This window comes from Schistocerca gregaria, chromosome 2, assembly GCF_023897955.1.
Source record: "Schistocerca gregaria isolate iqSchGreg1 chromosome 2, iqSchGreg1.2, whole genome shotgun sequence".
Classification (NCBI taxonomy): Eukaryota; Metazoa; Arthropoda; class Insecta; order Orthoptera; family Acrididae; genus Schistocerca; species Schistocerca gregaria.
This window is the reverse complement of record NC_064921.1, coordinates 203,629,440-204,731,722: the sequence shown is the minus strand read 5'-3', so window position 1 is coordinate 204,731,722 and position 1,102,283 is coordinate 203,629,440. Positions and strand designations below refer to the sequence as shown.

Here is a 1,102,283-nt window from a genome sequence, read left to right as displayed (position 1 = left end):
TGGACAGGATAGAAATACATAAGATGGGTTAGAAAAATAATGGATCCAATGCAAATTATAGATGATTGAAAAATGAGAAATGATGAAATCTTTAATAATGTGTAGGAAAAAAGTAATGAAAAATTGAAGATTAAATGTTGTATGACACCTCTGCTGAGTGACAGGCTAATGAAACAAACGTTCCTGAAAAGGAAATTGACAGTAGTGTGGATTGCAGAAATAAGAAAAGAACTACAAAGAATCAGCATCAAAGGAACTGAAATAACAGAAAGAAACATTTAAAAAATAAAAGATTGAATCTGGAAGGCTTTCAAAGCAGAAGAAAAAGAAATGGGGAGAAGATGAAGGCACAAGAAAAAAATAGGAAAAAAAACTAAACAGTAGGAACTGAAGTCGTTAGATGCTCCTAGTAGGTCAAAACAAAAATGGAAGAGACAAATTAAGCAACTGATCATACAGAAATAATCTGAAAATTAACTGAAAAGTCATTTCCTTTCATATAAGAAAGGAAAGTATTGCCCCAAATGTAAAAATTCATGGTTGTTAAAAGTTTCTCATATTAGAAACCAAATTTATAAGCTTGTAGATCCAAACTCAAATGACATATGTAAATTATCTGCATACAATGTACACACTACACACACTAAACATACATCATTAAACCTTTCATCATGAGCATGATAATGCCCACGTGCCTCTATTAAATGTTTCTGTACACTGAAGTGACAAACGTCATGGGAAAATAATATGCACATATGCAAATGGTTGTGGTATCGCTTATACAATATATAAAAGGATAGTGCACTGGTGGAGATGTCATTTGTACTCCAGTCATTCATGTGAAAAGGTTGATGGTGTGATTATGGCTGCACGATGGGGATTAACAGACTCGGAATGCAGATTGGTCATTGGAGGTAGACGCATGGGACATTCCATTTCAGAAATTTTTAAGGAACTAATATTCTGAGATCCACAGGGTCAAGAATAACAAATGTCAGCCCTTACCTCTCACCATGGGCATTGCAGTGGCCAGTGGCCTTCACTTAATAATTGAGAGCAGCAGTGTCTGTGTACAGTTGTCCTTGCTAACAGACAATCAGCTCTGCATGAAATAGCTGCAGAAATCAATGTGGGACCTACAAAGTCAGGACAGTGCAGTGAAACTTGGCATTAATGGGCTATAGCAGCAGATGACCAACACAAATGCCTTTGCTAACAGCCTGATATTGCCTGTAGCACCTCTCCTAGTCTCGTGATTGTATTGTTTGATCCGTAGTCTTCCGGGAGATGGTGGCCTGGTCTGATGAGTCCCAATTTCAGTTGGTGACAGCTGGTGGTAGGGTGGCACAGATCCCATAAGGCCGTGGACCTAACTTGTGAACAAGATAGTATGCTAGCTGGCGGTGGCTCCATAACAGTGTGGGCTGTGTTTACTTGGAATGGTCTGGGTACTCTGGTCCAACTGAACCAACCATTGACTGTAAATGATTATATTCAGCTACTTGGAGATCATTTGCACCCATTCATGGACTTCATGTTATTAAAGATGTCACCAGGCCACAATTCTTGGTGATTGGTGTGAAGAATATTCTGGACAATTCGAGTGAATGATTTGGCCACCCAGATCGCTCAACACGAATCCAACCTAACAATTAATGGGATTTAATCAAGAGGTCAGTTCATGTGCAAAATCCGACACCATGTTTGTGGATGGCTATAATGGTGGTATGCGTCAGTATTTCTAGAGGGGAGAAAGTCTGGCTGGATATTTGATGGCATCCCAAAACTTTTTTCACCTCAGTGTATGGTACCATTTGTGTGAAAAACTGAGTTAGGATGCCTTCAGATTGAAGGAAACATTTGTCACAGAAAGATGAAAGAAGATTAGCATTTTCCCATTACTATAAATGTTACTCTGCAAGTATGTTGTGGCATGACAGAGCTGTTTTATTTTCTAATTTTTATCAATATTAACATTTTACCATCACCTAAATTGTATATTAACACTCACCAGATGTCTTAGGACATAATAGGCAAAATAAATACAGAAAATGCCCTCACTTGCATCATTCAGTTTGTTTCCCACCACTTCCCTGATTAATAATACCGGGATGAGAAGCTGTATTGCCAGAACCAGAGGCAACTACAATTACTTAGAGTGAGTACACTTGTTGATGGTATGCTCCAAATGCTATGCTTTTAGTCTGTTTATTGTATAAAAAACTGCATACTTGATTGGCTAGTGCATTTGTCCTTTTGTAATACCATGATGCTGTCTCACTGGACCACACTACATCGGGACAGTTTTCAATGAACAGTAGTTAAGATTTCAGATTATTCAACCTATTTTCATTTGTACTTCATACTAGTCATGTTAGTAACTACAATTGTTCAATAAGTGGCTGTTTCTGCAGTTGTACATAGGTGTTACTCATAAACTCATCTGTGTATTTCATTTTAGTCAGTTCTCTACAACTGAGACACCTATTTATTGTAAAGGTTTCATATGACTAATTTTTTATTTCGCACTCAAAATCTTTTATACTCTACTGCCAGCCATTTCTGTGACACTTAACTGTCAATTACCCAATAACATATTGTAAAGTAAAAGTGAAGTTCTGCATTCTGGCCCTGAGGGGCCAGTCAGGCCTACTGACTGCCATGTCATCCTCAGCCATTGGAATCATCAGATGCAATCTGGAGAGACATGTGGTCAGCAGTCTACTGTCCCTGTCGTTGTTGGATTCCTTGACCTTGGAACCACTAGTAATCAGCTGAGCAGCTCTTCAGTTGGCCTCATAAGACTGAGTGCACCCTGCACCAGTCTTTCCACAAATGAAAAATCTCTTGCAGTTCTGGGAATCGAACCTGGGTTCTCTGCACGGCAGTCATTAGCACTGACCACACAGCTGCGGGGGCGGACATAAAATGCTATCCATGTTCACATTCTTTTTCCCCCCATCTACCCTTCCAAATTTTGGGCGAACTTCACACGAGTCATCTACAGGATGTTCACTAACCCATCTTTAAAAGTGGACACACAGTCTTCTCATAAACTATCACCACTACAACCCACAACAAAGAGTTCAATGACAACATGGTATTCCAGTTGTCCTATTTGAATGTAAAGCCCAGAAAAATACTCATAAAAAGTCATATAAACAAATCTGTTCTGCAAGTCAAATTGATATCTTCTTGGCTAGCAGTGTAACCCATATTAACACACAGTCAGTACAATGCTGAAAAGAGGAAACACCCAGCTTATGATAACACAGCAAATTCATGTTTTTACAAGTATCTAATGAAACACTGTGCTGAATCACTATCACATGGTTTTCAGAATCTACATGTGATATAAAGACAAATCTTTGGGGGAAAATGTGAGTGATCATAACAATGTGCAAACAGGCAGGTAATAATGATCAAATAGCGAATCTCCTGCTATTGGCTGTCATTAATAAGGTGTGATGTTACTGACCTGTTTTATGCCTTCTCTGTCTCATGGATGTGCGCCAGTCTAATATTTCTCTGATGATTATTAAGTTATAAAAGCAGTTACAAATGATGCAATGTGTCACAGTCAATTTTACTTTCTCATTTCATTCATATTTATTGTTACTGTACACCTCAGATGATCAGCTTGCTGGTAGTATGATACAGATTCCACAACAGAGATCAATAAGTTATACATACTATAAATGGCATGAAAAATTCTTATTTGTTAAACACACAGACCTGATACAAAAGTTTCCTGCCAAACCCTGAGGCTATTGTTTTGTGTGTGATACCTATTTATAGATGTGTATGTTACAGAAATTACAAAGTAGTAAAATACAATACTATTAGATACTCCCAATTTGCTCTGTTACATCACCTCCAACCCCACAAAAACTGGATTAAACTGATAGATATTGGAAGTACATTACTGGATGAGCTGATGTAAAAAAAAATAAAAAAAATACAGTGTAGTCAAAACATAATAAATCACAAGCTGTCACAAACCATTAAATATAATTCAGTTTTGAAAAGTATAAATAACAGTTATACATTACAGATTTTTATAAATTAAATCTTACAAATGTGAAATCATCAGTAACAATTTTGTACATAGATATGCAACTTGTTGTAAAAACAATTTGAATTCTTAAAAATAGTTGTCCATTTCTCTGATTTTTCACAAGAAATTTATGGAAACACTTTTACACTTGCCTTTAATGTGGCATTACTATTTTTTTCATTTCTCGTCTTTATTTCACATTTTATTCTTCAACATTTTTGTGTGGTTCAACTTATTAATTCATCCCTTATACTGTCCAAATACTTTGTTCACTTCTTTCACTAAGACAATTTTTCAGCTCAACTCCCAGCATCCACTAGTTCTTTCTACTACTCTTACCACCACTCAGTGATCATTTGCTCATCACTAAGTATTCCACATCCTGTATCAAAAAAGTTAAGTTTCAATTAATTCAATTAAGCTAATGAAGTGAGTGCTCAGCTACGATCTACTCTCTTCTGCAAGAAGGAAGTCAGTACCAAGACTAAGTTAGATGTGCACCATTCAGTCTTACGACCAACTTTGTTGTATGGGAGCGAAAGCTGGGTGGATTCAGGGTACCTTATCAATAAGGTTGAGGTTACGGTTATGAAAGTAGCTAGGATGATTGCAGGTACTAGTAGATGGGAACAATTGCAGGAGGGTGTCCACAATGAGGAAATCAAAGAAAAACTGGGAATGAAATCTATAGATGTAGCAGTCAGGGTGAATAGGCTTAGATGGTGGGGTCATGTTACACGCATGGGAGAAGCAAGATTACCCAAGAGACTCATGGGTTCAGCAGTAGAGGGTAGGAGGAGCTGGGGCAGACTTAGGAGAAGGTACCTGGATTCTGTTAAGAATGATTTTGAAGTAATAGGCTTAACATCAGAAGAGGCAGCAATGTTAGCACGGAGTAGGGGATCATGGAGGAATTTTATAAGGGGGACCATGCTCCAGACTGAACACTGAAAGGCATAATCAGTCTTTGATGATGATGATGATGATGATGATGATGATTCAATTAAGTGGATATAAACTGTATTGGAAGATACAAATAATCTCAGAATGAAATCAAATTATTAATTTTTAAAATCCAGCTACTTTTGAATTTTTTGAAATCTGTTGTTAATTTCTGTCAGGTAATTATTTATTCCATATTTTGTTATTTTTGATTCCACATGAACATACTTTCCAAAGCAATCCAATACTTGCACGGTGATGCAATTAGTCAAACATGAAGATCAGGCAAAAGTGTGAAATATCTTTGCATTTCTTGTTGATGAGTCCTTTGGTGCATTCCATACTTTTCTGCTAGTATCTTCTCGCTGTGTTCCATAATGTATATCCCCTATTGTTGGTCATCTGTATTCTGTTAGTAAATTAACAAAGTATGTGTCACTAATATTGTTCACACTTCATTGTGAATTGTTGTTCTCACAAGTAGTGATCCTGACCAGTGCCATGTCAGATGACTAACACATCAGAAGCAAGGATATTGCGCCAGCTGCTGTGAACACCACCTCTTGAGGTCAGCTGTTGTACCTCAGAGGAAGTAACTACTATTCCGCCGGCAGTGATAAATTTCAGACAAGTGCCAGGCACTTCGTGTGACTTGGATCTCATGGACAAATTGCCAGGAAGAACCATGAGGATAATTTGTTGCCCCACCATACATGCTACAGCAACCAGACCTATATTTCCAGCTCCTAGAACTTCCAGTTTCCACCTGTGGTATCATTCATGACAACCTTCAGTTTGTTCTGACAATTGGAGCATTAGAATCCAATACCTCGGGGTTGTTGTCTGATATTGTGCATAACATGCTGCAAGTGTGAAAATATGTGCACTTTACAGACAATGTGTTTCATCAAGTGTGTAAACTGACAGATCTTCAAATCCAACAAGTCTTGACAGATGAAATTATTGCTGACAAATGACCTTCTGTATTCTGGCATCATTGCTAGCCACTAATGTCTGAATCTGATGTATTAGAGGCAATACTGAAACAACTATGAGTTAATCAGTTGCCTCTTGTTGTCAAAAGTGCTTTGGTTTCAATTCACACTTCAAATTTGGAATTGCAGTTGCCCACTGCTGATCAAATATATAATATATTGTTACATGATAACACAAGTTGGGCTCCACAAACTGGAAATGGTATCACAAGTTTAGTTGTAGGGGGCACCGCTAGAGGGTAGGAGCATTCACTAACAGTGACCTCAGCAAACTCTCACAGTGCCTTTCCTTTCCTTTCCTTTCCTTTCCTTCCACCTTTCTGTTTAATCATACTCATCATGAAGGATAGGTACATATCTTAGTCTGAATGGCACGAGTTCAGTTAACAACTAAGCATTTTTCTAATTGTTCGGTGAACTCGTTACATTCTTTCATCAGTGTGTGGATGAAGTGGACTGGTTCTCAGTTTTTTCCAATTTAGCAATGGACAAAAAACTCTTTCATCATGTCCATCATGAAGTTCGTCTCCTGATACACTATTATCATCTCAAGGTGCCCAGACTAAAGTATCCACCTATTGATCAACACTTTTGCGGTCATCACTGCCTTTTGGTCCTGCATCGGTACTATATTGACGTAACGAGAAAAATTGTCTTTTAAGATCAACATAAAACGATCACCTACTGGTGTTCAGTTGAATAGGCCTAACACGCCCGCCCCAGTGAAACTCAACAGTTCCATTGCTTCTTACAGTCTCTGCAACAGTACCAGCTTCTAACTCCAATCTCCTCACAGCACACAATACCTGATGCATCGATCGATGCCATCTTTCTTCCCCTTCCACCAGTACTTTCCAGTCACTCTCTGTTTCGTCTCCTGGTATCCCCGTCTAGCGGTTCTAGGCGCTCAGTCCGGAACCGAGGGACTGCTATGGTCGCAGGTTCGAATCCTGCCTCAGGCATGGATGTGTGTGATGTCCTCAGGTTTGTTAGGTTTAAGTAGTTCTAAGTTCTAGGGGACTGATGACCACAGATGTCAAGTCCCATAGTGCTCAGAGCCATTTGAACTTGGTATCCCCCACAGCCCAATAAAATGTATCATGCATCTCACATGACACTTCTAGCTGCAGCTTTGATGCCACTGCTTCTTGTGCTCCTAATCTCGTCTCTCTACATAATAATCCGTTATGCACGTTAAACCACTGTTGCTCACCATACTGCTCACACTCTTCTTCGGGGCTCTGCACTGCTGCACTGGTTGCCATTTCTTGTGATCGTGACCTAGTACCTGTGTTATAGTTATTTGCTGATTAGTCCATCTGCATTCTGCGTTTCTTCCTTGGTTTGTGGATTACTTCAGACTGAAATCGTATAAAATTCAATGCTCACCTTGTCAGTCAGCTGGGTGGGTTCTTTAAACCTAGCAACTACTTCAGAGCAGTGAGGTCCATCTCTCTACATAATAATCCGTTACGCATGTTAAACCACTGTTGCTCTCCAAACTGCTCACACTCTTCGTCGGGTTTCTGCACTGCTGCACTGCTTGCCATTCCTCATGATCGTGACCTAGTGGGAAACCTGTGTTATAGTTATTTGATTAAGGTAACACCAGAAGTATGCCACTCCACACATGAAGCTAATTATTAATCCCTTTCTGCTTAGAACAATTCTTTTCCACCATGCTTAATGCACAGAGAAATTCATGACTTCACCTGCCAGTGAACACTTGCTAAACATTTGCATACCAGAAAACAGATGAAGATGGATGCTCTGGACTGAGAGCTACTCTACTACTAGCTCTGCCAGTGGTACATCTTCTTCATATAGTCAGGATGACTGGCCTCCTAGAAGATAAAACTCAAATGAAATGCAAGTACAGAATGATAATGAGGCAAGGTGCATTCACAGTTTTATCTCGGTTTCCAAAGAATGTCAAAATTCCCAGGCGGACATGCTAAGAATCCATTACCGCTGATAGCCCAAAGCCTCCAGCTACTAACTGGAGTGGAAGAGACTGTTTCAACTGCATCCAGCTGGCACCTGTTACACGTGGGGGAGAGAACTATCACCGAAGTAATCATGATGAAACGAGAAGTGGCTGCTTGTCGTTAGCTGCCATCTTATGGATTTTAGTTAATGGATTAGTGACTAAAGCAATCAAAAGATAATTAGGATACGGTGACTCCTTTACCAGGGCATGTTACTGACAGTTCTCCTGGCTCAGTCCCACGAAAGTAAACACGTAAAACTTTACCATACAGTTTCAATGAAACTAAAATACATTAACATACCAAAATGCAAGTTAGATGACTACAGTCATTTAATTTTATTAATTATATGGCACTATTATCCAAGGGAAACCTCTTGATATTTGATGTGCTCCAAAGGGAACTCATTAAACCCTGATGGTAGCTAATACTGTGGGGAGGAATGCAGCAATGACATACATTGTACGGTAGCAAAACATGAGGGACTGTGGGAAAATCGGAACAAAAGAGAATCGAAGCATTTGAGATGTGTTGCTATGGACGCATGTTGAAAATTAGATACACTGATCAAAAAAATGGTTCAAATGGCTCTGAGCACTAAGGGACTTAACATCTGTGGTCACCAGTCCCCTAGAACTTAGAACTACTTAAACCTAACTAACCTAAGGACATCACACACATCCATGCCCAAGGCAGGATTCGAACCTGGGACCATAGCAGTCTCGCGGTTCCGGATTGAGCGCCTTAACCGCGAGACCACCGCGGCCGGCATACACTGATCAGGTGAGGAAGGAGGAGGTTCTGCACAGAATCGGAGAGGAAAGGAATATGTGGAAAATAAATATGAAGATGGTATCTGTTCTTACGGTTAAGGCCCACTGGCCATTGGACCATCTACTGTGAGGATGCGCACACATTACCTGAACTCTTATGGGAATTGCTAAAACAATGAGTAATTAGTGTAATGGGCAGGGGCACTACGAATATAGGGCGGGACAATAAGATGGGAACGTGGGTCTCACGGGGGTCGAGCCAGAGATTAGTCCCTGCAGTCGCACTATCGTCTGTGTCCTCAGTGGCTCAGAGCGTCTGCCATGTAAACAGGAGATCCTGGGATAGTCACGGCCGAGGCACACATTTTCAACTGTTCCCATTGATGTATATCAACGCCCGTATGCAGCTAAGGGTATTCATTTCATTGTACTGATTTAATTGTAATTTCATATGTGGAAAACACTGACAAGAAGAAGTGACCTGATTGTAGGACATCTGTTAACACATCAGGGAATACCTTCCATGGTACTAGAGGGAGATGTAAACATCGTATAGGAAGACAGAGTTTGGAGTACATCCAGCAAATAACTGAAGACGTAGATTGCTACTCTGGGATAAAGAGTTAGGAATTCGTGGTGGACTGCATCAAACGAGTCACAAGACTGATTACTCAAAAAAGTGGTGCTCCGAAGACAGGCTGACTCACTCTATTGCACGTACTTCCTTTGTCATCAAATCAGCCTGCTCTAGACTAATGAGGTTCTGGATGACAAACCAGTCTGGCGGTAAGGAGTTAAAGGCAGATGAGCAACTGGAGGTTGGGGCACATTTTTGTACCTGAGAAGGGAAACGTCACGTACATATGCATGAACCAGCAGTTGTCATTGGCATGGAATACTTCACAGTTACACCAGTTTAATCCAGCTTCTTCGGCTGAGGAAGTAAATGAAGACAGCAGTGGAGTTGGATTCTCCGGTCTTCAGTAAGTAAGAAAAATGCTGTCTGCAACTGTAAGTCTCTTATTCAAATCGCATCTGTACCCACAAGTACATTATCCACGCCTGAATTTGCAGATATAAAAAAATTTGTAAACCACTTTAAACCTCCAGCGGCCAATCATCATTACATAATAGTACAATGTAGCCAGCACATCCTCGATGGTTTCGTCGAAATTTCTCATAATGGTAGTCAAGGGATTTTGGGGCTTCAGCAAAAATATCACCATGTACAACTTCTCAACGTATAAAACCCTTTACTGACGATATTGATGCATTAGTTTTTTGCCAAAGCGCCTTCATTATTTGTGATAGCATCAAGAATTTTGACAGTTCAGTTAGTGTTAAAAAACTTATTATACTATTTTTCCAGTGTCACACCCCTCTTTCAAAATATTTAGAGTCCCATCGTGAGAATATACTGCTTTACACTAAAGCAAGCCACTATATCTTTGATTTTCACCTTGGCATCAAACGTAGCCAAATTTGTCAAATCGTCGATTTCAGTTTTGAGTCCGGCTTTAGTGCCACCCTGCTTCAGCTTACTCTTACACCTTAAATTTGTGTCTACTATCACATACTCGTGTGCAATACTTAAGGACGAAATTAGTTTTGACATGTCCTTGCGTAAAGTCAAGCACCGGCACGCCGGTAAGGAACGTTAGAGCAGAGAGGTCAGTGAAGAAGACGTCAGCCAATAAATAGTACGCTGACCTAGCCCTCCCTAGGTCGACAACGAGACAGCAGCGGCCTCTAGGCGAAGAAAACGTAAGCACCGCGCCACATGGCCGCCCACTTCCACAGCGGCACTTGTATAGCAGCGACAGCGGCACTTGTATAGCAGCGACTTAGGAACTGTATTACTTCTCATGTATTACGAATAGTACATACTGAAGAGATTGCTTATGTTGCATGTTGCCCTTTGCTTGCGACACATCATTGTAAATTTCTTAAAGTTAGGTGTTGCCATTCACTTCCTCTAAATAAAATTCATTAATAGATTTGCTTGAACTGTTGTCTAGCGATCTGAGAAAGCAGATTTCCTAGGCACCCCATGTTTGACGAGTATGCAGGATACAACACACGATGTGTCACTGCGAAGTAACATAGCTACCAGGGTTGAATGAAAAGTAATGCCTCCACCTTCATTAATTGGGTTTGGATGGGAATATTTTAATAAATCGAACGCAGGTATAAGCCTTAGAATGTGATCTTTAGTTACCAATATTCACTTTTCCACATAATCACCAGCCAATAGGATACATTTCTGCCAATGATGAACACGTTTTCTGAAGCTGTCACGGAAGAAATCGACACTCTGTTCCCGCAACCAGAGTCTTACAGTTCCCTCAACATCTTCATCAGAAGCATAATGATGTCACTGCCAATCGTCTTTCATTATCGGGAACAGATGGAACTGACTGGACTTTATGGAGGATGACGTACAGTGATGAGATTCAGTCTCTGAAGTTCTGCTGTGGTGGCACGTGAAGTGTGTGGTTTGGCATTGTCATGCTGCAGGAAAACATTTCCCTTTTCCTATTGGACCCGTGTTAGCCGCTCGTTTCAGAGTTCGCAGAGTTGTGATATAACGCTCTGAATTTATTGTTGTTCCACGATCAAAGAAATCAACATGGATAACACCATCTGTGTCCCAGAACACTGTGCCCATGATTTTTCCAGATTTTTCTGGGGCGAGTCTTTGTGTCGATATTCCATAGACTGACGTTTCATTCTCTGATAAATCTCCTTTGGGGTGACACCTTCTGCTGTCAAGAATTCAATGACTGCACGTTGCTTAAATCGCATTGACGGACCGTCTGCGCAGTGTTCCATACTTTACACTGTAACTACACAACCGTTCAATGCTGAGTCTTCCCGCCAACTGGAGCTGTAGAGAAGAGGCCACGGAACAAGCCACCATCTGCCGCATATCAATGCTGCCAACTGTTGAAGAGTTAGAAAGGTGGAGGCATTACTTTTCAGTCAACCCTTGTAGATAACACTTGCACCACATATAGAAGGAAGTGCAACAGTGTAGTACAGAACATTACTGAAATAAACACCCAATGAGATGAACAGAATTGACACTTATTTTCAAAGATAATAGTTACGCTGAAGTCACCTTAATTTGTGATGGTCTCCTGGACATTTGCCTGAAAAAAGGAGAAACACAGTTCTTAATAGTATGTGTGAGAACTACAGACAGCAATGCATGTTCTGCAACTTGCTTAAATGCCGACCACAAGGCGGTAAGGAGTTCTTGGGGTAGGGCGCTCCACTCTCCACCAGGATGGTTGACAGGTGTTGGATGGCCGTTGGTGCATGCGGGCGTGCTACAATACGTCTCCCAAGCTGCATCTCACTTGTGCTAAGGGGACTGAAATCGGGGGAATGGGCAGGCCAGTGCATTCGCCGAATATCCTCTCGTTCCAAGAGCTCCTCCATGTTTGCTGTTCGATGTCATCCATAAATCCAGATCTACTAAGGAGACTGCCTACACTACGCTTGTTCGTCCTCTTTTAGAATATTGCTGGTCGTAGGTTGTGTCCCAAAAATTAACAGCATAGAGACAGAAGTGATGACACTTTCTGCGAGACCTGACCATCGTCTTGCAGGGCAATGTTTAAGCATGTACAGTGCAAGCTGTTACTGATTTGTTTGACTTATGGGGCTGCTAAGTGCTATACCACAAAAAATGGTTCAAAAATTGGTTCAAATGGCTCTGAGCACTATGGGACTTAACTTCTGAGGTCATCAGTCCCCTAGACCTAGAACTACTTAAACCTAACTAACCGAAGGACATCACACACATCCACGCCCAAGGCAGGATTTGAACTTGCAACCGCAGCGGTCGCGCGGTTCCACACTGAATGCTATACCACCTACTGCACTCCCCTGACCTAAGCCCTCGTGAGTTCAACTCGATTTCTAAACTGAAGGAAACACTTCACGGCTTTCGCTTCAGAACTGCTACAAATTCGTCGGGCAATAGACCGCATTGCTCGAACTGCCAACACAAGTGACACTGCCAAGAGTATCCAGCGACTTCCACATCGCTGGCAACGGGTTATACACAATGCTGGTGACTACTCTGAAGGTCAGTAAAACTTTGAAACACGTATCTGTTTTGTACGAGCTGTAAATAATTACTTGCCACTATTAAAGTTTCAACCCTCGTAGATGTAGATGAAAATGAAGTCAGAGACGAATGTCTGAATGCACACCGGAAGAAACAAACAGGGGGATACATTACAGTGTCACAGTAAAGTTGATTGCTGAGTGTACCATGTTCAAAAATTTGGACGTCAGTATGCACATGCAACAGTATGCTTCTCCACACCATAACGCCTGGACTACAAAACGATCATGTCTGAGATGATTGGACGTACCTACAGACGGTGAGAGGCAGGAAAACGTAATGCACCCAAGGCCATTGTCGAACATGATCGTTTTTTATGGTCCAGGTGTTATGGTGTGAGGAGGCATAATGCTGCATGGGTGTACTGACCTCTAAATCTTTCAACACAGTACCGTCACCAGTCAGTCGTTGTGAGACAGTACTCCTTCCCCATTTTCGTCTTTTCAGGGGTGCATTCTGCCCTGACTCCATTTTTATGGCTGACAATGCGCGACTGCATTGAACAGTGCAGATGGATGAGCTCTTGGAAGCAGAGGATATTTGGCGAATGCACTGACCTGCCCGTTCCCTCAACAAAAATACCATCGAGCTGGCGTGGGATGCATTGGGCAGACGTAATGCAGCATGTTTACATGTACCAACGACCATTCAGCAATTGTCAACGGCAGATGCAGGAATTTAACGCGCTACCAATAGAACTCCTTACGAGCATCGTGGCCAGCGTGAGAGCACGTGTTAGAGCATGCGTTGTCGTCCGTGGTGATGACAAACTCTATTATGAATCGCGTTCCATGAGTTGTAGGCTAATATCCAAGGGACCTTCATAAATAGCGGTTAGTCCAGTGTAATTATTGTCCTTAAATAAAAATGTCATTTCCATTTGTCTCATTCGTACCATATTCCTTTCAGTTACCCTCTTTACTATATTGTAGCAGTTCCCTCTATGTATAGTTCGAGTTTCATCGAGCTATGTCACTTAGCATTGATACATCATGCGAAAGTTACTTTCTTCCTTACGTTTTGCACCCCTGCGTATTACTAACCCACTCTCAATGAAGTGTTGCCGCACGGGATTAGCCGAGCGGTCTATGGCTCTGTAGTCGTGGGCTCTGTAGTCGTGGGCTCTGCGGCGAGTCCCGGCGGAGGTTCGAATCCTCCCTCGGGCATGGATGTGTGTGTTGTCCTTAGGATAATTTAAGTTAAGTAGTGTGTAAGCTTAGTGACTGATGACCTTAGCAGTTTAGTCCCATAAGATTTCACACACAATTGAACATTCAATGAAGTGTTAATTGAAGATGGCAGAAACTTCACAATTCGTACATATCAGATAACCAGCTACCAGCTTTGTAATCCGTTAGATACTTTACAGACTGCACGAAAAAATGAGGTCTCGACGGTACACTGTCATCAGATGGAGGCAAAGCGGCAGTAACTGGAAGAAAAGGATGGGAATGCACTTCCAGAGAGTATGAGACTCGCAAACATTCCACAAATGCTTACAGACTGCCAGTTTTCAGTTATGACCAAGGTACGATGCCACTTCATGGAATCGCGATCTTTGATCACATGTAATGCAAATAGATGAAAATTATAATACTGAGATAGCCCTTTAACTTTTCACTACAAATTTGTTACTATTGTGGCAGATTTTTATCCGTGAAATGATTATAACTGCTGATATCCGCCAACTATACAGTGACGCAAAAAATAGCAACACCAAAAAATGATTAATGTAGACTAATGAAATTTCGGGAATACATTTGTGGAGGTAACAAATTTAAGTGATTAACATTGCAAGATCACAAGTTAATGTAAGTGTGAGATACGACATTGAAAATGTGAATTGCTGGTACATTAATAACCGGCTTAACTGCCAGTCGGCTGAACGCAAGCATACCAACGAGCCTGCATTTTTCTGTATAGATGTCAGATGTCAATTTGTGGGATGGAGATCCATACCTGTTGGACAATACTCCGATGATGTACCATATTTACTGGATTGGAGACATGTCTGGTAACCGAGCAGGCCAGGCAACATGTCGACACTCTATACAGCGTGTTGGGTTACAACAGCAGTATGTGGCCGAGCGATATCCTGTTGGAAAACACTCTCTGGAGTGCTGTTCATGAATGGCAGCACAATATGTCGAATCGCCAGACTTTTGCATTCAGAGTGCGCGGGATAATCATGGGAGTGCTCCTGCTGTCATACGAAATCGCTCCCTAGACCATGGCTCCAGCTGGAGGTCCAGTGTGTTCAGCACAGACAAGTTGGATGCAGGTCCCCAACTGGCCTCCTCACACTGCCATCACTGTAGCAGAACCAGCTTTCCTCAGAAAACACAACAGACCCCCATGCTGTGCTCCCATGAACTCTCACTTGACACCACTGAAGTTGCAAATGGTGGTGGTTTGGGGTCAGTGGACTAAATGTTAAGGGGCATCTGGCAGGTCGTCTGAGCTGTCTTTGAAGCAACCGATTTGTAACAGTTCACTGGATCACTGTGGTGCTAACTGCTGCTCAGATTGCTGCAGCAGATGCAATACGATGGACAGAGCCACATGCCAAACAAGATGGTCTTCCCTCTCGGTAAGATCATGTGGTCGTCTGGAGCCCATCTTCTTGCGACTGTACATTCTTGTGATTGTCAGTGCCAGCAGTCGTGTGCAGAGGCTACATTTCTACCAAGTGTTTCTGCAGTGTCGCAGATTAGATTAGTTTTTCGTTCCATAGATCCGTGCTGAGGAGATCCTCGTGGATGTGTAACATGTCATTTTTTTTTCTTTAAGCTGATATAATAATACTAATAGTATGAATATACACAATACATCATTTGTTTCTATTAAAAAAATTCGTCAATGGAGTAGGAGGAGTTGACAACTATTAAGTCTTTAGGGCTCCTTTTAAACTGGTCTAAATTTTTTATGTTTGCTGGCAAATGATTGATGATTAGTGTTCCTGAATAGTGGGCCCCTTTTTGAACTAAAGTAAGTGCTTTTAAGTCCTTGTGCAGATCGCATTTTTTCCTGGTATTGTATGTGTGAACTGAGCTGTTTGTTGGAAAGAGATATATTATTTAGGACACATTTCATTAAGGAGTAAATATACTGAGAGGCAGTAGTTAGTATACCCAGTTCTTTGAAGAGGTTTCTACAGGACGTCCGTGAATTTACTCCACAAATAATACGTATTACACGTTTTTGGACTCTGAAAACTTTTGTTTCACTTGAAGAGTTACCCCAAAAAATTATACCATATAACATAATGGAATGATAGTAGGCAAAGTATGCAAGCTTTTTCATTTTTATGTCGCCTATGTCTGCTAACACTCGAATTGCAAATACAGATTTGTTAAAGCGTTTCTGCAGTTCTATGGTGCGCTCCTCCCAACTGAATTTATTATCAAGCTGTAACCCCAGGAATTTAAGACTGTCAACCTCTTCTATCTGCTCGTCTTCATACTTTATGCATATGCTGGGTGGAAACCTCTTGCAGGTTCTGAAGAAGTAACATCCAGCTCGTCGTAGTACAGTTACACGACCTCGTTGAAGTTAAGTGATTTGTTGATAAGCGCGTCTTTGTCGCCTTAAAGGCATTCTCGATGAATACCAACTAACCACGTCCAATCTCAAAGATAACTTGCGCTCACGACGGTTACAAGGTTGTTTAAAGTAAAACTGGTTTGCTTCCTCGTAGTGGCGCTACTAGCGCCACTTTTGTGCTACTGGCACGAAACTTGATTAGATGTCGTCTGTCACATGTAGAAACACGCTTACCAACTCTTGTTTATGTCTTGGTGTTGAGATTTTTTTTCCGTCAGTGCATACCTGGCAGACCTCTATCAATGGACAGAAATTGTGATGAATTCTACAATTGTCGATAATCATCGGCTCTCCCACGTTAAAGTATATCACGCACTGGTGTCTACTTTATGATAGGCCACCAGTTCAAGACAGCAATCCGGTGACTGGGGAGTTGCTGCGGGAGCAGGGTTGTGTAGCCTGGAAGATCCTAATCAAAAATCTGACCGTAGGTGGCAACTATGTGACCTCAGTTTTTCTTGAAGATTGGCTTTAAAGCAACCCATTTACTGCTCTCGCAGGCTTATTTACGCGCCACTCTGCTCGCTCTGAATAGGGAGGGAGTTATAAAAGAAGCCCCAGCCATAGCAAACGCATCACCATACCAACTCATCAACTATCTGGGAACGGATGGAAACCCTGACCAGAGAGCACCAATCACTGCCATCCATCGCCAATTCAGGCGTTAGTCACATAAATCAATACGCAAACATTCACATACATCATCATCGCCGCCGCCTCCACTAACATCATCATCGCCGCCACCTCCACTAACATCATCTACCAAGGGGAAAAACGACCCCTAACCAGTACCGTATAACCCCCGAATCCGTACCACCAAGGAACAATTCGAAAGACAGAGCGTTTTCAAGGACGCTGGTTCTTCTACACATCATGGGTGTAGACCCAGCCATTTCATTTTTTTGGCCTTCTTCAAAGCCAGGTGGAATACCACGTGGAAAGGTGAAACAGCGTTCCGAGCTGTACGGCTGGGATACGAACACCTCCTGCCCTGCACTCTCCGACATGATAGTGCCTCAAGCGTCGAATTCATCTCCTGCTAAGACATGATTCGGACTTGTCTTCAGAACTGCAATGGAGTGGATCAGGCGTTGTGACAGATTAAGAACAGAAGGGCGTAGCACAACTCTACCTAAATAAGAGTTGACTATAGATTCACTTAAATATGTATATACATGTATACAGGGTGGTCCATTGATAGTGACCGGGCCAAATATCTCACGAAATAAACATCAAACAAAAAAACTACAAAGAACGAAACTCGTCTAGCTTGAAGCGGGAAACCAGATGGCGCTGTCATAGGTCAAACGGATATCAACTGCGTTTTTAAAAAAATAGGAACCCCAATTTTTTGTTACATATTCGTGTAGTATGTAAAGAAATATGAATGTTTTAGTTGGACCACTTTTTTCGCTTTGTGATAGATGGCGCTTTAATAGTCACAAACGTATAAGTACGTGGTATCACGTAACATTCCGCCAGAGGGGACGGTATTTGTTTCGTCATACATTACCCGTGTTAAAATGGACCGTTTACCAATTGCAGAAAAGGTCGATATCGTGTTGATGTATGGCTATTGTGACCTAAATGCCCAACGGGCGTTTGCTATGTATGCTGCTCGGTATTCTGGACGACATCATCCAAGTGTCCGGACCGTTCTCCGGATAGTTACGTTATTTAAACAGGGAGTGTCGGGCTACATGTAAAACGTCAACCACGACCTGCAACAAATGATGATGCCCAAGTAGGTGTTTTAGCTACTGTCGCGGCTAATCCGCACATCAGTAGCAGACAAATTGCGCGAGATTCGGGAATCTCAGAAACGTCGGTGTTGAGAATGCTACGTCAACATCGATTGCACCCGTACCATATTTCTATGCACCAGGAATTACATGGCGACGACTTTGAACATCGTGTACAGTTCTACCACTGGGCACATGAGAAATTACGGGACGATGACAGATTTCTTGTACGCGTTCTATTTAGCGACGAAGCGTCATTCACCAACAGCGGCAACGTAAACCGGCACAATATGCACTATTGGGCAACGGAAAATCCACGATGGCCGCGACAAGTGGAACATCAGCAACCTTGGCGGGTTAATGAATGGTGTGGCATTATGGGAGGAAGGATAATTGGCCCCCATTTTATCGATGGCAATCTAAATGGTGCAATGTATGCTGATTTCCTACGTAACGTTCTACCGATGTTACTACAAGATGTTTCACTGCATGACAGAATGGCGATGTACTTCCAACATGATGGATGGCCGGCGCATAGCTCGCGTGCGGTTGAAGCGGTGTTGAATAGCATATTTCATGACAGGTGGATTGGTCGTCGAAGCATGGCCCGCACGTTCACTGGATCTGACGTCCCCGGATTTGTTTCTGTGAGGAAAGTTGAAGGATATTTGCTATCGTGATCTACAGAGAACGCCTGACAACTTGCGTCAGCGCATTGTCAATGCATGTGCGAACATTACGGAAGGAGAACTACTCGCTGTTGAGAGGAATGTCGTTACACGTATTGCCAAATGCATTGATGTTGACGGACATCATTTTGAGCATTTATCACATTAATGTGGTATTTACAGGTAATCACGCTGTAACAGCATGCGTTCTCAGAAATGATAAGCTCACAAAGGTACGTGTATCACGTTGGAGCAACCGAAATAAAATGTTCAAACGTACCTTCGTTCTGTATTTTAATTTAAAAGACCTACCTGTTACCAACCGTTCGTCTAAAATTATAAGCCATATGTTTGTGACTATTACAGCGCCATCTATGACAAAGTGAAAAAAGTGGTCCAACTAAAACATTCATATTTCTTTACATACTACACGAATATGTAATAAAAAAAATGTGGGTTCCTATTTTTAAAAAACGCAGTTGATATCCGTTTGACCTATGGCAGCGCCATCTAGCAGGCCAACCATAGCGCCATCTGGTTTCCCCCTTCAAGCTAGACATGTTTCGTTCTTTGTAGTTTATTCGTTTGACGCTTATTTCGTGAGATATTTGGCCCGGTCACGACCAATGTACCACCCTGTATACATGTAAATACTAATACATTTAATGATGAAACTCAACGATTGAACAAAATTTAAAGACACTCAAGTAGTTGGAGAAACCGTCTGAGTAAGAGATAATTATTACTGGACTTAGAGACGACGATACACATAAGTTGTCAGAGGTCATGTACAAAATAAAGAAATAAGACACGTAATTAAGAGTGAAAGTGAGAATGAGAGTGAAAGTGAGAATAAGAGAGAGAGAGAGAGAGAGAGAGAGAGAGAGAGAGAGAGAGAGAGAGGTACAATTTAATGACGGCACCTTCAGTAGAATGTCGCAGAGATTACCCGAGCGGTGGCAAGGAGGCGTCGTTCCGTTCGTCCGGATGCGATCGTAATTGCGAGTTGCCATCGTATTTCCGGTCGATCTGATTGTCGCTACTAGTGTTAAATGTTTGTACGACGAACTGGCAATCTTTTATTGGCTTTCTGGTGCCTGTAGCCCCCATGTTACTTAAACTGCCTCAACATGGCACCTAAATGATAGGACCATATGGTTTGTAAACTGTCTATAATGGTCACAGAAATGCGTCTTGACAGCAGAAGAGCTTGGATCCCAGTGAGGCAGAACTTCTAATGTGTGGTTTGTTTAAAACTGTGGATGTTGAAGAAAATGGTCGTCTGCACAGAGGCCTCTACTTTTTATAGCCAACCTAACTGTGCTCATCTGCACAGTTTTGGTCAGGCTGCTTAGTTACGTTAAGTTGCCAGAAACTGACTTTTTATAATGTTGAGATATGCTCTTTTGGGTCCTCTCTGGCGTATTCATGGGTGAAGTACCGTTATAACTTTGTACAATAGGCTCTATTACGCCCGCATCTCGTGGTCGTGCGGTAGCGTTCTCGCTTCCCACGCCCGGGTTCCCGGGTTCGATTCCCGGCGGGGTCAGGGATTTTCTCTGCCTCGTGACGGCTGGGAGTTGTGTGCTGTCCTTAGGTTAGTTAGGTTTAAGTAGTTCTAAGTTTTAGGGGACTGATAACCATAGATGTTAAGTCCCATAGTGCTCAGAGCCATTTGAAACATTTGTGCTCTATTACGATATAAAAATGTGAAAAAATGGGTGCAAAAGTGTGGAAAATTTAGCAAAATATGTAAAAATGTGGAAAAATGGAAAATGAGAGTATTCACATGTCTGCTTTGGGTTGGTGATTGGTCTCAAATACTAGCACACTGGTACTCTCTATAGACCCCCTGCTGGAGTAATAATAGGGAAAGGTGAGTCTTAATCTTATTGGTCCAGGGAAAGGGGTTGGGGAGAGGGATGCATGAGCAGGATGTGTACCCTGATACTAAAGGTCATTTATGTCTAGAACAAATACATCGGAAGATCGAGGAGGGGCGTGGGGAGGGGAGCGAGTGGGAGAGTTTAGGTGGGTGACCTTGGATATAAGTTGAAAAATTGTATAACAGGATACCGAAAGTCCTCATTAGGTGCATGGTCAGGCCGGGTAGGAGAGGAAGGGGAGAACTTGAATATACCTCATACAACTGCCTCAGCTATAAATGATATCCCCTCTCAACATCAAGTGTAGCTTGACACCCGAAGTGACGTCATTGAAGGTCAAGTTCTTCTCATACTGGCAGTGAATATCTACTGGAGGCCCCAACATGGGCAAGTGCTGATAACGGAGGGATTCCCTTTATTTCGCCAGGCAGTGCACTATGAACTACTCTTTCTTTATGCCATATTTCACACGAGAGTTGATTTTCAGTAAGAAAGATTAATCTCATTGTATTATTAGGAAAAGAACGAGCAATCTGTTCAGACACCTTTCCTCTGAAAGTAAGACTTATTTCTTTGTGTGTGTGTGTGTGTGTGTGTGTGTGTGTGTGTGTGTGTGTTTTCTACAATAGTCGACAACTAATACCTTCACTGACACAATATGTTGGAAATATGATCTGGAACACAATTAAAGGCTCACTTTTTCCAAATCCCGCAATTGTCCCCCTTTGCGACGTAGAATTTCGAAATTTATCTCAAATCTTCCTCTACAATGCTGAAAAAGTGTGGCGACCTGCAACGTCAACCTTCTGCTTGACAACAATTAGAACAGGAAGGTGTCGACTCGTGCGAAAAAGATGAGAGAGCTCAGAAGTTCATGTGACGTGTAAGGTGGGCATCAGATTTCACCATTATTCTGCACAATTCCACTGCGGACGTGTCACACTATGGGTAGGTCGTCACATCCTTTATTACCCTTATTTCACCCCTTCTTTTGACAATTCTGCAATGGTAGTCAGAAATGCAATGCCCTGCGTTGAAATCAAGCGATCTACTTATGGGTGGTCCAGAAAAATATTTCAGACACACCACAAGGAAAGATCTCAGGAACAGCATAAAGGGCGTCGATGAAATCACCCCTTCTGTTGAGGTGTTCGTTCCCACACATTTTGCCTTCGAAAACAATTCGCAACGCAGCGAGCAAGAGATCGACGTTCTTGATAACTTTTGACACTGTTGACACATCCAGACATTTCAGTCCTGCTCCAGGGACATCATAGGCCTGCAGCCCCAGTGAACGTGGAATGTAGCAGGACTGCAATGTTTGCTCTGGGTGGAGCCAGTAGGGGCTGTTCAAAATCTTTCATCTAAATCTTAACGTGATCTGAAGCAGCAAACATGTTAACGCTTCTTCAACCCTCCCGTAGCCTCCTGTGACGTAATCACTGTGGCTTGTGACATTGACACATGTGTGAATAGAATGGCAAACGTGCCCCCTCCTTCCGCTCCCCCCCCCCCCCCCCCCTCTTCCCCCAGTTCGACAACACTTCGGTGCCACCTGTGTACCTACATTGGGTACTTTAAAAATGTACCTGTTACCTGTACAGAGACAGCTCTTGATGGATTACTAGGCACCTGCAGGCACATAACACATTGAAACTCCTTGGATTTCGCATGCGTGCGAGAAAGTGTCACTGAACTGAAGTATGTCAAGGGGTTGCATGCCTGCAGGCACCTAGGAATGCGTCAAGTGGTGTCTTTGTACAGGTACATTTTTAAGTGCTTAACAGAGGTGCATGGGTGGTACTGAGGGTGTTTCTGAACTGGGGATCATAGAGGCAACCTTTGCCGTTTTATTCTCTGACATGTGTCACTGTTACATCCTCCCGTAATTACGCCACAGGAGAGTGCAAAACAGGAGGAGAGCCTAAGGTCAAACACTCTTTGCTGCTTCAGAAAACGTTCAAAGTTCATCGAATGATGTTGAATGGTCCCTAGTTGTTCCAACCTGTACACCAGAATAATAATTTCGGACGGGATACACTCCGAAGGGATGTGATCACGTTAAAGAGTTTACGGACTCTCGCTGTCCCTGAAGGGTGAAATTGTCCATGTAATGTCTACAGCGTCAAAGGTTGTCAAGATCGTCGGCCTGTTGTTCATCGCACTGCGAACTGTAGTTTTCGACCGCGAAATGCGTGGGAGTCGTCGCCCCAAGATTTCGACACTGGGTGTTGCGGTTCTGATCTGCACTGCAGAGGTGTCAAAACGAGGCGTGAAATGTGGAGAAAAAGGGGTGTGACGACCACGTTAACGGTGGACGTCAGGCAGACTTGTGGTGGAATTTGGTGCCAATGCGACATCATTAACCCACCTTACACCTCACATAAACTTTTGAGCTGTAGCCTTCTTTTCTTACGTGTCGATTTCTTGCTGTTTGAAGCGTCACCGAACCCGAGGTTGACGCCGCATTTCGCCACACTTTTGCACCATTACAGAGGAATGTTGTAGGTAACTTTGGGCGAAATTTCAAACTTCTTCGTCGCAATGGGAGACAATTACAGTATTTCAAAAAAGTGACCGTTTAACTGTGTTGCGCAGTGTAGTTGATGTAAGTGAACAGATAGATACTGTCTCCCTAAATTTCCAACGCTGTACTATAACGGGCGTTCAAAAAGAAAGGAGCCGGAGTCCGGAATGCGCAAACCGGTACCGGTAACAGGAGGGTAATATCGTGGCGTGTGTAACGGGGTGTGATTCCGACCAGAGCATGGAAGTTCACAGCCCGTCGCTAGAGGGCAGGCGTACACGTCACGTGACTATACAGAGCTAGGAGCAGCATGCATCAATCGTCCATCGCTGCCAGTCGTATTGCAATCAGTGAGATGGAGGTGTCAACAGAAGAGCAAAGAGCTGTTGTTCGTTTTCTGACAGCGGAAGGAGGAGGAGGAACGGACATTCATCGACTAATGTCACAAGTGTATCGTGAACACTGCATGTCCCTTGAAAGGGTCAAGTCGTGGCACAAGCGCTACAGGGAAGGACGGGTGTCGTTAGCCGATGGTGCACGGTCTGGAGCACCACACTGCATTACCGATGACATCGTCCAGATGGTGGATACACTCATTACCCAGGACCGCCGAGTGACAGTGAAAGCCATAACCACCATGCTCGGATGGAGCGTTGGAAGTGTTCACATCACCATGAAGGAATGACTACACATGCGCAAAGTGTGTGCCCAATGGGTGGCCCACAGTCTTCAACCACACCAGGAAGCATGTCGAATGGCCCACTGTCTTGCTCATCTGCAGCACTATGCTCGGGAAGGGAATGCGTTCCAGGCATGAGTGGTGGCTGGAGATGAGTCATGGTGTCATCACTTTGAACCAGAATCAAAACTACAAAGTCTCCAGTGGAAGCATCCAGGCCATCCACACGAGTGCAGGAAAGGTTATGCTGACGTTCTTCTTTGACCAAGATGGCCCCCTTCTTATTCACATCCTGCAGCATGGGACAGCAGTAAATGCTCAAGCATTACTCGCAAACCTTGACCACCCTTTGCCAAGTGATCAAATCAAAACAGCTATCCAATCTCACCCTTGGGTTCATTCTGCTCCACGACAATGCAAAGCCTCATACGGCCAACACAATCGTGGCACTCCTGCAGAAATTTAAATGGGTGGTTCTCGGCCACCCTCCATACAGTCCAGACCTCCCTCCCTGTGATTACACCATTTTTGTTCCCCTTAAGAAGGCTCTGAGGGGCAAACGATTCACCTCAGACGACGCAATCCAGCTGTACGTGCGGAACTGGTTGTCATCGCAGCCCTGGGAATTTTATGAGCCAGCCATTCACTGCCTTGTGAGACAGTGGGACAAATGTCTCAACAGCCAGGGCCAATACTTCTAACACAAAGGTACTAGTCTCTGTAATTATGCCTCAGGCTCGTTTCTTTTTGAACTTCTTTTGTTGCAGATATGCGACTGGCTCAACGAATTTTTGATTAACAGATATGTTATATTGGAAATCTATTGTAAAGAGGAACTAAATGAGCATTGGGTGTTGTTTGACGGAGAGGCTGAGTAGCAATCTACATCAGTTCGTTGATGATGCTGTAGTGTACTGGAAGCGGTTGCCGTTGACCGACTGTAGGACGCAAAATGACTTACACAAAATTTCTAGTTGGTGTGACGAATAGCAGCTTGCCTCAAAAATATAAGAACGTAGGTTAATGCAGTTGTGCAGGAACAACAATGTAAAGTTCGAATACAATATTAGCAGTGTCCGGCTTGCACAGTCACGTCAGTTTAATGTCAGTAGTAACGTTGCAAAGCGATTTGAAATGCAACGAGCACGTAAGGGAGGTAGTAGGAAAGGTGAATGGCCGCCTTCAGTTTATAGGAAGAATTTTAGAAAAGTGTAACCCACCTATAAAGGAGACCGCGTTAGAACACTAGTCTGACCTACCCTTGAGCACTTCTCGAGTGTTTGGGATCACCACCACACTGAATTAAAGGAAGACATCAAAGAAATTCCGAGGCGTGCTGCTAGATTTGTTACCAGTATGTTCGATCAACACGACACAGTTCGTGAGCTCAAATGAAAATCCCTCGAGGGAAGACAACGTTCTTTTCGCGCAACACTAATGATAAAATTTCGGGAATCGACATTTGAAGCTGAATGCAGAAGGATTCTACTGCCGCCAACGTACGTTTCGCGTAAGAGCCACGAAGATAAGACAGGGAAATTATGGCCTGTACGGAGGAATGTAGATAGTCATTTTTCTCTCGATATGTTTGCGAATGGAACAGAAAAGAATAAGACTAGTTGTGGCACAAGGTGCCCTCCACCAAGCACCGAGGGCGGCTTGTGCCGTATGTATGTAGACGTAGATTTCCTGTGTGAGGAAGCGTTCAAATGGCTCTGAGCACTATGGGACTTAACTTCTGAGGTCATCAGTCCCCTAGAACTTATAACTACTTAAACCTAACTAACCTAAGGACATCACAAACATCCATGCCCGTGGCAGGATTCGAACCTGCGACCGTAGCGGTCGCGCGGTTCCAGACTGAAGCGCCTAGAATCGCTCGGCCCCTCCGGCCGGCTGAGGAAGCGTAATGGGGACCCTACAGTTTTCAATACGCATCAACGATAGCGTTTAGCAGCAATGTGACATTGTACTCTGACGATGATGTATCTGCGGGAAAGTATCGTCGTTCAACGGTTATACGGACATGCAGGACGACTTTCTCAGAATTTTCACTTCGTGTGACGTCTCCTCACTGTAAATATGGTTAAATGCAAGATAAGGCCCACAACAAAGAGATGAAGCCGACAGCGTCTGATTACAATATTAACAATAGACTTGTGGAGTCTGGCGTGTCGTTCATACAGCGTGTTCTGTAGATCCTCTTAAGAGCGGCAGCATTGCGGGGTGCGGAACGAATCAAGGTACACATAAAAAAAAAGATATGCAACTGTTAGACATTTAATCTGTTCTCTGTATTATCAAAAAACTATCACTTCACTACTCAATACTGTGTCTACGTACACTAGCTAAATGAAACCTACTACGCTCTTTTGCAAAACTTAAGAACGGGGTATGTGAAGTAACAGAACATATTAACAATGCGGAGGAAACAAGTGAAAACGTGGGAGCATGTTGGCAAAGATCTTCCTGACGTGCACAGGAAACTGGACCTCATAAGGCGTGAGGTCAACGCGACTATAACTCCAAATAGTGCTGGCCCCACAACAAGAGGCAGTAGAAGGAGCGAAGAAAGTCAGTGTATGTCAGTCGGCGAGCAGATATGGCCCAGACACATGGCTTCGATCAGGGAGCAACCATCGGGAAACTGGAAGAGGGGCCAAGTGTGACGAGTGTAGTCCAGGTGTTTGGTATTGCACAGCTTACCGAACTACATCTACTCTACATCTACACCCATACTACGCAAGCCACCTGACGGTGTGTGGTGGAGGGTACCCTGAGTACCTCTATCGGTTCTCCCTTCTATTCCAGTCTCGTATTGTTCGTGGAAAGAAGGATTGTCAATATGCTTCTGTGTGGGCTCTAATCTCTCTGATTTTATTCTCATGGTCTCTTCGCGAGATATACCTAGGAGGGAGCAATATACTGCTTGACTCTTCGGTGAAGGTATGTTCTCGAAACTTTAACAAAAGCGCGTACCAAGCTACTGAGCGTCTCTCCTGCAGAGTCTTCCACTGGAGTTTATCTATCATCTCCGTAACGGTTTCGCGATTACTAAATGATCCTGTAACAAAGCGTGCTGCTCTCCGTTGGATCTTCTCTATCTCTTCTATCAACCCTATCTGGTACGAATCCCACACTGCTGAACAGTATTCAAGCAGTGAGCGAACGAGCGTGGACGAATAGCGCGAGCTGGGTTTCACACGACCGTCTTTTTCGAAACCCATGCTGATTCCTACAGAGTAGATTTCTAGTCTCCAGAAAAGTCATTATACTCGAACATAATACGTATTCCAAAATTCTACAACTGATCGACGTTAGAGATATAGGTCTACAATTCTGCACATCTGTTCGACGTCCTTTCTTGAAAACTGGGATGACCTGTGCCCTTTTCCAATCCTTTGGAACGCTACGCTCTTCTAGAGACCTACGGTACACCGCTGCAAGAAGGGAGGGGGGGGGGGGGGGCAAGTTCCTTTGCGTACTCTGTGTAAAATCGACCTGGTATCCCATCAGGTCCAGCGGCCTTACCTCTTATGAGCGATTTTAATTGTTTCTCTATCCCTCTGTCGTCTATTTCGATATCTACCATTTTGTCATCTGTGCGACAATCTAGAGAAGGAACTACAGTGCAGTCTTCCTCTGTGAAACAGCTTTGGAAAAAGACATTTAGTATTTCGGCCTTTAGTCTGTCATCCTCTGTTTCAGTACCATTTTGGTCACAGAGTGTCTGGACATTTTTTTTTTTTTTGATCCACCTACCGCTTTGAAATAAGACCAAAATTTATTAGGATTTTCTGCCAAGTCAGTACATAGAACTTTACTTTCGAATTCATCGAACGTCTATCGCATAGCTCTCCTCACGCTACATTTCGCTTCCCCTAATTTTTGTTTATCTGCAAGGCTTTGGCTATGTTTATGTTTGCTGTGAAGTTCCCTTTGCTTCCCCAGCAGTTTTCTAACTCGGTTGTTGTACCACGGTGGCTCTTTTCCATCTCTTACGATCTTGCTTGGCACATACTCATCTAACTCATATTGTACGATGGTTTTGAAATTTGTCCACTGATCCTCAACACTATCTGTACTTGAGACAAAACTTTTGTGTTGAGCACTGAAGGAGAGGAAGTGGTCGACCAAGGTAAAGATGACCTTTACATTGTGTAACAAGCAAGAAGGGAGCCAAGTGAAACGGCGGTTGTATTTGAAAACGCATGCAACAGAAACGCAAGGCATGCAATGTCAGGTACCACGGTGGCGCGACGATTGCATGGGGGTGATCAGTTTACCCTACGATCAGTACATTGTGTTCCATTAACACCACACATCGTGGCACCGTTTACGAAGGTGGGAACACGTAATGCACTCAGGAACATTGTCGAACATGATAGTTTTGGTGGTCCTGGCGTTACGGTGTGAGGACAAATAATGTTGATTGGGGGAATTGACCTCCAAACCTTCGAACATGGTACACTCACCGATCATTGTTATTGTGACATTCTACTCCATCTCCTTGTATGGCTTTCTAGGTCTAAATTCGACTCTTTATGGATGGCACTGTGCGGTCCCATCGAACAGCAAAGGTGGAGGAGATCTTGGAACGTGAGGATATTCCACGAACGGACTCGCCTGACCGTTTCCCCGACTTACGAGAGGCGTTTGAAAAGTCCGTGCGAAGTCCGAGAGGTGGCACCACCAGTGCGTATCGAGGTCATGTTTAGTTAGTAGCATCTTTGGAAAGATCGCACACCAAGTTTCAGCCATACTGGTCTATTTCTTTGTGTTTGGCATTCGTGTGAATCAAGGACGTCGAGTGATTGTCCAAAAATGGACGAAAAAGAATTTTGTGTGGTGATTAAACATTACTTCATGAAAGGCAAAAAGCGTCAGGAGACTAAATAGAAGCTTGCTAAACATTATGGTGACTCTGCACCTTCGATAAGAACAGTTTGTAAGTAGTTTCAAAATTTTCGGCACAAGTGATGCTGAACGTTCTGAACGCCCTGTGGGGGTTACGACTCCAGAAATCATTGATAAAATCCACGATATGGTGATGGATGACAGAAGAGTTAAGGTGCGTGAGATTGCTAGTGCTGTGGGCATCTCTAATGAATTGGTACATAATATTTTGCATAAACATTTGGACATGAGAAAGCTATCTGCAAGATGGGTTCCGCGATTGCTCACGCTTGACCTAGAACGGAGTCGTGTGAAGTGTTGCAAGGATTGTTTGCAGCTGCTCAGGAAGAATCCGTAGGACTTTAAGCGTTGTTTCGTCACTGTGGATGAAACATGGATGCATTACTATACTCCTGAGACCAAACGACAATCTAAATAATGAATTACTAAGGGAGAATCTGCACCAAAAAAGGCGAAGACCATTCCCTCGTCCAGAAAGGTTATGGCGACTGTCTTTTGGGATTCGCAAGGGATAATCCTCATCGACTATCTGGAAAAAGGTAAAACTATTACAGGTGCATATTATTCATCGTTATTGGACCGTTTGAAAACCGAGCTGCAAGAAAAACGCCGGCGATTGGACCACAAAAATAGTCCTTCTCCACCACGACAGTGCACCAGCACACACCTTAGCAGTCGTGGTCACAAAATTAATGGAAATAGGATTCCAACTCCTTCCACATCTCCCCTATTCTCCAGACCTGGCTTCCTCAGACAACTATTTGTTTCCCAATTTGAAGAAATGGCTAGTGGGACAAAGATTTATTCTCACGAGGTGGTGATTGCAGCAACTAATAGCTACTTTGCAAACTTGGACAATTCCTGTAATTCGGAAGGGATCAACAAATCAGAACAGCGGTGGATGAAGTGTATAAGTCTAAAAGGAGAATATGTCGAAAAAATAAAAAAGGTTTACCTCAGACACTTAAATAGTTTTTATTTTTGCACGGACTTTTCAAACGCCCCTCGTAAATCCGCTTGGAAAGGTGTGGTATGCGTTGGGGAGACGTAATGCAAGACGCCCTCATGCACCAACGACCATATGACAGTTGTCAGCCACCCTGGTGGAGAGTGGAACACCCTGCCACAAGAACTCCTTATCACGTTGTGGTCAGTATGGGAGAGCGTTGCAGATCATGCAGTGCCGTCCGGGGTAATCACAAACTCTATTAAGAACCATGTCCCGCCTTTAATAGGCTAATGTCCTGGGAAGCCGCGCGGAGTGGCTGCGCTGTTAGAGGCGCCATGTCACAGATTGCCGGCCCCTCCGGAGTTGGAGTCCTTCCTCGGGCGATGACCTCAGCAGTTTGGTCCCTTAGGAATTCGCACGCATTTGAGCACTTTTTTTTTTTTCTTGGGAACCATCATAAATCGCGGTGAGTTCAGTGTAACTACTGTCTTCGAATAAAAGCGTCACTTCTGTTCGTCTCATTGAGTACTTCTTTCAGTTACCTTCTGTACTGTATTATAGAAGTTCTTCCTGTGTATGGTCTATCTTCGAGCTATGTTACTTGACAGCGACATATCATGAGAAAGTTACTATCATCTTTAAGTTCTGCATATGTGTGTAAATTACAATCTACGAAATTAGTATGAAAGCAGCTACTACGACACAATCTCCTGTCTTCTCAGTTATATTAATTCGTTTAAGAATTTAGAGGTTAATATTGTTTGCATATATGGGGTGAATATTACGAAGCGCCATAAAACCGTACGAATATATCGGGTGATCGAAAAGTCAGTATAAATTTGAAAACTTAATAAACCACGGAATAATGTAGATAGAGAGGTAAAAATTGACACACATGCTTGGAATGACATGGGGTTTTATAAGAACCAAAAAAAATTGCCAGACACGTGAAAGATTTCTTGCGTATGTCATTTGGTGATGATCGTGTGCTCAGCCGCCTCTTTCGCCATGCTTGGCCTCCGAGGTCCCCAGACATCAGTCCGTGCGATTATTGGCTTTGCGGTTACCTGAAGTTGCAAGTGTATCGTGATCACCGAAATATCTAGGGGCGCTGAAAGACAACATCCGACGCCAATGCCTCACCATAACTCCGAACAGTGCTGTTCACAACATTATTCCTCGACTAAAGCTATTGTTGAGGAATGATGGTGGACATATTGAGCATTGCCTGTAAAGAACATCATCTTTGCTTTGTCTTACTTTGTTATGCTAATTATTGCTATTCTGATCAGATGAAGCCCCATCTGTCGGACATTTTTTGAACTTTTGTATTTTTTTGGTTCTAATAAAACCCCATGTCATTCCAAGCATGTGTGACAATTTGTACCCCTCTATCTACACTATTCCGTGATTTATTCAGTTTTTAAATTTATACTGACTTTTTGGTCACCCGGTATTAACTCATCTATATCTACCTCTACATGATTATTCTGAAATTCACAATTTATTGCCTTCCAGAGGGTTTATCGAAACACCTTCAAGCTATTTATCTCTCGTTCCTCTCTCGAACCACCCGCGGGAGAAAACGAACACTTAAGCCTTTCCATGCGAGCTCTGATTTCTGTTACTTTTTTACAATGATCGTCTTTTCCTTTGTAGGCTGGCGACAGTAAAACATTTTCTCGTTCAGAAGAGAAAGTTGGTAATTGAAATTTCGTGAAAAGATCTCTCCGCCACGAAAAGCGCCTTTGTTTTAACGCTGGGCACCCCAACTCACTCATCTAACCCGTCACGCTCTCTCCCCTATTTCTGCCCTTTATTGAACTCTTTCGAGGTCCTCCGAAAATCCCATCTGGTGTGGATCCGATACCACTCAACAGGACTCTAGCAGACGGTGGACACTCGTAATGTAGGCAGTCTCTTTAGTTGATCTGCTGTAGGCAGTCTCTTTAGTTGATCTGCTGCGTTTCTAAGTGTTTTGCTAGTAAATCGCAGTCTTTGGTTCACTTTCCCCACAACATTAGTAGAGTTGAAAGCGATTGCGAGGCTTAGAAATGTTTGAAGAGTTCTGAGTAGGTGCAGTTCATCCGAAAAGGAAGTCCACTTATCGCAGGAATTCAGAGATTCACCATTAGGACCTTAATGACTTGCTGTAATTGTAGACTATACGAAAGTGTAACGGACAATGTTGGGGAACCTAATAGAAATCTTTCGAAGGAAAATGAGGTTGTTCTGGAGAAACATAGATAGGTAAAAGTAGATAATAATTGTTATAGGCAGACCACCCACCAGGATAACCGCACGTTTTAGCTCGCTGCTTCCTGGTTTAGGGTAGGCACGACGACCCCATATCTAATCCACCCGGCACGCAATGGGCCAGAATCCTGAAAACCTGACCACATTTTCAAAAGCTGCTCATAAATGGCCAAAAACGGGTATGGTGGGGTTTCTGATCCTTCTGGTAATGATTTTTATATCAAAATTGAAAAATTCACAATGGTTGTTCCAATAGGGCGAAAAGAATATGGAACAATTTAATGAAGTGGACTAAAATGTTTTAGGTGATTTTTATAATCTTAATGGTAAACTGTATTACAACATTGCTTCTGTTACTGTATTTATTACAGAAAACATACTCTGAGATGACAAAAATCATGGGACAGCGAATTGCACTTATACATATGGCAGCAGCATGACGTACACAAGGTACGAAAGGCAGTGCGTTTGGCCGAACTGGCATTTGTATTCAGATGATTCATGTGAAAAGGTTTCCGGTGTGATTATGGCCGCACGACGGGAATTAGATTCTGCACCTGAAATGGTAGTTGGAGTTAGACGCTTGGGACATTGCGTTTCGGAAATCGTTAGGGAATTGAGCATTCCGAGATCCACACTGTCGAGAGTGTGCCGAGAATACCAAAATTCAGGCATTACCTCACGGCGCGGACACACAGAAGCCGACGGCTTTCACTTAACGACCGAGAGCAGTGGCGTTTGCGTAGAGTTGCCAGTGCTGGAGCTGCGTGAAATAACAGCAGAAATTAATGTGGCGCTGACGACGAACATCTCAGTTAGGACAGTGTGGCGAAATCTGGTGTTAACGGGCTACGGCAGCAGACGACCGACGCGAGTGCGTCTGCTAACAGCACTTCCTCTTCTGGGTTCATCATATCGGTTGGATCCTAGACGACTGGAAAAACGTAACACGTGGTGTATCAATGGTAGCCTGGCCAGAGATACACGACATCTTAGTCCTTCTGCAAACAGACGGTTCCCAGTTGTACTTTGTGACACAGCAGAAGCAAACCGTGCCCGCATTTCTCCCCTGGGCGATGTTGGATAGGCCACTGCTGCTCGCACAATGCGTTGATATTGACGTGCGTGTTGTAAGTAGGCAGTTCAGGTTTTTATGTTGGTAATGCCACGTAGCGCTCTGTATGAAAATCACTCACTGACTGTGCTATGTGCAGTCTGTGGCTCGTTTGCATTGTTGAAATTTGCTATTGTAGTGTTGGGCGGTTGGCTGTTAACAGCGCGTAGCGTTGCGCAGTTGGAGGTGAGCCGCCAGCACTGGTGGATGTGGCGAGAGAGATAGCGGAGTTTTGAGAGAGGATGATCTGGACGTGTGTCCATCAGAGACAGTAAATTTGTAAGACTGGATGTCATGAACTGATATACGTATTATGACTTTTGAACACTATTAAGATAAATACATTGTTTGTCCTCTATCAAAATCTTTCATCTGCTTAGTATGCCTATCAGTAGTTAGTGCCTTCAGTAGTTTGAATCTTTTATTTAGCTGGCAGTATTGGCGCCCAGCGTATTGCAGTAGTTCGAGTAATGAAGATTTTTGTGAGGTAAGTGATTCATGAAAGGTATAGGTTATTGTTAGTCAAGGCCATTCTTTTGTAGGGATTATTGAAAGTCAGATTGCATTGCGCTAGAAAAAGTGTTGTGTGTCAGTTTATTGATGATCTGAATAAGTAAAGAGAGAAATGTCTGTGCACGTTCAGTTTTGCTCAGCTATTTGAAAAACAAATAACGTAGAGGTTTACCTGCACAGTAATTCATTAATGTTTCTAAGGGGACGTTTCAGTGTGTACTACACGGACGTCTAGAACAAACTCTACAGGTGTGAGAGTGTGTAAGTTTTCTTTAAAGAGATAATAATAATATATAGTGAAAGTTCTCTTTTAAATAATTGTTATTAGTGAATGTTCTCTCTAAAATAATTAAAAAATATGACTGAAGTACTGTTTCTGATAGTAAGCCGTGAGCTGTAATAATAAATGAACTGTCGCAATGAAACTTGTCTGTCGTATTGTGAAAGCAAAGCTGCACTGTAATAATTTTTGATTGTCGTAATGAAAATTAAAGTATTCCAGTCCAAAAAAGTTATCAATCTGACTGCAAGAATTTTGAACAGTATAAACTGCCTACATAATGAACTTTAACATAAAATCTAGAGTAACTAGTTTTACAACATTGATCACAAACTGTCACTGAATAATATGAGTTGTCCCTGATTGAATAAATAAAAAAATCAAAATGTTTTGTCCTTACCTCTACTCTGCGCAAATCTGGATAACGGATTGCAGTACTGCTCTGTCTTGGGCCGACCGTTGTGACCGAGTGGTTCTAGGCGCTTCAGACCCGGAACCGCGCTGCTGCCACGGTCGCAGATTCGAATCCTGTCTTGGGCATGGTTGTATGTGATGTTCTTAGGTTAGGTTAGGTTTAAGTAGTTCTAAGCCTAGGGGACTGATGACCTCTGATGGTAAGTCCCATAGTGCTTAGAGCAATTTGAACTCTGTCTTACGCGCCACTATGCTAAAACTGCAAATTACTGAATCTACACGGAGATACTCGAGAGGTGCAATGAGTTATCTGTGAACTGCAAATCTAGCTGTTTTTCGAACAAACTTGTTCCATGATACACTAAAAATGTAAGGGAAAGGTTGGTAAAAAATGAAATACACTCCTGGAAATTGAAATAAGAACACCGTGAATTCATTGTCCCAGGAAGGGGAAACTTTATTGACACATTCCTGGGGTCAGATACATCACATGATCACACTGACAGAACCACAGGCACATACACACAGGCAACAGAGCATGCACAATGTCGGCACTAGTACAGTGTATATCCACCTTTCGCAGCAATGCAGGCTGCTATTCTCCCATGGAGACGATCGTAGAGATGCTGCATGTAGTCCTGTGGAACGGCTTGCCATGCCATTTCCACATGGCGCCTCAGTTGGACCAGCGTTCGTGCTGGACGTGCAGACAGCGTGAGACGACGCTTCATCCAGTCCCAAACATGCTCAATGGGGGACAGATCCGGAGATCTTGCTGGCCAGGGTAGTTGACTTGCACCTTCTAGAACACGTTGGGTGGCACGGGATACATGCGGACGTGCATTGTCCTGTTGGAACAGCAAGTTCCCTTGCCGGTCTAGGAATGGTAGAACGATGGGTTCGATGACAGTTTGGATGTACCGTGCACTATTCAGTGTCCCCTCGACGATCACCAGAGGTGTACGGCCAGTGTAGGAGATCGCTCCCCACACCATGATGCCGGGTGTTGGCCCTGTGTGCCTCGGTCGTATGCAGTCCTGATTGTGGCGCTCACCTGCACGGCGCCAAACACGCATACGACCACCATTGGCACCAAGGCAGAAGCGACTCTCATCGCTGAAGACGACACGTCTCCATTCGTCCCTCCATTCACGCCTGTCGCGACACCACTGGAGGCGGGCTGCACGATGTCGGGGCGTGAGCGGAAGACGGCCTAACGGTGTGCGGGACAGTAGCCCAGCTTCATGGAGACGGTTACGAATGGTCCTCGCCGATACCCCAGGAGCAACAGTGTCCCTAATTTGCTGGGAAGTGGCGGTGCGGTCCCCTACGGCACTGCGTAGGATCGTACGGTCTTGGCGTGCATCCGTGCGTCGCTGCGGTCCGGTCCCAGGTCGACGGGCACGTGCACCTTCCGCCGACCACTGGCGACAACATCGATGTACTGTGGAGACCCCACGCCCCACGTGTTGAGCAATTCGGCGGTACGTCCACCCGGCCTCCCGCATGCCCAGTATACGCCCTCGCTCAAAGTCCGTCAACTGCACATACGGTTCACGTCCGTGTTAAAGACTGCGATGGAGCTCCGTATGCCACGGCAAACTGGCTGACACTGACGGCGGCGGTGCACAAATGCTGCGCAGCTAGCGCCATTCGACGGCCAACACCGCGGTTCGTGGTGTGTCCGCTGTGCCGTGCGTGTGATCATTGCTTGTACAGCCCTCTCGCAGTGTCCGGAGCAAGTATGGTGGGTCTGACACACCGGTGTCACTGTGTTCTTTTTTTCCATTTCCAGGAGTGTATGCTCATAAATGTCAACACTAAGTTTTTTGTGTGCTGTGAAAAAGTGCTCAAGGCAGATTTTAAATTTAATGAACTTCTTAACATCCAAACAGTACACTTTCATATCTCTCAAATATAGTAACTCTCAGTATAATAACCAAGTTAGTCCGATGACGCAGAAATAGTGAAAAAAAGTAACTTCATTATAATATTTGCCTGACATTTCATTAGACTTCTTCCTTCACAAATCAGTTTCCGTTGCAGTCTTGATATATTTATTTATTTATTTATGCATTTATTTTACCTGGCAAGATTAGGGCCTTCAGGCCCTCTCTTACACCTAACCAGGCATACTCAGATTGAACGAGTTACAGTTTCTACATAACATTAAGGAAATATAGCCTATTATGCAGTATTGATCTTAAAGAAAAAAATTGATATTATAACAGTAGTACAATGATAAATATACCAATAAAAATAATTATAACAATCAAGAATAATAATAATAATAATAATGACCATGTATATGAAAGTAAACATACTTTTCTTTTCTGAATGTCAGTCCCATTGTTAGTGGGAATAATCATATTGATTGAACAAATTGATAAATTGAGACTTTAAATTTGAAACATAATATTGCCATTGCTTCCACACTCTGCCACGGCTTAACATCGTCTGCCCCATTGCGCCCTCTCGCACATCAGAGATACTAACTTAACTTCTACGATACAGCTTTACAACATCGCTACTCTCTCACAATCGATTCAGATACCAAAATTACACATGACACCTATCAAGTGGTCCACAGAAATCAGCTGAAAGCAGCGATAAAATACCGATACATTGTGGTCAACTTGTGCAGCACTCTGTCAATACCTCCATCCACCTTCCCGCTGGCCCGTAATAAGATCTAATTCAAATGGCTTGTCTGTGGGACATGGTTGCACCCTAGATCGAAACTGCCTGCAAAGTCAACACAGAGGACGCACAGACACGCCTCTCGAGCACCACCTGGTCACCAATGACCGTGACAAATGAATCACTAACAGTGCAACCCCACATATTATAGGTGGTGGTGGTGGTGGTTAGTGTTTAACGTTCCGTCGACAACGAGGTCATTAGAGACAGAGCGCAAGCTCGGGTTAGGGAAGGATTGGGAAGGAAATCGGCCGTGCCCTTTCAAAGAACCATCCCGGCATTTGCCTGAAGCGATTTAGGGAAATCACGGAAAACCTAAATCAGGATGGGCGGAGACGGGATTGAACCGTCGTCCTCCCGAATGCGAGTCCAGAGTGCTAACCACTGTGCCACCTCGCTCGGTCCACATATTATACTCTGATACTACTGAACACATCCCTTCAGAGTCTGGTGTATTTTTTGACTGGCTATTAACATCATAAAATGATTTTTTTAATGAACTCCATGTGACAAGCTAAGAAAATTTTCCTTGCCTTTATAATACTATAGTTGGAACAGCTTTCAGCTGCATACAACAGTGATGATGAGGTCCCATACTCCAAGGAGCGTAGGGGACGATGCGGGAGACCCGCACCGCTGTCCTAGGCAAGGTCCTAGCGGAGTTGGTTTGCCATTGCATTCCTCCGACCGTATTGGTGATGAATGATTATGATGAAGACGACACAACATCCAGTCATCTCAAGGCAGGGAAAATCCCTGATCCGGCCGGGAATCGAACCCGTGACACCGTGCGCGAGAAGCGAGACACCTGCCACGAAACCACGAGCTGCGGACATGGCAACAGTAACAAGAACATTAACAGCTGTAATTAATTCTCTGTATTTTTGCAATTAAAAATACCGAACGAGCCTGGGGGTTGGTTAAAACGCTGTCCTCATAATCTAGGGGAACGCAGTTCAAGTACCTATTAGTTTATTCTCATTCTTTACTTGAAAGCACAGTTTCTGTTCCTTCGAAAGAACAGGCATCACGCAAATCCAGCAGCTATGGAAAACTATATGTAAATTAAAGGGAGATCACTGCTATCAGCGGCAGAGGGACTTTAAGCGGAATCAGTGGCGACGGACGAAAACCTGTACCGGACCGAGCTTCGAACCCGGGACCTCCTGCTTACTCGGCAGGTGCGGTAACCACTGCGCCATCTACGACACAGCGTTAGCGCCACTGCACAGACTACCTCGGTACGCCTCACGGCCAATCTACATTCCCATTGAGCGTGAACTATGCGCAGTCCTTGTCCATTATACTCCTGTCCGCTACTCAGAGATTCCCACAGGAGGTCGGTCGAATACAGTGGACAGGAACTGCGGATAGGTGGCGCTCGATGGCAGTGTGCATCGGCCTCGAGGAGTACCGAGACAGTCCGTGCAGCTGCGATAACGCAGTGTCCCGGATGGTGCAATGCCTAGTAAGCAGGAGATCCCAGGTTCGAATCCTGGTCCGGGACACACATTCGTTCGTCGCCGGTGATTACGCTTAATGTCCTGCTGCAGCTGATAGTAGTGATTCCCCCTTCAATTTACGTATGTTCTAATTCTGTTTTTTCCCTAGTTTCTCTAAATGACAGTTGAAATAGTTTCGCCAAAAAACAGAGTTATTAAAGACCTCGATTTCCACCAGACATTCTTCTTCTCTTTCCTGGCCTTTATCCCGTATCTTCACTGGGTCGCCGGCCTGAGTGGCCGAGCGGTTCTAGGCGCTACAGTCTGGAACCGCGCGACGCTACGGTCGCAGGTTCGAATCCTACCTCGGGCATGGATGTGTGTGACGTCCTTAGATTAGTTGGGTTTAAGTAGTTCTAAGATCTAGTGTTCAGAATAATATGAACCATTCAGTGGGTCAGCAAGTTAATTATTTGATACGCAGTGATACTGGTAGAGGTCTTGAAAGGAGGATATAACATGAACATCAACAAAAGCAAAACGAGGATAATGAAATGTAGTCGAATTAAGTCGGTGATGCTGAGGGAATTAGATTAGGAAATGAGACACTTAGTAAAGGAGTTTTGCTATTTGGGGAGCAAAATCACTGATAATGGTCGAAGTAGAGAGGATATAAAATATAGGCTGGCAATGACTAGGAAAGCGTTTCTGAAGAAGAGAAATTTGTTAACATCGAAGTCGTTTCTGAAAGTATTTGTATGGAGTGTAGCCATGTATGGAAGTAAAACATGGACGATAAATAGTTTGGACAAGAAGAGAATAGAAGCTTTCGAATGCTGCAGATTATATGGGTAGATCACATAATTAATGAGGAGGCATTGAATAGAATTGGGGAGAAGAGGAGTTTGTGGCAGAACTTGACTAGAAGGGATCGGTTGGTAGGACATGTTCTGAGGCATCAAGGGATCACCAATTTAGTATTGGAGGGCAGCATGGAGGGTAAAAATCGTAGAGGGAGACCAAGAGATGATTACACTAAACAGTTTCAGAAGGATGTAGGTTGCTGTAGGTACTGGGAGATGAAGAAGCTTGCAGATGATAGAGTAGCATGGAGAGCTGCATCAAACCAGTCTCAGGACTGAAGAACACAACAACAACAACTGTTAGAGGGTGGCCGGATGCCCAGTATTCACTTAATCTGATGTGTGAAATAGTCTGAAATCCTCATCCACCTCATCCAGGCTGGAATGCATTCTGGCCCTCATCATTAATCCACCGGATGGATTCGATCCGGGACCGGCACTCGTCCTCTCATCCTGGAAGCAATCTACTAATGCGCGGGGCAATGCGGAAGGGTATTTCGAGAAGACATTAAAGTCTAACATTCCAGCCGTAATATTCTAGAGACTGGTCACCGACTAACAGACTGCACTTGAGGAGCAGGAAGCGTTCCGAGGTCTTGAATTCTGTTTGGCGTTTGGCCCTAGAACGTTTCTGGCAATTAAAAGTGACTGTCACTACTTCGGTTTCTTTGTGTATAGATGTATTCAAGAGCAACTTACATACACTAAGCGCCAAACAAACTGGCATTGACATGCGTATTCAAATACAGAATTATTTAAACAGGCAGAATACGGCGCTGCCGTCGGTTACGGCTACATAAGACAAGTGTCTGGCGCAGTTGTTACATCGGTTACTGCTGCTACAATGGCAGGTTATCAAGATTTAAGTGAGTTTGAACGTGATGTCATAGCCGGCGGACGAGTATTGGGGCGCAGCATATCCGAGGTAGCAATGAAGCGGGGATTTTCCCGCGCGATCATTTCCCGAGTGTACCGTGAATACGAGGAATCCGGTAAAACATCAAATCTGCGACATCGCTACGGCTGGAAAAACATCGTGCAAGAAAGGGACCAACGACGACTGAAGAGAATCGTTTAACGTGACGAAAGTGCAACTCTTCCGCAGATTTCAATGCTGGGCCATCAACAAGTGTCAGCTTGCGAAACATTCAATGAAATATCACCGATACGGGCTTTCGGAGCCAAAGACCCACTGTGTACCCTTGATGACTGCACGACACAAAGCTTTACGCCACGCCTGGGCCCATGAACAAAGGCATTGGCCTGTTTATGACCAGAAACATGTTGCGTTGTTGGAGGAGTCTCGTTTCAAATTGTATCGAGCGGATGGACGTGTAAGAATACGCATGATAATGATGATGATGTTTGGTTTGTAGGGCGCTCAACTGCGCCGTTATCAGCACCCGTACATATTTCCAACCTTTGCTCAGTCCACACTCCGCACTTTCATGAATGATAATGAAATTATGAGGACAACACAAACACTCATTCATCTCGAGGCAGGTGAAATTCCCCAACCCCGCCGCGAATCGGTGTTCGGAAAGCGAGAACGCGACCGCACGGATATGGAGACAACCTCATGAAACCACTGACCCTGCATGTCGGCAGGGGACTGTTCAAGCTGGCGGAGGCTCTGTAATGGTGTGGGGCGTGTGTATTTGGTGTGATATGACACCCCTGATACGTCTAGATACGACTCTGACAGGTGACACGAATGAAAGCATTCTGTCTAATCACCTGCGTGCATTCACGTCCATTGTGTATGTGGGCGGACTTGGACAGTTCCAGCAGGACAATGCGACGCCCCAGACGCTCAGGTAAGCACTTCCGCTGGCCACCATGCTCCCAAGACATGAACATTATTGAGCATATCTGGGATGCCTTGCAACGTGCTGTTCAGAAGAGATTTCGACCCCCTCTTACTCTTAGCGATTTATGGACAGCTCTTCAGGGTTCATGGTGTCAATTCCCTCCAGCACTACTTCAGACGTCGGCCGGGGTGGTCAAGCGGTTCTAGGCGCTACAGTGTGGAACCGCGCGACCGCTGCGGTTGCAGGTTCGAATCCTGCCTCTGGCATGGATGTGTGTGATGTCTGTAGGTTAGTTAGGTTTAAATAGTTCTAAGTTCTAGGGGACTGATGACCTCAGAAGTTAAATTCCATAGTGCTCAGAGCCATTTGAACCATTTGAACTGCTTCAGACATTAGCCCATGCCACGTCGTGTTGAGGCATTTCTACATGCTCGAGACGGCCCTACACGATATTAGGCAGGTATGCCAGTTTCTTTGGCTCTTCCGTGTATTTGTAAAAGTGAAGTACTAAGAAAATGTCAGTTTGGTTTTCAGGAAGGCTTTTCAACAGAAAATGCTATATATGCTTTCACTGATCAAATTTTAAATGCTCTGCATAACCGAACATCACCCACTGGCATATTTTGTGATCCCTCGAAGGCTTCTGATTGCGTGAATCACGAAAATCTTCTAGATAAGCTTCAGTATTGTCGTATGAGTGGGACAGTGTACAAATGGTTTAACTCCTATTTAACTGGAAGAATACAGAATGTTGAAATTAACAGTACAGATAGTCTGCAAAAATCAGCAGAGTCCTCTAACTGGGGAGTTATCAAGAATAGTGTCCCACAACATTCAGTCTTGGGTCCCTTATTGTTCTTAATATGTGTTAATGACTTGCCACTCTATATTCGTGAAGATGCAAACTAGTTCTTTTTGCTGATGATACAAGTATAGTAATCACACCCAACAAACAAGAACTAGCTGTGGATATTGTAAACTATGTCTTTCAGAAAATAATTAAGTGTTTCTCTGCAAATAGACTCTCACTAAATTCTGTACAATAAATGGCATAACAACATTAATAATTATGTATTTTAAACAGAAGTCTGTTTCTAAGGCAGAATATTCAAAATTTCTGGGTGTGTGCACTGATGAGAAATTGAACTGGAAGAAACACATTGATGATTTGCTGAAAGAGTTAGGTTCAGCTACTTATACTATTAGAGTTATTGCAAATTTTTGTGTTAAGCATATCAGTAAATTAGCCTACTATGCCTGTTTTCATTCAGTGCTTTCATATGGCATTTTATTTTGAGGAAATTCATCATTAAGAGAAAAAGTACTCATGGTACAAAAAAGTGTAATCAGAATAATAGCTGGAGCCCATCCAAGATCACCTTGCATTACATTACGTTTATTTAAGGATCTCGGGATATTCACAATATCTCCGCAATACATATATTCACTTATCAAATTTGTTATTAATAACGCATCACAGTTCAAAAATAATAGCGATGTGCGTAGCTATAACACTAGAAGAAAGGGTGATCGTCACTATTCTGCGTTAAGTCTGACTTTGGCACAGAAAGGGGAGGATTATACTGCCCCAAAAATCATTGGTCATTTGCCAAATAGTATTAAAAGTTTGACAGATAATTAGCCAACTTTTAAAAATAAATTCAAAGAATTTCTGAATGACAACTCCTTCCAATCAACAGATGAGTTTTTAAATATGAAGTAGTAACTGTAAAAAAAATTTAAAAAAATTATGTCGTGTAATGAAAACTTATATTAAATTGACACGTCCTCATCATTACGAAATATGTGTTCATGGTCTATGGAACAAGTATTAATGTAATGTAACGTAATACTTCTCACTACACAGAGTGGTGTTGTTCTAACGTTTCATTGCTTACCTTAAAATGGGTGAGAGAGGGGGAGCTGATTGAGATCAGGCCAACATTATAGCTTGATGCTTTTCACGCAAATCCCAGCGAGCTGGGAGTGAGACAGTGCGTTTCGCAATACTGAATCCATGGGACTAAATTACCAGTTCTGGCATGTACTTTAGAACCATGGGAACCTTCTGAAAAACGTGGTCAGTCCAGGAGACTGGAGCTATTTTTAATCTGTTTTCTCACTGCGAGAAACATAAGGCACTAGTGTTTGAAAGCGTATCTGTCAAAGTGTGTAGCAGAGTGAGTCGCTCGACAAGTTATATGGGATACGCAGTTATTTAGGTATCATGTTAAACTGTGCTTTTGGCATAATCAACATAGGAAAACAGGTGTATACTTTTTAAAGCAAGAGAAACGCGTATAAAGCATTGTAATGTTGGCACAAGCCTTGTGGTTGAGTGCTTTACTTAACTGTTAGTTTTGCCTGAGTGCCTGACGTTATCGTGATAAGTCGTATCTTCGCTGCTGCATTCAGGAAGAGATAGCAGTAACAGGGAAAACACGTTAAATTTTGCTCTTCATTACTTTGTATGGATGTGTGCGAACCAGTCTCTGCTTCTCGTCCTTAACCTGCAACGATATATTCATTTAGAACGATTTAGTATGGCTTTAAGGTGGTGTAACTCAACTGCCTTAGAATAATACATACGTTTCGGTTAGAGCAGTGCACACGTAGTGGATGTCATCCAGAAATAAACTCCTTAAATCCTTTCTGTTCGTCACCACACCGCCCCTTGAAGAGACACAGGCAAAGACGTTCAGTATCTGTTTGTAGTGGTTTAGAAAACTAAAACAGTCATTCCTGTTTGTGTTTTTCACCCTGCCCGTCTTAATTAGTGTCGGTGAATGCCTACGCGAAAAGACTACAACTGTTTCTACGAAATTATCGCTGAAAACCCGATTCTTGGATTTCATTTTTTACACAAACCTTTGAAAATTAGCACCGTTCCGTCTTACTGCAGCATGTGACCCTCTTCGGTCCAAACTGATGTATGCACCGGAGTGGTATACTGGTATTTGTTTTATAAGTGAATGTTCAATACCATTATGCTCGCCTACTCCTAATATTCAACACGGACTAATAATATATAATCTACTTGCTTTAGTTCTAACACAACAGATACGCTACAGGTATTGCTGTAGTCATAAGAAGGTTAATAGCATGAATTTCTCAGGATGGGTGTAAGCAATGAGGCCGTGCACGAGTACCCGAATAATGCCATAGTTTTTTTATTGTAAAAATAAGCTTAGGACATCAGGTCGAAGTGAATGTAAAGTACGAAGGGATTTCAGTAAGTAATACAACATTTTTTCTCCCAGCCAATTTCGACTGAAAAAAAAAGGGTAGAATTTGTTGTCGGACATCGTGAAATATTCCCGCTTTAGCCCCTATAGTTTCATGAAGTTCCGACAGGTGGCAGCGCTATACGTAGCATTCTAAATGGCGTCTATAACGGAAGTGCGTTCGTGGTAGATAGCTGTCATTGAGTTTCTTTTGGCGGAAAAACAGAGCGTCGCGGATATTCACAGGTAGTGCCAGAATGTCTACGGAGAACTGGCAGTGAATAAGGCCACAGTTTCGTTGGGAGAGACGTTTGTGGCCATCACAACAAGGTCGCGCAAACCTGTTAGATCTCCCCTCTACCGACCGGCCGAACACAACTGTGACTCCTGCAACGTTGGAACGTGCAGACACTCTCATTCGAGGTGATCGACGGATCACAATCAAACACCTCGTAGCTCAACTTGACGTCTCTGTTGGTAGCACTGACACACTCGTCCACCAGTTGGGGCACGCAAAAGCTCTGCCCTCTGGTTTCCACGCCGCCTAACGCAAAGAGCAACGAAAAGCTATCTGTTCGGACTTGCTTGCGCGTTACAAGGTTGATCGTGCCCATTTTTTATCGAACATCGTCACAATCGATGAAACAAGGGTTCATCACTTCGAACTGAAAGCAAAACGGCATTCCATGGGCAGACGCCACATCACATCTCCGCCGAAGAAAAAGTTCAAACCCGCACCGTCAGCCGGTAGAGTCAAGGCAACGGTCTTCCAGGACTTTGAAGGGGTTATTTTGTTTGATGTTCTCTCATACGGAGCAACGACCAACTCTGAAGTGTACTGTGCTAGGAAACTGAAGTAACGACTGTCGCGTGTTCCTCGCTATAAAAATGTAAACGGACTTCTTGTTCTCCATGACAACACAAGACCTCACGCATGTCTGCGCACCCGAGAACAGGTCATAGATCTTCATTGGACTGTTCTTCCTCATCCGCTCTACAGCCCGGATCTCGCACAACTTCCATCGGTTTGGCTCAATGAAGGATGCACTCCATGGGGAGCAGTATGTGGATGATTGGAAGGTTATTGATGCAGTCGACCAGTGGAGTGGTACCATGCAGATATAAAGGTGGAGAAAGGCCGTCACAGTGAACAGAGATTATGTTGAAAAATTGGGTTTGTTAGCCAAAAGTGTGTTGAATAATTTGGCGTATTGGAAATCCTGAAGAAAACGAACCTGCTTTCAAAAAAGAAAGTATTGGGTTACTTGTTGAACGCTCCTCGCTACTACCTCCAGAATGTGACACAGAAAAATGTCCTCATTGTTACAAGGACCTCACACACTTCATTTAGTGAACAAAAGACTCAAGCAGACGACACTGTCCTCTCTGAGGCAAAGAAGCAGCGATGTTAGACACTGATGACAGAATATGATAAGGGGAACAGCGAGGAGGCCTGGTGTCTCCATCAACGTCTTAGCAATGATTATACGCAGCAAAAGATATATGTCAATATAAGGTCTGATCAGACTGTACTCCAGTCTTATTAAACGGTAAACTAAGTAACAGAGTTATGAAAGACAAGAAGCCAATCCGTTAGCAGCCTGATGAAGAAAGGATCTGTCTGCTCTAGCCTGCACACCGAGATAATATTGGCTCTGAATAACTGTGAGAAGGAATTGCTGCCGGTTTAGACGAAATACATGTTGGACAGATCAAAAACCTTAGACTTATAACACTGCATCGGTTGACTGAGTTTATGAGCAACTGAGTTCGGTCGTGTAAGAGACTTGAAAGTATGGACGAAAACTAAAGCCACGATAGTTCGAAAACCGGATGAGAATTAAGTTGCTCCTAAATCTCTCCGTTATGACATTTACATTGTAAGTAGGCTGTTTAGGTTTTTTTTATTGGTAACGCCACGTAGCGCTCTGTATGAAAATCACTGACTGTGCTCTGTGGTTGGGTGGCATTGTTGTAATATTCGCTATTGTAGTGTTCGCCAGCTGGATATGAACAGCGCGTAGCGTTGCGCAGTTGGAGGTGAGCCGCCAGCAGTGGTGGATGTGGGGAAGTGACATGGCGGATTTTTGAGAGCGGATGATCTGGACGTGTGTCCATCATTTGTAAGAATGGATGTCATGAACTGCTATATATATTATGACTTTTGAACACTATTAAAGTAAATACATTGTTTGTTCTCTATCAAAATCTTTCATTTGCTAACTATGCCTATCAATAGTTAGTGCCTTCAGTAGTTTGAATCTTTTATTTAGCTGGCAGTAGTGGCGCTCGCTGTATTGCAGTAGTTCGAGTAACGAATATTTTTGTGACGTAAGTGATTTGTGAAAGGTATAGGTTAATGTTAGTCAGGGCCATTCTTTTGTAGGGATTATTGAAAGACTGCGCTGCGCTAAAAATATTATGTGTCAGTTTAAGCACAGTCATGAATAATTTTTCTAAGGGGACGTTTCAACATCAAGTGCTAGAGAGACTCGTTACTCACCGCCTAAAAGGGAAGTTTTCGGCACTGTGTTTACCTCAACAGCTTGGATTCAAGGCAGGAAAAAGCAGTACCTCACTGGTACTGAAATTTGCACAACACACCAAAGACGGATTTGCTGGACGACAAGACACAGGGACAGCCTTTACAGAGTTGGGATCGTTTGAGACCATTAACCGCAAGATACTTTTTCAAAAACTCTTTATCATGCCCATGTCCATGAGGACAATCAGGAATCTCCTGCAGTTCAGATGTTATTCCTTGGATTTCAGGAGAAAAGAAAAAGTAGATGGAAGACATAAAGAACGATACGGCGTTGTTGTCTGGAAGATGCTGAGGGGCAGGTTCACTTGCATATTCGGAAAGGATACACAGTGGTCCCTTTCCTCACGGTATGTGCAAGATGTATTTTAAGCGTATCTGTTTAGTGTATGTGACTGAAATAGACGCACGTGTAGTGTGCTGTCATTTTTGTTGTTGTTTGGTGATGAGATGAGGGCCACGCGTGGTACCCGCCGGTCTGGGCGTCTTGCCACGGTTCGCCGGGCCCCTCAGTCGGAGGTTCGAGTCCTCTCTTGGGCATGGGTGTGTGTGTTTTGTCCTTAGCGTAAGTTAGTTTAAGTTATTTAAGTAGTGTGTCAGCCTAGGGACCGATGACCTCAGCAGTTTGGCCCCATAGGAACTTACCACAAATTTCCAATAAATGAGAGGTGGATTAAAGTGAGACCTGATGCCACCACATAGTCTGTTCCTCTCGAATAGCACCAAGCGTCCTCGTGCGATGGATGGACCGCCATCAACTGAGTCCCATGCCCTCGCTTCATGAGATGGTGCGAAGAAGTTTGGAATGTAGCTCAGACCATTCGTGCAACGTCTGCTGATCAGCAATTTCATGCCCCTTCCTCCCCTCCTGTTGCCGCCAAAATACTGTCGCAGCTGCTACCTGTGAGTCGACTGATGTCATACCAGCGTGCGTTAGTGCCCACTCATAAATTCCTTTTAGTGCACAACAAGAGGCTGAGGAGTTGCCTAAATCGGCTACCTACACCTTTTTGCTGCATGTTGTTGGCAACCGATGGCAAGTCTAAATCTATCAATCAAAAACAAAGTCGCAAACTTATTTACATGATTTATTTTTTCAATTGATGAATTTGTGGCAAGTCAGGCTAATAACGAGTAAACCTATTTCTCAAAATGAAAATTCATACCGTGATGGATGATATCAAAAATCAGGTTTAACAAATTCTGTTTGGGCGAGGGGATTACCAAGTATGTTAATGTCAAGATTAATAGTTGCTCAGTAGCAGTGAAACGCGAAAGTGAAATATTGTGGATAAAGACAAAGATTAGGAAAGAGCATAAACACAAGGAAAACTGCAGTCAGGAACATTTAGACTTTAGTTACTTTCAGTGCTATTGCAGTCGCCATTACAGTTTTGGAGTGTTTTAATATGGTGGACAGTGGATGGAGAGGGAGCGCTGCGTGTTTTACGACCACCAATTACGATTGGGCTCCTCTTAAAGTCTCTAAAGAGTGATGTTGGCCTGCGTAATTCTGGTGTGTACCGTATCCCTTGCAGTCGTGGCATGTCAAACTTTGGTCTGATCATCAAAACAGTGGAAGACCAATATGTGGTGCATTAGCGTCACACACACATACAACAGCCGAGCAAATCTGCCATTGCAGAACATAGCCTTAGTCATCGTATGGAAAATGACAACACAGAGTCTCTGGAGTGCAATGCCAGCTATTGAGATTGAGTTATTAAAAAAAAAGTTGAGACTGAATAATCAAGTGACCTCAAAAACAGAGACTGTTCTGTCCCTGGTCAAACTGCACAATGCTCTCTCCTTGCATCTGTGCCTTTAAAATGACGTGTCGAAATGTTGGCGGTTGTCGAAGACGTCATGTGACTGCATTCCCGTAAGTTGTTTGAATAGATTTAAAGGGAGAAATATCTAGTACCTATCCTGTTATACAGGACAGAGGACAACAGGACACTTAACGGAAATGTTTCGGGAGCTCTGACGTGCTAAAACAAGCTGGAGAAATGGAGCTTTAACGTTTAGCCAGCGATGTGTGGATGTGGATCACCGCAAACGACATCCTCCTCCGAAGCAGAGATTCTGTAGCTAACGCACGTCTTGTGCAATAGGGTTCGACATGGAGCTACGCCGGTTCGAATCATGGCGATGGATTAAACTTTCACAGACAGCTTTTAGGGAGGATGGGCGACGGTGTACAGTTCCTGATCATCAGTCTATGTGTCATGGATTAATTTCCAAATATCTCGCGGTGTCTCATGAAGTAAGAACATGCCATACTGTTGATAGTGATCTGTCGGGCGAATGGTGACGTTAAGTTCGGCGGCCCCCTTAGCGATGTTGGAGAGGCCTAGGCTATCTGCCGACGCTGGGTTTCATCCTCTACCTTCTCTCATCATCATCATCATCACCACCATCATTATCATCATCATCATCATCATCATCATCATACACTATTGGCCATCAAAATTGCTACACCACGAAGATGACGTGCTACAGACGCGAAATTTAACCGACAGGAAGAAGATGCTGTGATATGCAAATGATTAGCTTTTCAGAGCATTCGCACAAAGTTGGCGCCGGTGGCGACACCTACAACGTGCTGACATGAGAAGAGTTTTCACTGATTTCTCATACATAAACAGCAGTTGACCGACGTTGTCTGCTGAAAGTTGTTGTGATGCCTCGTGTAAGGCGGAGAAATGCGTACCATCACGTTTCCGACATAGATAAAAGTCGGATTGTAGCCTATCGCGGTTGCGGTTTATCGTAACGCGACATTGCTGCTCGCGTTGGTCGAAATCCAATGACTGTTAGCAGAATGTGGAATCGGTGGGTTCAGGAGGGTAATACGGAACGCCGTGCTGGATCACAAAGGCCTCGTATCATTAGCAATCGAGATGACAGGCATCTTATCTGCAGGCCTGTAACGGATCGTGCAGCCACGTCTTGATCCCTGAGTCAACATATGGGGACATTTGCAAGACAACAACCATCTGCACGAACAGTTCGACAACGTTTGCAGCAGCATGGACTATCAGCTCGGAGACCATAGCTACGCTTACCCTTGACGCTGCAACACAGACAGGAGCGCCAGCGATGGTGTACTCAACGACGAACCTGGATACACGAATGGCAAAACGATAATTTTTTCGGATGAAGCCAGGTTCTGTTTACAGCATCATGAGGGCGCATCCGTGTTTGGTGACATTTCGGAGAACGCACATTGGAAGCGTGTATTCGTCATCACCATACTGGCGTATCACCCGGCGCGATGGTATGGGGTGCCATTGGTTACACGTCTCGGTCACCTCTTGTTCGCATTGACGGCACTTTGAACAGTGGACGTTTCATTTCAGATGTGTTACAACTCGTGGCTCTACCCTTCATTCGATCCATGCGAAACCCTACATTTCATCACGATAATGCACGACCACATGTTGTAGGTCCTGTACGGGCCTTTCTGGATACAGAAAGTGTTCGGCTGCTGCCCTGGCCAGCACATTCTCCAGATTCCTGACCAATTGAAAACATCTGGTCAATGGTGGCCAAGCAACTGGCTCGTCACAATACGCCAGTCACTACTCTTGATGAACTGTGGTATCGTGTTGAAGCTGCATGGGCAGCTGTACCTGTACACGCAGTCCAAGCTCTGTTTGACTCAATGCCCAGGCGTATCAAGGCCGTTATTACGGCCAGAGGTGGTTGTTCTAGGTACTGATTTCTCAGGATCTATGTACCCAGATTGCGTGAAAGTGTAACCACATGTCAGTTCTAGTATAATATATTTGTCCAATGAATACCCGTTTATCATCTACATTTCTTCTTGGTGTAGCAATTTTAGTGGCTATTAGTGTACAGCACAAACATAATATTGCACTACACACGAAGGCTGTTAAAGCCACCCTGTGGAATTTCCCAACCAACCATGTCATGCCACATTTACATTTTTTTTTTACCACAAACGATCTTGTTCGACAGTGTTGCTAGGTGCATTACTTGCTTTCACCTATCATCATATAATGGTGCTCCAAGCACTGTCGAACACGTTCGTTTCGGTGATCCAGCTGTCATGGTACGGGGAAGCATTCCTGTAATGTTGCACGGGGCACTGATCTCCAAGTCTTTGAACACTGTACGCTCATCGCTCAACGTTATGGTGACACTGTTCCACTCCTGTGTGCGTCTTTTCAGGGGTGCACTCGATTCCGACTTCGTTTACATGGATTACAATGCGCGACTGCATTCCATCCAGACTTCGTTTCTATGGATGACAATGCACGACCGCACCGAACAACGCACGTGCAGCACCTCTAGAAACGAGAAGATATTCGGCGATTGGACTGGCCTGCCCGCTCCCCCGACTTAAACCCCCACGAGCAGGTGTGGGATGCATTCGGGAGACATATTACAACACGTCCACATGCATCGATGACCGTCCAGCAGTTTTCATCTGCGCTGGAAGAGAAATGAAACGCCCTACCATGAGAACTCGTTACCAACCTTGTGGTCTGCATGGGCGCAGGTTGCAGAGCATGTATGACCGTCCGTGGCGATCACACACTCTTTTAAGAACCATGTTCCTCCTTTCTTAATCTCCAGGGGACTAAATCGCGCCGCGCGGGTTTAGCCGAGCAAACACATTAGGGAGTATTATCTTGAACTAAGTTATCTCAGCAAAAAGCTTTTAAACTCCAAAAACGTTACAGCAAAGGCGATTTTAGCTGAAAGACGGAAAGATGAAAGGAAAAATAACATAGAAACTAAACATGGTGGAATACCATGGAATGTGGTCTGGAAAAACATCAGTAGTGATGTTCTTTCATCTGACGTGAGAACAGCGTGGTACAAGGTACTCAATAACATCATCAGCACTAATGACCGTCTCTTTGCCTTCGGTTTAAAAGACACTAACCTCTGCAGCAAATGCAACCTCGTAGATAGTGTGCCTCATCGTTACACATGTGGAGATCGGATTATCAGCTGGAGGTGGACCAGGAAGAAAATTGCTCAAATAACAAGAACTTCAGCAAAAAATGTACCGACTAACATTTTCTTCAGACCAGAGGAAAGTTACTACCCTCAGGCAAAAAATAACGCAGTGATTTGGTTAATGGGCAAATATACAAGTTATGTTTTCAACAATATTGGGCTCGCTGAACATATTGAATACAAGATGTATAAGGAAAATGAATTCAGAAAATACTTAAATATCAGAATCACAATAAGAAATGTGGTAACATGCTCCGAATTGTCTTCAGCAGAATGGGTATAGGTTAGGAACTGGATTCCTAGTAGAGAGGGAATGGGTTGGGTCACGTTCCCGACCCTAACCTCACCTGTAAGTCACACATGAAAAATAAATCAATAGTACAGCAGATACAAGAATATGGCGGCAAATATCTGGTGTCTGATATAAAGGAAGATCTTAAACTCTCTATGGATGCGTTTAGAAGGATGGAACTGACAAAAAATACCAAGGCAGTGAAGGGTTTTGCGATGTCGCAGTTCGGGACTGCTCTTCTGTTCACGTAATTTACCCTGGAAGTAACACATATCGAGGATTTACTGAATGATAAATTTGGGTCTGGGAAATGATGATGAGGAACCTCAGCCCTCAGAAGAAGAAAATGTGCATGCTGAACTGCCACCAGTTGAAGGTGACAGTGAAAGTGTTAAATGTGTGCTACTGCTAAAGACTAATTTTTTGAATGCTGTAATTTATGACTGCAATTATCTGTTACCTTATTATGTCATTTCATTGTAGCCATTTTTGTTACTGTTTTTGTGGAATAAAAAAAAAACGGTCTAAGGCGCTGCAGTCATGGACTATGCAGCTGATCCCGTCAGAGGTTCGAGTCTTCCCTCGGGTATGGGTGTGTGTGTTTATCCTTAGGATAATTTACGTTAACTAGTGTGTAAGCTCAGGGACTGATGACCTTAGCAATTAAGTCCCATAAGATTTCACACACAAATTTTTTTGACTAAATCGCGATGACTTCAATGTAACGGATATCTTTGAACAAAAGTGTAATTTCTGTTCCTCTCATTACGTAAAAGTCTTTCAGTTACCTTTTGTGCTGTAATGTACTATTTCTTTCTATGTATGGCCCAAGTATTATCGATCTATGTTAATCGGCATTGACAAACCTTGGGAAAGTACTTTCATCCTTAGGTTTTGCACAGCACTGTATTATGCTACGACCCGAACTGATATTACTACAACTTTCTCAAAGCAGGTATTTGTGAAAAATTTAATATTACTTTTAATCTATAGAAATTCTTCCAATCCATATGTGGCATACAGCAAACCAGTGCTTAACATTGTTGGGTTCTAGGCGCGCAGTCCGGAACCGTGCGACTGCTACGGTGGCAGGTTGGAATCCTGCCTCGGGCATGGATGTGTGTGATGTCCTTAGGTTAGTTAGGTTTAAGTAGTTCTAAGTTGTAGAGGACTGATGACATCAGCAGTTGAGCCATTTGAACCATTTTTTGAACCTTATTGGTTAAAAATAGTCCTGGTTGCAATTTTATTTTTTTATTTTTCAACTACGCGTATCTACAATTACATCCACAAGCCACGTGACGGTGTGTGAAGGAGGGTACCATGAGTACCTCCATCGGTTCTCCCTTCTATTTCAGTCTCGTATTGTTCGTGGAAAGAAGGATAGTCGGTATGCCTCTGTGTGGGCTCTAATCTCTCTGATTTTATCCTCATGGTCTCTTGGCGAGATATACGTAGGAGGGAGCAATATACTGCTTGGCTCTCGGTGAAGGTATGTTCTCGAAACTTCAACAAAAGCCCGTACCGAGCTACTGAGCGTCTCCCCTGCAGAGTCTTCCTCTGGGGTTTATCTATCATCTCCATAACGCTTTCGCGATTACTAAATGATCCTGTAACGAAGCGCGCTGCTCTCCGTTGGATCTTCTCTACCTCTTCTATCAACCCTATCTGGTACGGATCCCACAATGCTGAGCAGTATTCAAGCAGTGGGCAAACAAGTGTACTGTAACCTACTTCCTTTGTTTTCGGATTGCATTTCCTTAGGATTCTTCCAATGACTCTCAGTCTGGAATCTGCTTTACCGACGATCAACTTTATATGATCATTCCATTTTAAATCACTCCTAATGCGTACTCCCAGATAATTTATGGAATTAACTGCTTCCAGTTGCTGACCTGCTATATTGTAGCTAAATGCCTTATTTAGGCATCTTCTAGTACTAGCACACGACGCTGTTGTGCATTATGCTTACTACCTGAGCCCCATCTTATTCTGTTACTCGCTCCTGTGAACGGGAAACGCGTTATGCAGGTCTTGAGATCTTGGAGTCACTCGCGTCCATCTAGAAAAGGTAAGGCCTTATCATAAGGCTTCGGCAATATGATTGCATTTCTGAGTGTCCGATCACTGGTGAATTTTCTTATCTCTTTTTACTATTTTATATTTCTAGTTTTTGCTGAGTGTATCGAAGGCGATGTTGGCCTGATGTATTGACGATGCACTTTGGCTACACGGTCCAAAGGATCGTTCTAAGAAATATGAAATTAAGGTATTTGCTCTTTCAGTATTTGATCTGTTTATACATGCTTTTAGGTTATCCAAGCCTGCACAACGCGATCGCGATTCTTAAATAGATGTTTTTGTTCTGTGTTTTCTATGTAGATCAACCTGAAGATGCCTAAATAAGGCGAAACGCGTAGTTGAAAAATAAAAAACCAAAATTGTAACCAAGACTGTTTTTAACCAATATCAATTACTTTTAATCTACATCTGCATTTGTATCTATGGTCGGTAAACCACTGTGAAATGGCAGGGAGTACGTTTTGTAGCAGAGTTTCATCATAAATTTGTGCATAACCTAATATTATCTTCCAAGTCGTTAATTTGCAACCTAGACCACAGTGGTGTTATCACACTCGTCTGCGGCGTAAGTAGTGTTGTTGCCTCTTCATAAATCTTCATCTAGCGAAAGTGTTCTATTCTTCTTCTAAAAAAAAAAATCGTCTGTCTATCGCAAATACAGATACATATGCCAGGAAAATGTATAAAAGAGGAGTAAATGACGCAGTCGAAAAGGAAAATAGACTTATAAAGAATGAGATTCACAGAAAGTGCAAAATGGATAAGCAGGAACGGCTGGAGGACAAATGCAAGGCCGTAGAAGCACGCATTACACAGTGGACATAACACGTGTTCAGTGTGTAAAATAAAATAGTATAAACACAAATAAGTATATATTTCAAGCCACTGATGACTCTTTTCAGATAATAAAGGCGAAAAGCGAACGGCTCGATAATTATTCAACATAATTCTCCTATTTTCTGTCTGATTCTTGGATGAAAATCAAATCAGTGATTGTATACAAGAGAACAATATCCTTGTAAGATTGTGGCAATATTCTTATAAATGAAGGAAAATGCCTCACTTCCTCCTTCTTCGCATCTTCTGATTTCTTGAAAATTTGTCAGAGGCGTCTGCATTGGAATTTGGCCTCCACTGTCGCGCACTAACACGCTCCCCAACGTGGGCACGAGCCGATAAAGTGTGACAGCGTTATCGCAGCCACGGAGCTCGCAGATTAGATCTTTATCAGGAATCAAAGCAGATCCAACACGTTTCCTGTTCTGCCGACAAATCCAATACATCACTGCTTTTCAATATGGCGAACTGGACTCAAAGAGACTTGCTTTTGGAAAACAATCGCTCTTTGATTTCTTCCACATTGCCCTGTCACAAGCCACGGTACATTGCGTGGAAGAGGATACTTCATACCAGTATCAAAGATTCTGTCATTCCATTCGCCTACGGGGCGAGGAAAAAGCGAGGATCCTGCAAGCAAACAAACGCGCATTACACAGATCTTCATCTTAAGATCGCTACACGAGATTCGGGAAATAGACAGTAGAGCTTTTGCAGAATCCCCCTCGAAGACCGGTATTTAACCAACTTTATTTGCGAGAACAACGTCGCCTGATTTCCAAAGATTCTCTTTAATGTTTGCTGAACATCTCCATCACATTTGTGTGTGGTTTACAGCGCCCAGTGACGATACCAGAAGCGGTCTCCGAATTGTTTTGATGTCTAATGTCAGGTTCACTTGGCAAGAATCCCAAACAATCGAACAGTATTCTAGGATAAATTACACTAGAAGCTTGTACGCTGTTTCATTTACAAGTACTAATTTTTCCGGGGTGATCCCAACGTATTACTGCCACTCATTTCACGAGTTCGACAAATTTCATATCGCTTCAGTAACCTCGTAGTCTAGTTACATCGTGTTCTTTCTTTTGTTATGAACATTATTTTAAGATAGTACTGTTTAGCACACCAAGTGGAAATCCTAGCTACGTCATTTTCCGTTTCTTTGCAGTCGTACAGTCACGATATTCACCTAGAGACAAAACATCGTCAATGTACAATCTAATCAATGTACACTCTGAATTTCAGTGTGCTTATTTGAAAGTGCTCTACGTGCTGTATTGCGTAATATAACTCTGAGAATACAACTGACCATAATTGTCTACGTTACATATTGCTCAATGTTGTTGTTGTTGTGGTCTTCAGTCCTGAAACTGGTTTGCTGCAGCTCTCCATGCTACTCTATCCTGTGCAAGCCTCTTCATATCCCAGTACCCACTGCAGCCTACATCCTTCTGAATCTGCGTAGTGTAGTCATCTCTTGGTCTCCCTCTACGATTTTTTCCCTCCACGCTGCCCTCCAATACTAAATTGGTGATCCCTTGATGTCTCAGAACATGTCGTACCAACCGATCCCTTCTTCTGGTCAAGTTGTGCCACAAACTTCTCTTCTTCCCAATCCTATTCTATACTTCCTCATTAGTTATGTGATCTACCCATCTAATCTTCAGCATTCTTCTGTAGCACCACATTTCGAAAGTTTCTATTCTCTTCTTGTCCAAACTATTTATCGTCCATGTTTCACTTCCATACATGGCTACACTCCATACAAATACTTTCAGAAATGTCTTCCTGACACTTAAATCTATACTCGATGTAAACAAATTTCTCTTCTTCAGAAACGCTTTCCTTGCCATTGCCAGTCTACATTTTATACCCTCTCTACTTCGACCATCATCAGTTATTTTACTCCCCAAATAGCAAAACTCCTTTACTACTTTAAGCGTCTCATTTTTTAATCTAATGCCCTCAACATCACCCGACTTAATTCGACTACATTCCATTATCCTAGTTTTGCTTTTGTTGATGTTCATCTTATATCCTCCTTTCAAGACACTATCCATTCCGTTTAACTGCTCTTCCAAGTCCTTTGTTGTCTCTGACAGAATTACAATGTCATCGGCGAACCTCAAAGTTTTTATTTCTTCTCCATGGATTTTAATACCTACTCCGAATTTTTCTTTTGTTTCCTTTACAGCTTGCTTAATATACAGATTGAATAACATCAGGGACAGACTACAACCGTGTCTCACTCCCTTCCCAACCACTGCTTCCCTTTCATGCCCCTCGACTCTTATAACTGCCATCTGGTTTCTGTACAAATTGTAAATAGCCTTTCGCTCCCTGTATTTTGCCCCTGCCACCTTCAGAATTTGAAAGAGAGTATTCCAGTCAACATTGTCAAAAGCTTTCTCTAAGTATACAAATGCTAGAAACGTAGGTTTGCCCTTCCTTAATCTAGCTTCTAAGATAAGTCGTAGGGTCAGTATTGCTTCACGTGTTCCAACATTTCTACGGAATCCAAACTGATCTTCCCCGAGGTCAGATTCTGCTAGTTTTTCCATTCGTCTGTAAAGAATTCGCGTTAGTATATTGCAGCTGTGACTTATTAAAGTGATAGTTCGGTAATTTTCACATCTGTCAACACCTGCTTTCTTTGGGATTGGAATTATTATATTCATCTTGAAGTCTGAGGGTATTTCACCTGTCTCATACATCTTGCTCACCAGATGGTAGAGTTTTGTCAGGACCGGCTCTCCCAAGGCCGTCAGTAGTTCCAATGGAATGTTGTCTACTCCGGGGGCCTTGTTTCGACTCAGGTCTTTCAGTGCTCTGTCAAACTCTTCACTCAGTATCGTATCTCCCATTTCATCTTCATCTACACCCTCTTCCATTTCCATAATATTGTCCTCGAGTACATCGCCCTTGTATAGACCCTCTATATACTCCTTCCACCTTTCTGCTTTCCCTTGTTTGCTTAGAACTGGGTTTCCATCCGAGCTCTTGATGTTCATACAAGTGGTTCTCTTTTGTCCAAAGGTCTCTTTAATTTTCTTGTAGGCAGTATCTATCTTACCCCTAGTGAGATAAGCCTCAACATCCTTACATTTGTCCTCTAGCCATCCCTGCTTAGCTATTTTGCACTTCCTGTCGATCTCATTTTTGAGACGTTTGTATTCCTTTTTGCCTGCTTCATTTACTGCATTTTTATATTTTCTCCTTTCATCAATTAAATTCAATATTTCTTGTGGTACCCAAGGATTTCTACTAGCCCTCGTCTTTTTACCTACTTCATCCTCTGCTGCCTTCACTACTTCATCCCTCAAAGCTACCCGTTCTTCTTCTACTGTATTTCTTTCCCCCATTCCTTTCAATTGCTCCCTTATGCTCTCCCTGAAACTCTGTACAACCTCTGGTTCTTTTAGTTTATCCATGTCCCATCTCCTTAAATCCCACATTTTGCAGTTTCTTCAGTTTCAATCTACAGGTCATAACCAATAGATTGTGGTCAGAGTCCACATGTGCCCCTGGATGTGTCTTACAATTTAAAACCTGGTTCCTAAATCTCTGTCTTACCATTATATAATCTATCTGAAACCTGTCAGTATCTCCAGGCTTCTTCCATGTATATAGCCTTCTTTTATGATTCTTGAACCAAGTGTTAGCTATGGTTAAGTTGTGCTCTGTGCAAAATTGTACCAGGCGGCTTCCTCTTTTATTTCTTTGCCCCAGTCGATATTCACCTACTATGTTTCCTTCTCTCCCTTTTCCTACTACCGAATTCCAGTCACCCATGACTATTAAATTTTCGTCTCCCTTCACGATCTGAATAATTTCTTTTATTTGATCATACATTTCATCAATTTCTTCGTAATCTGCAGAGCTAGTTGGCATATAAATTTGTACTACTGTAGTAGGTGTAGGCTTCGTATCTATCTTGGCCACAATAATGCGTTCACTATGCTGTTTGTATGTATCATTAAGAATACAAGCAAAGCTTCATAACGTGTAACAGTTGCGTGGTGTATTAACTGAAACTTTTCTTTTAAAGAGAAAACTGTAAAAAGTATGAACTCCGTTCGAACAGGCCTTGAAAGGCTCACTGGTACCAACCGGCCGCCATTCACCTGAGAGGCGTCGCTGGATGCGGATCTGGAGGGGCATGTGGTCAGCACACCGCTCTCCCGGCCGTATCTCAGTTTCCGACACCGGAGCCGCTACTTCTCAATCAAGTAGCTCCTCAGTTTGCCTCACAAGGGCTGAGTGCACGCCGCTTGCCAACAGCGCTCGGCATACCGGATGGTCACCCATCGAAGTGGTAGCCCAACCCGACAGCGCTTAACTTCGGTGACCTGCGTCAAGGCCACTGGCGTAGAAAGTATGGGTCTGTTATTTTACCATATTTCTCTTAAAAATTAAACCTTAATTTTCTTTTGTTTCCTTTTTTCCCGATTTCCTAAATTGTGATTGCAGAAAGCTCATGACGTAAAGGAAATCACCTTTTTCCTCAAAGTTTCTTATTGCTCTCTGTCTCCAAGTTTTCTGTTACAGAGATAATTGTGCACTAGATGAGGCTTTTTTGTAGTTGTAGCTTACGAAAACGGTTACTGCATCTAAAATAGCAGGTTTTCTTGATTTTATTCTCCTGTTTCATGTTGTTTTAATCCATTTTTCAGCGACATTAAATATCGTCACCACAGACACAACAGTTACGTTCATTCATTTAATTTCATTCGTATGGGAAAAGCCGTTGCACACAACGCTGTAAATTGTACGAGGTCTCTTCAAGAAATTCCGGAACATTCGTAATTTCGCGCCGATGGTGTGCTGGAGCGAAATACGTTTGGCATCCCTAAATACGCCTTTGTTTAATCGCCGTAAGTTTCGTTGTTATACGTCTCAATATTATGAGAAGTAAAGTTGCTACTCACCATGTAGCGGAGATGCTGAGTCGCAGATAGGCACAACAAAAAGACTCTCACAATTATAGCTTCCCGCCGTTAAGGCATTCCTCAAGAACATACTGTTAGTTATTGTTCAGTTCTGTATTGAGTAGAACGTTGTGTCGCACAGTTTGCTAGTTTCGAGATGCCACAGCTAGGGGAGCAACGCGTCTGCATTAAGTTTTGCGTGAAACTCCAGAAAATCTTTATAGACATATACCAAATGATACAGGAAGTCTACAGTAATGAGTGTTTAAGCCGTACCTGGTGTTACGAATGGTTCACAAGGTTTAACAATGGCCAGACCCTTGTGCAGGAAGCTCTTCGACGTCTACCACCGACGCTCATGCCAGGAATGTCAACGAAATTGTGCGTGCCAATCGAAGGCTGACTGTCCGAGAGATTGCGAAGAAAGTAACATTTCAGACAGATCATGTCGTGGAATCCTGACACAGCATCTTGGAATGCTTAATGTTGCTGCCAAGTTCGCCCCACGGCTAATGAGTCAAGGCTAGAAAGACCTTCGTCTCGCAATCTGCGAAGAGTTTTTGTATCGTTTAGATGACATTCCTTAAGAGGATAACTGGTGATGAGACGTGGGTTATGATATTGAGCTTAAGGTTCAATCCTCACAGTTGGTCTGGAAATGTTTTCCAATGCCAAATAAAGCTCGTCAGGTTAGGCCAAATGTCAAAGGCACGCTGATAATTTTCTTTGACTTTGAAATATTAGTTCATCAAGAATTCGTGTCACAGGGACGAACTGTTAATCGATGGTACTATCGGGGCGTGTTGCGACGCTTGTGAGAAAATTTGGGAAGAAAACGGCCTGAAATGTGGTGAAACAATTCATGGCTCTTGCATCACGATAGCGCACCCGCACCTTCATCCCAGTTGGTGCGTGACTATTGAACAAAAAGAGAAATCACTGTGCTGTCTCATCCTCCGTACTCTCAAGACCGGCCCCCTGCGGACATTTTTTTACCTCCAAAGAGGAAAAACCCCGTCGAAAGGACGAAGATTTGCAGCGATAGACGAGACGAAAAACTTTGCAGACGGCGCTTCGCGCGAGCCAGCAAGAGACGTACCAAGGCTGCTTCCGGAGGTGGAAACGGCTTTCGGAGCGGTGTATCAATTGGGGAGGAGAGTTCTTTGAAGGAGGCCATGCAAAATGAATAATAGGCAAAAAAGCTTTGCGGACAACGTTCCGGAAGTTTTTGAACAGACCTCGTACTTTGACGATGAGCGCCATCTGCGACATGTTATCTTCCTGGATATATTAAGTATACCGTTTCACTACCAGTGGTGTTTCACGATATTTCAATTACGTTATTGTACCAAAAAAAGAGACGATGATGAAGGAGTCAAATTGTGGTGCAACTGCTCAGTACTGGTACAGTAACTACACAATTGGCCCCAAGTCCGATTGAGAAAGGAGGAGGGGGAGCAGTACTTGGTCCATCTAGCTCCGCGGATTCTCCTACTGCCTCGTAAGGGGTCGTCGTCAAGGTTAGGACAAAGACTTCGGCGGTGGCGACGGCTGAAGAGGTGGAATCTGGTACGGCGAAGATGGCAGAAGATGATGATGATGTTTGGATTGTGGGGTGCTCAACTGCGCGGGTATCAGCGCCCGTACAAATTCCCAACCTTTTCTCAGTCCAATCTTGCCACGTGCATGAATGATGATGAAATGATGAGGACAACACAAATACCCAGTCATCTCGAGGCAGGTGAAAATCCCTGACCCCGCCGGGAAATGGCAGAAGAGGCAACCCTACTTAGGTAGGGGAAATCAGTATAAAGGCAGGGTTACTGTAAAAGTGATATACAGTGTTTGAAACGCACGTTTTGAATTTATTATGACACTGGTAGATACATATAAGGCTAAGTACGGACTTGCATAGTTTCTTTGATAACACGAGTAACAAAATAAGGCATTTGCATTTCCTGGATGGAAATTGATATAAAGCCACTCACTGTTCTGTTGTACTATTGCATCTTGAGTACTCCGTTCTTCCTAATTCCCAAAAATTCTCTTTAGCATTGACGTAGTTAGGGTTTATAGTTTTTGCAGTGAAATTGTCACCTACTCTACTCGTATCTCTGTGTTCAGCTCACATACGGCCTCATATTGCCTTCCATTGCGATAAATACCCCTTGCAAGTATTCTCCAAAGTTTTTCCACCCGGTTCAAATCCAAGTTACGTGCAGGCCACTGCAATCCATAGATACCTTTATCTTAAATCCATTTTTGTTGTTGTGCAGAAACCTGACAGGTGGATTATCTTCTTGAAACATTAGGTTTTCGTCCCTTACTTCCTCATACAATATAATCCATAATCCTCTAGCATCTGAGTGTACATATTAGAGTTCATTCTAGTGTTCATCCAAGCAGTGTGTGGTTTACCTTTAGGGCAGAATGCTGCTAAATCATAACACTTCCACCACAAAAATTCTATTCTTTCCTATCAGTTGCTCTGTTCTCAGATCATGCCAATTATATTGAAACCCATTCTGACCATCTAAATTAATTTTCTTCTCATCACTGAAAATCATTATCCCATTCTCAAGCCTGCAACATACATTTCTCACCATACTCCATTCTTGCCTGTTTATGTTTGGGTGTTATAGCTGGTTTCTACAGTCATTTCTTGAATATAAGATGTTTTCATTTGACAAAATTTCTCGTACACGTCTGGCAGTTACTGACAACTGTAAATCAGCACGAAGTTGAGAAGAACAATGGTTTGTAGTTCTTGCTTTGTGCAAAAGTAATCGTTTCGATGCCTCAGATAATTTTCTACTTTGCCCATATTTTCCGTCCTGTCCATATCGTGCGTGAATCTAACGATATTATAAATCGATGTACTTGAACGGTTCACCCCCTTGGCGATTTGACGATTTAAGTGTCCCATTTCCTTCCACACTCCGTTTTTGCTTTTCATCAAATGATAACTGTTTTCAGCTATGCCATATTCGTGGTTTATGTTCACAAAAGGCACTGTCACTAATGGTGTCTGTTTTCTATTTGCTGGAAAGGCACGCACACACAAACACAGCACATAGCCGACGCCTCTATACCGAGTTCGAGCCTCTACCACTTGAACTGTTGATGTCTTGTTATATACTGTATTACATCAAATGCGGATGCATCCAAACATTGGTGTACATAGAATAGGTACAATACATATTGAACTGGAGTTCAGTATACATGGTGCCTATTCTATGTCCGAATGTGTCTATTCGTTTTTCACATAGGGGCCTGAACATAAAGCCACAGAAGCGTCGAAACTGGCAGATTAAATAACAAAACCCTTTAGGAAGAATTAGCGCTGTTGTTATCCTGTTTCTACGAATCATTGACCAGACGCAGTCCCGCCTCCACATCTATATGATAGGGATGATGATCCAAACATTGGCGCGCATCTCGTAGAATAAATACCACGAATACTGAACTAGGGTTCAGTATATACGGTACCTATTTTATGTCAGGATATCTCCATTCGTTTTCCGCATAGGGACCTGAAAGTGACGCTAATGAAGCGACGAAACTCGTTTCATAAATAACAAAAAAATTTAGGAAAAATTACGACTGTTGGTATCCTTTTTCTACGAAATATAGATTTGTCTTTTTCCTGTCTAGCCTATGTTAAGTGGTCAGTTCAAAATCGATAGTGTGAAAATCGGTTTTAGCCAACTACAGTGCATTGAGTTGTTAAGAGACAAACGGCGTATCTATATGGTCTTTTGAGTTTTCAAACCTTAATGTTGAAATGAAAGAAATTTTGCTGCTGGTATTCTCTGTTACGGAGATGAGCAGATGGCATCGTTGGCCGGCAGGCCCCATCCGGGGAAGTTCGGCCGCCAAGTGCAAGTCTTATTTCAGTCGACGCCACATTGGGCGACTTGCGCGCCGTTGATGAGGATGAAATGATGATGAGGACAACACAACACCCAGTCTACGAGAAAATTTCCAACCCGGCCGGGAATCGAAGCCGGGCCCGCTTGCAAGGGGAGCGAGCACGCTACCGCCCAGCTAAGCAGGCGAATCTTCCCTGTCATATGTCATGCCGAAAGGAATAGACTATATACGGAATATGAATACGTATTTTGATATAAAGGAACACATTAATTAAAAGCTATTGTGAATAAACCGGTCAACGGAAAGTGTGGATAGAGGACGTTAAGTCGCTGACTATTGAGCGGTGAACATGTTTACCTTTCAGCTAGGAGTAAGTAATAAATGAAGCAATTTGCCAGAATTTTGTCAACGTCTTTTACCTAAATAAAATGAATGAAATAGCAATAACTGGGCCTGATAGACGCTGTCTGTTGTATCCACGGACCCAACCAACCAACTCGCGCACGCGCTCCCTGACCGTGACATCGCTGGCTACACAGTTCCTGCCGCCGCCGCCGCCGCCGACGACGACGACGGAAGAAGTCGCGCCATGGCTGAGCTCGGGTCCGCAGCGCCCTCTGCCTTTTGCATATAAAGAGGAGCGCTGGCCCCGAGACGGTCAGTCTATTGTCGATTGTCTATTGCTAACCTTTCGTGGAGTTTATAGCGGATCCATTGCAGTGTGCTATTTGCTATTGTATTCGACTAGGCTCAGTACACAGATTACTCTTGGACATTACTTGGACTTGTATTGCTGGTGCACGTTTCGTCAGAAATAAAGATAAGTTATCTCTTCATTCTAGCTGGCGCAATTCTTGCCATTAATTATTTTTCGGCCAACAGACATATAGCTACATCCTCGTTACTGTCCACGCTTTATACAATTTGTGGTGGTTGCTCCCAAACCCAAGGTCCTCGGCGGTACTTTTGGGGCAGTCACAAAATTGTCGAAAGAAAAATTTTCAAAAAATTATCATCACGAACGATAATACTGGAGAATTCACATGCTTGTACACGTAATTGCTCCAAAATAAAAAATATCACAGGTAGCCTGACATCATGTCATTATAAATGTTCTTGAGATTAAAGCTCAACGATAAGATATGAAGATTATTGAACTCTAGTGAGCCTAACATCTTTCATCCAAATAAGAGAAAGTAGACCAGAGATACATTAACTGCAATAGAGTGCATGGCAATAGTTTATAAATGATCTCTATAACACAAGATCTAAACGCACATAGAGGAACGTTACAAAGTGGATTAAATCCAGGAGTGTCTGTCTCAGACGGGTCGGCTCCCTGATGTCCTCATCGAAGGACAGGGTGTGATAGCTAGCGATTCATTGCTTCAATGGCTGCGAAGGTGGAAGAAAGATGCCAGTCATCGAAGTTGGAACCAGATTCTGTCACTGCCAAGGACTGTGTGATTGCCGAAGCGCAGCGGAATTCCCATGTAAAAGGAATTTACGCACAGGCGTCTTCCATTGGACCAAACGACCATTGTCCAAATGCACGAAACCAAGGCCTGCGGCGGTTGGGGAGTTGCGACGGAAGCAGGACTGTGCAGTCTGGGAGCTCCTAGTGACAAGCCGGCAAGAAGCGTTAGGTGTGAGATCGCTATTTTTGTTGCACGGCAGGCTGTAAAAAAATCCTCTGGATCACTGCATCCAGAGGATAGGCGACCGCCGAAATAAACCAATTACACTCCTGGAAATTGAAATAAGAACACCGTGAATTCATTGTCCCAGGAAGGGGAAACTTTATTGACACATTCCTGGGGTCAGATACATCACATGATCACACTGACAGAACCACAGGCACATACACACAGGCAACAGAGCATGCACAATGTCGGAACTAGTACAGCGTATATCCACCTTTCGCAGAAAATGCAGGCTGCTATTCTGCCATGGAGACGATCGTAGAGATGCTGGATGTAGTCCTGTGGAACGGCTTGCCATGCCATTTCCACCTGGCGCCTCAGTTGGACTAGCGTTCGTGCTGGACGTGCAGACCGCGTGAGACGACGCTTCATCCAGTCCCAAACATGCTCAATGGGGGACAGATCCGGAGATCTTGCTGGCCAGGGTAGTTGACTTACACCTTCTAGAGCACTTTGGGTGGCACGGGATACATGCGGACGTGCATTGTCCTGTTGGAACAGCAAGTTCCCTTGCCGGTCTAGGAATGGTAGAACGATGGGTTCGATGACGGTTTGGATGTACCGTGCACTATTCAGTGTCCCCTCGACGATCACCAGAGGTGTACGGCCAGTGTAGGAGATCGCTCCTCACACCATGATGACGGGTGTTGGCCCTGTGTGCCTCGGTCGTATGCAGTCCTGGTTGTGGCGCTCACCTGCACGGCGCCAAACACGCATACGACCATCATTGGCACCAAGGCAGAAGCGACTCTCATCGCTGAAGACGACACGTCTCCATTCGTCCCTCCATTCACGCCTGTCGCGACACCACTGGAGGCGGGCTGCACGATATTGGGGCGTGAGCGGAAGACGGACTAACGGTGTGCGGGACCGTAGCCCAGCTTCATGGAGACGGTTGAGAATGGTCCTCGCCGATACCCCAGGAGCAACAGTGTCCCTAATTTGCTGGGAAGTGGCGGTGCGGTCCCCTACGGCACTGCGTAGGATCCTACGGTCTTGGCGTGCATCCGTGCGTCGCTGCGGTACGATCCCAGGTCGACGGGCACGTGCACCTTCCGCCGACCACTGGCGACAACATCGATGTACTGTGGAGACCTCACGCCCCACGTGTTGAGCAATTCGGCGGTACGTCCACCCGGCCTCCCGCATGCCCACTATACGCCCTCGCTCAAAGTCCGTCAACTGCACATACGGTTCACGTCCACGCTGTCGCGGCCTGCTACCAGTGTTAAAGACTGCGATGGAGCTCCGTATGCCACGGCAAACTGGCTGACACTGACGGCGGCGGTGCACAAATGCTGCGCAGCCATTCGACGGCCAACACCGCGGTTCTTGGTGTGTCCGCTGTGCCGTGCGTGTGATCATTGCTTGTACAGCCCTCTCGCAGTGTCCGGAGCAAGTATGGTGGGTCTGACACACCGGTGTCAATGTGTTCTTTTTTCCATTTCCAGGAGTGTATTTTAAACTTTGTATCCTGTGTAAGACGTCGTGGTCTTCTGACCTTCATTGCTTACAAATTCCGCTCTCACAATCATATTCCGCACATCAAGACTCTTCATTCGAACCCGAACTCGATAAGATAATGTCAGTGGTGTATGAATTCATGTAAACGATATACAAATAACAAGTGCGCACCGGGGTTGAAATACTCGAGGCTGGTGTACACACATACGTTCCAGACACGACGGTCACATGAGCTTTTAGTTCGAGAGAGGCAGACCACACACCAGGAGGCCGGTCCCTTCAGATGACGAGTCAACCTCGGCCGCCCGTGGAGCAGACTGCGTGTGCACGAGTGAAAGGGGGAACGACCCCGTGTTCGGCATAAAAGCAAATTCCGCTACATTGTGTGGGAGCGTCCAACCTACACATTCTTTACACATAGCACGCAGTTTCAGAGATTTTCTCAGGGAGACAGCAAACGCCAAACGCCGATACTACAGATTTTCGGATTGGTCGCCTTAAACGAAACGTCATTCTCCCGTTTTAGAAGAGCAATGCTGATTGGCAGACGATATTTCTGACGCCTTGAGCTGAAGGAGTAATGGAAAAGACTGAAAGATATACCCCTTCACGTCTGGCGTGGAGTGGCACCGTTCCGTTGTCGCTCTTGGAGCGAGGAACAAGTCTCTCCTCAGTACTTCACTGAGAGAGCACCTCTGTCGAGAGCGAATCGAAGTGCGACTCTATATTGAGTCCTTGCGATTAAGCGTTGGTCACTGTGTTGGCCGACACACTGATTGTGCGGTATGAACGGACAGAATTATAATTAAACGCCTGCGAGCGAATTTTTGAGTTGCTCAAATGGTTCATTTGGCTCTGAGCACTATGGAACTTAACTGCTGTGGTCATCAGTTCCCTAGAACGTAGAACTAATTAAACCTAACTAACCTAAGGACATCACACACATCCATGCCCGAGGCAGGATTCGAACCTGGGACCGTAGCAGTCACCGCACGGCCACTCCGGCCGGCTTTTGAGTGGCATCGCGGTGGACTGGTTATCTGACCGGTGTACCACGCCAATAGTTAGACTAGGGGCGAATAGGAATCCTTGACTTCATCAAGGCGTAGGGAGAGTTTGATTGGCGAAGGTCAATTCAGTTAGAACGAGAGTTATCTTATTTGTCAGCAGCGAGCGGCGCAGACAGCAGTCATCGCAGCTTACGGTATTGTGCGCTACAGCTATTGCGAACCCCATATTTCCTCCACAGCAGTACACTTCACTGCATTTCACACGCGACGTCCTCGACCGTACCTAGCAACATTCCAAAGGATAATTATTTAAGTTGAGTAGGCGAGCCTCTCAGCCATTCTGCCAAGTCAATAACAATCTTAAACTTTGTATAGAAATTTCATTAGCGAATTCTATCCTTGAGAGGTTACTTCACATTCCAAATAGAACCAGGATATAATTCATAACTAAAAGTGCCATTGTGATTTCTCAGAATTTTTGTAAAATAAATAATAATTTTCGTTAGTTTCATGCTTTTCTTAGACTAACTAGCACTACTCCAGTACCCAGTCCCACTAGTCACGAAAGAAACCTTGTGAATTTTTGTGTCATTTTCTTACAGCGGACGACTCCAGAAGATATTTATTGCTGAAAGATTTTCAGGCATTTCTTTTTAGAACGTTAGGAGCGTCTGTCTGACTTCTGTAGTAGTGTGGGGGTGGAAATTGCATCGTGCAGGAACCACAAGGTAAAGGGTACATATCAGATTAATCCGTTACGCAGAATAACAGAATAGCAGATCAACCCCACGCTCACACCTGGAACAACCGTACCCTGATGAACAACAAAACAGCCATCGGCCAAAAACACGAACAGAGTCTAGCAGACACTAGTAATTGAGAAGATTTAACACAGACATTGCCTACCTGACTTGGTGGGCTGACGAAAATCACTTTCAGGGAAAGAGACGGAACAACGCTTTCTTCTGGAAAGGAAGGGATAGAAACGAAACTTGTACAGACGGTGTTGCTTTTCCCATAAACCATGAAATCGTTGATCTTGTTGACGAAGTTCGTTCTGGAATAAGTGAAAGGCTCATGACCTGTCGCTTTAGACTCATTAACAGTGAGCTGACGTAGTCAGCGCCTATGCTTCAACGCTTACATCCGACGACGATGAAAAGAAGCAACTTTATTCTCAAGTAGACAAACTTAAACGAATATACCGCAGTCGGATAAAACCCTACTGTTAGAGGGTATGAGTGCCGGGGTTGATGGGGACAGTACGTTGTGGCTTGGTACCATTGGGGAAGATGGAGTAGATAAGAATAATTCCAAAGGAATTCTACTGACATCTAAATGCTTGGGAGATGATCTTCTCATTAAAGACACTTTCTACCGTCATAAATACATGCTCGAAACAACTTTGCACCACTGACATCTAACAGATTATGTGACTGTTTGCACATCGACCAGCGTAATATACTGATCACAAGACCTTTAACTAGTGCTGATATTTGTTGGTCTGGTAATAGGCTGACATGACGGTATTGTCCGTGCACATCTCTGCAAAACGAAGTAATCATAGGAAATGAAAAAGAAAAAAAAAACTGAACACTAAATGGCTCAGAGACAGCCAAGTACTAACACAGTCTCGTCAAATACTCCACGAAAAACATAAAGGGGAACGGTTCAAATGGCTGTGAGCACTATGGGACTCAACGTCTGAGGTCATCAGTCCCCTAGAACTTAGAACTAAGTAAACCTATCTAACCTAAGGACATCACACACATCCATGCCCGAGGCAGGATTCGAACCTGCGACCGTAGCGGTCTCGCGGCTCCAGACTGTAGTGCCTAGAACCGCACGGCCACTCCGGCCGGCCCAGGTGAATATTTTACGAATATTGCACCAAAACGACCGAGGGCCAAGTCAGTAGTTCTCTCAGCTTCTAAAGAGACAATTGGCTATATGCAGAGAAGGCGTCAGGATTGGTTTGATGAAAAAGACCTTGAAATGCAGAGTCTCATAAATCGGAAGATTTAGCAGTAGCATTGTCGTGCAGAACGTCCCCAATACAACCATCAAGAGACAACAGTTCCTAGCAGCTAAATCTGAAGAATAAATGGCGGAAAACAAAATCACTTGAAATTCGGAGTCATCAGACACTAGTAATAATCGTGAATTTTTCAGCGCCACCAAAAGTAAAACCTGAGCCTGAAAGTTAGGTGAATTGTACCAGAAAATAAAGGAAACATGAATTACGAACAAAATTCGTTTCTCGGAATGAACACTGAACAAATTCTCAACTGCCAAGATGGCTAAAATCATTTATTGATATAGATGACTGTTTTCGGCAATTCTCTGTTGCCATCTTCGGATGTATGTCGTTATCATTACGCCCTCTCGTTATGTGCTCGGAGCACTGTAGTGAAGCGTTGTCGGATATCCGCATCACTGCAGGATATGAGGCCCGGTGCTACTAGTACGAATCGGAGACTAATCGACAGTCAGTGGCACGGTGTTCATCGTCTTCCCTGCCTCCCTCTAGTAGAAATTCATGCTGTCTTCCTGTCGAGAAAGGCGATCAACATCGTCTTAATCTCGAATTATGTCAGCTGAATTTTTTTGGGAGGCGGGGAAGATGCCACTAAATGTCTCGTGGTCTCCTGATCGTATTGGAAGTGTCAGGTCTCATCTCCCGTGGAGATGCGGAATCCAGCAACGCCTCACCATGGTGCTCCGAGCGATTCCACAAAAAGCGGTTACTGACATTTTCCAACAGCTTTTCAACCGATATCGTAAGTGTGTTATAGCTAATTATGACCACTTTGAAGGCAAGCAAAGGTATTACGTTTAACTTTTTATTTTCTGAGACCATTCACTTCAATTTCCGGTGCACCTTGTACCTACTGTCTGACAACCCAAGGCTTACATCCCTTACGTTCCAAAGATGGCACTAGACTTCACAGAGACAGTTGCTCCATCAACTCCCTTTGGAAGGAATATTTCCAATAACTTCTAAACAGGGACATGTACGTCGAAGAAAATATATGCAATATAAAGACTCAAAGGCCCACTCAGTATCAACTCGATGATGTTCCTTCTCTTCACGAAGAGGATGGGCTATCCATCAGCTAAGGAATAATAAAGCAGTTGGTATGGACTTCAGCTTGCCAAGTACAGATTGGGAAAGTCATGCTATCAAAACTGGTGCGAGAGACAGGGAATGATGTGACAATATTCTAAATGTCTTATCCGAAAATTCGAAAATTACTTCGAGCAGATATCTATAGAACCAATTCGTGAAAGTAACGTCTTTGACCTCCTTGCAACAAACCTATCTCAATTCTCGAGTACATATCTATAGAAGCAATTCGTGAAAGTAACGTCTTTGACCTCCTAGGAGCAAACATATCTCAATTTACCGAAAGAGTTAACAAAGACGAAGATATCAGTGATCATAAGGCTGTGGTAATAGCTACATGACTACGGGTTTTACAATGGATGTTAAGATAAGGCGCTATTTTTGATTAGAAAGAGTGGTAATATACAAATTACAGAGTATCTGAGTAGTCAACGTCAAATATTCAGTGATAAGCACGAAGATGTGGAGCACAAATAGAAAAAAGCTCAAAAGCATCGTTCAATATGCCATGGACAACTATGCTCTGAGCAACGTCTTGAGGTATGGGAAAGACTAACCGTTGTTTAATAGCTGTGGTAGAAAACTGCTACATAAACAAAGAGAGCTTCATCGCAGATTCAAGGGCAGTCAAAACCTAGCTGACAAACAAAAGCTGAAAGAAGGAAATAAGGAGAGCAATGAGAGAAACGTTCAAAGACTCCGAAAGTAAAATTTTGTCAACCGATCTGAGTAAAAACGCTAAGTGGTTTTGCTCTTATGTAAAGTCAGTAAGCGGTTCAAAATCCTCTATTCATTCACACAGTGACCATATTGACACTTGGAACGGAAGATAAGAGAGTGAAGGTCAAAATGCTGAATTCGGTCTTTCGAAACTGTTTCACCGCAGAAGATAGTAGCACGGTTGATCCTTTCACCGTAGTATGAATGCCGAAATAGCAAATACGAGATGTGTTCAAAAAATTCCAGAACTTTGTCCACAAAATTTTTCTGCTCTTACCGTTCACTTATTGTGCATGGTCTCCGGAACACACTCCTCCACAATTGATACGCCGCTCCCAAAACCGTTTCTTCCCCCTACGGAAGCAGTCTTGGTACGCCTCTCGCTGGATCACGCGAAGTGCTGTCTGCGAATTTTATCTCGTCTACCGTTACAAATCTTCGTCCTTTCGACGGGGTTTTTCAACTTTGGAGGTAAAAAAAAAAATGTCCGCAGGGGGCCGGTCTTGAGAGTATAGAGGGTGAGACAGCACAGTGATTTCGCTTTTTGTGCAACAGTCACGCACCAACTGGGATGAGCGTGCGGGTGCGCTATCCTAATACAAGAGCCATGAATTGTTTCGCCACATTTCAGGCCGTTTGCTTCTCAAATTTTCTCGGAGGCGTCGCAACACGTCCCGATAGTATCATCGATCAACCGTTTGTCCCTCTTTCTTTTGGAGAAGAGAACCTTTCCCAACCCATTGTGAAGACTGAAGCTTGGTCTCGGCATCATAACCGTAGACCGACGTCTCATCACCAGTTATGATTCTCTTGAGGAATTTCGCGTTCTCATTTGAGCGATCCAAAAGCTCTTCACAGATTGCGAGGTGAAGGTCTCTCTCGTTTTGACTCATGAGCCGTGGGACGAACTTCGCGGCAACACGAAGCATTCCAACATGCTGTGTCAGGATGTCATGACATGATCCGACTGAAATGTTACATTCTTCTGCACTCTTTGGGACTGTCAGCCTTCGATTGGCACTCTCAGTGTCATTGACGTTCCTGATATGAGCGTTGCCGGTAGACGTCGAATGGCATCCTGAACGCGGGTCATCTTTAACTTACGTCCGACCACTTTTAAGCCGTGTGAACCATTCTTAACACCGAGTACGATTTGAGCACTCATCACCGTAGGCTTCCTGCAGTATTTGGTGTGTCTCTTTAAACCTTTTCTTGAGTTTCACGCAAAATTTAAGCATACACGTTGCTCGTCTAACTCTGCCATCACGAAATTCGCAAACTGTGCGACACAATGTTCTACGTAATACAGCACTGAACAATAACTAACAAACACACAACAACGAAACTTTCAACAGTTACACATTAAACAGAGACACATGTAGGGATGCCAACCGGATTTCACTCAAACATACTATCGGCTTGAAATTACGAATGTTCCGGAATTTTCTGTACAGACCTCGTATTGAGATAACCGAGCGCGGAACAGAAGAGCGAGTATAATCGCTTATTATTGGAAAGGCATCAGAACCAGATGAGGTACCTATAAGATTCTACAAAGATTAAGTGAAATAACTATCTCCTCTTTCATCAGCCGTTTATCATAGATTGCACTTTCTCCTCTTTCATCAGCCGTTTACCATAGATTGCTGGAGCAACGAAAGATCGTAGGTGAGATATAGAAAATTATAGGCGTATGAGGTGCGACAATAAAGTAATGAGACTGATTTTCTTTGCAAGATGTGGCAAATCTGCAGGCTTGCGTAGGCACAATATCTTTGGCCTTGGCCTATAAGCTGCTTCTAGTCCAAGCGGTACATAGATGCAAATGCTCAGTCGTAAGCTGTGCTGTAATAAGTTAACACGAGTTAGTGTCTCTCGTCACGGAAATGGAACGGCATAATATTGCGCAACGGTATGCCATTTCTTTTTGCATTAAATTGGGTGAAAACGCAACAACAGCTTATGCTAAGCTTCAGAAGGCTTTTGGAGAGGAAGTTACGTCAAGAGCTCAAGTTTTTCGTTGGCATAAAAGTTTAGTGAAGGCAGAACGAATGTTGAAGATGAAGACCGCAGTGGACGACCATCAACCTCACTGCCGGATGTCATCTTGGCCAGGGTGCGTGAACTCGTACGATCTGATCGAAGATTATCCGTGAAAATGATTGCAGAAGAACTGAACATCAATCGAGAAACGATTCGTCTAATAATAACTGAAGATCTTGGTATGAGAAAGATTTGTGCAAAAATGGTCCCCAAAAACCTCACACCACAACAGCGAGAAACACGGAAAAATGTGGCAGCCTATCTGTTAGAGCAAATGGAAATCAATCCAAAATTGTTGAGCCGTGTTATCACTGCTGATGAAAGTTGGTGTTTTCAGTACGATCCAGAGACAAAACGCCAAAGTTCGCAATGGTGCTCAAAGGGATCACCCAGACCAAAAAAAACTCGCCTGTCAAAGTCAAAAGTGAAATACATGCTTGTGTGCTTATTTGATTGCAAGGGAATTGTTCAGAAAGAGTGGGTGCCTCCTGGACAAACAATTAACCAATATTACTATAAAGAAATTTCAGAAAGACTTTGTAAAAGAGTTCTTCGTGTCAGTGCCAACATTGCTGATAATTGAATTCTGCATCACGATAATGCACCATCCCATACTACTCTGTCAGTACAGCAATTTTTAACCTCAAAACAAATTTCAGTACTACCACAGCCACCGTATTCACCAGATATCGCTCCGTGCGACTTTTTCTATTTCCAAGAGTAAAACGGCGGTCAAGGGACACCATTATCAAACATCACAAAATGTCCAAAACGTTGTGACGAGGGACTTGGAGGATATTAGAGAAGATGAGTTCCAGAAATGTTACCATGAATGGCAGAAGCACTGGAAAAAGTGCTGGAAAGAGCTACCTTAAGTGGAATGATCTCATCAGAAAAAGGTCGTAGGAAAAGTAGACGCCAGACAGATTCATAGGAAGAATCTTTCGGAAATGTAACTCGTCCACGAAGGAAGTGGCTCACAAGGTACTTGTTCGACCGATTCTCGAGTACTGCTCATCGATCTGGGATTCTTACTATGTAGGACTGGTAGAACAGATAGAGAAGATCCGACGAAGAGTGGAGCCTTTCGTTACAAGATAGTCTAGCTCTCGCAAGAGCAGTACAGAGATGCTCAACAAACTCCTGTGGCAGTCACTACGAGACACTCGTAGTGTATTACGGAGAGGTTTACTATTGAAATTTCAAGAGAGCACTTCTTGGGAAGTGTCAGAGAGCATATTACTTCTTCCCACATAACATCACGCGAAATGCCCATGACGATAAATTCGAAAGTGGAACAGAGAAGGTATCAGAAGTACCCTCCGCCACACATCGTTACGTGGCTTGCGGAGTATAACCTAGATGTAGATACAGATCATGAACTCTGTTACATAGTTTAAATAACATCGACTGAGTCATTCAAACTTGGTTTGACTCGTTGCTCAGCTGTGTTGGAGCTGTTGTTGTTGCCAGAGATATCAGCTCTGTGTACTAAATTTCACACCGTGCACATCCAGAAATCACCTATAAATTTAATCACGTATTCTTCCGACTATGCTGTATTTACACAATAAGTAAAATTTCGTTATTTGCTATACCTCCTGTTTTCTTAGCGTTATTATCATAGCGGTACTTATGGTATCAATTACAATACGCTTAATCCATGACATCTAAACGAATTATAATTTCTTCTTAAGGAAGTAGCAAAATGGCTGTTTCCTTGTAGTTTGTTGAATGCTTGAGATATTGTCTGCCATGCAAATAAACTACTAGGTGTCTCAAATGAAACCTAATCTGATTTGGCGGAAACTCATCAACAGTCGGTTATCTGTACTGAAGGCTATGATCTCACGTCATCTCACGCGCCAACCGTGTTCGTAACTGCAGTGAGTCAGATCATGACTCCACTCTTCTTTCCACCTAATCCTAAACATTTTCTGTTGCATCCACCCTTCACTATTTACAGCAACATTTAAACTTCAGTTTACACTAAGAGGACACACGTCACGAGCCAGCCACCGCAAAAACTGTGTCGCTTGTATCAGCACTGTGCGGATGCACAAACCTGACACTTCTCTTTCTGGTGTTGTACCACAATGGAAAACCAGCAGGCTTGACCTCGCAAGGTCATCGTGCATTTCGGAATTGTTTCTGTAGAGAGAACCTCTTCCGCTATAGCATCACCACAGTCTAAGGACAATTATGTTGAGAACGTTCTAAACTTTCAGAATTCCTTGAATACATCAATTTCAGTGGATAAGGTTCTTCAATTAGACACGTGGTTTTGTATGAGGTAAGGTGTAAAGAAAATATAAAAGAATTTTTCTGCCATGACATAAATTATTTTTCTTATAGTAGAGAAATAATATTAATGCAATCTTTCGTCATGTACACAAAGCTTCTTGCTGCTCAAAGAAAACATGTTTAAAATGGTTTGTCAAAAATGGAAGAAAAATTAAAATGTAGCGTTCCGTCGACGACAGTGCCACTAGGGACACAGCGAAGCGTAAGGGAAGAAAATTGGCTGTAACCTATTCTCAAAAGAATGAAACCATGAAAAACCTTAAGCTGGATGAGTGGACGGAGATGAAAAGTCTGTAAATACTGTAACGGCAATAATAGAGAGTTTTAAAAATATTTTGCATCACACTCCTTTACGGTGCCCTTTTATTTAAATAATACGCCATACTGAGTAATGGGAATAAGCTTTTATGTATTATCTGTGATGTAGGTGTGGTTCACTGACTAAATAGACAAGTCTTAGTCTAAAAATCCAGAGACGTGGGATTCAATTCACATTTGGCCGCAAAATTTTTTTCTGTTACTTATTGCTTCTTTCACCTCAAGCAATGATTTATTAAAGTCGATAATGTAGCGCGATCCGGAATCCTCGTAAAAACTGCATGCCGCCCTATAATTGCTTGCGTTATTCAAATCAAAGGTCGGAGGAAAGTAAAGGCACATCACCTCTGAAAGAAATGTGTGAGCAAAATTACGAGACTGCTTTTTTTTTATATACCAAAGTTTTCATTTTTTCACACAACATTACTGTCCCCTTCAAAGCAGTTCCCTTCGGTAGCTCTACACCGGCGGAGTCGTTGTTTCCAATCTTCGCAGCAGTGCTGAAAGGCTTCAACTGGTATGGCCTTTAACATGTCGGTCACATTCTTTCGAATGTTCTCCAGAGTCCCAAAATGACTTCCTTTTACGACATTTTTCAGGTTCAAGAAAAGAAAAAAGTCACAAGGACTCAGATCAGCTGAACAGTGAGGCTGTGAAACAACAGGAATGCCTTAGAGGTCAAATACTCCGAAATGGAAGTGGCTATGTGACATTGGTCGTTATCATGATGCTGCATCCACTTGTCTGATGTGTCCGGTCTTACTTTTCTTGAGCCTTTCAAGGACGTCTTTGTAAAACAGTTGCTTGCCATTTCGTCCTGTAGGAACAAATTCTTTGTGCACGGTACCTCTACTGTCTAAAAAGCAGTTTAGCATTGTTTTGATATTTGATTTGCTCATTCGAGCTTTTTTCGGTCGAGGAGATGTTTCAGCTTCCTACTCCTCATTTTTCCGCTTTGACTCAGGATCGTACCCAAAAATCCAGGATTGATCATCTGTGCTCACACGACAGAACCATTCGTGGTCATTGGCAGTCCTCTCAAGGTACCATTTTGGCAAAAAATGTGCAAAATTTCGGTTAAAATTTGATGTACGGTAAAAGTGGTTAACAGGTCACCCATCATCCTAATTGTTAAACATCGGTCACTTCACAAGGTCACGCTCACGTTCGACGTTATCGTCTGTTTTTGAAGTTGAAGATCTCCCTGAATGAGGTTCATCTTCAGTGTGTTTCTGGTCTTCCAAAAGTGATTTGTGCCAACGAAAAACTTATACTCTTGATAAGGAATCTTCCTCACAGGCCTGTTTCAACTTTTCAAAGGTCTTACTCGCCGATTCCTAAAGTTTAATATAAAACTTGCTGGCGAACGTTGCTCTGAAATTCCGCTGTTGCATTTTCGTAACACACAACAAAAACACAATTTCACTGATGGCGCTCTCAAAAATCGCGTGATGGCTGTACGGGGCTGAATCTCGGACTGATCATCTGGAAGGTACGAACAACCGGTCTGCATAAATAGAAGCACTGTTGTGTTCAAATCACCATCGTGGTTCACAACTGCTAGGCATACTACGATGCAGGTATGCAAATCAGTTTCTTATCAGGCGCCTTGCAATTGTTTAACACAACAAACGATCAAGAACAGTACTGTTCATAACAACAATAAGAACATCTTGAATAATAACCACATGGCCACTCCTGTAAATAATTTGTTTATCGACCGGTTCCGTAGCTTTGAAGCCACATCATCAGGACAGATCTGTTAAATCAGAAAAGGCGTTCGCTACAATTGCCGTCTGTTACAGCTACAAGCAATAAAGAGAAACAGAGCAAATTACCAACATATTAAGTCATGACATTAAACTTGCGATATGGTTGAGACTGAACACTCCTTGTCTGTGAATAAATGACGAAATTAGCAATCCGTTAGGTAAGTGGAAAGCGTGACTCCACGATTCCTCAAGTCTGCCTTGATTTAAATAAATAAATAAATAAATAAATAAAATAAAACTATAAGAATCGTCAAGAAATATCGCCCGACCTGGTAGGACATAAAACCAATAATGTGCTGAACATCCAGCCAGAAAACAAAAACACTTATCATGAACCCTGAGAGAACCACAGTAGGTCGAACATAACCGGTTAACCATTAGATTCAGGGTACAAATCCACCAAAACTGCCTAGAAAGTAATTTTAAAAAAATGTAGGAACTATCGACAAGAACCCATCTGTAATAAATTAGTATCAAATCGGTAACTGATGCGGAATTTGCATGCTGGTGACAGTGACATACCATAAATACAGCATACCGCGCTGCATGGAGATGTAGGCAAGGGAGTTCCCAGCTAAGGACTGAGCGACTAACCTGCAGTGATGTGAACAGTTGTAGTAAAGAAGTAAAAAGAGACGAGCAGAGAACAATATAGCCTTGAATGTCATTTAATTCTTGAACAGAAGGAAATAATTGTAAAACTCACGCGGTACACTTTTAGGAGATCTGAAATAAAACATGTTCTCGATCTTAGCTAACATAGTATTGTAATTAAAACGAGTATAATGAAAATTCCTGAATTCAACAAGGGTAATTTTTATGCATGAGCTATGTGCGTCGTGAAAGCGCACTGCCGCGATTTCACCATGTAGTTAAATATTGCAGCCACTGAAGCTATTAGTCGGGTAATCTCTGAATTTCTTCCATATCGGACTCCGAGGAAAGCGGTACATTTCAGTACTGCTACGCTGATAACGAGGCGATCAGCAGCAGAATCTCAAGCCACCAAAAATTCCGTATTTCCTCCTCCTCTTTTGTGACGTGCTATTCTGTATTTCGCCATCGTTCAGCACTGACGTGTCACAAAGCTTCGTGCATTAGTCCCAGTAAGTTTGGCAGCGTAAATGTCTTGTTATTTCAAGCGACAAATCCCTAACTTGCCTCCAGATCAGCACTGTTGGGTTCAGATACCAGTGGTACGGTAACAACTGTAAAAATGCAGCGTTTGTAACTGTGTGCTCGACGCCCTGAAAATTGTTTTCCGTATTTCTACGACGCTTAACACTCTGGCTCGTGTGAGACAGCATCTGTCCTATAAAACAGTGGGAATATTGAAACAAAGAGATTTGATTTTTCATTTTTCTCCAAAAAAATTGACTGTGTAATGTTTCTTGCTTCAAAATCTGTAACAATCTTTTATAATATATCGATAATTAAGAATGGATATTTGCAATGAGAACCAGAATTCTGAGTATGATATGTAATTAGAAACGAGAAGACGTACATTTTTCTTCAAAAAATGATGATTGAGTATGAGCTAATCACCACATTTTGATAAATTTCATATTTAAATGTTTTCGATATTCAAACGGAACAAAAAAGTTGTTGGTCACATAGGGTTTCGAACCACCGCACACTAGTTCGTTCGATTATCAAAAATAGCGCTTTTGATTATGCCATGCTTGCAATTGTAATCGTGGCTCTTGTATTTATTGTATGGTACATCTCAACAAATGTCAAAACTCATTTTTCTCTGTAATGAACAACATTAAGAACAAGTTGTTTCTAGCCAATAACGGTGTTCCGCGAGCGTATTTTACTACGAACCAGGAAGCAGTGTCACCCATTTTCGCCGGCCGCGATGGTCTCGCGGTTCTAGGCGCGCAGTCCTGAACCGTGCGACTGCTACGGTCGCAGGTTCGAATCCTGCCTCGGGCATGGATGTGTGTGATGTCCTTAGGTTAGTTAGGTTTAAATAGTTCTAAGTTCTAGGGGACTGATGACCACAGCAGTTGAGTCCCATAGTGCTCAGAGCCATTTGAGCCACCCATTTTCGCGGTAAATATGAACAGTGAGAAAATCAGAGCACAAGTAGCGCTTTGTAAGACAATGACTGTACACGATTTTTTAAATAAAAATTACGTACCTAAAGTATGATTAAGAAAAACGTTGAGGGCCATTATTACATTAGAATGTCTTAAAGTTGAATTTACAGAGATAGATAATAAAATATGTAATACGTAAGTTGAATCTACTTCCAAGAGCGGAACAACACCAGTGTACGAGAGTTACGGCTGCTGACCAACCATCACGTTTGTGTTTGTTTACATCAGGTTTATTCTGATGTACGAAGTATAGTTGCCCCAGGCGAGCTCAGGTGCAGAGATAATCAGCGCGTCGCCGTAAACGGGTAAATCCCAGAGCTGGGAATCTGGACGGTTGATGCTCGCATTGCCTTTCTGCAGAATATGCTCGAGCAAATGCCGTAGTATCAGACACTCTTAAATATGGCCAAGTTACAGCTCTTTGAGATTCGACAATAACTCACATAAAATGTTAATGCAAATCTGAAAACATTTGCAATCTCAGATAAATGAGGTGCATCCAATGACACAAAAACTTTTCAATATATATAAGGCAGAAAGTAATATTTCACAGTGAACAAATATTTACGCAATGAACTTCTGAATTAAAAAATGCGACAGTACATTCAAAGTGCTCTCATCAGTCACCCAACATAAGCCGAAGCGGCAACCATTGCACATTGTGAAGGCTATATACAGTTGCCCACGAAGGAATAAATTTTACCAGCAACGAGTGATAGGGCGGAGTCGTTAAAAAAATAGATTCATGTTGCGAGGAATTAGGCTCGAAGGTCCATCGCGCGTCATTGATTTGGGTTGCCCATAGTTACCTTAAAACATTTCAGACTCATATCAGGTCATTTCCTTCAAAATGGCTCTAGTTGGAGAGCCTATGTACAGAGAGAGAGGGAGAGGGAGCGAGAGAGTGATTCGTGAAATCGTACGTGACAGGCTGCTCAGCTTCGACGCCATTTTTGCGTGAGGCCTCCCTCGATTCGTATGTTCGCAGTGTTTTCTGGGGTTGAATTGTAGTTTCGAAGACTACTGGAAATCTGTTTCGGTCTATAGCATACCATGTCTACAGATTTCTTGTCTTGGGAGGAAAACAAATCGAATCTAAAATTTCTGGGCAGTATTATCTACATAACATTTCGCCTGTAATTCAGTAAATAGCAATCAACATTATAAATCGTGATGTTCGCGGTACGATTCTCGCTGTCTCAAAATTACTTTATTTTTATTTTTATTTGAATTGCACTTGTTGAATTAAAACGTTAATTAAGAAATGGTTGATCATAAGCCTTTTATGTTTAATTACTAATCGCACGAAAATGCGACTATCCAAAGTAACAGAAGTTTCGTTTTTGAAAATCAGCTACTTTAAAACTGTTTTACCATGCTTACATACTTTAGCGTTTCTGAACGTCGTACATAGGTATATCTTCTGGATTTTGCTGGTATGAGAAAAGTTTCTATGTCCACAATGATCCCATCCAAAGTATATTAGCTGGGAAGGAAACAACTGTATGAAATTTAGAGGATACTAACTTCAACAATGAATATACAAGCAGGAAACTCTGAAATCGCTTCAGAGTGGCTAAAATAATATAAATGAAACTCTGTTTTTTCCTGCTCGATTCCCATTTTTCCGGAAAGTCGTCATTAATAGTTAATACACTGTATCACGCAACACTTTAATTCACTCCACATTAAATGTATAGTAGTCACATACGAAATAACAAACCTAGAATTTCTGCTGTAATGTGTGTCATATCCATATCTTGTAACAGTTAACAGACGACAGCATTTCCCGCGCGAATTCTGGCAAAATAGCCCGTGCAAGTTATCTATGGTATAACGAGCATTGATCACTCACACTCTCTGTATACAGGGTGTTACAAAAAGGTACGGCCAAACTTTCAGGAAATATTCTTCACACACAAATAAAGAAAAGATGTTATGTGGACATGTGTCCGGAAACGCTTAATTTCCATGTTAGAGCTCATTTTAGTTTCGTCAGTATGTACTGTACTTCCTCGATTCACCGCCAGTTGGCCAAATTGAAGGAAGGTAATGTTGACTTCGGTGCTTGTGTTGACATGCGACTCATTGCTCTACAGTACTAGCATCAAGCACATCAGTACGTAGCATCAACAGGTTAGTGTTCATCACGAACGTGGTTTTGCAGTCAGTGCAATGTTTACAAATGCGGAGTTGGCAGATGCCCATTTGATGTATGGATTAGCACGGGGCAATAGCCGTGGCGCGGTACGTTTGTATTGAGACAGATTTCCAGAACGAAGGTGTCCCGACAGGAAGACGTTCGAAGCAATTGATCGGCGTCTTAGGGAACACGGAACATTCCAGCCTAGGACTCGCGACTGGGGAAGACCTAGAACGACGAGGACACCTGCAATGGGACGAGGCAATTCTTCGTGCAGTTGACGATAACCCTAATGTCAAAGTCAGAAAAGTTGCTGCTATACAAGGTAACGTTGACCAGGTCACTGTATGGAGAGTGCTACGGGAGAACCAGTTGTTTCCGTACCATGTACAGTGTGTGCAGGCACTATCAGCAGCTGATTGGCCTCCACAATTACACTTCTGCGAATGGTTCATCCAACAATGTGTCAATCCCCACTTCAGTGCAAATGTTCTCTTTACGGATGAGGCTTCATTCCAACGTGATCAAATTGTAAATTTTCACAATCAACATGTGTGGGCTGACGAGAATCCGCACGCAGTTGTGTAATCACGTCGTCAACACAAATTTTCTGTGAACGTTTGGGCAGGCATTGTAGGTGATGTCTTGATTGGGTCCCATGTTCTTCCACCTTCGCTCAATGGAGCACGTTATCATGATTTCATAAGGGATACTCTACCTGTGCTGCTAGAACATGTGCCTTTACAAGTACGACACAACATGTGGTTCATGCACGATGGAGCTTCTGCACATTTCAGTCGAAGTGTTCGTACGCTTCTCAACAATAGATTCGGTGACCGATGGATTGGTAGAGGCGGACCAATTCCATGGCCTCCACGCTCTCCTGACCTCAACCCTCTTGACTTTCAGTTATGGGGGCATTTGAAAGCTCTTTGTCTACGCAACCCCGGTACCAAATGTAGAGACTCTTCGTGCTCGTATTGTGGACGGCTGTGATACAATACGCCATTCTCCAGGGGTGCATCAGCGCATCAGGGATTTCATGCGACGAAGGGTAGATGCACGTATCCTCGCTAACGGAGGACATTTTGAACATTACCTGTAACGAAGTGTTTGAAGTCACGCTGGTACGTTCTGTAGCTGTGTGTTTCCATTCCATGATTAATGTGATTTGAAGAGAAGTAATAAAATGAGCTGTAACATGGAAAGTAAGCGTTTGCGGACACATGTCCACATAATATATTTTCTTTCTTTTGTGTGAGGAATGTTTCTTGAAAGTTTGTCCGTACCTTTTTGTAACACCCTGTATAGGCCCTCCAGCCACAGTTCGTCTGCTGCACCAGTGTTATCCAAATGACCTAATGTTTCGTTCCTCATTTTTTCCGTAGCTTCCTTGATTCGTTATATGTTAACGCTCCGGCATCGTTTCATCGAAAAATACACGACCGATTTCCTTCCATATCTTTCCGTCAATTCACCTTTGTGCTCTGTCTCTACCTACCTAGTCGGCGGCGGAATGCTTCTTCCCTTTTCCAGTTAGGTTAATGTTCAATTATTGTTTCTACTGTGAGCAATGTTAATTTCAGAAAAAAATCGTGATTTCCTGCCAGCTTGCGTAATACTGGAGCACGTGTGGTGGAACCCAGTGACTGCTATTCGTAGTTAGCACAGTCGGCTACTTCACTGTTAGCATTCTTCGTTCTCTGAACGCGGCGTATTTGCGCGCCAATACACCGGTCTTCTTCTGATAATGTGTTGGCAGGTAACTCGTTTGCCGGCCGTGAGAAGACCGATATCGTGTATCACAGATAAGGATGGCCCGCCATACCGATACACGGAGCACATCACATCCCGACGGCACAACGGCGGCGTCGCTCCATCGATAGAATCACACTCGCAGTGTCTGTCACTTGCAGTCGTCATTCGGCTGCCAGGCTGGACAGACGGTGATTTGACTGCAGGACAATCGCGAAGGTAAGGAAATATCACCACGACAGACGTGACAACATTACAATTCGTATTGTCCAACAGCTATATCCCGGCAGTGTGCTAAGCACGAAGGTATTTTTATTTATTTGTTTATTTTTCATTTAGAAGAATCTTCTGCAGTTCCTAACTAAGTTACTGCATCTACATTTACGTTCAAACTTTGCAAATCACATTGAAGTGCATGGCAGAGGATGCTTATCACTGAATCACATATTAGTATTTTTCGTGTTCTAATAGCGAAAAAATGATTGCTTGATCTACATCTACATCTACATCCATACTCCGCAAGCCACCTGACGGTGTGTGGTGGAGGGTACCCTGAGTACCTCTATCGGTTCTCCCTTCTATTTCAGTCTCGTATTGCTCGTGGAAAGAAGGATTGCCAGTATGATTCTGTGTGGGCTCTAATCTTTCTGATTTTATCCTCATGGTCTCTTCGCGAGATATACGTAGTAGGGAGCAATATACTGCTTGACTCTTCGGTGAAGGTATGTTCTCGAAACTTTAACAAAAGCCCGTACCGAGCTACTGAGCGTCTCTCCTGCAGAGTCTTCCACTGGAATTTATCCATCATCTCCGTAACGCTTTCGCGATTACTAAATGATCCTGTAACGAAGCGCGCTGCTCTCCGTTGGATCTTCTCTATCTCTTCTATCAACCCTATCTAGTACGGATCCCACACTGCTGAGCAGTATTCAAGCAGTGGGTGAATAAGCGTACTGTAACCTACTTCCTTTGTTTTCGTATTGTATTTCCGTAGGATTCTTCCAATGAATCTCAGTCTGGCATCTGCTTTACCGAGGATCAACTTTATATGATCATTCCATTTTAAATCACTTCTAATGCCTACTCCCAGATAATTTATGGAATTAACTGATTCCAGTTGCTGACCTGCTATTTTGTAGCTAAATGTTAAGGGATCTATCTTTCTATGTATTCGCAACACATTACACTTGTCTACATTGAGATTCAATTGTCATTCCCTGCACCATGCGTCAATTCGCTGCAGATCCTCCTGCAGTTCAGTACAATTTTCCATTGTTACAACCTCTCGATACACCACAGCATCATCTGCAAAAAGCCTCAGTGTACTTCCGATGTCATCCACCATGTCATTTATGTATATTGTGAATAGCAGCGGTCCTATGACAGTCCCCTGCGGCACTCCTGAAATCACTCTTACTTCGGAAGACTTCTCTCCATTGAGAATGACATGCTGCGTTCTGTTATCTAGGAACTCCTCAATCCAATCACACAATTGGTCTGATAGTCCATATGCTCTTTGCTCTTTGAACGACTGTGGGGAACTGTATCGAACGCCTTGCGGAAGTCAAGAAACACGGCATCTACCTGTGAACCCGTGTCTATGGCCCTCTGAGTCTCGTGGACGAATAGCGCGAGCTGGGTTTCACACGACCGTCTTTTTCGAAACCCATGCTGATTCCTACAGAGTAGATTTCTAGTCTCCAGAAAAGTCATTATACTCGAACATGATGCCCCTGTAATTACTCTAATCTTCTCATCGCGGTCCCCACTCGTACATTACGTAGGTGTTTGAACTATATTCCAGCGTTCCTCGGTTAGTACAGGTTCTTGAAACATTGTAAGTGGGCTTTCGTGGGATAATTAGCATCCGTCAAGCTTCTGCCAATTCACACTTTTAAGCATTTCCGTGACGCTCGCCTTTGAGTCAAACAAACCTGTGACCATTCCTGCTGCCGTTCTTTGTATACATTCAATAACCACTGCCAGTTCTATCTTGTATCTGCTGCCGTTCTTTGTATACATTCAATAACCACTGCCAGTTCTATCTTGTATGTGTCGTGCACACTCGAGCAGTATTCTAAGATGCGTCGCATTAGTATTTTTTAAGCAGTCTCCTAGTATCCCGCCAATGAACCGAAGTTTGCCACCTGCTTTATCTGCGACTGAGCCTATGGGCTCATTCTACATCATGTCCACACAAATTGTTACATCCACGTATGTGAGTTGACTGATTCAAGTTGTAACTCATTCATATTTTAATCATAGACTACTACTTTTTTTGCTTTAGTCACACGTGTAGTTTTACATTTCTGTACCTCTAATGCCTGAATATCTGTGCAGCGTTTTTCAAGACACCACCGTGGAAACTTTGCATTACATAGCTACATATTCTCCTACGTTCAGATGCAATCTTTGATACTTTAGGTACTTTTAATTTCTATCCATACAGGCTTGAAATTCTAGTAATAAAATAGATAGAAGGAGAAAGACTGTGAACTACTGTTGAGATGATAAGCCTGGTAAATTTCCTTGGAAGAACGAAACATTTTTGAAGTGCGTTCGTGGTTGATAAGTATGATTATTCCAAGGATCGTGTGAAGAATTTCAATAATGTATAGCGTACAATTGATTGTTGACAGCGTCTGAATTGGTCAATGTGTAGACTGCAATTGAAAATTGAAAAACAGAATTCCGTGCTGTTATTAAACATTATCATTTGAAGGGTTGGATTGCCGCACAAACCACAACAGAAGTGATTAAGTTCTCGCGGACTCCTTCATCACTGAGAACCGTTTGCTTTTGGATTAAAGAATTTAAACGTGTTCGGTCAAGCACCACCCGTTGAATGAGGCCACAGTAAAGGGAACCATTGACAAAATCCATGATTTGGTAATGCAAGACCTCCAAATTAAAATTCATAAGATTCCTGAGATTGTCGGCATCGCAGATTAGCGAGTGTATAACATTCTGCACGGATAGTTGGCTTTTAAGAATCTGTGCGAGGTGAGCTGCGATCGCTTATAGTCGACCGAAAGCGCATCCGTCACAATCTGCATCTACGTGGATTTCAAATCACACTTAAGCGCCTGGCAGAGGATTCATCGAACCACCTTCACAATAATTCTCTGTTATTCCAATCTCTAAAAGCTCGCCGAAAAAACGAACACCTATATCGTTCCGAGCGAGCTCAGACTTCCTTCTTTTATTATGATGATGGCGTGAACAAGATATTTTCGCTTTCGAAGATGGGAGTTGGTGATTGAAATTTCGTGAGAAGATTCCACCGCAACGAAAAGCGCCATTGTTTTAATGATTTCCACCCCAAATCCTGTATCATGTCAGGGAGACTCCCCTATTTAGCGATAATACAAAACATGCTGCCTTTCGCTGAACTTTCTCGATGTTCTCCGTTAATCCCATCTGCGAAGGATCCCAGACCGCGCAGCAGTATTCCAGAGGAGGACGGACAAGCGTAATGTGGGCAATCTTCTTAGTAGATCTGTTACATTTTGTAGCGTTCTCGCTTCCCGCGCCCGGGTTCCCGGGTTCGATTCCCGGCGGGGTCAGGGATTTTCTCTGCCTCGTGATGGCTGGGTGTTGTGTGTTGTCCTTAGGTTAGTTAGGTTTAAGTAGTTCTAAGTTCTAGGGGACTGATGACCATAGATGTTAAGTCCCATAGTTACATTTTCTAAGTGTCTTGGCAATAAAACTCAGTCTTCGGTTTGCATTCCCCACAATATTTTCTGTGTGTTCTTTCCGATTTAAATTGTTCGTAATTGTAATTTTTAATTACTTAGTTGAATTTACGGCCTTTAGATCTGACTGATTTATAGTGTAATCGAAGTTTAACGGATTCCTTTTAGCACTCATATGGATCACCTCACACCTTTTTATTATTTAGGTCAAATTCCTGTTTTTGGACCATTCAGATATCTTTCCTAAATCGTTCTGAAACTTGTTTTGATATTGTGATGAGTTTATTAGACGATAAACGGCAGCATCATCTGCAAACAACCTAATTCCGCTGCTCAGATTGTCTCCTAAATCGTTTATGTAGATAAGGAACAGCAGAGGACGTATAACACTACTTTGATGAACGCCAGACGAGCGGTTCTAGGTGCTAGTCTGGAACTGGGCGACCGCTACGGTCGCAGGTTCCAATCCTGCCTCGGGCATGGATGTGTATGATGTCCTTAGGTAGGTTTAAGAAGTTCTAAGTTCTAGGGGACTGATTACCTCAGATGTTAAGTCCCATAGTGCTTAGAGCCATTTGAACCATTTTTGGAACGCCAGAAATCACTTCCGTTGTAGTCTATGGCTTTCCGTCGATTACTACGAAATGTGACCTCTCTGAAATAAAGTCACGGATCCAGTCATATAACTGAGATGATATTCCATTAGCACGCAATTTCACTACAAGTCGCTTGTGCGGTACAGTGTCGAAAACTTTTTGGAAATCTATAAATACGGAATCAATTTAAAATCGCTTGTCAATAGCACTCAACACTTAGTGTGTCTAAAGAGCTAGTTGTGTTTCACAATAGCGATGTTTTTTAAATCCGTGTTGATTGTGTGTGAATAGACAGTTCTCTTCGACGAAATTCGTAATGTTCAAATGCAATATATGATCCAAAATCCAGCTGGATATTGACATTAATGATCTAGACAAGTAATTTAATGGCTTACTCCTACTAATAACTCTGTTTTCGCAGCACTGTCGTCGACAATATTTCCATTGCTATCGCGCAGAAAGTGCATTGACTGGTCTTGCCGCTAGCTTACTTTACATAGCACACAATCTCTTTGGATTTTCTGACAGGTTTTGAGATAAAGTATCGTTGTGGAAACTGTTATAAGCATCTCTCATTGATGTACGCGCTAAATTTCGAGCTTCTGTAAAAGATCGCCAATCTTGGATATTTTGCGTTCGTGTAAATGTGGCATGATTTTTTCGTTGTTTCTGCAGCAGTGTTCTGATCTGTTTTGTGTACCGAGGGGAATAGTTCAAGAAAATGTCTGGCGATGTTTAATCGCAATACGCAGGACATTTTGCGCCAGTTTGTGACTGTTGATGAAACCTGAATTCACTATTACACACCAGTCAAAACAATGGACAAATTCTGGCGAAACAGCACCGAAGAAGGCGAAGACTATTTAGTCAGCTGTTAAGGCGATGGCCACTGTTTTCTGGGATTTCGAAGGAATAATTCTCATAGATACCATGGAAAAGGCACAACCACAACGGAACCTATTATGCTTCATTGTTGGATCGTTTGAAACTTGCTTTGGCTGAAAAAAGACCAAGATTGGCACGCAAAAATCCGATGTTTCACCGGTATAATGCACCATCCCACACATCAGCGATACCAATGGCGAAAGCGCAAGTTCCTCATCCACCCCATTCATCAGAATTAGGCCAAAATGACTTCTTCTTGTTCCCTAACATGAAACCTTGGCTTGCTGGGAAGAAATTTTCATCAGCTTTGGAAGAAGTGATAGTTGCAGTCAACGAGTATTTTGCAGAATGTGACAGAATCTATTTTTCCGATGGGCCGAAAAAGTCTAAAGATCACTGGACCCTGTGTACACTCAAAAGAGACAACTGCGAGAAGTAAATTGAATTGTCTACGTAACATTTTTCTTGCTTTTTTTAAAATCAGACTTATCAAACCGCCGTCGTACAATGTGTGTTTCAACTTCACGGTAGTTACTCAATTTTTTCAATTAAATTGTATCGACCTTTTGCTAGAAATAATACACTTACTTACGAGTGTGCTTCAACATTGGTGAATACAACTAAGTAATTTATTTTGTACATATCAGTACTTGAAATGTCAGAGATTTATGTTCGCTTCATAAGTTACGCGCTGTGAAGCTATTAATTTCGAGATTGTTCTGACTCATTAGGAATTAAATACTTGTCAGAAAAGAAAACCGCGTTTTTGCGAGGTCTTCCAGCAGTTTCTATTGGTGTACAGCAAGTTTAGTATTTCGCAATAAGACGAGGTTTAGAAGTAGGTAGTGCGGAAGTGCGCAGGAAAACTTACAGGAGCCGAACGTACTCGAATAATTGATTTCACATGCCTCCTCGCTAGATTCTTCACTTTTGCCTGTATCAAGCGCTGGACATAATTGTGCGTATCCCATTTACTTGCTGCGATATTTGCCATTATTGTATCACATTGGTGGTTTACCTCTTCTCTGGAAAAGTGGAGAAAGTAGGAATACGGAAGATATCTATTTACAAGAGAGTTAGCGCAACTTATGGTCGCAGTTGCAACTGAGCTGTGATATGTTTGAGCTGCTGATTACAAAAATGTATAAACTGTCGTCGCCAATTACACTGTAAGCTACGAAGATGCAATATTCCGCTCACAGTGGACCATACCTAAAATGATATGCTGAATTTAGCAACTTTACTGGTAAACAGTGTTCCTCTAATTAATGTAGTTATTTGCAGTGTATGCTATGATCGATACGCGCCACGCTGTACCGAAGGTCACCTGAAGAAGTGTCGATGCAACATCAAGGGGAACCAGACAGACATTACGCATGAGCAAGGTAACCAGTATAATAGTGACCACCGTCTGTGTTGCATTAACCTAGGGCCCCCCAGGCTGTTAATTCTTCCGTTTTTGTGGTACCAATTACGTAGCGCGTCATGTTACTCTCATTGTCAACGTAACTGTGTGATAATGAATCCTGCAAATATAGCGAGCATGATTGTCAGCCATTACAAACACAAAAGAAGATCTACAGAATTACAATAAAGGGGATAAATGCAGCAGCATTCATAATCAATGTGTCAGATGAAGCAGTGGCAACCAATGATAATAACATACGGGTACATCACGAAAATACAATAGACTATATAGAAGTATATGAATACGCATAAGAAGACTTGTCTGAGTGTGAAAAACTAATGCATGTTCCAGGATCTGATAGTGACGAAGAGCTGTTACGAAACGATGGAAGCCAGTCGTCTACGTATCTGCAAGCCCACTGAAGAGGAAGAAGTAGGATATTATAACCTTTGAATAGGCAAAGGAGATAACTGCATTCCGGTATTCAGGGGAAACTGAAAGATTAAGCTTCTATACAGTACAGAAACCATATCGTATGGTGCAAGAGATACGCCATCTGCGATAATCACGTCACGTGGTGGAGGAAGGCCAGGACTCAAAACAACATGATAGACGGTTATGTAGCTGAAAAATTCAGGTTGGCGATAACTGTTGTAGGCGCTAATGTTCACGACAGGGATATTATTGCTTGGTGTTTGGAAAAGGCCCGAGAAATTGGACTGATGCGATTCACTGGATCTGTACATGGATTAATTGCAAGGTTTAAATGGAGATACATCTTGGATCACGGGCAATAACAAAATATGTAACCACTAAAGCCTGGAATACAAATGCTGACGTGAATGAAGGATGTGACAGGTTTCGCAAGGAGGTAATGTCCTTACTGAACACCGTGGAGCGTATACGGATTTATAACACCGATCGGAGTGGTGTAAGGAAAGAACTTCACTCATCGCGAAATCCGCAATTGAAGGGAGAAAAGTCGGTGAGAACTTCGGTGCGTAGTGATCGTACAGCAACTCAATCTTACACCATCCAGCCCGTTACGTCGGCAAGTGCATGCGTGCTTCCAAAGTTGCTGGTAATTTACCAGGGAACTAGAGGTCAGCTTGGAATGCGAGTGGTGCAACACATGCTGAAACCGCAAAATCTGATTCAAGTTTTCTCGAAGTCCAGCCTAATCACGAAATAAATAGTGACGCAATTCTTTCAAGACGTCTACTTCCCATACGCAGCGAAAGAATCTTTTATTCTGGTTGATTCGCAAGGTATATGTCGTGACAGGACACATTTCGATGCTATCCTGCCTCAAAACTCGGTGTACACAGTCAAAACCGTCCCTACTTGGTGCGCATCTTACGTTTACCCACTTGATGTACTATTTTCCAACAGTTCAAGGCGGTGGTGATGCGGATTGAAGATCACAGTATCCTTAACGACAATCAGTTCACACCACCGTCGAGGATTTTAACGTCGTTGCTGGTAGGTATCCTACACAGTCAGTTCTATTCTCCAGTCTTCGCAGACTTTGTTCGGTACTCCTGGCCTGTAGATGGATACGATGACTTCAGACAAGAGAAGTTTCAAACACCGCCCGGACGTTTTTTTTTTTTTTTTTTATAACCCAGCGCAGTGTGACTCGGAAGACTGCTTCATTTGGGCATTCATGAAGTTCTCCTACTGTGGTAAGAAGTATTTTAACTGCATTTTACACTCTGTGGTCATGTTCATTCTCGTAATCTTTTGTCAAGAGCTACCAACAACCCATTTTTTGAACTCGGTGACTGAACATGTGCATAACTGTCAAGTTCAGAGTAATTTTCGACTGTAGATACTGTGCGTTTATTTTTAATGTACATGTAAAACTCTTACACACTTCTTTGATGCAATTGCAGTCGCAGCTTGCGCTAATTCCCTTGTTTCTTGTGACGAATACCTGAGTGGCCTTTTAACGACACTGCGTGAATGGATCTATTTCCTTTCTTGACCTTCAATATTAACCCCACCACGTCATAATCAGATTTCCACTTCCGATGCTCTAATTGCTCCACAACACTATTGTCAGCTGAAATTTGTTTTCCTCCATTACCAGATAACTAACATAAATTTTTCTTTAATTGTGATTGCTTCTGCAGTACAAAGATAACTGAACGGCTGCAGTAAAAACATTTTCGCTGTCTGTAACACGGGGGTCCGCATCTCGTGGTCGTGTGGTAGCGTTCTCGCTTCCCGCGCCTGGGTTCCCGGGTTCGATTCCCGGCGGGGTCAGGAATTTTCTCTGCCTCGTGATGGCTGGGTATTGTGTGTTGTCCTTGGGGTAGTTAGGTTTACGTAGTTCTAGGGGAGTGATGACCATAGATGTTAAGTCGCATAGTGCTCAGAGCCTTTTGAACCATTTTACAAATAATACTGCCATCCAGTACCCTCATGTGCTTTGGACCCTCAGCACAGATGCGCAGCAAATCTATCCCCTTTATTGACACGCGTTGTTTCCCATGGCCGCTGTCGAAAATAATTTCTAGGCCCCTTTAAACCTCCTTCTACGTCTGCATCTACGCATATACTCCGCAAGCCAGCGAATGGGGAATGGCGGAGGATACACTGTACCACTAATAGTTATTTTCTTTCGTGTTCCACTCACGCGAAGAAAAACTACTGTCTCTATGCCTCCGAACAAGCCCTATTTTCTTTTATCTTATCTTTGTGCTCCTTAAGCGAAATGTACGTTGCCGGCAGTAGAATCGTTCTACAGTCAGTTTCAAATGCCAGTTCTCTACATTTTCTCATTAGTGTTTCGCTAAAAGAAAGTCGACTTCCCTCCAGCGATTCCCATTTGAGTTCACGAAGCATCTCCGTAATACTAGCATGTTGATCTAACCTATCAGAAACAAATCTAACAGCACTGCTCTGAATTGCTTCGATGTCTTCCTTTAATCTGACCTGGTGGGGATCCCAAACTCAAAAATTACTCAAAAATTGGACACGCTAATGTTCTATACGCGGTCTCCTATATATATAAGTTCCACTTTCCTAAAATTCTCCCAGTTAACCGAAGTCGACCATCCGCCTACCCTACTACAATCCTTACGCGCTCGTTTCATTTCACATCGATTTGCAACGTTAAACCTAGATGGCTGTTACAAGCAGCACACGAGTAATGCTGTATTTGAACATTAGGGATTGTTTTTCTTACTCATCTGGATTAACCTACATTTTTCTACATTTTGAGCAAGCAACCATTCATCACACCAACTAGAAATTTATCTTTTGATCCATGGTGGATACGGGACAGCGACTGCTCACATATTTACCAAAGAAAAATTACTAACCAGCTGTACGTTTTCAGAAGTTGTTATTTTGTTATGATGACCAGTTTCGGGATCTCATTAATGCCATCTTCAGTCCGCTATGCACTTCATGTGTAGAGAATCAGATACGGCGATGCCTATACAGGGTTGTCCATAGATCGTGACCGGACCAAATATCTCACGAAATAAGCGTCAAACGAAAAAACTACAAAGAACAAAACTTGTCTAGCTTGAAGGGGGAAACCAGATGGCGCTATGGTTGGCCCGCTAGATGGCGCTGCCAGAGGTCAAACGGATATCAACTGCGTTTTTTTTTTAAATAGGAACCCCCATTTTTTATTACATATTCCTGTACTACGTAAAGAAATATGAATGTTTTAGTTGGACCACTTTTTTCGCTTTGTGATACATGGCGCTGTAATAGTCACAAACATATGGCTCAAAATTTTAGACGAAAAATTGGTAACAGGTAGGTTTTTTAAATTGATATACAGAACGTAGGTACGTTTGAACATTTTATTTCGGTTGTTCCAGTGTGATACATGTACCTTTTGTGAACTTATCATTTCTGAGAACGCATGCTGTTATACCGTGACTACCTGTAAATACCACATTAATGCAATAAATGCTCAAAATGATGTCCGTCAACCTCAATCCATTTGGAAATACGTGTAATGGCATTCCTCTCAACAGCGAGTAGTTTGCCATCCATAATGTTCGCACATGCATTGACAATGCGCTGACGCATGTTGTCAGGCGTTGTCGGTGGATCACGATAGCAAATATCCTTCAACTTTTCCCACAGAAAGGAATCCGGGGTCGTCAGATCAGGTGATCGAGCGGGCCATGGTATGGTGCTTCGACGACCAATCCACCTGTCATGAAATATGCTATTCAATACCGCTTCAACCGCACGCGAGATATATGCCGGACATCCGTCGTGTTGGAAGTACATCGCCATTCTGTCGAGCAGTGAAACATCTTATAGTTACATCGGTAGAACGTTACGTAGGAAATCAGCATACATTGCACCATTTAGATTGCCATCGATAAAATAGGGGCCAATTATCCTTTCTCCCATAATGCCGTACCGTACATTAACCCCCCAAGGTCGCTGATGTTCCACTTGTCATAGCCATCGTGGATTTTCCGCTGCCCAGTAGTGCATATTGTGCCGGTTTACGTTGCCGCTGTTGGTGAATGACGCTTGGTTGCTAAATAGAACGCGTGCAAAAAATCTGTCATCGTCCCGTAATTTCTCATGTTCCCAGAGGTAGAATTGTACACGATGTTCAAAGTCGTCGCCATGCAATTCCTGGTGTATAGAAATATGGTACGGGTGCAATCGATGTTGATGTAGCATTCTCAACACCGACGTTTCTGAGATTCCCGAATCTCGCGCAATTTGTCTGCTACTGATGTGCGGATAAACCACGACAGCAGCTAAAACACCTACTTGGACATCATCATTTGTTGCAGGTCATGGTTGACGTTTCACAGGTGGCTGAACACTTCCTGTTTTCTTAAATAACGTAACTACCCGGTGAAAGGTCCGGACACTTGGATGATGTCGTCCAGGATACCGAGCAGCATACATAGCACACGCCCGTTGTGCATTTTGATCACAATAGCCACACATCGACACGATATCGACCTTTTTCCGCAATTCGTAAACGGTCCATTTTAACACGGGTAATGTATCTCGAAGCAAATACCGTCCGCACTGGAGGAATGTTACGTGATACCACGTACTTATACGTTTGTGACTATTACAGCGCCATCTATCACAAAGCGCTAAAAGTGGTCCAACTAAAACATTCATATTTCTTTACGTAGTACAGGAATATGTAATAAAAATGGGGGTTCCTGTTTTAAAAAACGCAGTTGATATCCGTTTGACCTATGGCAGCACCATCTAGCGGGCCAACCATAGCGCCATCTGGTTTCCCCCTTCAAGCTAGACGAGTTTCGTTCATTGTAGTTTTTTCGTTTGATGCTTATTTCGTGAGATATTTTGCCCGGTCACTATCAATGGACCACCCTGTATAACCGGAGTCATCAATACTTGTATTCTGTGTTGATTCTCTATTCATAGAGTACATAGGTGCCTGAAGATGACATTGAGGAAATCCCAAAATTGATCGTGAAAACAAAGTAACACATTCTGAAAACATACAGCTCTTTGTTGCTATTTCTTTGGTAAGCTAGAAATTTTGTTTTACATCATTTTGTATCGCTCTACAGTCACTACACGAGAACACCCTCCCCTAAACCATAGTGCCATTAGCAGACAACCGCTGCTCACCCTGTCCGTCAGGTAATTTATGTATATACAGAATAACAGCGGTCCTATCACGCTTGCCCGGAGAGCTACTGATGTTACTCTTGTCTCAGATGAACACTCGTTATCGAGGACAACGAGCAGGTTTTAAGCGAGAGTAATTTAATGGAATGTAGCCTTGTATGAAAGTGAAACGTGACCGTAAAATAGTTCAGGCAAGAAGAGGATAGAAGGTTTTGAAGTGTGATGCTATAGAAGAATGTAGAAGATTAGATGGATTCGTCGAATAACAAATGAGTAGGTACTGAATCGAACTAGAAAAAAATTATAGTCAAATTTGACTAAAAGGAGGAATCAGTTGATAGGACATCTCTTGAGGCATGGAGGAATCGTCAGGTTGGTAATGTGGGTGTTGGGAGGTAAATGTTTTAAAGGGAGACCAAGAGGTGAACGCAACAAGCCAGGTTCAAATACATGTAGGGCGCGGTAGTTACGCAGAGATGAAGAAGCTTGCACAGGATAGAGCAGCATGAAGAGCTGCATTAAACCAGTCTTCGGACTGAAGACCACAACAACAATAACAGCAACTTAAAAATAATATAAACTCATCTAATGTCTCTGGTCTTTCCATAAAAACGGTGCACCGAAAAGTTTGGCACAGTGTAAGGTGCAGACGTAGTACAGCCGCTCCTTCCTCTAATTGCATGTCTGCTTCGTGCTGTTAACACTATTTTCACCCTAAGATGCAGAAATGTTTTCTTCGCTGCCGTGGAAAACCTTCTGAAACTTTGAACATAAACTTCGAACATAGCGATAGGGGAGTCCTAGCTTTCTTCACAGAACCAACTAAACTCGCGTTAAGGGATATCTGCTCTCTGCGGGGTCCACGAGAAATACGGATCCCGCAAAGAACTTGTGACGTCACACCAATCAGCTTGTCCGCCACACTTCACAACCCTCGGCTTCGTGCAGGACTCACAGGAAATCAATGTGTAATAGAAAAGGTCCCCTCTAAAAGTCTTTGCTATCGGGAGCTTGCTTGCATTTAAATGCGCAGTCAAGAGTAAACTCGCCTGAAATCGTTACTCGCTCTCCTCTGCTGGTACTCGTTAAGGCTTCCAGTGTCACTTGCCGTGCAGTACGCGCCACTGCCTGTCTTTCTCGTGGGACTCGCCTCCCTGCTAATTATGACTCGCGAGGGAAAGTGCTTACTACGAAGTGGATCAAAAATGTTCTCGGTGACCATTGCTAGAAGAGGTCCCTCTGTCAATGTACCCTTGATTTGGTGGTCTGTTGCAACTGCCTGCCGGCCGCTGTGGCCGAGTGGTTCTAGGCGGTTCGGTCTGGAACCGCGCGACCGCTACGGTCGCAGGTTCGAACCCTGCCTCGGACATGGATGTGTGTGACGTCCTTAGGTTAATTAGGTTTAAGTAGTTCTAAGTTCTAGGGCATTGATGACCTCACATGTTAAGTCTCATAGTGCTCAGAGCCATTTGAACCATTTGGAGCAACTGCCTGTATGTATATACACTGAAGAGCGAAAGAAACTGGTACACCTGGCTTAAATCGTGTTGGGTCCCCGCGAGCACACAGAAGTGCCGCAACGGGGGCGTGGCATGTATTCGGATAATGTCTGACCTGGTGATGGAGGGAACTGACACCTTGAATCCTGCAGGGCTGTCCATAAATCCGCAATGACTACGAGGGGGTAGAGATCTCAACAGCACGTCGCAAGACATCCCAAATATGCTCAATAATGATCATGTCTGAGGATTTTGGTGGCTAGCAGAAGTTTTTAAACTCAGAAGAGTGTCCCTGGAGCCACTACGTGGTAATTCTGGACGTGTGGGGTGTTGCAATGTCCTGCTGGAATTGCCCAAGTGTGTCGGAATGCACAATGGACATGAATGGATGCAGGTGATCAGACCGGATGGTTATGTACGCGTCACCTGTCAGAGCCGTATCTGGACGTATCAGGGATCCCATATCACTCCAACTGCACACGGCCCTTACCATTACAGAGCCTCCACCAGCTTGAACAGTCTCCTGTTGACATGCAGGGTCCATGAATTCATGAGGTTGTCTCCATACCCGTTCACGTCCATACTCACGATACAATTTGAAACGCGACTCGCCCTAACAGACAACATGTTTCCAGTCATCAGAAGTCCCATGTCGGTATTAACGGGCCTAGGCGACGCGTAAAGCTTTGTGTCGTGCAGTCATCAAGGGTACACGAGTGCGCCTTCGGCTCCGAAAGCCCATATCGATGATGGTTCGTTGAATGGTTCGCACGCTGACACTTGTTGATGGCCCAGCATTGAAATCTGCAGCAATTTTCGGAAGGGTTGCACTTCTGTCATGTTAAACGATTCTCTTCAGTCGTCGATGGTCTCGTTCTTGCAGGATCTTTTTCCGGCCGCAGCGATGTCGCAGATTTGATGTTTTACCGGATTCCTGATATTCACGGTACACTCGTGAAGTGGTCGTACAGAAAAATCACCACTTCATCGCTACCTCGGGGATGCTGACTCCCATCGCTCGTGCGCCGGCTATAACACCAAGTTGAAACTAACTTAATCTTAATAACCTGCTTTTGTAGCAGCCGTAACCGATCAAACAACGGCGCCAGACGTTTGTTGGCTTATATAGGTGTCGCCGACCGCACATATCTCTGTATTTGAGTACACGTTCCTATACCAGTTTCTTTGGCACTTCAGCGAATAACCAGTGCCCGAACTACCTACAGCTTCGATAGTTAACTAATGAGTAAGAACGTTTTCAACGGTTAGAATAAAATAGGTACTACTAGACTCCCATTCGGAAGAAGCTATTCAAAACTATGTATTTTATGGTTTCCCTACAATCACTTCATGTGAATGGTATCATAATTCCTGCAACAGCGGTACGACACATCTCTTTCTCCATTTGTGTTCGTCTATTCCATCACTCCGCCGCTCATTACCTCGCCGTCGATGGGAAGTTAAAGTCTAATCCCCGTTAGTTGCTTTCTCTCCATTGTCCTTTCTACAAGTAAACGCCACATTTTCTGTAATTTAGGCTGCAATACATCCCCAGATCTCCAACCTATCTTTTCCGAACTTTTTCTAACAGCAGAGCGTTGCAAACTCTGAATTCGATTCTCTGTTGACACGATGTTTCAGTACGTCTGAACGATTCATTTAGACGCCTACTATTAAAGTTTCTCTCATTTCACGCCATTCAGACTACGAGGGTAAAACCTGTAGGGGAAACCGAGATTGGAATACATCCATCAAATAATTGCTACTCAGAGATGAAAATGTTGGCACAAGAGAGCAAACGCAGGACGTATCAAACCAGTCAAAATACTGATGACAAAAAAAAAAAAAAAAAAAAAAATACAGAAATACCAGGGAGAGAGAGAGAGAAACTTGGAGTCCCCTGCAAGTTTAGCTCGGACTGCTCAAACGGTTGTACGCCGCTCACAACGGCACCACCTTAGGTCAATAGGGGCGTTGATGCTGGACAGTTTCAAGGAAATATATAGTTATTTTCATTTACTGCGTACTTGAATTGAACATGGATTTACATCTCTATTGATATTTCCTTCCGTCATTCAGTTTTTGCCATTTGGCGGCTCACATTCGTCATTTTTTTTAATTTTTTTATTTTTTATTTTTTTTTTTTTTTTACCGACGTATCACGGCCACTGAGCGTTCATACTTTATAATCCGCATTGTACCAATTACTCTACACATTGGCAGGAGTAGGAACCTACGCGTTAGTTCCTCCCGCTTTTAATAGATCATAGCTCAATCCTGCCGGCCTTTGTGGCTGCCTCTTCAACAACAAATCGACGTTTGGAGAGTTTTCTCTAAAGTTTACGTATACGACCTGTTGACGACACTTGCCAATGTAACGTGTTAACGCATACACGAATTGGTTACGTGCTCCACACAATCCATGGATCCATATGTGACTTGCACTTTGTACCATAATTACGTGAAATGAGTTGACTTACAGGCCAGTTAAATGATTCGCATTTAAATGTGTTCCATACGCTGGTCATTTAGAAAGTATGTCACATGGGAATAAAAATAGTTAATAATAGTGAAAGCCTGTATTGTCTTTGCACTACACAAGATGCAAGCTACTAAAGACAAAAAAGGTATAGAACAGGAGGTCTCCTGGAGGAACTTTATTAGCACACTTTCAGATTACGTTTGGTTACATGTCAAGCTTTTTACACTGAGATAGCAGAAGTCATGGGATACCGATATACACATATAAAGTGGCGGTAGTATCGCATATACAAGTTATAAAAGAGCAGTGCATTGGCAGAGCTATCGTTTGTACTCAGGTGATTCATGTGAAAAGGTGATCACGGTCGCACGACGGCAATTAACAGACTTTGAAAGCTCAATGGTAGCTGGAGTTAGACTCAAGGCACATTCCGTTTCGTACACTACTGGCCATTAAAATTGCTACTCCAAGAAGAAATGCAGATGATAAACGGGTATTCATTGGACAAATATATTATACTAGAACTGACATGTGATTGTATTTTCTCGCAATTTGGGTGCATAGATCCCGAGAAATCAGTACCCAGAACTACCACCTCTGGAGTAATAACGGCCTGGTACGCCTGGGCACTGCGTCAAACAGAGCTTGGATGGCGTGTACAGGTACAGCTGCCCATGCAGCTTCAACACGATAATACAGTTCATCAAGAGTAGCGACTGGCCGTTGGGATCCAGCACTAAGCGTTCCGTAGTACCCTCCTGAACCCACTGATTCCATATTCTGCTAACAGTCATTGGATCTCGACCAACGCGAGCAGCAATGTCGTGATACGATAAACCGCAATCGCGATAGGCTACGATCCGACCTATATCAAAGTCGGAAACGTGATGGTACACATTCTCCTCTTTACACGAGGCATCACAACATCGTTTCACCAGGCAACGCCGGTCAACTGCTGTATGTGTATGAGAAATCACTTGGGAACTTTCCTCATGTCAGCACGTTGTAAGTGTCGCCAACGGTGCCAACCTTGTGTGAATGCTCTGAAAAGCTAATCATTTGCATATCATAGCATCTTCTTCCTGTCGGTTAAATTTCGCCTCTGTAGCACGTCATCTTCGTAGTGTAGCAATTTTAATGGCAAGTAGTGTAAATCGTTAGGTACTTCAGTATTCCGGAATCTACAGCGTCAAGAGTGTGCCGACAATACCAAATTTCAGGCATTATCCCTCACCACGGACAATGCAGTGGCCGACGGCCGTCACTTAACGCCCTAGGCTAGCGACGTTTGCATATAGTTGTCAGTGATAACAGACAAGCAACACTACGTGAAATAACGGCAAATATCAGTGTGGGAGGTACAACGAACGTACCCCTTCGAGCAGAGCGGCGAAATCTGGCGTTAATGCGCTGGGGCAGCAGAAGACCAACTCAAATGCCTCTGCTAACAACACGACATCGCCTGCAGCCTCTCTCCTGGGCTCGTGATCATAACTGATGAATCCTAGACGACTGGTAAATCGTGACCTGGTCAGATAAGCCCCGATTTCAGTTGGGAAGAGCTGATGGTAGGATTCGAGTGTGGCGCAGACCCTACAAAGCCATGGACCCAGTTTGTCAACAAGGCTCTGTGCAAGCTGGTGATGGCCCATAATGGTTATGTTCGGTTACCTGGAGACCATTCGCAGCCATTAATGGACTTCATGTTCCCAAATAATGATGGAATTTTTATGGATGAAAATGGGCCATGTCAGTGGGCCACGATTGTTTGCGATTGGTTTGAATATTCTGGACAATTCGAGTGAATGATTTGGCCACTCATATCTCCCGACATGAATCCCATCGAAGATTTATGTGACAAAATCTGGAGGTCAGTTCGTGCACAAAATACTGCACCGGCAACACTTTCGCAACAATGAACTGCCATAGAGGCTGCATAGCTCAATAGTTCTGCAGGGGCTACCAACGAGTTGTTGAGTTCATGTCACGTCGAGCTGTTGCACTACACCGGGCAAAAGTAGGTCCAACACAATATTAGGAGGTATCCCGTGACTTTTGTCACCTCAGTGTATATTGCTTATTAAAGGAAACACTGTGCAGCGGGTTTCTCATTCAGAAACAGGGTATGAATTTTGTTTGTTTGTAAGAAAATCGTGGTAGGCCTTGTGTAAGAAAGATTCCTTTCAGCAGTATGTGTCAGCATTTGAGTGCTGCAGGTTCGTTACCTATTGAGACTGCAGTTTATCGTTCCACGAATTGCTCCTCATAGCATTATTGAAGCAGAATCGTCAGATTCAGGAGGGCCATACTCTGCACCATCAGGATTTCAACAGCCCCATGCGACTAGCGCCCGAAAGGACAGACATAGTTATATGGGTCGTGCAAAATCGTACAGCTACGTCACGTATCTTGAGTCATGAAATTGCCTTGTTTGCACCAAGACCAGTCTGATGATGTCTGTTGAATCACAGACTGTCACACGGACTCCATTGTTACCATTGTTACGGCTTCGCTTAAAGCAGCAACAGAGAGAGGCGCGCCAACGATAGTGCACCAATAATAACACAGGACAAACGAGTGCTACTGTCTGCCAGTTCACACAGTATCACGATGGACATATCCACACGAGGATGCTCTGAGGAGAATGGACGCTGCCAAACTGCATTCGTTACCAGCGTACCTAACGTGATGCTGTGATGTGTCGTTGGGTACACAACACGATCACCAATTGTTAGCCGCTAATAGTTATCGAATACATTGCTTCCCCCTACTTATACTTCCCGAGGTGATCACGAATGAGGCTTTCCGGCAGTCGTTCTTCCCGCGAACCATACGCAACTGGAACAGGAAAGGGAGGTAATGACAGTGGCAAGTAAAGTACCCTCCACCACACACGGTTGGCTGGCTTGCGGAGTATAAATGTGGATGTAGAATTTGGACAGTAGGCGTTACGTTCCTGGCGCTTTAAGACTGGGGGCTGTACACCATCTTTGAGTTACCAGTGAAGTCAACTCTCAACAAGATGACGGAAGACGGTATGTTGCCTGTGCTGACCTTACCTATCTCGGTACAGATGTTTGAATGTTGCACTGGCCAGGACGTTCCCCAGATTTCCCACCCACTGAGAACTTCTGGCCATGGGTTGCTGAGTGATTGGCACGCCATCATACTCCAGTCACTACGACTAATGAACTCTGGCGTAGAATGGAACCAGGGTGGTATGACGTGCCCGAATCTGCCATTCTAGCTCAGTTCAACTTGATGTACAGCTCAGTTAGAGACACTGTTGCTGCTAGAGGTCGCACCTCTGTGTACCAAATTCTGAACCCTGTATACTTCCAAATTACGTACTAATATTGTATTGTGTTCTTTCTGCTATGTTATGTATGGTATCGCACCCAAATTTGTCACCTCAGAAGCAAAATGTGACTATTTAATTGTCCAGGGCTCCACCTACGTGAAGGACTCACACAACGGGCAAGTATGCACAATCCCTACAAGTAAACAAAAATCATTTTCAACACAAAGTTACGTTTTATTTATTTTCTTTTTTTTGTGGCACATACAAACTATAGGTACAGTTAGTGATGGCAGACTTGGTTTCAGTGCTCTAAACCTTATACCTTCTAAATTGAAACGATGGCAACGGCGCCGCAGTTTCTGCCACAATGCACATGCAAGGGTTGCTTATAGCAGGCTTCAGGACAATGCAGGCAACCCGCATTACGGAATTATTGCAGAAACTGTGGCACCGTTTCATTTCCGTAGAAAATATATACATGTGCCATTTTTTTAAAAAAAAAACTAACTTTGTATTGAAAGTGTTATTTGTTTACATATATAAATTGTGCATTTTTGCCCATTGTATGATCCGCTGACATAGCTGCATCCGTCCCCAGTTTCGTTTCGTAAACATTTGAGGTGGTCGTTAGGTGGGACACCTTGTATATGAACAGTTAGTAAAATCTTGTTATTTGCTATCGTTCTTGTTGTATTTATAATGGCCAGCCACGAAATATTGCTAAATATTAGTATTACGGACCGAACTGTAATAGATTATGTACGACAAAATTTTTGAGAGACTGTATTCCATTGTTGAAATTCGCTAATCTTGGTTTACTTCCTATCCTTCCCCACGAGACAGCAATGTACACGAAATATTGAAATTTTCTGTTGCTGTTTATGAAACACCAAGAAATAGATATCTGCCTCTGGGCTGTGTGTGGCGATGGAGACTTATTCGACAGTCTGGGATGATAACAATAAGTGCAAGTGGCATATTCTGGCGTTAAAGCACATCTTATCATAGAAATACGTTGGGCATAATATGAATGTGACTGATAACGTTTCCTGTGGACCGGGGATACGTGTTTCCTCAATGGGATTAACTTTAATCCAAGGTTAAGAAACTGCTGTGGAGTAAATAGTTGAACTATCAGAGCTCATTGGTTTTCCTTTTCCACACACGGGGTATCCCAAATCTCTTACCATTGCGCCATGTGGCGCAATGGTAAGAGATCAGTCTGGTATTCGGGGTGATGGTGATTCACCTCTCCCTCTGGTCAAGCAGATTTAGGTTTGTCGTGATGTTCGTAAATCGTTTAAGGAGAATGCCGATATGGTTCCTTTGAAAGGGCACGGCATTTTTGTTTCCCCAGTTCGAGCCAGTACTCCATCTCCACCTTCGCTCTATAGTACGTTAAACACCATCTTCGTTCCTTTCTTCAAAATACGCTATCTGCTCAAAACTATCCGGACACCCGTATGCAATGCGGAATGGATCACCAGATTCAAAATTGCGAAAATTGGCAACTGACCCTAAGTAACGAAAAGAGTGAGGTCATTCACATGAGTGCTATTAGGAAAACATTAAAATAAAATCAGTCTAGTCCAAAGTATTACAAACAACTTAAATTAGAAAGAAAGCATAGAGAATGTGGGGAAAGCAAACCAAAGTCTGTGTTTTCTTTGCAGGACGCTTAGAAAATGTAACAGATCTACCAAAGAGATTGCCTAAACTACGTATGTCCGACCTCCTATGGAATACCGCTGCACTGTCTGGCGGTCTGGGATCCCTACCAGATAGGATTAACGGAAAACATCGAGAAAGTTCAAAGAAGAACAGCACGGTTTGTATTATTGTGAAATAGGGGAGACAGTGTCATGAAATGACACAGAATTTGGGGTGGAAATCATTAAGACAAAGGCGTTTTTCGTTGCGGCGGGATCTTCTCACGAAATTTCAATCACTAAGCTCCTCCGAAAGCGAAAATATTTCGTTGACGCAGACCTACATAGGGAGAAACGATCATCATAATAAAATCAGGAAAATAAGAGCTCGCACGGGAAAAAATAGGTGTTCGTTTTTTCCGCGCGCTGTTCGAGATTGGAATGACAGATAATTACTGTGAAGGTTGCTCGAGAACCGTTTGCCAGCCTCTTAACTGTGATTTCCAGAGTATCCAATTAGATGTAGATGTCACCTGAGTGACAAATCCATCACGGACATTTCAGTCCTTTTAAAGCTGCTCAGGTGATTGCGAAGTGGAAACGCGAAAGAACAACCACAGTTAAACCAGCAGACCTCGCTTACTCATGGACAGCGATCGTCGACAATTATTACAGATGGTGGTTGTAAAAAAATCATCAGAAAGCATCACTTTTCTGTTCCAAAGTGCTACCAGCAGTGCTGCTATCACAATGACTGTGCATAGGAAGTCAAAAATAATACGATACAGTGTGCGATGACGATGTTTGGTTTGTGGGGCGCTCAATTGCGTGGTTATCAGCGCCCGTACAAAATTGCAAGCTCTGCTCAGTCCAGTCTCGCCACTTTCGTGAATGATGATGAAATGATGAGAACAACACAAACACCCAGTCATCTCTAGGCAGGTAAAAATCCCAGACCCAGCGGGAATCTTTTTTTTTGTAACCGTATATATTTATTTAAATATATTAACAACGATACATTAAAAAAAGGCATTTTATTCTATTAACTTATTATATTCCTAGTGTTGGTTAATATTACTGTCATTTTATATGTTTTCGTTTTTCTCTTATTGTTGTTCCTTAAACCCTTATACATGGTCATTTGTCATCTTTTTTTTGGAGGGTGGGGGGAGGTTGACATTGCAGGACAGGCATAACGGTTTATATTTAGCATCGATGCACTGATTTTGAGTTCATGTTTCTGTATGTGATGCACTTGTGGTGCCACAGACACATTGAGTATTCTGGTTTGATCTCTTCCTCTATTTTACATTGTTAAGCGGGACAGTATGAGGGAAACGTCACCGTGATAGATGGAGCAGAAGTGGAAGAATCTTTTTTACATATACTACAGATTATACTTAATTGAAGAGGAGAGAAAATTTTGTCATATTACATAAGAAAAGCAGAAAGGAGAGTGTGAGTACAATAGAATTTTATAAGCACAAAGTTAAGGAAATCATTTTAAAAAAGAAAAAAATAGTAATAATAATAATAATAATAATAATAATAACAATGAGTAGTTGGCACTTTCCACTAAGTAATGCTTGTCTCCTAGTCAGTATAGTACAAATAATGGGAAAAATTAATTAAAAAAAAAAACTGGTAGTACTACTGGGCATACTTTTGACACTGTTTTGGCTGCGAGCATGACAGATATTTGGTGAAAAGCACTTTGTATCACTGATTTCACTAAGAAGAAACACTTTATACTAATATACTTCACTATTTGATGCGAGAGGAGAAAGCACTTTATCTTTTGTGTTGCACTTATTCACTATCACTGCACACGTTATTCTTGTGGTGAGTGTGGGTATCGAACCCGAGACCCCGTGCTCGGGAAACTACAACACAACAGCGAGACCACGAGCTGCGGGCTGTAGTGAGCGAGCAGCTCCCCATAAGTAAATAGGATATGTGGATTCTGAAGCAAAGTAGTTCACCAATGATGTCATCAATGAGTCACGTGATTTACCCATCCCTCCCGTATCCCTCTGACATGGACCAGTTGCCCTATGTATAAAATGACGGGAAATTCAGAACATTGGCAGGAAATTTAAAAATAGCCCAAATGTGACCCTCCCCCACTCACTCTTACGACGTCACTGTGGAAGTAGGTTTGCTGCCCTAAGTTTAAATTGCAGGGAAATTCAAAAACGGCCGGCCGCTGTGACCGAGCGGCTCTAGGCGTTTAAGTCTGGAACCGCGCGACCACTACGGCCGCACGTTCGAATCCTGCCTCGGGCGTGGTTGTGTGTGATCTCCTTAGGTTAGTTAGGTTTAATTAGTTCTAAGTTTTAGGGGACTGATGACATCAGATGTTAAGTCCCATAGTGCTCAGAGCCATTTGAATCATTTGAATTAAAAAACCTGAGATGTTGTATGCTGGTGGAAGAAGGTCACTTGTACTAATTATAGAAGACAAGATAGCCACAGAGTTCTCCCCTAATATCACTGTGGAAGTAGGCCAATTATCTAGGTATAGAATCCAAGAGGGTGACCTCGTATCCTGAATCTGAGATGCTGGGGCAAAGGGCAAAGGGGCCATCTGTTAACTTATTTAACATGTTTTCCTTAACTATTATTCGCTCTATTTCTAGCAGTCAGGTTGCTTACAAAATTACAAGGTTTCCTCTCTGATAACACCATTTAAACAGTTGTGACACAAAGTTTTAGTTTGGTGGGAAATTCAAAATGATCATCACATATGTCATACAGAATCTTGTTATTTTAATTCAGAAATCGTAAGCCCACTTTTCCTCCCAGTTTTAAACAACGTCACATCTCAAACAAGTTGTTTTTTTGGAGCTTACTTTAGAACTCGGTGGTTGTCACTATCATCTGTTCTAACCAATTCTAAATCCACTAGTGTTATGTTTAAACAATATTCCTCTGGCATTAAAGTCGAAACAGTTCCTACCTCACCACTCTGACATCAGTTTAAACAATTTAACCTCCAACTAGCTACCTTAAATTTCAGACCGAAGAGCGCACTTCTCCTAAGTTTAAAATGGTGGGAACATACACAAAATTCACTTGCCCTAAGTTTAAAAATGACTATAAATTCATAATCCAGTCATCCTAAGTTTAAAATGATGGGAAGCTCAACTGATTTTCAGAACTGCATAGCAGCACTTAACGTGAACGCCAATGGATGACATAACTATAAAGCACCTGTTCTAACTTAAACTATATAACTCATTGATGTAGACCGCGTGGCTGTGAAAGACTCCTTACTGTCTTGTATAGTAGGGAAAGTAATAGAAGAGGTTTTCAATTGCGTCTTTATTTAAAGACCATGACCTCCATGTTGCATTGCGACACACAGAAGTCGGACTGAGGGCACTGGCTTAAGGCCGCTTAAACTATGAATGCCAAATATTTGACCGTGTAAGGGCTGTTTGACGTGTTTGTCAAGCATAGGTCGTTTTTTCGCGTTTGACAGAAATTTTGACTGACGAAAAGTTTGACAAGATGGCAGACGCTATTTGTACCGATGTTTCTCCTCATATGTTCAGTGAAAAACTGTTTTATTACAATTTATCCCATTGTATCGTGAGTTTCCACAACCATGGAAACTGTAGCCAAGTATAAAAATCAAACAGTACTGACAGTTACCAAAATGGTAGGGGTATACCATCTTTCCCAGGCATATATTTCGTATGAAGAGGTTATGAACATAATCAATATTTCACCCATAAAGTCACATATAAGCGGAAGTGGAATGAAATAAAAGTAAACGAAGTTTTCTGGTTCTTTCATGGACTATGTGGGCTATATGCTCCTACGCTGTGGTATTTTAAAGAACTGTCAGTAAGAGAATAAGCAGTAGAGAATAAATTTTCACATATTTGTGTCTTCTTCTTCTTTAATGTGACGACGGAGTAACCCCAAATAAGTTATTGAATGTTTCATTGTCCATGCACGGAAAGTTACTGCAATCATCAGGTTCTGAATATAACATTTCCATTAACAGGTTTTCAGTTGCATATTTCTCTCTCGTTTTAAACCATTCCCTGGATCAGCGTCTTGTTTTCTCCAGTGCCAGAGTCTGTGTTGTTTTTGTCGTTTTCAGTCCGATGAGTGGTTTGATGCAGCTCTCCACGCTACTAAATATGCTTCACCTGCATTTGAAATCATTCCCTATAATGTCAAATTACAGCATACCGTACACGAAAAGCTTCTGCTTCAAAAGTAAGGTTAAATCGACAAGCTTTCTTGGTGCGTGTTCGGACTTGTTCGACACATCCGTGGCTAGATAAGAGCGAACTCGACAGACAAGTTTGCTTCTTTAGGAGGATCTTAATAAGTTTTAAAAAGTTTCATTGTCTATTCGAGGAAAGTTGCTCTAATCATCGTGTCCTGAGGGTAATATTTCCTTTAGCAGATATTCATGAGCAAATCTCCCATTTTAAGCCATTCTCTGGACTAGAGTCTTGTTTTCTTCTTCTTTTTCTTTAAGCATAGTGCCCAAGCCAATGCCAGGACTGGTTTGTCTGCATTTGTGGCCGTTCTTAACACTGTCATAATACTGTGTCTGCTTTAAATTGTGGTTAAACTGACAAACGTTGTTTGAACGTGTACGAGCTTGCCTGGCAAATCTGTGACTAGACAAGAGCAATTACGTCAAACACGTTTCATCGTTTACGGGGGCCTTAGTCAAATCCGCGCCATGTGGTGGTGTGCTGAGTCACACACGTTGTAGGCATCCTTCCTGGCCCGGCTGATAATATTAGAACAGCGTAGGAACTACATCATACTGTTCATGAAAACACCCACACCTACTGCAGTGAAAAGTATCCCTTACCTATCTTACTGGTACAAAATTATTTCAGTCGTTAGGGATGAGGTAACATCGAAATGGACTGAAGCTACACAACTGTAAGGTTTGTGTGCGCTGAAACAGTTGTCTTTATCGTCATGAAAGCGTCACTATTGATTCCTCTGTAAATGTGAAAGGATTTCGTGATCATAATCGTAATGGTTTGATGTGCTTTGCGCAATTTCACATGTTTAACGATGTTTTATCTCTAAACTGTGTTTAGCGAGTGATATATCTGTCATATAGGTAAGAAACCAGGGCCACTATGCTTTCAACTACTTAGTTTCTAAACAGTCTGACACCACATCGTCAGTTTTTAACGCAGCAGATGGCAACACCTACGTCACACGGTTCATAAAAGTGTATGCCAAACTTCTGCAATGGTTTGATGTGTTTCATGCAGTTTCACATGGTGAAGAGAGTTGTTCGTGGTGACGATGAGGGGGGCTTACAGAAACTGCTGGAGGGTGCACAGCTACCTGACCACTCTTTTCGCCTGGCGACAATCAGCGAGTACCACCTACATGAGACTTCAGGAAAAAACATAGACTTATTTCTCGATGGTCATACCCCCAGTCTAGAAGAAAGAGAAGGACAGTAAAAGGTGTGCTAATCAAGACAAAAAAGAAGTAAAAGTGCATCACAGTGTAAAAACGTGGCGTTGCTCTATATTTGGAAGACTGTTTTGAGGTCTCGCATACTCAAGTCATACTAGCTGATACGTATCGGTAAAACAATCAAAATGGTGTTATTAAAGTAAACAGAAATGTTAATTTTACTTACAGCAGTTTTCAGAATTGGTAAATAAAATAAGGTGAGCTGTCCAGTGAAGATACATGTATTTCTTTTCTTGCAGCAATTGTCACAACATGGACATAAGACTGTGCAATATTTCTCACAGCAATCACTAAATAATTGTTTTATTTCTTTTGCAACTGTTGTTAAAGTAGAGGAATGCATCGAAAACAGTGCATTGACACGATAAACTAGGCAGTTTATTTGTTTCATTTGTGAGTAGGTATCGTTGCTTTTTACGAATCTGTACTGCCTTGAATGAACTGGTCCATTGAAATGTTTGCTGGACGCCTTTCAAACTTCTTTCGCCCGTTCTGCGTCATTTATGTTTGTGTTTCGTAAGTCAAGCAATTCAGGCGTAATACATACGAATTCCACATCGTCGCGAGCCGCCATGTTCGTTATGATGGCGGGGTTGTAACTGACGCTATCCGAGCATAACTATTGTGCAATAATATTAAGCTGTTCTTGGTTCTAATGGCTCTGAGCACTATGGGACTTAAAATCCGACGTCATCCGTCACCTAGAACTTGTTGTTGTTGTTGTTGTTGTTGTTGTTGTCTTCAGTCCTGAGACTGGTTTGATGTAGCTCTCCATGCTACTTTATCCTGTGCAAGCTTCTTCATCTCGCAGAACTTACAACTACTTAAACCTAAGGACATCACATACATACATGCCCGAGGCAGGATTCGAACCTGTGACCGTAGCAGTTGCGCGGTTCCGGACTGAAGCGCCTAGAAGCACTCGGTCACCGTGGCCGGCTGCTGTTCTTGGTCTCCCTTTTTCGCGCAGTTTATTGACTCTACTCTACTGGCCATTAAAATTGCTACACCAAGACTAAATGCAGATGATAAACGGGTATTCATTGGACAAATATATTATACTAGAACTGACATGTGATTACACTTTAACGCAATTTGGGTGCATAGATCCTGAGAAATCAGTACCCAGAACAACCGCCTCTGGCCGTAATAACGGCCTTGTTACGCCTGGGTATTGAGTCAAACAGAGCTTGGATGGCGTGTACAGGTACAGCTGCCCATGCAGCTTCAATGCGACACCACAGTGCCGTATTGTGACGAGCCAGTTGCTCGGCCACCATTGACAAGAAATTTTCAGTTGGTGAGAGATCTGGAGAATGTGCTGGCCAGGGCAGCAGTCGAACATTTTCTGTATCCAGAAAGGCCCGTACCGGACCTGCAACATGCGGTCGTACATTATTCTGCTGAAATGTAGGGTTTTGCAGGGATCGAATGAAGGGTAGAGCCACGGGTCGTAACACATCTGAAATGTAACGCCCACTGTTCAAAGTGCCGCCAATGCGAACAAGAGGTGACCGAGACGTGTGACCAATGGCACCCCATACCATCGCGCCGGGTGATAGGCCAGTATGGCCATGACGAATACACGCTTCCAATGTGCATTCACTATGATGTCGCCATACACATATGCGACCATCACGATGCTGTAAGCAGAACTTGGATTCATCTGAAAAAACGACGTTTAGCAATTCGCGCACCTGGGTTCGTCATTGAGTACACGATCACAGGTGTTGCTGTCTGTGATGCAGCGTCAAATGTAACCACAGCCATGGTCTCCGAGTTGATAATCCATGCTGCTGCAAATGTCGTCGAACTGTTCGTGCAGATGGGTGTTGTCTTGCAAACGTCCCCATCTGTTGACTCAGGGATCGAGACGTGGCTGCACGATCCGTTACAGCCTTGCGGTAAGATGCCTGTCATCTCGACTGCTAGTGATAAGAGGCCGTTGGGATCCAGCGTTCCGTATTACCCTCCTGAACCTACCGATTCCATATTCTGCTAACAGTCATTGGATCTCGACCAATGCGAGCAGCAATGTCGCGATACGATAAACCGCAAACGTGACGGTAAGTATTTCTCCTCCTTACACGAGGCATCACAACAACGTTTCACCAGGCAACGCTCGTCAACTGCAGTTTGTGTATGTGAAATCGGTTGGAAACTTTCCTCATGTCAGCACGTTGTATGTGTCGCCACGGGCGCCAACCTTGTGTGAATGCCCTGAAAAGCTAATCATTTGCATATCACAGCATCTTCTTCCTGTGGGTTAAATTTCGCGTCTGTAGCACGTCATGTTCGTGGTGTAGCAATTTTAATGGCTAGTAGTGTATATTTTTGCGAAGTAAATATTGAGCGTGTGAGAGCCCCTTTGCGTTGTCATATTGGAGTTTTTGCGCATTTTTCAGTGAGTAAATATTCATAAATGCACAAAGTAAACAAAGTTAGGAAGATTACAGTTTAACGTCCTGACGACATGGAGTTCTTTTTTTGACGACGGGGAAGAACATTGACTGTGTCCTTTCAAAGGGCCTGAAGCGAATTAGGAAATCGCCCCGACACTTGAAGAAGATCTAGGGAAGTCATGGGAAACCTAAATCAGAATGGTCGGACGAACATTTGCACCGTCCTTCCCTCGAATACAGGTCCATTGTTCTAACCACTGCGCCATTGCGCTCGGTACGGTATTTACACAAAAAGAAAATTTTTTGACGGCAGTCTTTCTGTTATACAAGCTGTTTGTGAGAAACGCCAACGGCCTTGCCGCAGCGGTAACACCGGTTCCCATCAGATCACCGATGTTAAGCGCTGTAGGACTGGGCTAGCACTTGGCTGGGTGACCACCCGGTCTGCCGAACGCTGTTGGCAAGCGGGGTGAACTCAGTCCTTGTGAGGCAAACTGAGGAGCTACTTGATTGAGAAGTAGCGGCTCCGGTCTCGGAAACTGACATACGGCCGGGAGAGCGGTGTGCTGACCACATGCTCCTGCATATTCGCATGCAGAGACGCCTGTGGGCTGTGGATGACACGGCGGCCAGTCGGTACCATTGGGCCTTCATGGACTGTGCGGGAGTAGTTTAGTTTAGTTTAGTTTATGAGAAACTTCGTATTCTAGAAATGGAATGGACCAACCAGTCATAAGCGTCCTAATCCAGGCGTATAGCGAGGATTATCCTCACAACCCTCTGTATCATTATACGGTGCGTCGGCAGTCGTTTATTTCTGAGAAAATGTTCATATAACTTTACATGTGTGATTTTCGATTTGCATACGTAACACCTTAACTGACGAAATTTTACGTTTGATTTGGTAGCACCTTTTGCTTTATTTAATTTTTTTTCGGCATACCAGTAAAGGGAAACTAGCACTAGTTGGAGGAAGAGTACAGTCACAAAATGAAAAAAAAAAAACAGTTGTTTAATTATTACTATCGACTAGGTAAAATTTCCTCCTGCCATTACCGTGTCACTTGAGCGAATTCCTTCCTGCAGCTTGTTAAAGTAAGCCACGTCCATTTTTATGAAGTTCCAAAATTCCTGCATATCTTCCCACCTCAATTCCTTCATTAATAAGGAATACGCTGTCCAGTCACATTAATGTGAGCACTTGTCAAAAGCCTGAATAAGAACGTTCTGCTTCACTGACCTCTGCGAGACGCGCATGGAGAGAGTCCGTGAAGTTGTGAAAGGTACCAACAAAGATGGGGAGCCATGCTGACACCTGTGCTGTGGCCAGCTACACTAGGTGTTTCTTGGCTGAGGATCTGTTATGTGTACTGCCTGATCGAGTTGGTACAAAAGATACTCAACTGGGTTTAAATCTGGTGTTTGGTGGCCAGGGGAAGACGGTAAACTCATTTCAGTACTGTTCTAACCGCACACATACACGGTGAGTTATGTGACACATTGCATTGTTCTGCTGGTAGATGCCATTGTGCCAAGGAACAACAAATTGCATGTGGGGGCCGACTTCGTCCCCAAGGATAGATTCATACTTGTGTTGATCCAATCTGCCTTCCAGAGTGATGAAGCCACCCAGGGAATGGCACAAAACCATTCCACATTTCATAATGCTCTATCCTGCAGCCTGGACCCTTCTGACAATCTTTGTGAGGCAGTACACGCACACGGCCATCTGTCCGATGGTTCATACAACGTCATTAATCTGAAAAGGCTACCTGTCGCCACTCGGTGGACGTCCAGTTGTGACACTGGCGTGCTAATTCCAGCCTTCATCGCCGGCCGGAGTGGCCGTGCGGTTCTAGGCGCTACAGTTTGGAACCGAGCGACCGCTACGGTCGCGGTTTCCAGTCCTACCTCGGGCATGGACGTGTGTGATGACCTTAGGTTAGTTAGGTTTAATTAGTTCTCAGTTCTAGGCGACTGATGACCTCAGATGTTAAGTCGCATAGTGTTCAGAGCCATTTGAACCATTTTTTGAACCAGCCTTCATCTTTGATGAACAGCAGTCAGCATGTGTGCGTGAACCTGGCACCTGTTGTGGAGGCCTGTATGCAGCAACATTCACAGAGTGGTCATTGAGGAGACACTGTTGGTAGCCCCTTGGTTCATCTTGGAAGCCAGTTGTTCAACAGTTGCACATCTGTACACATACCCACAGCTGCCATTTACCACTAACATCTATGGCCCGTGATGCATCACAACTGCCTCGTCACCTGTTTTGGATAGCACCATTTTGCCATCTATGATATACCTTATCGATGGAGGCAAGCAAAAAGTTTACAGGTTTAGTTGTTTTGCAAATGCTTCCACTGCTGGCCTGAAAGCCAATGATCTTGCACTTTTAGACGTCAGATATATCACTGCTTTGTTCATTACGACAGTTACTGCGTTGTTGCCCACATCATCCTGACATTCTTGATATACTGTCCACTGTAAGTGCTGCCACCTGCCATACGGGGGTTGTTATTGCTCATTGGCTTCGAACATAGACAGTGGACACATGAATGTGACTGGACCCTGTGTATCCCTCTGCCTTCATCCCTTCTTCCCAGCCAGTGTCAAACCTAACAACATTTGGCTTTTTGCACTCACCTTCATCATCATCATCGTCATTCTGCCCAGAACCTAAGGGTTACAGACTCAGCCAGGACAACAGCTCCAAAAACAACTGCATCCTCCATGTGCAATCCATCAATTCAGATTAATCACTGCTTGTGGAAATAAGTGCCATAATATGAAATGAACAGTTCCTTAATGAACAGAAACCCTGAGCTCTCAGAAATCCAAATTATCCGCTGAAGTCACAATAGTGGACTTCAGCAAAGCATTTGATTCTGTAAACCACGCAATACTGCTGGAAAAACTATTGTGTTGTGGCATTAGGGATCTGGAGCTCTCCCTCATTAAAGCATATCTCAGTAATAGAAAGCAAACTGTAAGCTACAACGGTCAAAAGTCACAGTTACTTAATGTCACTAGAGATGTTCCCCAAGAATCAGTGCTTGGGCCATTACTGTTTCTAATAGTTATAAATTACCTGCCCAGCAATATGCCATGCAAATCTGTGCTTTACACAGATGATACGACTTTCATCAATTCAGGGAAGGACATAAATAAACTAAAGATGCAAAGTAAAGATTTTCTCAGATTATCCAATATGTGGTTTGAAGCCAATGAGTTAGCTATTAACTATGAAAAAACTGTAAATATATCCTTCATCTTATCCAATGCTGATATTGAGTACACTTCTACCAAACTTCTTGGCATATACTTAGATACGAAATTAACCTGGCAGAGTCACAGACAACATATTTCGAAAGCTTTTGCGAGTTATCTATCTACTGAAAAAATTACGCACCTGTGTTTGTGAAAGTCTGCTGATTAATTCCTATTATGCATTCTTTCATTGCCATATTAGCTATGGTATTCTTCTATGGGGTAATTCTCCATGGTCCAGGAAAATTTTTATTTAGCAGAAGAAAGCCATCAGGAGCATCTCTGGGATTACCAAAAATAACATATCATGTAGGTCATACTTCAAAGAATTACAGATAATGACAGTCCCTTCTCTTTGTATATACAGCTTCCTTTTGTACATAAAAGAAAACTTTAACAGTTTCAACCTTAGGCAGTCCGTTCATAATCATAACACTCGCCAAACATTTAAGATAGACATACCAACAACTCGACTCAAGAATACACAAGACAGTTGTGAATACATGGGAGTAAGGCTTTTCAACACATTACCTGTGCAGGCATATTGTGTCTCTCTTAATATATTTAAAAGTAAAACTAAAAAATGGCCGAAAGACAAAACTTTTTACAGTGTTAAAGAATTTGAAAACTCTTCAAAAATAGACCTGACTTATGAAACAACTTGCAACTCTGTTTGTACCTCTTCCTTAGCTTTTTTTTGTCTCTGTAGTTCCACATTTAACTGTTAAACATGTGGAGAAATCCTTATGTAAGAAATGTATTCTTTTATTATGCACATTCTTTAAAATGAACACTTTAGTTATGTGGGATATCTTTATGTATCAAATGTATTCCTTTATTATGTATGTTCTTTTAAAATGTATACTTTAGCTTCGTGTGATACCTAACAATAGTTATATTTCTTAATATGTAAAGTGTACATTACTCATGACGACATCGATTGCATGTAAATGCTTGAAGATGGATAAATAAATAAATAAATGTTTAATTTGAATGAGCAACTTTAGAAGAAATCAGACATTCCCCTCTGAGCTTCCCACATTATTGCCATCTAGTGCAGAGGTGTTGATTCGCATCATAAATATCCCACGTGTATCGCGTAATTGGTTGACATGAAGCAGTCTGCATTTCTAAACACAAGTGCTTGATGTGCTGCTGCAAGAGATGTACTCCTAAGTGATTTCTTTTATTTTACTCTTCCCTGTTATGTTTTACTTTTAAATCCTGGTGTAAGTCACAGACACAGAGATAGTGAAACAAATAATGTACACAATACATGAAATGTATTTGCAGTTGCAAATACAAACAACCATCAGCTGTTTAAGGGAATGACGACAATGAAAATTTGTGCCACACTGGGAATCAAGAGATGATTTCCTGCTTTATGCAAGCAGTCACCTTAACTACTTTGGCTATCTGCGAGTGACTCACAGGCAGATGCAATCTCCCGTATGTCATCGTTCCTGCGTCACAATCTGTACTCGCACGTACTTTAAGTAATTCCTGTACAGGGGAGGACTTATTAATTGAAAGTTGCTGCCTGGTATTGGTGAATGAATAGGATGTTGCAGTGCCTGTGTTATTAAGAAAAATGATGCAATGGTCCTCTGTACATGCATGCATGCCCAAAAGAACAGGCACTGCAGCAACTATGCTGTTATGAAATACATGGAATGTATTCACAGCTGTGAGTACATTTCATGTATTTTGTAACGATCACAGGAATGACGGCATATGAAAGACTGAGTCTGCCCATGAGTCATGCACAGATAGCTAAAACAGTTAAGGTGACTGCTCGCGTAAAGTGGGAAATTAAGTCCTAATGTGGCACAAATTTTCATTGTTGTCATTCCCTTAAACAGCTGATGGTTGTTAGTATTTGCAACTGCAAATACATTGCCGGTTCCTTCAGAGCTGCAAATATGAACAACCATCCACTGCTTAAGGGAATGACAACAATGAAAATTTGTGCTGGGCTGGGACTCGAACCCGGATTTTCTGCTTTATGTGAATGGTCACCTTAACCAATTTGGCTATTTGTGCTTGACTCATGGCAAGACCCAATCTTCCGTATGTGGTTGTCCCTGCATTACAACCTATACATATATACACATTATGTAATTCTCATATGAAGGAGGACATTATAATTTAAATTTGCTGCCTGGTATTGACAGATAACTACAGTACTGCAGTTCCTGTGTTATTAAGAAGAATAGGTATTGTTCCTCTGGACATGCATGCATGCCTGAATGAATAGGCTCCATGATGACTGCACTAATATGAAATACATGAAATGTATTCTCTGGAACATTCAGAGCTGAGCATGATATGTACATAATCTTTGATGTGAGAATCACTAACTTTTTTTTCTTTGTACATTGTTATCCTACTTGTATATTTTTATGTTAATGTTCTAATAGTTCTATTAAAATTGTAATGTCTAAGTGACAAGTAAATTCAATTATAAATTTTCATGTACATGTATTTTAAATTGTAATGTTTATTGACAAGTCCTATGTCATTTCGATGATGTACTACAAGGACGCTAATAAATTGAATTGAATTGAATTGACTTTTCTGGCAGGGTGTGTTGTCTTGCTATTTAGTTCAACGTTATTCAAGCACACCATTCACATGCCTTTACATGAGGAGAAGGCAGTAGTTGTTCAGTTTCACATGAAACAGTTACTGGCAGTTGAGTTGCACCAGAAAAATGAGGGCAGTTTGCCAATATTGATAAAATATGAATTTTGAGGTTTCACTCATGTGACAGGAAACAGTGAGTGATTAAATGGTGTATTCATGGATGGTGAATGTAATTGCACATGAAATCAATGGGCAACTCTGCATCACAAATCTCACTCAGCAACATCCATTAATATATTATTGCTTTAACAATTGTTAAGGTTATATGAATGTGACAGCTTAATTTGGATTTTAATTTGAGAAACTAATGTGACAATGGCAGACTTCAGTATGAAAGTGGAACTGAATTTAATTGCTAATATGAATAGGATTGTGTCCAGCCATTGTTAGGAAATGTGTTACTTGTGGACTCAGCAAATGGAAGAGATGGTATCAACTGTTATCCTTTCAAAACAACCTTTTCACTTGTACTGAAGAACTGATGACTTTAATATCACTCTGTAAAGAAAATAAGTACATTTACATTTGGGCAACATTCTCGGATTTCATTAGAAGCCTGTTGTCTCTGTTAACTATTGTCATATCCTGTCATGGTCACCAACTACAATCTTCTTTATGTTTTGATAATTCTTTATTGAAGCAGTTTTCTTTGCAGTGACTGGGATTGGATAAGGAATAGTTAACAGAGAGAACAAGTTTCATATGATACATACACATGCTGCCTAAATGAAAATGTGTCTCATTTCTTTATGAATATTATTACCATAAGCTCTTCGTTTTAAGTGAAAAGGTTTATTTGAAAGAATAAAGTTTGTACCACTTATTGTGTTTCTAAATAATACACCTTGCTACTTCTATATTGCTTTTCCAAATTAATTTGTCACTCTGTAATGGTTCAACGTAGCCTTAGTAACTGTTCATGTAATAACATTGCCCGCTATCAGATACTACTGGATAGATGACTGATTTCATGTGTTATTATGCACACCCTATGTGAATAAACTGATTAATTACTTCCAAATTCATATTTAATCAATGTCTGCAAAGTTTTCTGGTACAACTCAATAGTATAAAACCATTCCAGTGAAATTTGTATCTAACCATTTTTAGGAAGTGTGTTACTTGTGAACTCAGTAATTGAACCTGAACAACTTTTGACTTTGCCTTACATTTAGGGACGTGAATGGTAGCTCAATGTTGAACCAAACAGCAAGACAGTGCCTCATGCTGGAAAAGGCAACTCAGCTTTGAATATTCCAAAGAACCAGAGACACATAAGAGGTACAGCTGACTATGTCATATCACTATCGACAATAGCACCCCTTACAGTCACATAGAACGATACTGGTGACTGTAATACAACCAATGCTGCACTCAAGTTGGTAACTGCATCCCATTGTAGGAGGGGAAGGGGGGGGAGGAGGAGGTGTATTTGCCACATAACTACTGTTATTGTAAATTAAAAGAACCCTTTCTTTTCCACATGAAATCTTTGAACCCTTCATTTCCATGTATATTTGATTTATAGCACTGCCAATCCAGAGCTTATCATGATGTCACAAAACCATTATTTGAGTTTGCTTAGGTGATACTCCTAATTGTGCATTGATCTGAAACTTCCTGGCAGATGAAAACTGTGAGTCAGACTGGAGCTTGAACCTAGAACCTTTGTTCAAGTCTGGCAAATGCTCTGCTAAATGATCTATCCAGGCTCACTCCTGATCTGTCCTCACCAGTACTTCTCTCTACCTTCCAAACATCACAGAAGTTCTCCTACATACCTTGTGGAACAAGCTCTCTTGGGTGAAAGGGTGTTGTGGGTAAATGGCTTAGCCACAGCCTATGCAATTGTTTCTAGAATAAATTTTCACTTTTCAGTGGAATGTACATAGATCTAAACTTGTTCATTTACAGCTTCTCCAAAAGGAGACTTAAGAAATGTATGCTGAGGTTTTGACACAGGGAATATCTCATGTAGAACCCTTAATCAGGAAAAAGAACATGTAGATAAATTGAGGAAGGACTGTATGTAACAAAGAAAACTGTAACAGCAAAAATTCCAAACTAAGACAAGTAAATCCTAATTATCATCATATGTAGATATTGTGTACTTAAAAATGTGACGAGTAAAATGGAATGGGGCTGAAACAAATGACTAAAGACAGATAGAGAAAATAAATGTGTTAAAAACAGAATAAACTCACATGGAAAAAATAAACAAAAATAAATGAAATAAAACATAGTTGTATTAAATTTATTGATGAGTGATGGGCAATTGACAGACAGAATTATAATATTGGCAGATAGATACAGACTCTGAAAAATCGAATAAAAAGAAAACAAAAGGATAGCAGACAAAGCTGAGTACAATCAAAAGTAGGAATGAAGAACAATAATCAGACAATGTGGTTAGGGAATGAGGGAGAAATGAGACTTATGAGGGCTGAGGAAAGCAGAAGCAGGCAGAAAATGAATTAAATAAAACACATTTTACTGTCACTCATACAAAAAAATACGTTTAAGTCACAATGTTTTTATGTAAATTGAAGATGGAAAGAGGACAAATGAAAGGAAAGGGAAGGGACTAATGATATCAGCTGCACCAGGACTTTACGCAGAATCATTGGCAGCGAGTGAAAAAGTGGGCCAGACCAGGCTCATCTTCTACTTACAAGGCAGCTGTTTTAACCACTGCACCTCCTGGACACAGTGTTTATCACAAATGCATGGACTATCTCACCATGCTCCCTGGCTGACCCATACTCCCACCTGGCACAGACAGTGCACAGTCACATTCTTTATCCCTCATGCTCACTGGTTTTATATTCCTGCTGGAGATCAAATGTAAATGTGCATCCACACTAAAGGCTATGGATTCACTGCCCACTGAGGCAAATCAGTTTTATGAATGTGTGGTGTCTGTTCTAGACTGCATAACTGTGATACATGTTATGTAAAGTGAAGCTGGTAAGGAGAGACAGGAAAGGAAAAGGAAGGAATTAATGATATCAGTATTATGTGGAATCAGCGGTGATGAGTGGGAATGTGTGCTGGACTGAGACTCAAACCCGGGGTCTCCACTTACTGGGCAGTAGCATTAACCAGTCTATCATCCAGACACAGTGTTTATTGCAAATGTGTAGACTATCTCAACACACTCCCTGACCAAGCCGCACTCCCACTTAGTACCACCTACACGCAGGCCCCGTCCCTGTCCTCTGTGCTCACTAACTTTAATTTCCCACTGGAGGTCGAATGTAAATGTGCACCCACATTGAAAGTTGTGGATGCATTGCCTTTGAGGCAAATCAGTTATATGAATAATCCACAATCTTCAGTGCAGATACACATTTATGTTTGACCTAGAGTGGGAATCTAAAATTAGCAAGCATGGAGGACACGGATGGGGTCTGTGGGTATGTAGCGCTAGTTGGGAGTGTGGGTCAGCTGGGGAGCATGCCAAGAAATTCTCAGCATTTACAATGAACACTGAATCTGGGTGGTGCAGTGGTTAAGGCAAATGCCAAGTGAGCCAGAGATCCCTGATTTGTGTCCCAGTTTCACACTCATTTTCACTTGTCACCACTGATTTTGCATTGAATCATGAGGCAGCTGATGTCATTAGTTCCTTCCATTTCCTCTCCTTTCTTCCCCTTCCAGCATCAATTTATATAGTATGCATCACAACTGCAGATTCTGTATTTTATCTATTCTTTCAGACACATCTGACAGGACAGACAACATGTATTTATACAATCTCTGTTGTTTTAATGGCTGAATATTGAAGGGTTACCTTGTGAGACATAACTATTCCTTCAAATTATATGGATTTTTTCTTGATTAATGAGCTGTGAGAAATTGTTGTTAGTAGTATGGAAAGGGGGCTCAGCTGTTATATTTAATTTTCTGACAGATTTAATAGCTTGTGACTCATTTAGTCTGTTTCCGTTAATGACTTCCCTCATATTGCCAGGAAATGTGGTGCGAGCAGCACATTGTACTGGTTAGCAATGTCAGCTGGCAGGCCCCTAGCTCAGGGGCAGACCAACAAATATTTGTTATTTAGTATTCATTGTTTCTGGAAGGTTCTTGAAAAACCTTAAGTTTGTTGTTTGTATAAATACCAGCATTCTGGAATATTCTGTTTGGATAGATAGCTGCACTCTCTGCCCAGGAGTTCAGTTCTGCTCTGGCTGTACATTAGTGGTGGTACTAAATATGCTTTCAGTAGTAAGTGTTGAGCTTTGTTGGCAAATCTGCCTTTGGATTTGGACTTGATTGTGGTTTATACATGACATTGTCTGGTGCAGTCTCTGGGTATTTCAAAACATCTTCATCATCAGGACCTGGAGTAGGGGCAGTTCTGTATAGATTCAGCAAGGTGATGTACAGATGACAACTTATGCCTCCAGATTATTGTCCAAGTGCATCATGACCTACTTTACAACCAAGAAAGAGTGCTTTGCAGTTGTTTAGACCATCAACAACTTCCAGTCATACTTATTTGGCAAACTGTTCAGCATTGTGATGAACCACTGTTCTCTATAGTGGCTGACTAGCCTGAAGGATTCATTGGGTTGACTGGCAAGATGGGCACTGAGGCTCTGGAAGTACAACATCACAGTGGTACACAAAAGTGGTTACAAGCACAGTGGTGCCAATTGCCTTTCAAGGAATTCTTTGACGGAACAGCACAATGATTCAAATCTCAGTCATCTACATCTAAATCTATGTCCATACTCTGCAAACCATCACTACGTGCATGGCAGAGGGTATGTCCCATTGTACCAGTTATTAGGGTTCCTTCCTGTTCCCTTCATGTGTGAAGTGGGGAAAGAATGATTGTTTGAATGTTGTGATTATTCTAATTTTGTGTTACATCAAATTATATGGACTTTTCCTTGATTTGCGAACTGTGAGAAACTGTTGCTTTAAATAACATTGCTCCTGAATGGAGGGAAGCTCCAGCACTGCTGAGAACTATAGAAGTATTGGAAGAGGAAATCAACCAAAGAATATTGTATAAGAGGAACTATGATCTAATGGGGTGAAAGTGGTTGCTTTTCATACCAGCTCATCCACAGAAAGCTGTGCTGAAATTTTTCCATGACACTTCGACATCTGGTCACATGGGGCTCGTGAAGATGCAGGTATCACCAACTATGTCTCTGCTGAACCATTAGACACTATGTGAACCACCATACAAAATGCCAACAGTTTAAATATATGCTGCAGTTGCCTCCAGGGCAACTGTTACCAATCCTGTCTGCAATCCAGAAGAGCGGAATCAACTTTTTGGAGCGTTTTGCTGAAGTCAATGAATGTGACTCATTGGATAATGGTCTGCACTGACTACCTCACCCACAATGCTATCACTTAATCTGTGCTGACTGCAGAGGCTCCAGAAATTATGAAGTTCCTTGTAGAACACATCGTTTTTAAGTAAGGGTTTCCATAAGATGACCTCTGACTGTGGATAAGTTTTCCACTCAACACTAGTATCAGAGGTAATTTCACACTGCAACATCACCCACAGGATGACAGCTGCCTATCATCTACAGATGAATAGCTTCACAGACTGCCTTAATAAGACATTGGCAGATATGATCCTGATGTACACCGTTGTTGAACAGAAAGATTGGAATGCATTACTGCCCATTGTGACATTCCCATACAATACAGCAAACCAAGACATTTCAGGCTTCACACAGCTGTTTCTGCTGCATGGTTGCAAGACCAAAACCACAATGGATACACTATTCCCATTTCAACCAGTGATACTTAGCGTGACTAAGTGAAACATCTCATCACTGGTATCAAAGAAGCAAGATAGCTGGCTCGTATACAGATCCTAGACACCTGGGAGTATGACCAAGAGTGCTATGCTTCCAAGTGCTGGCCAGTGAGATACAGCCCTGGTGACTTAGTTCACATCGTTAACCTGTGCAGAGAGTAGGAATTTCAGAAAAGTTACTAAATTGCTACTTTATACTTTATTGTATTCTTTGTCAATTCCTGGACATTACATGTGAAGTTGAAGATTATGGCCCTTCATCAAAAAGACAAAACTGCAGAGATGTCATCCATGTCCTCCATATGAATCTCTACTACAGTTCTGAGTTGAGTTGTAGATGGACAATGGGAGGTTCAATGAAACCGAAGACTCACTTGACAATTGTGAATGATGACTGCTGCTCTGCCTGTGTTAGCATCGTGTGCACATTGCCCGTCAGTGTCCACCACTCCACTACTATCATTATCTGTGCTGATGCCGCCTGGATGCAATGGTATGGGAAGTGGTGCTCAGCTGTGAATTATAGCATCCAATGTCCACACTATCATCATTGGATGTAGACCTCTCTGCACAGCAATGCATTTTCTTTTTCTAGTCTCACTACAGGGCTTCATACCTGACTCAATTGTAGGCCATTATTTATATTAATTAGGCCATCTTGAACCCTAATTTCAGTTGCCTCTTTAACTGCACAATCCCAGAAGAAGGAGGGTACATAAATATCTCGGTTTTGTTATAATTCATAATATGGCCAATTCTTATACTATGGTCACTCACAACTGATTTGGTGGTCTGGTGTAATTCATTATGGTGTTTACCTTCAAGACACCTCTCTCCTACTGTGCGTGCTGTTTCCCCACTATATACTTTGCCACAATATCAGGGAATGTGATATACCCCTGGACTGCAAAGGCCTAAATTATTCTTTATTGAACCTAGTAGTGTCTAGGTCTTTGGCAACATTGTGTTGCTCCAAGACTCTGCCAACCTCTCTGGTGCTATTGCAAACAAATGGGATGTACACTAGCAATTTTTCCTCTTCTTTTTATTCCTGGTGTTATCTTGGTATAACCCCATTTTTTATCCGCTTGCTGCTGTATCCATTTATTTGGAATATTGCCTCCAGTACTTCAGCTCAGTTGGAAGGCAGTTTGGTCACAGATGTATTGCATCCTTTGAGATAGTGTACATAAAATGCCTTCACACTGGGAGCTATAGTGACTGCTGGAGGCATGTAAACACAAACTAGTGTGTGTAGGCTTTCAGTACACACTGTGATCCTGCTTGCCATTGGGTTTCATTTCACTAGGACATCGAAAGTGACAGTGTGCCATTATGTTCCACCTCAATACTAAACTGTATGTTTGGGTGAAGCAAGCTGGGGTTGTGGTCAAATTCACTTAAGCTATCCCATCCCTGTGGCCATACAATGAATGTGTCATCCTTGTAATGGTGGAAATAAATTGTTCTTAGTTGGGCTTGCTCCATGGCTTCTCCTAAAAGTCTTCCAATTTCGACACAACCAACGACAAAAGGCACCCCATAGTGATGCCATCCTTCTGTTCACAACAATTTCCACTGAACTTAAGTAAGCTGAGGTGAACACAGAGTCTCGTCAGGTTGGTACTGAATTTCTTGATTGTTAATTACATGGGGTCCTTTTGTGGTACTCCTGTGAAGATGTACACCATGCCAGTAGTCACCAACAGGTTGCTATCATTGGTTCTGTCACGTACTCATGCATAAACACATTTTCATGGCAATAACCACAAAGTGTTTATGGAATTACCTTCAGCAAAACAAGAGTTAAGAATGTATTATATAACAGCTACCTCTTGAACAATAATGAGAAAAAATTGTAATTTGGTAATGTTCACATTCTAAAAATAAAATTTTAACAATTTTTCACAATAGATCACATTCTGACGGTACATTTACAAATGTCAATTTTAAATGAATTTCAGATGGCCGCATCCAGCCCCAAAAAAATTAATAATACAGCTTCCCATGTGAAACACACAGAATCTGATGCCCATAGTTTCATTGTGACGGAGCAGATATTTCCTTCAACTCAAGGACAAGAAGACTCAACACCAGAACAGAGGTAAGGTAGCTCATCAGAGAAGAAATCTCATTTATGTAGTTTTACTATGAATGAAAAAACATTATCTGCTGGTATTGTTAGTTTTCTCTTCACAAAATTTCAACTATTTTTTTTTTTTATAACTTCGGTGCGGCAGGTGCTTAAGAATGTAAAGTAGATATCACAAAACAAGTAACAAACATACAAATATTGATGAAAAACCTGATCTATGCAGTTTATATAATTTGCATACTTTAGAAATGTAGACAGTTGGAGAAGGAATGAAGTTCTGCACAATAACGGAATCATAATGCTATTAAAAGAAGTTGCTTGGAGAAGATTAAATTAGGTAGATCCATAGCGAGGAGATTCTCAAGAATGACTTCTATAAAATGTTATAAAACAAAAATACATTACACATATTTAGAAAAAAGAGATGTAATGATGTTACTTCCACATATACCAGGTGCAATGATCCTCATGCATGTGGAATAAGTCCAAAACATTTCAAACAAATTTTCATTTCAGAGAAATAACAAACTTGTCACAAAATATGCAAATGTATAAGACTTGGGTACATACAGTAATTATTAGGCTAACGCAGTCTAATATCCCAAATAGGAATGAATATTAAATAAGAAAAATTGAGACTTTGTATTAGATTTCAGAACAAAATATTTTACAAAATAAAAACTCAGCACATATTTTTAATATATATGAAGATAGTAACTGTTCTTGAAAGAACAGATTACTGTTGTTGACCGTGCAGCTTTTCCCTGGAATAAATGATGACTAACTGAAACCCTCAGCTGCCGACAGGTGTTGTTGATATACCTCGATGTAGACAGCTGAAAATATGTGCCCCAACCGGGACTCGAACCTGGGATCTTCTGCTTACATCTATGTCCTCGGTGGCTCAGATGGATAGAGCGTCTGCCATGTAAGCACGAGATCCTGGGTTCGAGTCCCGGTCGGGGCACACAACAGTAATCTGTTCTTTTGAGAACAGTTACTGTCTTCATATATATATATAGTTAAAGGCTACCCAGCCATGACCTTTGTCTGTGGGAATGTGCACAGGTTGCCCAAACTCTTGCGGGAATTGCCAAAGCGTGCACGAGTAATGAGTGAATGGGCAAATGTCTATAAGGTACATTACATATGTAGAATTGTTGACTGTTGGGAATGTGAGTCTCACGGGAAGTGTGCAAGGGATAAGTCCCTGCAGTCGTGCTATTCATCTGTGTCCTCAGTGGCTCAGTTCGATTCTCGCTTCGCGCGTCGGTCGACTAGGTCGTGCTCTTAGTTCCGCCTCTACCGTAGCGCAGCGTGTTTTCCTCCTGTCAGTTTAGTGCCGTGTTGGTCTCCGTGCGCGTCGCATCGCTGGTTGTCGGCTGGTGTTTGGTGTTCGTGCGGCCCTTCCTGTCGCGGCGTCGTCTCTCGCCGTGATGTCCACCATGGTTCCCACGAAAGTTCCGCGTACAGGTACAGTCAGTTTTACCTTTGACAAATCCACGCGTCACGTCCAGCCCGGTTCTTTGGAGATACATGACTTGTTAGTCGATACAGTTAAGGTCACTACTGATCAGGTGCATACCGCATATTTCGACAGCGAATTATATGTGTTTTTTGTTAAGTTTCTTGACCCGCTCCAGGTTGATAGGCTACTTTCTCGTCATGGTTCTCAGGTACCCTTTACGCACCGTGATGGTTCCACTAGTATGGTTCTCTTGGCGAATGCAGAAGTGGTATATACGAATGTTCGGGTATTTAACCTTCCGCCCGAGGTTGACGACTCTTTTCTGATGTCCGTTTTGCTTCCTTATGGGGACGTACGCCATATTCGAAAGGAACGCTGGTCTGCTCAGCACCGCTTACAGGTATATAGTGGTATTCGGTCGGTGGAAATGGTGGTCAAAAAACCTATTCCTTCTCACCTACAGGTATGTGGTTATAGGGTCCATATCACGTACAGTGGCCAGGAAGGAACATGTTATTATTGTAATGAAACTGGTCATTTCCGTACTAATTGTCCGCGGCGTGTGGTGGTATTAAAACCTACATACGAACAGCGTAAAAAATTGACTTTAGCTGATCTTCTCCCGCAAGGATCTCGGACTGAATCGCTCACTGTTACTGAGGGACGCAGTGATCCGTTACCCGACAACGGCCGTGATTTTCCCCCGTTGTCCTTGAGTAGGGATGTTGCTGCCCATAATTCCGATGTTCCCGCGCTGATTTCTCACAACAAGCGTCGGCGAACACAGGATGATGCGGCTGATGAATCTTCCTTATTGGCTCGCCCTTCCGATGGGCCTCCGGTAAAGGACTCTCTTTCTCAGTCGGAAATCGTGGATGAGGAAGCCACAGGTGCTATCACACCTTTGCAGAAGCTCCCTGACACCTTATCTGACGTTGTTCCTGCTACCGCGGCAGCCTCTTCGGAGACGCCCGTGACGGAACCTGCTTCTGGTTGCCACGTGTCTTCTCCGGTGCTCTCTGACACTTCTCCTATTGACTCTGTTTCGCATCCCCCTTCTGGAATTTCTGTCGCCCCCTCTGGGTCACAGCCTCCTCCCATCAAACAACTGATTGATTCTCCAGAGCCAGTGGATCCCGTTGTTATTCACCAACTGTCCCACCGTGAACCCATGTCTGCGGACGAGTGGGATGTAGAGGCCTCTCTCTCGCAATCTGACACGGAATGTCTACATGATGCTCCTACGCAGCCGAACGCTGCAGCGTCGGCACCGCGGAGCCGCAGTCGAATCCGTAAACAGCCACGGAGAGCCGCGTCACGGCCGAAGAAAAAGCAGTGGGAAGATGAGGGTTCTGTTTCGTAGTTTTTCTCTCTGTGGTTCAGCGCTTATTTCTGGTATGATTACTTGTATGCTGCTCCGTCAGCTGACGGCTCTCTACCGATCTTTGTTTTTCTTTGTAGGTTGAAGTTCCATGCAAGCATATACATTTCTTACTCTGAATATTAACAGAATATGTTCTGAGCTTCGGCTCGCCGCTTTGCGACAGTTTATCTATCAGTCTGGGGCAGATGTTGTTTTTTTACAGGAAGTTCTATTCGACCAGTTTTCCATTCCTGGGTTCTCGACGTTTTTTAATGTCGCTTCCGAACTTTCTACGGGCACTGCCTTGTTTTATAGAGAAGGCATTCCGTTGATGAATTTCGAAGTACTTGACAGTGGAAGGGGGATCGGGTGCACGTTTTATGATCTCAGTTTACTCCTTCTTTATGCCCCTTCTGGTTCGGGTTGTACTACCGCACGCTCGAGTTTCTATAAAGAAGAAGTCATTTACCTGCTTCGTAAATCCCCGACAAAGATAATTTTAGGTGGGGACTTCAATTGTGTTCTACGGCCGGTAGATCAGTCTCCTAATTTTAATTTCAGTAAAGAACTCGACGACCTTGTGCGCTCCTTGCACCTGCGTGACGTGTGGGTTTCTCGCTATCCTACACTTGTGCGACATACCTACTTTACTCCCACGTCTAGCAGTCGCCTCGATCGCTTTTACCTTTCCGATTCCTTGTGTGGGCAACTTCTGGCTGTTGATGTGATACCAGCCTGTTTTACTGATCATTGCGCTGTAGCCGTTACGTTTAATTACGAGCGACAACCGGTAAAATTGTTTCGTCCTCCTTGGATGCTCAATATCGCGTATTTGCAAGATACCTCCCTTGGTATCGTCCTGGAGGACATTTGGACACGTTGTTCTCGTACTATGGACCGGTACCCGTCTATCGTGGCATGGTGGACACTGTATGCAAAACCTCACATCCGTAGGGCTCTCATGCGTTTTGGGGCTGCGAAGGTGGCAGAAGATCGACGAACGCAAGAATTTTACTATTCTGTCTTACGTCAACTGTACGATAGTGCTACGCATGCTCCCCTCCGGGTTACTGATATACAGCGCATCAAAGCCAAATTGCTGCAGCTCAAACGCATTCAAATGGAGGGCCTGCGGACGAGGTCTCAACCACGTTCCCTTCTACAAGAGGAACTGACGTCACTCTACCATCTAGTCCGTTTACGGTCGCGCCGGAAACGTGGGTGCCTTGCCTCCCTCACAACCGCTGACGGCCGCGTGTTCACCTCTCACCGTGACATTTCTGACTTCGTTTACAACTATTTTACTGATCTGTACGATACTCATGTCCCGGCGGAAACCTCTCTTGACGACTTTACCTCCTTGCTGCCTCGCGTCGTCACTCCTCAATTAAACGACGCCTTTCTGCGTCCCTTTCAGAAGGATGACATATATGATGTTGTTGCAGGATCGCAGTCCCGCAAGTCGCCTGGATTAGATGGTATTCCTAAGGAGTTCTATGTTCAATTTTGGCCGCTCATTGGTGACACCTTAACGTCAATGGTAAATGAAGTGATGCGGGGAGTCTCACTTCCTGCTCCTTTTCAGGAAGGCAGAATGGTCCTCCTCCCGAAATCCACAGGTCGACCTGCAATTGATTCCCTCCGTCCTATTACTCTCCTTAACTTTGATTATAAACTTGTCGCTCGAGCAATTAATATCCGTCTCTCTAAGCTGCTCGATACCATTATTGCCGCCCACCAAAGCTGTGTGCCTGGACGCACGATACTGACTTCCGTTCTCGAATGTCGCGATGTAATCTCGGTGGCGGCTGCCGCTAATATCCCAGGGGCTTTGCTTTTTCTTGATTTCCAAAAAGCGTTCGATCGCGTCAGCCATGATTTTTTATCGAGAGTGCTCACCGCTGTCGGCTTTAATAATGATGCTCGACAAGTCTTAACTAATCTTTTTACCGGTATCAGTGTCTCGGTGATTGTGAACGGTCACCCTACCCCCCGGATATCGATCAGACGGGGGTTACCCCAGGGAAGCCCCTTATCCATGTCACTTTTTGTTCTATCCTTAGAGCCCTTACTTCGCCATCTCACCATGCACTTACGTGGCTGGAATATATTGGGGGAAATTTTTGCAGTCCGTGCATACGCCGATGACGTCATGGTTTTAGTACGACATGCCGAGGATATACCGCGGCTTAAGGATACCTTGGATTCATTTTGTGGTCTTGCTGGTGCTCGCATTAAAGATCGCAAATGCACGTTCCTCCCGTTGAGAGGCTTTGATCATGTCGTCATTCCTTGGGCGACGGTTGTCGATCGCCATAAGACCTTGGGGATCATAGTGGATCGTAATCCGATCAAAATGGCGGCACTAAATTGGCGTGATGTTAAGAGTCGTGTTCACGGGGCGATCCTTGAACATGACCGCCGTTCCCTTAGCCTCCTTCACAAGGCACGGGTTTTAGAGACCTATGTCTTCAGTAAAATATACTACGTTGCGCAGGTCTTCCCGCTTCCCGCGATGATGGCCCGCAGGCTGAAACAGCTGTCTAGTCGATTTCTGTGGCGCCGCCATGTCTTCCGTGTCCGATATGAAGTTGTGGCCAGGCCTCGGAAGCTTGGAGGATTGGGTCTTTCAGATATCAAAGTGAAGACGTCCATCTTATTTGCCCGCCGCAATGTTTTAACCTGCACGCGGGCTCCGCATTCAGTCACCTCTCGTTTACTTTCCCGCCTCCGGCCGGCCAGTCTGACCCCTCCTGTTGATGTTGGACGGATTAATCCTAAATTGCGGCACATTCGTGAATACTTTGTACTTGTCGGTATTCTGGGTGCTGATATACTTTCTATGACGCATATAACTACCAACATGCTACAAATCCGTTGGGGTACAGCATGTTTCCCTTCTTCTGTTGAACTTGCTTCCCCGTCAACGTCATGGAAAACGGTCTGGTCTCATCTTAGTCTTCCCATTTTGCCGATGGAGATTGTTTCAACGTGGTATAAGGTCATTTACCGTCTGATACCTACTGGTGATCGTCTTTTTCGTATTGGCCTTCGTCTGACTGATCAGTGTGAGGAATGTCATCAAACTGACACCTTACTTCACAGGCTAGTTGCTTGCGGACGGGACCATTGGCTCTGGGTCCGCCGTCAATTAGCTTTTCTTACTAGAGGGCCTGAAACCGCATTCCCAGACGACATCTTCTTACATCCGGACATCTCTTATTTTCCTCAGACGAAAACGAACACGATTGTTTGGCTCTTGGGTTACTATGTCCATTACGTCATTGAAGGCGGTAATGACCCAGATCCCCGCGTTTTTCACCATTATTTGTCAACTGCGCATTGGAAATGGCAGCGGTTACCACAATACCGAACGCTTTTTGCGAATATGCTTTTTCTTGTGTTTAACCGTCAAGGGGTTGGTTAAGTTCCCCTGTGATTCCTGTTTCTTCCCTGAGCTCGAGTCCCCTCCCTTGTTGTATTTTTTCGTAATTTTTTTTTTCTCTCTCTCTTTTGCATGTATATATATACACCCAAAATTCATACGGGTGGGGTAACGGGTTGGTCTTCCCCTTCAGAAGAAATGTTTTATTTGTGTTTCACCTAATTTGTTGATTTTCTTTTTGCAGCTAATATTAAATGATGATTTGACTATGGTTGTCTGAATTCTCGTGAAATATACCAAGTCAATCTGATAATAAAAAAAAAAAAAAGATGGATACAGCGTCTACCATGTAAGCAGGAGATCCCGGGTTCAAGTCTCAGTCGGGGCACACATTTTCAACTGTCCACATCAAGGTATATCAACAACACCTGTCACCAGCTGAGGGATTCAGTTAGTCATCACATATTTTTAAGTAGCATCTTCAATCTTTAATGTGCCTCAGCCAAAATATAAGAAACATATGCAGGTACTGTCCAAAATACAACCTGATTAGCACTTCCTACTGACAAATAGCAGCTGACCATTTGCTTGTGACCTCTGGTACCAGATGCATATAGCATTTAACAGTGACAATTGTTTAGAAACATTGTTACATTTGCAAACTTGAATGAAAAACAATTACAAATTTTGACATTAGGGTTATTGAGGTGCAAATCAATGAAAAAAATAATCAGTATACGTAGATTAAAATTGCAACGATTGCGACTTCAGTTTGTAATGGGCTTCAGCTAACTTTAAGAAACATGTACAGATGTTGCCCAAAATAGAGCCTGATTAACACTTCTTACTGACTACTCACTTGTGACCTCTAGCAGCCTGGTGTATATAGCATTTAACAATAATATTGCTTACAAACAGTGTTACATTTTAATGAAAAACAATTACAAAATTGAAAATAAGGCTAACTGAGCTACAAATAAGTAATATACATAGATTAGTTGCACAAAATCAAGAAATATGTTTACATCAGAAAAACTGAAAAATTGACAACTACAGCAATACTTAAATGTTATTTCTAATTACATGCTTTTTAATTGCAACACATAGTTCTGAAACTGGTTCCTCTTTAATCTTAATTGTATGGTTTCTCAGTTCAATAATAAAAAGATAATTATTTTGCACATGAACTCCTACTGTCACTGGACAAAAACACAATATAAAAGTAAAAACATTACTTATCTTTTATTCCACACACTAATTCCAAGCAGGCCCATTAGTTATATTATTATGACATGCAGCACACACTCAGGCACAAATAATCATCCATTTTAAAATTCATACTTGATTTCCATGAATGGTTTACTTACAAGTAACTTTGCTTGTATATTGGCTGAAACTCAAAATAGTTTTCATTAATATGTCAGTTTCACAAATGAACAATCACAGCTCCAAACACTGTATTGTAATATGCCACATATAGAATTAATATTAATTGAGACTTAAGATGTGAAACTAGGTGCTGCATTTCAGAATGGAAATTTTTACACATTGGATTCAATGTCATAGTGGAATATACAATTCAAACAATTCATAGTAAATTTATTAACACTAATTAATGTAAATATACTGAATATTGCTCTTAATCATAACAATTTGTCTGGATTCCATTTGCATATGTGCTAGATAACTGATATGTAAAATAAAACTCAAACATATTATTTTAGAATATTACAGCTTAAGTTGTAACGAGTTTTAGAAAAACTTTTTCATAAAGCTTCAGATAGCTTTTTGCAAACAATGTGTACAAATCTCTTCAAAAATATGGCTTGATTAGCACTGCCTACAGACGACTAGCAAATAAGTATCCATTTTTGGGCTAAGACAGGGTGCAAACGGTATAGGCCGCCAAACAAATCCTGTTAGCAGAACGCAAGTAATTGCTTTAAAATATCTAGTGACATGTTTGTCCATTTCCTACCGTTGTCCCGGAAAAAAAAAAAAAAAAAAAAAAGTAGGTTCATCTCAGGACAGTGTTTTTGGAAAAGTAGAACCTGGACAGTGTACACAGATTAGACATGACCTGTGAAAATAGTATTCACAGTAAACAGAGAGAATTCATTAAACAGGATCATAACACAATGGGGTGCCTGCTCCACCCCTCCCCCAACACAGGTACACTTATGTAAACAGTTGGTTTGTATTATTTATCACTGCGCATATTGACATCATGAGAGTCGCAAGCATGTAGGCAACAATGGCCTGCATGATTGAGTCACAGTAATGGGCTAACCATCAGCTGTCATCAAATTCCCAGTGCAGATGTTACTGCAACTCTGTTGAACATGAGGATGGAAGGTAAATTTATTATACCTGAACTACGCAATATTCTTTTAATTTATGGTGAGGCAAAGTGTGTTGCAAGGGCAACTGTATTAATTTATCAAGAATGCTTCCCACGACATAGATTTCCTGCACAATCGGTATTAGTTGCTGTTCACCAAAGGACTGTATCCGAGATGTATTGCCTGTATAGTTCTGACAGCTTATACCATTTAAGCCCTGTATATATAATTTAACAATGGTGGCTCTTTACAATTCATTTGTAACAAAGTACTACATTTAATTCTGTATGCGACCACATGCAATGCATACCAGAGTTGGAAGAGCAAGATTTACCTCTGCAATGAGGATTCTCAGAGCAGTTTTTGTTACAAAGTGTGCAGCATGATTTTGTAAACAAAATACTCATCACACATGAAGCATGTTTCATTTGTGATGGAATAACTAATTTTCATAACATGAACATGTAGAGTGTACACAATCCATGCCAAGTAACAGCAATATGTTTTCAGCACTGCTTTTACGTAAATATATGGGTGGGCATAATTGATGATTACACTACTGGGCCTTTCGTTTTACCTACTTGATTGACTGGTAACAATTATTAAACCTTTCTAGAGGGGCCTTTGTTGCTGACTTTATTAGAAAGTATTCCATTAGCCATACATCTTAAGATGTGGTTACCCCATCATGGTGCTCGACCCCACATTGGTCACAGAGTGCGAAGATTTTTGAATAGATGATTTTGAAGATGATGGATACAGGTTTCAGTCCACATCAATGGCCAGCACACAGTCCCAATTTAAATCCACTGAATTTTTACTTTTGGCGCCATATAAAGAAACTTATTTATTCTCTGCAAGTAAACAATATGGATCAACTTATGCAGAAGATTTTCCATGCTGTCAATATCATAAAAGCAAATGTACATGTGTGTGTGTGATCGAGTGCAATGAAACTGAGTTTAACATAATGAAGCATGTGCTGTATTGAATGGAGAGCATTTTGAACAGTTATTATAGTACTGGTGTCACAGGAAACAAAGTAATGTGGGTTCAATTTTTGTTACTGTAGTGTTGTAGAAAAGTAAAATCATCTTAATTTATTTTCATTATGGTATTGTTATAAAAAGAGGAAACAGTTGATTGTATTTAATGCATAACAAATTACGTGGTAATTGGTTGACTTTGTACTAAAGGAAACATATTTTATTTGATTTTAACTTTTCTTTACTACCACTACCTTCATTATGGTAATGTTCTAAAAAGAAAACATTCGGTTGTACGTAATTAATTCTAACTGTTTACATTGCTTATTTTGGTAGTACCTAGCCACCGCTCCATGTCACTGTACCTATTACCTTTCTCTGGCAGCCATGTTGATGTCAGTAATACACAAGCTAGGTTATGTGCTGTCAGTTGACAGTGTAAACAGAAATGCATCTACTATCAAACCTACAAATATCTGTCTATTAGGAATACAAAAATAAAGAATGTGATTCAACAATATTTCATTAGACTTTTTTGCCTAGCATACCGAGATGTACTGCCTGTATAGTTTTGGCAGCTTAAATGCATATAGCATTTAACAATATTTCCCAACATATGTATCTTAATTAATAAAAATAAGATTCAGTTTAAAAACAAAAAATACTGGGGTTAGATGATACATCTACTAGACTAATTAAATGCTGCCTACAGTGGGTAGTAAAGCCTCTGACTTTAATACACTGAGGTGAAAAAAGTCATGGGATAGTGATAAGCACATATACAGATGGCTGTAGTATTAGATACATGAAGTATAGATGGGCAGCACATTGGTGGAGGTGTCATTTGATTCATGTGAAAAGGCTGCCAAAGTGATTATGGCCACAAGTCAGAAACTGACAGACTTTGAATGAGGAATGGTGGTTGGAGATAGACAAACGGAACATTTCATTTTGTAAATCATTAGCGAATTCAATATTCAGAGATCCACAGTAACAAGAGTGTGCCAAGAATACCAAACTTCAAACATTGTCACTCATTCTGGACAACACAGTGGCTAATGGCTTTCATTTAATGATTCAGAGCAGTGCCATTTGCAGAGAGTTTTCAGTGCTAACAGACAAGAAACACTGCATCAAATAACCACATAAATCAATGTGGGATGTATGACTAATGTATCCATTAGGACAGTGCAGCAAAATGTGGCATTAATGGGCTATGGCAGCAGGGGCAGATGTGAGTGTCACTGCTAACAGCACATCAGTAACAGGGCCTCTAATGTGCTTGTGACCATATCGATTGGATGTTAGATGACTGGAAAACTGTGGCCTGGTCAGATGAGCCATAATTTCAGTCGTTAAGAGCTAATGGTAGGGTTTGTGTATAGGCTGACACCACGAAGTCATGAACCCATGTCGTCAGCAAGGCACTGTGCAGGCTGGTGGTGGCTCCATAATTGTGTGGGCTGTGTTTAAATGGAATGGACTGGGGTCCTCTGTTCAAACTGAATTGATCATTGACTGGAAATTGTTTTGCTTGGCTACTTGTTTGCAGCCATTCATGGACTTCCATGTTCCCAAACAATGATGGAATTTTTATGGATGACAACACACCTTGTCACCAGGCTACAATTTTCCCCATTGGTTTGAAGAACATTCTGGACAGTTCAAGTAAATGATTCTGCCACCCGTCAAACATTTATGGGATGTAATCAACAGGTGAGTTTGTGTACAAAATCCTGCACAGGCAACACTTTAGCAATTATGGACAGGACAGCATGGCTCAGTATTTCTGCAGGGGACTTCCAATGACTTATTAAGTCCATGCCACATTGAGTTACTGCATTATGTTGGGCAAAAGGAGATCTGACACAATATTAAGAGGTTCCTCATGACTTTTGTCACCTCAGTGTAGACTTAGCTATGAAGAAGGTTAGGAGACATAGAACCACTGGCTCTGCCACCCAATAATATCGCTGTCCTACTGCAGCAAGAACAACTGTACCTTTGCCAGATCAGTCCTCTGTAGTACATGTTCTATGCTACACGCATTGTGTATATGCTGCGAGAATAAAAGTATTCATGGTAAATGACAGGAGTGGGAGTGATTATTTATCATTGTAATTACCACATACTGCCCACTACGTACAAAGGAATTATTTCAATATCTTTAGGCACCAAGGAAGATCGGTTATTCCAAATAACAGAAAGTGTAATTAAAGGTGAATATTAAATTTTGCAGAAAATTGCTATATTTTAAATGATGAACAGCATGGGTCTTGGAAGGTTATATCTATCAAAACAGCAATAGCTGAGTTTTTAGTGTTTGTAACTAAGTCACTAAATGAACAGTTGATAGTTTGCAGTATGTCATTTGGCTGTTGAGAATCCTTTTATTGGGTATGCAACAACATTTTAGAAAAGCTTCAGTGCTGTGGTCTAAGGCAAAAGCAATTGATATTGTAAAATCATTCATGCAAAATGGAGAATAGTGTGTAGAAATAAAAACATAAAGTGTAGAATATTATTAAAAATTTCTATTCAAATTTTGAATTTGTTAAATATAGGTGAATGTGGGACGCAGTGTAAAAGAAAAGTTATTTTCTTAAATTTTGAAAAATCCATTTGTGAAAACATTATTGTTTTTCTGTACTTTTCGTTAAGGATCCTTTAACAATCATTTAAAGTTCACAAAGTCAGTTTAGTTTTGAAATTGGTATATTTATTGAGTTTATTAGGTATGATTGTAAATTGTTACACTGTGCACTGTTACAGGGCAGAGTGTAACAAACACTTAGATGCAAATGTAAAAAGCATGAAAAACTACATTCACGTTGGTATAAATTTACAAGTTACAAATAATTCTAGATAAAATTAATATTTAGAATCTTTAAAAATAGTTTAAGTTTTTTAATATATTCATCAAACATTAAAACATCAAACATTAAAACATCATCAAACATTAAAACATCAAATATAGGGCATCCATGCTGCCTTCTGGTTTCCTCCAACCACATAGCTTTTGGTCAAATCATTATTACACTTTATCCTTACATATGTGTTGTATCAGGTACCTGAGGATGTAGAATGTGTTTGGATTATTGGCCTCCCTATGGACAAATATCACTTCAGCCATCAACGTTATCCTTGTTTGTGATCGCTTTACCTATATAGTAAAATGGATTCTTGTCAGGGAACCCAACTAAAACATAATCGTCTTGAACATCTGGCCTAATGTGTTCTTCATTGGCCTCATTTTGATCTTTAATATCTTGTTGGAGTAATCTAAAGATTCACTCGTTTTGTCTTACAGTATTACTGGGAAGTCAGACTCTCTGAATACATATTTCTCTAGGCAGTTTTAGCTTCCTTTTCCTCTTTCATATTCTGCTGCCTTGAACAATTGTCTAATGCAATTTTAATTGGGTTATCTGTTGCAATGCAATGCATTCCAATCGATCTATTGTCTTCAGCTGGTCACTCTTTCACGAGCTTTAAGGAAACCTCTAAAAAACATGAGGACCAACTACATTCTGGTATGTTCCTCTGTTGTTATATTAGGCGATCTTCCTGCAACTCACATTGACCCTCATCATTGTCAGTGGCTCCTAGAGCAGGCATTCACATCACTGTAACAATTTTACATTGTGTCCCCTAAGGGCAGTATTATATAATTTCATAACTTTCAATAAAAGTGTAAAATGTTACGTAATGTAGTATGATGCAGTAGATCTGATTGTGGCCATAATACTGAAAATTACAGCAACTGTTCATAAGTATAAACGGTAGAGATAATATTATATTTGATAAAAATTTGCTTCAAATACCACAAAACACTTTTTTTTCATTACACACCAGAGATGAATCTTAATCACTTCCGAAGTACACTAGCCAAAAGTGGTAACAAATGACAATTGTAAATAGAAAAAAAATGTTACCAATCTACACACAAGAATGTTACACTTCCCCTATGTTGTCTCAAGGATTAATGCTGTACCCAGTACTTTTCATTTTGTATGTAAATGTTGTACTCAAAATAGAAGGTTGTATTACTTTCGTGTGCAGATGACACTTCACTTCTTATGAGTAGTGTTTCAATAGATGATTTTTCAAAAGAAATCTTCTCTAAATATGAAAAACTGCAATGTTACATTGGCAAAAGTTATTTTTTTATATAAATGTTACAAAAACCACATATATGCAAATAAATGCAAACAAAACATGTAGCTTTAATAATATTTCCATCAAACTTGGACAGTTGATATAAAAGACACAATTGTAAATTCCTGGGTGTGGTGGAGAGGTACTTAACATGGGAGAATTTTATAAATCATATGTTGTAAAATGAGTTCAAGCATGCTCTGGATGAGAAAAATGCCAAGGAAAATAAACATATAAACACTACTAGCAATGTACTATAGGTTGGTCCATTCACAAGAATCACATGGCATCATACTTTGGGGAAATGCTGCAAATGCCTGCATACAAAGATTATTAAAGCTACAAAAGAGAAGTGTAATAAGTGTAGCAAAATTATCTCATAGAGTTTTCTGCAGAAATAAATCAAGGGATTAAACATATTAATCATCATTATACACATATGAAAAGTTATTTACATAAAACTAGCTGCAGATGATGCAGTTATCTATAGTGAAGTACTATCCATAATAAACTGCTTAAATAATCTGTCGGATCTTGATAAGATTTTAGAGTAGTATAGAGACTGTCAACTTGCTTTAAATGTTCAGATATGTAAAATTTTGCACTTCACAAAACAAAAATTAGTATCCCATGATTATAATATCAGTGAGCAACTGTTGGAATTGGCCAACTCGTACAAATACCTGAGTGTAACACTTTGTAGGGATATGAAATGGAATGATCACAAAGGTTCAGCTGTGGGTAAAGCTGGTGGTAGATTTTAGTTTATTGGTAGAATACTGGGGAAGTGTAATCAATCTACAAAGGAGATTGCTTATGAATCACTTGTGTGATCAGCTCTAGAATATTGCTCAAGTTTGTGGAACTTGTACCAGACAGGACTAACAGGGGGTATTGAATGTACAGAGAAGGACATCATGAACTGTCACAGGTTTGTTTAATTCATGGGAGAGTGTCACAGAGATACTGAAAATGTGTGTAAACTTTCCCAAGACAGTCTATGAACAAAGTTTCAAGGACCAGCTTTAAATGATTACTCTAGGAATATACTACAACCCTCTACATCTTGCCCACATAGGGATTGTGAGGATAGGATTAGAATAATTATTACAGGCACAGAGGCATACAAACAATCATTCCTCCTGCACTCTATATGTGAACAGAACAGGAAGAAACCCTAATAAGTGGTACAGTGGGACATACCCTCTGCCATGCACCTCATGGTTGTTTGCAGATGTCAACGTAGAGCCATCAGTAAATGGAGATACGTAAAATAGGCTTTCTTCAGATACTTTTTACTTCTCAGGTCGTAATCTCATCCTATACACTAGTAAATTTTTAGCTTCTTCATAAAAATTTATTTGTTTCAAGAGCATCAAGAGGTGTAAGATGTACAAATAACTTTTTTACTTATCTTCATTTTTTCATTGTTGACTGCAGTCAGTCACATCTAGGGTTAATTCTTCAGGCTTCAGAATTGTCATTATTTTTATCATACTACTACTCTGCATTTGTCTGACAACCTTAAAGGTATTTACCATATAGTTTTAATCCTTGAACTTTTTTCATCTAGTAAAATACGTAAGTTTGGGAAATACTGCTAAAGGTGCTGTTCTTCTTCCTGTTTAAAAATAATATAATGCTGCAAACACTATTTTTATAAAAATAAATTTACCTCAGTAAGAAAGTTGATTTTATATGCATACCAATAAAAGAATTAAAATACTTCATATAAACCAAATATTGGTAAAATATAGTATTATAAGTGTATGTCATTCTCTCTCAAGTCACCCCTGTGTCTCAAGGACACTCCATTTTATGGTATATCTGATTTAAGCAAGATATAAAAATGATTATCATGTAGAAGGAAATCGGATCAAATTTGCTGATAAGCAGTCTCTAAATGCACGCAGATTTTTATGTAACAGTTTACCAGACTATATAAAAATAATAGAAAATAGTACTGTTTTCCAAAATAAATTAAAATGTTATTTCATTAAAATTTATTGTACAATATTAAAGAATATCTTGAACCCAAAAAAATGTGTACATCACTGTTTTTAGATAGGCTACTTATTTCAAGATAATTATTCATTTTATTGATATATTCACATAAATGTGCAATTTTAAACTTGTTAATGTATCATTTTTAAAGTCCATGTAAACATTACATTTCTGATATTTTGTACAGAATTGTCCATAGACAAATGAAAGTGTTACTGTTGTGAAGATTATTCTTATTTCTAATACTGATTCCATGAACTGAGCTATTGGATGGAAAAAGAGATATGTTATTTATGGCAAATTACATTCAGAAATAAGTATTTGGGAAATAGTTGTTAGTATCCCCATTCCTAGAACAAGGCCCTGCAGGATATTCTTGGTTTTACCACACAAATAATTCATATTACACAATTTCGAACTTGAATCCTTAAGTTACCCCAAAAATGATGTTGTTTTACATGGAATGAAAGTAACATTTCTATTTTTATATCACCTATGTCTGTCAACATCTGTATTGCAAATAAAGATTTGCTTACATAAGTCTGTAGTCTTAGCAATAAAGATCCTGAAGAAATAAATTCTCACTTCTACTATTATGAATCTTCTGCCTAGAAGCCTTTTTTCACTCTGTAACTGCCTTTGCCCTTAAGTTGGTGGTGTTTCAGATACATGTGGAATGTTCAGACTGTATTTCACAGGCCATGTGCTGCACAGTGATTAGTGAGAGAAACTGGAACTCATATGATGCAGGAATCACACTGCAGCCAATTCACTAGAGGAGACAGCCAGCAAACAAATATAGAAATGAATGATGGCGCACAAGAGAAGAAACACTAGCAGCTCAACTTGTAATTGGTTGGCATACATCTTCATTACATCATAGTGCCATGTGTTGCATCCACCACTGTAGATATGGAAACAGTCTCTGACAGCATGACACAATGATGACTATGCTGACCAATCACAAGCCATCTGTGAACGTAAATGGTCACAAAACAGCATCAATCACAGTCATTTGTGAGCACTTGTTCCTCCAAAACTGAGTTGTAGCTATGAATTTAGTGTTCACATGAATAGTATGTAACTAAAAGCCACTGGCTGTTACACACTTACGACATGACTTTAGATTAATTTAGATTTACTTTCATACCAATTGATCTGTAGTGAGGAGGTCCTCCAGGATGAATAACATGTCAGAAAAAACAATAATACATGACAAATATTTGCAACTAAAACGAATACCATAAGCTAATGTACCTTCCACAAGTCCCAAGTGGAATGATTGTTTCACACATAAAAAATCAGTGGATTAGAAGCAGTTGGCCACCAATAAATCCTTTAGGCTTCTTTTAAACTGAATTTCATTGGCTGTTAAGCTTTTTATGGCTGCTGGCAAGTTACTGAAAATGTGTGTTCCTGAGTAATGCACAATTTTTTGTACAAAAGTAAGTGACTTAAAATCCTTGTGAAGATTATTCCTATTTCCAGTATTGATTCCATGAACTTAGCTGTTGGTTTGTTAAAGTGATATATTTTTAATGACAAATTTCATTAAGGAATAAATATATTGAGAAGCAGTAGTTAGTACCCCTCTGCATGATGTTCTTGAGTTCACACCAGTATAACTCTTAATGCATGTTATTCTTGTATCTCATTCTCACTTCAATTAAAAATCAGTATTCATTCCTAGAATTTTTATGTTTGTTCCAAATATGTGGAGGTACTATCTAAAGTTAACACAAGTGTTCTTTGAAAGATCCTTTCCCTTTCTCTCAAGTTTATTTCTTTATTTTACATGTCCAGGACATGAAATTATTACAGTACTGTTGAGCACTGATAACATACAAAGATTAATTTCATAGAAGTTTCAGAAATAATTAAGTAAAGACAGAAAGTAACAACAATAAAAATACAAGGATTTATATTCAACAAGAATTTATTAAATACAAACAGCAAGCTAAACAACAAATGAATAAACGAACAGCAAGCTAATTCTCTTCATATTCTGTGGAGAGCACAGTGTTTGACAGTTTTAACTGCTGTTTTGTTAGCTGCAGAAAAATGATCAGTAGTACATGCATGTGATAGGTTCCTGCAGACTAGCAGATATTACTGTGTTATCCACAACTTCATACACAATGGTAAGAAAAGGTGGGCTACAGAGTGGTGTGGTAATTGTTGTCATATGAAAGCTAGGCAGGAACAGAAATGATTAAAGAACAAGTGTGCACAGTAAACAGTAAATTTACTTAATTTGTATTTCACCAAGCATACAAAGACTCATAATAAATAATGGAGAAAGAAAAGAAGTCCCACTATCACAATGTCCATGAGGATGAGGCTCTCTGAACTAAAGCATGAATGTTGGTTTCAAAGTCACGACTAGGTGGCATCTGCATGGTGTCACATAGTGAAGAGGCTCCAAGTGAGTGGGTTGGCTGTCTGCCACTGGCCATCCCATATTGCAGCGGGAGGGGGCACTCATAGCCCCTTCACTGGAGGCATGGCTCAGCGGGTGTGCACCACTGCATCCGCTGAATCCCACACTACTGCTATCAGCATCTAATGGAAACTTGCAATTCCATTGCCAACACCCATGAGATGGTATCAATATGTGATATCACATGTTAGTCCTGTGGATCACCACCTTGGCAAATTTCACCATAACTGCTGAAACCTCATTCTCTGAGGTTGACATTGCACCATGACACCACAATTCTCAGCCTCTTAGCATCTTCCATGCCCGAGCTTCTGGCTGGTTCCTCTCTGACATTTTCTCAGCTATGCCTCAGGCTAAGAATCTCACCAAAGTTCCGATCGGTAAATTCCCGCAGATTAAGGAATTGTTGTAGTCATCTGCATGAAGCTCATTATGATCTGAATCTTGGTTATAAATAAATTGCAGAGGGATCACTGCTGTCAGCTGCAGTGGGATGTTAAGCTTACTAGGCAGGTTCAGTAACCACTGTGCCGACCAGGACATAGCATTATCACAACTGCATGGACCATCTCAGCATGCCTCATGACCATTCCACACTCCCACTGAGCACACCTATCTGTAGTCCCTGTTCATTATCCTCCCATTTGCTGCTCAGAGATCCCCACTGGAGGTCAGGCATATTTGTGCATTCACACTGAAGAACAGACACCACACATTCATATAATTGAGTCGTGGTTGTTGGGGCTTGTGTCCAAAGAAGGGATATCTGGGATCAGTTTCCTCTTTCTTCTTCTCCACTTCTACAACTGCTTTCCTATGAACACTTGGTGGTGCTATACAAATAATTTGGTACAGTTTACTGACAAGATAAGATTCAATATCCACTGTTGTGCAGCAGGTCCAAATATTTTTATTTGTTTTGTTCATAGTTCATCTAGGCTTGCAGCTTTATTGTTCCTCATAGACTTAAATATTATATCCAGTTCTTTTAAGGTGAGAGAAGTGCTATAGTATTTATTCTCACCAGAGCATCTAAGGAGTTTGGAGTTTTCAGTTCTTCCTTTTGTGTTACCATTCAGAAATAACTGATGGGAAATTTTATCAGGAGTTATCTTCAACAGATTAGGAGAAGCAGTGGTTGCCTCATTGTTGAAGGTCCTCAATAATTTTCATTCTGCTGATAAAAATGTTATCTGGGTTATATTTGTGGTCCAATCAGGCACTGTTTAAGGATGATGTCAACTTTGAATCATGGATTAACACAAATCTCAGTGTGCAATCTAGTCTTTCAGTTCTTCTCTATTTTTATGAATTTCCCTGTAGCCACATGATGTACTGTGTCAATTACATTCACCAATTACTAGCTTAGTTGACTGTGGATGGAAGTTATATGGTTGCTTGAAGCTGTACTGTCATGATCTGTATGTCACATTCTGATGTTGAACTTAATGAAATGATGCTTAGGCCTTTCTGCTCCTGAGATTGGAATGACTCCTTACCCTCTCCCTTAAAACCCACATTCTTTTGTCTTTCCCTCTTCTTCCCTATTTCCTGATGAAGCAACTGTGGGTTGCGAAAGCTTGATATTTGTGTGTGTGTTTGTGTGTTTTTTTATTGTGTCTACCTACCAGCGCTTTCCCATTTGGTAAGTCACAACATCTTTTTTTAATATATTTTTCCCATGTGGAATTTTTCTTTCTATTATCAGCTCATTTTAGGTTGATACAGCCTAATAGCGTAACATCTTCACTTGATAATGGCCTAAGGCTGAAATTGCAATCATGAAATAAAAAAAGTGTTACAGTCACTGGCATAAATATGTTGTCTTTTGTAAAGTTCTACATGACTGTGAATCCCAGGTATAAAAAGAACAGCTTGGGAGCTGTATGCTTGGTCATCCCTATCCTAGACACTAGCACTGGAACAGAGTTGGCATCTGAACTAGTCCTACACATGTTCTATCAGGGACAAATCTGGGGATCTTGCTGGCCGTATGAGAACCCTATACCATCTCACAGACATTTCTACACAACATTCCATGTGTGGATGAGCAATTTCCTGTTGAAAAATGGCACCAAAATAGTGTCACATGTGTAGTAACACATGAAGATGCAAGATGTCTGTGACGCACCATTGTGCCATTGTAATTTCTGCACTCAGAACCAGCCATGACGTGAAATCAAATCCAGTGGCTCCCTAGATCATGAATTCAGGAAAAACACCACTTGGTCACCCCAAAGCATGGGAAGAATGAAACCTCTCCTGGGGTTGCTGACATGTAATAGGATTTCATGGCACATTTGAATTCCCACCTGCCCAGCAGTTCATGCCAGCACTGCTCAGTCTCTCCAGTGTGCCAGAGTGTGCATGTATTTGCTTGCCAGTAAGCTCAGTGCCTCATAGAGTCATGAAGCCATTTGCTGGCAGAGCAAAAGCCTGTCTGGAGAATCCAAAGAAAGCAGCAACATCAACATTGTGCCAGCACCAGTCCTCCATGGGTAGTGGCAGGCAAGAATTGAATCAGTGCCGGGGTCATGATGGTGCACAGTCCGACCTTGCTTATGTTTCATCTACTGAAGGAGCAGCAGAGGGGATGGAGTCTGATATATCATGAAGAAGTAGCAACAACCTGAAGCCATCCCCAGGATTCATCATCAGCAGCAGTTGACAAAAACTGGGTCACGCAGGACATGCTGCTGGGCCTTATTTACCTCCAGCAGTCAATGGTTCAGAGAGTTAGACTCTGAGCAGCAGCACCTGGGTTGAACAGCAGAAGTATGGCTGCCATCAGTCGGTAGCTGCTGAACAGGAGTGTCAGAAAACTGTACTCATCATGGAGCTGTGTAGAGCTGCAGCCAAGATGTACCATTTGCAGAGGTCAGATGGAGTCAGGATATGTAGGTGAAAGTAGAAAGATCCTGTATAAGCCAAACAGTCTACTGCAGTCAGAGAGACAGTGTGGTGAAAGCAAAGCAATTGGACTGCAAACGGTCAGCACAAGATGTGGCCTGCTTTAACACTAGACATCACTGGGCTGCAGCAGCAATTAGTGCATCCCCAGGAGGGTACTGTGGAAGGAAGTTTCCCTTATGATGATAGGCAAGCCTGGCATCAGAGTGATTCTTGCTGTTGGTTCTTATAATTGTATTGTGGTGGCATCAGTGTGTGGCCAAGATTTGAACTGTCAATACAGAGTGGGGCCGTTGTTGTGCCCACATTGGTAGAAGAGTGGCTTATATAATTGTGGCTAAAATGAAAGGCATGGCTAGACTCTGGTGTGCTCTGATTGTATTATATTTGTATCTGATTTGATAAGGTATGGTGAGGCTGTGTGGTATAATTGTATTCTAGTGATAAGCTTTAATGAGTCTGTTGTCAGTCCATGTATCTTCATAGTAGTTTGTTGTGTCAGTGTAGTTTATGTTGTTCATATGTGTTGTCTGTCTGGTATGTGATTAAGGTGATGGTTGTAGTTCGCTGTTGTTATACTGCCTGGTGAGGCAGCTTTGTCGTTACAGAATTATTTCAGCTTCCTCTTTGTAAAGTTAGTTTCATTTGGATGAAGCTAAAATTCTAATCAATGATACATATCTATATACATATACCTTTGGCTAAGTTTTATGTTTTTTGGCACCTGTTTGAAGTTTTAATTATTTTGCTTCTATGATGTCAGTAATTATCTTTTATCAAATTTGTATTGTTATGTCAGAAGTTCAAAATGTGGAAGATTGAGCACAAGTGCTTGGCTTTTTTGTTTCTGCAAGTGCTGTGGTGTTGTGAGTTTTGTTATTAAATCAAATTTCTTGGTTAACAGCAGATACTTACAATATCCCAATCCAAACTCCCCTCCCACCAAAACCCTGCACCTCACTGTTGCCTTTCTGATTGCCTCATCTTTCCTTTCACAAGTCCATAGAAGAATCACTTTCATTTTAGAACAACCTTTTCTCAATGACCGATAAAAAAGAAACTTCTAACAGCACAACAGTGAAATTCAGTATCTACTATAAGTCATTGTTATTTGGATCAAATTTTCCATGTTTGAAAAAAGTATGAAGAATTTTCTCCATCTTCACATAAAGAGAATGTCACCCATGTATGCTGGAGATGTAAATATTATGATTGGATCATGGCTGAAATGAATACATTAAACGTATGGCTGAATATCAGTATTTGGAACTGTTAAGTCACCACATTTTATTTTTGTTATGTAATGTCTACGGTGTGAAGATAGTACCACTTAGTTTCATGCAAAAATATTTTGTGATAATTTCTTTAGTAACACACATTTTCTTATCATTTTCAGAATAGTACCAGCAGAGCCATATGATGTATATCCCAAACAGGGTCAAAAAAGATTAGCACTCATTTTCAATCATGAAGAGTTCCTGCAACCATCCAACAGAGAAAGAAGTGGTACACAAGTTGACAGGCAAAGTCTTCAGGAATGCTTCAAGAAATACAACTTTGATATAGAACCTTTGAAAGATAACATGAAAAAAGCTGAAATTCAAGAAAAATTAAAAGAGGGTAAGCGAATTAGATTAATTATACTTAAAGAATAGTTTTTTAACCATTTGAATTTAATGTTCTGTACAGGAAACTGATCACAATCAGTAGCAGTTTCAGTCAATCATCTTCAGAACGCACATAAAAATTTAAAAAATTAAAATTACTCTATGACCTCAATGCAACACATGCAATACAACTAGAGAAAACCAAATGTTTCTGAACTAGACCAAACCTGTTAACCTATATTGCAACCATAAGACATCATTAACATTAGTATTAATTTTGATGCAACATCTAAAATAGCAAAGATGGTTTCAACCACATAGCTGAAGGACCATGGTAAACTGCAGTGACTTGAACTTGCATCCACAATTAACTGTAATGGTTTGAGGAATTCCAATCCTCAAAAACTGCTAACCGTACACCAGTTGGGTAGTGAACATTGTACAGGGTGTTTCAAAAATGACCAGTATATTTGAAACGGCAATAAAAACTAAACGAGCAGCAATAGAAATACACCGTTTGTTGCAATATGCTTGGGACAACAGTACATTTTCAGGCGGACAAACTTTCGAAATTACAGTAGTTACAATTTTCAACAACAGATGGCACTGCAAGTGATGTGAAAGATGTAGAAGACAACGCAGTCTGTGGGTGCGCCATTCTGTACGTCGTCTTTCTGCTGTAAGTGTGTGCTGTTCACAACGTGCAAGTGTGCTGTGGACAACATGGTTTATTCCTTAGAACACAGGATTTTTCTGGTGTTGGAATTCCACCGCCTAGAACACAGTGTTGTTGCAACAAGACGAAGTTTTCAACGGAGGTTTAATGTAACCAAAGGACCGGAAAGTGATACAATAGAGGATCTGTTTGAAAAATTTCAACGGACTGGGAACGTGACAGATGAACGTGCTGGAAAGGTAGGGCGACCGCGTACGGCAACCACAGAGGGCAACGCGCAGCTAGTGCAGCAGGTGATCCAACAGCGGCCTCGAGTTTCTGTTCGCCATGTTGCAGCTGCGGTCCAAATGACACTAACATCCACATATCGTCTCATGCGCCAGAGTTTACACCTCTATCCATACAAAATTCAAACGCGGCAACCCCTCAGCGCCGCTACCATTGCTGCAGGAGAGACATTCGCTAATGAAATAGTGCACAGGATTGATGACGGCGATATGCATGTGGGCAGCATTTGGTTTACTGACAAAGCTTATTTTTACCTGAATGGCTTCGTCAATAAACAGAACTGGCACATATGGGGAACCGAAAAGCCCCATGTTGCAGTCCCATCGTCCCTGCATCCTCAAAAAGTACTGGTCTGGGCCCCCATTTCTTCCAAAGGAATCATTGGCCCATTTTTCAGATCCGAAACGATTACTGCATCACGCTATCTGGACATTCTTTGTGAATTTGTGGCGGTACAAACTGCCTTAGATGACACTGCGAACACATCGTGGTTTATGCAAGATGGTGCCCGGCCACATCGCACGGCCGACGTCTTTAATTTCCTGAATGAATATTTCGGTGATTGTGTGATTGCTTTGCGCTATCCGAAACATACAGGAGGTGGCATGGATTGGCCTCCCTATTCGCCAGACATGAACCCCTGTGACTTCTTTCTGTGGGGACACTTGAAAGACCAGGTGTACCGCCAGAATCCAGAAACAATTGAACAGCTGAAGCAGTACATCTCATCTGCATGTGAAGCCATTCAGCCAGACACGTTGTCAAAGGTTTCAGGTAATTTCATTCAGAGACTAAGCCATATTATTGCTACGCAAGGTGGATATGTGGAAAATATCGTACTATAGAGTTTCCCAGACCGCAGCGCCATCTGTTGTTGACAAGTGTAACTACTGTAATTTTGAAAGTTTGTCTGCCTGAAAATGTACTGTTGTCCCAAGCATATTGCAACAAACGGTGTATTTCTATTGCTGCCCATTTAGTTTGTATTGCCGTTTCAAATATACCGGTCATTTTTGAAACACCCTGTATATATGTATGGGTAATTTGTCAACGAGAAATAATTCCCATAGAAAAACTGTGGATATGATGTTTATTCAGTATGTTCTTTTTGTCACACATGCACTAAGTTGAAACAAAACAAAGAAATACAAAGAATATCTAACAAAACTCATATCAATAATAAAGACTCTCTGCTACTTGTTCAGGAAGAGCTGTCACGACACCAGCCCCCACTCTCCCTCTTAATGTGAGTAACTCATCAGAATAATCATGTTGGTCTCTGGAGTCTCTAGGAAGGCTGCAATGTCACAAAGTGTCGTTGGCTCAGATCAGGTTGGTGGAAAAACTGACAGGCCAGTGCTGCAGAGGCTGCTCCTTGTAGAAGTAAGCAGGCTTTAGTCACTCTGTGGAGACTTTTGTGCCTGCTGTTTTGGCCTATTTTGAAAGTGTTCCATGTTTTGAAATCATACTGTAAGGACCTGTATATTATGAGTGTAATGGTGGGCACATAGTATCATCTCCGAGCTAGGTATGTGATAAGCACATCTTTATAGATGAAAACCATTCTCTCTCCATGCCTCACAGGTGGAGCTGCATGTAAACTTCTCATCCAGAGGTGAACAGCATTCAAACTCTGTCACTGTTTATGGAGTGGTCAGGCTGGAGTGGTGCTGGTAAAATGAATTCAACTGGCACACACAACTGCTCATCATATACCAATTGGATGGTGAACATTGCAGATCCTCATTTACTGATGTGCAGAAGCCTAACAATATCAGTGGCAAAGCATGTATCCACACTGATGTGTATCACATCAGCACTGCATTTAGCATGTGATGTAGCTTCCCCACCATTCCATTATAGCAGGATGGTAGCTATTGTTGCAAAGATGGTTGCTGCCATGTAGCTGAAGTATCTCGTTAAACTGCAGTGTCTCAAACTGGTATCCACAATCAGTTGTAATGGTTTGAGGAATTCCAAACCTCAAAAACCATGTAAGCAACAACACCCTTTGTGGATGCCTCTGTGGAGAGCTTCGGGTCACCTTATACAATGATCCACTACAGTAATCAGGTAGTGGTGACCAGTAGAGTAAAGTAATGGCACTGCTTTTCCACATAAGAGGGGGTTCCCTCCCCCCACCCCCATCCCCACCCCAAAAAACTATAGATTTTTTGAAAAGCTATAGATTTTCAAATTGTTTACAAAAACATCCTTGTTCCCTCCAAAATGCTCTCCATTACAGCTGATACATTTGTCCCACTGGTGCTTCGACATTTCGAAATGTTTTTTAGTCATCTTTAGAAATGCTGACAGCTTCTCCCTCAGTTTTATCCTTGTCCTCTTCAATGTTGTCAAATCACTTCCTTTCAAGTCCCTTTTCATGTGTGGAAATAAGAAAATGTTGCATAGAGCCATGTCAGGTGAGTAACGTGCATGGGGCAGCAGAACCATGCCATTTTTAGCCAAAAACTGTCTAAGAGATGGCTGTGTGTGCAGGTGCATTGTCATGGTGGAAGAACCAGACTGCTTTCTGCCACAAATTTAGTCTTTTGTGACAAACACTGTTGTGCAATCATCTTAAAACTTCCAAATAAAAGGTCTGATTGATGGTCTGACCTGAGGGAACAAACTCTGAATGACGCAGGCAGTTGATGGATCTCCAGAACAAGGTTTGTCATCAGTCGACATGTCGCCATTTTTAAACTGAGAAAACCACTGGTACTCTTGATTTTTACCCTTATCATCAGCTTGTTATGCTGTTTTCAACATTAAAACAATTTCAGCAGTATTTTAACTGAGTAGAAAACAAAATATCCCAGCTGCACATTGTTCTCTTAAACTTTCCATCATAAAGAATGAAAGAAGAACAAAACGGTGCTAGCAAAAACAACCCCAGCAGATGAACAGAACAGGCCAGGTTAACAGCACAGGTGACATTGAACTGAGAATGAGTTGCACTATACATGCCTAGTGGCAGAAATGCTTACTACACAAGCTCTCCTCATACAATGTTATTCCAGTTTCTTTTGGGTATGCTCTTATATAAACATGAAAACCTTCCTTTTGGCAATGGAAAATCTGTAGTCGGTATGAAGGTATGTCAGCTGACTTTCCTGCATTACCATTGGGGGCAGGAGCATGCTAAGCTCAGCAGTCCCTCTGGATTCCTGGACACACCAAGTTGCTTGCCAATAATTTTAGTATTGCCTGGATGAGCCAAATTATGCAGTGCTCAGAAAACTATGCACCAAGATTCAGAGGGGACTGTACTGGCATTGTTTGTCCAAGTATTTGTCACATCAGGTACTCATGGCACAATTTGAGAAAGAAATATGTTGCACCTACAGGACCATGTGTTGGCTTTGGAGTAAGTCATGCGGTACTGTGTCCTCTTGTTGATTGATTGCTCTATCAACCCAGGCGTCTGCCTGGAGGCTGATGCAGTTTTGTGGCAAGCAGTCTGTGACAATGATGTTTCTACATGAATTTTGCCACAAATTGGTTGTAAACTAGGCTATATATTCTGCTTGTTTACAACACTGCTTTGGTGAGCCATGAACCATTGCACATAGGAAAAAACTAGTTAGTGGTTTGTGGTCAGTGAAAACTACAAATTGTCTTCTTTTCACAAAGAATCAAAAAATTTTAATGGTCATGTAGATCACCAGCAATTCGTAATCAGTAGCAGTCCCTTTCTTTTGCTGTGGCTTAAGGTTCTCCAAGTTGACAAACGTTGCTCTCAAAATGCCTCTCACTATTACACTGCCTGCATTTTGATATAATTATTACAAAATATTACTTTAATAATTTGATGTTTTAACACCTATTGTAATATTACCTACTACTAACAAATTAAAAAGGTAAAAATATTTCTGTCCAATTTAACAATATGTAGTTGTATTCATTTATATATGAGGCACCTGTGTACTTCACAAACAGAACTGATCAGTTACAGCTGAACAAGCTGAATCACAACATAGGTCCCATGTGTTGTGTACCGATTTGCACTTTAATATCAGCGCACACTCCGCTGCAGAGTGAAAATCTCATTCTGGAATATATGAGTGTTTATTATACCATTCATTTGAATACTGACTCTCTCTAGTTACCAAACCAATCTACTACACCATGTCATGCCTGTTAGCATCTTAACCCTTTAAATGCTCTGGGTGTGTTAATGTTCACACCTTTGTACCTGTCTCTGTGTGCTCTGAATATGTTTACACCAGCCACAAGTCCTTCTACCTGGTACTCTGAACATTTCTACGCATAGTAACATTCAGATTACCAGGCAGAGGGATTGGTGGCACATGTAAACACATTCAGAGCACACAGCGACAGTACAAAGGTGTGCAGGTTAACACATGTGGAGCAGTTAAAGGATTAATATATCAGTAATTTTAATTATTTTTCTTGTACTTTGTTCATTATAAGTTTTGGCCTCTTTTCACAGATATATCTGGATAATACATTTGTTGCAATGAATTTGATGCCTCATCTGTTATCATATACTCAGTTTCGTCTTTATCAACTGTAGTGTTTTGTACAAAATTTTCTTGAATTCAAAGTCTATGAAATTATGATGTATCAAGCAGGCTTTGCAGTAGGATGTTAATTGTAGTGTCATTCCTATTATTCATGTTGACACACTTTCTGTCTTTGTCCTTGTGAATTAGTGTTATTCAAATTAGTTAATCTTTATTTGTGCTGAATGCGTTTAACACTTATTAACTTAATACCCAGTTTCATTTTACATATTAGGTTGCTATTGTTGTAAGTTCTGAAAAGATTGCATAATGCATTTGTTGTCTGGTACAACTTACTTAATGTCACTCTGGTAGTCAAATCCAATTACATACCCAACTGCCCTTTTAGTAGATATTTAGAATACACATTTCATTATCGCTTGTATTAATTCCCCACAGGAGTGTTTCTTTTGACAGCACACAGACTCAGAATTACCTCCCACAGTTAGAAAAGAATTAAAAACCTATAACCTGTAAGCTTGAATGTTTTAGCAATAAATAAATACTATTTCTTAGAAATAACATCCTTACATTCTGATGAGGAAGTCAACAATATTTATAAGTCAATACAATGCTTATTGTAGTTCAGATGTTTATGTATTTGTGTGTGTTAACAGTTGCTGAGAGAGATCATTCTGATACTGACTGCCTTGCTGTGGCTGTGCTCACACATGGGAATGATAGAGGAGGTCTGGCAGCTTATGATGACTGGTACACTGAAGAAGAATTGATTGGATCTTTCACATCCAATAAATGCCTTTCACTAACAGGAAAGCCGAAATTATTTTTTATTCAGGTAATAGAGCTCTTATATTGGAAGACATGATATATAATTCTGCAGGAAATAAAAGTGTTCGAAATAATGATGTTAAGATCACTATGACTTTGAAATGCCACTGAACTGAATTTGATTTTTGTTGATCCCAGAAATCCCACTGTGTGCTGTTACACATAGATATGTGACAGGTCATAATTATCATTTACATGAATATTATAACTCACTCATAACAAGAAAAGCAACTGTTACCTTTGTAGAATCAATAAGTCATTTAAAAACTTACGGAATTTAACAAAACATTTAACTTGGTTATATTAAATTCATAATCATAATACCGGAAATGCTGAGTTGCAGACAGGTGCAGCAAAAAGACTGTCACAAATAAAGCTTTTGGCCCATAGTCCTTTGTCAAAAATAGATCAGACACACACACACACACACACACACACACACACACACACACACACACACACACACACAAACAAGCAAATGTAACTAACACACACGAGTGCAGTCTTAGGCAACTGTAGCTACAAGTGTGGCTACATTTGCCTGAAACAGCAGCCATGCTTGTAAGATTAGCATTTACATGACTGTGTGTGTGTGTGTGTGTGTGTGTGTGTGTGTGTGTGTGTGTGTGTGTGTGTGTGTGTGTGTGAGTGAGTGCGCTTGTGTGTGCATGTGTGTCTGCAATCTATTTTTGAAGAAGGCCTTTCAGGCCGGAGCTTTATCTGTGACAGTCTATGTTATGCCTTCTAATAATTTCCGAGTATTCAGCCAGATCCTGTCGATATTCTGCCATGATATTTCAGCCCAGAGACATCCGGCCATCATCAGGTGAGTACACAACTACTGAAGAGCCCAGGTGCAGTCGCGGTATTTATGCCAAATCTCACGCATGCGAAATGTACTGGCATCCTACACCGCATGCGTCAGGTGTTGAAATGCCGAGTTGTATGTGCTGCCCTCGGTGGTGAAAATAAAAGATCATCTAGTCATTGAGTATCAAATGATGCTGTTGATTCTGCTGTGATTGTATAATTTTAATAACAGGATTCCAATTTTTATCCAGCTGAAAGCCGTTGTCATGATTTATAAGTTTATCGGCAAGACGTATTTCCACTGATTCCTTGATTACGGAATCCCAAAATCTGGATTCTCAATGACTAGGTGATCTTTTATTTTCACCACTAAGGGCAGCACGTACAACTCGGCTATGCCGCGCATGTCAACACCTGACACATGCACTGTAGGATGCCAGCACATTTCGCATGCGCGAGATTTGGCATAAATACTGATACTGCACCTGGGCTCTTCAGTGGTTGTGTACTCACCTGATGATGGCCAGATGACTCTGGTTCAAATGGTTCAAACGACTCTGAGCACTATGGGACTTAACATCTGTGGTCATCAGTCCCCTAGAACTTAGAACTGCTTAAACCTAACTAACCTAAGGACATCACACACATCCATGCCCGAGGCAGGATTCGAACCTGCAACTGTAGCAGTCGCGTGGTTCCTGACTGAGCGCCTAGAACCGTGAGACCACCGCGGCCGGCGGACATCTCTGGACCAAAATATCGTGGCAGAATGTCGACGGGATCCGGCTGCGTACCCAGAAATTATTAGAAGAACAAATACGCCGGGAAAATTTCAGAAGTCATATGTTATGCCTATCTGCAACTCAGTATCTCTGCTACATGGTGAGTGGCAACTTCCCTTTTCATAATATTGTTACATTTCATACTGGATTTTCCACTGTTTGATAAACATTTAACTTGGTTATTTTAAACTCATAATAAGAAAAATTGCATTTACATATGTGGAATGAAATAAATTAGCTTTAACTAATGGTATAAGGGGCAGTCAAACGGAAAAAAGACAGACTGAAAAAAGTTAAGTAAGCTGTTTAATATTTCAGAAGTAATTGCCATAACTCTATATACATTTATCCTACTGTGAGACAAGATGGTCAATGCCTCTGTGGAAAAATGTTTCCAGATGCCTACAAAACCATGAATGTACTCAGGTGTGCACCTCTTCATCCAAAGCAAATCAACAGCCTCGAATGTCTTTCTTATGATAAGGATAGCTGCTGCTCATCGTATGGTGGAGATTCTGAGTTGCAGATAGACACAATGAAAGGACTGTCAGGAAGTGAGATTCTGTCCAACAAGGCCTTTGTTAAAACAGATAACATGTACACACACACACACACACACACACACACACACACACACACACACACACACTCACACACACACACTCACGACCACTGGCTGTTGAAGCCAGACTGAGAGCAGCAGTGCATGATGGAAGATGCAAGTGTGTGGTAGGGTAAGGAGGACACTAGGGCAGAGTGATGGAGGGGGAGGAGGAAGTATGTGCGGATGGATATGTGTGTGTGTGTGTGTGCGTGTGTGTGCGAGTGTACACCTGTCCTTTTTTTCCCCTAAGGGAAGTCTTTCCGCTCCCGGGATTGGAATGACTCCTTACCCTCTCCCTTAAAACCCACATCCTTTCGTCTTTCCCTCTCCTTCCTGAAGAAGCAACCATCGCTTGCGATAGCTAGTAATTCTGTGTGTGTGTTTGTGTGTTTTGTTCATGTGCCTGTCTGCCGGCGATTTCCCGTTTGGTAAGTCTTGGAATCTTTGTTTTTAATATAAACTGCATATAGAGGTAGATATGGTCCACAAGGGTAGATGCAAACTTGTGTTGATCCATTATACTTTCCAGAATGATGAGCTCGTGAAGCGAATGCCACAAAAACATTCCTCAGACCATTAAGCACCCTCCCCCAGCTTACACCTCTCTGATGGTCCACCACTCATTTGTCCAATGGAGCATGAAACGTGATTCATCTGGAAAGGCCACAAGTCACCACTCAGTGGATGTCCAGTTGTCATATAGGTGTGCAAATTCCAGTCTTTGTTGTTGATGAACAGCTGTCAGGACTGGTGCATGAAACAGGTGCCTCCAGCAGAGGCCCATTCTCAGCAATGTTCACTGAATGGTCATTGAGGGGACTTTGTAGGTAATCCCTTGGTTTATCTGGTCAGTCAGTTGCTCAACAGCTGCAAGCATATTTGCCAGTCCCCATCAACACAGCTGTAATTCAGCCCTGTCATCTATGGCCCTTGGTGCACCATAGCTGCCTTGGCACCAGTTTTGGATAGCACCATTTTACCATTTACCTGTTGTAGCCATGGTAGCACTTGAACAGACTACAACGTTAGTGATTTCAGAAATGCTTCCACTCTTGGTCTGAAAGTGAATGATGCTCCATTTCCACATTATGACAACAACTACACTGTTCCACATCCCAGTGACATGCTTCATATACCCTCCATTGCTGGTGCTACCAAGTGGCATCCGTGAGTGGTTATTGGAAGTTGACATTGAACATAGGCAGTTGTGACATTAATGTGACTTGACCATGCATATTAATGATTTTCCATGAAAGATCATGGATGGAAACAAAATTGTGTTTGGTGAAAACAACAATATAATAATCATGGATAAGATACCAGAGCTAATACTGTATGAAGCTGATTACATTCTAAAATATGTACACAAATACTCAAAGGAGAATAAAGTAACACTTGAAATAAAAAAAGAGAAACAGTGTGACTTTCTATATGAACAAAAATAATAACAATATTAAATTTAATTTAAATAGTGACTCAGTAAGTTGCATTAATTAACAGAAAATTTTTGGGAATAGCTATAGACAACCTACTGAAGGAGTGAAAACATACAATATAGATAGCAAAAAGCATTCCACCTCATGCTATGCTCTAAGGATAGTAGCATTAGTGTGTAGTAGTAACTGCCTTAAAGTAACTTACTGTGCATATGTTCAGTCAGTCATTAGATATGCTATGTTTCTGGGCTTAATATGAAGTAGTAAATAATAGAAGCAGAGGAGCAGAAAAGAAAGAGAAGTGGCTTTTTATAGTCACTACTTTTCTATTACTATAAAAATAAAAGTAAAAGAATAATCTAGAAGTTGTCTGCATAATTGACCAAGTGAACAGATTAGCACTTTTCACTGAGACCAGCACAGAACCTTTGGTTATTAAAGTTCAAGTTCAGAATTTATTTGAGAACTGGTGAAGGCTTATATAACCATTACATTTAGAACTTAATTGAAGTATTTTGTAAATAAAATTAAATACTGGTCAAATATCAATACGTTTGGATCAAAGGAGACTACTCACCAAAGAGCAGAAGTGTTGAGTTGTCCACAGGTGTACTCAAAAAAAAAAAGAAAACTTAAAAGCTTCCCCGCACACACATGCAACTCTGTCCCTACATAGCACCAGCTGGATGCATAATGCCAGTGCTGAATTTTGGCCGGTGAACTAGGTTGGGGTGGAGCTTGTATTAGGTGGGGTGTATAGAATGAGAGAGAAGCAGTAGGTAGGGACAAGAATTGGTGTGAGTGGCTTGTGGCTCAGAGGGAGGCAGCTGGAGGGAGCGGTGGCTGGTGCATTGTTGCCATAGCCATCGGGGAGCTGTGCTCACTGAAGGTGATGTGGGTACATCAATTGGGAGAGGGTGACAGGACAGGAAAAGGGAAAATTGTTGGGTGGAGAGTGTGGGGACAGTGGATCATCAGGACTTGAGACAAGAATGATTGTGGAAGCAAAGAATGTGTTGCAAGGATAACACCCAACTGTGTTGTTTAGAGAAGCTAGTAATGGAGGGAAAGAGCCAGATGGCCCTGGTTGTGCCACCAGGTGGTCAACTTTGTTCTTGACAAAAGTTTGGCAGTGACCACTCATCCTGGTTGGTGGCACACTGACATAAAAAGCTGTGCAGTGTTTGCAGCTGAGTTTATCTTTTACACGGATGCTTTCACACATGGCCCAGCCTCTGATGGGGTAGGATAAGTCTGTGAGAGGACTGGAGTAGGAAGCACTGGCTGGGTGGATTGGACAGATCTTGCACATTGGTCTTCTGCAGGCATATGATTCCTGTGGCAAGGGTGTGGGAGTGGGAGTGCCATAGGAATGAACTACCATGTTGTGTAGGTTGGGTGAGTGATAGAATACTGCTCTATAAAGAGTGGAAAGGATAGTGGGTAGAACATCCTGCATTACATGGCGTGATGAGAGATAATTAAAGTCTTGGCGAAGAATATGATTCAGTTGTTCTAGTTCTGGGAGATACTGAGTGATGATGGGGCACTCCCTGTAGCTGGTTCTTGGGGTGGTGGGATGATTAGGGGTGTGTGAGGACATGGCATGGGAAATCTTTTTACAGGCTAGGTTTGGTGGATAGTGCCTGTCTGTAAAGGCCTTCATGAGACCTTCAGTATGCTGGACAAGGAAGTTCTTATTTCTGCAGATACATTTTCCACAGGCGGAAAACTGTTTGGGAGGGATTTTTTGGTGTGGAAGGAATGGCAGATGTCAAAATTCAGGTACTGTTGCTGGTTAGTGGGTTTTATGTGGACAGAGGTGTGGATGGAGCTGTCAGAGAGGTGGAGATCAATGTCTAGGAAGGTGGCACATTCTCTTGAGGATGACCATATGAAGTAAATGGAAGAAAAGGTGTTGAGGTTGTGAAAGAATGAGGATATGATGGTTTCCTCTAGGTGACCTGTAAACAGGTTGGCATAGGAGGGTGCCATCTGGGTGCCCATTGCTGTGCCATGGATTTGTTTGTATACATTCCCTTCAAATAAAAAGTAGTTGTGTGTCAGGACATAGTTAGTAAGGTGTGTAAAGAGTGAGGTATAGGGTTTGGAGAATGAAGGACATTGGGAGATGTAGTATTCAATAGTGGCAAGGCCATGGGCATGAAGGATGTTGGTGTATTGGGAGGTGGCATCTGCTATGGTGCCCAAGGGCACCAGTCACAACACACATGACAGTTTTAATGTACAAGTCATGGAAAGGAATGCTCATGCAGTCTGTAGCAGCCATGTGGGATTTTGAAGTATACCCCCAGATTGCTAGGAGATGCATGAGGAGCTGTGGACCACCATGTACCTTGCCAGGCAACAGCAAGAGATCACTAACAACATTAGGAGACCACATCTGCATCCAGTCATGAGTTACTGGGTGGTAACATGCCTCTTCCTGGAGAATAGCTATTTAAGGAAACCCAGGGACCACTACAGACAGTTACTGTCAATGAGACGTTGATGATTCATTCGCCAGCCATTTGCAGTCCTTCAATTAAGATCTAGTTGATGTGCCATTGGTGAAAACGGTGTAACACCAAAAAGCAGGCTTCTGCATTGGAAACAGCTTTTTGAATGTTGGTCATTTCAGTGTTTAGTTCTGGCTCCAGGGAGTTATTAGTTGGAGCCAAATCCACAGAACTGTATTTGGTTAGAACCACACAAGAGGCAGAGTTAATTTGTAATTATAAATTGTGGTGAACAGAGTTTTTTATTATTTGATTAAGGGCAATAAAGAAGCCGTTGCACTCTTTCTGGGACTCTCTTTCAATTCAGGATAATGGACAGATTTTGTAACATCGACACCAAAAAATTCCACACATACAGTCTGCCCACCCTTGGACAATATATTGTTGGTGATGAGAACTCCCTTGCCCATTATGCCAAATGTCTCATGAAGGGTTTCACAGACAGCCATTGCCCCCTAAACATAGTCTGTTTCTGTGCCCATATCCTACGTACCTATTGTCCTCCCACCAATCCCCAGAATCTTTGCCCAATATTACCCTGGTGTGGAACAAATAAACCGTATCTTCATCAGGACTTTGGTTTTCTCTCATCATACCCACCCAACATACACAACATTGTAATCCATTCTTATGCCACTTCCACTCCCAAACCTTGGCACAGGGATCATATCCCTGTGAAAGACCAGGGTTGAAGACCTGTCATATCCACCCATCCAGCACTTCCTCTCATAGGCTTATCCTACTCCACCAGAGACTGGACCATCAGTGAAAGCAGCCATATCAAATATGAACTCAGCTGCAAACACTGCACAGCTTTTTATGTCAGTATGACTACCAACCAGCTGTCCACCAGGATGAATGCTCGCTGACAATCTGTTGTCAAGAACAAAGTTGACCTCCCAGTGGCACAAGTTGTAGATTGTAGATTGTATTTTATTGGTCCTGTTGTCTACATAGCAGCTTATGCATAAGACATTGGACAAGTCAAGTTATAAATATACAGGCTGAAAGTAATTTCAAGGCATACATATGTAAGCTTACAATAATACACTTTACATGTAAGTACGTATTTGTATAACACATTTCATAAATTTAAATATTCTTCAATGGAGTAAAAGCAGTGATGCTGTAAATATGACTTAGAGATTTTCCAAATGTATTGACCTCAGTGATAGCTTTTATGTTTTCAGGAAGTTTGTTATAAAGCTTAATTCCCATGTGAAAAGTACTTTTTTGGCACAGTGCTGTGCTGATTTTAGTCATATGTAAGTTTCTGTTTTGTCTGGTAAAGTGCTCATGTATATCACAGTTTTTTTGTAGTCTCCGGTCCTTGCCTATTACATTTAATTTAAAGAACAAAAGGGTTTCCATAATGTATACACATGGTAATGGGGGAATACCACATTTCTTAAACAGGGGTTTACAAGAGTCTCTAGGCTTGCACCCAAACAAGATTCTAATGGCCCTTTTTTGTAGTTTAAAAGTGCTATTAGCTGTTTTAGAGTTTCCCCAGAAGGTGACCCCATATCTAAGACGAGAATGAAAGGACGCATGATATGCATTCAATACTGTTTTCTCACTACAGCATGATTTTAATGAACAAAGAAGATAACATGTTTTTCTCAGTTCAGAATTGAGATATTCAATATGCTTATTCCATCTGATGTTACTCTGCAGCCAAAGTCCTAAGAATTTGGTTTCAGTACTGTTACCAACTGGCTCATCATTGATAGAGACTGATGGGATAAACATGTCCTTGTTAGGAACATTGTGGAATTTTAGAGCAACGGTTTTCTTACTGTTTATTACAAGCTGATTACTCTGTGCCCAGTTACTAAGTTGTTTCGTGACCGTGTTTACTGTCTGCTGTAACTGTTCATCGTTGCCTCCTTTTAGTAGAATCGTGGTGTCATCTGCAAATATGATTGTTTTGTGTGCATCAATATTTAAGCTTAGATCATTTATGTACAGAAGAAACAGAAGGGGTCCCAATACGGATCCTTGGGGTACACCACATTTTATTTGTTATAGTCAGATAAGTGATTATATACAGTTTTTAGTTCAATATTTGTGTGCTTGACGCACACTGCCTGCATACGATTTGTCAGGAAGGAACTGATCCACTTGTTGGACAGACCTCGAATACCATATCTTTCTAGCTTTGATAGCAGAATTTTATGGTCCACCATGTCAAAAGCTTTTGACAGGTCAATAAAGACTCCTATTGTCTCCTGTTTTTTGTCCATCAGGTTTAGAATGGAATTGATGCACTCATAGATAGCAGTTGTTGTTGACCTCTTATTTCTGAATCCATGTTGTTCATTACATAGGATGCTGTTTTTATTAATGAATTTCATAAGTTTCTCATACATCACTTTTTCCAGTACTTTAGAGATGCAGGAGGAAATTGTGATGGGTCTGTAGTTATTTACATTGTCTTTATCCCCTTTTTTAAATAGAGGAATAACTTTTGATGTTTTCAACACATCAGGGAAAGTGCCTGCCTGAAGTGAGCAGTTGCATAAATGTGTGAGTACTTCAATCAGATTTGATGCGCTCTTCTTTAACATTGTTGCAGGTATACCATCAATACCTGCCGATTTGGAATTTTTTAGTCCTTTTATTGCTTTAGCTACTTCAGCTTGTGAAACAGAACTGATGTACATTGATCCTCTACATGCACTTATTTTATATTCATTTGCGTGGGTGCTCTTAAAGTTTGACTGTAACATATTTTCAGCAACACCTGTGAAAAAGTTGTTAAATGTGTTGGCTACTTCTAAGGGGTTTGTTACTTTTTAATTTTTATGTGATAGTGTTATATTTTTCCAAGGTTGTCCGTATTCTCCGCATTCTTTTTTTATAACACTCCAAATAGCCTTTGATTTATTAGCTGAATTATAAATGATTTCATCATTATGCATTATTTTTGCTGCTTTTATTACATTTCTTAATATTTTGGAGTATTTTTTATAGTATGCGCGTACTACAGGAGAGGAATTTTTTGAGTTACATATTTCATTAAGTAGTCTTTTCTTCTGGCATGAAACTCTTATTCCCTTTGTGATCCAGCTGTTTGTTCTAGAGTTTTCCCGTATGGTTAATGTTTTCAGTGGGAACGCAAGTTGAAAGAAATGGGTTAATACATCAATGCAAGTGTTGAATTTTTCATTTATATCGTTCATTTTGTACACTCCTAGCCATTTTTCTTTCTGTAATAAGTTGTTGAAGTAGTTCACATTATGCTGATTATAACTTCGATATGCTGTTCTGAAAGACATGTTGTTAATAATACTGCCTTGTACTTTTATGCTTAATATTTGAGCAAGATGATCACTAAAACCTGCATTGAAAATTCTTAGTGAGGTGTTGTGTAAACTCTTCTTGACTAGAAACTGATCAAGAGCTGTTTGGCAAGTTTCTGATACTCAGGTAGCTACTTTTACTTCAGCCTTTAAATTGTAGGACGTTGCAAGGTTCAAAATGGTCTCCCTATTTCCACTATTCGTGAGGAAGTCAATATTGAAGTCCCCACAGATTATCAATTCACAATCCATTTTATTTACTTTATTTAGTAGTGACTCCATTTTGTTTAAGAAAAGTTCAAAATTCCCGGATGGTGATCGGTAAACTGTAGCAATAACCAGGTTGAACTGAGTAATTTTTATAGCTGCAATTTCATAATCCTTTTCGACATTTGCCCTAATTAAGTCAGGTAGTGTAATAAAATCTACATTATCCTTTGTGTAAATTGCTACCCCACCCTGCTTGCTGTTTTTCCTGCAGTAGTAAGTAGCCAAGACAAATTTGTTTATTTTCGTATTCTGGATTAATTCTTGGTTAAGCCAGTGCTCAGAAATGCATAACACTGAGATTCCAATGGCTACTTCACATCCTGGACTATCCTCCATCACCAGCTTCTCTGAACTATGTAGATAGAAATTACCCTCACAACACAACCTTTGCTTCCAGATTTTCCTGCACCACCTTCAATGTGCACTGCTCCCCACTGGCTCTGACAACACACATCACATGCCTAGCCTGTGTACCTGCCACCACTTCCACCTCCAGTCCTAGCTGGCAAACTGGCTGTCTCCCTCCGAGACACTGGACACCAACCTCTGACCCCTCTCCCTGCCTCTCACCTCTCTCTTCTCTTAACCATCCCACCCACCACAGTCCTCACTCCAAACTAGTCCACCTGGCATAATGCACACACCCAACCAGTCCCATGTAGGGGCACAGATGTGTGTATGTGTGCACATGTGTGTGTGTGTGTGTGTGTGTGTGTGTGTGTGTGTGTGTGTGTGTGTGTGTGTGTGTGTGTGTGTGTGCATAAAACACACATGTGCATGTGCATATATGTGTGTGAGCACATGTAATTGCGTGTGTGGGGGGGAGGGGTGGCGGTGCATGTGTGGGTGGTGCGAGGGTGGTTAGGCGAATGGGTGGGTTGGTGTATGGGGGACTGGCTTGGCGGGTGGGTGGGTGTGGGTGTTTCCTGTGTATATCTGTACTCTAGCTCAAAAAAAGATTTCTCCGAAAGTTAGCCTATTTTCTTTCTGCTTTGTGTGTGCCCATTGACAACTCAACAATTGAATGATTTTACATTATTGTATTTCTGTTCTTATGTTTACTGATATTTAATTTATTTTCATTAATTTTTTGTCTCTATTTATGTACTTTTTGATAAGTATACTAGTAATGTTGCACAAAGCTGAAAAAGACTATTAATTTGTAAATATACTACCCCATCATTTCATGTAAGATGTATGGAATATTCTGCTGCCATCAGTTTTTCCTGGATGCTAGAAGGTACTGAATATAGGCCAGGCCTAGGAATGGATTATTTATTATAATTATCTTGCCTCTCACGACACTAAAAGAGATATATATCATTCAAATGTTTATATCACACGCACTTCGGGGAAACAGAATGAGTCAAAGTAAACGTTAAGGGGTGCAATTTGTAGAAACTTAATCTCTATTCTATATCAACAGTAAATTATACAGCTTACTTGAGCTAAAGGTAACTTATTACATTAGCAGGAAAGCTGTTACTTTAAAGAATACTGAAGCATCTTCAGTTAAATATTGGTTGCTTAATACTCACTTCAGTACATTAGTATTTTTCAAAGAAATTTGATACCTAGAAATGAAACAACTAGAGACCTTTCTCCAAATCACTACTACTTAGAGCTTTACAATTCCTTGAATCTAGTGACAAGATAATTTACGGTAAGAAAGAATGAGTTATATTTTTAATTTAATTTTGAACTGATTGGGAATTTTAATTTTTTGCTTTATGTTAAATCAGAAATTGCTGAATACCTTAGTATCAGAGAACATAAAGCCACTCTGGACACTAGACACGGAGATGAAGTCAATAAGAAACTTATTTTTGTTGTTTTGAGTTGTTATTCTGCAAATCATGGATCAACAGAAAGAGATTTTTGTTATCAGCAACAAATACCATTAAGGAATAAATGCACTGGGAAGTGAATATCCTTAGCCACACCAGTACAAGATGTATGGTTATCTACGAGGAGTGTACAATAAGTAATGCAGCACTCTTTTTCTCAGCCAGTTTCAGTTGAAAATATGTAGAATTTGTTATGGGATATCGTGGAATATTCCTGATTCAGCTCCTATGGTGTCATGAAGTTCGAGCAGGATGTGGCATTGTGCGTAGCCTTCAAAATAGCATCTGTAATAGAAGTTCATTTCAAGTAAAGAGTTATCATTGAGTTTCTTTTGGCTGAAAACCAGAGCACCACAGATATTCATAGGTGCTTGCAGAATGTCTATAGAGACCTGGCAGTGAACAAAATCATGGTAGGTTGTTGAGTGAGTCCTGTAATCATTGCAACAAGGTTGTGCAAACCTGTCTGATCTTCCATTTGCCGGCTGGCCACACAATGCTATGCTGCCCTCAGGAAACTGAAGAAAAGGCTTCAGCTTGTTTGTTACCACAAAAATACAAATTAACTTCTCCTTTCCCATGTCAACACAAGTCCTCACGAATGTCTGTGCACCCAAGAGCGGGTCTGTTCTGACATCCTCCCTACAGCCTATATGTCGCACAGTTCTGCTTCCAACTGTTTGGCCCAATGAAGGATGCACTCTGTGCGGAACAATGCGTGGATGATGGAGAGGTTATTGATGCAGCAAGACATTGGCTTTGACCTCAACCAGTAGAGTACTATCATTTGGGCATACAGGCCCTCCCAGTAAGGTGTCATAAGACCATCATGCTGAATGGAGAGTATGCTGGAAAATAGGGTTTTGTGGCCAAAAGAGTGGGCAATAATATGGCGAATTGTAATCCTGAATAAAACCAATCTACTTTCAGAAAAATTAATGCACTTCATATTTCTCACAATATTCTTAGTGCTCACTTCAGATGAATTAATTATTCTTATCCTTTAGGTGATTTCCCCACAAGATAGTTCTACAAAACAAAAAGGGGGTGAAAATATGTTAAAGAAACCAACTCTTTTGTCTTTAAGGAAACACAATGAGAGATACTTTTAAGAGCAAAACATCCTGAACTGAGGTCCTTCATCATAATGAGGTTTAAAGAAAACAATACAGTTTAGTGAGAGTGACTATCAAAAGCTTTTGTTGCAGCAGAAATACTTAAAGTATGTGGCATTTGTGGACATGCAGCATAATGGATTAAATCATATGTGAACATCATAAATTACAATACGGGGAAACTCCATCAGCAGTAACACAAAAAACATCTTTTGTAGTGCAGAAAAGGAATATTTGAACCATTCCTACTAAAGAATAAACTCAGTCATGCATAAATGTTTTTCAGATGATTCTAGAAAGTGGTTATATGTGACTGATTTTGTTCTTTATTAGTAATGGTCCAAATATTGACATCCCCATTTATGTATGTATAAACTTCTCAAAAGTAGTTTTGCATCATCATATCTCTCTTTTTTTCCTTCGTAATCTTTTGATCTTAGAATGCTGTTACATACCTGTGTGATGGCTATAAAAGTAAACCTGCATTCTCTATGTGCTTCAGCAGAGAGTGCAGCATCCTCTTACATAAAGGTGACAATGTAACTTGTGTACACTGTCTGTCTACATGCACTGCAGGGCCAGTGCTTGCTTAGACCATTTGCTCATTGTCCTTTTATACAAAGACGTACTTTCTGCAGAAAATGTTACTCATAGACTAAGATTTCCTGCAGAAAGCTCTCTGACCTAAGGTGATCAATTAATAAAATGTCTGACAAAGAGTCTAAAAGATATTATGAGCGAGAAGGGCATCCAAAAGGTCTATTTAATTCATGACAAATTTTATAGTGTAAATAATTATACAACTACATAAAGTTTCTGCTTTATGTACTGTGGATACTTACATGAAAGCATGGTTGTGAATAAGCACATAACGATAGTATCTTATGGTATTAACACCATACTATGTAAGAACAGAGAAACGTTTGTTATAATGCTCCTTACCATATTTTTTTCATTATTCATTTTAAATTATGAAGCATTAGCTATATTTTAAGATTTCTTGGTAAGATGCTGCCTTGTTTTATTTTGCAAGTACACACTGTGCATAATTTAGTCAGATGGGAAAAAATTAAAATCAGTCAATGTGGTAAGGCTCAATGGTCACTACATACAGTGTTATATGCACACCAGATGTTTTGGTGTCATCACTGCAGTGGCACATCAGTCACTATACTTGTGATCGGTCAACTGCATACACTCTGCAGGCTCCACACAGTGAAAAATTGAGCAGATGCACTGATTTCCATTGAAGTTTCCACAAAAATATTTATAAGCCTTTCTTCGATGTGAGTTTGTGTTTCACTTTTAGCATTTAGCAATTCTGTCTTGGCCCTTCATATGATACATATGTCAGTGCTGGTAATTTTCTCAAACATTACTCTGCTGCCACCCACCACAAATTTGTTTGTTATTACAGTACTCTACAAGGTAAAAATCACTTATTCATATAAAACTCTGAAAGAAATAATCATTTGCAAAACTTATTTGTATATGGTATTATCAAGTCTTTCTAGCAAACATCTAGGAATGATATATTACATCATGGGGAACAACTTTCTTTAGAGACAAAATTTTGCTGATGCTTCCTGGTGACACTAGGCATCTTTGGCATTAGCTATGCCCCAGACAGGCAGCACAGCATAGGGACCCTGCTTCATGTGCATGGCTTGTGAGTTGCCCATAATCCAGTTGTCTGCTCCACATGAAAGATGTCTTTCTCCATTTAGAGACTTTCATTCCTTAGGTTTTCTTCTTGAAAATCACTCTATCAGTTTACAAGGTAGGTAATATGCAGCTCAGCTGGTTAGTAGACACCACTATTTTGGTGAAATCTCATGAACCCAGGGTGAGCAAATACTAAAGGAGACTTAGCATTGCTCAAAAGCATCAACAAACATTTTGACACTAATGAAAGTTGTACCCAGTGATGTGATCTGTCACTCTTAGATGTTTGATGCAAAGACTTTGCAACACCCAGTATAATGAATATGATGTTTCTCTCTCCCTCCGAATCACATGCCTTGCTATTGTGAGTTGGTTCATGTTCCTCAACAATGCAGATAGCCATGCTATACCAGAGTGGTAGGTGTATACAGGTCAGACTAACATATGGTTCATGCAGAGAGGTTGCAGCTTAGTCAGTAGTTACTGTCTTCGACAATATAATGCAATAGGATAGATAAAAAAAAATCTACTCACCAAGTGGTGCTAGGAGAACACACATATAAAAAAAAGGTTTCAGGTATGCAAGCTTGCAGAGCCAGTGGCTCCTTCTTCCAGCAGAAGGATTGAAGAGAATGGAAGAGGGATGAAGGAAAAGAACTGGAGAGGTTTAGGAAAAGGGGTTACTGTTGTTATGGCCTTCAATATGAAGACAGGTTTGTTGCAGCTTTCCATGCTACTCTTTCCTGGGCAGGCTTCTTCATCTTTGAATTACTACTGCAACTTACATCTCTCTGAATCTGCTTACTGTATTCATCTTTTGGTCTCCCTCTGTGACCTCAGGAAAAGGAGTGGAGTTCAAAAATTGATTTTTGATGCATCCAGTTACATTATTTTGCCAAGAATCAATTATTTAGCGGTAATAGTCTGGATCACAGATTGATATGGCTTTGCAATATTAGCCCCAGTAGTGCCTTGCTTGTGGGTGCTGAGGACAGGTAAAAGCTAGGGGGAAATACAGCTATTAAAGATCCTGTTATGATTAAGTAAGTAAAATAGTCCTCCATTGTGATCTCCAGGTGGGGAGCACTCAGGAGATGCTGTCATCAGAAAAAATAAAACTATTATTCTATGGGTCAGTGAATGTTAGACACCTTAAACTTATTGATAGTGTAAACTATTTGAAAAGAGAAATAGATTGGTTAAAGGGATGTAGTGAGAATTAGTGAAATGTGGTGCTAGGAAGAACAGGATTTAGGGCAAGTAAGTAGCCTACAGAGGTATCAACATGAAATCAAACAATGATAATGGAATACCATAGTTACCAGGGATAAAATACAAAGAGTCAAAGGCTATCTATGACCCGTGTTTAAACCAGGCTGAATTACAAGAGTTGATGGATATGAAAGGGAGGCAGCTATTGTGAAAAGAGCGAGATAGGGCTGTAGCCTGTGTTGCACATTATTCAATCTGTACAATGTCCAACCAGTAAAGGAAACCAAAGAGATACTTGGAAAGGAATTAAAATTCAGTGAGAATAAAAAACTTTAAGATTTACCAATGAAATTGTAATTCAGTCAGAGATGTCAGGGTCAGAAGATTAGTTGAATGGTATGGGTGGTATCTCCAGAAGAGGTTGTGAGGCGAACATTAACATAAGTAAAACAAGGCTAATAGAGTGTAGCTTAATTAAATCGGGTAAATGGAAATGCCGTGTGACAAGGGCCTCCAGTCAGGTAGACCATTCGCCTTGTGTAAGTCTGTCGAGTTGACACTACTTTGGCAACTTGTGCGTTGATGGGGATGAAATGATGATGATAAGGACAACACAACACCCAGTGTCTGAGCAGAGAAAATCTCCGACCCAGTCAGGAATCAAACCTGGGCCGTTAGGTATGACATTCCATTGTGCTGACCAATCAGCTACCAGAGGTGGACAAAATGAGAAAAACTGCTATTGAATATCATTTCTCAGACTTACACTTGCATAAAAATGTCCCGTCTGTTCATAACTAAATTATTATTCTTTGCATAAAAATGTCCTGTCTGTTCATAACTAAATTATTATTCTTTGCATAAAAATGTCCTGTCTGTTCATAACTAAATTATTATTCTTTGCATAAAAATGTCCTGTCTGTTCTTAACTAAATTATTATTCTTTGCATAAAAATGTCCTGTCTGTTCACAACTAATTTATTATTCTTTGCTTTATTTCTCAAGGCATGTAGAGGAGATAAAACATCTGTTGCTGCTGGAACAATTAACATTCAAGCAGATTCCCCTGAATCAAATGTGTTTTCAGTTCCTGAGGAAGCAGATATTTTAGTGTTTTACAGCACATACGAAGGTTTGTAAAATTTCAATTCTGCTGGAGATATTCAATCATTCTAGTACATGAAATCATAATAACAACATAGAATTAATCAATTTTCAAAAATATAATGTAATTGGATAGATAAAAAATCTGCTTACCAAGCAATGGTGGGAGAACACGCTTATAAAAATATTGAAGTTTGCAACCTTTTTGACCCAATGGCTCCTTCTTTTGGCAGAAGGGGAAGGAAGAGGGGTTCAGGAAAAGGACAGGCGTGGCTTAGGAAAAGGGGTAGAATTTGAAAATGTCACCCAGAACCCCAGATTGGGGGAGTCTTTGCTTTCATCCCATCTGGTAAGTCTTCCCTGTTCTGGGATTCTGAGTGACCTTTCTGAACTCTTCCCCTTTTCCTAAATCTCATCAGTCCTTTTCCATCACCCCTCTTCCCCCTTCTTCCAGAGGAAGGAGCCACTAGGCGTGAAAGCTTGAAAACTTTAATACTGTATCTTTTGCAGCTACTGCTTGGTGAGTAGATTTTTTAATCTATCCTGTTACACCATAATGCAGCTGGACAGCATATTGTCAAACATTTGATTATTCTTGTTGTTCTATTAGGTTATAACTACATAAAAGAGTTTATTGCAATATGACTCACAATATGACATTGGATCTCATTTTGCTTAAATCATATTCAATCATAGGGTATATGTGCAGGGACTAAATAGGAACGAGTTTACAAGGACTAATAGGAAGTATCAGAGAAATGAAGATGTGGAAAGTTTCTACATATTTTAAAGAAGAATGAAAGATTAAAGTCTAAAACGCCATTGATAAAGTGGTCATTCAAGATAAAGGGAACTAACTCAACTGTAACCAATCATGGTCATAAAAGAAGTCATCCTGATATTAGTTCACATTAAATTCCTTAGGATAACCACAGTTAACTTAAATCAGTATGGCTGGATGAAATATAACCATTTCTCATCCAATGAATACGGACTAAAAATTTGAAGACGTAGAGTACGTTCCTCAAAAACCCATGTTACGTGAATGAGATACAAAACGAAAAGAATGATGGGACGCAACATACACAACTTAGGCGATTATTCACCATTAAAATTCAGTGTTACAAAGTTATGGATCACCTACTCTCAGTGATAGAATTGGAGTGGTAGATGTTAGTGAAGGTCATTGTGTAAATTTACCAAACTGAGCACATAATAAATCTCATAGGTTTTCATCTACACCAGTCTCCTTCTGATGGTTATTAGGTTCTGTAAAGAGTTAATAATAATTATCACAACACTGTCAATGTTCATTTTTATTTCATTTACATTTATATCTCTAGACACATAAAAATCAGCAACTCACATAGACCCTGAGTAACCTACTGAATTTTAACAAGTACAATGCAGATAATTAACATATTCACTTCACTCACTGAGTGCTAGAGCACCAACAACCATTCTGCAGTGGTAACACTGGTTCCCATCTGATCACTAACATTAAATACTGTCAGGCTGGGCTAGCACTTGGATGGGTGACCATCCGGTTTTCCAAGTGCCATTGGCAAGTGGGATGCTCTCAGCCCTTGTGAGGCAAACTAAGGAGCTACCTGATAGAGAAGTAATGGCTCCAGTCTCATGAACTGACATACAGCCGGGTGAGCAGTGTGCTGACCACGTGCCCCACCATATCCGCATCCAGTGATGCATGTGAGCTGAGGATAACATGGCAGCCGGTCAGTACTGTTGGGCCTTCGTGGCCTGTTTGTGCAGAGTTTAGTTTTATTGAATGCTAGATGATGACTCATTAACTGAATGAACAAACTGAATGTTATGGAAAACAATATTTATGATAAAAATTAAACAAATGATAAAAACTAAACAAATATTCATTATTTCCATGTACTGATTACATACTTATGTAATGATCATTAATTACAGATATACAATTTATAGTCCCTGTGTTTAACAGTACAGTGACCATTACCCCTGTAGTTGTCTTGAAAAATCTTATGTGAAAGTCTTTTGTACATTTATTTCCCTTCCCCATGAACCATGGGCCTTGCCGTTGGTGGGGAGGCTTGCGTGCCTCAGCAAAACAGATGGCCGTACCCTAGGTGCAACCACAACGGAGGGGTGTCTGTTGAGAGGCCACACAAACGTGTGGTTCCTGAAGAGGGGCAGCAGCCTTTTCAGTAGTTGCAGGGGCAGCAGTCTGGATTATTGACTGACCTGGCCTTGCAACATTAACCAAAATGGCCTTGCTGTGTTGTACTGCAAACGGCTGAAAGCAAGTGGAAACTACGGCCGTAATTCTTCCCGAGGGCATTCAGCTTTACTGTATGGATAAATGATTATGGCATCCTCTTGGGTAAAGTATTCTGGAGGTAAAATAGTCCCCCATTTGGATCTCCGAGTGGGGACTACTCAAGAGGACATCGTTATCAGGAAAAAGAAATCTGGCGTTCTACAGATCGGAGCGTGGAATGTCAGATCCCTTAATCAGGCAGGAAGATTAGAAAATTTAAAATGGTAAATGGATAGGTTAAAGTTAGATATAGTGGGAATTAGTGAAGTTCGGTAGCAGGAGGAACAAGACTTTTGGTCAGGTGAATACAGGGTTATAAACACAAAATCAAATAGGGGTCATGCAGGAGTAGGTTTAATAATGAATAAAAAAAATAGGTGTGTGGGTAAGCTACTACAAACAGCATAGTGAATGCATTATTGTGGCCAAGATAGACACAAAGCCCACAGCTACTACAGTAGTACAAGTTTATGTGCCAACTAGCTCTGCAGGTGATGAAGAAATTGAAGAAATGTATGATGAGGTAAAAGAAACTATTCAGGTAGTGAAGGGAGATGAAAATTTAATAGTCATGGGTGACTGGAATTCAAGAGTAGGAAAAGGGAGAGAAGGAAACATAGTAGGTGAATATGGATTGGGACTAAGAAAGGAAAGAGGAAGCCGCCTGGTAGAGTTTTGCACCGAGCATAAATTAAACTTGGTTTAAGAATCATGAAAGAAGGTTGTATACATGGAAGAACCCTGGAGATACTAAAAAGTATCAGATAGATTATATAATGGTAAGCCAGAGATTTAGGAACCATAAATTGTAAGACATTTCCAGGGGCAGATGTGGACTCTGACCACAATCTATTTGTTATGAACTGTAGATTAAAACTGAAGAAACTGCAAAAAGGTGGGAACTTACAGAGATGGGACCTGGATAAACTGAAAGAACCAGAAGTTGTACAGAGTTCCAGGGAGAGCCTAAGGGTACGATTGACAGGAATGGAGGAAATAAGTACAGTAGAAGAAGAATGGGTAGCTCTGAGGGATGAAGTAGTGAAGGCAGCAGAGGATCAAGTAGGTAAAAAGATGCGGGCTAGTAGACCTCCTTGGGTAATTGAACTTAATTGATAAAAGGAGAAAATATAAAAATGCAGTAAATGAAGCAGGCAAAAAGGGATACAGATGTCTCAAAAATGAGATTGACAGGAAGTACAAAATGGCTAAGCAGGGATGGATAGAGCATAAATGTGACGATGTAGAGGCTTATCTCACTAGGGGTAAGATAGATACTGCCTTCGGGAAAATTAAAGAGACCTTTGAAGAAAATAGAACCACTTGTATGAATATCAAGGGCTCAGATGGAAACCCAGTTCTACGCAAAGAAGGGAAAGCAGAAAGGTGGAAGGAGTATATAGAGGCTCTATACAAGGGCGATGTACTTGAGGACAATATTATGGAAATGGAAGAGGATGTAGAGAAGATATAAAATGTAGACTGGCAATGGCAAGGAAAGCATTTACGAAGAAGACAAATTTGTTAACATCGAGTATAGATTTAAGTGTCAGGAAGTCGTTTCTGAAAGTATTGGTATGGAGTGTAGCCATGTATGGAAGTGAAACATGGACGATAAATAGTTTGGACAAGAAGAGAATAGAAGCTTTTGAAATGTGGTGCTACAGAAGAATGCTGAAGATTAGATGGGTAGATCACATAACTAATTATGAAGTATTAAATATAATTGGGGAGAAGAGGAGTAAGTGGCACAACTTGACAAAAAGAAGGGACCAGTTAGTAGGACATGTTCTGAGGCATCAAGGGATCACAAATTTAGCATTGGAGGACAGTGTGGAGGGTAAAAATTGTAGAGGGAGACCAAGAGATGAAAACACTAAGCAGATTCAGAAGGATGTGGGTTGCAGTAAGTACTGGGAGATGAAGAAGCTTGCACAGGATAGAGTAGCATGGAGAGCTGCATCAAACCAGTCTCAGGACTGAAGACCACAACAACAACACACATTTATTTCTCTCTGAAAGTAATTTTCTAAGTTTAATATACACTCCTGGAAATTGAAATAAGAACACCGTGAATTCATTGTCCCAGGAAGGGGAAACTTTATTGACACATTCCTGGGGTCAGATACATCACATGATCACACTGACAGAACCACAGGCACATAGACACAGGCAACAGAGCATGCACAATGTCGGCACTAGTACAGTGTATATCCACCTTTCGCAGCAATGCAGGCTGCTATTCTCCCATGGAGACGATCGTAGAGATGCTGGATGTAGTCCTGTGCAACGGCTTGCCATGCCATTTCCACCTGGCGCCTCAGTTGGACCAGCGTTCGTGCTGGACGTGCAGACCGTGTGAGACGACGCTTCATCCAGTCCCAAACATGCTCAATGGGGGACAGATCCGGAGGTCTTGCTGGCCAGGGTAGTAGACTTACACCTTCTAGAGCACGTTGGATGGCACGGGATACATGCGAATGTGCATTGTCCTGTTGGAACAGCAAGTTCCCTTGCCGGTCTAGGAATGGTAGAACGATGGGTTCGATGACGGTTTGGATGTACCGTGCACTATTAAGTGTCCCCTCGACGATCACCAGAGGTGTACGGCCAGTGTAGGAGATCGCTCCCCACACCATGATGCCGGGTGTTGGCCCTGTGTACCTCGGTCGTATGCAGTCCTGATTGTGGCGCTCACTGCACGGCGCCAAACACGCATACGACCATCATTGGCACCAAGGCAGAAGCGACTCTCATTGCTGAAGACAACACGTCTCCATTCGTCCCTCCATTCACGCCTGTCGCGACACCACTGGAGGCGGGCTGCACGATGTTGGGGCGTGATCGGAAGACGGCCTAACAGTGTGCGGGGCCGTAGCCCAGCTTCATGGAGACGGTTGCGAATGGTCCTCGCCGATACCCCAGGAGCAACAGTGACCCTAATTTGCTGGAAGTGGCGGTGCAGTCCCCTACGGCACTGTGTAGGATCCTACGGTCTTGGCGTGCATCCGTGCGTCGCTGCAGTCCGGTCCCAGGTCGACGGGCACGTGCACCTTCCGCCGACCACTGGCGACAACATCGATGTACTGTGGAGACCTCACGCCCCACGTGTTGAGCAATTCGGCGGTACGTCCACCCAGCCTCCCGCATGCCCACTATACGCCCTCGCTCAAAGTCCGTCAACTGCACATACGGTTCACGCCCACGCTGTCGCGGCATGCTACCAGTGTTAAAGACTGCGATGGAGCTCCGTATGCCACAGCAAACTGGCTGACACTGATGGCGGTGGTGCACAAATGCTGCGCAGCTAGCGCCATTCGACGGCGAACACCGTGGTTCCTGATGTGTGTGCTGTGCTGTGTGTGTGATCATTGCTTGTACAGCCCTCTCGCAGTGTCCGGAGCAAGTATGGTGGGTCTGACACACTGGTGTCAATGTGTTCTTTTTTCCATTTCCAGGAGTGTATTAATATCATAGTGCAAAAATTCAAATATGATTTTAATGACAACACTTCTAAGAATAGAGTGTGTTTTAGAATTTCAACTTGCAATGCAATTTAAATATTTCATATCTTGATAATAATTCAAAATGCAAGTTTAACAATGGATAAAGAGGAATATTTAGCACTAGTCCTTGGATTCGACCTATGACTTAGGAAACATGCAACGAAAATCATAAACAACATGGCAATTATAACATGACATTAGTGGCAATATTTTTCTAGTAGACTAAGTCATGGTTCAGTCCATCACAACTAGTAGTTTTTTTTTTTTTGTTTTTTTTTTGTTTTTTTTTTCATATTTGTTTGTATCATCAACTCATAGCCAAACTGTAACAGGCCAATGGAACCTAGACCTTGGGCTAAGCTACAGATCAGTCTGTCACCACAACCACATTGTTGTTCCTTGTCCCCCCCCCCTCTCACCCCCTCCCCACCACACACACATTTGATGGTTTCACAAAATCACAACCTAACCTAGAACTCAGGCTATACTACAGATCAGTCACAGGTCAAATCCAAGGACTAGTGCCAAATGTTCCTCTTTATCTTTTGTTAAACTTGCTGATTGAATTATTATTGAGATATGAAATACTTAAAGTGCACTGCAGTTTGAGATTCTAAAACACACTCAGTTTTAGAACCATTGACATTAGAATTCTATTTGACTTTTTGCATTAATTAATTTAGTATGTTAAACTTAGAAAGTGATTTTCAGAGAGAAATAAATGCGCAAAAGTAGTCTTGTCATGAGGGTATTTAAGACAAGTGCTAGAGTAATGTTCATTGTACTGTTAAACACAGAGACTATAAATTGTATTTCTGTAATTTTTTTGCTTAGACATTCATGGGTTTCACCAACTAACAAACAAACTGTGAAAATATGGACCATAAGGTTATCTCACATAAGCCGTTAATATTACATCACTCGTCAAAGCTGACCACAAGTACTGAATATTCATCTTGAACCTCAACAAGATTTAAAGTGCATTGCAACTACTCTCTCATCTAAGCTTTCTGATGATTTATAAACACTTAAGAGGTACTTACTTTTTATAAATGTGCATTCTGTAGCAGTTAAGATGGCTTTTCATCCTCATGCAGAAGCTGTGTTCATTATCAAAGTATATTGAGTAATATTTGTGTTTAAATTGGTTCACAATGCTTTAGTGTGGCATGTTTGCACATTGAAAATGTGGTTGTAACTGCAGTCTGCTAAATAACCTTTGCTAATTCTAAGAACGTAAATTGAATATTTTAACATTATGTAACTATACATCTAGAGGTATCAAAGATAGTATTCCATTGTTCATTCTTTATATTATGAGGTTTATATGCAATAACTTAAGTGTGCAAACATTTAGTGAAGAACATGATACACAGCATCAGTTATTGCACTGCTCAGTGCCTCACTGGATTCAGTTTTTAAATAACTGATCAGCACTCTAAAATGTTATAACAGCCTCCTAGAATTCCATACAAATTCCACTATGGATGGAATTCTATCAGTTTGGCCCACATAGATGTTACAAATTTCTTACTTAGAATGAAGTCATGTTTGTTGTCATGTTCAGAATGGCCAAAGCTCTTAAAGTTCCTGTTTTTTTTTGATTAACCATTTCATACATTTTGTGCTGCATATCGTCACAGTCTTTTTTGTAATAATTACTTTATCTCTTTTGTATCTTCTTTTATAATCTTTTGTAATAACCATTTTTTACATTACAGACAATTTATTCTGTTTAAAAAATCTAAATATGTGTTATGCTTCAATTATGTATTTCATACAGTTGAATGTTTACCTCCATAATATCTGCTGTTTGGCTTGAGCATTACTAACCGTAATTTTTAACTACTTTGCAGAGTGAAAATCTCATTCTGGAAACATCCTCCAGGCTGTGGCAAAGCCATGTCTCCACAGTATCCTTTCTTCCAGGAATTCTAGTTCTGCAAGTTTCGCAGGAGAGCTTCTGTGAAGTTTAGAGGGTAGGAGATGAGGTACTGGTGGAAGTAAAGCTGTGAGGACAGGTCATGAGTCGCGCTTGAGTAGCTCAATTGGTAGAGCACTTGACCTCGAAAGGCAAAGGTCCCGAGTTTTAATCTGCCAGGAAGTTTCAGGTGTAAGAATGTTTGCTCACAGACAGGAACTGTAAAAATTCAAATATAGTTGAATAAATGCTATAACTGAAGACAAAGGGAGTGGGGAAATGCTAACTAGTCATGTTGTCTGTGGTAACTATGTTCTTGATGTATACACAACTAAACCAGCACAATCAGTCCAAGTGGATTTGGTGACATTATCAGATATGCAAAATGGCTAAGCAAGGATGGCTAGAGGACAAATATAAGAGTGTAGAGGCTTATCTCACTAGGGGTAAGATGGATACTGCCTACAAGAAAATTAAAAAGACCTTTGGAGAAAAGAGAGCCACTTGTATGAATATCAAGAGCTCAGAGTGAAACCCAGTTCTAAGCAAAGAAGGGAAAGCAGAAAGATGGAAGGAGTATATAGAGGGTCTATACAAGGGCGCTGTTCTTGAGGACAATATTATGGAAATGGAAGGGGATGTAGATGAAGATGAAATGGGAGATACGATACTGTGTGAAGACTTTGACAGAGCACTGAAAGACCTGAGTCACAACAAAGCTCCGGGAGAAGACAACATTCCATTAGAACTACTGACAGCCTTGGGAGAGCCAGTCCTGACAAAACTCTACCATCTGATGAGCAAGATGTATGAGACAGGCGAAATAGTCTCAGACTTCAAGAAGAATATAATAATTCCAATCCCAAAGAAAGCAGGTGTTGACAGATGTGAAAATTACTGAACTATCAGTTTAATAAGTCACAGCTGCAAAATACTAACAATGAATTCTTTACAGACGACTGGAAAAACTAGTAGAAGCCAACCTCAGGGAAGATCAGTTTGGATTCCGTAGAAATATTGGAACACGTGAGGCAATACTGACCCTACGACTTATCTTAGAAGCTAGATTAAGGAAAGGCAAAGCTACATTTCTAGCATTTCTAGACTTAGAAAAAACTTTTGACAATGTTGGCTGGAATACTCTCTTTCAAATTCTGAAGGTGGCAGGGGTAAAACATAGGGAGCGAAAAGCTATTTGCAATTTGTACAGAAACCAAATGGCAGTTATAAAAGTCAAGGGGCATGAAAGGGAAGCAGTGGTTGGGAAGGGATTGAGATGGGGCTGTAGCCTCTCCATGGTGTTATTCAATCTGTATATTGAGCAAGCAGTAAAGGAAACAATAGAAAAATTTGGAGTAGGTATTAAAATCCATGGAGAAGAAATAAAAACTCTGAGGTTCGCTGATGACATTGTAATTCTGTCAGAGACTGCAAAGGACTTGGAAGAGCAGTTGAATGGAATGAATAGTGTCTTGAGAGGAGTATATAAGATGAACATCAACAAAAGCAAAACGGGGATAATCGAATTAAGTTGGGTGATGCTGAGGGAATTAGATTAGGAAATGAGACACTTACAGTTGTAAAGGAGTTTTGCTATTTGGGGAGCAAAATAACTGATGATGGTCAAAGTAGAGAGGATATAAAATGTAGACTGGCAATGGCAAGGAAAGCATTTATGAAGAAGAGAAATTTGTTAACATCAAGTATATGTTTAAGTGTCAGGAGGTCATTTCTGAAACTATTTGTATGGAGTGTAGCCATATATGGAAGTGAAATGTGGATGATAAATAGTTTAGCCAAGAAGAGAATAGAAGCTTTCGAAATGTGGTGCTACAGAAGAATGCTGAAGATTAGATGGGTAGATCACATAACTAATGAGGAAGTATTGAATAGGATTGGGGAGAAGAGAAGTTTGTGACACAACCTGACTAGAAGAAGGGATCGGTTGGTAGGACATGTTCTGAGGCATCAGCGGATCACCAGTTTAGTATTGGAAGGCAGTGCAGAGGGTAAAAATCATAGAGTGAGACCAAAAGATGAATACACTAAGCAGATTCAGAAGGATGTAGGTTGCAGTGGGTACTGGGAGATGAAGAAGCTTGCACAGGATAGAGTAGCATGGAGAGCTGCATCAAACCAGTCTCAGGACTGAAGACCACAACAACAACAACATTAGATATGCTGCAAGTTTATCATGAGAGATTTAGTCATCAACACAAACTACACATGAAAAGTGTCAAGAAGCAGATGAACAACAATGTGGGTGGAAGCAAAGCAGAAGCCTGTTATGGATGTATACTGGGAAACATTTACTGAATGCCATTAAGTAATCTAACAAGTTGACCAATTACTACCAGTGAATAAATTCATGCCAATGTAAATGGACTTGTGTCTATAAAATTTCTTGGAAAAGCTCATTACTATGTACATTTTAAAAATGAATTTAGCAAATTTTGTAAAGTTTTGTTACTAAAGCAGAAGAATGAAGTTTGTCCTGACACATTTTTTAAATGGAACTAAGACAAATTGTCATGTTATCAAATAGTTCAGGTGTGTCACATGAGAGAGGGAGGGGGAGTGGGAGGGGGGAAAGAATTTGATTATAAGAAAAAAGTCTCATAAGTACAGGAAAACAGAGGCATAGAGCACAGCCACTCTGCACACCAAACGAAATCTGTGTTGCGGTGGTTACTATATCGTGAAGTGTGGACATTCTTTGTTCTACATCTACATTTATACTCTGCAAGCCACCCAACGGTGTGTGGCAGAGGACACTTTACGTACCGCTGTCATTACCTCCCTTTTCTGTTCCAGTCGCGTATGGTTTGCGGGAAGAACGACTGTCTGAAAGCCTCCGTGCACGCTCGAATCTCTCTAATTTTACATTCGTGATCTCCTCGGGAGATATAAGTAGGGGGAAGCAATATATTCGATACCTCATCCAGAACTGCACCCTCTTGAAACCTGGCGAGCAAGCTACACCGTGATGCAGAGCACCTCTCTTGCAGAGTCTGCCACTTGAGTTTGCTTAACATCTCCGTAATGCTATCACGGTTACCAAATAACCCTGTGATGAAACACGCCGCTCTTCTTTGGATCTTCTCTATCTCCTCCGTCAACCCGATCTGGTGTGGATCCCACACTGATGAGCAATACCCAAGTAAAGGGCGAACGAGTGTTTTGTAAGCCACCTCCTTTGTTCATGGACTACATTTTCTAAGGACTCTCTCAATGAATCTCAACCTGGTACCTGCCTTACCAACAATCAATTTTATATGATCATTCCACTTCAAATCGTTCCACCCGCATACTCCCAGATATTTTACAGAAGTAACTGCTACCAGTGTTTGTTCCACTATCATATAATCATACAATAAAGGAGCCTTCTTTCTATGTATTTGCAATACATTACATTTGTCTATGTTAAGGGTCAGTTGCCACTCCCTGCTCCAAGTGCCTATCCGCTGCAGATCTTCCTGCATTTCGCTACAATTTTCTAATGCTGCAACTTCTCTGTATACTACAGCATCATCCGCAAAAAGCCGCATGGAACTTCCGACACTATCTACTAGGTCATTTATATATATTGTGAAAAGCAATGGTCCCATAACACTCCCCTGTGACATGCCAGAGATTACTTTAACATCTGTAGACGTCTCTCCATTGATAACAACATGCTGTGTTCTGTTTGCTAAAAACCCTTCAATCCAGTCACACAGCTGGTCTGATGTTCTGTAGGCTCTTACTTTGTTTATCAGGCGACAGTGTGGAACTGTATCGAATGCCTTCCAGAAGTCAAGGAAAATAGCATCTACCTGGGAGCCTGTATCTAATATTTTTTGGGTCTCATGAACAAATAAAGCGAGTTGGGTCCCACATGATCGCTGTTTCCGGAGTAATGCTGCTACTTGCACACTGCTGACACACTGCTTGGTGGCGGAAGGAGACTACATGATTCTACACTATTTAGGTATTAAAACGCGATGCTACAACTCTCAAATACTGTAATACGCCTGAAATTTATGAACTAAACAATGCAAGTACCAGAAACACACAAAGAAATGAAGAATTAAACTATGTAACAAATAAGTGAGCTAGGAGTATACGACTTTCTGCTGGCAGCTGCTTATCCAGTGGCGGCAAGGAGTACACTGGCTGTGACCAACCGACACTGGCCGTTCAAAACAAAACGGAAGACAAACGACTACACGATTTTACACTATTCAGGTACTAAAACGTGATGCTACAACTCTCAAATACTATAATATGCCTGAAATTTATGAATTAAACAATGCAAGTACCAGAAACACGCAAAGAAATTAAGAATTAAACTATATAACAAATAAGTGAGCTAGGAGTATACGACTTTCTGCTGGCAGCTGCTTATCCAATGCTGGCAGGGCGTACACCATAGTAAAATGCCAAAAGAGCTGTGGGCAGAAGCAAGCATACTAGCACATAACTTTTGAATCACAGTAGGAAGTACTCTGCTGCAAACAAAACTTCTTATAAACTGTAGTATGGACAGGGATGGTTTTGAGAACATTTCCATATGCAAGTGACTTTACATTTGGCATCTCTTTCCCCCTCCCTTCTCCCCTTTTCCATCATACACTTTCACCCATGTGATATTTTGCTAGTATTTGTTATGTTATATACAATGTATACAAATCTTGCAGTTGTGGGCTCCTGGTGATCCTTACAGCTTGGTGTCCCAAGCATTTGGTACTAATGGTAGTATCTTGTGTCCAAGCATTTGGTACTAATGGTAGTATCTTGTGTATAAAAATCTTACAACTGTAGCACTTTTAGAGGCCCTCTTAGCTTTATGCCATAAGCATCAATGTGTATCACTTGGGTCTTAAACCAGCCTTGGATATGGATGAGCATAAGGCAACCTGTATCACGTGAGAATCTTTGCAACTGATTGTTATGAACATGTGAACAAGAATTTTCATTCACAGTTTGATGACAAGGCTGTGCTTGAACATCTGGCTGGATAAGTAAATGACTGAGACAGCTTTAGGGTCTGGGTTTCACCTCAAAGGAAGATTGTACTCACAATTAAAATTCAAGGTTAAAATTGTATACAGGAGTCCATGATATGCAGGAGGCAACTAAACAGGTAGCAGGGACTGTGTGGTCTGGAATGGGTGGTTTTTTTAGGTTAGAGGGTCTCAGGAAAACACAAAAAGAGCTTCACTCACAAAGAGCGCAGGCTGAATACAGGAAGAACGTAGATACAGGAACCATCGGTATAACAGTGGTAAATTCTCATAGCTGTGTTGGGAAAGCACCAGAGCTCCAAGTGCTAATAGAAAGCACTGAAGCTCAAATTGTTATAGACACTGAAAACTGAGATGAACTCAACCAAAATTTTTGTGAGAAACCTAATGGTATTCCAAAAGCATAGACTAAGCACAGTTGGCAGTGGTGTGTTTGTTGCTGTTAGTAGTAGTTTATCTTGTCGCAAAATTGAAGTAAGTTAGTGTGGGCAGGGGTCATTGTTGGCAACCAGAATAAAATATTAATTTGATCCTTTTTCTGACCTCCCAGTTCAGATAATTCAGATGTACAATTGCTGAAACATTCAAAGAAAACTTGAGTTTTTTTTTTTCAAACACGTACCCGACTCATACGATTACAGTTGGTAGTGACTTTAATTTACCCTCAATATGTTGGCAAAAATATGTTTAATTCTGGAGGTATGCATAGAACATAATCTGAAATTGTGCTGTATGCATTCTCTGAAAATTATTTCAAGCAGTTAGTTCATGAGCCCATGCAAATAGTAAACAGTTGTGAAAAGACAATTGACCTCTTAGCAACATAAAATCCTGGGCTAGTAACAAGCATTAAAATGGATACAGGGATTAGTGAACACAGGATTGTCATAGCAAGATAGAATACTGTAACACCCAAATCCTCCAAAAATAAACAAAGAATATACCTTTTCAATAAATGAGATAAAAATTCACTTCGTGCTTTCCTGAGAGACAGTCTCCACTCCTTTCAAATTAACAATGTAAGTGTAGACCAGATGTGGCTTGAATTTAAGAAATAGTATCAGCAGCAACTTAGAGATTTATATCAAATAATTATTGAACAACAGATCTGATCCCCCATGATACACAAAATGGGACAAAACACTGTTGCAGAAACAATGAAAAAATCATGACAAATTTAAACAGATGCAAAATCTCTAAGATTGGTGATCCTTTACAGAATCTCAAAATTTAGAGTGGACTTCAATTCAAGATGCTTATAATAATTTCCATAACAAAACTTTGTCTTAAAACCTGGCAGAAAATCCAAGAGATGCTGGTCACTTGTGAAGTATGCTAGTGGCAAGACACAATCAGTGCCTTCTCTGCATGATAGCAATGGAGACATTATTGAGGACTGTGCTGCCATAGCAGAGTTACTAAATATAGCCTTCCAAAATTCCTTCGCCAAAGAAGACGAAATAAATATTCCAGAATTTGAATCATGAACAGCTGCCAACATGAGTAACATAGAAGTAGATATTCACTTAATAAAAGCAAGTCTTATGGTCCAAACTGTATACCAATTAGTTTCCTTTCAGAGTATGCTGATGCAGTAGCTCCAAACTTAACAAACATATACAACCATTCACTCGATGAAAGATTTGTACCCAAAGACTGGAAAGCTGCACAGGTCACACTAATATCCAAGAAAGTTAGTGGGAGTAATCCACTTAATTATAGGCCCATATCATTAACATCAATACGCAGCAGGATTTTGGAACATATATTGTGTTCAAACATTATAAATTACCTTGAATAAAATGGTCTATTGGCATACAGTCAATATCATTCTTATGAAATATAACTAGCTCTTTACTCACATGAAGCTTTTGACATTGTATCACTCAAGCAGCTTGTAATGAAATTGCATGCTTATGGAATATCATCTCAGTTGTGTGACTGGATTCATGCTTTCCTGTCTGAGCGGCCACAGTTCATAGTAATTGATGGAAAGTAGCAAGTAAATCAGAAGTGATTCCCCAAGGTAGTGTTATAGGCCCTTTGCTGTTCCTTATCTATGTAAACGATTTGGGAGATAATCTGAACAGCCATCTTAGGATGTTTGCAGATGATGCTGTCGTTTATTGACTAATAAACTCATCAGAAGATCAAAACAAATTTCAAAATGATTTAGAAGAGCTATCTATATGCTGCAAAAATTGGCAATTGATCCTAAATAATGAAAAGTATGAAGTCATCCGCATGAGTGATAGTAGGAATCCGTTAAACTTTGGTACTTCAGTTACCCAATAAATCTATCAAATCTAAAGGCTGTAAATTAAACTAAATACCTAGGAACTAACATTACGAACAACTTAAATTGGAAGGAACACATAGAAAATGTTATGTGGAAGCCTAATCAAAGAATGTGTTTTATTGGCAGGACACTTAGAAAATGTAACAGATCCACTAAGGGGACTGCCTAAACTATGTTTGTCCATCCTCTTTTAGAATACTGCCGCATGGCCTACTGTAACTTCATATGCTTTCCTTTGCCTGCTTGGAGTATTCATAATGTTTATAACTGGTAGCTGCTTTAAACGAGAGGATTCGATCCCATTGTTTTTCAGAGTCTTGCGGGCTTGGGAGGATACGGTACCATTTTTCTGACCGCGGGAGGATTCGGGACTGTGCCCACACGGAGTGGCCAGGACATAACGCACTGCACTGCTCCACGGCCAAAGGCCGACTGTACCAATCCACTAAGAGGACATATGCACCTCTCTTTGTATCTTCTACAGCTGTTTAAGCTGAAGTACGGTCTCGATGGCATCCCTGAAACAAGTGTACTAGTCACTGCATCTCCCGCAAGTGTCTTCCTACTTAACAAAACATAAAGCAGATAGGATTGATGGAGTACATAAAAAAATTTCAAAGAAGGGCAGCATGTTTTGTATTATTGCAAAATAGGGGAGAGAGTGTCACTGAAATGATACACAATTTGGGGTAGACGCCATCTTCTCATGAAATTCCAATCACCAACTTTCTCCTCCGAATGTGAAAGTATTTTGTTGACACCATGATAAAATAAGGGAAATCAGATCTTGTACACAAAGATAAAGGTGCTCATTCTTTCTGCACGCTATACGAGTTTGGAACAATAGAGAATGTGAAAGTGGTTTGATGAACCCTCTAACAGGCATTTAAATTTGATTTGCAGAGTATCCATGTAGATGTAGATTCTGCACACCAATGTTGCTGAATCTTAAGCTGCTCATTATGAAACTGTTCAACAGAGTCCTCCTAATCAGATATCTGATGAGGAAAAAGAATCAGAAAATCCCATCCATGACAAGATGACAGAAGGTTTAGGTGAAGAGGAAAAAGATTAGGATATGATGTCAAGTTCTGGAGGAAGTCAAATATTAAGTGTGAAACCAAGAAGTGAACATGAAAAGAAATAGCCAGATTGTATGACCAGTAGAGATTGTGTGTTCATGGCTAGAACTACTATCATCAGGGACTACGATCCAAGTTCATATACTGAAGCTTTGCAGTCTAGTGGCCATTCATGAAGAACTGAACCCCTGATGGAGAATATTACTTGTGTGTTAGTTGAATGTCCAAGTGGTGAATAGATTTTGCAGTTGATGGGCTTTACTCAAAAAAATTATGAAACTTAGCTTTGAGGGTTGACCCATGGGCAAAGGACCATACAGCGGCAGGAAACTGACTGTGAAGAAACATTCAGCGTTGTTGCACATTATGATGCTATTCAAATACTGTTGATATTGGCTGCTGCAAAGAAAATGAAGCCTGACCAGTTTGACATAAAAAAAGCTTTTCTAATTGTTGTAACCAATGAAGATGTACATATGGGACATCCGGAAGTCTTTGAAGATGATACTGTATGTGTGTGTTTACTGAAGAAATGTCTGTATGGTCTCAAGTTGGCACTGCATTTTTTGCAACAATGTTTTATAGACTTCATGACAAAACCTGGATTTAAAACCAGTGATGCTGATCCATCTCTTCGACCATTGGAGCAACAAGAACTATTCATATGTTACAATTTATGTCGGTGATGGCTTAGTTGTGGGCAGCAACAAAGCAGGTATTGAAGAGCTCATGAAAATGTTGGAGCTGAAGATCCACACAAGTAGAGAGTGTCTCAACAATTTTTGGGTACGAAGATACAGCAAAATGAAGATAGGTTGATAGTGGTAAATCAAAAGGACTGTACAAAGGAAATTCCAGAAATATTTGGAGCGTCTGAGTGTAATAGAGTTTGTTTAACAATTAGGTACACATTATTGTGAGGTAGTGAGCTGTCTGATGTGTTTGACTACAGTCTCACTTCTGGACATTTCTTTTGCAGTAAACAAAGCATCTAGAGCCGTTGAAGATCTTACAGTTCAAAACTGGAGTAAAAAAAATGAATTTTTAGGTACCTGAACAATACAATGGATTTTGAAATTATCTGCAACTACAATTAAGGTTTAAAGTTCTACAATGATCCTGATTATGCTGGTGACAAGTACATGAGATGGTTGACAACTGTTGTCATGATTCTCATTCATGGAGCTGTATGATGGACCTGTCAATTACAAAAGACAGTGGCTATACCCACTATAGAAGGAGAGAAAATGTCAGCAAACAAAGGAGCAAAGGAATTCATCTGGCTGAAAACATTGCTGTATAAAATGATTGCGCTTCCAAACAAGTGAAACCTCCTACACTTTATGTTGACAATACAAGTACAGTGAAACTGTCTAAAAATCCAAAACATCGTCAAAAGATGACGCACATACAAGTCTGTCACTTCTACATCAAGGAAACATTCTTGAACGGGAACCATGGATTAGTACATATTAATGGGTCTAACCGGTTAGCTGATACACTAACGAAGCCATTGCAAAGTGTCCAACTCGAGATGCTGTGTGAAAGAATTGGAGTACAGAAGATTAAATCGATATGAAATTCAGCACTCACTTTTATATTTTTCTTTGGAGGAAGTGTTAATATCAGAAATGAAAATATAAACTCTATTGTCATATTGGTGTAGAGTGAGTTTCCATATCTTTGTTATGTATGAGCAGTAGAATCCTTGGAGAGGTAAAATTGTAAGTGTTTTGGTACTATATTGTCATGAAGAACCAAACTTTTGTAAATCTTCTTCAAATTGTTTTAATCTGTTTTAAGTTAATAATATGAACAGTAGGGCCTATGTTCCATTTCCTTGCAACACTTTTGTATAAAATTTACATGTACATTTGGAGAACATTCATACAAAATCTGTTGTCTATGGATGGATAAATAAATGAAAACAAATAAATAAAATAGATGGAAGAAGATGCTAGTGTGAAATTCAATGTCCAGAAGTGTGCACATCTGATAGAAATTAATAATGCTAATAATAAGTAATATGGGATATCAACCCAAGATACTGTATCAATTAAACTAATTGAATATGTTGTGACAGATATTCACAAGACATGAGTATTTTTAATAACCACTTTGAAAATGTAGCAGTAAAAACGGAATTAAATGATTCAGTTGAAGAAAGAAAAGAATATATTAAAAAGTTATTTCACAAAACTTAAGGGAACTAGAAGTAGCACCAGCATACTTCTCAAAAATTAATAGAAAATTTATAAAACAAAAAAGCTCAAATGGTGTTGATGGAATTTCAAACAGAATTCTGATAAGTTATTGTAACTTTCACTGGCACAGAATTTTTAGAGACAGACTAAAATATGCAACTATTAAACCTCTTCTTAAGATAGGTGACAAGAAAGATGTAAATAATTATCATCAAATTTCCTTACTGACATCTTTACCCAAAATATCCGAAAAAGTAATGTACTAAAGAATAGTTCCACATTTAGGTAGAAACAATTTACTTAGCATATCACAGTTTGGGTTCTAGATGAGATGCTCAACTGAGTATGCTGTTCATACATTCACTCATCATCTAATATAAACCTTAAATGATAAACTATTACCAGCTGGTATTTTTTGTGATCTTTCCAACACATTTGATTGTGTTGTCTTGTTACTTTTTTAGAAGAACTGAAGTTAATGGAATTGATGGCTATATAAATAATTTCTATGAATCATACTTAATGAACAGAATGCAAAAAGTGCACTGGATTATTCAAATAGTCTTGGAAGGAGAGAAAACTTTACAGACTGTGAAAAATAATGAATGGGATCTCACAAGGTTCAGTTTTGTGTACACTCTATGTGAATGACTGAACATTCATCAGGCAAAGTCAGTACTTTTTGCAGTGATATTAGTGTTATAATTAACCCCATTAGAGCGAAAGCAATGGAAGGGACTTACTGATATTTTCCAGGGAATTATTAAGTGGTTCTCTTGCAATGGAGTCTCCCTAAATTTTGAAAAAAAACACACTGTATTCTGTCCTGTGCAATAAATATCCCTAGTAACAATCAATGTAGCACATGAATAGTAAACAGAGCAGCATGCTCCAAAATTGTGGGTTTACACCTTGTTTATCACTTGAACTGAAAGAGGCATTTTGCTGATCTACACAAACCACAAACATCAGCTACTTTTCTTTTCATGAAATTGGTAGTCTTGGAAACAAATGAATCAATTTCCTGACACATTTTGAATTTTTCCATTCATTATTGCGTTAAGGAACAATGTTCTGTGGTATCTCATCACTTAGAAAGAAACTATTGATTACACAAAAACAAGCAGTAAGGATCATCCATGGTTATCTTGTAGGTATCTCTTCAACGAGTTAGGAATTTCAACTGCTCCATCACAACATGTATACTCACTGAGAAATACAGTGATGCCCCTACCTGGAACACTTGAGGGAAAAAATGCCGCTTATTACCGATTATCAAAATTGTCAGTGGCTCAGAAAAGAGTTCAATATATAGCAGACTATGTTTTGATAATTTGCTCAGTTTTAAATCTAACCTAAAATAATTCCACTCGGCAACTTCTTTCTATAGACAAATTTTTATTCAAAAACTGGTACCCTGTATTAAAAAAAGTAGTCTTTAAATGTAGCTACATAAATAGGACTGAAAAATATGTTCATTAATGTTAAAACTAGTCATGTCTACATATCCTGTAAACTGGCTAATTCCACATCATTTTGATAAAAGAACATTTCAAATGATTTATGAAATATTTAACTAACTAACTGCCATTTCCCTACGGGGTACCATTATTCACTATTTGTCCTCCAATTTCAGTGAAAGACAGCATGTTGAACTTGTTGATTAATGGGATGGGTTGTCATATCCTGAATTCTTTTGGGTTCATGCCTCTCCTGTAGAGGCCAGCTATACCTACTGCTGACACACCATTCATAGTCAAGTGCATGAGTGGTAATATACCCTCAACATCGCTCAAAAGAGACAGTATTCAAGGTAGAGGATAGTATTTTAGGCATCTTGGTATCTGCATGCATCCCTTGGTACTCCTCTCAACATAACAATTCACAGTAGCTTCCAATTACTGGACAGCAATCAGGGAAATGTTCATCTGTTTATGAATAGCTCTATTTCATCCCTTGCCCAATAATAGCATTCACAGTGTGGTTGCATTGTGACTATGCAATGTTTTACTGAATAGTATATTGATAACTTGAACCCCCACTTTCTGATTCTCTTTTAATTTTTGGAGCTGTTACACTACAACAAAGATTACAAGTTCCCTTTAAGAAGCTACTTGGAACTTAGACGTTCAAACATTTGTTTTTTTTTTCAGGGGTATGATCACTGACAAACTAAAGTAACAAAATCAAAAATAGTGGAAATTTATGACAAATGCAGACAGCATACAGTGTTGTTTAAATGTAGCATGATTTGATACTTTTAGTATATGCAGAACCCACCCAGCAGCTAGCTTCATAAGAGCTATATTTAAATGATAGGTATACACTTTGAAACGCTTTCTAGGGATAAACACAACGACAAGTCAAAAAAAGTGAAAATGTTGCACTGATTACTGGTAAATAAATACCTACACTGTAATTAAGGAGCAATGATTTCTTGCACCACACATTGCTGCTGATATTTGTAGAATATGCAACTGTAGCTCATAACCTTTAATTTTCTATGAAAATTTTAAGTTGTGCATGACACACATAAATGTTATAAAATTGCCAAAATATATAACTTTATTCGCACAGATACACACTGGAATTAGGGGCAATGATTGTGTGAAATTAGATATCTGTGCCAAAATTTGCAAAGTACATGTGTATATTACAACTGATGCTATAATACTAACAAGATAAATTTTTATGGCACATACATTTGTAAATAAATGGTATATATGACACACACACACACACACAAACAATTCTTGGCAGCATCAGTATGACAATCACATGTACATTTTATGTAAAATAGTAGGATCTAGATTTTTGATGTGACTTTATCTGACATACATGATCTCATTTCTACACAAAGGAAATATCAGAAGTTGGCTTGTTATGTAAATGAATTTCAAAAGCACATATTTTGCACTTAGTAAATAATTTAGGTTTAAGGTTCATTCTTTCTTGTGTGTTTGTCAGTGACTCAACACTTCTACTATTCCATAAGTTGTAACCTTTACTCCTAATTTATTTACATTCCACCAGAACTTTCCTAACCAGATTATGCACTAGGTGGTTTTGTGACAGCTTCTATGTTAGATTGTGCCACGTCCAGTGATGGTAAGTAGACCGTCTTCCTACAAATGCCCATCTTCCTTTCTGACACTACTAGTTGTATTGTCACCTCAGTGTGCAGTTTGAAATATGCCTGATTGGTATCAAATTGGCACAATACAAGGTGGTCATTACAGGGCCCCTACACCAGCAACTGCTACAGTCACTTCATTTATCACTTTGGGGCACTGCACAGATGAAGAATTTAGACCCACATCACCCTTATTGATTGGCCAGTGGTGCAGAAATTGAGATGATGATCTGTGCATGTGCAGCCTGTACACAGAAGCTTGTATGCAGAACATGATTGTCACCATACTATCACTCACCATGGCTGAACCCACAAGATCCATGGGTGTGAGTCCACGTAGTTTGAGCAGACACCTTCTTGAGCTCCATGTGGTTCCTGATGATGGATGCCTTAACTAGTTTTCTATACAGCATCCACCATAACCACTGCTCTGGCAACTACTTTCACTATTGAGACCAGTGACATGTACACATAAATACACATATTTAGTAATTCACATATCTACTTATGCTTGAGAGCTTTTAATATTATGAGAATATATAAAGCACAGATCTGAGTATAGAAAACATATTTTCTCTGGGTAGTGAATGTTACTAATCATCCTGTGAATTGCTAATTACTTTTACCAGAATTTGCCAGTTGAAATTGTTCAGTTTTGCCTATGAAACAGAAACAAACACTATTGGCAACCAGTCTCATTATAATCTGTGTTATGAAGAATAAAATGAGTGCTTTCAACTTATGATCAATATAAAGACTATGCATTAACAGTTCAAAAATGCAGATTTATGCAGTTGTGTAATAGTTGAGAGTTTTTGTGCTTCCCTTAATTTTAGAAAGTGTGTAGAAATTTATGTGAGGCTACATCAAAGATAAACTCTATTTTGTTTCTGTTTCCAGGTAGGGTGGCATATCGTGATACTGAGGAGGGATCTTGGTTCATCCAAGAGCTGTGTAGTGAACTAAACAAAAATGGTGAAAGATATGATCTGTTGACAATGCTAACACATGTTAACTTCAATGTGGCTACCAGAAGAGTGAGGTTAAGTGGAATACGTGAAAGGAAGCAAATGCCAGTGATTCAGAGTTCTCTAACAAGAAAGTTTTATTTATCTGAGAAACCACAGTTTAATGAAACAGGTATCAGAAGCAAATTAGATGAAATGCATGATCTTCTACTAGATCTTCATACAAAAAAAGAGAAGGAGCCTTCACCAAGAAGAACTGTTAAAAAAACTGTAGTTGATAAAGACTGGGAAACCCCACTCCCTGCACCCATGAGTACATATTCTGTGGTGCCTGAAGATAAAGAAATGCTAAAATTAAAAACTTACTTAGACATGTTTTTAAATTATGAAGAAAAATTATTGTCTGAAGATGCAATAGATACAGGACATATAATATTAAGCCATTTATCTATTTGGAAGAAAATGGATAACAATAAGCGGAAGTTTTTGTATGAACACGTTATAAAATTTTTTGTCAGATATGGTAGAAAATGGCAGTATTTTCATGTTCTAAATATAAGTGACTCACAAATTGCAAACATTCAAGCAAAATCAAAGCAGCTGTCAGGTTCTTCACAGTCTGTTAATTCTGATAAAAAGTAACAGTACGAACTCTACTTTTAAAAAAATCCATTTACATTTTATATGCAAATATGAAATGTAAGCTGATGAGATAGTTCCTACTAATATTAAAAATAATGAATCAAATGATGACTGTAGTGTATTATAATATATTTCCAAACATTCTTTTAATCTAGATATTTACTACAATTTACAGAAGATTAATTCTGCAACTGAAAACAATATTTTACTTTGCTGCAGTGTACTTTTCACAATCAGTATCAATAAGAAATGTTACAAACACTTTTTATACATTTTCAGTTGTGAACTACATTTAGACAAGACAATAACACGTGAAAGTTGATTGTTTTTCTCATAAATTCAATAAACTCCTTTGTCAAATTTAATAACTTACTAGTTACATATTTGTAATAGATAAAGCTGTCCCATAACTGTAAAATAAAGACTGTAACTGATATTCTGTGAAAAATTAGTTAACTACACTGTTTTTGAATAGTCACCAAGGTATAGAATATTTTTCTGTTATTTTTACCGTATTCAGTTACTCAACTGCTAATGGTGCAGGTTAAAGCCACAGAACAGAGACTGAAATGAAAGTGAATTTCTCGAAGTTGCAAGGACTAGTAATCCAGAAAAACCTTTATTAGAAAAGCAGTCTCATTGTTCTGAAATAATACTGAGTATCAGATTTTTGAAATAGAGTTTCTGAAGAATACATCATTATTCACTGGTAGATATTTAAGATGTATTGATGAACTGATTTTAGTCATGAGATAAGAGCATTGTCTCCCTGCGAGCTTCAGCACTTAAGTGCTGTTAAATTATTTATACAGTTCCCATCTGCAATAACAGATTTCCTGTTTGATATATGAATCACTGTTTTAGTGTGTGACTACATTTATCAAAAAAATTCAAACAAGGGAAATTAATCTACACAACAGATACAAACAGTACCATCTGGAAATGATAGTAATAAAAACTGGCAGGAAACTGATGAATGATTGTTGAGGCATATTTCAATTTACTTCTGTAGATGTATTTTTGTCTACAATATCACTTCTTGTACCTCTTCTTCTTCTTCTTCTTCTTCTTCTTCTCTCCTTTCTCTTAGATTGCAAAGAAGTTCATTAAAGATTGTTCTTACAAAATTATATTTTCTTTGTAGCTACACATCTTTTAAATTAAAGGGGTAATTAAGCTTCAGAATTCCCACAAGTACATATTTAAAGAATAAAACAAATGTTTCTTTAAATCCATGTTATCATTGTGATTAAAGTACTTACAAATAAAAAGAGAAAATTCTTGGTCCAAAACTAAATTGAGCTTCATGATTAATGTCTACTTCAGGCCCCTGCAAGTATTTATGAGATTGAGACCAACCAGTTGTAAACCTGTTTAGCTGCCATCTAGACTGAATACAATAACATGGTTGTTGACATTTACAATGTTGGAGACAAGCAATTTGTAGTAATTTTTAAATTTAGGGTGAAAAGCCTCAAAATCAAGTTCACAAATAAATTTTTTGTTTGATTACTAGTTTCAGCTACATACAAGCCATCATCATATCATAAAAACATTCTTGCTTAGTGTAACTGTCACAGTGGCTCAACACGTCATTAAAACTGTTTTTTTAAAAACTGACAAGATCCATACAGAGCAAACAGGTAAAATATCTTTACATCATTCATAACCAGTCAAGAAGAACAAAGGCTATAAAAATAATATGTTATGGCTTTAAAATTTATTAACTGACACAATCTGATCAGCATTTGTATTATCTCATAGCAGAGATCATCATGATTATGTTATTACAATGTAGCACAAATACTGATCAAACAGTGTCAGTTACTAAGTTTTAACAGTGTAATGCCCAAGTTTTATAGTTTTGCATCATCACCAAACATATCAGTTTTTGAACTACCCTTTAAAGTCATTGAAAGATAATTTATACAAGCTGTGAAGAACAGTGGATATAGTGCAAATCCTGGTGTGACCCTTCGCAATATGTTCCCCAATTCCCAGGTAAGATTTGTCCCAATAACACAGTCTTTCAATGTCATGCTCTGTTTACCATTCTGAAAGTAATAATCCATTTATGTAAGAGGAATGTCAACACCAACAAAATATTTTAATTTTATCAAAGGAAATTTTAGTCAAGGAAACCGATAAGTTATGAGACTCAATTGCTGGCCAGTATGAATCTTCAGGAGGTGAACTAACTTGACTATTGCCCATTCATAGTTTGTCTTACTGGATACATAAATATTTTATTTTGTTATTGATGAGCTACATGGTGTAATGATGCCCTCTTCACGTTTTATGTTCATCTACAATTTCGTTAACCATGGCGTCAAACCATTCTCATTTTTGTTGTGCACTACAAGCTAACTTTTTCATTGAGCTTGCCCATTAAGAAAGTGCAAGTTAGTGCTGGTTATTAATGGTACATCTAGTTTTTGTTCAGCTTGTGCCTCATATAAACATCATTTGAGGATGTTTGTATTGACAACTGTTACAAGTTTATGAAGCATAATGGACTTAGCATGCAAACCAGAACCAAAATATCTCAGAAAATCCCATAAGAGTATGTAGAGAAAATATTATCTTTCCATTGTTTTATTATCCATCATCGAAAGAAAACCAGTGTGGAACTAACCCAAATAAAAAATACAAACTAAACACCTCTGACATTTGTTGTGCTGAGTAACAGAAATATTGCCATAAAAGGTGCTAAAACTGTGACTATAAAAACAAGTGGACTGAAAAAAGTGCACTACATTGTTGTCCTTTCATGTTGTGCTGATGGTACCAAAGTTACTTTTGTTTATGTTCATGACAAAGGTTGGATGGCTTGTATGAAATTATGGAGTAACAGAGTGTGGGAGAGAAGGAAAGGTTATTTATTGAAGAAGAGTTCCCTTCTTGTGGTAGATCAGTTTAGTAGTCATTTGAAAAACTCTGTGAAAGAGAGATTCAGACAAGGAAATACAGAGCTCGCTGTTATTTTGGGAGGACTTACTTCACAACTGCAACCACTTGATGTCTCAATAAATAAATTATTTAAAGTTTATATGAAAGAAGGAATGGAACAAACAGATGATGGATGAAACCCAACATGGATTCACTCCAAAGGGAGCTTTAACACAACCTACAAACAAACAAGTTTGTCAGTGTGTAAAACAGTCCTGGTCTAGAGTGAGAGAAGACATTATTGTTAAATCTTTAAGAAGTACAGGCTCCAGCACTGATCATTTATTGAGTATTTCCATAACACCTAAATTTGTCAAGTATAATTTATCGATCCACACAGTCAAAGCCTTGATCAGGGTTAAAAAACATAACAACAGGATAATTTTTCATGTTTAGTTCTGCTAGAACTTCACATATGAGGTATCTGATTCCTTTCTCCATGTAGAATCCTTTACAAAAGCTAAACTGCAGGAGGTTAACAAGCTTTTCTTTGTTAGTTAAACACTTCAATATTTTATCATAGGCCATATTCTCAAAAACTTTTTAAAAGACTGAAAAGAGTGAAATATGTCTGCAGTTGGAGATAATTTGCTTACCTTCAGTTTCATAGTATGTTGTACTGTGGCATATCTAAGTCTGTCTGGAAATAAGTCCTTATTCACTGATTGATTATGAAGCAAACTTAGGTGTAACTATATCAAATAAATTTTGTAATCTCCTCAAGCATTGTACTTTTCGAACAAATGTCTGTTGTTTGTACATGCAGTGCCTGCACAAGTGAATAGAATGCATCTCTGTCATTTAGCAGTGTGTGCAATGTTGATTACCATTGTGAGGAAGTAATAACTGAATTTGGAAGTACCACCACTTCTGCTATTTTTGGAAGACTCCTTTTCATTTGGATGACTATTTTTGTTTCTTCTTTAACAATCTTTTATATAGTTTTTGCCTTATTTTTTGGTCACAGTATATGAGTCTGTCTTTTTCATGACATACTGGAGGATTTTACAAAACTGATAGTAAAGGGATATCAACTCTTGACTATGGTTTGTCCTCTGAGAAAGACAGAGTTCCATCTCCCTAGCATAAGATAATTTGATTCCCATGAGTTATTGATCCCTTATTCTTGCTTCTGTTCCATTTTGGTCTTGCTTAATCACAGGAAAACGAGATTTAGAGTGCTATAGGAATATGTCTAAGAAATAGTTGAATTTTCAATCAACACTGTCACCATCATTGCCTTCATTTCCTTGCATCCAGCACCAGGCTGTGTTGGGACATTTGTGGTACGTCTCCACTTTCCATCATCTTTCCATCACTCTTCTTTTTAACTATTGTGTTCCAGTCCACATTTCTACTTCCTATGCTGGTCTTCATCAAATTGATCCACATTGCACTGGGTTTCTATCTTGCCCTCTTGCCCTCAGATTTGGCCTCCATTTAATTTTGACATTTTACCAGGTCGTATTTTCCTTACATGTTCAGATCATTTTCACCTACCCCTTCATTCTATCAGTCTGCTTTTCTATTCCAGTTTCCTTACTCAAATTTCTCACTCTGTTGTGGCATTTCACCTATGTATGATGTCATTAAGACCGTATTTTAAAGTCTATCTGCTCTCGCTCCTGATCCTGGACACTCAAAGAGTATGAGATGCCAGTCTATCTGAAAACACCTGCAATAGGGATCCAACATTAAATCCACAGTATACTGAAATGTTGATACTTAGGCCCTGTGTTTGGAGCTGGTGTTCTTCTCTACAAGTAATCTAAAGTTCAGTTTCCCTTAGAGTATTAATAAATTCTAAAGAGCAATTGGTTTTATGATTTTACTTCTTGTAATTATTTTTCCTTATCAAAATAAGCCTGTACAGTAAATTAAACTTCTGTTCAGTATTTACACTGCAATACTTTCACTAAAGCATTTTCTAGCTACCATGAGGGGGAGGGGGAAACCTACTGTAATGAAATTGATTTTACAGGTAAATACACACAACAACAAAATTTTTGCATCTCCTCAGTTCCAAGAGTTCCAGAACCTGTGCAGAAAATTGGAATAGTGATCAACATAAACATCATTTCCGCCCTTGTTATTGCTCATGAAAACCACACATTGCATTGTGTACCACCATTCAGGGAAACCTTCAGAGGTGGTGGTCCAGATTGCTGTACACACTGGTACCTCTAATACTCAGTTGCATGTCCTCTTGCATTGATGCATGCCTGTATACATTGTGGCACTGCTGGTGCAGATTGTCCCACTCCTCAACTATGATTCAGCGTAGATCCCTCAGAATGGTTGGTGGGTCATGTTGTCATGTTGTCCATAAACAGCCCTTTTCAATCTATCCCAGGCATGTTCGATAGGGTTCATGTCTGGAGAACATGCTGGCCACTCTAGCCAAGCGATGTCATTATCCTGAAGGAAGTCATTCACAAGATGTGCATCCCCGGGGTACGAATTGTCATCCATGAAGACAAATGCCTCGCCAATATGCTGCCGATACAGTTGCACTATCAATCAGAGGATGGCATTCATGTATTGTACAACCGTTATGGCACCTTCCATGACCACCAGCAGCATACATCGGCCCCACATAATGCTACCCCAAACACGATTTTCTGGTTGAAGACATAAGACACACTCATTGGTGAAGAGAAAATGGTGCCAATCCTGAGCAGACCATTCAGCATGTTGCTGGGCCCATCTGTACTGCACTACATGGTGATGCAGATTGAAAGATTGACCTCACCATGGACATCGAGAGTGAAGATGCACAGCATGCAGGCAATTGTGCACATTTTAATTCGTAGCATGATGTCCTGTGGGCGCATGAAAAGCATTGTTCAACATGGTGGCATTGCTGTCAGGGTTCCTCTGAGCCATAATCTGTAGGTAGCAGTCATCCACTGCAGTAGTAGCCTTTGGCAAGCCTGAGCTAGACATGTCATCGACAGTGCCAGTCTCTTTGTATCTCCTCCATGTCCAAACAACATCGCTTTGGTTCACTCTGAGGCACTTGGACACTTCCCTCATTGAAAGCCCTTTCTAGGACAATGTAATAATGCGGACATGATCGAACCACAGTACTGACCATCTAGGCATGGTTGAACTACAGAAAAAAATGAGCCGTTTACCTCCTACCTGGTGGAATGACTGGAACTGATTGGTTGTCAGACTCCCTCTGTCTAATAGGCACTGCTCATGCATAGTTGTTTACATCTTTGGGTGGGTTTAGTGACATCTCTGAACAGCCAAAGAGACTGTGTCTGTGATACAATATCCACAGTCAATGTCTATCTTCAGGAGTTATGGGAATGGGTGACATACAAGATTTTTTTTGATGTGTGTATTACATGCTATGTACTGTATGTTCCCTGTCCATATTTCCATGCAATTAAAATTCAACACTAGTCATGATGTGAGTCTTGGCCTGGTACAACATAAAGTATTATGTCAGTCAATCAATTATACAGATGCATGACTGGCTATACGAAAATTAATTTCATATTGTCTTCACAGCAGTGGTGTCACAATGCTCCATGGTTGCCATAACAGTCTCTCTACTGTCCCTGTACATACAGACCTGGCCAAGTATTATACCTGCCCCAGCACATCATCATTATAAATTTTCTTTCTATAATAATTTTATACCAAATTAGTACAAGATAAATCTCCATGCTCGTGACATTGTCTGGCTACTCACCGGTATATTTAATACACTCTACTATCATTATCTATACATATAATAAAATTGTAACTGGCCAATATCTGTACATAGCAGATATTTAAGAAATCTATTCGTATAATAGAATTGCAACTGGCTGATATCTGTATGTAGAAGATATTTAAGAAAACTTAATACGAGGGGTCTTTATAACAGCAATAGAAGCCAAAGTGATGATTTTTATGTTTTTGTTTATTTGTTTGTCTGTTTTTTGTATACACGTTACACAAAAACTATTGGATGAAATTGGATATGGTTTTCAAAGTTGTATTTTTGTAGGTCTAACTTAAAATCTGGTACATGTTTCACCTTGATACACTGTTTAGGAACTGAGTTATCTATACGCACAGAGTGTCTTCTTCAACTGGGTCAGTACAGGGAAATCAGAGTCCATATGAGATACAAGGAATCTGTCTTAGAAACCTTTAGATGCTTTTTTGTGAAAACAATTTTACCATAATCAAATTTTTGATCTAGTATGAGCTGTCCATGCAAATGAGTAAAATTGACAATTTTTATTATGCAGATTGACTCAGTTTCATGTATGGATCATTTCATTATATTGGAAGAAGAAAACTGGGACAGTGGAAGCTTTACAAAACTAAACTAAACAAACAAGGATAGAAATGATTGAATCTGTAAGAAGTAGTATTTTAGAATTTTTAATCATGATAATAGCAATGTTAACAGTTTAATCCTCTTATCCATAAACATTTTTGAATCCAGTCTTGACTAGATGCAACTGTTATCTTTGATAAGTTTGTCAAGTAGTCTCTACTATTATCATTGGTAAGTTTGTTGAGTTGGTGCTACTATTATTCTTGATAAGTTTGTTGAGTTGACACTAAAAAACTATTATCATTGATAAGTTTGTTGAGTTGATACAAAAATCACTTTCATATATTTCAGAGGTTTCCATTGAGGAGGAAGTTCGGGTCAGTACACCAAACAACACCTTATTAACAGGAGTTCATTTATTCACCTCTTTACACAAACAAGGCTTACAAAGAACTGCTCAGGCGGAAGCACACAAAGATAATGTCTAGCTTAATTCAAAGATGATACTCAGATCGATGCTGGTGTCAACATCATCGGCGCCATTTACCTCCCCCCCCCCCCCCCGCCCTCCTTGCAATGTGGAGTACTCTTGAGAGTCAGGGGGGGGGGGGTGACTATGCCGTCGGCAAGGGTGGTCCATGGGAGCCGGAGCACGGTCAGCTCGACAGCGAGCTGTGTGGGTAGATGTCGTGAAGGAAGGTTCGGCCATTGAACCTGGAAGTCATTGAAGCGAGCCGGTCATCGTACTGGGCGTGCTGGTCGGGTGGTGACAGGTAGGCCGGCGGTTTGTGAGAGAAACGGAGCGAACGACAATGATGTCTCCGGTGGGTGTGGCGAACACACGAAGCATGTCCAGGTCGACGTCGGGAGGTGGCAGGGAATGGTGGAGGTTGTGTTGTGAGCTCCGGATGAAGGGAAACAGATGACAGACAGTGTATCATCATGTAGTATTATAGAGATGTCGTGGATTATGTCCAGGGGGGCAGCCACAAACACCTCGTGTGAGGACACGATCAAATTTCGGGGGGGGGGGGGGGGGGGGGGGCGTGAGACGCCTTGACAGGGCGAGGCAAGCGATGGGGGAGAGGTCGAAGGGACCGACGAAAGGCCCAGCGGCGAGGGCGTGATAGTAGGTAAGCTCGACGTGGGGAGCATGTGATCACTCGATGGAGTGCGTGAGACCAGAGTAGGGGGCGAGGTTGGAGGAGAGCTCGAGGATTGGTGCTGGAAGTCACTCGACTGAGTGTGTAAGTCCAATCTGGAGGGAGTGGCCAGAACGTCGTGAGCCACAACAGTGAGTAGCATGGTCGTGGCCTGAAGGTGGGTAGAAGGAGGCTTGACATGAGCAGGCTTAAGTCTGTTGATAGAGACTGTGACAGCTGAATCTTTCATCTGGATGTCATAGGTGTTGGCTGAGCTCCAGAGAACTCGGTACGGACCGGTATAAGGAGGTTGGAGGGGAGCACGGACAGTGTCATCTCGGAGTGTGATGCACTCGCAATTGTCCGGAGATTTCGGGATGTGAGCCTTAGGGTGGGAATGGCTGGTGGGCAGAGTGATGTGGAGGTTCATGGAGTGGCGTCTGATGCGGTCCACGAAGGAAGGTAAGTCAGACTGAGGGAGAGAAGCAGAAGGCCTCACGAGTTTGCCAGGGAGAACAATGTTCTGGCTGTATATGATCTCAGCTATTGCGCCTTTGAGAGATCACACGAATGTCGAGTAGCACCAGGGATAGGGCCTCTGTCCAAAGAGAGTTGTGGCATCAAAGAACTGCCTTGAAAGTGTGGTGCCAGCACTCAACTAGCCCATTACTTTGTGGGTGATATGATGTGGTATGGATGCGCTGGATGCCGCAAATGTTACAAATCTCATTGAACAGGGCTGACTCAATTTGTCTGCCCTGGTCAGTTGTGATGATAGCTGGACATCCAATACGTGATACCCATGACTCGACGAAAGCTTGAACAGCTGTTTCTGCCATGATAATGGGGAGGGGGACAGCCTTGACCCTGTGCGTTGTTCGGTCGATAGACGAGAGAACATAACGGGGGCCATTAGAGGGGGGTAGAGAGCTGACAATGTCAATATGAATGTGCTGGTGTGCTGGAATGCCCAGGAGGGATCGAAAAGGCACCGAGGGTGGGTGAAATGTGCTTGTGTACTTTGCATTGTTGGCACGTGATGCAGGAGCGTACCCATTGCTGGCAATCCTTGCTGACATTTCTCCACACAAAGCCCTCCACTACGAGGCGGGCGGATGCACGAACACCAGGGTGGGCTAAATTATGCAATGCGTTGAAGACAAGCCAATGGAACAGGGTTGGGATGAGGGGGTGTAACGTGCCCATACTTTCGTCGCACCTGATCTCACCAGAAATGCCAGGGAAGGTTTTGTGGACAAAGTGTAGTGAAGAAGTAGAGTCAGAAATAAGGTTTTGTATGTCCCCCTTCGGCAGGTTGGAGGATAGGCAGTTCAGAGAGGTCTAACAGCAAATGGATGGCGTCGACTCGTCAGGCAACTTTATTGTGAAGCACCATAGCAGGGGTCTAAGAAACGGCCCGAGATCCAGAAGTGTGGTTGCCTGCCAAGGCGTCCGTCAGTGGAGCCTGAATCTCTGCAGCCTGAGGTAGATGTTGGCAATAGTAATTAACCATCCCCAGAAAGCGCTGGAGCTCTTTGAATGACAAAGGTCTGGGTAGGTTTAGTATTGTTCGTACTTTCAAAGGGGGCGGTGAAATGCTGTCGGCAGAGACCCGAAAACCAAGAAAAGTGACAGTGGGTTGATGTAGCTGCAATTTGTCCTTGTTAGTCTCGATTCCTGGTGCCATGAGAGTGTTCATCACAGTTTTCACATGTCGAATGTTGTCCTCGATGGAGGAGCTGAACACAAGAATGTCATCAAAATACGCAAAGCAGAATTTTAGTTCGAATAGCACTTTGTTGATGAAGCATTGCCAGGTCTGGGTTGCGTTTTTCAGTGGCGATTGCTGTCTTCTCGATGTCTTCAGGTGCCATGGGGATCTGGTGGTAGGCCCATTTGTAATCAATGACAGAGAATGTGGTCACACGTGCGAGGGATCTGGTAGAGTCGGCAATGTTGGGTATGGAGTAGGTGTCCATAATTGTTCGTGGGTTTAGTCAATGGTAGTCACAGCACAAGCGCCAAGGCCCGTCTTTCTTGGGTGTCATATGAATGGGTGTAAAAAAGCTAATAGGAGAGGGTTCAATGACGCCGGAGCTTAGAAGTTCAGAAATCTGCTTTTTAAGGTTGAGAGGTGCTCGTGACAAAGTAGATGTGGTTTACTGGAGATCAGGGGACTTGGCGTGAGCCAAAGTTTGTGAACCATGTGATTAGTGATGACGGAAATGTTGCCGGTGGCGCGGGTGGCTGTTTGTTTACAATTTGCGTTGGGCAGAGCGGGCCAGGCATGGTCATGGTGTTCAGTGGGGCCACTTGGTGGATCCAACAGGAGAAAAGTGTCCCAGGAGTCAACGCAACAAGATGGCTGCTGGCCCGAAGCAGTGGCACCAAAGTGAGGTGAGCCCAGTAGAGCTCGTGAGCCGTTAGTGAGTCCATTGTCAGAGGGCATGGCCTGTGGCAGCACGGTCGCAGGCAAAACGCTAGGCCTGAGTGCACTTTCTGTGTTGTCAGTGGTGGTCACACGGCAGCGTGCAGGAGCCGAAGTTGCATAGTTTGAGGTGCTGTCCACAAGGGGAGGGGTAGGAGCTGTCAGTTCGGGAACACGTGACGCTCGTCGCGCATGCACATTCGTGTCTGGCCGAGTGTCAAATGCTGCTGTGTTAGGGGGGTGTGGCCCTGTGGAACTGTCAGTACACAATATGGCAGACTTGATAGCACAGTTATGAGGGGTGGTGGGAGGTAAACACACGGAGGCTCGATTGCTCGGACTACAAGCAGATAGGGCGCCCTTACTGACCTTGCTTTGTCCTTGCTGCAGAGTCTGTAATTCCTTTGTTGTGTCAGACAGCTGGAGCTGAGTTTCGTGGATCCAGAGGGAGAGCACTTGTGCATTGTTTCTTGTAACGTCGTCGACAGAGACGAGCATGTACGGATGAGATGAGCCCGGACCGATGTGTCACGGGGAGGGAGGGGGGGGGGGGGAAGATTTGCTTGACAGACTACAGGGGAAGTGAGTGTTGGACGGGTGATGAAACACGGTGTTTCGCACTAGGTCCGGTGAATGTTTGTTGTGTTGCAAGAAGTCAATGCATAGTATAGGTTCCTCAATATCACACACCAAAAAAGTCCACTCAAGTTTGCAATTTGCGGAGAGTGAGATGACGTGGGAGGTTGAACCCAAGCATTGCAGTTTAGTTGAATTCACGGCTTGCAGTGAAGTACGATGACAGCGGATGTTCAACAACACTAAGGACTTAGGCAGTAGTGAAACATCGGCACCTGTGTCCACTAGGAAAAAGTATCCCGACGAAATGTCTTTAATATAAAGTAGTTCGTAACTATCCGGTTGTTCCTGGACAGAATGGAGCACTGGCGGGTGCCTGTCATGTTGTGCACAGGAGGCGGCACCCGGACCTACTTGCGATTGGCGTTTGGGAAGCAGCAGGGTGGTCTGCAGTTCCATGCCACCTCACCAAACCGTGTGTGGAAGTAACTTTCCTGTGGAAAGTTCGTTGCCAGAGGTGGTGGCTGAGGTTCAGTGGTCACAGCAGGTTCAGTTACAGGAGGGGGCGTGACTGAGGGTGGAGCCGGTGATGTCCCAGCTGCTTGTTTGCTGCTTTCCAGAGCGAGCGGAACAGTCAGTAGAGTACAGCCCCCACTGCATCTGGCTGCAGGACGAAGAGCCTGAAGGTGAGACTTGCCAGGTAGGCAGTGGCTGGCGAAATAGAGTAGTGATGCATTTGTAGTTTCACAGCAATTGTAATTTGTTGCTCGACAGGTTCGGGAGATCTCTGAGCCAGAGCAAAGCGGATGTGAGGAGATAACTTATCTGGCCAGGTGGTGAGAAGAGCTGTGTCAGAAGGTAGATCAGCGCTGACCAGGGCACGTAGCCATCTCCAGAGTTGGTAAGGTTTGTCTTTGCCTTGTTGCTCGATATGGAGCACTTGCCGTACTGCTGTCTCAGTTGAGCATGCAAGCCGATGTAGAACTGTCTTTTTAGTTAGAGTGTACCGGGTAGCTGAGTCTGGGGCATCGACCAGGTCAGCAATCAAGTCCTCCTGGTCGTGCAGGTGGGTGATAAGGCACAGAAATCTGGTTGACTCGTCGAGTTTGTAATGGTTGAACACTTCGTCCACAATGTTGAACTAGGTTGTTGCCCTGTCGGGATTAAACGGCGGCAGCGTCAGTAAGCGCTGTAGAATGTTCAGAAGAACAAGTTGAGCTGAGTTGAGCTCTTGCTGTTGCAGTATTCCAGGAGAGTGTGCCTCCAGGGGATGTGGCTACGAGGAATGGCGGGTTGCAGTATGTAGGTGACGTGTTGTGGTTGAGCGCAATCCATCGCAATGCGGAAGGCCAACACAGGAGAGGCACCGTAATGTGTCGATTGCAGTTGCTGCAGCTCAACACTATGTGGGTGTGTTCAGATTGACGGATCACAGAAGACCGACGCAGATGAGGCACCGAGATGGGCTGAGAATGGTGGCGGAAGCTCGACTGGAGCCGATGCGGGGGTGACAGGTGAGATGAAGTTCAAAGTTTGAAAACACATGCTAGTCAGCAGAAAGCTCGACATATGATCAGAGCTGGACCACCTGTGTTGCAGGAAGGCTGCGGAGGTGCGGGCTGTCCAAAAGCGCAGTGCAGAAAATGATGTTGAACATCAGACGGAATGTGTGAATGTTCATTGTTCATAGGCACTCCACTCAAAACGGTGTGCGGGTAAGGTGAATGTCATGGCACAAAACACTAAGGCATAGCAGTGGAACAGAGATGGAGGTCAGGCACAAATAGCAAGCTATTGTTCCTGTTGCAGGCCGAGATATCGAAGCAGGAAGGCATGTGCTAAAGCTGAACAAGTCAGGCGCGAGCGTGGTCAGATGCTGAGGAGGTTGACCAGTAAACAAAGCGGTTCTGGCCACGTGGCAGGAATCTGCATGGTATTGCACCGATTGTGGTGTGGCAAATCATTGTCCTGGCGGTGGTAGGTTGTCCAACAAAGCATTTGCAGAAATTGGCATTGGTCCCGCACTGCACGGAGATCCGTAAGAGGTAATGGCACTGTCGATGAGGGAGGGTACATGTGGTGGGAGCAAAGGAGTCTGATAGCCAGAATCATGCACACTCCTAAACTCACTTATTGTTGCAGGCTTGAAAACGTCCAGCAAAATTGTCGTAATCATCGAGTGACAGGCATCTTGTTGCAGTCCTGGCGGGTGTACATCGCCCGCAACATGATGCGTTTCAATCACAAAATCCGGCGTTAGGTGTTGGGCCAAAGCCATTCTTTGAATGTTGTGTTGATGTAATACATGCACAAATAACTGACGCGGAGGCCGCGGACACAGTAAAACGGAGAAAACGGAAGATGTACAGTTCGGGGTCACCAGTGAGGAGGAAGTTTGGGTCAGTTACACCAAAAAACACCTTATTAACAGGAGTTCATTATTTCACCTCTTAACACAAGCAAGACTTACAGAGAACTGCTCAGCCAGAAGTGCACAAAGATAACGTCTAGCTTAATTCAAAGACGATACTCAGATTGATGCTGGCATCGACGTCATCAGTGCTCCACCCTCATGTCCTATTGACATAAGTGAAGTGATACAATTGTTGTGATTTCTTATTAGGGTCTTTGTTCATTTAACTTCTTTCATTCTTGTATTCATTCTTCAGTTTGTGTAACTGTTATTGTTGATAAGTTTGTTGAGTAGTAATAATGCCTTGCCTATGACTTTGTCCACATGGATCTCGAACTGGCATGAGTTTTGAAAAGTCCTGAAGCTTATTACCAGTGAGAAAAATGAGTATGAAAAACTGAGGGATGAAGTTGTCAATAGGACACAACGGTAAAGAACTGATGTGCTTGTAAGCACACTCTTTATTCTTTGTAATTTCTTTAATAAAGATGCTAGGCCATACCTCTATCCAGGTCTGCTGGTATTTCATAATTCAGATATTTGTACCTGTGCTGACAAACACATTAATTCTTTACTGTTGCACCTTTTTGAAAGCTTCATCTTTAATTTTTTATATTCATTTTTCTCAGTGTGAATAAGCCTCAGGATTTTTCAAAATTGATGCTGGGTTGAGATCCATATGGAAGAAGTTGAGAGCAAAAGCTAGTCATTTGTAAGGGGAGCAAATTTACCATACTAGCAGTCATCACAGACCAACCATTACACTGTCTCTCCTGGTTTCCTCTAACATACTTTTTTTTTACAGCCAATATGGTGACTAGTGTTGTTATACATAGTGTTCATGTGAAAAAAAGCGAAAATAATACCGATAAAAACAGCATATGCATGAATTGTAGTGTTGAAATTGAAAAGTTTACTGATCATGGAAACAGTCTGCAAGTCACCATTAACGTCCTGATGAGCAAACTAAAAAAACTTACATCCAAAAAGTGTGAACTGACAGCAAACTTGCCACACAGTAACCTTGAAATTCCAGGCAAAGTGAAAAACAAAGTGCCGCATTCTCAAAGATGCTTACTAAGTGAACCTAATATCATGTTCACATTCAGATTCAGTGTGCAATCAACTGTGCAGGATAAGAAACATTGTGCATGTGATAAAACTCATTTGTGAGCTGAATGTGAAACTACAAATATAGGGAGTAATACATCCTAAATAATGCTTAACAACTCAATTACTATTATGAAAGAAAAAGAGCCTGAAAGACCTGAACACTTGCGTGACTTAAATGTCAAGCGTTTGTCAGCGCTGATGCTAAATATTGTGGCAATAATGCTGGTGGCCCTTCTAAACATACTAAGATACGTGAACAAAAAAAAGTAGTTTTTATGGCAGACAGTCATGGTTGTGGATTTACTCGCCTTGTGAACAGTCAATCCAGTGTACAAACAATAGCTTACATTTGGTGCTGGTGCTTCTATGTCAGAAGTTTGCAAGTGTGTACAATCCACAGACTATGACGAAGCAAGTTGGGATATTTTTAGTTGCCCTCTTGTTTTGCCATCTACCTCCTTAAATTCATTTTTTCATATTTGACTAATTACTATTGACATGTTTAGTATAATCTGCATTTTCATATAAGAGAAAGGTTGGCCCTGAGTCTTAAAGAATATAACATCAGGTCTAATTTTATACTAAGTTTTATGTATGTAGTTGACTTTCTAATTTATTTTGACTATTACTAGATATTATCTTTTGTTATGAAGTGAAATCAGTAATTGTTTCATAACTTAAATTCTATTGTTGACTAATAAACAAATATAAATTCTGTACTAATTGTAAACATTTGGAGGAACAATTAAAAGTATTCTTAAAGAATCTATTTGGCTGTTTTCGAAAACATGTTAGCAAAGTAGTTTCCAGGTTTGTCAACATTTTTTTTTGCATAACTATATTTGATAATTTCATGATTTAAACAAACAATATGGCTTAACCCTTGTAGTAGAAGAAACTGTCAAAAAGATGCAAATTTTTCAATGTATTCAGTTAATTTAATGAGTTAAGTTTTAATTGTGATTTCTGTAAATTAAACATCAAACAATGCGTAGTTTCAGTGCCTATTATTGTGATAATACATAAGAACCCAATTTTTGGTCCCAACACAGTTAGTCCATGGCCGAGTTTCAGATGTGAGACACGCTTTAGTTAGATCAACAACAATGCATCAACTGTGAAATAAGTGTTACATCAATAGTCCATGTGTTAAAGCAACAGTGTCTGTTCAATTTATTTGAAAGGATGTGAAATGTGTGGTTAGGTTTTTACTGCTTGCAGATGTTCAATAGTAAACTATTGTAGCAGTATGTGGATGCAACCTATTAATGAGGCTTGTCGAAAGTTAAACAATAGTGAACTGGCCATATTAAATGTGTATATTGGGGGGAGGTTTGTGAACAATGAAATTAAAGAACTGTGAAATACAAATGTGCACCTGTTGGCGTCATCATTTTAAGTAATCAGTGTCGAACTGTCTGCCCCCAGTAGCTGAGTGGTCAGTGCAACAGAATGTCAGTCCCAAGGGCCTGGGTTTGATTCCTGGCTGGGTCAGAGATTTTCTCCACTCAGGGTCTGGGAGTTGTGTTGTCCTAATTGTGATCATTCATCCCCATCATCATGCAAGTCGCCGAAGTGGTGTCAAATAGAAAGATTTGCACCCAGCGAGTGGTCTACCCGACGAGAGGCCCTAGTCACACGACATTTTTTACGGTGTTCAACTTCCACCCCTATTTTTCAGCAAGTATAATAATGCATTATGTTAACACTGAGGACAATCAATGAGGAAACAATGCAGGCAAATGTCACAAGATGTTGCGAACTTATCCTCTGAAGACTTTTTTGTGCTATTTGGTGGGTCAAATGACGTGTACAAAAACGAACTCACAAAGCAAAACAAGAACTAAAAAGATGCTTAGGTCAGTAGACACACACAAATGTTTTAGTACTGAACATCCCACATTGGCATGACTTACCGTAAATAAAGAAATAATCAATGCCAACCAATAAATTTCATTCCTTTACAAACATTTCAGGAATGTAGAACTCGTAAATGTTAACAATATTGGATGCAGATTTCACACATTACATGGACTGCATATCAATAACATGGGGATAAACCTGCTTGTCAGAAAAATTAAAGAAATTATCAACAAGAGGCATCAAACACTCAAAAGCAGTATTCAAAGGAAACAATGCCAGCAAGACCTCAGTCACCAACATCAACAACAACAAATGAAGAAACAAGGTGCCTCCAATATTCAATCACAGCAACAACAATGAATGCAATGACAGCTCCACCAACTGCAGACCAAGCTCTAACACCAGCAGCAAAATCAACAGTTACGCGCAAGTCACCGAAGTGGCATCAAATTTAGTTAAAATCGCTTCTGCAATGTGTATAACTGAACACTGGCTGCCTAAAACTGCAATGTCAGTCACAAAACTTGCAGACTTCAATATTTGATCATCATTCTCTAGAAGTACTAGTCATTGAGGGTCATGTATATTTGTTAAAACTATTATTGATTATTGTAACATAAAACCTATTGAATTGTTAGCTGAAGAGAAAGTTATTGAAGTATCTGCAGTTGAACTCTCTGCATTAAAATTAATAATCATCTGTGTGTATAAGATCTCTGATGGGAACATAAATGATTTCTGTCTTCAAATAGAAGTAGCTTCAAACAGTATAAAAAAACTTCAACAAAACAGTGATCATATGTGGAGATTTTAATACTGATTTTCAAAAAAATCTCAAATGACCACCAAAGCTTAATGGCCCTACTGCAAACATATAACATAAAAGCCACCATAGATTCTCCTACAGGAGTTACACCAACAACAGGCTCAACAATTGATCAGCTATTAATAAACACAAATGTAAATCACAAATTCTGTGCCAGAAATCTTAATATTGGCTTTAGTGATCACTAAGCACAGTTTATCATTTTCCACACCTCAAGTGAAACAAATGAGAAAGAGGAACTTGTAAAAGAAACAAGAAAATTCAGCAACAAACAAACAAATGTTTTAATGAGACTAAGTAAAGAAACGTGGTATGAAGTATATACTTGTGAAAATAGCAACATAAAGTTTGACAAATTCATGGAAATCTTTGTCATACTTTAAAGGTGCATTTCCATTAAAAAAACAAAAATGTCAATTTAACTTCAAAAAGAACAAATGGATTACAATAGGTATTAGAATCTCTCATGCAGAGAAGAGTAGATTACACGATATAGCTAAGACACAGACCATGCCTCATGAATTTCATTTATACCTGAAGAATTCCAAGAGGATCCTGAAAAATGTTGTAAGGAAAGCTAAACAATGGCAAATGTCAAATACATTGAAAATTCAAAAAACAAATCTAAAGTCACAGGGTAAGTTATCAAAAATCAAACAGCTAGTGAAACCAAACCATATAAAAATACAAACTTGTTACGAAGGACAAATGATTTCTTGCCCAACAAAAATTGCAGAGACTTTCAACAAATATTTTGTAAACAATTGTGGACAGTTGATGAGTGGACTGGAAGAACACAATAAGATATCACCTCCATAATCCAACAGCATAATAAATTAGTCTACATCATTGTTCCTTTCACTCACAAATACAGAAGAAATTTTATCAGCTATAAAAACCTTGAAAACAGGGCACTAATGTGGAATTGATGGAACACCAGATGTGATTATTAAAAAATGCTGTCTTGCCCTAGCTGAACCCTTGACACACTTGTGCAACAGCTCACAGGCATCAGAAACCTTCTTCATGCTTAAATAGCAATACTGAAACCACTGCTCAAGAAAGGAAATCCAGAATACGTTTCAAATTATAGACCAATAACCCTACTGCCTGTATTTTCAAAAATTTAAATTTTTTTGTTTTGTTTTTATAAGAGATTGTATGATTTCCTAATGTTGTAGTTGTCTTCAGTCCTGAGACTGGTCTGATGCAGCTCTCCATGCTACTCTATCCTGTGCAAGCTTCTTCATCTCCCAGTACTTACTGCAACCTACATCGTTCTGATTCTGCTTAGTGTATTCATCTCTTGGTTTCCCTCTACGATTTTTACCCTCCACACTGCCCTCCAATGTTTATGATCCCTTGATGCCTCAGAACATGTCCTACCAACTGATCCCTTCTTCTTGTCAAGTTGTGCCACAAACTCCACTTCTCCCCAGTTCTATTCAATACCTCCTCATTAGTTACGTGATCTACCCATCTAATCTTCAGCATTCTTCTGTAGCACCACATTTCAAAAGCTTCTATTCTCTTCTTGTTCAAACTATTTATCATCCATGTTTCACTTCCATACATGGCTACACTCCATACAAATACTTTCAGAAATGACTTCTTGACACTTACATCTATACTCGATGTTAACAAATTTCTCTTCTTCAGAAACGCTTTCCTTACCATTTCCAGTCTACATTTTATATCCTCTGTACTTCAACCATCATCAGTTATTTTGCTCCCCAAATAGCAAAACTCCTTTACTACTTTAAATGTCACATTTCCTAATCTAATTCCCTCAGCATCACCCAACTTAATTCGACTACATTCCATTATCCTTGTTTTGCTTTTGTTGATGTTCATCTTATATCCTCCTTTCAAGACACTGTCCATTGCGTTCAACTGCTCTTCCAAGTCCTTTGCTGTCTCTTACAGAATTACAATGTCATCGGCGAATCTCAAGGGTTTTATTTCTTCTCCATGGACTTTAATACCTACTCCGAATTTTTCTTTTGTTTCCTTTACTGCTTGCTCAATATACAGATTGAATAACATCAGGGACAGACTACAACCGTGTCTCACTCCCTTCCCAACCGCTCCTTCCCTTTCACGCCCCTCGACTCTTATAACTGGCATCTGGTTTCTGTACAAATTGTAAATAGCCTTTCGCTCCCTGTATTTTACTCCGGCCACCTTCAGAATTAGAAAGAGAGTATTCCAGTCAACATTGTCAAAAGCTTTCACTAAGTCTACAAATGCTAGAAACGTAGGTTTGCCTTTCCTTAATCTAGCTTCTAAGATAAGTCGTAGGGTCAGTATTGCCTCACGTGTCCAACATTTCTGCGGAATCCAAACTGATCTTCGCCAAGGTCGGCTTCTACCAGTTTTTCCATTCATCTGTGAACAATTCACATTAGTATTTTGCAGCTGTGACTTATTAAACAGATAGTTCAGTAATTTTCACATCTGTCAACACCTGCTTTCTTTGGGATTGGAATTATTATATTCTCCTTGAAGTCAAAGGGTATTTCGCCTGTCTCATACATCTTGCTCACCAGATGGTAGAGTTTTGACAGGACTGTCTCTCCCAAGACCGTCAGTAGTTCCAATGGAATGTTGTCTACTCCCGGACCCTTGTTTCGACTCAGGTCTTTCAGTGCTCTGTCAAACTCTTCACGCAGTATCGTATCTCCCATTTCATCTTCATCTACATCCTCTTCCATTTCCATAATATTGTACTCAAGTACATTGCCCTTGTATAGACCCTGTACATACTCCTTCCACCTTTCTGCCTTCCCTTCTTTGCTTATAACTGGTTTTCCATCTGAGCTCTTGATATTCGTACAGGTGGTTCTCTTTTCTCCAAAGGTCTCTTTAATTTTCCTGTAGGCAGTATCTATCTTACCCCTAGTGAGATAAGCCTCTACATCCTTACATTTGTCCTCTAGCCATCCTTGCTTAGCCACTTTGCACTTCCTGTTGATTTCATTTTTGAGATGTTTGTATTCCCTTTTGCCTGCTTCATTTACTGCGTCTTTATATTTTCTCCTTTCATCAATTAAATTCAATATTTCTTGTGTTACCCAATGGTTTCTACTAGACCTCGTCTTTTTATCTACTTGATCCTCTCCTACTTTCACTACTTCATTCCTCAGAGCTACCCATTCTTCTTCTGCTGTATTTCTTTCCCCCATTCCTGTCAATTGTTCCCTTATGCTCTCCCTGAAACTCTGTACAACCTCTGGTTTAGTCGGTTTATCCATGTCCCATCTCCTTTTTGCAGTTTCTTCAGTTTTAATCTACAGTTCATAACCAATAGATAGTGGTCAGAGTCCACATCTGCCCCTGGAAATGTCTTACAATTGAAATTCTGGTTCCTAAATCTCTGTCTTACCATTATATAATCTATCTGATTTCTTCTAGTATCTCCAGGATTCTTCCATGTATACAACCTTCTTTTATGATTCTTGAACCAAGTGTTAGCTATGATTAAGTTATGCTCTGTGCAAAATTCTACCAGATGGCTTCCTCTTTCATTTCTCTCCCCCAATCCATATTCACCCACTATGTTTCCTTCTCTCCCTTTTCCTACTACCGAATTCCAGTCACCCATGACTATTAAATTTTCGTCACCCTTCACTATCTGAATAATTCCTTTTATTTCATCATACATTTCTTCAATTTCTTCGTCATCTGCAGGGCTAGTTGGCATATAAACTTGTACTACTGTAGTAGGCACGGGCTTTGTGTCTATCTTGGCCACAATAATGCGTTCACTATGCTGTTGGTAGTAGCTTACCCACACTCTTTTTTTTTATTCATTATTAAACCTACTCCTGCATGACCACTATTTCATTTTGTATTTATAACCCTGTGTTCACCTGACCAAAAGTCTTGTTCCTCCTGCCACCGAACTTCACTAATTCGCACTATATCTAACTTCAACGTATCTATTTCCCTTTTTAAATTTTCTAACCTACCTGCCCAATTAAGGGATCTGACATTCCACGCTCCAATCCGTAGAATGCGTTTTCTTTCTTCTGATACCAATGTCCTCTTGAGTAGTCCCTGCCCAGAGATCCAAATGGGGGACTATTTTACCTCCGGCATATTTTACCCAACAGGATGCCATCATCATTTAACCATACAGTGAAGCTGCATGCCCTTGGTAAAAATTACAGCTGTAGTTTCCCCTTGCTTCCAGCCGTTCGCAGTACCAACACAGCAAGGCCGTTTTGATTAGTGTTGCAAGGCCAGATCAGTCAGTCATCCAGACTTTTGCCCCTGCAACTACTGATAAGGCTGCTGCCCCTCTTCAGGAACCACACATTTGTCTGGCCTCTCAACAGATACCGCTCCGTTGTGGTTGCACCTAGGGTACGGCCATCTGTATCCCTGAGGCACGCAAGCCTTCCCACCAATGGCAAGGTCCATGGTTCATGGGGGTAGGCTGATTTCCTAAACAAACATAAAATTCTCTCTCCCTCACAGCATGGTTTCAGGAAAGGCTGTTCAACTGAGAGTGCAACATTTGAAATTCGGAATGAAATCTATGCTAAACTGGATGAGAGTGAGTTTGTGACAGACGTATGTGTTTATCTATCCAAAGCTTTCGACATCATTGACTGTAATACCCTACTGCAGAAGCTTGATCAATTAGGTGTTAGAGGTATGTCCAATGAGTGGCTCAGGACATACCCATGCGGTTGCAAACAGGTGGTTGAAGTGCAATGTATTGACCATAAAAAAATCAGTTACTACTATTCAGGATATGAAAATGTTAAATATGGCATCCCTCAAGGATCAGTATTAGGACCCATTCTGATTTTCCCCAGTATTTCCAAGCACCCTCCAATTTGTAGCTGATAAAAGTTGCCTTATTAGTGAGAAAACAGAAGAAAAACTAAAATACTCTGCTATCCAAACAATGAACAGTGTAGAACAGTGGTTCAGCTATAACAAGCTAATTGTAGACAAAGAAAAGACAGGAGCACTGAACTTACACAATCTAAAAGGAAGGCACCACCCAAACATTAAGGGACAGAGTTCTTGAAAGTGCTGACAGCACAAAATTTCTGGAATTCTGGCTCCAGAACAACACAAAATGGGATGTACACACTGAATATCTCCAAAGAAAACTGATTAAAACGTGTTACATGATAAGAATCTTAAGAAGTTGTTAAATGTATAGGCCCTACTACTCCTATCTGCATTCTGTATTTAAATAAGGCATAATATCCTGGGACAATCCAACAACAAATATTAAACTTTTCAGGATGCAAAAGAGAATATTAAGAACTATTGAAGGGGTAAACAATAGGAAATCATGCAGACCCATATTCAAAAAAAATGTCAAATTATTCCTCTTCTTTTCATTTTTATCAATGAAACATCAGTTTTCATAAAACAGTATACTGATAAACACTCAGCTATCTTATTAAAAATGAAGATACACATGCATACAATGAAACAAAAATCTGATCATATGAAACAGGTGAGAATATCATTGTGCCAAAAAGGCACTTTTCATATTGAGATAAAAATTTACAGTAATCTACCTAACTATATTAAATCAATAAGTAAACTCAGTAGTTTTAAGCCTGAACTAAAGAAATATTTAATTGATCATAGCTTTTACGGTCTGACAGAATACCTAGAAACCAAACAACAAAAACAAATATGCATTATGAATATTGTTGTGATTCGTCGATCTTTCAAAGTGCCGCCGCGCAGTTAGCACATCCTCTACATGCGGCGCTGTCTGCCAGCCATGCAGCAGCAGCGCCACCTAAGCGGCCAGCCAGCCAGCGGCCGCTAGACTTGGACTCAGCTATGATTTGACTGTTAAAGTGTACACATACCTTACTCTGTTTACTTGATCTGTGACTTTCATGTATTGTGTCTTCCTTGAAATATATATTTGTTCAACTTGAAGTTATTACAATTGGTGACGAGGTAGTGATTTTTCTTTTCCATCGTTGACCCACATATTTCCATGCCTACTTTAGAGCAAATATTGCAAGGTCTCAAAGAACAGCAAACGCTTCTCACAAATGCGATTAGTGATTTCCTCACAGCATCAAATGCGAGGCATCTCTTGTCATTGTCTCTACCTACTTTTCCTCCTTACGATGAGACAGCGGAAGACTGGTCTGATTACATAAAAAACCTCTTTGACAGCACTTCATGGCATTTCGTGTCGCAGATGAACAAACATGTAAGTCTCTGTTCCTTTCATGTATTTCACCTCAAATGTATTGGTTGTTGTCGCAATTGGCTCCTTCGAAAGATCCTGCATCCTTGTCCTTTGCTGAAATGTGCTCACTTCTGTCTGTCAATTTTCAAAAGCAAACGCATGTGGTAGTCTCTCGTGTTGCCTTTTATCATTGTCAAAAACAACCGAATAAATCCTATCGTGCTTGGGCTGCTGAACTTCATGGCCTCAGTAGAAAGTGTCAATTTGTTACTGAAGTTCAGAAAGAATCATATGCCAATTCCATGGTACGGGATGCTATTATCCAATCAGCGCCCGACAAAGTAGTTAGGCAAAGTGCCCTTCAGTTGGAAAATGCGACTCTAGATGAAGTCCTACCCATCACTCAGTCTTTTGAAATTTCTCACGCTGCTGGAGCACAAATAGAGGCATGGGGTGACGTTTGGGAAATACAACCTCTGTGTGATGTTGCTGAAGTGTGTGGTGTGTCCCCGCCGGCCGACGTAGCCGCAGTATGCTCCCAACCACAGCCTCTGCCTAACCATAAACAAACCTCTAAGAAACTGCATCAAAATCCATGGCAACTTCCTTCACGTCCACAATGTTTTACAAAACATTCGCGAGAAGATGGTCCACAACGTTGGGCTGTGTCACAAATGCAAAAAAAATGGTCATGTGTCATCCGTTTGCAAATCCGACTGCATACATGATGTTCATGAACATGACACTGATTCTGATTCTGTGTTGTCTGTCAATTGTACTTCTGCCCTTTCAGGGAAGTTATTCCTCACTGTCCAAATACTTGGTCAAGATGTTCGCATGCAGGTGGACACTGGTTTTGCTGCCACTATCATCAATTCTCAGACGTATCTTCAGTTGGGGTCTCCAATCCTGTCACCTATCTTAAGGGAATTACGGACTTACAATAAATAGAAGATTTCTCTCTTGGGACAATTTGATGCTGAGGTATCTTACAAATCTATCATTTGCACTGTTCCCATATTTGCGGTTGACCATAGTAATGTGGAGAATCTTTTTGGTTTCAATGCCTTTCACGTTTTTGGGTTCACCATAGATGACTCTGTCAATATCGTCTCTGATGCTATTGCTTATGCTTAATTGGATTCCTTGTCAATGACATTTTCGTTCCTTTTTTCTCCTGGGTTAGACCATGCAAACGACTTTGAAGCTCATATCATGCTGAAACAGACTGCTCGGCCTAAGTTTTTTCGGGCTCGGCCCAACCCTGTGGCCCTTCGCGATCAGGTCAAATGGGAGCTGGATTGTCTCACTGCTTCAGGGGTCTTGCTTCCTGTCACTTCCAGTGAGTGGTCCTCTCCTGTCATTGTCGTTGCTAAGCCAAATGGTAATTTCGTCTCTGTGGCGATTTCAAAGCCACTGTAAATGCTCACTGCCTTATCGACACTTACCCTATGTCTCGCTCTGAAGAATTGTTTACTAAACTTGCTGGAGGCCAGTGTTTTTCTAAACTTGACTTGTCAGAAGCTTATCATCAACTTCCTCTCGATGCTGCTTCCCGGCAGTTTCTAGTCCTTAATACGCCTTTTGGCCTCTATCAATACCAACGATTGTCATTCGGGGTTGCCAATGCCCCTGCTCTCTTTCAGCGATTCTTGGAAAAATTATTGCTCACTGTTCCTGGGTGTATAAATTACCAGAACGACATTGTTGTCACTGGCTCCACCACTGATGAACATCTGCACACTTTTTCATGTCTTACAGACTGCTGGTCTTAAGTGTAATCTTCAGAAATCAAAATTTTTTCAGGCATCTATCACGTACCTGGGGTTTCAACCCTCTCAAGATGGTATTCATCCGCTTCAGCAAACTGTCGCTGCAATCGATGCCCTTCCTCGTCCTACATCTGTTAGATCTGTTAAGGAACTGCAGGCCTTCTTGGGGAAAATAGCATAATATCACAAGTTTTTACTATCTGCGGCTTCGGTGGCTCAGCCATTGCATCGCCTGTTGCATAAAAACGTGCCTTTTGACTGGTCCGCATCATGCAATGCAGCTTTCCAGAAATTGAAGACTATGCTAAATCAGGCCCTGTGCCTGGCTATTTATTGACCTGGCTAACATCTTGCTCTTGCCACAGACGCCTCTCAGTACGGGGTCGGTGCAGTCCTTGCGCACCGTTTTTCTGATGGTTCTGAACAACCCATTTCTTATGCCTGCAAAACACTCACGGATGCCCAACAAAAGTATTCTCAAACTGAAAAAGAAGCTTTGGCCATTATTTATGCTCTTCATAAGTTTGGTGTTTTTCTTTATGGATCCAAATTTCATCTTGTTATGGACCACAAACCACTTGCTTCCTTGTTTCATCCATCAATGTCGCTTCCCGACAAGGCTGCACACCGCCTCCAGCGTTGGGCTCTTTACTTGTGTCATTTCAATTATGAGATTCATTTCCGGCTGAATGCTCAACATGAGATGCTGATGCACTGTCTTGCCTTCCCATGGGTCCTGATTTGGCATTCGATAGGGACGAACTTTTGTGTTTCCACCTGGATGTTGCCGAGGAGCGGGTTGTGGACGGGTTCCCCATCACCGGGGACCAGCTGGCGGGTGCTACAGGTTCTGATCCTACCCTCTCGTGGGTTTTACGCTGTATTCAGAAGGGTTGGCCAGATCATCCGTCTGCTAAGGCTTCTGATCTATTGTGGAACTATTAGGCTTTGCGCTACCGCCTCACGCTTGGGATGGTGTTATCCTCCTTTCCACCGACAATGCTTCGCCACGTGTTGTGGTACTTGTGTCTTTGTGTGCTTCGGTCTTGCGCCTCCTTCACCAAAGGCACTGGGGTGTCTCTTGCACAATATCTCTGGCACACTGTCATATGTACTGGCCCAGCATCGACTCTGAAATCGCACACATGGTCACTGCCTGTGGCTCTTGTGCATCACAGGCTGCAGCCCTTAAGTCATCTTTGTCACCGTGGCCTTCACCTGAGAAGCCCTGGGAGCATATTCATGCTGACTTCGTAGGACCTTTTTTAGGTATTTATTGGCTTCTCGTTATTGACGCCTACTCTAACTTTTCTTTCATTGTCCGCTGCATGTCACCTACCACTGCGGCAACCACCATTGCTCTAGCTCGCATTTTCTCTTTGGAAGGCCTTCCCTCTACTATTGTTACTGATAATGGTCCGGAATTTGCCTCTTCCAATTTTGTGGATTTTTGTGCCCATCACAGCATCATGCATGTCACAGCGCCTCCGTTCCATCCACAGTCAAACAGTGAGGATGAACGACTGGTCCGCACATTTAAGGCTCAGATGAGGAAACTTCTGACTTTTTCTGCTGCTGATGATGCGCTTCTCCAATTTCTGGCTTCTTACCGTTTTACCCCCATGAGCGACCACAGCCTGGCTGAGCTCTTACATGGTGGAAAGCCCCGCATGCTACTTCATCTTCTGCGGCCTTCCACCTCACGGCCGCGGGTGCCTTCGTTTGGCCGGTTCACCACCGATGACCTTGTATGGGTACGGGGATATGGCAGGCGGCCACCTAAGCGGCCAGCCAGCCAGTGGCTGCAAGACTTGGACTCAGTTATGATTTGACTGTTAAAGAGTACATATGTCTTACTCTGTTTACTTGATCTGTGACTTTCATGTATTGCGTCTTCCGTGAAATATATTTGTTCAATTTGAAGTTATTACAAATATTCTAGTTTGTATGTTGTCTCTAATGTTTGTTGTGTATATGATTCCTTGCTAAATTACTTAAATATCTAGTCCCTAGGAATGCAATGCAAACTGTATTTTATGTTGTAAAACTTAATCATGTCCAATATCCTTGTATATATTCTATACTTGTAGGATTAGAAGGACTAAATAAATAAATAGCACGTTCTTAGGAATTTCATTACCCTAGCATAGGTTCTATTCTCCTTTATTATTGTCATTGTCCAGGTCCCTGATACATAATATCAATAAGGGTGTAAAGTATGTCTTGTACAGCACTTAGTTGCACTTCATTGGCATCCTCCTTCTCCATACAAAGCCACTTTTGCTAACTTCTACCTCCATCCCTGCATTCTGCATATCTCACTTCCTAAGTATTTGAAGTAATCCACAATTTCAGTTTCCTGCCCTTTGATTTTTATTTATTTATTTTCTTAGCATCCTTGTACCTTATCATTATAAAAATGATATAGGATTTGTCATACATCGCCTTACATAGAAAATAGGATATGAAAAGATTTACAGTTATATGTCCATAAATAAAATATTATTACATATAACATGAAACCATATGCATAACAACATTCATAATATGCTAAATTAGAATAACAGATGAATACAATTTGGTTTTCAATGAGCATTTTGGGTCATTACGATGAAGGAAATAAGCTACTGTATCATAAATACTGGTGATTTAAGTATTCCTTGACTCTATAAAAACTCTTGCTAATTAACATTTTTAAGTTCTTTTTTGAATATATAGAATTTTGGTATACTTTTAATTTTCTTTGATAGTGCACTAAATAAAATTTTTGTCTGATAAAGAACACTTTTTTGATACATAGCTTTTGTGTGACTTTCTCTGTGAAAGTCATCTCTATTTTTCATTTTTTATTTATGAACTTGGCTGTTTAACAAAGAATGTTTCTGGTGTGCCTTCATAAAACATGTACTTTTATAAATATAGATACATGGCAGAGTCATGATTTGCAGTTCCTTGAAAACTTTTTTACATGATTCTCTGTGTGTCATACCTCTGATTATCACTATTGCCCTCTTTTGAAGCACAAATGAGTGTTTGGCCAAACTGGTCTTCCCCCAAAATATGATACCATATCTTAGTGTGCTGTGGATGAGTGCGAAGTATGAACATAACACTGCATCAAGGCTACAGGAATTTTAATTCGTCCTTCTCTATCTACTCTAGTTAGCACCATAGCCTTATTTTCCTACGCACTGCATTTCATGCCATTCAATTTTCTTATGCCATCATACTTTAGTTCTCCACAACACAATATCATTCACAGGAAGCTGTAACTTCATCTCCATACCTCTACAAGCTTCCTTTGCCTCTTTCAAGATTTCATCCATCATCGTTATAAATAATATACTTCCTTTCGTCAGCCCAGTAGCACTCCTAAATCAATCAGTTCTTCCATCTTGGGTCTGGGCACAGCTGAAATTTTTGTCATACATCACTTGAAGATTTTCAATTTTTTGTTTCCCAACTCTCTTTCCCTCCAAGGTTTCCCACATTTTTTTCTGGGGATATTATTATATGCCTTCACCATGCCAAGAAATGTCATCAGGAGATGTTCCCCCTATTCCCAGTGTCTTTCCATCAACAGTCTCATACTAAAGAATGTGACCACTGTTGATCTATCAGGTAAAAAAAATACTGGTCCTCTTCTAACTGGCCTTTTACTTCTTCCTGCAATTGTCTTTCCAGTATCCTCTCCATTATTTTTTGCTGCTTTTTATATGTGTGTGATTCCTCAATACTTTCACATACTTTTCTGTCTCCCTCCTTGAACAACGGGATTTTTATTCTCCCCTCCTCCCCCCCCCCCCCCCCCCCCCCATTGTTCAGGCACATTTCAGTTTCCATATGTATGTTAGCAATATAACCATTGTAGTCAGTAGGTCCAGCTGCTTTCCTGTTTTCATTCTACCATATGCTAGTTCTACTTGCAACATATCTTTGTTTTCATGCAGGTCCAAGTCCACCCACAATACTCCTAATCTCTTTTCATCACTACCTTTCATGTTAAGTAAAGTGTCACAGTACTGTTTCCATGTTATCCATATCTCCTCTGGATGCATTATTTGCTCTCCATTCTCCACGTTCACCAGCTTTTTGAAAGTACACTCACTCCTCTCATATCTTGTTATGACATACGGTATCCTTCTGCACCCATTAATATCCATTTCCAATTCTCCTGTGAATTCCTCCCAACTTTTCCTCTTTTCATCTTCTATAACTCCTTACATATCTTTTTGCACCTCTGGTACTGTCATTTGTTCCTTCCTTTTTGTTATTGCTCCATTTTTGTCATGGTTTCTTCTTTCCTTTAACTATTTTTTTCACCTGCTCATTCCATCTGATATCTCCTTTCACATTTTGTGCTAGGGATTTTAAGCTTAAGTAACTCACTGAACTTTGCCTGTAAATTCCTGTCTTTTAGCTTCCAAACTTTTATTTTTTTTTCTCCCTTACTGCCTTTATTTGTTCTGTTTTACCATTCTCATCTTTTCCATCAGTAGTTAATGGTCTCCATCAAAAGCTTCTTCTGGGAGTGCAATTACGTCCTTTAATTTGCCACAATTTTCTTTTTCCAACAGAATTTAGTTAATGACCATCTTTTTTCTTCTCTCCCCCAAACCATATCTTGTTATATTTTGGCTATTTTTCTTTGTGAACCACATATAGCCTACAATCAGACCATTTCTTTCACAAAACTCATCCAGTTTCTCTCCTTCATCATTTTCTCCCATATCCATTTGGACCAGTTAACACTTTCTTTCCTAGTCTTTCATTTCTCACCTGCGCATGTAAGTCATGCATTGCAACTGCACCAAGTGGGCAGTGGCATCAGAACTGGGTGTCAAAAGGCAGACGGACACTTATAAACATTTATTAAAATAGAATATTAATTACAATTCCCTAAATTTGTATGCCCAAGCAGATGAATTGCAAAAAATTTAAAAAAAAAACCTGAAATTAAAATCTTTCACAAGAACCATTACTTCCCATCAGTCAAACTGAAAAACATTAAGTTAAAAATCATTCGCAACAAATTTATGTGAAAATAACTTCTTGTAAAATGTCTAAATTCTTATGACATTCTGGTAAAGGTTCTGTTTTGAGCCACAGGATAATAATTTAAACAAACTCCATTAGCAATCTATAAGTATGAAATAATAAAATTTAAGAGACAATTTATTCGCCTCAAAAGCAAGTAAATATTCAGAGCTTATGATACAATCAAATGCAATGACAATGGTTTAAACTATTCTAAAATAAGGCTACACCCAAGTAAGGTAGATTCCTAAGGCCAAACCTCAGTCAACACAATCAAATGGCCTCAGTCCTTGTGGGGCCATATGCTAACAGGTGTGCCTTCCCAGTCAGTGCCAACTGATGTAGGATCCTTTCAAAGCCAAACATTTACTGGACCTCCAATGCCCATCCAACACCTAGTAAGTCATACAGTTCCTTATACAATACAAAAAGAACAATAATTAACACTTGTGAAGCAAAGAAAATAATTACAATGAAGGCATTAACAAGAATTTGCTCATTCTCAGTTTCACTCATCATAGTAATCACATGATGGTGTTTAAGGTTGGTTAAACACTCACACAGTATCTGTACCTTTAAGTAAGCCAGTACATACATAAAATACAGTGTTAAATCAACCTCGCATGTGCTGATCGCAATCCCTTACAAATTTCTGTGTCCTTATACCAACAAGTAGTACAAGCTTTCAGACTCACAATACTTTTTCCCACACATAATAGATTGAAGTGCCAAAGAAACATGATATAGGCATATGTATTCAAATACAGAGACATGTAAATGGACAGAATACAGCACTGCAGTCAGCAATGCCTATAGAAGATAACAAGTGTCTGGTGCAATCGTTAGATCAGTTACTGCTGCTACGATGGCAGGTTATCAAGATTTAACTGAGTTTGAATGTGGTGTTACAGTTGGCACAGGAGTGATGGGACACAGCATCTCCGAAGTAGCGATGAAGTGGGGATTTTCCCATAAGACCATTTTGCTAGTGTACCATGAATATCAGGAATCTGGTAAAACATCAAATCCCTGAAATTGATGTGGCTGGAAAAAGCTCATGCAAGAATGGGTCCAATGATGACTGAAGAGAATCATACAGTGTGACAGAAGTACAACCCTTCTGCAAATTGATGCAGGTTTCAATGCTGGGCAATCAACAAATGTAAGCACATGAACCATTCAATGAACGTCATCATATGGGCTTTAGGAGCTGAAGGTCCATTCATGTACTCTTGATGACTGCACAACACAAAGCTTTATGCCTCGCCTGGGCCCATTAACACCACCATTGGACTGTCGATGAATGGTAACATGTTTCCTGGTCAGACTGGTGTGCAGTTGGAGTGATATGGGACTCCTGATACATCTTGATATGACTCTGACAGGTGAGATGTACAGGGGCATCCTGTCTGATCACCTGCATCCATTAATGGCCATTGTGCATTCCAATAGGCTTAGACAATTCCAGCAGGGCAATGTGACACCCCATCTGTCCAGAACTGCTATAGAGTGGTCCAGGAACACTCTTCCAAGTTTAAACACTTCTGCTGGTCACCAAACTCCCCAGACATGAACATTATGGAGAATATCTGGGACGCCTTGCAACTTGCTGGTCGGAAGAGATCTCCACCCCCTTGTACTCTCATGGATTTATGGACAACCCTGCAGGATTCATGGTGTCAGTTCCCTTCAGCACTACTTAAGACATTAGTCGAGTCCATGCCACATCATGTTTTTGCATTTCTGCATGATCATGGGGCCCTACATGATATTAGGCAGGTGTACCAGTTTCTTTGGCTGTCCAGTGTAGCATATTTCATATCAGACCAACAAATCTAGATAATAGTGTGACATTCAGAAAAACTATGGTGAGGTGAGAATAATTTTAAGGGACACAAAATAACAACACATACTGTGAGTTATCATTGGTGTTAAGATTCAGTGAGTGAATAATTTGTGCACGTTTAATACACCAGAACTTAAGTATCCCAATGCCAGATGTATATCAAAATAGCAGAAGTACTGGATGTAGGAGTGTTCATGTTAATGTGCCAAATGAATCCTTTGCTGGCTATGAATACAGTATCATATTACTTCTATAAGTATGTTCAATAATCTTCAATCTTCTCCATCTCAGTCCATGATATTTCCACATGCAGATTAAGTCACCAGTCCAGTTAAGAACTGACATAATTCCAAACACAAACCTTTGCTATTCACCAGACAATTACTTTAACAAGCCAGCAACCACTCACATGCCAGGGGGTCACCGTGTTGTTGCACTGGCCTCCACCACTCATTTCACACTCCCTGCATGCTCCTTCCCTTTACAACTCCCAATGGCACCACCCACTTGAGTCATGGTAGGGATAATTCACAGATATGCCACTCATCAGCACATATAGTGTAGAAGTATGCTCTGAATCAGCTAAGTGGAAAATCCATGCAGTACACACTTCATTTATATACAAAAGCTGACTTAGGAGTTTTCCTTTGTGTGAGGCTGCTTGTACAAGATTGTGTGCCAATTTAAAGTTATAGATTCATATATTTTATTGTTCACATCATTTCTGCATAATCTTTCATTGATTGTATCAAAATATGTTTGTATTGTGATACATTGTGAAATTTCAAACATTTGCACATGCCGCAACAATCTCATACTGATATTGTTAGTTGTAGGCCTAAACTTAATTGCACTCTTTAAAAATTTTGAGAAATATAGGTCTATACTCATTCAAAACAATCATTCTCCAATGTCATTGTACAATTAGATGAGAAATAAGTTATTCTGAGAATTTTTGGATGCTTATGAAACTACATTTTCACAAGTTACTGGTAAGTATGTTTATTTCATAGCAAATCAGCATTTGTGGTTCATGGTTCTGCCAAAGAATACATCACCCCTGAACTTCACTGTGCATCAACAGAAAGAAATTTATGTTTTCAAAAATTTTCAGAAGCTACCATTGTCCTTTGCATAATCTATGGCTAATTTATGGCAAATCAGCAATTCTGATTTAGTAGCAGATTTTCTGAGTAACATATTATGTTACATTTAGTCTTTCCTTAAAGAGGAGGAACACTATATATTAATTGCATTTATCATAAATGAAGTCTGTTATCGAGTTGGCTAACAACCATAATTAATCTAAAAATGTTTTTAAAAAATTAATGGTTTTTACCTCAGGTTTTTTTGAGTTGCCTTAATAGGAAACTTTTGTGTATTTTCTTCAATTCTTGTAGCAAATTAGCAACTTTTTAGCTCAACATATTAAAAGATAACCAGTGGACTTAATTGAAAGTTATCTGTTCACTGCCTTATAATACACTGCACCAGCCAAAATGAAACCCCACTTGAATGCTGTTCTCAGACATGGGCTGCGTTGGTTGATGTTCATAAGCAGCTGGAAATTGTCCTGAATACTGTCAATTGATTGACAGTTGCTGCAAACCAATGTATTGGAAAAGGTCCCAAGAATCGCGTACTTTTGATACCTGTACCATAGGCACCAGAAAATAGAGGACCTGTCATTACTCACCCACTAACTGTGAGTGGCATGTCAGGGGTAGATCTAGGTGTCCTGTACAGGGTAGACAGGAACCATAGAGGACACAAGGTGTTGTACTGGTCCCTCTAACCAACAAGTTTGAGGTGCTGTCTTTCACTGAAACTGAAACTGAGCCAATGGGACTCACTTCATCTGTTACACCCAGTGTCAGGAGGAGCTCAACACAAAAGGATAGGAGTCTATTAATCACTGGCAGTTCAAACATATGGCAAATGATGGTTCCTCTTAGGGAAATGGCAGCAAGGAACAGGAAAGGAAACCAGGTACATCAGTGTGTACACCTGGGGGCCTCATTCAACATAGAAAAAGGCTATTCCAGCAGGCATTGAGGGAACAGGGTGCAACCAACTGCAGATTGTGGTGCACATTGGAACAAATGATGCCTGTCATCTGGGTTCTGACATCATTCTTGGGTCATTCCAGCAACTGGCAGAGAAGGCTGAGAAGACCAGCCTTGTGAATGGAATTTCAACAAAGCTCACAATTTGCAGTGTTGTCTCCAAAACAGACTGTGGCCCTTTGGTTCTGAGTTGAGTGGAACGACTGAACCAGAGACTTTCAGGTCAAAGTTCTGTGAGAAGCTAGGCTGAGACTTCCTGGATTTGTACTATAGGGTTGAGAACTGTAAGGTCTCCCTAAATGGGTCAGGCGAACACAACACATCAGAGGCTATTACTCAGGTAGCTGACTGTGTGTGGGGTGCATACAATGTTTTTTTTTTTTAGATTGGGTGACTCCATCCAATCCAGATAATGACAACTGTAGGAAATCCAGAAGTATTGGTGTAAGATCAAAAGAAATGTCTCCCACAGGTGAGAGTATTAAAATCCCAAAGGTAAACTGCTGAGGCATCTGCAGCAAAGTGCCAGAGTCTAAAGTGCTCATGAAAAGCAGTGTAGCTCACATAATAGTAGGTACAGAAAGCCGTTCGAAATCTGAAAATGATAGCAGTGAGATTTTTGGGGAAAATTTAAGTGTATATTGAAAGGGTAGGCAAATCCAAAATGAAGTAGTGTATTTGTCATAGTAGACAAGAAACTCAAATCCACCAAGGTAGAAATTGAAGCTGCATGTAAGATAGTTTAGACAAGACTCAGTATCAGGGGTAGGGATAAAATGATAATTGGATCCATCTACACCCACCAGACTCAATTCCTGATGTAACCAAAAACTTTAGAGTAAACCTCACTCCACTTGTATGTAAGTTCCTCAGTCATTCTATAATCATTGATGGAAACTTTAAATCATCCAACAATTAAGTGGGAAAATGACAGTGAGAAGACACCCTGTGAAACTTTACTAAATGCCTTCTCTGAAAACTACCCAGAACAGAGAGTTGAGAACCCTATTCATGATGTAAATACATTGGGTCTAATGGCAACAAATAGACTTGGCCTCTTTGAGGATATCCACAACAAAACTGGTATCAGTGACCATGACATGATTGTGGCAATAATGTTACCAAAATACAAAGGTCAACTAGCAGAACTCAAATAAATTCTGGTCATATGTAAACGCTGTTATAGCAACAAAGTTAGTGACCAGTCCCTAGTGAATGAGACAGGAATTGAAATTGAGGTTACAAAGCAAAAGCTGAAATCTTACCTCCATTTTCAAATGTTCCTTTACAAAGGAAAACCCAAGAGAACTGCCTGAATTTAAATCCTCATACCACTGAAAAGATAAATGAAATAAGTATTAGTGGTGTTGAGAAACAGCCAAAATCATGAAAACTGAACAAAGCTCCAGCACCCGATGGGATCCCTGTCAGTTTCTATACTGAATTTGGGGCTGAGCTTCTCTATCTTCTAATTATAATCTATTGTAGATTCCCCACTCAAAAAACTGTGCCCATTTCCTAGGAAAAGGCACAGGTCACTCCTGTCTACAAGAAGGCTAGTAGAAGTGATCCACAAAACTACTGTCCAATATCCTTGACATAAATTTGTTGTAGAACATATTCTGAGCTCAAACATAATGAGGTATCTCGAAAAGAATGACCTCCTCAATGCCAATTTTGAAAACATCAACCACGTGCAACCCAACTCACACTTTTTTCACTTTGACATACTGAAAGCTTTGGATCAAGACAGTCAGGTAGATGGTGTATTTCTTATTTTCTGAAAATCATTTGACACAGCACCACACCTATGCTTATTGTCAAAAGCACAATCATATGGGATACCAAGTGAAACTTGTGAATGGATTGAGGACTTTTTGTAGGGAGGTTACTACATGTTATCTTGTATGGAGAGCCATCATCAGATGTACAAGTAATTTTGGGTGTGCCCCAGGGAAGTGTGCTGGAATCCTTGCTGTTCATGTTGTATATTATTGACCTTGTAGACAATGTTAATAGTAACATCAGGCTTTATGTGGATGATGCAGTTATTTATGATGAAGTGGTATCCAAAAGAAGGTGCATAAATATTCAGTCAGATCTTGACAATATTTCAAAGTGGTGCAGAGATTTGCAACTTGTTTTAAATGTTCAGAAATGTAAAATTTTGCAGTTCACAAAATGAAAGAAACGTAGTATCCCATGGCTGTAATAGTATCAGTGAGTTGTTCTTGGAATCAGCCAATTCATGCAAATACCTGGATGTAATTCTTTGTAGGGATATGAAATGGAATGGTTACATAGGTTCAGTCATGGGTAAAGCAGGTGCTAGATAAACCTCAGTTAGTAGTAGAATAATATGGAAGTGCCACTAGTCTACAAAGGAAATTGCTTACAAATCACTTGTGCAACTGGTTCTAGAATATTACTCAAGTATGTTGGATCTGTACCAGATAGGACTAACAGGGGATACTGATTGTATACAGGAAAGGGCACCATGAATGGTCGCATGTTTGTTTAATCGATGGGAATGTGTCACGGAGGTACTGAAGGAGCTGAACTGGGAGACTCTTGAAGACAGACATAAACTATCCCAAGAAAGTCTATTAACAAAGTTTCAAGAACTGGCTTTAAATGATTACTCTAGGAATATAGTACAACCCCCTACATATTTCTCACATAGGGATTGTGAAGATAAGATTAAAACACAGAGACATTCATTCAGTTTCTCTCCTTCATCAGTCTTTTTCCCATATCTGTATGGACCAATTATTTCCTCCTTTCCTAATATTGTTAATGGCCACCTTCTCCCTTATCTTTTGGCTACTTTTTCTTCATGAACCTTGTATAGCCTACACTCAGACCATTTCTTTCACAAAAATCATCAATTTTCTCTCCTTCATCACTCTTTTTCCCATATCAACATGGACCAGTTATCTCTTCCACTCCTAGACTTTCATTTGCCATGCACCACAACATACTGGGGGAGTAGCATGTACTCTCTATCAAATTACTGTCATGCCTACCAGAGAAAATAACTGACACTAATTTCCATTGAAGAACATATAAAGAATCTAAATGTTCATGGATGGCTCAAGTGCTGATGGCAGTTGTATTTACATCCTCATGTGCAAAGAACTGACCGATGAAATTCAGTCAGTAAATAAAATAAAAGACATAAAATGCAAGGAGCATTTAATAAGTAGTGCAACACACCTTTTTTATCAGCAAATTTCAGTTTAAAAAAATGTAGAATTTGCTGAGGGATATCGTGGAATATTCCTGCTAATAGTTTCATGAAGTTCCAGTAGGTGGCAGTACTAGATATAAGCTTCAAAATCACTTCTGTAATAGAGGTGCTTTCCAAGCAGAGAGCTGTCATCGAGTTTCTTTTGGCAGAAGACCAGAGTATCACAGATATTTACAGGTCTATGGTGACGTAGCAGAGAACAAAGACACAATGAGTCATTGGGCATGGTAGCTGTCATAACTAGAATGAGGTTGCAAAAACCTGTCTGATCTACCATGTGCTTGCTGGCTGCACAAGGCTGTGACTGAAACATGTGGATACACTCATTAAAGGTGATCAATGGATCACAATAAAACACCTTACTGCTCATATGGGTGTTTCTGTTGGTAGTGCTGACACACTCGTCCACCACATAGATAGTCAAAACTGTGGGCCCGCTGGGTTTCTCACTGCCTAAAAGAAGACCATAAAGAGCAACAAATAGACATCTGTGCAGAATGGTTTGCACATTACATGTCTGCTCATGACAATTTTTTGTCAAACATTGTTACAGGCAATGGAACATGGTTTCATCTCTTTGAACCAGAAACAAAAGAGCAATCCATGGAGTGGTAACAGAACACCTATCATCTGAAGAAAAACTTCAAAGATGCACCCACAGCCAGTAAAGGCATGGTCATGGTCTTCTGTGACTCTACAGGAGTTACTCTTCTAGATGTCCTCCCTCTTGGTGCAATGACCAACTACAAAGATTATTGTGCTACCCTCAGAAATTTGAAGAAACAGCTTCAGCCTGTTCATTGCCATAAAAATTAAAATGAACTTTTTCTTCTCCATGATGATGCAATGCCTCACACAAGTCTGCTCACCCAAGAGGAATTCAAGGAACTGTTCTTCCTCATCCACTCAAAGCCCAAATCTCCCACTTTCCAACTTCCATCTGTTTGACCCATTGGAGGCTGCGCTCTATGGGAAGCAGCAGGTGGATGATGGGGAGATTATTGATGCAGCAAGATGTTGGCTCTGACATTGACCAATAGAGTGGTATCACATGGGCACACAGGCCATCCCAGTGAGGTGATGTAAGGGTGTTGCATTGAGTGGAGGTTATGTTGAAAAATAGGGTTTTGTAGCCAAAAGAGTGGGGAATAATATAGCTATTGGAATCCTGAATAAAACCAATCTGCTTTCAGAAAATAATGTGTTGCATTGCTTATTGAATCCCCCATGTATGTTAAGTGATTATATAACAAATGTAAAACTACAGTTTTGAAATGCAGTTGATTTGTTCACAATAGATGAGATTATTTTGAGCACCGGCTCAACAGAGAATACACTGATACCAAGATATAAAATAAAATAGATGATATCTTACAATATTAAGAGACAACTGGAATCAGTTTGATATCATACCAATGTATCTCACAGTGCATGTACAACAGTTTGCAGGCAAATCATGTACATGAATCTGAAACACTATGTTGTGCAAAGAAAAAGGAAACCAGCCACTTATATCTGAACCACTGAACAAAATCACTCAATCATCTACACAAACTCTCACTCTCTCTCTCTCTCTCTCTCTCTCTCTCTCTCTCTCTCTCTCTCTCTCTCTTTCTCTCTCTGGTTGCTGCAATGAGTAATCTGAACATGTCTTTGTACCTGTCCCTGTGTGCTCTGAATGTGTTTATGTGCACCACCAGTCCTTCTACCTAGTACTCTGAATGTGTCTACAGACACATTCAGAGTTCCAGGTAGAAGGACTGGTGGCATGCATAAACACATTCAAAGCACACATGGACAGGTACAAAGGCATGTGCGTTAACACATCCAGAGCAGTTACAGGGTTAAACATTCTCTCAAAAGTAAAAGCTCATTTGGTTTTGGTGTTTTTTTTTTCAACAGAGTACCAAAGATTTTTTCCCACATAATAAGCCAGGTCTTACACGAAATATGTAATGCATCACTAACTCAAGGCATTTTTCTACAAAGACTGAAATATGTCACTGTTAAATCCCTCTTTAAGAAAGGTCATAAGAACGACCTCAATACCTGCCAACCTGTTTCATTGCTGACACCATTTTACAAAATTTTTAAGAAAGTACAGTAGAGTGACGATTATCTGAAGTAATTGGGGGACATGGATGTTCGGAAAACTGGTTTGTTTGGATAATCGAACTGTACGTGTTTATTTGCCAAAAAGAAGTACTGTACAGTAAATTTATTCATAAAAACAGGCATCTCTTTTAGTATTACAAAGTAACATACAAAGGCAACTTCAGTAGGAATATATAGTATGTGGCACAGTTTATTAAACAAAAATATATAAATATTACATATGCATTTTGCATTAACAATACACACAGTATACAAAATTAACATTTAAAAAAATCCTTTATTTTGGTCTGTCTAAGCAAGCCTACACACTTACTAGCAGCTAAGTCATGTACTTTTTTCATTACAGATATCTGAAACTGGTCACTTTCTATCTTGGGCCTCAAACCATTGCAAGGCAGTATCTAAACAAGTGAATGCCTCAGAAGCTGTTGGTATACTTTCATCTTCACTTTCTGGAGCACTGATTGATGAGATACTGGTGGTGTCATCTTTATCAGTGACGACGTTTACAGTATCACTGTCCTGCATGATTTGGTGTCCTGGATCTGCATCATTGATATTCATCCATGAATGTCTTCTTTATCACATTTGTGGCAATCTATTTCTTTTAGCATACCAAGAATTTCGGACATATCATTCTGTTCATCATTTTCAATCATACTTTGTGAATTTTCTTCTGTGTCCAAAATTTTATTCCAGGCTTTCTTCGAATTCTCTTCCTTTACACTATTCCATGCTGCACTGATCATGTAGAATGCATCTTTCAAGTCAATATTCTTATGATTTCTTAAGAGACTTTCTTCTCCATCCTCTTCTCTTTCTAACAATAACTTATGCAACAATTCTTTTCTGTAATATCGTTTGAAAGTCTCAATAATGCCTTTATCCATGAGCTGTAATAAGGAGGTTATGTTGGGTGGAAGAAATATTACCTTTATGAACTTGTCTTTTTCATTTAAAATATCACATGACGGATGAGTTGGTGCATTGTCAAGGAGAAGTAGTGTTTTCTCCCTCTTCCCATCCTTTAGCTGATAAGCTTTTACAGAGGGTACGAAAACGTCCAGAAACCACTCCATAAAAATTGTACTATCCATCCAGGCACTCTTTTGTGAGGTGTACACAACAGGCAAGGCTGACATATTAGCGTGCTTGAAACAATGCGGTTTTGTTTACTTTTACCAATGATGAACATAGGCAGTTGGTGACTTCCAGTAGCATTAGCACAAGCCAAAGCTGTAATATGGTCCTTGCTTGTTTTAGGACCAGGTGCTGCTAATTCATGACGTGAAACAAGAGTTATTCGCGGTAAAGCTTTCCAGTTATGTCCAGTTTCATCAGCATTGTAAACGTTTTCAAGAGCATAATCTTCTTCCCTTAATAGATCCTGTAGTTTGACTTTGAAAGAATCAGCTGCTGAAGAATCAGCCGATAGTTTTTCTTCCTCTATTGTAAGCTCACGAATGCCATGTCTTGACTTGAAGTGTTTTAACCAGCCCATGCTTTAAAGTTCGTAGGCCCTCCAAGTTTTTCGTTGAACTGCATTGCCTTCTCACACAGAATGGGACCTGAGATAGGTTCTCCTTCTGATCTCTTTTGTGTAAACCTCTTGTAAACAGCATCATCTAGATCTGTGTTAGTGGCGAGCTTCATAGTTTTACGGCTTGTTGATCCATCAGTAGAATCAAGCATAGCTATAAAATTTGCTATGCTCATCTTTTGTTCTTTTATATCCATAACTGTCAACTTCCCCATATTGTACTCATTGGATAAAGTGGTTGCAGATTCATCTTCTTCTAACCTTTTAATAATCTTGTACTTGTCCCTCATAGAAAGAACAAGACATTTACGTTTAAGCATTTTGTATCGTCAAGTTCACTTCTTCACGCATCAGCACACAAGTGGTCGTAACAGAGAGCAGAAGGTGACTGTTTGCACTGTGAGAAGCTCTTCTTGGGGGCGCGCAATCCTTCAAATTGCGCAGAGCGGCACGCCTCAATTCTAAGCTGGTGCAGCTGTTGCTGTGAACAGCTTTGATACTGCCGCTACTTCTACTGCCAGTGCCAAGCCAACAGAAGTGTGCTGATTGTTGAAACACAGCAACCCGTGGCTTGGCCGGTCAGCAGCACCTTGTGAAGACCCCATTAGAAGCAAGGTTCCACCAGTGGTGGCCCAGTGTGGTGCCTATTATGGAAAACTTTTGGGAGTGAGGGGATGATGGGCGGTAGGGTAGGAGAGTAACAGGTGCGAGCGAGTAGACAGTTTGGTTAAGCGGTTGTTCAGTTGACTGACTTTCAGATAATCGATGCTCTACTGTAACGTATTCTAGAATAGTACCTCATCTTAGCAATAACAATATCCTCAGAACATTACCGTTGGGGTTTGAGAAGGATTGCTCTACTGAGAATGCCATTTACACATTCACTCACCTGATTTTGAAAGCATTAAATAATAAAATTGCAATGGTTGGTATTTACCATGACTTATCTAAGACAGTTGACTGTGTGAATTGTGGTATTCTCCTAGATAAACTGAAGTTTTATGTTATTGTTGGTATAGCCAACCAATGGATAATGCCATATCTAACCAAAAGAATGCAGAAAGTTGTGGTTACCATATAGCGGAGATGATGAGTCATGATAAGCACAATAAAAAGATTCACACAATCATAGCTTTCCTCCATTAAGCCTCTGTCAGCAGTAGACACACATACACACACGTACACACACACTCATGCAAGCGCAACTTGCACACATGTCTGCAGTCTCAGAGATCTGAAACTACACTTTGAGCAGTGGCACCAGTACATGATGGGGGTTGCGACTGGGTGGGGGTAAGGAGGAGGCTAGGGTGGGGAGGGGGAGCCATCCTGGATTTTCCATTGTTTGAAAGTTGTGCTTAATAATTCAACCAGTATATGAGTAGTCCAGGAACATAGTTCTGAATGGGGATTTATCACATATGGGTTTCCTCAAGACTCAGTCTTAGATCCACTGTCATTTCTCATATATGTAAATGATCTTCCATCTAATTTACAACAAGCATAATTAGTTCTTTCTGCAGATGACTCTGGTATTGTAACCCGTCCAAGCATACGTACGGAAATGGAAGAAATGGTAAGCAAAGTTCTTAAAAGTATCATTGACTGGTTTTCTGTGAATGGTTTTGTCCTCAGCTTGAAAACAACATAACATATTCAGTTATGCACATCTAGAAGTATTACATTAATGATAAGTGTAACACATGGCAAGGAAATGACAAATTAGTTGGAAATTTCAAAATTCTTACGTGTCCACACTAATGAGAATTTAAATTGGAAAAAGCACCATTTGGATCTCCAAAAACACCTAAGCTCAGCCGCATTTGCACTTAGAATCATTGCAAATCCTGGAGAGCAACTAATCAAAAGTTGACACCTTTTGCATGTTTTCATTCAAAAATATCACATGGAAAAATGTTATGGGGTACTTCATCCTTAAGAAAGAAAGTCTTCATTGTACAAAAATGTGCAGTAAGAATAATATATAGTGTTCACCCACGATCATCTTGTAGACGTCTGTTTAAGGAATTAGGCATTCTGACTACTGCTTCACAATATATTTGTGCGCTCACACAGTTTGTCGTAAATAATCCAGTACAGTTCAACAGGAACAGTGATGAACACAATTACAATACCAGAAGGAAAGATGACATACATTACTCCACATTAAGGTTGTCTTTAGCACAAAAATGAGTGCACAATGCTGCAACAAAAACTTTTGATCACTTATCCAGTGATATAAAATGTCTGACATTCAACAAAGTAAAATTTGAAAACAAACTGAGAAAGTTTCTCCTTAGCAACTCCGTCTGTTCCATAAAATAATTTCTATTGCTATAATGTGTAAAAGGTGGTGGTCAGGAATTACTAACTCACATCTATATATCCTTTTTCTCTTTGTAAAAATAAATAAATGTTCATAATATAGCCATAGATACAAACTAATTTGCAATGTGAATGTAAAATGACTCATTCCATGTCATTATGACATATCATGCAAAATGATCCATGGAACATGTAACTAACTAAGTAACACATCCAGTCTAGTCCAGAAAGAGATCCATGACAATCAAGTTCACAAAGGTGAAAATGTTGATTAAAACTACTGCCTAACTTGAATCAAAATCAATTTATACCAAAGAAAACCTATCAGAAATGAAAGTGCATGACAAGTTTGCCATGAAAAAGACAATAGAATCCAATATAAATCAAACACATGGGAAGAATTCCATAGAGAGATCACGCAATCTTCCCATTGCTACCACCTTCTTGAGTCCCAGCTCCATATGTGCATCAAACAGACCACCTCCCTTGCTTCAATGTACAACTGTCAGTACATTGTTCTATTTGTCAGCCAAGCCATGTCCTAAGAAATGCCAAATTTCCAAGCTCATCCATCGCTACCGTAAGTGCCTTAATTTAAATGGCAACTATGTAGAAAAGTAGTATTTAAGTGTGGCTTTCATCTGTGTATAATAAAAAAAATTCCAATACTTTACTTATTTTTAATTCCAAAACGTAATGTACTTTGTGGATAGCCCTCGTAACAGTAGTTCTCCATACCTAACTGGTAACATGAGTTAGGTATGGGAAACTATTGATGAGTAAGGTAGCTCAAGATATCTTTAGTGCCCCTTCCTTGAGGTTTTTCTGTATCCTGCACTGGGAGACTCTAACCTAGAAGCATTTGGCTGATGGCAACCAGTTGTCACAAAGGACCCATGATACAATTCATATAACTTTTTGATTTCCCCTTCAATGACACTGGATTTTTCTTGGTACTCATAATATCTTTTCACCCTGTTTGAAAATGGTTGCTTTACACTTTTCTCCACTCATCTTCCTTCTCTCATGTTCTTTCTGTAACATCTGCTGTCTGGCTAACTGTATCCTCTCCTGACTTTTCAAACATTAAGGTTGAGGAAGATCTATCTGTTCTGCTATCAGATCTGTTCTGCTATCTGGTATCTTTACTTAGCTCATAGAGTAAGAATCCTGTTACATAACTATTCATTGTGTTCATTAAATCCTCAAACACAGCTATATACTTAGCAAATGTGCTTGTGCTATGTTTCTTACTGCAGGATGTCCAACATAGCTAATTCAGCTTCATTTTTAGGAAGGTTGTTCTCAGGGTGATGCACAGAAAAACTTATATGCTTTATCCCAGTTCTCTGTATAAATTTGTCCCACACATCAGATACAAATGGTGCTCCATTGTCTGAAAGAACATTCTCTCATTTTATAATACTTGCTAGATAATCTCTCACTAGATTATTAATTATACTCTGGGAAAACGTGCTTTCAACTGCTCTTTGTCTGAACTTCTGTGCCTAAATAAGAACCCCTTATGAATTTTATAATACTGAGCAATTTTGTCACAATCTTTACTTCCAAAGTTGAATTGATGAACTTCAAGATCTGGTTCCAATTCTGAAGTCTCCTCACATCCTTAAAGAGGAAAATGATCCCCTTCTCCTTTCATGTACAGTATCTATAACTCCTTCTCTTCTACATTTACATCCCCAACCAGTGATAACCTCCATCGGCCACAATAGTATCTGCCACTTTAATGTATCTTATTTCATAGTTAAACTTCTGTAGAAACATGGCCCATCCCATGAGTCTGCTATTCAATAGCTTACAGCCCTGCAAATAACTCCATGTCATGGTCAGTATAGACAATCACTTTCCTATCTTCCAACTATATCCTGAACTTCAGGAATCAAAAACCTATTTGTGACAGTTCCTTCTCTGAGATACCATATATTAAGTCATGTTTGGACAGCATTCTGCTCATAAAAGCAATTTCCCTGTGCCCTCTCCTGGAATAACACTGATCCCACCCCATAATTGGAACTGTCTGCCACAACACAGAAAGGCAAAGACATACTAGGTATTCAAAATCTTGCTATTATTGGAGCTTTTCTTTATAGCTTTGAGTTCCCTATCATAATCAGATGTCCAGCACGAAGTTATAATTTTCTTTTGCACTCTATGTAAGTCATTTGTATTCAGGCTACAAACACCTATATACTTCCTATAGAATGAACATAATCCTATAAATATATTAAAAACAAAGATTCCAAGACTTACCAAGCGGGAAAGCGCCGGTAGACAGGCACAATAAATAAAACACACAAACACACACACACAGAATTTCTAGCTTTCGCAACCGACGGTTGCTTCTTCAGGAAAGAAGCAACCGTCGGTTGCGAAAGCTAGAAATTCTGTGTGTGTGTTTGTGTGTTTTATTTATTGTGCCTGTCTACCAGCGTTTTCGCGCTTGGTAAGTCTTGGAATCTTTGTTTTTAATATATTTTTCCCATGTTGAAGTCTCTTTCTATTTTATTTACATCATTAATTTGAACCCAACAATTACGTTTGTTAATGTCTCTGTTGCATTTCGAAATCTTTTCTGTCATCTTACTTTCTCTTTTTGTTTGTACAAGTAGTTTCACTTTGTATTCATCTTCCCTTTTCCCGTAATCTACCATACATTTTATCCTGCCTGATTATACTCAATAATATGTAATTTACTTCCAAACCATAACCTAAAAATTTTTAATGCTTTCAACATTACCGCTGCTATAAAATCCACTGTTCCAAGTTTACAAACATTTCGTGTAAACTCGTGAATACTATTTCACAGCTTCAGTTCCTTTCACCCATTAAACAACCATCTCAGCTATTTCCAACAACTTTCGTTTTATTTCCATTCCCGTTTTTCGCACATAACCGATCATTTTTTAGCAGCTTCCCACAGGTTTAAACGTTATTATTTCTTCATCAAACAATTGTTAGCCTCATTTTCATAACCTGCCAGTACAGAACCAGTCCTTTGAATACCTTTACATGCATTTTTTCGAAATTTTTTTCGAGATTTTTTTCGGAAATTTTTTTTCGAAACTTACCTGAATTTCCCCACCCTTTAACGTGTTTTGGGGACAACACAACTACCTAACCTTTGCACCCATTGTTGCTCACCAACCTAAGTTCAGCACAAGCTCATCTCAAAACAACACTTTTTCGACTTTTTTCACACCTTTATCTCTCCCTATATATATTTTTATTTATTTTCACTTTAACCTCATATTACCCTTTCCACCTTCTAATACTATGTCAACCTCACAACATCCCTACGACGAGCCCATTAAATTTTATTTACATTCCCTCCGCAAACATGCCTTCACCCTAGCCAGATTACACTCCCATATTTTATTTACTCAGGCTTGTCTGAAATTTGGCATTACCCCCAAAGGCCTCACACTTAAAGTTCCCGTCTCTGGCTGCAATCCTTCTTTCCATCAGTCCTTATACCAGTTCCAAACTGCACAATCCATAGCCCTCACCCGCCTAATCCTTCACCTATACATCGACTCGGCCAATGAACACATCCGTCAACTCCTATCCCAAATCAAAGTCCTCAATCTTTCCTCTCCCACATCCACACCGGCTGTTCATAGCATCCTCCTCCCTCTTTCCTGAAGAAGCAACCGTCGGTTGCGAAAGCTAGAAATTCTGTGTGTGTGTGTGTTTGTGTGTTTTATTTATTGTGCCTGTCTACCGGCGCTTTCCCGCTTGGTAAGTCTTGGAATCTTTGTTTTTAATATATTTTTCCCATGTGGAAGTCTCTTTCTATATTATTTACATCATTTATCCTATAAATAATTTCAATTATTTCCTATTGGTTGCAACTTTGCAGTAATAAAATCCTTGTTTTTCTCCTTATTAGGTAAAATGCCATCAAATAATCAGCTGACCACCTAGAAATAGTAGCTCTGAACAAATTCACATTTACTCAAGTGTCATTCACTGTTTCTATATAGTTCTGAATACATCCACCAACAGCAGACAGTGCTCTTTCCAAGTGCTACTAGTGATCAACATGTCATCTACATACACTGTCAACCTCCTCATTAGTTCATCACCACGCACATGACTTAAGGATCTCACAAAAACTGCTACATATATTAACAGTCCAAATGGCACAACCTTAAACGTTTAAGCCTTTCCTTCAAATAAGAAAGCCATGTATTTTCTGCTCTCCTCAGCGAGCTGCACTTATCAAAACTCTGAAGTCAAATCCAAACTGGACATAATCTCAACATTACAAATCTTCTGTGTTCATATTCTCTGCTGATTATTTTATTTAACCATAATTTTATTCAGCTCTCTTGTATCCAATACTATTCTTATAGAACAATCTCTCTTATTCACAACTAATGTTTGACAGCAATTCTCACTTCTCCCCAGCTGTATGATTCCCCAGGTCTGTCAGAGAATACACTACTGGCCATTAAAATTTCTACACCAAGAAGAAATGCAGATGATAAACGGGTATTCATTGGAAAAATATATTATACTAGAACTGATATGTGATGACATTTTCACACAATTTGGGTGCATAGATCCTGAGAAATCAGTACCAAGAACCACCACCTCTGGCTGTAATAATGGCCTTGATATGCTTGGCCGGCGTGTACAGGTACAGCTGCCCATGCAGCTTCAAGACGATACCACAGTTCATCAAGAGTAGTGTCTGGCATATTGTGATGAGCCAGTTGTTTAGCCATCATTGACCAGACGTTTTCCATTGATGAGAGATCTGGAGAAAGTACTGGCCAGGACAGCAGTCGAACAATTTCTGTATCCAGAAAGGCCCGTACAGGACCTGCAACATGCGGTCATGCACTATCTTGCTGAAATGTAGCGTTTCGCAGGGATCGAATGAAGGGTAGAGCCACGGGTTGTAACACATTTGAAATGTAACGTCCACTGTTCAAAGTGTGATCAATGTGAACAAGAGGTGAGTGAGATATGTAACCAATGGCACCCCATACCATCACACTGGGTGATACGCCAGTATGGCGATGACGATACACGCTTCCAATGTGCATTCATGACGATGTCGCCAAACACATATGCGACCATCATGATGCTGTAAGCAGAACCTGGATTCATCTGAAAAAATGATGTTTTGCCATTCGCGCACCTGGGTTCGTCATTGAGTACACCATCACAGGTGTTCCTGTTTGTGATGCAGCGTCAAGGGTAACCACAGCCATGGTCTCCGAGTTGATAGTCCATGCTGCTGCAAATGTCATCGAACTGTTTGTGTAGATGGTTGTCGTCTTGCAAACGTCCCGATCTGTTGACTCAGGGATCGAGACGTGGCTGCACAATCCGTTATAGCCATGCAGATAAGATGCCTGCCATCTCGACTGCTAGTGATACGATGCCATTAGGATCCAGCATGGTGTTCTGTATTACTGTCCTGAACCCACCGATTCCATATTCTGCTAACAATCATTGGATGTCAACCAACGCTAGCAGCAATGTCGCGATACGATAAACCGCAATCATGACAGGCTACAATCCGACCTTTATCAAAGTCAGAAACATGATGGTACGCATTTCTCCTCCTTACACGAGACATCACAACAACGTTTCACCAGTCAATGCCAGTCAACTGCTGTTTGTGTATGAGAAATCGGTTGGAAACTTTCCTCATGTCAGCATATTGTAGGTGTTGCCAAGGCACCAACCTTGTGTGAATGCTCTGAAAACCTATTCATTTGCATATCACAGCATCTTCTTCCTGTCAGTTAAATTTCACGTTTGTAGCACGTCATCTTCGTGGTGTAGCAATTTTAATGGCCAGTAGTGTACATTCTTATATTTACATGATGAATTTCCTCATTTGAATGACAGATTTCATTTACTTTGTCTTATATTTATTGTTCGGTATACATTTTATGACTTATTTAATCGAACCTATATAAATGAGTTATTTTCTCATCCCCCTTTTGGTTCTCCTTTAAATTTTATCCTCTTTCTGTTTCTATCAGCATCAAATTCTACCACTCCATTCTTTATAAATCTGCTGCAGCCATATTTGTTGGGTGAAGGCACCATAATTCATCCCTGCACCTATTTTTGTTCCCTGGTTTTTCTCACCAATGAACTGCTGCAACCTGCTGGTGACTGAAGGAAATGCTAATGCAGATAGTATTGGTCAGTTGGCAGCAGTATCACTGACATCTAGTGACATCTTTGTCAAAGATGTGATTTTGCTTTAAAATATGCAGTGTGATGCAGCATCATAATAACGTTTAAAAGAAACATTCAATCTAATCTCAACCCCTTTGATTGTCCTAATTTCATTGTGGGAATGAAATTTGGCATAGCTTTCATTTTATAAATCTGTTGGAGCCTAATTATAATTGATATAATTTATTCATTTCTTGTGCATATTTCAGATGGCAGAACACAAAGACTGGAAATATGAAGCAGTGGTTAAGGCAGTAAATGATATAAGAATAAAAAAGATGGGCTACAAAACTACATCAAAAACCTTCAATGTGCCAAGAGGGACAGTGAAAGACTATGTCACATCTTCTTATTCTCCCAAAGAAATGGTGAAAAAAAGGATTGTATGGCCACCATTACTGACACATCCAGTTGAGGAGTTGTTTGCAGAATACTGTTTACAAATGAAAAAATGTTTGAAAAAAAAAAAGCTTGACTTCTGGAGAACTTGGAGCAACAAGCACTTAATCACTTGTGTATGGTCAACCAATCCTAATCTACTCCCAAGAAAGCAAGAAAGGTGGCAGCCTGAGCTACTCGATTGTGCACCTCCTGGCTCAGTTGGATCTTGCTCAAAGTTTGGATAGGTCAATGGTCCTCTTTTTACGATATCATTTGAGGACTTTATTAACATCATAAAGGCTACAAAAGACAAGCCAATTGTTTGGATTCTGGATGACCACTATTCATTTACTCATAATACAAATGTCATCAACAGAGTTCCTGTTAATGGAATTTTGTCTTCCACTCTACTCCACCGACAAATTACAGCCATTAGATGCTTCCTTTATGTTCCACTTAAACTTATTTTGTATTTGCAGTTGAAAACTGGCTTGCTAATCATCCAAATCAAGTGGTTAAGAAGCTTACAGCGGCTTTTCTTTTTGCAGAAGCCTACAGCTATGCAGCAGTGGTACAAATTGCCATCAGTGGTTTTTGCAAGACTGGAATTGCTGCATTCAATGCAGACATATTCGGCAATGCAGATTACTTGAGTTATTAGCAGGAAACTGAAAACCAAATCAGAGGGGAAGAGTCATCAAAAGAGAGGGAAGTCCCCGGCCAAACGAATAGGCCTAATGACAATTCTAGGCCAGAAACCCCTGGTCCCAGCAAATCCTCTGAGCCATCTGTTGTTGGTCCAAATGATAGGCCTAGGCCTATCAAAGTTTTTTAGTCCCAAAGATATCAGGGATATTCCAGTAATTACACCACCAACCAGCACAAGACAAGGTTCACCAGTTCTTGTTACTGGTTCTGCACACAAAATTAAGGGTTGGGAGGCAGATGACAAACTTAATGGGCCTAATCCTTCCACATATGGTATGCAAAGGATGCAAAGAAAGGAACAAATTGGGAAATTTCACTGTCAGATGGGAAAAACTGCAGCTGGAAATAAAAGAAGCACTTCTCAACCTGAAACATCAAGGTCTCATAAAAGAGCATCTTTAAAGAAGAAGGACCTGGAAACAGATTCAGCAAGTGGATCAGATGTCCCCTATGTGTCAACAGATGATGAGTATTCTGATGAGGACGTAGGCTGCCATACATGTGGTCAAACATTCTCAAGTGATACCAAAGGAGGGCTATGGCTTCAATGTTCTTGCTGTTTTAACTGGTGTCATCAAGTCTGTCGATCAATACTTTTAAAAGTGGAAAATCTCATGTGATTTGCATATGGATCAGTGACTTAAGCTATAATTCTTCCAGTGTTTTCCTCTGTCTATGAAATTACTAATATGTATTTTGTGAACCTCTCTTCCTAGGTGCCAGGCAATTATTACAGTTCTTTTTTTTTCTAAAAATTAAATTGGTACTATGCTCAGTTTTTATTAATGATTGTTTTGTATTTGTTTCTTATGACCTCATGATTATAGAATCTGTTTATTAATATTTTGAGGCTATTTTATGAATTTTCCCACATCATTACCTCTTGTTAGTTTTTAGGCAAAAGACAAAACACCTTAAGTGTACGAAATTTGGGCAGTCTATCCTACAAGGAACCCATGCCCAAAATTATACTCAGGCCAAACCCTGTATCACAAAGGAACCATACTAAAACAACAACCAGCAATTTTAAATTTCAGTGATAACTATTTGCTCGTTGGACTACCACATATCCCAATTACTGTCTTAATTTGACTCTTGTGACCAATAGTTCTACTAATCCTTAGCATCTAATTTGTTGCCAGAAAGATTCAGAAGTTGCAGACAAACTTGAGCCAGAATATAATAATGCCACATCTGTAATTCCTCGCATATTGACATCAACTATTGGCTGTATCACCACTTCAGCTCTTCCAGTTCTGATTCCTCTAATAAATCACCCTCTATTTCTTGTCTGCTTTCTTCCTGCAAAATACTAATATTTTTACACTTATCTCCATAATCATCATCAATATCCTCTTCAAACAGATCCTTAATAGGATTTCCAATGTTCTCTTTTCTATTTAACTTTTCCAGTTTCCTAGCAATTTTTAATTTTAATTCATTTAATCCTTCAGGCAACAAAGCTCTGAGTAATTTTGCATAAGATGCACAATCACTCAAATCATAGTCAGCTTCCTCTTTTCCCTAACTACATTTGATGTTGTTCAGACTTCCATGCTTGCCATTTAAGAAAACATAAGTTTCAGTTTTATCCTCAGGGCAACCTTCTGTAGCAACATCTCCACATTGTTACACATTCCCATATCCATATCAAACTCATTAACCCTACAAAAATAATCATCACTGCATCCATAGGCACATCAACATTATCAATAATTAACATACCAGAATCTGCAACAATATTACAGACATGACTCACACGACTCTCTTCATCGCACTGAACAACTCTCTCCTCACTTTCTACACTATTCTCCCTGTTATTCATTAGTAACATTACCTCTTTCTTATCACATCTGTAGCAACATGGACTGACTAACAAAAGAGTAACTAAAAGACAGGGTGAAATAGTTGTCAAACGAAGGAATTTGGATCCCTCTAGTTGGGCACAATTCTGGAGGTGTTGATATATATTATAATCTGAAATACAGTATTGTTATTAATGGTTGTAGTGTGCCAAAATTGTGTCTTTCAGTGGATTACCTGTATTAAAAATGACATCCCTATATTACTGATTTCACATAAAACACATCATGATGAAATTTTTTTAAGTGCTTTATCTGAAAACTACCTTGAGCAGTTAAACAGAGAACCAACTCATGGCGATAACATATTAGACCTCCTGGTTACAAACAGACCCGAACTATTTGAATCAGTTAATGCAGAACAGGGAATCAGCGATCATAAAGCGGTTACTGCATTGCTGATTTCAGCTGTAAATACAAATATTAAAAAAGGTAGGAAGATTTTTCTGTTTATCAAAAGTGACAAAAAGCAGATTTTGGAGTACTTGATGGCTCAACACAAAAGTTTTGTCTCAAGTACAGATAGTGTTGAGGATCAGTGGACAAAGTTCAAAACCATCATACAATATGCATTAGATGAGTATGTGCCAAGGAAGATTGTAAGAGATGGAAAAGATCCACCGTGGTACAACAACCGAGTAAGAAAACTGCTGTGGAAGCAAAGGGAACTTCACAGCAAACATAAACATAGCCAAAGCCTTGCAGACAAACAAAAATTACATGAAGCAAAATGTCGTGTGAGGAGGGCTACGCGAGAGGTGTTCAATGAATTCGAAAGTAAAGTTCTATGTACTGACTTGGCAGAAAATCCTAAGAAATTTTGGTCCTATGTCAAAGCGGTAGGTGGATCAAAACAAAATGTCCAGACACTCTGTGACAAAAATGGTACTGAAACAGAGGATGACAGACTAAAGGCTGAAATACTAAATGTCTTCTTCCAAAGCTGTTTCACAGAGGAAGACTGCACTGTAGTTCCTTCTCTAGATTGTCGCACAGATGACAAAATGGTAGATATCGAAATAGATGACGGAGGGATAGAGAAACAATTAAAATTGCTCAAACGAGGAAAGGCCGCTGGACCTGATGGGATACCAGTTCGATTTTACACAGAGTACGCGAAGGAACTTGCCCCCCCCCCCCTTCCCCTCCCTCCCCCCCTTCTTGCAGCGGAGTACCATAGGTCTCTAGAAGAGCGTAGCATTCCAAAGGATTGGAAAAGGGCACAGGTCATCCCCGTTTTCAAGAAGGGACGTCGAACAGATGTGCAGAACTATAGACCTATATCTCTAAAGTCGATCAGTTGTAGAATTTTGGAACACGTATTGTGTTCGAGTATAATGACTTTTCTGGAGACTAGAAATCCACTCTGTAGGAATCAGCATGGGTTTCGAAAAAGACGGTCGTGTGAAACCCAGCTCGCGCTATTCATCCACGAGACTCAGAGGGCCATAGACACAGGTTCACAGGTAGATGCCGTGTTTCTTGACTTCCGCAAGTCGTTTAATGAACAAAGTAAGAGCATATGGACTATCAGACCAATTGTGTGATTGGATTGAGGAGTTCCTAGATAACAAAATGCAGCATGTCATTCTCAATGGAGAGAAGTCTTCCGAAGTAAGAGTGATTTCAGGTGTGCCGCAGGGGAGTGTCATAGGACCATTGCTATTCACATTATACATAAATGACCTGCTGGATGACATCGGAAGTTCACTGAGGCTTTTTGCAGATGATGCTGTGGTGTATCGAGAGGTTGCAACGATGAAAAATTGTACTGAAATTCAGGAGGATCTGCAGCGAATTGACGCATGGTGCAGGGAATGGTAATTGAATCTCAATGTAGACAAGTGTAATGTGTTGCGAATACATAGAAAGATAGATCCCTTATCATTTAGCTACAAAATAGCAGGTCAGCAACTGGAAGCAGTTAATTCCATAAATTATCTGGGAGTACGCATTAGGAGTGATTTAAATGGAATGATCATATAACGTTGATCGTCGGTAAAGCAGATGCCAGGCTGAGATTCATTGGAAGAATCCTAAGGAAATACAATCCTAAAACAAAGGAAGTAGGTTACAGTACGCTTGTTCGCCCACTGCTTGAATACTGCTCAACAGTGTGGGATCCGTACCAGATAGGGTTGATAGAAGACATAGAGGAGATCAAACGGAGAGCAGCGCACTTTGTTACAGGATCATTTAGTAATCGCAAAAGCGTTACGGAGATGATAGATAAACTCCAGTGGAAGACTCTGCAGGAGAGACACTCAGTAGCTCGGTACGGGCTTTTGTTGAAGTTTCGAGAACATACCTTCACCGAGGAGTCAAGCAGTATATTGCTCCCTCCTACATATATCTCGCGAAGAGACCATGGGGATAAAATCAGAGAGATTAGAGCCCACACAGAAGCATACCGACAATCCTTCTTTCCACGAACAGTACGAGACTGGAATAGAAGGGAGAACCGATAGAGGTACTCAGGGTACCCTCCGCCACACACCGTCAGGTGGGTTGCAGAGTATGGATGTAGATGTAGATGCAGATGAACACAGGGAATGGAGATGGAATTAAAATGAAGGATGGAGTCAACACTTAACAACCATGGAGCAGCAATGCAACAGGTACTCCACAGGAGCAACAGCTTCAACAAGTGGCTCCACAAGGTAGGAATGGAAAAAACACTTAAGTGCCAGCTTTCTGGACCTCAAGACCAGAACTCTGGTTCCTGCATGAAAGTGTTTTCTGCCAACATAGCATGCAGGACAACATGTTACAATTTTATTATGTTGCTGCACACTTAAGTGAAGCTCAGACAACAATTGAGAAGGACACTTTATGAACACATAGCTATGAGTACTTAAAGCCTGTCAAATCAGTCACTTCACACAGTCTCCAGAATACAGGCCCACAAGTTAATGACTGATGATGGATTTGGAAACATGTCCCCTACCCAGCTCCTGTGTAGCCTGCACTCAATAATGGGACCTGACATACTTTCTTAACAGACATTCCCCATAATGTAGCTCTGCAGGATTCCAAAGAACATGAGACTTATCCTCACAGTGGCTAAAACTGCTTCACTACAAGTGTTGGCAGACAAAGCTGAAAACATGGCAGATAGCATAAAAGCATAGCATAGTCGTGTTAAGTCTGTCTATGGCCCAGTCTGAGTATTTTGGTAGTGGCTGTGAACACCAGCCGAAACACAAGTGTGCTGGGGAAGCACCAGACTCCATATCTGATTAACTGGCCCTAGAAGTTAAATTGTTTGCACTGCAGCAGCACTACACAGAATGCAGTGCTTGGGAGAGCAGGGCCAAATCAGAAAGTGGGACAACAATGAACTGCCAAGCAAATGGCAACGGCACAGGGTGAGAAGTTGGTGCTTGTACTACTTCAGGTTTAGTAACAAAGCTCACACTTGCTCACCTCATGTCAGTACCCAAATATTGCTGATGGACACTAAAGTGTGTGGCTGGCCATCAGAATAGTCAAATTGCCCTCCCTCTGCAGCAACTCTCACATCAGAATTTATGAAGGTGTCCACTCCTGTTTTGTTCGCAGCATGTCCCCAGGCATATGACATGAGATCATGTCTACGATGACCTCTGCATCACCCATTAAGCCCACTGGCATGGGATTCCTGGCTCATAATGGGCTGGGACAGCAGGGTGACACACTAGCATACAAGAAAGATATCATGTTTCAGCTGTTTCCAGGTAAGGAGGTGATTCACTCTACATTACCACCTCGCCAGGCTGTGAAATCTGCAGCTTTAAAGAACTCAGATTTTATGGCAGTTGCTACCCAAGAAGTGGTGCCACACGTGCTGAGCATTACCATGTTGGTTTCACCTGCTCACAGGAAATATCAAAAACACTCTTTCTTAAGACAAAATGTCAGAGACAAAGTCTTTAGTGGATACCTTGTCCAACATTAGTGTTGTAGTAATGGCATTGTTTCAAATGGATCATATGGGACCTACCCTCCATATCACAGTAGCTAATTACTCACTCTTCTTGGCATATGGCTAGAAGAGATTGTGTGTCAACTTAGGCCTATAAGAGCCAATCACATGGAATTTCCTAATTAGTGATGTTGGGGAACCTATAATTGGGACAGACATGCTACACCATTTCCAATTACTCCTGGATGTTTGAAGAGGTCTGGCATCTCAGGCCACTATCACAAGCACCCTACATGAGAATGTGTTTTGACAGATCCTATATGAATTTCCTAGCCTTATTTCATCATCTGGAGATATACATAGAAGAAGACCAAAGACGCAGCAATTTATCTGCACAACTCTGGGACAACAAGTGACAGCAAAACCTTGCTGCCTCATGCCTGAGAAGACGACCACAGCTAATGCAAACGCAGACAGACAAGTTAGGGATGGAATCATGCATCCCTCAGAGTGCCAATGGGCTTCCCCCCTTCACATGCAGTCTAAATGGAATGGTAGGCATTATCTTATACTGAATGAGTGAACCACCCCTGACAGGTACCCCATTACCCACATACCTGTAATGGATATGAACAATGAGCTGGGTGGACCAACAATGTTCAGTGTAATCAACTGTGCACAGGCATGCACACAAACCCCATGGCCCTGGGCAAAGACTGTAAAACTACACCTTATAGTTTATATAAGTGCTTGTATATGCTATATGCATTACAAATGCTATCCAGATGTGATAACATTTCATACATAAATTCCTCCAAGTCTAGAGGAGCTACATGTACAATATCCTTGTGCTCTCCCATTCACTGGTGCAGGATGCTAAGAACCTACAACTGTGTTTCAAATGACTACAACTGGCATGGGTCATGGTGAACATAGCCAAGTGTGTTTTTGGCCAGGAAAGTGTCAAGTTACTAGGATTTGAAGTGTTGACAGCAGACGTCTTTCTCTCTCTGTAAGTCGCATGACTGAGAACATTCAAAGACCAGAGATGGTTTTTAGATAAGCTCAGCTACTATAGGTGCCACCTATGCCATACAGCATTTTTGCTGGCATCTTGAAATCAAAGCATTCTAGTGGTTATGATAACATATCAACAAAGATAGTAAAAGAGTGTTCATGTGAGCTTGGTCATATCTTAAGTTATTTGTGTAATCAATCACTTATCACAAGAAAATTCCTGGACTGGTTTAAATATGCTGCAGTTATACCTCTCCACAAGAAAGGGGACAAAGAAATGCCATCAAATTACTGACTGATGTAACTTTTCCCAGCTTTTTCAAAAATCTTTGAAAATGTTATGTTAAGATGTCTACTTAAGCACCTTAGTGAAAATAACACACTGTCAAAGTCACAGTTTGGGTTTCTTAAGGATTCTGATACTGAGGAGGCTATTTAAACTTACAGTGAAAATGTCCTTAATACATTACACAACAAATTAGAGGCAACTGGAATATTCTGTGACATGTCAAAGGCTTTTGATTCTGTGAATCACAGCATTCTTTTAAGTAAATTAAAATATTACGGCATCACTGGTAATGATGTTAAGTGGTTTGAGTCATATATTACTAATAGAAAACAAAGGGTGTCATTACATAACACTTCAGCAGTAGGCAATCAGACATCATCTGACTGGGAAGAAATTACATGTGGTGTTCCCCAAGGTTCCATATTAGGTCCGCTACTTTTTCTTGTGTATATTGATGACCTGTCATCTGTTACATTACGAGATGCCAAGTTTGTCTTATTTGCAGATGATACAAACGTTGCAATAAACAGTAAATCAAATATAAAATTAGAAAGGGCAGCTAATCAAATTTTTACTGACATTAATAAGTAGTTGATAGCCAATTCACTGTCATTAAACTTTGAAAAGACCCACTATATGCAATTCAGAACTTCCAAGAGATTTCCTTCTAGTGTGTGTATAAAATATGATGACATGGAAATAGCAGAAGTTGAGAGTGAAAAATTCTTGGGATTGCAACTTGATAATAAATTCAGTTGGGAGCGACATACTAACGAACTGCTAAAGCATCTAAACAAATCTGTGTTTGCAACGTGAATGATGTCAGACATAGGAGATATAAATATAACAACTGACAAATTTTGCTTATTTTCACTTCATTATGTCATATGGTATCTTATTTTGGGGTAACTCCACAAAGCGAGAAAAGATTTTTAGAGTACAGAAGTGTATAATAAGAGTATTGTGCAGTGTAAATACAAGAACAGTGTAAATCCAAGAACAGCAACAGAGGAATAAGTAACTCTGGCAGCATATCCACCTTCATCCTGTGCAACATCTGGAAAGCCGTTTTTTGGGCTCCCATAGCCTTGCACATTGAGGATTATGGACTATGGTGAAACTGGTAATGAGTACAGTAGTGTTGCTTGGGACTGACAGAGATCACCGCACATGTGCAAAGCAATGGAATAGGTGTCAGATCAGCCACAACATCCTAGTCCACAGGGGTCATTCATCACCTCTTTGGCCAGATTCAGGAATGTCCATCTAGATCTCACAAACACCTTCCTTACTCCTATGGCTTCTGCTACCTGGTCACCTTAGTGGATCACTTTACCCAGTGGCCAGATGCCATTCCTGTGACAAACATCACAGTAGCTACAGCAGGTAAGACTATCTTAGGGAATTGGATTGTTAGGTTCAGCATGCCATCACAACCAACAATGGCCACTAGGTCATAGTGTCCTTACTTCAGGAAACCCTAGGACTATGTGGCTGTTCCAACTTACACATCACCAGCTACCACCTGGCCAGCAGTGGTGTGGTGGAGATGTTGCACTGTACATTAAAGGTGGCATTGATGTGTACCAACACTACATAGTTGGATGCATTGCCACTTATCCTGCAGGGTCTGAAACCCGCAATCAAAGAGGATCTGCAACATTCACTGGCATAGCTCATGTATGGCAAAGAGCTATGCCTACCAGTGGAAATAATAAGCAAAAAGCCTTTCTACCTCCCCTCTCCTGCCTTTATCACAGAATTCAGTTGACACTTTTGAGGAATGATGGCCCAAATATGCTCATCCGCACTGCAGTTATACAGTCACTGGAACATCTTTATACACAAAGACCTTGATAGTGTACCTTTCATCTGGCTGTGGGACAACTCAGATAACCCACCTCTCATACTGCCATACAGTGGCCCATATAAGGTCCTATAATGTCAACAACAAACCTTTAAAATTTGATGTGGTAGACAAGACAAAATAGTTTCCATTGAGTGGTTGAAGCCAGTACACTTTAACATGGAGGTAACTGTGGACACTGCTCCAGGCCCACCCACAACATTGCTAATCAGACAGTTCAACTCAGAGGAAGACACCCAGACTGGCAACCACCAGTGGTACCACCTGCTTATTCTGAAGAGTGCATGATCTTGCTGTACTGTAAAACACCAATTCCCCAACATACTTGGAGCTCTGGTTTGAAAGAAAAAGTTGGAAGGGGGAGGCTAATTTAGTGACACAGACTGACTAACAAAGAACTAACTAAAAGACAGTGCAAAACAGTTGTAACTGAAGGATTTTGGATTACTATAGTTTGGTGGAATTCTTGAGGTATTCTATTACTATGTTCTGAGGTATAGTGTTGTTACTAAAAGTTATAGTGTGCAAAAATAGAGTATTCCATTGGATCACCAATACTACAAATGACATCCTTATACCTCCATTGCTATTTTCATTATTGCCCCTTGGTTCCATATACACTTTATACATTCTGTTTCTTCCCTTGATGAAGTTATAACTTTCGTTTCTGTTATTTCAATGAGTTTGGCTTCACACAAACCAATATTGTCCTTATTTTCATCTGCCTCTGACCTCTCTTCTCTGTTAAACATTTATCAGTGTTAAAATCACACTGATCATTAGATGACATGAGTTTTGTTCCATTTTCCCCCGTTATACCTTTTATTTCCACTCCTGTAATTATTATATCCTCTCAAAATGTTTTTTATTACCTAAAACAGCATCCATATGACAATTCCAATTTCTCTATTTTTCTTGGTATTTTTATTCTTCTTCCCTTCATGTCCTTGTCTTGCCCTGTTCATATTATGATCACCAGTCCCTTCCCCCCCCCCCCCCCCCCCAAGTGCCTTAGTGAGGCATCCATGTACGGTTGGCAATTCTTCTAGTCTCACACCCTGCCTATCATTCCTTCTTTGACCAAAATTATCCCTCCTCCCCTTTCTAGTTCTCTATTATTATTGCTGAACCACCTCTTATTACACTTAGAAGTTCCTACTTTGACTGATTTAATTTGTACTTCTGCCTATCGTTCAAGTAATGTGCACTTTTGTTCCTATGACCGCATTTCCCCCACAAGGCCATTTTGCACACTTCCATTTTCTCAGACAATGTCTTTTCTACCCAGCCTACTCTATTAGATGCTTCTTCAACCCTTCAAACTTTATTTCCACACTTATTTTCTACTTCTGCAAATTTATTTTCCAGCTGATCATTCTTATTACACACCATACTGATTTTATTTCCCAACATCTCAATATTCTTGCCAAATTCAGATTTTCTCTCTTCACATTTATCATCAAAACCAGATTTTACTACCCCAACTAATTTCTCACTCAGTGTCTTTAAGAATGAATTAAATTCACTTAATGGAACCCATCCTACTTGTTCCTTTTGTGTGATAGGATTGTTTGCATCATTTACAACACCTGATCCACACCCAGTCACAGTTTCTAAAATTTTATCAGACATGGCTGATGACTAGCAACACAATATATAATGCAACTGATGCCTATGTCTAGGTTTGCATTTGTTGTGATGCTGATGCTGTAATGCTGTGTGCTACTGCAACACATGGAGTGAGCAACAACATAGATGCTGCATCAGTAAGGATGCTCCAGTGATGGCAATGGCAGCATGGAAACGACATGAGATGGATGGCTACAATGGTGGTGTCAGTTGGATACTGCGGTGACTGTTTGGAGATGTTCAGGTGACAGCATTAAGATTCTCCGGAAATGGCATGGAGATGCTCAGGCAATGGCATGGAGATGGTCAGGCGATGTCATGGAAGAGGCTTAGGTGTGGAGATGCTCAAGTGATGATGTGGCTTGGCCACAGCAAGTGTGCATGTGTTGGCACAGTAAACAAGAACAGCAATACTGGCCAGCATCAATGTGGTCAGCAGGTGGTCATTACTATTGCAGCATAGACAAGCAGCTGAAGAAACTTGTACAGGCCCGTGACATCCTGATTTCATAAAACAGACTGTGGTACAAAATTTGGCTGTGTGAACTTAACATACACTGAAGAGTCTCTTGTGTTGTAGCTTACCATTATATAAAATTTTTACATAAGCACAATGATTGTGCTGGTAGAACCACTACTGCTATGCACTGCCAATAGCTCAGAGTCCACATACTGGTTGTTCACAGGCCTTTACATTTCCTGGGACACCCAATCCCAAAATAATTACTGACTGCAAAGAAGATAATAAATAGTATAATCCAGGATGAGCTTATACTTTCGAAAGACTGTAAAATTGCACAGGTCACACCAATATTCAAGAAAGGTAGTGGAGTAATCCACTAAATTACAGGCCCATGTCATTAACATCATATGCAGCAGTATTTTGGAACATATATTTTGTTTGAACATTATGAATTACCTCAAAGAAAATGGTCTATTGACACACAGTCAACATGGGTTTAGAAAACATTGTTCCTGTGAAACACAACTAGCTATTTATTCACATGAAATATTGAATGCTATTGACAAGGGATTTCAGATCAATTCCATATTTCTGGATTTCCAGAAGGCTTTTGACACACAAGCAGCTCATAGTGAAATTGTGTGCTTAAGGAATAACATCTCAGTTATGTTACTGGCTTTGTGAATCCTGTCAGATAGGTCACAGTTCATAGTAACTGAAGGAAAGTCATTGAGTAAAACAGAAGTGATTTCTGGCATTCCCCAAGGTAGTGTTATAGGTCCTTTGCTGTTCCTCATCTATATAAATTATTTGGGAGGCAATCTGAGCAGCTGTCTTCAGTTGTTTGCAGATGACGCTGTCGTTTATCGACTAATAAAGTCATCAGAAGATCAAAACAAACTGCAAAATGATTTATAAAAGATATCTGCATGGTGCAAAAAGTGGCAGTTGATCCTAAATAACTAAAAGTGCAAGGTCATCCACATAAGTACTAAAAGGAACTCATTGCACTTCGGTTACACGATAAATCAGTCTAATCTAAAAGCCATAAATTCAGCTAAATACCAAGGTATTACAATTACAAACAACTTAAATTGGAAGTAACACATAGAAAATGTTGTGGGGAAGGCTAACCAAAGACTGTGTTTTATTGGCAGGACACTTAGAAAATGTAACTGACCTAGTAAGGAGACCGCCTACATTACGCTTGTCCATCCTCTTTTAGAATACTGCTGCGCAGTGTGGGATCCTTACCAGATAGGACTGATGGAGTACATTGAAAAAGTTCAATGAAGGTCAGCATGTTTTGTATTATCGTGAAATATGGGAGAGAGTGTCACAGAAATGATACAGGATTTGGGGTGGAAATCATTAAAAGAAAGACGTTTTTCGTTGCGATGGAATCTTCTCACGAAATTCCAATCACCAACTTTCGCCACCAAATGCGAAAATATTTTGTTGACACCAACCTACATAGGGAGGAATGATCACCATGATAAAATAAGAGAACTCAGAGCTCGTATGGAAAGATATAGGTGCTATACGAGATTGAAATAATACAGAATTGTGAAGGTGGTTTGATGAACCCTCTGCCAGGCACTTAAATGTGATTTGCAGAGTATCCATGTAGATGTAGATGTAGAATTGCAATGTACCAGAGGAGTAGCATGCACATTCTATCAAATCCCTGTCATGCCTATCATAATGCAATGAGACAGAGGGAACAACTTCCTAATGCTATTTCCCACCAAAGGGCAAATGAACAACCATAACATTATTAGATGATATGTACACTGAGGCTAGCAGTTGTTTACCATTACATTTACACCCTTGTGTGTGCATTTTAATTAACCAGCCAATGAAATTCCACCAGTGAAAAAAAAGAAAGACAACATATATGAAGTGATTATAAATACAGCTAGAATCAAGGTGATTCTGATGAATGTAACTTTTCAAACACACTCAATTTATTCACAACAGGTGAGATTATTTTTAGTGCTGGTTCAACACACGGTACACTGATACATACACATAGAATGAAATAGACGAGATCTTACAAAATCAAGAAACAACTGAAATCAGTTCAGTATCATACTAAGAACAAGTTAAACTGGTCAGGTATCCAGTAGTGCACATACTGCATTTTGCAGGTAAAATATGTGCTAAGATCTAAAACATTAGGTTGTGCACAAAAAATGTAAATCAGCTACTGATATTTCTTCCACTGAGTAAAAGCACTCAAACCACTAACTCCCAGTTTAAAAGATAAAACATTAACTCCTGAAAATGCCTTACTAGGCACACATACACATGCGGCACTTTGCCACCTAAATGATCTCACCAGGTTGGTGTCTACCAGCAAAAGACCTCGAAAAAATCTCACCATGCTCTCAGCTCAGTGAGTCACATGACCAACTGCTTCAGTCAAAAATCCACCTACGGCCAACCACATTTGATGAAAAACAGTTATTTACATCCAAAATTTAAATATAGCCCTAGAAAATCATTTAAATGCCTTATTTTCTAATACTAGTATCCAACTGCTCATACATAAAAATGCAATGAAATCTTGTCACAATCACTAATGCTGAACCTTAACTGTTTCTTGTTGAGTGATTTTTCTTGGCTTATAGCATTAATATTTAAGTTTTTTGTTTGTAACAAACTAGCTTCATTTATTGTGTTGTAGCCTCATGCATTCACAGTTGTAATTTTAAGAGCACTGACATATTGTTGTAATCCTATATAGTGAGAGTGCATAAATAAACAGTGCATGTCTCCACAGCAGACCAAAGAGGCCACTGCATATCGGTACAGATAGCGCACCAAGTGCTGCGTCAAACTGTGCGTTCATGTACTCCTTTGATAAGTGTGTTGGTCCTGATTACTATTTCATCCAGTGTCTCAAGTTTATCTGTTCATGGGGAAGTGGAATAAAAGTTGGTTACAGGGGATTCTGTATTGTTTTTGTGCAGTGTTACACAGTTTTTGGCAATGTGGATGAGATTCTATGCAGTGTGTTTTGTTTCACAAATTCACTATGGCCAAATTGCCAGTGGAAGAAACACTTCAGTCTGTTATTGAACAGCAGTGAGCTCTTGTCAACCAGAAGCAGGCTCTCTCTGTGGTACTACTAAACAATTTGGCAGCATCATTCACATGTCAGGGTTCACCACCATATACACAATCCCCACAATTTCCTCTGAATGATGATACTGTGGAAGATTGAGATGCTTATGAATAACACCTATGGTATCCCCAACCCCAACATGTGTAAGGCTTGCTTTCTGTCACTGATTTCTCCTCATGTTTATCACCTTTTGTATTAGCTTGCTCGTCTTCAGGAATCTGCCAATTTCTCTTTTGATGAAATGTGTCAGTTGCTGCTGATTTGACTGTTCGTGATGTTATAATATTCTTGGCCCCCAACAGTGAAGTTCATGAACACACTGTACAAAATGAAGATCCTTTTCTCACAGAGGTTCTGAACATTGCCCAATCTTTTGAAGTATCTAGGAAACCAGGAAATCAGCAAAAGTTTGGTGTGAAGTAGCCTCTGTTGCTTCTCATTCTCAGCCACCATCAGTTAGCTCCAGGAGGGGGGGGGGGGGGGGAAGATGACATTATGGTCATGTAGTCATGGTCATCCAAGATGCATGGAGCAGTGGCATGCTAAAAAGCAAAAGTAGTCAGTGTCATAACAGCAGGGGGACTTACTGTGTCTGTGTAAAATTGGATTTCCCATTTCTGATGCAATGCATCTGGTGTCAGGTCAAGTTCCATACCAACTACTGGACACACTCTGCTGAAAATTTTCCTCACTGTTTTCAGAAGGTTTAGAATGTGTTTGTGATTTTATTACTTACATCACAATGAAACTGATGATGTGGCTACATTTTTTTGTACCAGCCCAATCCCAATAGCTTTATGGGAGCAAGTCAGATTAGAACCAGATCAACTTATTGGGTGTTATCATGCCTGTCTCTTCTAGTTAATGGTCTACTTCATTGGTAACTCTTGCAAAGCCTAATGGCAGTCTTGATCTATGTGGTGATTTTAAAAAGTCTGTAAATTCACAGTCTGTTATTGAAACCTATCCCTTACACTATCAGGATGTACTCTGAACATGGCATTATGGGGGCCAATATTTTTTCCAAAATAGACTTATGAGAAGGCTACTTACGACTGCCTCTGGATGATGATACCAAATGTATCCTCACAGTAATTAGCCGCTTTAGGTTATACCAATACTAGCACCTGCCAGTCAGCAAAACTACTGCCTCTGCTATTTTCCAGTGATTTTTGAGCAATTCATAGCCTTCATATCAGGATGTATTAAGTACCTGGATGATACTGTGGTCTCTGGTTCCTCAACAGATTAGAACATGCAGAACCTTCATGTCTCATTCATAGTTTTACTGACTGCTGGGTTGAAATGCAACTTGGACAAACTACAATTTTTTCAACAATCTATTGTCTGTCTCAGTCTTGAAGTCTCATACACTGCAATCAAGCCTTCATGCCAGCATGCTGATGCCATTACAGCTTTTCTGCATCCTACCAGTGTCAAGGAGTGCAGGTCTTTCTCAGAAAGATTGCATACTACCATAAAATTCAGCCCCCTCGTGCTCCCTTATGTAAAGGTGTTCCTTTTCACTGGTTGCCCACTGCGAGCATAGTTTTACTCCATTGAATTCAGTTCAATTATCATCCATTTTATCATATACATGATATAGGAATTGTCAGAGAGAGAGAGAGAGAGAGAGAGAGAGAGAGAGAGAGAGAGAGAGATAGAGAGAGAGAAAGATTTATATTTTTAACAATTAAGAGAAATAATATTTTCTTAGTTATACTTTACATATTTTGTCTTCTTTTTACAGTAAGATGAAAAAATTTATAAGGTTTATACAAAAAAAATCCATTAAGGGGAGTAACATTTTCTTAATTACACTTTAATATTTTCTTAGTTACACCTCACATATTTTGTATTCTGTTTAGATGCAAGTTGGAAAAAAACAAAGATTTATGCAGAAAAATCAAAAGATGAGCACTATCTGTTAAGATAGCAAATAAATTCATCAGCACTATAGAAACTTTGACCTAATAGTAGCCTCTTTAATTCTTTTTAAACATATGTAACTTTTGTATGATTTTTATTTCTTTTGGAAAGGCATTGAACATTATTTTGAGTAGATACATCACACTATTTTGGTACAGGGATTTTGAATGTATGTTTCTATGAAAATCATGTCTCTTTCTGGTTTGATAGTCGTGTACTTCACTGTTTAGGGAACATAATTCTTTATTTGGCTTACATACTGTTTCGTAGATGAATAAAATAGGGAGGGTCAAAATTTTCAACTCCTTAAAGTGTCCTCTACATGGATCTCTGTAGGCAACACCCTTAAGAATATGAACACTATCTTTTGGAGCTTAAAACAACTTTTTGTGAAACCTGCATTCCCCCAAAATATAATACCATATCTTAGATTACTATGTATGTAAGAGTAGTAGGGACATAGTACTGTTTCAAAATTGCAGTTTTCTTTAAGTTTTCTTAATATATAACAGTATTTACTAAGTTTTTTACTCAATAGTTCAACATGCTTTTCCCATCTCAAGTTACTGTCCAGCCATACACCTAAAAATTTTATAAAAGAAGTTTGTTCTATCAGACATTTCCCAATCTCTAATCTTATGTTATTTTTTACTTTGTTGCTTATGTGCCTAAAGTTCATCCAAGTGTTTTTTTGTCATTTACAATTAAGTAATTGTCCTTGAACCATTCAGCTGCCTCATTCTTTGTTGACGCTATTTTTTCTTGTAGGTCAGCTTCACTAGCTAACTTAATAAAAAGGCTCGTATCGTCTGCAAAAAGTACTGATTCTGTTCTTGTTACATTGTTAGGAAAATCATTAATAAAAACTAAGAAGATCAGAGGGCCTAGAATGGAACCCCGGGGTACACCACAGTTGACTTTCAGATGTTGTTGTTCTTGTCTTCAGTCCTGAGACTGGTTTGATGCAGCTCTCCATGCTACTCTATCCTGTGCAAGCGTCTTCATCTCCCAGTACTTACTGCAACCTGCATCCTTCTAAATCTGCTTAGTGTATTCATCTCTTGGTCTCCCTCTATGATTTTTACCCACCATGCTGCCCTCCAATGCTAAATTTGTGATCCCTTGATGCCTCAGAACATGTCCTAACAACCGGTCCCTTCTTCTAGTCAAGTTGTGCCACAAATTCCTCTTCTCCCCAATTCTTTTCAATACCTTCTCATTAGTCACGTGATCTACCCATCTAATCTTCAGCATTCTTCTGTAGCACCACATTTCAAAAGCTTCTATTCTCGTCTTGTCCAAACTATTTATCATCCACGTTTCTCTTCCATACATGCCTACACTCCATACAAATACTTTCAGAAACGGCTTCCTGACACTTAAATCTATACACCATGTTAACAAATTTCTCTACTTCAGAAACGTTTTCAGATATGTTGAATAATATTTTGTGCCACTATGTATTATTTCAACACTTTGATATCTGTTGCACAGGTAAGATTGAAACCAGCTGTATGCTTTTCCACGTACTCCATAATAATACAGTTTCTCTAACAAAATATCATGGCTGATGAGGTCAAATGCCTTGGATAGATCTAAAAAGTCAAAGTTACACTCATAGCCTTGCTTGGTTACCTTCCAAAGAGGCTAACATCTGGTTTTGGCCACAGATGCCTCCTAGAATGGCCTTGGGCCCATTCTCACACACAAATATGTGGACAGTTCCAAATTCTCTATTGCATATGCTTCCAAAATCTTCAATTAGGTATAAGAATAGTACTCACAGAAAGTAAAAGAAGCCCTTGTTATTGCATCTCACTCAAAAAAATTCATGTTTTCTACTATGGTTCTAAGCATGACTTCACTTTGGCATACTTTACATACTTTGGCATCTCTACCAGACAAAGCAGTCAGTTGCCCGCAATGCTGGGCTGTTTTTTTGTCATGCTATAACTATGAGACTCATTTCCACCCCACAGCAATTGTCGATTAGCCCCAGTCCAATATTTGATCAGGATGAACTGTTGTGTTTCCATTTAGACAATGAAGCCTAAAACACCATGGGCCGTTTTCCCATCAGCAGTTCTATGATTGCAGTGGCTGTCACAGCCATTCCAGTCTTATTTCAGTATGTTCAATCTGTCCACCTCACCTGGCTAAATAAATCACTAGGCTGGGCATTGTATCCCTTGCGTAATTATTACACTCTCCACCACTGCCTCTCAATTCTTGATGATGTGTTACTGCTGGTTACTGGAGAGTTGGCACTCAAGATGGTTATCCCATCTATAATGCAGCATGTCATGCACCTTCTCTACCTGCACCATTGGGGCATTTCTTGTACAAAACTGCTGGTCCACTATCATGTGTTTTGGACAGGTATTGACAATGAGATAATGCACGTTGTGTCAGCCTGCCTTCAACTCAACAAGTGGCATCACCAAACCTCTCTTTACCCATTCCTCCCCCTCCCCCCCCCCCCCCAAAAAAAGAAAATAATAATAAAAAATTCCCTAGGAGCCCATTCATGCTGATTCTGTGGGTTCTTTCCTTAACTCCTGTCAGGTTGGATTAGTTGACACTTTCTCAGAATGTCCTTATGTGGTTCATATCCATGGCAGCTATGGTCATGGCCTTTGCAAAGATTTTTTTCCTTGCAAGGATTGCTGTAACGAAGGAAGGTCTGCATTTTGTGTCTTAGGATTTTTCTACAAAGAGTGCCGTCTGGCATGTTATGGCTCTTCCATTTCATCCTATGTCCAGTGATGAAGTGAAGGAGCTGGTCTGAGCTTATAAAACTCAAATGAAAAAATATATTTTGCAATCTTCTTCCAAGGAAGCCCTCAATAGGTACTTGAGCTTATATAGGTTCACTCCAATTGGCAACCATAGCCTGATGGAGCTGCTTCATGACCACCAATCCCAAGTGAGTGCTGCTTCATCTGCTCCAGCCAACATCCAGCCACCTGCTGTCACCTACCTTTCAGCAGTTCTGTCTGGGCTCTGCCATCGGGGCCTGTGCATTTGGCTGGCACCAGCACCTGTTTCCACCACTACTGTCACCACCTTTGTCTTCTCTGCTGCCTCTGGCATTGACTGCCTGTCCAGATATGGAGATGGATATTGTGCTTCTATCACCAGTGCTCCCTTATGGTCCCTCACAGGGGAGTGGGCGCTATACCTGTCCACACCTGCATCATTTCAGACTGTATTCTCCTGTGACAGCATGACACCTACTCTAGCAGTTCTCCTCTTCTGATGGAGACATGAACATCTCAACAGAGAACATTTTGCCCCAATGGGGAAGGAGTGCTGTAACCCTGTACACCGAGCATGCATAATTAAGCAGCACGCACCTCCACAGTCAGCCTAAAGAGGCCACTGTGCATCGGTACAGACAGCATGACAAGTGCTGGAAGTTGTCAAAACAGCCGTATATAAGCCAGTGCATTGTGCCCTCAAGCAGACTAATGTTTACTTTTGAATACATTGTAGGAGTGAACAGTGACCATTGTTGTTAGAAATGGTTACTATCAAAAACAGTCTTGATCACAATTTATTTTATTCCAGTGACTGGTTTTGACCACCACTATGGTCATCTTCAGACCAATGAATAAGGACCTGTTTCTGGTGGTAAATCACTACTATTTCTTACTCATAGGTCTGAAGATGACCACAGTAGTGGTTGAAACCGGGCACTGGAATAAATAAATTGTGATCAAGACTGTTTTTTATTGTAAAGACTAATGTTTATATGATTAATATATGCTTCACTGTTAAATTTTGCCTTAATGTACTTCCCGATTAAATGTATTTGTATTGATTTACTGTTTCATTCAGTCTCTCAGTACATCCCTTCATGTGTAAGTGGAATAAAGCCTGGTTGGTGGGAATTCTGATATTATGTCTGAGCAATGTTACAATACATATTGTACTGGCACTTACTATTTGATTTCCTAATCAGTGTCCTCTCCTTTTGGAAATTCTTGGCAAAATTCCTCACAGTACAGATGTTCAGCAGATGACACAGTGCCATAGCTGTTATGTCTCTGTGATTATGCAGCACTGTCACCTGATACATCTAACAATACATGAAAGAAGGCCTGGAGTGTAATAAACTCCATTGCACACACTAAACACAAAGAGGAAATTGCCATTACCCCAGAAGAATTTAATAAATATTGCATTCAGTCCATTGAAGAAATTAGTAGTTTAATAATCAAACCACCTGAAAATTCACTTAGTATTATGGACAGCTGCTTTGAAAAGCTTCCCCCAAGCACCTTCACTTTCACAGAAGTGAACCCAAATAATATCCTAAAAATAGCGAAAAATTTCAAACCTTCAGTTAGTGTTGATTACTATGATATGTCATGTAATTTGTTGAAAGATGTTATTGATTGTGTGATTTATCCTTTAACCTTTTGTGTTAACAAATGCCTAGTTGAAAGTAAGTTCCCTGACATACTAAAAATTTCTAGAGTTGTGCCCATATACAAAAAGGGGAAAAGAACTGTCCCGCTACTTACAGACCGATATCCATAACCCCAGTTTTTTCAAAATTTTTAGAAACGATTATGTATGAGCAAGTTACTGCCTACTTGGGTAAACTAAATATAATTAGTGATAAACAGTTTGGATTTAGGAAAGGTAAATCCACAACGGATGCAATGGACTCCCTCGTAAAATTAGTCCTAGATGTGTTTGAGGCTAGGGACTATGCCCAGGCTACATTTTGTGACCTGAGCAGAGCCTTTGACTGTGTAGAGCATGACACTGTGTTGAATAACCTAGTTTACTATGGTTTTGATGACAACAGTATAAATATGTTCAGTCTTTCCTAGAGAACCGTTAACAAATTGTGTGCATTGGTAGGGAGAAATCAAATTTGGTTAATGTTAGGTACGGAGTGCCTCAAGGGTCGGTGATTGGACCTTTACTGTTTATACTAATAATTAATGACCTGCCCTTATTCATAAATTCTTATACAATATTGTAAGCTGATGACACAACTTTTCTACATAAAAGCTCTGATCTAGGTACACTGAAAATACTGACCGAAAATACCCTTGCTCAGTCCTCATGGTTCAAAGCTAATGGCTTCTTGCTAAATGAAAACAAAACCCAGACACTTTACTTTAGCCTCAAAGAGATTCCTAACTATCAGGAATTAGAAACTGTTAAATTTTTAGGTGTTACTATTGACAATAAATTATCATGGGAACCACACATTAAAAATATATTGGCTAGGCTTTCAAGAGTTATTTATCTAATTAGAAATTTAAAAAGACATGTTCCCAATGACTATGTGAGATCAGCATATTTTGCCTTCTTCCAAAACATCATCTCTTATGGAATTTTACTGTGGGGTAGTAGCTGTCATATAAATGACATTTTACTTTTACAGAAGAAAGTAATAAGAATACTAATGAATTCTGATAAAACAGAACATTGTAAACCTCTGTCTATTAAATTGCAGTGTCTTACAGTAGTAAACTTAATCTTCTACAATGTTTTAATGTACATTAGATACAATGTGTATCCCTTTAGTAGACCTGTTGCATTTTTCAGTGTTCTGCCAATAAATTGGAATTTATGGTTTGCATTACCCAAACATTATCTATTATTTATAATTGTAATCCCTAAGTATTTAGTTGAATTTACATTCTTTGGATTTGTGTGATTTATCACCTGACTGACATTTAGTAGATTCATTTTGGTACTGATGTGGGTGACTTCACACTTTTCATTATTTGCAGTCAATTTCCACAGTTTGCACCATACAGATATCTTGTCTAAATCATTCTGTGATTTGTTTTGATAATCTGATGACTTTTTAAGATGGAAAACGACATCATCATCTGTAACAATCTAAGAGTGTTACTCAGATGGTCTCCTAAATTGCTTATCTAACTCAGAAACAGCAGAGGGACTATAACACTTCCTTGGGGAATGGTAGACTTCTGTTTTACTCGCTGACTTTCCATCAGTTACTACGAACTGTGACCTTTCTGACAGGAAATCATGAGTACAGAAGCACAATTGAGACTATATTCCATAGGCATGCCATTTGATCAGAAGTTTCTTGTAAGGTTCTGTCAAAAGCCTTCTGGAAATCTAAGAATATAGAATCAATTTGACACCCCCTGTTGATAGCCCTCATTACTTTATGAGAATAAAGAACTAGTTGTGTTCCATAAGAGCATTATTTTCTGAATCTGTGTTGACTATTTGTCAATAAATCGCTTTCATTTTTGAACACAGTACATGTTCCAAAACACTACAGCAAATCAGTGTTAGTGATATGAGCCTCTAATTTAGCAGATTACTCCTATTTCCTTTCTTACTGGTGTGACTTGTGCAACTTTCCAGTCTCTAGATAAGGTCTTTCAATGATCAATTGGTTGTATATGATTGATAACTATGGAGCTGTTGTGTCAACATAATCAGACAGGAACGTGACTAGTATGCAATCAGAACTGGAGGCCTTGCCTTTATTAAGTGATTTCTAAGTTACTTATGCTGGCAATTGATCTTGGTTTGAATTCTGGAATACATGCTTCATATTCTTTGGCAAAGGATTTTCACAAAACCAAGTTTAGTAACTCTGTTTTAGTAACACTGTCATCAGCAACATCACCATTGTTGTGATACAGTGGAGGTATTGATTGTGCCTTTCTGCTGGTACAGTTTATATATGACAAGAATCTTCTTTGAATTTTCTGCCATATTTCAAGACAGAGTTTTGCTGTGGAAAGTATTAAAAGCATATCACCTTTAAGGCCACTCTACATTTTGAGCTTCTGTAAAACTTTTCCAATCTTGAGGGTTTTGCGTCCTTTTAAATTTGCCTGCTTTTCTCATTGCTTCTGCAACAGTCTTCTGATCTGTTTAGTTTACCATGGGTGACCAGTACCATCTCTTTATTAATTTATTTGGTATATGTCTCTCTGTAGCTGTCAATACTATTTCTGTGATTTTAAACAACATGTGGTCTATGCTTACACAATCAAATCTGAAGGAGTGGAGGCTCTCTCTTAGAAAGTCCTTATGTGAATTTTTATCTAATTTTTTAAAGAGATGTATTTTGCATCTACTTTTGGAGGATTTGTATGTTACAGTATTCAGTCTCGCTATACGAAGCTTGTGACTATTAATCATATATCCAACATGATGTTCGCAATTTCCTCAAGATTACTTGTTGCTAAGAGGTCAGGAATGTTTTTGCAACCATTCACACTTTGTGTGGGCTTCTGAACTAATTGCTCAAAATAATTCTCTGAGAAAGCATTCAGAACAATATCAGGTGATGTTTTATGCCTACCTCTGACTTTAAACATATATTTCTGCCAACATATCGAGGGCAGATTTAAGTCACCACCAACTGTAACTGTATGACTGGAGTACCTATTTGAAGTGAGACTTACCTTTTCTTTGAACTGTTCAGCAACTGTATCATCTGAGTCACAGGGTCAGTAAAAAGAACTACTTATTAATTTATTCCAAGTGTCAAATATAAATGTCAGTAATTACATAATTTTCAATCAAGTAGACCTCCTCTTTGGTCAAGATTAGGGAAGAAAATGGGTCATATCCATTTCAAAGGACCATCCCAACAGTAATTGACAAAATTATTTAATTGGATAAATAACAAATCTCCTCACCAAGCAGTGGTAGAACACTCACATAAAAGAATGTTGTAATTGGCAACCTTTCAGGGCCAGTGGTTCCTTCTTCAGGTAGAAGGGTTGAAGGGAAAGGAAGAAGGGTGAAGGAAAATGACTGTAGAGGTCTTGGAAAAGGGGTGATTCCGGAAAAATCACCTAGAACCGCAGGTCAGGGGAGACTTACTGTACGGGATGAGAAGGAAATAGTTTGATCAATGTAGTGAAACCATCCAAACTCAAAATCTGGATGGTCAGCTGCAGTTTTGTATAGCTATCCTCTTGAATATGAGTACAGTACATTAAGCACTGCATCACCTCACTCACTGTGTACATTTCAGTATAGCAGTAAGTAAAGACTGCTATCTTGTAGATATTTACATAAGGACTGGCTGTGGCAGTGTACATACCATAGCAATTGCAATATATTAGTAGGTTGCCTGTCCCCATACTTCATGATGCATGCCAACATGGTCAAGTTTGCCTACAGTACAATGTTAGCCATTATGTACATGATGATGATGAGGTCCCATACTCCGAGGAGCATAGGGGACGATGTGGGAGACCTGCATCGCTGACTAGGCAAGGTCCTGGTGAAGGTAGTTTGCCATTGCCTTCATCCAACCATAAAGGGGATGATGAAGACGACACAACGCCCAGTCATCTTGAGGCAGGGAAAATCCCTGACCCCACCAGGAATCAAACCTGGGACCCCCTGCGTGGGAAGTGAGAATGCTACCACAAGACCACGAGCTGTAGACCATTATGTACATACAGAGTTGTAAAATTGTTCAGCACGTGATCAAAACGCAAAGACTTAACAGTATGCACAAAAAAATTCAAAATTCCAAAGGGTAAGGAGAATTTGTAGCATTATTAAGCATGAAAAACAACCAGGTGACATTCCATTATGAACACAGGTGCACTCAGTGACTGTGATCTGATTTATAAATGACAGAGCACAGCAACCTTTTGTCCTTTTTTGCAGGTTTTATTTGGCATATCCAGATTTCAGCTAGTGCCTAGTCATTACCAATGTACTATCTCTAAGTCTCAATGCATATTGGTTCCCTGTCGCTCGGGTGTCTGTCACAGTTCTTTTAATACTACTGTACTGTAGTATACTACAATACTGTATTGTAGCATACTACAGTACAGCAGTATTGAATGAACTGTGATAGATGCCCAAACAATGGGGAACTGACATGCATTGAGACCATGAAATAGTGCATTTATAATGGCTAGGCACTAGCCAAAATCTGAATTTGCAAACAAAAGCTTCAAAAAAGGACAACTGATTGCTGTGCTCTATCATTTATAAAACATGAAATATAAACTTTGCAAGACAAATGATATTGAGCTATCAGATGACAACAGCTGTGACACAGAAAATATGAAATTAAAATCATTAGGAACTAAATTCATTGAATTTTACAACAGTAGCTGAAAAACGGGGACAAAGATCATCCTTCAAAAACAGATCCAATAAACTTGCTTACTAAACCACCAGAAACAGTTTTGCAAACTCATCTGTTTGACAGATCAGAAAAATAATTAGATCAGTCTGGTTACAATGGTATCACAGGCAAACTACTAAAATATTGTACTGACTTAGAGGTGCCACCTCTCAGTTACCTTTGTAATCAGCTATCAGCTAATGAGTCAAGGTAGTAAAACAAATAGAGAAATATTGAGATAAAGAATTCCCAAAAACTTTTGAGAAAGTAGCTTACATTAGAATACTGAACCTCTGCCAACAGCTCTGTCTGGCTTCCATAAAGATTTCTCTAATGAGAAAGCAATATGATCTCACAAACTCAATTCCAGTATGTCTAAACAACAAAAATTACCTTGGTGACATTTTATTTGGTCTTGTCAAGGTCTTTGAACATGTAGGTCATAAAATTTTGCTAACAAAATTAAAATGATGCGGTATTAAATGTCTTTCAGTCATATCTTAATGACAGAAAACAGAGGGTCACATTAGCAAATGGTACAACAGCAATATTATTAAATTCAGAGTAGGGAAACATTGGATATGGCATGTTGTGCAGTTTGAAACTGGACCCACTGTTGATCTTAGTCTAGTCTATATAAATTCTTTATCAAGGACATTAGAGGACTCTTCAAAAAGTATAAAGTTTGCTTATGACACAAGTATATTGGTAAAATGAATCAAAACATCCACACCAGGCACAGCCAGGACAATACTAGAAGAGGCTTACAACAGTTTCACAGCCAACGCCTTAACCCTTAATCTGGAAAAAATTCATATCATACAACTTCAAACAAATAAAAATGACTTGTAGGTATGAGAAATAGATGTCAATGGGCTTATATTGAATGAGGTTCCATATGTGAATTTCCTGTATCTCCAGAAGTAAAATAAATTGAGTTGACACCAGCATGTGAATAAGTTAACTGAAATCTCAGTTCTGTCTGCTTTGCACTCTGGGATGTCTATCACTATGTCGACTTGTAGACAAGATTGCTAGCATACTTTCACTCAATTCTGTCCTATGTGGCAATCTTCAGGGGCCATTGCAAGTAAGATGAAAAAAAAAATTGTACTCTAGAGAAGCATGCAATAAGAATATTGCATAAAGCTGATAATAAAATATCTTGCAGAAGCCTCATTAGAGACCTATGATTTTTAAAACATACATGCCAACACATTTACTCCCTAATGACATTTGTAGTTAATAAAAAGCTGAATTTAAGATGAACTCGGGAATATGCAACCACAGAACTAGAAGTAGAAATAATTTCCATCCACCAAGATAGCTAAGTGCATTAAAGCACTTGCATCCAGGACACAGAGGGTGCACGGGACCTGTATTAAAACTGCCTTGGAGATTTACAATGGAAGCTGCTGTGCCAACCAGCCTGCATGTGTTTTTCAGGCAGTTTCCCACATCCATCTAGGTATCCCAGTTCAACTACACAATATGCAAACAATTTGAAAATGTCATTGCAATAATAGCCCTTACAGAGGTCTGTGACAGGTATGTCTATAACAGGTTTCCAGTGGACATCAAGCAGGAAACTGAAATTTACCTATCATTTATACATAAAGTAAAAGAATACCTCATTAGCCACTTCTGCTCCAACTTATATGAATACTTGGATGCAGGATCATGAATTCTACCTATCTGTCCATGATTTTGGGGTTGCAAATACCATTTATTAACATTTATTACCAGCATTTACATCATCAAATTTACAAGATTACTAAATTACAATAAAAGCAATATATGAAATTATAGCAAATTTAACATTCTAATGTAGAATACTTTTCAATAGCATGTATTTGATTAATAGATTTAATAATTTTGGAGGAAGTTCAGTTGATCTTTTCACTGTCATCAGAGTAAAAACAATTCCTGTGTTGAGAATACCATGCGTGGTTTTATGTCCTTCTATTGTCTCATTGTTTTGAGTGGTTTGGTTGTGAATCTCACAACCAATCTCTCTTTGACATGGATGAGGCAAAAATAATACATACCTCCTGTAAACAGTCATTAGTTCCAATTTTATGAATAATTACCTGTTCATTAGTGTGTCCTTGCAGCTTGATTAATGACCCCACAGTTGTAGTCCATATGCAATATGGCTGTGGAATAGAGTGTGACATATAGTTACTAGATACTGGCCTGTAATTACACTTTTGGGTATCTTAAAGAGGTATACTAAATATAAGAGTTTCTTACATACAGACTCAGTGCATCTGTACCAAGAAAGTTAGTGACTAATTAAAATGCACAGCAATTTCAAAGTTTTCACATGGTCCAGGTATGAGTTTTAGCTGAGGCTGCTTATTATATGCTGAGTTTTTCTTCATTTATTTTCATTTTATTTGAGATGAACAACTTTTTGGCCTTCCCCAATAGCACACCTGATTTCTGGGCTGCTTGCATAGAATCATTTCCTTAGGCAATAAGAGTAATGTCATTGGCACATCATATTGTGGCCATTTTGGCTTAATCATTTACAAAAATATGAAGAAGGAGAGAGGCTATGACAGAACCTTGTGGTACACCATGTTCAGACTTGTGCTACTGAAATGTTGCTCCTTGAAGGTAAACAATCTTCCATCTGTTTTCTAAGGAGCACTCAATGGTAGCTACTACAGCACCACCCACACCACAGGTTTTAAACTTTCTGAGTAAGGTCTTGTGGGTGGTGCAGTTAAATTCTTTGCTAAGATCACACAGTGTGAGTGCCACAAACACTCTCTCCTCAAATGCTAGCTTTATTTTTGTTAATAAGTTCACTACAGCAGTAGTTGTGGACTTCCCCTTCCAAAAACTGTGTTCTGTCTCATGGAAGTGATTGTCTTTCTCAAAATCTGATTATTTGTTACAAAGTCCATTACTTTAACTAGGACTGTAGGAAAAAAATCCTCTGAATGATATAAATAATACTTTTATGGAACAGAAACAAATGTTTTTGTTCTTATAAAATAATTGCATAATAATTAAACTGTAGGTAAATCGTTTATCTGGAATCCACCAAATTTCTTTCAAAATAGTGATTTTCTACATATCCACATACAGTCATTTCATAGATAAATGGAGCAAAGATGCATCCCTTTATATTCTTTATTCAAATTGCATCTACTGCACTTACTATTCCAACCCAAAGCATACTCTCTCTCTCTCTCTCTCTCTCTCTCTTTGTGTGTGTGTGTGTGTGTGTGTGTGTGTGTGTGTGTGTGTGTGTGTGTGTGTAGACTTTCATTTGAAACATATTTTGAAATTTAATATATGTATAATGCCATCATTCACCTGAAAGCAAAATCATTAAGCATTATTATATCAGAAAATAACAACTGCTTCTTAGGTATTCAGTATTGTAACTGGATAAAAGATGGTGGTGGAAGAAAGGAAAAGATTATCAGGTGAACAGTAGGCATCAGGTGCTCAAAATCTATGTTCAAACATAAATTTTCACTTACTATAAAGGATTGTTTCAATGAATGGTAAAAATGATGCAACTGGGCATCAAACATGCTAAAAAATAAATTTGGTATCTTTCACAAACATTGCTACATTATGGATGTAATCCTACCTTCTTTACATAGTTTAAAATATATTTCAATGCCATGTATTTTTTGTTTATATTGTTAATAAAGTGGCTTGGGATTGGAAAATTGGGGCGATACTACTCTATTGCCAACCTCATTGTAATCGCCGTTAGTTCGAAACTTTCATTTCCCTTGCCTGATCTTTTCTATACAGCGTTTTAAACCGGCTATGCAAGTGATACTTTTCTCATTTCTAAAAAGGAATGTCTATATTGCTTACAGCGTTTGTTTTAAACTTATCTTGATATCATGTAAGCATACGTTTAAATTCTTTTTTCCCGAAAATATTAATTTTGTATCAGAATTTACTTCTCCTCGAATGCACTTACAGTCTCTTGACGTAAGTTCGTGTACAAATAAGTACTAAGGCAAATTCGGCTGCATGTCTGTGAGTTAATTACGTATTGTGTTCAGTTCAGACGTGCGTTAATTTTTCTTTTCACTTTTCTCTAAAGTTCACGTCTGCGTTAATTTTTCTTTTCACTTTTCTCTAAAGTTCACGTCTCTCCACCGCTTATAGTTGCCCTTGTTTATAGTTAATTACTGTAATTTGGCATAATTTAATATTCGAGCAAAAGTATTTCAGATGTATCAATTAGCAAAAGAGACGTTTTTTGTTTCATATTTCAGTTAATTGTACAATTCAATTTTCGCTATTTTGTAACGCAAAAGATATAGATTGATGCACAAGTTGCTATGCCTGCACAGGTGCGCCGCTCCTGGGTGTTTGCGGCATTCGAGGACAGCAATGGTTTCCTGCGCAGAAGGATGCGCAGTAAACAGTGCAGTGGAGGTTTCAGTCAGCGACATCTTGTGGTATAGTAGAATTTAGCTAGTGGAATCTGTGGCTATCACGAACATCCGATGTTTATTGTGTAGTATATCCAACAGATAACTGAAAATGTCGTCCAACAACCAGAAGTTATCCACTACAGAGCGAGTTATCAAAAGTAAGTATATAGTTGAACGAAAAGGCGCGTTTGTGCGATCTTAGTCGGTGGAATTGATTTTCTCTGTCGCCATTTATATCGATTGCGTGGTGAATTTTAGCGGAATTCTGCGTTGAAGTATGAGTTGCTGAGCCCAAAAGTTATCAGGAAAAGCAGAATTTACCTGTTAATTCATCTGCAACATCCATATGTTGTCGTTATGGGGCAGATCCTATGTTTCCAATGCGTTGCTGATGGGTCGTCTGCTTCTAGGTTGGGTTGTATCGGCTTGACATTTTGACAGAAGGATGAATTTACGCTGACAGCCTAATTTTGGTGACATAAGGAAAAGTAATTTCGGAAACTAATGTTCATTTGATATACAGCACAGGTTTTATTTTTGTATTTGAAGGACAGTGCATAATGCTTTTGTGTGTTTACACACTGCTCGAGGTAAACACTGAAAGTAGCAGTGATTACAGCATTTTCTACTTAAGTGTTGCAGCTTAAATATTTTACATGTGCGATATATGAATGTAAAATATGTGCGCTAGGCGGTAAAACACTAGTAACGGACGCATCTGGTCGTTCTAATAGATTTTTCGTGACCTGTGTGTCAGCGCTTCCTTGTAGTGGAGCCGATATTTTTAAGAATATTAGGTTTTATGGTTCGGATTCGAGGAAGAGCTTTATTCTTCCGTTAATTTCGTACATGTATCTTCCTTTCTGTTAGACTTGTAGTACTGACCAACAAGAGCGCTATCGATGGCATTTCTACATTACGCACGGACGCTTAGGAAGTCACAGGAATTGTAGAACAGTAAATTTGAATAGAAAGGAAGATAGAAATAATGGAAAAACCGGAAGTTATGTCTAGATCTTTAAGTTTTCCGTATCCGTTATAGCGACTTGTCGCGTCTATCTGTAATTTAAATTTTTATTTCAGTATGTCATAAATGTTTTAGTGCGTAAAGTTTTTCTGTGGAGAACTGCTGTGCTCTTGCTCTATGTTAATATGTTGAACATGCGAAATTTACGTTCGATATTTCAGAGTCATAAGACTAAGATAAAGTTTATTTAATAATTATCACTTTCACGAGTTGCCAGTATAAATATTAAAGTTTGTTGCGTAGTAACTGCCCTATGTCACCACATTTTAACTAGGAAAATGTTGTTATAGTTGTAACTAAAATTTATCTGTTCAACATTATTAATACTAGACTGTATTGCACAGAAAAGCCGCTAATAATTCATGCTTTGATGAGACTTAAATTTGGAGTGGTTGTAGTATTTTTTACTTTTGAGTGTGTAAAATAGAGATTGTTAATGTTTATAGTGGGTTGCTTCAGTGTGGTTTATGTATTCTACTATTGCAAACATTTAGGGCTTTAACAAGCTTGCATAAATCGATCTTACCACGAAAGTGTGAAGTGGTTTTTTATTCATCTCTGAAGGTTCATGTATTAACTATCATTCAGTTGTATATTTTTTCATGTAATGTTTATGGCGTGTACAGTTACACCTCTGGGTTTATGTGAAGTCCAATCTTATTTCTTTTATTTCAGTTACTCCGATTTTATGGTAAAATTATTCAAACTCTCAGGCTTGTTACTTTTATTACCTGTTACTTCATTATTTGAGCCTTGTGACTAATTCTGGTATAATTATACATTATTAAAGTAGTTCCGTGTTTTTGAGGTATCTCTGTTCGCAGATATTCTCTGGGGTATGTCATTTGGGGATTGCAAATATTTTTTAATATCAAGGAACCGTTTCATTGAACAGGTTAGTTTCCTGGTGTAGTAGCATGTAGGTTTTTTGTACGTGTGGTTTACAGTGTCAGTATGACCTTTGTAGTGTTTTGTGCAGTTGGGGTCTATCATCTGACAATATGCTATCCTGATGATTGTTGAAAAGGTAACTGGGGAGAACATATCAATTACCACAAAATTAGGCCTACTAATTTGTAGTGGGAAATTTTGAGTGCTGATATCCATCCGTTCAAAAGATTTTTTTTCTACTTGTTTCGATAGGACAGATACTATGTGTAAAATTAATGCATTTTGTTCTTAACAGTAATGATTTCCATTTAAATGATCATTTACTGTGCCTCACACAAGAAATGCAAAATTTACTCTTAATTGTTTTGGTTTGTACTTCACTTTTTTTTTCATTTGCATGATTGCTTTCTTATTAGTAAGTACACATTATTGATGTCAGTTTTGTCCATGTACAGGTCAGCTGTTCAGCATCAGTACTTTTCAGAATAATCTGTATAACTGTTCTGCACATAGTAACTTATCAGTTTGTCAAGCAATATGAGTATTCTGTGAAATACTCTGAAACACTGAAGTTTACTAGAATTTTACAACTCTTTGCAAACATGCCTGTTAAAATTCTTGTTTTTCAGTGAAACTATAGATGGAACTAGGCCTATCAGGCATACTGAGTTAATGTCCTGACGTTCTCCTGGCATGTTGTAGTCATAACTTCTTTTTCTTGTTATGTTATAATTGAATAATAAAAATATATCAATGCAAAGTAGCTAAACTCTGCACTAAGAGTAACTTAACATGGTTGTTTGTGCCTGCCATTGTTTGTTGCATATTTGCATCCTACCATACACAGAAATGGTTAACGAAGTAACGTATAATAACATATAAGGTCATTTGAATGGGTAGCATTACTTTCTATTTGCTGAACATGATGCCAGATCTCCCACATGTCATTGGTTCTCATAGCACACACCCTTTAACATTAATGCTCTGAACAGGGTGCTATATAAAGTTATAGTATCCCTATCCCACAGCAGTTAAAAGTTGTCAAAGGTGTTTCAAGTAACTAGTCTTGTTGCATGAGATTTTTATTTCCCTGTAACCATTGCTTTGAATTCAGTTGCACGTACACTTATTGGTTGCGGAGGAGAGAATGGTCAGTGTTGTCTGCAGCCTACATTTTGGTTATTTAGCAATCAGACTGAAAAGTTTTTGCTCATTGTTTGTGCCATCTCTGCTCACATTATTCTCAGACAAGGCACATTAATGTACGTCATGGAATTTGGTATTGAATATAAAAAAAATTGATAAAGGTTTGTTTGTACAATACTGTGGTAAAAGTGCATTGTCAGCCATATAATTTTGTTACAAAATTTACCATGAAGCTTCTTTTGGAGTGGTCACTGTTTACTGTTCTCAGAATTATTAATTACTGAAGATATCATTATTACTGCAAAAATCAACAAACCAAGGTGATGTGACACAGTAGGAGGTATATGGGTCTGCATTAAAGAATCCCAATTTGTTTTCCTTTGTTTCCCTAGATAGCTTAATGTAAATTCGGGGACTGTTCATTTGACAAAGATCAGTTTCCTTAGTCAATCCAAGTTTGACCTCGTCATTGAAGGACTGTTAAAACCCCAGTTGGTCAACAGATAGCATAGTTATATGAAACTAAAATATGAGTGGACATCACATCTCAGTAGCTAGTCTACGATATTATTAGTGATGAGATTTTGTTTTGTGCACTTGTATTACAAATAGCAAAATAATAACTTAAAGTTACAAGAGATTTTTTTGTTACCTTGTACAGCAATGAAATTAGCATGGAAGTTGGAGAACATTAATAACAGTGGAATATTTGTGTAATTCGTTTCACAGCACACCAGTGACTGGCTTAACTTGATTAAATCTACAGGTAGTCATAAGTTTCCATAGTAGACATATCTAACAGATATTGCAAAAAAAAATGTTTCTACAACATTTTGGTATGTAAAATACACACGGTGAGTCGAAACTGTATTGTAACAAAATAGTACCTGGTTTTCTGAGGCACCAGTTAATAGATTAGTTCCACCTGACAAAGGAAATGCACCTACTAAGGGTTCATGGGAGAGCACAAGCCCAGTGCGATCATTTTCATATAGATTTACTGTTGTTTGCATTGACACTCTTGGTCTGTGGTGGAACAGTACCACCACAAAAACCAAGTATGGATCTGTTGATAAGATGTGATGATATGCTTCTATGCTTATGCTCAGTATATGCTCCAGTAAACGTTTGTGAAAAACTAACTTTTTACCTTGGGTGGAAAGTATTGAGAGGCAACTAGTGGCAACTCGAATTTTGTGATGATTTGTGTGGGTGTACTCGGACAGTGTAATTTGTAGTTCACTGTTCACAAAACAGAGTGACTTGTTAGTCCCAGTTTGTTGTACAAAGTAGTATTTAGTCATTAATATTGTTTCTGACACTTACGGCGTATGGTACGTCTCAAAGACATTTTAATGATTTAGGTACGATCATTTTTATCTCATACTTTAAAGTGGGCGACTGTTCGATTAGTTCTTATGGACATTGTTTCTATTCCTTGAATTATGGAGCTATGATTCTGTCCCATATAATACTGCTCAAATCAACAAATAGCAACTTCCTGGCAGATTAAAACTGTGTGCCCGACCGAGACTCGAACTCGGGACCTTTGCCTTTCGCGGGCAAGTGCTCTACTATCTGGCAACTGGAAACATCCCCCAGGCTGTGTCTAAGCCATGTCTCCGCAATATCCTTTCTTTCAGGAGTGCTAGTTCTGCAAGGTTCGCAGGAGAGCTTCTGTAAAGTTTGGAAGGTAGGAGACGGATACTGGCAGAAGTAAAGCTGTGAGTACCGGCTGTGAGTCGTGCTTCGGTAGCTCAGATAGTAGAGCACTTGCCCACGAAAGGCAAAGGTCCCGAGTTCGAGTCTCGGTCGGGCACACAGTTTTAATCTGCCAGGAAGTTTCATATCAGCGCACACTCCGCTGCAGAGTGAAAATCTCAGTCTGGCAACAAATAGCAGTTTTCCTATTCTGTCCCTCTCTGTGAATACTGCTGTGCAAGTGCGGCTAAGTGCAGAACACTGAGGCACTATTTTGGCTATGTGGCAGTAAATATTGGTTTCCGAATGAAGATAAATGTTTGTTTGTGATTCTAATGTAGTTCCTAGTCCACATTCCTTAAAGTTTTCTGCATGAAATGCCAAAAATATTTGTTTTGCTCTTCTGATTACTGGCCGCTACTATTGAGGCACTTTGTGATGTGGCAGTAGTATTTTCTTCATCTCTTTGAGCTTTCTGGAATGGGGTGATATATCTGTAGACACTTAAGAGACAAAATTTATGTTTTCATGGGGTTGCTATTTATAGAATATATCAGTTATTCCCAATTGCATAAAGTTGCCTATCTTTATTACAGCCAATGTTTCTTTCAGCTTGATATTAACGTCGAAATACATGCATCATAAGTAGTCTTCCATTTGTTTAAAATTTTCCCATACTCCGCTCCCCGTCTGTTGACAACTTCCTCCTCTTTGTGGTTCAAATTTTAGTACTTCAAGGTATGTCAATAATTCTGACACTGATAATGTGCCATATTTTCATTTTAAAAGAATTTAACCCGTTATTTATTCTACCTTTCTGTTGTCAACCTGTTTCCGTCGCGCCGTTCTTTTCCCACGACTGCTTGTTTATTGAAAGGAGTTGTATTGACAGTAGGCTGAAGGACCTGTCATTGGGCAGAATCATGACGCCTAGTGACACAATCGAGAAGAATGTCCAAGTACGGTTGGGAGGGGTGGCAGTATTATGGTTGGTTACTACGACCCGTTTAGTAGTATTAGACGGTACCAAGGCAGCTGTGGGCTGCGTCAACACTGGAGGACCACATGCATCCCTTCATACTCGATGTCTTACCCGGCTGCTATGTCATCTTCCAGCCTGATAACTCTCCGTGTCACAAGCCAGTCATGCAGTAGAGGTTTTAGGAGCATGGCTATGATCTCAGGTTGATGTCTTGTCCACCAAATTCGCCTGATTTGAACCCGATGGCGGACATGTGGGACGCTACTGGGCTGCATCTTCGCGCCCGCAAACCACGGCCCGTAATTTACGGGAATCGGGTGACTTGGTGTAGACACCTGGTACTCCTGAAACGTACCAATGGCTTGTCGGATCCACGTTACGCCGAGTGGCTGTTCTAACGCGCTCCAAAGGTTGACAAACAACGATGTATGAGGTATATTCAAAAAATTCCGGAACATTCTTAATTTCCGCCATTGGTGTGTTGGAGCGAAATGCGGGTGGCATCCCCGCACGGGTCTATGTTTAATGTGTAACTGCCGGAAGTTTTATGTCATATGTCTGTTACTTATCGTTCAGTGCTGTACTGAGTAGAACGTTCTGTCGCACAGTTTGCGAATTCCGAAATGGCGGACTTAGAGGAGCAACGCGTCTGGATTAAATTTTGCTTGATACTCAAGATAATATTTACAGAGACACACCAAATGATGCTGGATACCTACTGTGTTGATTAAGCCGTTACGAATGGTTCACACGATTTAGAAACGGCCAGACGGACCCTCGTTCAGGACGCCCTTAGACGTCTACCAACGACACTCATGTCTGGAACGTCAACGGAATTGTAAGTGCCAATCGAAGGCTGACTGCACGAGAGATTGCAGAAGAATGTAACATTTTAGTTGGGTCATGTCACGAAATCCTTACACAGCATTTTGGAATGCATCTTGTTGCTGCCAACATTGTCCCACGGCTCGTGAGTCAAGACCAGAAAGATCTTCGCCCCCGCAATCTTATGGATCGCACATATGGGCCCCACGGACTGATTTTTATTTTCAAAGTTGAAAATCCCGTGAAAGGACGAAGACTTGCAACGACAAACGAGATAAGATTTGCAGGAGGCGCTTCCAGCAAGGAGCGTACCTGACTGCTTCCGGAAGTACAGACTGCGTTGGAACAGTGTATCAATTGTGGAGGAGAGTACTTCGAAGAAGACCATACGAGAAATAAAAGTTAAGCGCAGAAAACTTTTGTGGACGAAGTTCCGGAATTTTTTGACAGGCCGCGTATACTGTTCTGTCGGTGATGTAGACCTATGCTTTCTTTGAGCTATATGTGACCCTAGTCCACCAGTCTCTCCGGATAAAACATTTGTTGGTTCTAAGAAGAAACCATTTGTCATTTTCACTGTATCGCTACTTCTAAATTCCCGCGTTATAATTAGAAACTGCATTAGAATGTACTGTATTTCCAAAGGCACTGTAATAATAATAATAATAATAATAATAATAATAATAATAATGTTGCCCTCCATGGGGTGGGTGCACGCAACGACTGTGGTTATATTGGATTAGATAGAGCAGCAATCAGTCGTAGAATTAAGTTGCTCTAATATGACATTTATAGTCACAACGCAGATCATGTGGTTGAACTGTGTAAGCATTCACTTGAGCAATAACAACTACTACAATTCCGCACTGCATTGATAATGACTTAACACAGGTCGAAATCTGATCTGTGTTGTGACTATAAATTTCATATTGAAGCAACTTAATTCTACGACTGATTGCTCTATCTAACCCAATAATAATAATAATAATAATGTTTAAGGAAGCCTGATTTCTATCCAGTAGACACAACTAATAAGCATGCCTATTTTCTATATGCTCAGTGACACATTCATCATCATGCTATATCTCACCTAATAACGCTTTCTCTGTTTCGGTCATATTAGTATTACAAAGCCTCGTTGTCTTGTTAATTTAATTCGTAACTGCATGAAACAAATTCTTTTAAACATGGAATAATTTTCTCAGTATGTAGATAAAATTGTTGAGCCCAAGTATATGCTTTGCAGTTGCATCACTGCGTCTGGTAAGAACCAGAGGAACCTCTTTGAGTTTGCAAGTAGATTCACTGAAGTTAAGACTAAAAAGCTGCTTCGTATGTTCCCCAGAAGAATGCATATGATACACAAGCAGCTATTAACAACACAACGAAACAGTAACTAGCAACAGCGAACGGCCTTACATAGACATTCTGACCGCCGCAAAGCATTTACTAACGCATTACAAACCAGATTTAATTGTGTCAAACACGATAGAAAATTACACACATGTATTCATTCTTGTATTCTCAAGCTGTATGTCGCTATTAATAGATATGTCGCTGAAAACAGCTCGTGTGTTTCATTGACTCGAATAATAAAATTCCTTCTCCTATCACAGAAGCCCAGAATTAGGAAAAAAAATTGAACCAAAGGCTGTTATCAGACTGTTGTGCTTATCAAGAATATATAGTTTGTACATACGTGTCAGGCAGAGATGCATTCTTAAGATAGTGCAGATTGTTTTAAAATAAATGTTGCGTCAAATTCTCGCGAAGGTACTCCGACGTCCAAACTGATGTCATGATACTTGTTTTGTGCCATTCTAATTACAGAGCAAATGTTGGGGAAAAAAGCAGAACAAAACAAATTTGCGAGAGAAAGACGGGGGCTGAGGTAGCACTGTAGCAAAAGAGGTAAACATGCATAGTATACAAGTAAAAAGTAATGGAAGGAAATTTTTATATTGAATTCTTTGACGTAGGGAAACGTTACGATGAGACCCTAATTTGCTTAGATAACGACTGTCCTGTTATTTGCGTGCCATGGCTCGAAGCTTGAAAGCAACTTACATCATTGGTTATGAGTTACCTTTGACCTATTGATGAACGGGCAGACTCGTACAGGGGGGGGGGGGGGGGGGGATGAAAATTATTCGGAAACCAGAGCTGTGGTATGCACCACAGGGAATTTGGTTACATGTAACCACAAGTGAAATTGCATTAATGACAATGACTATCGATATGCGGTCGAGTGGCTGTAGGTTAGTTTCACGTAATAGCACCGAGGGAGCGTGCTTAGACTTGGCTTGTTTTCTTTGCTGAACAAAGTCTCATTAAAATAGTTCGTGGAACGCGTAAACGCTGTTCGTTAACTATAGAGTGAGCCAACAAAAGTGTATTAGTATTTTAATATTTCACAAAATATTTGGCATTAGAAGTGGGTATAGGTGAGAGAGAGACTGATTCGTCGGTCGGAGGTAACCACCATGCTGTAATTTTATGCTGCCTTTCAAATCCCTGTTCAGTGATTAATTTCTTTTCTTCTGTACACGAGTGTACGCATTCACTTTTTTCACCAAAAAATGTTTCGTAGCTGTGAGGGTTCATAGGGAAGAATTTCAGCTTCCATTTTACTCAGTCATTTAAAAGAACACATCTCTGAACACTTGCAAAGGAAACGCCAATTAGGCGTCCAGTTGAAGCGCATAAATTTGTTTAATCCCGTTTCTTGCGCTAGCAGAGTAATTCTCCTAACTGCAGATTTTATTTATTTATCTTTTTATTTTTATCTTATGGTAACATATTTTTCTCGTTTAAACAAAGGCATATCCCTGTGCAGCGATTCAAGCGCTGTATGATTCATTAGGCTGTACGGTGCCATAATGCAACTAACTATAGGTTAGTAGTTATTTCAGGGCCGGTGGCTGGACGCAGGCGCTTAATGTAATAGTGTTACAGGAAAAACACAAAACTTAACCGTGCCTAAACGGTGCAAGACATCCTTTGGCGTTCAGACCATATTCCAGTCGGCTCAGAATGAATAAACACAAGTCCTGTATAGTTTTAAAGAATCATATCCTGCAAAATAGTGGCACGTTCAGCTAGCGATGATGGAGCTAGATAGCAATTACGCCTCTGTCTCTCCAGAGTAGACCACAAAAGATTAATACTGTTGAGATGTGGTGACGTTGGAGGTCAGGGGACAGGAGACAATTTTCGTGCTCACAAAACCAGTCCTGAGCGATGCGAGCTGTGCGAACAGGGCCGTGTCTTGAAACACAGCATCGCCATTGGGGAACAAACGTTCTACCCTGGGATGTATCTTCTCAGCCAAAATGGTCACATAATCCTTCGAAATAATGAGACCTTGCAATGAAACCATGGGCCCCATGAAATAACAAAACAAGGGTGCCCAAATCGTCACAGAACACCTGCCAAGTTTAACTCTTAGGATGTAAACTCGGCCAGAAGTTGGAAACAGTGTAAAGAAAAATTTATCCGACCAAATTAACATTCTTCCATTGCTCCATAGTCGAGGCTTTAAGGTTTAGCCACAAAGTTTTCCTGTTACAAGCATTTGCAAAACTGATGGTTTTGGAATTCCAGCTCGCCTTGCAGTTAGCTAGTCATGGAGCTCCCTTTGTGTTGTTTCGGTGCTGATAGGGTTCGTGAGTGCGTCATTCAGTTCTGCAGTGACTTCGGCAGCTGTCATCTTACTTTGCCTCACAGTCCTCTTCAATGACCTTCCGCACAGTCACTCAACACACTTTCGTGCGCCTTACACTTATTGGATGATACTTTCGCGCTTTCCCTTTATGCGGTATTAATCTTCGATATGGTACCTCTTGAAACATCAAAAGTCACCCAAGTTCGAATGCGCTGAGCTCCAACACAGTGCACTAACTGCTAAACAGAATGCTGTTCTGACCGCAACTGGCACTTGCAACGTGTTGAGGACATAACACAGGTGCAGTTCGTGATTAGATGCATCAGTGCAACCAGCAGGATTAGCTGGCATCTGCATTTAGCTCAAGTATGCATTTCTCGTGGTGTTACCATAATTTTGCCCACCTCTATATCCTACTCTTACCCCCGAGTATACTCTAGTACGCACATCTCCATACCCTACAATCATCGAGGTCAGCGCTGAACTCTTCTTTAGAATGCAAAAAATTTCTTCGAACATTTTTGTTTTTAAAATGACGAAAGGTAAATGATACTGAGTTGTGTAGTTGTTTTATTAAACTACGAACTAGTAAGTTAGTGAGACAACAACCTTTTTAATAGTATAATCAAGTAATTCACAGTACATACCTAATGCTACCTACAACTCCTACTGCGTAAAAAAACCAAACTATACACATTGTTACGTAATGTGGTTCCCTCCCTTGATTGCTTGATTTCTTACCTCTGAACTGGCAGGAAGTAGAAGACTTTAGGCTGCCAGTGCTTTGTGCCTAACCGCTGCTATTAGGATTATAATAATGTGTTGGCTCTACAGCAGTAGTTTCATAGTTATTATTGTGTTGTGCCGTCAGTTCATTTACGTGTTGCGAAGTGAATGATGGTAGTAATTTGTGATCCATTGCGAGAACTACCTAAAAGTTGTAGAGTTTCCATAAAATATTTAAGCATATGTGATACGTGTTTCACAAGTAATGTCGTAGATGCAGGGTACAAAGTACTAAATATGTGTGTTGGAGAGGAATATTTGCAGTAACCTCCGCCATATTATGTCATATTTCAGTGCTAGTATTTGGAACAAAATGTAATTGTTTGTAACTTACGTAATCAGCATTATTGCCTTACGAATAAGGATTATGATAATAATAATGCTCTTTTTTTTAAAAAAATATGTAGTCTCTTAATCAAAACATAATTAACCCCATTTGTTTTTAGCCATCAGAATATTTAATTTTATCCCTTAGGGGTAATTGCTCCCATATTACGGACCACTGTCGTAGATGTTTCGCCATTTTGGCAGAAGTTTATCTATTAAGCGCGGACTTCAGGTTCCTCGTAGATGTTCCATTTCATTGTAAGCTAAAAGATCGCGCAAAATAGTTAGAGAAAAGATTCGGTCGCCAATGGTACTTTCAACTGTCAGGCATGGGAATCGGATGACGTGATCATGGCAAGAAACTGCCGAGGTCCTCCTCCGGTCCCTGCTTCCAGACGACAAGGTAGAGGAAGACACCGAAGAACAAGGCCTAATTAGGAGGGCTCTTCGAGAAGAATATCAAAATAACAATGCAGTGTACCCATTCTCAGAGAACGAGGTGACGACGCACATTAAATCACGTAAGAGGTAAAGCCCCTGGACCAGACGGAATCATAGCGGAGGTGGTGCAGTACCTCTCTCCTCAACTAGTAACACCTCTAGCAAGAATTTACAACGAGGCCCTGAGCCTCAGAACGTTTCCCACCATCTGGAAACAGGCCAACGTAGTAATTATCAAAAAAAGGACAGGATGAAGATCCTAAAGAAGTCAAGTCCTACAGACCGATATGTCTGTTGGCTCTGCTTTGTAAATTGCTGGAGCGGTTCCTGGCTGACAGGCTGATGGCACACAGAGTGCTTTGTGGGATGAGCAGCAGACAATTCGGCTTCCGGCCAGGGCGTTCTGCGTCTGACGCAATCGCCATGGCGGCTGAGGTCTGCGGGTCGTCCACATATAAGTACGTAGTTGGCATCATGGTAGACATAGTGGCGCCTTCGACAACCTGTGGTGGCCTTCGCTCTTCTCCCGCTTGAGGGAGAAAGTGTCCAGGGCCGCTATATGGATGTCTTAGGAGCTATTGTATGGATAGAGAGGTCTGCCCATCATCCCCTAGCGGGAGATTGGGCAAGAAGATAACGAAGGGGTGTCCACAGGTGTCTGTCCTGGGGCCACTCTTTTGGGGTATTAATATGGAGCCTCTCCTAGACACAGTGCAGATGTGCTAGAGGTGATAGCCTACGCTGACGACCTCCTCCTTTTGGTTGGCGGCCGTAGTCGAGAGGAACTTGAACCTAAAATAGGAAGAACCATGACCATATTGTCGCATTGGTGCCACAGGACCAAACTTAAAGTTGCACCAAATAAGTCAACCTATTTGCTCTTAAAAGGCCATCTGGCCAGAAACCGAACCGTTAGGACTGAGGGCACACCAGTAATACGCCGTCGAGAGGCACGATACGTGGGAGTTATACTAGATAAGAAACTGAGCTTCGCCCGGCACATTGAAGTAACAGTACACAGGTCGTTAGAGGTACTAAATAATCCCATCATGATTGGGCACAGGCGATTCCATCTTCCCCCACACCTCATCAAATTGTATCATAACACAACCCTCGCCTCCATCGTGGGCTACTGATCCAGAGTCTGGACTCACAGGCTCACGAGGGTCGTTCCTGTTATTGCCGCGAGGAGAGTGTTGCGCATGCTATTACTTACGATCGGAGCCTACCGTACATCCCCAGGGGGAGCACTGCTGATTCTCATGGGGCTGTGCCCCCTAGATGTAAAAATTAGGGAGCAGGCTGCATGGTATTGTGCAAAATGGGGCAGACTGGAAATAACTGAGGACATCATGAAGGTTCGAGTAGGGGATAAACCGTCAATTAGAAGAAGGGGAGAGGAATTATGGCATGAGCTCTGGGATAGGGATGAGACAGGCAGAAGAACATATCAGTTACTACCAAATATTCAGGAACGTCTACGAATGAAACACTTTCAACCTAGTGAGGGACTGCTGCACTACCTCACGGGACATGGTCCCTATCCGGCATATCTTTGCCGTTTCGGGAAAAGGGCGACTCCCTCGTGTGACTGTCGTGCCGGTATAGGTACACCGGGCCACGTCGTCTACGAGTGCCCCATTTTTGCAGATGTTGCGACGAATTTAAGGAACCTGCTGCCAGGCACAGACACTTCTCATCTGATCAGGAATCCGGTTACCTTTAATATCATCGACAGGCTTGCTAGCGAGGTATCCGCCAAAGTCCTGCGAGAATACCGTAGGAAGATAGAATGATTGATGAGCAACAAAATGACATGACACACCTATCCCATTCCGCCGGGGCGCGTATTGACCGACCGCCGTGACGATCGGGATCCGTCGCTTCCAGAATTAGGGGGAGGGTGTGAACTTACTGATCGTAGACACCGCACACTAATTATGACCCAGTAGTTAGAATTTATTAGTAGAAAATAGCTTTTAGGATACTCTTGAAAGACCTGCCAGCCCAGTGCCAGGGGCACGCCCACTGGTAGATAGTAGGTTTGTATTCTGCTGTCACACTTATAATGCTGCAGGATGTGCTGAGTAGAATACATAGTGTAGTAAGTCAAATAGTAGGCATGCCCATAGAGTAGCTAACCTTCCATCCTGTAGTCAACACTAATATTAATTACATAAAGATATGGTAAATGCTGCTTGGTAATTAGTACTTTTGTATGTTACTTCGACCCACTAATGTTTTAGGTGGTGGATTACTGTGTATAATATTGGTTTTGATGAATAAATGTTTTTTTAAATAAATATAATTTTTCTTTTTCAAAAAAAAAACGCGCGGAACTAACCTAGCCATGTTCAGTAACAGAAATATGGCCATGTACACTATCAGAAATAGTGCGATTGATAGCGTGATGTAATAAAATTACTAGATGTAAGCAGTCGCTATGGCTTTGTCATAGGGGCGATTCTGAATTTGCCTCTTAAAAGTTTACGGATATGTATTCGATTTTGGGTGATTCTCGACTGCTTGAAATTATCGATTCTGCCCGTCGCTACATTCGAATATTGGGTGCTCCAAAACTCAGCAGAATCACGCGGTTCCCTCTCTTAAGCAGGCCTCAATTTAAACCACGAGAACACATCATAATACGCTGCCAGCACCCTACGCGTTTCTGGATGTCACGTACATGGTTTTTATGGCATATGGGCTAGCACCGTACTGGCACATGTTGCGTAGGAATCTAAAAATCGCACAACTCCTTTTCCTGAGGATATATGCTGGTATGAGATGAAATTAAAAGGTTTTATTAATTTTTGAGGTTCGTTTTCAAATCAGAAATTCAAATAACTGTATTGTGAATCCTGCGTATCGGAAAGCTTCTAGCGTCTCACGTTTAAGAAAGTAATTTGGTTTTTTACCGCAGTTGAAATATGCAACAGAAAATCAATCTACCTACTCTAAACTAACTGGAAATGCTTATGTAATGGATTTATTAAAAGAACAATACCTTAAGAAATCATATAGAAAGGTCGATGTACGGTATAAGGTTTCTAGTTCATTCTTTAGATCTTAGCATGTTCAGTGTATTTTACGTGAAATGTTTATTATTTCAGAAGCGTTTGGTACGGACAGTTCTGAGCTAAACACTGCATGCAAACATGTCTACTTTTTACTTGGTGTAGCGTACAGCTGTTTAAATCTTATATATAACGGGTATTGAACAAACGCGGTGGCTAAGGGAAGTAAATTATGATTTTTCAACAGTCTCCAGGCATGGTTACACATTGCTTCTACAGATTGCCTCTTTTCTCATTCGTCCGAAAAATATAGGTCATTTTGACACTGAATAACACTCATTACGATGTGGGTTTTTTTTTTCAACCAACTATAATCTGGACAATGGGTTGAATAAAGAATTAATACGAAGCCCGATTTATGAGTTTTTGTCATTGGGACTCCTGTCGTATATGACGATACCGTGTCCTGTAGAAATACCGCCTTCTTGAAAAACAATCGTTGCTGATTTTCGTTTGACTCATGTTTAAAATGATCCATCAGTGACGCATTATAGAGCACAGCTACAGTTCTTTCTGCCAAGTAATCAGTGAGAGCTATACCCTGAGAAGCCCCAAGATCGGTGGCAACGATTGTACCCGGTAAAGCTGTCTTGATTTTCTGAGGCACACTCACCTGCCTTTTTCCATTTTTTTAAATTCTTTTAACTGGCGACAGTATTCGCGATACTATTCGAAAGAGTACATTTTCAGGTTAATTTTTTGAAGTATGACTTTTTGTACTACATAAGTTGAAATGCCTACAATCTCAGCTACATTGCACACTTTGAATTAGTAATATTTAGTGAAAATATCGTTATTCCTCAGTAAACTCCAGTTTGGTGATCTTACGTGACCGGCAGGAGCGTTTCTCGTCGTCTTTGCTTACATAATCGTGTGTAAATTCGATGAAGGAACAGTAATTGGGTTTCAGTGCTGCCGAAATCCCCCACTCGGTTTCGACATGCTCAGTAGTCCAAGTCTGCCGCTTCTGCAATTGCCGCTCATCATGGTTCTCCAGAAACGACTGCTGGTACATGTTCTTTGAAACTACGTTTACCAACTCTGCAAGACTTAGCAAACTAAGCTTGCAATGATAATTGGTTGAACTGTAAGTGGAAGTTTCAAAATGCTCATTACCACTTGTAATATACTCTATTGATCAGAAGTAGCTGGATACTCCTGTGTAATGAGGAATCGACCTAGATGTCACGAGTGGCGAATAAGCATAACAGCAGAACGTGTTAGTCATGACAGCGTTGTGACTTCGAACGTGGGCAAGTCGCCGGATGTCTCCTGAGGAACAAATTTATCAGGGGCATATCGACCCTACCAAAGTTGCCCAAGTCGACTATTGATGTGATTGTGGAGTGGATACGTGAAGAAACAACCACAGTTAGATAAAAGACCAGGCAGGCCTTGTGTACCGACGGTCAGTGCCCTCTAGGCATTGCGGAGGGTGGTTTTAAAAAATCGCATGAAATCAGCGGTGGGAATCGCTCGTGATTTCCGAAGTGCTACCATCAGTCCAGCTAGATCAGCGAAGATGCGTAGGTAAGAAAAAGAATGCAGTATAATGGTCAAGCAGCTCATCATTAGGCATACATTTCACCAGTCAGTGCAAAGCGACGCTTGAGGTAGTACAAACAGCGATGCCACTGGACAGTGGACGACTGTAAATGAGGGATTTGGAGCGGTAAAATCACGCCCTATCCTGTGGAAATCCGATGGAAAGATTTAGATTTGGCGAATGCCAGGAGAGCATTACCTGCCATCATGTTTAATGCCAACAGTGAAGTGCGAAAGAGGTGGTGTTAAGGTATTGTGAGTGATTTTGTTGTATGTGTATGGTCCCCTTATTGAGCCAAGGAAAAACGAAATACGGAAGGATATGAGCGCGTTTTACAGCGTTGTGTCCCGGTTACAGTAGAGGATCAGTCAGGTGAAGATAATTCTGTCGGCATGAAGCCTAGTCTTCCTCCCATGAACCATGGACCTTGCCGTTTGTGGGGAGGCTTGCGTGCCTCAGCGATACAGAAAGCCGTACCGTAGGTGCAACCACAACGGAAGGGTATCTGTTGAGAGGCCAGACAAACGTGTGGTTCCTGAAGAAAGGCAGCAGCCTTATCAGTAGTTGCAAGGGCAACAGTCTGGATGATTGACTGATCTGGCCTTGTAACAATAACCAAATCGGCCTTGCTGTGATGGTACTGCGAACGGCTGAAAGCAAGGGGAAACTACGGCCGTAATTTTTCCCGAGGGCATGCAGCTTTACTGTATGATTAAATGACAATGGCTTCCTCTTGGGTAAAATATTCCGGAGGTAAAATAGTCCCCCATTCGGATCTCCGGGTGGGGACTACTCAAGAGGATGTCGTTATCTGGAGAAAGAAAACTGGCATTCTACGGATCGGAGCGTGGAATGTCAGATCACTTAATCGGGCAGGTAGGTTAGAAAATTTAAAAAGGAAAATGGATAGGTTAAAGTTAGATATAGTGGGAATTAATGAAGTTCGGTGGCTGGAGGAACAAGACTTCTGGTCAGGTGAATACAGGGTTATAAATACTAAATCAAATAGGGGTAATGCAGGAGTAGGTTTAATAATGAATAAAAAATAGGAGTGCGGGTAAGCTACTACAAATAGCATAGTGAACGCATTATTGTGGCCAAGATAGATACCAAGCCCACACCTACTACAGTAGTAAAAGTTTATATGCCAAGTAGCTCTGCAGATGACGAAGAAATTGAAGAAATGTATGATGAAATAAAAGGAATTATTCAGATAGTGAAGGGTGACGAAAATTTAATAGTCATGGGTGACTGGAATTCGGTAGTAGGAAAAGGGAGAGAAGGAAACGTAGTAGGTGAAAATGGATTGAGGCTAAGAAATGAAAGAGGAAGCCGCCTGGTAGAATTTTGCACAGAGCACAATCGTGAAAGAAGGTTGTATACATGGAAGAACCCTGGAGATACTAAAAGGTATCAGAGATTATATAATGGTAAGACAGAGATTTAGGAACCATAAATTGTAAGACATTTCCAGGGACAGATGTGGACTCTGACCACAATCTATTGGTTATGACCTGTAGATTAAAACTGAAGAAACTGCAAAAAGGTGGGAACTTAGGGAGATGGGACCTGGATAAACTGAAAGAACCAGAGGTTGTACAGAGTTCCAGGGAGAGCATAAGGGAACAATTGACGGGAATGGGGGAAAGAAATACAATAGAAGACGAATGGGTAGCTTTGAGGGATGAAGTAGTGAAGGCAGCAGAGGATCAAGTCGGTAAAAAGACGAGGGCTAGTAGAAATCCTTGGGTAACACAAGAAATATTGAATTTAATTGATGAAAGGAGAAAATATAAAAAAGCAGTAAATGAAGCAGGCAAAAAGGAATACCAACGTCTCAAAAATGAAATCGACAGGAAGTGCAAAGTGGCTAAGCAAGGATGGCTAGAGGACAAATGTAAGGATGTAGAGGCTTATCTCACTAGGGGTAAGATAGATACTGCCTACAGGAAAATTAAAGAGACCTTTGGAGAAAAGAGAACCACCTGTATGAATATCAAGAGCTCAGATGGAAAACCAGTTATAAGCAAAGAAGGGAAGGCAGAAAGGTGGAAGGAGTATGTACAGGGTCTATACAAGGGCAATGTACTTGAGTACAATATTATGGAAATGGAAGAGGATGTAGATGAAGATGAAATGGGAGATACGATACTGCGTGAAGAGTTTGACAGAGCACTGAAAGACCTGAGTCGCAACAAGACCCCCGTAGTAGACAACATTCCATTGGAACTACTGACGGCCTTGGGAGAGCCAGTCCTGACAAAACTCTACAATCTGGTGAGCAAGATGTATGAAACAGGCGAAATACCTCAGACGTAAAGAAGAATATAATAATTCCAATCCCAAAGAAAGCAGGTGTTGACAGATGTGAAAATCACCGAACAATCAGTTTAATAAGCCACAGCTGCAAAATACTAACACGAATTCTTTACAGACGAATAGAAAAGCTAGTAGAAGCCGATCTCGGGGAAGTTCAGTTTGGATTCCGTAGAAATACTGGAACACGTGAGGCAATACTGACCTTACGACTTATCTTAGAAGAAAGATTAAGGAAAGGCAAACCTACGTTTCTAGCATTTGTAGACTTAGAGAAAGCTTTTGACAATGTTGACTGGACCACTCTCTTTCAAATTCTGAAGGTGGCATGGGTAAAATACAGGGAGCGAAAGGCTATTTACAATTTGTACAGAAACCAGATGGCAGTTATAAGGGTCAAGGGGCATGAAAGGGAAGCAGCGGTTGGGAAGGGAGTGAGACAGGGTTGTAGCCTCTCCCCGATGTTACTCAATCTGTATATTGAGCAAGCAGTAAAGGAAACAAAAGAAAAATTCGGAGCAGGTATTAAAATCAATGGAGAAGAAATAAAAACTTAGAGGTTCGCCAATGACATTGTAATTGTCAGAGACAGCAAAGGACTTGCAAGACAGGTTGAATGGAATGGATAGCGTCTTGAAAGGAGGATATAAGATGAACATCAACAAAAGCAAAACGAGGATAATGGAATGTAGTCGAATTAAGTCGGGTGATGCTGAGGGAATTAGATTAGGAAATGAGACACTTAAAGTAGTAAAGGAGTTTTGCTATTTGGGGAGCACAATAACTGATGATGGTCGAAGTAGAGAGGATATAAAATGTAGACTGGCAATGGCAAGGAAAGCGTTTCTGAAGAAGAGAAATTTGTTAACATCGAGTATAGATTTAAGTGTCAGGAGGTCGTTTCTGAAGTATATGTATGGGGTGCAGCCATGTATGGAAGTGAAAGATCGACGATAAATAGTTTGGACAAGAAGAGAATAGAAGCTTTCGAAATGTGGTGCTACAGAAGAATGCTGAAGATTAGATGGGTAGATCACATAACTAATGAGGAAGTATTGAATAGGATTGGGGGGAAGAGAAGTTTGTGGCACAACTTGACCAGAAGAAGGGATCGGTTGGTAGTACATGTTTTGAGGTATCAAGGGATCACCGATTTATTATTGGAGGGCAGCGTGGAGGGTAAAAATTGTAGAGGGAGACCAAGAGATGAATACACTAAGCAGATTCAGAAGGATGTAGGTTGCAGTAGGTACTGGGAGATGAAGAAGCTTACACAGGATAGAGTAGCATGGAGAGCTGCATCAAACCAGTCTCAGCACTGAAGACCACAACAACAACAACGAAGCCTAGTTTACGCGACGGCATTGGGTTGCGCCACTCGTTGCGTTGAATGAGTTGCACGCTACTGGTTTCATATGACTGTAGACACGGCGACACCAGTATACACTTCAGTTTCGTCGGTCCCTGAATCGTGTCTGAAATTGGAGTTTTGGCTGCTGCACGTCGCACTAGTTGTGATGGAGTTAAAGCTTGTTGCGTGGAATCGCTACTTAAGAAAAAAAAAGAAAAAAAGAAACGTGTTTCCTTTCTTGACTCTGTGAAGAAAAGACGTCAGCTCGGTTGTTCAGCATCACTGCTGAAATAACTTATAACAGAAGATCCAAGAAGCTCTTTTAATTATCTTAGAATGTCACCAGAACTGTTCATGTTAGCTCTAAATAGAGTTAATTATGCAATAAGAAATAAAGGTACTGTAATGCATGAAGTACTGTCGCCAGAACTGAAATTACATATCATATTGCGTGTATTACAATCAACAACACTCGGTATGCTATAAAATACGGTTTTAGTTGATGACGCTATTTCATTAACACCAATAATTATTAACATTAGCAACAATAATTGTTCGATGCAGTCCGCTTTAAGAAGATAGATCTGTACAGTGGCAATATTTCAAAATTTCTAACATATGTGAATTGAGGGCACTGCATCGACGTTTTAAATAGATGAATATTAAATAAAGAATGCAGCTTCTTGAATTTGTATAGCCTTCCCTCCTGTCAACAATATTCCTTAACAAAGAGCTGGCCAGCGCAAATTATGGGACTTTAGTCTTGTAGACGAGAGCATTGCCACAGCTAGAACTAAACTTGCTTGTATTTTTCTTAATGCAGTTGTATGTGTGCTCCTAACTCAGTAAATTTTGCCCTGCAGCTAAGAAATTGTCAAACCATCAATGTTATGATCGCACATGACGGTCTCAGCGGCAGCAATATGTTACTTATTTTGGTTATCAGCATCACTGAAATCTCAAACACTAATCAAAGCATAGATATCCAAAAAGCGAATATTATTCTCAGTTCCCCACTTCTTATTCGTTTGTCTACACGCTCGATCACAAGTAACCTCAAAACCCTTGTAACTAGTGTCGCCAAAGTTGGAAAACGCCGAAACTGTTTAGTTTCACCAACGAGTTGCGGAAACGCGCGGCGCGCATGCGCAGTGGCGGGTAACGCAGTTACCTGCAACCTAGTGTCTCGTGTAAACGAGACTTGACAATGCACCCTGTCATAAAGAGGCATCAGTGAGGCAGTGGTTTGCGAACAAGGAACATCTCTGAAATTGACTGGCGTGTCCAATGTCCCGACCTGAACCAAATGCAACACCTTTGTGAAGAGTCAGATCGTCGTCTTCGCTCTAGACCACAGCGTCCAACCTTCTCTGGTTTTGCCTCTGTAGGAAGAAAGGGCTGCCATTCCGCCTCAGACATTCGGGCGCCTCATTGCTAATGTACCAAGCAGAGTGCAAGTCGTCGTAAAGGCGAAGGGTGGACACACTCCATGTTAGTCCACTACTAGGTGTCCAGATACTTTCGTTCAGATAGTGTACATTTCATGACTTCCCACCAATGCGACTAGCATTTTTGATAACGTTAATAATGTAGAAATTATCCCCTCCATTCCTCTTTTTTTTTTTTTTTTTTTTTTTTTTTTTTTTTTTTTTTTTTTTTTTAAGGACTCTTCCCTTGTTTACTGCTTCGCCACGGTGAGCAGTAAGCGTCACTTGTGCGGCGAATCAGTCGGTCGGAGATCGATGGGTAAGGGGCGATCAAAAAGTTTCCGGTTCAAGGGCGTACAGTCAAGAATCGTTATGCATGTCGGACAGTATCGCCGACACTATTAGGGCAATCGTCCCACCGACGCACTAGTTTGAAGATATGTGTTTGAGAAAAGACCGTCTCCTGCTGCTCGAAGAGTCCTTAACTGCCTGCTGCACATCCTCGTCCGACAGAAATCGTCCACCCTTCAAGGCCTTTTAAGAGACCGATGGCGTGATAATCGCCTGGGAAGAGATCAGGCCTATATGGAGGACTATCGAGTGTCTCCAACTTCAGTTGGTGTAACTACTGCGTTACGTGGGGACACGCATTATCGTGAAGCGGCTGCACCCCTTGTCGCAGTTTTCCCGGACGTTTTGGACAGACATTCTGCTCCACACACATTCGTCATTTGGTTGCATTTAGCAACAATATGCGCGCTCGAATATCTCTAACTTTACATTTGTGATCTCATCGGGAGGTATAAGTAGGGAGAAGCAATATATTCGATACCTCATCCAAAAACGCACCTTCTCGAAACCTGGGCAGCAAGCTACACCGAGATGCAGAGTGCCTCTCTCGCAGAGTCTGCCACTTGAGTTTGCCTAACATCTTCGTAACGCTATTACGCTTACCAAATAACACTGTGACGAAACACGCCGTTCTTCTTTGGATCTTTTCTATCTCCTCCGTCAACCCGACCTGGCACGGATCCCACACTGATGAGCAATACTCAAGTATAGGTCGAACGAGTGTTTTGTAAGCCACCTCCTTTGTTGATGGTCTACATTTTCTAAGGACTCTCCCAATGAATCTCAACCTGGCACCCGCCTTACCAACAATTAATTTTATATGATCATTCCTCTTCAAATCGTTCCGTACGCATACTCCCCGATATTTTACAGAAGTAACTGCTACCAGTGATTGTTCAGTTATCATATAATCATACAATAAAGGATCCTTCTTTCTATGTATTCGTAATACATTACATTTGTCTACGTTAAGGGTCAGTTGCCACTCCCTGCACCAAGTGCCTATCCGCTGTAGATCTTCCTGCATTTCGCTTCAATTTTCTAATGCTGCAACTTCTCTATATACTACAGCATCATTTGCGAAAAGCCGCATGGAACTTCCGACACTATCTACTAGGTCATGTATATATATTGTCGAATGCCCCGTGTCTCCAGTACTATCGATCGCTGCTGACGTGAAGGTCCCGAGTGACCTTGGCTGCTCAGAATTTTTCTGTGGTAGCAAGGTTTGGAACGAGATCAAAGCAGCCTTCCGAAACTATCTGAGAAGCTACTTGGATAAAGAAATGACAACGCCGGTATACAATCCGCCTAAGTAATATCAAGTCAAAAGACGCTTCTGGTTGTAAGATGTACGACATTTAATTCCGGAGAGTAGCCGTCAAATTTGTGAAGACTGGCACAGAAACTCCGACATTGCTCCTCACCCTGGTTTTTTATAGGAAAAACTCAAAAGTTTAAAGATACCGGAAAGGTCGTGTTATCGGTAGATTAATCGTTGGAATTAGGGTTGTAGAAGTTAGTCTTGGTTTGAAGTAATTGAGTCAAAGTAGGGAGAACTTAAGATAGCCAGGTGGTGTGAATAAATCATTTCTCTCTATTGACATTGTTACGATCAAGCATAGTCGCTAACAGGTGACTGATACGCAAGACTCGTGTTCGCAGTTTCCTGAGATCAGTTCCTATATTTATCTAGGTTTTTCCCCGATCTTAGATACGACAGCGTTATGTTATTGTGTAAAGATGGGTTCTTTGACAAAGTTTGGCAGCAGGAGCACACCTCGAAAATGTTGTTTCTGATTTTCTCGGCCAGATAATCCAGAGCGTGTAGGTTACTACAGCTACAGTAAAGACGGTGCTACTTCAAGTTGATTGAGAACAACCAAAGTATCTCTATACCAGAATGACTGCACTCAGTAGTATAAAGGTTCAGGATGTTAAGGCTACAATAGCTTGTCACTCTTGTAAGGTTTGCTTCATATTACAAATCCATCGTTCTTTTTAGGTACTACTGGGAAAGTCATTGTGAAATTATGAGAATGATTACTGTAACACTTACTTCGCCAATGAAATTACTTCCATTTACATGGAAAAATCCGATTCCTTGTGAAAAATTAGTGTTGTTAAGATTTCAGCTGCACTCCATATGGCGGCTTAGGATGGTCAACAGCTCGAACATGCTAGTGAAGCGCCTCTTCAGAGGATTCTTCTGGATGAAGAAAGTGGGTCTAATGACTGTTGCGCCGTTTTCATTTTAGCTGCGAGTGATCAATCTGATTCGCTGAGTCAGGCACTGCATGCGTTATTCCTTATCAGGCAACCGTAATCTACAATAGCCATTTCCTTCTCTAACCTTTATCAGTCTCGTCAGTTCCTACTTCCTGTCTTAGGCAGGTTAACTGTTCCGTGACAGACTTCGCTGTAGATTGCCATCATATTTATGGAAGCCCTTGACGCAATTATTGTTTTTTAGTTCCTTGCAACATATAGTTTATAGTGTTCAATTATAGGCAAAATAAAAGCAATGTCTGTAGAAAATTAACACGAGGCTGCATCTGCCACCCACAGTGCTGAAAAGAAAGTACTGTTAATTTAAGTGTAGAAAATTAGTGCATCAATCTCCCATGTATTACAGAACCAGCAGTGAGGAGTCAGACGTTTGAGGTCTGGGGGTTGAGTTGTTTGGGGAAGGAGACCAGACAGCGAGATCATCGGTCTCATCGTATTAGGGAAGGATGGGGAAGGAAGTCGGCCGTGCCCTTTTCAAAGGAATCATCCCGGCATTTGCCTCGAGCGATTTAGGGAAATCACGGAAGACCTAAATCAGGATGGTGGGACGCGGGATTGAGGTCTGGACTAACAGCGTATCGCAGGTATTGTACTAACAGGAGAGTTGTTGCTCCTGATCTCTCGCAATAGCTGGCAAACAAGTGGCTAGAGAAATGGGAGCATAGTGCTGACAGATTTTTTTTTGTCACAGGTTTAAAATAACTACAGCTAGGAAATTTCACACATAATTGCAAGGATTGCGTAAAGTAGTATGTGATATGAAATATATGCTGTAAATACCTCTTGAGCGTAATTTATTTCTTGTTACCTGTTAGGCACAGACTGGGTTCTGTAGCAGCCTGTACGTCTCTTACTGTTACCTTGTAGTTAATGAGCCACGATATCGGACCTACCATACTTCGAACAACGCAATTCGGCCGGTGAACCGTAGATGGTCATTCCAAATCTAGTAGAGGCATATAGAGATACTTTAACTAGAGTTCCGGCGGCAACGTTGTTCATGGGGAAACATCTGCCAAATTTAACATTGGAATAATAACTAAATTTCGTTATAGACGTAGGATAGCGTTAAAGGATGTTGTGGCCTACATGGCACGAAAGTGGCGGCTAAGATTAATATGCGTGTAAAGAACGGTTTCAATGGAAATAAAGGAACGCCAGCTACAGAAAGCATATATTCGTGGCTGTGCTGTTAGTGCCAGATCTCCTGTGTTTCAGGTGAAATGAAAAGAGAATACTTCATTAGCGCAAGAAGCACAAAACTTGGCGCACCAATCAGTGAAAACGTTTAATGTTGTCCAGCGACTGGTACGTAGACAGTACGTGTTTAGCTGGCATTTTGGGCGACTTGATTCACTATCCCCACAATGGTGTTAAATTTCCAAATTAATTCCTCGCTAAAACTGCTGAAAATGTGACTGGTATGATGATCGTGAGGTTGGAACAGTTAGTCTTCTCTGACTTGAAGAATGATCACATTTGAATATTAACAAGTCATTGTGGTGTGTAACGTAATGGTAATGACTTGTCTGATTCTTGGCCCAGTTATCTCTCAAGTAATCGAGATAGTTTCTTTGTGGGGAATGGTAAAGAATCACCTCGACATGCATTGTGTGTTTAAAAAAGTGAAGCACCCAAAGACATGGTCGGATTCCAATGTAACTTCGCACACGTAGACCTTGTCGGCGGGTGAGTAAATGATGGTTGCAATTAATCTCTGCGACAGATAGAACGGCCACCACAGTGCATTAGTGTTGTTAGTGTGCAGTGTTATAAGGCCGGGTAGGAGACGTAAGGGCGTGAATAGCGACAGATATTATCACCGTGAAGGATACTAGTTTGAGCCAGCCATATCAGCACCTGACAGAGTTTGAAAGGTGCCCCATTGTGTGCTTCCATTTTACCAGCTTATCACATCGAAAACCATCCACATTTGTGGGGCATTCGTATGTGACAGTGACCCGGTGTTGAACTGAATGGGAAAGTGAGGGCAGGAATGTTCGTCGTCAAGGGCCAGTGATATCCGACCACTCGTAATCACTTCACATCTGCGGCTCCCATCCAAGAACAACTAATGGACTCCGTGAAACATTGTGTCTCATCCCACAACGTTTGTCGGGGACTAGCAGCAACCGGACCAGGTAATTATCGTCTCATGCGTAGGCTATTGGTAACACAACAGAAACGGCTGCGTTTGGAGTCGTACCGTGACTGGGAAGCATGAACTGTTGACGAATGGCGTCGTATTGCGTTCAGCGATAACTCACAGTTCTGTACTATTGCGAATGAAACTCGACGTCGATTAAGGCGGTGACATGGGAAGAGGCCGGGTTCATTCAATGCTTTGGAGAGGCACAACAGTGTTATTCCTGGCGTCAGTGTGTGGGAGCCATTGGTATCGTTTCAGGCGCTTCTGATAGTGGTTGAGGGAAGCCTTGGAGGACAACAGTCCGTCACAGACATCCTACGTACTTATGTTACCTCTCGTGCGACTGTATCGTGGTGCTATTTTTCAGCAAGACAATGGTCGTCCACACATGGGCCGTGTCTCTGTGACTGTCTGTCTGATGCTGAACACGAAACCGAATAAATCATAACATTATTCCACTGTTTACGAGCCACCAATGGGCGCTGGTCCCCTATACCAAAATACTCAGGAAATATCCCTGGACATCTTCAGAATATGGTTGGTGTTCGGGTTAAGCCTGTGTAGTGATTAGCGACCTGTTGAAAATTATGTTATTAAAGATAGATCACATGATCAGCTTCTCTAGAATCGAAAAGATTTACTTGTTGGTGGTACCATACTTACATTCTTTAAGAAACCTACAGAAAAGTTGTATCAGGATGGACAAGCAAAGATTTCCAGTCCACTTCTAACGTAGCTCTCTGGGCACTTACAACGTAATAGCTCTCTGGGCCCAGAAAGGCACGTCAGTGAAGTCTCCGAGTCTGTGTTGTCTCTCAGAGCAACAGATGCTTTCCTCCGCGTTCGTTAATTAGTCAGAGATTCATCCACACAGTAAGACATCTGGGAGGAAACCCATTTCCTTACACAAAGAAATGCAGACACCTGCTTGGTATGTAGCACTGGAAAACATCAACTGCTTAAGCACTTGAACCATATCTTGTCAGTCCATACAATGCGCTTTGCTTCTGTCTGAAGTCCCTCGTTGGAAGCAAATATTACGGTATGGAACACCAGAGCAGGAAATGGACATTTCGCACGATATTGTGGAAATTCGGTATTGTGTATCTGTGTTTGAATTTTTGCGGCGGGAATATAGGTGTCTTGTACAGAAGAGCCATTTGTTGACATTTTCTTAATGTCGGGTTCCACAGTTTCTCAGAAGATACTAAAGATTAAGTTTACAGCTTAGTGGAATTAAGATTTTATGCTGCATGTTTTCACATTTTCGTCTCTCGATTGAATTTGTCGTGGAGCAACTCGTTTCGAACCTCCGAGATGCTACAAGTGTAACCGAAGTCTATGTATTGTATACATTTATTGTGATAGAACAACGAACGATGTCAATAACTCCGTCTGTATAGTCGCAGATTTTATTTCGGCAAACCTGCAGAGTTGTTATATATCCTGTGAGAATGAGTATATGGAATTTTACAGCTATTCACCACAGGAAGCAAACGACTTCCTGCATTAGCCTTGCTCCACTAATGTCGTAATAGGCGTGTAAACCAGCGGCACGTCTTCCTTTATGTTAGCGTGGCACACGCGATGAAAGTACGTTTTGTTCCTGTTGTTTTTCTTTGTCTTTAGCCACGTATGTGGCAGGGTCCGCTAATGACAGCCTATCGACAATCCATGATTCGGCATTATTTATTTTAACCTCTTCATGCAATAGTTATTTTGAGCGTTGCGACGGCTTTGTCCAATATCTATCTTGTGCTGCCATCTAGCGAATGCCTTTCGGAATTTGGGGAAAAATGCTACCAACCATCGGCTGTGTACATAGAAGGCTGTGAGTGAACAAGTGGGCTGATTATCCGTATAGCAAGCACAGCGCCTCTTTCTCACATAAAGGAATTCATTTTCTTCACCCCAAGAATGTTTGAAGTGAATAATTGTGTATCCGTACACATTAAAGACGTTGTTTTCAAACATTACTTCAATTATCAGGAATCCTGCTAGTTTGTACTTCTGTAGTTAGTGGGAAGTATATGCCCCAACGAATTTATAAATGTATTAGAAAAACTGACATGTCAAAAGCACCTTCAGTTTTTGGTTAAAATTTGTGTTAGATACTTCATGCTTTTGTTGTCTGAGAATACACGTTTGTTGGCACTGATTTCTTATACTTTTCCCTTTTCACTGCACTGATAAAATCCCTCTAAAACAAAAATGTTATTTTGAAAATCCTAGGGTCAAATGGAAACCTGGAGCTAATCAGGTTCATGGGATACCCATGTTCCATCACACCGATTTTCAAAATCGGTAAACTTAAATTTTAGTGTCAGTGAAAATGTAAAATTCGTTATGATGGAACACAGATTTTTACTTTTATTTTTGAGATATGTGTAAAATGAGTTTTAACAACGAAAGGATTAATTCTGTTTGTGGATGACCTTTCTGTTGTAGCTACGCGCGCGCTCGTGTGTGTGTGTGTGTGTGTGTGTGTGTGTGTGTGTGTGTGTGGAGAGAAGGGTAGTGGTGTTAGTGGGAATAACAGCATAAAACCACACGTTAGCCGAAAGCAAATTCAAATTTACGCAAGCGTCATACTTGAGTTTCACTAGCACAGGGCGTTCCCCTTTTCCTGCCAACCATCAGTTTTCTGCGTTGACGTCTGAAGTTTTCGCATGTAACGGCTCCTGCTGTTGTGCCATTTGTAATGGCAATCGTAAATGCGTTGTTCTTAGTATTTGCGATAAACTTAATGTAGTAGAACAGTTGTTGAAAGATGCTAGTGGATAAATATGGCATTGGAAATGCAACAGTATCGGACATTAAAAATAGTAGTGATGCCATTGCAAAATTAGCTAGTGAACGTGACAGTGAAGATGAAATCTGGCACAGGAACACGACGAACATAGCAGAAAACCATGATTTAGACTGCGCATAGCTTACAATAAACTCCTATTTGCATTGAGTATTTCACTTCATCTAAGGAGACACCAGGATTTGAAGAATGCTATCAGGAAACTATTCGGGTATTAATCGAATGTGAAGTTGATGGCTCTGGCTATCAGATATTGATGAACAATGAAATAATTCTTAGCGTCATCGACCAGGGCTCTGGCAACAATCGACCGCGCTGAAAAAGGAGCATCCAGCGAGGAAGCTTTCACTGCATTGCGACGACTATGGTTAGAAGGAGAAGGAGGAGGAGGAGGAGGTGAAGGTGAAGGTGATGCTGTCCAGTTATTGTCTTCAAAACATATACAAGATGTAGGGGAAAATAAGTGCCTCAGTTCGGTAGCAGAAACTAATTTTGATCTTATTTTCCTAAACTGTAGGTCTACTTTAATAATCATTTAGATCTTTGGAAACTAGGCTATTTAGTTCGTTTTTTATGATATTTGTAAGACACGATATAAAGTATATGCGAACAGGTAATTGCTCATTTCAATGTTATCTGTTTCGTAATTCTATGTACATTGGTATAGAATGCTTTCGTAAACAGTTTATCAGCACACTGCCTTCCCCAATTTTTTCCTATAATTGTTGCTGTCCTGTAATCTGATCCTGTCATGTTCATAATTAATGTGAGTGCAATATAAAACTACAAAGAGTAAGTAAATGTAACTTGGCAAATGTCATAGTTTTTTTGAAAACGTTTGGCACCCTTTAAATGTTTTCCCTTACTGTTAGAGATGCTTGTAATAAGTATCGCATCATGAATGCTCGACCTCGAATTTGTAAAAAATTTGAGTCAGTGAAGGGGGTTGCTTGAGAAATTCTGTTTGGTTGGCAAGAACAATTTTTAAGCAGACAGGAGGTAGAAATTTGAACCTTTTTATGATATCAGAACTGTCTCATATGTACCCCAATACGGACATTTTGTATTCAACGGGCAGGCCTATTGAGCTTAACGATATAGCTTCAGCATGTTACTGAAGTTCATTTAGCGCTGCTTCTCTGCATTGAGAAATTCCACGCTAGAAAAGAGAGGGGCGTTGAAATAGTGTCTTAAAATCATTAGAGATGAAAGGACCAGCTCGCATTGGACTAGGGCGCGCTGAGGAATCGACCGTAGCCTTGTCGAAGGAATCATCCGAGTGTTTGCTTGGTTTTTTTATGGAAACACATTGATACCACATACCGTACGGCCTTTCGTGGATTTAAACATCCCTCTTTGAGAATGCTGGAAACTTGAACAGTTCGCTCGTTTGAAACTGACCAATGGGTTACTAATAACTCCTTAGTCTGGTTTCGACTTTTCAAGTTCCTGTAACTTCGAGTTGGTCTGTTATTGTCAGGCGACGTTATGCACACATCTGAAGGTCAACTTTATTCTCCATTTTGTCTTACAGTCGTGTAGTTACAAGACTAACGCTTTTGGGTATCTCGACACTTCGCATCAACATACGAAGACAGCATCTAAATTTCATCACTGTAGATAAGATTAATCTCTGCCGAGTGTCCTCGTCGTTGACAGTAATTTAAGCTCGGTACAGATCATCTACATCTATAGATCTGCGGAATGAACGAGCTTAAAGACTCTTTTTAGTAGGTCGATGATTCTATAGAATTAATGACCCGTCAGATGGTTTTTGGGAACGAATGTTAACTTTGTCTAGAATTTTAGTACAGGTACCTGATTATCTGCGCTCAGATTGAACAGTTTATAATCCAAAATACTGTTTTGACATCACTGAGATAAGGGATCTTAAACTGATACTGTCAGTGATGACAGATGTGAACATTGCTAAGTTGTTATCGCAAAACTTAAGATAATATTCTCAATTTAGCTACCTTCTTGACCTTATCTCTTTGCTGTACAGGATCATGTTTTGCCCGTTCAGAAAATATCCCGTAATAAAGCAGTGTGGTACATCTACAGCCTCTGATATTGCTATCAACTGACATGCACCACTTTTGGGTGGCACAATAGAAATGCGCACACACACACACACACACACACACACACACACACACACACACACATAGGGAACACCTATCGTCCGCCGAAGCCCACCAAATGCCGGATCGAGTATAATAGTTGTTCACCTCAAAATTTTGGTTACGTGCGACTTGTGTAGTGTAGCCTGAGGCTCAGGTTAGGTTGGAAGGTGACAGTTTGTACTTCGATGAACCCAATGAATGTTAATGTAAAAAAGGGTTGCAGTATGAGATCAACTACTAGCGCAGTCTGAGGTCTGCGTTCGTCCTTGACATTTGCTACGTATTTGATAAGTCGTCATGACGACTTGAGAACGCTGTTTTGTGAGTGGCTCAGCCATTTCTAATTTCGTAATAAATCTGGCTTAGCCAACATTCGATCCATATCTAATGTATTTTTCTTCAGACATAACCAAAACTTAAGATACATTTAGAGCCGCTGTAATACTCATATAGCAAATCTCCGATAATTATTTTGGTGCCTATCATGGACATATATAGTACATCACTTATGAAAAATGCAACTGGGCACCACGTAAGTCTTTACCCAAATAAAGTGCCAATGGAGAAATGTAAATGATCAGAGGGACATGGCAGTGACGTTGCATAAACTCTAGGCTGGAGGCGCAGAAAACTAGTTTAGGAGTTCTCTCGTCCCTCCTAGCTTTAACTATATACGTCGCCGTAACAGGCTATTAACTAGCGCTAATGGGATACAGAGCACGGTGAGGTAATGGTTAAAGTCGCTCACGCAAGGAACCTGAACGTCAGAGTCAACATGGTAGGCAACAATTTTATGAAGTCGTAACGTTTAATATAATGCTGCTGAGTATTTACGAACGTGAACACCAAAACGGAGCACGTCGGAATAACAGCAGTGCCAAACATGAAAAGTGCCATTCTGTATCGTTTCCTACTCCATACGCGGAAACCAGCAGACGCCATATTGAAGTACAGCTTTCGGGAATTATGAAAACTTCTCAGGCGATTTTTATATTTCACTTGCGTGCTGAAAAAATGGTGTTTCGATGCACCGGCACGGTAAATAACTATCAAACACTCGTCACTTTCGTGTTATTTATGATGATGTTGAGAAGTAGTAAATCGGTGGTTAAATGTATCGCAGTACGTCTTAAGTGCAAACGTATGGGTGGGAAAAAGACCTCTACAGTCGTTTGGGTGGACCAATGGTGTGTGCATCTGCACTGAATGTAAAGAAGTGAAAACTTCTTTCGAGGTGAACTATGAAGCCGGCCGGGCCTGCCCGAGCGGTTCTAGGCGCTTAGGTCTGGAATCGCGCGACCGCTACGGTCTCAGGTTGGAATCTTGCCTCGGGCATGGGTGTGTGTGATGTCCTTGTTAGGTTTAAGTTCTAAGGGGCTGATGACCTCAGAAGTTAAGTTCCATACTGCTCAGAGCCATTTGAACTAAGAACGTGTGGGACCAAACCAGTTAGAAATTACAAACTTTGAGGGAGATGATGAGGAATTCAGGAATGAGGTTTTTGGTAGCTTACTGCTTTGGAAATTAAGGGATCTGTTTTAGATTCCTCGCCTAGTAATAGTTTTAGGAATATTGGAAAAATTCTGCTGTTGCTCAAATCTGTTATTAAGAACGATTTATATGGGAGAAAATGTGGTACTTTAAAGTTCTCGTTTCAGAATGCCGATAGCCCTTTAATGCCCAGATTTCACAAAATGCGGGGGAATTTTCTGCGCCAATATTAAAGTCTCGAAAAAGTTACGCTTCTATTTCGCTTGTGCAGGTTTTTCCTAAAGAAAATCTTTATGGCTGCGCTGCCATATGTTTCGGACAACTGCCACTCGAGAGCTCTGCGGACTCATATTGCGTTGGTGATCACGTGCCGTGTGATCGTTTCCTAGTGTTCATCTCCTTCGGAGGAAACCATTTCTGCTTCGACATTCGCCTTCACGTTTCATATGTGAACTGTAAAAGCACTGAACGAACATTTTGGAAGAGCAGGATGAGATACCCGTCCGGAAATCCGAATATAAATATTTTTTCCTGTATCGTTTATTTCGAATTCCAGGATGGTAACGTAGAGAACAACACGATCGACTTTCTTCGTCATCCATTTCTAATATAGGCTAGTGGTTCGTCTATTTAAGACTGGAACGTAAAGCCTGACGTTCCTTCACTTCTTACTGGTTTTCATTCCAGAAAAGCTACGTAAAAAAAAGCACTAGACTTCAGAAGTCATTGGCCTACTAACAAAGCTGATAGCATTTTCGGTATTCGTTAACCGTGCCCATAATCATTTTGCTAAATGCAGAGTGGAACAAATTTTACTCTTTAAATTAGCTTTTTAGTTTTGTATAGCCGCTGAAGCAGAAATCAGCGATAGTTTCTCTGAGATCTTCCGTATAATAAAGAATACCCTTGTCGTTTTCAGTTTGACAGTTCTTACTATTAATTCATAATTTTATAATCATTAGTAAACTTTTGATTCGTTGAAATTCTTGTTTTCTTTCTCTATAATTGAAGTACCTGCTTTACGAGGCTCTACTGCAATTAATTTGCCTCAAAAATTTTGAATTTGGTGACTTCATGATTTTTCTTGCTTAGCGGTACACAAAGAAACCACCTTCCTGCATTACACTTAGCTTGCTGCTTTTGTGTATTTACTACCGACAATAATATCAGTGGCTCGAGCTATCATTGAGGTTCTTCTGGCGAAGAACTAGAGCATCGGCAGATTTCATAGGCACTCGCAGAATGTCTGCGGAGACCTGACAGTGAACAAAAGCTCACATGGAGTAAGCTCATTAAGTAGTTTCCAGTCGCAGTAACCTTTCAGAGGGGCTGGTTTTGAGTCGATGAGAAACTTAAGCCACTGAATAATTATGCTTGTTATAGCTGCACGAATTTGGAATATCAAGAACTGGTAGTTGTCGTACTGCATACGACTCAGCATAGCTGCGTGAAATGAAGGTAAATTCCAGCCGGTGTAACGAGGTAGGCTCAACCGATTTATGATTTCTGACAGGAATGTCGTTTTAATATACTGTTTGTCAGTAATCTATCGACAGTCAGTTTATTACAGTTTCAACCGTTGCAGCAAAGAACGATCCTTTTTTGTTCATGCACTTATCGTATGTTATACACATTTTCTTACGCCATCCATCACTTGATGCACAGCCACAGTTATGGAATGTGGCGCTATTACCTGTATCGCTAATCATCAGCAGCTAGGATAGTAAAATACCACAAACTCTGACTCTACTCTGCCTCGCCTTATCAGGCCGCACCCGGGCTGTGATGGAAGTAAAATAAATTTGAATGGGTTCTGTGTTGAAACTAGAGAGCTCGAAAATTTAGTTGGCGATAAGCAGGACTGAGGCACCTTCCGAGTGTATGGATGATGCAGAGGTCGTTAAGAAAACATGGCACACTGAATATTTTAGTATAATTAAAACTCTTGTTCCAGCTATAGCAATGATAGGGACAGACGTGAGGTTAAGGAATTAACGAGATCGTTGAAAATACCAGCTCTTGTAAATAATGTTGCGACAGAAAAGGCTGGCAACATTTTATCACAGTATGCGAGTAAAATTTGTCGAAATGTGGAAACTTTCTGTGTATGGGGAAACCTAATGAGGATGATTTAGGCTGAAATCTCCACACGGTCGATACGACAGAGTTTTTCTATGGCTCTTCAAAACAGTCACACGTGATAGGAAGGATAGTTCTGTCGAGGCCACGGACGATTCCATCACCATTCTTCTCCAGGTGAGATTGTCTGCTGCCTGTGACGACTTAACGAGACAACGAGACACTGTTCAGTTGATGAAGTTTTGTGGACTGCGTTAATTGTTTAATCTACATTAAACATTGCATGTGGATAGCGCAGCGCTGCAGTTACTGACAAAATGTGTAGGTGTGAGCAAGGGACTTCTCCCTCCCCTCTTTCTTATGTTGCGGCTGAAGTCCGGAGAACGTTTAGATCGTGGTGAACCGGACGATTTCGTAGGCTCGTTTTTGCAAAAGGGGGCTATTTTGGAAAACGCTTCCTTACGTAGTTCACTTTCTTGTTTAATGCGGCTGCTCTTTTTAACACCGTGGAGCTTGTTTCCGTACGATTTGTGATTGCTCCTTGGAATGTTTTTCGGTCGTTCATTTGGACAGTAGAAGTGCATCTTTTGCTGTTAACGAAGCAGCTGCCGAGATAACGTCCACGTCTATGCGTGTCCATCGACCACTTCAAAATCGAGATGATACTGCGACGGGGCACTGGCCGTCAAAAGCTGTTTTGATTTCGTAGAGGGCCCAGTCCGCTTAAAATAAGAGTATAATCTACAGAAACAACCTCGTCGTCAGGGATCAGCTATTTAGCTGTAAGAGAGAGGGGGCAATTTTAACACGGGCGAGGCACTGCCCTTGCACAGTGGCGTTAACGGACGCCGAGGCGTGCCTTCGTTCATGTGTTCCGTGGAAGCTAACGGGACACCTTGCCGCTTGTCGTAAACAAGTCTGTCTGCTCCAGTATTAAATCCTGACGCCACGTTTGGTAGTGTGACATGTCCGAAGTTACGGATCGTTCTTGCCAGACGTCGCTGGGCACGATAGTGAAGCGTGATAATGGATGATATACCGGATAGTCATCTACAATTGGAGTCCACACATCTTTCAGCCGCTAGTGTTCATACAGCATGAATTTTACGAGGGGCGTTCAATAAGTAATGCAACACATTTTTTCTCGGCCAGTTTCGGTTGAAAAAATGGGAAATTTTTTGCACGACATCGTGGAGTATTCCCCCTTCATTCGCTGTAGTTTCATGAAAATCCGACAGGTGGCGGCGCTATACATAGCATTTAAGATAGCGTCCATAACGAAGGTGTGTCCCAAGCAGTGAGCTATCATAGAGGTTCTTTTGGCGAAGAACTAGAGCATCGGCAGATATTCATAGGCACTCACAGAATGTCTGCAGTGAACAAAATCACGGCGAGTCATAGGGCGAGGCGGCTGTCATCATCGCAGCAAGGTCGCGCTAACATGGCCAATGCCGCGCGTGTCGGCTGGCTGCACACGGCTGTGACTCATACGGTGTTGGAAAATGTGGGCATTGTCATTCGAGATGATCGCCGGATCACAATTAAATACCTCGCTATACAACTGGACACCTCCGTTGGTAGTGCTGACACATTTGTCCACCAGTTGATGTACTCAATAGCTGTATGCCTATTGAGTTCCTAGGCACACAGCAGGAGACAATAAGAGAGCAACACTTGCGCGTTACGATGCTGAAAATTTTATGTCGAGCTTCGTCACAAGCGATGAAACATGGGCTCATCACTTCGAACTGGAAACTAACCGGCAATCCAAGGAGTGGCGCCTCGCCATCTCTCCTCCGAGAAACGTTCAGAAGTCGCACTCTCAGCTGGTAAGGTTATGGCAACCGTCTCCTGGAACTCCAGAGAGGTCATTCTGTGTGATGTCCTCCCTCATAGTGCAACGATCAACTCTGAAGTGTGTTGTGCTACCATCAGGAAACTCAAACGGCTTCAGTGTGCTCGTCAACACAAAAATGCAAAGACTTTCTCCTTGTACTTGACAAAGCAAGGCCTCTCACAAGTGTGCGCCACGCGACAGGAGCTCACAAAACTTCATTGAACTGTTCCTTCCACCCTACAGCCCGGGTCTCACACCGTCTGACTTCCAACCGTTTTTGGACCAGTGAAGAACGCACTCCACAGGAATCAGTACGTGGATGACGGTGAGCTTATTGATGCAGCTCGACGTTGCCTCCGACGTCGCCTCCGACGTCGACCAGTAGAGTGGTACCATGCGGGCTTAGAGGTCCTGCCAGTAAGGTGGCGTGAGGCCATCACTTTTAACGGAGATTGTGTTAAAAAATAAGATTTTGTGACCAGAAGAGCGAGGAATAAGATGGTGTATTGGAATCCTGATTAAAACTGACATGCTTTCAGTAAAAAGTGTTGCGTTACTTATTGAACGCCTCCCGTACGATGACAATTTTAACTCTGCTAAAAATTTTGCTGACGTGCAGGCGTTTGTAGCAGCAGAGGACATATTTAACATTTGTTGTCGACTTAAAACTACATAAAATATTCTTTCATTAACAATTCAAAAACGAATTTTTTTGTTGTTTTACGCAAGTAGTCCGCCCCAAAAGGCGGAAAATGTATTTCAGAAGCACCCTATAGTTCCACAACAACACGCGTTCCACCCCCCTTAAGCGTCATGTACGGGCCATTTCTGGTATCAACATTCTTGGCGTTCGTAAGAGCAGGGAACATACTGGTGTTTTTAGATCGCGGGAGTGTTCGATGGGATGCTACTATAAACCGTTTTTCAGTAGATAATTAACTCCAGGGATGATTAGTTTTCAGTACGGTGTTTGATAATGAAAGGCGGTTAATGAGCTGCAAACTTAATAAATTTAACCAGCAATGATTAAAATAATGTTCGATTACGGCACTGAGGAACCAGTAAAAACAGTAGCAGCCGTTAAATGGCCAGGAGGATGCGTCCAGAATGACATAAGGTGGAATGATCACATAAAGCTAACTGTAGGAAAAGCTTATGACAATAGTAGATTCATTGAAAGAATGAAAGGGCAATATAATTCATCTACGAAAGAAGTGACTTAGAAAAACACTTGTAAGACCGATTCTTGAGTACTGGTCATCGGTCTGCGACGAACATCAGGCTGAATTAAGAGAGGTAGTATTCGACGAAGAGGGGTGCGTTTCGTCACAGGCTTGTTTAGCACGGGAGCACTCGACAGACTCCATTCGTAGAGCAACATGCATGACGGAGAGGTGCACTGCTCAGATTGCGAGAGCATACGTTTCAGGAATTGTTTGACAAGATATTACTTCCTACCACATACATCTCTGGTAATGACCAAGACAAGAAAATCAGAGCAGTTAAAGCTCTTCCGAAGGTTTGACAGTCCGCTTTTCCCATGCCCTAATTGCAAATACAATAGGGAAGGCGGGTTGTTACATTTGTATTGCAAGTTGCTGCGAGCTGAGTCTTGTGGTTAATAGTCGGTGACTATATTTACAATGTGGTGTTTGTGTGAATTCTTGATTTTTCACGACTGGCCTGAAAGAGCAGCTTGCCAGTATGAAGTGGTGTTTTGAAGCAAGCTTTTACAGACCGTACTTACAGGCCAGACAGTCTTATGACTGGTATAAGCGTTTCGACAGTTGACAAACATCGACTGATCACAACGACCGTTCCGATCGGCCTCAACTGGCGTCACACCACGTAATTTCAGAAAATGACTGATATAACTCTGTAAGATCGTGGATAGAGTATCCATCACATCTGTAATATGTAGAGAATAAGTTATCAATGATCCATATGAACATATTTTGTCCGAATAACTGAAGACGGTGATTATGACGAAGTTGGTGCCGGGACTGCTTCAAGACTATCAGAAACAACATCGTGTGTAATTACATAAATACTTTAAAAGGATCCGAACTTACTTCGGGAAGTTGGCCTTGTTGACGAAAGTTGGTACCATGAAACTAAGCAGCAATCGTCGGAATGGAAGAGCAAAGCAAGCTCGACAAGTCAAAAATAACATTAAGCCAGTATTGATTTTTTTTAATTGACTAGATTGTCTTCCCTCCTGATAATTCAATCGATAAAGAGGGAGAGTGGGGGAATGCTGAGATAACCGCAATCGTCTTTTTTCTATTGGCTCTCGGTGTATTTCTCACCCCCCCCCCCCCATTCCCCATTTAAAGTATCCCTGAACAACTTACGAAATTTTGCCGGAGGAGTTCGTGTTTACCATGTATACCGAACGGTAGCGACCATACAAGTTACCTGAAGTACACGCAAAGTTACGAAGGGCGTTCAGTAAGTAATGCAACATACATTTTTCTGGAAGCAGGTTGGTTTTGCTCAGGATTCCAGTACACCCTATTGTTCCCCACTCTTTGGGTACAAACCCTATTTTTCAGGACCGTTTCCACTCATTGAGACGGTCTTACCCCACCTTACTGGGAGAGCCTGTATACCCGCATAGTACCACTTCACTGGTCGACGTCGGAGCCAACGTCTTCTTGCATCAGTAACCTCCCTTCATCCACATACTGCTTCCCGCGGAGGGCACCCTTCATTGGGCCAAGCAGATGGAAGGTGCGAGATCCGGACCGTTGGGTGGTTGAGGAATAACAGTCCAACGAAGCATTGTGAGCTCCTGTCGGCTGCACAGACTTGCGTGAGATCTTGCGTTGTCATGGAGAAGTAGTTAGTTTGCATTTTTGTGGCGACGAACACGCTGAAGTTCATTTCATGAGGGTAGCACATCTGGAGTGATGTGAACTTTGCAACTGGTGGGCGAGTGTGCCAGCACTACCAACACACGCATCCAATTCAGGAGCGAGGTGTGTCCGTGCGTTCCAACATTGTGGGAGTCACCTGTGTGCGATGCCGGCACGCCTGAGGTCGGACAGATTTGCGCGACCTTATTGCGATGATGACTCAACGTGCTTTTGTTCACTGTGAGGTATCTGTAGGCATTCTGAAAGCGCCTACGAAGATCTACGATGATCTGGTTTTGCTCCAAAATAAATTCAATACTATCTCTGTGATTGGAATGCAGACTTTATTTTGAAGGCTACATCGGAACTTCATAAAACTATAGGGGCTGACGCGGGAGTAGTCCACGGTGTCCCACAACAAATTCCTCATTTTTTTGACTGAAACGTGCAGAAAAAAAAGATGTGTTAGATTACTAACTGAACACTTCTCGTGGTTTAACATCTAACTATGTGCTTTGTCTGGTAGGAAGTCTTGAAACCAGTCCAATAACAAATCCGGTTGTCCCACAACATAGTCGAGAATAAGAAAAACAGGGTGTTGGGGCTGCCAACGCCATTTGTAGTACTGACTCAATACATCACGGTCCGACGAGTCACGGCTGTTCCTCTTTTCGAATGATGCAAACCGTGGAGTACACAGACGGCGCAATGAAGCCTTTGACCTGCAGTGTGTGGAAGCAGAGTTCAGACGGCTGGAGGTCTTCCTGGGATTTCTTCGTAACTAGGGCTCACTCATTCGGGTTCCTGTGTTCATGAACCAGTATGTTTATTTAGATATTCTCGGTGACCTAGTGATGCCGAGTCTTCTGTTACATTGATGAATAAATTCTTAGCGTTTTTCCGTAAGTTTAATAAACGCAGCATATTTACATAACAGACACTTTAGTGATTAAGAATATATTCTTTCACTATTTACAACAGTATACCAACGCCGACGTCACTTTTCGATTCCGCGAATGTGGAAAACACGTGGTTTTCAGGCGAACAACTCCCTGACTCATGTCCGGAGCGTATTTTGATCCGGAAAGGAAGTTTCTTGAAGGTTATTCGATAGAGAGCGGAAAAGGTCAAAATCTGTGGGCACAACATCGGTGAATAATGAGGGTGCGGAATGACTTCCTAGCGCTGTTCCGGTATAGTATTTTTTGTCAGTATAGCAGAATGCGGGCCAGCGATATCGTGGATCAGCATCGCTTCACGCAGTCTTCCTAGTCATTGTACTCGGGTTGCGTCTGCTGACAGTAAATGTCAGCAGTGATGGTTACACTTCGAGGAAGCAATTCGTCTTTTGTGACTGTGCGCAGATCTTTGTGCAGGGAGTTTCTGCTTTGTTCAGGCTCAACCATTCCTTACTTGATCTTATGTTAGCATAAAGACACCATTTCTGGTTACTAGTAACGATGCAAGATAGGAGTGGTCGGTGTCGTTCACGAGCCAATTGAAGACTAGCAAGGAGGGATGCACATGTGTCCACCTGGTGAATTTTGTGATTTTGGCTTAGAGCATGCGGTTTCCATACACCCGAGTTTTGAACCTACTACATTGAATGCAAATGTCGCACTATGGTGGAATGATCAGTTCATCACATATGCCAGATCTCGAGTACACTGACGTGGATTAATGTGGTTTAATGCGTTTAAACGATCTTCATCAAACTCCGAAGCTCTTCCTGAACGCCGAGAGTCACTAATGTCAAAACTATCCTTGTTAAAATGAGAAACCCATTTTCTTGTCGTGCTTTGTCCAGTGGCATTATCCCCATGCACGGCGCATGTATTTCTGGCTGTCTCCGCTGCTGTCACTTCTCTAATGAATTCAGGCGGAAATGTTCCGATTTCTCCATAGCACTCCATTTTCTTGCGTTCACAGCTTCACTCACTATCTCCAAATGACAAAATGCAGACTTAAATAGCAACAGTGAACTGCAAATAAAACAGTGGTAATCCATAAATAAACTCATACCAAGTGGAATACTAACATGCAGAACAAAAACCTATGCACCAACCTAATACCTATTCACTCCGGTCGCACAAGATAACAGCCGTGTTCACTGGGCCGGCTGCACTCATACTTTCCTGCTTCGACGAACACTCACCCACTCTGTCGCATCACGACTGGCCCTTTGAATCACCCGACCTTAATCCCGTACAAAATGTCTGCGAACACATGACGCAGCGGATGCAGAGTAACAATCGACATCCCCGTAATTTAGTACATCTGTGGGATCTAATGCTTTTAGCTGGAAATGACATTCCTGAAGAACTAGTGAACCATTTTCCCCTGCTGAATTGATGTCGTTATCAATGCTAGACGTCTTTTGGGGTGGTTAATTTTTTTTTTTTTTTTTTTTTAGCCGGCGGTCTTATTTTGTCCCCTGCGTATACGAGGTAGCACTCCTCCGGCCCATCAAGTGCTGGCGGCCGAGCGAGCGCGCGAGCCCCTCTCTGGTAAGAGGCGTCCGCGATGATGGACGAGCCCCCGGGGTGGCCGGGCGCTTCCTGGGGCGGCGCCGGGTCTCGGGGGGCGCGCCTTCAATACTTGATGATCCCGGCGCGAGCGCCGCCCGCCATGAATATTTCAGCAGCGCCGGCACGCGCGCTCGTCCGCCTTGCCTCTTTTGCACGGCCTCGGCGTTGCGACGCTTTATTTCGCTATCCTTGTATTGCCCGCGGTGGGCCTTCTTTGCCAGAATCCGTGATGCACCCCGCAGTTGACCTAGTAAGGCCCGGAGCGCATCGGATGGATCCTCTGATGATGCCGCTGTCAGCCCTTGTCGCTCCTCTAGTGAAGAGCACTCGCTCCCAAGACGTTTTACCTTCCAGTTGATAAGATTTAAGAACTGTTCGAATGCAAGGTCGGTACACAACGTCTAACAGGCCTCTTATTTGCTCAAGTTAGTAGTATTTTTGTTTTGCACGTTGGTATTCCGGTTGCTATGGATTTATTTATCGAAAGTCATTTTTTATTTGTTGCTATTTGAGTTGACATTTTGTCATTTGCAAATACTCAGTGAAGCTGTCGACGCTAAAAAATCGGAGCGCCACTCGGAGAAATCAGAGCATTTCCGACGTATTCTTCCGTTTGAGTTCAGTAGAGGGGTGACAGCAGCAGAGAGCTAGAAATACTGTGTAAGAAGTTCAGTGAATGGTGTCATATCTGAACAGCAACTTGGCGCATGTGCATGGGTCTTCAGAGACTTGAGGAGAATCGATACCTGGAATGCACGCATGTGACTGGCGGTGTCAACTACTGAAGCATCTTGCAGACACAATTCAAAAACAACGATCAAGAAGACTATTTGAAGTGATGCTATACCACGACTACGCCCGCACGCTTTCTGCCAGACTGACAAAAAACAATATACGTGGGTTGGGTAGGAAATCATTGCGCACGCACCTTATTCACCTGATATTGCGTCCTCAGATTTTCACCTTTTCCGCTCTCTATCGAACAACCGTCCAGTAACTTCCTTTGCGGCTGAAAATGCGCTCCGAACATTGCTCGACGAGCTCTGCACCTCATAACCACGTGATTTCTATAGTCCAGGGATCGAAAAGTTAACTAAGTATTGGCAGACTGTTGTAAATAGTGAAGGAGAATACGTTATGGATGACTAAAGTCTCCGTTACGTGTGTGTGAAACTTAAGGAAAAATGCTGCGACCTTATGCACCAACCCAGTAATAGTAGTAACGTAAATTTAAAGTTACGCATTTCACGCTCCCCAGAAGGCGACGTGAATAAACTATTTACTTTGTAATCCATTTTTAAGAGGGAGCACTTAAAATGGAACTGGCGCGGCGGACGCTTGGACGTTACGTATGCAAGGCGATGAGTTGCAAAGAGCGAGAAGTGGCGACGGTAACGAAGCCAGAAGTCGTGTGTATGGCACTCGCGGGGGAACGCAGAAAAGTTTCGAATGTTCTAGAACAGTTTTCGCGTAGGTAGACATTTCCGTTAGCTTTTAAGCACACAGAACGGCTGTATTAAAATGGGAATCCCTGTACTTGGTCTATTATACAGTAGATCAAGATATATCAAAAGAAATGTCACGGAAGTTTTTAAGCATTTGGGTTAAGAACTTTATTTCAATAGCAATCCAAAGAAGGTAAGACAGGACAGTACCTAATTCAGAATCCTCTGTCACACTTAGTAAGTTTTCACTCATTTTTAAAAGCGGTTACCTGTAATATGGCTCACGTGCGCTGAAGCGTATGTTCGGTGCAGGGGATGCCAGGTAAGGTGCTGGCGCGCCTACAACAGTGACTCGCTAGGCGGCTTCTTGAGAGGCAGGTCACACAGATGAGCGCTCCGCAAAAATGTTCATGTCCGATTTAGTATAGAACTTCCGGAGTACTATCGCCCTTTGGACCTCCTCACTGTGTCCAAAATAGCATAGGAGTATCGACAGGTTATTCCGCGAATATTCACGTAGTATTGTGTACGAGTAGGCAGTGACTTTGAATGTGTTCACAATTACCATTTCCAACTATGGCGGTTATTAAAACGACAGTAGTACCGCGTTCTTGTGACGGTATCCTGACTCAACATGATGGTTAAATGATTTCAGTGGATGGGTTGCCGCTGACGAGATTTCAGATGTCTTGAACGCAGGCGGCCGACTTGTCGCGTGATGGTAGTCTTGAATCCCGATCTTTCATTCAGTCTATAAAGCGCAGACGAACCAGAAGAACCACAATTGAAAGACCCGCATAGCAGTGCAAAATTAATGCAAGTGAAAGTTCCAGTTCGTATTATTTTTCCTTCTTGTACTTTTAAAAAATAAAAAGTACTTGGGATAGATTCCTGGAGTCCTAGAAATGGCTGACTGAATGAAGTTCCTCTTCTCATTGAGTACTTGTTTGTGAGAAGAATCATATTTGTGAATGAAGTATCGTCAGAGGCCGCATAAGGGAAGGCATTAGCCTGATACCGTTGTCTTTTGTGTGTTCTCGTCCAATACAACAGGTGCCAGACATATCTGTAACTACCACTTCCTTGCTAGTGTAACCGATGTTTGTTAGAGGGCAGTGCGCCTCTCAGTTTCATTTGAAGGTTTGTTGCAGTTCTGTTTATTCGTGGCTAACCAATCCTACATCCCACGTCACCTCCATTTACTTATGATTTTGGTAGTTACAAAAACGGGTAAACAGCGCTATATTTGAGTGCCTTTTCGACGAGACGGTGAAATATCGGGGTTTTTGTGACGCTCGCGGCATGTTACAAACTTGAATGACCGTTGGCATGCTGCCCGCCCGGGTTGATGGAGAAACAGCACCAGTGCACTGAAGTATCTGGTCACTGGCATCCAAATGATATAATTCAAACATATTTATGGTTCAGGTTGTGAAAAAGGATCTGTCACTTCCTCCTGAGTTAGGCCACACCCAACGATAAGTTTCGGGCTGTCGCAGATGTTTTCACGTGTGTCGTGTGGGTTTTCGGTGCCCCAAATCCTAATGATGTGGTGATTCACATGTTCAGAAAAGTGGAACGTTGCTTCATCTGAAAACAGGCTCTTTTTCATGTAGTCATTGTCAGCATCTCTGTAGGTCAGCAGAGAACACACGTGCATATCGCAGAGGACAATCTTTTGGCAGAAGTGCTTAGACCATTTTCACAGTGTACGCAAAAGGCATAAGTACTTCTCTAACACTTAACGGACAGTTGAGCTTACTTCCTGCAGCAGTTTGCATGACACGTGACGAAGTGGCTTGTCGGTGCTGCGTTGAAATACAGCTTGCACTTCATCAATCTGTGACCGAGCGTGGTGGCGCAGTGGTTAACAAAGTGGACTCGTATTCGGGAGGACGATGGTTAAATCCCGCGTCCGGCCATCCTAATTTATGTTTTCTGTGATTTCCGTAAATCGTTTCAGGCAAATGATGGGATGGTTCCTTTGAAAGGGCACGGCCGACTTCCTTCCCCGTCCTTCCCTAACCCGATGGGACCGCTGACGTCGCTTCTTGGTCCCCTCCACCGAATCAATCAACTGACCAACCTGTGTTTGAGACACAGGGGGACGACTGCTTCGAGCAAGGTCTTCGACACTGATTCTCTCTCAAAAGTTTCTGAACCACTTCGTTATGGTTGTGCTTTTTCCTCTTTTTTACGGTAGTGCCTTCATACCACTGTCGACAATTTCGCAGTACCATTGTCACAGTTTTGGATTCTGCGTACCGGATGACACGGTGTCTTCGCCTGGTCTGCCGTCATTTTTATGCACGCGAAGTCTAATGTGCAACTAATAAAGGAAATTACAATGAATTGAACACCCTTAGCTCCTTACAGGCGTTGACATTCGTCGACGGGGACAGATGAAAATGTGTGCCCCGACCGGGACTCGAACCCGGGATCTCCTGCTTACATGGCAGACGCTCTATCCGTCTGAGTCACCGAGGACACAAAGAATAGCACGACTGCAGGGATTTATCTCTTGGCACGTCTCCCGCGAAACCCACATCCTCAACGTATTGTCCCGCACTACACTCGTAGTGCCCCCGCCCATTATACTCATCACTCGCGGCGCGTTGCCGATTCCCGTAAGAGTTCGGGCACTGTTTGTGCATTCGCACAGAAGAAGAACATGGTAAAGTATTAGTATCTTGATAATAGCATTATCGTGACAGTAAGAATCACATAAGTGAGTTACATAGAATTTTAAAAGAATATTATTTATCCGTACTGTATAATGTAATAGTTGTTACGGCTGTCTCTGGTAAATGAGTGGAATGTCGTTTCCAGTTGGAACGGACAGTGTTTGCAGGGAGTGAGGAATGAGTTACTTAGCTACGTATACATAAGATTTGGGCATTTTGTGACCAGCTGTCAGTGCCTGAGGGATGTGCATGTACTGAATGAGTAGCGAGTTGGCTGCACATGTTCGAAAACTTTCAACACGGTTTAGGAGAAAGTTCCATTTGAACTGTTAATCCGATTTGTTACTGCATAATGGCAGCACAAGTGTGTGCACTTAGTCGATTGTCCAATCACCAATGCTTAACAACAGACAGTAGTCAGATAAACGATTGTTCTAATGCAGAAACTTCTGTTTGGCTGTATCATTTGGTTGCTGTGACCGCCTGTAACCATTCTACTTGTTGCGGTACCCCATGGCGTACCAGGGTTGGTAACAGAATGGCGAGTGTCCGTCTGACGCAGATAGCGGCCACCGGGTCTGGCGGGCTCAGTGTGGTGCATCTGCCAGAGCCACATCTCCAGCAACTCTGTACTAAGAGCACCCTCTGTCGCCACGGCATAGGACGGCCGGCGGCAGCCACTCAGCCCACTCGCACTTTACGACACCTTTGGTCGTGCCTTTGTCTTTGCAGACATTGAGATACTGGACTCTGTTTCTTCTTGTATTATTTGTAGTGAGTCTTCATTAACGTGGAGAAATATGTGAATCTTTTGTTTGTTGCTTTAATTTGTTCGCTTTTCACTCCTGCTCCTGTCTAGCTTTCCTATGATAATTGACATACTACTCTGTTTGCCCAGCTCTCCTTATTGTCGTGTAGGAAGCCATACACACCACCACATCATCTGTATTATGCTGGACAGACTTTCAGAAGTTGTTCAGAGACATACCTTCAGAGGTCTCACATGGCTTGTTACAGAGTAATAATTTAAAGATGACTTTCATTCAGTTCGTTCACTGCAATCACCTTTGTTTCTGTGAAAATAACTTCAAAGTTTTAATATGAAATAACCAAAGCGTGCAACACACAGTAATGACACAACAATAAAACGAAACACAGTAACGTGTGACATGGTTGTTGTCTCTGTGGGAACAGCCAACACCACCTGAAAGAGATGCTGGAACAGTTCAGCATAGCGTCGAGATGCTGCTATTTCACTGCATTCAGTGAACGCATCCGAGAGGTGTAAATCAGCAACTCTTCATCGCAAACCTATCAATCTTCCTGCACATTAACACAAAACATCACCACAGCCAACCTCGCCAGTGTCAGAAAATCATAATAAACTTAACTAAAAGACATAAACGTATTTCTTCACACTGAGTCTAGTAAAAAAACTATTACATCGTATTTGAACTTGTCGTGAGCCTAAAAGGTGGCACTCTTCAACATTTGAGTGCTTTTACAACAAAAATTTTTACGATAGGAAGTACCTTCATAAAGCGTATGCTTATTCAGGTAATTTTAACGTAAATGTAATTTCAAGTACATTTTGCTCTTTTGACTTTGATGGGACTCAATGCCAACATTTTTAAGAGGAAATAATAAGAGTATCTATTTTTCTTAAATCAAAATTTTAATAGCTTAATCTTAAGTTTTGAAAACACACTAAAATAATAATTGTAACGGGATTATACATCACATGGCCGAAATGTGAGCTTTATAAGAATGGGACGGGGGGGGGGGGGGCGGAAGGAGAGTGATGAACAAATTTTTGGCTATGCAGATTTTTAGACACAAGTAATTAAATGAATGAAGACAGAAAAGGTGGTCATTATTGCATTGTGGCTGTAATAGCCGTAAAATCTGCGGACATGTTATTCTCCAAATATAAAATACCTATTAAAAGTTGTAGTTATAGTAATACACAGAATAATTAATGTTGCAAAGTTCAAAGAAAAATTTTACAGTTGTATATAATTGGGTCTAGATTAATAATCTGAGTCCAAATACATGAAAGTAAACGGAGTGATAAATGTGAACAGAATGATGCACCACTTCGAAATTGTTTAACTAAGACTTAAGTACAAATGATAGTGTCAACCTTCAGGCGTTTGCCAAAACGTTTCGTCCAAACAAAGATGCAGAATGCCCATTTCAGTTAGAAACGTACACCACCTCAATTTGGGAGTTTGTATTCGTGAGGTTTTTTGAAACACCTTTATATTTACTAAATAACTCCAAGCCACGGCGAACCATATGTACCACTGACAAGCTCTTTACAAGGGCTTGGGGTTATTGACGTATGTGCAAAAGCGTTAAAACAACCTCATGGCTAAAACGTTTTGCATATTAGACGGAAACTGTTGCTGACTCTTTGTGCCAGGTTTGTAGCTCTGAAGGGCTACCGAAAGTAAAGCGCATTTTACTAAACAAATTTTGTGTTTCTTTTACAGTCGTCTTTTTTTTTTTGCAGTTCATTAATAATTTGTATCTTACTGGACTAAAAGAATGAAACCTTTGCCACATTCCTCTGCAATTTAAAGGTGTAACAGATTTTTCTTTCACGCGACAGAATATTTGAAATGGATCGTATCGGGCAAATGTGGAGGCCAAACTATAGTTAAAATTTCTGCGCGATGCTCATCAAACGAGATTGCATACTGAGACAGGAATAACTTTACGTGGGAGTGTGTACTGAATGAAAGGATGCAGATGGCGTACTAATACAGTTTCAAAGAAACCTCGTCCATCTCTCAAAAACGATCAGAGTGCATACCGCGAGAAAGCAACTCGTCATTTACTAGGATTGATGACAAACGTGCACTACTTGCCTGAACCCAGCCACCAACTGGAGACAGCTACTACATTCATTCAAGTAATGATCAACGTTTTTACTCTCTGTTGGTCAGAGAGCGTCTACATAAAGTGAAAAAGCTGTGTCGTAAGAACGGCTTAACATGAATGTAACAGAAAACGTTAAACCTATTTCTACATTAGCTGTTTGGATCCGCAATGGGAGCAGGTACCATGTAGTTTCCAAATCCACTGAGTTTTTCTTTGGTTCCAAACTCCATCTTTGCGTCTCGTGGGCTGTGTCCATGACAAATATTTGAATACTTCTGTTGGAGGAAGACATGCAATACGACGACCTCTGTGAAGTTTATCAGCTACTCACACGCGGGTACCACTACTGCTACTACGACTAGTAATGATAATAATAATAATAATAATAATAATAATAATAATAATAATAATAATAATAATGAAAAATTGGGAAACCACACTTAATATCCAAACAAATTCAAATAATATCACATCACAGCCAATACAGATTAAGCGTGGAATATACCAAGGAGACTCATTAAGTCCTTTCTGGTTCTGCCTTGCTCTGAACCCACTATCCAACATGCTAAATAATATAAATTATGGATACAATATTACTGGAACATACCCACACAAAATCACACATTTGCTATACATAGATGATCTAAAACTACTGGCAGCAACAAATCAACAACTCAACCGATTACTGAAGATAACAGAAGTATTCAGCAATGATATAGATATGGCTTTTGGAACAGACAAATGTAAGAAAAATAGCATAGTCAAGGGAAAAAACACTAAACAAGAAGATAACATATTGGATAACCACAGCGACTGCATAGAAGCGATGAAAAAAACAGATGCCTATAAATATCTAGGATACAGACAAAAAATAGGAATAGATAATACAAATATTAAAGAAGAACTAAAAGAAAAATATAGACAAAGACTAACAAAAATACTGAAAACAGAATTGACAGCAAGAAACAAAATAAAAGTATAAATACGTATGCTATACCAATATTGACCTACTCATTTGGAGTAGTGAAATGGAGTAACACAGACCTAGAAGCACTCAATGCACTTACACAATCACAATGCCACAAATATAGAATACATCACATACATTCAGCAACAGAAATATTCACATTAAGCAGAAAGGAAGGAGGAAGGGGATTTATCGACATAAAATCCTACATTTTGGACAGGTAGAAAATTTAAGAAAATTCTTTCTAGAACAAGCAGAAGCTAGCAAAATACACAAAGCAATCACTCATATAAATACATCGGCTGCACCACTGCAATTTCATGACAACTTCTACAACCCTTTAGATCACGTAACATCAACAGATACGAGGAAAGTTAATTGGAAAAAGAAAACAGTACATGGCAAGCACTCGTATCATCTAACACAGCCACACATCGATCAAGACGCAGCCAACACACGGCTAAGAAAAGGCAATATATACAGTGAGACGGAAGGATTCATGATTGCAATACAGGATCAAACAATAAACACCAGATATTACAGCAAGCATATTATTAAAGATCCCAATACCACAACAGATAAATGCAGACTTTGCAAACAACAAATAGAAAAAGTATATCACATCACAAGCGGATGTACAATACTAGCAAATACAGAATACCCCAGAAGACATGACAATGTAGCAAAAATAATACATCAACAGCTTGCCTTACAACATAAACTTATAAAACAACACATTCCCACATACAAGTATGCACCACAAAATGTACTGGAGAATGACGAATACAAATTATACTGGAACAGAACCATTATAACAGATAAAACATCACCACATAACAAACCTGACATCATACTCACCAATAAAGAGAAGAAATTAACACAACTAATCGAAATATCCATACCCAATTAAACAAATATACAAAAGAAAATAGGAGAAAAAATTGAGAAATACATCCAACTGGCTGAGGAAGTCAAGGATATGTGGCATCAGGATATAGTTGACATTATACCAATTATACTATCAACTACAGGAGTCATACCACACAATATTCACCAGTACACCAATGCAATACAGCTACATCCAAACTTATATATACAACTACAGAAATCCGTAATTATTGATACATGTTCAATTACCCGAAAGTTCCTAAATGCAATATAACATAAACCGTACAGTTAAAAGGAAGTCACGCTTGATCAGGGTCCGCGCCACTTTCTACTTCTGACCAGACATAACGTCTGAGATAAGAGAGAAATAGTAATAATTTTAGATACCTGTTGTTATAGTCTTATGAATTAAACTAAAATTTCAAGAAAATGATCATTTTTATAGTCTAGCTACACCACCGCATGATACCTACGTGTAACAACGCCTGTCGAAGATGAACAAACTTCAAATCATTTTACCATGTACAGACCATTTTTCCGTAACTCTTGCCAGGTCTTCTCTAAACCACAGCGTACTGTACACTGAGCACTGATTGTCATACTTTGTCTATTAACGTAGCGCTGACACCTGCATTTGAAAGATCCCATTAGTTGTTCCAGTTTTGTCTTAATACTTTTTTCAATTTATGCGAAAAGGCTGTCGATGTAAGTTAATATGAATTCGATGTAGCTACGTTCGAAGTTAACAACATCGGAACTCACTTTTTAACTGTATTCTTCATTTTACGATAACATTCTATCGCTCAGATGAAGACTTAGTAACTTATTTGCTGCAATTGTAATTGATATGGGGTAACTATTTACTTCGTCGCCGCCATTGTTAAGATAATGTTCTTAAATCGAGCAATACCAAAATTTCGCAGATCGATTCCTAAACAAAGAAATTTTCTTAAGGGCAATCTGATTGTGTGTGTGTGTGTGTGTGTGTGTGTGTGTGTGTGTGTGTGTGTGTGTGTGTGTGTGCGCCTTGGAGTTAGCCGATGTCACTTCAAAAAGAATCGGTGATGGGATTGTAATCTTCTGTTCAGCGCACTGATTTTCTTTAACTCGCACCTAACTTAAAACATGTACTCAACATATCTTTATTATTACAGAACGAATCATAATGAATTAGAATGACTTACATCGGGCAGTTTGTCACACACGTACCATTTCTGTACCACCCTGCGTTAAATGTTTGGAGGTAGAGTATTCCAGGATAAACATATTCAGCTTTGGTACATATGTTCCCCGACGGCAATTTGTGTTACTAGGGACGAATTAAACAGAAGATGGTTTAGCACGCTAATTCCAGCAGTGGCATTCACGTGAACTGCTCGAATGCGCGACCATTGGCGCTCATTACATCGAGGGACCATTGATTGTCATGTCTATTTAAAGATTGCTGGCTTGTCCGCAGTAGTACCAACAGCGACGGCACTTCTAGCGACGAGGTCTTATTCTGCTTCCAAAACGATGCCCTACACTAGCATACTTCATATGCTCCCCACTGAGCGAGGCGGCGCAGTGGTTAGCACACTGGACTCTGGTTCGGGAGGACGAAGATTCAAACGCGCATGCGGCCATCGAGATTTAGGTTTTCCCTAAATCACTACACGTTGAGGAAAGTCTTCAGGTGTACTGCTGTCATGCGCTGAAGGTGGAAATGATTAAGTTGGTGGCAATGTATCGCATTCTAAAAAAGGCTATGTTTGATACCAAAGATGTATGCAGTACGTCGTGCGCCTGTAGATGGAATGTCTTCGACGTATCGCAGAATCTTGTGTTCCATTTTGGGAGTTCACGCTGTTGGATCCCGACCGGCATCACGCATACTTGCACTGGAAGTACCTGTTTCAGGTAGCAGGCAATTCAGACGTCCGGAAGGTTTGGTGTTCCGGGACTCGTCGATTGAGAGCGCTGTCGATACTTTCTCACTAGAGCTAGTGCAATGTCCATTCGCAAAGCAATATACCAGATGCATGTCAACCATTTCAGGATACGTAAACCGCTCCCTGTTAACTGTTGTTATAGTAAGGTCGTGATGCCAACCAATCGTACACACAGCAGTTGCGGGTGCTCAATACACATTACCAGTTAGCGACACCGACACAACAGCTTACTTCAGCACCACTAACGAAATGTTACCTAACATTACGAACTGACTTAAAGAGACCGTACGTTCCTTACCGAAATATATTTTGATGTTCTCTACCTCATCTATTAATTTGAACGAATGTTCTCGGAACATAAGGGTAGTGCCGTTAGTTCCAGCTGTATTGATTAAGGCACGAAATAATGCTAGAATAAGTAATGCTCGCGAACAGTAACTTCCTTGGCATCTGGTGAGCGGGAATTGTAGGGAAAGCGCACATGGTATACTGCGAGGCTTCGGTGGATTGTGTGTGTGTGTGTGTGGGGGGGGGGGGGGGGGGGCCCTCAGTGTACTGTAAGTACAATGCAGGCAACATAAGCCTGTCTTTTGAGTTTCCACGTGCTCATGATTTCTTTTCCGCTGGAGTAGAGAAGGTAAACCCGCGATGAACTCGCTTTACAGAGCAATCAGATATAGTGCTTGGGACTTCAGTACAGATATATAATGTAAACAAGTACACAGGACTCTGGGAGAAGACAGAAGAAACAGTAGTAATTCTGTTACGTATTTAAAATGTCATGTTACAGTTTGTGCGACATTTCTTCGTATGGCGAAAATTTTTGTATAAGTAGGAGAAAATGAGAAATTGATATTGCCTGACACGATATAACTCAAAATTCTTAATTTCGTTAAAACAATGAAAAATCCATGCTGTTTAAACTCCATAGAATTGTTCTGTAACCCTACAAGGGCCAGTAAATAAATTGTTTGGTGAGACACTGTATGCGCCATTTGTTGTATTTCATGACAAAACTTGTACGATTTCGTTCAAAATTGTAACTTGATTTTTATATAACACTTATTTTACGTAAACATGCAACCAGACTGGAAACATATCGGCTATAAGCAGAGACAATTGTACAGCAGTTCAAGCTTACACGCTCGATGTCAGTTATCTTAAGATCCTATTTGAAATTATTCCATATTTCCTGCTGCTTTAATAGAATAACCAGTTTTTCGCCTATGTTTAATTTGCTGCAGTACATCCATAAGGAAGTACATCCATAAGGAATTACATGGAAGTTTTGGTTTTATATCTTCATTCGTTACGTTTTTAAAAACTGTACAATTTTACTTCCCTGGGAAACAGTTGATGTGGTCGCGTTACAGAGTCATCAGATATAGTCTTTGGGATTAAGCTGCGATAGAACGAATGTCACAATTTTTGTGCAGTAAGCATTTTGTGATATGTTATGTGGGTGGAACCTCACACGTTGGTTTTAATAACGTTTTATAACCGCTTGTGAATAAAGCGAAGATATTATCGAATCGTTTCCTTTCCACGTTTCATTTGTCAACAAATTATTAAAGATCACACAGTTTTTGGCAGTCATCGATTTATACTTCGATTTTTCGCGGTGCCTACACTCACTGTAAATGTGCACTGCAGTAAGTTTTGAAAGTAAAATACCATTATCAAATGTTTCTGCATGTTATTGTTCCATGTAGTATTTTTACCTTCGGCAGGCTGTATCGAAATACAGTAAACATTTAACAGATTAAAACTGCTAAATATTCAGATATTTACAAATTATTCATATTTATTAGTTTTTTTTTGACCGTGTGGTAACTGGTGTTACTTTTTCTTATTACTGCGACGACTGAAGTTTTGTGTGGATGTTGATGTGCACCAGGGTTGTAGTTTCACCGACTAACATGAAATAGCCGCATCCCCCCCCTCCCCCCCCCCCTCTGCATCCCCCTGCAACACCGCCCCAGTGCACAAGCACGCACTGCATCATTGGCCATTAACCAGACGCAGAGTGCCGTTGCAGGTAGAACATTTCCGCGTTTCATCGTCATTAATTATGCGCTATCTCATCAGGGAGTATTGTTCCGCATACCCCGCTGTGAATCGAGAGCTGAGTCCGGCATTCACGTGGCGTTCTCCCGGCACTATTACAGCCGTCCGGGGACCGTTAACGTTGTTTCAGGCCGGCGTGTTGCGCAAGTGGGTAGCCAGAGGCCTGTTGTGTTTATCAAAATATCGAGTCCGTTCATTGTTCCACGACACCGGCCAGCTTTATTGCAAAACCAATGGGGCTCATAGTCCCCTTTGTCCGCCGAATATGTTGCTTACACGAGACGCGCTAGTTAACGGACAGAGAAAATAAACAGTTGCGTTTCTACACAAAAAAATGTTTCAGAGTCGGCCCTCTCTTCCCTTCTACCATTGAACGGTGTTGTTTTAGCTCAGATACTGCTGCGGGAAATAGAAGCTTGCAATTCGCCTAACCGCGTTCTCTATTTGAAGCTGTTTTGTCTTAGCTCGGATCTAGTAACACTCAGGGCCTCTAGTTTCAAACCGTAATGGCAGATTCTCTCTCTCCCTCCCTCCCTCCATTAATTCACCAGTGAGGCGATTTTAGTACAAGCTACTAATTGGTAACTTTCAACATTTTTTTAAATACTTGCAGTTAACCTTAGCAGCTAAAATGTATACGTTGTGTTTCTTTCGTTGTATTCTCCCTGTACAAAAATTTCAGGGCAGGTCTCGACATGTCGGATCGGCCCGTTCCCTTTTAGCGCCCGCTTGAGGATTTTTCGTAGGACCAGATACGAAGCAGTCCGAACGGTTCTTCCTAACTTCTAGCTTCGTAGAAATACGTAAATAGTATTTCATTGCTGAATGAATTTTCTATGTAGTCTTTTTAAGTACGTATAGAAATGTTCTTTATCATGACTCTTTATTGTGTTTCTTATTTGTTACAGGTAAGTTTCGCATCTGCCGTACAGTTTGGTGATGGTGAGTACGATGCGCGTAGCAGAATGTCCTGTGGAACTCGCGCCTTTTTCCCCAAAACCTTTTTGCTGGAGATTTCGTTGACCTATATTTCAATACCTCTTTTGCTTTGTGATCGTCATTTCTTGATCGGCAGTACAATTCCGTAACAGACATTTCGTCTCCCTGTGCCGAGTATGTCATAAGGCGATCTTTTTTGATGGCTAGAGATACCTGCCTAACTATTGGCGTTGGCCAGTCGTATTAGAAGAAAACAGCACTCGTGAAATGCGCATTGAATGAGATAGCATGTGGCGCAGCACTCGAAGTTTGTCTTCTTTATTTTTTTACTGCTAATGAAATTACGCTTTGCGGCCCTTCCCGGTATCTGGAGACTAGGTGACCGCGATTATCAACTTACAGCGAAAAGGAAAAAATGTATTAAACGTATTTGTAGTCACCAAGAAGATGGCGATCCTAACATAAATTTGTGGCACCGCTCTGCATTCCAGGTCTTAAACTCTGTTTTTCTTTCCAGTGTCGAAATATTAGCTTTAATATTGCACGCTGAACTGAGCTGAGTATCAGCAGAAGTCGGAATACTCCAAGAAACGACCGCTCGTTTTCCCGCAGATCGAAAGTACAACTATACGAATTCTGTCGTAACAGAGCCCTATGTGATTTAGAGTTGGTATCTAAATTTCAAATTTTCTGTTCAGTGATAACCGCACCACTTATTAGTTAGAAACAAATGTGCGTTGAGATAAAGTAATTGTACGGATATAACGTTTTCATAAATATCAAGTGGAATGACTATGTGCGACATGGGATCCGTTTTGGGAAGAGCGAGTTTCGAAATGTTCGTATAACCTTGCGCCCTTTAGTGATTATGGGGTGTGCTTAAATAACTGCAGAAGGTTGCCGGGTTGGCTCTTTCAACAAGACCCCGGTCGAATGCATTCTTACGCCTCCTGAATTGGGCTAACGTTCCGCTACCAAGGATTCTGACGTCTGTGGACATAAACCTTTATTTGATTTGAGTTTTTTGGTGGAAGTGCATTAGGATATCAGATCGTCGCTGATTTGCAGAATGTAAAGTGACCTAATTATCAACAAGAATCACAGGAGCAGTTAGTAAATATTCTATGAAAGGGAAAGCGGCTTGTGGCCAGTAAAATTATGGTGAAACTTCATGTCCCTCGAAAGACATCAGCCTTTAGGACAGAAAATGTGCTGACTTTTGTTCAAATACAGCTCTCAGCATCAGAATCGTTAATATCTAGTGTTATCAGTTTTTGTTGTATGTAAAGCATGGAATATGAGCTAATCTGAAAAGCTTTTGAATTACTTCGCATATATATTCTGTAGTGTTGAAACTAAGAATGGACAAGATTTTGGCGCGTATAAAAACAGTTAACGTCTCGAAGTTTTGGGAGGAGCTGTTCACACGAAACACATTCGTGAACCCTAGTTTTGAAATAAGCACCGCTGTGATCTTTTACACATACTACTGTTGCAGGCGGTAAATCCTTTACTAATGATAGCTTATTAGTCGGCTCATGACGTTGTAGGAGGTTTTAACCTCAACACGAGATTAGAGCAACAGCTTACGTTAAAGTGTTTCGTATACAATAAGAAAGAGGAGTGGACGTAGTACTCACATTCGGAAAGTAAAGCGTAGATAAGTCTGGCATCGAATCAGAAATCGTTGGTCTCATAATGTGTTACATATGTGTGACTGCGTATTTATTTGATTGTCATCTCATCATCAGCCGTCAGATAAACGCCTCCTCCAAATTTCTCCATGCTTTGCAATTTTCAGCTACACGCAGCCATCTTGCTCTTGCATGTTTTCTACTGTCACATTCCAGCATCTAATTTGGTCGTCACTCGGAAATCAGCTATCATCGTCCCTTATCCATTTCCGGCTCAAGAGCACCAACAGATTATTTTCTTTACAGTCATAATTACATCTTCCATTCAAACCTATAGAGGTAGCGCAGGAGGTAAGTACACTGGACTTAGAAACGTGAGGGCGGCGGTTCAAATGTCCGTTTGCTTGTTCAGATATATGATTTTGTCTGTGATAGATACGAGGTCGTCGTCGTTAAAACATAGGCTGAACTATCTTTAGTAACGAAAAAGCACAGAACACTGAACTTGAGGCGACTTGAAGGTGTAATCTTTTATCAGAGCTATTCTACAAAAATATTACAAAAGCGACAGAGATAACAATATGAACAAGAACGTTAAAATATGTTATCATTCCTTTTACAATCGTTTCTTAAAATGTTTAGAAACATCATTCGTCCAGTCGATAAAAGAAACTAAAATGAATCGGCGCCTGGAGTCCGTGATACTCAGAGTTAAGTTTTACTGTGGTTCTCTTATTCGCTTAATGTAAATACCGAGCTGTTTTCTTCTTACTTCGAATGGCTTTACACACTTCATTCGGCGTTATTTTCATTATTGAATACCTGTTGTGGAGTCATCTCTTGAACTATTCAGTCAGCTAAAGACTTCTTGGAATACTTCCATAATTTACTTTAGTTATTATGCCAGCTTAACTGGTCGAATGTTATCTCTACCAGTTTCTCAATGTGCCTATTTTAACATCTTGTCGAACACATTTGTTTAGTTTGAATATATTCCTTCATTTTTATTGTTCGATCAAAGCACCTGCCTTCTCATTAGCTGATTACTTTTGAGACATTCTTTTCCTTCTTAGTACCAGCAACATGTTTCGTTATGTCTAAACACCTTCGTTAAATAAGTCTTTTAATCTATGTATGATTTTTGTTTTCTGAGATGTAAAAGTTGTTACTTACTTTAATCTGATACACATCACTATTCTTAAATAAAATCTCATCTGCCTTAGACTTTCTGCATGATGACATGGTTTTCTTACGAACTTTCTCTCAACATTTGTCCTGCATCGTAATAGTTCATGACGACTTGAAATTTTTAAGGGATTTAGTTTCCTCTCATTTCCTGCAATTACTTTTCATTTATCGTAAGGTATAAATAGCTGAATCTAATAATATTTGATATCATTACAAGTCAAAATCTAGAGTGACCGAGCTGTTCTAGGCGCTTCAGTCTGGAACCGCGCGACCACTACGGTCGCAGGTTCAAATCCTGCCTCGGGCATGGATGTCTGTGTGATGTCCTTAGGTTTGTTAGGTTTAAGTAGTTATAAGTTCTAGGGGTCTGATGACCTCAGATGTCCCATAGTGCTCAGAGCCATTTGAACCATTTTTCAAAATCTAGAAAGAATTACCTGCACCCGACCGAGCAACGTGGCGCAGTGGTTTGCACACTGGATCGCATTCTGGATGACTACAGTTCAAACCCGTGTCCAACAATCCTGATTTAGGTTTTCCGTGATTTCCCGAAATCTATTCACGCAAATGCCGGGATGGTTACTTTGAAAGGGCAAGGCCGATTTCCTTCCCTAATCCGATGGGACCGATGACTTCGCTATTTGGTCCCATCCCCTCAGACCAACCAGCCAAACTGTTCGCCTGAATTTTACTGCTTCGCAAGTATCTAAATGTTAAATATCAGCAGCCTACAGAACACGATAAAAATAATTAATCATCGACATATCTGGCAGGTTGTTATGTCGTTTCAGTCGAAGATGACAACCTGTCGCGTGAAGAGATAAGTTACGGCTTGTATCTCTAGTAGCTTGAGAATTTATCAGATGAAGAGTTGTTTTGTACCGAGATGAAGTTAATAAGTGAAGACGTTACGAATGATATCCTGAGTTTCGTTGTTAGGTCGGACCAAAATACGACCACTGTAAAGTTCAAACACGGATATGGTCCGCTTGTAGCGCAAACACAAGTGAACAGAAAGTAAAGTACACTCCTGGAAATTGAAATAAGAACACCGTGAATTCATTGTCCCAGGAAGGGGTAACTTTATTGACACATTCCTGGGGTCAGATACATCACATGATCACACTGACAGAACCACAGGCACATAGACACAGGCAACAGAGAATGCACAATATCGGCACTAGTACAGTGTATATCCACCTTTCGCAGCAATGCAGGCTGCTATTCTCCCATGGAGACGATCGTAGAGATGCTGGATGTAGTCCTGTGGAACGGCTTGCCATGCCATTTCCACCTGGCGCCTCAGTTGGACCAGCGTTCGTGCTGGACGTGCAGACCGCGTGAGACGACGCTTCATCCAGTCCCAAACATGCTCAATGGGGGACAGATCCGGAGATCTTGCTGGCCAGGGTAGTTGACTGACACCTTCTAGAGCACGTTGGGTGGCACGGGATACATGCGGACGTGCATTGTCCTGTTGGAACAGCAAGTTCCCTTGCCGGTCTAGGAATGGTAGAACGATGGGTTCGATGACGGTTTGGATGTACCGTGCTCTATTCAGTGTCCCCTCGACGATCACCAGAGGTGTACGGCCAGTGTAGGAGATAGCTCCCCACACCATGATGCCGGGTGTTGGCCCTGTGTGCCTCGGTCGTATGCAGTCCTGATTGTGGCGCTCACCTGCACGGCGCCAAACACGCATGCGACCATCATTGGCACCAAGGCAGAAGCGACTCTCATCGCTGAAGACGACACGTCTCCATTCGTCCCTCCATTCACGCCTGTCGCGACACCACTGGAGGCGGGCTGCACGATGTTGGGGCGTGAGCGGAAGACGGCCTAATGGTGTGCGGGACCGTAGCCCAGCTTCATGGAGACGGTTGCGAATGGTCCTCGCCGATACCCCAGGAGCAACAGTGTCCCTAATTTGCTGGGAAGTGGCGGTGCGGTCCCCTACGGCGGTGCACAAATGCTGCGCAGCTAGCGCCATTCGACTGCCAACACCGCGGTTCCTGGTGTGTCCGCTGTGCCGTGCGTGTTATCGTTGCTTGTACAGCCCTCTCGCAGTATCCGGAGCAAGTATGGTGGGTCTGACAGACCGGTGTCAATGTGTTCTTTTTTCCATTTCCAGGAGTGTATATTGAGTGGTTGTCTTTGATAACACACGAAATCACGTACGCCTTCATTGTGTATGCCTCGGGCGCATCTTCTTATGGACCTTTCACGTTGCCCTAAGGTCTCCGTTAATTCTGCGGCTCTCCGCTATCACTTCATCTCGAGGATGTGAAGTGGTTTACACCGACGGCTCGATGGCTCATGGTCGCGTTGGTTTGCTTACGTGCACGGCGACCATATTGAACAGCATTGCTTACCCGAGGGCTGCAGTGTATTCACTGCGGAGCAGGCATCCTTTTCTCGTGCTCATCAGTATCTCCGTTCATGCCCTGGGGAGTCTTTTCTTTTATGTACTGACTCCTTGGGCAGCCTGAAAACTATCGACGTGTACTACCCTCGTCATCCTTTGGTAGCGTCCATACAGGAGACCATCTATGCCCTGGAACGGTCCAGTCGTTCTGTGGTGTTCGTCTGGACCCCTGTTCTCGTCGGAATACCAGGAAATGAACTTGCTGACAGGCTGGCCAAACGGGCTACACGGAAACCACTTCTGGAGATGGGCACCCCGCAGCTGACCTGCATTCGTTATTACGCCGCAAGGTTTCTCAGCTTTGGGAGACGGAATGGCGACATCTCAGTACGCACAACAAACTAGGAGCCAATAAGGGGACCAAGAATGTGTGGAATTCCTCGACTAGGGTCTCTCGCTACCTCCTGCGCCGTGAAGACGCACCTCAGTGTCGGCCCATATTCTTCTGCTGTGTTCTTCTTTGGTTGCCCTGCAACTTCAGCTTCGGTTGCCGGACTCGTTATTGATTTTAGCAGACAACGCCTCATCGGCTGATTTTGGTTTTACGTTTCATCCGTGAGGGTGGGTTTTATCATTCGATCTGAGTTTAAGCGCATGTTCTGTCCCTCTGTGTCCTCCACTCTCCTGCTTATAGGGTGGAGGTTTTAATGTGTTGCAGAGTGGCTGGCTTTTCTTTTTTATTTTCGTGGTCGGCCAGCCACTGTAATCTGCTTCCTTGTTTTACTCTCTTCTGTTTATTGCACATCTCTGCTGTTTTCGTGTCCCCTTCTGTTCCTTTTAGTGTTCGTTGTCTTTCCTGCGTTCTTGTGGTCCTTTCCTTTCTTTCCGTTTTGGGTTAAATGTCTCGTCTGTTTTATTCTCACGCTTGTGGCTTTGTTTTAGTAGGAACAAGGGATCGACGACCTCGGAGTTTGGTCCCTTTCCCCCTCTTTTAAACGAACCAAGACACCAAAGATGAAGAGTAATTAAATTTAAAGGGCTGGGAAAACTAACGCGTATTTTGCAGCGAAACTAACTATATTCATATTTCAAAGAGAATTAAAGCGCTCCAATAAAATTACATGCAATGGAAAGCCATGAGAAACTTCACAAAGGAGTCGGTATCCTGTTGACTTCTGGACGTGACAGTTAAGTCACTCATCTGCATAAGACCTCCCTGCTGACGTCTTCAGAATGTGTTCTGTATCACAAACTGGTTTGATCATGAACAAAGAACGTTAGAAAGTATGTTCAAAATTGATAGTAATCCAGACTTTCATGGTATTGGGAAGCAAGAAGGCGAATGAAGATTATTCTCAGAATGTTACATAAGTAATACCATGCTCCCAAAGGGAACAGATTCTTTTTCGAACCGCCCAGAGTAATCAGGTGAGGACGCATGGACAATAAGCACTAAGAAAGAAAGATGCTCTGCTTGGTGGCGATAGTGCGAACTAACGAATAGGAGAGGAGGAAGATATCTAATTCTGATAATCAATTTCTGCACAAAGAAATTTCTACACACGGCTTTCATTTAAACGATGGTCTACGCATTTTGAGAGAATTACTCCCATTTTAAGTTGCATTTTGTTATACCATAACATCTCAATCGTGGTTTTGCGTTTTGTGAAATGTATTGTGTGTATTGCCGTTTCGTGTCACGAGATGTGTGAAGGACATAAAATTCATATTATTTCTGAAATTTGGAATGACCGATTTGGTATCACCTTATACATTAACCATAACGTCCATAATGCTGTCTCTGTTCCTCGCACATAATAAAAACACACACTATATTGACTGAGAGTCTGATGCGTACTACGTTTGTTCGGGAGGAGATACGTGCGCGTGTGATGATATCCGTAGTATGTCATGAACTTCACAGATACGAGGAACGATGTATTCGTCAGCTGTCAAACAAGCAATGGTACCATCGTTGATTTTTGCCGTGTCATAAAACTTACAAGCCATCAATTTACCATGAAAATTTCTTTACCCCGGGAAATGCGTATGAGCAGATTTAAAGCAGCTGAAATGCAGTTTTGAACAGCTGTTGCGGAATTAGAAAAGCTGAATCGCTTTACAGTTGAGAACATTTGAAATTAGCTACATGTGCAATCATTAAATAAGGCTTTAAATCATTGTAGACAGAACCAATCCTCTTCCGTCAAACTCGCGAAGTATCTGATGAGCACCAGAGTACACGTAATCCGGGCAAGAAAACTACAGAAGCAGAAACAGGAAATCTGTCACAGTCCGATAATGAAAGTTAAAAATTAAAAAAAAGTCTGAAGAAAAGAACGATGAGCTAATTTTCGTGAACAAACTGGGTATTCTGGGGAGGGAAGGAATGGAGACAGAGTTGGGAAAAGGACGAGAAAAGCAAGTAATGTTCGTGAAGTGCTTCGTTGTTGGCCTTCTGTGCGTCAGCGCGTGATTGAGCGTGACATTTACGACGCATTAAATGTGACAGCTGGGAAGGCGTTCTTGCCCCTCAGCCCGTTGGCTACGGTTTTTGTTGTGCATCGTGCAGCAGCGAACTGGGTCGCTACAGCCGATTTTGGATACAAATGTCGACGATTAGTGAGGCTACGTCCTCTAGCTCAAGACTTTATAGCGGATGAGTTACTGTTTGATGAAACGCTGCAGCTCGTCAGTGTCTTCGGTTGTCCATTGAGTGTCTCTCGATGCCTCTACAGAAAGAAATTGTGCTTTATATCTGGGAACTTCATAAACATTCATCCTGCTCTTATGTCGCTGCTCAGAATCTACTAACGTTTGTCATTCTACTGCCGCAAGAAACGTTGTAAAGTGATGATGCTGCAGTCATTACAGGTGGTACGTGTTGGTAAACAAAGAGAAACTACAGTGCAGGCTGTCAAGGTAGGCATATTTTGCAGTTACAGCTTCCGACAGAGAGCCTCTCATGAAGTTGCGGCAGTAGCTGCTTTATCTCGTAAGATGTTTCCCACAGTCGGAAACAAAACGTTAGGAAGCACTTTTATACATCGGCCACGGCCTCTCAGTCCGAGAGAAAGGGAAATTGACCAACAGGTAGTCTCCAGTAACTACACATCGTTTATACGCGTCTTTAATGATCCCGTCCACAGAACGTTATACCCCTTTCATCACTTTCACGTTCAAGTCAGCTTTTTAAGCGAATTTTCTGTACAGTAAGAAGTAGCTGCTCCACATATCTTCTATTATAGGAACTGTCCATTTTTTTTCAAATCTGTATTTTTCTTTTAGTGCTTGTATCGATATACGGTCAAGTATACTAGCGAACGATAATTTTTCGCGTGTGAAAAAGGAAAGGAAACAAATGTTACGTTTCAACGTCTCGTCGATAACGAGGTTGTAGGAGGTGCATGCAAGTTCATTTGACGGGGGAGCGAACTTCAAATGTTCAAATGTATCTGAAATCTTATGGGATTTAACTGCTAAGGTCATCAGTCCCTAAGCTTACACACTACTTAACCTAAATTATCCTAAGGACAAACACACACACCCATGCCCGAGAGAGGACTCGAACCTCCGCCGGGGAGCGAACTTGATCGTAGCTATATCACAGAAATTATCCTGCTATTAGCCAGATGTGAATTTTGGAACCACGGAAATTCTACGTTAGAATAGGTTTGTGGGGATTTGGTCACCGACCGTCCCGTAGACAAATCCACTGTCACAGGTCTCAGTACCTCTCTATATTGACATAACTTTTCATTCTTTTCAGTCATATTTGCGCTATAATACAGGTGATAACTAGTTTCGGCCATTGTGGTCCACATTCACTTCTTTTCAGCTTAGTGCGTAACGGCGTCTCAGCATAAAAGTACTGTATTTTAATTTTGAGACATCCATATACACGGCAACGAAGTTCACACGTTAAATACACTCTAAGCTGAAAAGATCTGATGATTGACCATTGTCATTGCTATACAATAGCAATAACCAGCCAGATAACGAGCTTGTCGCGCATTCCGTTGTGTTCGCCGTTGTCATATCGCTCTGAGAGTGATAATTTTTACCGTTAAAATAACTAGTTATTCGTTTTCAGTTTGTGATTAGTTGCTTTGTGATAATTTATTTTGTAATATGGAAAAGGATGTCTGCAGCTAGCAGAGACAGCGAGCAGCCGGGTGAAGAAGTTATTACAATCGTGCAAGGCGAACTCTGCACCATGTGTTACTGGGAAACCTAAGAAATAACCCAGCACACAATTACACAGCTGATACTACCGCGACCATATTAGGCGTACGGGTAACTATGACCTTACAACATCGCGCCATTTCGTGTCTTGTCAGTCACTTCGTTTTTCTGATCGAAGTACATTAACGAACGTTCAAGTTGCCTAGTGTTGGAAGATATACTTGATGACCCTTGTTATGTGCCTAAAGGTAAAAAGGTGAGACTTCTAAATCAATTGCAGTTAAGGCGGAGAGCAATAAGCAAAGTGATTCATATGCAGAAATAAAAATTAGTTAACAGTATCTATTTTACGCTTTCAGACACACTGAGGTGGGAAAACTCATGGAGTGCCTACCAGTATCGTGTTGTACGCACATACTTTCGCCCAGCGTACTCTAGCAGCTCGATGTGGCGTGGACTCGAGTCCTTACAAGTCCCCTGCACAAATATTGAGCCATGCTGCCCCTCTAGCCGTCCATAATTGCGATAGTGTTGTCGGTGAAGTATTTCGTGCGCGAACTGACCTCTCGATTATGTCTCGTAAATTATCAATGGAATTCATGTCGGGCGATCTCTTTGGCCAAATCATTCCCTCGAATGGTCCAGAATGTTTTTCGAATTAATTACGAGCAATTGTGTCTCGACGACGTGGCGCATTGTCATTCATAAAAACTCCGTTGTTGTTTGGGAACATCAAGTACATGAATGGCTTCAAGTGGTCTACAGCTAGTCGAATAAACCATTTCTAGTCAGTGAGCGATTCAGGTGGACCAGAGGGCCCAGTTCATCCCATGTAAACACGGCCCATACGATTATGGAGCCATCACCAGCTTGCACAGTCCCTTGTCAGTAACTTGGATCTATGGCTTGGTGTGGTCTGCGCCACACTCGAACCATACTATCAGCTCCTGCCAATTGAAATCGGAACCTATCTGACCAGGCCATGGTTTTCTAGTCGTCTAGGGTGCAACCGACATTGTCACGAGCCCAGGATAGGCGCTGTGAAGCGATGTCCTGCCGTGAGCAAAGGCACTCGCGTCGGTTGTCTGCTGCCGTAGTCCATTAACGCGGAATTTCGCTACATTGTACCAACGGATACGTTTTCGTACGCCCCACATTGATTTCTGCGATTATTTCACGCAGTGTTGCTTGTCTGTTAGCTCTGACAACTCTACGCAAAAGTTGCTGCTCTCGGTCGTTAAGTGAGGCGGTCGGCCACTGTGTTTTCCATGGTGAGAGGTAATGCCTGATATTTGGTGTTCTCGGCACATACTCGACACTGTGTATCTCGAAAAATAGAATTTCCAAACAATTTCCGAAATTGGATATCCCATGCGTCTAGCTCCAGATACCATTCAGCGTTCAGAATCTGTTAATTCCCGTCGTGTGGTCATAATCTCCTCGGAAACCTGTTCATATGAATCACCTGAGTTCAAATGACAGCTGCGCCAGTGTACCGCCATTTTATACCTTGGGTAGCGTTACTGCCGTCATGTGTATGTGTGCACACCGCTATATCATAACTTTTGTCTCATATCTAACGGACTGAATTTCACTGTTTCCGGATCACGAATATATTCGAATAAGAGTGCTGATTTTCTAAACAGATTCAAAATTCCCTATTACTGGAAACCTGCCGTTTACGGACTGTTTTTTCGCTAACTGTAGGATTCTGATGTAGAGAATTTGTATAAACTTTCACAGTGCCTTTAACAGGTCAATAGACGATGGCCCCCCCCCCCCCCCCCGCATACCACAGCGATGCCGGAAGCGCATTCGAATGCCTCTTGTTTCAACTCGAATACGCTGCAGGTAGTGACCCCATTGTGCTACCGGTGGCGCGCGGCAGCAGAAGCAGCGGTCAGTCAGCGAGGTTGGGGGTGAGGTGTTCATTAGCGGCGATTGCGCACGCAGATCCCAAGGCGGACACTTGCGAGGCTGTGAGGCGCGGATCAGCCGCTCGGGCCGGCGCTCCTGCTGGCGGCTAATGGCGCGCGCGTTTGTCCGACCAAAGCCGCGACCTTCGACCTTTCCTTTGCGGCGAATACTGCCACAGCAACTGATAGCAGAAAGTGTACGTAGCCCGCGTTTCGCCGAAACTTCCTTCTCCTCGAACGGCGGTTCCCTTTCTTAAAAAGCAGGATTCTTTTTTAATATTCTTACACTACTGGCCATTAAAATTGCTACACCAAGAAGAATTGCAGATGATAAACGGGTATTCATTGGACAAAAATATTATACTAGAACTGACATGTTATTACATTTTCACACAATTTGGGTGTACAGATCCTGAGAAATCAGTACCCAGAACAACCAGCTCTGGCCGTAATAACGACCTTGATACGCCTGGGCATTGATTCAAACAGAGCTTGGTGAGAAATATGGAGAATGTGCTGGCCAGGGCAGCAGTCGAACATTTTCTGTATCCAGAAAAGCTCGTACAGGACCTGCAACATGCGGTCGTGCATTATCCTGCTGAAATGTAGAGTTTCGCTGGGATCGAATGAAGGGTAGAGCCACTAGTCGTAACACATCTGAAATGTAACGTCCACTGTTCAAAGCGCCGTCAATGCGAAGAAGAGGTGACCGAGGCGTGTAACCAATGACACCCCATACCATAACGCCAGGTGATACGCCAGTATGGCGATGACGAGTACACCCCTCCAATGTGCATTCACTGCGATGTCGCCATGCGACCATCATGATGCTGTAAACAGAACCTGGATTCATCCGAAAAAGTGACGTTTTGCCATTCGTGCACCCAGGTTCGTCGTTGAGTACACCATCGCAGACGCTCTTGTCTGTGATGCAGCGTCAAGGGTAACCGCAGCCATGGTCTCCCGTCTGATAGTCCATGCTGCTGCAAACGTCGTCGAACTGTTTGTGCAGATGCTTGTTCTCTAGCTAACGTCCCCATCTGTTAACTCAGGGATCGAGAAGTGGCTTCTCGATTCGTTACAGCCACGCGGATAAGATGCCTGTCATCTCGACTGCTAGTGATACGAGGCCGTTGGGTTCCAACACGGCGTTCCGTATTACCCTCCTGAACCCACCGATTTCATATTCTGCTAACAGTCATTGGATCTCGACCAACGCGAGCAGCAATGTCGCGATACGATAAACCGTAATCGCGATAGACTACAATCCGACCTTTATCAATGTCGGAAACGTGATGGTACGCATTTCCCCTCCTTACACGAGGTATCGCAACAACGTTTCACCAGGCAACGCCGGTCAACTGCTGTTTGTGTATGAGAAATCGGTTGGAAACTTTCCACATGTCAGGACGGTGTAGGTGTCGCCACCGGCGCCTACCTTGTGAGAATGCTCTTAAAAGCTAATCATTTGCATATCACAGTATCTTTTTGCTGTCGGTTAAATTTCGCGTATGTAGCACGTCATCTTCGTTGTGTAGCAGCTGTAATGGCCAGCAGTGTACTTCCGATTCCAAGTGCCGAAATACGACGAAAATATTAGTTCTTGTCTTGTGATGCACCACCGTATTGTTCTCTAACAGAAGGTGACAAGTCATGGGATTGCGATATGCATATTTACAGATGGCGGTAATATCGCGTGCACAAGGTATAAACTGGCAGTGCATTGTCGGAGCTGTCATTTATACTCGGGTGATTCATATGAAGACGTTTCCGATATTATCTCCACACGACGCGATTTAAGAGTTTGAACACGGACTGTAATTTGGAACTAGTCGCATGGGACATTCCATTTCGGGAATTGTTTGGGGACTCAATATTCCGTGATTCACTGTGTTAAGAGAGTGTGCCGAGAATACCAAATTTCAGGCATTTTCGCTCACAACGGACAACGCAGTAGCCGACGGCCTTTACTTAACGACAGAGAGCATCGGCGTTTGCATGAAGTCGTCAGTGCTAAAAGACAAGAAACTCTGCGTGAAGTAAACGCAGAAACCAATGTGGGACGTACAACGAAATTTACCGTTTAGGGGCTATGGCAGCACGACATAGCCCTCAACGCCTCTTCTGGACTCATCACCATACCTGTTGCACCCTAGACGAATGGAGAACCTGGTCAGGTAAGTCCTGATTTCAGTTGGTAAGAGCTGGTAGTAGGGTTAGTGTGTGGTTCAGACCCCACCAAGCCATGGACCCAAGTTGTCAGCAAGACACTGTGCAAGCTCTTGGTGGCTCCTCAACAGTGTGTGCTGTGTTCATATGGAATGGACGGGGTCTTCTGGTCCAACCGACCCATTCATTGACAGGAAATGGTTATCTTCGTCACACATGAAGATAATCTGCAGCAATTCATGTACCTCAAGCTCCCAAACAAGTATGGAGTTATTATGGATGAGAATATGCCATGTCACCGGACAACAATTGATTTGAAGAACAATACGAGCGAATGATTTGGGCACCCATATCTCCCGACATTAATCCCATCGAACATGTATGGGACGTAATCAAGACGTCAGGTCGTGCACAAAATCCTGGACCGGCAACACTTTCGCAGTTACCGACAGCTACAGATCCAGCATGGTTAAATATTTCTGCAGCGGACTTCCGACGACTTGAGCCTATTCCACGTCGAGGTGCTTCACTAAGACGTTCAAAATGGTGGTCGGACATATTATTAGGAGGTATCCCATGACTTTTATCACCTCAGTGTAATGTACCCATAGGACATCGTTGAGAAATATTCGACTGGAAAAACGGAGTTTGTGTGTTGGAAAGAGAGTAGTCTCTATTAAGATTTGCGAACTATACGGTGTTAGTAACAGCAAGTGAAAGCACTGCAAAACAAGTTAAAAGAACAGAAAGAGACGTGGAGAATATGGTATGAAAATCAAAAAGAGAACAACAGAGTGCTTAGTGATTAGCGTAGCAGGCACAATAGCTGATACTTAGATAGGACAAATTTAAATTAGCTAGCTGACAACTCCCTAGTACCTTGGAAGCAAAATAATAGATCTTAGGTACCACCGGGAGATGAAAACTTGAACTGCGGTAGTTAAGGAAGCATTCAGTTGAAAGAGGAACTGCTGTGGAGGGCTAGATGAAAAGCTCAGGAAAGATTAAATGTTTTGTCTATGGTGTTGCACTATGTGGAGCTGAAACATGAATATTGAGAAGAGGATGAAAGGAGTTCGAAGCATTTGAGATGTGGGTATGGAGGACAATGAAATGAGGTAGTTGGGTACAGAGAGTGTGAATAACGGAGAGGTATTGGAAAGGATAGGGAGAGAAGACTATGGGTACTTACAAGAATAACGATTTGGCTTCGTCGCATTTTGCGACGATAGTGTTTGATGGTGAATTTATTTGTTTGAAGTATTAGTGTGTGGGAGAAGAAACGCAGGGCAAGAGAAGACACAAGATGGGGGTTGACAAAAAAGCAAGTTGAAGCTAGGTAGAAATGAAGGGAGCACCACAAGACAGGAAGACATGGAGAGCAATTATGTGAAGACGTGCGTAGGATAGAATACATAATAATAATAGCATTCACCGTAAGGGATCTAAATAAAAATCCCATTTGGAAAGAATTAAATTACCGGTATAAAATCATAACTTAGGCCCTAAATTTAGCTAACAAAAGGATTACACTCAACACGTTTATCCAAGGAATAATACATAATTGTAGCTCGGGGACAAGATTCAAAAGCTGTAGACAATGCAAAATTCTTGGGAAATATATAGAGCACACTTTAAAGTTACTTAATTTTGTAAAATAAACTGTCGATCAGTGGCTTAAGAACAAAATGTATTCCTCCAATAGAATTACAAACCCTGAGCCTTGTAGTATTAAACTTCCTAACACCTTTTAAAAATATCAGTGTTACCGCCGTGGCGTGGCGCAAATCTGAACAAGTCAGCCCAAAGTAAGTGTTATGCAACGACATATTACAATCTCATGTTTGTCTTGATTCTTAACAAAACAATAGCTGGTTGTGGTTGTCATGTCCCTTGTTCTCCCAAGTTAGACCGTTTTTGCGCGCCTTCAGCGCAGTCGCGTCTCCAGGATATACCATTCTTCCACGCGAAGCTGTGTTGCGGCTACTGGTTTTCACAAAATAATCAATTTAAGGATAGGATCCCATTTGATGCTTTTTTCTGTGCACTCAGCAACCTTTTAAGAATCATTATATTCGTTTACAAATTTCAATTTCAGGAATTTATCACTGATGTGCCTGTGTTGGACATGTTGTGTCTAGAAGGGCTTCACCGAGGTCAGTGCGCATGGTAAGCCGAAAATAAGTTTAATGGTTGTTTTATCAAAACACGACAAAGGAAACTTGACCTACTAACGCAGACATACTTCGGTAAATTTACGGAGTAGCTGTGTAAGCCATGGTTCCAGCGGTGCACGTTCTTCTTATATTTGTTAGCTCTTTTCACGTGGAGACCGATTACTGCTACGACGGAAGAGCTTACGATGACGTGCATATCGACCAAGCTATCTGGCTCTGAATTGCCATGCAACAGCTGGTCGATAAAGCGAATAACCACCAACACTAGCAGGTGTGCCGAGTCTCTGCAGAAGAGGAAGAAAATAACTTCCACAAGTATTGACTGTGGAGCTGAAAGGCAAACTGCTCACCATATTGAATGTCATCGAAGAGCTTTCTCTGTCAGTCCAACGTAGTTTCTTGTAATGACGGAGGGATCAATGGAAGACATTCGTGGCGTGGATATTTTTGAGATATTATTTGAGACAATAGCAGATATTAATTTTTAATGATGTAGCAATAACTAAATAAATAAAAACCTTAAGATCGCACTGCCAGATTTTTGGCTAAGAATGTAACGTTGCAGCATTTCAGTGAGGAGTTCCTTATAATGTAAAGGAGTTTGCAGCCTAACGGGGGGTGTAGAACTAGCGAATGCGAGATGTTGCTCGCTCGTGTAAAATGCGCTGCCGGAGTGAGTTAGTGCGTCACGTGAGAGCATCCTGTCCCTGAAATGAAATGCAGCGCCAGTGGAACATGAACTAGTTTCCACCCCCCCCCCCCCCCTCCTCCAAGTGTAGCCGCCCGCGTCAGAGTGTGTGTGAGTGTGTGTCTGTGTCTGTGTTTGTTATGGGGCAAGTCGCGACGTCGCTTGATTCTGACGTAAAGTAGGCATATCTGTTGAGTGGGCATTCAGATGCACTGAACGGAATTTGGTAGCCAATACACGACAACTCCGGTTTTATGTTACTACGGTGTGGCATAGGGTTGCCCGTAAGCACCCTGCAGAGTTTGATTGTTTGTGCTTCGCTATCACAGGCAGATCCCGCTCAGAAGTATCACCTACACACATCCAAAAAAGTTTTGCGTCACCCCTTTATTTCGAAATGCATGGCACAGAAAATAAAAATTGACTGAGTCATTCGTATATGTTCATTCGTAATTTCAGATCACCGAAAAAAGCATAAAATTTTGTAACGACGAAATTTCCTGTTTCCCATGCGGGGGGTTTTGAAACACATCTGAGCAATGTCACTATGTGGTGTACCCACTCCGTACTCTGAAGGCGGCTTGAATCTGTCGTGGCGTACTATCCGATGAGATCATCAAGCCAGCCGCAAATCGTTCCACCCTTCAGTGGCGATTCTGCGGAAATCACGCGGAACACGTCGTTGTCGACGTCAAAAAACAGCTCCTTTGGTCGATCGCGCACGTTCTTTGGGTTCATGTGCGGGTAACAGGCAGGCGACTCCGTTCTGATGATCCTAGCATGCTGAAGGAACGAGTTGGCGAGTTGTGAGCTCGTGAGTTGTTACCCATCAAGATGAAATTGTCAGCTAAGTGATGGCGAAATAGTCCCACCGTCGGTTGCAGTCTCGTCACTGTACATTAGAGCGATGAGACAGTACTCATCAACCAAGAGAGGTGTATGATGGCCCATTGTAATGCCACCCCAGAACATCACGTCACCACCACTTTGTTGCGCATGTGGGATACAGTGTTGGAGACTTACTGTTTTACCGGATTGTCTTCAAATATGTCTGCGATTGTCAAGTTACAAACAGATCCGAGTTTCGTCCATGAACAACACCCAGCGCCATTCGTGGGTGTCCATTCTGTATAATTTCTTGGCCATCTGTAATGGAGTCTATGGTGATGCGGTGTGCTCGCCATCATAGTTGGCAAAGAACACTCGCATCATGCAGTTTGATGCAAAACGTGCCGTCTGTAGCCTCTTCGAACGCCGAATTCAGTTCTGGAACATGCAGCCCACGATTCCTTAGATACAGAACTCGTAGATAACTATCATCCTGTGCACCTGTCAAACGTAGACGGCCTGTGCGATGTAAGTCCTCAGTATTACCTGTCGAGTGGAACCGATTTCGTATCCACACCACACCACTTCGACTCCGGCGCACACGTTGACCAGTGTCTGTGATTTAGTTAGGTAGTTACGAGGGACGTTTGAAAAGCCCGTGCAAAGTCCGAGAGATGACACCTCTGGCGCATATCGAGGTCATGTTTAGGTAGTAGCATCTTTGGAAAGAACGCACACGAAGTTTCAGCCATTTTGGTCTATTTATTTGTGTTTGGCGTTCGTGTGAATCAAGGAAGTCGAATGATTGTCAAAAAATGGAAGAAAAAGAATTTCATGTGGTGATTAAACATTACTTTATGAAAGGCAAAACGCCTCAGGAGACTAAAGAGAAGCTCCATAAACATTACGGTGACTCTGGACTTTCGATTAAAACAGTTTATAAGTGGTTTCAAAATTTACGGAGCACAAGTGATGCTGAACGTTCTGGACGCCCTGTGGAAGTTAAGACTCCAGAAATCATTGATAAAATCCATGATATGGTGACGGATGACAGAAGAGTTAAAGTGCGAAAGATTGCCAGTGCTGTGGGCATTTTGCATAAACATTAGGACTTGGGTTCCGAGATTGCTCACGCTTGACCAAAAACGGAATCGTTTGGTGTTGCAAGGATGGTTTGCAGCTGTTCAGGAAGAATCCGCAGGACTCAAAGCGTCGTTTCGTCACTGTGGATGAAACATGGATACGTTACTATACTCCTGAGACCAAACAACAATCTGAACAATGGGTTACCAAGGGAGAATCTGCGAAGACCATTCCTTCGGCTGGAAAGGTTTTGGCGACTGTCTTTCGGGATTCGCAAGGGTATATCCTCATAGAATATCTGGAAAAGCGTAAAACAATTATAGGTGCATATTATTCGTCGTTATTGGACCGTTTGAAAACCGAGCTGTAAGAAAAACGCCAGCGATTGGACCGCAAAAAAGTACTTTTCCATCACGATAGTGCACCGGTAAACACCTCAGCAGTTGTGGTCGCAAAATTAATGGAAATAGGATTCTAGCTCTTTTTCACAACCCCCCTATTCCCCAGACTTGGCTCCCTAGGACTACTATTTGTTCCCCAATTTCAAGAAATGGCTGGCGGGACAAAGATTTTATTCAAACGAGAAGGTGATTGCAGCAACTAATCGCTATTTTGCAGACTTGGACAATTCCTTTTATTCTGAAGGGCTCAACAAATTAGAATAGCTTTGGACGGAGTGTATATGTCTAAAAGGAGACAGTCGAAAAATAAACGTAAGTAGTTTTTATTTTTGCGCGGACTTTCCAAACGCCCCTTGTATTTAGATGTTCCATAGATCATTCGGGCGATTCTTTCATCGAAGTGATTCACGAGTTGCGGTAATGCTTTTGTTGATATTTGTATTTTGTACGGGCGTTTTTCGTAGGCGTCCCAATAAATTGCATCCAGTACCTTGAGATGCACTTTGCTTAAAGCTTTGAAGAGAGAAATGCAAGGGCATTTCGCTTCTTTGCGACAACTGTCACAGCTTACATATCGCTGCTTTCACGTTGTAGAGAAATAAGGGGTATCCCCCGGTGGTCTAAGTTTTATAACGAATTTTAGCTTATTGGTGCTTCTGTTTTTCCAAATTACGCTGCTGCGTCTTTGCGACGTGCCTTCCTATTACACCAAATTGAAATTGCCCCGAAATTTGAATTTGGAGGTATAACGTGCAGCAAAATCGTCCATTTTTGCTTTTTTAATGTTTTTGTGTGTTTAATCGCACATCCTTATTACTCAAGATATAGGTACTAGTACCACAGTTTCTATTGTGACTCAAAGCGCAGTTGTTGGAGAGGTGTATAATCCCGAAATAATGACGTTCAGTGTCGTGTACAGGGAGTAAAAAGGTACATATACAAAATTTTAGTGTGTTTAGAAGAAACAAAAAATAACACTCCATGTGACAAAAATTTCGACAATGCAACGTTTCCCCAGTGAGAGTGTCACGAAAGTTTTCACGCTGGTACTGAGAGACAGTGTTCAAACGGCCATGTAATGGATTTTCAGAGATGCTGCCGAAAAATGTCATCCGTTTACATTAATCCACATCTGGCATTTCCGCGCTAATGACTCTCACACGCTCAGTGTTTAATGAATAATGTCTGCAGCTTAAGCCAACCAGGCAACGAGCTTTTCTGGAGTAGTGTCTGTCGGTGTCTCTTACACGAAACTCTTCGTGTCACCTCCAAGGAAAAAGAATTCTGTAGGTCAGCAACATTTTGAAAACAGTATTTCTTACACGGTATCTGAATATGTCGTAAACGAGACGCTTCATCTCACCTCCATGGGTAAAAAAAATTCTCCAGATCAGCAACATTTCGAAAACCTTATTCATTACACGTTCTCTGAATATCAGAAGCGTCAAAACCTTCATGGACTTCTAGCGAGGAAATGGTGCGCGTGTGACATATCTTACATAAAAAGATGTTTCTTTTTATCTCTTCTAAACACGCTAAATTTTTGTATACTTAGTTTTTTTACACACTGTATGAATTTTATCTGGAGGTGAAAAGTACTTAGAATGTTCTTACGTTCAGGAGATCAACTGATAGTACTCCCCCACACTACAGAATTTATCTAGCACTTGTCTCGTAACCGTCTAACCATACAGTCACGTAAATTAGCCCTAAGATTTTATGCCTTTATTAGAATGCGAATGCGTGTCTGTATTAATTAGCACATAAAGCGTCACATACTAGTGTGGTAAATGTACTAGACCTTCGTGGAACTTACCTGTGAAAAGTAACTTTTCCTCCTCTGATAAATTTACAATTACTTCCCTAGCAGCGACAGTTTAGCATCATTGCTGTTAGTGATAAATAAATTTACGAAAACTAAGTAAATGTTCAATATTACAGTTTATGTGCGTGCATGTAAACAAATGTCATACCAGCACGTGATTTTCCGTGTTTTGTTTTGTTCTGTCCCTTACGCTGTTTTCACCTCTGAACAGAGTGGTGCCAAACCCACCATATGTGGGTTATAATGTATTTTAAAATGTGTTTGTTTATTCACTGGAAACACTAACGGTTTTTGAACGACTCCCCAGCACCTCAGAGGTTAGTTTGGAACTCGTTAAATTAAGGAAATACCCACGTCTCGTAGCATCCCATGTTGTCACTTGAGTCTCTTACTACTGTACTAGTCGTTATCCACTATGACAGTTGAGAACATACGGTTGAAAGATGGAGCCCGCTGTAATGTCGCATTACACGTATGTGTTGGTCGTCGTGGGCGGAGTTAAATTGGGACTTGGCGCAAACACGACGTTGTGCCAGTCCGCGCGCTGCTTTCTCTGTTCATGCTCCCAATGAGGCCCGATGAGTTGGTGATTCATGATTAGGGAAACCATCTACACCTAAATACCTGCACCTGCATATCTGTGCAGTAAGTCTTAAAACCGCTAAAGGAGATAAAATCCAGTTCTTATAAACAATATGGCATTACTCTCTTAATTAGCAGCATTATCATCTGCAAATGTCCTTGGGTCAAATTGGTCATCTTAGGTTGGGCTCCGTAACTTGCTTATAGATCGCATTTCAGTATTGACGATGCCTAAGCACTTCTGTAACAGAATTTGTAGCGCTCTGTACAAACTCTGCATCCCTCGTGGCCGTTGCAGTGAGAGCTATTCTCATTGAGTCCACATTTATTATTCCGTGAACATACCCTCCAGTGAGTTTGCCGCAGCCGTTACTTGAGTCTGATGACCAGTTTGTGATGTTGCAACTTTACTATACGAATGTGTAGTAAAAGATCCCGTGCCCAAAAAATGAGTGGTTCAATTACTTTTAGGCTTTTGTACATCTCATTGATCATCTTTATGCCTCTGAAAACCGCATTTTGTCACTTGAGAGAGATACGCCAACTTCCGTAAACTCCTGGGAACACGTAGTATGTTTACCGCAGAGCTGACAGCCAGCAGCAGAACTCTCTATGTTATTAAACGGGCCTCCGTTGACCTAGTTTTAATGTGTACTGACTTAATGAGCAGTCTGCAGGCTATTGACCGATGCTGTTCGTGCCACCCTTTGGTCTCCCTTATTCATGACCTTCTCGCTCACCTTCGTCGTGCTCCCTGCTCTGTTGTCTTTCTTTAGGTCTCAAGTCGTGATGCAATCCAGAGGAATGAACTGGCCAATAGTTTTGCTGTAGCACTTACTCGCTCCTCGTTCGCTTTGCCGATCCTAGGGGTGCATTTACGAGTGCACACATGGTGGGCTGCTGCCTCACATAATAACCTCCGCACAATCAAAGAGACTACAACAGCATGGCTCTCTTCCTTTCGCTTCTCCCGGAAAGAATCCACAGTCCTATGGACGGTCCGGTACGCATCGGTCATACCAGGCTAACCAATAGTTTTCTTTTGTGTAACGAGCCACCCCCACATTGTGGTGGCGTAGCCATAACGACAGTAGCTTACATCTTAGTGGAATGCCCCCTTCTTTTGGCCGTCCGTGATAAGTATGGGCTTCAGGTTTCAATGGCTCTGATATTGGCGGAACATTCAGGGATACTTGAACTGATTCTGTTTTCTCTCTGAAAGCGGTTTTTATTCTCAGTTACAAGGTTTTAATCTACCTGCAGATCAGGGGTAGGGTGGTTGTGTATAGGACGTCTCCCGCCGTATGCTAGCTGTGGGGTTCGCTGACCCTACCTGCTTGATCAGGCTACTCTTTTACTCTGTTTTAACTGCTTTTAGATTTGGTTTGCATCCTTTCTGCCGCACCCGATTTTCTATTGTGGGTGTCGTACTTTGTTCAATAGTCGGCGCTCTCGACTTTTACGAATCAGGGATGGGACAGCTGTGGATGGGAAGTTTCCTGTCGCATGCAGAACTCCGTGGACGACCACCTGGTAACTTCTCTATCTCATTCATTCTTTCACTTGCTTTTGTTATTGATGGTACAAAAGATGTCCATTCTGTTTTTAGTCTTCTCGTTTTTACTGTTATGTATCTCCCAACTAGATCAGAAAACGTTCTCGGTGGGCGTTTGGACGTTTCTGCTTCTGGATGCATCAGTCTTAGATTGAGGGACTGATGAACTTGTTGTCTGGTCCCTTACCCCTCCACCCTCCCTTTAAAAAAATCATTAAACATTCTAAACTGTAGAGTTGTCCCGCCAAAGGCTGGTAAAAACATTAAATACCCTATTGTTACAGCCGCTTTAAGGATTTTACATTCAAAGCGTTGGATAGTAATTTAAAAATTACATCTGTGCATCTACTGATTACTGAAGTAACTGGTTTCCTTCACAACAGACGGATGAATTTCAGCCAAGACGACAGTTAAATCAAGGAGTTGGAACGGTTAGTTTCATGGAGTCTTTCTCCATCCAAACTACACATGTGAGATACGCAGTATGTGGAATGTATATTCTGGGCATGCATCGTTAGTGGGCGTTGGGTGCTTTACGAAATGTTGTATCCGAAAACTTCGTATCTGGCAGCGATTCCGAGAAGAGGCTTCCTCGCTCCTCTGGGATTGTCACTTTGCCAACATTGTTTCCCACAAGTTGTGCTCAGCTTCTATTTTCCGCATATATTTACGCCTGAGGGGGGAATTACTCAGAGCATGCCAAGCCCATTTCGACTGCAAGTCATCCGTGGGGCATATTTGGATAGAACAGATCTTCATCTTGCGAGTGTTTTATGATTGTGCTGGCTTTTCCGTAACTGTTACCTTAATAATCGTTCTGAAAATTAGAACTGACAAACCAAAACTTCCGCTTGTAAAATAACGCCAATGCATCCGCTTGTAAAATAACACCAATGCATTTTCGTCCTCTGGAGAGGGCGTAAATCGGGCAGAAGCCTTGCTCAGTACAAGAGAGGTAATCTTCTATGGCATTCATCTGTGATCTGCAGTCCTTCACTTTGCGCACACTTGGTATTAGTCCAGCAATGTCAATATTTCATCTTCAGGTGCAATGTGAAACTGGCAGTTTGTCTCAAACTACGTTCCATTTCTGGTCAAGAGGTGATGCACCATTACAAACTTTTACACAAATACCTTTATGACAGCAAGCGAAAAGTTATTTTGATGCAGTATTAATTTGAGGAATTATCACGAAGAGCGTAAAAGCATAACAATGTGTTCCTTTTGGCAGTCTTCTTTTTATTTATACATAACTTACTGTCCTGTCTTCATTCCCGTCGCTGACGGGCTACAGATTTCCTTCCGACGTTTAATATCGTTTGCTATTTTCAAGTGGCAAATAGTAATTCTGAAAACAGGAAAAAGAAAATAATATAAAAAATTTTGTCAGTAGCGCACTACGAGTTTTATGGAAGCATGTGGAACGTTTTTCTAGAGTGAAAAATAAATATGTATATATAATTTTTTTTAGAATTCTTGGCTTTGTCACAAGAGATTGGCCCGACAATTGAGCGTCACACTGTTTACATTTAAGAGGAATAACATTTGTGCCCACCTCAACGCTAAAGGAAGCTGTATTGATTGAATCTAATATCAAGGTCATTGTATGTTTCCCTGATACCTACATGGTAGCTTTAAAATCAAATAAATTCTGACGATTTATTCTGAAAATGGCAGGACGGCTGTGTTGCGTTTTACTGTCGTTCCCGCAGGACATTCTCAAATCGGCGATAACTGCTCGACGTCCTTTTGAGAACTTGCCACTGCATGGTGGACCGCAGATCTTTATGTAGGATTGCGCATCAGTCATAAGTCAAGAAAATCACACCTGATTTGATGAAATATTGAAGGTACTTACGAGGAATTCCCTTGCCACAATCTCAGCTTGAATTCACCCAGTAGAGCTCTTACTGGATCATAAGGGGTAAGTCCATATAGAAGTTGTTTCCTAATGCCATGCAGCTGTGGTCAGACACTGAGAGACAATGGCGCAGTATTTTACCAAAACACTGCACTTCAGCTGAAAACTGCTAGATCAGAAACAAATAACACCAGACTATAGATAATGTATCTATCGGTCATCCAACGAACTTGATATTTGTAAGGTAATAAACTGCCTGTGAGATTGTGCGATCATTGTGAATAATTTTGTGGGTAAAACCGTCTAGATAACTTAAGTTTCCTTATTCCGAAGTTTCGGCTACAGCTATCAGCTAACAAAAATTAAAATTTGCTGAAACAAGGTTCACTGTGAAGATCAAAAGCGTGTACGTACATTGGGCGTTACTAATTCCTTACGAAGTTGTTAGTTGACGCCAGGAGTGGGTATAGCTTTTAATATCGCCTCTGGAACTTCTTTTGCAAGTTCTAAGCTTTTGATATCCGATGACAGTAGCCGAAACGGCTTGGTAAAGAAATTTATTTTGTGATATAGACGGTTTTATTCACGGAATTACGGTAGTATATTTATTTCACAATTCATCTAATGTCATGATCGTTTTCAATCAGTATCACCCACTTCCAAATAAAAGCAGCATTCATTTTCAAACAAAACACCATTGCATGCTGCACTATTGCGCCGTAACGGAATAAGGCTGCTGACTTCAGGAAAAATCGAAATTTTTGTCAATGTGTAAAACCAAAAAACTTTGCTGTTTTAGAGTAAACATTCAGTAGTAAGCCAATAGCAATTCTGCTGCCTACCGTCCTGAAACCCTCCTGCTCTTCTCCCATGGGTCCTTTCCAGAATATGCTATGACTACTTTGTCCTCAGCAAATCGAATACTCTGTGTTCACGATTAATTTAGATTCCTTTGGTGCTGATTTTCACTGTTTGTATTTCACTTTCTGCTGGATTGATGCATAAGTTCGTATCGTTTTTCGGTAAGTTCAATAAGCACAACGTATACACAGAACAGAGACTTATCTATAATATATTCTCCTTCACTATTTACAACAGTGTTTTTTGTCAGTGCAGCAGAGCGGGAGGGCGTTATCATGGAGTGGCATCACTTCACTCAGTCTTCCTGTGGTTGGACTGCGTCTGCAGAACGTCTGAGTTGTTGACAACAAATGCCATCAGTAATGGTTACACCTCGGGGAAGCAGTTCGTAGTACTCCGCATCGTCGCTGTTCGGCCAGATGCGTAGCATTATCTTTTGGGGATGCGCGCGGGTCTTTGCTGCTTTGTTTGGACCCAGCCATTCCTTACTTTTCCTTAGTTTAGCATAAATGCAACATTTCTCGTCGCCAGTAACTATATACTATAGGAATGGTCCGTGTTGTTTACGAGCCAATTGATGATAGCAAGCAGAGATGCACATATGGCCACGCGCTAATTTTTGTGATTTTGCCTTTGACCATGCGGTACCATTACACTCGACTTGGGAACCTTCCCAATTGTATGCAAATGTCGCACAATGGTGGAATGATCACAGTTCATCACATTACCCGGTTCTCGGGTACACTAATGTGGATCATTGTGGATTAATGCTTTCAAAACGATCTTCATCAAATCCCGAAGGTTTTTCTGAACGTGGAGAGTCACTAATGTTAAAACGAGAAAACCATTTTCTTGCCGTGCTCTGCCCAAGCCACCCTGCCTCTGTAGCCGCCCATAAATGCGAAAATGTTGCCGGTGCAAGATTTTGTGCACGAACTGACATCTAGATTATGTCTAATAAAAAATGTGCGCGGGGATTCGTGCGCTCAAATTGTTCATCAGAATGTACTAAAAACGAATCGGGAACAATTGTCACCTGGCGCATTGTCATCCATAGAAATTCTATCGTTGTTGGGAATATGAAATCCATGAATGTAAATCCCGCGTCCGGCCATCCTGATTCAAGTTTTCCGTGATTTTCCTAAATCGCTCCAGGAAAATGCCGGGATGGTTCCTTTGAAAGGGCACGGTCGATTTCCTTCCCTGTCCTTCCCTAATCCGATGAGACCGATGACCTCGCTGTCTGCTCTCCTCCCCCAAGCAACCCAACCCAACCACATGAATGGCTGCAAATGTAACTATTTTCCGGTCATTGACTGTTTCAGTTGGACCTGAGGACGCAGTTCATTTATGTAAACAGAGCCCACACCATTATAAAGCTACCACAATCTTGCACATGACCTTGTTGAGAACTTAGGTTCATGGGTTGGTGGGGTCTGCGGCACACTCGAAGCCTAGGACCACCTCGTAGCAACTGAAATCGGGGCTCGCCTCACCAGGCCACGGTTTACAGTCGTCTAGGGTCCAATCGATATGGTCACTGACAACTCTAAGCAAACGCCGCTGCTCTCGGTCGTTAAGTGAAGGCCGTCGGTCACTGCGTTGTCCGTGGTGAGAGGTGACGTATAAAACTTGTTATTCTCGACACACTTTTGACACCGTGAATCTCGGAATATTGAACTCCCTAAGGAATTCCGAAATAAAATGTGCCATTTTTTTTAATTCAGTCTTGATCACACCACGTATGCTACAAGAACATAGATGACCTGTTTCGGTCATATCACATGACCATCATCAGACCTATAATTCAATTTAGAAAGTAATAGAAACCTTACTAGATTCACATTAAAATATGACAACATGCTTATAAGGATAAAACACAATAAGACTTGTTTACCCATGGCATCCTTCGAAGATGGTAGGTGGAACAGTCTTCCCAGCTGCTGTGATCGCTGTTCCAAAAATTTTCATTAAAATTGTTCAAAATGTGCCATGTTTCTGGCTCCAACTACCATTCCGCATTCAGAGTCTAATTGCCGTCGTGCGACCATAATCATGCCGGAAACCTTCTTACATGAATCATCTGAGTGCGAATGACAGCTCCCCTAGGGCACTGCCCTTTCATACTTCGTGGTCGCGATACTACGGGCATCTGTACATGTACATCTGCATATCGCTAGCCCATGACTTGATCACCTCAGTGTATGTTACTGTACTCCTATTTTTGTTCGGTTGAGAATCAGTCTTTTCTCTCTCTCTCTCTCTCTCTCTCTCTCTCTCTCTCTCTCTCTCTCTCTCTCTATGTCTTGCGTATTGCAGTTCTACGGTATCTTCCTTTCCACTTTATAAAAGGCTTTTATGAGCTTAGTGAATGTAGGATGCGTTTTCTTGTACATCTCAATTATTCTTCTTCCTAAAACCACTGGTAGTGCCATATGACGAATGTAAAGTGAAAGAACTTTTCAAAAATTGATCTGTTAATACTATTGATGGTAAGTGGTGTTGAGGAAGACAAGCAGAGGCCAGACCGGGAGCGGCTGAGCAGAGTGCCAGGGGCGCTGCAATATGCGCGTCGCGTTCGTCCCGGCTGGCCCACGGCCATGAGCCGCAGCCGCGCGGTAGCTTCAGCTCGGCTTCCAGCTCGCGTCCGCCCTGCGACACCACCGCCGCATACGGATGGCCCCGCATACCTGGCCTCTCAAACGGCATTCCGGCTGCGACACCGCTGTCCACTGTGTCATCCCTAATTATAATGTGGCGCCAGTCGTGACATATAAAACCCGTTCAAACAGGTCGAGTCACTACAGTGGTGCAAACCAGTATGAAGGCAGGGTTCGTATGAAAGTACTAGTACAAGGTCTGAAGCGTAAATGTAGGGAATGTTTTACGAAAGAAATAGAAGTGCACTAACGAGCCAAGGAATTACTGTCACCTGCTTAATAGCTTGTCGGTCCATCTTTGGAACGCAATACAGCACAGACTCTGCGTACCATCGATTCTACAATTTATTGGTGGGTTTGTGGAGGTATGTGTGATCAGATGTGTACATCCAAGTCATGTACACCACTGGCCATTAAAATTGCTACACCGAGAAGAAATGCAGATCATAAACGGGTATTCATTGGACAAATATATTATACTAAAACTGACATGTGATTATATTTTCACGCAATTTGGGTGTATAGATCCTGAGAAATCAGTACCCAGAACGACCACCTCTGGCCGTAACAGCGGCATTTATACGCCTGGGCATTGAGTCAAACAGTGTTTGGATGGCGTGTACAGGTACAGCTGCCCATGCAGCTTCAACACGATACCACAGTTCATCGAGAGTAGTGACTGGCGTATTGTGACGAGGCAGTTGCTCGGCCACCATTGACCAGACTTTTTCAGTTGGTGAGAGATCTGGAGAATGTGCTGGCCAGGGCAGCAGTCGAACATTTTCTGTATCCAGAAAGGCACGTACAGGACCAGCAACAGGCGGTCTTGCATTATCCTGCTGAAATGTAAGGTTTCGCAGGGATCGATTCAAGGGTAGAGCTATGGGTCGTAACACATCTGAAATGTAACGTCCACTGTTTAAAGTGCCGTCAATGTGAACAAGAGGTGACCGAGACGTGTAACCAATGACACCCCATACCATCACGCCGGGTGATACGCCAGTATGGCGATGACGAATACACGCTTCCAATGTGCGTTCACCGCGATGCCGCCAAACACGGATGCGACCATCATGATGTTGTAAACAGAACCTGGATTCATCAGAAAAAACGTTTTGCCATTCGTGCACCCAGGTTCGTCGTTGAATACACCATCGCAGGCCCTCCTGTCTATGATGCAGCGTAACGGTAACCGCAGCCATGGTCTCAGAGCTGACAGTCCATGCTGCTACAAACGCCGTCGAACTGTTTGTGCAGATGTTTGTCGTCTTGCAAACGTCCCCATCTGGTGACTCAGGGATCGAGACGTGGCTGCACGATTCGTTACAGCCATGCGGATAAGATGCCTGTCATCTCGACTGCTAGTGATACTAGGCCGTTAGGATCCAGCGATGCGTTCCGTATTACCCTAGTGAACCCACCAATTCCAGATTCTGCTAACAGTCATTGGATCTCTACCAACGCGAGCAACAATGTCGCGATACGATAAACCGCAATTGCGATAGGCTACAGTTCGACCTTTATCAAAGTCGGAAACGTGATGGTACGCATTTCTCCTCCTTACACGAGGCATCACAACAACGTTTCACCAGGAAACGCCGGTCAACTGCTGTTTGTGTATGAGAAATCGGTTGGAAACTTCCCTCATGTTAGAACGTTGTAGGTGTCCCACCGGCGTCAACCTTGTGTGTATGCTCTGGAAAGCTAATCATTTGCATATCACAGCAGCTTCTTCCTGTCGGTTAAATTTCGCTTCTGTAGCACGTCATCTTCGCGGTATAGCAGTTTTAATGGCCAGTAGTGTAGTTCCCGTAAACAGCGGATCGCTGATTTGTGTACGTGATGGTTGCTCTCGATAGCGGCTCGAAAGGGTTCCATCGGATTCACATCAAGCGAATTTGGTGGCCAAGGCTTCAACGTGATTTCACTATAGTGCTTTTCAAATCACGCTAGGACGATTGTGGATTTGAGACAGGGTCAGCTATACTGCTGAAAGTTGACATGACCTCACGGGAGACGCCAAGCATGTAGGGATGCATGTGGTCCTTAGTTGTCAGCGTGTCGTTGATTACTACTACAGATCCCTTTCAAGCGCAGGAGCATAGCATACTGCTCTTATCGTGGTGCGATGCAGGTTTCGAACCGCCGTTCGCGTCGATGACGGCGTATGTTGAGACGACCATCGACTTGGTGTAGCAATAGCCATGATTTATCGGAAGCGCCGACAAGTTTCCAGTGATCCAGAGTCGAATCCCGATGGTTCCGTGCCCACTGCAGTCGTAATTGCCGATGCCGTTCTGTCAACATGAGAACACGTAGGGATTGTCTGCTGCAGAGTTTCATGTTCAACGATGTACGATGGCTCCGAAACACTTTGCGTGCCCCAGCATTGTGCTCTTTCGGTAGAGTACCACCACATGCTTTTCACAGCAGTCATGTCTCCGAACCCCACGTTCTGTGAAGAGTCTTGGACGTCTAACCACTTAGCGTCTAATAATAATTCCACTGTTGTTCTACCGCTTTCCGTAGATTCTCAAGACAGTAGCCCTTGAACATACAACCAGCTTCCCCGTTATCGAGATACTCGTTCACAGGCTCTGCTTAATCTGCCGTTTGTCTGGGTCGCTTATCGCAACGGATTCCCCATTTGCAGCCCATATCTTCGCTAGGGTGATCCCTCATCCGTCTCTGCTCTGCTTACATACTTCCCGTACCGCGTCACGTGCCCGCTTCGTCACCTGGCGACAGTGATCGTCGCGTTGGGCTGTGGTCATAATGTTTTGGCCCGTCATTGTTTGAGACACAATCATGACGGAACTACTTACTTTCTTTCATAATACTGTTAACAAAATAAGTCGTTTTAATTTCCTGGATGGAAATTGGACTAATGCCACTCACTGTCCTGTTGTGTTATTGCATTGTTAGTACTTAGTCCAACCTCCGTTCTTCTTAATTACGTCAGAAATTCTCTTGGGCATTGATTTCGTTAGGGCTTGTAGGTTGCAGTGAAATTGTCACCCACTCTTCTCGTATCCTATGCTACCTCAGATTGCCTTCAATTGCGATAAATACGTCTTGCAAGTATTCCCCAAACGTTTTCCACGGGATTCAGGTGCTGGGTACGTGCAGGACAGGACATCGGTGTCTATCTTTATCATTTTGATTGCAGCAGAAACATGCTAAGATACATTGCCTTCCCTCCCATAGGTCCTCCTACTTCGTAATTAATTCTGTCTCTAACATCTCAGTGCACATGTTAGTTCATTTTAGTGTGTAGCCAAACAATGCGTGATTTACCTTTAACGCAGAAGGCTGTCCAAATCATAAGGCTGCGTTCACACTGGCGGCCGGGCCGGGATGACTCGTACTGGGTCGGCCCAGGCCGACGTGTAGTGCATTCACATTGCGCGCCGCGCCGAGCCGGGACGGCGAAATGGAGGAAAATCCACTTCTCCGATTTTCATGTTTTAAAAATTCTTAGCCGTATATAAGACTTCGCCACATCGTTTTATGAGCTTATTTTTTCCTTAAAAGCGTTACTTACGTCGTGAAAAAAGAAAGTCTGCTTTTTGTTTCGCGTGATTTCTTAGTTTCGTAACGCTTCCCAACCGATTTTGAAGAAAGTATGCGGCTAAAAAATCTGATTTTTGTACACGTGGTAGAGCAACATCTTAGCTTCGTATTGAATCGTTTATCTTTCCATATTTCTTAGCAGTAATTGTGAAATGATGCTATTTGTCAACGTTGTGCACTTGATTTACAAATCTTGTAGTGAAAAAGTTATGTAGCGGGCAGCTTACTGTTAGATCCGTTTTAGACCATACATTGTTGGGAATGAAATGTAGCTAAAAGTACGAAAAAGTTTTTGAAATGATAATGATACTAATATGTCTCTGGTCTCAAGTAATGCGAGCTATTCAGTGGCGTCAGTGCCGCGTCCGCAAGCCACGGAGTTTGCGCGGTTACAGCTTGGTTTAGTGTAGTCATATAATGCAGGACAGAAAAAAACTAATTACTAGTGATCAGCGCAGACCTAGTGCCGGTCTCTCGTATTATTTTAATGGTCTCATTCTCTAGATAAATCCAAATGTATAAGAATTTTTCCTCGGCTACTGGACAATCATCTGCTATGCTTTTATAATTGGCCACACGTTGCATCACAAAAGACAAACAATTATTTGTCAACATCCTACAAATAGTATGATGTACATTTCGTAATTCGAACTAAAAGATAACTGAAGCGCAATTCTGTAGTCTCGTTATCTACTTTGACAGAAAAATAATGGAGAGTTAATGAAACTACTGTAGATCGGCACAGATGTGCGTTTCATTGTTCATTTTTTTTTTTCCTTCCTTGGCGGGCTGCGCAGCACTGTCAAGGCAATCCCCACTCTTTGGCTAAATGGCTGGCCGGAGGCCAAATAAATAAATAAATTTAAAAAGATCCCCACCCTTCGATAGCTGACAAGCAACTCAGTAGACAACGCAGCTGCAGTCAACAGTTGATCGCCTTTAGCTAGTCTCTGCTGTCGTGTAGAACAATGTCTTCAGTCTTTTATTGGTATTGTTTTGACTCTGCAGTAACTCGTAGAGTTTTGAAGTACAGAAGAACCAGGAGATTATGGGTTCATCCCATAAATAGCGACAGACATTTAGGAGAGTTTTTTTCTTTATATGAAGAACTTAAAAACTATCGTGAAAAATTTTATTCCATTTACAGAATGAATCATAATACATTTCAGTATGTGCTGCAGAACATTCAGGACAAAATTTCTAAACAGAACACACATTTTCGCAGTAGTATAACAGCAGAAGAAAAATTGTGTATAACGATAAGGTAAGATTCGTTAGTACATACTTTTTGGTTTGCAGTAGAACTTTGTGCAGCATTCACTACCTTCAATTAATTGTAGTCATGCTTTTGTAGTTTAAATTTCACAAACGCTTACCTCTGAGGGGAAGAGAGTTTATGGGACTCCTGAGGATCATTAGCAAGTAATTAGCTTCGTCATTTTGGGTAATGTCTTGCTGTGCCTTCAACGAAGAATCGCAGAAATACTCCTTAAGAATTTTCCAACTTTTTTCTTCTTTTTTCTTCATGATGCAGCGCTTGGCAGTGGTGATGGTTCATCATGTGGAGCCACTGATGACCTCACAGAATTCTTTTCATTACCTTGTAAGATAGACAGATTGATAGGCGAAGAGTTTTGAGATAATGCCCTTTGACTTAGTGGTTCTATTTCCACTGATAGGAACTGCTACAGCATGACTTTACAATGCATTATCATCTGGTAGGGACACATTTCCGTCCCTCAGTGACACATCTGTCTTCGTTTACAAGTAAATGCGAACTATTCAGTGGCGGCAATGCCGCGATCGCTGGCAAGCTATTGTTGTAAATGCATGTAAATACGGTAGATTAAATAAATTAAAGTAATTTCGCATGTATCATTATAAAAAAAAAACGTAATTTTTCCTCACTGATCGTGAAATGTGAGGTAACATCTTAAAATAAAAGACGTGTGCAGTCACACTTGTGATGACAGCAGAAGGGAGACGAGTGATGCGTGTACTGCAGAAGCTGTAGTGCTGCTCCACAGGCTCGTGCCTGCGGTCGGCTCGCGCCGGCAATATTAAACACCCGGGATGTCGCCGGCTCGGCTCCGGGAGGCTCACGCCGTGTCGGCGCGGCCCGGCCGCCAGTATGAACACCGCAATTCAAAACCATGTGTTTGATACCAAAGCGGGCGGCGGCCCGGCCAGGCTCGGCTCGGCCCAGCCGGCAGTGTGAACGCAGCCTAACACTTCCAACTGCCAGTAATACTGAAATCTATCCCGCCCATCTGAATTAAACTTCTTCTCATTTCCGAAGATCACTGTGTCCCATTCTGAAGTCCATACATATGTTTCTCAGGAAACTCCAATTTAGCCTGTTTATGTTCGGGTGTTACAGTAGGTTTCAGCAGTCGTTTCTTGAATGCAAGATATTTGTCATTTAACAAAATTTATCGTGCACTTCTGGCAGTTATTGGCAACTGTCAATCATCGACGGGTTGAGGAGAATAACGGCTTGTGACCCTTCCTTTGCGCAAAAATACCCATTTCGATTCGGATAATTTTCTACTTCGCCCATGTTTCATTCTGTCCATATTTTGTGCCCTAACTAAATTGTCAACCAATTTGCTTAAAATATTCAGGTTCTTGTCGATTTGACGATTAGAGATTCCCATGTCCTTGCAAGCAACGGTATTTGGTTTTTCACCACAAGGCATTGCTACACTCCTGCTTTATGTACACAACTCTGTCACTAGTGTCTGTTGCTTGCTTGCACAAAAAGCACGGAGCCGACTGGCTTTATACCGAGTTCCATCCTCAACCACCTGAATCGTTTATTTCTTCTTACATGCTGTACCACTAACATATGCCATCCCATTTGACTGCATTTGTCGATATACTGGATCTCACGCTATTGCGTAAACATTGTGATCAACTATTCCAATTGGCAGTGTTAAATTTTCTACAGATATCCATGCCTCTATTCTGATTTCCAATGTTGTAGAGGTGATGACGGAATTAGCAACGACATGAATGCGGTTACTGAAATCAGTAACTATTCCATTTTAGGATTACAATTTTTTCTTCGGTAAACAAACCCATGGCGTTGAATCGAACGTCCAATTTTGAGAATGAAATTTTACTCTATACCGTATTTTACGCTGATTTGGAAAATTAAGGGAGGAATTTGTGGGGTTTCTAAAGTAGGCGGGAGCTGCTGGCAGTCGTAAAGCTGTGAGGGCGGGTCGTGAGTCGTGGCTGCATAGCTGTTAGAGCATTTGTCTACGAAAGGAAAAGGTTCCGGTTTCAAGTTGGTCTAGCACGCAGTTCGAATCTGTCACGAAGTTTCAGTTGATAATTGGCAACTCTTTTATTAGAACATGTTACGCGTTTCAGGTTTACAACCATATTCATACATCGCAAACTTCAACTCCTTCCTAACCAACTAGGCGTACAGCCTTGGCAACTCAAAGAAAGTGTCCAATAACATATGACTCTAACTGCGACACGATCAGTCTTGAGGCACAGCTCTGCTTCAAGACAGCCGTGTCGTACACTGACGAGCCAGGACATTACTATCACCTGCTTAATACTTTGTTCGTCTGTCTTCGGAACGCAATACAGCACCGACCCTGCGTATCATCGATTCTACAGTTTGTTCGTGGGTTTGTGGAGGTATGTGTGTGTGCAGAACAGGCAACACAGCGGTCGCTTGGGGTACAAGAAACACCCACGATTGCACGATTGGTTCCTACCACTAGACTCACTGAAGCATCAACCATAGTTACTTTAACTGAAGTACAACTAAACGTGAGCCAGATTCAAAATCAGCTGGATTTGAGTTTAAGGAAACACGTGTACCTATTCGATTGTTACCACAATTTCTGATCTGTCAGTGATCGTCACATCAAAGAAATACAGTGACATCACATTTAAGAAAAATATTTAGACTCTATGAACGTGTCATAACAAATCAGAATTTGTGCCACAACAGATATCGCATTCCGTGTTTATTTCTCGAGCACTTTCATTAACCATTAGGCTATTTGAGCATGCCATCACGACTGACTCGGTCTTTCGTCACATGTTTCCTCCTGTTATTTTTGGAGTGCTACAACCAGAGGTTCTCCCGCGGGGTATGTGGGAATGGCATCTCTGTAGAAACATTTAGTATTTAAATGCTATCATAGTTATCCGTAAAATCGTCTTTAACATAATCGGTTGATAGTTGACAAAAATTTGTAGTGATGTAGTTTCCAACGGACGGGCTTATCCTACAATGTATTCAATTTTTTTATTCGCAAAAGACCTTCGACTGTTTCAAGAAGTTACTTGTGCAGCGGGAGAGAGGAAGTTTTCTTTGACTGCCGAATGTAGTAAACTCCTAGTTGATAGTGGTATGCAGTTCCATTTACAGCCTCATATGCGGTTATATGGTCAGTGATTCTTCACCAGGAGACTCCCAACGTTGTTAAACCACGCAATATGAATTTCATGGGCACAGTCTTCTCTGTTTAAGTGCCGAAGATCCAAATGATGTCACTTTTACGTGCGAACTTCTTGTATGAAATCAGCGTTATCTGACTTTGAGTCGAGGAAAAAATGTGAATAAAAACTGCTTTGCAAATTTCAGAGTTGCAATCAAGTCTCGACATTTCTTGGAGGCAGTGCATATTGTTAGAAAATATAGCAAAGGTTGACCGGCGTGACAACGTCAGCCATAACTGGGCTAAGGACACAAGCTCTTGTTCACAACAGGTAACAGTTTTAAATGCTAAACTCCTCACGGTTCAAAATGCACGTAATACTTTTATTCCAAAAGTGCAGGAAACACTAACGGATGATGTGTTCTGCGTATGGAATTATCGAAACTGTGTGTCAATGCACTACGGCACCTTTCCTTACTCTTGAAGTTTCTTGTGAAGTGCGGACGTACATTGGAGTAGAGAATACTGCTGCGTGGCGGTCTTTGATGTGAGAGGCAGCGAGCATTTGGCCCTTCCAGCGAGCGCTGTTATGGCAGCTATAAAAGTCGGCCGGCGCTCCGGTAGGTCATTCCGTCAGGCCGCAGGTCGCAGGTGACTGCCTCGAGGGTACCAGGCGCCTCGCAGAGTAGGCCTCGGGAGGGGAGGGGAGGGGGGGGGGGGCGGCTCCTCCGCCGCTATAGCTGCCTCCTGTATTGATCCGTGGTCTCCCTGGCCCTGGACCGCTCTCGTTCTTAAATACATCGTCCACAATTGGACCTCTTCCTGACGTTGCCACATTTGTACGTCAACACTCACATATAATACAACAATTTTCCAAAAATGTTTTTGCCAGAATCCCAAAAATTTGTTTCAAACAGTCAGTTCTTCCCAGGTTTCAAGATTTTTTTTCGTTATTAATTCAGAATGAAAATTCTACTCGTTTTATGTAGTATGTCTTAGATGTACAGTAAGTAATAATACTTTTGTTGACAGGCTACATTATTTAGCCTGTAATAAATGCTACCCAAATAAACAACCTACAAACTTTTAAAAAATGTATCAAATGGCTCTGAGCACTATGCGACTTAAAATGCTGAGGTCATCAGTCCCCTAGAACGTAGAACTACTTAAACCTAACTAAGCTAATGACATCACACACATCCATGCCCAAGGCAGGATTCGAACCTGCGACCGTAGCGGTCGCGCGGTTTCAGACTGAAGCGCCTTGAACCGCTCGGCCACAGCGGCTGACACCTACAAAATTTGCTTCTTTACTGCAAGGAGTTGTAAGCAATGTTCTTCAGTTTTGTTTCTACTCTCCTGTAACGTGGCACGTTGAGCTAACAAACGCGTTCTATAGCATGCATAGGGTATTAAGGGTACAGGTGCAGATGTTTTTATTGGTGGCTAAGGACTGTGTACGGAATAACATTACATCAGTATGTACCTGATTTAGCAGACTAATAATTATAGGTATTAGGAATAATATGTTTTTATGTTGGTTACTACTTCGAAGTACGTGGGGCAAGAGCAAGCCGTTAATGCTAATTTTCCCCTAGGCTGCGGGTTTAGGTGTTGAAGTGTGGACGCGAAACGTTTAGTCTATACGGTCAGGCTTAGTCCACTTACTGGTGCAGTTACGACCGTGCAGAGACCATCAGGTAGGAAATCATGTGAAGGTAATGTTACAGGTCCTCTGCTGTTCCTTATCTATATAAACGGTATAGGATACAATCTCAGCAGCCATCTAAGGTTGTTTGGAGATGATCTCGTTTATTGACTGGTAAAGCAATTAGAAGATCAAAACAAATTGCAAAGCGATTTAGAAAAGATACCTGTATGGTGCAAAAATTGGAAATTGACACTAAATAACCTTACGTGTGAGGTCATACACATGATCGCTAAAAGGAATCCGTTAAACTTCGGTTACACGATAAATCAGTCAAATGTAAAGGCCTTAAATTCAACTAAATACCTAGGTAATACAATTAAGAATAACTTAAATTGGGAAGAACACGCAAAAAATGTTGTGGGGAAGGCTAACCAAGGTCGGCGTTTTTTTGGCAGAATGTGTAACAGAGCTATTAAAGAGACTGCCTACACTACACTTGGCCGCCCTCTTTTAGAATACTGCTGCGTGGTTTGGAATCCTTAGCAGATAGGATTGAAGGAGTACATCGAGAAAGTTCTAAGAAGGGCAGCAGTTTTGTATTACCACGAAACAGGAAAGAAAGTGCTACTGACATGATACAGGATTTGGGGAGGTCATCATTAAAAGAAAGGCGTTTTTCATTGCGACGGGAACTTCTCACGAAACTTAAATCTCCAGATATTTTGTTGACGTCTATCTACATAGGGAGAACGATCATCATAATAAAATATGAGAATCAGAGCTCTCCCGGAAAAATATATGTGCTCGTTTTTTCCCCGCGCTGTGCGAGTTTGGAATGTTAGAGAATTATTGTGAAAGTGGTTCGATGAACTCTTGTCAGGCACGTAAATGTGATTTACAGAGTATCCATGTAGGTTTACATGTAGATGAAGACTGTTACAGGCAGAGAAAAAACAATACCACGTTGAAGTGGGTACGTGCTAAAGTTCGAATGATCATATCATCTGCTCTTACATCACTAAAACCCTTTATAATACGGCCAACCCCTGTCTGAAGAAGACATCTACATGGATACTTCGCAAATCACACTTAAGTGTCTGGCATTCACAATAATTCTCTGTTGTTCCAGTGTTCATCAGCGCGGGGATAAAACGAACACCTGTATCTTTCCGTGCGAGCTCTGATTTCCCTTATTTTATTATGGTGGTCCTTTCTCCCTGTGTACGTCGGCGTCAACAGAATATTTTCACTTTCGGAGGAGAAAGGTGGTGATTGTAATTTCGCGAGAAGATTCCGCCGCAACGAGCACGCCCTTGTTTTAATGATTCCACTCCAAACTCTGTATCATGTCCGTGATTTTCTCTCCTCTACTACGCGAAAATACAAAAGGGCTGCTCTTCTTCGAACTTCGTCGATGTTCTCCGTGAATAATATTTGGTAAGGATCCCAGACCGATTGGCAGTAGTCTAAAAAAGGACTGACAAAAGTAGCGTAGACAGAAAATATAACGGATCTATTAAAGAGACTAAGTGTACAGCCAAAAAACCGCAGTCTTTGGTTTGCCTTTCCCGCAACATTTTCTGTGTGTTCTTTCCAAATTACGTTGGTAATTCTACACTACTGGCCATTAAAGCTAAACCAAGAAGAAATGCAGATGATAAACCGGTATTTATTGGAGAAGTATATTATACTAGAACTGACATGTGATTACATTTTCACGCAATTTGGGTGCATAGATCCTGAAAATCGGTACCCAGAACAACCAGCTCTGGCCGTAATAACGGCCTTGATACGCGTGGGCATTGAGTCAATCAGAGCTTGGATGGCGTGTACACTACATCTGCCCATGCAGCTTCAACACGATACCTCAATTCATAAAGAGTAGTGACGGGCGTATTGTGACATGCCAGTTGCTCCGCCACCATTGACCAGATGTTTTCAATTGGTGAGAGATCTGCAGAATGTGCTGGCCAGGGCAGCAGTCGAACATTTTCTGTATCCAGAATGGCCCGAACAGGACCTGCAACATGCGGTCGTGCATTATCCCGCTGAAATGTAGGGTTTCGCAGGGATCGAATGAAGGGTAGAGCCACGGGTCGTAACACATCTGAAATGTAACGTCCACTGTTCAAAGTGCCGTCAAAGCGAACAAGAAATGACCGAGACGTTTAGCTAATGGCACCCCTTACCATCACCCCGGGTGATACGACACTATGGCGATGACAAATATACGCTTCCAATGTGCGTTCACAGCGATGTCGCCAAACTCGGATGCGACCATCTTGATGCTGTAAACAGAACCTGGATTGAGCCGAAAAAATGACGTGTTGCCATTCGTGCACCCAGGTTCGTCGTCGAGTACACCATCGCAGGCGCTCCTGTCTGTGATGCAGCGTTAAAGGGTAACCGCAGCCATGGTCTCCGAGCTGACAGTCCATGCTGCTATAAACGCCGTCGAACTGTTCGAGCAGATGGTTGTTGTTTTGCAAACGTCCCTGTCTGTTGACTCAGGGATTGAGACGTGGCTGCACGATCCGGTACAGCCGTGCGGATAAGATGCCTGTCATCTCTACTGCTAGTGATACGAGGCCGTTGGCATCCAGCACAGCTTTCCGTATTACCCTCCTGAACACACCGATTCCATGTTGTGCAAACAGTCATTTGATCTCGACCAACGCGATGCGATAAAACCGTAGTCGCGATAGGCTACAATCCGAAACGGGATGGTACGGATATCTCCTCCTTACACGAGGCATCACAACAACTTTTCACTAGGTCCGTTGCTGTTTGTGTATGAGAAATCGGTTGGAAACTTTCCACATGTCAGAACGTTGTAGGTGTCGCCACCGGCGTCAACCGTGTGTGAATGCTCTGAAAATTTAATCACTTGCATATCACAGCATCTTCTTTCTGTCGGTTAAATTTCGCGTATGTAGCACGTCATCTTCGTGGTGTAGCAATTTTAATGGCCAGTAGTGTAATTCATAGATATTTAGTTGAATTTACGGCCTTTAGACTTAGCTAATTTATCGTGTTATCGAAGACACAGGCTCCTAAATGCTTTGAGCTCACCATGTAAGGCTCCAAAACGTCCCACAACAAGGTTTCGAATTACATAGGGCGATCTGTACGATATCAGTGGCGTGACCATCGCAGCGACTGTCGCTGAAAATTTTCCTTCGGGAGCTGAGAATGATTTCAACAAAGAATGTGAAACGAATGGAGTAAGCTTTGTGCTGGGCGGCGAGGATGCAGCGCGTGACGAAACCGGATGCCGCTCGGAGCGCTGTAGGCGGGCTGCCTCCGCGGGAATCCTCACCCAGCCAAGCGTGTGTCGCCCGGACTGTGCGCGCCGAAGAACGACTTCCGCCCTCGCAGTGGAATTGCAGCCAACTGGCCGGGCAGTGGGTAGCGGGCTGCGAGTGACCCGTCACATAGCCTGCGAGTTATTGGCACCCCACACCCACTACCGGCCACGCGCCCGAACGCGGTGCCTTTCGACAGCCAGGCGGCCGGCTGTGCTGCGCCCACGCGCGCTGCGCAGCGGTGAAAGGAACTGCTGACCGGCAACGTGCCTGAGTTTCACGGTCGGCGGCCAGCAGCCGCCTCAAACGTATTAATAGCCTTTACGCAACTCCTGCAACTACCTTCAGTAGCCAGTGAATGAAACTGCCAGCGGGAGGTCAATCAGTGGAAGCGAACGTTTCAACTAGTAGCTGTTAGACACCCCGATAATGTATCCTAATGCTTCCATCCAATGTTTCTAGAAGTTCCCATTGAACATCAGATGAATGCTTGTATCATCTTGCATAGTTCCTCCTCACTGGATACCCAGTTGGGCGATATAGTAAATAGCAGTGTACATCGAAAAGTCCGGTGTAGATCTATCACAGAATAAACCACGCTATTGGTTGAAATATCTTAACTGGCAGACAATTGAAGAAAGATGGCGTATATCTACAAAGAGCTCGTTTAGTAAGAATAAACAGTTCTTGATGCACTTGTCGCTTTAATTCTCAATGTAAATCCTATATTTCGACAATGCCCATCAGTGTCTCCGTCAGAAGAGCAACTGACTGTCGAAGAAGTAACGGAATCTCAGAGATGCAGTATAGGGTGTTTAAAAAAAATGACCTTTGTGAATACTCACAGAACCTTAGTTTTAGCTATGCTTTACAAATGCTCTGTGTGTCCAGTAGCAGCACGAACGTCATTTAAACGATAGCTGAATAAATGGTTTGTTTGTGTGGCCATCCTCTGCAGCAAACATATAAATGCTTGTTTTCTTCGTCTTGCGTTACGGCCTCCGTAGGACCACGGGTTGCCCCTTCGTGGACTGCATTTTCCTCTTCTTCTCACAGAACCTCTTCATTCTTTCTCGTCTCCTCTCCCGCTCTGCTTCCGAGATCTCCAGTTTCCGTTTCTCCTGGCGGCTCCACTAGTGACATTCTAATCTTTTCCTGTATTCTTCTCTGTCATTGATTTCCGGCATATTTGTCGGTGTATATTTGTTCCTCCAATTTTCCTTTCCTTCGACCTTGATCCCCAATTCCAACCAGTCCTTCCGAAGTTCGACAATCCACTTTGTTCCTCTCTTTCCCCTTGTCCTCCCTGTTGTTTCCTACACTCTCTTCGTCATTATGTCCATACTCATCCTAACTACATGCCCAGCAAACCTTGCCCTTTTGAGTCTGATTTCCCCGGATATTGTTCTCATGTTCCGGTACAATTCTTCCCTGTGTCTTCGCATTCACCTATCTTGGGACCCAGTATTTTTCTCAGTATTTTCCTCTATTCTTTCTCTAGTTGCTCTGACCCATGTCTTCCTAGAGTCATCGTGTCAGCAGCATATAATACTGCATTCCTCACTGTTGCCTTGTAGTGGCTTATCTTTGTCTCTGTGGATATATTGTTTTTATTGTATACCTCTCTCGTCATGCAGAAGGCTGACCTCATCTTTTTTATCCTCTCTGTTATTCCTTCCTTGCTCCTGTTCCTTCCTTGTTTTGTAAATAAAACTGCCTTTTCCTGCCGCTAGTTACTTTATTTATCCCATACGTGTTTCGCCTTCTCTTGTTCTAAGGCATCATCAGTGGGATCTATAACTATACAGTTTTGTTAGTTATAGATTACCAAACAGTTCACTTGGCGATTTTTTGTAAAAAAAGTAATTAGTTACGATTTGCTGATTTGTGTTTCCTCACATCTGGTCTGGAGGTCGCACTACCACTTTTATCACTGCTATATAATCACATCTTTGTGTTCTCGCCTTCCACACATTCGCCATGTTTCTCATTCTTTTTCGTGGTGGATTATTGTTCTTTCGTCACTCGATACAACTATTTCATCGTACACTGCTTTTCACAGCGTAAATATTGCGACTCCATTACGTGTTTCATCTTCTTCGGTATGTTTACCTATTTGTTGCCAACCTAACGAAGTATATGTTCGATACCAACTTCTATTTATGATGTTTATACCGTGTGTGTGTGTGTGTGTGTGTGTGTGAGAGAGAGAGAGAGAGAGAGAGAGAGAGAGAGAGAGAGAGAGAGAGAGAGAGAGAGAGAGAGAGCGCTTCTTCTCCCTCTTTTTTTTATACCCCCCACGAGAAAAAATAGCATGGTGTCATGTTTGGCGATCTTGGAGGCCAAGAATGCAGGACAATGTCTCTGGGCCCCGTCCGCCCTATCCAGGTAGTGTGACATTGAGAGACTGAAGTACATTGCTGCGCCAGTGTGGTGGAGCTCTATCTTGCTGGAAAACGAAGCCATGGGAGCCGTACCGAAGTTGGGGAAAAAGGTAGTTCTGCAGCATTTGAAGATAGCTCATTCCAGGCACTATGTTTTCCTCAAAAAGAAGGGACCATACACTTTTTCACGGGGAGTGGCCCAAAAAAACAACTTTAGGATGTTCTCTTTCGTACTTAGCAGTTTCATGGGATCTCTAGAGTCTCCATTTGCGTACGTTATGTCGGTTTCCTTTACCGCTTGCATCAAATGTTTCTTCGTCACTGAAAATTAACAGTGGCAGAAATGTATCGTCTTTCATGTCCTCTAGGAGAGCATTGCTGAAGTCAGCCCGTTTCCTGTTATTACCAACTCGAAGAGCTCCAGTTGTAGTCTGTATGGTTCGTAGACAAAACGGCGTCTTAACGCTCGCCAGACAGTCGTACAAGGCATTGCCAGTTCTCTGCTTGGGCGGCGAGTAGACTTTCGTGGACTCCTCTCGAACGCTTGGCGAATTCTTTTCACCATGTCATCAGAAGGGCGAGGTCGACCAGGACTCTTATCTTTGCACGGGCATCCTGTCTCTTCAGGTTGACTATACTAACGACGAATATTTTTGGGTGCAGGCGGATCAGTGCCAAAACACCCACGAAAAGTACACTGCAGCGAAATCGTTGACTCTCTCTTTGCAATCTGCAGCATACAAAATCCTTCTCTGGAGCGTACGCCATCTTACTCCTGACTGCAAACCGTGGGGATACATTGACATCTAATGGCGATTTTCTGTACCTCTGCGCCACCCTGATTCAAACAACACAAATTTCCTTACCGGCACGTCCCATGTTTACTAATTAGTACCGGCCAAGATCAGGTTATTCTTTCTGAAAAATCCTGTAGTTCGCGCTGCGACGAGAGATGACTTTGGCGCCAACGATGGAATGTCAATAGAAGCATCTTCATTTCCATCACAATGTTTAATACGTATGTGCAGTCACTTTCCTGGGGATAGTGGCATTGGTACACTACGTAACTTGAGCTAATCGCCGGATTTATTCTGCATACATATAAACGAATGCAGTGTCACGCACAGTGTAGTAGAGTCGGAGAAAGGAGGACGCTGACAGCTGGCTATCAACTGCGAAGCGCCAACAGCTGCAGGCGAAACAGTAGTTCATATAGGTGCGACAAGTCTGAGGCGATGCTTTAGAGAAATATACAAAATCGCAGTGCGTGGTTGTTTGAGGATAGGCGCCCGAAACAGCGACGCCGAGACCACTGCAGTGTTACGTATCTCCTTCGCCGACTGTACTGTAGGCTTTTAGTTTTTTATGTATGTGGTGTCTGTTTATGTAATTGAGGCGAGGCTGGCAGATGATTCCTTCTTACTATAATCTGCGAAACACCGCGAATAATGGACATGGGGTACTAAGTCAGCAGTGTGTTGATGAGTTGAAAATTTGGACGGGAGGCGTGATAGAGTAGACCGTGCAGTTGCCTTGACCGCTGTCTCCGGATGGCTGAATGGTCAGAGCATCTGACTTGTGAGCAGGAGATCCACGTTCAGATTCCATTCCGGTACAAATTGTCAACTTTCCCCATTGGTTTAAATAAATGCCCACTGGAAACTAAATGTCAATATTTCCTCAGTGTCTAGTTTAATTTTTTGTTTGGCACATGTTGTCCCAGAGTTAAGTCAAATGTAATTTCCATCTTCAGGTTTGTACAAAGTTTTCGGGATGTTTCCCTTGGCTGTTAGCCAAATGCCAGAATAGGGACTCCTCTAATATTCGCATTAGGGGACGCACTCTGCTGTGTTAAATGCCCCTGAACTCTACAGTGGGTCATTACGTAAACAGCCCACTGTACGTCGGGGGTGAAAAATATATTTTGGAAGGAAAGAAAGTAAGTTACAATCTCTCGGCGTCAAGTTCGCATTTTCACGCACTGTTCAGTGCGTATCCTGTATGTCTAATAAAGTAGATACACGAGAGCCTCTGTGATGATGGGATAATACCTGTGTCTTTTCAAACAAGATTTTGTGCTTGTTCGTAAGGCAGTCTTCGGCAACAATAAGTTGCTCCAGATATCTGTACTTCATGTGCCGCTGACTTCCGGTACAAAACTGGTAAACTGTTCCAACTGACGGTCCGATTTGATAAACGCCTCGTTTAGGTGCAATATTACAAACGCGTGGGGCTCATAATCCATGGCTATTTTTCTCTGGGAACATTAAGGGGGCCGAAAGATTGTGTTAATCCCATGTCTGATGAAAATTTTAGTAGATGTGTTGTTCCACAGAACGGAAGAAACATCGTGTACTGGTCTTACTGTCTTGCTTGGTTTCCCAGAGGTAACCAGTTTGACTGAACACAAGGTTGTATGATTTGCTTTTTGTCAAGATAATTTTCGTCCGATATGCTTCTAACTCTATACATCAGTGTATTCAACACAAATCTATTTGGGACAGAATGTTGGAAACGGTGCCTGTTGGGATAACTGTCTGTGTCGGTTAGTTTATGTACAAAGTGTCTCCAATCCGACCGTCTAACTTCCGCCGAACTAGAAGATGGACAGTTTTTCTTCTTTTTCTATATCTGCAGTGAAATACATTTTGTGAGTTATGGTGTTCATATAACCGATGAATTTCTGCGAAGTTTTCTGTGCATGAGGCCAAATCAGAACGGTGTGAACAGCACTAGGACATAAAAACGGGGGAAGTGGAATACTATTTAAGGGATGCTCTTGTGAATTCAAAAGTGGCCACAGTTGGTGACAGAGGTGAACCCTTCGGCATTCCGTCCCGTTCGGTCTATTTCAAATGCCATCTTTTAGGACAGAAGGTCCTGTATGTATCTACCTCAAACATCTTGTAGATAAAATTTGGTCAACAACAGTTCATGGAGAATAAAGGCAGTCATTCTCCCAAGTTCCCATCCGTGAATGGTTGGGAAAAAAACATCGAAATATAGTGCAGCGAGATTCGTAGACTACTGATGTATATGCCCCCAAATGGCCCGCCGAGGTTCTTGAAGCACTGACATGAAAACGTATACAGGACATGAAAAAATGTATCAACAAACTTCATTGGGTTGTAGAAGTGTCTCGAGGAACAATAGACGATAGCAACCTATGTGCGGTGTTTACAGAGCGCTGAAGTTCCAGATGGAGAACCTACTGTATGAAGCACAAAAATAATTTAGGCCTAAAATAATTACGACAAAGGCTGCGCCTCGGGGCATATTCTGACCTATTATCAACTCATTACACGCTAAAACACGCAAAACTGGAGAGTGCTTAGCAGCCTGAGCATCCATAAAAATTTATGAACAATCAGGGTGCAGCAAAATACTCCGTTGCTCTGTGGATAGTACATAAACGTTACAAGCAATAAGGTCACTTATCTTCACTATTTGCATTTGGAGTACCCTGCGCGCGAGTGCCAGTTAACCGGACCAGTGTTCCAGCTAGGTACAAACTGTTAACTTGTCGCAAGTTTTCTTAACAAGCGTTAATTATAGTCCATATAGTCACGCCTCGTGGACAACGTAAACATTTCAGAGACAAAAACAGTCCCTCGGCTGGAATGTATATTTGTAGGTCACTATATGTTACATGGATGTCAGTGTACTCAAGCAGTGCGAATATTTACTCTTCGTTTGAAATCCCGTTTGCTGTCTGTTGGATTTCCTACTGTTCAGACTTTTCACTATTTGAGACAGGATGTATAATTCTTTTCTGAAGCCATGAGTCCCGCCATTAGTTTCGTGTCGACATCCAGTGTAGCTGATGAAATCTTCTCGGGCTTCCATCCTGGTAGCTTGCGTCGAAAATTCGCGACGTGTCGACGAGTGTCATTCTCGTCATCTGGTGGTGGTGGTGGTGGTGATGATGATGAGAATGACACTCATCGAAACGTCGCGGATTGTCGACACAGCCACCCGGATGGAAGCTGGAGAAGATTTCATCTGCAGTATATACCGGGAAAGACTACATTCTCCAATTTAGTTGTTAACTAATTTTTTTTTCTTTTCTTGCTTATCTGCTGCGCCAAACACACTCAGTAATTCATTTTACATATCTTGATGTTTCTTTCTTGTTCCACTTCCAGGTAAAGTTTTTGCATGGACTAATCCCCGTGATGAATCTATTCTCTCTCATATCCAGTACCCCTTTTTTTTACCTGCAGTCTATGTTCCAAGTTCATTAAAACGTGCCACAAAAGTACAGTTCCATGAACTTATACTCCACTTCCATGTTATGTTTTTAATACTGGTAAGCATTTGTTTTTCAAGGTAACTATTTTCTTCTATTCCTCTAATTTAAGAATACGTATTAAAAAGTATATGGTGCTGGAAATCAAACTGTGCGTGGCCCTATTGCTTTCAATGAACCATAGAAATAAAATAAAACATATACAGAAATGCGAAGTCTAATTGTGTGTGATACAATCTTAGATGTCCTTCAGACTCGTGATGTTACTGGAGTGGAGTTTATTGTAGTGTCAAACAAGCTCATCGATATGAAGCAATGTTGTTACCATTCACTGGTTCGCAAAATCCAGTTGCGCATGACCTCTGTGCCCGGTGCAAGCAGTTAATGTACCACAACTGCGAAACGCCTTTCTCAGGCTGTTTGAACTGACTGCAGCTTTAGAGCTTCAGAGCCTGTTGTGTTAACTAACAGCAGCTGTGGAGACCATGTTGCAGGAATTATAGTTAAGAAAATGTCAACCCATTCAACCTAGCAATATTTGCCATGGAGAATCGTACTGGCAGAAGAGGCTGCGTCGGAGAGAAGATAATAGTTGTCCAAGGACGACAGGCGGACGTGTGGCGTCGTGTGTGGTGGGGTGCAGTGTGGCCGTCTATTTAGCGACGATGCGTCACTCTGTAATTGTGATTAACGAGCGCCCCGCTGGCCTGGGCCGTGGTAATTGGTACAGATTCTGCCAGTGCGAGAGCCCTGCTCATCGCGATTAATTGCACCCTGCAAGAACAATGACTACATAAATATCGTCTCTTGACTGTTTACATGGAGCGTCCGTATGTGTAAGGCAGTGGATCGACGCCTGAATATGTCTAACGAGTTTAATAAAGTCACACCCGCACAGTACTGCCCTGGCCCAGACTAGTAAACCAGCAACTGACAAAATCAAACTCTGTGTAAGTGTATCACTGTGTCTTACGCATACAGAAGTATTGCAGGGGAGTCTGGTAAGGGATATAAGAGGCGCGTCGAAAAGAAAAAGGAAACATTTTGTACAAAGTTGTTACGGACAAAGTACTGTACACTGACAGTAAGTAGTTTAACCTTTCTTACCTATCGTGTCTTTTCTCTGTAGATTTCACGCCCGTGATAATCCATATTTACTCGATCCACATCGGCGCTAATAGGACATCGAAATTCTCGGCGTGAATCAGAGCTTATACAAAAAATTTACGTTATGTTCAATCATAGATATAAATCATAAGATGTAATGTCGGGTGACCGTGGAAAGCACAAACTGTCATAAAGAACCAGTCTTCTTTTTCTGTCGAGCCAGCGTCAAAGGGCGGAACATTTATATAGCGTCGGAGTAGATGGAAATACTCTGAGGTGCAGTTGTGTACCGTAATTTGAATCTTGCTGTGTTTGGCGAAATGGCGAGATAATTACAATTTTTCGCGTACGAAAATACGAATTGCCAGCGACAGTGTGGTCTACAGCAAAGGAAAGTGCGCAAGCAGTTCTAGGCGCTACAGTCTGGAGCCGCGGTCTCAGGTTCGAATCCTGCCTCGGTGATGGATGTGTGTGATGTCCCTTGGTTAGTTAGGTTCAAGTAGTTCTAAGTTCTAGGGGACTGATGACCTCAGAAGTGGAGTCCCATAGTGCTCAGAGCCATTTTTTTGAAAGTGCCAGCACTGGTTTTATTTGAAAATCTAAGTACAAAAACTTTGTTCCCAATACATTTTCTTCACTAAAGTCTTCAAGTTTCTTATTGCCTCCAGCATGCAATTCTTGCAGCAGCACTATTAGCAGCAACAGTTACTAAGACCTCATATTGCGCGACCAGGTGAAATATGTACAGTATTCTACATAAAACTTGACCGCTGACCAGACGCTGCAGAGGTGGCCAGTGAATCTGGCCGCCCCTAAGTCCGGCTGTATGCATGATTTGGCAACACCTTAGGCTGCGGCACTGTCTGCAGGAAGTGTTGTCTTCTTATCGAGCGGTTACAGTGGTGTATCAGTTCGTGGTGTAGTGGTAATTGGCACGCAATGTAGACACAAAGTCGCGAGTTCGAGTCCACTCCGCCCTCTGTTTTTGCAACCGCGTTTCGACATTCTGCTAAAGTTAGCAGTCTGTTGGAACTTCAAAGTTAATTTGCTTTTCCTTCTGAGCCACCAATAATAGCAAAAGCTTACAGAAATAACTCCACAGAACAGCTCGTGGCTACATTGAGATCACAACAGTCCACACGAGGTTCCTCGCCCTATAGAGCCTCCCGACACCCCAGGCGTCGTCTGACCAGGTGACCGCGGTGCGACGCTGTGAGTTAATTTATGAGCTTCAATTTTCTTGCTGCTACACGGTAACGCACACTACTGATTCCGCAAACAAAACTATCCAGGAGATTGTTCGGGAAGTCATCCCTCACACAAGTATTATTCTGATCTTATGTCCTGAAGTGTTAACTTTTCCTACTTCTTATCGAACAACCATCAAGAAAATAAGTTTCCCGACGAAAATGTACTACAAACCTGGTTTCACGACATTTTAGCTCAGAACTAATAAGATCCTACTACGTAGACTCTGTAAACTACTTGAGGATTGTCAGACTGTTCAGACAGTGTGACAGACTATATTGTTGACGATCAATTCCTCTTTGAAGTTTACTGTTGTGTTCAGTAAATCAATGGAGCACACTGTCGAACTGTGCACAGTACCAATAAAAGTGAAGTAAAACTTACCACAATGAAATCCTGTGGGATCCCACCTTTTTAAAGTGAACCTGATATTTATTGTGGGAATAGATGAATGGTCTGAATTAGTTTCAGGGGTCTCAAGTAGCAAGTTCAGATGTGTCAGCAAAGAGTCTGTGTACAATATTCCGTTGCATGCCTCGATAGCGCAAAACCACAACATGCGGTAGGTACCCAGGAAAAGAGTGCTTTCTCAACAGACAAATATCTAATGTAATTCATAGCTTTACTTCCATAAATATGTGTGGATTGAAGCGATAACTTAATGTACCAAGGAAAAGACGTCAAAAAGACGAGGTAGTAAGCACTTGACTTTTGAAGACAATTTTAATGGTATGTGAGGAGAGAGATACTTAAGGCCAAATCGTCAGTTCGCAGTGGTGACGGTGAGTCACATAAAGACAGTCATGTAACCCACATCCGTTTACTAAACTTGGTCTACCGCTTCGGTAATTTGAGTTTTTGTATCGCTTGTAGTAACTGATGCAGCATTTCGTTTGGTATTATGCAGCTGAGTGTGGACTGATCCAGGGTTCCTAGGAATGATAAATCGGAGGTGGTAGTCGTGCTACATCCGTTTCACACCTACCCCTACGATTGTTAATAAGCAGCAGGCGCTTTGCCCGTGAGCAGTGAGCTCCGTAACTTACTGATATAACGGACGCAAAGTGAGGTAACACTGTCCTTGAGTTAACCTCTTGAATAAGCATTTAGCCTCCTACCCGGTCATTGCTGCAGTTCTTCTGACGGCGCCCCTTGCAGTCGCTAGCGCTGTCGTGCTCAGAGTTGCTTCTGGTAGGATTGCGTGTAGCTATCATAAGTAAATGAAAAACAAGTATGCCGTCAGGAGTAATTTATTGTAAGTAAAGAGCGTCATTTTTAAAGAAATAAGTGTCTCATACTACCGAACATGATTAACTCGAAAATGGAAAATATTAAGACCGTAGCCTGCAATGACTCAGTTGATGCGCCACAAGAGATCTGCTTCACCTCATCGTACTGTTTCGTACTTCTTCGTATACCGTCGCGTGACTGTCCCCGTCATTTATTTAGCGGCAGTCGAAGTTCACTGCACTGTAATAGTGCCATAATTACAGCCAATGAATTGTAGGTTTCTCTTGTCGTTTTATGTTTCAAACATGAATTGTTTCGTTAGTATTTATAATTAAAGTTAAGCCTGTTTGGCGCTCATTCCCGGAAACAACGCAATGTGTCAGGCTGTTAAGCTTCCTTCTCAAGCAATGAGCCACCCTGACTCCAGCGACCTGCTGTAAATATTTATGGCGCCACATATTCGCTGCAAATGCGCTCTCCGGCCGCGAGTGAAACCTTCTTTTACGATCATGCTGCTTTACAATCTATTTTCGAGAAAATAGCATAACGTGTGAATCACCGTTATATTAAAAAACTAATTAAAGAAAATATGAAGGGCCCGCTTATAACAAAGAACGTCATAACCGTAATCAAACACGATAGTCCGCGTCTATTTTTTATTTTTTATTTTTTATTATTATTATTATTATTATTATTATTATTATATATAGAGGTGGAGCCCTTCCACGCCCACACCGGCATGATGGCCAATACAAAAGGTCTACTGCCATCTCTGCATAAGGGTTAGTATTCACTAAAGTGAGGTGTCGCAGGATGTGGGTACTGCGATGTTTGCGTACGTCTGGTTAAGATTAACCATTAATACCCGCTCATCTGGAGATAGATTGGTCGAAATCTGACGAAGGGTAGCGGTTTTAAGGGCAGAGGAAGAAAAGTGCCAAGGCAAGAGCCAAGGGAAAAAAACATGTGCGATAGTTAGGTCGGGTGGTAGGAGCAGTAGCGGTTGTCTTGATGCCTGCGATAGGTTGTGCAAGGATAGGCTTTGTTAGTAGTGGGTATCATGCATGTCGATACCTTGGCGTTGTGCTGCTCGACGACTGGCGCTGGGTGCTGGTATAGAGTTCTCGTTCAGCGGCACCAACCTGCAACAGTTAGGTTTGTCATCGATCTTGTGTCCGATAGGTCATATACCGGAAGCACAGTGTGAGGGTATGTTGGCAGATTGTTTGTGCGCCTGTGGGCGAGCTCGTCGGTGTCCCTGCTGTGCCCTGTTGGTCGGCTCTAAAAGCAGCTGGCAGTTGCCAGTCAGTGTTGCTGATATGCAGGGGCTTACCGACGTTTGTCGCTGTTTGCGTATGTTAGTTTACCATAGGTTGCTAGGCCCTAGCCAGCAGTGTCTTTGGCCGCTTGTATTTCCACCTGTGGTTGTGATCGTAGTTTACCAGAGTGAGGATGAAAGGATTGTTACAGTGTCTCGAGTTCCTGTATAGTCGTATGGCGTGTTTTTTGAATACTTCCTTGAGGGTATCAAGGCGGTATTCATGGTGAAGATCCACGGTGCGTGTGTAGCGTGGAGCGTTGCTAATGATTCGTAGCACCTTGTTCTGTATGATCTGCAGGCGGCGCAGTCGCGTAGGAGCTGCATATCCCCAGACGGGAGCTGCGTACGTCATCAGAGGTCTAATCAGTGTCATGTATATGTACCTCGACACCCTCCTATTCAGTGTGCTTTCCCTGTTGAGCATTGGGTAGAGCCGTTTGAGCCTCGCGTGCGCTCGGTTGGCAACGTATTCGATGTGGTTCGCCCATGTAAGTTTCCGGTCCAGCAAGACACCAAGGTACCTGACTTTCTCTCGGAAACGTATTCGTATTGGGCGTGTATGTAATGTTATTGGTCTACAGTGTTGGTGTTTGCGCAGTAGTTTCGGTCTGGGTGTGAACAGAACTGCTTCGCACTTGTCGACGTTTACTTTAATACGCCATTTCTCCAACCAAGGCTCAGCTGTTCTGAGTGCTGTCTGTATTCGTGAATTGATGTTCGACGGTTTCCAGTCTTGCGCTAGGATGGCTGTGTCATCCGCGTAGACGGCTAAAGTCGTGTTTTGTGTCGCTGGGAAGTCATTAATGTACAGGTTAAACAAGATGGGCCCTAGAATGCTTCCTTGGTGTACTCCAGCTTGTATACCGTGTTGATTGTTTGTCCTGCACGTTAGTGTTGAAACATCTGTTCGTGAGATACGAGTGTATGAGACGTAAGAGTCCGTCCGGGAAACCAGCTTCGCTTAGTTTGCGTATGAGTCCATTGTGCCTTTTCGATGTCTAGGGACACGGCCCCTGTGGCTTTGTTCATGTTGTAGCCGTGTGTTACATGTTCGACTACGCGGAGTAGTAGTTGTGTTGTCGAGTGGTGATTCCTGAAGCCGAATTGCTCCGGCCTTAGGGTGTCGTTGGCGATGCAATGCCTAGTGATACGTTTTAGTATTACCTTCTCAACAATCTTGCTGAGCGATCACAGCAGACTGATGGGTCGGTAATTTCGTGGGAGTGAGTGGTCTTTCCTTGGCTTCCTGAACATCGGGACCTTGGCCGCCTTCAAACGGCAGGGAAGTGTTGGTGTGTCAGGATGGCATTCGTTAAGTCCGCGTCAGTGATGAGCGACGCAAAGCATTATATCGCCCATACGTATTACAAAAATTTATGTATGTGTGTGTGTATAAATTTATGTTCCGCATCCCTTCCTAAACCACAGGACCGATTTCAACCTAACTAGGTACACACATCTGTTGCTGTCGGGCAACATGCCGCTGAATATACCCACACAAATATATCATTGTACGACGTCGTAAACACTGAGATACGTGAAAAAAAATGCCGCACTATGCATGAAGTTTTCATACATTTTTTTTCTTTATCGCTAATACACTCCTACAGTCGAATCAACTTACGGAATCCCTGACACGTAGCAGTACTTTCGACAGCTAGCAACTGCAAGGCGCAGACGGCTGTAGGCGAAAACAGGAGCCATTTACAGAGCTGTGAAGAGCCGTTACCGCAGTGATGATTACAAATATCGCGTTGTAGACACGTGATATATTTGTGCCCATCTTACAGAAACTGTGCGGGATCTAACACCGCGTTTACTGCAGAAGTAAATGAATAAGGTTTCGTTTCCAACAGAAAAATGCCGGCTGTGGTGGCCGAGAAGTTCTAGGCGCTTCAGTCTGGAACTGCGCAACCTCTACGGTCGCAGGTACGAAACCTGCCTCGGGCATGCATGTGTGTGATGTCTTCAGGTTAGTTAGGTTTAAGTAGTTCTAAGTTCGAGGAGACTGATGACCTCAGATATTGAGTCCCATAGTGTTCAGAGCCATGTTTTGAATTCCAGCTGATAATTGGCGAATTGAGAGTACCTGGGCAATGCCAGGTTTGTCAGCTAGTCAAAGATACCGATGATGTCAGTAAAGACAGGCCGTGGTTCATGATAAAAACAAACCTGAGCGCACGTCTGTGTGACGTCTCTAGTATTCGTGGTCAGCGATATTTGTCAAAGCTCTTTCGAATCTTTGACAGTGTAGCTGGGAAACTTTTAGCAAAGATCTTCGATTAAAGTTAGAGCGAAGGCCGTTGTATACATGTCGCTTCGCTCGCTTTAGCGATATGAAATGAGAAAAGCTATACTAGCTTGTAATTTAGTTCCCAAATCCCACAGTGTACCGGTTTTCGTAGTATATAGAAACGTGTGAACCAGTATAGTATTTTTGGTCAAGTAAGTTATTTAGAATACAAATTAATACATGTAATTTGTGTACACTTTGAAGACACCAGGCTTACCATATCCTTTCTTTTTTATATGTATGCTTAACGTCATTTACTTCGATTGCTGCAGCTATTTTTTCGTAAGATTCCAACTCCGCTTTGTAGTCAGCGTGCTTTGTGTTACGAAGAATTTCGTGTTATTCCTATTTTGCAATAATCGCTGTGGTAGTAGCGATGCACCAAATATGATTAGTCATTTTTTAGCTTAAATGCGCGAAAGCAAGCGAGACTTGCTCAAACTTTTATCAGTGATCTTTGCTACAAGCTTCCCTGCTACACTGTCAAAGATTCGACTAAAGAGCGTTAATAAGTATCGTTGACCAAGAACACTACATAGGCGACTTCACAGAGACGTGCGCTCAGGCCTGTATTTATCGTATGCTACGAGACAGGCTCAAAACCCGAACGTCGAGAGGGCAGACAGGCACGCCTGCCGCAGGGCTAGCAGCTCTCCCACCACCGCGCGGGCCCCGACGCCTGCTAACGACGGGCGCGTCCTCGACTCCGCACTCCAATTAATCAGAGGCGCCTCGCCTCTTAAAACAATTTGTTTCGTTTAGTGCGCCTGCTGGCCGATGAGCGGACTGGGGCGCGCAGGGACCAGGGTCACTCGTGGCAATTAACATCCCACGGCGCTACGGGGCGACACCCAGAGCACTGCCCAGCCCGGCTAAGAGAGGAGAGGAGATTGACAGTTCGCTGACGGGCTGTCAGGATTAAGAGGGGGTAGCCTCACGGATAAGTATACACATGTAGAGTTCATACAAGAACTGGGGGCTAATTCTTTCACTATTCTCGGGGTGTACTCTGCGTTTGATTACACTAGGCAACAAATCTTTAATTTTGTAGTTTACTCATTTTGAGTCACAAGGATCGATCTGTGATGTTACATTAGAGAAGAGGGGAGGGTATCATCTGGAGTGCCCCAGGGAAGTGTGGTAGGTCCGCTGTTCTTTTCTATCTACATAAATGATCTTTTGGGTAGGGTGGATAGCAATGTGCGGCTGTTTACTGATGATGCTGTGGTGTACAGGAAGGTTTCGTCGATGAGTGACTGTAGGAGGATACAAGTTGACTTGAAGAGGATTTGTGATTGGTGTAAAGAATGGCAGCTAACTCTAAATATAGATAAATGTAAATTAACGCAGATGAATAGGAAAAATAATCCCGTAATGTTCGATACTCCATTAGAAGTGTAGCACTTGACAAGTCACGTCGATTAAATATTTGGGCGTAACATTGCAGAGCGATATGAACTGGGACAAGCATGTAATGGCAGTTGTGGGGAAGGCGGATAGTCGTCTTCGGTTCATTGGTAGAATTTTGGGAAGATGTGGTTCATCTGTAAAGGAGACCGCTTATAAAACACGGCTCGAGCGTTTGGGATTCCTATGAGATCGCATTGAGGGAGGACATAGAAGCATTTCAGAGGCAGGCTGCTAGATTTGTTACCGGTAGGTTTGATCATCACGCGAGTGTTACGGAAATGCTTCAGGAACTCGGGTGGGAGTCTCTAGAGGAAAGGAAGCGTTCTTTTCGTGAATCGCTACTGAGGAAATTTAGAGAACCAGCGTTTTAGACTGACTGACTGCAATACTGACTGCCGCTAACTTACATTTCGCGGAAAGACCACAGAGAGAAGAGAGATTAGGGCTCGTACAGAGGACTATAGGCAGTCATTTTTCCCTCGTTCTGTTTGGGAGTGGAACAGGGAGAGAAAACGTGGTAATTGTGGTACGAGGTACCCTCCGCCACTCACCGTATGGTGGATTGCGGAGTATGTATGTAGATACGACTTCTTTGCCAAGATCACTAATAATAATAATCATCATTCCCGATAGCCGGCTTCGGCTATCGGTGTTACGATCTCCAGATCTCGACGGACAGATTTTAAAATAGCAGTAAAAGTACTCTTTCTCATGAATTGGCAGGTACGTAACAGACTAGAACACTGCTGCATCAGCATGCCAGAACTTCTATATAAATAGTTGTTCACAACATAATTTGTCTTATGTCACTCACTACAGAGCACATTACAGCCGTCGAGATCGGAAGATGGTAAAATTAATTACCAAAACCGGTTATCGAGAATATAGTTTTTTTACTAGCGATCTTGGGAAAGGAGTTTGTCTTCTCTAATGTTCTTTATTTTTCTTTGTTTCTTCGATGAGTTCACGTACAGGAATGTGAATAACAGCAGCCTTCGATACTGCGTGAACTGACAGCTAAACTGGTACCTTTCCACTTCGTAGCCTCGACCAAGCTACATATCAGTATTTCGCTACCGTTAGTATATCGTGTTCACATTTATTGGCTCTGTCATCTCACAACTAAAATGTCGCCCTTCAAGCAAAGATAGGTATCAGCTGCGCGGTAGATCAGTCGGTCACTACAACGTACATTCCAAAGAATAATTAAGATGCAGAAAATAATTGTCACTGTTCTGTACTTTTCCTGTCACACGTCACAACATTGCGCCACGTGACAAAGCTGACATCTGGGAACGGTAGGTACAGTCGGCAGTAGAAATGTTTTCCTGGTCTTTTCTAGAACCTTTACAAAATTAATACCCTTAATTCCCACGTGGAGCGTGTAATAGATTTTACCAGAGTTGTTCGATAATTTCGTTGTGTTTCAGGTTCAAGTGACAAACACGCACGCACACACACACACACACACACACACACACACACACACACACACACACACACACAAACAAACAAATAAATCACATTTCAGTGCCAATAAACTCAGCTGCCACTTGCCAGACGCTATGTCCATTCTCAAACTCCCCAGTTGTTGCTCAGTCAAGCTAAAAATGGACTAAAGCGGCACTAATCCACTCAAAGTTTCTATGAGGAGACAACGCGTTATTTATTATGCACACGTTTTCGAACGTATTGGTTGGTGTGTAAGTTCGTAGCGTTTTTCCATAAGTTAATAAACGCAACATATATACACAACAGAGACTTCAGTCATCAATAGTACCTATTCTCCTTCACTATTTACGAAAGTCTGCCATCGCTGGGGTACCTTTTCGATTCCACGACTGTAGAAATCATGTGATTTTGAGGGAAGAACCAGTCGAGCTATGGTCGGAGCGCATTTTCATCCGGAAAGGAAGTTCCTTTAAAAGTTTGGAAATTTGTGGTAAGGTCTTATGGGACCAAACTGCTGAGGTCATAGATCCCTAAGCTTACACACTACTTAATCTAACTTAAACTAACTTACGCTAAGGACCACACACACACACACACACACACACACACACACACACACAGCCATGCCTGAGAGAGGACTCGAACCTCCGACGGGGGCAGCCACGCGGACCGTGACAAGACGCCTGAGACCGCGCGGCTACCCCGCGCGGCGGAAGTTTCTTGAAAGTTTCTCGATAGTGAGAGCGAGAAATATGAAATTCTGAGGTCGCAAGATTAGGTGAATAAGGTTGCGGGGAATGATCGTGTTCTGTTGTAGGGGACAGCTGGTTTTTTAAAAAAAATGTGTAAAGCCTTCGTGTTTTCTGTAAAAACTAAATTCCAGTCCGGACCTCTTTCTTTGGCGGCAGTGCCCATCATGTAAAAGCGATCGACTCTGACATACAGCTTGCTAAGAGTTGAATTCCAACTCAGCACGCAGCTGAGTCGCATATCTTTTCCTGAACGATTATTTAAAAAATAAGATATTTTCTATGACTGTTTGAAATCTGCAGCAACAGTAGTTAGATGGCAATGAGACCGGAGACACCTTCTACGCTTGTTTACTCTAACCACAAGTTACGTACTCATTACTACTGATGAGGAGGAATACTGCAAGGCATGACTGTACAGGTTTTACTACTTGAAGACCAGCGCCCGCAACAGAGGTATCCAGTACACTTCACAGCGGTGGAGTATATCTCGGATATCCTTAGACTGAGCCAATGTCGTAGGTTAAATTCCAAACGGATTAGTCTTATTGGTTGTTTTTCGACCGCTATATGTGTTTAAATTAGTAAGTGTTTACGTTACAGCTACGAATCATAGCTTTTTATCCCTTAAATTTTGTTCATGTGACAGATTTCGAGGAGTGAGTTTCCTCATCGGGCATGTACAAGAATTAAAAAATTATTAAACAATATACATGTATTTGTGATTGTGTTGCCTCGACGTGTGCTAATTAACGAATGGAGCATCGATGTGCGGAGAAAAAGTACATAAAGTCTCTGAGGGAATCTTACTTCGTGCACAGGGTCTGTTGTTAGTAAATTTGTATGAATGTGTTGTCTATTATTGGGGTCATGTCGGAAAGAACAGACACCACGCATTAATATAATTGATTCGCCTCGATGGGCAGTGAATCCGCAACCTTCAGTACGGATGCACGTTTACGTTCGATCTCATGCGGGAGTCTAAAATTGGCGGGCATGGACGACATGGATATGGGCGAGGACTGCGGATGGTTGGGAATGACTGTCGGCCGGGGAGAGTGCCTAGATGGTCCGCGCACTTGAGATAAACACTGTGTCCGGATGTCGCAGTGGCTAACGCAGCTGCCTAGTAAGCGGGAGATCACGGGCACGAATGCAGGTCTGGCACACATTTGCATTCGTCGCCGCTGATTCCGCATAAAGGCAGGATGCAGCTGATGTCATTGGTTCCTTTCTTTCCTCCACCTTCAATTTACGCAATAAATGTATTTCTTTGCAGCATTATCATTCTGTTGTTCTGGCTTGGAGACGTTCGAATGGCGCACTATTTCTCCTCCATCCATTGTTTCGACTAACACGCTTTGCCATCTGTGTGTGTGTGCGTGTGCGTGTGTGTGTGTGTGTGTGTGTGTGTGTGTGTGTGTGTGTGTGTGTGTGCGTGTGTGTGTACACAAATGTTATTTTCTTAGGCCTGTGCGAGTGATTTAATATAAAAATGCATGAGAAAAATGAACTACGGATACAGTAGAAATAACTGAATACTTACTTGAAATGCGATGGTCACGTGCAGCAGTTACATATACAAGTGCAGATTTCTGTGTATGGTAGTATCATGTAGAAAGGGAAAGGCGACTACGAGGGTCACCCCAAAAGAAATGCACATTTTTTTAATCCATCTTTTATTCCACATGTTTGAAAGTTTTACAATGTGTAGACACAACCTTTAGGAACAATAGGTTCGTTTCTCCACATAATTTCCGTCCCTCTCAACTGCCTTACACTATCTTGGAACCAGCACCTGTATACACGCACAGTAAAATTCTGGACCAACCTGTTGGAGCCACTGTTTGGCATGCACAAGGAGTCATCATCTTCAAACCTTGTTCCATGAAGAGTGTTTTTCAGTTTCCCAAAGAGATGATAGTCACATGGAGCCAGGTCAGGGCTTTAAGGCGAGTGTTTCAGTGTTGTCCATCCGAGTTTTGTGATCGCTTCCATGGTTTTTTGACTGACTTGTGGCCGTGCATTGTCGTGCAACAGCAAAACATCGTGCTTTTGCCGATGTGGTCGAACACGGCTCAGTCGAGCTTGAAGTTTCTTCAGTGTCGTCACATATGCATCAGAATTTATGGTGGTTCCACTTGGCATGATGTCCACAAGCAAGAGTCCTTTTCAGTCGAAAAACACCATAGCCATAACTTTTCCAGCAGAAGGTGTGGTTTTGATTTTTTTTCTTTGGTGAATTTGCATGATGCCACTCCATTGATTGCCGCTTCGTTTCTGGTGAAAAATGATGGAGCCATGTTTCATCACCTGTCACAATTCTTCAAAGAAATTCATCTCCACCATTCTCGTGCTGTTCCAAAAGTTCGCTGCATACAGTTTTTCTTGTTTGTTTGTAAGCCACTGTCAACATCCTGGGAGCCCACCTGGCACAAACCTTTTTTAACGCCAACACTTCCAGCATTCTGCAAACACTTCATTCCTCTACACCAACGTAGCGTGACAATTCGTTCACTGTAATGCGTCTGTCAGTCACCAATTCGTAAATTCACTGCACATTGTCTGGAGTGCGTGCAGTACGCCTGCCGCTGCGAGGGCAATCCTCAATATTGCCGTGCCCGCTTTCATCACGTAACCTGCTTGCTCACCGACTAATTGTACTGCGATCGACAGCAGCATCTCCATACACCTTTTTCAACCTCGTGTGGACGTTTCCCACTGTCTCGTTTTCACATCACAGAAATTCTGTGACAGCACGTTGCTTCTGACGAACGTCAAGTGTAACAGCCATCTTGAAGACATTCTGTGACGGCGCCACTCACGGGAGCACGTTGAACTAAGTTTGAAAACAAGCGGGAAGGATGTGTCTACACACACGAAAACTTTCTCACATGCAGAATCAAAAATGTATTTTTACAAGAGTAGTGTGTATTTATTTTGGAGTGACCCTCGTACAATGGTACAAGGAAAATACTTAAAAATAGGAGTGAAAAAAAACAACCTTTGGGGTGAGGATCGCTTTCCAGGTATGATACCGTCGCTTTACTCGTTGCGGAAAATGGTGTGTGTGTGTGTGTGTGTGTGTGTGTGTGTGTGTGTGTGTGTGTGTGTGTGTGTGTTTTAAGCAAAACCAAACGTTACATAGGTTGTTGGTACAAACTTTGGGTGATTTTGAAGTGACTGCGTCTGACAAGCACCGAGGTCTTTCAAATAGTGTACAGTGTTAACTGTAAGACGGTTGAGTTGTGAGGGGAGTGCGGGGAGAGGAGGAAGCAAGCATTGGCCGGCGAGGGGAGAGGAACCAGCAAGCATTGGCTGGCGAGGGGAGAGGAGCCACTGTTGGGTGGGGGGGGGAGAGGGGGGGGGCGACAAGGCACGCATACCAGTTGCCGTGCTGGCGACAAATTGCGCGTCATGCTTACACGAAAGCAGACGAAAGGCTTGGAAGTAAAACTCGCTTTAAATGTTGTTCGTAAACGGAACTGAGATCGTCATGTGCATTAAAATCTATATGTATGTATGTTTGTCTACTATGCGCTCACAAACCATTCATCCGATTGCGATGAAATTTTGATGATTTGTTCTCAGTACGCCCACGAAGGTTCCTAGCCGAAACAACACACATTATTGAGGAGATACGACGTCATAAACAATGAGATGCCACCGCGGGAAAATACCCTGATTTCTGCATCTACTATTTGAGAATGAGAGCACTTAGCGAGTAGCAACAAACGTTACATACAATTTCAAACCTTTACGAAAATTTTTCTCGATTTCACCCCCCTCAAAATAATGAAAGGAAAAAAAGGTTGTCGCAGCAGTAGGCATGACGTTTTAATGTGTTATTTCGTTATTATTAACTCTAATCACAACATATTTCGCATACAGTATCCACATATATCAGTAAATGCGCCGGCAAATTTGTGGCTCTTTACGACATATAATTCAGGAGATATGATGTGGTAAATATAGAGATGCGTGAAAAAGTGCCGCGTCAGGCATGACGTTTTGCTCTATTATTTCTTCGCTACTAACACTATTCGCAACACGTTCGCAAACGCGTTAAAAAAAAGTATATAAAACCACGGGCGTATTCCTGAAAAAAAGTTGTGCCAAAATTTTAAATCAGTCGGTCAACAACTTTCCAGGATTTCTTCCGTTGCGAAGCACTGGCGTACAGCTAGTTTTTAATAAATATCGTAACTGCAGCAATGAAGTACGCTTATTGCAAGGAAAGGAATGGCAGATTGTTTTTCGTATTTATTCATTTACTCGCAATATTGCGAGCATCGCTACGTAATACTGGTTTCCTTCTAACCGTAGGCCTACCGCTAGGGGTTGTTGGCGACTCCCGAGATGGGCCAGCAACTGCCTTTTCACTCATTTTGATAATGTTTAGCACAACTGCACAATAAAAACACGCAGAACAGTACAGCGCAAAACAATAACGAAGCAGACGACAATGGCCACCTTATACAACAGTCAGCTACGTAATGTTGGCAAGAGTCGAAACTGCGTGCCTACCGAAGTCCTCCGACGTTTACCGACTTCTACAGATTCAGGACTAGGGAGAGGCCTGCCATCGAATAGTTTACACACTGTATATGGTCTGGTTACCATAATCAGCTGTCACATTTTGTTAGGCTGCTTTCCAGCGTAGCTCAGCACCTGACCACGTCGATACAGCTTCTTTATTCGCAGATAATAATTGTAACATCGATTATCCAGATAACGAGAGCACGAGAGAGGCGAGAATGAATGGAGCAAACAGAGGCGCGTGTCTCGCGGGGGAGTTGCCGCCTTTTGTGGTGTCAGCAGTGCTGCCTCGGAGTCGTCGCGGATCGAGTTATTGTTCCATAAACTTGGGCGAAATGTATTCTGCGCGTAATCTCGACTCTTGAGGCGACAGTCGCTATTCTGCGCCGCGTCGCATTATGTCAGACGCTTGTGGTTGCAGGACGGGTTCGGCTTAGCCGTCTTTGTAAGCAGACCGTGACGCAGCGCGCTCGCGTAATTGCAGCGTCACCCTTGTGACTCGAGTACAGCGCGAAATGGCTGTAGCGCTGCTGCGCTTGGCGTGGTTTGTGTCGTTTTTGTTGTTGTTTCTTGGTGTCGCGACTGTGGCTCCCCGAAATTACGAAAAAGATCCCTGTTTTAATTCTGAAATTTGGTTATGTTCTCGGATTTTCTTCACAAATCTAAACTTTCGAGGACGGTAGTAACTTTGACACGAGGTGCAGTACGTTCCAACGGAGCTGTAGCAGTGTAAGCTCTTAGTCATCTGTATAGGATCTTCTCCACTCTGGCTGGGAGGAGAGAGAACGTTGAACAGGGCGCCCTGGTTGATACCGTGTTCCTTGACTACCGGAAGGCACTCTATACAGTTTCGCACTGTCGTTTAGTAAACAAAATAGTGAATCAGCGGTTATTGGAGAAGAAAATATTCAGCATGTGGAAAAGTAATTTCGAGAGTACCATAGTGGAGTGTTACAGGGCCGTTACTGTTTACGATGAGTGCATAAATGACCTTGTATATATCTTCGGAAACTCCGTGCTGCTTTCCATGGACGGGGCTGTTATCTGTAGAAAGGTTTGCAGCTCCTGAAAACGGAAGCGAATTGCGGGAGACCTATTGTTGCACTGACAGGTAGTTATGCCTGAACATACGTAAATGTAATGTGTAGCCCATAAGTAGGCGGGGAGATGCATAATTGTTCTATTACACTATTGTCGCTGTATTGCTGGCAACAGAAACAACCGTAAAATACACTTTTAATATAAAAAACGACGCACCAAGGAGTAGTTACTCGAATGGGACGGAAATCATTAGATGTGACGTACATGTACCGGCAATAAATGACTACAGTTTCAGGAAAAATGGATGATTATCTCAAGAGAAAGAACTTCACAAATTGGACAAGTCAGTAACTCATTGGTCCACCTGTGCTCTGTGTGCAAGCAGTTATCTTGCTCGACATTGATCGATCGTTTTTGGATGTCGTCCTGACGGATATCGTGCCAAATTTTGGCCAATCGGTTCGTTAGATCGTCAAAATTCCAAGCTGGTTCGAGGGTCGTGCCCTAATGCTCCAAACGTTATCATTTGGGGAGTGATCCGGCGACTTCGCTATTGAAGGCGGGGTTTGGCAAGCACAAAGACAAGTAGTAGAAACTGTAACACTGTTGGGCAGGCATTATCTTGCTGAAATGTAAGCCCAGGTTGGCTTACCATGGAGGGCAACAAATCGGGGGTTGGGGGGGGGGGGGGGTAGAACATCGTCGATGCACAGCTATGCTGTAGGAGTGCTACGGATGACAACTAAAGGGGTCCTGCTATGAAAGGAAATGTTAACCCATACTATCTCTCATGATTGTCGAGCCATACGGCAGGTGACAGTCAGGTATGTATCCCAACGCTTTTCCCGGCGCCTCTAGGCACTTATTCGCTGGTCTTCAGGGCGTGGAATCTCAGTGAGTGGAGTACAGTTGTCTTCAGTGGTGAGTCTCGCTTCGAACAGAGCCCCAGTGACCATCAAAAACTTGTCCGTCTGTCACCCGCCATACAGCTCAGTAACTACAAATCGTGGCCTGGGGTGCCATTTCATTTCATAGCAGGACCCCTTTGGTTGTCACCTGCGGCACCTTAGAGCACAGCCGTACGTCGACGATATTATACGTCCTGTTTTGTTGCCCTTCATGGCAAGCCGCCCTGGGCTTACATTTCAGCAAGGTAATGGCCGCCAGTACACAGCGAGAGTTTCTTCTGCTAGTCTTCGTGCTTGGCAAAACTAGCCATGGCCAGCTAGGTCGCCGGATCTCTTCCCAACAGAGAACGTTCGCAGCATTATGGGCAAGTGGGCAAGGCCCTGTAACCAGCTCGGTATTTTTACTATGTAACGTGCCAGTTGGACAGAGTTTGGCACGATTCCCTCAGGACATCCAACAACTCCATCAATCAATGTTGAACCGAATAATTGCTTGCGTATGGGCCACAGATGGGCCAACGCGTTAGTGACTTGCTCAGATAGTGAACCTCTTTCTCTCGAAAGAATCGTCGATTTTTTCTGAAATTATAATCAGTTGTTCGTCTGTATATGCGCGTCACATCCACCGATTTCCACCCCTTTCGGGTAATACCTTCATGGTGCGTCGTATTTTTCTCCCCTCTTGCAGTGTACGTAGAAGTAACTGTCAAGACCGATATAAAATGGAATGACCATATAAAACTAATTGAAGAAAAATCTTACGCCAGGCCGAGATTCACTGGCAGAATCCTAAGGAAATGTAATTTGTCTATGAAAGAAGTGGCGTAGACTAAACATACGTGTCAGACTCATGAGCATTGCTTGTCAGTGTGAGATCTTTACCAAGCAACTAAATAATAGAAAACAGAGATTATTCAACGATGAGCGGCGCCGTTGGGGATGGTTACCTTGGTAAGCGCGATAGCATAATGTAGATGTTTATCATGCTTCCGTATCGGACGGTCTAGGAGAGAAGTTAATCACCCAGAAATTTTCGGTTACAATTTCTAGAGCGTACCTTTCACTAGGAGTCGAGTAACATTACTTCCTGCCACGTAAATCACGCGAAATGACCACCGCCAGATAATCAGAGAAATGATTTACCAACAGTATTTCTTCCCAAGCACCATTCGCGAATGGAATGGGGGAGGAGAGGGGGCGGAATAATAGTGTTGCCGTAATTACTCCGCACCACACATGTGGCTTTCGGACTATAGATCAAGACAAAGATCCGAGCTCAATTCACAGACCGGCTTGAGAGAAAGTTCCAATATGTGGAGCGTTGTTCACGTTAGAACACATTCAGTTTAGACAAATCGTCGGGCGCGCGGTTTTGGTCTTCGACATTCAAGTTCTGCTCCCCACAACATTCATCTCGTCTGTAACTGTCGTCACTATTCTCATACTGACATACGTGTGTCGCCATAGAACACAATATTCACTTGGGTCGCCATCATAGCTCGACTGTATTCGTTAGGTGACGAACTGATCGCGCCAGTATGTTTCTCATCGAAACGCAAAAACTTAATTTTTTCCATGATTTCAGCAATTACATGCGTCGTGTAAATGTTAAGAGATAATCCTGCTACTTTTTGCGTTCATTACTTCAAATCAAAATTCAAGATATATATATATATCTCGAATTACAGGTTAGTAATGATACACACGAAGTGAAAGTGTCTGTGAAATTCTGAAACTTTCATCCCTCCAAATAACTGGTCACTTTGTAGTCCATCTTACCAATTTAGTTTTTAAACTTTTCTGTTGCTGTGTTATTTTACTCGCCGTTCGTAAAGAATAGTTACACGTATTCAAAGGATGTTTTGTGCGGCAGTGTTCTATATTACAACAAACTCACAGATTTCACAGAGGAACAGCTGACTGTATTCCTCTGTACTAACTATTCAGTTCTTATGTAATAACAGTCGTATACGCCCGATTCCTTATGTAAAGATTTTTTCTTCTCTATCCACGTGACAATATTTTTGGTAATTATTCATTTAAAGGATTTCTTAGACTGCCCCATACGATGTCGTAATCTCCTACCAAGGAAGCGCAAGACAACTTCCAGCCAGCAAGATCCCATATCCTGTGAATACAGCTCCAGCTGCTTTGATTGCAATGGTTTGCTTTGAAACGCCCTCTAGAAAAGTGTTGAGGCATCGCATCCAGGGAGCCCAAACTAAACCTATGAGTACCCATGCGTCTGTGTGTAGTACGACATCATTCGCGTGATTAATCAGCAAAGAATAATTGACAGCTGCAACGTTACCCGAGAAAATCAGATTGTGGGGAAGCAGTGTTGCGAACTGACTCAAGAGGTAAAAATGCGCTAGGTGACCTGCCTCAGTGGTTTCGCCGTTATGTTAAACGCAGAATCTTGAATCTTTCTGTGGCTAATCCTTCACTTTTACGAACTGCTTAACGTTCGTGCCTGTCTACACAGGGATGAACATAATATTGAGAACAAGGCGAAGCCGAAATAATGTGCCATTGGGTTATCATTTCTCTCTAACAGTGAAGGCCTGTGACTCTGATTGTCTCCTCTGAAACTTTTACTTCGTAACAAAATGTTTTCTGAATACGTATTTGCGTCTGGCCATGCCTAAAACTAAAAGGACACACTTAAAACGCGCTTACTTTTAATTTATTGCTCTTCCTTATAATTGCTGTTGCTTAGAGGACGCGATTTCAATACAGGATGAGTTCTAAAGCAGCTTGGAATGTAGCAACTCTTTGATATCGACTTCGCAAAACGTCAACAGTAGTGAAAGAAAAAAATATGCAATCGCTTGGTTGAGCAGGTTGGAACAAACGGCCTGCAACTGCTTGCGATGCATACCAAGAAATAACCACGCGTTTCCATACGGTGTTGTTCTATTTTTAAATAATTAAAAAATCTGTGTGTTTGTTACGCTGTTTTGTTTGCCCGAGAATTCTCAAAGGATCACTATATCTTCGCCACTCAACCCGTTCCTTCTCAACAATTATTTGTCGACTGAATGCCAAGCTTAGTGCTTTGGATACTGAAATTAGAAGCAAGTTATGTTTCTAAAATTTCATTAAGATGTAATTAAACCCTACGTGGTTCCCGAACATCGAATGAAGACTGCGGAGTCGCCAACACTGACCTGGATACATTGTAAGCATGTGTGGTCTGTAAAAAGAACATGTTTGTTTCTTCATGCTGATTTTGTTCATACTAGCTTCCGAAAAATAACTGATTTTCCAGTGGATTCAACTGACTCTCGAATAAGAAACGACGAGACTACGCCAGCAGGTTAATTTAGAAAGATAGTTCCAGTAGTGTGTAATGCAGATTACACTGCGTGGTTCGTGGTAATCTAACAAAATTAGTTTTGCCAGCTCAGTCTTTCAGAAAGGCTTGTGCGTCCCATACGCAGCGCGTCAATAATGGACGAAGTGTGTATACTGATTTCTGCAAATTTCTGAGTAAAAGTTAGTTCCGGTCGAAGGTTACAGAGCAAAATGATGTAATGCTGAAAAAAAGATGATAAACTGCCATTCACAGGATCCCCGAATAGGAAGCCTGTTTCAAGTTTTCAGTCGCCTGTCCGAATCACTTTATACGAATGCTGACATTGCGTCTTCGACAAGGCCACGGCAGATTTCTTTTTCCCGTATTTGTCCACCTGTACTAGCGGTCAGTTTCTAATGGTTTTTCAACCGCTGATGGGTTAAACTGTAGCCTACCTTAATTTGTCACAGTACTGTGTATCCTGTTTTATTGATGATATCATTGCTGATGTATCAAAGGCACAGTTATAGTTATAGCATTATTGATGTAATTACAAATTTCTAAGGGAAACTTGTCTCGTTAATTCATCTACGACCAGTCCCTTAAACAATATTATTTTAATTCCATTTTAAGGAGGATCATTGTACTGCCATAAGAAATATCACGTGATAGAAATTGTTCTGTAATTATTACAACATGTGCAGTTCATTTTGTAGTTTCTACTGAAGTGGCTAATGTTTTCTGGAGGTAACTGTTGTGGTACGACCTTCACAGCATCCAGGTCAAAACATTTGAGGGTCTACATGAGTGTGCGTGATTCACGGTCACCCAGTTTTCGGAATGGCACATTTGCTGACTGTAGGACATGCACATGGCAACAGGTATCCCACCGAGCCATCAATCTGCACGCCCAGCCACCCACGCATGGCACAGACGGCAACTCGGTATGCGCCAGAGATATCAGCCGACCCGGCAACAGGTGCAGCTCTGCTGGCAACTACCTGGCCTGGCCGCCGAGGCCTCGTATCGATTCCGCTGCCGGTCGATACGCGCCCTCGGGCGAGAGGTTTTTTATGCAGCTCACTGGCTGCTGCAGCCACGCAGGGCTGCGCTGCTGAGAGGTCACGCTTCGATCCTTGCCATCGCAGCTTCCTTTCGTCTACCTTGCGTTTCTTGGAGGACGGGCGAGAGACAGTCGATTGCACCAATAAATTTACCTGCGCAGTTGCTGCTGATAAAACAGAGGTATATGCATTGCAACTTGATGCCCGTTTCCTCCCTGTAGAGTTAAAACAGATGCCAACGAAGTCCTTCGCATTGTGACGATCGGTTTACCACTTCTACGGGCAAGCAGCAGTAGAGAAAAATCGCGCACCATCCTAAGGAAGCAGTTAATGTATGAAATACACGCTTGCAAGACATTGAAATTGTACTGCATACAATTTCTAGGTTTGGTTTATCAGATTGTTTCTTAAAATTCTCCGAGGGAAGGGGGGACGGTGGTTACGGACACTGGAATCGTTTGCAAGAAAAGCAGGGGTTTTATGGCTGTTGTAAATCTCCCCCGGCGAGTGCTGTGATGGTTCATTGGAATAAGTCGAGTATTATTTCCTCTATCTGCTTTCCCAACTGAATAACACTTCCACATCCATTTGCCACTCTGTAGACTAGACATTAAGCTAAAATATTCCTTTTTTCACATTGTTGTTATATATCAGCGCTACACGAACAGACGGTATTAGACTTGGACTTTGTTCCTCCATTGCTAGGTAGCATATGCGGCAACTAGTTTCATCCAGCGAACTCCATCATTATCCAGGTTTTCAGCTTCTTTCCAGTTGGTGTCCATGCATTGAAAACCTTCGCAAAAGTTGGTTTCCAGGTGTTAAGAGTTATTCTCTACTCCTGTATTCATCCGTTAGTTTCTTCAACAGTGCTGATTTGAGGATTAGTCTTTCATGCGTAGAGCACGCCCTACAATTTCCAGTCCTCTTACAGCAGCGAATTTGTGCAGGCTGCGTAAACCACTTCTTGTCAGTATTTTATCATGTTAAATGTGGTCATGAGAAATGATGTTGAAAATTCGCCTCAAGCGTGACTGGTAAAAAAAAAACCTTGTATCATGATATTGCTGACATTTTCCAGGTCTTACATAAGTATATGGCCATCGGCATGAGGATAAAGGAGTACAGCCGAAGCTTTGGCGACATACTTGCATTCTAGCTACCATGTGGATTGCACTCATTGGAAGACAGCAGAAACTTTCCGAAGTTTGCTGCTGACGTCTGCATCTGAGTCCCTGTTATTACAGATAAGGATGCCGAGATGCGAAAATCGGTCCACATCTTGTCGTACCTTCTGTTGCCTTACAATTTGAGTTGATATATTTCCAGTTTTATGGAAAATTTTAGCGCTGTAGAACTGGCCATTACCTCCAGTTCGCTAATCATTTAAATTTTGTGGTGTGTTGCCAAAAGAACGTCGTCAGTAAAATCCAGATCCTTAAGCCGAGATATCCCAGTGCAACGTAGGCACATGTTGGATTGTCCATAGTTTTTCTCATTGTGAAATACACAACAAGGAATGGTGACAAAATGCATGAAGCACGTGCGATTGTTAAAAAAGGTGTCCCATCTTCTGTCCTTATTCAACAGCTCGAGTCTAGCTACAGATTTTTTTATCAATGAAGTTTAGGTGCCGTGGACATTTATATTCCATGGGTTGTTCTGTTACGTTCCGGAGAAAAAATACTTGTTCGGAGCTCGATATTTCGCTTCGAAAGCCGGCCTGTTCTTCTCTTAGGAGACTGTCTGCTGCTTCTTGTATCATTTCTAGAAGAATGAGGCAAAAGACTCTGTCTAGCACTCTAGAAGCTTGATAGCTCTCCAGTTTGTACATTCGGCTGGATTCCCTTTCGTCCGTAATTTTACAGTAACGCCATGCTTCCAGTTTTCTGAAACGTGCCTTTTTTGCCAACAGGTGTAGCTGAGATTTCATATAAACCAGCTGCTTGACTGTGATTGGAGGTTTCATTCTTCATGTTTCTATACAATATACGCATCTTTCTTCATTGACAACTGATGTGGAACTATACCATTCCTCTCTTTTCTGGCGTAGTTTCATTGCTTGCCTTCGTCTCATACCGTAATTTATGCAAGCTGTGGTGACACCTAGGGAAGCTGTAGCCTCTATCAAAGCCGCTCATAAGTCATATACGCATTGAAAATGCAGTAACGTGATGAAGCACAACAGTAATAAATCTATGCGGAACGGCGTTCTATATGGAAACTAAAGCAGGGATAGGAATTCCCATTGAACTATACAACGTGATCATTCACATACGTATTAAACTCTCGGAGAAGTGCACTGTTACACCACTGAAGTAAGCTATAAATATTTGAAGCAGCGCTAGTTGTAAGAGCTCACACCCACTTACATCAGCAACTATGTAGTTTTGCCTCAAAACCTATGTTCAGCTGTGTTGTTACACTTAAATTACATCTTTTTGACTAAGAACTAGAAATTATTGGCGTTGTCCTATTGCTTTCTGCATGCGTTGTACATGGACTGAAGCCTACAGTAGTTGCGTACAAGTTCTTGGAATGTTACTAGTGATAACATCTGTTGCGGCAATGCCGATTGCAGTGGCCGCCTTTGAAGTACAATTGTGTTCGACAACTTGCTGTTATCCACAGGAGTCATCACGTCAAAAGATGTTTGTCTTTGTGGCATTATCACGCATGGCTATCGCTTTATTTTATCAAACACTGATAAATTAACTAATTTTGAGGTCACAATCAGGATGTCTCGCAAGCATTCCGCATAATCTCCGTGAACTTCGTCCATGCAAGTCACGCTGTGTAGCGTCGTGCGAACGTACTCCCCACTGTCCTTGTCTGCCACTTTTTGCGCTTTATTTGTTCACTGAAAGTGGGAGGTGGGGGGGGAGGCAAGATACTTCAGCTCTAAAAGCATACAGTACAGATCATAATCATCATCATCAATTTTGACACCCACTCCTGGAAAAGACATTCTCTAGACTCGTACGTTCATTAATCTCTTCACCAGCAAGCGCACATATTACAATTGCATGATTCCTATTTTTATCCTCCCACCTTCTATCAGGCCATCGTCTCCGTCATTTCCAGTCTCTAGGCATCCCGCAAATAAGTATCTTTGTGCATCGACCGTCGCTCGCTTGCCTCCATGTCATCACTACACCCATTTCTTTTTGATTACTCATAAACGTTTCCTCATAAATTCGTTATGTAACACTTTAGTTTGTTTTTTGTGCCTCATGTGTTAGTAATTCTCAACAAGCATTTCTTCGGTTGCTCGCTGAGAAGCCAGCAGTTTTCGAAAGGTTTTCACATCGTAATTCCTTATCGTACTACCATAAGTTTAAACTGGTGATACACTGTCCGAAGCTCTTGGTCGTACGGTAGCGTTCTCGCTTCCCGGGTTCGATTCCCGGCCGGGTCAGGGATTTTCTCTGCCTCGTGATGACTGGGTGTTGTGTGATGTCCTTAGGTTATTTAGGTTTAGGATACTAAACGCACAAATCGGAAGCTTGGTCCCAAGACACTGTTTAGTATATTAGAATCGCTCGTGGCTGCATTATCTCTTCCAATTATTTCTTTTGATGTCCGTTCACCCGTGGGCTTCGACTCTCCTAAACGCGAAAACACATCAGCTGGCTCTATTACTAATATTCATTATTAATATGTGCTATTTTCTTTTCGATATCAGTTCTTATTATAATTGATTTTGAGGCTTTCGTTCAAACTTGCTGCATGCACTTCTTACATTATTTGGTGTAGTTATATGTGCTACAAGCAGTCATTAAAATATTGTTTAACTGAAGGTGGCTCAGAAGTGTCCAACAAGAGCTGTTTCATTTTCCTTGTTAAGGATAGGAGAACTGTATCTAGTTCTCCTGCAAAGAACTTTGGTGATACGATCTCCTTGCCTCAATCCTCTTATAATTTTGGATTGCGCACTATCCTGAAGAACAGTAGTGGAAGCTGAAACAGTGCCGTATGTACTTTTGAAGCTGAGTGAAAAACATACTTAGAATTCATGACTCCCAGACAAAGTGAGAGAAATTATGGGCGTTATCGGACGCCCGCACCCATCTGTCACGTTTGAAAATGAGGACAAAACGGGCACTACTACGTGTCGGAACGATTCTGCACTGGAAGGAGTTCTGTTGGTTGTCTCAAAGCGAAAGACTCCGTGCCTCTGACGCATAAAGTGTGACCGATTCACTGTGGTAGCGGGCCTGTTACAGTAGAAACTAGAGACGTGCAGCACGGGAAATTAAGACACATTTATGTTTCTGAATTCACCCAAGTTCAGTGTATATCATGACAAGATACGTACAGATTGAAAATTTCGCTCTTTGGCCAGTCGGAAAGCCACTTTTTCACTGTGCCGGTTTTTGTTACATAATCTGAAAATTTTGTCGTTTGTGGTGCAGTTGTTGTGCTGTGAGTGTACTAGGTTCTCGTATTGCAGGACGTCAGTGAAGGCGAAGTGAATAAAAACTACATTATATAAATCTTTATAGAACAGTTAAAACAGGAAATTAATAAAATTATTGAATTTGTACCTCAGTACCACTAGTGAAAACTGCGGAAATGTTGCTGCTGCAAAATTCATAAGAACAGCTGAAATAGTGTTCAGTCTTTTGTGAATCGTTTGTAATTGTCGTGTCGCGCCGCAAGGCCAGAAATAAGTTAGTACATAGGCGTTAATAGCTTGTCCTGGTACTGCTGGGGCTAGACGTAAATTGCTGCAGTTGAGCTATATTTTCTCAGTACCTACAACTCGATACTAAATCTACCGTGAAGATCCAACGAGATGAGAAGAACTTTCTCTGTAAAAGGCCAGGACCCTGTGGTACCATAGTGAAAAAAAGGTAAGTCTATTTGCCCGATTTAAGGCTAGAGGAAATTGCTGTTTTTCCCCTCCGAATCGGAATCAGCGTCTTCATTGTATGTAGGTTTGGTATCCCCTTGGAGAGGGCGATATTATAGATTTGAGTAAGATTATGATAGCTACTAGTGCTTTAGTACAAAATACTGCTGCAGTGTAGTTATGCTTATTGCCGAATGACCTTGTTGACCGATGATCATAGTGGGTTTTTCCCTTAAAAGCCCAGTCAATTTATCCATCATACGGTCGGGTGGACACGAGTTAGTGGTTTTTAAATCAATTGCTTATTTATTCGACATTTTACACACACACACACACACACACACACACACACACACACACACACACACACACATTTCGAAAGTCAAGTTCCCATCATTAGGCTGATTGTGTTTGAATGATCTGACATTTGTGTGTTCCTTGTAAGATGGATATAAGACAGACGAAAGTTTTAAAAAACTTTATCTGCTAAGAGCAGCTACTCGAAAGGACTTAATGAATAGCAAGCTAGTGATAGTACGTAGCAAGCCTATCAGAACAATCTCTTCGCTCTCAAAAAATCACAGAGCTTTTCGAGAGTTAAATTTCTCGTGTTCAGTTAAGTTTTTAGAATTAGTTAGTTTGCGAAACGTAATTTAACAAATTTTCGAGGGAAACCGTTGCTTTGTTGTGTTTGCAAAGCTTTGACCTTGTCGGAGCACCCTATGCACTGACAGTGCTCGTTGGCGCTGGTGACCGGCCGCTGTCAGCTGAGAATAGAAAGCTTGGCTCGACACCTGTGTTTGTCACCTGTGGCGCCTTTCACGCTGCAGGTATGCAGCGCTGGCAGTCGAGGCGGAAGTGCGCCTACATACATCATTTCGACGGCAACGATCGATGCTATGTTGTTTCGCTACGTCCAGTTCACCATCTCCTTAGCTCACTACGCGTGTTCAAACGCGTAGTGGCTGAAGTGTTCCCGACGCTGGTTAGCAATTACGACGTTACGGATGCGAGTCCCGGTTCATCCGAAGATTGTTCTGTTCCACATAACGTAGCAACGCCGCTTCGCGACAGATTTTCGTTCAGTGGCGCGCAGGTGTAGATCAGATCGCAGGTTAGAGGAAATCAGAGTTGTAGTTCCAACAATTTACATTAGTGACTGTTTTATTACGCTTAGCTCACGGTTGTCGGAGAAACGTTTCTACCTGCCATCGAATTTTGCTTGCATGTAGAGGGTCAAAGGTCTGAGGACTGCTCCAGAGTCGGTACAAGGTTTTATTTCTATCATTTTCGATCTTTTTCACTTCTGAAAATGATATACGAGCCAAATTGCGCGGGGGCCCGGAGTCCATATTGAACTGTAGGTCTCCCTGCAAGTGAATGCGTAGTTCTGGCCAGAGTAAATTAAGGACATACCTGCTCCTCCAACAGGACCATGTCTAGTAAATCGTTGCAATGTTCGAAAAAAGCCTCCAGGTTGAAAACAGCTTCGCCACTAAGTACATAGGCAACATGGTCTATTGTGTGACTAACACGAGTCACGTTTTACGACACGTAACCCCTGACCCTTTCTTTATGATGGATATGACGACTCCTTTATGATGGATACGACGATTCCTTTGGCCTCGTGAAAGGGATTGCTTACGTGCTTGTTTTATTGGGGACAGAAAGCAACTACGTCTACACTCTTTTAGGAAAAGCAGGTTTCCAGGACGTCGCAGCCAAATGTTAATATAATCATTTTGTATTTCTGGCAACGTGACAAGGAAACACTGAAAACTGACACTGTCTTTTCGTATTTGCAGCGTTTCCCTTCAGGGTGACTAAACTGTCGCCTACGCACTTTAACTGTTAAATATTTTCTCGATTGGAGTGGCCTGATAAATATTTTCTCAACTGGAGTGGCATTTTATTTTGCATGTTGTAGTCGTTTTGGTTGAATGCCCCGGAATACCGGTCTGTAACACTTGTTACTAGCCATGAAAGTGGATGTTTGTGTGTTGTGAGGAAGGGGAGGAGAGAATTTCACCCGCCAATGCATGCTATGTTCAGCACATATGTCTGATCGTAATCATTCTGTTTCTTTCAATGACGGCACTGCTAAGTGTGTGATTGATACTGGAATGTGTATGATCCTAATGTATTGCTGATGATGGTGATATGAAAAGTGTACGTTTACATTCTATACACAGTTGATATGTTCTTCTTTCTCGATAGACGGCGACGGCGTCCATTGACGAATCGCTGCCAGGTTCACTGGGACATTTGCAAGCGCTTAATTTGTTGTTCCAAGTGTTATGTCCCGTGCTGTCGCGATTTCGTGTCGACGTACAGTAGCTATAGATTGTTAACAACAGATGTTAGAAGACAATGTTTAGGAGAGATGTTGTCGCACTGAATCCATTGTTTTGAAATTTGCTTGCAAATACAACTCCGGCCATATTTTGATCATACTCCAATACTGGAAAAGTACTGCAATAAATGTTACGCAGTTTGTAAGAAGTGAAATCACGTACCGCTAATATTCGAATGCATCATTTGCAGCCTAGTTCAAGCGATATTGGGCAGTAATTGGTAATAAAAACATATTATGTTCCTGGCGACAATATACAGCACTCCTGACAGCTTCTGCAGAGCACCGACTGTGATCAGAAATACTGAAAAATTGAGATGCTGTTGGTTCCCCTACATATTTCTCGGAGTAATAGTAGGACAAAGTTTAACAATTTTTATTATAAATTAATTTCTCAAGTTACGTATCGATCCATATTAAACCTCATCAGATTTTGTTTGCAGTATTAGCAGCAATTTTAGGTGGGCGTTTTCGTATTTATTCTTGCCTATTAACGCTGTAACTGTGGCAAATTTCAGATCGATGTCGCCGTCGGTTTAGTGACTACTTACGGAAACACCAGTTTATTCGAGAAATATACTGAGTTGTATTTTCTAACACACACACACACACACACACACACACACACACACACACACACACACACACACACACACTTCTATAGCGAGCTTGTAACGGCAGCTTAATTCCACCCATGAAATCATTGTGGGCTCTCTTCAGGTTGCCAGCAGCTACCGGCAACAAACCTCACACGTAATTCTATTAACCGTTAGTTAGAAATTACATTGTGTTCCAACCTCGCTGCAAGTTACATTCATTTTAAAGAAAAAAGCGTGCTTGTTTAGTTCAGTATCTGCAGAAGTTGCTATAATCGAACAGTTCTTCTGTCTGTTCGGAAATCGTCGTGTGCTTGCTACACCAAGACCCACTAACTTACAATAATTCTGTTACGTGGTGCCACTACTCCAATAAATATGTACGAATGTATCTGGTTTGTCATATTCTACAAAGTTACCTTCAGTATTTCACAGTAAGTAATACTGTGGAGTGTGTTGCACTATAATTTGTAGATATCTTGCAAAAACGATTGTTTTGACTACGAAGTCTACTTTTTAGAGTTAATTCTCTCCAAAGAGAACAATGGAACTGTTTTAATGCGCCACACATTTTCTAAGAATTAAAGAAGTGAAAATATCTTCAGAAGTACTGTTGTGCTACAGCTGTTGTGGACTTCGTCCCATATCTTTTTTCCTTTTTTTTCAGTACTTCGGTCGCTGAAGCGATATATTTCCTGCATTGCGCATCGCGTTTGGATAAATTTGATTTTTTAGATACATAAGTATAATACCATCCCACGTGGTACTTAAAACAGTGCGTTTGCCGGAACATGAGAAACACTGGTATTAGTCGTTCAGCAGCACGTGAAATTTATACTTTTTGGCAACCAGAGGATACACCTGGTGTCTAACTTGGGAGTCGCCTCGTTAATGGCGTGTCACATGCTATCTTCGCGAGTGCAGCTGTGATGTAGAATGCACTGCGGCGCCGGCCTGCAGCCTTCCCACCCGTTGCTCGGCCGCAGGTGGGCGGGCTGTGGCGCTGGCGACCATCCAGTCGCCCGCTCGTGTCGCTAGCCAACTAGTGTTTACTTTGACGCCGATATCACCGCCCGACACAGCCATTTACGCAACACCTCGTCCACGGAATAACAGAGCGCAGCGCGGCCACAATCTCAATTCTACCGTGCCAAACGAGTTTCTCGCCAAGGCAGTGAATTTTTCGGCGCCCATGTTACGGCGCAGTTTCCGTAGGTCGCAGGCGTGCGAATCTGCCGCCGCGAAAAGGTTTATAGGACTATTTCCATTCCGGTGCGATTCTTCCCGTCGTCCATCTACATGCCTGTTTCGCAAGCTATCCTAAAGTGTATGTCGGAGTAGAGACCCACGAGAAGCGTGGCGCGTACCTCACATTACGTGACATCGCAGGTCTTAAGAGTGCCAGCAACCCTGTACGGCAGGGATAAAGTAACTATTTCAGACGAATTTAATAAATATTGGCTGCGCGTTTAAATGCATTTAAGTTCTCGATAGCACACGACGAAATTAAGATATTTTTTTGGGTACCTTTTCAATTAAATACTGATTTCCTGTGGGCCCTGCACAGAGCCGAGCGTTCGCGAAATGTGGCGGATAGGACTACTAGTGTGACGTCACATTCTTTGCAGGACCTGTCTCTCTCATTGGCCCCGGTCGGAGTGTAACCCCACCCCCATTCTCTTGTTACTTTTATAGAATGTCTGTGGGCGAATGGCAGTCTGTAGGTTGCCGGATAAATAATTTTTTTTTACAGTTTTAAGTCTAGGCTCATTGTGCGAGATACACGCTTCCTGACGATAAAAAGAAGGTAACGAAATAAAACGTCACAGGTTCAGAGGGTATGTGCTGTTACTGCAGTGATTAGCAAAGCCAGTCAAGTTTACAATTTGACAGTAAAAGCCCACTTACCGGTATGTTGTTGCTGCCCCTTTGCCAGGATGCATACTCTACTTCTGTGGCGAAGCATGTCATAGACCGTTGTCACCTCTCCAGAGGCAAGCAGTCACATAACTGTGTAACTGGTTTATGATATCCTAGAAACTGGAACGAGGATAGAGTTGACGTCCGAGTTGATTCTCTATCGTGCACAGATCTGGTGATCTTGTTGGCCACGGGCCTACCTCGAGATAACTCAAGCAGTTCATACAGACATGTGTGGGCGAGCTCTGGCTAGTTGAATAATAGCTCCACAATACTGTTACATGAGAGGTAACAGACGAGCACGCAGGTTGTCCGTGACGCATCGTTGTGCCGCCAGAGTTCCCTCAGTCACTACCAGCCGTGACCCCAGGTCGTACTACATGGCTCCCACACCATTTCACCAGGCGTAACACAGCTGTGCACCTCCGAAACATTGGAAAAATGAGACCTCACCAAAGGTCGCCGACATTCGCCGGCGATGGTCATCCCGGATTCTCCAGGACCAGGATTCATCGCGTAACACAGTGCGACGCCGTAAATCAACCGTCCATGCTTCCCAGTCAGGGAACATCTCCAAACGCAGCCGTTTCCACTGTGTTGTTAATGGCAGCGTACGCATGAGACTAATGCAATAGTCCGGCTGCCCTTGGTTTCCGGCTAATCCTGGGACATGAGGCAGGTATGTTCCAAAGAGACCATTACTTGTTCTCCGATGGCTGCAGCAGATGTGAAAGGGTTACGACTGCGGCGATTCTCCCACACAGTGATCAGCCGTCGTCCACCGGAACCTAGAGGATGAGTATGCTTGCCCTCAACTTCCATGTGGCCCAACATCGGGGCACTCCAACGTCCGAGTATGCGAGCCCTCGACTTCCGTGTGGCCCAACATTGGAGCATTCCAACGTCCGAGTGCCCCAGAAATGTGGATATTGCACCATTCCACCAGCTGGTCCAATGGAAACAGACAGTGAGACCCCTCTCAAACTCTGTCAGGTACTGATAATGTTCTCTCTCATAAGAATGCGGGATGTCTGTCTCCTTCAGTTGATCGTTCAACATCTGACACTGTGTACGCACCTTACATACTCCACCAGGCCTGGTAACAACACTAAACACTCTGGTGGTCTGGTGGCTCTTCTAACTGTTGCAGAGAATTGTCGTTGTAATCGTTTACAGACCCGACGATGGTATGAACGTACATGAAGTGCCATAGAAATGTGACCATGTCTTCTAGGCACTTCACTTTTTTTGTCGGCGTATTTGAGAGTAACAAATCGGAATAATCTGTCGATTATAATTGAGACACTATTACTATAATGTTGAAGCTAACGAAATAATCAACGGTGTGTCACATTTTTTACCACATTATTTGGTGCTTAATAACATCATGCTGGTTACGAGCTCACGTAATTCATCTTCAGGTGCGGTACTATAAGCTATTTGTATCTTGGTTTCATAGTTACGTATTCGTGTTAATAATCACACGTTTCAGCTGTGATTGTTGTAATGATATCATAGGTGAAATTTGCAGTGGTACGCAGAACTATGCAAGTGTACAAACAGCGCTATAAATCTCGGTATGAACGCTGAAAATGGGCTGAACACATGTGATTTTATTCACTACCTACATAAACTGTAAAATATTGTCTGGTATACTTCTTTGGTTTTAGGAAATAATGTCTTAAGTGAAACATCTTGGTATAGTCATTTTCAAATTTTTACATTGAAACGTTTTGTGACGAGCTGAGTTTTGTAGCTCAGCCAGTGGAGTACGTGAAGCATTCACACCGGCTAAACAAATTTCACCTATGATAGTACTCCAGCTATCACAGCTGAAATGTGTGGTTAGCAACTAAACTTTCTCAGGATTTCTTATGTGAATTTTATTGTGGATCTTGACTTTCCTACGACAATATTAATTTGGCTGCTCCACTTCAAATTGCCATGCGCACGTTGTCAAGCACCTCTACATATCGAAGCTTGTGATTGATTGCAGTGATTTCTCGATGATGGTGCAAAAAACGTCGGTTCTATTCAAGCATCTGCACACATTTAATTTGATCTACTTAAGTTGAAGGCAAGTCATCTACCATTCCACAACGTCTGAGTGTTTTTTTTTTTTTTTTTGTTAATAACAACACCCATTGTACCACTATGTCGGCAGCAAACGTGTATTTGAAGATGTTATGTAGAGAGCATTTACTTTATTAAGAGGTTTCCTTCACCTGGGCAACTCCCTCCCTCCCTCCCCTCTTCTTTCCCCATTCCCAACGGTAGCTGTGTCCATGGTCGCTGACGCATCCTAAATGGAAAAGCTTTTGTCACCAGAATTTGGCTGGCGGGGAGGGAATAAGCAAGGTGTTAATATGTAGCTTATTTTCATGACATTGTGCATACCTAATATGGACAAAATCTCATATCCCTCCACGACTGCATTAGACGATGTTGTTTACGATCACTGCGTCCATTGTGGACGTTCAGGGAATTTCTCGGTTGTCATTTCAGAATTATGAGTCGGGGTCAAAAGCACCATCTCCTCGAAGAAAAGAAGGAATTCATAACGCAGACAATTCGATAGTTCCGTTCAAGCACATCTGGGCTAACTTTCGTAACTGACATGGACTGTCTTAAGAAAAAAAACTTCTCTGTTTGACTATTCTCTGTGTAACGATTGCGGCCGCAGATAACCTGTTATAGTGTCCCAGAAGTATTCCTTCTGGTTCAGATCCGGCGAATTTGTTCACGAAGACATCAGTGTTCATTAACAAAAATGTTCCTCAAACAAATGTAACACTGATCTTGAGTTGAGACATGGGAAGTTCTTCTGTTGGGAAAATGACTTCGCCGTCGGGGAAGGCATCAAAGGCGATTGGATGTATATGGTTTGCAATAGCGCTCATGTAGTCCGCAGCTGTGATGTTGTCATCTATTACTCTTAAGGGTCCCCACCGCCCTGTGCCACGTACCCTGGTGCGCGACGTTGACACACGCGTGAACAAAACCGCAAAGGGTGTCGCTGAGACCTTCCAGTCTGGCAATACCCTCACTGCACCTTTGTCACTGTACAGAGGCACCAATCTACCGATATCTACCCGACGGCAGTAACGACAACCCTTTCAACACTAGCGAAGTTTGAGGATTGCCTGTCCTGCCAGTGGATAGGGATTGGTGAATGGATATCTCCGTACAAAGACTTTTCTGGGTCTCCAAGAAAGGTGCATAGGTGGCACCGACGATGTTCCCGAACTGTGGGGTCTTGGAGGGATCATTTGCCATGTTGTCCATGCGCATGTTAATCTCGTACACTTCGTACACGCGCCACAGGAGGGTGCAAAAAAGAAGTGATGGAAATACGTAAACACACATTTTTCCTTATATCGCTTTCTGAATTTTTGGAATGGTTTTGAACGAATCTCTAGCGGTTCCATCCTGTATACCAGAAAAAATGTTAGTCGCAGTAATTCCAAAGTGGTGAGATTACGAGGCTGCAACACCATTGAACATGAAGTCGTTACACAAGGGTTGAGTCGTCCAGAGGGCATGTCAGAAGAGTCAGAGGTTGTCAAAAACGTCGTCCTGACGCATATCGCACTGCAAAATGTTGGTTTTCCACCGCGAAATGTTTGAAAATAAATACGACGAGGAAACGAGGGATTTCACTACCTGAGTTTTTTTTTTCTTTTTTGTGTCGGTTCTGAGCAGTCATGAGTCTGAAATTTTTTCCTTTCCACCCGTAAGAAAACTGCATGATTTCAACGCTGGGCTACGCAGTTCTGATCACCGTGGTAGAGAAGTCAAGAAAAGGAGTGAGATTGGGTTAAGACGAGGTATGACGGCCATCCCGTGGCGTGCCAAGTCCAAGATGCCATTGGGCAGGATTGTAGTGAAATCTGGTGGCAATGTAACATCATAAACCCAACTTAAACCTCACACGAACGTCTGAGTAGCGGCTTTTTTTTTTTGCATTTGTCGAAACCTTGTTGTTTTAAGCGAAGGGCGCCATGTATTTCTCATCACAGAGAAAAGCTGTAGGCACAGTGGAGCCAAATTTCGAATTTCTGCGTCGCAATAGGATAAAATGGCTGGTTTAAAAAAGTTCCCGTTTAATTTTTTTACGCAGTGTACTTCCTAATCGGTACGATAAATCGAAACAGTTTCCGACAAATAATAGGAAACGAAGATGACCAGTACTATCCATGTGTCGAATAGTTTTCACTGTCTTTGCCGAGGCGTTGGAGCAAACATTACCCTTTGTGTTCTGGAAAAATATTTCGTATTAATATCATTAGATGTCTTCTGAAAACGTGGACACTGTAACGTAATGCTTTTAAAAATTGAAGTTTATCACAAAAGAGTCTAAATACATGAAACGCAGTATAAAATTTTGGCGAGAACAGTTCAGTCCCACTTCCATTGTGGGGTACACAGCACGTAACGGGGCTGAGGCAACGTACATTAAAATACTTGTGCATTACCAGTGATCAAAACCGCGATTCAGTTTGATAGCGCAATCTATGTTAAAAAGAGTGGACACATTACAGAGACCCTGTACAAATTTTTCACTACATACGAGGGGCGTTCAATAAGTAATGTAGCACATTTTTTGTAGGTGAGTTCGGATGAAAAATGTGGAATTTGTTGTGGGGCATTGTGGAATATTTCCACTTCCGCCACCATAGTTTCATGAAGTTCCGGGAGGTGGCGGCGCAATACGTAGCCTTCAAAATCAGCTCTGTAACGGAGGTACGTTCCGAGCAGAGAGCTGTCATTGAGTCTCTTTTGGCGAAAAACCAGAGCATTGCAGATAGTCACAGGAGTTTGTTGAATGTTCACGGAGACCTGGCAGTGAACAAAAGCGCGGCGAGTCTTTGGGCGAAGCAACAAGATCGCGCAGACCTGTCCGATAGCGCGCGTACCGACCGGTCACAAACAGCTGTGATCCCTGAAATGTTGGAATGTGCGGACACACTAATTCGAGGGGATCGAACGAACTAGCACTCCGTGGCAGCGCAAGGCCCCACCGAAATCTGTGCATCCGAGAGGTGCTCCGAAAACTTTATTGAATTGTTCTTCCTCGTCCAATGTACAAACCGGATCTCGCACCTTGCGACTTGCGGATGCACTCCGCAGGGACAGGTAAGCCTACGTGGATAGTGGGGAGGTTATTGATGCAAGAAGACGTTGGCGCCGACGTGGACGGCATAAAGCCGCGATGCAACTGACGTAGCTCTTTTCTTTTCCTTTCTTCCCCCTCTACCTTCAGTTCAGATAATACGTAATACATTTGCGGATTCCGCTTGGTTTCTGTTCTTTCCCACGCATTCGTGTAGTCGACTAGTAGAATGGTATCATGCGGGCATACAAGCCCTCTCACTAAGATGGCGTAAGACTGTCACATGGAACGAAGAGGATTCTGTAGCCAAAAGTGGGTTATAATATGGTGTATTGGAATACTGAATAAAAAAACCTGCTTTCAGAAAAGTGTGTTGCATTATTTATCATTGCCACTTATAATATAACTTAAGTATGCGGTCCGTGTTCTAGAAAATGAACTGTTTGATACCGCATTTTCATTTTCAAAACCCGCATACTGACACGTTTGAAAGTCCCAAAAGTTCGCATGGTACAAACAGAAAAAGTTCCCGAAATCTGTTCATAGCTGATTCTGTCCCTGTCGCCGCTTTAAGTTGCTACTAATAAGAGTCCTCTTGCTGAAACGTTTTTATTAACGAGTTCAGGCTTGGTCCATCATAACAATATCTGAGAAAATCGTGATCCGGAATATTGTGTTAAGTAATATTTATGTTAGCAGTGCTCATAAACTGTCTTCCATCATTTACAGTCCATATGGCACTTCTCTCGGAGAGACAGGTGAAGCTGAATGTGTGCAGGTTGCTCCCTTAACGTGTGTTGCGCCTGCGACGGCGGTTGCTTTGCTACCTGGCGGCCAGCGCTGAGTTCAGCAGCGCCGGAGTGGCGGAGGGGGGAGGGACTCGTCGGCAGCTAAGTGGCCCACCGTTGTTCCAGTCCCTCCCGCTGCTATCCGGCGCGTTTAGTGCCCCTAATACATCAGCTGCCGCCCACTCAGCGGGGCTCATCGCGCCGCACCGCCGCCGCGGCGCTCCAACATTTTCACGTACGGTACTTCAACAATTACAGAGGTATTCTGCTCCGAAGGCCACTACAGGCGAAACTGTTGTGCTCTTTTATCCGATATAGTCTGTCGGTAAACTGAAGAGCGAGCGCGCGAGTCCCCACTCTGACTACCCTGCTACGTCACAGGGCGCTTCTACAGGCTGTTCCAGAACGTAGTACAGTCGCTGCCGCGGCGCGCGCTTTAAATCTGTGGCGACGCCGTGTACAGATACGTTTCGTCTGCGTTTATTTTTAGACAAATGCGTTAAGATTATAAGGGAAACAAAAGACGATAGCTTCTTCGAAACAAAACAAAGTAAATAATATTAACATAAGAACGGAAGTCAGGATTCTACTACAAACATAGAACCGAATGCCTATTCATATGAAAGTATGTTCCTCGATTCCTAAGACGAACCAGATATACTGCAATAAGTCTGTAGAATTTAAGGCTTCTTCTTACTTCGTGTTTCTACTAAAAGGTAGAAGTTTTCTTTGAAGGGCTACATGAAAACTTAACAATTCCAGCAACACGAAGAGTGTTCAAAAAGTAACCAGAAATTTATAATTACATGTGTTGTATTAGTTAGATTCGCACTGCCATTTTTGTCATTGTCTTCGTAAACATGTCTGAAAAGTATTTCCAGGTAAATCCCATTTCACGCAATGTCTTGTGTAAAACATCTTTCTGCAACGAAAATGTATTTTTTGTTTCACGCCAGTGAGTAATTTCGGTAATGGGGGCATTATTTTTTGGTTTATGTAACAGTCCTCCATCGTTTGCCGAATGACCGATTTTGTAAAACTGTCCATAACGATGGGTTTCCTCCCTAAATTATTAGTTATTATTCGCGGCGATTCCAGTAAACCATGCGCCTTGTTTTCGCGTTCCTTCCTTATGCGTCCTATTTTGCCGAGGCTTACGTTTGCATCAACTGCAGTCCTTTGATTGGGACTGGTAATATTAGCCAACAGTTCTTTTTGTGTAGCCTCCTTATCACACGCTGTAATAACGTTAGAGACGATCTAACGCTCGTTCTGCGCAAATATCTCCTTCGTATTCTGCACATTTTCTTGCAATACAGGGCGAAGGAAAAAATTTCAGACTCATGACTGCTCAGAACCGACACAAAAAAAGAAAAAAAACGCCAGGTAGTGAAATCCCTCGTTTCCTCGTCGTATTTATTTTCAAACATTTCGCGGTGGAAAACCAACATTTTGCAGTGCGATATGCGTCAGGACGACGTTTTTGACAACCTCCGACTCTTCTGACATGCCCTCTGGACGACTCAACCCTTGTGTAACGACTTCATGTTCAATGGTGTTGCAGCCTCGTAATCTCACCGCTTTGGAATTACTGCGACTAACATTTTTTCTGGTATACAGGATGGAACCGCTAGAACTTCGTGCAAAACCTTTTTTATTTGTAGATATTGTCGAGATTCCTTTCAATTAGAAACACCCCTGTACTCACGACTGTTCATTATCGTGTATAATGTGTCTCACATGTTACCGCTAAACATGGAACAGTTAATTCAACAACAGAATGATACGGTCTATTTCAAAACGCAATTTACATTGTTTCTGTCAACTCTGTACATTGATAATTCACGCAGTCTGTAACTTAGCATTAATTTGTGTAATTCACTTCTAAACATAGTCCCGCCGAAGTACAATAACTAGCAACCTTGTGGTAAATTTTAACGTTGGTGCGGCGCATTGATTATTGCGCTACATGGAGATTATGCCTTACCTTGTTTGCATGTTCCTTCTACATGGACAGGGCTCGTTGACACTTCACTAAATAGCTCTGAGATGAATTATAAAAACCCTTTATACAAGACATCATCCTGTATATGTGCCGCGTATTTTATTTCACAAAAACAAAGATCAAAATGAAGACCTCTAATTAAATGAAAGTAGATTAAGATTTTTGCGAGGCACTCTTTACAGGCTTTAAAAGTTTTGATATTTCTCTGCAACATTGCATTAATCTATTTTAAGTCTTCCCGTGTCGATGGCTAGGCAAAAACAAATCACTACGGAAAGTAGTAATGGACTGAAATACGAAAATTACTGGCTCGGTGCGAGTAGCAAACGTAATGAAAAGAATAGAAGGTAGTAATCAGATATATCAGGGAGCAGTGAATCATGTTGAGTGTCGGATCGTACTTGTTAAGTAGTATCGATTTCTTGTGATAGGCAGTAATCGTAATTGTTAAACCATTCCTGTTAGCTTTCAGGTGCTGTTGCTAGTACCGTCACGAAAATTTAGATAGTATTTAAGATAAGGGAGATGACTATTGCCTATCGTTAACAGTAATAGTCAAGATTAGTAGTCATTCTTATTCCCCATAAAATGAATATTAGAGCACTTTCCACTGAGAATCGTATGTTTAAACATAAGGACACGGTAGACGAAGACACACCTAGTTTAGGCACGGCACTGGTCAGTAGCATGAGAACCGACAAACGTATTGACGAAACGCGTGTAATACAGAGGATTATCTATAGAAATATTTACTTTCGTGCCTTCTATGAAAAACGTTCAAATACCTCAAAATGCTTGTGTGAATAGCAGTAATGGGTTTCATACCTCTCAATCTAAAACATAAGACGGCTGATGCTACAATTCTGTGGCCTCCTGTTTCATTTTATGAATGGATCAGAATCATTTCGCTGTACGCCTTTTTTCATTTAGACAGCTATTATCACAAAAGACATGAGTTCCATGAATTACATTGCTATCATTAACAAGGATTCCACTGGCAGCGTGACTCACAGTTTGTTTGTCAGCCAGCCTTCAGAATATTAGTTTTTTGAATTGCCTGCTGTTGTCATTCGATTAACTTTGATTATAGCGTATTCTTCTCGTCACTTACAGATACCAGTGAGGACAAGTTGAACGATGTGACATGTAGGCATGTGGCAAAACACGCTGTGTAGCGAATGATCGATGGAATTTAACTGTAGATCGTTCCTGTCATCTGGAATGTTTGATGGAAAGAAACATCGACTGACATATGCAAATAAAAATGTTATTTTTATTTGAGCTTTCCTCAGGGGATGCTGAGTGCAACGTCTCGTCTTGTTAGCGACGGCAGATCTCCTTTCAAGGGCATGTTCCGTCCATTTGGCTGGATGGCGTGATCCTCTCAGGAGGATCAGGTCGACGTTCCCATCAAAAGGAGGGCGGCCTAGGTCGTTGATCTGTATCGACTGTGTAGTATCGTCTCCATTCGCTACGCGGTTTTGCGCTCTTTAGTAAAGAACCTATAGCAATGCTGAAGAGGAATTGTGCTCTTCTTTGGTGAGAATATGGCGTTCGGTGTTTGAGGGATAATGTAATGTAGTGTTATATGAATAGGTATTGAAGAAGCAGACGCCTCTTGGAGATAGAGAAATCTGTTTATGACATGTTAAATTCTTGTAGCTAGATCCTCCATCTCTATCAGGCATGTGAATCTTAAAATAAAGCGTATTCCTATATCGTGTTCGTCGCAGTCCATCCCCATGCTCATGAAACCTAAGTGTGAGGTTGCTCGTAACGTCGACTATTTACTATTCCTCATTCGCTATCAAACAAAAGTTCTCGTACAGATCTGTCGAAATTTGTTTTTCATCTAACTGCCTCGTACATAATCAGCGATTGCATACATGAAAAATTCATGTCACAGTATTCAAATGGAGTCAGCTTTCCGTAATGAAACAGCACGACGTCCATGTTCCATCCACAAATCTATAAAACGCTATAAGTAGGACAACATTCTCTATTTTTATGTGTTTTCCTCAGTATAAAGTACATCAAATTCTTAAAATAAAGTCACATAATTCGACTACTGAAAACGACACTGTGCGCTAATACGAGGGCGAATTGGAACACATTTTTTTAAAGCCAAAGTACGATTGTAAATGCGAACTCAACATATCCATTCCCAGCTGTGGGCCTTCTTTGGACCGGCAGTGCTTTATCTGACGATAGATCCGCGGCACGGCGCTGCTGTGAGTTGTTGAAGATGGCGGTTATGTTTCACACGTCCACGGCGACAGAGCAACGAAGTGTGATTGGTTTTCTATGGAGCAAGGGACGAACGCTCATCGAAATCGACAGGTAAATGCAGCCCACATTTGGGGAAAGATGTCTCGCTCTGAGAAGGCTGAGGTAGTGGTGTTGCGAGTATGCAAAAGGCCCTGAAGACCTGCATGACAGTGAGCGTTTGAGAAGGCGACATGAGTCGCTGACTGCCGACGTTTCCAGCGTGGATGTATTGGTGAAAGCGGATCGGCGTGTGCCCCTCAAGGAGATTTCCTGGGAGCTTGGCATTTCGTATAGAATTTGTCCACACATCATTCATGGGTCCATAGGGTACCTGAAGATACCATGGCGGTGCCTAAGCAGTTGGATAACATAATGAAGACAAGCGAATGATTGCTTCATTGAATCATCTGCAGCGGTATACCTAGAAGGGTGACAGTTTCCTGCACCGCACTGTCACTGGCGATGAAACATGAATACTGTGTTTCACGCCGGAATAAATGTAGCAGAGCATAGTGTGGAATCATTTGCGTGTGCTTGCGATGGGACGGATGTCTTAACCGGTGTGGGGAGTGCATGAAAAATAGTATAAGGTACGAAAAATATTACCTATATTTGTGGTTATCTGTATGTATATTATTTCAGCTAATAAAAAATATCGGCAAAGACTTTCTGATCCGCCGTCGTATTTCTGTCCCAGTTAACAGAACAGTGGATAATATACTGTTCGTTTCTTGTGACACGCCTCTGTTCGAGATTTAACTCGCTCTTGACGCAGATTGAACAGCAAGCAAATGCTATACATGGTTTCGGCCGCGAAATATTTTTGCTCAGAGCTATTTTTTCGTACTCAAGGAGAAAAGACTGCTTTATTATTCATAAAAACTGCGTCCCTAATCTTCAATATGAAACAGTATTAGTACCGTGTTGATTAAAAACGCCATGGAATGATATGTAAAAATCACAGTATTCTAGAGTTGAAGTTTAGTATACATTTAGGTTTGACATGTAGTCGTCCAGAAGACCCAACTAAATTACAAGAGAAGACAGACCCGGATAATTAAAAAGGAAAGGCCATAAGTGGATTTCTGACTGGCGAATGAATCAGTGCAGAATAACAGTGTTGTCGTAGCATTGGGTTGACTGCGCTCAAGGTGCATCCCATAGTAAAGTGGCACCGAGCTGTTCATTTCAATTCACCTGCAGGGGGTTCGATGGCTGGGAAGGATGGTAAGCTAAGTGAAGATTTAGTTTCGTCCATCAATGATGTACTTCATCCAATCCTTTCAGTGCAAGGAAAGAGAAAGTTAAGGGTTCTGACTTGTCTATAATTTAAAGTTGATCTAGTCTGCTGACATGTTATCCATTTACGCTTAAAGTATAGCAGCCAACATCGGCTTAATATGTGTATTTTCATTGCCGTAAATGCGTTTGATATGCTCGGATATGGAGACGCTTTGAAACCTATTTGTGGAGTGTGACCACGAGCGACGTCAAATTAGCTCTGTACGGTCGGCAAGTAGCTGCGCCGGCGAGCAGCCACTCCAAAGTTGCTGTAGGGAAGACGGTCAGACAGCGTGGCGGATGTTTCGCGAGTGGAGCGGTCGGTGCTGGCGATAAGGCTGACTCTGCGCTAGTGGCCAGCGCCGGCTAACAGCTGGCAGGCTCCGTCTCATTCATGTTGGCCGCGCCCGCGCTCACAAGATCGTGAAGTGGGTCTCGGCGCGCCAGTGAGGAAACCCCCAAAGTTGAAACCGGTCCTGCGGCTCCGCGTGTTTCACTCGACGTGGCAAGCTGTGCTAGTTGCTCTGCAGCGATCTGCATTCACGCAGTAGCGACCTAGTAGCTTCATGCATTTTCTCAAACGTCCATCCAGTTAAGTAAATTCCACCCATGAAAGGAAATTCTGCTGCTGCCGCCGCCTCACAATTTTCACTTATCAAATGAAAGTATGTCGTGCCAGACACATTTCTAGTCTCAACAATCCAAAGTGGTCTCAAGCATAATTGGGAATTTGATTTCAGGTGTGAGGCGTGCTAGGATAGTCAGTATAGTTGTACAAAGCCAGTGTGTCAGGGTGACGTAGCAGTTTAGCACATCTGCCTAGTGAGCAGGAGACGCGGGTTCAAATCCTGGCCATGGTACAAATTTTCATTCATCGCTTGAACTTGCGTATATACATTTTCACTTACGTTGAACCATTTTTTGGCGAATTTTTTTTTTTGCGAATGTGAGAATGGTAGTTTGTGTTCCAAATCTGAAGTAGATGGTCCACCAAGGCTAATTTAACATACGATCAGCAGTACATGTCCACTGCCGCTGTAAATTTCTCGAAGGGAGTCATTTGCCTTTAATTTTGGTATTAACCCTTTGTATCATTACTCAGCAATTAGGTAATCACACTCTTGGGCACCGTCAACCTACACCACAAAACAAATGGTATTGTGGCATGATAAATTGCTCCCATTGTATATATTTGTACATTATCAAAATGTCTTCGGCTCAGTGAGATGAGATATAAGTTACGGGAAATTCAAGGACAGTATGGTATCTCTCATCATTTAATCTCAATTCAGAATTTGTATGCTGGTAGCAAGATCAAGATAAGCATCGCCTCAGCTATTAATACAGGAAGGAGAACAATCACGCAAGGAGTGAGACAAGGGTGTCATTTATTGTTTACACTATTCAACGTATGACACTGTCAGCAACTGGCAAAATGAAATGGAATGATCTTACCTACCGAGATTTACAATATCTCTCACTACATTTTGCTGACGACTGGGTTATACTGGTAAGTATAACGCAGGAGGAGGCTACAGGCTACATTATTCAAGCCGAAACCTAGGTAAAGTTTATTTGCTTATGCAACTGGAGGCTGAAATTTAATCTACAACGAGTTCTATGGTCTGTTATTTCAGTCATGGCTGCTAGCACAGCAGATACATGGGTGTGATTCAGTTACTGTAAATTGTCAATCAGTGTTTAAAATAATCACGTGCAATATGTATATTTGTGGAGTTACCACGGCATTGTGCTTCTGTGAAGAAGGTGTTGTCATCTGCTAAACAGATGTTCCAACATAAATGTGTAGCCAAGGTCTAAAGATTTGTAATATCCGTAATTCTGTAGGCTTCTGAAGATCACAACCCGTAGAGAATAACATTTATTTGCAACTGATGACTGAGACTTACCATGAGAAAAAGTTGTGTAGTCCTTACATACAGCGGCAATCAATAAATTATAACGATATCCGTAAAGAAAACTAAATGTATGACCTTTTGTGGAAAAAGAGCTAAAATCACAATCGCAAATAACTTAGTGGTATATGTTCATGTATTCACTATGTGGTGTGTGACATCTCTTATGCTTGTGATAATGTTTCTGAAAAGAAACTACAGAGATAGTTACATATGTTACGTACGGTTAAGAGATTGCTCCTGAACAAATCCACGAAAAAAATTGCTTAAATTCTATCGTGCTATAACTGTACCTTTACTGCTCATTGAATCCGAAGTATGGACTTCCCGACAATTATAGAGAATTAACGCGGCAGAAACGACACTTCCGAGACTTCTGCCAGGATTCAAAGTAGATCATAGGAGGAACCTGAGGTATGAGAGGAACTCCTTGCTTTAGGAACAGTAAAAAAAAAGGTATCAGTATAGGAAGAAATGGTATGACCATCTAATGCGAATGATTCAAAGCCGGATGGATACCGAAGAACACATGTGATTGCATGCCCAAGGGCAGGAGGAGGGTAGGATGATCACGAAGAATAATGGGCGAATAGCTTTAAATTCCTAGGTTTCAAAAGTGGCAAAGATATCTAACCCCAAAATACACATGTGGTGGTGGTGGTGGTGGTGGTGGTGGTGGTGGTGGTGGTGGTGGTGGTGGTGGTGGTGGTGGTCTGTATGGGGGAAGCAACTGTGATGGCATCCCTAATAAGTGTTTCGTACAACCCCGGGCGCAACACATCCCAGATATGTAATCCATATGTAAAACAGAAAAAGCGCAATCCTTGGACTGGTTTATCCCAGCAGGCGTATTGCCGTGAGGGAAGATAATGAAGGCCACGCATATTTTGCATCCATCAGGAGCGGAAGACATGCCTACGGCATTTCTAAATTTAAGTTGTAGATACCTCATCAACAGTTACAAATACGCGCACAAAATCAGTTTCTGTATCCGTTTCCAAGAGAGAAACATTTACACAATTATTTTACTCGAGGCTTATCTTGCACAAATCTTTACCCTCTTTATCTTTCCTGCGAGAATTGCTGTACCAGTTCCTTTGTCAATATCATAAAGTTATTTCTTCAACTTCACTCAGTGACGCTGTGGGCATAACGCAAATTCTCGTGATCTGGATGAATTTAAAATAGGAAACAACTATATTTAATAAATTGTAAATCATTTTGGAGACTGTATTTCCATCCGTCCTGTTCGTCGGACGCAGCCTCTTTCGATCCTTGGGTCCGTATAGGTCATCTGAGAAACTAACGCTGCACCTGTTAAGAAGACTGGGAATTCCTGTCTGGAAGAAAAGAGCACAGAACAAGAGAGAAGACGGAGGTTTCTCCAGAATATACCATTTCTCCAGAGACTATCTATCGACAGCCTCCGTATTCATAAAATGTAATTGCAGTCCATATGTGTTGCGTCAGACAGCTTCTCAACTAAACCCACGGAAGTCCTGTGACGCTTTTCGTTAGCAATGCATGGATCGTGTTGCCCTCCAGCTCTAGTGTGCTAGTTTAAGCGTGATCTATCACATTCTCCAGTTAATTCCATGGTACATGAATGAAATGAGTGCGCACTCAGCGTGGCGTGTGATAACCAACTTAAAATGTTGTTTTGAAAGTGTCATTTGGGAGAGAGATTGTGCTCATGACACCGGTTGTATTCATGCTCCACGTTGCGTGTAGCAGTTAAATGTAGCTTTATGATGCCCCGCTTCTCGTGCGTAAACGCTTGGGAACATAACACGTGCGTCAAAATTGGTGTAACGCATGCGTACGAACTCTAATGTCCGCAAGTTGCTTCTATGTTCTTCCAGTGTTCATGTACCTGCTTGTTCGAGCATCAGATCGTTCTTTGTTGATTGTAGTACAAAGAAAAAACAGTCGGTTGTGTTTAAATAAATATCTAAAAAAATGTTACTATTAAAATTCCAGTAGTTGGTACACGGAAATTTCGGCAGTATGTTTGGGTCTATGAGGAAGTTTATTTAACATAGTTACAAGTGATACAGGTTGTTCCGAAAAGACTCGTTCGATTTCACAATACCTTATCTTCTACATTACTGAAGACACCAAACTTGAAGTAAATTTTAACATACGCATCGAAACTATAAAAGTTGCTACTGGCACCAGTTGTAAGTTGACGGTTCTTATAGTTCCTGGTAGGGGTATTACCTGGTGTAGGTAACTCGCTCACTCGTTCGTTATCCAGTGTTCGCCGATTTATTACGACAATAAAGCAGTAACAAAAGACGTTTTGCGTTCTCCGTTTCAACAATTGCAGTCCAGTTGCATCTGTGGCGCGTTACTTCCGTGGGAAAAGCGGGACAGCATCTCCTACAGCGTAAGGGGCGTATGGATTTCACATCACACGTTTATCCTCGTAGGTCATTTAGTCTAACGATGTGTGTTTGTGTTCTTCTTCTTTGCTTTTGTTATGTTTGTGAAAAACTGTTGTGTGTCACCCTTCCAACAACTGTGAGTGAAGTGCTATGCCGCATAGCAACGGCAGAGAATGCGGTAGTTTGATATGTTCGAAGAATGTAGGGTACGAGTACGACTTAATCGTCTGGGTGCTTGTCATGCGTCCGGTGGACGGTGTATTGAACATGCGTGAGATACTAAAGAAAGCTTTCATCATAAACGTAATTCAACTCTTGTAGAATCAATATTTCTTTTGAAAGTAAATATGGTACTTTGCAGGCCTCTGTGTAAATTAAAACGCACCCCAAGTTCTTGTAGCTGATGTACTACAGTAAAATCAGGTTGATGTTTTTGAAGCACCTTGTACAAGTTGGAAGGTAGGAGACGGATACTGGCAGAAGTAAAGCTGTGAGTACCGGGCGTGAGTCGTGCTTCGGTAGCTCAGATTGTAGAGCACTTGCGCGCGAAAGGCAAAGGTCCCGAGTTCGAGTCTCGGTCGGGCACACAGTTTTAATCTGCCAGGAAGTTTCACCTTGTACAATGTTTAAAAAGATCACGCTAGTAGTAACGCTGCATACCTGGCGCCCGCTGATTCGTATACAAGTTTGCGCTATATGTTTCCTGCTTCAGAATAAGCATTTCTGTCATTGCTCCAGCAACTGCAAAATACAAGAGGGGTTGTATTTGTGACAGTGTGACGGTTACATGGATTTTATTACATTTGTCGATTAATTTGTTTTATTGAATATTAATGTTAATTTTTGTTTTTAGTTGTCACCACGTAGTCTTTCAGACGGCCACCTCGTCATTGAGATAACGTTTTGAGTCGAAGTTTCTCAAGGCTTCCTGACGCTTCTAGTACTTAATAAGTCAATGCTGTGCTTTCTTTTTTATCGAAAGACATCACTATTAGTGAAAAAAAGCGCCAAAATACGTGACCCGAATATCCTACATGTGCTCTATAGGTGATGGAGAGTGGCTGAGTGGTCGTTGTCTGCCAGGAATAAGATACATGCAATGAATACAGGCGTGTACTTCGCAATGTTAAAAGTGCACTACTCTGTGCAAATTCCATTACATAAGGCAGCTTGTGGTTACACCTTATCTCTCATTATGTCACAGTTGCGGAGAATATTGAAAATAACTCGAAGGGTGTCGGGGATAGAAATAGAGCCAATCTTATGATAGGTCTTGGTCCGAAACTAATTACGACGGGACGATAAACACCTTTACTATTTTGTACGCAAAGTATACATAAATTTAAATTGCATAACAGCCGAGAGAGTTCCGCCATGGAAAAATGAATAAAAATAAGCTCACGGAACGCAGTATTTTCAACCTTCTTAGAAGAGCAAACGGGTTGCTCTGGAGCGCTATAGGTGGTGTAGACGTAGTTCCAGGCCATCATGTCATCCTCCATTGCTGATGTAAGTTGCGGCAGTGAGGTAAGATGTGTCTCCCAGTCACTAGTATGGGCTCAGCACAGTGAGGTGGGAGAAGACGTAAAGACGCGAGAGACTGACAGGAAGGAGATGTAGAAAACACCGTGATTGAAGCTGGTTGATTTGTTCTTGTATTAACGCGGACTGTTCAACGTTTCTGCAAGGAATTGTGTATTACTTTCAGGTATTTAACACGGCGTAAGATCTGTGGTGGTATATAGTTCCTGACCAACAGGGGCCGAAGATGGGCGTCGCCCTTTTTCAGTGACGGTCGGTTTCAATACCGACAGGAATTGCTGGCTGGACAGTAGCTGACTGGAGACGTGTAGAGTGGTGCGAAGAGTTGCTATTCTGCGTATTTTCTAATTGTGCTTGCACCGATTACGCAATGAGGCGCTTAAGCTGCAGTGTGTGTGGATGGTGTAGTCCAAACTAGAAGTGGTTCTATGATGTTTTGGAGTGCTTCTCATACCATGACGTAAGGTCACCCATTCAGGTTACCCTGGGCATGTAGGAGGAGGTTAAAATAAGCATTCTCGCAGATCAAGTGTTGCTGTTTCTCCTACATCTTCATGATGATTGTGCTATGGACACTCTTCTTCCAAGACCACAACAGTCGTATTCACGAGGCAGCATGCATACGTTCGTAGTTCGACGGGGAACGATATTGCTCGCCGACAGGCCCGCAATGTCACCGTTGTTTCACCAGAACATGTCTGACAACATTTGGAACAGCGGGTGAAACGTAGCAATCGACATTCCTGCAGTTTGGCAACACAACGGGATCTATATATGAATGAGTGGGCTTCAGCTGCGTATGACAGACCTAAAATTGTTTGATAGTTGTTCTGTCACTTGCCGCTACGGTGTTGGCACATCGGCTGCCGGCTGCTGTTCGGTTATAAGTGACACAAACACGGCGGATCTCTTTATAAATGTTGTTAATGTGCAAAGCGCAGGAACGTTGAAGTGGCGGCCGCAAGGTATGTCGGAAACGGCAGATGCCCTGTCGACAGCTGATTTTAGCTGACCAATGTCTGAACTGCGGCAGACGACACGTTTTATAGCCCAGAATTTAAACTCGTGTCAAAGCTAATCATAGCCTCGTGATAATGCAGCGCATCCGGTCAACACTCTGCGGCAGAGCTCTGTTCATGGTGATTAAAGCTAATCTGTAGGAGCAAATTCACAGACAGAAAAAAGTCAGTTTCAACAAACTGTAACTCGTTATCATTGGTTATCTGAAACTACCTTTTCACTGGCTACATGACGTGCCACGCTACCAACCGACGAGCAGTCCTCGTTGGTACTTGGTTGCAGATTGTAGGTGACACAGGCAGATTTGAAACGAAAAAAGAATAATAGGAAGAAAAATAATAGCAAATACAAATCAGTACTATGATTAAAATGATGAGGCAAAGAAATAGAAATAAGAGATTACATTTAAACCAATTAATTAAATAAAAATAATAAACTCCTTCGATTAGATTTGGAAATACAAAAAAATCACTACACTTTGCGAGATTCATACCTACGACTTTCTATACGTCATGTTTATACGCTAAACGTTGAGGTGCGGCACAACTCTGTCAAGTAGTTGTATTTATCAATGTGGTCACCCATTCGCAACGACTTGTTGCAGCCTTCAAAAGTTACGCTTCACGCAATGTGACGCGAAGCCGTCCTCAATGATGATTATAACTGCGTATGTGATTCTGAATCGTGCCTTGTGCAGAAAGATCCAGTAGTGTTTGCTTAGTGTCGTGTATGAAACGTGTGTATTCCATTTTTGGTGTAGATATCATGTGTGATGAAATACGAAACGTGATATCTTGCGAACCACGGATGAAGGGTATCAGACGGATGCCATATTCCTTGACTTCTGGAAAGCATTTCACTCGGTGCCCCACTGCAGACTCCTAACTAAGGTACGAGCATATGGGATTAGTTCCCAAATATGTGAGTGGCTCGAAGACTTCGTAATAGAACCCAGTACGTTGGCCTCGATGGTGAGTTTTCATCGGAGGTGAGGGTATCATCTGGAGCGCCCCAGGTAGGTCCGCTGTTGTTTCCTATCTACATAAATGATCTTATGGATAGGCTGGACAGCAATATGCGGCTGTTTGCTGCTGATGCTGTGGTGTACGGGGAGGTGTCGTCGTTGAGTGACTGTAGGAGGATAAAAGATGACTTGGACAGGATTTGTGATAGGTGTAAAGAATGGCAACTAACTCTAAATATAGATAAATGTAAATTAATGCAGATGAATAGGAAAACGAATCCCCTAATGTTTCAATAATCCATTAGTAGTGTAGCGCTTGACACAGTCACGTCGATTAAATATTTGGGCGTAAAGTTGCAAAGCGATATGAAGTGGAACAGGCATGTAATGACAGTTGTGGGGAAGGCGGATAGTTGTCTTTGGTTCATTGGTAGAATTTTTGGAAGATGTGGTTCATCTGTAAAGGAGACCGCTTATAAAACACTAATGCGACCTGTTCTTGAGTACTGCTTGAGCGTTTGGGATCCCTATCAGGTCGCATTGATGGAGGACATAGAAGCAATTCAGTTGCGGGCTGCTGGATTTGTTACTGGTAGGTTTGATCATAACGCGAGTGTTACGGAAATGCTTCAGGAACTCGGGTGGGAGTCTCTACAGGAAAGGAGGCGTTCTTTTCGTGAGAATCGCTACTTTTGAGGCTGACTGCAGTACAGTTTTACTGCCGCCAACTTACATTTCGCGGACAGACCACAAACATAAGAAAGATTAGGGCTCGTACAGAGGCATATAGGCAGTCATTTTTCCCTCTCTCTGTTTGGAAGTGGAACAGGGAGAGAAGATGCTAGTTGTGCTACGAGGTACCCTCCGCCACGCACCGTATGGTGGATTGCGGAGAATGTATGTACAGGGTGTTTCAAAAATAACCGGTATATTTGAAACGGCAATACAAACTAAACGAGCAGCTATAGAAATACACCGTTTGTTGCAATATGCTTGGGACAACAGTACATTTTCAGGCGGACAAACTTTCGAAATTACAGTAGTTACAATTGTCAACAACAGATGGCGCTGCGGTCTGGGAAACTCCATAGTACGATATTTTCCACATATCCACCATGCGTAGCAATAATATGGCGTAGTCTCTGAATGAAATTACCCGAAACCTGTGACAACGTGTCTGACGGAATGGCTTCACATGCAGATGAGATGTACTGCTTCAGCTGTTCAATTGTTTCTGGATTCTGGTGGTACACCTGGTCTTTCAAGTGTCCCCACAGAAAGAAGTCACAGGGGTTCATGTCTGGCGAATAGGGAGGCCAATCCACGCCGCCTCCTGTATGTTTCTGATAGCCCAAAGCAATCACACGATCATTGAAATATTCACTTAGGAAATTAAAGACGTCGGCCGTGCGATGTGGCCGGGCACCATCTTGCATAAACCACGAGGTGTTCGCAGTGTCGTCTAAGGCAGTATGTACCGCCACAAATTCACGAAGAATGTCCAGATAGCGTGATGCAGTAATCGTTTCGGATCTGAAAAATGGGCCAATGATTCCTTTGGAAGAAATGGCGTCCCAGACCAGTACTTTTTGAGGATGCAGGGACGATGGGACTGCAACATGGGGCTTTTCGGTTCCCCAGATGCGCCAGTTCTGTTTATTGACGAAGCCGTCCAGGTAAAAATAAGCTTCGTCAGTAAACCAAATGCTGCCCACATGCATATCGCCGTCATCAATCCTGTGCACTATATCGTTAGCGAATGTCTCTCGTGCAGCAATGGTAGCGGCGCTGAGGGGTTGCCGCGTTTGAATTTTGTATGGATAGAGGTGTAAACTCTGGCGCATGAGACGATACGTGGACGTTGGCGTCATTTGGACCGAAGCTGCAACACGGCGAACGGAAACCCGAGGCCGCTATTGGATCACCGGCTGCACTAGCTGCGCGTTGCCCTCTATGGTTGCCGTACGCGGTCGCCCTACCTTTCCAGCACGTTCATCCGTCACGTTCCCAGTCCGTTGAAATTTTTCAAACAGATCCTTTATTGTATCGCTTTTCGCTCCTTTGGTTACAATAAACCTCCGGTGAAAACTTCGTCTTGTTGCAACAACAATGTGTTCTAGGCGGTGGAATTCCAACACCAGAAAAATCCTCTGTTCTAAGAAATAAACCATGTTGTCCACAGCACACTTGCACGTTGTGAACAGCACACGCTTACAGCAGAAAGACGACGTACAGAATGGCGCACCCACAGACTGCGTTGTCTTCTATATCTTTCACATCACTTGCAGCGCCATCTGTTGTTGAAAATTGTAACTACTGTAATTTCGAAAGTTTGTCCTCCTGAAAATGTACTGTTGTCCCAAGCATATTGCAACAAACGGTGTATTTCTATCGCTGCTCGTTTAGTTTTTATTGCCGTTTCAAATATACCGGTCATTTTTGAAACACCCTGTAGATGTAGAGACTGGTTTGATGCAGCTCTCCATGCTACTCTATCCTGTGCAAGCTGCTTCGTCTCCCAGTAGGGAATGGGGGAAAGAACTACAGTAGAAGAAGAATGAGTAGCTTTGAGGGATGAAATAGTGAAGGCAGCAGATGATAAAGTAGGTAAAAAGACGAGGGCTACTAGAAATCCTTGGGTAACAGAAGAAATACTGAATTCAATTGATGAAAGGAGAAAATATAAAAACGCAGTAAATGAAGCAGGCAAAAAGGAATACAAACGTCTCAAAAACGAGATCGACAGGAAGTGCAAAATGGCTAAGCAGGGATGGCTAGAGGACAAATGTAACGATGTAGAAGCTTATCTGGCCAGGGGCAAGATAGATACTACCTACAGGAAAATTAGAGACACCTCTGGAGAAAAGAGAACCAATTGTATGAATATCAAGAGCTCAGATGGAAAGCCAGATCTAAGCATAGAAGGGAATGCAGGAAGGTGGAAGGAGTATATAAAGGGTCTATATAAGGGCGATGTACTTGCGGACAATGTTATGGAAATTGAAGAGGAGGTAGATGAAGATTAAATGCGAGATACGATACTGCGTGAAGAGTTTGACAGAGCACTGAAAGACCTGAGTTGAAACAAGGCCCCCGGAGTAGACAACATTCCATTGAACTACTGACGGCCTTGGGAGAGCCAGTCCTGACAAAACTCTGCCATCTGGTGAACAAGATGTGTGAGTCAGGCGAAATACCCTCAGACTTCAAGAAGAATATACTAATTGCAGTCCCAAAGAAAGCAGGTGTTGACAGATATGAAAATTACCGAACTATCTGTTTAATAAGTCACAGCAGCAAAATACTAACGCGAATTCTTTACAGAGGAATGGAAAAACTAGTAGATGTAGATATAGATGAAATAAGTGCCAGGCCCATGATTCGGCATCCAAACACAAGAAAGAATGCCAGACGAGGAATTGAAAGGGAACCGACCAGTTGTTGTTGTAATGTGGCATCAGCGAACAGTTCGAGCATGATGTTGAGCACTCTGACTAAAGGAAACAAACTCCAACACGTGATGAGTGGGCTGTCAAGTAATTTTAATGAGACTGTAGTTGGTTCTCCTCTTCGCCGAATCGAAGCCAGTACCAAGGCTAGAGACAATATTTACGATATTAGCCAGAGTCTCCTCGGTGTGCCACGGTGTCTTTATTTGGAAGCCGCACCTGTTGAACACGTGAAGCACTTTTTGCTGCCGATGTTCGAAGCTGCAGTAGTGAAGCAGGTTGCAGGGCTGATTGCACGGGCGACTGCCAGGAGGTGTTACGAGCGGGAGCGAGCGACACGTGCCGTGCTGTGGCGCGGCGCGGCGCGGAGGCGGCAGTGTGGGACACTTGACGGGAGCTGGCGGCTGTGGCGGCCTTAGCGGGCCGGGCTGTATTGATCGCGCTGCTCCCTGCTCCCGCCACACCAGCCGCGGCCGACCCGAGCCGAGCCAGAGCCGGGCCGCCAGCTGAGCACCTCTGGGGGCAGGCGGCGCACGTGCAGCCCGCAGTCGCCCCGACCACCCTAGGCAAAGGACGCTGCAGTCTGTCGAGCGAAGCGCTTTCACCAGTCTACCGTAGCTACGTCTTTAACATAATATGGCGAAACTTTTCGTCGTAGATACACACTTTGATAAACGTGTTGGATGCGTTTGGATGATTCTGCGGCCTAGAAATTCATCCCGCAATCGTCGTTGGGAGTTTTCAAGAAGGGTCGTCGAGCAGATGCGAAAAACTATAGGCCTATATCTCTGACATTGATCTGTTGTAGAATTTTAGAACATGTTTTTTGTTCGCGTATCATGTCGTTTCCGGAAACCCAGAATCTACTCTGTAGGAATTAACATGGATTCCGGAAACAGCGATCGTGTGAGACCCAACTCGCTTTATTTGTTAATGAGACCCAGAAAATATTAGATACAGGCTCCCAGGTAGATGCCATTTTCCTTGACTTCCGGAAGGCGTTCGATACAGTGCCGCACTGTCGCCTGATAAACAAAGTAAGAGCCTACGGAATATCAGACCAGTTGCGTGGCTGGATTGAGGAGTTTTTAGCAAACAGAACACAGCATGTTCTTCTCAATGGAGAGAAGACTACAGACGTTAAAGTAACCTCTGGAATGCCACAGGGGAGTGTTATGGGACCATTGCTTTTCACAATATATATAAATGACCTAGTAGATAGTGTCGGAAGTTCCATGCGGCTTTCCGCGGATGGTGCTGTAGTGTACAGAGAAGTTGCAGCATTAGAAAATTGTAGTGAAATGCAGGAAGATCTGCAGCGGATAGGCACTTGGTGCAGGGAGTGGCAACTGACCCTTAACGTAGACAAATGTAATGTATTACGAATACATAGAAAGAAGGATCCTTTATTGTATGATTATATGAAACGGAACAAACACTGGTAGCAGTTACTTCTGTAAAATATCGGGGAGTATGCGTACGGAACGATTTGAAGAGGAATGATCATATAAAATTAATTGTTGGTAAGGCGGGTGCCAGGTTGAGATTCATTGGGAGAGTCCTTAGAAAATGTAGACCATCAACAAAGGAGGTGGCTTACAAAACACTCTTTCGACCTATACTTGAGTATTGCTCATCAGTGTGAGATCCGTGCCAGGTCGGATTGACGGAGGAGATAGAAAAGATCCAAAGAAGAACGGCGTGTTTCGTCACAGTGTTATTTGGTAAGCGTAATAGCGTTACGAAGATGTTCAGCAAAGTCAAGTGGCAGACTCTGCAAGAGGCGCTCTGCATCGCGGTGTAGTTTGCTGTCCATGTTTCGAGAAGGTGCGTTTCTGGGTGAGGTATCGAATATATTGCTTCCCTCTACTTATACCTCCAGAGAAGATAACGAATGTAAAATCAGAGATTCGAGCCCGCACGGAGGCTTTCCGGCAGTCGTTCTTCCCGCGAACCATACGCGATTGGAAACGAAAATGGAGGTAATGATAGTGGCACGTACACACACCGTTGGGTGGCTTTCGGAGTATATATGTAGATGTTCGTTAATGTATAGGCTGTACGAGGGGCGTTCAATAAGCGCAACACATTTTTCTTTTCTTGCTCAGTTTTGGTTGAAAAATGCGGTTTTTTGGGACTCTGAAGGTTGCAACGATCAACTCGGACGTGTATTGTGTGACCCTTAGCCAACTCAAGAAACTATTTCAGCGTGTTTGCCGCCACAAAAATGCAAACGACCTTCTTCTTGTCCATGACAACGTAAGGCCTCGCACAAGTCTGCGCACCCGAGACGAGCCTATCCACCCTCAGTCACCTTACAGCGCGGATCTCGCACCTCCTGCCTTCCATCTCTTTGGTTCCAGTGAAGGATGCACTGCGCGAGAAACAGAATGTGGAGGATGCGGAGGTTGCTGGTGCAGCAAGACGTTGGCTCCGACCTCGACTAGAGGAGTCGCTTTGTGCGAGTGTGCAGACCTTCCCGGTACGGTGGCGTAAGGCCCTCACATTGAACGGAGATTGTTCAAACATAGGGTTTTGTAACTAAAAGAGTGGGAAATAATATTGTCTATCGAAATCCTGAAGGAAACGAATGTGCTTTCAGAATAAAATGTGTTGACTTTAATTAATTAACGCCCTTCGTATCATAATTCGTTGTGAAAATTAACACGGGTGAAAGTACATGACAATAGGCGCAAAGCGTTTCAGTAACCATGGGTCCACAAAAGAGCCTATTGCCAGATATTTGTTGATACAGTTGCCTTCTTTGTTTTTTAGGCATCTCTTCCGCAGTCGCTCTTTTGTATGTGATACTGTATTCAGTCTTCTGCAACTGCAATGAAAGTCTTACATTAGACTATATGCGTTTCGCTTCATTTTAAAGCATCTCCAATGGTTATTGTAACAATTGTGGAGAGATCATAAACAGTTCTCATGCTTTAAAATACTATTATTACTAAAGTTCGTTTGGCTGCCACTTCATTTCCTAAAGTCTTTTTTACACTTAGGTGTTCCATTATTCGTACACTGCACTTCACTGACACATACCGCACGATCGAAACAGATTACACCCCGTGACCATGGATTTACAGAATATATTCTGTTTCAGTAAAGTGCAGTGTGCGGAACGACTTACACCTATGTTCCAACGAGGCAGGAAATGAGTTAGGGGAAAAAAAGAGACAATATTAGGACACTAGACCTACGTTAACATTAGTAATTTAAAACACGACTGTTTATGATCTCGCAAAATAGCTATGTAAGAAATCCCGCTATTGGTACAGTGCTCGCAGACAAAGCAAAGCGAAACACAGTTAATCTAAATAAAACTTACATTGCAATCGCTAAAGACGGATACAGTGTGTCCCAGGAAAAATTGCCAATATTCAAGGAGTTGTCAGGAACGAGTGTTGAAAACAAAAATGTCTATTAAACACGAGTTCTAAAATGCTTACCATAAGATCTGTTAGCACTTCTTCAGTAGAAGAGATCTGTTTCACTGTTGCGAAGATGTTAAGTGCCCAAACTCTTAACATAGGCGATTTAGAGTCCGTGTTTACTAGATTGTTTTGCTTCGAATGATCGTTCCTGTCATTTACTTAGTTATTGACCATTCGTCCTGGAACACCCGGTATATTCCATATTACTTACAAATGCTAATTTATGGTTACGAGCCGCCACTGTGTTCAGTAAGAAACGTATTTTAAATGTAAAATCGTCGTTTAAGATCCATCTAATTGCACTCAGATTTCGCCCATGGCTGGAAATGTTATACATGCGTGACGGAACATCGGTACATTTTGCTCCTGTTGTGAGACAATATCCAACGCGCCAATATGGTCCAAGATGAATAGGTCTATTAGGCCCTGTATCTTTGGATTTTTCTATCTGGGTTCACCTTATAAATGAAATGTATCCCACTGCCGTTTATGCAATTGAACTGTGGCAGGGAACTGTATAATACTGCCAGTTTTACGAGATGGCCCGGAGGTGTTTGAAGGAATTCGTAACTTACTGCGGAGACGAGTGTATTAATGCATCCAAATGCAAGGACGACGCGTGGAACGCCAGCTTTATCAGATATGAGTGTAGAGGAAACTGTAACATGTAACGTGCTGAAGTAGTATACTACTTACATATTTCTTTTTAAGGTAGGCGGTGAGTGGAATTTGAACTTGCTTAGATGGGGACTCAGTCGAAAAGTTCTACGTTTCAGATACTTTTGGACCAAGTTGGACAATATATTTCTTACTGGAGTCATGGACGGCTCGCAATCACACTTCGCAATCATCAAGAAGCAAACAACTCATTTGCGAATTCATGTTTTCTGGAACTTCTTTTGTTTACGTTATCGTATAGCTTTGTCCGTGACAGTTTCCGCTATTAATCATGACACACCGTGTATCACTGTTCGAGGGCATGGTAGAAGAAAGGTCGTTATTCCGGACGTTCTGCTGATGAAGTTGCACGATCAAACCGGATGAATGTAATAATTTCTGAGCAGTTTCCCCACCCTAACCTATCGATCTATTTCGTCCGGCCATCTTTTCGCGTTGATGGAAAGAGAGATGCAAGTGGGTGTCTTCCCCTCTGCTTCTTTGGTAGAGCGATAAGCATGTCTGTCAAGCGGAGGATCAGAGTTCAATTTCCGGTACTGCTATTGACTTCTCTTTGGTAGGAGTACTTTGAAATGGGGGCGACCTGGGGTTTGCACTGAACCTCCTGAAGCCAATCGATGCGCTACTTGAATGAGAACTAGCGTCTCTAAAGGTCGGAAAAACCATCAAAAGCTTGGTGAGCAGTGTGCTGACCACTTTCCCATCAGTACCGCATCAAATATCAAATGATGAACACGTGGTCGGTAATGGCCTGTTCCGCGGAAAAAAATGAAATAATCTTATGTTTGCGCTCGGAAGTAGCACGAAATACACAAGTGATAGGCAAGTGGTGAAAGTATTGCACAGTAATAGGAGGAATTTAGGTACCAAGTGTGGGATGATGATCTTGTTTCGGTCGTCAACGCAAAGGTTGGTGCGATGCACTTCGCAATCCTTCCACTTCGTTCTATTCTCTTATCAGCATAACTTCTGCAACATATGTTATCGCATGCCTGTCTTCCGTATTCATACCTGGGGCTGCCCAAATATTTCTCTACTTCGTCGACGAGCTAAGCTGCAGTTTTTAACGACGAATCTCCGTATAATACGTGGACAATCACTCTCTCTTCTTACATTCTTTATCAGACATAACTCTCGTTGATTCATTCACAGCTTTGTTCCACATGTAGCGCGACAGGATTATTTTTTTTCTCTTCACGGGTTATATTTTTGGATGCCAGCCTCTCTTTCTCTTTGTAAAAAGTCTTTTTGTGTCGTGCAATCGTTGCTGCGATGTCTTCATTGCGTTTTTCTTCTTTACGTATTCAACTTCCGAAATAGCGAAATTCATCAACCTCTATATATGTTGGACTATATGTTGGGGTTACTATATGCTTCAACATTTGCGTAGCAAACTGAAAGCGAATTTTTTGTCCTGGCGTCAGAGCGTTTGACAGTTACAAGCTGTGAGGTTGGTATTTTACTTGTCTCCGCAAGACTTCCCTCCCTTTTTGCAGTAGCGAAGTTCAGACGTCAGTTCGGCGCCGACGAAGTGACCACTTCAGGGCTGTTACTCAGAACTTCGTCCAGCCAGTTGGAGCGAGTGAAAACTTCTACGGCGGTGTGCCGTGTCCTTCACAGGCCAAGTGCAGCGAGATCTTCTTTGTGTGACAACCTCTACTTCTATCCGACGGCGTGTCTCAGGATGTCTCGTTGCCAGCGATGGGCGCAGACTGGCCTTGGTAGATTTATCTTGAAGGTCGAGTAAGGACAGGAAAGGGGTACTCTGATCTTCAAATGAGAGCTGCGCACCATTATGTCGAAAACGCATTTGCCCCACATTAGTTGCGGTGAAGATATAAATACTAAAAAGGAAGACATTTATAAAGGTACCCAGCTTAAAATACTAAGAGGTAATCAAAGCAGTCTTACTCCTCCTGTGAATCCCGGAACGTAAATTTTAAAAGCTAGAAATCATATTTTTTTTATCCTCGCTCGTAAATAAAAGATTTAAATTTTTGACAGCTGCTCTTAGAGTCAAGACCATAGTAATAATCAAGCTGTGTTAGTATGAAGACCAGAGAGGACGTATTACTTCATTAGTATGCTAATCAAACCAATCGTGGGACAAGAGATTTCATTTTACAAAATAACCTCCTCCTCTCCTCCAGTGGAATAACCATCTGCTACATGAACTGAACAGGGTCATCGGAAATAAATTCCTCAACTTTACCAATAAGCACAACTTTTTGAAACAGCCCTCCTGCCTGTGAAACACCGACTGAACACTGGTATATGATCTCTTCTGTCATTACAGAATCGCTATCTCGCTTCCGATGATCTCCCAACGCAAGATGGTTCTGCGTTAGGGAACAGTAAAAGTAGACGCGTAATAAAGCTTTGAGTGTTTGCATTTCTCCTTTGTTCCTGTTTTGTGCTGGTTTTGGCACTGAAGCCCCTTATTTTTCGTTCTAGTTTATGAAAAGTTTGCTTGAAACTGTTCTACGGTGAAAATTTTTTCACACAACTCGAGTCTCACGATTATTGTTAAAACTGAGTTTTGTGAGATACAAACTAAGATCAGTAATCATTTTCGTGGCAGTGTTACTTCTAGAAATAACATTATTCAGTACATTCAAGTCTGTAACCGTAATAAACCACTCATCGTTGGGTTTAGTCCAAGAAGTGACTCCGCGACGTAAGCTCACTGTCACCAAACTATATAAGCTAGTAGATCTGCTGTGGTTGACATGAATGCATCAAACAAGCTGGTACCGTTCAGTTCGCCTACTAAGTCTGTCAGGACTTCGGAAACATTGCAAGGCTTACAGTCGCACTGATGAACGAAGACTTAAAATGGTTCCTGAGGCGCTGGGACGTATAGAAAGGCAAGACATCACTAGATTACAAATTAATCACATGTAACGCCCCATATTTTGATTTGTTTTTTGGATTATCTGTTCTGAAGACAGAATAGCGTAATTGTAGTCCATGGCCTAAGAACTGCGCTTTGGATTAGCGTTACTGTATGCCCCTGGCGTATTGCCGCCCATAACTTGGCGGACGTTGTAGCTCTTCCTGGTAACGCTTCTGTAATGATGTGATACTGATTTTACCCTGTTCAGTTTTTTTTTCAATCCTCGCAAGTAATTATAATTTTTGGTTGCGTATGACGCGAAATTCAAAAATAAATTAGATCGAAGATTTGCTATTGCAGAGAACAGGTTCTTCAAGAACAGAGTTTAAATTTACGGAAGCGGCTCCTGCACTGATTCATGTGCAAAATCGCCCTCTTATGTCTCAAATTTAGACTTTATACCGTGGCGGAAAGTGAATGGGCACATCTAAAATAATAAAATAAAAAAGGCTTGTTTGTATAATGTCACTTATGAAGAATCGTACAGGTAAATTGGATAACTGGAATGGGTATATATTGAGAAGGAAAGTATACGACATTGAAAGGAAACTGTGACTACACTGAGTAGGAGGAATGTTAGTTTACTGGATAGTTTAAGACGAAGAAGACAGAAGAAAAGATGTGCTGCCTGTGTACGTATAACTTTGTACTACTGCCATATTCTTCAAGCGAATTTGAGTATGTTTGTGCTGCTCATAGTGCACGAATGCTCCATCTGTGATTAAAATTGGCAGAAAGAGGGTTCAAATCCCCGTCCACCCAGCCCACACTGATGGGGGGAACAAGGTTTGTCACTCAACACAGCGATTGAATGGATCGGTTCGGACCGCGGCGTTGGTGGTTCACGACATGACGGCTGTTGCCAGAGATCGACATATCCGTACTGCTTGTGTAGGTGACTGGTTCCCGCTCCAAGGAGAGTTTACGGCATCGGCTAGGTCGTCTATATGTTCGGTAGCGATAGCAGCGGAATATCAATGCACCTTCTGGAGCGAGTCTTTGCGTCTTACGAGCTTCGGAACGAACGGTTAAAGCGTGTTTTATTCGATTGATGGCGTCGTTATTGCAGTACGTACAGTGTAGCGAGCAAGTTTCCAAAGACGTCTCAGTTCAGGAACAAGGAGGAACCGTATAAAGGGTATTAAGGCTATGTATTAGCTGCAGCGAGATCGGTCATGCTGTGGAATCCAGCACATGCTCGGTGGGTGCGCAGATGTGTGGTCTAAATATTACAGTCGGGAAAACTGTTGGATGTTACAGGAGGAAAGGGTGGAGAAAGAGAAAGAGAGAGAGAGAGAGAGAGAGAGAGAGAGAGAGAGAGAGAGAGAGAGAGAGAGAGAGATGATTTTTGCCCGTTATTTCCTGATCCCGCAGTCCTCTTAGAATGGACACTATCCAGTCACATTAGCGTGACCACCTGTCAAAAGCCTGAATAACCACCTTTTGCAGCGCGGACCGCTGCGAGGCGTGCAGAAAGTCAGTGAGGCTCTGGAAGGTATCGACAGGTATGTGGAGCCATGCCGACTCCAGTGCCGTGGCCAGCTGCATCAGCTTTCTTGGTTGGGCATCCATGGCGAGTACAGATCATTCGATGTAGTCCCAGTCCCACGGATTCTCAGTTGGGATTAAATCCGGGAATGTTACTGGCCAGTGGACGACTGTAAACTTACCCTGGTGCTCTTGCAACCATGCATGTACACTGCGAGCCGTATAACGCGTAGCATTGTCCTGCTATTAGATGCCATCGTACCGAGGTGAAAAATCAAACTGCTTGTAGGAAGTGGACATGGTACCCAAGGATAGACGCATATTCGAGTTGTTCCAGAACGACAAGCTCACCCAGGGAATGCCACGATAACATTCGCCAGACCATACCGCTCCCTCCTCCGATCTTGGACCCTTCCGATGTTTGTTGCAGCGTGTCTGGTTTCAGACGTTTCACGCCTTACAACATAAAACATTATTCATTAGAAAAGGCTAGATGTCGCCTCTCAGTGGACTTCCAATTGCTTCACTGACGTGCAAATTCCAACCTTTGTCGCCGATGAACAGCCGTCAGCATAGATGCATAAACCAGGTGCCTCCTGCGGAGGCCCATACCCAGTAACGTTTGCTAAACGGTCGTTGAGGGACACTGTTAGTAGTCCCTTCATTCATCTGGACTGTCAGTTGCTCAACACTTGCACGTCTGTTTGCCCGTAATCGTCTCGGCGGCCGTCGTTCAAACCTATCATCTATAGTCTGTGGTGCAGCATAATTGACACGGTGCCAGTTTGCCATGCGCGTATACAGGGTGTCCAAAAAGTATTTCCATTACATAAATTGATAACTCGGGCTAGAAGTAAGATACAAGTATGAAACTAGTGTCTAATTGTTTACAAACTATCACAGTTTTTTTCACACATCAGTAAACTTCCACATGAGCGTCCTTGGTAGCACGTAGCACATCTAGGCGATATTCAATTTCCGTCCACACATTAGCCAACATCACTGGAGGGATCGATTCAACGACTGTGGTTATCCGTTGCCGCAGGGTTTCAAGATCTGGTACACGCGCTCGGTAGACCTCGTCCTTGACATAACCCCACAAAAAGAAGTCTAATGGGGTTATGTCTGGAGAGCGTGGAGGCCAAACCGTTGGCCCATCACGACCAATCAGTCGCCCAGGAAAGGTCATATCGAGATAGGCACGGACGTCCAAACCCCATTGAGGCGGTGCACCGTCTTGCTGAAACAAGACATCGGGGTGATACTGAAGCAGCTGAAGAACAGCATACAGTTGCAACATGTCGAAATACACTGCAAATGTGATGGTAGCCTCAGCGAACAAGAATGGCCCGATATTTCGATCGTGCAATAGCGCGCACCAAACATTCACCTTTGGACTGCCTCAAGTGCACTCCATGACCTCGCCAGGGGTTTGTGAACCCCAAATGCGCACATTATGGCGATTCACTACTCCACTGACAAAAAAAGGCCGCTTCGTCGGAAAAGGCAATTCGTCTGAGATAACTGTCATCGTCCTCAATATGTGACAGCATTTCGACCGCAAAGTCATATCGACGTGTACTGTCATTGGGCAACAAGGCCTGAACGATTTGCACTTTGCATGCACGAAACAATAAACGTTTGTGTGAAATGTCATGGGGAGAGTTTTTTGGCATCTGTAATTCACGTCAGGCCCTGCGCACAGATTTCTTCGGACTTCGCAGAAAAGACTGCCTTACAGCTTCCACCCTGTCTACATCTACATCTACATCTACATCCGTACTCCGCAAGCCACCTGACGGTGTGTGGCGGAGGGTACCCTGAGTACCTCTATCGGTTCTCCCTTCTATTCCAGTCTCGTATTGTACGTGGAAAGAAGGATTGTCGGTATGCTTCTGTGTGGGCTCTAATCTCTCTGATTTTATCCTCATGGTCTCTTCGCGAGATATACGTAGGAGGGAGCAATATACTGCTTGACTCTTCGGTGAAGGTATGTTCTCGAAACTTCAACAAAAGCCCGCACCGAGCTACTGAGCGCCTCTCCTGCAGAGTCTTCCACTGGAGTTTATCTATCATCTCCGTAACGCTTTCGCAATTACTAAATGATCCTGTAACGAAGCGCGCTGCTCTCCGTTGGATCTTCTCTATCTCTTCTATCAACCCTACCTGGTGCGGATCCCACACTGCTGAGCAGTATTCAAGCATTGGGCGAACAAGTGTACTGTAACCTACTTCCTTTGTTGTCGGATTGCATTTCCTTAGGATTCTTCCAATGAATCTCAGACTGGCATCTGCTTTACCGACGATCAACTTTATATGATCATTCCATTTTAAATCACTCCTAATGCGTACTCCCAGATAATTTATGGAATTAACTGCTTCCAGTTGCTGACCTGCTATTTTGTAGCTAAATGATAAGGGACCTATCTTTCTATGTATTCGCATCACATTACACTTGTCTACATTGAGATTCAATTGCCATTCCGTGCACCATGCGTCAATTCGCTGCAGATCCTCCTGCATTTCAGTACAATTTTCCATTGTTGCAACCTCTCGATACACCACAACATCATCTGCAAAAAGCCTCAGTGAACTTCCGATGTCATCCACCAGGTCATTTATGTATATTGTGAATAGCAACGGTCCTATGACACTCCCCTGCGGCACACCTGAAATCACTCTTACTTCGGAAGACTTCTCTCCATTGAGAATGACGTGCTGCGTTCTGTTATCTAGGAACTCCTCAATCCAATCACACAATTGATCTGATAGTCCGTATGCTCTTACTTTGTTCATTAAACGACTGTGGGGAACTGTGTCAAACGCCTTGCGGAAGTCAAGAAACACGGCATCTACCTGTGAACCCGTGTCTAAGGCCCTCTGAGTCTCGTGGACGAATAGCGCGAGCTGGGTTTCACACGACCGTCATTTTCGAAACCCATGCTGATTCCTACAGAGTAGATTTCTAGTCTCCAGAAAAGACATTATACTTGAACATAATATGTGTTCCAAAATTCTACAACTGATCGACGTTAGAGATATAGGTCTATAGTTCTGCACATCTGTTCGACGTCCCTTCTTGAGAACGGGGATGACCTGTGCCCTTTTCCAATCCTTTGGAACGCTTCGCTCTTCTAGAGACCTACGGTACACCGCTGCAAGAAGGGGGGCAAGTTCCTTCGCGTACTCTGTGTAAAATCGAACTGGTATCCCATCAGGACCAGCGGCCTTTCCTCTTTTGAGCGATTTTAATTGTTTCTCTATCCCTCTGTCGTCTACTTCGATATCTACCATTTTGTCAACTGTGCGACAATCTAGAGAAGGAAGCACAGTGCAGTCTTCCTCTGTGAAACAGCTTTGGAAGAAGACATTTAGTAATTCGGCCTTTAGTCTGTCATCCTCTGTTTCAGTACCATTTTGGTCACAGAGTGTCTGGACATTTTGTTTTGATCCACCTACCGCTTTGACATAGGACCAAAATTTCTTAGGATTTTCTGTCAAGTCAGTACATAGAACTTTACTTTCGAATTCATTGAAAGCCTCTCGCATAGCCCTCCTCACACTACATTTCGCTTCGAGTAATTTTTGTTTGTCTGCAAGGCTTTGGCTATGTTTGTTTGCTGTGAAGTTCCCTTTGCTTCCGCAGAAGTTTTCTAACTCGGTTGTTGTACCACGGTGGCTCTTTTCCATCTCTTACGATCTTGCTTGGCACATACTCATCTAACGCATATTGTACTATGGTTTTGAACTTTGTCCACTGATCCTCAACACTATCTGCACTTGAGGTTCTTGGTCGACCAGACCTCGGAAGGTCAGCAACCGATCCTGTGTTCTTGAACTCCTCATACCAGGCTTTAATGCTCTTGACATCAGGTGGATTCCTTCCAAATGTTGTCTGGAAGGGTCTCTGCTCTGTGATTGGTGATGGTGTCTCATGGTACCATAGGACACACTATGCCTTCTTCTGATTGGTTAACATGGCTTCTTGGGCACTGCACCTCATCCACTATTTACGTACTGCGAACCTAAAACAGAAAAAAACTTCGATAGGTGTAAACAAGCCGACCCAAGATTCATATTTGTATCTTACTTCTAGCCTGAGTTATCAATTTATGTCATCAGGGAAAGTCTTTACGGACACCCTGTACTTTAACCACAGCGATACAGCGCGAACAGTTCTCAAACTTAGCAGTTTCGGAAATGCTTCCACTCTTGGCCCGAAATCCAGTGATCATGCCCTTTTGGACGTCACGTAAATCGCTCCGTTACGACGACTGCATAGTTTTCCGCCCCCCCCTCCACCGGCCTCCAACAATTTTTGTATACCCTCCACTGTTACGTATTAGCCTGACTGGACCGTTTATTGCACAATTACCATAAAAATATTCTCGTTTTGGCTTCATGCGGCCGCACCAATGCCTAAAATATTTTGTGTTCTATCCTTTAGAGTGCAAAAGAAAATCAATCTTCGAACGTGTGTACTGTGCTTCATCCGATTAAATCTTAGAATATAGAATATTTTTGCAATACATGTCTCTTGTACTACTTCTGTAAATAATCAGTTTTGTTTCCGACGTAAAGTAGACAAAACGTGAACAAATTCACCTTTCCCCCCTCTCTTCATCAGGCCCGTCCGTCAGCGCCAGAAACACAAATGAACGTCTGAGAACAACTAGATTATGAGAAAAGTAGATTTAAGTTGCAATTATAAAAAGTTTTATATGTCGGAGGCTGGATTCTTTGTTGCTTCGTAGCCTCCTTGGGCTGAGACAAAGTTTTGTAGTGTCGGACCTTCTACGGAAAACATACACTCACGATCTGTTTGCCGCTCTTCTTACTCTTTGCAAGAACAGGAAAACGGGCAACCGTAAAAAAATATGCACGAAATAACTGAAAACCTGTGACTTGCTCATTTATGCTAATCGCGATTATTTCTGTCCTCAGATTTCTCCAGTTTGCTAACGGCATTGTTGGAGTGCTTCTCCCTGAAATTTTCAAACTAGTCAGCCTTATATTCTCATAAACCGTGCGTTGGCTGAGGGCGCACAGATTTAAATCCCTTCAGGCTAATCATCAAGAATAAAGAGAAAATTATTTCAGTTTGTTCCCGAAATAAGACAGTGATCTGGTTGAGTAGTATTAAGTAATGTTTAGAAGATAGTCCGCAAGAAAGCAGGTGCAGTTAGTTTTAGAGTAATGATAATGTCACCGTAACATAAACAGCAGAACACATTTAAGGAGAGAAATACGTTAAACCACGAAGTCCTTTACTGAACAAAGCGTTTTCGCTATCCAGCGAGATAGACAAAATACTACAGTTAAACGATAAAGTTCGTCCAGACAAGATCTATGGATTTTTTATTGGTTATGCTTTCATTCCCAAGACTCAGTTCTTGTGCTATATTAGTTAGTGTTGTTTAATACCGTGACATCGTAATTGTAGGTAAAACATCATCAAATTCACCTCTTCACCTTTTTAATAGTCCCTCCATAAAACTCTTCCATCAGTGCCAGGTGTCTCGTGATCAAGAGTAGCAACATTCCCACGTACTTTCCTACTATTACATATGGATTATTTCCGAAAGATGTAATAAAAATTGTAGATATCCACCAAGAAGCAGCTTCAGTCCTAAGTCATTTATACAGCTGAGCTAGAAGAGCGTTATTTGCTTTTACATTAATAATATTAAAGAGCAGGTGGCAGTATCTGTAACAGTTTTTGAAGTCACTAGGCGAGTGGATATTCGGAAGACGACACAAAGGACGTAAAAGATTTTCAGTTTCGTTAGTTTTATGCCTTGTCGGATTGAAGGTAATATGATATTTTTTTAGTTCACAGCACTACCCAGATGTTAAGGTGAAAACTATATTATGCTAGTAAAGGTATCAGTAATCATAGTAATATAATGTCACAGCATTAAGAACGTAAATACGGTGTCACTTGCTTTTTTAAAAAAAAAAAAAAAAAAAAAAAAAATAAACCTTTCCAACCTACAGTTGGATCCTCTCGGTTTATTAGTTCAGATTTTAGTTTCCACATTTCGTGACCTGGCGAGCAAAAACATTAAATTTTGTAATTGAATGTGTTGTTACGCTGTTTGTTTTGTTCGCGTAACCCTCTAACTAATATTTCAGACACCAGTAAGGCAATAGATTCTGGCGAATTTGCAGTGTTTCAACTGTTGCTCGTCCATCACAGTGAGTTTTTTACGCTGTTTACTATTGTCCGTTTTGAAATGTATTTGTTTTTCTCCCGTTTCCTGTGGAAGTCTTAAATGACACGTCTTGCCGTAAGAGCATCCATTCGTAATGTCAGTGATGAATAAGTATGTGACCAGCAAAAAAAAATATTCTATAAACAGTTGTAAGCTAAGGGAGAGAAGTAGTTCCTTAAAGCAAGGGTCCTAGCTTATTTCGAAACGGGATACTGGAGCATGTTGGGTGATGTGGGAGTTCCTTGTAATCAGCAAGTAGCACTATGCATCATTACGCTTAGACATGCTGTAACACATTTCATGTGGGCGGCGCGTGTCGTAAAGTGTGTCGCGTGTAATGGTAGCAATTATACTACTGCCCAGAACAGGCTCAGAATGCGTTACATGAATCACAAGCGCCCGGCTTTTATAATTGCTGGTTGATAGAGCAGCGGAACTGGTTTTTTAAGTCGAGGTGACCGCTGCAGCTGGTATAGTAAAGCTGCTGTAGTATGTAATTGATGGGGACCAGCCGGCGACACACATTTTGATTATGGCCGCATCGTAGTTAATATGTAGGCATCTTCTAGAGACTGATATTTAAAGTGATGATACGTGACAGGTGTTAGCGCTTCTCTTAGCTGCGAACCTATTAGCTTTTATTAGCGCGAAAAGTTCTATTTCATGCGTGAATTATCTCTGTTCAGGATGTTGTTAGTAGGTAGGGAATATTTGTGGCCAGGTGTGTGTATGGGGCAGTCAAATGGAAACAAGACAGAAGGAAAAATGTGTTTATTATTTGAAACGTAATCACGATAGTTGTTTGTACATTCCTCCCAAAGCGAGACAGGACGGTCAGTGCCTTAATGGAGTATTGTTTTCGGTTACCTACGGAAATATGATTGTACCCAGGCGTTCACCTCTTCGTTCAAAAGTCCGCAGCACGTGGTCTCGCGGTCGCGTTCTCGCTTCCCGAGCACGGGGTCCCGGGTTCGATTCCCGGCGGGGTCAGGGATTTTCACCTGCCTCGAGATGACTGGGTGTTTGTGTTGTCCTCATCATTTCATCATCATTCATGAAAGTGGCGAGTTTGGACTGAGCAGAAGTTGGGAATTTGTACGCGCACTGATAACCGCGCAGTTGAGTGCCCCACAAACCAATCATCATCATCATCATCATCATCCTCATCTTCATCATCATTATCATCTTCGTTCAGAGCAAACTGACTGCCACGAAAGTCTTTCTTCAGAGCTTCAAAAAATATGGAAATCACATGGGGCGAAATCTTAACCCTTTACAGGATATGTAAGATCTTCTCAGGGTAGTCCAAACAACCATGACAACATTTTGACGGGCATTTTGTTGTCAGAAGATTTCTCTGGATTCAGCCATAGACCACGCCGTATAAAATGACAGGCATCGATGTTCATCTTCGGTTTCCATTACATTAGTAAATTCGACAATACCGCTTTCAATAAAGGTGCTTGCACATGTAATGACTGGTTTTGGTGGTCATTTTATGGCACATTCACTAAGTGGATGTGAACATTTTGTCATATTTGTGCTGTGACAGTTGCTTTAGATACCCAAGTTTAATATAAAGTATTTCGATGTTTACAGAAGTCTGATAATGCTCAACATTGTGGTAATTAAAATGGCCGATGGCAGATGGCCGAAATCATCATTGTACAATAAAATAAACAATCGATACAGTCAGCTGGCGGGACTTTCGTTTAAGCAGTATTCCATGACTGTGATAGTGACCCAAGCTACGAAAAGATTGTTAATTACAAACGTGTTGCTACTGGAACACAGATTCGTATATATTGTTAACTGTTAGGTGTTTTCTATTTGAACAAAATTGGATTGAAGTTGAGGTTCTTGAAATTTGTAATTCCTTTAGATTCTCGTTTTTTTCCCCACTTTTGTCGGTGGATGAATATATCTATTTCCATCAACATGTTCATGTGCCAGCTCTTCTCTAAAGTATGCAATATTTAAAGGTCGTTGTCTGTGTGTCCTGTTTAGTCTGTTTGCTTCGCTATAGCTGACTTAACGTTTGTATCATGTCTGAAAGAGTCAGTATGTTCTATAAGATTGGTTTTTAAATTTCTGGTCGTTTGGCGAGTGTAGTATTCTTTGAGTATTCTTTGCAATGACTGCAGTTATTTCATAAATTCCTGATTTGCGAAGTTCACAGTTGGTTGTGAGATGTTGTGCACTATTTTCTATCCTAAGTTATTGTTCTTGTTGCTGGTGGTGGTGGTGGTGGTGGTGGTGGTGGTAAAAGTGATTGTGATATCTTTGTTTCTAAAGACGAAAAAATGTTATTTGAAGGTAAAGCAAAATAACAGTGCAAGAAGAAAAATTGCTTAAATATGTTAGCATGTAAATTACACTTAAAATTATTACTCTTTGCCCATTCTCCTCAAGTATTTTTCGTCAAGGACGTCCTACATGAAATTCTAAAAGACATGTAGCAAGATGAGAGCCACCGGCCTGAAAAGATGGTCTCAGACACTCGAGTGCTAATCATGCTTCTAGCATAAAAAGTCGGAGCTTTCTCAGGTTTCCCCTCAACTCCACAAGCAGTCATTGTTCTTCTAATAAAGCCTTTAAATATACTTAAAACCAGAGTGCTTACGACTTCTACACTCCACATGCTCTGCCGGCCGACTCCTCGAGTCGAACTCCTGGCAATTCCATGAAACGAATTAACATCCAGGCCTTTCGACCATTGAGAATAAGGAGCAGAATGTAGGTGTTTTCATTGATAAAAACTTTCTAAGGCGAAGATCGTATACACATTTCTTTATTTACAAACAACTGGTTTCGACACAATTTGCTGTCGTCTTCAGGTCTTCAAAAATTTGTGTTACAAAAGTATTAATGTCTAGTTGGACCTCACGCCAAGTGGTCAAGTACATGAAATGTAGCACATAATATAACGGTTCGTCGTAAATAAAACATTTAAAACCAAGAAGCAGCTTGTGTACATGCCACGTCTATACAGGGTATTACAAAAAAGGTACGGCCAAACTTCCAGGAAACATTCCTCACACACAAAGAAAGAAAATATGTTGTGGACATGTGTCCAGAAACACTTACTTTCCATGTCAGACCTCATTTTATTACTTCTCTTCAAATCACATTAATCATGGCATGCAAACACACAGCAACAGAACGTACCAGGGTGACTTCAAACACTTTGTTACAGGAAATGTTCAAAATGTCCTTTGTTAGCGAGGATGCATGCATCCACCCTCCGTCGCATGGAATCCCTGATGCGCTGATGCAGCTCTGGAGAATGGCGTATTGTATCACAGCCGTCCACAATACGAGCACGAAGAGTCTCTACATCTAGTACCGGGGTTGCGTAGACGAGAGCTTTCAAATGCCCCCATAAATGAAAGTCAAGAGGGTTGAGGTCAGGAGAACGTGGAGGCCATGGAATTGCTCCGCCTCGACCAATCCATCGGTCACCGAATCTGTTGTTGAGAAGCGTACGAAAACTTGGACTGAAATGGGCAGGAGCTCCATCGTGCATGAACCACATGTTGTGTCGTAGTTGTAAAGGCACATGTTCTAGCAGCACAGGTAGAGTATCCCGTATGAAATCATAATAACGTGCTCCATTCAGCGTAGGTGGACGACGAAACTGAGCTCTAACATCGAAAGTAAGCGTTTCCGGACACATGTCCACATAACATCTTCTCTTTGTGTGTGAGGAATGTTTCCTGAAAGTTTGGCCGTACCTTTTTGTAACACCCTGTATACGTAGCATTCACAGATGATTTTTCACGTCATTAAAACACGGTATACCATAAAATGTACAGTAGTGCCTCTTTTAACGTTAGCTGTGTTCTGATAACTGAATTATTATGTTGTGGAACATATCCAGCTTACGTTAACAGATGTGCTACTGTGCGTTTTATTGTATACTGTGTTGTATGACGTAACAATCACCGTGAGCGCTACGTATATGGAAATGGCCACGTGCACGTGATGCTTTTTGATTTGACATGTTTTGTTTATGACAAACCTTTATATTATGTGCTGCATTTTATGTACATGGCAACTTGGAGTGAGGTCCAACTCGAAATGAAGACATGACGTGAATTTTTGAAGACCTGAAGATAACAGCAAAAGTCTGTCGAAACCGGTTGTTTGTAAATAAAGAAATTTTTGATGCGATCTTGGCTTTAGAAGGTTCCACATAAAACTGATCGCTCCTTCTACTTTCTCAGCATGAGAAAATTCAATCAGTTTTCATTGGCCATTTCCAGCTACAACTTTCAGCGCTTCCCCCAGTAGGTGCTGCTTCCTGCGAGAACTGCTACAGCAACGGGTGTTTCCCGTGGGGAATCTTTCGACCTTGAGCCAGACTCCTATACACAGGAGGACTGGAGCAAGCTGGCCCATCAACTACAGGCTGAAGAAGCACCCTACTCGTAGAAATCGACTCTGCCGTAGACAATAGCCCCAGGAAGAGCACACAGGCGCGGCCTGAAAAAGTGATGTTACAATTTCCGAGTAGCCGAAGTGTCACTGGTGGCGCCTTTCCTGGAGACTAGTCAGTCATCGCCCGCCGTTTCTCGTGCCGCCCACGATTTTTTTTTTTTTTTTTTCAAAAGGATGGTGCCCCTCCACACACACACACCAACGTGGTGACCAAACCAAAAGTTCTACTGTCACCTCCGTATAACATGTTAGTTTTTGAATCAGGAGTCACAGGATGCGGGCTGTGATGCTGTCCATGCGTCTGGGTAAGATTACTCATTAACATGGTCCATCAGGAGGTAACAAGTGGACGAAAGCGATCGAAGGGTACCGGTTGTAAGAGCAGAGGAAAAAAAGTGCGAAGGCAAGCGCCAAGGGAAAAAACCTCTGCGACAGTTAGGACGGGTAGTAAGAGCAGAAGCGGCTTGCTATCTGCGACAGTGCATGCAAGGTGTGGTTATGTTAATTCCAGGTATCGTGCATCGTTACCTTTGTCGTTGTTGGGGCTCGTTGCGGCGCTTGCTGTAGTTGCTGCGTCCCTGCAACAGTTAAAGGTCGTTGTAGATTAGTGGGCAACTGGTCATAGATCGGCTCCCAGACGGTGTAGGCGGTGTGTGTGTGGCTGGTTTGCGTGCTGTGTACAGTACGGTTTCCCTGCGGTTGCCTGTTTTCCGGCTGGTCGAACATCTTGGGTTTCCAGTAATAACTGTGTTGCAGGGGCTCGCCAGTCGTGTTGGCGTTCTATGGACCATAGATGTTTAGTTCATAGCCAGTAGTGTCTTTGGTCTGCTATGTTTCCATCTATGGTTGTGGTCGTAGTTACCCAGAGAAAGGAAAAACGGGTTGCGCGAGTGTCTCGTGTTATTGTACAGTCGTGTGGAGAGCTTTTGGAATACCTGCAAGATAGTATCTAGCCGGTATCCTCGGTGAACGTCCGCGATGCGTGTGTAGCGCGGAGCGTTGCTTATGATTTTGAGTACTTTGTTCTGTATGAGCTGCAGACGGCGCAGGCGAGTTGGCGCAGCGTATCCCCAGACAGGGGCTGCGTACGTCATCAGGGGTCGAATAAGTGTCATGTGCCTGTTAAGCATAGGGTAGAGTTGTTAGAGCCTCGCGTTAGCTTTGTTGGTCACGTGTTGAATGTGGTCTCCCCGGAGTAGTTTCCCGTCCAGCCAGACACCGAGGTATTTGACCGCCGCCCACGAATCTGATGGCGCAAGGTAGGGGGTGCCGCTGCGACCGCGGGTGCAGGGCGGTTGTCGGCCCCCGCAGGTGCTGGACCGGCTGCTCTCAGCCCGGGCTGGCTGCGCTCTGGCCTGCCGGCTATTTCCAGCCCGCGCGCCAAAATAGGCCCGCGCGGCTGCCCGCGGCGGCGGCGGCAGCGGCGGCGGCCGCGCTAACCTTCGCGCCGGCCGTATTGTCAGCCCCTCTGCTCTTCCGCCCGCCCCGTCACTGTCGCCGTCCCCGCCCGCCTGCCACCGGTTGAGCCTCGCCGCCGACGAGAGGCGCGCGTTGACGAGCAGCTCGGCCGCCCACAAAAACGTGTCGCGTTCACACCGTCCTCCTCTCCTCACTTCTAACAAGTCGGCAGACACCCAGGGATGTTGGCGGCGGCGAAATGGAAAATAGTTCCTTTTCATTTTTTCGCGTAGTCCCTTTCTCCTGGTCGATTGTGATTATCGAGCCGTTAGAGGACAGTACTGCGTTGCACTCGTATACATCACAATGCAGTCTGTCGTCGTTGATGGTGGGTTGTACGTATACTTGGGTGCGGATATTCTCACGAATAACAGATTTGCGGGAAAAGGCCTTCGCCAATTCGGATGTCCGCGTATGTAACTGCTGGTATCCGACATAACAACTGCTCAGATAAATTATATGTTTGAGACATGTTAAGTCTGAACTTTACTATGATAATGGAAAAAGGCCGATTCGATGAACTAAAATTTGTGCCAGTGCGGTTTTTGAACCCGGATTTCCTCCTCATTAAGCATATACGCTAACCACTACACTCTGGCTCTGCGGCTACCACATCTGCACGGAATACACTAGTATGTCTCCCTCCCTGACAAAAACTCCACTATATGCCTCACCCCGTCATTTTTCGGTCATCAGTCTTCTGTCTGGTTTGACGCGTCCCACCACGAATTCTTCTTCTGTGCCATCCTCTTCATCTCAGAGTAGCAATTGCAACCTATCGTTCTCATTTACTTGTTGGATGTATTCCAGTCTGTCTTCCTCTGCAGTTTTTACGGTCTACAGGTCCCTCCATCGCTGCGGAAGTTATTCTCTGATGTCTTAACAGAAACCCTATCATTCTGTTCCTCTTCCCAGTGTTTTCAATACATTCCTTACTACACGTATTCTCCAGAGAAAAACCTCATTCCTTACCATATCAGTCCACCTAATTTTCAACGTTCTTCTGTAGCACCACATCTCACATGCTGCAATTCTCTTCTGTTCCAGTTTTTCAATAGTCTCTGTCCTGCCATACACAATGCTCCAAACGTACGTTCTCAGAAACTTCTTCCTCAAATCAAGACCTATGTTTGATACCGGTAGACGTCTCTTGGTCAGGTATGTCTTTTCTTGACATTGCTAGTCTGCGTTTTGCTTCCTCTTTGCTCTGACCGCCAAGAGTGTTTTTCCTGCCTAGGTAGCAGAGCTCTCTAACGTCATCGACTTCACGATCTCTAGTTATGGTAAGTTTCGCGCTGTACTCATTTCTGCTACTTCCAGTAATTTTCGTCTTTCTTCGATTTACTTTGACTCCATATTCTGTACTCATTAAATTGTTCAGTCCATTCAACAGACCTGTAATTCCTCATTTTCACTGAGAATAGAAATGTCATCAGCGAATCTTAACATTAGTATCCTTTCATCTTGAATTTTAATCCCATCCTTCAAGCATACTTTTATTTCCGTCATTATTTTTTTGACGTATAAGTTGAACAGCAGGGAGTAAAAGACTGCATCCCTGTCTTCCACTCTTTTTTGATCCGTGCACTTCGTTCCCTCTAGGACATACGATTTATCCGACTATTATATATCACCTGAGGCACAGACAGGATTATACCCATTTCGTTCAGTGCAATATTGCAGAGCCTCTGCAGTACTCATACGAGTAAAGAATAACATCAAGATGGGTTGAGGCGTGGATTGGAGTTTGTATTAGGCAGGGTGACGTACTGGGATTATCCGTGCAGCTGTGTTTGGAGCAGCAGTCAGGGAACGTGCCTTAAGAACAGGAGATTTGGGTTCGAATCCCAGCCTCGGCATACATTTTAAATCGTTTGCGTCGGCTTATATTCCGTAACTACCAATCAATTTAATACCATAACATTTTACACCTATTGTGACCATTTTCAAGATTTGAGTACAAACAATTTTTCTATCCGAACGAGCCAACATATGAAATAACGGTACAATTCGGCAAAGAAGCTTTGTCGTTTTTATGTAAAGAGTGTAAGTTCCGAACTCGCATGTCTGATAGAATAGTGTGTGCTTTTTTGGCTTACTGGTTTCTCATTGTACCATGTTTACAAATGTCGATTGGATGTGACATGAAAATTATTTGTACTCAGATCTTGAAGATGACCGTGATACATTGAAATTAATTGCTTGGTGTAAAATATTGTGGTCCCTAACTGGCATAAATGTAAGAATGATAACAACAATTGTTTTTGCTCTAAGTCGCTATTTTTTACCCGTTTGGAATGGAGTGCTACTACATTAGCTTCAATGCACACTGTCCTGAAAGAGGTAGACGTTTTGCTGGAATCTATAGAAGCTTTCTTTCAGATTTTCCGCACCATGAAATGTACGTCCTGCTTCCGTCGTAACAGCAGTTCCCTTTGCGTCTACATCGTTGCTGTTTCGTTTACACTACAGGGGTCACTTTATTCTTCCACTAATACATGATGAACATGAACACTTATTAAAGAATAAAAAGAAGGGGGGGAGTTAACTGTAACGTGACAGAAAAAAACACCTTCGCGAGTCACGCATTTACTCATCCTCATACAGAGATATTTGAAATTTCCACTAGAACTTTTGTGCATTGTCTGAAAATCAACCATCAAAACTTAGTCTCGCCATGCCGCTCCAAAACTAAGTGCTAAAAGTTATTTCACAGATTGGTACCGGAGACCTCTAGATAGAAACACAACGCAAACGCGTTTGCAACATTGGCCAAGCGCGGGAGTGGGAGTACAGTATATTTGCCACACTGTTTGATTCCCTAGAGGCTAAAGAAAGGTACTGAAGAATTTCTGCGCTTTCAGTCTCCAATGTGCGGGTGGACCATCATGCTGAAAGACGTTAGATGACTTCAGCTGTTACAAGGGAGACTTCGCATCGTACCCTCTCATATTTAGTGATAAGAGGATCCAGTGGATACACCATCAGAAACTGAACTCACATCAAGCATGAAAACAGGAAGAAGGGGTACTGAACTGACAAACAAAGGCAAAATGGAAGCAGTGAACGGTCAAAAGCTTAACAAGTGCGACATCGAGGACAGAAAAGAAGCGACGGCGTCGTGGTTAATTGTTACGTTTATAGACCGCAAAGCGGGCGAGCCGTGTTCAAAGCTCCCTTGTGCCTTTTTTCCCCGCTGTACGAGTATTCAGATTTCTATCTGTGTCGTGGTGTAACGTCAGATCGCAACAGCGAGATGTAGAGAAGGGACTATAATGAAAGTTGATTCTGTACAACTAATTTATTAGCAGCCGAAAGGATGTGGCTTTCGAAAGGGAATCGCAAACCTTTGATGACAAGCGACAAGTCAACCGAATCTTCCACCGGAAAACACGTCTTGGTATGTCATGCACGACTTAGGTGACAGTATGTGTTTCATGTGATAAGACCTAATTTGTATGCCTACTGAGTAAAATGAGATATGTGCCCTTGCCCGATTTACGTGTTCTTATGAATGTCAATGTGATCACTCTCTAGGAAATGATGAAAATGTAATAGTTTGTCACATAAACTGCAACAAATGAACCCAAGAGTTCCACAATCTCACAGTTTCTCTGTGATCTGTCAAAACATATGTTTTTAATGTTTTTGAAGTTGCGTTCCGTTTTGCAAGTTTTGACTCCTAGATTGCTTCGTCGTAATATAGTTCATAAGCGTTTGTTGTTTCCATTACTGTGGTATCTCGCCTGCTGTCACTATTCATCACATTTACTTGCAACTGTAATGTATTCTTACCACATGACATATTCGATACCCAATTATAGTATGACAACTGCCAAGACTACAGAAAGAGAACAAACACTTCAATAACCGGACGGACAGTTCATAAAGGTGTGAAATTATATATATGGCACGAGGGGGACGAATGGCTCCCGTGCTTAGCAGTCAAACAACGTAATCGCTGAATCACGACGCCGTGACTTTTCTACGTAACTAAATGTTGCATTTATTAAACGTGGACTGTTCACAGTTCTATTTTGCTTTTTTCATAGCACAGTACACGTTGTTCCTGTATACTTGATCTGTGTCCCTTATTTGACGCTGTCCGCTGTGCTATCTTATTAAATCTGAGGGGGGTGCGATGGGGAGTTTCCTTTGTTAGATACGTGGCAGCAGGAACTGTTCCCCAGCATGCCCAAGTAAACATTTCTCGTTAAGGTTTTCTCAGCGAACAAAAATGGACCTACATTCCTACTATATCGTGCAACAGGCCACACCAAGCCTAAACCTTTGGGTTATCATGGGTGTATTCACGTGGTTTTCAGAGCCCCCCCCCCCCACTCCCTCCGCGTCCTAATGTTGTGACTGTTCACAAGTTCAGAAATGAGGAACGTTGATTCATCTCAAAACACGCAATTTTTCTAACAGTCATTGTCAGCGTCTATGGAACACGAGAATGCTTACTGCAGACTACGATCGTTTGGCTGCAGTGCATGTGCTATTTGCACTTCCTGAGCGGAAACGCGTAACCGCTTGTGTAGCACTTTATGCTCAGTTGAGCTTCTTTCAGCAATTCGCATGATGCATGGCGAATTGACTCGTAGAGGCTGCGATTAAATACAACATGCACTCGGTCAGCAAGTGATTAGAGACTCCATGGGACGCCCACTTCGAGGAAGTTCTGTCGACTCTAAGGTTTTTGAACCACCTCATTACGCTTGTTTTTGCTGACGGTGCCCTCCCATACTGGCGTCGATAACAACACATTATCGTTCTCACAGATTTGGATTTCGCATACCATATTATATATTACGCCTTCTTTTCGTTTGTCGCCATTTTGATGCACAACAAATTTTACCTACAAGAAAGGACAATGGAAAAAAGTACTTTGAGACCTACTAAACGTTGTAAAAGAAACCGAAATTCTGTCTCTACTAATTTTTAAGTTCCTGTTTCCTGAAATGATAGCGGGACTTGAAGTAGACAACTTACACTAACGGAGTGCTTGTGTCAACGTAATACCACACCTCCCCGTAAGTAATGTTTTCGTCCTCTTTGCCGAACATTTTTTTTCCCATTGTCCTTTCTTGTAGGTAAGGTTTCTTGTGCATCAAAATGGCGACAAACCAGAAGAAGGCGTAATATATAATATGGTATGTGAAATCCAAATCTATGAGAACGAGGCGAACATAGACTAATGACGATCGTTCCGGCCAGCTGTCAACTGACTTCACACAAGAAAACTTTCAGAAAGCAGAGGATCTGATTCTGAAGGGTCGTGCACAGACCTTCAAGATATCTGCAATACCTACAAAATAAGTCTTATGAATTAAATATAATACGTGGTAACGTCAATAGTGGCGGCAAACAATAACTGTGGCAGGCGGCGTGTAATGTTCCCCTAGAATTTTGTGTGTGTGTGTGTGTGTGTGTGTGTGTGTGTGTGTGTGTGTGTTATGGTATTAGCAAGTGAATATTTGCGTAGAGGGTTTTTAACCGTAATTGTTCCACCACGAGGAAATATTGCCCTTCAGTATCATTTGTTAAATTTTCAGTAAAACAACGTTGCTGTTACGGTTTGTTTACTTGGGAAGTCCTAGAAACAGGTTTGAATTTCTCCGTACTGATCCAAATGTTGCTCACGCCTAAGCAGAAATTCAGACAAACCTTATTAGGTCGCTTTGAGGCGTGCTACGGGGGTGCTGCAATACTTTTATTCCCGTTAATCATATCGCCATCTGTAGTATAGCATCAAGTTAAAAGAAGAAATATTTGGAATGTTCCTCTTTAAAGTGCGTACTAAGTGATAACTACATTTTCAATACCAAATAGTGTTGTGTGCATCTGGAAATGTGACTGCGGAGACGGAACTTGATACCCATTTCCCTACTGAACGTAGTAAACAGCTCTAAAGCGTTCTGAGATTTTGTGACTCGTCATATTTTGATCTGGATTAGAAATTTCAGATGAAGCTGTGATCAGGAGCAGTATTCCACAATTAGACAGCTTCCCCGCAGTAATACTTATCTCTTACCGCGCTTAATATTCGTGCATCGATTCGTCACAAAGCGCGATTTCATTTGTGTGGAATAAGGTTTTGCGATGACTGATACATACTCTCATTGTTTGCCGACAACATTGTCTTCCATACCTCTAACGTTGTTCGGAGAAAGTTCGGACGTAGCAGCTAGTAAGAACGCTGACGAAAGCGTTTGCTTAAAAAACAAAAAACTAAAAATGCAATTGATAATTTCGTAAATGGTTGGGAGTTTTATTTTACATCTTGCTTCCTGTGTCGGATGATAAATTCACTATAATCGTTGTTATTAATCGCCTCTGAAACTTGAAGACACGATACTCATCTTCACATTCGAATAAAAAATACTATAAATCCCAAGTCGTTATCCGACCAGGAATTACTTGCGGCTATAATGCCTACAACACTTGCGTAATAATCATTACATTACTGTTTTTCGCATATGATATTTTTACTGGAAACTGCTGGGAGCTGAAGTCTTCAGTTTTACTATTAACTTCATTAACTTGAGAAATGAATAGGAGAAAATTCTAAAATATCGTACACAAATTAGAAATTCTTACTGCAAAGTTATGTAACATAGTGGCATTGAGCTGTATTGTATCATAAGCTTTGTAAAGCTATCAATTGTAGTGCTCACCGTGGTAATTATTTAACCGATATCGATGCATACGGCTGATAGTCTAGCTCGGTAGTTAGTTTTTCTCTCACTGATACAGGCAATAAAGTTATTTAAAAAAATTAAATGGCTCTGAGCACTATGGGACTTCACTTCTGAAGTCATCAGTCCCCTAGAACTTAGAACTTAGAACTTAGGACATCACACACTTCCATGCCCGAGGCAGGATTCGAACCTGCGATCGTAGCGGTCGCGCGGTTCCAGACTGAAGCGCCTACAACCGCTCGGCCACCACGGCCGGCAAAGCTTTTAAACCGTTGCGAATATGTGAGGTAGAGAAGGAAGAAACTGTTGTTTCTACTTGAGGAAAATGACTACTTGGAGATTTCTTAGAGCATTCGTTCCTTTACTTATTCGTAAAACACTGAATATTTCTTATTAAGTATTCAGACTGTACAATTGCTTCGCTGCAAATACTCTGATTTCTGCGGGCTTGCGTGACATTTTGTAGAACGGGAACGAATCGATTTGCGAGGTCTCCACCGTTAATTCAAAGAAGCAGACCCGTGCAGTTTGTATCTGCAGCAGTAATGGGGTCAATTAAGTTAATATTACACCAAAACATGCACACGAACTTTCGGTTAATTTATTAAAACTGTGAATGTTACTTTGGGGGCAGGAAATAATCTGAATAACCACTCGTGTAATGTTCGTCGTGGTGGATGTGAGAGTGATTTCAGTAGTGGGCTTACATATTGAATTTACAGTTGTACTTGTCAGTACCGAGAAAAAACCGTCGAGAATTTAATACGCATTAAGGAAGCTTGACAAAAGCAAATAACGGGGATTGATTGTAAAATCTATGCAGTCTTAATATCCTTAATGTATATCTTAGAAAGGTAAATGCCTCATAACGAATTATACGGGATTTTAGCATTAATCTGGATTAAATCTCTCTTGATAAAGACGAATATAACATTGTTGCTGCTTGTTTCCTCGAAGAGTTTCGCAGTATTGTGCACCTATTTTAAATTCCCCCGACAATTTAAAGGTGATAGGATCAAGATGACCGGACGAGGATATGAAACCGCTGTCCTCCCGAATACTAGATTAGTGTCGTATCACCGCGCTACCTCGCTTGATGACACTAAAATAATGCAGCCAAATGCCAACCTAATTAAACGTCACGACAAACGTAGAAAGACAGTTAAGATTACTTGTAGGCAGCAGTAGTGCTGTTGCGAATTGGCTCAATCTACACTCCTGGAAATTGAAATAAGAACACCGTGAATTCATTGTCCCAGGAAGGGGAAACTTTATTGACACATTCCTGGGGTCAGATACATCACATGATCACACTGACACAACCACAGGCACATACACAGGCAACAGAGCATGCACAATGTCGGCACTAGTACAGTGTATATCCACCTTTCGCAGCAATGCAGGCTGCTATTCTGCCATGGAGACGATCGGAGAGATGCTGGATGTAGTCCTGTGGAACGGCTTGCCATGCCATTTCCACCTGGCGCCTCAGTTGGACCAGCGTTGGTGCTGGACGTGAAGACCGCGTGAGACGACGCTTCATCCAGTCCCAAACAAGCTCAATGGGGGACAGATCCGGAGATCTTGCTGGCCAGGGTAGTTGACTTACACCTTCTAGAGCACGTTGGGTAGCACGGGATACATGCGGACGTGCATTGTCCTGTTGGAACAGCAAGTTCCCTTGCCGGTCTAGGAATGGTAGAACGATGGGTTCGATGACGGTTTGGATGTACCGTGCACTATTCAGTGTCCCCTCGACGATCACCAGAGGTGTACGGCCAGTGTAGGAGATCGCTCCCCACACCATGATGCCGGGTGTTGGCCCTGTGTGCCTCGGTCGTATGCAGTCCTGATTGTGGCGCTCACCGGCACCGCGCCAAACACGCATACGACCATCATTGGCACCAAGGCAGAAGCGACTCTCATCGCTGAAGACGACACGTCTCCATTCGTCCCTCCATTCACGCCTGTCGCGACACCACTGGAGGCGGGCTGCACGATGTTGGGGCGTGAGCGGAAGACGGCCTAACGGTGTGCGGGACCGTAGCCCAGCTTCATGGAGACGGTTGCGAATGGTCCTCGCCGATACCCCAGGAGCAACAGTGTCCCTAATTTGCTGGGAAGTGGCGGTGCGGTCACCTACGGCACTGCGTAGGATCCTACGTGCATCCGTGCGTCGCTGCGGTCCGGTCCCAGGTCGACGGGCACGTGCGCCTTCCGCCGACCACTGGCGACAACATCGATGTACTGTGGAGACCTCACGCCCCACGTGTTGAGCAATTCGGCGGTGCGTCCACCCGGCCTCCCGCATGCCCACTATACGCCCTCGCTCAAAGTCCGTCAACTGCACATACGGTTCACGTCCACGCTGTTGCGGCATGCTACCAGTGTTAAAGACTGCGATGGAGCTCCGTATGCCACGGCAAACTGGCTGACACTGACGGCGGCGGTGCACAAATGATGCGCAGCTAGCGCCATTCGACGGCCAACACCGCGGTTCCTGGTGTGTCCGCTGTGCCGTGCGTGTGATCATTGCTTGTACAGCCCTCTCGCAGTGTCCGGAGCAAGTATGGTGGGTCTGACACACCGGTGTCAATGTGTTCTTTTTTCCATTTCCAGGAGTGTATCAAGTTTATAACATGTTATTGGTTATACTTGCCAACGGAAACCCACACCTTTGACATTACGTTTCCTAACACTGATAAATCTCCTTATTAAACGCCAGCAACAAATAATGATTATATTTTACTGACTGTTTGCAGGATTTTACTGTTTCTTTACTTCATCACACGGCGCATTTGCATAATGACGAAAATCTATATTCGTATTGCCAAGCTTATTGGTGACGTCCTCTTAAAGACAAACGAAGTACATAGACAGTAAAGATAGCATACATACCACACTTTGGGCGGCAGATTAACTGATAACGGCCGAAGTAGAGAGGATATAAAATGTAGACTGCCAGAGGGAGGAAAAGCTTTTCTGAAGAGGAAAAATTGTTGATAGAAATTTAAGCTTTAGGTAGTCTTCTTCAGAAAGTATTTGTCTGGAGTGTAGTCATGTGTGGAAGAGACACATTGATGATTAGAGACAAGAGGAGGATAGTGTCTCTTGAAATGCAGTGCTAAAGGAGAATGCGGAAGATTGGGGAGAAAAGAAATGTATGGCACTGCTTGACTAAAACAAGGGATCGATTGACAGGACACATTCTGAGACACCAAGGGGATCACCAGTTTTGTACGTGTGTGTGTGTGTGTGTGTGTGTGTGTGTGTGTGTGTGTGTGTGTGTATAGCATGGGGGGGGGGGGGTCGGGTTAAAGTTGTAGAGGGAGACGAAGAGATGAATACAATAAGCGTGTTCAGAAGGATGTACGTTGCAGTAGTTATTAGGAGAAGAGGTAGTCTGCTCATGATAGAGTAGTATGGAGAGCTGCATCAAACAAGTCTTCGGACTGAAGACCACAATACAAACACACTATTGCTTCATTAATCTTACGCCATGGGAACCACGTGCACATTATTTCGGAGATTCTACAACCCCGTTCTCTTCAAGCTGTGAAGGTGGCACATGCTGCGTGATCTCATTGAAGTTGATCTTACTGGCCGAGTACAGGTATGCCCAACTGTGGGCAGCAGAAATCACAGATTTGGTTTAGGTGCCCTTCACATCCCCGTAAGTCAGGAGACGTTAATGACAAATACAGTTTTACACATACAGATTTCGGAAACGTTGTTTTGAGATCGCCACTGATATCCCAAGTTTCTCTAGACGAGATCCTTCCTGCTTCTATGGGTTACGGAATCTGTTATAACAAATAATTTAAATTATGTTCGTAATGAAGATAAGACTTTTTGCAACTGAATTTTTTATTTTGTTTTCAATTAAAGGTTCCATTCACTCGTATTCTCGTCTTTCACCTGTTCATATTAGGCGTTTCTGCAAGCAAACATGCGCTTTTTTTCTTTTCTTTCCAAGCATTCAGTTGCAAAAGATGGATAATACTTGCTCTTGTCGACAATATAAAAGTTTTGAAGCAATAACGGAGGAAGAAGGGTTATAAATATTAACAATATGTAAATTATTAATCTTACGATACTTTGTGGCTCAACTACTTTAAATAATTTGCATTCAGTTCTATTTTATGACGCATAAATGCATTTTCATTGTTAGTGTATTACGATTGTTTTGTAATCAGTATTCTAAGAAAAAGTCTGTGCGGCTTTTGTTAAACCTATTTACCATTGGAAAACACACTGCGGGTGTTATCCGTTTTCCGGTGACATGAATGAAATTGTTTGCCAAGCAGCAACAAAAGGATCAGCTAACACGGTAAACAATATTGTATTAGAGAAACTAAAATGTTTGCTTCTGGTGTCTTTCTGATCATGTCTTTGAACTGTTGTCCAGAGACACTTTTCTTTGCCGAGGTTGTTGAGGAAGATGCGGAGAGCTAGACAGAGGTGGTTAGTGTTTCTGTTCAGTAGTCGAAACCTGGAATTTATCTGAATACAGTGGGATGCTTCAGGCCTGTGATAAGCTAAGAGTTGTGACTTTATAACCTTGTTTCGCGGATTAAACAAAGGTGACACATGTTGTAAAAATTCATATTTCATTGATACCGTAGTGCACTATGTTGATATGGGTCCATCGCTGTACAGTCCCTTCACCTAAGTTGATTCAGTTACGTCGCGTAGTAGCGGGATCTCGTGATCGCAAATGCCTGTAGAGCTTGAACAGCAACACGGACACTCTTCCACGACATCATAGTTTGGCGAAGAGGTGGAGCAGAGTGTTACAAAGTGAACGATACAGACGGGTGGTAAAAATGTCAGCTTGCTGTAACCATTAGATGTTTCCGCTACAGTTACATTTCTGTAAATGATTTGTTTCTGAACCACCCAAAATTTTAGTATTTATTAGAAACATCAAAGTGTGTCGGTGTACTGATAAAGCTCGGTAAATTTTCTTTTGATAGCACGCATGTTTGCAAAACTCGACATAAGTTTCATTCCGATGCATCGGACGTAAAAATAGGATACTGAAAAGAAACATTTCCTGTGCAAGCCTGAAATATTTTGTTACATAAAAGAATGCTATCTGTATTCATGGAAAACCACGGAGGCAGTCGGCATTTTCTACAGTAGTCAGTGTGTCAGTGTCTACAGAGATCAGTCTAAGCTTCTTTCTTAGTCATAATAACTAAGTTTCGTAAGAGGTGGTGTGCTTCGGTAATTGACAGCACGCTTTTTTAATAGGTCGTGTTGCTGTAATTGCCGGAGAAAGGCAACACACAACATATTGTTCCAATACTTCAATTACATTACAACCTCAGTCCAGGAAGTTAAATGCGTGTATATTGCGAGTGATTTTTGGTTTACCTGAAATAGCATTTAATGTACTTCGATGGTAATGCGCTTCTAGAAACGACTGTATAAGTTCGGGAAATTGCTAGCGCAGTCTTCTTTACGGACAGCCTGCAGTTGGCTAGTAACATTACGTTTGGTGTCCGGAAACCTCTAGTCCCTCAGGACTGTTGTCAATTTCTCGAACAAGTAGTAGTCCGATGGAGATGAGACTGGGGAGAAGGATAAAGTGACAAACCTTCCCTGTTAGTCAGAAACTGGTGCAGTTTGTGGACAGGCATTGTAGTGGGAAGACTTCCAGTCCCCTTTGATCGAGGTGACTGGAATGCCCACTTCCTCTGCTATTATGCGCACTGCCACGCGACGATCCTGGAATAAAAGTTCATTAACTTCCTGTACGTTTTCCGCAGTGCGCGAGGTTGAGGCCGGCCAATTCGGGGGTGTCGCACCATTTTGGAAGCGTTTAAACCACCCATTAACACAACTCGTGGTAACAGCCAGTTGTGCGTAAATTGTTGTCAGCATTTCATGAGTCTGCTTCGCTGATTTTCCAAGTATTAAACAGAACAGCACATTCGTTCGTTGATCTGTTTTGGGTTTCGACCGCATGCACTAAACCTTCACTCTACAGTGCGCTGTTTACACACGAGAACTATAATTGCCGCTTTTCGGATATGTCTGGCAGTTTTTTTGTGTAAATTAACGTGCATTGATTTGAATCTTGACTTCCGAACTTTGTTGACCAAGGTGGAGGAGGACTCTACCTGTGTTATGATAGTTGCGTAATTTCAGGATCGTAGCCATAACCCAACTCTCGTTACCAGTGACAGCCTTCAAAATAAAATGTGGATTAGTTGAAGCAGTTGTTTAAGTTGTTTGCAGACGCCAGTGCGACGTTGCTTATGATCGTCTTGAAGCAGTCGCGGTACAAACTTCTCCGCACTACTTCCAATATTTAATTCATAAGACTTATCTTGTAGGTGTTGCAGATATCTTGGAGGCCTGTGCACGATCTTTCAGAATCAGATCCTCTACTTTCTGAAAGTTTTCTTCTGTGAAGTCAGGTGACAGTTGGCCGGAACGATAGTCATTAGTCGATGTTCGCCTCGTTCTTGAAACGCTTACACAGGTACAGTCGTGTGAGGCTCTCTCAGACCTAAAGCGTTTGTTGCTTTTCTGCAGCAGTTGTCCGTAGTTTACAATTCTTCATACAGACACGGCTCTCTTTCAAGCCAATTATCCCAAAACTGCAAACTCACAAAACAATACAAGCTATTTTAGTTTACTCGCAAGCGTTTACGTGCAAAACTTCTAATTTTGGGAACTTTAGGATACTACCTCGCAGACAGTCACGAATGTTATGCACATGGACGTGACAGGAAATCTTTTTCCGCCACGAACCAATGACGGTACACTGGACTCGCATTCGGGAGGACGACGGTTCAATCCCGTCTCCGGCCATCCTGATTTAGGTTTTCCGTGATTTCCCTAAATCATTTCAGGCAAATGCCGGGATGATTCCTTTGAAAGGGCACGGCCGATTTCCTTCCCAATCCTTCCCTAACCCGAGCTTGCACTCCGTCTCTAATGACCTCGTTGTTGACGGGACGTTAAACACTAACCACCACCACCACCACCACCACCACCAATGACGGGTCTCCAGTAGACACACAGGAAAAGCTCGTGAATTCTGCTGTCAATAGTGCCTCACGTCGATGCAGAAGTGGCGCAGTGTGTAAATAATTGATCTTGGGACTTCGAATCCCCCTCCAGCCGTCGTGAATTGAGCTTTCCGTATTTTTACCTTTACGAACTAGGGTGATGACAGACTGCGAGGTACGGAGCAATACCGATCTCTTTCCGGTACTTCATATCAGCAAATGGCTCGATGTTTAAGGGCCTTCGTGCAGGTGGAGCGTTTTTGCACCCGCCGGCCTATCGGAAGAGCAGGAGGAGCGCGGAGTTGGTGGGTGCTGTGACACGGTGCATGTAGTGCACCTGCCGAGCTTGGAGCGCGGGGACGGGCCGAGAAGGCGATAAGCCGCGCGTAATCGCTGTCGCTGGCTCGCTGTATGGCATAATGCCGCCGCTATTGACGTTTTCCGCTGCGCTCAAGCACCGTTTAGTATTCATGAGGCCCGCGTTGCTGTTTGCTGGCCTCCATTTTCATCCCCACGCCCACTCCCCTGCATTACCGGTCAAGTGCTGCTTTACGCTCGGATATCGCCGTTCCGCCGATACGACAGCTGGTGGCTGTACGAGGAATTAGCAAACTTCGGAGAATTGCACATGGGATGACACGACCCTTGGCAGCAATTTCTCCTTTTAGCCAACTTCGGAGAATTGCACATGGGATGACACGACCCTTGGCAGCAATTTCTCCTTTTAGCCAACTTCGGAGAATTGCACATGGGATGACACTACCCATGGCAGCAATTTCTCCTTTTTTGTTCCTGGTCGTGGTAGTGCGCATATTTAACTTGGTTAAATGCCAGTTTAACATCCTTTAAATGGTAAAGAATGAGGAGGTTCTCCGCAGAATCGGCGAGGAACGAATGTATGACAGAGCATTAACAAGAACAGGGTAGAGGATGATACGACATCAAGGAAGGGAATAAATTCCATGGCCTAAAGAGAGCTGTTGAGGGTAAAAACTGTAGAGGAAGACAGAGATTGGAATACATCCAGCAAATAATTCAGGACATAAGTTGCAAGTGCTACACTGAGATGAAGAGGTTGGCATAGGAGACGAATTGGTGGCGGGCCGCACTCCATTAGGACAACATAATGTGTAAGCAGTAGCGCACACCTCTCAAGCGTCATTCAGAAAATCACAAGATAATTTCGGTCATCAAACATATACACCTGTGCTTGGCCATTTTCACCATGAAGCGCCGGCAGCCGAGTGGTTAACGTTCAAGCCCCGTAATCGCTGTGTCGCTGGATCTAGTCTCGCACGTCAGTTTTTATTTTTTTATTTTTGTTATTTCTAACACAGTCATTTTCTTTACTATTTATATTACAAGTGATGTAATGGGAAAAATACGTGTAATCTGATGAACTATTATTAAATTTACAGTGTTATCTGCCAGTTCACAAATTTCTATTATCACAAATAATGTGATATTCATAACTACCGACTAGTAAACGACCAAACGCATAAAGTGATGCTGAAAATGTATGCTTGCCCGTGTCTTCAAAATTGTTCGCATTTAATCGAAAAAGAACGAGAAATCGCTTCTCGTGAAGACGCTATTAAAATACACTCCATACTGCATGACCAATGATCAGCGCCGATATTTAAGGAAATGCTGCGTTATCCATGGTTTGCTTCCAAATCATCGGCTGAAAGAGAGGTTTTTGAAAGTGTTAGCGAGATTTTTCAACGGAAAACCTCAAAAGACCTTGTGTGTGTGTGCGGAAACATAGCATTTAGTCAATGCAGCTGGTGCCGTTTAACTTTGTTTTTCATCTTTTAACGAAAAATACCATCATGCAACTCGTACTCGTAATGTCGAAAGCGACGATTAATTGTTCATCTTTCGAAAGCCGTCTGTGCCGGTCAAAACTTGGAGGTAACAAGTCGTTTCGAACTCCTTCCAACTATAAGGGATTTCTCAGATCACGGACGAGCATACATTTTCAGTATCACTTTAGGCGTTTAGCCGTTTGATAGTCTATAGTTATGAATATTATATTATTTGTGATAGTAAAAATTTGTAGACTGCCAAATAACATCAACTGTAATATAAATAGTAAAGAAAATGACTGTGTTAGAAACAAACACAAAAATTGACGAGCGGTACTTGATGCAGCGACGCAGCGATTACGGGGCTCGAACGCTAACCACTCGAATGCCACAGCTTCATGGTAAGAATGGCCACGCACAGGTGTATATTGGACGACCGAAATTATGTTGCGATTTTCTCAATAACGCTTGAGAAGAGCGCGCATTTGAGTACTATAAGTGTACGAAGTTTGCAGTAAATCCGCGTTCCAAACGCCTACTCTTATGAGCAGTCAAAATCTTTGTCTTTACTTGTGAATGTCTACATATTGAAGCGGCGCAATTGAAAATATCTAAAATTCAGGTAATAAATTAACGACATTTGAATGCAACCAGCGGCATTAGTCGGGTAACACACGAATATAGCAAGTTAGGTTTTGAGAAGAAATGTTCCTAAATCATTGAGCACTTAATGCAGCACCATAACAGGCTACGTACGAAGTATCTTTCCCATGAGAAGGAGGTCCACTCAGTTTGTGGAGAGAAGTAGGATCCGTACAAACTGACTTGGGTATTTCGACGGTACGGACGAGGTACGGTGTTGGGCGCTCCAGGGATGTAGGCGGCGAACAACGGCGTATGCTGCAGCGGTAACAGAGTTTCACTCCTCCCGGGAGCCATCAAATTGTTACGCACCGTACCGTAATCGATTCCCGGCGAAACGGGCTAGGCGGGCGGAGCGAACAGAGGCGCTGCTAATAAAGTCCGGGCCAGGCGGAGAGCAGAGTAGAGCAGAGCGGGGGCACGATAACGGCACGGCGCACAGCAGGCACAGCCCTACCTGTCCTCGCACGCCTCCGTTCTGCACACGGGCAGTTTTTTACCGCCACGCTATCCGCTGACATTGTAACGGCGTTATTGTACTAAACTGTCACACGTGCCACTTGAAATTTCGACTGTAGCTATTATCTGGCAAACAAACTGAAGACCTGACGATGGTGACACTCCCAGAAGTAGTGTTGGGAGGTGGTAACACAGGAGCAACGTCGCTTACTACACACCTACACGGCACAGATCTGTTGAACTTAGACCGTGACTTTGATAATAGTTCTCGCACACTGTCACTAAACATTTATTCGGAATGTAATTTGGATGAATACATGTTTCCTCTGAATAAACCGACCGCAGCGACAACTATGTCTCGTGACTAGGCGCGTTACCATAACATTTCAGAGCCGAGCGTGGTGATACCTCGTAGTGAAAGCACGGAAAGTGATAACGGAATAGACCCTTGCGGGCAGCCAGTATAGCCTGCTGATAACATGAATAAATTTATTGACAATAAGGGGGAGATAAGAATCAATGTGCTTACGTGCAACATGCCAGAACGTGCAATCAAAACGTTAACGTTAACTACGTGGTATGCAAACTACGGCAGGAGAGATAAAAGTGAGCGAATTGGAATTCAAGTATCTACTCTGAAGGAGGAGGCACACTGCACACAATATACCGGGTGATCAAAAAGTCAGTATAAATTTGAAAACTGAATAAATCACGGAATAATGTAGATAGAGAGGTACAAATTGACACACATGCTTGAAATGACATGGGGTTTTATTAGAACCAAAAAAAAAGACAAACGTTCAAAAAATGTCAGGCAGATATCGCTTCATCTGATCAGAATAACAATAATTAGCATAACAAAGTAAGACAAAGCAAAGATGATGATCTTCACAGGAAATGCTAAAATATGTCCACCATCATTCCTCGACAATAGCTGTAGTCGAGGAATAATGTTGCGAACAGCACTGTAAAGCATGTCCGGAGTTATGGTGAGGCATTGGCGTCGGATGTTGTTTTTTCAGCATCCGTAGAGATGTCGGTCGATCACGATACACTTGCGGCTTCAGGTAACGGAAAAGCCAATTATCGCACACACTGAGATCTGGAGACCTGGGAAGTCAAACATGACGAAAGTGGCGGCTGAGCACACGATCATCACCAAACGACGCGCTCAAGAGATCTTTTACGCATCTAGCAACATAGGGTGGAGCGCCATCCTGTATAAACATCGTACACTCCAGCAGGTGTTTATCAGCCAGGCCTGGGGATGATGCGATTCTGTAACATATCGGCGTACCTCTCACCCGTCACGGTAGCATTTTTGAACGTTTTTATTTTTTGGTTCTAATAAAACCCCATGTCATTCCAAGCATGTGTCAATTTTTACCTCTCTATCTACATTATTCCGTGGTTTATTAAGTTTTCAAATTTAAACTGACTTTTTGATCACCCTATACATATTCATATACCATAGGCTCCATAGATAAATGTGATATTAGGCATCAGTTGCTGCAATGTTCGTCTGTGTAGTAGATTCCCGGTACTGCTACGGTTTGTTCCGTGGTGGGTGTACTTGAACGGGGTGCACTCACAAGGGTACCGTACAAGCTTACCCTCTCCGACTTGATTCATATTCTCAGATTGTGTAGGGCGTGACTAGAACTACAGCATATCTAGACAGGAACTCACAACCACTTCCGAGAAAACGGAGTTTCAAAGTTTTTGGCGTGCTGTTGTACTTTGCAGGGTCACTAATATTCAAGGAGTCCGTAGTCGGGGGAATAGGCGCTTAGTTTCGTAAACATAAGGTCGCTGGATCGAATGTCTTTGCAGGTAATTATTTTTTTTTTTTGTGAGGCTTGTGCACCAGAATTCGGTGATATGGTTCGGCGACCCAGAACCGTTTGAGAGTGTAAACAGAATATTTTTTTGCAATAGACACATTTAGGAAAAAAACATGTACTTGGAAAACTTCACAACTCATTACACATGTTGTATATCGTAATTATCATTTTCCATGTTTCTACTGTTAGTATAATCCTGATTCGTGCAGTGCTTCATATGTCATATATTCGTCACAAATGTATATACAATAGCATACATATAGTGATTTGAAAGTACTCGTGTATCTCCTTTTTTTTCCAATTTCCAGTCCCTGTCAGATGTTTTCCCTTCTTCTTTCAGGGTAAAGATTGGGAAATATGTGAATTATTGACTATTGATAATTTGCACAGCGTGGTGTAACTGTTGTTAGAAATATGTAGGAATAAAAAACAAGCTACGGACATTCGATTTAGAGACTTCATGCTTGTCGAAACCTAAGCGCTTACTAAGGATCGCACGTTAGAAAAAGTAGCAAAAACCTCAACAGATGAAATATTTAAATGGCAGCGCAAAAACAAACAAAAAAATTTTAAGTAGGAGGAGTGGGTAGTCGGAGGGAGGGTGAGATGTCATGGTTCTCGTATACTATCATGCTCGTAATAGTAAACAGCTATAGATGCCTTACATAGAAACTGCCTATTCAGATTACCATCAGCAATTTAATTGCCTCCCAGTTCTCTCCCACTTACGGAATTAGAGCAAAAATGCCAAAACTACCATTGGCACTGACGTGACATGAAATGCCAGTATCAACAGCAACCGCATCGCAGCCACGCGTGGGAATTAACTTGCAGCTAATTTGAATATATGCAGTCCATCCGCAGACTTCATTACGCATTTGATTTAAAGTTCAAAGGTATTTGCATGCGTAATGATTTTTATGAAAATCTTCTTCGTGCTGTTCAATCTCTCTCTCATTTCGTTACACCTAAAGTGAAATGTTTGTAATACGAGTATCTGCAGGAAAATTAAGAATATATCTGACCCATTCTTAATTGTATTTTTTTAAATACTGACTACGCCGTAGTAGTACTGCTACATTACGGCTTGTGCTAGCTGGCAAAGCTTTTAAATTTCATTCAACTATTCATAAAGGTTCGGTATTGCAGTTTTCTTTCATCTAGGTGCTACATAAGATTATCCATTGTACTGAGTGTACCCTTTTGTAGGACAGAGTTTGTGGCATGAACTCTTCGGTATTCTTGGCATATTGTTCACGGTGACATGACCGGCATGCAGCCGAGTTGAGTTAATTTTATGGTAATATAGCAGCATACATTACAGGGTTGACGAAACTGTTCACAAAAACTCAGCGAGCGCAGCAGATAACGTTCATTCTGGTTTCCTCCTAATCCGTGGAGCTGAACACGGTTTCACGGAAATATGTCAGATTATAACCGCTTTATGCCACCCGCGATCTCTTTTGTCAGAAGCTATATTCAGTTAGTAATGTCTCCCTTAGTCGTAGTAAATAGATAAAGAAATGCGATGCACACTGTAGGTTCTATGTTTTCCACTCGCATTCTGTTGTCTCAAACTGTTACTGCGGTCAGCCTTAATTTGCAAAGATAAATATCCTCTTTCGAGACGCTGGTTCACTCTTTTTTTTTGTTCGTTTCTTAATTTCTGGAGCTGACGCTGATATTTCGACAGACCTAGCTTACAGTTAAAACTGAAATAACATTTCCGAAGTGATATACAGGGTGATCAAAAAGTCAGTATAAATTTGAAAACTGAATAAATCACGGAATAATGTAGATAGAGAGGTACAAATTGACACACATGCTTGGAATGACATGGGGTTTTATTAGAACCAAAAAATACAAAAGTTCAAAAATGTCCGACAGGTGGCGCTTCATCTGATCAGAATAGCAATAATTAGCATAACAAAGTAAGAAAAAACAAAGATGATGATCTTTACAGGAAACGCTCAATATGTCCACCATCAATCCTCAGCAATAGCTGTAGTCGAGGAATAATGTTGTGAACAGCATGTCCAGAGTTATGGTGAGGCATTGGCGTCGGATGTTGTCTTTCAGCATCCCTAGAGATGTCGGTCGATCACGATACACTTGTGACTTCAGGTAACCCCAAAGCCAATAATCGCACGGACTGAGGTCTGGGGACCTGGGAGGCCAAGCATGACGAAAGTGGCGGCTGAGCACACGATCATCACCAAACGACGCGCTCAAGAGATCTTTCACGCATCTAGCAATATGGGTGGTTCTAATAAAACCCCATGTCATTGCAAGCATGTGTGTCAATTTTTACCTCTCTGTCTACATTATTCCGTGGTTTATTAAGTTTTAAAATTTATACTGACTGGTACTTTTACGAACTTTTGGGACAAGTTCCTTGCACCAAAACAAGAAAACAAGCTCAGATAAACATGTCCGAAAATCTTTGGTTTTCGAGTCAGTAATGAAAGTTTAAAATTTACGTCATTGGACCTCATCAAAACACACACACACACACACACACACACACACACACACACACACACACACACAAAATAAATGCTGGAAATGCCCTCCTCTTACTTCCAATCAGTATGCATTTACATCTACATCATACTCCGCAAGCCACCTAATAGTGTATGGCTGAAGGTACTTTCGGTACCACTATCTGATCCCTCCAACTCTGTTCTGCTCGCGAATAGTACGCAGTAAGACTGATAGTTGGCAAGACTTTGTATTGGCTACAGTTTCCCTGAATTTTCTCCTCGTGGGCGTAGGCGACATATAGTGGGGCGAAGTAATATGTTGTCTGACTCCTCCTGAAAAATGCTATCCCGAAATTTCAATAGTAAATCTCCGTGATGCACAATGCACATTAGACGAATCATGGACTGTCCCACCTTTCCAAATACTCCTTAATGATTTTAAATTGTTTCGGAGGCTTCCATGACACGTCGCTGAAGAGTTTCTGCTTCCGGGGGTCTGCTTACATCAATTTTTAAAGTGTCCCCATGGATAATAATTCAAAGGACTGAGGTCAGGGAACATGCAGGCTCATGGAACTATCCTCCTCTGCCTATCCATCCATCATGGTACATACCAGCCAGTGCATCTTTAACACTAGAACTGAAATTTGCTGGAGCTCCTTCACGCATAAACAATAGGTTTGTGCTTACTTGCAGAGGCACATCCAGTAAGTCTTCGAGGGTTTTCTGAATAAAGTATTCGCAATACGTGGTGGGAGAACGTATGGTTCTGTTAAGACTGTCACCTACAGTTCCAGCTCACACAGAAACTGATGCTGATGTCTAGCGCGTACTGTTGCGTGAGGATTGCGATCGGCCGTTGTGTGTTGGTTGTGCAAATCTGTTATTCCATCTCTTCCAAACGTTGTCATGCTTGTACACAAAAGTGAATGAACAAAAAACGGATTGCTAGTTTGTACCATAAAACATCGGTAAGAGTTCTCCCGTGGTGGGTGATCGGCAGCCATAAGACTGCGCACATTTAAAATGATGTGGATTCATGAGTTGCTCGTGAAGTATCCTCAGTGCTGAAGTTAGAGATGTACTACATAGCATTGACACTTGTCATGGACTTACACTTGGCTCTTCATCGACAGCTCTTAGAAAGTGTTCTTCCTTGTCAGGCGTACGAGTAATACGTTGTTTTCAAGGTCAGTTGTCTGTGGTGCTAAGAATCCTGACAGGGCAACGCGACCATACACAGCACAAGAGGTTGACTCACTATAGAAGAACGTACACGATAGAATTAAATCAAGCGATGCCGAGGGAATTTCATTAGGAAACAGTACACTAGATGCAGTTCATGAGTTTTGCAATTTGGACAGCAAAATAACTGACGACGACCGAAGTAGAAAAGATATAAAATGCAGACTGCCAAGAGCAAGAAAACGAGAAATTTTCTAACATCTAATGTAAATACAAGTCTTTCGAAGTCTTTGTGAAGGTATTTGTATAATGTGTAACCTTGTATGGAAGTAAAACTTGGACAATAAGCAGTTCAGGACAATAAGCAGTTTAGACGAAAAGAGAGCATAAGCTTTTGAAATGTGGTGCTACAGAACAAACTCAGATGCGTAGATTGAATAACTAATTAGGGGAAAAATTAAATTTGTGGTACAAATCAGACTAAAAGAAGGATCGTTTGATACACCACATCCAGAAGTACCAAAGAATGGAAGGAAGATACGGTGTAAAAATTGTAGAGTGAGACCAAGGCTTGAGTAGGCTAAACACGTTCAAACAGATACAGGTTACCGTAGTTAACCGACAGAAAACAGGAGCAGCAGTAACCATACCAACCACCACCATACAACGTTTTTAGGTTTTTGAGGCTGTTCAGTTCGCAGATGACTCACTTGTACGCAGGGATAGCTACTTGTCTTTGGCAAACTGATTTGAAATGGAAGGTGACGCCAGTCCTTGGTAAATAGTCTGACTGCCAACACAGAATATACATAATTGTAAAGTAACTCAGAGAGAGACAAAAATACCCTATATCCTTGCGCACGATCGGCGGTCATTCGTTGTAATCCCAGAGGTCATGCATCCATCATCATTTTTTCGGAGCAATTTATGGTGAGACAACCACATAAGTCTAGCCTTAGGGAAAGTTAATGCGAGTTTGATATTTCTCGGAGGAAGCTCAATTCGTTCACAAAATAGATCAATTACAAAACTTTATTTTGCCAAGTTCCTTAGTATTTTCGTTTGCCACGTTCCTGTAGGAAGCTGGTTAACAGAAAAGACGGGACAGATTTAAAGAAGAGGTGTGCGATTCATATCTTTCTCTGCGCTAAATCGTCCGAAAAATGCCCAACGAATGAATTCCAGTGGGGACAATTCGCGTAATGATTAATAGGGCATAGTTAAATTGGGGCTTATGCAAAAGGGAGACGACACCTTCTGAGCGCGGACCATCCCCAAATAGAGCGACACAGGAGAAACTGTTGTTTGTACACAAAGGTGCCCTCCGCCATACATTGCACTATGGCTTGTGGAGCACTGATGGCAAGCTGGATATTTTCAATACTTAAATATTCAACCCAGGTTCCAGTGAGAACTTGTATTTGTAATGTTTCTATAAACAAATTAGGAAATGACTTAACCCTAAACTGAGTTCATTTTCGGGTAACTCATCCCTTCCGATCAGGTGGTGTTTTCTAGTTAAATACGAACAATATTCGAGCAACCAGTGACACCCAAGGAACCAATCAACCAACAGTATTCCAGCACGAATCACTCTACAGCTTAACGGCTTGTCGAGTCGTGTCTGGATAGTTCACTCGGTAGGAGCATTTCCTGCGAAGGACAGAGTTCTAGGTTTCTGCATCGATCCGATACAATTTTTCAGTCTTTCACAAAGCTTTAACCAGCGGTATATTTTCTATTTTTGGAGCTCCGTTCTTTAAATTTTCGACGTTAAAATACAGTGCCTAATGTTATTGTAGTAAGGTGTAGTGCCGTAATACTGTTACTCGTATAAATTTTTTATCTCCTTCACTTGTCAACTGTAGTCTGTTACTTCTCTCTTCTCTCTTATTTCTGTGTTTAACATTATATCCAATTGAATATTTTCTTCAGTTGGAAAAACAATGTATGGACGCTTCAGCTTAAGAAACCTAAGATGCTGATTAAGCTCGGTAGTCTTTTCCGATTGAATCTGAAAATAGTTGCTTTTGCACAATTAGAAACAAAGCGAACGAGATTCTGTAGTGCAAATAAAAGTTGTTCTTTCGTCAGAAATTTATGTGAAGCATTTTTGAAAGTTGTAGACTCCGTAAATCACTTGGAAATGGGCTGATAAGTGCAAAGATTGGAATGTTATAAAGGTGCTTGCTGTGGAAATGAGAATTTTTTTACACTGTGTAGAACTAAGTATTACCTAGTATTGCCGTGGGAAAGTACCTCATTATTGAATTATTAGCGGTGAGCAGCTGCGCACGTTTTGATTATTTCTCGCTATTACACAGACCTCCTGCATAAATGGTTTGAACCGCAAATCAATATTTCATCTCTCAGGCGTATGAGAAACGTGTAGACATAATGGCTAGCCCATTAGAAACAGCGCAGTGACTGGGAAGAGTCGCGGAGCGCGGCTGCTAGCACCCTAGACGGACGGCCCTATAGCGGATGAGCTTTAATCAGGAGAGTATCGACTTCCTTTCATATCGAGTTAGACTTTCAATTTGTTGCTCCGTTCCAAGTATTAGGTGCCATGCCGTCCTATGTTACATTTAAAAGCGTCATTCAGATCTGAAATATCGGCAACGGTTAAACCAGACAAGGGTAGTGTCGCTTTCCAGACCCACCCCCCTCATTTGAGATACATCGTGAAGTATCTTCACTCTGTCCCTATCTTCTTTACTTCTATTTCATAGGTGCTACATTTACATGTGGGAGTTCGTCCATTTCTAGTAAAAGCGGAACTTCCAGTGTAAATTAGAAATGAAATGGCCATGATTGAAACGTGAAAGAGGTCATCGTGTTTAATGGAACGTACCTTATTCTCACCATTTACGTAAAGAGCAAGACGGGACTTAACCATATGCAGAATGTGACCCGTACCAGTGATGGATTGTGTAACACCTGTGTAGATTTGTGATTTGTCTTTATAATGATGTCTGGTATTTTGTTTTCATTACGATCGATCAAAATAGTATTTCGACCACTGATTACCAAGTTCTTAATTTTTCTTTCTGTGCTGGTAGTAAGCCGGCCGTTGTGGCCGAGTGGTTCTAGGCGCTTCAGTCCGGAACCGTGCTGTTGCTACGGTCGCAGGTTCGAATCCTGCCTCGGGCACGGATGTGTGTGATGTCCTTCGATTAGTTACGTTTAAGTAGTTCTAAGTTCTAAGGGGCTGATGACCTCAGATGTTAAGTCCCATAGTGCTCAGAGCCATTTGAACCATTTTTGCTAGTAGTAAAGTTTTTCAGGCGGAATGTTCTTACTGCTATTTTTAACAGCCTCCTCTCCTTGTTTCTGATCGTCCGGTCCTTATGTCCAGTAACCAATCCATGCCGGAGTATAGTGATACAGGGGATCAGGGTTTATTTGAAGCACTCGGTATGTGTTTTAAAGTCTTCGAACACCACCAAATCTCCATTTTTGCGCGTGGAAGAGTTCGCAAAATAGGATTGGTACAGTTGTACGGCTAGATCCATCCATCGACAGAATTTTTTTAATTATCCCCCTAATAAACTTCCACAAATCGACAAAAAGTAATTACCGATTGTCGCTTTTCAGGAGGCATTTCTCGTTCACCACCTGGCCATACAACTATTAATTTCTTGGTAGCTGTAACTTTCCCACCTCTCTGGCACAGAGTAGTTTTTTGGTAATAACTTGTGGTCGTCTAATCCATTTACTTAACTCTGATGTTGTAAAATAAGCATCATAAATAAAACTCAGCACCTTGTTACCTCAGAAGTGGAACCGTAATACTGCATTACCAAGGAAAGTCTGTCTACGTTCCCTGTGAAGTAATAGGCACGAATAAGTTAACGAATCATGCGCCGCTTTATGTGTGATGTAAAATGGACTGTCACACCATTATTGAAGACTGGTCAAGATGATGTAATGCAAGGATAACATCGTCCATCAATACACAAAATGAAACAGCTGAAGTGATTTTAGTGCTGGTGGTGATAGTGTTAAGATATAGTAAATTTGTGTTATTGTTGAAAACATCAAACAATATATTTGAAGTTCGTAGTTGCCAGGTGTGTCCCAGGGAAGCGTAATAAGACCTATAATCTTCTCAGTATACATAATAGAACTAGCAGTACTATAAGATGATGCCGTTGTCTGTAGGAAAGTATCGGCGTTGGATTATTGTAGGGAAGTGCAGAGAGATTGCTGTAATGAATAGTAGACCCTTTTAAATGTGAACAAAAAAGGAATACTGCGTATAATGAACAGAAAGACCCCAAAAGCTGATTACAGGATCCGTGATAATCATCTTGAACACGTCACATTGAATGAGTATTTAGGGATAATACTAAGAAGGAATATGAGAAGTGACGAACATTAGGAAAGGCGTGTTGAATTAGATTCTGGAAAGGTGCAGCTCATCTGTAAAGAAAAATGGCTAGAGAGCGCTAGTGCGACCAATTTCGCAGTATTGTTGGAGCATTCGGAGTTCGTATCAAGTAGGCGTGGCAACAGACAACGAACAAAGTCAGAAATACACTGCTAGGGTCTAAACAAGTCTGTCAGCTCATATCAAAGTGTAAAAGAAATGCTTAGATAATTCAGATGGGGGAATCCCTGGAACAAAGAGGACATTGTTCTCTCGAAACCCTATTGGGGAAATCGAGACAACCTGTATTTAGCGGAAGATACTGCGACCGTTATGCTGCCTGGGGACAGTATATCTCGGGTGGGGATCATGACAAGATACAGAGATTAGGGCTTCTACAGAGGCATGTAGAACATCACTTTTCTTTCGCTCATTACGCAAATTTAATCGGACGGAAGATCGATCACATAGGTGCGAAGTTCCCTGAGTTATACACTGTCCAGTGGTTTTCGCAATATATCATAATGTTGAAGCGCTTCACTCAAATTTCGAAAGTGGTGCTTTCAATGACCACATTTTGTAATTTACGCTTGGAAAATACGGTTCATATGTCGATTGCAACAAAACAAAAAGATTTCTTAAAAGATGATCTAGGCGTCCGAAAACAGGGCATACACTATATACCGTACCAGCGTGACGCATCGTACATTGCGTGAATCGCAAGAACTGAAGAAATGAGGCGGAAATAACACTGTTAAACGCGTCACAGGCAGTCATGTAAGTAAATTCTCGCCGAACGCTGCCTTTGCTGTGAATATGAAATGAAATACGAGAACTCCGGCATCTTTGCGCAGTTAGCGAAATTTATGGCCAGTTTAACAAAAGAAACTTCTGTCTAAATAAAACGTGGTCTGGTGCTCAGTTTTTACTTTGGGTACTGGATTGAATTTTTGCTGTCTGTTAGACAGAAAACAAATGTTTGTCTTAATAGGATGGCGAAAGCTAATTGACTGGAAGTAGTGTCCCTCGACAGGTACAACCATTTCTCACTTTTCGATTAACAAACGGATCCCGCGATAAAACGTGCAGGTTATTTTGAGGTGACCCACTCACGGAGACAGTTTTCGAGGTCGTTAAAAGATTGAAAGTGTTGTTCAAAAAGGCTATGTTGCATAGACCGAAATAAATGGTAATCGCAATGGGGCGGTGTATAGTGTATATGGCGGGTGGGATAAGATATCCCATCGAAGTCCGTTCAAGGTTTTCCTTCCCTCGGTTAGAACATGTGGTATGACATTTTCATGAAGCAGAAAGACTTTGTCATGCTGTGGATATATTGCGGGCGTTTATCTTGTGAGTGCGCGATTCAGATTTACTAATCGTGCTTCGTAGCGTTAAGCAATCACGATTTGTCTCGGTTGCGGCAGCTCATGGTACACCCCACTGACCAGGGCCATTTTGCCTCTCAGAATCTTCCTCTCTGAATCGTCGAACCCAATCTCTGCACACTGCTTTCGACTTCCGACAGCGCGTGTTATCCATACGCTTCCACTAGTAAAAGAAGACATCCGCAGCAGATTTCTAGAGATGGAATGAGAAGAGTAACACCTCCAGCAAATGCTTTTCTGTAAATAAAAAACCGACACGTTCGGGCACTAAACAGGTATGTGCTTTTCACTCCACTCGAAAGAAGTTACACACAGATCTGAGAGCCTTACGTTTCTGTTATCAAATAGCTCTCGCCTCGCTGTCCGCTATGCTGCGTTAATGCAACTTCTGCCCTCTCTTAGTCATCAGCGAGAATTAGTTGAAGCTACCAGCAAAAAAAAAAAAAAAAAAAAAAAAAAAAGCTACTCAACCTAAAATTGGCGCCTTTGTTTGGAGCGCAGACATCGATCTACGGAGATTTGCGCTCGGCTGCCCCATGAGGACAGGGAGGAAAGCTGTCAACATATGCAAAAGGGCAACACATGTTATTTTAAAATAAACATATTATTAGACTCGACAGGAAAGGTTGGAAGATCATTGGGATGTTTTGAGTGACATTATTTACAGTCGATAGTAGAACAGCGGCCTTTTTAAATTTGTCCCTACGAAAAATATTACTTCTTGATGTTAACAGAGAATCCCTTTTGTCTTTGATTCTAACAAGACTTTAATATAAGGCATAATCGTTATTTTGTACTGTTTTACTTTTTAATCTTTTAAGGCCCATGGAGGCGGGTGGTATGTTGAAGCAGTTTTCAATGTCCCATTTTAAAATGAGAATCTTAGAAGAGAATGGGTTTTTAATTCGGCGCCTCGCTTTGCTATGCGCTAGCCCAATAAATTATGCTTTAAAATACACCTTTTCGAGAGCATATCCACATTATCATCCATAAAAACTTGAACCGCTTCAGCACATGCGACAATATTGGTTCCAAGCTCGATTTACAGTTGAGAAAACTCTAAAATGAAGTTACGCCAATGAGAGAAACTTATCCACTGTAATTTTATCCTGTATTCATGGATGAACCCAAATGTTCACGACTGCTGAGGATATACCAATGTTGGTAATGTTGTATATGGATGCAAAGACGTAACCGAACAACACAGAAAGTTGTCGTTGCGAGAGGTGAGAAAATAGGGCTGAATTAATCTCCGCAGAATGTTGCGGACACTTCGAACTGTTGCATGATACGGGGACTTGCTACCGTGCCCCAACTTCCGACTGCAGGCTCGCACCTGCTAAAGCTACACTGCAGCTGCTGTAAGCTGGAGAATTGCAGTAGGAAAGCCACCACCTCGTGTATGATAAGAAGACAGCAACGTTTATTTGTTCATTACATAGCATTAGGACATCGAACGATCACGGATGGTTGATTCCAACATACACTACCGGGAAAAATTTAGTGTACCTGGAAAGATGACATCGGTTTTGACCCGATGACAGCATATGCCACCTGGAGGTTAGTAAAAGTACTGATGATAGTTTCAACGTCATCCGCCAACAGATAGCGTGCTGGCATAGCTACCAGAGCGCCATCTGTGTCTACCCTTTGATAGGGAATATTCACAGCCAGAAAGCTCAGCGTAGTGTTGCGAACGCGTGAATCGTGCAGTCAGCCATGCCAGACACACACACACACACACACACACACACACACACACACACACACACACACACACACACACACACCGTGCTTCCTACAACTACTGAGCAAGTCTGAAAGCGGTCAAATTGTGGGACGTCCTGTATTGTGGTCCAAGGACTCCTGTAAACGAGATATGAAGAGCTTTCGAATCGACACAGAGAGAGGGGAGGCACGGGGTAGCATGAGACCAGAGTGGCGTGATGATATATCATCTGGAATGTCGAAGCACGATGAAGGATTGTTAAAGAGATTAAGGTAGAAAAAGCTTCGCAGTGCTACCACTGCTTCTGCCTCAGCAGACAGATACACTTGCGACAATTGCGGCAAGAGATGCCGTGCTGCCATTGGCTTGACAAGTCATATGAAAAAATGAAACCCATAAACACACATACACTGGAAAAATCATCTACCAAGATGTCGTGGCCAATATACACTCATGGAAATTGAAATAAGAACACCGTGAATTCATTGTCCCAAGAAGGGGAAACTTTATTGACACATTCCTGGGGTCAGATACATCACATGATCACACTGACAGAACTACAGGCACATAGACACAGGCAACAGAGCATGCACAATGTCGGCACTAGTACAGTGTATATCCACCTTTCGCAGCAATGCAGGCTGCTATTCTCCCATGGAGACGATCGTAGAGATGCTGGATGTAGTCCTGTGGAACGGCTTGCCATGCCATTTCCACCTGGCGCCTCAGTTGGACCAGCGTTCGTGCTGGACGTGCAGACCGCGTGAGACGACGCTTCATCCAGTCCCAAACAAGCTCAATGGGGGACAGATCCGGAGATCTTGCTGGCCAGGGTAGTTGACTTACACCTTCTAGAGCACGTTGGGTGGCACGGGATACATGCGGACGTGCATTGTCCTGTTGGAACAGCAAGTTCCCTTGCCGGTCTAGGAATGGTAGAACGATGGGTTCGATGATGGTTTGGATGTACCGTGCACTATTCAGTGTCCCCTCGACGATCACCAGAGGTGTACGGCCAGTGTAGGAGATAGCTCCCCACACCATGATGCCGGGTGTTGGCCCTGTGTGCCTCGGTCGTATGCAGTCCTGATTGTGGCGCTCACCTGCACGGCGCCAAACACGCATGCGACCATCATTGGCACCAAGGCAGAAGCGACTCTCATCGCTGAAGACGACACGTCTCCATTCGTCCCTCCACTCACGCCTGTCGCGACACCACTGGAGGCGGGCTGCACGATGGTGGGGCGTGAGCGGAAGACGGCCTAACGGTGTGCGGGACCGTAGCCCAGCTTCATGGAGACGGTTGCGAATGGTCCTCGCCGATACCCCAGGAGCAACAGTGTCCCTAATTTGCTGGGAAGTGGCGGTGCGGTCACCTACGGCACTGCGTAGGATCCTACGGTCTTGGCGTGCATCCGTGCGTCGCTGCGGTCCGGTCCCAGGTCGACGGGCACGTGCGCCTTCCGCCGACCACTGGCGACAACATCGATGTACTGTGGAGACCTCACGCCCCACGTGTTGAGCAATTCGGCGGTACGTCCACCCGGCCTCCCGCATGCCCACTATACGCCCTCGCTCAAAGTCCGTCAACTGCACATACGGTTCACGTCCACGCTGTTGCGGCATGCTACCAGTGTTAAAGACTGCGATGGAGCTCCGTATGCCACGGCAAACTGGCTGACACTGACGGCGGCGGTGCACAAATGCTGGGCAGCTAGCGCCATTCGACGGCCAACACCGCGGTTCCTGGTGTGTCCGCTGTGCCGTGCGTGAGATCATTGCTTGTACAGCCCTCTCGCAGTGTCCGGAGCAAGTATGGTGGGTCTGACACACCGGTGTCAATGTGTTCTTTTTTCCATTTCCAGGAGTGTATATAGTGGCGGGATGGTCCTTACGGAGAATCGCCACACAAGTTGGACGTGCTGCATCAGTTGTGTAATGATGCTGGTATCAATGGTCATCTGAACATTCTCGCATCCGCTGATTAAGTTCTGGATATCCACTAAGTACAGACGCCTGCCAGGATCGTCATATTGTTAGTGCAACAGTGGTGAATCTTACAGCTACCACAGCGCAGGTAAGAAATCTTGTGAGTTTAGACTTGTCAACATGAACTGTTGGGAACCGGTTATTAGCAGTGGAACTATGGGCATGCCTTCCACTCACGACACAACGTCAACGACGTGCGCTGCTCGACTGGTGCCGTCAGAGGATCACTTAGAAGATGCAATGGCGCGCCGTAGTCTTCGCCGATCAAAACAAAAAACGTGATGGTCGTTGGCGTTTTCTCGTAGAGTGCATTCGTTGAAGACACTGGCCCCATCGCAGGCATAGTGGTCAGATAGTACAATAAGTTACTACTGTCGCTCACCTTTGTTGTTTCTTGGCGGTACTCTAACCAGTGATCGGTATGTGAGAACCTTGTTAGACCCGTTCTTTTGCGTTTCTGGCAACTGGAAGGTGAAGTGTTGTTCCAAAATGATAACGTTCACCTACACATTGCGCATGGAAACTCAACTTGCTCTGCGAGACGTGCTACAGCTTCCCTGGCTAGCGTGATCCCTTGACTTGTCCATAACCGAGCACGTGTGTGATTTGATGGAACAAGAAATGACTCGGGTGACTCGTTAATGACTCTTACAGAACTACGTGAACAGGTTGAGCAAGCATGGAAGAGCGTACTCCAGAATAGGATTCGCCACCTGTACGACCAACTTCACGCCAGAGTCAGCGCCTGCATTGCCGTCCGTGCAGGTTAAACCAGTTTTCAAGAAGGGTCGTCGAGCAGATGCGAAAAAGTAGGCCTGTATCTCTGACATTGATCTGTTGTAGAATTTTAGAACATGTTTTTTGTTCGCGTATCACGTCATTTCTGGAAACACAGAATCTACTCTGTAGGAATTAACATGGATTCCGGGAACAGCTATCGTGTGAGACCCAATTCGCTTTATTTGTTCATGAGATCAAGAAACTATTAGATACAGGCTCCCAGGTAGATACCATTTTCCTTGACTTCCGGAAGGTGTTAGATACAGAACCATACTGTCGCCTGATAAACAAAGTAAGAGCCTACGGGATATCAGACCAACTGCGTGGCTGGATTGAAGAGTTTTTAGCAAACAGAACACAGCATGTTCTTCTCAATGGAGAGTAGACTACAGACGTTAAAGTAACCTCTGGCATGCCACAGGGAGTGTTCTGGGACCATTGCTTTTCACAATATATATAAATGACCTAGTAGATAGTGTCGGCAGTTCCATGCGGCTTTTCGCGGATGATGCTGTAGTGTACAGAGACGTTGCAGCATTAGAAAATTGCAGCGAAATGCAGGAAGATCTGCAGCGAATAGGCACTTGGTGTAGGGAGTAGCAACTGCCCTTAACAATGACAAATGTATTGTATTGCGAATACATAGAAAGAAGGATCCTTTATTGTATGATTATATGATATCGGAACACACTGGCAGCAGTTACTTCTGTAAAATAGTTGGGAGTATGCGTTCGGAACGATTTGAAGTGGAATTGTTGATAAGGCGGGTACCAGATTGAGATCCGTTGGGAGAGTCCTTAGAAAATGTAGTCCATCAACAAAGGAGGTGGCTTACAAAACACTCGGCCTATACTCGAGTATTGCTCATCAGTGTGGGATCCATACCAGGTCGGGTTGACATAGGGGATAGAGAAGATCCAAAGAAGAGCAGCGCGTTTCGTCACAGGGTTATTTGGTAAGCGTGATAGCGTTACGGAGATGTTCAGCAAAGTCAAGTGGCAGCCTCTCCAAGAGGCGCTCTGCATCGCGGTGTAGTTTGCTGTCCAGGTTTCTAGAGGGTGCGTTTCTGGATGAGGTATCGAATATATTGATTTCCCCTACGCATACCTCCCGAGGAGATCACGAATATAAAATCAGAGCGCGCACGGAGGCTTTCCGGCAGTCGTTCTGCTTACGAACCATACGCGACTGGAACAGGAAAGGGAGATCACCTTTGGGTGTATTTGCGGAGTATAAATGTAGATGTAGATGTAGATGTACTAATACGGGTGTTTCAGGGGGAGTCGATACGTGGTACCTTAGAACCGCTTGTGCTGTTGAACTGTAAATGTGATCGTTTCATGTACTCCGTATGCACTGTTACAACAAATCTTGAGTGAATTGAAGCCTCTAAAAGGGTGTACTAATTTTATTCCGTCATTGTTTTGGACAGGGTTTGTTAGTTTTAATAAACTAAAAGATTCGAAGAAAAGGGGCAATTGAGCGTACAGTTATCGTGAGTTGTGCAACACTGAAACTATCGTGCACTGCCGTGTAGGCGACTCGGGATTCGAGTAAAGAGAAGATAAGCGGCGTGGCGTCGCCGGGCAGACGAGGTTGGCAGCAAGCAGCGGCAGCTGCAGCTGCAGCTCTATTGACCTGCCGCCGCACGCCACCACGGGCGGTCGCCCGCTGCCCGCAGAGGCGCCAGTGGCAACTACCTGCGCCACTGCCTCTACCGCCTGCATCAATGTAGGGCTCTTTCTGCTCCCATTATTCGCCTAACAACTGGAAGTAATTCTCTACCTCGTCCCCCACCCTCAACCCTTCCCCCGACTGAACTCTGCTATTTATCTGTGTAGGAGTTCCACCTAGTACGGTGTAGGAGTGACTTTGAAATGCGGAAGAGCATGACAAGACCTAGAGATCGATGTATACAATCTTGTAAGTTTGTCAGGGGGAATTTTGTACTATTTCTTGCGAATAACCAGTTCAAAATCATTGACAGATACCGGAGGTTGGCAAGGAGCCTTAATCGCTACTCGATTGTACATTTCGGTGAGAAAAACTCGTGGGATAGTGATTCACAAACATGCAGTTTGTGGTAGTATCGTATAGTCCAGGTATAAAAGGGCAGTGCATTGGCGGCGCTGTGGTCTGTACTCAGATGATTCACGTGAAAAGATTTCCGACCCGATTATTTCCGCACGGTGGGAATTACGAGACTCTGAACGCGGTCATTAAAATTGCTACACCATGAAGATGACGTGCTACAGACGCGAAATTTAACCAACAGGAAGAAGATGCTGTGATATGCAAATCATTAGCTTTTCAGCGCATTCACACAAGGTTGGCGCCGGTGGCGACACCTACACGGTGCTGACATGAGGAAAGTTTCCAACCGATTTCTCATACACAAACAGCAGTTGACCGGCGTTGCCTGGTGAAACGTCGTTGCGTTTTGATGCCTCGTGTAAGGAGGAGAAATGCGAATCATCACGTTTCCGACTTTGATATAGGTCGGATTGTAGCCTATGGCGATTGCGGCATCGTATCGCGCTATTGCTGTTCGCGTTGGTCGAGATCCAATGATTGTTGGCAGAATATGGAATCGGTGGGTTCAGGAGGGTGATACGGAACGCCGTTCTGGATGCCAACGGCCTCGTATCACTAGCAGTCGAGATGTCAGGCACCTTATCCGCATGCCTGTAATGTATCGTCCAGCCACGTCTCGATCCCTGAGTCAACAGATGGGGCGTTTGCAAGACAACAACCATCTGCACGAACAGTTCGGCGACGTTTGCAGCAGCATGGACTATCAGCTAGGAGACCATGGCTGCGGTTACCCTTGACGCTGCATCACAGACAGGACCGCCTGCGATGGTGTATTCAACGACGAACCTGGGTGCACGAATGGCAAAACGACATTTTTTTTTTTTCGGATGAATCCACGTTCTGTTTACAGCATCATGATGGTCGCATCCGTGTTTGGCGACATCGCGGTGAACGCACATTGGAAGGGTGTATTCGTTATCGCCATACTGGCGTATCACACGGCGAGATAGTATGGGGTGCCATTGATTACAAGTCTCGGTCACCTCTTGTTCACATTGACGGCACTTTAAACAGTGGACGTTACATTTCAGATGTGTTACGACCCGTGTCTCTACCCTTCATTCGATCCCTGCGAAACCCCACATTTCAGCAGGATATTGCACGACCGCATGTTGCAGGTTTCGTACGGGCCTTTCTGGATACAGAAAATGTTCGACCGCTACCCTGCCCAGCACATTCTCCAGATCTCTCACCAATTGAAATCGTCTGGTCAATGGTGGCCGAGCAAATGGCTCGTCAGAATACGCCAATCACTACTCTTGATGAACTGTGGTATATTGTTGAAGCTGCATGGACAGCTGTGCCATTACACGTCATCCAAGCTCTGTTTGACTCAATGGCCAAGTGTATCAAGGCCGTTATTACGGCCAGAGGTGGTTGTTCTGGGTACTGATTTCTCAGGATCTATGCACCCAAATAGTGTGAAAATGTAATCACATGTCAGTTCTAGTATAATATATTAGTCCAATGAATACCCGTTTATCATCCGTATTTCTTCTTGGTGTAGCAATTTTAATGGCCAGTAGTGTAGTTGGTGCTACATGCAGTCGACATTCCATTTTGGAAATCATTAGGGAATTCAATAATCCGAGATACACAGCGTCAATAGTGTGCCGAGAAAACCGAATTTCAGGCATTACTTCACTCCATGGACAACGCAGTGGCTGACGATTTTCGCTTAACGACCAAGAGCAGCGGCCTTAGCGTAGAGATGCCAGTGCTAATAGACTGAGATACCTGCAGAAATCGATGAGGGCCGTACGGCGAGCGTATTCGTTAACACAGTGCGACAAAATTTGGTGTTAATGGGCTGCGGCACCAGACGACCGACACGAGTGCCTTTGCTAACAGCACGACATCTCCTGAACGCCTCTGCTGGGCTCGTGACCCTATCGGTTGGACCTTAGACGACTGGAAAGCGGTGACCTGGTCAGGTGACGCCCGATTTCAGTTGGTAAGAACTGATGGCGAGATTAGTGTGTGGCGCAGATCTCACGAAGCCATCAAAGTTGTCAACAAGCCACCGTGCAAGCAGGTGGTGGCTGTATGTTGGTGTGGACAGTGTCCTATGGTTCATCTTAACTGATCATTGAATGTAAATGGTCACGCTTGGCTACTTGGAGACGTTTTGCAGCCGTTCATGGACTTCATGTTCCCAAAGAATGATGGGATTTTTACGGATGACAATGCGCCATGTTACTGCGCCACAGATGTTTGCGATTGGTTTGAAGATCTTTCTGGACGATTCGAGTGAATGATTTCGCCACCCAGATCACCCGACAAATGCCATCGGTCATTCTGGAGACGTAATCGAAGACTAATTTAGTGCACAAAATCCTGCGCCGGCAACACATTCCCAATCATGGACGGCTATAGAGGCAGTATGACTTAATATACCTGCAGGGGACTTCCAACTACTTGAGGAGTCCGTGTCAAGTGGAGCTGCTGCGCTGCACCCTGCAGAAGATGGTGCGACATATTAGGAGGTATTCCATGACTTCTGTCAACTCAGAGTAGATTACAGTGGCTCGGAGATACTGCAGTATGGACAGTCTGGTCACCAGGTAAAACATTTTATTTTGTGTCTTATCAAACTGCATTTTTGACCGCGTGTTTGGGGACATTATCAACATTCAAATAACAACTCCATGCTGAGAAACAAATCTGTTGTGTCGACTGAACATGATGATGCTTCCATAGACCTTACAAACATTTTCTCTTTTAGCGGGAACTTGGATCACCACTGAAAATCGGTGTTATCACACCCCTTACCATGCATAACCGCCATCTTATTTCACTGTTGGACGAAGTGCGTTATATGTTACTACACAGTGACAGTCTAGCTTCTGTATTCCTTGTACCGGTGAAACCCCTTCATTACATTCATTTGGTTAGCACGATATTGGGCAATACATAACCTGATCTGTTTGTTTATGCCGTCCTCGTCGCCATTTTATCCGTTGGCACTACCACTGAGAAGCGTATTCAGCTTAGAGTCACTTTAATGATACTGGTCTCCTTATTACGAGAGATAAAAATCCCCTGCATTGCGCTCCTTTGTATATCAGAGGGTATAATCTACTTCCCTCTTCCATTAGTTTTTAGCAAACGCCTTCCGGTATAGCTTGAGCTATGTAAGCTACCGTAGGTACACTAATTGTACATAACCTTATATACAGGGTGGTCCATTGATAGCGACCGGGCCAAATATCTCACGAAATAAGCATCAAACGAAAAAAAAACTACAAAGAACGAAACTTGTGTAGCTTGAAGGGGGAAACCAGATGGCTCTATGCTGGGCCCGCTAGTTGGCGCTGCCATAGGTCAAACGTACACCAACTTCGTTTTTTAATATAGGAACCCCCATTTTTTATTACATATTCATATAGTACGTAAAGAAATATGAATTTTTTAGTTGGACCACTTTTTTCGCTTTGTGATAGATGGCGCTGTAATAGTCACAAACGTATAAGTACGTAGTATCACGTAACATTCCTCCAGTGCGGACGGTATTTGCTTGGTGATACATTACCCGTGTTAAAATGGACCGTTTACCAATTGCGGAAAAGGTCGATATCGTGTTGATGTATGGCTTTTGTGATGAAAATGTCCAACGGGCGAGTCCTGTGTGTGCTGCTCGGTATCCTGGACGACATCATCCAAGTGTCCGGACCGTTCTTTGGATAGTTACGTTATTTAAGGAAACAGGAAGTGTTCAGCCACATGTGAAACGTCAACCATCAGCAGGGAGGGTTATGCTGACTCTTTTTTGGGACGAAAAAGGCGTCATTTTGGAACGTTACATGCCTAGAGGGAACACTGTCACCAGTACATCAATCATAGATCTAAAAAATCATCTAGGCCTGCAATCATATCAATGCGACGTGGATTGCTGTCAGCAAGTGTCCTTTTGCAACATGACAGTGCAAGGCCACACACTGCCCATACAACATTTGCAACAATCACAGACCTGCATTTTGAGCGTTTTACTCATCCACCATATCCACCATATTCACCAGACCTTGCCCCAAGTGATTTTCGTATGTTCGGACCACTCGGAGGCGCAATGGGAGGAAAGAAGTTCCGTTCTGATGAAGAGGTTCGCCACGCGGTGCATGAGTCATTGCACGGACTACCAAAAGAATACTTTTCTAAAGGAATTTGTGCACTTTGTAAGCGCTGGAGGACTTGGATTGAGCGTGGGGGAGATCATGATGAAAAGTGATACAGCTTTGTACCACTTTAGCACAATCAAGCGTGGCCCGGTAGATGCAGTTGTGGCGATTTACTATACCATTGAGTTTGAACTCTGCCTCACCAGACAACACAATCATCTCTGCAAATTCTTCACCCTTGCGCACCACGTTAGTAAACCACTCTCAGGACTCCATTCTACGATCTGGGTCGTCCTAGTTCATTGCGTGTAGTAATCGTGGGATGTAGCACTTCCACTTCGCTGTCTTCAAAATTCGCCGAACGCTTGAGCGACGCACTCCAGTTTCACGGGCACACTGTCTCTGACTTCTGTGGTGAGCGAGTGAATTATTGTAATAGACAACGGGAGTTAGCTGGACTTGTTACTGTTCCAGGTCGTCCAGATCGTTGTTTGTGATTATCTTCAACACTGCCTTCGGCTTCAAATTTATCTCGAATGCGACGAATCGTTAAACGTGTCGGTGGCTCTGTTTGATTCTCATTTCGCCATTGCCGTAGAACTTCATGAATGTTTTCGTACTTAAAATACCACTTCAAAATGATTTCCTTTCTTCGAATGTAAGCCTTGCGCCAGCCATGTTTACTCGAGTAACTAGGTGCAACTAAGAACAAAACACTATCTGGCGACTGTCATCTGACAAAATAAAATAACGCAATACTACGCTTGTGTGGCGATTGCCGGAACTACAAACTATTACACTACCAAAGATGAGACAACTCCGTCAATTAGTTTGCCAATTATTTACTTTTAAACAGTGGATACATTTTCTGGACCCTTCTGTATGTGTAACTGCTGCGGATTCCGTGCCGTGTCTGTTCTTTCGGACATGTCTGAGAGAACAGACAACATACTTAATACATTCGTCGGAATCACAGTATCTTAACATCATAGGAAAAAAATACCTAAATATGTGCGAAACACATTTATGGAAGGATGTTCATGGTTTACACAGTCTAAAGTTTGATCTGCCCTACACCATTCCTACATAAACTGAAGAAAATGGCATTAAGGACTCAAATTAACGAATGTAATTGCGTCTTTGGTCAACAGTGCAGTACGAAAAACTCACAGTAAATAAATGAGACTAACCCGAAACTTCGTTAAACATAGCAAAAAAGATATTCACGGAGGCTGAACTGCCGCTTAAAATGTGATCTGTATAATAACGGTGGCTATTGTGAGTTCTGCTAACTAACACATTCTAATAAAATTTGATTTCCAAGTAAGCAATATTTTTAGCATGTCTGTTTTGTAGTGTGAACATAACTGAATTTCATCCTGTCTAAAATGTCAAAATACTCAAGGTAAATAAAAAGAAATTCTAAGTTAAACGATTTATGGTATATACTCTCTCCTCTGTAACCATTTGCTATATAAATGTTTTTGTCTCGCTTCGCAGTGAAGTGACTGATTTTTTAATTTTTACATGATTAAATTCTTTTTGTAACTTTAGAAGCTTTTTTAAATGTGATTTTAAATATTTCTGTGGAACACGGATTCACTGAATCACGCGAGAAAACAGTTTTTCTGAGATTCTATGATAGCACATTTTTTTTCGTGTTACAAAATTCCAGTAACAGCTGTGTAGCCTCAGACTTAATGAAATTATATATAGCAGACCTGTTAATGAGCTAAACCTACGGAGTCACCAATGATTAAATTAGACTTTATTCCTTTTTGAGTCCGCAGAACAGTATGTGTAAGTCAATAAAACAGTCGAAGTAGCAGCATTTACCATACCTTGCAGACTGTATTCTCATCAGTCAGTTATTGTTCCTGACGGTCAGTGAAAACTGTTTAATTATTCGCTAAGTGTTTGTAGGTGCTGTTTAACCCGAAGTAGAAGGAAGAAGGCAGAATGTTCTCAGCAGCATATAAATACAATGATCCATTTATGTGTAACTGATAGTGCTTTGGAGCTTCGCCTGCGGAAAGTACTGCGTTATCAAGCTCGCTGTTAGTTGCCGTCGCTCGCACTGTTGGCCACTGCCATCTAGAGGAAATGGAGAGGCCACAAGACGCTCAGCGCAGCGGTCCCAAGTTACTTCCAAGAGACCATAGCTGGTTGAAAGATTTAGACAACAGTGGGAAAATTTTCAATTAGGTGTACACAATTTCTTCTTTGAGCTGCATCTCATGATACTGACTGCCATCCAACTCGTGAGATCAGTCACATGGCGCTGTTCATACTCCCGCTTCCGAAGTTTTGTGATTCAGTATGTCGAATTAAGGTCTCTTTTTATTATTTAAGTTAAATATTTATGTTTTTGCAGAAAAACGAGTACTGCGACACTGAGCAATATCTGTTTAGTTGTACTCAGTTACGTCGGATTTCTGTCGGGATGCTGTTGGTAGTTCATAGGTTTCTTATTTTAATAGTAAATATATCTTCTAAAACGTAAGTTTAATCATTGACAGAACTATTAAGGTAGCAATCAGTTACTATAACGACAGCATAGAAGGGACATTCAGGAGTCCCTCCAATTCGATGAATATCTCAGCAAATTATTTATAGGGTAAGGTGTGGTAAATCTGGCCTAGTAATTTCTTGTGGCTGTAAAACGCTTATCCGAGGATGGATCTTTGCGTTATATACGTTAAACTATAGGTAATATAAAGGGGCAACTGTTTGCAAAATATTTTTGTTATATCATCAATAGTTTTTGTAAGAAACGCCTATTTTTGCCATTTGCAAAAATGATGGGGTAAATCCGACCCCCTGTTTGTTTGGCTGATTTTACACAGAAATAGTTCTAAATGAACGTTTTTTTTGGGAAATAATTATAATCAGTTATATTTTGTACATAAATGAAGAAAATGTATTCAAAAATAACAATGTTTAGAGTACTAAATGTACTGGAAGTGAAATGAATGTAAATTTTAATTGAAAAAAGATTTCATTGCATTGCGGTGCAACAGCACCGGAATGTTAAAATCACGAGCGACATCTCGTGAAGACATTCCCATTTGCATTACAGCAACTGCTCGGCGAACATCGTTTTGATTGTGTTTTGTCGTTGTTCGTTTGTAATTTCGCACCATTTTTCTAAAAATAAACATTCACTTTGCATAAATAAATAATTCCATACACACAAACGATAAAAAATATGTGGTCGGATTTACCCCACTATTCAGTGGTCGGATTTACTCCACCATGCCATTTTTTGTTTAACACGTATAGAAACAATTTACACGAAATTTCCAACAGAAACGATACGTACACTGAATAGGTCACCAAATGCACTACAAAATCACTTACCGTTTATTTGTGATCGTTTTATTTAACAAGGTAAATCTAGTGCTGCAATTTGCACAAAAATTAAATTGAAACAATCGAGAACACACTTGTTTCTTTTTTAGTGTCTAAATGTCAAATGCAGCAAAACTGTCAAGGTTACATTTTCGTTATTTCGAATGCTGTGTATGGTAACACTAATGTGAAATGGCTCCGCTTTGCGTTTTCTCACAAATAGAGGGTTTACCCACCTGGTCGGATTCACCCCACCTTACCCTGCCTCCTGCCCCCCTCCCCCCTCCACTCCCTGTAGGGTTGGCTCCTCGTCAGTTCCCTTCGCCTTGATTTGAGCACCACGTATGAACAATACGGGGATTTGTAAGAAATGAAAAATTTCGAGAAAAAAATTATTTCCTGCTACGCAACTATTTTCCAGAATCCAGCGCCGTACCTCAGTGTGTAAATGACATGTCTAGGAAGATAGCTTTATTTATTTATTTATTTATTTTTCATCTCAATGGCGATTCGAGATTAAGAAACACCGAATAGCCTGCGAAAGATGTCTTTCAGTAAAACAAGAAAAAGTATATTTTACGTGTAAGTGAAGCACGGTACACTTTTGTTGCATAATTGTAAAATAGAGCGTGTGTCAAAGCGGACTTCACAACTTTGGGGTGATGCAATAAGTGATGCAAGTTGTGAAGTCCGCTTTGACACACGCTCTATTTTACAACTTACGGAATTGGTAAATGTTAGTTTGTAGCATATAACCCGAGGTTCAACATAAGTTTCATTTTGGTTCCATGTGACTATCTTTTGTGATACGGGAAACGTCTCACCGATAATCAATTTCTTCCCATAATTGTTGTGGCAAATTGGGCGTAACTGGTGCAATGGCATCGTAGATAAGATTTTTCAGGTCGGCTGAATTGTTTTTAGCGGCGGATCATACCCACGGTCTTTAGTGGAACCCCAGGGAAAGAATTCTAGTGTTTTCAAGTCTGCGGAGCAGGGTGGCCATGCGACTGGCCTTTCACGGAAAATCCGTCGACCTGGCAAGCTGTTGTCGAGGAAGCTTCGAACTTCGTATTTATGAACTACGTGAATCAAATTTAGTGTTCTTTGCTACAAGATGATACATCTATCGATTCTGTAAGTTACGTCAGTGAAAGTTTGTGTCATTCAAACCATGTAAAGACCTTTCTGTCTCACGTTGTATATAGTTTCTTACAATGCCCTTGTGTTTAGTAGAATGTTAAGCTGCTTGCCTCGGTGCATACTGAGAGATACGAGATGATTTAGTCTCTGCGCCGGAGCCAGATTTCACGCTCTGGCTTTTCTGTCAAGCACACCGACCCAACCTTACTATATGGATAGCCAGATATTCAAAAGTGTTTCGTATTTATATCTAGGACGTTCCTCCCAAATTTAGAATGAAATACTATCAGTCCACCGGTCCAGACTTGGGTTTGCAGGAGGTTTCGCCTGGTTTTAAAACAATTTCCGGATCCGGTAATCCCCTCCTAAATATTCCCAGCTGGGAATCACCGAGCCCTACTGCCGACTGTCCAGAATTTGGTTGAAAAAGATCGAACTATAATGGGAATAGGAACTCGGACAGTTTGCTGTACCCTTCTGGATACAGAATGAAATAAAAAATAATACACGTGCGCTAAGTAATAAATCCTTTCCAGTTACAAAACTGAACAACTTTTTTCTATCTTCCAAACGACATTGCTGTAAGAGGCTAATAGCCGAGAGGAACGCTAAGCGTGAAAAAATTAGCATATATAAAGAAAACCATTTATACATAATTGGAATAAGGAAAAATCGCCGTGAGTGTTGAGGTAATCATTCCACGGACGCACCAGGTTTATCCTGCTGCGTGAAGAAATCCGTAACTGCCTGCTGCATATTCTCGTCAGATAGGTATCGTTAATCACTAAAGGACTTCTTTCATGGATCGAAGGCGTGATAGTCGCATGGGTAACCGCTTCCCAGTAATTGAGACACCAGGTTCCTTGAAATCAACAAGCTTCGGACTCCAGGAAACAAAAGAAGACGGCGAGTATCACCTTTACAGTAGACGGCTGCCTGTTGAACTTTAATGGACGAGGGGACGATGGATGACACAACTGCCCGTACATATTCTACCATTTTCTTCCTTAGGCCTCTAATAAAAGAATGACAGCACATTGGCCTGTTTAAACGCATTTGGTAACGAAGTCGCAATAGCTCAATTTCCGTATTTACCACACGCACGCTGGGAAGACATGCGTACTCACTAATCCCTCCTGCTTATTTATCCGCTTCGGGGTCGCACTACGTTGCATGTACGCTGCTGCATTGTCTTCAAACAGAAACTTTTAATAGCTCCTTATAGCCTGAGTTACAGTCAGATGACAGTTACGACAATGTTAACATGTGTTGACAAAACTGTGCCCATCGATAAAGAAAAAGCGCTTGTTTTCTCTAATATCATCAGTTCATTATCTGAGTGCTGTGTCACTTTTAAACGAAATGCTGCAAAGGCCTTCCTTCTACCAATTCTGTTCACAGATGACATCTACATTTTTTGAAGACGGGTTGTTTATGTAAAGGGCGAAGCGGAGGGCGTCCCGCTGTGTCCGAATAGTTGGTAAGGGGGATCGTGGTGACATGTTAGTAGACATAAGAATCCGGCCTCAAGAGGCAGCAGGGGAGTGAATGTAACACATACTACATTTTGGGGTGTGTTGGGAAGGCGCCTGAAGGTAAACCAATTTCGTTTCTAAGTGAGCCAAGCTTTAACAGGTATGGATGCCTACGTTCAGAATTAAGCATCGCATTGCAATATCTGGCAGAAGGTTTTCGTTAAAGACTTATTTTGAGCGACGAAGCAACGTTGATAAATAGATAAACGGAATGTTCGCATCATTTGGGGAGCAGAAAACTCCATCGTTTCATGGAACGTGGGTGGCATGTGTGGGAAGAGCTAGACTATCGCGTAGATGAGAGTCGAGTGACAAAAGGCGTATGTATCGGACATTTGCAATGTACGTAAAAGTATCGGTGCTAAAAGATTTACAAAACTTCTGTTACAATTCTCGATAAAACGTGAGTCGCATTCCGAAACTGGTAAGCAGTAGGCAAAGTAAATAAATTGCGATTGTAGACAAAAACATACAAAAACATACAGATTTTCAGTACAGTATTCGCCGCTGTTTCTCCGACTGTACGACAGGAATGTTTATTTAGAAGCGGAAAGAGGGCGCGCGAAGTTCGTCCCACATACGTTGACTCCCCAACAAAAAAAGAACGAAGCATGTACGCCTACCGTGACTTGATTGAAATGCAAAACACGGAAAATTATTTTCTGGAAATAATCATCACGGGTGACGAGACATAGTGTTGTCAATACAAATCTGCCACGAAACGACGAAGTGCAGAACAGGTCTCAGACTGTTGATCAAGACCGAGGAAGGTGCGAATGTTACACGTGAGTTGAACAACATCCCAAAGAAGGAGTTATTTGACAGTTTCACATGGTTGTATGAGCGTTCTGTGCGTTGTGTTAAAGTGTGTGTGTGTGTGGGGGGGGGAGAGACTATGTACAACATCTGGAGCCTGAAAATCAATATGTTAGTCTATATCCATTTTTTTTTTTAATCTAGGCTAGCAACTTTTCGGGCTGACGAAGTATTCGATTGGTGGATGCTAGTCGCGTATGTCTTAGGACTGACGACCCAAACTTGGTGGGAGCGAACGGTACCTATTTCGGCGCTGTCTCGATGCGGTTTCGTGGCCGACATTGCGAAACGGTTGTGGCGCGTGCCGCGGGCGACTTCGCAGCTCACGCCAGTTCGTACGGCATGACTCACACGGCCCGTGTGTCACGCTACCAGAGCCACGCCTCGCCCAGGGCACACGCACCCTGCTTTGCGGATGCATCCATTGCGATCTCACAGCCGCGTGTGCGCCTCGAGAGCCGCCTCACCGTTGCCGCCGTCCGCTTTTACCGCTCGCAGCGACTCTCGGTCACTGCCATTGATTTCGCTGGAACTCGTTATGTAAATTTTCGTGCTTGTAAAGCGTTTAGTCCGGTCTCTCTCTCTCTCTCTCTCTCTCTCTCTCTCTCTCTCTCTCTCTCTGTGTGTGTGTGTGTGTGTGTGTGTGTGTGTGTGTGTGTGTGTGTGTGTGTGTGTGTGGGGGGGGGGGGGGGTACCGAACAGGCCTTTACGCCCACGAAGACAAGACGCCTCTCGTACACAAACACCTTCACCTGCTACTTCATGTTTTACTTACTTAAATGGTTCCGCTCACTGGTTTTACCCCTAATGATAATTTTGATGCGTTTTCGTTAAATATGAACACTGAATAGACTTTTCGTCTACCAAGATAGCTAAAATCATCTATTCATATAGGTTACTGGTTCTCTGTTGCCATCGTCCGATCTGCAAAAGATGGAAGCGATAACGCTAGTCTACGGCAGCTAAAATAACAGTATTCACAATTATACCCAGGATTAGCAATTCGTGGAATAACAATATTTCTATGTTTACATGATTACTGAAGGAGAAGACAGTGTAATGATGTAAACATAGGTATGTTGTTATTCCATGTAGCAAGCCGGAGTGGCCGAGCGGTTCTAGGCGCTTCAGTCCGGAACCGCGAGGACGCTACGGTCGCAGGTTCGAATCCTGACTCGGGCATGGATGTGTGTGATGTCCATAGGTTAGTTAGGTTTAAGTAGTTCTAAGTTCTAGGGGACTGATGACCTCGGATGTTAAGTCCCATAGTGCGCAGAGCCATTTGAACCATTTTATTCCATGTATTGCAAATTTTGGATATAATTTATGAATACTGCTGCGTTAGTTGTTGTATCCTAGCATTTTAGGTTCCATCTCGTGCAGGTCCAATGAGTCAACAGAGAATTGCTGAAACCCGTGAACTATATGAGTAAATTATTTTAGTAGTCTTGGCAGTTGTACATTTATTCTGCGTTCATAATATTACACGTTGACGGCAGAATGGTATTCTCAAGTACCATGCTGCCATCTGCTCTCAAGGCAGCATGTAAGCGCTAGCAAACGAATGCATCAAACTTCATGGTTAAGAATGTGCTGTTCGCGCTAAACCTCGTGTTGGAAGAAAGGTTTATCTTTCTCTGAATGGCAGAATAGTTTGTCATGTTCAGGAATTTATTGAAGCTGAAATGTTCTTTTGCTGCTACTGGCAAAGATTAACTGCAACAGAGAACTGTGGTTAACAGGATAGGCTGATTAACATTCACATTCTGGTGGGTAGGCTCTTTCACACAAGTTGTTGTTGTTGTTGTTCGTAGAACAATAATTAGTGACAATATTGAGTCGGTAGTGAATGAAGGAGTTGCGTGATTGTACTGAAATCGAGAAAGTGTTATTTTAATATGTCCAACAAATCATGTATGTTGAGTGAAGATGATCCTTAGCCATACCAGGTCTCGGGCATTTTCTGCTCGTCCTTTGATGGTTTCCATTCTCGTTTATTGCGGATGATAGACGATGCGGTTGCAATATGTTCTGGATTAGCCTGTTAAGCAAGAATTTGTCAGGTTACATCGTGTTTTAACAGTGAGTAAAAGGCAAGCCATTTGGCATTTCCTTTTTCGTTTAATATGAGAATTATCCTCACCTAAGAGGATAATGAGGAAGCCGAACATTGCAACAGGGGAGATTTGGGGGGGGGGGTGTAGTTTTTATCAGTGGATGCCACTTACGTGTGTCTTTAGCAGATAACAGTCTAGCGCTTTCTTAAAGAAACACGGCATGTTGCAAAATAAGGGCGTTACCTTGAGCGCAGTTTTTACTTTCTGAGGACCTCTGATATGGTTCTAGGTTTAGGCGTAAACATGCGCGATTGGTAAAAATGCTTATTATGTCAGGAAGAAGGATCATAGGGAGAAATTTTTTGGGAATGAAAAGTGATTGGAGTTTTAACCAAATGCGTTTTTCTTGGCGGGATCTTTTCTGAAGAAAAAATGTCGCCATCGGCTGTATGTGTATTATTCAGTAATTCGCGGGTATGTCCTGTTTTTCGGGAAGGGGACAGCAACCTGTGAGATCCAGCTAGGAAAAGAATAATTCTATCGCGGACAGAGTCGAGTATGCATGAGGGTGTCCGTCCTGATACAGAGACGAGGATGGATCTAGGGATTTATCTGAGGTCCAGAGTTCGTGTCGGTGGAATCACGACCATCGCCCCGTACTTCAGAAAGACAATCACGACGGCAACGCTCACCACGACTCGTACTGATAATTTATCGTGAGCATTATTAGCAGCACTGGCACATTATTACAACATTTGGTCAGAATGTAGTCAGATCGCTGCAGTTACCTGTCTCAAGCCCGGCAGTGCTTTGGTAGATGCCTACTTTCTCAGTCCAATGGTCAGGCCAACATTTACTGTCATCGTTTATTTAGAAGCGCGTGGGACATTTTTTAGGACATCAGTTGCATCTAAAGGGCACGTTCTCAAGACTTTCAAGTAACTCTGAGAACCAGCAGGTTCTCTTGATGTAAACAGTGCAGTGTAGCTTTGTGATATTAACGGAGGTTCTTGCATAGTCAAATCCGTTTCATTTTTTGTGTTTTAACTGAATAAATAATGTTTATTTTTATGTTAACATCTTGAATTAATGTAATTTTAATATTGTGGAGTTCTCCCCATTAAGATCCGCAATTGGGGCCATAAATCGTACGCGTTGGTTAATCCATTTGTGCCCAGCAGGTCAATTCATCTTTGGTCTTGAAGGTGTGTCCGGCTCCTTAATTTTCTGGGCTAAGGCAAGCATTTGAAACACACGTGGGGTTGTGCAAGTGATCCGCTTTAATATCAGTCGCACATAACACTAAAATGCCGCAGCTCCTGCTTGTATAAGGAGTAGTCAACTCAAAACGAGGCTGGTTGAAGGAAGGTACGTTAACGCTATTATTCCAAAAGTAAGCGCCTTAAGCGTTTATACTTTTATGTCGCTTTGAGACAAGACGGTCACTGCCTTCATGGAAAAATGTTGGCAGGCTTCTGGTGAAGAGTTGCATGCCTGGCTACAGTTATGGTTCCGTAGGCAGCGGTAAACATTTTTCCATGAAGGGACGTTGATTATATTGACTTACAGAGGGATAAATATATTAACAATTACGATTACTTTTGAAATAATAATTTACTTCTTCCGTCCGCGTCATTTTCATATGAGCGCCTATTGTATACGCTACGTATTTTGGAAACCAGCAATTGACTACGTCAAAAATATTTTCGATCGTTATTCTTACTACTGACTATCTCGTTTGTATTCCAGTATTACCTCACAAGGTTATGTAAGAGTAAATCAGTTCAGCGTTTAGTGCAGGCAAAGTGTGCACCATCCACGTCGAGACATCCACACGGAAGGAAAAGTAGCGGCTGGTGTGACGAAAAGGCTCGAAAGTGGTCTGAAATAATTATGTGCTGTTAGTAGCCGTCATTCCAATATGATCTGTAATTATTATTAACGTTATTGACCCATTATTTCTTATATTGATGATCTAGCTTGGCTCATGCTTAAGGGACATAACTGAACTGGGAAAATACGACGGGAATCACGATTGATACATATCATTTGAAATTATTTTTGTCAAATAAAAGTGATAACTGAATTGGGGAAAAAAATGTAAGAATAGTCAGCAACTGCGAAATACCTCTGATAAAAATTGCTGTACTGGAACGAATCGAGGCTTGCCTCTTCAGGTGGTACAGCGATTACAAACGCTACTTTAGGATCAGCGGGGATGTTCTACGACGGTACATTGTATTCTAACTCTGTTTGAATACAATGAATACAATAGAGAAGGGTGAGCGTCGAAACAAAAGTAACGGTGCTGAGTTAGATTCAACATGGACAAACAGCATTGAAGAACATTTGTGTACGACGTTTGGTGCTGATGTGTGTGTGCTAGTGAAGCTTGCACTGGCTTGTAGTTCTGTTGGCCAGCATCTGAATTCATTCTGCGTCTCGAGGCGCGCTCACACACACACACACACACACACACACACACACACACACACACACGGCGCCGCCTTCCTCTGGCCCCGGAGCCAATTGGCACGGTTGGGGTGAAAGTTGGCAGCACGGCTGCAGGCCCAACGTCGCAGACGGTCCGACCTCCTCTTCCAGGCCACTGCGTAGCTCCGTTGAGATCACACGGTGCAGGCAGGCAGCGTGCCCAGACTGAGTTATGGTGCTTTCTCTGTAACCTACATTAGCAATTCTGATTGTTTTCAGTGTAGGGATACGCTGTTTTTTGTGCTGATGTTTTCAGTAATTTACACCAGTTCCCAAAACGCTCAGGAGAAGTTCGCATCCATGGCCAAAATATTTTACTTTGGTAAAGTAACGCATGTAGAAGGATTCAAGTCAGGGTATTCCATAAAGAAACCATATTTTCTGCAAACATCATTTGTGTTAAACACTGGTTATTACGTAACAGTGGTACACATTATGACCATCTGTGTAAATGTTTGGTTCTGCAGAGGTTCAGAAACAGTGAAGTAGGTTGCCGGTTCGTTATCATGGGTCTGTGCCGCACATAATAGTTACATACCAGCAGCATGTTTGTAGCAACAGTGCTGTTGGCAGTAAATTGCAGCAAGCTGTTACTAATAATTGATTGCTTTTCCCAAACCTGTTTCTGACCTGGTGACTTTCTTTTTACGTTTTCGATAGTTAGAACAGGTAGCAACACTCTCTAGTGGCGTGCTCGCGCTGTTCTGCCATGAAATCTAAGTAAAAAGTCGTCACACAGTTCGTATTACATTCAGTAGTGCTTATTGTTTGTGATTTATTACCAGTGATAGGATTTCATTCTTAGGCCATTGTTACTAGTGACTATCTAAAACTTAAAACAGCCAGAACTACTAAAGATAGGTGTCATTGCTGACATCGGATTGGCACTATGAGACATCAATAATTGCCTGTTGTCATTATGACGTTACCTAAGCCAGAGGAAGTTAAGAAATACTGCTTGTCCTTTGCGGACATAATAAGTCGTTTAACTGCCAACTGTGTTATTGTTTTTCGCACACACACACACACACACACACACACACACACACACACACACACACACACACAATTGCGCGGTGTGTAAATCACTGGAGTCAGATTTCTCTCTGAGAGGTACGACGACAACCAGCGTCCATTACTGTCGTTCGTGTTTAATGTTGTTAGCAGACCTGGTAGCGTTTACAAGGGGCTAAAATTGTGGCTGGCAGCATACTCGAGTGAAACAGCGTTATCAGCTTCTGGGATACTTTGAAAGGGCCTCACTGTATGTCTCCATTTGGCTGGCTGGTCGGATCGTTCAGTATCCAGATTTGTGAGATTTGTGGACTGCATGGGAACGTGATGGCAGGCGTACTCGTCGTCGAGGTGCCGGTCGACGATGTCTGACCCAATGTATATAGTACTGTCCAATCCATAAAATCTGAACGACCCACATCCTACAGAGACCTGTCATGCACTGGGTAGTAAAGTGCACAAGTCTGCAATGCGTTTTGGAAATAAGAAATGTCCACCAGTATACTCGATACGCAAGATATTCAGTGTCAGCGATGTTGCTTCATCATTTTATTTATTTATTTAATGGACAGGTAGATTTTCTTCTATTACTAAAGTGTTGCGCAAACTGTAAGGATTGCCAAAGGCTACAGTATGGTGACATGCGTGACTTCTGAAGTGGTCAGGTGGCTAACACTGGTCGACCAATTTGTGGACTATACGTTTGTAAGAGCTTATTTTCATTCTAAATCATTAAACGACAATGGAAAAAAAATGTAGGCACTCTTAATATCTTAGTTTTTCGATTGCATAACAGATCTAAATGGGTAGTTACTTCTGTTTTGTGGATCATTCTCCTCGCAGCGACAAAATCGACACACACACACACACACACACACACACACACACAATCAACAGAGCGTAAATGACAGTATCACGATATGGCCAAAGCAGCTAAGTCACTGTGTCCCAATCCCGCCCTCATAACGTCACGGCCTCATATGGGATAATAAACGATGAAGGCTCTGTGTAATAAACTGTCCTGCCAATTGCATGGAACCATAAAGGTTGCAAGATCGTCGAACAGCAGAAAAACAAAGCAAGTGGGGTCCCGGCCGAGATTCGAATCACCGTTAACGAATCCAATCTTTTCATCGTCACGCTGCCTCGCTTAGTCCATCAGCAACACTAATGACTACAGTGTCTTCCCTGTGCGTGTAGATCGAATGATCATTGTGACGTGGTTTGAGAGCTTACCACCAGTTCTATTGTGTGGGGAAGTTGAAGGTGGCACATCGCAAAGGAAGGGGGCAACACTGTAATTTCTAATTTGGTCGCCCCGTTAAAATATACCACTTTTTGCTTCCAGAGTCTCACCTGAATGTTACTTCAAGGGTACAAGTTATCATCTGTCCACCTGCCTGAACAGTATGAAAGAGACCCAGAAAATAGAGCAATTATGACGTTGACTTTATTTAGTGTTCTCGAATGCCAAAAATTGTGATCTGTTAGCAGCCATCTGTCAGTAAACGTTTTCGCTATGGGGCCTTTAATAAATTTGTCAGGTCATACGGAAACCTAACTTCACTGTAGAGGACACTCGTGATAAGTTTCTTTGCACTTGTGGTTAGCTGCAGAAGCAGTGTCATAAACCTGTAAAAATTGACTTCTCTTTGCGGAAAAAGTTTATACTGCAGTATTTCCTAATTTTAAGTTTAACCGTCCACCGTTAAGTTTTATAAATTTCTTTTTCCAGGTGTCGTAGGAAGCACTTGTTAAACGACCATTCTCAGAGAGGAATTTGCTACTAAAACATCCACTGATCTCATCTGTGTAGAATTTGTGAAATAGGCCACAGAAGGCTGGCATAATTTGATAAGTTTTTAAACATTCGATAAAATGCCATGCAGTTGTACGATAGTTACTCATTTTTATCGTCTGGGTTATTACCTGGTTGAAGCCTACCAGTTTCACTTTTAGCCTTACGCCACACGAAGCCACTGTGAACGTGTTAACACCCTTTTATGGTGATTTAACTTCCATCGTCATGTTCTTAACTTGTAGAAATAGCTCATATTAGTCTCTTTCCTTTGACACGAAAAATAACGTGAATGTTGCAGTGCTTGTAACTGAAAAATAAAGGGAAGCCAGTTTCTCCAAAGTAAAATCTAAATGGGTGTTAAACCACAAACAGAAGATGAAGACCTGTTGACGTTTTGCATTTTGTGTTTAAGCACTGCAGTGCCTCGAAAAGATTAAGTTTCCCCGACTTTGCGCTCTTGGATGTTCCTGGGCATTAATTTTTTTTCTTGTTTGGTGTGTTTTATGTATTGCACCTCGAATTCTTGTGTACACAATGTCCATAGTGGATCATACAAAATAGTTTCTTCCTATTAAGTTTCATAGCAGACGAAACATTAGTTGCGTTTTAATTGAAATATTTTTTGTTACAAGGACTACCGCTGCGTATTATGCATCACGCAGTTTTTTTCGTCCAAGTAGATCGACTATAGAAATCAAGGGAAGAAATATTTGTTTAGCAAAATAACGGTCAAATATTGAGCTCGGCAGAAACTACCGAAAATAGTTGATTCGTGGAAACAAATAACGCTTCATGAAGATATCAAGGTGTCAGTGAACATTTTTCATAAGAAGAGCTCTATGAGAGCCTCGTAAACTAAGCATTTTTTGCTGGGTCTGCAGTCGAACTTCTTATTAATGAACATGCCGTTGTAAATCATCAAGAGAGCCGGAATTATTGATTATTAAAAGGAATAATTTGAACTGATTTTTAAGTTACCCTATGCCACCGATAACAGAACGGCGTCACATGTGAGGACCGTACAAGGAATTTTGTGTTATGGGTTGCTTGACACCCACTGTGAACTCAGAAGGCGCATTTTGAGTGTGTTTTAGAGACCAAGGAACGGTATTCTACTTTCCTTCCCCCTGTTATCACCTTTACGAAATGAATTATTGTTAAAGACGACGTGAAAATATCAGAGGATGACGTACATGGGCTGGTACAAATTTTGTTTACTATTATGGATGCTGGATTTAAAAATGAGTTTGTGCAAACATTTTTCACCGGAGCTGTTCAGTCATGATTCGAATTACAGTGAAATTTCTCACGTCTTGTGATTAGGATGAGTAGTGTTCAAAATATAGGAACCAGGGAACTAGTAAGTTTATCTCCGCCCTGTTCTCTGAATTTACTGTGATAAGCATTTGAAGAACAGTATAATACACTGACGGAAAAAAAAGAAGCACCAAGAAAAAGTTGCCCGATATAAACGGAAGTTGGAAGACATGTCTTTATACATAAAAGGATGATTCTTGTTCACATTTCACGCCGGTCGCATAAAAGTGACGCTAGCAGCGCCACTGTGAGGAAACAAACCATTTAGCTTTAAATACACGCTGTAACGGTTGTCAGCATTAGTTACCTTTAAGACAGGCGTTGAGAGTTTTCAGGGACAGCTCCCCCAGAAGCTCTATAGGGTACATTCTGCTGACCCCAAACCACGGCCACTTGCGACTTCATTTGTGTCAAGCGATAGCTCATTGGAGGGCAGGGTCTAGACCTGTTGTATTTTCTTATGAAATAGAGTTCTGACCCGGTGTCTCGGTGGTGGTGTGCTAGATGACGATGATGTCTGACGATGATGTCTGACGATGATGTCTGACGATGATGTCTGACGATGATGTCTGACGATGATGTCTGACGATGATGTCTGACGATGATGTCTGACGATGATGTCTGACGATGATGTCTGACGATGATGTCTGACGATGATGTCTGACGATGATGTCTGACGATGATGTCTGACGATGATGTCTGACGATGATGTCTGACGATGATGTCTGACGATGATGTCTGACGATGATGTCTGACGATGATGTCTGACGATGATGTCTGACGATGATGTCTGACGATGATGTCTGACGATGATGTCTGACGATGATGTCTGACGATGATGTCTGACGATGATGTCTGGTTGTGGGGCGCTCAACTGCGTGGTTATCAGCGCCCATGCAAATTCCCAATCCTTCCTCTGTCCAGTCTTGCCACTTTCCCGAATGACGGTGTTTGTGTTGTCACCGCTATTTCATCCAGTTCCCGGACGGAGAAAATTCCCGAGCCAGCCGGACGTCAAACACGGGATCCCGTGATCCAGAGGCATCAACGGTAGCCACTAGACCACGAGCTGCGGAAAGTTAGGAGGAGCCGCGCGGGATTAGCCGAGCGGTCAAGGCGGTGCAGTCGAGGCCTGTGCGGCTGGTCCCGGCGGAGGTTGGAGTCCTCGCTCGGGCATGGGTGTGTGTGTTTGCCCTTTAGGATAATTTAGGTTAAGTAGTGTGTAGGCTTAGGGACAGATGACCTTAGCAGTTAAGTCCCATAAGATTTCACACACATTTGAACATTTGATTTTGTTAGCAGAAGGCCAGATGAGTCCCTGCAGCCAACCTGTTTGCGTGCTAGACACAGTAGAGTTAAGGTCTGCGGTGCGGTTTCGCATGACAACAGGAGAACTCTCATGGTTATCCCACGCATCCTGACTGCAAATTTGTACATCAGTCTGGTGATTAGACCTGTTGTTCTGCCATTCATGAACAGCATTCCTGGCGGTGTTTGTCAACAGGATAACGCTCTACCACACATCACTGTTCGAACTCAACATGCTCAACAGAGTGTTGACATGTTGCCTCGACCTGCTCGATCACCAGATCTGTCTCCAATCGAGCATTTCTGGGACTTCATCGGTGGAAAACTCCGGCGTCATCCACATCCACTAACACTGCCATTAACTGTTCCGGTACTGACAGACCAAGAGCAGCACACATGGAATTCCATCCCACAAAGTTACATATGGCATCTGTACAACACGTTTGCATGCTTACATCCAATATTCTAGCTGTTACTCTGGTTATTACTGTGCCGACACTTCACATTTGCCGTGGGTTATCTCGCTCTTAGATTAACCTGTGAGCTTTCAGTTGTAATCACTTAAATATGTTACCTAGAGAAATGTATTCCGGTAATTTCCTTACTGTAGATTAAATTTTTTTTATTGTTGCGTCATTTTCCGCCAGTGTATTCCAGCCGTCTGTACCTGTCTTTTGCTTAGAGGAATGGAAACTTGTCGACAACCAAGTGCGTGATACTGGACTGTTAGCATTATTCTGTAGCGAGGCGTATTGAACAGACAAAAGCTGCAGGCCACGGCCAGCAGCGAGTTCGCGCCGGACACTTGGCGATGAACAGCGGCCGAGACGGGAGTATGTGCGGCGGTCGCGCACATCCGTCATAGGGGTTAATCAATAGGCGTCGTCGTTATTCACGTTATTCGCGCGCGGCACGGCGCACCACGCCCAAACATGCTGCCAGCCTGCAGTCGCAAATCCATCGGCCTCGCTGATTTAATGGCGCGCCGCTGCAATCCTCGCAATAACTCTCGCGCCGCCCTGTCGAACGGAAAATGCTCTTACGTTGCCCATTAAGCCTATTTACGTATTTATGGAATGCCAATCCAGCCATGTTTATTTCGCAGCAACGAATCACTGCCCATAACTATGTCCCAATATAGAAGCTTTCAGCTGTGCCTTCATGCTACCGACGTCGCCTGCCAGATTACGTAATGTCACGTGTTGAATGTACAGTTTTAAGGACTGATGTTGACAGAATGGTATAACTCAGTGGTTCGGAAGTTAAGTGCCAGATTACAGATCCAGATATCTGGGTTTCGTTCCCGGGCCAGATCTAAGAGCTTGATGGGCACTTGTCATTGTTTACATCCCTAGTAGTGTTTGTTAGCGTGGAAAATTCCGAACTGCATCGTGCTTCGGAGCCCAGATTAAACTTAATAGGTCTCCATGTAATTGAATGGGTAAATCAGTTGAGAAGGAAGGTAAGGGCCTACAACCTACAGTAGGAACGTACCGGATGGTCCTACACTACTGACCATTAAAATTGCTACACCATGAAGATAACGTGCTACTGACGCGAAATTTAACCGACAGGAAGAAGATGCTGTGATATGCAACTGAGTAGTTTTTCAGAGCATTCACACAAGTTTGGCGCCGGTGGCGACACTTACAACGTGCAGACATGAGGAAAGTTTTCAACCGATTTCTCATACACAAACAGCAGTTGACCGGCTTTGCCTGGTGAAACGGTATTGTGATGCCTCGTGTAAGGAGCAGAAATGCGTACCATCACGTTTCCGACTTTGATGAAGGTCGAACTGTAGCCTATCGCAATTGCGGTTCATCGTATCGCGACATTGCTGCTCACGTTGGTCGAGATCCAATGACTGTTAGCAGAATATGTATTCGGTGGGGTCAGGAGGGTAATACGGAACGCCGTGCTGGATGACTACGGCCTCGTATCACTAGCAGTCGAGATGACAGGCGTCTTATCCGCACGGCTGTAACGGATCGTGCAGCCACGTCTCGATCCCTGAGTCAACAGATGGGGACGTTTGCAAGACGACAACCATTTGCCGAACAGTTCGGATGATTCCAGGTCTGTTTACAGCATCACGATGGTCGCATTCGTGTTCGGCAACATCGCGGTGAACGCACATTGGAAGCGTGTATTCGTCATCGCCATAGTGGTGTATCACCCGGCGTGATGGTATGGGGTGCTATTGGTTTCACGTCTCGGTCACCTCTTGTTCGCGCTGGCGGCACTTTGAACAGTGGACGTTACATTTCAGATGTGTTACGATCCGTGGCTCTACCCTTCGTTCGATCCCTGCGAAACCCCACATTTCAGCAGAATAATGCGCGACCGCATGTTGCAGGTCCTGTACGGGCCTTTCTGGATACTGAAAATGTTCGACTGCTGCCCTGGCCAGCACATTCTCCATATCTCTCACCAATTGAAAATGTCTGGTAAATGGTGGCCGAGCAACTGGCTCGTCACAATACGCCAGTCACTACTCTTGTGGTATCGTGTTGAAGCTGCATGGGCAGCTGTACCTGTACACGCCATCGAAGCTCTGTTTGACTCTATGCCCACGCGTATCAAGGCAGTTATTACGGCCAGAGGTGGTTGTTCTGGGTACTGATTTCTCACGATCTATGCACCCAAATTATGTGAAAATGTAATCATATGTCGGTTCTAGTATATTTGTCCAGTGAATACCCGTTTATCATCTGCATTTCTTCTTTGTGTATCAGTTTTAATGGCCAGTAATGTAATTAAACGGCAGCTACCTACAGAGGTTGTCCTTTTTGGCTGCAGTACTAAATGTTTCAAATGACTCTGAGCACCATGAGATTTAATTTCTGAGGTCATGAGTCCACTAGAACTTAGAACTACTTAAACCTAAGGGCATCACAACATCCATGCCCGAGGAAGGATTCGAACCTGCGACCGCAGCGGTCGCGCGGTTCCAGACTGTAGCGCCTAGAACCGCTCGGTCACTCCGGCTGGCACTTCAGCACTAAGACAGGTTTGTTGCACATCTCCATGTGCAAGCGCCTCATTTTCGGAATAACTATTGCCACACACGATTTTAGCCTGCTTGCTGTATTCATGCCTTCTTCGCCCTCTACAGTTCACCCCCCCCCCCCCCCCCTCTTCTTTCCATCATTATCAGATTGACAATTCCATTATGTCTCAGGATTTGTCTTACCAACCGATCTCTTCTTTGAATCAAGTTGTGGCACAAAATTCTTTTTCCCAAATTCTATTCTGTACATCATTAGTTACTCGATCTATCCATCTAATCTTAAGTATTCTTTTGCAGTACAACATTTCAAAATCTTCAATTCGCTTTTGGTCTAAATTAATCATTTTTCACTTTTACCTTCAAACAAGGCTGCACTTCGGAGAGATACCTTCAGGAAAGACTTCATGATACGTAGATATTAGATGTTAACAAATTCCTGTTTTTCATCAGTGCCTTTTTTGCTATTCATACTATCGCCAGTAAGCATTTTAAATCCTTTCTACTTCGGTCTCGTCAGTTATTTTGCTTCCCTAATAGTAAAACACATCTTTCGCTTTAGTGTCTTATTTCCTAATAAGCATCGCCTGATTTAATTCGATTATATTCCATTACCCTTCTTTTACTTTAGTACTTGGTTATCTTACTCTCCCATTTCGAAACACTAACCATTACGTTTAACTTTTTTGTCAAGACCTTAGTAGCCTGTTTTATCCACAAAATTGTAAGTTTAGTTCACTTAACAAAATTTTTCTTGATTTCCTTTAGATTGCTCAGTGCATAGACTGAAAAGTATCAGGGACTACATCCGTTCTCACTTCCTACGCAACTATGGCATCTCTTTGATGTCCTTCGATCCTTATAACTGCAGTCTGTTTTATGCCTGACATGTACATAACATTTCCTTTCCTGTATTTTATCCCTGCTACCTTTTGCATTTAAATAGTTGTTAAAATTAAAGTCAACAGGGGCCTACTTCGCGACGTCTCCCATCCGACACCATCGCAAGCGCGCTTTCCGGATAAAGGCCTTGGGGTAGTCCCGTATTTAATAACCACCAAATTGACTCACAGATATAGTGTGCTCACGTAGTTACTGTTTTACTGACTCAAGATTCACAACATTTTGTTTTATGTATTTCGTGATGTTTAAATGGATTATTACAAGTATCTTTGCGATTATTATAAGTGTGGAATTTTTGTATCACATTGTATTTTTAGCTACAGTTTCAGCCAATCTTAAAATCATTTGAAAAAAATGGCGCTAAATGTTGTTATTTAATTATTATACACTAATAAATTTGTGGCGTGGGACATTCGTGTGGTAATTCACTGATATCGCCCTCTACGACGTGTTGGGGCTAAATTGGGTAATAATGTGACCTACACACGACACAGTGCGAGCGAGACGGAAAATGACAAAATACTATAGTCACAATTTCAATTCGCTGTTCAGAGACTGAAAAATTATCTAAGAATTAAACGGTACAATTATGAGTGTAGAATAAGCAATTATTCGCTTTCGTTATTCGCGCTGAAAGTACTGGTGATGAGTGCGCTGATAGGATTTACTCTAGGGCGTTGGTCGTCGGAATTCTGCAAGAAGTGGAATAAAATTAAAAATCGGCAGTAAATGAAATGTCAAGCCGTGAATGTAGATACAGGATGATTTTGAACAGTGCGGCTAAACAGCTGGAGACGATTCCCGAAATAAAAATTTAAAAAAGAAAGGCCTAATGAACAGTCCACCCGGAAACTGTTACCCCTGTCTTTGTAGATATTTCACTCCCCGGGGTCAGTGCAAGCTGTAACGCAGGAAGCCGGTTTGTTCGTAATGGTTTCGTAGAATGCTCAGTTGCATCAGTTGAGCAGTGACACCATCCACATATTCACACCGATGACTAATCACTCACCTACAGGGACGTGTTCACTGCTTCGGTGCGGCGAAAGGAACTACAGCAAGAAATACAGTTGCAATTCCCTCTTACAACGTGGAATCAGAAAAATTTTATTCCTACTACTCAAGTATGTAGGAAATACAACACCGACGTTGCTGTAGATAATAGTCCTCGGGAAATGTCCAGAAGAAGCTGGTACGACATTCTGTTAATGAATACAAGCCAAGAAAGTTACTGTCAGAATACAGTTTTCAATATGCTAAACTGGAACGCGGACGAGTAAAGCAACGAACACAAAACTTAAGATTGTTGACATGTTTCGTAGATTCTTTACAGGAACTGATGAATGGTGAATAAGTATTCATTACTCAATATTCACAAATGCTTTTATTTGTATTCTTACCGTCTTTACCAGAAATTAAGTTTCTTGCTGTATTTAGCTGCTATTGTCTGCTCTTCACATGCGCTGGAATTCCATTATTTACCAGTGAATTAAGCTATAGATAACCAAAGAGAGAGAGCTAGCTGCAAATGAAGCTCATTAACATACAGCTCTTAACATGCAGCTGTATGGTACTATTATACCTCAGATTTGATTCACAGGTTAACTTTTTCGTTTAGTAGTGTTATCATTCCGTCGATATACACTGATGTGCCAAAAGTCACGGGATACCTCCTAACATCGTGTCAGACCTCCTTTTGCCCGGCGTAGTGCAGTAGCTTGACGTGGCGTGGACTCAACTCGTTAGAAGTCCCCTGCAGAAATATTGAGCCGTGCTGCCTCTATAGCCGTCCATAATTCAAAAAATGGTTCAAATGGCTCTAACCACTATGGGACTCAACAACTGAGGTCATCAGTCCCCTAGACTTTGGTCTACGTTAACCTAACTAACCTAAGGACATGACACACATCCATGCCCGAGGCAGGATTCGAACCTGCGACCGTAGCGCCGTCCATAATTGCGAAAATGTTGCCGATTAAGGATTTTGTGCACGAACTGACTTCTCGATAGTGTCCCAAAAAATTGGACGGGATTCATGCTGCGCAATCTGGATTTGCAAATCATAAATTCGAATTGTCCAGAATGTTCTTCAAAACCAGTCGCAGACAACTGTGGCCCAGTGACATGACACATTGTCGTCCACAAAAATTCCAGCCTTGTTGTGGAACATGGAGTCCAAGAATGGCTGTAAATCTTCTCCAGGGAGCGAAACATAACCATTTTCAGTCAATGATCGGTTCAGTTGGACCATTGGACCCAGTCCATTGCATGTAAATAGAGCCCACATGATTATGGAGCCACCACCAACTTGCCCAGGGCCTTGTTGGCAACTTGTATCTATGGCTTTGTGGGCTTTGCGGCATATTCGATCCCTACAATCAGCTGTTACCAACGGAAATGGGTACTTGAGCAGGCTAGGTGTTCCAGTCGTGAGGGATCCAACCAATATGGTGGTCACGAGCTCATGACAGGCGCTGCAGGCGAAGTCGGGCTGTCAGCAAAGGCACTCGCGTCGGTCGTCTGCGGCCATAACCCATTAATACCAAATTGGCCGTACTGTCAGAACGGATACGTTCGTCGTACGCCCCGCATTCGTATCTGCGGTTACTTCACGCAGTGGTGCTTGTGTATTAGCACTGACACCTCTATACAAACGCCGCTGCTCTCGGTCGGGCCACTACATTACCCGCTGTGAGACGTAATGCCCGAAATTTGGTTTCCTCTACTCAATCTTGACACTGTGGCTCTTGGAATATTGACTTCGTTAACGATTTCCTGAAACTAGCGCCTTCTACTATTCCGCGTTGAAAGTGTGTTAATTCCCGTCGTGCTGCCATAATTACGTCGTAAACCTTTTCACACGAGTCACGTGAGGGTTGATGATAGCTCCGCTAGTGCACTGCCCTCTTATGCCTTGTTTAACGGATTCTACCACTGCGTGTGCATATTGCTATTCAGTGATTTTTGTCACCTCAGTGTAAAGCTTATGCAAATGAAAAGTGTGAATTCTGTGTGCGTTGTAATAGAAGATAAATCCGTATCGTTTTTGAATTTCTAGTGGTAGCACCGCAGAAAAATAAGAGCTGTCAATAACCTCTGGTTTCTGTCAGATACTACATGTTAGTGTGATGTAACTTCTCGTAGATGGATCATAAAAGTGAATTGTTTCAACATTACGTTAACCAGGCGTGTGAGACAAAAGGTGAAGGTCCGATTATTTCTTTTATGTAGTGAAACTAAATGTTCGCCTACAGTAGATGTCCCTGAAAATACCTGAAACCGGCAAAGGGTAATAAAATAAATTCGAGCGGTTGCTGCACATAAATCTGAGTACTCCGCTTTACAGTCTCGGGATTGCTTAATTCATTATATGTCAAAGTAAAACATCTGTCCCAACGCACTCTCCTGCAGTTTTTCTTTTTTTTTAATTGTCGTCTGTCAGTTACAACGAAATGTTCCTTACTCATGCAGTGGTCAGAGTATGACCTTAACAACAAAAAATGGACATTACTATCAAATAACTGCATTAAGTGCCTTAGCTTCTCAACTGAAACACTCGCAATTAAAGAGAACGGGAGTTACTACATTTATCTTCAGTCTGCTCTAAAGCAACGGTATGTACTTCCAACGATAACTTGACACGAAATTCTTAGCTCAGTCGGCGGATTCCCATACGGCGTCGAAGCGTTGAAAATGAACAGAATCACAGAAACATGAAATGCTTTAGTCGAATTCATCTTCTTACCAAGCATGCTGCGAAGAAGATGCTGTCTATGGACTCTCCCTCGTCCACTTCCCAGTGCTGAAAGTGTTCTCTTATGTATACACAGAATAATGAATTCCTCCAAAGAGTGTACTTCTAGCTTTTTTATTTACTCGAAATTCAAGCTTTTCTCATGATACTTTTATTCTTTTTGACTATCATAGCTCGTCATTACCGCTTTTGATATCCACGTCTTCTATCAACCTGTCTGCATCCCGTAGTCTCGCGGTCTCGTTGTCGCTTCCCTAGCACGGGGTCCCGGGTTCGATTCCCGGCGGAGTCAGGGATTTTCACTTGCCTCGAGATGACTGGGTGTTTGTGTTGTCCTCATTTCATCATCATTCATGCAAGTGGCAAGATTGGACTGAGAAAAGGTTGGAAATTTGTACGGGCGCTGATAACTGCGAAGGTGAGCGCCCCACAGTCCAAAAATCATCATGATCATCTATCAACCCATTTAAAGCCAGTCTACTAGAATGTGCTGTTTGTGTTTGCGTTGAATTTCATTTACAAAGATTGCTCTCCGCCAGTCTCGAAATGTGAATTTCTTGTAGCTATAATGAAGAAAAATCGCCATCTGCAACAGCTATTGGGTGTTGCGGCATAAGGCGTTGACCTAAATCTCTCGTGGCACACGACAGCTCGCGTGTAGTTCTAGTTTTTAACGGTAACATCACGCTCGGTTCGTTGTACCGCTGTTGTAAATGTAATTTGCTGCCTGTGTCCGAAAGTAAAATAGAATTCCTCCAAGACAGGTTTAGAAAACACTAATCTTTTGTATAGTTCGCATTCGTTTTGGTGAACGAACTGTGCACGAATCCTGTTAAGAGACTAACCCTGCTTAGTAGTATGGCCACTAAGTTAATCACAAGCTCTTCGTACTGTTGGTCATAATTAGACAGTAGCGCCCAATCCTGTCCAGTCAGCGCTGTGGTCTAGTCGTGTAAGTGGGGGAAACGGAAATGATGCAATACGCTTCAATGGATTACATAGGTCTCCCGGAAGATATGAAAGCTTAAATCCATCGAAGGTAGTACGCTCTCTCAACTGATTGTCGTTTGCGTAAGATTTTAGTCCGCATAAGGCGAATAATAATAATAATAATAATAATAATAATAATAATAATAATGAAGCATTTTGAAACCAAGCGACACATTTCAGATGAACAAAAAACCACCTCGACTGAAGAGAGATTTATTTTTATGGGACGGGGGCGGCAATAGGAGACATGATATAAGCATTTCCGTGCGGGAATTTGTGTCTGCCACTACTGAATAAGTTTGGTATTGGTTCATTGCACCACATGAAATAGCTACGGTTACGCGTACGTAGCGATTTAAAGTGGAAGGACCTCATAAAAATAATCGCAGATAGGGCATATGCCAGACTATGGTTCATTAGCAGAATCCTCAGGAAATGCAGCCCACCCACAAAGTAGTTGGCTTACAAAACACTCGTTTGACCGTTGTTTGAATATTGCCCGTCACTCTAGGATCCGTTCCAAATAAAATTGGTGAATGAAATAGAGAAGATCCAAAGAAGAGCAGCGGGTTTCCTTACAGATTCACTTGGTAAGCGTGAGAGTGTCATAGAGATGCTAAGACAACTCCAGTGGCAGAATCTGCAAGGTAGGCGTGGTGCTTCGCAGTGTGGTTTACCGTTAAAGTCCCGAAACCCTATGTTCCTAGAAGAGTCGATCAATAACTTATCTCCTCCTGTGTATATCTCGCGAGAAGACCACGAAGCCAAAATTAAATAGATTCAAACGCACCCGGAGGCTTAACAGGAATCCTACTTCCTGCAAACCATTCGAGACTGCAACGAGCAAGGGGGAAAGTGACAGTGGTGTACAAAATATGCTTCGCCACACATTATAAGGTGGATTGCGGAGTACAGATGTAGATGTTGACTGGTGGTTTCAGTTCCTCAATCTTCAAAGGGATTAGAGCGTTGGCAGAGGTAACAGGGCTCTTGGTGGGCTGTTTATCTGAAGAGATTGAAGCGGGATAAATAGACGGGCCAAAGTGGTCTGCTAGTGTGTGTTCAACGCCATTTCCAATTTATTCCGTGTTTTTTTAAGAGGAGGGGAGGGGACGTATGTATTCCCACCCAGCTTTCCCCCCGAGGTCCTTTCGATGGACATGGGCGAGCTGCTTAGAAACTTAACAGCACTCTCTTCCAGAATATACACTGAGTAACTAGAGGAAAACTTCGAAGCAACGCAATGGAAGTAGCAGTGAGCTGAAATCAACTGTCAAAAGGTGCGGCGCTTGGCTTGCTCAGCTCGTTCGGAAACCACAACTACACTGACATTCCGAGTACACTGGGATCCGCCTATTGCTATATCAGTACACACGAATTCTACAAGAAACTAACTGGAAAGCTGTTAGAAAAGCAAATTACTGGTCATCACTAACATTAGATCTCCCGTCCTCGTCAGTGGGAGCGTCAGCACTTGATGTTTTCGTAAGGTAACATGTAGAGAGTTCTGAGCTTATGTCCAGATTTGTGTGCAAGTAGACCAGAACATCTCTAAAACATCTTCCAAAAATCCTATATTCAGATCCATAAACTTGTAAAATATTTAGTCAGTCGGATGGAATATTCTCTTACGAAATTTTTTATTGTGTTGATAGTTTAGTCATTATTTGAGGTTACCTTTCCATGGCTGTTATTCCTGCTAGGAACACTTCCATGCTACCTTAAGACTACAGCAAAAGATAGTCGAATTGATGATTTGCAACTTTCTGTGGATGACTACACCGACGGAGCAGAATGAAAGCATGTCGATAAATGGGAACAGGGCCATCTGAGACACACAACATACCCAGTGTCCGTCGTTGACCGACAAGAATGTGTAGACAGGAAACCAGGAGAAAGCGGCAGCGGTACTGTCAACTCCCTATTCGATCTTGCCTTCCCCCCCCCCCCCCCTCTGCCTTCTTTTTACCCCGGGTCCGCTCCGTCCCTTCCCGTTTCCACTCGCCCTCCCCCCCTTCCCGCACCACCACCACCTCCTCCTCCTCCTCCTCCTCCTCCTCCCCCCCCCCCTCTCTCTCTCTCTCTCTCTCTCTCTCTCTCTCTCTCTCTCTCTCTCACACACACACACACACACACACACACACACACACGACGTGTCTTTGTAGCTGGAAACCAGCGGTAGTAGACGCTTGGCGCAACGCGAACGCCCACAAACGAAGGCAATTACCCAGACGCGCAGTAAGCGACGAGACCGAGATGGGCGCGAAGCCACCTGCGCGAGATGGACTTCATTACACGGTCGTGCAGCGAGCTGCTCACTCTGTGAATGGGAGACGGCTGCGAGCTACAGCAACCGGTATTCATGTGCGGTGCGCGCTTTGCCGTCATACGAAATCGTTGGCCGTTCGCCAGCCTGCTCACTGCTCCACGATGCCTATGCAACTTGGTACCCAAGATGTCACACTTTCAAGAATACAACGCGACCGAGAAGTCCCCTTATCACTAGGGCAAAACAGTGTATTGTATGTTGAAGTGCTTGCATACAAATACTGAGGTGACAAAAAGTCATGGGATAGCGATATGCACTTAGGCTGATGGCGGTAGTACCGCGTACACAAGGTACAAAAGGTCAGTGCATTGGTGGAGCTGTCACTTGTACTAAGGTGAGTCATATGAAAAGCTTCCCGAGGTGATACCGGCACACTACGAGAATTAAGACTTCCAACGCGGAATAGTAGTTATAGCTACATGCATGGTACACATATCAAAAAAAGTTTTGCATCACCCCGATTCCCAGAAGTCCTGAAGACAGACGTTGACTGTGGTTATTGTATCACAGACACAATCTCTCTTACAGTTCACAGATGTCACTAAACCCGCCAAAAGATGTAAACAACCATGCATGAGCAGCGCCTTTCAGACGGAGGGTGTCTGACAACCGATCAGTTCGTCATTCCACCAGGAAAGAGGTACACGTCTCGTGTTCTCTGTAGTTCAGTCATGCCTAGTCGGTCAGTACCGCGGTTCGGTCGCGTCCGCATTGTTACTTCTTGCCAGGAAAGGCTCTCAACAAAGAAAGTGTCTAGGTGTGTCGGAGTGAACCAAAGTGATGTTTTTCGGACGTGGAAGAGAATATATATATATATATATATATATATATATATATATATATATATATATATAGAGAGAGAGAGAGAGAGAGAGAGAGAGAGAAACTGTCCATTACATGCCTCGCTCAGGCTACCCAACGGCTACTACTGCAAGTGGATGAGCGCTACCTACAGGTTATGGCTCGGAGGAACCCTGACAGCAACACCACCATGTTGAATAATTCCTTTCGTGTTACGACTCAAACTGTGCGCAATAGGCTGCATGAAGTACAACTTCACTCCCAACGTCCATGGCGAGGTCCATCTTTGCAGCCACGACTCCGTGCAGCGCGGTACAGATGGGCCCAACAACATCGTCGGAGACGTGCTTGGAGGCAGTCAGGTCAGGCTGAACGCATTAGACACACTGTCCAGCGAGTGCAGCAAGGTGGAGGTTCCCTGCTGTTTTTGGGGTGTCATTATGTGGGGCCGACGTAGGCCGCTGGTGGTCATGGAAGGAGCTGTAACGGCTGTACGATACGTCAATGCCATCCTCCGACCGATAACGGAACCATATCGGTGGACATCTTGTGAATGACTTCCTTCAGGATAACGACATCTCTCGACTAGAGTGGCCAGCATGTTCTCCAGACATGGACCCTATCGAACATGTCTGGTATAGGTTGAAAAGGGATGTTTATGGACGACGTGACCCACCAACCACTCTTAGGAATCTACGCCAAATCGTCGTTGAGGAGTGGGACAATCTGGACCAATAGTGCCTTGATGAACTAGTGGATAGTATGCCACGACGAACACAGGCATGCATCAATGCAAGAGGACGCGCCACTGGGTATTAGAGCTATCGGTGCGTACAGCAATCTGGACCACCACCTCTGAAGGTCTCGCTGTATGGTGGTACAACATGCAATACGTGGTTTTCATGAGCAATGAAAAGGGCGGAAATGATGCTATGTTGATCTCTCTTTCCCCCCCCCCCCCCCCCCCCCCCCCGAGAAGTGCCAAGTTATAATGCGCGTGTCATAGTCGCCCTATTTGTTTCGCATCTTCCGGCAATGTACAAACACTGTCACGCTGTAAAGCCGTTTATTCCTTGTACACTTTGGGAAACGGAGTAATCGCGATCGCCGTTCACTGAAAGCATCGAAATTCTTACTTAAAATTTTTCACCTCGACGAGGGATTTATGCTGGGAAGATGAAAATAGAAGTCGATACGGTATCGAAATCTTTACTGGTTTGAGAATCGAACTATAATTGCTTTCAGAAAAGTTCTCTGCGGGAGTCCGCGTAAACAAATTCAAACTATCCAGTAATATATGGAGGTGGCGTGAAAAATGCTCCGTCTGCCACTTGCTAACAGAGCTAATATAAGAACGTGTCTCCACAGTGCTATGCGGATCAGTTTGTTGTTGCGGATGTCGTGCAGATGATTAAACAAATAAGTATATTGAATGTCAAGATTGTTGACAGTTACCGGGAATGCTTAATTTATAAATAACAGAAACGACGTGAAAAAGTTCCACGGGGAACTTCGGGCATCTGTAGCTTGAAAGGCGTTTATTGGCGTGGAGCTGTTTATTCGATTTGGAGTCTTCTCAATGCAATTGCAAGTAACGAGTGTTCTGCGCTTTTTGTATTCATTCCTTTGCACATTATCACCATCTCTGAATTCACCATCTCTGAATTCACCAGTTCTGCCGTAATTAAAGAAACCTTTTCATTGTGAACGTCTGGAGAAAAGAGGGCCATCAAATGGTAGAGTTCATTAATCGCGTCAGGTAGATAAAACATTGATAATGATCAAGGAGCGGATTAATGAAAATGTAGTTGTTACTGTTAGTAAGTGGAACTTGTTACAGTTTATCGATTCAAGTCGAATATGCTTTTATTGAAGTAGTGCATTCACAGCAATCGTAATTCATTCCTTTTCTGTGTTGGCTGCTAGCAATCACTAAAGCTCGTCTGGGCGGGAGCCTTCGCGTTTCGGGCACTTGACCACACACGCTATCCCGCAATGCGTCGAAATGGAACGATTGTCGGGGAAGGAACTGTGGATCGGCGGACGCAGATCAACTGTCTGCGCTGCTGTGTTACTGAAAAAGGTTTTATAAGAGTTTCCAGCCCCTTTTCAATCTGTGAGATCAAGTGAAACTACAACACAACTAATAATTACCCGCTATCAGTCTGTTTGGTCCCACATAAATTCCAAACCCGACTACTGGACTTCAGAAAAATGCACCACCAGCACTCCTGTTTAACCTCTGACTGGCTGTGAAGTGGCACCAAAGCATTTCAGCACGTACTCTGTGATTTGCTATAGCGACAACGTTGGTAAATGCTGTTTAGCAGTCATCCACCATACATTGACATGCCCACATGAGTGCGAGATCGTGTACCGTGACTATTTCACAAAACTTAGCTTGCTCCACATACCAATAATGGCAACGGTTGCTACATTGTGAAGCAACACCTCACTATCAGTGGCTTCTTGGCAATAAGAAGGCCATGAACACGCAGACTGTCACTTCTTAACTGATCTGTCTGCCAACGACCTTTACCGCCCAGCTGCTGCAGAACTCTGTTACGGAAGTATGGAAGTATGGTGTAGTGCGCTTTACAGAAAATTTCTCCAAAAGAAATTTAGTGTACAGCCTTTAACTAGGACATTAACTGAAAAAGCAATTATGTCTGCCGAGCCTGGGTTGCTACAGGGCGGCGTCGCCGTGGAAATAACATTCATTAGCCTAGTTTCTGATAACCTAAACAATAAAAGAAAAAACTTAGTTTCTTACTTGGCGGTATCACATTTCGACAAGCATATTTTTTACCTTTATGTTATCTTTTATATCTGTACAGACATTGTGTTCTATACAGGAAATAATATTTTATTCGTCTTAAGTAAAATGTAAATAATGAGTGTGCAATAGTCATGAGGAAAGAACTAGGAATATGTTACCGATGTTACTATTGCAGAAACAGAGAAAGCTACAGCCAGTAACAAACGGCTCACATTTAGTAATATATATTGACTGGTAAATTCATTGCGAGAAGAAGAGTAATTGTGAAAACCAGTACATCTTAAGAATAAGATGGTTTTGCAGGGTACCACATCAACATTTATTGAAGCCTACGGTTTACATTGTTATTTAATGAAATAATATTTATTGTATTCTGCTTGGAGTTTTATAGTAAACAGAAATGCACTGAATCCACAACATTATTACATAAGTTGATGATGAAATTAAGTCGTCTGGCTTATCTCATGAGAAGGTCCAAAAATAATCGGTTTACTTCGCTGTTTCTTTTCTCTCTTCAGTTTCCTACCGTAATTTTTTCAACAAATATAGCCACATGATTCTTATTCCCCACTGCTGATTGATCACACTAAGAACCACTTGGAACCATGCACACCTTATTGTGATTTTATGTCACGGACATGGTCAGGATTTGGATCATTAAAACAAAGCCGTTTCTCGCTAGCGCGAGATCTCTGCACGTAATTTCCATCTCGAACTTTCTTCTCCGTGTGCGAAAGTATTTTGTTGGCGCCGACGTACATAGGGAGAAACGATAGTCATAAAAACGAGGGAAATCAGAGCTCGCAAGATACAGGTATGTTATATCCGCGCGCTGTTCGAGAATGTAACGACAGAGAATTATTGTGAACATGTTTCGACGAACCCTCTGCGCGGCATTAAGGTGTGGTTAGCAGAGTATCCATGTAGGTGTAGATACATGCATGGTCCTCACTTATGTTTACTTCATAAAATACACTTGTAATAGTGTAATTACACTTCAAAAACGCTATTCTGATGAAAAGGATAGCTTCATTCCTAAACCTGAGGATGAGAACTTACAGATGCACAAGAATAATAATTGAAATATTATTATTACAATATTTTCAGTTCATCAAAAATATTAACATCAGCAACACTATGAATTACATTGATAGTAATATTTAAAAATGAATAAAATAGGTTATATTTCATTGTTATGGACCTGAGCACAAGGAAAACAATATTAAAACAGGGGCACTTTCAGTTCATTATTGTAAGTTAAATTAAATGGATTAAGATGATCGGCTCTGTTTTAATAATGTTGTATCGAAGTATTAAATATGGCGTAATATTAACGCATCGAAACAAATTCTTCGTCTGTTCGGTTTTTGCCCTTGGTCAGTTTGTGATTGTTTTTGGGCTGGAAAATTTCTTCGTTCTCGATATCATCGTGTATGACACTAGTTTTTAATACATGCATGGTCTTCACTTATGTTGGACCCATGTTTTAAAATTGAACCGTTTGTTTAGTTTCATTTTCTTGATATGCTAAAAGCCCTAAAATAATAGACTGATGTTTTGATTTAATTGTGAACATGTCTGTATTGTTTGAGTCTTTGGTTGCTTCTAAGTCTGAAATGACTGCCTTCATAATATGGTTCCAGAATTTTCCACATTGGTTTTCATCATCTTTTCTGGACATTTTCGGTAACTAATTCTTATTGAAATTCAGGTGTTTCAGTGTAAATACACATTGTCGTTTAATGACGTAAGAGCAAAGATTCGTTTAGAAGTGTGTCACCTATTTTAACAAAAGATACAGCAGTGTAAAGATTAGTGCAATAACCTTTTTATCACTGGTTACAAATGAAGAAACAGCGAAAACATACGAAATTTTTCTCAAACTTAGATAATTTTGGTATTTACATTCCGGCATTTATTCTTTGCAGTACTAATTTGAACTGTTGATAGAAGCGGCGATCTCGAAAACCGCGTAGGTACGATTGTTACTGAAAATTGTAGGAGCTGGAATTAATTGGACGACTGTTGCATTGGCGTGTGCTCGCGCCAGTAGTTGGTTCGAACGGCTGAAGGTGCAAGTGTAGCGGCAAGCGGGTCGATCCTCACTCGTGTAGCGTGCCCTGCACAGTGGAAGGGATGGCGGGAGGAGGGAGCGGGGAGGCGAGGCTGCGCGAGTGTGCCAGCCGTGACCTTTATACGCCGCGAATAAACACCCGAAGCTGCGTCGCGCCTCTGCCGCTCTCGTCATTCCTCGTGTAGTGTTCACGCCGAAGTGACGTAACAAATACGTCGATGTACCCGTCAAATTAGCTCGAATGCGTGTGATTACGACACAACGATAAAATATTTCGCCGTGAGGTAATCCGAAAATTTGTCGGACTAGCACAAAATTCGCCTTGATATCAATGACTGTTTTTTATACAGTGATACGCGTGTCACAATTACGTCAGTGGTCAAATGGCTCTAAGCACTATGAGACTTGATATCTGAAGTCATCAGTCCCCTAGACTTCGAACTACTTAAACCTAACTAACCTAAGGACATCACACACATCCATGCCCGAGGCAGGATCCGAACCTGTGCCCATAGCAGCAACGCGGTTCCGGACTGAAGCACCTAGAACCACTTGGCCACAGAGGCCGGCCTCAGTGGTCAACTTGATCCATGGAACAGCATTGTTTATGCGGCGTTCTTAACACTTACGAATGTTTCATGATATTAAAGTACGATCTAAAATACAGTGCCATCCTAAAAGTTTTTGATTTGGAAAGGTTCGTCGCCAGCGGAAGCGCGCAAATTCAAAATTGTTGAAAGTGTCTAAGGAGTCTACTCCTTCAGTTTTTACGGCTGACAAAATAGGCGGCTGATTTAGAGGTAGTCATACTTCACTTGAATATCATCCATGTGACGAATGTCCCTAAACGGCAACAAAACTTGGAAACATCCATTAAATCCACTGTACATTATAGAAAATTAGAGCTTGAGCGAACGTGAAATAGCTGGCGCCAGAGACATAACAGAAGAAATAGTAGTCCCTATGGTGCCTTTTATTTTGAAAACTACATTGTTATGAGGAATCTTATGTGCCAAGATAAATGCCATATTTGTTGAATGCTGACCAAAAGCAAACACTGATAGTGGTTTCTGAGTAATATTAGGATCGGTTGAAAAACGGTCAAACTGATAGTGCCCCGATTTATTAGGGTGGAAGAGATGTGGGAGCACATCATCCCGCTACGAACAAAACAGCTTTCACATCAGCGAGAGCAAGCCGTTGGCTCTGCGCCAGAAAAGGCGACCATTATTGAATCCGCCTGAAATCGTTACGGCTAGTGGTTTTCTGGGGTGCTAAACGGAGTGCTGCATAGATTCCATAGCAAAGAGAGAAATAATTGTTGGAGTGAATCTCGAAAATCTTTTCGGCTAATTGGATGAAAGAAAAAAAAGGAGAGATGCCTGCATTAGGGGAAAAACCTATTTCCTCAGAGAAATGCCCCTGCTTGTGAAGGTGCTTACGTAAGAGGGGAAAACATACGAAACACACTCATTGTAGCTGGCCGCGGTGGTCTCGCGGTTCTAGGCGCGCAGTCCGGAACCGTGCGACTGCTACGGTCGCAGGTTCGAATCCTGCCTCGGGCATGGATGTGTGTGATGTCCTTAGGTTAGTTAGGTTTAATTAGTTCTAAGTTCTAGGGGACTGATGACCACAGCAGTTGAGTCCCATAGTGCTCAGAGCCATTTGAACCATTTGAACCACTCATTGGAAAAAGGAATCCACGTCGAAAATTATATACAGGGTGCTCATAATTATAGTTCCAATTTCAAAACGCTGTAGAAAGAGAATCACTGCTCAGAATGACCCCACAGCCAGAAGTCGCACGGATTAAGATCAGGTGATATGGACGGCCAGGATAATGACGGCTGATAATTCTAGCACCTCCGAAATGTCTCTGCAGCAGCCGCTTCACTAGCTGTGCAATCTACGAGAATCGTTGTCTTGCATTAAAGTGATCCTACTCACACAACCAACGCTGTTGAAGGGTTGGAAATTTGGAGTAATTGCAGAGGTCATCGGTCCCTAGACTTACAAACAACTTAATCTAACTTAAACCAACTTACGCTAAGGACAAAACACACACACGCACACGCGCACGCACGCACGCCAGGACTCGAACCTCCGACGAGAGGAGCCGCGCGAACCGTGGGTAACAGGACCTGCAGAACGTACCTTCTCAAAAATATACGCCTCTACTATGCACGATGCCGTCAACCCGCACCACACATTCACCTTTGCGAAAAGAAGTGGTGCCGGTTGATGTGCATGCGGATTTTCCGTTGTCCATATTTGGCACTCTAGGCGCTGTAACACCTCCTTGGAAATTAAAATGGGTGGGTCTTCCTGCTCACAGACCGTTGCATGACCACTCATTGTCCACTTAGTGCGAGCAAGAAGTTCCAGAGTAGACGTTTGTGTTGCTGACAGGTCAGCAGGAAGCAACTCGCGAACATGGGCGTTTTTGTTAGGATAGCAGTGCCGGAAGTTATTTAGAATTTTGTGCACTGTGCTCGGGCATGTCCACAGGTCGGTAAATTCATCGTGCACCACATATTTGCACTCGACCCCTCCTGCAGTGCTGTGGCCACATCTTCGACAGATATCGGATCAGCTGCTTTCCTTCCTCTGCTGTCTTTTCTAATTTTGTGATCCTTTTCTCCAGACCATTTGCTGACATTGGACCAACGGCTATTTTCATACCCTTGAGTGTCCCGAACTTCTGTGGTGCTACCGTTATTGTAATAGAGCTTTACCAGCAGCGCGCGATCCTTCATGAAAACAGTCATGTTCGGGCGTCCCGGATGTAAATTGAGGAACAACTGTGTGCTTACAGCGCCATCCATTGGTAAAATTCTCGTGGTATTTTGTCGTATCTCAGTGCGTCAGTAATACACTGTTAAGATTTGGCGTCATTATGTGCATTCCCTTTCTACAGCGTTCTGAAACTGGACGTTTAATTATGGACACCTTGTTTACTTATCGCCTCCCAGTCAGAAACGTTATCCTTGTCACCATATAAACGAAATTAAATAGCGTGAGTAGTGTCAATTGTACTGTAAAGACAAAGATCTGGTAGAGTTTTAGTAAGAGCTCTCAACAGAGAAGACGTTTAGCTTTCCGTAGCTCACGGAGAGTAATGCCTTACATTGGCTGATTGAGTAATTGGTGATGGATAGAATAATAATTCCAAGGAACTTCCTCAGCCATGTACGGATGTAATGTCGGCAAAGACCTCACAAACCTCTCGTCGATTTTTAATAAGCGTTTACTTACAGGGAAATATTGGTTTAAAACGAAGATTTGTTACTGGCGTTTCTTCCGTTTCCTTAGTGTCTTGTGTAAACTGTTTCGTCCACCATCCATCCATTCCTTCAGTGTAATGGGTGGAATGCCGCGTATTTCGCATATGTAGTTCCTCTAGCCAACCTTTAGAATCATGTTTGAGGACGCATCGGTGCACAGTTTTAGTAATCATTAACTTTGTCTCTGTGGTCCTGCTTTGCGGCTATCAGACATGACCCGGTACACTACCTACATCGGCGTATTTTTTAGGAAACCACACACGAGAAGATATCATGCGGTTTCTAGTGCCATCGCACGCGCTGAAAATTTTTTAGACTCTGAGATGATTGATAATGGTGTAACTGTACATTGTATTAGAACATCAGAACCGGCCGGAGTGGCCTAGCGGTTCTAGGCGCTACAGTCTCGAACCGCGCGACCGCTGCGGTGGCAGGTTCCAATCCTGCCTCGGGCATGGATGTGTGTGATGTCCCTAGGTTAGTTAGGTTTCAGTAGTTCTAAGTCCTAGGGGACTGATGACCTCAGAAGTTAAGTACCATAGTGCTCACAGCCATTTGAACCAGAACATCAGATTCCAAATAGCTGCGTGAAGGTTACACTACGGACCTAACTAAATATATTCTTTACTGTTCCTTTCTTTTCCACATCAGTCCTTAGCAATCTACTGCCTAGTTGCATTCTCGGTATGATCATGCGTATTTACGTATTCATTGATTGTGGTGTTCGGTCATTCTGAACTTACCGCTGTTCGTGGAAAATTATGTAGTTTCCTGCCAATAGAAACAGCTGAAAAGTTCCTTTGCTTACGTCCATCTTGTACCTATCAAACTTAATAAAATCGCGTTCATTACCGCGTTTAGAATCTCAATCGAAAGGCCCTGAGTAGTCTTTAGAAATTGTTTCATATTAGTAACGGTAAAATAGTTACTAATAAATGTTTTATGCTTTGGCTATTAAACACGAAGTTTAGGTAATTGGACTTGACACCTCACCATTTTGTGGCACATTGCATAGACAGTTTCAGAATAACACGTAACCGCGCAATATTTTTCACTACACATCTATTTTGACAAAAGCTGCTTCATACTAGCTAGAGCAGGTCCAGAACAGATAACAGAAGAGTTCAAACGTTCCAGGAAAGATGATCCTCTTTCCTTCCATCCACCGTGTTCCTAACCTTTGACAGCACTTGATACGTCTTAATGTCAAGGGAGTTTTAAGCAAATTAATGCATTGAAAGTAGATTGAGTGAGTGAGTGAGAGAGAGAGAGAGAGAGAGAGAGAGAGAGAGAGAGAGAGAGAGAGAGAGAGAAAACGAACATTAGTACTTAAATTACTTATCGTGTACCGTTCCCGTTAGTCGCAAGGACAGCAACAGGTATAGCACGGGATCTTCGACTTAACGAAAATCTGATCATAGATGAAGAACTTGTGTGCCACGAATGGCAATGCATCTCTTTGTAGTAGTAAAACAGTTGTATGCATATAATACTTACCACTACGAAGTTACGCATAAACAAAGTGTGAAATACCTGGGTTCCAGCGAGTGACGTTGACCTAGAAACTACGTAACTGGCAGCTCGGTGAGCAAAATCCCTGCCCGCGTGTTGAATCTGTTGCATAACTACTTGTCCATAGTCAGGCGCCTAGCCGTCTGACCCACTGCCGCCTTATTCACAACGGAATAGCTAACACGAATCCAAATCATTTACTTGCGGCACGCCATGAGAGGTGCAACTATGTGCCCGAAGAAACCACATCTAAATTTTCGTCAATACGTGTTGTTTAATTTATTTGGGAAATATTGGTAATGGCCGTTTCTCATAATTATTGGTTCATCTGTGTTCTGTTAGGTCAGTTCGTCGGTTCGTGGCGCTTGGCTAGATTTGCGTTGCACTTGCTCGAAAAATTCACGGGTTATTCTGCCTGTGCTGGCTTAGTCATATTTGAGCGTCTCGTTCTCGTTTTCACAACACGTTACGTAGTTTGACGAAAGCTCAAATAGCTAGTACATTTTAAGTAGTCATTTCATTGTAGTTGTTTCTTGTTCAGTTACAAACCACGTATTCAGTATTCTGCGTACTTTCTTGTAACCCATTTTTCTTCTCTCCAGTTGATATTTTTCCACGAAATATTGACCTAGCTCAACGTCGAACACTGTCTCTTGTGACTCGTCGTTGAAGAGTTTCCATCGGTAATTCAGTTAAGTTTTCCTTTTGCCGTACTGAAAAGCTCTGAAGCACTAATGTCTGTGTGGCTTCTTAATTTAAGTGTTGAATTAATTGCGAAACAAAAGGCTCTTACGAGAGATACTAACAATTAAATGCGTCAAGAATGCTGTCAATATGACCAGATAGTTCATCACCTCATAATTTGCCGGCGATAACGACACGTCAAACGAAGTATCGAAGCTTGTAAATAACGGCGCTCGTATTGGAGAAGAGTCGAGTTCAATCCTAGTCCGATCTTCTTGATTAGATTCCCATGTTTCCCCTAAAGAAGTGCAAGCTAATCCCAAGTTTGCTTCTGCGTCGTACACGCATGTAATTTCTGCTCAATTAGTGGTGCATTTCTGGTGACCTCGAAGTCTATAGGAAACACTAATCTGTGCTCTTGTGAAAATACAAAATCGTCTTCCAACAATATATTCGAAATGGTTACACGAATTCCGAAATCATCAAAGTAGGGTGTTTCTAGTATACCTTGAAGACAGTATGCACGATGGCTGCTGGCGCTCTGCTTCATGCATATCGTCTTCAATTGCAGAAATAGCAACCAGCAACAGCAACCAGTCGACCATAAGAAGTAGATACGTACATTTCGCCACAGGGTGAACGTCGTGACATGTGGTAAATGTGTGTTTGATTACCGTATAAAGCAACATGAAGTTTCTTCATGTCAAGTTGGTTTGCGTGACGTGTCAGAGCTGTTTTGGAATCTGAGCGGCATCATAGTGTCGCCATTGGTGGAGTGGTCCAGTCCTTTGATGCGTCCGGTGACGCAGGCGGTATGCCTTGATCTGTCGATATCTGATGAGATCTGCCGAGCACGCGGCTCTGTCATAGCGCAACTCGTTGTGCCTCTGCCCTTCGGATGTTCAAAGCGACCGGTTCTTTGATGTTCTCTAATCGGCTGCCCGTTGCGCAGTTATTGCTGCAAAAAGAGGGCGGGGCGATAAATATCGTTTCCAAACGGGGAAGGACGAACATTAAAATCTGTTCCACGTCCTTTCAGGGATCGGGTACATGATGGAAACGCATTTTTTTTTTTTTTCTTTTTGCGGGAAGTGTTCGGTCGGCCCTAGGTAGTAATAGTGCGATTGCACATGGAGGCATTCAACGACTCATACTATAGGAAAACTCTGTGACTTGTTTGTAGCTAAATAAGTAAATGTACATTTGCGTTGCCTCTTCATGACCTTATGTGTAACTAGTTGGTTTCTTTTGTAGAAGTCGTGCCTTACAGCTAACAGATTTTGAAATGTTTTTTAAATTGGGATAATTTCCTTCAAGAACGGATAGGGTTTGGTAATTAATTCGAAGTGATACTAAAACTGTGTCTCGGTCCGGCACACTCCGCTGCAGAGTGAAAATCTCATTCTCAGGGTTTACTTTCTAAGTCTTTCGGTTCCCAAGACACTGCGTGTTCTTTTTTTCTTTTCTTTTTAAAAAATAATGGATGATAATCTAAAATTGGATGTATTTCTAAAACACGTCCTTGAACTTCACAATGAACATTCTGTTCTCAAGGAGTAATTTGATATCGCAAATTCAAAGAAATAGATTTTAGTGATGGTGTAGACCTCGTATTGGAAATGACAATTATTTACAGTATCATAAGCTGTTGTAAGCTATGTGAAAGTAGCTACTGTAAATTCGTTTTTTTCTACTCTGTTCAAATGCGGAGAAAGGCAAACTTCGTCCAATTACATGCTCCCTGAAATAAATGATGGCAGCTACTGATGGAGCCTGGGGGATGGCAAAAAGGTTGTTACACAGCGTTGAAAATGCGTACTGTTAAGAAACGTATTTTTGTAGAAAACTGGTAATGCTTGTAGTACTAGTCTCAAATTATCTGTGTATGTTTTCATTATATGATTATTGTTTGCTGACACGATTAAATAAATATGATACATTGTGTTAAACTGAGATGTGCATCTCTTCACTGCCGTAAACGCTGGTTATTCCCAGGTCAAGAATAGTTCAAACCTTCCCATCGTCGTTTGCAAGATTAGTTTCTCAAACAACTTCGAAGTTTGCATAACAACGAAATCGACTGATAACTTCATGGTTTTTTTTTCAGTTTTTCTCGTCTTATAATGTGGCTCTGATCGTAGCTCCAAATTTTTGTCTCGAAGAACTGGACATTTTAACTTAGCATGTGTAATAGATGGGAGACCAAAATATTTTATCTGCTCCATTCGTAAATTATTCAATCCGACTTTCTTGCTTTAACGCCTTTACATTTCTCCAAAGCCAGTTTCAGTTCATCTAGTGTAAAAGATTTGGAAAAATCTTTATTATTTTGAGTAAGTTGCCCTTCGATCGTTCTCTTGTGAGCTGTGGTAGGAGTGGTTGGTTTTCCGTTAAGCAAAATTTGATGAAAAATCTTATTTACTTGAACATTGGATAGGGTACCTGATAACTAAGGTCGCTCCTTTTTCTTCTTCGTAGCCTCTGAGCCCGCTAGTTGTTCCTGCAGGTGTCAATCAACTTTGATTATTTTCAATCAACTTTGATTACTAGCTTAGCGCCCGCTACTTCGCCTGCACAGACTGTATGGTTTGCATAGATTTTTGTTGTTGGTTTTTCCTATAATTCAGTTTTTATGTTGTACACAAACCGCAATAGTTTCTAAACATTCTAAGGTAATTAAGGCCGTAGCAGCATGGTCTTTTCCGAATGCGCTTCTGACCAAAAAGCGATTCTGGCAACTGGAATCAAAGGTTTTTATTAATCATGCCTTTTGCGTTATTGTGGTGATTTTTCTGTAGAAATATTCGCCACTTAACACACATTGCATTGTATTTAACCTAGAAGTTTTAACTTTAAAACTTTTCTAACGTAACGAAATATTTTCATCCACTATTTCATCCGTTTAGGGGGCTGAATTTCCGAAAAACTGTGAAACAGGTATTTTTTGATTCTGACAGAGAAGCCAAATATAAATTTTCAAAGAATTAGCTTTGAAAATCCTTTCACAGTGAAATATTTAAAAAAATTGTAATAGACTATTTCACTCCCATATTGGGCTGAATTTCCAAAAACACAGAAACACCTTTTTTTTATTTCTTTTCAAGAAGTCAAATACCAGTTTTCATAGGCGCAGCTTTAAAAATGGTTTAGTCTTTCTTTAATAATGATCAAGTTTTTTAAAAAAAGTTCTCCAACTATTACACCCGCTAGTGCTTAAATTTCAAAAATAAATCAACACGTGGAACCAAATACCAGTTTTCCTAATTCTAGCTTCATAATTGCCATTATAGCGACATATTTTCAAAAGGGTTTATCCCCTGTTTCACTCCCTTCGGAGTGAAATTTCGACCAATCGCTTCTTAAACGACGCCTACAGTATAAGATTTCTGTTGTTAGTGGTTTGGGCTGGGCGATGATGAGTCAGCGAGTCAGTCAGTCGGAATATTGTATTTCATATAGAGAGAAGAAAATTTTTAAGCCTGAGATCAATAAGAGTGTATCACCTACTGTTGAAGAGTTCGCTTGGTGATGACATCTTGATAGTAAATACTCAAGTACTCCTAGTAACATGGTGGATTTTTTTTTCCAGATGTTGTCCTTCGTTGGTAGCTTGTACTATAGCGTCTAGGAACAGCTGAAGCAATCGGATTGGTAACATGTTGAACATAAGATTGCCCTTGCTCCTGAATAGGAATGTGTATATGGATCAAACTTATCCTTAGAATGTTTGTGTTTATATTAGCCTCTGCGGTATTCAGGGTACCATAAAATTTGAGCTACTTTATTGTTTGTCATAAAACGAGAGAAAGGCGCATATTGTAAGTTAGCATCCGCGCAGCTCCATCGCGGCAGTGTAGGGCTTCCTCTGACGTCAGAAGACGAGAGTTGATGAGGTGGCAGGCGGGTCATGATTCGCGCCGGCAGCACCAACTTTACCTGCCCGTTCCTCCTGCCAGCCGGCCGTAGCGTTCCTCACCAATTTGCATTTTCGCTACTTCAAGATTTCATTTCGCGAGCTATCTCGCCAGCAAGCTTACTCCTGACACTCCGGTAGAAAACATGCTTCCGCCCGGTGTAATTAAAAACAAGGCCGGGTCAGCCAAGAGAGATCTGTTTCCCCAACAATCTAGATCGTAGACCAGAGCCGCGTGCTGCCTTATCTCCGCCGCGCCCTTCTATTCTGCTCTCCTAGCGTCCCGGCAAGTTTTGCGGAACGCTCATTAAAGCCGGCGGTATCGTGCGATGTATGCACGCCACGATGCGTCGGATTTATTGTCACGTAGGAGCGAGCGCGGGTGCGATGTTGAGACAAAGTTCATATTGTGAAGGGTGGCTGAGGTAATTATTTTCTACATCGAACGGGGAGAACACAGCAAGTGCAATCACCCGGTTTTCCAAGAACTTCTCTCAGTGGAAGAGGAGTAAAAATAAGCGAATACGTTTCTCTGCTTATCCGTAGATACTTAACCGTTTCTGGAAAAACGGTTATAGTTTACGATGTCTTTTCTAGACACTTTAGTGCCTTTTACTGCGCAATATCATCAGACGAAATGGTGGCTCAGTGGTTAACGTCGCGGCTTCCTAAATTTTGTTTTTATTTATTTTATGTTATTTCTTTTCTGGTGTTTTCATTTATGTATCCATGTCAGTAGAAGGTTATTAGGCGAATGTTTCTTACCAAAGTAGAAGACTAAATGGCGTTATACTAGTTGAAAATTACAACGAGATTTCACAATAAGTGTCACATACTTACTGTATAATATGTGTTTGATGGTATGTTGTAGATTTGGGCATAAAAAGCCATTTTGATATGACGGGTGAGGATTTATTATTTTGTATTTAATTTATTAGCTAAGTGCCCAATTATGTTGTTTCAGACGGGTTTCATGAGCGAATGACGTGACTACAATAATATCACGTAAAGTTCAGGGCACATATTGGTTGAAAGCACCGATGATGGCTGTTAATCAGTTGAAATCGATTTGCAAAAGTGAATAAATAAAACATGATTTTGCGCCTGGTTGCTGCATATTTGGTAATTTTAAGTTCAGTAAGTGTCAGAAAGTGATTCGTAAATTCATTTATAGGGCGAGAGTGTACTCAGTGGGTATGTTGGAAGCTAGTTCCCCCAGGAGTGAGCAGAAACTCTGTATTATAGCGGATCCAAAGATAGATAGAGCCCACTGTACAGGGCGTACAGAAGATGTCGCTTAGAATATTGTAGAGCTGTAGGAGATGATGAATACCAGCACGAATAACCGAGCGTGTAAAAGCGCCTGCCATCGGGACATGGGGAAGCGCGGAGGCCCCGGATCGAATCCGTCTCGTGGATTGACAATGGAGACCAATGTGACTGCAGTCTGAATGTGGCTTTAGGCGGTTTTCCAAATGTACTGAGATAAAGACCGGGCTAATTCCCATACCTCGTATCAGATATACGATTCGCAAGCGAATCGAAAAACGTTATCGTATTTGACCACTCGATATATACTACTCTCTGCCAAAACGGTTCCTTCGAAGGAGGTAGTTTGTTCTCCGCGTAGTTGGAGGCGTACCAAATCAGTCCTGACGCGGGATTGTTTCGACAAAAGGGGTGGGTGGGTGGGTGGGTGCATGCAGGCAGTAGCAAATAACGGAAATAACTACAGAACTGTCGAAGAATCGGGGAACCACTGCCAGTAACGATTACATAAACATATTTAACTAATACGGAAAACAGCAGACCACAGGTGTGATGTAACTATTATGTAAGAAAGGAGATAGCACGTGATAATTTCGTTACTCTGTTAGAAGTAACCTAAAATGTTACACCTGGTGTCGTCTGTAGCAGTGCGGGGAGATCGTAGGAGAATGTCTGCGTTGGTTGCCGCCTAAGCGGTCAAAAACATGTACCGATATTGAGGCAGAAATTCGTGATCATTTTATGGACGTCAAGCAAGAATTTGACAGGTTTTGTTGGGAACAAAAACTATGCCATATGCTGCTGCTTGCCGCAGGTCGAAATCATTCAGACGGCCTAGGGCGGTTGCGAACTTCCTGTGATAAGGAATTTATACTTAACAGTTTCTACTAGAAAGGGAGGCTGGCTACAGAGGAACCCTGAGCTTGAGGCAGCTCCATTCCATAACGGAAAAAAAAAAAAAAAATGTCGGGAGCAGTGGCTTCAACCGGGAATCTGTCTGAGCTCGCCTACAGGCCCGACTCAAACCTTCATTGTTACAGTCTGTTCATTCATTTTACTTTCGAAGAACGTAGATGGAAAGCCATAGGAACGGATGTAGTGGAAGATCCCTGCTATTCCTGCTACAAAAGATGAATACCAATCCAACTGATGTTCTACGAGTGTACTGAGAATGAAAGATGTAATGCAATAACATGAAATGAATCAGTCACTAACAGGACACAGTTGGACGAAACAGCGGTGGCTACAAAACTTAGAAATACGACTAGAGGCGTGCTCTGATAGTCTAAAGGTTGAGACGTTTGCCTTCGCCAAAGAGATACCGGTGTGGGTCCCGGTCTCGTACAAATTTTCTTTCGTCACCACATATTCCTTGCATTTACGAACATTTGCACTTACATTTCGTGTTATTGCTCCTTTACTGATTTCATCACCGCGGCTCCTATTAATTCCAGTGAATTTAAATCATTCATGAACTTGCTGTTACGCAAAGGAATGAGAATGAATTGTACGACGAGCTACGAATCCACAAAATGACACTGGTACGTTAATTCGAATGAGTTCACACTCAGGAGTATTGGAGCACATGAAGGGAGAGAGGAAAATACGAGAAGTGATAACGGTCACTTATTTACGTCACAGCGGTGCTGTGTTACTGCTCGCGAGCTGCACGCGACTGTACTCTCCGCTGTCCGACTCGGCAGGTTCCTGGATTTAGGCGCAGACAGCAGCGTGGTAGCCTTATCCTTGTTACTGTCTCAGGACAGGCGACCAGCGCCATTTGTCGTCGTAGTGCGCAATAAATCAGCGCTCCCTTCTCAGGGTTTCCGCCTTCCTCGTGATGGATGGCCGTCTATTCGTCCGGTGGCTATCTTGGTGCTGGTGCTGCTGCTGTCGCTCGGACCAGATAGAATCGCACGACGCTGGCGGCGTATTCCATTCCCTCGTCACCGCACTGTTGCGCTGCGTAATCGAGTGCGTTCTCCGGGCTCCCGTTGCCGGTACGACGTCATAGGGCACAAGTACGGTAGGTTATAAATGATGATGATCCTGGATTATACCTGTATCCTAAAACACACAACTTTTAGAGTGCACATTCCATACAACCTGCATCACTATCTAAATCCTAGAACATTAAAAGAGGAGGGGTATTACATTGCTGCTAAACCATCGTAAAGTTTAATTCTTCACTTTCTATTCAAAGGAGGTCATATTTTTAGTTACGCATTTGTTAATTACAGTAATTAAATCTCCAATGGGATGTTGCACACCAAACTACACTACCGGCCATTAAAGTTGCTACACCACAAAGATGACGTGCTACAAACGCGAAATTTAACCGACAGGAAGAAGATGCTGTGATATGCAAATGATTAGCTTTTCAGAGCATTCACACAAGGTTGGCGCCGGTGGCGACAACTACAACGTGCTGACATGAAGAAAGTTTCCAACCGATTTCTCATACACAAACAGTTGACCGGCGTTGCCTGGTGAAACGATGTTGCGATGCCTCGTGTAAGGAGGAGAAATGCGTACCATCACGTTTCCGACTTTGATAAAGGTCGGATTGTAGCCTATCGCGATTGCGGTTTATCGTATCGCGACATTGCTGATCGCGTTGGTCGAGATACAACGACTGTTAGCAGAATATGGAATCGGTGGGTTCAGGAGGGTAATACGGGACGCCGTGCTGGATGCCAACAGCCTCGTATCACTAGCAGTCGAGATGACAGGCATCTGATCCGCATTGCTGTAACGGATCGTCCAGCCACGTCTCGATCCCTGAGTCAACAGATGGGGACGTTTGCAAGACAACAACCATCTGCACGAACAGTTCGACGACGTTTGCAGCAGCATGGACTATCAGCTCGGAGACCATGGGTGCGGTTACCCTTGACGCTGCATCACAGACAGCTTCTGCGATGGTGTACTCAATGACGAACCTGGGTGCACGAATGGCTGAACGTCATTTTTTCGGATGAATCCAGGTCTGTTTACAGCATCATGATGGTCGCATGCGTGTTCGGCGATATCGCGGTGAACGCACATTGGAATCATGTATTCGTCATCGCCATACTGGCGTATCACCCGGCGTGATGGTGGGGCGCCATTGGTTACACGTCTCGGTCACCTCTTGTTCGTATTGACGGCACTGTGAACAGTGGACGTTACATTTCAGATGTTATGACCCGTGGCTCTACCCTTAATTCGATCCCTGCGAAACCCTACATTTCAGCAGGATAATGCACGATCGCATGTTACTGGTCCTGTACGGGCCTTCCTGAATACAGAAAATGTTGGACTGCTGCCCTCTCCAGCCCATTCTCCAGATCTCTCACCAGTTGAAACCCTGGTCAATGGTGGCCGAGCAACTGGCTCGTCAAAATGCGCCAGTCACTACTCTCGATGAACTGTGGTGTCGTGTTGAAAGTGCATGGGCAGCTGTAACTGTACACGCCATCCAAGCTCTGTTTGACTCAATGCCCAGGCGTATCAAGGTCGTTATTCCAGCGAGAGGTGGTTGTTCTGGGTACTGATTTCTCAGGATATATGCACCAAAATTGCGTGAAAATGTTATCACATGGCAGTTTTAGTACGATATATTTGTCCAATGAATACCAGTTTATCATATGCATTTCTTCTTGGTGTACCAATTTTAGTTGCCAGTAGTGTAACTACAAAATGGCCTGTTTTATACGCTACTGCAATCGTAAATTTTATGAATCTTTATTAATCTAGGTTTAACGAGGGCGCACGCAGGCTGACTTAATCTCACTAAGCTATATCAGATGTTCAAATCTTGCTTTAGCTCTCAGATAAAAATTAGAATTTGTTGTGTCCCAACTAAACCCTTCCTACTTAATCAACGACCAGTCGTTGCTGAAAAGTGTAGTTCAGGTAACGTTGAAATGGAAGAATAGCTGGAGAATGTCTAGAAATTAGGGAGCTCGTAGATAATCTAGGTGGCACTAGTCTCGCTGAAGTAGTCAGCTGGTCACCGACCACAATGAAGAACTGCATTAAGTCACCCTTAGGGCTGTTAATAGAAAACATCACCATCGCCACCAGAATCCTCTCATTAATGTAAGATACTCTTACTTTTAGTTCCATAAACATGGTGCTTAATTTTCATTCATTTCGCCTTCGAGCCACACAACAGCCAATGGTGTGCACATTCATGTGGAGTACCTTTGTTCTCCCAGTATTTACCGTTCTATAGTACAGCGACAAGTTTCGAAACGTTTGCTCTTCATTTCTAAAGCAACGGCTTTTGATTTACAACGCAACTACTACTTCAGCAAATAAACAAATGTATCCATGTGCTGTTCTAGTAAACATGGTGGAAACATTTTTGGAATAGTATCAGGTGATTTTGTTGTAGGCACGACTTGAAGCACAAGAAATGTCCTGCTGTAGAAGATAATGAGAACATAGCCGTCTTGTTGTCGCGATTGCAACTGCCCTCCCGTGGCGTATTTCACAGTATCCGTCGTCTTGGCCACATTCGTCGCCGGGCGGTTTTCCGCCTGTCTTGTTCTGCCCCCATCCCGCAACACGCTTCGTCCTCTCGAGACCACGGCGGTCCAGTGTTTTTGCTTCATTACGCTTTAATAATGCGGCACTGCGCTGAATGTTTCATCGCCCGCCCCGTGTTTGTGTTGGTTGCGTTTGGCGTTTGACTTTCATCCGAGAAGAGTACGTCCGCGCCGCGTAGCACATTAATCGAGAAAGCGAGTCACATTGCGCGCCAGAGTCGACCAGCAGGCAACTATTTGCAGCAACCTCTGCAGTAACTTCTGCGCGTCGTGAATCCTTTACGAACACGACCAGAGTTTTCCAGCATTATTGTTGTTCACTGCTCTACAAATTGTTTCAGCTATCCGATTCGGCCTCACCTATAGTTCCAAGTGAATGTTTTGTAACATCAGAGCTAACTTGTTTCATGTAGTTTAAAATGTTGCACGTCTTTCTCACAGCCATTGATATCGGTATGCACTCAAAGTTTACCGCATTGTTTTACGCCTAGAGCCCAATCACGTTCTTTCCGTCTGGGATGCTATTGTCACACAAATATGCATTCTGGAACTCTAAGCATTTGACGAGGACTGTATGTCCCGTTCTACATTAGTATGAAGGTAGCTTTGTTTTCGTGAGTACAGAAAAAAAGTGATTGTCTTAATAGGTAATTTTAAGGCACTTTGTGATACTTAATGTTGTATTGTGGGGGACCTGTCAAGGCCACGTCGTTGGTGAGACGTGAAGGACTCGCCGTTCTGTTTTCACTTGGCTTTACCATTTGGAGCTTTCCATAGCTTTGCGATTTCCCTAAATCTTTTCACACGAATCCCACGAAGATTCTTTCCTCAAGGACATGACCAATTGTTCCTCCATCCTCGTTGAACTGAGCTTCGCCCTTACTCATTACTACTATAGCGCCCTCTGCTTTGCTCGCGTAGACTCTATGGTATGCGTAGATTCTTTTGTTTTTATTTTTTCTTTAATCCTATTTTTATGTAGTTCACAAATTGCAACATCTTCTGAACTTTTCGCACTAATTATGGCCGTAGAGGTATGGTCTTCTCAGAATGTGCTTCTGACAGAAATGCCATTCTGTTAGCTAGATTCCAAGGAGTTTGTTAATCATGCCTAATGCGTTCTTGTGGTGATACTTTCATAGCAACTTTCATCCCCTAATACATAGTTATGTATATCTAAACGAGAAGGGAAATACCAATTTTCATGAACATGGCTTTAAAATTTTTTAGTGCCACGTAATATCTTCTTTTTTTTCACACTCTTTAGGCGCTGAATTCCAAAAATAGTGAAACACGTACTTTTTATTTCTAACCGAGAAGCCAAATTTAAATTTCCATGCAGTTAGATTTAAAAATACTTTGATAATGAAATACAACATAAAACGTATCATCTCGTATTTCACTCTTTTAGGAGGTTGAATTTTCAAAAACACTCAGACACATTTTTTTTAAAATTTGTAACTGAGAAGTCAAATACCAATTTTCATAGATGTAGTTTTAAAAATATTTTAGTAGTTCTTTAATCATGATTTATTTTCATAAAAAATCTGTCTTCCATTATTTCACCAACGGATTAAATTTACAAAAGTAAACCCGTATTTCTTTATTTCTGACAGGGAAACCAAATACCAATTTTTTTAGCTCTAGCTTCAAAATTGCCATAGTAGCCACATATTTTCAAGAAACCTTTCATCTCCTACTTCACCGCCTTAGCGGTGGAATTCCGAAAAATCCCTTCTCAAACGACGCCTACAGTATAAGATCAACACACTGTCCAAATTACAAGCGTCGTGACCCAGCGATTTCGGTTGGGCAGTGACGAATGAACTCGTAGTGGAAAAAAATGTTGAAATCGTTAAATCATAAATAATCACCAAGCGAAATAATTTCATTGCTTTCCAGCATTGAACGTTAATACGAGAAAATTGTTCTCGATAGAATGCTTCGAATAGGCAGATTTCCTTGTCTCAGTTTCACCTGTTTGGAAACCGTCATTGTTGTTTCGCAGGCTTTCTGTTCTCGTTGCAGGGTTTTGCCCGCAAGGTGGCTGCTTAAATTCTGAGAACTCCCCAGTGGGCTCTAAATGTGTGTGAAATCTTATGGGACTTAACTGCCAAGGTCATCAGTTCCTAAGCTTACACACTACTTATCCTAAGGACAAACACACACACCCATGCCCGAGGGAGGACTCGAACCTCCGCCGGGACCAGCCGCACAGTCCATAACTGCAGCGCCTCAAACAGGTTGGCTAATCCGACGCAGCAGTGGGCTCACCACTCATTTGTGAGTTTGTGCTTGTGTACACCGGGCCCCCAACATATGCAGCATTTTTTCCCTTTCCGTGCTGCATGTCTAACCTTCTGATATTTTTTTTCACCTCCTTTGGGAAACGCTTCTTGTATCCTTTTGGGAACGCGTGTTGCGGCTTTGATGGCCCAGCATCAGAACAGTCCATCTGTTTTTCTTTCTTTCTTCGTTCACCATTTTCTCCCATTTCTCCGCTTCGGCGTTTGAGTTTTCTTTTTGTTTCTTCTTCCTTCGTGTGTGCTCCTGAAGCTTATCCCACGCGTTTGACTCTTAACAGGTGATTGGGTAACGCGCAGTCCCAGCCCCGTGTCGTCAGTCATGGTTCGCACAGGCCAGGCCCAGGGAAGGGTGACTGCCTTAGCTGTTACCTTCCCAATTGCCAGTTGTTCTCTGTCAGGAGTTCGGGAGGTGTGACCTTAGATGCGAACAACCGCCTAAGGTGGATGAGCCCCCCCTCAGAGGGGCGCCCTCAGTTGAAAAGAGCGCGCAATCGGAGACGCTGACAATCATGGGTGATTTTTTTGCAATGAGGCGGTGACCATGTCAGTGTATATCTACTAAACGTAAACGGAATGAGGCTAAAGATTCAAAGATTCTCCCAGATGCACCTCGATTCCATATGGTATGTGAGGTAGCTAGACTATGTCTCACTTCATCCCAATTTTCCGACCCAGGGCCGGACGATGTTTACGTTCAGAGGTCGTGCAGCACCTCTCCCTTCATCCTTCGTATACACAATCGCATTTGGGCAGTATGGTGGCTCGAATCTCGCAGTCTACTAACCACTGCACGATGTAGATTTCGAGCACGCTGTTCTGCTGTTGACCATCTCGTCACTTTGTCAACTCACGTCATGAACAGTTTTCTGCGGAAATACCAGGCTGTGGTTGTGTTTTTTGATTTGGAGGAAGCCTACGACACCTGTGGGAGGATTGGTATCCTTAGTACTCTATACATATGGGGTTTCTGAGGCCGCCTGTCCCCTTCCCTTGAGGAATTTTTAAAAGACAGTCTTTTCAAGGTACGTGTGAGTTCCCCCTAAATGGGGACATTTATCCAGGAGAAGGAGTGCTTCCGGGTTCCGTCCTGAGCGACGCCTCTTTGATATAGCGATTATCCCTATTATGGCCTGTCTCCCGCTGGACATCTTCGGCTCCTTTTTCGTCGACGACTTTGCGATCTATTGCAGTTCTCTACGGACTTGTCTCCCCTAGTGGCGTCGTCAGCGATGTCTCTATCGTCTTTACTCATATGAATTTCTGGCGGCGCAATGAGTTTCTTGCAGAGTCTTTACGTCTTAGGCCTCTTGCTTTTTCGTTTGCCGAAACTACTAAATTCCTGGGGCTCTTCGTTCATAGAAAATTTACTTCGTCCTCCCACGTGTCTTACCTGGCCGCATGCTGTACCTGGGCCGTCAGTGTCCAACATGTTTTAAGAGGTGCTTCCTCGGGAGCCGCTCGGACAATCCTTCTCTGTTTGTACCGATCCCTTTTCCGTTCGAAACTAGACTATGGGTGTTTAGTTTATTCATCCGTACGTCCGTTCATCTTGGGCTATCTTAACACAATCCACCATTGTGGAATATGTTTAGTCAATGGCGCCTTTTACACTTTTAAGAGACTATGCAGAAGCCGCCGAACTACCACTGTCATACCGGCGTGATGTTGTTTCATTGAATAAGTGAATATGCATGCTGTTTGTCTTGCGTCCCCGGCCACCCATCCTATGGACTCTTTCTAGATGACTTTCTTGACTGCCAGTGTGGGGGCGCGCCCATCTTCTGTTTCCTCCCTCCCCTCAACCCCCCGCCCGCCCCTTGGCTTCGTGCAGCAGCCAGTGTTCATCTTAGACTTCATTCACTTTCCAAGGAAACCACTCCGGTCTTTAATCTTTCGCATCTTCGCACGCAACTCGCCGATAACACCTTCGTGTACACTGATGGCTCTACGACTGATCGTGTTGTCGGATGTACCTTCGTCACTGGCGCCGACCATTTTCGGTATCGACTTCCAGAACATTGCTCAATATTTACAGCAGAGATCTTCGCCCTCTATCAGACTACCCAGTACATCCGGCGGCACAACTTTTTGTCAAATGCTCCAATTCTTTCAGTGCCCTTCCGAGCCTCTGTGTGTTGTATGCTGCCCATACCTTAGTGCAACGGATCCAAGAAGGCTTCCACTTGCTCGCTGTTTAGGGAGCCACAGTGATTTTCATGTGGGTTGTTGGCCACGTGCGTGTGACGGAAATGAGGCTGCTGACCCTGCTGCCAAGGCTGCATTCTTCCCACCTCGCTGTGCTAGCTCTTGCAGGATTCTCCCCGTGCTGCCATTTGTCGGCAGATGGTGCTACTTTGGCATTACCAATGGTCTCCTCTTCACAGAAACGAGTTCCTGTGAATGTAGCCTCTCCCAAAGGCGTGGCCGATCTCCTCTCGGCCCCCTCATTGCGAGGAGATCGTTTGAGCTATTGGGCAATCTTTTTAGACATCGCCATTTGTTAACTGGTGATTCCCAACCAGTTTGTGCTCATTGTCGTCAACCTTCGACGGTTCGCCATCTTTAGACCGAATGCTCTTTTCTTAATCGCTTACGTTGCAGTGTATGTTTGCTGTCTGAGTTATTGGCAGTTTTAGCGACCGACGAACGAGCTGTAGACCGTGTTTTACTTTTTATCCTTCTTAGCAGTGCGACAAAGGACATTTTGATTTTTGGTTCGGGACCTCCGCTGTCTCTACGGCGTATTTTGTGGACCTTGCTCCAAGAGGAAATCTTTCTTTTTAGCTCTTTCTTCCCGTCGAGAGGGCTTAATTTGTAGCGCTTTTAACTTCCTTTTATTGTTAGTGTGCTAAGGTTATGACATGTGCGCTTATGATTTCAGTTGTTTTTGCATCCTGAAAAAAAAAAAAAATTCTGAGGAGGCTACACCGACCGCCTTTTCAAGTTATTTTTGTTGCTTTGCTTGCTTATCAGGTGGTTGTACATTTTGTAACCACCTCTCTAATCTACATGTACAACTAAATATCTGCTCAATATTCTGTTTTCCAACGATCCCCGTTCCCCCAGTAAGAACGGCGTGTTGAGTTCGTATATTGTTCTGTGCTACACTATAACCAGACGCTTCACTGAACTCAAGATCCGCGGCATCAACGTGGACTCCGATTTTTGCTGCATTGTGGAACTCGTGGATCAACAGCGTGTGCTGAGTTGCGCAAGACAATTTTTTAAGATGCACATCTTACTCGTCCAGGACTCTAGGCCACTATATTAATGACGGCCGTCGGTGTCGTATGAAGTATTTCGGTCATCAGTGTTTGTATGAAAACTCGCGAACTGATGAAGCGTTCCCCTCTTTCCAGGAAACTAAGTTTGTCTGGCGTTCCGGTGGACTCGCCGCCTTTGTCGGGATCCGAGAGAGAACCGACGCCTTGCGTATTCAAGACGCTCGCCTGCCAGGCCCTCATTAGTGCGGGCGGTGTGCGGGGCGGTCTACTCCTTGGCGGCCGCGACTGTCCGTCTGACGCCGGCGGCCCTTGTGAGGCTTCACGCACGCCCTTTCGCCTTTCGCGCACAGCCGGCCGCAGGGCGCGCCTTCATTTCTTTTCTCCGTTCCGCCGTGCTGCCCTCTCCGACCCCAGTTAGGTGGGCGCGTGATTACTGAAGGCGCTTTATTTGCGAGGAATATTACCTTCCGGTTCTCGCATAATTACGCTGCTCTTAGTACAGGTCCGTGATTAAAGACGGCAGAGAGCATCCCGTAAACTGACTCACTGTTATATCAAATTACGTGTTTTACTGTTTTAATGGGGCAGACCAAGTTGGCAAAATTATATTTGTTTACGTAGGGCTGCGGAAGCAAAATTTCACTCATTTTTTACTTCTCCAACGTCACTGTTCTGTACATGACTGGTATGGGAAATGTTTCATCTACCAATTTGCTGTAGAATGGAGACGTTAGCTGGTATATCATTGCTTCGTAGAATTCTAAACCACTGTACCTAAGCATGCGACGGTATTTTCAGGTTGTCATATCTCGCGTTATTCTGGTGATAAAAAGGCGGGGTCAAGTGCTTTTGATGTATGCAAGGGCATTTTCCGGCCCTCATAGCTCGGGGTATATTGGTGATAAAAAGTTAGGGCCAACTCCTTTGGACAGCCTTTGGGCTAGGGACGGTTTTTATACCCAACAGAAGAATCACCTTAATCTCGCTATTCAACAACACAGGATCATACTTCCTCCTTTCTAGGCAAATCGGTTGGTTCTTTATTGCATTTCATGCGTTACACGGTGGGCTTGATGCGACTTGTGCGGCCACCATTAATTCGTGGGCGATTCCTAGGGAGACCCCATAAAAATGGTTTCTCATCATATTTTCGCCGTCGCTAGCAGACTAAAACCCAGCCGACGATTCCAACATGGCTGTGCATAGTAAAGGGCTGAAATTTTTACTATGTATTCCTAAGATGTCGATCTCAAACAAACTTGAAAATTTTCTTGATAGTTTTATAAATAAATGAGTTACATGCCCTTCTGCAGATGGGAAAAGAAGGGAACCAGCGGAGAAAGGCTACCATCGGAGCACAAAAAATACGAATAAGTTCCTGTTTACTTAAAAGACTGGCTGAAAAGTAGGTACCAGCTGCCGTATTCTACTTTCCCCAGCATCTTTAAAAATTTTCCCAAAAATTTTGGCGTGCGAACATATTCGACCTTTTTTTTATGAGAGAGAAGACAGCGGCAGCGGCAAAGAGGCGGAAAAATAATAAATACTGGAATGTAGTAGACAGTTGTGTTACAGGAACAGCGAAGGAGACGAGGGCATTGTGAGAGAAAGAGGGGGCAGGGGGGGGGGGGGACGACGACAGTGGCGGTGGAACATAGTTGACAGTGTCGGAACAGTTTCAGGAAAACAGTGAACCAGACAGTGCCAGAGGGGAGAAATAAAGAGAAAGTGGAAGTAGGTGAGAGCCAGTTATAACTAGATACGGAGTATATGACAATGACAGAGGGAAAAGAGATATAGTGATAGTGAGAAGACGCACCACAGTGAAAAGAGAGAACAGCAGTTCGAAGTAAACAATGAGATACCAGCAGAGAGAGAGAGAGAGAGAGAGAGAGAGAGAGAGAGAGAGAAAGGGCAACTGGGTGCGGTCGCATGTGAGCGACTTGCAGCGATGGACTAGTGGATGTGAGAGTTACAGTCAGGGAAGCTTATGGGAGTCAAGGGTTAGATGCATGTTAAAGAAAAGCGCGAGTATGTTCAGATGCCAAAATTTTTGGGAAGATTTTTTAAGGTGCTGAGGAAGACTGAATAAGGCAGCTGGTACCCACTATTCAGCTACCGCTTTTTTAAATAAACAGCAACATATTCGCATTTTTATGCTCCGATCGGAGCATTTTTCCACTGGTTCTTATTACAATCGTTTTCGAAGCTCTGCTGGGTCACCTCATCTCGCAACATCGACCAACATGCCCAAAGTCTAACGTTGGTTACCGTGGATTGTAAAATACGAAATATACACATCTGCATGTGTAGCTCCAATTCAGCTGGACAACATTACTCTGATGTAGGCGGACGACACACGGGCAATTGATATGGTTCTCTATTTTCTCTGTGAAAGTGGTTTTTGTCAGATAAAACTTTCTCAGCTGCATTCGAGGCGGGGCTACTTGGTTGGGGCGTTTTCTCCAGCGTGCTGGAGCTGGAGGAGACCCTCGACCCGACCTTTTTCACCAGCTGCCTTGGTCATACCGCTTTTACACTGTTTTAATTGCATTTAAGTGCAGTTAGTTTCTGTTTTCCATTTTAGATCCGGCACTCCAATGGCACTGCTCCCCACTTAGACTACAACAGATCAAGAGTGGGACGCCTGTGGAAGGGACGAACCCCATCGCATGCAGGGCTCCAAGGGACACTCGTCTGGTCCCACCGACCTACTGAGTTGATAATTTCCCTCAAATTATTTTCTATTTCCGGTCCAACTTATATCTATAACGTTTGCACTTTTATAACGCTCGCTATTACGAATGTAAGTGGTAGAAAGCATTCTTCACGTTATAACTGTCTTTTCCCTTAACTGGGTTGGCGGGAGCCAGATGTGAGTGGGCTTCTTTCGTCACATGAGCCTTGGGAGACACTACGTCTATTGTTAACTGCTTACCGGCCCTACTCAAACTCTTTTGCTTGGATTTAAGCTAATTCTCAGCTCTGGCATTAATATTGCAGTAAGTGTCGAGATTTCAACACTCCTACATACTTCCATAATTAGATCAAATTTCTGACCGGCGTCACTAACCCCGTACGAAATATCTATTAATCGAGGGGCTGATAACGTCGCTGTTTAGTCTCTTAACCCCCAAACAACCAATGACATCATTATTTTTCTCCCTACACTGCTTTACCCTCTAAGCCGAACATTTATGTGCCATTATGTGTACCCTGAAAACACCACTACCACTTTTGTCGAAAATAAATTGTCTTTTGGGATTGGGAAAGTTTAAAAATGACGAGAATGTTAGTTGGTTGATTTGAGGGAGGGGACCAAACAGCGAGGCCATTGGTCCCATCGGATTAGGGAAGGATGGGGAAGGAAATTGCCCGTGCCCCTTCAAAGGAGCCATCCCGGCATTTGCCTGCAGCGATTTACGAAAATCACGGAAAACGTAAATAAGGCTGGCTGGACGCGGGTTTGAACCGTAGTCCTCCCGAATGCGTGTCCATTCTGCTAACCACTGCGCCACCCCGATCGGTCGATGAGAATGTCTGGTAAGGCTTGCGTTAGGGAGCGTCTCTAGGAACAGGAAATTCTCTCTTGATGTATGGACCTTTGTCGACACGACTTCATCGGAGATCACGGCAAAAACAAACCATAAATAAAGTTAAAGATCGGGAGCTATTGTGTGTTTGCTCGTCTTTCACTACAGGTTGCCGACAAAAAATACGGCAGTGTAGGCGAGGGCACTATCTTCGTCGAGTAGCAAGTTGTCACGCAACACCAAAACCTAAGACTTTCCAGCACTGGACTGAATAATGTTTGTTATTAAGTGTATTCTGCCCGTACTCAAGTCACGGCATATGACACATCGATATCGTGCAGTAAGATCTCCATGCTGTGGGCAACTAGAACTTCATGTATTCCGATGTGTAGCACCGACCTCTGTTTTTCACGCTCTCATTAGTATTGTAGATGCATATCTCGTGTATATCAAAATTTCAGTTTACAAGAATGGATTATATATGTGTTAAATCTAACATTTCGCAGTTATTAAAATAATTGCTTATACTGATTGGAACGCGTGTCTAAAGACATTCGATAAGTCTTACGAGAACAACTACAGAGATACAACTGTTGTCAACTTTGGAGCGACACCAATCGCACAACTAAGGAGCGCTGTGCAAAACTGAAGATCAAAGCAGGAAGTAAGACATAACTTTACCTCCACTTCCGTGTAAACATAGATTAAAGGTCTGAAAATACACTTTGTCAACGGACTTTAGACTCACACATAGCAAAATGTCAGCAGTTTTTGTCCAGCAGGTTTGACATTTCTTTTAGTGATAGTTACTTCAGTTCCTCGGCAAATGAAAACAGGTAGACACAATTTTAAAAAAAATACTGGTTACTCCCCCCGTCTCCTGTCACTTCCCTTCAGTGATGTCATTTGTTTTGGTATCTTGCACTGATACGGAGACAAAATGGATCAAATGGCTCTGAGGACTGTGCGACTTAGCTTCTGAGGTCAGCAGTCCCCTATAACTTAGAACTACTTAAACCTAACTAACCTAAGGACATCACACACACCCATGCCCGAGGCAGGATTCGAAGCTGCGACCGTAGCGGTCGCGCGGTTCCAGACTGTAGCGCCTAGAACCGCTCGGCCACCACGGCCGGCTGATACGGAGACACTTCGTATAAACTTCGTATAAGGCATGTTATGAAAAGAAACTGCTACACTGAGTTCACATATTACGTTAACCGTGTTTCTATTACCAGTCCACGACATTCTGCACACGCACATTTCCCAAGTGTATTTCATGAGCACGCGACCTTACCCGGTAGCCGTCGGACATTGGATTTGGACGCGTCATCCGCTGGAGCGTGGTTGTCAGTACGTGTCCTTCTTTGAAGTGCACCGAACAGTACTGTGGCCGATTATGCGGGCAACATAGCGCAGCGTGTCCAGGCCAACGAGCATGTAGCGGCTCGCTCTACGCGCTGCACGACCAGCGGTTGCGGTGTGCGGGTCACCTCATCATTGCTGGCTGCGTGAAGATGAACTCGCATGTCGCTAATGTTGCGCGTCTCTCTGCAGCACATCGCCTCTCTGAATACTGTCATGAAATGAAAGGACCTCTGTTGCACATCAATACCAGCAGTATTCTTTCCAGCAGAAAAGATATTGAATTTAACTCATGAAAGGAGAAAATATAAAAACGCAGTAATTGAACAGGCATAAGGAATACAAACGTTTCAGAAATGAGATCGACAGGAAGTGGTAAACGCCTAACCAGGGATGGTTACGGGACAATTGTAAGGCTGTAGAGGCATTTGAGAAAAAGAGAACCACCTGTATGAGTATTAGCAGCTCAGATGCAAAACCAGTCCTAAGCAAAGAAGGGGAAGCAAGAAGGTGGAAGCAGTATATAAAGCGTCTATACAAGGCAATGTACTTGAGGGTAATATTATGGAAACGGAAGAGGACGTACATGAAGATGAAAAAGAATTTGACAGAGCACTGAAAGACCCAAGTCGGAACAAGGCCCCGGGAATAGGCAACATTCCATTAGAATTTCTGTTAGCCTTGGGCGAGCCAGTCCTGACAGACAAAACTTTACCATTTGGCGAGCAAGATGTAAGAGACAGGCAAAATACCCTCAGATTTCAAGAAGAATTTATTAATTCCAATCCCAAAGAAAGCACGTATCAACTGGTGTGAAAATTACCGAACTATCAGTTTAATAAGTCACAGCTGCAAAAATACTAACGCGAATACTTTACAGACGAATGGAAACACTGGTAGAAGCCGACCTCGGGATAGATCACTGACCCCACGACTTACCTTCGAAGATAGATTAAGGAAATGCAAATCTATGTCTCTAGCATTTATAGACTTAGAGAAGGCTTTTGACAATGTTGACTGGTATACTCTTTCAAATTCTGAAGGGGACAGGGGTCAAAAACAGATAGCGAAAGGCTATTTACAATTTGTAAAGAAAGCAGATGGCAGTTATGAGAGTCGAGGGGCATGAAAGGGAAGCAGGGGTTGAGAAAGGAATGAGACGGGGTTGTAGCGTATCCCAGATGTTGTTCAGTCTGTATACTGAGCGAGCAGTAAAGTAAACAAAAGAAAAATTTGGAGTAGGAATTAAAATCCATGGTGAAGAAATAAAAACTTCGAGGTTTGTCGATGACATTGTAATTCTGTGAGAGACAGAAGAGCAGTTGAACGGAATGGACAGTGTCTTGAAAGGAGGACATAAGATGAACTTCAACAAAAGTAGGTATTCAGAGATGAACAGGATAGAGTAGCGTGGAGAGCTGCATCAAACCAGTCTCTGGACTGAAAACAACAACAACAACAACGTTCTTTACAAATCACTTCCTTTTCTATACGCTGGTTAATGTTGGTCAGTGCGTGTACTAGAAAATATATGATGGATAGAAGCCAACCCAGGGGCCAAAGATCACATTTCGGCGACTGTTTTCGTCTTCGGTCGCATGGCGCAACATGTGATTAGATCATATCGTGCTACTTCGCCAGTTGAACTGGTTCTGTCAATACGACGCCCTTGTCATTCTGGCAGGGCTGGATTAAGTTAAAAATGACACAAGCGTCATTTGGGGTGCCAGTGGTGACTAAGTGCAAAATTGGTAAGCAGTGTGTATAATATTAGAAGTGAAAAGTGGGAGTACACTATAATACAAGCAGAATCGTTCCAGAAGACGGACAGTGTGCCAGATAACTGAGTGTTTGGTTACGAGCGGCTGCTGTTTACTGTACCAAGTATTGTCGTAGTTCGTATAAATGTATTTGAAACGTAAACTTTTCGATAAAAGCCCGAGGTAACTCGGCCCAAATTTCACCCAAGACCTATAATAACAAGAAATAAAATAATACTTCCACTCCTTACATGCGGTGAAAGGAGTTCCTAAAAACTGTTATTGATAAAGACATTTATGCTCAACAGTTTCTCAAAACAATTGTGTGAACTATCAACTTCCACCATTTAGTGTGATACCTTGAAATCTATGTATTTAGAGTCCATGTTGAAAGATTTTCCTAATTTAAAGACTAGAAAAAAATTAGTATCCTATATTGTTTTATCAAAGAAAAACACTATCGACGTGTATGTTAAACAACAGTAGGAATCAAACATGACTTCAAAAAAATGTCTCGTTTCAAACAAAAATTTGTGTCCTCCTTTTCAGTTGCATACATCAAAACTTCGACCATGTTTATCAGTTTTTAAAATTTAGGTACTTACTAGCCAGTTTTCTTCGCATATAACATATGACTCACACAGTTAAAAAGTTTATTACTCTTAACAGATCAATATAAAATTAGTTTGTTTTTGAATCTCTGTCCCACATTTTTTGATGGAAAGTGAAACAATTTGTGGATTGTTGAATTAAAATGTTTCGTATAGAAACGTTGTATTTACGTTATTCCCACTCAGTTTGAGGGAGAACCCATTGTTGTTGTAGTTAGAACGAAACAATAGCGCACACTCTTTCTGCTTTCAAAAGCTTTTGAAGAACTCGGGAATATCCTTTAATGAAAACGAATTGAATTGTTTATTCTTTCAATGATTGTCACTGAAATAAGATTAACAGTTGTTTTTCCTTGAATAAGAGTGTCTATGCAGCATATACTTTGAAAGGAGAAAACCATGTACACGTCCACTCAGCTAAATGTATAAGGGTGAAAGTGGGGGCTGCGCCAAATGATCTGTAGCTGATGTGGAAGTGAGCTCTAAGACAAAAAAGCCGCGCACGAAGGAATTACCCGAATTGGACGGAAAACGGTAGATATGATGTAGATACACAGGCAAAACAATGACGTCAGTTTCAGCGAAACTGCATGATTTATTTAAAAATCTCCACAAAAAAAGCAAACAGTAATGCGTTGGTCCACCTCTGGCCATTATGCAAGCATCTATTCGGCTTAGCATTGATTGATTCAGTTGCTGATGTCCTCCTCAATGATATCGTGCCAGATTCTCTCTAATTTGCGCGTTAGGTCGTCAAAATCCCGACATGGGTAAAGGACGCTACCAATAATGTTGCAAACGTTCTCAATTGCGGAGAGATCCTCCGACCTTCCTAGCCAAGGTAGGGTTTGGCAAGCATTAAAACAAGCAATAGAACTATCGCCATGTTCGGCGTAGCATTATCTTTGCTGAAAAGTAAGCCAAGGATAGCGTGCCATGAAGGGCAACATAACGGGGCGTAGATAATCGTCGACGTACTGCAGTGCTGAACGGTGCCGCGAATGACCACGAAAGGGGACCTGCTATGAAGAGAAAATGACACCCCAGACTATCATTCTTAACTGTCGGGCCGTATGGCGGGCAACGGCAAAGTTGGTATTCCATCACTTTCCCTGCCGTCTCAGGACACGTCTTCGCTGGTAATCAGAGCTCAGTTCGAAGCGGGGCTCAACAATCAAGGCAATTCCACTCCAGTGAGATTCTAGGCCGAAGACAAGTTTGCAGAAGCCCTGGACAATGGTGGGATATTAACGTGACTCACCCACCATACGGCCTTACAACCAGGATTGATGGTGTGTGGTGCCATTTCTTTTCACGGAAGGACCCCTTTGGTTGTCGTCCGCAACACCCTTACAGACAGCGGTACGTAGACGATATTCTACGCCCCGTTCTGTTGCCCTTGACGAAAAGCCATCTAGGGCTTAAATTTCAGCAAGATAATGCCCATCCACACATGGCTACTGCCTGTGTTAATGCCTGCCAAACTATACCCTGACCAGCAAGGCCGCCGGATGTCTCCCCAATTGAGAACATTTGGAGCATTATGGGCAGGGCTCTCCAACTACTTCGGGATTTTGACGATCTAACGCGCAAATTGGACAGTGCAACAGCACTTCTTCTCAAAATTGGTTGAAATATGTCAGGCAAGCTGACATCTTATCAGTAGATCAGAAGTAGACGACAACTGCTAAGAAAATCTCGCGTTATCAGTAATCAGAAGCAGCTGAACAAATGCGTACACGTCCTGCCGCCCCCTCCCCCTTCGTTGTACCTTGATTCGCTTCAAGGTCTGACTATAACTTCCACAAAGTGAAAATTTTGATAGCAGGAGAGGACTGTTCTTACGAATAGCAACTAACCTAGTTGTGAAGGCTGCTTCATTTGTAGACCTAATTTGACACAATTGGATTCGATGACGATGCTAATCACTGGGACACATTGAAAACGTTGAATAGCTACTGAATGGATTCGGCCTTGTGGAGAGTATTTTCGCTCACCTTCCTTACGGCAGGGCCGCCTTGTGAATCATTTGGGGTCCATGTAGCAAAGCGTTGTGGCATTTCGGAATAAAGTTACTCATTGTTTACGTCACTGTGTAACGGGTCTCGCCAGCGTTGTCTTGGTCGACACTCTGAACTGTCCTCATCGTTTTCCATTGCATTGTATATCTTTGCCCTCGTTTCTTCTGCACTCAATACATTCCGAAATAGGGCATTGAAGTTGCGATTGCGATGTATAGGGTACAAAATCCTGTGCTGTCATTCGCATTTAGGACCTCCGTTGCGTCTCTGAATTGTTTAAATGGATTCCAGTACACGGCAGATACACTTAATCCAGTCCTGCCCTGTCAGAGACTCGCTACGTCTGTAAGGATGTCGTTGTCAGTGGGAAAACTGCAAATCGAAAGTACATTGACAAAAACTTGAATTTGAAATTCAAAGCTTGTTTGAATGTTTCATCAGTTTTCTTCATGAGGTTGCTCAGCACATGGTCACGAACAAATGGGTTGGAATATATGATTGAGTTGTCATAAGGTATTTATAAAATAACAGAAAAAAAAAATTATGCACATTGATTGTGTGTTGGGGTTTAAAAATGTGGAAGTTTGCCCTTACTGAAACACAAAACACGGGGAAATGAGGGCGTTGGTAAATCGGACATCTTTCCACCAGAACATCGACGAACTGAGGAAAGCTAAAAGGCACATGACTTGCAGTAGATAAAAGAGCATATCCTAGAGAGATCACAACACTTGGAAATCCGGAGTTGAACTACAGCAGTTATCGTACAAGTAAAGCTAAGTGCTTGAGATGGGAAATACTCTCAAACAGTTGCTTATCAAGTAGCCGCTGATCTACCGAAGATAAGTTTAGTACACCGTGGCACTGTTTCAGACAAAAATACCGCGAAATGAACGTAATTCTAAAATAATGATACGTGACGCAAAAGAGATTGGAAGGTCGGAAAGATTAAAAGCAAACGTAAGCAGCTGACAGGCATTAATCGCATATCGATTATAGCTATCACTGTTTCCCCATTCACAACTTGTATCTGAAGTAAGCATTACGCAAACCGTTTCGTAATGAGTAAAACGTTCGATGTGGCGCCCGTTGCGTCGTTCGCAGACAACCTGTTTTTCTTTTTCTTTTTTATCCTGTGTCGACTAACAAGCGAACGAATGAAGTGAAAGCTGCGCACTCTCCACACACAGATACACGTTCATTCGTAGGAGGCGGGGGAGGGGCCTTGCGATGCACATCAGTCAAAATGCGCTTCAGCCTTCGGGTTGAAAAAGTTTGCAGTGTGTGTACTTTTTTGCTCTGGGCCAATTATGGGCAACTTCTTTACTACTACGTGTTCCATTGACTTCCTTGGATTACCGTCTACAGAAAGAGCGTAGAAATATGTTTACGTTCCCGTTCTCAAATTTGTCGCAAGAGAGAACTGTGTAGAGTAGGCACTGAAATTTATGATGCCTTAAAATCACCAGAAACACTGTATGTACTGACTTCGTGCATGACTTCGTATTCTTTATTTCTACAGTACTCAGGGCCTATTGTCCTATTTGCACTGTGAATTAGGAAACAAAATACGGAAGGCTGATCCTTAGTCTACAACACAATAATTTATCACTTTATATATTTGCTGAATGTCTAACAAAAATAAAATCACGCCTGGTAGATACAACTCCAGTACTGTAACAAAATTAAAAGGACAGAGACTGATATGGTGTTTTTTTTGTTACAGTACATCTGCAGCCCCAATTCAAATTGGTATCATCATTCCATAACTGGTGTTGAAACTGCAGTAAATCTTTATTTCAGTCAAGCACATGTCATTTCGCTTTATCACAAGACGCCACCATAGCAGATGGAATTGTGTTTACGATTTGGTTGAATATCAACAGAGACAGATGTTATGCTAATTTTGTCACAACATTATTTTCAGTTATCGTTTACATTCGTTTTCCAGGTTTTTCTCACCGAGCGAGGCGGCTCAGTGGTTATCACACTGGACTCGCATTCCAGAGGACGACGGTTCCATCCCGCGTCCGGCCAACCTGATTTAGGTTTTCCGTGATTTCCCTAAATCGCTTTAGGCAAATGCCTGGATGGTTCCTTTGACTGGGCATGGCCGACTTACTTGCATGATCCGATGAGACCGATGTCCTCGCTGTTTGGTCTCTTTCCCCCAAATCAACCCAAACCAACACAGTTGTTTTCTCCCAGACAATGTCGCTAGTTTGATGAAAAACTCAGGTTTGTGCTACACAGCATTTAAAGTTACATTCACGACCTTTAGACGCGGGAAGTTTCTTAAAAATAAAATGCAAAACTTATCACTTGCAAGTGTGTGTACGTCTTCACCTCTTTCTGTTGCTTGAGGCGTAAGTTTGCTTCATTATGTTTGTTCCTGTACATCTGTAACTGTTATCTGGAAAGCACCGTAATGTGCACTGCCCACTCACATTAATGTGACCACCTGTTAAAAACCTGGATAATCACGTTTTGCAGCGCGGACCGCTGCGAGACATGCAGGAAGAATGTCGATAAGGTTTTGAAAGGTACTGACTGGTATAGCGAGACACGGTGAATTCAGTGCCGTGGCCAGATACACTAGGTTTATGGGTTGAGGATCCATGGCGCAAGCCCGATCGAACTGCTCTGAGGTTCGCGATTGGGTTTTAATCTGGGGAGTTTGATGGCCAGCACGCACGGAAACTGCGACCAGTCTGACACGTTATATTTTCCTGCTGGTAGACACCGTCGGACCAAGGAAAAACCAAGTGCATGTACAGGTTGGAATGGTCCGTAAGGGTAGATGCATATTTGTGTTGATCTATTGTACCTTCCAGAATGACGAGATCACCCAGGGAATGTAACGAAACCATAAGGCTCTCTCCTCCGGCCGGGATCCATCCGAAGATCGTTGCAGCGTATTTGCTTCCATACATTTCAAGCCGTACACATCGTAAAACATTATTAATCTCTAAGGGCCACCTTTAGCCACTCAGTGGAGGTCCAGCTGAGATATTGGCGTGAAATTTCCATCCTTCGTCGTTAATGAACAGCAGTCAGCTTGGGTGAATAAACCAGACACCTATTGCGGACGCCCTGTGCATCAGAGTTCCCTGAACAATCGCTGAGGAGGCACCATTGGTAACCAGTTGGTTCATTGGAATCGCCCGTACACATCTCCACAACTGTCGTTTACCTGTGTCATCTATGGCCCGTGGTGCATCACTGTTGCGTCGGCACCGGTTTTGAGCAGCGCCATTTTCTCATGCACGGTATCTTTTAATCATGGCACCAGATGGACAGTTTTCAAACTCAGCCATTTCTGAATTACTTCCGCCCGCCCTTGTCCCGAAAGCCTACGACTATGCCGTTTTGGACGTCAGATAAATCGCTCCGTTTTCGTAACGACAACGTCGTTTTACGCGTTCCCCTGACACGTCTTACATACCATCCATTACTCGTGCTGCCACCTGCCGACTGAGAGTGGTTATTGCACGTTGGCGTCGAACATGAGCGCTGGTGACATTAATCATACGTTCTTTGATCAAAGTACAATGTAATGGCAGTTTTGATTTCTTTAGAGTTCTGCGATCATAAAATGTGCGAAATTTCTGTTTGACACGCGGCAGCTTCATGGAACATGATCATTAAACACTGTTGAAACTTAGTTAGCTGCACTTTTCATAAGCGAGTAAACCGTCCCGTTGCGACCGCAAGAACTGCACGGCGTAGCAGCGCGGCTTTTGGGGAAGGCGGCAGCGCTGGTCTGTTTGTTACCACCGACATTGACGTCACAGCGGGCAGTCAACTCCGGCAAACTGCTGGTTCTGCGGTAGCGTGCGCGAGATAAGCGGCCGCAGCGATACGGCTGTGTGCGTGCTAAAACTCAAAGAAACGCAGCGCGGCGCCGCGTCCAGTTCTCTCCATACCGCTCACGGCTAGCCGGCGAAGCAGCAGCAGCAGCATCTGTTAGCAGCCGTAACTCGTCTGTGGACAGCAGCAGTGCTGGGAAAGTACAGAGCACTGGTTAAAAATGCAAATGGGAGTGATATACTACGCAGGTTGATTTCCTCTTATAGAATGCATAGCTAGGGGCGTTGCTCATAAACGCTGAATCTGTCCGTGTCCTCGTTTGTGCTTACTAGGTTGGTACAGAAGTTCGTAACACTTTCCCACAAATTGCTGAACACCACTCATACGGCATACCCCAGACTTCAGATATGAGTATTATATCCTCCTTCACTATTTACAACAGTCTGCCAATGTTGGGCGGAATCGGGAGATTCCGCTGTAGTAGATATCACGTTGTTTGGGGACGAAGAACTGGTCGAGCCTTCTTCGGAGACTATTTTCATCTGGAAAAAAAGTTCCGAGAAGATGAAAATCTGAGGGCACAAGATCAGGTAGATAACGAGTGTTCGGAATTACTTCCGAACCAAACTCCAGTATAGTTTGTCAGTCTATTAGAATGCGGGCGTCCGCAACTCGTAGTCTAGTGGCTAGTGTTGCTACCTCTAGATCACGGGGTCACGGGTTCGATTTCCGGCCGGCTTGAGAATTTTCTCTGCCCGGGGACTAGGTGTTAGTGTGGTCCTCCTCATTTCATCATCATCATCATCATCATTCGTGACAGTGACTAGATTGGGCTCTGAAAAAAACTGGTCTGTGGAAAAAAATTACGACTTTGAACGGGCACTGATGACCGCGCAGTTGAGCGCCCCACAAATCGAACGTCAGAATGTTGGCGGGAGCTGTTGGGGAGTAGCATCACTTCAGACAGTCTTCTTGGTAGTTGTTGTTGAATTGCATCTGCAAGATGTCTCAGTTGTTGGCAGTAAATGGCAGCAGTGATGGTTACATCTCGGTGAAGCAATTCGTAGCACACCACACCGTCGCTGTTCCACCAGATGCATAACATTGTCTTTGGTGGATGCGCGCAGGTTTCTGTGTGGTTAGCTGCTCCTTTACTTGGGATTAATAGTTCCTTTATTCTCCTTACGTTACGATTAGAGAGCCATTCCTCGTTACCATTAAGGTACAGGATGGGAATACTCGGTGTTCAGAAACCGATTGACCCTAACAAGCAGACTTGCACATATGGCCATCCGCTGATTTCGTTTGTTTTGTCATAGAGCGTGCGGTATCCATAAACCCAATTTTTGAGTCTCGCCCATTGTATGAAAATGTCGCACGATAGTAGAATGATCACAGTTCATCGCAATTACCAACTCTAGAGTACACTGACGTGGATATTTGTGGATTAATGTGTTTAAACGATCTTCGTAAAACCCCGGTCTTCCTGGACATGGAGAGTTACCATTCAAAACGATCTTTCTCAAAACGAGAAAGCCGTTTTCTTGCCGTTCTCTGTCCAATGGCATTATCCGCATAAACCGTGCAAATGTTTCTGGTTGCCTCTTCTGCTGTCACCTCGCAATTGAATTCAAACAGAAAAGTATATCAGGAGTGTTCCGATTTCTGCATTTGGAACCTCATTTTCCACCGTCCACAGCTCCACAGCTCCTCTCACTGTCTCGAAAAGACAAATTGATAGTATTTAAACCCAAATAGCAATGGTCATACCAATAAGCGAAACAAAAACGCCACGAACTTAGGACCAACTAAGTATTTTCTGGAGGCGAATTTCCCATGAGTTATTTAACTGAGTCGTCATTAGGAAACGAGAAGAGATTTATCGTTGCTCTAGCCAAAACAGATTTGAGGACAGCAGTCTGTAGGCGGGTATAGAACAGCTCGCCACCCTAGTTTGTCCCGTAAGGCCTTTTTATTCCCTAAACAGTTCGGTGCTTTTTGTTGATTATTGGATGTACCCATTCAATCTTCAGCAGTCTTCCATAGCGCATAATTTCAAAAGCTTCTAGTGCCTACTTGTCTATACTGATTGTCGTCTACATTTCACACCTATTTCGCTACATTACCTTATAGACATATACTTCCAGGCAGAAATTCCCACCACTTTTATGTTAAGAAATTTCTCTCGTTTCAGAAACACTATTCTTGATATTTAGAGTCTGTATGTTGTATAATCCACACTTCTGCCATCGTCAGTTAATTTAGTGCCCTAATAAAAATCTCGTCTGTTACTCTCACTTTGTAATTACCTACTAAAATTTCTTCAACATTGCCAGATTGAATTCGATTGCACTCCGTTATCCTTATTTTACTTTTATTGCTGTACGGCTTCTAACATCTTTACAAGACACTATTTGTTCCTTTCATCCTACCTTGCAAGTCCTTTGCCGTTCCTGATAGAATTACAATATAATCGGAAAAACCTCGAAGTTTTTATCTTTTCACTAAAATATAATTCTCTTTGGAAATTTCACTTCTGTCACCTTCATTCCTCACTCTATATAGAATTTGAATGTCTTAAGGGTTCGACTGCAATACTGCGTCTGCCTTCACAGCTACCGCCGACTTAGGTGCTTGGAGTCTTACAGCTGCAATCTGGTTTCTGCACAGCCTAAACACGCGAGTAGTGTTGGACCCGAATGGGAACATGTATCTGTAATAGGCAACACAGGCTTCAGCACTGAAGAAGCTATTGAATCGTGTTTCTAAGTTGCAGCGAGCGTCTGTTCTTTTACTGATTCCTAGTAAGCAGCGAAGTGTGCTTTTCTTAGAGGAATCTATACTAAACGATATTCTGAAATATCCGATGCTTGTCAAAATGCTGCTAACACAGGCGAACCCGGTGACGTTACAAGATACGTCGCCTGAGGATGAGCCAAGAGCAATGTCACCCTGAGGATGGTTCGCTGGCACGGCTGTTGGCGTGAATCAGCTGGTGTTGACGGCCTTTCCCAGGCCACGGCCACTTGGAATGCTTCCACATCTCAGCTATTACTGTTGGGCAAGCTGTTCGCCCGGCAGGCGGCATATTAATACCACGCTTAAACACGATCTGGAGAAAGTACAAGGCAGCTTTCTTGCTCATATGCTAGGAAAGAAGAGAGCTATTAACAATTACGTTTAGTTGCGGATATCGATGGAGAAAGAGCTCATGACAAACTGATTACTCTGTGCAAAAATATTTCGATGACTCCATCCAGTCATTGTCTTAAGAGTCTGGTATCTCAACTTTAGGCTGAGTTTGGTTCTCGTAGTCCTTGGTTCCTCTGAGATAGCTACTTCTTGATAGGGGCTCTTGAGTGGTCGGTCGAAAGCTGTGTAATGTGAGTTGTTCGGGCGTTCAGGACTTCATGCTGATCAAAATGGCTCTGAGCACTATGGGACTTAACATCTGAGGTCATCAGTCCACTAGAACTTAGAACTACTTAAACCTGAATAACCTAAGGACATCACCCACATTCATGCCCGAGACAGGATTACATGATTCGAACCTGCGACCGTAGCGATCTCGCGATTCCAAACTGAAGCGCCTAGAACAGCTCGGCCCCACCGGCCGGCACTTCATTCTGATTGTCATGTATAATTCTATGTTTACTACAGGAATTCGTATCTGTAAATGTACGTTACTGAGATGGTGATCCACACTGAAGTGGTTGTTTCGAAACTTTGATGCTGGCGGTCATTTCCATCACCGCTTTGGTAGTAGCAAAAGGAGAAACTGTGATTGCTCGTCACAAGACACGGGGCCCGAGTAAAATCACCAACTAGTCCCCTGTGTCCGAATGTTAACAGATGATGATGACAAGCGACGGTGGCGAAAGCCTGAACTATTGTGTGACAGATTGTCGCTAGATAGCCTGTTTGCTGTTGTTTCAACTACGAGACGGCTGACAACGGCTTATACTATTCTCTTGTTTTCTTTTAATTTCTGTGATCAACCATAACAAAAACGCACCACCGTATGACAGTAGTGCACGAAAAGTCATATACGTGACATGGATCCATACTTCTCAAACAACGCTATACTACATACCACCGCTCTTTCGTATTTGTTTCACATACATTTATGAAAATAGGGTTCCAATGTTCGGATTCGATCTGATAATTACACAAAACTTACGATTTAGACTCGTTTTCTTAACGAATTATCTTGGGAGTCAATTAACTGTGCCAATTGGTTTCAGTATGCTGATGTGAGGAACTTTTATTGAGACATCGTGTGGGTCGGAATCCAGATGTAACATGGAGTATTTGTTACTTTGAAGAATTTAAGGAGTGATCTTCCACTGGCTCCTATTGATGATTTTTACTAGTAGATCATGCATTTTTCTCAAGAATCCCACCTACTTGTACTTTTAGTTCCTGGTGACACCCAAATATCAGTGCAAGTGAAATTTCCAGTTAACCTTGTAACAAGTAGTTTTCTACTCGTCCATTTGAAATTGTTCTAGGTTCTGGAAGTTAAAAAATATTTTATGTTTCACTACAACGTTAATAAAAATTAAAAATCAGTGGGTTTGTTGTACGGCTGTCTATATCTAGGTTGTCCAACGCTTAGGACAGTCAGCCTCAGAGGTCGTACACGCAGTGCGCTCTTTGTGCTGCCGTGTCCATCGTGTACCATGAGCAGCCTTTCACGATTCAGGAAAAGTAACAGCCAGGAACATTTTGATTACGCGGGATTCCGTCAGTTACTGCTTACCGAAACAGCGTAAAGAGGAACTACAGTGCAGCGAGTAACTCTTGAATTTGGTGCCGAGCCGTATAAAACGGTGCACAGCCATGCCATCTAGAACCACCACTTCACTGTCAGGTGCAGTAGCCACCGCCCAACACGTGTTCCTCTCAGTACCAAACATAACAACATGGACGCAAGCACGTGGAGGTAACGTCAGTTTGATAAACTGCTGTGAGTGTTAACACGCAATACCACTACGACTGTGTTCGGGAATTTGGTGCAAGTATTCTCGAGTGGAGAATGTTTACAGGGAATAGAATGCTTCATTTCTCTCCCGATAGCGTACAGACACCTGCTGTTCGGTCATGTGCATTCCTTTGTTTGCCTAAAGAGCTCGGCAACGACTTGTATCACGTCCGACACGACACAGCACCCCTTGTTTCTAAATCGTATAAGAATGATTTGAAGAGCTATTTACCGTCATCTAAATCTCAATTCGTTTGAGTTCTTCTGGAACATCATCTAGTGAGTTTAATAGTGTCCTTTCGGATGCACAGCTGAGGGGTGGCAATAGATCAGGTTCTCTCGCTAGCCGTATCAGTATATGATATCGTCGAGTGTATACGGCGATGAAAATGCTGTCGTTGTGAAGGCAAAAGAGTTCCTTCGCGCTATTATGGGTGTGTCTCTCTCTATCTCTCATTCGGTTGTTCCTGAGAGTATTATTGCGAACAAAGTCGTGGTCAGATTGTATTTCACAAGGAGATAAGCAAATGATGCTGCACTAAGATTTGGTACTCGCATATGGTTGCCATACGCCACGGATTTCACGGACAGTCCGCGATTTTAGGGTAAATGAAAAAGTCCGGGCCGAAAAGGCAAATGTCAGCGATATTTGCTGGAGTTGAAGTCAACTTCCGGTAATTTCAAAAATTGCTGTCAAAGAAGCATCAATATGTTATCTCTTTGCCTTCACATTATATAAAATCCAAACAGAACAGAACAGCTTTCTAGATATGGAAACAATGGGCAATCAGGCTCAGGCGTACGGTACATCCTCTTCGATTTGCGAGATTGCGAGTTGTCGATACAGTGGGCGGTCAGTCATCTCTGGCAATGAAGAGTATTATCCTCTTTGATTAGCTTGCTGAATGTTCGCATGGTTTGTTGTGCTTGCGATTTCGTTGTGTTATATTGTATTAAGTAATTGTTATTTGCCTGGTGGTTTAATAATGTCGGCTAGACGGAAGGTTAAGTACAGGGAGGAACGTACTGAACAGTTTCCAAGTATAAAGCGAGGAAGAGCTGAATACGAAGCTAAAGAATTAATGTCTGACCTCACTCAATATCAGCAGTCTACATTTCTAGGGGAAGTCTCTCTTTTCTATCAAACTGTTATTGATTACTAGACAAACTGGAGTAAGCCCTTGTCTGATATTAAACATTTTGACTGGATTTTGCTAAAGACTGTACCTTCATGGGAAAATGTTGAAAAGACATTCAAGTGGATGCATGAAAACACAAGCTGTAAATTGAATGAGTCCCTTCTCTTCGATCAAGTACTGAAATTAAAATGCGTTTTGGGGGAGGTCAAAGATGAAAGTTTTGAGAATATGATGTCACATAAGAAATGGGTGTTCTTCATTCATAATTGTATTTCTAGCGAGCAGTATTCAGAGTTGCTGAAAATTGTGGAATATTGTTTCTCCATTCCCAGTCATAACGCCAATGTAGAGAGAGTCTTTTCCCTCATGAATTCTCCGTGGACAGAAGAAAGGAATATGTTGTTGTTGTTGTTGTTGTTGTTGTTGTCGTTGTTGTCGTCTTCAGTCCTGAGACTGGTTTGATGCAGCTCTCCATGCTACTCTATCCTGTGCAAGCTGCTTCATCTCCCAGTACCTACTGCAGCCTACATCCTTCTGAATCTGCTTAGTGTATTCGTCTCTTGGTCTCCCTCTACGATTTTTACCCTCCACGCTGCCCTCCAATGCTAAATTTGTGATCCCTTGATGCCTCAAAACATGTCCTACCAACCGATCCCTTCTTCTAGTCAAGTTGTGCCACAAACTTCTCTTCTCCCCAATCCTATTCAATACCTCCTCATTAGTTACGTGATCTACCCATCTAATCTTCAGCATTCTTCTGTAGCAAGAAATAGGTTAACAGTAAAATCAGTTAATGCAATGATGCAAATACAGTACAATATGAAAAATGTAAGTTTCAGTGAATTTCATAAACTGATTGAGAACCAGATTAAGTTCCTTTCATCTATTCAAGGTTCTGAGAAATAAGATTGGTATAAGAAAAGCTCAAATGATAATAGAACTTCGTGTACTGAATAATGTAATGCATATTCTTATTCTTCGTAATAAATGCTTTCTTAATGAAGCAGTCCTTCCTAAACTCTGGATCATTAATTAAATGCACATTTCCCTTAGCTTATGAGCATGAGGACTCCTTATTCCTCTTATTTCCTTCGATCGGCTATGGTGACCGTAAGTTTTGTCCTGGTTTTGGATTCCGAGATTATGGCAACCCTATCCTCGCAGTACTGTTCGGGGGGGAAAATGCTTTTCATTAGCTCTGAGCTTCTGGTGGATATAAGATGTAACGTGATTTGTTACTTGTAAATCGTAGACTCAACTTAAGCCCACTTTCTAGCCGACTCATATCTTATCTCAGAGATGTAATTGAGCATATTGGCTAAATGCGATACTCTCGTAAAAGCCTAAGTGAGTGAGTGTGCACTTGCTCGACAGATCGAAGAAATATTTTTGTTTTGTTTTTTCCTTGTTATCTGCTCCTTTCCGGCCCATAAGAAAGAGAATTATAGAATTTTAGTACCGACAGATTTTAAATTTGCTATGTTTAATCTAGATATTCACCACTGCTTGTTAAAAAAATGATATACTTCAGAACTCATAAAATCATTTAATTTAGCCTCTTCCTCTGATAGCCTTAGATACTTAGGAACGATTTATCATCGCGTTATATTAAGCTCTGTAGTGCTGCATAGCTCACACACATCTTAAATATTTGAAGACCGTACAAATTTGAGATGAAAATTGTTTCGTGTAAAATTAAAGAATGTAGCTTAATGTTTAATTTTGATTTTGGGCGTTTGAAACTTGTTGTAAACGACCTTGCCAGTTTCATTCAGTAAAACGTGTAGTAGCTGAATGGCTTCTTGTATTTATTTTTTTTTTTCCTGCTCTGACCAAGTTGGCGGAATGGGAAAACATGGAATTTCTGCATAGTGTCAAAACTTGAAAAGCGTAATTAAGTGAACTTAGGGGTATTGTGGACTATGAAATTCAGTTGTATGATAACTGAACGAATGTACTGTTTCAACATTGTCGTTTAAAATAGAAAGAACTTTTAATGGTTCTGTATCCCTTTCCATCTCATTGTAAAAGTATAGGATTGTCCTGTAGCGTTACTGGATGAAAATAATCGGTAGAATACGTTTTCGGTTTTTCAAAGACACCTCTGTAGTACCGAGCCGTACTTAGAAAATGAACATCAAGTGTTTCGCTTATCTGCCGCCAATGGTTTGCCAGTACTTGAATCTCAAATATGCATTGGCCAGTAAGACGCACATTCCTGAAAAACCAGCTCTGGAAAATCACTTCACTGAAGGGTTGGGCCCTTCGAAGAGGAGTATATTTAAACAGTCTGCAGGAATAAAACCGCCCAAGTAGTGATAACGGGGAACCACGCTGAGAAGAGATCGCCGAAGCGTCAGTAGAGGGAGTGTGGACACAGAATCAGAGTTCAGCAGATCAGCCACTGAAAAGCACGAGCCTAGGTTACGTCATGTACGCGTTGGTTCTCATATTAGATTAGAGCAGCTCGTATTTGTGAGTTTTCTTTCACTACTTTCCACGAGTCGCTGCCGCCAAACGTTCCTGGTGCCAGTATACACCAGTTACTGCCGTTGGAGGGACGCGAGAAGAGATTGTCACCCGAAGCTTGCTGGGAAGTGGCGTCAAAATGGCGTGCCTTCCATATTTCGTGGGTAACACTCATTTCAGAAGCCTTCCTGCAAACGTAACGTCGTTTTGACGTCACACGCAATATTGACAGCCGCAGGAACTGCTATCGACTTTCGTTGTACGATGCGGGCCTCTATAGCATGAGTAAAACTCACACATGTCGTTAGCGGCAGAAATATACCAAACGGAAGTGACATTTGTTTTCAGGAAGACTAGAGAAATGAGTTTTCGGTACGCAATATTTGTGACAAGGAAGACTGAACGTTATTTTTTATTGTTTTGGGGCCACAGTAATTACGTAAGTCTGTCCTTTCAGGTTCCTACCGAAACACACACACACACACACACACACACACACACACACACGGAAAAATCGCTAGGTTCTCGGAAATAAACAGCAAGATATTTATTTCATCCTTAGAGCTCTAATCAGTCGGATATGTTAAATAACATCGAATATTGCAGAATTTACTTGTATTAATTTATAAGAAAGTCCCAGAATATGTTAACAGCGCTAAGATGATACATAAATTAGCATGTAGCAGGACACGAACCTACATCTATTATACTACGGCTAAGTTATGTAAGTTTTATCTCATGTCTTGATTATCATAGCAAGTGTCTCTTCAAGGCTAAATCGTTGATGCGTTATTAACTGACATTTCTGCTTTGGATTGGCATACTGCAGAACAAAACTACTACATATGCCAAGAGTGAACACGGCACGTGGTGCATCGATTGTTGATATTTTGTGTATGACAGCATGTCTTGCGGGATGAAGGTTCCCCGCGAAAGTTTTTCGCAGTCCACAAGTGAATAGCCTTGGAGAAGCCATATTGGATTTTATCGCTTTTACTTACGCTCTAGGAATTCACTGTCACAAATGTGTCGCTCCTGGTACAGTTGTAATTGTCAGTTAATGGCTTATCGGTGGTAAAAAGCCTTCATGAGGTACCAAGATGGAAGGAAGAAGTTACAAGAATTAACCATAATGTAGAGGCGTGCAGTTACAAAGTCGAAAGTAGTGAATTAGCATTCTGTTATATGCAAATATTTTTTGGGACATCTCCGCATTTGTAAAAGACTCTGTGACTTGTTTTCTTACTTGTATTGAAGTATGTTCCGTAATATTCGACATAACATACCTGTAACCGCGCTCTCTCTGGATTGAGTTGGTTCGATTTTGTGAAAATGCCAGGGAAATTTACAAACAAGTTGCAAGAATGGTCGTCTAGACGACATCCACATTAACTGCGAAAAATGAGAATGCAACATGGTAATGAATGTAAGTAGTGTTATACAGTCACTAGCAAATATGTAAAACTACTAGAGTTGTGTCCAACTTTCATTTGTTAATCAGACTGTAGTGTATATCTGACAACAAATTGCCTTTTTTTTCTTTTTCTGCCGGAGAAGTTACACGCGTTTTTGGGTTCTGCATGCAGTGTTTATTTATTTATTTGCTTATTTATATGTATCGCCGAAAAAATAATTCACTATGTGTAGAGCATAATACTTAAAATGTAAAATGAAACTAAAGGAATCTGTTGATAGGGCACATCCTGAGGGTTGAATGAATTGTCAGTTTGGTAATGGAGGGGCACTATAAGGGGTAACAACTATAGAGGGAGAACAAGGCTTGACTGCAACAAGCTGGTTCACCTGGATTTATATTTTAGTTGTTGCGCAGAGAAGCTTAAACAGGTTAAACAAGCGTCATCGGAATGAATACGGTGACAAAAACCTCAAAAACAACTGCGGAACGTACTTTCATTTTTCACATCGGTTGTTAATTTTAAACAGTTTCTTTTGGGTAAGGGGAAGCTTTACGTTAAGCTAATACTCCAGTAACAAAGCCATCCGTGTTTGCCCAACGTCTTAATCGCAAAAGGTGTTGTGACGTAATCGTGAAGTGTTTCTCATGCAGTGATAGGTTGATTACAGCCCAGTCGTTTGATGTAATGACCTGTAGCTGGTCTGAAATTATTCAGATTTAAAGTGCAGGCGCACGTAAGGACAACTTGAGGACGCTTTAGTTACGACGACAGCTGAGGAGGTACGGCGCCGGCTGCTCGACCATCCGCTGTCACCTTAATCGTAATACGCTCTCGGCGGCGCTTCCTGCTCCGGCGCGCCGGCGGCCGATCTAAAAAGTGGCCTGGCGTCCGCGATGTGCGCCGGCCGCTTTTTGCAAGTGTGCACGTCAGCCATTCTGAGATCAAAGGCTGTGTGGGACTATGAAGACATTGCGGCCGGCGGGCGCTGCGTGGCGCTGCATAGCTCGGCGTGCTGTCAAGGGTGAGTGACGGATGGACGGTGGGCGCTAAGCGCCGTTGCCCTGCCATGCCCTGAGCTGCGCTCTGGCCTTCATTACCGGCCCTGATAGCCTGCCGGCGTCGCCCTGCTCTCCCGGTTTAATACCGACCTCATTCCGGGAGCGTTGTTCACAGCCCTGTCTGCTGCTGCTACTGCCGCCCGCACAGGTTAACGGCTGTGTTAATGAAGCGCTCTTCGCCTTGTGACCAGCAAATGTCTACAACCGAAAACTGTTTTTGATAAACCAGACTGTGAACAATTCTGACACTAAGATTATTCAGAATCTGCTCTGGCTCTGACCCGTTACTTCCTCCTCCTCCTCGTCCTCCTCCTCCTTCTTCTTCTTCTACTACTACTACAACTACAATAATAATTATAATAATAATTATAATAATAATGAAACTTCGAGGCAGATTTAAACTGTGTGCCGGACCGAGACTCTATCTCGGGACCTTTGCCTTTCGCGGGCAAGCGTTCTACCGGCAGAAGTGAAGCTGTGAGGACGGGGCGTGAGTCGTGCTTGGGTAGCTCAGTTGGTAGAGCGCTTGCCCGCGAAAGGCAAAGGTCCCGAGTTCGAGTGGCGGTCCGCCACACAGTTTTGATCTGCCACGAAGTTTCATTTCAGCGCACACTCCGCTGCAGAGTGAAAATCTCATTCTGGAATAATAATAATGTTTATAAAAAGTGAAACTTTCGGAAGCAATGGTCTGCAACGCACCACGATAAGATGACGTCTAGACTGGAGAGCCAAAGAAACTGGTACACCTACCTAATATCGTGTAAGACTCCCGCGTGCACTCAGAAGTGCCGCAACACGACGTGACATGGACTCAACTAATGTCCGAAGTAGTGCTGGAGGGAAATCCTGCAGCGCTGTCCATAAATCCGTAAGAGTACGAGAGAGTGGAGACCCCTTCTGAACGACACTTGGAAAGGCATCCCAGACATGCTCAGTAATGTTCATTTCCGACGAGTCTGGTAACCAGCGGAAGTGTTTAAACTCGGAAGAGTATTCCTGGAGCCTCTCAGTATTAATTCTGGACCTGTGGCGCGGCGCATACTCCTGCATGAATTGCGCAAGTCCGTTGGAATGCACAATGGACATGAATGGATGCAGGTGATCGGACAGGATTCTTACGTACGTGTTACCTGTCAGTGTCTTATCTAGACGTATCAAGGATTCCATATCACTACAACTGGACGCGCCCCGAATCATTACAGAGCCTTCACTATCCTGAACAATCACCTGGTGACATTCAGGGTCCATGGATTCATGAGGTTGTCTCCATACCCGTACACGCCCGTCCGCTCGATGCAGTTTGAAACGAGATTCGTTCGACCAGGCAGCATGTTTCCAGTCACCAACAGCCCAATGTCTCGGTCTCGACCGGCCCAGGTGAGGCGTAAAGCTTTGTCGTGCAGTCATCAAGGTTACCCAAGTGGACCTTCGGCTCCGAAAGCCCATATCTCGTTCGTTTGCGTTCTATAGTCAGTTGAACAGCGCATACGAGTATGATGAAACTTCCCAACCACTACTTTCAAGAGCTTTCTTCTTTGACGCTTAAACCTTGTAATTTTCCCCCTCATTCTGTACCGCTCCTACAGATGCACCACTATCGCTTGTTGGTTCAGAGACATTATCAATCTAAAACCTCTCACTCACTCACTCCACTGTTCAGTAATTCGCTCTCTGGCGTTAAGCGGCTACATTGAGGCGGAGCGAATGACAAATAACCGTTGCGCGCCAAGTTACAAATATGTGTATTCAGAAAGGTTATCGTGCAAGTGTGCTTTTTGTTCGTTAAAATGAGAGGTCAAGTTTGTAATGTTTCCTTGTAAGTAGCGTTGCGACGCCTGGTACCAAAATTGGCCTGTACGCGAGGCCATAGAAAGCTGTGTGTGATCGTAAGAACACACAACTCTCGCTAGATGCCCCATAAATTGTTTGCTCTAGCACCACTATCTCCCACAATGTAAATCTTTATTTCAACACGTCATTACGAAGAAATATATATTAACTATAGCACTCCAGAATGTCATTTTGAAAGCCAACCAAGTATGGATCTGTTTGGTTATTGCGCATTTGCTAAGTATTACCGTTTATGAAGGGAGTAAGTTGAGTTCCAGACGAACGGTTAGTCAGATATCGGCGGTTAGTGCTAAAAGAATGTTCTCTTCGAACAGAGACACAAACGGATAAACGGTTTCCAATTCTCAGTCCGTTCATCATGATACAACTTTCCTACTCTTACCGGTGGTTACATCTAGTGAATGGTTTACGTGGATTGGCTCAGTCTTTTCAACTAGTGTTCTTTCGTAATGTCGTTTGCTTGCAAAATTCGTAGTGCACTTTTTTTCAGGTGGTCGTTACTAATTCCATCTTGTTCCAGAATTAATCAGCTATCAGTACGCGGGCAGTTTTGATGTTTCACTGTGAGCTTGAAAAAGATTTCAGTTCGTTTGTTTTGGATGGCCATCTTCCACAGCAGCTGTCACGAAAAAGTATTGTTTTGCTCTTCTCCATCCTAAACATACCGCAAATTTAAAAAAAAATCAATACTTGAGTTTTGATGTATTTGTAGAGTAGACTAGTAAATGCTACCAAGTTTTAGAATCCAACCGCTACTGACCACGGAATAAAAAATCATTTACAAGAAAACGTGAAAAGAGGCAAAGGGCACCATCACCAATAGTGATGCTTCAACAATAAAGCAAAACGATGTGATAAAACAATTCTCTACTAATATGTGCACTTAGAACGGAAAAAGCAAAGACTTAAGTTATTATCAGATCTCTGGGATACATCGCAGCTCAAGAGATATATTGTAAATTATAGTTTTTACTTTTTGTTTTAAAATCAATTCTACCAGGTCATAGAATGGCACACAGCTTACGTATCTAGTTTGTACTTGTTTAGGGGGGACAGTTACATACGTGTATCAGTTGGTGTGGTGGATGCGTAAAGAAAACATATAGTTCTAATTGAATAGGATCATTTTAATTCGTGTTGGCATTTACTTGATTGTTAATGATTTTAATATCCCTTCTCCCGGTTAGTGAGTTATAAGTTTCGAAATAACAAACCGACAATTTCAAATTTTTGTTTAAAAATGGTAAAATTCTGTTAAGGCAGTTACCAAATCATTCTCAGAGCGTTTTCCAGGGAATTCACGAATATAATTTCGAAACTTTTGCTTCACCATAAGTTTCTTGATACTGTTCATATACGCATTTGAACTACCTGACGCTCATCGTTTGTCTACTCATCGCTTAGGAACGGGTAGTTCCAAAAGCATCATCAGTAGTGTCCTTGAATTTGGGCCAGAATTTCTTTCGAGGTAGAAAATGTGATCGGAAGAATAACAGTACAAGAGAAAATATGTCAAACGTGTGCTCTGTATCACTGTTCAGCTCTTAAACCACAAAAGCTTCACTGCATTCGAAGAGCGCCCGCACAATCGTCGATGTAATTTGTTCTGGCGATCAGAAGAAAACAAACTGAACCAAATACAACTTTATGTTTGAAAATGAAGAGTGAGCTCAGTTGTTCATCGCCTGTATACTTGTATGTTCAGTTGATCTCAGTCTGCACTACGTATTCATATACACTTCAGAGTCAGTGTCGGTCCTTTGTTTACAAACGTTGCGTGTTGGATACTCCAGTTTGTATGACGGCAATTACGTAGAAACTAGTTGCATGTGCACGCGGACATTAGAGTAGATGGATTCGTGCCATTATGTCTTGGTTTCCGTTATAGGCAGCAGAATGACACTAGTTTGACTGCATGTCTTCGCGGTACGTACGTGCACTTCGGTATATAAGTACATGTAGAAGAAAACTGTCTCTCGTGGTAAAGCAAAAGGTAGCCAAAAATTACTGTCGCTTATACTTCTGTCCCCATGGTGCTGGTGAGAGGAAGAACATTTACACTTGCTTGATTCGACGGAATGCAATGGCGAGGATATAACGTATTGTCCTATCTTTAAGTTACTGGAGTGTAAGCGTTGTATCTAAGATTCAAACGAAAGCAGTTTATTTAGCCCTATCAGTATTCCAAAATTTTAGTCTACAATTGTAAGTTACGTGAAAACAAAGAATATGAAGGAAGTAATAATTTTCTGGAAATGGTTCGAATTTCCTATTTTTGTGGCTGTCCAGGATTTCGGCCTAATATATCTGGTAAGTGATGACGTGGTCTGGACTGTACGCTTGCCTAGCACTTCTAGTGTTAGCGAACACAGCAACGCGCAAACATCGGCAGAACTTGCGGCGGAGTAACTTGGGGTACAACTTGGAGTCTAGTTGTAAACTGTAAGTAACTAAGGCAGCCCCTGTAAACGAGGAGCTTTTAGTATTACGGGAGGTGGTTTTCCCTATCTAGGGTGTACATAACAGCGGAACTGCGACAGGCAGATACATATTGAATAGCAGGAGCTAATGTTTACCTTAACATGAACTTCGTAAAAACGGACACAGGCGTGAGTGTCACTACGCCAGTAGTGTTGTCCGTCCACTGGCTGTTAAAAAGTGGCGCAATTCTTAGGTGGGATAACCACAGGCAGCAGCGTTATCTGTTTGTCCCTTCCGCTTCCCGTTTATGTGGTTAGCTGAAACTGCCTTGTACTTAATTCTGACCTAGTCTGGCTTGGAAAGTAAGGCATTTCCAGCTATGAAGTTTGTTGGCCTCAAAATAACCAAAGAATAGATCTGTGCAATCTGCAACCCTGTTTCTACATTGGTTATAAGCAGTCTGTGCCACCCAGCTGATGGTAGCTTTGTACGAGGGTCAGTCAAAAAGTAATGCCTCCTATTTTTTTTTCTACGTTTAATTGTCAGGAAATTTAAATGCAATTACATAGGTTGAAAACCACAACATTGAGGATCATTTTGTCATTTTTCAATGTAATCTCCGCCCATCTCTACAGTTTTGGTCCATCTTTGAACAAGGGCATGTATCCCAGCACGGTAAAAATCACAGCTCTGCTTCCTAAGCCATTGACGCACGGATGTTTTGACGGCCTCCTCATCTTCAAAATGAATCCCACGATGAGCTTCTTTTAGTGGCCCGAACAGATGGAAGTCTGATGGTGCCAGGTCAGGGCTGTATGGGGGATGAGGCAAAACTTCCCATCCAATTTTGACAATCTCGTCAGAGGTGTGACGACTGGTGTGTGGTCTTGCATTGCCATGCAAAAGAAGAACATCTGCCATTGATTTTGTTGGGCGAACTCGCTGAAGACGTGCTTTAAGTTTTTTGAGGGTTGTGACGTATTGAACAGAATTTATTGTGCATCCCTGCTCCAAAAAATCAACCAGAATCACACCCTCTGTATCCCAGAAAACTGTTGCCATAACTTTCCCTGCCGATCGCACAGTTTTGAATTTTTTCTTCCTCGGCGAGCTTGTGTGACGCCACTCCATTGACTGCCTCTTTGATTTGGGTTCAAAAAAATGCACCCATGTTTCGTCCCCGGTCACAATTTTTTTCAGAAACTCATCTCCCTCCAAACGGAAGCGCTGCAAGTGTTGGGAGGCTATTGTTTTCCTTGCCTCTTTATTCTGATCGGTTAACATTCTTGGAACCCACCGTGCACAAACTTTTGAGTACCCCAATTGTTTAATAATCGTGATCACACTGCCTTTACTAAGAGAAATAATGCGACACACTTCATCTGCAGTCACCCCACGGTCACCACGAATGATGTCATCAACTTGCTGAATGTTGTGTGGAGTCACTGCACTCACCGGCCTGCCGCTCCGCTTTTCGTCAGTCAACGGTGTTTGCCCTTCAGCTTCCTTACAACGACGAACCCATCGTCTAACAGTGCTGACATCCACTGTCACAACACCATACACCTTCTTCAGTCTTTCATGAATGCGTATGGGCGTTTCACCTTCTGCATTCAAGAATTCAATCACACAACGCTGTCTCAAACGAACATCGATGTCGGCCATCTTACAAACTTCTGCTGTGCTGCCACCTGTTGACACAGAAAGTTACTACTGCAGTGGATTGTAGAAGAAGGTTTGAGGAATGGCGCCAAATTCAAATTTTTCACTTAACTTAATTTTTTTAAGTAGAAAAAAAATGGGAGGCATTACTTTTTGACCGACCCTCGTAATTTATTAGACTGCTGTGTGTACTGTACCCCACGTGGCACGCCCTTCACGAGTTCACTACAATTACTTCCTGTCATCTTGTGCCATATCATTTAACTTACATTTTTGCACCGTGCAGTAAGTTATTGTGCCGTTATTAAAGGTACAATACGAGCTCTGTAACAAAGATCAGAAATTATTCAATTGTTATGTTGGATGGGCCTCTTCTAACAATTGAAAGTTTGGTAACAAGTCCACGTATGTCAGACTAAATTTAACACAGTTCTAGTACAGTGTACGTAATTCAGTTCCTTCAGCTTCATACAGTAAATCAATTTATTGGTTCGCTTTTTAGGTCCAGAATAAAGACTATCCTATCGACTGTTGCTGCCCATCCTATTTTATTCTCCAATGTTCCAAGATTTAAAAAAACTGTTTAAAGCTCTAGCACAACTTTACAATTTGCTACTTCGACTCCGTGGATCTGTAACTATAGTTTTTGCGTGGCTTTTCTGCAGCACAGCTTCTCGTTCATATTGCAGTCACCAATGACGCGACACTTAATCCTGAAGCGTTCCTACACAACCGTGGCGCACGTGCGAAATTGACTGGCATGTCCGTATTCTGACACAGTGAGGTGGCGCTGTGGTTAAGGCACTGGACTTAAATTTGGAAGTGAGGGGCGATCAAATACCCGTTTAATCATCCAGATTTAGTTTTCCCGTCGTTTCCCTAACCGGATTAAGGTGATTACCGGAATGGGCTCCTTCCTCAAAGTCTGGCTCAGATCTGAAGCAAATCAATAAACAATATTTCGAGCAGGTTGCGCGTCCGGTGTAGACAGCAAACCGCGCCGCTCTGCGCAGGAGCGAACAAGTTCCGCGTGGCTCTGTTTGGACATCGTTGCGCTGCCAAGAACACTCTGGTGCATTCGGCGTCGCTCTGCGCCGCGCCTTCGCGTCGCGTTCGATGTGTCGCGCCGTAATGCATTCTTATTTGTGAAAACTGATGTATCTCCAGTTTCCACCATTTAACAGTGACACCTGCAGCATTCCTATTAACAGTATTCAAAAGACGGAAACAGATGAGCTGCCTTAGTGTTCGCACTTATTCTTAAGTTGCAGTATGTATTAGCAGAATTTAATACCGAAAGCATTGTAGTGTCGGAAATGCATTCTGACGCACTAGGCGATCGTGAGTGGTAAGAAAGTTGTCAGCCTCGTGCAAATAGCCATCTTGTCTGGAAATTAAGAACAAGCGGGGGACCTCACGCGAAACAGCTAAGGGAACTTACAAAAAAAAAATAAGTTTTTTTTGGGAAGTTAATAATATGTGAAGAAATATAGCAGCCAACCTGTAATTTGTACATTTATCTACATCTTACATCTACACGTATTTCGGGTTTCCATCTTCCTTAATTTATATCTTCATCTGTACCGCATTTTGTATCCATTTTGAACGTTGCAGCTGCCATTTATTCTATATTCTTATTCTGTTGCAGTATATAAGACAGCCATTAACGACCAAAATTCGACACAAACGGAGTGTTGATGTATTACGCCAATTGAAGTTGGGTGAAAACCTAAAACACTCTTGTCATGTATAAAAAGTAAATGGTTGTGTTGATGGTGTTAGGACAGCAACCAGCCTCAAATTCACTTTCAGTTCCTTTATTCAAAGGGTACCGTTACCGTTGTGATTCATGCTCAGACGGTTTACACGCTTTCTTTGACATGTGGTGTGTTTTTTACAGGTTAATTGTCCTAAAATATAAATAATACATAATAATAAACACGCCACACACAGATGGTTGCGTTACAGATTTTCGTTGCATGTGACTTACGTGAGATGCTAAATGTAATTAAATAATATACTATTTTACCTATACAGCTCTAAACATAGGACATCATCGTCAAATGTTACGATATATCATAGCATCTGTGATATTCATATGTTTGTAAGATCTTTGTATGTGTCAAAACATGTGGCGCGTGGTAGAAATCTTGTCAGTGACAAACCTTAAGTATTCAGTGAGAACAATTTACGTGTGCAACGACAAGGATGCAGTGGGAATGCATTTACATCTGTTGGACGTATGTTATGAAAACATACACTCGAAAGCGACGTATCACGTAAGTCACATGCTACGAAAATCTGTAACGCAACCATCTGTGTGTGGCGTTTTTATAATCATGTATTATTTATATTTTAGGACAATTAATCTGTAAAAAAACACACCACATATCATTAAAAAAAGCGTGTAAACCGTCTGAGCATGAATCACGAAGATTCGAAACCGGTAACAGTATCCTTTGAATAAAGGGACTGAAAGTAAATTTGTGGCTGGTTGTTATTCTAACACCATCAACATTTGTCTTCAAACAACAGCCACGGTCTCCGTCATGTCATCATATGACAAAATTGCACAAATGGTTGTGTATTTTTTTCAAGTAATTTAACCCACACTAAATGAACTCAACCACCATTATAATGGATAAATGATTGTTAGGAGGTAATATATCATCATTTGGTTTTAAACTAAGTTGCACAAGGCCCAGGACACTTTGTCTTTGAGAGACGCGGTGCTGGGCGGGTCGCGCGCTCTGCCAGTGCCAGAAGTGACGGGACGTTGGCTGGTGGTGTTTTAGGTGTGCCGTTCCCGCCCAGCCGCAAGCTGACAACGGCGGAGGTGTTCGACACGAGGACGGGCAAGCCGCGGCCCGACGTTCTGAAGCAGCACTTCATCCTCGAGGGCCGGATAGACGAGGCGGCCGCGCTACGCATCATCAACGATGGCGCCACGCTACTGCGCTCCGAGAAGACCATGATCGACATCGAGGCGCCCGTCACAGGTCAGTCTCTTTACGTCACGGCACTCGCGTCAACCGGGAGTGCACGTATCGTTACGTTTCACAGTCATTGTTGCACCTTAAAAAATCTGATTACCAGATCAAAAAAACATTTTTAAGCGGAGCAAGACGATTTTTAAGCAGAGAAAGACGAGTGGGGAGTAATTGTTTTCAAAATATTCCGGTACCGTGTAAATTTGCCGATATACTCACATTATTCTCTCTTTCCTCAAAACAGTTCAATTCTGTGTCTATAGGAAAAGTTCAGAGTATGTGGAAGTAAATACGGGGGAATGAAATCCTTTGTCTTCGATCCAGATATATAAACCCCGAGTGTCTTTACTGTACCAACATGGTTTGATGTTCGTTTGTCTTTATAGTGAACTGTCGGGTATTCAGTAGATTGTTGACTCCATTGTTCTCCATGAAGCTTTGACGGCACGTACAGAGATTTCTGCATTAGGTGCCGCCTGCTGCCTGGATACCGACGAGATTGTGAAATACTGTTGATGTCGCGGCGGTTTCGAATGCGACTCAAGGCGCCCAATACGCCGTTATATGCTTATTTATTTTACCAATAAAACCGCCAATTCGTTAAATAAACTTCTTTGTTCATAACAACGTTTCGGCTAATGTCTTCACAAGATACCAATCGTCCCGATCATTAATTTATTTAACCTGATGTGATTAGGAGCCTCAGGCTTCCTCTTACATCGGAGCAGAGTTCCGCGCATAAAGTACGTTTTTACATTATAGTTACCTAAGTGATAACACTTCTAATGTGAAAGTAGTATTAAAATGATTTGATTGTATGTAGTGACAGTGTAATACTATGAACCAAAAAAGTTTCTATTGTCAGCACTTCTTCTGCTGCTGCTGCTACTACTACTACTACTACTACTACTACTACTACTACTACTAATAATAATAATAATAATAATAATAATAATAATAATAATAATAATAATAATAAATCTACTGGCAGCAGCAAATCAACAACTCAACCAATTACTAAAGATAACAGAAGTATTCAGCAATAATATAAATATGGCTTTTGGAACAGACAAATGTAAGAAAAATAGCATAGTCAAGAGAAAACACACTAAACAAGAAGATTACTTATTGGATAACCACAGCGACTGCATAGAAGCGATGGCAGAAACAGATGCCTATAAATATATAGGATACAGACAAAAAAAGGAAATAATACAAATATTAAAGAAGAACTAAAAGAAAAACATAGACAAAGACTAACAAAAATACTTACGCTATACCAATATTAATCTACTCATTTGGAATAATGAAATGGAGTAACAAAGACCTAGAAGCACTCAATACACTTACACAATCACAATGCCACAAATATAGAATACATCACATACATTCAGCAACAGAAAGATTCACATTAAGCAGAAACGAAGGAGGAAGGGGATTTATCGACATAAAAACCTACATTATGGACAGGTAGACAATTTAAGAAAATTCTTTCTAGAACAAGCAGAAGCTAGCAAAATACACAAAGCAATCACTCATATAAATACATCGGCTACACCACTGCAATTTCATAACCACTTCCACAACCCTTCAGATAGCATAACATCAACAGATACGAAGACAGTAAAGTGGAAAAAGAAAACACTACATGGCAAGCACCCGTATCATCTAACACAGCCACACATCGATCAAGACGCATCCAACACATGGCTAAGAAAAGGCAATATATACAGTGAGATGGAAGGATTCATGACTGCAATACAGGATCAAACAATAAACACCAGATATTACAGCAAGCATATTATTAAAGATCCGAATACCACAACAGATAAATGCAGACTCTGCAAACAACAAATAGAAACAGATGACATCACAAGCGGGTGTACAATACTAGCAAATACAGAATACCCCAGAAGACGTGACAATGTAGCAAAAATAATACATCAACAGCTTGTCATACAACATAAACTTATAAAACAACACGTACCCACATACAAGTATGCACCACAAAATGTACTGGAGAATGATGAATACAAATTATACTGGAACAGAACCAATATAACAGATAAACCACCACCACATAACAAACCTGACATCATACTTACCAATAAAAAGAATAAATTAACACAACTAATCGAAATATCCATAACCAATACAACAAATATGCAAAAGAAAACAGGAGAAAAAATTGAAAAATACATCCATCTGACTGAAGAAATCAAGGACATGTGGCATCAGGATAAGGATGACATCATACCACTTATACTATCAACTACAGGAGTCATACCACACAATATCCACCAGCACATCAACGCAATACAGCTACATACAAACTTGTATATACAACTACAGAAATCTGTAATTATTGATACATGTTCAATTACCCGAAAGTTCCTTAATGCAATATAACATATACCGTACAGTTAAAAGGAAGTCACGCTTGATCAACGTCCGCGTCACTTTCCATTTTTGACCAGACATAACATCTGAGAAAAGAAATAATAATAATAATAATTATTTTTTTAATAATAATAATAATAATAATAATAATAATAATAATAATAATAATAATAATAATAATAATAATGGTGGTGGTGGTGGTGGTGGTGGTGGTGGTGGTGGTGGTGGGAGGTATAAAAAGAATTTATAAGTGTACGAGATAGATGTTGTATGATATATCGAATTATGGGGAAAGGAAATTTGAGGAGACTGCAATAGCTGAGAATGCTGGGAAATAAAGTAGATCTCGTTGGGAAGAAGGATGTCAAAGCGCAACGAGTGCGTACAGGGACAATGGTAATCCGTATTTTTTCCTTACTAGATATGTCATTACGTGTCTTCTAAACATGGAGATATCTTCTGAACCCGTGGCCGAGGGGTTCTAGGCGCTACAGTCTGGAACCGCGCGACCGCAGGTTCGAATCCTGCCTCGGGCATGGATGCGTGTGATGTCCTTAGGTTAGTTAGATGACCTCAGATGTTAAGTCCCATAGTGCTCAGAGCCATTTTTTTCTTCTGAACCTGGAGATGTTAGTCACTTCTCTGATATAAAACTGAGGTTATTGCAGGGTCGTATTGCTGCTCTTGATAAGGACTTCGAGCACGTAGCTGAATGATGGAGATTGTGCTCTGATGGGAACCGGTTTCTGTGCCACCTTGTTCAGACAAGAGGACTATGTTAAAGGAAAGAGAGATAAGGCACAGTTTACGTTGGTAAGACAGAGGATATTTGAAATATCTGCATGCAGAGGCTAGCTCTGAATGTGATGGTGAATTATGTTCAAAACGTCGAACACCACAGATCTAACGAAAAGGCGCTGTGAACTTTTCTGAGAAAGGCATTCCAAGTTAATATCATTGTAATCAATAATTGGAAGTATATGTGTTAGGTTTTTTGTTAGGCCAAGTGAGAGGAGCTTTTCATATCTTGTAGGCCATGGAGATACGCTGATGCCTTCTTTCACACTGCAGTTACTTGCTCACTTCAATTTAGATTTTCATTTATTACTACTTTTAGATTCTTCGCTGAGGCAGAGCAGTTGACATTTGTCCTATTTGGGGTTAAAAAATGGTACAGATTCCTGGGCTAATGAGCCTAGAATAACCAACCAGTACTGCTTGGATTTTGGATGGGTTGAGCTTTAACCCTATATCGTGCGCTCATTTTTGGTAGTGCTCACAGGTCGGTGATAAATTCTTCATAACTTTCTTCAGGTTTATTGGTTTTGCACTTATATCTAACTGGAGATCATCAGCGTAAATAGGGTATTTGCAGTGGGACGAAAGTGACGGTACATCATAGGCATACAATGAAAAGAATATAGGACCTAATGCCGAACGCTGAGCGACGTCTGATACTACTTACCACCATTGTTACTTTGTGCTTAAGGACACGACACATCAGCCAAGAGCGAAAACATTGCACTGTGCTCGGGAAGAAATTTAAGCTGCTAAGTTAGACAGTTTCGAAGTCGACGATGTCAAAGGCATTCCCGAACTCAAAGAAGCTCATTATAGTCACCTCTGGTGCATCCTTGGCAAGCTGCAGGTCACTTGTTACCTTTATTAAGGCTGGTGACGCGCTGCGATGTTGACGGGAACGTGATTCGTATTCGTGCAGTAGATTGTTTGTGGATAAATAATTTGCGAGCTGGTCGTGTACTATATTTTCTGAGGGCTTGGACACAGCAGCACAAATGCAAATAGGTCGGTAATCAGAGGGTGCTGCGACAACTTCCTTTATAGGTAGTGGCATAACTAGTCTGTGTTTCCAGGCCTCGGGTAAAGCACTGGTGGTAAAGAGTGCTTGAAGATATTTTATAGTGGGCAGTAATAAGCATTATTTGGACTGTGATACAATCGTGTCCAGTAGATGCTGATTAGATACGCATGACTTTACGGTTTCGCAAGTACCAGGCTTTAGATCGAAGTTTTCGTGGCTACAATCGTTCATCACCATGAAGTAATCAATGAGTCTCCGTTCCGTTTGCGGTTCTGTTCTGGTTGCAGGAAATGTGAAGTAGTGGTTCAGTTCTTCATCTGGGATAATGGGATCAGCTGCAGCTTTTTCTTTGCCGGTCCAAGACGACGCAGGTTTTTCTATAGGACAGAAGATCTGTTCGAGTTGTTGGTTAATGTTTGGGCATGCTTGATGTACTTGTCACGGCTTGGCTGACCCTGTTCTGCCTCTGCTTGGAAGCAATATGACTTTCCGGCATGGGACGCAGGTCGTATGCCTGGTGTGCAGCGCCTCTAAGAGTAATGAACTGCTTTAGTTCTTCATTTAGCCAAGGTGCAGGTTTCCTTCATACTCTTCCCGTCGTTAGGGGAGTGTACATTTTCACATAGTTGGAGTAAGTTTGTTAGTGAAACCATGAAGTTTTACCCAAGAAGGTAGTAGAAGTCCGCCCCCAAACTGTTTCTTGCGCCCCAGTTTTGAAAGTTCAGATAAATTAATGCTTTTGAAGTCTTGGTATCCAGTCAGCTGTGGTTTCTTTCTAGACATTCTAGCAAGTACTTAATCAAAAACATGTCAGTAGATGTAGGTTTTAATATTCGCAGTGGGCCTTGTTTCCCATTTTCATACATTTTTAGTAACTGATGATAATAGCCGGAATGTCGTTATAAAGAAAGAAATGTTACTTAGAGATGTAGACGGTTGCATTCATAGAATATTCATGATCACAATTAACTGAGCGCAGGACCCGGATCCTTGTTTGTGTGTTAATCTTTTTTTCGGATTATTAGGCGTACCAACATCTTTATTTCGATAGGCTCCTTAAGTGTGCTATTCCAGAAGCTTGTCGTTGGCAGCGCACCACTGTTTCAGTCCTATTTCGTTTCATGATTGTGTTGGAGCCGTGGCTACAGCTGGTAGTTTTAGTGGGAAAGGGGGGGGGGGGGGGTAGAGGGGTAGGGCCGCGTCCCTGGTATGTCTTTGCAACTTTCCTCAACAGTTCTGATACTGTGCCGTCACGTAAGACATGCCCACATTCATACGGAAAGATATGTATACCTGTCATTCGGAGACCTAGATAGTCTTCGTAATGTTAAAGACGACGTCTTGTATTTGCTGGCGGGAGCGATATGCACTGGATGTCATGATTCCGTAGGAATCTTTCGATCTTCGCGGAGATAGATAAAAGATTCATCATTTTTCTTTTACCTTCCCTTTACCTCTCCCAGAGGCATTGCAACTTCTTATTCCAACGCATAATAACGGAATCACTCGCATATATACCTTTGATTCTGTTATGATCTCCAGCGCCGAAAAAAAAACTGCTGTAATTAATTTTATTTTTTATTGTATGTGAAGTTCAGAACGCAAAAGTCAATCCCTCCAAAGCAGTCGACGCATCGTTCAAAAATTCTCGAGAAATTTGCCTTCGATGTTTTCCGAGCGTGCTTAACATCCCAAAGTAAACTCAGTTTCTTCGACAGGCGGCGTGACTCTGTGGTAGAATACATGCATACCACAGAAGAGCTGTGGGTTCGATTCTCAGGAGTTGCAAATTTCTGAATAAAGTTGCATGTTCTGTGAGAATTTTCGCGAATTGATCTTGCTGTAGGGTATTAAAGATACTCGTAAATTTTCAAAGTCGACTGTGTCGAGTGTTTACGAGAGTGCATCGAACTGCTACGGAATGTCGATATTTGATTTATGAACTCCATGTAATTTACGTATATTTGCACAAAGATGAATCGTATTATCGATAGTTGCTGCAATATTCACACTACTACTCAGTATTTTTATATTTGACAAGTAACGTGAAGATGGTATCAGCGGTTACGTCTTTGTGCAGCTCTTATTCATTTGGCTTCGTTCTGTGCAGTTATCGTCGATCAAACAAAATGTGTTTCTAGCAGTATAGTGTCTGTAGTCATCCCTCTTCGCTGAACATAGACAGTGTACTGGAAAAACGTAATGTCAAAAGGAAAAGGAACAGCTAGATTAGATCGTTTCCAGTCTTGCATTCAGTGGACGCCGCATTTAAGTGGCGCGAATGTTAACTGTGGTAGTATACTGAAAGTTAATGGGCGTCTTCCGCTAAAGCGTTACGTGGAAAAACTAGATTGGGGCAAGTCGCGCTGCATTAGTGATTCAGCTGTTAGTTTGTGATACCATCGATAGCGATGGAAACACACAATTAACGAATTGCCGTAACATGTAATATTTATTACCCCTCCCTCCCGTCTCAAGTTTCTGTTACTTATTATTTTTGTTTGGTGTGGAATAGGCCGTGTAATGACAGGCCAGATTCCATACTTGGCTTCATATTGCTAGAGGTAAGAACTAGAGCAGTAACGGGTAGTTTGTCATCGCAGGAACGTGATTCCCATTACAAACAGCTGTCGTCTGTTTCATGAAAGCAATACAACTGTGTTCAGAGCCACGGAATAGTTACAAAATGTACTTTGAAATTGATGTATGGCAGACACGCCCCTTTTTACGTTACCGAACTTTCTCATCCCTTACTAATATGGTCTTATCCTGCAGAAAGTTTCTGTTGGTAAGTGTAAAGCTGCACATTGGCTCAAATGGCTCTAAACATTATGGGGCTTAACATCTGAGGTTATCCTTCCGCTAGACTTAGAACTACTTACGCCTAACTAACCTAAGGACATCACACACGCATCCATGTTGGATGGAGTTTAACCCTAAAATTAATGTGCGTCTGTAACTGGCTGCGAGAATCAGAATGTGATTGGGTGAATAGAGGGAATCAATCAGCTGCACACCTCTATTCAATCCGTAACGTGAATCTTGGGTGTCATTGCAACAAGTACAGCTCCAGCAAAAGCTGTGTTCGTCTTATCTTTGCTACACACTAAAGGTTTTCGTGATTTCCTTATTGATTGTATTAATAATAACGTGTAAATTGCAGAATGTTGATAATGGCAATTCGTAATTGGGCGAGGTGAAGCATATACGTCTACAACTTTATTGCCGAAATTATATCCAATTAGATCCAATTGCATTCATTAAATTCCGCTGCTAATAAGAATACTACAAATAAATCCAATGCTGAATTATTTGTTATTCAACTGCGTAACATGTGTTGTTTCCTGGTGAACGAATGTTGATCATGGCACTGCACTCTACCTGCTTCATTGCCGCTTCACGTCGCTCGGAGAGGCATTCATCAACAGCGGGATCACCACCCGCAAGATGCTTATGTCTCGGTTGGAGATCCAGTCCGGTGTACAGTACTGCACCTGACGAACATAGCACACACGACGCGAAGAGTAATGAATTAACGCCCCTATATTGTTGAATGTGGATCATATATTTTGTGTGTTGTATACTAAACTATTTCCTTGAAAACGACGTAAACAATTAAGGTGTCCACTCACGATATGGATACATTGGATATAATGGCAAAAACAAAACAAAAAACTGACTTCATTGAGCTTGGCCACATTGAACCTGGTATCAGTGTGCGTGTGACACTTCATTACCAAAATACACATGTACAGTAAAGTAGATAGAGAGAGAATTATCATACCTCAAGAAGGAACCTGAGACATCTCTCTCTGGATAGGAACGTAGACAGGAACGTGTATAGGAACAGTGGCTCATGTTTAGAAAAATAGTTCGCGAAGGACTGGATGTTTAATACCTAATAGAGCAGTTCGTGATGGGAAGGACCTTCCATGCTATGTTGTCGCTGTAAAGAAACCCCTACCTTTACATATTACGTGTGAAACAAAGCATGAGGATATAGAGTCTCTGAATGAAACGCGCTTGGCTGTTCAAAGGACATTGCGTGCAGCCTTAAACGACTACCGCAGCAAAGTGTTACCGAAGGGTCGCTGACAAAACCCAAAGAAGTTTGACATATGTAAACGGCTGTCAGTGGACGCGTAGTTAATATACAGACACATAAAAGAATATCAGCCGAAATTGAGGGTAGCAAAGCAAATGGCACACAACTGCGAGGGTGAGTGATAAAGGCATTGTCAGTGACGTTCAGAAACAAACGAAATCGCTAAAACTGAAAGAGGATCGATGGAATGTGTCACATGCTATACAAAATTAGCACCTGCGTTAGCCTCTCACTTAACTATAGTATGGCGTGGATTTCTTGAACAAACAGGTCATACCAGTCTGCAAGAGGGGTAGCAAAAGTGATTCAAAAAACTATCATCGAATATCATTGACATATATCTGTTGTAGAATCTTACAGGACATTTTAGGCTCAAATGTAATGAAGTATGTCCAATAGAATGGCCTCTCCAGTGCCAATATTGATCGCGCGAAACCCATATCGAGTTTTCTCACATGACTTTCTGTAAGCCACGAATCAAGCATTCGGACGGGTGCAGTGCTTCTTGACTTCAAAAAAATCATTAGATTCAGATTTATTATCGAAAATAGTCATACAGGGTATCAAACGAAATACGACTGGATTAAGGATTTCTTGCTAGCGACGAAGTTCATTAACATTGGGTGGAGACTCCTAGACTTATCTAGAAGTAACTTGCAGCATGCTCCAGGGAAGTGTGTTAGCGCGTTTCCTGTCCATATTGTACATTAGTGATCCTTCAGACGATATAAAAAGTAACCTCGTACGTTTTGCAGATTATACAGTTACGTACAGTGAATTACTATCAGAAAAATACTGCAGAATTATCCACTCAAGTTTTGGTAAGATTGAAAACTGTTGCAAATGTTAGCTACTTGCTTTATATTTTCAGAAGTGTGAAATTATGGACGTTACAAAAATGCAAAAGATGCTCTAACTGCAATATCTATGAGTCGCAGTTGAAGTAAGTCAGTTCATACAAAAGCTTAACGTAATAATTTGTATATAATAATTTGTATATAATAATTTGTATATAATAATTTGTATATAATAATTTGTATATAATAATTTGTATATAATAATTTGTATATAATAATTTGTATATAATAATTTGTATGAATATGAAACGGAATGACCAGGTGCGCTCAAAAGCTAATGGCAGACTTCGGTTCTCTGTAAGTTACTGGGAAAATGTAGCGTACAAAGCGGACTTACTGCAAAACGCTTTACGATTACAAAACGCTTTACGACCCATCCCAGAATATTTTGAAGTGTAATGTCTCAAACTGGACAAACGGAGGTTATTCAGCGTATACAATTAGGGAGCAGTGTGGTCGTAGGTCTATTTGACCCAAGGAAGAGTGCCAAGGATATTTTGAAAAAACCTGAGCTCTCAGGTTCTTGAAGATATTACGAGGAAGCCTAGTACCGAAGTTTCAGGAACCTTTATTTATGTCAGGACCGTCAAGAGAAGATCAGTCCAGTTATGAGCTAGCTTCGCGGGCTAACGCGCTGCTTCCCGAATGGGAAGGCGCGCCAGTCCCCGGCACGAATCCGCCCGGAAGATTAGTGTCGAGGTCCGGTATGCCGGCCAGCCTGGGGATGGTTTTTAAGGCGGTTTTCCATCTGCCTCGCCGAATGCGGGCTGGTTCCCCTTATTCCGCCTCAGTTACACTATGTCGGCGACTGCTGTGCGAACACTGTCTCCCCGTACGCGTCCACCATAATTACTCTACTACACGGACATTTGGAGCTACACTCGACTGGTATGAGACGTTCCGTGGGTGGGGGGTCTACTGGGGGGGCCGAACCGCACACTAACCCTCGGTTCGGTGTGGGGCGGGTGGACTGCTGTGGCCTGTTGTGGGGCTGTGAACCACTGAGGGCTACGGTGGGATGAAGCCTCTCCGTCGTTTCTAGGTCCCCGGTTCAATACAATACAATTATGGGGCGCATATGGGTATTTATGCAGAAATTTTTGCCGCACTCCACATGTGTAATGGAGTGGAAAGAAACCCTGTATGTGGTGTAGTTGGAAGTATACTCATACTACACTGTGGGTTTCTCAGTGATCTGCGATATGTGTATCTAAATATAAAACGAACTCAAAATCACTTCGCTCCATTGATTGGATTTGTAGTACATGATACGAGTGTCTACTACTGTTCATGTTTACGTATCGCTTTTGAAGGTGGGACCACCAGCTTCGGTGCCCAAAAAGTTTCTCGTTATGGAACATAATCAACTGACAAACGCGGACCTATCGCGCATCGCTCATGAATGTCTCGTAAGACCTGAAATATTTATCTGTAGCCCTTGGTTCCCATAATTCTCAGTCAACGATCCTTTAACGCCTGTAATGTACATCTCGTACACTGACGGGGGGAAAAAAATAGCTACAGCAAGTAGGAGCTCAGCGACATCAACGAAAGGTAGTAAGCGTGTTTCTGCATCTGATAGATAATATCTACTCAAATTTCACTCCAATCGCACAAGAGTGGAGCTAGTAGCGTCACTGTGAGGGTACAAATCAGATTTGCTGTAAATACGCGCATTAACAGTCGTGGGTGTTAGTTACCTGAGAGAGTCGACGTGGTTACTTGATGTTAATGAATGCGATTAAGGCAAAAAAGCCATATCAACACCTCACTGAGCTTGAACGATGTCGCGTAATACGGCTACGAGAAGCTGGATGTTTCTTCTGTGTTATGGCCGGAAGCTTTGGCAGGAATGTAGCCACCGAACATAATTCCTGGCAGCGGTGGTCACGAGAAGAGCGGTTGCAAGAAGACCGTGCTCCGGACGACCAGCCGACCAGAGTGGCCTAGCGGTTGTAGGCGCTACAGTCTGGAGCCGCGTGACCGCTACGGTCGCAGGTTCGAATCCTGCCTCGGGCATGGATGTGTGTGATGTCCTTAGGTTAGTTAGGTTTAAGTAGTTCTAAGTATAAGATGAACATCAACAAAAGCAAAACAAGGATAATTGAATGTAGTAGAATTAAGTCGGGTAATGCTGAGGGAATTAGATTAGGAAATGAGACACTAAAGTAGTGAAGGAGTTTTGCTATTTGGGGAGCAAAATAACTGACGATGGTCGAAGTAGAGAGTATATGAAATGTAGACTGGCAATGGCAAGGAAAGCGTTTCTGAAGAAGAGAAATTTGTAAACATCGAGTATAGATTTAACTGTCAGGAAGTCGTTTCTGAAAATATTTGTATGGAGTGTAGCCATGTATGGAAGTGCAACATGGACAATAAATAGTTTGGACACGAAGAGAATAGAAGCTTTCGAAATGTGGTGCTACAGAAGAATGCTGAAGATTAGATGTGTAGATCACGTAACTAATGAGAGAGTATTGAATAGGATTGGGGAAAACCGAAGTTTGTGGCACAACTTGACCAGAAGAAGGGAACGGTTGCTAGGACATGTTCTGAGGCATCAAGGGATCACCAATTTAGTATTGGAGGGCAGCGTGGAGGGTAAAAATCGTAGAGGGAGACCAAGAGATAAATACACCAAGCAGATTCAGAAGGATGTAGGTTGCAGTAGGTACTGGGAGATGAAGAAGCTTGCACAGGATAGAGTAGCATGGAGAGCTGCATCAAACCAGTCTCAGGACTGAAGACCACAACATCTGAGGTCATCAATCCCCTACAACTTATTGTTAAGTCCCATAGTGCTCAGATCCATTTGAACAGTTTTTTTCCGGACGGACACATGGCCCTACAGAGATGAGAGACCATCATGTTTGGCGTAGGGCTCTGGTATATCGTACTGCATCTGCACCAGCAGTGAGCAGCAGCAGTTGGCACCACAGTGACACGAGGAACTGGTGCAAATCACTTACTTAAAGAATGGTTCATGGACAGACGCACTGTAGTATGCGTTCAGCTACCCCAAACAAGCACCGTTTGAGACTACAGTGGTGTAAGACGAGAGGTCATTGGGAGGCAAATTGGAGGTCTGTTGTGTTTTGTGATGAAAGCTGGTTCTGCATCGCTGCCACTGATGGCCATGTGTTGATTAGGAGGAGGCCAGATGAGGACGGTATCCAAGCTGTTTGCGTGCTTGACGCACTATTCTTACACTATGAACGGTGGTCTGCTGTAGCGATTTAGAATGAAAGCAGGATTACTCTTTTAGTCGCCCCATGCACCCTAACTGCAAAATTGTACGACAAGTGATTCGAACTGTTGTTCTGCCATTCATGAACAGCATTCCAGGCGGTTTTTTCAAGCAGTTAACGCTCGCCCACATAGCGTTGATGTAACCCAACATCTCCTACAAGATGTCGACATGTTGCCTTGGCCTGCTCGATCATGGCATCCGTCTCCAATCGAACGACATCAGACGAAAATTCCAGCGACAACCACAACCAGCGTGAACTGTCTCTTTATTGACAAAGTGCAACAAACATGGAACTTCATGCCAAAAACTGACCTGTACAGATCATTGCAAGCACGTTTGCATTCAATATTGTGTCGGTTACACCGGTTATTAATGTACCAGTGTTCCACATTTGCAATGGTTTATCTCGTGCTTACTTTACCCTTTGATCTTGCAATCTTAATCCTTTAAATATGTTACCTAAACAAAATATGTTCCCGAATTTTTATGATTATATATTAATAACTTTTTGGTGTTGCGATTTTTTTCCATCAGTGTATTATTACGCAAAGTGCAAGTGGTACTGGGAGTTGAGGCTCTCAATATATTCATCTGCTCGCTCCTGGGTGGCCACTTCACATCCTTATTGAGCTGTCCGCCCGTGGGCGAGGACCTCAACTAAGAGCTCCTCTCCCTCAGTAACACTGTAATACCTATTACTGGGCCATAACTGCTACTGCAGTTCGCTTAATATTTCGCGTATACAGTGTATCCCGCAATGGTTTCAGAAAATAATAATTTGGCGCTGTTAGAGATAGAGAATTGTGGTTTGTTGTAAAACGTTTGACAGCTATCTGTATGTAATTATCAATTTACGATATTTTTTTTTAAAAAAACGACGGGTCTTCGTGGCCACCATATACTGAGGTAACAAAAGCCATGGGATACCTCCTAATATCGTGTCGGACTACCTTCTATCCGGAACAGTGCAGCAACTCAACGTGGCATGGACTCCACAAGTCTCTGAAATATTGAGAAATTTGGAGCCATGCTGCCTTTACAGCCGTCGAAATTTGGAAGTTTGTGGTAAGGGCCTAAGGAACCAAACTGCAGAGGTCGTCGGTCCCTAAGCCTACACACTAGAGTGCTGTAACGCCCAATGTTTGACCAGTCACAGCTCGCCTGTTGACGGGGGGACCGAGCCGCTCGTGTCCGGCCCCATACGACTCGGCTCGGTCACGTACTCGCCCCATGTCTGGTGTTCGGATTCCGGACACGCGGATAACCGAGCATGACCGGTCACCGCTGACGTCTCACCTCACCTCGCCTCGCCTCGCCTCGCCTCGCCCCGGCTCGCTGCACTGTTCTGTACAAATCCAATGCATCTCTCTCTCTCTCTCTCTCTCTCTCTCTCTCTCTCTCTCTCTCTCTCTCTCTCACACACACACACACACACACACACACACACACACACACACACACACACACACACACACGATGTATATATATATATATATATATATCTCTTTCTTTTAATACAAAATTAACATTTCCAAGAGCGGGTGCGTAACAGCTAAATTCATAGAGCACACTTTCTTTTATAATATTTACTCCCGTCTTCCCACCGCCCGGGAATTTGGTTGTGAATAAAACATTGATCACAAGAGACCAATCTGTGTTAATGTAATGTGTTGCCACGTTAACTTCTCCATTATGCGCACCTAGATGTATTAATGCTTCGCCTAGTTCTCTGAAACCTTCACCGCAAACAGCATTAAAAGGTCTCATATCTTTCGCACACACTGCAACACAATTTGCTGTAATACTGTTTTTTATTACTTCCTGTATCCATGAAAGAGCTGTATCTTTGTGAGGTTTCTTGCGACTGTGTTTCTTTAAATGAGTGGTTCCCGACTGGAAACACAATAATGTGGAGCAGTTTATGCACGATACGTACCCGGTAGACGCACTGTTTTCGTCTACAACCAACAAAAATGTGCTCCATACTTGGCTTTTTAGACCTTCCCGTTTCTTCAATGTATAAACATTGGTTTCACTCTTACGTCTTACTGCCCTGGCTTCCTCGCAGTGCATGATTACACACACACACACACACACACACACAGAGAGAGACAGAGAGAGAGAGAGAGAGAGAGAGAGAGAGAGAGAGAGAGAGAGAGAGAGAGAAGCCCGTACTTGCTGCAGTCTCACACGCATAATGATACGTGTAATGTGTTTGAAGTTACGTATTCGGTCACGGCTTCTATGCCCGGTCTCTAGAACTAGAGCGGGCAGCCTATCCAGTTACGGTGTGCTCGCCCCATCCAGTATTTTGTGCTCGCTTACTCGGTCATGCAGAACTCTACTACACACTACTTAATCGAACTTACGCTATGCGTTTATATCCCATAAATGTTCGATGGGATTCATATCGGCAATCTGGGTGGCCAAATTATTCCCTGTAATTGTCAAGTATCTTCTGTCATGGCGCATTGTCATCTATAAACATTCCACCGTTAGGAACATGAAGTCCATGAATGGCTGCAACGTAACCATTTTCAGTCAATGATCGGTTCATTTGGACCAGAGGAGACAGGCCATTTGTGTAAACACACACCACGCCATTATGGAGCCACTACCAGCTTGCACCGGGCCTTGTTGACGACGTGGGTCCATTATTCCGCGCAGTCTGCTGTACACTCGAACCCTACAATCAGCTTTTACCAACTGAAATTGGGAATCATCAGATCAGACCAGGCCACGGTTTCCAGTCGCTTAGGGTCCAACCCATATGGTCACAAGCCCAGGAGAGGTGCAGCAGACGAAATCGTGCTGTTATCAAAGGCATTCGCGTCGTTCGTCTGCTGCCATAACGTATTAACATCAAATTTCGTCACACTGTCTAAACGCATTCGTTGTTTCCCTGTTAGCACTGACGACTCTGCGTTAGGCCGCTGCTCTCGCTCGTTAAGTGAAGGCCTTCGGCCAGTACGTTGTCCGTCGTAAGAAGTAATGCTGAAATTTTGTTTCTCAAGAGTATTGACACCTTGGATCTCGGAATTTTGAATTCTCTAACGATTTCCGAAAGGGAATGCCCCATGATTGTTGCTCCAACTACCATTCCGCATTCAAAGTTTGTTAACTCCTGTTGTGCGCTCGTTAACACATCGGAAACCTTTTCACGTGAATCACGTGAGTACAAATGGCAGCTCTGCTAGTGCACTGCCCTTTTATATCCTGTGTATGCGATACTACCAGCGTCTGTATATGTGCATCTCTGTATGGCATGACATTTGTCACCTCAGACTGTAACCACTGCAATCAAAGTAATACGATCACGTTAGTGTTGGCGTACGAGATCTGTACAAAAACTTCCGGAACATTTCTAATTTCGCGTCAATGGTGTGTTGGAACGAAATGCGGTTGAATACCTGCACACGTCTGTATTTAATGTATAACTGCCGGAAGTTTGATTGTTGCCTGTTTATTAGTTATTGTTCAGTGTTGTACTGACTAGAACGTTGTGTCGCGCAGTTTCGTTCCTTCGAGATAGCAGAGTAACAACACGTCTGCATTAAATTTTATGTAAAACTAAAGAAAACCATTGCAGAGACACACCAAATGAAGCAGGAAGTCTACTGTGATCACTGCTCAAGCTGTAATGGATGTTGCGAATGATTTAACTTCTGTCTGGCCATTTTAGGCCGTGTGAGTCATCTTTGTTCAAGACGCCCTTCGACGTCTATCGACGACGCTCATGTCGGGAACGTCAACGAAACTGTGCGTGCCAGTCGAAGACTGACTCCCCGAGACATTGCAAAAAAAATGTAACATTTCAGTTGGATCATGTCAGGAGGTCGTGACACAGCATCTTGGAATGCATCGTGTTGCCGCAAAGTTCGTCCCACGGCTGATGAGTGAAGACCAGAAAGACCTTCGCCTCGCAACCTGTGAAGAGTTTTTGTATCGCGCTAATGAGGAAAAGATGTTGCTTAAGAGAATCTTAACTAGTGATGAGACGTGGGTCTACCGTTATGATGATCAGACGAAGGTACACTCTTCGCAGTGGGTCGGGAAAGGTTCTCCAAGACCAAAAAAAGCTCGTCAGGTCAGGTCAAATGTCAAAGCCATGCTATTAGGTTTCTTTGACTTTGAAGGATTAGTTTATCATGAGTTCGTGCCACAGGGACAAACTGTTAATCGATGGTACTTCCGGGACGTGTTGCGACGCCTGAGGGGAAAACGTGAGAAGGAAACGGCGAGACAATTTATGGTTCCTGCATCACGATAACGCACCCGCATATTCATCCTGTTACTGCGTGACAGTTTCAGAAAAAAAAAAAATCACTATGCTGCCTCATCCTTCTGTCTCCAGACCTGGCTCCTGCGGACTTTTTTTTTTAATTTCCAAAAGTTGAAAATTCTGTTGGAAGGCGAATATTTGCAACGACAGACGAGATAAAAGAAAATTCGCAGACAGCGCTTCGCGCGATCCAGCAAGGAGCGTGGCAAGCAAGATTGCTTCCAGAAATGGAAACGGCGTTTGGAGTGGTGTATCGATTGTGGAGGAGAGTATTTCGAAGGAGACCATGCACCATAAGTAAAGGGTAATAGTAGAAAAATTTTGTGAATCAAGTTCTCGATTTTTTTTGAACAGACCTCGAACATTGTATCATCACGCCATGCGCTATTCTCTTAACGAAACCGCACGGGGTAGCAGCGCGGTTTGTGAGCCTTGCCACGGTTCGCGCGGCTCTCCTCGGCGGAGGTTAGAGTCCTGCCTCGTGTGTGTGTGTGTGTGTGTGTGTGTGTGTGTGTGTGTGTGTGTGTGTGTGTGTGTGTGTGTCCTTAGCGTAGTTAGTTCAAGTTGCGTGTAAGCCTAGGGGCCGATGACCTCAGCAGTTTGGTCCCTTTCGAACCTACCACAAATTTCCACTTACCACAAATTTCCAGTTTCTCTTGAGGAACCCGTGACTAGGTAGACAGCCGTATTTTTCGTTAGTGGAAGCTGTGATCTGCGCCTGAAGCCGTAAAGTGCATCATACACGCTCGGAGCTAGTTTATCTTCAGAGCTTTACGTGTACTTTATTTTCTGCAGTCCATACGGAGAGCAAGAAATTCTCCAGCTGGTGACTTTCCCAAAACTAGAGAGTCCGTCACCAGCGAGTATTTGGTGTTGTGGTGGCAGATCACTTCCTTTTACTCTTCTACGTTTCAGGCTGTTTGGCGTGATGCTGACAACAAAAAGGCATGAGAGCTCCAGCTGGCGCCGACAATGCACTCCCTATGGGGAGACACCCAGCCAGGCTCGGCTGGCTGAGCCTTGCCTTCCTTGACGTGGGCGCCTCTCCTACTCCCTCATCCCACCCCCTCACCCTCCCCTCGCCCCGCCGTCCCCGTCGGCTGCTGGGGCAACCTTTTGTTCTGCCCTCAGCCGCGCCACTCAACACTCATTGCCGGAAGGACGGAGCACCCCTGATGAAACCCGACCCGAGTTCTGCACTGCGCGTCGATACACTACGAAACAGATGAGCCGAGATGTACTTCCAGCCGCCATCCCCGCTTTCCTGTACGGTGTCACTGCATACGTCTTTCTGGCCACGTGTCTGTATTGAACTGTGTCAGCTGTCGTTTCTATCGACGTCTTCAGTTTGAATCAATTATGTCCTTGGAAATACATGGCCATCCATATAAACCTGAACTATTTCAATTGGTCACAATCTTTCTTCCGAAATCTCATGAGAAACAGGAAAGCTACTGTAGTGATCCGTAACTGTGGGGATAATCAGAAGTGCCCCGTTGTTAGATCGTTCGTAGCCTCGTCGGCCGCGGTTTGTTTAGTCTGTGACTGTGGCAGAAACATGCAGTACACGCTTCCAGAGCCAGTTTTTATTGTGAAAACGTATTGGAAGACAGACTCATTGGTTAAAACAACGGGCATTTCGGAGGGAATTCAGAGTGCAGCATGTTCCAACGAAGGCAACAATTTCATCGATTCTAAGGAAGGAGGCGACAACTGGTGTACTAATCAGTGACAGTGGTAAACATAGACCGCCAGTGAATGCAGAGGTTATTGATAGTGTTCGAAAACGCTTGGAGAACTCTACAAAGAAATCGTTGCGTGGATTAAGCCGGGAGACGCTTTGCGTACGGCACATTCTTATTCAACGTTCAGACATTCTTTTCATAGCTTGGTCTACAGATCAGGTATGATTCCTCTGTCAGGTTACATCAACACGCAAAACAAGATACTGGGCTGGGGTAAACCACCATCACCCACGAAACACCACTGCATGATGATAAGGTTGGAGTGTGGTGCACGATGTCTGCTTCCAGTATTGTGGGCCCCACTTTCTTTGATACGAGCGTAGACACTGCAGTTTATGCGGGCGTCTTCGGTACATCTGTAAAGCAGCTGGATGACGTCGAACGTACACAAAGTTATTTCCAGGAAGATACAGCAACGTGTCACACGCCTTAACGCTTCCATGCCTTTTTAACTACTTCCTTTAGTCATCGAATGACGTCGAAACGTTACACCTGATCTACCCCACCCCATTCCGGAATTTTTTACACTTCACGGAACGTCGCGGAATATCGTGAAACGAACACAGTTCTGCATTGATGTTCGTGGAGAGCGCTTCCAACATTACCTATAGGGACTACGTTCAGGATGACAGTTATTGAGCTATTTGAAAAAAAAAAAAAAAAACGTAAATCAGTTGCAAACTAACACGTGCACACACTTCATTCAACATGCAAACGTCACTACAGATGTTCGGATTTAGGTTATGACGATACGTCTGCCGTTATTGGCGATGATGTTGCGCAGACGAATAGCGAAATTCTGTATGACCCGCTGAAGTGTTGGATCGTCGATTCCTTTGGATGACCTCCTGAATGGCTGTTTTCAGCTTAACAATGGTTTTGGGGGCTATTGCTGTGCATCTTGTCTTAAATATAGCCGCACAAAAAGGAGTCGCATGTGTACAGGTCTGGAGAATATGGCGGCCAATCGAGGCCCATGCCAGTGGCCTCTGGGTATCCCGGAGTCAGAATGCGGTTCCCAAAGTGCTCCTCCAGGACATCAAACGCTCTCCTGTTCCGATGTGGTCGAGCTCCGTCTTGGATGAACCACATCTTGTCGAAATTGGGGCCACTTTGGATAATAGGGATGAAATAATCTTCTAAAACCTTCCCTTACCTCTCGGTAGTCACCGTGCCATCAAGGAATATCACCGATTATCCCGTGATTGGATATTGTATACCACACAGTGGCCGGTTTAGGGTGAAGAGACTTCTCGGTCGGGAAATGCGTCTTCTCAGTTCCCCAAATGCGACAATGTTGCTTATTGACGAACCTTTCCAAATGGAAATGGCCGCCAACAACAAGGCACGTGCGCCTGCGCATACTAATTCCCATCGTGCCGCGCGACAAACCGTGCAGTTTGAACGTCGTAACGCAAACAGTTCGGAAATTAAGACGATTTTATTTCATATACTTGAATAACTATCACCATGTATGTATGTGTATATGTAATCTCTCGATTACGTATTATTCTCTCCCAAAATTGCAAATGTGTCCCACTATCGGGTCAAATATTGTGACAACTAAATTAGTGCAGGTTTACGTGGACCGCACTGTATATTCCACCGTTTTCCAGTACATGGAATGAATTATTTCTGGTTTTAAATAGTGTGTTTGTTAGTGTTCGAGAAAGCTAAGGTAAATGTCGAGGCTATTCAACTTAGACTATTGAAAGAAGAGGCTCGAAAGACGTGAAAGGGAAACGGTAGTTCAGAAGGGAGTGAGAGTTGAGCAGTCTTCGTTCTTTTCAGTCTTTACACTGAGCATGCATCGAAGGAAACCAAGGCCAAGTTTGGAAAGGAAATTAATGTTCAGGGGCAAGAAATTTAAAATTTGCTGTTTGCTGATGACACGATGCACGAAGAAGTGAACAGTAAACTGGATTGGAGATGTAGCTGACGTATAAATTGGTTTAATAATCAGGTAGTATCTCCTTAGACTCCACTATAGATCGCTCAGTTCACTAATGAGCTTCGGTAGATAGTCGCAAATACTCCGGACTCACATTAGGGAGGACGGCGGTTCAGATCCTTGTCCGACCACTTAGGTTTACTCCCACCCTTGTCATAGGTTTTCTCTAGTTTTTGCGTCGTGTAATGTGCGAGTTACACCACGAATACGTGACGGACGGTTGTGTAAACAAGGGAGCTACTTTGTTCTAAACCTGGCTTACAAATCATCTTGAAGTTACGCAGTGACTTACCTGATGACTAGGTAACTCCTCCTTTCGTCATATGGTGCGAATGGCACGGTCTACTGCCTGTCGAATCTCTGGAATAGTTCTGAAGCGAATGCCACGAAGTGGTTCCTTCATCTTCGGAATCAAAGTCACAAGGACAAAAGTCCGGGGAGTATGGTGGATGGTACAGTACCCCCCAGTCCCATCGACAGAACAGAGCAGCCAGAGCTTGCGCTGTATGCGCCCGCGCATTGTCGTGCAAAATGATGGGTGGGTTGCGCGGAAAGTGTCGCCGCTTCTTTCGCAAAGATGGTCGCCGGTGATGCTCCAAAAACAAACAATAATGTTGCACTGACGGTCTTTGCGAAGGAAGCGGCGACACTCTCTGCACAACCCACCCATCAGTTTGCACGTCAATGCGCGGGCCCATACAGCGCAAGCTCTGTCTGCTCTGTTCGGTCGATATGATTGGGAAGTATTGTACCATCCACCATACTCCTCGGACTTAAGCCTTTGTGACATTGATTTGATTCCGAAGATGAAGAAACTACTTCCTGGCATTCGCTTCAGAACTGTTCCAGAAATGCGACAGGCTGTAGATCGCTCCAATCGCTGTCCTAACGGTGTACTACGCCTTCCACATCGCTGGCAACGGGTTCTACACAGTGCTGGTGACTACTATGAAGGACAGTAACAGGTGCAAACATGCAGCTCTTTTGTATCGGTTGTGAATAAATAGTTGCCTCTATTTAAGTTCCGACCGTCGTATATTGCTCGGTTGCGGATGTTCAGTTCACGAAATATTTTGCTATCTATCTATATATACAGGGGTCAGAAACAGTCTGAAAAGATTGTAATGGTGTTGCAGGAGACGATGTACTGAGAAATAATTGTTCTGAAAAATCGATACGTTGCTCCTTTTCCTAGTTATTTAGCATTGGAGTTAGCTAGTCACGTCGTCGCGTGCTCAAATTCAAGCAGCCTGACAGTGTCGCCAAACTTATTCTTAGTTTGGTTTCATGGCATCGAAGAAACGTAGCTTTTGGTCAAGTAGCTTAAATTTTCTTTCTTCCGAAAAGGGCACATTTCGATTTATGAGCATTTTAACAAGTGGTAATTCACGGACTCACGGAGGACTGTACGTAAAAGCGTGCATGTGCTTAAATTTGTTCGCGAAATGACCTGATTAGCTAACTTCAGTACTAAAGTATTCTGAAACGGCTGCAACGTATATAATTTTTTTGTTAACTTGTTTCTCAGCACAACTTCCCCTGCAACAATTTTACAAGTTTTTCAAACTGTTCGTGACTATCCTGTATGTATATGAAATGTATTGGCAGCTACGAATATAAACAACCATCAGCTGTATAGTGGAATGACGACAATGAAAATTTGTGTCGGAACGGGATTCTAACCCGGATTTCCCGCTCTACGCGAGTGGTCGCCTTAATCGCTTTGGCTACTAGAGCACGATTCTCGGTCAGACACCATCTTCTACATGTCGTCGTACCTGCGTCACAACCTTCTCTCGTACACACATTATGTAATTCCCGATTCCGGATAAAGACGGTGTTGCAGTGCTTGTGTTGTTAAGAAGAATGATACAGTGTTCGATCGGGCATGCATGCATGCATGCATCCATGCATGCATGCATGCATGCATGTTCAGGAACGACGACATATGTCAAATCGAAACACATTCAGCCATTCAAATTTCCAGATTTATTTTATTTGTGCAACCAGTTTGTTACATTATGCTATCTTCAGAACCCTTGACCGCCATGTAGGAAGAATCGCCCTGTAAAAATAGGGTCAGCATTCAGTAATTGATATCCATAGATTTCTTCTAAACACAGCGATCCTTCCAGTCGGCAGGGTTGGTCGAACGAATCGCTGTGTTAAGAAGAAATCTATGGATATCAATTACTGAATGCTGACCCTATTTTTACTGGGCGATTCTTCCTACACGGCGGTCAAGGGTTTGAAGATTGCGTAATGTAACTGAAACTGGTTGCACAAATAAAATAAGTCTGGAAATTTGAATGGCTGAATGTGTTTAGATTTGACATATGTCGTCGTTCCTGAACATACATGTGTGCATGTCCGAACGAACTCTGTATCATTCTTCTTAACAACACAAGCACTGCAACACCGTCTTTATCCGGAATCAATATGTTCTCACCTATACGGAATTACATAATGTGTGTACGAGAGAAGGTTGTGACGCAGGTACGACGACATGTAGAAGTTGGTGTCGACCATCCCTGCCGACTGGAAGGATCGCTGTGTTTAGAAGAAATCTACAACTACGAGTCAGTGAATGTTGGCCACTATTTTGACTGGATCAGAGATGGGATTCTTCTTACACGTCGGTCAGGGCGCCTAACAACGAAACTGGTTGCACCAACAGAATAAAACTGGAAATCCAGACACGACTGAATGTGTTGTACATACTGCGTTGAACAGCCGAGGTCTCACAACCATCTTATTATAATATGGAGTTACAGAGACTATGGAAGTTTGCGTCTGGCTGTCAGTCGTGTACGGATAGCCAAAGTGGTTAAGGCGAGCGCTCGCGCAAAGCGGAAAATCCGGGTTCGAGTCCCGGTCCGGCACAAATGGTTCAAATGGCTGTGAGCACTACGGGACTTACCTGCTGAAGTCATCATTCCCCTAGACCTCAGAACTACTTAAACCTAACTAACCTAAGGACATCACACACATCCATGCCCGAGGCAGGATTCGAACCTGCGACAGTAGCGGTCGCGTGGTTCCAGACTCTAGCGCCTAGAACCGTTCGGCCACTCGGGCCGGCGGCACAAATTTTCACTGTCGTCATTCCATTGTGCAGCTGATGGTTGTTCGTATTCGCAACGACAAATGCATTTCATTTATTTCATAACGGCTGTAGTCGCCGCAGTGTCTGTTCCTTCGGACATGCACGCACGCACTCACGCCCAAAAGAGTATCGCATTGTTCTTCGTAACAAAACTGGCACTACAGTATCGTGCTCTGTATACAGGGTGTTACAAAAAGGTACGGCCAAACTTTCAGGAAACATTCCTCACACACACAAAGAAAGAAAATATGTTATGTGGACATGTGTCCGGAAACGCTTACCTTCCATGTTACAGCTCATTTTATTACTTCTCTTCAAATCACATTAATCATGGAATGGAAACACACAGCAACGGAACGTACATGCGTGACTTCAAACACTTTGTTACAGGAAATGTTCAAAATGTCGTCCGTTAGCGAGGATACATGCATCCACCCTCCGTCGCATGGAATCCCTGGTGCGCTGATGCAGCCCTGGAGAGTGACTTATTGTATCACAGCCGTCCACAATACGAGCACGAAGAGTCTTTACATTTGGTACCGGGGTTGCGTAGACGAGAGCTTTCAAATGCCCCCATAAATGAAAGTTAAGAGGGTTGAGGTCAGGAGAGCGTAGAGGCCATGGAATTGGTCCGCCTCTACGAATCCATCGGTTACCGAATCTGTTGTTGAGAAGCGTACGAACACTTCGACTGAAATGTGCAGGAGCTCCATCGTGCATGACCCACATGTTGTGTGTCGTACTTGTAAAGGCACATGTTCTAGCAGCACAGGTAGAGTATCCCGTATGGAATCAAGGCGGTGAATCGAGGAAGTACAGTACATACTGATGAAACTAAAATGAGCTCTAACATGGAAATTAAGCGTTTCCGGACCCATGTCCACATAACATCTTGTCTTTATTTGTGTGTGAGGAATGTTTCCTGAAAGTTTGGCCGTACCTTTTTGTAACACCCTGTGTATCCTTGTGCGTAAAATGTTACAAAAGTATGCCGTTATTGTTTAATCTAATTTTTCGACTTTCAGAATATTTCGAGAGATTTTCGAGAAAGCTGTTGTTGCGTAATGTGCAGTGTACGCAGTAGCTAGTAATGCTTGCCGAGTACGAAAAAGCTAGCCGCGCTTATGAACGTGATTAGCCACAATAAGATAGAAACGTCACGGTTTGTATCATGCGTGCGGGGACTGCGCGAGCTCTTTCAGAGCTGTGAGCGGCCGGTGGCAGGGCGGTCGATACGCATAACTATTATTAAGCGGCAGTCGCGTGCGGCTTGACGCGGCGCGGCGTAGCGGCTGGGAGCCGGCGGCCTGCCTTTGTAGCCGGGCGGTGACAGCGCCTCGCGTCGCCGCAGCACAGCACAGCACGGGGACAGGCCGGGCGCGTCCGCTGACAGCGACACGCGCCACACAGCGCCGCATTGCGGCTGCCGCCGCCGCCGCCGCTGCAGCCGCCGACCCGTTGGAACCGCGTCTCGCGCTTCCCCACTGACCACGGCCCGCTCTCGGGCCTCGCAAGGCGCCGCCGCGCGAACTGTCACCACCCACCTGGCGACGGGTCAAGAACCTCCCGGAAGACTAACTGGACGCGATTATGCAGTATGAAACTAACTCCAAAATCAACATTTTTAGCTAGAGGTGTTTCAGCACGTTTTTTCAAACAAAAACGATTGTCGCATTATAAACATTTTCTAATGCTCTATCAGATTAACATTGTAGGTCTCAACATTTGTAGATCCCCTGAGCATACGAGGCCGAAATTGGACTAGATTCCTCATTGCTTTTGTTAAAATTTAACACTGGGAGTTGGTTCTTGTTGTTTGTCACTAGAAAGAAGAAAAATCAGGCAACAATTACGTAAGTGAAATAACTACACATACCGGGTGATCAAAAAGTCAGTATAAATTTCAAAACTGAATAAATCACGGAATAATGTAGATAGAGAGGTACAAATAGACACACATGCTTGGAACGACATGGGGTTTTATTAGCACCAAAAAAATACAAACGTTCAAAAAATGTCCTACAGATGCCGCTTCATCTGATCAGAATAGCAATAATTAGCATAACAGAGTAAGACAAAGTAAAGATGATGATCTTTACAGGAAATACTCAATATGTCCACCATCATTCCTCAACAATAGCTGTAGTCGAGGAATAATGTTGTGAACAGCACTGTAAAGCATGTCCGGAGGTACGGTGAGGCATTGGCGTCGGATGTTGTCTTTCAGCATCCCTAGAGATATCGGTCGATCACGATACACTTACGACTTCAGGTAACCCCAAAGCCAATAATCGCACGGACTGAGGTCTGGGGACCTGGGAGACCAAGCATGAATTAAGTGGCGGCTGAGCACACGATCATCACCAAACGACGCGCGCGAGACATCTTTACGCGTGTAGCAATATGGTTTTTTTTGTTCTAATAAAACCCCGATTCATTTTGCTCTGATTGTTGCCAGCATTAATATCAATGGGGGCTACTCAGGGAAGAAGGTAGAGCTGGCAGAGGCTGCAAGTAAGATGGGGCTGGACGTTTTAGCTGTTAGTGACATTCGGGTAAGGGGTGAGAAAGAAGAGGAAGTGGGAGAATACAAGGTCTACCTGTCAGGAGTCAAAGCAGGAATAGCACAATTGGGGTGTAGGGCTTTACATCAGGAAAGAAATGGAACCCATCGTGGTTGCAATAAGGTATGTAAACGAACGACTGATGTGGATAGATTTGACAGTGTCTAGCAAGAAAATTAGGATTGTGTCAGTATATTCGCAGTGTGAAGGGACAGATCAAGATCAGATGGATAGTTTTTATGAGGCACTCAGCGATGTAGTTGTTAGAGTAAAGGACAAGGACAGTGTTCTGCTCATGGGGGATTTTAATGCCAGGATTGGTTAACCGAACAGAAGGGTATGAAAAGGTTATGGTTAAATTTGGAGAGGATATGGAGGCCAACAGGAAAGGGAAACAACTCCAGGATTTTTGTGCCAGTATGGGCTTCGTAATCACAAACTCCTTTTTTAAACATACGAACAGTCACCGGTATACTTGGGAAGGCAGGGGAACCAGATCTGTAATTGACTATATAATAACAGATCAGGAATTCAGGAAGGCTGTGAAGGACACACGTGTATTCAGGGGATTATTTTATGACACTGATAATTATTTGATCTGCAGTGAAATTGGGATTGTGAGACCGAAAGTGCAGGAGGTCAGGTCCATATGTAGGAGGATAAGAGTGGAGAAACTTCAGGATAAGGAAATTAGGCACAAGTACATGACAGCGATCTCAGAAAGGTACGAGTTAGTTGAATGTAGTCAATTACAGTCATTGGAAAAGGAATGGACAAGGTACAGGGACACAGTACTAGAAGTGGTTAAAGAATGTCTTGGAACAGTAGTGTGTAAAAGTAGGATGAAGCAAACAGCTTGGTGGATTTACACAGTCAAAGCAGCCTGTAAAAGGAAAAAGAAGGCGTATCAAAAATGGCTACATACTAGAACTCAGGTAGACAGAGAAAGTTATGTTGAAGAAAGAAACAAAGCCAAACAGATAATTGCAGCATCCAAGAAAAAGTCTTGGGAAGACTGTGGAAACAGGTTGGAGACTTTGGGTCAAGCTGCTGGAAAACCATTTTGGAGTGTAATTAGCAGTCTTCGAAAGGGAGGTAAGAAGGAAATGACAAGTTCTTTGGACAGGTCAGGAAAACTGCTGGTGAATCCTGTGGATGCCTTGGGCAGATGGAGGGCATATTTTGAAGAGTTGCTCAATGTAGGTGAAAATACGATCAGTAATGTTTCATATTTCGAGGTAGAATGGGATAGGAATGATGGAAATAGGATCACATTTGAGGGAGTGGAAAAAATGGTCAACAGATTGCAGTGCATTAAAGCAGCTGGGGTGGATGAAATTAAGTCAGAACTCATCAAATACAGTGGAATGTCAGGTCTTAAATGGCTACACATAATTGAAATGGCCTGGGAGTCAGGACAGGTTCCATCAGACTGGACAAAAGCAGTAATCACACCAATCTTTAAACATGGAAACAGGAAAGATTGTAACAACTATAGAGGTATCTCTTTAATCAAAGTTGTGGGTAAAATCTTCTCAGGTATTGTTGAAAGGAAAGTGCGAGTATTAGTTGAGGACCAACTGGATGAAAATCAGTGTGGGTTTAGGCCTCTTAGAGGTTGTCAGGACCAGATCTTTAGCTTACGGCAAATAATGGAGAAGTGTTATGAGTGGAACAGGGAATTGTATCTATGCTTTATAGATCAAGAAAAGGCATATGACCGGGTTCCTAGGAGGAAGTTATTGTCTGTTCTACGAGAATATGGAATAGGAGGCAAACATTTGCAAGCAATTAAAGGTCTTTACATGGATATTCAGGCAGCAGTTAGTTGACGGTAAACTGAGTTCACGGTTCAGAGTAGTTTCAGGGGTAAGACAAGGCTGCAACCTGTCTCCACTGTTGTTCATATTATATATGGATCATATGTTGAAAACAATAGACTGGCTGGGTGAGATTAAGATAGGTGAACACAAAATAAGCAGTCTTGCATATGCGGATGACTTAGTTGTGATGGCAGATTCGATTGAAAGTTTGCAAAGTAATATTTCAAAGCTAGATCAGAAATGTAAGGACTATGGTATGAAGATTAGCATCTCCAAAACGAAAGTAATGTCAGTGGGAAAGAGATATAAACGGATTGGGTGCCAAATAGGAGGAACAAAGTTAGAACAGGTGGATGGTTTCAAGTACTTAGGATGCATATTCTCACAGGATGGCAACATAGTGAAAGAACTGGAAGCGAGGTGTAGCAAAGCTAATGCAGTGAGTGCTCAGCTACGATCTACTCTCTTCTGCAAGAAGGAAGTCAGTACCAAGACTAAGTTATCTGTGCACCGTTCAATCTTTCGACCAACTTTGTTGTATGGGAGCGAAAGCTGGGTGGATTCAGGTTACCTTATCAACAAGGTTGAGGTTACGGATATGAAAGTAGCTAGGATGATTGCAGGTACTAGTAGATGGGAACAACGGCAGGAGGGTGTCCACAATGAGGAAATCAAAGAAAAACTGGGAATGAACTCTATAGATGTAGCAGTCAGGGTGAACAGGCTTAGATGGTGGGGTCATATTACACGCACGGGAGAAGCAAGGTTACCCAAGAGACTCATGGGTTCAGCAGTAGAGGGTAGGATGAGTCGGGGCAGACTAAGGAGAAGGTACCTGGATTCGGTTAAGAATGATTTTGAAGTAATAGGTTTAACATCAGAAGAGGCACCAATGTTAGCACTGAATAGGGGAACAAGGAGGAATTTTATAAGGGGGATATGCTCCAGACTGTTCGCTGAAAGGCATAATCAGTCTTAAATGACGATGATGATGATGATGATGATGATAAAACCCCATGTCATTCCAAGCAGGTGTGTCAATTTTTACCTCTCTATCTACATTATTCCGTGGTTTATTAAGTTTTCAAATTTATACAGACTTTATGATCACCCGGTATTTGAACAGTTTTTTATTGACATTGTAAATGTGAAGAGTAGTACAGTAAGGAAGTAACTGCAAAGGTAGTTGAAAAATTATACCAAATTCACTACTAATCTTTCGTTTTTTTATACAGTTTTATGAACTTGGATACTTCAACACTTAAGGTAACATTACTGTTACTGTGGTTGATTATATAAATATGTTATGTCCGCATGTTTCTTTTACACGCTAACATACTTCAAAACTACTCCAAGGTGAAATCAAGTACTCAATCAATGCTATCAACACTACGCTCAGTGTCAGGGTCTGAAGTTAAGTTTTTATAAAACAGTGTGGCATCCCCTGGAATGAGATGCATTATCGATTTTATGCCGTGGAATTTTGTCAGTAATACTGGTTTGCCATCTGGCCAAAAAGGTACAAAGAACGTTGTTAGATGCGGCAAAGAGTTTGGGCGGATTGCAGTACTTCTCTGAATATTTACGCCAACGAAATTCTCATCGCAGTTCAGCGAGGTTTCTCTGGGTTATTTTTATTTCACGAAGTTCCAGCCAATTAACTTTGTTGTTGTGCACATCATGCTTTCTGTTGTTGTTGTTTTTCCGTAATGGTGAAGTAATCAAAAAGTTTTCCTTTGCCATTCTAAGGATTTAAAGAGGGCGTTCGTTTTTGCTGGCTTGTTGCATGACAGTGATGTACAGCCTTTGTTACATTTTTAGTGCACTTTCTATATCACTAAAGTCTCTGTTATTCGATAGGAATGAATGACCGGAAGTAAATTTTAGGGTAATCGATGTAAAGGTGGCACTTCGGTGTATAGCAGTCTTCAACAATCTTACGTGAGTTTGGTTCCATATTCCAAATCACTGCCACATCGATACACCAACTGATAGTTGGTTCGGGCCTCTCTACAGATCAATACGTTATGGAATGGAGTTTATTCTATTTTGTATGACGTACTGTATATATTCCTTCACAGTCTGCAACAAAGAACGAGAAATCTGAAAAATGTTAGTTGGTTCCCAATTGCATTACTGCGCCCAATTGATATCCTGTGCGTCAAGTACCGTTTCTTTGTTTTGCATGTTACCATGATCCCAAAATATAGATGATTCAGTTTTAACCTTAATCGGTTGTGTTGAGTCTACAAAAAAGGTGTCTCGAACGTTTTGCTTCAAATGAAAAGGAGGGGTAGTGGGTTTACAACCTATTATATTGATGTGGGGAGCCAATGGTTGGAAATGCATATTTGTTTTATGGATAAATATAAAGGGTAATCATAATTAAAGTGAAACTTTCAAATAACTGTAGAAATAACACCATTGGTCAGAATCGAAGTCAAATTGTAACGGAATATTATCAGATAAGGGGGAAAAAGCATGGCAGAAGGAAAAATAAATAGTTGCAAGATGTAGCAATAGATTGCGCTGTGGGGAGGATCAGTTTGGATTCCGTCGAAATGTTGGAACACGTGAGGCAATACTGACCTTACGACTTATCTTAGAAGAAAGATTAAGAAAAGGCAAACCTACGTTTCTAGCATTTGTAGACTTAGAGAAAGCTTTTGACAATGTTGACTGGAATACTCTTTTTCAAATTCTAAAGGTGGCAGGGGTAAAATACAGGGAGCGAAAGGCTATTTACAATTTGTACAGAAACCAGATGGCAGTAATAAGAGTCGAGGGGCATGAAAGGGAAGCAGTGGTTGGGAAAGGAGTGAGACAGGGTTGTAGCCTCTCCCCGATGTTATTCAATCTGTATATTGAGCAAGCAGTAAAGGAAACAAAAGAAAAATTTGGAGTAGGTATTAAAATTCATGGAGACGAAGTAAAAACTTTGAGGTTCGCCGATGACATTGTAATTCTGTCAGAGACGGCAAAGGACTTGGAAGAGCAGTTGAACGGAATGGACAGTGTATTGAAAGGAGGATATAAGATGAACATCAACAAAAGCAAAACGAGGATAATGGAATGTAGTCCAATTAAATCGGGTGATGCTGAGGGAATTAGATTAGGAAATGAGACACTTAAAGTAGTAAAGGAGTTTTGCTATTTAGGAAGTAAAATAACTGATGATGGTCGAAGTAGAGAGGATATAAAATGTAGACTGGCAATGGCAAGGAAAGCGTTTCTGAAGAAGAGAAATTTGTTAACATCGAATATAGATTTAAGTGTCAGGAAGTCATTTCTGAAAATATTTGTTTGGAGTGTAGCCATGTATGGAAGTGAAACATGGACGATAACTAGTTTGGACAAGAAGAGAATAGAAGCTTTCGAAATGTGGTGCTACAGAAGAATACTGAAGATAAGGTGGATAGATCACGTATCTAATGAGGAGGTATTGAATAGGATTGGGGAGAAGAGAAGTTTGTGGCACAACTTGACTAGAAGAAGGGATCGGTTGGTAGGACATGTTTTGAGGCATCAAGGGATCACAAATTTAGCATTGGAGGGCAGTGTGGAGGGTAAAAATCGTAGAGGGAGACCGAGAGATGAGTACACTAAGCAGATTCAGAAGGATGTAGGTTGCAGTAGGTACTGGGAGATGAAGAAGCTTGCACAGGATAGAGTAGCATGGAGAGCTGCATCAAACCAGTCTCAGGACTGAAGACCACAACAACAACAGTGTTAGACTACAAGTGATAAATCAATCATACAACAATGCCTAAGGTGTACGTTTGACATTAAACGAACTGTACTACGCAGTGTGCATGGGTGTGCAGGTGTGGTACTATTAGTTACATAAGCCCGCCCACCACGGCAAGGTCATCTCACATCGGATGAGAAAAATCGGTTTTTAATTGTCCTGAGGCCAAAAACCGCGTAAAAAGCATCAGTCAAAATGAAATCTGTTTATTAATTTCCGTGTGACTAGCAAAACATGTTCAATATGCTGTCCACCGTTTTCTATAACAAATTGAAAGCGAGAAACAGCATGTTCCACAACTGATCGAAGTGTTTCCGGGGTCACGTTCAGAATGTGTTGCGCAATGCGTACCTTGAGTACAGCTAAGTTTGCAATCGGAACACTCATCACAACATTTTTCAGATAGCTCCACAGCTAGAAGTCACACGGATTAAGACTAGGTGTTCGGAACGGCCAGGCTGTACGGGAATGGCGGCCGGTAGTTCAAGAATTTCCGAAAAGCCGCTTCAGCAGCTGCTTAACTGGATTTTCAGTATGTGAAGGTGCGCCATCTTGCATAAAACTGATCCCAGCCACGCTGTTGCAGAGCTGGAATGACGTGGTTGTGCAAAAGACACTCAAAGCGCTTAACAGTGACGGTAAGCAGTAATGCGGAAGCACCTGTTTCTTCAAAAAAATATGGGCCTATGGTAAATGATGCCGTAAACACGTACCACACAGTGAGCTTTTCAGGATGAAGTGGTACTGGTCGATTTGCGTGTATTCTCCGTTGCCTATATTCTACAATTCTGTGTACTGACATATCCTGTCAGTGGAAGTGGGCTTCGTCTGCCCACAAAATCTTCCACGGCCAATCATTGTCCACTTCCATGCGAGCAAGAAATTCTAAAGCAAAAGTCTATCTTGCTGGCAGGTCATCAGAAAGCAGCTCGTGCACGTGGGTAATTTGGAATGGATAGCAAAGAAGGATGTTTCGTAGGATTTTACGCACTTTCCTCGCGGTTATGTCCAATGTTCGGGCAATTCTCCGTGCACTACACGTTTGCACACCACCACTCGTCTCATGCATTGCTGTGGCCACTGCTTCCACTGTCGTTGAATCAATTCGATTCGTCCACTGCAGTGCTGAAGTGACGAACTTCGTACCATTTGTCTTATTCGCAGATGAGGCCTCATTCACACTCGGTGGTGATTTCAACAGCCGTGTCTGAAGTGACAATCCACACGCCACCGACATCGGTGGCAACCAGCAACGATTGTCAACGTATGCACGGGCACTTTCTAAGGTCGCCTGAATAGGACCTTACTTTGATGCCTTCCCGTTCGACTAGTCCATGTTACACGATGTTCCTGCGAGATGTGCTGCCAAAGTTCGTGGAGACAGTACCCCTTGTTGTAAGGAAGGGATGTGGTTTCAACAGGACAGTCGTCACTTTGAACATTTATCGTGAGCTGTGTTTTTGTTTTTACGGCGTACGCTGTGAATGTCCATTACACGATAAAAAATAATTTCCGACTATTGGTTCCGTGTCTCAATATAATCGGTTGTGGACCCACTATCACGTGTTTCAGTTTGACCCAACAAGTTTGAGACACCCTGTATTTCCACTGCTCGCTTTGCTTCTTTTTACCAGTCCTACTGCTACACTCTGACACCACTCGCCCATAGCGATAAGGCAGCTAAACAAGTAATCCAAATTGGCCTGACCTAGCTGCAATATTTCCGTTGCTGTTTAGGTTAGTCGCACTTTTTGCACGTGTGTGAAAAGTCGCGGAACCTTCGTCAAACGAGTATATCGTGCAAGATGCTGAAAACTCATCCATCGGTATTGTCACTTTTTCCACTATCGCCTCGATCGTGATACGCCGATTCTGAAGCATCAGGACAACATCCTCTTCACTTCCATTACACGGTTCTTCACAGAGATATGGCCTGCCACTTCGACCGTCGTCATTCAGACTTCTTTGTCAACTTCAACCAACTCCGCGTGAATTGCTGCATCGTTATTTGCCTTCAAATGCAAAAAGCGTAACTCTACAGTATTAACTGACTGCACTATTTTGACTCCTCTAGCAACATGCAACTGTACAGTTGCGTGGGGATTTCAGTGTGTACCATTGCTGCAGACATGTACCTGTAAACAAACAACAATTAATTACGTAACTTTATTTTATCGAGGAGATGACTAAAACTTCGACTATCTATCGAAAAACACCGTGTTTTTTGAACCAGCTTGCTGCATTCACTTCTTGGTCTCTCCTTACAGTTTTCACCCCCTACAGTTGCCCTCTGTTACTAAATTGACTAGTCACTGGTGCCTCAGGATGTGCCCTTTCAACGGATAACTTAAGTGTATGTTTTCTACAATACGACTGAGTACCTCATTAATTATTCAGTTTACCCGTATCATCAGGATTCTTCTCTAGCATCAAATTTCCAAAGTTACTGTTCTGTTCTTGTCGGTCCACGTTTCACTTCCGTACACTCCAGATAAATACCTTCACAAGATACTTTATAACACCTAAATTTGTATTACATGTTTACAAATTTGTCTTCTACAAACAGCTTTCCTGCTACTACCTGTTTGTATTTTATATCCCCTTTTCTTCACTTCATATCCTCTCTACGTCGGCTATCATCAGTTACTTACCCCTCAAATAGCGAAACTCATAGACTTCTTTTAGTGGCTTATTTCCTAACCTAATTCCTTCAACTTAACCTGATTTAATTAGGCTACGAATGATCGTCGTCTTAGTCTGTTGCCAAGACTTCATGCATTCCGATAACGTCATGCTCAAAGTCCTTTGCTGTCTCTGAAAATTCCATCGGGAAACATCAAATTATTTTTCAATTGGTTATCTCTGAATTTTATCGCTTTTCAAAATTTCTACTTAGTTTCCATCGCAGTTTTATTATTGTAGACACTAAATAACGTCGGGGATAGTTCATTCCCTTTTGAGCTACTGCTATTCTTACAACTTTCGTCTGGTTTCTGTACGAGCAGTAAGTACCCTTTCGCTCTCTGTATTGTACTCCTGTTACCTTCAGAATTACATGCTAGTCAACATTGTCCAAGGCTTTCTCTACATCAGCAAATGCTATTAACGAAAGTTTGCTTTCCTGCAATCTGTCTTCTTCTATACGTCGTAGGGTCACTAGCCCGTCACGTATTGCTGTACAGGGTGTCCCAGGAGGAATTTTCAGTACTCATTTGAAACAAAAAAAACTTCATATGGACATATATCGTATTCCGAATGATTTTCGAGAAAAAACACATTTAATGTACAATTGGGTTTGGGCTAGTGAAGCGCACGCCTTCGAGAAAAATAACATTACAGTTTCCCCTTCGTTTCAGCCCTTCTCAGTACCAGTATACCCAGACCATTTTGAATAATGTTACAATGCCAAATTAGTCATTCAGAGTACTGCTCCTGCAGCTATTGAAAACGCTGCTTCCACTCCTTGTAAACCACTGGTTTTTCTAATCAATCCTACTGTGTTTCTCCTACGGTTTGGATAAGTGTGTCTTTGAGGCACACAAGCCATTGCACGTCGGAAATATCCAAAGTTCATTGCTAAAGATATCAAATAGAGGCAGACATGAACTGGATCCATTTTGTGAAAGATCTTCAACAAAAGGCGCCGTTCTCCCAAGCAGGAAATGAGTGTTCAGTAACTGATTCTGCGGTGGCTGCTGAATAGCATGGCAGGAAACCTCGCGTCTCAACGTGAAATAGTACGGAGATGGAGACTGGTGTAATCTAGTGTCGGTCATTATTCGTCATCTGCGATAAGTTTGCTATAGCCGTATTGACATCACGTATAACTATCACGTTATGCATAACTGAATAAGAGACATCTGCAAACCGTGTGGACCAAGTGGGAGAGAGCTTACAGTATAATTTATCAATTTGTTTAATTTTAATTCGTTTGAGGACTGGCGTACCTAGTGTTCCCAGAAAACCTACAAAATTTCCCGTGGGATTTCATTTTACCCCCCCCCCCCCTTACTAATACAATGACGCCATAAATGGTAGGCAGGCGATATTAATTTCGATAAATTCTATCGTTTATGCGAAGACGGCAAGAACGAGATGTGAGTTCTCATTGACAAGGCGTAAAACCATCCTGTCAGATTCTACTTCCGCTCTTATCTCATGGACCAGAAAACGGAATTCGTGTTACTTCCGTAATACCATATTGGTGGACTCCTGCAACACACCAATCCATTCAATTCCACTAACACTGCCGCAGACATAGTACTTCAAGGAATAGTAGTGATATTACTTCTGTGTGATATTAAGGCTAAGCGGAATTACACGGTCGCAATTTAGTTCTGTAGAGATAGAGATGAGAATTTTTACTGTATATATGAGCCAGTTTATTGCTGAGTAATTTATGCATATTCTTGTGTACGATTCGTTGGGGTTACTCTTATTTAGCATATACGAAAATAAGTTCAGATGTTTTAAAATTTATTGAAGATACAGGCGTCTGGATAATTCTATTTGGGGAAAAAGTGTTGAATTCGTTTATCAATAGCAGGGGGTAAGATGATGTACAAGGGGACCATACGTAATTGAATTTTTGAAATTTTATTTATTTATGTTAGGTGAAGTTTAGGACTCGGGTATTAATTTCCCAAAACAGTTCGGTGCAACTCTAAAAAATTCTCGAGAAAATCGCCGTTGACCTGTCCCGACTGTCTTTAGTATGATAAACCAAGGTCGATTTTTCTCGAAATGCTGTGTGGTAAAATGGTTGCGTGCCACGTAGGGGTTTCAGGTCGTTTGCCGGCGGATCCAAATTCGTAAGCAGAGTTGCATGTTCTACTTGTAATTTCGTTGAAGTTTAACATACATGAAGACAGAAAACAATCAGTAGCGCTGGAGACTAGTAACAGCTGATTTGAATCCGTTTGATCATAACTTTTCCTTTTTCTTCGCGTTTTGTTCGAATCCCTGCGTCATTTAAATATAAAATTAATCAAATAGCTGCTAACTGACAGATACCCAATTGCTGTTTTTATTAAAATACACATATTATTTCTAATTTTTTACCGCACATAAAAATCCAGTTTGATAGCAAATATAAATTCGTTATTACTGATATTTTATAAAATATTGTTTGAATTAGGAAACATTACAAATTCTTTTTCATCCTTGTGTATTGTACACTTCATGGAAATGTTCATAACCTTCGTTTCAAATTTTGGCAGGGCTGGGAATCGAACCAGTGGCGCACACGTTATAGGCGATCATTATACTTCACAGCCGCACGACTTGCTGAGGAAAAATTGACCTGGATTGAGCATATTGAAGACTCTCGAAAAACTTCAAAATCGATTTTCTCTAGAATTTTCAGAGTATCTTGGAAACTATTTTGGGTGATTAATATTTGAGTTGCGAACTTCATGTACCATAAATATATAGAATTTCAAAAATCCGATCGCGGCGTGGCTGCTTTTAGATCGTCACATCTTTTCGCGTATCTCATGTAACATCAGAGCGCCTGTTATCTAGCCTGCACACGTAGATATGATTCCTCGTTTACGGAAGTGAATTAAATGTAGGTGGATGTAGTTGGCGAAAGTTCTGGTTTCATTCCCTTGCTCTCGACTTGCTTCCATTAAAATATACAAATCGTTGCAGGGGAATGCATCAGTGATTACTTTTGTTGTATTCGTTAACATATGCCTTGCATCGTCTGTCTTTACTGTCACAACACATGGGGAAAATAAAGAAAAAGTTGAAGAATGAGACACTCGTGAAACAAACAAAATTATAACAATTGGTGGGTGCGGTAGATGCGAACAGAACAGCTCCCTGCCTGTTCTCGTCTTCTCTCCTCTTACGATCATTGTATCCTTGCTATTGGAAAATAAGATGGCTTTAGTTAATACGACAATAGGGCAACAGAAATAGGATTTGCGCCTTTATGTTGCACGCCACAATGCTTCCTATCAACGCATTGATGGCAAGGCGTATTAGAACCAGTCTCGGCTATTTTAGATGAATTGCTCTTCTGTGTAAGATTACTTTTCTCGACCTGTGCCTGTGCCTCAGTGCGTGAACCAGAAAAGCACAATGGTTGATGTGTAGAGTACTACTATACCTTCTCCGTCATGTGGTGGCAGATGAGCTGCGTCAGCATGGAGTTCACTCTGTTGTTGAGTGAGACACCCAGATTGGACGAAATAGACATCGCATGCGCCATTGGTTGCCTGTGCTGTCGCATTTGGTGACTATTATGGCGAGGAACGACTGACTAATTTTCAAATAGATCATTAACGTCACCGTGCGGTTATTGTACGGCGGTACTCGATTCCCAACTTCCAGTTACTGCTCCCTTGTTAATCCTCTTCGTGTAATTCTCTGGCAGTCATAGCAACACGAACGTCTTCATACCATCTTCTAGGTGGGCGCTCACTCGTCAGTCTCTCTGTAGGAACCCATTTCCATACTCCGTTCTACTTTCCACCCGAATCTTAGCATGGATCATAACCTAAGTCGACGATTCTTTTCAATACTCTCTTATCGACCCCTTTACTCCCACATACTTTGTGTCGTCCCGCAAATGATACATCCTAAAAGTGATACCATGCTTCTTCAAAAGTCCATTTCCAGAGTGAGCATTCCGTGACGTTGACTTTCGTTCAGCTCTGTAAGTGCGAATTCTCCAAATGTATTATCTGCAACGCAGTAGAGTCTAGTAGTGTGTCCCTCGTTACGTGTGTGCTGCCTGGTAGTGTCTTCATTGGCACTTTAACCGTGTACCAATCTTATTGCTTATATCTTCCGCACTGTTGCTGTTCGATGAGGAGGTGACGCCGCTATGCAGCCTGAAATCCGCTCTCTCCCTCATTGCGTTCTACGAGCAGATATTCAGTTTTCTTCTTTTTTGATAACTAAGACACCATTTGTCATTCTCTTACACTACCGAGTTTGGTTAATGGGGCTCTGTTATTTTTCAGAAACAAAAAAAATAGGCACGAGATAAATCTATACGACTATTTTAAGAAGTAAAGTTGCTATCGTGTTTCAGATTTTTAAACGGTCATTACATTTTCTGAAATTCTGTTAACAGTATCTACTTACCACATTCATACTGAGCGCCATGTGTTTTCTTTGATACTACTACGTACATATTATCTCTTGGTTCTGTGAGGAGCTGCTACTAACTACTTTTGGTGACTCCTAATGAAGCGCTCCGAAACATTTAGATTGAACACAGTATGGATTAATTCCATAAACCTTTGACCACATCATCTCTGAAATTTTTCTAATTCTTTCACCTTCCCGACTTTAGTAGAAGTACCGTCTGTTCGCATAGTTTATAGCAACAGATATTATGCTTTGAAATTGGCAGTTCGAGCTTACTTTACTTGGTAACTGAATGTGAGCAGAGCTCTTGTTATTTTGCAGATTTACATATGGTTTCTACCTGTCGTAATCAACTGGTAATTTTCAAACGTGGCCAACCACAGCTGAAATAGTTATACATGATTGATTGACGCCGGCCGCGGTTGTCTAGCGGTTCTAGGCGCTCAGTCCGGAACCGCACGACTGCTACGGTCGCAGGTTCGAATCCTGCCTCGGGTATGGATGTGTGTGATGTTTTTAGATTAGTTAGGTTTAAGTAGTTCTAAGTTCTAGGGGAGTGACGGCCACAGATGTTAAGTCCCATGGTGCTCAGAGCCACTTGAACCGTTTTTTGATTGATTGACAATTGAGACAGTAAACTCAATTAAGGAGGGCTGATAACTTCGCTTAGCCCCGCAGTTACTCTGCAGCATTCTGTAACTACTCCCTACGCCATATGACATAGCATTTATATACACTAGAAGATGCAACTTAGAAGTTGCGAAACCGGTTGTATGGGTCTATAGTTGGCTTGAATAAATAAAACTACAGCGGACTATCAGAATTCCCGTTCAGTTTCATATATAATTATTTTGACACTTGTACTAAAAAACTGCTTACTGTATGAACTGCCAATGAGTCAAGTGTAATCGATTGGGGGCTGTGGTTTCTGTCTCTCCTCGCCTCCTCCGTCAGGAGCTGGCGATTTGCTAATAGGTTCTACAGTAAGAACTGAAACACCCTCTCTTCGTGTTCAACACAATGCTTGATTACTGAAGAAAGCACGCTGTGTCGTATTTATCCAGATTTAGTTATAACATTTCCGGAAGCCATTGTTTTATCTTTACATTTTCTTTATCCTTCGGAAACGTGCATATACGCAGGCGAAGTGAACCATAGTTGAGATGCAAGAAGTTCACAGTATATTCCAGCTAGGCTGTCGTTGCAAGGTTATCGGGTGACAGTTTTAACAGTTAAGCTGAACGCCACCTTGATTTCTACAGGAAAGATACATTAATTCATTTTCCAGTCTTGCTGGTGGTTTGTCTGTAGTCATCTTGACGTCGAGGCAACGCCAACATGATCTACCTTATGTGCTTCAGTGCTTTTACTTAACGTCACTATACAAAGTATATCCCTTCAGTTCCATTAGTTATTTCGAGGACACAGGAGATACAACACTGGAACCGCTCTACCTGTGTCGAAGTTATTTGGCATTTAATTCGTACCTCATTGAAGAAAGCGCGTATTTTAAATAAAATGTTTTCAGAACGAAGTTCATTACTATTGTACAAAAACACAATGAACCATTAAAACATGTTGTGGGAATCTTCTAAATAATGAAACTTGTACAGATATTAATTTCAGATCAGTATATTTTCCAAAGAAAGACGGTTCGAACAAGCTTTATTGGCGTAGCACAATGCGTGATGGTATTAGCATAGGCTCTCCACGCTATAATGATGTTAGATAAAATTCGTGTGTTGTATCTCATGGTTCTAACCCAGTCCTTAGACTTTCCAAGGCAGAACTATTACTAATCCAGATCCCTGGGATGCCTTACACCAGGTACAAAGTTGCTGTTAAAAGGAAAGACACTATGTCTAACACCCATTTGCACGTTTGTCGCAGTCGTAAGTTCCCGGATGTACCCAAAGAGAGCGCTTAAGCTGCTATTGCTAGTTTCAAGCATTTTCTGATCAGATTTACACACACAATAGTGTGATTAAAAATATGAACGTCCTTCAGTTCTTCCGATGTTCCACGCTATATAGCCCATTAGAGCGGGCTTGCTTAACACACTTTGCTCCCCCAGGTGGTAAACTCATGAACACCTCTCATACATCCGCAGAGGGCCAACCAAAACCCGGTAAAAGGGTTCCCGCATAAAGTGCACCGGAATAATTTACCATTCATCGAGTTGCTACCGGCAGGCTGTTAGAGGTAACCTCGTTAGGAAGCACCTGGAGTGCACTCGCATTTATCTGGATGTGGCGTCTGCGATAAGTGGGCTCGTTGATATACTGTAGCAATATTGGCGGCACGGCTGTGCACGCACACTTGGCCCTGTCCCCAGCTGCTGTTGGTGCTGCTCGGCCCGTCGTAAGGGAAGCGTAACGGTCGCAAGCCCCGCGGCGGCCATTGTCCGCGACCAGGCAGCGAGTCGAGTAAACAATGCATAATGTATAGCGGGCCGTAGGCGGTCACTAGGCGCCGGGCCTGCGGCACGCTGCGTCTCCCTATGTGCACAGTCTGCATCTTACATTTCTTTGTTAGTGAGAAGTTGCACGGCGGCCAATACGCAAGGAAAGTTTACGAAAGGTAGATAGAGAATTGTGAAATACCATATTCCTCCCCCCCCCCCCCCATCTCTCTCTCTCTCTCTCTCTCTCTCTCTCTCTCTCTCTCTCTCTCTCTCTCTCTCTCTCTCTCTCTCTCTCTCCCTCTCCCTCCCTCCCTCCACACGCGCGCACACGTACACATGTATTTTGCTCATTTTTTCTGCAGTAGTGTTAGATTATGCACGTCCATGAACCATGGACCTTACCGTCGGTGGTGTGGCTTGCGTGCCCCAGTAGTAGAAATAGCCGTACCGTAGGTGCAACCATAACTGAGGGTTTTGTGTTGAAAGGCCAGACAAACGTGTTGTTCCTGAATAGGGCAGCAGCTTTTTCAGTAGTTGCAGGGGCAACTGTCTGGATGATTGACTGATCTGGCCTTGTAACAAACCAAAACGGCCTTGCTTTGCTGGTACGGCTGAAGGCGAAACTACAGCTGTAATTTTTCCCGACGGCATGCAGCTCTATTGTATCGTTACAAAACACGGATACTGGAATGCAGTCGAATTAGATCAGCTGACGCTAAGGGAATTAGATTAGGAAACGAGACACTTAAATGTAGTGGATGAATTTTGCTACTTGCACAGCTCGAAGTAGAGAGGGTGTAAATTGTAGACTGGCAATGGCAAGAAAAGCATTTCTGAAGAAGAGAAATGTGGTTACATCGAATATAGATTTAAATGTTAAGGAATGTTTTCTGGAGGTATTTTTCAGGTGTGTAACTATGTATGGCAGTGAAACATGGACGATAAACAGTTTAGACAAATAGGGAATAGAACCTTTCAGGATGTGGTGCTACAGATGAATGTTGAAGGTTAGATGGGTAAATTGCATAACTTATGAGGAGGTGCTGAATAGAATGGGGAAGACAAGAAATTTGTTGCACAACTTGACCAACAGAAGGGATCGGTTGAAACGGCACATTCTGAGACATCAAGGAATCATCAGTTTAGAATTAGAGGTAAGTGTGGAGGGTGAAAATTGTAGAGTGGGATACCAAGAGACGAATACAGTTAGCAGATTCAAAAGCATATAGGTTGCTATGGTTACTTGCAGATGAAGTTCGCACAGGATAGAGTAGCATGGAGAGCTGTATTAAAGCAGTCATTGGACTTAAGACCACAACAACAGCAACAACAAAAACGATTCATCAAATTCCACACGATTTGGAATGGTGCCATATTTCCGCTAAAGGTTTACTCTCTGCATTGGAAAAAAAAGAAAAAAAAAAGTGATGCAAAGATACCGATGATGGTGGTGTCTTCTTTGTTTTAGAGACCCCACTTCCATAGTCGCAGTTTGGCGATTAATATGGGAGTTATTCCGCCTTTTGCGGCCGCAATAATATCTTATTTCCCCGGTATGCGTTTCGTTTTTATGTAAAGGATCTTCAGTATTAACTACAACGAACGTGATTTTGCTTACAGGTCGGTTGAATGACTTGATAAACTGTTTACGATCTCGTTAAACTGATTCTTAAGCAAAACCACAATTTTTACAGCGACCGCTAAGAGTATTTTAAACAAAGTCGAAAGTGTATGGTCCAAATAAACCTTTTCGCAGTCGCAGTAGACGGAATAACTCTCAAATTACTTTCATGATAGGCATTCAGTAAGTAATGCAACACTTTTTTTCTGAAAGCAGGTTAGTTTCCTTCAAGATTCCAAGACATTATATTATTATTCCCCACTCTTTTGGCTACAAAATCCTGTCTTTCAAAATAATCTCCGTTCAATGTGACGGCCTTACGCCACCCTAAGAGGGTCTTATGCCCGCGTAGTCTGGTCAGTGCCTGAACCAACGTCTTGTTGCATCAATAACCTTTCCATCGTTCACGTCCTGCGGAGTGCATCCTTCTTTGGGCCAAACAGATGGATATCGGAAGGTGCGAGATTCAGGCTGTAGTGTGGATGAGAAAGCACAGTCCGATGAAATTTTATGAGCTACTCTAGGGTGCACAGGCTTGTGTGAGGCCTTGCGTTGTCATGGATACAATGGCACTGTTGTGTGCGAAATGGCATTCATTGATTATTACCTTGTTTCGTAATCCTTTTGCTTAATATTTTTCACCAGGCACGTTTTTTTACAGTGGAACAATGTTTTCTAAACCCTCCACATAGAATACTGTGGCATTAGATTTCAGCCAATGGGGAACTGAAGTCTTCGGTATGTTACTGTTTAAAACTAGCAGCACCAAGGGAGAGGTGTGAAAGTCAGTGAGTCAACATTAAAGGTTGTTAGGTCAGCTGCTGAAAAGGTTCCATCCAAATTCCAAATCGTTTGAATAAAATTGGCACCAGTCTTCGGACTTACAACAAGCACCACCTCTGTCACCGCCGCCACGATGACGACGACGACGACGACGACGACGACGGTAATTCAAAACGGGCCGTCTGCATCGTAAGTTGTAGGTTCTCACCTCAGCTTTGTGATGCTATGTAAATTCCCTGCCCTACGAAATGTACCATAGTCACATATTTCATTCTCCTTCGTCTCATTCTTTTTCTTTTCCCCATGACACACTTGCTTTCCATACGCATATATTTTCGGCATTCATGAATTGACTGATGCTTTGCTCACTCAAGACTTGAGACGTCGAAGTCAGTACCATTCTTTGTGTGTCTGTCCAGAAATTCGTATACAGATGATATTCTTTGTATTTCACGCGCATGCATGGATTTCTTTTATGCCCATGTTTCCAATTTTCGAGTATTACCTTTGTAGGTAAATGCGGTGCCGCCGAAACGTTCTAAAATTTCATAACAAGGGGAGTAATTTGTAGAACACCGTTACTGGAAACTTTCATTAATTACATATTCATTCAGTAGCCTAAATAGCTCTAATGTGTATCTTCATTCTTGTTTATTCGCATTGTATGACTGAGAAGTATAAATAATCAAGTATTCGATACTCTGGAGGCAATAGTAGCAACAACGACAGCAATCATTAAATTAAAATTCAGTCAGCCACCGTGCACCGATCTTGACACGGCGTCGGTGAACAATTTAAAATTGATTTGCACAGTAGTCAAGGGTGTAAAAGCTATCAGAAAGAAAGAAAGAAAGAAAGAAAAAAAAATGTGGCAGTGTCCATCGAAAAAAAAAAGATGCCCTGCGTGGGATGAAAACACATTGCAGTTAAGTCATCGCCTTTTTTTCGTCTGCAGGCGGCGATAGTGACTGAGTAGCTAACGAAATTGGCTGTCAATCTGAAGTAGTTTTCATACAAAGCAGCGACACAAAATAGTGCGTTTGGAACGTTAGGTGGAAGCAACTTCGGCCGAACAAATGGTGCAAAATCATGCTGCACATAAATCACATAGGGATCTGGCTCGAAAGAATCTTATTATTTCAGAGCACAAAAATGTTTTTCTGTCAATATCTAATAAAAAATAATATGAAAATAACATAAAATCAGTAAGTTTAAAAATAAATATGAGATAGGTACATCTCACATTAAATCCATGTCATAGTAATTTTTTTCTGAAATTCCGAATTGTCCGGGCTTTGGATACTACGAATGATATACGGTCTCACGTCGACCGGATAAACGAGGTTCCTCGGAATTTATAGGAACAGTTCGTCTTAGATAACAACTTAAACATATTGTAAAACCGCCTTCTGAGTCCATTCAGTCCTGCAGCCGTGCATAGAAACGAGCACTGACGTCTCACGTACAGTAAGTAGCCTCTCGCCTGCTCGTGCTATGATATCATTTAAATTCAGTTCATTGCATGAATTGTACTTTCCGATGTCATCCTGGCATATCCGCAGTGCCTCTTAACAGACTAAAACGATCCAAACAACACACGAATTTTTCAGCAATTCAGATAATGTTATGAACTTATGCTCATGTTATTATTTAGTATCATGTCAAGTGTCAGACCTCGCTAACTCGATTCGGAACTATTTATTGGATATGTCCCATAGTTTCCTCCGTGGTCGCAACGACAGGCACAAAAATGGTCTCTCGTCTCTAGCAAAGTGAACCTTTCTGTGTACTAAGCATGCATTCGCTGACTTCACCCGTCGTCTCAATAAAAGTCGTAGCATCGCTTTTTGCTGTTAGCTGTGATGACAGAAACGAGGTATTTACGTTGGTTTTTGGTGCTGCGTTAAGGTTCGCTTGTCCCATTTGTGCTTGTCGCGTCACAGTCGTCTATACTTAAAAGGTGCAGGCCTCCCAGCTGTCACCTTACATGGAAACGCTTCAGTGAAGTTCATGTGGCTGCGTAAGCCGGTGCACCTGGCCTCAGACCTGCAAGATACGTAAGCAGATACATGCAGGGGCTGTAGTAGCGAAAATATCAGTTTGCTGCTCAGCTATTTTAGGCGACAACTTCAGTAGGCTGCGGTAGTTTCGGATATTTCGGTTTTAGTTAGTAATGCATTTTATAGCCTTATCCTGCTAAGGAAGTCACACAAACTGTCGAAGACGCAACCAGTATTTCTTGCTAAGTAAGCATGAAAAGTCACTAGTTTATCGTATTAAGACTCGTTATCGAATGAATTCATGACGTGTTTTAACTAGCTCTGTTTTCCTTTTACAAATGTAATACTTTGCGTTTCTGTAATTGCACGTGTGTGTTCTTCTACTGCTGTCCAACGTAGGGTATGTGGTACATCGTATATCTAATCGTCTTTCCACCAAACCACTCCCTCTCTTGTTGCAGTAGTGAATTTTTCACCAGCAGAAAGGCAGGAAGACTGTTGGTGTGGATCTGTAAGCAGTAACTTTTCTCTTAATGTTACTGTCACGGCTATTTCATCTCACGCATGTGAGGAGAAGCAGTATGTTGGTTCACGGGATTTTGCCAGCAGTTCTTATCGCCATACACTGAACCTATCTTGCACCACCTGCGAATGGAGTTTACTGAACACCTCCGTGAAACTCTGCCATTAAGTGAATAGGTGACGAAACCCGCGAACCTCTTTGTATCATTTTTTTTAAACTCTTGCATTCATCTTCTGTGGCAAGGGTTCAAGATCGACGACCAATAATCAAGAATCATTGGAACACGATTTTACAAGATAACATTTTCGTGGGAGATTTAGATTTCCTTACGATCTCACAATTGACTGTCTGACAGCTCTCTCTGCAATAAATAGTTTGATTCGGTCTTCACATAATAAATCGCTCCGGTTACAGAATCCTTGTCATATTGTTGTTGCGGCCGTTTCTAGTTACTTGACCCTTTGGTACAATATGCCAAAAATGTGTGTTCCCATTTATAAAAGCGCAGACGGTTCAGTTGTTTTAGTGGACTGTTAGTTGCCTGTCCTCGCACCAAGCGTCATTCATGTGATTATGTGTAAAATGTTCTGGCGTTTTCTTAACGACACCACCTTACATCCAGAACAGCGTCACCGAGCTTCAAATGTTAACAACCAGGCAGTTTACTTATAGACATATTGTGAACAATAACGGTCTGTTACTTTATTGAAGCACTTCCGAAATGTTCTCTTTTGACGTTTTATCGTGTTCAGAACACGATGGTCCATTTGCTCGGAGGTTTTCAGTAGGTTTAAGAAAAGATAAATTTTGTCGCTAATTAGAATTATTTCCAATAAATGTTGACACTGTGGTTTTGCGTAAGAGATAATTTGCAGTTAGTACCTTGGAGTTTTACATAAAGCGCAAATAGTTAGTCCCGGTGACTTCATTATGAGCAAACTTAAAGCGGCATACAATAATTTATAAAATGCGCGTGTTGTATATGTTGCTGGAAACTTTATCGATAAAATTAAGTCATTGTATTTTTCGCCTTATTTACCAGCATTGTTCTGCAACTGGCTTAATGGGTTGCTGACTAGTACCAGACTTCATGTTTCTAACAGCAGACGCTGCGTTTACATTTGTGCTCATTTGTATATGATTAATGTGTATGTGAATATCTCAAATGATTACTCAACCAAAAGGCATTAATGAGGAATTGTTACCTTTATTGTGAAAATGTACACGTAATCTGATAGTGTCATGGTTCAGTTTTTTAGCAGACATTCGTTACACAACAAATGCTGCTCACGCTTTATTGACTCAATTTAAGGGAGGAGCAGTATATTTCCACTTGTTGTGATCGTTATACCTCTGATGCTCCCAGTGTCGAAAGCATTTTCAGTTAATTCACGCACAGAAAGTAACAGACTGGAACGTTTGCGTTGCGGCAACACCGGAAGTTGTCACAAAGCTGAAAGGAAAATTACGCAGTGTGTGGCTCCCCGTGGATAAGTGGCAACCTGCTGCCTGCATGTTTACGTCGGTTCATACATACTTCCTAGCCGAAACTCTGGCTTCTGCTGATTTTGCCATAGCTATTAATAATGAAGTGCCAAGAGACTAGGTATTGGATGAAAGAAATGGCGAACAGTTCAGTAGCACATACTTTTATGGCTTTCTCAAATACACCCCGAACTAATTTCTAACATGTTATCTGAATAGCATGACAAATCTTAATTCGCGGGGCGCCACAGCTGCAGGTGAAAACTTCGTGAAAGATAATTCCGCAAGTTCGTCACTGCATTACCAGTGCACTGTAATACTGCACCAGTTTAACCACCTGTCTCATACTATTATGAAATCGATATTTTCTGACTGTCGCTCCACTCCTACGACCTGCATGTGTAAATATTGGCAAAGAAAGTAGTCAGAAGGGACTTAAAAGTTCATTGCAACAGAATACTATAATTCTAGAATACTTCTTTTGCATGTCTGGTGCTCTAATTAAAAATCAGAAAGTTTCACTGGCCTTCAAGAAAGTTAGAAAACTTTTTTACAAATAGGGATTACGTTGGTGCGTAATGAAACTAAGACGATGGAGGAAAACCGTTAGTATAAAATGAGTAGTACTTCCGAACTAAGATAGATACTCACGTTGTGCCTCGAAAATGTTTGCGAAAGTGAAAATAATTTGACTCTGTAAAACAACTTTCTCAGTACTTTTTTTTCAAATGCAACAGTTCATTGTCTAGCTTTCATAGAATTGTATGAGAGAGTACTGTAAAGTGTGCTGGGGAAATAAAGCTGTTATATTTCACACGTGGACCAGTGCGCAGTTATTCATTAAAAAAACATATATAACACTGTTGTTCCGCGTAACAGTCATTACGTTCCAAGATTTAGGCCTGTCATGTTATTAACTTTGGTTTTCTTCAAAAGAAACTCATGCATAACTTTATTGAAAGTGGGGCTCGGATACAGAAATAATAATTTATTGCTTCACGCAGTCATGTCAATTAAATATCTGGGCGTAACGTTGCAAAGCGATAGCGATCGTGTGAGGATTGTGGTAGGGAAGGCGAATGGCTGGCTCGGAAAATTTTGCGAAAGTGCGGTGCAGATGTAAAGGAGTCATCATATAGGATGCTAGTGCGACCGGATCTTGAATACTGCTAGAGCATTTGGAACCTTCGGCTGGCTGGATAAAAGGAAGACATCGAAACAATACAAATGTGAGCTACTAGACGTGTTACCGGTAGGCTTGAACAGCACACAAGTATTCCGAAGAAGGTTCGGGAACTGAAATGGGAGTCCTCCGAGGGAAGGCTACGTCCCTTTTGAGGAACACTATTCAGAAAATTTACTGAACCGGCATTTGAAGCTGACTGCGGAACGATTCTACTCAAGCCAACATACGTTTCACGTAAGGGACAGGAAGATAAGAAATACGTAAACACGGCTAATACAGAGGCACATAGTTTTTCCCTCGCTCTATCTGCGAGTGGAACAGGAAAAGACTAGTAATCGTACAGGGTACCCTCCACCATCACCCTACGGTGACTTGAGGAAAATTTATATACTTGAAGATCGATAGATAGAACTCACTGTGAGGCATCAAGAAATAGACGTAAGGGAGGTAGGTAGGCTCAAATGAGTGTAGGTGTGCAGGAGTTATGCAGAGATGAAGCAGCTTGTCCAGGATAGAGCTGGATCAAACCACTGAACTCTTCTTCGGATTGCAGACGACGACGACGACGACAACAACAACAACAGACCATTTTTTCAACATATGCCTTCGCCGACAACTATTTTGACCATTCGTACGGCAAATCCTTAAGCTTAAGTACCGTCGAAAAACGTTACCGCCGGCCGGTGTGGCCGAGCCGTTCTAGGCGCTTCAGTCTGGAACCGTGCGGCCGCTACGGTCGCAGGTTCAAATCCTGCCTCGGGCATGGATGTGCGTGATGTCCTTAAATTAGTTAGGTTTAAGTAGTTCTAAGTTCTTGGGGACTGATGACCTCAGATGTTAAGTCCCATAGTGCTCAGAGCCATTTGAACCATTTTTGATCTTCGAAGCCTGTAAGTCAAAATCGGTGTCCTCCCACCCCTCTGTTCACCGTATGCGTTTGTGCGACTTTCAACTCCGTACAAGAAATCACCATGTGATATCAGTTCTTGGCAAATATCTAGAGTTTCGCAGTAGATGTCTGCAAGCTTCTCATGTTGCGTGACGAGAAGGCAGTGCAGGGAGCGCAGTGAAGCGGGATAAGGAATGTGTGGTTCATGATAGACTCCATTGCGCACAACTGCTGAAGTTCTTGACTTCCGACTTCACCGTCTGAAGGAAACGAAACTTGCCGGAGCATAGTCATTGTGGAGGAGTGATACGTATTTGCGAGTGCATTTCTTGAGCCGCAGTGTTGATCTGATAACTTGAACGTAAGGGAAACATTTTTGCGCTTTCTTTTCGAACATCACATTCGGAAGAGTTCATCGAAAACAAAGGTATAGTGAGATTTTACTCACAAAATTACTTTGACAGTTCTTGATTCCAATGCTGTCAGCCTTCGAAACAAGATCCATTGATGTTGTTCCGCCCCCACCAGTGATAGACCATTATACTGGGGCTTGACCTATCCTCCTGGCTCCTTCATAAGTAACCAGGACGTGATCCAATGGAATTGCAATGTATATTAATGTCACCTGGCAGAACTACAAAAAATAATTACGTATTGTTCTGTTCCTGTTGCTGCACGAAAGGCACTTCACAGATGTGAATTCTTCACTTTTCGAGGTTAACCGGTATTCTGTCAGGATCACACTGATCCCAACAGAACATATGGAGAAGTCTGTACAGTGGTTTATACACACATGTCAAGAGTGTCTAGATTCCCCCCATACTATATTGTAAGCAATTACAGTACGAGGGCAAACGACCGCAGCAATCATCATTTCTAGCGTTTATCTATCTCCAGATAGGGTAGTTACTTTGAAGTGAGCGACTTAATCCAACAAATCTCCGCCCTTTCTCCTACTTGGGGATTTCAGTGCGTGTCTCGTAGGGGCCCCATGACTGATCAGCTCCTTTCCGATCGGGACCTATATCTCCTCTGTGACGGTGCTCCTATCTTCGTTAGTGCTACTGTGACGCCTTTTTTCACTCTTTCCCCCATCTCCCCTCCCCACCCTCACCCTCCCAGTCTAGTGCCTTAGATACTGTCTTTGTGACAGACAGACCACAAACAATGTTGGGTTCGTCAAAGGGCCAACTGGCAGTTACATACGTCTGATGTCACATTCACCCCCTCTGTGTGGGTGCATCGACGAAGTTGTGAATGACTTCCCCAGTCCGATCACCAACGTAGTGGGATCTGCTAACCCCCTTTTTGAAGGCCGACTTTGCGACTACGCTGTGCCATGATACACCAAAGACATTGCAAGAACTGTTCGGGAGCGTCGAAGAGCAAGGGCTCTGCAATGTTTCTAGTGATGTCTTTCACAGACCAGCCGCGTCATTTTTTAAGCCCCTCTGCTAAGGCTCACTATGTAATAAAGCGCAATAAGAAGGAATGCTGGGAGCGCTACATCATGTCCTTAGGAACATGCACATCTTCATCGCAGTTGTTGGCCAAGCTCCGTAGTCTACCAGGCCATGAAAGATAAACATTAGTTCCCGTAGTATACATACCTATCAATCAGTTCTTGCTGAACACCTCACTATCCACTTTCCAACTGCATCAGTGTCCCTTTCTTACTCGGCTATCTTTCTAACGCGTAAAAAAAAACCCTATCCTTTATCCCCCTCCTCTCAAACCGAATTACGTAATGCGCCTTTGATTGACTGGAAACGGCTTCAGGCTCTTCATTACCCATTCGGAAAATCCCAAGGCCTGATTCGATTCATAATCAGAAAATGTGACATCTGAAAGTTACTCAGAGACTCCATCTATTCAGTCTTGAACCGTATTGGCTAGAAGATGTTTTCCATTTGCTCGAGTCGTGACAAGGCGGCCTCTCAACTTTTGCCAACAGAGTTGGTCATTCTTCTTTTACATTGATTTAATTGCTTTTAGCTGCAATTAGCCCACTTTTGTGCCGCACTGTATTTTCCGTTTTTTATTTGAATAGTGAGTGCTGTTACCCTCTTTAACACGAAAACTGTAACTGATCCGGAGTGGAACAACTGTGGGAGGAACGCACCCCATCTTACGCAGAACGTCGGGGGACACTCACCTGGGCCCACCAACGTACTGACCTGATTATTTCCCTCGACGTACTTTATTATTGTATGTCCAACTTATATCCACTACGGTTTTAGCACTCTCATAATCGAGTTGACGGGATCAAATGGGACCCTGGTTTCTTTCGCCACAGATGAGCCCTGATAGATTCCTCGTCTGCTACGACCTACATTCTGTCTCTACCCATTTAATTTACTTATCTTTGAATTATTTCTTAGCGTTGCCCTCAATATTACTTTCGAGATCTCTATATTTCCACTAGCACCTCAATAATTTGATCAAATTTCTTGCTGACGTCACTAACTCGAGGTGAATTATCTTATGGCCGAGGTACTGATAACCTCATTGCTTAGTCCCTTAACCCACCAACCAAACAACTAATAAAATGTTATAAAATTGGCTCCTTCCTGTCGTGAGGTAAAGATAAAACTGTCGAACTCGTAGGTTTGTTTCAAGATCACAGTGCTTCACGAATCATAGTCGTATTGGAGAGGGTTCGCTTATGGTTCCTCACACCTTTCAGCTGTATTTAAACAGTTCTCAGAGATTAAAGAAAATATAGCGTACAGAGGTGCCCTTGGGAACGCGTATATTGTTTATGTAGTTACGTCACGCGCTGTCATTTTGTGCGCAAGACACTTCACATCATGCTAGAGTGCAACTGTGCACCAACAAATGACCTACTTACATGTTTCCCCAACAAACTTCGTAGAACAAGCTGTGATCAACTCTGGCGTTCTATCCGTCTAGTATTACACAGTAGGACTATCAAAAGATTTAAGCTGCAACCTTCGCTTTATGTTCGATGGGAGTGCAAACGAAGTATTTCAAAATAGCTGCATTGAGCAGCAGCAGATGCGGTAATGGAAGTAAGTATTCATACACTACAGAGTGGAAAAGTAAACTGCCTTTATTGACAATAAGAAACCAAAAACACTAATTGGATATGCACTATACACATTGGCCAGTCGCCAATGCAGCTGTGCTGGTATATAGAACGAGAATGAACAAGCTTTTACAATACAAAAACGTCTGCCTAGTTTCCTACTGCGCTGGGAATTAAGTATTCATACTCCAACAGAAAATGACACTTCTAACAAAGCCTGAACGTGTTTAGTACTTCTTATGCATACGATTCCGATGTATTACTTCTCGCAACCTCCGTGGCATGGAATGGACCAATTTTCTTGTAGTTTCCGACGTGATACCTTCCCATTGTCGAAGGAGAGCGTCTTTCAAAGAGGCATTACTACGGATGTCGTGTTTTCTCACTCGTGTTTCCCGCTCACTCCACAAGTGTTGGATGGGATTCAGGACCGGACTCTGATCTGGTGTTTTAAGTGTGTGTGGAGTGTCGTAGAGCAACCACAGCCGGACAATTTACTCCATATGTTCTGGATCATTGTCCTGTTGGAAGTAACAATTTCTAGGAAGACCCAAGGCTTCAACACTCTGTTGTAAGTTCTGTTTGAAAATGTTCATATACACAAATCTGTACATGGTACCTTCCACAAGCGCTAATTTTCCGACATCGGAGGCTGACATACAGCCCCATACCATCACTCCACCACTTCCGTGCTTCACCGTGGGTTGAATGTTGTTTCGGTCGAGGTCTGTATTCGGTCTTCTCCAGACCAAGATCCTACCATCATTGTGCACGATACTAAATTTGCCTTCATCACTAAACAATACAGTATCCCAGAAGTCTGCAGTCTTGGATACACGCTGTTCCGCGAATTCCATCCGCCACTTCCCGTTCTTTTTGCTGATGGAAGGCTTTCGTCTCGGGACCCTGGCTCTGTAGCCCGAACAATTGAGAGTGGTACGAAATGCCCTTGGAGTGATGTCCTTTCGGAAGTGGGCATGCGGATAGTGCCGACGCTGTCGTTTTCGGGTTTTTCTTGATTCTTAGTAGCATTGTGGTCTCTCTTGTTGTAAGCTTCTGTGAACGACCGTGTCGTTCACTGTTGATTACTACACGTCTGCCCTTATATCGCTTAATGATAGATTGCACAGTCGCTCAGCTTCGTCATATGATGATCGCAATTTCGGCATACGACTTGTGTTGAAAATATTGGACAACGATGTTTCGTTCCTCAATGGTTGTTTCCTTCCCCTTGCGACCCATTCTGCAGTTCCGCAGTACCCGCGTCCAACATGCTGTTTCTTCATGGCCGCCACACGACTACACAAGTGTGGCATGCACTCTGGGCCTGCTTCAGCCGTTTGTTTGTTTGAAAGTAGTCCGCTGTATGATTACATTTTGTCCTGTCGTAGATTTTCCAGAATAGATTCATGGCATACGGGAAGCTTCATTACCAAGAACATGGTTATCTGACGCTGCGTCATCGTACTTATTCGTATCGGCGCTGAGGGTGATTTACTATCCCAACACACCATCGTAGTTTGTCACCAGCTATTGTGTGAATACTTATTTCTATGAGTGTATGTGTCGGACATTGTAGGAGGACCATCACAATGAGCTAATTAGCCTTCCGCAAAGCTTCCTCGAAATAAAGTCAGCATCGCTGGCGACGTAAGGAGTAATTTCTTTCCTCGCGAGGACACGCACTGCTCCCTGTCTCGATGTAGTGCGCCCGCGAGATTTTCAGCGTTCTTGCCCCAACGCTCGTCGCGGATAATTGGAACCCCTGCACGTGAAGGCTGGCAGCCGCTAACAAGGGGCCGATACGACGGTGCTTGGTGCGCATCGGTATTCCGCCGCTTCTGCCCCGACCCCACAGCGAGCGCGGCTAACTGTGGCGTTCCCTTCACGGTGACTAGGAGCTGACGTGACTCCGTGTCGCTCGCTACCTGTTAACATTCCGCCGTTGACAGAAAGCGCGCTACCTGCCGGTATATCCATCACTGCTGACCCGTTGATGTATTGAGCGCCGTTGAGGTTGCAACAGGGACAAATGCGGCAAAATTACGGGTGTTGACGGTCATGTGCAGTGTGACTAAGCGCTGCTCACTGTCAGCTTAGCTGGCGAACTGACTGTACTTCCTATCTTGATGTCCTACTGTCTCCATACGACGAACTCCCGCACTCCTGGAAAGTAACCGAGCTATTTATTTATTTATTTAGCGTATGGCTCATAACATCACAATAAAAATTACAGAAACAACACGATTTATGAAAAACACATATGTATAAACAGAGCAATAAGTAACAGTTTGTATATAAGGACACCACCAATTGTAAATTTACACTCACAGAAGAACAATCACAAGCAAACGTCCAGCTTAGAAATATATAGTCGATTGCCTCTTGGTTCGCCATTAGGAAATCCTATCTAGACGGGAAATTACTAAATCACAACAAACACACAAAGTACCTTTGGGTTACCCTACATAGGACACTAACATTCAAAGAACATCTGACGAGAACTGTAGCGAAACCTCAACAACATATTGCAGAAGCTCTGTGGCACCACTTGGGGCTCCACAGCATCTACCTTACGAACATTAATGCAACAATGCGTATTATATCAGGCACAAACAGGCCAACTCCTACAGTGCGGCTGCCCGTTCTCAGTAACATAGCCCCTCCTAAACTGCGCCGAGAGCACGCTCTGGTTACAGAATTTCAAAAAATCATGACCAAGCCTCAATTACAAATCCATGAAGATAATCACGACATCCAAGGAAACCGACTCCGGTCTAGGGATCCTCCACTAAAGACCGCACAGGCTCTGCACCAAACCAACTTTAAAATAAATGACCGATGGAAAGAGGAATAGGAGAGCAGAACAGCAGTAAAGTTCCACAGTATGCCATGCATCTTTAGTAAAGCAAAAGGATTTGATCGTCCTCGCAAAGTTTGGTCAACTCTTAATCGCATCAGAACCAACTGTGGGAGATGCGCCGACTCCTTACACAGATGGGGTAAATTTCCTTCGGCCGCTTGCGACTGTGGCGCTAAGAGACAGACGGTCAAACCGAGCGATGTGACGCAGTGGAAAGACATTGGGCTGTTACTCGGGAGGACAACGGTCAACTCCCAGACCGGCCATCTACGTTTACGTTTCTTTGAAAGCGCAGAACCGATTTCCTTCCCCACCCTTCCCACAGTCCATCATGTAATGAGTACGTCATCACTGGGCCGTTAAACCATCTTCTTCTTTTCTTCTTTCATGGAAATTAAATACGAGGGATGTCCAATAAGTAGTGAAACTCAGATTTTTTTCTGAAAGCACATTGGTATTATAAAGAATTCCAACGCACGATAGTACTCCCTACTCTTCTGGCTACAAAACCCTATTTTCGACATAATTACCGTTCAGTGCGACGGCCTTACTGGGAGGGCGTGGTACCATTATACTGGTCGACGCCAGAGCCAACGTCTTGTTGGATAAAGAACCTCCCCGTCGTCTACGTACTGCTTCTCGCGCTGTAAATTCTTCATTGGGCCAAGCAGATGGAAACTCTTCATGGTCTTTTGTTAGGCGGCAATAAACCCAGCGGACACATACCTGGTGGACAAGCGTGTCAGCACTACCAACATAGACGCCCAGTTATGCAGCGCGGAGTTTGATTGTGATACGTCGATCACCTAGGATGAGTGTGTCCCCACGTTCCTGCATTGTAGAGTCACAGCTTTGTGCGGTCGGCTGGTACGCGAGAGATCGGACAGGTTTGTGCGATCTTGTTGCGATGATGACAGACGCCTCGCCCAAAACTCTCAGGGCTTTTGTTCGCTGCCGGGTCTCTGTAGACATTATGCGAGCGCGTGTTTTTTTCCTCCAAAAGAAAATTACTGACAGCTAATTCTGCATTTTTCAAGCGAAATTGGCCGAGAAAGGAAGGGTTACATTATTTATTGAACGCCCCCTCGTACATCCTCGGGTACAACGCGTCGCAACGCAGATTATTAGTGAGTCTGAACAGTTCCAATACCTAGGTGTTCAGATAGATGGTAAGCTGTCATGGAAAGCCCATGTTCAGGATCTTGTTCAAACACTGAATGCTCCTGTATTTATCATTAGAACAGTATGTGCAATAATTGACAGCCCCACGTGAAAATTAATCTTAGCCCCAAACAGAAAATTAATCTGCAGTCCTTATTTTAATTCACTTATAGCATAATGCATTATATTCATGGGTAGCTCTTCCAACATTTGAGACTCAGAGCCGCGCAGTTCGAGTTTAAGTTAATGAAAGTATTATCGACCTTTGTTCAGGAGTCTGTGAATTGTGGTGTTGACCTTTCAATGCATTTTTTTAACGTCGTTTGTCGTTAAAAATCTGAACTTCTTCCTAAGAATTAGCAGCTTTCGCGCAGTAAATATTATGCAAATATTCAGTCTGCATTTGGATCGCACATCCTTGCCTCTTGTACAGAAAGGCTGCATACATTTTCAATAAGCTACACAAGAATTGCGGAATAATCTTGGCAGGAATCCTCGCACTTAAAAGTCCAAACTGAAATGTTTCCTCATGGCTCAAGCCTACTCTGTCGTGGCTTGCTGGGGAGGGGGGGACTAATTCCATGTTACATTGTGAAAGTGTGCTAATATGCGAGTATTCTCAGCTGCTTGTCGTCAGCATAAGTCTTGTAAATATTTTATTAACTTTTCTGATAACTTCATGTACTTACTCGTTCCTTGACTATTTATATCTGCTCCTCAGTTAGATCCTACGGAATTAGACGTTTTAAACAAATAAATAAAGCTTGGGGAACGGAGTAGTTAAGAAGTGCACATAGCGCTTCAGGCAAGGCGATAGTTTTTAGATTGTCTGATGAACGTTCACCAGTCGATACGCACAGTGCGCAATTACATCGCGTGCAAAATAGACACTTCGAATTCAAAAATTTTAACAGTAAATTTCTGAATCATTCCATAACGAAGTCTCTGAATTTACCACCTTCCAGAACACTATCGCGATCAAATTAACCTCTGAACCGAGAGGATGGATGGAGATCGAAGTAGGAACCTCCGAAATACACTCCTGGAAATTGAAATAAGAACACCGTGAATTCATTGTCCCAGGAAGGGGAAACTTTATTGACACATTCCTGGGGTCAGATACATCACATGATCACACTGACCGAACCACAGGTACATAGACACAGGCAACAGAGCATGCACAATGTCGGCACTAGTACAGTGTATATCCACCTTTCGCAGCAATGCAGGCTGCTATTCTCCCATGGAGACGATCGTAGAGATGAGGATGTAGTCCTGTGGAACGGTTTGCCATGCCATTTCCACCTGGCGCCTCAGTTGGACCAGCTTTCGTGCTGGACGTGCAGACCGCGTGAGACGACGCTTCATCCAGTCACAAACATGCTCAATGGGGGACAGATCCGGAGATCTTGCTGGCCAGGGTAGTTGACTTACACCTTGTAGAGCACGTTGGGTGGCACGGGATACATGCGGACGTGCATTGTCCTGTTGGAAGAGCAAGTTCCCTTGCCGGTCTAGGAATGGTAGAACGATGGGTTCGATGACGGTTTGGATGTACCGTGCACTATTCAGTGTCCCCTCGACGATCACCAGAGGTGTACGGCCAGTGTAGGAGATAGCTCCCCACACCATGATGCCGGGTGTTGGCCCTGTGTGCCTCGGTCGTATGCAGTCCTGATTGTGGCGCTCAGAGCCGAACACGCATACGACCATCATTGGCACCAAGGCAGAAGCGACTCTCATCGCTGAAGACGACACTTCTCCATTCGTCCCTCCATTGACGCCTGTCGCGACACCACTGGAGGTGGGCTGCCCGATGTTGGGTCGTGAGCGGAAGTCGGCCTAACGGTGTGCGGGACCGTAGCCCAGCTTCATGGAGACGGTTGCGAATGGTCCTCGCCGATACCCCAGGAGCAACAGTGTCCCTAATTTGCTGGGAAGTGGCGGTGCTGTCACCTACGGCACTGCGCAGGATCCTACGGTCTTGGCGTGCATCCGTGCGTCGCTGCGGTCCGGTCCCAGGTCGACGGGCACTTGCACCTTCCGCCGACCACTGGCGACAACATCGATGTACTGTGGAGACCTCACGCCCCACGTGTTGAGCAATTCGGCGGTACGTCCACCCGGCCTCCCGCATGCCCACTATACGCCCTCGCTCAAAGTCCGTCAACTGCACATACGGTTCACGTCCACGCTGTCGCGGCATGCTACCAGTGTTAAAGACTGCGATGGAGCTCCGTATGCCACGGCAAACTGGCTGACACTGACGGCGGCGGTGCACAAATGCTGCGCAGCTAGCGCCATTCGACGGCCAACACCGCGGTTCCTGGTGTGTCCGCTGTGCCTTGCGTGTGATCATTGCTTGTACAGCCCTCTCGCAGTGTCCGGAGCAAGTATGGTGGGTCTGACACACCGGTGTCAATGTGTTCTTTTATCCATTTCCAGGAGTGTAGATTCTAACATAAGAGGGTTCTTAACCAGCTGAACCCAGTACGTTGTACTGTACGGAGAGTGTTTATTACAGACAAGGAAATGGCCAGGAATACCTCAAGGAACTTTGACAGGACTGTGCTTATTCGCTGAGTACTCGAAATACCTAACGGATAGGATGAGCAGCAACTGTTGGCTAACGACGCTGTAGTATACGAGAAACTGTCATCGCTGGGTGATTGTAGGAGAGTACAGGAGACAGACTTTCTCTTTCGTGTGATGATTGGCAGCTTGCTGTAAATGTTGATAAATGTAGTTCAGTAGGAATGACAATCCTGTAATGTTGGTATGCTGCTTGAGATCGGTTAAATATCACATCGATTAAATATCTGGCTGTAACGTTGCGAAGCGATATTCAGTGGAACGAGCACGTGAGGACGGTAGTAAGAAAGACGAATGGTCGACTTCGGTTTATTGAGAGAATTTTAGGAAAGTGTAGCTCATGTGCGAAGGAGTCGCGTGTAAATCACTATCTCCTCAGTACTGCTCGAATGTCTGAGAGTCCCACCGGCAGCGCCGGCCCTACGCGTCCGTAAACGATCAAACATTTTCTCAAATGTAACTATGCTTGCCATATATTTGACCGTCTACGGTGCTGTTTGACGTGTTTGTCAAGCATACATCGTGTTTGCAAGAAATTTTGATTGACGAAAAGTTTGACAAACGGCGGGCGTTGTTTGTATCTGTGTGTCGCTACATATGATTAGTGAAAAAGTCTTTTATTGCAATTTATCTCACTGTGTCGTGAGCTTCCACGACTGTGGAAACTATTATCAAGTATAAAGACAAAATAGCAATGAGAGTTACTGAAATGGTAGAGGTATCACATCTTTCCCAGCCAATACGCATGAAGCGGTTATGAACAAAATCAGTATATAACACGTATAGTAACATACAAGTGAAGTGGAATGAAAGAAAAGAAATCGAAGTTCTTCGGTTCTTCCACGAATAATGTGGGCTCTGTTTCCACGTTGTGGTATTTTAATGAACTGTCATTAGAGTACCAAGCAGACGAGAATAAATTTTCGCGTACTTGTGTCGTCTTTTTCAATGTGAGGGTGAAGTAATCCTGAAAAAGTTACTAAACGTTTCACTATCCATCCGCAGAAAGTTACGTATTCATCAGGTTCTGAATGTAACATTTATATTAGCGGGTTTTCACTAGTATATTACTCATTATAGCCCATTCCCTGGGCCAGCAACTTGATTCTCTCTCTCTCTCTCTCTCTCTCTCTCTCTCTCTCTCTCTCTCTCTCTTTTTTTCCCCAGAGGCAGTGTAAGAAATGCTTCATCTCCATTTATAGCCGTTGCCACTTGTGCCAAAATACAGCATACACCAAAAACGTCTGCTTAAGGGTAAACTGAACAGCTTTCTTAATAATTGTATGGGCTTGTCTGACACATCCGTGGGTACATAAGAGCGAATTTGACAGTCATGTTTGCTCTTATAGATGGCTTAACAAATTTTAAAATGGTTCATTGTCCATTCGCAGGAAGTTCTTGTAATCATCTGGTTCTGAGAGTAATATTTCCTTTGGCATATTTCTCAGGATAAATCTTACATTTTAAGCGATTCACTGGACCAGAGTCGTGTTTTTTCCGTCTTCTTTTTTAAACACCGAGCCGAAGTTAATGGTTGGACTGCTTTGCCTGCATTTTTGTGACCGTTCTCGTTAGTGTCAAAATACATACAAACAGCGTGTGCTGCAAAGTGAGGCTAAACTGACAAACATTTTTTGAACGTGTACGGGCTTGCTTGGCAAATCTGTGGCTGCATAAGAGCGACTTAGTCAGATACCTTTGATCGTTTACGGGGACCCTTTAGGCATGCGCAAACGATGCAGCCGCACAGGGTCCCGCGCTTGTTGGGGCCCCACGTAAAACATTAGAGGGTAATTTGAAAGCTGTCACCTGTAATTTTGTTGTTACAAATAAATTGAAAAAGTAAGGTGTTTCTGAAACTACTTGTAGTATAATGTAATTGAATTATATACCCATTGTGACACGATTCTGGCCACTGGAGTACGTCTCAGAGAATTGTCCCTTAATCGGAGTCTAGGGAACCAGGGGCTATGATACTGATGGGCTATAGTAGTATCTGTTGTCAACACATGACTATTACTCCTGCGTAAATTAAGAGATACAAGATTGTTTCTCAACGCCTGTCGGCGTCTCTACTACTCAGAGTTGTGGCTGACAATCAAGCGTTACATTTTTCCGTCAGCAGGTGTTTCCCACAGGTTGATTTGTTCATTTTCGTAAGTTTAAACGTACGGTACATTTGCAGTTCATGCCATTTCATGTGTTGTGTGTTCATTCTGTGCGAGGATACAGTATTTATGCCTGTCCTGTAAAGTTCAAAGTTCCAACAGATAAATGTCTCGTTAATGGGACAGATTTAGAAAATACGATTCGGGTGCTCAAAAGATCAACAAATAGTTGCAACAAGAGCAATCTTTGAACTCACAAAAAGGCGCTTTCAAAATATTTCTTCGACCAACTACTTCAGAAATGAGACACTAAAGTGTGCTTAAAGGACAATGACATTAACAGTAGCGTCTCATCACGTGGTGCTTCAGATACAAGTGGACATGAAGCTCTGGACCAGGCACTTCCCGTAATCCTTTAAAATCCTCCATGCAAAGAAATTGTATAGAAAATCCCTATCTATATTCTACATTTTGAGTAGCCCTGAAATGAGAACAGAAGAAAATTATCAACCCTTTCTACGTAAGAATTTTACCAAAGGAAGAAAAAAGGGAGCATAAATGGCTTGTATGTTCGGCATCTACTGACAACAAACTGTCAAGTGATGAACTCTGTGATTAGATCATTTAGGAAATAGGATTCAAGAGCATGAAAAATAATTTGACATAAACTGTACAAAAAATGGATAGACCAAGAGATACGTTTGAAACAAAAACGTGATATTGAACTATTGGAAAAAGGGAAGGAACATTGGTGCCAGATTCTAAACGAAATTATATTCACCATCGGTACCTAGCACAACATGATATAACGTTAAGGGGAACCAGCGGCAAGTCCTATCAAGAAAATAATGGAAATTTTCTTGGTTTGATCGAAATGATAAAAGAATTTGACCCTGGTTTGCAGAAACATTTAAGGGGGGTAAAAACTCAAATTCATCACCGTTATCTTAGGAAAAACATTCAAAACGAACTCATAATTCCTCTTGCCAACAAAGTAAAAAAAGCATTGTTAATTTTATAAAAGAAAGTAAATATTTTTGTCATACAGGATTGTAGTCCTGATCCAAACCACAATGAACAAATTACATTGATTGTTAGGTTTTTAAACTTATCAGAAGATGCAGGGACAGTAGAACAACTCTTCGTAGACTTTCTGAACGTCACTTCAACAACAGGAGAAAGTTTGACTGAAACCCTTTTGTCCAAACTAGATCAATTACGACTCGATATTCATGACTGCAGAGGCCAAACTTACGAGAACGGTGCAAATATGAAAGGCTATCGAAGTGATGGCCAAGCCAGAATACTATAAGTGCAATCCAAGAGCAATTTTATATGTCATGTGCCAACCACAGTCGTAGTCTTCTGTTACCAGAAGCAAAAGCATTCAGATTTTTTGGTGTGATTCAGAGAACATACAATGTTTTCAGTGCATACACTTTGAGATGGGAAATCTTACTGAACAGGATACCAACTTTAACAATGAAGAATCTTTGCGATACTCAATGGGAAAGTAGGGTGGAGAGTATCAAAGCTGCAAGACACCAGACAAGACGTCATACGTATATACCCTTCTTCAGACGTGTAACAGCACTGTTGAATAGAAAACAAAGAGCGAAGCATACTCGCTTGCTGTTAACGAAGTAGAAAGCTTCGAATTTATTGTAGGCGTTGTATAACCACCTCTTTGCCATTAACTGCCATTAACGCATTAAGTAAGGCACATCAAGCAGAGAACATGGACGTGAAAGTAGCAACTAAATCGCTCGAAAGTAAAGTGAAGTTTATTGAGAATTTCCGTGAAGGAGATTTTACTAATGTGCAGGTAATAGTGAAAGAAGTAGCTGAAAGTTTACAAATTGCACCAAAATTTGGAGAAAAGAGAATTGACAAGAAGGCGAAGGAATTTGATTACGAAGGTGAAGACATTTTTTGCAGCAACCTTCAGAGGATAATTACAAATGGATTTTTTCTACTCCGTCGTTGACACATTGTGAAAAAGTTTGAAAGAAAGATTTGGCCAACTGGCTAGGTATTCCGAAATATTCGGCTTTTCGTTTTCTCCAGTAAGTTCAAACTACATACTGGACGAAGAACTGAAAGTGCTATGTAAAAACCACAAAAAAGAGCTAAATGTAAACATAAATGGTGAATGTTCGAAAGACATTGTTGCATCAGACCTTGTGACGGAAATTGAAGTACCGAGCGAGGTGGCGCAGTGGTTAGCACACTGGACTCGAATTCAGGAGGACCCGACGGTTCAAACCCGCGTCCCGCCATCCTGATTTAGGGTTTCCGTGATTTCCCTAAATCGCTTCAGTCAAATACCGGGATGGTTCCTTTGAAAGGGCACGGCCGACTTCCTTCCACATCCTTCCTTTTGTGTGTCCGCAGCTCGTGGTCGTGCGATAGCGTTCTCCCTTCCCGCGCCCGGGTTCCCGGGTTCGATTCCCGGCGGGGTCAGGGATTTTTCTCTACCTCGTGATGACTGGGTGTTGTGTGATATCTTAAGGTCAGTTAGGTTTAAGTAGTTCTAAGTTCTAGGGGAACTAAGTCCCATAGTGTTCAGAGCCATTTTGAATCTTCCCTCTGTGACGGAACCGATGACCTCGCTGTTTGGTTCCCTCCCCCCCCAACCAACCGACCAGAAATTACAGTGTTCAGAGAAAAGGTGCCCGAAGATTTTAATATTGAAATACTTGAATGACATTGGTAACCCATTTCCCAACATTCATATTGCCTACAGGATTTTGCTAACCGTGCCAATGACTATCTCTTCCATTGAAAGGAGCTTTTCATGTTTAAAGCTTATCAAGAATTATTTCAGAAACAACGTCTGTCTTCTCTTGACATACTGTCAGTGGCACACGATGTGTTTTCGGAATTGAATTTTGCAGATGTTATTGACGAATTTGCTTGTCAAAAAGCAAGGGAAAGATGTTTTGTCTGACATGTGTGAAGCAGAAAACACTTAATATTTATAACGTCCAGCTCATCTAATTTTTTGTAAATATAGAGCACAGTCAGGTGGTGAAAACATTTAAGTGTATATTCTGAGCAACCCTTGTGAAACTTACTTGATTTTGAATTTCATTAAACTGGAAGGATTCCCGTAGGTAAGTTAGATTTTATTGTGGATATTTTAGTAATTACTATACCTATTAAGATTTCGTCTCCTATTAATTATTTACGTATCATAACAGTAGGTCTGCTGTAGTAACTGTCTGTGTATTCGTAGTATGCCAGTGACACAAGTAGCATTCTTCTGAACGTGAGGAAGGTTTAACGTGTTGGGGGAGGGACGGAGAGGATGGGACGCGGAAGAGCCCCCCGCGGATGTTTTGCACATGGTCCCGCACAAGCTAAGGCCGGAAGTGCCCGCCAGGTTTCTCCTTCTCCTCCTCTATTGTTTTGTGGGTAAAGGTAAGGGACTCCTTCTTTAACACATTTGGAATTGAGAAATTATTCCTTTAGCACATTTAATTTTGTGTTAACATTATATGTGCTGTAAAGTCCAGATATGTTGTAATCTTAGAGAAGGGGGACGGTGTTGTTAGTAGTAATGGTCACCAAGACGATGTGGTAGTTACCTGAATCCAGATCTTCATTAGTTCAGTCAATCGCAGTGGACTTGGCGATTAATTTTTTTCGCGGAAGAAAAGTATTTAGAAAGGATGTTCCGAAATGTTACAGATCATTCCATCGGGTGCAACACTCTTACTTTCCATGTTTTGTATCTAAAGAAATCTACTTTAATGTCGACATGGGAAAGAGCCATTTACAGCCTCATTGCTTGTGTGAAACAGAGATTTTCTTGTCGCACTACTAGAAGATGGATTGAGCCAGTTGTCCAAACTGTGCTGATTTTAAACTTGCTTGTACCTCGACTCTGCTCACGACTTTCTCAGATGTACATAGCTTTCTCTTTTGATAGATAAAAAGTCAGATTTTTAAGCTCACGTGAAGGAAGAAACAAGAACCTTGGCTGTTCAGTTCACAATTTGAAATGCCAGATTTGACGTATAGGCCTACCGAGTTACATTGCAACAATGAAGTATCCAACTATCGGAAGTTTCTTTGTGGAGAAGCACATCTTTGACTGTCTTTGTGCTAAGAACGTGCAAACAATATTTTCTTTAAAGGGTGACGATGGGTTCCCTGCTCAGTATGTTACTGATATCGCCGATCTCAGGTAGTTGTTTATTAGGCAACCATGAGTGCCTTCTAGGCTGGCGGCGAAGAACGGAGGGAACTATAATTCGCAGCCGTGTATACGTTTGTATTCGCCTCGTTTCGAAAGGTAACTCAGTGTCACATCAGTCGTTACTGTCCGCCTGCTTAGCTAAGCGGTAACGTGTTTGTCTACCATGCAGCAGGCCCGACTTCTATTCACGGCAGTTCTGGGGTTTTCTCCGCTCGTGGACTGGGTGTTGTGTTGCCCTCATCATTCTTTCATTGTCATCACCGACACGCAAGTCGCCCAGTGTGGCGTAACATGAAATACGTCTTGCAACTCGGTGGCCGAACTTCCCTGGATGGGGCCTACCAAGCCAAGAATGCCACACGATCATTTCATTTTTTACCAGTTGTTGCAATGTCAAATTCCAATTAACAGGTGACAGATAACACTGTTGCGTGATCACTGACGTAACTGCATAATGTGTAGCTGAGGTCCCGTCTGCCTTTTCGTAAACAGGATTCTGAACAGCAATTCGGAGTCGTGGCTTTTAGGGCATTCTCTCTTGGGTACCAGATAACCGAACTGGCTTTTATAACCTTATACACGGTGATCCCTTGTATCAGAATTGTCTGTGTAGCCTGATAATGGATACTGGAGTGGCGGCTGTCTACACTAAGAAAGCGGCGTGTGGGAAGCTTGCGCTCGTCTACCTGGAGGCTAACAGAATACCATGGTATTACGTATGTAGCGAACAGAGCGTCAACGACATTCTGTCGGCATTTACTTAGATAAGTGTGCTGATCAAACATTTGTATCACACGGAAAAACTTCCCTGGAGTATGAAGAAAACAGCTGCACAGAAATAATACAAAATTTCCGTCTGTTTGCACGTATCTAACACACTAAGGTTAGGGATTATAAGTTTATGTCGCTTCGTTTATTTTGTTAAAGATTATTTACGAAAGGGATGTGTGTAGTAACTAGCATTTTTTTCTTCTTTCAGATTTTGTGATGGTGAAGGACAAAATTTTCATGATTACACTATTAATAACCTTCTTTATCATTTCATGGCTACAGGACAAATGTAAGGATCTAGAGGCTTATCTCACTAGGGGTAAGATAGATACTGCCTACAGGAAAATTAAAGAGACCTTTGGAGAAAAGAGAACCACTTGTATGAATATCAAGAGCTCAGATGGAAACCCAGTTCTAAGCAAAGAAGGGAAAGCAGAAAGGTGGAAGGAGTATATAGAGGGTCTTTACAAGGGCGATGTACTAGAGGACAATATTATGGAAATGGAAGAGGATGTAGATGGAGATGAAAAGGGAGATACTATACCGCATGAAGAGTTCGACAGAGCACTGAAAGACCTGAGTCGCAACAAGACCCCCGCAGTAGACAACATTCCATTGGAACTACTGACGGCCTTTAGAGACCCAGTCCTGACAAAACTCTACCATCTGGTAGCGAGATGTATGAAACAGGCGAAATACCCTCAGACTTACAGAAGAATATAATAATTCCAATCCCAAAGAAAGCAGGTGTTGACAGATGTGAAAATTACTGAACAATCAGTTTAATAAGCCACAGCTGAAAAATACTAATACGAATTCTTTACAGACGAATGGAAAAGCTAGTAGAGCCGATCTCGGGGAAGATCAGTTTGGATTCCGTAGAAATATTGGAACACGTGAGGCAATACCGACCCTACAATTAAGGAAAGGCAAACCTACGTTTCTAGCATTTGTAGACTTAGAGAAAGCTTTCGACAATGTTGACTGGAATACTCTCTTTCAAATTCTAAAGGTGGGAGGGGTAAAATACAGAGAGCGAAAGGCTATTTACAATTTGTACAGAAACCAGATGGCAGTTACAAGAGTCGAGGGACATGAAAGGGAGGCAGTGGTTGGGAAGGGAGTGAGACAGGGTTGTAGCCTATCCCCGATGTTATTCAATCTGTATATTGAGCAAGCAGTGAAGGAAACAAAAGAACATTTCGGAGTAGGTATTAAAATCCAGGGGGAAGAAATAAAAGCTTTGAGGTTCGCCGATGACATTGTAATTCTGTCAGAGACAGCAAAGGACTTGGAAGAGCAGTGGAACGGAATGGGCAGTGTCTTGGAAGGAGAGTATAAGATGAACATCAACAAAAGCAAAACTAGGATAATGGAATGTAATCGAATAAGTCGGATGATGCTGAGAGAATTAGATAAAGAAATGAGACACTTAAAGTAGTAAAGGAGTTTTGCTATTTGGGGAGCAAAATAACTGATGATGGTCGAAGTAGAGTGGATATCAAATGCAGACTGGCAATGGCAAGGAAACCGTTTCTTAAGAAGAGAAATTTGTTAACATCGAGTATAGATTTGTCAGGAAGTCATTTCTGAAAGTATTTGTATGGAGTGTAGCCATGTATGGAAGTGAAACGTGGACGATAAGTAGCTTAGACAAGAAGAGAATAGAAGCTTTCGAAATGTGGTGCTACAGAAGAATGCTGAAGATTAGATGTAGATCACGTAACTAATGAGGAGGTATTAAGTAGAATTTGGGAGAAGAGGAGCTTGTGGCACAACTTGACTAGAAGAAGGGATCGGTTGGTAGGACACGTTCTGAGGCATCGAGGGATCGCCAATTTAGTATTGGAGGGCAGCGTGGAGGGTAAAAATCGTAGAGGGAGACCAAGAGATGAATACTCTAAGCAGATTCAGAAGGATGTAGGTTGCAGTAGATACTGGGAGATGAAACAGCTTGCACAGGATAGAGTAGCATGGAGAGCTGCATCAAACCAGTCTCAGGACTGAAGACTACTACTACTACTACTACTACTACTACTACATCATTTCAACTAACGAATGCGTGGATATGTAAATTAAGTGGCAATGAATTAACACCCTAGATATGTTTTCTCGCAGGTTAAACCAGGGAGACGATTTGAAGAAGTTGGACCAGGACCTGCTTTCTGGGGAGCAACAGGTTTATGTATTCCGACAGAGAGATTTCACAGGAATTACACGTGCTTTGCGAAATAACGAATTGGATGGTGGGCTGGCACCAAGCCAGATATTTTATTGCTATGCGTTTGAAATCAACTGATAATTGACCACTAGATTCTACAGCGAACTGTCATTCAGACGTGAGACGGCATTCTTAGGGATTGTAGGGAATAATCGTTGCTGCTTACATTCAGAGATCAGTGGCTAAACGATCCGTTGAGAGGTAATTGAACTCCAGTTTCACGGTCGTGTTGTCAGGAAGCCAGTCATCACAATAAACAATGAGCGTCTGGGAGAGTGATGAAAACACCGTCACTGTTGCGTGCGGATGTAGATGGCGGCTTTAAGAAGTGACGAGTCACAGTAAATAATAGGCTCTCAGGTGGTCGCCTGTCGATTTCGCTGATACTTAGCCGATTTTACTTCCGTGAACTGGTTGTAGCAATAGTGACGTTCGGTGGAGGTCGAATGAAGGTAGAGTGTTTTATTTCAGGTTTTGATTTCCGACCAATGATTCTCATCAAAGTGACTTGGATGCAGCTTTTATGAAAATAGTTCAGACTTCACCTTTCTTCTTTAAGTGTAGAACTGGTTTAGAACCGCGTCTCTTTCTCTACCCGCCATGGTAATCCTATCCTCAAAGCAGTTACCATTGTACCTTTGTTCGAAGACAATCCATGTGAAAATATTGAACCGACCTGTATAAAGCTTATCACAAACCCCATCGAACAATTTCACTACGAACAGAAGAATCTTCTGCATGACGGGTCAGCCGGTCGTTGTGGCCGAGCGGTTCTAGGCGCTTCAGTTCTGAACCGTGCGACCGCTCCGATCGCAGTTTCGAATCCTGCCTCGGGCATGGATGTGTGTCATGTCCTTAGGTTAGTTAGGTTCAAGTAGTTATAAGTTCTAGGGGACTAATGACCTCAGAAGTTAAGTCCCGTATTGCTCAGAGCCATTTGAACCATGACGGGTCAGTTCATTGAAAAAGACTCTCCAGTTTGACTAAGGAAGAATATACACTTTAATTCAGACATAGGAGAAAAGCCTCCCAAACGATTAAACACCATGCCAGTAGCTCGACTGCGCTGGCTGTGACCCGACAGTCCATATTCAGCTACCTTGAATCATCCTCGACGAATTAGCCTGTGTTTCCACGCAATACAGAGTGAATTGCATTGTGAAACTTTGAAAGCTGATTCTCGATTGTAGACATCCTTCCAAAATGCTGTTAGAATAAAGAATATTAATTACGGCGAATGAAACACAATGTTTTAAAATTTTGTGATGATCGCTAAATATTATAGGTCATAACCTTATCGAGTTATAGATTCGTTATATTTTAGCAGTCTGAAGACCAACATGGCGCAGATGTAGTTCTTTTTATGAAGCACTGATTTCCAATTGGGAAAGCGTTACTGCCGGTGTTTTATGGTCCATCTTCGTTACCGTACTTCCGTATTAGTCACCAAGTGACTAATTTTTAACAACAAAATAATTACATTTTTGTGTCACTTAAATTATTGCAAACTTTTGTCCATTTCAACATTGTATCGCATCATGAGTCCTAAAATTAACATTTGTTTGCTTTCGATGCTTCTGCTGTTTTTATTGTCGGAAGTCACTGTGTTGCCCATTAAGTCTCCCAGTGTGTACTGTCCAGTAAAAATATGGCATGGCTTTTAAGGTGTGGTATGTTAATTATGTCTCAGCTTCCAAATAAAATTCAGTTTCTGAACAATATATGAAAATGCCGCCGAGTCGTCAATACCTTGTTGTTAGGGACTTCACAGTGACAGCAAAATATGTATTTATTAAAATCTTTGGGAACTGGGAGTGGCCTATGGCGTCGTTAAACGTATTTTTATTCTTGATGTTAGTCTGTATCTTACACATCGTAGTACCGAGCATTCTTCACGTATCTGTTTAACACCTACGCCTTGATATTCCATTACGTTATAACAGGGAGCATTCATAGTCCCATGGAAGAACTTCTTTCCATTGCCCGTTTTCAGACACTGAGGGTTAGTTAACGGCAGCGTGTCTCAATTCTTCGTAATGCACAGTAAAAAGAAGTTGGTGTATGTCCTATATCTGCTTGAAAATTTTTGGAATGTCTCCCGCATGGCAAGAATGTTTGGCATACATTCTGGCCTCTGTCTACAGCAAACACGTGACGACTTACGGAGGCAAATTCATGAGACAAAATATTCGTTTTCAAACATTAAATAGTATATTAGCTTACGACCACGACAAGCTCGGCAGTCTGAGTGTCGGGGGTGGCGTTTTAGGACAGCGGCCAATGATTTACGTTCTCAGAAACTGATTTGAGCCAGCGAGTGTTACACTGAATTTTCGGAATTAACTGAGATCTCCCGCAATTTTGTTCTCCAGGGGCTATCCATCATGTATGGTAAATGGCGAAAACTGTCCATGAGAGGACATATCTGGATTTTACTGTCTGATGAAGTCTCTTAGAACGCGTTGTCTGCACCCTTCCGCGTTTTGGGTGACTTCAGTACTCACAGCCTGTGTGGGATGGATCTAACACCACTGACCACGATAAAACAATCGAAACTTTGCTCACAGAGCTCGATTATTGTCTCGTGGCTGCCCCCCCCCCCCCCCAACACTACAGTGTGGAACATGGATCTTACTCTGCGATTGATCTTTCCATTTGTTGCCCTGGGCTTCTGACCTCCATTCACAGGAGGGTCCATGATGATGTGTGTGACGGTAATCATTTTCCGATTGTCGTGTCCTTCCCTCAGCATCACTCGTCTGGACGTCCACCCAGATGGGCCCTCAACAGTGCTGACTGGGAAGCCTTTGCCTAGGTGTTCGCTCTTAGCACACTATCATATGGCAGTATTAATGTGGCTGTCCAGAGCTCAAGTATAGCCATTCTATCAGCAGTGGACTTACTGATCCCTAATTCCGTGGGAAGGGAGCATCTTGACAGGCTTCAGAAATCGCTGTAGCCATTAGAGATCGTGGATGGTCTCTCCAATACCATGAAGGACACCAGTCAATGGAACATCTCATTACCTTTAAATGGCTCTGTGCCCAGGTCTGTCACCCAATGAAATGACAGGTCAAGAATTCTGGGAATGGTCTGTTACTACAATAAGATCACATGTCCCTAATTCACAGGTTTGCGCAAAAGTTCTATGTCTCTACAGACACCAGTTCCACACAAGTGGAATTGGTGTCTCCGTAAATGTGTTGTCTACACTGACCGAGGTACAGTTGCCAAACACCCTGCTCTGCATTATTCTCGAGCCTCTGCTACTGAGAATCATCAACCCACGTTTCATTGTGTTCTCAAATAACAGGTGGAGCGAATGCACTTACTTTCCGCCTCACATCAATTGACAGCTGTATGATGCTCTGCTGAGTGAGTAGGAATTCCTCAATGCCCTATTCCTTGCCTCTGCCATGACTCCAGGGCTATACTCCATACACAGCGAAATGTTCAGGCCCTTACCGATGTATTGCCAATGTTACGTCCTTGACATTTTCAACCGTTTCTGGAGTGAGGAGGGGTTCCCATCTCAATGCTGGAAAGCGTGATCGTTCAGGTACTGAAACTGGGTAAGCACCCCCTTGAGATAGACAGTTGTCCAGATAGTCACACTAATGTTCTCTAAGTTTCTTGAACGTTTCGTAAACCCACAACTGTGTTGGTTCCTCGAATGTTCTCTCTGTCCCAGGGCAGTTTTCGCCAGTGTTGTTCTACTACTGATAATTTGGTATGCCTGGAGTCAGCCATCCAGTCAGCTTTTGTCTGGCATCAACATCTTTTCACGATCTTCTTCGACTACAAAAGGTTTTGACACCAGATGACGTCACCACACCCTCATTACCCTACATGTGTCGGGGCTCCAGGGCCTGCTCTTGAATTTTATCCAGAACGTTTTGTCACACTGTACTTCTTGAGTTCAAGTTGGTGCTTTTTGCAGTACTCCCCCCACTCCCCCCTTCCCCCCCTCCCCCCCTGCCCTCCCCCCCCCACTACACAAGAGAATGGGGTCTTGTGGGGCTCTGTGTTGAGCACCACTTTTTGTAGTGGCTATCTGAGCGGTAGCTGCAGCTGTAGGGACTACTGTCACCCATTCTCTATGCTGGTGAGTACTGTGTTTAGCATTGCTCCTCCACTGTGGGTTTTCCCGAACGACGACTGCAGGGGGCAGTATGAAAGGCGCACCCTGGGTTCTCATCCATGGCTTCCGGTATGCAGCCATCAAGACATCCGTAATGCACTTCTGTCGCCGTCGTACTGTCCATTCACAACCAGAGATCTGCCTCAACGACTGATTGCTCAGTGTGGTAGTCGCCGCTTTCTGGGACTGGTCTTCAGCGCGTAGTTGACGTGGCTTCCCCATCTTCGCCAACTTAAGTGAACATGGTTACACCTTAATACTCCTCCCTGCCTCAGGAATATCAGCAGGGGCGCAGACTGCTCTACACATTTGCAGCTTTACGAAGCAGTGGGCCTATCCAGTCTTGATTGGGGGGGGGGGGGGGGGGTTGGCATATGGCTCGGCGCTGCCTTCAACATTGCAGTTGCTGCATCTGATACACCATTGTGGGATCCAGTTTGCGTCTCGTACCTATCAGATGAGCCCTATGAACAGCATATTTGCAGAGGCTTGGTTTTCTCCATTACAGATCAGGTGCCGACAAGTGCTGCTCACCTATTTGATACATGTTCACTGCTGTCCTGGGCATCCAAACTTTCATGTCCTTTCTCCAGGTAGCGACATCTACCTTCCACAACAGAGGCCAAGAATTGCAGTGATGGTCACAGTTTGCATACAGTGTATCTTCTCTGAAATTCAACTTCTCCCATTGTCGCCTCTTGTCAGGGAATAACTGCATATGCGTCTTGGTGTGTTCCCCGTTCTAGCTCTGTCTTCACCTATCCCTTGGACTGACAGACTCTTTTGACTCCATAGTTTTTCTGGCTGTCCATGGTGCATTTGCAGATTCATGAGAGTTATACACTGACAGCCCCGTGGTTGACAAACGAATCACTTTGGCTACACACGCACACACAATGCACTGTGAAGTATGTTCCTTGCCCAACAAATGCAGTGTATTCACTGCAGATATTTTGGTCATCACTTGAGCCCTCAGTTACTTTCATTCTTGCACTGGTGAGACGTTGTTTATTGGCAGTGATTCCCCAAGTAGTCTTCAGCCTATTAGCCAGTTCTGTCCTCGACACCTGTTGGTTTTGACACTCTAGAATCTCTCTTCTGACCTCCATGAAGTTGTATTGTCTGTCGTCTTTGTCTGGACACTAGGTCACGTTAGGATCCCAGAGAACGAACATGATGACTGGCTGCGCAAGTTGTGTACCAGACTTCCGACGTTGGAGATGACTGTACCGGAATGGAACCTTCAGTCGACTCTGTGCCACCAATTGTTGGAGGCTTGGGTTGGTGTACTTTGGTTTCTCAGAATAAAATGAGAACAATAAAGCGTTTACGACCACATGGCAGTCCTCACTTCATGCTTTCTCCAGGGAATCTGCTGTTCCTTCAGTTTCACATTGCCCACACGTGGCTGACCCGTGGCCAGATACTACGATGTGTAGATCCACACCACTGCTGGTGTGGGCGTGTCGACGGTGGCCGACTTCTTACTGAACTTAACCAGATGGACAACTTAGAGGTAAACCTCAAACTTGCTGACACGCTGCCTCTTATGCTAGTGGACAACACCGAAGTGGCTGACTTGGTGTTAAGTTTTACCTATGAAGGTGACTTCTATTCCTCTTTGTGCCATTGGGCACATGGTACTCGTTGGCCGCTTCTAGGATTGGAGGACTGCCACTTAGCCTGCTCCAACCCAGGAGGCCTATGGCCGCCCTCCCCATTTTTTAAATTATTTTACATTTCTTGGTGATATCCCGTCGTCATTGTTTTCTTTCCTTTGGTTTTGTGAACTTGTTCACATTGCTAGTTTTCTTCTGGTCATGGAGGGTTAGGACATAGCCGTCAGTTGCACAGGGTGCGTCTCGTTATACGATGGGGCCTCCAGCTGTATCCTGGGTGGATTAACTCAACCATCTTCATGCTGGTACCCCTGTTTCACTTCTGCGTGCTTCTGTCTCTTGATTCTGTTGACTGTCGGCTACAGTCAGATTCTTCATGATTTTTTTTTTGTGTGTGCCCTTCATCTCTGAGGGCTCTTTCTGGCTTGACGCTTATAGGATGAAAGGGCTGATGACCTCGTAGTTTGGTCCCTTTAACCCTGTCAGTGCAATCCAATCCACAGCTCGTCCCAGCAGACTGATAAATGCACTTCCTGCTGACAACTCTGTCTCCCCTGTTGAACATGCCTTTTGTGCTGCAAAAGGTAATGTTGTTGATATATGGTGGTTATCCAACTCGCTGCCCTCTAAAGTTTGGAACTTAAACACTATTACAGACAAAATATTCCCACTTGCCTGGTGTGTTCTCATGTGTACTTTCAACGATTGAAACCTACATTGTCAAAGATCTTTCATATCGAGCTACGAGAAACGCATTACCGGTCATTGCTCTGTATCGTCCTCATTGCTCTGTATCGTCTCTGGGATCGTCTCGTGCACTTTGTTCCCATTTAGTAAAGTCATTCAGTATGTATTATCGCATAAAGTACTGCTGTTTAAATAAAGAAACTATGTTTCAGATAGGAATGCAAAAGGAGGAAAAGACAGTTGAGCGTCTTTCCGAGCTGCAGGTTTCGGAGCTCTGCAATTGAGCTTAATAGCGACAGACGCTCTTTGAGAGGAAACGTGATGCCGTGGTTGATCTTCCTGAACATGTACCCTCGCTGTGTGGAGCGCGGCTACTTGGTCTGGTGTCACTTCAGGTGCCGCAAGCAGCCAGAGGGGGAGAGAGAGAGAGAGAGCACTTGAGCTACGTGAGCTACGTGACGGCAAAGAAAGCACCGGGGGCGCAGTGGCGCGCCTAGCCTGCGGGCCGGGCGGGGGCGTGTCGTATCGACTCGCGGCGTCGCGGGGTGCAAGGCAGGCGGCTGCAGAGCGCGCTCTGGTCGCTGCTGCTGCTGCCAGACGCGGCCTCCCGGGGCGCCGCCAGTTGCTGCCGCTTGTAACCAACCACCTGCAGTCGCGCCTCATCCCGACGTCACGTGTCAACAAGCCATTACTCACGATAACGTCAAGCGTATCAATGTATTGTCTGGTAGTGCTTTAGAGTGCTGTAAATGTTGTAGTACTGCTAGCACGCGGTCATACGACCCTCCATCGCTTACTTCTGTCACGAAATCGGAGTCTATGAGACAGTCAATTGTATGGAATAAACCCAGTAAGGTGGGACGACGGGTGTGAACATGAAATGGCAGAAATGAACTATCGTGTGTGTATGTGCCCATGACCACACTGAACTTGCAAGTTTTGTAGATTAATCATTGCGGATCTTCCAGTGTGTCTACGAGGATTGGTGTGCCACTCACAAGTGGTGATCGACCCAATAAGTAACGGAGACGCGTGTCATGCTTTGCCAGTGAAAGTCGGTATTAGAGTTTAGACAAGCTACAAATCTCTCATTATTGTCTGGGGTTGTAGAGCCGGCCGGGGTGGGCGAGCGGTTCTAGGCGCTAAAGTCTGGAACCGCTGCCTCGGGCATGGATATTTGTGATGTCCTTAGGTTAGTCAGGTTTAAGTAGTTCTACGTTCTAGGGGACTCATGACCTAGTAGTTAAGTCCCATAGTGCTCAGCGCCATTTGAACCATTTTTGGGGGTTGTAGAGATCCACTGGTCGACGTCGTCTACTATTTTCCTAAGCTTGTCCCAATCTGCATTTTTCTCGATGTTTACGGGAATTTTATAACATACAAGATTATGACTGCATATGCCGGCCCTATTGGGAATGATTTGGCGACATTCAATTTTGTCTTACTTTCGTTGTTGAACGTTGGTGAGGACACTATGCAGAGGTCAGAACAACCTTTTTATCTACTACCAGACCTCAACTTGCCTCCCGCGCGGAGAGGCCGCGCGGTTTATGGCGCCATGTCACGGACTGCACGGCCCCTCCCGCCGGAGATTCGAGTCGTCGTCGTCGTCGTGTGTGTGTGTGTGTGTGTGTGTGTGTGTGTGTGTGTGTGTGTGATGCTCTTAGCTAGGGCCGATGACCTCAGCAGTTTGTTCCCGTAGGAATTCACACACATTTGAACACAAACATTTTCAACTTGCCTGGGGGCTTACTGTAATAGACGAAGCGGAGAAGCATTACTTGCTTGTCTGACAGAAACGATATTGCTGACAGTCCACAGCTGTACGAAATATTTCGAAATTTGTTCGATAAATGCTAATTCATTGACATAATCTATATTAGGTACTCGAACCCGAATTTCCCGCGTATCGCGAGCGGTCGCCGTAATCACTTCAGCTATCGAAGCACGTTCTCTGGACTGACCCAAACTTCCATATGACACCCGGTCTGTATCCTTACGTCGTAGTGGACGGTCTAAAGATATCGTACTCGCATTCTCCCTGTGTGGGAATCAAAGTAAAGTTGCGAGCATAGGTGACGTATATAGTGGACTATGACGTAAGGATGCAGAAAAAAGTGGTTCAAATGGTTCTGAGCACTATGGGACTTAACTTCTAAGGTTATCAGGCTCCTAGAACTTAGAACTACTTAAACCTAACTAACCTAAGGACATCACACACATCCATGCCCGAAGCAGGATTCGAACCTGCGACCGAAGCGCTCGCGCGGCTCCAGACTGTAGCGCCTTTAACCGCTTGGCCATCCCGGCCGGCAAGGATGTAGACAGTGCGACTTTTGGAAGTTTGGGTCGGTCCACGGAGTTTGCATGGATAACCGAAGCGGTTAATATGACTACTTGCGATAAGCAGGAAATCTGGGTTCGAGTTTTGGTCTAGCAGAAATTTTCGTGTATCACGAATGGGTAGTATATCGTACTTAATACAGCTAATGTCTAGGAATTGGCAGTTACGTAATAAATTTGAAATGGAGATTGTCCACTCTCATCCAACCTCTGAGTGCGGCTCCATTTCCGTCTTCTACTCGTACTTCGTACCCCCACTGATGGCTGGCTGAAAGTCATTATATGGCGGACTGGGCCAGTAGACTATCGGTGGTTGCTAGATATTAACCACTGTGACGTTGGCAACCTTAACTGCTTAGACAAATGTATCTGCTGATCTGCCCTCATGAATTATTCTGCACGTTATGACTTGACGTATGTAGCAATTCCATACTGCTCATCATTAGTTGCTCCAGCAATGGTATAGTCATATATCTTTCCTCTCCTATGGAGATCTGCATCGTCCTTAACGTGGGTCTCCTGAATTGCTATCACATCAACAACATTCTTCTGCGTTAGACGTGAGCGGTATTTAAATTTTGGTGGTAAGATGGACATGGTGGTTAAGGGACAGTTTCATAAGATGTAACCGAAGTTAGTAGAGTTGTATCTAGTGTCTTATTGGTTCTGAGAGATTACATGCACCTGGGTTTCACTGCATATTCTCTGTTGCTGTGTAGCAGCACCTATGAGAAACCGCCATTGAATGGTCACCTAATTCAGAACACAACGACGAAGGTTACAGAATTTGATTCTCCCGTTGCGAAAGATAGACAACCGCATCCAAACGGGAGAAGGGAGAGATGAGCCACACTTGGAAGTAGTGGGATGCTTGTGAACGCGCAGCGTTGTGACTGTGAGGCGGAGGAAAAGATAATTATAACTGCCCGCATCACGTTAAAGGTGGTCTGAAAGAGTTGCATAAAGCGACACTGAGTGACATTTAAACTTCAACCTGTAAATTCTTGTTTGTGCACATGTTCAGCTGCTTTCTGTTAATGCAGGGTCATCCCTATCACTTTCGGGGTGAACATCGCGAAGAAGACTATATGCATGGCAATTAGGATTCGAGTATTGTGCAGAAGGCTATTTCTCCCAGCGACACACACATCTGCCTTTATTCAGTGGGCGGAACAACACAGCAGAAGTTTACTGGAGATGCATTGTGACGAGTTCCGATTTTGCCCGTTTTCAAGCGATGCAAGACGCCGAGTGCACAGACCGCCGGTCATGTGGCGGTTTAAACCTTGCAACGCATGGAGGATGTAGTTCCGGCAACGTGAAACTTGACTTTTATATAAACATTCTCGGTGATCAACTGTTGCCCATTTCTTCTATGACACCATGATGAGCACAGTGTGCAGGCTCCTGTTTTCCAGGAATACAGCCATATTCACAGTGCTGTACACATACGTTTCTGGTTTTACGAGCGCACAGACACCGTGTCGCACCTAGACTCACACTGAATCTCCCCATCATAATGCCATAGAGCATATCTGGGTCTATTCGAAACAGCAGGTGAAACGTTGCCAAGTAAAGGAGCTTTACATCAAATCATCAATGGTTGGCGTCGGCTGGATATGGCATACCTGAATAACTTGATGATTCTCTTACTCTACAAATAGCGACCATCATAAAGGGTAGAGGTGGAGTCACCCGTTATTAGCATGATGTCTCCTGGGGGATTTTAGAGATGGGGCAGACTTTATACTGTGTGACTGATAGTCAGTCCCCAGCCATAGACTAACAAACAACAAATGATAAATAGTAAACTCCGCTGCAATATATTAAGATGACAACAGTTACCGTTATCGCAGCAATGCGCACTATGTCCGCGCTGTGGAAGTCAGTGACAGGAGCCGTGAAGGGAGATCACAAACAGTGTGTGTGTGTGTGTGTGTGTGTGTGTGTGTGTGTGTGTGTGTGTGTGTGTGTGTGTGTGCAGCTCAGAACACTTCTCTAAGTTGTCGAAGGCCAAACGCAAGACCACGCTGATGCATTGCAGGTAACTAACGAAACAGGTTTCGGAAATGGTTTTACTGTCAGAACTCTTGACGAGCACATCTGCTAACTTCTCTACACTGGCCAGAGAAACTAGGTTAGTCGCAAGAACATTACTTTTGGACGCCTGGAAAAATGGGAATTACAGGATATTAGTAATTATCTCGTCTCCTTAATTGAATACACGCCTTCTAATAATAGCAGAAGGGAAGCGACGCCACACACAGAAACATTTTGCCTTTGTTCGTTGCGCCCAATTATAGAGGGGCCCGTGGTACTCTTTGTGCAGCAACTTGAGAGTGCTGCTGTGAATTAATGTCAAGTATTTATGTGGAAACCTGAGTCTCAGACCACTGCATATGATATCTAAACAATTAACAAATTCGCGGACACCATCCTTATTTAAATTTTACGTGGTTTCCCTAAATTGCCTCAGGCAAAAGCCAGGATGTTTCCTTTGATAGGGCACGGCCGGTTTCCTTCGCCACCCTCCCCTAATCCGATGGGATCGATGATCTCGCTGTTTGCTCCCCTCCCCCGAATCTACCACCCAACGAATAAATAAAAAGGAAATTGATGTGAAAATTTTTCTAAGTAATTCTTCGATTTCTTGTTAAGTTCAATGACGCGACGTGTTTTATTCTCAGGTCACTGCACAAATTTTACTTCTTAACTGATATAAAATTCTGGCTTAGTCATTGGTAGCATTTTTGTGATCTCGATATAAACCGTGCCTCACGAATTTTTAAAAGCCATCCAAATCAACAACTCTTAGGCGGTGGACATGTCAAGTTACGTGAAGTTCAATAAAAGGGGACTATAATGAGTACATCTAGTGAGTACTGTCATGTGTGAGGTTGGTGAAGAAGGGAAACGATCATACCCCATACCAACACATTGCCTACGTCTCTCAAATTGATTGTTAGCGTCCCATGGACAGATAGTCAGTAGTGTCATATACTCTCACATTTTCAGCCATTGCAGATAGCTTTGGAATTTAGTCTAGGAGATAGAATCACTTCGGGCCACCACCAAAGTAGGAATCGGACGCCTGTGTCTCAAGTTACTGCTGAGCCTGGTTATTATAAATGTTAAATGACACATTCGTCAGACAGTTAAAAATGATTAACGCAGCATAAATTCAACTCGTAGACCTCCCAGTGAAAAGACTGCTAATGCGTGGTACGGCTAGCTTCGAAGGTGGTAGTTTTCGTCACCAAATTATAATTTCGTCAGAGAGAAGAGTGGCTTATCGCACAGCCCTTGTCACCAGCAGATTGTGTGGGTATCAGTGTTAGTAGTTAGAAATTAAACGCCCTTTTAGGGGTCTCACTGAGCGAGGGCACGTGACATTGCCTACCCCATCTCCACTAGAACAACAATGTTTACACTAAAGTGTTTAGAGAAGTTATTACTTTACGCAAGTAGTGTATTTTTTAAATTGTCTTTCCACGCAACTTGTTACCCCACTGCGTGATCTATAATAGATAGGACGACGCTCTTTTGCCAACTATTGTGCATTCTCGGTATCTACACAAATTTATTCTAATCGTTACGTTTACTAATTAGATAATGTGGTGGTGGCAACGTGGATGTATATCAAACGCTAATAAGTATATTAATCACAGTGATGATGTTGGTGATTATGAATATCACATTTCAGCAGTGTAAGTTTGAAAGACGATGACAAATGAATGCGATGGTGATAACGGAAGTAAACTTGTTGGGGGGAAAAATACGATTTCGGACAAACTGTGCTCACATTGGGTCACTACAACAGACTTTAGCAGTGTCTAATATACAAAGGGCGGCAGAAGCGTCTGGTATACTGAATGAATGAGTCAATGAATGCATGAATGAATGAATGAATGCAGAGAGGCTTTAGAAGGAAGAAAATGGTTACACAAATTTATACTACAAACATAGTTAGTAACTGGATAGAAGCTGCAAGTTGATATCATAAATACGTACTTGTCTCCTGCAGCTGCGACCTACTACGCCTGTACACAGATACCTAAATAAAAATAATCGCTTTCGACTGTCTTTAATACCAGCCCTCCCAACGCCAATAAATGTAAAAAATTGAGTCGCCAGACTCAATATAAAATGTTGAGCCAGTGAGAAATGGGTAATTTACTGTTCCTCATCACGACCTCTTCACGGCTCATTTTCAGAAAAATCCAGCATCCCTTAATTATTTCATTTTATGTATTTTTTGCAACTTATTGGGATATCAACACCTGAAAATGAAAAACTTCCGTTCACTCACACCTCTCTCATACAAAACTTACAGAATGCTCTGGAACGCAGCGACAACACACAATCCTAGAACACTTCGAAGAAAGGAAAGACTAACTACTAATAAGGATACATCGGTATGAATTGAGAGCGTCGCTCTTTCATTAAATTTAAATCTAAAGTTTCACTATTAGAATAACCCTCAGCAATTCCTGGCTTCGTTTCTTAGTGAAGTTTTTACAGCTACCTGAGTTAAGTATCAATAACACCCTTAGTAGCTCACACGTTCTCCTGGAAACTAGTGATAGTGGAGGAAAACCACAGATCCTCCAGTCCTTTACCGAAGAGAGTTCCTTCTTTCTGCGTGTGAACCAATTAATATTTTCCTTCAGCATTTTACATCGAATTACGCACAAGGCGCCGCTATACTTTCCGCCACTTAGAACTCCTAGCCTCTTTCTTCGTGCAGCGTAAGCTCTGTTGCCTTAATATCTGTTGTAGCCCTCCACACTTTCCGATCCCCATTGGCCTGACAACACCAGCCCAACACCCACTGACGCCGCCCCATTCCAGCTCAGTACTCTGTCTTGAGCTTTCCTTCTTTTGTTTGGTTGTCCCATGATTATTCACAGAGACGTGCTCACGTTGACCTCTCGGCTCCCATCTACCTTACTACCTTGCTCCCTTTTTCGAGGTGAATTTCCCCATATATTACCGTTAACAGGTAAAAAAAAACTTTGCAGCTGCCTGCTCATATCTGTTCGATATTTGCAAGTAGTCTCAATGTTACTGGATCCAATATGGTTCCATAAAATCAATAGGTGTCACACTGGAAAATTGCCGTGCCTCTGAACGTGTTAATTCTGATGTGTGCGGCGCTGGGCGGACGCTTGTACCTCAGCGCCGCGGTGGGCGTGCCTTCAGACTTCACAGGGACGCAGCAGAACGCCCAGCGTTGCCACTCCTTCGCCGGAGGCTATTATCCAGGAAAATACTCTCCTGGCGGCGAAGGTAGCAGATTTCGACATTCCACGTTCAACCAAAGAGGTTAGCGATATCTTCAAATTATAGCCTCACAAAATGAGCCATCAAACAGTACATTTTGCTTTAAGTAATTATAGCTTGTCAGAAATTGCTGGATGAAAGTAAACGAAATTACGATATGCAGCGTGATAGGCTTGTCCTGCAATCGCATGGAGGAACCGCTCTGAAAACAGCTCCACACGATTTTCACACGGTTTGCACATATTCTTCTGTTTTGTTCAGGATATCGATGGCTGGATTTTTTAAATTGGAATTCACAGTGAAGGAAGGTTGGTTAATTTTTTAAATGGATGCTATTCAAAACTCAAAACCTGCGTTCGTTTGTAATTAGGCCTCAGTGATTTCAGTTAGTATCACAAGGAGCATCGTAGAATATTATTCCTTCGGTCCGTTTAGTTTCATGAATTGTGGATAGGGGCGGTAGTATACGTAACCTTCAAGACGGCGCCTGTAACGGAGGAACGGAGGTACGTTACAAGCGGAGCGGTGTCATGGTTTTTTTCTTTTGGCGGAAAACCAGAGCAGCGCAGATATTCACAGGAGCTTGCATAATTTCTATGGATATCTAATAGTGAACAAAAGCACGGCGAATCGTTGAGCGAGGCGTCTTTCGCCACCGTAACAGGGTCGCGTAAACCGGTCGATTTCCCGCGTGCCAGCCTGCCGCAGACAGCTGTGACTCCCGCAATGTTGGAACGTGAGGACACATTCATTTGAGGTGATCGACGGATCACAGTCACACCCCGTTGCACAACTAGACGACTATGTTGGGAGGGTTGACACACTCGTCCACGAGTTGAAGTAATCGAGCGTGTGCGCTCGCCATACAACCCGCATCTCGCAGTTTCCGATTCCCGTCTGTCTGGCCCAATGAAGGATGCTCTCCGTGGGAAACAGTACGCAGACGATGTGGAGGTTTCCAGAATGAGATTTTCACTCTGCAGCGGAGTGTGCGCTGGTACGAAACTTCCTGGCAGACTAAAGCTGTGTGCCGGACCGAGACTCGAACTCGGAACAAGTGCGGGCAAGTGCTCTAACATCTGAGCTACCCAAGCACAACTTACGCCACGTCCTCACAGCCTTACTTCTGACAGTACCTCGTCTCCTACTTTCCAAACTTCACAGAAGTTCTCCTGCGAACCATGCAGAACTACCACTCCTGGATACATGGCTTAGCCACAGCTTGGGGGATGTTTCCAGAACGAGATTTTGATTCTGCAGCGGAGTGTGCGGTTTTGGTAGAGCAGTTGTCCGCGGAAGGCAAAGGTCCCGAGTGCGAGTCTCGGTCTGGCACACAGTTTTAATCTGCGAGGAAGTTCCGATGTGGAGGTTATTGATGCAGCGAAAGGTTGGCTCGGACACCGACCAGTTGTACCATACGAGTGTACAGGTCCCCTAGTTGGTTTGTGTAAGAGTGTCGCATTAGACGGAGAGTTGTTATCTTCAGTCCTGAGACTGGTTTGATGCATCTGTCCATGCTACTCCATCCTGTGCAAGCTTCTTCATCTCCCAATACTTAGTGCAACCTACATCCTTCTGAATCTGCTTAATGTATTCATCTCTTGGTCTCCCTATACGATTTTTACCCTCCACGCTGCCCTCCAATGCTACATTTGTGATCCCTTGATGCCTGAGAATATTTCCTACCAACCTGTCCCTTCTTCTTGTCAAGTTGTACCACAAACTCCTCTTCTCCCCAATTCTACTCAATACCTCCTCATTAGTTATGTGATCTACCCATCTAATCTTCACCTTCTTCTGTAGCACCACATTTCGAAAGCTTCTATTCTCTTCTTGTCCAAACTATTTATCGTCCACGTTTCACTTCCCTACATGGCTATACTCCATACAAATACTTTCAGAAACAACTTCCTGACACTTAAATCTATACTCGATATTAACAAATTCCTCTTCTTCAAAATCGCTTTCCTTGCCAGTATGTTAAAAATAGAATTTTTTAACCAAAAGAGTGGGGAATAATACGATGTGTTGGAATCCTGAATAAAACCAACGTACTTTCAGAAAAAAGAATGTGGCATCGTACAAGCAAATGTGTGCCCGCAGCTGGCAAAGATTTAAGTTATCAAATCCAACGGTGATAGTTCCGGAATCACCTTTCAAACACTGGCTACGGCGACTGTTGCGAAACGCCTAGTACTACGGGGAAAATTAGCGAATCGAAGTGTCCGGTTTGGTGCAGTGTGAGCTCGAATTAGCCGGCGGAGCGGTGCGGCGCGCAGCCGAAAACTGCAGGCGGACAATTGTGCCAAACTGGCAGCGAGAGAAAGCGCGCGGCGTGGCGCGGCGCGGGTCGTCGGGCGAGCATTGATCCGGCCGCCGCCCTGGCCCAGCGCGGCCCGCTACATCTCTGGCTGGCTGGCGGCGCGCCCGGCCCACATACTGCACGCGCGTGCCGCAGCACGCACAGCGGCACCTGCGGCCTGCTACGGCGGTCCGTCTGCAGCACGGCGCGGGAATGTTGCTCGCACTGGTTCTGTTAATACTGACGTTAACTAACAAGAGGAACGAACGCCAACAGAATCTACACAAATCACCGCACGGTGCGCTGCACTACACCGTTAGTTTGCGTTTACAGTGTCGCCGACAACGGTCGTCAGATGATGTCGTCAGACGTCGCCCGATAATATAGGCCGGCAGCTTGCTCACAGTGCGTTCGATATCCTTCGTCAGTTTTGGCGGGGTCAGGAAGGTTAGGTTAAAATATATTGTACATAGGAAGTACGTTCGGTTTTAACCTCCAAAGGGTGGAGTAGATACCACAACGCCCCTGTGCTTGGAGATAAGTGCTCCAATATGGGTTTTGCTGTTAGAAAGATGTCTAATCCATGTGAATGAGTTATATCTGCCTCGAAAAGAACTTGGCAGGTATTGTATACTCTGTACTAACTTACTGAAATTATCAGATAAGTTTTGCTAATGTGTAAGATAAAGGGAGAAACGTTCTGTTACATATTCAAGATGATTCGTAGTCATCTTGAAAAGCAAGTTTACAAACATTGTTTTGGTGAATTTATTGGAAATTGTGCAGTAATACCAGGTGTACCGGTATGAAATGAGCGCCCTTCCTTTTCCAAAATTTTTTTAATTTTTTTTTTTTGTGAAAATGAAACACTAATGCCGGTCGGAGTGGCCGAGCGGTTCTAGGTACTACAGTCTGGAACCGCGCGACCGCTACGGTCGCAGATTTGAATCCTGTCTCGAGCATGGATGTGTGTGATGTCCTTATTTTAGTTAGATTTAAGTAGTTCTAAGTTCTGGGGGACTGATGACCACAGCAGTTAAGTCCCATAGTGCTCAGAGCCATTTGAACCATTTTTTTGAAACAATAATTTTGAGTTGAAAAGTAAAAACATTTTATTCAAAGTACTGACTATTGCTTTCTATACATTTTGAACCGAGCGAGGTGGCGCAGTGGTTAGCACACTGGACTCGCATTCGGGAGGACGACGGTTCAATCCCGCGTCCGGCCATCCTGATTTAGGTTTTCCGTGATTTCCCTAAATCGCTCCAGGCAAATTCCGGGATGGCTCCTTTCAAAGGGCACGGCCGACTTCCTTCCCCATCATTCCCTAATACGATGAGACCGATGACGTCGCTGTTGGGTCACTTCCCCCAAAACAACCCAATATACATTTTGACCACTTTTCTGACAATTTGTGGACACTACGCCAATAGAAATGTTCGTCTTTTGAAGCTAACCAATCAGACACACAGTTTTCGACTTCTTCGTAGGAATCGTAGTGTTCCTCAGCCAATGCGTGTCCCATTGATGAAAACGAATGCTAGTCGGAAGGGGCCAAGCCTGGTGAATACGGCGGGTGGGGTAGCAGCTCCCAGCCAAGTGTTGTGATTGGATCTTCAACCAGTTTTGCTTTGTGTGCAGGTGCATTGTCGTGTAAAAAAAAATTACTTTCCCATGTCTTCTGGCCCATTCTGGTCTTTTTTCGACCAATGCATAGTTCAAATTCATCATTTGTTGTCTGTAGCGATTAGTATTCACAGTTTCACCGGGTTTTTTAGAGGCTCATGATACACCACACCTTTCTGATCCCACCAAACACAGAGCATTGTCTTCTTGCCGAATCGATCTGGTTTTGCAGTCCATGTTGATGGTTGTCTCGGGTTAACTCATGATTTTTTCCCGTTTAGGATTCTTAAAATAAATCTGTTTTTCATCGCCAGTAACAATTCGATGCAAAATTGATTTTCTTTCATGTCTTTGAAGCAAAATTTGACAAATGGTTTTTCGGTTTTCCATCTGTCTTTTATTCAATTTATATGGCACCCATTTCCCACACTTTTGGATCTTTCCAAAAGCTTTCAAACAGTCAGAAATTCTTTGCTGTGCAACATTTAGCATTGCTGCTATTTGCTTCTGACTCAAAGTACCATCTTCATCCAATATTGTTTGCAATTCGGCGTCTTCGAACTTTTTGGTGGTCTTTGACGTTCATTTCTTAAATCAAAATGATTATTTCTAAACCGTTGAAAACATCTTTTGCATGTTGCTTCTGATATAGCATGATCACCATATGCGTCGGCAAGCATTCGAAGCGACTTTGCAGTACTTTATTTTCAAATGAAAACAAAAAACTTAATGCTTTCCGCAAATAATCACTTTCTGGTACAAAATTTGACATTGTTAACACGGTGAAAACATATGATGATGTTTGTTCAGTGACTTGATGTATACTAAATATCTTTCACAGATGTCATACCAATCAAAAAAAAAAAAAAAAATAAGGCTCGTTCACAACAAATGTTCCCTATCGACACATTTGTATCTTGACGTTCATTTCATACCGGTAAACCTGGAATGTCAGTTAAGCTTCAGTGACTTACCATTCAGGTGAGAAAGACACACGAAGTTCGGAATAGAGTACTGTGAACACCTAAAGCGCTAAAAAGTTGTAGCAAGTATACTTAACTGGCAAACCACCCTACCGGCATAAAACCGCCAGTAAACAGTAATAATAATTGTAGACAGCTAAAATCTACGTATCAGAACCCAACAAAGATCGACTACAGTAGCTTTGAGCGTAAGAAACAATATCCTCCTCACTTGAACAAATTTTTCGAGGTTATAATTTACATCTAAAATAACCGACACAACTTGGGTTGTTTTGGTGGGAGGATACCAGACAGCGAGGTCATCGGTCTCAACGGATTAGGGAAGGAAGTGGGCCGTGCCCTTTGAAAGTAAACATCCCGGCATTTACCTGGAGCGATTTAGGGAAATCACGGAAAACCTAAATCAGGACGGCCGGACGCGGGATTGAACCTTCGTCCTCTCGAATACGAGTCCAGAGTGCTAACCACTGCGCCACCTCGCTCGGTTGACTAAACTAATCGGCTTCTCACAGCCCATGTCTCGTGTTGTGTCGGCCAGTATGACCGAAGAAAACAAACTGATTCGAATTGCATCGATTGTCGCTCATAATCTGTACGCTCGTGCGATGAGTCCGGCACCGCTGTAAACGCGCACGTAGTGGCGTACTGATTTGGAAAGATCGGACGTCTTCGGCCAATGTCGGTAGTCGGCGGAAGTCACAGATATTGGTGCCACTTTGACCGCAGCCTTGGACGGGAGATTGATTGTTAACCATCCAGTACGGCAGTTGTTGCCTTCTTCCGGGGAGTACTTCGTCTCCCATCACAAGCGTTGCTCTCTTTTCTACACAGGCGAACACTTTTGCGAGGACTGGAGTGGGGGTATTGTCGGATTGAAAGGTATGTTGCTGAAATACCAATTTACATTCTGACTCTTCAAATTGTCTAGGATGCCAACACCTTCGGTTGTAGTGAAAACATGTTGCTGTGCAATACTTCATAGTGCTAAACGTTTGGCCACGGTTAAGGTAAGACCGCACTGAGCGGCACAGCACTCTCGCAGAGCGGCACTGCACGAGGCAGTTCCCTTTACTACACCACATTTCAACTGCAGCGGCGCGACAACAGGTTGCAAATTTTGTAAGTTGTTCAGCATCGTCCGAGCAAAGTCGTCGAATGTGGCGTGGATGTGATGTTAATTTCCTTGTTATGTGAGGAAGAAACCTATAAATTTATGTATTTGAACGTTGGTTACCTGGGAAAGAATAGTGATGCAGGGTTCTTTTCCACGGTCGATTTAGTAACAAAATTAGAAACAAATACCTTGAATACACCTGGCCCAAAAGAATTTTGAGGCACAAGAGTTACACTGCCTCACGTTATTGTTAGGGTCGAAGTTTTTCCACTAAACGTTTTGACGAGACCTCATCCTGGTACACAATTAGACAATTCGAAAAAGGGTTCGGTTAGAAATATAAAATAGCCCGAAGAGCTTCAGAAAACGCCTTGGGAATACTGTACAAAAATTTACAGTTTACTATCGCGAGAACTGTCCCAGTCTGGAAAACTTGTAGAGAACGTGATTCTTACCACTTTTGCCTCGCACAGTTCTTTTTAACACGTTACAGTCTCGTTTGACAATGAAGGCTCTGAAGAGATACGAGCTCTTCCTCATACAGTAGACAGTTTCGTAAATAATGCTGACACGGGATGGATTCAGAGATTATTTCAATTCTCCGCTAGGTAGTTCGGACTGGCATAGCGACGTAGTAAAAGGGGATGTCGAATAGAAAATAAGCAGTAAAAATGTAATAGTAACACATGCAGTCATAAAAAAATAAAGACCTAATCGTCCGTTTTACAAAATAAACAAAATGTAATTTGTAAGCATTGCTACGTTATGTTTACTCCCATTTGCTTGCCAGTTTTATTGCAAAGGTTGCATTTTCTGGTAGTACACATATAATGTTCATTTTCAAGGGCATACAACTTTGTATGTCCACTTACACATACGATTAACTTTCTCTCATCTGACGCCAATTTGGTAGACAAACTTCCGTTTCGCACGTCAAGAGAGCTACGAAATGAATGACGACCAGTGTCGCGACACTTGCTATAACGCACTAGCGCCGACGAAACTACGCGACGCCGCTCGACGCGTCATAGTTGGTCAAATTAGCCTCTCAGGGCGCCGTCTCACGGTTCCGCTGCTGCGTAGTGCTTTCTGCCTCATGCGATTTGATATAAACAATGTGTGGTCGTACGGTGGTTCACTGTACTTCGATTCAGTGCGGTCTTACCATTGAGGTTGACCCGCACTTTTATTTCGCGATACTCCTCACAACCTGTCACTTCGACAACGTTTACTCACAGTTTAATCCACTATTCGTCCGGACAAAACACTGGCCATTTGGATTTCCATTCGTAATTGTTTCGCAAAAAAAAAAAAAAAAAAAAAAAAAAAAAAAAAAAAAAAAAAAGCTGATGAAGCGGTTTATTTTGTCTCCCACTTAGTTATTGCTCGTAATCCTCATAGCTTCGCAGAAATAACTTCCATACAGCTCATTTAGGCGTATCGTCAATGGCGTACTTACTGTAAGCACGATGCTACCGCTGTTAGTGATAAATACTCAAACTCTACTTCCGTCGACATTGTGGCAACCTGTTATTCAACATCAACCTTTTTCAAATACGTTATGTCATCATCTCCGTCGCAGCTGTCGCTCATTTCTCTTCCTCAACAGCAATAAATTTAACGACTGTTACACCAAGCTGCGCCTGCCCGCGAAGACAGGATTTGCAATCACCTTCCTTCTTGTGCTACCCCATAACAATATGAACTGCCTTCAGTTGAATTTAGAATGTACCTAGTCAATCAATTAAGTAGCTTTCTGCTACAGTTTGCAGTGCAGTTTGTTTCATGGAGTAACACACATGTCGCTAGCACCGATAAATTATTTGTCATTAATTATTCTGATTGAACTCACACGCAGTTTCAGCGGTAAACAGTGATTCTGTTATGAGCTAGTAATTCTGGTTCACTTTCCCGTACACACTGATTATAACAACCACACAGAGTACATGATGAGCGGCCTCCCGCAATCTTGCTGACCACATTCCCATCCCCTTGTCCACTTTTCGTCAGTCCGTACGCAACCCGGCGGGACTAGTTCACTGATGCTAATTGCTCGTCAAATAAATTATCCTCAGTGTATAAGTGATGGCGGCACTCTTCATTGTTGCGCTGTGTGTGGTTAGGCTCTGCTTCTATCGCAGATCGGAGAAAGGGGAAATATTATTCACCGCTATTAGACGTCACTGTGCACCACTGAAACGGTGTTCTAAAATGTTCTGCATGTTCGCTGTGTTAGAGACACGGGCAAGGGACGAACAAAGTAGGCTATTCCTCGTCACCCTAAGTTGGTTACCGAGATACAGCACTGAGCTCAGTGTTTTAATATGCCATACACAGCCATTAAAAATGCAGTAGGGCCGGTATTTTTCTTCCTTTGTGGAAGACCTGATGTACTTAAAAACGCATGAAACTTAGTAGTGCGAATAAAGAAGCGGACTGTAAAGTATAATTGTTTCAGCAGAGTTGTTCCACAGAAGATAGACTCCCGTCATTCCTGAAACAGTTTCATAAGAAATTTGAGATGCATCATCGAGAAACAGTCTCATAAAACAAAGGTGGCTTATCTATTGCGGATATTTTAGGACCTATGACTGTTAATTGAACGTACGTACATAAAACTGTAAACAGTCACTTAGTTGAATTGCTAGTTATTAGTCCATGAACCGGTTTTCTAACATTTTCAGGTTCATCTTCACATGATTTTCTGGAAGTTACATCACTATTTCTAATTTAATACTGGGTGCTGGCTCCGTGACGAGAAGATGGATCACACTTTAATGTATCGTCATGAGTATTGTTTATCTGTCGGTATGGATGCAAAATTTTAGTTTTGTACATACTGCGACAGTATGGTCGGCTTTTTTTCTGTTACTGTCCATCTGCCTGCTTCCATTTTGATGGCCAGTTGGTACATCACTTCACGCACTTTTACATAATCTGTAACATTTACAGTGTGGTAGCGAAACTTTGCCAGCGTCCACTATACAACTGTCGCTTGTAATAAAGATAATGAGAAAAAGATATGGCATATGTCTACTTTGCTCAGAGATGTGAGATGTAATTTTTCTTGTTTACATATATTGAAGTCGATGTATGGGTAAATATTTTAATCAGGCTGACGCTAACGCGAAAGCATAAAATAAAGTAAATAAGTAAATGAATTACTAAAAGAACAAACTTAAAGTGATCTGATGTCTTATTTCTATTCGTATATGAACCGATAATACAGTCAGTTTATGAACAAATACTTTAATCAAGATTGGCAATAACTTGAATACCCAGGAATAAAATAACTCAGAGTTGCAGTATTGCCTCGATGCCAGTGATGGCCGCTTGTTCATTAGAAGGAGGCCAGTTGGGGGCTTGGAACCAACCTGTCTGCGTGCTGGACACACTGGACCCACACCTGGAGTTACGGTGTGGGGTGCAATTTCTTAAGACAGCAGGAGCACTTCCGTGGTCATCCCATGCACCCTGACTGCAAATTTTGAAATCGATCTGGTGACTCGACCTGTTGTATTGTCATTCATGAACAGCATTCCAGGGGGCGATTTTCATCACGATAAAGCTCGCCCACATACTGATATTGTAACCCAGCATGCTCTACAGTGTGTCGACATGTTATCATGGCCAGTTCGATCACAGATCTGTCACCAGTCAAACACTTATGGGACATCATCGGACGACAACTCCAGTTCCATCCATGAACAGCAATTTCCATCCCTGTATTGACCGATAAAAGTGCGACACGCGTGGAACTCTATCCAACAAATTGGCCTGCGGCACGTGTACAACACAACGCTCACAACGCTTATTAATGTAGCAGAATTTCACATTTTCAATAACATGGCTCGCACGTACATTCACCTTCAATCTTGCAACGTTAAACACTTATATATGACACCTAAAAACATGTATCCGAAATCTCGTTGCTGCACATTAAGTATTTTTTGGTGTTGCGATCTTTTTGATCAGTGTATCTTGCTTAATTCGTAGTTAAATAACTAGTAGATTTAAATTACAATATACTGTTCCAAAAACTCGGCTTAGATATTGGCAGAGTATATTTCACATTTAGAAATATACTTAATGTCCCCGGATCATGAGAATTTGTTTCACACAGTTTTCACAACGATAACATAAGCGGAAGGAATGAAGGGGGGGGGGGGGGGGGGAAGGTTTCTTATTGTGAAAGTCCACTGATTTGTATACAGCGCTAATGTGGAAGTTCTTGCTTCTCAAACAGTGAGTGCTTGATAATTGTGATTGCGTGCTGCTAGGTGATATGGAAAGTAATTGTGCGTTACCTGCCCACCATTATATGACATTAACTTCGGGTTCATCAAACCTTGCTGTTCAACACTGTGCTAGCTCATACCAGTCTTGCTGCGAGGACTCGTTGTAGAAATACTTATGTAACCGAGCATTGACGGATATGTGAAAAGGACTCACAAATACCTCTTAGAAATTTTAATTTTTCCTCCTTCATGAATACGAAATTAAAAAAGAGAGACCAATTTGCGTTACATTAAGAAAACTGAAATGGAAAATTACCAGTCTGCTTCTCTGAAGGACAGTGCAAGTACAACATTGTATCGCAAATGAAGCTCCGGCAAACGGGTTCATTAAAGGAAGCTCTGACGCAAGAAGTGTAATGTACTCATTTTGTCTATATTCTTGCCATAGTCCTCGTATGCAATAGCTCTCGTAGCTCTCCTGCTGTAGCTAGATGCTGAGTTTGTTGTAGGATAAGGAAAATGGAATTAATCGTTGGTTGGTTGATTTGAGGGAGGAGACCAAACAACGAGGTAATCGCCCCCATCGGATTAGTGAAGGATAGGGAAGGAAGTCGGGAGTGCCCTTTCAAACGAACCATCGCGGCGTTTTCCTGATGCGATCCACAGGAATCACGTAGAACCTAAAAGAGGATGTCCACCCGAATGAGGGTCCAGTGTGCCAACCACAGCGTCACCTCACTCGGTAAATTAATCGTAATTTTACAAACAATGTAAGTTAAGTGGTAGAGTCTGAAGTAGTGTAATTTTACTCTATTTTACCACACGTTAGAAACACTGATGACGACGTCTGAAATTTCTAGTATGTGCGTTCGTAGACACAGTTACCCTTTGGGACAAAGCGATCCTGTGCAAATGGTTCAAATGGCTCTGAACACTATGGGACTTAACATTTATGGTCATCAGTCCCCTAGAACTTCGAACTATTTAAACCTAACCAACATAAGTACATGACACAACACCCAGTCATCACGAGGCAGAGAAAATCACTGACCCCGCCGGGAATCGAACCCGGGAACCCGGGCGCGGGAAACGAGAACGCTACCGCACGATCATGAGCTGCGAACAGCGATTCTGTCACTAGAGTTACTTGTCAATGAATTCCTGCACAGTTATTCTTATAGTTAGGCAGATTTTTGCCGGAGTTTTGATCCTATGAGTGAATGATAAGTGCCCACAGAAGAATGGAATGTGGATTTTGGATTGGTGCAGTAACTACTAAAAGAGAAAAAAACCTTGGCATTTTGCAGTAACCGTCAACTGCACCGTGAACTAAACTCTGGTCTCGCTTAAGCGTGCCCTCCTAATCCCGCTTCTTCTGTCGGGCGTCAAAGCGCCTGTGTTCACCCATTACGGATTACCGAATGCCGCCTCGACAGCGCAGCCGTGTTTTATTCTCGCTGAAATCCCTCCCCCACAGCTTCTGTAATGCTGTTTCAGTGCTTGCGCTGGCAAGTTCAGCTACTGGCAGCTTGCCTGCCATTAGTCTGTTTGCACAGCAATAAGTCTTCAGTTATCCCAGCACTCATGAGCCGCTACAAACGCTCTAATGTTGGGACACGGTATTTGCAAAATGGCATCTGCAGCACATTCGTAAATTATTTAACTCTAATCTAACGAGCATGCGCCACTTCACATAAAATGCAACGAAGCGTACGTGACATACTAATAAAAAGAAATTACGTTGTTCTTTGACTGAGCGAATTAATTTAGGAAAGGACAATAAATATCTATTAAATGATGGTATTCGTTTGAACTGCGCATATCTACAATGTATTCGGCTGGCTCATGCAACAAATGACGCTACAGAATTCGGAATTTCCGTTTACAGCTCAACGCGCAGACCAATACCGCAGCTAGCTGAGGGTATTACGTTAACTATTTAGATTGTGTGCTATACTAGTCCAATTGATTGTCCGTTTATATTAGTTGTTGTTGCTAGGAAAGTAATTAGCGCTTTATCTTCGCATTTGTGTTATACCACATTCATGCAATGTCCAAAATACTCGTTTCATATCTGTTGAACGTAGTTCCCAAGTAGCGGGAGGGACACGAGTTCTAATGGCTCAGTGGGGGTGAGAGCTTCGATTGATGAGCCATGTGCAAAGAAAACTTTTCGAAGACCTATACGTTCATTCGCCTCAGATGTTTGATGGAAATCATGGATGGACAGAACAATATGACCGTACCTACATTCGAACCACACCCCCCTCGAATGAGCGTACAGGATAGAACCACTGCTCCACCGCAGCTGTACTCGTAATACTCATTAAGTGGAAGTTTAGCTCGTTTTTTAACCTGCCTCAAAGTGAGTGGTGATGGTTCACTAACATACATGACTTCCATCCATTCTGGCTACCTAAGGGGAACGTGAATTAGTTACCATTTAACAGTTTAAATGTATGAACGATTGTATTGTTTGTGTGTTTTGTGGTATTGCGGTCGGCCCAATCACGGAATGGACGCTTACTCTTCCCACATGCAATACCAAAGTAAAATGGTGGACCCAAGTTAATTCTTGGATGTTCTTATCGGCCACCCGATTCCGTTGTGATAGTTCTAGAGTCATTCAAAGGAAGTCTACGATCAGTAGCGTTTAAATACCCAGATAATGAGATTCTAGTTGGAGGCGACTTTAACAAAACGAATATAGACTGGGACTCTATGGAGTCATTTCAGGGGGTACAGACAGACAGTCTTTACGAAGCATTTTCGAACACGTTTTCCGAAAACCGTCCAGAGCAGCTGGTTCGGCAGAGTAGAAGTACGTTGGGCCTTGTAGCTACAAACAGGCGAAACCTTACCGATGGCGCAATAGAGAGACAGGGATTAGTGATCATGTTGTCATAGCGAGTATGGTTACTAAAGTTAATAAAACAGACAAGAAGGCAGCTGCAGGGTTTCTGCTACAAAGGGTAGACAAGCAGTTGTTAGCATTCCATTTAGTTATTGCGTGGAGAAAAATAGAGAAATTATGAGCAGAGTTTAAAAGGATTATAAATAGCGCTCTGCAGAATTATTTGCCAAGTAAGTGGATTAAAGACGAAAAAGACCTAATGTCATTTAATGACAAAATTCGGAGAATGCTGAGAAAGCAAAGACTGTTGCACTATTGGTACAAAAGAGAACGCGCAAATGTCAACAGGCAAAAGTGAATGGAAATTCGTGCGTCTTGGGAAAGATCGATGCGCGAAGCATGCAACTACCTCGGTCATACATTAGCAAACGGCCTACCTGAGCCCCCGAGAAAATTTTGGTCCTACGTAAAATCGCGCTAAGTGGGCGCACACACACACTAGGGACGACACAGTAATAGGCATCCCTGGCGTAGAGGAACAATTATAAGAGCTAGAAACAAATAAGGCACCAAGACCAATTGGAATCCCAATTTCTACGGCATTCGCCCATTACTTATCTTGCGTTTTTCGCGAATCTCGCCCAGCGCTAAGTCCCAAGCGACCGAAAAAAAAGTTCGGGTAACGCCCGCATATAAGAAGAGTAAAGGAACGGCCTCGCAAAATTATAGATCAATGTCCTTGACATCGGATTGCTACAGAATTCTTAAACATATTCTGACTATAATAAATTTCCTAGACACCGAAAAGCTTATGTCCCTGAATCAGCACAGTTTTAGAAAGCATCTCACTTGGGAAACTCAAACTGCTCTTTTCTCACATGATACGCTTCGAACCATGTATGGAGGAAAACAGGCACACTGCATATTCCTAGATTACCTGAAACCGTTTGACACGTTGCCCATTGTAGATTGTTAACGAAGGTACGAGCATATGAAATAGGTTTCCAGAGACATACTTAGAACCCAGTATATTGTCCTGGGCGGCGAGTTTAATCAGAGGCAAGATTGTCGTCAGGAGTGCCCCAGGGGAGTGTGATAGAGCCGCTGTAATTATCCACATACATAAATTATTTGGCGGACAGTGTGGACAGCAATCTGCAGTTGTCTGCTGATTGTGCTGTGGTATATGGTGAGGTGTCGACGTTGATTGACTCTTGATAGATAGAAGATAACGTAGACAAAATTTCTATTTGGTGTGACGAGCTGCAGTTAGCTCTAAATATAGAAAAAGTGTAAGTTAATGCAGATGAGTAAGAAAAACTAACTCGTAGTATGCTGATATAGCAGTAGTAGTGTCCTGTTCGACGCAGTCACGTCGTTTAAATATATGGGCGTAAGATTGCAAAGTGATTCGAAATGTAACTAGCATGTGAGAATTGTGTTAGGAAAGGCGAATGGTCAGTTTCGATTAATTCGGAGAGTATTAAGAAAGAGTGGTTCATCTGTAAAGGAGACCGCATCTATGGCGGTAGTGCGACCTATTGTTGAGTACTGCAAGAGTGTTTGAGATCCGTTCCAAGTCGGATTAAAGGAAGACAATGAAGCATTTCAGAGGCGGGCCGCTAGATTTGTTTCTGATAGGTTCGGACAACTGGCAAGTATTTTGGAAATGCTCCGGGAACTCCAATGGGAATACGTGAAGGGACGGCGTCGTTCTTCTCGAGGAACATTATCGAGAAAATTTAGGGAACCAGCATTTGAAGCTATGACTACAGAACGATTCTACGGCAGACAACATACATTTCGCGTAATTACTGCGAGAAATTAGGACTCGTACACGTGTATACACGATAGTTTTCCCCACGCTCTCTTCGTGAGATGAAGAGGAGAGGAAATGAATAGTAGCAGTCGAGAGTACAGAGGTGTTGATACATGCGGAAAAAAAGTGCAGAGCTCAGAAGTTCATGTGAGGTGTAAGATGGGTTAATGATGCCACATTCGCAACCCCTTTAATGTCTCTTAGATGGGTTGCCTGTCCTCTGGCGCTTGATCTGCCGCGAGGCATCGCTCAGTTGAGTGGGTGTCGATGTCTCTGACAGGTACATTTTTAACGTGCTCAACAAAGGTGCGTGTGTGGCACTGAAGGTGTCGACGAAGTGAGAGTGGGGGTGGGGTCTTAAAGGGATCCTTTGTCGCTTTATTCACTCACGCGTCAGTGTTGCAGTGTTGCATCCCTTCTTGATCCCGCCACAGGACGGCTGAAAAAGCATAACTGCTTCAGATGACGTACAGATTTCGCTAGGTTGTTGTCAACGGTCCCTAGTCGTTCCACCCTGTAAACCAGAGCAAAAATAGCAGTCCTACTACACTCCAAAGGGGTCATATAACGTTCGTGGCATTGTAGCCCCACGATGATCTTATAGAAGAATTGACGACGCCCCCCCTCCTCCCTCCCTCCGGTAATGAGAGCAGTGTCGAACGTTGTAAGGACGTCCTCTTGTTGCTTATCTCAGTGCATGCTGTCGTTTTCGATAGCGATATGTGTGGGAAGCAACACCCCAGGGGAAGGGGTGATTTCATTGACACAGTCTGCGCGACTCAGTGAGACCTTTTTGTGTCGACTCTGAGCGACGGTGTGTCTGAACGATTTCCTTGGCTACCCATAAGAAGAACGTGCGATTCCAACGCTGGGTGTCACGAATCTGACCTCCGTTGCAGAGACATCAAAGGAAATGGCGAAATGTGCGTAAAGAGGGGCTGTGACGACCTTCCCATCATGTGACACGTCCGCGGTGGAATTGGGCAGAATTGTGGTGAAATTTTGCGACATCGCTTACCCCACCTTACGCCTCACATGAATTTCGAAGCTTTGGCCTGCTTTCTGCGCATGTCAGGACCTTGCTGTTTAAAGCGACGACGAGCCGGAGGGTGAAGTAGCAGTGCGCCATCGTTCGACGTCATTACAAAGAAAGGTTGCACACACCTTCGAGCTCAATTTCAAATTTATGCATTGCAGTGAGAGACAAATACGGCAGACTAATATACGAGGAAGATTTGTGTATAGGTTTCCGTACGAGAGCGTTGACGCAGAGTTCATGCAACGTAGCGGGGGTCGGCAAAATGTAAGCTAGGGATTAGTGTCGCATTCGTGTCTTTTTGACGTGGTGCTGTAAATGTGGAAACGTGAACTATGGCGACGTTGTTACCAATGCTTCGAAACAGGTCCAGTATGCTGGTATTCTTTTCTTTACTGCCGAATGGGTAAGCAGCTGTCTGAGAATGAAGACGTGCTTGGGAGCAACAAGTCTTTTAAAAACCACGATTGGATTGGTGCGCCAAGCTCCGTGCCGGCCGCGATTCGACACAAGACGTCGGTCGATCTAGAAGGCTAGCCAGCTCAAGTGGGAGACACCCGAGAACCCGCACTATAGTTCCGATCTCTCCCCATGCGATTGTTACGCCTTCAGTCCCTCAAACGCCTTGAAGGGTCGACGATTCACCGATTCTGGACTGTACGGCCTTCGAGCGGAAACTTGCGGTCCCTCCTTATACATAATTTATTAACTCTACACAAGAAAATCCAATAAATCTGTGATAATAACTCGGCACAAAACGAAAGAGACTGCTCTTCTTCTGAGGTCCAATCTATCATTTCGTATTAGTGTTTTTATTTTCTTCCAACATCGATGGAACAACTTAGCGGCGCCGTCGAGGAGCAGTTTGCTACAGATTTGTACCGTCGGTCCTCCGAAAGGCAAACAATGCGGATCTCCTGCAAGGACAGCCTCGTTGGAAAAAATACAAGCGACTGTGTTTCAAGCACTGGACCAAACGAACGAGCACGAGCGCTTTCAAAAGTTGTGCGTTCTTCGATGTCAGTCGTTACTAATTGTTGGTATTTGATAATTGTAGAAAAAATTTTTCCCCTTTCCTGTGTTATGTCTCATACTTTTTGAGTAGCCCAAGTAAATAAAGTGCTCGACCCTTGCTGTGGTCTTACCGATTTTTACTTTTATCACAGCATAATCGCATAGTTCATGTTCGAGAAACAGTCAGGCACTAACACGCCACAGCAAATAGTCCGATCTCTATTTGTGTGTTGAGGTAGTAGTCTGTCACTATATCCATACTATGCAGGATGTTCCACAATTCATGTTATACACTTCTAGAGGTCCTGAGGGACCTTAGTAGATAAAGTTTCATATAGGAACCCATGTCTGGAAGCGTCATGCGACAACGCTAAAGAGCGTCGAAGTCATAGGCACTGGATATATATGTTTCTTGGGGAATGGTGGCCCATTTTTTCACGGAGTGCTGCACTGAGGAGAGGTATCGATGTCGGTCGGTGAGGCCTGGCGCGAAGTCGGCGTTCCAAAATAATCCAAAGGGTTCTATAGTATTCAGGTCAGGACTCTGCCCAGGCCACTTCATTACGGCGATGTTATTGTCGTGTAACCACTCCGCAACAGGCCGTGCATTATGAACAGGTTCTCGATCCTGTTGAAAGAGACAGTCGCCATCCCCGGATTGCTCTTCAACAGTGGGAAGCAAGAAGGTGCTTACTACATCAGTGTAGGCCTGTACCGTGATAGTGCCACGCAAAGCAACAAGGGGTGCAAGCCCTCCTCCATGGGAAACACGACCACACCATAACACCAACAACTCTGAATTTTACTGTTGCCACTATACACTCTGGCAGATAACGTTCACCGGGCATTCGCCATTCACACACACACACACACACACACACACACACACACACACACACACACACACACACCCACACACCCACCCACACCCCTTGCTGTCGGATCGCCACATTGTATACCGTGATGCGTCACTTCACACAACGTTTTTCCACTGTTCAATCGTCCAATGTTTAAGCTCTTTACACTAAGCGAGGCGTCGTTTGGCAATTACTGGCGTGATGTGTAGCTTATGAGCAGCCGCTCGACCATGAAATCCAAGTTTTCTCACCTCACGCGTAACTGTCATAGTACTTACAGTGGATCCTGATGCAGTTTGGAATTCCTGTGTGATGGTCTGGATAGATGTGTGCCTATTAAACATTACGACCCTCTTCAACTGTCGGCGGTCTCTGTCAATCAACAGACGATGTCGGCCTGTACGCTTTCGTGCTGTACGTTTCCCTTCACGTTCCCACTTCACTAGCACATTGGAAACAGTAGATCTAGGGACGTGTAGGAGTGTGGAAATCTCGCGTACAGACGTATGACACAAGTGACACACAATCACTTGACCACGTTCGAAGTCCTTGACTTCTGCGGAGCGCCCCATTCTGCTCTCTAACGATGTCTGACCACTGAGGTCGCTGATATGGAGTACCTGGCAGTAGGTGGCGGCACTACGCACCTAATATGAAAAACGTGTGTGTTTGGGGGTGTCCGGATACTTTTGATCGCATGGTGTATATGCACAAGATGCTACTCCAGGCTGGTGTAAAATGAATACTGAATGCGAAAACGGCGATTTGGCCCTGTCTGACTAGCCCGTAAATTAGATCTCAAGATCTCTTAATGGTGATATGTCTTTCTTCTTGCTCTTGAACATACAAATTACAACATAAAAATAAATGAATGATTAAGGGAATTAGTAACTACAAAACGATAAATGCTGTTTCTGCTTATACATTTATTGTAAATTAAAACTCCCTTATATATCACAAATGTTTATATATAAATGTCCGATGGACATAAAGAGATAAAAATGAATTTTGTAACTAATACGTATGACCAATTGCCCTAATCTGCCCGTTTTTATGGCTACTCGATCTAATATAAAAAATGCATGACTGACATCTATGTAGCAAACACTAGCAGACCCTACTTTCAAAAATGATCTACAGTGGTCTGCAACCTCTGTGGAAATAAAATTTACGTGATCACAGCTGTTTAGCTTTATAGCCCTAATAAGCCGAAGCAATTAGCAATATCACCATGTCTGCGTCCGGTGCGTCAGAGTGATGGTTATAGTACACGTCTGCGACGACGAGAGAACTTCAGCCCAAAGACTAGGACAGCAGAATCTTACCTCTAATACTGTCTTCTTCTCTCTGTGTTCTACACACGAGAAACGCGAACTCCCAGCCATAAGGACGAAGTTCAGATAACGAGTCAACATGAGTATAGGCGGAAATAGCGTTCTCAATCACTGAACGCTACGTACTCAACGACGACTCCCTACCCGGAGGCGAACTCCAGAATCTCTTTAAGTTCGCAACAGTACAGTGCCTAACCGTTCTAACTGTAAAATCACCTGAGAGCAAAGACAGACAGTCCGTCTGTTCCAACAAAAGCTGATACTGTGCGACCATCAAAGACGGGCACTCAAAACGAAAGACTCCATTCTCTCCACCGGTGGCTTCCCAGCAAAGCTTGGCTCCCCTCCCTCGTAGCTGCAGAAGGCGAATCATATTCTCCAAACGACACAATCTTCTCCTTTTCTACACTCTCTTCTGAACGCCGACCAACCATGTTTCAGTCTTTTGTCGTCCAGCACGGAAAGTTTGCGAGAAGCACCTAACCCCGTTAATTAGGAATTCATACAATGGTACTCTTCTCAGAGTAAAAAGTCCTCGGAAATAACCCAGCCTGCGTGATTTCCGTGGTAAAGCTTCCTCGTTCCTCTATACAGCGTCCAAGATCTTCAGAGTGTCCGAAGTATTATCCGGTGTTCCTTCCGGCGCCGCTACAAACCTGCCGGCCGCCGCTGTATTGTGCTTCAGCGCTCAGATGCCCCGACAGTCCGTCCTGGCTACTTCCTGTTTCAAGCAGGACCAACACACCTGTGCGGGCTTTCCACCCAGGGCTTGAGTTAAGCCTGCCGTTTCATTTCCACTCGCGTCCCAATCTCTGCTAATATAGGTAATCATTCATTACGCCGTTTTGGTAATAAAGACACTCCGTCACCTTTAATGCAATAAGCGTTAACAACTATTAACGAGGTGTATGTGACAATGTCAGTCTTCTTTAAATATTCAGATATACGATATACAATCTATCAAATGATATCTAACTCTGGTTTGAAATCACGCCAAAGTATGTAGATGAGTGCTTGTAAGGTGCGAAATGTTATATATATATTTTACAAACGTTCTAAGGCGATGGAGGAGGATACTAATTTGAGGTAAGGGCCCCTGTACTGGAAACGAAGGAGTCGAAAGTTATAAGCGAGAACGGTTCTCATAACTCTGACAGTAGAATACATATACTGGTACTGTAGTTGCTGAGTTTGTAGGGTAGGCAATTTTCAGAAGTTGTTGTATGGACCAAAAAAGGAAAAATGTCTAACAAACAAGGGTCAAGGCCCATAAAATGCTTACCTGAGGAGCTCTGAACACTTGTTCATCTTCACTACAATGAGACAAATCTCATCTATCAAACATGTCCTCATAGCTCTTAAGGTATCCATTTTAGCGCCATTGTTTGTTAGGCATTTTATCTTTCTTCGGTCCATACCACAACCTCTGAATGTTGCCACACTGCAATACTAGCAACAATAATACCAGTACATGTATTCCACTGTCTCAGGTATCAGTAAGGTTTTCGCTCTGTGCGTCGTTGGATGATACTTCGGGACATGGGTCCATATGTGAAATTTCAACTGCTAAGTTCCCTGTAGAACCTCCAGAAGTTTGTGTCATGAATTGTTAAACACCCTGTAAACTTTTTGTGTCAAACCGCGTACGCCAGGAAGTTTCGTACCTGCCGAATGAAATCGTGCAGTAGGCTCTAAGTTCAAATGCAGTATTAATTTTACTATTTCGTGATGACAGTTACAAAGGAGCTTCTCTGTAATACTGCTACCTACTCGAGGATTTTCTAGGACTTTGTGACGTATTATAACTTCGTACCAGTTAAGGCCCGAACCCGGTCCCTTGTCTTTCGTGGACTGCGCTGTTGCGAACTGATCTATCAAAGTACGGTTACACTCGCCTCACAGCTTCAATTCTGCTAGTATCTTTCTTCTACCTTTTAAAAAGCAATGCATAGTCTATGAAGAGGAGGAGTCGTATTCCGATCTGTTATATAATTTTATTCGGACAGGAAGCTTCATAACTGCGCAGTTTTTGCCGGAATATTGATGTATGAAAGTTGCACTTCCGTAACGGTTCATCTTTGATGCTCTCTCATAGTAGAGAAATATATCGAAATTGTGTAAAGTTCTCATTACTTACGCTTCCTATTGACACAACACAGTCATTTGATTATACGCTATGTTTTGTATACCACATTTCGTAGCCGGAAAGTATTGCACTGGTTGGTGATTGCGCTATTTTGAATGTTGACATGACGTTTCATGCACAGTTGTCATTAAAATAGGTACCATCAGTGCTATAATTACAAGAGACGTCTCTTCACTGCCTTTGTGAAGGGACCTCAGAAGTCGTTTCACCAACAAAATCTGGTCGTCGGGCCAAGAGTTGACAAGCGCTTTGTTGTAATATATAAACGGAACCGTGACACATCGCCGTTGTGGCACGCTGCAGGGAACCACTTTTAAAAGCTTCATTTATCTTCATCCTAACCTCCTTTGTTCTGTGTGCGCTCCGAAAACCGAGCCCGCGAACTAAAATCGCAGCCACTGTTAGGAACGCTGCACATTACTGGCAAACTAACTTCAGTCTTGAGGAAGTTTTCGTTGACAGCGACTTCCATTCAGATTAGAACGATAAATATTAAGCGCAAGAGACAGTATTAGTCGCTTGTTCGTGTTCCACTGCAATAAGCATTATGCATGCAACATAGGCACTATTAAGCAAGTATTGTATTGCCCGTCTTAGGGAGAAACAAGGAATTCGCATCTATTTGCTTTCCAGTGTGGTTTACCAGTTACAACGCCAGCGTGGAAAGCATTCATTCCACAGGACATATATATGACAGTAATGCAGTTCACTCCTTCATCCACCGGCCTTCACACAGGTGTTCCATAGTATCGGTAAATCGTTTACGATAAATATATGAGCGAGTCCTTCACAACGCAACAGCGTATTTCTTCCATATCCTTAACGAATCCTGGGTTAATAATCCAACTCTGATGACGAATCGATTGAAAAGGAAATGTAATTTACAACTCGAATGAATCGCTCATTACCCAGCGGAGTGTGTTTGATGTCTTAAAACATGGATAGCTTTTGCAAAGGACGGCGCTGTTACCGAAAGGCTGGTGTCCCAGTTTCGATCTCGTCACGGCAAGCAGTTTTTAAATGCCAGTGTATTACTAAACAAAAAAGGTCCGAAAGCTGTCAATTGTCTGAGATGTTCTTTCATACAGACCGCTAGTCGAGAAAGGTATGCAGGAGATAGGCACTGTTGAAAATCAAGCTGTGTAGACTTGTCTTACAACCTACGTAGCTGTTTCTAAGGGCATCGCTTGTTCACGGCAGGAGTCTGTGTTCGAGCTCCGATTCGGCACATAGTTTTCATCTGACTCCTTCCATCGTTCGTTTCATTCCCAAATGACACCAACTAGCTTAAAACCAATGGTTCCTTAGGCACAGGAACCGTCATTTCTTGCCCACGTGCTTATGTAAACAGAGTATTTGGTCAGCTATACTGCTATATACCGTCTCAGACCATCAAAATACCAGACGGAATTAGCCTAACGCTTTTTTGTTTTCTGTTTGTGGGCGCATTGTTCCTTACGTCACTTAACTATCTTTAAATTACTCTTATTTTTTACTATAATCAAGTTACTCTTATTGCGTCGCTAGTTATAAGCTAAGTAGGTTTAATTCTGTATCTTTCTTTTATAATTTGTCATTGTTTAGTGAATTATTCAGTATTAATCAGATTCTTTGTGTTATGGAATAATATGCTGTCAGTCATGTTTGTAGTGCTTTTTTCGTATGTGCTAATTTTGGCTGGCGCATAAATTTCTTATATATCGTGTTGTGGACCCAGTAATTATTTCGCGTTAATAGCCAGTGTAAAATAGAGGCACACACAAGCTTGAGAAGTTGATTTCCATGGATAATGCGATGAAAACTTCCTAACATTAAGCTGCGTCAGTTGTTAATACTTGCTGATACCTTGACGGTTCATTAATTTTGTTATGTAGCCTTCAACAATGATCAGCAGCGTAGAAACGAAAAGGAAGAAAATGCTAAATATGATTTGAACATTTTTCTAATGCCTCGCTATCTGTGGAAATTTAAGCCTCATTACTACATTACATGTCTGGCGGGTTACTTTTCGTCTGCTGTGTTGTAAGATACCGGCTGTCATCTCGAACCTGATGGAGCTGTGTGATCATTTGTGATAGGAAAGGACTGAGACCAAGAGAAGATTCCAGAAAGATTCCGTCGCCAGCCTAGAGCCTTCTACCCGAATTCAATATTTCCCGAGATACAGTTTTTTTAATCTGTGGGTTAGAGAGCACAGTCTTTTCAGCGACAGTGTATTTGGCAGTCTGTGCCGCGCGGTCTGGGCGACTTGCCAAAGTTAACGCGGCTCCCCCCGTCGGAGGTTCGAGTCCTCCGTCCTTAGCGTAAGTTAGTGTAAGGTAGATTAAGTAGTGTGTAAGCATAGGGACCGATGACCTCAGCAGTTTGGTCCCATAGGAACTTACTACAAATTTTTTTAAATAAAAAGGCAGTCTACAGGAAATATCAGAAATGAGGCTTTCCTGTTTGTAGTCGGTCAGCGCTATAGTGTCGTGCGTATACCTCAGCTTTATGTTACTAGGATCTTTCTCCGATTGACAGCAATGCTGTTGCAGACAGAATTCTAACAATGTTCTATGAAGGACGAGAAAAGAAATCTACCATAGATCTGTTCACTCCTTGTGGCATTTGCACACATGTAAGTCTCACTATTTTCTGGACTAGTCCAGCAATGTATGCGCAGAATTATATGTATGCCTTTCGTTAGAAATAACGTTTCGGCAACGTAAAGCCTTAATATTCGACGTTATTCACTATGATGTCGCCATCTCACAGAGATAAATAGGCAACTGACGTATGATGTGAAGGATCACAACTGCTTACCTTTTACCCTGTATATAAATAAGTCTTAACTTGGTTTAGTTACTTTTTCAACGGATAGCAATTTAGGGCTAGCTAACATTTACAATCGAATGAACATTTTAGAACTAAGAGGAAATATTCACGAAACACCTTCCTTAATACGTGGAAGATATAAATAGCTTAAATGTTAGTAAAATCACGTCATTAAGTGTATGAAGAAAGTAATTGTAAAATATATAAAGTGGCCGAAATAAGTACGCACAGCCAGTGATGTCGAATAAATCAGTACAAGTACACAGTTTGCATCTGTAACACAATCACTTTCCTTTCACGGGCCGTGCCGTGTCGTTTGTTACCAGAGAGAGAGAGAGAGAGAGAGAGAGAGAGAGAGAGAGAGAGGAGGATATAGTCTTATGCGTACTATCTGTCCGCCTGCCGGCCGCCGCAGAAACGAAGTCCGAGTCGTCCACTTCGACGACCAAAAAACCGGGTGCCGCACAGAATTCAAAGTCTGACCAGACGCACAATGTGGCGTCGTTGTACGATGCGGAATTGGGTGTTGTCTTCTTCTCGAGCCGTATGGGCTTGTGGTCTAGTTGTAAACGTCGCGCAATGTAGATGGAAAGCCGCGACGTCGAGTCCCCTCCTTCCTCTTTTTTCCAGTCGCATTGCAGCCGTCTGATAACCCACCAGTAATAGCAAAAACTTACAGAAATAATTCCGTAAAAACAGGTCGTGAGATTTCCCTCGTTCTACCGGCTACACGCCGCCGAGGACGTTTGGCGCCGTTCGACCAGGTGACAGCGGAACGGCTCTATGAGTATATTTATCAACTGTTATTTTCGCTTCGTATTTGAAGCTGCAGTATTTATCTTGGAGTTAAATATAGGAGTTTGCATACTTGAAACTCGTGAAAGTTGTTTAAAAGTTGGAAAATAATTGCTAGTGGAAAAAGGTCTAACAAAACAAATTTTAGTGGCTGCTGTGCTAGAAAGAGCGGGAAAGCTGCTAAACATTTGGGAGATAAGATACGAATAAGTGGATAAGGGATGAATATGTCAAACAAGTGGATAGTTTTGTTTGTGAAAGAAGCAGTATACATTATCGTGCAGTAGAAACACGTGGTGGAGAAGTCTCAATCTGCAATAAATGTCACTTGCCAATGACCTGGGGAGAAGTTCGTAGTGCAAAATACACTTTTGGAACTACCAGATGCAAAATATTATTGTGAACACTGCTCTTTGGTCGGGTATATTTCTACCGTTAGGATTCAGCTGTAGAATCCTTCTGACGAAGTTAATATAGAGGCACCATCACACATCAGCAGCAGTGACACTTCGTAGGTGTGCTCTATGAGCGAGCTGATGACGTTCAAGCAAAAATGCTGTAATAGTCACCCCTTTGAGTTTTGTTGCTTTGAATTACAGCATGCAGTACACCTACAACCATCTCCAGAACGTAGCATATTGAATGCAAACGTCGTGTGACAGATAAATGGTTGCAATTCATCACATATGTGAGTTATCGGGCCTTTTTGAACCTAGAAGATCGATAATTCCCGAACAATCTTTCTTCAGATAAGAAAGACATTTCTGTTTTACACAAAAGCTTTCGCAGCACACACAGGACAAAAGATTCCGTGATACCTTCACTGCCTTCATCCCTCTATTAAACCCAAAGAGAACAATATGTCTCAAATGTTAGACTTCGTTCATTTTGCGACTCCATTTTACAACTCTTAAACAACGTTCATGAGTTGTAATTAACAAAACTGCAGTGCATAACTAAAAGATAAATACTGGAACTCGTTATACGAAAATTACAGTTAAGTACACTAATACACTAATACAGCCACTCTTCGGTCACTCGCTCGGATGGCGCTAGACGTCAAGTGACGCGTAGCCAGAAGTTGCTGCAGAACAAGGAAACTGTTGTGTGTGAACCGTTTTGATCTTGATGCAGCCACGAGCTGTTTCTGCGAAATTTAAATTTTTTGTGTAAGTTTTCTGTTGCTGGTTGGTTAGAAAGTGAAACGAATTGTCTTTGAGGTTCTATCAGACTGACAACTTAAACAGTCAACCGAAATGCGATTGAAGAATGTAGGGAATGTACTTGAACTCGAGACTTAATATCTACATTGCATGACGCTTATCACTAGATCACGAGCAGATACAGCACCGTAACAGCTCGTGAAGGATGTCAGCACTTCCTCCATACACTAACGTATCCTGCAGTGTTGCTACATTGTGCATATGGCCTGACTTAGAATTCAGAGGGGTGGCCGGCCAGCGGCCATGTTTTATGTCTAAGACTGTATGTTCTCGTCGTCAGTTGCATGCGGCAGAGGCGTACGTAAGGGCACCTAAGCAGTCGCATAAGACTCGCTGATCACATGGAAGCCACAGCACATACAGAGACAAATGTTACATACAGTGTGACATCTAGAAACATAAGGTATTCTGCTGAAAGCTGGTGTAAGAAGAAGACTAGCTGGGCTAGCTGTGGTACCGCCTGCGATGATACAGCGAAATACATGAATGGACGAATGAATGATACGAAGTAGCTCTAGTGGTGACTGCGGATTCTGCCTTGACATTAGTGGTGGACGTTTTCAACCCAGTATTAATGGTTGTATCAGTCAGATAAGAATCACCAGCTCTGGGCATAATGGGTGCAACCTTATCTTACCGTTGCCGTGTATCTCCAAAGGGTTTCTTGGGAATATTTAATAATGTAGGATATGTAAAGTCCATCATACATACAGCAGTGACCCTCTTCCTTACAACGTCGTTGATGGGTGCCCAGCTGGCCGTATTGGCCGAGCGGTTCTAGGCGCTTCAGTCTGGAACCGCGAGACCGCTACGGTCGCAGGTTCGAATCCTGCCTTGGGCATGGATGTATGTGATGTCGTTAGGTTAGTTAGGTTTAAGTAGTTCTAAGTTCTAGAGGACTGATGACCTCAGATGTTAAGTCCCATAGTGCTCAGAGCCATTTGAACTTCTTTTTAAGTGCGTGCCCATCCAGTAGCACAGTGTGTCTGTGCACACTCTCGCTGTGCCGATACTATATACAAGAATTTTGTCAGTTGGCTAACAGGGCCACTAAACCTATACATCACTCAGATTGTATTAGGTCTATTACCAATAACGTATTTTTAGCAGGAATTTACAATAGGTCATGCAGCTTGGAACGGTAGTTCCAGACATAATAATGTACTCGATACTTCGTGCACTACACATCTCCGCTACTGAACAAGGACTCGTAGCTTTTAGGTGTGCATTTTGGAGCTCATGTTTACTGGCCTGTTTTGGTTAGTGTGATTGTTCCAGTCATTTCCCTGAATATTGGCCATTCCTTCTGGGACTTCCGCTACAAGATACTGATATTCTCCATTACAATGTTTCTCCTTGGATCCTGCAGTAATGTACAAATCATCATTCATGCAAGGCCATTGCTTAAGACGCTAATATCTAGTTTCCCATAAGTATTTACATAATAATAACGAAAAAAGGTTGGTATTTGATCTAAATTTGAACTTCAAAAACATCTTAGACGGCTTACAAGTAGAGGACGCCTACTCGTCATCGCCGAATTCGTCCAGACTCATGGTACAAGTACATGTCGGGCGTGGTGAGACATGAAAGTGGGAAATTCAGATGGCCAAGCGTTTAGGAAGTAAAGGGAATTTTGATACGGATCTATCACCATGTGCACATTATCAATTGCCCGAGTGACAATATGTTTAGGAAGCGGTATTTGGCACAGTGATAAGATAACGGATTCGTATAGGAAGGGTCGCGGGTTCGACTCCACCCACCGGCAAATATTTTTGTGTTCCTTGGAAAATATACGATGAACTGTTCCAAGATGAAGACGGATTGCCAACGTGCAGTATCAAAGTAATTCGCCCCAAATATACGCTATTAGTGGAACCTTGCGATGTATGTTTTTATCGTCAGGTAAAAAACCTAATAAAAAAGGGTGAAAACTTCACTTATCGAAAAAGAAGAAGAAATAACTTCCCGAGAAACTTTCATCAAACTACATTCCATTATACTTCTCCAGCTATCGTAGCATGTATTCAGCGACATGCTGCAATGTGCGTGGTTCGCTGCTGGGCTGTGCGATGAAAGATGATTTCAAAAGGTCGGTTAAGTTTGTTTTTATATGGAGACATTAAAAAAACCATGTCACTGCAAAAGGCGACATTTATAACGTGCGCGGTCAAAATTATTGCTTTCCCTGTTTCTTTGATGAATATCACCCCAGTACATGTAACTGATCGATTAAAAAGAATGGAAGCATCGATTTACATACACGACGGTTCCACGTACACGTTAACTACAATCCCTACTTAAATGTTTACAGTCCCGCATTTCATCCTATGCCTATACTTTCTGTGCTTATATAAATTAATAAAATAACCTGTATGATGTTGTGGCTGATTTTGATGTCAGTATTGTCCGCATTGCCAAGGAGCACAAAAATATTTACCACCTGGTGGAGTCAAACCTGCGATCCTTTCAATGCGAATCTGATCTTTTTTTTTTTTTTTTACTGATTTTGTTCGAGACTGCTCGTTGGATATGTTCGGGGCGGACGTCCCATGACACCCGTTCAAGTTCACTCTCGATCTATTCACTCAGTTTCTTTATTGCAGAGGATGCTAATCCTCTGACCGAACACGTTGAGCTACCGTCCCGGCACCGCTGAGCCAAACACCGCTTCCTAAACACAGTGTCACAGGGAGAGTTGATAAGATGCACGTGGTGATAGATCGGCATCAAAATTCCTTTTGTTTCCTAAACGCTTGGACATCTGGAGTTTCCACTTAGGGCACTTTCTTGTCTCACCACGCTCTACATGTACCATCAATTTGGACGAATTCGGCGATGACGAGTAATAGCTGTCCTCTCCTTGTTAGACAAAAATGTGAAACGACTTGTTCAAAAGCCGCATAGTAAGAGCTTAGTGACTCCACCAAGCGTACTGATTAGCTCTCCTGTGTACGCTACGGACTTCGGGATGTGACATTTTGCCGCTGTTGGGGGCGGGACGTCAGCGCAGCAGTTAGCATCCCAAGCCCGCCCGCACATATGTAGGCCACCGGTGGCACATAGCGTCCGCGTCCGGGCGACCCACTTGCGTAATTCCGGCTGCCGCCTGACGCCTGCCGAGTTGAGTTTCGTTCCGGCTCGTTGCGCCTCCACTGCCACCACCGCCGCCGCTGTTTTGGAGCCCGCAGGCGTTTCCTGAGGCCGACTTGGCAGTCGTCGCAGTCCCAACGCGGAAGTCTCATCGCCGCAAACTCACTGCTCACAGAACTGCTGCTGTTTTAGACCGGCGTTAGATTGTGTGTTTCCTGGTTCGTGAACCAGCGCTGCTGGCGAAGGACGCATCTTAATGCGCTCTACCCACTCTGATAATCAAGCATTGCACTGTACTGGTTTCCCAAGTTATCTTCCGTTACACGACTAAGGATTCTTTTATCTGTTTTCTGCCGTTAGTTGAGACCCTTTAAATCAAAGCTAATCTGTCACTGAACGAGTCGAAATTCACAGAATGCCGACAAGAACAGAACCAGTGACCAATTTGTGTGCAGAACGGAAGTAGTATGCCATAAGAAAACCGTTAACTTTGATTTTAAAATTTGGCTTTTGTAGCTAAAGTTCTTCAGTCGTTAACAACTGTTGCTGAAGAAGTAACAGGCATTGTTCCCACCAGTTGCTAAGAAAGCCTTCTACATGTGGAAATATATTACGCGATATAATATTGTGAAAGAAACAAAACTCGACAAATTTCGCTGCTTCAGTGACAAAATATTAAAGACAGCGTCATTCAGTTTCCGATGAAGGTTCAAAACGCAATACCTTCATAGAAGCTCTCGTTATTCTTCAAGGCAGAGAATGTAGTATTTCCGACTTCATCGATTACATTATAATCTTGTGATAATTGAGTGTAGTTTACCCCCCAGAGTTCTGTGTTAAAAAGGGGTGTTTATTTTGCTCCACTCGTACTACAGTTAAGAGATAATGGTGGAATTCACTAGTTGATGTTAACTAGTAAGCTGCTTGCTAAATCATTTACTGAACTTCCAGTGTCTTTCACAGTGACAAGTACGCCACATTTCAAAACTTTTTTGAATAATTTGTCTTGATAAAACCCATATCATTGATAACTATCGGGCGAAACAATGGATTAAGAACAGAATCCTGAAGTTCTCCTACTTATCAACCCTTGAGTCAGATCCACATGCTTGTTCATCTGATCGACTTGTGCAGTGCGCATATTGCTTCCCGTTTTAGTTCTTTATTATCCGGAGTTACAAGCCTCAACGTTCAATTAGGATCTGATCACAAATAACACATACGATAAGTGCATCGGTATCATCGCCTTAACTCATTGTTAATTTGTTTGAAACAGATATCGCATCAACGCCAGTATTCGTTAAAGAGACAGATTTGTACAGGACGTCGAGTCGATAATAAGCTCATTAGACACAAAGCTCGTTGCGGGGCGGGCTGGAGAAGGAACTTACTTCGCATTCGGTTTAAAGCTGTTAAAGTAGTTCACGGAAGACGTAAATCTGTAGAACGAGGGTTTTAACCTTCTTAATGCACATCCAATTTCTTACAATTGGTTCACCTTCATCGGTCTAGACATCTCCGGTACACAATGTTCAAAATGTCGGAAGTTAAGTTTTCGATAGTTGATAGTGATGCTGTCTATTCGTGCAGAGTTCGTTCTCGTGAATTTAGTATTTATTCGAATATTGAAAGAAATATTTAAATTTTTTGGTTTGCTAGTTGATCAAATCAAGGTAAGTAGATAGATAAATGAAGAGCGCTAACTACGCTGAAAATCTCCCTTGCTTTTATGTACTGTGACTTCTTCAAAGCTGTATTTCGGTGTCCACCACCGTTTTCTAAATACTGTGGGATACCGGTGACACATAGCGTGACTGCAAAGGGCAGTTTGAAATTACTGCCACCTTGCCGGGCGGTTGCGTGTGATGTGTAGTTGTCATTCTGAACAGGAGCCACGTTGTGATCAATTCCATTTCACTGCTGTATTATGTAATAAGGGGTGTAAATCATCTGCTGATTAAATAAGTAAAGGAAAGTAAAAAAGCGGAGTGAATTTCAGTTTCAAAAAATGCTGATACTTTGTTAGAAGTCACGTTTCTTCAGTCATTGCATATGATAGAATATCGCCATCGGTGTTCTGTGGTTGTCCTTTATTACACATTACTTGTGTGTCTTATTTATTGTATTTACTCTCAATTTATTATAACTTCACAGTGGTGTTGTCGTTTTCACAGATGGCATCATTTGGCTAAAAAAAGGACGGGCGATATTTAAACAGTTATTTTAGTTATGACACCAAAGCGAATTGAATTTTTCTGCAAGTAGTTTTGCATTCGTAACATCCTCCCTGTGCTCACTAAAAACTCTTGAGTATTTATTTGGAATTTCCGATTATATACATCGAAGTCACGGAAAAGCGGCATGCACATATATAGATAGCGGTGGTATCGCGCACACAAGGTATAAAAGAACAGTGCATTGGCGGAGCTGTCATTTCTACTCAATTCATTCACGTGAAAAGGTTTCACGGGAATTAAGACTTCGAACGGGGAATAGTAATGCGAGCTAGACGCATGGGCCATTCCATTCCAGATATCGTTAAAGAATTTAATATTTCGAGATCCACTGGGTCAAGAGAATGTGCCGAGAATACCCACTTTCAGGCATTACCTCTCACAACAGACAACTCAGTGGATGGGCTTACTTAACGACCGAGACCAGCGGCGTTTGCGTAGAGTTGTCAGTGCCAACAGAGAAGCAACACTGCGTGAAATACCAGCAGAAATCATTGTGTGACGTACGGCGAACGTGTTCGTTTTGACAATGCGGCAAAATTGAAGGGGTATGGCAGCAGACGACCGACGCAAGTGCCTTTGCCAATGTCACGACATCGCCAACAGCGACTCCCTGGGCTCGTGAGCATTTCGGTTGGACCCAGACTACTGGAAAACCTTGGCGTGGTCAGATGCGTTCCAATTTCAGCTGGTACGGGCTGATAGTAAGGTTCGAGTGTGACGCAGAACCCATGAAGTCGTGGATCCAAGTTGTCAACAAGGCATGACGCAAGCTGGTGGTGGCTCCATAATGTTGTGGTCTGTGTTTACATGGAGTGAAGTGAGTCCTCTTGTCCAGCCGAACCGATCACTGACTGGAAATGGTTATGTTTGGCTACTTAGAGACCATTTGCAGCCATTCATGGACTTCATTTTCAGAAACAACGATCGAATTTACGTAGATGACAGTGCGCTATATCACTAGGCCACAGTTGTTCGCGATTGGTTTGAAGAACATTCTGGATAATTCGAGAAAAAGATTTGGCCGCCCAAATCGCGCGACATCAGTTCTATCGAACGTTTATGGGACATAATAGAAACGTCAGTTCGTGCATAAACACCTGCATCGGCAACACTTTCGCAGTTATGGACGGCTATAGAAGCAGCATGACTCAATATTTTTGTAGTGGACTCCACTCGTCTTGCTGAGCCGATGCCATGTCGAGTTGCTGCATTACGGCGGGCATAAGGAGTTCCGCCACGATATTAGGAGTTATCCATACACCTTAGTGTTGAATGATGTGAAGTGGATGTAATTAATACTAACAAGTTGAGGAACAGCCAAGCAGATACATGCAAGCCCCTGCGAAATGTTCACCGTGGCTGCGTCTTGTAGATTTGCGGATTAACTGCGATGCTTACGTTCTTCAGAGCGGGGGTAAGTGCCTTACGTCGTTGAGTGGAACACGCTTCTGGGACTGGCTGGCGCCGTTCCACTTTCTTCCCTGTTAGTCCGTAATGGAACGGGACGTGTCGGGAGACCCTGTCAGCTGAGCCCCGCGCCACACGCCTAATAATTTTGCCGCGGAAAGAGCGCGCTGCCTACACGTGTGCAACTGCATCACGCTTCCAGTTTTTCTACCTTAATTGCGAGCATTGTTCTTAGCTTGCGCTTTCGGCGAGAGAATTTGCATCCCAGAAAGGCCTCGGATGTTCAGAATTGGATTTCCGTTAGAGTAAACGCAGTTTCTGTACTCGTTACTAAATGGAATAGACCCCTGAATTCTTGGATTGATACAGTCATTTTATTTTTAAAAATGTAGTGAAGCTCATACGTAAAATAAATCAGCTTTCACGGCATGTATGCACTGTAGGATGCGTCAGCGATATTTAGCTCCGCTCTTCTGCCATATTGTAGAGTCCAAATTGCTGGAAGATGGCAAATGTTTTGTTTGCACTGCGACTTCAGTAGAGTTGGTACGGCAAATAAATATCCAAATAGCTTCTTCTGTTAGGAGTGAAAATATGCATTGATATTTCTTCGAAACAGGTGTCACTGATTCTCAGAATAGGTGGTTTTAGAATACTATGAGGAAGCGCTATTTACTTCGTGGCGAATGTTATTAAAAGACGTATGATAAAATAATACTGATTGCGAGAGATCGCTATTATGTGGCACGTACGCCCATTGTAGTTGGATTTATACTGGACATCAACGTCAAGCTACGGCAGATCATCTCAAATGGCGGTCGCTTCGCACCAGGTCAAACTTCTGCATCATGACCCGTCGAGATACCTGCTTTTGTTACTGGACGGTGAAAGTGAGGTAACGAATGGCTTTATAACGAACCAGGTACACAATTTCAGCATTGTGGAGCTATTTGTGATGATATCTGTATTTATTAATGCCAAAAGCAAAATTAGTTATAACGAGACTTTTCTAATGAACGTCTTAGCAGACACCACCATTGCGCTGGACCAGTCAGTCGGGTAATAACACCGTCCCACCAACGTGAAAACATTCACTAGACAATTCGTGGCGGGATATAACGTTGATGTTCCATTCTGTCGACGGTTCTGTGAATGCAGTCGTTGAAAACATATTTTGGAATCCTATAATATGGCTTTAACTGAGGTAACCTCCCTTGTGAATAAACCTTCATATAATCAGCCGAAATTTGGCTATTTAATGCCAGCACCTAAGTATACCTCGTAGTAATAATATTCAATAGTTCAACAAAGTAAATGAATCTGTCAGTGCTAATATATGATAATCACCCATTTTGAGTTTTCACGTAACACGAAATTCGTTTCATATATTGAGAATTGTGTCATTTGCGATAAAGGCTGACATAACTATAGCGACTTCCTGTAATGTGGGCATCTATTAGGTGTAACAAATACATTGATTTCCATCCTCCACTAACGCTACATAGGATAGAACCTACTTCGTGTTAGCATTGCTGTCTAAGAGAGCAAAGGGGCCCTTTTTTCTGTTCTCGTACCAGTGATAAGTAAAAGAAGAAATGTAGATCGAATGAACACTGAAGGACTTCCTGCAATGAACGCAGAACGCTCTTCTCGGAGAAAGGTGGTAGTAGTAGTAGTAGTCGTAGTCTGTGTCGCCGGTGAACGACGTCTATGGTTTGCTAGCTTCTTAGTACTGTGTAATGTATGTAACCGGGTGTCGTCTCCCTCCATTCTTATTCCATTCACGTTACGCAACAGGTAGGCCTTCATATATACTGTCTCATTTAGGACGCGAGATATTTTGAGACAGCAATAACGTCGACTAGACTTGTAGAGTAGTATGAAGTTTCAACAGTAAAGATTTGCTTGATGCGCGTCCTCTTTCCCGTAGTTTCTCCCACTGTATATTTTTAGTATTTTTCTAACACACTGTTTAAGAAAATTCTCACGATATTTCTTTACTATAATATGGTAATGGTCCCAGATTGCCGAACATTCATAAATCAGTTGCAGTTCATTGGAATGTCTAATAATCAGTACCTGCTTCCTCCAAAATGTTCTGAATTCAGGTGCCTTTGGATCGGTATATGTTGGTGTTTGACGATCTTGTTGATTACACTGGTCTACAATAAATAAATAAATAAATACATTAAATAAAAATAGTCATAAAAAGAAAACACGGAGTCCCTGGAAGATAATTCGTCCCTGAAGCCAGATCTAATTTCAGAATTTCTGTGTTTCCATATGATAGTGGTTTGTGTAAATGCATCTGTCAGGGTATGTTTTGCAGCATTACATGTTTGGCGAACGAAGGACAAAAAATGTGCCAGTACATAAAGTAATGAACAATACAAAGAGTAAAGAAAAGTAAATGAACATTCTTAATAATATTTTTATTTTTATTCCCTGCGATATTTCCTCAGGGAAATCACTTCGTAAGGTCCAGCAGTAGTCGGACAACGCTGCAGTACTCTAATTGCCTTGCTAACGCTTTTCGATTTTAGAAATGTGCTTGTGGAACTATTGTTCATGTTCTTCACTAATGCCACAAAGGTTAGTTGAGAAGACATCCAGACAGTCGTTCAAGACTGTGTCATCAGTGATATATACCGGATATGGTTAAACAGTACGTGCGAGGGGGGGGTGACATTTTTCCTCTTTGTTGGCAACCTTGTGCCCAGAATAAAGTGCATATCATCATCTCGTTTTTCCGATTTCGTAGTCAACTCACCTCAGATACAACAAAAAGAATATGACTTGTTTATACAGGTATGAGGCATTTCTTCCTTTGAATTTACACAAAACACACACATTCACGAATCTACAGAAACTTACTTCAAAATGACAAAGCTCTCCCACTGATGAACAAACGCGATGGGATACAACGTGAGCTTAACTCATCGGCCTCCACCGTATCCTGGCGATGAAAGTCGGAACTGAGCGCCATGTATGAAATTCCTTGTGTACGAGTATATTTAGATCGTTTACCAACAGTTACATTCGCAAAAGATAATTAAAAGCAAATTAATCGAGCAATACCAAAGTAACCAGTTTGCAGCATTTTCAAGTTAGTTTGTAGATTGAGGATAGCGAATCACAACAGTTAAACCCTGTAGGCAAAAACGGAATTCATTTACCTATTAAGTAACCACGATTTAGCTAAGAACATATTCGCATACTTCGTGACAAAAATGCTGTCGACCATTGTTACATTAGGTCGCAGCGAAATTCAGCTGCCAGTTTTTATATTGAACATTTCTCCAATGAGACAATATCTCTATAAGCGGCTGCGTCCTCTATCGTAGAAAACTACAAAACTTAAGTAAATCGTGAATAATTGACTAATGGCCCTTTCCATTCTTCTTGAAGTACTGTTTTATGCTTCTGAAGATATCTTTCCAAGTAAGGACAGTGGATCAACTTTCATTGTTAAATAACAGCTGACAGTGTGATGGCGGAAGTAGTTTGGTGTTTCTGAAGTACATATGTTACTAATCAGACGACACCACGAAAGTATTTCGCAGTCATTTTGGAAGCCAGGACATATCAACTTAGGCTCCGATAACTGCTGCCTTCTGGTTGTCGTGAACGAAACGAGCACACTGGGTTCTTCACAGCGTATTATTTGTCACAGAGGAGCTGGCAGTGTTGACAAAATGTTACCCGAGCTAAAAAGTACCTATGTGTTATTTAGTTCTATTGCCGCAAGAGTCGACCCATTGTTTCATAAAGTGACAATGGTCTGATTGTAGAACCGACATTAATGACATCCATGCGACCAGTGGTGGTTATTTTTCGTTACTGAATATCCGAACGCAATGGTTTAAAAATGTTTCACACAATACTAGATTACGTTTTTATGGAGAATCCGAATCTGCAATAAAAAAAGGGTGTTCCCATTTAAGATTTAAAAGTTGCCCCGCCCCACCCAAGAGGACGGGGGCTGGAGGTCACGTGTGGTATCATTTGATGTCTCCCTGTGAGTTTACGAACTTGTCTTACCCACTATTTTTACCCGATGTATAGTTTTCAAGATAATCGCATCCGAAACTTAAGCTTTAATACTATATATATATATATACTGGGTGAGTCACCTAACGTTAACGCTGGATATATTTCGTAAACCACATCAAATACTGACGAACCGATTCCACATACCGAACATGAGAAGAGGGGCTACTGTAACTGTTTAATACAAACCATAAAAAAATGCACGGAAGTATGTTTTTTATCACAAACCTACGTTTTTTTTAAATGGAACCCCGTTAGTTTTGTTAGCACATCTGAACATATAAACAAATACGTGATCAGTGCCGTTTGTAGCATTGTAAAATGTTAATTACATCCGGAGATATTGTAACCTAAAGTTGACGCTTGAGTACTACTCCTCCGCTGTTCGATCGTGTGTATCGGAGAGCTCCGAATAACGTGGGTACCCAAAGGGAATGGTGATGCACCTTAGGTACAGAGGAGACTGGAACAGCACATTACGTCCACATGCTAACACCTTTTTATTGGTCTTTTTCATTGACGCACATGCACATTACCATGAGGGGCTAGGTACACGTACATACGTGGTTTCCGTTTTCAATTACGGAGTGGAATAGATGTGTCCCGCCATTTCAGGCCAATAGATGTTCAATGTGGTGGCCTTCATTTGCTGCACACAATTGCAATCTCTGGCGCAATGAATGTCGTACACGCCGCAGTACATCTTGTGTAATGTCGCCGCAGGCTGCCACAATACGTTGTTTCATATCCTCTGGGGTTGTAGGCACATCACGGTAAACATTATCCTTTAACGCACCTCACAGAAAGAAGTCCAGAGGTGTAAGATCAGGAGAACGGGCTGGCCAATTTATGCGTCCTCCACGTCCTATGAAACGCCCGTCGAACATCCTGTCAAGGGTCAGCCTAGTGTTAATTGCGGAATGTGCAGGTCCACCATCATGCTGATACCATATACGTCGATGCGTTTCCAGTGGGACATTTTCGAGCAACGTTGGCAAATCATTCTGTAGAAACGCGATGTATGTTGCAGCGCTCTCCGATACACACGATCGAACAGCGGAGGAGTGGTACTCAAGCATCAACTTTAGGTTACAATGTCTCCGGATGTAATTAACATTTTACAATGCTGCAAACGGCACTGATTACGTATTTGTTTATATGTTCAGATGTGCTAACAAAACTAACGGGGTTCCATTTAAAAAAACGTAGGTTTGTGTTAAAAAACATACTTCCGTGCATTTTTTTATGGTTTGTATTAAACAGTTACAGTAGCCCCTCTTCTCATGTTCGGTCTGTGGAATCGGTTCGTCAGTATTTGATGTGGATTACGAAATATATCCAGCGGTGGGGACTTCGGTTAGACGGCGGGCTGTTGGTTTGGGGGAAGGGGAGGATGCTCGCGCGTGCCACCACGCTCCGCCGCAGAGGGCGGAATTCGCACCGCAGTCTGCTGCTGCTGTTGGCAGAGGAGTCGCCGCAGGCTAGGAATGTCGCAACTTCTAACCGCCACCCCATCTTCCTGTTTGCATTAACTTCCCCTGCGACAAGAATTCCAAAGCTGTTCCTCGTCACTGAACAACTTCGTTGTTCCTGGGTTCCCTTCGCTTTTTTCCTTACGGTTGATCTTATGATGGGTTCACCCAAGCTTATTACTGTTTGTACTCTGTGAAGAAACGAGTTGCATTTGTTATACTCTATAAGTCGTCTTTGTTTCGTCACGATCGAAAAAATTTTTAATTTATGGTTAGTGACTTAGTTATTACTTATTAGTACAGAGTGTTCATAATTAAAGTTCCAGTTCCAAAACGTTTTAGAAAGAGAACCACTGCTCTGAATGACGTTCAAATTTGAACAGATATTATTGACGCACGTACTTTGAATTCAGTTGCGTTCGTGTTCGGAGCACTGAACACAACACCTTTCAGATAAACCCAAAGCCAGCAGTAACACAGATTAAAATCAGGTGATGTGGACGACCAGGCTGTAGGGAAATGACGGCTGAAAATTCCAGCATTCCGAAATGCCTCTGCAGGAGCCGTTTCACAGGCCGTCCAATGTGCGGAGGAACGCAGTCTTGCATTAAAATGATCATACCCACACGTTAACGCCGTTGAACGCATGGAATGACGTTGGTGCGCAAAAGACTCCCGTAGCGTTTAACAGTGACGGTGCAGGTAACAGAACCCATCACTATTGCAGAAAGAAGTGGCACCGGTTGATGTGCGCTCGGATATTGCCCATACTCTGCAATTCTGCATATTGGCATGTCCTTGGATATGGAAATGGTGTTCGTCTGTCTGCAGAAGATTCCATGGCCATCCATTTTCCACTTCCATGTGAGCAAGAAATTACAGAGGAAACGTTTGTCAACTGCTGAACATCGGTGATTTTGCGTGGACAGCAGTGCAGGATGTTTCGTAGGGTTTTATACATCCTGGTCATGGGCATTTCCACCGTTCGGGCAATTCCCCGTGCGCTAAATGTTGCACACCACCGCTGGACGCCCCTCGCAATTCTGTGGCCACATCTTCGACAGACGTCGGTTCATCTGCTTTCCTCTCTCTGCCACACTGCACTTCTAAAGATCCTATCTTTCCAACTTTGGGACACATTATCTTTAAACTCTTAGCAGATACTGCACCAGTGCCTATTCCTATGCCTTTGACTGTCCAGAACGTCTGCAGGGCTACTGGCACACAGCCACCGTTCTTGTAAAAGTGCTTTACCATCAGCGTGAGATCCTTCATGGAGAAAGTGTTGGACACCTCGGACGTGAACTCAGTAAGAGCCGTGTGCCGCGCTTCCGTTGGTGTGTATATTCCGGCGCTTAAAACGTCGTCTATTAATCTCTCTAATTATGAGTAGTGGTTCTCTTTCTACAACGTTTTGAAACTGAAACTGCAGTTATGGACACCCTGTATGCTACATTTTTGAAAACGGCAGTAGCAAAAAAATGGGTTCAGTGTCGGAGGATGTGTTGAACATAGAACGTGATTGATTAAGAATGCAGAGATATAAAGAACAACGTTGGAATTTGACATTGTTAAATAGCGAAACTGGCATTCTGTTATGCTAAAATTTGTGGATGAAAATCCTTCATCAAGGTCGCAAACATTCCTTTATTGTTAACTAGTTTCAGCTCACTAACGAGTCATTCTCAGACCTTCAGCAGTTTTCTGCAATCTCCCCTCCGCTTGACTTGCTATTGCGAATTTCATGCATGTGTGAAACCAGTGACGTGTCGTACGCAGCGACGTCTCCAAACTGGACTACCCGATATGAGTGTCGTACATGGATCTTTGTTTTATGGCTACAACAGACCGTAAGGTTTCATCGTATGTCTTACCTAGACGCTCAATGACTGCAGTGGGCCCATAGTTCCACGCAGTCTCGTCGGATTTGGCTGTTGACACATGTGTCAGAACGCAAAAGCTCCTAAAACTGCAACCGACGCATTAAGTCCCTCCATGGCGTGCCACTGCGAAAACTTAATGTTTTTCGAACGATCCCCGTTTAAACTTTTCTGCAATGATGGCCGATTACGTGTTAGATGCTACCGTGGCCGCCGAAGTCTTGAAGACAGCATTGTTGAGAATGAGTACTCAGGAACACAAGGAAGTCTTTTCTTTATCTCATTTCATGACGTTTAAAATTCCCAGGTTTTCAGCAAAGAGGGACTTCAAACATACTCAATTTTCGTAATCAGCAATCGTGAGAAGGCTTTTAATCCTAATTATTTGTAGAACGGCGCATATTTAGTATTCAGTATAAGATCATCTCAGTCTCACATAATCAGACGTGTGTTTCAAGTGTTCCAAAAGGTTCGTTTATATTCTCGTTCATTATCTTTCATCCTTTACTTTCTCTCAACGATAACACAATTTGCAGATTGATATGCCAGAATAAACTGCTGGTTTGGTATTAGCAAAGTCTCAAAGACAAGCTACAAAAGCAACTTCGTTATTGGAGGACTTGTAGAGAAAAGGGGAGAAAGTGTGCGGACCCAAAATCAACGGACTAAGCAGTATACAACCTCAATTAATAGCTGTGAATGTCGTCATAATCATCATCATCATGCCTTATACCTGAAGAGGTATTCAACACATAACCCTGTCAAAACTGATTAAACTCTGGTTTCATATTCAGAAGTTACTCAGATTCACCATGCCGCTGCAAAGAAAATCTGAGCTTGTTTGTTCACCACGGCAACGTCTGGGTACCCTTCCCATACTAGTCGATCTTTACTGGCACTTTGACACTAATCACAAAGATCGGGTGGGAGCTTGAAATCTAATCGTGTTTCCACTTAAATACAAACTTTGATCGGTAGTAATCACGTGGCAGTATTCATAATACGGTTTAGTCAGCTGCACCAAAGAAGTCTATTGGGAAACTTCGAAATGCCCTTTGCTGTACAGTACACGGCCCAGCAAAGCCCAACAACAACAATAATAATTATTATAATCACATGCTCACACTGTTAGTTTTTTCGATCAGTTTTTCTCCTCTCTTGAGGTCTTCTTCAAGGCGTTGTAATTTCTTTATGTGATAACCAGTTTTTCGTCTTCTTAAAATCACAGCATGTGTCAGTTGTTCTGCCCAATCTGCGACTACTATTAAAGCTGGTATTCCTGTAACTTCAATAGCATTAAAAAGTGGGGAGAGTTACTGTTCAACCTTCAGTACAAACAGTGAAATAAAGGAATTGCTTGTTGCTAGATTTTCGTAATTTTTGTTAGTGAGGCATTCTCATGATGGTGACTGTACAGAACATTTGTTTATGAATTGCGATCTATTTAGTTTGTTCCTATGAAGAATTAAAAATTGTTAGCGTTTTCAGAAATGTACTCACGGCTGGAGGAAAATACCGTTACCTACATAACTGAAGATGACCTGTACCAAGTAAACATCTCATTCTCGATTCACGTGCCTGTAGCATGCTTTACGTTGGTTTTTTTTTCGTGATAATCTGCAATAGGTGCCGCTTGATTCTAGGAATCAGCAATTGCGTGAAAGCCGAGCAATTTTATCTGCCGCTCACCACCACCTTACTCTCCTAACTTTGCTGTAACAACGCACTTTCTCCTAGCTGAGACGGTGATTTAGATGCCTAATTACACTGAATTACAGTTTAGTAATCCATCACCTAGCAGGCAGTAAGATCCGTGCTGAAAGATAATGAAGAGTTTGGGGTCAGGCGATAACGTTCTATTAAACTGATGAACGGAGGAAGGGAATCATAAATCGCTTAGCAACTTTCTATATTAGGTATATGACTCAGTGGTAGAGTTCGTTATGTAACATGGAAAGTTTTATGCCTGGAATTATAGTGTAATATCGTTTTTGCGTTTACATTATGAAGATGAAAATTTTTACAGAATTTTAAAAATACAAAACGAGAGATGAGAACAGATATTTTTCACATGAGTCCACAGTGCTAACTACTTTACGGTGAAGATGCGATTTAAGAATTTCATTGCTACTTGTAGATTCCGATAATCTTCCAACTGCTGCAGTCCAAAGCGCTCCGCGAACTTAATGGATTTTTGCTGTTGAAGACGTCGAGGAACGAGAATTAATGCCGACTGATGTCGAGCGGAGAAAGCTTAAGCGAAGAGGAGATGATGTAATTAAGCCAAGGGGACTGCTTATTGATCAAAATTGATTAAAACCCGGAAAGAGGATAACGAGTTGAGCGAGAAGAGCGTTCTCGAGTTGGAAAGAAATTAAGATTTCAATAACGCCATTAGTCGTCGCCTTAAGAACTACTTTTCCGTATATCATTGGCGCGGCAGAATTTCGAATTGTAGAAATGCCGGAGATAACTCACCGTAGAAGCGAGATGTCATTTCTGTGTTTGCGTAACAGCAGATGACATTCTGATACTGACTATATCGTGTTATGCGTTTGTTGTTTATGGGTAATAAGTTTTTGTTACGTTGGTTTCTAGTATGGATAATCTTTGCTTTAGAATCCGAACTACACAAATTATTTTTCCACCCCTCAATTTTTCAAAACTGTTGTTAAAATATTTCTTCTGCATACATAGTTACTCTCTGTAGTTATGGCTAGTCTTTAGTTTTGTGATTACACTCAATTTCCAGTAACCAGTATCACATCAAAATAATGTTAGCATGCTAAATTCATTCACAATTTAACTTAAAAGTTATCCTACAACTCTTCGGCGCAAGTTTGCGAATGTGCAAACACTCCAGTATTCGTTGTTATTATATTACTTCAGTAAAGTAAGTAACTAATGGTTCGTTGGACATCTTTTCAAATAAGAGCTATAAGCGTCATAATTTTATTGCTTCAGTTCTGAGCTGAATTACATGGAGTTGTATAGGAACTACAGTGATTGATTTAGCGATAAATCAGAGCGACGGTTTATGTTAAGAGGACACGGAGAACGTAGCGTGCACTTCTTGTGAATTAATTTGGAAAATTTTACCATTAGCAGGTGAAAAGTCAGAGTGCTTCTTGCTGCTGAAGTAGATAATGACGAAAACATTTTTTTGAAGTGATTTTGGACAAGAATAAAGTTTCATATCGAGACTTGTGATCCCATCGTACGTTCCGACGGGCTTGGTAGTCTCATCGCTGACGAGAGTTACAGTTTCCGAAAAAATTGTGTTTACTATCATATTTGAGGTGTCTTGGCTAGATAGGGAATCTCCTCACATGCCTAGCTCTAGATCTTAAGAAATTTGTAAAATCATCCATCAAAGTCGTGGAGTAGATTAGGCAATGGGTTGTTCTTGAGAAGAAAAGTAGCTCAAATAGAGAAGTCACTCCTGACTTACACTTTATCGAAACCACAGAAAAGTTAACCTCTACAACTGAATATCTATGTTTTACCGTTAGCAAGATGGCCACTGAAAATGAGTCCATAAATGTTTCTCTCGAAATGAGCTGTTACTCAATCTGAACGAACTTGATGTTACTGGTAAGATGTTCATCTTACTCCGCTGCCTACAGCCTGTTTCCCGCCTCCGAGGGGACGGAAGTGTTGATCTGCTCGTGTATTTATCTCTTGCTATGTGCCACCAATTGGAAAGTATTATACATTTCCTTGAAAGTGACGAACCACTCCGGCCTTCCAGTATGCTTTCGAATAGCTTCACGACAAGTACAAGGCTCGAATGAAACTTGGAAAAAACGTTATAAATCTTGAATATCGGCAAAGTTTCTTAAAATGCATAATTCACTTTGCAGAAACATGTGCGCTCTAATGACTGTTCCAGAAATATCTCCAGGTACATCACCAGTTCGGAGTACCTGTCTGACATACAGGTTTAGTTAACCAGGAGGTACATGTAGTTCTTAAATAATGAAAAGCATTACTGAGAAGTCATGACAAGTCATGATAGATGTGAAAGCGATTAAATTGTAAGTCTGACAGCTCATGGTTGTAAATTATTTATTAAAAAAATACACCAAAATACTAGAAGAATGAAGTCGGGCTCAAGATAAAGTTCATTGAAAAGTATTAAAGTATCAGAAAAGCAATTCTGACATAGTAGAGAAAGGATGGATTAAGGAATTGGAGGATACCTCCATAGCAGTTGTCACCGTAGAGAAATTCAACTGTTAGGCATACGATGTTCGAAATTCTGAGATAAAGAGGTTGAATTACGCATATACATTTGAGAAAGAATGTAAGGCAAGGTTGCAAGTTACTGCCATTGTTGTTTGACTTGTATTTAGAAGAAACCGTTACAGTGATAAAGGAAAGTCAAAAGTATAAGGGGAACAGATAGAAGTGTAAAGTTTAGCAGATAACGTAAACCCTCCGGCCGAAAGTGAAGTGGTGTTTGAAAGGACCTGCTTAGTGGTATTAACAACTTACTTAGGAGAAATAGTGAAGATAAACTGACTTCATAGGAGTGCGATGAGAAGTTGTAGAAAACAGATTATCGGTATGTTAAACGTCGCCTTTGCAGAAGATACGGTAATAGAAGTGTAAGAATTCAACTATCAGAAAATTTACACTATTTTAAGCAGGTCAAAGTAAGAAAGATATCAGAAATAGAACGGCGTTGATAAAGAGAACTTCCATGATCAGAAGCGATCTATTGAAATCAAATACTGACATAGAACTGAGCAAGTAGTTCCGATAATGTAAGTCGGGAGCGCAGTAATGTGTGGAAGGAAAACTTCAGCCACGGGAGATATGATTAGAAGATTCTGAAAGTATTTGATGTTTGGTGCTACAGAAGAATATTAAAAATGAAGTAGACTGATAAAGTTCGGAGTGAAGTTCTATTAGGAATAATAGACAAGGAAAAAAGTGAAAATCTTTAAGGAGTGGACACATTAATGATTATTGCTACGGTATCGGTAAGTATTTAGCTTACATGGGAAGCGTACATCCAACTGGTCGCACATTTTGCTTCTCTTTCTCAAAACATGACGTTCATAAAAATGTGCTTACCATAAGTCTGTACTACAGTTTTTACTGTTTTTGTGATAGATACCGCTCCAAATACCGTTATGATGAATTATTGCAAGCATAATAATTTCACCAACAAGGAAACGGCACGACCGTGGAGACGGGGATTTGTCCGCAATTTTGTGTAGTGAAAGAGGACCCCTAGCACCTCACGTGGATAAAATATTAGGACGCGCTACTCGGAAAATCCCTAGAAAAATCGATCCAAAGTTTCTTAGGTGCCCTGAGAGTATAAAATGTTAGTCCATTGCCGTGCCGCCGTTTGGCCTCCATGTTTAGAGCTCGTACCCTTATGCCAGAGGTCTCGGGTTCGATTCCACCTCGAGCACATTTTTTTTTCCTTCTCTTGCTTACAAAATTGCACCGCATTGTTACAGGAGAATCGCGAAATTAATTCCCGGGAAGACTGTATAAAAATGATTCTATAATTCACTTTCAGTTATCGTCACCAATATTCCGAGACATGATTCAATATTCCTGGTTTGCCTCAAAATTATCAGAAACTCAAAACATTTTCGTAAATGTTAATGGGGCATGTTTTTGTACAGATTTATTGCAAATGGCCTGTGATGTAAATAATCCGCTTTCATATGTTGCGCAAGATGTCGCAAAAACTATTGCTTTGTTTGTTTTTACGATAATTGCCACTGCAGTTATTGTTTATAATTATTATATGTATAAAAACTGAATGTTTCCCAATCGATTTTGTTATTCTGATTAAAAACCCAATGTATTCTCCTTATATACTTTACAATGAAGAATGGAAAACCCATCGCCATGAATTGTGTTGTTGGACAAAAAGAAAATAATTTTTATTCAATAATGTAACTAATTTGTTAAAGATAATTTTGGTTTGGGAAACTTTCTGAATAATTTGTGGAATAACAAAAGAAAATGAAACAGAAGGAAAAATTGCCGGAGGAGGAATCAAACCCGAGACCTCTGGCGTAAGAGTGCGAGCCCTAAACATCTAGGCCAGACGACGCCTCCGCAGTGCACCAACATTTTATACTCATACGGCACCTAAGAAACTTTGGATCGATTTTTCCCGGGATTTTGCGGGTAGTGCGTCATAATATTTTAACCACGTGAGGTGTTAGGGGTCCTCCTTCACCACACACAATTTCGGACAAATCCCCGACCCCACGGTCGTGCCGTCTCCTTGTAAGATAGATGTTTTAGTAGTAGTAGTAGTAATAGCTGGTTGAATATTAGAAAACAGGATAGGAGAATCGAAAGCAAGACCATGGTAGATTTCTAGTTTCCCACTCTTCAACTGGTTGCGCTGATACCACTGCTCGAATTCTGATGCAGTCGTACGATATTCAACAGTCTCGTAAAAATGAATCTACTGCAGCACTTGTTACGTCTAAGATGTCATCAGTCTTTGCGAAAGCTAAGTAAAATCGGTGACTCGTTGGTCGTAGGAACAGTAAATGAATTGGGGAAGGCATCAACCCGATTTACACACACACACACACACACACACACACACACACACACACACACAGAGAGAGAGAGAGAGAGAGAGAGAGAGAGAGAGAGAGAGAGAGAGAGAGAGAGAGAGAGAGAGAGAGAACATAAATTGGGGGCACCCTGCATTTTTCCAATGCAGTTTCATTTGTTGTGTTAGGAGTCTTGTGAATACGATGGTGAATACTTGAACTAATATAGTCTAGACTGTTGACCCAATAACAATACAATTAAGACGACAGTTCTCATTTGGCCCGGAAAGCCCAAATGGTATCATAATTCGAACTAGATAACGTTCGTATTCCCGCCAATCTGTACTGATTGTCAGGTAAATGTTTGTTGCGAATCAGTGCTTTGGAATACGTTTGGGTACTCATGTTATTCACGTGTTCAGGAATGTAGGGAAGTAGCTGTTACCAAGACTTACGGACATTATAGAAATAATGCGGAGTACTCGGTATTCGCTACTACACACTAAATTGCCACCCACCCACCTACCCTTCCCGTGGCCACCCTGGATACTAGCGCTGCTCTCAGTGAAGCAAGGGCTGGGCGCAAACTTTGGTTATTACTCAACTGCAGCGAATCCCATAAATTTTGTAGCGGGTCCCTGCGTCGGTGGCGTGTTGGCACTGCTTCAAAGTTGGCCGGCTCTGCGGGGGTTGTTAAGACGGGTATCAGCACTCCGTGGCTGCACTCCACGACGGAGTGCGTTACAGGAAGTGCGCCTCTCTCGTTTCTCGTCGCCTACACGATTGCGAACTAGCACATGTGTGTCTTCATAGAGTTGCTTTTTTCCCCTCAGATACGCTCTGGTTTACAGGCAGGCTTTCGTTGTTTCATGTGGTTTTATCCTCCTCGTTCCAGCGTCTGTTACGTCAACAAATGCTAACAGAACTAATGCACCATTGATGTGTAATACCTCATTATGAGCGAGGCACTGCAAGTGAAGGCTAATCAGAAGGGAAAGCTGCAACCGGATTTTGAGTGCCGATTAAAGACGTTCTTCAGCATATACACATTGTTTATATTGTAATTATAATATATCCCATTAGTAAAATAAAGTGGAGTCTAGATTAATAAAAAGTAGAGAAGAAATGGTGTTTTCAGTTCTTAAAGTGTTCCATACAGTCTCCTGGGATTTTGTTCAACTCGTGCGTCACATTCGCGTGAAAGTCGGTTACGTCGTCAAAGCGTCGATCCTCCATGTGAATCTCTGAAATTTGCCGTTTTTGTGGTAGGTGGTTCTTGATAACACAAAAAGGCTCGTCACCTCTGAATATTTTTTTTTTTCAGAAATAGTTGTCCGCGTTTTGGTTTTCAATTAAGTTGCGGCGGGTGTCCACGCGGCTTTGTTTATATGTTCGACAATCAAGGTGTGCGGAACAAACTTTGTACACACTTTTCTCCTCTTAAAAACATTCTGTAGAATGTTTTGAACACTTATTTTGAATTGCTGCTCGATTGCGATTTGTGACGTAATTAAGTCGACACATTAGGCCGAATGTCCACTGCTTCAGACCGCCTGCTGACAACTGACTCAGAATACATACTGCTTTTTACTTGCCGCGCTGACGTCGCTATACGCCAGGACAAAAATCATTATCGGGAGTAGTGTGAACGGACGGTATATATTTATACTGACTTCATGATATTATGAAGGAAGGTAAAGGAGGATCGAGTCACCATGTAATATTCCGTTGACATTCGACCTGAGAAGAAAAGCACGGTAGATTTTCTCTTACTTAACGTGTCATCTTGTAATAATGCTTTGTGTCTGCGAATTTCACTATTACCGATTGGAAATTTCCCACAGCTGCCCTTTTACTGCCGAGTCGTACGAGGTTCTCGGCTAAATCTTATATTTTATTTACTCGTTTGGCTCTCGATCTGGTGTAAGCTTCTTTAAGTTGACACCGCTAGCATTTCTTGCTTCTCACATGTATTATACGCTACCGTTTCGGGAACGTTGTGAGTACTTGAAAAGAAGTATACACGTGAAAGTTTCAGGAAACTGCATGAAGTAGTAGTTCAGTATCGAAGGTGCAATGTCAGTCACTTAGTGTCTTCAAGTAAGTCAACATCAGCCTAAAAATTTTGACGTTTCCTTCTATTCGCGAAGGACGTACGGTTAAAAATCGTATCCTACATTTTCGATACGTTGTTAAAAAATCCGCCTGCAATAAATCCAGAAGAAGTAAATGACAATTGGCTGGAAAAGTATTTCCATATGCAATAGAGACCGTTCGAATACTCCAGAGTTGGAGAAACCACAAAACGTAACAAGCACAATTGTCAATTACATGCTTTATTCATAGAGTGCTACACAGATACGGCTACGACAGACGGATTGACCGCAAAATGATGTAGACCAACAAAGAGAATAGCTCCCAGTGGTTGCAGTATGCAAAAGAACTCAAGGTTAATTCGGGGAAATACGGTCCGATGGACCGGTTTTTACGTAAGCATTTATTTTGGAAGGAGAAAGGCCAAGGTGTTCCAAAAATGTGCCAAGTGCACCCCCTGCAGTGAAACACGAAAGCGTGTCGCAAATGGTTCGATACGTCGCACCCTGATATTCTCGAACGCATCAACTATGGCCATTACTACCACATTTGCTTGAAATAATAGAATGGTACTCTGATAAACTCGGTAAGCAAACCGTTTATACATTCTGACATGACGGTGACACATAATATACCAATATAACTCGCACTAAATCACCGATGTGTAACTTTCACAAACAGCTGAAAGCGCCCCGTGCAATGATAGTGCTTACCATACAAGGCAGACAAGAAACCAGCAACGTGGGAAACGTGGGGAAACATGTTGCGTGTTACTAGTAGATGCCCCCGTACCTTACACTCTCTTACAGGTTCTGCCATTGTTTAATGTGGTGTGTCCAGTTTGAACAAAAAGCTAGAATGCTTATTGCTACTGAACGATTTATATCCCGTTTGAACAATGTGACACATGTTGCTAGCGCTTTCCATGTGTGAGCAACAAAAGCCATAGATTCTGTTGTATATGTGCCTTGCCGTAGCTGAAAGCATCACATTTAGTTCTATCTGCAGAAAATGCAGAGTAAAAAAGTACAGATATTTAAGTGCTGTATCCGGTCTGCAGTTGTAAGTCTACTTCATTTCTTGTACTGTTGCACAATTTCTGTTGCAGACCATTTTCATGTTCCTTGTGTACATCATTTCTGTATGCCTGCTTTGTAGCTTCTGCATAGGCTCATCGTAACAGTATTTACCGAAGCGCCATGTCCGCATTAAATAATGTACAGTCAGAATGTGAAAGTCAAGTTTAATGTATTTTCTATTTCAACCACTTTCTCATCAGAGGCAAATACGGCATATTATACCATTGACAAATGTATTCACTACGAATGTGCAGTAAGTCCTTATTAACCTTAGCATATTTTATGATCGCTTTTGTTGGTGTTTCAATGTTTTAATGATTCTTGATGCATTGCATTCTTAACGGTCCTTTTTATCATGGTACCTGAAAATGGCTTAAAACAGAAGTAGTACACTAATGGAATAAATAAAGTAAAATTGAGAGTTACAGGCGGGATACAGTCATTTAAACAATTCGTCGCAGATGTGGACGTTGAAAATCAGCTACCTATACTCTTGGGACGTGGTTCCTTTAATGCAGCTAAATGAAATGTTGTTTTTATTGTCGCATATGCGTTTTGCTTCTTTTTATTTGTGAAGCATTTTTAGTGGCTTTTAATAAATTTTTGTATATAATAATCGCATTAGATAATAATTGCAGATGTTTTAGGGGCAGTCAAATGAAAACGAGGCAGATGGAAGAAGAGTAAGTAAACTGTTTGTTATGTCAACAGTTATCTCCATAACTGTTAATATATGTATGTCACTGTGAGACAAGACGATCAATGCCTTCGTGCGGTTGCTTACGGAACCATGATTGCAGCCAGAATTGCACATCTTCGTCCGTGACAAATCGACGGTCAGAATATCTTTCTTCAGCGCCCCAAAAATATGATCCATGTGTTCCCAAAGTCGTTTCGAGTGCACTGCAGAAGATTTGCAGGAAAACCATTACACATCCTCCATACAGTCCTCATCGGTCTCAACGCGACTGCCATATTTTTGAGACTTTAAGAAAGACGTTCGCGGCAGGCGGTCTGCTTTGCACGAAGAAATGCACGCCTGAGTACAATCATGGTTCCGTGGGTAACCTCATGAAGACACTTGACCGTCTTTTCTCACAGTGTGATCAAGGTATTAACAGTTAAGGCAATTACTTTGGAAATAATAAACAGTTAAATTTGTGTCATCTGTTTGTCATCAGAATTTTATTATTATTATTATTGTTAGATTGAAACAACTTTTATAGCACAAGTTTCGTGATGATGTAAAATTACTACTTGTTTCTACTGAAAATATGTGCTTAGTAGTGCATATGTGCCCTCCTGGAGTTGTATTTACTCCGTTTGCATACCCAGTAAGTCCGATTTCCGGCGTTTTATGAACACATGTTGACGCAGCACCTCACTTCTACTGACCACTGTGTTTTGTTTTGATTTGGTTTGCTTGCTGTACGTATTGTTGTCAGCTGTGGCTTTGTTTTTCGTTCGTCTATTGTTTATGTTGTAGTGTCTGTAAATAGCTTAATATTCTTTCCTGTTTTAGTGCGGTATGTACTACGTCTCTTTCTTATGGTTTTAGTGGGTTAAATCATTAATTCGTTGTTACTTGTTAGTTGCATTGGACGAGCTGCATCCGAAGAATATGGAAGTAACTAAGGACGTCGGAAAACAAAAAACGATGAACTCGAGATACGTTTGAAAGTCGCAGAATGCAAACCATTCTTTAAAATTTTTCAGTATTTTACATATAGCCAAGTAGGTAGCGGCAAGACGTCAGGGCAAGAGAGCTTGAACTGGAAGGGAAATGAGAAACGGCTGTCGCGTGCCGATCTGCAACAGGTCGTGCTTTCTGGAAAGTCCCGTGTTACCTGTGGCTGAGCAGGCGCTGTGTGCGGGGAGGTAACTGGTTCTTACCAGACTTTCCTTTTTCCATTATTGTTACTTATAATTTTGCGGTTATCTTCGTGTGTAACTTAATTCCATATTATTTTCTTCCCTATTTCATAAGTAAGTTCTGCCACACTGCTTAATCGTTATGTGAGGTCTCTCTCTCGGCTGATTATTAGAAAAATGCGAGTTGTCAGAATTACCTTCTATATCGCAAGGAAAAGAGGAACGAAAAGGAAATGTATGGGTAAAGAAGGAAGAATTATTGCATACTGTCAGGCCAACTTACTTAGTGTCCACTCTATGTATTAGTGACGTTCTAAAGTGTGCTGTTGTATCGATTATAATCCACAATGTAAGATCTAGTCGGTAGTAAGTACTTATACGTCCAGTGTTCGAAAAGTACACTGTTCGAAACTTTAGATGCCATTATCTTTTGCTGTTAAACGAATTCTGTGTCCTTGGAAGCTAGCGAGATCCATAAAACCCGAAACGTTTGTGTTTCGGAAGTTGAAATGTGCTGCTACAGGATGGCTATAACTGAACTTTTGCTATTTAAATGGCCTGCATGAAAAATGAGTGATCGTAGGACAGTGGACGTTCGTGCAAATGTTTGTAAGTACACGCGGATGAGAAATAGCGAATAAACCTTGGAAAGGACAAATTTTAATTTCCACATAAGAGGGTGACGTTTGTTAAATGCGTACCATGTTTACGTTCTAGCTTACAAACGTTGCTCAATGTGATGATTATCTGCATCCACGACAGCCTGGAACCGCACCAGAGGTAACTCCACTGCTGCTTGAAACATCTCAGGTGGGATGTTAGCTACCTCCCTCGCTATATTCATATTCAATTTCCAGCGTGTGTTACTGTCCCGTTGATAAACCCCACCTATCAGGTAACGGCAGAGCCAGAAATCAGACGGATTCAAATCTGGTGATCTTGGCGAACATGAAGATTGGAGGGATCGGCCGATGGTTCGGTAGTTCTATAGAGATGAGTTACGGAGTAGCAGGGTGACCTCACGAGCAATGTAAGTGGAGCTCCATCGTATATCAAGACAGATGTACCTATAGCGCCTTTCTCCCATAGAACAGGAATCACCTGTTGCGAAGCAGATTACAGTAACGTGTGCCGTTCACGCTACATGTCATGAGTACTTGTTGCCCGAGTTCCTCAAAGAAAAATGGACTTATCATGAACTGAGCCGTGAAGCCACACCACACAGTGACGCGTTCACTATGCAGGGGAACTTTCCGTCTACACTGGCCCAAGTAGCGAAAGTTTGATTATCTCCCTGCTCTGCCATTTGAACTATTACACCCCTTACGGAAGGTCCTAGGTTTTACAGGGTGTCCACAATGAGACTCCAACATTTGAACTCATAAAATCTGAGAGAAAACACAATTTATTGACTAACAAATACAGGGAAATCATACAGCAACTAATAAAGTTTTCATACACAGGTGGACGGTTCAGTACACTTGAACATGAAGACCACGGGTAGCGCGAAGAGTAATCTATAAGCGATTTCGTGCCATGTGTTGTGGTGCATCTGTTCTCTGACAGAGTTGATGACAATTCTTATGCGCTGTTTCAAGTCTTGCAGGTCCTTTACTGGTGTAGCGTATACCCGGTCTTACACATAAACCCACAAGAAAAAATCGAGGGGGTTATGTGGGGCGAACGTGGCGGCCAAGGAATTAGACCTTCACGGCCAATCCATCGTTGCGGGAATGTGTCATCTAAAATCTTCGGACGTCAAGGCTCCAATGGGGTGGTGCACCGTCCTGTTGAAATGTCACGTTTGGCTGCAGGTCTGTTATCTGTGGCACGGCAAATTGTTCAAACATGTCCAAGTAGATGGCTCCATCCACAGTCGGCTCGTGAAAGAAAAACGGCACAACAAAGCGACTTTTCATAAAACCACACCACACATTAACTTTCGGACTGTCGCGCATGTGTTCCCTAGGCGCATGTGGATTTTCGGACCCCCATATGCGCACATTGTGACGATTGACAGCCCCTGACACGTGAAAGGTTGCCTCTCCAGTAAACATCACGCGTGATAAAAATGTCTCGTCCGCGGCAATGCGATCTAACATGAGACATGCAAATTCTTCTCGCTTTGGTCGATCATCAGGCTTGATTTCTTGCACAACCTGCACTTTATATGCGTACAAACGTAATCGCTGATGGAGCACTTTCTCGTGCTGCCTGTCGCACTGACTTCTTTGGACTTTGTTCGAATGACCGCCGCACTTATTCCATATGATGATCGCTGATCCCAGGCTTACCACCACCACGTCCTTTCGCAACACTCCCAGTAGCCAAAAACCGATTACACCACTTCCTTATAGTCTTCAACGACGGAGCGCTTTGTTGTAAACTCGACGAAAGTTTCTTTGCACCTGGGTCGCCGATTTTCTCTCTGCATACCACCAGACCACTTGTAAACGCTCCTTCATATCCTCCATTTTGCTACAACAATTCATTGCAGCTCCACTACGGTCACTAGGCGTATCAAATTTGCACACCACAAACCATCTGAAATGAGAAAGATATAGGATATTAAAATGTTGGAGTGTCATTGTGGACACCCTGTATTTTTGTTATTCTCCGCCTGTCTGCGGACGTTTTCTGTGTCACACTTAAGGACCGATCTTATCGAAAGCTTTTGCCAGGGATGAATATTCAATTTCTATAATTAACCGGAAAATTATATCGCTGGCGTGATCGGTACTCCCACATGAAGTAGAAGGATGTATTACAATGCCGAAAACACGCAATGTGAAAAAAATATTTGGAAGAATAAGTTTTATGAAAGTGAGTTCCCTTCTAACCTCCATATTGGGACATAAATTCAAACTGCACGACAGTTGTATATAAGACTAGAAACTAGCAAATCACTGAGTTACGTTATTTTTCAGGGGTAATTAACTGGTCAATGTGTCTGTGTGATATTTAGAATAGCACCTCGTTTTGCATGGTTCGTAAAGTAAGTACGGACGCTCAATGTACTGGGCGGCTTTCGAAAGAGGACGACGATGCTTGCCAACATGGTCTTAAGGGACGGGTGGAATACTTCTCTACGCACCTAGCTTGACAGCTTGCGTGCTGTGTTTACGTCCGGGCGCCGTGTGACGCGTAGAGTGGGTGTCGCGCTAAGTACCGAGCTGCCGGTATCGCATTAGCGACCGCAGCACGATCGCCGCTACGCCTGATGGGAGCGCAACCTCACTAACAACTTGCTAACACGCTTCCCCTCAGGGACATTCAAAGCCAGCACTGCCACTACTGCTGGCAACATTGCCGTCTTGCCAAACCTCTCCTGTGGAAAACAGTCTGAAGAAGACAGAGACGACTGTGGGGTTGAACTCAATGATGAAAAAGAATGTAGTTAAAATTTTAATGCTCCGATCATTTATATTCATTTCAGTTTTCAGTATACTAATTCCGGAAGCGTGTAATTCAACTACGAATCTTGAACTGCAAAGACTGAGTTATGCATTTGAAAATCTTACTTTTTGACATAATACTCAATAGACGTCCTGCTCCCTCATTGTCCCTCTTCACCGAGCCGCGCGGGATTAGCCGAGTGGTCTCAGGCGCTGCAGTCATGGACTCTGCGGCTGGTCCAGGCGGAGGTTCGAGTCCTCCCTCGGGCATGGGTGTGTACGTTTGTCCTTAGGATAATTTAAGTTAAGTAGTGTGTAAGCTTACGGACTGATGATGACCTTAGCAGTTAAGTCCCATAAGATATCACACAAATTTGAACATTTCTTCTTCACCGAATTCTCCACAGAAGTGAGAGGCTGTAAAGTCTACACACATTGGAGGCTGCAAGAGTCCCATTATGTATTTTTACGAGGCGTGGTTTCTAAGTAAGTACCGTTTTGAAATATAAAAAAAAAACACGTGCTAAGATATCTCAATTTTATCTTTACATGAAAGCCTGTACCTTAATCAACGCGCTGACGCAATTGTATTCTGATTACTCCTTGTTTACGTTGTGTACTGGGTGTTTAAAATGCCTCCAATAATCGCGAGTCCCGCAGATTGTGAAGTACGGGCTGTTACAAGATTTCTTAGAGCTAAAGGTCTAAAAGCGATCGATATTCATCGTGAGATCTGTGCAGTTTACGGAGAAAACATTAAGAGTGGTGGAATGGTAAGAAAGTGGGTGAGAGCATTTAAAGATGGCCGCACAAATGTGCATGATGAATAACGGAGTGAGCGTCCTTCGTTCGTCACACTCGACTCGCATTCGGGAGGTCGACCGTTCAATCCCGAGTCCGGCCATCCTGATTTAGGTTTTCCGTGATTTCCCTAAATTGCTCTAGGCAAATGCTGAGATGGTTCCTTTGAAAGGGTACGGCCGACTTCCTTCCCTAATCCAATGAGACCGATGACCTTGCTGTCTGGGATTTTCCCCGAAACAACGCAACCCTTCGTTCGTTAATGAATGTTTGGTGCAGGAAGTGGACCATAAGGTGAGACAAAACAGGCGCTTTACGATTTCCTTCTTGCGAGATGACTTTCCTAATATTTCTCGTAGTGTTTTGTATGGCATTGTGACCGAGCACTTGAATTACCGAAAATTTTGCGCACGTTGGATACCGAAAATGTTGACGGATGTGCAAAATGTCGACGGATGTGCACAAAACGAAAGGTTTAGACAGTGCATTGACTTTCCTTGAGCGGTACCACAACGACGGTGATGATTTCTTAAGCCAAATTGTTACGGGCGATGAAACATGGGTGGCCTACCTCACACCAGAATCAAAGCAACAGTCAATTGAAGTTGAGCAAGGGCATTGTTTTGCTGCAAGACAATGCCCGTCCGCATTGTGGCGAATCAGACCAAAGATCTCATGAAATCTTTTCGTTGGGCAACTGTAGATCATCCTCCGTACAGCCCCGTTCTTGCGCGCAGTGACTAACATCTGTTCCTGCACGTGAAAAAACACCTGGGTGGTCAGCGTCTTCAAGACGATGACGAAGTCAAAACAGTGGTGATGCAGTGGTTAACAATTCAGGCGGCAGAGTTCGATGAGGAGGGTATTCAAAAACTGGTACAACGTTATGACAAGTGCCTCAATATTGATGGAAATTACGTAGAAAAGTAGATTAAGGTACAGGCTTTCATGTAAAAATAAAATTATTGAGATATCTTAGCACGTCTATTTTTAAATTTCAAAACGGTCCTTACTTAAAAAAAAAAAAAAAAAAAAACACGTCTCGTATTTATGTGCTACAAATACGCACCAGAAAACTGTTTGTGTTAGGTTGGTTTGCTCGCAGGAAAGCGCATACTACACTGGGAAATCCATTCAAATATGGTTAGTTACTCTATGAGGAACGGAGAAATGAGAGGTTGGGGACCTAGTAGGTGGATCAGTGATCCCAGTGGAGTGGAAGATGATGGTGAGATTGAGGTGGATGCGACCAGAGAATGACGGCCTGACAAATGACTGTTTCTTGACACTAGGAAGCGTCACAGAAAAACTTGGAAGCTTTTAGCTGAAGACAACAGTGGACGGAAAAGTCTAGAGGAGGCCTTTATTCAACAATAGTTGTCGACTGACATTACCTATCACAGTGTTGTTTTATTTATTGTTATAGGTTTGTCAGTCAGACTCAGGTCCATGAGCAGCTGCTCACAGTAAACCTTGCAATCAATAGTTTGTAATTTCTTAGAAGTCCTATCAAAAGCAAATTTGGTTTTGGAAACTAACTCCAGAATGTGGTTAACTCATTCATCCAGATATTCTTCCTCTCAAGAGTACTGATTCAGCAATGTGTACTTAAATGTTTCTGTACTGTTCGAAAAACTAAGAAAAAGATGGCAGAGAATTTGTGTGTGAGAGCGTGCCATGTACCGTTCCTAGATAACTTCATTACTAGTAGCTCTGATTTAGAATTTCAACAGTGGCTGTTGTAGTCACGATCCTCGACGCAGTTCTAATCTGGCAAGCGGTTCAGTGGTAGGGCACAATTCCGTAAATTACTTACTGACAATGTGATTTACTCCTAGATGTACATCTCGACATACAGCAATACCCATTAATGTACGTGAAGAAAGAGAAATCCATGCGACAAAGAATAACTTCGTTTTCGGAAGTGTTTTATCAGTACTGGACTCGCGTAAATGAACTGAAGAGCTACGCTTCCAGAGGGTAACTGGCTTCACCATTCGTTGCATTTTGGTTCTTACTTGGAGGCACTTTTCCTACCTGTACCTCAACAGTTAGATTACTGTACTTCAGTGGGTACATTCTGTTTCAGTAGATATTTTGGAGCCGTCCTTGGCTGTAGCATGCAAAAATTCCTTGTTGGTGGTATGGGCTGCTTCATCGCAGTCGCTTAATACTAAAAATCTGGGCTGTTAAGTTTTTTTTTTTTTCAATTGATGAATAATACATGCTTTAGACTATCATCGCAATTTTTTTATTTTGCTTTCTGGCTATCGGTTTCTGTGCACAGTACTATCCTCAGGCACGCACTAGTAACGCTCACTTGCCAATTAGGTCGCACTCAAGAGTGCTGACTGATGAGGGCTGCTGGTAAATGCTACGATCAATAGTAAAAAATGATTTGGAGAGACTGATCGTAATTTGCGTCGTGGTTGCTCTGTGAAGTTTGTGTTGTCGATTACGTGCTGCAGCTCCTTCCGTTGCGATTTGTTGTTAGAAGTAATTTCCTTTTTTCTGGGTAGTAACTACGTCACAAATATCTGGGCATTATATTTATTCGGGTGGTGCTGATTTCGGCATACATCATTAGCCTGAAAAACTTCATCGATCCGGCATAACGGTTAGCTTGGGTGTGCTGTTTAGGCATCATCTGCCCTTCCCCGATTCACTCACGCCTATTAATTTGGCGAATGGCGAGCTATTCACTCCATTTTCGACCTACAACACCCCACACAGGGACTCATACAGAAAAGAGCTAACTTTCCCAAGGAGATATTGCCCTTTGCCTTCTGCCCTAAGATAAGCCAACGTCTGCAACCCCAAGAAAGGCAGTAGAAACAGTTACGGGTCTAAAGTGAGGTGTCATCTTAGATTTAGACCATAAAGCATAACAACACCAGAAAGAAAAATTTTCTGATGCTCGAAAAACATGTTTCTTTCTGCTCGTAGTTTGTTTCTTGGAGTAATACTACGTGGTTTCTGAAGTAACACATGTTTCAGCATCGGACTAATGGAGACCAACAAAGTGTGCTGGCCATGAGAACTTTGTGGACCACATAGCAGAAATTAGTCCTCAGATTGAACGGACAGACGGTGAACGGAAGTTTAACATTAATTTAAGCGATTAAGCGTTTAACGGCACTTGATGCTAACAATATCCGAAAGAAGCTTATGGACATTTATTGTGACGTTTTAGGAGTTTATTTCATAATCCGATTATAGCCGCCATGTTGTATTGGATACACATGTTGTGTTTACTGACTCTGAATTCGTTTGGCTCCATTTTTCGGAATTTGGAGCTGTAGTGGCCTGGATAAACAGCAAAATCCCGAAGGAAATTGTTGTCTTATTTCATGGAGATACCCAAAGAGCAATCGCGCTTAAAACAAAAATATTTCTGAATAATATATTAGCGAACACACTGAATTTATCCGCAGGGACTCTACGTCCACAAATGTCAAACATGGAATTCGTCAACGTGCTCTTCTGAGGAAAAGACGATTGCTAGGCTCATACACTTAACTGAGGAAAATAGCAGAGTACTTACCTTGAGCGCATATATTATTGGTTTGCTAAAGTCTTTGTGATGGCGGAGTATACCTTATATTTTTCGTCTTGCTTAAGCTGTCGTTTGCCCGATGTCAGATGTAGAGCGGATGAAGCATATCAAAGGTCTCTAGGCTCTCCTTAGAGCATTTTCAAGAAGGGATGATTAATGACAAGATACAATTTCTTTATGAAAGAACATCTTTGATTTACCTGTAAGTGCAAGTTTCTGTATACTAATATGCGAAAAGTCGCGAATCCAATAATGATTCGATCAGATGTCTCATTGGTACTTACGCTGCAGTAGGTAATGTTCTGATTAGGAACTCGTGCCCAAAAATGTCACGTTTGGGTATAAAATAAGTTAGAATAATACACACTTTTAAATCTCGCCCTTCACGACACACACACACACACACACACACACACACACACACACACACACACACACACACACACACACTTTATCTCTCTCTCTATCTCTATCTCTCTCTATCTCTCTCTCTCTCTATCTCTATCTATCTCTCTCTCTCTAGAGAAGAGGGCGTCATTGTCAGACATCTGCCGCAATGTACCCTCTTCAAGGGCATTCCAGACAGTAATGACGGCGGAATTTGAAGAGTACACAGACAAGTTGATAATTTACGGTGAATCTGAGTTTAATGGTAGAGCTGCACAAAACATATAACAAGAACATTCACCGCATCGCCCAGTCAATCAGGTATAAGGTTTTCGTCAGACAACAGCAACGGCTGCGACTAACCGGTACTGACTGGGACTCGTTGCATTCCTCTAGACTTTTAAGAGAACATTCGTCGTCAAGTACAAGAGAACACAAGTACTCGAAACATTGAGCGCCCGATGGACGTGCCCCATGCGAGCGTGTCGCGTGTTCTGCAAGACCAGAAACTCTACCCTTACCGCTGACAGAACGTGCAAGTATTGAGTCCTGCAAATTTTCGGCTACGTGTCAATTTCTGTGTACGGTTGCTATATCACTGTGCCGACGTGCCCGAATTTCCTCGCCACGTTCTTTTTACGGATGTAGTTCATGTCACCAAGGATGCTGCTGCTTCGAACTGATGAAAATCGTCATGCCACACATTGAGGTGAATGTCAGCAACGGTTCGGTATCAGTGTACGGGCTCGTCCTTTCGAGCCACTTAACGGATCCCATATATCTGACATTACTCTGCAAGAAGTACTGCTGGATTTACTGGAAGATTTGCCGCTGTCACTCCTTCAGCAAATGTCGCAACCACAATGCCGCTCCCGCGCGTGTTGCAACATAAGGTGACATGTGGATTCATAGAGGTGGACTAACTCCGTGGCCACCACGGTCGCCAGATTTAATGCCTCTCTCTCCTTATTTTAATGAAGAACCTTGCGTACGAGGCACTCATTCAGTGGGAGGATGACATTGCTCGAGCTCGAATCTGCATGCACAAGCTGTGGCGGTAGCAGTATTTATTCAGCAGCACCAGGGTTTTTCTGCCGTATTTATGGAAGCATGTGTCTCATGTACTGCTACACCTTGTGCATCAAACAACACAGTCGTCACGTGGAGCAACTACTATAAAGCACACAGGTGAGAGCCCGTTTTCTCCGCCGAGTGCGTACGTTAAACGTGAGATTTGTAAGTGTTCCGCTGTTCAAACTTAATTACGTCCAAATGGTATATTTCCGAAAATAGCTTTCTTTTCCAAAATTCGTCTACTAAGTCTCTACTATAACCCTTATCAGCCTGTTACAGGAATTATGAAACCCCACTGCTGACTCTTGGAATTAATTAATATCAGGTCACCAGCTTCAAATTTTTACTAAAGCCAAACATTGTGTGCACGAGTTAGCAGTTAATGCGTCTTGCCGGTTTGCTTTATAGTATCCTGACGTCGTGCGTGTTTGAGTGGATATCTTTTTAAATCATTTACCTGAGCTCGTGTTACATGTAGCGCGCTCATTTTTCACAGAAAGGATTTGCGTTGCTTGTTAGGGTCGTTCGTGGCCCCAGTCCAGCAATATTACACTCTCAGCTCATAGCCATTGAACCATACCTTGTCCGTAGACATACTAAAAATAACTAGATCGCTCATTGCGCTAGTGCGGCGTTCCCATTCTGAAGAGGAAAAGCCTTGCCAAATAGACGCGTGGGTGTATAACGGTTCATATAACTGTAGCTGAACTTTTTGTCGGTGCTTCGCAGAACATTACATCAATAATAAACAGGAAACACTGCCTAATGTTCTGCAAAAATATGATTTTGCAGAACGTTAGGAAGTGTTTCCTGTTTAATATTATAAAAACTTTACATTTTAATTTTATCCATATTTTCTTCAAACGTGACTGTACTTAATGCACTCGAGGTACGAATTAAAAAAAGCCTTCATTCACAACTTTTCGTGTTTTATTCAGTACACGATGCATTTCGGACCCTGTGGGCCCATCTTCTGGTGTAATTCGTCTAAATACATGCTTTATTTTTTTTCTCTTGATCGATATGAAATGGATCTTCCTGTCACCGAAAGGTTTGTTGTTAGGTTACGAATTTCGTAAGTCAAACGCGGAAAATATGTGCGAAATAGTTGAAAAGATGAACAGTGTAAACTTGCCAAATAATCCAAGAAAAGCGTTTGAAACGTTTTAGCAACAGTATAAGTTTTTTCGCCGTTGTTTTCAAACATATCACTTCATTCAAGAGGCACATTCGCAAACACGTGTTTGCAAACACTTCACAGATGTTTTTGTACATGGTGTTTTCAAAGATGAATTTTTCATAGTGCTAAAGATCCAGTTATTACACAATTGACATATGCAGCAAACAATTGACGTATGCAGAAAAGAAGTTTAGAATATGTCTTTAAAATTACTGAAATAGCATTGACTTGAGAAATGCTTGTTCACTTAAGATCGATACTGATTTTTTGATTTTGTGAAGGTACCTCTGCAGTTGTTCTAGCAGATTTAGGGTCTTACCACTGGCTTCGTTATGTAATGCTACCAAACTGTTTTCTAGATTGTTGATGACGCGTTTCGTTTCCAACATATGTTGTGTAATGACTTGATTTTTTAAAGAGGTTGAGCCTGTGAAAGCATTTACATGTTGTTGAAAACGGGTTTTTAAGTTTCTACCTGTTTCCCCCACTTAGTAAGCTGGTCAACGGGGGCAACAAACTCTTCCACAACATAAAATAAAGTACGCAATCATACAACAACACTGATCTGTACAGCGTATCATGCCCCATTTGTCCTGCCTACTATGTAGGGAAAACAGGCAGAAACTTCGAAACCCGTTTTCAAGAACATGTAAATGCTTTTAGGCTCAAGCTCTTTGAAAAATCAAGTCATTGCACAACCTATGTTGGGAACGAAACATGTCATTAACAATATAGAAAACAATTTGGTAGTATTACATAACGAAGCCAGTGGTAAGACCATAAATCTGTTGGAACAACTGCAGATGTTCCTTCACAAAATCAAAAAATCAGGGTCGATGTTAAGTGAATAGATTTCGCAAGCCATAGTTATTTCAAAGACCTATTCTAAGGTTACTTCCTGCATATGTCAGTTGTGTAATAACTGTATCTTTAGCACTATGGAAAATTCATCTTTGACCACACCATGTACAAAACCATCTGTGAAGTGATTACAAACAAACGTTTGCGAATGTGACTCTTGAATGAAGTGATGTTAAGTGATACATTTGAAAACGATGGAGAAAAAACGTATACTGTTGCTAAAACGTTACAAACGCTTTTCTTGGATTAGTTGGTAAGTTTGCACTTTTCATTTTTCCCACTATTTCGCACACATTTTCCGTGTTTGACGTACGAAATTCATAACCCAATAACAAACCTTTTGGTGACAGGAATATGCATTTCATCTCATTCAAGAGAAAAAATAAAGCATGTATTAAGACGAATTAGACTTGAAGATGTACCCACAGGGTCCGAAATGCATCGCGTACTGAATAAAACATGAAAAGTTGTGACTGAAGGCGTTTTTTAATTAATACCTCGAGAACTTTACATGTATGGGTTTGCGATGCAATGTTGAGTACATCGACAGCATCGGAGGTACGTCGTTGGATCAGTTCCTTTATCGCAACTGTTGGACCTCTAACGGACCCAATGCTCAGTGAACATCATATTACCTCTCTGGTTTGACCAATTTGGGTCCAACCTTCACTATATATATATATATATATATATATATATATATATATATATATATATATATATATATATATATATATATATATATATATATATATTGTGTGTCGCTTAGTTGATTTAGTACCTCTCCTATTAATGCTCCCCCTATCCTAATCAAACTTGGATTTCCTTAGCCTCTGTAAGTTTGGTTGGTTGGTGGGGCGGATGGTTGGTTAGTTAGTTATTTAGTTATTTACACGTTCCCTAGATAATCTGAACGATTCTTTGTCGAAACGGCGTGGAACGATCCAGTTTACAGGATAGGTGTACATAATTAGTGTTAACATTAATGAAGAAATTATTTTTTTAGTCCTACTTATGCAGCTAAACTTAAAAAGATGTTTTTATTTACTTGCTACCAGCGTTTAACTAGAGAGAAAAAAAACTTGTTAAGTTAGTCACATGAGTAAGACTAAAGTGTTCATTAATCTTAACACTTATGGAATACATACTCTGTGAACTGACTCGTTCCTCATCATTTCGATAAAACAAACTTTCAAATGATGTACTGAACATGTTACTAACCAACCACTGAAACTTACCTTGGCTAACAGGAACGAAGATTAAGGAATAAAAAATGGTTCAAATGGCTCTGAGCACTATGCGACTTAACTTCTGAGGTCATCAGCCGCCTAGAACTTAGAACTAATTAAACCTAACTAACCTAAGGACATCACACACATCCATACCCGAGGCAGGATTCGAACCTGCGACCGTAGCGGTCTCTCTGTTCCAGACTGTAGCGCCTATAACCGCACGGTCACGCCGGCCGGCTTTAAGGAATCATTAATAAAAGTTGTAGGAAATGCTCTGTCATAAATATGAAGCAAAAATAAGTGGCGGAATTGTTAAATAAAAAAAAAATTATCGGAATGTTGTGAGATCACACAGCGATGCAAATGATTTTCAACTCTGCGTCAGGGCATCTATCTATGCAAATCACTTGGCCCATGCATACTGCCTGCCATATCTGTAATGGACGGTAACGACCAGCAAAGCACTTTGACCTATCACACTTCTAAAAACGCCTGTCTGTGGCCAGAAGAGCTGTTACTTCGAAACGGTACACATTACTGAACCAAAATCAAAACATACCATTCTTTGTGTTAATCGTATTCACTGAGTAAATACTTGACCACAAATTTTATAGTTACTTCGCTTTTAGGCTCATGTGAAACTACCTTAGAGCTGCTGACCAAGCTAAGGAAGATTTTAATTGATACACTCAGTCGTATCACATTATTATGATAGCGACCTTATAACCGATAGCTTATTATGTATTGCGTGCACTGGCGAAATACAGGTTCACTGTACACACTTCGCTCGTTACAGTCATGTATAAAGGCAGATAACTGTTTGTTTGAAGTAACGTACGGTCGTCTTTCGGGCAAGGAGCTGTGTTGCAGAAACGTTAAAATTTTTGAGTTATTCCTAGACTTATTTGATGAAGTGTCTTGTCAGTTGACTATGGGATAGTAATAATAATAATAGTAATAATAATAATAGTAATAATAATAATAATAATAATAATTAGTAGTAGTAGTTGTTGTGATTGAATTTCCTCGACAGTATCGAGTGGATTGTGTGTTGTGACAAGGCGAAAATACTTTCGTAAGGCCATAATTGAGTGTTCTTAGATTGCTCTGGGAGAAGGGTCATCAAACTAGATCACTTGAAATATTATTTCACTTTATTACATAAATGAGTAAAACATTTACTCATTTATTACATAAATGAGTAAAACATTTACTCAACTTCGACAGACTACTTTGCTACAGGCCTAGTGGGTAAGTTAGAACTGTTATTGACCACTAAAGCACCACTTCATGCACAGATTAACAAACGGTTCTCTTTCACTACAGTATTCCACATTTAAATGAACGAGTTTTTCAACTAACACGTTAGCCTTATACTATGATGATGCTTGCTGTAGCCAAGGTCTCGAACGGGGCGGGGGGAGGGAGGGAGGGGGGGAGAGACTGTTGCTGCTCGACACTGTATTGACCCCAAGTGACGGGGCCACTATGCTGAGAGAGGGGAACCGTGTCTTCAGGGGCGCCTCCAATATGTCGTTGCATATTGCAGCGAGTCATCGCTAATGTGTACGGTATCGATTCGCTTTGCCATCTTTGGTGTGCCAAGGCGAATTCCGTACGATACCGTAGGTAGCCTGTATTGGTGAGTCAGGAATTCCAGCTCCACAGAATCCTTCCAGCTCTGCTGGAAATGTGCGAGGGGGAAAGAAAACGCACGCCGCATTACTAACTGCGGAATAATTTTCATGGCATTCTGGTAATCAATCCATATTGAATGCTATGTTCTGTTACGTAGTTACATATAACAGCTCATGATGATAATTTCCTAATCCTTGAACAAGATAGTGCATTTTAACACACATCTGGAAGCGTCCGAAATGTTGTCTCTAGGTGCTCATAGATACGTATTGAAAGTAAATCAACCAGCTTCCAGTCCGTTTGACTCTTAAGCTCTATACTCTCTAAGCGACATGGTGGCAACGATAAAGAGACTGGCAAGAATATTAGCTGTTAATCCCATACATGAGACTCCTATTTGAAGAAAAGTGAACCAAAGTTTTTGGAGTATTGAAAGTGAAGAAGTTTCTGTGGTACTGTGATGATATTGATATTGTGCACTTGGGTTTGCAGCCAGCTTGAGTTTTCTCGTGTTGACACCGGTGCACTTAGATGTGAGGACGTCAGACGATGGGAAGCTGAGACGAGCGGTTCTCTCGCCAGCAGCGCAGAGGCCTGCACGCCGGTGTTCCGGCCGCGGCTCATTACATGCTCGCCGGCTCGCCACCGCCGCTTTATTGTACTGGTTGGTCGGCTCTTTCTTCCAGTCCGTACCACCCGTTCTCTGGCCGCACTTCTTGCCTAGTAGATAATTTACGACGTTGACGTTTCCTTTCCATGCAGTTATGTTATTGAGATCGTCGCCGCGAGGTAGCACTCAACATTCCCGCTCGTCTTTTCTTCCTCTCGCTGACAGCGCGGTCGCAGAATTCTTAAACTGTGAACCAACTCTGTACTGCTAACCGAGCTGTGGCGAGCTGCACCGAACCGGCGTCCGGATAAACAGCACGGTATTTACGGGCTGCGGTGGCGGTTGATCATGGGATTACAGTGTTCGTCGTATTAAGAGTGTCGGCATTTTGGTAAAGATGTTTTTTTAGTTCGCTACTGACCTGCATTGCATTACGATTTTTAATTTATTTATTGGGTTTGGCACATGAGACCGACCTGCCACTGTGCGACTTCTTATCAAATGTTTCTGATTATCACTTCCATTTTCTGCTTTTAAGAACTGTTGCGTGTATAAACTGCTTCCACTGCTAATGGGTAATAAGGAAGGAATGTTCGTGTTGTTGGCTAAGGGAGAGAAATCATTCTTAATGACCTATACTACAAAACTGAAAACTCACATAAGATACAACCAATAGAGTTTTCAAGTGTAAATAAATCTGCCAACTACAGTTACCTTGCGAATTTACGCTTACAAGGCGACTGCGCTTACTCATTATTACAGGTTTCGTACAAATTTTTGGTGTGCATACAGGGCTTGGCTAGAAATGAAAGTGACCGAAGTGGGATCTCCAGATGGCCAAGCGTTCAGAAAGAACGGCGTGTTTGGCACTGGGTCGGGCGAGGAATGAACCATTTATGTCAGCCTACTGTCCATGCTGCTGTTGGCGCAGAAAAAAAAAGTACATATCTGTATTGCTAGGGAAGTAGAGTGAGTCCCTTTGAGGAAACATTATTTTCATTTTTCGGTCTTTACGTTATTTATACTGGAAATAAACCAAAATAATGTTCAATATAGTATATTTATGAAACTTCCTGGCAGATTAAAACTGTGTGCCGGACCGAGACTCGAACTCTGGACCTTTGCCTTTGCGGGCAAGCGCTCTACCGACTTAGCTACCCAAGCACGACTCACGCCCCGTCCTCTCAGCTTTAATTTCGCCAGTACCTCGTCTCCTACCTTCCAAACTTTACAGAAGCTCTCCTGCGAACCATGCAGGACTAGCACTCCTGAAAGAAAGGATATTGCGGAGACATGGTTTAGCCACAGCCTGGGGGATGTTTCTAGAATGAAATTTTCACTCTACAGCAGAGTGTGCGCTGATATCAAATATTTAGTAAGTATAATATATTGGGCATTATTTAGATTTATCTGCAGTGAAACGTAAAATATAAAATACTTACCTCATAGAAACTCGACCCCACGACACTCGGATTGCCATTCTGTACTCCTTCCGCTACGCCTGTCACTTCTGGAAATTCGCTAATATTGTCTTAAGTTTCGCCAGATATGCTCCAAAAATTATATTTTTTCTCAGTGTTTGCTCATCTGGAGCTCTTTCGTATTCATATCTGTCTAAGCCCAGTACATACCATAAATTTGGACGAATCGGTGATAACTCATAGAAGATGAAATACGTGAAAAGCATGTTCTTTGAGGCGTGGAGGACCAAGTAAAGTACTTTGGGAGAAACACTGAGTTTTGGTGATATGAATGTATGCCCACGAGGTTTGGTTGCGGAGAGTCAACATCGACTTTCTGGATGGCCTGAACGTTCCTGGAAACAAAGTAGAAGCAATAAACTTTTTGGAAAGCGTTTAAACTTGGACATAGGTAGCGAATAGTGCATTTTACCTATTCATTAAACATAGAACGACTGGAAAAACACTCTGAATTGTAATGTGAAATGCTTTCTTTATAAGCGCGAAACATGGAAGATACGTGGACTGATAACCCACAGTTGTGTGTGTTTAGAAGCCGTTGTCTTAGGAAAATAACTATCAATTGGTGAGAACTGATTTCAAATAAACACGTATGGGAGCTAGACAAAAACCGTACACTTCGAAAAAAAATTGGCTAAATGAAGATCGTTAGAACATAAATTAAGGAAACCAGATTATGCTTTTACTAAAAGGTGCCCGACTAGAGTGTAACGAGTAGGAGAATGCGAGGGAAAACAGGAAACATGCCGTTTAAGATTGAAGAAGGGGAGATAAATGTATAGACCTGGGAAATGGCTGTAAATAATGTGGACTAGAGAGCTAAGAGCAATACGAATTGGTTTTACTGATCATATTTGAACCATTGACATAACATCTTAATGTTTTCACTGTACTTGGACGAGAATTCGTTGTTCGCTTCTTGTGTGACTGATTGATTTCCCCAACTAACACATCTATCTTGAAATGGATACATACTGTTATAGCCTTGTTTCTATCCCTATTTAAGCTGTACGCACTCTAACTTTGTTATATTCAGTCATAATTCTTCCCTAATACAGTATATTGATGACACTGTTGAATCCTACCCATGTGCGAGCTGGTGTAATTGGTTGTGACGAGTTTACAGCGTGTTGTTTTATTTTGTGCCATTGGATAAGTAGCGTTATTGAAGTACCAATGATGACTAGCGAACGGATATACGCTTTCAGTGTCACAAAAAATGCAACAAAATTATAAACGAATTTAGTTTTGGAATGGTTCGTACAATGTTTCGCAGCTATAATCAAGAATTATTGAAAATTTCCATAATGTTTTAGAACTCACTGCTGTATGGACGAAGGAAAGCCTGGTTGCAGATAAAGATGCAACCGTGTCAAAATTCTTGGGCGATGGTCAGCAGGCAAGTGACACAAATGGTGAACCGGTCATACTGCTTAATAAGTTCCAAAAAAAGTTCTTTCATTTAATGACGTATTCTCGTTACTCTTAGTTGAGAAAGCGTGCCTGGCTTGTCACTTATCATACCGTGTAGGAAGCTAAAACTGCTCAATAAAGTATTGATAGAAATCGTAGTGTGAACCAGATAGTATGCGAATATGTTTTCGCGCAGTTTTTGTCCAATAATTAGAACAGCCGCTGTGTTTGAGAGTGTCAGTGTCACTAACGGTTGGAAAGTTTTTCACGTATCATGCATACTTGTCATTATCTCAGTATTTTTTTAGCCTCTGTTTTTAGAATTTAAATGCTTCAGAACTGTTCTCTAAGCTTGCTTATTGCACAAGCGGCCTACCTTTTCATGACTGCAAACGCGAGTCTTATCTTGGGTACTTTTGGGCTTTAGATAATATCGCTAGTTCTTATTAATTTATTTCTTTTATTGCCACCCACAGAGCGTTGGTGCTACTTACGGTAATAACGTTGTAAACTGTAAGGTAACCGCAAACAGCGGCACTTATGTTCAGATGTTTAAAGAAGGTACAGAGGTAAAAATAGAATTTATTTTGTTTTCTGTTGGAATCTCAACGATTGAACAATCTCGGTGGGGCAGTATAAAGTGCTACATTGCAAAAAGTCTCTTTCGTAGTCCTACACTTCTCACTGTTTTCCTCAGAAATATCAGGAAAATTAGAAAAACCTGTTTGATACAAAGATTATCTCGAATAATTTATAATTTTTCATTAATTTCGTTCCAGTTGGTGCACTTGTACTAATGAAAACTGATTGTCTCAAGCACTTCCACTTTAACATGTTTTTCACGTATTTCATCTTCTATGAACTGCCAGACCCGAGCTACAAATCAAGATTCAAGTGACGAAGCATTTTTGTAGATGACGATAAAAGCGTATTTTATTGGTATTCGTCAAACACGTCATGGCTATGAAGTTTATTCAGAGGTTCGCAGGAAAGCTTCAGTGAAGTTAGGAAAGTAGGTGACGAGGTACTGGCGGAAGTAAAGCTGTGAGAACGGGGCGAGAGTTGTGCTTGGGTAGCTCAGACGGTAGAGTACTTGCCCGCTGAAGACTAAGGTTCAGAGTTCGAGACTTGGGCCGGCACACAGTTTTAATCTGCCAGGAAGTTTCATATCAGCGTACACTCCGCTGCAGAGTGAAAATCTCGTTCTAATGTTCAGTAATATGCATGCACAACACTGTGTATGATACAGCAATTCGTACATCATCTTACTCATTCTATCTACAGCACTTCTAAAAATGTGAATGGTTCAGGTAAAGGATATTATTTCTGTGTCACTTGTTTTTTCTGTTCTTTGTGAGTATTGTGTTCAGACGTTTATCCTTAGTCAAAATATGACTTTGACGTCATTTGGTTTTTGGCATCTTACATTCATCAAGTGGAGATACGGAACTGTGTTCATGACATTTCCAGCTTATGAAAAGGATTTAATTTTCTGTGGCGTGCTCTTTTCACATAAAAAAAATAGATTGCTTTAACTGTGCATTGCTGCCATGTCTATAACGCACCTAGATGTTAAATGGGTAGCACTTTATTCATTTACAATATAGTTTAATTTCCCGATTTATTTAATCATTTACTCTGTATTAACGTTTAAGAGCGGATAATGTGCCACAGGCAGACTTAAAAGTAAATGCAGAGGCGAGTAAATCCCATACTGACAGAGTTAGTGCATGGGCGAGCCGGCTGCAAAATGTTTCATCTCCGACTGTGGCCACCTGGCTGCGGTCTGTCTGCAAACAGGGCGCGCTGCTGCCCAGATTGCTTCTTAATGAGTGCCGCTCCAAATGGTGCTCCAGTTTAATGGAAACGCTAATTGGAGCTCGTTGATAATTTTGCACTAACGGTGCGGCACACCATTCGATTGCTGAGTGCTACTCTTTTTTATCTTCATTTTCCTCCTCCTAAATCGTTGTTTAAAGCGTTGGCTCTCTGCGGAGTTGCAAATACTGTGCCAAGGGACGCGCCGGAAAAAGAGTAAAGGCTGGCATACGTGGAAAGAGTAGATCATAGTTGAATGGAAACGGTTTTGTACCGAGATCGGGTGAAGGGTGATTAAGTTAGTCTTAAGGACCGGTTTTGCGTTAGGAAAATGGAAGTCTGTGAACGTCTCTTGTAGTCATTTTCCATTTCGAGATTTGCAGAGCTATTATATGACCGCTAAAATATTTGTGCCTGTTGGTGGTCGCGGATTTTACAGTCAACAATTGGGATTTTTTTGTTTGTTAATAATCTTCATAGTGCCTTCTCTCAGAGAATTTTACCACCTAGCTATAAAGAAGCCTCACTTATAGTCTTTTTTCGTAAACGTATTGTGCGCCTAAAAAGTGATTCTTGTTTTTAGATGTTGTCATCTTAGTGTTTCGTCACGTATCGTTGACACCGTTTACTGTTGTAGGCCGCCATACTATTTTTTGTAGTTCTCATTCTCTACTGCAAAGCATAGAGCACCTTGTTCGAGATAGCGCACGCTATAGAGCCTAATGATGGAGAGAGATTGTCAGTTGTAGATAAATAAGATGAATACGCGTTCCGACATTTTTCGTAGAACCAAAGGACACATCCGAAAGAAGTTTGTCGATATCGGATGATAGGAAATAATTCTAATTTATTTCCATTGTTCCGGTCAAAAATCGAAACTTGTGTCTTTCAATAATTTTTCGTTAACCATGCTATACGCAGCCTAGGTGGTGACAAGAAGACACACAAGCGATTGCTCCACTTTCAAAATCCTTTTGTACTTTCGTTATGAGATCAAGTAGAAAGGGGCGTTCAGTAAGTGAAGCAACAATTTTCTTCGGTCAATATCTTTTGATGAAAATGCGGAATTTGGTGTGGAATATCATGGTTAGGTGGTAGACTGATGAATGTAAGATGCCAAAAAACAAAGGGTAAACGTCTGAACACAATACTCACAAAGAACAGAAAAAAACAAGTGACACAGAAATAAAATCCTTTACCTGAACCGTTCACGTAGCTGTCAAAGTGGTTTCTGTAACGAAGATGCACTCGAGGCAGAGAGCTGCCGTTAAGTTTATTTTGGTGGAAAACAGAGTATCGCAGATGTTCATGAGCGCTTGCAGAATGTTCACGGAGACCAGGCAATGAACAAAAGCTCTGTGAGTCGTTGGCCGGCCGCGGTGGTCTCGCGGTTCTAGGCGCGCAGTCCGGAACCGTGCGACTGCTACGGTCGCAGGTTCGAATCCTGCCTCGGGCATGGATGTGTGTGATGTCCTTAGGTTAGTTAGGTTTAATTAGTTCTAAGTTCTAAGCGACTGATGACCTCAGAAGTTGAGTCGCATAGTGCTCATAGCCAATGTGAGTCGATGGGAGAGGCGACTATCACCATCACAAGGTCGCGCAAACCTCTCCGATCTGCCACGTGCCAACCGGCCCCACACTGCTGTGGCGTTCGACGGATCACAGTGAAACACCTCGCTCCACAACTGGACGTCTCTGTAGGTACGATGACACATTGGTGCACCAGTTGGGGTACTCAGAAGTGTGTGCTCTTTGGGTTTCTCGTCACTTAACTGAAGAACGTTAGGTTCTATAACGTGCAGGATCTCGAACGACGTGCTCTATGCTTTGCAGTAGAGAACGAAAACCACAAAAAATAGTATAACGGAACATTTTGGTGCGACCTACAACAGTAAGCGGTGTCAACGATACGTGGCAAAACACTCAGATGACAACATCTCAATAAGACAAGAAGCACTTTTTAGGCGCACTATAATTTTATGAAAAAAAGACAGTGTGAGGTTTCTTTATCGCTTGGTAGTAAAATTGTCTGGGAGAAGGCACTATGACGATTTTTAACAAAAGAAAATCCACATTGTTGACTGTAAAATCCGCGACCACTAACCATGCGGAACTACGTTCGCAGCATGAGGCAAATCTTGACAATTTTTTGTTGAACATAGCCATAGACGATGAAACATGGGTTAAACACTTCTAACCGAAAAAAACGGCAATCTCTAGAGTGGCGCCATACCACCTCTCCCCCGAAGAAAAAGGTAAAAGGTGCACCCTCAAACGGTAAAGTCATGGCGGCGGTTTTCTGGGACTGTCTGATGTCCACCTTCAGGGTGCAACGATGAACTCTGTAGTTTATTGTGCTACCCTCAGGAAATAGAAGAAACACCTGCAGCCAAAAAAATGCTAACGAACTTCAACTTGTCAATGACAATGCAGTGCCTCACGTAAGTCTGCGCACCCGAGAGGAGCTCACAAAACTTAACTGGCCTGTTCTTCCTGATCACGCGTCCTCAGACTTCCGTCTGATTGGCAATAAGGGAAACGCGCTGCGGGAAGCAGTACGTGCGTGACGGGGAGGCTGTTCATGCAGCAAGACATTGGTTCCGAAGTCGATCAGTAGACAGACTGCGTGCGCGCGTAGAGACCGACCCAGTAGGGTGGCGTAAGGCGGTCAGATTGAAGGGAGATTATGTTAAAAAATAAGGTATTGTAGTCAACATAGTAGGGAATAGTATGGTTTATTTGAATAGTAAATAAAATCATCCTGCTATCAACAAAATTATTACATTACTTACTGAACGCCGCTCTTATTTCAGCGGAGGTTCCTGACTGGAAAATTGCCTGTACGTTATTTGCTTAGGCTTTAATGTGTCTTCCTGTGACCGGCCGGGGTGGCCGAGCGGTTCTAGGCGCTACAGTCTGGAACCACGCGACCACTACGGTCGCAGGTTCGTATCCTATCTCGGACATGGATGTGTGTGATGCCCTTAGGTTAATTAGGTATAAGTAGTTCTAAGTGACTGATGACCTAAGAAGTTAAGTCCCATAGTGCTCAGAGCCATTTGAACCAAAATGTCTTCGATGAGTATAAGATACGGGGAGGTGTCCGTTGAGCTGATCTAATAGTTTATAACACAGCCACACATGTTCCAGGGTATGAGCACCAGTGAAATGAGTTCGTATATAATAACTGGGACTGAAGTTAAGATAATCCCAATTCTTTATTGAAGTACTAGCAGTTACTCGCGGCTGTGCCAGCCTTGTCAGCAGTCTTGTGTTGAGTGATGGTGAAGTGAATGAGTGTGTTGTTTGTATAATAATGTCCGCTGTCCTCGTGCGTCTTTTCCGGTAAGCCTAGCTAGCGATGTGAGACCCCGTACTTGTTTTCCTAGCCCTGAAAGTGCTCTCTTTCACAACGTGCTCGACTGTCCCCGTACAAGTAGACAGTTCACCAACATGAAAACAGAGTAAATGATGCTGTACTCAGATGTACAACGAATATAGCATATTTATTTAGACTGTGGTAAGAGTCGCTCTTTACAAACACTATCATAATTGGTGGAATGACTCATTCTGATATTAGAGCTCATTCGTCCTGCGCGATTATGTTGGTCGCTATGAATCATGAAATATTTCAGTTTTTGTAATTAACTACAAAAACTTACAAATTTTTGCACTTAAGTTTCTGTGTTGACTTTTTGTATCTTCTAGTAGAGGAATACCACAACTAGATCATCGTTCGGCATGTGCATAGTGATCATAGGCCTGCGATGTTATGTACGAAAATTATTCTGTATGACACTTTCAGTGAGAACAAAAAATGTGCTAATACATGATTAAGCATCGACGATTTCGTGTGAAATATATGATCGGGCCTTAGAGTAGTTTTTGTTTCGCCGCGTCATGTATTGCGCGGGATTGATTGATTGATTGTAAATCCTGTGAACGTGCTGACGCAAAGTATTGTCAGAGCGAACGTTTTGTTTTACGTGAATAATCCGGTATTCTAAAAATTTCGAAGTTTCCTCTGCTCTTTCCGTCCTGTGAGTGTAACTGCTCAGCTGTATTTACCGTCATTGAGCTCCACTGGCTTCTGTGTGTGCTATATCATATTCTGATAGGTGGATTTTGCATGACTCTGATTCACGTAGTTGCCGTTTCTCTGCTTAAACGACATGTCTTGCTGTATCCAGAGGCAGTAGTCCACACTGATTTGCCAGTAGCGTTCAACTGCAGCCCTATAAAAGCGCTGAGAAATGAACCCAGCCGTATTTAACATCCGTTCAGTACAAACACAAAATGAATGTAATACACCATCTAGCCGTAGTGCGGAGGTGAATGTTCGCATCAGCCATCGTCCATGTCACTCTAAATCATTCAAGTGAAGCAGTTTCCCCTCGCAACCTTCCTCGTCCGCATCGAGTTCGCAGTCTTCCGCGCCACGCACGCTTATTTCACCTACACTTTGGATATTACCGGCGCTGTGACGGCGCCTGACGATACATACTATTTCAGACTCGCAGAATTTTTTCTTAAAAAGGAAAAAAAGAAGAAAAAGAATAGGAATAAACAACACTCGAACAGGAAATTAAAGTCCTGCAGGAACCACTCTTTCTTGTGAAGGACCCTCATCTTCTCCGGGTGACGCAAACCTTACTCAAGTTTATACTGTTTGAGCAGTTTGTGTCAGGACCGGAAAACGGCGAGCTTTGTTTACTCCATCTAGTCGTCGTCCCAGACGTGCCCTGTCCCTGATACGGTTATGATGATACTCACTAAACGAAAATGATAAAGTTAGCAACGTTCAACTTGGTTTGTGCTACGTGTTCGTGTGGTACTGGAAATGTCATAACTTTAGTACATGAAATGGAGGAATTCCTTGTGTTTGCTATTTCTATTAAACTGTACAATGTAAATGAACATCGTTACAACCAAACAGTAGACGTGGACACAAGCGCACGCTCGCTTAAATATGTTGTGAGAGTAGTTGTAAGCACATCCTGTGTCGGCCTTCTCTCACTTTACCATACGTTTCACACGACTTGGCGGCACGACATTCGGACACTGAAGCAAACAAGATACGCCAACCAACAAACGACTGTCGACGCTGGAGCTTGGACAGCTTGTAGACGAGAAGAACTTATAACAGTTTCAAAGAATCGAAACAGCTACGAAAGTGGTTAAAAAGCATTCGTCTCCATAATTTTATATTGTGTGTGTGTGTGTGTGTGTGTGTGTGTGTGTGTGTGTAGAATCACTGCGTACGCTATTGTGTAAGGTGCTGCAGAATGGCCTACACAAACATTACTTAAAAGTAAAACTAGTTGCCCATGTGATCTTATCTCCGGGCAGTGGTTTATTGCAGGACAGCGTTCAAGTGGAATTCACTGTATTCTGCCCTTCTGCTGCTCTCTCCTTGTCGACAGTAAAGACTTGAGCAAAAAGAAAGTGGCATACTGTCCAGATTCTTGCTAAAGTTATCTCTTAAATTTGGCGTGTGTACTTACAAGGAACTCCTTAAGTGCGAGGTCAGAAAAGGCCAATGATGTTTACGCCATTCGACACCACACATATTGTCCACCATGCAACCAAATCATTGGCTGCTAATGGCAATGGAACTGGAGGTATTCAGTGGAGAGCACAACATTAGGCTATGGAGCGTTTTTCAACTGGTTAGTCGACAAGTAACTCAAAACAGTGCTAGTAGTGTTGATAAAAAGCAGGGCAAGGGCAACAATAAACAAAGCAAAAATTGCATTGTATCTACGACAACAGATATCGAAATTGACATTTCGTCAGAAAGAAACCCCAGAAATTTCTCAGAGTGAGAAAGAAGTGGCAAACGAAGTATTAAAGTTTCTGCAAGATGAGTCTGTGGCATGTGTGGTGTCGTACGCGCTGACGGTGCGGGCAGTGTACTTGAGGAGTATCACGATGAGGATACGTGCTTAACAAGTGAAAGTGATATTGAAACAGGTGTCGAGCCATGTAGTTCATCATCCCTGCCTGAGAGGGATCCACAAGCCCCATCTCCAGGGAAACGTAGTAAAGGACAATCGTTGTCCAAGGAGCAGGTACTGAACACAATTACAAGGGTTGGAACTAAAATAGTGGCAACTATTTATTCAGAACCGATACAAAAGAGCTACATGTTTGCATCTGTTACTGTCCTTCAAAGTAGTCACCAACGTTGTGTAGAACCCGTTGCCAGCGATGTGGAAGGCGTACCGTATACCGTTAGCAGAGTCTGTTCCAACCCTCGTATGTACAAGGAATATCATCCGCAGCGTAGTAAAAAGGCCGTTTAGTGCATAAGAAAAACTACAGATATTCAAGGGAGGACAAGGCACACTTGCTACAAAATCTGGTGTTTGCTCATTTGAAGGATGCTTTATACTATTTGCAAGATGTGCATGATAGTGAACTTCTGCGTCATGCACATGAAATTGCGAGCGACATAGATTACAGTGATTCCAAGGGAAATTGGGGATAGTTGCGTAATTTCAGTGCTACAGAATCTAAAGAATTAAGATAACGTAACAACAAAGAAAGCATCAACGCGACGATGCACGTCAAACTGCGGAATCGGCCCAGAATTGGTTTTGGCCAGTTGCTGGTCGGAATAATTTGATTTCACTTGATTACTCGCCTACGCATAAAAACTATACTCCTTTTGAGCAAACTATCCCTCCTGAAAAGTGTGTAAAGTTACAGTTGGTACTACCTGGAACTACTGGTCAAATTCAGCCTCTGGATGTTTGTTTTTTACGTGGCTATAAAACACAGTACCGCATAGTCTGCAGCTACGCCCTAAAATGATAGCCAGATTCACGGTAAGTACCACGACAGATTGTTTCGCATTAGGTTGCATGCCATCACCTTCCACGAATTCTCGTCTCCTTTGTACCAGCATGATTATACAGGCATTCTGTAAGAGTGAATACTTAGCTGAACGCCCTGCGTGGTTTATAACTCCCAAGGAGTTTACCATCGACCTTAATGGTGCGAACCTTCGTTATCACTGCGGAACGCCATTTTTCATTTGGTTTTCGTAATCCGAGTTAGTAGTTTGTTTTGAACATTTCTTGAATGTCGACGAAGTCCATTTTGTGAAGTGTAATACAAACATCCCGTAGGAATTTGATCCGTACACCTCCCAGATACTCATTTTCTGTCGTCCTCGTCATGCACATGGTGAGTCATTAGCAGATAATATTTTTGTGTCATAATTGTTAACTAAACACTTACAAATGAGCCACCCTAAAGACTGAACTTGCAACCTGTCACTCAAGAGACTACTTGTTAGTTTGCTTGCCTAAATACAGGAGGCACGGAATGTTCGTGCGAGTTCTAACATACATCTCACATCTTGCACGCGCGGCTGCAGTAATTATGCGGTACATGTTTCGTTAACTCTGTGGAAACGTTGTCAGCGCTACGTTATGAATAATGTTTTCTTGCATTCTTTGCAAAGGTGGACCGAGTTTTGCACTTCACTCCACTGAACTCTGGTATAGATTTATTCTCTTTCTTTAAAGTTTAACTGAAAACAAGCTCATGTTGTCATTCGTTGTTGTGATCGTCAGTCCGAAGACTGGTTTGACGCAGCACTCCATACTGCTGTATCCATTGCAAACCTCATCATCTCCGAATAACTGCCGCAACCGGCATCCTTTTGCAGCCGATTACCTTATTCATCTCTTGGTCTCCCTGTAAATTTTTCTCCCCTCTACTTCCCTCCAATACTGAATCGGTGATCCTTTGATGTCGGAGAATGTCTCCTGTCAACCCATCGCTTCTTTCAATCAAGTTACACAACAAATTTCTTTTCTCCCCAAAGGTATTTAGTACCTTCTCATTCGTTACGCGATCTACCCGTCTAATCTTCAGCATTCTTCTGTAGAACCATATATCCGAAGCTTTTATTCCCTTCTTGTGCACGTTTCACTTTCGTACAAGGCTACACTCCAGACAATTACCTTCAGAAATGACTTGCTAACACTTAAGTCTACATTCGATGTTAACAAAATTCTCTTCTTGAGAAACGCCTTTGTTGCCCATTGTCAGAGTGGATTTTATATCCCTTCTACTTAGGCCATCATCAGTTATTTTTGTGCCCAAATGGTAACTCATCTACTTTCAGTGTCTCGTTTCCTAACCCAATTCCCTCAGCACCCCTGAGTTTAGTTGGACTACATTCCATTATCTTTATTTTTCTTTTGTTGAAGTTCATCTCATATTCTCCTTTCAAGGCTTTATCCGGTATGTTGAACTGCTGTTCCAAATCCTGTGCTGTCTCTGACAGAATTACAATGTCTCGGCAAACCCCGAAGTCTTTATTTCTTCTCCGTCAACTTTAATTCTGTCTTCCAATTGTTGTTTAACTTTCTTTACTGTTTGCACAATGTTCAAATTGAATAACGTTGGGGATAGGGTACACCCTGTCTCAATCCCTTCTCAGCCCTCAACGCTTACATCCGCCATCTGGTGTCTGTAATAGTTGTAAACAGCATTTCGCTCCCTGTATTTTACCCTGTTACCTTCAAATTACAAGCAGAGTATTTCAGTGAAAGTTTTCAAAAGGTTTCTTAAAGTCCCCAGAAGCAATAAACGTAGTTTGCCTTTCGTGAACCCGTCTTCGGAGGTAAGTCGTTGAATCAATATTGCCTCGCGTGTTCCTACAATCCTCCATAATCTTCGGTTTATACAGTGTTTTTCAACCAGGACTTATGAAACTTTTCTTTCGATAATATTCACACCTGTCAGCACGTGCTTTCTTTGGAACTGGAATTATTACATCATTTTCAAAATCTGATGTTACGTCGCCCGTCTATCTTGCACACCAGCTGGTCCCATTTTGTAATAGCGGAGACAATACCCGTCTGGTAGTAAATAAGAATAAAGATGAACTGCTTATGATCTGATTCGCAAGTGGTTTCATACGCCTGTGTGTGAAAGCTAGCATTAAAACATCAGTGCTATAGTAGATAAGAAATTTGAGTAGTTGTTGCTGCAGAGCAATGGAGCGTTTGAACATGAGAATGCAACATAATTTATAACTGGCTTCAGTACACTTGTTTCGTTTACTGCATGGTTTATTCCATGGATACGTGTCGTTATTTTATTTACACCCACTTTCAACTTAAAATGCCGGTATTTCAAGGGTGTTGTAATATAAGGGATCGAATTGAAGATGTTACTGTTGACACTATGGCAGCAAACTGTAGGCAATACAATGCCTTTCCGTACTAAATCTCTACTCCACATACAGTTATTATTTCCTCGGCTAGCTTACTCTTAGTCACCGTTACATGCGCTCACAATATTTCTAAAATTAAATACAGATCATTATATTTTTAAAACAAGAATGTCGACACGATTATGTAAATTACAGCAAACATTTATTTAACGAGGAAGTAAATGGTTTCTGAACGACAACGGGTATTACTGATGATAAATGGAATGATAAACTGGACATTAAAATTCATTTTCCGGAGTTTACCAACCAGTTACGAAATATTAATATTTAAATGCTGTCATACGACGTAATCAATTTTGTAACTGCATATTTTACCTGCCGCCTAGCGAGCGTTTAATATTTGCTAATGTTATGCAGATCTGTGCGTTACTGCTTCTCTGACAACCTTCGCCACCTGTGATCAGAGTATTTCTCGTAAATAGTTTCACCAGCAATTTTTCTAGAATTTACTTATACCCAATTTCAACTTAAAATGCCGGTATTTCAAGGGTGTTGTAATATAAGGGATCGAATTGAAGATGTTATTGTTGATGACCTGTCACTTCACCACCAACGCAGTCTTTCGTTCACTTTCCTGAATTTATTTGTTGTCTCGATTTACAACTAGATCATATAGAATCCAGCCGTCTGTTCTGTAATGTTTCTTTATCAAGCCGGTAAGAAGGGTCTATTGGAGGGTTAATAACCATTCTACTCGGTTGTCAATCTCGAGAATACTTAACATGACTTAAACGCGGGTATTAGTCGGCCTCAGTCGTTGATACTAAAGCGAGTATCCATTCGGATTTTCGGAAGATGTTATAAACGAGGAGAATCTTGCGTACTTCCCTTTTCCTCAGCCGTGATCTGATGCAGTTACTAAAATTGCGAGGGCAATGTGGCATTCAGGGAAGCTTTCAACACATGAATATCTAGCTTGATACGATCACTATTCAGAGTGTTTCTCGTGGGAATATTTAGTCACAGCAGAGGGTAGATATTAGCTATTGAGGGTACTGAACCAATGAGGATGGCTGTGGATGGGGAACAGGCCCTTCATTCTGCTGCGCTGGTTCTGAAACAGCACTCTAATGTGTTATGAAATGAGCACACACAAACCATTCACAGTGAAAAAAAAGTACAGGTAATTTTTGTCGTCAGTAGAACATTTGACTTTCTAGATTATCTAATAAAGAAATGACAAATGACAAATGAGAAGTGGAAAAAAACTGTTAAAACAAATTTATTCGTCACTTATGCTCACGTATTCTTGTCCGTCGCCAGGGAACTTTGTATCGACAGCAGATGTAAACCAAGTAGTGATATTATTATTGGAAAAAGGTTATATTTGTAGACTGACACAAAACGGGGGAGGGAGAGGAAAAAGAAATGAATATACATCCTGCTCGTATAACTTTCCTGCATTTTGTCTCTTACCCACACCCATTTTAAACGAAGTAAAATTGGTTGTTATTTTACTGTACAACTTTGATATTTTATATTAGTATCATGATTTCGGCCTCAAGTTACAACAATGTTGTGTATAATGAGACCCTGAAGTGAAGTCATCGTCAAAATGTATTGAAGTGGGTGTCTCAGCGCGTAGGTAAGTACAAAATCAACGAAGTATATGGCAGACAGATAGCAAAAATCTTTTCCAGCCATAAAGCAGTTCAGCCACAGAATGAACGCCACTGGCTACGGTATTGGTGTTCTTCAGTCGCTCGCCTGTTTTATAGCTGAAAAACATTTGCTACCTTTCTGCCATATATTTCATTGAATTGGTACATACATTCACGCTAGGACACCCAGTTAAGTACTTCTTGATGTAGACAACATTGCCGCGCCCCCTCGAGCGCACACACACACACACACACACACACACACACACACACACACACACACACACACAGTCTCTGCCGTGTTAATGTTTGAAACCAACATCTGAGTCACGTGGCTCGAGACAGTAAACTAAACTCGTTGCAGCAAGCGGAATCTCTGTCATTACGCGCCATGCAAAGTCGATCTCTCAGGTTTTTTCATTTATACCTGAAGTCAAACATCAGTAGATTTTAGCAATAAAATTACTTGTCATATTGCTATTATATGTAATGCAGTAAAGTTAATTTTTCCGAAATTCGTAGTATTGATGCGATGCTTATAGTTTATTGCACGTGGTCATTACAGAAGTATTTACAGTTATTTTTACAGACAACAGAATTACAGTTACTTGGCAAATACCTGATTTTGCTGCACTGTTAGTCTTAATTCAACGCTTCTACTGGAGTAGAAGACGAACTATCGGTTTTGCAGGCAGCATTTGTTTTCTGACTGTTCTTAAAGAACATCAATGAAATATTTTATTACGCTTGTATAAAAAATGAAATCTGTTCATTTTCACAATGTCCGTTTTTCAGATAACAAGCGTCCCCATGTTATGACTTTTGCTTAATCCAGTACAGATACCAAAACAGTGAACGTAATATATTAGAAAGTATTGTAGAGAAATCGTGTAGTGAGTTAGCTATTAACGTTCTGTCATTTTAAAGCGCCAGTTTTTATCTAGTTTGACTTCTAAGGATCGACACACACTCTAATTTTCAACTCATGAAAATATATCTGTAAATATTTTAAAGTAGTTCACTTTCACTGCTGAGATTTGCGTCAGTTTACCTTATCTGCAGGATGCAAAACAAGACTTGCCTGAGCATATGTGAAGCTCTTTGATTCCGCTTCTAGTGAAAAGCACAACATTTGATCTGTAATAAAAATGTCATAAATTATGCACTATGAACGTGCAATGACGTACTGGGCTTAGTGCCCCGAGTCACGTGATTTACATACTGGTTTCAGTAAAATGACGTCTCGCGCAGTCTGTTACCTATGGTTCGTCGTTCTCGACCATGGCCTCACTTAACGAAGTCCAATTATACCCATAATTGTTATACTTGCTAATGGCTTAAAGCTGCAATCATGGTAGTAACACAAAATAAAAAAGTTCTACAGTCAAATGGCAAAAATATCATTAAATATTATTACACGACGGTGACCCAAAAATATAAAAAATTAAAAAAATAGATTAGGTTATATGTAATGGTGTGTAGTCTTGAGATATCCCACTTGACTGACAGTTTAAAAACATTTATTTTTCAATGTGTGATTGCAACACGAAATATTTCTGGTTAAAAAAATGAGCCAATTTTGCTAATTAGCAGAATATGTAGTTGCTGAAGTTCACTTTAGTGTATTAATTACGAAGTGATGTTATACACATTTCGGACTCATGATCAAAGCTGGATAACCAATCCAGATTTCGGAGTTAATTGCTTTTCGGATATCTTTCACGGAAGCTGTACTTTATCGAATACTCAGGCTGTATTTAAAATCTGGTTTGCAATCGGCTGCAATCAAAGCCTCACAAGTTTGAACGCACAAAAAAGCGTTTCGTCGTATAAACCAATAGAGGGAGCATTCATCATCAATAAATACAATCTTTCGCTTGTGCAGTTTATAAACAATTATATCAGATTCCGGTCGGGTAAGCGATCTATTCATCAGGGACGAGAATCGTTTACAACAGTATACAGTATATCCAGAGGGATTTAAGACGAAACAAGCACGTTAATCTTGCTGTTAGGAAAGCATAGGCCAGACCCGGATTTATTCGAAGGAAGGTTGTAATTCGTTCTCGTCGTAGCTTCCTTCCTAAACTGTCCTGCCTCGATTCTTGAAAACTTAATGGTCTCGCACCCTTACTAAGATTAACGGTAGGAAGAACAAGAAGATAGGAGTGGCTGGAATGTGGGGAGAGAGAGACGGGGTTTAGAAAGAAGGTTCAACGCAGACCGATAAGTTTCTTCATAAATTATTTGTATCAGTGAATGGGTGCGACAGTAATCCTCAACCAACTCTTCATATATCCCACAGTAACGCCGTTTTTGAGGTCGCTATGGTACTTGGAGCCTCTATATCGAAGGGTATTAATATTCATTTTTCGTGTCTATCTTCCGCGATTGGATTAAAAAATGTGTAGTGAAGACTTGTGGAACGCAGATCCAGATGTAGGCGAGTGGTAGGCAGTATTTTTATTGCAGAATAGACTGCACTGGGTATATGGTGCCAAAAGCGACCGCAAAAATCGCAGTTCAGTATGTGTTCTGGAGTTTGTTGTTCCTTAATCAATCACTATCCATTGCAATAGGAGAAAACGTTCTCTTCCTGAGCATTCAACTTCAAGCCCTGCAACAGTGTAGTCTCAGCTTAAGTGCCTGTAAACTCGTTGATAGTCGCTTCCGCTTGTTTCAGATAACTCATCTCGTATTCTGTGTAGCTTAGGAATGAATCTCACGCTATAATCCACCTTCTGGCCAAAAACTTCAGAGACTGATTTTATTTTGGAGTAGGCTGTAAGCTACATCGCCTGCTGCGTTTTTCCTGGATTCGCGGCCATACAACATGGTGCGTGACTGAGCACCAGTAACATCACTGGCGACAGCGCGACTATATAAGCACGGCAGCGGGATCTCGACGACCATCAACTTGACAACGGCAGTGGCGGCCTCTGCCGAAAGCTGGTGGGTAGTTAACCACTTGACGCGGCTTGAAAGCCGAGATTACTTTATTAACCATTAAACTACGCTCTCCATTCGTATGTTACGAACTTTGCGCCTTAATTGACTGTGATCTGTACCGTCCCTTCAGAGATTAGCAATCCTTAACTTTCTTACGAAAAAATGATTCGTAATATATTGTGTCCTCATAGTTACTTGACGTTGTAAGTTCATATTCAGTTGAGACAAACCAAACCCGTGCTGTACTGTATGTTGTCACAACTATAAAGTAGTAGAAGGATGAGTAAATCGCCTGTGAAGCTTGTTCCCTGTAACGTTCGTGAAGTTTGGCAAGACTTCACTGTGTGTGTGTGTGTGTGTGTGTGTGTGTGTGTGTGTGTGTGTGTGTGTGTGTGTGTGTGTGTGCGCGCGCGCGCGTGGAGATTGTGAGACGATTCCACTTTTCTCACATAATCTGCTTAGGTAATACTTTTTCGTTGAGTAGGCATACCTCTACGACAGGCTTGAGTTACAAATGGCCAGTGTAGTTTTGAGAACGATTTTTCACAAGTCTCGTCCAAGGGAGTAGTGCATTGGTTAACACACTTGGCTCGCTTTGGACATGAGCGGGTCTCAAATCCCCACCCGGCCGTCCAGATTTGTTTCCCATCGTTTCTTAAATGTATTAAAGCGAACGCCAGGGTTCATTTGCAAAGGCCATGGCCGACCGAACGTTAAATCCTTCCTTGTCTTAACTCATTATGTATGGGTTTGGGTAGTATAGTGCAATCTCAAGAAAATAATCAGAGACGAGAAACCGAGGAGCACTAACAGCGCCAAGTATCCACACCCGACGAGAGGCTAAGGTGACAAAGAATATTCACAACTTCTACTTAATAATATTTCCAATCGCTAGTATACGGTGAGCTGCCTCATGGCGGGCGGTATCACTTTGTTGTTGTACTTAAGTTCGTGGTTCACCACGCTAATCTGTCCGGTACAAGCATTTTCATCTTTCGATAACTACTATAACCTACACTGAGGTGACAAAAGTCACGGGATACCTGTAAATATCGTGTAGGACCACCTCCTACCGAGCGTAGTGCAGCTACTCGACGTGGCATGCACTCAACAAGTCGTTGGAAGTCCCTTAGAGAAAAACTGAACCACGCTGCCTCTATAGCTGTCCATAATGGCGAAAATGTTGCCGGTGCAGGATTTTGAGCACGAACTACCCTCTCGATTCTGTTCCATTAATGCTCAGTGGGATTCATGTCGGGCGGTCAGGGTGGCCAAATCACTCGCTCGAATTGTCCAGAACGTTAAACAAATAGCGAACAATTGTGGCATGGTGCATGGTCACCCATAAAAATTCCATCGTGGTTTGTAACATGGAAGTCCATGAATGGCTGCCGGTGGTCTCCAGGTGGCGAACATAACAATTTCCAGTCAATGGTCGATTCAATTAGATGAGAGGACACTGTGCATTCCATGCAAACGCAGCCCACACCATTATGGAACCACCACCCAACTTGCACAGTGCCATATTGACAACTTGGGTCCATGGCTTCGTGGCGTCTGAGTGCAATGGAGATGGTCACCAGCCCAGGAGAGGCACTGCAGGCGATATCGTGCTGTTAGCAAAGACACTCGCGTCAGTCGCCCGTACCATAGCCCATTAATCCCAGATTTGATCGCATTGTCCTAACGTATCGTTCTCGTACGCTCCACATTGATTTCTGCGGTTATTTCACGCTGTGTTTCTTGTCTGTTAGCACTGACAACTCGATGCAAATGCTGCTGCTCTCGGTCGTTAAGTGAAGGCCGTCGCCCATTGTGTTGTCGGTGATGAGAGGTAATGCCTGAAATTTGATATTTTCGGCACGTTCTTCACAGTGTGGATATCGGAATATTTAATTCCGTAGCGATTTTCGAAATGGATTGTCGCATGTGTCCAGCTCCAACTGCTACTTCATGTTCTGTTAATTCCCGTCGTACGAAAATAATCACGTCGGAAAGGTTTTCATATGAATCACCTGAGTACAAATGATAGCTCCGCAAATTCACTGCCTTTTTTAACACTCTGTACGCGATGCTACCGCCATCTGTATTCGTGCAAATCGGTTTCCAGTGACTCTTATCACTTCAGTGTGTGTGCATTTCCTCCCCAGTGTGTGTTCAGTTTCTCCCGCGTACTGCCATCGAGCCGTGGTCACACTCTACAGTATTAGTTTCTCCCTTCAACCTCACATACTTCCCTCCATTACCAAATTTACGGTTCCCTGTTGCCTCTAAATGTGATTTCGTTAAACTGCTGCTGAAAATCTTTTGCCGACTGTGACAAAATTACACTGTCTTCAAAGCATCTCAAAAATTTAAATAATTTTCTCTGAATCGTAATTCCCTTTCCAATTCTCTCCTTGGTTTTCGTTACTGTTCGCTCAAGGTACAGACTAAATGTCGTCGGATAGGCTACAGCCCTGTCACACTCCCTTCTCATCAAATTTGTGTCAAATTATTGAGGCTTCACAGGCACTGCTTGACGAGTTACTTGCAGACGTGCGTGTCGGGATCTTATGCAGATAATAGTTTAAGTGTTTTTTACGTTTCGCCATACCAATAGCTAGGCAACGGCCTTGCCGCAGTGGATACACCGGTTCCCGTGAGATCACCGAAGATAAGCGCTGTCGGGCGTGGCCGGCACTTGGATGGGTGACCATCCAGCAGCCATGCGCTGTTGCCACTTTTCGGGGTGCACTCAACCTCGTGATGCCAATTGAGGAGCTAATCGACCGAATAGTAGTGACTCCGGTCAAAGAACACCACCATAACGACCGGGAGAGGGGTTTGCTGACCCCACGCCCCTCCTATCCGCATCCTCAGTGAGGGTGACACGGCGGCCGGATGGTCGCGATGGGCCACTTGTGGCCTGAAGGCGGAGTGCTTTTTTCATACCAGTAGCTAGCATTGTCGACGAATTACCCAAAATTACTAATGCCGGAGTAGAGGTTCAATCTCTTACAGCGCTAGCCACTAGTGCTGGCGAAACTTAAGAAAAACTAGTAAACTGCGACCTTGAAGAGACAGTACCCCAAAGCAACAAAGATTTTTAAAAAGACGAAGTTACGATACTTCGTTCCGTTGTTGAAGACCTCTTTGCAGATGGACCTTAAGCTCAATATGTTGGGGTAAAAAATCTCCGTTTCGGCATTTGGCTCAGGCGGTTTGAGGAAAACATGATAAATGTAAGATGTCTGCGGTTACTTCACGCAGTGTTGCTTGTATGTTACCACTGACGCCGCCGCTCTCGGTTGTTAAGTAAAGACATCGTGTAGTGCGTTGTCCTTGGTGGGAAGTAATGCCTGAAATTTGGTATTCTCGGAATTTTGGATCTCAGACTACTGAATACCCTAACGATCACCGGAATGGACTGTCCCATGGGCACCAGCTACCATTCCGCGTTCAAAGTCTGTTAATTTGCGTCATGTGGCCATAATCACGTCGGAAATCTTTTCACATGAATCACCTGAGTACAAATGACAGCTCCACCAGTTTTATACCTTCTGTAAGCGATACCATCGCCTTCTATGCATGTGCACATTGCTGTCGCATGTCTTTTGTCGCCTCGGCGCACATTCACAAATAAGAAATTATTAGTGGCAACTTGAAGATTTTTTTTTTTTTTCGTGAGTGACTAAATTTTTCATAACAATGATGAGACCGAGGGGGAAACTCATATTCCGGAGATTGTAGTTGTTTTAGGTATCAGGAGGCCGTGCTTTCCGACAACTGCTGTAATGGGTTTTAATACAATCTGCTGCAAGTTTATCCCATTGTGATGAGCGAACTAAATTGAGTACAATGGCTGTAATGAGAAGATCGAAAGTTGTTAACATTGTGTTTCTTTTTAGAGAAGGGCTACACTACACTAAACGAAACAAATAGATGGAATGTTACGTCGTCTGTGCAGACACTGTTTGTAGTGTCAGCGATCTTGTTGCGTCCTCGATGCCCAGTGCCACGCTCCGTCAGCCCGTCGTCTGTGAGGCTGTCCCCGGCGCGGCTGGCGCGCTTCGCCTGTCAAGCAAGCCGCCTACCCAGCTAATTACAATTGATTTAGCAGCGGCACGCTTCGGCGCCGCAAACTGCGCAGGCAAAAACGAAAAACAAGCGTGGCTCGGCTGACGCGCTCGCTCGTGCGGCAACGGGCTTCACTTAGCCGCGCCGTCACGGCTGCCTGCGGCCCCAGGCGGCGGTTGTTCAGCGTCCACAGCAAAGTACGCCCTGCTTCCCCGTCCACCTATGAAGGCAAGAGAGTGTGGCCGGTCTCCCTCTGTACCAGAACACACAGTGCCCGAGTTTTCATGTGTTCGTGGTTCAGCTGTCACCCTGCCTGCCTGCTTGCTACGCGGAGCTGTGGTCGATCTCTTGTACTTACAAGGGATACAACACCAGTCGAGTCACCGGTTTTGCTCAGCTTTCGTACCATCATAGCACATACTCAGATGTAAAGAATGGTGGTATGGTACGCTACGCTTCTCTATTGTTTCCGAAAAATATTTCAGAATTTTACGACCAGATGAATACAACCAAGTTCGGCCGCCAAGCTGCGTCGTAACCGCAACCGGGCATGGCGTTCAGTACGTGCCTTTCCATTCCTTCGGTCTACTGACGTTGGTTGCTGAGACCGAAGCAAGAGGTGGCAGTTGGGCACTGGTGTGACGTAGTGTGCTAAGGAATTGAATTCGTCGTCTACTGTGTTTTTCATATGGATTCCCTCAACCAGAACCCACCTGGAAAAGTCGGGCGCTTTATCACGCCGCTTCCGGGACTCAAGGGGGATCGCCGGCTCCGTATCGAATCCATTCGGCGGATTAACGACTAGGCCGATGTAATTATTATGCGGTTCCCCACATCAGACTGGCTGAACACCTGGCTAGAGCCCCCGTTCGGACTCAGTTAAACGATTCGTAAACATTTGTCATACTTTCACATGTATGCCATTATAGGCAAAGAAATGGCGTACACAGCTCTCGTCCCGTGGAGAGGTATAAGGAAATTATTTTCATTTATGTATTTATTTATTGCAAAGTGAAAGACCTTTTACCCGACAGTTTAAAACAGGTCATACATATTACAGTTTTCGTTGGTCATTTTTTTTATCTTCAAAATTTTACTTAAAAACAAATAATTTAAGGTTGAAATATAAATAAAATGTAGTTGTTTCAAATAGAATGTAAAAGAATGATAGGATAGAGATGAGATTTGTTAGTACCATCACCGGCTGTCGCTGATGGTAAATTTCTCGGAATGATTTCTTAAGAGTTGTTGACCACCTCTAATATTCGCTATCCCTAAGTATCATTTGACTGATGCATATTGTTCGCCATCTTATGTACTGTTACATCTCCTCATCATCCCCGTCCTCCCCAGTGTCACTTTGCTGCTCTCACTGTGGTTGTCCCTGTCCACCATCTGGAGAGTGGTGTTACGTTGCCTCTGGGCATGGCTGTTACGTTGTGTACTCTTAATACGCTGTTATTGGAATGCTGTCTGTTCATGCATTTAGTTGGTCAGGTGGCGGCAGGAATAGCTGCCGTCCACGCTGTACAAGTAACATTGACAAATCCGATGAATATGCCGAGCCCTTGAAGATACGGTACAAGGCGAGCCGTGAAATGATTCAGTATGCTGGCAAATGAAGCTGTAGTCTTTGGCTGTTATTGCGGGCGATTCGTTTGTACTCCATATAGGAATACCTTTGTCGGGTAATGTGCTGCATCCATGGTGACACCCTTCAGCAAAGAACTTAACGAAATAGTGCTTCCCTCAGACCAGAGTACTAAAATTGATCGTACCGGAGGGCTTTGGTTTTCTATGTTTTGTTATAATAAAAGCAGTGTGACAATAAATTCCTGAAATAGGTAGTGCGCCTTCCATTTCGTCGTTGTCGTCATCCACAACGTTGCAGTAAGTTTTTCCACCACTCTTTTTACCTATGGTGTAGAATTTAACTCGGCAAACTCATTCATCTAATCTTGAATTTAGTAATGTCCTTTTTCCCCCTCATGGGCGGAAAGTAAACATTCTGCTTCATCGCTTTACTTTATCACGGGCATGGTTTTCTGCATTGAAGTCCTTTCGAGAACCACATGCAGACCATAAGCGATATAACTTAGGATAATATTTGTGATATGATGCCACATTTAAGTAGTTAAATGTCTCATCTCATGCGAATGTTGGTACAGTCTATGATGAAGACGGTGTCCAGCTGATAGAAAAAAGTAGCGGTGGATTGCACCTAAAAGAAGAAAGAATAACAAGAATTGACATAGCAGTAACATGCTGCAACCGGTATGTGGAAAGACTTCCGTCACAATGCCGATGTGTCACGCTATTTCATATCAGACTTAGTCCTACAATCAGATATAAGAGCGCTTGCGTGTTTAAGGATTTCTGTATCGTTCACATACGTGAAAACTAAGACAGACAGACACACACACACACACACACACTTATTATTTCGTTATCTATACGTATTACAAATTAAACTCCTCCGCCACATAGGCCGCTTTACGAGGAAAGTTAGTCTACATTAGTTACTACCACTTCGCCAGACAAGTCGTCCGTTCGCAGGTGGTTACTTGTTAGCAGAGGACCGTATGAACTTCACCTCATCGATTTCATTTTTATTGACATGATATGTAGGGCAGGACTAGGACTTCAACGTATCTAAACAGGAAGACGCAACCTCAACCGTTTTCAAAGAAAGAGAGTTCGAAAATTTCACACGTACTTACGTACTGCCTATGGTCATTAGTATTCAAGGAATCTGGGGCCGAGCGAGAAAACACATAGTTTGAAAAGTGCAAGGTCTTTTGATCTGATCTTTCAGTCGGCGCCCCTTGTTTTTCTTTCATTTACGATTCTAACAAAAGATTTATTATGACTGTCCAGAGTATTATTATTTAATTATTCATTTATTATTTTCATCATTCTAGTCCCGAAAAAAGGAAAAAAATTGGTTATAAACTTAGAAATCACAAAAGGATATACAAAAAATGTTTAAATGGCTCTGAGCACTATGCGACTTAACTTCTGAGGTCATCAGTCGCCTGGAACTTAGAACTAATTAATCCTAACTGACGTAAGGGCATCACACACATCCATGCCCGAGGCAGGATTCGAACCTGCGACCGTAAAGGTCGCGCGGTTCCAGACTGTAGCGCCTAGAACCGCTAGGCCACGACGGCCGGCGATTCCACAAAGGTAAATGTTTTTTGTGCCTTGTCACGTCGAAAACTGTACGGTGGATATAGCTATTTGGACATACTGGAGCAATGGCTGATGCCTCAAATGCAATCAGACTCTCCGTTCATCTTCCAGCAGGATGGGGCTACACCGCATTTTCATCGTGAAGTTTGTGGGTACCTGAACACAGAGCTGCCGCACGGATGGATCGGCCGTGTTACAGAAGGGGAGAGCTATTTCATGAAATGGTCTCTTCCATCGCCAGATCTCACTCTGTGGGGACACATAAAAGAACTGGTGTGTGTACCGCCTCTATCAAGTGATGTTGCAGAGCTCCGGGAGAGAATACGGGAAGCGACTTCCACAGTCGACGTTGCCATGCTGGGACAGGTATGGAAAGAATTCGATTGCCGTATTGACGTCTGCCGGGACACTTGTGGTTCGCATATCGAATGTTTGTAAAATAAAAATAAAAAACTTTTAGAGTTTCTATTCAAAATGAAATATGTATGACATCTGTACAATGTTTAGTTCTTGTGCAATAAATAATTGAAAGTGTTCCTGGACTTTATGTACACCCTGAATAAGCACGCCAAAGATATTCTTGAAAACCGTTCAGAGTTGCGTCTTCCTGTTTTCTTACAAATGCTAGTCGTACCCTACAGCACCCTTGTTAGTGCTACTGAGCGAAGCAGAGGCGACTCCCTAGTATAATATGAGCTAATGTCCGGTTTGTTAGAACAACTGTAGAATCTATGTTGACACAATACCTGTACATCTGAAAATATGAACAACACATCTGGCACCGAATCGTTCATTATTACAAGTGAAATAACACCCTCAAATAGTGCAGAAAATACAGTATGTCATATTAGTACGGAGAAATCGTTAGTATAAAAAATTTTGAGCAGTTCATGGCTTTGCAGTCACACGTCACTAAAATTATAATTTAAACAGTGAAATACAAGTAAGCGTTGAATTTTCCTAAACATCAAGAAAATGGATAGCTTTTCGCCTGCTTTATTTTTGCTTCTACCATTCCACAGATCGTTAATCTTTATAGTCGAATTGTTTTCACATGTGCTTGCGTTGCAGACTTGCTTGTAGAAGACAAGAATTACTAACGTTTTTATTAAAATGTTCTTCCGATTCTGTTGACGAGGTTCTGTACTCCGTGTGAGGCTAGAGTAAGATTATTATTATTATTATTATTATTATTATTATTATTATTATTATTATTATTATTATTTCTTTCTTATCTCAGACGTTATGTCTGGTCAGAATTAGAAAGTGACGCGGACCTTGATAAATCGTGACTTCCATTAAACTGTACGGTATATGTTATATTGCATTCAGGAACTTTCGGGTAATTGAACAGTATCAATAATTACGGATTTCTGTAGTTGTATATATAATTTTGGATGTAGCTGTTTGCATTGATGTACTGGTGCATATTCTGTGGTATGGCTCCTGTAGTTGATAGTATAATTGGTACAATGTCAACTTTATCATGATGCCACATATCCTTGACTTCCTCAGCCAGTTTGATATATTTTTCAATTTCTTCTCCTGTTTTCTTTTGTATATTTGTTGTATTGGTTATGAATATTTCGATTAGTTGTGTTAATTTCTTCTTTTTATTGGTGAGTATGATGTCGGGTTTGTTATGTGGTGTTGTTTTATCTGTTAAAATGGTTCTGTTCCAGTATAATTTGTATTCATCATTCTCCAGTACATTTTGTGGTGCATACTTGTATGTGGGAACGTGTTGTTTTATAAGTTTATGTTGTAAGGCAAGCTGTTGATGTATTATTTTTGCTACATTGTCATGTCTTCGGGGGTATTCTGTATTTGCTAGTATTGTACATCCGCCTGTGATGTGGTCCACTGTTTCTATTTGTTGTTTGCAAAGTCTGCATTTATCAGTTGTGGTATTGGGATCTTTAATAATATGCTTGCTGTAATATCTGGTGTTTATTGTTTGATCCTGTATTGCAATCATGAATCCTTCCGTCTCACTGTATATATTGCCTTTTCTTAGCCGTGTGTTGGCTGCGTCTTGATCGATGTGTGGCTGTGTTAGATGACACGGGTGCTTGCCATGTAGTGTTTCCTTTTTCCACTTTACTTCGTATCTGTTGATGTTATGTGATCTAAAGGGTTGTAGAAGTGGTTATGAAATTGCAATGGTGTAGCCGATGTATTTATATGAGTGATTGCTTTGTGTATTTTGCTAGTTTCTGTTCGTTCTATAAAGAATTTTCTTAAATTGTCTACCTGTCCATAATGTAGGTTTTTATGTCGAAAAATCCCCTTCCTCCTTCGTTTCTGCTTAATGTGAATCTTTCTGTTGCTGAATGTATGTGATGTATTCTATATTTGTGGCACTGTGATCGTGTAAGTGTATTGAGTGCTTCTAGGTCTGTGTTACTCCACTTCACTACTCCAGATGAGTAGGTCAATATTGGTATAGCATAAGTATTTATAGCTTTTGTCTTGTTTCTTGCTGTCAATTCTGTTTTCAGTATTTTTGTTAGTCTTTGTCTATATTTTACTTTTAGTTCTTCTTTAATGTTTGTATTATCTATTCCAATTTTTTGTCTGTATCCTAGATATTTATAGGCATCTGTTGTTTCCATCGCTTCTATGCAGTCGCTATGGTTATCCAATATGTAATCTTCTTGTTTAGTGTGTTTTCCCTTGACTATGCTATTTTTCTTACATTTGTCTGTTCCAAAAGCCATATAAATAATTTCTGAATACTTCTGTTATCTTTAGTAATTGGTTGAGTTGTTGATTTGTTGCTGCCAGTAGTTTTGGATCATCCATGTATAGCAAATGTGTGATTTTGTGTTGGTATCTTCCAGTAATATTGTATCCATAACTTGTATTATTTAGCATGTTTGATAGTGGGTTCAGAGCAAGGCAGAACCAGAAAGGACTTAATGAGTCTCCTTGGTATATTCCACGCTTAATCTGTATTGGCTGTGTTGTGATATTATTTGAATTTGTTTGGATATTAAGTGTAGTTTTCCAATTTTTCATTACTATGTTTAGGAACTGTATCAATTTTGGATCTACTTTGTATATTTCCAATATTTGTAGTAACCATGAGTGGGGTATACTATCAAAAGCTTTTTGGCAATCAATGTATGCATAGTGTAGCGACCTTTGTTTAGTTTTAGCTTGATATGTCACCTCTGCATTTAGTATCAGTTGCTCTTGACATCCTCGTGCTCCTTTGCAGCAGCCTTTTTGTTCTTCATTTATAATTTTGTTCTGTGTTGTATGTGTCATTAATTTCTGTGTAATGACTGAAGTTAATATTTCGTATATTGTTGGTAGCCATGTTATGGGGCGGTATTTAGCTGGGTTTGCTGTGTCTGCTTGATCTTTAGGTTTCATATAAGTTATTTCATGTGTAAGTGTATCAGGGAATGTGTATGGGTCGGCAATGTAACTGTTAAATAATTTAGTTAGATGTGAATGTGTTGAGGTGAACTTTTTTAGCCAGAAATTTGCTATTTTATTTTTCCCAGGGGCTTTCCAATTGTGAGTAGAATTAATTGCTTTGGTGACTTCATGTTGCAAAATTATCACTTCAGGCATTTGTGGTATCATCTTGTATGTGTCTGTTTCTGCTTCTATCCACCGTGCATGCCTGTTATGTTGTACCGGGTTTGACCATATGTTGCTCCAGAAGTGTTCCATGTCTGTTATGTTTGGTGGATTGTCTATTTTAATGTGTGTGTTATCTATTGTCTGGTAAAATTTCTTATGGTTTGTGTTGAATGTTTGGTTTTGTTTCCTTTTATTTTCACTTTATCTTCTACGTCGTTTGGCCAATGCTTGTAATTTCTGCTTCTTTTCATCTAATTGCTCTATCGCTTCTTGTTGTAAGATTTTACCTATCCTTTTTCGTATATTTTGCCTGACATTTGATGTCTTATAAATTGTGTTAGCTGTCCAATGTCTTTTCTCAGTTTTTCTATTCTGATCTGTAGCCTGTGCTGCCATGCTCGTTTTGTGGGTTTCTTCTGTGTGTTGGTCGGTTCTGATCTCTGCCTAGTGTGTATATTTAGTGTAGTGAGTGCTCCTATATAAACCAGTAGTTGTAACTCTTCCATAGTTGTGTTTTCACTTATTTTGTTGTGTATGATTGTGTTGATAGTTTTTATTGTTGCTTCGACTTGTGGGTTATTTGGCGGTCTTTGCAAGAATGGTCTAATGTCTGTATTTGTGTCTTTGTATTCTATATAAGTCAGCTAAAATTTTTCTTCTATATCTAACATGTGTGTCACTTCGTGTTCTATTTGTACTTGTTCTGGTGGCAGTCTTCAGATTTCGTTTTCCTCTGATTGTTTAATTGATGCGTGTTGTTCTTTGTTTGTTTGCTTTGGGATGTTTGAGTCCATTACTGTATTTTCTTCTTCTTCTTCTTCTTCTTCTTATTGCACATTATTTTGTTCCAGAGTTGTTGTACTTGTTGTTTGATGTTTTCTAATTCTGACTGGGGTATCCTGTTATTTTTGATCATTACATGGATCTGATCAGCTAGTCGTTGTTCAGTTAAAAATTTTAATTCTGGGTATCTGGTAATAAATGTTGTGTATACTTGTGATCTGTATCCAGTTGTGTTGGTTCCTAGGTTTGTTACTTGGTAATAACAGAACATGGGGTGTCGATTAACTTCATCTGACCATCTCATCCTCTGTCTTTGTTTTCCTTCTAGGGTGGTTGCAGGAAGCATATCCTGCAAAACACCTCTATTTGGATTCAAATCATTTTCCAGTATGCTAGCAGTGTCGTTACCATTGTGGGCGGGCATAGGGTTCAAGCGTCGCCCCCGACCATGACAGCGCTTGTCCGAGGCTTCTTTAGTTGTCCTGAACCAACTAATCACACTAAAAGGGGGGTTAGACCTATTAGTGGTTTGTTCTTTTCGTCGCCTTTTACGACTGGCAGAACATACCGGAGGTTTATTCTTTTTCCGGGCCTCCACGGGGATTATTATTATTATTATTATTTTGTGTGGCTCAGTGGTGGCGTGATGCATGTGTTTCAAGTTTACACCAATTCGGCGACTAGGGTGGCCCCAACCTAATCCATTGATCCAGTCGGGGAAAGAGCACCTACAGTTTAACGTGGAATACGAATACAGACCACGTGTAATTTGTGGCTACTAATCGCATCGTTGACAGACGAAGGCTAGGTTAAAACCCATAGTGAAAAATGCGTGGTCAGTCCGCCATTAGGTCCCGCGTCTCGGTATCCAGGCACGCGATTTACCGCTAGATCTAAGTACTGGTTTATGTTTACGGTCAGCCGTAGTGTGTTGTTTGTTTGGTGCCGAATTTATGCAGTATCGACTATTGTATTTTGATAATTAGCCATTTCGCCAGTCTCTGTAGTACTGCGGCTTTCAAGAACTTAATAATCTTTTCAGATCCTATAATCATTTTCTTTACAACTATATTTTCGTGACGCACGTTTTTGCCTTCATGGAACGTTAATTATTGTAAATTCTTGCACCGGCTAATACAGATTCTTTGAATGTGCTTTATGAAAATGGGGAATCGTTGTTAACCGCTCTACAACTACGACTTTCCCTATTTTACTTCATTTTGCCTTTTGAATTATTAAAGCCTTCCACTCTTATTTAGAACTAAAGCAGTGTTTTCAGCTTGGCCAGGAAAGGTTTGCCTTGTAGCGTATTATTCTCACAGGAACGTATATTCACTTTAGTTATGTTAGTTACGCATATGATTATAATTGTGGTTTTTTCTTTCTTTCAGTCTGCGGAGATATCCACGGACAGTTCTACGACCTGATGAAACTTTTCGAGGTGGGCGGCCCACCTGCCTCAACAAAATACCTCTTCCTAGGCGACTACGTAGATCGAGGATATTTTAGTATAGAGGTGAGTAGCATGTTCTTATGCACATGGGTACATGTGCATCCAACACAGTTTCATGTGAAAAGAAACTGGCGAGCGCTAATGCTACTGCGCGTGCTGTCGTCGCCGCACTGGCGAAGCCTTATGTGAATGCACAGCAAAGGCGCCTTCGGTGAACCATGGAAACAAGTGGAATCGCGAATGGTCGGGTCGCCGCATTAACATACAATGCGGCGCCCGAGTGCGTGAATTACCTCGTCACTGGTCGGCGACCTCTAGGCTGGGCTGGAATCTTGCCGGCGTCGTGGGCACGTGCTGCGCACGTACGAGTGAGGATCGCTTCCTGGAGGGTGCTCGCGATGTGATGGTCTGCTGCATCTTCGCACTATGTATGAATTTAGGGGGATGAATCAGATCGCAAATCTTTATTTTGCGTACCGATCGAACCATAGTTGTGTGAACTGTAATATATTAATCATTTTGAGGTGGAGCCCACGTGCAAATTACTGATGAATAGAACGTAGTACTGTATAGTGCTCGGCGAATGTTTTGTGTGTGTGTGTGTGTGTGTGTGTGTGTGTGTGTGTGTGTGTGTGTGTGTGTAATGATTCGCCACAAATTTACACTTGGTGTAATGAATGACAGCTCTATTTAAAAGTGAATGGATGTCAGATAACGGCTGTAACAAAGAGAAAGAACCCGATACTATCTGATTACAAGATTAGTGGTGAATGTCTTGAGCACACACAGTTGTACAAGTTCACTGACGAAAAAAAACGTCCCAGCACCAAAAGAATAATTAATGTAGAGCTATGAAATGTTGGGTATAAATTTGCCTAGTTAACATATTCTAGTGAAAACATTGCAAGATCACAGGTCAATGTAAGCGCGAGGTAAGCCATTTCAAATATGCAACGCAGGTACATTATTAATCGTTGTAACCGCCAGAATGTTCAATGCAAGTCAGACGTGCTGCAAGCATTTTGTTGTATAGGTGCCAGATGTGAATTTCTGGGATGGTGTTCCACGCCTGTTGCACTTGGTCGGTCGATACAGGAACGGTTAATGCTGCTTGTAGATGGAGCTGATGTCTTCGTAATATGGTGTCCCATATGTCCTCGATTGGAGACAGATATGTTGATCGAGAAGGCCAAGGCAACATATCGACACTTTGCAGAACAAATTGGTTTACAACAGCGCTATGTGCCCGAGGGTTATCCTGTTGGAGAGAAAAAAGCAACCTAGAATGCTGTTGACGAATGGCAGCACAACAGGTCGAACCGCCAGACTGACGTACAGATTTGCAGTCAGCGTGCGTGACATAACCACGAGAGTGCTCCTCTTGTCATACGAAACTGCACCCCAGACTATAACCTCAAGTGTAGGTCCCCCAGGGGCTCAGCATTCACTTGCTGAGTACGGGCTTGGCGACCCCGGGGTCCTGAGCTGGGGACTGGTCTGCGCCGCCAGTGTCCTGTCACCGTAACCCCCGGACATGCTTCAGCGACCACCGTACGGCGCGGCGGTGAAATGTTGTGTGCTGCGGGGAATGGTAATCTTGGCTTGACCGCCTGGATTGCGAGGAAGGCCAACCTCTATAAAAAAACCTCAATCTTTCGGTGTGCTCCGCGCCTAGAAGATGCATGGCTGTTGGGATGGAACAGTCGCAAGCGGGCAACCTCTGGGGCACCTGCCGCACCCCAGTTGTATAAGGCTTACTCAGGCACGCGGGGCTCTGTCTGAGCGGACTTTTAGTTCCCTGGCTGCTCGTGGGACCGCAATGGACCCTTCGACCACTACATTTCCCCCTACCAGTGGCTTGGGTGGGCCGCTGGTAGGAAAACACACCCCATCGAAAAAGCGGCTACGCGCTGCGAGTCCTCCAGCGCCTGGTGTTGCTAGAGAATTAACAGAATGTAGTAACGGAGCACATGCTGATAATCAGAATGTGTTTTTGATTATTAAAAGGAAGGTGGGTAGCTTTGAGAGGGTTTCTCCCTTTTACATCCACAATGGTCTTGAGGGAATTGCAGGAACACTGAAATCTGTAAAGCGACTGCGCAATGGGACTCTGTTAGTTGAAACTTCTAGTTCCCGTCAAGTCGCTGCCCTTCGGAAAGCAAATTGTCTAGGAGAGTACGCTGTCGAGACCGAGCTCCACTCCACTTTGAATTATAGTAAGGGTGTTGTGAAGTGTAGGGACTTGGTGGATATCCCCATAGACGTGTTAAAATCTGAGTGGGCTGACGAAGGAATTGTTGACGTGCAGCACATTATGAAACGAGTCAATGGGGACCTCGTCAAATCTGACTCGTTTATTCTCACGTTCAGTTGCCCGAGACTCCCAGAGCATGTTGAAGCGGGGTTCTTACGTTTGCCCGTACGGCCATATTTCCCCAACCCAATGCGCTGTTTTAAATGTCAGCGCTTTGGGCATACTACGTTGGGGTGCAATGGGATAGCCACTTGGGGTAAATTTGGTCAGCCTGCCCATGACGGAGCCGATTGTTCATCGCCTGTGAAGTGCGTGAATTGCTCTGGGAGTCACCCTGTCTGGAGCCGGATCTGCCCCATCTATCTCGAAGAACGGAAGGTACAGGAGATTAAAACATCTTAGCGCGTCCCCTGTGGTGAGGCCAAGAAGCTCTTTAAGGCCATGCAACCTCCTGTGTTTTCAACATCTTTCGCTTCCGCTCTCAAAAAACCGGTACAACTGGCCACTGTTTCTACGCAAACGGAGGTTGCTAGTGTTAGCACTAATACCTGCGCTTGCCAGTGCACTTGTGCTGCTGCGGTTGTTTTGCAATCTGCGGCTCTCCCCGCTACATCGGACAAGGCCGTGGTTGCTGACATTGAGGTACTTCCTGCCTCTCCCCATATGGCGCCTTCTGCCCAGGCGAGTCAACCTCCAACTGTTGACAAGGCTCTGCATTCCAAGTCCCCCAAGATGACGAGGCCATCGTACTGTCTGACATCTCCCGTGGGTCGTCATCGGAGCTTATGGACATTGATGTCGACCGGGGGCGATCTTCTCGCCCCAGGAATAAATCTCAGGCCAGTACGGTCTCTCCTCCAAAGCACAGAGGCAGGGTGAAAGTTCAGCCACCCTGATCACTGGCTCCCATATTACAGTGGAACCTGAATGGGTTCAGGACGCATGTTGCCGAATTACAACTCCTTATACGAGAGTGCCCCTTGTGCTTATGTCTCCAAGAGACACATTTTCGGGCCACTGATTCTCCTTCTTTACGGGGCTATACCGTATATCGAAAAGATGATCTGACGGGGCAAAGGGCGGTGTTGCTGTTTTTGTCCGTGACATGCACCCCTCACCTGAGCTCCCTCTCGTCACCGATTTGCAAGCAGTTACAGTTGACATTCTTGTGGGTCGGAGTCTCACAGTCTGTTCAGTTTATTTACCACATCCGGATGCGATAGACTCTGAGGCTCTCACGGTCCTTATTAGCGAACTCCCCCGCCCATTTCTTCTTCTGGGGGACTTCAACGCTCAAAATGTGTTATGGGGCTCTTCGACTACTTGCCCCAGGGGTCGCATTCTGGAAAGCATCATGATGTCTGAAGAACTGTGCCTCCTTAACTCTGGTGCTCCCACTCATTTTTGTACTGCTTCCGGGTCGTCATCGGCTATTGACCTTTCCTTTTGCTCTCCAGCACTCGCGGATTCTGCTCTGTGGGAGGCTGCAGCTGACCTCCATTCTAGTGACCACTTCCCCCTCTGGATTCGCCTCCTGGATGAGGCTGTGGCATTACCAGTGCCGCCCCGGTGGCACCTTTGCAGAGCTGACTGGACACTTTTCAGCCAACTGGCTGTTTTGGAACACCGTGCCAGCGTCCACGAATGGGTAGACCATGTTGCAGCCGTGATCTCACATGCTGCTGAATTGTCAACCCCACGGTCATCCGGTCATCCCAAGAGGCGCCCTGTCCCTTGGTGGACCACTGAGTGCCACTCAGCCATCCGCGCCCGCCGTGCAGCACTGCGCCGCTTCAAGTGCCGTCCCTCAGCTGACAGTCTTGCGGCCTTTCGGGTGGCAAGGGCCAGAGCGCGGCGAGTGATTAAAGAGAGCAAACGACGGTCATGGCAATCGTTCTTGAACTCCATCTCTCGCTCCGCTAGTATGGGAAGCCATCAGGAGGATTTCCGGGAAACTCAGCCAACTCCCTGTCACGGCATTGCTGCATCAGGGATGTCTCCTCACGGCGCCGAGAGACATTGCCCAGACACTGGCCATGCATTTTGCAGACTCTACCGCCACTATTAACTGTGATCCAGATTTCTGCGGCTACCGCACTGCCATCGAAAGGAGTCACTTGGACTTCCGGTCTCTAAATTCTGAACCCTATAACTGCCCCTTCACAATGTGGGAACTGGATTCAGCGTTGTCTGAGGCTTATGATACTGCGCCTGGTCATGATAAAATCCGGTACAGCATGCTGCGGCACCTGTTGCTGCCATCCAAGGAAGTTCTCCTGAACTGTTTCTATATGATATGGTTATCTGGCACGTACCCTGACTCGTGGAGGGAGGCGATTTTGATTCTCCTCCTTAAACCAGGGAAGGACCGAACGCATCCCAGTAGTTATCGGAGTATTGCCTTGACGAGCTGTGTTGGGAAGACGTTGCAACGCATGGTCAACCGCCGCCTGGTTTGGCTGCTCGAGACCAGGCAGCTCCTTAGCCCCTCTCAGTGTGGCTTTCGGAGATGTCGTTCCACTATAGACAACTTGACCCTGCTTGAGGCCGCCATCCAGCAGGCCTTTCTACGTAACCAGCATTGTCTAGGGGTCTTCTTTGACATTAATAAGGCGTATGACACTACTTGGCGCCGCCTTATCCTCAATCAACTCCATGAGTGGGGCTTTCGTGGCCGTCTCCCCATCTTCATTCGGTCCTTTCTTTCTCACCGCCTCTTTCGGTATCGGGTTGGTAATGTGCTATCGGATTTGTACGTGCAGGAGAATGGTGTTCCTCAGGGCAGCGTTTTAAGTGTCACCCTCTTTGCCGTCGATATTAACAGTATCACGTCCACTATCCGGAGTCCTGCCCAATGCTCCTTGTTTGTGGACGATTTTGCTGTTTTCTGTTCTTCCTCCAGTCTTGTCACTGCTAGTCGGCAGTTACAGCTTAGGATAAAGCGCTTAGAGGCATGGACTGCAAAGACGGATTTTACCTTTTCTGCAGACAAATCTGTGTGTGTTCATTTTAATCGTTCTCGGCGTCTTTTTACCTCCCCTGAATTGCGTCTGAGGGACACCGTTCTTCCTTTTAGAGACACTGTGAGGTTCCTGGGCCTAACTTTTGATTCCAAGTTGTCGTGGTCGCCTCACCTTAGAGACCTCAAGGTGCGGGCACTGAAGGCACTGAATATTTTGAAGTGTCTGAGCCATCGGTCGTAGGGAGCAGATCGGGCGCGTCTGCTGCAGTTTCATAGGGCTTCCGTCCGATCGCGTCTTGACTATGCTTGCACCGTGTATGGGTCAGCAGGGCCTTCGTATCTGAAGATCCTTGACGCAGTACACCATGAGGGTATCAGGCTGGCCACTGGTGCCTTCCGTACCAGTCCCATCCCCAGCCTGTGTGCTGAGGCAGGGGAACCGCCGCTCGCCATCCGGCGGAAACTCCTCATGGTGCGACGGGTGTGTCATTTCCTTGCCTGTCCTACCTCCCCTGCGTACCCTACCGTTGCCCGACCGCCTACGGAACGTCTCTTTTCCAGTCGTCCCAGGGCGACGAGACCATTTGGGATTCGTGCCAAGCATTTGCTTGAGTCCCTTGGTGTGGAGCGTGTGGCCCCCCAACGACAAGGTTTTACTCGCCTGCCTCCCTGGTTGCTTCAGAGGCCCAGCATCCTTCTAGACTTGTCGGAGAACCGGAGGAACTGCACTCCGGCGTCTGTTTTTACCTCCTTATTTTACGATATTTTAAACCAGCATCCGGACCATGTACCTGTATTCACAGATGGCTCTAAACAGGGGGACTCTGTTGGTTGTGCTGTTGTTTTCCCTGATCGAGTCGTCAAGTTACGGCTTCCTGCGGCGTTTACCATCCTCGATGCCGAATTGTTTGCAATCTTGCGGGCATTGGAGCAGATGAGATGTGTTCCCAGTATTAAGTTCCTCATCTGTTCTGACTCCCTGAGTGCCCTTCAGATCATGCAACACTTGCACCCAGCGGATACAGTCGTCCAGAACATCCATGATGCCCTACTCCACCTGCAACGTCAGGGGAAGGAGGTTTCTTTCTGCTGGGTGCCGGGGCACGTGGGTATTAGGGGAAACGAACTGGCAGATGTGGCTGCCAAAGATGCATGTTCCCTCCCTCACGTTGTTGAATGTGCCGTCCCCCTCCATGCTGTAACCTCCCTTTTGCGTTTTCGTGTTATGCATCAATGGGAAGAGGAGTGGCTGGCAGTTTCTGACAATAAGCTGCGTCTGGTAAAGGCCACTACGCGACCATGTCGTACGTCCTACCAGTCATACAGGCGGGATGGGGTTCTCCTCACTCGCCTCCGCATTGGGCACAGTCCCTTAACGCATGGTTTTTTACTCTGGCGGGAGGACCCCCCAATCTGCAGTGCTTGTGGCGTCCAGATTACTGTCCGCCACATTTTACTTGACTGTCTTTTATTCTCTGACCAGAGGGCGGTGGTTTCTTTGCCACCGGATTTGCCCTCTATTTTGCAAGACAACGCAGCGACTGTGGTTAAGGTCTTACGGTTTTGTGTCCTGTCCAATCTGTTGCCTCGGATTTTAGGGAGAGGGTTTTAATGTGCTGCTGGGTGACTGGCTCACCCAGGTTTTAGGTAAGAGGTCCGCCAGTCACGATTACCTCCTTGTTTCCCTTCGGCATCTGTTCTCTTTTCCTTGTTTCCTTTCCTTTTTTAGTGTGTTTCTTCTCCTCTTGTTTTGCCTCTGTATGTGCGCATTTTGAACTGCGTCAGGCCTGTGTCTTTTAGCCGTTCTCCTTGTTCGGTGTTCGTCTTCGTCCCTTCACCGCATGTGTTCCTGTTTTTATGCGTTTGGGCGCTGATGACCACGATGTTTAACGCCCGTAAACCTCACACACACACACACACACACACACACACACACACACACACACACACAAGTGTAGGTCCAGTGCGTAAATCGTACAGACAGATTGGTTGCATGCCGACAAGTGGCCTCCTCCTAACCAACATAAGGCCATCACTGGCGCCGAGGGAGAATACGATTTCACAAGAAATCGTAACAGACCTTCACTCTACCCTCCAGTGAGGTCTCAAATGGCGTTGGTTTGGGGTCAGTGGAGTCCACGCTAAAAGCGTCTGGCTCGGAGCTATTCTTGAAGTAACCGATTTGTAACAGTTCGTTGTGTCACTTTGGTGCCAATTGCTGCTCAGTGTTGCAGATTGAACACAATACGCCAGAACCACACGTCAAACACGTTGGTCTTCCCTCTCGGTAACGCCATTTAGCCGTCCGTAGCTGTCATGTTTTCCACCGTACAGTCGCGTGACCACCGCTGCCAGCAGTCGTGTACAGTGGCTACATTCCTACCATCCAGCTGCTCGTAGCCCTATTACACGACCTCGTTCAAATTCAGTAACGTGTTGATAATGTCGTCTTTGACGCCTTAAATGCATTCTTGACCAAGGGCAACGCACCACGTCCAATCTGAAAGGTAACTAGTGCTCATGAGCGGTGCAGCGTATTAGCACCCTCATAGTGACGAGAAATTCGAATAGACATCATCTTTAAGATGCAGAAACATGCCTATGAACTTCGGTTTAAGTCGCACAAGTCCTCCTTCCTGCTGTTGCGATTTTTTCTTTTTTTTTCGTCAGTGTATTTGACGATGAATTAAGCGCTTTTCAACATTTTGAATAGCCAGTATTTGTGAAGGAGAATGGAAAAATTCATTTGTTGTAACGGTACTGTGAAAATAGTGTATCTGTAAGGAACATAACATACAAAACTGTAACGCGACCTATTCTAGAAGCAGTCCTTTATCAAGTAGGTATGACAACAGACGTCGAAAGAATTCAGAGATAATCTGTTGGGATCGTAACGGGCCTACATAGTCCAAATGAAAGTGGAACAGTGGGAATCCTTTGAAAATGGCATTCTCCTTGCTGTGTAGGTGTCATTTAGAATGAGGAGAGAGAGATTAGGTCACATACAAAAACAACGTGCTGAAGGCGTGAATGAAATAGGAAAGAAAAAAAAATATTAGTGTGAAGTACTCTCCACCAGGCTCTTCATATTGGCTTCCAGTGTACACATGTAGACGTATATGTAACGGACTAAATGCCGTTAATGGTCTCCATACGCATTAGGCTTTAGTTTATCATCAGGCACTTTCCTTTTTGAGCAATATTATAGCAACTCACCTACGTGCCGTCCATTTACATACTTTGGACAGTGAGTAAATAGTTTTCTCTCTCACTACCTTAGTACGCATATTTATGAATTGCAATAAGTTGTGCTATTGTATCAGATGCATGTTTGATGCAAGAGAAACACAGTTCGTAGATGATAAAAGTATAAGCTTAGATAGTGTGCGCTCTAACGTTTGAATCTAAAACAACAGTGTCTGGCGTATTAAATAAAATTTTCTCTATGAAAATGCGTATGTCTTGCAGGCTAGAAGAATATAATTCACACTTGTTGAGCTTGCCCAACGTTGTATTCTCAAAATCACCAATACTGCACCTAATCCTCAACTATCTCCATATGTTACTTAGCGTGCAGTACGAGCAAGTGTGCCATACATGACTTCCAGAATTATTTGTCTGGAGCCGAGCCACCGCTACGGTCGCAGGTTCGAATCCTGCCTCGGGCATGGATGTGTGTGATGTCCTTAGGTTAGTTAGGTTTAATTAGTTCTAAGTTCTAGGTGACTGATGACCTCAGACGTTAAGTCGCATAGTGCTCAGAGCCATTTGAACCTTTAATTGCAATCTGTTATCAGCTTTTAATACCTAGAACTGTCATTTTCCGAATACGTCAACATTAGGATATTTTTTCAGTAGGGGAATGTCATACATACGTCCAGCGAAGATAAGGAAGTTAACTCCTGCATATATATAATGTTGTTGTTGTTATTGTGGTCTTCAGTCCTGAGACTGGTTTGATGCAGCTTTCCATGCTACTCTATCCTGTGCAAGCTTCATCTCCCAGTACCTACTGCAACCTACATCCTTCTGTATCTGCTTACTGTATTCATCTCTTGGTCTCCCTCTACAATTTTTACCCTCCACGCTGCCCTCCAATACTAAATTGGTGATCCCTTGATGCCTCAGAACATGTCCTACCAACCGATCCCTTCTTCTGGTCAAGTTGCCACAAACTTCTCTTCTCCCCAATCCTATTCAATACTTCCTCATTAGTTACGTGATCTACCCATTTAATCTTCAGCATTCTTCTGTAGCACCACATTTCAAAAGATTCTATTCTCTTCTTGTCCAATCTATTTACTATATACATATAGTATACTGACCAAATGTGAATTCCGCAAGAAACTTGAAGCTATCGAGAAAAATCAGAATCTATAGTCGATACGAGGGGCGTATTTATTGCCATTGTAAGTGCCTTGAGTTATGTCTAACGCAATAAAATAAAGCTAATGGCACCCGGCAACGATGCTCACTGTGAAAACAAGAGGATTTGTCACTACTGAATTGAAACGAAACTTCTGTAAAGGACGGTGGAAGCCGACGTAGAAGTTAAGCGTGAGGAGCAAGGCATCCTCCAAGGCAGCATTGGCTTCTGTACCGGACGTGTAAAACTAATTGTTGCGAGACATGAAAAAGAGAAGGAAAAAATAGGTGTGTTTTTATCTCGTTGAGTGGAAGCGGAGTAGTTCAGTCTCGAAACAATAATGCATTCTACGCAAGCGCAGTTTTAAGCTACAACCTTGTTAGCAACAAGTATGTGGACTGATAGGATGAGAAACATCAGGGTAGTTACTTAGGGCGGTGAATAAAAGAACAGTGTAAGAGGAACTACTGAAACAATGTGAGGATGAGAGAGACAAAGGAGATGGCCATTCAAAAAGGTATTTCTCTCAGAATTTACGTAAATGACATAGACTACTTTGTCAAATACATTGGACACCGTGTAGTTTTTCTTAATAGTGCAGTGCTGATAATTGGGTAAAGGAAAATGAGATAACGAAAATAGTCACCGAAGTGCGATGGCTTTGGAGAAAGCAAAGCTTTCTGACAAGTTGCGGTAATAGCTTGCTAACGGAACGGAAATGATGAACTTATGTGCAAACCGCTTGACTTCAAAATGATTTGTATGCCAAGAGTGTCAACGAATTTCAGCCTTCAATTTCGTTCATCATATTAGATTGTCAGATTTTACGATTGCAGTCTAACTTCAGAGAAACGCAATAGAGGCAGAAAATCACACATGCAACCGTCATCGACAGATACGTGTAAGGAACTGCACACATGCACTTGAAAATGAGAATAAATTCTCGAAATGCGTTGTACAAAGCATCAAAAATGAGTAACTGGTGCAGTTTTCATTATTTGAATTGTGAGCTTCAACCCACTACACTAGCAGGCGCACCTACGAGAGGTAAAATTTTTTTTGTTGATAGCTCGTGTATTTCCGTGTTTCGGAAACAGAGTATAGCAACATTTCGCCCAGACTGCGTATTTCAGTGGCCGTCGAACATATTCTCAGACAGGATAGTAAAGCTTGTGGGGGCAACGTGTATCGTCGTGCAGAAGAGATCCAGAGAGAAGAGCCAACGACAACGATTTTCAGTTGCTAACTGGCGTATCATCCGCATCACCTCAATATATCTGTCTCCATCGGCAGCACTGGACGAGGACTGATGTTACACCGTCCCATAGATTCGATTAAGCCATCTACGAATTGCCGTATCTGGTAACCAGTCAGTAAGAGACGCTTGGGAATGTCAAACCTTCCATGTTCGTATCTACCGTTTTTCGTTATAAACGGATACAAATAAGAATTTTATACCTTCGATTGATGAGCATTACTGGGAATAAGTGGTACACCTTAGAAAACCGACATCATTGGTAAGGAGGATACACATGTTTGCAGAAAATGTTTGGAGTGATGCCGAAGAAATTGTTTTGGGATCGTGTGATGCATACATGCTGAGCGTATTACGAAAGTGACGTTCATACGTAACGTGGCGTTTCAAAATAAATCTTACAAACTCTCAGGACGCAGAGGGCGCCGGATGGATAACAATTGGAATAGGAACGCGTCTCTGGAACCTAACCATTCACAGGCTATAGGAACACACACACACAAAACAACGTGTTCCAGTTTCTTTCATCTGCTGCTGGGTAAGAGGTTGAGAGCAAGCTACTGTGTAATGTGCTGTCGTGCTCAGCGCCAAGGTACACATGGAACGTCCAGAGTTCAAGTATAACGGCGAGTTATATGCCTTTTATGGTCATATTAAATGTGTATCTGGCGTTGCCGGATATATATTTATTCCAGTCTTCTATCAGCCCATCTCCTACTTCCCCCTCACTTTCTGTCTGTCTGTCTCTTCCTCCGATTTCTTTCTCCACGTTACCATCCACAGCCTCACTCCATTAGGAGAGCAGTGGTTGAAATCGATCCACATGTTTACGAGGAGCGTTTTACCAGCCGCTTTGCACCAGTACGCGCATAAACCTATCATATATACCTGACATACGTCACACGGATTTGTAAACATATTTCGCCGTGGAGTTACATTTTCGCGCACCTCGTTCCTTATGACGTCATTTGCGACAGAGCAGAAACTACTGGAATAAATACACTCCTGAACTATATATCGTACAACGATATAATTTTGCAAATAATTCCAGTGCTACGTGTGGGTAGTGTACTGAAATGTGTCGCGATTAGAGTTAGTAGTAAAGAAGTAGTAAATTAAAACGTTGTGCCTCATGAAACAGTCCACTGCATGAACAGCGAAAATATAGTAAAGAGACAAATTTTTCTCCTTTCGTCATTTTGTGGGATTTGTTAGCGAGAAAAGTTCTTAAATCTCTCAAATTGTGTGTAAAGTTCGTTGCAGATCGCAAAGTGCTCTCATTCTTAAATACTGGATGAATAAATTTTGGGAATTCACACGGCGTGGTCTATACTTATTTTTCACCCGCACACCATCACCTTTGATTGGTAGTTGGTTATTAGCCCCACAGAGATTCTTTTCCAGGCTGTAGGTGATACGTGAACCAACACCACACACACACACACACACACACACACACACACACACACACACACACACACAAATTATATATTCCTATTTCACCACATTCACTATTGATGTTCGTTCGTTAATTGGTTCCACAAATCACTGTACGTCATTGTCACCATTTTACGCAGGGAACGTAGAGGTTTTTGTTTTTAGTACGATATCTAACTTGAACCAGATCTTTATAAACGCAGCTCACCGCAAAACCGCTGCTAGAGATTCAATATAACTGTAGAAACACCATGTTTAAAAATGAGCATGATATCTTCACTCTCTGCCACGTCTGAGCACAAGAAAGGTGTTGAAGGAAAACTTTCCACTAGCACGTCGTAAAACAGAAGTTTGCATACTCGTGTATGGTCATGATCATAAGTTGGTTGCATATGAGCATTTAATTGCTGTGAAATTCAAAAAAAATGTTGTTCGTAGTATTTGAGAAGACTTTGTACGACGTCTTGGATGAGAGATCTCATTCAAACAGTACTCGGCGAATTTCATTAATTACTTGTCCTATGGTTTTACTAAATACTAATGTAGTAGGAATATTTCCTTGTTTTGTACCTATCGTGTATTGGTACAGCCTGCGTCTTCTATTGTGGTTGGAGAGGGGGAGAGCAAAGAAAAAATAACCACATCTCATGATCTTATTTAGCGTTCGTACGTAGTCACATACTTTTAGTGCACAAAAAACCTCCATAAGTGATTGCAAAAATTGTGAATGAAGTTTTTACCAACTTGAGATTACGTGTGCGCGTGGAATTCACTTATTCTTCTACGGTTTTATAAGATACGGGACCAGATGTGCTAACCATATTTTATTGCTGTTTGTTTTCAGTTCCCGTCGTAATTATAGCTGTACAGTATTTTTCGTCTACTAAATTACTTTTTTGTAGAGCACTAATATACATCAAAAGTGTGTGCAATAAATGAAAAAATAATTGTAGAGTACAGTTTTTGGATACGTTATTGGCTGCTACTGAACAAGATAAAATTACGATGGATAAAATTAGAGTTTTAGTTGCCAAGACAAGTTTCCATTCAGTAGAAGAAAGAGCAGTTAGCGTGTTATGGTTAAATGCGAAATATAACCAAAAATATGGGTTCCACGAATAGTTTGACTCCAGGATACTGTCAGCCTAAGAACACTACGGAGTTCGAATAAACACTGGGCGGGATAAAAGGAACCATGACGTAGAGCAGCTTGCAAGGAGGCGGCTGACAAAGTAACATGGCGCTTAGGATGCGACAACTGCCTGTAGAAATAAGAATTGGTCGCCGGATGGAGACACGGAAAGCCAAATACGGTTGAACGAGTGTTGGATTTCTTAGAAATACTCTCAGGAAGCCTACTGATCCTGCACGGTCGTGATGGCGTTATCCTATTAGCTTCGGAATTGAGGGTAGTAAGAGCGAGAGTAAATTTTAATATTTTCCTGGGAACCGCTATAAAACGATTAGCGCCGCGGGCGCCTCGCTAGGGCGCCGGATAATGCAATATGCGAACATTTATACCGGGGCGCGGGGAGTGCGCTCCGCGCAGATATAATTAAGCCGAGAGCAGGCAATTTTAAAAGCGCTTTGGCGGTCGTTACGGGCGCAACGGCGCCGAGCCGCGCCCGCATTGGACGAGCCCAGCCAAACCTCACTCCTTCGTGCAGCTCTTACCACGTAGTCGGAGCTCGCAGCGAAATTAGTTTACGTTTGTAGTAATTTATATTGCCGGGAAGACGGTGGGGGGGGGGGGGAGGGGGAGCGACATGCGGGTTCCCGCGCTCAATCTGCTTACCGCCGAGCAGGGTGGCAAGTTCCAACTCCGCCGCCGAACGACTCGCACATGCACTGCAGCTTCCCTAAGGGACATGAACTCGTCTTCGCAACGTTCTTGTGCCTCCCTCAATTTGTCTGACGACGATAGATCCTTCTGCAGGTCGCTCCCCTTCAGTCCTTCCAGAACTCCAGCTACATTCTGTATCTCGACTTAACCTTATTCCATTGCAGATTTCAGAGTGGCTGAACATACGGAGAGCTGTATCTGCAGTTATTCATAAGACTACTGCAGTCGTTAAATGACATCGTCTTCCTACAGCATGAGCTGCACTCGAAATGTTTATTTGCCAAAACCGGTTTTCGGGTTTATAACTCAACGGCAGTTGCATATTATGTACATCTGTAGCGGTGAGATCGTGTCACTTAATAAGCTAGGATTTAGAATCTATCACATCCTATACAGGTTGTCTTGCATGTTACTACTGTCAAATCGTAGGCAGTGGCAGCTCTTGATTACATTTGACATCAGTGCCATGTCTAGACAATATGAATGCTGTCTAAAACGTAGTCAAGAATTGTCACTGCCTAAGATGTGACAGCAATAACAAATATAACAGGTATTTAATGTGATGGGCAGAGTCCATATCCTATCGTATTAACAGATAAGGTATCACTTCCGTAGAAGTACATAATGTGCCACTCCTAATGGGTTAAAAATTTCTAGTGTAGCTCTTTGTATATAAATCTACATCTATACTCCGCTAGCCACCTGACGGTGAGCGGCGGAGGGTACCTTGAGTACCTCTATCGGTTCTCCCTTCTATTTCAGTCTCGAAATGTTCGCGGAGAGAAAGATTGTGGGTATGCCTCTTTGTGGGCTCTAATGTCTCTGATTTTATCCTCATGGTCTCTTCGCCAGATATACGTAGGAGGGAGCAATATACTGCTTGACTCCTCGGTGAAGGTATGTTCTCGAAACTTCCACAAAACCCGTACCGAGCTGCTGAGCGTCTCTCCTGCAGTCTTCCACTGGAGTTCATCTGTCATCTCCGTAACGCTTTCGCGATTACTAAATGATCCTGCAACGGAGCGCGCTGCTCTCCGTTGGATTTCTCTCTCTCTCTCTCTCTCTCTCTCTCTCTCTCTCTCTCTCTCTCTCTCTCTCTCTGTCTGTCTGTCTGTCTGTATCTCGTATCAACCCTATCTCGTACAGTCCCCACACCGGGGAGCAGTATTCAAGCAGTGGGCGAACAAGTGTACTGTAACCTACTTCCTTTGTTTTCGGACTGCATTTCCTTAGGATTCTTCCAATAAATCTGTCTGGCATCTGCTTTACCGACAATTAATTTTATATGGTCATTCGATTTCAAATCACTCCTAATGAGTACTCCCACATAATTTATGGAATGAACTGCTTCCAGTTGCTGACCTGCTATATTGTAGGTAAATGAAAAGGGATCTTTCTTTCTATGTATTCGCAGCACGTTACACTTCGCTACGTTGAGATTCAATTGTCATTCCCTGCACCATGCGTCAATTGGTTGCAGATCCTCCTGCATTTCAGTAAAATTTTCTATGGTTACAACCTCTCGATATACTACAGCATCATCCTCAAAAAAGCCTCAGTGTACTTCCGATGCTATCCACAAGCTCATTTATATATATTGTGAATAGCAACGCTCCTACGACACTCCCCTGCGACACACCTAAAATCACTCTTACTTCGGAAGACTTCTCTCCGTTGAGAATGACATTCTGAGCTCTGTCATCTAGGAACTCTTCAATCCAATCGCAAAATTGGTCTGATAGTCCATATGCTCTTACTTTGTTCATTAAACGACTGTGGGGAACTGTATAGAACGGCTTGTGGAAGTCAAGAAAGACAGCATCTACCTGGGAACCCGTGTCTATGGCCCTCTCGGTCTCGTGGACGAATAGCACGAGCGATATCTTTAATATTTTAAAGCTGCAGAGCACCAAGCATTCAACATTGTTACTACTGCGTTTGGTTCGTCGTTACAACGCTCAAAAGTACCCACGTATTTAATCATAAAAGCTGTTAATAGTGTTGTGTACTGCGTCCTAACACGGTTTTTATGTTTGAGAGTTTTGCTATCTTTTCTTCTGCAAACAACAGTTTTCATGCCGTTGTCCATGTTCTAGCCTGTGTCGAAGATGCAGGAAAGCAATTAGCTGTGTTCTAAATGCGAGAATCATGGATAGGTAAAAACATTTTCTTTACGCGCATAGCTTACAGTCCATATCCGAAGTGTTTTACACTGTGCAGTAGGTATTAGCAATGCGGTATAGTCCCATAGAAAGCAAACTCATTGTGTCACTTTCAAGAGCCACCGGAGGCCATGGTTTCTTTGTAACTACACGCTATGCTAGTAATACCGCCTTTGGACGTTTGCCCGTCAGTTCCGGACTCGTCCTCATACGGCAGCAGAACGTTTTTGTACAATAACTGGCGATAGAGGAAACAGATTGAGCGTTTCACCAAGGAATGATATACTTTGCCAGTAATGTTACACACCGCATTGTGCTATCATCCAGGATTTGCGTGTATCGCTAACCTGTGGCGTCGTAGCCATTCTAAATGGGAAAAGTGCCCCCGTGCAGGAGAGTTGTCCGAAAAGAAGTCTCAGGCCAAAAGCAAAACCCACACGATTTTATTACTTCTCCGGACTTTAATCGCCATTTATAGTATCTCTTAACAAGTTCTCATGTTATCACAAAATAAAGTTTTACTGCATTGAGAAGTTTGGTGCCCTTGCGATATCGTGCAGAACACGCTGAAAAATATGTAGAATATTGTCAGACAGTTCAGATATTGTGAAACGCTGGTCTCTCATAGTTCATCAGTTTCCTGTTCATTATTGATTACAAATGGACGCTCACCTTAATGAACATTTGGCCTTCCCTGCATCAACGAACGACACCATCGATACAGCAAATCCACACGTCATATTCGGTCCATATACAGTACACATTGCGCGATGAATGTCAACAGGTTTGAGATTGGGTTTACTAAGAGAGATATCAGCGAACAGATTTAATATATGACAGGATTCTCAATTGGCATACACGAACGATAAACAGTGAAGCTTTTGCGCTATCGCAGATCTAAGTACATTGATACTCACTGCTAGTCAATATAGTGACTCTTCCGTTCGCATCACTGCTTCCTAAGCTGCACTATTGGCCAATACAATTGCTACACCAAGAAGAAATGCAGATGATAAACAAGTATTCATAGGACAAATATGTTATACTAGAACTGACATGTGATTACATGCCGGCCGGAGTGGCCGAGCGGTTCTAGGCGATACAGTCTGGAACCGCGCGAACGCTACGGTGCAGGTTCGCATCCTGCCTCGGGCATGGATATGTGTGATATCCTTAGGTTAGTTAGGTTTAAGTAGTTCTAAGTTCTAGGGGACTGATGACCTCAGAAGTTAAGTCCCATAGCGCTCAGAGCCAATTGAACCATTTTTTTGTGATTACATTTTCACGCAATTTGGGTCCATAGATCCTGCGAAATCAGTACCCAGAACAACCACCTCTGGCCCTAATAACGGCCTTATTACGCCTGGGCATTGTGTCAGACAGAGCTTGGATGGCGTGTACAGGTACAGCTGCCCATGCAGCTTCAACACGATACCACAGTTCATCAAGAGTAGTGACTGGCGTATTGAGACGAGTCAGTTACTCTGCCACCATGACCAGACGTTTTCAATTGGGGAGAGATCTGGAGAACGTGCTGGCCAGGGCAGCAGTATAACATTTTCTGTATACAGAAAGGCCTCGTACAGGACCTGCAACATAGTGTCGTGCATTATCCTGCTGAAATGTACGGTTTCGCAGGGATCGAATTAAGGGTAGAGCCACGGGTCGTAATACATCTGAAATGTAACGTTCACTGTTCAAAGTGCCGTCAATACGAACAAGAGGTGACTGAGACGTGTAACCAATGGCACCCCATACCATCACGCCGGGTGATACGCCAGTATGGCGATGACGAATACACGCTTCCAAGGTGAATTCACCACGATGTCGCGAAACACGGATGCGACCATCATGATGCTGTAAACAGAAAAAATGACGTTTTGCCATTCGTGCACCCAGGTTCGTCGTTGAGTAAACCATCGCAGGTGCTCCCGTCTGTGATGCATCGTCAAGGGTAATCACAGCCATGGTCTCCGAGCTGGAAGTCCATGCTGCTGCAAACGTTGTCGAACTGTTCGTGAAGATGGTTGTTGTCTTGCAAACGTCCCCATCTGTTGACTCAGGGATCGAGACGTGGCTGTATGATCCGTTAGAGCCATGCGGATAAGTAGCTTGTCATCTCGATTGCTGGTGATACGAGGCCGTTGGGATCAAGCACGGCGTTCCGTATTACCCACCTGAACCCACCGATTCCATATTCTGCTAGCAGTCATTGGATCTCGACCAACGCTAGCAGCAACGTTTCACCAGGCAACGCCGGTCAAGTGCTGTTTGTTTAAGAGAAATCGGTTGAAAACTTTCCTCATGTCAGCACGTTGTAGGTATCGCCACCGGCGCCAACCTTGTGTGAATGCTATGAAAAGCTAATAATTAGCATATCACAGCATCGTCCTCCTGTCGGTTAAATTTCGCGTCTGTAGCACGTCATCCTCGTGGTGTTGCAATTTTAATGACCAGTAGTGTACATGATATCACTTTCTTCCAGCCGCGTACTTCGAGATTTTTTTTGCCCTTCATAATTCTCCATACTAAAAATTGTTACGGGGCTTCGGAGTGTCTGTCCCTTCATATGTTGAATTTTGAGCTGTATTTTAAATAGTCAGAAGTTTTGGCTAATTTAATTGAGATACTTTACTGAAATGTGGTAATACATAATGTAGCGCTTTTATTTTTTCTGTTTGCCCTGGACACTAATATGTTTGCTGTTTTCTTTTGCCTTCAGCTATTGTGTGTTGATCGCCTTATGTGTGATTTCTAAGTCTGTCACAGATGAGCCTTATTTTTGGAATGTTACACTCAGCTATCCAGACTAAATAATGTATAGCAAAAAAATTTAACGTTGAAAATAAAACTTACTGTGCACGTTACTCCAGAGAGTATACGCAGTGTGACACTATTTTTCGCCTGAAAAAATCTGTAAAGCTTTCGCGTGATGCGTTGTGGACGGTGAAATATGGGGCATGGGCCAACAAGACGTTTCGCTGTGATTCCACATTTGGCTGGATAGGAGACTAGTCTTCGATCAAGCTTCTCTAGACAGTAATACTCGTTGTCAATGCAAGAACTTTGGTTAGGAAGTCATTTAGTTGGTGCCTCGTGACTGTCAAGGTTTTCGGTTCCCAGCGCTACGAAAAGTGTTTTCATAGGTGTACACTGGTTTATTTTCATGCGTTCCTGAAACGTGCGGAATACTGCGGTAGCGCTCATCTTCTTCCCTTAGCGTCTGTGTATGTATTGCAAATAGTTATAACGAGTGGCTATGCAGTCTTGACGGGTGGAAATTTCTTGCTGGGAGACGACCGAACGCGGTTATGTCACATGTCACCACCAACAGTGCATCTAAACTTGACTGTGTGAGTCACAGCGCCGAGATGCGGAACTTACCCGAGGCTTTTGTCACAGTCCAGTGATGAGGAAAATAACATCGTAATCTTTCACCCCTCGGGTTATAAGCGACTACTTCCGTGACGAGCATGTTCTCAGTAGCGTGCCGTTAGTAATGACCTCGGTTACTGGGACTGGTTCGGGACAGCATGACGTGGCCGAATGACACCTATTCTGTTCTTCACCGCAAAGTCCTGGCGCATGTATACCATCTCCGTGATTCGAAATGCTGTTGCCTGATTTTTTGTTTTTTTTAATTTTTTTAATTTTTTGTGTGGCATTATCGTTGTCTGTGTAGGAAATCGAGCGATTAGTGGCGATCTCTGTAAAAATACCTACGTTCATTCAGCTGCGACATCCTGTGCCACGTCTGTGCAACATGCTGCTGAATACTGATTTGGCATTAGCATCGCAATGCTGCCGGCTTGTCGCTTGGCATTCTGGTCCTAGAAGGAAGCAATAGACTGACTGCGAACAAACGTGTGGTATCCGAAGTCTGCCAAGTATTACTAATGCACTCCGTGTGCAGACACACTCGTTGTAACTGAAATACGCTAGCAACCAGAGTGTTCGCTATTCATTGTCTAGAGTAACACTACTGAGCTCTTTATCTATTCTTGGGCAAGTAACGTTTCGTCATACAGCTGGAGACGGACAAGAACGGCTCTTACAAGCATGCATACGCCTTATCACAAATATAACGTATACATTTCGCATATGAAATATTCCTCCTCAAAAATTTTACAGTTTTCACAAATTATTCCTTCGGTTCGACCTGTACAATTTATACCTTTGGTTCGACCTGTACTACGTTGTGGAGACTTCGTTGTTGAGGCGTCTTGTCACGGTCCGGGCGGCTCCCCCCGTCGGAGGTTCAAGTCCTCCCTCGGGCAAAGGTGTGTGTGTGTGTGTGTGTGTGTGTGTGTGTGTTGCTTACAGTAATTTAGTCTGTTAGATTAAGTAATGTGTAATCTTAGCGACCGATGACCACAGCAGTTTGGTCCCATGAGACCTTACCGCAAATTACTTCGTTGTTGCAACTATTGACTATGAGAGGTGGTACTCATTCACCGTGAAGGCGCAGGTACGAAGAAAGTGCGATTCGTCAAATTAATTAGTAATTCCAGTGTCTGTGCTGTTCTGAAGTAAAATGCAAAGTTCCTTCAGACACGCATGTAAAACAGGTACTCGAATATTGTATTTATCCACCGACGCCAGACAAGCGACTTTCAATTAAAATGTCTCATTTGTACGGGAATATGCAGGGCAACAATTATTGAACTGTATGAAATAAAATCGTCATAACTTCTGAACGGTTGGCCATGGGTCATGATGGGAATGAGTATGCGCTGTGTGGTTTGGTTTAGCGACGAAGCCCACTTTCATTTTGACACTCAACGGGTGAATGTTTGGTGTGCAGTCGCGGAATAATCGGAGCGATATCCCTGGTTTGCACTGTGACTTACCGAACGGTACGTGAAGGTTCTGGAAGATGATTCCATCCCCATTATCCAAAGTGAGCCTTATTTCCACAAGATGGAGTTCATGCAAGACGGGGCTCGAGCCCATCGAAGTCGGATAGTGTGTGATGTCTCGGAGGAGCACTTCGGGGACCGCATTCTGACTCTGTGGTACCAAGAATCCACTGGCGTGGATCTCGATACGCCGCCATTTTCTCCGGATCTGAACACCTGCGACTCCTTTCATAATGCTTTATTAAAAACAGCCAACAGCAATAATCCCAAAACTATTGCTGAGATGAAAACAGCCATTCAGGAGGTCACCTACAGCATTGATATTCTGACACTTCGGCGGGTCGTGCGGAATTTAGCTGTTCGTCTGCGCCACATCATCGCCAAGGCTGAGAGGCATATCGAACATATCGAACAAAATCCGAATATCTGTAGTGACGTATACATATTGAAAAAAGTGTGTGCATGCCATAGTTTTTAACTAATTTGCGTTTTTTTCATATAGTTCGATAATTGTCACCCTGTATATAGTGAGCATACGAATGCAGATTTTAGACACTTCTTTCACAACGTATGAAAGTTTGAGTTTGGCCGTGAGTCGTGCTCAGGTATTGTAATTGTAAGGCGACCGCTCGCGAGAAGCGGGAAATCTGGTTTCGAATCCCGGCCCGGCAAAATTTTTATCGTCGTGAGTCATACAGCTGATGTTTGTCCATATTCGCAGATGCCAGTATATTTCATATAATCGACAAATGAAGATGGTGTAATACTTCAGAAACTGATGTTACTGAATGCCGCCTTGTATGATGCCTCCCTTTCCATGGGCTGCCTAACCAGAACCGTAGTATTTCGTAACTGACAATGTCACACGTGCCTTTATCTGACGTGTTGACATGCGTATTTCAGACTCTTCTGCAGTCCTATAAATGAGCAGGAAACAACCATCTGTGTTTATAATGCATGCCAGTTGCACTGTCTGTGTGTACAAATAGGGTTTACGGCACAGTTATGTTGCTACAAATAGACGTGGTCACAAAATTTGTCACGTTTTTAGGCTGATTACGTTGGTAAAGAACAATATCCCTTCAACAAAATCGCGTGTTCAAACGGATGCATGTATTTTGTTTACTTCTGTAGTTTTATTTTATAATTTAGTAAATTACGTTATTAGAAGCTTTACTATCTATAGTATTAAGCGCTGACTGGTGATACAAGCGCCACAAAAAAAACGAAATAATTCCTGATCGTGTCTATCGTCTTCAGTTAAACCGAGAGAAGTGACAACGGACAGGATTTATGGAGGAATGTAGTTGCGGAGATAATGATTTTGCTCATCCGCTAAAAAGAAAGGATTACTACAAAAAACACCGTGGTGATTTTTTCAACAAGATTACCCGTAGGAACAGTTAAGTTGCCTGGAAATAAGATATTATTCCAGATATGAGAAACATAGAGTAGTCCAGTTTATACACAAGAGGGAGAATTCTGCAGCAGGCATGTCAGATGACATTTGTGGCAAAGTTCTGCAGTCTGCCACACCCTTTCAATGCTCAAGGGTATCTCTACGTTTGAATGAGAGCGTGGAGTCAGTAATATAGGAGGTAAATTGAGATTGAAACTTTTTCAGCAGATTTCGGTTTGGTGGAGTGAAGCTGTTAGAGAAAAAACACTCATTCCATTAGGCTGCATTAGTGTGGTGTAGCATCAGCATTCTAGAGGAATTAAAAGCAAGCCTAATTGAAGACGCCGGAGGAATGCAGAGTCGCAGTGATAAATTGGTAAGAAATGTGTGCAGCCGTACGAAAGTCTAACAAGATGCACAAGAATCTTAATTAAAAATCGTCGTTCTCACTAAATCGCATTGTTGAATCTAGAGAACTGATATTCGACGTAGAATCTTTGATAGTCTTACAAAAACTGTGTATTTGGCCTAAAGGCGATGAGAATTAGAGGTGAGATTATTGGTCATAACGAGACATTGTCAGTCATTTTTCCCGATCCACATATGGATGGTATAGGCCACGGAGTTATTACAGAGTAGAAGGAACACCTGCACGCTCTGTACTGCTGCGTGTTCAATACGAGGATCACTCCAAAACAAATGCACACTTTCTTTTTTTTAAAAAAAATCCGTCTTTTATTCTACATGCTTGAAAGCTTTGCAGTGTGTAAATACATCCTTTAGGAACAATATTTTCATTTCTCCACGTAATTTCCATCCCTCTCAACTGCCTTACGCCATCTTGGAACCAGCGCCTGTATACCCGCACGGTAAAATTTTGGACCAACCTGTTGGAGCCACGGTTTGGCAGCGTGCACGAGGGAGTCATCATCTTCAAACCTTGTTCCACGAAGAGTGTTTTTCAGTTTCCCAAAGAGATGATAGTCACATGGAGCCAGGTCAGGGCTGTAAGGCTAGTGTTTCAGTGTTGTCCATCCGAGTTTTGTGATCGCTTCCATGGTTTTTTGACTGACTTGTGGCCGTGCATTGTCGTGCAACAGCAAAACATCCTGCTTTTGCCGATGTGGTCGAACACGGCTCAGTCGAGCTTGAAGTTTCTTCATTGTCGTCACATATGGATCAGAATTTATGGTGGGTCCACTTGGCATGATGTCCACAAACAAGAGTCCTTCGGAATCGAAAAACACCGTAGCCATAACTTTTCCAGCAGAAGGGGTGGTTTTGAATTTTTTTTTCTTTGGTGAACTTGCAAGATGCCACTCCATTAATTGCCTTTTCGTCTGTGGTGAAAACTGATGGAGCCATGTTTCATCACCTGTCACAATTCTTCCAAGAAATTCGTTACCACCATTCTCGTACTGTTCCAAAAGTTTGTTGCATACAGTTTTTCTTACAAGGCCTGACGCTGCGAGGACAATCCTCAATATTGCCGTGCCCGCTTTCATCACGTAACCTGCTTGCCCTCCGACTAACTGTACTGCGATAGACAGCAGCATATCCATACACCATTTTTAAACCTCTTGTGGATGTTTCCCACTGTCTCATTTTCACAGCACAGGAGTTCTATGACAGCACGTTGCTTCTGACGAACGTCAAGTTTAGCAGCCAGCTTGAAGACATGCTGTGACGGCGCCACTCACGGGAACAGGTTGAACTAAGTTTGGAAACAAGCGGGAAGGATGTATGTACACACTGTAAAACTTTCAGGCGTCCAGAATGAAAACTGTATTTTTACAAAAAATAGTGTGCATTTCTTTTGGAGTGACCCTCGTATTTATGTCTATGTTGGTAATTTTGCGACTAGACAGTACTGAACGTCGTACAACGGTCTTAAAAGTGGTACTTGCCACCGACCGACGAAGGGAGTCGCAGACAGCAGTGCTGCTGAAGTTGTGGCAGTCTTTTTCATAAGCTCACGGCGTCGAGGGGGCGGCGGCGGGCAGTGAAAAGGCTAGATAGCGAGGGGAGGCGGCCCCTTTGAGGCCGCCGCGTGTAAACAGGGAGTGCTTGCTTAGCGCGGCTTTCTGCGGGGATGAATTTGTATTGACGCCCCAGGCGTGGCCCGACGTGCCTCGCCCAGAGCGACCGCGCTCCTCGCCGACCACTAGACTGCCATGCCTGGCGCCTGCCTCCCCTCCTCGCTGCGCACAATCTACTGTAAGACACAAGTTACCGTATTGCTTCAATAGTAGCCGCCGTATGCGGCACACGCGGAAGCTAGGTGACCGACAGGTGTGACGCCTTTCCACGGTTATCTGCTTCCGTATCATGTTGCCTGTTTTCCTCGTCACTGCTGTTAAGCATTGCGCAGCGGACAATTCGTTCAACGAATTCTACGATGGAGGTATACGTTTCGGAGAATTTGGAGAGAATGGAAATAATTTGGCGGCTTTATAAACTAAAACTTAACTCCGTCGGAACAGGCCACGAAGGTCCAACGGTCCAAAAAAAAAAAAAAAATCAAATGTGTGTGAAATCTTATGGGACTTAACTGATAAGGTCATCAGTCCCTAATCTTACACCTAACCTAAATTATCCCAAGGACACACACACACACACACACACACACACACACACACACACACACACACGAGGGAGGACTCGAACCTCCGCCGGGACCAGCCGCACAGTCCTTGACTGCAGCGCCTTTGACGGCTCGCCTAATCGCGCGCGGCCCAGCAGTAGCGACCGGCCGCTGTGTCACCCTAATCCACAGGCATCACTGGGTGCGGATATGGGGTGGCATGAGGTCAGCACAGCTCTCTCCTGCTAGTATGTCAGTTTACGAGTCCGGAGTCGCTTCCTCTCAATCAAGTAGCTCTTTAGTTTGCCTCACGATTGCTGAGTGCACCTCGGTCGCCAACAGCCCTCGGCAGACCAGATGGTCACCTATCCAAATGCTAGCCCAGCCCGATAGCGCGTAACTTGGGTGATTTGACGGGAACCGGTGTTACCACTGCGGCAAGGCCGTTTGCAATCTTTGTAAACTAAACGAAATAAATTCAAACATCAAGAAAGAGTTTTGCAACATAAGCTAAAGTCGGCAGGCGTGTTTCTACATTTGAAAGATGATGTGATGGCCTTTTGTTGGTTATTAGGAGGTGGACAGTTGAGATCCTGCAACTAACATTTCTGCCAGCTAGACATATTGGACCTTCTAACAATACCACCACTTGCAAAGTAGGTTAGAAATCAGATTAATAATGTTGCTCACGCAGTATATGTTCGCTTTATCGGGCAACAACAAAATAATTGACTGTGGATGGTTTGTCAGAATGGAAATAATGAAGTCACTGAAAAAAGTCATTAATTTTGGCACTTACCTTGAATGGATTCCCACTTAGATTTCGTCGAAGTTGTCATGGCTCATTTTATTGATTCTAGGGTGATTACACTTTGACTGCTAGAAGGTGAAGGTCCAGATCTGTATTTTAGGAATATTTGAAGACCTAACAAACGCGTTTTTCAGGACTTTTTAATGATCAAACAATCCCAGATCAGAACAATGGTATGGTAGAAATAATTTTTGACTTGGTGTTCACGATCCACATTTTCATTAAACGTCTTGTAAATTCACATATACTTCTTCTTAATTATAACACCATCAAGAAAACATTTTTTTTATCAATCTTCGTACATTTAATTTCCACTTTAACCAAACACAAGACTTGACTGTTCTTTCGCAAAGCGAAATAACAACTAAACTTCTGCAAAGTGAAACAAAGCCTGCTCTGTCCGCATTCGCGCCAAAACGATTACAAGTAAGTCAAAGATTATGTCAGTCTCACAGAAATGAATACACACAAGAACCATATCACTGTAATACATCGATACATCGGAGTACCTATACATTAATAAAACCAAATGTGAATATTGTCACAAAAATGTGTCTGTTACTTCGCAGAAAAGTAGTACGATATTACTGGTATCGAGAACTGGGGTTGGAGTACCGTAATGGTCACGTAAAGAAAGAACCATTACAACCGACACCTGGAGTTATTGCCTGGGGTGCAATTTAGTATGACAGCAGGAAAACTCTCGTATTATCCCACGCACCCTGACTGCAGATCAGTCTGCTGATTCGACCTTTTGTGGTACCATTCATGAACACCTTACCGTGTTGTGTTTCCAAAAGGATACCGCTGCCCACATATCTCTGTTGTACCCCAACGTGCTCTACAGTGTGTCCACGTGTTGCCTAGGCCTGCTCGATCACCAGATAAGTCTCCAATCGAACACACATGGGACATCGGACGACAACCCCAGCGTCATCCACAAATAGCATTAACCGCCCTGTATTGACTGACCAAGTGCATGGAACTCCATCCCGCAAACGCCGGGAGCTTTACAACACAATGCATACTAGTTAGCATGTTTGCGTTCAGCGTTCTAGCAGTTACACCGGTTATTAATATACCAGCTTTTCACATTAGCAACGGCATATCTCGCGCGTACATTAATCTGGGATCTTGCAATATTAATCACTTACATATGTTACCTAGACAAATGTATTCTCAAAATTTCATTACTCCACATTAGTTATTTTTTGGTGTTGCGATTTTTTCCGTCATTGCTGTTCTCTTTTACTTATTTGCGGACGCTTTTACCCGGACAGCAAAAAAGAGTTTTTTTTCTCCCTGAGGAAAATTGTGTCGGTATGTCGCTAGCTGTATTAACATGAGAGCACAAATTTGCAGCCAAATCGATAAGTTATATCCACATGGGTTAATTAATCCTAGATACTGCTGCAAAAGCATTGGCTGAGCCATTAGGATGCCCCTAACATTTTATATTATTACGTTAGTTAACTGTTGCCTTCAGTTCCAATAATCAAAGCATAGATACGTTTACGTTGTCAGTGCCTCTTTGGGCGACTTCAGTTGCTACGTAAGATATTCAATTACGCATAGTTACGTGTAGATGATGTTCTGATTGTTTAATCTAATTTCTTAGTATATTAATATTCTGCTTTGTCTGTCTTAAAACAGTTCACGCGCTGTTGACTCCATAACAAGTCGAAACCACGAGCTGTACGCCCGGAGGATGCAATAAATAATGGAAATTTATAAGACTGACACCATGTTTCAAAGGCAGTACGCCTAGACAGTGTAAATTACACGTCTATCCTAAAGGGAAGAAAGGCGTTCGACTTTGTTTAAACTGATTTCACAATTCCGCAACGATGAGTTTCATGTGTTTGTTCCCGTGCGGAAAAAATTGCAGGGTAAGATAGCAAGGAGGCTAGATGCATTTTTGACCACCTGTACCAGTGCATCTTCTCAGAATTGGAGAAACTTCGTTGTATTCTTATCTGAAACGCCAACTAAAGTTCGCTCGGAAATAAATTACTATGCCAAACACCTGTATTTTGCGATCCTCTTCGAAGTTTCTCTGTTGCATAAAGTTACTTCCAATAAAATTTATTTACGGAAGGTTGATTCCTTACAGAAAAAAGTGGTCCTTTTCCACATCATGTAAACGCGAATTGGAATACTTCTTTTATAGTCGCTAGCAGTAACTGCACCCTGAAAAAGTCATTCTTACTGTGTTCTTTCTTCACACTCCTTTCCCATTGTTTTGATTTTCACTGAACTGATGTTTATTTTTAGTTTACTGGCTTTGGAAGGTGCTTTCCCAGTGGCATATGTAAATGTTTTCGCCGAATGTTTTGCTTCTCACCATAGGCAAAATCCACCAGTTACAACAGTCGTCCAGTTCCCTCAGATTTTAGCACACAAGGAGTTATTAACGACGAGAATCTGCGCAGGCAATTAACTCCATTTTCTAAGTAGACTCAAGCGCACCTACAGAATACCTTGTGAGTCACTAGTAATTTTTAAATTGTTGTCACTTTCTTGTTAGATGACTGGCAATATCGAAACTTAGTTGCAACACTGGAAAATGTTTAGATTGTCGTTGTCTAAATTTCCACAAAAAACCCATATCGGCTTTACGTTCACAAATTTAACACACCTTCAAAAATCGCAACGTTTATCGTAAATAATTACTTATCAACGTGGTGACTCGGTTTTCCAGTTTATCAAAGGTTACTGAACATTTCCTCCTCTGCCCATACCCAAAGCTTAACGTAGCGGGGAAAGGGGGGGGGGGGGGGGGGACAAGAACTGAGCCTGCCATTCTCATGGACAACGCATGCTAATTTATGAGCTTGGGGGACAATTGTGCAACCCAACACGAACGTAATTTGCAAAATGGAGCGTTACACCGTCCTGCATACCTTACAGGTTTTGGCCACATACTACCTTGAGTATTTACAGGTATATTTCATCTGCCACTGTCGTGCATAAAAGGAAAGGATAAGAGTGTAACACACCTTAATCATCCACAACACAGTCACTTACGGACGTCCGGCACCGTTCAGTGGAAATGTCCGTATTCTAACTCGGCACTCGTGTTTGTGAATAAAATTGTAAATATGAAACACAGCCATCTTCGTCTAACAACAGACTGCTGGTACTAGCCATTCAGTCGTACCAACCCAAAACTGAATGTTATTTGAACTGCAAAAAATAGTCACTGGTCATGATATGGTTCCGTTTCCATAAAGAAGTATTATTTCTTCAGAATATTTATAATTACATAACCTGTTTGACCACTTCCATGAGACCATTTAGGCAATGGTAAATTTCTCAGTACGCGTTGATGGAACAGCGACGGCGTCGTGTACAACGAGTTGCTTCCCCGAGGTCTAAACATCACTGCTGACATTTATTGTCAACGCCTGAGACTCTCGCTGACGAAATCCAGCTACAACGACCAGGAAGTCCGCGTGAAGTTATACTACTGCATGACAACGGCCGATTGAATTCTGCTAGACAGACAAAATAGCACTGTTTAGGAATTACTTTCGGAACCTGTTCCGCACCCAACTGATTCACCTGAACATGCACCCTTAGATTGTCATCCTTTCCGCTTCCGAACAACCTTCAATGAGCCTCCTTTCCGGATAAAAATGCACTCCGAACATGGCACGAAGCATTCTTCGCCCGAAAAGCACACGATTTCTACGTTCGCGGAATCGAAAAGTTATCCAAAAGTTAGGATCCTGTTCTAAATAGAACATATTACGATGGCTAAAGTCGCTGTTACGTGTATTTGTTGAGTTTACTAAACTTCCGGAAAAACGCTACAGACGTGTGGCATCAACTCAAAAACACACTACAGACCATTAAAATTGCTACACCACGAAGATGACTTGCTACAGACGCGAAATTTAACCGACAGGAAGAAGATCCTGTGATATGCAAATGATTTGGTTTTCAGACCATTCACAAAAGGTTGGCGCCGGTGGCGACACCTAAGACGTGCTGAAATGAGGAAAGTTTCCAACCATTTCTCATACACAAACTACAGTTGACCGGCAATGCCTGGTGAAACGTTGTTGTGATGCCTTGTGTAAGGAGGAGAAATGCGTACCATCACGTTTCCGACTTTGATAAAGGTCAGATTGTAGCGTATCGCGATTGCGGTTTATCCTACCGCGACATTGCTGTTCGCGTTGGTCGAGATCCAATGACTGTTAGCACAATACGGAATCGGGGGGTTCAGGAGGGTAAAACGGAACACCGTGCTGGATCCCAACGGCCTCGGATTACTAGCAGTCGAGAAGACAGCCACGTCTCGATGTCTGAGTCAACAGATGGGGACGTTTGGAAGACGACAACCGTCTGCACGAACAGTTCGACGACGTTTGCAGCAGCATGGATTATCAGATGGGAGACCATGGCTGCGCTTACCCTTGACGCTGCATCACAGACATCCTGCGATGGTGTACTCAACGACGAACCTGGGTGCACGAATGGCAAAACGTCATTTTTTCGGATGAATCCAGGTTGTGTGCGCTGAGCGCACGTTTGGAGCGAGTACTCGTCAGCGCCATACTGGCGTATCACCCGGCGTGATGGTTCCGGGTCCCATTGGTTACAAGTGTCGGTCACCTCTTGTTCACATTGACGTCACTTTGAAAAGTGGACGCTACATTTCAGATGTGTCCGATCCGTGCCTCTATCCTTCATTCGATCCCTGCGAAACCCTCTATTTTTCAGCAGGATAATGCACAACCTCATGTTGCAGGTCCTGTACGGACCTTTCTGGATACAGAAAATGTTCGACTGCTGCACTGGCCAGCACATTCTCCAGATCTCTCACCAATTGAAAAAGTGCAGTGAACGGCGGCCAAGCAACTGGCTCGTCACAATACGCCAGTCACTACTCTTGATGGACTGTGGTATCCTGTTGAAGCTGCATGGGCAGCTGTACCTGTACACGCCATCCAAGCTTTGTTTGACTCAATGCCCAGGCGTATCAATGCCGTTATTACGGTCAGAGGTGGTTGTTCTGGGTACTGATTTCCCAGGACCTATGCATCCAAATTGCGTGAAAATGTAATCACATGTCAGTTCAAGTATAATATATTTGTCCAATGAATACACGTTTACGCACTTCCTCTTGCTGTATCAATTTTAGGGACCAGTGGTGCAATAAAGCTGTAGTAAACCGGAAGTATGTAGTAATTTACAAATACACATCGATGATGTGTAGACAGTTGGATTTGCTTGAGGAATTGGATCGAAACGGTTTCTTGTATCGTGATATTTTTATTACGGCCAGTGACATGAGCAGTGTTAGAGGGTGAAACAGTTGTTCCAACTGTAGCGGTGACGCAACGTCTTGCTTTGAAATTGTAGTAGCCAACTCTTGTGCGCCGCAAAGACAGTGACACGGGATTTTTTATGGGGTGGGACGAGTTGCAAACAGCGTCAAGCGAGAATTTCTGTGTGCTCGTTCACGGAGCACGCTCTGGCGAGCGTCGCACGAGGGGCGGGGGGGAGCAGAAGTTGCGGCGCGACGCCGGCGCAGCTGTGTTTGCCGAACTCCCCGGCCTTGTTGACACGCCGGATGCTATCTCCTGGCGCCGCGCCGCGCCTACTTCTACTCGCGTCCTACGCTGTCCCCTGTTCAGCTGCAACAAATACTGTCTGCTGGTAGAGAAACATCAGACCCGTTTCGTCAGGGGCACAGTATGAAATTCAGATTCTGTTTCTATGAGTGGTGATCACAACGTTTTAACTATCACTTTGAAGCAATCTGGAAACTAGAGAGTTTGTTAGTCGTTGTTTACATACACTACTGGTTATGAAAATTAGTACACAAAAAAGAAATGCAGATGATAAACGGGTATTCATTGGACAAATACATTATTTTAGAACTGACATATGATTACATTTTCAAGCAATTTGGGTGCACAGATCCTGAGAAATTAGTTCCCAGAACAACCACCTCTGGCCGTAACAACGGCCTTGATACGCCTGGACATTGAGTCAGACTGAGCTTGGATGACGTGTACAGGTACAGCTGCCCATTCAGCTTCAAGACGATACAACAGTTCATCAAGAGTAGTGACTGGCGTATTGTGACGAGCCAGTTGCTCGGCGGCCATTGATCAGACGTTTTCAGTTGGTGAGTGATCTGGAGAATTTGCTGGACAGGGCAGCAGTCGAACATTTCCTGTATCCAGAAAGGCCCGTACAGGACCTGCAACATGCGGTCGTGCAGTATCTTGCTGAAATGTAGGGTTTCGCAGGGATCTGATGATGGGTAGAGCCACGGGTCGTAACACATCTGAGACGTAAAGTCCACTGTTCAAAGTGCTGTCAATGCCAACAAGAGGTGACCGAGACGTGTAAGCAATGGCATACCATACCATCACGCCGGGTGATACGCCAGTATGGCGATGACGAATACACGCTTCCAAGGTGAATTCACCACGATGTCGCGAAACACGGATGTGACCATCATGATGCCGTAAACAGAAAAAATGACGTTTTACCATTCGTGCACCCAGGTTCGTCGCTGAGTAGACCATAGCAGGCGCTCCTGTCTGTGATGCAGCGTCAAGGGTAAGCGCAGCCATGGTCTCCGAGCTGATAGTCCATGCTGCTACAAACGACGTCGAACTATTCGTGCAGATGGTTGTCGTCTTGCAAACGTCCCCATCTGTTGACTCAGGGATCGAGACATGGCTGCACGATCCGTTACAGCCTGTCAGCTCGACTGCTTAGTGATACCAGGCCGTTGGGATCCAGCACGGCGTTCCGTATTACCCTCTTAAAGCCAACGATTCCAGATTCTGCTAACACTCATTGGATCTCGACCAACGCGAGCAGCAGTGTCGCGATACGATATACCGCAATCGCAATAGGCTACAATCCGACCTTTATGAAAGTCGGAAACGTGATGATACTCACTTCTCCTCCTTACACGAGGCATCACAGCGTTTCACCTGGCAAGGCCCGTCAACTGCTGTTTGTGTATGAGAAATCGGTTGGAAACTTTCCTCATGTCAGCACGTTGTAGGTGTCGCCACCGACGCCAAGCTTGTGTGAATGCTCTGAAAAGCTAATCATATGCATATCACAGCATCTTCTTCCTGTCGGTTAAATTTCGCGTCTTCGTGGTGTAGCAATTTTAATGGCTAGTAGTGTACTACCCTCCCCTGCGACACATTCTTTCCAACGATGTGTGATCTGGGGAAAAGTTTGGTTGTATAATTCTGCATATTGGCCGTTCAGGAAATACCGCACTTCCGAAATAACGTCGTCTTAATTCGGGAGTTGCATGCGCCGCAGTGGTTTCTCCATATGAGGAAAGAGCAAGGAGGCACTGAGTGCCAGGACAGTACGATGTGGGGACGGGAGGCGCGAAATCTGAGAGCCAACGTAAGCTTCGTGTGCGACTGGTCCTGAGCAGAATGAGCTTGGGCTTTGTCATGGACCTAAGACACATCCTTGAACAGATTCCCACGAAGCGTTCTCTGACGCTCCATTGGCGAGCTCTTTCTTGCTCAGCATGTTGAACATTGTAAGCATAAATATACTGTTCCTGCGGGGAAGAAAGGAAAAAAAAAGCTTACATATTTGAATCGATCTGTGGTGGTAATTTTTTGTGTCTACTGCGAGAAAGTAATTATTCCCGCAGCAGATCTAGTCAACGCGTGGTTGACCCGTGTTGTGGTTGATGGCCAAATTCACGGGCGACCCGACTGCGTGATTGTCCCGTCTTGTAGTCGAAGGATCTCACGGTGACCCAGAACGCGGGCCAGGGTGGCCGAGCGGTTCTAGGCGCTACAGTTTGGAACCGCGCGACTGCTACGGTCGCAGTTTCGAATCCTTGTTCGGGCATGGATGTGTGTGATGTCCTTAGGTTAGTTAGGTTTAAGTAGTTCTAAGTTCTAGGCGACTGATGACCTGAGAAGTTAAGTCCCATAGTGCTCAGAGACATGTGACCATTTTCTTGATTCATAACCTGTTCTACAGTAGGGTTGATGCTAGTGTAGCAGATCAGTGGAGTAGTCTCCCGGAAGACGCAGAGCGGTCTTCAGGGCTCGGTTCTGGGCCTTTTGGCAGCGTTGCGATGAGTGAATCTGCGGCCTTTCCCCACACCACGGCTGCGTAGTCCAACACTGGCCGGACCAACTTTAGGTAAAGTGTGACTCCGTGGCGCAGGGGCAGCGCAGACTGCGGGTTGAGCAGCGGATATAGAGCGGGAGGGCGCCCGAAAGCTCTCCCTCTGACGTCACGAATGTGAGCTTAGGAGGCGAGTCTTTGGTCTAGGGGTGACCCCTACGTACTTGGCCGTCCTGCTCCATGAGTTCGGTGCTCCCAAGGTATCGACTGGCGGAAGATTTGGTGGCAACATTCATCGGGTGAAGGTTACTGCCTGGTCCTTCGTTGCTTTGATTTTCAGTCGCTACGTCGTCGACCATGAATCCAAAGTGTGACAGCCGAGGTGGAGGCGACGTCTCATCGTATGGTATGTTCATGCTGTGGGTAAACACCGCTGTAGCATCGACATAGTACTCCAGTTCAACGCGCGTCACCCTTCAAGCGTCCGTAACTTCGTCGTGAGATTTCGGTAGTACGCACATGTGAGTATTTGCCCCCTTACGAGCACAATTTGTTTGCAGTACACCGTGGCAGTCCCGAAAAAACACTTAGTCTCGCCATGCCTGACGGTGGTACGTCTTAACATTTTTCAGCAGTCGTGAATCCACACTTACACACTGTTTCTCTTGCGCGTAGGTCTCGGAGTCAAAGTTACACACTCAGCACTCGTCCGCGGTGATCAGATGGCTGAAGAAGTCACAGTGATTAGCCTGACACAGGTGCAACAAATTTCGCCGCTGCTTTCCTTCGGCGTTTTTCAATAAATATGAAGCCGCGGAACCCAGCGGGAGGTGACTGTTTCTCATGTCCGAAATGTGTCGTAAGAAATTGAAAAGCGTTTCGGATTAATTTTCACTTTTTTTCTATCACTTCGATTGCGATAAGCCGGTTTTCGAGTTCCAGGGGCTCCACTTCTCTTGCTATTCTCAGTTCTTCGCAGAGAGATTGTCTGCCCCATCGTTCTTCGTTATTCAGACTAATTTGGTCGCAATGGCAGCGTCAACGCCATCTAACCACAATGCCATACGATGGTGCATTGCTGCAGCGCACTTCCACCGACTGAACATGTGTTGTTGGAGCATTCATAAATTTGGACAACATGGTGCAGACGAGTAACAGCGATCTTGTGACACAACTGCGTTAAAAGAAGAACAGTTGCCTGATTTGTTCATTTTGGGGAGAGGACCACACAGCGAGGTCGTCGGTTCCATCGGATTAGAGAAGAACGAGGAAGTAAGTCAGCTATGCCGTTTCAAAGGAACGACCTCGTGCATTTGTCTGAAGCTATTTAGGACAATCACGGAAAACCTGAATCAGGATGACCGGAAACGGGTTTTGAACCGTCGTCTCCCGAGCTAGAGTCCAATATGGTAACCAGCGCGCCACCTCGCTCGGTTACACAACCGAGTGTGTGTGTGTGTGTGTGTGTGTGTGTGTGTATTTTATAACTACACATATTATATGGCGATATCTAAATATTTTAATATTTTAACAATTTAACAATTTAGTGTAATTATTTGCTAGTTGCAAGTCACTGTGCCAGCACGTACGTAAAAAGTAAGGTTTTTTGTTTTATTATTGTGCTTGTTGGCTGGAAATATTTAAGAGCGACATCTTTGTAATTCGTACCAGCACCACTAGGCAATTTTAATACAAAAAAGGCTATTTGTCTGTAACTAATTTCCTGTTCATATTCGTGCCTAGTTTAGCTATCTGCACTGATGTTTTAATCCCGTTGCAGCATTGTTTCCCTTCGAAAGCAGAAACTAAATTACCGCATGGTACTGCACTTTATCAGTCGATTGCACAATTTTGTTAGGCTCCAATCCTGGCAGGACATGATTAAGTGATTATATCTTATGGTAGAATGACGCCCGAATCGAAGCTAGTATGATTAACAGATCACTGGGAAGTGTGTAATGCCAGTTTAATCTATGTCTTAAATGATACAATATAGTGCAGCCTACTAAGTGCTTCGTTGTACATTATCTTGCAGTCACAGTTAAGAATGGGGTACGACTCAAATGTAAGCATCATTATGCGCAGTTAAGACACACAAAATTGTTTGATTTTGAAACAAGAATTCAGGGCTCTACTTTGAAAGTACTACAAGCAACGGGCTAAGTAACCTCAGTGAGGTGGCCTCCTTGACTCTGGCTCTGATTGCTGCCTTTCGTTGAATTATGCAGTAAATTGAAGTTATCGGATGTAATTTTAATGCACTGTTCGTGTTATTGTCAGTACTTGCAAAGTGAGGGAAGTAGAGATTTATTGAGTGCTTAGTCACAACTGCTTTTATCGCTTTATGTAGATTTCTCGGCAGAAGAACGATGAAATGGAAGGAACACCTGAATTGCAGAATGTACTGTTCTTGGAAAAACATTCTGTTTATAGAAGTGATAGCGACAGGTTGTACCAATATACGATGTGTAAAAGACGTAGAGTTCCATTGGAATATGAAGCGAGAGTAACGGACTATCTGTATACCTTGATCCCGCCTTACCCTTATCTTTTTCGCATGATCCTTGTCAAAGAGATACGACGAGAGCAGCAGAAATGTGGTAGTGTTTCCTTCGAATATCAGTTCTCTGACTTCACCCAGCAGGAATTCTCTAGAACGTCGTTGACTTAATTCTAAAATTTATCATTAAATCCCTTCGCATGTCAGTTACTGTTTCATATGTGCGCTAATGAAGTGCTAAGGCAATGTCGACCCGCTTCTGGAGGACGTCAAATGCTGGAACAGTACTCCGCGGTTGGTGTTTGCTTTACAGGCGTATCACACTTTGCCATAACCTTCCCAGCACGTCTTACGTCTTTCATTTACGTCCACTCCTGCGCATCATGATGGCATGACAGGCTCCAGAAGTTTGTCACTAAGGTTATCAGTCATCACATACAATCGGGTTCTTTCTCTTCACTGTCGGCAATTAGAGAGACAAGCGGATATATTGTACTGGCTGTAAAAAGATGTAGAAATGTTCAGTCAGATCTTGAAAAGATATCAGTGTTGCAGCGTTTGGTAGCTTACCTTAAATATACAGAAATGTGAAATTGTGCACTATAAAAAAAAGTATGCTAAGTCTACAATATCAGTGATGCTCAATTACTACAACCGGTTCTTAATACAAGAAACTGGAAGTAACAATTCGTAGGGATATGAAATGGAGTGACAGGATAGTTCAGTCGTAGCTAAAGCAGGTGGGTGGCAGACTTCGTCCCACTGACAGGATAAGGGGAAAATGCAGCTAGTATAAAAAGGAGCCTGCTTTCAAAACAGTCGTCTGACACATCCTAGAATAAGGTTTATGGGATCCATATCAAATAGGACAAACAGGAGTACTGAAAATAGACAAAAAAGGGTGGCATGTATGGTCAGAGGTTTGTTTGACTCTCGAAACTCTTACGGAAATGTTGAAAAATATGAATTGAACACACACCTCAGCATCGACACGAATTTTTCTGCGAAAGCTTACTTTCAAAAAACTTAAAAAATTCAGGAACCATTTTTGAGTGAAAATAATAGACATTCTTCGCGCACCCCCGCGCCCCGCACCGCTATCAGCTTATTAAGCTGACCCTACGTTTTACATCGGTAGTTATACTGGAATCATTAAGGTTCCTATTCCTCCCTGTTGGAGAACATCTGGTGAACTTTCACCGTCTAGTATTACCCACTCAGTTTAGTTGTCGAAAATCTTCGAGTCAATCCTTCACTAGTGAAGCGGATACATAATTCCGTTTCTCCGTTATCAATCGAAATGTGCAACACTGATCGTTGTCTTTCTAAAATCCAGGGAGACTAAATATACCATTTCATATGAAACTGCTCTTTACAGATATCGCCAGTAAAGAAACCTAGCTTCGTCCCACACAACTGCTTTTCCGCGAGTTCGTGCTGATTCATTCAGATAAGGTACTTTTCCGCCTATCTTAACAGGAACGGTCTGCGCTCTACTTCAGTATTTGGGGGACAAGATAGAAATAAGGAAGAGAAATTATCCCACAACTATTTAATGTAAGAGGAAATATGGACTCCGTTACAATCTGATGCCTGATTCGCCTTAATTAGAGGTAATCGTTTTTTCACTACCAGACGTGCTTATTTTGATACCTCCGGTATGTCGGTATGTGAGGCACTATACGAATGTGGAAACACATTTTAAATGAGTAATAAATAGCGCCAGACTGCTCTACCGACGACTGAATACGAGTTTTAGAATAGTTCATGGTCATTGTGTAAGGTCGGTATACACTATGATCTATTGATAAATGTCACTAAGAACTAACGGTAAAAATTACTGTGGATTTGTTGAAAAGAGCTTTCCTTTCTCGTTGCACAACTTGCCATAAGTTTCCTGTCTGTATTACCTTCCGTAGCGAGAGGATAAAAAAATCACTGTTTTCTCCAAACGATGCCACTGGACCAAGGTGTTTCTTGGTCGTCTTTGTTTCTCATTACCTGACAGAAGACACAACATGCCATTAGAATGCATCGACAGCAGAAAGATATCAGGAAACAACCTGCTCTGTGTTATCATACGGAGTGAAAATGTTTTGTAAATAGTCATCACGGGTTTACCGCCGAATCACGTTGTGCAAATTCCACAATACTTCCTCGGAGCAACTGTCCGACATCTTCAGGTGGTTCAACCTTGCTCGTGGCTAGGTACGACTGACGGTATCACCACACCGACGCCCCGTTTTTAGAACACACATGCGAAGAATGCGCAGCCGCGGAAATCGCGCATGCGCAGTGACTTGCCATATTCAAACTCCCTCTGCCGAAAATCGCAGAGCGGGTCTCCCGCACGTGCGCTGCACGCTGCGTTTGTCAACAGTGCGGCAAGACGTTACTCACCAACGGCCGTACTAGACCCATGTCAAGATGGGCATTTTATCGAAGAATCATGATTTTCGCGTCGTGGTTTAATAGCAGCCAATGTAGGGTTCCAGGCTGCGCCCAGTTGAAATCCCGTATCCTTGTCGATGAGATTATATGTATTGCTTCCTTAATGACGCAGTCCCAGAAAGAAGATGCCGGGGATAAAACTTCCGTATTTTCATAAATCGTACGGTGTCTTGTATTCAGACAGTGTTCCGCAATTGGCGACTTTTCCGGTGGACGAAGGCGTGTATGACGCTGATGTTCGTCGCAACGTTCTTTTACTGTGCGGCTTGTCTGGCCTATATACTCTGCCCCACACTGACAAGGAATCTTGTACACACCACATTTCCTCAGTCCCGGGGCATCCTTAACTGAACCCAACAGGTTTCTCAGTTTTGCAATAGTTGAAAAACACACTTAATTCCGTATCTTCCGAGGAAAATGTTATTGTCGCTAAGTCCCGGAATCCCAGGCACCCTGGAACATTCTACGTGATTACCACGGAAAGTATTCGCCAGTGTTACGAAAGTCATAATTTGGGATATTCTACTGAAGGAAAAGGAACGCACAACTGCATGCTTTGCGCAGTATGTTCCTCCTCCTTTAAAAAGAAACTAATGCGAAAATGAGAAGGAATCGATGCAGCAGTGTAGATAGTTACGTGCTAAGTTCCCATTTTTATTTGTACATACACTGTGCTTTCAAATATTGCACCCGTTCAAAATAAATTTCCATAGCTAATCTTCTCATAATGTATTTCTGACTGTAACGTATTTCATGATCGATCGTTAGGGAAGTTCCTTCACGTTCCCTGAATAAAATGTCACCTTATATCGGAGCGGAAATGAAATGCAAAAGAAGCTGGTGAAAAGTGCGATGTCATGATTGTATGAGGGTTACCAGTGTTCTGACAAGGATCTTAGGACACCCCTAATTTCAGGGACGTGTCAGGCGAAGGGCAATTTAGGGTAGCTGCCAAGACTATCCTTCCCCCCCCCTCCCAATACCCTACACACACACACACACACACACACACACACACACACACACACACACACACACACAAAAAACGCAAGCGGGCGCGCTCAGGTCGTGAGTGTCTTTTTCCTTATCTTATGTGAAGGCTATTTTGACGTAAACGCATCCGTATCGACATGTCCATCACCACACTAAACCCCGCAATATAGAAACCTCAGCCAAGTAAGCGATAAAAACATTACTTGAGGGTAGCATACCTTGCGTGTGAAATGTCCCGCTTTGATCCGTCCACTCGTTAGGTGTAGTGCGATATTGCAGTTCAGTCCCTGTTTGCTAGTCGTGTTTCAGGTGATAACAGCTTCATAGAAGTAAACTAAAGGTGGCTGACTGGGCTTGGGAACACTTCCAAATAAATTTCTCTGTCATTTTGCAAGAGGATTGCCGTAATCACCGAAAATATCTGACTAGATTTCCTCCAAGTTCGATTACGACGTAGACGTACTTCTGTGAAACGAATCTGTAAATTTAAATTTATATCGGCGGACTTAAGAGTTAATAGTCTTCAAGTAAGCTGAAAAATTTTGTTGTTTCATACATAACATCCATTGTACGCAGAAGGTGCATGATTTGTACTGCTTGTGAGGGTCTCGGCGAAACATAGAAAGTTGCCTGGCGACCGTCGAAATATCGCGAGAACCATCTCTTGATCTTTATCGACAGCTGAAATAAGTTTCTTATTAAAATGTTGGTGAACTGTGCAGAATAATTTGACGTATTGTACTTCATTTTTTAGCGATTTTCAGCTTTCACAAAGCCCACTTCTGTGTTGTTCGTTTTAGTTCTTTGTTGCCCTGAGCTGAGCTGTGGTGAAAGACAGTATCAGAATCTGAGTACTGACAATGCCGACACTCCATGTACGCCTCAACCCTTCTCGAAAGGCATCAAGGGCCAGTGACACCATTGAATGTGATCGCACCCCTTTGGAGTGCAGTGCGACTGCAATTTTTGCCCTGCTATACAGTGTGTAACCGCAAGGGACCGTTGAAAACGAATCTACGAAATCTGAACGCGAACCGAAGCAGCAAAGGGTGCTTACGCTTTCTCAGCCCTCCTGTTTTACGCCTTCCCATGGTGTGCTCACGGAGGGGTACGATATTGACACTTGTCAACGAACAGAGCAATAAAGAGTCCCTTAAGACCCCATTATCGGCAACACCCTTGGTTACAAACGTTGGTTTGATACTTGAAATATGCATCTGCACATGTAAAAGCTGTGGTACGGTCCTGGTCGTCTGCTAGTAGCTATGCCAGAACGGATAAGTGTCAAGTGGTTGCCTATCTGCAGGCACTCCTCATATGGTCTTACGAGCTCTGGCCTTTTTTTTTTTTTTTTTTTTTTTTTTTTTTTTTTTTTTTTTTCCATGTCAGCATCTTCATGGTCGTAACGTCGTCGCGCCCGAGAGTGATTTTGTAGGTTACCACGCTATTGCATCATTACATAGGAAGGCACCTTTACGCCAAATTTTAAACTTACACGGTTCAGTGGGAAATAATTACGGGGTTTCGAAAAAGTGATCATTTCACTGTGTTGCGCAGTGTATACTGGGTGGTCCATCGATAGTGACCGGGCCAAATATCTCACGAAATAAGCATCAAACGAAAAAACTACAAAGAACGAAACACTTATAGCTTGAAGGGGGAAACCAGATGGCGCTATGTTTGGCCCGCTAGATGGCGCTGCCATAGGTCAAACGGATATCAGCAGCGTTTTCTTAATAGGAACCCCCATTTTATTACATACTCGTCTAGTACGTAAAGAAATATGAAAGTGAAGTGAAGAATTGAATGATCTGCTTGATGGAATAAAGAGTCTAATGAGTGTTCCTATAGAGTATGGATTGAGAGTAAATCGAAGAAAGATGAAAGTAGAGAGAAGTGGCAGAAATATGACATCAGGATGATCAAGTTAAGGAATTCTGCTACCTAGGCAGCAAAATAACCAATAAGGGGGCGGAGCAAGGAGGACTTCAAAAGCAGACTAGCACTGGCAGAAAGGGCATTCCTGGCCAAGAGAAGTCTGCTGCTATCAAACATAGGCCTGAATTTGAAGAAGGAATTTCTGAGTACGTACGTTTTGAGTGCAGCATTATTTGGTAGTGAAACATGGTATGTGGGAAAACCGGAACAGAAGAGAGTCGAAGCGTTCGAGATGTAGTATTACAGACGAATGTTGAAAATTAGGCGAACTGATCAGGAAAGGAATGATGCGGTTCTGTGCAGAACTGGAGAGGAAAGGAATGTGTGGAAAACACTGACGAGGCGAAGGGACAGGATCATATGATATGTGTTACAACATCAGGGAATGGTCTGCATGGATCTAGAAAGTAGCTGTAGAGGGCAAAAACTGTTGAGGAAGACAGTGATTGGAATACATCCAGCAAATAATTGAGGACGTAGGTTGCAAGTGCTACTCTGAGATGAAGTTGGCACGAGAGAGAGAGATTAGTGGCGGACCGCATCAAACCAGTCAGAAGACCGAGGACTCCGATAAAGGACAGGTGAAAAGAGGGGGAGAGAAGCACGTCGCACCCTGACAGTTTCATTGAATAGCTTAACCGGATATTTTTCTTGCCAGTTGCATTTGTTTCTCTTGTATTGTGAGCAAAAGGTTAACAGTGCAGACAGAAACACGTTGAAATCTATAACCGAGTAGGTATAATGTGAGTTTCGTGTGTTTTAATAAACCCTTTTTTCCCATAATATGAAACAAAAAAGATTTTGGGCTGAATTATTCGTTTAAAAGATGTACAAAAAACTTAATAACGAATTACAGATTATAATTTATACGGCAGACGCTTCGTTTTCACGCATGTACTGCATTGAGTTGTGTCGACGTCTACTGTGATACATTTTGAGATCGCGTCGCATGTTGTGATCTTGCATTACTAAAGGAGCCGTCACAAAGGTTGGCAGAGGATAACCAAGCTTCTCTTCTTTGCAGATACACTGCAAGTTAATTGTTCAAGCCAGCTTCGTTGCTAAAGGTCGCTGGAACGTTTTTCTATCTCCTTTGTGCCGTTGTACACCGGAATGGATCTTGTCACGTTTAGATTTATGGTAGTAAGTATTAGCAGGCACCATTTGATTACTCTTGGAGTTCGAGGAATTGAGGACTGCACTGTTCTTTTAGTTAATTCGCTGCTTGTCTTACTCGGGGCAAACAAGGAGGTCCAATTTATTTTGCACTCTTTTAGTCTGGCGCGTAATTATCCGCTGCCGAACAAAGCGTCTGTGTGGGGCGTACAAAAGAAAGAGGGAAATTAGTGGGACAGCGTGTCACGCATACAAACAGCTGATGAAAACTGGGACGTGAGTAAGGGCCGCGACAGAAAGGAAAAGCACGGGAGAGGTAATTCTACATGTAGCCATCAGAAATGACCGTGGTCTGTGGCTGTTGCTTAGTACATACTTTCTTAATGAAGGAAGCGGATTGGCAGCATCGAGCATATACCAGCAACCCAGCGATTCTTTAAGAAAGCGGGGTCCCATATATGAAACAGCTATAAATCTGATTATTTTAAAAATGAAGTCATATGTTAAATTTTTAAACTGAAAGAGTAACGAAATGCTGCCTGCTAATACTTACTGCCATAGATCTAGCTTCAGATATTTAACATATTACTTCATTTTTAAAATAATCAGACTTAAGCGTGAAAAAGTTCAGAAAAGTTTAGAAATGATGATTAAAAGTAAATTGGAAGTCACTAAGTACTCTCATAATCAGATATGGGATGAATATAGTTTGGATATTTGCGTGCGCTGAGTTACGCTGCCTGAAGACATAAACACAGTTTCTAACCATAATACTTGCCAGTTATAAAAAACATTGAGATACCTAGCCGCATCAATTCAGTAAGTCCGGGAATGTTTTATACAACAGTACCACCGCGAAAGACTACGTTCTCATATAATACTAGCATTATTGTGTTAAACTTTTAACGTAAGATTATACCTCCTAATGGGTTAATTATGCAAGCAGTTCAGATTTTTAGTTTCAGTCAGCAATTACATGAAATATTGAAACATTGAAAATAAAATTTTTGTTGATCCTGGAAGCCGTTGGAAAGGCAGTCTGCAATTTGGACCGTTCATCATGAACGTTTGGTAATACAAATTGGAGCAACGCAATTTTTTTTTCTTTCGTATCAGGAGCAAAATTTTGTAAAATAAGCATAACGCGATTGCTTGGCGTATTACACCTGGAACACGTGAGGCAGAACTGACCTTACGACTTATCTTAGAAGAAAGATTAAGAAAAGGCAAACCTACGTTTCTAGCATTTGTAGACTTAGAGAAAACAACTGACAATGTTGACTGAAATACTCTCTTTCAAATTCTGAAGGTGGCAGGGGTAAAATACAGGGAGCGGTAGGCTATTTACAATTTGTACAGAAAGCAGATAGCAGTTACAAGAGTCGAGGGGTATGAAAGGGAAGCAGTGGTTGGGAAGGGAGTGAGACAGGGTTGTAGCCTCTCCCCGATGTTATTCAATCTGTATATTGAGCAAGCAATAAAGGAAACAAAAGAAAAATTCGGAGTAGGAATTAAAGTCCATGTAGAAGAAATAAAAACTTTGAGGTTCGCCGATGACGCTGAAATTCTGTCAGAGACAGCAAAGGACTTGGAAGAGCAGCTGAACGGAATAGACAGTGTCTTGAATGGAGGATATAAGATGAACATCAACAAAAGCAAAAGGAGGATAATGGAATGTAGTCGAATGAAGTCGGGTGATGCTCAGGGCGTGAGATTAGGAAATTAGACGCTTAAAGTAGTAAATGAGTTCTGCTGTTTGGGGAGCAAAGTAACTGATGATGGTCGAAGTAGAGAGGATATAAAATGTAGACTGGCAATGGCAAGGAAAGAGTTTCTGAAGAATAGAAATTTGTTTATATCGAGTATAAATTTAAAGGTCAAGAAATCGTTTCTGAAAGTATTTTTATGGAGTGTAGCCATGTATGGAAGTGAAACATGGACGATAACTAGTTTGGACAAGAAGAGAATAGAAGCTTTCGAAATGTGGTGCTACAGAAGAATGCTGAAGATTAGATGGGTAGATCACATAACTAATGAGGAGGCCAAGAAATATCCATACCCAATACAACAAATATAGAAAAGAAAACAGGAGAAAAAATTGAAAAATACATACAACTGGCAGAGGAAGTCAAGGATATGTGGCATCATGATAAAGTTGACATTATACCACTTACACTATCAACTACAGGAGTCATACCACACAATATCCATCAGTACATCGATGCAATACAGCTACATCCAAAATTATATATACAATTACAGAAATCCGTAATTATTGATACATGTTCAATTACCCGAAAGTTCCTAAATGCAATGTAACATATACCCTACAGTTAAAAGGAAGTCACGCTTGATCAAGATTCGCGTCACTTTCTATTTTTAACCAGACATAACGTCTGAGAAAGGAAAGAAGATGATAGTAATAATATAAGCGCAATAGCTTATACTGTGTTAAAGTGTCTTCATTACGCCTGGATCCCTGTTGTTGCAAGTGTTTCGTGATGATCCGCTCCTTGTGGTGAGCAGAACAAAACAGATTGCACCCACGCATATGCTCTATTATTAAAAAACGGGATGGTCAGAGGGGGAGGGGGAACTTCTTTCTTTTTAGACCAGAGGGGAGAGAAAGGAAAGTGTTTCGCTCTTAAATTGTTGGCAAGTTTATCTGCAAAGTCGCCAACGGATTTTCGCTGGTGAGCTTGTAGGCGTCTACGAGTTACGACTGGTTCGCTGTGGCGGGATGCCCCCCTTCCCTGAATGCCTGATTTGTGGCGGTACATTTCGCACCAACCACCAGATTAGTCGCATCGGAGACGATTACACATACTTATCGTTGAAACAGTGTTAATTTCTCAACCATTCCTGGGGGAGGGGCTGACGGTCTGGTGCAGTGTTGACCGTTCAGGTTGGAGTTCTAACGTTTACGGTCAGGGACACGGTGGCGTCCGCGGCTTCTCGAATAGTTCCGTACCCTTGCCGGCACCTCACTTGGCTCGTTATCTGGTGAATGCAGCAGGGAATTTCTAGTGATTTAGTTGTTTATTTGTAGCAGCATATTGTCATACACACCTTATTAATACATGACTTTTGCCGGCCGTTGTGGCCGGGCGGTTCTAGGCGCTTCAGTCTGGAACCGCGTGACCGCTACGGTCGCAGGTTCGAATCCTGCCTCGGGCATGGATGTGTGTGATTTCCTTAGGTTAGCTAGGTTTAAGTAGCTCTAAGTTCTAGGGGACTGATGACCTCAGATGTTGAGTCCCATAGTGCTCAGAGCCATTTGAACATGTCTTTTGCTGACTGTCTTGGAAGTCGGTAAAACTGTGGTGCTTACAGGATTTTGCTATGACATCACTTATTAGTATCTTACGTTTTATTAGCAGTTACCGGAATATGCCATGACATAATTATTTCTACCAATATGAGAACGAGCTCATTGTAACACAGAGAATAATAATGTACGGATGAGTTAGCTTGATTTTATATACAGAGCTGAGGTATTTCTGCTAGGTGTTCCTAACCGAGATGATGGTGTTAACAATTCACAAGAATCTAATTTAGAGGCGACGTTGTGCTTTGTAAATGAACGTGTTTGGCTCTCACCTTGCTTGACGAATTTTTCCGCAGTTTTTTCGTAAAACATCGTGACGTCATTAACCTAGCCACACACTCCGTTGTCGTAGTGTCGTGCGCTATAAATTATATTAATATTTGCGGCCACTTTGGCATGAAATGCCAAGATGCGATAATTTTTACCTGTAGCGGAACGTGTTCGTTCCTAACATATACTCTATGACGACACACACACACACACACACACACACACACACACACACACAAAGTAATGTAGTGGTGGCTCAGCAATGACGCATTATTCGGATACTTCTGGACATCTGCTGCATTGTGATTGCTTGAGAACATCGTGACATCGATCCAACCTTGACGCTATGTTGGGAGCAGTGAGGTAGAACTCGTGTAATTGGATAAAATACGTAATCTTTTGGAAAATTTATAAAATTGTTGAAAATACGTGAAATTGCAAAAAAATGGCGAAAAATACGCAAAATTATGAAAACTACGAAAAATGGGCGTACTGAATATCGCCTCTACTATTACCTGGAGGGACGCGACTTTCGTAATAACATCAATTTATTATTAACAGATAAACACAGCTTGATCCTCTCCATATGCTATACATCTCCAGGGCGAGCAACAGCTACTAAAATGCCCAAGTTATCAAACATGAAGATAGGAATAGGTTTTTGGATCTCATTGGTCTAGGGGAAAGTGAGAAACATGAGCGGAGGGTAGGGGGGGGGGGGGGTCCTTCCCTGGATGACCTTGATCAATTCCCAGTTATTCCCCAGGGGGGAAAGCGTTCAGTGGTTGGGTGACCATGATTGTAAGTCGCCTAATTGTGTAACGTGACATAGACAGTCGCTATAATTTACATACCTCTCGTCAAACTATTGTGTGGAAACAAACTTGAACATTTCTGCTGAGATTTTAACACCACGTTACTGGGTTTGTCGTTACATCCGTCATAGGACTCGAGTTAAAACGAAGAACTGGGCGATGGAGTTTGTCTTGGAGATGATCCAAGAGTCGCAACGTTCCAGTCAATTCCTGAAGCTGAAATGACATGACCGTTGTGCACTTCGAGTCTGCTTTGTACACTACTGGCCATTAAAATTGCTACACCACGAAGATGACGTGCTACAGATGCGAAATTTAACAGCCAGGAAGAAGATGCTGTGACATGCAAATGATTAGCTTTTCAGAGCATACACACAAGGTTGGCGTCGGTGACGACACCTACAACGTGCTGACATGAGGAAAGTTTCCAATCGATTTCTCATACACAAACGGCAGTTGACCGGCGTTGCTTGGTGAAACGTTGCTGTGATGCCTCGTGTAAGGAGGAGAAATGCGTACCATCACGTTTCCGACTTTGATAAAGGTCGGATTGTAGCCTAAGGCGATTGCGGTGCATGGTATCGTGACATTGCTGCTCGCGTTGGTCGAGATCCAATGACTGTTAGCAGATTATGAAATCGGTGGGTTCAGGAGGGTAATACAAAACGCCATGCTGGATCCCAACGGCCTCATATCACTAGCAGTCGAGATGATAGGCATCTTATCCGCATGGCTGTAACGTATCGTGCAGCCACGTCTCGATCCCTGAGTCAGCAGATCGGGACGTTTGCAAGACAACAACCATCTGCACCAACGGTTCGACGACGTTTGCAGCAGCATGGACTATGAGCCCGTAGACCGTAGCTGCGCTTACCCTTGACGCTGCATCACGGTCAGAAGCGCCTGCGATGGTGTACTCAACGACGAACCTGGGTGCACGAATGGCTACACGTCATTTTTTCGGGTTCTGTTTACAGCATCATGATGGTCGCATCCGCGTTTGCCGACATCGCGGTGAACGCACATTGGAAGCGTGTATCCGTCCTCGTCATACTGGCGTATCACCCGGCGTGATGGTATGGGATGGCCTTGGTTACGCGTCTCGGTCACCTCTTGTTCTCATTGACGGCACTTTCAACAGTGGACGTTACATTTCAGATGCGTTACGACCCGTGACCTGTATGGGACTTTCTGGACACAGAAAATGTTCGACTGCTGCCCTGGCCAGCACATTCTCCAGATCTCTCACCAATTGAAAACGTCTGGTCAATGGTGGCCGAGCAACTGGTTCGTCACAATACGCCAGTCACTACTGTTGATGAACTGTGGTATCGTGTTGAAGCAGCATGGGCAGCTGTACCTGTACATGCCATCCTAGCTGTGACTCAATGCCAAGGTGTATCAAGGCCGTTATTACGGCCAGAGGTGGTTGTTTTGGGTACTTATTTCTCAGGATCTATGCACCCAAATTGCGTGAAAATGTAATCATTTGTCCAATGAATACCGGTTTATCATCTGCATTTCTTTTTGGTGAAGCAATTTTAATGGCCATTAGTGTAATAGAAAGCGATCCGTTGTACTGTAGGCTATAAGTCTCCAGATCTCAGAATTGAATTTGGCAACCACCTGGAGTACGAGTGTGACCTAACCTGGATAACAGTTATTCCACTCTCGCATGACATTAACTGACTTCTGCGAACTGGATAACTTACCCAGTAGTTTTTGAACATTTGAGTCTAGTTGAGTCGGACACAAAATGAGCTCACGAGCCGATCACAACAGATTCGGTCCGGCTTGTCGCCCGGGAAACCTTTCGTCCGCTCTGAAGCACCACATCCTGGCCGGCAGAATTGGTCTCTCCTAAGAATAGCTGGCGGGGTTTACCCAAGCGGTCTCGTGCATTTGCGCGGCTTTCTGGCGCCTGTCGCAAGAGTGTCGCCAGAGGGGGCCGCGTGTCGTCGCGCTGCGCGGATCGCGTGACTATTTTCAGGAAGCTTGCATCGCGCGCTTCGCAGGCGGCGCGGCGTTCCTGTACGTCCGAAACTACCACCGTCTCGCATTCAGCTGTCGCCCTGTCGCCCTGTCGCCCTGTTGCACAGTCCTAGAGCGTACGCTAGGACGTTCACAGAGGACAGCGAGCTTTCCTCAGAGAATCACTATGGGTTCAGGAGAAACAAATCTGGTAAACACAGCTTACGTCAATCACACACGACAGCTTGCGAACAGCAGATGAAGTTCTACAGGTAGGTTCCGTTTTCCTAGATTACCAATAGACTTTGGGCGCTGCACCACATCGTCGGCTACTAATCGAGATACGATCTTCGCAAATATGTGGCTCGTTAAAGCAATATTTGGTTTAAAGAGCAGCAACAGGGAAACCACAAAAACATGCTGTTCAAAAGGGCTTTGAGCACTATGGGACTTAACTTCTGAGGTCAGTCCCCTAGAACTTAGAACTACTTAAACCTAACTAACCTAAGGACATCACTCACATCCATGCCCGAGGCAGGATTCGAACCTGCGAACTTAGCGGTCGCGCGGTTCCAGACTGTAGCGCGTAGAACCGCTCGGCCACCTCGGCCGGCAAAAACATGCTGCAATGTGTATTTATTCCACGGAATATTAGTTTCGGTCAAGCAAACGTCAAGTCACGGATGCACTTCGTCAGTTTAAAGGAAGATTCCCTGACGTCAGATACATAACTATCAGTTGTAACATCCATTATCTTACATATTCTTCCATCAGTCACTAAATGCACATATCGAGAGTCCATTGCAATGTTCAGCATACCGTGTGACCAAAGTCGACAATTTTATTTCGATTTGGTTCCTCGGTACTATCTGAACAACGTGTAACTCATGAAGACAATTTGTGTACCTTATTTAAGCTACTAAAGAATCGGTGCTTATTAGAAGTCAGCTGCTTAAGATTATCCGACGATCAAAATGTTCCTGCTGTTTCGGGTGATTTATGTTGTTCCTCCGTTTCGTATTGACATGCTGTTGAGAATTACTCGCCGCTCCATTTTCAGAGTCCGTAAACGTCCCCTACTGCTCGTCTTTGCACCCGTCCGCCTTAGAATCACGTGAGGAGGAGCCGTTACACAGAGAGGAACTGAACTAATAAACTACAGAAATGTATAGTGCAAGAACTTAATATGTCTGCGTATGTAATTACAGTTATTCCTTCGTGCAGCAAATAGTTCATGGTTAGTGTGTTCCTTCTTTGTTACACTAGCGTCTTCTGACCGAACTGGTCAAGCATCACACAAAATACAGCTGTGAGGGATCTCTACAGTAAACAAGGTGTTACAGGTTTTAGTTAGACAGTCACGTCATGTCTACTAGCGTTTCTTTATTAAGTGAAGTACCTATTACGGCAGTTGATAATGCAACCTACTAATCAAAATTGCTGTGAAACACTGCCGTAAAATGCCTTCTGGATTCCCATCTGATGGTCCGCCAGTGATACGGTTCGTAGACCCGACTTTCATTGAAGAGTTGACGGTACCTGTCTGGCATACTCATTCTCTTGCGACGTAGGCCTAATATAGTGTTTACCTCTAAAGTGGTCACATGTTATATGCTGGTTGCGTCGAAGAATAATACTGATCTACTTAACGGTATATGACGCCTCTTTAGCAGAGTTTGCTAATACCCACGTAGTGCTGTGACGTCAACTCTGAAGTAAGTATTCGCATGGCCCTCGCGAATATATTTTTAGTTCGTGGTAATGACACATACTTGTCACGTAGTGCAAAAAATGAAGAGCCAGTTTAGTGTTACTTAGCGTAGTTGCATTTCTTTCCCCGTTACTGTTTACAACTGGGTCTGTCATTGCATTTCGAAAAACTCATGTCGTCTCTCTGTCTCTTCCTGCCGCTTAACTCAGATATTTTGTATTGAGCATTGAGGTAATGTACATCTGCCGTATATTGTTTTAGTCTCACGAAAGCTGCTTATTTAGCAGTTGTTTTGTTGCAGTATACTGTTGAGAACTTTGTCGGTTTCTGTGTTGTTTTGATCCCCTAGACCTCCGTCAGTGTAATCCAAGCTCAATATAAATAAATGACTTGCGCATTTAGAGCGGACTCCTGCTCCTCCCACATATCCGTGGGTGATTCACGAGAAATGGGGAAATAAACTTGGCCATTATTGCGAATTTCTTTTGGCTCAGAATGTGGGACGTTTGCCATAGCTATTGCTGTGCTTTCGCGCAGCTGGGGTAACTGGCTGATGTATCGCAGGAGGCAACAGCCACGGCACGCTCGATGGAACACCTAGGTGCTTTTGATCAAGAGCGAGAGAGGTGAGGATACATGGTCTAACTTCCCCCTCATTTATATTGCATCTATGTCTACTTTGTAGACACTTGAAGTGACGTCCTTTATACATTTTGCGCGGAAGTTTTGAGACAGAAATGAGTGACTGTGAAGCTTAGAGTGGCATTTAGGTTAGAGTGAAATGCGTAGACTTAAAGAAAAACTGAAGGACATGAATGGCTGATAACTTCAAAGAGAAAAATAAAAGTACACTTGTGCTTCAAAAAGGTTGTAATTTGGGAAAGACTACTCGAAAATATCTTCAAACGAATATGTACACATGTATAGGCAGCAAATGCAGTGCCAACGTATTTGAGAACCAATGCAGCTGTCTGGATAAACTAATTGGCATTGTTTCAGAGAAGCAATAGTGTGAAGAGAGGCGGGGGGGGGGGGGGGGGGGGGCGGCGTCGGCTTACATCGACAGTGGACACAATGCTATTTCAGTAGGAGAGAAGTAGCGACTGCGCTGCTCGTAACAGACATGAGAAAGCCTCGAGTATTGAGACTAACGTTTGCCTTAATCTCAGACACTCTAAGGAGCCTTCCAGCTTGCTCCAGTCTTTCTCCCTCCCTCTGCGAGATACCCTTAGCGTGTCCCTTCCACGCTGCTCAGCAGTTATCCTTGCTCCCATTTCAACTCTGGGGAGTAATCACCGAAGTTTGTCGCATTCTCCCAACTATGTTTCGCTTCGTCGAGGCAGTTTTCCTCAGAAATTAGAATAGCCTCCTCTATCTCTATTTTCCTCCGCCGTCTGTCTTGTCAAGAAACGGCGACGTCTTTTTTTCGCAATTATTCCGGAGTGTTTGCAAGTTTACTCTGTAGATTCTCAGGAACGTCGGATTGTAGTGTACGATGAATGTTAGGCAGTAGCAGACATGAAGAGCTGACTATCGGCAGCTTTGTTGGTAATACAGATGGATGAAAGAACTGTCAGTACATCGAATTTCAACTTACAGTGTATCCGTCTCTACAGATTTCTGAACAACAGAGAATAATAGCAGTGAGTGATGGACCTATTTATGCCTTCATTGTGAAGTTTAAAGCGGTTCTCAGAAATAAGGAAATACCCCAGTAACAAATACGCCGTCGCGCCCACAACATAAAAAACTGAGAAGGTGAGCTGGCGTATAATCCGACTACCCTGGGGACCAGGAAAATACTTCATTGCACTCTTCCAGCTATTTTCCAACACTTCCAGCAGATTTTCAAAGCACATAATACTGGCGAAAGGCCGCATACATCCCAGACAAGGTAAGCATATACTTACGACATTTAACTATAAGGAAGGATTCCTCATAGTCCATATAGAGTACATTTCATGTGCGTTAGCGGTCCAAGAACATGTCACCAGAACTTAACCCTGGCTGGAATTTCTCTCCCCGCTCCTTCCGCAGTCTTCTCATCTTGTGTGACGTTCCACTGTGGCTTTTGGTTTTGGCCGTCCTCGTAAGTGTAGACGTCTCATATACACGATGTTGATATTAACGTGACCTGATGGAGTGGCCGAGCGGTTCTAGGTGCTACAGTCTGGAACCGCGTGACCGCTACGGTCCCAGGTTCGAATCCTGCCTCGGGCATGGATGTGTGAGATATCCTTAGGTTAGTTAGGTTTAAGTAGTTCTAAGTTTTAGGGGTCTGATGACCTCAGATGTAAAGTCCCATAGTGCTCAGAGCCATTTGAACCATTTTGATCCACCTGCGCCCGACCGCGTTCTACGAAACATGAATTGATCGTCTTGTCTCCCAGTGGGATACATGTCTTAACGCGTGTGATGATTGCTTTCGAAGGAACCATTCCATGGTTCCACTATGACGGGTCTTCGGTTTTCTTTTGACTGCCCCTTATAAAATAGAAACCAGAACACTGTAACATTTTCACAGCGCCCTTTCGTGAGCAATAGTTTTCATTTTAATGTGTGAAGGTCGTGCGAGTTGGATAAACCCTTATGGTTCTGACGACATCTGCTATGCAGTTTTATCACTATTAAATTCCATTTTCATCACCGAATACTGTCACCGCATACAATTCTGATTTTATGTTTTCCTGTCTTTCCAGTCCTCTGTGTAGGATTAACTGCCCTTTCTTATACTACAAGAAACACGAACTACGACATTTATTTACAAATGTAATTAAACTGTTTAGGTTACATCAGGAAAGTGGACATCACCAGTGATCCACGTACGTGAGAGTCTACTTTCACTTGTAAACGGTCCGGTACAGCATACTATGAAAGGCAGTCAAATGAAATCCAAACACCCGCCATGATGGTACCATAGAATGGTTCCATTCGAAAGTAATCAGCTCACGAGTTAAGACAGTTATCGCATTGGGAGACTAAACGATCAGTTCCTGTTCCCTAGAACAAGGTCGACGGATCCACAATCGCTCCCATTCTTGCACTCCTCATACGACTGATCCCTATTTCCACGTATGCCTTTCTCCAAGTTGCCAAAGAGCAAGCAAGGTGCACTCATTGATCCAGTTGTATCATCATTCACTGTTCCATTTTACAGATAGGCTGGTTAGAAGTAGGAGTAAATTCAAATAAAAGCGTGGCATTTGAAACTCAGTGGTCCTATTAAATAAGGTAAAAGATCTGTTTGTCTCACACAGAGCTAAATTGGTATCCTTTGATGTCTACAGTTCGTTTTCCAACATACCACTAGGGCAATGCGTTGGTATTCTGACAGCCGATGTGCATGTTTAATGACAACCGTGCGGCCACATAGACATTGTTAACACAAAACCATTTCCAGTTCCAAGGGACTCGGTGCAAACAGTTAGATGGCTTAGTTAGTGTCCTTTCTTAGCCTGCTTTAGGCCGAAATATTTATGAACTTTCTTGAACAACAATTTTTCATAAAATTACCTTCGAGTGCGAATTTTACATTCTGGATCAGATACGTAGATGATCTGTGTGCATGGACAGGCACTACCATAGAGCACAACACATCTTTTGCTAGCTTAAACAGTCAACATACATAACTTCAGTTCACAGTGGACATTGGAAACAAATCCTTAAACTTCCTAGATCGAACCATTTCCATTGGTACACAAATACATGGTTTCAAAAATTACAGAAAAGGTACAACTACAGACGCAGGAATACGATCTTTCTCACAACACGCGGTAATACACAGACACGCAGCTTTCCATTCAGTGGTGCTCCGTCTCGTTTCTTTTCCCACGTACAAAGCAGATTTCCACTGACTACAGGAAGTGGTGTACAATATTTCTAGGACAGGTATCATAGAGTGTGGCAAAAACACAGAAATCCGACAACTGTAGGATTTTCTACTATTTGAGGAAAACCACACCTCAGTGTGTTTTTCATAGCAAAGATAAAACTCAGTTACTAACCAACAGTGAGTGATACAGAATTCCTTGTCGTTTTGTGGTAAGTTTTATATTGGTCAGTCAGGCAGAGACGTAGCAACTAGGCTGGCTGAACATGAACGCAGCTGGAGGTGGTAGAATTAAGACTCCACATTTGCTGAGCATGTGCTGAATGAGGACCACAGCTACCAGCTAAAGTCCCATCGCGTGTCCTCCATTTCGCAAACAGAGGCCAAAAACTCTATCGGTTGGAAGCCCTGAAAATCAGCAAACATGTGACCCATAGTCATGATTTAATATTAACTGACCGAACACAAATCAGTACTTCCCGTCTTCTAAACTTCACTTAATCTTCACAGTTTTCCAATACCTCCCACACTGTCTTTTCTATTCCTACATTTTCCTGTAGTTTTTTATTAATTTTATCGTGATTGCGTATGTACTGTATAAATTGTGTCGTTAAAATTGTCAGTTCTGCCCTTCACACGGTTTCTGTATCATTTTCCTTGTGTAATACCTCTTAAAGGTATTCTTTAGTACTCTTGTCAAGTGCTGATTTTGTTTTACGGATATTGTGACTGTACTTTAAATTACTATATAGGCACTGTTTTTTCGAGTTTAGTGTTAATGTTTTTCTGCTCAACTTTTTACCTTTTCAATAGCATATCACTGCTGCCAAGGATGCCATTTACTGTGTGTTCGTGCCTCAGTCCACATGAGTAACATCTTTCCCTAACTGTTTAAAAATATGCTAGCTTCTTCGACGACGGTAGTCAGTCTGATGATGACCTTGTAAACCTAAAACCGGTTAACTGAATAAATTAATACTGTACAGCATAGGCAACTGTGGGCTTTTCATTTACAATGTTCTGTTCTACGTGGTCGCCACAAAGAGTCAGTAAACATAGTGGTTATACTAATATAGAACCCAATATTACAACACTACTTCAGCTTATTTATTCCGAAATGTTTCGTTCAGTAAATGCATGCACTTTTCCTTCGTGCTTCAGTGAAAGGAAAACAGAACTGTTTCTTCTTCACTCTTTATTTGAATGCATTTTAAAAGCCGAAAGTGTTTTAGCTGTGTTAATTTGTTTATTGAATATAGCTATTCAGCCTTTCCTTGGCTCTGGATCGTGGCCTGAACGTAGCAAAGTTACTGCGGCACCTACCGATGTGCGTATATACATAACAAGCAACAGTACAATGCATGTTGCGGGATTCTGCATCATACCGTTATCAGAACTTAGATTTTCTTTTACTTTTAAGAAAAGAACGGTGAAAAATGGACGAATGCATTTTTACGCACACTAAATACTCCCACTCCCATTTCCCCGTTCTTCAAGTCCTGTTATTTTAGTTAGCACGTAAAGTTACTGATGGAAATAATAGAATCACTTCATGGTTTGCGCCAAATGCTGTTCGTGTCAATTTATCAAACAGTTTGCCGCACGAAGATCGAATATACGATCACTGACCGTTTTCGTAACACACTTTAATTGAATTAGTTTAAAACTCCAGCGAAATTCCAGCGTTTTTCCACCAACGTGTTGCAAATTGCAAATACACCGCGGCCCTCAAATACTGAATGTTGTGTTTGGTCTGCTTGACAACTTCGCTGTTCGTTCATGGAGTTCTGCTAATATTTCAGCCTTCTTTTCGCTCCTATCCATCACCCTACCGTACAGATTGTGTGTATTCATTACACTTGCGATGGATTCGTTCAGATGTGCTTAAATATTTAATCTACATGATTCAATCCAAGTCTTGCGTATTACGCTGTTCACAGATGCAGTCAGATGTGTTCTGCTATCTAGCGATTACAGAAATATTCCAGGGGAGAATGTAAAATGACGCAATAACTGACAGTTTAGATTCTGGTGCTCGTTATTCAGACGGCTCTAGGCCGCTTGTTACGCTCACAAATCCAAGAGCAAACCTCAGAATTAATAGGTCCTGTGTGGGTATATTTGCAGCCATGAGCCGCGACGGACCAGCGCCGTAACGCGCACAAATTGCTTTATATGTGGGCTGTCAAATATTTGCCTTGCACATATAGAATTGGTGCGGGGTCTCCGTCTGCTTTTCGGATTCTCTGCGGTGTCCACTTCCACACTGTGGCGAAGCTACGATCGAATGATAACCACATTATCGAACCGGCCGTTAACTGTGTGCTTCGAGCCAGTGGTCTGTCAAAGTGGGAACGTACCTTCAGTTTTCAGACACAATTCTTCCTATTTCGTTTACAAATCAAACACCACGGTGTACCAAGATGATGAACAAGTGAAGAGATAGTTATTTTCTATGTACTCTTTATAAGTACCATAATCGTCCGTTGGAGATTGCGAGCCAAAGTAGCTAACACATTGCTAAGAAATTTACCTGACGAAGAGTGTGTGTGTGTAATTTGATTCTTGATGTTATGTACGCCAACTTTTCTCCGATTGATTTCCATCAGTTTCACTTTTCGGTGAGAATGAAATACTACTACTACTACCACCACTACTTCGACTTTGGTTGATATCGTCATTTCCTACATAGTGCTTTTATTGGCTTTTGATGCTAAGAAGTCATAGTGTGGAGTCTTCGGGGAACTTCCTATTACCGAAAATGCCATTCCTAAGTTCTAGCAAGTAAACTGCCAATGACTTCCTCAATTTACTTTAAAAATCAATTCTAACAGCAGAACTGTGCTTTTTGCAGTCATTAGATATGGTTCCGTGAGGTGTGATTCCACGTCATGAACTGTCAATTGTAGGGTTTGAAAGTGTATCCAGATCCTTACGCTATTTCGGTCCACGATGAAGCCCTCCACCTTTCACTGAATTCCTTCCCCAAGATGACCTATCGCGTCATGTTCGTTCGCAAATCTGCGGCAATCATTATCAGTAATATAATCAAACATCGCTATAAAAGCCTTCCTCGCGACCACTGAATAAGATGGACCAGAGAAAAGTTTCAGTGTTCGATTTGCGACGTGTGTCCGTGATTTTAGTTCCAAATATCGATTTCCATAAATTCACAATTCATGTATAACGTCGCCTAAAACTGCTTTTTTGAATCTAGAAGCATCTCAAGGATGTCTTCTGTTTCCTAGCCTGGAGAACTGGTGTTCGAAGAGATTCTATTGCAGTAACAACTGTACCGACTGAAGATTTTATTTTGAAAGGAAAACAGCTAAGATCTTTCCGGTTTGAGCATTTGCGAATCTTTCTACGACTAAAACAAACTGGACTTGGTCGACCTGCCCCTCAGAGCAGCTCATTAAAAAAGTACCGCTATTGGGAGATAAGCATCCATGTTCAAAACGTGTTTGTGTTTTGTTTGTAGGACATTCAAAATTGCTTCGCTGTGAATCCCACATGCTAGAAGAGTAATGATTAAAAGGAGTTGAGATCTGAAGGACACGGAACACGGTAAATATCGGACTACAAAGACTGTAATCAAAACTAAGTACTGCCTGTGGTTTATACAGTCATCGGTGGCGCAGATTCGATTCATTTGTCTCGGAATGGTTTTGCGTTGGTTTTTCCTAGATGTTACAGATTATAGGCAAGTATCGATGGATAAAGTCTGAAAAAAATCTTCCTGTGCAACAAGGTTCGTCCATTAGCAGAGGCGCCATTAAGTACCCAGAAAAAAAAGAGATTTACTTCCATCATCACAGACCTGCATTAAATATTCATGGAAATATTTTTGCTGCAATATTAATGAAAAGGGTTTGCCGATTAGCTCTCGAGCGTCGATTGATGCAGGAACAAAAAATACACTCGAGAACTTCACAAATATAGACATAACATTATGACCAGGCTGCGAGTTTGACTTACGAAAATGTATTGTAATCGACTTAAAACATTGTTTGCTGTTTAAGGCGTTTTGATGATGCTCCAGATGACTTATTCTTAAAAATATAACCTAATTTAGTTTATTGTTAAAATTTTTGTCTTTAATGTGCAGCTGACAATAACCAAATAGTATGAATGTAAGGTTTTACGCACCAGTAGTCAATAAAATGAAAAAGAAAATACTTATGCAGAACGACCGAGCGAGGTGGCGCAGTGGTTAGACACTGGTCTCGCATTCGGAAGGACGACGGTTCAATCCCGCGTCCGGCCATCCTGATTTAGGTTTTCCGTGATTTCCCTAACTCACTCTAGGTAAATGCCGGGATGGTTCCTCTGAAAGGGCACGGCCGACTTCCTTCCCCATCCTTCCCTAATCCGATGAGACCGATGACCACGCTGTCTGGTCTTCTTCCCCAAACCAACCAACCAACTTATGCAGAACGGTGCCAGTGGATGAGATCAGACTAAAAACAAATTAGTAAAACTAATGTAAAAAGGAATCTGGTGTGCTGTTTGAAAATTGTGTGTCCACTGGTTAAATCACAGTACTGAATTCCGCTGCAATCTCAAGGAGGACTTCTTGTAGTCAGAAACTATACGTGGATCATCTTCGGTAGATTTTTCAGCTGTTTCTGTTTACAATCAATTTCTTCTGTCGTCTATACATTTGGCGGCCCTTGTCCATTTTTTGTGGTATATGATCAAACGCAATTTCATGGAATGGATGGCCTGTGTTGTTTATGTTGGTGACTATTGCTTATTTATTATGATTGATTGTGTGGTAAGCATTTATATGTCCCTTGTATCTCTTTTTTGAAAACCCGCCCGGCTTGGCCTACATAGAGAGGTTTCCAGGTAATACATACTATTCCATAAGTGCCTGATTTGTGTGGTTGTTTAACTGTTGTGTGTTAATATTGTCTCAAGTGTGTTGCAGTTTATATTACTTAATATGGACAAGGGACAGCAGATGGAGTTAGATGAAGAACTGAAAATATTCATACATGGCACAGTACATGGACACACATTATTAGATGAGAAACTTGAAAATAATATTAACGTTTTTTAAAATTTCTTAATGTTGAATGCCTATTTCATTATCAAGAAAAGTCTTAACAAACTACTAGCCTAATATTTGCCACGGCATAAATAAATATAGGTATAAATGTTTCAGCTTCACTATTTTAGCTTTTAAGACTGTTTGGATTGATGTAAACAAAGCATGTGAAAGTGTTCAGTTACCGTGTTCTGTGCGCCGGACATCGAAATTACCAACAAAAATTAATTTACAAAAAAATGACTCATCATGTCTGACCTATAATGTACACACTATAACATATGTACACTACTGGCCATTCAAATTGCTACACCACGAAGATGGCATGCTAAAGATGTGAAATTTAACCGACAAGAAGAAGATGCTGCGATATGCAACTGATTAGCTTTTCATAGCATTCACACAAGGTTGGCACCGGTGGCGACATCTACAACGTGCTGACATGAGGAAAGTTTCCAACCGATTTCTCATACACAAACAGCAGTTAACCATCGTTGCCTGGTGAAACGTTGTTGTGATGCCTCGTGTAAGGACTTTGATATAGGTCGGATTGTAGCCTATCGCGATTGCGGTTTATCGTATCGCGACATTGCTGCTCGCATTGGTCAAGATCCAATGACTGTTAGCAGGATATGGAATCGGTGGATTCAGGAGGGTAATACGGAACGCCGTGGTGGATCCTAACGACCTCGTATATTAGCAGTCGCGATGACAGGCATCTTAACCGCATGGCTGTAACGGATCGTGCAGCCACGTCTCGATTCCTCAGTCAACAGATGGGGACGTTTGCAAGACAACAACCATCTGCACGAACAGTTCGACGACGTTTGCAGCAGCATGGACTATCAGCTCGGAGACCATGGCTGCGGTTACCTTTGACGCTGCATCACAGACAGGAGTGCCTACGGTGGTGTATTCAACGACGAAGCTGGGTGCACGAATATCAGAACGTCATTTTTTCGGATGAATCCAGGTTCTGTTTACAGTATCTTGATGGTTGCATGCGTGTTTGGCGATATCGCGGTAACGCACATTGGAAGCGTGTATTCGTCATCGCCATACTGGCTTATCACCCGGCGTGATGGTATGGGGTGCCCTTGGTTACACGTCTCGGTCACCTCTTGTTCGCATTGACGGCACTTTGAACAGTGGACATTACATTTCAGATGTGTTACGACACATGGCTCTACCCCTAATTCGATCCCTGTGAAACCCTACATTTCAGCAAGATAATGCTCGAACGCATGTTTCAGGTCCGGTACAGGCCTTTCTGGTTACAGAAAATGTTTGATTGCTGCCCTGGCCAGCACATTCTCCACATCTCTCACCAATTGAAAACGTCTGCTCAATAGTGGCCGAGCAACTGGCTCATCACAATAGGCCAGCTGCGGCATCGTACACGCTGTACACGCTATCCAAGCTCGGTTTGACTCAATGCCCAGGCGTACCAAGGCTGTTATTACGGCCAGAGATGGTTGTTCTGGGTACTGATTTCTCAGATTCTGTGCACCTAAATTGCGTGAAAATGTCCATTTGCATTTTTTCTTGGTGTAGCAATTTTAATGGCCAGTAGTGTATCTGAAAAGGCGCCTTTCTCGACACTTAACCTCACTGGTTCACACAGCAAAGGAAACTAACCTCACTTCATACTAGTTACAATGTAAAGGTAACTGCAAATACACCTGATGACGGCAGTAGGCTGCAGAAACGCATCGTGCTAATAAAATGTTAGTAACAAGTGACGTATGCAGTAAATAATATATCATTAAAAAGATTAATAGCGCGTTTATTATTACATCTAACTTCTGAAGCTAATTTTGCTTTTTTCCACCATCAGAGGTGAGGAAGACTTAATGTAGGACGGAGTTTAGTTGATTTTGTTTTTGCCCCTTTTTAGCCAGCCTTTTATCATAAGACAAGTAGTTCCGCGAGAATGAATCATAATGGCAGTTTTGTATTCCGGGACTGAAATGCAAATTAGTGAAGAGCAGGCGGCTATTAGGAAAGCAGCGCCCTCTGCTCCGGAGCGGCCGATCAACTTGTGTCTAATTAGCAGGCCGTGCCGTGCCGTGCCGTGCATATGATAGGGCGCTTCCCCGTTACGCTAATTACGACATGATCCCACGGCGGGGCCGCGCCCGTCTCGCCGGCATTTAACACAGGTAGCCCGCCGCTTGTATGTTAATGTCAGGCCGCCGCGCCGTGCGAGTCCATCGCGTCTCCCCAGCACGCCTCCAAAACGTTCGCGTCTACTCGCAAAGTGTCAGCGCGCAGGCATTTAGGTGTGTACAGCAGCTTAAATTAACTGCAATTCATTACGGCATAGAAAAAGGTGACGAACCTCATGGTTTAGCGATATGCGCATACACCAGATTTCAAACATTGCCTCTCACAACGGACAACACAGTGACCGACGGCCTTCTCTTTGCGACGTAGTGCAGCACTGTTTGCAGTGCTAACAGACAAGCAACACTTTGTGAAATAACCGCAGAGATCAATGTTGGACGTACGACGAATGTTAGGTCACTGCAGAGCAGTGAATTTTGGCGTTAATGTGCTATGGTAACAGACAGTGGATGCGAGTGCCTTTGCTGACAGCAAGCCATCGCCTGCAGAACCTCTCCTGGAAAACCGTGGCCTGCTTAAATCAGTCCCGATTTCAGTTGAAAATAAGTGGTGGTAGGGTGAGTGTGTGGCGCAGACCCCACTAAGCGTAAGTGGTCAACAAGGCGCTGTACAATTAGAAATTGGAAATTTGTGGTAAGATCTTACGGGACCAAACTGCTGAGGTCACTGGTCCCTAAGCGTACACACTACTTAATCGAACTTAAACTAAATTACGCTAAGAACAAAAAGAGCGTCACACACACACACACACACACACACACACACACACACACACACACACGCCCGAGGGAGTACTCGAACCTCCGCCGGGTGGAGCCTCGCGAACCGTGAAAGGACGTCTGAGACTGCACGACTACCCCGCGCGGCGCGCTGTGCAAGCTGTTAGTGTCTGCATAAAGGTGTGGGCTGCGTTTACGTGGTATGGACTGGGTCCTCTAGTTAAACTCAACCGATCATTTCCTGGAAATGGTTATGTTGGACTACTTGGAGATCAGTTGCAGCCATTTATAGATTTCTTTTCAAATAATGATGGAATTTTTGCCGATGACAATGCGCCATATTACCGGGCCAACATTGTTCGTGGTTGGCTTGAAGAACATTCTGGACAATTTGAGGGAATGATTTGGACATCCAGGTCGCCCTACATAAATCTCATCTAACATTTATGGGACGTAATCGAGAGGTCAGTTCGAGCACAAAATCCTGGACTAGCAACACTTTCGCAATTATGGACGGCTGTAGAGGCAGGAGTTTGAGATAGGACTTGGATAAACTTCAAGAACCAGAGGGTCTAGTGTGTTGTTGAGAGAGCATTATGGAACGATTGACAAGAACAGGGGAAAGGAATACAGTGGAAGAAGAATGGGTAGCTCTGAGAGATGAAATAGTGAAGGCAGCAGGTCAAGTAGGTAAACGGGAGATATTGGGAGATATTGAGTTTAATCCATGAAAGGAGAAAATATAAAAATGTAGTAAGTGAAGCAAGCGAAAGTAAATGCAAACGTCTAAAAAATGAGGACAGGAAGTGCAAAATGGCTAAGTAGGAATGACTAGAAGACAAACATAAGATGCATACATCAGTAGGGGTAAAATAGATGTTGCCTTCAGGAAAATTACAGAGACTTTTGAAGAAAAAGAACCACCAGTATGAATATCGAGAGCTCAGATGGAAAACCCGTCTTAAGCAAAGAAGGAAAAGCAGAAAGGTGGAAGGAGTATATAGAGGATCTATACAAGTGCGATGTGCTGGACGCAGTATCATGGAAATGGAAGAGGACGTAGATGAAGGTGAGAAGGAAGATATACGAGTTATGTTGCGCGAAGAATTAGAGAAACCAGTGAAAGGCTTACGTCAGAACAAGGTCATGGGAGTAGAAAACATTCCTTTTGATCTAATGATAGCCTTGTGAGACCCAGCCATGACAGAACTCTTCCATGGTGGGCAAGATTCATGAAACAGGCGAAATATCCTACGACTTAGAGAAGAATATGATTATCCCAATTCCAAAGAAAGCAGGTGCTGATAGGTATGGAAATTCCCGAACTATCAGTTTAATAAGTAACGGCTGCAAAATACTAACACGAATCATTTACAACAGAAGGATGGAAAAACTGGTAGAAGCCGATCACGGGAAAGGTCAGTTTGAATTCCTGAGAAATGTAGGAAAATGCGAGCCAATACTGACCCTTCGACTTCTCATAGAAGATAGAACGAGGAAAGGCAAACCTACGTTTGTAGCATTTGTAGACTTAGAGAAAGCTTTTGAAATGTTGATTGGAATACTCTTTCAAATTCTGAAGGTGGCAGGAGTAAAATACGGGGAAGTATAGGCTATTTACAATTTGTACAGAAAGCAGATGGCAGTTATAGAGAGTCGAAGGGTATGAAAGGGAAGCAGTGGTTGGGAAGGGAGTGAGACAGGGTTGTAGCCTATCCCTGATTTTATTCAGTCTATATATTGCGCAGGCAGTAAAGGAAACAGAAAAATTTGGAGTAGGAATTGAAGATCAGGGAGAAGAAATTAAAACTTGAGGTTTGCCGATGACATTGTAATTCTGTCAGAGGTAGCAAAGGACTTGGAAGAGCAGTTGACCAGAATGGAAAATGTCTAGAAAGGAGGATATAAGATGAACATCGACAAAAGCAGAAAGAGGATAACGAAATGTGGTCTAATTAATCACATTTGGTGTGTGTGATTCATTTCAAGTTGTGAAAAATGTCAAGACAGACCATTCCGTCTTAAACATTTAATGACTTAACGACGAAGACAACACGCAAGTTTTGAAAGCGACTAGCACACGTGACGCATTGACAAATATCGATCGAGACGAACACAGACCTCTTATTCTGAAGAAGCCAAGATCGAATACCCGCTAAACTCTTCCGACAGTTTGGCGAAATCGTCTGGTAAGGGGACAACCCAGCAATCGGATTTTTGGAATTTTTTATAGTTATGCTGCGTGAAGTTCAGTACTCAACTTTCCATCTTCCGTACCACTTTGATGCAACACTAAAAAATTCTCGAGAAAATCGAGTTCGAAGTTTTTCGAGGGGCTTTGATTCCCTGAAGTTAATGTAAGTATCAGGACAGGTCGCGTGACTCCATCAGTTGCGTTTAAGAATGATAAACGGGTGATCAGGGTGGTTCGAATCTCGCACGATCTTTTTGATTTTTCGTTTAAGTCGAATAAATATTTCATTTAGAGATAAAATTCATGGTACGACGCTAGTTAACATACTATCAAGCCGTTTGTTTTCTAATTATAAATCTCACGCAAAATTAGTTTTCATTCCAAATATAAGTTCTTAGTTATCAGTATTTTATCAAATAATGTTTATAACTCTGAAATTTTTAATTTTAAAAATCTTCATTAACAATATTTTCTGAAATAACGAATTTATATCGGGAACTAAAACAGGAATTTTGGGTGCAGTATGTAATTGGTAACATGAAGACGTGCATTTTAACACATAATTATAACATGTGTTAATTAGCATATATTGCATGTAGTTTATCTTTAGATGCTGCAGATATTAAAATTAAACGAAAATAACTAAAACAAGCTAGATTTGAACCAGCAGTCTCTTGATTACGTATTGACACCTCGGAGATAGACTACAACCCTGTCTCACTCATTTCTCAACCATTGCTTCTACCTGCATCGTACAATTCTCATAACCGAATAAACGCTCTTTGCGTTTTAGTCTCTCTAACTTCAGTTTTTGAAAGAGTTCCCCAGTCAACATTTTGAAAAGCTTACTGAAAAAGTACAATGTTTAAAAAAATTCATAATCATCTCGCTATCGCTGATGATTCTGTCAGCTATAAACGTTTATATCTTTGGCGTGGAACACCCAAATAAACTCATTCGCAATGTCGTCGATGAGACAATATCATAAATGAAAATTCGTAATTCAGTGCTCTCAGGAAGGGGAACAATATAGCCCAGACCTAACTGTAGTCGCCACACTAGGATTACATGCAGAACTGACAAGGCTTGTGTTTCAAGTGTACGATCGTATTTCGATGAAAACCGAATATCAGGCTCAGTTAGAGTCTGTGAACGCAGTGGTCAGGATCCCCTGTTATGGAAACGTCTTGTTTTCAAACACTAATGCCATACATTTGAGTCGTATGTCCGTTCTGCAGGCAAATGACGGTGTTACCCTAACTAAAATGAAGATAAACTCCGCAATGTAGTATATACAAGGGTAAGTCAACTGTTATCCTCAAAGTAGTTATAAAATTATGTTGTAATCAAATAGGAAACTTACAAGAACATAATTTTTCGGCACAGTCTCTTTGCGTTTCAGTGCACTTGGTCCGTGGTTGTACACGCTTCCAGATGTGCTCATAAAAGGAGGTTCTCGGTTCAACAGCGAGCCAGGAATACACCGCTTCTTTCACTGCTTCGTCCGAGGCAATTCGCCGGCTCTTAATGTCTATGTGAGTGGACCAAACAAGTGATTGTCAGAAGGAGCAAGATCGGGACTATATAGCGGATGATCCAGTACTTCAAATTTCAGTTTCTAGAGCGTTTTAGCAGTGCGGGCAGCAGTATGCGGACGGGCAACAAGACAACACCTTTTGACAGCAATCCTAGACTTTTTCTTCGAATTGCAAGCTTTAGCCTGGCAGTAAACATCTCACTGTGGCTGGCAGTAAGCATCTCACTGCAACGTACACTGTTTATTGCTGTGCCCCTTTCCCCATATGAAAGAGTACTGGATCTTGTGGGTCCCAAAAAAACCGTAAGCATCAGTTTTCCTGCCGTTTACTCTCCGGCTCGTAATGATAGATCCTTGCCTCGTTACCAGCAATGATCCTGTCTAAGAAGTTGTCCCCTTCGTTACCATAGCGATCCAAATGTTTTTTGCAGATATCCAAACGCGTTTGTTTTGGGACCCATCTTGCACAAACTTCATGAAACCCAAGTCTGTTGTAAATGATTTCGTAGGCAGAACCGTAACTAATTTTTAGACGATGTGCCACTTCGTCAATAGTTAATCATCTGTCTAAGAGAATCATTTCATGTGAACACTCAGTAGTTTCTCCCTTTGTGGCGGTAAATGGTCGTCCGGCTCCTTCATCGTGCGTAACACTTGTACGACCATTTCGGAATTTTTCAATCCATTCGTAGACACTCCGTTGTGGAAAAACACGCTTCTCGTACTGCACCGATGTATTTCGGCCCCTGATGCCTTCTGACCACAAAAAACGGATCACTGAACGTTGCTTTTCTTTGGTGCAAGTAGAAAGCGGAGCAGCCATGATTAACAGCACTGCAGCGATAACAAATTTAACCTAGCAGCTTGAAAATTGCAAATATATAATAACAAATAAACAAAGCATGCGTCATCAACGTACAACGACAGTACTATCAAAATAAACAAAAATATAACTAAATTACGAATAATAGACTTAACCTCGTAGTACGTAATGGAAACAAAAGTAAACACTAACGGACACATTCATTTTCATCCGTCAACTTGCATGCGTGCATGCAAAAGAGCACACACACACACACACACACACACACACACACACACACACACACACACACACACACACGAGCGCGCGCGCTTTATTATACGTTTAAAGATTATTTTCATTCACAGTTAGTACGAGATATTTAAGTATAACGTTTTACAGGTACGGACTAGTACTGTTTTAGTACAAAATGGTATTTCTGTACTCGTGTATTTTTCTGCATCATTTGATAGTGTTAAAGTGTGGTAATGAGGTCTTATTGGAAGATCTTCCGCACAGAATGTTTGAGAACAGTACAAGCAATTAATAATACTAGCTTCTTCACAATGTTGGATGCCACAATCAAACTTCCTGTTTGTAACATTGATTTTAGAATGCTATTGATATTCGTTATTGTTACTCTACCACATATACACAGGTTTTCCAGTCCTTGAAAACCGGCGCAGACATCTGGTGATAAACAACTCTATGAAGTTCCATAATTAATACTCGGTAATGTAATGTATCTTGCGATGCCTCCCAAATAAATGTGTTTGTAAAGGAATCTGCAAGCCTGCGAACAGCAAGTTTATATTGCCTGGAAAAGTAGAGACCTATTGGCTGGTGGATGTATTTAGTATTCCGTGGGGCGAGGGGGAGGATGGTAATTTCAGTACGAATACGTTTTCCATTAAAGGACGTCTGAATTTCAGATTCTTGAAATATAGCATTATCGGTAGGACTTCTGATAGTCAAGCAACAGTAATCTCGAATGAAGACATTTGTAACCAACGGATAACGTGGTTTCGTTTGAGTTTACCTGTAGAACTAGCATCGACAACTATCTTAAAAGCAATTTCCCGTATTATTAGATGTCACACTCCTGATCCGAACTACCCTTTTTGTTCTTAAAACAATGCTCATTTTTGTAACAAAAAATTCAGGACGTGACACATGAAGTGTGACAGTATAAGAATATGTAACACATGGAATAGATTTTACCTCAGCATGTATGCGCTTTTTTCCTACATTTGTTTAAATTCGTCCATTTGAATTTCATATTCAGATAGAGGTTGGTCTGTACTGAAAATACTGTTTCCACTATACACTTCACCTGCGATTAAGGCGTTGACTTTGTGTACAAATTCTGCAGCAGACTTTCGTCCTTACTTTCTTTCAAAGAAAAAAGAATCTTGTATAAACCTGTCTACAAAAATTTCCGACGCAAGGCATTTATAAGTGCTTTTTTCTGTTTTTGTCAGAAATAATACCCCAGTTAGTAAATTTTTATCATGGACAATCAGTCCAGTATCTCTTTATTCTTTAAATTTTTTAAACATTTCCTTTTTTATTGAAGATTATTGATATGATTTTGGAAGGGATTTTGCAAAACTTTGCCTTTTTATTAACTACAGTCGTTGTACAGTTAAACTTCTGTGCGGTCTCCGACACACATTTTCCATTATGCTCGTTTTTAATTTTTCTGTATGTGCATACATTTTCTTATATACCTCTATAGTGGTTTCGTTTAGATTTTTTGGTGATGATCGTTCCTACTTGCTTCTAGGATAATCTCCTTCATTCTCACTTTCAATTGCTGCTGCCCCAGTAACATATTCTTTCTGAAAAGTATTCTAACCATCAACATCTGATGTAAAATTAACACTCAGGAATATTTCTCCAAAGAAATTACCGTCAATGAGTTCGAATAGAGCATTGGCAAAAGAAAAGTCTTCAATTCGAGCTTCCATCACATTGCGAAATACTGTTGACATAACTTCGTAAAATGTCCACGCCGTGAACTGGATTGATGTGATGCATGCTGACTGAAGAAACAAAATGTTATAATACTAATGTGAAAACTTTGAACTAGAAATATAAATACACTAAGAGCCGATGGCAAACACATCGCTATTATACTTTAAACATCCATGAATATTTAAGTGCATGAAGCCTGAATAATCCAGGGTGTGTAAATACCACTAAATGCGTGTAGTTCCTTGTGCTCGACAACAGGAGTGGCAACTATCTGAATGAAGGTATCGTAAAGGTCCCCTTCTCACAATGCCGCACAGCACGAAATGCCGTGGTGGTGTTAGGCACACCAAGGATGTACATTCACAGGTCATACATCTCTATAATTCGATAACTAGTGATTCCTCAATAAGGGACTACCACCACTGCAATTGGTGACACACAACGAACCCAGTACGTATGTTTCACCCAAATACGACTAATACCGTGTGAGACAGGATGAAATCTACAACAAGTGCCGTAAAGAGATGTCAAATAGAATGTAACTGCATTGATTTCTGTAAATTAGTTTTAGGGTAATGTAGTTTCCTTCGATTCTGCTACTATTTTGATGCTGTTGTTGAGTTAATGAAATTTGACGGAAACTTTGCATCATATCGTAGTCAGTACGCAGTGCCAGAGGCTAACCGCCTGGTAGATGGTGTGTATGCTACCCGCCCATAAGCAGTGATGCGCGGGTTCTCTGCCTTCTGAGAGCGTACAGTTGGATAGCTTTACGCTTCTCAGCACCTAGTGAATTATTTGATCAGTAGTGCATTACTAGTTACAGTCCTCTTGGGGGTGAAACACCTATGCCTCCCTTTGACCCTTGAAATGATGCACCCAGCGATTTTTAGGGGGAGCTACAGGTCAACGTTGACAGCGAACCACGGTACTTCTTAGCATTTTTCACAGGAAGAAGTCATTGCCAGAGATGAAATAAGTATTAAATGACAAAACAGTTCTGGGAACGACTGAAAATTGAACTCTGGGCCTATGAATGTATAGTCGAACACTCAATCGCTCAGCCACTGAGTTACACTGCAATTAGCGTTCAGGCACTGATAGACAAAACCGCGCTTATTTTACTACTCGAGCCACAAAAATAGAAATGACATTAACAGTAGTAATGGCTCTCGCCAATGTGCGGCATACTTACAATATTTGAAAGTCAGTACGCGGACGTAAATTTGCTAAAGCAGTACGACACAGTTCTCTATAATACCAATTGCTTTCGTGTCATTGCCAGGTTAAAGAAATTCGTAAGTGACGTCTAATGTGAACTATGATTTTCCTCTTGTATAAAACGCCCGATTAGTGTATTATTCAGAAGGAATAGATCTACTTACTCCATTCTTTGTGAAACAGAAATATTGCTTTCCGGAAGGATGTATAGTTAGCATGCTGTGGGTTACGTTCGCGTTCGTGGTATCAGTCTTCTCAGCCTCTTTGTCAGTGTAAACTATTTTCTGAACCTGCGTCAGTTCATCTGCCGTAATGGGAGACACAGAGCGACTTAAATCGGCTAAGCGCCTCAGGGCATGGCAAGAAAAACCGAATTACACCAGATAAGTGACAGTAGGAGTCCACATTAGACGATACGTGGCCTATTCACGACAAATGAGCCTTTAATTTTGCTTTATCTTGTTAAGATACCAACATCTGGCTAAAATCGGGTAATTTTGTCGAAACGTGTGATTAATCTGACTTCAGTATCTCTCGTTATGTGCAGCAGCATGATTTCGCACTGCCGATAAAGCATTCAGAATTCATGTACAACTGTATTTACGTCAGAATTGTGCGAAGCGTATTCGCAGATTGTGACGTGAAAGTAGGCGCTCACGTACTTAGGTTTGTGGGAGATTCTATGACAAAGAATACCCTTCTTGCCTCGCTGTGAATGTATAATCGATGTACGGCCAACTCCCGATTATCCGGGTGCGGGTTATCGACTTGCCTTTTTATTCGAGTATGTTTCACCGATTTTTGAAAAAAAAAAGAAACCTGAAATCTTCTTTTATAATTAGAAAGAATATTTTCAGTTAGAATCCATATTTCTTGTTGTGGAGATGTAGATGACGCCAATATCCGTGAGTGATGAAACGGTGATGCGTATGCACCAAGACTTGAGTAGTTCAGTGACGTGGGTATAATTCAGAGTGAGTTCGGAAGAGGAAGATAGCGTGGCGACGTGATCGAGGAACCTGTAGTCACGAACACTGAATCAGGGAAGTGCATTGATCTGTTAATAGAGTAGGCAAGTCATAGTTCGTTTGGCAGTACCAGTCTCTGCGTAAAATGAGACCCGTCTTTAGAGAACACATGCACAAGAAGTTGGACTGTTGCTTTCAGAAAGGGAAGTGAAAGCAAATGATGCGAAGTAAAGCGTCTTGCGAAATAAAGTGTGTTTTAAGTGCAATTTTGTAATTTCCAGTTACTGGCAAGTAGTGGGCTTTCAAGTGGAACGTGTAGCATGTTTCCATTGAAACATGAGTAGTTTATATTATCCATGTTCTTCAATTATTCGTGCGGTCTCGGGTTCTCATTAACTCGGATAATCCGCTGCTTGGTAGTCCTTCATTGTATGCGTTGACAATGTCTTTTCATTGTACGTTATTACTTGGGTCTCGGTACTGTAGTTGTTAAATTAGGTCCATTACTCACTAACTTTTTTTCCTGTAATAACAAACCCGTGGCGGGTATTCAAATCGAGGTGTTTTCTACATCTTGTTTAACCTACGGCTTCTCGAATATACAGTAAAACTACATGCTCTGGATATCATTATCCGCCGTAATTGACAATTTAGCTTGTGATTAGATCTGTTTTTATAATTTTTTTCGAAATAATAAAGATATTTGTTCCAGTAGTGGCTATTAGTAGTTAAGTTTAATGGGAACACTGTTAGTTATTCGTACAGCTCTTATACTACGAATCTCTTTGAGGACACATCATTTTAGCTGCTTCACGTTTTGTCTCTTATTAAATGGTTTTAAACGCGGAACATGCGTCCTTGAAGAAAAAGTAAGACATCGTGTGTGCCTCCGCGTGAGGTGCAAAGCAGATTGCGCCTACGGTTTCACCTTTGACATAGGGAGTAAATCAGCATTATCAAATCTTGCACAAAGATGTATATGGCTATACCGGTTTCGATTGCTATTTTCAGTATCCCTACACAGATTATTTTTTTAAAATAGCTGTGTTTCAAGCAACATAAAAAGGTATTTCACTGATGTACACGTGCAAGTCGCTAAACTTCACAGCGTTAAATAATGAGATCATATTATTTTGCGCATTATCATGCGAGCGAGACACCTACCAGCAGACTGACTGAACGTAGCCTTTCTAAGTTTTTATACAAGCATACATCGTTTTAGGAGCACTTGTCATTTACCTTACATGGCTGATTTAAAACAATAAATAAAACCATCTAAAATTATGTCGTAAATATAAAGAATGAAACATGTTTTAGAAAGAATATATAGCGTCGCAACAAGGGTAATTAGGTCTTATTCTTATACAATTGTAAGTAGCATATAGAATCATAAATTTTACGACTTGAGCCCATTCTCACATACATATACACACATGCTGAAAGTTTCGAAAATATCGACAGATTAACAAATACAATACAATAGGTGGAAAGGAGCAAAATGGTGCAATTTATAAGGTTTTCTAAAGTGTGCTACTAGTATCGTAAATTATACCACTAAAGCAGCAAGCAGTGAAGGAAATAAAAGAAAAATTTGAGATTTGCCGATGACATCGTAATTCTCTTACACAAAGCAAAAGACTTAGAAGAGCACTTAAAGGGAGTGAACAGTGTCTTGAAAGCTGCGTGTAGTCCTGAACATCAACAGAAACAAAACAATTATAATGCATTATTGTTCAATTAAATGAGGTGACGCAGAGGGAATTAGATTAGGATACGAGACACCTAAGGTAGTAGATGAGTTTTGCTATTTGGGCGGCAAAAAACTTGATAATGGCCGAAGTAGACAGGATGTAAAATGTAGACTGGCAAGGGCAAGAAACGCATTTCTGAAGAAGAGATTTAAGTATCGGGAATCTTTTCTGGAGGTATTTGTATGGAATGTAGCCATGTGTGGAAGTGAAACGTGGACGATAAACAGTTTAGAAAGAAGAAAATAGGAGATTTTTAAATGTGGTGCTTCAGAAGAATGCTGAAGATTAGATGTGTAGATCGCGTAATTAATGAGGAGGTCAGAATAGAATTGGGCAGAAAAGAAATTTGTAGCACAACCTGAGCAGAAGTAGGGATCGGTTGATAAAACATATTCCGAGCAGTCAAAGGAACACCCATCTAGTATTGGAGCGTTGTTAAAACTATAGAGGGAGACCAAGTGATGAATACAGAAAGCAGATTAGGAAGGATGTAAGTTGTTGTAGTTATTGGGAGATGAAGAGGCTTGCACAGTGTAGAGTAACACAGACAGCTGTATCGAACTAGTCTTCGGATTGAAGACAACACCACCATCACCACTAAAGCTTTTCTTAGCTGTAGCAAGAAATAAAGAAATTTGGCAACCATCATGAATATTTATTTTAATTTGTAAGATATTAGCAAACAAACTTGAACCCGTAAGATATATTCGTAATCTAAGTTATTAGGCTTATTAGGCTACTTCAGGATTTTCACAGTGCAGTTTTAACGTTAGGTACTCATTGAGGAGGAATTTAATCATTTAATCCCTGTGGTCAACTCTTCAGATCACACACAACCAACTTGAAGACGTTGTGGCACGTTTGGTTTGGGCAGTTTTCATTTTGTTAGGTCATCTCTATCAAGGAGCTGCCCGTTGTAAGGACCACAGGTGATCTCAATGGTAGATGGTATTTCTGTGCTTTTTTGTCCTCTCTTTTACCGAGCGAGGTGCGCAGTTACCACACCTGGACTCTTATTCGGGTGGATGACGATTCAAACCCCGTCTGGCCATTCAGATTTAGGTTTTCCGTGATTCTCCTTAAGCACTACCGGCAAATGCCGGAATAGTTCTTTTGAAAGGATACGGCCTATTTCCTTCCCCATCCTTTCCTCATCCTAACTTGTTCTCAGTATCTGATGTTCTCGTCGTCGACGGGACGTTAAACTCCAATCTTCCTTCCTTCCTTCCTGTCCACGAGTGGAGAAGACTCGGGTGATAGTCGTCTCCTCTCATAATCGTGAATGCTACAGTACCTTTACTCTGAGGGAGCTACACCATGCTCTCACTTCATCCCAGTCTTCCTTCCCAGGACCGTACGATGTTCACGTTCAGATGTTAAAGCACCTTTCTCTTGTGGGCAAGCACTTTCGCCTTCGCACGTAAAATTGCATTTGGGCTGATGGCACGTTTCCCAGACGCTGACGTGAAGCTACTGTCGTATCCATACCTAAGCCCGGAAAGGGGCATCATTTCTCTCAAATCTGTGTTTGCAACGTGATGGAACGTACGATTCATGGCCAGTCGGTATGGTGGCTCGAGTCTCGCGTTGTGCTGATCACTGTACATAGTGGATTTCGAGCCACTGCACAATGTGTATTTCGAGCGCGCCGTTCTGCAGTTGACCATCTCGTCACTTTGTCAACACGTCATGAACTGTTTTCTGCGGAAGTGCCCGACTGCGGCCGTGTTTTTTGATTGGGAGAAAGCCTGCGACGCCTGCTGGAGGACTGGTTGGTATACTCCGTACTCTATACATGTGGGGATTCAGAGCCCGCCTGCCCAATTTCCCTCAGGAATTATTAACGTTCAGAGTTTTCAAGGTACTTGTGGATTCGACCTTGTTGGACACTTTTGTCCAGGAGAACGGTGTGCCTCAAGGTTTCGTCCCGAGCATCGCCCTCTTTCGTATAGCAATTAACTCTCTTATGGCCTGTTTTCCCGCCAGGCATCTCAGGCTCACCTTTCGTCGACAACTTGGCGATCTTTGCAGTTCTCCACGGACTTGCCTCCTTGAGCAGCGTCTTCAGCTGTGTATCTTCTTTACTCGTGGAACATCGACAATGGCTTTCGCTTTTCCTCTGACAAAACAGTTTGTATGAATTTCTGTCGGCGCAGTGGGTTTCTTCCACCATCTTTACATTTAGGGCCTGTTACTCTTCCGTTCGCTGAAACTACGAAATTCGTGAGGCTCATGCTTGATAGAAAACTTCTCCGGTTTCCCCGCGTGTTTTACCTGGCCGCCCGCTTCACTCGGTCCCTCAATGCCCGATGTGTCCTAAACGGTACTTCCTGGGGAGCGGATCAGACCACCCTCGTTCGTTTGAATCGTTCGAAACTGGATTATGAGTACCTCATTTATCATCTACACGTCCATCTTACGCATCTTAACACAATTCACCATCGTGGAATATGTTTGGCAACTGGTGCCTTTTACAATAGCCCGTCTGAGGGTATCTAGGCAGAAGCTGCCAAACTATCAGTGTCATACCAGTGTGATTTTTCAGTGGATACGCATGCCATTAGTCTGTCCTGTCCGGCCACCCATCCGATGACCGTTTTTTCGATGTCTCCCTTGACCACCAGTATGGGGCGCGCCCTGCTTAGTTCCGTATTTCACTTTTGTAGACTACTCAGACAGTTTAACTTAACTCTACTTGCCACGTTCCCATTGGTTGTGAACCTTTCAGCACCTTGACTTTGTGCTGCGGCATGTGTTTATCTTAAAATTCATTCGCTTCCAAGGAAACTACTCCGGATTCGATCTATCGCCGTAAATTTCCCGACCTTCACACGCCACTTAGCGATAGCACCTTTGAGTACACAGATGGATCTAAGAGTAACTGTTATGTCGGTGTGGTTTCGTCATCGGCAACTACTATTTTCGGTGTCGAATTCCAGAACACTGCTCTATTTTTACAGTAGAGCTCTTCGCCGTCTGTCAGACCACCCAGTACATCCGGCGACCTAGGATTTTTAATTGTGTTATGTGCTCTGATTCTCTCAGCCTCTCTGTATTGTACACAATCGGTCCTTTAGTACAACGGGTCCAAGAAAGCTGTGGCGTTCATTTGGGTTCCAGGTCAAGTCGGTGCGTCGGGAAATGAGGCAGCTGACGGTGCTGCAAACGCTTCAGTCCTCCTACCTCGGCCAAATAGGACATCCATTCCTTCCGATGATCTCTGGGTTTCCGTTTGTCGGCAGACAGTATCACTTCGGAATCACCACTATTCTTCCTTTCATGGGAACCTCGCCTACCTCCTCTCGGCCCTCTATTCGCGAGGAAATCGTTTTACCTAGATTGAATATTGGGCGCTGTGTTAAGCGGCGATCACCCACCACTTCGTGCTCATTATCGTCAACCTTTTATGGTTCGCCGCTTCCTGGCCGAGTGCCATTTTTTAAATCCCTAACGTTACAGTGTATGTTTCCCGTCTGAATTATCGATCGTGTTAACGATCAACGCGCTGGCTGTCGACCGCGTTTCACTTTTAATCCGTCATGGCAGTATGACGAACGACATTTAATATTTGGTTAGGGACCTCCGCTGTGTCTATGGCGTATTTTGTGCACCTTTCTCCAAGAGGAAGTCTTTGTTATTAGATATCGTTCCTTCCGTCGATTGGGCTTAACATACAGTCGCTTTTAGCTTTCTCCTTTCTCTTATTAGTATTCTAAGGTTGTGATATAGGCGTTTATGGTGTCAGTTCTTTTGCGCCCTCAAAACAAAAGAAAAAAAACCCAAATGCCCTAGCTGCCGAAGTAGCTTCTGGTTCTCTCTACCGCATCATAATTTCTGTAAACCATGACGTGATTGCACGTTTTTATTCCACTGTCTCCTCTTCAGAGTGGGCTTTGGAACGCTGCATCTTCTTGGTAAAACAAGCCAAATTTCTTAGATGCCTCATTTTGGAAAAAGACAGTCCAACAATATGGTGTTATAGAAGTAACATAATCTGTTTTTTGGGTTAACTAAAATGCAACAATAAAATGCGAAAGTCGGTCTGTACGCGTACCTCGAGAGGGCTATTATTCACAGCAACATATTGTTGCACGTCTTCAGTGGGCGAAGTGACGCAGCAAGTGTGCAGTACTTAGGTGGAGGCGTGAAGAGTTATCCTACGATTTGCGATTTTTCCTTCTTTCAGATTATGAAAGGCAATGAATGTACCGACAGAGTACGCTATGGATGCTCCGGTATTCCAAGCTGACAATAGCTGTGTTCACAGGGCTGCACGCATATGTTCCTGGTCAGATGAACACTCCGGCACCCTAACGCACCTCGACGCGCCCGCTCAGTCACTCGATCTTTATTCCGTAGAGGCACAGTCAGTACCTGGGGTAACTTGGAACAGCGTGTGGCAAGTAGCACTCAGCATTCTCGCAGCCTGGTAGCTCTACGGGTTCTGATCATCCGTGAATGGCTGAATGTGGCAGAGTTGGAGAAATTTGTGGAGTGTCTTCCTCGCAGACTTGAACCTGTTGCCAAGGTTAGAGGCAGTGTTACACGTTATTAGTGTGATGTCTAACGTGGGTTGACTAATTTTTTTGTCCTTCCTGCTTGTTCGTTCCAGTATTTTTCACCAATATAACAACCACTTTGCGTTTTATTCCTGGCTGAAATCTACTTTTTACATCACGAATGTTTCCCGGAAGAATTAGGGCTGTCGTTTCTGAATGAACCACTACGGGACACCATTTGCGTGAAATATGATGTATAGAGGTATTTTAGCCGGCCGTGGTGGCCGTGCGATTCTAGGCGCTTCAGTCCGGAACCCCGCGACTGCTACTGTCGCAGGTTCGAATCCTGCCTCGAGCATGGATGGTGTGATGTCCTTAGGTTAGTTAGGTTTAAGTAGTTCTAAGTTCTAGGGGACTGATGACCTCAGATGTTAAGTCCCATAATGCTCAGAGCCATTTTTTTAGCGGTATTTTTGTCTGTTTACCTTTCCTGCCAGATCACCGAATGCTGTGGTATTAGACGAAACTGAACTTCCATTGGTAGCTATTATTATTATTATTTTTTTGAGCTTTTCCTCACTACAGAGGCTTATCTCCAACATAATAATTTACTTGGAAATTACAATACAAACAATAACCGTTCTTAAAACTATATTCTCAAAATATTTCTCCAGGTTTTTCGATCTTGTGTGTCTTCTTCCTCTGCGCCCATTCTCCTCATTGTGTGCTGTACATTTTGGATCCAGGTGGTCATAGGGCGTCCTCCTGTTCTTCTTCTCCTCTCCGGTTCCCAATCCAGTATCAATTTGGGTATTCTGGTTTTCTCCATTCGTCGTACTTGCCCGTACCACTGTAATTTCTACCTATCCATTACGTCATATATTCTTTCTTTTATTTCCATTCTCCTTATTAGTTCGGTGTTCCTTATCTTTTCTATCCTGGAGATTCTTGCCGATCTTCTCCAAGAGTCCATCTCTAGAGCTTGTAATTTTTTAATGTGCTTCATGTTAATTGTCCAGGTCTCCGCTCCATACAGAACCACATTCTCTAATATGGATTTGTATATTAATTTTTTAGTTCTGCTCTTTACATTCCTGCTCCATAAGACTGAGTTAAGCATCCCAATGACCCTCCGTCCGCTACTAATTCTTTTATTGATTTCTGACTCTGATTTTTCCTCGATTTCTAAAATGGATCCCAAATAACAGAAAGTGTTTATCTTATTGATTTTCTTTCCTTCAATGTATAGCTCATCCGAATCATTAGTCAAGTATTCTGTTATTTGTTAATTAATCTTCAAACCCCAAGTTTTGTATGCCACAACTAGTTGATTGCACATATAGTTAGCATCCTCCCCATCTTGCGCTACTACTACTTGATCATCAGCAAATAATAAATGGTGTAGGTAAACTCCACCTGTTATTTCTAATCCCATACTATTACATTTACGAGACCATATTCTAAGGCTAATATCTATATAGATTTTAAATAATGATGGTGACATGGGACAGCCCTGTTGTATTATTTTAATCAAGGAAGGGTTTATGTTTGCCGTATGTAGTGCTCTCCAAAGTAATTTTCTTGGAACAGTGTCATACGCTTTTTCTAGATCTATGAAAATTAATACTATATTTTTGATTTTTTCCTATGTTTCTCCAAAATCTGTCGTAATGTAAAAATATGGTCTACACATCATCTCCCAGCCGTGAATCCACATTGATCTTCTTGGGTTCTAAATTTTTTTTCCAGTTTGTTTTTACTTTCGCAAAAATTCTCATGTGTTTGTAACACAAATTCCTCGATAGTTTCAACAAATTTTGCGATCCCCTTTCTTAAATATTGTATTAATGTAAACTAGCTTCATCTCGTTGGGTATTGACTCTTCATGTATCATTTTGTTGAAGAGCTGTGTTATCAGTTTCACAATTTTGTCACCACCATATTTCAGACACTCCAGATTGATATTCCCTGGTCCCGGTGATTTACCATTCTTTCCTGTTCTCAATGCCTGAAGTACTTCACTTTCTAAAATCTGGATCTCATCATCTTCATGTCCTTTATCTTCCCCTGTTCCTTCTTCTACATATTCTTCTCTGTCCTCATTTAATAATTTTCGGAAATATTCTTCCCATTCGTTTTGTGTTATCAGTTGGAGATTAGTTTTGCTTTTTGTATCCTGTCGAAGCCCTTTCAATACTGACCATGCTTCTTTTGCTCTCCCAAATCCTAATTTGCTATTCACTGTAGCACATGTTCTTTCCCATGCTTCATTTTTTGCCATCCTTATTTTTTTCATCACTTCATTCTTCTTTTCCTTGTATATTGATCTTGTTTCTTCTGATTTATCATTCAACCACTGAAGGCACGCATTTCGTTTTTCTCTGACGAGGACCTCTAGTTCCTCTGACCACCACTCTGCTGCACGGTCGTGGTTGCTATCTTTTTTACCCAACACCTCTGTTGCTATGATTTTCACATTAGCTTTTATATAGTCATATATTTCCTCTGTACTTCCTTCAAATGATTCAACCAGTTTCCTTTCCATCCGGGCCGCAAAGAGTGTTCTGATACTTTCGTCTTGTAGACTGTCAATATTATAAGGAAAATTTTCATCTTTCTCAGTCTGGTTCGTTTTATTTATGTTACTTGTAGCACTCCTTGCATTCTTCCATGACCAGAAAAACTTCATTTTAACTAGATAGTGGTCTGATCCACACTGGGCTCCTCTATAAGATCTGACGTCTACTGCTTTGAAACTACTTGTTTGCCTAATGATAATATAATCTATTACAGAACGAAGTTCTTTGGTGTTCTTTTGCCAAGTATATTTATGAATGTCCTTATGTTTGTAAAATGTGTTGGTAATTTTTAGATCAAATTGTTCACAAATTGCAATCAATCGTTCCCCATTGTCATTATATTCGTCCTTTCCATGTTTTCCTACTATTCTACAAGATTCTCTAATTCCTACTCTTCCATTCAGATCTCCCATGATAATCAGTTCCTTTCTTCTTGGGATTTTTTCAATAGTCTCCCTGAGGGTGTCCCAAAATGTATCCTTCTCCTTATCTTTTATGTCGTTCGTGGGTGCATATACGCCAATAATCACAACTTCCTTAGCAAATAATGTCATTTCAACAGTTAAAATACGTTGATTGATGCATGTCCAATTTGTGATTCTTTCTTTCCATGATTTCTTTATCATAATGGAGACTACTGCTTTGGCTCTTACTGCTTTTGATACCCCACTCCAGATATGTACATAATTATCCAGTTCTTCTTCTCCTTGGCCTTTCTTCTTTGTTTAAGAGAGTACGACCACATCCATGTTGACCATGTCAAATTCTGCAGGTAGTAAATTTATTTTAGTGGAAATACCTTGCACATTCCAGCATCCAAAGTTCCAATTTTTCCGAGGCATATTATTAGGTTTTTTAGCATTTTTATTTTTTTATGTGAGTGAGGAGCTGGTCCACTGCACAACCCCCAACCCGGAGGACCAGGTAATTTTTACTCAAGGTTTCCTTCCTTTAGCCTTTGATAAGCCAATATCATACTACAAGACAGCAGTTGCTAGCTTTAGTCCACCGCGGGTATTTTATTTCCCCGGTACCCACCATATCTGGTGAGCATGCCCCTATCCGCCACCTGGGGAGGCGCCCGATGGGAGACCAGGGCCGTTAGTAGCTACTTTTGTGAAAATATAAAACAGCTGTTACAGTTCTCACGATGAGTTGCCAAGTATACTACTGTTGAGACGTCCGTTAATAAACGAGGACGGCTCGATAAGTAATAAATTAGAGGTGACTGCTGCAGCAGTGTGTAGCGCGCGTCTTATTATGTAGTGTTTGTTGAGAAAACAAGGTACGCAGCCATTACCGGCACCTGGGAGACGGAGCGCTTGCCAGAGTGAACGGTGGGCAGTGTCAACTGGCGCAGCCCAGCTTGGCGGCCCTCGGCCGCAGTCCGAAGGGGAGCGTACCTTCCAGCCTTTTTGTTGTACAGGGAGATCTGTGGACGTCTCACCTGGTTCGCCATCGCCAACATATTTTTCAACATCGCTCTACAATACGTCGTTATCGAAATAAAACTACAGTTAGAGTGCCACCAGTTGCTTCGGATACCAAATAAGCTCGATCAAAGGGCTGACTGTCAGATAACATCTACCTATTTCTCGATCCCCAAGAGTACTATACAATTCTTTTGTAAAGAACTGCATACGGAAGTTTCACTGTCGATTCATGTTATTTTGCATGCATGCTAGATGTTAATCGATAAGTATCCCCCAAGAAACATCACGCTGTATGATCTAATGAAGTGTGTACGCAAATGAAGTGACAGATTGTCTCTTCGGCTGTTGCGATATGGGAGTGGAACAGAACGAGATCGTGAACCGGCAATGTGCCAATGTGACGATGGTGTTTCGTTATTCACCGTGCTAGACGGTTATAAATTAGCTGTAATGATTGAAACAGAACAATACCCTCAATTCTTGAAATTTGTGGTAAGTTACTATGGGACCAAACTCCTGGGGTCTTCGGTCCCTAGTCTTACACACTACTTAATTTGACTTACACTAACTTACGCAAAGGACAACGCGCGCACCCATGCCCGAGGGAGGGTTCGAACCTCCAACGGGGAGAGCCGCGCGAACTGTGACAAGGCGCCCGTAGACTGCGCGGCTAACAATACCGCCAAGAAGGACTTGCCCCGTTGAGCATCTGTAAGACCCCTATATCGTGGTTATTTGCCGTGTAAATCGTTAAAGACACACACACTTCAATACCTGTGGGCAAGCACTGCATACAGCGCGCTTAACTACACTTGCGGCCTCTTGTCATCACTTAACTGAGCCAGCTTTAGCTCGCACAGGCGCTTTGTATCTTCAGATACTATGAGGGTTTCGCACTAAACTATCGTATATGGGCTGTATTCATACCTAATCGATCTGTAAAATGCTATTTATATATCATTTTACAGATCGATGACTGATTCGACGAATGTAAATTTGTGCCAAAGCTGGGATTCGAACGCGCGTCTCCTGCTTACCTAGACAGATGCGTTAGCCAGTAACCCTCTGCAATGCTGGTAGCATTCAGGCGGAATATGGTGTGGGCTGAGGCGTGAAGGGGAATTCGGACTCAGGAGGGAGTCGTGCTGGAGTAGTTCTCGCAGTTGTGCAAAGCCATTGTGGCGTAGTGTTTAGCGCATCTGCCTAGTGAACTGGAGACCCAGGTTCGAAATTCGATTCGCGTCCTTGTTACAAATTTTTGTTCGTTGCTTTAATCTTCACACATGCATCATAGATGTTTGAGACGTGGAGAGGTCGAGAGAGGAAACCCTGCGAGAAGGCCCTGAAGACGACGAGGTAGTCGATCGACTGCCGTGTTATCCTCAGTCATTCATCTTCGGAGTCTGAATCTAACAGTAATCAAGCAAGTATGTATCTCGGAACGTGAACACCCTGTCTCCATGTATGAAAGGGGATCGAACCATACACTTTTTCCGTGATAAATATCAATCACACACAGTTTCCTCGCCGATAATCTTGAATTTTGAGAAACAATGCTCTAGTTTTCGGCAGATATAACTTGGTTGCTCACACTTTGGGAGGACGTTTACTACTGCATTGCAACGTTTTCAGTCGAGTTTGGATACGCAATGGGACTGTATAATGCACTGTAACATTTACTCCGCATTACTCCTTCTACCCCTTCACGACTGAATACAGCTCAAGCACATTTTACACGTTGTATCAAATGCCAAAAGAAACTTACGTCTCTGTTGAAAGATAACTGCTCTTGGGGGGGGGGGGGGGGGGGGGGAGAATCGTTACTGCTTCCTGACAGCTGCATTTCAACATTCACAATTCCTTCAACGGACTCAGCGCGCAAGAAGCCACCGTTGGTGCTGTTAAAGACGATTAGCGTAATAAAATCACTGTTTTGCAGAACTGTCCTTGATTCACATTTTGCAATGCCCCACGAGAGTAAAATTGAACACACTCCTGGAACGTTATTGTAAATTCCTGGCACGACTTTGCAGCTCCCGTTCTCGGATTGTCTGGTTTCTCCGAAGAAGTGGCGCTTTATTAGATGGCATTGAAGTACTTCATTTACTTACGTCCCACACAGTTCAGTTTTCTTTACCACATTTGATGCAGAGAACGATCCATAAAAACCGATAAGTAATAATGCTCCAACTTTTCTCATCCCCCCCTACCAATTGCAATAAGTGAAAAAATCTGCTTGTTTTGTGCATTCTTCATGTAATTTACATCGTATATCTGAGCCTTTAGTTGGCGGAAAACGATATCGGTATTTTCAGAGAGACCGCTCTACGATAAGCAAATACTTATCTCCTCAATCAGATGTTGCTGCACTTGACTAACATATCTCTACAACGGTAGAGATTGTTAAATGGTCCGCTATGTGATGTTATCACACATCACAAGACTCAGCGCCGCGAATCTAAAAATCGCGTGCTGTCGTAGAAGACTGAAATAACACTGAATAAAAGACAAGGCTGCGCCTTTTTATATTTCATGATTTGCTGTGCCGGTATCGAGCACACGCTCGCCGTCAGCAGTTGTATATTGTTTGTAAAATAGCATAGAAGTTTTTGTAGATATGTTTTATGTGGTCTTTAGCACATTCTCCTATTACTAGAACTGAGGTTAATCATACACGATTAGCATGCAATCAATCAACCTCAACACTGGTCTTACTAAGCACGACTAGCCCCATTCATAGTAATAGAACAATGTGCTAGAAACCATATAAAACCAATAGAAACGCCAAAAACTTTAAATGTAAAACAGAGGACCGCTGAGGAAATGTGTGCGCTTCATACTGGTACGATAAATTAAAAAAATTTAAAATGCATGCAGCCTTGTTTTAATATACAAAATTTTTAAAAAATGCCATTTATCATTTACATCAGTACATTCGTGTATATAATACTGCGTCTGACAGTTTCTCTTCCTATTTGTATCGGAGAAAATTAATGCTTAACTTTATATATACTGCCTAAGGTACTGCCTGATAACATAATTAAAAGCTTCCAGGAGTAAGCTAATGAAGTTTTTATGACGTCGTGCGTATGCGTGGTTTCTGAGGCTTCTGATACACGATAGCCGCAAAACTGTACTACAACCATTTCAAGTTTGAGTCTGCATGGCAGTCAATCTCTTCATAGTTCGCTAGTAACGCTCATGCTTGAAATCGGGCCGATATTGCGATACTAACATTCTCTGTAACTCTTCATGACCACCAGATAAGTTAGAACAATAATTGTAAAACATAAACTTTCAGGACCGGAAATGTCACAATTAATAAAATGTTCCGAGATATTATGCTGTGGTCGAAAACCCAACGTTCCGTCCGTCTGCAGAGGACATTTTGAACGGGGCCGTAGCTTCTTTGAAGGCCCGATTCATACCGTGGCTCTCTACTGACTACAACAAAATTCCACTTCCACCTGATTCCGCGCAGTGGCGTGACGTCACATGTTTTGAATACGCGAGCTCAGTTGGCCGTTGTCGACTGCCGTCGTCCGCAGTTGCTATCACCCCACAGTGGAAGACTGGTACACATCTACCGCACCGGAATCCAGATATCATTAATTTTACGCCCTGCTCCTTCCTGCAGAAATTCCCCGCGTGTTTTAAAATCTCGATGCCCTCTCCGTATAGCCCTTCATGGTATCCGCTTGTGGCTGCCATACTCCAGTCCTATCAAAATTAATATGGTGCTCTCCTGGCTGCAAAGCATGTTCCACAGTAGCTGATCCGTAGTCGTTTTTTGTCCGTCCATTTTGTAGTACCCACGTGCACCTACCCACAACTACACGGAATTCTACAAGTTCCTGCTTTATCCAGCACCACCACCAACAACAAAAGCGAGGCATCACGAAAAACTTTGGCGAGTAGAGTAAGGACGTAAGACCACCCCCGTAAAAATCATAGTGATGCTCAAGCGCCTGTGAAATCGGACGTTTCTTGCCAATCATTAGGTACGTTACTGACCGCACAGGAAATTTTTTAAGAAAGCGGAACATCATGATAATCTACACATCCACTCGCAAGATGAAAGATCATCTAAAAGGATGCTCGCCAACAACTGGAAAAAACTGGAGTTTATAGGATTCCGTGTAGTTGTAGGGAGGTGTTCGTGGATACTACAAAAAGAACAGTCAAAAAAAGACTAGAAGATAACAAGGGCAATTGCAGATGAGGGGAACTGGCGGATCAGCTGTCGCGGAACATGCTTTGCAGCCAGGAGACAACCACATTCATTTTGATACGACTCCAGCACTAGCAGCCACAAGCGGATATCATGAAAGACTATACGGAGAGGTCATAGAGATTGTTAAAAATCCCAGGAATTTCAATATGAAGCAGGAGGGCGTAAAATTAAATATCTGGATTCTGCTGTTGTAGATGTGTACCAGTCTTCCACCATGGGGTGATGGCAACAGCGCACGTCGGCAGTCGACAACGGCCGAGTGCGCTCGTGTATTCAAATCATGTGGCGTCACGTCACGGCGCGGAAGCCGGTCGAAGAGGAATTTTGTTGTAGTCCGTAGTGAGCCAGGGTGTGAAGTGGACCTTCAAAGAAGCTACAATCCTCTTTCAAAATGTCCCCTCTAGATGGGGACGGGGCGGGGCCTTGGATTTTAAGGTGAAATCCATTCGACCACAGGATAATAGCCCGGAACTTTTTATTAATTTTGAGTTATAAGAATAACCGTCTGCCTATCATAGCAAACCATCCTGGGGAGCATTTACGCCGTTTCCATTTAGCAGATCACAACTACAGCGTGTGGTAGTAGATAGTTGGTAAGCACATAGCGTGTCTATATCCAAAATTGCGTCCTTAAACAGTCTGTAATATATCATAGAATGACAGCATAATATACTGTTAATTGGTTCAAATATGAAACTCGTATGGCTGACGGGATTCTTCATGTGTTGCAAGAAGCGGCGGGTTACTCTTGGCAGTAGGGTCTGCTTTTTCTCTGCTCCTTTTCTTCATGGTCAACAGTTAGATAAAATGACTGAAAAACTCCTACGTAACCTGCAAACGTTGTCTCCCTGAAGATTTGCGCGTTGCTTAAATCACACCCAACTGCAATTAAAAGTAGCGAAGTGCGCTGAAGGTATATTACAGGCCCCACTTCCTATTGGAAGAGCAGATCAATTCTGTCCATAAACAGCTATACTGATAGTGGTTACCTGCAATTCAAATTTACCGATTTACTGTCGTTTTAAGGTTCGTATTATGGATGTGCGAGTCCTGATTATCTTGTCGCAGTGGACGAAAGTTTATTTTAGACATGGAAAAAACCAAATGATCAATTCGAAATGGGTACTTACGTATGGGAATCACTGACAAGGAATTATTATTAAACCTTCAAAAGCAGCAATACTCGCCATTAATAGAAATAGATTACCTGTAAATGAATTTTCGTGTCTCTCTCTTGCCGCTTTTAGGTAATCCGATTTTCCTCAGTAACAAAATTGGAAGTTTTCTGATAAAGGTACGTTGTTAGTCAAGACAGAATACGGCGCGGAAAGAGGTTCGTAGTAACGATAGTATTGTTCTTCAACGCTTAGTAGGGTTAAAGCGTCTTTAAGCATCGAAGGCATAGTGCCTGCCATTTGTTTCTAAGCTAATCATAATGCGTTTGGCGCTGATTTTTTTTTAATATTGCTCATAGTCTGAAGAGTTTGAAACGAGGTTTATGGGACCCGAGGCGTTGTGAGGTTAGCAGGATCTACACAGTGAACAATCTGCAATGTACCAGATGCGTCACGCGCCGCCATGTCGGATGCCCGGTTTTCCGTATCTTGCACCTGGTGCTAGTGTCTTCGCGCGCCGCTTGTTCACACCCACCCGATAACACGGTGGCCCGACACCTCGCTGCTCGCTCAGCACTCGGTTATCACCAGGTTAGTAGATGTATCCGCAGGCGTCACTTTTTCAGCAGTGCTTAGCTCATGTCTGTCGGAGCTTCTCAAATGACGAGTATCTTCCGTTGCGCTAGACTAATTGAGGAGGTATTTTTGGCTGAGAATTAACCTGACAATAAAGCGGGATATATGAAAATTGCGCCCAGGGAAATGTACGTTCAGACAGAATATATAACATCTGCGCTCAATATTACCGAAAAACACTCATCAAGACCTCGGCCTACTTGCACTCTGAGCGTCCTTGTCCACTGAAAGCACGGTGAGTCTTGGTGTACCGACACCCCAAAAGTTCTCGTCCGGTCCCGTGAAATGACGGCGTGGGAAGCAACTCTCACTATGACTCAAACTTTCGCAGTCTTCAATTCGTGCGTCTTGTGTGTTTGTGTGTAGGATAGATACGGAACCGTCAGCGACCATAAGCGGTTAGCCAAGATTACTCGTTCATCATAAAGAGAATCAAAGTAGATGACAATACTAGGCTTTGGCGCTATTCAAAACAGAAATCGATGTGTTGCCGAGGAACGCTCAATAAGAAAGGTTGTAAGGTGGTCAATCAAAACGAGCATCAGTGTGGTCCTCCTCTCGCTAAGAAGTACAAAAGTGATTCAGACGAAGAAGAGACCACGAGAGGAAGAGATTTCCACTTCTAAAATATATACCGAAGAGTTGGATGACCAATGCAGTCAATCATATGATTTTGTTAATAGAATATTAGAACAGCAATCAACGAAGAGGAAACTATTCAACAACTGGTCCAATTTACACAGAAATAAAAAGAACCAAAACACTACAAGAAGCTGCTCTTCAAGCGTGGGTACTAACTTTCAAGTGGCGGTAGCTTCGGTCATGCGTTCAGTTTTTAATGGAAAAGCGGTAAGAGGAGCGCTAAAGAATTAAAACGACTGTTCATAGACACACGAAAAAAAAAAGTTTTGCACCACCCCGGTTCCCATACATAACTCCTGAAGATAGACGTTGTCAGTGGATATTGTATCACAGACACAGTCCCTTTGACCGTTCAGAGATGTCACAAAACCGCCCTAAGATGTGAACGACCATGCATGAGCAGCGCCTAATAGACGGAGGGGGTCCGACAGCCGATCAGTTCGTCATTCCACCAGGTAAGAGGTACACGGCTCGTGTTGCCTGTAGTTCAACCATGCCTAGACGGACAGTGCCGCAGTTGGATTGCGTGCACATTTACTTTGTGCCAGGAAGAGCTCTCAACAAGGGAAGTGTCTAGGGGCCTCGAAGTGAACCAAAGCGATGTTGTTCGGACAGCGAGGAGATAAAGAGAGACAGGATCTGTCGATGACGTGTCTCGCTCAGGCCGTCGAAGGGCTATTACTGCATTGGATGACCGCTACCTACGGATTATGTCTCGGAAGAATCCTGACAGCAATTCCACCATGTTGAATAATGCCTTTCATGCAGCCACACGACTCAAACTGTGGGCAGTAGGCTGCATGATACGCAACTTCACTCCCGACGTTCATGGCGAGGTTCATCTTTGCAACCGCGACACCATGCAGCGCGGTATAGATGAGCCCAACAACATGCCGAATGGATCTCTCAGGAATGGCATCATGTTCTCTCTAGCGATGAGTGTCGCATATGCCTTCTACCAGACAATCATCGGAGAGGTGTTTGGCGGCAACCCGGTAAGGCTGAACGCCTTAGACACACTGTCCAGCGAGTGCATCAAGGTAGAGGTTCCCTGATGTTTTGGGGTGGAATTACGTGGATTGACGTATGCCGCTGGTGGTCATGGAAGGCGCCGTAACACCTGAATGATACGTGAATGCCATCCTCCAACCTATAGTGCAACCATATCTGCAGCATATCGGGGAGGGATTGATCTTCATGGGCGGCAATTCGCTCCCCCATGGTGCACATCTTGTGAATGACTGACTTCCTTCGCCGGCCGGTGTGGCCGTGCGGTTCTAGGCGCTTCAGTCTGGAACCGCGTGACCGCTATGGTCGCAGGTTCGAATCCTGCCTCGGGCATGGATGTGTGTGATGTTTTAGTCCTTAGGTTAGTTAGGTTTAAGTAGTTCTAAGTTCTAGGGGACTGATGACCACAGATGTTAAGTCCCATAGTGCTCAGAGCCATTTGAACCATTTGACTGACTTCCTTCAGGATAACTACATCGCTGGACTAGAGTGGCCAGCATTTTCTCCAGACCAGAACCCTATCTATCGTGCCTGGGATACATGGCAGAGGGCTGTATATGGACAACTTGACCCACCAACCACTCTGACGGATCTACGCCGAATCGCCGTTGAGGGGTGGAACTATCTGGACCAACAGTGCCTTGATGAACTTGTGGATAGTATGCCACGACGAATACAGGCATGCATCAATGCAAGAGGACGTCCTACTGGGTATTAGAGGTACCTGTGTACAGCAATCTGGACCACCACCTCTGAAGGTCTCGCTGTATGGTGGTACAACATGCAATGTGTTGTTTTCATGAGCTATAAAAAGGACATAAATGACGATTATGTTGATCTCTGTTCCAATTTTCTGTACAGGTTTCGGAACTCTTGGAACCGAGGTGATGCAAAACTTTTTTTTGGTGGGTATAGTCGGCAGCTTCAGATGCTGTAGCAAGCAGTTTTCTTAGATATACACCCTTAATGCATGTTATAAGTGCAAACAATGTAACAAGCATGTATCCGGTTACCTTTGCATTCTTACTAAATAGAAGAAAAGAGGCATATATCCGTATGTTACTCAAGGTGATCGATGATACACCAGAGAGTAATCCTAAAAAGCCGCCGTTGTTTTTGAATCAGCAGCGATATCTGTGATAAAAGTTGCGCTCCGATTGGATGAAATGCAAGGATGCCGTTACCACATGGAAGAAAGTGCAATATTGGGGACTCCCTTGCGAATATAGAGAAAATGAAGATGTAAGGCTGCAAATTGTCCTGTGTCATGCTCCGGCGATCCTTCGACCCGAAAATGTCTGTGATCGCTGCCTCAGGACACATTCACAAAAATCGGATGTCACCTAGATTTCTCAATTTTTCGACTGTTTCGTAGATAGACAGTTGGAAAATAAAGGATTCTCTGTCAGTCTTCGAAGTTGCTACAGGAGGTGGCATCGTGCTACAAACGCTGCAGAGGATGGCACAACAAAATTTGCTCGGAAAACCAAACCCTGAAATTACACACGTTCTCGAGTGTGTGAAGACAAAAACAGATAGCGTAGCGACAGCATTAAAGAAATCACAGTCAAGCATGGAAGGAAAATGGAATAGAAATAGAATGATAGTTTGTGGGATAATTCGGCCACCTGACACAGTTTGGTCAGCGTCGATGAAGATGAGATGAAATTACAACACAAACACCCAGTCTTTGTGCGAAGAAAATGTCCCACACGGCCGGGAATCTAATCTGGGACCCCGGGAACTGCAGACGACGACGTTAACCACTAGACCACGAGCTGTTCGGACTGGCAGATGAAAGAATACAGCGTATTTCAAAACTGATGAAAGGCTGGAAAAAGTGGTAGAGAAGTACGGTAGGGATGGTGGCGTCAGAGCTTGTTTGAAAGCAGTCTCCTACGTCTAAAAATTTGAATAAACGCAAGGACCTAGGGTTATATTATCTATATAAATTAAAAATCTACGGCAGGTAAATATTAACTTACAAATCCTAAATATAAATTTACATCTACATGATTATTCTGCAGTTCACAATTAAGGCAGAGGGTTCATCGAACCACCTTCAAACTATTTCTCTACCGTTCCATTCTCGAATAGGCGCGGGAAGAATTAACACTTGCATCTTTTCGTGCGACGTCTGGTTTATCATATTTTATTACGATGATTATTTGATTCTATTTTAGCAGGAGCCGACAAGACATTTTCACGCTCTGAGGAGAAAGTTGGTGATTGAAATTTCATGAAAAGATCCTGCCACAACGAGAAATGACTTTCCAATGTTTGCCACCGGAACTCGCGTATCATATTCCTGGAACTCCCCCTCCTCCCCCAATCCCTATTTCGTGAAATCGCACACCGCTCAGCAGTACCCTTGAAGAGGGCGGACAAGGAGTCTCTTTAAAAGACCTGTTGCTTTTTTCAAGTGTTCTGTTGATAAATTCGAATGATCACATAGATAATTTTTGGTGCAAAGCAATCCAAAGACTGCGGTTTAAGTTACTCGTAATTGTAGTCCCAAAGCATTTACAGCCTTCAGATTCGTCTGTTTTATCCCGTAATCGAACCTTAATGGATTCCTTTTGGTACACATGTGGATGATCTCATACTTCTCATTGTTAGAGTCAATTGCCACATTTCACACTCTCGTTCAAATCGCTTTGCAGTAGGTTTTGATTGTCTTATAGCTTTAGAAGAAGTTAAATTACTGCATCATCTGCAAATAATCTAAGAGGGCTGGTCAGATTGTCTCCTAAATCGTTTATGTAGATCAGGAACAGCAGAGGGCCTGTAACACTTCCTTGGAGAACGCTGTATATCACTTCTCTTTTAATCGATGATTTTTCGTCGACCTTTCTGACAGGAAATAACGATCCCTTCGCACAACTGAGATAATATCCAAAGGCACGCAATTTGACGAGGAGTGGCATGTGAGGAACGGTGTCAATAGCCGTCTGTAAGTTTAAAAATATGGAATCAAATTGCCATCCGTTGTTGCTAGTATTCATTACTTCGTGGAAATAAAGAGCTGGTTGTGCTTCACAACAACGATATTTTCTGAATCCGTGTTGGCTGTTCGCTTGGAGGTAATTCATAATATTCGATCACAGCATATGTTCCAAAATCTTACTACAAATCGATGTTAGTTATAAGGGTCTGTAAATTAGTGAGTTACTCCTATTTCCTTTCGTGGACATTGGTGTGAGTTGTGTTACTTTCCAGTCTCCAGGTACGTATCTTTATACGAGCGAGCGGTTGTATGTGATTGCTAGGTAAGGAGCTATTGTATCAGCATATTCTAAAAGTAACCGGAATGTTTCAACAATCAAAATAAAAGATTAACTTTGGTTAAAAGCTGATTTTAAACATGCTTAAATGACAGAAATTTACTTTTGCCGTTTAGCCAGTCCAACTCCCGTACAAAGTGTGACGGAAGTCTGTTTATTACGAAAAATGCGTAAGGGGAACATGATCACTTCCCGGGAAAAAAAGGAAGAGGGGAAAAAGAAAGATTCGCGCTTGGAGCGCCGTGATCGAGTGTTCGATAGCGTATTTTCTGCCTGACGCAATTACAACATTTTTGCTTATTAGCGTTTTCGGCCAACATCAACTATATCCAGAAGCTACAGTGAGAAACAAAAAAGCCGAATTACAAACATTGAATTTAAAACCACTATTTCTTTTACTTAACAAAAGCATACTTAAAACATAAACATGAAATAAAATATGGCTTACATCTGTGAATAGTGTGTACGAGAGCATATCGTAGAACGTTATGTGAGGCTCTTCTTCCCATCAGCGGAATGTATTGTTTACGCTGCTGGTTATTTGCATTTGCGGGCAACAGTCAACTTCAGCAGACGTGAACCGCATCTCTTGGTTCAGCCGAGCAGATCTCCATAAATTTTGAAGTAGTTGTTCGTAGCAAATAAATTTTGCTTCCGTCTTTTTGCAGCGTAGATCCCCGACGTAGAGTTGCCTGTCTTCTTCTGTTTTCTGCATCATTTCCATTCGCTCTTCATTGTTATCTGTCTAAATTTCTCCTTGTCACAGTGCAAACCTTAACGTAGTTTTGTCGCTACAGAAACTATATCACTTACGTCGTGTAGTCGTGTGCTGAAGTACGTTCTTACCCGGCCATTGCAGCTGTTGTCACAATCTCGACAGGATATTTTACACACCTCAATATTTACGTACTTGTCTTCCTTACGTTGTAGATGGTAACACAGTAGGACTCTCAGATTCTGTTTCTCGTAAATGCAATTTTAAACGAATTATTCCAAAAGAAAGGTAATGATTTTTCCGTTGACTTGCATGTTGTTATCCTGTTTTGAAGTCACATACAGAGGACGCACGCGTGGTGCTTGGAGGGGGACGAGACACTACGTACAACTTATTTATCCTGTATCTGTGCGTGCTCCTGGACTTTCAGTAGCTATGATAATGCGTCTTATGTATGTTACATGTAAAATATGCTGATTCATGGGCGTGGACCGTGTTTTGTTTCTTTTTTTTTTAAAGTACTCTTCATTAAGTAGAAGGTACACGTTTTTTTTAAATTCCATGTTTGTAATTTATTATTTGTGTTTTCCATTGTATTTTCTGAAGATATGGATGAAATATTAAGATTGTAATAATTTTGCGTTACAATTATAGTTAGAGCATCTGCAGTCACCATCATCAGTACATTACATCAGAACCCTCGGCTCTTGTACCTGTTGTGCAAGTAGGGGAATTCGGACTGGGGATTAGTGGAAGCTGCTTCGTCCTTTACTGGACATAATTTACAGGACCCTGTATAACAAGGCACTACAAAATTTTGTTTTCACGACATTTAATGCATTCTATGGTGACTTTATGCTATATCTGACCATTTGGCAACTGGCCATGTACAAAGATGGTTTTGAAGCGTTGAGAAAATGTCGTAAATTTATCAAATGGTTCAAATGGCTCTGAGCACTATGTGACGTAACATCTATGGTCATCAGTCCCCTAGAACTTAGAACTTAGAAGTACTTAAACCTAACTAACTTAAGGACAGCACACAACACCCAGTCATCACGAGGCAGAGAAAATCCCTGACCCCGCCGGGAATCGAACCCGGGAACCCGGGCGTGGGTCGTAAATTTATCAGGCCAGGAACTTTTCTGACGGTGAGCATGACATGATACTGAAATTTCGCTGGTTTACTATGTATTGTTTACTGTACTTAGTCAGGTCTGTCGACTACATCCGTGCAGACGAAATTTTTCCCTGAAAAGCCACTGCTACTACCCATCACCTGAGCCAAAGAATCCCTAAGCAACATTTGTCGATGGTATTAGTATTCACGCTATAGGTGGTCTAGGGAATGTAGTCCATGAAGTAAGTTTGCCTAAGGGCTGCTGTAAAGAATGGTTAGTAGGGTGTTTCAGAGCCTGTCGTAGGCCGACAAACTGCTAGCGCCGGGAGCCTTGGTTCGCAGGCTCGTAGCTTGTAATTATCTCCTTCGGTGCGGTCCAGAACTCCAGAACTGCTGCCGTGCCAGCCAGCTCCACCAGAATTGGTCGCACCAGCGCAGAATGCCGACCCCACCGGGACACCCCCTACCTCCCCCCACACCCCCTCTTCGTATCCTGACCATTCCGCCATCGCTGCCACGCAATCAGGCCGCCTCCTTCAATTAGCCACCGCGTGAAATGCAGATGGCTTGGGGGAATTTCCTGCCACCAGTAATGTCTAATTACGAGCGTAACGAGTTGTATCGAAATGGCTTCTCCGTCCGTCCACCAGATTCCTTTGTGGCACTCGGAAGCCTTTCGAATGTAGTAACATCAGCGACTACTGATTGGGGCCGGTTGTGCTGAACAGTATGGCCCAAGTCTCACAGTGCGGGTTTCCTGCTCTTGACAGCTGCTGTGTTGGCACAGTAGGCCTCTTGTTCAGCGACTGTTCGTCGCCGTTACTGAAGTTGGTGATGCTGTCCGTATACTTGAAAAGAGGCGTAGTACACGACGGGGTGGAGGGGCGAACTTAGTGCTGTTTGAGGGTTTGGTTATGGATCCACCAACTGGGAGCAATTTGGACCTCACCCTGACCGAAATATTTTCTCTCGTCTCCGATTTCAACAGATGTTGTATTACAGTAGTGGAAAACTAAAACTGAACATCTTGAAGCAAAGGTTATTCACTGGGTCTGCTCATTATCACCCTGTCATTCGCTCACGTCGGCGTGTCCCTGTGGTGGCTCACTCTAGATTTTCCCATCGGGCGATGTTTGCCACAGGTGGCTCATGATCGACTCTCCCAGTTATGGTACCAGAAGTGCACTAACGTATGATGTGTTACCTATAAGCCAGGCGTAACGATCTTCTGTGTACACAATTTTTGTGACCCTTCAGCGAGAGAACTTTCTGCACAAATGACCTGTCACACAATTTGTCATTAACTAAGTGTAAGATTATTTTAGACGATCTCTTGTTTTAAAGGAATGGGCTTTACTAATATTAGGTAAATGTATTAAAACAGCACTCTAGGGCGCATGGCGCATAAATACCACCACTGCCCCACGACGACAAAGAGGAAAAGCAGCGTCGCAAGATGCGGGAAAGCATTGAATACGCGCGCCACCCAACAGCGATAAGCACTGTTCTCGGCGTCACATTGGGTCAACTCGCTTCAGCACCTGGACAGAGTAGAGAGAGAGAGAGAGAGAGAGAGAGAGAGAGAGAGGGAGGAGGGGGGGAGGTGCGTGTTCCGACTTTAGCACCGCGAAATCTTGTGTAGGTTTTAACCGTGCATAGGGGCCCAGTGCTGCGGTGTCATTGCAGTCTCAGGTCGATTGATAAGTGCCGTGGCAGTTGACGGTAAACAGGCGAATCGCACAGCGCCAAAATTTTTTTAAGATGTCGTCTCTGTGGCCTGTTCAATATATGAAAGTGATCCTTCCTAGTTGCCGGCGTAAAATAAGTTCGGTATCACTCAAGAAGGTGTTCATGACGTTTTTAACCGATATTATTCGAAGTTGTTCGATACGATATTTCCTCTGCGTGGCTCCTCTTTTGTAAATGGCTCATCTATTACGTTAATAGTGTTGTTAACTATTTCAAATGTGTTTGCGTGCTCATATTTTCAAGTTTTTAGTGGACAGTCATATTTCTGCCGTGTGGCACATCTCTCATTATTGCAATTATCTCATAAACTATTGTCTGCAGAAAAAGTATCATTAGGATTTTATGCAGAATTCTTCGGGAACTATTAGAAGTAGTGTTCATTTTTTTTCAGAATTTTTCCTAGTAGTTTATTTTCTTCGCGAAAATATTTTACTCGGAAAAATCCTGCAGAACTATTCAAATGTTGTATAGAGTAGTAATCTAGCCTAGCGTAGTAGTAGTCTAGCAGTGCAGAACTAAAACGTATTTATCAAAAACTCTGAAAAAACTGTGTATTTTTCGGACGTCTGCTGTCATATCCACCGGACTAATATTCTACTATAATGCCCGATTCCGACATCAGTGCACATAATTTTGATGCACTTATATGCCACAGTCGAAGATGCTCTGCTGTCGAAAGGTGGGCTACCTGAAGGTGCGCACGAATCTGAGTAAGGATGCCCGGCGTTAGCGTGAAGATTTTACACGCCGATATTCCCGTGAGAGAAAGCTGCATGTCATGTTCCCTCGTTTTCTGATATACTCGGGTCATTTCATCTCAAGAGTCGAGAAAATTACAATTGAAGAACATAAACAGATGCTACCTGATGTAAACGATCTGCTTTTCGAACCATCTCCTTGTGGACAACTCGACAGCGACCCTTCTTAAAGCAATAACCAGAAGCGGCGAATGTGACTGTGACTTCGATTGAAAAATGTAAAATACTGAATAAACCTTTCCAGTATGCCAATTTCGGCTTCTAATTTTTTATCAGCAACCTCACAGCGCTTTATCCTCGAAGCTTTTTCGAATCTGCGAAATTTATAGTTTTTTGATCCGCCAAATCAGATCCACTATTTAGAATTTTATAATTCCTACATCGGATACCTAACCACCAACCCGTAGAATCTAAGATCATCACAGTTTTGTAGGATTTTATATCCATCGCTCTATATGCCCGGATTTTAACTAGAGGTTGCCCACTGCGCGGAGCTTTAATGCGTTAAGTCGTAATCGCCTTAAGCTGAAATTCAGTCCTACAGTTCGACTTGTAAGACGATGATTGAGGTTTCGGATGCCAGCTGTGTTGATATTGTTCCTTCCTCCGTCCGATGTAGTAATTGATCAAGAGGCGTTTCTAATAGACGCGCGTGTGTACACGACCGCTTTTTTTTTTTTTTATTCCACAAAAACAGTACCAAATACGGCTAGCTTCCGGGTCGGGAAGGTATGCGGCCCCGGTTCGAATCCTCCCGACGGGTTAACAACGAGGGGTCCATGTGCCGGCCATCATGGATATGGTTTTAGGCGGTTTCCCACGTCCCACTACGTGACTGTCGGGTTGTTTCCTATGTTCCGCCTCAGATACATGCTTTAACACAGAACTTAATCCATGCGCAGTGTGATTGAATACATTGCTTTTGTCTTGGAAGGGGGAGGGTGTGAATAGGAGACTGATCTGTTTGGTTTTAAACACTCAACATCAGTAGCAGCAGTAATAAACTGGATCAGGTGTCACCGCACCCATCCGCAATGGAACTCAACCCTGGCGATCACGTTGCTGGTGCGAGAAGTTGAAAGGCAGTGTCTTGCTGGAAGAGCACATATTTCTCGCGTTGTAGGAACGACTGAAGAATGAACTGAATGGCGGTGCTGGTGCGTCCTATTCGGTTTTGAGGTTGGCAGAAGTCCTGTCAATAGGCGTCTCTTGCAGTAGCCCAACTTTAGCCAAAGATTCTATATGACCCCATCTGACACGTAGCATGCAAAAATTGTTACTGTCGACGCCTAGAGATTAAAAGCGATTTAAATGTGTAATTCTATGGCAATAGATTCCGGAACCAGTATTGTTATCATGTGCTCTTTTCTTAAATGATCGGCACTAACATCGATACACAACAGACATTTTATGTCCAACACGTTATTCGGAAGGACCACCTCGCTTTCCACTAGCCCACAATACGACCTCTGAGAAATGCAGCTAATTACACTAAGCATACTCGAAGATGTAGTCGTGGCATGTCTACGATATTTACTAATTCAGTAGGTTGTAGGAAATCACAAAAGACTCTTCCAGCAAATCAAATAATAGTGGTATGGGCTCAGTGTGTTGTTAATGATTTGTCGTGAAAGGATGGCGGTTTGTATAGTTGGCAATACTGATCTACATCTTTTCCGTACATGGATGTAGAGTTTTCACGTCCCAACTTTCATTTTGCGTTAGGTATAGGCGTAGTAATAACCAAATAGTGTAACATTTTAGCGTCCGTAATACTTACATACCTGAAAAAAAATGGAAAGGAGAAAAAATGAAATATGCCCTGGGTATGCTGCACCTAACATATGAGTCACGTAATGAGTAACGAACAGTTTGGATATGATGACGCAGCAGCCGTGAAAAGTATGTAGGTTGCATTCAAAACCTGGAGAAAGAAGCAGGCGTTCCATTTCATTCACGGTGTACTCCGTTTTTAAATGACGTGATACTGAAATTAAAACTGACGATAGTCGTTTTCCCCTCGTTCCATTTGCAACAGAAATAGGAAAGGAAATGACTGACATCGGTACATGGTACACTCTGCCATACACTAGACGGTGGATTGTGGAGTGTATCTGTAGATGTAGAAGAATATTGTAATCGCTTCAAGTCTGCCCTTTCCATCTGAGAGCGAGTAATGGACTTGCTGCAACATTCTTTGTCATCCCACAGCATTGGTAGGGGAGTAACAGCAACCATACTAGGAAATTACCTTCCCGGGGCATAACCTGCAGTTAACTCAACAACACCACACCACCTCTCGGCGTGGTGCTGTGATCGGGAAGCATGAGTGCTGATGGAAGGCGTCGGATTGTATTCAGCGGTGAATCGCGTTTCTGCACTAGCCCGGATAACCATTATTAGCGAGTATGGGGGCGACTTGTAGATAGCTCGCATTCTCCCAGTGCTTTGGAGACGCACGGCCGTATTACTCCTAGGCCCATGGTGTGGAGATGCATGCGGTATGTGATCAGTTCACAGCTGGTACTGGTTGAATGAAGTCTGACAGTACAACGGGTACGTCATTGTCTGCGTGCGCCCTAGCGTAGTGCCTCTGTTCAGACTGTGTCGTGGTGCCATCTTTTAAACTGGGCAGTGCTCGCCCACACGCGTCACTATGAACTGCCTGCTTGATGTTGAGGTACTCCCACGTCTAAGAAGAGCCACAGAAGTGTCCCCGATAGAACATGGGTTCGACCAGCTCGGACGTCAACACTCAGTCCCAGTATCTGCGATATCAAGGACTATTTACAACTGTTGTGGGTCAGCTTGCTTCAGAAGAGGATACAACGGCTTTGTAATACCCTTCCCAATCAAATCGGTGATTGCATCCAGGTTAGAGGAGGTGCAAAGTCATACTAAAAACTGGGCTCGCACTTGTCAGTTCGTTGTAAATTTCACTCGATTTTGAAATTCAATAATAACACATACTTTGTCAATCCAAGAAGTTTCCTTTCGTTTCCTCATGCAGTTGCAGGTGCTTCCCTTTTTTCCGTAGCAATGTAAACATTTCCCCACGAGTACAAAACAGGAAATACGAAAATTATCAGCAGGGTTCGCAGCTTTTTTGAGAAGAAATGTAAAAATGATCGTAGTGGCAGTACTAATTACGTATTGATCGTACAGAAACACCTGGACAGTCGTAAGAATACGAGTGCTAATTCATTGAATGCTGGTTGTGGTTTTTAATAGTTTTGGCATGCAGTTAATTGATAACAATTGCACTGCTAGTGTGCCAGGAAACTGATGTGGTATTTCCTATCGTTATAGAGTAAGAGAAATCAACTTGTTGCTCAGCTGTGAACGTATTTATAGTCAGCAGATAATGGCTGAGCCCTTTGCTGGACTGATGAGCTTTGTGCATACGTACGGAGGGAGCTTACTATATATTACTTGAGCACGATTCGCAACAGGTCTTCATACTTACAAAAGGCGTTTTATTCGCAAGACGGCAGAGGCCTGGTTTCGCTTACGTCGACCGTGACAGCATTCTGCAGAGCTGTGCCGGTTCATACGAGCCGTGCCCAGGGTTCAGGCCCGCCGCTCTGGCCCCGTGGTCCTGCTGCATATCGTGCTCGCACGTCGGCTGTCTCCCGTGGCCCAACTAGCATAACGTTTCCCCGGTGGGAGGTGCCCATGGCTAAAAGCTCAACGTCCCTCCCAAGAGAGCCACCGACGTAACGACACAGCCCCAAGCAACACGATCTCGATTTGAGTATAAGCGTTAATTATTCTGTAGGCTGATCATTACTGGCAGGATAATATCTACTTCAGTCGAACGTATGTCGTAGGAAACACCTGTTGTCTTTCTGTTGCAAACGCCTTATATTTAAGCCACCTAATTAAATTTTTTTAAAAAATTATATTTAATATGTACCCAGTTGAGGCGAACGCGAATGTATGTAAATATAATCTTGCTTTATTCACGTCCTGGAACCATTTTTATTCTCGTTTTTCTACGATCTACAGGCTTTGTTTTATTGGGTCTAGTTTCTGGATTGCTACAAATCGGTAATAATCAGTTAAAATTTAGGAGATAATTGTACACAGTATCTTCTGTAACGTCTGCTTCCCGAAGTTTTTTTCTTCAGTTCCAAGTAGCCATTTGTTCTTCATTTTTCAGTAAAAGGTAGGGCAGAGAATTTTCTTGACAAGTCTAGAAAGGTTGACCGCGATATGGCCTTAATATTTCGGCCGTCGCTTGCTGAAAGTATCGAAAGTGTTGTTCAAAACGGTTACGTTACTGGTGGGACTATGTTACCATCCACATGCTGTCTGCGCTGAGAAACTTCAAAAACATTTTTTGATTGTATTGAGCGATCAGTATTCTGTCGAATATAATGCTTCTGATTTGATTACTATTGTATGGTCTTAGTTTTTCATTCCGTGATGTAGGGCGCTCCCCCAATTTATTGCTGTATATGGATTATTGGTGGGTGACTAGTACTTAGTGTTGTGTAGCTCGTTGCAAAAAAATTAGCATCGGACGTTAATAAGGAGCTAGTTATAGAAATGGTACATGCGCCGATAACTGAAGTTCTGACCATGAGCCTACGATGCATGCTCTATCTGTTCTCCCACAAGCCGGCCGGTGTGGTCGAGCGGTTGTAGGCGCTTCCAATTGGAACCGCGTGACCGCTACGGTCGCAGGTTCGAATCCTGCCTCGGGCATGGATGTGCGTGATGTCCTTAAGTTAGTTAGGTTTAAGTAGGTCTACGTTCAAGGGTACTGATGACCTCAGATGTTAAGTCCCATTGAGCTCAGAGATATTTGAACCATTCTCCCACAATGTTCTTTGATTCTGTTCCTCCGAAACTACTCTGTTAATAACGAAAAAGTTTCAATATGTGATTACTTTTGTGCGATACGGCTATTTTATTCTACCTTCAATTTAAGTAACACGTGCCTACTGGTTCAAATAGTACCCACAGAACGATTGCAGTGACCGACTTATCACGCATTTGTATGAGTTATCATTGACAGTTCATTGCTGTACGATCGGCTTTCGTACCGTATACCAAATACAATTATGAGCTTCAAAGTCGTCACACACATACGCGTTCTAATCGCGTGTTAACACGGATGCGACGATCAGTACAATTTGCCACTTTTATACGCGATCGTGAGAAGCGCATGCACTTGGCATCTCCCCTGTAAGAAGGCTCTGGTTCTACTAGCAGTACGTATTCCACAATATCATAAAACTAATTCACATTTTTACGCGCAATGCGCGGAGTACGACTCCCGGAACCTGCCCAACAGTCTTTCTCAGGCTCGACCGATTCATTGCTTCGTGCCAAAAGATCTCCAGGTGCCAGTCCCTCCCTTCTAGAACGACGCGGCAGCCCGGTTAGCTATGCCGCTGCGCTGCAGCAAAGGAGTGCAAGGGTAAATTCGATCCTTCCAGCGTAGGATCGACAAGGTGATTGACACTACTGTGGGGAAGGGAAGAGGAGGGTGGGGCGACGTCGTCGATTCTCCGTTACGCGCAAGCGCAATATGGCTCCAATAGCAGCAGCTGTGTGTCACCGTACTGAGCGCGCTCGTAGGTTCCCCGTTAATGTGCAGTATTCAGTTAGGTTTGCCGGATCGTAATACTCTGATAACTTTTCTAAGCAACTTCACAGTTAGCTTCACACGTTCAAAAAATAAATAAATAAATAAATTTTGTTCCTAGAAACACGGCATGTAATATCAAACAGCAACAATTTCGTTACAGATCACAGGTGACTGGTAACCGGCAGTTGAGGTAGCAGAGCAGTATGACAAATGTGCGCAGGACAGAACTTGTGTCCAGGCTAGTATAGGAAGCTGATCTGTAAACAATTAGCTTTGTCAGTTTGTTATTCTGATCCAAATATAGTAGCGGTAGGTAAAGCGCGTTTTGAAAGCGGCCGTTAAACAATGAGATGTTTCTGGTGCCCACGCCTTTGTCCTCAGTTCAAGAGGTGTAGCCCAGCGCTTCATCCACTGCGGTAGTGCTACATTGAAGAGCCTTGCGATTACTATTCCCCACTCCTCCCATGCAGGGACGGGTCGACGCCCCGCCACCGGTTATGGCCGGGGTCCAATTCCAGAATAATAACTGCTGTGTTGCGCCTTTTCCTGGGTAAATCGTGCATCTGTCTTAGTTACATTTAGTGTGAACATATTGTCTATTGCTGGCCGGTGTGGCCGCGCGGTTCTAGGCGCTTCAGTCTGGAACCGCGTGACCGCTACGGTCGGAGGTTCGAATCCTGCCTCGGACATGGATGTGTGTGATGTCCTTAGGTTAATTAGGTTTAAGTAGTTCTAAGTTCTAGGGGACTTATGACCAAAGATGTTGAGTCCCATAGTGCTCGCAGCCATTTATATTATCTATTTATTCGCTGCACAGCCTAATGACAAATACTCCGTGAAGTCTCCTAGGGATTTGAATGTGGGAATGTCAGCTATATTGTCGTAACTGACTTACAGTAGCGGTTCAGATTTCATGCAGTTTTTCAATGGAATAGTTTCCTGCTTCATAGTTTCAAAAACAGAGATAGGTGCTGTACTGGCAAACAATTAAAAAGACTCGATCTGCATTTTCACGTTGCACGATTGAAATCTGCGACTCGCCACTGAGACTAGGTTCCCCACAAATCACTACAGCGAATACTGAGATGTTCCTTTGAAAAGAATAGGCCGATTCCCTTCCCTGTTGTTGTCCAATGCATTCTTGTGCTCGGTTTCTAAAGTTTCATTTATCTTTCATTTTAATTAGCATCTAAAACGCACTATCATTTTTAATATATTAAAGTTTCCATGTTCGTTGCTTACTCGGAGAAAGCTTTGGAACTGTGCTGTTGTGTTGTGCCATTCTTGCACCCAAGCTTTGTGGAGACTGAAGTTATAGACCACCAGGTTGCTAGCTGTACGGAGTGCGGGTTTTCTGGGGCGGAGTCTGTTCTTTCAGGTAGCAGGTATATTCCCATAAATTGGCAGCTGTTGATTGTTGCAACTGTTATACTCGGTCAGGACAGTATTGATTCCTCTCAGGTTAGGTGGGAAAATGCAGCTCAGCGCAGGTAGCAAGAATGCTAGAGCAGACTTAATCATACCACTAAAATCCGCATCGTTTGATTTAGTTGCGCATATACTAGCTTTGTGCTGCTACTGCTTATCCAGAAAGGGCTGCAGTATTCTACCGCTGAGTAGACAAAACCAAGGGCAGATAATACTAAGCTCCAAGTGGGTATTTGTTACGGGCCAGGCTATTACCCTGAAATAAAGTCCAGATGAAAGCGTATGGATTCTTTTTTTAAGGTTCACTTAAAAATGCCATTTACGAAAGTATTAGCACGTTATACTTACATCTTCTGTTATTACATCTCCTGTGACGTCGATATTTTTGTGCTGTGTTCCTATCACCCAGTCATTAGCACCGCCAAACCTTCAGGGTAGTGTGTCTCGCATGTATGTATTAAGCTGAAAATAGTAGCGGAGGTAGGACTGAGCCTAAAGGTAGGTCATAGTCCAGGATCATCTGGTCACTAGCGGCATTGCCTATGATTGCCTGAAATGGCCCGTCAGTTAAGAGTGTGCTCAGGAGTTGTGCTATTCTTCTGCAGGGTATTACACAGGGCAGCTGATAGACAACACCGTGCCTCCAGAAAGTATCACAAACAGCAGGCATATCAGTAAATACAGCAGAGGTATGTAGTTGTTTCTGGAAGCGAGCTTCCATGTAAGCTTCAGTTTGGTCGAAATCCAGCCTGTCTTGCACCTTCCCTAGTGTCGGAATACATTTACTGGTAGACAGTAGCAGCTCAAGTAATTTGTACATCATACTCAGAAGGGTCAAAGGACAGTACGTTGAACGTTGTTGTTGGGTTTTTCCTGGTTTTAAGATACTACTGTGAATGAATGATCGAAAGTAAAAATGAGCAGCATAATACTTCCAGTGTTTGTTTCAATAAATTAGGATAACACTCCACAGTAACCCGAAATCTGGCAGCTCCACATCGCCGACCCAATTCACAGATATGAAGCACTTCTAAAGCTCTAATAAGTTTAGTATATACAAATTCTGACTTACAGCTCAGTCTACTTGAAACGCATAGCTGACCAATAGAACAGAATAATGTAAACGTCGTTTTGTCTGGTAGCCATTGTTTGAATGTAACACTTCCGTTTTCCACACTGCACCAACAAACACAACCGGTATGATTTATCTCGAATTTATTTTATAATGGCCATATGTGATTATTACAGTGTGTGCTCTCCTCCTGTAACGAATATGTTTTGACTTCATTGAAGCACAAGTGTACACTCGACCTACAGGAACTGGAAAACATTCACATTAATGCTAGGTCGATATAGCTGTCACGGACTGATGGTATCATCAGAATACATATAGGCTAAAGCTATTTGCACTCACCCTGTAATTGAATAGTATATATAGCTCCATAAATATCAGCACTTGTGATTTATAAATTTCTAATTACGTAGCAGTGGAGATATAGGCAAAAATGTTTTTTTCAGTCCCTGCTTTACAAGCTGCCTAGAACACCAAGTATGTTGCTTAGGAATAGTATAGGCGTGCCTTAACGACCTGCTCTGCATGGCATCCTTATACGTCATGGCCAAAAGAACTGTTTTTAAGCTCAAACGTGTATGCTGAGCGACAGGCCTGATGTCGCAATAGTATTGACCTGCTTTATCAACCTATTTTGCGAGGGATACATGTGCCAATGGGCACAGCTGAGAGAAGGTAGAGATCGACAGAGGAGAGACTGGACAAGAGCAGGGCTGGATGGGGTGGATTGGGAGTGAGTGTTGCGGGAGGGGATGGGAAGATACAGGGAATGCATGAGTGGATGGACAGACAAAGGGAAGAAGAAGAAGAGTAGGAATGGAGGTAGGTGAGAGGAAGTGGATAGGGAGAGGGGCCAGGAGGAGATGATTAGAAATGGATAGGGGGAGGAGTTGGAGGAAGATCAGGAGGAGATGAATAGGGAGAGGGGGTAGTATGAGATCGACAAAGGGGTGAGGAGGAGTTGTTGAAAGAGCGGGGGGGGGGGGGGGGAAGAGTTAGATGGGCAGAGAGGCCAAGGAGGGGGTGGGGTGAGGAGGTTGAGAAGAGGAGTTGGTAATACAGGGGATGAGGAGGAGATGGTAAGAGAGGAGAACAGGAGTAGACATGTGTGTTACATTTGACAGAAACATTAATGGAGGCCAAATTTGTGGAATGACACAGCTAGGTGAAAGTAGAGATGGGTGGAAGAGGAAACAGAAGGAGAAGTGGGGCAGGAAGAGATGAATAGGGAGAGAGGGGGAGGAGGGGATGGGCAGAGAGAGATGAGAAGGAGAATAGGGACAGAGAGATAAGCTGGAGGAGATGGAACGGATAGGGGGCAGGTAGAAGAGATTAAGCAGAGACGAGGAGGAGGTGGTAGGAAAAAGGAGATGTGGTAGGAGGGGATGGACGGAGAGAAGAGGTGCTAGGAGGGGATAGCAGAGTGTGGGAGGAGAAGTAGATGGAGAGAGAGGGAGAAGAGGATTTGATGGGCAGAATGAGGAGAGGATGAGATGGACAGAACAACAGAGGAGGAGGTGGAGATGGATAATGAGTGTTAGGAAGAGGAGATAGAAAGAAAAAAGTCAGAAGAAGAGATGGGCAGAGAGAAGAAATGAGGATATGGTCAGAGAGAGAGAGAGAGAGAGAGAGAGAGAGAGAGAGAGAGAGAGAGAGAGAGAGAGAGAGATGTTTTGGAGGTAGATGGGGGCGAAGACATTTGGTGAGAGTTAGATGGGGGTTGGAAGAGATGGAGGGACAGAGAGAGTAGAGTGAAAGAGGTGCACACTGACAGTGGTGAGGAGCAGATGTATACAGGATGTGTGCCTAGCAAAGGCTTGTAAATAAATATAATGACACATGGTATAAAAATCTTTTAAGTTTCGCTATAAAATGTTAATAGCTTCAGGTATCTTCTTCAGCAATTAATATTTCGTTGTTTTTATTTTATAAATGTTCTGTTCGTCCGTCCGTCCTTTTGAGTCTGTAATTAATTCGATTGAAGGTGCATATTTGAAACCTAAAATGTAGGCTCAGCCGAACACACTGGAAGAGCTCTAATTAAACGAGTTTTGGAGGTACCTGTCTTCTTCATTGGAAATATCAATACGAAAGAAACCTCATTCATAGAATGTATTTATAAAAGTATTCACTGTCACGTAATTCATATATAAATGGTAAAAATCAGATAAAAATAAATAAAATACTCATTTTCCTTGTAAGCATGCCCTCTTCTAAAAATGTAGGCCATCAGGATTCGTACTTCGGCAAATACAATCCGCTGTATGTTGAGTGGAAACGTTGGTAGCTACCCAGTGTTAGAAATTCAAATTCTGCCATGATGACGGGCTGTAGTGTATCTCATTTTAGTTGAGATAAAATAGTATTTGTTGGATTTTCGTGTTAGGAAGGTGAAATTTTAGTAGCAGCTTAATCCGACGTGCCTGATGTAAAGCTCGTTCTGTATAAGACAGTGTTGTGAAAACGTAAGGACGAGATAGATGAAGTAACATAAGATATTAATTACTCTGTGGAAACGAAAGATTGTTGCCAGAGCTGCCCAATCGTGCACAGAAAGATGGACGTCACATGCCTTGAAGTCAGCGCGACTACAGCGCCAAATGCGGCTGGCCCCTCAACACGCGGCAATTCAGGGAACGGGAGAAGCCAGTGTGTGTCAGTCAGCGAGCAGTTACGGTGCACTTTGGTGGTGTTACTCATAATAACATGGCCTGGAGACGACATTTTCATGACTTCACACGGAGCACAGGAAACTGGAAGGAGGACAAATTGTGACTAACGAAACACAGGAATTTTGGTATTGCTTACAGAATTGTATCACGTGTATGGGGAGCGTTCCGAACTACAAGTACTGCTGTCCGAAGGAGAGAAGGTGGTCTACCGTCTTCAACTACAACATGACCACAACGTTGTGCAGCAATAAAGAATGAACTCACCTCAAACAAGTGCTGCTACAACCACTTTCTATCACTATGCACGGAGTCTCACGCTCCACAGTGGTACGGCAAAGAGTAGGTTATGTTCCATTGACAACCGCGCACCGGCAGCAACGTTGGCGGTGATGCAAGAGCATAGGGACTGCAGCAACGAAGAGTAGGATGGCGTGCTCTTCTCGGATGAGAGCACATTCAGTCTGAGTAGTGGTTCTGGACGGAGCCTCATCTGGCGAGAGGAGAGAACACGTAATCCCCGCAGGAAAATAATCGTTTTGGTGGGCCAATAATAACGGTATGCGGAAGGATAATTTTGCATGGGCGTATAAACCTCCAGATATGTGAATACGGTACACTCATCGGCCAACGTAATTGCGACACAGTATTCCTTCCACATGTGATTCTTCTCAGGGGAACGTCCAGCCCTGACTTCATTTTTGTGGAAGAGCGAGAATGACCGTATCGAACAGAGCAAGTGGAGGATCTTTTGGAATTAGAGGATATTCGGTGAACCGATTGGCTCGCCCGTTCCCCCGACTTAAATCTCATCGAACACAGTTGGGATGCGGGAGGAGACGTATTGAATACGAACACATGCACCAACGACTATCTTGCAGCTTCAACCTCGCCGATGGAGGAATGGACTGCCTTGCTACAACAACTCCTTACCAACCTTGTGGCCAGATTGGGAGATCGTTGCAGAGCATGTGAGCACACACCCTATTAGGAACCACGCCTTGCCTTTTGTAATTTTCAGAGGATCACCATAAATCGCGGCGACTTCAGTGTAATTATTGTCTTTGAATAAAAGTGTCGTTTCAGTCCGTCTCGTTGCTCGTTTCTTTCAGTTATCTTCTGTACTGTACTATAGCATTTCTTCCAGTGTATGGTCCAAGCTCCATCGAGCTGTGTTACTAGGCAGTGACACATCATGCGAAAGTTAGTTTCGTCCTTACGTTTAGCACCCACTATACTTTTTTGCGCATTTTCGTCATTTGGACACCCTTTTCAGTGATCGTTGTAAGCCTATGTTGTATAGGCAGTTACAGTTTTCTGTCATTTCCACCCAGATTTCGTTCAAATATATGGCATATGCGGGGCTTGGATAGAAATAAAAATGATAAACGTTGGCGCTCCAGGTGCTCAAGCGTTTGGAAAAATTGCACTTCTGGCGCAGTTCGGATTAGGCATGAGCTATTTATGTTAGGGTAGTTTCCGGAGAGCTTTTGGCTCGGGGAATAGTTTGTATAACGGTAATCTGAAGGTCGTGGGGTTGATTCCCCTATGCGTTTACTTTTTTATTTTAATTTTTTTACATTACATACACTGAAAATAAGTCGAAATATTGCTCAGTGAGCAGAATAAGATTTATGATTGAAAGTAATTTCCAAGAAGGCTTTGTACTTAAAGTGTCTACGAGGACACTTTCCAAGAAGAGATTGTAATTTAAACGTACGGAACTTCGTATTATGTTACGTAGTTTAATTTTGATCTTTGAGAAGCCCTCGGCAGCTGCACGCAAACAATAGGTTTCCTGTTTTACGATGAATATCACCTCAGCACATGTAATTCAATTGTAAAACAATAGAAGAATTTAATTTTACCTACGAAGCCCTCGTGTACACCTTACAAAATCTTCCTCGAAATTCGTTTGCAATTCCAATTTTCCTTTGACTTTGCATTTCTGCCCTTAATTAACATATTAATAATGCAATATATAGAGCGTTATTTCGGATTACTTGCTGTATAACTATCGCAAAAATTGGAAATAAATGTTTCCACGTACGGATTCGACCTCACGACCCTTGATTTATTGGCCTGAAGTGTTTCTGATGTGTCAGCAACTGTCTGGAAACTACACTAACGTAAGTGGCTGCTTTGTCGCCTGGCCCTCGCTAAAAATGCTATTCTTAATTATCGGCCATAGGGAGCTCCCACTTTCGTAACCTTTATTTACGCCCAAGCCCCCCTCCATATACCGTAAATTTGGACGACATCGGTGATGACGAGTAGGTTCGATCCTATTTGTAAATCAGTAAGATGAGGACTATTGAAATAAATAGACCAATTTCCTACATCAGTATGACAGGTAAGTACGAAAGCCTGATAAATGTAGTTGTCGGATTCTGGAAAGAATACTCCAGCGTGAATTAGCCACATAGTATAGTTCATGTGGGGCGATTTGCTTGAAAGGCTTAAATTTTTTTAAGGTGCTGCCATTCATTAAGGGCATGGATGTAGCTTAACATGGCTTGCGTCTATTAGTCTGTCTGTCTTTCGTATTCAGAATGACTGCTTTTCATGTAGTCCTAGAGCAGAGAAGTTTTCGTGAGTGGTGTGTGTGTGTGTGTGTGTGTGTGTGTGTGTGTGTGTGTGTGTCGCCAATGTTTCTGCAAGCTTTTATTGCCTTTATTTGTTCAGTTTAACAGGTGTGTGATGTCTGTTTTTTCTTTTGTTTGCAGTGTGTTTTGTACCTCTGGGCGCTGAAACTGTGTTACCCAGCCACATTATTCCTATTGCGTGGGAATCACGAATGTAGGCATCTTACAGAATACTTCACATTTAAACAAGAATGTAAGTATCCTACAATTTTGCTAAGTAGATCCTTGTAGTTAATCACTTGATTTATATTATTTGCTTTAATTTTATTCTGTGTAAATCCTGTCTGTACGTTTTTCTCATTGTGGCCGCATTATGTGTCTGTATACAATGGCTTTTCAGGAGGATGTAAATTTTTCAGTGAATGTTAACATGTTTGTGACGGCGGCGACCAGTTTTGTGTATTCCATGTTCTTCATCTCATGCAGGATAAACAGAAAAATATTCTGCTTTGAAGGTGCTATGCTCTCCCTCCCCCCCCCCCCCTCTCTCTCTCTCTCTCTCTCTCTCTCTCTCTCTCTCTCTCTCTCTCTCTTGTTAAGCGTGAGAAGTCTGTAGATCGGAAAAAAAAGAAATTATCTTAGTAGTCGCCAGCCTACCAGCACCTTAAAATCAATACAGCTGTTGTGTATATACCTGCGTTCGACACACAGAAATACACAAAGGAATAGCAGACACTGCCACCGCCACAATAATAAAATCTTCGTTGATTCATTATGGACCGTGGGACAACGGCTGATGCAATAATTTACTAACAGCCGTAGGTACTGTAGAAATTTATTTAATGAGCTTCTTATGTGCTACCAGTTTCGGCATTACATTGATGCCATCTTCAGGCCCCACACGTCATAGTCGTATAAAATCGCTATATACGGTGTCTGTGTCGCCTGGCCACCAAGAGCTGTTGCATAACAATTTGATTCACGGATCCAGTTATATGGCTTCTTCCGTGTATAGCGGTTTTACAGTTATGACGTATGGGGCCTGAAGATGGCATCAATGTAATGTCGAAACTGGTAGCACATAAGTAGTTCATAAAATAAATTTCTACAGTACATACGGCTGTTGGTAAATTATTGCATCAAGAAATACGAAAAAAAGAGGCGATCGTATCCCGCATTAGTTGTGAATTTTTATTCAGGTGTTCTGTTGCAATGACTCACTTTGTTGGCACCTACATTGTCCTCGTCTTTTATCACTAGAATCTTTTATTCCTTAATTTACTATTCTCAAAAGAACACAATCGGTCGTTTCCTACTAATCGTTGTGGTTCAGCCAGTTTTGCGCTTCACTGTCACCTGCATTTTTATGTCCAGAAAGCTGTCGTATGAGGTCTCTCAGCTGTTCATTTTCTTTGTGTTTTGATAGCGGCATTATTTCTTTTGTTTTTTTTTCGTTTTCATTGTGTTTCTATAAGATAATTTACCGAGATTTTTTGGTGTTTCTGACTTTAAATTAACCCTAGCGTCTGCAGCCCAGCAGACAACATCCTGTCCGATTTTATCCGTGACAATCTTTTGATATATATATATATTTTAAATACCTGGTAGTCATTCGCCATTCACCTGGGATTAAACGGATGTTCCGATATCCAGAGGTGGGATTACCGCGGTTTTACTGTATGAGCCATAAAACGTGAGTTATAAAAGTAATTTAAAACTTCAGAACACCAATTATCTTTGCAAACAGATTCGTAAGGAAACTCACAGCTGTTGCAGTGACCTGTGAAACTGCTATAAAATTAATCGAAACGCGTCTGGTCCAAATAAGACGTGTATTACAGTCGCAAAGACGAAATAAATTTCATCTTACTGGTAGAAATTGGACTGGGAAGAGAGGTCTCATAAAAAGATAACATTTAAAGCAAGGTCGTTGAACAAAGTATACTGCCATACATCGATGGGCATTACAGTTGTTCGACCGAGCGAGATGGCGCACTGGACTCGCATTCGGGAGGACGACGGTTCAATCCCGTCTCCGGCCATCCTGATTTAGGTTTTCCGTGATTTCCCTAATTCGCTTCAGGCAAATGCCGGGATGGTTCCTTTGAAAGGGCACGGCCGATTTCCTTCCCCATCCTTCCCTCACCCGAGCTTGCGCTCCGTCTCTAATGACCTCGTTGTCGACGGGACGTTAAACACTAAGATCCTCCTCCTCCTCCATTACAGTTGTTCACAACTTCATAGAAATGGGGCTCGTCGACTCCATGTACAATCACGTGACATGCTAATATTCAGTTCTTTTGTTGCTTTTAGAGCGTAAAACCTGCTTATAGAATTACAGCGTTGGGCCGTTGATACGTTATTCTTCCAGAAATAAAAGTGTCACTATCAGTTAATCTAATGATAGCTTAATGGACTTACTGACTTGCACTTTAATTTCCAGTGCGTACACAGAAAACACGCAGCAGCCGGTAATAATGCTGTATTAAGAGAAAGAATTATTCCCAGCAGTGGAAATCTTTTCTCCCAAATACAGAATTTATTACAGTGATTGTATCAATGTAATTAGTGCTTTATCAGCTTGATTATTATATACTAAACACTAGCGCAACTTTTCAAAACCGTGCACTGCCGTCAAAAATTCCAGCATGTTGATTTGTCGAGAACATAAAGATAAATTTTGTTTTGACATATCCTTGACAAAAACCATTTTTGTGCAGGAATGCCGTTTCTAACATTCGTGAACCTTAGTACAGCTTACTTATTTGTCTCCATGCACTAGTATGTCTTACTGTCTGAATAAAAGAAAACGGCAAATTCGTTAATTAACTTAAATATCTAAAGCATCATGGTAAAAAAAGATTAAGAATTCATAACTTTCTAATTGTGTAATATAACTGGTACAGTGAGTAGCAGTAGTATCAATGAAATTAATAAAATGATTTCGTTTGTTCCTCTTTTGTCCAGGAGTAGATACCATTTTTCATTTACTTTCCAATCATATCATAATGTCAAGTTTGCAAAGTATACAGGCTGTTCAGAAATTCCCGTGACAAACCTCTGGAATTTGTAGAGATGAGTGGGTCGGTAATATTTTGAGTAAGAACCCTTGTCCGGAAATAACGTTTTCAGTCCAGATGTGTATCGCCTCCACGTCTGCTACGGGAAAGAGAAAAGTACGAGAGTTGCTTGTCCTGGTATGGTATAGGGTAGACAGGATCACGTGAATGCTCCAGACGGACGTTCCGTTGTGTTCTCTTTCGAATTGTTGCCTAACCGTTCTACTGCATCACGCCTAATCCAGTTTCTCAAGCAGAAGCGAGTTCGTGAAACTTCCGAATTGAAACTGTCGTACAACGGAAACTGTACATTTACGGACATGGGTCCCTACTCAAAATATTATGTACTCGTTCCCCCCTAAAAGTCCTAGAAGCTTGTAACGAGAATTTCCAAAAACCCTGTATGAAGTTTTCGTACTGTGACCCTCCGTGGTTGGCCTGATCAAATGCGAAGTTAATCTTGATGTCGAGGTGAAGAATAATTGTAGCTGCCTGAAAAGTGATTGCGTAAAAAAAAAAAAGAGAAAAGAATGGAACTCATCAATAATTACAACTCTGGTCATCAAAACTGCAATGCCAGGAAGGATACAAACATCGAAATTTTACGTATTGTGCTTATTTAGTATACTAGGGAGAACATGATACTTACATTATTACATGATTTTGGAGTATACATAGTAGAAAATATAAGAGACAGCGCTGCCAGCTGTGGTAGCAACAATGTATCTAACCAAACAGGACATGGACAGAACTAAGCTTGGACGACAGATAAGGGTACGTCATTGCATGGTGCTTCTACTCTGTGCCAGGGTTCATCAGTCGCAGTGTCTGGCGAGTGGGAGCAGGCCCGTCTCTCGGCAATCCAAGGCCAGATGTCTTTTTCCAGGAGTGTGTCTGGAGTGCCTGCTGACCAGTGCAACATTCGAACACCCTCTGTATCGAGGTAGTCAGGACAACACGGTCAAATTGCGGTCTTGCGTTATCGTAATGGAAGATAACGTCACGGAGACCTGAAGAATATGGAATAGCCGTCAGCTTTAACTCTTCAGAGACTTGACAGTAAGGGTTACCCGAGCGAGGAGTGACGGTGTTGTGTATCCAGAGAGATTCCTCACCATCTCGCTCGTATGACAATGGCGAATCCAGTTAGTAACGTTCCTTCTCCTTGGAGCCTCTACACACGGATCCGTCCACCGTGATACTGTATGCAGAACTGGGGTTCATTTGAAGAGACGACTTGATGCCACTCCTGTCCAGTGTGGCTGCCAGCACCACTCTCGGTGCGCCTCTCTGTTCTCACTTCAAGGAAAAGCACAATATTGCCCCCCGTACTAACTTTCCGAAGCGGTCCTCACGTCGACGCACTATGCGTGTGGAATGTGGATACACGTCTTGCTACAAGCAAGCCCATTTCACGGCTGAAGATACGTGACGTGGTTGTACGATTCTGCACCGTGGCACAAACAGTAAGTCTTCCCTCTCGGCTGCTAGTCGCTTGACTCCGCTGATAGCTTCTATGGTCCTCCTGAACCCATCGATTCCATATTCGCATTACAGTCAACGGCGAAAGTGGATAGTATCGCGAAACGGTGAACCGTATTGTCGGTAGGACACGATCCTGTCACTATTCAATTCCCGCGCGTGCTGGTAGATGTTCTCCTTTTCTCGCGAGGCATAACACAGTCTTCTTTCAAACAACCTATATTCAGATGCAGAATCTTTCATTATATACAGAATGTATGTGGCGTTACTCCTAGTTACTTACTGCGGCTGTATTGAAATTAAAGTAATTCGCATCCGCGTGTGTGTAGCGCACGTCGGACCAGTTTCACCTGCTTTGCATTCCTCTTCCATTATGTCTTAGGTTTAGTGGCCAGCAGTGTATTACAAGGAATTACAAAAGTGGCGTTCAATAAGTAAGCCAACAATTTTTTTTAGGAGCTGGATTTTGTTCAGGACTGCAATCACCGTATTATTCTCCACACATTCGCTACAATGGTCTCCGTTCAGTGCGACTATCTTGGGCCGCCTTAATGGGAGGACCTGTATGCCCGAATGGTATCACTTTTCTGATCGATGTCGGAGTCAACGTCTTGGTGCACAACCTCCCTATCATCCACGTACTGCTTCCCGCGGACAGCATCCGTCGCTGTACCAGAAATGGAAGTCGGGAGGTGAGAGATTCGGACTACAGGGTTTATGAGAAATAACAGTCCAATAAAGTTTCGTAAGCTCCTCTTCGGTGCGCCGATCTGTGCGAGGCCTTGCGTTGTCTTGGGTAAGTTCGTTAGCTTACAGACGCTATTTTGAGGCCTACATGTCGCGCCGTCACCTATCATACTCCGCAAGCCACCCAACGGTGTGTGGCGTAGGGCACTTTACGTGCCACTGTCATTACCTCCCTTTCCTGTTCCAGTCGCGTACGGTTCGCGGGAAGAACGACTGCCGGAAAGCCTCCGTGCGCGCTCGAATCTCTCTAATTTTCCATTCGATTCCTCATCCAGAAACGCACCCTCTCGAAACCTGTACAGCAAGCTACACCGCGATGCAGAGCGCCTCTCTCCCACAGTCTGCCACTTGAGTTTACTAAACATCTCCGTAACGCTATCACGCTTACCAAATAACCCTGTGACGAAACGCGCCGCTCTTCGTTGGACCTTCTCTATCTCCTCTGTCAACCCGACCTGGTAAGGATCCCACACTGATGAGCAATACTCAAGTATAGGTCGAATGAGTGTTTTGTAAGCCACCTCTTTTGCTGATGGACTAAATTTTCTAAGGACTCTCCCAGTGAATCTCAACCTCGCACCCGCCTTACCAACAATTAATTTTATATGATCATTCCACTTCGAATCGTTCCGCACGCATACTCCCAGATATTGTACAGAAGTAACTGCTACCAGTGTTTGTTCCACTATCATATAATCATACAATAAAGAATCCTTCTTTCTATGTATTCGCAATACATTACTTCACGAAACTGCAGGGGGTGAAGCGGGAATATTCCACGATGCCCCTGAAGAAATTCCTCATATTTTAGCCGAAATTGGCCTAGAGAGCAAGGTGTTGCCGTACTTATTCAACGCCCCTCCTAGTACAAGAACGGCCTTCGCATCACACACACGTGCGCTAATTGTCATGTGGTTCTACAAAAAGTATAATAGAAGTATCGAGTATTAACAACTGAACACTTCTAAACGTGTCAATAGAAGGACAAATGTGTGACGTCGTCGGATCTCTGTTACCCACGCAACGACTGTTTCGGAAGAAGAAACAGCTTTAAGATTCAGTACTGAATCCGTTAGCAACCTTCTAGTTAACGTGCGGTACTCAGTTCGCCTTGTACAAACTAATAGCCTGATCACTTTCCTCCACGCTTCCGCTACTAGCATCAGACATTGTATAACGTAAAATAAAGTTATTTCCACGGAGAAATAAAACCCAATTGTAGAGACATCAGAAGGCACGATGTTGTTGAAAGTAGCTAGTCTGTTAGTAGTTAGCTGTCAGTTACTTTGTTTTCCTGAACCGGGTATGTAAGCTGATAGACAGGTACCCGTTCTCACCGCTACCATCTGGTTATCGTATTATTGGTAATCGTAAAAAGATCAAAGGGTAATACTCTGAAATAATGGCATGTTCAAAAAATGGCTCTGAGCACTATAGGACTAAACATCTGCGGTCATCAGTCCCCTAGAACTTAGAACTACTTAAACCTAACTAACCTAAGGACATCACACACATCCATGCCCAAGGCATCCATGACCGTAGCAGTCGCGCGGTTCCGGATTGAGCGCCTAGAACCGCGAGACCACCACGGGAAACGAATGGAAGATTTCGACGAGTATGGACGATTTCGGGAAGCTTCAGAGTGATCATTGGCAACGACCTTGCCGCAGTGGACATACCGGTTCCCGTGAGATGACCGAAGTTACGCGCTGTCGGGCGTGGTCGGCACTCGGCTACTCCAGCGAATACTAGCGGCTTCGGTCAAGAATACTGTCATAACGACCGGGAGAGTGGTGTTCTGACCCCACACCCTTCCTTTCCGCATCCTCCACGGATGATGACACGGCGGTCGGATGGTCCCGGTAGGCCACTCGTGGCCTGAAGACGGAGTGCTTCAGAGTGATCATTAACGACACTACTGCGACTAATTGAGCCGCTGAGAACAACAAGAGCCTAAAGCAGACTGTCGTCGTCTTCGAGATTGCAGCATGTATGCGTGCTAGAGGCATCTGCTGATCTCAAGGTGAACGAGCGTTATCACTTCTGTACCCCTTACGTTGTATATGTGAATATTTGCGAAAAGCTTTCTCACAGAGTTCGGTGACAATCACCTCCATACTGGCCCAAAGCTCTAGAAATGCTCAACGGCTACATTGACGCCTATTACTTCACTAAAGCTGGAAGCTCTTGAAGGAAATCCCCATCTTTCCTTTCATGTTTCAGCATTCCTTTCTGTAAAAATAGACGCTGAGGGTATCAGAACCTGTACGGACTTCATCGACTCAATACCAAACCAAAAGATGATTATCTTGGTAACAGTGTGCGTTACAGAAATTTTACGTTGATGCTGTTTCCAGCATCTTGTCATGAACTGTTGTTTAAAGTAACACATTCTTCATTGGGGTAGTGTACTCAAACCACCCTCTTCAAGTCACATTGAAAGAAACAACAATTTATTATTTCGCCACTGTCTGTAGATGCCTTGCAAAACCCAGTGCCCAAATACGTAGGTGTAAGGTAAGTATCTACCTTGAAACCCGAAGACTTAACGGTACTGCCAGATTAACTTGAAACACATTGACTTAACAAAACTACTAGATTTCCTGCCTAAAGTGAACAGACAGTGTTATCTCAACCACAAGCCAGGGTGCGACCAGTGGCAGCCTTGATATTGCGGCTATGAATAGCGCTGGTATCGCTCGCCTCTCCACATCGCATTGAGTTCTCGTTGAGCTTCTGTGTTACTTAAATGGAAAGCGCAGACTTGCTTCTTGATCTGGTTTGCTTTCAGGTGGTTAGGCTGAATTGAAATCATGTATCATTTTCTCATATACCTCTGAGAAAATCGAAATTTTGGCTCGCACTGCCGTGTAGTCAGCATTTACTAACTGGCGAGTGTTATTTTGTACAGACTGCTCATTTGTGAAGGCATGTATGCGTACTGCGGCAGTTAAAGCCTCCCCGTTTAAAGTAACTTGCTTGTGAACGCCTGGAAAAATACTAAAAATTTTCAAAATGTTTAGATGGCTCTAACTAAAAACATGAACAATTCAGTAGAATGAAAATAGCAGAACAATAGAAGTGCTTCTTGCTGGATATTACGATATAAAGTTAATCGCATTAGTTCTCATATTGACTTTATTATAGGTTTTTTGTGAAAATCAGTAAGTTACTTGTTCTATTTGCATTCAATACTTGGAATCTGTGCTTGCACAGACTGCCCTACTAAGATGCATGAAACTGTGCACGTTAAGAACACGTCCACCTAAAAAGTACACTACAGTCATGCCATTTCAGTCACAACTTTTTATTCCAGGAATACTTGCATCTACTAATCAAAATTAAGATTAGTCTCATACAACTAAGAAGTATAGGTTCTTCTTAGTGTCGATATCACGTTAGTGTCTGTAATCCAGTTCACTCCAAATAGTGTTTGAAACATCCCCAAAAAAATATCAAATGGTTCAAATGGCTCTGAGCACTATGGGACTCAACATCTGTGGTCATCAGTCACCTAGAACTTAGAACTACTTAAACCTAACTAACCTAAGGACATCACACACATCCATGCCCGAGGCAGGATTCGAACCTGCGACCGTAGCGGTCACACGGTTCCAGACTGACGCGCCTAGAACCGCACGGCCACAACGGCCGGCAAAAAATATCAAATCTCTAGTCGAAATAATTTGTTCATAAAATAAGCATGTCACGAAATGTAACTCTCGGGAAATACAATTCAGGGTTTTATTTGATCCTTGGAACACATCTCTTGTTCCTAATATTAGGTTGTTACATAAGTTCGTAGCGCTTTTGTTTCGCATCTTGGTACTCCCGCTGCTATGGGTTTATTTATCGATTGTCAGTTTCCGTTTATAGCTAACTGTTGCTATTCGAGCGTACATCCTGTCATTTTGTCATTTGGAGATAGTGAGTGGAACTGTGGACGCTAGAAAACGGAGCGCCATGTGGAGAAATCGGAACATTTCCGACATATTCTTTTGTTTGGGTTGAATAGAGGGGTGACAGCAGCAGAGGCAGCCAGAAACATTTGCGCCGTATGTGGGGATAATGCTACTGAAAAGAGCACGGCAAGAAAATGATATTCTCGTTTTAAAGAGGATCTTTTTGACACTAGTGACTCCACGTTCAGGAAGACTTTCGGGGTTTTATGAGGTCGTTTAAACGCATTAATCCACGTCAGTTTATAGGAGAACTGACAGATGTAACGAACTGTGGTCATTCCTCCATCGAGTGGAATTTGCATGCAGTGGGGGATGTTCAAAATCGCGTGTATGTGTAATGCGTGGTCAAAGCCAAACTCACAAAAATCTGCGGGTGGACTATCCTGTATCATTCCTGGTGACGAGAAATAGTGTCCTTGTGCTAACGCAAAGAAAAGAAGGGAAGGGTTGAGCCCAACAAAGTAGCAACTCCCCCTACAAAGACGTGCGCTCTTCCACAAAAGATAACGTTATGCATCTGAGGGAAACGCGACGGTGTGGCGTACTACGAATTGCTTCCCCGAGGTGTGACCATCACTGTTGACATTTATTGCCAACAATTGGGACGTCTTGCAGACGCAGTCCAACCACAGGAAGACTGCGTGAAGTGATGCTACTCCACGATAACGCCTTATTCACCTGATCTTGGGGCTACATATTTTAACGTTTCCCGCTCTCTATGGAACCTTCAAGGAACTTCTTTCCAGATGAAAATGAGCTGGACGAGTTCTTAGCCTTAAAACCACGTAATTTCTACAGTCGCGGAATCTGAAAATTACCGTCCGTTGGCAGACTGTTGTAAATAACGAAGGAGAATGTGTTATTGATGACTAAAGTTTCTGTTACGTGTATCTGTTGTTTTTGTTACAATTGTGGAAAAACGCTGTGAACGTATGCACCAACCCAATACATTTAAGGCGCATAATCTTGTTGGTTTATATGTTTAGTATCTTCTCTCTTCCTTTCGTTGTTTCTCCTTGCTATTCTGACCTCTTTAGTTACCTCAGGTGCCAACATTCTGACCCTTCTCATGGAATCAACTACCACAAGTGATTGCTTCATTCTGACCCCAGAGTGTATTCCTAGCAAATCTAGACCTTCACATAAGTACCAAAACACTTTCCTGGAAGCATAATAACTTTCGATAATAACAAAATATCAAAACCTGCTAGTACAGAAGTATTTGTAAGCAAAAAACGCTCTAAAACCAAACAACGGGGAAACATAAAACCATCGCAAAGCGTATCTTCTAATATGAGTGCCAACTCGAGAAACAGCTGTATAGGAGGCCTATATCTTTTTGGAATGGGAGTCTAATGACCACATTTGACTTGTGAAGCACCGGAGACATGGGTGTAGTCGGCCGTTGTGGCAGAGCGGTTCTAGGCGCTTCAGTCCGGAACCTCGCTGCTGCTGCTGTCGAAGGTCGAATCCTTCCTTGGGCATGGATGTGTGTGCTGTCCTTAGGTTAGTTACGTTTAAGTAGTTCTAAGTCTAGGGGACTGATGACCTCGGATGTTAAGTCGCATAGTGCTTGGAGCCGTTTGAATAAGACATGGGTGCGGCCGCATGCCGAGGGAACTTGAAGTTGGTTGCTAAATAACTTCTCGATGTCCAGTTCTTTTAACTAAAAAACTGTAAGCGTCTTTTTAAGATTAAAAAACAAAAATCGATTTTTTAAGCGTATTTAAGGGCAAGCGACCTGTTGCGATAAAGCGTGACGAGGATGTCGCTGTCATGCAGGCAGTTTGCTCTCTAGGTTGACTTCCATGCCAGCAGTGTTGGATCGTTGCCTCGAAGCTCCCCTGTTGGTCTAGTTCACTGGGAGCGTATCGCCGTCGTATTCCTTCCATATGTCAGCTTTTGAAATTGAAATTTCGTTAATGATGGAAGTACGCCCGGGATTCGAACCCGGGTCTTCTTGCTCACTATGCAGAAATGATAACCATTACACCACAACAGCACTCAGCTTAACATTGCTGCACGAACTACCCAAGTCGAGTGCCCACCCCAGCACAAACTTCGATTTACATCTTCAGCTTATTTTTCCTCTACGTTGTCACTCTCCGGCATTGGAATAGCACCCCAGCCTTGGACGTTATTATAAGATCTATAAAAATGTACCCATGGTACAGGATTTCCCCATTACGTCCAACGCTGGGTTTCTAACTCCAATGCCGGAGAGCCCTGGCAATAGTGACATTGGGGCGGGGGGAGGGGGGGGGGGGGGCGGCTGAAGGTATGAATGCGTGAATTGAAGTTCATGTTGGGGAGGGCACTCGACGTGGGCTGTTCGTGCAGCAATGTTGACCTGAGTGTAGGGGTGGTGTAATGGTTTGCATTTCTGCCTAGTAAGGAAGAAGACCCGGTTTCCAGTCCCGGTCGTGGCACAAATTTTAATTCATTTCTTCTGCTTACATCAAGCCTCGGGGAAAATTTAATTATATGATCTATGAAATTTCGTTATTAAAAGTCGCATTGAAAATGGCCATTTTTGTCTTTGCGTTTATTTACCTTCTTCATTCGTACTTGTTTGCCGGTTATAGAAAGATAACCGCAGACATAAGCCACCACTTCCGGGAAACGCACGATCTTAGAAATCGATGTTTGTGAAGGTTTCTTGTTTGCGCCCCACGAAGGTTATATTCATCAGATCTGTCTTAGAGAGGCGACGGTGTTCTCGTGAAACCATGATGGATAAATGTAGAGAATGAATTTTCGAATTAGACAGTGTAACAGTTCCCTTGCGTCCGCCATATATCTCGGTTAGTGACCACAACAGTAAGATACCTGTTTTCCCCTCTTCGTACACAAATTGAATAGCGCAAGGAATAGGCAATGTTTTTTTTTTTTTTTTTTTTGTTTTTTTTTTTGTTTTGTGAAAGGCCTCCTCCTATGCGCTGTACGGTGATTCGCGTGTTGTGTAATGTGTTTTTATAACGTAAAAGTGAAACCGCAACTGAATTGCTAGGGAAACATCTCATACAGACATTACACTTGCAAACCGGTGTGATGGGTGCTGGGAATATAGGCTTGTGTCATTTCTATCCTCGTGGATTTTATTTAGCCATTTAAGCGGTGGTTTGCGTTGTTGGGCAGGTACTCGGAGGGAGGGAGGGAGGGAGTGAGGTGCTGTACCTGTCCGTGACGGAAGAGCAGGTGGGGCGCTCCATTTGCAATGCAAACGCCAACGGCGCGCCTCCGCCCGCCGTCTTGCGACGCAGCGCCCTGGCCTTCTCATCTCATCCCATCCCTAGCCATCCCGGCCCATCACGCTTATCTGCCGGCGTTAATGAGTTGCGGTTAATTTTTATGGGTAATGGCCCGCGGAGGTAAACTCGGCGCGGCACCCTTCCGCACGCCCTTCCAGCAGCTGTCTCCCCGGGGGCGCCTACTGCGGCACCACAGCGGCGAACTCATTAGCGGTTGCAGATTAGTGCGGCCTCTCAGAAGCGTCATCGTGCTCGCGCTGCCTTTAAAGCGCCGGCGTGGTCGCCTCCTCCTCCTCCTCCTCCTCCTCCCTCCTACTTACTTGTATTATTGGCAGTGTTATGTTTTTCTCATATCTCGAAAAAATTCGATGGAAGCCACTAATGATGGCTTGATTCATAAACGGTGCGAAAATTTCTCAAGAGGGCCACTGAAGAGAGAAACTTCTCCCGTCTGCCACTTAAGCTTTGAACCTCAAAATTTTGCGGAACAGTCAGAAGTATCAAAACATGATTTTAACAAGTAGTACTACGCGAAGAGAAGGCTTGTTTTCTGTATGGTCAGTGATCATAACTTCTCTTTACTGGCAGAAGTATTGAAACATAAAATGGTTCTTTAATAGAACTGTGCAGTTTTTGGTGGCTTTTGGCAGTCCTTGCAAACAGGCAAATATTTGTTAACTTCACAAGAAAGAAGACAGAGAAGACATAGAAAACCTGTAAACTACCTGATTCCTCTCCATAATGTAAAAACTGTTCACTCAAATATTTGTTAACTTCACAAGAAAGAAGACAGAGAAGACATAGAAAACCTGTAAACTGACCTGATTCCTCTCCATAATGTAAAAACTGTTCACTCAAATTGTCCCCAACCACATAGAAAAAAAACAATAGAGTTTATTGGAACAAACTAAAAAGCTGGATTTACTCCTAGCAGTAGTTACAGCATTATTTACCGTTGGCAAGACGTTAACGAGATTACAGAACGGAGCCGTGAATATGAATTGTCACTTTGTGTGGGATACACAAGTTTCTAGGAAGCTGCTGTTGCTGCTGATGATGATGGCAATGATGGCAATGACTAAGATAATGATTCCAGTTTTTTTTAATTGTGAAGGCCGAGATGGCCGGCACATGACAAGTTGCCCTTGTTCTTAGCATACCAAAACGAAACGACTGATAGACGTGACTTAAGCGTTTAGCACATTTTGCACATATTCCATGCAAAAGGCTTTATTACAACATGCAATAGTCGTCGTAAAAGATGTAAATATACAATTAAATGCAGAAATTTCAAAATTGTAATAAAATTTTCTTCAAATCGTATGCTGCACGCGATGATAATCCCATGTTCATACATACATGGACAGATTGTCTTGAGTGGGAATTTGAGTATCTCTCATAGGCTCTTCAGCTACGGTGCAGTCTTCCAGTGATTGTATAGCAACTATCGTGGAGGTGCCACAAGTTAGGTAGAGCAGGAATGCCCTACGTCGCTTACACTTGTTACCCCGTTTGGTCGCACCGTGCCTCTGAAAGTGAAGATTGGGCTAGGCACCACCCTCATCTTGGTCCATACATGCTGAGTGGGGGGCATGTCTCGTGATCCTCCTGCTTAGTGTTGTTAAACTCCTTGGAGAGTATTGGCTAGTGTGTGTGTGTGTGTGTGTGTGTGTGTGTGTGTGTGTGTGTGTGCGCGCGCGCGCGAAGGAGAGTAAGTCCAAAAGTTGTATGATCGGCAACAATAAGCTGTATGATATCTGGCCATATCTTGAACCAGACTTCTAGTTATTTTAGGCTACGATTCTTTGAGATATGTTGGAAACTGTTAGTCCTGTATGTTTTGCTAGATATACACCGGTAATTTATACACCGGTAATTCCCAACTCTTCGTTAACACCACACTTTCAAACTACTATCATTGATTCCACTATCATAACTGCGCTCGTCGTCGAACTTGAATTGGCGCCATTCTTCGCAGTTGCGTCATTGCCTGTTCGATCGGTATCGATTTTGTCAGTGAAAGACAAGAGAGCAAGCATCCTTACCTGAAGCTCAACTTCCAGACTATCGTCCCTCGTAGTTAAGCTGATGCGGCTCTGGTTCTACTTTGTGTTGCAGTAGCCGTAAAATAGGCAAAGGATGCTTCTCTGGGACTCGAAACTGTATGCAACTGCCGTCTGTATACTAACCATAAAACCATCGTGTGTGGCTGTCCGTCTGTCTGAACAACTAAACTCCAAAAACTACTTGACCAATTGTCATGGCGGTATCACAGGTAACGTGGGTGTTGCTTGGGGCAACATATAGCCTAAGATTTTCTTCATTAAAATCGGAACGCTAAAATAAATTTATCATAATGTAAAGTTTTATCTAAAATCGTCTGCTCAGCTAAGTAGTTCGGATGTTTAATCGTCAAGGCGTAGTAACTAAAGAGCTAATAAATGGCGCTGTTACTTTTTTAACTCTGTGCCAGATATAGATTGTAATTTTACGTGAGTGGCAGAATTAAGCGCCGCAACGTTATCTCCACCAATATAAACTTACAGCGAATTTACTTCTCTAAGATATAATGGTATAATGACTTCGCTTTGTGTTTAAAACTATATGACATTCATTTGCTCCTTTCGTTACGTTTCATTTATATTCTTTACTAGGAAAAACGAATATATTAAGTTTGCTTTGAGACTTTGGTGCCTGCTCATTTTGTTTACGAATAAAAATGTCTTGGAAATGGTGGAGCCTTTCTGAATACACCAGAATGGATCAAAGATGGAGGACTATGCGGACTCAAAATCCAATGAAGATCGTGAGGCGAGACTCGCTGCGGCTCAAGGCTTGAACTCCGTCTTTGTAAACTTCTCCTTCAAGCGAGAGCATCATGAATTATCTCGCTCCTCAGGACCACTTCACTCAGAGAGGCTTAAAGTTAATTACATCCAACGTAACATCATGGAAGCGGAAATTTTGACGGGAAATGCCGGAGACCCACGAGGTTCTATATTCTGAATCCTGCGTATTCGTAACAACTTACCATTTAGCTTTAAAGATACAAAATTCTCGATGACCTAATGTTATGCCATGGCCATAAACAAACTTTGCGTGTTCCGGGCCTGAACATTAGCGTCACTTGCTTTCCACACTGCCAACCCTATGTGGCTCTCTCCGCCGTTAATCAAGCAGACAAGCATTTTGTTCATGTCCTCGATCATACTTCTTCAAACGTCGTCTACGAAAAAGTTTTATAAGTAATGCAAAATTTCTCGCATGCGAAGTCCAGCTATAAATAAATCTGCAAGCAGTGTTGTTTTTCTCAGCTAGTTGAGAATAAGAGTATATTCGCAAAGATAATCTGCATTACTGCTGGGCACAGCGCTCGCATCACGTCTGAAACACTGGGAAATTCTTCAGAATTATCATTCAGACCCTCTCAAGGTCACAGCGTGTTCTTGGGTAATTTAATGCTTACATGAATTTTGCTCATGGGTATCGTCGTGGGATGTCTAAAATACTTGTTTGACTCATGAGATGACTTTCAGCCAGCGAAATATATTTCTTGTAGGCTCAGCGTATTAATGTCCAATGCTTGGGCTTTACTCTGTCTAGACATGCCATATCGTTTCCGAGCATGTAGAGATAGGTTTCTGGATTTTGATTGTAACTGCGTCAGGGATTTTACGTTCTTCCGAGTGTGACATAATATACGATCACGCTCTGATGACTTTATCGTGGCGATTAGTCCGACAAAATTCGTGCGAGTCTTGTGGACTAAGAGGTTCAATGTAGTTTGTATGTTGCACATGTTAATTCGCCGCAAACCGCGTTAATTTTCGTCATTTCGCTTAAAATGAGCAGTTACGACGATTCACAGAGCGTATTGAATATTTTAGTCTGTCGGTGCTTGAGTGTTAGAGACTTTCGAATGACTTGAGAAATCCTTTCAGGAGACAGCATTGGTTAGAGACCTGCTATTAGCAGGCGAACAGGGACGACCTCTAAGAATGATCATATTTGAGTCAGAAAATATGCCAAGAGTATGGTGTAACTCTCAAAATCTACGACTCTGTTGGCAGCCTTCCTGAGCACTCTTCGGCCGATGTACTACTGGGTAGTGTTAATTTTTATATGTCAGAAGTTGATAATCGACATTGATACAGGAAAAGCTTCAAGGAGTTAGCATAGACTTTCCCTTGCAGGGACATTAAATTCCGCTGTTTTTCTGATTTTGTAGGCGAGTGCCCTTGTCTATTGCCTCGAGACACCAAAAGAGAAGTGTCTTGAATAATTAAGAAGAACAAATGACACACAAGTTGTGATTCTTCAAGTTTTCCCGGCGTACTGACAGTTGGGGATTGGAGCCGGTTCATGTTGACACCTTGTAACAATATATCGGCTGGCAACCGTCCAGCCTTCTTCAGGTGAGTTTCCGCCACGGGAGACTGCTAGTTCACTATGTCGGCCATACAGAAAAATTTGACGCTGGAATGCATGCGCATTGGCGCCCGTTACAGGAGCGTCCCCTGTCGAAACACGCGCCCTCTGAAAATAATGTTTCACACATGGTTCGCAGGCGCATGCGTAAAGGTGAAACTATAGGTCCGTCCCCTGTCGGAATGCGCGCTTGCGTCGCGAAAAACAAATGTCAGATGTCGTCAGACGTGTCATTATGAGTAAACTATTTTTTCTCAGAAGATATTAGAGAGATCACCGGGTCCCAAGTCATGTCCTGTTGAGTCACCCTCCCGATTTATAAGATTTTGTGCTAGATGTATTTCCACAGATGACTGAATCCCAAGCGGATTTCGCTGGGACCAAGATTTTGGTGGCAGAATAATCCATAGTGTCCTGTGGTGATGGCGCTCATCAAGGTGCGTGGAACATGAAAGCCACACTCGTCTTCGCAGCCCAGTTAAGTCGGCCGTACCTGAGCATTGACATCGTGGATCTCGGAGAATACATACATTAAAAAAAAGTCTTGCATCTCACCCATTCCCATAACTCCTGAAGACAGACATTGACTGTGGATGTTATATCACAGACACAGTCCCTTTGACTGTTCAGAGATGTCACTAAACCCGCCCAAAGATGTAAACCATCACGCAAGAGCAGCGCCTATTAGAAGGACGGGTCCGACAGCCGATCAGTTCCAGTCATTCCACCAGGAAGGAGGTACACGACTCGTGTTGTCTGTAGTTCAACCATGCATAGAAGGTCAGTACTGCGGTTCTATCGCGTCCGCATTGCTACTTTGTGCCAGGAAGGACCGTCAACAAGGGAAGTGTCCAGGCGTCTCAAAGTGAACCAAAGCGATGTTGTTCGGACGTGGGAGAGATACAGAGAGACAGTAACTGTCGATGACATGCCTCGCTCAGGCCGCCCAAGGACTACTACTGCAGTGAATGACTGCTACCTACGTATTATGACTCTGAGGAAACGTGACAGCAACGCCACCACGTTGAATAATGCTCTTTGTGCAGCCACAGGACGTCGTGTTAAGACTCAAACTGTGCACAATAGTTTGCGTGATGGGCAGCTTCACTCCCGACGTCCATGTTGAGATCTATCTTTGCAACCAAGACACCATGCAGCGCGGTACAGATAGGCACAACAACTTGCCGAATGGACCTCGCAGGATTGGCATCACGTTCTCTTTAGCAACGAGTGTCACATATGCCTTCAACCAGACAATCGTTGGAGACGTGTTTGGACGCAATCCTATCAGGTTGAACGCCTTAGACACACTGTCTAGCGAGGGCAGCAAGGTGAAGGGTCCCTGCTGTTTTGGGGTGGTGTTATGTGCGGACGACGTACGCCGCTGGTGGTCATGGAAGGCGCCGTAACGGCTCAACGATACGTGAATGCCATCCTCCGACAGATAGTGTAACCATATCGGCAGCATATTGGCGGGGCATTAGTCTCCATGGACGACAATTCGCGCCCCCGTCGTGCACATCTTGTAAGTGACTTCCTTCAGGATAACGACTAGAGTGGCCAGAATGTTCTCCAGAGATGAATCTTATCAAACATGCCTGGGATAGATGGAGTGCAACAGTCTGGAGCAACAGTGCCTTGATGAACTTGTGGATAGTATGCCACGACGAATATAGGCATGCATCAATGCAATAGGACGTGCTACTGAGTATTACAGGTAGCGGTGTGTACAGCAATCTGGACCACCACATCTGAAGGTCTTGCTGAATGGTGTTACAACATGCAATGTGTGGTTTTCATGAGCAATAAAAAGGGAAAAAATGATGTTTATGTTTATCTGTATTGCAATTTTCTGTACAGGTTCCGGAACTCTTGGAACCGAGGTGATGCAAAGTGTTTCTTTCTCTCTCTCTTTTTTTTTGCGTGTGTAAAATTCGCAAACGATTTCTGAAATGGAATGTCCCATGCGTCTATTTCCAAGTACCATTCCGTGTTCAAAGGCTATTAACTACTGTCGTGCGGCCGGCCCTTGAGACCGAGCGGTTCTAGGCGCTTCAGCCCGGAACTGCTACGGTCGCAGGTTCTAATCCTGACTCGGGCATGGATGTGTGTGATGTCCTTAGGTTAGTTAGGTTTAAGTAGTTCTAAGTTCTAGGGGACTGATGACCTCAATGTTGACTCCCATAGTGCTCAGAGCCATTTGAATCCGTCGTGCGGCCACAATCACATCGGAAATTTTTCCACATGAATTACCTAACGACAGCTCCGCCATTGCAACAGCCCTCTTATACCTTGTGTATGTGGTACTGCAGCCATCTGTATATGCAGGTGATCCTATCTCATGAATCTGCCTCCTCAGTCTACGTGTAGATACGTTCCACATTAACAGTAAGCAATGTGGTGGTTTTCAACTGGGAGAGACTACATAGCATCATACTTCAGAGAGCACTTAAGTGTACGCGAGATCCAAAAAAAGGCGGCGGTCTTTCAAATGGTGATTTCGTGTTTCCTCTTCTTGAAAGTCTGTGAAAGGGGGAAATGAGCAGCATTTGGTCATAGCGGTGGGAAAATGGGGTTTCGTTGGTGAAGGAGAGAAAGGGAAGTTGTCGGGGAGAGGAGGAGAGCACGTAGGAAGGGAAGGGGGTTAACGAATACGCTGCTGTGTTAGCCAAGTGTGTAAGGCAGTTATATGAGAGAAACTGTTTAAAAGGAACACTCCATGCACCATCTGTGACGCGTCGACGTGCCCTTTGTCTGCTCGACTATTCGATAAAGGAGGTGACTAGGCCAAGGGCGGCGCGTTGGAGGGAGCTGCCATGTCGTAGGTATGTAAGCTGAACGCGAGTGCCAGAGCTGGCGCGGCCGGAAGTCGTGGCGGGGCGCGAGGCGCGATGTATCGACCGCTGGCGGGCACACTGCACTGCCAGCCTGCCCACACTCCTTCTGCCGTTCTGCTCGCACTCGCTAATTTACTTACGACTCGACCTTTGTTCCTCGACGCTTTCTCCCCTCCCCTCGCCACACTGAAAAGTGTAGTGTTGTGTCCTATGATTAATAAAAACAACTACTACCCGGAGTAACAGCCATTTGCAGCACACCCCTCTCGTAGCTGCAACTAATACTCTGAGGCCGTCACCGACAACTGAAGCCACGTTGTTTGCAGTGCTCCCTATGAATATTGAACATTGCGTGGCGAAGTATTCTTACAGCAAATTGCAACAGTCGTCTGGGTCAGACATATGTCTGAGTGTCGCGGCATGTTTTTCCATCGATTTGCTGGCACTTGCATCCATGCGGGAAAGCGCCTTACCGAAAATAACATCATTCCTAAAGTCAACAATCTTCGTCTTGGAGCTAAAATGCTATATTTCGAATTATTTTCGGTTGAATCAGATAATCAACGCTTTCACATTCAGCACTGGTCTTACTGAACACTCCGAAGACGGTATATAGTTCAGCCTTTGCTTCCAGAAATAGTTGGTATCTGGATATTCTAGTTGTACGACCGTCAGACCAGTGTTAAGTGAATAACATTGTAAGCACGACGCCCAGCGTGTGAAAGGCCAATAAAAGCGTGCCCACGATATAAAATGAAACAATTTTTAATGCTTTCTCTATTGCCGTGTCCCGGCACAGCCTCACTATACCAGAATGAAGTAAGTGCGAACTGCGTAGCGCAATCGGGACGTTAACGACAATGAGTTGGTTATAAATTGTTGTCAACCTCTATATCGGAGATGAGAGGAAGAGAATCTCCTTGGTTTGAAGCAAATAAGTTTCCTGAAAACAGGTTACAGAATTGCAATAGGCAGAAAAGATTGGTTAATTTCTATCAAGTTTATTCTCACATATACTTATGTGAGGTGTTGGACCATAAACCCCTTAGTAAGATTCAGTCTATTTATTCGGAATTGTTACTTCAAATCTAATTGCTGGTGCATATAAGAAACAAGTACAAAGCAATCACTTGTTCGTGGTTAGCACTGAAATCTCTCTAAGTAATTGAGACGAAGACTAACAGCCTCTGTTCAACACTATTCCAATGAAACTCTTAAAAATCCTAATTGACCTGCAGTTCCCGAGTGTCCACCAGAGTCTAACACCGTCTTCTCTTAGTTGAAGTCTTTATCAGCTGTATCATCTGCTATGGGCCTACTCGGCCCCGCTGGCGTATCTCTGCGAAATCTCCAAACTGCCGGCACTGGCTCTGAGTCTGCATCTGAATCTCCGCCTCGAGCTATTCCGCTGCCCGGCCTTTTATTTAGTTTCTCATGTACATACTTGGGTGCGCACACGAGTTATTTGTTTCACGCGACCCTTTCATTTCTAACTGATGGGATTGCACAACAATGCCTATGGTTTCACACGACACTCGTTTCTAATTGGTCGGCTTGCGCAAGAATGCCTTCGGTTCCACACGATACTTTCGTTTCTAGCTGCTTACACCTTAATTTGGTTCCACGCGAGTCTTTTCCGCACGTGACTCACACTCTCTCTTGCTGTATTATCGCCCTGGTGTTTGCGTCTTCCATTGTGCATGTTTGATTCATGCTGCTTCCTCTGGCAGGAAGTCAAACACTAAGGTATTTGATCAACAAGCCATACTTGGCAGCCGCCGCCGCTTATCTTCTCTCGAAGTCCTGGTGGACTATTTCTTAATGTCGGCTGGTTGTTTGCCTATGGAGCCTGGACTCTTATTATGGTCACAAAAGCAAGAATAAAAATTAAAATTTTCTACGGTCACAACACTATTAATGCCATAGTTATAAAATGTAATGCAACCAATCACTGTCTCTATTCTTTTCTTCTTTTATTTCTTCTGTGACTGATGTGTATGGAGTGCAGTGATAAACAAAACACGTCTTAATTGTCTGATTAGTTCTGGTCATACGAGAGCTTTATATATATAGCCAGCGATTCATGTGAGCAAAGAGACGAAAATCAAAAGAGGGAGCCAGTTTCTGGCTGCATGGTGGGTGATCGGTTACTTCCCATCCAAAATGCTGCAGGACAGTCCTCGTCGTAGCTGCCCTATCGCGAACAAGGACAGTACTTGATGGGAACATTCTTCTTCGCTTGTTTTTAATTGCCCTTCGTAGGCGATTTTCTCGAATAATATCCTTCCCTGAACTCTTGCATCATAAGGGTCTGTACGACACAGTTGTTTAGGTGTCTTCCATGCGTAATGTGCGCACAAAATTGAAAACTGAGACGTGACGAGATCAATGGGCGTACTAGACACACTGCACAACAGATGTGCGCAAAGCTTCACCAGATTTTCGCTGTGATTTTAACTGGGTCCTCGTATTTCTGTTAGTTTTTCTTCTGTTTCTAGTCCATCCATTGATAATGACGTGAAATAATTAAATGATAGCTGCAGTAGGTAGCATATTAACGTAATGACTTGTAACTAAAATGCACGAGAAAATAGTGGCTCAGACAACCACACATATAATGGAAAAGCGTTTTATTTATTTTTTAATTGCTGAGCACACACACGTTTCTTTACAGAACAGAGTAATAGTAACGTCTACTTGCGTTCGTTACGTCAATTAATCTTTTGTTTCATGTATAAAGTAGTAACATTAAATAATTTATAACATAATCAACAGAAGTCCGTACTTACAACCTAGGCAGTATCAGTCGAAAAGTCCGGATCTAGAAGAAGGGTGGGAATATGTACTTCATGTCATCGTCACTAGTCTCACGTACGTCTGTTGGCGAACCCGTTATTTCCGTTACTGAATTCACTCAGGTAATTGATTCCGTACCACACGACGCCACACCTTGCAGGTGTCGCCGACGTTACAGGGTAAGATTGCAGAGAGATGGCGTACACTGTGGTCCGGGCAGCCACGCCGTCGTTCGTGGGGCTACAGAGGTCAGTGTAAGACCAAGCTCACATAGTGAAGTGGAAATTTACATTGTGAATCAGAACTCGATTGCCAAACATTCACGTTGAAATCACGCTTTTTTCTTATGAGTGACAGAGGAAAAGACTCCAGACACAACGCCGTTCAGAATCGGCACAAGAAGCCGCATGGTGAGGCATAAAGGGTGTGAATAAAACCACACTTTTCCATGGGGTATTGCTTCCCTCACATTCCACGGTCGAAAATGACAGTTCGCAGGGCGATGAGCAACAGGAAGATGTTCTTGACAACCTTCAACACCGATGCCACCATCGGGCGTTTCAACCAGTCTCTTCGGACTATCTACTGCTGCATCCCCATCGAACGTGATGGCACGCGTTTGGAGCGCAGCGCGACTGCAGTTCGTGCTCTGGTGTACAGGTTGGAACCCTTAAGGACGCTCAAAACTATTCGACGACATTTGACTGCCTTCAGAAGCAGCTAAGGGTACTAATGCTTATTCAGCGCACCTATCGTGTTCCCTCCTGAGGCGTGATTAAGGGGGACGCGACATTGACAATTTGTTGAATAAAACGGCAGCAGCGTAGCTTGACTGCAGACTCCCGGGACTCCCATCACTGGTTCTGTTTGTACAGGTACAGTTTTAAGGTGCTCAGCAATGGAGGATGGGTGGAATCGAGGGTTTTCTAAAAAAAAAGGGGGGGGGGCGTGTGGTCTTAGAAGGACGCGTCGCAGTTTTAATCACCATGTGTGAATGTTGTCACTCCCTTCCGACCCCCGTTATCACGCCACAGGAGCACGCTAAATAGGAGGCACGAAAAAGCACAAGCACCTTTGACTGCTTTGGATCACCCTCAAATTTCGTCGAATGCTTTTGATGCAGCTACACAATATCGTTACAGAAGGGCCCAGACGTCGGAGTGCGTCAGCAAGTCAAAGGTTCTTGCTCATCCCACTGCGAAGTTTCATTTTCGACTGCGAAATTAGTGGGAAGCAATACCACATGGAAAGGTGTGGTTTCATTGATGGCCTTTTATGCCACCCCGTGAGACCTTCCCGTGCCATTTCTCAGCGACGTTGTATATGGATCGTTTTCCTCGGTCACTCTTAAGAAAACCGAGTGAGACAACGCTGGGCGTTGCGGCTCTGACCTCCATCGCAGAGGCGTCAGTGGAAGCGGTGAAATGTGGGTAAGAGGGCTGTGACAACTTTATCACCGTGAGACACTTCCGTTGAGGCGGTGGGCACAAATGTTGTGAAATTTGGTGCCAATGTGGCATCATTAACCCACCTTGCTGTTTGTAGCGTCGTCGAGCCCGGGAGTGACATCAGAGGGCGTCACGTTTTGGCACCATTACAGAGGAAGATTGTACGCACCTTCGAGCCAAATTTCAAACTTAGGCGTCGGAATGGATGGGAATTATAGTATTTCGAAAAAGTGATCCTTTAATTCTGTTGCGCAGTATATTTCCAGCGCAAGCCTCTGAGCTACGCTTCAGATTCTGCACTAAACGTATGACACGTTTCCCTTCTGGCTTGACCATAAGTGTCACTACAAGTTTTGTTAAAGAAGTATTTGATTCACATTTCATAATCAACGAGAAAAAAATAAAAGTGCTGCAATGATAACTTGCGAACTTACTTAGTCCATTTGCATTACTTAGTCCATCTGCAATTATGCACAAAATGGCAACACCAAGGAGGAGTTAAGCGATAGAAACAAAAGTTAGTAGAAGTGTTTCTACATTTCAAAGATCTCTATTCAAACCTCGTACCAGTCGCATAAGGGTGGCGCTAGTAGCGCCAGAGTGAGGATTCAAGTCAGATTTGCTTTAAATACACGCTGTAACGTTCGTGAGAATTATCTTTGAGAGTAGACGTTGTGAGTTAATGTTAGTAAAGAATGCGTATAAGACGATAAAGACGCCGTTATCAACACCTTACCGAGCTTGAAAGACGTCGTGTGGTAGGGCTACCACAAGCTTGATCTACAGTCACAGGAAGACCAAGCTTCGGACGGCCACGTGGCATTACAGAGATGGAAGACCATCGTGTTCGACATATGGTTCACGCGCTTCGTACTGCAGCTGCAGCAGCAGCAGCAGCAGCAGCTTGAGGACCAGTTGGTACCACGATGACACAACGAACTGTTATAGGTCGGTTACCTCAGGGACAGCTCGGAGCCCCGTAGCGTGCATTCCACTGACCCCACACCACTGCCATTTGCGACTTCAGTAGTTCCAAGCGAGAGTTTATTGGAGGGCGAGGTGGAAGTCTGTTGTGCTTTCTGATGAAAGCTAGTTCTGCGCCGGTGCCAGTGGTGGCCGTGTCTTGATTAGGAGGCTAATTGAGGGCCTGCGACCAACCTGTCTGCACGTTAGACACACTGGACCTCTATCTGAAGCTATTGTCTGATGTGTGTCTTCATATCACAGTAGAAGCACTCGTCTTGTTATACCCCGTACACTGAGTGCAATATTTGTACGTCAAACTGTTCAATCGACTAGGGCTGCCATTCATGAATAGCATTCCAAGTTGTGTTTTGCAACAAGATAATGCTCGCCCACATACCGCTGCTGCAACCCAGTTTTACAGAGTGTCGACAAGTTGCTTTGGCATGTTCGATCACCAAATCTGTCTCCAATTGAGCTTAGGCGGAACATCGTCGAACGACGACTTGAGCGTTATCCACAATCAGCATTAACCGTCCCTGTATTGACGGACCAAGTGCAACAGGCATGGGACTCCAGCCGACAAATTGAAACCCGGCACCTGTACAACATAATGCATGCTCGTTCACTTTCTTACATTCAACATTCTGGCGGTTACAACGGTTATTAATGTACCAACATTTCACATTTGCAATAGCTTATCTCCCGCTTACATTAACTTGTGATTTTGCAATGCTAATCGCTTAAATATGTCACGTAGACAAACGTATTTCCTAAATTTCATTACGTTGCATCAGTTTCCCTTTGGTGCTGCAATTTTTTTCGGGGCACTGTATATTCAAACATCTGTAACAATAGAGAAATAAATAGCCACATTTCTTACACTTTATTTGTTTTCAAGTTAAAGTGATGAAATTCAAACGGAAACACCTCAGATACAGTTATAGAGAAAAACTTGAAAGGTGTGGCAAAATGATACTGGGAAAAGGCCATCAAAAATAATCCCACTTAATCTTGGTTTCATCACAATTCCTTAAAATCTGTCTAAATCCATAGAGTTATGCACAGTTCGTCATTAGTGAAAAAGAGAGCCAGTGAGACGAAAGACATTACTTCAGGAACTTTCGCCTAGCTGCCTGCGTCACACGACAAAGAATATCATTCTGAGAGTTTCAGCCGTATACACTGAAATGTGTTATAATTAATTCTGTAATGCAAAGAAATTTTTCAGAGAAGTTTTCTCATTTTTGTGTAAAGCTAATAACTCTCTTAAATGTCGGTCACTCTACATGGAATGAGCCTGTAACCTCCTCTTTCCTCTGTACTTAAAAACTCGATGAGTCACTGAACTGTCGAAGCCAATAAAGTAACGAAGTCATTGTTCTAGACAATAGCACAGACTGGCTGACGGTGAAAAACTGAGGGCAGCACCTATGTTACCAATGATATTGAATGTCAGCCGTCGAAAGAATAGCGTTTTCTTTGTCGAAGAAGCACAGCCCGCCAAGTAGAAAGACTGGAGAAAATTACGACTACACGTGTATCGATCGACACTAATTATTAGATCTGTCCTGCGTTTGATGAGGGTACACTGAAGCCTACCATTATTCGTTTTGTTAACCATATGCAATGACAATCCTTCTTTCCACGTACAATACGAGACTGGAATAGAAGAGAGAACCGATAGAGGTACTCAGGGTACTCTCCGCCACACATCGTCAGATGGCTTGCGGAGTATGGATGTAGAAGTAGATGTAGACCCCGATATCGACAACACAGTAAGTTCTGATGTTCCTTCTCTCTGTTAAAACACAAAAATGGAAGTTATTAATGACAGTTATAATTATTTACAACATGTGGTACAACGCTATCACAGAAATGCTTACGTGAAAATTTCAAAGCGGAACGCCTAGTGCATTAGTCGACTTGGACGTAGAAACATCTATAAATGTAATTCTATTTTTTGGTCTCTGCCAGTTTTCATCTCCTACTAGAAAGCAAGTAAGTAGAATGTCGCTATCTATCCACAGCAAAGCCTGAGTATTTTATTCTTGTCTTTTACTTTCAAATTGTACTAATTCTAGGTCTTGACAACAAACAAGTGCTTGCCTTTTATGCTATCAAGTCCAGTATATCGTAAAACCATAGCCAGTGTAATTGATCGTCGCTGAGGGAAAACTTATATTTGGAGTTTTCTGGACTTGGTTCGTTAAAATAACACGAGAGACCGACACTAGGTTATACTGTTCGCCAGGAAATTGTTTTTGTTTATCGTGCAATGTCTGACACTGCGCTCAATTTGCGCGAACTCCGTATGATTGCGAGCACGGCATTCATGCCACTCAATAACTAGCATTTATTTGTGAACAGACAGGTATCAGTGTCATTGCCATTTCAAAAACGTTCTTGTTCTTGTAGCTACATTTTACTCGCAATTATTTATGGTTTTAAACACTTGAAACGAAAAGTAGGAGTTTCCTTTCTCCACGAGGAAAGTGAAGTTTTTAAGGAAAAAATAGGTTGTAAAAATTTTGGTGGTATATAAGACTACGACGCATCGTGTATGAACTTATTTTTTTTTTTCTTAGAAGCTTAGTTTCCCTGCAAGAAAAAGAAATGCCTGTTTTTCATTTGACATGACTGTTTAGTTCCATAACGTTTCTCAGTCGATTTTGAGATAAGTGGCGGTTGAAAATATGAATTTTAGCTCGTAGTCGCGTTACATATTAACATCTTAGTAAACCATTTGTCTTTTAATAATTCGTAACAGTCATTGTAAAAGGACGCTATTTATCAAACACGTGCCCTTGGTGGACAAATCTTTTACTGAGAAAGTTTGATAGCGGTTATCTTACTGTCAGATAGGTCTTAAACGACATATTATTGCCAATGAAATACACTTTAAAGTACAAAATAGTTTTTGAAGTGGTATGACACTGATACGTCTTTGTCCGTAAGTAAATGCTAGTTACTGAGTGGCATGAATACCGCGTTCGCAACCCTACAGAGTTCACGTATATTTAGCGTAGAGTCAAAACTACAGGATAGAAAAAACGAATTCCTGGCGATGCGTCTCTCGTGTTATTATAGTGATCCATGTTCAGAAAACCCCAAATGTATACAAATCTTTCCCTCAGCGACGATCAACTACACTGGCTGTGATTTTACAATAGGTTGCACCTGGCATTATAAAAGGCAAGCAGTTATTTGTTGCCGCCGTCCTACAGTTAGAAAAATGTACATGTCGTATTTGAAAGTAAAAGATAACAATAAATCACTTTGTTACGTTGCCTTGAATAGATTATATTAAATACTTGCGACATTCTATGTAATTGATTTCTAGCCGAAGATGAAAAACGACAGAGGGAAATATTACAGTTACATTTATGTATGTTTCTACCACAAGTTGTAAATAATTATACTTGTAATTAATAATTTAGATTTTTGTGTTTCGACGGAAAGGAAGATCAGGATTTTATGTCTTGTCGATATCGAGGTCATTGGAGATGGTTAACAAAGAGAATAATCGGCAGATACAGTGTACCGTCAAACACTGCAGGGCAGGTAGAATAATTACTGTTGGTCAATGTATATATGAATCTTTAGGATAGAGTAGCTCGTCAATAAAGGAGCGCGCGTAAAGAACACGAGAGCGACTCATTATTGAGAAGCGCTAATGTGTTCAGGATCCCGACCAGGTCGGATTAAAGGAGGGCGTCGAAACAATTCAGAGGCTGGTCACTAGATTTGTTACCGGTATTACGAGACGCTTTGTGAACCCAAATGGGAATTCCAGGAGCGAAGACGACGTCCTTTTCGCGAAACACTACTGAGAAAATTTAGAAAATCGGCGTTCGGAGCTAACAGCAGTACGATTCTATTGCCGCCAACGTAAATTTCGCGTAAGGTCGCCAAGACAGTTATAATTAGGGCTCTTATGGAAGCATGTACAGGTAGGTCATCGTTTTTCCCCCTCAGACAGACAGTCGTTTTTCCCGCGCTATATCTGCGATTGGAACGGGAAAGGGAATGATTTCCAGTGGTTCAGGGTAACTTCCACCATGCACCGGTGGCGTGTGGTTTCTAGACGTTGTTGTATAGGGTATTGCAACAAAAAGTGATTCTTTCGTAATCTTGTGAGTTGTTCGCATTAGTCTGCGAATATAATAAGCAAAAACGCGTTGTATTATGCTGTTACTACTCTACGAATACTACTCTATGAATATCAAGAGCTCAGATGGCAGCCCAGTTCTAAGCAAAGAAGGGAAGGCAGAAAGGTGGAAGGAGTATATAGAAGGTTTATACAAGGGCGATGTACTTGAGGACAATATTATGGAAATAGAAGAGGATGTAGATGAAGACGAAATGGGAGATATGATACTGCGTGAAGAGTTTGACAGAGCACTGAAAGACCTGAGTCGAAACAAGGCCCCCGGAGTAGACAACATTCCATTAGAACTACTGACGGCCTTGGGAGAGCCAGTCATGACAAAACTCTACCAGCTGGTGAGCAAGATGTATGAGACAGGCGAAATACCCTCAGACTTCAAGAAGAATATAATAATTCCAATCCCAAAGAAAGCAGGTGCTGACAGATGTGAAAATTACCGAACTATCAGTTTAATAAGCCACGGCTGCAAAATACTAACGCGAATTCTTTACAGACGAATGGAAAAACTGGTAGATGCAGACCTCGGGGAGGATCAGTTTGGATTCCGTCGAAATGTTGGAACACGTGAGGCAATACTGACCTTACGACTTATCTTAGAAGAAAGATTAAGAAAAGGCAAACCTACGTTTCTAGCATTTGTAGACTTAGAGAAAGCTTTTGACAATGTTGACTGGAATACTCTTTTTCAAATTCTAAAGGTGGCAGGGGTAAAATACAGGGAGCGAAAGGCTATTTACAATTTGTACAGAAACCAGATGGCAGTAATAAGAGTCGAGGGGCATGAAAGGGAAGCAGTGGTTGGGAAAGGAGTGAGACAGGGTTGTAGCCTCTCCCCGATGTTATTCAATCTGTATATTGAGCAAGCAGTAAAGGAAACAAAAGAAAAATTTGGAGTAGGTATTAAAATTCATGGAGACGAAGTAAAAACTTTGAGGTTCGCCGATGACATTGTAATTCTGTCAGAGACGGCAAAGGACTTGGAAGAGCAGTTGAACGGAATGGACAGTGTCTTGAAAGGAGGATATAAGATGAACATTAACAAAAGCAAAACGAGGATAATGGAATGTAGTCCAATTAAATCGGGTGATGCTGAGGGAATTAGATTAGGAAAGGAGACACTTAAAGTAGTAAAGGAGTTTTGCTATTTAGGAAGTAAAATAAGTGATGATGGTCGAAGTAGAGAGGATATAAAAAGTAGACTGGCAATGGCAAGGAAAGCGTTTCTGAAGAAGAGAAATTTGTTAACATCGAATATAGATTTATGTATCAGGAAGTCGTTTCTGAAAGTATTTGTTTGGAGTGTAGCCATGTATGGAAGTGAAACATGGACGATAACTAGTTTGGACAAGAAGAGAATAGAAGCTTTCGAAATGTGGTGCTACAGAAGAATACTGAAGATAAGGTGGATAGATCACGTAAGTAATGAGGAGGTATTGAATAGGATTGGGGAGAAGAGAAGTTTGTGGCACAACTTGACTAGAAGAAGGGATCGGTTGGTAGGACATGTTTTGAGGCATCAAGGGATCACAAATTTAGCATTGGAGGGCAGCGTGGAGGGTAAAAATCGTAGAGGGAGACCGAGAGATGAGTACACTAAGCAGATTCAGAAGGATGTAGGTTGCAGTAGGTACTGGGAGATGAAGCAGCTTGCACAGGATAGAGTAGCATGGAGAGCTGCATCAAACCAGTCTCAGGACTGAAGACAACAACAACAACAACAACAACAACAACAACAACTCTACGCCTAGAACCGAGAGCGTTCTCTACAATTTATTTTCTATAGGCATATAACTCAAACGTCACTACTGGCTATGGCTTTTTCAGGCTAATGACCAAGACCTGTTTGAAATCGCACAACTCCGCGACTTGGCCCAATCATAGATATGAGAGGCCTGAGGCGGTGGTTCCTGATATTGTGGAATATATGTGCTGTTTTGACCATTTCTGCTCGGGATCATTGGGTCAACGTCACAACGGACGGATTTCTTTCATGCTCAGGAACCGAAAAGCCTTTCTCTCGTTTAGAAGAAAAAACTGGTTCAAATGGCTCTGAGCACTGTGGTACTTAACATCTGAGGTCATAAGTCCCTTATAACTCAGAACTGCTTTAACCTAACAAACCTAAGGACATCACACACATCCATGCCCGAGGCAGGATTCGAACCTGCGACCGTAGCAATGGCGCGGTTCCGGACTGAAGCGCCTAGAACTGCTCGGCCACATTGGCCGGCTTCGTTTAGAAGAGTCATATTTACTGCTGCGTCCTCTTGTGGCGGAAAGCGACCGTACAGCACAGTCTACAGAAGAGTTTTTCAGCTGCGTCGGCGCGAAATTTAGTGTAATAAAAAGCGTGATTTATGCCCACTGATCATGTAAAATGTTACACAGTCTTCGGTAAAAACTGTATTGACAGTAATGTGACACGATTACATAGCACACCTTCGTCTGTCATATGCTATGTTTCGGTATTGCCATTCGTGTGGTACAGACTGCAAACGCCGATTTGCGCTTGGGAGGTAATTTTGGGAGCACCACTGCGGAGGCATCCCTCGAGAACGGCGGGTACCAACGCGTTTGGCACCATTGTTGTTTGCCACACTCGTATAACGTACGCTGTCTTGAGTTCGTTGCGTTTACGATTGGTTCGTTTGAAAATAGCAGGCAGACTTGGCAAGGGTCTACAGGGATGTGGAATTGGACAGTGCCGGATTTAGACACGACCAATAAAGCGCGTCCAGTTGTACACAACGGCCAGGCGGACCCACCGCGGCGTTGAGGCACTAACTGCTTCAGCGGACGCAGCCCACCTGCCATGTCAGTACGCCGTCCGTCTGCTTAGGCCCTGTGAGCCGGCGGGTAAGCTGCAGGCTGTCACCCTGCACTGTGATACCGGGGATCATGATGTTAACCCGCGCTGTACCATTTGTTGTTCCAGCATCAAAGTCTATTCTCAGAATATCTAGGTTGATTTTATGAGGTTTTTCGCAGCTGTGACAGCTGCAATCGGTAGTACAAGGCTAGGACTACACTTCAAAGCGAAAATTAACATATTATGAGAAACCATTATCCTGCTTCTCTGAATCCGTGACCTTGAAGCTTGGTGTATCGTAGGAGATACGAACGTTATTAAAATATAAGAACGTAGGCTTCCGCGGCCGGTGTCATAGTGGTTAAAATTCTTCTGGGTATCATGCCGCGTCATTGCTAAAAACTAACAACAATAATAAACTAAAACCGACGTTTCGGCCGAATTGCAACGGCCTTCCTCAGGGCAAGACTCGTGCCCTGAGGAAGGCCGTTGCAGTTGGGCCGAAACGTCGGTTTTAGTTTATTATTGTTGTTAGCTCTTAGCAATGACGCTGCATAATATTCAGAAGAATTTTAACCACTATTATTAAAATATCTCGACCGCGTGGCGTAGCCGTTCGGTCTCAGGCGCCGTGCCACGGTTCGTGCCGCTCTCTCCGTCCGTCGTAGGTTCGAGTCCTCTCTCGGGTGTGTGTGTGTGTGTGTGTGTGTGTGTGTGTGTGTGTGTGTGTGTGTGTGTGTGCGCGCGTGTGTGTGCCCTTAGCGTAAGTTCAAGTAGTGTATAAGCCTAGGGACCAATGACCTCAGCATTTTGGTCCCATAGGAACTTACAACAAATTTCCAAAATAGATCGACAGAAAACAGTATCCTCCGCCTGATTCTGGATTCATCGCGTTTCACTTCCATCGTCGAGATCGTTACACCGTTAGCCCATCCATCCATGCATTCACCCACCCAAATATTATGGAAGGTCTTCTCACGCTTCACCAGCTGTACTTATCAGCGCACAATTCAATACGCCCAAAACTATCACCACAAGTCATTTTAAAAAACGTTACACGTCACTTGCAGTAGGGAAACCCGCAAGAGTGATTCCTAAAAGAGAAATTCAATCAATGACAACAGAACTATGATATCGTTCATAACAAGCTGCGAAAAGGGCCCGTCTCCTTCAGCACTATCACCAACATCGGCGTACCGTACGTTAAAATTTGGCATTGTAATGTCATTCATGGAGATAAATGTACGCGTAATTGTGATTGGCCATCTTGAAGATGATGGAAGCCAATGAAAACTCTGAAGTTCAGTACCATGGCGTCTCAACTGCGAAGTTTGGAACGACACTAGCAGATATGACTAACATGCATAAAACTATTCAAGGTTCTTATACACTAGCACAATCAAACAAAAGAAAACGTTTCCTCAAACAGATCTGATTACTACACTTCAGTAGTGCAAAAGTCAAATATCAGAGTGTGGGCTCGTGTTAATGATACACAAGTAAATTTCTTCTGTAAGACATTCTTCGATGGCGAAATCGTGTTGCTCACCTACAAATACTCGAATTTTCTTGAAAAGAGTTCATTTTATTTGTAGGTAAAATTTTTACAGTTCTTGAGAAGTCACTGGAAATATATGTTCATGGACACTAGAGGTCTTTTGTAACAAAATGTAGATACAGGATGTCTCTGCTAGGAGTCGTCAGGCATATTTTCTCTGATGTTTCGGTCTACGTTTGCAATTTCGTTTTTCGCAATTTTCAGCTGGAGTCAGCCCAAATACTTCTCACCATGTCTTTTCTGCGGCGCACTGTGTCGGCGGGAAACGTCTGTTCGTTTTCCGTTACAAGAAAATAATTTTCAATGCAGTATTTTCGTTCCCTTTTAATAGAGCGGTCCGAGATTAGTCAGTTGCAATAGTCATTTTGTTGACATATAATAAAAGGAACAGTAATATACGGGGGAGAACCAGCACTGCAGCAGCGGCAGCACTGCCCTAGACCGCGCTGACCGCCACCGCCTTGTGACAGCGCTGTCCAATCGTTGCTGGAGTACTGATTCCATTATCCCTTATATCACATGTCGATAAGACAGACATGGCGTTAGGGTAATTCGGAACCGTTGTGTCGAATGGGCACGTAAAATTCTGCTTTAAAAATACTTCTGTTTGTAACGGGAAACCAGCCAATGCTTTCCGTCGACACTGGGGATTGCACGAAAGACGTGATGAGCAGTATTTCTATGGACTGACTCCAGCTACGTACTAAAAAAAAAAACAAAAAAAAACGCAACTGCAAATGTAGGCCTGACAAGGCCTTAGGAGGGACACCCGCTATGCGTTGAACTCTTCCTGTAAACTTTTCTTACACCCTGCATGACTGATTCCACGAAGTAATAAATGCACAGAAAACAAATACATTCTAAGAAAACGTTTCTGCAACGTTCTTGAATTAATATTGCAAATAATTTGTATTATACGCTCATGACTGCAATAGGCAGTGCATTTTCCGGCTTTTTAATTTTTGGCACCCACGACTGTGGTTTGACTAGCCTGGTTTTATTTTGATGAAAGAATGGGACAGTTTTGTTGGCCTTCATGATCGGTAAGCTTGATTATTTCAAGGCTCGTAGAAGTAATTACAACGGTGTACAGCGTAATGTTCATTGTTGACAGCCATCTCAGTTGGTCAGTTTGTCGATTGCAATTAGAATTTTGTGCTGTTATTAAACATTTTCATCTGAAGGGTTGGAGTGCCACACAAAACAAGAAAGAATTTGATGGAGTTCGCGGGGGTATGCACCATCACTGAAGAGCCTTTACTTTTGGATTAAAGAATTTAGATGTGGTCGGACAAAAATCGAAGAAACAGCGCGCCACAGCCGTTCGATTGATGTCGCCACAAGGGAAGCCATTGACAAAATCCATCGTACGGTAATACAAGCCGACCGAATAAAAATTAGCGAGATTTCTAAGACTGTAGGCATCTCAGCTGAGCGAGTGAGTAATATCCTGTTCGGAGAAATGGCTGTGAAGAAGCGCTGTGCGCGAGATGGGTGCCGCGATGGCTCGCAGCAAAAGCGCATCCGGCACAACATTTCAATACAATGTCTGGCGGTGTTGAACCGCATTCAGCAAGATTTTTTGCATCGATTTGTTACTGTTGATGAAACCTCGATCCGTCATTACACATTGGATCAAAACGGCTTTCGAAACACTTGACTAAAGCTCGTGAAAACACACTGAAGAAGGCAAAGATCGTTTGTCAGCTGGTAAGAGATGGCCACAATTTTTTAAAATTCTCAGCGAGTAATTATCATAGATGGATCCTATTAAGGTTCATTGATGAATCGTTTGATGCTTGGGTTGGCTGGGGAAAAATCAAGGTTGGTACGTAAAAATGTGCTCTTTCACCAACATAATGCGTCATCCCACACATAAGCGATAACAGTGGAGCGAATTGCTTTCGTATCTACCCTACTCACCAAAGTTAGTCCCTCAAAGTGACTGTTTCCTGTTCCCTTTGAAACTTTCGCTCGCTGAGAAGACATTTTCAACAAATGAGGAAGTCATGGTTGTGTCAAAGAGTATTTTACAGAGTGTGACAGAACCTCTTTTTCCGACGGGATGAAAAAGCTGGAGTTGTTCGCGACATAAACATTTTTCTTTCTTTTTTATCGGAATAATCAAACCACCCACGTAAGTCTTAGAATATTGGCATTGCAATAAATATTTTCTGTCACATTTCGTGGTATGATCCACCCATAGAAATTTATCACGAAATTTCAATCACAATATCTGAAAGCTGGAAACCTCTTCTGCCTACATGTCCTCGTATTTTACGCGTATGTTGGTTGGAAACATGTTAAAAATTCAGAACTGCATATAGTAAGGTTCACTGATGAGCCAGAACATTACGACCACGTAAAAGCCGTATGTCCAAGAATGGCACGGATGACAGCGGCGAAGATTCGTGGCATGGAAGCACTGAGGCCTTCGTAGGTCGCTGGTTGGCACCGCACCTGCTGACACGAGTCACCTAGTTCCCGTAAATTCTGGGGTGACGTGCGATTACTTCTGACGCCATGTTCAGTCATATCCGGGATGTGTTGGGTCGGGTTCAGATCTGTCAAGGTGTGAGGCCAGCGCATCAATTGGAACTCGACACTGTGTTCCTCGACTCACTCCATCACACATTCCTGGCCTTGTGAGATGGCGAATTATCTTGCTGAAAAATGTCACTGCCGTCGGGAAACATGATCATGATGAAAGGGTGTACGTAGTCTGCAACCAGTGTAAAATACTCCCTGGCCATCAAGGTACCTTGCACGACCTCTGCTGGACCCATGTATAGCCAAGTGAATGTTCGCCAGAGGATAATAAAGCCGCCGCCAGCTTGTATTAGTCACATATTAAATGGTGTCAAGGAGTTGTTCCCGTAAAAGACGAAGTATTCGCTGCCTCTTATCGCATCAGTGTGAAGAAGAAGGTATTAGGATGCATCAGACCATGAAACGCTCTGCCACTGCTCCCACTTCCAGTGCCAGTGACATACTGCCCATTTCAGTCGTAGTTGCCGTGGTCTTGGTATTACCATTGGCACATGCATGGGTCACCGGCTGCGGAGGCCCATCGTTAGGAGTGTTCGATGCACTGTGTGTTCAGACACAGTTGTACTCCGCCCAGCATTAAAATCTGATGTTAGTACCGCCACAGATCGCCGCCTCTCCTGCTTTACCAGTCTGCCTAGTGTACGACGTCCGACCTCCGTAGTGAGGGGTGGCCGCCCAACCCCACGGTTTCTGGACGCAGTTCCACATTGGTTTCGCCACATGTTGAAGACACCACAGCCCTCCTCGAACACTCGACAAGTCGAGCAGTTTCCGAAATGCTCGTACCGAGCTTCTGAGCCATCACAATCTGCCCTCGGTCAAACTTGGACAGATTGCGCACCTTCCCCATTCAACACACGACAGCACGCTCACAATCCACTGCTCAACCTAAGTCGTTTCCCTAAATCGGTTAATGTGAATGCCGGGTTGTATCTCAAAAAAAAACCCGGCCGATTTCCTTTCCCGATGCGACGTTGCGCAACGTCTCTAATGACGATTCGTTTGTCCTTCTTATTGAACAAAAATTGTAGATACGGGATTCGTCGGGAAGAAGTGAAACGTTTTTTGCCCCACAGAGCGCTCTCGAGATCTTGCAGCTCCGCTCGCCAGGCTGCTTTAAGAGCGAGCCCTTCGGTGTGATCGGGTGGTTGCGCACAAGTCGGGTGGAAGCCGTGACAGGGCGTGTCGCGACGGCCGCATCTCGTTATTCCGCTCCACCTCGCCTCACCTCGCCGCTGTGACGGTTCCGACCTGTTGCGCAGCTGTGTTGACCGAACCCGCGCGTTCTGCCACTGTTCCCAGTGACGTGCGAGGATGTGATGTGTGTGCCAGTGCACGGAGACTGACAAGCCTCAGCGCCTACTGACGTCTCTGTAGCTGATCACAAACGGGGCAGCATCCGGTGATCAAAAGGCCGTTAAATCCTGCAAAGTTGCGCAAGAGCTGGAACTGGCCGAATTCGCTAATCTTGTATACGATGTTAAAAAAAACAGCTATTGTTGTTGACTCCTTAGTTTTATTATATCACTTACTGGTCCTTCATTTTTGTCGTCCCGCCTGTTTAGTCGTCCAGGTACAATGATAAGCCACATTATTATGATCACCGCCCATTCAGAGATCGAGTGGCTTTGCGGGCATGTGACGCGGCAAGGAAAGTATGCAGGGTGAATCACGTAAAACTTGCACCGCAAATATTGCGAAAATGGAAAGTGCTATTGATATGGTGTTTCCAAAGAATGGATTAGTAGCCTGGGGCTCTTACTGTTAGCCAATAAACAGATTACAATAATACTTAGACAGTGTATTTTTTGTGACTAGATATCCCAGTAGACGTCAACGTTGCGTGAAAGTGGTAGTGTAACACCAAGACAACAGAACACAAGGAAAGAAGCGACGACAGAAGAGGGGTATATTAAAAGTTCTTGCTGCAGCTGCAGTTTACTCGCGCCGGCAGCGTAACTAGTATTTACCTTCAGACATGCACTGGCAGCCACGTTAAGATTTCTGGTCACAGGCGAAACATTCCAGTCCTCGGCCTTTCAACAAGAATTGGAGCAAATTAATTATAAGAAATAACATAGATATTTGAGATAATAGTCTATTAAATGAATAATAAAGGTGTAGAATCCTGAAGAAAACAGCAAAATGCTATGGAAGGGAGTGCACGCGAACCTGCAAACGTTTGTCCCAATTCATGAGCTCTCCTACGACACAACAACCTAGTTTCCGTGTATGGAAAGGCTGTCCCAAAAACACGCGCTTTTGATAGATCATCATTGTGCCGTAACATTGAAACGGTATATTTTCGTAGCACGTAAGTTGTAATACTAAAACAATATTTACGCGTAGCCGTAACTACCGATTTTTATTTTTTGTCGATTTATTATATCAAAACGTAGTTAAAACGCCGCGTTTTAGAGTGAGCCTGAATTTACTGGTGCTTTGACACAGCTTATATTTGTACCTCAGTGAGAAAGAAAACCCATCAAATACGATGTTTAACACACGCAATATGGCGGTTGCTATGTTCTGCCTGCGACGTACGACGATGTCGCTTATCATTGGCCATGTTCTACATCTTCACCCATACTCCGCAAGCCACCTGACGGTGTGTGGCAGAGGTTACCTTGAGTACCTCTATCGGTTCTCCCTTCTATTCCAGTCTCGTATAGTTCGTGGAAAGAAAGATTGTCGGTATGCCTCTGTGTGGGCTCTAATCTCTCTCATTTTATCCTCATGGTCTCTTCGCGAGTTATACGAAGGTGGAAGCAATATACTGCTTGACTCCCCGGTGAAGGTATGTTCTTGAAACTTCAACAAAAGCCCGTACCGAGCTACTGAGCGTATCTCTTGCAGAGTCTTCCACTGGAGTTTATTTATCATCTCCGTAACGCAATCGCGATTACTAAATGATCCTGTAACGAAGCGCGCTGCTCTGCGTTGGATCTTCTCTCTCTCTTCTATCAACCCTATCTGGTACAGATCCCACACTGGTGAGCAGTATTGAAGCAGTGGGCGAACAAGTGTACTGTAACCTACCTCCTTTGTTTTCGGATTGCATTTCCTTAGGATTCTTCCATTGAATCTCAGTCTGCCATCTGCTTTACCGACGATCAACTTCATATGATTATTCCATTTTAAATAACTCCTAATGCGTACTCCCAGATAATTTATGGAATTAACTGCTTCCAGTTGCTGACCTGCTATATTGTAGCTAAATGACAAGGGATCTATCTTTCTGTGTATTCGCAGCACATTACACTTGTCTACATTGAGATTCAATTGCCATTCCCTGCACCTTGCGTCAATTCGCTGCAGATCCTCCTGCATTTCAGTACAATTTTCCATTGCCATGTTGAACTCCATGAGGCAAAGCATCTGACTTGACGCTCCGCAGTGTACTCGATTTTGGAATTCCACTCTGTGACGTCACCAGCTCGTAGTCCACGTGAGTTGTCACGTTCCGTGAGAGAACGGCTTCACATTAGAAAAGGTAATGGGAAAAAAGTGTAGTTGGTTGGCGTGTAACGTTTCTACCAGATGCGATAAGAGACTTGGCGACCTGAAGAAGACTGAGCAGGGGGTGCGCAGACCTCGTGGAGGGTGCCTCAAGGGCGAATGCTTAATTTTTCCTCCGCTGCATCGATAACGACGGACGTTTGCGGTGACGTCCGCAAGTAGGTTTCGTGCGCAGCTGCAGAAGTCTGATGGCGTCCGAGCACGGCGGAGGGAGCCGTAAGAAAACGAAAACACAATTACGACGCGGTTCGCGTGAGAGATAACACGTGTTTCGTGCAGACCTCGGCGATCGGGCCCGCAGATACACCGGGCTAATGTGCTCAGAAGGCAGTTAAGTGACCCGTGCGCCGCGGCGGCGGGGACCCTCCCCTCCTCCCGCCCCTATTCTTCTGCGGCCTACATCATTCGCCCGCACCGCTGTTGTTTGTTATTGGCCACCTTGCAAGTGCGCTCTTTTTGGGCACGCTAATACTGCTATAAAATCTATGTAATGTACCATCCACCGACACCACCTTGTACAGAGTGAAATTTTCACTGTGCAGCGGAGTGTGCGTTGGTATCAAATTTCGTGGCTGATTAAAACTGTTGCCGGACCGAAACTCGTATGTCGAGACCTTTGCCTTTAGCGCGCATATGCTCTACCAACTGGGCTATCCAAGCACGACTCACGACCCGTACCCGATCCACAACTTTACTTTGGCCAGTATTTCATCTCCTACCTTTCAGAAATGCCACAGCAGAGGGGATGCTGCCATTATGAGGTTTTGACTTGGCAGCAGAGCGTGTGGTGATATAAGCCGGCCGCGGTGGCCGTGCGGTTCTAGGCACTTAAGTCTGGAACCGCGTGACTGCTATGGTCGCAGGTTCGAATCCTGCCTCGGGCATGGATGTGTGTGATGTCCTTAGGTTAGTTAGGTTTAAGTAGTTCTAAGTTCTAGGGGACTGGTGACCTCAGATGTTGAGTCCCATAGTGCTCAGAGCCATTTGATCCATTTTTTGTGCTGATACAAAACTTCCCGCACGCCACTGCAAAGTGAAAATTTCACTCTTGAACCATACCCTAGGCTGTGGCAAATTTGGAAGGTCGGAGATGAGGTATTGGCGGAAGTAAAGCTGTGAGGACGGGTCGTGAGTCGTGCTTGGGTAGTTCAGTTGTTAGAGCATATACCCGCGGAAGGCAAAGGTCCCTAGTCTTAATCTGGAGCGAGACTCTCATTGATGCTAGGAAAGGAAACGTCATTGATTTCTATCAGGTCTGAATTTTAGAAGTAGTGATGAGTAATATGTGTGGGCGTATGCTTTCAATTTTCTATCGTCACAGTGACGTGGAATATGTGAAACAACATCTTTACAGTACGACTTTAAGAAATAATGAGTTCCAACAGACATCACATCCTGCAGTGAAATATTGCGTATAAAGACATTCGCAGGAACTAACTTCGATCCTCTCTGAGCTATAACAGCGCCTGGTGGGTTCTTTAAGTGAAGTCTTGCCTCATCCTTATTAAATATACATCCTGGCTTTGTGAGCAAATTGTTCTCTTCCATTGAGTTGGAAAGTAACCAAAATATTCTTTAATTTCATGACGTCTCATTCCCTGGACTCCGGCATGTGATACACCTTCAGATTTCCGCCCATATAGATCAGGATGTCTAGACAAGAAGAACTGTTAAGTAGTCGTTCCCTGTTTTTTCTTTTGCCGGCTGATATGGCCGAGCGGTTCTAAGTGCTTCTATCAGGAACCGCGCTGCTGCTACGGTCGCAGGTTCGAATCCTGCCTTGGGCATGGATGTGTGTGATGATCTTAGGTTAGTTAAGTTCGAGTAGTTCTAAGTCTAGGGGACTGATGACCTCAGATGTTAAATCCCATAGTGCTTAGAACCCTTTGAACCATTTGTTTTTTTCTATTTCAACATTAAAATTATATTTAGGGCGAAGTCGCACTGTAAGGTTATGAGAGAAACTCCGTAGGCTATCACTTGTCGTAGGCTATCACTTGTGATAAAAGGAACGCGTGGGCTTGCATTTTTTTTTTCTGAATAACGGACAAGTCGTTCCTCATTGGCTGAAGACAGATACCTAGATCATTGCAGTTTCTGAATCACAACCGGTTTCTAGTTTTCGATCTAGGGTTTTCCTTGAAATGTTAAAGTCTGTAGAAGCTTTTCTGGATGAATAAACATATTTTTACTTTATTAATAGTAATTTGAAGGTCTTATTCTCTCCATGTGCCTCTAATATAATCAGTCTTCGGAACGTACTTAGTTGGCATGTGTTAAAACATGAGTTCTCGTCAAAACTAGAAAAGAAACAAAGTTGTGGTCGGTTGCTAACTTTCCCAAAGATGGTGTTGGCATCTCTCCCAATCGCAACGAGGAGATGGGCGTAGCGCGGGACGAAACATGGAGGGCGAGAACACAGAAAGAGAGAACATTCCGTAACTACTCACAGTTTCACGTAGGGAAAAAAGGAATAAATACTGATATGATGTATAATATGAAAGTGCATAAAAAACTAAAATCGTGAACAGTACTTTTGTAAAATAAAGAGCCCAGGGGAACACCAACATGTCACTCGCGACAGATACTCGCTATCAACTGGCCTGCGGCGCTGTAAAACTGGCTATCTCTGCCTTGTAGCCTGTACCCTGTTCTACCCATTAAAAATATGCTGCACAGGGTTCGGAAACTGTTGCTCTGCCGTTCGTAGACAGTATCGTATTAGTTACCTTAAAACGCATAAAGAAGATGGTTGCCATGGAAAGGACAGGCCTGCCCACCTTCCCCTTTACCTTTCTGTCGTATGAGAGCTTGTGCTCTATCTCTGATGATCTAGGCACCGACGGGTCACTAAACTGTAATTTTCGTTCCGTGATTTTTGCAAAAGTCAATGGTATATCCATCTTGTGCTGTGGTCTTCATTCAGAAGACTGGTTTCATGTAGCTCTTCACATTAGACTGTCCGGTGTAAGTCTCTACGTCTGTGCTTATGTACGAATAGTCACAAAGTTTCAGTTCTTACATGGAAAACATCAAGGTGTGACCATAGGATTCGATGATGATTTTAGTCCTCCTCTAAATATTCGCTCTTCAGTGAAACACATTTTTTTCCATAAACAAAAAAGAAGGAAGACTTGGTGGAGACCTATCTTGTAAAAGTCAGCATTTCGTCTGCTTAGAAAATGTTCCAACCCGAAAAACCAACTCGTAGTCATTTTGGAAATGCCTGCTGTGGTATGATTGCTTTAGCCGAGGAAAGAGGAAGAAAACACAGCGTGGCGTGACAAGAGTTATTAGATGCGAGACAAAATACGAATGATAATCGAAAGGAGCAAGATGGGTGACGGTGCCCTGTGTAGAACAGCTGAGGTGTTGTTATAGAGCAAAAAATACCTCATTCGACAGCTTCATAAATGGCTCTGAGCACTATGCGATTCAACTTCTGAGGTCATCAGTCGCCTAGAACTTAGAACCAATTAAACCTAACTAATCTAAGGACGTCACACACATCCATGCCTGAGGCAGGATTCGAACCTGCGACCGTAGCGGTCGCTCGGTTCCAGACTGTAGCGCCCAGAACCGCACGGCCACTCCGGCCGTCTCGACAGCATCCTGCGACGTTTAGTCTTGATAATCTGCCGTAACCTCGGATAGAAATTTCGATAGGGATAGCCGCTTACGACATACTCTGTTTGCACCACTCCATGACAGTTTCGAAACGCTCAGTATCGCCTTGCTCGATGAGTGATAGATCTTCGCCTTTTCGGTGGTGGTCATTCCACGTATTTCTACAGCTTGCTTTGCCCCTTTGCTCGTGGTTATAGCGATACATCAGGCACTCTAGTATGGTGATTAGGCGATCAAATAAAACTGTGGCTTGTCCTCACAAAGCTGCAACCTTCCCACTGTTGCCTCGCTCAGGTAGGCTTTTTACGTCTGTGTGTGTGTGTGTGTGTGTGTGTGTTTGTGTGTGTGTGTGTGAGAGAGAGAGAGAGAGAGAGAGAGAGAGAGAGAGAGAGAGAGAGAGAGAGAGAGAAGAGAGATTGCGACCCGAGAAAGCAGCTACATTAGTCCTGTCACGCAAGATACTGAAAACTGATACACGACTGATATTCATTTTCTCCAGTATCTCCTCGCATCTGAAACGCCGGACTTCGAGCACAAGAGCCTCCACATCTCTTGCAATTATAGTTTCGCACACAGAGATGGTCTTCAACTTTGTTCGTCGTTCAGACTAGTTGGACCACTATGGAAGCGTCGGTGGAACTTAACCACTGTGTTCTATGGTGGTGCATTATGGCCTTACACTTCCACTAGCCAGCGTTCTTCGTCGGCAGAAAGTTAATAACAGTACGCTAGTGGACTATTCGTAACGGAAGTAAGGAGGGAAATACCGGAGATCACTTCGGTGAACGAAGATGGAAGGGGCGAGTTTCGTGCTGTAGTTACATACCCGCGAGTAAGTTAAAGGTGCGCTCATTTTAGAGGTGATGCTACATCAGAGCACACGTTTGATTTTTCCTCTAAATTTCACTTTTTATTGGATTGGTGCTTAAGTTCGTAGCGTTTTTCCATAAGTTTAATAAACTCAACAGACGCGCATGACAGAGACTTTCGTCATCAATAATATAATTCTCGTTTATTATTTATAACAGTTTGCCAACGCTGGAGTAAATTCCCGATTGTGCGACAGTAGAGATCACGTGATTCTGAGGCGAAGAACTCGTCGAGCCATGTTCGGAGCGAATTTTCATCCGGAAAGGAAGTTACTGAAAGATTGTTCATTGGAGAGCGGGAAACGTGATAATTAAAGGCCGTGGGATCAGGTGAATATGATGGACACGGAATGACTTTCCAACCCATCATCTATATAGTATTTTCTTTCAGTCTAGCAGAGTGTGGCTGGGCGTTATCGCGGCGTAGTATCGCTTCACAGTCTACCTTCTGGGATTGCGTCTGAAAGACGTTTCTGTTGTTGACATTAAATGTCAGCAGTGATGGATACCCCTCAGGGAAGCAAGTAATAGATAACCATACCGTCTCTGTTCCACGAGCTGCATAAAATTATTTTGGGTTGATGCGTGCAGTTCTTTGTACGGAGAGTTGCTGCTTTGTTTGGCTTTACCCACTCCTTTCTTTTCCTTATGTTAGGATAAACACACCATTTGTCGTCACAAGTAATAATACAAGATAGGAATGGTCGGTATTGTTCACGCGCCAATTAATGATGATCAAGCAGAGATGCACACATGGTCACCCGCAGATTTTTGTGATTTTTTGGCGTAGAACATGCTGTATGCATTCAGTCGATTTTTGAGCGTTCCCCACTGCATGAAAATGTCTCACGATGGTGGAATGATAACACATCATCTTATTTACCACTTCTCGAGTACACTGACGTGCATCATTGTTGATTAATGCGTTTTAACGATCTTCATAAAACCCCGAAAGTCTTCCTGAACGTGGAGAGTCACTAATGTCACAACGACCATCCTTGAAATGAGACACCCGTTTTTTTTCCATGCTCTTATCCCCATACACGGCGCAAATGATTCTGGATGTCTCCGCCGCTGTCACCTCTCTAATGTACTCAAAACAGAAAAAAAATACCCCGGAATTGTTCGATTCTTCATGTGGCACTCCGTTTTCTAGCTCCCACAACTTCACTCACTATCTCCAAATGACAAAATGACAATATATAAACACAAACAGCAACAGCGAACTACAGATAAAAAATGATGGCCGATAAATAAACCCATAGCAACCGGAGTTGCATGTTCATGCAAAAACAAAAAAGGAAGCTACAAACTTACACTACTGGCCATTAAAATTGCTACACCACGAAGATGACGTGCTACAGACGCGAAATTTAACCGACAGGAAGAAGATGTTGTGATTATGCAAATGATTAGCTTCCCAGAGCATGCACACAAGGTTGGCGCCGGTGGCGACATCTACAACGTGCTGACATGAGGAACGTTTCCAAGCGATTTCTCATACACAAACAGCAGTTGACCGGCGTTGCCTGGTGAAACATTGTTGTGATGCCTCTTGTAAGGAGGAGAAATGCGTACCATCACGTTTCCGACTTTGATAAAGGTCGGATTGTAGCCTATTGCTATTGCAGTTTATCGTATCGCGACAATGCTGCTCGCGTAGGTCCAGATCTAATGACTGTTAGCAGAATATGGAATCGGTGGGTTGTGGAGGGTAATACGGAACGCCGTGCTCGGTCCCAACGGTCTCGTATCACTAGCAGTCGAGATGACAGGCATCTTAACCGCATGGCTGTAACGGATCGTGCAGCCACGTCTGGATCCCTGAACCAACAGATGGGATCGTTTGCAAGACAACGATCTGCACGAACAGTTCGACGACATTTGCAGCAGCATGGACTATTATCAGCTCGGAGACCATGGCTGCGGTTACCCTTGACGCTGCATCACAGACAGGAGCGCCTGCGATGGTGTACTCAACGACGAACCTGGGTGCACGAATGGCAAAATGTATTTTTTCGGTTGAATCCAGGTTCTGTTTACAGCATCATGATTGTCGCATCCGTGTTTGGCGACATCACAGTGAACACACATTGGAATCGTGTATTCGTCATCACCATACTGGCGTGCCACCCGACGTGATGGTATGGGGTGCCATTGGTTACACGTCTGGGTCACCTCTTGCCTGCATTGACGGCTCTTTGAACAGTGGACGTTACATTTCAGATGTGTTACGACCCGTGGCTCTACCCTTCGTTCGATCCCTGCGAAACACTACATTTCAGCAGGATAATGCACGACCGCATATTGCAGGTCCTGCACGGGTCTTTCTGGATACGGAAAAAGTTCGACTGCTGCTCTGGCTAGTACATGCTCCAGATCTCTCAGCAATTGAAAACGTCTTGTCAATGGTGGTCGAGCAACTGGCTCGTCCCAATACGCCAGTCATTACTCTTGATGAACTGTGGTGTCATGTTGAAGTTGCATGGGCATCTGTACCTGTACACGCCATCCAAACTCTGTTTGACTCAATGTCCAGGCGTATCAAGGCCGTTACTACAGCCATAGGTGGTTGTTCTGCGTACTTATTTCTCAGGATCTGTGCACCCAAACTGCATGAAAATGTAATCACATGTCAGTGCTAGTATAATATATTTGTCCAATGAATACTCGTTTATCATCTGCATTTCTTCTTGGTGTAGCAATTTTAATGGCCAGTAGTGTATGTACCAGGATAATACTATGCGACTGACTAACATCAACATCACCATCACCAATGTATGATGAATTCGTCCGCTTGTGTAGTGTGGTTGACTTTCGATCTATGGTTCTTGACTTTTTATTTCATACTTACTGATCCCTACCTGAAAATACGTTACTGAACATCTATTAATGTTCCTAGCACACTTGGGTATTATCGCAATAGCGGCGCTCCTGGGATTCCAGGATTCCGTGACGCTCTCTCAAAGCCTTAATCTTCTAGAAGCTCGCTGTGAGAGAGCTGTTTTTCATGTGAAGGACAGGAATCCGATCGGCGCTGTCTCCAGTTTCATGGCGCTGGCTGCATTTAGTGGGGGAGAAAGACATTCTTGGCGTTACGAGATTCCACTGAGCTGTCGCGATTCTATTGAAGCCGAACGCTGGGCAGGGGGCAGCCGACGGATCAGTGAACAGATGGAGCACAAATAAGGGACGCTGCCGTTAAAGGCAGGAGTGCACTTCGATTTGTCATGCAAATCACAGGACCTTCCATTTTTAATGAAGAATTACGATCTCCTCTTCCTCTTTGGGGGATCGGTTACATTTCCTTGCTGAAAAACGTACAGAAAATACAAGAAGTAATGCAGGAGAATACTCCCAATGTTTAATTTCAAGTGATTCCCGGTGTGTTAAAGAAATACTATTGGAACACAATTTGTATTAGAGGAATCCAGAACGATATTTCCGCTTTAGCCGCAAATAGAAGGGAAACGTAGACTCCTGGAAATTTATCAGTAGAGATATGCCAGTCGAGCTATTTTTCAAATTAATCTTGACCGCGTTTCAGATATTTGTTTTAGCTTGCTGTGTGGTCATGGTACGAAGCTGTGCCTCACTGTGAAAGTTTTGACTGGGCTGCAGTTTTTTCGTGTGCAAGACAACATGAGTAATAATCAGGAAATAGGTCCGTCCTACAGGATGAATGGCGAGACACATAGAGTAACGCCAGACAAAAATGTGTTATGCGTTTGAATACCCAAACACACTCATCGCACAACACCTCCACTAAACTTCACGCGCCTTTTGCTGTGAGTAGCCCGTTTTAATTTTGAGTGTCAGACTATCTGCTGCTAGTGGATGCTGAGTACCATAGTCGTAGAATCGACTGTTTTCCATAATGCGCCGCCTCACCACATGTGCGTCATTGACGATGGGCATTATGACTGGTCCAGAAAACTGCCTTGAATATCATCCGGTAAACCCCCGATTCCTTAAAGAATCAAACTCCTATTGTAAAACAATATTTACAAATTATATTATGTAGAAATAGAATAGGACAAGCGCTGTCATGGTCGGGGACGACGCTTCAACCCTATGCCCGTCCACAATGGTAACGACACGGCTAGTCACACGGTAAATGATGTAAATCCAAATAGAGGTGTTTCGCAGGCTATGCTTCTGCAACCACCCTAGAAGGAAAAAAAAAGACAGAGGATGAGTTGGTCAGATGAAGTTAACCGACACCTCATATTCTGTTATTACCAAGCAACAAACCTAGGAACCAACACAACTGGATACAGATCACAAGTATACACAACATTTATTACCAGATACGCAGAATTAAAATTTTTAACAGAACAACGACTAGCTGATCAGATCCGTGTAATAATCAAAAATAACAGGATACCCCAGTCAGAATTAGAAAACATCAAACATCAAACAACAAGTACAACAATTCTGGAACAAAATAATGTGCAATAAGAATAATAATAAGAAGAAGAAAATACAGTAATGGACTCAAACATCCCAGAGCAAACAAACAAAGAACAACACGCATCCACTAAACAATCAGAGGAAAACGAAATCTCAAGACGGCCACCAGAACAAGCACAAATAGAACACGAAGTGCAACATATGTTAGATACAGAAGAAAAATTTCAGCTGACATATATAGAATACAAAGACACAAATACAAACATTAGACCATTCTTGCATAGACCACCAAATAACCCCCAAGTCGAAATAACAATAACAACTTTCAACATAATTATACATAACAAATAAGTGAAAACACAACTATGGAAGAATTAAAACTACTGGTTTATATAGGAGTACTCCCTACACTAAATATACACACTAGGCAGAGATCAGAACCGACCAACACACAGAAGAAACCCACAAAACCAGCATGGAAACACAGGCTACACATTAGAATAGAAAAACTGAGAAAAGACATCGGACAGCTAACACAATTTATAAGACATCAAATGTCAGGCAAAAAATACGAAAAAGGATAGGTAAAATCTCACAACAAGAAGCGATAGAGCAATTAGATGAAAAGAAGCAGAAATTACAAGCATTGGCCAAACGACGTAGAAGATAAAAAAGTGAAAATAAAAGGAAACAAAACCAAACATTCAACACAAACCAAAAGAAATTTTACAACACAATAGATAACACACACATCAAAATAGACAATGCATCAAGCATAACAGACGTGGAACACTTATGGAGCAACATATGGTCAAACCGGGTACAACATAACAGACATGCACGGTGGATAGAAGAAGAAACACACATACAAGATGATACCACAAATGCCTGAAGTGATAATTTTGCAAGTTGAAGTCACCCGAGCAATTAATTCTACGCACAATTGGAAAGCCCCTGGAAAAGATAAGATAGCAAATTTCTGGCTAAAGAAGTTCACCTCAACACATTCACATCTAACTAAATTATTTAACAGTTACATTGCCGACCCATACACATTCCCTGATACACTGATACATGAAATAACTTATCTGAAACCTAAACATCAAGCAGACACAGCAAACCCAGCAAAATATCGCCCCATAACATGCCTACCAACAATATTCAAAATATTAGCTTCAGTCATTACACAGAAATTGACACATACAACAGAGAACAAAATTATAAATGAAGAACAAAAAGGCTGCTGCAAAGGAGCACGAGGATGTCAAGAGCAACTGATACTAAATGCAGAGGTGACATATCAAGCTAAAACTAAACAAAGGTCGCTACACTATGCATACATTGATTGCCAAAAAGCTTTTGATAGTATACCCCACTCATGGTTACTACAAATATTGGAAATATACAAAGTAGATCCTAAATTGATACAGTTCCTAAACATAGTAATGAAAAATTGGGAAACCACACTTAATATCCAAACAAATTCAAATAATATCACATCACAGCCAATACAGATTAAGCGTGGAATATACCAAGGAGACTCATTAAGTCCTTTCTGGTTCTGCCTTGCTCTGAACCCACTATCCAACATGCTAAATAATACAAATTATGGATACAATATTACTGGAAGATACCAACACAAAATCACACATTTGCTATACATGGATGATCTAAAACTACTGGCAGCAACAAATCAACAACTCAACCAATTACTAAAGATAACAGAAGTATTCATCAATGATATAAATACGACTTTCGGAACAGACAAATGTAAGAAAAATAGCATAGTAAAGGGAAAACACACTAAACAAGAAGATTACATATTGGATAACCACAGCGACTGCATAGAAGCGATGGAAAAAACAGATGCCTATAAATATCTAGGATACAGACAAAAAATAGGAATAGATAATACAAATATTAAAGAAGAACTAAAAGAAAAATATAGACAAAGACTACCAAAGTACTTATGCTATACCAATATTGACCTACTCATTTGGAGTAGTGAAGTAAAGTAACACAGACCTAGAAGCACTCAGTACACTTACACGATCACAGTGCCACAAATATAGAATACATCACATACATTCAGCAACAGAAAGATTCACATTAAGCAGAAAGGAAGGAGGAAGGGGATTTATCGACATAAAAAACCTACATTATGGACAGGTAGACAATTTAAGAAAATTCTTTATAGAACGAACAGAAACTAGCAAAATACACAAAGCAATCACTCATATAAATACATCGGCTACACCATTGCAATTTCATAACCACTTCTACAACCCTTTAGATCACACATCATCAACAGATACGAAGGAAGTAAGTTGGAAGAAGAAAACACTACATGGCAAGCACCCATATCATCTAACACAGCCACACATCGATCAAGACGCATCCACACATGGCTAAGAAAAGGCAATATATACAGTGAGACGGAAGGATTCATGATTGCAATACAGGATCAAACAATAAACACCAGGTATTACAGCAAGCATATTACTAAAGATCCCAATACCACGACAGATAAATGCAGACTTTGCAAACAACAAATATAAACAGTAGATCACATCACAAGCGGATGTACAATACTAGCAAATACAGAATACCCCGTAGACATGACAATGTAGCAAAAATAATACATCAACAGCTTGCCTTACAACATAAACTTATAAAACAACACGTTCCCACATACAAGTATGCACCACAAAATGTACTGGAGAATGATGAATACAAATTATACTAGAACAGAACCATTATAACAGATAAAACACCACCACATAACAAACCTGACATCATACTCACCAATAAAAAGAAGAAATTAACACATCTAATCAAAATATCCATACCCAATACAACAAATATACAGAAGAAAACAGGAGAAAAAATTGAAAAATACATCAAACTGGCTGAGGAAGTCAAGGACCTGTGGCATCAGGATAAAGTTGACATTGTACCAATTATACTATGAACTACAGGAGTCATACCACACAATATCCACTAGTACATCAACGCAATACAGCTACATCCAAACTTATATATACAACTACAAAAATCTGTAATTATTGATACATGTTCAATAATCCGAAAGTTCCCAAATGCAATGTATCATATACTGTACAGTTAAAAGGAAGTCACGCTTGATCATGGTCCGCGTCATCTTCCATTTTTAACCAGTCATAACGTCTGAGGCAGCGGCTGTTTTAGTTCTACAGGATGAGGCAGCTATGGCTACACATCCGAAATACATCCAGAAGGAGAAAAGATTTTGATACCAGTTTTCCGTGTATTTCTAGCGCACCATATAACTAGAGTACAGCTTCTGTGTTTACATGTGCCCCTGAAAACCATCAGTCTGTACTCTGCAGCTGTAGCTGTTGGACAACTTATCCGTGAAGGTTTTCAGACTTTCACAATGTCTACGACAGTCGAAAAAGTGGATATGATTTTCGTTTATGGCAAATGAAGGAAAACTATCATGAGATGCGCTTCTGTTGAAATGCTGTGGATCGCGCCAGCCCTGACGATATGTCTTCGCAAACATCATAAAATAACGTCCAGAAACTAGAAATTGAAAATTTAAAGCACGACAACGAAAAAGAATAACAGCTGATGATGAGAGAAGTACAGCAAACATTTTAACAGCAGTAGTATCTAATAAGCACGTCACTACGAAGCAGTTTGAAGTGTTCTCCCAATGCTAAATTCCGACGTATTTCATCTTTGCTACATTCCATTCAGTTAGCTGCTTTATGACAATGACTTACAGATTAGGTTACCGATTTCCGAATGCTGTCGACGAAAACTGCAAAGTTCTGTTCATTGGTGAAGCAACGCTTGCAGACCGTGGGCAAACCAATGTTCGCAGTACGCGCTACTGGTCATCTGCAAATCCACGCTGGCTGAGAGAAATGGTTGAACGACCACCTTGGTCTGTCAGCGTGCGGTATAGACTTCATAAGGATGGCACCGAGACACCATTGGTTCCTGCTTTATTGAGAGCACACCGAACGTAAAGCAACCCACGTTGTACGAAGGTGATGGTTGTCCCATCCACTCCGCACAAATAGTTACAGATACTCCCAACAGAATCTGTGGAGGTCGTTGGGTCGGTCGTTCGGTAAGTACTGCTGCCAGCACGCTCACTATGCTTAACACCTATGGACTGTTTGTTCAGAAAATTGAACCATCGATGACTGCGGACGACCTGAAGTGACATGTAACACTGGCCCGTGTTGCGTTAGGTCCAGATGAATTTCAACGTCCATTCATTGTTCGGAATTGCGTGACTCAGTATACAAGGAAAGCCTTTTCAACACTTAATATGACAGCTACAATAATAAACGCACGAACCATGCCTGAGTTAAGTATTTGCTTACTTTTGCTACAGTACGGCAGATGTTTGCAGGACCTCTTCTTGACGACGGGACCGTGACTTGGGGCGCTGTTATTTTGTTACTATTCGATCAAGTTGCACACATGTTATATCATTGAAACCCTCTTCGAAGGCCCTGTCCAATGCCACAGTTAAAGTATATATCCGATTAAGAAATTGGTGTCATCATTCGGCACCTATAACCGTTAAAACTTACTTTCTGTACGTAGTCCACTACAGCTTAGCGAAAATCGCACCTCGAAATATCCACTCGTCGTTGGTATATTTTAGTCGTCCGTCTGATGTACCTCAAACGTGTATGAGCGGTACAATGGTTGTATCAGTAAAACTACTTTGCTTGCTCTTCTTCTGTGTTCTCATTTTCTATTACATTTTGCCATTAAACAAGCTATTCCTTCAACATTTTCATGTCGACTGCATTTTCGTTGAAAACGAAGGTTATTTGGAATTTTTCGGTATTCCAGGAAAACAATTATTTTCATATGTGGCAAGACCGAAAACGGTTCGGTTGATTACGACGCTTTCCTTCTTCGAAGCGAATCCAGTAAGGCGAGGCATACCCTACGGAACTCTAGTTGACATGCCTAAAGGTTGAGGCATAGAATATGCGTTTCATCCTTCTGCAACGTACATCTCCAAATATATTGTGGAGTTTTATATTCCACTACTGACGCATCTCGAATCCAGTGAAATTGAAAAGTCTCCAGCGTTCCGCTGTTTGCCTAGAGTCGAAGAACATCTTTTTCCAGGACGTAATATCGCTTCTCTCTAGGAGAAAATGAATGTTTGTCCCCCACTGTGAATTTTCGCAAACTCATAAGATGCAGTCGGAAACGATGTTATGTTCACGTCGGAAGTAACACATGACGTCCCGATAGAAGCCTGCTGTGGAATCGCTAACTTCTACTCCAACGTCACATTTATTCGTGTGTTTAATTCTAGATGTATTTTGTTTATACATTACGCCACTTGATCTGTTAACTTGACGAATATGCTGTCTACTGTAGAATAGAGGGTAACGGGTATAAGGCGTTTTATGAATAAACTTACATCACTATTTACTTAATCAGCAGTCTGATAATTATAGCTACTACAAGCCATATGTTCTTAGGATGGGTAGTGCCTTAAAGTACATGTGGCCAGAGCAAGCCACTAAGTTTATTTCTCCTGGACAGCGGGACAGGTGTTGATATGTGGACTCAAAATGCTTAATAGTCGTAGCGGTGCAGATATGACCATGCAGAAGACACCAGGTAGTTAATTATGTGACGCTTTTGTGGGAAGACTTCGATACGAAAAAAAAACTAACGTGCGCACGTATTAAGGTACCACATATAAAAATATCTACAGTAATACCCGTTACATCCTGTTTAATCAACTGTGCATTTCTTCTCGTACACACTTGAAATTTGCACCACTTACGATCATGGTTCTGTATCTTGAAAAACAATTCTTAAGTTCACCCGGCCGGTGTGGCCGAGAACCTGGCCGAGCGGTTCTAGGCGCTACAGTCTGGAGCTGCGCGACCGCTACGGTCGCAGTTTCGAATCCTGCCTCGGACATTGATGTATGTGATGTCCTTAGGTTAGTTAGGTTTAAGTAGTTCTAAGTTCTAGGGGACTGATGACATCAGATGTTCCATAGTGCTCAGATCCATTTGAACCATTTCTTAAGTTCTCTTCAGAACTGTTGGTTACTCTTACAAGCAATCAAAAACGTTCGATTCTACTTTACAGTCACCTTTATGTTAACTACTTTTGTTTTCTGTAACTCGTGACTCTTCTAAAACTTTTTCACGTTGGCTATTAGCTTGTATGTAGTACTGGAAAGCAGTCTCATAGGGATGAAGCATCTGAAAGGGCACTGCGTTTTCTGTTTGTGATTCAGAGTGCGATGTTTAATGCTGTTGCATCACAGCATTTAATGGGGCAGTGGTCAGACGCTCGTGAATTAAAATGAATTTATTAAGAAAATTTGATTACGTAAGATATCATCCACCTCAGTTCCTATTTCCTGCCCTACATTTCTCGGCGTTGCAATATGTCTAGAAAGTAATGTTCTAATGGTCCATGAGGCCAAAATACGTAAATGTTATGAAGATGGCTGGTTAGTTGTTGGCGTAACCTTCAGTCCGAACAGTTTTCCGCTGCAGTTCTCCGCGCTGGTATATTCTGTGCAAATCTCGTAATCTCTGCATAACTTCTGCAACCTACTTTGATACGTACCTACTCTTGAGTGTTCGTGCATTGGTTCCTCTCTAAATATTCACTCCCTCAAATTTCCCTCTATTACCAACCTGACATCCCCTTGATGCCTAAGGATGTATCCTGTAAAACCTACCCCTTCTTTTAGTCAACTTGTACTGAAAATTTCTTTTTTTCCCAGCTCGATTCAGTAAGACATCATTATAGTCTGTCGGTAAACTGAAGAGCGAGCGCGCGAGTCCCCACTCTGCCTACCCTGCTACGTCACAGGGCGCTTCTACAGGCTGTTCCACAACGTAGTACAGTCGCTGCCGCGGCGCGCGCTTTAAATCTGTGGCGACGCCGTGTACAGATACGTCCTGTCTGCGTTATTTTTAGACAAATGCGTTAAGCTTATAAGGAAGACAAAAGACGATGGCTTCTTCGAAACAAAACATTATAGAGTAAATAATATTAACATAAGAACGGAAGTCAGGATTCTACTACACAAACATAGAACCGAATGCCTATTCATATGAATGTAGCTTCCTCTATTCGTAAGACGAACCAGATATAGTGCAGTCAGTCTGTAGAATTTAAGGCTTGTTCTTTCTTTGTGTTTCTACTAAAAGGTAGAAGTTTTCTTTGAAGGGCTGCATTAAAACTTAGCAATCATTGCAACACGGAGAGTCTTTGAAAATTAATCAGAAAATTTTAATTACGTGGTTTGTATTAGTTCGATTTGCACTGCTTTTTTTGTCATTGTCTTCGTAAACATGTCTGAAAAGTATTTCCAGGTAAATCCTATTTCACGCAATGTCTTGTGTAAAACATCTTTGTGCAACGAAAATCTATTTTTTGTTTCACGCCAGTGAGTAATTTCCGTAATGTGGCCATTATTTTTTGGTTTATGTAAAAGTCCTGCATCGTTTGTCGAATGACCGATTTTGTGAAACTGTCTATAACGATGGGTTTCCTATCTAAATTCTTAGTTTTTCTTCGCGGCGATTCCAGTAAACCATGCACCTTGCTTTCGCTTCCCTTCGTTATGCGTCCTATTTTGGCGAGCCTGACGTTTGCATTAACTGCAGCCCTTTGATTGGGACTGGTAATATTAGCCAACAGCTCTTTTTATGTAGCCTCCTTAACACAAGCTGTAATTACGTTAGAGACGATCGAACGCTCGTTCTGCGCAAATATCTCATTCGTATTCTGCACATTTTCTAGCAATGCAGGGCGATTATCCATCACTTCCGGATACTGAAGTATATCAGTGAGTACTCGAAGTCAACTGATTGAGATTGGCAACTAAGATCCCACGAACAGAAACGACGTATATCATGGCACGCCGAACTACACCTCTAGATAGGTGATACGTAACGGGCAACTGATTTTGGGTTGCCCTGTAGGCCAGTGGCAGGGTTCTTCCGGGAAAGGGCACTTCCCCCACTAAAAGCGCTGCTCGCTCTTCAGTTCACAGACTGACTATAGTTACTCGGTATACCAATCTAATCATAAGCATTCTTTCTGTAACATCACATTTCGAAAGCTTCTGATCGCTGTTTATCTTCACTGCTTATCGTCCACGTTTCACTTCCATATATCGACACTCCAGACAAATCCCTTCAGAAGAGGCTTCCTATAAGACATCAGAAAATTCCTGTTTTACTGAAATGATTCCCTTGCTAATGCCAGTCTGAGTTTTATATCCTCTATGCTCTGCCCATCGTCAGTTACTTTGCTACCCAGATAACAGAAATCGTCTGCTACTTTTAGTCGTGCATTGCCTAATCTAATTTCGTCAGCACTGCCTGATGTAATACGGCTACATTCCATTACCCTCGTTTCACTATTGTGAAACTTAACCTTATAACCTCTTTTCAGAACGCTGTACATTGCGTTTAGCTGATCTTCCAAGTCCATTCCCGTCTTTGACAAAATTACAAAGTCATCGACAAATCCCATAATTTTTGCTTCCATAACCTTTAATTTTCTTTCAAAAATTCTACTTGGTTCCATTCACTGCTTGCTGATTGTCAAAATCTTTGGTATTAGGTGTACAACTTTGCTTCCGTCGGTTTTTCTCGAAGTTCGATGCTTTATTGTAAAAATTAATAAAAATTTCATCATTCAAAGTACTGGCCATCACTGCCCACTAGTTTCTCCCATCTTTCGGGCTGCATATGAATGCCGCGGCGGAAGACCTGGGCATCTTTTGGAGAGATCCATGAATCGATCCAATTTTGCACTTGTTCATATCACCGAAAGTGCTGACCAGCCACGCCATGTACCATTCATCGAAAAAGGTAATAGTCAGAGGGAACAAGGTCTGGAAAATAAAGCGAATTTAAAAGTTTGATTAGACAGGTTTTGCGACGTCGATCATTGTAATGCTGCAAAATCGCCGCCTCATGTCCGTTAGTGTACCAGTGCTCTTCTCGAACGCATCAATTGCTTTCAAATAACGATCTCTTGTGATTGTATTCGTCGGTTTCAGTAGCTTCGAAAACCTTCTCGCTTCCACTGCTATATCGATCTTACGACGAAAAATCACCGTTCTTGATGCGCCGAAACCATTCTGTTCGTGTACTTTCACTAACAGGAGCCTCACCATAGGTCTTCCCAATATTTGACGAGCCTCAGCCAAAGATTTCTTTATGTTAAAGCAGAAAATTAAAACTGACGCAAATGACGGGAATTGGGCTCGTTAATTGACACACTCCGTCGAGAATAACGATAGGATGAAATTACAGACCCAGTAGTAAGCTCTTGACCATTCTTCTGTATGAACATCACCTAGTGTTCGACAAGGAGTATAGTAGTACACGTCTTATACAACAGTTCGACGGGTATTTAGTCACTCCATCTGCTAATTCAGAAAATGTCCACTGAGCAATGTGTCCTACAACATAGCCCACAAAGGCTCATTTTATGTGTAGATCGGGGGACTGAGAGAGCCGTGTTGAATTTCATCATCATTTAAGTGGTCTCTGTCAGATTTACAAGAGAGAATCTTGGTACACAGGTCCTTTACCAGGGAACACAGTTTTTAGCATTGGGTGAAGACTACATTAATTGAACGAATGGTACATAGCAGTTATTATCGACATGTACTTGGAAATATGGCACTTCTTGAAACTTAACTCAATCGTAAACAAGAATATGCAGTAAGAAGCAGATATACTTAGTTTCCGTAAATGCCTCTTTCTTGCTGTTGACTCACAGTACTGCTTACAGACGCTAAACGTAATTTGTTATTTCGGATCCGTTCCGATGTTCGTCGAAGAAAGCATTTCAAGGTTGATACTGTGTGCCAGCGAGTGTCTTATTTTACAAAAATTTTTCGTTTGCATATTTCTTAAATGCAGTATTAGATTCTGCAGGAAAATGCTACTAATGGCACATTATTCTAAAACACTAATGTGGACGTGGTAAGTATTTCCCTCAGTTCCGTCGCATGTTATTACTAAACATGACTTTCGGTTGGTACCTACACATGAAGTTCCAATTGGGTTTCGTTCTAAATTTTCATGTAATGTATCATTTTTTCATACATATACCGGAAACCATTTTACCTACCATTTGTTACAAGCTAAGACACCTCGTTTATGTATGTATGTATGTATATATATGTGTGTGTGTGTGTGTGTGTGTGTGTGTGTGTGTGTGTGTGTGTGTGTGTGTGTGTGTGTGAGAGAGAGAGAGAGAGAGAGAGAGAGAGAGAGAGAGAGAGAGAGAGGAAGGGGGGGGGGGGGGTGAAGATGGATAGAGAGGAGGCGAAACGGATAAACATGTATTCTTTCAGGAAGAAACTGCTCAAATTTATGTAAACTAGTTGGCACTTTTGCGTTTAGTTAATCCCAGTAAAAAAATCTTGTGCTATAGGCAACAAAGACTGCAAAGACAGTAGAAAGTTAACAACACCGATCCTCGCTTGGAAGTCGCTAGCGCATGAAATTGAGCTGACTCTCAACTTTGCGCAGCAGAAATTCTGCTAGCAAAAGTTAAGAGGATCTTTTCGGTAATTAACGTAATTGCCCTTATAAATCTTAACTCCCGTCGTTTCTCCTTGATTCAGTAGCGATTTTCAAACCGAAGGAATAGTGTCCGCTTTGAGGACACTTTGTAGCTTAGGTGAAGCCTTACTGCCATGAGCATTATTATATAAATTGCAGTGATGAGAGTAGACATTCATTGTGAAAATATTATCCTGAGAAAGGAATTTTTTGTTCCTATTTGTTAGCTGGCCGTTAGGTGGGGAGGAGAAATAACATTGCACCCATAGTGAGGGTATATTGTATAATGAGAAACTGAAATGTTGCACGGTAAGAATGATTCAAACCATATAGAGGAAGGGCGGGGGAAGATGATAGAACCGAGTATACAAAATGGAGCAGCTCGAAAGCTTTGGCGATCTTAATATTCATAGTTCGTCAAACGTGAATACTCTAGATTGCTTTTAGGGGTTTCTAAATGGTAATTGTGTTTTTTGTGGTTTATACATTCTTCAACCCTGGTGCGAAAGAGAACCTCTCCGTACTCCTTCAGTACGTCGGTACTCAATAAGAGCACAGCATTTGCTGTTGTTTTGATAAAACAGCTTTACTGGTAAAGCCCTGCTCACCTCGTCCATACCCATGTTGATTGTCTTTTACCATTGACGGAGGAAGCAGATTTTTTTAAACAGATCCCGCGACTAAACCAGCCGAACTATTTCAACAAAAACATTAGTACTGTTTAAGCACACTAACGTAAAGCAGGAAAGATAGGTAATGATAAACGAAGGTTTTCTGGCAGATTTCTTGTACATTCCTGAATTAAAATCTGAACTTGCGAATTAATGTATTTTTTCCGTTACATGAGCTTCGTTGTAACTTCGGTGTTTCTTTCTTCGAAAAGTGCGGAGGGAGAAACCCATTTCGGAGGTTTTTTAGGTTTATACTACGTCCCCGGGTAACACTATCTAGAGGAGCGGGCTTCACATCCTCGCACGGGCATCCGGATTTGGTTTCACGAGCCTTTTTTTCTTTTTTTAAACAGAAGTTGGGACGGTTCCAGTCAGACGATCAGACGAACAGGGCTAATCTTCATCGTCCTTGCACCTCGGTCCTGGCATTAAACGGTGTGCTATCTTTCTCGCTGCGGCCTTTTTTAGGTGCAGGTGAATAACGTTCAGTTCAGTTGTACTACCTTTTCAAGATTACGTGCATGCGTTTATGACATCTGTGTGGCTCGAAAATTGGAAGTTGACTCTAAAAGTGAAAAGTGTGTGGTCACCCACATGAAACCAGTTAAACTTCGGTTACACGATAAGTAGTAAAATCTAAAGGCCATAAATTCACTGAAGTACCTAGGAATTACAATTAAGAGCGACTTGAATTGAAACGAACACGTAGAAAATGATGTGGGGAAGGCGAACCAAAGACTGCGTTTTACTGGCAGGATACCTAGAAAATGCATGGGATGTACTAAAGAGACTGCCTACACTGCCCGTGTCCGTCCTCTTTTGGAGTACTGCAACATGGTGTAGAATTCTTACGAGGTAGGATTATCGGAGCACATCAAGAAAGTTCAAAGAAGGGCAGTTCTTTTTGTATTACCGAGAAATAGACGAGAGAGTGTCATGGACATGATACAGGATTTGGGATGGAAATCATTAAAACAAAGGCGTTTTTCATTGCGGCGGAATGCTCTCACGATATTTTAATCGGCAATTTTCTCCTCCGAATACGAAAATATTTTGTTGACCCGACCTACATAGGGGAATCGATCATCATAATAAAATAAGAGAAATCATAGCTCGCACGGTGTATATATAATTTCAACAACAGTATATTAACAGTCGAGATTAATCATTTTTGAAACCTTTAATTTCTTCCTCTTTGCCGGGTTTTTATTGCGCTATCCACAGAATTAAAGCGTCTGCTTCCGTGTGTGTACATAAACCTGAAATAACTCTAGGCACCTTTACCAGTACTGTCATAATTTTAATTCTGACGTACAGTTTATTACTGACGTAGAATTTTCGATTGCCCTGTAGCTGATGCTGCATGTGTGTCATTGTGAAACGAAGTTGCGGCTATTTCAATCTGCATGTAATAAAATACCTCTTATTTGCTGTTGCAGGTAAAATAAAATATTCGGAGCGTGTGTACGACGCGTGTATGGAAGCTTTCGACTGCTTACCGTTGGCGGCGCTTATGAATCAGCAGTTCCTCTGCGTCCATGGGGGGTTGTCGCCAGAGATACACAACCTGGACGACATACGGAAGGTGAGTACTCAGCGATACAGCAACTTACGTAATAGGACGTACAATCTCTACCAAACACGTGCAATGAAACAGAATTCATTTAAAAAATCTAGCGCACGGGATGCGAAGAAACAGTGGCAACAGCCTCAAACTGGAAGAAACAGGGAAGTAAGTACGGAGACCACAAGGAACTTGTGTTCCATCTTTTTTTCAGTTGTGTCGTCTTAAACATTTAAAAAAAGTTACTGTGACTATTATTCTAAGCGTAAAGGATCTTAATCAGAAGGAAAAAAGAAACCTCCCGTGTCCAGTATTCTTGCTGAGCGCAGCAAAAAAAATGTTCAAATGTGTGTGAAATCTTATGGGACTTACCTGCTAAGGTCATCAGTCCCTAAGCTTACATACTACTTAACCTAAATTATCCTAAGGACAAACACACAAACACCCATGCCCGAGGGAGGACTCGGACCTCCGACGGAGGAAGCCGAACGAACCGTGGCAAGGCTCCCGAGACCGCGCAGCGTTAAGTTTAAACAGTAGCTGGTAAATGGCAGTTACATTATTAGGACCCTTCCGCCGGAGGTTCGAGTCCTCCCTCGGATGTGTGTGTGTGTGTGTGTGTGTGTGTGTGTGTGTGTGTGTGTGTGTGTGTGTGTGTGTGTGTGTTGTTCTTAGCATAAGTTTAAGGTAGTTTAAGGTGTGTAAGTCCAGGGGCCGATTTTCTAAGCAGTTTGGTCCCTTATGAATTCACACATAATTGAATTTTTGTTTAAAACTAGTTAGGATATTCCTTGAAGATAACGATGGAATGAGAACAGGAATAGTCTGTGGCAAGCAACAGTGATGGGTGGGCGTGTTGGTGCCGCCGCCATAGTCTTCGACAGAACAGGTGCATCACTTAAAAGAACTTAGCATATGTTACAGTTTGCCGGTGCACACTAAAATTAATATGATATGTCATGCAATAAAGCCTGCACGCTGAACTGTCATCTGGCAATGTAGACAGGATGATTTCAGGTATATTTTAGTGCCAGAACAAGTATAGAAAAGCTAATTTCAAGATATTTTCGATAACTGTGTCCACTGCAACCAACGGGTTTCAGAAGATATGAAGTAGGACAGAAAAATTTCTTACAGTCAACAACAGAAATTGAAAGCTGTTAGATTTCGCAGCTTAAAGAGACCATAATTTCACATGATTCTATAAGTTCGAAGAGCTGTTGTGGAGTGCCTTAAAGTGTAGCCGTTGGTGAGGAGGGGTGTATTTCAGTGTAAACTAAAAGTGTACCCTGTATCATGTTGGGACAACAGTTCAGCTAAACGTTCATGTGCAACAGATGGGAAAATTTGAGGGGAACAGATCATTAATATTTTCAAAAGACAGAAAAGTTGGTCAAGATTCGCAACAAGTACACACATCCCTTATTGTCAGGAAACTATCGCTGTGGGTGTAAGAACCACCCACTTATCACAGAACAGAAGGTACGACGTCATAACACTGAGATGCGTGAGAAACGACCGCGTTGTGCATGACGTTTAAATTTATTACTTCTTCGCAACCCGTTCTGCAAACAGTACCTACATATGTCGCTGAATCTATCTACCCAGATATATCATTGTAGGATACATAGTTAAAGAGAGATGACGTCATGAACAGTGAGATGCGTGGAAAAATGCCGCATCACGTGTGAAGTTGGAACACATTTAGTGGTTTACTACGAAGACACTCCTATAATCCATTCAGCTGAAGGAAGTCCCTGACATCTGGCAGCACTTTTGAAAGCTGTTAACTGCGAAGCGCAAACGGCTGTAGGCGAGAACAATAGTCGTTTATAGACCTATGAAGAGATATTGCCATGGAGACGTGAAGCAGCTGCGCCCAGAATACAGAAGCAGTGGGGATCACCTCACGTAGCGTCTACCGCAGGAATACGAACTAGGTTTCGTTTCTCTTAGAAAATTGGCAGAATGAATACTCGGCCAGTGCGGAGTTTGTCAGCTGGTATCCCGTTGATTTCTCATTGGACGCAACTTATGACCATTATGACCATCAAAAGCTAACATAACCTCTGAATAGCATTGGCACATGGCACGCGTTGGTGAAACTTGTCTCTGAGGTGCCACTACGCTGTTGTAACACTGATGTGAGTGGAATGCGATATAAACTTTCTCAGCGACTGTTGCCTTTACTGGCTTGCTAACTGTTGCTCTCGGGCGGAGAAAGCGGAAACTTCTGCCACAAAACGAACGTTTTTGCGCGACTGTAGTTATCCGCTGCTAACTTCGATTAACGTTGGCATGTTGATCAGCATGGTTGTTAGACACGTATTTATGACTTTTTTTGCGTCTCTTCCCCGGTGACACCTTACAAAGTATGCTTGTAGTATGAAACTTTCTGGCAGATTAAAACTGTGTGCCGGACCGAGACTCGAACTCGGGACCTTTGCCTTTCGCGTTCAAGTGTTGTACCTACTGAGCTACCCAAGCACGACTCACGCCCCGTCCTCACAGTTTTACTCCTGCCAGTATCTCGTCTCCTAGCTTCCAAACTTTACAGAAGCTCTCCTGCGAACCTTGCAGAACTAGCAGTCCCCAGTTGGTAGAGCACTTGCCCGTGAAAGGCAAAGGTTCCCAGTTGGAGTCTTGGTCCGGCACACAATTTTTATCTGCCAGGAAGTTTCATATCAGCGCATACTCCGCTGCAGAGTGAAAATCTCAATCTATGCTTGCAGTATTTTTCTGTGAAATCATTTGAACGTTGTGGCAGTAAGTATAAATTTTTAATGCAAAAACTGATTTAACTTCTATTCGTACGTAGTACGTTATATAATAGATTTTAGATTTAATGTCTATTGCTAGCATCGAAAATGAGTGCTTCGTTGAATAAAATTCGTAATAATTCTGTACTTCTGCAGACTGACTTAGTCAGCTGTGTCAAGCTGTTCTTGTCTCGGAGCCGAATTCGAAAGTTCTGCGTGGGGATGGCCACCGACCAGCAAACGAAGTTACCATTCACGGAACAACGCTGTTACCTGTTGTGGATCAATACAGTTGGTGGTGCGGGCGGATCTCTCCGGCTGAGTTATCTTCGCCGCTCCCCAGTGGAGCCTTGCCGTCCTTCGATCCGGTGAGAAATGACCGTTCGGCCGCCGTAGGTTGCTGCCTGAAAGAAATGTCAATGGAGGAGAAAGCACCGGAGACCTGGGCGGCCCGGTCGGCCGAGTCCGGCACTCCATCTCCAACGGAGGCTTGTCTTGTCGGACGTCAGCGCTGCGAGTCCCCTCCCCCTCACGACGTGGCCCGGTCCACACTCGTTCAGCGGGCAACCTCGTGTGACTCACTTCGCCATTGCGATCCAAACGGCGTATCAGGTTTCGGGAATCTTTCTAGCGGAGTGTTCTGTATTGTTTTTTGTACAGTGGCTGTTGCTCGAGTTTCTGGAAAGGGCTTTAGTCGGCTGATTCGCCGGCGTATTAATAGCCGCGGCGGACGGCCATGCAACAGCTCTTTAAACACGTCATCGCACGATGCTCGTTTAGATGGCGGCTAGTGCTTATCGCCTCGCATGTCCCACGCTCGTAACTTCGGAGACCTGGCTGGCGGCAGCGGGCGGCGTTCTTTACCTGCTCTGCCGTGCTCCCTACATGTCGCATGTGGGCTGCCGTGAAACTGCTCTATTTGCTCTTCTGCGATGGTCCCAAAAGATACCGCTAGGAGGACGTGGTCATAGGAATGGGCACGTACCACTAGCTGGTGTTCCTAGAAAGTCGGGTTAATTGGACCATACAACGAATAAAACACAACATATGCAAGCAAAACATCTTCATGCACAGAGTGAGATTTTCACCCTGCAGCGGAGTGTGCGCTGATATGAAACTTCCTGGCGGATTAAAACTGTGTGCAGGACCGAGACTCGAGCTCGGGACCTTTGCCTTTCGCGGGCAAGTGCTCTACCAACTGAGCTACCCAAGCACGACTCACGCCCCGTCCTCACAGCTTTACTTCTGCTAGTACCTCGTCTCTTATCTTCCAAACTTTACAGAAGCTCTCCTGCGAACCTTGCAGAACAGGAGAGCTTCTGTAAAGTTTGGAAGGTAGGAGACAAGGTACTGGCAGAAGTAAAGCTGTGAGGACGAGGCGTGAGTCGTGCTTGGGTAGCTCAGTTGGTAGAGCACTTGCCCGCGAAAGGCAAAGGTCCCGAGCTTGAATCTCGGTCCGGCACACGGTTTTAATCTGCCAGGAAGTTTCATCTTTATCCACGTTCAGAGGATCTGTACCAGGTGTAACGGTATGAAATGAGCGTTTTTTTGTGAAAATGAAACACTAATTTTGAATTGAAAAGTAAAAACATTTTATTCAAAGTAATTTCTATACAATTTGGCCACCTTTCTGGCAATTTGTGGACACCACGCCAATAGAAATGTTCGTCTTTTGAAGCAAACCCATCAGACACCCAATTTTTCGACTTCTTCGTGGGAAGCGAAGTGTTCTTCAGCCAGTGCGTGTCCCATTGATGAAAACAAATGGTAGCCGGAAGGGGCGAAGTCTGGTGAATACGGCTGGTGGGGTAGCAGCTCCCAGCCAAGTGTTTTGATTGTACCCTGAACCAGTTTTCCTTTGTGTGCAGGTGCATTGTCGTGTAAAAAAGTTACTTTGCCAGATCTTCTGGCCCATTCTTGTCTTTTTTCTATCAGTGCATAGTTCAAATTGATCATTTGTTGTCTAGCGATTAGTATTAACAGTTTCATCGGGTTTTAGAAGCTCATGATACACCACATCTTTCTGATCCCATCAAACACAGAGCATTGTCTTCTTGCCGAATCGATCTGGTTTTGCAGTCAATGTTGATGGTTGTCCCGGATTAACCCATGATTTTTCCCGTTTAGGATACTTAAAATAAATCCATTTTTCATCGCCAGTAACAACTTCATGCAAGTTCGAATCCTGCCTCGGGCATGGATGTGTGAGATGTCCTTAGGTTAGTTAGGTTTAAGTAGTTCTAAGTCTAGGGGATTGATGACCTAAGATGTTAAGATCCATAGTGCTCAGAGCCATTTCTCTTAAGTTTTTCGCAACACTTCTGGGACAGTCTATATTCCACATTCAGATGACAGACTTGGGGTCCAGACCGACGCTGCCAGGAGTATTGCGAAACGATAAACCACAATCTCGATTGACAACGGCCTCGCCGTTTCGAATTCCAACACATGCAGGTGGCCGTTTCTCTTTCTTCTTTAAGCCTTATCTTTATGATGCTGTTTCTGAATGAGAAATGGTTTATTTTATTGTCTTTCATGCGCAAAATGTAGCTGTTATTACTCCTAACGGCTATGTAAGGCTGCGCTGAAATGTTGATCGGTTGGAGAAGCAAACCTGTAGTACACTTCGTGGTGATATGTCGTTTGTTGCTGTACCGCTTTGATTGTGCTGTAAATTTAATTACCCACAGTGTAGTCAAAGGCCAATCAGGTGTACTGCACAAAGGCTATCATTCTTGCGGTAACTTTTATGTTGCTGAAGATCTTTTTAGAAATTTGATACAAGGTTCGAGTTTTAGCGTTTTCCTAATTAGATGTTAAATGTCAGTCTATTGATTGAAAAACTATTTCTCTGATCTTTCCGGCGTCCTGTTAAAGATAAACGCTCCCACTGTTTAATTTATTGGCCCTAGGGTGTCATAATTCGGAGAAGCCCACAGAACCAAAAGAATTATATCGGAAGTGTCAAAGGTCGCGGAAACCTATGTCGGCAGTTTTGGTGATTGCAGGTCGTGTCACTGCTCTCCTCTGTATCTGACAGTAACTAGGCTCGCGTCGCAAATACAGATAATGTGTCCGATGTGAGTTGGGAAGGGTGGGGGGGGGGGGGGCGTGAGACGGCGCGTGTGTGTCGGCGGAGAAGCGTCGGCGCAAGCCAGGATGAGCCGCGGCGGGCGCCGATGAGCGGCGCTGCTCAGCTGCGATCAATACAGGTGGGCGACAGGCGAGCCGAGGTGGCGGTCGGCGCCGCGCCAGATAACGAGCTGCGCGCAGCCGCCACCTGTCGTGCCGGGCCGCGCTGCTCATCTCGCACTGCCTAGCAGACAGCCGCCCCTCTCCTGTCCATCAGCGGTCGCTACTATTACGTTCTGCGGCCTTCTGCTCTTCCTCAAAAGTCTCTTCGTGCTTATACGAGGGGCAGTAAGGAAGTAAAGCAGCACATTTTTTTCTCGGCTAGTTTCGGTTGAGAAAAATGCAGAATTTCTTCAGAGACACCGCGGTATATCTACACATCAGCCCCGATAGTTTCGTGAAGTTCCGATAGGTGACGGTGCTAAACGTGACAGATATGCGTTCCAAGCAGAGAACTGTCATTGGCGGGAAACGAGAGCATCGCAGTTATTCGTAAGCGCCTGCAGAATGTCTACGGAGACGTGGCAGTGCCTCAAAAGCACGTTGAGTCGGTTACGAAAACCTGTCCGACCTCTCGCGTGTCTGCAGGCCGTACACAACAAAGACTCCTGCAATGTTGGAACGGGCGGACACTCTCATTCGAGGTGATCGCCGGATTACAGACACACCTCGCTGAACAACTGGACGTTTCTGTCTCTAGTGTTGACACACTCGTTCACCGCTTGGGGTACTCATTGCATCCACTGGGTTGGCTCTGAGCACTTAACTTCTGAGCTCTTCAGTCCCCTAGAACTTAGAACTACTTAAACCTAACTAACCTAGTGTGCCGCGCGGGATTAGCCGAGCGGCCTAGACGTTGCAGTCATGGACTGTGCGGCTGATCCCGGCGAAAGTTGGAGCCCTCCCTCGGGCATGGATGTGTGTGTTTGTCCTTAGGATAATTTCATCTCACGTCTACATCCATACTCCGCAAGCCACCTGACGGTGGGTGGCAGAGGGTACCTGGAGTACCTCTATCGGTTCTCCCTTCTATTCCAGTCCCGCATTCTTCGTTTAGGTTAAGTAGTGTGTAAACTTGGGGACTGATGACCTTAGCAGTTAAGCCCTATAAGATTTCACACAGAGTTGAACTAACCTAGTGACATCACACACATCCATGCCCTAGGCAGTATTCGAACCTGCGACAGTAGTGGTCGCGCGGTTCCAGATTGCAGCGCGTACAACCGCTCGGTCACTCCAGCCGGCCATCCACTAGGTTTCTCGCCGCCTAGTAGAAGAGCATAAAGAGCAATGAAGGAACATTGCTTTGTGGAACTGCTGGCTCGTTCCGACGCTGATGGTGACAATTTTTTATCGAACATCTTCACAGACGATGAAACATAGTTCGAATCAGAAACGAAATGACAATCCCGTGAGTGACACCACAGCACCTCTCCTTTGAAGAAAAAGTTCAAAGCCGTACCTCAGCCCGTAAAGTCGTGGCGACTGTCTGCTGGCACTCTGGAGCGGTTATTCTATTTCATGCCCTTCCTCATGGTGCAACGATCAACTCTGATGTCCATTATGCTACCTCCAGGAAATTGAAGAAACGACTGCAGCGTGTTCGTCTCCACAAAAATACAAACGAACTTCTCCTCCTTCATGATAACCCAAGGCCTCACACAAGCCTGCACTCTCGAGAGGAGCTCACCTTCATTGGACTGTTCTTCCTCATACATCCTACACCAACTTCTGACTTCCAACTGTTTGGCCCAGTGAAGGAAGCAGTACGTGGATGACGGGGAGGTTATTCGTGCAGCAAGACGTGGGCTCCGTCATCGACCATTAGAGTGGTACCATGCTGGCAAATAGGCTCTTACAGCGAGGTGGCATCGCAGTTAACGAAGATTGTATTGAAAAATAAGGTTTTGTACACAAAAGAATGGAGAATAATGTGGTGTATTGGAATCCCGAGTAAAACCAACCTGCTTTCAGAAAAATAATTGGATATTGAAGCTTTTAGATTTTATTTGGTTGAATCTACTGTCTCAAAATTAAATTGGATAGGCACAAGCATCATGCGTCCTTCTACTCTCTTAGTAAATACGCGATACAGTAAATTAGTCAGTCCAAGGAGAGATCACGCTAATATACTGCAACAATGCCTTTAACCTTGATAATGGCTTCCATTTGGTGGCAGTGTGTCTACAACATATTTAAAGTATTCCATATCCAGATGAAGCCACTCATTGATGAGTAGATCCTGTAGAGCAACTAAATTGTTCATATCTGCCATGTTGTTTGATTTGGTGAGGGGGGGGGGGGGGCGCAGAGAGAGAGAGAGAGAGAGAGAGTGTGTGTGTGTGTGTTCCGGGCGCTCAGGAGTGAGGTTATTAGTACCCATGTTGGCGTAGAGCATCAGTGAGCGCACAGGTTTTGCCTACCGACGTGACCAGTCGATGATGAGTCCTCTAGAAATGTGGAAACCGGTTTTGTCTACCAACAATGATTGTGAGAATTGACTGACAATCTGTATCGTCTACCAATATGTGGTGACGTGTGTTGCCACGTTTCACATACTGTTCCAAATAGCATCAGATATTTTTTAAGAAATTAATGTCGGTGCGTTAGGGCCTGAATGTTTGTCAAACGACGAACATAAACTTGCAGGCCTGTGGACACGATGTTGTCATCTTGGAAGGCAGCAGTGTGTGCATCATACTCGTGATGAAAATGTAGAACAAACAGAAACATATGGTCACCAAGAACGCTGGTATAAACATTGGGGTTAACGTAATGGTAATGTGAACTAGTTGGCCCTCGTCATGGCACTAAAAACATACACAAACGCTCACAGAAACACCTTTTACCTGAACTACGGGTGATAGTCCACTGATAGTAAACATAGTTCACTGTCCACATGGCGGCTGTCTACGTGTTATACACCATCTACAACGTTCCAAAGCGACCAGTGTGGTCTTTTAAGGAACGAATAATACTTTGTCCGGTGAGCTTCGATATGTAAACAAAGCCACACACATACTGTGAGCGGTTCTAGGCGCTTCAGTCCGGAACCTCGCTGCCATTTGAACATACTGTGAGTGTTGCAAACTCATGGATCAAGTGTATACGAAACAGTTTTAGAATTGTTATAGTTACAAAGTGTGACTTTAAAATTTATAATCGTTTACACTTCACTTCTTTGATATATTGGTTCAAATGACTCTGAACACTGTGGGACTTAACTTCTGAGGTCATCAGTCCCCTAGAACTTAGAACTACTTAACCCTAACTAACCTAAGGACATCACACACATCCATGCGCGAGGCAGGATTCGAACCTGCGACCGTACCAGTCGCGCGGTTCCAGACTGTAGCGCCTAGAGCCGTTCGGTCACCCCGGCCGGCTTTTGGTATATTATTATGAAACTGATGCACTATAACGGAAATGTCATTGTCCGGAGTCTCTTACCTTTAATTCTGCAATGAACATTGATAGCCGCCTCCATAACCGAATGGGTTGCATCACTGCCTTCAGTGCAGAGGGACCTGGGTTCTATTTCTGGCAAGCCCTCAGATTTTTCTTTGAAATTAGGTAAGGAAGTTTGGAACAGGGGCAACTAAGTCTTGTGACGCCAAATGTAGAACTGTTTGAATAAGGGATTGGCGACACACTGAACACATTTTCCAAGATTATAGATCGCTCCTCGTACTATCTTGAATGTAGGCAGCAGTCGGCCAGTCAGAGCAGACCTATAGCATAATCCTTGAACGTTATTAACTTCATATCTGTTAGAATTATAGTGCATTTTGCATAACATTATAATAACGATGAGGAAAAATACACGTTTCGAGGAAGTAAAGCAATTCTGAATACATACTGAGGGCTCGCTGAAGTTACAGCAGTGGTTAAACATGCTTCTGTGAACGTGGAACCTAATTGAATTTTGAATACGGCAGGCATCGGTAATATTACCATATGGAACCACGAAAACTGAGTACCTTTCAAACTACTGAAGACGGCAGTGTCTGTTTATAGTTAATTAGTTTGATGTTCTAACTTTGCAATTGCGGTCGACTTCGGCACATTTGTTTTTTAACTATTGTAGCAAACATTGACGAATGTCTATCGCTTCCTGTAGAATTAAAGGAAACAAGGTTGTTACCTTATACGTTGTTAGACAAAACACAAAGAACGTGTCCATTTCGATTACCATCCGACCAGCTTCTGTTGTACTCCATAAGGCTTTAGGCTTTGATCAGGGAACACTTCGCGGATTATTTTTAAACTTATCGTGAATTCGCTTCTGGTGTTGTTACGACAGCTACTGCCCGGAAAAACGTTGTAGAGGAGTAGCTACAGGAGGAGAATTAACGTTATGTAATAATAATAATAATAATAATAATAATAATAATAATAATAATAATAATAATAATAATAATATGGTGGTGATGGTGATGTGGTAAAGTCTTTGAATATTGTTGGTTTTCTTCGGAAATAGCAACTTTTTGTCATTCTGAGACTTTTGACTACTGTTAACCATTTTTTTTGTGGTGTGGTGTACATTTGTTCTCACATGATGATGACGAAACGTAGAGCCGCCCAATAGGGCAGCCGTTTTATATGCTTTGTGTCTTTAAAGCGATATGCTCCAGACGACTCAAACTTCGTAGTAGACATTGTAAGAACTGATGATACATTCTGGACAAACCACGAGTCTCGTGAAACATAGCGGGTATGAAAGGACTGGCAACTATTTACCCCGTATAGAACAAATATCATTATTGTTGATTTGGTACTTCATTGTTTGTAACATTGGGCCCTTTATGTGAAATCTGTTAGTTTGAAAATATTGTAAATTACTTATTCGATCTGTTAGATCGCGCAACGGTAATTTTTTATTTAATGGTTAATTCATGCTCTTCCTAGTTCTTTGGTGGCGCTACGGAGGCAGGATTCGAAAAAGCTTATTTATTTGCAATTAGAAAGACGTATCAAGCTTGGACCGACTGAACTACACTGAACAATTTCAGGTTCTATAGATTGTGAACAGTTATAATGGTCTATCCAACCGATCTGTGAACGAAGGCAGCTGTCTAGAAAAGATGAGTCATAAAATGATTAACAAAACATCCGTATTGCGGTATGAAGTACTAAAAATGAGCACGTTCTGTCTCGCTCGCAGAGCCTAAAGACCTGCTTAATACATCGACGGTGTCATTATGGTTCTTGCAAGGGCATATATTGCATTTGTTATAAGTGTGGAAGGAAATACAGTTTGAAGTCACAGTGTCCTATCGCTTTGGTACCTGAGCGAAACTAAAATATAAAAAAGGTAGTGCAGACACAGAGTCATGCAACAGAAGCTGAACATTGGTGTAGTCGGTAGTGCTTATGACAGTTTGGTTATAATTTGACACTTCAGTGAACTGTGTTACTATTCAGTAGTGTGTCTATTGACATACGACATCGTACATACTTATTTTCTTTCATTCTGTTTATCATCTCCTTGCTTTGGTTTTATTCGAGGAACGACAAATAGTATAAGGAACGTTTGTTAAATTTTTTTCAATTTCTCACCAAGATAATTGGTGAAATGTCTACATGTACATGGCTACTCTGAAATTCACACTTAAGTGCCTGGTAGAGCGTTCATCGAACCATTTTCATACTACTACTCTACCATTTCACTCTCAAATGGTACGTGGGAAAAGGGAACACCTAAATCTTTCCGTTCGAGCTCTGATTTCTCTTACTTTATTATGATAATTTCTCCCTACGTAGGTGGGTGTCAACAAAATATTTTCGCATTCGGAAGAGAAAGTTGCTGAATGAAATTTCGTAAATAGATCTCGCCGCAAAGAATCGCCTTCCCCACAATATTATGTATGTGGTCTTTCCAATTTAAGTAGCTGGTCTCTGACACTTCAGAATTAGACGTAGGAGAGACACGGGCGGGAAAAGAAGCCACTTGGTTTTAAACTCATATATAAGGGATAAAAACAGTTTTAACAAAGAACTAAATATATTTTATTGTAAAAAATGATTAGAATTGCATTATAAACACCTTTTACAAATCTAAGTCAAACAGTGTTCCTCAACAGCTATACAGAGTTCGTGGGCCTAGGGGGAACCCATTTGGCAGTAAATCCACTGCTCTTATGGCCTTGAATTTTAATTTTTTTTTTCTTCGCAGTACATGCAATCTCTGTCTTCATCCTTGACGCCAAAAAGAACTGTTCTAGGATCAGGTTTCATGCTCTTCGAACTCTCTTTTGCTGCTTTCTTTTCAACTGCTTTCCGTTTTCCATCTTTTTATTTTTTTTCCTTGTTCTTTATTTTCCTCTTCTAGAATCCTCTTACGAGGACTTACCGCCGCAGAGCCCTTCTTTCGATAGATGCTTTTACGGTTTACCCCTACACAAAGTGGCCAGAAGCCACCGCCGAGGTACCTACCTATCTCGCATTAGACATTACGCAAGAGCTGTGTACTTAATATTAGCATGAACGAATTTCCAATAACTGAAGTAGGGTTATGGAGTCAAGATATGACACTTTTAAGCCCTCTCCACAATAAATACACAAACTGACTACTTAGTTTACACCACGGTTATTAAAATGCGCCGGCCGTTGTGACGTAGCGGTTCTAGGCGCTTCAGTCTGGAACCATACGACCACAGGTTCGAATCCTGCCTCGGGCATGGATATGTGTGATGTCCTTAGGTTAGTTATGTTTAAGTAGTTCAGAGTCCTAGGGGACTGATGACCTCAGATGTCAAGTCCCATAGTGCTCAGAGCCATTTGAACCATTTTTGAACTAAAATGCACAAACGTTATTGTAACTTTTGAGAAGCGGCTCAGCAGACTGGCTAGACTTCATGACTGGCCCTTCCCAGGAGAATAAGTTGGTCATTTTCCACACCATGCCTGCACCTTGTAGCCCCCAGGATCTCAATAGCTACTTTACCCTCCTTGGCTACTTTGAACGGCACTCAACTGCAGTGTGATAGCAGTCAACAGGTAGTAATAATTTGTAGTGCCGAAGTTAACGTTGGTGCATTTACAACTTGTCGTTATTTAGAGCTGTGAAAAATTTAAATTTCTTCGTTAACATTAGTAATAAATTTGACTCAAATGAAACTGGTTTCGATGACGTTGAATCACTGTCACTGGTAGCTGCGTGGTGTCTGATTACTTTTTTTTTTTTTTTTAAATTACCACTCTCGAATCTAGCTCACTTTAAATCACTTCCATAAATTCGTCTCTCTTTGCACGAGAATTAAAATCTGTGTCAAAAGCTGACACCAGACTCCAATCTAGCCACGCAACGAAGGCTATAAACTGTTCATACAGGCAACCTGACAATGGCGTGAAGAATTACGTGTGGTTTTGATTGCGATGGCTGACATCACAGCTTTCACTAGCTGGAAAATTGTTGCTTAAAGTGACCATGAAGAAATTTTTAATTAAAGTAATGCAGACTCAGTTCTTATGAAATGTTAAATTCCTTTTGATCAAACACACGAAAACAGTAAAACCTCATACAACTGCTAATCTTTCCACAGCCTGGAAATGTTCAGATTTAAAAATCCTACTAATGTTTCATTAATAAGTTACTGTTCGTATTACACAAAGGCTACGGTAGAGAGTTTTAACTTTTTTCGCCCATAAAGATAAAATTCTAATGCTCCTCTCGCCACGTGGATTTTGGATACAGGTGGAACACACACAACCGCGAATACTGAAAAAATTGAGACAGTAACTCCGTGTAGTGTATTAGTACTTCCGTAAATTAAACGAGAAAGTTTATATCCATAAAAAGGAAACGGATTACTAACATCGTCTCATTGGCCAGAGGTAATTTTTTAGAATTCAGTTACTGGATGCTCACGCTCGCCTGCGATACTACAAGCAGCGGCTACGCAACCGTAGCTTCCATCAGGAAGCGCTCAGACAGACCGCGCCCGTCCTTTAGACTGACGCCTCTGTCTACAATGGTGTAGCTTTTAACACTGGGAGCGGATTGCGATGGTAACACTCGATTTCTTGACACTATTGCATCTGATAGCTGGTTCAAAAAGCATCCTCGTGTCACACTGAATCTTAGTTATCTTTCCCGAGTGGGATTCTGTGCCCATACTAAGTTATTCTATATTCGATAAACGTTTCAAGAATATATACACCGCCCGTCCAAAAAGTTCACAGACTGATTCTATTCATGACGCAAACTACGGTGCCAGCTTGAACTAACAGATGTGAACAACAATGAACAACCTGTCAGTCGTGAGTAGGCGTGCGGCATTAGCGTGCAATGTTGTTTTGTCACAAATCGCAATGGAGCAACTTCTTTAGAAGTATTCAACTTACTCTACGAAGGGAGAAGTGTGTGCAAAGTTTGTGACGCGAACCTTGACTCCCGACCAATAACAACTACACATGGACGCCTGTCGCGACTTTAAATGCAAAATACAGGAATTCTTTCCTGAAAAAAAAAAAAATCGCCGCGATTGGCGAGAATACGTGTCATCATATGATCCTACCATACAACGTCACAGTATATAAATTCACGGTGACCTGACCGACATGCAGGTCAATGTGTCGCTCGGCTTGAACACTATCCCGAAGGAGGACTTTTCTGACAGTTTGACATAGTTGTAGGAACGTTTTGTGCGTCGTACTCAGAATTTGGCGGTAGACTAGAACACCTGCAGCATTAAACCCAGTATCTTTTTCCAGGTTTTTGTTAATCTAATGTCCAATCTTTTTGGACTGACTGGCGGTTGCCGTAGAGATCTGGAGTCTCTAATTAATTACGTCTACAAATTTTAGTAGAGCTATTCTTAGCCACTATTTTCCGAACTTGCCGCTTTTCTATCGAGCATATTACTCTTATTATCCAGGAAATTGGTACGGCTTCATTGATTCGTAAGGGAACATGAGGTTGGAATATCTGTTTTTTATTTTACCTTAAGGCGTAGTTAACTACGACACTTTTGCTTATTTTGCAAAATTTACGTTGTCATGAAAAATTCAGAAAACTAATAAGTATCGGAACAAAGACTTACAGTGATGATTTTTATGGTATAATAAATCTTATGACTAAACTTTAAGTTTGTAATTTAAATATCCTGCGCCTCTACAAATTAAGAAAACTGTTATGCTAATCACTGCCGTTCTCAGGATTTCGTAATTTTATTTGCCTCGGCATACTTCAAGCGACAATCTGTATTGAATTAACTAATATGACTTTTAGAACATGTTTTTCAGCAGTCTCTAGCTGTATGCGCAATTCTTCCCAACACAGCCTTAGGTACCTGAAGCGCTGATAGCGCCCATGCAAGAATCGTCAAAAAATTTCTTAGTTTAAGGCAAAAATGTATAATCATTAGAAATGAAAGTTTTATCCGAGAATCATTTATTTCTTTGTTTTCGGTTGTTAGTCATAGCCCTCATGACGACGTCGTTTCTGGACGAAATACGTAGACCATTGAATAGGTCGCACCATTCGTTAACAACATGTCTGGCTATTATGATATTGTGGCGAACCTTACACACAGCCGTCACCGGACACAACAGAAGGTATCGTTCATCTGAATAACTTGATGATTAAAGTCCATCTTTGCGAGCGGGTTAGTGCGCAACCGTTTGTGACAAAACAAATGTGTGTGTAATCTTACGGTACTTAACTGCTAAGGTCATCAGTCCCTAAGCTTTCACACTACTTAACCTAAATTATCCTAAAGACAAACACACACACACACACACACACACACACACACACACACACAGACGCCCGAGGGAGGACTCGAACTGCCGCCGGGACCAGCCTCACAGTCCATGACTGCAGCGCCTGAGACAGCTCGGCTAATTTCACGCGGCGCAGCCGTTTGGCTACTGGCAGCTGACTTATGGAACACGGATATTCAGGCCACCCACGCAGTTACTACAAAATACAAAACATTTGTTATTTGCATGCACTTACCTTGCTCTAAGAAGCAGCGGTAAAGGATAAGAAACATACTACATTTTAGCAGCGGCTAGATTTGCAGTTTCATTCGTAAGTATGTCTCTATGATTTTTATCACAGCCAAAGTCGTTTAACATCTTCATCCACAGTGCTAAAGAGCTGTTGGTGATCGAGGACGTAATTCTTCAGGCAACGCTGCAAATAGCCTTCATATTTTCCATACGAAGCTTTCAGTTGGCATTAATATTCAGTTCAAAATACGCAGAAGAGGCTGAAAACTGCAGTTCAGTGTTATAAAAGTTCGCCTCGCTGTAAGTTCTATTTTATATCTCTTTCTCTCTCTCTATGGAGCAAATAAATCTGACAGGACTCTTGTAATCCCTGGAAGACCGTACACACTTGGTGGGTTTTACGACCTATAAAGCTATGAGGATTACGATGCAGCAATGGAACACAGCGTCGGATAGAGGTCTCACGTTTGATTTATCAGGCTATGGCCACTTCGGCTCCTTTTATTGCATTTTGGACACGGTGAACTATATCTGTTGCAACAGAAGACGAGAGAGAATTCCTTCATTCTTTGCGACCAGGGATGTTTAATATTGGCTACACTTTGGTGGGGCGTGGCATATGCTCACTAATTTTAGTACTCCCACTCCCACTGCCCCTTAACGTAGGAGTCCAAGTTGGGGGGGGGAATTAAACTGTAATAAGGCCCATAAAATTTTGTTGTTAAATAAGCAATAAGTGCTTCCATTTTTTTGTCAGGCTGAGTGAAGCGAACTATTTCTCAGCATTTACTCATTAAAATTGGAAACTTTGGGGCTCATAATGAACTGCATCTTAGGATATTATGAAGTTTAGGAAGCTTCCGGCTAATTGTTCACCTATAATACATGTAGACAGCGTTATCACAATATTAGCCATCTGTTGTTAAGAGTATCGTAGATGAATTGTGAACGAACTTGTAGGTTGGAGGGAAATGTAGGAACTAGGCAGTCGGCTTCATAGCAGATGCAGAAACTGGAAATTAGTCGTTCTGCACTGAGAGCGTAGTTTTGTTTCCAAACAGATGCTTTGATAAAGTGGTCCATTAGTGATGATGGAACTTTGCGTAGCAGGTATAAGCATGTAGTAATGAAACAACTGTCTTATTTTTCCGTGTCAATTTACTCACATTTTCGAATTTCACATTACAAAAACGTGCGAACTTCCTATGAGTGAAGATCGCCTGAATTGGTGATATGTAAGCCTAAATATGTGACACCGTTTCTTCCCATGTGCACATGAAGTAAAACGCCGATGTTCCATGAGGTTCCATTTAACAGCGCAGCTTTATTTTGAAATAATGTTCCTTAGAAGCCGTTGATGGCTATGACTGATTTTACCACGCAATGTGGATTGTTTCTGCCTTTCTAAAGCTTGATATTGGTAGCGCACCTGTGTCGCATCCATCGCATTGCGCCACAGCACGGTTTGATCTGTATCTAGTAAAATAATCTAACCACTACCGACTTGCAGGAATGCTCAGTCACTGTTCCGTTTTAGCCTAATCAGAATCCTCCTTAGTATATAGAAGCAGATGGTCGAGGTCTCGTTTTCGTACCACAGTTTTCAAAAATAAGAATGCATTTTTTTACGACAATGGTATCTGGTGTGAAAGAACTGCATGTGTGACGTATGCGACTTGATTGTTTCTCATTATCCTGTTAAACCCAACGTACCTGCATATATATCCCACAACAGCAAAAGTACAATAGACATTGCGTTCATAAGGGGACCAATGAGGGGTAATATATCACCTCTCTGGACTGCAGACCACACACCACTGCGGTAACATATCCCTCTGGAAATAAATATCCAAGGAGCCTGGCGAAAAACGCAAGGAAAGGAGGAAGGAGCACTCTAGAGAACAATAGACGTCGGGAAAGTGGAAGCAGAATCCGATCATATAAAACAGAAACGATAGGAGAACTCTTAAGTCAAGCCGCCAATCCCAGATACAAAAGAAGAGAGAAAAAATGGTTCGACACAGTGTTTTGCAGTCTAAGAAAAGATGTAGTAGGAAGCCTACATCAACTAAAACAGTGCGCAGAGAACCCTATACTCCTCAGGAATTACGCCGAAAAACGAAGCATCTATAAGAAAACTCTAAAGGAAAAGAAGAGATCATTCTGGGAAAAAGATGGAAAGAAACTATTGGAGGTAGCTTCAGAAGACCCATAAATTGTGCTACGCCCCAGAACACGAGCGAAAACACATTACATAGACATGAAAATACGGGAGACGCACTTCGACAACGTACTGAATAAGAAAGGACTAAGAGGGAGACCGGAGGGCAGAGAGGATAGAATGCCGTAAACAACTGTGGATTGGATCCCATTGACCACGGAAGAGATCAAATATGCCATTAACAGCACAAAGAGTAAAAAAGCTGCAGGCCCTGACAGACTTTATAGCAAATATCTGTTAGACACTGCTCAAATACTAACGCCAATGTAGACAAAACTCTACAATAAGTGTATAGAAACAGCCTCCATTCCGGAGCAGTGGAGACAGTTAACAGTAAAAGTGCTTTATAAAGGAGGAGGAGACCCCAAGGACCCTAGCAAATACAGAGGCATAGCCCTTGAAAACTTACCTTTCAAAGTGTTCACAAAAAAATAACAGAAAGAATAAAGCAAATAATCGACGAACACCTCCCCGATAGCCAAATGGGATTCAGAAAGGGAAGATCAACTCTGACAGCAATAGAACTCCTGCTAAAGAGCGTATGGTAAGCCCTTGAAGACAGAGAAAAGTTCTATGTAGTCTTCATAGACCTTATAAACAGAAAATTAATGACAAAAAACTAGAGGCCCGCATCTCGTGGTCGTGCGGTAGCGTTCTCGCTTCCCGTGCCCGGGTTCCCGGGTTCGATTCCCGGCGGGGTCAGGGATTTTCTCTGCCTCGTGATGGCTGGGTGTTGTGTGTTGTCCTTAGGTTAGTTAAGTTTAAGTAGTTCTAAGTTCTAGGGGACTGATGACCATAGATGTTAAGTCCCATAGCGTTCAGAGCCATTTGAACCATTTCAAAAACGAGAGGAAACCCTGGGAAAAAACATCATCTGGACACGAATTATAAGCGCAATACTGCAATGGAACGAAGTAAGAATATTAGGCAATCTGTCCCTATCGGAGCCGATACTCCAATCAAACGGAGCACTACAAGGAGACCCACTGAGTCCTCTGTTTTTTATCCTCGCAGCGGAAGAAATTGTAAGAATACCCCAAAGGGAGGGTGTAGTCTCATATGCATATGCAGACGATATTGTAATAGGTGCAAAGAATATAGCAAAGTTACAAGAAGCGATAAACGATATGGAATATTGGTGTGTCGAACACGGATTCGAAATAAATGTGGCGAAAACAGAAATGATGGTACTCAGAAATGGAGGAAGAACACCTGCATCAGCTGAGATCTTCATACGACAGTAAAAACTGAAGATTGTACCGGACTAAAAGTACCTAGGAGTTGCAATACAAACAACTGCAATATGTTTCACAAAACATTTAACAGAGAAAGCAATGCAAGCAATAATAGCAATACATGAAGTTGAATGTATCAGATCCCTTAGCCTAGAGACAGCAATGGCACTATTCAGAGCCAAAATCTCTGATATTTGGACGGACGTATTGGACGTATTTTCCCACTTCAGACCAGGATCTATCTGTCAAATTCTTCCTGCAGCAACGTGGGACGTTTTCCCGTATCCATCCTGAATTCAGTGTTGAAAACCTGCTCGATCATTTTCAAAAAATAGAGATACGTTTGAGAAGCAAAGCAGTTCAGATCACTTGGCAACGCCGACGCCAAGCTGCTGGCAACTGGTTATCTACACATAGCTAACGACTTATTGGTGAGTCACTGCACAGTCGTTCCGTCTGAAGAGTCCTATGCAGCTACGCAGAAAATGATTCGCAAGTGACCACGTACTTACCAACTCGTGTCGTCAAAGAGATTCATTTCATTTGCCGCGCGTGCGAAGAACATACACGACACACAGATTTCATTGGTCGCCAGACGCCCAGCTTTAGATTCATGCATTATGTTCGGCTTCGTTTGTCAGTTCAATTTCCCAGAGGTGACTGAATTAAGATGTGTCCCAAAAATCTGTGCTCATCATCACCAGGGGGATGTCACTGTGACCTCCTTAGCTCTTACACGTAGTATTCAGTCATTTATTTTATATTTTATGTAGGTGATTCATACTGAGACATGCGTGAGGTTGTCTCTTTGGTGAAACTAGGACTTACGCAAACACTTTCATGTCAAAATTGTATTAACGTACAGTTTCTAGAATTAACGAAGAAAAAATAAGCTTGGTTTGAATCCATGCGGAAGCGACCGATCGACCAACCAACCCACTATCCTGCCGTCATACGTACCTCAACACACGTGGAACTACGCTAACATCAGAGATGGTCAGTTCGGACATTCGACAAACAATGAAAAAGAAATTAAAATTTCAGGGAGAAAAATAAGAAATTACTCTTCCTGTGCTGTCACAGACTACAAAGTAGGTGCACAATAATGTGAAAGGAATGGGTAATGTCTTAAAGAGAGGCTATAGATTTAACATAAAAAAGTAAAAGAACAACAATGAAGTGTAGTAAACTTCAGACAGGTGATGCTTGGTAATAGATTGGGAAATACGGCTCTAAAAGTGGGGGACGAGTTCAGCTTTTTGGGCCAAAAGACTGTTAATGATAGCTGGAGTTGAGAGGATATAAAATGCAGAATGCCGATGGGAAACGATTTGTTTGTGACAAAGATAAATATTTGAACATACACTCCTGGAAATGGAAAAAAGAACACATTGACACCGGTGTGTCAGACCCACCATACTTGCTCCGGACACTGCGAGAGAGCTGTACAAGCAATGATCACACGCACGGCACAGCGGACACACCAGGAACCGCGGTGTTGGCCGTCGAATGGCGCTAGCTGTGCAGCGTTTGTGCGCCGCCGCCGTCAGTGTCAGCCAGTTTAACGTGGCATACGGAGCTCCATCGCAGTCTTTAACACTGGTAGCATGCCGCGACAGCGTGGACGTGAACCGTATGTGCAGTTGACGGACTTTGAGCGAGGGCGTATAGTGGGCATGCGGGAGGCCGGGTGGACGTACCGCCGAATTGCTCAACACGTGGGGCGTGAGGTCTCCACAGTACATCGATGTTGTCGCCAGTGGTCGGCGGAAGGTGCACGTGCCCGTCGACCTGGGACCGGACCGCAGCGACGCACGGATGCACGCCAAGACCGTAGGATCCTACGCAGTGCCGTAGGGGACCGCACCGCCACTTCCCAGCAAATTAGGGACACTGTTGCTCCTGGGGTATCGGCGAGGACCATTCGCAACCGTCTCCATGAAGCTGGGCTACGGTCCCGCACACCGTTAGGCCGTTTTCCGCTCACGCCCCAACATCGTGCAGCCCGCCTCCAGTGGTGTCGCGACAGGCGTGAATGGAGGGACGAATGGAGACGTGTCGTCTTCAGCGATGAGAGTCGCTTCTGCCTTGATGTCAATGATGGTCGTATGCGTGTTTGGCGCCGTGCAAGTGAGCGCCACAATCAGGACTGCATACGACCGAGGCACACAGGGCCAACACCCGGCATCATGGTGTGGGGAGCGATCTCCTACACTGGCCGTACACCTCTGGTGATCGTCGAGGGGATACTGAATAGTGCACGGTACATCCAAACCATCATCGAACCCATCGTTCTACCATTCCTAGACCGGCAAGGCAACTTGCTGTTCCAACAGGACAATGCACGTCCGAATGTATCCCGTGCCACCCAACGTGCTCTAGAAGGTGTAAGTCAACTACCCTGGCCAGCAAGATCTCCGGATCTGTCCCCCATTGAGCATGTTTGGGACTGGATGAAGCGTCGTCTCACGCGGTCTGCACGTCCAGCACGAACGCTGGTCCAACTGAGGCGCCAGGTGGAAATGGCATGGCAAGCCGTTCCACAGGACTACATCCAGCATCTCTACGATCGTCTCCATGGGAGAATAGCAGCCTGCATTGCTGCGAAAGGTGGATGTACACTGTACTAGTGCCGACATTGTGCATGCTCTGTTGCCTGTGTCTATGTGCCTGTGGTTCTGTCAGTGTGATCATGTGATGTATCAGACCCCAGGAATGTGTCAATAAAGTTTCCCCTTCCTGGGACAATGAATTCACGGTGTTCTTATTTCAATTTCCAGGAGTGTAGTATAAATGACTAAGGCCATTGCATTTGCTAATAGCACGGCATCGCCTGCAGCTCCTCTTGATTGAACTCTAGCCGACTGGAAAACCGTAGTCTGCGCAATTTAGTACCGATTTTAGTTTCAGCATCAGTTCACATCTGATGGTAGGGTTCGAGTGTGGCCCCCACGAAGCCATAGACCCAAGTTGTTAACAAGGCACTGTACAAACTGATAGTGGTTGTGTAAGGTGTGGGCTGTGTATGGAATCGACAGCGTTCTCTGATCCAATTGAACCGATCATTGACCGGAAACTGCTATGTTCGGCTACTTGGAGACCATTTGCAATCATTCATGGACTTCACTTTCCCAAACAACGATGGTATGTATAGGCATGATAATACACCACGTCACCAGGCCACAGTTGTTAGCGATTGGTTTGAAGAACATTCTGGACAGGTCGAGCGAATGATTTGGCCACCCACATCGCACCCACATGAATCCCGTCGAACATTTATGGAATGTAATTGAGAGGTCAGTTCGTGCACAAAATTTTGCACCGGCAACACTTTCGCAATTATGGACGGCTGTAGAGGAAACGTGGCTCAATATTTCTGCAGGGGACTTCCAACGACTTCTTGAGTCCGTGCCACTTAGAGTTGCTCCACTACGGTGGGCGAAGGAGGTTCGGTATGATTTTACGAGGTATCCATGACTTTTTACCCAAGAGGACGTCATCAGCATTTAATCATACAGTAAAGCTGCATGGCCTCGGGAAAAAATTACAGCCGTAGTTTCCCCTTGCTTTCAGCCGTTCGCAGCACCAGAACAGCAAGGCCGTTTTGGTTAGTGTTAGAAGGCCAGATCAGTCATTCATCCAGACTGTTGCCCCTGCAACTACTGAAAAGTCTGCTGCCCCTCTTCGGGAACCACGCGTTTGTCTGGCCTCTCAACAGATACCCCTCCATTGTGGTTGCACCTACGGTACGGCTATTTGTATCGCTGAGCCACGCAAGCCTCCCCACCAACGGCAAGGTCCATGGTTGCTACAGAAGAATGCTGAAGATTAGATGGGTAGATCACATAACTAATGAGGAGGTATTGAATAGAATTGGGGAAGAGTTTGTGGCACAACTTGACTAGAAGAAGGGGTCGGTTGGTAGGACATGTTCTGAGGCATCAAGAGATGACCACTTTAGTATTGTAGGGCAGCGTGGAGAGTAAAAATCATAGAGGGAGACCAAGAGATGAATACACAAGCAGATTCAGAAGGATGTAGGCTGCAGTAGGTACTGGGAGACGAAGCAGCTTGCACAGGATAGAGTAGCATGGAGAGCTGCATCAAACCAGTCTCAGGACTGAAAACAACAACAACAACAACAACAACCACCACCACTACGACTTCTGTCACCTCAGTGTAATCTCACTGAAGACTTGGAAGTAAATCAGAGGTGCTTTGGTAAGAAGTGGGAATTGCTTGGAAAGCGCCGGTATTATGCTTGCGAAAGACTACAAAATAAATTTAGAGAATCAGTAGTGTAATGACGTCCCGATGACAGATGATAACAGCTCATACATCAAAGTTACCAACAGTAATATTTAGAACAGTGGAAAAAGGAAACTGAGGAACGGTTAATGACGATCACTTCTGCTGAAGGAAATGTGACGGTACCAGAGAGGTAAGGTAGTTGCGCTTGATAGTGAATGGAAAACTGAAGAAAAAGTCAAGGCGAGTTGATAGGATATGTCAATTTGGAAAAACGTTGGACAGTGTAAAATTATCAAAGATATTCGGGATTCTTAAGAAAATGGGAGTAAGCTGTAGTGGGCGACGAATAATGTACAATAAGTATAAGAAACAAAGAGGGAACAGAAACACTGGAAGACCAAGAGCTAAGTGCTCGGATTAAAATGTGTTTAAGACAGAGATCCAGTCTTTCGCCCCCTGCAGTTCAATCTGTATATCGAACAAGGAATGACGGAAATAAAACAAAGATTCAAGAGTGGGATTAAAATTCAGGGTGAAAGGATATCAATGATAACATTCGCCAGTGACATTGCTATCCTCATTGAAGTTCAAGAAGTAGTATGGAATATGTTGGAGGGAGGAGACAGTCTAAGGATCACAAAATATGGATTGAGAGCAAGTTAAAGAAATACAGAGGTAATAAACAGTACCTTAAATGAGATAAGCGGTGAACTTACCAAAGCGGGACCAAGCAGTAGATGAAGTGGAACAGAAGTGAAATAACCAATGACGGACGATGCAGAGAGGAGATAAAAAGCAGATTAGCGCAGGCAATGAGAGCATTCCTCGCCTAAAGATGTCTGCAAGTAAAACATACGCCTTAAGTTGAGAGTTGCAAATGATGAAAATTAAGTGAGCTAGTAGCGACCGAGTTTCATTCGTATGTCAAAATTTAACGTATCTGCTTTTTGTGTAATCTTTATCTTATGTATTACTTCCCGAGTGGCAAACCGCGTCTGTTAACTTGCGTGATCTTGCTAGTCACGTAGTAGCTACTGACACGTGCGCTCGAGAAGGCTAGAAATGTTAAACTTTGGTAATATTGATTACATTTTCTTAAAATGTAACTAATTTGAAATAAACTTAACTGACTCAGTCACTATTCACTAAAACTTCGCTTTTTACGTGAGTTTCCTTGCAGAGATAGCTTCGAGTCATCCACTAAACGACAGTACCACTATCCACCCACGAGACAGAAACCAGTTCAGTCTTAAAATACGCGTTTTTTCTGAAAATGAATACTATTAACGAAATCAGCCTCCAGTTCTGAGTGGACACAGTCTGAAAACATTGTTTTTATTCTTTTTTCATTTGAACTTAAAATAATTACCATTTCATTAATGTGAATGCGTGAAACAAGCCAGAAAAATTTTGTTACTTCACTTTTTGCAGCCAAATTTATGAAATTATACAAAGCGAAACGATATTGGTCTATTATCTTGTTAATTTAGGTTAAGCTTGCACAATACTCGAAGTCATGTTAACCGTGAAACATGGCAAAACAACTTTTCCAAGAAAGTGCTGACTTTTTCGTTTGAGAAGTAAAGTAATTACTACTTCTGAAAACGGGCACTTCAGGGGAAAGGAAAGGAGATGCTGCCAGATGGGAGTCACACAAGTTGTTACAAATTATACCACTGTCTCACTTCAGAACGTACCAGAATACTTTGCCTAACATAGCTGGCTCTTCTGTCACAATTTTAAAGGTAGAAGAAAAACATCCTACTTGCGTTTAAACAGAAGCACGGTCGTAGGGGGTAGTGTGCAGTTAATATATCACATTATCCTCACTCATTTTTAATGGATACATACTGCTCGCAATATTGCCTTCCTTAGCCACAAGACTTGTAATTGTGGTGCGAGTAATGACACCACAGATTTTATTCGGAAACATTGTACATGCGAGGCAGTTATTTGACCGAGACGCCTTATGGAACCAAAACGACAAATGGTTCAAATGGCTCTGAGCACTATGGGCATTAAATTCTGAGGTCATCAGTCCCCTAGAACTTAGAACTACTTAAACCTTAACTAACCTAAGGATATCACACACACACATCCATGCCCTAGGCAGGATTCGAACCTGCGACCGTAGCGGTCGCACGGTTCCAGACTAGCGCCTAGAACCGCTCGACCACCACGGCCGGCGCAAAACGACACTATCATTCCTTATTTTGCATCACTTTGCTGCACATAATTAAACTTCTCTTTAAAAAAATTCGTAACTCTGCTTGGGAGTGACTGACTGATACTTCACCCCAAGACAATAAAAAGGCACCAAAATAAAAGGCGTTGTACATCCTTCACTTTTGTGATTAAAGGCCATGGTCCTAGCCGCCTGGGGTGGCCGAGCGGTTCTAGGCGCTACAGTCTGGAACCGAGCGACCGCTAGGGTCGCAGGTTCGAATCCTGCCTCGGGCATGGATGTGTGTGATGTTCTTAGATTAAAGTAGTTCTAAGTTCTAGGGGACTGATGACCCCAGATGTCAAGTCCCATAGTGCTCAGAGCCATTTGAACCATGGTCCTACCTTTATGTTCATCCTTGGTTTGGCAGTAAGGTAAACATATTACAATCTATGTTCAATTATCTCGAACGGATTAAAAATGTATGTTACAAACTGATAAGAAAGACTGAGAAGGTTATGTTACATACGAGTCGCAGTAACTTTTCGGGTAATGTAACAATGGTAACACGGACATTCGGTATCAAAGGAACTTCGAAATGAGCCATACTGCCTTCGAGTAACGCCAAAACGTTTCACTGCCGTTATATCATTACTTGTCTATATGCGTCTCGCTCGCCTTATTGTATAATTGTTATTCTGTTATTAGAGCAATGTCTACCGGATTTACTTCTATTTTCTTGCTTGATTATCCAGTCGGTGTGCTCTAATGTATGTGTTTTTGAAGACAGTAATACCTCTGTTGTATTGGAGTCTAAATACTACAACTAGTGTTTGCTAATCTCTTTATCCCCTTTCGCTCTCCCAACTTAAATATCTATACTGAAGTTTGATGATGATTGGGTCCACAGCCTTCGTGAAATTTTTAAATGAAATCATTCCGCTTTAGGCTGTTGAAACAATTATTATTGTTTTTGCGATTGCAGTTTAGTCACGTGGTCATTTTCAGGCATTGTGAAAGCACGGAGTTGTAAATATAATACACGTAATTATTAAATCGACAAACTTTCGTCAGTTTCATAATTACTTGCATTACTTTTGACGACTCAAACTGACCACATGCCGATGTTGCAGTTGCAAAAAATGTTTTAGCAACCTAAAGCGGAATGATTTCATTTCACATTTATATGTTTCTTTCATCATCTCAAATGTAGTTAAGCAGGGAGTAATTTCATCCTAGCGGCAGGAAATATTATTCTTTGGCATCAAGATTAGTAAAGGAAGTTTTCAAACAGGTTCCCACTTTCAGGAGAACTATGGACTGAATTCCCCCAGGGCAGAGAGAGACCTTCCGCGAAGACAGAAGTTGGATTGTATCTAACAAATTATTGAGAACATTAAGTATAAGTGTTACTCTGAAATGAAGAGGTTGGCACAGGAGAGAAATTCAGTGAAGACTGCAAAAATTCTGCTGCGTTTGTGGTACATATGGCTAAAGAGACAAAGCTTGGGAGATTGTAACACATACTCACTAGTTTGTCGATCCGTAAGTTACTCAAATAGAACAGCTGCCTGGTACACAATGCCGGCAGATTCTGGTTATAGTTATTTCGGGCAATATCTGCTATGAATTCTTAAATTTGTGAATACTTTTGAGGGAGAGATGGAAGTCCATCTCATTTACGACCCTTATGATTCTTCTTTGTTACGTTAGCTGCAGTTTCTCGTATAGGAAGCCGAGGGGCAGAACCATTCGCAGCACACGGTCACGGTGTTGTGAGCCGCCTGCGAGGCGCGGTTTGTTCTGGAACGGCCGGCAGTAGGGCGTGGGCGCGTGGTGGCGTGCGCCCCAGCGGCAGTATTGTTATGTATATCGCCTCCAACCGGGCCGCGTCCCTAGGGGCTCTAGGCGGCGCCGCATATCCCCGGCGGCGAATTCGCCGACCTCCTTTTCTCGCTTCCCCCAGAGTGTCCCAGCGTAACAGTATCACGGTCCGGCGATTCGCTCCTTGGGAGGGCCTGGAAAGGGAACGTAAAACAGCAGGCAGTGCAAACGCTACGCTGGTCTGCCTACACGCAAGGCGCGCGGCTGTAATTGTCATTTGCCTTAGGAGGAGTCACGTTTGCAAAGGCGAGGCTTCGCCTGTCGAACACACTAATGATTTATAGAGTATAATGTACCGTGATGAAAATTTTGGACGGACAGAAACGAGAGAATTGTCTCGCATCAAATGTTAGGTACAGCTAGTGAGTAGTATGACGTGGTGACGTGTCGGGCAGAATGGCGGAGCCCCTGCCACTTGATACGACAACGTCTCTGCGACATAACGAACATACCCCATAATGTTTTCCGGCATTGGGATGCACTAAACCGTTGGAAGTTCGTAACTGGACCGTGTGGACCAGGTAGCTTTTTCTGCTCGATGGGAGTTGTTGCAGACGCCGAATTTCGTGATTTAAGACTTTTCAGTTTTTCTGAAGTGCTAACCCGTGTTTAAACATTCCCACTTCTTAGTGAGGATAGAAAAATGCTTCTTCAATACTTAAATTCAGTAATTCTAAACGTATACGGGATACACGAACACGAGTTTGGTAAAGTTGGCACTACTTAATGGGGCTTGGAGACTACAATACTTCGCTAAAATCAATCATTCCTAACTCACCATTTAAAACTGCAGAATATTTTTAAACAATAAAACATCTGAAATACGACAGTAACAAAATCTCATACAGTAAGGTCGATGAATGTTGCTGTTACGTGAATGTCTATATTTTCACATGTAATTTAGAAAAATGTGATGTAGATAGTAAAATGTTCAACGTACTTTGTGCCAGTCACTCTGACCCTCAGATTATTGTGCTTGTCAGTTTACAAAAATATTTTTATGTTAAATTTCAGTTCTCTTCTGGCCTGTAAGACTTGAAATTTCTGTTGTTACCGTAAACCGTTTAAGGCAAGTGGTTCGGCTGAAAATGGCAATTTCACTTTCCTTCCCCATTCTTTTGTCTATCGACACAGGGAGGTGGCGCAGCGTCTATGAAAGTTCAGGACCATCTTCCTTGCCCATGCTGTATGCACTGGAAGCCCATATACTAGAAAAGACTGTAGAGGGACTGGACAAGGATGTCGAGGATGATATATCCAGCAGGTACGTAGGCATGAAAGGGATGGAGTAAGACATCAAACAAGCGGAACGACTGGCGACTTACTACACACCTTTCTTTTCGTTTTTACTACTTATTAGTGATAGACCAAGTTCGGGAGACAGCTGAAGTGGGGTCAAAATTAATGGAGAGAAGATAGACATGTTACGTTAAGCAGATGATATTGCTGTGATCACGGAGACGAAAAAAGATCGATAGAAGGTCCTCAGCAAAAGGGAAAGGATTTTCTGTAGTCCGTATGGTATAATAATAAACAAGCGAAAGACTACAGTAATCGTATGCAGTGCTGAAGAAGAGTATGAATCTTCAAGTATAAGAGTTGGAAGAGAGGAGCTAGAAGTGATACAGTAATTTACCTACTCGGGAAGCAGGATCACAAGGGATGGTAGAACGCAGAAAAAAAATTGTAAGCGGAATACAGCATACAAAAATTGGGTTTAATTTCAGGAAGGTATTGCTCATCGGCAAGAACATCAGCTTGGAAATAAGGAAACTTGTCATGAGAGCAGTTGTTTGAAGTATGGCCCTATACGGGTGAAACTTGGATAGAAAGAAAAAAAAGAGAAAAGATGGCTATAAGCCCTTGAGAGTTGGTGCTACAGAAGGATGAAGTTGATCAGCTGGAAAGACACAGTTGCCACTGAACAGGTGCTGAGAAAAGAACAGGAAACCACATCTCTATGGAGCCATATGCAAATGAGAAGAGACAAACTCGTAGGACACATTTTGAGACGCAATAACGTCATTGGAACTACAGTAGGAGGAGCTATTAAGAGAAACAATCGCCCGGACGACTTAGGACGGCGTACATGCACCAGATTACGATAGATGTGGGATGCACTTCATACGCGAAAATGAGGGTGGAAGGCAGACAGACGAGGGAAATGGCGTACTGCTGCAAACGAACCTCAGCGTTGAACACTAAAGATAGAATGATGCTGAAAGATTGTCGTTATTATTATTATTATTATTATTTCCTGTAGCTCAGTGTCCTGGAGCAAGTCTTTCAGTTGGACACAAATTCAGTGACCTGTGTGTTCCTAACTGAAGCACTGTTATCTAACTTTGGAAAGGGGACCTATTGTTTAACGTGGAATCAGAACCACACGTCGTTTCTGGAGAGTCTTCACATCATTGAGAGGCGAACGCTAAACCAAATGCAGACTGAAAAAGGGGGGAAAAAATCCTGGTTTCGACGGAAAACTATCCTGGGATCGTTCAGTTTCCAGGAACGTGCTTCACCTACAGATCACCAGGCTGAAACCGCACGATGGTGGAAATAGTTGTTCTTATTTATGATACCAGCATCCACGTGAGCACGCGAATTACTTATGGCTTGGGATGCTTGTATAGAGCCACTGTGCAAACTGAGCAAGCGCGGCTCAAACAGGCGGCGGATCGCGGCGACGGCGACGCTGTGTATAGGGCGGATCGAGTCGATAACTGGATTGTCTGCAGGGGGGCGACTGATGGCGGGTAGTCATGCCACGGTGGCATAAGTTCTCATAAGCCCTGCCGCGCCACGCCGCCCAGGCACTTGCGACACGGCGGCTGCCGTCGCTTCACCTAATTAATGAAATGGCTCCCATTGCCAGCTCCGGGGCCTGCTAATGCAAAGTTCTGCCACCGTGACTGTTTTTTTTTTCAGGAGCCGCCTCCCTCGATGAAACCTTGTAATCGCCCGCTGGCGGCGAAATGCCGAAATTCTGCCGCACTTTAAACGGTTACGACCGTGAAAGGTTGAAGCTGATAATCCTGGCAAGTTGAGGTGTTGCTGAATACACAATGTACCAGCGGTCAGCCATAGTTATTGCTGAGTAGCGTATAAGCGAGAGCAAGGTGAAATACAAACGCTAAAATGTCGGCTCAGCCACCTATTTTTAATGTAAAAATCGTTAGGATTAGCGCCTTCATCATCAGAATATTCGTGCACGAATCTATAAAAGTGAGCAGTGTAAAACGTAAACAAGACCAATAAAAGTAATGATAACGTGTCTACATCCCTTGCAGCCACGTCCTCAAAGGAGTACATCACAGCAGCACACTGGACTCGAATTCAGGAGGGTGACAGTTCAAACACGCGTCCGGCCATCCTGATTTAGGTTTTCCGTGGTTTCCCTAAATCGCTTCAGGCGAATGCTGGGATGGTTCCTGTGAAAGGGCACGGCCCACTTCCTTCCCCATTCTTTCCTAATCCGATGGGATCGATGACCTCGCTGTCTGCCCCCTCCCCCCCCCCCCCCCTTCATATTCATTATGGATAAAATCAAAGGTGAAATATTCTCGGTGTGGCACCGAGACTGTTGTTTTATATTTAAAAAAATATCTTAACTTTCGTTATGTCCCGCTTAAATCAATGCATTTTGACCAATGTTTCTCCAGTGTGTGAAGTACGATTCTTGAAGATCAGCGAAGTACCCATCTGTGGGTGCCATCTTTACAGAACTGTAATATTGCCCAGCAACGACTTTTCTGACATTTAGAAGTAGCCGGCTGGAGTGGCCGAGCGGTTCTAGGCGCTACAGTCTGGAACCGCGCGACCGTTACGGTCGCAGGTTCGAATCCTGCCTCGTGTGTGATGTTCTTAACCTAGATAGGTTTAAGTAGTTCTAAGTTTTAGGGGACTGATGAGCTCAGATGTGAAGTCTCGTAGTGTTCAGAGCTATTTGAACCATTTAGAGGTAGGTGGAAGTCGAAGGTTGCCTCTGGAGAATAGCGATAATAATAGCGATAATACACTGAGGTGACAAAAGCCATGGGATAGGAATATGCACATTTTTACAGATGGCGGGTTGTATCACACACACAATTTATAAAAACGCAGTCCATCAGCGGAGCTGTCATTTGTACTACGGTGATTCATGACAAAAGGTTTCCGGCGTGGTTATTGCCGCGCGACGTTATTTAACGGACTTTGAACGCGGAATAGTAGTCGGAGCTAGACGCAGGGGACATTCCATTCCGGAATTCTTAAGGGAAATCAATATTCCGATATCCACATTGTCAAGACTGTGCCGAGAATGCCAACTGAATCATTATCCCTCACCACAGGCAGAAGTTTGGAAGGTTCTGTGAAGTTTGGAAGGTAGGAGACGAGGTACTGGCAGAAGTAAAATTGTGAGGTCGGGTCGTGAGTTGTGCTTGGGTAGCTCAGTTGGTAGAGCACTGGGCCGCGAAAGGCAAAGGTCTCGAGTTCGAGTCTCGGTCCGGCAAACAGTTTTAATCTGGCAGGAAGTTTCAAAACCAGCGTACACTCCGCTGCAGAGTGAAAATTTCATTCTGGAAGGATGTGAAGTGTTAACAAAGGAAAGGCGCATCACATAGACTACAATAAGAGAACGGTAATGCACAAATGAATGCAGACTTGAGGTTTGATGCGTTGAATTAATATTAAATTCTCCTTCTGTGCGATACATTTTAGTCTCATAAGACTCCTTTTTTTGTTATCTTGTTAAAGCATCAGACTCTGAAGTCCTCGTTAGTAAGCTTATGGCGCTCGATCGTCACGTCACCAAGCTAACCACATCCGACTATTCAATGGGCTGAAAAACATAGAGAAAATCGAATCATTCGTGTTGAACAGGAATATGCTAAATACTACTATATGAGAACATATTTAAGTTAAATTATCATATGACAATCATTTACATAACAGATACAGTACCTGACGTAGTAGCGTGGTCCAAGCAAGTAGCCTTTCCAATATGTTAACTAAAGGACAGTCAGAATCCGTACAGAGGGTAATTATGACATCGAAAAAAAGTTCGTATGATTTACTGTAATTTTCATCGGTAACCTCTTTCGAATATGAAGATTTATTTCAGTGAACAAGTGCGTTACTCAGATGAAGTACTTTTTATCCATTTTCGCACCTTTTTCCTTCATACACTTGATCTGGAGACCTTTGACACTTTTCCATAGTCACGATTTCAATCTTTCTCATCTGTCATTGCAGTTTTGATCCATCTTTAAAGTCGTCAATTGTCAAAAGAACTTCATCACACAAGAATGGTGAATTAATGGTTTATCCCTGTGAAAGGACATCCAGATAATGTCTTCCGAGCACAAAATCATTTTTCCACGTATTTTTTTAAAAAAATCTTTGTATCTTAACTGTTACAATCCGATCTCAGGTTTAAAACTGATGCTGTCCGTTTGCTCGTTCAAAAGAGCGGTTTTGTGTGCAATTGCCTCAGTCACAAGTGGTCAAACACATCGTTTCTGTTCAACAATCAAGTGATTCGAGGAAATTATTGTTCGACTTTGTACTGTATTCGTTCTAATATACAGTGTGTGCAAAACAGAAGGACAAAAGTAACTTTCGATTGATGAGTCACTGCCAAGTTACGGAGCTCGATGAACCTAGGACCATACATGGAAAGGACTGCTATAGTATATTACGGAAAGTAGCTGAAACAAATATACTGTAAGATGAACGGAAATGACACTTGTACTCAAAGACAATAATTACACTGAAGTCGAGGGAACAAGCAGCCCATTCCATTCGCTGAATATATTCTCGTACCAATACCATCTCAGCCTGTGCAGATCGATGGGATTGTCATCCATAAAATTGAAGTCAAGGCTGAATGCATCCCCGAAAAGACGCATATGGTGAGGGAGTACAGTGCCACAATAACAATGACTGGTGAGTGTACAGTGTTCAAATATTGAGAGGGACACACGGTAACACGTGGACCACCAAAACGATCATATTCGACATTGTTGCTGGGACCTTTACATGTTACCATCGCCTTTACATGTTCCCAGCGCATTCACTGCGAGACTGCATCGAACAATCCAGGTGAAAGAGTTCTTTGAATGGGAAGATACTCGGCTGTTGGAGTGGCCTGCTCGTTTCTCCGTCTTATCTAGCACGTGTGTGATCCGACATACACCAGGGGCCATTCAGCACTTGTCAACCACGCTGCTGGCGGAATGGAACGACGTACCACAAGAACTGCTTACCAACTTTGTGACGACCATGTATTGCCGTCCATTGTGATCACGCACCCAAGTCAGAACCATATCCCGCCTTTTGTAATGTTTAGGGGACCATCATAAATCGGTGATGTCAGTGTAATTATTGCGTTTGAATAAAATTGTCCTTCCGAGGTAGCGATGAAGTGGGGATTCCCCCTTACGACCATTTCACGAGTATACTGAAATAACAGGAATCCAGTAAAACATCAAATATCCGATTTCGCTGTGGCCGGAAAAAGATCCTGCAGGAACGGACCAGCGACGACTGAAGAGAATCGTCCAGCGTGACAGAATAGCTACAGGAAAGGTGGGCCATCAACAAGTGTCAGAGTGCGAACGATTCAACGACACATCGTCGATATCCACTCGTGTACCCTTAATGACTGCACGGCGCATAGCTTTACACCTCGCTTCGCCCGGTCAACAACAACATCGTACTGTTGATGACTGGAAACAAGTTGCCTGGTCGGGCTTTTTCGTTTAAAATTGTCTAGTGCAGATGGACATGTACGGGTATGGAGACAACCTCATGAATCCATGGACCCTGCATGTCAGCAGGGGCTGTTCAAGCTGGTGGAGACTCTGTAATTGTTGGGTGGGGCGTGTGCACTTGGAGAGATATGGGACCCTGATACGTCTAGATACTACTCTGACAGGTGACATGTACGTAAGCGTCGTGTCTGATCACTTGCATCCATTCATATCCATTGTGAATTCCGATGGACTTGGGCAATTCCAGCAGGAAAATGAGACAAACCACACATCCAGGATTGCTATAGAGTGGCTCGAGGAACACACTTCTGAGTTTAAACACTTCCTCTGGCCACCAAACTCCCCAGACATGAACATTATTTAGCTTACCTGGGATGCCTTGCAATGTGCTATTCAGAAGAGATCTCCAGCCCCTCGTAATCTTGCGGATTTATGGACAGCTGTGCAGGATTCATGGTGTCATTTCGCTCCAACACTACTTCAGACATTAGTCGAGTCCATGCCACGTCGTGTTGCGGCACTTCTGCGTGTTCGCGGGGGCCCTACACGATATTAGGCAGGTGTACCAGTTTGTTTGGCTCTTCAGTGTACTACCAATATTCCTTTTCCTCTCTGCCTCTCCATTGTATGTTTTTCTTGGTGCAGACCCTGCTTAGACTTGGTGAATGATTGGAACTAGTTTTCCACTGGTCCCCGTTGTTGGGTTTGACTTGCCATCAGTTTTCAAAATCCTCAAGAAGTGCGGATCGTGCAGGGAAGGTCACCCATGCAGTTCATGCTCTATCTTTGTTAGTTTCCATCTTTGCTTCCTTCCCTTAATAAGGTAATATATCCAAAACCCAGAATTGTTAGTCATCCCACTGTGGGAGGGAGGGAGGGGAGGCGGGGAGGGTGGATGGAGAGGGGAGAGGAGAGATCTGCTGACCGCAGGGCTTTGCGCTCATCATCTTTTCCTGAAACTGATTCAGTCAAGTCCTCACCACCATCGAAACCTCTAATAGGAAGGAAAAGTAAGTCCTCCAAAAAGGACATCATTCCTGTGGGTTCCCACGTCACCAGATCCAGCGTTTTCCACTTTTGTGGCCAAGGTGGAGATTCCGGCAGCTCCTAAGGACCTGGTTCGTACCACCTAACAGAACCGAGAACCTATTTGTATTGAAGCTATAACCCTCCAACCAGTGGCAGCAGGTGACCCCCTGGCATGACCTCCGCCCTCTGTCCCTTCATAGCCCGCCAGTACATCGACAACATTATTCTCCAGTGGAGTTGTAGAGGCTTTTTCACCACCTGACTGCGTTATGACATCTTAAAGACACTTCCCCTGCCTTAGACATTGCCCTTCAGCAGACTTGGTTTCCACCAATGAGGACCCTGGCGCTTTGTGGACACCACGGATATTATAAGAATTGTGCTACCCATGACAAGGTGCACGTATGTTCTGAACGTTCTAAGTCCCGAACTTTGGCTTCTTAATGCATTCAGGTGAAGGCATCTCAGGATATTACCATGTGCGATGTTTACCTGTCTTCCAATGGTGAAGTGTCTCAGAACATACTGTTTGTATTGGTTTGTCAGTTCCCTCCACCTTTCCTACTCTTGGATAATTTCAACGTCTATAACCTGTAGTGTGGTCGAACGATGATCAGTAGCTGCAGTAAAGTCCTCGAAAACTTACTGGCACAACTTGACCTTTGCCTCTTGACTACTGGTACTCCCACTCTCTTCGTTGCGTCACATGGAGCTTTCTCTGCTATTGATCTTTCTATTTTCAACCCTTGTTTCTCCAATGCATCCACTGGAGAGTTCACAGTGACCTGTGGGGTAGTGACAACTTTCCGATCTTCCTGTCCCTCCCTCAGTATAACTCTCCTGGACACATGGCCTAACGGGTTCTCAACAGTGCTGACTGAAGTGCTCTCACTTCTGCTGTCCCTTAGCTCCCTGTCACATGGAGATATGGATGAGGCTGTCCTGGACACAACTACAGCCATTCATTTGGCAACTGAGTTTGTGGTCCCCTGCTGCTTCAGAAATTGCAGGCTCTCCAAGTGACACCCATTGATGGGGGACCTCATTGCCTTTAAGTGGCTCTATGCACATCTCTACAGATACCAGACATATGCACGTGTACCTCGTATTACCTTGAATGGCACTGTGTACACTGACTGTAACACATTTGCCAAACATTTTTCTCTGCATTATACTCAAGCCTCATCGTTCGAGGAGTATCAACCTGCCTTTCATGTTCTAAAACGGCAGTTGGAGCGAAAGCAATTATCTTTTGCTACACGCCACCTGGAGCCATATAATGCTTCATTCAGCGAGTGGGAATTCATCAGAGCCCTATCCCACTGCCCAGGTACAGCCCCAGGGACAGACTGCATCCACACCAAGTGAGCAAGCACGTACTGATTGATTGTCAGAATCAGACCCTTGCCATTTTTAACATCGTCTGGAGCAGGGCCGAGTTCCCATTGCAGTGGCGAGAAAGCTTCATTGTACCAGTGTTGAAACTGGGTAAGTACCCTCTAGACGTTGACAGTTATCGCCCAGTATGTCTCGCCAGTGTTCTCCGTAAGTTACTTGAACAAATGGTGAGCTGGGGGCTGTGTTGGCTTCTTGAGTGTCAGGATCTTCTAGCCCTGTCCGAGGGTGATCGTCGCCAAGTCAGTTCCACTACTGATATTGTGGTTTACCCGGAGTCAGCCATCCTCGGTTGCTGCGGTTTCCCCATCTCCACTAGCATAAGCGAAAGTACTTGGTGCACCTTAATACACCTCGCTTCCTGAGCAACAACAGTTGGGGTGCAGATCACAGTAACCTTTTGCAGCTTTACAAAGCCCTGATACAATCTCGTATTGATTATGAGAGTGCGGCATACAGTTCGCCATCGTCCTCAGCATTGTGGATACTCGATCCGTTAAACCACTGCAGGGTTCAGCTTGAGACTGGAGCCTTTCGAACTAGCCCTGTGGACAGCTTGCTCGTGGAAGCTGGAGTCTTTCCATTGTGGATCAGGTGCCAACAACAGGCTGCCAGTTATGCTACTCTCGTTTGTATCTCCCCTAAGCATCGGAACTACTGCCTTCTCTTTCCAAAAACGGAAATCCATCTCCAAGAATAGTGGCCCAGATCAGGGATTTTGATCACAATCCACGTCCGATCCATCCTCTATGAACTCCAGTTCTTTCCTCTTCCATCTCTCCTCCAGGCTCAATTACTTACACATCCATGGTGCATCCCTCGGCCACATCTTTGTTTTGACCTATCACAATGTCTGAAAGACTCGGTCCCTCATGAGGCCCTCATCCTTGGCACGTCCCAGGTTTCGGAAGTAGTCTATCCTGATGACTGAATGGTTGTTGGTCACTTGGGCTTCACTTATACTCAGGGGGGACACATTGAACTGGGTTCCTTGCCAGATGGCTGTAGTGTTTTCACTGCATAGTTGGTGGTCATATTTTGTGCTCTTCAGCATGTCCATTCCTGCACTAATGAGTCCGTTCTCATCTGCAGCGACCCCTTGAACAGTTTGTAAGCTGTTGACCAGTGTTATCTTCGCCATCGCTTGATCATTGCTATCCAGGTTTCCCTGTATGTGCTCGGACAATGTGGAAGCTAAGTAACCTTCGTGTGGACCCTGGACCACGTTGGGGTCCGGGGAATGAACTCGTTCGCTGCACTCTGCTTTCAAGGGCTTCCGGCTGCTCGCTAGATGGGGCACTTTGCCTGCCTGCCTTCCTTCCTCTTCTCTCTCTCTCTCTCTCTCTCTCTCTCTCTCTCTCTCTCTCTCTCTCTCTCTCTCTCTCTCTCTCCCCCCCCCCCCTTCCTTATCTCGCCTTCGTTGATCTTCCGTAAACCCTGGGTTTTGCACCGTAGGCTATTTCTGATGTACAGTCGTGTAGACGTGCCTGTTAGAGGAAAAAGGCACTGATGACCTAGTGGTTTGGTCCTTTTAATCATCCAACCAATCAGCCATTCTGTGGTTACTCTTTGGGGAAACGGTTTTCCATTGCTATTCCGGAACACCTTTGCAAGGTGAAGATTGACAATACCTCACAAATTATGTATGTATTAAATTACTTTGCTGTATCTTCAGTGCCAGCATTTGATAGTCGCTGTCTCGACTGTAAATGACACTGTTAGATTATTTATGGCGTGCTCTAAGCACCGGCAATTTCGCGTATGTGGCAGTTCTTACAGACAAGGCCTGAGCAATTTGCTGAATAGCTATCTTTCTGAACGTTCGCTTCTGGGATTTATTACGTGTCTTAGCAACGTATTGGTAATCATGAATATGCCATCATTTTGAAGTAACAGAAGCCTAATGTCAGCTCACTTACTTTCACAGCTTAGCACGCGCTGTTCACTTAATGATCAGTATTATAGCTTGTAGTCAGATATTACAAGGTTCATTATGTTTGTATCGTCTATTTATTTACATTTAAAGTATACTAAAGCGAAGTTTTGCGTAAGTTGGTTTTTATTTTAAGAATCCAGTGACGTTATTTTACTGTCTAAAAGTAGTTGAAATAGTAAATTAACCTGTGAGATACTGCACACTGTCGTACCTTAGCCGACAGTTCGGTACAGTGCCGAACGTTTCTGGGGAGTACAGGAAGACTGAAGGTGCTTCTTCACGTTTGTGTACTACTTCTAAAATGTGTGTGTGTGTGTGTGTGTGTGTGTGTGTGTGTGTGTTGGGGGTCTTGTGCTTCACACATGTGGCGGTTCCTGAATCCGTGCTTGTCCTCGTACATAAATTTGACGATGGGAATGTCTTCATCTTGGAGCATAATGCGCCCTCTGGAATGCTGCAGCAGACAGGCCAGTCAGACATTGCTCTCAAATATCGTGTGTACATTCTGTTACCCTTCTTATGAGTGACCAGTCCATTATTCCAGCCACACAAGACTATTCGTCCACTAGAGATTATCACTAAATGTGAGGTTTATTTAATTGAAAAACTAATTATTCCATGATCACTGAAAATCATTGCAACTAGGTAGAGGAATTGTTCCTTAATATGTCACCGCTCCCCAGTCCTAAGCAAACGACCCTAATGACTTTTCTCCATTTCTAGAATCTAAAAGCGCAATGTGGGCAGGAGCGGGAGACGAGAACATGAAGCTAAAGATGGCGATTCTTATGGCGAGAAATATTTCTCGCTTAAACTCCAACATTGCTGCTCTCCCTTTTATTTATCGTTTAATAATAATCGTGAAATTCGTAGATTACCACGCCTCTTCCCAGCAAAAAATGAGTGAGATGGTAACTCACCCAAATTTATTTTTTGTTCTGTGAAACACAGTTTCAATTATTATTATTTTTATTATTATTATTATTATTCAGCGATAGGTGATACAGTTTTTGAAGCACTGAGAAGAGCGGGGCTAAAATTCCTACTCGATCATATGCCTTGGGTTTCTTACAGTTTGCCTCGGTGACTTCTCCCAGTGTTCACAAGTAGGAAGAGTGTGTCATGTTACATGCATGGCGTTTTGAATCATCCAACAGTAAACTAATGAAACATAGATGCAAATCAAGCAAGAGAACAAGAAATCAAGTCTTGTGGTGAGATAACATTACTTGCACATAACTCTTTTGCCATGTGTTTCGAAGATAACATTCGCAAAATACAGAGAAATCGATTACCCACTAAACTGCTGCACCTTCGAATACAGAGTTAATAAAGTAGTTAAACAACATACATTGAAAGATAAGGAGTACGAAATATATAAAGCAGACTGTGTGTATGTGTGGGATTTCCTCCCAAATATCTGTACTGATTTCAACCAGATTTGACACACAAGCAACGAACTCCGTAACTGTCAGTACTGTTGGGTTTATAAACTCCTAGCGTCAGTAGGTGTACATATACAGGCAAACACTTCTTTTTCATCCCTTGCCATACAAACTGTACTGCGTGTCATGTATATTGTGTAGGAATACTTTCGGTCTGTCCTACCGACGTGCTTTATAGGGCAGCCTGCTACTCAGATCAAGAAACGGTTTCCAAGCCCCTGACCTGTAGGCTGCCCAGCACAACAGGCATTTTGTGGCAGTATTATCGGCTTACTTTATCGACCTGTTTTGCGGGTGCTATATGGCAGATTGACATCTGGGAGAAGTTTGAGTCGGATAGGCGAGGGAGTGGATAGTGAGAAAGGGGCAGGATGAGATGGATAGTGAGAGAAAGAGTCAGGAGGGGATGGGCAGAAAGAGGCATGTTACATACCGTGAAAATTCATGTAGAATTAAGACATTATTTGCCAGGTACATTCTTTGTGGGCGATGTATTACCAGATAAGATGATTGGACAGATCTTACGCTGACTCCTAAGCTCTGCGGAGTAAGTAGTTATTAGACTTCGCATGTATCACACGTGTCGTGTGTTGCTGTCATAATGATTTCATTATAACGGAGTAGTACTCAAAGCTCATACTGGAACATATTTCTGTCCCACTTCTGTAGGGGTCTCTTTTTTCATTTGCCATGTCATAACTCTGTAATAATGTATTTTACTGCGTTCTTAAGTGATAGTAGATCTTGACCTGAGGCTTCCTACACTTTTCTCCTCCACTGTAGTTTGCGGCTTCGTCGGGCTTCACCAAACGATTTTGCTATTAAAACAGCAGAGAGGTGTCTTCAGTAATAGTAATCAGCCATGAGTATTAATGCCGTCGCTGTCGATTAATAATATGAGCACGTCTTCGTCCATGATTGTCTCCTCATTTCCGCTCAGAGCCCTCCGTTAACTGTGCGGAATGGCGGACACGAAACGGTAGTCTTACCCTATGAGCAAAGGCTTTGCATTTAAATGGCCCATAATGCACATTAGCTTCGACGACCGTGAGATTTCCCGTAATATACGCTGTTCACCATATCGGAGGGTGAGAAAAGGGGGGCGGGTGGACGAAGAGGAGAAGTAGGGATACTTATACGACTGACCAGCAAATTCTCCTCGGTACCCTTCCAGAATTTCACATGTCCAGTAAAAAAAAAAAGCACTTACATAGCGTTTGCACTTATTACTTCCTGCATTGTGCATTAAGGGGTTTTGTAAAATAATGAATAACGTGTTGGTGAAACATCATGCAGTCTGTACCAAGTTGCGCTATGTGACCGTTCTTCGTCCGTTTCCAGCGTGTATACTGTGCATGTTTTTATTAAATATTTATGATTATAATTCTTTTGCGCTTTGGCAAGGCCTTCTTTTTGTCTGTTACTCCCCTGACGTTACGCAGTCAATCTAGAGATATACTGTTCATTCTATATTGAGATCGATGTTAACTGTGATCTTTTGTCCTTCTGATAAATACCGAGGGGCATAATGATCGCAAGAGCCACTTGATGATAGCAGTGTCACTACATAAAGGAGGGGGAAAAAAGTTGGTTTATAGCTGCGAACCAAGGCTATTGACTACACCGACGTATAAACTCTCCAGTTATTTGAGCTCAGTTTGTTGTTTGTTGCGACTGGCTGGTGTTCATTCTGCCATTGTTGCATACAGTATCCCATCTTGGTAAATCTTTCTGGCTTGAGACACAAAACACAATGTGCGGTAAATGGTTGTTGACGAAAAGAGAGTGATTTCTCGGCAGTAGTGGCTAGTACACGAAATATGGCTCTTTGTCGTCATCCACTGGCATAACTACAGAACTAGAGTCAAGAGTAATAATTTGGAAATTTGTGGTAAGGTCTTATGGGACCAAACTGCAGAGCTCATCGGTCCCTAAGCTTACACACTACTTAACCTAACTTAAACTAACTTACACTAAAGACGAAACACACCCATGCCCCGGGGGAGGACTCGGAAGCTCCGACGGGGGAAGCCGTTCAGACTAGTATTGATCTGATCTCTTTATACAGCCAAACGAAGGGGGCGGCAAGAAGAGTTGCTGGAATCATTAAATGCCACGATGCGTGCATCTCACAATAGCGATAAAACCTCCCATAATTGCTTCCACTTTTCATATGTAGAAATCCGAGGTCGAATTACTTCAGATCCGCTAGTATCTTCCTTGGTGCCTTACGTGTTCTGACCACTCGTCATATGAGAGTACGTCCAGCATTGTCGAACGTTATCGTTTTATTTGCCCAGGTGTTATGGGAAGGCTTTATATTTCGTGGACATATTGATCTACAGTTCTTTGAGCACGGTAGCTTCACTGGAAACGTTGCTGTGACCATGTGCTACGTCCCCATGTGCCTCCTTCCAGCGGAGCATTCGGCCTTGACTTCAGTTATGGTTAACAACTCGCACCGCATTAAACAGCGCCGGTTAAGGAGCTCTTGTAACAAGAGAATATTTGGTGGATGGACTGGCCTCCCTGCTTCACCGTCTAAAATCCCATCAAGCGCATGTAGGTAGCGTTGGAGAGACGAATTGCAACGCGTCCACTTGTGTCCACGACTACCCAACACATGTGAATCGTGCTGGTGGACGAATGGAACACCATAACATAAGAACCACCTGCCTATCTTGTGGTGAGCGTGGGATCACGTGGGAGAGCGTTATTACGACTGTTTCTTTAATTAGGTAACAAGCATCTGCAATGTGTGAGTTGTAGCAAGCGACCAGTTCAGTCGGCAGGTCATGTGAGTTATCGGTAAACATGATATTGAACATCTACATTAATCAAGATCAAAGTAGTTGGTTGATCTTCAGTCTGACACCGACGCTAATTGGCAATTTACAGTTTCCACTCATATAATCAGGGGTAAAAGTAGTTGATGTTTGCAACATAAGTAAACAAAACAGGTGACACAATTTCAGTGTCATTTCCCCATTCTTAGATGTAAATCTTTTCCTTTCTACATGTCAGTGGTGACGGAGCGGTATTACTGGAACTAAAACGGGTAAAGTGTTTTGTATCAAAAGTGGGCTTACAAATTTTCGTGTGAGGGTCCGCTCAGAAGAGAGGAAGTGTGCAGCAGTATACCAAAAGCTACTGAGCGAGGTGGTAACTTCGCCGCACGGGGAAATTGTTGTGTCGTGAAACTTTTAAGTAATAAACAAAGTGCAGATTTCATTTAAATTAAACTATTGTCTTTATTTTACGGAATTAGTACTTTACTTATCTATTTTATTGCATTTACGGCATTAGTATTTTACGGTATTAGTTACACTTCTTCTTTAAACTACAATGTGTGTAACTAACTTTAAATTTTTTATCATTCTTGTTTTAATTCATTTATTTCGTTTAAGTGGGGTCGCTTTTTTTTACATTAGTTCCTTTACTTCACACCGCTTTGTTGAAAGTCGTTGAGTGACAGAGCTACTTCATTCAATTAGTTTCTCACTTGCTTATCAACCTAGTACACAAATTATATAAGTACTGCCCTTATTTTTATTTTATTTTATTTTTTTTTTTTCATCCTTTGACTTGTTCTGAATGACACCTTGTGCCATCTGTGTCAGTTTACAGCATTCACACAAACCAGAATCTTTCTATAAAGACACGAACTGTGCAAGTGTCAGCATTGTAGAATTAATTCGTTTATTAAAACAAAATATGACTTCGTAGGTAAGAGGTAATCAAATCTGGTTTTTAATTCTTGCAGTCGCACAGTTACTGTTAACGGGATGCTTTCTACCACTGCAATTAGCCACGTCAGTCGTGGAGTGGGGAGCTGGGGATAAGAGTCTAGACTACCTAACAGAAAAAAAAATCATTCACCAATTTACTTAGTATATAGATAACTTTAGCTGCAAGATTTGATGTTAGTTTATTCATCTGCTCATCATAAAATTGGCTGTGATGTGTAACTGTCTCTTTCTTGGCAACTCAGCTGGTATTGAATCAGAGTGAGTTTATACCACACATTAAAGTGACTTGCTTGGCGCTTTACCCACCGAACGTACAACTTCTCTTGTTACTTATAAAGTTTGCATTAAATTTTCCAGGTACAAATTACCTCCGACGTGTTTCATGTACCGATACGAAAATTCAACAGTTCCCGATGATACAGGTAGAGATCATTGCTGTGATAGCACCACAACTACATTCCTGCCTATTTGCTGCTATTATTGAAAAGACTGTCTGTGTATGATCTGAATGTACACTCCTGGAAATGGAAATAAGAACACATTGACACCGGTGTGTCAGACCCACCATACTTGCTCCGGACACTGCGAGAGGGCTGTACAAGCAATGATCACACGCACGGCACAGCGGACACACCAGGAACCGCGCCGTCAGTGTCAGTCAGTTTGCCGTGGCGTACGGAGCTCCATCGCAGTCTTTAACACTGGTAGCATGCCGCGACAGCGTGGACGTGAACCGTATGTGCAGTTGACGGACTTTGAGCGAGGGCGTATAGTGGGCATGCGGGAGGCCGGGTGGACGTACCGCCGAATTGCTCAACACGTGGGGCGTGAGGTCTCCACAGTACATCGATGTTGTCGCCAGTGGTCGGCGGAAGGTGCACGTGCCCGTCAACCTGGGACCGGACCTCAGCGACGCACGGATGCACGCCAAGACCGTAGGATCGTACGCAGTGCCGTAGGGGACCGCGCCGCCACTTACCAGCAAATTAGGGACACTGTTGCTCCTGGGGTGTCGGCGAGGACCATTCGCAACCGTCTCCATGAAGCTGGGCTACGGTCCCGCACACCGTTAGGCCGTCTTCCGCTCACGCCCCAACATCGTGCAGCCCGCCTCCAGTGGTGTCGCGACAGGCGTGAATGGAGGGACGAATGGTGACGTGTCGTCTTCAGCGATGAGAGTCGCTTCTGCCTTGGTGCCAATGATGGTCGTATGCGTGTTTGGCGCCGTGCAGGTGAGCGCCACAATCAGGACTGCATACGACCAAGGCACACAGGGCCAACACCCGGCATCATGGTGTGGGGAGCGATCTCCTACACTGGCCGTACACCTCTGGTGATCGTCGAGGGGACACTGAATAGTGCACGGTACATCCAAACCGTCATCGAACCCATCGTTCTACCATTCCTAGACCGGCAAGGGAACTTGCTGTTCCAACAGGACAATGCACGTCCGCATGTATCCCGTGCCACCCAACGTGCTCTAGAAGGTGTAACTCAACTACCCTGGCCAGCAAGATCTCCAGATCTGTCCCCCATTGAGCATGTTTGGGACTGGATGAAGCGTCGTCTCACGCGGTCTGCACGTCCAGCACGAACGCTGGTCCAATTGAGGCGCCAGGTGGAAATGGCATGGCAAGCCGTTCCACAGGACTACATCCAGCATCTCTACGATCGTCTCCATGGGAGAATAGCAGCCTGCATTGCTGCGAAAGGTGGATATACACTGTACTAGTGCCGACATTGTGCATGCTCTGTGCCTGTGGTTCTGTCAGTGTGATCATGTGATGTATCTGACCCCAGGAATGTGTCAATAAAGTTTCCCCTTCCTGGGACAATGAATTCACGGTGTTCTTATTTCAATTTCCAGGAGTGTATTTAAGATTCTCCTGTAGAGGTAAGTTACCTCGCCTGTGGCAGTGCCTTCATTCAGGGTATTTCAAGACATTTGACCTCTAACTACAGTAGAAACCGTGTTTCACTCTTTCTATAGCCGTATAAAAGGTTATCATTTCGTTCGCGTCATCTGTAAAAATGTGAAACGTTCCTTTCATTCGTCATCGGCGAGACTGCAGCATCGAGCGAAGTCTTATTCGCGGCCGCGGTTGGAATGCACACGCTTTTGACGCACGAGACAAATTTCACCATTTATTGCTCCGAAGATTAACTGGAAAAACCTTTATTAGTGGATCAGGAGAAGTTACCTACACTGCTACACTATTGCAACCAGTATTAAGGGTTGCCAGTCCCGCTTAGTCCGAATTAACTTGTCACCATTCCGAAATCGATAATGCCCTATAGTAATATAAGTGCGTTCAGCAAGATTCCAAGATCCGGCCACTACCACTTTCACCTGGTTTCCAGATACTAGCATCAATGGTCATCGTAAAGACAAATGGGGCAATAGTTGAAAACCAGTAAGTAAAAGTCACACAGAAAAGACATTTTAAATTGAGCAAGCAGTAAAGGAGGTAAAAGAAAAATTCTGAGTAAGTATTAAAATCCACGGAAAAGAAATAAAAACTTTGAGGTTCGCCGATGACATTTTCATTCTGTCAGAGACAGCAAAGGACTTGGAAGAGCAGTTGAACGGTATGGACAGTGGCTTGAAAGGAGGATATGTGATTAACATCAACAAAAGCAAAACGAGGGTAATGGAATGTAGTCGCATTAAGTCGAATTAAGTGATGTTGAGGGAATTAGATTAGGAAATGAGACACTTACAGTAGTAAAGGAGTTTTGCTATTTGGGGAGCAAAATAACTGATGATGGTCGAAGTAGAGAAGATATAAAATGTAGACTGGCAATGACAAGGAAAGCGTTTCTGAAGAAGAGAAATTTATTAACATCGAGTATAGATTTAAGTGTCAGGAAGGCATTTCTGAAAGTATTTGTATGGAGTGTAGCCATGTATGGAAGTGAAACATGGACGATAAATAGTTTAGACAAGAAGAGAATAGAAGCTTTCGAAATGTGGTGCTACAGAAGAATGCTGAAGATAAGATGGATAGATCACGTAACTAATGAGGAGGTATTGAATAGAATTGGGGAGAAGAGAAGTTTGTGGCACAACTTGACTGGAAGAAGGGATTGGTTGGTAGGACATGTTCTGAGGCATCAACGGATCATGAATTTAGTACTGGAGGGCAGCATGGAGGCTAAAAATCGTAGAGGGAGACCAAGAGATGAATCCACTAAGCAGATTCACAAGGATGTAGGTTGTCGTAAGTACTGGGAGAGGAAGAAGCTTGCACAGGATAGGGTAGCACGGAGAGCTGCATCATACCAGTCTCAGGACTGAAGACCACAAGAACAACAAAAAATTGCTACAGACGCAAAAGTAATTTATGGCGTCAGTTAGATTTTGCAAAGTGTGTCGATTTTGTTAAACACCGATTTCTGATAGATAATGACTTTGTGAGCACTGTCACGAAACTGCAACATCCTCCTGGAAAACTGGAAAATGACACATTATTCCACACTCACGCATGAGAAACACTTTCCTTGTAGGTTTTCCACATTAGCAAAGTTCCTTCGTCAGTGACTAAGGATTTCTAACTACAGACTTCGAAAGTGTTAAACACTTGGAAACACCACTTCTGCCCCAGAGAGCACATGGCTTGCCTCCTATACTGACAGGGGTTGCTAGCCATCCCTTCAATTTCATCAGTTCCAAGCACTTCCCCAACATTGAACACTGGCATTTTCAGATGTTTACTGTCCCCATTGATAACAGCCATCTGCAAAGTGATATTTCCTGTCAGGACTTATCACTGGTTATTTCCAATAAGTTTTGGAAAACACGTGCGCAGATGGGAATGTAACTAGCTCTTCAGCCATCATAATCAGCTCCAACCATGAACAACTTTAGGTGAGTATTGAAAGAACTGATACTTAAGTCTAGGTTAGACAAAACCCCTTTTAACAGGTGCCAGAAACTTGCTGTGGTTTCCCTAACAGCCAAGAGGAAGACTTCTTGCTGTATCTAGACTGCTGCAAAACTGCCTCATGCCACTGTTAGAGGCAGAAAGTGTGTGCTGTATCTACTGACATCGTGTTGTTGCAAATCACTCCCATCTAGATGCTTTTGAGTTCTTAAACATGGCTCTGATAAGCTTGTGGATGAGTAGTGATGTGGACAATGATCAAAAATTCCTGTCATAGCTCCCCACTCTCCCAGCTTTATTGTGTCATCATTACCAGCAGAACTACCAAACTTACAGGATGACTGTTGCAATGTCTTTGAACAGAGTGATTTCAGTGCTGGATTTATTTTGTTTCAGAGTGAATATCTTCGGAATGAATACTCAGGAACATACTGAGTCCTCATAACAAAAACCTTCTAGCTTCTCTGTATGTTTGCAAAACTCTACACTTTTTGTCAAAAACTCATTTAAGTGACATCAGAGAAAGAGCTTCAGTCATTTTAAGAGGATAAGTAAACAATTATCCACAGTGTAGATACAATTTTCATTGCAATACAAATAGAAACTGTACATTAACATACATTTTGTCAAGCTAATCCCATAACTTTTCAGTGCAATTAGTCCATTTTTGCACAAGTTTCCTGATGGCCCCAGAAAAGGTGGTTTTCAGATGAGCAACAAGCCACACATGCACCACATCCTTTACTTCTTGGTACAAGGTGAACTGATGACCCCTCATTACTTCTTTGTGTGGAGCAAACAAGAAATAGTAAAATGGACAAGATCAGGGGTACACAGATGATTTTGATGATGAGTGGTTTGTGGGGCACTCAACTGCGGGGTCATGAGTGCCCGTACAAAGTCCCAATTATTATACAGTCCAATTTTTCTACACAGTCCAATCTAGCCATTGCCATGAGGGATGATGGTGGTGATGAAATGATGAGGCAGCACAAACACACAGCCTCTATACAGATGGTCAGGCATTACGTAAAACTTGACTTTTCGAGGCTTTTCAGCCATGCGAGCAGTGGTATGTGGAGGGTCATTGTCATGTGACAACACACCTGTAGAAATTAGTCTTCGGCATTTCCTTACCATTGCAGATATTAGCCTGTCAGTAAGCATCTCACTAACATGCACTGTTTATTGTTGTGCTATTCTCCTAGTAGTGACCCTCTTCTTGGCCTTGTGTGCTCCAATAAATGGTAAGCATAAGTTTTCCTGTAGATGATGTGGTTTTGAACTTTTTCGTGCTGGGCAATTGCACAGGTTTCCATTTCATACTCTGCCATTCACTATCTGGCTCATAATGGTACATTCATGTTTTGTCATCAGGGATGATTCTGCCTACATTCATTGCCATAGCAATGCAGATATTTTTAGCAGATGTCCAAGTCTACATTTTTTTTTATGCAACACTGTGAATTGTTTTGGGACCTGTGTTGCACAAACATTATGAAACCCAAGTCCATTGTGAATGATTTTGTAGACAGAACCAAGACTAATTTGCAGATGATGTGCCACTACATCAATAGTCACTGGCCTGTCTACCAGAACTATGTCACATGCATGCTCAACATTGCAATCATTTGTGGCTGTGGATGGTCATCTGGCTCCTTCCTCACGTGCAACACTTGCGCAAACATTTTTGAATTTTGCAAACCGTTCATAGGCTCTCTGTTGGGACAACAGTCTTTGTGCCAAAAGATGGACTGCACCCTCAGATACACCTTCTGACCACAAAAAATAGATCACTACTCATTGTTCCTGTTTGGTGCAAACTTCTAATGGAGTGGCTCTGATCTGTCAGCAGCAGAAGGAAGACAAGGGGAGGCATTAGGATCAAACTTCAATACAAGGACCACAATAGTGTAACAATAAAATAAATGGGAACAGAGGTCAGTATGAACAGTGTAAGAGCGTTATGTCAGCAAGGTGAATAATTGTTGACATACTCTTGTCATAACCATGTACCTTACAAAGTATACAGAACTATGTGTACCTTTTTAATGTGTGCTGTAAAATGAGTTGAAGTTCATATGCAACTTCAGAGAATTGCATCGTAGTTTGTGTTTTGAGAAAGTAGCTTGCATATATCATGTTTGATTTGTAACTGAGGTGATTATCATGGAAGAAGTCACACTGCAGAGTCTGCCATGTTAGAATTTGTTAAGGATAGGGACTGCATCATAGCAGATTGTGTCAGCCTTAATAACCAGGAGCCAGCGCTGGACCATGTGCGCTGGCTTCTTTGTGGGTTGACCTCCTACCCAAGCAGTAAAGAATGCAATTTCTGGGGAAAGTGGTGTCCTTCCTAGTGTAAAATGGCAACTAAGGGACTGGAACAATGAGTTACAACCATCATATGGAAACAAGACATCAAGCTTTACAAACATTTCTATGATCACATACAGCAGAACTAGTGTGAAAATTTTAAATACACTAGAAATCTATTTACCAATCCCTGTTGTTGGACACAGTGTTCAGCCAAAACAGAGAAATTACAGAAGGTGACTACACTAATTAAGCATCCAGTGAGCTGATTATTCAAAGATGTTGCATTAGAAGAAATAATGGAATTTCTTGTCATAATACTGTAGCATTGACTTTGAAGGCTGAATGTTAAAGAATGTCTTCTTGTAGTCCACCTTGTAGTCCACTAACCATTTTTTGTACTCAAAAGAAATATCTTCTGAGGAGGGAGGGAGGATACTTGGACAAACAGGCAAAAAAGAGTAGAAAAAGTTTTTATGTGAAGGAACTCCATTATTGCCTGGATTAGTACTCCAGTGTTGAAACCATATATAACCATTTGTATTTGTCAGACAGTGTTGTACACACATGAATTTTAATCTGTTCTTATTCTGTTACAGTTGGATCGATTCAAGGAGCCTCCAGCATTTGGCCCTATGTGTGATCTTCTGTGGTCAGATCCGCTAGAAGACTTCGGTAGCGAAAAAAATGCTGAGCATTTCAGTCACAACAGTGTCAGAGGCTGCTCATATTTCTACAGGTAAAATACATATTTTTCTTCTCAGTTTGAAGAAATTTCAAACATCATGCATCTGTGATGTGTTTTATAATTATTGATGTATTCTTATTATTAGTTTTATTATGAAATAATTGCAAAAGCATTTAAAATGCATTCAGTTAAAAAAAGAATAGTATTTTTAGAACAAGCAGAAGTGTAAAATGCCATGTCCAGTTAACAACCCAGCTATGCTCCATCCGTACATTGCTTTCATTGCATTACCTAATTCCAAACATATTGCTGGTGGAAACCAGAATAACTCCGACCAGATGATGCATGATATTAATGGACAATACAGATGTTGTTGTGAACTTCGGTCCAGAGACTCGTTTGATGCAGCTCCCCGTGCTACTCTATCCTGTGTAAGCTTCTTCATCTCCCAGTACCTACTGCAGCCTACATCCTTCTGAAACTGCTTAGTGTATTCATCTCTTGGTCTCCCTCTATGATTTTTACCCTCCACGCTGCCCTCCAGTACTAAATTGGTGATCTGTTGATGCCTCAGAACATGTCCTACCAACCAATCCCTTCTTCTAGTCAAGTTGTGCCACAAACTTCTCTTCTCCCCAATTCTATTCAATACCTCCTCATTAGTTATGTGATCAACCCATCTAATATTCAGCATTCTTCTGTAGCACCACATTTCGAAAGCTTCTATTCTCTTCTTGTCCAAACTATTTATCGTCCATGTTTCACTTCCATACATGGCCACACTCCATACAAATACTTTCAGAAATGACTTCCTGACACTTAAACCTATACTCAATGTTAACAAATTTCTCTTCTTCAGAAATGCTTTCCTTGCCATAGCCAGTCTACATTTTATATCCTCTCTACTTCAACCATCATCAGTTATTTTGCTCCCCAAATAGCAAAACTCCTTTACTACTTTAAGTGTCTCATTTCCTTATCTAATTCCCTTAGCATCATCCGACTTAATTGGACTACATTCCATTATCCTCGTTTTGCTTTTGTTGTTGTTCATCTTATACCCTCCTTTCAAGATACTGTCCATTCCATTCAACTGCTCTTCCAAATCCTTTGCTGCCTCTGACAGAATTACATTGTCATCGGCGAACCTCAAAGTTTTTATTTCTTCTCCATGGATTTTAATACCAATACTGAATTTTTCTTTTGTTTCCTTTATTGCTTGCACAATATACATATTGAATAACATCGGGGATAGGCTACAACCCTGTCTCACTCCCTTCCCAACCACTGCTTCCCTTTCATACCCCTCGACTCTTATAACTGCCATCTGCTTTCTGTACAAATTGTAAATAGCCTTTCGCTCCCTGTATTTTACCCCTGCCACCTTCAGAATTTGAAAGAGAGTATTCCAATCAACATTGTCAAAAGCTTTCTCTAAGTCTACAAATGCTAGAAACGTAGGTTTGCCTTTCCACAATCTTTCTTATAAGATAAGGTCAGCATTGCCTCGCGTGTTCCAATATTTCTATGGAATCCAAACCGATTTTCCCCGAGGTCGGCTTCTACCAGTTTTTCCATTCGTCTGTAAACAATTCGCGTTAGTATTTTGCAGCTGTGACTTATCAAACTGATAGTTAGTTAATTTTCACATCTGTCAACACCTGCTTTCTTTGGGATTTGAATTATTTTATTCTTCTTGAAGTCTGAGGGATTTTTGCCTGTCTGATGCATCTTGCTCACCAGATGGTAGGGTTCTGTCAGGACTGGCTCTCCCAAGGCTGTCAGTAGTTCAAATGGAATGTGGTCTACTCCCGGGGCCTTGTTTTGACTCAGATCTTTCAGTGCTCTGTCAAACTCTCCATGCAGTATTGTAACTCCCATTTTATCTTCATCTACATCCTCTTCCATTTCCATAATATTGTCCTCATTAAAACTCTCAATTCTGGAGTGTCATTCTTATGAAAGTTTAAGAAGAAATACATGCATGCAGACAGACAGTTAGAAAATACAGAAAAACCATAAACGTCGATATTCTGAACAGTTTCTTAAAATGAATTTTGAAGTATTTTAGTGAATCTTGAATAAGAATATGTTAGACACACAAAAGGTTTCAGGCATCAGTTGTAGCAGTCATTCTGGGCAGATAGCTGGAAGAATAGTCAGTGTGACAGATTGTTAATCCTCTGGGCCTAGGTTCGATTCCCAGCTGGGCTTGGGAATTTTCTTCACCCAGGGACTTGCTGTTGTGCTATCATCTTCATCGACTACCGGTCACCAAAGTGGCATCAAATTGAAAGACCGGCACCCATTGAACGATCTGCCCGACGGGGGGCTCCTAACCATACGAATAAATAAACTAGTAAGAGTTGCTTCCTCCTCTTCTTCCCCCCCCCCCCTCCCCCCCTCAAGATCCTAGGTTTGATCTTGTGTATTTCTGCTAGTACAACAACAATAAAAAAGTGCCATTTTAAAGAGATCCTCACAATGAACAATATTAAAACATAATCATTTTTCTGCACACTTTGCATTTAATGTTCTCTTAATGACACTCCTTCTTCTTCATCATCATCATCTTCATCTTCATTTGTAACTTCAACAGGATGGTGATTTACACAGTTACTGAGACAGGGCCGGCATATTCCTGATGAAAATTTGGGTTCAATTCTCAGGCTGGCTTAAATTTTCATTGTGTCACAGTGTATGCGTTACATTGGAGCTGAGCATTTCTGAGTTACTTCCCTGATGTTGTATGATATTGTTTGTCTTGATTGATTTTGTACCTACCTTTATTTCTGATTACAAGTAAATTTAAATTACAATAACCATCTAAATTTCAAGCAAGAGGCATAGAAACAAAAATATTTTATCAACTTGGCAGAAGTTAAGACAAATGTTTTAGGTGAATTGTGATATTTGTTGGAGCTTATGGACTGTAGCAGATCCAAACACCTCCACACAGTGGAAGTGATTTGTTTGGGATAATTGGCAGCTCCTCAGAAGCGTAAAAGACAAACATTCCTGATGCTTCCATGATATGGCCTTGCACATAATGTGGAACAAGAAGCAGTATGTGGCTGCATTTCTTCAGGAAATGGGACAACCATGTTAACACCACAAAAACTTCAAGTAGTTAACATAAAAGGAAGGAAAGATTTAAAAATAAGACTCATGTTCTGTGCTTCACAATTTTCTGTTCTTCATTCACAGAATCTAAGAAATAGAATTTCTAAGATACCTTGGTTTGTTTCAGCCAAAGTTTAACAGTTTCCATCCTATAAGACTAAAATTATAAAAATATTTGATGCTAAACAAATTGCTGTTGCTTCAGAGCAATACCAGTATTTATAAACACCATAAAAGAAAAAAGAAAAAAAGAAGGGTGTTTAAAGGTACCTTTGACTTTACACTCCCCCCTGTCCCCCCTCCTCCCCTTCCTCTCTCCAGCCCCCCTCCCCCCTCCCACTGTGTGTGTGTGTGTGTGTGTGTGTGTGTGTGTGTGTGTGTGTGTGTGTGTGTGTGTGTGTGTGTGTGTGTGTGTGTGTGTGATTCTTTTGAAATGATAGAAATTAAACTTTAATTATAAGGCTTCTTATTGATTATTGTTTATTTTTTTCAGCTATGCTGCATGCTGTGATTTCCTCCAGAACAATAATCTACTGTCTATTATAAGAGCACACGAAGCTCAGGATGCCGGGTTGGTAACTTATTTTTTGTTTTCATTGTAGAAATTCAGTACGATTACATTCTGAAGATAAAAATGATAATTTACCTGACAAAATTAGCAGTTAGGTCATTCCACACTAAGCACAACAATGGTCTCCATCTCATCATCTCCAATCTGAATAAAATTTTGCACAGTTTCCCTTGTAGATAAAATTTAATTTGTGCAAGATTTTAACTAGAGATAAAAAATTCAGTGTTAAGTAATTCTTTTTTAGTTTGGGGCTGCAAAATGCTGTGTGAGCTCTGACAGTTTCATCCAAATTTAAGATGGTTCGAAATTGAAACTATTAGTAATCCAAAGGGGATATTAGGATCACATGCACAGCTTTTGAGCTCAACACTTTTCCAGATTTGAAGACTGTGCCAGTCACCATTTTCATGCTGCATGAGCTCAAAAGTTTCAGAAATGTTAGTTTCAACCATTTTGTGACTGGGCAAACTGAGCTTATTGAGTGCCATTTAGTAGTTACACAGAGAGGATACTTGTCACCTACCTAGCTGTTGCAGTTATTTGTAACCATTCTAAAATTATTAAAAAGTAAGTATTCCAACAAAATATGTTGCATCAAATTTGAGTGTACTTTCATTTCACCTTGTTATACGTGGTAGAGAAAAAAAGCATGATGTGACATGATGTATACTTGACTTACACAAATATTTTATCGTGTGACTCCTGTTATAATTTCATTTTGGCACGAGCTTCTACCAGTGGGCATTCATTCTGAAGTACGCTAAATGTAATTGGACTGTTATCTATAGCCATGGCTTTGGATAATTATTGTTTTGCAAATTTTGTATATGACGAGACCTGCTTGGCTTCAGCTAATATAATGTACTATCATGTGAAGTAATGAGGCCCACTACTCCCGAAGAGATATCAAAACCAAGGTCAAGTGCTAATAAACCTTTGTTTTGCAAGTGGTTGGCCTATTTTTTCCAACCTCCTCATATTTACACAGTTGCTGATTTGCAGCCATTATCAGGAGGAGTGTTTCCTCAAGGATTGAAAATTTCAAAAGTAAAACCACTTTATGTAAACTGGGGAGCTATAGACAGAGTAACATTTTATTTGAAGAGTTCAGTCTCTCTTGTCTGTAAGTCAACATTGTTTTTGCAGAGGCATCAGCTATTACCAAGCTCATAGAAAGTATTATAATGAAACTAGACAGAAACATCATCACAAAAGGATTAAACTTAGACTTCTCAGAGGTATTCAGTATTGTTCAATATGACATCTTGTTAGGTAAATTACATGCTGTTGGTACACGAGGAATATCATAGAAATGATTTGATTCAACTCTCCAAAATCGGAGACAGATGTTAGAAACAATTTAGCAAACAGTAAAAACCAAGTATTGTTTATAAATCTGACATTCAAACTGTACCAATAGGATTACCATAAGGCAGTTCCAAGGACCTCAGTCATATATCTTATTTATGTAATAGGATACCAAGATGCCAACCAGTTGCACTCATAATAACTTGGTTTGACAATGATGCAAATCATGTGTAACTGATACAGACCAGGTATTGCCAACATCTACATTCAGAGTTTTGGAATATAAACAAATTTTGATTGAAATGAACAAGTTAGCCTTTAATATATCAAAAACTTACAGAACAACGAAGTCTCATCATGAACTAGACCTCAGAATTCACATATATTTTAAAAATGGATATATGTGTTTGTGTATGTTCCACTTCTCCTAAACCACTGGACCGATATCACCCAAACTTTGTACACATATCCCTTACTGTCAGGCAACAATTTGTGTGAGGGTAAGAACCACTTACCTATCATAATTTCGGAAATACGACATCATAAACAATTAGTTGCATGAAAAACTGCCACATCATGCAAGGTGTTTAGATTTATTACTTCTGTGCTACAAACTCTATTTGCAACATATTTTGCTGATAACATCCACATATGCCTCTGGATGTACCTACCAAATATATTATTGTATGACATATAGATCAAGAGATACGATGTATTAAACACTGACATGCATGAAAAAATGCTGCTTCACACATGTAGTTCTAATACATTTATAGTTTGCTATTAGGGCTCTCGTACAGTCAGGTGAACTTAAAGAAATCCCCGACACCTGGCAGAACTTTTGGCAGCCTTTTAACTGTGTAGCAGGAATGGGTGTAGATCAAACGGTAGCCATCTGTAGAGCTATGAAGAGGTGTAGCCATAGAGACGTTTACAAAATCGTGTTGTAGACATGTGAAGCAGCTGTGGCCAGCAGCATATAGTAACTGTTTAATAATTTCAAAGATGTTTTCATGGATACATGTAAATGAAATTTGTGGAACAGAATAAACGAATTGAAAGGGTAACTGTCACCAAATTTTTAGACCTGGAAATTGATGAAAATTCAAACTGAAAAGCCGTCATCATCTGTCTCACTAGCAAGTTAAGCTCCACTTGCTTTGCATTTGTGTAATTAGTACTGCATGCAGTAAACAGAGTAATACAATTGTCTACTTTGCATACATCCATTCTAGAATTACTTACAACCTCACATCCAGGTTCCTAATAGGTCAAACCTAAAAACCATTTTCACTGTACAACAACAAGCTCTTAGCCTAGAACACTGGTAATTGTTTGAACACCTTCTGGACACTTATTTCAATAGCTCAGTATTCTACCCTTGGCATGCCTCTGTGAAAAAAAAAGTGATAGAAAAAAAGTACATTGACAGTTTTGAAACCAACTCAGTTCTTCCCTCTTACAGCTCAGGTTTCATTTCTGTGGAAGTGTCAACTATGTATTTGACATAAAATAAAGCTCCAAAATAGTCAGGAAGTTACACATGCCAGAAAAGACAGATTAGGCAGCATAGGAGGAGTGGTGTTTAGTGCACTTAACAAAATTATTGTCTTTTTGAGGTTGAAACAAAGTGTGACAGTGAAATTATCTGGAAGCATATAATAGTTCTGGGTGAAATCAGTTTAATTGTTGATAATATTATGAAAATGATAGATTGGGATGTGGAGATGAGGAGTTGCAGACAGGCACAAAAAGAGACTGTTTTCAGCCAAAAGGCCGCCTTATAAAGTGGACAAGTAGCGCATGTGCCCCCCCCCCCCCACACACACACACACATACACACAATTCACATTTACAAGCACATAACCACTGTCTCTGGCCACCGAGGCCAGGCTGTGAGCAGATGCTTATGACGCTAGAAGCGGTCTGGGTGGTGTGGTAAGGAAGAAACTGGGTCGATGAGGGGAAGGGGATAGTAGGTTAGGGGTGGAGAATGGTAAAGTGAAGTGCTGTTTGTGGGAGAGCACACTTGGTGGGGACAGGGTAGAGCAGCTAGGTATAGTTAGGAGGTCAGAAGGTGGAAATAACCTGGAGGGGGGTAGCAGAAAAAGAAGACTGCAAGTCTGTGTGGTGTTGGAGTGTAGAGTTGAAGGAGGGAAGGGGTAGGTAGATGAAGCAGAGAGCTTAAGAAAGGTTGAGGCCAGGCGTGTGGGAATTAAGAAAAGCTGGAGTTCGTAGGAATGATCCAGATGGTGCAGGTTGTGAAGCACTCATTGAAGTGAAGAACATGGCGTTGGGCAGTGTGGTCAGCAGCTGAGAGGTCCAGCTCTCTCTTGGCCAAAGTTTGTCAGTGGCCATTCATGCAGACAGTGTGTTGGTTGTCATGTGTGCACAGAACTTGTAGATCACATAACTGGTATTACAGGTAGCCTTGCATTTGATGGGATAAGTGATTCTTGTTACTGGACTGGAGTTTGTGATTGTGGGAGGATGTCAGGTCAGGTCTTGCATCTATGTCTGTAACAGGGATGTGAGCCATAAGGTAAGGGATTGGAAGAAGGGATGGAGTAGGATGGGTGAGGGTATTCTACAGGTTTTATGGGCAATGCTGCTGTGGGAGGGGTGGGAAGGATAGTGGGTGGGATATTCCTCATTTCAGGGCACGACGAGAGTTAGCCACAACCCTGATGGAGAATGTGATTCAGTTGCTCCAGGCCTGGGTGGTACTGTGTCAGGAGCAAAATGCTCCTTTTTAGGCAGATGGTGGCACTTTGGGAGGTGCTGGATGATTGGAGAGATAAGGCACAGGAAATTTTTTTCTGTAGATGACTGGGAGGGTAATTTCAGTCTATGAAGGCCTCATGAGACATTTCCTGTCACCATGACAAACTATATCCTCACCCACAATTGCTTCGCCTTCGAAGCCACCATGACCAACTATATCCTCATCCACAATTGCTTCACCTTTGAAGGCATCACCTACAAACCAACCATGGTATAGCAGTGGGCACCCGCATGGTAGAGTTGTTTTTCCTAAGTAACCAGAATCCCAAACACCTCACCTGGTTCAAATTCATTGATGATATCTTCATGATATGGATCAAGGGTGAGAACATGTCAATAAAACCTGAACCCCTTCTCGCTATTTGTTTCACCTGCCTTCCTCAACCCAACAAGCCACCTTCCTCGATATTGACTTCCACCTCAAAGATGGCTACATCAGTACTTCTGTTCATATCAGACCTGCCAACCACCAGCAATACCTCCAGTTTGACAGCTGCCACCCATTCCATACCAAAACGTCCCTTCCATACAACTTAGCCACCTGTTGCCACTGCATCTCTAGTGCAAGCAGTCCCCCTCCAAATATACCAAGGGCTTCACTGAGTTTTTCACAGATCAGAATTGCCCTTCCAGTCTTGTACTGAAACGGATTTTCTGTGCCTTATCTCTTCCATTGACCACCACTCACCAGAGTTCCACCATCTGGTCACAAAGTAGCATTTCCCTCTTTACTCAATGCCACCCAGGACTGGAGCAACTGAATCATATTCTCTGCCAGGATGTAGAATACCTCTCATAGTGCCCTGAAATGAGGTACATCCTACCCACTATCTTTCCCACCCCTCTGACAGTGGTATCCAACTGCCCACTGAACCTACACAATATCCTCATCCATCTGTACTCCACTGATGCTCTCAAACTCTTGCTTCAAGGCTCATATGCCTGTAATACACCTAGGTGCTTTAGCTGTCCCATACATCGTCCTAACACCACCTATTCCAGTCCGATCACAAGCATATGTAAGGTAGGGATACCTGTGAAAGCAGTTATGTGATCTACAAGCTAAGCTACAACCACTGTGTAGAGTTCTACAATGGCTAGATGACCAACAAGTCGTCTATCCACATGGTCACTGACAAATTTTGGCCAAGGAACAGCTGGGGCACCCAGTTGCTGAGCATGCTGCCCGACACAACGTTCTTCATCTCAGTGACAGCTTCACAGCCTGCACCATCTGCAGCCTTCCTATCAGAACCAGATTTTCTGAATTGCATAAGTGGGTACTCTCCTTGCGATATATCCTGTGTTCCCATCAACCCCCTGGCCCCCAACCTTCATCAGTCCAGTCCTTCATCCACCTGTCCTGTTCTCTGTTCCCATCCAGCGCGACACCGCCTTCTGTTCCCCCATCACACCCACAGTCTTTTTACTTCTCCCCTTTACTGCTTTCTTTCCTCCACCCCGTTTCTAACATACTGTCTACATATAGCTGCCCTACCTTGTCCCCACTATGCCCCTTTGTACTCCCACAAACAGCACTCAGTCCCCCCCTCCCCCCTGCCCCTGTTCTTACTCTGCTGCTCTCTCCCCTTTCCCACCCCAGCCTCCTCCCATCATGAGCAGTAGCTTGCTGTGTGAGCAGCTAGAAACAGTGGCTGTGCATGTGCGCGCGTGGGCATTTGGACGTGCATGTGTTTTGTCTACTTCAGCAGGAGGCCTTGTGTAACAGTCTTTCTGTTTTGCCTGTATGCATCTCAGCATCTCCGCTTTATGTTGAGTAGCAGTCTATCCTTTTCATAAAACTGTCATTATTCCATCCTGGATTTACCATTGTTCAGTGTAATTACTTCATGTTTTTACCAGCCATCCAGTTGTGCTGTAACAGATGCAGAGTCATTCAGTCTCTGTAGTACGGGAAATATGAAGATTGTGCTGTGTAAGTTGGAGGCAGCTTTAATCTACTGAGCATGGAAAGACAGTCTTGTGAAGTACTTCTGAAGACTTTTCAATGGAAATATTTTAGACCTTTTAGCTACAAACAGGCCTGTCCTTATTGACAGAGACGCTATAGACTCCGAGATTAGTGATCACGATGTCATCATAGTGACAGTGATTATTGAAGTTAATAAATCTGTTAAGAAATCCAGAAGAGAGTTTATGTTAGAAAAAGCAGATAAGTGGTTGTTTGCTTTACACTTAGCGAATGAATGGATATCATTTAACTTCAATATGATGGACATAGATGGATTATGGGCAAAGTTTAAACTGATTGTAAATCCCATACTGAAGATGTATGTGCTAAGTAAGTGGATTAAGCATGTAAAGGATGCTCCATGGTTTAATAATCAAATTTGGAAAAGCTGAGGAAAGAGATACTGCTGCACTTGTGGTTCAAAAAAGAGCTCACAAACATTGAAACAAAAGTTAGTAGAAATTTGTAGATCTGTAAGGAGATAAATGCGCCAAGAATACAACAACCACCACCATCATGCATTAGCAAAAGATCTTGCTGAGAACATGAGAAAGTTCTGGTTACACATAAAATCACTAAATTGGTCAAAGGCTTCTACTCAGTCACTCATCATCCACATGAGAGTGGTAATAAAAGGAAAGCTGAAGTTTCAAATTTAATATTTAAGAAATCGTTCATAAAGTGAAATTGCATAAACACTCCATTGTTTTACAGTCACCCAGCCTCTTGCATTTAGGACATAAAAATTGGCATCCGTGGTATAGAGAAGCAACTCAGAGTTGAAAACAAACAGAAGTAATGCACAGTAATGGACCAATATCCATAAGATCGGTTTGATGCAGAGATCCTCAGTACATTCAGAGTTTGAATGTAATAAATTTCCTTGAGATAGAAAAGCTTCTGCCCACAAATAAGCATGGATATAGAAAGCTTTGCTTGTGCAACACGCAGCCTGTCGTTCTCTCACATGATACCCCACAAACCATGGATGGGAGGCAACAGGCAGATTCGATATTCCTAGATCCCTGAAAAACAGTGTAACACTGTGTCCCATTGCAGGATGGTGACAAAGGTATGAGCATAGAGAACAAATTTCCAGATACGCGAGTAGGTTGAAGATTTTTTAAGCAATAGAGCCCAGTATGTTGACCTTGACAGTGAGTGTTCACCAGAGACAAGGGTATAGTCACATGCACCCCAGGGAAGTGTAATAGGGCTGCTTTTATTCTCATATACATACAAGAGGACTTACTTAAAATTCCTAGTAAGTGTGATGAATGGCAGCTTGCTCTAAATGTAGCGAAATGTGGGGTTAATGTGGATGAGAAGGAAAAGCAGCCCTGTACTGTTTGAAAACAGCATTAGTAGGGTGCAGCTTGACTGTCACATTAGATAAATATGTAAGCATAACATTGCAAAGTGATACGAAATGGAATGAGAATGTTAGTTTGGTATTAGGGAAGGTGAATGCTCGACTATGTCTTCTTGGGAGAATTGTGAAAAAGTTTAGCATATTCATAAAGGAGACAGCATATAGAATGCTAGTGTGTCCCATTCTCTAGTGCTGTTAGTGTTTTTTTGGATCATCATCAGGTCAGATTAAAGGAAGACATTGAAGAAATTCAGAGGTGTGTTGCTAGATTTGTTACTGTTACAGTCGATCAGCACACAAGTATTGCAGAGATGCTTCATGAATTCAGATGGGAATCCCTGGAGGAAATATGGGACCTTTTTTTTTTTTTTTTTAATTGTGGAAATTTAGAGAACTGTCATTTGAGGCCAACTGCTGAACCATTTTACTTCTGCAAATGTACATTTCACATATGAACCATAAAGATTAGCTGTGAGAAGGGCTCACACAGAGACAGTTGTTTTTACATAGCTCTATTTGAATGTAGAACACAGTCCACACATTCCACAATCGCAATACCAGATCGGATACGTCTAGCATCTTGGCTGTACCTTTACATAACACAAAATCTTTCTTTGTGTCATTCTCCATCTCAGCCATACGACTATGGAATGCGCTCTCCTGTGATCTGCGTCTTATCGAGAACCACTCAACATTCAAGAGGGAACTCAAAACTTACATATTAGGGACGGTATAGCCACCATTGTTGTGCCCCTCTCATCTCTTTCTTTCTCCTCTCCATCACAGCTTCGAGTTTTACCATTCTATTTCTCTTCCTCTAACCTATCTACCTCTTATATATCTCTTTCACCCCATTGTATCGTCTCTGCTCGATGAGAATAACTCACAAGCTGCAAGAACATAACGAGAAAATTCCCAACTAACAATAGGACTGACATTCCCAAAAAAAGTATGTTTACTTTCATGTAAATAGTCATTACTATTATTATTATTATTATTATTATTATCATCATCATCATTCTTGATTGTTATAATTATTTTTTTTATTGTTATAATTATCATTGTACTGCTGCTATAATCTCTATTTTTTTTTCTTTAACATCAATACTGTATAATACGTTTTATGTCCTTAATGTTCTGTAGAAACTGTAACTCGTTCAATCTGAGTATGCCTGGTTAGGTGTAAGAGAGGGCCTAAAGGCCCTAATCTTGCCAGGTAAAATAAATGCATAAATAAATAAAATAGAACAGGACAGGAAATGGACTAATGTTAATAGATACCCTCCATCATGTACTATATGGTAGTTTGTGGAGTATATACGTATGTAGGTACAGTTTTATGATTAATCAGAGTTGTGGGTGCAGTTTTGAATGTGATATTGGTTAGATTACCATGCACCTTGTACTTTGTGGATATTGTCTCTGGATGAATAAACTACTAGTACTATCTGTATTCTGTGGTACCCAGATATCAGTTTCAAATTACTTTCGTTGTTATAATAATTTCTCGATTATGATAAAATATACGCTACTGACCATTAAAATTGCTACATCACGAAGATGACATGCTACAGACGCGAAATTTAACCGACAGGAATAATATGGTGTGATACACAAGTGATTAGTTTTTCAGAGCATTCACACAAGTTTGGCACTGGTGGCGACACCTACAAAGTGCTGACATGAGGAAAGTTTCCAACCGATTTCTCATACACAAACAGCAGTTGACCGGCGTTGCCTGGTGAAACGTTGTGATGCCTCGTGTAAGGAGGAGAAATGAGTACCATCACATTTCCGACTTTGATAAAGGTCGGATTGTAGCCTATCGCAAATGCGGTTTATCGTATCGCAACATTGCTGCTCGCGTTGGCCGAGATCCAATGACTGTTAGCAGAATATGGAATCGGTGGGTTCAGGAGGGTAATACGAAACGCTGTGCTGGATCACAATGGCCTCGAATCACTGGCAGTCGAGATGACAGGCATCTTATCTGCATGGCTGTAACGGATCGTGCAGCCACATCTCAATCCCTGAGTCAACAGATGGGGACGTTTGCAAGACAACACCCATCTGCACGAACAGTTCAATGACGTTTGCAGCAGCATGGACTATCAGCTCGGAGACCATGGCTGCAGTTACCCTTGACGCTGCATCACAGGCAGGAGTGCCTGCAATGGTGTACTCAATGACAAACCTGCATGCACGAATGGCAAAACGTCATTTTTTCGGATGAATCCAAGTTCTGTTTACAGCATCATGATGGTCGCATCCGTGTTTGGCGACATCGTGGTGAACGCACGGAAGCGTATATTCGTCATTGCCATACTGGTGTATCACCCGGCGCGATGTAATGGGGTGCCATTGGTTACATGTCCTGGTCACTTCTTGTTCGCATTGATGGCGCTTTGAACAGTGGACGCTACATTTCAGATGCGTTATGACCCGTGGCTCTACCTTTCATTCGATCCCTGCGAAACCCTACATTTCAACAGGATAATGCACGACCGCGTGTTGCTGGTCCTGTACAGGCCTTTCTGGATACAGAAAATGTTTGACTACTGCCCTGACCAGCACATTCTACAGATCTCTCACCAATTGAAAACATCTGGTCCATGGTGGCCAAGCAACTGGTTCATCACAATACGCCAGTCACTACTCTTGATGAACTGTGGTATCATGTTGAAGCTGCATGGGCAGCTACACCTGTACACACCATCAAAGCTCTGTTTGACTCAATTCCCAGGCATATCAAGACCATTATTACGGCCAGAGGTGGTTGTTCTGGGTACTGATTTCTCAGGATCTATGCACCCAAATTGCGTGAAAATATAATCACGTGTCAGTTCATGTATAATATATTTGTCCAATGAATACCCATTTATAATCTGGATTTCTTCTTGGTTAGCAATTTTAATGGCTAGTAATGTAGATAATAAGTAAAAAATTGGCAAATATATAAAATTAAGCACCTAAAAATTACAAAAGTCTGTCAAATATTAAGTATAACAGTTTGCAAATATTTCATGGTAGTATTTTGAACCTCATTTTTTTATACCTAATCCAAAGAATTTCAAAATAAACAGAAACCTTTCTTAGTGCGTCACTACCTGTCTTTCAAATGGAACAAAACTAAAGAAAACAGACGGTGATAATATTTAACAGTGCAACATCAAATTATGCACAAAATGAATGCAATATTATTTTGATTGCTTGTTTGTGTATTGAGAATTTCTATAATACTAATGTATAACTGGTGAAGTTTGATAGAGATGATAACCATTTTTTTCACATGTACTAAATGACATTCATTATATTTTGTTTGTACCAAAATACAAAGTTACAAATGGGTGAAGTGGTTTCACAGATTTCCAGTGGCTATATTATTTGTATATTGTCACAGGACTTTGCATCCTCATAGGAAAACTCAAAAAATTATATGCATAACAAGTGCTCCATATGTGCCCCTTCAGTGATTCTGCAGATATTGAGTCAATAATAATGTTCTTCCCACGTTTGGCACAGAAGGTCCCTATCAATCTCTTTAAAAGCCCTGTAGATGCACCTCACAGTTGTGGCAGGTATAGTGGTAGAGGAGGTCCAAACACTGAATCTCTCACTTAACCCCACACAAAAAAATCGCATTGGCTTATATTAGGAGAGTACGAAGGTCATGACTTGAATAGCTGATCATCAACCCCACCTTGACTGATCCATCAGTTTCTCAATATCCTGTTTAAGAATTCATGAATGTCGCAATGGAAGTGGGATGGAGCACCATCCTGTTGGCAGATGTAGTCCACACTGCCAATTGCCAGTAGTTCCATATGGTAATGTCCAGATACATGTATCATGTAACGGCCTTTTCGCAAAAGTGGAAGTGACCAGAAGTATGAAATTTTGAGACCGTACAGAACACATTAATATTTGGTGAATCTCAAGTGTGCTTCATGATAACATAAGGATTCTCTGTCCTCCAGATTCACACATTGTGCCTGTTCACTGTGCCATTCACAAAAAATCACTGAAAATGAGTTCCTCATGAAACCCACCATTTTTTATTAACTGCTGCTACTATGCTGAAAATTTAAGGCGCGTGACTCTCATCAGAAGTCAGGGCTTGTAGTAATTGCAGGTGGTTAGGCTTTAGCTTCAGTCATTTTTTAAGTTCTTCCAAATGGTCGGTTGTAGGATTTTCAGCTTTCTGGTTGCTGTTGCTGTATTTGTAGACTTCTGTGGGCTATGTGCAAAACTCGCCCACATGCAGTCACCCGTTTCTTCACTCACTGCAGCTGATCCTTGGATTTCCCCTCGCAGAGGTCTCCTGAAGCTTCAAACTGTGCATACTATCACTGAATGGGGTTGGCAGTTAGTGGATCATTGTTGAACTTTGTTCTGATGTGTCACTAGACAGCTACGCAGACTGATGTGAATGGGTATCAAGCACTACACAAGCTTTCATTGTGCCTGTTGCCATCCATCTTGCCTAACTGTTTATTGCTGTGCTCTTGTGGCAGAAACGTGAAAGTGGCTGCAACTGTACAAAACTTACTGAGTTTTTGTATATGAGTGTTGGGTTTTGTGACAGTATGTCAGTTAATGTAGATACAGTGAATTTATGAAATTGCATCAGTAACGGGAATCACAAAATGGCTGAAAAATTTTTGCAATTTATTCTTGCCAACACTGCAAAATTATTGCAACTGATTTTTGCCAAACTTTGACCTCATGTAATATAAAATGTGTGAATGAAAATACTTTGAAATTTTAAAAATGTGAAGAGCACAATATCCTGATATCTCTCATTCAGTGCTACCAGTTTCAGTTTTAAGCCATATTAAATTTGACCAGAATTGACTATTTGTGCAAAATTTCATTCACACTGGGTATTGCCAGGATGGAACAATTTCTGTAATTGGTCAAGTTAAAGTGAAATGACACAATGTGGTTATCCCTTTTTTTATTGTCTGTCTGTTAAAGTTATTTTAGTTTCTCTAAGTAATTACTGTTTTTTAGTTAGTGATACATCATTTGTCATTGTACATAAACTGTCTGTTTGTAAGCAAACACTTAATGATTTTCCTTGTGCTGTGTTTTGTACATTTTGCGTTTGTGTTCAAGGAGATACAAACAATAAAAAAAGGTTCTGTTCTTATTTTTTGCAGATATAGAATGTACAGGAAAAGTCAAACAACAGGATTTCCATCGCTTATCACTATCTTCTCAGCACCAAACTATCTGGATGTATATAACAATAAGGTAAATATTCAGTGTTTGCATATTTATTTCTTGGTTAGTAATAGAACGTGATTCTCAATTGTAAGTGTTAAAAATGATAAGAATACTTGAAACAATATGAATTACATGGTTTAAAGACAAATGCTTTGATTTAACAGTTTTACTTAAAAAGTTAAATTTCTCTTATGGTGTCATTGTAACTGTACTGCCACAATATTGACATAACAGTTAATGGACTGTGAAAGATATTTGCAGAATTTTAATGAAGTGAAGTTCAAAAATTTTCAGAGTAATTCAGGAATACAGAAATAAAAGTTGCTGAGGAATGAGATAAATAGGAGGTGCAGGGAAGCCAAGACGAAACGGTTGCATGAAAAATGTGAAGAAATCAGGAAAATAATGATAGTCAGAAGGATTGACTCAGCACATAGGAAGGTCAAATTGAAAGCAAGAGTGGTGACATCAAGAGTGTAATGGGAATTCCACTGTTAAATACAGGGAATTGAGTGGATAGGTGAAAAAAGTACATTGAAGGCCTCTATGATGGGGGAAGATTTGTGTGATGTGATTTTGGGGTGGTAGGGGGGTGGGGGGAATTGGTGTGTAGAATGTTTGGATCTGGCAATATACCGTTCGACTTTCGGAAAAATACCATCTACACAATTCCGAAGGCAGCAAGAGCTGACAAGGGCAAGAATTCACACACAGTCAGCTTAACAGCTCATGCATCCAAATTTCTGACAAGATTAATATACAGAAGAATGGAAAGAAAATTGAGGAGGAGTTAGATGATCAGTTTGGCTTTAGGAAAGTTAAAGGCACCATAGAGGGAGGGGACATACAAAACTAAGTTTTATGATGATCTTAAGGAATGGTACTGCATATAAGAAATGAGTTGGAGGTCATTTAGATTGTAATATTGATCTGAGTGGAAATCCTCTCTGGAATTTTCAAAAAAAATGTTGGAATGAGAAGATTATACATACTCATGTAGGCATTTAACAGTTGGGGTACACACGAACAAGACAATGACCCGGCATATGAACTTACATTCTCACTTAAGTGAATCTAAGCTCTCTCTCTCTCTCTCTCTCTCTCTCTCTCTCTCTCTCTCTCTCTCTCTCTCTCTCTCTCTCTCCCCCTCCCCCTCCCCCTCCCCCTCCCTCGCTCCCTCCCTCCCCTTCTTTCTTTCTTTCTTTCCTCCCTCCCCCCCCTACCCTTTTCTCCCTCTCTCTACAGTACCAAAAGTACAACAACCTGACTGGGGCGGGGCTTGGTGGGGTGAAAGGAAGATTGGGGCCATGAACAGGGACAGCTGTGCACCCAATGAGGGGGGACGTGGGGTTGATGACCCCACCTACCCAAGAGACTGAGAACAAGAACACTGTATGATAAAGCATTGCTTAAACAGCCTTCTTCCAGGTACACAGTTTAGAGAAGCATGATGTGGAGGCAAATGTAGGTGGTTTGATTTGTAAAGCAGCCATTGAAGTCAATCTTGATGTATTCAGCATTGTGTTCTGCAACTGGGTGATTGAAATTGCCCTTGACTGAACATCTTATGTTTCAGAATGTTTCTGGCCAACCATAAGTTTACATGGATTTTAGCTTACTCTTTAATAGCACATCACATATTTCCCTTTACTGGTCAGTAAGTGCCAAAGTTTTGAGGCTGTTTTATTGTGTATAGGCATGGCACTCAGTAATCAGAAAGTTAGTGTCTCACAGCATCCATCTGGTAATCGCTTTTTATGTGACTAATTGTTACATGGAAATAATACAAGGGCATACTGAAAAGCAATGCCTCCAAATTTTTTATGTGAAAACCTTCACAGATTTTTAAATAAAACTAAATGTTATTAACATTCTACATCTTTATTCTTCATGTCTTCATATATGTTTCTCAACATAGTCATCATGGTGTTGAACACATTTCTCCCAATAATAAACCATTTTTTTGTTATTGTCACTGTACAATGTTCGACTTTGTTGGAAGAGCCACAAACTCACCTCTACTTGCTCCGCTTCATCACTATCAAAGTGAATACCTCAGAGGTGTTCTAAAAGTTTTGAAAATGAATCAATATTGGATGGGCCAAGTTGTGACTGTACACATGATAATAGATGACAATTAATGCAAGGCATCGGATTGTTGCAGATGTCGCAGTGCTTGGTTGTAGTCTGAGATTATCATGCTGAAGGGGAGTGTGCTCCATGTGTGGATGACCTCTTGGAATTCGTTCTTTTGATTACAGTATGCTGTTTCTTGTGTACTAAGGTAGTTCTGTTAAACATCACCATGCTACACACTACAATTTGGAGCCTTCTAGTAGTGTGTCGTTTTAAGTGAAGTAGGAAAGCAGACTGAGTAAAATGCATGACATGTAATACCTCAACTGATATTAATAACAGGATAAAGAATTCGGAGGCACTACTTTTCAGCATAGCCTTGTGAAAGAATTAGCACATTATGTGGTTAATAGCCATAAAAAAGGTAAAAATGAATTAATTGTGAACCATAATTACTTCATGTTCCAGCATTGCCCCAATTTTCTTTCTTTTTTCCCCTTTCTTTTTTCCCTTTCTTTTTTTTTCCTTGCCTTTTTTCCCACTGGATTGGCATTTTAAGATCAGTGTGATATCTGTCATTTTAATTTTAAAGTAACTTTAAAATTTTTACCTGTCGCTAAGAAATATTGCGAACTTTTAAACTTTTTGGGAACTGTAACTTGTTCAGGCAATGAACACAATCACTTTGCATCTTATTTTGATGCTCCCCCCACCCTCCCCACCCCCACCTCCACCCTCCATAGTAGATATGACAGTTCTGAAACTAGTTAAAAATACTCTCCTCTATATGGTCTTTTTAAGACTTTCATGGCCACTTGATGACAAACCCTAGGTAGTCTTCAATCTTCCTCAATAATCAGTAAGTATTGCAGTGAGCACTAATATTGCAAGGAATTTTAGTTTTTTCTCATAATGGCTAGTACTAATAACTATGACTAAAGATTATTGTGACATACAATTCTATCACCCTCCCCAATAACAATTTACAACTTTGAGCAGTAAATCTTTTTGTACTTCCTGGTGGGTATCTGCTTGGACATTTGAAGATATTAGTTTCAGTAGTCAGCATAAAATCATCAAAAAATCTTTTCAGTATTTGAGGACAATTAAGTATGGAACCAGATTATAAATAAATAAAACTTGATATTATGTCACTAAAATTTAATATTAATTAATTATTATGTGCTTCTGAAGGCATTTCCACATAATGAATTGACAGGTCTTAGTTCAGCAGCATTGGTTCTGGAAATTAAAACTAACTGTAATTGAATAATACATATAAAATTATGTTTTTAATAAGAGTACCTCCATGCCTTTCTTCCATGGTTGTGGAAACAACCAATCACTGAACATAAAAAAGTTGTAGTCATTTGATTCTGTATTGTGGGAAAAAGACAGGAAAAGTGGAGCAACATTACTGCATCAAATTTGGTTTAAAGTTTGTGGCCACAACCCGCTTGGCTTGGTGCTAGGCCGGCGCACCAGCAGACGCGCGCTGTTAGTATGACCACAGCGCGCGTACGCTATTTTGCTCTCTCACTGGTGCGCGCAAATTCTAAGTCCATTATCAACACGTTACGTAACGAAGGTCGCAAGTTCTCTATATAAGCGGGCAGTGAATGCTAGCGGGATCATTCCGCTGTGAGCTCTATCTGCAACAACATGGAAGCACTATGCCCCGTCGATGTGTGTATTGTCATCGTCGCCACCGCATGCAAGATGTACATCCACAAATATCGAAAAGTGTTTGGCAATGAAGCAGTGGGCACCACATAAATAAAAGAGTGACCAAACTGCTTCAAAGATGGCCACTCGTCAGTGAAGAGTTAAGGGCGTTCAGGTAGGCCCTTCACATCCACAAATGGTGTTGTTGTTGATACTGTAAGGGCCCTGTTGATTGCACACAAGATTAAAATTAGTATTGGATCCACTCACTCCATTTTAACAGAACTTTTGGACCTCAGGAGGATCTCAGCAAAATTTGTACCAAAGTTGCTAACAACTGAATAGAAGCAACTTCATTAAGAGATCACACAGGACATGCTGGATACTGTCAGTGGTACTTCCAACTTCATTAACACAATGGCCACCGGTGATGAGTCCTGAGTTTATGGGTATGACCAGAAACAAAGTTGCAGTTTTTGCAGTGGAAACATTCATCATCATTGAGACCCAACAAAATGAGGCATGTCTGCAGCACCATGAAACTCATGTTCTCTCTCTCTCTCTCTCTCTCTCTCTCTCTCTCTCTCTCTCTCTCTCTCTCTCTAACTTTAAATGAAATGGTCCATCACAAGCATGCCCCAGAAATAACTAGTGTCAATATGGAATATTACCAAGATGTTCCACTTTACCTTCATGAAGCAGTGGGATGCAAACAGCTGGATTTCAGGGCAGCAGGCTGTTGGCCTCTTCACCACTACAATGCATCTTTCATTGTTCTCAATTAATTCAGAGTTTTGTGGCCAAACAACATGGCTGTGGTTTGTCAGCCTCCTTGTTCCCTTGACCTGGTACCAAGTTACTTTCGGCTTTTCCCTAAACTGAGCAATTCTCTTAAAGGGATGAGGTTTCATAACACGCAAAATTGGATGGAGCAGCCATTTTGTTGTTGTGGTCTTCAGTCCTGAGACTGGTCTGATGCAGCTCTCCATGCTACTCTATCCTGTGCAAGCTTCATCATCTCCCAGTACCTACTGCCACCTACATCCTTCTGAATCTGCTTAGTGTAGTCATCTCTTGGTCTCCCTCTATGATTTTTACCCTCCACGCTGCCCTCCAGTACTAAATTAGTGATCCCTTGATGCCTCAGAACATGTCCTACAAACCGATCCCTTCTTCTGGTCAAGTTGTGCCACAAACTTCTCTTCTCCTCAGTCCGATTCAATAATTACTCATTAGTTCTGTGATCTACCCATCTAATCTTCAGCATTCTTCTGTAGCACCACATTTCAAAAGGTTCTATTCTCTTCTTGTCCAAACTATTTATCGTCCATGTTTCCCTTCCATACATGGCTACACTCCATACAAATACTTTCAGAAACGACTTCCTGACACTTAAATCTATACTCCATGTTAACAAATTTCTCTTCTTCAGAAACGCTTTCCTTGCCATAGCCAGTCTACATTTTATATCCTCTCTACTTCAACCATCATCAGTTATTTTGCTCCCCAAATAGCAAAACTCCTTTACTACTTTAAGTGTGTCATTTCCTAATCTAATTCTCTCAGCATCACCTGACTTAATTCGACTACATTCCATCATCCTTGTTTTGCTTTTGTTGATGTTCATCTTATATCCTCCTTTCGAGACACTATCCATTCCTTTCAACTGCTCTTCCAAGCCCTTTGCTCCCTCTGACAGAATTGCAATGTCATCGGCGAACTTCAAAGTTTTAATTTCTTCTCCATGAATTTTAATACCTACTCCGAATTTTTCTTATGTTTCCTTCACTGCTTGCTCAATATACAGATTGAATAACATCGGGGAGAGACTACAACCCTGTCTCACTCCCTTCCCAGCCCCTGCCTCCCTTTCATGTGCCTCGACTCTAATAACTGCCATCTGGTTTCTACACAAATTGTACCCAGCCTTTCGCTCCCTGTATTTTACCCGTGCCATCTTCAGAATTTGAAAGGGAGTATTCCAGTCAACATTGTCAAAAGCTTTCTCTAAGTCTACAAATGCTAGAAACGTAGGTTTGCCTTTTCTTAATCTTTCTTCTAAGATAAGTCGTAGGGTCAGCATTGCCTCACGTGTTCCAACATATCTACGGAATCCAAACTGATCTTTCCCGAGGTCGGCTTCTACTAGTTTTTTCATTCGTCTGTAAAGAATTCGCGTTACTATTTTGCAACTGTGACTTATTAAACTGATAGTTCGGTAATTTTCACATCTGTCAACACCTGCTTTCTTTGGGATTGGAATTATTATATTCTTCTTGAAGTCTGAGGGTATTTCGCCTGTCTCATACATCTTGCTCACCAGATAGTGGAGTTTTGTCAGGACTCTCTCTCCCAAGGCCGTCAGTAGTTCCAATGGAATGTTGTCTACTTCGGGGGCTTTGTTTCGACTCAGGTCTTTCAGTGCTCTGTCAAACTCTTCATGCAGTATCGTATCTCCCATTTCATCTTCATCTACATCGTCTTCCATTTCCATAAAATTGTCCTCAAGTACATCGCCCTTGTATATACCCTCTATATACTCCTTCCACCTTTCTGCTTTTCTTTCTTTGCTTAGAAATGGGTTTCCATCTGAGCTCTTGATGTTGATACAAGTGGTTCTCTTATCTCCAAAGGTCTCTTTAATTTTCCTGTAGGCAGTATCTATCTTATCCCTAGTGAGATAAGCCTCTACATCCTTACATTTGTCCTCTAGCCATCCTTGCTTAGCCATTTTGCACTTCCTGTCGATCTCATTTTTGAGATGTCTGTATTCCTTTTTGCCTGCTTCATTTACTGCATTTTTATATTTTCTCCTTTCATCAATTAAATTCAATATTTCTTCTGTTACCCAAGGATTTCTACTAGCTCTTGTCTTTTTACCTACTCGATCCTCTGCTGCCTTCACTAATTCATCCCTCAGAGCTACCCATTCTTCTTCTACTGTATTTCTTTCTCCCATTCCTGTCAATTGTTCCATTATGCTCTCCCTGAAACTCTGTACAACCTCTGGTTCTTTTAGTTTATCCAAGTCCCATCTCCTTAAATTCCCACCTTTTTGCAGTTTCTTCCGTTTTAATCTACAGGTCATAACCAATAGATTGTGGTCAGAGGCCACATCTGGAAATGTCTTAAAATTTAAAACCTGGTTCCTAAATCTATATCTTACCATTATATAATCTATCTGAAACCTGTCAGTGTCTCCAGGCTTCTTCCATGTATACAGCCTTCTTTTATGATTCTTGAACCAAGTGTTAGCTATGATTAAGTTATGCTCTGTGCAAAATTCTACCAGGCGGCTTCCTCTTTCATTTCGTACCCCCAATCCATATTCACCTACTACGTTTTCTTCTCTCCGTTTTCCTCCTACCGAATTCCAGTCACCCAAGACTATTAAATTTTCGTCACCCTTCACTATCTGAATAATTTCTTTTATTTCATCATACATTTCTTCAATTTCTTTGTCATCTGCAGAGCTAGTTGGCATATAAAATTGTACTACTGTAGTAGGTGTGGGTTTCTTATCTATCTTGGCCACAATAATGCATTCACTGTGCTGTTTGTAGTAGCTTACCCGCATTCCTATTTTCCTGTTCATTATTAAACCTACTTCTTCATTACTCCTATTTGATTTTGTGTTTATAACCCTGTAGTCACCTGACCAGAAGTCTTGTTCCTCCTTCCACCGAACTTCACTAATTCCCATTATATCTAACTTTACCCTATCCATTTCCCTTTTTAAATTTTCTAACCTTCCTGCCCAGTTAAGGGATCTGACATTCCACGCTCCGATCCATAGAACACCAGTTTTCTTTCTCCTGATAACGACATCCTCTTGAGTAGTCCCCACCCGGAGATCCGAATGGGGGACTATTTTACCTCCAGAATATTTTACCCAAGAGGACGCCATCATCATTTAATCATACAGTAAAGCTGCATGCCCTTGGGAAAAATTATGGCCATAGTTTCCCCTTGCTTTCAGCCGTTCGCAGTACCAGCACAGCAAGACCATTTTGGTTATTATTACAAGGCTAGATCAGTCAATCATCCAGACTGTCACCCCTGCAACTACTGAAAAGGCTGCTGCCCCTCTTCAAGAACCACACGTTTGTCTGGCCTCTCAACAGATACCCCTCCGTTGTGGTTGCACCTACGGTCCGGCTATCTGTATCGCTGAGGCACGCAAGCCTCCCCACAAACAGCAAGGTCCATGGTTCATGGGGGGAGCAGCCATAATCCATACCAAAAGAGGCTTTCCATCACTGCTTCCAGCAGTGGCAGCAGTGTTGGGAGAGGTGTGTAGAAGCTGAAGGGGACTGCTTTGAAGGTGACTTCTGTAATCAGTCTTCTGATTGTTCTTATGCAGCTCACCACGAATTTGTCTGGTGGTCCATTCTCATCTGAGAGTAGCACTTGCAGCCTTCATCCTCAGTTATTCAGTGGATGTATTCTACTCTCTATCTTCCTCTACAGTTTTGACCCTCTACAGCTCCCTTGAGTATCATGGAAGTTATTCCTTGAAGTCCTACCATCCTGTCCCTTCTTCTTTTTAGTTTTTCCACATACTGCTTTCCTTGCCAATTATGCGGAGGACCTCCTCATAGCATACCTTACCAACTTGAACAGTCATTTTGTTGCCACTTGCGCCAATGATTTTAGAAATTTGATGGAATTCTGTCTATTCCTTCTGCCTGATTTGATTTTAAGTCTTCCACAGCTCTTTTAAATTTCAATTTCAATACCGAATACCCTATCTTTTCAATATTGACTCCTGTTACTTCTTCCATCACATTATCAAGCAAGTCTTCAGTGTACTCTTTCGACCCATCTGCCCTCTCTTCTGCGTTTAACAGTGGAATTCCCGTTGTTGTCTTAACCTTACTACCATTGCTTTTAATTTCACTGAAGGTTGTTTTGACTTTACTGTATGCCAAGTCAGTCCTTCCCAAGAATCTTATTTATTTTTCGATTTCTTCACATTTTTTATGTAGCCATTTTGCCTCAGCTTCCCTGAACTAATTTATTTCATTCCTAAGTGACTTGTATTTCTGCATTCCTGAATTTCTCTGAACATTTTTGAACCTCTTTCTTTCAATAAGCAGCTGAAATCTTTCTTCTTTTATCCATGGTGTCTTTGCAGTTACTTGCTTTGTACCTGTGTTTTTCTTTATAACTTCTGTGATTTCCCTTTCAGAGATATCCACATCTCCTCAACTGAACTGTGTATTGAGCTATTCCTTATACAGTATCCATAGCCTCAGGGAACTTCAAGCATGTCTCTTCAATCCTTAGTTTTTCATATCCCACCTCTTTGTGCGTTGATTCTTCCTTACTAATCTTTTAAACTGCAGCCTACCCTTTAACGCAACAAAATTATTATAAGAGACTATATCAGCTCTTGGGTATGCCTTACAATCCATTAAATGATTTCAAAATATTTACCTGACCATGATGTAATCCAACTGAAATCTTCTCGTCTCCTGTTCTTTTCCAGGTATACTTTCTCCTCTTGTGATTCTTGAACAGAGTATTTGCCATTACTTGTTGCAATTTATTGTAGAACTCTGTTAGTCTTCCTCCTCTTTTATTTCTCGTACCAAGCCCATATTCCCCTGTAATTCTTTCTTCTACTTTTCTCCCTGCAACTGCATTCAAGTTCCCCATGACTATTAAATTTTCATCTCCATTTACATACTGAATTACTTGCTCAGTATCCTCATATACATTTCCCATCTCTTCATCTTCTGCTTGCAGTGTCACCCTGTATACCTGAAGTATTTTTGTTGGTGTTAGTTTGCTGTCAGTTCTGATGGGAACGAATATATCACTGACCTATTCACAGTAACTCACTCTCTGGCCTACCTTCCTACTCATTAAAAATCCTACTCCTGTTACACCATTTTATGTTACTACTGTTGATATTTCCCTGTACCTGTTTACCAGATATACTTGTCTTCTTTCCATTTCACTTGACTGACACTCACAATATCTAAATTGAGCCTTTGCATTTCCATTTTTTGGTTTTATACCTTTCCTACGATGTTAAAATTTCTGACATTCCATGCCCCAGTTCATAGAACATTATTCTTTCATTTGTTGTGCTATCTTTTTCTCATGACCGCCTCCCCCTTGGCACTTCTCTCCCTTAGATCATAATCAGAGTTAGTGTTGGATCTTTTTCCAAAGGAGAGATCATCATAACACTTTCTCATTTATAGGTCAAATGTCTTACGGATACATATTATGTGTCTTTAATGCATTAGTTTCAATTACCTTCTGCATCATCATGCCATTAATCATTGCTAATTCTTCCACCTTTAGGAGCAGTTTCCCAGCCTAAGGTTGAGAGAGTGCCTTGAACCTCTTGCCACTCCTCTGCCCTCTTTGTCAAGCCTGTTGGTTGAATAAGGATGACTTCTTATGTCAGAAGTCTTTCGCTGCTGTTGCTGATGATTTTTATTCAAAATTTAAGCAGTGTTGGGGTTTGAACGTGAGACCAAGGAAATTTTGTTTACTAATTGAAGATGCTATCCCTAGACAACAAGTGCATGCATTCATGCATTATAATGTTGGGCTAGGTCTCCTTGTTCTTAACAGATATAATGTGTCAGAAGTCTCGCCATATCACATGGTTCTGAATGTCCTTGAAGATTGCATTGATGACACATCATCAGTCATATGCTTCCAGTTTCTCTGTGGTGACTGCTGCATAATATTTCATTTTTCCTTGACTTTGAATGAAGACTGTATGTTCATTTCTCTACTCTCCTACAATTTAACAGCATGGCATTTATTTTCCTGATGTACCTCTTCTAGTGCAATTCCTTTTGTGATGTCCTCCTCTCTTATGTTTGAAACTGACCTTTTAGGTGGGTGGATTCATGAACTTTTCCTTACAAGAGTCTGTTGGGACTTTTTCTGTTAATGTTACAGCTATCACTTGAACTATTATAAAATCCTCTCCTCTTACTGTCACAACTGTTTTAATCTTCTCATCTTGAACTCCCTGTATGATTATTGGTGGTGCTTGCTTTCCAATTAGAGACTACCTTTCTGCAATGCCTGCTCCCCTCCCTCCTCCCCCCCCTCCCTCCTCCCCTCCCCTCCCTCCTCCTCTCCCCTCCCCTCACCCCTCCGGAATTTTTTTGTGGAATTGCTGTTGTGTGGTGTCAGTGCCACTTGTCCATTCGGTCATGCTTAAGCTCTTCTGTGTCTGCTAGAAAATAATGGTCATGCATGGTAATCCAAAGTCCATTTCGACTCATAGTTCTCCAATCCAATTCCTTTCACACCTGCTCAAGTTGCAGTGAAATTGTGTATGAGTAGATTACTTTGTGGTTTCCTACAATCTTACTTTTAAGAAATTTTAATAGTGTGCTATAATTATGGCTTGGTGTTAGTTCAAAAGCTAAATCAAAATTCCATGTGACATACTCTTCAGTTCACCTTTATTCCCATCAAAAGCTTTGGAAATTAGCTTATATGCATCAGATAAGATTATTTTCTGGGTGGGGGCATCACTTCCTTCTAGATTCATGTTAGGGATTTTTCATTCTTTGTCAGAACCATGCACCTCATTTGTATGCTGTATTATGATTCATTTACCATGTTTCTTAATCAAGTTGGCAGTGCTGTGTTGCGTCCTGTGAAGGCATAACATTGGAACTTAGTTCTTTCTACATGCATATGCTGCTGACAAGTCGTCTCTCCGAGAAAATCCTATCTTTTGTACTCAGACACATTAGTTCTTAGTTACGGTACTCACCTAGCTATTAAAGCCTGGACCCCACATGTGATACCAGTTCATATGTTGGAACCCCATGTGGGTTGCACTCTACTTGTTTTGAATCTTGTAATAGGGTGGGAGGAGACATGGGATTTTATGTCATCTGTATCTTGCATGTGAGCTGCTATGTGTGAGGGTGAAATGTGACAGGTGTCAAGCTGGTTAGAGACAGCACAAAATGACTCTGGTGTCAGAGGAAGGAGGTACATTGTCATTTTTGTGCATTCACATGAATGTGCCTGAAAGCACAGGCACCGGATTATAAGTTGAGTCCTGAGACCCACTTAAGAAGTGTAAAACATAGATGAGGCTTGTAACTTCAAGCTGTTACTGGATGTTCCAACTAGTTACCAGTACAAGTGGCCACACCAGTGTAACACCCTATTAGAAATAGGGTACAAATTTTATTGAATGGTATTTCATACCATGAATCAGGAAAGGAGTCAGTTGCTAGTGCTCTAAGTGAACCCTTAGGTTAAGTACATGTCATAATGGAAGTGACAAGCAGATATTAAGTACTTGCAGGCAAGCATATGAAGGAAACCACTAACCACATTCCACAGGTACCCACAGGCAAGTTTTGTAGTCCCTTTTAGTGTACAAGTGTAACTCAATATAATTATTCTTACTCACACAGTCCCTGCTGTTGCCTGGTAATCACCCAAAATGCTAGTTTCAGTGTATGATGGGGCTGAATTTTACTGCTTGCCCATTGGTGGTGTATGTATACTGCATTTGGGCCTGTTTCCTTAAAGTAGTGCATCACTGCATCATCTTTGGAATTCAATTTGCAGTAAGTGAGCATGACCTCATCAGTTTCTTAACGTGCATGAGCGCATATGGAACTGGCAAAAGGGACTAGCACTGCCTATCTCAATCTGATTGACAAGGCTCACTGCTAATATTCATATCTGGATGATTTTTTTATTTTTTGGCACCCCCTTCTAGATTCAGTCATTACGATGCATGTAAATCTCTAGATTAAATAATTTCAAAGCTGCCTACTGAGCAGAAATAACAGATGTATGATAAGAGAAGCCCTCTCTCAATTTTGTGTTATGTAGCTAACATCTCATTACAATTTTTTTTTTATTCTGAAGCATTCAGGAATTCGTGTATGCATCAATCTATGATATCTAAAGTAAAATATCGCTGTTCTTTAATTTTTAATGTTAAGGAATAAAAGTATTATGAAATGCTCGCTTCTGTTTAACTGTACAAAACCAGTGTTGTTACTGAAAACAAATAATGGCTTATTTTTAGTGGTTTTTATGAACATATGTTGTAGGCTGCTGTCTTGAAATACGAAAACAATGTGATGAACATCAGGCAGTTCAATTGTTCACCACATCCATACTGGTTGCCAAACTTCATGGATGTTTTCACATGGTCACTGCCATTTGTAGGAGAAAAAGGTAATTCATTTCTTTTATATGTACCAATTCTCCTTTGGATACCTTTTGCTTTTTTTTTCTTCTCAGATGGGCCAGCAAAGGACTATGTGCCCATTTCCATTTCTTATTTTGTTGTTGTTGTTGTTGTTGTTGTTGTTGTTTTTTCTCTCTTCCCCCCCCCCCCTGCCCCCTCCACCCCCTCCCCTCCACACACACACACACACACACACACACACACACACACTATTTTTTCATCTGTTCACTGTGTGTTCTCTTTCTGTCTTCTGACCACCTTTAACCGTAATTCATTTTTATTATTTATTAGTCTGCAAGGAGTATTTGTTATCTTACAGCATCTGTTCTTATTTCAAATTAAAAGTTATTTTATCATTTTCATAAACTTAAATCAGGTTTAATCAGCATCATAAGTTGTCAATATCAACTAACAGTTACAAAGTTACAAATATTTATGGTATTAAATACATATAGTGTTTCTCTCGTTTAAACCACAGCTGTTCTTGTTATCTCGATGAAGTTTAAATTTCACATTAAACTGTTGTTATAACAACTAACCTTCTCTTATTTCATTAGTACCTTACACTCACAGTAAAGAAACTTCCTGGCAGATCAAAACTGTATGCCAGACCGAGACCTGAACTAGTGACATCTGCCTTTACCAGGCAAATGTTCTACCAATTGAGCTCCCCAAGGTTGATTCGAGACCCATCCTCACAGCTTTACTTCTGACAGTACCTTGTTTCTTACCTTCCAACTTTACGCAAGCTCTCCTGTGAACCTTGTACGACTAGCACTCCTCTAAGAAAGATATTGCAGAGACAGGGATTAGCCCCAGCCTAAGGGATGTTTCCAGAATGAAATTTTCACTCAACAATATCTTTTCTTCCAGGAATACTAGTCCCGCAAGGTTTTGCAGGGGAGTTTCTGTGGAGTTTGGAAGGTAGGACATGAGCTAATGCCTGAAGCAAAACAGTGAGGCTGGGTCATGAGTCATGCTTCGATAGCTCAGTTAGTAGAGCACATGCAAGCAAAAGGCAAAGGTCTAAAGTTTGTGTCTCGGTCCAGTACACAATTTTAATCTGCAACAAAATTTCATATCAGTGCACATTTGACTGCAGAGTGAAAATTTCATTCTGGAAATAAAAAAATCAATGATGGCTAGGCTGGTTTAGTTATCTATTTGCAGATGAATGTTTTCTTGTCTATTGGTTGATAACGATTTTTAAGCGTATTAGATCTTAATATTGTGGTTGCTACCAGGATAAGTAAGTGTGAGGTTACAGCTTCACTCACTCACTATGTGTCCATCATATTTGTTGCAGTCACAGAGATGCTTGTGAATGTGCTGAATATTTGTTCAGATGATGAACTCATGTCTGATGGAGATGAAGGGCTTGAAGAAGGTATGTATTTGTGCTGCTGTGTGTTCTATGTAGTTACCATTAGAACACTAGTTGATACGAATTCTAAAGTATTTAAAGTAGCAGTATATTTTCTTTTTTATCTGTGTTAAGAATGTTGACATGTATTAATGTTAATTACATTATCTGTTTACATTTAAGTGAAAATTATTAGTATATCTTGTATTAAAGCTGTACAAATGCAATGGCATGCAGATAATCTTCAGTTCTGTGGATTCTCTTTGGGTTTCTGATGCTATGTTTCTATAAAATATGTATCATGGAAAAGTCCATTTAACTCAATAACAAAAAGAGGGAATAGCATATCCAGACTTTGTAATAACTTTAGATTTTGTGTTCAGTGAATTAAAAAAACTTGTAATTCTTCATTTTTAATTCGAAACATTCAAAGTAAAAGTGGGAGCAATTTATGTGTGAATGCAGATTAAATTTTGCAGTATCAAGGAAGTTAACTGAAGTAAGATTTTCTTTGATCTGAAGCCCTTATAAATCTATAACTGGACTGGCACAGACATATCCATTGTACATCACTGCCATTTTAATAGTGTGGCAGACATACTGACTGATAGTTTTGTATAGTGAATTTTCAACTGGGTAATTACAGAAAAAGGAAAGAAAAGTATTTCCTGCTACATATTAAATGCAGCAGAAATTTGTTCAAAGTGGTCAGTATGATAAAGAAATAAATGACGCTTGTCTTAATGCAGGAAAGAGTTTGCTGCAGTTCAGATGAATGGGTTATTATCCCTGGTGGAGTAATTTGTGCTTTTAAAGCAACATTTTTTCTTACCTCTTAGTGAAGTATTTAGGCCAGTACACAGTAAAATAACTCTTTAACAGCCAAAATGCATCAATTGTGATGGTAAATAGAGCTGTCTGAGCTGAGTTGAAATACAGGGCAACTAGTTTGCAGCAGTTCAGAAATTTGGAGCTGAAAGTCGGAGATTTGAAAACATGTATTATGAAAAATTATAAGAATTTAATTCCTGGAAAGAATCTGGAATGAACACAAGTAGGCAATTGCAAGAATGTATCCAGGCAGATACGGTTGTGTGTGAGTGAGTGAGTGAGTGAGTGAGAGAGAATAAATTTTAAATATCGCTCCTAACTGATAAATATAATGTGTGTCTTATGTATTTACCACACTTTTATCATTTTTGATAGTTTAAGTACAGTAGTTGGATTACTTTATTCTCTCTAAATAATCTTTCATTTAGTGTCCAATTCAGAAAGAACTTACCTTCACTTTTTTTGCGCCAGATAAAAGGACCATCATACATTTCTTTTCCTACTTTTCACTCTTTCAGTTTATTGGATGGGAGATGTCGTGACAAATACACAGAAACATTCTATGTATTTATCATATGGAATTATAACACAAAAATTACATATTAGTGATATTTTAAATTAGGCTACTGGGTATTTTTTTCTCCAGTAATTCATATTGAAGGGGGTTTATACTTGTATTTTATTGTTTTATCTGACAGCACATACAGAATGTGATTCATTTCAGTGAAGCTATGAAAATGAAGTTTTGTATAGATGATGATTTGTCCTTTTAGGAAATGATGACCTGAGGATTTATTATGAGAGTTTTAATTAGAGCAATAATTTTAAATACACACATAATATGTAGTGACTTCCATAGTCTTTGAACCTTGGTATACTGCTTAAATATATAAAACTTTTAATGTGAAGCATTATCTTCTCATTAGTTTGGATTTTTAAAATGTCATTCATTTATATGATTTTGTATAGATCAAAAGAAATTTGTTGGTGCTTGCTTTGTTGCTCTCATAACTATCCATGAGTGTGCAGACATGAGCATATTTTAAAGGGTTTGGTAACAAAATGTTCATGTAGTTCATTCCGTTGATTGTCATAAATATTTATTCTCTTTATGATTCCAGCTTTTGAATTGGTTAGCTTTGAAAATAACTGACAAAGAGACAAACATTCCGAATTCATATTTTAATTATATTTAGAGCATTTGAATAATACTCATTTTCATTTAATTTTTCTTTACATTCAGTGTTCTTTTTCCATATACGCTAAATGAGAAAAAATTCCAAGGGGAACAGTGCTGTTAAATTATAATTTTAAGTACTGTATTGCAAAATCAGTTACATTGACATTATCTTTGTTATTTTTATATAATAAATGTTATTTACCATGCTCAGTATAAAATATTTACCCACATATTTTCCTTCATTCTTTGTGATTGTTCATTTTGGAATTCTGACAGATGGTAAGAATCAAGACTTCATTTGTAATATGTTTGTAGATGTGTGTTTGGTAGTTGGCCTGCACAGGTTAAATGAGTTCCAGTTATTTTTGTCTTATTACAATTGTTCTTTTTAGATATTTTGTTTGTAGTTTTTATATATACATCTCAATTGGTTTCATGGCACCAGACTAAAGGGTGAAATCTATTATTTCTCCTACACGTTTATATTAAATAGATTCTGTCAGTCTTCTTAATTTTTCATTAACGCTTAGACAGTCATTTTCATGCCTTTACACTTGCGTAATTTAAAAAATCTGAAGTTACAGATTATAGTGATTTTATCGAATATGCTAAATTGTATTTAAAATGTTACTCAAATATATGGAAATGGTGTTGGCTGGCTTAGTTATGTAGCCATAATCCCATTTAGAGATATTAAATCATCTTTTTGCATAAGGTGTACATTTATTGTAATTTTTCAGAATTTTGTATTGTTCATTCTATTAACAGAAAATTTGGGAAAATGACTGTTTACAGTGAAATGACTGTCACATACTTGAAAATAAGAGTAATAATGAAATAGTAATAGTGATAAATATCTTTAAATATAATTTTCCAGACTATTAATGCAACTGCCAAATACCACTTGACCCCTTAAGAAAAACTGTTTCTTAAGCAAAATTTTATCAAGTTACAAATAATTTGCTCTATTACTTTGATTTCTGTCATTCATTCGTGTATTTTGAACTTGTTTTCTTTATCTTGTGGTACATTACTGCTTATAAGTGTCATTTGATCAGTCTTTTTGTAATAAGAGCTTGCTGTTATGTTTTTTAAATTCACAAGTTATTATATCTTGCTGCATATCTACCCCTTAGTAGAGTTTACTGAGAAATGCACATGAGAGAATTTAAATATTGGTGTTGGTCCCTAATCCTTCTTTACTCTTACCATTGAATTTTATATGCCTTTAAAATTGAATTGTCAGAGTTGACTGGTAGTATTTTCAATTTGTCTCTATTACTCTTTCCGGAAGTGACTTTTTCATCTTCTCACACCCTCCTGTGCCCTCTCTCTTTAATTACTTTAATTTTCTAAACAATTGCACCTTCTGACTGCACTGTACCTTCTCTATATGCATTGGGACTCTGAATTGCCGGGTGCACAGGGAAACTTTTTATACAAAAGAATGGTAAGTTTCTTGTGCAATTTTGGGTTTTTCTCATTGAGTTTTTCTTATTAAAATTATAGAATCACCAGATACACCTAATACTTTCACCTAGTTGTGTGCTTTTTTTTACTGCTATAATTTTGTCTCCACTGGAAAAAATAGTTTGTTACTTATTTGGTTATAAGTATGTATTACCATTGGAGAGTGTTGGTTTCTGTGCAGTGAGCAGAAGAGAAACTAATGGCATGTCAGTGTGCTTCTGGTGTGGAAGTTCAACCACACTTAACAGTTCTCATACAATCAGCTCCAAATTTGAAAATACAGACTTTTCCCACTAATGTTGTCACTGATCTTATAAGAGGTAAACAGCAGTTCATTATCACCTTCAAAATTCTTGCTTACAGACATTTTAGAAACACAATAATATGTCATAAGTTTATTAAAGACCAGGAGGCTTATTCTTACATTTCTCTGAACTTTAAACAATGGGTATGAAAACTGAACATGTTTCTATGCTGGAGGTCATCTTGTGGCTTCTTTATTGTGAACCTGTTTTGATTTTCTTCACTCTGTTCAGTGGGAAACAAAGGTTAATGCACACTCCTGCCTGGTCTTGTCTCAGTAGCCACAGTTGTTAACAAAACCCTACTTGTGTACATATCTAACACCTGCATCTTTGTGTTTGTTTCTTTTTTCCACAGTATTTTTGATAAGTGTCTAGGAATCTTGAAGTGAATTTATTTCAGAATGAATGGTTTAGTTATAGTGGAGTAGCTTTGTGTTCCGTAAATTTTGCTTAGAAAGCATGAACATTGCTTTTAGTTTCTGTGTTTTATAATTTGATTTTTGTGTGTGTGTGTGTGTGTGTTGGTATTTTTACCACTAATACATTCTCATGAATATTTATTCATTTTCTTGTTCATTTATTTTGTGTTTAAAATGAAAAATTTTGAGTTATTTATGTGGTTATATAATCACTCAGGCGATATCACATTTATAGTTAAATTTGCTGTAGGGTTCTGGTAGAGTACTGGACATTTTTTGTTACTGATGTTTGTATAATTTCATAAATATATTTAGTATAAGTAAGTTAAATTCTTTTCTAACCATTGATTTTTAATAACATTTATTAATATGCTGAAGCTCAATATCAGTTAAATTTAAGGCTAGGTGACATCTTTAGTTGTTAAAAGTCAAATTTTACTTCTTTAGTTTTGCATTTTCATTACACAGTTACACAAAATTACTTTAATAATTAATTATTAATTTCCTTTTGTGCTAATATGAAATGCTTTTGTTTTTCTGGTTGACAACAGTGCAAGATATTGATGTTTGTTATATTTTTGCACTGAAAATTCTGTAATACAAGCTGAGCTAAATTTAAAAAAAAGTGCAGTAATATGTATCTGGTGGACTGATAAGGTAAGGAATGAGGAGATTCTGCACAGAATCAGAGAGGAAAGGAGTATGTGGAAAACACTGATAAGAAGAAGGGACAGGAGGATAGGATGTCTGTTAAGACATCAAGGAATAACTTCTGTGCTACTAGAGGGAGCTACAGAGGGTAAAACTGTAGAGGAAGGCTGGGATAGGAGATGAAGTGGTTGTCAAGGAATTTGTGAGGGACCACATCAAACCAGTCATAAAGACTGATGACCCCCCCCCCCCAAAAAAAAGGGGGGTGGACAAGAAACCAGGATACATATTACATCCCACACTGCTACTGGCAGTCTGTAGTTAGCCAATTGAGTTGTGTAAGAATTACTATGCTCTGAATTTTCACTGTAGTGCACGTAAAAGTAAAACGTGATCTACTGAAAACTGTTGGAACTAAAATTTAACTTTAGATTTATCTGAAATTTGAAGAGAATTGAGGAATTACTAAAGTTTTTGAAATTTTGTATCTACTACAATGATGTTATTGATATATACCTAATGATTCCAGTGATCAGTTTTGACTGCAGTTTCTATTCACTGCATGTCACTGTGTACATTTCTTCTAGAGCTGTAACCATTGACATGAGTACACATGCAAAGTAAAAAAGAAGTTAGATGAAAAGTATACGTGTGTGAAATGTTACTCAATATTGTGGTAAAAGCTTATGGAGACACTTAACTTGTTTTAAAAGCATACAAAAAGGATTGCAGAATCTGTACACAGTGTTAAGTGTGAGGAAATGTTTTAAAGAGGGCAGACCTTGTTTGAACAAGACTTCTGTCATTGTTAAATTTCTACATCAGTGGATGATCACCACTTGAAATCTATTAGTGTAGAGATCTGTAGACAGCATTGACTAATGGCCTCAGATTGCTAGGATGTCAATATTATTTGGTGTTGTACAGTTTAGATGAACTGAGGTTAAATGAATCACATCACTACAAAATCTGTCGCTTAGTTGCTGATAAAAGAAAAGATCAGTCATCATCCATGAGAAGTTTGAGAATGCAAACACTGATGAAAACTTCCAGAAAAGACATCATTATAGCTTTTGTTTCAAGTTTGAATATCTGCAATTTGGACTGAAGTTGAGGTTGTCACAAAGGGTTCGAATGGTCTCTGTGCCCAAAGAAAGCACATGTACTGCTGCAATACCTACCAAAAAATCATTGTACACCTTTTTTGTACACTGTGGCCATATGGTAAATGAATAAATAATACTTCATATTTTTTAATTTCTTCATGAGAAACTGTGTGCAAGAAAAACGCAGTGCTGTACAAAAAACTTTGAGGGAATATTATTTTGGTGTCACACCAACACAGCAACATACTCACTCACATTGGTATGCAGTTATATAGGAAAACATTGTATTGTTGTTGGGTCATACATATTATGTTCACTCACTGTGATGGCCAAAACATAATTTATTCCTCTTTCCAAAAAATACATGGAATAAGCAAAACAAAGATTAAAAAAATCTAATGAGAGAACTTCATGATGTCCCAAATAACTCATTTTTTAAACATTGCAAAAATGGAAGAAATGCTAGAAGTGATATGTCATCAAAGGGAGATGTGAATTGGGGAGGGGGAGGGGGGTAAGAGAGCGAGACTAATTTGAAAATGAAGGTGTCTAATATGCAGTGAGATAGGCATTAAAATGTTTATTGTAGAAAATTGTCATTTTTTGGAGATTCAGCATGTGTCTTTGATCTATGTTGTATTTTGGAGCACCCAGTTATGTCCTCCACAGATGCCCAGGCTTTTCTTTATTTTTTTTATTCTGTATAGTGAGCAAACAGAAAATATAAATTAGATTAAAACAGTGTTTGCTTTCATTTAGAAACCAGTTTATTAGCAATTTGCAGTACTATCTTTCTTTGACAGTATCACTCATAAAATTCTACATTGGATTTAAGAGAAGTACCATAACCACTTACATCGACTGGTATTAACAGAGATGTGTCAGTACTTCCCAAAAAAATATTGTACTGTATTTTTCATCAGTTCATGAACTGTAAAGAGCTGAGCATTGCGAGCCTATAAACAACTGTGTTCCTTACAGGTTAGTTGACATGTCCCTTTGTTGAATTAATGTTGACAATTGGAAATTGATGTATCTGTGTAACAATGCATAGATGTAAAGTTTTGTCAATTGTCTATGCTACTTTTAAAGAATGAATAACTTTGTTTCTCTCATTGTGGTAACTGTATGAGATGTCAGGAGGCACTGCAAAATAAAATATGCTTATAAATGATTTAAGTGCATTTACTCGAATACAAATTCTTCTGAAAAATAAAAATTGTCATTGGGAGGCACTCTGTCACCAGAACAACAACAAAGCAATAATGTTATTTTTTTAAGAAACGCATGTAAATTGAAGAATCCATTCTCATAGCAAAATGAGATTTCTTTTCATTGGAATTTTTTAAACATGGGCCACAGCATTACAGTAGACATAAGTGAATTATTTATTTCAGTACCAGTGGAGATATTAATGTGTTTCATGCTTTGCATATTCCCCTTTCTCTATTCTAATGCAGTTGAGATATGTGCTATTAGCTTATACTCAATTTGCGTAATAATAAAAGTTGCTAAGGTGCTTCTTCCATTACGAACTGGGATTATTTTAAAAGTTCCAATATATACAGTAATCACAATAACCATATTTTAGATGAACCTTTTTTGTACTGGGCTTAAAGGCAAGTTCATCTGTACATATGTATATGCCCTTGTAAGAAGTTAGAATGTATGTTGGCACATGCTTATATTCAATTCACAAGCTGACTGTAAATAGAACATGGAGAGATCATTAGATTTTTATCTTGCATTGCTAATTTTAATTTAATTTAAATGAAATCTTTTAATTAATTATGAAATTACAATTCATAAATAAGTAGCACACAAAGGTTGTAAATTTTGTTTTGTTCAAGCTGAAATGCATGGTAATTTAATGTAGTAGCTTTCATTGTGTGGAAAGCATTAATTGATAAATAAATGCTCCCTTCTGGATGCTTTTCAATTGACATCAAGACTGAAAGCAAAAGATCTTTGTCTATTATGTGAGATGATAAAAATGCATTTATCAGTATTGGCTGTTGTTGCATTATTGTGAAAACTGTGCATGAGTGATTTTTGCAATATATGCAGGAAAAATAGAATGCAAATGTGACATACATAATAATAAACTATTGCTATGTACTGATGATGAACTTTTATTGATGCAGAGTCTGTATCTTCACATTACAATGTCTTCTAGACATAAATGTATGTCTGAAGGAACAGACATGGTTCTAACAATTACAACTGTCACAAATATTATGAAATGAATTCACATTTTGTGAATCTTGATCAACGTCAGCCACTTGTTACACATGAAAATTTGTGCTGGACCAAGACTCAAACTCAGAACCTGTGTCTTTTTGCGGGCAAGTGCCTTACCAACTAAACTACCCAAGCCTGACTGAAGACCTGTCCTTAAAGCTTTATTTCCACCAGTACATCATCTCTTACCTTCCAAACTTCACAGATGCACTCCTGTGAAACTTGCGGCACTAGCATTCTGTATATTGTGAAGACATGGTTTAGCTACAGCAGGGGCGGGAGGGGGGGGGGGGGGGGGGAGTGTTTCCAAAATGAAATTTTCCTTCACAGAAGCCCTCTTGTACACCATTCTGGATAAACATTTATGACAGAAAACATTTTGTGAAGAAACGGTGTAGTTTGCAGAATAAATTTTTACTCGACTGCAGTGTAAAACATTCATTTGGAAATCTCTTGTTATTATTGGAAAAATATGTATTACAGAAATAGACAAAAATATTCAGATGTTTGAGTAAGGCTTAAGTTTGGAAAAATGCAGTCATTGTAGAGGATGCGAATGAGAATCCAGATGTTACACAATGCCTAGCATACAGTGGAGTGTTAAAAGTTTGGTATCTGAACTGCTGTGTTTGACATTCATTTTGGACAAATACTAGGTAAGATTGTTAGCAAAAGGAGGGCACACATTGTTGTGGTATGCATATCAAACAGACGGCTGTAGTTCATTTAGTTTTCATTGGATATGTTTTTAGTTAGTATTTTCAAAACTGTGTTCCCATAAGTGTTGTTGCAGAAAGTCTTTTTTTTTTATAACTCATTGTGTTGAAGTGGAAGGAGGATAGTACCCTCCCCTGACTTTCTGACCAAGTAATCTTTGCCCTGTTTAGTATCAGGAAACACTTTCAATTCATGAGGAAAAAGCATCTCTCTTGAGACACAGGGTAGGCAGCTGCCACACACTACTACTCACACTCATCCACCTAATTACCACCCAGCCAGGTGTTGCAAATTCAGTCTCAGTTTTAAGAAAACTGGAACAAGTAATGTATATCGTGTAGTAATTGGTATACCCAGAGCCTTTTGCTGTGAAATTTCATAACTATTTATTTGGCTCTCTGCTGTTCTCTTTGCAACTGAAAATGCCAGATGAGTGTAGGTTAAAAAAGTTCCCAATAGCATTTTACTATGAATCCATGGTTATTTTGCTAATGGCAGAAACTAATAAAGATGTAAATGCAGCAAGTATTCACAGGTATCTGAATCCTGCCTATCTGACAGCAAAATACTAGGCACAACTCTCATACGGTTTACACCCTTAGTTTACTCTGTAGGGTGTAGGTACATTTTGTAATGTGGTAGCATCTGTATTTTTGCTTGCAGAAATGATTGTCACTTGGCACTGGAGTGTGAGCTTATACAAAATTTTACGGCATATTAAAAGCATGTATCAGACTGGGATCCAGACCCAGAACTTTTCCATTTTGCAAGTAAATGCTGTATGTATTAAGCTGTCAATGCACAACTCATGAGAGCTCTACACCAGCATTTCTCTCGTAGTTTTTGAACTTGATAGAAATTATTGTGTGTACTTTACACAAATTTGCATTTGTGGGAGAAAGAGGGTATTGTGAAGAAATCACTTATCCACATGCTTGCTATGTTTGAGATATCAGATCTAGGGGATTATACTTTTTTAACTAGAAAAAAACATTGCATTGTATGGTCTTCTTTTTTCTTCAGTTGTAACACAGAAAACCCGAGTGTGATTTCTAGATGATGCATCGAAATCCATAAATTGAGCATTGGAGGACATACCTATTGTACAGCATAGCTTTTTGTTCTACCACTAGCACTTCATTGTAAAATTAAAAATAGTCTCGGTACACTGCCACAGATCTAGACTGTGTTAGGGCTGAAGATAAACTACTGTGGTGATTAAGTTTTGCAGGAGGTAATGTGGAACCCTTCTGGGAAGTGGAGATATCTGTAGGCCAGGTGGACTATAGGTACGTTTAAGTTGTGTTAACAAGGGAGAAGAAGGGTGTCCAGAAAATAGGCAATGAACACAACAGGCAAGAGTGTTATACTGGTGTTGTTCTGTAACAGAGATGTGAACAAAGAAGTGGCATAAAACAGTTTGAGGGCTCTGTTTTAGCACTATTCTGCAAGTTTCACTACTATTTTCATGGCAGATCCACTTGAAAACCTTGGATGAGCAGAAAGAAATGCCATATTTTATTGTGAACACCATGGCAACCAAAGAGATGTAAGTTATCTACTGATTGCTAGAGCCACAGTATTTTTGATCACATCCAGCAAGGTATTGGCAGAATGCATGAGTGTTCTGCAGTGTTTGAAAAGTGTGTAGTTTAGATTCCAAATGGAGTGGGTTTTGGGAGCTAATGCAAATCTTCCCTCTTTTTCCACTCCTCCATGCAGATGGCTATGCCACCAAACTTACTAGGCATCCAGCTATGAAGTGAATGGCACATGATAAACAGTTTACAGGAGAAGAATAGAAACGTTTGAAGTTTGATGCTATAGAAGAGTGCTGAAGATTAAACAGACATCACACAAATGAAGGTCGGACTAAATCAGAATTAGGAGAAGAGAGGTCTATGGTACAACTTGGTTAAAAGAATTAATAGTTTGATATGACATATGCTGAGGCATCAGTTCATAGTTAATTTGATAATGGAGGGAAATCTTGGGGTGGGGTGTTAAAATTGTGGAGGGAGTTAAAGCCTCAAATGGAGTAAGCAGTTTCATATGGATGTAAGGTTAAGTAGAGAAGCAGTTTTGAAAAGACTTACACAAGATACACTGATGTGGTCATCTGCATCGGCCCAGTCTTCAGAATGGTGGCTGCAATAGCAACTGCAACCCCCACCCCCTGTACGTTTCGTCCACACCTAGTGTGCACCACAATAATGATTAAGAATGTTTTGATGATTAATGATGAATGATGACAGGGAAGGAGGGTCTTATATTGCTAATGTCTGTTAGCTTATTCTTTTGTGTTAATACAACAAAAACTTTTACCAGTGCATGAATGATGCATTGGCATTGCATGTGATCATTTTTGTGTGCTGAAGTTGTAATCAGCCACCGACAGGTAGGCTTATTTTTAACTGATCAGAAGCAATGCGCACCATAAATCAGAAACACCTTTGTGGTTTCATAATGTTGTTGCACAAGAATTACTGGCGGAAGACCAAAGAGACATTTATTAATCAGTGTGTTCAATCTGTGAACTCACATTACAGATGAAAAATATGACTGATATTTGTAATTCATCAAATGTCAAAACAGTGTTGTAATTTTGCCATACTAATCTCAACATGCTGAGGGAATTAGATTAGGAACTGAGACACTTAAAGTAGTAAAGGAATTTTGCTATTTGGGGAGCAAAATAACTGATGATGGTTGAAGTAGAGAGGATATAAAATGTAGACTGGCAATGGCAAGGAAAGCGTTTCTGAAGAAGAGAAATTTGTTAACATCGAATATAGATTTATGTATCAGGAAGTCGTTTCTGAAAGTATTTGTTTGGAGTGTAGCCATGTATGGAAGTGAAACATGGACAATAAATAGTTTGGACAAGAAGGTAATAGAAGCTTTCAAAATGTGGTGCTACAGAAGAACACTGAAGATTAGATGGGTAGATCACATAACTGAGGAGGAGGTATTGAATAGAATTGGGGAGAAGAGGAGCTTGTGGCACAACTTGACTAGAAGAAAGGATCATTAGGTAGGACATGTCCTGAGGCATCAAGGGATCACAAATTTAGCATCGGAGGGCAGCATGGAGGGTAAATATCGTAGAGGGAGAGCAAGAGATGAATACACTAAACAGATTCAGAAGGATATAGGCTGCAGTAGGTACTGGGAGATGAAGGAGCTTGCACAGGATAGATTAGCATGGAGAGCTGCATCAAACCAGTCTCAGGACTGAAGACAACAACAACAACAACAACAACAACAACAACAACAACAACAACAATCTCAACATGGTGCCCTAGATGGTTTCATGTGTGTGATGGTTTAGATTCACCAAAATGTGATGATCAGTATTTGGCATTCACATCTTCTGCATTACTTTGATAAATTTTGACTGCTGGTAATTTTTCTCAAATATACTGAAGCGTTACTACTGGCCATCCACTTCTTCATCCCCCTTTGAAGTTCAAGCACCCAGTCTCATTGGTTTTGTATTATATAACATGCTGAACGAAATCTTTGATGGAAATATTACTACTGAGTGCCACTAACTGAAAACAAGGATGCAAGATACACCTATAGCTACTGTGCGCATTGCTGATGCCACTGTGCTCTAGTGCTGGACTCTGAAATTGCCATGGCAGGAAACCTGAATGAAATCTAAGTGTACTAAGTGGCTGATATCTCCTTATTGATCTGTGTAGATAGGATAGTGGAGCTGGAAGAGGGTTAAACAAGGTGAAATTAGGCACAACTTTGTTATCAGTAGTGGGGCAACCAAAGATCAAATTGATTGAGGTTCAGACCAATGAAGACATTAGAGTGTAGTGTTCTTTAGGTAAATAGAATATAATCCATGGAAATAATTCAGATCAAAGCATAAACATACTTGTATTCCCGTGATGAAGTGAAGAGTTACAGGATCTGATAAATGACAGAAATTCCCATTGCACATTTATAATAAGGAATTGCAATGAAAAGAAGAAAAAAATTAAAGAAGGGTTAAGAAACATTGAAAAAAAATTTACAGTGTCATACATATCACAAATTTTATATTAGTAGGATTTGCCAAGAAGAAAAACATGTTTATTCTGAAAAATAATTTAAAAAATATATATATATAAAAATTAAAAACGACTTGCCGTGGAGGGTGTAAAAAAAATGCAATTATTTATTTAAAAATGGGAGATACACCAAATTAAACTGAGCCATAAGTTTACCATTTCAGAAAAGGAGAATGACACTGACATTGATACTCCATCCGAACAGGCCTCAGAAGGTCCAGTGGTGCCAACCAACTGCCATGTCATCCTCAGCTGATAGGTATTGCTCAATGTCGATATTGTCAGCATACCACTCTCCCGGCCATTGTCAGTTTTCATGATCGGAGCCACTACTCCTCAAGCTAGTAGCTCCTTAATCGGCCTCACAAAGGCTAAGTGCACCCTACTTGTCAACATTTCTCGGCAGACCCAGACAGTCACCCATCTGAGTCCTAGCCAAGCTTGACAGTGCAGAACTTTGATGATATGATGGGAACTGGTTTTACCACTGCAGCAAGGCTGTTGACATACTGACATTGATGGAAGGGGAATAACAAGGGCCATTTTTAAAGTAAGAACCAATAGTGCATCATATCCGCTCATCCTGTCACATGACATCCATTCAGCCACTCTTGGTCAGTCTCTCACTACACCGCCATTACATTTCATGTCCCTGCCAGTGTTGGTTGTATGATTATACTGCTCAGTTCGTCACAATGTGAATCGGTAATCCCACCAACTGTGAAGTGCACTCAGTTATTTGGTTTTTAAATGCAAAACAAGTTTGTCCTGCTGAAATTGACTGGCAGCTTGTTAAAGTTTATGGTGCATGTGTAATGAATTATGGAAATGTGCATAAATAGTAGATCTTGTTTAAAGAAGGAAGGGCAAATATTAATGAAGAAGAAAGACCTGGATGGTCTAGTGTCATGAGTGAAGACATGGCCAAAAAGTTGATGAGGCATTTCGCCAAATCAGGTGCTTTGCAGTTGACGAGCTGCATCAGAAATACCCACAAGTTTCAAGATCAGTACCTTTTCACATTGTTACTAACGAATTCTACAACAAAAAATGTGTGTAATATGGGTGCTGAAAACATTGACAATGGAAAACAAAACAAAGTGATGGCACATTCTTTGTCCATTTTGTAGCAGAGTGAGATCTTGAGTCACATTGTGAATGGTGATGAAATGTGGATTGCGCACTACACTCCACAGCATAAACATAAATCCAGTGAGTGACATCTTTCAAATTCCCTGACAAAACCAGAAAAATGCAAACAAGATCCTTTAACATGGAAAACCATGGCCACTGTTTTTTGGAGCTGGAAAGGCATTCTTCTGTTAGACTTTTTGCCTAGAGAAATGACAACAAATGCTGAGAGGTACCGTGAAACATTATTGATATTTAGGCACACTATTCAAAATTGCGGGCAGGGCTGCTCACTGGTGGAGGCGTTCTGATTCGTGACAATGCTCAGCTTCATGTTGTGGCAAGAACAAAGGTGCAGCTGGACAAGCGTAATTGAGAATTACTGAATTATCCACCACACACCCCTGACTCAGCATCATCAGACTTTCATCTGTTTCCAAAAATGAAGCAATTTCTTGGTGGAAAGAAGTTGGAAGATGATGACATGTTAAAAGAAACTGTTACTACCTGGTTTTGGAATAAAGGATATACTCGCCAAAAGGCAGAAGTGCTGTGACATCAATAGGTACAGAGCCTTGCTAGCTTTTAGAATGAACTTCCTTTTTCAAGCTTGTTGGAGAAATATGCACGTATATGCATGCATGCATGCGTGAGTAAAAAAACACACACACACACACACACACACACACACACACACACACACACACACACACACGAGGGTGTGGGGGAGACAGTGAACTACCTCAGGTTTAGGTCAGGGAGGTTAAATGTAATTTAACTAGCTGTCTCCGACGCCCCCCCCCCCCCCCCCCCCCCAAATACTGTGTGTGTATGTGTGTGGGGAGGAGAGGAGTGGCATATATGTGCACTGGTATATGCCATCCCCTGCCCCAGTACCACTGCCCAATTCGTGTCGGCTAGTTGTGTGCTGCAATCTCAGGCCCTAGTTGGTGAAATCGCATGCCCAGCTATCTGCCACAAATTGCTAGACACTTCCCCCCCAACTCTCTCCCTGTCTCCCGGCTCTCTCCATCCCTTACCCCACCTCAACCTGCATCCTCACCTCACCCCAGTACACTCACCATAGGTCAGGAAATAGTCGGCAGTCAACTGAGCACTATGCAGGGAGACAGGAGTGTGTGTGTGTGTGTGTGTGTGTGTGTGTGTGTGTGTGTGTGTGTGTTACAAGGTTGAGAAAGGAAGTTCATTCCAAAAGCTAGCAAAGCTCTCCACCTTTTATTTGTGTACCTGTTGACAATGTGGTGCTTCTGCGAGTCACCTTTATTCTTAAATAATTTGTAATTCTTAACTATAACTTTCAGTACATTATTACTAATGGGTTTAATGGTCAGGTGGCAGAGTTCCTTGGTGCTGATATCCAAAAGCTGGTGCCACGACTGTAGAAATGTTTAAATTTCCATGGTGACTATGTTGAAAACTGAAAAAAAGTTCATAATACAATTTACCTACATAAATGAAGTTCCTCTTACTACATTACAGATCGGTTTTTACTTTAAAGATACTTATGCTACAGTTACAGTGTTGCAGACATCAAGAAAGCAAAAGAAAAGAAAATCTCAAATCTGAAAAGAAAACACACACACACACACACACACACACACACACACACACACACACACACACACACAAACTCTCTGAATTAAACAAAACCTTACAGAAATAGGGGAAGGCATGAAGAAAATTTGATATGAGAACCACATTAAACAGTATGAACAAAGGGGGACTTAGATTGGTTAGACATAACTTTTCATAGGTGAAGAAGGGGAGAGAGAGAGAGAGAGAGAGAGAGAGAGAGAGAGAGAGAGAGTGGATTTTACTAGCTTTCCAAGATTTCTGTGAATGGTTGTTAATTCATCAATATACTCAGAAACACAATACATAATGTAAATAATGAAATTGGGGAAGTAATGCCTGATAAAGTATGTGAAGCCATTCAGTGTGTGAAGAAAGTTTGAAATCAAAAGAGCAAAATTTTGTTATTGTGTGTTATAAGTTGGTTATATTCAAAGATACAAACATAAATAGAGTAAGACAAAATAGTTTATATATTAAAAGTTCCTTTTAGTGTTACAAATGGAATTTTTGCTGATGGCATGACTGAAACTAATCCTTGGTAAACTTACTTCCACTGACCCTTTCATTTTACGTTAAAATTGTTAAAATAATACAAAGGTAGCTAGCAAATTGTTTACAGATTGCCTGTGAAAGAATAATTTGCCCTGGTGGAACAGTGCAGTAATCATTCTGGTTCACAAAAAGACTTTAGGCCTCTCAGCCCCATCCTTGTAATGTTAAAAAATATAGACCAACATTACTACTGTCCATGTTGCAAAAAAGGAACAGACCAGGTTTAGAAAGTGGGTGCAACATAATGGGTTGTTTATTTAATTGGAAATCTACTCCCCAAGCGGCAGCAGAACACACAAATAAAAGACTCTTGTGATTTGCAAGCTTTTGGAGCCAGTGGCTGCTCCTTCAGGCAGAAGGCTTGAAGGGGAAGTAAGAAGGCTGAAGGGAAAGGACTGGAGAGGTCTAGGAAAAGGGGTATATTTTGGGAAAGTCAGTCAGAACTGCAGGTCAGGAGAGACATTCCATATGGGATGAGAAGGAATGAGTTGGAGGTAACATACATAATACAAAGTTAGCTAGCAAAATCGCTTACAGATTTCCTATGGAAGATGAATTTACCCCAGTGGAACAATCCAGTAATTAGTCTTTTCTTCTCATACCGTCGGTAAGTCTCCTCTGACCCGCAGTTGTGTGTGACTTTACCAAAATCTACCCCTTTTTCCTAGACCATTCCAGTTCTTTTCCTTCACCCTTCTTCCTTCCCCTTGAACCCTCCTGCCTGAAGATGGAGCCACTGGCTCCGAAAGCTTGCTAATCACAACAGTCTTTTATGTGTGTGTTCTGCTGCCGCTTGATGAGTAATTTTTTATCTATCCAATTAAATAATTTTATCAATAACTGATGGTTTTCATTGTTATTATGGGTTGTTTGGAAGTCTTGAATGATGATGTAGATCTGTACCGTGAACAAGAATTACTGATATACATGGGATTCACACAATTAGAAAAAAGATTATTGAATCAGCAGTAACCAAAGCTTTACTTACAGCCATTGATAAACAAAATGTTGATTGATTCAATCTGTGTTATTAAAGTGAAAATGTGTATGCAATGCTACAGCTTTCTTTAAACTACAGGACAGTAGAAAATTCAGAATGCTAAGAAGAGTCTTGCAAGGACATTTCATCGCCAACACTATTCTCAGTAGCTATAGAGGAAGGTTACAGCTCCTTAAAATAGAAAAATAGGTAAGGTTTTTGTGTTACTGGAACATACATGAGAGAGAAACAGAATGAGCAGCAATAGACTCCATGTCATACTAATGCATAATGTAACTGCTGAAGAACTACCAGACACAGTAGAAAGAGGCAACATTGATGATGCACTGTGGAACTTAACTGAATCTCCAGTGTAGTCAGTGTAGCCTCAACCAACAAAGACTTGCAGCTTAAGAAGACACACAGCCCTGGAAAAATTGAAAGAACAAAAAAGACAAATGCAAACAAAGAAAATCTGAGATACAGGTATATGTATACAAGAACTAGGTAAAACTCAATTCTGAAAGAAAAGAAACAACAATACATCCAGATCAAGGAACAAGAGTTACTGTAGGAAGCAGAACAAAAGTGCTACAAAGCTGTGGAACGGCAGAGAACAAAGAACACCAAGCATCTCCATGACAGTATGGGAAAAACACATTCTAAATGTACTAAAGAAGAGGAGCTTGCATTGTGACATCAAGGGAAGCACCCACTTATCCGGGAGTGAAGGAATAACAAAAGATGAAGCTTGGCAACCAACTGAAAGAAGCAAGTCCCATGAGACAACCAGCTTGCACAATATCTCATATGAGCTAATGAAAGGAGCAGTTCTACATACTTTGAAACTCTGAACAGCCCTATGCAACAAGTGACTAGACATGGTTAACATCCCCAAAATATGGAGAGAATTGACAGTTGAAGTGATCTACAAAGGAAAAGAATCACAGAACTCTATAGAAGGATCCCTTTGGAAGGTGCAGTACTCAAGTAATGAAAATCTAGCTTAAAAAGATTCATGACAACATAATCATTGTGAAATCATGGGAATAACATGGCTTCATTTCTTGTAGTTCAACCACCCAAGCAGTGGGGCAAGTTTTTCAGTCATGCTGTTCATAAGAAAAGGCCTGAGACTAAAGGTCAAGTTTGGTGACATTGTCAACCAGGAGATAAATGATCTGTTGTAAATTGTTGTTTATGTTACAGATATAAAATCAATGAAGTCAAGATTGCACATAAAATCTTGCTTATTTGGTTTTATTATTAGTTTGGCCTAACAATCTAGCCATCTTCAGATCTAGGATATAAAATGTTTTCCAGTGTTAGAAACATACAACAAAAGAAATAAACAGAAGAGCAAAAATGACCTAGAGTGCTTTTGGTGCACTAAACAGAGCTGTCAAAACTAAAATTCGAGTGTGCGCTAGCAGTTACCAGTGAGACGGAATTTGAATTTCAAAACCATTCATAAAATGGCAGGTGGTGAGCAAGTGCTGGAAGGGTACAGGTAAAGAATTACTAAGAGAGACAGGAGGCCAAATATTGGGATTAGGAAGCAGAGTGGAAGACATAGTAGTAGCTGTGAAGTGAAGGTGGACAGGACATAAAGATAGGCGAATGGATGTTGGGTGCACTAAGGTAATTCTTTGCTGGATCCAGTAGATAAGAATAAAGACACATGATAACCTAACAGAAAAGTCAGAATGTAATTGTAGAAGACACACAGGAACAACATGAGTGCAAGTAGATGAAAATAGTAATGTGTGGAAAAGTTTATTGGAGATTCTTAACAATAGTGGGTATCAAATGGCTGCAGCAGTTGCTTCTGCTGCTGCTACTACTGTTGATGACTTTCCTTGTGTAGTTTTTGTGCAGTCGCATTATGGAATCCTGACTATAATAATGAATAAACCTGAGTAGCCAAAGGTTGATACACATTTTATGTATCAACTTGCTTAAGGATTAATCTGTTTGTAAGGTCTTCATAACAAAAAAATTAATAGTTTTTGGACTTGCATTGTAAGAAACTGTTTTAAGTATAATGACTTGCGTGTGTTTGGATGTCAATGAAGTTGGGTAATGTTGGACCTCAATCTGACATTGACTTGCTTAAGTGATGCAAAGGTTGTTGGTTCAGACAATGCAGGTGAACAGGGATGGTGTGATGTTATTTTGACAGTGTTTGTTGGTGGCCATTTCGAAACAGATACAAGATTTTGACAGAAACTTCATCAAAATTCTATACCCCCTACAATTTACATCACGTGTCTTTAATATCTTTCAGTCATGAGCAAATAAGGTGCCACAGATATAAACTAAAAACTTAACAAGTTTATGTCATTCATATTTTTAATTTTTTTTTTTTTTTTTTTTTTTTTTTTTTTTTTTTTTTTTTTTTTTTTTGTAGTATGAACCAGTGACTGTTCTGTCACAGTAGATACCTCAACAGATCAATATAGCAATGTTAGGTAGCTGTGGAAATGATCCATAGTTTTATCCTAGTTTTTGCAGCATCCTAACAGACAGCTGTCTAACTGGAGGTTCTGCAATCAACTCCTTGTAGTTGTCTGCAGATAGCGAAAAAAAAAAAAAAATTCTCTTAATCAACTGTGTATGTTTCCATTTGCACTCAGTGTCTTACTGTTAAAAATAATGAGAGTGACAAAATGACAAATTTCAGAAAACTACATCTCCTCTCATTTTACGTACTGCAGTACATACTTACTGAGTTCATACACGGGGGCTCCATTCTTGGAGATGATATCTATCTTATACCAAAATCTTATTCCTTACAGTGATAGACCAGGAAAGCTTAATTGATTTTGAACTCTTTGCAACAATAATTTATTTTCGCATTGCTTTGTACTGTGGGTCATGCAAATGCTTATTTGCACACTTTAACATTTTTTGAGTGATTTGTGTAGGTAGGTAAAATTTTTTTAATTGGTTTCTGCTGCTGCACTCATTTTCTGATGTCTTTTGTACAGAAGGATTCAGTCCCCCTTCAGTTCATTTTGGTGGTTGAGTACCCTAATTCAAATTTGTCATGGATTTTTTTTTTTTTTTTTGATTGGGTCATAGTAGATGTTCTTTCAAGACACGCTTTAATGCAAAAGCTGCTGCTATATTATACAGATTATTTAAAGAAATTTGTTTGCATAACCTTGTTTGTTTGTCTAACAAGCTCTAGGGCCTGATTAGGTGTAGCTTTGTTAATGATTTCACTTTGCTTTTGACACAGGCATCAGATTTAAAAATTACTCTCTTTTTTTCAGTTAGTTGCAGGATTTTACAAATGTACATATTGTTTCAAGATTTTACTTTTGTTTTAAAAACAGAAAATGCAGTGGTTTTTTTAGCTATTTTATATCACTTGCACAGCAGACACATTGTGTGCTACTTATGAGTAAAATTTTCATTTGTTAATTTTATTTTGTATGTTATCCTTACACGATTTTATCTCTTTCTCTCTTTCTTTCTTTCCTTTTTTTTTTAACTACGTATGTGTCTCACCCATTCAACTTGGGGACATCGTCTGTGCCCTTCTCTGGGATTTTAACATGATGGTAAGTGAACATGCTCAATTATAAGTTTGATGTATAGTTTGTGCAACACTCCTCTCATAGTTTCCATCTTTAACCCTATATGAAGTGGTGTTTCTTTCTTTCTCATCAGTATGGGTGACTAATCGTTTCTGATTCCAATCTTTTTCAGTTGCTAGAGATGTTAGCACCCTGTGCTTTGTGGATTAGTTAGAAACTTAAAATGTTTGTTACTAACAGTTTTCAGATGTTGTTGTAAGTGTACATGCAGTTTTAGATTGTAGTTAGAGTAATATATGTGTTGCAATGAAACTGTTTGTGTTGGTGTTACTTTTATGTACCCCCAGTTAATTTTTATCATTAAATAGATAGTCTTTCAATCTCTGTCTTTAACATCCCTCTGTGCTTTGTATGTATATTTTCACTAGTATTCTAACACCAAAAGAACTTCTAGTAACTCTGGAAGTAATTTCAAAATAATTTAAAAGTGACAGTGATAAACTTTACTTGCACTCTTCAATGAATCCAGTTTCTGTCTATCATTGTATTAATGGTGTTTCTTGGTGTCCTTTTTTTATCTTCCTTAGGCTGTCTAGAAGCATGTTATAGTAACGCTTATGTTAAACCTGATTCTAATCTTCATTACATGAAAATTAAAGAGAGGTACTATTGTACATGACATATTTATAGCAATGTAGAGCAGTTGAAACAAAAATGTTTCTTGAAAAATTGAAAGGATGTCTGCTTAAAGAAGAATAAAAATTATGACTTAAACATTTGTTTTTCAATGCAGCTGTAAAGGATCAATATTCTAATATTAACTGAATTTTAAAAATTTTCTTCACGGGAGACAACAGAATTGGCAGATTTCATTATCTTTGACAATGCACTCAGAGTATCAGCTGCTTACAGGAATAATTAAAACATTCAGTCATGAAGTACAGGATATTTTGTTTCTTAGTACACATTAAGTTGTTGGATATTATGATTTGTAATAATCCAAATTATAAGTAAGTCATAAGTAGTATTTGGGGGGAATTTCTGGTATTTTTGTGCTGTAAATCATAAGTTCTGCAGTAGTACATAAATTACATGGAAGCATATTTACCATTTAAACTTAATGTTTGTCGAGAATTTAATTATTTTTTCAGGCACCCTCTGGTCTGCGTCACAGCACTTTTTTTTTTCTGTTGTTATGAAAATGTGCTGCATTTCTTCCGTAGTGTTACTTTATTTGGCCATTGACACTATGTGTGTGAACCAGCTGTCCACTTGTTACCTTTCACTTGTGATGTTTGCTAACATTCAACCCAATAAATAGGAGTTACACAACATAACATATGGAAATCTTGTTTACAACCAGTCAGCCGACAAGAAGAATTTGTTTCAGATACTGATCATTCTTATTTCCTTCATTTATTCATCCAGGAATAATCTCTCAGCAATATAGGGATACTCGTCATAAAACAAAGAAGAATAGGTAGTGCAAATACATCTACCCGTAGATTATAAGTTCCACAAGAATATGACTTTGCTGAAGGAACCATCTCTGTATTTGTTTGAAATAATTCAGAAAACCTAAATCTAAGTGTTTTTACAAGGCATTCTCCATCCTCCCAAATATGAAATCATTGTATCAACAATTGGACTGCCTCGTTTAGTTGGTTCTTATTGTACAGTGGTCTTTTGATCATACACAGATGTATTCAAATTCACAACATTGTTATTGTTCCTTGATGGTCTAGTTGCCAAGAACTCAACATTCGTAAGATCAACTTGAAAATTCTGTTGGCGATATTTCATGAGTCAGTGGTTTTGCCAGAAGCTGTACTTTGTCCTGTGCAGAAAACTTACTGTGAATTCTTTTTAATGGGATTAGTTTCTTGAGTAAGTTATATTACATTATTTTGAATGAAACTTTGTTGTGTGTTCCTCTCTTATTACATTATTTAATTGGACAGATAAAAAATCTACTCACCAAGCGACGGCAACACACACACATAAAAAGACTGTTGTGATTGGCAAGCTTTTGGAGCCAGTGGCTCCTACTTCAGGCATAAGGGTTGAAGGGAAAGGAAGAAGGGTAAAGGAAAAGGACTGGAGAGGTTTAGGAAAAGAGGTAAATTTTGGGAAAGTCGTCCAGAACTGCAGGTCAGTGGAGACTTACCATACGGGATGAGAAGGTCTTTTTTGGTAAGTCTCCCCTAACCCATGGTTCTGGGCGACTTTCCCAAAATCTACCCCTTTTCCTAGACCTCTCCAGTCCTTTTCATTCACCCTTCTTCCTTCTCCTTCAACCCTTCTGCCTGAAGGAGCCACTGGCTCTGAAAGCTTGCCTATCACAACAGTCTTTTATGTGTGTGTTCTGCTGCCACTTGGTGAGTAGATTATTTTGTCTATCCAATTAAATAATTTAAATAAAACAGAAAGAAACTTCCACATGGGAAAAATATATTAAAAACAAAGATTCCAAGACTTACCAAGCGGGAAAGCGCCGGCAGACAGGCACATGAACAAAACACACACAGAATTACGAGCTTTCGCAACTGGCAGTTGCTTCGTCAGGAAGGAAGGAAGGAGAGGGAAAAATGAAAGGATGTGGGTTTTAAGGGAGAGGGTAAGGAGTCATTCCAATCCTGGGAGCGGAAAGACTTCCCTTAGGGGAAAAAAAGGACAGGTGTACACACACACACACACACACACACACACACACACACACACACACACACACACACACACCCATCCGCACATACACCAACGTATGTATATGGATATGTGTGTGTGTGTGTGTGTGTGTGCGAGTGTACACCTGTCCTTTTTTTCCCCTAAGGGAAGTCTTTCCGCTCCCGGGATTGGAATGACTCCTTACCCTCTCCCTTAAAACCCACATCCTTTCATTTTTCCCTCTCCTTCCTTCCTTCCTTCCTTCCTGACGAAGCAACTGCCAGTTGCGAAAGCTCGTAATTCTGTGTGTGTGTTTGTGTGTTTTGTTCATGTGCCTGTCTGCCGGCGCTTTCCCGCTTGGTAAGTCTTGGAATCTTTGTTTTTAATACAATTAAATAATTTTATTAATTACTGATTGTCCTCTTACTATGTTGTTATTTCACTTAATTTCATACAGTAAATGATCTGAAAATCACAACAAGTGCATATACCCCACAAAAGAAGCAAAATTAAGTCATGAACTATCTGATAACATACATGGACAAACATAGAATCACCTGTAACCTTTACATATAAGAGTTACTGATCTCAACACTAAGACTTCATGTGCTTGTACTTACCACAAAATTGTGACCCACTTCTCTTAGATTACCTTAAGGGTCTGAACTTGTTATGAGTTGGTGTACTTACCAACATTCAGTATTAACAATCCAAGTTCTTATTCACTGTGAAAACTACAGAAGTTTTCCACATTTTTGCTTGGAACTACGTTGGGGATAGTTGAAAATGTGTTCTGTTTCCGCGTGACAGTACTGCAAGTGAGGTAAGAAGAATAATGGATTCAAAAAACATTTATAAAAATTAAGTGAACTGTCAGTATTGTAGATTGTATTGCACATCAAATCACAAGACAGTAATCTCCAGCTGAATTTGACTCGCTCATATAAAAATGATGAATGAATAGATTATCTGCATCTTACCAGAAAAGCGAACTAAATAACTGGTCAAGGTGCAGCACATTATGTTTATGCTTGAGAAACATGGAGAGGGGGCATTAACAGTGTATGTGCTAGTACTTGTACAAGTGGACTGCTGCAGCGTGCTGCATCTACATTTACATTTACATCTACTTACATACTCCACAAGCCATCCTATGGTGCATGGCAGAGTGTACCACCCTCCACTAATAGTAATTTTCTTTCCTGTACCACCAGGTAAATGCTGGGATGGTTCCCTTGAAAGGGCACGGCCAACTTCCTTCCCCATCCTTCCCTAATCCGATGAGACCGATGACCTCACTGTCTGGTCTCCTTCCCTAAACAACCCCAACTATTTCCTGTACCAGTCGCAAATATAGCAAGGCAGAAATGACACTGTCCAAAAGCTTTCATACAAGTGCTAGTTTCTCACATCTTATGTGTACGGTCCTTAGGCAAAAAGTATGTTGGTGGCAGTAGAATAATTCCGCAGTTGACCTGATAGGCCGGTTCCCCAAATTTCTGCAGTGATGCCTCATGAGCATGGCATTGTCTTCCCTCCAGGGATTCTTAATTGAATTCATGAAGCATCTCCTTTCTACTTGTGTGTTGGTCAAACCTACTGGTAACAAATCTAGCAGTTGCCTCTGAATTCCTCTGCTGTCTTTCTTCAATCTGACCTGCTGGGGATACTAAACACTTGAACAGTTGTTGTGTATGAGTCACACTAGTGTTCTTCAGGCCATCTCTTTTATGGATGAGCTACACTGTCCCAAAATTCTGGTCATACTTAAATAACTTAAAGGGTCAAAGGCTTCTATCTAGTCATTTGCTGACCAGTCTGATGTGGCAATAGAACACAGAAAAAGAAAGCTGAAATTTTAAATTTAAAGTTTAAGAAATCGTTCTTGCCCAAGCAACAGACAAACATACCGCTGTCTGAACAATACCGCTGTTTGAACAGTGCACTGATACCTATATGGAGGACACAGTAACAGGCCTGCCCCTGGTACAAAGAAAAAACTGAAAAAGTTGAAAGCAAGTAAGTTGCCAGGTGTGGATGGAATCCAAATCTCGGTTTATAGAGCATACTCCATGGCATGGGCTCATTACTTATCTTGCATTTGTCACAAATCTCTCACACAGAGCGAAGTCCCAAGCAACTAGAAAAAAGTGTAGTATATAAGAATGATAAAAGAACAGACCTGCAAAGTTACAGATCAGTATTCTTAACATCAGTGAACTGCAGAATTCTTGAGTATATTCTGAGTCTGTTGTGCTAAGATGGAAATTGGTGTACTACAGGTCAGTGTCCAACATAGGACAGTAATTAAACATGGGCTGGCACTTCTCTTTGACAATATTTCTTGGATATTATCCCTTGCGAACATTGGTTCAAAGTATAATATATACACTCCTGGAAATGGAAAAAAGAACACATTGACACCGGTGTGTCAGACCCACCATACTTGCTCCGGACACTACGAGAGGGCTGTACAAGCAATGAGCACACGCACGGCACAGCGGACACACCAGGAACCGCGGTGTTGGCCGTCGAATGGCGCTAGCTGCGCAGCATTTGTGCACCGCCGCCGTCAGTGTCAGCCAGTTTGCCGTGGCATACGGAGCTCCATCGCAGTCTTTAACACTGGTAGCATGCCGCGACAGCGTGGACGTGAACCGTATGTGCAGTTGACGGACTTTGAGTGAGGGCGTATAGTGGGCATGCGGGAGGCCGGGTGGACGCACCGCCGAATTGCTCAACACGTGGGGCGTGAGGTATCCACAGTACATCGATGTTGTCGCCAGTGGTCGGCGGAAGGTGCATGTGCCCGTCGACCTGGGACCGGACCGCAGCGACGAACGGATGCACGCCAAGACCGTAGGATCCTACGCAGTGCCGTAGGGGACCGCACCGCCACTTCCCAGCAAATTAGGGACACTGTTGCTCCTGGGGTATCGTCGAGGACCATTCGCAACCGTCTCCATGAAGCTGGGCTACGGTCCCGCACACCGTTAGGCCGTCTTCCGCTCACGCCCCAACATCGTGCAGCCCGCCTCCAGTGGTGTCGCGACAGGCGTGAATGGAGGGACGAATGGAGACGTGTCGTCTTCAGCGATGAGAGTCGCTTCTGCCTTGGTGCCAATGATGGTCGTATGCGTGTTTGGCGCCGTGCAGGTGAGCGCCACAATCAGGACTGCATACGACCGAGGCACACAGGGTCAAAACCCGGCATCATGGTGTGGGGAGCGATCTCCTACACTGGCCGTACACCTCTGGTGATCGTCGAGGGGACACTGAATAGTGCACGGTACATCCAAACCGTCATCGAACCCATCGTTCTACCATTCCTAGACCGGCAAGGGAACTTGCTGTTCCAACAGGACAATGCACGTCCGCATGTATCCCGTGCCACCCAACGTGCTCTAGAAGGTGTAAGTCAACTACCCTGGCCGGCAAGATCTCCGGATCTGTCCCCCATTGAGCATGTTTGGGACTGGATGAAGCGTCGTCTCACGCGGTCTGCACGTCCAGCACGAACGCTGGTCCAACTGAGGCGCCAGGTGGAAATGGCATGGCAAGCCGTTTCACAGGACTACATCCAGTATCTCTACGATAGTCTCCATGGGAGAATAGCATCCTGCATTGCTGCGAAAGGTGGATATACACTGTACTAGTGCCGACATTGTGCATGCTCTGTTGCCTGTGTCTATGTGCCTGTGGTTCTGTCAGTGTGATCATGTGATGTATCTGACCCCAGGAATGTGTCAATAAAGTTTCCCCTTCCTGGGACAATGAATTCACGGTGTTCTTATTTCAATTTCCAGGAGTGTAGTATGCATCCATATTTAGTCTAAATAAACCTCTGGGAACTGTTTTGATGGTTCATGTTTTTGTATAAGTATTAGTTTTCCTGTTTTGAAATTATATCTTGTCTTTAATGAGAACTTGATTATTCAGACAGCACAAATTTTCTCATAAGTGGAGGACATGGGTTGGAGGTGAGGATCAGAGAATGGACTGAATGGTGCTGATATGTAAGATACCAGGTATCCCACATTTAAGCCATTCACACTTGTCAGTCTTCATACCAGCGAGATCATCCTTAGGAACCAAATGAAATCAAACTTCCTGGCAGATTAAAACTGTGTGCCCGACCGATACTCGAACTCGGGACCTTTGCCTTTCGCGGGCAAGTGCTCTACCTACTGAGCTACCTAAGCACGACTCACGCCCGGTCCTCACAGCTTTACTTCTGCCAGTATCTTGTCTCCTACCTTCCAAACTTTACAGAAGCTCTCCTGCGAACCTTGCAGAACTAGCACTTCTGAAAGAAAGGATACTGCGGAGACATGGCTTAGCCACAGCCTGGGGGATGTTTCCAGAATGAGATTTTCGCTCTGCAGTGGAGTGCCCTTGCCTGCGATAGGCAAAGGTTCTGAGTTCGAGTCTCGGTTGGGCACACAATTTTAATCTGCCAGGAAGTTTCATATCAGCGCACACTCCGCTGCAGAGTGAAAATCTCATTCTGGCTAAAGGATATTATTGTATCCCGCTACTACAGAATAATACTGCAGCAAAAAAACATGAACGGGAGAAAAAAAAAAAAGGAATTAAGTTGCAAAGGAAAAGCGCCATATACAACAACAAAACAGTGCTCATACAAGCGTCTGCCAACAGTAAAGTGTGTCAAAGGCTTTAGGAACACGATGCAATGCTTTATAACAACAAATTGCCTCTGATGAGCGTGACGTGACAAGTGTTTAAATTAGATTCGTTTGAGCAGTTGAGAGTGGGCTCTTGTGCATGCGCAGTTGAGTTGCGTATGAGTAGTACCTTCTCCTGCTTCTGGTTACGGAAGTGTGGCTGGGCGCCACTACTTAATATTGCCCCTGTTCGGAAATATCGTAGATCCGTGGCTGATGTACAGAGCAGTCCGAGTTGTGGTTTGGAGGTGGGTCGTCTTCACGTGACTTGTGTTTACGTTCAGTGATTTTGTTGTTTCCTCTTCGTTTATTGCTCTCACATTAAATTATAACAAAACGGATTTTTGTGGCCGGGAGCTATCAAATGAATTAAAATATGTTTGCATAATTACTGCAGGCTAAAATATGTTAATAGTTACAGATTTTATTTCCACTTTTGACAGTCAAGCATTAATCGCCTTACAGAACAATGCAGTTATTTTTGCCGGTTTGCTAACGAAATTTGGCTTTTATTAATCCTTTCTACTGAGGCAGTCAATTTATTTGAAACAAAGTGTTTAATTTCACATTATTGGCTGCTTTCAACTGTTCACTGCATTTCAAGTGCATGTATGGCATTATGCTGTAATAAATAACAAATCATGAGTACTGGTACTCCAAGAAAATTTACATACGGATGTGCATTTTAAGCCAAATTATGCATTTTAGTATGGTTTGCGAAATCCTGATGCTCTTGAAGTATCCTTTGATGTCTTGTTGCTTTTATGACATAATGTTGGTTGGGTGGTTGTTTCGGGAAGGAGACCAGACAGCGTGGTCATCAGTCTCATCGGATTAGGGAAGGATGGGGAAGGAAGTCGGCCGTGCCCTTTCAGAGGAACCATCCCGGCATTTGCTTGGAGTGATTTAGGGAAATCATGGAAAACATAAATCAGGATGGCCGGACGTGGGATTGAACCGTCGTCCTTCCGAATGCGAGTCCAGTGTCTAACCACTGCGCCACCTCGCTCGGTATGACATAATGTAAGATCGTATAATGTTTTACACGTATGAACATACTGGCTTCCTGCGTCATCGTAGCTGCACAAGCGCGGTATCGCCTGTTATCTGGCGCTCTCTTGCAACTGCTGATACAAACCTCTTTCTAACAGGTTGCGGGAAAATATTGTGAATGGTGGTTTGAAAAGCGTTACATTCAAAGCAGATTTCCTTTTATTCAAGATGTTCATGTGGGAGAATGTACGATGAATTTCTTAAATCACAAAGCGTTTGACTCTCATTTGAAAATCAACTCTTTGAGGATGACCATTTGGAAGAATTTCAAGCCAAGAAGTTGAGACATTTGTGTCCTTATTAAAAATTTTACTGGCGCATTTGTGTGATGGATCTCAACATTATATGTGGAAGTTTAGCTTGTCTTACGACTTATTAATCTTAGAGACCTATATTATATGTGAATGCTATGTGTATTAATTTAAGCCATTAACTTTTCTTATTTGTGTATTCGTGCTACTTAAGAGTGATCTTGCTATTGGCTGACTACATCACGTGTCCTACTGCTGTCTTCAGCTGGCAAGATCACGTGCATGAGCTATGACTGGCTTACAAAAGTGCATCACAAACTCAATGTCAATGCTTCGGAAAGTGACATGCGTTGTTTGGTGGGATTCAAATTTATACCTTCGTAATCCAAAAATAGGCAGCGTACATGTTGCTGCACATCAAAGGTCTTTCAAAACATGTTTTTCCCCCTGAGTTTCTTTTTCTAAAGTTCCAGGAAATTCTATATCGGCATATAAAACCATAAACATTCAAAGGATTGATGAGTTTTACAGTGCCAAGGAAGAGTATACTGTCACTTAACATGGAAAAAGTGTATTTTCACCCAGGAAAAGGTGCATTTTTATCTGCGAAGTCTGGGAAAAATCTGTAAATTTTTTTTTCCTTGTCCGCGTATACACCCTGAAATACTTCAAAAAATTTCCATTAAAATTTTGACCACTGAAGTGTCATTACTTTTTATGCAGTGTGATATAGCTGCTCTGCTCATCCAACAAATTTTTGTGACAGGAACTTAAAAGAACCACCTAGCTTAAAAAACTCCACATTTGCTCCACAAGTACTGTGCTTCCTATCGTAGTGTGGCACTGCTCTATTAAGGGGAACCTACCATTCTTCACCACATAAAGCAGGTCCAGAAATCTGCAGCCACGACTGTCACAGAATTGGCAGAGTCTTTGGTTGAGAACCCCTACTAGACTCCAAACCAAAGAACCTCAATCAGTTCTGGGACCAATGCTCCAATTTAAGCTCTTCTTGCACCCTGCAAGTGGGTCCAGCAGTCTTCACCAGCTGCCTGTACGAAATGAAGATGGCCTTAGAACCCAAATAACAGATGATGTTGGGGTCTACATGAGCCACAACTTGCAGATGACTGCACCCTGCACTCTTGATAGCTGCTGGCAGAGCCACCTCCACACCTTGGATGAAGCCCACCAGCAGACAAACATTGATCAACCATAACAACCACCAACTACTATTGGTATAAACCCATCCAGGCAATAACAGCATCTCATGGTGAGGAATGACTGCTAGTCAGATACAAACACGGTCCATGTTGTATCAGTGAGGGTGTTGTACATGTGTATGAGGAAGGCACATGTTCTATCTTGAGTTTGACTGAGGTCAGATTGTGATGGCCTGGAGACTTCGCATGAGCATTTCATAAACTACACAACTTGTTGGGTGTTCAAAGAGTGCTGTTGTGAGTGTCTTCAACACATGACAAAACCAAGGTGAAACCATGGGGTTGGGCAGCCACCCCTCATTACAGATGTCAGATGTCATAGGCTGGGCAGACTGGTAAAACAGGTCGGGTGATGAACTATGGTGAAACTAACATCAGATGTCAATGCTGGGCAGAGGACAAGTGTGTCTGAACACACAGTGCACTGAACGCTCCCAAAGATGGGCCTCATTATCTGACAACTCATGCGTGAGTCAGTGCTAACACTATGACATCAGCTGCTACGGATGAAATGAGGACATGGCCATTAGCACTAGATGTTGGCACAGTTGCAGACCAGTGCATGGCCTGATAAAGTCCAGTGTCTTCATCATGCCAATGGGAGGGCATTAATTCATTGTCTTCAAGAGGAACAGCTCTTTGACACCTGTACTGCATGATGGAGACAAGCTGGCAGTGGCTCTGTTATGCTCTGGGGAACATTCACATGGGCATCCATGGGTCCAGTGGAGCTCATGCAGGGCATCATGATAGTCAAGGAGTATCATACACTGGCTACAGATAGCGTAGACTCCTTCATGGTGATCATGCTTCCCAATGGCAGTGTCACTTTTGAAGAAGATAATATCACAATGCCAGGAGTGTGTTGGAGTGGTTTGAGGAACACAGTGGCAAGTTCTAGTTGATATGCTGGCGCCACAATTCACCAGATCTGAACCTGACTGATTAGACTTGGGATGCAATGGAATGTGGTGGCAGAGGTCATTGCCCGCTCCCTGGAATTTACAGGAATCAGGTGACTTGTGTGCGCAGATGTGCCAACTCCCTCCAGAAACCTACCAAGGCCTCATTGCTTTTATGGCATGACGTGCCTCTGCTGTTACCTGTGCTGAAGTTGGACATATTGGCTATTAGGTAGGTGGTCATAATGTTATGGGTGACCAGTGCAGAAAGCACACATTGGGTTTCTTTATGGCCCTGGACATTGGTTCCCTAAAGAACTCCATAATGCATCTAACATTTGAGCTTCTGTCAACTAACAGACTCCTCTCCCCGTGTGCCTGTTCAGACTGTGCTGAAGGAAGGGCCACCTATCCACTCACTGGGTGAATTGATAAAGACAACTGGCTAGCCTCCACATCGACTCTCCGCCTCAAGTGATGTGAATGAATTACCTTTCGCTGCTCAAACTGTGGTGAGGGCAGATCCCCCGTATTGGGTACACTGTGGGCTACACTTTATCTTTTGTACTGTGTTATCTTAAATTTGGAAAGGAACTTGACTTCATGAATGATCTTTGACTTTCAGTAATTAACCACTGAAGGATGCAATTATGTTACATATTTGGTTGAACGAACTTTTTTTAGTAATGTTCTTTTTGTCTTTAGCATTTAGTAGGACTTTTTAATATATTCTGAACATGTAGCTTATTTTAGAGAGATGAATTTAAACAGATGACTGTGTCCAAATGTGATTTTCAATTGAATAAAAATTTGTATCCATTTTAATGTTTTCTGAAGATCTAATCATTTGTGATAGATGCAGCTGTAAAATGGGTTGAAACATTGACATGCCAAGTTGTTATTTCAAAAGGTCTGAGACTGGTTCTCGAATTGTTCTGGTTTTATGAACTTTAGTGATGGTTAAAATCAGTATTAATGTAGACACTGAATTGAAATGGCGCTACTCTGTGATTACTGTGTTGCAAAACTGTTGTCAATAGATACACTTTTGGTTTGAATTCCATACTAGTTCCTTTTCAGGGAGAGTGAACCTTGCACCATCGAATACTTTGCTCTATTTGAAAGCTGCAGTATTGTTTCCATAAATATCAGTAATAACTAAGTTCACTCCTCATGAGCTGATGTTTCACATATTTTGCTTGTTTGCTTTTAGAGGGTGACAAGTTCTTACTAGACTGCAAATAGAATCCTTATTTTTAAAATTAGGTAACTTGCATGTATTGGAGTGATTAGTTAAAAAAATACAAGAAGGATATAGGTAAGACAGTAACTGGTAAATGACACCATCTCAGTGACTGATCTGCAGGAGCATTATTTAATTTTTTTCTCAATGAATAGATTGTGTTGATCTTTTATAATATGCAGTTTTAGAATATACATTTTTATCTTGTTTTAGAATGATGTTACTACTATGAATTTTGATTGAAAATATGATGTATACAAGCATTAATTACTAGTTTCATTTGTTTCAGGTGCAGCTGCAAACCTGAGGAAAGAAGTCATCAGGAACAAAATCCGTGCCATTGGGAAAATGGCACGTGTATTCTCTGTTTTGAGGTTTGTGCAGCATAACTAAACTTTCTCTGCCAATTTTTGTTTTCCTTTCTCATACTCATTCTTAAATCTTTCCTTTTCTGTGTTGCATCTTCATAGTTCGTACATTGGGCGGGAGGAAATATAATGAAATATGAAGCAATTACACCAAAATAAATATGGAGGACGTACAGACTATCGTTGTTGAGGAACATAAGGGTACCCATTAATGGTCAAAGGGTGCTAACTTTACAGATTAACAAATATGGCCAATAAAAACTGTGAAGGCATAGAGCGTTAAAGCATTAAATCCTTTGCTTAATGCTATACTCATCTTCCTCACAGTCATGTAATAGAAAATGATCCTGTCTCGTCATGTTGGCATTAACATATTATTTCCATGCTACTTAATTTCTTAACGAAATGGTAGAATGCCTTCAGTCTCACTGCGGAAGTACGTCAACAGTCACTTGTGCTTAGTTGTGAAAATGACTACCTTTTAGTTAACAGAAGACAGTGTTGTTAGAACTTGTATGCACGATCAAGCCAGCAGGTAAGTGGGATTCATAGTCCCAAACTGTCAGAAGCATTTGCCTGTTTGTCAAGTTTGAAAGTCAGTATTGCATAACTCAAACTGAACAGTCTACTGATTAATAGAGAGAAGCAACCCTGTTGTATTTCAGCCACTTGACAGACAGTACGTACCTTTCCTGTACTGCATCTGAAAATACTTGCACCTTCTCCCTGTGAAGATGGTCCAGTGATGTGTACTCTCATTTCGTGAAGACGACTGAGAGTGCCTTGTAATTTGTGTATGGTTCATTGTAAAAAAAGGGGGGTGGGAGTGGGGGGGGAGAGAGAGAGAGAGAGAGAGAGAGAGAGAGAGAGAGAGAGAGAGAGAGAGAGAGAGACTGGCAGGCATGCATATATTTTTCCAGGAAATCAATGGTTGAAACATTTATATCTGCAGTGGAACAAGTTGTAAATAAGATTATTGAAAAAAAATTGTTTAATTTTTCAGGGAGGAGAGTGAAAGTGTTCTTCAGCTAAAGGGATTGACACCAACAGGCTCTTTGCCACTTGGTGCCCTCTCAGGTGGAAAAACTTCACTTAAGAATGGTGAGTTTTAATGGCTCCCTTAAAAATATTTCTGTTTGATCAATTTACCAACTCAGATTCATTTGTTGTGAAAATTTTTAAGAAAGTGTTCTATGTTATCATGTTATCTTTGGAATTACGTAACATGGGATACTATAATTTTCGAAGTGACAGTATTGAATCTAGATGACAGAGAATGAAACATGAGACAGTATAGATTATAGCATGCAACGTATGAGATTTCAATTAATGAAAGTGTCAAAATTTTTAGAAGGGAAAAACTGTGTTTGTTCATAAGTTTAACTTACTTGGAGATTTAAATGTGTTGCCCTTGGGGCTGGTGTCTTACCTTAAGAACTGACAGGTGATTTACACATGTTGTTGTTCCACTTCATAGCAGGGGAGGCAGATTCTGTTTCCAATTGCACCCCCCCCCCCCCCTCCTCTCCCTTTACACATGCATACCTCCCCCTCCCTCTTTCCCACTCCCTCCACCACCCCTCCCACTCCCTCCCCCCCAAAGCACAACAAGCAGTTCCACTGACTGATGATATTAGCCACTATTTTTATATACAGAGCTGTTTTGTACTATTCCGGTAATTTTTCTGTTGTTGTACTGTTTAGCCTTAGGAATATTATGAATTTTGTCGTGTAATGTGCTCAGTGTCTAACCTGAACTTGATTTGATTTTGGTGGTTCTACAGCCTTACAAGGTTTCTCACCAAATCACAAGATAACATCGTTTGCTGAAGCTAAGGGTTTGGATGCTATAAATGAAAGGATGCCACCAAGGAAGGATGCTCCACCAACACCAGCATCTGAAGACAAAAAGCCACTGCAACAAGGAAACCAAACAAATAATTCGCATACAAACACCAATGCTCACTCGTGAGCTTATATGGTGAAAAGAATGATGCAAGGTGTGTGCAGTTTTGTGGATGTTTTAAAGTAGTCTTTCGTAATGACAATTTGTGTTTGTACAGCAGACTGAATTATGATGTGTTGTTGAAGTAATTTCAGATGTGAAGTACATCCAGAGAGAAAGCTAATGGTTTCCTTAGACTAGGCAGAAAGTTATCAAGGGCCACTGAAAACATAACAATTCTCCTCTACTCCAGTGCATAATTAACTGTACTTACAAACTAGATTTCCCACTAAATGGACCCTTCTTCTGGTGTGTTCCACAGGCATCTTTTCTCATCTATTACTAGTTCTTTTTCTTTTTGCTTGTAACTGTTCATGTGATTTTCAACATCATTCTGTTGTATCACATTTTAGCATTAATATGTATTCCACCTGCACTTACATTACTCAGGATATTCTAAATTACTTGTCTATTCATGTATTATACCCTCATCTTTGTCAGGATTTTGAATATCATATTATTCGTTAAATATGTGAATGCTGTTGTGACCGAGCGAGGCGGTGCAGTGGTTAGCACGCTGGACTCTCATTCGGGAGGACAACAGTTCAGTTCCGTGTCCGACCATCCTGATTTAGGTTTTCTGTGATTCCCCTAAATCACTCTAGGCAAATGCTGGGATGGTTCCTTTGAAAGGGCTTGGCCAACTTCATTCCCCGTCCTTCCCTAATCCGATGAGACAAATGACCTCGCTATTTGGTCTGCTGTTGTGAAATTCACACACACTAAGGAAATATCTTGATTTTTCTTAAATTTTGATTCTTTTAACAAATGCAAAATCAGAACAGCCTCTATATTGCCATTATCCTTTCTGAAACTAAATCCATTGAGTGAGGTGCCACAGCAGTAAGACACTGGACTTCTGTTCATGAAGAGAGTGGTTCAAATACCTGTCCATCCATCTATATGTAGGCAGTTAAATTGCTTAAAGTGAATGCAAGGATGATTTCTTTCAGAGGGCATGGCCTATTTATTTCCCCATTCTAGCTTGTGCTGAGTCTGTAATGACCCCATTTCCAGGATGTTAATCCCTAATCTTCCTTTCTCCTCCTTTTTTTGAAACAAAGTTGGTACTCATCCCCCTTAAAATTTGTATTTTATTCTTTTGTGGATTAATTTAATTGACACTTGGTAAATATGATATGTCAAGCTGATTGCTTACAATTCAAAGATTAATTAGTGGTCATGATTACATCAGATTGGAAATCTAGGGGCATATTTTCAGTTATATACTTTTTTGACATTGTGTCGTGCAATGTTCAAATTCCAATACCTCTTATTGCTTATATTAAATTCTGAGGTATGCTTTCAACCTCTTCTGACTTGATTATTAGTCCTGTTCTGTGAAACACGGACAAACATTAGTGGTTATTTCTTCATCAGCCTCCTCTTCTTCTTTGATAACACTTTGGAGACAGTTCTTCTCCACTCAACATATTTTTAAATTTAATACTCCTCCACGTCATGCCAGTTAATTCTTCTTTTAATGTTATTTCTTAATAATTTAAACTCTGTTCCCTTAATATCATACATTTTGCGATCTTTATTCATGATTTTTTTTGTGTATGTTCTGCCTGTACTATTTTATTGTTTACTACATTCCATTCCTCTTTTGCTGAATTATCCTCAACACAGTTATGTAGGTTGTGACTGACTGCCTCAGAGAATTTTCAGCATCCCACTTTGTCACACACTGTTTTTCTTTATTATTATTATTATTATTATTATTGTTGTTGTTGTTGTTGTTATTTAATTCTAACCTACTGTCCATTACTGTTAAGTTCCACTATTTATCAATGTGTGTTATGTGTGTTCAAAAATACACTTTGAAATTATAAATGTTAGTTTAATCATCGTATATTCCAACTGAGGATACCTCATACCCCAGTCTTTGTGTCGACATTCTGTTGTGATTTTGGGAAAGATGTTAGCTATCACTTGCTGCAAAACCCTAGTCTCCTTCAATTCTCATTTCTTTCCTCCAGCACCTATTATTCATTCTTTTTGATGTTGTTTTCCTCTTTTATGCTGATGGTTCCTAATTGTCAGCTTGTTGCGTGGATTTGCAAAACTGTACATTGTTCGTTGGTATTGATTTAGTTTGTGTATGGGAGAATAAACCTGTTGTAAGATTGTAAGAACTCACCATTTTACTTTTATTTGTTTCTTTACTGTGCCAACTCTTGTTTCACAAATCAGTGATGCTGTTGTTATTACCATATAATCATCTGACCAAAGTTCTTTTTTTTTCCATTTCACTTAAGTAACCCTTACTAAATGAGACACAAGCTTCTCATGTCTCTTTTCATGTCATCTGGCTCTCCCAACATTTTATGTTACAGTGTGTTAGTTTCATTTGCCTTCTAATAAACCATTCGATTTGTTGTGAGATGCTTTTAAGACAGTTGTTTTTCTTCCACAGGTGTACCTTAAATTAAGAGACTGGTAACAGAATTAATATGTATATGTGCACTTCCGTAAGGTGATACAAACAATAAAATTGAAGTTCTCAGAATGTTTCATGGTAGACATGCTGATGGTGATCTGCACATATGCAAACTTTAACCAAGTGTTTGTGGTTTTCAGGTGGCAGTCTTCGGCTGGTCTACTCTTCTGTGAGCGGATGTGCCTGCTCTTTGACACCCTGCTCCCTGCCCTCCCCTTTATCAGTAGGTTATATACCATACCGACAATGTGAGCGCTACAGAAAAAGCAGGTGTAAAGCAACACGTTGGCAATGGGAACACTAGCATCTCTGTATGCATCTCTTGCAGTGATACCTTCTTCTATTTTTAAAGTAAATGGCAAGGTGATAAGTTCCAGTCTGTATGAGAGAAAGAGAGATGGATCACAGTTTTCTCAAGAGTTAGCCTCTTTTTCTAATTGTATTCATTTGTGTATTTGAAGAGTCATTACATCCATATATAAAACAGTACTTTTAGACAGTTTTTGTATATATTACAGTAATAAGGAAAAATATAAAGTTTCCATGTGTGTTATTTAAATAATATCACACACACATTTTCAGTCATTTATTTTATGATTTTGCTAGTGTTTTAGACTTGTCTTTTGTATATAGTGATAAACAGAATTCAGTAAGAAACTCTTTTAGATTTAGTAGATGTATGCATTTTCATATTAAAATGTTTCATGCATGCAGCATGAGAGTATTAAAAAATGCTAACTCTTACAGGACCCTAATCCCTCTCTGTCTCTCACTTTTGTAACAAGGGTAAAACACCCTTGCGGATTATATTGACAGTCAATTATGGTTCATCATTTGGTGTAGTCATTAGAAACAATTCTGTATATTTCCGTGTATTTGAGTTGTTGTATATCTATACAGAATAAAGGCATCATTATTACATCATGTTATGATGGTAACGAGTTGCCAAATATACAGAATTGTGTTCTGGTGAAAATGTTAGCAGTCTTTTGTCGGGTTCTATGTTTCAAATCAAATTATCATTACCACAGGTACAGATATTAGGGAAATTAAGCAATTCCTGCATTGTGTAGATCAAATGTATGGTGCAAACCATTCTTATATATGTATTACTGTTTCCATTGCCTTAACAAAAGTTGTAAAAAGTTCAAGGTGATGAAGAAATATTAATGAATCATACCATTTCCTTCATTACATACCTTACATTTTTTGTGTGTATTCCTTGCTAGAAAAATGGAAAGAAACAAAAAAAGTTGCTGTTTACTACCATGTTGTACTTATTCGTTTTCTTGTACAAACCATGTTACATAATTTTGTTAGGGCTTATGCGGTCCTGACTACACAGTTTTATTCTAAGTGGTGTGTGTGTGTGTGTGTGTGTGTGTGTGTGTGTGTGTGTGTGTGTGTGTGTGTGTGTGTGTGTGTGTGTGCGCGCGCGCTAATGTCCCTCGGAAGAATGGTGGTGCATAGCATTATGCTACATTTCATTTGAATGGATGATAGAGTAACTAGACTTCTAGGAGGATGTTATTAATGTTTTGTTTCCTATGTATTTTCTCCATGTTCTATGAACTTGTTCCCATAAAATTAATTGAATTGTTATACTGAAGAGTTATTTACATTTTTATACCTGTGTATGTTAACTGTATATACAAATATATATATATATATAAATACATATACACAAACTGTTTTTAAGTGATGTTTGTGCTCTTTGTAGAACTCTTGTTAGAAATGTTGTTTTCAATCTTGGAGCAAACCATCTGTAATGTGCAATTGTGGCTCTTCATTGTTGCATATTATGAATGAAGCATGCATGTGAGTGAGTGCTTGTGGTTCATATAATTAAAGACAACTGTAAATATGAATTCAGATTCTTTAAATGCGTCTCAATATAGTGATAAAAAATAAATATAATGTATGTTTGCAGAGTACCGAGGGACAACATTTCTTTGTAAAATAAGGAGAAATGAAAATTAGTAGGAAAATTTTTTCCCCATTCATAATTGAGTAGAATAATTCTTCCTGTCTGTTCTAATGCCAGTCTGTTTTTACTTGGCAGGAACAATATCTAAAAGAAAGTAGCTTATGCGTTCTTTTTTTTTTTCCTTTGCCAAAAGGCAGAATGCCGTACATTCTGAGAATAACCAACATTCATTAAGAAGACTTTACTGTTCTCTATTAAAGCCTTCAATATACATATTCTTGGAATACATTTAAAGAAATTATTGCTTGAATGTAAATAAAACACGCCATAATTTTATTTTTAGAGCTCCAGTTTGATGTGAAATTGGAGTTGTTATTTTCTACATAACTATCTGTGTAAAGAAAGGAATCTACTAAGACATTTTATAGAGGAAAATATTTTCAGTGACTATGATACTTCTGATTTGTAAACACTAATTCCACTACATTCACTTTACTTCATGTTATAATTCATAAGTATTCAGATACATCTTGAAGTCGGAGTACCATAAATATCTTCCTGTGATTTTTTTTAAATTTGTTTTATTTTTTTTTATTTTTTTTTTAAGTGAAGCCAGTTCAGCACACATGTTTATTGTACCTTGTAGACCAGACTGAAGTGCAAAAGAAATGGATGCTGGTAATCAGATTGCATTTCATGTCTGTCATTAACTCACAGAATGAGAGGAATTTCAGAAATAAATCAAATACATTAAAAGCTTTTACAATCCACAATAAAATGGTACCTTTATTATCATGATGTAATTATGTTTGATAACAGTAATGCATTCATTCAAGGGACTGTTTTCATGGGTGTGTGATCATCTTGCCGACATTGTTGATTATATAAGTGTTATTATTGCTATATAAATATATATATTTATTGCAAGATATTGGAAAAAGAGACATTATCAAAGATCTTGAAAGCTCCTTCCTCACCTTTAATTTTCTTTTACTTGTTTTGTTCAGAGTGTATAAAATGACTTTAAAAGCAATTGCCATACATGTATTTAAATCTGAGTAATGATAGTGTTCTGTTGAGTCAGTATATGAATAAACTAATAAACCACTTTAAAATAATATTTCAGTATCTACACTTTCATAATAAGTTTTATATATAATTGAGCCTGACCTGTATTTATTTAATTTATTCTAAAACAAGTATCAGATAATATTTACTTTTCTGTTGACTGCATATGCATAACCAGAAAAAAAATAGTATCTGTTTCTTGAAGTTGCTGTTCACATCCTTCCATTAAAGGATCAGATTTGTGTTTGTGAAAATTTTTATTTCATACACAGATTATTGTTTGAAAAATCTTTATTAACAATGATATGGGGTTTTATGATAGATTTAAAATGAAGAAACTCATATTTAGTACACTTCGTTATATATCACTTTGATTGACTGTACTTTTTTACCTTTTTAAATTCAGTTGTGGGTTTCATCCCTTTTACTTTTGATTATAACATTTGTGTAAGAATAATTCAAAGGAAGGATTCCAGAAACAAGATTTTATGACAAAATGAAACAATACGTGTGAAAGAAAATTCTGATCATTTTATACGGTACTCTTAAATGCTTATGAGTAGATTTACTAATTGATTGAGAGGTACATGATAACTTTTTCTGAACTCTTCATCACTAATGGGAACTTGAATTACGTGGTCTCTCTCTCTCTCTCTCTCTCTCTCTCTCTCTCTCTCTCTCTCTCTCTCTCTCTCTCTCTCCCCCCCACATCTCCCTTTCTTTTCTGCCCTAGACTTCCTCTCCAGATGCTCCTTCCTCTTAAAACGGGAAGTTAACAATTAATCTATTCAGTCACTCACTTCTAATTTTTGTAACTGCATTTGAAATTGTGTTTTCTCCTCATTTAGTTGCATGGAGTGCCGTCTCTAATGCAGAGAGAGAAACTGTTAACAGTAAATATCTTTGAACTGAAATGGGAGCAAATATGTATCCTTACTTTTAGTTTCACTCATTTGAAACTTACATTCAAGTATCTTATAATGATTTGCTATGTAACATCTTCAATATTTATTGATGAATCATCATGTAATATTTTATCAATTTAAAGGCATAAAAGCACATAATTTTCCTAATTAAAATCGGTTTGTGCAGTGTATGGAAAAGTGTTGAATATGAAGGAGAGGGGATTGGAGACATGCTACTCCATTATATTGTATGTTAACAACATCAGAATTATTTTCCCCAGATGGGTATAAACAATTAAAGAACAACATTTTTGAAAGTAATCTTATCTTTATTCCTTTATCTAGTACTCCAGCTGTTTTGTTTCCCTTGGCTTCTTCTTTGTCTTTACTTCCCGGTACACCTTCTGTCATCTCTCTTTAAATCAACTTAACTCTAACACATGCACCATTTTATTGTTCTTCCAGAAGAACTTATCCTTTATTATTCCTTTGGCTGTTGTAATCTTACCTATTATGTTTTTCATTTTCTTGTGGCTCCTTATTATTTAATTTATTCTTAACTTCATTATGCTTCTATTTCTGTATAGTTCACATCTATCACTGGCAATTCCGTCTATAAGCAGGCATCCTATGATTATTAAGACAATTAACTAATTTGTTACCTAGTGCTAGCAGGAGGCAACAACATGCTATGTCTTCTTTTATATGGCACTGATATCATATCTGTTGTAATACAAAAATAATTAATATATTGTGATGTCTTAGTTATTGTATTAAAAGGTGAAAAAAGGGTTAGGGGGATGGGTGGACTGTGCGAAAGAAAAGGAATGGGGGCAGAAATGAAGAAAAAGGTAGGTGGACTGGGGGAAATACAACTGGAGGTAAGAGAAGTTGCAGTGGGATGTATGTCCTTTGTCTAGATGATGTCTAATGAACTTATTTTTCTACTTTATTGCCAGTGTTTTAGTTCATTTTGTCTCCTAATATCACACTTAATTGTTTCTAATGTTCTTTCATATTTGTTGGCAGATCACGTAGTTAATGAACTACCCAACTCCATTTCATCAAACTATGATTTCTATGTCAAATTGTTCAGACTGTGAAGCTTTTATGCTACTGGTTGAAGTAGAATTTTGTATCACTCTGGTTTCTTAATGTTTAAAAGTTTCCAATTGTGTTATTTATTGGTTAATGTGTTCAAATGGATGTAAAATGGAAAACACAGTGATAACAAAACTAACTAGTCTGTTTGTCAAAAATGTTTTGTACTATACACACACATTACAGTATAAATTACATGTATCTATTAAATATTACTATTCATATAAAGATATGAATATTCATACATATATATTATACACAAACACAAAAAATAAAGCTACATACATGTGTCCTCAAATTTCTTTGAGTTTCTCATGTATGTGAAAATAGCTATATGATTAATACCAGTAACATAATAACAAAATATATGCTGTAAATAATTAATAATATTATGGTGCAATTTCTAACAAATCCATAAACCCATTCCACATTTTCAACACTCATTGTTAGCATATTCATGTCCCATGTTTCCTCATAAATTATGAATGTTTGCATTGTCTCAAAGCAATTTCTCAGATTCTAAAATAAAGCCTCTTTTTACCAAATGAATTTTTAGCTAGTTTCTTTTGTGTAAAACAAGAATCTAATAACATAATGTAACTGTAAGGTTCTGCAACAAGAGCACCATTGATTCAAGTCTTATTCCTACCCCACCCATTTGTGAAATTTGATTTTTTTCCATCTGTTTGTGGGGTATTCTTAAGTAGTCAGAGATGTATAAGAAATTTCTCTATAGATGCAATTCTAAACCAGCGACAAGGAGAAAAATCAGAATTCCAAATAGCGATACTCCAAAACTATGCTAAAATAAATAAATACCCGATGATTTTTGTAAAAAATTATGTCTGCTAATGTATAAATTTAAAATTTATTAAGCAGTTACTAGTAATTAATGTGAGTAAACTCATTTCCAGACTGTTTTGCAGCAAAGTCTGAAATGACCAGCAAAAAGTGTACTAGTTATGTGTTGTTAACTTACAGTATCACACATGGGGGTAATAAGCAATCAGTAAATATAAGCTTAAGAGGTAAAAACAGTACTTCCAATAGGAAATTTCATCCTACAGCGAATCCAAGATTAATTATGGATCAACATCTTTATTTAGTTACTCACCATTCTTTACCTGACATCTTTCAGCGTTTTTCCTCTCTTCCAATGTTCCCTTGAATCGAAACTTGTTTTAGTGTTTTTTTTTATTTTATTTTTATTTAGGCTTTAAGTAAATAGCTTTTGGATTGCCATTGGATCTGCTAATATCCACATATTTGCCAAGTTTGCTTAAAAAAAAAAAAAAAAGAAAAAGAAAAAGAAAAGAAAGAGGCTGGCGCATAAGTTCATAGTGTAGTTTTGATGTTAGTGTTCTGGTTGTTATTTTTCAATTGTCATTTTTTATTTGTAGTTCACTATTGTTATTTGAGTTTACATATTGTATTTAGTCATTTGGAGATAGTACATGGAGCTATGGACACTAGAAATGAAATGCCAAGTGGAGAAATTGGAACATTCCCCATATTTTTCTGTCTGTGTTCATTAGGGGGGTGACAGCAGTGGAGGCAGCCAGAAACATTTGTGCTGTGTACGGCGATAATATTATTGGAGAGAGCACTAATTTTGAGGAGGATTGTTTTGATATTAGTAACTCTTCCGAGGTATGGTGAAGATAATTTGAATGCATCAATCCACATCACTGTACTCAAAATATGGCAGATATGATGACCTGTGATCATTCCGCCATCGTTCAACATTTACATGCAGTGGGGAAGGTTAAAAAACTGGGTGTATGGGTGCCGCATTCTCTAAGCAAAAATCACAAAAATCAGCAGGTGGCCGTATATGAATCTCTGCTTGCCCATCATCAATTGGCTCATGAACACCAACTACTACTCCTACGCTGTATCATTACTGGGGATGAGAAATGCTGTATTTATGCTAACATGGGGAAAAGAAAGGAATGGCTGAGCCCAAACATAGCAGGAACTCCCTGTACAAAGACCTGCACGCATCCACAAAAGGTAATGTTAAGCATCTGCTGGAAGAGCAACGGAGCAACGGTGTGATGTAATATTAATTGCGTTACCCAAGTGCAACCTTCTTCACTGACATTTGTTTTTGACAGCTGGAATGACTTGTAGGTGCAGTGCAAGAACAGCGACCAGGAAGACTGCGTGAAGTGATGCTACTCCATGAAATTCCTATGCACATTCTGTTGGACTGACAAAAAACATTGTACAGGAGTAGGGTTGGGAAGTGATTCCACACCCACCTTAATCAGCTGATCTTGTGCCCTCAGACTTTCAACTTTTCCACTCTATATCGAACAACCTTTGAGGAGCTTCCTTTCCAGATGAAAATGTGCTCCATACCTGGCTCGATGACTTCTTCACCCCAAAATCACGATTTCTACAGTTGCAGAATCAAAACGTTACCCCATTGTTGGCAAACTCTTGTAAATAGCGAAAGAGAATAATATTATGGCTGATGACTAAAGTCTCTGTTATATGTATCTATTGTGTTTATTAAACTTATGGAAAAATCCTATGAACTGATGCACCAATCCAATAGATATGCAAAATATATGTTATTCTATGATAATTCTCCAGTTTCCTGGGTAATAATACTCATTCGTCAAGAAATGGCCATTGAAATTATGTCATGATGGCAGTATGCAACAAACATAAAATTGGTATGGAGTGTACTACATGCGTGAATATGCAGACAGTGAGCATTTCAGCATAATGAAAGATTATACAGTAGATTTCTCATTAATAAATCACATTTTAATGTTGGTTGTCTCTGAGTAGATCATGTTATTCCCTGTGAAGAGAGGAAGAACATATAAGAGCATATCAGAATTTGATAGCGGCGGGATGTGGCCTACTGCGACTGCAGTTTTTCATTTCACTATTGCTGCTTACATTTGTTGGGGTTCCTTCATTGTGATGTGAATATGGAATTAATGGATTCAGAAGGACCTAGCTTAATGCTATGCAGAATCTTAATGGTCCCATCTGAATAGTGCCTGATCATACAGCCACACTAGTACCCTGAATCAGGAAACATGCTTCTTTGCAGCAAGATAAGTGATCACACAGACACTGCGGCACTGTATGGCATATTGAGAATGGTTAGGACAGTGACCATTGTTGTGGCTTCCCTTGACGAGACAGCAGAAGTAGGTGAACTTACAGTGATGCACCCAATGAGAACATGGGTCACAGCAGTGTCACCATGCTACATTTTGAGATGATGCTCTTTTTTTGTGTATAGCATCACAATATACATAAGTATGAGTGGTTTCTCTGTAGTAGAACTAATGTTGACATGCTGCATTCATTTTTGTCATGCAGCTCCAGCACATTTCATGATTGTGCAGGATGCCACTGGACATACAATACAAAAACTCTAGTTTGAATAGCTGCTCATTTTGACAGTTGGATTCATTTGTGACAGGCTGTGGCTGTGGCTGTGGTCTGTTAGAGGTGTCCACGACATTATCTGTCAGCAGGGTTACATGTTGAATGAGATACCTGACTCATGTTAGTTATTGAGGGTGTTTGATTGCTACCCTTGCCAAAATATTCTTTAGACTCCTCTCCCATTAAATACATTTGGTTGTGAGTTCCTGAGAAACTGTTAGGCCACCACTCATCAACCACTACAGTAATGTAATCGGCATAAAGGAATGGATGCGTGTAGGAAAATAAACATTGTGTGTTGGAATAGTTGTGCACAGTGTATATGCAGTAGTATGAGATCCAGTATATTGACAAATGGAATCCAGTGGTATTGCATCTGATGTCAGTAGTACAGAATATAGTATGACAGCAATAGTCCAGGTGGTAGAGGATGGAACTTGATATGAAGGCAGTTGGCCCTGTGCAGTGTAAATGTGTGCTTATGTGCTTTTTCTGCAGACAGAGAACAGAAACCATTGGTGAAAGTGCGTGTTGTGTACACAAACCACTATTTTGACAATGCCAGTGGAAACAGTTATTGTGTGATGAAAAAGCAAAATTTGTTGCATGCAAGGTGATATAATTGTTAAAACACTAAGAAGCTGAACCATTCAGTTACAGTGATTGATTATTTCATTAGATTGGGCATACAATATGGACACTATGGAAAATACGGTCAAAATAGAAGACTGTCCGAGGTATCAAAATGGTTATTTTTGCACAAAGTGAGGACTGCAAACTGTTATTTTTCTCATCTTGGTGCTGATTTATAGTTACCAGTAACTGTCAGACATGTATGACAAATTTTTTAAAGGATAAACATCTCCTATTCGAGAAACAACTGTAGTAGCATGCTGTAACAACCAAATATGAACAGGCTAGACGATATGGTAAAGTGATCTTCACTGATGAGAAGAGGTTCCAAATAGATTTCAAAAAGACTGGCATGATCAGAGAACAGGGCAGCAGGTAAGAATGAGCAGAAATTTTGATGGTGGAAGTGTTGTGATTAGGGCAAACTTCTGCACTATAGTTAGATCATGCATTGCTTGGCTGGACACTGGAATGAACTATACGATGTGCACTGTGATTCTAGAGACAGAAATGATTAGATCTGTGAGGCCCTATTAAATAGAAGTCTAATATTTAAAAATATAATTCATTTGTGCATGTTTTTGCTACAATCAAAAAGTGGTTTGAAGATAAAGATATCAATGTCTTGCCATGGCCTGCACATAGTGTGGATTTTAACCTTGCGGAAAAAACTTTGGGGAATACTAGCAAGGTGTGCTTATTAAAATGGAAGGCAGTTTGAGGCCATATGTAAGCTAAAAAGAGCAATACAATATGATTGGGTGATAATTTCACTGAAAAAATTGTGAACCCTAACAAAATCAGTGGCGCAGACAATTTATCAGGTAATTAGATAGAACAGAGGTTGGACAAAGTACTAGCAATGGAATAACACAACAGGGCAGTGAGTGCCTTTATACCAATTTCCACCCAGGAAATTTATTTTAGTACTGATGTTATAAAAGAAATTACATAATTAAATTGATTTTTTGTCTTATATGCATATACTACTCTGATGATAAACTTGATATATAGACACCGTACAATTACTTATGTAAGACCCCTGCCTTTATACTGATTTCCACTATTGTATGACTGATGCACTGAAGCAGCATGGAATGATGTATGCACGTCACTTAAGCTCAGTTCAACATGATGCCCAGCTATGCTAGCTCTGTTGCTGCTGCCAGAGGTAGCAGCTCTGTGTACTACGTTTAAGACCCTGTTTATGTCAAATCACAGTTTTAATTCTATATTGTTCCTGCTATATTCTGCATCCACAATAAGTAAAAATTTTGATTTCTCATCATTCCTGGTGTTGCAGTTTTACTGGAAAGCAGTGTAAAAGTTTTTTTTTTTTTTTAAATTTGCTTCCCAGGTTGTAATGTCTTGAACACTATTCACAGTATGCCAGATATTTTGCGTTACTGTTGAATCTGTTCAGAGAAGTTTTCTCATAGTTTTGTTTCAAACAATTAACATCACAACATGAAATATGACTAATGCATAGTACTTTGTGGTAATTTAATCAAGTCCTGTCTCTGGCTTAGATCAAAAAAATTTAAAATTATGGTAACTGGTTAATGAAACAATTGTGTAATGAGTAGAATAATTTTTTTCGGCTTATGGATAAAATTAAATGATGTCATTTAGGTTTTTGCCTTATACAATAAAATAGAATAGCTTCAACAAGCTTCAAAGTATTCCTTCTATGGTTGTAGAATAATGATCACTACCAGTCACAAGAGGAAGTGGTTTTATTTAACAGGTGACCAGCTTCAGGCTTGTGCCCATCCTCAGGTAGTTTACATTCATTTACATGTTTCCACACTCGAAACATTGAAACATGTAAATGAATGTTAACCTGCTGAAGATGGGCACAAACTCAAAATCAGCTGTATGTGAAAGACAATCACCTTGTATTGTATTGGTAGTGATTATTAGTCTACACCCTATAAAGGACAGTCACACAGTCGAGTGCAGCCATTGTGGACAAAATTCTGATTCCTTATTGTGTCTTAAGAATAAGTCTAAACAGTTTCAAGCTTCTAGAAATGGTGGTGTTTTTACAAGAAGTAAAAAACAAGGAAACTAATGTTTAAAAAAAACAGCAGTGTGTAATGTCTCTCTCACTTCAGAATTAAAAGCAATGAAGCTACTGTCTGTGTTTTGGCGATTCGCTTCACTAGAACTTTACTAATCTTTAATTCAGATAATGGACTGACCTTAACAATAAATCAAACAGGTGGCCAGTAATTAAGAACTTCAGCTTTGATATTTTGCTTCAGCTTGCTGTGATATCTGTCATTATTGTAGCTATATCAGTCATCTTAATGCTGAATTTATGATAGTGTCATACTCCACTGTCGTAGATTACAACCATAGATAGCTAGAACTTTAATTGAACAGCTGAGTACTACATCGTTCTCCTGATGGACACAATGATTCATTATAAAATTTATCTCTTATTCATTGTAAATATTTTACAATAATTACTATTAACATACAAACAAAATGTAATTTAACATAATTCAATCAAACCACAGCTGTTTTAAAGCACTGTGAGTGGCCACCATTTTTGGCAGTGTGTCAGTTGATGCATCTTCAACAGAAGTGTGCTTGCTTGATCAGTCATTGTATCACAGATCAAGAAATACAATCACAAAATAAACACCAAACAAGAAAGACCTCACAACATCAAAGAACAACCAAAATAAGTTTTCCATCTACAGAAAATTCCATCAGCAGCAGAGACATTCCCAACACACATAAATACATAACAACACACCTACTATATATGTTAGCTTCACATGTTAACCAGAACGTCCCTTAAACCTCAGAATTACACATATTAATTCAAGAGTATTACAAATATTACATTTGGGCTTAAATACAAAATACAATTGAGTTTAAATAAAAAGTGGATACTATAAACAAACTCTACCACAAACTTAAAAGAAAAATGAAGGATCCCGAAAAGGCCATAAAAATTCACTCCCACAAATACAGATGAGGGTCTCGCAGAAGTTCCACGTAAGGCACGATAAAACACGTGACAAACGAAAAAAGGCAAACGGTACCTACGTACGCATAATAATAAACCAATGTAGAATTGGTAATATATTAAGATACAAGAAATATCAATGGTATATAAAACAGACAACACAGGGAGTGCTAAAGACAAATAATAGAACCCCAAATAAATTTAGTAGTGCAGGGATACAACATAGATAAGTTCAAAGAAGTTCTATCATAGTTTTTTCTATTGTTGTTCATATTATTTATGGATCATATGTTGAAAACAATAGACTGGCTGGGTGAGATTAAGATGTGTGAACACAAAGTGAGCACTCTCGCATATGCGGATGATGACTTACTTGTGACGGCAGAGTCGATTGAAAGTTTGCAAAGTAATATTTCAGAGCTAGATCAGAAATGTAAGGACTATGGTATGAAGATTAGCATCTCCAAAACGAAAGTAATGTTAGTGGGAAAGAGAGATAAACAGATTGAGTACCAAATAGGAGGGACAAAGTTGGAACAGGTGGATGGTTTCAAGTACTTAGGACACATATTCTCACAGGATGGCAACATAGTGAAAGAACTGGAAGTGAGGTGTAGCAAAGCTAATGCAGTGAGTGCTCAGCTACGATCTACTCTCTTCTGCAAGAAGGAAGTCAGTACCAAGACTAAGTTATCTGTGCACCATTCAATCTTTTGACTAACTTCGTTGTATGGGAGTGAAAGTTGGGTGGATTCAGGTTACCTTATCAATAAGGTTGAGGTTGTGAATATGAAAATAGCTAGGATGATTGCAGGTACTAGTAGATGGGAACAATGGCAGGAGGGTGTCCACAATGAGGAAATCAACGCATGGGAAAAAGCAAGGTTTCCCAAGAGACTCATGGGTTAGGGTAGGAGGAGTTGGGGTAGACTAAGGAGAAGGTACCTGGATTCGGTTAAGAATGATTTTGAAGTAATAGGCTTAACATCAGAAGAGGCACCAATGTTAGTACTGAATAGCGGATCATGGAGGAATTTTATAAGGGGGACAATGCTCCAGACTGAACACTGAAAGGCATAATCAGTCTTAAATGATGATGATGATGATGATGATGATGAAGGATATACCAAGTAATCTACAATATCTGCCAATTCCAGTGTGAAGGACTTGCAGTTTCTCAGAACCAGGTATATGGAACATGAGAGACTTCTAAAGAGAGAGAGAACTTGCACACTATCTTCACAGAACATTTCATGAATGTGAATCATCAGTCAACAAGTACTGAAACAGATGTACATATTCTGAAATAAAGCAACAGCTTACACTGGAAATAAACATCCAACAGCTGTTGTTGTTGTTGATGCTGCTGTTGCTGCTGTCATGACCTCCAGTCCAAAGACTGATTTGGTGCAACTCTCCATGTAGTCTGTTGTGCAAGTGTCTTCGTATCTGTATAACTGCTGCAACTGACAGCCAAAAATTATGTGTCATATATAAAAAATCAGGTAGAGGCTACAACATGTCTGACTTCCTTGTCAACTGCTGCTTCCCTATCACATCCTTCAATTCTTATAACTGCAGTCTGATTTCCTCTGAGGTTGTAAATAGCCCTTCATTCACTGTATTTTACCCCTATAGATTTAATAATTTCAAAGAGATTATTCCAGTGGAAACTGTCAAATGCTTTTCCATATCTACAAATGATAATAATAATAATAACAGTAACAATATTGGTTTGCCTTTCTTTCGCCTATCATCTGAGACAAAACAGTTTCAATATTGCCTCATATGTGCCTACATTTCTCCAAAATCCAATCATCAACCTCAAGGTCTGCTTACACCAGTTTTTCCACTGTTCTGTATGTCAGTGTTTTGCAACCACACTTTACCAAATGGCTGGTTTGGTAATATTCACATCTGTCAGCACCTCCTTTCTTTGGAATGGGACCTACTACATACATTTTGAAGTCTGAGAGTGTTTTGCCTATTTTGTATATCTTGGATACCAGATAGAATAGCTTTTCCCTGGTTGACTCTCTCAAAGATCTCAATAATTATGAGGGAATGTTGTCCACTCCAGATGCTTTGTTCAGACTTTGGTTATTTTGTGCTGTGTCAAATTCATCTTGCAGTATCGTACCTCCCATTTCATCTTCAGCAACTTCCTCTTCCCTTTCTGTAATACTGTCTTAAAGTTTATTTACCTTGCATAGGCCTTTTATATGCTCCATTCACCTTCCCCTTTTTGCTTAGTACTGTTTTGGCATCTGAGCTCTTATCTGTTTACCTGGTTCTCTTTTTCTCTGAAGGTCTATTCAGTTTTCTTATATGCAGCATCTATCTTTCCTTGGTTACACATGCCTATACAGCCTTGCACTTAGTCTCTAGTCATTCCTTGTTAGCTGTTTTGCACACTCTGTCAATCTCATTTTGGAGCTTATTATGTCTTACCATGTTAATTTACTAAATTTTTGTATTCTCTCTTTTCATTAATTAGGTTCAGTATCTCCTGTGTTACACAAGAATTTCTACAAGCCATTATCATTTTACCTATTTGAGTCTCTGCTGCCCTCACTATATCATCTCAGAAAGCTACCCGTTCATCTTGCATTGTATTCCTTTCTCCTGTTTCAACCAACCACTGCCTAATGTTCATTCAGACCTTCTCCACAACCTCTGGTTCTTTCAGCATAGTCAGATCCCATATTCTTAGTGTTGTGCCATTTTACAGGTTCTTCAGTTTTAATCTGCAATACATAATAATTTAAGGTCCACATCTCTTTCTGAAAGCGCATTACATTTTAGATGTGGTTTTGAAATCCATTATTTGCAGAGTTAGTTGCACATAAACTTGTACTATTGTGCTGATGCTGGCTTTGCGTCTGCCTTGGCTATGATAATGTTTTCACTATGTTGGCCATAGTAGATTACCAACATTCCTTTTTTCTTATACATTATCTGTTGTAGCACACACCACCAATGAAAACTTTCTTTACTGCAACACACAATGGCATACCCTGCAATAACATGAAACTGCCCAGAGCAGATAGAATGCCAGTAGTGTAACAATGTCCAAATCTTGAGAGCTGCACAACTGGCGTAGCATAGATGGAGGCCAGGAGGCTTACTTTGGCCTACATATAGACAAGCATAGATGTTGGTCGTGCTAGTACACCAGTGCATGCAACTGGGCTTGTAGACTCACACGGCAGGCTGACAGTGGAGCCTCTGGTGTCAATCCCTGCATCTGCAGCTACTGAACTTAAACTCAGTGTAGCAAGCAATGTGTGGTGTGCAGGTCCAGTCAGTTGTTCATGTGGCCAATGCAGTGTATGGATGTGGAGTGAGATGGACAACGAAAGGTAGTGGTTTCCCCCATTATCTGTATTGCTGAGTCCTTGGGGGAAGCACAAAAGCCTGTGACAAGGTTGTTGGCCTGACTGCAGGTAGAGTAAAGCCCTTCTATCCACCACAGCATCAGAAGGGGCAGTAGTGGTGATTCCCTCACCATGACCACTCTTTACACCTGTTGGAGATCCGCGGTACTCACTTCAGCAGCAGAGGAGTGGACTGGGGCTGTCCTGGAGGGTTTGGAGATGAGGAAGAATCTCTGCTCCTGTCTGGGATTGAAACTGGACCTCCTGGGCTAGAGTCAAGTGCTTTACCCAGTAGACCACCTTCTCTACCTCTTACATTACTAAGTGACCAAAATAACTGGTGCACAGTTGCAGGTTGCCTATCTAATGGCTCCCAGGAGGAACAAAAGTTCAATTTTTCAATATTTCATATATTTATTACAAGAATTTAAAAATTTAAAATGCTATTATAATCTACTCATTAGGAGGTAAAATTTTATGTTAAAGGTTTAACATGATAAACAAAGTATTAAGGTTAAAAAATGTGTGTGTTTCTTCCTGTACAAATTACTCTGAGTATATTCATCCATAATTACCCACACGGATAGCCGTGCATGTTAAAGTGCTGCTTTCAGGATGGGGAGGTGTGCTGGTCATAGGCTGAATCCTCCCAACAGATAACAAGGGTTGAGATGCCATCCAGGTTAACTGTATTTTTTAGGGAGTTTCCTCACATTCCACAAGGTGAATACTGGGTTGTCCCCAAGTCCACAATTCGCAAACAATTAGGAAACTATCACCCACTTTTACATGCATAACACTACACATATGTATTCTGTCCCAGGAAGTAATAGAGTGGTGACAGGAAGGGCATCCAGCCACCCTGAAACGAACTATGTCAAATCCATTCATGGGCATGCTGCCGTGAGAAAAAAAGAAAGAAATGAAAAAAAAGAAAGAAAGCAAGAAAGAAATATTTCTTCAGAATTTGAGGATGAAAGCACTTGCCAACTTCCAACAAACTTTATACATAACTGCGAATCTTTTTGAAACATTTTCTTCCTGATACCCTCAGTAAAATACTGAAAAAAGTAAGTTTTTGCTTACTACATTTAGTTGTTCAGGCAGTAAAACTTCAGCATCAGACATAACATTTTAATTTGTTGCTTTTTATTACTAACACTATTTGCAACACACATCATGGACAATATACACATATACAACTGAGACTTCAGAGAAGAGTTGATGTGGTATCACACCAAGGATTTCTTTTTCTGGTTTGAAGTGATGAACCTATGGTTCATCACCTATGATGATATTAGACAAAAAATTGGCATGTTCAGTCTTGTAATGTACAAGAAAGTCCACACAGATGGTCCTTTGTTTCTCTTTACAATCTTCTGTCAGGTGACAAGTATACCAGGATGCACACAACTTTGCGTACCCCACCTGCTGGACAACTGTGTCAGCACTATGAACAGAGGCATCCAGTTGAGCAGTGAGGTGTTTGATAGTGAATTGTTGATCACGTGCTTAAGATGGCATGACATCATAAATGTTGATATATGTGAAAAATTAGTTTTTCTGAAGATGGAGTGCAAATTGCCCAAACTATACTCGTCCCATATTTGATAATAAGAGTGCACATTTATTTGTAGCTATTTTATATACAAGATTTCAATTTCTTAATGAACTGGATATGAGTGGATTACTAATGTTGTTTTACACTTATATGATTTTGTGTTTTTAACCATGTACTCAATTGACCAAAGGACCCTCTCTTCCTATGATTATACTTCACTAATTCCAGCCATTTCTAACTACACCTTATCCATTTCAATTTTTAAATTGTCTAACATGTCTGCCCTGTTAAGGGACATGTAGAATGCAGTTTGTTTTTCTTGATGATGATATCTTTCTGAATAGTCTCTTCCTGTGGGGATAATTGGGAGTTTATATTCTTTCTGGAATATTTGATACAAGAGGATGTCATTATAGAACCCCCAACCAGTCACCACTCCCATCATGTACTGGTGCTGCTGCTCGCAGTGTAGTTTCAGCTCTCTGGGACTGCAGACGTGTGTGCAAGTTGTGTTTGGGTGAGTATGTGTGTGCTTGTGTCTATGGCTGAAAGCTGTGAGTATGTGAATTATTTTATTGTGCCTATCATGACTCAGCATCTCTGCTATATGGTGAGTAGGAACTTTCCTTCTTTGGTGTCACTATGACAGTCACAATTACTTGTATTAAACATGAATAAAATTCAGAAGTATCATTTGTAAAGTCATTAGTCATGTCTTAATTCTTCTTTTTTGTATGTTTTCCTCTAGGACTTGTCTTCCATCTTCACATCATTGTCCTGAATCATGTGCATTGTGTAACCAAGGAATTCTTTTGCCTACAAACTGCAGAACAGAATTAGAGTCAAATAAACAAAGTGGTTATAAGATACAATATGCATGACAACAGTGAATTTTGAGTGGATGGATAAATTTCATAAATACAACACTATGTCAGCATATGCAAGTACAAGGATAGCAGGAAGAGTTCAAAGCCTGACCCTAAATCAATTAGTTGATGTGGAAGTCACACATAGAACTATTTCAACTGTAAGAGGCATATGTGTCAAATGAATTGTGCAGACAAACTAAAAAAAAGTGTTTTTCAAGGAAGGTGATAGTTCTCCTGACATAAAATTATTTGCAATTAGCCATATTTTTTAATGTATTTAATTTTATTATTTTTTAGACGTGTACATATTTTTAATACGTTACTTGCAAAAAGTCTTTAGCCTCTTCAAGATGATATGACAGTTGTAATGATTTAGAAAGGTAGCATCACCACAACTCTTAGAATATAAAGTGTGTTCCAGGAGTATTCTGGAATTTGACAAGAATGATAACCTGAAGCAAAAGAAATGTAGTAAATATGGGCCATAAACTGAGTATTTTGAGCATGTCTTTGCTGTAGTAAAGATGAAAAAGTACTCATAGCTCTTAAGCTATGCACTTTAGAATTGTTGTTCAGTGGGATGTGTGTGTGTGTGTGTGTGTGTGTGTGTGTGTGCGTGTGTGTGTGTGTGTGTGTGTGTGTGTTGATCCATACAACCACCTCTCAAAATACAGAAAGCAAAGAGCTTTTGGTAGACAAGATTTATTTTGCACTAGCAAAAATGGAGAAATGTTCATAGCTCTTATGGTATGCATTTTACATCTACATCCATACTCCGCAAGCCACCTGACGGTGTGTGGCAGGGGTACCTTGAGTACCTCTATCGGTTCTCCCTTCTATTCCAGTCTCGTATTGTTCGTGGAAAGAAGGATTGTCAGTATGCCTCTGTGTGGGCTCTAATCACTCTGATTTTATCCTCATGGTCTCTTCTCGAGATATATGTAGGAGGGAGCAATGTGCTGCTTGACTCCACAGTGAAGGTATGTTCTCGAAACTTCAACAGAAGCCTGTATTGAGCTACTGAGCGTCTCTCCTGCAGAGTCTTCCACTGGGGTTTATCTATCATCTCCATAACGGTTTCGCGATTACTAAATGGTCCTTTAATGAAGTGCGTTGCTCTCCGTTGGATCTCCTCTCTCTCTTCTATGAGCAGTATTCAAGAAGTGGGCAAAAAAGCATACTGTAACCTACTTCCCTTGTTTTTGGATTGAATTTCTTTAGGATTCTTCCAATGAATCTCAGTCTGGCATCTGCTTTACCGACGATCCACTTTATATGATCATTCCATTTTAAATCATTCCTAAGGCATACTCCCAGATAATTTATGGAATTAACTGCTTCCAGTTGCTGACCTGCTATATTGTACCTAAATGATATGGGATCTTTCTTTCTATGCATTCACAGCACATTACACTTGTCTACATTGAGATTCGATTGCCATTCCCTGCATCATGCGTCAATTCGCAACGGTCCTACGACACTCCCCTGTGGCACACCTGAAATCACTCTTACTTCAGGAGACTTCTCTCCATTGAGAATGATATGCTGTGTTCTGTTATCTAGGAACTCTTCAATCCAATCACACAATTGGTCTAATAGTCCATATGCTCTTATTTTGTTCATTAAACGACTGTGGCGAACTGTATCTAACACCTTGCGGAAGTCAAGAAACATGGCATCTACCTGGGAACCTGTGTCTATGGCCCTCTGGGTCTCGTGGACGAATAGCCCGAGCTGGGTTTCACACAATCGTCTTTTTCTAAACCCATGCTGATTCCTACAGAGTAGATTTCTAGTTTCCAGAAAAGTCATTATACTCGAACATAATACGTGTTCCAAAATTCTACAACTGATCGACTTTAGAGATATAGGTGTATAGTTCTGCACATCTGTTCGACGTCCCTTCTTGAAAATGGGGGTGACCTGTGCCCTTTTCCAATCCTTTGGAATGCTACGCTCTTCAAGAGACCTACAGTACACTGCTGCAAGAAGGGAGGCAAGTTCCTTTGCATACTCTGTGTAAAATCGAACTGGTATCTCATCAGGTCCAGTGGCCTTTCCACTTTTGAGCGATTTTAATTGTTTCTCTATCCCTTTGTCGTCTATTTCGATATCTACCATTTTGTCATCTGTGCGACAATCTAGAGAAGGAACTACAGTGCAGTCTTCCTCTGTGAAACAGCTTTGGAAAAAGACATTTAGTATTTCTGCCTTTAGTCTGTCATCCTCTGTTTCAGTACTATTTTGGTCACAGAGTGTCTGGACATTTTGTTTTGATCCACCTACCGCTTTGACATAAGACCAAAATTTCTTACGATTTTCTGCCAAGTCATACTTTCGAATTCATTGAACGCCTCTCGCATGGCTCTCCTCACATTACATTTTGCTTTGCGTAATTTTTGTTTGTCTGCAAGGCGTTGGCTATGTTTATGTTTGCTGTGAAGTTCCCTTTGCTTCCGCAGCAGTTTTCTAACTTGGTTGTTGTACCATGGTGGCTCTTTTCCATCTCTTACAATCTTGCTTGGCACATACTCATCTAACGCATATTGTATGATGGCTTTGAACTTTGTCCACTGATCCTCAAGACTATCTGTACTTAAAACAAAACTTTTGTGTTGAGCCATCAGGTACTTTGAAATCTGCTTTTTGTCACTTTTTCTAAACACAAAAATCTTCCTACCTTTTATAATATTTCTATTTACAGCTGAAATCATCGATGCAGTAACCGCTTTATGGTTGCTGATTCCCTGTTCTACGTTAACTGTTTCAAATAGTTCGGGTCTGTTTGTCACCAGAAGGTCTAATATGTTATCGCCATGGGTCGGTTCTCTGTTTAACTGCTCAAGGTAGTTTTCAGAGAAAGCACTTAAAAAATTTCACTGGATTCTTTGTCCCTGCCACCCGTTATGAACATTTGAGTCTCCCAGTCTATATCCCGCAAATTAAAATCTCCACCCAGAACTATAACATGGTGGGGAAATCTACTCGAAATAGTTTCCAAATTATCCTTCAGGTGCTCAGCCACAACAGCGGCTGAGCCAGAGGCCTATAGAGATATCCAATTACCATGTCTGAGCCTGCTTTAACTGTGACCTTCACCCAAATTATTTCACATTTCGGATCTCCGTCAATTTCCTTCAATACTTCTTATCACTATAAACAGCCTCCCCCTTCACTGTCCAGCCTGTCTCTGTGGTATACATTCCAATCTGAGTTTAGAATTTCATTACTGTTTACATCTGGTTTCAGCCAACTTTCTGTCCCTAGTACTATGTGGGCATTGTGGCCGTTTATTAATGAGAGCAGTTCTGGGACCTTTCTATAGACACTCCTGCAGTTTACTATTAGCACATTAACATTGTTATTCCCTGTTGCATTTTGCCTACTCCTACCTTGCCACGTCTCAGGAGGTGTCTTGTCAGGCCTAGGGAGGGAATTCTCTAACCTAAAAACCCACATGTTCACTCCACACATACTCTGCTACCCTTGTAGCCACTACCTGCATGTAGAGCCCTCCTTCAAATGATGGTTCCTTTCATATCCCCAAGTACTAAGTATTTCTCATGGACCACTATTCAGGTGCATTGCCTTTATAATTCTGAGATAAATTCATGTTTACTACAAAAGTTAAAGAAATTTATACATGCACAGGTTACCACAGTGGAATAAAACAAGTGATTAGCATGTTTGTTGATAATAGAGAAACAAATATTCATAATCAATTTACACATTAGCAAGTGGTTTATACCCCTTTCTACCCCATACATCATTCTCAAAACCACCTCCATATATATCACTATATATTCAAGTTAGTCTTTCACAAAACAACTGAACATTAATCATTTCAACAACAAACTCAAAGAAAATATTAAATTAACTATGTGCTTATTCTGTAAACATGTTATATTATATTAACTAACTAAAATATGCTTCAAAATGAATACTGTTAAAATTAAACCATGGAAGTCCAGAATATCAACAATATTATGAAAAGGATAGATTGCTACTCACCATGTAGAGGAGACATTTAGTCACAGACAGGCACAATAAAAAGTCTGCTACACATTTAAGCTCATTCTTTAATAGATAACGCACACATTCGCATAATGTTTCTGGTCACTGTGGTTGGACTCAATGTGAATTGTGCTTAAGTGCTTAAGTGAAGCTGTGTGTCTTTCCTACTGAAGAAGATGACCTTCTGGGCAAAAGCTTAAATGTGAAGCAATCTTTTTGTTCTTCTTGTCTGTGACTCAACATCTCCTCTATATGGTGAGCAGCAGTCTATCCTTTTCATAATATTAATGGTGTAAAATAACTGCTTATAAAATCTTAAAGCTACAGAATGGCATTTTGTCATGGAAGAAGAATGAGAGATGAAGAGAATCGGCAAGCTGTCTCTTGGAAAAGTGTCTACTGAAGCTTAGTACTTCATATGGAAAGTGGAAAGAGAGACAGAGCTAGTACTGTCTGGAGCTGAACAAGGAGGTGAAGGATAGCACAAGGAACTGATTGATGGGATAAAGGGAAAGACCACAGAAAAATGTAATAAATTGGCATGCGGGTTGTGACCACCTACTCATATGCTCAGCTGGATTAGTGTGTTCCATCACAGCTGGTGTGAATTAAGCACTACCAACTCAGTTACTTTGCTGCCCCAGTACATATCTTAGTTCTCAATGTACATTGACAAAGTTGAACTGTGAAATTAATACCTTCAGGCTCTCAGTCTTGGCAATGCAAAGGCAGGCATAATAGATGAAACTTGCCACAAATAAAAAGATGGCCATTAGCTTCAATAATGATTGTTATTTATTCTAGTTTCTTGCTCCACATATTTCACACAGTTATGAGAAAGTTACAACATAAGTGCTACAGTTGCCCAATACTAATGTATGAGACACATTTACAAACATTGATTTTAGCACATCATATCAGTCTGTTCTGTTTCTGACTTTTAGTGCTGAACATAATGCATACTCTCCAAGGTCAATACAGCTGTTACATTTTAATCACTTTTGGCAGGCCACCAATGAATCTTTAGGTTTATGTGAACATAAAACATATATAGATAATTTTCACATAATATTTCTACTTCTTTGTAATGCCCGAAGATGGGAACTTCAGGTAGGAATTTCAACAATGTAGGGAAGGACAGATTGCTGTTAGCGTAAAGAAGGCATGTCAAGTTGCAGAGGGGCACAATTAAGACACCCACATATAGCTTTTGGCCGCAGCCTTGGCCACTAGAACACACAAACACACACACACACACACACACACACACACACACACACACACACAAGAGATTGTGGGGCAGGGAGGTGCAGAAAAAAAGTAGCAAAAAAGGAGAGGAGCAGAGAAAGATGGATGGATTCATTGGATTCATTGCCAGAGGGCTGAAAATAAATATGGTGGGAGATGAGAATGGGGAGGAGATGATAGAACAGAGGGAGTGGAGACTGTTGTTGCATGGGGGGTGTGGGGACAGTATGTTAGCATACGTTGAGGCCGAGATAATTACACGAGCAGAGAATGTGTTGTAAGGACAACTTTCATCTGTGCAGTTCACAAAAGCTGGTGGTGGACAGAAGGATCCAGATGGCTTGGGTAGTGAAGCAACCATTGAAAACAAGGGTATTATGTTCAGCTACATGTTCTGCCGCAGGGTGGTCTACTTTACTGTTGGCCACAGTTTGGAAGTGGCAGTTCATTCTGGCAGACTTCTGGTTGGTAGTCAAACCAACATAAGAAACTATGCGGTGATTGCAGCAGAGCTGGCAAATGATGTGGCTGTTTTCAAAGGTGGCCCAGCCCATTATGGGCTAGGATAAACCTGTGGCAGGACTAGAATATGATCCTTGTGGCACGGGCTTGGGATTGGGAGTGGTGTAGGGATGGACTAGGTAGGATGTTGTGGAGGTTGGGTGGGTGACAGAACAGTACTTTAGGAGGGTGGGAATTATCTTGGGTAGGATGTCCCTCATTTAAGGGTACAATGATGGGTAATCAAAGCCCTGGTGAAGGATGTGGTTCAGTTGTTCCAGTCTGGGGTGGTACTTGGTGATGAAGGTGACACCCATTTTGTGCTTGCTTGTGTGTGTGTGTGTGTGTGTGTGTGTGTGTGTGTGTCTTTGTAATGATCAATAACTATAAAAATATAATTAATATTCCTGTTTTTAAAAGGGGTTGTTTTAATACCTAAAAAGACAATAATACACTTTAATGTTTACTGTTCTCTGAAACTGATTTTCCAGGTGTTAAATGTTATTTCATTGTTACAAATATCCAACCTGGAAAACAGTATTAAGATTTGTGAAAATGAAGTGTGTATTAGAATTTCAGATGCTATTTATGTATTTTGTACTTAAGATTATAACCCGACAAAACAATTTTGACATGATTTAAAGTGCATTGTGCATACTGTGGTCTCTAAACTTTCTAATGAGCTGTAAATTATCTGAAATTGTTAATGTTTTATAAATATGTAACTTTCACAGGTAGGTGTTTCATCAGATTGCTTTAGTTTGCATTCTGTAATGAGTTGGATGGTTTTTTTCATTTCTTACACAAGATGCGATTATTATCAAAGTAAATTAAGTATGGTCCACAGTCTAACTGCTTCTCAAAATGTTGGCTTTAGATATTGTCTTTAGACATTTACAAGTTGCAAACAAGGCTGTAATTACAATTTGTCAGAAACTTTTTTTCCTTTATTACGTCACGAGAACTTTGAATTGAACATTATAAAAATATATATGTGTTGAAGATGGTATCAGAGGGTAGCATCAGAGATTGCAAATTCTAGTGAAGAGTGCAGTGCACAGGAAGAAGTCATGTTGTATCATACCTGATTCAGTATTTAAGTATCTCGTATATGTTCCAAAACATTGAAGAAGTCATGGCAACATGATCAATGACAAAGCACCATGATCTCCAGGAGACAGACTGCAAACAGCAACAACAATGTGAAACCTCAGTCCCCCCTAACATACTGCAATCACCACAAGATAGTTAACCAATGGCTAACTTGAACAACAAGAAAATGAATGAAATGTGCAATATAAGTTATTTCATAAGCTTACACAAGTAAAATCAATATGAAATTTTGCATATGTACAAGGGCCTTACTGAAATGTAATGCTTCTGAATTTTTTGTGCAAAAACTCTTGAAGTTTTTAAACAAAACAAACCTGAAACTCAGTTACAGCATGCAGTTTCTCATACACTGACATAGTTACATTAGATACCACCGTGTTACCAAGCACCATGTTATAATTCAGAGTCCTCTACTGGCAGAGAGTTGCAAATATGTAGACATGAAGAATGAAGATATAGAATGTTAATAATGTTTGTTTGATTTACAAAAAATATTTCACATAAAAAATTCCGAGTCATTACTTCTCAGCATGCTCTCATATAATATTCATCAGCTCCAGTCAAAATTATATATACCATTTATCTCATCTTGTGTTCTATCACATAATTCATCATAGTATTCTATTCAGACATAAAAGTTATGACCATTCATTCCCATTCAAAACCATAATAAACTGGGTTTTGAATATGGGGCTAAGTCATTGTATAGTTGAGTGACAAGTAATAAGTACTAGATGAGGTAACCAGTATCAATTCATGTTATATACTTATTTTTTGTTTAATTAGTGTATGTCTAACCTAAAGACATCAGATTTGTACATACATAGCACACTGCATGTGAATAAATAAGATTCACAACATAGGTCGGGAACAGGAATGAGAGAAACGTATAACTTAAGTGGATTAACAGATGTGATAGTGATGTGCCACATAAAAATGAAAAGTTGAGTGCTGCAAAAGCTCAGGTTTCCTATGATCACTCATCATGTAACATTCACAGACTGTATTCCTCTTTGAAGGTTTTGCAAAAATAAACTTTGCACATTACTGAAGCCATTACAATCATGTTTACTTTAGTGGGCAGTACAGGATATTCAATTGTACAAAATGTGCATGCAAGATTAGTGCTGTAAATGGCAAGAAACGACAAATATAAACAGAAAATGGAAGTAAGTTGTAACAAAATCAAAAACATGATCTTGCAATTGATTAGCAAAGGAGAAATTACATCATCTAAATTATATGACAACAGTAAAAGGTTTTATCATCATTCCATTGACAATCTCTTTACCTGGGATTTCACTAGAGTTAAGTCAGCACTTCTTCCTACAGTATCCTCAGATACTCCATTATAGCCGGCCGGTGTGACCGTGCAGTTCTAGGTGCTTCAGTCTGGAACTGCGTGACCGCTACGGTCGCAGATTCAAATCCTGCCTCAGGCATGGATGTGTGTGATGTCCTTAGGTTAGTTAGGTTCAAGTAGTTCTAAGTTCTAGGGGACTGATGACCACCGATGTTAAGTCCCATGGTGCTCAGAGCCATTTGAACCATTTTGAACTCCATTATATTCCATTCTAGATAGCAACAATTGTTCACTATCGTTAGTTACTCATTTAACCATCATTTGTTCATTATCCAACACACTTACCATCATTAATATGTTAACAGTTTAAAATATGCATCTACTTCTAATCAGAGAGCCAACAGATCCACAGATAGCACATTGCATGTCATATCATCTTGTCATCAATAATTTCCTCTCACAAATGATAGAATTCTCTCTAACTTCATTCCACTTCACTGTTTGAATGTAATCCACTACAATTCATGATTGTTCATCCCTAATCATAAACTCAAGATCATATTACAATCAGTACTTAAATATTGTTAATAATAACTTATAATCCCTGACAACAGAACACCGACAACATAACCATTATAATTATACACGAATAAACCTTACACAATATAATAATCCACAAAGAATCCCTCCAATTCATCATAATTGAATCACCTTCATAAAAATTCTCATTACTTCTAATAATCATCAGTACTTCAACTCACAGTTACTTTTCACCTAATTGCAGCAACATGAACCTTCTAAATCAACATTCTTTTTAAGATAACTCCAATGCAGAGAAAATTTTCTGAGCTTCATCATGACAAGAATATGTTTCAGTAACTTCCCTCAACATTTCCATTACATTGCATGGTCTGATAAAAAAATGCTTTCTCTCACACTAACTAATAGTTACTTCAAAGTATGAATGGGATTATTAATGCAAGATGTTCTATATGACACTGTTTCACACAAAGTTTTATCTTTGACACATGGCTCAACAAGACGTCAGCACCACCAAAGGAATGTTTACACAGCGACTTCATAACTGTAATATGACTGCAGAAACGAGACATCTGACTCCCTATCTTCAAATTAAATGATTTTGTAACAATTGAAATTTCTTCAAGCACATTATAATAACCCAAATACCTTGCAAAATTAATGGTGAAAGTATACAAAACATCATGATGCGACTGTGCAGATGTGTGTAGTAAAGGACTAATGATACTTTTGAAATTACTAATATATTCAATCCAGTTTGCATGACTCTTATTGTAAAGTGTCCTACTTAGTCTACCAATCTACTTCACATATCTTTCACCTGAATTGCTTGAAGGATGATCACTAGAAATTAGAATATATTTAATTTATTAATGGTTCATATCTCAGAAGTAAGTTGTAATCCATTGCCAGGTAGAATGGCTTTGGTTATCCCCACACGTGGGAATTAGTCTCATACAATTTATAAATGTAATAAAAAGTAGGGGGCCCAGAACTGAGCCCTGCAGCATTCCACATGTGATGGTACCACATTCTGAAGATACTGGGACACCATCTTGACTATCTACAACTTTTTGTTTCCTGTTTGACAGATATGAGTCAAGCCATTTCCCTGTTGCACCACTTATACTGAGATGTGGAGCTTTTTGTAAAAGAATTTGGTGATCTACATAGTCAAATGCTTTAGTCAGGTCACAAAATATGCCAATCCCTTTCAGTTTTTTTGTTGATAGATTCCAAGATTTTGTCAGTAAATGCAAATATTGCATCTTCTGTTGACAAACCTTTCTGAAATCCAAACTGACTTTTGCTGAAGCTATTGTGTTCACTGAGATGCTTAACAATCCTGACATGCATTAGTTTCTCTAAAACCTTTGAAAAGCTTGTCAGTAGTAATATTGGCCTATAGTTAACAGTATCCATATTATCCCCCTTCTTATACAGCAGTTTTACAACTGCATACTTAAGCCTCTTGGGAACTATTTATTGCTTAAGTGACACATCAAAAATGTGGCAAAGGACTTTACTTACATGGCTGGAGCAGTATTTTAATAATTTGTTAGAAATATTGTCAATTCCAGCAGAGTTTTTACTTTTGAGGGATTTAATAACTCTTTCAGTTTCTTGAAATTGACACCAGGTTTAGCTACTGTTAACAAAGGGCTGCAATAAGGTGACAGTGAGTGTTCCATAAATCTCCACTTTAACGTCTGTCATATTTGTGCTTTTATATTTCTTTGGTAACTGTCTGTCTTCTTGTCCATGGAACGGAGTATGAGTTTTGGCAGTAAATATTGTGCTCCCATTTTTCCATGTGATATTGATAAATACATATGATACCTGGCTTCTTATTAAAGACATGTATGTACTTCAATAAAAATCTCTTAGTTCAGTCTGCTGTTGGGAGTTAATAGTTGAAGATTCTATAACCATATCATTTCTGTGATCTTCATTATTCTCTATATGCCCTCACTTCAAGAATTAAGTGTTTGGTAGATGATGATCTCTTGTTTAAAAAAACCTTAAGGCAGTTCCTATTGCAAGGATCATTTTATACAATAGAAGAGTCCCTGAACCAAAGTGTTTAACATTTCTTGTATTGTAAATTGCAAATGTATGCCCAAATTTGTATTTGTAATACTGAATATTTTTATTGTAAACATATATTTTGCAATATTTATTTCTCTGTAACACGTATTATTTTGTAATCTTTATCTATCTCTAAAATGTATTTTTTGTAGTGGGACCTAAGTTACTGTTTATTGTTTTTTGTTTTGTAATCTCTATCTCTAAAATGTACTTTTTGTAGTGGGACCTAAGTTACTGTTTTTGTTTGTTTTATGTATTACTATAAATTCTGGCCAAAAGCTTGTAAAATTGACACATTCCATATCCTGTGATAGTGTCACAACATGGATCACCAGAACAAGAGGTAAATAAATAAATAAGTACTACACTTCATACTAGGTGTACAAGATGTTAATCAAATCATTTTTCCACATATCAAACAGGTACTAAAAACATGTGATATGTCAGAAAACAAAGCCATCAAAGCAATGTTGTCACACAGAACTCCACCTATACTACCAGCTAAGTGATTGCAAATCTCATATATTGTAACTGTCAGGCCTCTGCCTTCAGCTACAGGTAGAATCAAATGTTTAGTAACACTCCGTGGTATCTTTCCCAAATATGTTCCATTAGTGACTAAATCTAGTACAGCAGCTCTCATTATCAAAGTAATTCTAAGTGACTATATATCAATAGTTCTAAATGAATATACATTAACAAATGGCAAGCCTGCTGCTTTGCTTTCTGATGATGTATCAGATTTTACTAATGGAAGATGGAAAGCATTTTTACGAGAACACCAAATCAATCACATTACAATATCAAAATTTCATCCAGAAAGTAACCAAATAGGTAGTATTTTCCATGAGTTTAAGAAACTGATAAGCACTTTTGCAGATAACTAATAAACATGTCAAGTAGAATCTCTGGAATTATTCAAGCAAATAGTAAACAGTATACCACTGTATTCTATGCTCTATATACCAGGTGAACTTATACGCAAAGTAAAGTAAAGAACAAATGTTTGGATCCTCTTTCATGGCTTCCAAGAGAAGAACACTCTTGGGAAGGTAAAGTAAGACAGACTTTATTCACACTTACGGAACAAGCACATTTGAGGAACACTTCTTATGATAAGAAATTCGATCTGTGCAAAGATTTCTGGTAAGACAGTGTGTACTTATGAGAATTCGCCCAAAATCTTCTCTTCTCCAACATAACTGTAAGTGGCAACTACTTTGGACAGGTTCCTAAAAAATAATCAGGATTCCACATGAAGGAAGCTACTTATTTGCCTACACTAGAGGCAACAAAATAAAGGAATCATTCCCATCGTGATCTTCAGAAGTACCCACACTGCCGATTAATCTTGTTTGTGTTTTACTGACATTTGTAGAACATGAATAATTAGTTGTATATTAGTAATTAACTTAATTTGTGATTCTTGAAGAAAATCTTAGAATTATAGTTGCACATGACATCCACATGGACTGAGAGAATTCTTTGTCAGCAGTGTTGTTTATATTTGGATACTTACTGCTTATGGATGACTTACATGACAAGTGCACAAATTACGCAGTCTTTACCACAATATTTGCAGTCATCAGATGGTCTGAATACCGAATATTACCCTGGCTGTCTAACAATGGCTAAGTGAAATGTACGTAAATACTAGCTAGCAGAGACTCAAAGCAAAGAGACATTTTTAGTTGTTATTTGACATTGTCAAATCAAAAGATAGGTGATCTGTTATGTTAAAATTTGTGAATGAAAGTCCTGGGTCAAGATCGACAAAATTCCGTTTCTGATTACTAGTATCAGCCATCATCAAATCAATAAAAATCATTACTCAACTCTGTGTGTATCTGCCACCAGGGATTACACATTGTTATAATCTGAGAGCTGAATCACACTTATTGTCATGTATATGCTGCAGTGAGTCAATATGTATCTACACATTTTGATGTCCTTAGAAGGACTGTAAACTACGCCACTGAAGACAACCTGCTGTAACATTCAATGAGGAAAATAAAGAGTCATCATTTGTAAAAGGAATTTCCATTACCTGCGGCAGTTCACCAGAGTTGCTGTGATGCAATCTTATTTGAAGTTACTAAAAAAGTAAAAAGGGAAAGGAGATGTGGAAAAGAAGATTTTTGTGTGTAAAAATAGATCTTTTGCTATGCACATTATATATTCTAACTCTTTTCATGGCCTTAAATATTATCTGTAAGAATTATCTGTTTGTCTCTCCTAGTTTCTTTGTAATAAACGAAATCAGAGCATGCTTTAACTACTAATCATTTTTACATACACAGGCTCTAATATAGCTGTCACCATGATATGTAGATAAAGTTTATAGTCTGTACAAATAGCATTCAAAGTCATGTGAATAATAGATTCACTAAAAGTACATGGGATTTGAATGATTACATTTTACGTGACTTTTCAGTAGTTCTAATTAAATATTCCACTATTATTCTGAGACTGTTTTTGTTTTTCCTGTATTCTGGATTTGATTTTAATGAAAATATGCAAAGGCTAATTTTGTGATTCAAATAAATAAATAAATAATATTATCCTGACCTACCTCAGTAGTAAGATACAAAAGGGTATCAATGGTTAATACCCCAGACCAAAGTTGGCAACAAAGTATGCCACTGTGTGGAATCTGTTGTTTATTATGAATTGTGGGTATGATTAGCACTGAAAGATGTGTATATTTATCCAGTAAACCATTTCTTGTTTTCTGTTTGACAGAAATATTGAGATCGGTGTAGGTGACTGTTCGTAAAATATACTGAAAGACTGTGGTATGGTGAACTGAATTTTAAAAACGTTTTTGCATTAGTAAGTGCATGGTGAAACTGGTACCCAAGTGTGGTACTTTTTTTTTGTTGATGCGCAGTACTGTGTGCCATGTTATGGTGTGAATGGAATCCCATCTTTTCAGCTTTCTTTCACGTTTCCTTGCAAGTGACACGTTACAATACGCCCACTCCATTCACCAACAATTGTTTTAAAACATGTGCTTGCCAATATTGAACAACAATAAAGAATAATCTGAGATACAAGGAAGCCGCTTATTACAGACCACCACAATTTTTTTTTTTTTTTTTTTTTTTTTTTTTTTTTTTTTTTTTTTCTTCCCATAACAGCGGTGTGGTTTAATGTTTCAGTGAAACTGTGTCAATGTAATCTTGATTATCATTTTGTTTGTTGAGCGAATGGCTTTGAAGGACGCGCGAGCTTATACTGTAGACTGAATGGGTCTAACCGCATTAATAGCTAGCACAAAGAAGAGGGTTACTGACGGGATACAAGGAACAGAAGCTCTTCGTTGGTCAAAAATTTTCGCAGTTATCAAACGTTGCGCGATTACTGGACGCGTATGGGAAGCTAAAACACAATATTGCTTCTATACGTACTTTCGAATTCTAACAGCTACGTAGTCGCTTATGGATAAATTTGTCGTATGTGTTTCGTCATCATTGCAGACAGATATTACTAACACCGACTATAGTGAAAAAGATGTTCAGCCAAAAAATAAGGAACCTGAGAATGTTTCCTCTGCTAGTAAGTTAGTAAATCAGCAAGAAGAGTAAGGAAACCATCGGGCAGGTCGTAAATGACGGAAGAAAAAACGCATTTCTTTGGATTTATTAGTTCGTTAGTGGGTTTAAAAATGCTTTTGATTCCAGGATAGTGCTTTCGTCGGCGACTGCTACTTCTGCAGACAGGGATTCATGTAATGTATTTGTTCGAAATGGATTTTCTCAGTGGGAAATGCCGTTGAACGTTTCATAGTTAATGAAAATTGCACACTTCACGGTTCGTCTGGACTGCTCTGGCAATTACGAAACCAGGTACCACTGTGTAATCCCTTATCTCAACACATAAATTAGAGGATATGAAAAATGCACGCAAGGTGCTTTTGAAGATAATAACGTCTCTCCAGTGTTTAAGTCGTCAAGGAATAGCACTTCGTGATCACGCCGATGGAGTATCAAATACTCAAAAGTTCCTACTACTTCGAGCAGAAGATGCTCCTGATTTGAAGTCTTGGCTGCAGCGAACTTTATGTAAGTGAGTTTTTCACGACAAATTGGATGAAATTTGTCTCTTTATCATCTAGTAATGAACAGCAGAAATCTATGAAGGAGGCACTACGTTTTTCTCTTATTGTAGATGAGACTTCCGACATATCAGTGAAGTTTGAGATATGCCAATAAAAATCTACAAATAGAAGAAGTTTTTATGGGCTTCTATAAAGTAGCTTCAGTAAGTTCTAGGACAATGTTCGAAGTAGTCCATGATGTCAGAAGACGTTTATCCCTCGACATAAAATACCATAGTGGCGCAAACAATGTCAGAGGACATTTAACATTTACTGAGTAGGATTATTCATTGTTTGGCGCATAATTCGAATTTGATAGTATAAGGTGTGGCAACTGACCCTTAACGTAGACAAATGTAATGTATTGCGGATACATAGAAAGAAGGATCCTTTATTGTATGATAATATGATAGCGGAACAAACACTGGTAGCAGTTACTTCTGTAAAATCTGTAAAATATCTGGGAGTATGCGTACGTAACGATTTGAAGTGGAATGATCATATAAAATTAATTGTTGGTAAGGCGGGTGCCTGGCTGAGATTCACTGGCAGAGCCCTTAGAAAATGTAGTCCATCAACAAAGGAGGTGGCTTACAAAAAACTAGTTCGGCCTATACTTGAGTATTGCTCATCAGTGTGGGATCCGCACCAGGTCGGGATGACAGAAGAGATAGAGAAGATCCAAAGAAGAGCGGCGCGTATCGTCACAGGGTTATTTGGTAAGCGTGGCAGCATTACGGAGATGTTTAGCAAACTCAAGTGGCAGACTCTTCAAGAGAGGCGCTCTGCATCGCGGTGTAGCTTGCTGTCCATGTTTCGAGAGGGTGCGTTTCTGGATGAGGTATCGAATATATTGCTTCCCCTTACTTATACCTCCCGAGGAGATCATGAATGTAAAATTAGAGAGATTCGAGCGCGCACGGAGGCTTTCCGGCAGTCGTTCTCCCCGCGAACCATACGCGAGTGGAACAGGAAAGGGAGGTAATGACAGTGGCACGTAAAGGCCCTCCGCCACACACCGTTGTGTGGATTGCGGAGTATAAATGTAGATGTAGATGTAGATGTGATGCAAGGTATTAGCGGTCATGTGCGAGACTTTCTGGTGATTCGTGAATAAATATCATTTGTAAGGCATTCGCCAAAGTGGCTAGCGGTGTTTCAATCGCTACAAGAAGTCAACGAAGATGGTGTTGTAAGAAACGTTCACAGACTGACTTTGGGACCATTCTGTCCTACGAGATGGCGTATCAGGGTACAACTGCTAAAATCGTTGGAAATTATTTATGAAGTTCTCTTGAAATTATAAGAAAAAAGTGAAGTCGGTGGGAATGCTAGCAGATATTTTGGATATTTTCCAGACCAGTGTCAATTCAGGTTTCTTATTTTCTGAAAATGTTAATTTCAATATACGACAGGATTGAGCAACTTCATTCTTCTTCTCAAAACAAGTCATTGTCATACAGAGAAATCAAAACATTGGTGGAAACTTTGTCTGCAAGTTTAGCTTCCCAAAGGGATATATTTCTTGAGTTGTGGAATGAAACCATTATGAAAGTGGAGGAACATAACATTGGTGAAACACTTTTGTCTAGAAAAAGGAAGACACCAAAACGCTACGACGAAGGTGGTGACCCTCATAAGTATCAAACGCCAGAGGAAATGTACAGAGAAATAGTTTTTGAAATAATTCATGTGGCTGTGGATTCGCAAAATCGTAGATTCTGGAACTTATTTCACAACTTGAAGCTTTTGCTATTGGTCAAATTGGTGCTGATCGATTCCTGCTGTTCTATAGGACAGACTTTGATAAAGACAAGCTAACATTGCATAGCGGATGTTCCTAGATGTGTGCAGAACGAAAAAAGTGGAAGTGACCGACTTGTCAGGCATTACATTATATTAAGTAGAGAAAACACTCATGAAATGCTCACAGAAATAAAGTTTACTCGGATGATTTTAACTATAACTGTTACTTCTTGTACCTCTGAGCGGTCATTTTCTGCACTTAAGACCAAACGTTTTTACTGGCAACAGTGGCACAAAAGAGATTGAATGATTTGGCAATTTTGTATGTTCATAAGTAAATGACTAATAATTGATGTTGATATTACCAAAATTGCTTTGCGGCGGGGTCAGGGATTTTCTCTGCCTCGTGATGACTGGGTATTGTGTGATGTCCTTAGGTTAGTTAAGTTTAAGTAGTTCTAAGTTCTAGGGGACTGATGACCATAGATGTTGAGCCCCATAGTGCTCAGAGCCATTTGAACCATTTTTTAACCAAAATTGCAAAGAAATTAATATGTGCAAATGACGTAAGAAGGAAAGTGCTTTATACTGAAAGTTTATATGTCACACTTATTATTTGATACATAAAGCGAGTTATTTTGCAGTTCTGTTAACAAATAAATCTTTGCCTAGTTATTTCTCCAATAAATTAAAACTGTCTAATTTATGAAAATTTTTTCATTTTATTTTGTGTAATGTGTTGACAACATCGTTGCCTCTTGCAGTCACTGTGCACGTGAGTTGTTTAAAGTATGCAGTAACTGATGCAGATGTAACTGGGTTTTGTTAGTGAAGTGAAAGTTGAAAAGAGAGAAATAGTTTAATACAGAAAGAATCGATTAATGTTACGATTACATATTTTGAGAATATTCGTTACAGCAACTTACCTTTATAATTTAAACCCACTTGCACGACAGCCCTTAAGGGCTAGCGCCTGTCACAGAGGCCTTTGTGTGGTCAGTGAGACACTTCGGTACCAACGTTGCCGCCGGTACTCATTTCAGACTCAGTAGACTTCGAAAACGTATTTTCTGTGTAAAGGTGTAACGTTAGGGCCAGCAACGCGCGCCGATCCGCAGAAAGTAAAAGATTATTTTTATTTTATTAGTAATTAAAATATATACAGATATAAACACGGAAATATGTATACAATAAGTCAAACTCATACAAATGATCAGATTAACCCTCCCTTGCTCTCGCGGATGTCACTCATCATCCACATGACTTTCCCGCTCAATTTTGTCTGACAGGGCTGGATTGAGTTCGCGCCATTTTCAGTACCTTTCTGTTAACTCTCCGGCTGTTAACTCCAATCATTGTTGGCTTTCACTTACGAAAGATACAATGTTTATGAAACATTATTATAGTCTGGGGGACACTTGAAGGGCTTATTTCAATAGAGGTACAAGTCCATTTTTGTTCATTCTGAGATACAGAGTCCTAAAGTTAAATGAGTGCTGAAAAAGGAGGTGGCTTACAAAAAACTCGTTCGACCTATACTTGAGTATTGCTCATCAGTGAGGATACTTGAATATTTCTGGTACCTCTACTGCAGATTTTTCAGCGCTCATTTAACTTTAGGACTCTGTATCTCAGAATGAACAAAAATGGGCTTGTACGACTACTGAAATAAGCCTTTTACTTGTCATCCGCGCGAGCTCTGCTGCCACAATCTGAAGCAAAGTAAGTCTGTATTACTTTATTGTTTTCCTAGCTTCAATTGATCTTTCATGTGCGTAAATTTAGACGTATTGAAACTGATTTCATTTACCTTCCGTGGTACCTACTATTCTCCTTATTTTTAGAGTTTAGTAGAGATCCTAATTTATGGTTCGAATGGTTCAATGAGATGAGTGATGAAGATGCTCACAGTGATAGCGCTGACTTAGAGACTAAGTATTCTGTTCATGAAAGCGACCATAATTCAGAAACAGAACAAGAAGTGTCAGAAAATGATGACTACGAATCACAGGAAGAAGTGACTCAAGACGATACATATTTTTATGGAAAGATGGAATAACTAAACGGAGGAAAAGTAAATATCCTACTAGTGTTAGAAGCAGATCTTGTAATTTTATTACGCATTTGCTTGGACCAAAAAAAAGTCAAGCGGGTATAAAAAAGACAGAAATAGAAATTCTGAATTTGTTCTTGGATGAAAACATAATAAGCATTACCGCATCATGCACTAATATATACATCAATTAAGTCCGTGGTAACTTCTCTAGGGAAAGGGTCGCTAAAGAAATAGATGCGACAGAGAGCTTTCATTGATTTGTTATATCTATTTGGATCTTTGAGATGTTCTAGGAAGAGTATATCGTAATTGTGGGATAACTCAAAGGGAAACGGACTTGAATCATGTTATTTACGCATAAGTGAAAACCGATTCAGGTTTCTGTTGAGATGTCTGAGGTTTGATAATATCCGTGATAGAGGTGTTCACAGAGATATTGAAAAGTTGTCTGCTATCAGCGCTATCAGAGAGGTACTTGAACTATTCACGAACAATTGATAAAAATATTTTTCACCTAGTGAATATCTCACTGTTGACGAACAGCTTTTGGCATTTAGAGGAAATTGCCCGTTCAGGCAATATATTCCTAGCAAACCAGCGAAGTATGGGTTAAAAATGTTTGTTTTGGTTGATGTAAAAACAGCTTACACTTTGAATTTAGAACTGTACGTCAGTAAGCAACAAGAGGGACCATATAATGCCAGTAATTTAGCTGAAGATGTTGTTCTTCGAATGGTCAAACTGTTTCAAACGTTAGAATATATTATACAGTGTTCAAACATTAAATGTATTATATTTAGATTTAATAAAAAAATCATAAAACCAGTCACAAGGACCGTTCAAAGAATACAAATAGACCGCTCGCTTTGTGGATGTCACCAGTCATCCGCGCGAGTGACAGTGTCACGAATCTGCGCGCGAGTAACGCAGGGTTAACAGGGTTTTCTAGAATCAGTCAACGCTAAACTGTGTGTGGCACAGAGTATGTAAACAATGCTTGTCCTTGCCGTCTCTCGTACCACTCTGACTGCAGCATGTTCCTGGGAACTCACAAAAGAGTGGCGCAGAGTAGTTATTACAAAACAATGACAACAATAAGAATGTATAGCAAAATGTCACATTTAGGTAAAAAATTATTAATTCTTGATGTTTAGTGTACTCTAGACTGTATAATGCACTTTTTTCTGAACATTTAACTTTTGTCGTATCTTTATCCGGCAACACTGTCAGTTAAGTAATGGTGCAATAATGGGCAGTCTATTCAGCTTAGCGAACGGTTACGGAAGTTTGTAGTATCACAAGGAACTGCTATTCTGAAGTGAAAAGTTACAACAGTTATCAAGGCGAAGAAGAAGATGGTAACAAAATCGCCATAAATATAATTAGGCCTGTTAATATCGCAGACTCTTCAAATGATCGTGCAGATTATCAGTTGTATGTAAATGATGAAACTAAAAAGTCCTTTGTTTGACAAAATCCTTCATCTTGGATAGAAGTGGTTCGAGACTTGAGGTGGTTAACCAAAGTGTAGTGTAACACGGAACTATATACACGTCTCAAGACACGCGTTTTATTCAGTTCGTGGTGTAAGAAAAGCGCAGTTAATGTCATTATGTATTCATAACAACTGAAGAAACTGCAAAAAGGTGGGAATTTAAGGAGATGGGACCTGGATAAACTGAAAGAACCAGAGGTTGTACAGAGTTTCAGGGAGAGCATAAGGGAACAATTGACAGGAATGGCGGAAAGAAATATAGTAGAAGAAGAAGTATGAAGTAGTGAAGGCAGCAGAGGATCAAGTAGGTAAAAAGAAGAGGGCAAGAAGAAATCCTTGGGTAACAGAAGAAATATTGAATTTAATTGATGAAAGGAGAAAATGTAAAAATGCAGTAAATGAAGCAGGCAAAAAGGAATACAAACGTCTCAAAAATGAGATCGACAGGAAGTGCAAAATGGCTAAGCAGGGATGGCTAGAGGACAAATGTAAGGATGTAGAGGCTTACCTCACTAGGGGTAAGATAGATACTGCCTACTGGAATATTAAAGAGACCTTTGGAGATAAGAGAATCACTTGTATCAACATCAAGAGCTCAGATGGAAACCCAGTTCTAAGGGAAAGCAGAAAGGTGAAAGGAGTAGATAGAGGGTCTATACAGGGGCGATGTACTTGAGGACAATATTATGGAAATGGAAGAGTTTGACAGAGCACTGAAAGACCTGAGTCGAAACAAAGCCCCCGGAGTAGACAACATTCCATTGGAACTACTGACGGCCTTGGGAGAGACAGTCCTGACAAAACTCTACCATCTGGTGAGCAAGATGTATGAGACAGGCGAAATACCCTCAGACTTCAAGAAGAATATAATAACTCCAATCCCAAAGAAAGCAGGTGCTGACAGATGTGAAAATTACCGAAGTATCAGTTCAATAAGTCGCAGGTGCAAAATACTAAAGCGAATTCTTTACAGACGAATGGAAAAACTACTACTAGAAGCCGATCTCGGAGGAGATCAGTTTGGATTCCGTAGAAATGTTGGAACACGTGAGGCAATACTGACCCTACGACTTATCTTAGAAGCTAGATTAAGGAAGGGCAAACCTACGTTTCTAGCATTTGTAGACTTAGAGAACGCTTTTGGCAATGTTGACTAGAATACTCTCTTTCAAATTCTGAAGGTGGCAGGGGTAAAATACAGGGATCGAAAGGCTATTTACAATTTGTACAGAAACCAGATGGCAGTTATAAGAGTCGAGGGGTATGAAAGGGAAGCAGTGGTTAGGAAGGGAGTGAGACAGGGTTGTAGCCTCTCCCCGATGTTATTCAATCTGTATATTGAGCAAGCAGTAAAGGAAATAAAAGAAAAGTTAGGAGTAGGTATTAAAACCCATGGAGAAGAAATAAAAACTTGGAGGTTCGCCGATGACATTGTAATTCTGTCAGAGACAGCAAAGGACTTGGAAGAGCAGTTGAACGGAATGGACAGTGTCTTGAAAGGAGGCTATAAGATGAACATCAACAAAAGCAAAATAAGGATAATGGAATGTAGTCGAATTAAGTCGGGTGATGCTGAGGGAATTAGATTAGGAAGTGAGACGTTTAAAGTGGTGATGGAGTTTTGATATTTGGGGAGCAAAATAACTCACGATGGTCGAAGTAGAGAGGATATAAAATGTAGACTGGCAATGGCAAGGAAAGCGTTTCTGAAGTAGAGAAATTTGTTAACATCGAGTATTGATTTAAGTGTCAGGAAGTCGTTTCTGAACGTATTTGTATGGAGTGTAGCCATGTATGGAAGTGAAGCGTGGACGATAAATAGTTTAGACAAGAAGAGAATAGAAGCTTTCGAAATGTGGTGCTACAGAAGAATGCTGAAGATTAGATGGGTAGATCCCATAACTAATGAGGAGGTATTGAATAGAATTGCTGAGAAGAGGAGCTTGTGGCACAACTTTACTAGAAGAAGGGATTGGTTGGTAGGACATGTTCTGAGACATCGAGGGATTACCAATTTAGTATTGGAGGACAGCGTGGAGGGTAAAATAATTGAGGGAGACCAAGAGATGAATACACTCAGCAGATTCAGAAGGATGTAGGCTGCAGTAGGTACTAGGAGATGAAGAAGCTTGCACAGGATAGAGTAGCATGGAGAGCTGCATCAAACCAGTCTCAGGACTGAAGACCACAACAACAATAACAACAAGTAATACAGATCAAAATATGAATTTTATTAAAATAAAAGTATTTACACATGCATTTGCATTGGCAGAATAACAATTAATTATTTATTTAGACAAGTAATAGTGAAGTGTCTTTTGTTTGGCGAAGCTGCAACGTTTGCTCGCGGCAGTCACACCAACGTCATCGGTGTGACTCATCATCGGTGCAGCCTCTGCCTCGTCATCCTCGTCACTCTCACACCGCGATGGAATGTTAACCATGTCAATTATAGAAGAGTCTGTCACTTCCAATTGTTCGTCCGAATTTAACCACTCGCCTACTTCCACCTTTTCTGCCTCTTCACACCCTGGCAATCTTCTGATTAAATTACACAATGGTTGATCGTCCTCATCTGCTAAATCTTCTGTTTCTGTGTCTGGAATACTTTCCTGTAGAATTTTCCTCCATGACTTAGAAATTGTGTCTTACTTTATTTCGCTCCAAGATTCGCTAATCCAGTACAGGACGCCCTTCAAAGTCACTTTCTTCAAAGCTCTACAATGCTTTCGTTGTCTTCGGAATGCAGGATTGACTGTAGCAATACCTGGCGATACCTTTTTTAGACAATCCAGAACGCCCTGATCCATGGGCTGAATGAGACAGGTAACGTTTGGTGGGAAAAACAAGGAGCGGATACCGTCGCACTGCAGTTTTCCTGCACTTGGATGTGAGGACTCATTATCCGTGAGCAAAATTGCTTTGAATGGCAGTCCCCTTTATTTTAAAACTTCTTGCAGTCAGGTACAAATGAGTTAAAAAACCTGTTCTTGAAGATTTCCTGATTCATCCAGGCATTATTCTGATGTGTTTAGACGACCGGAAGAGCTGAGACGAATACATTCTTGAATGCTCTTGGCTTGGCAGACTTCCCAATCACAACTAGTTTTAGTTTGTGGTTTCCAGCTGCATCTGAAGCTGCCATAGTTGTGAGCCGCTCTTTGCTTTTTTTGTGCCCAGGAGCACTTTTTTCTTCACAAGAAGCAAGTGTTCTCGCTGGTAACATTTTAAAATTTAGCGCAGTTTCGTCATAGTTATATATTTTTTCATTATACACATTTTCGTCAGTTATGATTTTTTTAAACTCGACGATAAATTTTGAAACGGCCTGAGCGTCACCAGGGAGTTTTTCTCCACATACGTCTAGTTGACGCACTCCATACCTCTTCTTCCACTTGACGAGCCAGCCCACACTAGCGGCCAGATTGTCGTCTCCTTCCTGCAGCTGGTTTCTGAAAAACAAAGCTTTTTCTTGCACGATTGTACCAGAAATCGGAGCACTCTTCTGTCTCTGTTGGGTAAACCGCATGAACAATTCCTCACTTCATTTTTCGGAGTCTGACTTCTTTATACTTCTTCGACTGAGAGATTCGTGTGAGCATTTCTGTGTAGAAAACTGTTCCAATTTAAGTCGGTTTCTTCGCCAGTTACCAACAGTAATTTCTCCGATACCATATTCGAGAGCAAGTTTTTTTATTGTTTCTCCTTTGCCAATTCATCTTAGTGCTTCTAATTTTAGAAGGAAACCCACAAATTTCCTCTTTTTTGTTACAGCACTCATCTTTGTAAGGTGTACAACGGGACACACAGTCAACAAACAAAATGAAACACAACACTGTGCAGCACAGGTACTGGGAACTACAGTAGCGTACGAACTCCCAGTTTTGATCGGGTAGCAGCCGGCAGCAGTCGGAGTATTTCGTGCCACACTGACAACACATGTTCGTGCAACAGGGCAGCGAGCTAATCGTCGGCGTTGATTGCATTCTTGTCTGCTTTGCCACTGAGCTGTACTCTCCCTATCTATCTTTTGCAATGATGTTTTCATTATTTATCATGTCAGTAAAAGAAAGTAGATCGTTGCAACCTTCTCAAAAAAAAAAAAAAAAAAAAAGGGCTCGGTTTATTGGAAACTCGAACTATCGAGACTCTACTGTACTAAAGTGCGCGTCATTTATGACGGCGGCCGAGTTTAGGTTCATTCTGCGCATCTGTCGTCACAAAACACAGTCAGCCAATGAACAGAGAACGACGTTGCCAGAGCTCGACTGCAGTGCTGAGTACAGATGAGTGTCTTCAGTTTTAGAAACGTTCAGTCATAAATAAGGTAATTGAACAAAAGCAATGTCTTGATAGCAGACTTTGTTTTATAGAAAGTTTGGAAAAAGCGTTCTTTATACCATTTGCTTCATATTCTATTCATAAATTAAACGAAACAAGCAATAAGCCTCCTAATTCAGGCGATAGCAAGGAAATGTGTTTGTATCATTCTCACTAACCGCTTTTTCGCAATAAAGAACAGCGGTATTTGTTTATTTCGCCCGCATCTCGTGGTCGTGCGGTAGCGTTCTCGCTTCCCACGCCCGGGTTCCCGGGTTCGATTCCCGGCGGGGTCAGGGATTTTCTCTGCCTTGTGATAGCTGGGTGTTGTGTGATGTCCTTAAGTTGGTTAGGTTTAAGTAGTTCTAGGGGACTGATGACCATAGATGTTAAGTCCCATAGTGCTCAGAGCCATTTGATTTGTTTATTTCCTATTGTAATTCGACGAAACGTGAGTAATTCATAGTCATACCAACAGTGTTTGCCGGTATTTTGCGTGATAGTTTAAAGTCCTTTGGGAGAAGTATTGCATGCTAAGCTGTGTTAGTGTAATGGTTAAAGTGTTTGAATGATAAGCAAAAGGTGCTAAGTTCAAATATTGTTCGGTGCTAAATATTTTCTTTATTTAAAATCAATATCGAAGTGTCTTATTTCATGAATTTTATTCGTTTGAATGTAATTTTTTGAAATTTCTAGTGGCAACTAAAATCGACCATACGGAAAGTACGGAAAGTCAATAGACTTTTACCTCTGCAAACTATTCAAAATTTCGTGCAATGGTTTACTACATCTAATGCTGCACTGCAATGATGCCAAAATCGCGCACATCGCGGAATGCGGGGAGCACGTCTCTGTAGCAGCGAGAGGGTTAATGCGGTCGTGGTGGCTTTACTTCATAAACTGCGCGCTCCCCCCTAAACGTAAGTTTGCGAACTACACTCCTGGAAATTGAAATAAGAACACCGTGAATTCATTGTCCCAGGAAGGGGAAACTTTATTGACACATTCCTGGGGTCAGATACATCACATGATCACACTGACAGAACCACAGGCACATAGACACAGGCAACAGAACATGCACAATGTCGGCACTAGTACAGTGTATATCCACCTTTCGCAGCAATGCAGGCTGCTATTCTCCCATGGAGACGATCGTAGAGATGCTGGATGTAGTCCTGTGGAACGGCTTGCCATGCCATTTCCACCTGGCGCCTCAGTTGGACCAGCGTTCGTGCTGGACGTGCAGACCGCGTGAGACGACGCTTCATCCAGTCCCAAACATGCTCAATGTGGGACAGATCCGGAGATCTTGCTGGCCAGGGTAGTTGACTTACACCTTCTAGAGCACCTTGGGTGGCACGGGATACATGCGGACGTGCTTTGTCCTGTTGGAACAGCAAGTTCCCTTGCCGGTCTAGGAATGGTAGAACGATGGGTTCGATGACGGTCTGGATGTACCGTGCACTATTCAGTGTCCCCTCGACGATCACCAGAGGTGTACGGCCAGTGTAGGAGATCGCTCCCCACACCATGATGCCGGGTGTTGGCCCTATGTGCCTCGGTCGTATGCAGTCCTGATTGTGGCGCTCACCTGCACGGCGCCAAACACGCATACGACCATCATTGGCACCAAGGCAGAAGCGACTCTCATCGCTGAAGACGACACATCTCCATTCGTCCCTCCATTCACGCCTGTCGCGACACCACTGGAGGCGGGCTGCAGGATGTTGGGGCGTGAAGTCTCAGGGAACTTCGCCTGTCTCAAACATCTTGCTCATCAGATGGTAGAGTTTTGTCAGGACTGGCTCTCCCAAGGCCGTCAGTAGTTCCTATGGAATGTTGTCTATTCCCGGGGCCTTGTTTCGACTCAGGTCTTTCAGTGCTCTGCCAAACTCTTCACGCAGTACCATATCTCCCAATTCATCTTCATCTAAATCCTCTTCCATTTCCATATCATAATATTTCTTTTTCCCATTTACGTTTCGATAGTCCGAGTTTTCGATAGTTCGAGGTGGTTCCGGTCCCGTTCACCTCGAACTATGGAGACTCTACTGTACCACTTTGGAGCCCACGAGTGACTCCTTCCGCTGATTTCAAGCAATTTTGTACATCCGCTGTCTGCAACCCTCGACGCTCCCGGTCCGTCGGTTCATGAGGCCTCCGTGGTCTTGCTTTAGTTTTGGTTGCATGATACTCTCCCTAACCTTTTTCACTGGTGGTTCCGCCTCTCGTGACCTCCAGTGGTCAATTCTGCGTTACACAGGCATGTCCACATACTTTTGAACAGATACGGTGTACTGGCAGTGAGCATTTGACGTAACAAGCATTCTCTTTCCTGCTTTTTTTCTGTGTAGGTTTTATTACGATTATACAACTTCTCTTTTTCTGAGACTTCTGTCTATGCAACACGCTCCAAAGTACTTGGACAACCTTTTCTGGCACTCTCTTCATGCTAAACCAAGGAGAAAAAGTATTGGCGACGTATGGGCTAGAACGCTTCTTTGGAAGCACCGTTTTTGTATTATTATCCACAAGTTAAATTTTCAAAAATGTTAGTAGGTTGACGCAAATACGCTTCGACAGAGGCTAGGTACTACTGATGATCGATGCGTGGACAAAAATTATACACGGCTATTTGGAAGATGCATGTCTACTCTCACTGTGCCACACAGGCAACTTTTGCAGGGGCTTTTGACCAGACTTCTAGACATTCGACTGAAATAGCCTCTGGCTACTGGCTACACGATTAAGCTCTTCCAAATATTAGTCACATTATACGAAATACATTGGAAATTATCTACGATGTCAGTGGGATAGCCTCTGTCGAAACATGAATATTTGCGTCATCTGTTTAGTGACTTATAATTTCAACCAGTTCCAGTTCATTTGATTCTTATTATTAATGAATTGAAAAAACCTACTTTTTTGGATATGAAGATAACCTGTGCAGCTGCTCGAAACCTGTTACCTGAATAAAAACTAGAAAGTTACCCATTTGGTTAGTTAGTTTCGTGTTCCATGGATCATTTGCATGGTAAATCGTATCGATGTGGACCGAGTCATTTTACATTTATATCGCAAATGAATTTGTTAATATGGCTTTCCAACAATTTTTTACACATTACAAAGATATAAATTATTCTGTGGAGTAGAAGGAGTTGTCAAGGAGAAACTTAAAGTTTGTTTTCAATTTATTTTCCTGCCTGGCAGACATTTCAAATCACTTGGTAAGTTATCAAATATTTTCGTTGGAGCATTGTGCATCCCTTTCTGTATTAAAGACAACCAAAGTGTGTAGTAATGAATGTCAGTTTTCCTTCTGGTATTGTAATTATGTACATCGTTGTTCCTTTTGAACTGCAGTGTAACTTTTGCAACAAACTTCACAAGTGAATAAATATACTGTGAAGCAATACTCAGAACAGATGACTACAAGATGATTGTGGGCGAGCACCACATATTACTCTTATATCATATTTTAGAGCAATGAAGATTTCGTTTCTTAAAGGTCGATTACTCTTGAATATTATTCCATATGACATTATTGAATGAAAATAAGCAAACTGTGTCAACTTACTGATTTCTCTTTTCTTAAAATCTGCAATGATTCTAAGTGCAAATGTGACTGAACAAAGTAGTTTGGGACTTCCAAAATGTGCTTTTCCCAATTTAAATTCTCATCAGTATGTACACCTAAGAATTTTGAGGTTTCCATCCAATTTATTATTTCTTACCATGTGCCACACTTGTCATTGTCGCAGTGCCCTTAGATGTGCAGGAATGAATATAAGGCTGTTATGTCTTTTTAAAATTGGGGTGAGACCATTCCTAGAAAACCAGTCAGTGATTCTATTAAGAGCCTTGTTTATATATTTTTTTTTATATTGATGAATGTACACTTGGGTTATTAAGTTACTGGTGTCATGTGCAAAAGGTACTGATTTTGCTTGTTGTATATCGCACAGAAGATCGTTTACATATTATATGAGAAACAATGGCCTTGGGGAACCCCATATGTTATTTATCCCCAGTCGGAATAATGTCCTCGAACTACAAGTGTTGAATTAGTAGCTTCACCTTCCTGCATTATTTTGGTAAGATACGACATTATCCATTGGTTGCCTATACCATCAGTCTCATATAACTTTAGTTTATCTAATAGAGTATTCTGAGTCACACATTAAAATGCCCTACATAAGTCGCAGAAAATATCACTATTTATAATTTATAATTTATCATTTGCAAACAGTTGTTGAATGAACAAGTAAATGACATTTCAATAGAGCAGCTCTCCTGAAACCCAAACTGTGATCTTCTGAAGGTAATATTGTTGCTCAAATGAGATACCACTCTGGAATGCGCCACCTTCTCAAAAAATTGCGAAAATGACGTCAGTATTGAAACAGGTCAGTAGTTATTGCCATCTATCCTATCATATTTCTTAAAGAGGGGTGTAAGAATGACTTCTTTGGGAAGATGTCTTTAGTTAGTGGTGCATCCACGTTTCAGATAAGACAGGGCTTATAGTATGAGAACAAATCTTTAATACTATATTCAAAACACCATAAATCCAGATGAGCTTTTACTTTTGAGAGAATATGTAATTTTCTTAATTTTAGGAGGAGAAGGTGGTGATACTTTCATATAACTGAATTTTGTGAGAGTTACTTTTTCAACTTGCTACTGTTATTTTTCTCTTGGACTCTTTGTCCTTCTATTTTCTACTGCATTTAAGAAATGATCATTAAATACGTTTGCTACCTGTGACTAATTATTTATAACGCTTCCATTCGGTTCAGTGGAGATGTTAGCCTGTTCTGTTGATAGTTATCATGTCTCTCATTTGACTACATATAGCCCTAATTCTGTTGTCAGAATTACTGACTTCTGACATTATGAGCATGTTTCTTGATTTTTTTTAGTAACCTTAGTAAATTGAGTAGTTTTTTAGTGTATAAGTGCTGTAGGATCTGTACTTGGTCTTGTCAATAAATACATTTCCCTTTTCCTTTCAGAAGATAATTTAACCCCTCCAGTGGGCTATGGTTTTACATGGTTATGTAATGTCCTTTCTGCGTAGTTTATGCAAATAATGACATGAATTTATCATGAAATAGATTAAATTTTTTTTAGCATTTGGGTAATTATAAATTTTATGTCATTTTATCTCTTGTAAATTAAAAATATTTCCCGGGAGTCATTAAGTGTTCTAACTGATTTCTACTGAGATGTATCAGTACCATGAGGCACTGTCTTCTTTTGGCTAAGTAACTGTGCACCATGATGTGAGAGAGCCCTTGTTACTGGGTAAGCAGCTATTTTCTTGCTTTGAGCTTCACCAAAGAAAACATGCACTATTAGGATCCTACTTTCTTTATTCACCTGTGTTGGCAAGTTAATTACTGAGATCAATTGCAGGATACAAATAAGGTTTACAGATCATTCTTCCTGTCAGAAGCGCTTAGAAAATCTGTAGTGAAGTCACCACAGACTGTTAACTGCTTCACAAATGTAGATAGCATTATCCGTGGAGCGCAACGACCTTGTGCTATACTTTGGTTCAAACAAAAGTCAAGATCGCAACAGCATTTGTTTATTATGACCAGTTTCAACTTTGTTAAAGCCATCCTCAGATTGTTTGGGCCTGTGGCTGGTGCTGGCGGCTCCTCGATTTTTCACGTGAGACGACGATCGTACACTGTTCAACCGTGAACCATAGAGGTCCAAAAAATCTGAGGGTGGCTTTAATATAATAATAATAAACAAAAGTTATTGAGTTCTCGACTGCTTTGTTAACTCCTTTCTGCCGTCCTTCAAAACAGGATGCCTGATTCCTGATTCTACCCTAAAAAAGGTACATGTCTGACGCCAGTAACAAAAGGGATCTTGCTTTGCTGATGGTGACCTCCGGTACATTTTCTGAAAGAAGCTCAGCCGAACTATCCCATTTCTATTCAGGTGAAGGCCATGTCTGGTATACCCCTTCTCCGAACTGTGGCAACAGGTTCTGCAGTCATGCGATATTTTATGTCAGTCAGGAGCAGCCTGCTCAACTTAGTGGTCATTCGACTCACAACAGTGATCACGCAGGGCTGGTCATGGTGCTGTAGGATCTTCACAAAACATTTGTGAGTGTAGATGCTACTCCTGTTTCGTCCAGATCACTCTTAATGCTGTAATTACTGTCCTTAGCCAGGTTGTTCCGCGCTCCACCTGCTACACTACTGGCCATTAAAATTGCTACACCAAGAAGAAATGAAGATGATAAACGGCTATCCGTTGGACAAATATATTATACTAGAACTGACATGTGATTACATTCTCACGCAATTTGGGTGTATAGGTCCTGAGAAATCAGTACCCAGAACAACCACCTCTGGCCATAATAACGGCCTTGATACGCCTGGGCATTGAGTCAAACAGAGCTTGGATGGCGTGTACAGGTACAATTGCCCATGCAGCTTCAACACGATACCACATTTCATCAAGAGTAGTGACTGGCGTATTGTGACGAGCCAGTTGCTCGGCTACCATTGACCAGACGTTCCCAATTGGTGTCAGATCCAGAGAATGTGCTGGCCAGCGCAGCAGTCGAACATTTTCTGTATCCAGAAAGGCCCGTACAGGACCTGCAACATGCGATCGTGAATTATCCTGCTGAAACGTAGGGTTTCGCAGCGATCAAATGAAGGGTAGAGCCACGGGTCGTAACACATCTGAAATGTAACGTCCACTGTTCAACGTGCCATAAATGCGAACTAGAGGTGACCGAGACGTGTAACCAATGGCACCCCATACAATCACACCGGGTGATACGCCAGTATAGCATTGACGAATACACGCTTCCAATGTTCGTTGACTGCGATGTCGCCAAACACGGATGCGACTATCATGATGCTATGAACAGAACCTGGATTCATCCGAAAAAAATGACGTTTTGCCATTCGTGCTCCCAGGTTCGTCGTTGAGTACACCATCGCACGCGCTCCTGACTGTGATGCAGCTTCAAGGGTAACCGCAGCCATGGTCTCCGAGCTGATAGTCCATGCTGCTACAAACGCCGTCGAACTGTTAGTGCAGATGGTTGTTGTCTTGCAAACGTCCCCACCTATTGACTCAGGAATCGAGACGTGGTTGCACGATCCGTTACAGCCATGCGGATAAGATGCCTATCATCTCGACTGCTAGTGATACGAGGCTGTTGGGATCTAGCACGGCGTTCGTATTACACTCCTCAACCCACTGTCACCATATTCTGCTAACAGTCATTGGATCTCGACCAATGCGAGCAGCAATGTCGCGATACGATAAACCACAATCGCGATAGGCTACAATCCGACCTTTATCAAAGTCGGAAACGTGATGGTACGCATTTCTCTTCCTTACACGAGGCATCACAACAACATTACACCAGGCAACGCTGGTCAACTGCTGTTTGTGTATGAGAAATTGGTTGGAAACTTTCCTCATGT

At 42.0% G+C, this 1,102,283-nt stretch overlaps 2 protein-coding genes and 2 pseudogenes across 4 annotated transcripts; all 4 read left to right on the top strand.

Moving 5' to 3' along the window:
* The first annotated feature begins 84,504 nt into the window (after positions 1-84,504).
* LOC126336690 (caspase-1-like) lies at positions 84,505-197,283 on the top strand. The gene is made up of 6 exons (XM_050000641.1): positions 84,505-84,716; positions 127,183-127,322; positions 149,766-149,989; positions 156,087-156,265; positions 172,829-172,955; positions 195,287-197,283. Exons 2-6 carry the CDS (start codon positions 127,183-127,185, stop codon positions 195,994-195,996), a joined length of 1,380 nt encoding a protein of 459 aa, XP_049856598.1. The 5' UTR covers positions 84,505-84,716; the 3' UTR covers positions 195,997-197,283.
* LOC126337094 (5S ribosomal RNA) lies at positions 113,851-113,968 on the top strand (annotated as a pseudogene).
* Positions 197,284-276,589: 79,306 nt separating the features above from the next.
* On the top strand, positions 276,590-1,055,494 carry LOC126336689 (serine/threonine-protein phosphatase 2B catalytic subunit 2-like). Of its 3 annotated transcripts, XM_050000637.1 has the most exons (15): positions 276,621-276,836; positions 580,498-580,701; positions 761,547-761,671; positions 872,169-872,280; positions 933,222-933,367; positions 984,058-984,197; positions 987,763-987,840; positions 1,000,439-1,000,532; positions 1,013,318-1,013,444; positions 1,014,764-1,014,844; positions 1,018,258-1,018,281; positions 1,047,927-1,048,005; positions 1,049,003-1,049,100; positions 1,049,784-1,049,999; positions 1,052,588-1,055,494. In XM_050000637.1, the coding sequence occupies exons 1-14, from the start codon at positions 276,788-276,790 to the stop codon at positions 1,049,969-1,049,971; spliced, it is 1,545 nt and encodes a 514-aa protein (XP_049856594.1). In that variant the 5' UTR covers positions 276,621-276,787; the 3' UTR covers positions 1,049,972-1,049,999; positions 1,052,588-1,055,494. The 3 variants fall into 3 exon arrangements, with proteins under 3 accessions (XP_049856597.1, XP_049856594.1, XP_049856596.1); XM_050000640.1 differs by lacking the exon at positions 1,018,258-1,018,281 and having other exon boundaries at positions 276,590-276,836; XM_050000639.1 differs by lacking the exon at positions 1,018,258-1,018,281 and having other exon boundaries at positions 1,047,921-1,048,005.
* Positions 751,127-751,243, top strand: LOC126337222 (5S ribosomal RNA; annotated as a pseudogene).
* Positions 1,055,495-1,102,283: the final 46,789 nt, after the last annotated feature.

What these genes read in the sequence shown, in the direction of transcription:
- LOC126336690 (XM_050000641.1), top strand. Translation starts at nt 127,183, where the DNA reads ATGGCCGCATCCAGCCCCAAAAAAATTAATAATACAGCTTCCCATGTG. An exon ending in GACTCAACACCAGAACAGAG is followed by an intron (nt 127,323 to 149,765) that starts GTAAGGTAGCTC and finishes TATCATTTTCAG; the next exon opens with AATAGTACCAGCAGAGCCAT. An exon ending in CGAAATTATTTTTTATTCAG is followed by an intron (nt 156,266 to 172,828) that starts GTAATAGAGCTC and finishes TTATTTCTCAAG; the next exon opens with GCATGTAGAGGAGATAAAAC.
- LOC126336689 (XM_050000637.1), top strand. Translation starts at nt 276,788, where the DNA reads ATGTCGTCCAACAACCAGAAGTTATCCACTACAGAGCGAGTTATCAAA. An exon ending in GCCATTTGTAGGAGAAAAAG is followed by an intron (nt 1,013,445 to 1,014,763) that starts GTAATTCATTTC and finishes TATTTGTTGCAG; the next exon opens with TCACAGAGATGCTTGTGAAT. An exon ending in AAAAACTTCACTTAAGAATG is followed by an intron (nt 1,049,101 to 1,049,783) that starts GTGAGTTTTAAT and finishes GTGGTTCTACAG; the next exon opens with CCTTACAAGGTTTCTCACCA.